A 1,153,433-nucleotide genomic window follows, 5' to 3' on the forward strand; every position below is an offset into this window, starting at 1 on the left:
GCCCCTGTTATTTTCATGCACTGCAGAGTTTATTGATGAAATAACCAATTCCTACCACCATGGCACCTTTAAAATCTTAATAAATTACAGCAATAATTTTCTGTTAGCCATGCTACTGATCCCATTTGGATTTAAAGTTATGGCTCGTTATGTTTAGCATCTGCTTTATGCACACTGTTTTCTCATTATGAATAAATCAATAAATCAATTAGGGGCAGTGAGCTTTGCAAAGTCTTGCAGTAGAAACATTGAAGATTATGTTAGTTAACCCATGATGTATCAAGTAACTGTTTTCCTACTACAGGCCTATCCAGAAAAGAGAGAATACTGATAGTATCAGGATATGAAAAATAAGGTTTCCCACACATCAGGGGAAGAGTTTTGCATCCCTCTGAATGAGACTTTCAGGCTACCTGGAAGTTTAAAATAAGCATGCTTAGGGATAGGGATCCTAGGATGGTTAAGTCTTTTCTGAGTCCATGCTGTTTTCACCATCCGAATGGATAAGCAAGTATGGGAAGAAGATTACCTTCCCCATTCCTACAGAGGAATGATTCCCCCTTTGCTGCTGTCAAATTCTGAGGATTATTCTGGCTTCCATAGATGGCTATGTAACGGGAGAACACTGAAGTAATAATACTAAGAATTTTTGTACATCTCACATTTCCAGAGATGCAAAATTCTCCCAAAATTACAGTTTGTGGGTTGTTTCTCCCTCTTTACCTCCTACCTGACAGAGAATATTTGAGGTTTTTTTCCCTAAAACCCATTTAAAATATCAAAGAAACACACATATAATTTCAGAGGCATTTTTAATTTTCATAAAATGAAATTTTGTTTGAAATTCACGTACGAAAATACCACAAATTGTCCATTAAAACCCCTTATAGCTTGAACTGAACAGTCCCTTGATAGTTTACTGTGCTTTCTCTGTCACTTCTTCCCTCTGCTCAGGTGACATTGTGTTTCCTTGGACTCTAGAAGATCAAAGCAACTTCTGACCTCAGGTGGTTCTTGTGTTGTGAATTATAGAAACAACTACAGCTGCCTTGGAGGCTTCCACATTGCCTGGGGTTTCAGCTGTAAATTTAGCAGAGTAGCATGATCTTGAGAGTCAAGGAAGGAAAAGCACTTCTGGGGAGAAGAGAGCCTGTGAATTTATAAATTGTCTAGAATGAACTAATACATTTAAGTACTCATGAAAACTTATCCTAGAGGTAATTTTTTCTAGGCTTTTCTTTACATAAAATATAATGTATTTTGCTCTTCTTCACAGAAGAAACAAGAAAGTGAGTTGTCTAATTTGTTGCTGTTCTTCCTGTTCTGTCTTTCATGTATAAACCAGAAAATAGTTCTTTTGATGTTTCTTTTTGGTTGTCTAGAAATTTTACTCTTTCTACATTTTTTATTAAGTTAATAGTTGCTTCTCAACTCCTAATAAATTGCATGCTTCTACCTCAGAAAAATAAAGAAAAAAGTAGCCCACAAAGAAACAAACCCCTAAACCAAAAAAAACCCCAAATAACCCCAACCCTAAATCTCAAAACATTATTTCACTTGGAAATAAGTTTTCATTATAATATTATTTAGGTGTTGAGGCACTGGGACAGGATGCCTGGAGAAGTTGTGGATGCCCCATCCTTGAAAATGCTGAAGGCTGGATTGGATGGGGCTGTGAGCAACCTGGTCTAGTAGAAGGTGTCCCTGTCCATGGCAGTGGGATTGGAACTAAATGGTCTTTTAGGGCCCTTCCAACCTAAGCTATTCTCTGTTTGGCTACAAGAATTTGCCTTTTTTTTTTCAAACAACAACAAAAGTAAATAATTGAAGGCAAAGGAAAATTTACCCATGATATTTGGTTTTGCTAGAATTTTGATTTTTTTATCGATGACAATCTGCTACTTTAAAACATGGTAATATTGTGGATGTTCTTTGGATATCAACCTTATTCTTCCACAAAATGTGGCAAGTTTCTCCAGTTACAGAGCTTCTCTAAAAACTTCACTCCTTGTCATAAATACTTTCTGTAAGTATGAAAGCCTTCATCTGTAATATTGATTATATATATTTTATGTTTATTTAGCTTTCTCTCTTTTAGTGTCAATTTTTATTCAGGACTTTGACCATATAGTAAAAAATTGAGCAGAACTAGATATTCTTCTGTTCTGCTCCTTCTGTTCATATACCTTAAGAGTTTGACTCCAGTTCCTCAGAGTATCTTTGTGAAAAAAAATAAATTACACATTTTGTTGCAGAATTTGTTCAATATTTTAAAAAATACTTGTAATGGTAATTAAGGTACCATGGCCTCAAGGCTTTGAAAATTTGCTGATTTTCTTGAGGCCTGGAATAAAAAGTTAATTTGTAGATTTCTTCAATTAATCAAGAACAAAATCTCTTGCAGGCAAGCCTCTAAAGATACGTGATTTTTTTCTAATACAGGTTGTACATCATGGTCATTTATGCTCAGAATGTGCTTGTGAAATTAAAGCTTTAGTAATGCAATTCAAATAAAACAAATAAAGAACAAGGAAATAAGACAAGTTTTGAATTAGAGCCTTCTTTGGAAATAGGTAGCTGATATGTGGCCCCAAAATTTAGATGCTTTGGGATGCTGTTGCTCTCAGCGCTTGGATGGTTGTGTCCAAGACTTCCTGCTGAGATTGTCTACAATATGCCTTTGATAAATTAAGCTAATATTCAAATATATTTTCTGCCAGTACTAGTTCAACATTCAAGAAGTATGAAGCCTAGAAATTCTTTAGTCCCAGATGTTTGCTTTTCATTGCAACTCAAATAGTTGTAACTTAGACAATAAGAGCAAAATTTAAACTGGAAATACTTTTTAACATTTTTTTGAAAACAAAACCCAAACCAAACCTAAGACCAAAACTGCTACTTTGAATTGAGTGATGTGCATTTGTGCTCCTGAAAAGTCACTTTTTGTGCATTTTTTCCCCAAAAAATTAAGAAATTCCCACAAGTGTCTGGGACTCAAAGTTTTTTACTTGGAGGCTGAAAAAATATATTGTCTGTGAATCTATACTAGCAAATCCATTTATTTTTACCCCTTCATATTAAGACTTTTCAGTCTGGAGGAATCAGACTCCTTTGTAGATCTCAGCTGCCATGGTGCAGCAAAGCCCTGTAGCAGCTGACCATGCAATTTCCAAAAACAGAATCTGGGGTACATACACATACATATATACGTACACACACACATATATATATATATATATCTTTGTAGATCTCAGCTGCCATGGTGCAGCCAAGCCCTGTAGCAGTTGACCATGCAATTTCCAAAAACAGAATCCGGGGTACATACATATATATATATATATATTTGTGTGTGTGTATGTATATATAGATAGATGTAGATATATATATAAAAATATACACATACATATATACGTACGCACACATATATATTTATACATATATATATATAAATGCACACACACATTTTCAGGGAAGATAAACAAAGGTGCCAGGACTACAGAGAGAAACAGGAGGCTGAGATATAAGTGGTGCAGCTCTGTCAAGGCTTACAGTGACGTGTCAAATTTGAAGTAACTTATTTCTTAACTCTTTTAGCTCTTTGGTCAACACTCAGATGCTTTCAAAGGACAGAACCAATCCAGTTAACTCCTGAATATTGCTGTTTAGAGAAAGGTAATAAAGAATTTGTTCAAGCCCAGTGAACATTTTGGTATGTGAATTTTGTCTCAATATGTAGTGGCTAAAACTACAGATAAATGGACATAATCTTTTGAAAATTACAAATCCAGCCACCTAATCTTAATATAACTGTTTTCTTTTTTTTGAAATGCAGCATCATTTCAAAAAATCAATTTCAAAAAATTTCCCATGCATCTTGGGAAAGAGATGCTTATTAAGCAGGGGAGCCTAAATTAAAAAATAAAATCTCTTCAGCCTTATCTCACTTTTAAAAATTGGGAGTATTCAGTTTTCTGAAAGACAATGTCTGGTAAGAAAAGCACCATCTCACCTATTTTCTAGTTTCAGTTTTTATCAAATACTTTAGATATAGAGCAAAAAAATCTATGATGTGTTGCAAAAAATGCCCATGAGTTTATTTTTCAAATCAATTTGCACAGGAAATTTTTCATGAGTTAATTTGAGAACATGTCTGAAATTTTGACACTAAGAAATTGAATGATACTATATTAATTGCATAAAAGTTATCTCATTTTCTTACAAAGGTTATTTTACATTTTAATTTGTCTGGATCAGTCACAGATGTGGAAATCTGTAGAATCTTTCTTTTGTATTGTTAAATCATTATTTATCTTCATGGATTCACTCTCTTCTGCCTGTAAACATCTGACAGGCATATTTTTATCTGATTGTGGCTATAAAATCAAAGAAATTATATATCTCTCTTAGCAGTCCTAATTAGAATGAGAAAAATATTGTGTTTAAAATAATGATGATAATAAAAACAACCACAATAATAATAATTAATAATAATAATAATAGTAAACAATAATAATGGTAATAATCCTGGGGTTTTTGACCAATATATCTGATATGGGTTATGTCTTTCTTCCCTCCTGTAGTCTGAATGATAGCCATGAAATATTAATCAGCAGCTCTGAGTACTGATGAATAATAATCATCTTTCCCTTAGGAGATGTTCATTCATTTTTTCACGCTGTCTTTATGCTGACATGAATCAGTGTTTGTTTAGAAAAGAAAGACACTACAGGAACCAACACTTTTAATTGTTGGAACTCACACTTTCCAAATTAGCGCATGCGCTTTTCACAATAATGGCAATTTAATATCGGAATATCTACAAAGTGAGGTAGTGAATTCAGCACCTTTTCAGGTCTTTTCAAGCCTGGATGCTTTTCTAAAAGTTTCAGTATCAGTGACAGTTAAATGAAAACATATTGGTTTGTATAGTAGAAGAGTTAGCAGAAGGTGGTTTAGGAATTTCTTCCAGCTTTTTTTGACAGAATGGGTGTCCTGTGCTATGTCACATGAGGTTTTCATTACCCCATTTCATAGCTTAAGAGGAATGGTTGGTGAAATTCTGGCAGCACTCTAGTGTTCCTGAAGCTGAAGTCACCATATTCCTGGAATCACAATTCTTAAAGATTTTTTTTTATATTGCTACTTAAAATCCTACTGCTATTCCAAATTCACTTTTGTTCCCTACATCACCAGTTCAGGAAGAAGTAAAAATTCTCAAAGAAAATAACTCTACAAACTTGCTGACCTTGTAGTCAGTAAAATTTTAATAAATAACATGACCAGAATTTAATTTCCTCCCAGGATTGTTATATATATTATTTATTTCTAAATAAGCCCAAAGTTTGTAAGGGTCAAAACATTTGAAGCATCAATATTTGATGTGAAACAGGGCACAGACTAATAAGTTCTGGCCTTTTTTGAACAGCAATGCCCATATGCCTCTTTGTTATTATGTCTGGAAATTTCAATATCCATTGACATCTGAGGATCTGGTAATTTTGGCTGAAACTGAATGAAAACAAGACCATTATAATATTATACATATAACCATATTAATATATTTATTAAGTAAACATAGTTTTTAATAATATTCTTATAAGAATATTTCCTATATTTTTTTAATTGCTAGTTTTCTCTTTTCTTTTGGTAAAGTGTCTTGCAGCATAATCTAAATTCATGATGTTCAATGTCTACTTCTTTCCCTTTTCAAGATTATCAGTAGAATGATATCAGATTATCAGTAGAATCTTTTTGGAATTGCTCAGCTCTAGTCAGCTAAGGAGAGAAGTTTAATCTCTCCATTATTTTTATTCCCTTGGTTCTTAAAACAATCTACATAAAATTCTCAAAAATCACGATCCTTCTTGGATCTCTCTAAGGTAATTCCAAGTCTTTAAAATCCTCCTAACCCATTTCTCCTCTTTTTCGGGCATCATTTTAGCTGTCAAGTTATTTATAGCACATCTCCTGACAGGAGCTTAGAAGCAGTTGTCTGTCATAAACCATTGGGAGGCTCTGGAGAAGCTGTGGAGATTGGACTTGTAATAACTCCTCTGTTTTGGTGACAGCAAATTTGCCTCTAACACTGAGCAGCCCGGCCAGGCTGTGATTGCTCCCATGGCTGTGCAGTCACCTCCTCCCAAGGGATGGGGACAGTGGCTGCCCAAACACTCCAGCAGTGACATGAAAGGGGACAGAAGCAGCCACAGCACTGCACACAGAAGGAACAAGCCAGGCAAACACCTTCAGACTGCCACCTTCTTGAGAGACCCTGGCCCTCAGAAGCTAAAGCTGTATAAGTGTCAGTGCTGCTCTGTGAATCACAGAATTCCCTTCTTCTGCTCTCTGAGAAGTCAGAAAATAATGTTTTGCTCTGGTCTTGGCTCAGCTAATGTCAGCCAAAGGAATTTCCCATTTAAATCAAAGCAATAAAGTGCCAGTAATTGACTGCAGAAATAATGAAACAAAATCTATTGACTCTATTTGAAACTTTGTAGCAATCAAGAAAACAAAACTGATTAAATATTTAAAAAATAATAAGAGAAAAGAACTTTTTTCTCCAGCTGACTATTTCAACAAGGCATTGAGTTCCATTTTCTCCATCACTGGATAGTAAAATTGATTTACAATTACAACCATGGATTTATTACTAGTATAACTAAAATCTAAAATTCTAACAAATTACAGTTTCAAATTCAGCATTATCTTTCCCTAGGAATTATCACTGAATGAACAGAACCTGTTTACAGATAGATAAAAAGTAAATAGTCCTTTCCACATGTGCATAATTTTTTATTTATTTTCATGGTCATTTTTGATGGAAAGTTGCTGTTACATCTTTATGCTTGCCCACCTCACGTGCTTCATAATTCTTTGGCTGACATTCTGTGTAAACCTGTTTATTATAAAACCCTGAGCTCTGTCACTGATGCCCTTTGTGCAAGCTCACTGGGAAGCAAGGCAAGTGAAAGCAAGGCAGCTGCCACGCTGTATTTTTGCAATATGCTTTACTTTCCTTGTGTTGACACTGTTAAGAAAAAATATTCCAACACCTCAATCTATTGTAGGTCGTACTAATTTCCAATATTAATAAATATTCATTTTCCCTGAAATTAGGATGGAGTGAAAAATGGTCATAAAACTGTTTATAATAAATAAACCAAAAATTATATAATATCTCTTCCTGTTTTCATATACTAATTTGGCCCCTGCTCGACAAAAATTTAACAAGTGCATGGCACTTGTTAAACTGTTTCAGTTTAGCAGATGTGATATACACAGACATTGCCACTGAGCCTTAGGCTTGATAAGTTAAAAAGTTCTATTATATTCCTTAAGGTCACCTTTATGCATTTCTTAATTTCTTTTAGTCTCTAGGAAGAAGACACATAATAAATAACTCTCCTTCTCTGATTTTGATTTGGAAAGGGAACTCTAGATCTCCTGTACCACAGTAAGTCTTTCTCTCCTCATAAAGAATCTCAGAGTTCACCAGGTCAGTTTTATTTCCAAGGAAGTATCGAGGTGCTGCAGGGCAATTTACAAGAAAATTTGAAGTTTAATTTACATGTGAGAGAAAACTGATTTACACTGAAATAATTTTCATATGATGTAACCAATGTTTAAATGGTACTATGTGATTTTTTTTCCAGTTTGATTGGAAAGTTTGATGACATACTCATTTCAGAAGAGCTCTGCAAAGACCAGTTTATATCCATTTTTCTTGTTGCTTTCAATGATTTTTTGACCTTGTGAAACAATTCTGAAGTTTAGGAACTTATTGACTTAAAATAGTGCAATTTTTCAAAACTCAAGGTAAACCTTGAGTTTTACAGAAAGTAAATAACCTGAGAGGGTGAAATGGGGAAACAATTGTTATGATATAGACAAATTTTATTGGGGTTTGAAAATATCTGCTGAGTTTTAGCTTGTTTGTTTGCTAAACAGAGAAGCACCTCATACCTTAATGGTGCCAGCTGAGTGGTAAAGCATTCAAGTTTCAGCTCCTCTGACATTTTGAAAATTAATGGAACTTTCAACACATCATTTCTGCTGGTTTAGATGTGGTTGTTTGCATAGTCTAGATAAATTTCAGATGAGCTCTCAGATCTCTAACATCTATCAATATCTGTCAACAACCCAAAGTTTCAGCACACTTCATTTCATTTATAAAGCTGTTCTGGAGCGCCAGTGTTTGCTTGATCCATGTGTTTTCTGAGTGTTGTAATCCATGTTTTCATCACAAGGTTGAACATTTTATTACATTGAATGCTCAACAGAATGGAATACTAGTGAAGCTAAAAAACTGCTGTATTACATTTGTCAAAAGAAATCTGTTTTGATGATGGAACTGAATCTATAGCCCTTGTTTATTGTTTAGTCAACTTAACAGAGTTTTCATATGGAAAAGAGTTTGTTCTGAAAAATGCTGATTGCAAAAAAACTCTCCACAAACCAAAATAATTTCAAGAGTGTGCTCATGTTTTTGTGTTGCCTTTTTTTTTTTTTTGGTTTAGCTTCCAGGGTTTGTTGGGGGTTTTTTGGTTTGGGTTTTTTTTTTTTTTATTTTTTTTTTTTTTTTTTGTTTAGCTTCCAGGGTTTGTTTGGTTTGGGGTTTGTTTTTTTTTTTTTAATTTTTTTGTTGTTTTTTGAGTGTTTTTTGTGTTTTTTGTTATTGTTGGTTTGGGTTTTGGTTTTGTTTTTGGTTGGTTGATTTGGTTTAGTTTCTCAACAGTGATAAAAAGTTATGTTTCTAAATTCCTCTGGCTTTGCCATGTGTGTCAGTCTGACAATACTGGTGAACATAATGCCCATCTTTCTCCTAATCTGCAGCCCCAGAGAGGTAAATGGCCAAAGAGTGCTGAGCTCATGCTTTGTGCTGTGCCTAAGCACTGGGGTTTGAACTGCTCATATGGTGTGGTTTAGAATTAGGAAATCCAGACCTTAGAGCACTTTCACATACTCTGCTACAGAAATACAAATCTGGAAGACCTACAAATAGTAAATTCTTCCAGGGCCATACTGTTGCAAAACTCCCAGGGGATTCTGGTGTTTGGTTGGATTTCTGTGACAGTTAGAAAACAATCTATGAAATCATCTTCAGTAAAGAATGAACAGCCTGTCATCTCACAAAAGAGCATTGTTTAATGAGAAAGCCTAAAAAACTATCTAAACCAAACACTTGTAACACTTGTAAGCCAATACCAGATGGGATTTTTTTGTTTAACCAGTCAGGTTTTTCAAACTAGATATAGAGCATTGTATGGTCAGATGAAATCACAGATCTAGGAAAGGGAAACATTAAAAGCAAAAGGTATGTCCAGAGAGAACAGAGACATTCCACACAGTATTGTAAGAGGTCAAAGGCACAAACATAGGAAAAGAAAGATTTCAAGGAGAGATTATTTTTTGGCAGAGTAAGAAAGGATGAAGAAAAGAACAAAAATAAATGAGTTATTTCTGAATGAAGATAGGTAGATAATACTCAGAAAAATTGTCACTAGTATTTTCCTATGAGCCCTGCAATCCATGGGGTTTTATTGTTTATGGAAAGTCATAAAAAGTAGTCAAATGGGACACCACTTATGAATGCTAAAAGCCGAGCCCCAATAGTTTGATTTCTTAAAATTTAGTGGAGAGTTCCTTTAAGACTTTGGATTCTCTGTATGAACTTTAGGAAATGTGGTGAAGTTGCCACTGTCATCTGTTGACATTTTAAAAAAAAAATATTCTGTGTCGATTCTGGATTTGACAGCAACAGACTAGAAACCTTAGTTATCTTAAGAAAGGCTAGATTTGACATTATTGATAATCCTCTTCTTTGTATTAATAATAGATACTATTACTGCAGAATAAACAAACAGGAAATGGCTCATCTAGAAAAGACAAAGCCCTTCAAATACAAACATCTAATTTATTAGAAAAGGACAGAAAAATATCACCAATTACCATATGACATTTGTTTGAGTGAGGGGTGTGTTTGTGTATATCCTTGTGCCTGTTTCATCTTCACTCTCACATGAAGGGAGGTTTTAAAGTGTCACACCAATGGACATGTAGTATAGTGAAAGATAATATTTTGTTTAATCAGTTGTGCATATAAAAGTTTCAAGACATAACAACCTTTTAAAAGAAAAGAAAATAAGCTGGCTATTATTAAAAAAACTATCTGGATATAATAGTCCCAGCTATTTTGTAACTTAACCCTTTTCCTCTACTTAAAGAAATTCCTGGGATTTAGAGGATCCCACAGTTTATGTAGCCAAATGTCTTTGCTGAATGGTGACTCCTTTCTCAGTGTATGCTACTCTTTCAGAAATTGCAGCAAGGCTGTCACCTTGATTTGGCACTCAAAGCCTTTAGCATTAAGGTAAAGGAAATAGTTTTCTGACTTTGCAACCTTTGGGGCAAGCAACTCTTTTCCAGGGTACATACAATACAAGGTATTCACTGCTGTGAATCAGTTCTCCAATATTATCCAACATGTATTGTGCTCATTAAATCAGCTTTTCATCAGGAGAACAAGCAATCTAACTAAAAACAAGGAGACAAAAAGCAGTTCTTAGAAATGAAAACCAGTAGAAATCATATCCTTCTCTGGTTAACTTGAAGGCCAATGGAGTTGTGGGAATTGATGAGCATAAACAAGCTACTGTTGCTGAAGAACTGGCTGCTTAAGTTTCAAAGATGGACAGCATTTTGGGATAAAAACCATGCAGTTGCATCTTCTTCATTTTGTTTAATTTCATTAATTTGAAGTGCTGTGTTATCTGAAAGGAATGACCTATCTTGCTGAAGTAGCTGGGAAAGTACTTAGCGCTAGGCAGAAAAACCCAGGAAGCAGCTGTGTGTTTAATTTTAATGTGTTAAAGTGTTTAAATAATGTGTTAAAGTGTTTGGGGAGTTTATGTGTTGTCGTTTCTAATGTGAACAGTTGCAAACATTGAAATTGCTCTGACACAAAGAAGGTAGAAGCAAAAAAATTTTTGATAAATTTCAACTGATATAGGCAACTGCTAAAATTTTTGGTAGCAGGTACTCATGAAAGGGTCTGTTGCTTTGTCCAGTACGAGAGTTATCCTTCCTTTCCCTTTTTCAAACATCAAGGGGAATGTCCAGTGTTCTGGCGTTCATAAGATAAGCAAAGTATTTCTAGTATCATCACTGGCTCAGGTATCCTGGTCATGTTAACATTATGCACTGCAGAGTTAGAGGCTCACAGCTTCTGTCCGACAGGTGGAAGGGCTTTGCCAACACTGAGGAAAAGGATAAAACTGCAGAGTGAGTCTGAATGGGTTTCTATTTCATTTTAGGCATACTGAAGAGGTTTAACTACATATTACAAACCTAGCTTTCAAGAGCAAATTTTTTGGAGGAGACTACTCCAATTTCACCCATGGTGACTTCTCAATGTAATGGCACTGTCGCTGTTGGCAAGACAGCTGTATCAGTATTAACAATTTTGAGAGCCTTGCTAAGATGACATTTTCAGCATGCAAAGTTAAGGGGCAGAGGTCAGAAAGCAACCAGCAGAACCAGAAAGCTACTTTGACAACCAGTGGTGGTATTTACTGAGCAGGAGAACCTGCATGGTAACTTGGTTATACAAGTTGACATATACCTGCACTTTAAATGGCCTTTATTTCAGATCATGGAATGCAAGAGCACATGGAAGATGATTCATATAATGAATAAATTCTAGAAGAACCAAATGTTGCTTCCCTGTCATAGGTGCAGGATAAAATTAGTTGGTATTCTAAATTCAGCTAGTAGTGAAAAATACAATATTAAATAACTGGCAACTCGGCTGGCAGTCTGTAAAAAGGTGAAAAACCTGAATGATTAATGACAGATGAGCTGTCCTTTAACATACTGAGTTTATTTTCAAGATAGACTTAAAGGAGTTTGGAGAGAAATTGTAGAAACAGACTTGTCATTTTCTACTTCATCCCTGTGGAGAGAAACTTTTCAATCTGGCACTTTTACAAACTCTCATGCAAAAATCTTTCAAAGCTGCAGTCCTGAGACATTCATAACTTTTTGACATTGATAAAAGGAAACACTTTCTTAATTATTTATCCACATGTCAGAAATATGCAGAAAAGTACAGAATTATCATTTCCCATAGAGGGTGTTTTATTCCAGTGATCAAAAAAAAAGAAGATAAACAAGAGTTTTTCCATCTCCTCGCGCTGCAGTTAGTATATGGACAAAGAGAGCACCTACTATGTGCTTTTGCAGTAGTTTTCATACGTTAGATGTTAGGCATCAGTGACAGGATGCGCTTGCCTCCTTGTCCTGGGACAATGGGACAAGGCTTTTTTTTTAATAATATTTTCCACTTCTCTTTCTTCTCTTATAACATCAGATATTAAGCTGATATTACAAAATCCAGCTTAATTTCATGATGCATAATATCATTGAAAACTTAAGAGGAATGTGTTAAAAAGGACGAATGTGATTTTTTCCAAGTGCTGGTGTCCAGCCTCTGGTGCTCTGAGCATAAAACTGCCTTTGAGACTCTCCCCTCTCTCTGTCTGCCTTCTTATTCTTATCCTTGCAAGCACACAATATGTTCTTCTCTCGCTAATCTACTTAAAGTGTTACCAAATTTATTCCGCTTACTGTAGCCATTTCTGCCTATTATTTGTAACTTCAGAGATATATGACCAGTTTTCAATATACAGAAGTCATTTTTATTAATTTTAAATAAGTCCTTAACAATCCCTTTTGGTTTTTTCTCCCCTTCAAGCTTCAATGAAAAGGAAAAGATCAGAAAACATTGCCATCACCCTGCTTGCAGAAAGCTTAAGCTGCAGAGCTGGGTGCAGACGAAGGTGGGCTTTCCAGGAGGCTGAATGCATTCATCAGGACCCCAGGGACATTATCAGCCCCTGCAACATCCACCCCTGCCCCTTCTAGGGACAGAGCTGCATGTGCTACCCCAGCTCTGAGCTGTCACAGCTCAGTAAACAGCACACCTCTGTGAGGAGCTGGCTGAGGGAGAGCTGTGAGGAGCCTTCTTGGGGGCGGCTGCCCAGCCCCACTTCTGCAGAGCAACATTCAGTCCATCCCTGAGCATCACAGCAGATTTGTTTTGTGCCTGGCTTTGTCTCTTGCACCTTGCACTGAATCACAGAGTTATAGAATGGCTTTGTTGGAAGAAACATTAGGGATCATCTGTTTGCCACCCCACTGCCGTAGGCAGGTACCTGCTCCCCTAGACCAAGATGCTCAAAGCCTGGACCAGAGAAGGCTCAGGCATGATCTCAATGCTTTCTTCAACTCTCACAGCCAAGTGGAAGTCAGCCTCTTATTCCAAGCAACCAGCAACAGGATGAGAGACTATAGTCTCAAGCTGTACCAGGAGAGATTTAACCTGGATATTAGGAGGAATTTATTCACAGGAAGTGTGATTGGACATTGCAATGGACTGCCTAAAGAAGTGGTAGAATCACTGGAATTACCATCTTTAGAGGCCTTTAAGAGCAGACTGGGAACTCAGTGCCGTGATCTGGTTGACAAGGTGGTGCCTGAAGTTCTTAGAGGTCTTTTCCAACCTAATTAGTTCTGTGAGTCTGGGAAAGCCTTTTCTATGTCCTGGATAATCAGGTGTCCTTTTCCCCTTTATAGAGAGCCCATTTTACAGATTTTCCTTACCCTTTCTTGTATCACCAATGTACCTATAGATTTTTTTTGTGTTGCCTTTGACATCCTCGGTCTGATTTAGTTCTGTATTGTCCAGTCATAGAAGCCATTTTTTTGTGTTGCCTTTGACATCCTTGGTCTGATTTAATTCTGCATTGAACAGACACAGAAGCCATTTCATCACATCCCTGATGCCAATAAGACCACAGCCCTGCAGGCACAGGCATCTCTAACTCCTCCAACTCTCCTTGCTGTATACATAAATATGCATACATCTGCATAAAGCATTTAAGCTGGATCCCAGTGAAGCTGACTTACTGGCTGGAGTGACTGGAATTCCTTCTTTCTGCTCTTCAGATGATCTCCTGCTGACCTGCAATCCCTCTCCAGGCTCTGGTCATCACTTGCTGGGGGTGCATCGAGGTTCCCCTCCTTCCCCTCCCCTGTCAGCTGACCCTGGGACCATCAGGGCTGAACCAAACCCAAGGCTATCTGCCTGCCTCTGCCCTCAGCACTCTGCTCCAGAAATGCATTTCTGTTTGGCTGTTCCTGGCAGCAAGAACACTCAAGGCTGAGGCCAGAAATTATGGTAAGCAAATGGCAACAGAGATGCTAGATGTGTAGAATTCCCTTTGGCAGACTAAGTCCTCAGGGATTAGTTGTGAAACATCTGTGTCTCTGTTCTTGATGGCAGGACCTCTGGCCCGAGGTTTTGAATATCATTAGGAGACTTGGGTTTGTTTTTTCATTTGTTTAATTATTTATTTGTTTTCCCTACAGAAGTTGTATGAGGTTCTGAAATAGAAATATTTGGTGTTCACACTAATATGAATAATAATATACATCACTGCATAAATGTTATGCTGCAATTGGGTAATGGCTATTCTTTACTTATCTAGTGGTAATGAAAGGGCAATTTTTTCCACATTCAGTGATAAGGGGCAGCTGTCTAAATCCAGTGGGAAAATAACTAGAATGGGATTTACTGTTACCAGAGGCTACTTCTGAGAGGCTGACTGTAGTTTCTTTTCCTTATTTCTGTTTTTGCAATGTAGTGGAGAGCTACTGAAATGAGAAGGGGCATGGTTTCAAGGTCATTGAAAGAAGAGTAAACCTAATATTAACTTTGAATATATATTGCACACATTTGAAGTGGTAGGGATAACAAGCACTCAGAACTGTCTCAGTCGACAATTCAAATGACAACACAAACCACAGGTTTGCTTTACTTCTGTGTAGTGTTCTTATGGATTTCCTGATTTTGATTAGAGTAGCTAGACCTGGTGGGTCATGCCTTGTGCTGATACGAGTGCCTGAACTGGCTACTGTGTGAAGTAACCTTTAATAGCTGACACCACCTGGTGGTTTAAAGACCTGATTTGTGCACTTTTAGCTTTCTATGAAAAGGCCATGGATTATTTATTTTAAGTGACTGAAGGAAGCCATGTTCAGCCTTGATTTTTGAAAAATATCCAGCTTGGAAGACCAGTAATGAGCTAAACCTCCATTTAGGGTCGAATTTTAAAGCTTTCCAAAGCCTTTAATGACAGACCCATCATCGTATGACATTTTTTCAGGGTTTTGTGTTTAATTACCTTCAGACTGGATTCACATAATCTTCCGGCAAAAAGAAAATAACTCAAAAAACATTACAGTTGTTGGTATCAAAAGAAGGGCAAAAAAGTAATATCTCTGTGAATGAAGGGAAATATTCTGAAATACACTTCATTATGTACAACACAAAAATACCACCATTATTGTTATCAAAGCTCAGTGAACAGAAGTTTATCAAAGACCTGAATATCTCTTGCAAAGCTTAGAAATGTCAATTTAAAATATTTTTGACAAAAGTTTTCTGGAGATAAAAATATATCTCTGTCTAAAACTATCTGTTTTGCACCTGTTTCTGATTTTACTTATTCATTTGCTTGTTTGTTGAAAGGGCTTTTTTGTTTGTTTCTAAATAAATCTTAAGAAGAAGGTGCATTAAAATTTTAAATTTATAGAATCAACCTAGAGCTACAGAACTCAGGGCCTAACCCTAAGCTTGCTAGGACCCTATAATTTCTCAGAAAGCATTTTTTTGTTTCAAATCATTATCTTAGTTGTAAAAATTTCTTTAGCTTACTGATGCTTGACAAGATGTGGTAATGAGCTTGTTTTGGGAGCTTTAAAAAAACAAAAATCACCTTTTAATCTTAAGCTAATTAACACATATGAAACACCTCCTCCAGACAGAACCTTGATAAAGATTGAGGTCACCAAACCTTTCTAGTTTTCTTGTGATAAAACTGAAAATTATCACATTCGGATTGGCTTTATTCCTCAGAATTACATGTCCACATTGAAATAGATATTTTATATGTGTTTGGGCAAATGTATACACATATTCATTACACTTCTTTTGGTAAAGAAAAAATAATTTGTTTCTGAAATGGAGAAACAGGAGTGTAACCTGCATCCACCTGCTCAGGTTATGTTTGGGTTCTCATAATCACAGTTCTGCAGTAGCTTGAAATAATGAATGTCAAAAAGGTCATTAAAAAACTACCAAGTCTAAGTTTAAATATTGTGGAAAATAAGTTGAACTTAATTGCTACGCACATTTTATTTGAAACATTTCTTACTAAATTTTACTTATTTTTAGAAATCAGAGATAAAACAGCAACTCATAAACATAAAAATACAATTAAAGTATCTGACAGAAGTATCAGATATATACAACTTATGATCAGTACAACTTGAGTGAATTAAAAAAAATCACAGAATTTAAGTTAGCTTTGCACAGGAAATCAATATGGTACACAGGATATTAAATAATATTATTTTGTATTTTTTTTATTAGATACAGGCAACTAATTTAATGAAAAATATCCAAAAGTAGGAGTGGAGAGAGAGGGGAGAACACTTTAATTTTTTTTGAACTATCATCTCAGCCTTTCTACAACCAGTTTTTCCAAATTGTGAACATTAGATTTTCTTCACTTGGCTATACCCCTGCATTTGTCAGTGATGAATAGGAAATGTAAACTCTGTAGACTTCAGTGAAGAAAGCTCATTACCTCCATCAGACAAGTATTATATTCAACGAAGTAAATCCACCACTGCTAAAATTCAAATTTAATGATTTGCATTAGAGATTAATTTTTCTTACAGTTTCAAAAACTGTTAAACTGGATGAAGTTTTAATAGAAAGTTCTTTCTTGAATTGTTCCTACAAAACATGTAATATGTTTTTGTGGTGGATTGACCTTCAGTGGCTGCCACATGTCCACCAAGCCTCTCCATTACTTCCCTCACAGCAGGGCAGGGGAGAAGAAAATTAGATTAAAATGAACTCACAGGTCAAGATAAAGGCTGTTTATCATTTTCATACTATGGATTTATGTAAAATTTATCTAGAGATGGATGAGATCTCTATTTGTGTTTAGTGCTTGTATTTTCAACCAGTACTTCAAGACTTGTAAGTTAAACTCTCACCACTTCCTTTATTTTCTCCTGAGAAAAATTTACCATAAAATTTTTCTGAGCTTGCAAATTTTCAGTCGCGTGAATTCTGGAGCTCACAACTGTTTTTTCTGCATTTTCTACACATTCCGTGTTTAAATATGTGATTCATGCAAATTTTTTAGTCTGAGACTTCATATTAGAGTCTGTAAAAGCCTTGGGTTAAGTTAATATCAAACCCTTTTGGAAAAGTTAGCAAGAAATTGTGGACATATTGACACAGATGAATAGATTTTTATCAACTGTCTTTTCAGTCCCTCAAAAATCTGTTGGGAAAAAAAAGCTCTGCCTAAGACTAAATTCTCGCGAGATGTGGAAGTAGGGAAAAAAAAAAAGACAGGTTTTTTATTTAATGTGACTTTTCTGCAGATCATGTAACATGTTAACATGAATAATGAAAATTAAATACAGAGAAACTGTGCAAATATAGTGAGGACTCCCTAACCAGACATGATGAAATTAATATTTCCTGTATGTCTTGGCAGAAGTTATCTTTTGACCTTTTTTACATCACAGCAAAATTCTTATCTATTCTTTAAAGTACTTTTTTGAAGAAGAGGTTCATGTTTTGATGGTGAAAGGACTGTGAGCTGGGGTTTTTTCTCCCCCCCCTTCCTCTACTGGAACAGAAGACAAAAGTATCAATTTTGTACTTTTATGTATATTACACATTTTTTGAGCATAAGATGGTAGAAATGCAATAGATCTCAGAGCTCCCTTGGATATGTATTTTTAAGTTTACTTTGAGACAAAATCTAATTCACAGAATCAAACGTTTAAATTGCCGCTGTTGCATTCACCTACTGTCAGCATTTATAAAGGTGCAAAGGACATATAAAAGATTTTTATTCAGCTTTGGTTCTACATAACTTTTTTATTCACATTGTATAACATTGTAAATGTGAAAAAAAAAACACATAAAAAGAAACAATAGGAAGGAAATATGAAGAAAAAATTTAGATAAATAGCTATTTTATTACTTGAATCTAGAATCAAATATTGGACTATACTTAACAGACACCAGAATTTCTAATTAATTTAAATGTTAGCTATAAATTAAAAGGAGCTACCTGACATGGTTTTTAAGGCACTTGAACAAAGCTCTTAGTAGTATGATTAACTTTTACTCAACCAGGAAGTGGTCAGGCAGTTGAATTGGATGATAGTTGTTCATAGTTGTAGGTCCCTTACAACTGAAATATTCTAATCTATATTATTTGCTTCAATTCAATTTTATGTGATTGAGTTCCACACTGTATCTTACCCTGTTATTTATATTTTTATATATACTGATTCTGATTTTTTCAAGAAACAATGTTGTCTTTTTTGTCATTTTGCTTTTCCTTGACTTCTGTGGAAAGCACCCCATTCTGCATTTAACCATATAGAGACGTCTTCTTGCAAACAAACCTCCTCTGTACTGACACAGCAGAACTGAAATCTTAATTTGCTTTTGTTTCAACAGAAACAAAATCTCAGAATAAGAGTGCTAGAGACAGAAGCTAGTCTACATAAATTTCTATTCCAAAATCTTTTTCAGATATCCCTCACAAATTTCAACCAGTGAGATTTTCATTGATTCACTGAAAGACAATACTACAGCCTGTTAAAAGTCACAACAAGAAATTAAGGTTTTTATGTGCTTTTTAGATTGCCTTCCAAAAATATATATGTGTGTGCCTAAATCAAAAGATGATCTTCTCTAATGATAATCAGATGATTTTCTTTAGCTTCTTTATCAGAAACCAAAATAGAGATATTAATTTTAACCACCAATTAATATGCTAAGCATTTGTCAGGAAGACCTAATGACCTAATCATTGGACCGTAATTCTTTAATTTATCACCTCATTCCCTGCAGCTGTTCCCTGCAGTTGTGCAATCTGCTAGCAAGGCACACAGGAGCTGCTGCCAAGGCCAGCTCCGGGGGGCAGTGGAAGCCCCTGGGGCACCTCCGAGTTCACAGGCAGAGGACACAGTTCTCCAGACATTTCTCTAGCACTTTTGAGATATTTTGCTTGTGTGCATTAGAAGGCTTCTTATTACCTTACATTTACACAGTGATTTGCAATATTAGGATTTAACAGCTTTTCATATTTTCAAGGAACCCGCTAAGTGGGACACTTTGTAGGGCTGCATTTTATAGACTCAGAGCCAAAAAAAACCCCAGGTGTCCTCTGATGAAAGATCTGAATCCAAATCATGGATCACATTGCCTATGCTTCAATACCTCTTTCTGCTCTATTTTAGAGTTTATTCTGATGAGGTAATAACTATTTATGGTTTAAGGACAGAAAATTGGTGTTCCTGTTGATTTTACTGAAGTGATCTATAAAACTTAACTGGTTGTGGGCATTACAGCACTGACAAAACATACTCTACAGTATTAATAGTCATTGAATGTAGATACTGGACACTTCAGTGATGTCCAAATTATTAAGAAAATAATTATTAAGTAAATAATTATTAAGAAAAAATATACCATCAAAGATTAAAAACCAAAATTTAATTTGTTTTTACTATTTTTCACAGTTAAAGAAACAACAAATGAAAGAAATGTATGTCGAGGCCTATTAAACACAACATTGAAGACAAAGTTTGCCATAAGATACTAAATTCCAAATTGCTGGAAGTCTTACAGTATAAATTTCTCAGTTCTGATACATTTTTTTCCTAAGCATTCACAACTGTCTATTTTCAGAAACATGATACTAGGCTAAAGGAATTGTGATAGCTGTTCCTTACATTCTTTGGCAGAATAAATCAGTCTTAAAGATAAAATTTTAAACATATCCAAAATGCAGCCTTCCCCACCATTAGTTATGCAATTGATACATTAAATGAAAGCAACTGCTTAGTTTGAATCTACAGAAGAATGTAAGTAAACATGTTTGTCTGTTTTTTGGTTTTTTAAATTAATTTACCCTGAGATTTAATCAGCATACTGGATTAAAAAAAATTATTTGTCAAACACACAAAGAGAAAGAAACAAAGAGAGAAAAAAGTGTATTCTGTCCTTATCATTCCTACATTTTAAAATAGTATGAATGCTAAATTGCAGAGTTGTTACTTTCTGGTGTACTCAATAGTCATATTTTACAAGTGAGAACATTGCAGAACAGAGTCAACCTCCTTCCATTTGGTAGTGGTGGTAAGTGATGATGGAGTGTGTTTATGTTCTTCCCCTTGAATGTATATTCAACCTTGCTTCTTTGACAAATGTGAGCATGCCAGAGGGCACACATCTCTTGCAGACTTGCTGTGTCTTTCTGCATATCCTAGAGCAGTAATACTCTAAATATTATGTGACGCACTTACCAAGGTTCAGAACTGAATGATATAGGGGAGGTTATGGGGTAGGAGTTGAAGGTGAAGATTCTTGGGTACCTCTGAACGATAGTATTCACATGAATATCCTGTTCAGGATGGTAGAAAGTGTTTATGAAGTCCTGAATACTCCTGTAACTTAAGCTGTAGTTTTGCTCTCCATTCCCAGCAAACAATTTGCTTATTGTTGATATGACATTCTGTTTCTTTGCAAATTTTTTCAAATGTCCTTCAAAATTTGCATGCATTCTCTGACTCTCATCTAGGTACTATCATATTTTGAATTAGCAAACTGCAGAGATTCAATTGCCAAAACTGAGGCCACGTGAAATAAAAAAAGTGGTTATACCTTCAATGTTCAAGTAATATTTAGACATAATTGCAGAACAGATCATATAATCTCTATATTGTATCAATCAATCTACATATTGGCTATCAAAAAAAATCTATTAAAAATTTAAAATCTATATCAATCTCTATATTGGGTATCAGTATTAGTTCAAAGAATTGATACTGAGCAAAAGAATTTATCCCTTTCACTCTGTCATCTGTATAGTGAAAGACAACTGTGAGAACACTTAAATAAAATCAGGAAATGTCTCCTAAATTTACCACTGATGATGATACTTTACAAATCAATCTCCACAATTCAACTGTGTAAGTTTTAACAAATCCAAATTATTTTCTTAAATAATTCAGCTCTCCTGTCAAATTAATTTGCATTGTATTGAAATTTAACTCTTTTAGTGTATCTTCTAAGATTGATTCCATGGTTATTAAGACTGCAAATCTTATGTCATTCTTGTTATCTTTTGCTATATTATAAGTATATGGTTTCATAAGGAGATAGATTTTTTTTCCCCCTTTGGTTTTATGATTTGATTATTTGTGTTTCAAAACCCCTGCTAGAATTCCCTTATTACTTTCCTCTGCTTTTTTTGCGGTTCAGAATGCAAACTATAATCTACACTTTTCTCCTTTAAAAATGCAAAACCATCATTTTAATTCCTATAAACAAGAGTGAATTTATACTATGAAATGTAAACATCACAAGATCTTTCAACAAATGCTGGTTAAGACCAGCTGAATAATGAATTTCTGAAACCATTTCCTTTCACTAGCCAAGTACTTAAAAGTAAACAGATGAAAATAGTTTGAAAATATTTGTTAATTATTTGGTTAGCTTATTCCTGGAACAATTTAATGTTTAACTAGTGTTATTTTATTCTTCTTCTGTATTCATTGATTCCAAACAGACATGAAACTTGGGATTTGTCTTGTCTAGTTTCAAATGTCTTAAACATTATCTCTATCTGAGCTAGAGCAGTATAAGCTCTGGTTATTGAGAGAAGTAGACGTTGTAGGCAGACAATTTGTCTAAGCTGTCCCAGATGCTCATCTTCAGTGAGATGAATCACTCCCTAAAGGTGTTTATTTCTTGCCATTGACTAAAAAGGAAAACTAGATGACTAGTTTAGATGACAACTTTTACTTGTCTGATGTTTACTCAGGCAGATCTAGCACAAAGTGCCCCGAAGCATTCTGATTTATGAGACACTGGAGTATTACTTCTTAGAATACCAGATTTCCAACAAAAAGAGTCTACATTTCCTGAGATGGAACAACCTACCCCTGCATTCCTTAAATTTGATTTTTAGAATTTAAAAAAACAACCAAGCAAAAAAAAAAAATTTACTTATTAATGGCTTGGCACAAAAGTAGAATTTTGCCCAAGAGTTTGGATTCAGGATTCTTAAGCCATACTGTAGAAAAATAAGTTATGTGAATAGAAAAAAATTCATTATAAGAATACTGCCATATATTATATTGACATATTTTCTTCATGGTAGTCCCCTTGTTATGATAATACTGAATAGATCAAAACTGCCTTACTGATTTATTATTTGCCACTAACTCACATTTAATCTTAGCTCTCAGTCACCTACAAATCATCTTTTTATACACACCTTTTAAAGTTCACACCTTGTCTTCTGAAAGTGATGGGATATAATATACATCCATAGGAGTAACCATTAACAAAAAAATATTTTTTTTTTTTGTCAGTGTTACAAGGTTTAAATATTTCTCCTGGAAGTTCTTATAATTGTGATAATAGCCTCATGAACAATATTGGAGTTCTCATCCAGTGCTGGCATGAGGCAATTTTAGGAAGGTTTACTACGGTTGCTGGAAAAGCACACACTTCAGGATATATACAGGAAATGATGAAGACTGACAGAACTCGCAGAGCTCTGGCCACTGAACTTGAATTTCAAGCATTGCTAAAAGAAAAAAAAAGAAAAAGAAAACCAACCAAATAAATAAAAAATACTACAGGCAAAGGTAAAATGCAAAGAAAACAAAACAAAACCCAACCTCTTGACTTGTTGTTTTTATTTTAAAAGGATTAATATTAGCCTGTGTTTACATGACTGTAACTTTTAGGTATCAACCACCACCTTCTATTGAGAATAAACTAAACCATGCACACTGGCTCATTTGACAGAATTATTTCATTATTCCAGATTCCAGGTCAAATCAGCTTTATCTGGTGGTCCAGTATCAGAGACTGATACAGAATTATTAATAATTTTAGATATTAATGTAAGTAAAATCATGACCTTAAATTTATCTCAGGGTATAGAAGACTAGTTCACACCAATGTTTGTTATTTGACTCATAACAATGTTAACATTTTTTCCGTTTGCAGAAATACCAAAGAATGAGATAACAAAAGTGTCCCCCAGAGGAGGGGATGGGGAGCTGCTGCAGAGGCATGCTCAGCACTTGAGAGGACGGCACCCACCCCCACTCCCATAAGAGATGGCTGTGGGGAACCAGGCATGGCAGTTTTCATGGAAGGAGGATTGGGGAGGATGCCTCTCTGAAGGTGGGACGTTGCTTTGTCTGACTGCAGAGGCTCAAACTGGGCTCAAGGCAGAATGGTGGGCACCTGAGACAACTGTTAGAAGAGGTGGCTAGGCCACTATCCATCCTGTTTGAGAAGTCATGGAGTCCAGTAAGTTCTCACTGACTGCAGTAGGGGAAATGTTACCTCCATTTTTAAAGAGAAATAAGGAACACCTGGGGAAGGATATAGGCTAGTCAGCCTCACCTCAGTGCCTGTCAGAATCATGGAAACTATGCTAAGGCACATGGCTAACAAGGAGATTGGTGGCAGTCAGCAAGGCTTCACTAAGGGCAAATCATGCCTGACAAATTTGGTGGTTATCTATGACAAGGTGACAGTAGTCCTAAATGAGGCAAGAAGCATTGACATCATCTACCTGGATTCGTGCAGAGCATTTGACACTGTCCCACACAATATCCTTGCCTCTAACTTGGAGAGTGTGGATCTGATAGATGAACCACTCAGTAGAAAAAGAATTGCCTGGAAGGTTGCATTCAAAGAGTAGGGTCAATATCTCAGTGTCCAAGTGGAGATGAGTGACAAGTGGCATTCCTTATGGACCAGCCCTGGGACTGATGCTGTTTAACATTGACATGGACAGTGGGACTGACTGTGCCCCCAGTGCATTTGCTGAACCAAACTGTGTGGTGTGGTTGACATGCTGGAACGAAGAAATGGCATCCAGAGAGACCAAGATTGAGAGTTGGGACCATGTGAACCTCTTGAGGTAATTAGAAATTGTATGTGCCTTTTCAACTCTAGGTAATACTGGTGTCATTTTTACGTTGGTATTTCTGTTCTCTGGTCTGATAGAACTGAAAAGAATAACCTATGTCTTGTTTTCACCAACTTGTCACCTTTCTCTGAAAAGAAAATAAGCCAAAATTGCCTAAATTAAGGTATCATGAGTTGAAGGCCTTACATGTACTTCCAAAATATTTAATAGTCACCAATTATTATCAAGGTTATTGATTTTATTGCTAGTAAAAAGGCATAGCACTCTGATATAATGATGCAAAACTTGATGTATGCAGTATTAGAAGATTAAAAATAATGTTCTTGTATGTGAACTGTACTCTTATTGCATACTTCAATTAATAGAAGGGTAGTAATAGCACTCAGTATATCTCATTTGTTAACAAGCTTCTAAATAAATTATAAACTCTGTTGACCATTCAGGGTAATGTCTCATTAAAGCATATTGTTACTTGATTTGGTTAATTATAAAAAAATCAAATTTGTAATCCAAGTCCCTGAAGGCATTCCTGTCTTTTTAGGTGCAATGGATAGAGGTTGCTATTATATTTTCCTCAGAACCTTGCAAACAGCAGTTCATCAGGGCTAACCTTTAAGCTATATGATGAAATAGATTGCACCCAGTGTCTTTTCAAAAGCAATATGAGCACGTAATATTCTCTGTTATGTAACTGTAAAACAAAAAACAGGTCAGCATCTGCTCAACTGCTTTAATAATTACATTTGAAGAACTTGTTTAAGTTTAAAAATACATATCAGTACAACATACTAAATCAAATTGTACAAGTTCTGTTTTCACCCAAAGCAATAAGGTGACTCATCTATAGTCCTGCTGATGAAAAATGTGAAAGTTTGTCATAACCCACAAAGATTATAAAATACAGTCCAGAAGATCACCTTTTAAGCACTATTTTTCTATTTCTATCCTCTACAGGGAAATAACTTGAGCATTATTGAACACAAGTCTGACAGCTCACTTTCGGTATCCCGGGGGAAAAAAACATTCTGAAACTGAACCAAGTAGATTTATTTTAGGCCTTTCATGCTATATTTGGGGTGTGGCCTGTCAAATAGGTGAAACCAACATCCTGATCATTGGTTACCTGCAGTCATCAGCTAGAATATATCTCATGATTGCACAAGAAGACTGCTGGCTTTAAGCAGTGAGCACAGGGAAATAACAGCACATATATACATGCATATATATATATGTATGTAATATCACACACGTATGTATATGATATCACACAACACATACTTAAGACATTCTGCGATGATGCAGGTTTTTATGCATACTTGTAGAGTCATTAAAAGTGTATTTGCACAGTACTGAGGTGAATATTTTCCAACATTATTGCAGAATTGTAATGAAAGTCACTGAACCAGAAAATGCCCTGCTTAAGATCCACCTCAGCCTTTCTGTACAGCTGCAGTCAGGAGAGATCCTCTGCATTGTGGTGGAAAGTGGACAAAATTTCACTTCCTCTGCATGAAGCTGCCTGAGGAGTCTTTATCTAATTCCCATCAGGAAGCACACTGGCTGGATATGCAACCTTGAAAAGCGCAAATGTAGCTGCTTGATATGTAAAACTGAGTCACAGGAGTAGGAAAAGGTGGTCATGCTCCACCACTGTGCTTTTCTAGAGATTTCTAGAGATTCTAGCAATTGGTCCAGTCTGTCACCCCAGTTCATTTACCTTATATATGTTAAATCCCACTGATTAACAAGTTGCTAAAATCCTAAAATTTTGGGCTTGATGTCCTCTCTTCAAGGGAACCTAACCCTGAAGAGGGGCCATTTGAACTCTCTCTTTCTAGTCACAGTGGAACACCTTCAAGAGTACAATCTAAAGCTAGTTTCAATAGGTACATTTCAGTCTTTCTCTTGAACAAGCCCAGCTAATCAGATTTGGCTTTTTTTTCCCCCAAGAATGAAACTCTGAATAAGCATGAGTGAGGTACAAAACCAGAATAAGGTGTCCCAGATAACTGTATAAAGAAAAATTTCTGTGGAGTATTATCACAGGAATAACAGAGGAAGAAGAAAAAACCTGAATAAAACTACTGTCTATAGAACTGAAATTTCTCTAAGTTTTTAAAGATGCCTATGATGCTGATCCCCATTATAATTGCACAAACTTTGAACATTCCTGCATTCAGTCAGTCAACACCCCTGTGAGGTAAGGGACTATTGCTATCCTAAGCTGATAGACACCAAAATTGAAACTTACATAGCCCTGTCAGAAAGGCTCAGATTTTGAGTTTGGCTTTTTACCATCTTCTAAATTTACCTGATAAGGAAAAAAAAAATCACTGAAGAGTGTCTGGCAAAGCATTTTTCCTAATGATTAATTTTTCCTTACTGTGAGGGGAACGGGTCAGTCTCAGTTATGCTAATACTGGTATCCTTGCATCTTCCAAAACAGACCTTTTTTCTTCCAGAACCTGACTGCTGTGGATGGATGGAATGTAGGAGAATTGAGATAGTGATGAAGGTAATCTCACCCCTAAAGAGTTACAGCTGCACTAATTATCAAGAATTAGAAACAGGCCTGCCCTTAATAGGCCACAGCTAGATCCAATTAGGATGGGTATTGTAAAAGAGTAGGCTGGTGTTGAAGTTAGATGGAGTTTGTTTGCTATGCTGTGAGGAAGGAGTCCGTACTGCAAGGAGCTGCCCATGAGAAATCACCAAGAAGGTATGGAGCTTTTGCAAGATAACAACTGACTGCTCCTTGTAAAACTGACTCTTTTCCACTTGCTGGTGAAATGTTATCAAATTCACTCCGAAGTTTATATGTATGTTTATTGTTTAAGAGCAGTAATCCTCCGAATGACAGAAATCACATTGTTTCAGTATGTAGGAAAAGGGGACAATCCTCTCATAGCCCTTGTCATTTTGGATAGAGCATAGCACAAAGTATGACATGCTGAAAGAGAGGATTGCACTATTGGCCTTTGTATCTCCTGCTGTCATCCCAAATTCCTCTGAGACCATCACAGAGATGATGTTTTGTATGGCTGACCATACAGGAACAAAAATATTCTGGATAATGGCAGCCAGATATAGATACTTGAATTTTGTTATGTTAATAATTTCAGATAAAGTTCATAGTGATTAAAATCCATTATTATTTGTAGACTACCCTTTCATAATGACATTGGTGTCTATCCATTTCTTAACAGAAAAATATTTATCTTGTTTGAAAAAAGTCTTTACAATTGGCATTAAATGGCCTTTTTCAAAGCTGGAATCACCACGGTAGTAAGACATGACAAATACATTTGTTCCTGAAAACAGGAAGAATGTAGCTGTTTGAATATGTCCTTAGGATGCCTGGCATTGGTAATGCACTTTTACCAGAATGAAAGGAGGAATAAAAAAATACAAAGATCCACTGTGCCATCTCAAACTGTGCTTTTCATAGACACAGACTCAATTCTCCTCTTTTGAAGCATAATCAATTTCTTGTTAATAGCATGTAAATACAGCTACTAATGTGTTATTCTGTAGTCATTTGTTGACCCTGATTAGGGAGAGAAATATAAAAGGTTAATTTTTTAATTGCATACTCCCCCTAGGTAAATTATGCATGTTATCACACCCATTGACACTCTATAATGGGCACTTTTTATTGCAGAATGATTTCCTGTGAAACTGTGTATCTTCATATGTTTTATTTTTAGTAAGCAAGAAGATGGAAGGAAGGAAAAAAGAGTATCCATCCTATCAAAATTTCTTAACTCTGTCTGGAGAGCTTGCTGACAGGATATTAAAGCATTCCAAAAATATCTCTTCTCTCTTTCTTCTCACAGCTCATTTTTAATTTCCATAAAACTGTAATAAATTGAGAGGAAGAATGAGACTGAGCTAAAAGACACACTAATGCTGGATGCCTCTCCGTAAAATTTTGAGAAGCAGCAACATCTGAAATGTTGCATATTAAACAAGAATTTCCTCTGGATACAAAAGCATATCCTCTGACAGAGCTGCCTGAACTCACCAACTATAAAATCTTTTAATTTTTTAATTTTTAATCTCAGGCCTAGTCTGAGTCTTTCACACTCCTTGCACTTTCTAAAGCAGAATCAGTGCATTAGGATCAGTTGTCCCCAAAAGGTGAAAAAAGATTACTTTGTTAGGTTACCTGCTGTAACTGTCAATTACTATCTCAAATGGTGGAACAGAAAAGCAGTATGGACACAGGTGATAGCTAATAATTTGGATGTCAGCCTTTTTTCAATCTAAAAGCAGGTTGTTTATATTTGATAAATTTGTAATCTATTAAAGATAATAAATTAAATTAGGGAAAACACATCTAAAACCGGAGATGAGATAAAAGGTTATGAGGATGTTTCTCCTTGTGTTTTTCCCAATCTCAGAATTAAAGTTATTAAAACTAGAAGTATGTTAAAAGAATAGAGCACGGGACTGTTATACTTTCACATAATTTGAGTCAAATTCAATTGTAACAATATAACACTGATATATATATATATATGAATGTATGCTTATATTTTTTGTCAAAAATAATTTCCAATACAAAATTGTTTCAATGCAAATTTTCAACTATCTCTAATGTACATATTAGGATAAAGTAGAAATATTTAGTGATCTTATGACCCAAAGCTATGTTGTTCTAAAAACTTGCTAAACAAAATCCAGAGGACTGAAAGTAACATAAAATTTTGAAGTGGCAGATTAGACAGAGGAAAAAAGCTGGAAAAGAATGCTGAATTAGTGAAGATCATAGCCTTTTTTCATTCCCACTGACAATAATCCATTTTTCATGCAGCACTGGCACAGTAGCAGCTCTTTTCTCCTTCCCCGCCTCTAATATAAAGGGGGTTTATGGTCCATTGCTACTATGGAACTTTTTATCTCTTCAAACTTTAAGCTTTTCAACTATAAGCTGTGTTTGGTGTAGGCAGTGTATTTACTATATCTATTCTTATGGAACTAAAGCAGGATAAACAAAGTGTTTAGCGTGTCTGAAATGTAGGTACTAGTAATGGATACAGAGAGCTCTACTGAAACTTAGTTGAGTTACACCAACAAAATATTTGGCCCTTCCATCCTTTTAAAATCAAGATGCTCTTTCTCTCCTTTCCCTCCTCAGAAAGGAATTCTGAAGAGTAAGCTCTGAAGTTTCATTTACTTTGTTCCTGCCATGTCAATTTACCATAACTTTAATGCAGGAACAAAACTATTTCTTTCCAGCTTTTGATGTTTTATCTTATGAAAATCAGCCAGTATTCTTCTCTCTGCCTTCCAGTGCATAATTCTCAGATTAGTCAAACAGTGTAAAAAAAGTGGTGATTCCAAGCTGATAATGATGGATGAAGGTAAAAGGACAGAAGGACAGGTCTCCTCAAGCTATAGGAGATCAGCAGCTCAGGTGAGAAAGAAGCCAAAGCGATTTTTCTTTGGTTTTGATTAAATTAAGGTTACATGAAATTCAAGTGTCAAAGCCTAAATGGGGCTTAATAATAACTCTTAGGAATGTTTTTTTAAATGGTTATTGAATGTTTCTACTCTATGACATTAATCAGTTGTCTAATTAATCCCCGTTGGGATGAGTAGTTTTTCATAAGTAAGTTTGGGTCTGTTCCAGTCTTTCATTATATGAAAGTTCTCCTGTCAGTCCAACACATTTTGGATGAAGCTAACACAGAAGCAACAGAGGTCATCTCCTTTTAGGTCTTGCCTTGATATTCACTATTCTGTTGGTAAAATGATCCAACAGTATTTCCTACGTATATATATGTGTGTGTGTGTCTATATATATATATCTGCGTGTAAGACAGAAAGTTTCTGGAATGTGAACTACATCAAAAGCTACATGAATTTATAGAATAATTAACTGAGTTGGTGAGACTGAAGTTTCAGGGGAAGTTGCTTTTTAATATTCAACTTTATTAATGTATTTTGGCTAGGTTGTGTGAGTTTAATACCAAAATTAGCTGATAACAGGTAAAACCAATGAAGTGCATTTAAGGAAAACACTTTTTGGATGGTGATAGTCCCTACGATTATGGGTTTATTGTTCCTCTGTTGTTTCAAAAATGAAATTGATGGTATTTTGAAGAAAAAAATGGCCAAAAAAGAAACATAAATACATACATTTGTCCTAAACAGTGTTAAAGAGAGCACTACTCAATTACTGAATGTCTAGTTCATTCTTTATAAATCAAACTGCTTTCCCTCCCTACCATGAAATTTCTTTGTATTTCACATTTTAGATCTTCCAGGAAGGCAGATACCACCATAATTTACTGCCCTTGTGCACACTTACCCACCAACTACTTTGATCCCTGGAGTAAACACATTCATTCTAATGGAATTAGACAAAGCATGAATTTGGCCTGCATTATTTATTCATGCAGTAAATGCTGTGACTGTTCACCCATCAAATCAAACCCAGGATTCACATACCCTCTGTTCCCAGTGTAAAGATTGCTGAGCAGCTGGTGCAAGAGGGGTGACTGAAGGCCAAGGGCCTCTGATATAGCACAGTTTATATTCAGTCTCCTGTGACATGTATGGATTAGCTGGAAAATCCTAGAAAGCAATAATCAGCTACTGAAAATGCCTCAAGAATGGCTGTCATTACTGAGGAGAATCTGATGTCTTTCTTTAAATCTCTTTACATTCTTTTTAAATAAATAAAATAGATATCATATAATGCAAATGTAGATTGCATATACACAAAACCTGGAGGGTCTTTCTTCCCCTTTATGTTATTGAATATTAAATTGCAAAAATTGCAGATGTGATAATATAACAAAACTTTATATGTTATAAACAATGTCTTTTGAAATAAGACATTTTCTGTCTTATTTCAAAGCTCTACATTTTCTGGTTTCGTCTGCTGACTAATTTTTAAAATCCACATGAAAAATCCATTTAGATCTCCTGTATTTTTTTCTGCACAAAAATTTTAAGAAATGCAGTCTCTAATGTATTTTGTTTCAGCAGCATATGAAACAATATCACTACAACTTCATATGCCACCTGCTGAAGCTATTGACATCATACTTTTAAAACTTTAGTTAAAACCTGTTCTTGAGGCTTGCAATACACAAATCAAAGCTATTTGGTTCATGGAGGTTTAAGCAGTGATAGTGAATCTTAAGAGCTAAAGACTAGTTGTACTGTTCTGTTAGATTTCACAATAAAGGATTCATTGCTTATATTTACTATTAAAGGTGTTTTGAGAAACTTTATGTCTGGACCACCCTATTTTAAGTGGCATTTAATTCTGATAAAGCCCATTATATGCTGGTAGCAAAGCATACCTTATAATTTGTTTTTTGAAGCTAATCTACAATGACGCAAGAAAAAAAGTAATACAAATGAAAAATAGAGGTCTTTTAATTTAGCTAAAGCCATGGGTCACAGGAAACTAAGATTCCAATGCTGTCTCTGAACTTCAGGTTCAGCTTTTTTTTTCATATCTAAAAAAATGGTTGCATTTTTTAAATAAGATTACATGATTATTTTTGTTGGTTTTAATTGATACTGTCATCACTCAAAAGAATCTGAAATCATTCTCATTCTAATGCTAATTTCATCTCTCATGAGCTTTAAAATGGCTGAGGATTTCAGATTTTGTCATCAAAATTTTAATCTTCTCACAGGATTATATTCAGCAAATATACATTAATGATGCATCACTTTATCAAAACTGGTTTGGAACTTAATGCTCATCAGTCTTGCATAAAACTTCAACCTATGTTCTCTGGGCCATCAACCATCATAATCATCCTGATGCTGTTAGAGTATAAGTGTAATCTTTTGAATGGTTTTAGAGTTTAAATTATTTGGGGGTTTTTTTGTTTTTTTTTTTTTTTTTCATTTAGGGATTTTTGTACATGAGTTGAACTGATGAACAGGAATTTTGGTTCCTTTGCATTAATGCTTTTAGTGACTAAGTAGTGTTACATTTCCTTGATAACTTTGATCACATAATCATATGCCTGTGAAACCTCTAACATGGTTTGCTGCAACTTGAAAAGATAAAAAACCAAGGATAATTTTACATCATCCTTTTAAGACTAGGAAGAAAATAAAGAGAGGAAAAAAAGAAAAAATAAAAGAAAGTAAGAATTACTTTTTTTTTTCCTGCAGACTTGATCAGAGTAGGTGATAAAAATGGCAACTTTCAGGAGCACAAAGATTTACATCTGGATTTAAGAAAAATTCTCAGATGTGTCCAGGATAGTAAGGAAATTTAAGCTACAGGTAGTCAGAGATGTTTCCTTTACTAAATAAATAATTTTTGCAGTAACATAGCACAGTGTGTTATGCTTATCAGCTGCCACATGTGCCTGGGGAAAGAAATTTAAACTATATCAGAACTTAATGGAAAATGTATTTAAATACTTGTAATATTGTAGGAAGAGCAACTCTTGGATGGGCTTGTTTTTTTGTTGGGTTGGTGTTTTGGTTTTTTTTGGTTTTTTTTGTTTTTTTTTTTTTGGGGTTTTTTTTTTTTTTGTTTTTTTTTTTTTTTGGGTTTTTTTTTTTTTTTTTTTTTTTTTGTTGTTTTTTGAGGGTTTTTTGGGTTTTTTTATGAGTCAGAGGCAGCTTTTGTTCAATAAATGTTTTGGATAAGCCATGGAAAATGTTGCTGAAGTTTATTCAAGTCCAAAGTTACTTAAATGGCTAAATCCAACACAGTGGTCCCTTACAACACGTTCCCTCTGCTGGTGAATGTTCACTGGATGGTGAGTCTCCTACGTATTTGCTTTGTGATATTTGCCAGCTACCAAAAAGTTTTGTATCTTTCATTAATGCATAGTTATCAAACTTTATTTGGGTTTGAAACTCAGAGGGGCAATGAGGAATGCATTTGCTTTTAATTCTAACAAGAAAAACATTGCTCTTTGGGATTATATGATGATGGTCAAGTAGTTATTGAAATTTCAGTAGTGTTTAGTAGTACTTTGAAGACTTTTATTTCAGTTTGTGTGGAGAAAGTTGGTTGTTTATCCCATTTACGTGTTTGGCAACAAAAACTATATCAATTGTACTGTTTGATTAGTGTTTGATCTAGTTCAGATTTACCTCCATTTCATTCTGGAAAGAAAATTTGCTGATTCAGAACATGTCTGAAGATATATGTCACTCCAGTTCCTACTATTTTGAAAATGAGGTAGGAGAATACACTCATTTAATAATAATCTAATTATACATTTGGCTGGATTTGTAAAATGCAAAAACAAAAATGCATTTTAAATGAAGTTACTAAACTTTTAAGATCCTTGAAAAGCTTCAATGTTTATTTCAACTTATTCTTCAGACTCAGTTGACTCTGAAGTACTCCACTTTCAGTCTTCTTTTAACTAAAATGTTTCCTAAATATAGAACTGCTGGCAGGAATCTCATGGTTAAATGTCCAGTATGTCTTTAAATATCATGGAGATAGTCTTTGTTTAGCCCTGCCAAGTGGCTGATTGCTGGCAGCTGAAACAAGGGACAGATGGCCATCCAGCACTTTCTGCACCCTATTGAGATGAATAAGTGACAATCTGCAAAACACTTAGAACTAATGTAAACTGGTTTAACCTCAGGAAACCCAAGAGCCTCTTAAGTTTCTTTGGAGATGTATAGGCAGACTTTGTGCTTTTTGATAAAGGTCTTTGACAAAGGTCTCAGAGCTCATCACACAAATGCAGCCCATTATGGCCCAGGCACAAAGACAGCAAGCTGCTGTGAAGAACCTGCAAGGTCAGTGCCATGCAAGTGATGCTGAGCACCATGCAGAGTTTGAGAATGCACCCATTCAAGGGCATTCACCAAACACATTGTTTTAAGACTGCACAGTACTGCTGCTTTCTCAGGCCATATCTGGAACCAAACCCTGAAAGTTATCATGTTGTTGTCCTAGGCATCTTATCAGAAGAGACAGAAAACCAAAGTATAATTGAAAGAAAAAACAGGAATATTAATGAGTTTAGGTGTATCAAATTTGAACTTAGAATTATTTAACAAAACGATTGTAACAATAGATTGGCACAATTCCAAGCACAAATAAAGGCTGTGTCAAGAACAGAATAATAGGAGACCTGCGGATGAGGATTTGAAGTGTTGGTGGAGGAGAAGCTTAACATGACTTGACAATCTGTGCCTGCCATCCAAAAAAGTCAACCATACCCTGAGCTGCATCAAAAAAAGCATGACCAGCAGGTTGAGGAATGAGACTCTCCTCACCAGCTCCATGCTTACGAGACCTGGAGTTTGGCATGATAGAGTGGACATCCATGTTAGTTGTTGTATTACTCTTAAGTCCCGTACCACTCTGTACTCCTGAAAATGAGGATTCTTTGCTGGTAAAGTAGGAGTATTAAATCCAGATTGACACTATCTAAGCAATCCATACTTCAAGAAAGTATTTATAAAGGACTCCAATCCTTTATGTGCTTCCAGTCTAATAGGGTATTGATTTACCCTCACTGACTTTGCTAGTAGTTTGAGTTTTAAGTGAAGTCACATTCTTTCCTTTTCCTGGTTTCTTTGATACCCAGGGAATTACCACATTCAATGCCACATCAGGGATATCATCCTCAGGTTCTTCCAAGGTCTGGCCCATTAGTCAGTCGTTCTGAGCCTTCCATTGCATTTCTTTTGGTATGTGTAGCTGTACAGAGTTTTCATAAGTTATGTGAGAATACCACTTGCATAACAAATTTTATCTTAGCAATGGAAGAGGACATATGTCATATATAGAATGTAAAAACTCATAAATCATTTTGATATGTCCAATGGTTGGACATACTGTATTTTACAGGTTGTAAGAATGGCCACAAAGTTCTTATTCCCATCACTGCAACAACTGGTATTTACTTAGTGGGCTCTTACTAGTTGTTACTGACTCTGCTATCTATTAAAAAAAATACAAATCTATTGTTTCATTTCCCAGCTGTATTGGAATTAGAGAATTGACTGGAGATGCCGTCATATTTTCCCCTGGTCTTCTTCAGTCATTGTCAGAATCCTCCAGTACCATAACGTTAATTTCCTCTGATTGATCCTTTCCTTCCTTATTAGAGCATTAATTTTTCCAATGTCCTTGCTGACTACAAACAGCACATTGATTCAGGTCAAAAGGAGATGCCTTTCAGACCCCAGAGCCTCTGTATATCCTTTAACTTATCTTGTACTTTTTTTTGTTTTCTGCAGTAAAAAGACATTCAATATAGCCTGCATTTCCCCTCAATCAGGACTATGAGGCAGTGTGATATTTTCCAAAATTGATAATTTCTTCCAGGATTCTCCCTGTGTGAACCAACATATTTCCAATTCAACAACTATGAAGTAGTAAATGTAACTTGTGCAAAAATTGGTCAACCCTCTGACAAGCCTGACTTAAAGGGGCCTGTATTTTTTCTGTGTATATGTATGAAAATATATATATGTATGTAATATACCCTATATCACTTGCACTCAGCTCCAAATTCATCAGCAAAGGTTCATGTTCCCTCAGGACTGAACATCTACATGATAAAAAGGGCTTCCACCACTTTGTACTACTTACTCTCTGCTCTGATTCATCAACAAAGGTACCTTTTCCTCTGATATCAAGCAGCTACCTGGTAGAAAAAAAAAATCTTATACCACTTTTCTTTGTGCACACCATTGGTTATTTCCCATGGAAGAAATGCCAGTCAAGGAATTCACAGCTATTTTGTCCCTGTTCATGTCTCCAGAGCTTTGCATGTTTGAGTTGCTTACCACCTGGACACTGGAGAGAATGAGGTGGAGCATCTGATAAACTTGTTGATGTACACTGGAATCCTGCCTGATCCTGCCATTCTCCGCTGCTTGGGACAGTAGAATAATCTGTTCAAGGCTTTATAGCTGTACAATCTGGGTCACCAAAACTGTTGTCCTTAAAGAAGGGCTCTTTCATATGGTGTGCAAGCCAGTCAGCACCCTGAGTCCCTGGCAGTCTTGGTCCAACATATTATAATATAATTTGCATACACAAATTATCTCAGGAGTATATTTTTAAAATTATAATGATCTGAGCTAATCCACGGTGGTATTTTCATCCTATCAGCCACCACCAAGTTATCATCTAACTTTATACTTTATTATCATTTCTGTTTGGATATTTCTGAAGAATTAATTGTCAACGAAATATAAACTTAATGTATTCATTTTTCTCCTGGGAACTCTTCACAGCTCCATTGCTCTGGCATCATATTGTCATGACTTCAAGACCTACCCATAATTGCTGTGAGGCTTTTAAAGTTTTTCTGACATCAATGCCACAGACAAACCTCACTGCTAGTCATACCACTGATCAATGTATCTATTTATACACTGGTTTATCAATAAGGCATTAGTACAGAACAATCTACTTAATACATGTGGCTTGCACCATGAGAAGTTATTAGCATTGGGAATTTCAATGAGTATAATTGAACATTTTATAAATATGTCCAAGTCCAATTCATCATCATTGCAGAAGTACACTTGGAATTATAATAATTTAAAAATTTTCTGAATATATTTCATCCTTGAACAAACTTGATCACTTGTTGCTGACCAGTTTTAGCACAAATAAAGCCACAGGACAATACACTTGAATGTGAGATAAAACATTTTTACTAAGGGGGGTTGAGCACTGGTAAAGGTCCAGGGAGGTTGTGAAATTCAAATCCCTGGAGATATTCAACAGTTGACTGACAGTCTTTGGCAGCATGCTGTAACTGACCCTGCTTATCAGAGGTCTGGAAAAGAAGAATTCAAGGCATCTCTTCCAACCTCAATAATTCTGTGTTTAGTAACAAATTATGGCCTTTTCATTGTTAGTTACACAAGTGAAAAGCTATTTGACAAAAGAAATCATAGTGTCTGTGAACTTTGACTACCAGGCTTACTCCTTTGAGCTCCTTGTTCAAATGAAGGGCAAAACCAAACCAATGGTGAATATATTGCCCAGGATCTCTTCTTTTTTTTTTTTGTGGACACCTGAAATACATTAATAAGTACAAATATTATCAGAAAGGATTCATGTTCCCTGAGCACTAAAAGCTAAGGATCTTATGTAATTTAGGTTGTTGAGATTCTCTAAAATCAGTGGGGAATTGCTTTTAAAGCTCAATTAATGTCAATATAGATGGAATTAGAAATAACAGTAAATACATTTCCAGATGTGCAGGTCTCTGCTTTCTGTGAAAAGAGAAAAGACCAGCATAAAATATATAATCTTGAAATTTTAATGCTTTTAGATGACAGATGATATGTCCAAATTTTCTCCCTACTGACCCCCTCGAAAATCGCTGAATGTTGCTGTGGTTTTTTTGTCATTTGGTTTGGATTTTTACTGCTTTTTGACTTTCAAAAAATCAGAACAGTCCTCTTCATATTCAGAGTCTGTATAAATATAAAATTGTTATCAAATTGCTATTAGTGTGTTTTCTCCTTTAAGACTTCTATTTGTCCTAAAGGCTTTCTCAGTATGATTATATAGTCTAATATTTTTGATGTGCAAAGTGTCTGGGAATATATACAACCTCTGAACTCTTTGAATGCACAAAAAGCAGAGACAATATTTTTATAATTCTTCAGTACTGAAAAACGCCTTCAGAGTAGCTGGGAGATTGAGTGAGTTAGTGCTTAGTATTAAGGACAGGACTGCTAATGCTGCTCAAAAAGTGTTTTAGATAGACAAGTAGATACAGGTGGAAAAAGTATTTTTAATTAAATAGTTTTGATAAAGCAAGAATTCCCAAAATATTTCATGCCTTCTCTTTTGAGTTTATCCAAGCATTAGCATGAAAAACTAGAAGGAAATTGTAAAAGCCTTAAGTTGTTCAAGTATGTCAAGTTAAATGGTTAGATTTGGACTAGTGTTCAAATTACTTAAACATTGTTTTAAAACTTTCAAATTTAATATTTTCTAATTAGAAAATGTTTGAATTGTAAGTAAAACTTCTGTGAGGGTTTGTTTTTTTTTCCTTTTAATTATTATCGGTACAAACATGTATTTTAGACTTTAAGTAACTAATGATGGTTTAAATCGTAATTTACCTGGAGTGTTTATGCAATCTCACTATCAACAGCTTTACCATAATTGTCAGCAAGCCTGAAATACATATTATTTACATAGCTTTATTATTCTGGATCTTTAAGGGTCCTCTGGCAAATGCTTTGATGAGTTAACTGATGATTTGCAAGGAAATGACTCATGTTAAGTTTTAATTTCACTTATAACAATAGCACAAGAGATTACATTGGTATTGCTTCCAAACAATGGATAAATGCTGTGCCTAGCATTGTGTGCAAGCCCATTCAGAGTAATTAACAGGTGTGAATTGTTGTTTGCTGGGATAAGCCTCCCACTGTGTAGCACTTTTGCTGGCTGCAGGCTGCTTTCCTGCTGTATTACTGCTTCTAAACGAGTCAATCTCACTTTAATGTAAGATTTTACATATGTTAGTTCTTTGTACATTTGTCTATTTTTAAAGTAGTTGAGGCAATAACAGTGAATCTTTTCAAAAAGCCTGTATTTCTGCAAGCTTCTGTTTACTTTGTACATCTCCAGCCTGTTTTGTCTCTCTTTTCAGCAGGCTCTCATTCAATTAAAAGGAACTATTGTAGTAATTTGTAGGAATATCAGTATGTCTCCTTAAGTACAAGACTGAAGCATGTTTTGTGGTTTATAAAATCAAAATCTGCTGCACTTGATTCTTAACCATTATATAAGAATGGTTACTGTTATATAAGAAAATTGCAGAGATTACATACAAGCCTACAGACTTCTGTATTTGTGGACTCTCAGAGAGAATTTTTAATTTTGGCTTTGAAATTCTCATACTTTTTTGCAAATTCCAATTGGGTTCATCAGTAAAGACATAAAGTCCTCAGTTGTAAAAAGTTTGATGTTTTAGAAGCTGAAATAAAAAAGCCTTCAACATTTTTTGCAGCTTTGACATGAATTAATATTTCTTTATTTAAATCTCAGATTAAAACTTGTCCGTAATGATTTTCTACTGTTTGTGTTCCAAATTTAGTTGAGGAATGGTGGGTCAAGATATAGAAAACACACAAACTAGTAACTTTCCCCATGTCCCTCTTTCACATCAGAATTATGTCAAAAAATTGTTTTAAATGTTTTTACATTTTTATAATCCTATCAAAAGAAAAATTAAAGTGTCATAGTAGTTGAATCTCTTTTTTCATTAAAAACAACCAAGGTGTTAATTGATTTAAGTTATTGTAAAAATAACAGCTTTACCATATTTTATGTTTTTTGTCTTCCTTCTTGTTACAGGTCTGAACACTTCTAGAGGTTGTACTTCATGTTTTTAGCCAAATAAACTGTTAGGCAGTCAGATCTCTTTTATGCCATCAATAATTTCAACCTCAGAACTGAAAGTTGGCCTAATAGGAGAGGATGTGTGTAAACTTCTTTTAATGGGACCTTGGGACAAGCACTTTTCCTTGAACTTTCTGATGCTGACTCATTGCACTGATGACTTTTTCTGCCACTTTGGAAAATCTGGTTTGAAACATACAAGAACAGATAAGTGATGTTGTTTTGGTTGGTTTTTTCCCTTAAACGAATCTAACACCAGTAATTTATTGTGGCTGAAAGCCTGATGTTTTTGCTGATGTGTGGGCAGATCTCAAGGCATCTGTTTTCCCCTACTATCTCTGGCATCCAGGAAATACTGTTTTCTGGTTTTTAAATTGTATATGTTTTTTCTGTACTCTAGTGTAGTCAAAAGGCTTCTTTCCCCTTTCTCCACACAAGGACTGTTATCTCTGAAATTCTCTGAAAAATGCTGCAACAAGTTAAATGTATTGTCCTTTATCATATTTTATTTCAGATGTTATTGTTTGTCATGATATGGAAAACTAGAACTGTTTTAGACAAGAATGACCAAATCTAAATTACTGCTACCTTCAGATTCCTTTCTCTGGAGAGAAAAATATATTTATGACACATTATATTTTTTTTTTCATTTCTATTGGACTTCTGGGTATCTCTGGTCATCACATATTTTAGACACACGTTTTCTAGAAGACTGTAATCTGGACAAAGCATCCAAAGCTCCTTAGAAGGACAGTTAGAGTGTTGATCTAAATCAGGCCAAAGAGATCCAATTAGGGTGTTGAACTCCACTTAAAAGAGAAAAAACAAAAAGCTTTTGTTTTCTTTTGTTAGATGGGTGCAATTTTACTGTTGGACTGTTTAATTATTTGATAATATGGAAACTAATTTAAAAATGCATGGGATATCTATTTCTCCACCACCTCTATTCCAGGGTTCAGTTTAGTAACTAGCATTATTCTTTAGGTTTTTTCCTACTCAGTACATCTCACAGTAATTCATCTCTTCTTACCTGAATCCTGTGGGGAATTATTTCTTAAACTGTGTTTCAGCATTGTAAGATTAACATAGTGTCTCAACTATTTCACATTTGCACTGGTCGAGTTGAATTATGAAAAAAGTTGCTTGTTAATTTACAGAGTTGAGATCTGTATAAATCCCATAAGTTTGGAAGAGGGAAGGAAGCAAATCTTTCTGCAGAAGCTACCAAAATCTCTGCAGCTGTTGATAGTGTCCCGAGTGTGGGCTCCCAGTGTGCAGCACAAAGTCACACACCAAGGCAAGATGCTTCTATTTGTAATTCCAGTTTGTGCAAAGAAGGGAGCTGGGTGGGAAAATCTAAGAAAATCTGAATCAATCTACTACATTCTTGCATTCAAGGCACAAATCAGTGCTGGAGGCAGAAGCTGAAGAGCAGCTCAGTTCAGATTTTTGCTTTTTCTGGCTTCTGTGGCTTTTAATATGGCTGTCAGGTATCATGGTGATGAGTTCATTAGAGAGAGAAGGAGAGGATGAATTATTATTCCATCTACTAAAATCCCTTGATATTCGATGGAAATCTCTACTTTTCATCAAACAGCTTTACTAATATTATTGGACAGTGCAATATAAAAGCCTTATTTATAACACCTGAAAGAGCTCAACGTTATGACCGATGTTACATATGTACACCTCACCTTTTCAAATTGATCCTGGTTACTTGCTCTAAATAAGAATATCCAATGCAATATAGTCATTTCTCCTATGTGATTTCTGCATGCGAATAATAATTTTTGGAGAAAATGGCCCTCCTTTACACCCACTGAAATGCCTTCATTATAAATTAAGAACATACCTTTTTCCATCTTACTGTATGGAGAAAATTAATTTTCATGCATTTCTGTAGCTCTTTTTAAGTACATATAGTCCATAAAGAGCTGCCTCCACATTCTTTAAGGCCAAATGTTTTGAACTCCTGAAGGGCTTTCATACTGAATAGATTTTCTTTAATCCTTTGGAAAGTTCTATGTTTTGAAGAACATTGGACAGAGCTTTTGTAAATGTGCCTTTACTCAACATAGAGATTTTGTGTGTAGATTTATTACTATCCTTCATTTATGTTCATAACTATTAATAACATTTAATATATTTTTTCAGACAATGTACACATGCTGATAATTTGTACAAGCTTGTTAGAAAAAAAAGGGAAAGAAAGCTGTCAGAAGTATGTTCCTTCTCTTCTTTTTCACTTACCTTACTCTCTCAGTGGTTTTCTTCGCCTGTTTAAAAAAATGAATACTACTGCCAATTACTGCAGAAGAGATTTATCGATATTGGCTGATATACATTAAAATTATTTAGTCTACCTTGATCAGAATCATTGGTCAGGATCACCATGAGGAAATATTTAATGAAATTATTTCACTGTCTGAAATATTTTGGAACAAGTCAGATGTAGACCTGTAGACAAAGTCATACTGAATATTCCAAAATATTTAAGTAAACAATAATTCAATCATTAGATATTTTTTTATAATCTCATGCGCTCTCTCTCTCTCATGGCAATATCTTCTTGCTCATGTTAATTACCCAAGAGAAATATGGAACAAATACCTTTGCTTTAAACAGAAGAGATAGCTTTTGTATTTATTTATATACTGATAAACATTTTTCTGGTTTTGCAGATTTTGAAAGAAAATGTTTGTGTTGGGAAAAGGATCCTCTTTGCTAAGTGTGAAAAAAATTAATGTTTCATAGTAAAATACTGGCACTAAGCAAAAATATGCTGCATTTTATTGTTACCATATTACATTCTCAATATATACTATTTAATTTTAAATCTCATTCTCAATTTTTATTCTTATTTTCTCATCATGTTTTAATCCTACTGCACCCTGGATGACAAGATAAAAGTTGCTGCCAAGTGCAGTCATAAAAGTGAGAAGGGATAGAGCATTTTTATTTTTCATTAAGAATATTTTTCCAATACTTAATAATGTCCTTTATATCCATCATAATACATAGCTACTAAGACTGGACACATCTATTGGCAAGTGGCTAATAGCTGGATTTAGAATATGATATTCAGGGAGAATGGAAATAGGCTAGCTGGAACATATCTCTGTAAAGACTGAAAATCCTTTCAAGAATCTCAGTAAGTTACCAGCTTGTTGTCATATTTGTAAATAAACAGAATTATTTTTATAATAATTCAGCAGTGTGTGACATTTATTTTAGCTAGAGATCTGAAGAACAGCTTTAGGGCTGAGCAGTGACTATATAAATATAAACACTGAGACAAGCAGACAGATTTCCTCTCTATATCATAAGAGCACATGTTGTATCAATGCCAAACCAACAAGCTTTATATACCAGAGAATGACTTAAAAAAAAATAAAATAAAAAAGCAGCACTGACCTTATGAGCTTCTGGCATTCTCTCTTCTCTGATGAAGAGATGTTTCCTATCTGCATGGCACAAATAAAGGTTTTATGAGTAATTGCTTGGCATACTGATTCTTTAAAGTTGCCATGTTGTGCTGGGGTAATCAAGTGTCCCATTTCAAGTTAGCTGGATTTATTGGGACAAGCAGAAATATTGACTGTAGGAAGAAAAATATAATATTTTCCGGTGTTATGAATGCAAATAAATTTAATTTTAGAATGTCTTTAGAATGAAGCTTTTGTTTGGGGGAGTTTTATAATTTATTTTTTTTTCCCTTTATTATGGCAGGGATGTGTTCTCCGACAAATTTAGTATTTCAGGCATTGATTCCTGTGAGCATTATTTCTGGATACTGTGAAAAACTCTCACCTTAGACCTGTTTCTGGATCAGAATATTTTTTGGACACTGGCAGAGCCAAAAGAAGCTTGAGGAAATTCCAAGGCACTCAGCACATTTCTAAGGTAAGATTGGCTTTAATGATTATTGCCTATTAAAATACCAATGTAAGTTTTCAGAAGCACAGTTGGCTTTTATAACAATACATACCCACACCAGTGAAAAGTGGGTATAGTATGGGTATATATATGTTTAACGTAGAGTGAGTGGTGATGTGAGTAAGGGAAAAGCTGTCTAATTGCCAAGCCCTTCATGAGAAAAGCTCAGAGTGTACCTCAGAGTGGAAGCATTCAGCAAGTTACTGAAACCCCTGGTCTGGGACATCCCATATGTGTCTGTTGTGGAGCTGCAGAATTGCTCCAGGCACATTTGCCTCCCAGGCGGACTGCCAGGAATACCTTGTCAAGGAATGCAGATACCTTTATAAATTATGTCACAAGATGCTACTCCTATAGGAAAACCCCAAGGACAACAAAGCTTGAAAATGAAATAAAAAGGTAAAGGCAGCCCCAGCACCAGAAGATCAAAATCAGCATTAATGGATTTATAGAGGTCTGAACAGAATGATTTTTACAGCTTTTTCTCAATGTTTTTGAGGGCTTATTTTTTTTTTTAATTTTTTTTTTTTTTTGTCTTCCTGAATGTTTACTGGTGTATGTCTAATGAATATCTCATGTACCCAGTAAAAGATGGGAAACAAGATGTGACAGGACAGGCCACCATACAGCTTCTTTTTTAGGCAGGTATATTGGTTTATTGACAAGGACTTGCTTGAGTCTTTGCACAGGGGCAATTGATTGTTAGAAAGGCCAAAGATCTGTGGTCTATTAATATCTAGATATATTCTCTAACAAAAAAGCTGTCAGATATGAAAAAATATGTTTATCTTGGGCCTAGAGACATACACTTCTAAGCAGTATTCTGTAGCCAATCTGCTTCACATAAATCCCAGGTTGTCTCAGTTTTGGATGGCGCAGAGTTTATTTTTGTCTGAGTAGCTGGTGTAGTGTTGTGTTTTTTGGACTTAGTATGAAAATAATGCTGATTGCACACTGGGATTTTCCTTGCAGATAAGTAGTACTTATTCTAAGTCAAGGACTTTTCAGCATCTTGCGCTCTGACAGGGAGGAGCTGCACAAAAAGCTGTGAGGAAGCACAGCCAGAACAGGTGACACAAAGAGGCCAAAGGGATATTCCACAACACAGAATGTCATGTCCAGTATATAGACTGGGGGGAGTTACCCAAATAGGGGATGATTGCTGCTGGGTAATGGGCTGCCAGTCAGGAGGAGGTGAAAAATTGTATTGTGCATCGCTAGCTTCTCTTGGCTTCTGCTACTCTCTTTCTCCTCAGTCCCACAAATATTATTGTCATTGTTGGTATGATCAGGTTGTTCTTATTTTTCTGATTGTTGTCATATTTTGTTTCAATTATGAAGTTGCTCTTCTCTCAAACCATGAGCTTTATCCGTTCCCTCCAACTGTCTTCCCTGTGAGGGCAAGGTGGAGTGAGTGAGCAGCAGCTTGGTACTTGGCTGCTTTCTGGGGTTAAAGCACAACATAAGGAAAACCCTAAGAGGAATGACTGAGTTATGACACCAAATAGAAAGATTTAACACATGAGCAAGTTTCTGTTCATACCATCTGCTGAAAAGGACCCAACAGCCTCAGAATTTGCAGTACACTCCAAATTGCTGTTCATGGAAACTGTTTTTCCATAAGACTCAGGGAGCTAAGACCAGTGAAGCAGTATCCATAAAAAATTAATTACAGAGTATCCTTGCTTTTTCTGTAGACTATAATTCCTACATACTTAAAGTAATAAAAATGAACATAAGAATGTTTCTGGTGCTTTATAATTTAATTTCCTTTTTTTTAGTGGAGGAAGGGAATTATGGCACTGATCAAAAATGTAGGATTGTTACTGCAAGGCAACGAAACTGTAGTTTTGCATTTACCATATCCAGGCAGCACCTAGTGAGGCAGCATCTAGTGACAATAATATTTTCAGGGCAAAATTATTATTGGCATTAATTCTTCATAGTTATGCATAGTGACCAGATAACCAAGTCTTGATTTACCTCAAACTCTTTGAGTTTTTTTGTGCTTTTTGAATTGAAGTGCAGTCAAGGAGACCTGTGACATCTATCAATTGTAAGCATTTCCAATAAGAAGGAAAGAGTTACTAATAATGCGTCTTGAACCTAAATATAAGCATCCTAAAGTAGTTTTAACTAATAACTATATACAAGTACTTCATAAAACTGTCACAGCATAACCAGACACAATGGATAAATGTTGTAAGTGAGCAAGAGCAATGTAAACACCAGGAAGTTTGAATCACCAAGGACCACACATCTGGTCATATAACATTCTATACTCACAACTAATTTAACATATAAAGGTTTTGTGATGAGTGAACTTGGCAAATTTTGTTTTAAAATGTGACAATGTGATGTATAAGTCCTCTACACTTCCACCACTGTGAAATGTAATTCCCTGATGCATACATTGCCTAACATATTTGCTTGCAACAAGAATGTCATAAGACATTTTGTTCCCTGCTTCCTGTGGAATCAGTTATCCTTATTTTCACACTGTCATTAATGTGAACACAACTTAGAGTTGTGGCCTTTTGGCCTGGTCTTCCCATTTCTTTATGGAAAATTGATGTTTCCTTCCCTTTCAGTAACACAATTGACTAAAATAATAGGGTTTACCAAAGGCAGAGAAGTGCAGCAAAAATTGCAGTCTCTTATCTATCCTACAGTGTGGTGATAATAAGATAGAAAAAAATTGTTAATTAGTAACAATTCAGTTACGGGTCATCTGGGTCAGGATAGTGCTGCTGTCACATTTCTTAAAGAAAGATTACTTTTGAGTAAAGAAAGAGCTTTTATTCCTATACACGATAAGGGAGGTGACTGTTCCTTGCATCTCTGTGTTAGCAACTATGAATGATCACAAAACATGAAGGAAATAAATAGGAAAGTGGCTATTATGTAAACAATAGGGATGTGGAATTCTCTCTCTCTAAAGCTGCAACTGTTTGAAAAATGTGTTTAATAAAGCCTCACACATTTTTAAACTGACTACTATTTTAAGGCTCAATGCAATAGCAAGGTCCAGATCACTGAGCTATATGTTCAGCTTGTTTACTAAGACATCAGTTGCTTTAGAAAAGTTGTTGGAAGGCAGTACAAAACAAGAAAGTATTGTTTTTTGAGCCTCTTTGTATTTGTCAGAATATGTGTATGTTTATGTGTATCTTATTACCCGCTACTGAACAGCATGGCCATGCTATCAATGCTGTCATTTTATCACATGCTTCCCTGTGACCACAGTTTATTGACACTTTAAGCCTAGACCCTGTGGTTTAAGTTTGTTAGTTTGCAATATGCAGCAATCTAGTAATCTGTGTTTCAGAAATGTTGCTTTCCAAGTACCCAGTAGTAAAAAAAAAAAAAAAAAAAAAAAAGGGGAAGAGTTGTGCCAGGCCACTTATTCTTTCTCCTTTGATTTTCCTTATATGGAAAAGCTGGACATTTTTACAGTATTTGCTCTCTGCTCCCAAAACATGGGTTCTCTTTCTCCCGATACCACTTATCACCATTTTTCTTTCTTCAGGTAGTGTCCCACCAGTTTGCAATCCATTTATCTTCTCCTTTGTTTGACAACTCTTGTCACTCAAGTGCCTTCTGTGTAAAAATACACCTGTCTTTCTTTTTCCATTTGTTGGTCACATGTTCACAGTTATGCAAAATGTTAATAGATTTTGGGTGGTTATGCCATCACAGTGTTGTAAAATAGCTTTATAGACTTATTTGCAGTCTCTATTTTCCTTTGTCTTCAAGGCTCAGTAATACCATTATCACCCTACTTAATGTACGTCCTATTTAAGGGTGTCACAAGTCAGCTTTGGACACATTCTTTAAGCCTTTTTACTTCCAAAGGTGTGAAAATGCCTAATATCTGCTGAGAGATGTATTTTAAAAGCATGTCTCTTGTGCTCCGTTTTTCCAATATGAATTATTTTTTTAAGCACTAAATGATACTACATATTTAGGTAGTTATCCTAGGATTCCTCTGGCCTAACTTTAGCTTAGATTAGGTATCTTATTTTTAGATGAATATTCTCTTGTGCTTCATCCATAGTCAAGAGAAAGAGAGGCACAACAAGAAGTGATTAATCTCTTCCTAAAATAGATGTTTCAAGTAGGTGGGCTTCATCACAAGAAACTAGCACTTCAGCTGTAAAAAATTCAATCTAGATTTGATTTAAAAAAAAAACACATTGCTATCCATAAAAGAGAATTTGTAAGGTTTCTACCCTTTCCCATGCAAACCATAAAACTATAAAATTAGACTTTGGTTATATCATTCTCTATCATTCAGTGTATGTTAATGCTCAATTTTCATTTTTGCACTGAATAAATTAGCTGCTATGCTATTGCAGGAAGCAGATGAATGATGCTGCTTTATAGGGCCTATAAAATGGATCCATAATTAACCCTTACACAAGGTACAAATAGTGTGCTAGGTAAAAAGTGAATTACTATTAAACCAATTCAAATTTCACGGTAATGCAGAGATTGAAAAAGTTTGATTCATTTATTGTCTTGCCAGTACCACTGTTGCTACAGTTACTGGTATGTTTGATAATCTGAAATACTTAGAAAAGGTTTCACAGGGCATCTTTTTCACTTAATGATTATCATGACGTCTTACTTCCATTGATTGCATAGGGGTGACAGAAGAGGAATATATTAATTAGTATCCAATGTAGTCTTGGACAGATGATTCATGCTCTATCAGGATGCTATGCTATTATTGTCTTTTAAAACTTGAATAAGAAAAATTTGTAAGTTCTATTATCCTATCGTGCAGTTCTGTAGTTCAGCTACTGCATTACAAAACCTGAATTCTGCACATTTCGTATTGTATTCAGCTATCCACAAAATTTATCAGAAAGAAAAGCAAGTATCTTCTAATTTTCCTCTTTGATGATAGGATGATGGTAAAACTTCAGTTATTCTATTTGTTTTTGCATTCCCTGACTGCAGTAATTTCAGATTGCAACATGAACGTTTTTCCAGGTGAGAGAGCAAGCAAACATTTTTTAGGTGCTATCCTGTATAAGTATTGCAAGCTGCCATTACCACACTGTGCTTTCAAACAGGAGAGAATTCTTCAGTTCTTCATAACACTTTGACATTTTTGAGTTTCAGTTCTGTTTTACTTTTTCTGATGACAAATCCTTAGTGCATGAGAGTCTCTATTGAAACAGTTTTGTGAATTGTACAGAACTTAGCAGGCTTACAATGATCAAATGTGGTGACTTCCCTACCTGGTGATAAAATCCTCTTTAGGAGGTGTTTATTCTTGACTTTGATATGAATTTTATCTTTTTAGCTCTTATTGGCATGGAGATTTGTAGTACAACCACTGGGGATAGTATGACGAGAGAACAAATTGCAATAGCAGGGCATAAAAGCACAAGGACAAAAGGCAGAAGGCTTTGCTGCCACCCAGACCAACATGGTAGTAGGGGCACAGGATATGCTCAGGCAGCTTCTCAGGACACAGACCTAAAGAACAGGAGAGAAACCCAAAACAAGGGACAGCTTCTACTGTGCATTTTGTTTCTTTCACCTAAGAGTTTTCTCTCTGAAAGCTTCATAATCATTTTGGGATTTTTTTTTTTTTTAAGGGGACCTTTTTATTTTTCCCATTGTATGAATTGTGTATAGTCAGATAAGTCTTACACCAATCCTAGACAAGCAAATTAAAAATCACATTTAAATATTAAATAAAACAAATTTTTTTTAAATTTTTATCAGTATTATTAGCTATATTGCCTATGACATTTCAGGAATTAATAATGGCCAAATTGTATATCTTGGGTCTGTATAATTACTCAAACTGTCTCAAATTCTGTTTAAAGACATGACCAAATTGAAAGTGCTGAAGGCAGTTTTAAAATAATGGAACTATTTTACAGTTTTTCACAATTTCTTATTGCCATTGCAATATATGAAGTAAAATCTTCCTTTTTTATCTCCATTAAAAAGAACCAGCAACAAAAACAATGAGCCGACCAGTGAAGATTCAGCCTTGCCTTTTTGTTCAGGGCAAAAGCATATGTTGGAATGATGGTTTGAAGTGTATAAACTGTTTTATTTGAATTCAGCATCTGAAATGTCAGATTACTAATTACTTTCTTGATAGTCACATGAATATTTATTTAATTTAGAAGCAAAAAGCGTAGTGTTCATTGTTGATAAATAAGTCAAGTAGTTTAGTTTCATATTAGGCTGTGCACCTACTGTACTGTTGATTCCAGTCCAAATTCCTGCTTTATTGAGGCTGCAGATAATTTGGAACTATATATGCGATAAACACTTGGAAGGCACTGGAAGAGTATTGACGTCTTGAGAGGCTGACCTGGACAGAGTCTAAACAGAGTTAAAAGAACAAGGTAGGTATTTATTAAGAGGCCTTAAAGGATACACCTTGGGTAGTACAAGAGCTAAAGGCTAAACCCAAAATGGACCCAAAATAATCACAAGATGGACAACCAGTCATGAGGTTTCACACTTTTGTAAGTTTTTGGTCCATTTGCATATTGGAGTTAATTGTCTAATTACAGCTTCAGGTTATGAAGTTCCATCCTCCCTGCCTGCTCTCTTCACTTCGCTGTTATTTATGCCTTTTGGCCTGAAGATCATAGCAGTTATCCTTGATCTCAAGCTAGAAAAGGATTGTTTTGTCTACCTACCCTGTGAAGAGAACCTGATAACACTCAGTATGAAGCTCAGAGCCACACACCTAGGCAGCACAGAACCTGAAATATGTGAAAGCTAAAACTTAAGGCATCAGTATAACAGGGTCAGTATGCAGCTAGATGGATCTGGATTAAACTGGAGAGATCAGTTGTCTCTCCCTGCCACCTACTTACCTTGTAGATGCTGAGAATACCTTCCTTAAAGCTAAGGGATTTAATACAGAGTTTCCAGACTCCTATTTGAGTAGGAAGATATTCCATGAAAGAGGATGGCATGGAGGGATTGAGAAGAGGTTGACCTACAGGTCAACCTGAGTGGAGGGATGGACAAATTCACATTACAAAAGAAGATAATTAGGTATGTGACAAGTTTTTAAGCTGACATTTACGTTCAGGTCTCATGAAAGACATATGAGAAGCAAAAATGATAAAAAGCTATTTTTTTTTCTGACCAGAGCATGATCCATATGGTAGCTTCTTCTTTATGTTTTCTGCCAATGTTTCAAGTGATCAAAGACTTTCATATTATTTTAAAATGGTGACATCTGGATACTTCAAAACATAAAATAAAAAATTCTCTATTTAGTTACTAAGTAAATATTCTTACTTATTTCACTTTCTCATGTAAAAACAAAAGAAGGAGTAAAAAACTTTTGGAAAATATTACATACAGTTACCATGGCAACAAAAGTTGCTCAAATGACAGGAGTGTCTGTTAGAACCTTTAAAATTTATAATTTTTAACTCTGGACAAGGCTCTTTACATATCAATTTTATTATAAAGAGATTATTCTCTTTCCAGTACTACAAGACTAATAAACTGAGATTTACCACTAGTGTATACTGAAAAACTGAACATACTACATAAATTTAAGGGGAAAAAAAGGAAGAAAACAAGCTGCCTGTCACAACCTCACATAAAGTGTTGGTTATCTTACTTAGTAAATGGTTCTAAAATATCTCAGCAACTTTCTATAAAAATAAGAATTGGCAGGGTACTAGACAGATGTTGGAAATCTAGGCCTCATTCAGTCCCCAAACAACTGACATATATTACATTTCTGAATAATTCTTTCTAAAATCCACACAGTGCCATGGCATAGCACTTAAAAAGTATATTTTAGTAAGCCTGACATTTAATTTCTTTTTACCAAAACTTTTCCAAATCCTGTTCTTCAGTATTTCTCTCAAAACAAATGTCTTTCTTATCAGGCTTAGCAGCTCTAACATCACACAGGTATTTTCAGTCCAGGAAAATTTGATGTTTCTACAGGTTATCTCAGCCACTACAATTTAGGACACAGAGAAGAAGATTCTGATTTTGGTATAGTTCTCACAACAAATATTCACAATACAAATTCCAGATACATTCATTAAATGCTAAGATTAGGAACATTCATAAAAGTATAGGTATCACAGATGAGGACTTGCTTACATGACAGCTTGTACATTTGAGTAAAAGTTAAAGAAAGAAGGAAGGAAATACTGCCATGCAACATCAAAGCAGAGGTAACATTGTCCTTCGTATTTAGACTTCCTGTCTGTCAAGTTTAGAGGTAAAAACATGAAGTGAACTAGATGATCTACTAAAGTTTAGAAACTTTTTTCTGTGATTGATCTACTTTAAAATTTTCTTTCTGATCTGCTCCTCTAACACCTCTCTGTAAGTGTTCTACATACCTTGTTTCTTATTCCCTTGGATGTTGCAAAGCAAAAAATACAGTCTATTCAAACAAGAAAAAAAAGTTACCACCCATTCAATTAAAAGTGTATTTGAATGTAAATTAGGGAACAGGTTTTGCCCTTCTTCAACTGAGAACATCTGAAAAGTTCATTATGAAATTGTCATATTAATGATGTCCTTGTTCCATGTATATTTTAAAAGCTAGAAAGACAAAACCTCTGACAACATAATTCCATCAGAAAATACCTTAAAAGAATTTTTATCCTCAACCCACACCTCTAAGAGAATGAATCTTTCTTTACCAAAAGGCCTTGCTCTACCTAGTAATATTATCTTTGTCCCCAGGGTAGTCTCTGACTTTCAGAGCCTGACAGCTTCATCTAAGTTTTCAAATTACTTTTTTTTTTCTCTGTTTCAAAGCAGAAGATTTTTGCTAACCTCTAACTGGAACCAGGGCACCAGCACTTAGCCACTGGGACCTGGCACTGACGATATTTTTATGCTAAGCCTTTCACATCAGTATTTTGTCTTGTCCTCATTTTTAAAGCATATTTGTTACAATAGATGTAGGTGTTTAAGTCAGAATAATTGTGTAGGCTTGGGTGGGATAAAAATGAAAACCATGTGGTTAAATCATGGTATTTGGAGAATTCACTGTTGCATGTAATGTGCTAGACCCAGAAAGAAAAATGCTACTGCTGCTTTAAGGAGTATATATAACAACTTCTCATTGCTTTGTGTCTGTGTGTGTATGGAAATCACACCAATATGTATGACTAAGTTTTTCAGTGAATTTTAGCTGCTTGTGTTGCACTGCATAGACACAATATTTAGAGATGTAATTTAAGTAAAACTGCAATTTTTCAAAGTCACAGAAATTAAACACACTTGGACATGGTGGCTGTTTTCTCTTGCCCAGTTAAACTGGAAGAGATCTGGTGCAATTAAAGAAATGTGTTGGGTTTTTCATGGCTAAAAATCATGAGGAACATCTGTAACAGAATTTAACTTGAGTCAGCCCAGGACCCATAGTCCAGAATTTGTCCGTTCTTGGGAGTGGGGTAAAATGGACAGGAGCAGAAACACCATGTCAGACCACCTACCAGACTGTTCACAGCTCCTGCCAATCTACATGACAGGTAATTTGTGCTAAACAAAATACATATCATTAGAAAGGCTCAAAACAAATTATTACAGTACAAACCAGACAGTCTCCCATTCATAAAGAGTATAGAAATTCCTGTCTTTTTTTTTCAAGCCACTGCCTTTGGAAGTGTTGGAAAGCTATTGTTTTCTGTCACATCTGCAGGTAAAGTTAAGAAACACTTTGAAGGCACAAGCCTGAACATATTTCATATGAACTTTTTCCATAATAGGGATCATTCTAACATGCACGTGAAAAATAATGAAAATTTAGCACACATATTTGCAATAAAAAACCTGTATGCTCAAAATAGGAGGCAAATATTTGAAGATAAAACTTCTTGGTATTTGTAATAATCTTCTTCTCCTATGAGTCATTATCTATAAATTCATCCTTGTAATTCCTTTCTTCATTTCCTTCTTTGCCATCATATTAAAGCTCAGTCTCACCTTCAAAGCTCTGCAGAATATTATGTGACCTTATATCTCAGTATATCCCTCTTCATTTTGTTTGTGCTGCTGTAGTTATTGATGCCAGTATTCCTATTCATATTTTCAGGCTTTCTACTATGCATTTCCATGTATAGAAAGCAATTCATAAAACTCAGACTTTGCATGGAGACTCAAACTCTATGTCAAAGAGAACTTTTCTACATGTAGAGATTTTATAAGAAAAATATGAGTATTGTTAAATTTCAACTCCCAGTTGAAAAATTCTCCTCAGCATGCTCTTTTTTTTATTTTTATCTTTTAGGCTGAAATATTTTTCTGTGAATCCTGGTAATATATACTTGAGAGAACACATGTACCAACTGGAAGTTAAATTTCCATAGTTGAAAAGAGAAGCCCATTACAATTTTTTCATTAGCAATGCAGTGCTTCTGTGAGGACTGAAACACAGTTTAGGACTCCAGTGCCCCTTACATATACGTATGTGATGCAGTGGAGCGTTACCTTTGTCTCTGGATGTACTGGTTGGTCCTGATTTTATAACTGATCTTGGTTTAGTAGCGTTGCTATAGGTAAAAATCACATTCTGTGTAGTATTCTTATGTTAAATCCAGATTGAGAGATTAATCTACATATGTAATTTCTGTTGTGAATAAAAGTGAGAAATTCTTCTGAGCTCAAATTCAGAGTAAGTAAATGAGTTTAAGGGCTCTAACTTTCTCTTTGCTGCAGAGGAAACTTATAGCATTACGAGGCTAAAATAGAGTCACTAAGTAAGGAGTTTAATATTAAAACCTTCTGATTTCCCACCAGTATTCCTATTTTAATTAATAAAGGTAACAGCTAATATATTTTCATATTTCTTTTAAACCAGATTCCACTGAATATACAGAAATTCTATTCTGATAACAGTGTGTCAAAAAGGCTTTACATTGGTAGCTCTAGATTGGGGGTGGTAGCTTGTATAAGATTAGTGCAACTGTCACTCATAAACACTCCAAGATTATAAGGGAGCAGAAAAGTCAGAATGAAATTGGGTTAGGATTCAACAGGAAGTATCAATTATGTATGTCATCACTGCCTTTTTATAAGCTAAATAAAATGAAACAGTTCAGTTTTGTTTATTTTTGTGCTGTTTAGCTGGTCACAAGTCAGAAACAGTAGAGCAAGAGCCACACTTCTCTTCTGTAGAGACAGTAACCCCTACTTCTCCATACTTGACATTGGAAAATGTGCATCATAATGCAAAACATCAATAAATAGTAAAACGAATGCTAAGTCACTTTAGTTATTTATTATTCATCCTTTCCAGATCTCAAGTACCAATCCATTATCTGAATCACCAGGTGGCTTTTTCCTTTATAGCACTAACTCAATAACTTGAAATGGTTCAGTGATCTGGAGCAGTACTTACACTATTCAGCTGCAAACACAAATTACCTTATTAGTAATTATAAAACCAAGAATAAACCGAAGTTTTATGTGTGTTCTGCAACCAGACCTTCATGGCATAGCAATTTGGTTGATTTCAGTTATTATTTTTGTATAAGATTCAGTTTGTACCTGACCAGGTTAGCATCAGACTAGAAAGCCTGGACTGCCACAGCAGACTTCAGAAGAGACAGGACAGTGCAGCCTGTTGACTCCTGCTTCTAGAAGTCCAGTAGGAAATGGAGAGCACAGGCACAGAAGCAAGTTGTGAGGATTATGTCTGCATGATGACAGGATCAGTTTCTGGCAATCAAGCATGAAAACAGCTGGATCACTAGGTACAAGCCCTCTGCAAAATTGACGGTTTCTTATACAGTGTTTCTAGTAAGTTCCTGAAGTTATTCCCTTAAAAAAAAAAATCCCTCAACCCTAACCCTGAACCCTAATGACAAATTTGGGTGCCCCATGGCCACACTGGGTGCCATGTGCCCATTCCAAGTGCCCCATGGTAGCACCCTCTGTCCCATTACTGTGTTGGGTGCCCGTGACCACAACCACCCCAGGGATACACCTCTATATAGGAAAGCACTGTGGGGTGGGGGAAAAAAAACACTAAACCCCTTCCACACAAATGTTTTTGTTGAAATCATATCATGGCTTCCTCCTTCATTATAAGTTGCACTGTTTCAGGGTTGCCAGGGAAAAACATGCCACCAGAGGATTGCAGTATATCCTTAATATCCCAAGGGCAATTACACATGGTATCTTTCATGTTTTTCTCACAGATGGCATCTATTGCTGCAGTGTTTTTAAAAATTCCCTGAGGTGAAAATGGATGACAGCATCATCCTTTCAAACTGTCAGAAGGACAAAATTCAACACATTTATAATAAGTGGATGAGAACTTTCTTATTTGTTGTGCTGTTGAAATTTGGTTTATCTGATTTCTAAAATGCAGCTATCACTGGGACCAAGCCATGATATTTTCTGATCGTCCTCCTGTGCTCAAAGCTGAAACTAATTAATGAGTTCTGATTTAAGGTGCTTTTTACAGGACATTTGATTCTAATTTCTTAGTCTCCATATTATCAAAAATTAATATTCAGATTAACCTGAATTACCTCTATAGTTCTAATACTCCAGTGCTAAGAATCTGGCAATTTTTAAAGTCAGAACTATGTACTTCAAGATTGCTAGCCTGCTACGATCATGAGTATTGGTGAGATATTAGATTAGTCTAGGTGGAAAGACAGATTCACTGAATACAGATTAGGTTTATGTTGCAAAAATTTTACATGCTTGCAGCATGAGCATCTCATATTTCATAATTATAAATGATGCAATCATTCATCTTACATATGTATTACATTATTTTCTTTTCTTATTTTTCTATTTCCCCTCTGCATTCCATTGAACAAAGATCAGATCAGCTAATTTGCTTTTATTTCTTTTGTGATTACTGTTACTGTTGATACTAAAAGACTCAGTTATGACTGGCATTGAATCCTCCCTATTCCTTGTTTTACTTTATCCATGAGTTATGCCCTAGATAACAGACAATAAACACTTTGGGAGTGGACTATTGTTCTTAACCAGTTTGTACATAGCCCTACACAATAGGCCTGGAATTGGTTGTGACAACTACATTCCTGTGATGGGAATATTTAGCATATTTAACATTTGTAGATCTATAGACAAGGTTGGTTTGGAGGGATTTTTTGTTTGGTTTTGTGTTTGTTTGTTTGTTTGTTTCTGGATTGCTGACTGAACAAGCCAAACAAAAAAAGAGAAGGGGTGGAGGGGAAATGAGAGGAGTTTCAGGTAAAACAATGCAACCTGAAATTCAAATGCTTAGACTGAACAACATGTGCTCCATGTACAATCACTGAAAACAGGTTTATTCAGAAGATGATTCATCCTACTTCTGTGAACAGCTATATAAAGATGAAAAATATTTAGAAATAAGTCTCTCACTTCTCTTTTCTTTTCAGTAGCTTCAGGGCTAGAAATAAAAAGAAGTGCTCCTAGAGATGCAGATATATTAGATATCTGAACATTATTATTTATTTGGCCTAAGATAAATACAGTAAATCACATTTTAAATACCTGCCTTAAAGGGTGTGAACATTACTTATATTTATAAATGTAAATTAAATACTGTTTAAGCTGAAAACCATCTTTATTTTTTGGCCAAACTGATTTGATAAAAAAATCTAAAACCAAAAACAAACCCTGAATTAATGTTTTATGTGTATCAGAGGAAAATTTTATCCAACTCTAGTGCTTATTATAATTGCTGTCTTCTTGCAGGTGTTCATTTTGTAATAGCTGATTGATTGATTCTTTCAAAACAGGATTCTATTTGCTTATATATCATTATCCCCATGACATTTACATAATAGAGCCCGAGTATTTATATATGTGTGGCAGACTACTGAAGAAACAAAGATGGTATTTGGAATGAACATAGTGTATGTCTGGTATAGTGCTGTATTTTCAAGACAATTTTAACCAGCACTGCTCACAAGTGTGTGAACTATGTGTTTCTGAAAATCTGGACTCTTATACACATCCTCAAAAACATTTGGAGAAAAGAACTGCTGGTGGCAGCAGTCCATCTATGGCTATTTTGAGCTATCAGAAAACTAAATTCTTTTTAAAAGTCCATTTCTACCTATAACAGTAATTGGACCACAGGGATTTATACACAGAATTCTAAGGGGACGATACTTTCAAGATAAGGGCTCTCCAAGAACAACACCCAACAGACCAGATACAGATCGCTCTAGATCCCTAATTTCTCAAATGAAAAGTCTCCTGCAAGGCTGCTGATTTTGCTGATGCCCAGGAAAAAAAGGAAGCAAGTGAAATCAACTTTCAATTATAAATCCTTATTGTCTGCATCCACAAAAATGCCTCCAAAACAGCACTGCAAAACAGGAAGCAAAACACAAAGGGATCAGCAGCAATAAAAATGATGGTGCACAGATGATCACATTGTACTTTATGAAATTTTCTCTGTACTTAGTAGTTGTTGTAATTAATAGCAGCTCCAAAACTTGGTGTTCACTTTGGACAATCATCCAGACCAGACACACCAACTTTGGGGCCAACTTAGTGCTTTTGGCATTGAAATACAGCAGACGAGTCAGATGGTTTTCTCTAAAAGTACTCAACAAATTGCCTGAGCACATCAAAGATTCCTTTTCTGTCACAAAATACGACAGTGATAGAGAGAAATATTGACAGTACTTAAGACAAACCTTTAGGATCTGGAAAAAGGCATTTCCCCTGAGAATGTGCTTTCACGTCTCGCATTATTTTTGAAGAAAAAAAATGCAACAGTTAAATTACAGTGTTCTAAACTGATCTCTCATGGAGGCATCAGCATAGCTTCTGAGGTTTAGGCCCATGTCTCTAGAAAATTATGTCTATTTTAGTATTTAGGCGATTAGAACTATCATGAGAGGTGACTAAGCACTAAAGAACATAAGATCTTAAGAAAATTAAGACAGCTTCCTCCTCATTACCTTTTTATTCTGTCTTGTCAGAGCACAAGACAAACTGCATGAGTACATTTAATCACAGTCTCTGCTCCTTGAGGTTACTGGAGGCCAGGTGGCAATGAACATGAGGGCTTTACCAAACAGGCATAAAGAAAGAGTAAACAAGGGTCTTGAGAATGTTCTGCATTAAATTATTTATATCTCCTGGACAGTTGTATTACAAGATCACAAAAAAAAAAAAGATCAGCACACTTGTGGCATTTTATATTTTCTTGAAGGGTTTGGGATATACACTTAACAGTGGCACTATCAATAGAATCCAGGGAAAGACATTAGCCAATTGGAGCCAACTTAAGTGCCTTTTAAAAGGCAGCTCACTAAAGGTGGGAGGGTCTCTCAAAAGGCTGAGTAACTCCTCCAGAACAATTCATCTCAGCAATACCAGGAGTCATTATGCAAATGTAAACCTTTATTTACTTTTTATTCTTGAAAAAGGCTAAAATGATCTTTTTTCTTAAGGGAGCAAAAAGCATCACATGAAACATCTAGTTTACAAGATAGATAAGGAATAAAAAAGCTGGAAAAGCAATATCATGGCAATAAATGTATAAATGTATATGCAATATAGCCAAGGCATTAAGAGAACTGTTACTGATCACAATCCTGAATAACACAGCTATGAATTATGTGAGCCAGTCCAATGTCATTGCTTTCCAACATTGTCATTGCTCAGGTACCTGCTAGAGCAGAACGAGAACTAGCACATTATTGTCACCAGGTATCAGAAAACAAAAACTCTCAACTCTCAGAAGCAAATTTGAACATTTTGGTGATTTTTCTCTTTTTCTTGCCAAGGATTTCTTCTTCCAATCCCTTTAGCTGCACAGTCAGATTCCAGAATGCACAATACAACTTGGTTCCAAAGTTAATGTTCTATTTTCAAAGAGGTGTACTCTATAGTCTTTAGAAACTAGGAAGTTAAGGAACTGTTCACTCTTCTTATTATGTGCGATTTTCACTAAGTAGCAAACTTAAAGCAGATTTCAGCTTTCACTGAGTAGAGGTCAACATCTTGGTTACTTTGGTGTGATGCTGAAGACAATTAGAGTTAGGTTAAAGTTTACTTCAATTAAGATCTTCAAGATAGACATTTTATCCCAATATCTTCTTTGTAGGAATTGCTTAAGCAGGAAGATTTCATAATATGAATGAAAATTTCTACACAAAGGAGTTGATTATGTAAATAAAGAGGTTTAAGATACTGTCCTCAAACTGTAACCACCTGGTCTCTCAGAAGGAAATGCTTTGTAACTGTTGACCTTCTAAATTTAGAGGACTTTTTTTATCTTTTAATAATCTCCAAAGCTTTAATGAATAAAGTATAACAAATGACATTTTGGTTGCCATAGCGACATGATTTTTCTTACATGTTCCTAGGCTGAATGCCTTTTTCTTTTCCTTGTGCTTTGTTTTAGCAGGATAAAGGCTAAAGCTATAATAAATTCAACTTCATTATTCTCTATTACACATAAATGAAAGAAAAAGGATATATGCTCTAATAATAGAATATGTTCATACCTAATTACTGGGTGCCATTATTTTAAAGGCGTAACATTGGTGACAAACATAGTGGCTCACTGCTCCACAGAGTAATTAATAGTGTTGTTTATTGTACTATAAGTTTTTCTCTTTTGGCAGACACAATTTGTTAAGTAAATTAGATACTGAAATTCATGTGGGTTTAAAAGATAGGGAATAATAAAGTATTAGCAAGGATTTAATGATACTGAAATAGCTGGAGAGAAAAGTAGTAATCTGATGCAAACAGTTTCCATGGTAATAACTTAAATCTTTCAACACTGAAACAAAAAAAAAAATCATAATTTAAAACCTGCAAGCTTGTGTATACATTTTTAAAACAGGCATGCATCAGGCATGCATCAGCATTCTATTTCAGACAAAATCTTTCATCTTAAGATTTATTGCAATCCAAAGCATCAGTGAACAGACATTTCTGTCACAGAATATCTGTCACCTCTGCAAGAGCCAATGTGTTTTTCCTCTTCAGCAGAAGTAATGCTATTAAACTAAACCCTTTTAAATTTAAGACAAAAAAATGCACTATAGGAATTAATTAATTAACAAAGGGTTCTTTATTAACCCTAATTGCGTGTCATCATCTAGCTATAAACAAGATAATCTTTTCTTTACAGTTTTGCTGTCCTAATTTGTTAGCCTATCAAACTATAGCTATGAGTTGTGAAATTCCTCTGCATCATGGAAATTTGCTTCCCTTGAAGTACCTCTCAATACACCAAACAGAGAATAAATAATAATAAAAGAGACAAAGATTATAGACTTCAAATGAGATCTTAAAATGTCTCTTCCAATTAATAAAAAAGCAGCATCTGCATTTGTCACTGTTTTTTGAAAACAAGTACAGTCTTAATAAAATTTCTTTCTTATTTATGACCAATTAATTTAAAAGTTTAAAAACCAAAATATAAGTTTTAGTTTATAAATGGTTATTTCAGTTTGTAAGAACTGTAAACATACTGTTCATATTATTCCTGTTTACATCTTTCCTGTTTACACCTTTTCTATCCCAGGTAAAGGTTTGATTTTCATGTCAAAAGAATTTGGTTTTTTCAGTGTTTCCCTGAAAGGAAATACAGCATGTTGCTTTGAAAGATATTGATTATAAATACTTACAACCAGGAATTTTTTTTTTCTGAAGGCTATATGAAGAAAGAAATTTTTCTTTTGACTAGAGACAGAAAATTCCACCTAATGACTTCAGAAATGTATACCTGTTCTCTTGGCTTTTTACAGCTCCCTGTGTTTCTCACACAAAGGGCATGACAACACTTTATTCCCTTACTTTGTGGTTTAACTTTGAAGAACAAAGCCATTGAGACTATTAAGTTTCTCTGGGGAACTTCTAGTTATTCAGCTGAATAAGTGACAATGTTCATTATAGTTATATGTCCGTACAAATAAGAGAAAGCACCTAAAATCCTTAATTATCTATTTTCTTTGGTCAGCAAATTAATTTGTGATCATTTCTATTTAAAAAAAAATCATATTGATGAAATTATTCTAAGTCTCCACTGAAACCAACTACCAACCACAACAGAAACCTCACAATGGACTAGGAACACCAGAAATGAAAAATTTTATTTGCTGTTTATAGACTTAGATTAGAACTCTGTTTGCATTACGAGCTGACCTGAAATAAAAAACCTGGGAGGCTCTACAAACTGGATATCAAGGAAACCTAAAATTTTTGCAATTATATTTTTCAAATACTCTTAATTGCTAGAAAATGTGGAACTGTGAATGTGATTTTGAACAAATCAATTGTTTTCTCATTTTAGTTAACGATAGTGGTATCTGTTAGAAGTACAACTACAAATATAGAAATGTAGATTGGGGGCTGGAGGGCTTCTAACTAATCTCCACATCAAAAAACAGAGTCAAATTTATATTGAAATTATACTTTAGGTTATTGAAAGTAAAGATCAGGAGTCAGAAAGAATTAGACTGAGCTCAGTCATTCTGTAATTAAAGTTATCATTGATATAATTACATTGCAATGCTCTTCAGTGTGAATTATCTAATACTTATATTATTATGGAAATGTTATTTTCATATGAAGAATCACTTTTGAGGAAACATTATTTCAGTCATGTATGACAGCATTAAAACATTTTTCTAAAACAGATGCCTTTATAAAATAGAGGAAATTAATAAAAGGCTTTCTTTTGCATGCAGTGATTTGTAGAAAGGGACTTCAGCATGCAGAGCTTAAAGACTGGAGAGAGAAAAGAACATGGTCATCATTTTGTTAAGGGAACCCTCCTTCATTAGCCTCTGTAATGATCAGTTTTACTCCTTTTCAATCCCTACCTCAATGAACAAAATTATATAACAGAAAGGGAGTGAAAACAGATCTATTGATTCTCTAAGATGGCTTGTACACCTTTTTTGCATGTATTTACTGCAAATGCTATATTGGCACAGTGCTGAGGGGTTCTAATGCTGATCAGAGTCTTTCATGTATCCTATAAAGAAGTCTCACCCACACAGAATTCAGTCATATAGCCAAATTTGTGCAGAAATAATGAAAATACTCAAAATTTGAAGACAAATCCTCTGATAATCGTGAAGAACAAAAGGATCACAGCTGTTTTGATGCCTATTTGACTTGTGAAATGTATGAAAGCATTATTGAAGTATGTGCACTTTAAAAAACATGCCCTTTTTTATTCTTACAATTTAGGGTGGGACTAGAGAGTTTGTTGGAGAACTAGCTGATTTCTGCCAGGAAATTCACAAGAGAGGCAGCTAGACTATTTAAAAAAAAAAGACCCTTTTTTTTCTATTACATATTCATGTAATTCTGTACATCTATAGCACATACACACCTTTTGTAGCAGTGGAATATCTGCCACTGAGAGCTCATCCAATGTCAGGTGCTGCATTGTGCTAGGAGCAATGGAAGCCAATGTTCACATGTGCTGACTTTAGTCAACCTCTGTAACCCACTGACTTAAGTGTGTAAAGCTGGATTGGCTGACTATTTTTCCTGATAATCTTTCAAGTGAGTTCAGTGTAATAAAACCTACCAGGAGAAGGTAACTCTGTCTTGGTTCATACAGAAATAGGCTTTCCCTTGAGGACAGGTTTCTAAGTTTGCCTCCATGAAATGAGACATACTTTTTAGCAGAATAAGCATTGGAGAAGGGAAGGAACTAGAGCTGAAAGTTTTGATGAACAAATAAAGATATGAACTTCTTGATGACATAAGTAGACAAGTTATTCCAAATTTAGATAGCAAAGAAATGAAGACTTTAGATGCTTAAAAAATAGGTCTCATGTCTGATATTTATTTATGAGCCAGACCCTGCTACTGTGTGAAAAAGAAATGAGCTGTTCCTCCCTCATTCTAGCACCATATCAACTTCTGCATTCGGGTGTGCTTAGGTCAAGGAAGAACCATTAGATCACTTAGTTACACCATAAATTATCACTTAGTGTATGTAGTCCAATATATTAAGTCTAATATTTTTAATCAAGCTAGATTTGTACTAGACAAAATTTATCATAAACATCTGGAACACCCATGGCATTATTACCTATGTTTGGTTGGTGTTATGTTAAGAAACAAGAATACTTATCACCAAAAATGACACATCAACAGCTTATTTCTTTCCTTTACTACAATGTTGATTATATTTCTTATAACTCAGAGGCTTGTGCTTTTGTATTCTTAGGAGATTTTGAGGGAAAATCAGCAGAAAAAACCTAAGATGTTCTCAAGAGATGCTATCCAAATGATCATAAGAAGTGTGCTATGTATTTTACAGAAAGGCTGGAAAGTGAAAGCAAACCAAGATTAGAAATTTATCAGTCTAATCAAGAAGGAAGTTCCTATCTGACTGTAAATTAAGTGAACAATATAATCCTGAGCATATAAGCAAGCCAAATGAATCAGACACTCTGGAGAGATTTTCATATGATATCTAAAAGCTCATCTACCATAACATTGTATTTCCTTCTCTGACCTGCTGAGTAAAGAACCAGCTAATGTTTCACATCATGATACAACAATATTATCAATATGACTTCATTTATTTCATCCTAGTAGCTATCCCTTATCTCATAGCCATCACTTGTAGCTCTCTGAGGAAAATCACTAATACAATACATATTTGCCCTGCTCCTTACAAAAAAAAAAAAAGAAAAAAAAAAAAAAAGGAAAAAAAAAAGTAATTTTGAACAACAAAACCTTTTGGACATTTATTTTATTTTGTTTTTTACTTCCATTCTACCTTTACAGTAAACAAGACATAACCTATTAAGAAAACAAAACAAAAAAAAAAAACAAAACTTTTATTTAATTTTTTTTTTTTACTTCCATTCTACCTTTATAGTAAACAAGACATAACCTATTAAGAAAAAAAAACCTGCAAAAATCTCAGAAAAAAACACCTTATTTGGTACTCTGCCTTAAAACTTCACAGAAATGCTATTGCATGCCTTTACCTCTTTTGGATTGGGTTTTGAAAAACATGACATTATGCCCTTCACATGCACCAGACTTATGCAAAAACATGTCTGGAGTGACTATACCTAGATCCATTGTGACCTATATTGCATGCACCTTACATGTTGTAAGTTATAAAATGGAAATGGTGTAAATATTTTATTTCCAGTGTCCAAATTTGAAGGTAAATTTTTCAAAGCTTTTTCAAAAGCTTTGAAATTGTGGGATTCAGATATTTATCTACCTTAAATCAAGTAAAACTGGCCAGAAACCAATTAAAATGCACTGACAGACTTAAATCATGGATTTCTATCCTTTTGCTACTTACTGTTTTTTTAAATCATTTTTCTATCTTCTCTGTTTTATTTCTTTAGTTTCTCCATTCTCTTCATAGCTTAAAAGAAATAACAGAATAAAAGATTAACATTTGTCAATCTAGTAACTTTTCTGTGACTTATCATTGTTTTTAATAACATTCAAGTGATTGTTCTTTCTATTGCTACAATTATTTCTCCATTGTATTTAATGCTCTGGTTTAATAAAACTGATATATCTCTAGGATGAATTCTACATTCTCTCACATACAATATATTTTTCTAATGATAAATGATGGTTCCTCTTGCTTCGGCAGTTGTTCATTATGTTGATTCATTCAACAGGAAAGGACAATTGTCATTGGATTATTTGGTGACAAGCAGTAGTTAAATCACCTTGAATTACATACATTGGTTTTAAATATTTATTCCTGTTAAATAATGCATTTCAGGTCAATTATTCAAGCTACTCTTAATGAATAATATTATGACTGTAATAACCCTGTTTTGATAATAAATTGTCTGAAAAGCAGGTTTTTTAGCCCCTATATATCTATGTCTGTGTGTAATCAATAAGTTGATTGAGAGTTGTTAATCAAAAGCTGTGAAATCCTTTGCTGAATGCACATTAAGAAATTCAGTACTTCAGATGTGCTTGGTCACTTTTGTTATGCATCTTCATTTTGAATTCTTGGAACATGTAAATTCTGACTGGTGAATATCAAGTATTATATTTCAGAAATAAATTCTCAGATGAAAGGAGTAACCAAAAACTCAAAGCTTATAGTTTCATTGTATGTATTTTTCTAGACCTTATCCAAGCACTTCTTAGTAACAAATTATAAAATGAAAACAAATATTACTCAATTTAGTAGTTTTCCTCAGAAACATTCACTCAGCAGTTCTTTCCCTTCTTTGCAAGTCAGGATTTGTACCTCAAATGTCAAATTAAAACTGATTAGTAGAAAGAGTAGGTTTATCTCAAACTTGTCCATACTTAGAAAAGTTCAACTCTTCCATGCGATAGAAATACTGTGTTGGAACACATCTTCTTTTATGAACATAGTATTTCAAGTATTTTTCTCCACGTCATCATAAAGTGAATTATGTTGATATGTTCTTCATACTGTATTATTACATGTACATATGCATGAAGTGTGTGTTCATATATTTTGACTTCTGTATTTGAGCTATGTGGAGATGCTATAAATCCAGATTATTTTGCTTCAAAGTAATTGTTTTCTCTTTCCTCATTCAGGAAATGTTTCAAATAATATTAGGCCAAGACCTTTCTGGCTACTGTAAAAATTAACCTTGTTCTGGTGGAAACCAGGACAGCTATGTATGTATCTTTAAGTTGCCTGAAGTGCTGTATATTGGAGGAGCACAAAGGGACATTACAACTATCTTTCAAAGTGCACAGTTCAGCAAGACTAAACTTCTCCATAACGGCTCACGAACAGAAAATTAAAAAGGTTCAGGTTTGAGGTGTTAGTGCTGCAAAATGGGCATCCTGTTGATTAAAGTTGTATGTGGAACGTTTTGATGGCATCATGCAACTTTTTTAAGCTTGGAAAGATTTCTAGGGGCAAATCAAGTAACTTAAAAGTTCCTATCTGTGGTTGTCATACTACTACTACAGTTTTTCCATGACTCAATCTTGCCCTGATGGTGCTGGAGGGCAGATGTTGAGGTAGAACAGGTGTGGGTGGGAGATATAAACCTAGAATAAGAATAATTTACAATTTTATTGCTTCTTTTTCAGCCTTTAAATGTTAGCCTTTAGTTCCTTGAAATATGAGTAAAGGTGATAAGAGATTAAAGTGATGCATTGGAGAATCTAAACTCTGGGCAAAATATACTCTTGCAATTCATTCCTATTGCTACTATGTGGATAGCTTTATCAGGGAGGGAGGGAAGGAAAGAGAGAAGGAAGGAAGGAAGGATATAGTAATCTAATTTATATCAGAAATAAGGAGATAAAACAAGAACAAAACAAAAAAAAACCAAGTATAAACAGATGGTGGTAAAGACGCTACTGACTAGTGGTTCAAAGCATGTTTTTCTAGATCATAGTGATAAATGTATACAACCTCATTAAAGATGACTTGAGAATCAGGTTATGGTTTTCAATGCTGTTGGTGAGACAATTATTGCTGAAAGAGTGAACAAGTAGCTTCTGTTCCCACCCCTGCCTTGCACTGAGTGCATCAGGAAAAAATACTATGCTGCTTCTTTTCCTTCTAAAAACAGGATCAGTCAGAATTAGATGATAAAGATTTTCTTTCATATTTAAAACAATGAATATGTACTGTGCAAGGTTTAGGCTGAACTAAAGACTCATATTTTAAATTCAAAAGTAATGTTTTTAGCCTGTAGTTGTGTCATGTAGATAGTAGTAAGTCCTCTTAGTTCCAGACAGTGGCCATAATATCACTGCAGAATGGTTTTTTTGTTGTTTTTTTTTTTTTTTTTTTTATTAAAAATAATTCTTCCCAGTTTAATTTCTTTACACACATGAAAACTTAACCATAATATCACTGCAGAATGTTTTTTTTGTTGTTTTGTTTTTTTTTTTTTTATAATATAAATCAATCTTCCCAGTTTAATTTCTCTACATAGTCTCATCCTTCAGGGATCACCTTAGTTAAGTTCGCATTGTCCAAGAAAAACATTTTGTCAAACAACTTCACTGCAGAATGTTTTTTTTGTTGTTTTGTTGTTTTTTTTTTTAAATATAAATCAGTCTTCCCAGTTTAATTTCTCTACAATTAAGTTAAATTGTTTTAAGTCTCATCCTTCAGGGATCACCTTAGTTAAGTTCGCATTGTCCAAGAAAAACATTTTGTCAAACAACTTAATCCTCCTGGTCCAAATACCCAAGGGTAATGTACACTGCCAAAGATTTTTTTTTTCTAATGCCACTATCTTCTTGATTAATCAAGGTAAAAATCCCCCAAAATATTTTATTCAACTATCTTCTCTCAAATAATTTAGAGATACAAAAGAAACTGTAGTAAGAAAAAATCTATCTGATTTTCTGACAGTAATATTAGCTGAAGTCCTATGTCAAGGAATATTTCTGCCTTTCACAGGCACAAAGATTTCTGTGAAATAAATGAAATAAATATAATTGAAGTATATGCAGTGTTTAAATCACACATATCTCAAACAGTGGTTGTTTTCTGCATGCACACTTAATTCAGTCTAGTTTGTAGATCTGTCACTTCTGCTTCTTATTAGTTTATGAGGCTGGCAGCAGCAGAGACTAAAAGCAAAGTAGACATGATCTACAAAGTATTTTGTGTTATAAACTTTTCTCTAACATTCTGAAATGGTCTTGTTCAAAATTACCTAACCTTGTTCACATTTTCCCTTGACCTTAATGGGACTAGTAATATTTGGGTAGTTTTTTGACAGAATTATTTAGCTAAAGTTGCAATTAGTACAAAATTATCTTCTTGTCAACAGGAGCAGGTAGGCTGGAGGAAAGCTTGCTTTCATGTTTCCTGAGTCAGCACTGCCTGCAGAGGATCCCTGGTCACCTGCAGAATACACCATGGACCCTGACATCACGCCAGAGCATGCATCCCATACGTTTCCCTCAGCTACCTTCGACTGAACTGGCACATCTGTATGGTACAATACACATTTAAACAGGAAGAGCTTTCTCTAACTCTATCAAAAAAGTCTTCATAAGTAAAATGACTCCAGCACGTGTCTACACTATTGATTCCAGAGTGAGTTTGCTTGAGGTACTCTTCAGAGTGATCTGCCAAGGAACATGAAGCTCTCCTCTGCCAGCTGAAATTTCTGCTGTGATTTATGATTACTGAACTCTGTGCAAATCCTGAGAGCGACAGAATGATGTATCAGAATCATAAATATGGGTTTGGTAATGTGCCACATTAGCTCAAAGATCACAGCTGAATTCAGTGCAAGCTGTCTTTAGTTTAATTGATAAGAAAGGGAGAGTAGATATGGCTTCGATATGAGGGTGGTGTCAACTAAAATATCTCCTCCCAGTGCACCTCTCTTTTCTCCTAAGGAATTTCAGATACATAATTAGTAGAAAACATGAATTGTTTGAATTGTTTGTTCCTTTAATATTTTTATTCCCCGTGCCTGTCAGATCTTTCCACACATAACAAGAATAACAACATTGCATATTCAATACAGAGGACAAGTTGATGGGAATAAAACTCCCTCTCAGAGTGGTTTACTTCACCAAATCCCTGTAGACTATTAATCTTCCAGTTCTCTGAAGCCCTTCAGAACAATTATCAAAGAAAACAAGCACAGACAGGATATGAGGAGTGAGGATCATTTTTTGTTTGTCTTGTCTTGTTTTCCCTTTATAGCCAGAGATTACTGAGCCAGAAAAAGCTATTAGGACCCAAACAGGGAGGTTTCCTGCCTCCTTCTTATTTGGTGGGGCCATGACTGTGTCTCATTCATATTCTAGTGGATTGGCCTTTTGTGGCCTGCTGAAAAGCCATAAAGGCAATGACAGCAAGAATGACTGCATTGCAAGTGCACCCTTTCTCATTTCCATCTCTCCTCTCCTCTGAAACTGACATTATTAGAAAGTCAAATGCAATGGCTGCAGGGGTTCCTGCTTTTTTCCTTTTTTTTTTTCTTTTAGATTTTACTTCTTTATTTCATGCCACAACCCAGGCTTACTACATTCACATTCCAACTCTCCAGTGGGTATCCATACATCAGTGAAGTCTGTCTCTCCTGTTCTCTGTTTAAATTTACTTATTCAAATCTCGGCTGTTTTTGTTAGATGGCATTTAAGCTTGAGCAAAATACTTCTCTAATGATCTAATGCACAAAAGAAAAAGCTGTTAGTTTTTTAAAAAATAGCTAAAGAAAAAAAGTGGAAAAAACCCTCCATCACTATCCATACATTGAATTAACTCTTATGATGATTTAAAAAATGTATTTACACACTAATGCTTTCATTAGGATTGAAGCTTAATAGAGTTATAAACTTATCAAAGGACATCACTTGACTCAGGAAGATTATTTAACAGTAATTATAACATGCAACTCAAGAGTGTAATGAGAATAAGTGGACGAAAGAGAGATTTAACACTAACAGAAACCTGATTACATGAACAGCTCTCATCTGAAGATTTTGAGACAGATCTTATTTTGAGCATGTGCATGAAATATTAACCTAGCTCTTTAGGCACAAGACAAGTGCCTCCTAACTTATTTTCAGTAATAGGTGTCACAGTCGGAATGGGGGAGTAGAGGTAGTGGATAGGCTAGTTAGTGACCTTTGCTGACTGACTGGACGCTTTTTGTAAGAAAACAGCTAAAAAGATCTAATGTTTTATGTGAGAGAAATAGCTAAAAGAATGATGTGGACAATTGACATGCAAATGAACAAAAAAAATCTCTTCACTAGAATGGTGAATGAAGAAGAGCACTGTTGGAAAGACTGTGTTTCATGGTAAGCATTTAAACAGCATATATGGAGCAAATAAATGGAATACCATGGCATTTACTGCACATTGGTCTTTCTATGCTGCATGGACACTAAATGGCCTACGGCAGTTTCACTGCCAGCAGGATTTGTCCCTGAGTCCTTGACTAAAATTTGTCTTTGTTTCTCTTGCTGGGCTGCATGCTGATTTTCCCTGATCTGTTTATTTGCCAACATTTATCCCAGAGCTAAATTTATTTCAGTGATGACTGTGGATACACAGCTGTAGGACAAAATGTTATACAGAAGTTATGAATGAAAAATGCTGTTGTAATTGTTATTGCTATTATCATGTCCTAAATACAGAATTTGGAATTCCTGATAGCATTACCTAAATTCTTAGATCCAGTGTTTGAGATTTGGTGTTCTTGTTCTGCTTCCTAGTTACCCTCTCAGTTAAGAGAGTTAAAGCTTTCCTATTGCCAGATGCAGGGCCAGCTTTCCACTGTGCAGCACTTCTGATTTCTCTCCTCATTAGAAGGTAGAATATTAAAAAGAAAAAAAAAAGCATTTTTAATTAAAGGTAATAGAACTGCATTGGACTAATTGTATAAACCTGTTTAGATAACATAATGGGTAATACATCACCACCAGTGAGCAAAATCTCACTTTGTGAGAGAAATTCCTGACACAAAAATTATTGACCTGCATCAGATAGACACTTGTGTTAAACGCTATTAAAATATATGGAATGTAATCGGTTTCTTTCTTCATGAATCTTCTGTGATGGTCTTTAGCCATGATCTGTTATGAATATCACCCAGCTTTCACTTCCCAACTCAGAAAGGTGCTTACCAGCAGATAGTCAAAACAGTTCTCATCAGTTTCCATGAGATCTGGTGAAACAGAAGACTTTTATTTCCTTTGCACATGTTTAGCTCCTTCTTCCATCAAAAGATGAAAGTGGGCAAGATTATGTCTCTGTACACTTGACTTTCATGGTACATCAGAGCTGACTTGTGTATCTTTGGGGATTTGGAGATTGTTGCAGTAAGTAGTATGACTTCTGCCTGGAGACACTGCAGGCCACATCTTCATCATCAGTGTACCACCTCTTCTCCCAGGTTCAAAAAGAGGACACTCCTGTTTCTAGGGACTCGTTATAAGGTGCACTTTTTGTCTTGACTTGGTAGCTCCCTGCACAAAAGGACCTCCATGCATTTAAGTGTTAGGAAGCTCCTGCCCTTGTCCTCAGCACCTGTCAGCACAAACCACCCACAAACCACCCACAGCCAAAAGAAATACAATACATGTGATACCGAAGCCCAGGGTGTCTGACAGCTGTTGGCCCTTCGGACACATGGAGGGTTGCTGGTGGGTGATGCTGAAACATCCAAGCCCCAGCAGGGCTGGGTGAATGGTTCCCTGTGCAAAGGAAGCATCCGAGGCATGCAGTAACAGCAGCAAAGCAGCAAAATCCCAGCGCTGCTGTTACCGTGGAGACTGCAAGAGAGAGACAGAGAGAGAGAGAGAGAGAGAGAGCCTGCAAATGGCGGGGAAGGAGGGGCAGGGAATGCATCAGGGAAGGAAAATTGGGAGGAACTACAGGAACAAGCATTTTCTGGCCTATTTTACTTCTAGAGTTACCAGTTTGTTCTTCTTTACCCAGTCTTGCTGCAATTCCCCATCCTTCAAATGGGTAACAGCAACAATTCCAACAGTAGCTCTGTACCAAAGGTCATCTTTTTACTATTTTTGTCATATTTGCCCCTTTCTAAACAGATCATCATAAGGAGTTTTTAGTGCTGTCTGGCAGAGGTACTAAAAAAAGTGTGATTCAAAAGACACACTGATTGCATCTTAATTAGACATTGCTGCTTACCAAAATTGACTCAAGCTGTATTATTGTTTCACATTATATAACAAATATTTCCAAACATTTCTTCAGCAGCTGTATGAACTCTCAGTAAAACTAAGGACTCTGCTAAGGTCATTGTTACTGAAGGAGGCTGAGTAGAAATTCCTCTCTGCACTGTCCTTTCACAGTTCATTTCTGTTCTTTATGTGCTGTATTCTGTCCCTGTGATGTCTTTGCCATTATGTTAAATGGATGATCTCTGTATTCAGACCTTAGAAAAGGTTAATGGTTATTACTGCTATATGGTCCAGGAGGTAGAGTTCAGAATGATAATTCAGATTCATGCCCATGTCTATTTATATAGACGTTTGTCTGAATAACAGCTGAGTCTCAACTGCCTCCCTCCATCAGCCCAGCTCAGCCCTGATTTTTCCCCATGCATACACAGGGCTGCAACACCATAAAGTTCCTGTACCTGCTAACCCTTCCATGCTCTGGGCTTCATTGCTCTCAGTGGAAAGCAGCCAATACACCTCCAAGGCTGGACATTCTATCACAAATATTTTCTGGTTTATGGTTGTTTAATACATCAGAATAAAGCAGGACTAGCACGAAAATGTCCAAAGGGGAAAAACCACATCGTTCCTACCCAGTCGTTGACATATTGTTTTCCAAATATTCTAACTTTGAAAGAGTTTAGATGCATTTTATATTAGAGAAACACATGGGAGACAGGTATACTTCCTGACTCAGAGTGGCACAACTGGCACTATCCAGTTATAGATGTGCATGAAATTATTTAGCAAAAATCTAGTTTGCAATTATCAACACTTTTGCTGATTTTAATATTTTGGGCTGTTTCCCTTTAACATTCTGTTATTAGGCCAACTCATCTGGAACCTCATTTCAAATAAGAGAATCTGGTGCTTTATGAGCATTATTTCTTACAGATTAAAAACTCTTCCTTCTTCCCCATTTTGAACTTGTACTGCCTTGCTGCAGGATTGAGAAAGTTTCATGTTGGAGCTGGAGTTTATTTAGCTTTTGTTGTTGTTGTAGTTATGGCTGGGATTTTGTTGTTGTTTTTGGGTTTTTTTTCTCATTTAGGGAAGTCTTATTTAAAAAAAAAATTATTAAAACATCTGGAAAAATATTTCTTAGTAAAGCATCAGTTTTTCAGAAAAGTAGTTCTGAAAAGACACATCAAACCATTTTTAGGAACTGTGTTTGTTAGCCAGGAGGGAAAAGGAAAGTGAAGGGGACGGAGAAACAAAAAAAAGTAGTGAAGGGAGTTCAGAAAGCTAAAATATTTCCCTCAACTAAGAACACTGACCAACATCTTAAAATGGATTCTCCAGTGCAGTCTGCATATATTGTCTGGGGATGCTTAAATAATGAATTTTTCTTATATGATCACCTGGTTTAAGATAGGAATAATTTTTGTTTTTGCTGGGTACATGTAGCTGCAGTAATTTAAGAACTTCCCTTGACAGTACAGATCGATGGATCTCTTTCATCTGCCACTAGATGTCATGCACTGATATCTGTCCCCACAGTGTAGGCCAGGATTACAGGCACAGACAGAAATGTAGGAAAATTCTTCCCCTTAAGCCTTTTCAACTTTTTGTTGTAACTTAAAATATGAGTAACCAGACAACTCCTGATCAATTGATTGTTTATTTTAGCAGATTTCTTGGTCATGTTTTCTACATTTTTGATATTTGAAAATTGTTTGCTTAAAAGTAAATTGACTATCTGAATTTTTATTATACAATGTCTACAAATGTTCATTGGTGGTTTTCATGCTTCTGTAAGCCAGATATAAATACTATGACAAATTCGGAAGTGAGTAGAGAGAATCTTAGAGATCAGTTGGACCATTAAATCTTTTTTTCCCTAAGCATTGAACAATAATATAATAGAACTCTAATTTACCTCTAACATAATTTATCCAATCTCCCACCTGCCCACATTTAATTTTAGGCTGCCTGTTTTGGTAAGATATCTCAGACATACAGTATCAGAACTGTTAAATATTTCCTCCAAAGCATCTTTGCCCTGGCAGAAAATGATTTATTCAATACCTTATTCTTTTTTTTTTTTCTTTAAGTTCCTTTTTATTGGTAAATAAAGTTTTTTTTCAGTTTCAAGCTAACTTTTTGGCAGGAAAAGGCATTTCAATTTTGCTTTTACCAAATGAAAACCAACCTTTTGCAAATGAAAACCAACTATTTTCAAAAAACAATTTCTACAAGATAAGAAATAATTCAACAGAAATATGCATGAAGAAGTAGGGATTTGCTACTAGTAGTGGCTCTGCAAAAGACTTTTGAGATAAACTTTACCATGATAATTTTTAATGGGGTAAAATGATTAGCCTCAGTTCATAGAATGCCTTGGTGACAGAAGCATAAATAGACACCTAGCATCCAGACTCCCAGTTTTTAGCTGGTTATTCCAGGTTCAACAGGTAGCAGTATAATCTGAAGGCCCCAGCTCTCTCAGGTTCTGTTTGTCACTGCCTGATAATTTCTCCTCCCAAAGATATGTATAACACCCGATTTAAAAACAGACTAGATGTGTGGAGAACCAGAGAAAACCATGGAAACAAGATGAGGTTAGTGGCATAAGTCCATGCACTATATATATATTGAATGTTGCAGTTACTTCGCTAAGCAACAGCTTAGTGTATGGTATAAAAATAAATGGTGGAACATTTTAAAATTCTAGATTAAAACAAAATGACATATAAAAGGCCAAAATCTTACTGGCAGTAACAGTGCTACATTGATAAAAATCTTTGCTGCTGACAGAGTGGGACCTGATGCTGTTTGTTAGATTCTCAAGTGGCTCTAAAGGTCATGAAAGCCTCTCTATATAATATGATTATAGTATAATAGAAAAAGGTAACTGACTCAATCCTCCAGTTACTGCTTGCTTTTATTGAATTTCTGTACTCATTTCTGCTTAATTAGAAATAAAATTAAATTTATTTCAATGCCAAGTTGTCGCTGCTGTTTTTTCAAACCACATTAAAAAACAAGATGAATATTTGCAGATAATATTTATATTTTGCAAGAAAAATTTTTCTGCCTGGTTTTTATCATCTGAGATAATTCATGAATTGGGATTGATGTCCCAATCCACTCCTGGTGAATAATGGTGAAAATTAAATGATGTACACTTAAACTGAACAAAGGTATGCTGAGTGAGTTAGAGAAGACTGTGATTTTAAATGCTACAATACTATCTCTCACTATAAAGGGACAATTTTTTTGCTAGTAAAAATGAAGCACTTCATGGCACTGAGTTGAGCCATATATGTCAGAACCAGTAGGAAAGCTGCTGAAAGGTCAAATATAGCAAGTACAGTAAAGTTTGTCAGAACCCAACAGAAATTCTTCCGCTGAAAAATCATCTGTTGGAGAACGTAGATTCCTCAAAATGAAATATTTAACAAACCACATTTCCACATTACCAAGATCCTGACAAAGTCAGGAAGACTCTGAATAAATCTTGCCTGCCAAAAACCTGTCAATACCTGAGTGCGATGCACACGTCCTCTTCCTTGGGAGTTACTTTGGCCAGGGTGGGTGGAGCTGAAGGGCTTTTTTGAACCAAGCTTTAGGATAAAAACCGTTGTGCCAAAAGACTGCCTTTCTGCCAAACTTCTGGCCTCAAGAGGATTGTGGTCCCTGGCTTCTCTTGCTGAAGCCTTCAGGTCCATCAATTCTGGCTTTTAGCTGCTTTTGAGGTTCTGAGCTGGGGCTATGCTGTGCTCTGCTTTGCCACACCATGCTACCCCTAAAATGCTACAGGAAGATTCTGTTTGCCTGCAAGGGCACAAGCTGGTGAGCACCTGACTGGTTTGGCACAGGAAACACAGGAAACAAGAAACAAACCACTGCTGCCTTTGCTCTGCTGCGTTGACGCTGTGCACTCACAGTGCTCTGACAGCACACCTTGGTCTGCCAGAGACACTGGAGTGAGTCACTCCTTGGTGGGCTTGGGTAAGACAACACAGATCTGACACATTATATGATATTTAACTTGTCACTGTTGCCTTAAATATTCTTAACCAGGCAGTTTGTACAGAAAAGAGAGAAAGTCTTCCTGAGCAAGATAATTGAGGATCCTATAGCTGTGCTCTTTTCAAACCTTTGAAGAGGTTTATACAAACTGAGTGATATTTAATAGATAGCTTGAAGCTGCTATCTGTAATTTAACATTCATCATTCCTGCACTTACCACAGTAGCTTCATTGTATATGTAGAATAAAATAAGCCTTTTTCTATAAATACTGAAAATATTTAGGTCTTGGCCTCTATCTTGAAACTCTTTGATATGAACCCCCTTCCTATCTCTGATCACTTTTCTATCCGACTCCATGAGGTCCTAAATGTCTCCCCAAACAAGAGTCTCACAGGCAGAAGAACATCTGGTATAGAGAGCAAGTAATAACAATAACATAACATAAGATGACAGGGAAGCTTCTCAGTTATATTTCTGCAACAAATGTATTTCAGGAAAGTTAATATTTATAGCTATGCTCTTGTTGATAATGGTAAAAGGAAATAAAATGCTGTAGGCTAAGCTTTATGTTTATGCAAAAGAGCAAGGCAAGCCAGTAGGTTCTCAGCATGCTATGGAGAAGCAGAACTAGAGCATCTTAGGCATAATAATATTCTGGCAAAGCCACAATTATCTCTTGTTAGCATTTTTAAATTTTATTAATCTAAAAATAGTCTGTATATATTGAATTATGAGCATTATGAATGCTGAAAATTAGTTTTGATCCTAATCATTTTAGGTAGAAACAAGGAACGCTATCCTTCTTTCCTTTCATCAAATGAAACTGTTTATAAAGCTACTGTTTAAAAATTACTCTCAATCATTAGATGTTGTGTGATACCAAGGAAAGTATTAAAAAGTTATGAGGTAGAGTGCTTAGGCCACTGGCACTTTTCAAGTGAGAAGTATTTGGACAGCAAGCAAAAGCAAATATGTCGTGCTTTGAAAAATAAAGGTTTCTATTTTTATGTTAAAGCATTCCATCCATCTCCTCAAGTGCTAAATATTACTGAGGAGAAAAGACATATTTACTGATTACTTTATCCTGACATCTCACATTGCTCTTCTGAACTTTGTGAAAATGCACTATTTCATTATGCCTTGGTGAAAATATTTGCTAAGAGTTAATGGAATCATGTAATACAGATTAAGTAAGCACGGACAATTATGGGAATAGATATTCCAGTAAGCACAGCAGTCCCACATAACAGGTGCCAGAGTTAAAGAAACCGCATGCAAAGGCTTCCTTATTGGTTGAATGGCATAATCTATAGGCATAGATAGTGCAATGGCCTCTGAACTGGGGAAAGAAGTACTGTCAATGAGCATAAGAACCTTTCATGATGTTTTTAGAAGCCATAAAGAATAAGTGAGTGGATTCCTACATCTCAAAATTACACAGGGATATGTACCTAATTACTTGTCTTATTCTGCGGGAAATGGCAGGTGTGCTAAATTATCCATGCCTTGTATGATTCAAGGAAGAGCCCTGACATCTACTTTCTTCCTATCATTCCCCGGGCATGTTGTTTTTTTCTTTTTACCTTTCTAAAATTTCTCCCTTAAAGGGATTGACAGCTTTGAACTATCTTCCCAAAGATCTGAAGAATCCAAAGAACAGTGGTTTCTCTAATAAATAATGTCACAGATCCCTATTGGTTTAAAGCACTGCAGAGAGCAACCACAGAGGACTGGGGCAACTAGAATCAAAGTCACCTTGATAGTAACGTTGTTAGGAAGCTGTTTTTAACTGCATGAGAGCATATGGTCTTTGAAAACACATGAAGAGACAAAAGTTAATAGCTCTATCAATTTCTCTACCTTCCCTTCCTCCTTAAAGTTGTAGCAATGCATACTATAACCAGGCACTTCAACCTAAATTTTCAGATGTTATTGCTTTGCTTTACATTCAGCTCACATGGGGTGAAGTCACCTCTGATCTCTGTTCTTCATAGTCTGGCTGTGCTACATGAACAACATCTTAAGATAGTGTTTAACCTACATGCTCTCCAGAATTCAAGAGAATTCAAAAATTTCCCTCTCATGCTGAGTTCTGACTCTGTCAATCTCTTTCTTGCAGGAAATGCCAGAGGAAATATTTTCTAGATGGAGTGAATGCACCAAAATCAGTTTGAACTCTGTTTACTCTCTGTTAGGAAACAACTCATATATAATCCTTATATTATTTTGGCTATTTGAGTACAACCTTTAAAAAAAAAAAAAGAAAAAAAGATTATAAACCAAAGTTTTCATCATAGCTCCATAGAAAATACAGATTTCCACTACTGAGGGTATAACCCAAAAATAGTCTTCTGTGTTGTTTTAGAATCCTTGCTTAGAAATACAAGTTGCACTTTTTTTTTTCAAGGATAGAAAAACCCAACACAAATATCATGGTCTGTACACACACACACACACACACATATATATATATAAGTTCTTTACTCATCTTGTGATGTGCTAGCTAAATGACAAGAACTAAGAATTCAGCTGTATGTCCCTAAAAGGCTTTCTGTCTGTGACTTTTCATCACAGCTGCTTTATCTGAGATTATTCTCTATGCTTGAGTAATTCCCATTGGCACAGTTGCAGGCAAAGTGCTACTGTCTGCCAAGCTTCTGAACTAATCATTGGTGAGTGTAGTAGCCCAGGAGTGAGAACCTGGAGGCTGAAAATTTACATGAATCCATTTTTACTTTTTGTGGCTTTGGCATTGAGCAAAGTGCACCAGAGCTTGATCTGTTGAATCAGCTTTGCTTTTTGAAAAATAGAAAAAAAGCATTTCTTATTCTCATTTCTTTCCTATAGTGTGTGAACATTTTGGAGTTTTTTTGTTTTGCAATTTAGTTGTTCCAATTGTTATTTTTCACCATTTTGTACGAAGTCTGCTATTTAAGTAAGCATTTCTGTCTGTCAATAGCTGTCTAAAAATAAATACCCCTAAATGAGTTCTGAAGTTTTCTCTTACTGCTATAGACAAACAGAGCAACAGAAGAAAATATTGCAGGTGAGCACTGAGTGTTCCAGTGGAACACTGGAACAGGAGACAGAGTAAACCCAGATGCACCTTTCCTCACTTGATACAGCCTGCAAAAAGTTAAGGAAGAAGTTTAATTTGTGCAAACTTTAGGTTTAAGAAACTGTTTCTCTTACAAAAAGAATAAGCATATTAGAATGTCTGATAACCTGGGCTGGAAGAAGGGAGGGTTTCAGGCATCTCCCAGGGATGATTTGAAACACAGGCTGTGACTATTAGCTGAGTCAGGAAGAAGTTGGGTGAGGCAAAGGACAGCTTTAAATTCAATTGAGTGCTATAATCACCAATCCATTCTGAAGCAGATCTTATTTCCAGCTCAGTTCTAGAAAACATTCCCATGAAGACTTTGGTTACTTTGCTAAAACTATTCTTTTCCTAGAAGAAATATTCTGAAGACAAATTTCCAGTAAGGTCTAGCTAGCATATTTTAGTATTAGTTATTGAATCTTAGACAGAAACCTGAATAGTTTCGGCGGAAAAAAACTGCTCACCTTTCATCCTTTTCATGTATAGAAAATAAATTGAATCTTGTAGCAATATTCAGGACCAATGCTGAGACATCTAGTACTTTATATTTTTAATATGTAATTGGAATAAGAAGACTTGATCTGCATAGTATGGCTATACAGCATCTAGAATATACTGCATACTATTAATTGCTGTCAGATGAAGCCAGATAGATTTTACCTCTCCAGCTTCTCAGCACCTCAGATTCTGTTGACTTTTCTATATTTAATTTTGCTCCAGACCAGTCCAGCACCTTCCAGAAAACAAGCTCTGTGGGGTTATTTTTCTCCCTGCACTTTCTTAAACAGTGATGTTTTCATTTATTGGGTTATTCTAGTTGGTTTTGCTGGAATGACTTCCAGTTTTTCCAATGTCATTTATGTAAAGAATGGTCCATACTTTTTGTAAGAATTACAACAATCTGTCTTATTAAAGATCACGCACATACATATATTCAATTTCCTGTAAGTATCAATGCCGTTTTTGACTATCCCAGCCTTCATTGCTGAAAACAACACTTAATATGAAAAATGTTCCAAATTTCCCTCCCTAAGTATTGCCAACCATTCCTCTCTATTCTGCCTAGTGGGCTTCCTTAACAACTCTGTTGAATATTAGCAGTACCTATTAGAAAGATTTGATATTCTTCTATCAAGTTTTGTACCTGGGAGATTGTTATGTTGCTTGGACTTCCTAATTACTTTCAAAGATGATTGATTACTTTCAACTTGCTCTCCAATAATCTATGTCTAGAAATTTTCACTTTCTAAAACATGTAAAACAGCATGTCAGATGTTATGACATGAAGAATATAACAAACTGATCTGCCAAGGAGTTTTACTGAAATCGATATTGCATCTGTAGTTCAAAGTCACAAATTTTAAAAGTATGCACCTGCACTGTAATTTTTTAAATGCTCTGGTGTACTTATTGTAAGAAAAATACTGTGTATAAGAAGAATGTCACATTTTTAAGATCAATATTAGTCAATATATTAGTCAGAATAACCTTTTGAAATATGAAGATTTTTCCGACCCTGTTATTTTTGTTTGGAGCACTGAAACCTCTTTAAAAAACAAATCCTTGTACTACTGCAAGTATATAGACAGACATACTGTGCTCCCACTGCAAATGGGAAGATTACAAGATCCTTTTGTCAAAAGACAGGTAGAAGTATGAGACAGAAATTGGATAAAATTATTGTTTAAAATCAGACACTAAGGTAGCAAATGAACCACAAATAACACGCAGGCTATTTCAAGAGCATGTTCCCTCCTTTAAGTACTTCATGCTTTTGATCTCCTTTGCCAGGTTTAGTTTATATTCCGTAGGAAGAAGTCTTACCTTTATTCCATTAGCACCTTGTACTTCCCTAATTGATTTTAGTGCTCTTTGACTCTCTTTTTGAGAATTTATTTTCCATGAAAAGAGCATTTGACCTTGAGGTCATTCTTTCTCATTCTAGCTTCTTCTGGTAAAGCTAGCAAAACACTCAGAAGAGGAAAACTGCTATTATAATATGCTAAATACTGGATTATTAGGCAAATTTTTTGCCATCTAATAGGGCTTCAGTTGTTTATAAACATGTGGATTCATTTCAGTGGTAAGAAATAGGTAACAAGAACCATCATGGCAGTCCTGATATTGTTATAAGCAACTGAGCAAGCATTACATACCTGACTCTTGCTCTTTGGTGTTGATCTGGTGTGGATGGCAGGGTACCTACCTGGCACAATTTCAGTGTGGTCACACAAATGTTTCCCTTTTCAAGAGACACTGTAAAGAACATAGTTTACAGCTTTGATGTCTTAATTTCTGCAAGAATGAAATTTGCTGAAATTTTTGTGCATGGATGGAGTTTTGTGGTTTAAGACAGCAAAAGAAAATGCTGAAGTTTTGTCAACTTTGCCTCACATTGAAGAAAATCCATGGAAGCCTTGGTCATCAAAATAAGGATATTATTAATAAGAAAAAAACGTAATTAGTGTTGTAGATATATACTCCAAAATCAGTGTCATGAGATTGAAGTTTAATCATCTGAAAACAATAAAAAACAAAATCTTCACCATTTAGTCCCACCCAAAAAATCCACATCTATGCAAAATACTAATATTTAATATTTTAAATATTATCTTTTCAGTGGGGATGGATTTGAAGATCTTAATTCTTCACTCACTGAGTTTTACATAGGTGCTAAATTAAGCCAGATCTACATGTCTTTTTGTGTCTCAGTGAATCAAAGGAAATAATGCTTCTAATGTAACTCAGATGATCTGAGAATAAATCCACCGCTGATTATAAGAACTCAGACACTAATATGATTAACACTGCTCATAAGCTGTTAAATACAGAAATTAATTTACAATTAATGAGTTGTCACCTCACTCCCACAACAGCGATTGCTTCTCTTCCTTCAGTTTCAGACTCTGTCATGAAACTCTCTCAACTACCTATACAGCCTAAGATTTAACTTTAGATTTCTCATCAGTTCCAGTGACATTTGTTCTGTTATTGCCATTCCTACCATCTCCTATTTACATTCATGTTCTATTACCACCAGTAGACTAAGCAAACAGCAGTCAGGGCTATCTGTTAGGCTGACTGTGAGAGGCATTATTATGGTTGCTTAGCAGCCAAGAAGACAAGATAATACATAACTTTCATACAGGGAATGAAAGAGAAAGCAAATTTAGGCAGTTAGAATATTAATAACCAGTTAAGGCTCTAGTATGAAATGTCTGAATCATGAATTGTCTTGAGAGATCAGCATCAAAACTTTGTTTCAGCTTAAAAATATCTGTATATCCTTTATGAATTTTATTTCCTGCAAATATAGCTTAATTTCACAAAGGGCTTTAGCATCACAATGCCATGCTTTTAAGGTCTGTCCTTCCCTGGCCTCCTAGGCTCCTAAACTTCTCTGCAAATGGGTAAATCTGATATCTTTATCATGTAAATTGATAGAATGCTTTCTAAAAATGAAATTTAAGAGCCACATGGATTAAAAGTTATATATTGGTGAAGAATCAGCATGACTCACGTCACAAAAATCCAGTGAAATTTATTGAACAAGTTGATAAGCATATTGGTAAAAGACATTTAGCTGCATGTAGTCTGCTTTGATTTTCAAATAACATTTTGCAAAGTCTTTCATCAAAGCCTCTTAAAGAAATTAGGCTGTCTAAATGAAAAGAAACATTTTCACATGGATAAAAATTCTGTAACATATAGGAAATATGGTGAGAACAGTCAGTTTTTAAAGCAGAGGAATATCTCACATGTGGCTCTGCATTGGTGTCTGTGTTGTTTCACACAATCACAAATTAATCAGAAAAGGAGATGAAATGAGGGAGGTGGCCAAGTTACAGTAACAAATAAATTCTTAAAGGAAAGAAATATGATGGTCTGCAGCAAAGTAGGACTTCATAATGCTGAGTAACTTCTTAACAAAAGAGCAGACAAAATTAAATATTAATAAATATTAAACAATGCACATAGAGAAAACCATATTCTTACTTGTATATAAGTTGGATCTAAACAAGTTATCATTATTTATGATTGTGTTATTGATTTATATCATTATTTGTATTATTATTTATATTGTTGTTTATATTGTCATTTCTTATATGTTATTATTATTATTTATGATTATGATATGGATTTAAGATCACAAATCAAAAGAGGAAGTATGCCTTGGTATGCCATAGATCCATGGTACATCTGAATCTGGAATACCGATATGGATTTAAGATCACGAATCAAAAGAGGAAGTATGCCTTGGTATGCCATAGATCCATGGTACATCTGAATCTGGAATACCTGCTCAGTTCTAGCCTTTCTATTTCAAAAGAATATGCTAAAATAGAGAAGATACAGGGAAGTCTGGAAGTGATGTTGAAAGATATGGTATGGATTTTGTATGATGAAAACATAGATAATTTATAGTTTTCCATCTGGAAGAGAAGGATGAGCAGGGAACATGATGAAGGTCTGTAAAATTGGCGATGGCATAGAAAAAATAAATAAGACTCATCTCCTATAGAAAAAAAAAGAAAAAAGATCATCATAGAAGGTTCAAAATGAATGAACGGAAATACTCCTTGATACAACAGCTTTAGATCTGTGCAATAGTTTAGCTGTAATATTTTGAATAATGAGACTCTTCAAAAGCTTCTTTAAAAAGTCTGCAAGAAAAACATGCACATCAAGAGCTATTTAATACAAGACAAAATTCAATTCAGGAAGTCTCTGAACCTCAGATTGCTGAAGAACTGGTGAGTGCTGCAGGAAAGGAGGTGGTAATGCCCACTTCTCTAATGCTTGGAGGCTATCCTGGACACCCACCAGCAGGCACAGCTGAAGACAGAGTGGGTGATCCCTACATAAGGCACAAGAATAATTTTCCTGCCCAAGGAAAGGTGTAGGCATGAATTGATCCTTAGATGGTTAGCTTGGTGCAAACTGAGTTACTCTAGGGAGCATCAGAAGCAGATTTTTAGGTGCTCAAGGAACTTTACTAAGAGGAAAAGGAGAAGCTGATGGAATATTGGAATATGGGCATTTGCCAGGGCCACATAGCAGTTAAACTGAGAACTGACCAATATCTCATGTTTAGGAGCATAAATCTTTTTATGGGCTTAGCTCAGAATATTTAATTCACATATTATTTTAAGACATTAAATGCCTTGAATACTGAAGGTATCCATATCAAAGCAAATATTTTAATCCACTTAAATTTAAGTTCTAGCATAGTAGAATGTGCCTCTTCCCCCTTCCTCCTCTGCCACCTACCCCCAATCTGGTCATGTAAGAATTTCCAAAGCAATGCAAGCATTAGGGAAAAAAAGTATTTTTAATTTTAGTTGCTGAAATGCTTACTATGTTTATGCATTCCTTTATGGTAAATATGCAGCAAAATATATAGTAGCACAACCCTGAACAGCTTCATTGCTCCTTAATACTTCAATAAATGTTCACCATGAATCTTAGCAGCAGACTATGCACGTCAAATCCATTTATATAGTGGCTTTAGTGGGAGTAGATTTAAAATCCAAAGATATTATATTGATAGCATCACTTTGCTGATTGTAAACAAATATAAAGAAATGTTGGATCCATTATGAACCTTTTCTTATTTTCAAAGTCTCACAAAAAAACAAACAAACAAAAACAACAACAACAAACCCAAAAAAAAACCAAAAAAAACCCCACCAAAAACAAAACAAAAAACCCTAGAGTTCTGATTAGACTGAACTACAATCAGTATGTGACTAAAATTATCTCTCCTTTTTTTCTTTTTTTTTACATGAATAATTCATTACCAGTTTGATCTGTCAGTCCACACCCATCCCCCTATCCCCATTTCTGGTATTCTTTTTTGTGATTTAATATGAAAAAGTATAGGAATATACAGAAATTTAAAATTACAGAGCTTTTTACTTCACAACACATACATTAACTTCCAAGAAACCTGAATTTTTTTTAACTGCTACAGCTCTCATTACACACTTTAGGCCATATGCATTCACCCTTCTCAAGAAAGAATTTATTAGGTAGATAATACCATGAACACTATTAGAAGCAGATGAAAGAGCTTAGAATTTAGAGGTTTGAGAGAGTTTTCTTCACTACAGTTCAATGATAAAATTTATATTGATTGTAACGTGAGATGATTGTGCTTCAAACCATTGATGAAAAAAGCAAATTATTGTCAGGTTTTACTAGTGACAGTTCTGACAAAGAAGCCGTGTTAGATAAAGAAGTGAAATTTGGCTTTCATTCTTCTTGTTTAGAGGCAATTTCAACATAAAATGTAGTAATCTGGGAACAGGGCATTTGTGCATGTGATATAAAACTCTTGGAAAGGCATATTGTGCAAGTGTTGCTTTTAAATCTATTCCAGAACTTGTTTCTTATGTAATTTTGAAAAAAAAATTTAATAGTTAGGCTTATATGAGGAAATATACCGTCATAACTAGATTGGTATCATCATACCAGTGTAATTGTCTGTTAGGATTATCTTTAAATTTAATTAATTTGCATTTTTAACTATAGTAATACTGCATTAGTTATATATTAAAGCTGTTAAGGGTTAGATTAAAAACTATTCTATGCATATGGATCCTTAAACATTGCCAGAACCTCCTTTTGATTTCTTTTACATCAGAAAGCTGGTGTTCAACGTCAGAGATTCTATCAGGTGAAATGAGAGATAAAGCTGAACTGTGAAGAACACAGCCATACATTTCTGTGTAAAACACAGCATCTGAAACAGAGCTCTTGCTGACATGTCTGATTTGGGACTGATATTTGCACTCTGGTCCTGTAGACCTAGCCCTAATTTGTTGAGATTAGGGCACAAATAGTGGCTTGGAGAAGAGGTGAAGGGCACTAAGATAGTCTCCTTGTGGAAACCCTTGTCCTCCTTTTTATTCCAGAACAGCTATCCAAATCAGTGTAAATCACAGATGATTAGTTTGAAATTCTTGATTTCAAAGGGAAACAGAGGGAAAAAATGCTTAGATATCAAAATCAGCCAGCCAGGGCAACATATTTTTGTGTGAACACTTCCCCACTTCTCTTTACCCACAGTTTAACCTGACCTATTTTTCTTTATTCTTGAGCAGAATGGAAAGGAGCAAATGCCTGCAAACAGTGTTAATAAGCAGGCATCACCGAAGTACCACTTCACTCCTGCAGAGACCAGAATTATTATGCCTGCACCCACATCCCATCCTTTCCCTGACCCAAGCACTACAGAAGTAAGAAGGACAGTGAGACAGGATTAGTGCATTGGCTGTGCAAATGGCACAAACTCCATTGGCTGCATAAATTCAGGCACAAACTCAATCTCAGCCCTGGTCTGAAAACACACGCCAGAAATATACAGATCTTGTATGCCAAATCACTCAAATTTTGGACAACATAAAGGGATTTATCTGTTCAGATGAAAGCTACACAATTTTTTGGTTTCTGCTTTACAGCACAGCAGTTTCAGATGAATTCTGACTGAGCACTTGCTCTAATTAAAACCTGAAATTCAAGTTAGCAGTACAAGAAAAGAACTACCAGAGACAAAAAAAAACAAACCTCTGACCTTACTTACTTGAATTATTTTGCCTGCTGAACTAATTTCTGCCGTGAATATTATCAGGAGTGTCTTTCATGCTGCCTAGTGGGAAACATTTTAAGAATCTCTTGGTGGCCATGTTAACAATAACTTGGGAAAAGAAAACCTCTGCCATTAGGATCCATATGTCTCTTTTGGCACCAATGCCATCAGACCTCAATGTGCTTTTATATCACCACAGATGCATCTTATTATTAGTTTTAATTGAACAAATACTGTATCATGGCTCAGCAATTTGGCCCGCTGGAGCAATTACAAAAAAACCTTTGGGACACTGGTGCCAAAGGATGACATTTTTATTGGTTGTCCTCTGCCAGCCTCAGCACTGTGCCTGCTGTTCCTTCATTTCACATCTAGGTTGTGTTTTCTTTCTTCTCCTTTTCCAGCCCCTTGCCCAAGGGATGCAAATCCTTATCCAGCAATGTTCTTTGGCAACAGAGAATTAAGCCTTAATACTTTCAAGAAAGAAGAGAGAAAAGAGAAGGAAAGAGCAGGAAAGAGAAGAGAAAAAAGAAAATAAAATGAAAAGAAGGAAAGGAAAGGAAAGGAAAGGAAAGGAAAGGAAAGGAAAGGAAAGGAAAGGAAAGGAAAGGAAAGGAAAGGAAAGGAAAGGAAAGGAAAGGGACAAAGCTCATAGCAAAGTTTAAGGTGCTTCTATGAATTCTGAAATAGTATTTTTTTTGTAATTTTATTTTTGACTGATGATATTCTGATGCAAAGCAATAATTTAGCAATTCTACTTTCCCATGGGTCTGTCTGGGAGAAAAACATTGCTACAGAAATACGCATTCAAGAGTAACAATTTACTTATCAGTTAATTTATTCCTTTTTTAGAGCAAAAAAATTTTAGAACTGTCTGCATTTCAGAGACACTAAAAATTTTAATCAAATCAAGTCTTTCATTTTAAAAAATGGCATCAATCATCTCAAAAGGTATCTGTAGGTAGGGAAAATAAAATATTATAGGTTTGTATTTACTTCTTTTGTTTTGTTGGATTTTTTTCTTTGCCTGAATGTGATGCTCTCAGTAATAACACACAAAATTTAATATTTCAACAGGCAGCCTGTCACCTGATGGAGCATGGATGAAAGATAGGGAAATCCCTTCCAACAACTAAGAAAAATGCTTCTGTAGATTTATTCAAAACATTTCTGGCAGAAAATTCAGCATTACCAATTCCCAAAAATCTCTCCCCCAACTGTTCAAACTAGTATCACTTTATTGCTCCTTCATCTTACAACAGTTTTAAGAGCCTTAATATAAACTGGATTATTCAAATCATGATCAGAATTAAATGGACAAACACTTCAGGAGGTTTCTTTTAAATCTGGATCATTTTGTGAATCTGCTTTTCAACACAATCCTGCACACAGTTATGCTGACACAAGTGTACAGACTGCAGATTACGCTGGAGAGCCAGAAATAATCAACCAAGCATGAGAACTTCAGTTCCCAAAGCACTTTTTAAGAACAGGCAATTAAATTTCACGTGCTAGGACTCACAGAAAATAAGTTGGCCTCCCACTGGCAGATCTATCAATGAAATTCTGGAGTCCAAAGTTCCACTTTCCTGCTTAACTAAATAATATCTCTGAAAAAAAGTGCCACAAAATATTTGCTAAAGCTTTTTGCATCAGTATGGAAAATTGAGTTCTCTTGTCTACCCTGAGGAGCTAAATATGAATTTAAGTACACCTTATAGTTATACTCTCTGCACTAAATAAAGTCTATAATAAGTCCTTGTCACAATAATTTCCTTTGCAAGTAATGTATCAAGAAAGAAAAATCCATATTTATATTTATCCATATATGCATCCCAAAGCTCAGCACAAATATTGCTCTCAGTTTTGTAGTTGGTCCACATTGTCATTGTGAGCTCCAAACTTCAAGCTCACAGAAAGTGAAATGTGATCTCACCATTTGCATGTTCTGATTGGCACTAGCTGCACTCAGCCTAAAATTTGTATGATTGTAGGGATGTTTCTATTTTCTATAGTGTCTTTCTTCTGATTTATTTTCACTTTGACCTAATTTAAAAATATTTTTTTCCTCCATTGCTTCTAATTAAGCTGTTGTTATGTCTTATGAGCTTCATTTAATTAAATTAATTAAGGAATTTATTTATATAACAAGAGATAACCAGCCCACCAGGCTTGTTTCCCAAATGCCCACAGGTCTAATACAAAGAAAATTAAAGGCACCTATTTTAAAGTTAAGTAGCTGCAGCACAGTAGCATTGTAATAAAAGTATCAGAAATATTTTACAGACATTTTGGGGGGATTTAACACTTTTTTGTCACCTCAATGTCTAGAATATGACTTTAGCAATGATGGAGTAACAAGAAGGTCACCTTCTCTAAAATGGAAGGTCTGATCCACACAAGGTGGAGGAACTCTTTTTCACCTTCTGGGTTCATAACACGTGAGTGAGAATTTTTGTTAGAATGACCTAGGATTCATACAGGAACAGAAATCACAGAAATAATAGTAGGGGTGTAGAAATAATGTCATTTTCTCACATAACTAAGATAATGTTTAAGTTACAATGATGTAAACTCTGATCCCAGAGTGCTCTGTTCAGTGAAAGATTCTCAGTATTAGCACTGTGTTGACAAACACCAATTCTATGCCAAAACTGGACAACTTTTATTTCACTGCACTTTGAAGTTCTATTTCTTTACAGTCAGGACATACCCAACTGGTTTTGAGACAAAAAAAAACCTCTTCCTAAATATGCCTTTCTTGGTAACAGACATCCCACAGGCAGATATGGATTAATCATTTCTATCATCACTGCAAAAAGTTATTAAGTGTTTGCCAGACAAGCAAGATTTAATTCCTCCAGCTGGATGCTGCCAACCCCTTTACAGCACATTGCTCTTGTCACAGTGTCTGGGCATAGTTTTAAAATACATTTACTTCAGCCTCAGGCTAGTGTGGAGCCTTTTTGCTTGTTTGCTTTTCTTGCACACTCTTTCTCCCAATGCAGTGAAAGGAAGTTGTTGATAGGGAAGATTTTGATAAACCATGTAAAGCCAGGATGGTTTAAGAGTGCTGATAATAATTTATCCATCTTTCTGATTTATTTATGAGAAATGAGGTTAGGGTTTTACTTTTTGGGGGCAGGGGGTGGGGGGAAGGGTGGATGGTGGGGTTGTGCAGTAAGAGGTCACTGCCTGCACTTAGGTCATTGCAGTGACATGCACTGGGCCATTGAAATACCTGTGCAAACCAAACCTGGATTTCCATGTTACCCTCTCCCCAAAGCCCCTCTTAATCCCCTTCCAACAAAACCACTACCTGTATCATAATGTCGTTATGGACCATGCATGTGTAGGAACACATGGTGTTATTATAGAATTATAGAACATCCTGAGTTGGAAGGAACATATAAGGATCAAAGTCCAGCTCTGACAGTGGTGGTAACTTTAAGTCACTACATTAAAAATATTTCTACTAAAAGGAAAGACAAGGCAGTTAAAGCAAAATTTCTCACAAGTGAATAACAGGAAGGCTATCTCAAAAATTATGCAAGATAATAGTTTCTGATATCTGTACCATAACAGTTCTAACAGCTGTGATAAAATTCCCTGCCATAGGTACACTCTCATGGAAATCAGTAGCACTATTTTGAGTGTGAGGGAATAAATAAGGATTCTGGAATATTACATTGTGCTGCAATTAAAAGCAGAGGTAAATTGGTCAGAAACTCAATTAAGCCCAGAGAGCTTGATAAGCAGCTGGAAGCATTCTCTCACTTCACAGACTGGCTAAAGACTGATCTATTAATTCTGTTTTTTCTGACCAGGTTCATCTGTATTTGTTTGTTTGCATTAAACATTATTTTAATCACAAATCATAGGCCAGCTCAGCTCTTCACTGTGCATTCAGCCATACACCATGGGCAGTGTTTTCAAGAGATATTAAAAATTAAGTAGGGTTGAACTAGGTCACCCCCTAGGTGTAATGAAACCCCACATGAGAAAGAGTCTGAATTATTTCTTCAGCCTACATATCTGCCTGGAAAATGGCACTTACCTTCAGTAGAATATTTGGACATAAATTATGTAATAAAAATAAATCCATAGAGAATAAAACTAAAAAATATTTTTTTTTTTTAACAACTCCATGGAATATATACCTCAATTTGCCTGGAAGTACCCTATTTGGGTCAGAAGTAAAATTGACTGTATATATTTGTTTCCTCTAACAGACTCTTTTCTATACTTTTGATAAGTGAGCAAGTGATTTCTTTAACAACCCTATTAAAAAGCAGATGGAGCATGCACTTTGTCCCTGAGATAATAGCTGTATACTCATTCAAGAGGCCGTTTCCTATTTGTCCACTTTGTAATGCAACAAAACTTTAGTCCACAAGTAACCACAAGCCTGTAAGTATGGAATTAATAGTGTAAAGGTGAGAATATATCTACAGTGACAAATAAAACAGGGCCAGGCACTATTTCCCTAAGTCCAAGTGGCACAGGCTGTATCTGTTCATGACAGAAGTTATCCCTGGGTCTGCTGTGGCTTTAAGTTATTGTAAGTCCTATTTTTCTCTCTTAGTCCTGTAGGTGTAGTGATCTAAGGGCACTGTCACTGTGCATTAACATGTTTTTAATAGCATGAGCCTAAGGGGAAGTGCTGCTTCCCACTGGTGGTGGTATGAAGGCATATAATGTTAGCTGGGAGGGAAATCTCCAATAATATTGAATAAAATATAAGCAAATTAATAGCAAAGTGAGTAAAACTTGCAGTGGTCCTGTTCATACTGCCTGGCTCAGAATGCTTTGTCCTCTCAGCCATACAAAGATACTGCCTTGAAGAACTCCATTTCACATACAGCAAAGCTAAATAGAGAAGGCACTAACAAATAGTAAATAGACAATAATAAATACTAAATAGCTTGCTAGTACTGTGCCATAGTCTCACTTATATTTTACACACATATAAAATATGTCAATATCCTGACCTCATGCTGGCCTAGACATGTAAAAAAATTACAGCAATTATTTGAAATGAACTTTCTCCCATAAAGACTCTTTAAAATATGAGTATTCTAAAGAATTCCCGGAACAACCCAGGTGATCTTGTATAAATTGTCACATGGCTTTTCTAAACATCTGCATTCAAACTACCAAATATTTTAATGAAGATATTGCTCATCTAGTTGTTCATTTGTACTTATGGCTACAAGCTTTTCCTCATCAAACATCTCCTTAAAATAAATTCAAACCAATAGCTTTTGCTGTCTTTAACAAATAATTTTCATGTAAATAGTTGCTCAAGTGAATAACAGTCACTGGATCTGGATAATAATTACCTCATTTCTAAAAAATAATGTGCCTTCAAGTACATCATAGAGCAGACAAAACTCAAAGCATTAAAATATATAGAAATAAGCAAAAATTGTACTTCTTTTCTTAATTACACTATTTTACAAGTAAAAGGACACGAATAATATTGGAATTTCTTCTCTGGATTCACAAATGTTTTTGCAAACAAGTCTTGCCCACTTTGTTAGCAATTTATTTACATTTTTATTCAATGTCTGTAATCCTCATCTGGTTTATAACCTGAAGATGAGATACTTTGCTGCAGAATGCAGGGTTGCAGAGGTGTAACATTCAAAGGCAATTCAAGGCTCTCTTAACTGGCAACAGGGAATCAATAGATGTCACAGGATCACAATAGTGGGTGTGATGGCATCTCCTTCAAGATGGCCTTATAGACAGTTGTCAGATAAAAGAAGGTACAAACAGGAAGATCTGCATGCTGATGATCCTAAAGTCCCTTGGAATGATAAAAATTGGCTGTACTTTGCAAAATTGTAGGCAACCTGGGAGTCAGAAACTGAATCAAGGCCGGGTGGGAATCAGTAAAGCTCCAGAATGGGACTGCTTGAAGAAGCTTAGAGCCAATCAATGCAATTTTCATATCAAAGAACATTTTGGCTAAAGCCAGTAGCCTGAACCTGTTGAAACCTCCCACCAGTTAAAACAGGAATCAGTGTTTTTATACCTGTCTGATCCTCTATGTACAAGAGACAACAGCTGCTGTAAACACATGTTGACCTACCAAATTAAAAATGATCCATGTGTCTTTTGAGAAGTATATCTGGCACCCTCTGATGATGCTTCAGCAGACAGCTCTAAGCAGTGATAGCACACTGGCACAAACAATGCTGACTAAACCTCTGCAACAGCTACCAAAGGAAGAGACACAGACTATTCCAGCCTCTAGCCCTTAGGCTGTTAATATAACAATTACAGAACAAATGCAAAATGTTATTTTTAAAAAATCTTTAGTTTGGAAGATGCTGTTTTATCCCTCTAAGACTAAAGCATCAAAAATAATGATAGCACTTGCTTTCCTCATAAGATTGCTATAAAACATAACTCTGCTTCCAAAGACTGCAAAAACATTAAGACTTTAAGCACTGTAACACCATTTTGACAGATGTCCTGATGTCCTGTGTATCTCTATCTGCCTGTAGCAGAGAAACCAATATGCAGACTTTTCAGAATGATCTGAAATTTTTTTACAGTGATGGCCAAATTTGTGTTCCTCTATTTTTTAAGTGTGCATAAATAATGTTCTAGGATAATGAAAAAATTAGAGACAAAGAAATGAATTCACCAGTTCTCTCAATGAACCATTTTCTTTAATATGGTATGTATTCCACTGTCAGTACCTGCCTCAGGAGTCAAACAAAGAAAAAAAACTTGGTGGCTAATACCAGGAAGGAAACCCTACAGCTCTGGAAAGAGTAAAATCTCATAGTAAGCTGTCCCAATATGCCCATTTGTGGTTATGCAACATGACTTTTTTATTACAAAGGTTCTCAGAGTCCATAATTTTACCAGCTACTGCATCTATTGCTACTTGGACTTAATAGCCAGGAAAGGTCATTCTGCCCTGACAAGACTTTGCGCTTGTTACCCACCTGTGCAGAGGGACAGAAAAGCTCAGGCAGCAGCTGCTATGCCAAGGTGCATTCCCTGCTGCAGCATCACTCTGCTTCATCTGTGTGTTCCAAATACTTTCAAACCTTACTTAAGCTACCAGTCCTTTAAACTCCTTAAAGCCAAGGGTGTGGCTGTTGCAGAATCTGGACCTTCGAGCATTTGAGCTTGAAAATGAATGAAACATCAACACACCTAAAAGCACAGTAAGTCAGTCAAGGTGTCCCAAAAGCCCAAGACTGTTAGCACAAAGATATTATCTACTGAGGAGGAATCCAGGCTTCACTCATATCACAGAAGGCTGCAGTAAATTAGGAATTAATGTTCTGAAGTTAATTAATTTAATTGATTTCCAGCTGAGTAAGGGAGTTAAAGCTGGTATTCAAACGGAGAGAGAGTATTTAAATTTAGCTATCATTAGCAGGCACACGTTGCATTCACCAAGTATCAGGACTTTTTGCTCTCATAGTACTCATTGAGGCCACTTGGAGTCTTTTACACTTCTTTTCCTTCAGCAGAATGGGGAATAGACTCATTATTTTCAGACAAAGCAACAAACTATTAACATAAAACATGCAATTTTAGGAAATAGAGGGGCCTATTTGATGGTTCTCCATGGAAGCTTATGGCATTGGTTGGGGGTCAGGGGGCTGAACCACATTTTGTGGCAGATCTCACTATTTTCAAAACAGGTCCCAGTCCTGATAAAAGCTTTCTAATACATAACGGTCTTTAGGAAATGCATTGCATATTGGAAGCGATGCAGGTAAGGATTAAACTAAATAAGAAAAGCAAAATATTTTAAATGTATAAAACACAAAAAGAAATGAAGAGTCAGAAAAAAGTCCTATAACAAACAAGTGTTATTTCATACTTTTTCACTGAAACTATCTTAATGATTGAAAGAAATTCTATGTTTTCCATCTTAGACTTAAAATACTAGACAACCATATTGATTTTCTAATACAGTAATCAAATTCAAGGGCTTTTTTTCTCAATACCACTCTAAGCTTTCTAGCACTGTATTTAAATGAAAATGTCATGACAAAATCTGTATCTAAAAAAGCTTCTTGATATTCATTAACAGTAAACAAAAAAGGAAATTAAATAAAATTGAAGCTCTACAGAAACATGCATCTATAGGAACTGTGAAAAATCAATGCAAGGCAGTGACTAGGACATCTCTCTTTTCAAAACAGACAATATTCATTAATTATTTTGCTTCACATTCTTTATTACGTAAATTATGATTAAAATTATAGTAACTACAGATGCAATATTACTGATACTAATAATATAGAACTTAAATTTTATTGAAGAGAAGTTTAGGACTAACAGTTTACACCAGTAGATTCCAGTATTAGTATGTTACAGATTTTCTGTGAAAACTATAATTACGAAGTAAGTAAATGGAATAGTTGAAAAAAAACAATAATTCTCAGCCTCAGACAGCATTTTAGAGATTCAGTTGCCCGTAGAGCATTTAAAGATGTCTGAGAAAAATGTACTATGTAAGTGCAGACTATTCTTCTTGATGTTCAAGCACCATGTGACAGGTATGAGACAGACAGATTTTCAAATATCACACAGAAATAATGAAGCTATATAAAAATTTAAGGATCACAAATTTATGTTCTGAAATCTCCTTGTCTATTGTTCCTGTCTTTACTGATTGTGAGTGTTTGTCTGTATGATATTTCTTTGGTTAAATTTTAGGAACAATTTTTCTCCCATCAGTCTGTAGCATTCAAATGCACATATCATGGTATACATAGGGTATCTGTTATTTCTTCATGAAATGCCACAATTAACTTACAAAATTTTCAACATGCAGTCATAGAGCAGAGTTACATTTTAAATAGTCTGGTTATTTATTGTGATTACTATTTTTTTTCATATTTCTAAAATATATTTTTGGATACAAACCATAAGATCTGATTTCATTCTTGATTATAAACATGCAATAAATGTTATTCTTGCTCCATGGACCTTAAAATTTCAGAGTGAATTCAAAGACAGAACATGAATACCAAGACCTAGATGAGAACTGATGAAAAACATTATAGAACTACAGCTGAAGATACAGCTGTAATGTAGTTTAGCTACAACTCCATTTCCATTTCCAGGATAAGTCGGTACAAGATTTTGTGGCACAGTTCAGCAAGTGCTGCAAGGATAAGAATCATTAAAAAACCGTGCTACAGGGATAAGTCTGTACAAGATTTTGTGGTACAGTTCAGCAAGTGCTGCAAGGATAAGAATCATTCAAAAACCATGCTACAGTCATAAGAGTAGTGCAACAGAGTGAGATTTAACCTTTAAATATGTGCCCTGTCTGTAGAGCCTGTGGTTTCACAGCTCTTACCATAAATCAGAATACCTCAAATGCACAAAGACAGGTTTGCTGGCAGTTGAAAGCTTTCCACTAAAGAAAACTGCATATTTTAACCTACTTAAAGTTTTGAGTTAAGGATTCTATCTTTATTTGAACCCCAAAAGGGTTAACAGTTGCTACATATGCACTTTCAATTCCATATTTTCCTGCAAAATATTTGGATTGCAGCTTTTCTATTTGTTGCAAAACTAATGTAATAACAAATAACTGATTTGAATATATGTATACCAGGATGAATTTAGAGTTTGGAAACTTTGAAAGAAAAAATTAAAAGTGTCAAAAAAACACAGCAGTCACACCCTCAGTGAGGGTGCTGGAGGAAAGGATGGGACGTTGCAATGTCTGATCAGCTTCACTGAAGTATTTATCAGCCCCCAGTTTTTCACAGCTGTGAAATAATGAAGAAAAGAAAAATAACCAAAGTTGTAATTTCAGTGCAGGTATGCAGTACTCAGACAAAAAGATACATTAACATCAGCCAAATGAAACCAGCAGGAGGGAAAGAATTGAAGAAAAAAAGAAGTCAAACTCAGCAGAATGAAAACCAATGGAAATAATGTCAGAGTTATAGATGAGAAATATGTATGGATCCATATTCAAGTCATCTCTTTTCAGTTTTACTGAAGGAATAAATCCCTTACAATAAGTGATAAATTATTATTCACTCCTATGATGGAATCATGTTAAGGAGAAACAAGTGGTTTTTTGGAGCTGGTAGAATCACCATGCATAATTCCAAAGCATCATATCCCATAGAGTGTGTGGCCTGGGCAGATGAGATGAAGACCATAACTCACTTATCATTATCACTACTCTGATGTCATAAGAGCAAGTAAGCACTGTGTCTTTTTTTTTTTTTTAATAAAGCTTTAAATTTCTCCATTTAATATGTGTTTCTGCTTGCTAGGGCTTCTACACTGGTAGGGTGCACTTTAATGTGATTTTTAAAATTAATGACTTTTAATAGCAATTGTAAATTGACACCCATAAACTAATTATAATTTTAGGTACCTTATTTGGAAAACAACATGAAAGTATTTGTATCAAGCTAAAAGATTATTTTTATGCCTAAACAATAGTGATTGTAATATATTATTCCTAGTGCAGCCTTTTGAAGTTCTGTGTTAGGAAAAAAATGATTCATAGTTTATGCCTAATACAGATTTTCTAAGGCAGGTTATACTAAATAAACCATGGCAATGTCTAAACATGGTCTTGGACGCTGAAGTTAAAATGGGAGATGAAAATTCTCATGGAATTGCAGGAGGGGAAAGTGTGTGACTGAAAACTCATCAGGACAACAGTTTTATTGTATTTAGTCCCTGGATTTCATAATGTCAATATTTGCCTCAAGCAGGAAATTCTCCAACAGGAATGACAAAGGCACTTCATTCTCTGATTTAGTTCAGTTTGGGTGTTTTTCACATCCATATAGATTGTATGTAGGCCAGTAAAATCTTACACAGAAAAATTTTATCATGGATGTAAATCAAAACATAGAAGTCTTTCCCCATATTTGATTAAAGAGAAACTTTACAGCTTGCATGGTATTAATAAAGCACAGTTTTGGTTTTACATTAATTAGTGAAATCCTCAGTGGTGTTCTGCAATTATGGAATTGTCTACAAATATATTTGTGCCTAATGGGCTGGAAAGAATTACAATGACCCTCTCAGAATAATGGGATCTTGATTTTTGCCCTCTGTCTTGAGTGCCTGCTGAAAGACAATGAACTGATCACATTACCAGCACCCAGAAGGAAACAGACTGGAAACATCTTTTTAAAGGCACATTACAAAGTCTTTAAAGAGTCTTCTCAGTCCAGCTGTTTCCAAATGACATAAATAGGTGTGTAAAACAATATCTGGTTTCCCTCTTCCCCTCCCTGTTCCATGATCACTCTCAGCTCTCAGAAATCCATACTTACTTCAATAATCTGTATTTGGCTTCCTTTCTGTTGTTCTGCCTTTCAGCATGGACTGGAACTCAAGCCAGGACTAAGCCTCCTTCCTCACCATTAAATAAAATTGAAGCTCTACAGAAACATGCATCTATAGGAACTGTGAAAAATCAATGCAAGGGACATGACAGGGACATGCAGCAACATTAGGGCACAGGATGGGGATGTACTCCTGGAATGAAACTCCCCACTGGCTCTGCCTCCAATCTTCCTAACAGTAACTCCTTGCCTTGTCTATTTGAATGTTTAGTTATCTTCCTTATTTTCCTACCATTACTGATGGAAATGATATCTTTTTCTAGTGCTAGTCCATATACTATCTTTTGCACATATAGGTTTAGTGCTTCTGAGTGGGAATAGATCCATACATTAACCTGCACTCTCAGTTTACTCAATTTTATTCTGAATAAACTTTATCACTGAAGTTCAGGGTAGTTAGTCACCATTTCATCATTATTTCTATCCAAAAGCTTCTCTTAATGAAGAGGAATAAAGCTTAAAATTGTTAACTTCTTTAATTATTTCATACATTTTAATTCTTCACTCTGTATTTTACCATTATTTTTGATTAGGAGACTGAGTAATTGGTTTGAAAAATACTTTTTAGGTTACTTGCATTTTCCTGGATACTTTCTAGGGAATTACACATTTTTCTTATAGGAAACATGAGTGAAGAATTAATTTGTCTTATTTGCAATTAGATTGTTTTTCCCTCTAGATGTTTTGTGATTTTAATTCCTTTCTCCTTTTTAAGATCTCTTAGCTAATAACTCAAATAACATGGATGAAAATCTTATGGAACTGGCCCTTAGCTACAAAGTTAGAAAGTGCCCTGGAAAAAACAAACCTGCAGTTACTTTAGGAAAATATTAAAAAAAATTCTAACAGATATTTCCTTAGTTTTAATGCAATGAACATAATTCCTATTTGGACTGACTTTTATAAGGCATGAATGGTCAGCATTTCAAGATGCTCAAAACCCTTCAAGTATGTAAAACTCTGGCTGTGAAAAAAAGAGGAAAAAAATCCCAAGGAACAGTGTGAAGGGCTTGTGCTGCTGCTTATCCTGCTGCCATTGTTTTCTTACGATTCTATTGACAATCTTACTTTACTTATCACTCCTCCTGTCAATGTTTCATTAGCATTCTCCCGCTCATATTTCCTTTACTACATTTACTCCTGTAAGTCAGATAGAGAGACAGCACAATGGCTCTTTGCAGTATTTGTTTTTATGTATTCCTTATTATGAAACTCATTTCAGCTGGACCTTTAAATAACTCCTAAGCACCATGAAAGAGGCAGTACATCCATCACACAGTGAATACAAAACGTTCAATGCAGATCTCAAATCAATTCTTTTGGGCAAATGCTAATTTTTATTTATTTCCCTTCCCCAGGAGGCTTAGCAAGTAAAAATTATTTTCATGCCAGTGTGGATTTATAACACAAGGAGGGAGATGAAATCAGAAAGCTGAGCATACTGCATTAGCTATTATTCATAAACTATTTCTACTTGTCAGACATTTGCTATGAGGCTGAGAATGCACTACTTCACCTCTCTCAGCTGACCATAGCTGAGAAGTTGCTTCAAGTTCACCCATCACTACAACTGAGAATAAATTCCATGACTAAAGAGACTAATTCCTGTTTTCTGGCACACTCTGTGCCTTCCTCCTAAACAAAGCTTCGTTAATATTCTAAAGGCAGAAACCCAGACAATGTCTTCATAAACATAGAAATTTTCAAAGGAAAACAAAATTACTCCCTTCTGGGATTTTGTTCTTGATAGCCTTTTTTGACTTTGTTGCTGTGAGAATAAAGTAAGATGGGGCTGAGGGAGACTTCAATCTCAGTTTAGATTTCTCTGTTCCTTTTTTAAGTGAAGCCCTTTCATATTACCAAATTGATTTAATGTCAATATGCTGCCTGAAGTTCAAGTTGGGAAAAAGTGATGTCATATTTCAAAACTTTCTAGGTATACTTTCATCTTTTCAAATAACAGACTTTATCCACAACACTCTCTTATCTTCCTCCAAGCCCTCTATCCCCATAAAACCTCACAAAAAAAATTTGGCTCATGATAGTTTTCAGCTTTTGCCCACAAATAGACCTACACATGGTCCTATGTGTTATTTTTTGCAGATATAATTGTTTCAAAATATGAAGGCATCATAGCTTTTGGCATTCTCATATGCTTTTTTTCTTTCTGCTAGTCATTCTACATTTAAGCATCTAAAATATATAGCTGAAATTTACATATGAAACAGTCTGAAGAAGGGAAAGAATTTTAATTTGGTTTTAGAGTAATGATAAACAAAATGTGCTTTTTTATTGACCATTTGATATTTTTCAATCTGTGAATGTGTAACTAGATAATATTTTGAGTTAAAAATTAGGAAAGATGTGTTCTATGTTTTCATTACTCCTCTATGGTGGTTAGTGGCTTTTTCAGTAAATATTCAAACCAGCTGAATCTACCCTGAATCATCTGGGGTAGAATCATCTGAAAATGTCTACCCAATAACATGCAGAAACACTCTGATTTTTTTTTAAGAGAAACCTTAATGGATACCACAATTAAAATGAGATATCAGGAGATTTGTCAGTGGTAAGAATCCCTTATGTCAATGGTTTGGCTCAAAATGTAATAAAATTTCTTTTTTCAGTGGCAGCTGAGTATCAGCTAAGCAGGCTCCAAAATGGAAATCTGTGGATGTATTTTGACCCATCCATCTTCCACTTTCAGGACTTCCACAGAGAATAAGTGACCTGAAGACAACATCTGATTTGGGGAAAAACGTATGCCAGGAGTGGGTAGTATTAACAATCAAAATCCAGACTATAGCTGTTTATATACTGTTGTCTTTGTACTTGTGCTTTGGAATACCTCCTTTCATTTTAGGGATTAAAAATACAGAGACTAATCTCTTTACCTCCTTACCAATTTGATCTAATAGTTGCAAGAGAATATTCTACAAACAATTCCAATACTCCCAATACTACTGAGAGAAAAAAAAAAATAAGTGCAATCTGTTTGATGTTTATAGATATATACCCAGCAAGCCAGAAAAACCTGCTGGGAATTACAGGTGAATATCACTGGGACACTGAAGGAGATCCTCCCAGCTTTTTATGGAAACTGGCCTGTCTGGGAAGGACAGTGGATAAAGCTGAGGATTAGGATGCAAAACATAATTCTCAGAAAATTGGCAGTCACGCTTCTGAAAGTGTCAGATTGAATTCCTCTTGTCACCCAAAAATCTGTTGGCAACTGACAACCAGAAGTGGATTCAGCCATCATGGTTTGCCACTTAACATTATTATCCAACTCTGGTAAGCCAGGATTTCATCATGAAGATAACACCTCTACTGAAAATTTCTCATCAGTCTCTTGCTTCTGTGGTATTTGCTTCCTTTCATTTTTTTCCTGTTTGTGTCAGGAGACTCAGCCATAAAACTTTAAACAAGAATTTTTAACAAAAAACCTGGCAACCCAAAAACTTGTCAGGGGTACTTTATTTGATGCCATGGTCTCAAAAGTCTCTGGAGATGTACGTGCTGGGCATTACTGTGTTTGTAACAAACCCCTCTAAGGAGTTCACCAGTTCTATTACTTCATATCTTAATTCAGCTTTTCCCTCTTCTTTACTCCTGAATATGTACAGATTTAGATGTCACAGTAGGCTGTCTAATAGATATTCCCTTGGGACTGACCTGCTGGGGAAATAGCTCAGGTTTTGTGAGTTAGGGTTTCATTTAACTTTCTGAAATTGACCATGGCTAATCATTATTGCCACTATTGCATCTAGTACTGGTTTGCTAGAGGGATTTGCCTAAAGCAGTTTGTTTTATTGGTTTTGTTGGGGTTTTTTTTTGTTTGTTTGAATGTTTTTGTTTTGATCTGGTTTTGGGTTTTTTTTAATGCCATTCCTCCTCTTCTCTTTCCTGAGAGGGATAAATGAAGGAGAACGGTCTCTGCACTTTCTAAGATACTGTTACTCCCACAATTCATCAGAAAGAAGCACAAGTGCTTTGCATTGATATAGCTTAGACTCCATGAAGGACCTCTATCTCCAGACCATATTCCATGCAAAACTGAATGCATTCTGACTTTGTAGTGGGAAAACTAATTCCCTTGAGTTGGAACAATAACCTTACCTTTTACAAAGAAGCAATTTGCTGCACTCTCAACTTGAAGGCTGAGGAGCTGGACTTTGGGATGCTCTGTGAAACGGGCTCAGTGGAACTTTTACAGTAGCTTCTGGCTGAACATTTTGGAAAAACAAACAAACCTATAGACTCCACAATACCACTTTTTTCAAGCCTTTCTAAGTTCTCAAAGTTTCTCTTGCTTTCTGAATGGGTTAGCTCACCACCATGAAGGTGGCTTGTTCCATCTATTCTGCAAAATAACACTTTCCCTGAGGAGTTGGCAATCTCCCGGCAAAAATCTCAAGCTGTGTGTTTCTTGGCACTGTGTGAAGATTGAAAGCATGTCCTTATGATTGGTCCTATCACAGTAAGATAGGAACTATTAAGTGTTAGAAGGAATGAAATGCATTTATCTGTCATGCTTTTGACATCTTTCATAATTTGCCCTTCTTAGATAAGAAAATTCTGTATTTCATACCCACAAAAAAACCCCCAAACTCAAAACAACAAAAACACAAACAAAAAAACCCAAGCAAACAGAACAAAAGAAAAAAAAAAGACAAAAAAACCCCAGAACAAGCAAACAAATAAACAAACAACCAAGAAAACAGAACAAAAGAAAAAAAAAGACAAAAAATCCCCAGAACAAGCAAACAAATAAACAAACAAACAAAACCAACCAAAAAAAGAAAACAAAAAACCAAACAAAAACAAACAAACAAAAAAAACCACCCACAAAAACCAAAAAGCCCTGGCAGAAAGAAGCAGTTTTCACTCTTTAAAGCCTGCATTTGTTTTCTTTCACTTTAGAGCCAGACTACAACAATGTTGGGTCAATCAACTATAAAACTTCACTATTCTTAATGATAAATGATCACTTATCTTCCACATTCTAGAATCCACTCCTTGTCTCAGACACAGACAGTCTAGTTTGCTCCTCTTTTTTTTTCCTTTTTTTAAAAAAAGCTGTATCATCCCTATAAACAGAGATAAATTAATGAGGAGAAAACTGGTAAGTTTCCCCAAAATTATTGAGTTTTACCTCTGTGTTTCATGATCCATTAACACTCCTGCTTCCTAGACTGCTTGTAACACTTTACCCAGTGAAAACATCAGCTGACCAGAGAGTAGCTGTTGTAATTTTGCAAGAAAATAATATTTTTAAGATCAGAAATTATTTTAATATACAACCACTTTTTGATATTACATATTTCCTATTTGATGATCTGCCTCTGAAAGCTACTTTAAATCTTCATGCCTTCAGGCATGGACTTCTAGGAAGCATGGGATTCTACCATCTTTTGGGCCAGTAACATCTAGAGGGGTACCAGGGACTAGATGATTTTTAACAGCTGCTTGAGCATGAACTAGTTCAAAATAGAAGCCTTTTTACTTGGAGACAGACAAGGAACATACATTTTTCTGCATCTGAGTGTCTGACCAGGTGCTTTTTAAGTGCAGGAGCAGATGCTCCTGTTCCTCCAAATCAGAAAAACAGTCTCAGAGCTTCAAGAATTCCTTTCCCTCATGGAAATTCACTCAGCTTTCTAGGATCTCCTGATCTGGATTTTCAGAATTGTTACCTTATTTTGTTCTTTATTTTTCTAAATATCCTAAATGTGTTCTGAAGGTTTGTGCACCCTGGGGGGTTTGTGTGGGTCACTATAATGCAGCAGAAGATTAGAAGTGATACCAGCTGAGATGGGGCTTATTTCTAATTGGAAAAAAAAAAAAAAAAAAAAAAAAACCAAAGATGAATATAGCTACTTTCCCCTGCAACAATTTATCAGCTGTGTTTGTAAAATAGCTGCCTATTGGTATTAGAGATGACAGAGAGAAGAAATAGGAGAAACATCTAAATAACTATTCACACCATACCCAGTAATGAAAACTGATGGCAGTCTCAGTGCTCACACAGGTTTAAGTCCACACTCTCCTTACCATGTAAGGAACAGAAAGAAAAAAATTAAAAATCAGTATGACTTCTCTGAAGTTAACTCAAATGTTTATGCTGAGTTTTACTCTATTCCCAGACTGGTAATTTCAATCACCATAGATGAGTCACTCATTTGAGAGGAGGGTTGCAATCAAGGGATGAAATGAACTGAAGAGCTAAAGGTAAATGTGTGCATTCAAACAACAGCTCTGCTGAATACAGTTGGATTGAGACATTTTGAAAAGAAATCAGGGTTAATGGACGACCTTGTAAAAGCACTGGAAATATGGGACCACATAATCTAGCAGTGGTTGTACAGCACCTAAATAGGTTATGCTCATCCAAGTAATATTTTTAGCTTGTTTTTCCTCTTATTCCAAATGTGCTTTTATGTATTTTTAGTCAAGCTTTCAGTCTCTTCATGCTGAAAAATTGCTGATGTTTTCACTCTGCAGAAATTGAGGACATTTCTGCTCTCTATGCCATATGAATCAGCAAATCTTCCTCTTAAGAGAAATTGAACACTTTCAGAACAAAGGTGGAATAAATAGTGATCTTTCAAATTTTTTTTCTTATGCTTTTGACTTAGCAGAGGAGAGATTAGTCCAAAAATTTTATCTATAACTTCTTTCTAGAAATTTCTAAAATTTTCCTTCTAAAGCTTATTCTCCTTCAATTGTTTGCACTTTTGGATTTTTTCCTATTACTATTTTTGAGAAGATTATTTATATAGGAGATCAGTACAGAAAACTAAATCTCAGCTTTTGGAGGCAAAAAGCATGCATTTCAGATCCAAAGTTTTACTGTTAGAAAAGATTAGGAGTTTATTTTGAGCATACTTTTTCACATGCTTTCAGCAGGATTTTATTCAGCTCACTTTTTCTTTACAATGCACACTTTGGTACTCTGCCTAGTTTGGTTTAGTGTGTCATACATATAAAAGTTTCTTTTCCTTTCTTGGTGTTGCTTATAACTATATAGAATGAAAACAATTAATATTTACCTATTTTAGTACAATTTTTTGCTAGTTTTAGTTGCTTTGTCAAGACAATAACTACCAAAAATTGATTCTTTTTTTTTACATATATATGCCACTATTTATTTGCCTGTCATTACATAAACCACACCAATGTATCATCTGCATGTGAACAAGGTACTAAGAACAGCAGAGAACAACCTCAACAACAAAACACCCCTATTTTTGGCTTGCCTTCCTCAATATTTGGGAAAATGTCTTACAGGGCTTTTTTCTGGAGGGTGGATGATCAGTATTTTTTTTTAATTGTGCTTCGTTTCTGTGTTTCTAACTGGTCACCCAAAACATGAGTCAATAAAATGTCATTATTTCATTTGAAAGGAAGAAATCTTGAGATTTCAATAGTATTCAAACCAAATGAAATAAAAACTTGGAAAAGACTAAATCCTAAACCTGTAGAAAACTATCCTAAACCTGTAGAAACTTTTCAATTTAATGGAAAGTGGCACTTTAAAATTTCAGGGACTTACAGAAGGGAAGGTGTCAGCTGGGGACTGCACAAAGACTAAGACTGTATGAGAGCATTATTTCATCCTGAAATTTACAAAACTTTAACCCAAATTCACATCTCCACTGTGAATTCCCTGTTCTTTTGACCCATCTTCTGCTTGCCCAAGCCAGAAGAAGTTAGGAAGTAGTAAATGTTTACATTTTCATTCACATATACTATCAATTGATGCTCAACCTCATAAAAAAATCTGCAGAAGAGGAGTTTTTATTCCTTTGGTATTTGGTTATTCTTTTTTATTTTTAAAGATAGTATGGTGATATGCAGCTATTCTACGATGGCCTCTGAGAGAAGGCCAGTAATTTTACCCTAGGTGAGAACACGTCTCAAGAACTGAGATTTCTGGGATTGATGGCCTAATTTAGGAAAGTCACACAGAAAAACCGGGAAGACTAGACCTAAAAAATTATGCATATATGCTTCTGGGTACCACTTCTATTTTTTGTCCACCTCTGCTTGCAATTCACAAGATGAAATACTATACAGGCCCTATAGTTTCCACTGTTGCAAGGTCAAGTTCAGTATTTGCTGAATACCCCTAGCAGCTCCTAGAACTTCAGTGAAGCTGTCCGTGACATTTATATATATCAGAGCTACATCATTGTAATGATTAGCAAAAGAGCCAGGGCTTGTGTTGTATCCAAACAGGCAAATGAAAACTAGATCCCACTTGGAATGTGAGGTGCTAAATAGTCTGTGATCCTCCCTGTCGGTGGGTTGTGTTTCCTTCCATGCTCCTTGAGCACAAGCCAGCACACAGCACTAATGATGCCTGAAAGCAACTAAGAAGATAACAGCCAGATAGGATCCTCACCCACAGCTCATCAGTCTCCTAATTCTTGTAATTTCTCCCTATTAGATTCTTCCTACATCTATGCCATTTAAACCTGCAATTCAATTGACAGTGGAACCATTACACTGCTGCTCTATGCGGCAGCTGAATGGAGAACAAGGCCTTTTGCAGCAACAAATTATAAAATGTGCCTCCAAGTCATTGACTAAAGTGTTGTCTCTTTTTTAGGTAACAACAATGACACTAGCTGTGGCTAAGGAAGTAAAAATGCAAAGAGAGTCTTATGCATATAAAATACTACAAGAAAGAATAGACATAAAAAGATGGCAGCAACAGGAAAGTGAATATTTGAAGTTGCTTTATGCTTCTTTGACATACCCCTTTTTCTCTTCCATCAAAACACCATGGGAGAGAAGGTATTGGAACTATATTTGCTGGAATTGAAGAAAAAGTGAATCTTTGAAAGAATTTCAATAACAACTATAGAAACTGCATTTGAGAAATCACGAAATACATTCCAGACAAAGGAGAATGAGCAGTGAGGAGAGAGTGGGCAGAGGACAAGGAGCAGGCAGTATTCACAGGTGGTGAATTAATGTGCATGCAATGTACTCATAGAGTTACGACGTTAGTATAACTAAAGTTTTCAAGAATTTGTGTTAGGCACACATGAACTCAAGGTGTTCATACCATTAGTCTCACACAGAACTATTCACAGAATCACAGAATATCTTGAGTTGGAAGGGGTGCCCTAGAATCACCAAGGCCATATTCTGGCCCTGCACCAGATAACCCGAGAGTCAGCCCATGTACCTGAGATTATTGTCCCAACACTTCTTGATCTCTGGCAGCTTGATGCTGTGATCACTTCCCTGGGGAGTCTGTTCCAGTCTGCAAAACTTTGTAGTTGTGAGTGCTCGGCACAATTTATTTTCTAAAGGAAAATTCTTGTAATATGTGTTTGTAATATAAAATACATAAGCAGTCTCTGATTCAGCTTAGTACTCAGCATTTAGTTTTACTAAATTTTTGTGTTGGATTGCTATCTTGTTTTTAGAGCTATTTAACCTACTCTTTTCTCCTTTTCAGTTTAAGCATTTTAGAGATTTATGCTCCCCCTCATCCCCCTTTTCTGCTGTAGAAAAAGTTTTCAGCTCCTCAGTTTGTTCTAATTTAACAGTCATCTTTGAGAAGCAAAGAATAATTTCACAAATAAACCTCTTTCACTGGAAGCCATCCTGCACACAGCATTACCTTGCTTCTGCAAAGGGTCATACATGGTGTTCTATCACATCATTTTCACAGAATATGATGAGTAGGAAGAGACCCAAAAGGATCATCAAGTACAATTCCCGAGTGCCCCATACAGGGGCCAAACCCACAACCTTGCCATTATTAGCACCATTCTCAAATCAACTGGGGTAATCTCAGTGGCATATTTTCTCTTTGACCTTTTACTACTATTTGTTAGAATTTGGTCTCTTTGTTTTTATAATTTGGTGGTTACATAGTCTGGTAGTCTTCTTTCAAAAGTCATGTCAAAAAAATACGCTAACTAGTAACAATCAGTTAATAGTAGTCAATAAATTGCTACCTTTTTTTTCATATGTGTGTGCCAATTATCCACTAAATGGCTTTTTTTTTTTCTTTGGGACTATTAGAATGTGGTTACCCTGGGTTTAGACTTCTGTGTTTAGATTTATATCTTCTCTAAAGATATAAATCTATATCTTTATATCTATATAAAACATATAAATGCACAAAATTGAATTATGATTGATTGTCTACCATTGCTATAGCTAGTTTTCCACAGTTCATATTTCTGAGATATGTTCTGTGACTTAATTTTTTAATAATGCTGTTTCTGTCTGGTGTCTTCGTTTTGTTTCACTAGGTACTCAAGTTATTTTAAAACTTACAGGTCCTTAGGCTTAAATTCTTCATTATTATCTTTTTCTCAAAGAGAATACATTATCTGATATGTCAGCTTTAGCTGATGTCCTCTACTTTCTAAAACAATAACAAAATTTTAAAATGTTATTTTACTTAAACACAGAATTTGGATAATATAATAAAAAATATTTGCCAAATACCTGTTCAGTTCTCTTTGCATATGTTCTATTTCTATTTTTTCCTCCTTATTTTAACTCAGGTATTTATAATACTGGCTCATGCCTCATGTCCTTCTCATATGTCCTGTTTAGTGAGGTCTGATTCCACCCACAAACTGCCCCTTGAATAATTTCTAGTACTTACACATTCCTGAAAATAATTATTCTTGCTCTCTCACATACAATTCTGTTGTATTTTTCCTTTCCTTTATATGTTGTAAAATGTTTTTCCTTCTAAGAAGCACATCATCTTTGTACAATGGCAGAACATTATTGGCTTAATGAAGAGACAAAAATCCTGTTTCAACATCTTCCATTGCTCCCCACACTTCTAGCAAGTTCAACCTGTATATCTGAATACTCTTTTTCTTCCTGTGTTGAATTTCATAGGATCCTTTCACCCCATCTTGATATTTACAGTGTAAGTCCATCTCTACAGAACAGTTGTCTAGTCTCTCACTGGAGTCAATGCCAACCTAATGTGCAGTGTAATCTAAAAAACAATTTGCCCAGTCATCAGGAAGGCATCAAAACTTGATGTGATTAACCTCCCTTCAGGCTATATGACTGTTCTATTTTTCTCATCTTTTGTAACTTTTCAAAATTGACAAGGGAATGTCTTCATAAACAGGAACAATTATTAATTTGTGAAGTGAGTACCCTGTAATATTGTTCAATTCTCAATCCAAAATGTTCCATCAGCTTGAAAAATGTAATTGTCATTTTAATTTCAAGACAGTAAATTCCATAAACCCTTATGGTGGTTACAGACTTTCAGACATAATTTAGATTTATATTAGGAATCCTCCAGATTAATGGCTTCAAAATTATGAAAAAATATTTCTACAAGCCTTCTTCCTCCTTATTACCTATATGAAGCTGATATCTGAAAAAGGAAAATATTTCTGCCAGTGCAGTGTTTTCCACTGTATAATTTTGATAGCTGGCTGGTTCCTTCTCCTAGGCTATTAAAAATACTAGTTTTCATCATATAAATATTAAAAAAGCAGAATGACATAGCACTTTTTTTTTTGGACGGTCACTTAATTTCATTAAGTTCTGAAAGTACTTTCATGAAGTATTATTCTGTTCATATCTTTGCTCTTTTTTAGCAATTTAAACCTTATTAGATATCAATACACTTAATTCAGGAAGCTTTCTTTGTGTCTAACTTGAAATTATCCTGCTTTTAGGCATTTTTCCTATATATAAGCCTGTAGCTTTGGCTTCTTAATGAAACTGTTTTCCATATAGACAAAATGACATCATGTAGAATGTGCATGAGTGCCCAAATCAACAGGTAGAACTGGACTTTTCAGGACCTGCCAATGAAAACAGAAAATAAAGAGACAGCTTACTGTCAGGTTGTATTGTAAGTTATGTACTAATATCTTTTCAGATCCAGACTGAAACTGTCTCAAGAGTCTTATTGACTGGAATCCATTCCTACAGCCAAAGTTTGCTGCCACAGCTGTGACAGCTTATTGCTAAAGCTGTAGATATATATTTTCTTCCCTACCAGATTCCTGCTTGCAGCACAGGCAAAAGCCAGATTCATAAGATTGATATTGTTCTCTCCTCAAAAACAGGTAAGTGACAAGCTAGTTCAATTTTTTACTTCTTTGGAGATTTATGTAAAAGTAACATAAACAGAGTATTTTAAAAGTTTGAGAATATCCCAGGAAAACTAAGGGGGAGCACAGCTAGTAATTCAGGCTATCTTTAGTTGGGTTTAAATATATATATATATCTGTTGGAACTGCACAGATATGGAATACAGAAGGTCTTTCTATAACTCTTTCTCTTTTTAAACTTTCAATGTTTAAAAGACTGCAACCATTAAAGACTGCAATTTCTCTGCTTCCTTGCAAACAGAACTTGGGGGCAAGGTTTCCATTTCATCTGTAGACCATAAAATCTCCCAACCATTTCTTGCTTTCCTAGTATAAAACTACTTTCAGCATAAAAGTGGAGTTATTTTAACTTTAAACTATGACTTTAAAAAAGTCATAAAATCAAATCATACTTTTTAGCAAACTGCTGTAAGAATTCCTTGGAAACTGCAGAGGAAGAAAAGCCAGAAACTGTTTTGATTTTAAGAGGTTTATTTTTAATCAAGCATTTTGCTGTTCATCACTGGTCTGAAATTCTCCTGAATCTAGAGCACTGTAAATATAAAAGATTGAACACTGGAGAGTCTTTAAATGCTCATAAACACAGTAGTTGCAATGCTTTATAAGAAAACTCCACTCTTAAAAGTATAGGTCTCCTTTCTATATACCAATAACCAGATGCTGGTATATCGCTTCTGCAACAATAATAACTTTGCATGGTACTGAACTATTTGCATGTTCAGCAAATGAAAAATAAATAAATAAATAAATAGACTTTGGCTGATCATTGTTTTCACCTTTCAATTCCTATGCAGCAGATTTTTGACTGCTGCATTACAGGTGCCAGTTTTGCAAACTTAAAAAATGGCAGGGGTGTAAATTCATTATGAAATGGAATGTAATCAGAAGGTAGGAAGTCAAAACTGTTTCTAATGTTTTACAGATATAACAGGCACATGTTAGCCCTGCCAGAATTCTGATGATGCTAGGACAGCCCAGAGAAGCCCACACATCCCATGCATAGATGTACAGAATATTCTGAGTTGGAAGGGACCCAAGAGGATCATTGTGTCCAACTGTTAGGTAAATGGCCTGCATGGGGATCTAAGCCTTAACACTGATGTCATTAGCACCATGACCAAGTGTACTAATTGCAAGGTAGAGCTAGGCCTTCTTTGCAAAATCTAAAACTGAAGAATCATATCTTAAGTACTGCTTGAAACTTTTACAATAACATTAAAAGTAAATTAGCCAGAATTTTAAAAAGAATTGCATTCTGATCAGATTTCATAAATTAAATTACACTAGGTCAACCCTTAGAAAGAATAGAGATGTGCTTGAGGAAAAAACACCTGAAAAAAATTCGGTTCTCAGCATGACACAGATTTTTTTTTTCTTTGTCCTTAGGCAAGAAATAAAGAATTTTGAAAGGTAAAGGTAGATCCTGGTAGCTTTTTGAGAACTTCTCACTCCCTCCCACATTACTCTCCAGTTTCTCTGAAGTGGAGCACAGAAAGCTATGTTAGGCATGTACTTCTCCCTGCATTATGCAAGACCTCTCAAAACAAAATCAAAAGGCAATTGGATACTGAAAAGAGATACATTTAGAACTAGCTGAGTAAAAACTGAGCAATGGCTACTTTGGAAAAAAAAAACATCTGACATTCCTCCCCAGACAATTGCCTTCTAAAGCTAAAATCTTTCAAAGATATATGAAAATGATTCTTGATATTTTAAGCATACAGCATAGGCTGAGAGAAGAAGAGAGAGAAGAAAATCGCGTCCTGATTTCTAGTCCTCATTCCTAGACTTGATTCTGTATTTCACATCCATGTAAAATTTTTCATGGAACACTTTGCTGAATAGTTATTAAGAGCAAAATCTTCCCCATTTCTAGATAAATTTGTCAGCCACATGAGTACAAGAACTTTATTTTGTGTATTGTTTGCCCAACACTTCATCAAGGGAGGAGACATTTACCTGCTTTTAATAACAGCCTGCCATTGCTGAGCAGGGCTTGATTGAATGTTCCTTTGGTTTGATTAGCACAACACAGAGTCTAGAGTCCACTTCCACAAAGGAAGAATAGCAGCAAATTAATACTGACTCATTTAAGAAAGATCAGTGGGATTAAGAGAACTGTCTACAAAGCAAGTCCTATTAATATGCCTCCTGTCATATTTGAATATAATATTAAGAAATCAAACAAACAAAAAATCCAACACAGAGAGTTGGATTAAGATATGCGACTACTAAATTGGATAGAAGACTATTTACTACAAGAGTATATTTCCTTTAGATTCTCATTGTAATTTGGTCCCACTCAGGGTTATCAGCTGAATGAAGCTGAACACTGATGTAGCCAAGAAAGAAATATTTAAAGCCTATGCATTTAATTGCTGAGAAAAATCAACTAAAAGCTGAAGATAATTTCTAAATGGGAAAGGAATAAGAAATGCCAGTGCTAAGCATATTGTCTTCATGACAGCATCTAATTGCTGACCCTATAATCCTATTGTGCCAAATGACAGCGGATCTTACTGATGAACTTCCTGATTCTGGAGAGCAAAAATTAAATTAAAATCTTGGATCAGACTGCACTCAGATCAGTGTGCTTGATGATCTTGATGGGCTTCATCCTGGAAGATACTAAGTGCTGCTATGGAGCATGAATTTTGTGCATCTTCCAGCGGAGAGCTGAGCATCTTTCCATAGCCCCCCAGCACCCCACTGAATGAAGCTTCCTATCCAGGTCTTAGAAAATAGCTTTGGGAATAATTATTGTGTATTGTCTCCTTCCTCAGTATTTAGCATTGATGTCATCTGTCTATAAACAGATCAGATCAATTTCAAACCAAGACTTTCACAAAAACAAGCTCTAAGTGATTTCTTTTGACTGCTGCCTGAATTTTTTCATTTATGTGAGACCTGTGTGTCATGCCAATGCACGTAGGGGTGAAATCAGCCTTTGTCCACCTGCTCATATCTCCTGCTTCTCAAATGGTGCAATAGCATTTAACTGTGTTAATATATATGAATTTGTTTAAAACACAAATATAATACCTACAGCACCAGTAAGTCAAATCATTAATGTTAAATGTACCTGAACTGTAATTTTGTCAATGAAAATTAGGGACTCCAACATTCATAGCCTAAAAATCATTAAAGGCGTTAATTGGTGTGAGACAATGTCACCTATAGTTTAGAACAGCAAGAAGAAAACAGAAAAGTGAATGCTGCTGTTGGGATTGCCTGCTATTGTTTACTGCAGAAAGTGTTCCTGTGAATAGTCAGAAAAAGAATGATATCTGTAAGTCACCTGACATTTTACTGATTATACATTAAGTATACATTCGATTATGCAAATTCTCTTTTCTCTTGGCATTTTTTTCAGGACAAAATTTGGTATCTAATGCAACACAGTTCAGCAATTTATTAGTGCACTTCAATTCCCTTTTGCATTTCTTTCCTTGATCTCAAATAGAACACTGAACTGAAATTTTGCAAATATTTCAAAACATTTGATCAATTCCCATCTTATCATTCTGTTTTTTAAAATTATTTTTATGCTTTTAAGATGCTTCATTTGGCTTCACTTTTTTTCAATTATTAATTATCATTCAAATGAAAATCTATTTGCAAGATATGTGGAACTCTTGTTGAAATATGCAAGCTTTGCCTGCTTCAGAACTCTGTCAGAATGTTTTCTAAATGGAAAATTTATCAAAACACATTCCTGGTTGTGACGAATATGTGTGTTCCATGAAAAAGGTGATCAAAATATTAAGCAGCTCCACTGTGAAGCTTTATTAATGTTTGATCAGCACTTTGAGAGCTTAGCTATAGAAGTGCAAATTGCTCTGAATATGATAACTACAATCTCATACCAAAACAAGGAGACAGAAAAAGTTGAAAAAAAGCAGGAAAGTGACAGTAAAGATGAGGAATTTAGAATAACTTCAGGACTCTTGAAGAAGGTTTATCTACATGGTAGAATTTTGGCCTATCAGGCTCATCAGGAGAGAAAGAAAACATGGTCAGAATTACTATAAATATAAAAATTACATTTTAATTGTACTTCTACTAATAACTCTAGTGAACATCTGCAATGCAGTTTGAAAAAATCAACCAGGTATTATTAAATATATTGCTCCCAATATCAAATAAACAGATGTCTCAAAGAGCTGGTAATGGCAAATGTGGATTTCACATTTTTGAAATATTAGTTCTCACTTAACTAGAACATGTCTAGAAATTTCACACAGACCAGTCATTTCTTACTTCACAGAAATTTGTTGTGCTAGGTACTTGAGCTGTAAAAAGGTTTCCTCATATCACAGGCATCAAACTAAGGCAGTACAGGCAGGAGGCAGAAAGCAGGATACATGAAAGAGCTCCCTCACATAATTGGGTCACAGAGATGTTGCACTTAAAAACGATAAAGTTTGGGCTGATACTGCTGCTTTGCAGGTGTGCAAACACCATCAGTGCAAAAAATCAAGCACAGGTCCCTTTTGTTCATGGATGTGAGCTGGTGATAAGAGCTACCACCATTTCTAGAGCAGCAGCCAAGCTCTCCAAGTACCAAAATCAATTGCTCTTTCATATTTGATAGCAGTGAGAAAAGGTTCAAGTTTTGGTCCTCGCTACAAGTATTTGCCATCTCTCTGCCAAATTTAACCCACAGTAGAAGGGTTAAAGTTGCTTCACTGCTTTCAAACAATCCCAGCTCCTCTAAGGATTGCAATGTGCAGTCCCTAAACTGAGAGCAGGAAGTAATCTCAGCAATATCTGACATGCAGCTTTCTCAGGAACACAGTGCCATGTAGTAGACTATGACTACTGTAGCAGTAGTCATGCAAGCAGTGTTTTGCAGTATAGCACGTTACAGAATGCTGACTGGGTGTGTATGGATTGTCAGGGAGATACTGCAGACTGATTTACATTTCTGCTTGTCCAAATATTTGTAAGCTTCGTAATGACCAGAGCAGTCTTTTTTTTATCTACTATCTGTGGTTTTATCCAGCACTTTTTTATACATACAGCAAACCTCTCTGAGCTCTGGTGTTCCATTGAATAACAACACATTTAAAGTTAAATTGGAAACTCATCTCCTGAAAATAAATAGATTAAAGAATTCCCAGTTCAGCTCATTTTTTCTTCATTTTCATGTTAAAAAAAAACAAAAAACACAGCAGACAAAATGCTAGTGCATTTACTAGCTGACTTTCTAGTAAGAATGACACATTTTGTCCAGAAATGGCAAGTGCCCCAGTTTATACTGTAGCTGCCAACCCTCTTTAATATTCAGAGTCTAATGTCTGCACAGTTATCAAAGGCAGACACTTGTTTCTGCTCACTCAGGCGAAGAAATATTCCAGCTAAAAGTACAGCCTCCTTCCCCTGAGTTTTTAAAAATTCTTCCAAATTAATACATGTTATTTAAGAAATAAATAAAGAAATAAACCCTTAAAAGCTTTCCTCTCTTCTATCAGACAATGCTGGATTAACAGGCTGCTTTATCTTTTTGACATGGCCGAAACCATATAAAGCCACCCTCTAACACTCATTTATTTTTTGTGAAAAATAAAAATCTCTTCCTGATCAAATACCTGACACATTGACTACTGAACAAAAAGTGAATATATATGGCCACAGGAATGAACAAAATTAATTCATTGTTATCCCCGTTCACCAATAGGATTAAATTTGCCTTATTTTGTTCAAATAATACAAAGGTCAAATTTGCAAAAGGTAATTTCCTGACCAAAAGAAAAAAAAAAGTCTAAAAATCTGACGTCTACTGAACACCTTATGTGATTCCTTAACTTCAGTTTCTACAGTATAAGAGGCAATGATTGTTGCTGACCTCAGTGTTTCAGCACATATTTATCCAGAGAGCTATGCAGTAGCTCTCTTGACAAGGTCTCCATGCAATAGGAATTTCTCAGTTGTTTCCCACTGCCTTTAGTTTTATGCTAGCAATGCACCATCAATTTTGATTGGACAGAAATAGGAATTTGAAAAATGCAGGTATACCAGCACAACCTCTGTGTATCTGTTTAAAAGGGGTAAAACTAGATTATTTAAAATCTGAATATAAAACATCACTTTTGTTTCAGAGACAACTGAGGTAAAATAATTCATTTTTGTTAATTCATGAGGTATTTGATAAGAAGAAATAACAAAAAAGTCTTTTGAGATTCCACAAAGACAGTCAATTAGATAGATGCTAAATTCTATCCTGAAAACATTCTAAAATGTTCAGCTCTGATGTTTTTACTGAATTGGAGTACAGTGCCTTACTGAATCAAACCTACCTGAGTTCTCTAGAACTCAAGGGGATTCAGGGCTCCAAGAACTCCTAAGGTCCAGTATGTTAATTAAAAATTATAGAGCACAAAATAAAGTCCATTCATACTTGAAGATAATAAGAAAATTGTGATAGCCTTATGTGGTCTTGTACATTTTCTCTAAGCACTTCCATTATGTTCCTTTCTAGAACTGGATACATCCATATCTTGTTTTTTCTGTTCTTTTAGTACCTGAAATTTGAAGAAAAACTAAGGCTTAAGAATGATCAGCTTCCAATATCTACAGTTAATCCTTTTTTTCTCTACTCATATTATCTTGTGGGTTAATGGCTAGGATTGAACCAGGCCTTATGCATAGAAAAATGCAATTCCTTTTCAAGACATCTAGCCTCAATAAAAAGAGAATAATTGAAGATTTAGCTTATAAATATGGTGCTTGTAATCTCTCTCTTTGAGGAGAATTTTTTCCTTCATTTAAAAAATCCCAACAACCAAGTAGTCAAGAAGAGAGCCCGAAGGACTTTAAAATAGACTTCATACTTCAATTCAAGCTGGAAGTTCCCATATTTAAGAGAAACAGGTTTCTTGGGAAGTTTCTTCTAATTAAGAGATGAATTACTGAATCCTTTGGGTGTTTTTCAGAAGTATTCATGTAAAAAGTTGGTTTTTTGCAAAACTGCAGAAAACTAGGGACTGATTGGACCTATTTCAACCGAAGCTGAAAATACCTGTAGCTGCCAGGAGGCATTTTCCCTGTCCTTTCATATTTGGAAATTACAAAATCAACGCCTTGTGGGGATGCATTTATGCTTAAAAAGCACACAATAACCATATTTCTCTCCCTTTTGTACTCAAACCACAGGAATACTCTCTGCCAGACAAATCCAATCCAAGCAGAGGAATGTAAAACTGAGCAGAGCTGCATGGTGCACCACACATCCATCACAAAAGCCATCAGGCTTTCTTGTGCGGCACATGAGCTGCTTTACCAAGTGTTAATAACTGTATTTTTTTACCTTTTAATTTGAAAGATTGCTTTTGCTTTCCAAAAATTGATCCTCTTCATGTTCCTTACATTCAGCAAGAAAAAATGGGTCCTGACACCAGCTACTTGCAAATAAGGTAAGAAGGTAAGGTAAGCAATGTAAACATTGAGCTAAGACATTTTCTTCAGGTTTGCACAGCTTTAAATAACGTAAGTCCTTTCAAGTTCTCCCATATCTACACAGATACTTTGCACAAATAAGTTTTCTGGTTGCAAACACTTGAAATGTTCTTGTTAAAAAATTGTGTGAATGAGAGTTTGTATAAGGAAACTTTGTATTAAACTATTCATAACTCAACTAAGGACTAGACCTTTTTAAATAAGACATTTTTAATGGATGTTGTGTATTTTGTTTTGATTAACATCATGGCTCTAGCTTTATATTATCTGGAAAAAATAACCTCTGAGCCTGAAACATATAACACAGAATCTTCCTCTTTTGCCATAACATCAAAACACCTCCATGACACTCATTTCACCTCCTCTCCTGCTAGTTTTTAAAATTAAAGAAAAAAAACAAATTATATATTATGATTGAAAAAAAGAGAAAAAAAAAAAGAGGAGTGGATTTATAGTTACCTCAGTGCATCAATAATGCATTAATTATTGAATTTAATTTCAATTAACTGTATAAGATACCTACAATGAACTGGTAACCTTTGAGAACAGAAGGAAAGTAAAAGTTAATACTGTATCTGAATTTAGGAACTGTTCTTCTTTTCACCTCATGAATTTCTATTGTTCAGCAGAAATTGCTAAAGACTTCTGATGCCTTTAAATTCATAAATATTTGGGGTTGGGCCTTATGAGACAATTTCAGAGTCTCATTCTACTATACATTGATGCATGCTATCCTGAAGAATTCCTAAACACCCAAGTTTAAATTTGCTCTCAAGTGAAATAAAGGCTGGTGTAAGGCGAAAACCAGTAATTCCTTTATGTGGATTAAAGCACATTTTAGGAAAAAAACAAACCAAACCAAACAAACAAGAACACCACCACCACCCCTACCCAAAAAAAAAAACAAAAAAAAAAAAAAAAAAAAAAAAAAAAAAACTAAAGCAAAACCAAAACAACAACACCAAGGAGAAACTCATGATAACCAACCAAAGCAATAAAGTTTATCCATGTATAGGGCTGTTACCTTTTGAAAAAAGACAAATAACTTTGGGGACAATTTGGACGCTTTCACCATCAAATTTCTTTCTCTAGTAACCTTTAAAACATAAGAAAAGTCCTCTATAATACTAAGTCTTTAAAAAGCTTCCTTTGCTTTCAGAACCTCATTTCACTACTGAGTTGAAAAGCAAAGAAAAATAAATACAACAGTCAAGGTAAAAAACTCCAAGATTGCTACTTCTGCTTCCAAAACATACCTAAATGGTCTTTTTCCTCTGCTTCTCAAACCCCTTTGACACAACGATTGTAAGCTTTTATTATTGTTTCCTCTGCTGTTTGTTTTTGAAATCCTTAACATCAAGAGATACATGATGTAGGGGTTGTGCTTTGTTCTTACAACACAATAAACAGCAACACAAGTGGCTCAACTCTATTTTTTTAAAGGATCTGGTTGATAGCATTTAGAGTAGAACATAAAGTCTGAAGACTTTTTTTGCTTTATCTCAGGCTATTAATTCAACAAACCCATGGACTAAATAATTGGCATTAATTCCTGCATTTCCTTGATTTTTCTTGTGGTTGTTGCAGTCAAATGCCAATAAAGTCCCGATTTTAAGGTTTGAGTAAATAGTCTTATGTAAATTGACTGATTATTCCATCAGAAGAGTTCTGCTTTCTACAGCTGAAATTTTCAAATTTTTCCTAAGGGTGACAACTGAAGAACTTTATTACTTCTTTCTGACATCCTTGTTAGAGAAGAAAAATTTAAGACCTTAAGAATTCTTGTTATTTATTCTGAGAGTTTTGTTACTTTCTTCAGCCTCTGATCACAACAAACATCTCTTTGCCTTGGTACACTGCAGTAGTCTTCACCCTTAAAACACTAAACTCTTTTTGTAAATTTATGATTGAGCTTTTGTCATTTCAGTGGTGGCTCAGCTATAATATTGAGCTGACTGGAATAAAAAGTTATAAAAATGATTTACTACAAAATACTTCTGTTGCAGGCAATGTCATCACTTTTCCTTTCTTTTCACCTACATTTACTAGAATAATTCAAAGCTTGCTTCAGTTTTAAGTCTTCTGAACTAGTGATAAAACAGTATATGAATCTGGAAATACTGACAGGATGAAGTGAAAAAGCTAACAGTGGCAAAGAAAACTTTTTTTTTCCCAATAAGGAAATAACAAATTAAAAAAAAATAGTAAGTAAAATGTTCTGCTTTCAAAAACAGAATCTGGTTTTAAGTAACCCATTGTTGATACGACCCTAAAAAATAACCTATGCCAATCAGCAAAGCCAGATTATTTAGTAAAACTTCACAGCTGTTCTCACTGCAGACAAAATCCTGCAGATATTTACAGTAGTTACAAAACATCTATACTTCCTGAATATTCTATCCCCTCTGTGAGGAGAAGGTATAAGTAATTATGAGAAGGATGATTTTTCAGATAATTTGACTTATACTTGTCCCCAATTTCTGTCTTATTATCTGCTACATTTAGGGATCAACTTAAGAAGAAATCATGAGCTGTTGAAGACAGCAATTCAAAAGACAGAAATAAGTTTTTGTTTAATACCCTGCCAATGCTGCCACTGTGAACATTAGCAATCAGGAATCATCAGTGCCAGAGTCTGCAGTGGATTCAGTCCAGGGCTCCAGATCCAAAATCAGACTGTCATTGACTCTTTGTTAATATATAAATCATTTACTGAAGCATAGCCAGTCAAAACAGAATACCATTTGTGTGCACGTGAAGGCCTGGCTGTTCCTGCCAAGAGTGACTCATGTTTAAGGGACACAAAGAAGATGAAGGCTCAAAATGCATATTTAAGGTCGGATTTTTTGTTACTTGGAGTTTGTATCCGCATTTTTACCTGTGTAAAATACTGCTTGGTTGTTCTGAAAGTGAAACACTCACATTAAGGTAGAAGTAGTACAAACTGTTAAGGAATCAAGTTCACAGATTATACCCTGCATGTAAAAAAACCACCAAAAACAACACCTTAATGAAATTATTAGCATATGTGGAAGAGACAAAAAATGAATGATTTTCATTATATTTTCTGCATATTATTGCAGAAAAAATAGATTTTATAAATTGACTCATATACTCATTGTTTTTCCTAGATGCTGTACTAACAGAGATAGAAGACAGCAGGACAGAACTGGATTATGTGATCATCACTTAACACTGGCAAATGCAACATTTAGCAGTTTATTACATATAGTACTGCAATAGGCAAAAATACCTCTCAGGATCAGAGATGTTTTTGTTACAGCAGGTGTACATCCATAACAAAGACACGGCCTCTCTCTGTCTGAAGGTTTATTGGCACTTTAGATGCAGATAGTTACAATCTTCATGTGTGTCTGTAAATCATTAATATGTCTGCAGCTCTGAGAATATTCTGGGTGCTGTTCTGGTGCTCTGGCAGCAAAGGGGTGGTTGTGCTCCACTGCAGCCTCAGTGGCATTTCATTAAAGCAGAGCAGCACAGATGACAGACCAGAGATGCAGCAGAGAGCAGTCAATAAAACCACCATTGTATTTCAAGTTGCCATCAGTAAAGGCCCTCAGGATGACTCTGTCTGGACTATCCTTTAGGTTAAGCCAGAGGAAATCTACTTTGGAATTGTAAAGAGCGAAATCAAATACAACACCTCACATGTCTCCCTACATTACAGTGACATTAAGTCTTCCCCACCCCATCAGGTAACAATACTGTGTCTGTACAGGAAATGTGAAATATGAATGGGACCTGCTGGTCTTGTCAACAACTATATAGATTCATGCTGGTGTTGATTCTTAGTCTGTTCTTACTTCCAAGAACTAAAGAAACGGAGAAATTAGGTGCCTGCAATATTTACAGTATACAGGTTTGGTTTATCTTGAATCAAACCCTCTTTAAAATCAAAATTGGGAAATATTCCACAAATATTATTCTCCTTTTTGGTAAGAACAATTCATAAGATCAATATTCTTTATCCACCTAAACTTGAGCAAATATTTTATCATGCTTCCATAAGGTTGATTATATGAACATGGAGATACACACTGACAGACTGGAATCTAAAAAAATTAATACAGAATTAGTCAAAACTGGGAGTACTTTACTTCAGTTTCAGCAGTGAAAGGAGGATAACCAGTGTAAATCAGTAGAAACAGTAAATCAGCAAGAAACAGTAAAAAAATTGAATGAAAATGTCTTTGAAATTTTGTAATGTCAAATCAAACGGTACAAACTATATAATTAATAATCTTAATTTTAAGAATAAAAAGATTAACAAACACAAAAGAGAAGATGATCATTTACAAAGATGCCCAAGAAAGGCAGGCAACTGCTAATTAACTCCAGATTCAGTTCTGGTTCTCTGCTCTGTCATTAGAATTAAGACTCCCTTACTTTGATGCAGAGAGGGAATGACCTAATGAAAAGCAAGATATGGTTTGCTTTAAGATTTGTTGTAGAGAAACACCTCTTGAAACCATATCATGATTTTTCTGACAAGTATGCTCAAATATCCAAACAGAATTCAATTTAATTTTATATTACTGTTTATATCAAGTCAAATAATCATTTTAATAAAAATACTTTAATTAGTTTCTAACTTAAATTAATATGAAATTAATGTAAGTTAAAAATTAAATGTTTTCATTTTTTATAATTTATCCATATCTAATTACATACAAACAATATACATATTTGTAGTATTTCTATGATTTTAATGTAGAAAGTAATGCAAGACGAACTCTGTCTGAACTGAGTACTCTGAAAAACTGAGAAAACCTGTATTGGATTATAAAACATTGGATCATAACACTGCACAGAACTTCCAAAGAATTACAGAATTGTGGAGTGGTTTGAGTTGGAAGGGACTTCAAAGGTCATTCAGTTCCAACTTTCTTGCCATGGGCAGGGACATTTTTCACTAGACCAGGTTGCTCAGAGCTCCGTCCAATCTGGCCCTGAACACTTCCAGGGATTTACATATTATATTAAGGAGTTCTTTATGCAAATAACTCACATTATCCAACCTTCATCAAAATTTAATCTCTGAATAAAATAAAATGTTCCTGAAAAAATGCTTTTTCTTTTTTGCTTTATTCCCTAAAAAGAAGTCCATCATTCAATTCATGCATTTGACACTGAGAAGGACTGGTTTACTTTTTTTAGTATTACTATCTTAAACATTAATTTAATAAGAAAGAAATTGCCATATCCAGTTTTTAAGAAAGTAGCCTTCTATTAATATATTTTATGCTCAAGCATATCATCAAGTGTAATTCATGTGCAGCCAGGTTGGCTTAGTCATATTATAGGGTTTAGTTATACATATAAAGATATATTAAAAGATATTTTTAGGACATCTTGAAATAACTTTTAGACAGATGAAAAGTGTTAGAGAATGTTAGCTAAGGAGCCATGAGAGTCAAGTCATATTTGTATGTACTGTGCTTTGTTCTGTTGTATTAGGTGTGAACTGGACATTTAGGTGGGTGAAAACATTCCTTTTCCTTCCTCTTTACAGTACAAAGGGTGTCATAGCTAAAGTCAGAAATATAATTAACAGATTCATATAATGATTTACTGTTGATTTTCAAACGTTTGACATCTTTTTAATGCAGTTTCAATTCCGACTACTACATAAACAGACAATGGGTGTTATTTCTTTTTCATAACTGGTAACAAGCAGCTATTGAAAACATTTTGCTATTTCCATTACTTGAGGGAGGAGTGCTTGCAGACAAAATACATTTCCTTTTAAAATAAGAAACAATTTTAAAAACAAAAAACAACCCAAAACCATGCAACTTTTTCCCCAAACAAACCATTAATGGTTTTCTTCACTAAAGGATATATTTATGTTATATTGGAAATTTACAGAATTGTTGGATTACCAACTAGTACCAAGATGCTAGAAAAATGAAAATCAAGAGTTCTAAATGGATAATGTCTGATGAAATTGGAATATTTTTGTTGCTTTGTATTGGCCATCACATCATCTATATTTCTAAATGGTTTCAATTTTAATAACTAATATTTTTGAAGAATCCTATTCCTGCAGTCTACACCAGAATATTTTTAAGCTAATTGCATTTTCAGTCTTTAGGCAAATAACAATTTATAAAACTTCTGTAATCTCTTCCCAGTTCTTTGATTAATTGTGGCTCTGCAGGATAGTGTCAGTGGCAAGATCTGACTGCAGTACTCTCAGATATCATAAGAACAACTTTAAAGTTTGTTTCTTTCCCCAAATTCCTCACCTAGGCAATAAGAAACTCACAGCTTTTTCCAGCTTCACCACAAGTTCCAAGGCTGCACTCTGAAATCTCACTGACAGCTGAGAACAGATCAGCACTGCAATATAGCCAAGTCCCCAGCAAAAACTGCTCACCATCAATAAAGACCTTCAGGTGCTTCTGGTAAGCCACTGAGGTCATATCAGAATGAACTGATTTACATCATTGTTTCTAAAGTACTCCCTGGTTTATTCATGGGTTTTTTTCCCTGATTAAAAACATTGTTATCTCCACTTTGAAAGAGTTGACAGTTATTTTGGTTTTTTAATGAATATCATTATAAATTTTCACGGTTTTGTTCCTTTATATATATATCTTGAAATATAAAATTCTACATTTGAGTACAATATTTTTAATAACTGAGTGCAGATTTAACTCTTTCAAAGCTCTGAGACTGACTTTGTTTTAGTACTGTGTTTCTTTAAGTTTAACTTGAAAATAAAGCAAAACTTACCGCTCACAGAGTAATGCTATATTCTTGGCAGTTATGCTATTGCTCTGCAAAGATGTACTCAGTGGATTCAGTCTTCAATTTATTCACACAGTAAATGAATTAAATGAGTAATGTATCTAATATAAATGGGAGCTTATCAGCCTGTTTGGGCCAGAGAGAGGGTAGCTGGAGTTCAATCATGACCTATGATGAATGCAATTTGACACACATGGGATAGTCCTCTTCTTGTCCTTTCCACTCTGCCTCCTGGTCTGTTTCCTTTTCTTTGTAAATCAATTCTTTTCCTGCGGGAAGAACAACCAAAGAATAAAAAGGGCCTTAACAGACCATGCAGCAGTCATTTCTAGAAAAAAAAAGCAGTGAGCCTAAATTTAGTCTGTTTTGCAGTTCAGAGCTTCTATCTAGTATTTATTAGCATACCATAAGATCAAGAATTCTGTTTTCCTCCTTGTTTTGCTTGAACCTTGACCTTATTCTCTGCATTGAACAGTAACAGAATTGCATAAACATCTATGACCCTTTGGTCCAATTCTGTGCAATTAAATTTACATAGTGCTAAAACATTCTTGTTCAGATTTCAGCTGTCTATCTAAATTTAATAACATACTTTACCATCTTTTAAGATATAAACATATGTGTATTGCCTGCATGTTGGCATGTTGGTAATACTAACATAGCAAATTCCACAATTATGTGATGCACCAACTTTTTCACATCTATAGCCTTTTGTGCCTATTCCATATGAATTTCAATATGTCTGCCACTTTTTAAAAACATTTTAAAAACCCTTATCTCTGTTTCCATGGATTAGGTTCCAAATGACCATAGTTCCTCACATATATTAAATATGCGAGTGATACTGGTAATGTATTTATTTATTTATACATTTATATATATGTATATATATATACACATTGTTGCATACTGTCTAAAGCATGAAAATTCAGTAGATTATGACTCATCAAGAATTAAAGCAGAAGATCTATTGCAGAGGAAAACAAAAGCTCTGTCTTTCTCAAGGACAGAAAGAACAGGTACACAGTTTGTAAGTCAGTGAAGTATGCAGAACACTTTGTGATTCAAAGCCTTATAAAGAGCCTTTAGATTATGGAAGATCATTATTATTATACATGTTCACCTATGAGAAGAGCCAGAAGGAGAATCTGGGGAACTATAGGTCTGTCAGTCTGACTTTGGTGCTGAGAAAGGTCATGAAGCAGATCATCCTGAGTGCCATCATGTGGCATGTGCAGGACAGCCAGGAGATCTGGCCCAGCCAGCACAGGAAAGACAGGTCCTGCTTGACCAACATGGTCTTCTTCTAGGACAAGATGATCTGCCTAGATGAGGGAAAGGCTATGGATGAGGGAAAGGCTGTGGATGTTTCGGAGGCTGTAGAGAGTGAGTCTCTACTCCCAAGCAGCAAGTGATAATACAAAAGGAAACAGCCTCAAGCTGAGCCAGGGAAAGTTTAGATTGCATATTAGGAAAAAAATTATTCCCCAAAAGGATTGTTAAGCACTGGAACAGGTTTCTGAGGGAAGTGGTTGAGTTGCCATTCCTGCGGGCAATGTAGACATGGTGCTTAAGAACATGGTTTATACTTGTTGGACTTGATAGTAGTATGTTTACATTGGACTTGATGACCTTAAGGTTGTTCTAAGCCTAGATGATTCCATGGTTTGCTCCTTTGTTCAGGGAAAACATGCTGTGACTGTGCAGGTCTTCAAGACCCAGAAACTGCTGTTGTATTCACAGAGAGAGAAGGACCATGAAAAACTCATGGTGTTTATTATAACTTTCACTAGGTTTTTGGACTGTAACAGTGAAATATTGTAACAATGAAAGCCACAGCAAATGACAATGTTGGGTTTCCAACCCGCTTGCACAACCTTAGAAAAACACAACCCCTTCACAAAATTATTATTTAAATTCATAGGTCATGCACTATCCATGTTTTAGTCCAATAGTAATTAATAAGGGAAGTATATACCATTTAAATGTGTTCATATGAGTATTTATGTAATGTTTATGTTTCTCTTAATTTTTTCAGAAGCAACATTTGGCAGATTGGAGTTTATTCTGAATTAATGCAAAGTACATAATTTCCTATCACTCAATTCACTTTAGGCACTTAATAGCAACATTCAGCCATAGAAGAAAATAGTTCTGTTCCATATTCCAAGAGAACTCAGGGGCAAGGGGGGAGCGGGGTGGGAAACGAGGTGGGGAATGTAAACTTCTATGTAAATTTTAATGCTTTCAGCAGATTTAACTAATTTTTTCCAGATTCTAAATTATATCTCTATGGTCAAGAAAATTTCTGGTAGAGAGATAATTCTGCAAATATATCTGTTTCTTAAGAAAGATATTTATCTAACCACTCAGTGCAAATATCTGTGAAATGCTAAGCTGTCTCAGTGTCCTTCCATGAAAATGAAGGCTACTTATTTTCAGCACCTCAGAGAATGAACCTCAAACTAATGCAGTTGATCACCCATTTCTGCTTACATTTCCATGCAATTCTTTAGATAAAATAGAAAGAAAATCTTTAAGAATACATTCAGTTGATAGTCTACTGCAAATACTTAATTTATATTAAGTTCTTAATTTATGCAAAGATATCTGTACCTCATCTGCTCCTATTTGAAAACACTAGAGTTAATTCATGATACCTCATATAGCTTTCCAAATTACATTCATATTTATGAAAACAAGAACGACGTAGAAAAAATGGGAAAGCTGAGCACCAAAACTTAAGCTTTTTCATTATCAATTATGTGTTCTTCCAAGAATCATATTTTCTAGGTTCATTACAAAAAACATACAAGCAAACAACAGAAACAAGTATAGGACATAATTATGCAGAAAAGAAGGCTTGACAGAAATTTTTTGATCAATACCTCAAATCTAGGGAGAGCAGAGAGTAATATTTAAAATGAGCTCAAAGTAGTCTCAGAGTTATTGATTTGATTCTACTATAACACATTTCCAGCGCTTCTATTCTCTGCGAGTCTTATGGGTATAATTATTCTGTCCTTCAGGAACTATAGTGGTTAAAGCAAAAATGACAAAACTGAATAAATTTTGCCTTATTTTTTTTAGTACCATATTGCCCTTTAATACTGCGTAGGAAGGATTTTTTTTATCTGTCATTTTTACATACTTAACAAAGAAGGAATGATTGAAAGTGGGTAGCTCTTGACAATTTTCAGGTAGGCTTATTCTTTCATAAGCTGTGCATCCAATATTCTTACATAAACCTAGCATGCTTTCTGTTGTCAGGGCATCCCCCAAAATAAAGACAACAATGACTTCATTTTCTCCTGTCAGTTTTTCTACTTGTAAGAGAGGATAAAAATTATATCTACCAGCTAACAAACCTACCACACAAGATGTATGGGAGGATGAACTTGTTGACAAGCTACATTCTGGAAGCCTAGTAAAGATCAAACATCTATTTAAATTTGCAATGCATGTGGATTTCTATAAAATTGTATACATGTCAGTCCTCAGTTATAATCTGAAAGTAAATAGTTGCTCCAAGTTGAAATTCTCAGTCTCCACTAAATACAAAAGCCGAGGCTTACGTTTCAGAGCTATTGAACAGCTGTGAAAATCAGGACACCCTGGGAGCGTGCAAGCCTGCTGCTCTATGCAACACTAACATACATTCACAGGATGCACAGTAGCTGTCAGGACATTGCTCATTATACTGCTGATGGAGTGTGCTGGAAATTACATTACATTATGTGTGCTATTCTCATCCAACCATCAGAAGAATGGGTTTCATTCTTTCCTCAGGCCAAACAGCATCCAGCTCACATATTATTTTGTTTGAAGATGCTCTAACCACAAAACTATGCAAGATGCTCTCCTCCTGCTTTAGTTAATACACTTTCCTATAGGGACATTAGACTAATCAGGCCAGTGACAGAAAATGCAAGACAGCTCATGAGTATGTTTCCTCTTTAAGACCTACACAGAAGTCTTAATTAGTATTTTAGAAAATGTTGCCGTGTGAGTGTTTCTGATGGAGCTTTAAACTTCCTTGAGCTACACCACATATAGAAGAGTAGAAACATGAAGCAAATATACAGTACAACATCAACAATTTTGTACACTGAAAGTTCTCTGGGTTTTAATGGCTTATCCCTTGTTGTACCCCCTGGTGCTTCTTATGGAAATCTCTGTGTGATGTGCTGCATGCTGTAAGATTTAAAGCACACAATACACCAGATTAAGGTAAAAAACTGGGATATGTCCTTTTTGAATTTTTCACCAGGATCTAAGTAAACTGAAATCTCTATCTCTATGTGAACCATCTTTAAAAACCTGGTTAGGAATTTTATTTTTCTTGTCTGAAAGAAATTGAAAAGGATTTTCAAAGCAATGTAGTGAAAGTGCAACATTCATTCTCCTTAAAAATAAATTCTCCTTCACCAAAATAGACCCATCAGACATAAATACTCTGTAAGAATAATTTTTTGCAGAAAATATTTCAGTAATTTTCTATGTATGTGCCAAAAAGACTTCATGCATCTTGACATGACCATATTCATAAGCACATAGATATATATATATTGCAATACCTAAAAATCTCAGACTATATGAAGTAAAGACTGTATGAAGTAGAACACCATCAGGCAGGGAGCTAAGAGAGAGGTTGAGATACATCGAATGACAATTTCATCTACATAGAAATATAGTCCAGTTTCTAGATAAAATTGTTTCTTATCAGCATGACATGATTTTGTATTCTGATCAATTATAAAAATTGGCTCAATCTGTGCAATGCATTAAATGCATTTTAGTTCCACATTTGTAATTATGCATGCAACTACATCACTTGATAGTAAGACTATTCAAGCCGGCTCTGCCAATTGAGATCATTTATGGCATACATCCCCACTATTCTAGTCGTCAATAATGAAAATGTTTGACTTTCATTTGCTATTTATAATTTCTACCAATAAAACTCATTCCTCTGTCTTGGAAAATACTGATATTTTAGATGTCCTCATTTGTTCAGAAGACCTACTAAGCAGCATTTTTTATTATATTATCTTCATATTATTGCCACAGTCCAGTCCCCATTCCTCCTTAGCTAATTTCAAGGATAATTAATGAGTATTTCAAACAGGTTTTATTGAGAGTCATCTATCAGTTGGAAAGTTACAGTTTCTATATGTTGCAAATACCCACACATTTGCATCTCCTCATTAGGAAAGATCCCAGTTCTGCTGTACCTCATAAGGGCATATAAAATGATTTTGCTAGCAGCTCAAATAACTTTTAATTTAATGATTCCAGAGACCTCCTTTTCTCCTGAACAGTCTAAACTACTATAAATCACAGGAATCACATGCTCTTTCTCATATACCCCACTAGATTATAAAGTTAGTAAATTATAGTAGCCTGAAATGAGAATTTGGCATGGCTTTTTAAAGATGATTGAAAAGGAGCAAAATCCAATTAGTTTAGGCTCTAATGTAAACATTATGAATATACAGAGAACTCCAGAAGAAATAGCAATCTCACTGAATCCTGTAATATTTAGGTGTTTCCAGCATTTGTTGAATGTATTTATACTTGCATCTTAGATGTAAGGGTTCAAGGTAAATGATGGTTTATTCTTTGAATTCAGCACAAAAAATATAAACTTGTTTGTAGGCATAGCCTTTAAAAATTAATAGGAATCGTTATATTTCAAAAAATTATTGGCATAATATGTAAAGACATGAATCCTAGTATCTTATATTCTTATTGGCAGTAATCTGTTAACATTTTTATTTTAAAATGCTCTAAAATTTAGTATGCATATAAACTTTTAACAGAAATTACATGTCACTGTGGAGAAATTAAGTTTTTATCTAGCGTCCCATGAAGACAATACGATATTTACATTCATTATGCACTTGTGGTGGCTATTTGAGTGTTAAAGACTGAAGAAAACTGAAGCTACTCTTCTTAAATTGGCTTTATTTGCTAAAATAAGTAGATGGTAGCTAATGGAAATTATTTTGAAAGACAATGTAATTAACATGATTTATCAAACTTTGACTTTTAAAAATTAAATAAGTTAGATAAACTGATTTTATCTGAAGTCAGTAACAATGTATATGAGATAAAAAAAGAATCATGTAGGAAACATTGAATAAATGGTTCAGAACTAGAAAATTAAGCATTAAGAATTCGAGGACTGTTTTCATTGTAAGAAAAAAAAGGTTTTTTAAGTTTGTTCCAATATAAGCCTCTGAGCTGGACATTTAGGGTCTATACCCTCCTCTCAGGCTAATTATATGCAAATATAGTTAAACTGACAGCATGTTTTTATCTTTGCCTCTGTGTGTCTCCATCTCTGTGTGTTTCCTTGTTTTCCTTATGTTTAGAAACAATAAAAAACCAGTGTAGTTATTCCTCTTAGCATAAAATGGTTGAATCTTACAATTTCCGCCTGTGTCATTTTTTGTCCTTTATTTACTAGCTTCTTTAATTGCTAAAACTGCCTGCATAAAGCTTTCTAGTGAAGCCTCTGCATACTCAGTGCAGTAGTCTTGACCTCCATTTAGTTCCCATTCTTTTTCCTTTCCTATTTCTGTCTGTTCCCTTCTCTTGACAGCTGCTGGATATTCTGTCCTGGCTGCTGTGTACTCTTACCTTCCCTCTAATTCTGCTGCAAGGCGTAAATGTTCATCATCTCCTTCCCACCTGTGCAGAGGAGAGCATCATGCTGGGATGAAGTTCTGAAACCTACTTTCTTCATAGTAGCCTGGGTAGTTCTGTGCCCTGTGTTAATGACTCAAACAGGGTTGATAGCACACATACCTGATAGCACACCTCAGTGCTGCCTCCTATTTTGCTCTCCACCACCTCTGCCTCACCAAAGTGAGGAGTAGGTGGGCAAGAAGTTGGGAGGGGACAGTGAGGACAGCTGACCACTACTGACCAAAGGGATATTCCACACCATTTGATATTGTGCTCAGCAGTAATAACTGGGGGAAAGATAGGGAAGGGAAGGGACATTCATTTGTCTTCCCAAACAGCCATTATATGTGCTGAGGCCCTTATTCCCAGAAAGCAGATGGAAATCTGCCTGCTGATGACAAGAACTGAATCAATTCCTTATTTGCTTCACTTGCACACACAGTTTTGCTTTTTTCATTAGTGTAATTGTCTCAGCCCAATTCCTTTTGCCTTCCTTAATTTTTTTTTCCTTCCCATCTCCTGGGGCGGATGATTGACCTAAAGGCATGGGAGTTTAGCTGTTGGCAAAGGACGACTGACTATATGGTCTGTTTTTTACCCAGTCTAGATTTGTGTCACTTATTGACACAAATCTATCTTCTGTTTCTATATAAGTTATTCCCAAGATTCCTAGTCCTTTTTTCTTCCTGTGTAGAAAAAATCTCAATACTTTAGTCATGAGTTTTCCTCATGGATGTCAATTTGAACACAGCTAAGGCAATTCTCTGACTCCTCCTTTCCATTAGACCTTGTTACCACCTTCCTTGAAAAATCTGAACACCTACAATATCTGCCTCTTTCAGGTTCATAAAAAGAACATTGACTTTGACTGCAGTGCTTCATTAATAAGCTACGCCAAAATCCTCATCTTTTTTAAGAGGAAGAAGATAAACCCCTTTTTGTCCATTATAGCAACCATCCATATTATTATTATTAGCTACCCTCATATCCTTTCTCCAGAAAAATTCTGTCTTGACCAAGTTGTATCCATGCTCATGCAAGGATCATTTTCCAAGAAAATTTAGTCTGCACAGTTTAACCACATACAGTCAATCTACACAAGATACATAATTAGGCAGATTATTACAACTATAGCAGACATGCATTTAAGCCTTCGTTCAGCAAAGCACATATAGTCAGAAGGATATTTAAGCATATGTTCAGACAGACAGCAAGACAGCAACTAATGAACTACTGAACCATATACAACCCAAAAAGACAATATTTTTCCTGCTATTTCTTCAACTGTCTTGAATGCACACTTTCATAAATAATGAATCAGACAGCTATTATCTGATTTTCTGATGATATTGCAACACTGAAAAAAAATGTCTTGCATCTCCTTCATGGTTCATTTTGATAAGGGAGTACAAAGTAGAAATCTAGACCAAGTTATGTGTTATGTGCAGTAGGATAGATCAAGCAGCATGTTCAGCATGAGGAGAACCTGAGAGTGCAGCAGATAACTCTGGCAGCGAATCTGATCACTAGAGCTGATTGAACATTGTAAAACATGGTGCAATTATATTTATTTAATACTGAATTGCTGTCTGGTTCAACCATACGCCTTCTTATTCAAGTCTTATTCATGAACATTTGCGGAGGGTAGTTTTAATTCTCATAAATTTTTAAGTTTGTCTAGTATGTATATATATATAAGATCTTATATTCACAGGTGAACAAAAGCATCTGCATCTCTTTCTTAAAAATACTGTTATCTGTACAGTCAGCAACTGTAATAAACCAATGATTTAGAAGATGTAGGAAAGAGCCCACAATATTTAAATAGCATTTCTGGAGAACATATGTCACACGTCTAGGTTCCAGATAAGAGATGATCTGAATGTCCACCTACTTATAGTCTGAAGATACTTCTAGACATATAGAAGTGCCAGAAAACAGCTTACTATGGAAATAACTTATACCTTTAATTGGTTGTCTTTGTTGTACAAGTGTAAATTGCTACATCAACAAAAATTAATGAAGTATGTTCTCAAAGAAGACTAAAGAAAATGTTCAATTCATGTTGTACATTCACTATGACTATTTAGTTATCTCCGGTCTTCAGTGCAATGCTCTGACCCCTTTTCAGTATTAACCACTTGCTCTTGTCTATTGCAAGTCCATAATTTAGGCACTACCCAAACTTTAATGGAAAAAGAAAGCTCATTTATAGTTATGGCATACAGTCAACACTAGGTATCTTTCCTGACAGTAATGAATTTTCATTGCTGTTAGGCACTACTCATGCACTGTAAGATGGAAGATCTAAGCACTTTTATGAATTAAAGAAATAGAAAAAAGGAATGGACTACCAGTAAGAGTCCTACTTAATTTTTTTACATTATCTCTGCTTAATTTTAACATTATCTTTGTTGTATATATATATATATATATATGCTTCTTTATTTTAGATATGTAAATGACTTATGATTTGAAAAAATCATTTAGAGTCAGCAAAAATTACATTTGTGCCTTGAGAGATGAATAGGCTCCTTCTGTTTATAATTGATTCATTAACCGTGTGCACAATACTGTGATCAGATCTTTAATTGCATTAGGTTCAGATGAGAGTCTGTCTCACCATTTCTTATAGTGTTTACATTTTCTTCAACTTGTACAATTTGTGATGTGCTTATGTATGCATTGTGCACTTGTGGAAGGACATTTCAGGTTCAGAAGGACAACTTTCACTTCCTTATTCCCACCTGCCTCCCTTTCAGGGTATTCACACTTCCAGGGAGGATGCCCAGGATGTCCATATAATGCATATTTAATTTAAAAAAAAACAAACCAAACCAACAAACCCTCCCCCTGCCAAAATAACAAAAAAAAAAAAAAAAGGATTTCTACAAGCCGGGAAGTCACACCTCCCCCTTCCAAAAAAAAAAAAAAAAAAAATTGATTTCTACAAGCCGGGAAGTCACAGGAATAGTTTCCTAACACAAAATAACAAGAAAAGTAACAGTCCTTTGCCTCACTTTCTCAACCACTGACACTTTCTGCCAGTTATTACTCATGGCCATGTCTTTACTGGAGTTAGACACCTGAGCTATACTTAGCCTATAAAAAGACAGCAATACTGCTGCTTTCTAAATGCTCAACTAGGTCAGAACATTAGCAGATATAAGCTTTTACACCTACTGAGAAGTGTCACTTCCATTGAAACTCTTCTACATTCTAGAAAATATTTAAATAATTGTTGAACCATGGAGAATGGGGAAATGGCTCTGTAGCCAATGAAGCAGCATACTAGGAAGACTCTCAGCCTGCTCCCTGCATCAGTACCTAAGTATAACATAATCCCTGTGCTCTTTGCAAATTGTTTTTTTCACAGCTGAACTTTTATTAGAATTAAGCCACTTTCTTTTTCTCATTTGCAATCCAAATGGACCATCCCAGGCCTTTTCCATTTATTTCTGGTAAGCACAAATCTCAACAGGATTGCTTGTGCTACTCAGCAGATTTCCAGGATAATAAACACAGACCAAGGTGTTTCTAAGACAAAACAAATTTTTTTTTAGTTTTTTTTTTTTTTTACAGAATAATTTTCCAACCGTTAAGAAGACCACAATCCTATACTAATCATCTACTGCAGAACATTCAAAGGCCCATTCTAAGTCCCAAATCAGATATTTATCATTAAAGCACATCTGTTTTCTAAATTGTGTTACATGCAGCTACCATGGACCTGAAAGAGGAGTACACATAGAGATACAGGTCCACATTTTAATTTCAGAAACTCAGTTGAGACAGCAGCTAGAAAGAAATCCTTGAAAAACTTTTGCACAATTATTCCTTATTATGAAAACCCATTTTATCAAATAAATAGTTCTGTGTGAGCAAAAATAAGAAAATACAGGAATCTGTCTTTTCACCTACTGTGTAAAATCCAGAAATAGTAACAAATAACGTATGGGAGAATGTTACCTCTGTGTGATCATACGCTGTTTTGGTGCCTGAGACAAGGAAGTAACTTTCTGAAATTTAGTGAATCAATCTCCTAAATTCATTCAGGAATGCATTGTCTTGTACAAATACAGAATCAAAACACTTCACTAAAACTTGAGGCAGAGAGACATTTTTTTCTGAAAAACAATAAAGTAAAATGGAATGAGCCATGTGTGCAAGTGATTTGATGTTACAGTGTTTTGACCTCAGTGGAGGTTTTGCCTAATTAAGATAAGAAGTATGTAAAATTGTGGTTTGTATCTGTTAATCTTCTATCATATATTTTAATTTGGGGAGTAATATTCCTTGTCTCTCTTATAATCTTTTTCTTTCTCAAAACTTTTCATATGTCTATAAAGTCAAATATTTGTGTTTGTCATTTCACATATCCATCAACATCTGAAAGAAGCACAAACTCTGGCTCATCTTGTGCAGACATATATCATAAATGGGGAAAAGAGGAACTGTCCTGACAATTCAATGCTTTCAAAATTTAATGGTTTTTTTCTCTCTGAAGAAACTCCTGATTGCTTGACTTCCTGTCAACTGTGAGATGTTTATGGGGGCTGAAGCATCAGTAATATAGACAGCTACACTCTGGGCTTCAGACCCAAGAGAATTATTGTTGGCTGAAATGAGACCTGAAGGTGTTCTTCTCTGCAAAATATTCCAAAAGGGATCACTGTTGGCTAAGATAAACCTGGAGATGCTCTCTACAAAAGACTGTGCCTACATGACTTGACAAATGTCTTGAGGTTTCAGATGCTAATAGTCTAAAAATATTGAAAAGAATTATTACTGAAGCAAGAAATTTTAATTGTTTGTGTTATTGACAGGTTTTTGTGACATCTGAGTCACTCAAGAGTATTGATTTTGAAGAAAAAATATCTGGTAACAGGAATATAAAATAATATTCCTACTGAGAAAGTGAAAAATAGCCCTGACAGGAAGATGGATTCTGTTATTTTATAACGTGTACAGAGTTTCCGATACACAAATTCCTGGTAGAATATATATACGTTAAAAAATAATATAAATAAATTTAAAAAAAAATAAACTGCTGCTCTGTTTTTGAAGAATAAATATTCTGTGAGATAATATTAAAGTAGTCAGCTTTAAAGATCTTTAATTATTTTGAATATTTTTTAAAAAGAGATAAAATGTAGAAAAAGACTGTGTATAATGTCTAGTAATGTCTAGTCCACTTGCAGCAGTCAATCCCAAAAGATATCATTAAGACCAAAATTCAGACTTTAAGAAAAGATTAAAAATTGAAGGTTTATATAGCTGGTAATACAAATTTTAAAAGGATGGGAGGGAGGGGTGAAAGTGTGAGAGATCAATTTTCAAGGGAATATATAGAAGTTAAGTGTTTAATTCTCCCTAAAATCTGAGCTCCAGGTTTATATATATTTTATACAGATAGATATTAAAACTATGAAAACCCTTACAAAATTGGAAATTAAACACTCTGAAAATTAAATGACATTTTGACATGGTGTACTATGCATAGATAATCTACTGCATAAAGACCATTTCAAGAATGTCTGAAGAAAGAATTAAGCTGAATCAGAGTTGCCACCTCTCAAACACCAAGAAAACCAAGTAGGATGAAATTATTTGCATTATTTTTTCTCTTGCTTCTCATCATCTCTATTCACAATTACTAATTTGAAATTATCTGGAGGATAGCTTCATCTATTTTTACATTTTGTATGTAAGATTTACAAAGATTCATAACAAAAAATTCCTATGAAGAAGCAAAAAAACCCAGACATAAATCTTTTTGCTAAACCAATCATATTTGTGAGCAGCAAACATCTGACATTTAAACTTTGAAGTGTAAATATGTACTCATAGTTACACTTTTAATAATTCAATAACATTCAGATCTGAAACATGAAACCCATTGATATATGATAAAAAGGGAGGGCAGGAGGGAGGAGACAGGCTGGAAAGTCTGGGAATTGTATCTGGATGACTGCTTTTGACTGTGGGGAAGGTGAATACTAATGTGCAACAAACTTTTGTCTCCTAGGATATTTAGTTAACAAGTCATTCCAACACCATTTTTGCAGAACAGGTACATTACCTGCTTTGTGGTTTCCTTGCAGTGAAGTTACCATCCATGACTTGGAATCAGATAGGTTGAAGCTCTTTACCGTGGCTGACAAATCTAGTCTAAAAAAAGAAATATTGTCCTACTCCCTTTCCCCAAATTATTCTTTATTTCACGGAAACAAGTGGTGTGGTTAGAATTTTTTAACTGTTTTCTGAGATCACTAAAAGAAGGTAAATCCATACTACTGTTGCTCAATATATGTGTGTGGATTTGGTCTGGTTTTCAGGACTTGTGACCTCCATCTTGCATTTTTAGCCACTCTGAATACACCAGAACCTGCCCATTGACCCAGTTAGATGGTTAGTCTATGTGAGGATCATCCGTGGCCTTTTCAAGAGGTCTGAAGAAGAGATGTTCAGCTCTTGTGGCCATAAACTTCAGCTGAAAAATGATCAGATTCAATATCATACACTGATCTACTAACATCACTCTCAGTTGCTTCATGACAGACAAAAATATTATGTGTTTTCATGAAAATTGCGCTCTCTGAAAGCAAGCCTTTTGGGTCTGCCTTCAGTAGAAGAAGTATTTAATTTGCATATACTCATTTCAATTTGCAAGAGATAATCATGTACTTATGACCCTGAAAAAGAAAAATAAAAAGGATGTAAAATTCAGGAAGGATCACCTCCAGTTAGAGATTGCACCTTTGAACACTTCAAAATGAATTGTAACTATGTTTTAAATCATCCTGTCATCCCTCTGGTGTTAATACAGGTTTAGCTGCTCAGGGTGTCTTTTTATTAATGCTTTCAAGTTTTGCTTTGATTTGAGGAGCAACACAAATATTTCCTCATTTTTCAGTGTTCTTTCCATTCTTAAAATGTTGGAAATTTTATTCTTGTCTTAAGCACCTTTGAAGACAGATTCTCTTGAACGTCAGAAATAAGGCAGCTTAGAAGAGTAAGCAAGCATTGACAAAGGAAATTTTCCTTTTCATTACCTGTTTGAAAAATGTTTACTGCAACTTCTGTGTGTTTCAGGTTTTTTGCTCTACTGTGTGCACATGACTCCCCCAGTTAAAAACAACATCATGTTATTTTGGCTCACCACTCCTGTGTTACGTGTGGCTTGTGCTATCATTGAAAGACAAAAAGGAACAAACCCTGTGTCAGCTGGGGAAAGTGTGCTCACTGCTCTTGAGCAAAGACTGGGAGCACTGTCTTGAAATTAAAGAACAGCTGAGTCTGAGGAAGAAAGAAAGAAAGAAGCAGAACACTGAAGCCTTGGCTTTACTCATCTGATTAGTCTAAATTACTTGAGAGGTTTGGTTAGATTGGGTGACTTTTATTGCTTCTATGATCGGAAGGCTTAGATCTCCTGCCACAATGCATACCATAGCGTCAGTGAGGCTCACCCAATAATTCCTGCATGAGGCGTGAAACACCAAGCCTTGGGTGAAGTTTACCTCCTTTTACTGTAACAGTTAGAAAATACAGACCTCACTTCCAATCTAAACTTACCAGTGTTTACGCTTCACTCTCCAGAGGTTCCATTTCTTGCTCTGTTAGAAAGCCATGAATTATTAGACAATTCTTTCTATCACTTTGACTTTATTTTAGATTAATAGAAAAGAGCTTCTTAACTCTTTCTAGAATTCAAATCTTTCTGTAACTTCTCATGTGCACACTAAAACTGATGCTATGTTTTCATCACAGATAGAGTAGGTCATGACAAAATCACAGAAGTCTGTTGAATTTAACATTTTAACAAGTGCCTGAAAGATTTTTTTTTAGAAGCATTGAACCAGTTAGTGAGGGTCATAATGTCTCAAGCTGTGTTTTCTCTGACCATGAGAAATTTTAATGTGATCTGGCAAGTTTTATGAAAAATGAATCTGCACATCATTCAAATACAAATATAAACTGATATGCACACTTGTAGAATGATAAGCTTGGCTTGCCGAAATGACCATGAAATTAAGGAGAGGTTTGAATAGTAAATTCATTCTTTAACTGAAAATGAATGTTCTCAAATACTTGTCTGTTATATTTGTGCAACATTACTCATTACTGCCCAATTTTAATTCAGCAGTAGATTGCCTCTTAATGTGATGTTATCCTGTTCAACTCAAATCTTATATAAGCAGTTTTGCTTTTCTGTTTTATTGCAAAGTTTTTGATTATGTCACATAAACTGGAGAAATTTGTTTTATGTTAAATATTGAAGAATAAAGAACCTCTTCAATTACACAATTGCAGATGTCCTAGGTGGACATGTGTTGTCTTTTGGTTTGCTTCCCACTTCTACCCTTTAGGTAACAATGTCTCATTTGGAAAAAGCTTCTCTCTTGTTTATATGTGCCATTGCAGCAGAACCATCAAAACTAAGTGCTCACTTTTGGGATTAACATCAAAATAGTTACATCTATATCAGGCTCACTTTGGGGATTCATTTCTATTTATCAAAGTATTTGTTATTTTAATATACAGTTTAGTATTTTAAGCATCAGTCATTTTCTTACATATTCATAATAAAACAAAGACAGTTCTAAAATGCGAGCAGCACCAAGAGCAAAATTTAATTTTTCTACAAGCTGAAAATTTTGGGTTGCAAAATTTTGTGGTGAAGACAGAGTAGGAGGTGAGCTGAGAGAGGTGAGTAAAGTGTGAGGGAAGAGGGGGAGGACATGGGGAAAGCATATGGGAAGGGCTTTTCTGTCTTTTAACATTTCTTGTCTCCTCCTATCTCAAGAGTTCCTGACAAAAGTAAAACTTGCTGTTGTCACTGTTGGGGGAAGAACAGTGGGCTACATAGACCTTCAGTCCCATCTAACAGAGCATTTATCAGTTGTCACTTTTTTCTCTCTAGAAATCTAAAAAAATGAATATTTTTTGGTGAGCACAGTAAAACACTAAGAAATGTATACACTTAAACACACATGTATTACTTGGACAAGTGTCATGCTCAAAGACAGAGAGCAAATCACAATGGACAAAATTTAAATTATCAATCAAAGCCAATGATGTATTCAAGTGCCAGCCTGTTGCCACTACCAGATTTTAACCAGATGATCCATGTTCCCATGACTGTAGTTATCTCTGATCTCCAACTCAGGACTATAATGACTGAGAAAACAGACTAAGTAAAATCAGAAGGAAGTCAATAGAAAATCCTAAACTGGAATTATCACAATTCAGGATATCAGTCCCTAAGAGAACATTCTAACTCATAGTTCGATAACAAGTAGAATTTATTTGAACCTTCTCCAGTTTTCATTATTATTCCCAGCTAGAGCACAAGAATTGGATAAAGTATACCAACAGTATTGGTATACTTTAGTATACCAGTTATGGCAGCAAAATACACAAATATAAAATAGGCATTAGTCCTCCTAAGCATAGTATGGAAGGAAGGCCTGCGAGTCTCAGTTTTGGGTCCCTTGCCTAGAATACACTGCTCACATTCCTGTTCTTTACAAACTCCTTTCTATTTGATAATGATAAAATATTCTATTTAGTTATGCCAACTAATAAAGAATCCAGATGGTTTTGTGCCAGGGACATGTCTTTCTTATTGCTAGTTCACAATACTCTCTATCACTTTCAAACTTTGTCACCTATGATTTGATGTGCCCATTCCAAGCCATGGATATTAAATAGCACATAGACAATGAGCAATTACTTTGTTCTCTCTCTGAAAATACACCTACTCAATTTGTGGTGTATTTTTCAGACCTACTACCTTGCTCTTTAAAGTGCACTACGTCGATTTTGTGTTATTTTTCTCACTAAATTAAAAAGTAATATTATACTATACTAGTACTGCTGTGAAAATTCTTTACTCTTAAAAAGTTTCTCAAAGATCTGTCATTGAGGGGGGATTTTTTTCCTTCCTTTTATCCATTTTCTATGTAGTTGTATCACATTAAATACTGTAATTTTCCTTCTTTCTTGGTTAGTTATTCATTTCCTTCCATTTCTACTCTTAACCAATATATAGTTTAAAAAATATGATATTTTCAACTTTTTTCTTTTATGTAATAAATTGCTTTTATTGTGACTCCTAGAAACTTTTTATATTTTCCCTTCTGGTATTTTTTCTCTATAATACTCAGATCACAGTTGTTTTCCATAATAAAAACATTCCTAATGAAAAGTGTTTCTTACACCTTGGATAGTCTCTTTTGACTGATGAATATGTAATCTAGAATTTTTAGAAATTCTATTGATGTTTAAATATTGGTAAATATTCTAGCAAGACTCTCAGATTAAAGTCCCCTATGATAATGAAAGTGTGCGCCATTTTCTTTTTTTTTTTTCCCTAAAAAACATACACATCTTTGGGAGCCAGTCATCATCTTTCAGCCTCACACAGAAACAGGCTTCTTGCATAAAATGTCTTCTGATTCTTTTCATCCACTGACACAGCCCATCTTCATTAATGTCAGATTTCTCACATATGTGTTTATAGATGAGTAATTTCTCAGGCATAGGATTACAGTCACCCCAAGAATTCCACCAATGAATTATAGTTTCTGTTCCTAAAATCACTGTGTCAAAATTTTGAACTAAATCTTTCAGCTTTCACTTTTGCATTATGTTTCAATGTCTTCTATCTCCACAAAGCACTTCAATATGAAACCACAGCTGGCAAAAAGAATGCCCTGGGCAGTAATACTGTGTCACTCCTTTTTAATGCAGTTTAAGCATTATGTAGTTTTCCCATGTGATAATGGACTTCTCACTGGGCTTGCCCAGTACTCTAAGCCCAGATTCCCCTTTTTCTCTGAACCCATGTGTCATTTCATGATTGTCAGTTTTATTAACTGAGTTTGGTTCCTGTTGGATTTTTTTTTTTTTGCTAGGATGCCTACACAGTGCAATGCTAAAAATTCAAAAAGCATCAGAAACTGTGCTAAAGGGATGTAAGCAGACTCTTAAAACCATATTTTCTTCGGTTAATTTTCTCCAAAAATATCTTTCCTTGCTTTAATATTTGTTCTGAATCTTAAAGTTTAACCTTTTCACGCCATGGCCTATTCATTCATTTTCACTGCCCAAATCAGCCTATTTGCAGCCTATTTTTACCTTTCTGAATTGACCCAACCAAAACCACACTTGCTTAGCAGTTACACTCTGTAAAGTCTGTGCAGAGTGGCAGTTTTCAACCAAAGAAGAAGAGAACTCAATCAACCAATTATATCATCCTGAGCAAGGACATTCATTTGATAAACTGTTTGTTATGGCAACAAGGAGGAACAATGATCATTTTTGTACCTTGCCAAGCTGTCTTAAGAACTTAACCATAAAGCCTCAAATAATGACACAGTATGTCCTTTTCTTTTTATCCATCCATTTATATTTGATGTAATAATTATTAATGTACTTCTATGACAATTAAGACAAAATTTTGCCACCCCTATTAAATTTATAACAAACAATTTTCCATGGCATGATGATGGAAAGTCTGCTGATTGCCTAGTTGTTCCATGTTGAATTCAATCACCTCTCTTACCTAAGTAGTATTACAGATTTCCTCATGCTTAAGGCATGGAGAATGCTCCTGATGCAATATCACCATTTAAAATATCAAATGTCTTTGGTAATAATATAGTTCCAACAGCCTGTTCTCTGTAGCTGCAGGGATACTTGAGAATGATGACTTAACCTCATGACATACTGGGAAAAGTGGAATCTAGATTATAAAGTCACTTTTATTTTCTTTTTTACCATAATTTTTCAATCAATGTCTGCTCTTAGTAAAAAAATGCTGCCTCTTAAAAATTCTTTACCAAATTAAGGACACATGTTGTGGAAGGAAAAGTAAAAAAGCCTACAAAACTGTAAAGAAAGAATATTTACTGCATGTATGTAGATTTACTGAATATATGTCTGTATGTTATAAACAACAAGTACATTGGAGCCTGACATTGCAATAATATAGATTGGTATAGAAAATAGTCCTCAGGATCATGGCATGCTTCTAACAATCATCATCAGGGAAGATATGTACATCCCCTGATGCCTGCAGAAAGAAACTTGGATCTGCAATAACCCAGAGCAAATGAATTATAAAACACAGAATAGAATTCACTACTCTTCTTAGTGACAAGCAGATGCACCTAACTTTAACAAGTCAGGCCTTGATCCAACAAGATAATTTCAAATTTTGGTTAAACACACCACACACCCAATGTTTAAATGGTATTATCTCTGACTACATTTTTTTAGTGTTGGAAGACATGATTGTGTAAACTTAATTGGATTTCTGTGGCTAAAAAGAAATTTCATATAATGGTGAAAAATATTTACTTTTCATATCATTCTGTCAAATGCTCATATTTGGAGATGATAAAAGGTGAACTAGAACAAGCTCTTCCAATCAGTAAGTGGCAGTTGGGTTATGTGACGTGTTGTCAGAGATCATACAGTTATTCATAATATAAAAACAGAGAATTGTCTGTCTTCATCAGACTAAAAGGAAATTCTTGCTATCCCATATCCCTAATGGAAATGTACTTCTGACGAGACAAGGGAATTTTAGGCACCCTGGAGAAAAAGTCAGAGAAGCCGATTCTAAGTACCCATCATCAATCCAGAACCACCCTGTCTTCACACCACCTTCTTTCTCCCCTGAACAAAATAACAAATGAAAAGCCACCAAATTCCCAATCCTACTAGGCACAGCTAGACTGCAGTAACTGAAGTTCACATCCAATCAATGTAATTGTTATTAGCTTGTGTGTTCCATTTTGCCTGTTCTAGCTGACTGGATGGTTGAGTTAGTGCAGAGAAAAGCAATGTGCTTTGGTTTGCTTTCAAGGACTATGGATTACCAAATGACAGAGTCATTAAAAAAATTTCTGAGGAGAAAAAAATACAATTGACACTAACATTAATCTTGAAAAAAAACTCCATCAAATTAAGTTGGCCAGAGGCACTGACTACATGCATTTTTAAAATCATTACGAATAGTTCTTGGACTATTTAAAAATCACCCAGATAGGAAAAAAGGCAAGAAACAAAAATATATGTGCAAATGATGGAATGCAGAAGAACAAAAACTGTATTTGGCAAAGGTAAATCTACTATGAAATAGTAATGCTATCCATGTGGGGGCTGAACATAAAGGGAAGGGAAAGAGCAGCAAATTCAATTCTTCTGCAGGGAGGAACAGAAGACATTTTATAGGACAGGATTATAGGACTGAAGAGAAGCCCCATTTCTACCATGTATAAAGGAAGGAAATACAGGATAGGTTTGAGTAAGACTGTCCATGATCCGGGGTTATCTTGGTACCAGAGTCCAGCAATGTGTGCAAATTCAGGTACAATGAGTCATTTCAGATTTCACATCTATCATTTTCCTATCAGTTTTGTTTGATCCCATTAAATTCTCTACAGTTTCTCTATTGGCCTTTCTGATGACATTACCATAGTCCCTTATTCAAGACCATCGCTACTAATAGTATGAGCAGTGTCCAAAAATAGAGTGACAGTCATTATATCAACCCCTATGGGATCCTGACAGTACAACCATCATAAGAAAATAGAAACAACTGCTATTTAAAATTAAAATAAGGCCTGTGGACAACTGCTAAAAACAATATTTTTAAATAGTACCTTTCTTTTCTCGTTGCTTAATATCCAAGATCATGCTGGGGATAATCCAAGATTTGAAGACAATTTTCTTTTGAATATAAAGATAAGAACAAATATAGCATATGACCAGATAGTAAAAATGTCTCTGGAAACAAATTATCCACCAACAATTCAATTACTTGTTGCTCGCAGAACTTCAGTCTGTTAATTATCTCCATTCATTCTGAGTAGCTTCTTCATTACTGAGATTCATTACAGGTCCATTCAGGTCTCTGAAACTATTTAACACCTTTTGTGTCCAAAAAAAGTACACCATCATCAAGCTTTCAAACCTCAAAGGTAGGGTTTTGTCCTTGGACATATTTATGTATTTCCTATTGCAGGCAAATAAGTTGGAACATAATAACTGATCCAACAGGGTTTTACTACTTTTTCGAAACTTAAAAAATTCTTCATGCGTTTTTATGATTCCCAATATCATCTGGAGATTAGAGACAGTTTGATCCCTCTCAACCTTAATACCTGAAAAAAGCCCCAAATCTAATACCCACACCCAATCAGACCTTTTTTATTTAATTACATTGGCCCCTCAATATGGTTCACTACATATCCAGGACAGTTAAGTTTTCACATAAGATTATTTTTTGAGAATGTCTATCTATGTAACTATGTAAAGATTCAGATTTGAGTGGAGGTATTCTAACTGACATTCAGTAGAAAGACTGCACTCAAAAGACTACCATGACCATTAGAAGAATGGAAACACAAAGTGAAATTTAGCCATTGAATGTCCAGAGGAGCAGTAGGACCTTTATTGCAAAACAACAAATAAGAGCAACAATTGGGCATAAAGTAAAAAAAAAACAAAACAAAACAAAAAAAAAAACACAAAAAACACAAAAAACAACAACAACAAAAAAACACCCAAAAAAACATATCCATTCCCACAAAATAGAAAACTGAGCAGCATTTTAGGAAATATGAAGGTTTGGGAGATGCCCAGATCTCTCCTGTCAAAAACACAGAGAAAACAAAACTGAAACTAGAAGTAGATGCTATATTTACTTGGGATTCACAAGAGCTGAAACAAATTTACTCATTGTGATTTTGATGAGAGAAGTGAAAATAAATGACCTTCATTATTTTAATAGTTGAACAGTCATCGGAGATGAGGAAAATCCTGGTATTTATTTAGTAAGACAGCAAGTCAATGGTCAGTGGGAAGCTGAATATGAGTCAGCAGTGCCCTGGCAGCCAGCTGTGTCCCAGGGGACATCAGGCACAGCTTCACTAGCTGGGCAAGGGAGGGAATTGTCCTACTCTACTTGTTCAGCTGGAGGAGAAGACTCTGAGGGGAGACCTCACAGCAGCCTAAAGCTTCCTCACTAGTGAAGTGACCAGTGACAGAACGCAAGAAAATGGCCTGAAGTTGTGTTAGAGCGGGTCTAGGTTGGATATTAGAAAAAAATTTTTCACCCAGAGGTGGCTGGGCACTGGAAGAGGTTTCCCAGGGAAGTGGCCACAGCACCAAACCTGACAGAGCTCAAGAAGTGTTTGGACAATGCTCTCAGGCACAGGGTGGGATTCTTGGGGTGTCCTGCGCTGGACGAGGAGTTGAATAATGGACTTGGATGATCCCCCTGGGGGATCCAACTCCAACATTCCAACACAGAATATTTTATGATTACATGGTTTTATGTGTACATTATATATAAATTTATTATTAAAACATGTATTAATCCTTTCCTGTGTTTCTGAAGCAACATACCCTTCAAAGGGCCTATAGATTTTAGGTACTCTGAATTATGTGTGAAAACATATCATACATGGTTGCATATTAACTCAAAACAGTTCTTCTTAAACAGCTAAGCACTGAAAAGAACCTATCATCACCAAATTGTTGGCATGGTTTTCTGAGAAATCTAATTTTATAATCAAATTTGTCTCAATACGAAAAGAGAGATCTGAAATCCATTTGTTCATATCACAGAATTATTCTAACCATGGGGATGGAAGTTGCATGGAAAGGTAGGTGTTGTCTTCTTCATCTGTGTCTTGTAAAGACACCCTTCTTTTAAGAAGGCAGACTCAGTAAAATCCCTGAAGCATCTTAGGTCCTCACTAAAGTCAAAAAATACTTTATTCATAAAACACTCCTCAATCATGAAAAATATCTCTGTGCATTATCGTAATTACCCTCTTCATACACTCTATCATCTACAGGACTGGAATTGTGTAGGCAATATAACCTACTCTGCACTTGGATACTAACAACAATAGTGATACTGTTATTTTCTAATAACTTAGAAAACCATTATGTAGGCAAAACAGGCTTCTTCAGTACTATAATTCTCTTACGTCCTAGCTTTTAAAAGCACTGGCCCTGTTATTCCAAAGATACCTCGATTTATTTTTTCTTTTTAGCTAACTTATTTCACCTATTTTAAGTTGTATTTGAAATACAGATAGCTGAATTGCCATACTCTGTATCTTACTAACAGCTATCACAGTATGTTACAGGTTAAATGAAGCCAAAATTACTAAGACAAGTTTTGCTTTTAGAAATGCGCTAAAAGGAAATTTCTCTTTTTTACCACTTTGTCTGCTTTATCTTAACTGACACCAGGTAAGTGGCTCTGCAATGCCCTCTGTGTATTTCAGTGTGAACTTTCACTTATAGCCCTATTCAGAATCCTTGTTTTGATAGCTTGCCATATGGTTTTTAAGAGGTTAATAGATGAGAAATCTCACAAAAGCTTTTAGTACTTCAGGAGCTCAGGAGAGAAACAATTCTGTGGGAATTTTAACTTCATTAACAAAAAGACATGTTAAGTTTCCAGCTATGTATTCAGTACTACATGGCTTGATTTTTCCAAGATTACAATAGAAGATTTTAGAATTAGTGCCTTAGATTCCTCAAACATTCATTCTCCTAGAGAAATATTATTTTGCCCCTATTCTCATGTGAATGTAACAGTTGAGAAAAATATTTGAGTGTCTGTCTAGAGGTTAAAGTTTTGGGGTTTTTTCCCAATATATGCAAAAAAGAATAAGTAACAGCAGTTGAAGCATATCTTCCTTAACACTCCTTATCAATATTACTGTAGTCTATAAGAGGACACTTTTGACTTCCCCCACTTCCTGGTGAATATGAAGATTTGTGCAGACATAGTGGAAACAGAATTTGGCCACTGAATGTTTAAAATCAATGAGTGTGAAACACAAAACCCCCAGTATGAGTAGCAGATCACAAATTACATTTGTAGATTAAAGACTCGTAAAAAAGAAACCAAATTATAATTACTCAACAAATAAGCTAAAAGAACAGCAGGTCCCTTCTTCCCTAGATAGTCTTCTGCCTACAAATTGAAGATGTTTGATCTGCAAGCTTTGCAACACAGTGAAAAACCTCACAAGACTCCCATAGCTGTTTTGATATTTTAAAATAATTACTCCCCCTTAGCATTCAAAACTACTGATTATTTCTGACACTATTTCCACAAGAACCTGAGAAAACATCCAACCCAATATGAACTTGGTCTTTCCTGCAATACTGTCACATAAAAAGCTAAAAAATAATTTAAGTGCACCAGAGATACATTCACACTGTACTGACAGCCACAAAGATGCCTTTCCAGGACTCTCTTGTTACAGTAAGTTAGGAGGCAGAGCTCACATTTTTCACTTACACTATGGTTTGACAGATATGATAATGGATCCTATTCCAGTGTTTATGAAAAACCTGCAACATGCCAAGGATGTCTTACAGCTTTGGTTGCATAACAGGCAGCTATGAGCTGTTGGTGTGAGCTATACAGAGTACCTCTATGGAGTTAGATAGCTTACTTCAAAAATTAAAGTATTTATATGTAAGGAATACTTCTTTAAGATTGAGGAACTCCTAATACCAAGATGGAAAAATGTTTACTGGAGCAAATGCATTATATTGACAGGAGACCATGCTTCTAAACTTAGCTCCTTGAAAAGGATGCAATTTCCAATAGCTGATCAAATCAAATCTATTTTGAGATATATTAGTCAGCCTTCTTGGAAGTCTATAATTACTGAATCATTAGTTTGGTTGTCATATGCAAAATCTGATGCTAAATAGTTTATATTTCTTACATTTATTTTTTTTCAAAGTCATGCTAAGGAACACAAAATAAAATAAAGCAGTGTATGTGAATTAAAAGACTCACTAAAGTTTCAGCTCATTATTTTCAGTGCCAAGAGGCAGAAACACAGACGATGTCATTTCCAAATGGACATATGTATATCTGCTTAGGAGGAAGAACATGAATTCACAGGGTGGCAGTGTCAGCCAATAAAACATAGGAAGAAAACCCTATTAATCATCTTCCAATTCTACCACAGTCCCAAATTCTTTAAGCCATTTACTTCAACTTGCACAACTGATAGCTGCAGAACAGAGATTTGATGTTAAAGTCACTGCAGGTTAAAGGGTAGTAATTATTCTGAGGGGAACATAAAAAGAAGAGGGCAATGCAAGGTGTGTAAGGAGAGTTATTGTCAAAAAAAGGCCAATGTGAATTTGTTTAAACTGTATAACCTCAGAGAATGTCAGTCTGAACTTTATTCATTTGTGTGGTTGCCTTTGATAAATCCAGCAAGGAAGCCTGACAGCCTCATGCCAAGTAACTGGGCCGGAGCTGTCCACCAAAGACAGCATAAGTGAAAAGAGAAAGCAATGTAAAAAATCCAAATAAAGAATGAAGAATTTCTCAACCATATGTTAAAAAGCATCTCTGGGAATTAATAAAAAGTGGAATGTTCAGTGTTATATCTCTGCCAGAGCATATAATTATCCTTGTGAATGTATTGTTAACAGAACAGCACCAAAGGCATGCACATATCTACTAGTAAATATTACAAAAGATTCTGCTACTAAATTATTGCTTCTAAACTTATGGGGAAATAGTATTGCTTGGGCATTTTTTAAACAGCTAGGTCCTTATCAGTGAAAATAATTCATATGCATGTCCTTAACCTTGTGTATATCAGCAGCCTCTGGCAGTGCTCAGTTTCAAAAGCCCATTGTCCATCAAGTGACACATTTGAGCACACAAAGAAAAGCTCCAGGCTCACAAATTCCATAGTTTACACCTTAATCTAGAATGGTCATGTCTACTTATCTGTTAGGAAATGTTCTCCCCGATTATTCCCAAGGAATGTTTGACCTTACTGGCATAGATCAAGCCCCACTCACAGAATGTGCCAAGAGCTGTTCCCAGCTGTCACTTTGCATAGCAGAAACATCTGTTTGGGAACAAGAATACACTTTAAGAATGTCGACAAGAAAAGCCATGCCATTCGAGTCAGCCAGCAAACAGTTTCTGGGCTAGGTTCAAGAAACATCCTCAAATCTGGAGCCTAGTGATTAAGATTGTCTTCTGGGAGACAGATTTTAGCTCCATCAGGCTAACTGAATTTTCACCTTTTTGTTTAACAATTGTTACTATTAATGTTATAATAAGAAAGGTAAGGGAACATCCTCTCTGACTACAACTGGAAATATTATCTTGCATGTAGGTGTATATATTTCCTAACTGCACACAAGAAGCAGAGCAGCATTTTCTTGCAAATTCCTCATCTCTGAGGCACAAGGAAAAGGGGTGGTTGAATAGAATCATATGGTTATAAGCTTCTTGATTAAATTTGCAGTTTAGTGTTAGTTTATGCAGAGGCACTTCAATTCTTCACTCACTATGCTTGCCTTCTGATTCCAGAAAATTCCTAAGAGAGAGTAGGCCTTAGTATTTTTTACTGAGAGTCTACTCCAAAGTATTGCAAATGCATTGACTCTCTACTAAATACTGGGTTTGCTTTGAATTTGATTGTGTAGGAATTCACTTATTCAAATTCACTCACCTTGCAGCCAGCATAATTCATCTATTAAAAAAAATCTGTAGATTTAAGAGGGAAACAATGTTAATAACATACTTTGAGGTTTTCATTAGTATATAGTCTAATCTTGGAGAATGTCAGAAATGTGTTCATTTTAGACTTATAAAAGGTACAAACTGGACACAATGATGTCATTTACTTAAGAGAAAAACAAAAAGAATAAAGATCACTCTAAGACTTGTTAGCTCTGGTGCTAGAATAAAATGGAAATGATACATAAGATTTACAACATACATTGAATGTAAGGATTAACACACTCAGTCTTCCTTAGACCAACTAGAAAAGCTGATTCTAGTGTTAGTGACTCTAAAACAGGACACCCACCAATTTTGCATGCTTTCTTCAGATTAACTCATAGATTCATTTTGTTATAATTCAAGAAATAAGCAAATAAATTATGCTTCAGTGAAACTGAGCTGCATAAGCAAAACATGTGCAAAGCCAGAACATACCTTGTTTTCCACTTGTAATTCAAGACTACAAGCCCTCAAACTTTGCAGTCTATGGAATATCTTTCTGCACTATCTGTATCTCTGCACTACCTGTCTCTAGAGATGCTTATAAATGTGATATATGAGCTCATAAGGTGGCTGCTTCAGATCCCGTGCAGTTTAGGATCAGTGTAAATGTTGTATAAAGCAGACAGCAAGAATTTGGCAGTCACCCGCATGTGAATAATTTTTAAAATGAGGGTCAGAGGTGTAAAGTAGAAAAAAAGGTATTAGATCATAGTTCCAACTTAGTGAGTTCTCTGTCTCTGTAACCTTCAGTCTTCAGATTACTGAGCTGCATGAAGAACAGCGCTTCTTACAGCAAAATAAAATCTTTTAATTCAAATACAATATATGCAGGATATTTCAGTGTAACTAAATTTAACACAACAGGGCATGTTGGCAAACACAGAGCACCAGCTGTCAGCACCCAGAGCTGACATGGTTATTCTTTGTTCAGTTAATTATCTAGGTTGGTTCATTGCTGTATTGCAGCCTAATTAGAGTAGAAGTTATATGATCACTTCTTTCACTGGTCCTCTGGCTCTATGGGTCAAATCTTTGTTTCAGAAGTAAAAGTCTCTCATTTGTATAAACTTTGAGCTTTAGTTTCCAGAGACAAGAACTGGGACTAATTTTCTCATTCTTGTTCATAATTGTAGTGACAGAATTTTTGGGGTTTTGCACTCTTTAAGACTACCACTTCACTTAAGGTCAACAAAGTTATATGTGGTAGAAGCAACAATTACACCTTAGAATTCCTTCTAGAGAACCAAATGCTCTGAAATACATAGGTCCCAGGAAAGGAGATGTTTTGTAATTGCTCTTTTGAATGTAGGATCTATGTAAATCTTAACACAGCAATCACAGAGGGGACAGCCTCAAACATTTCTTTGAGTTTGTTCACAACTGAAATAGTATGTAACAGGCTCTTGCAATTTGACAGGGATTGGAAAGTTTTGACTTAATAGGATTAAATAAGGATTTGTGTTATCAAAAGCCAACCCAACCCACACAGACCATTTTTCTCTTCCTACTGAGAAGCAATGGAAATTTCATGAGGTTCTAATGAGCAAGATAATAGTGAATATTACTTTGCAAAAAAACCCAAGTTCTCCTAAATGCCAATCATGAGAATATATTGCATATACTCTGTATGGAGAATCCCATCATTCATGTTGGTCATGTGGAACTATTAGACTGAAAGACGCAGACTTTTCTTAGATGCTTTGGGCTTTAGGTAATCACTTTTTACTTTCAGATTTCTGTCATTTTGTATGGATTTCAAAGAAGTATTGACTGTGTTATTTAATCTGGAATGTGCAGGGGAAAAAATGAATGTGAATATACTGTGAAACCACTTTTAAGAAAAGTATTTACTTTTATTCTAAAAGTATTATGAAAATTTTGAGTGTTTAATAGAAAAGTCACTGCTTGCATCTAGTTTTGCACAGAAATGCTACTGAGGCAAAGAAATGTTAGTGAGGCACCTTGGAAATCTGTGTTTCTCCTTAATGAACCAAGAAAGGGCTTTACTACAGACACTTGTACTGAACTTCTTTCTGATGTGGCACTGCATCACACATCAAGTACTTATCTCTTCAATTTATAATATAAAAGTCCATTTATAGCACAGAATAATGGGCATATTTCATTTCCAATTAAGATTACTCATCTGTTCACACCCACTAAAGTTTCTACTGTGCTTTTAATTTATCATTGCTTACTTTAATGCACCCAGTTTAATCACTCTAGCATCAGGAACCAGATCATTATAACCATAGCTGTACTGAACTAATTTAATCTTCTTGGGGGTGAAAAAAAGAGAGTGTGAGAGAACATTTTAGATTCAAAGTACTTGGGCTTTTCTTTTTTGTAACATTACTTACAATCTCATTTCATATTTCAAAATTACTTAAAATTATGAGGCTGGCATGGCAGTTTGACTATGCTGACTCCAAAAAAGTGTCACCTCTCCATCCAAAACTCTACAAAAGGAGGCAGATTTACCAGAGAAAGTTGATTTCACATGGAACTCATGATCAACAGCAACAAGAAAAAAAAAAAAAAGTTCATTAAAATTCCTTGGAATGCTTATATTTTCTTTCACACTTTTGCATACTTCAAAAGCACCACAGAATTTTTTCAATGTCTGTGCATTTCTGTGCAAGAGAGATCCAGATCCCGGCAATGTTGAAGACTGGGACTGAGGTGTTCTGACAAAGCTGCCTCAGGAGTACAGGAGAGTTACTTTAGAAACCTGCTCAGGCTGAGATCAAAATGATTCATTGAAATAGCAGAGAGCTACAGATAAGAATTACTACTGTTTGTGATACACAGGAGAGGTGAAGGAGCATGAGTCCTGACATTGCAAATACATGAAGGGTTTAGGGCAGCAATGAATCACAGTAACAGCTGAAGGATCCCTTCTCACAGTTTTTTCTTGTAAAGGCATTTCCAGGACTTTAGTGTCATGGTTGAAAGATATGATTTTAGAAGTAAACAAAGTGTAAGGTTAAAACTTTGCTTGCTTTGCTGCTTGCTCATTTAGCTCCAAATCTTTCACTCAAGGAAACGGAGGACTCAGGCTTGTTCCTTTGGTAAGAATTATTTTGCACTATGTAGTGGAGATTTATTCACTATAGCAGTTAGTCAGCAAGAACTTTAATCAGTAAAGAAGGAAGAAAGGTTATTCTCCAAGGTGAATGTTTTAGTCTGTGAATACCCCCTGGCTTGGGAGATGCACTGTTTGTTGTAATGAAACACGTCTTAACTGCCTACAATGTTTCAGGTAAGTCTCAGGAAAGGAGTGCAGAGCAAGGAAATGTTACTATAGCGACACTTGACTCTGTATCCACTTTGAATGGCAGTCAGCATAAACAAACACAGCCTTCAGGATCTAACCTGCATAAAAAATAACCACTGAAGAACTGAAAAACTGTAAACTGCGATGGGATGATATGCTGACCTCCATCAGTAGTGAAACTGTGAAACCTTGATACCAGTACCAGCTTTGCTTACACGCATCTCTGCCAAAAAGTCACAGCAAAGAAAGAAAGAAAGAAAATGAAGGAGTCACATGCATCAGCAACATGTCCCAAATGCACAGAAATAAAATTTCAGAAAGTGTTTCAAGTCAACAACAAAATGCAGTGTTTAAAGAGGTGTTGAATACAAAGAAAACCCCCAAACAACTAAGGTATGCCACAAAATGTAGAAATGTCTGCTCTCAAATACTTTCAAAGGCCAGAGATAAAGCAAGGTGCACAACACTGCAGCCCATGTCAGGAAATAAGGAACAAGTACACATAAGCAATTTTCATTAGAATAAATTGTATTTCCCTCACAGGCTTTGTGGCACTAGTTGCTTGCTATATATCAGCTTGTTGCTCTACGGGCAATGAAGCTTTTCCTGTCAAACCCAGTCAGTGTTCATTACTTATGGTAATGAACAACATAGTTTTATCATTTGTCTCTTCTTAATTTCAATTGCTACTGTATTGGAGGTGATATACTTCTTTTGGTAAAGCACTGGTAATTTTCATGCCAGTTTGAAATAATTTTTCTTGTTCATCTGAAGTAGATTAAACTAGTCTTTTTTTTTTTTTTTCTTGCAGGTGCTTTAAAAATAGCATTCTCTTTATGGGTTAAAGATTGTAGGAATATGGACATGCATCTGTTGCTCCTACAAATAGTTATCACTAGCAATATACAAAATATAGCTATAAATTCTCAGATTATTTCTGTATAGATTTTGGAAGATTCCAAGGAACCACACACCAGATATACAAGTGAATGCACTTTCAAATATTTTCTAAAAATATGTCTACCTTCTTAGTAAGTGTCTGTTAGGAGAGATTTTCTTTTCCATTCCTACAAAGAAGGTAGAGCCATCATGGTCTTTTCTATGTTAAATATATTGCAAGGGTTGAATGGTACCTTCCTGCACTCCAAACCCATCATTATTCTAACAAAAGAATTGACACTTGAAGTTTCCAGAGACATTGTGGAAAGGCAAATCCTATTCAAATACCACAGAAAAGGACTTTGGGAGATAGAGAAAAGAATTAGAAAATAAGAAGAATTTAAATCATTAAATTCAAGACAAATCAGCATTCTGCAATAAACTGATCCTTCTACATTGATTCTGCTTGAGGTTGGAGCATGCTGGTAAGCACAAGGGAGATATGTGTACCAGGTGGGGGGTCAGTTCAATGCTCAATAGTCCTGTGAGAAAAGAGAACTTGATTCTTCACACCTGTCAATCTGGCCTTTTCACAGAACATGATATTAATTAAATTACAAGACCAAAGCATTTCTCTGCCTCAATTACTCCATTTTCCCCTGAAAGTGATAGAATATAATTATGCTCACATATGTAAGAAGCTCCTGTAAAAAGCAAAATCTATTAATCAGTTAATCAGGTCACACTTCAATAGAACCTTTAATGCTGTGCATCCAGGGGTGCTTCACCAAAAGGCAAATTAGAAACTCAATTAATTATGAATTATTTTAATAAATTACTTGTAAGCCTGGATTTAAAGGAGATATACATATGCCAATGTATCAAATTATCATCAGTATGGGAACCCCAAAGCAATCATGAGCTGTAGCTGGAAGCTTCATAAATAGAGGAGGCTAAGGATTGGTTTAAGCTGAATCTAGAAAAAATCTGAAAGCTACTGAATTTTTAAGATCCCAATATAAATCTAACCCTGCAAGTCAAAGAGGAGGAAGAAAGTATAACATATTAACCATGCAAACTTCCCAGGGATTACCAGCATGCCAGATACTTCAAAAAGTTCCAAAATTTACTATAAAAGAAAAAAATGGGTTTAATGGCTGGGAAAAAGAAAAGCTCACTACAGGATTGAAGCTAAGTAGGTCACTTCATATATGCTCTAATATGAACACAGACTGAAGCCAAGCACATGAGTGAACATCAAAAAAAAACCCTGCATCTTCTTTCCTAGCTATATAATAACTGTGCCATACTGCCATGCCCAAAATGTGAAGCTGTTGCTGTACCCCATTCCTGTGCAGGACTAATGCAGAGATTTGAATGGTTCCTACAGATTTAATAACAATTTGGTTTTATGTAAGCACACTGTTTTCTTCAATGTAATTAAAAGAGGCCTTCTATTGCTAAAATAGTTATAATTTACTAGAAGTTTTGTTCATTTTGCATGAACAAAAATAAATTGTAAGCTGCAGTCTTCATAATTCCCTGAAGTACTCAAGGAAATATGCAGTCAATGCAATAAAATATTGTACAATGTCATTATTTATATGAGAAAGAAAATAATGTTACTGTCTGTGGTACTTGGGTATCATCAACTTTGTGTCTTTTGGTTATATTGACATCCTCAGCACCACAGTCTCACTCCTGTCAGCCCTGCTTTTAGCCCTCCGTTCCTTCTTACCGTTTCCGAGACAGTGAGCACTTATAAATGGCTCTGACACCTTCCCATTGCTCTACTTTGTCTGCTAAGGTGGTGAAAGCTGCCCCAGGCATGTGACCAGACTTTCAGAACTCAGGAAAGGATGACTCAGGAGATGTAACACCATCTTTGATGGGATAAGAAAAAAATAAGTAGAATGGAGAAAAGGAAAGTGAGCAAAATCTGGGACAACTTAATATTTAGCTGGATGTCACAGAGGTATAGAGCTCTCTGTATTTCTCATCTGAAAGATTTTCAAGAGGAAAATTCCTACAGCAGCTAACATTAAAATATCAGTCTGTCATCTTCTCCGTAGACTGTAGAGTCAAGTGAAAAATCATATATTGTCCCAAAATTGTTCCATTGTTTTTGAAAAATATTTTTCCCAAATGCAATTTTTTTTTTTTTTGGCTAGGTAGTTTCATAGCATGATATACTACTGTGCTCAACTGAAAGATTTCAAAGAATTACCAAAGCAATTGTTTTCATCATTGTAAGTCTTCTAGCCCTGGGTTGCATGTGAAAGATATTTTCATTTTCTACTTTCATTCATGTAATTTTTTGATTTTTACTAAGCACCTTAAATTACATTTTCCTCATTTTTTAGATTTTATCACAAAAATTGCCCATACAAACTGGAAAAGATGAGTGACTTATGATCAAAAATCAGAAATAAATAGCAGTCTTTGTCAAAACAAACAGCTGTAATAGTCATGGTATATTGATACCAGCCCATAAGAGAATTGTTGAACTCTTGGAACAATTCAAAGACTCAAGGGTAGGAGTAGAAAATGAAAACTGCTAGAGGGTGTAGAAAGAAAACAGACTGGGGGATATCAGAAAGTAAGTTACCTTTGGAATTTATTATACCCATCTGGAAGAGGCCAAAGAAGAAGCTAAGTCATGAAGATTTCCACAGCTTCATTTACAGGGCCATTAAAAGTTTAATTTACCTCAGGCAATGGTTTTTAAATTGCAAATTAGAACAAGGCACTGATATTTTAAATTTGTCCCATTGCTTTGTACTCATCAAAGGTGGTATTAAATCTCCCGAGGCCTTTGCACGATGCAAATACCACCATTTTCATAGAGTGTTTTTCAGAAACTTACATTTACTTCTGGTTTGCACCTGATGATGCGAAAGATATGAGGATGCATAACACAATGTAATCACAAACCTGGATTTCATGTAAAGGCCAGTCTAGCCCCAAAATTTGAAGTAAGAGTGATTATCCACTTGGGGCATTCAAGCCCAGAGCTAAAACTTATTATAATAACCAGAATTAATAGCATAGACATTCTATCAAAGCTTATATACATCACTGCCAAAAAGTCCTAGCAAAGAACTTTTATAAAATATTCAACAGTATGGCTTAAAATCAACAGCTAGTCAAGTTTGTTCTTTCAAAGGCCATTTCTGTGAGTTTCAACACCTGATAAATTGTGGTGAGCAACACATGCCTAGAGGAACACCTTAAAACACTCTGATCTATCACCAACCTACTGTAAATTCTTTGATTTACTGTTCTTAGTCTGTTCTAGTTCATAAATGACATAATCAGCATCAGCTGAACTGCAGTTCTAATAAGTCACTAGTGCTTGCAGCAAACTTTGTGCCAGGCTTTACATAATTTTGTGACATTTAGTAGTTTTATTATTTATCAGTAGCATTAATTTACTTGTAACAGTATTTACTCTACCTTAGCCATGTGCCATGCTTTTTAAGTCAAAGGCAATGATAGGAATATTGTTCCTAGTTTTATATACGGTGCAAGACACAAACAGGTGCCTTTTCCACCACTGCCTTGATCTCGAAGGCCTGTGGTCAATTGCTGTCTAGAAGCACTCCTTCAGCCTTTTAACTTCCCCTCACTGAGCTCCCCAGACACTAGAGATGATGTCAAAGTTAAGCATGCCACCAATCACTTACTGCTGATGAGTAGCAGCAAGGAATCTCTGCCTCAAGGAGTGACCTTGGGAGGTGCCCCCACTCCAGGGAGATCCTGGCGTGCAGCCTGCTGCTCTGCAGGAGAGCTCAGCGGGCCCTGGGCTGTCCACTGTTTATAAATAAGATGATTCATTTGTATTTGCATACCAGCAAGACATCTGGGTCACTGATCCAGACAGCCCTTGGCTACCGTGCTGCCATCCATCCCCAAAATCCAGAGAAAGCTGGATGCAGCAGCCACCACCCCACTGGTGGCTGTGGCTTAAGCAGGGCAGAGGAAGGCAGGGGAGACACACCATCCGTGTCCCTCTTCCAGAAGGTGTTCCAAGGATGAATGGGGTGATCACAATTTCAGTGTCCAACTGAGACTCGGCAAATGAGAGATGATGAATGTGTGGGTCTACATCTGAGGAACAAGGAACCCTCAAGAGACTGAGAAGCTCTGAACTTTTTATTGCAATCAATATTTCTTATGAAATAGTTTGATAGCTATTTGAGAAGTGGCTGGAATTTGTCTGCTGTTCAGACCGATATGCCAGCAGTCCAGGGGAAAAAGCAGTACAGAAACACAGATTCACCAGGGTCATGCTGCCATGTCTTAGCCCCACATGGCAACTGAGCCCCATGCAGGCCCTTGCTGGTTCCCACCCCTCCCTCCAGTGCAATGAAGGAAAGAATTGCAAGAGTAAAAGACAGAAAATTCATGGATTTAGATAAAACTTTTTAATAGGTAAAGCACCAAACAAGGAATTCACTCACCATTTCCCACAGGCAGGCAGGTTTTCAGCCATTCCCAGGAAAGGGGATCACACATAACAGTTCCTGGGGAAGACAAAGGCAGAGGACTATTGCTCTCTGGTGATCCAAATCCACAGAGTCATATCACAAAATTGATCACAATAGCCATTTGAGAATTAGGAGGTGTTTAAAAAGTTCAGAAATTCTATACAGTGCAAATAATACTTCCAAATAGAGGAACAAACAAGCAACTCATTTCTGAAATGCATTTCTACCAAATCCAGTAATCTGAAGGATCCCTTTGACACTTAGTGAAATCAGTATGCATTGGCAAAACTAGCAAAATGAAAGAATGCTTAAGTGCTCTAAGATCATACATGCTTTCAGTTTACTATAGAATTAAACAGAATAACTTAGTGCAGTTTACTTAAGCAAACTGGAAAGTTGCTTTTTCTACCATTTACCTTAACGATAGCACAGTTTGGAAAATGGTCACATAATCTTATCACTGCAGAAAATGGGAAATCAAAGTTGAAAAACACCATTAAAAAATCAACTTTTTTTTTTCTTATTTCAATAACACAGGATTAAACCGTGTTACTCATTGACAATGGGAAGTTTATATTCTCTAAGAGTATAAAATGGGCTGAATGTTTTTTTAAAAAAGTCAATGATATCCTGAACTATAAGAATCAATTTTTAAAATTTAAAAAGAAAATTATATTCAGAATAACCTCTGATTCAGGATGCATCCAAAATGCTCAACAATGATGTAGAAGTCCTACAGATTGGCTGAAACATTAGTTATTGGATGTTATTGTATTTTTTTTTTGAAATTACACAAATACACACTCTCACAAATAGAACTTGGATCTGATTCAGCGCAGGAAAAAATCCTTGGTTTCTTTTTATTTAAAATTATTTGGTTTTGCATTCATTTTATATAGTAGTTGAAGAGAATGTGAGAGAATTTATACAACTAAAATAGGAATAGAATGACTAGGACTATTGCATAAAATATGTTTTTAAAAAATTTCCCTAGTTCTATTTTTCCTATACTTTGTGAGATACATATGGTTGCTTCAAACATGGAAATTGTAATTAGGTATATTCAAAATAACAGGTACTTAAAATACCTTTTAGAAGGGAAAAATCTAGCAAAAAAAAAATTGCCAAATTGCTAAAGAAAAATAAATGGATTCAGGCTTGACTCTTCTTAATTAATTTCTTTCTAGATGGGTACGGTCTACTTGTATTCTCTTCAGGGCTGTGACTTAAGATGTATCATTACTGCACTGCTCACAAATAAGAGCCTGTGCTACCTTCTGATGGGCAGTACACCTTGTTATTAAACTTTCAGCTTAACTGTGTATGATGAGTAATGATCATTGACAGGATGATCTCTGGATGCCCATCCAGTTTGAAAACACTTGGATTTCAGAGTGCTGAAATCTCTGTTTAGCTCTTCTCTGACTTCTGAAGCCAGAAACTGAAGAACACTATTTACTTTAGAAAACTCTCTGCCCTGAATAATGACTTCCACATAAGTGCTCCTCAGTAAAGCACAAAGATTTTTAAATTAAATTCATTACATTTAAAATGTTGTTTAACATCAAGTAATTATAAAATATATTCATAAACCACAACTTATGTAAAATGAAAAAAATATGATTACTAGATATGGAAACAAATTGCAAAATCGGAACAAAACTTTAGATAATTTTCTCAGCTTATTTGCACATTCTGTGAGTTTTTAAGCACAACAGTTTTAAATTCTTGCCAGATATTAAAGTGTTAAAGACACCAAATAGTTGACTAATGACTCAATATTCTTTATTGCTATACTTCAGAGGGAAAAAAAAATATAGCAATGAAGATAAAATCATGCTTGAAGCCATCTACTGTGCACTCATCAAAAGATTGTTACTCTAGGAAAATAATCAGAAAAAAATTCTGTTTCTCATAGTGGCAAAATGAAAGATCTTTTATATATATATATATATATACATATATATTTTTTTAACCTCCATGACACTACTTATAAGCAAAGTAAATAAAGATTAGTAGAACACAATCAGTACATACTTTCTTACTCAGAAGCAACAGATACTTTAAAGTGTGCTGTGGTTGTATCATTGTTATTATTTCCTTAACGTCCTTCAAGAACTTTATTTCCTCTCATTCAGCAGTGGAAATTGTTCATCTTGCCTGTCAAGAAATTCAATGAGTTTAGTGCTTGGCCTTAAAAAGTGCTGGGAACTGCAAAGATTAATACAAATGGAAATTATGAGTATACTCTAGCAGTTATAGATGAAATACAGAAATGTATTTCCTTAATTCTGCCTTGTCCATGATACCTTCAAAATAGACACCTTTCCCTCAAGGCAAAAATTAATACCTGCAAAGAACAGTGTCTGTAATTCCATGAAAATAATAATTCTTTTTTATTCTACCCTCACTTTATGTGCATGGAAAAAAAATCCTTCAGAAGGGCATAACTAGTATAAAATCAATGAACTATAAAGCTGGATTTGTTTTTGTAGTTTATCACTGAGTGTAAGAACACAGGTTCAGAGCCTACTTTTTATTTGGCAGGCATAAAGTCCCTGACAATCAACAAGAAACTATTGGAAATTACTCAACTTTTAAGAAATATATCGGTTTGTAAGAATAAACTAATTTTAATATTCACTAAACTTGAAAGATGATTATTTGATTTTTTAAAATTATTATAATACCATAGCTTTCTAATAGGAAATAATTCAATCCATACAAGACTCCCTTACCATTTCAGGGCAAATCATACCTAACCCATTGGCTGATATTTTTCTAATTTTCAGCTAACTGGTCATTTTAACATATATTCTGCTCCACTTTAACCAAAATAAAGAATTTTTTAAAAGTGATCTTAATAGAGTAGTAAAAATGAAAGTAGAAAAAAACTGGAATGTACTTTAATTATCTATGGCAAAGAAAAAGTGAGAAAAAGGTGAGAAACAATCTCCCCAACCATAGATATTTGATATCTCATATTTCAGAAGTTTAATCTCATAATGCAGACTTTCCAGAAAGAAAAAAAAAGGAAAAAACCAAAACAAGAGCAATGCAAGCAACTGCATATTAAAAAAACAAAAAGGCAATTGACCACCAAAGACAAAAAATTATGCAAACTAGATCTTTTAAAAATCATTAGTAAAAAAATCTGTTGAGTTGAACTACCATCTAGGTATGAGTAAATCTACATTAGTACAGTCCTGATTACTTAATGCCATTTAGTTCAGTGAACTTCACATAATTTTTTTACTGATCTAAGATGCATTGAACTTACATAAGTGACTCTGAAAGACATTTTGCTCCTGAATATACTGGTATAAATTAGGATTAACTTCAGAGAATTCAACACCAAGATCAACTTTTGAGAAGTCAGCATCAAATTTTTGAAGCTGCTATTAAGAGCAAATCCTTTTCATTTGTTGCTATCATTTACCATTCAATATTTGTATGCCATTTATATGCAAAGCTGAGATGCTACAAATATGTTCATTGCCCTCTTTTTATTATTATATATTTAATTACCTTTGCTGAGAGTTCCAGATGGATAGCATGGTTGAATTAAATTACTTTATAATGAAATGGACATGTTTAAGACCCCAAAAAGTTTAGTGCAATCTGTAATTTACTATCAAAATACATAACACATATAAGTTCAATCATTTTGTTTTCCAGGTTATGCATAGCTTTTGGAGTCATGAATCATGAATGAATCCTTTACTGCTCTATGAGGCTGCAAGCAATCTGGTACAAACGTTTATAAAAAAATAAAAGCATATTTACAGGGCAAGTTCTTCAAAATTCTGTGAAGATTAATGCTGCCCTTAACCTCCAAAGTATAAAGATGGAAAATTTAAGGTCTCTGAGTGGTCATTTCATTTTGGCTCCTCCTTTGAGAGGTGACTTCCTTGTGGGCTTTCATTCACAAATGATTTAAGTTGATATAATATAGTTATACAATAAGAGAAAGCCTCATTCCAGCCTCCTTATGGGCTAAATTCACTCCTAGTCAGTTTAGCTCCATTTATTCTACTGCTTAAATTGTCCTTCAGTTTAAGCAGTTTTCTTCATCTCTGATGTTTATCTTGTGAGACATTCATAGTGAACAATCCTCTCCCCTCTCAGTCTTAGCTTTACTTGGTTGAACATCACATTATTCTAGTCCGTAAAACAGGTTCTCTCTTCTCTTGATAATTTTATTTGCTTTTGTCTTTACCTGCTCTTTGAATTTAGCAGCCATAGACACTTGCTCTGGATGCATTCTTACTAGTGATTTGTACAGTGATACCAATATTTCTCTGCACATTCTGAACTATTTTGCCTGTTACAGTCTGAAGTGACATTTGACTTTTGAAAACAGGTTCCTCTTGACAGACTTTAGCCTTTTCTAACTGCATTCCCCCATGCATTCCACACATTGTGGAACAATCTAATCTGAACAATCTAATCTAATCTGATTAAAAAGTAATAGGTCTGAAACTGCATTAGCATGTGTTTAAACTTATGTAGTATATGAAGTTGTTAAACAGATTCTTTTTAGCACAACAATAATATACCTAAATTAAAGTGTTTATAATCGCTGAGACAAAATTTGCTCAACAAACTTGGCATAGCACGTAGTGCCAAGCCTCAGGCAAAATTTGGAGTGGACTTGTTTTATGATTTTTGAACAAATATTTTATGATATTGCTCTTTTCCATATGATTTCAGCACTTCAGTTGGCTATAGTACTTTGGATTAAAGTATTGTAACATTTTTTAAATAATGAATTGCTAACCTTAGAGGAAGCTTGAGCGACCATGGTGATTTGCATTGTCTCAAATATTTTTCATGTGTAGAACATTTTGTCCTTCTATTTAAATCTATTTGAAACTGTTAATGCTTTACTCTGTGTGATCTTATTAGGACTCTCTGGCTAAGCTGGTAGAGCAAAACACTTGGTGCTGAGGACTTAAAATCCACAGTGACATTACAAATAGGGTTAACTTTGGGATGGAAACATGGCAGGATGACTTGCACAGCTGGAGTGCTCCAATGGGTGACTATAAATAGGATTGAGTGTTTATGGATAAGAATCAGGGGAAAGGACAGGAAAGCAGCTTTCCCACTGGGAGTCTCTTATAGACTGCCCAACCAGGATGAAAAGGCAGATGAAACACTCTATAGGCAACTGGGAAAAAAAATCTCAGCAATCACTAGTCCTTGTTCTCATGAGGGACTTCAACTCACCAAATGTCTGCTGAAAGTACAAGATGGCAGAGTACAAGAAAGCAGTCTAGGAGGTTCCTGGGATGTGTAGCAGACAAATTCCTGACAGCTGTTGAGTGAACCAGTTCGGGAAGGTGTCCCACTGGACTTGTTGCTGGTGAACAGGGAAGGACTGCTGGGTGATGTGACAGCTGGAGGCCATCTTAGACACAGTGGTTATCAAATGATAGACTTTTTCCAGACAGCAGACCTTGTTCTGTTTATGAGACTGGCTGAGAGAGTCCTTTGGGAGGCAGTGTTGAAGGGTAAAGGAGTCCAGGAAGGCTGGACATGCTTCAGGAAGGATTTTATAAAGGTACAGCAACAGACTGTCCACATGTTCCAAAAGATGAGCCAATGGGCAAGAAGACCAACCTGTCTTAACAAAGAACTTCGGCTGGAACTCAGGGATAAAAAAGTTTATTACTGTTGATGAAAGGGCAGGCAACTCAGGAAAAGTAAAAGGATGTGATGTTGTGGTGGGCCAAACCCCAGCTAGAATTTAATCTGGCTGTTGTTGTTTTCCTGTAAAGGATATAAAGGATAACAATTATTTTTTTTTTTAAAAACATCATCAGCAAAAGGAGGTCAAGAGAGAATTTTTGTCCTTTATTGGTGTCTTCGTTTGGAAAGACAGGTGTCTGCTGAGGAAGGCAGGAGCTTCCCCTAAAATGGAGAATGTAAACCTGCTCCCTCCGAATTGCTATAAATTTTAAATTAAGGGGCTCTCAGGCAAAAAATATGGAAGCAAGAATGACAGTTCTTTAATAGGGAAGAAAAATAAAAGATCAAATAAACAATCCAGTAAACAAAAACAACACTGACAGAGTCAGAACACAACCTGACACCCTGTTGGTCAGTGTTGGTGGCAGTTCAATTGGAATTGTGGCTGCAGTCCTCCTGGAATGTCAGGTGTGGTTCTGTTAGGGCAGGGATCCTGTAGAAAGGTGTAGTCTTTCTCTAAAGATCCATTGGAAGGGGCAGCTGTTCCTCTGGGAAAATACAGTGCAGAAAGCTGTGCTGGTGATCCAGAATCTCAAGTTATGTCTGGGTAGAATGCTTGGCTTTTCCCTCTGGGCCGAGCATCTCACAGTGGGATCTGGGTAGAATGTTTGGCTCTTCCCTCTGGGCCGAGCATCTCACAGTGGGATGCTGTAGCTCTTATCAGTCATGCAGTGACATTCAATGGCCTATTATCAGCAGATGTCTCCCCAGAGGGAGGAGTGGATGTGGAAGAGATAAGGAAAACTGCCCACTTAACAGAGGACAACTGCCATACAGATGGCAAATAGAATACAATTTGCTTGACAATCCAGGACAATTGGCTGAAAGGAAAAACCTAGAGATGAAGGATGAGGAAAAAGCTGCGGTACTTAATACCTCCTTTGCCTCAGTTTTTAATGGCAAAACCAATTGTTTTCAGGTTTTCAGCCCCCTGAGCTGACAACAGAGACAGACAGTAGAAACAGAGAACAGAATGAAAAGCCCATAATCCAGGAAAAAATGGTCAGCAACCTGCTGCTCCACTTAGATACACACAACTCTATGGAGTCAGATGGAATTCACCCAAACGTACTGAGGGAGCTGGGTTTGGAGCTCAGCAAGCCACTTCCAATTGTTTACCAGGTGTCCTGGCTCGCCAGAGTGATCCCAACTGACTGGAAGTCAGTGAATGTGATGGCCATTTACATGAGATGTTGGAAGGAGGAGCCAGGGAAGTTCTAGCCTGTCAGCCTGACTTTAGTGCCAGGAAGGTCATGGCGCAGATCATCCTAAGCACCATCACATGGCATACGCAGGACAGCCAGAGGATCAGCCCCAGCCTTTGCAGGTTTGTGAATGACCGGTCCTGCCTGATCTCCTTCTTATGAGAGGGTGACTCATTTAACAGATGAGGGAAAGGCTGTGGATGTTGCCTACCTGGACTTTAGCAAAGCTTTTGACACCATTTCCTGGAGGCAATAGCCTCAAGTTGTGCCAGGGGAAGGTTGGATTGGATATCATGAAAAAATTCACTGAAGTGTGTCAAGGCAGTGCAACAGGCTGCCCAGGGAACTGGTGTAATTCCTGGAAAGGTGCTTAAAAGACACATTGATGTGGCACTTAGGGACATGGTTTACTAGTGACCGTGGCAGTGCTGGGTTAATGGTTGGACTTGATGATCTTAGAGGTCTTTTCCAAAATTAATGATTCTATCATTCTGTGACCTCAACATGCTGTACAGGAAAAACTTCATTTTCTTCTCCACAACACAAACCCCAACAAAACTTTGATGATCAATAGTGATTGACTTCAATAACTGTTAGTTAAAGCATCTACTGTGTGTACTGCAGAAACACTTGTATGACCTTCTCTGAATTGATTAAGGAAAGGCTGTCAAACAGATCAGGATCCATATCCTTTTGCCTAACATTTGCAGAAGAAAACAGACCTTCCTGGGGAGCCACAAAGCAGGCAAGCCAGGAGACAGGCTTTCCCTTACAAAGCATTTACTTAATTTAAATCTGGGGTGAAAGTAAGGTTAATTATCATTATGCCGCATTTTGTTTATGTGTACCTACACAAACAGATTGTGGTGTTTAATTGCACTGTACCTAATTTATTAAAAGCTTATATAATAGAAGAACATGGAAGGGTTTGTTTTTTGTTTTTGTTTTTTTTTCAGAGAATGGTTCTTATCTCAGGAAAGGCTGTCATACACAGACTCATATATACATATATGCGTAGATACTTTTAGTATTTAGTTTTTTGGTGAACTTACACATCTGTATTGACAGTTGAGGAACTTGCCATAATCTTTTATCTTATTTCAGCTTGAACTAAGAACATATGCAGTCTAAATCACTAATTTACAGTTTTTTTCACCTTCCAAATCTCAGTCTGTCTCTAAAACTGCATTGCAGGTAAACATGGTCTTTAAACAATAACTTATGGACCACTTGGGACCTATTTTAGCATCTATGTATTACTACCTATAAAACAGTACATACATTTGAGGACATCCTTTTGGGCGAGAAAAGATTTACAAAATTGGTCTGATGCACCAACCATAATGGAACATAGCTGAGTAGTGAAATGGCAGATTGTTACAGCCTCCTAATTTTAACACCTGTCAAGAACAATCTCTGATGAATGCCAGAAAATACAGTACAAATACTAGGCAGTCTCCTGCCACATGAAGTTTGAGTACAAGGACACTGTTTATTAGTGGGCTCAAGCAGCTAAAGGCAAAGGGTTTTTGATAGTATTGGCAAAACCAAAGCACACTAAGCCACTGTGTTCATACAGAATGAGTTTGCAGACAACGGTTATAGGGAAATTATCACTGCTTGTATCCGTGATAATTGACTGAAAGATGCCAGCTGTAAAAGGAATTCCAGCACTTTTTCCAAGGCTTCATTCCCTCACAGACAGACAGGAAAATTATGGTAAAACCTTAGAGCCCAATTAAGCTAACAGACTCTTACCTGGAGCACAGGAAGCAGAATAAGGGTTTGTTCAGAACATAGCTCTCCATAGGATATCATCAGTGGTTGCCACGGCCACGTGGGTCCTTCTGTGCTACACTGTGCCACTGCCTCTATCATCACAGGGAAGGCTGTACATGTGAAAATGAGCTGGCTAATTAATCACAAATCTTACTAAAACATTAACAAGAAAGAAAAGTTCTGGTGCCACTTCTCAAAAGTATTCGGCTGTGCCCATTTTATTCTACTTTTTCCCATCAATTATGAAGCAATCATTATATAAAGGTTTGGAATGAACTAACTTGCCCTACTTCCCATTTATCTCAGTGTGATGCATTTACTTTGGAAATGGTTGATTACAAATAGATAATCCTGAAATTATAAAAGAAACTATTGTGGCTTAATTTTAAAAACACATTTTACCTTTTCATGTCTCTAGGTACCTGTCTCATAATAATTTTTCAACTCCTTGTGTATGAATTTTCTTATGCCATTTACAAGTCTGTTTGGTAAAATAAACCCTATTAATCTAAGATAAGTGCAGATGATATCAAATATATTGACATAATGAAGTTGCGAGAGAAAAGAAAGAGACAGAGGATTTTTAGCAATCAAAGATGCTGAAGATTAAAAGCCCATTCACTTCACAGTAGGATCTCTGAATTCACCCAAAGAAGCCTCTGGGCTTTGCAGAAACCATTCATAATTAAAAGAAAACCTATCACTTACAAAGGAGCCAGCAATACTAAATTACTTGCTTGATCTAATCTTCACCATGTACCTACAGTAGAGGTATAAAGTTACAATTCTGATCTCATGTCAGCTCTAAGCTCCATTAACTCACCTCAGCTTCCATGAGAACGCTGACGGCTGCTCAAGGTTTCAACTACTGACTGAAGAATGTCTGGCCATCCAGCTTGTTGATCCATCTTGTGCTTTTTAGACATATGCTTGGTCCTTCCTGGCTTTCACCCAGGGCTGGAGGACAGTCATCCCACAGTGTTGATTTCAGAAGCTTTGGGCAGTCACAGCAGCAGTTTGAGGCCACAGTTTCTTGGCATTTTAAACTTCTTCACAATGACCTTTGTGAAGTGAAAGAAGATAATACTTCCCTACCACAGACATTATTTAGATGCTGTGATATGTCTGGTTCTACAATGATTACCACCAGAAGGACAGATAATTTGACACCAAGAAGCAGGCAACAGAGTTATTTTTGTTACAGGGTGAACTCAGTACTCTGGAGAATGGTGTCTAGTGCAAAGGACTTCAGAACTCTGACATGAGTGCTTTAAAAGCAGATAAAGGAGCAAATGCATAATGCATTCTAATAGGTACTTACATGTTAAATAGTGGCAATATCTTATTCTGAGACATAGCTTCGAATTTATAAATTCTTTGGATTTATATATTTTTAAAGCTTTTTTTGATATTACTTTTTATAATTAAAGCAATGTGGATTAAATGCACATAATAGAAAGTGGCAGAACATGCCAACACACCTTTGAGAACATGATTGTGTGCTACTTCTTGCAGCTTTGTTTAGTCTCAGAAAATTAATGCTAACATCGATATGCAACACTCATAAATTCAAGTCAGATAGTTCTGCTCTGTTTCATTCAGAGAAAAAAATAATTTCAAAGTCTTACTCTGCTGTGCTCAGAAGCTTGAATATCACCCAGGGAACTCAGACAATGGCCATCAGGGTTTCATCAACGGATCATCAAATTAAGCTTTATTTTAATTTGCATGTGTACAAGAAGTTGTGGTGAGAAATGAGTGCAGTTTCATTTGACACTTCGGTATCTGTTGGATCATCAAATTAAGCTTTATTTTAATGCTAATTTGCATGTGTACACGAAGTTGTGGTGAGAAATGAGTGCAGTTTCATTTGACACTTCGGTATCTGTAAATAACAAATGGATTTGTTTCTTGATAGCAGGATTGGTGTCTTTTTTAAAAAAAAAAAGTTTATCTTCCTTTAGAACTCACAGAGAGAAAATGTATAAATCTCTTATTTATTTTCAGGTCTATAAGGAGCAGAGCACATACTTGAAGATAAATAAATTTTGAATTACAAATGGATCTGACTGGGTAAACTCCAGAGAATTTTAACAAGATACAGATTATTTCACTTCTATGACAGTGGTTTGAAATTAGCCCAGGTGAACAGAGAGCAGGAGTCATTTTCATCTGATATCTGTTCAGCAGCCGACACAAAATGAGTTGTTGGGATTTAATGCATGCATCTCCTTGGGGTCACACAGCTGCTTTTTAGAAACCAACATTAATCAGCAGTCAGCCTGAATTATGAATATGCACAGACAAACTAGCAGTAGTATGCAAATAACCCACATGGGAAAGGGACTACTCCAACTGAACATACACAGCAGTAGACTCCAAAGGATCTGCTGCAATTCAGGAGAAAAGTCTTGATATCAGCACTGGTATTTCTTTGAAATCATCAACTCAAAGCATGAAGCTCAAAAGCAATCAGAAAGGCAAACAAATGTTCAAAGTTACTAGGAAATATAGAGAGAGAACAGGAAGCACTATCATTCTAATGATGTTTGTTCCACACCTGGAATATAATTTTCTTCTTTCATTGCCTCATCTTAAAAATACTGGAGATCTAGAAGAGTTCTGAAAAACATTCCTAGAAAATATAAGAGAGCAATGATAATCTGAAGCTTGGCACTGATTGAAAATAAAGAAAAATTAGTTAGATAAATCCTCGGTCTGAAGGAGGGTCATTGAACAGGACATATGAAAAAAAAAAGTGATATCATGGATGGCATGTAGAGAGAGAATCGGCATGCTTATTCATTTTTTCCACATAAGAGAAAAACTAGGAGGCATTAAATGAAATCACTAGGGAGCAGGTATAAAATAAACAGATTCACTTTTCCATGCTATACGTAATTAAATTATGGAACACATTGCCACAGGACGTTACAAAACCCAAATGTGTTTATAAAGTGGCTAAAGAGGTCCATGGAAGTAAGGGCCATCAAGGACAATTAACACAATGCAGTTGCAACTTCTTGTACTGGAATGCCCAAGCTGCTGATTACAAGTAGCTTAGAATATAAGCTTGGGGAAGTGTACTTCCATGCTACCATTTCATTTTTATGTTTTCCAACAAGATATTTCTCCCAGGCATCTACCCTTAGCTCTGCCAAGAGAGGCTTTTCTGTGGAATGGTGTGGCTGTTTCTACAACATTCTAAAAACTTGCCTATTATTGTTGTAAATGTATTCAAAGCAAAGAACCAATTTTTTATTGTGGCAAATGTGCTTAAAAAGTATCCAGCATCTGATAAAATGAGCAAAATGAGCATAGAAAGCAAATTATTCCTTGAGGGCAAAATTCCTCTTGGAGGGATTTTTTTTGGTTGGTTGTGGTGTGGGGTTACTAAATGAAGCTCTTTTCATCATTAATTCAAAGGTGCTATGACAGTTGAATCTCTACACATACAAACTAAAAAATATATGGTGAACTTACTAGAGCAATAACATTAAATTCAGGGGAAAATCTGTTTAATACTTCAGGAAAAAAACTAAAAATTGCCTTCAGCATCTTGTACTTCATAGGAAAAAATATTTGTTTCAAATTTAACTCTATAAATGCTGATATTTTATAAACACCCAAAGAATGAAAGCACTCATTTCAGATTATCTCCTGTAGTATCCACTATATTGTAATTTAGAGATGGAAATGAAGTTCTATTCACATTGAAATTATCCTTTTCTTTATACAAAATGGAATTGTGTATTACACCATCTTTTTACTTTTTTACCTGTGTTTTCAAAATGAGAATTGCTGCCTATATTTGTTATAGAGAAAGTTGCCATTTTCTGTCTTTGTGGAACCAGCTATGAGCGTACATATGATATATTCCTTCTGTACTTACTTTCCCTGGACTATCCAGTTTCTCAGTATTAAGCCATAACATTTCTTTTTATTTCTTTGTATGCTCTCGTACATAAATCTATCATGTATAAAGTGTAACCACCTAGCATTTTCTTCTTTTAAATCAATAAGTTGTGTTTTCAAAGAATTTTCGAGCATCTGGCATAAAAATGTCTGCATTTTGCTTCAGCAGAAAGGACATCTCAATAACAGTTGCATATGGGTCAAGACAATGGCTGGAGGAACAGGAACAGTTTTGTAAGACAATCAATTCTCCAGCACCCTTCTGCATGAGGGATACAAATGTTCATAAATATCTTACATATTTTCTCAAAATCTTAAAAAAATATAGAATAACAGCTCACATTGAACTCACATATCCAGAGGAATATTTAACTATTTATATGTTTAACTTAGGAATGTTTAACCTTCTATAAATTTCCCAAGGAAAAGGAAGAAAAATATAGCAGTTTCACATGTTGGCACTAGTAGAAGAGTGCATCAGTAGAATTTGCCATTATTGTAGTAATCAAATTTGAATGTCTGGATCATTATCGCACATAATGGATGGAAAATTTTTTTAAGTGTTATTTCTTTCTATTTGATTTGAAGTGCTGTTATGCATCATGAAAAAGGATTTCTGAATGTGAAATCTGAACTCATCAGTCACTGGGAACTGCTTATCCAGGCTATTAAAATAATTTTTTAAAATACATATCTGGTTAAATTCGAAGCTAAAATGGAGATTTTATATCTTCTAAATGTCAAGAAACAAGGGAGCTTAATCATATTTATGAAAGCTCACAAAAAGGAGCAGATCAGTACCAAACAATGAGAAGCCACTGACAACTGACAAAACCGCTTTAAGGTTTACACACTGGGGAATGAAGTCCTCTCTCAAGGGAAGGAGTAGAAACTTTACACTGACACTAAATAGCTTAATGAACAAACAGCAACACAATAGAGAATAGTTAAACAGCACTATTCCTTCTAAAATATGGAGACAGCTTCAGTTATCTTCCCAAACAAATACTAAGATTAAATTGTTTTAGAAAATGATAAGATACACTTGAAAATTTTGTGCAGTCTTCAAGGAAGAAGATCCTATCAGGTTGACTACTGTCTGAAAGTTAACTTCTACAGAAATGCGCTTTAAAACTCCAGTGACTAAAGACTGTAGATCTTAAAAAGATAATGCATATGTTAATGATGTGAAGATGGCAGATAATCAACAGATAATGAATACCGAAACTATGAAGATGACAGATAATCTTAACCAACAGATAATGAACACTGAAACTATGAAGATTGTACAAGAAAAGACCCCCAAAAAAGCACAAGTGTGTGTGGAACAGTTTTTGCTAGGCAGTATTCTACAATCACTTCCTCTCCTTTTGTACTATCTGTCTCCAGCAAATATACCTGTATTTGAAAACAAATCCCATTCTGTATTTACTTGTGTTCAATTAAATTGTATTTTCACTTGTGATAGGATAAAGTTTTCTGGGTTTCTATTATCATATTTATCTAGCAGACTGAACAATTATACAAATAATGTAGCTTATTTTCTTTGTCTTTTGTGAAACAAGAAATCTCACCTCATGAATTCTAGGAAATTATGAAGATAATGAAATGAAATAAATAAAAAAAAAAAAAAGAAAATCAGTGTTCCACTCAATATATCCCTCTTGCTGTAGTTCAGGGACTCTCAGCAGAGTGGGACATATAGTGATACGACAAGGGGCAATAACATTAAACTGAAAGATTAAATGCTGGATTTAGATTAGAAGTGTCCAAGGTCAGGCTGGATGGGGCATTGAGCAACCTAGTGGGTGGAAAGTGTCCCTGCTCATGGCAGGGGGGCTGGAACTAGGTGACCTTTAATGGTCCCTTCCAACCCAAACCATTCTCTGATTCTGTGATGACTGTACAGCTCTGGCTTTGAGACCTTTTTCTGAAAATGAACAGTGCAGCCCAACATCTGCAAGTGTGACTATGGAACTGCATCAGTATGCAAGTCTTTCTATATTTCCATATTTTTTTGCCTTCAGTTAATTAAGTTCTTCCTAGAATGTCTGACTATAGCAAGATAATCTCTACTTTGCAAAGATTAACCCCATTAATACCAATTAACACATAACAAAGAAAGCTTTTAATGTTTTACAGCAGCAGGCTAAGGAGGATGGTTCTGAGGAGGATTAGAGGGGATCACTTGTATCTGTAGTTTATGACATCTCATTAAATAGTTTATAATAACCGTCAAACATTTTATAGTGATAAAGTTGTAAATGTTTAAGCAGTGGGATTGGGATCCATTACTGCAATGAAGAAGAAGAATTTCTCTCATACGGTTTAATACAATGGAAAAGAGGAAAATGACAGGTCCTAGACAAAGTAAAGTCTCAAAGATGGTATCAGCAGCATCACAGGTTCTCAGAATGAAATCTAGGTTTGTTGCCTTGTTTATAGAAAAAAAACCCAACCTAAAAAAAACACCCCCAAAGAAACAAGCTGCACCCACTTTAAAGCACTCCAAATTCAATGGAGAAATCAGCTTTTCCTCATTATGGACAATGACTACACTGGTTCAGTTTCTTCTTTGCATTTTATCCTAAGAAAATCTCTGACCAATGTCAGTGAATTAGTATATTTTTCAGAATTAGAACATCAAGCGTTTTGGTTTTATTTGTTGAAAATTTAAAGTATATATTTTAAAATAAAAACAATTACATTCTTCCTAACACTGAATTCTTATAAATTTTTACTTAATCAAGAATAGGATTCTTCCATGCTATGGATCTCTACAACAATAGTTAGGAAGGACCTCTGTCCTGAGGCTTTTACAAGGGACATACAAAAAGCAGATATTAAAATGAAACCTTATTATCCTATGTTTACTGAATAGATTTATAAACAGGAACATTTAATATATTGTTTCCTCAAACTCTGCTATAACTATTTCTCTCTCCACTTTCCTATCAATATGCTCAAACTCAAAATATTGAAATATAATATTATTGGACATGCTAACACCAGAATTTGTTATAAACATAAACTGTTTATGTTTATAAATTGACATAAATTGTTTATGACAATTCAGTTGTCATAAACAACTGAATTAGTAGTTTGTGGTTTTTTAAGGTTTTTTTTTCCCTTTCAGGTACAGAAGTTAAAAATATGTCAATGGATGAGCACATACTGAAATCCTTGTGAAGTATATTCGATATTTTTAGTGCAGACAGAAACTGAAAAATGAACTTTTCTCTGTACAAGACAGTACTTTTACAGGGCATGAGAAAAATAGAACCGTGCATATTTGATAAGAGCCAATTAATCTCCAGTCTAATTCTCTCTTCTGTTCTGCTTTGCCATCCTCCTCTTCTACTGATATTTTATTCTTCTTCCAAAGATCTGAGAATATATTGGGCATGGAAGCTGCCACTCTGGCAGGTTCATGTGAGGAGATGCTACTGTCAGACCATGTCACACTCGCAGTTATTGCATTTCAGTAACTATATTAATTTAGCAGAGATACCTATATAAACACAGCGACCTATATAAAGTCTGCTTTGCTGAGCTGACACTATTGCTGTTGTGTATTGCCTCAGAGCCCTCCTGCCCCCCCACTTCCTGCTTGTTGCTAGGTAACCAGAAGGATTTCATAAGCCAGCCCAAAACAGGCTTTTGGGTTTGGGCATGAACTTCAGTAATTAGTTAACTAACAAATACAGAAATCAGAATTTGCCATCATACCCCGCTGGTAAAATTACATCCCAAGGTTGTGTGCGTATGTGCCCATTGCTGGCCACCAAGGCAGTCTTTTTGTCAGAACAGAGCCATGGTGCCTTTTCCACATATTCCACAGGGATATCAGCTGTAACCATCTGCTGAAAAATTGCATTATCTCCTATCTGAACATGATGTACCTTCTCAGAATTTCGAGAGGCTATTATGAACAGCGTGCTATTCCATTACTGATATGTCAAACATGCTTTAAGTCTTCAAATGAAGCAACAAAACATAAATAAACACATATGTTTTTGTATATATCTTCTTCATACTTTCATGTAAACATATCTCAGATTATTGTGGAAATACTGAAATTATGCATATGTAGTTTTTCACTTCCAGCAGGATTCAGAAGCACCTTTGAGAAAACCAAAAAAGATGCACGTGTGCATCGATTTCCCACAACAAACCTGGTTACAGCATATTTTTGCCCTCATGGTATAGCCACAAAGAGTTATAATGGCAATATTGAGCTTGTTAATCTCTCTATAACTGCCAAAAGGGATATTTTACAGCAATTCAGTTATTCAGTTGGACAAGGTAGACTTGTATCTGTCCACTATCTTTGTCCTTACCACAGAAGCACTCCCATCAAAACTAATTTCTGAATTTCCTTCTACAGCACTTCTACATTGAACTATCTATTTGACAGCATTTGAAAGCCTGCAAACTCTTTTGTCCATCCCAGTCTTCAATGATCTACTTCAGGCATTTCCTTTAAAAGATAAATTTTCTAATAGACTAATAGTCCAAGGTTACCCCTTGCTCTTTCATAGAGAAATATTAGAAAATCATATGACAGTGCAAATTAGACAGCTTCCTGAAAATCACAGATTTTCGGAGAGGTGATAAAATAACACTATTCAATCAGTCATCTGGCTTTTGCTACATCCCATCACTTTAACATCACCTCTCTTTATAAGAAATTCCCTTTGACTCCATTAGACCTCTTTATCCTGTTCCCTTAGAAGACCAGCAGTGACAGAATTCTTCCAAGCCACAAACTAGCATTCAAAACATGACACAAAAATCAGGAACTGGGGAAAAAAATAATGATGCTCCACTTGAGTCCTCTGCATTGTTTGTACCATGTAAATTGTAATGATGTCAAACAATAAGCAAGTGTTCCTCAGGCCCTGTGCTCAGGATGATATGCTTGCTTCCTAGATGTTGAAATCACTATAAGGAGCTAGAATAATCTTCCTGCACTACTGACAACAGCAAATATTTTCAACCCCCAGAAATCTGATCATACATAATTTAGTGTAAAACTCACTTTTCAACATATTTCATTTTAAATATGCTATAGCATATATAATTTTATTGACTGTACCATCTTTAAGCACTCAGTGTCTTTGAATTAACAGCAGGAACAGAATTCTCTGTTTATCTAAGAAAACAACCATCATCCAAGCACAACTCCCCCCATCCCACACTATATTTCTGCCAGCCTTGAATATCATTTGAATTGCTTCTCCGTGTTTCAGATATGACCCTGAGTAGTAAATATTCGTCTGGGAATTATGTAACCTATACACTGCCTAGATGATTGCAATTGTCAAGGGGATTGTGATGCAAAGTTGTCTAATCCTGGAGGTGTATAATTACAGGTACTCATAATAGATACAAATGCCTATCCCGTTTTTTATGATGCTCCATGATCTGCTTTATTATTTCATAGAAATAGAAGAACAGAGCAAAATTTAAAACAAAAATGTACAGTGGGAAGAGTGGCTAGTAATTTATCTGGAATCACACATGAGATATTTGGATTAGATCCTGAAGTGCAACTCCTGCAAGGTCAGTAGACATACTCAGACTGATTTTCTGAGAATCTGCACACAGAAATCTGTATCACCATCAAGACATCAAACAGAGAGCAACATCATAACATTTCGAAATTCCTTGTGCTAAGACAGAGCACCCATTGCTTCAGTGTGAGCAGACTTGGTCACCTCTTAATATTGCCTGTCTTAGCACCACCATCAAACACAGCTCCAGCGATCCCCAGGGGAAGGTTTTGCTCAAATGACAACGTGAAGAGTGATGCAAATATGGAAGGGATTATTCATGTGTGCAACAAACTGCTCTCGCGTTTGGGACTCACATCAGCACAGGCGTTTCTAAATCTCGCTGAGAAAAAACAGAAATGTATCAAGAGGATATGACAAGCACTATGTCAACATGGTAATTTCATCATAACTTGAGTTTCTATTTAAAATTTTCTTTCAAATAAAGAAAACCTGATCTAAACAATATGTCACAGATTCTTGTTTCCAGAAAACCCATGAATGTGAATGATTGTACACCTCAACCCAGAGTACTTCCAGAAAAGTAACTACTTTTAAAGGACTACATAGTTCTTAGAGAACAGAACTAACCTTGAAGAATAAGTTCATTAAATCAAAAGAGAGAAGCATTTTATTTTCATGGTAAAGATCTGGAAAACCTATAAAATTGTCAAACCCTACTATAGCTAACCAAAAACTTCCAGCAATTTCCAGTAAAACACTGATAATACCTTTTGTAGCTAGGAGTCAAGTTTGCAAAATACTGCATCCTCAAGTACATTTTCTGAAAAAGAATTTATGTGAGAGAAAATATTTTGCATTTCACATTAAGGGTTAAGCCTGAATAATATGTTCCTTTAAACTGAAGCCATTCACTAGTAGAATTGAGCAGAAAAAAATAATAGGATTTGATTTAAGAACTCTTGATAGAAAAAAAGCTTGAAAACTGTTCAGTGGATTGTTCAAAGATGAATACTTATTTGTAGCTCAGTGAAAATGACTTTAAATAGTAGCAGAATTTGCCTTTGAAAGCAAATATCCTGGAAGACAATTTCATATGCCTTTGTTTACTTTTTCTGGTGTTGGCTCTAAAGAAAAACTGTAAGAAGAACTGCTTTCCATTGACAACAAAGAAATTAAACAAAAAAAAATTAAAAACAAACAATCATACCACTAAAAATTCCTGATAAGCTTTAGAGTCAACATGGGATGAATTTTGAATGGGACTTAATGTTTTCCTTTATGATATATGAAAGGGTTGGCACATCCTTCAGCATGATTCAGCTCTCATCAGGCCATTAAGATATATAAATATTACATCTATTTCATTTCTTCTATAATGATATTTGAAAGTATTTGCTTTCTCCCAAGAGTATGCTTTCAAAAAGAACAAATAAATAAGCCCAAGCTTTTATTTTTCATGTTTTTTTCATTTACACTTAAAAGTTTGAGCTCGCTTTGTGACAAAGGACTACAGATTTGCCCCAAAAGCTTTATAGGCTTATTAAAAGAAAAATGTTATTCAGTTCACATGCTGCACACGAGAGAAAAGAATGTTGATAAGACTGTTTTTCGTTTCATTGAATACATTTATAAATGGAGTTTCTCACACACATGTACATACTCACATTCAACCTCCTCCTAAAGAGACTCAATCATCAACCTCAAACAAAATAAACATATATTGCAAGAAATTAATATATGTGTGAGTGCTCTTCATAGTGGTACTCTTCATTAAAAGACTCTAATATTAAAAATTTTATTCACAAAGTGACAACTGAAAAAAAAAACACTTTGAAAAAAGTCTAAAGTCCAGTATTGTAGGAGGCAAATTTACATTGGCAATGAAAATAACTCATCATTTATCTTTATTAGAAGCCAGACTTCCAATAATTTATTAATCTTATGTTAAAACAAAAAGTTATGGCTTTAGACCCACTCTTCCACACTTAATCAGTTATGTAAAAGATACCTCACTCCTCTGGAGATTGTTGGCTTCCATGTGCCTTTTATGCACCTCCAAGTTTTTTCTGGAAGAACTGGGATACTTGACATTATTTCATGTGATTGTCTCATCACCTTCTGCAGAATTCTATCCACCCTCTCCCATATTGCAACTTCATACTGCAGAAAATGGAGCTAATAAATTGCATGCTTTTAAAAATTTTTGCTTGAGTTCATTTTTTACCCTAATTCCTCTTCAAGGCTAGGTTAAAAATTTGTCTATATTAACACCTGAATGCAGCAGTCCTAGCAGGGCTTTTTTCAATTTGTCTGCTGTTTCCTGTTCTATTTCCTTCTTCCTTCCCAATATTATGCTGTTTTTTCTATGTAATATATCATATTCATATTTGTTCCCATGTGCACATGGAAGCTGTGCTCTGCAGTCAACTTTCTAATTTGGGCAGCTCTAATCAAAAACACTTCAAGCTATTTTAGCTTCAGGAAACTAAAGATGCAAAAAGGCATATATAAATATACCAGAATACATGCATATGTGTATATATATATATATATATTCTGGTACATATATATAGCAAAACTGGGATTTGAGGGTGGGATGCATTGGAAAAAAACAAAACAAAAACAATGAACAGCCAAGCACCAGTAACATAAGGAACCAGAACCTTTTTTACAGCTCAAAGTTGTATGCTCTGTGGAACCACTCTCTGTAATTCCTTATTTGCTAATGTTATAATTAACAGACCAAACTATTAGAGAACAAACTGTAACCTATTTTCTGCAAAGGGTAGCAATTTTCAAAGTTTAGCTATGAAAAGTCCCCACTTCAAAAAAAAAAATATTTTCTGCCCTTAAAGAATAATTTTTATAAACTCTTTGTAGGTAATAGTCCCATGTCAAATTGACCACTGGTAAACTTCCTGTAGACTGCACAGCACCTGTGGAATTTCAGAACAGTCTTCTTCACAGACCTGGTCTGGCACTACTTTCCTTCAAATTTCAATTGCAAATTACTTGCAGTGCAGGGAGGAAAATTAAATTGAAAACTCAGAAAGATGAAGGAGAGCCAGTTCCAATATACAAGGCATGCATCTTGCTACCTGGACTTGAAAGTCACCCTGGTTTTATTGCTGGAAATTATTATACAGCCATTATAAAAGAGAAGGTGTAATACTCTTATGTATTCAAATAAAGGTACAGATTTAATTCACAGAATTTCAATGAGAAGTGAAAGTGGCTCTTTGTAACACAATTCAGGAAGAGCACAATTCAATTCTTTCTGGTTACAAACATTCTCTGATGGGTGAGTTATGCTCTTTCTTCCACATTGCAGTGGAATTGATTCATTGACAAACGGGTGCAATTTAATCACTTCTAGTCTACATGACTAACAGCACAAAAGAGGGTTAATAATCTTAGAAGCTTGAACACATTTTAAATGCAGTGTATTCAAAAGTGAGATTTCCAGTCTCTTGGGTATTGCCTCACAATTCTTGTTTGTACCCTTAAATAATTGCTGTCCAAAATATATTAGAAACTAGCTCAGTCTATTTCTTTATCTACTCTTTTTGACAGTCATTGCATTGAGGGATGCAACATAATTGTGTTATTTCAGGCAATAAAACGGTCATCCCCCATAGACAAATAATCAAGCAATTTAAAATGTGGTCATGGTTGCCTGAGCAGCCAGATTCTGATTTCCAAAGGCCTGGCTACATAACCCTGAGTACGTTGTGCTTTTTAAGGGAAAGTCCTTTCACAAAATAAATATTACCTGGGGGCATGGGGGGAAGGTATAGAACATTTATTATTTTTACAAACATTTTGTCTGCTCTCTGGATATAACAACATCAGAAATCCCTTAAACTCCAGTGTTTTGTTTCACACACACACACACACACACAGAGTTTTCTTTATGCTTTTCACATAAACAAACAGAGGTTTGGGCTACTTTTGGGCAGGATTTCATCTTAATTTTTTTTTTCATCTAAGACTTTGAGCTGTGGACATTTTGTTAATTTATTACAATACTCTGAAAGCAATGCAAAGCACTTAATAAATCCTACAGACGAGAAAGTTGTTGGAGAAGGCTGGAAGACAGACAGATGATAGTTACAGTAAGAGGAGCACATTCTTGATAGCAAAAAAATTATTTATACAGCCTTCAGAGCCAGTCCTGAGGCACTTAATTCAAATGAAATCGACTGATGTCCCACATACCAGTTTACAAGTTAGAATGCTTAGCTTCATCTACCAAGTATTTGAGGTTCTTTGGTTAAGACTTATCTTAGTCTTCTTGAAGAGTTTAAGCCAGCTGCAGCAGTTAACAGATGATAGCATTTTGATTTGGACTCTTTTAAATGAACTATCAAAATCATATCAGGTAGTACAATTCTACTAAGTGTTTTAGAACACAAGACACATTAGATAAAGGAGGAAGGGGAAGATCTCATCCTTCTCCTTTACTAGTGTCATTTTAACCATCAAATCTGATTTCCTGCAGGCCTATTCTCTGTTGAGAGATATGTTCTAGGTTTCTAAAATGTGCATCCCACTCCGTTCCAGGACCCGCTCTTTGTGTCTTTCCCTTATCCACAGGATCTGTTCTCTCAGCATTCCCCCCCCACCCATCAACATTTATATCTCAGGATATGTAGAGCTTCATTTGAAGGCAGAACCAATGTGACCCAGCATCACAGGACTGGGTAACAACCAAGGAAAGGGAAAAAAAGCAGGACCTCAGACATTCACTGAACAGCTTTGGCATTGTTACATATCACGAATCTCAAACTGTGACTCTATTAAAGTACAAGTTCAGGGTCCAGCACCAAGTAGCAAAGCAGCAGGAACAGTGATTACATCAGACTGGTGCTTAATGAGATCACCTAGCCCAGCAGCCTATGGCCTGCAGCCCTGGCAGCTCCCTCCTTTGCATCAGACCAGCTGCACAACTCGCGCTCAAACCCTTCTACAAACTATTCTCTCTGGCTTCCTCCAAGTTAAGGTTTTCTTCTTATATTTTATAGTTGTAATGCAGTCCCCTTTTCTCACAGTTCAATAACCACACACAACTGACAACTGCTCAGTCTCCTTCACAGACAGATTTTCATTAGAAGTTTTTTTAAATTAAAAAACCAATTACATCTGAATGTTCTTAAGTCAGCAAAATCCCCAGAAAACCATAACTATAGTGAAAATAAGTCTTCTCAGATATTTTGTGAAATCACATGAAGTTTTTAATTTATCTCAAAAAAGAAACACTGCAAAAGTAAGTTCTATTCTTACCCACATTTGTCATTGACATTTCTATCTTAACTCACATAGAAAATGACAACAACAAAACCATATTTGCTTATACGTTATTCTTCTAGGCAATCATTCATGATGGCAAAAAAAAGAGAATTTTTTTAACCATACATTGCATTTCTCCTAAATTAAGAACTGAAACACTGATGCAAATATTTTTTAGTGACTTTTCATCTGTTTCAAAATTATTTTTCATCAATTACATTGTCCAGAAACTTTTATACTTTGCCTTGGGAAAATTATTTTAGAGCCAAGAAAACTTGTGGCACTTCATAGAAGATCACTATCCCCCAGGTTTTTCTCTGGGTTATGTTTTTTGGGGTTTTTTGTTAGTGAAATAAAGAGATACAGAATATAACTTCTCTTTCCTCTGCACTCGGAAATGAATAATATTAGAATAAGAAAAAATATTAGAAAAATAAAATAAGCCAAATTTCCCCCTCATATACAGGTCAGATTTTTATCATGTGCTGGTCTGATAAAATAAATCATTTTACTGTTCTCATGCATAAGTTTGCCTCATTACATCTTCTTGGTATTAGAACAATTTGCTGGTAGTAGCAATGAGACAAGGTTAATCATCAGGTAAAGAAATACACTTAAAATGTTTAAGCTGTGCTGTTTATGCAAGATTTACTCAGTCACTCTACTGCTGATAATAATTTATTATTAAAAAATTAAAAACATATTTTAAATAGAAATAATTTTCATAATCACTCATTCTCTTCAGCATTTATACTGCTGTTTTACACTTAGCCATTCTAGTTTGGAAAAAAAGAAAACAGTTTATTTTTAGCTTTGCTACAAGTCCACACTGAGCCCAAAGATCTTGAAAAATTATTTCAAATACAAAAATAAGAGACTTTTAAATGTCTTCATATGTACTTAAATAATTTGCTGTCTAGACAGATAAATGGAAACAGAACTGATACTAGAATTATTTACAAATCTGTTTCCCTCTGCTTGCTCACTGTGCCCTTCACTCAGCTCACTGCTAGCTACAAACTCTGCGACACCTGTGAGTTCCTCACAAATTTGGTTTTCCACCACAGAAGGGCACAGTTCAGCACAACACCCTTGCAGGGTCTCAGCAGGCTTGTTTCTCCTCCCATCCACGAGCTGCCAAATCTTCCCCTCCCAAAATGTGCCCATATATTTCCCGGGGAAAAGCCCCGGCAGAGAAACCCCCAGGCCCCAGGTGTTCGCTGCACTCACTTCACATCGGGAGGAAACCGCCCAGACTTTATCGCAGCTTCCCTCTAACAGCTGAGGAGGAGGGAAATTGTAAACAAGTATTTGTGAACTGCCTGAAAGGCTCCCGTGGAAAGATTTAGCGAAGCAGTAAATGACAGCAATTCCTCCTTACCCCTATCAGCATGAATTTCCACTCAGTTTACAAGACAGAGCTAAGTTCTAGTTTAATGTGTTGTTGCCTTCCATAAAGGCATTCTGCCCTTTAGTTGAATCAATTTTCTTGAAGAGGGAGCACTTCACAGTCCATATTTAGGATAAGATTGAAACAGATAAGCCTGAACGTGCTCTTAAAGGGCAAAAAATACCCACAACAATCTGCACAAGCTTACTTATTCAAGAGAAGCCTTTTTCTGAGGAATAAAGAAGATATTTTCTACAACTTTTCCCAAATTAAATACATCCCCCCCATCTCTGAGTCTCTTCTGATTGTTTCATGCATGTGTGCCTGTACCTTTCCTGCATCCCTTCACTTCTTCCTAGAGGATGGAATTGCTGCTTGCTTTGCCCTTTCTCTCAAAGCTAACATTTGAGAAAGCTACAAGAGAATCAAGGGTGTTCCATTATTTGCTCACATTTCACTCAGTATGACTGTACTGTCAATGCCTTCGGCAGTGATGTCACAGGTGCACAACAAGCACAGATGACATATCTTTTAAATAGAATCCTGTATTAGTGTTAAAAATAAAATCTAAAAAATAAATTAAAATGAAATAAAATAAAATAAAGTAAAATAATAAATAAAATAAAATCCTGTATTAGCTTTACTTGGAGACTGACTCATTGACCCTTCCACTTGAAATTCTCAGAGAGGAGCATTTAATGCTTGAGAAACACAAAAGAAAAATAGTCCAACCCAAGCAAAGAGAGCAACAGCAGTAATGAATCAGTATTCACCCTGCTTTTTATGTCTGTGTTTCCCAACGCATTTCACAAATGGTGAAATTGCTACAAAAAGTGAAAGGAAAAGTCTTTACCTGTTGAGTAGAAAGACCAGTGGCAAAACTAGAATTACTACAGAAAGAGATATTCACTTTCTCCCACTTTCAGATATATAAACTTGAGTACTTTTCCCACTGTTTATACAGAAGGAACCATATTGTCCTGTAATAGAGTAGATCCTCCAGACTCACTGCACTGTATACATGGGGTCAGCCCTTACCTCAGGGATAGGGGGACTCTGTCCACACCAGAACTTTTACCTTTGGTGAAAGCCTCTTTTCTCATTTTCCTCCTCTGCCACAGATGACAGTGGGCAGCCTAACCACCCAAAGAGAAGTGCACTTCATCTCCTCTGCATCTGCATTGTTTTCCAGAGCAGTCCTGATGAAAAGCATAAAAGGAGTGGGTTTGTGTGTGCATATTTATGTGTTTGTATGTGTGTCTACAATAGAGGAAAGAATGGATTTATATTTGTTTCTAATAGTTTGTGTCTTGACTGATCCATTTCTTGTAGTACTCTTTTTCATGGGCACTTTCCTCAAATGTTGCCCCTGCCTGTGGAACTAGATGACCTATATGTCTAGGTGATCTATAGGTTCCCTTCCAACCCAAGCCATTCTGTGATTCTCTGATTATCTGGATGCACATGTGTTCTGGAAGTAAAATCACCAACTTCTTTCTTCTTGCCATTACTTGTGCTATTCCTTGGAAAGACCCTGAGAAATGAAATGGAATAAAAAGAATTAATCTTGCCAATTAGGATTGCAGAGAAACAAAATTATTGGAAGTTTCCATTGGGGATGGAGAGAGAGCAGTTTGTATCTGAACAACAGTGATATAGTGATGACATTTTAATTCTGCATAACTTACCCTGCAAAGACAGGCTGGCAGCTATCAAACACTTTGCAGCTGCACTAAGATAGAGCACTTGATGGAAACTTAAATGAATATATAGAAATTTAACCCAAGGCCAAACTCAAAAGCAAGAGGTATCAATACTTATTACCCCATGACGAATGTCCTGTGGCCTATTTGCAATGTGTCTGGTATATGTCTGATAGAGTTTATATCTCAGTGTAAATGCCCAGACAGAGAACTGCATCTGTCCCAGAAGACTTGGAAGAGATAAACACTTCTCATGTGCTTCTGGTATACCCTTAAAATCAAAGCTGCAACACTGTCACAGCAAAGCAATGTGAAAGAATTGGTTCTCAGCCCATCAATTCTCCTAGGAGTTAATTAACATTTTAAAAGAACAAAATAATTTCCCCTACTGAACCAATATAGCAACACATATCAGATCACAACTTCAAAATTAAACTAAAGTAACAGAACGCTACCAGTGGATTAGATGTGATGAATTTGCACAACTGTAAAATTTTGGCATCATTCCTAGCAATGTGCTTCCATAGCTGTGCTATGAGTACTTTAAAGGCATTTAAAAAAAGACGTATAATTATCAGTGATCAGCACAAGGAAAATCCACTTAGAAGTAGGCTGATCCAATTCTTCAGTGATATCAGCTAAATGACAGTCTTGTGGAACTTCCATCAACCATGCATGAAATATGGTCACAGTAATCTAAAGCTCCAATAGATTTCCAAATTTTTAAATAGAAAAAGCACCTCAAAACAAACAAAAAAAAACAAACTTTTTTTTTCACTTGGGTTGTAAAACACACTTTAGAGGAGAAATAGTATAATTCTTCTCCTCTTCAGAGATAACATCTTCCTGTGTTAAGATATGCACAAGAGATTAATTACCTCACTCTGGGCAGGCTGTTCTGCTGACATCCTGAAGCCAAACCACAACTGCCACAGAAACCTGGAAAATTTGAATTTACCAGGTTGTGCTGCTAAGCCTCAAAACAAGTGCTGGGCAGTCATACTGTTCTGCACTTCCATTTACTTTGAGTTTGTGTGGAGGAAAAATTCGTGATGACCGTAGAGACTGACTCTCAATTAGAGACAGAAAGTGGTACAACTAAAAAATGCTATGAGGGTACTGAATGAGACCAGATTCTACCAGGAAGCTTGGGATGAAACACAGCATCCTACAACCCTGAATCATGGAGAAAATACATATTTAAAAAGACTCAGCTTTTTAATTAAAAAATATGTGCTAAGTGAAAGCTGAAGGTACAGAAAAATAATTGAAATTGTAAATAGAGAGAAAGGAAAAGGTTTCCAATCTGAAACATAATAAAATTCATTTAATATTAATTTGATTAGTGAAAGAAAACAGCATATTCATAACCTAAAGAATCATGAAAAAATTATAAGGAAGACTTATTTGGGCTTCCTACCCTATTGTGCCAGCAAATTAGAACAAACTTAAAAAAAAAAGTAGGGACATATAAATCTTGTACGAAAATAATAAAGATATCTTGTGCCTTCCAAAATTTCACCATAGAGAAAATTTTTCTATTCTATTTTATAATTTCCTTCTATTATTTTGTAAAGACAAGAAAAAGCAACTTAAAACAAAACAAAATCATGCTACAAAATTACCATGTGTTTCACAAGGCATCTTTCCTTTTTTTCCCCCAAAATTCTAATACCAGTTTTATTAGACAGCCTAAAATATTATCGCCATTTGAGGAGATAAATGGGAAAAAATGTAAGCTCCTTCTTAGTTCCTAATGAAAAATATTGTATTACTGAAAATTACGTCAAAGGATAAAAATGGGAAGTTCTACTAAATGAATTATTCCACTACTGCCATCTTTGTCCAGTCTGTGCATTCCAGTGCTTCTTTCAGGTTGATTTTTATAAATCCAATTTAAAATCAGCAGAATTTAATGCTAAAATTATACGTACATGCAGAAATTGCCAATTAGGTTCTCCCAGAACGCAAATTTTTGCTTTTTCTTTTGGGAAATTATTTTCTACTGGTAAAGTATGAACAGGTTATTTTTCAGAATTCCAACTTAAATCTCTTGCTACAGTAATCTTTAAGTGTTCTAGTAGAACACCATAACAACTTAAATAGTTCCCTGTGACTTTTTTGACCCACACAAGTCTAATGAATGTTGCTTTTATTACTTTTAAAATAATCCCTAAAAGAGTTTCCAGTGTGATGTATTTAAAATTAATTCATCAATGGGTTCAACTATGATCAAGCTATACCAAGGAAAACAATGCACAAAATGAGAGGAAAAGAATAGTTTCACACTCTCCCTCAAGTTCCTTCATCTTTTCAATATATTTTTTTCTCCTGCAGTGTTTATTTTCTTGGGACATTTCCCTCACCATTACCATTGCATTTTATTTTATTCTCCATTGCTAGGTTCAGCCCTTTAGTATGTTATTGTTGTGTTTGGCGGACAAAAGCTTTTTTTTGCAGTACAGAATTGATTGCTTCCCCACAGGAGTGTCAGAAATCAGCAGGGAGCTGAAAAAAATAAACATTCAGAGCCAGTGTTTCTCCAGATAGAAACAGGAGGAGACAATATTTCCAACAATAATTACTCATGTCCATCCTGATGGAAATACTCCTGACCTAAGAAATAGAATTTATTTAGAAAATAAAAATAGGAGAACAGAACAATCTCTGTCCAGGAAGTTTTAGCAAAAGCATGAAAATTGTCAGTTCCTCTGTTTTATTCAGTCTGTTAAGGTCATGATAACTTTAAGTATTTGCTTTCTATGAATCTTAGAGCATTGCTATTTGCTGCCTTTTTTTTCTTCTTAAATGTAGTTTTATACAATTCATAATCCTTTTATAGTCTTAATATTACACAGCATTGTAAAGTCTTTCAAGCCATTATAATTTGATCAAATTAGTGATTTTAATCTTTCTTCATCACAAAGAAACATATATTCCAACAGGAGAAAAAAATTAAAAAAATCTTCCAGTGTGGAAGATAGTTAATTAATGTATGGCATGTGATCAACAACCTTAATCTTATAGACAATATTCAAAACTAATGCATTATTTATGAAACTACTTTGTGTTATCAGATAGGAATGCGTTGTTTAGGAATTAGTGAACTTAAACACCAAGTACTGCAGGGGCCCTGCTTAGGAGCACAACGCTGACCTGCCCTTGTCTCACTGACCATTGGAATTCTCTCCCAACACAGGCTGGATGGGTGGGTGCCTTGGGGAAGGCAGTTGCAGAAAATGGTAATTGAACAGCTCAACAGCAATGGCAAGCCCAGGAGGGCAGGGAAAGGGAAAACCTGCTTAGTATCATGTGGGTGCTGACAAAAACAGAACTCATATTTCCACCTCCTTTTTTAGACAGCTAATTGTCCTTTTGAGGAATTTAATGAGCAAATTAAATCAAATTGAATTACATCTTATGGAATTAAATTAGTTATAGGGGTTGGATTAATTCTGTGTTCCACTAACTCCAGTTCTGTTTTACTAGATTCTCTCTTGGCTCATTTATTCTCCCATATTTTATTTTTTATAAATTTCTTCCTTTATTCATTTAAACTCACCTGCTGAATACATTTTTAAATAATACACATATACAGACCCATCTGCATGCAGAGCATTCCTTCTCTTTTTTAATTTTTCTTTTTTTTAAATTTTTTGGAATTTAGTTGCATTTAACTGAGCTGCTGTGAAAAGAAAATAAGTATTTTTTCAAGTCAATAGAGTTCAAAATGTTTTACTAAAATTAAATAAAATTTCAGTTAATATTTTAAATTTGATTAAAATATAAAGCCTGCAAAAATTTGTCCAAACTAAGATATTAATTGTATATTGCTATAATAGTGGAGAATCAAAGAAACTAAGGAATCTCTCACTGCACAAGCCATTTCAAGTAGATTAAAAAATACCCCAGAGAGTACCAGACATGCACCTCTAATAAGTGGAGTTTGGATGATTTAAGAGAATTTCCTTTCATACTCTGTGTGAGAACTTGTTGTGGAGTTGAAAGCCCAGATTTTATCATACGTGTACTGCAAAATGCAAGAAGAAAACTGGAAAGTATGGATAAAGCAGTTAGAATCCTTGTAGAAGCTTCATGATACACAAAAAAGTAACTTATTTTTGAGTTTTAAAATTGTGCTGGTAGAAAATATGTAAATATTATCTGACATATATAACTCCCACTTCTAGCTTTAAACATTACATCTTACTGTTCCTTTCAAGTCTGATAATACTCTGATTTATTCTGGCTTGTTGGGGATTTTTTTTTTTGCTAAGAATTTATATCTTAACAAAATATCTTCTTTTCAAAGTTCTCAAAAATAACAAACTATTTTTCATTTTCTTATTTTACAAAAGATGACCATAGTATCATCTGATTATGTAATCAACTCAGTGTCTCCCTCTCATTCCAAAATTTCATGCCTCACTGGAGCTACACTACATGAAAGAGGTCTCTTAGGAAAGTCAGTCAGAATTCACTGATTTGGCCCTTTGGAGAGAACTCTGACTACCAGACAATCTGGGTGTATGTTATAAACATGAGAGCAAGGAGCAAAACCAAAACAAATTAAACAAAATATTTTCTCACACATTTCTCACCTAACAAAATCATGGCTTATTCTTATCAAAATAAACAGCATTTAACTATTAAAGATCTCATTTGTCTTCACAGAATTCACAGAATGTCCAGGTTGGAGGAGACCTTAGAGATCATTGTGTCCAACCCATGCCCTGACACCTCAACTAAACCATGGCACTGAGTGCCGCATCCAGTCTTTTCTTAAACACATCCAAGGATGGTGACTCCACTGCCTCCCTAGGCAGGCCATTCCAAAACTTCATCAATCTTTCTGTAAAAACTTCTTCCTAATATCCAATCTATATTTCCCTTGACATGGGTTGAGACAGTCTTAATAGAGTTAATACGGAAAAACTTATCCTAGAGTCAATCAAATCAATATTCATATTTTTTCAAAGCATGATTTTACCAGTGTAAAACTCACACTGTAAATCTGGTTTTTTATTCTTCAAGTTTTCCATTGTTTAGCATGCATTAAGCCTTACAACCAACTTGTGATTAAATGTGGTAAACAAACAAAAAAATTTCCTCATTTCTAATTATACACTGCAAGTCTGGACCTGAGCTATTAGCTGTTATACTGATTACTGCTGCATCTATGCTCTTAAGTGGGGAGCAGTCAATGAAGTTATTCCCAACCCAAATCTCTTCTGCCCTGCTGTGCTCTTCCATCCACAAACTAGACACAACCACCGTGTTCTCACAGGGCACCACCATAAGTGAGGTTCCAGGGCCAACAGGCATTGCAGGAATTGCAGATTTACCTGGTAGGTTTCCCAGAATTTCCCCAAGCCCATCTCCTGCTGATGAATCTCTGCTGTGTCAATAGTGGTGGCTCCATGTGTTAGTTTTTTTAATAATACTAGTATAGAATATCACCTCTGTAATAAAATGTCCACCACTACCTTTGGACTAACTGCAGATTAAATTTTAGAAATGAGATTTTTCTTGGCAACACCTGCACAAATGAAGAAAAGATAAATTAAATTCTTCTACTAATTAAAACAGAAACCCAGGCATTAAAGCCTAACTGCTTTTATTACATCTAGAAGATAAGGATAAATTATTTATTCATTTACTTCTTTTGGTATGAAATTACAAGGTAGTTCCTAACATTTCTTAGATCTTCACCTCCTGGACTTTAAGAAAAACAGTGAGAATTTCAAAAATTACGTATTTAGGTCATGTAAAAATGGGATATAACCTTTAGAGAGGGGTGAAAAAGTGAAGATATTTTCCATGCCCCTTGTTGAAAAGACTACACTAATGGTCTACTTGACATATAAAAGCTTATAACCGCTGTTATGAAACATTTTCATAATACTTTGAAGCTGGTATAACAAAGTACAATATTAATTTACTTTTCTCTAATTCTGTGATCAACCTGTGTCAGTGGGGACAGGGAATCTTGAAATGATTAAATATAATTTTTAATGTGTTAGAATATTTTAGCAAAAAATACAATTAATCTATTACTTTTCATACATTTAGCCCTTTTGGAAGGAAAATGAAATGTCCATCTTCTATGATGAATTGAATGGAACTGACTTGGTTTGCTTTTACACATGTTATTTCTGTATATGGCAAGATTCGCAAGACTTGATGAAAATTCTAGAAAGAAAATGCTTTGCAATTTCTGTTTGTACAGGACAGCAGATAAACATCTTCAAGCTCCATCAAATGAACTGAAGAATGATTCATCATTTCTCATGAGCCCACTAGAAAGCGATAGATCACAATCAAGAGCACAAAGTTTTTTGCCCAATTGCTTTACATCACACATAATGTCGTCACCTGCAAGAGAAATGTCATTAGAACCTTCTGTCAGTTATGCTCTGCCACACAGGAGATAGAGGCTTCTTTCGTAACATTGTTATCTCTGGAGCAGCAGCAGGAGGTATCAGCATGTGATTTGAGCACCAAAACAAGAGAGCATGGCACTCCTTTCACTTTATTCCAGAGCTCAGTTCATAATTTAAACTGTGATATTTTCTAACTCTGGTATCTAATTCACCTGCAAAAGTATTGAGTGTTTTGTAGAAGTAGGAAGGAATCAGAATCAGAAATATTTGTGGTTCCAAGGATAGGGAACATGATGGGAAAATCATAACTAATATAACAGATATATACTTACCCAACAAAATATACCCCAATATTTTTCCTTTATGATTATTATGAGCCAGCAGAAATATCTGGTTTTTGATTAGCCAATAAAACTGGATTAACACTCAGGAAGAATGAATATATTGATTAAAACAGTCACTGACAGTATTTTGTATTACTGCAAAAAGTATCAAAGATTGTCACTGATCCAGTATTGTACTTGACAACTGTTTTCTTATAGGCCTCCTACTAATCTATTTTAGGGGTTAGTAAAATACTATGTGTTTATAAAACCATGTTGACCATAACTGCTTTCACAAATACTGGCTAGAGTAGCCATAATTTGTTAACATAAACCCATTAATTACAGATTTAAATAGTTCAGATTTAGGTTTCCTGAATAGAATTTTTTTCAATTTTCAGATTAGCATTGGCCATGGACAGACTGTTCCTAGCCAGGTGGGCAAATTTTGTACAGAATCTATCACAATGCTTAAAAGAAATCACCAATGAAATACTCAATTGCACTTTGAAGAAAGAGGAAAATCTAAGAATCACAGCTGCAGTATTTTACATTCAGGTCCATCTTTGCCCTCTATTAAAATTCTCTTTGAGTAGATATTATTTTTCATGTAGCACATCAAAGGATAATGCCTTGCCAAATGTTTCTTAGAGATTGTCATAGAACTTTGGGTTTCATTCGGTGTTATACTTATCAGACTCTTTGCAGGGTGTGATTCATTGTCACCTATCTTCACTGTGTCCTCTTTAAATCAGGTCTTTGTACTACAACATTCACTTACAACCTTGAGAACTGTGCATCCAACAGGAGATGTTTATCTCCTCAATCTATCGGAATTCCATCTTAACCTTACAGAATAGAAGTATATTTTTCAGGGGGGTCTTCCTCCTGTATGTTGTTCCATACTAGAAATATCCAAACAGATTTTGCTGAGGGGCATGAGGCCCCAGAAATGCTCAGGAAGGGTGGTTAACAAAGAAAACAGGTGAAAAGGCATTCAGAAATCATATATAAGATTCCTTTTTTTTTTTTTCCTAATTTGAATAATCTTAAAATGCTTCTGTTCAGCTGCCAATGCATAAAGTTTAATTTGGCAGAACTTCTGCTTAGAAGAACACAATGTCCTGAAGTGGGTTTTCTTATGGAAAGCCTTCCTTTTGGTTTGCAGCAAGCACAGTATATACCAGTCCTATACCAATAAGCTTAATCCAGAGAATGTATATAAACAGAAAGGCAAAGGATGTGCATTTCCCATTGGTACATGAGTCTGAGTTTAAATTAATGGAAACTGGGTACTCTACAGGGAATCTAATTATCATGCAAATTACAGTAACTTAAAATATCCTCTGATTTGTCTGACTTTGTTCTTTCTATTCTTTAAACCCAAATACTCAGATTTCTTCCTGTGATTTACTCCATGAACAACATGTTGATTTGATTTTGCACATAGGGATACAGCTCTTATTACAGGTATTATTATGGCTAAGCTTCTTTCATATTTGTTCCTAGAAGTCCCAGAAAAACTGAACTGGAAACCACTAGAATTTATATAAAGATGAATTTTCTTATTGACAGTTATAAATAATAAAAAACAGAAAAAAGTTTTTAGTTTTGTCTGTTAAATTCAGAGACAACTGAAGTTCCTTGCAAAACCTTTCTGGCACTGTGAAAGCATCTTGTGATATAGTAGAGACAATTGCAAACACCATTAGAAGGAACAATCTCAGTCTTGCATTAGAAATCAAATACTCTTATTTGCCAGTATGTTGTTTTCATAAGCTAAAATGAAAACTGTGATATCCTTCAGTAATGATCCAAAATGGTTTAATCATTCTTTTTTAAGTGATTGTGTTTTGGACCATCAGAGCAGATTATCATAAGAATTTTAACAAACTTTTGATGTTTAAAGCCACACTAAGAATGAGTTATATCCAAGTACAGAAAAAAACCAATATTTTATTTATAATCTTAGTTTAGTGTTTGAACTACAAATTCTGGTTCTAGAATTGCTTAAAAGATCATGGGTTTTATAGGCTTTCACAAGTAAATTAATTTTTGGTTTGTATTTTTTACTATTTTTTTCCATTTTTTTTCACACAATGGTGCTTTCGGTAAATACAGAGCAAATCATTACATGGAGAAAAAAGGTTTACTTGTTTTTCTCACTTGCAAAGTTACTGTTATTACTCCATTCTCTGTTGAATAATTTCAAAAAGGGCATGAGAAAACAAAAGAAAAAAGAGAAAGTGACAAAATAGACCGAATCTCACCACTAGAATTCACCATAAAAATTCCCAAAGTGTAACAGAATTCTTACAAAATTTCCTAGATCAGTTCTTTTAGGGAATCAAGATCTCCTATGAAAAATATGGCAAATGGGAGACAGGGTAGGTTGGGCAGGAAAACGGGAACGAGGAGGGTAAATAACTGCAGCAAAAACAGGTTCTGAGGAATACACATAATTTTGTCTGCTTTAGATCACAATAGAATTTTTAATAAATAAATTTCTTTTTCTTTGTAAAGACACTTTTGAAACAGTAGATTTAGCCCAGTCATTTGTGTCATTTGTTTTATAAACCATCTTTTGTTGTCCCCCCACCCCACCCCTTAATGTCATAAATGTTTTAGATTTGAGTCTCTTGAACATTGTCTTTCGAGTTCATTCGGATCAATAACGGTTCATGCACTGAACTGTGTATTGAATTTATTGTGTTAACTGTTGTTGTGTGGTTGAAAGGAGATTTATAAGAGTTATAGTGATTTAAGTGCTCATGCTCTATTGCTGGCATGGGCAAATGACTCTCTATGGGTGTGTCACCTGTAAGCTCATCATCCACATTAATGATCTCTACAGTCCGTGTTGGAGCATGATGGTTCTGCCGGTGATGCTGTTTCCTCATTTTGTAGAAAATTACCAGCATCACAGCTGCCATGAGAGTGATAGCCACAAAACAACCAATTATGATTTTGGTAGTCTTCATAACCTCATCTATTCCTGGGATCCCGTTGTTTGCGTCCGTCACAGGAATGGTGAATGTTTTTTCTGTTGATCTTGTGCTCTGTGGAGTGAGTGAGGTTGTCATGTTAATGGTTTCCCAGTTGGTAACTGGTGTGGGCCCAACCTGCTCTGTGGTCTGTGCCTCATCCTGAGAAGGTTCCACAGTCTCCACCGTGACGGTTGAAAAGTACGTGTAACCAGGGTTATCCAGGGCGGTCACATTCAGCGTGGCAGAAGCAGTGGTATTCCCAACAGAGTTACTCACCATGCATGTGTACAAACCCGTGTCTTGCACAGTTACCTTTGTAAAATTTAACGTGCCATCACTGAGCACAGCAATCCGAACTCTGTATGCCCCATGCGTCATTACAGATCCATTTGGAGTAATCCAAGATACAGAGGTCAGGGAGGTCGATGCCCGGCATTTCATCTCTGCAGCCATGCCTTCTGTGACGTTGAGGTCTGCTGGTGGCTCCACTATGACTGGAGCATAACATGTGAAGTAATTCAGGTCCAGCTCACCAATGTACCTTCCTTTTAAACTGGGGGGCGTGTGGCAACGGGCACAGCATGCAGTGTTGGAGGGTGCCTTGTCTTTAATCCACCAGCTGAGCCAAAGGATATCACAGTTGCAGTTCCAAGGATTGTGATGCAAGTGGATCCTTTCTAGGCGGAGCGGTGTGAACAGGTCATGAGGCAGTAGTGTTAGATTGTTGTGTGCCAGGTTGATCTCTACAAGTGACTGAAGGTTATCAAAAGCATTCCTTTCTATCACTTGAATCTGGGACTGTATCATCCACAATTTCTGAAGATGCATCAACCCTTGGAAAGAACCTGGCCGGATGGCAGTCAGGTGATTCCCAGAAAGATCTAACTCATCCAGTTTTACAAGCGGAGTAAGGTTAGGAATCTCTCGAAGATTGCACATGGCAAGGTTCAAATACCTCAAGTTGGACAGACCTTCAAAGGCACCTTCTGAGATGTATGAAAGCCTTTTCAATTCCCCCAAATCCAGCCTCCGGAGGGAAGGGATTCTGTTAAAAGCATAAGAAGGGATGCTCTCAATGGGGTTATTTCTCAACCACAGTTCCTTCAGTTTTGATAGGTATACAAAAGCCCCATTTGGGATAGTGGTCAGACGATTGTCAAAGAGTTCCAAAGTGTTGAGATTGGCCAGACCATTGAAAGCCCCTATTTCAATTGTTCTGATGTGATTCCTGCTGAGCTGCAGGATTTCTAGGTGCCTCAGATGCTTGAAGCTATTAACTTTAATGATCTGAATCTGGTTCTCATGGAGATTGAGTAGCCGGGTGTTGGTGGAGATGCCGTCTGGCACGTCTCTAAGATTTTTCCGTACACAAATCACTTTACTGAACTGGTTGCTGCAGGAGCAGACAGAAGGGCAAGTTTGAGCCCTCACTAGACCAGCCACCACAAGAAGCTGAAGAGCCAACAGCACCACAAGCAGGGGGTCAAATAGGGCCCTGTTAAACCTAGGACCTATCATTATCTGCTGTGGATGTAAGGTCATCTTGTTCAACATTCATAATTTATTTGGTGTTGGTCCTTCTGGAGTTTGAATCGTCTGAAAGAAAGGAAGAAAGGAGAACATTAACTTAATCTCAAATAATTATGTTCTCTCAACAAAGGCTTTCAAGCCTTTTCAGTCAACTTTACCAATTTCTTGAAATACAATACTGAGAACGGGTATAGAATTCCTAATATTATTTTCTGTACAGATATGTATGTCAACTGCAACTGGCAATGAGATAAGAAATAGCCATACATTAGTTCTCCTGCACATTCCAATGTACAGTGTATGCAGGTGGATGGCAGATAAGAAGTTCAATCACAATGAATGCCCAAAAGAAATGTAACTCAGGGGAGAGCTGAAAGAAAGGACAAGCATTTAAAAAGGCAAAAGTTAGTAACATAGGAGTCTAATAAGATGGAATTATCAGAGTATTCAAGGTGTTAACCTTTTTTACACATTGCAAGAGAAGAGATAATATGAAAAGCAAGTTTCTGGTATTGGTAAAAATCTCTTGTCTATACAAACATGATTCCTGAATCAGAGTTTAACTAGAAGTAAGTCTCTAAAACTGACTGTCATACAGATGACAGGGCAAGATCTTGTCTATAAGAGTTAAAAAAAATTAAAAATTAAAATAAAAAAGTATACTGAGCATCATCCAATTTAATGATATGTCCTATTCAATTATTTTGTTTGGCACCAGCAGCAGAGAAACAGTCATTAGCAAATGTGTACTGAACACAGAAATGAGAATAGCCATTTATTTAAATGCTGAAAAATATCCCTGTAGCTGCAGGGCTGGCAGTTTCATTGGCACCTTGAAAAAACTCTCAAAAAATTCTTACTGCAAAGGGAAAAAAGACCTTCACACTACAAATGATCATTACCATTTTAAGAACTTCAGCACTGATTCATGTGCGGCAGTTTTTATAGTCCCCAGCCTTCGGTTCATTTTCAATCTGCTGCTCAGTTCAAGATTCCTCTGTTGCTGAGATTAATGAAATTTCTTATAAATCAGCCAAAAGTGAAGTCTTAGGAATTACAGCAAGCTTAAAGCATATTTATAACCCAGAGCACCCAGATGGATAGTACATATATATTCAGTAAAACAAAATACCATAAGGCAACAGTTTTCCACTCTAGGCTCCAAACAGATTCATTTTTTGTAAAAAATAGAAACCCTTCTTTAAAAAAAAAAAGCCCAAAAAAACCAAACCAAAAAACCACCAAACCAGGAAAATATATTAAGTTTCATCTCACAGCAATTGATTTAATGAAACACTTTTTTTCTCACTATATATTCAGACAATGTGTTTTTGAGAATTCATTTCTGCATTTTTAAAAAACCTGTTATAAAGGTTCAGAGGTAGCAAGTGTTCGCATCTCATTTTTAATAATTTACTGCAGAAAAAGCCAATATAACGGTTAAAAACCTGTGAAGGGAACTAGAAAGTCTGGGCTGTATCTGTATGTTTGATCTCTTTATATGTGCCATTTATAAAACATCGTTCTTGTTATGAAAAATTCATGAAAGTAATGTGTTTTGCAACCTTGAGCAAGTCACTTCTCTCTCTGCAACTTACGAATCTGTCCCATGGCTCTGGAGAACCCTGTGGCAGTAGTGTTAGGTGTTACTGCTCCCACCCTTCTATCCCTTCCCTCTGCCAACAGCTGGACTCCTGAACATCAGCTTCATGGGTTTAGGATAATGTACTTGACTAGATGAGGGGGTCTCTGCTCTACACACCTTCCTTTTCACTGCAGGACCACAAGGTCACTTATCTCTTCAGAGGTGCTGAACAGGATATGTGGAGGAACACTCTAACCACTAAAATTCAAGGTTGCTTGCAAAATCCATCTGCAGTAAAGCTATATTCAAAAAGCAGGTGAAAAGGTCATAGTTCCCATCTTTCTTACACAGTTATGAAGAAAAACCTGCTGTTGTGGTCAAAAGAATTCTATTAGAGGCTAATATCAATTTTAGGGTTCTTAATTAAGACCTCTGATTAATGAATTTTTTTTTTGCAATAATTTGTTTTTCTTTATCATTTTCAAAATTCTTCTAAAACTTATACTCTAAGGACTTGGACTGAATAATGAATTCCATTAACAAGTAATAAAACAGGCACAGAAACACAACAAACTAATTATTTTACCATTGCATTGGTGCAATACTTTTGTCTTCACTGAAAGTGGGATGAGAACTCAGCCTGCTATGTCTGCCTTCAGAGCTGCCAGTTATCCTTGTGTACAAGGCTGCTGAGGCACAGGCAGCACGTGGGGCTTGGAGAGGCACAGGAATCTTCTCAGACCAATCCAGTACTAAAGGCCAGCTTTGTAGGATGCCGTATAGTTCCTCTACCTTTCTTTTTGTGATTGTCTGGTCTCAATCTTGTATCCTGGATTCCCTGAAGGACCAGGAAAACTACAACATTTATAGAACAAAAAAGTACAGAGAAATAAGAAAGGCCATGGGTGAGCAAGCACCTTCAATGTCAGGCTGTGCATACACCAAGTCCCTTCAGCTGCTCTTTTCTAGCCTCCATGAAGCTGATGATCCCAAGCCATGCTGCAAGTACTCCAAGGCACTTTCCTCCTGTTCCAATTACTTGAACTTGAGGGTATCTCCCAACATTTCCTTTACCTAGTTCTTAATCCAGAAATCTTCCCTTTCCATCACAACACATACGCTCCATGGGGGGAAAAAAATCACTTGAGTACATTATTAAAACAAATAAATTATCTAGTTATGAGACTGATCAGTAAATGTTGTCTAACCCAAACCAAAGTCTTTCCATGTCTCTGTTGCAAAAAGATTTTTGAAAGAAATGCTTTTATCTTCTAATGATAAATTCCCTATATCCTTCCTATTTTTGGTTATTGACTGAAACAATGAATCATTTACATAGAACAGCTTTTCCTTGAACTGAAGGCCAAAATTGCGTGTGGCTTTTACATTTACTGTTCTTCCTAGTCCTGTCCTATGGATATCTCAATCAAACATATGCCTCAGTACAACCATCTATCAAAGACCTCCAGGGAAATCTGACACTGTCAGGTTTCTGTAAAATTCATATCTGTGCATACTTCAAATACAAGTTTGGTTACTGACTAATTGATAGCTTCTCTGAGTCTATAATTCTGAAGACAGGACCACCATTTTGTGATATGTGAATACAAAGTTTTAGATATGTTTTCACACTTATTGGTATGTTTGATCTTTCTGTGTCTAAATCATATCTTGCTTAATATACAAGTACAGAATATCTATATTGTTATCCCTCTGCAACATTTTCCAGGAGGCAGTGAGAGCAAATCTTAGTTTTGCATCCACCACTTGATTTAACTTTGGACTTAATTTATATTACTTGACTTTTTGCCCTGTCCTTTGTTAGTAAAGGAAGCAAAATGAAATTTTAAGGACAAGACCACACTAAGTGGATTTGGTGCTGCTAAAGTACAGGCAAGATGATGATCCAAAAATGTGACCATGACCAACAGAAAATATACTAGGAAATACATTGCTAGTCCTCACTTCCAGCTGCCGAGGTTTGCATGAGGCTGACATACAGCAGTAAGATTCCTGGTGGCTGGAAGAATGTAGTAAAAAGATCCTTTCTTTTGTACTGGTTGTTTTCCAGAGCTCAGAGCTTAAATATTCAGGGAGTCTTGGTGCAGGTATTTCATATCAGGGCAATTTTAAATCATAAATTCTTGGAAATACCCTAGGAAAAAAAATTTAGCCAGCACAAAATCACAGTGGAAAATTAATTTAAAGTCTTGAAGGGTGTTATGGAAATATTTTAATGGGCTTTACATAAAGATCCATCTGGAGCTCTGTACTAGAGTTATTTGCTATTCAATTCCTATTTATGCTAGAGACACCGAAGGTTTAGCTTTACAAGCCCACACATGGAACACAGACCATCAACCAGCATCTTTAGTCTTTGTTGACACCTCTTTGTCTTCTAAGTAACTTTTTTTTTATTTTTCTAGTACCAAAATAGCAACTCTACAGTCAATTCAATATCACTAGTGCCCTCTGCTGTGTAGACTAAAAATTTAGTTTAAAATGTTAAGAATTTCCTTACTGCACAGTCAGTTCCCCAGATACAGTACAATTATCAAATGTGTTTCCAAACATGACCTTAAGTCTGTCGGTGGCACTGCTCTAATTACCACAGCATATATCATCTGCTTTTTTAGCAGTATATTCTGTAATGTATATTCTCTTTATGGCCATGGAGACATTCCCAGACATATATGGAGAGCTGTTCATTTGGTTTTCTATTTTCACAGAAATAAAAACCTTTTTTTGGAAATCGGCATTTGATACGCATGTTCTCGTCTCTATAGCTTATCTGGCTCTCTGTTACTCTCGATGTACTACACATTTTCCTCGGAGCTAAAAGCACTGCCCTCTTAAGATCCAGTGCAGAAGACAAAGCAAGGGATGACAGAACTAATCTACCTCTGCAGCTGTGCACAGTGCAACTTTCCAACTTTCCTTAGGGACAGCTTGGAGTATGCTGTGGTTACCCAATTGAATGGAACTTTGCCAAATGTGTATGCAGCGGTAGAGGTACCTTCTTTATGCTTTATGGGCCAGGTAATACTATGTCCTTTATTTCTTTTTTTTCTTTTTTTTTTTTTTTTTTGTAATTAGGTCTTGGGCCTTATGTGCTTTGTTCTCCCTTTGCTATACTACCAGGAGAAAGTGACTGTGCTCCCTCTGGTTGCTGAAGGATTTTTTCTGTAATGGGGGTCTTTGATAACAAAAGAGAACTTCCACAACATTTCCAAAGATCTGCCTAATGAGGTATGGCAGGTGGTAAAGATATTTCCCCAAGCTTCAGTGACCCTTAGCTGGATCACTGGCAGTTTAGTTGCTGTTGGCAACTCGTGCTTTGCTCTCTCTCTTGTCTGTGGGCCTATGAATAAGTGCCTCAGCAGCAGAGCTGTGCAGTGCAAAGGCCATGGCTGTATCCCAATATATGGTTTAAGATACAGTATGATCCAGCACACCTGGGTTCATGCTGTACCACTGCCATGAAAAAAATTGAGACATGATGTTATATGTGCTGCATTGAAAATATAGACAGAATTTATCAAGTATCAGGTGTTTAAACTATCACAGCAAAATTACATAAACCCAAATACATCACAGTTAAGTCTCAGCTGAAAAATTGTTAAATCACAAGAACTCTCCCCCAGCCTTTCCCAGAAAATTTCAGGATGAAAAGCATTCAAATAACTTTTTTCAATTTTTTTCAAGTTGACAAGTATGTGGATGCATTCAGAAAATGTATCTTTGCTTTTCTCTATATAGCGCAGTTATGTATGCTGTACCTCACACCCTTTTAAAGAGGTTTTCTGAGAGAAAAACCCTTTAAAATGATATCTGCATTTTTTCAGAGAACAAACCACTCTACAGTTGCAAATTAAACAGCAGATTTCCAAACATGTGAAAAGGAGCTAGGTGCACCAAGCAACTAATTATGCTGGGAAGTCTCTTCCGGTAGCATCTGCACTGGAGAATTGAAAATATTTTCTGTATGGAACAGAGCTTGGAGTATGGCAGTAAAAATAGGTCCAAATCCCAGGATGACCTTATGCAGAAGTAACTCTTTTGACTCTCTTTTCAGGAACTCTGAATGCTCCAAGGGCCTGAGACTGATCCCCTTTTGGCAGCAATGGCAGCAGAAGCAGCCAAGGGAATTTCAGTGTAGAGACATGCACACAATATGCTTTAGCTCCACCAAGTACTGAAACACACAAGGGTTAGCCTTCGTCCCAGAATAGAGACTGAACTGTGGGCAGGGAGCTCCACCGGGGTCAGAAATGCTCTGCCAACATCTGCTCTGCAAATGCTCCAGTAGCCTCACATGTGTGTCCCCATATGGCTGTGCAGGGTTGGGCCGATGGAACCACATTGCCAGGGATTCACTCACCATAATCTCCTGCCCACCTCACCTCCCCCCTTTTCTCTCTGGAAATACCTTTCCACCTGGCTGAACCCTCAAGGACTTGAGCTCTCAGTTCAAGAGCAGTGCAAGCAGCTTGCATTCTGTTCCTTGCCCCTACACAGTACAATGACACCACTCTCTTCTTCCATGGGATGCTTTTGTCACTAAAAAAGGAACACGTGCTATGCTCTTAACAGACAACTACAAAACATCATCATGCAAAATCAGTTAAATGGTTTATAGCAGGTTTATAATTTTTAAATTGTTTCCTTTTTCTAATCTTATTTTTTATTTCTTCATGGGTTTCTTCCTATCAGACATGTTTGGCTTTTTTAGAACAGACTGATCTACAATGAAACCCCATGTCTATGACTATAGAACTGGGTAACTTTATCTACATTGCTAAAAATCAGTTTTCCCTTTTCACTTCTATAGGACTTTAAAAGTCTTAACAACAGTTAAGGGAGCCATTGCAATAATGTCTAAAGTCTTGTGAGGTTTCAAAACCCAGCAGTTTTTATCTATTTGGTTTTTTTATTTTATTTTTAGTTAAATACAGTGAAGGCCAAAACAGGCTAGATAGGCAGCCCTGCAATGCAAACTGATTACTCATGAGACCAGACAAATCAAAACACTCACAATGCAAATTATTCTCCTCTTGGCATGTTTCACTGTTTTGCTCTGGGACATAGCTCTGTGCCCCCTTGAAGCATTTAAGTGTAAGAGGCAGAGTGGATATTGCTGTACCATAGATACTTCCTAGCTCTCTCCTGCAAGCCTTTTAAGACTCAACTGAATCACTAAGACACTGATCTGAAAGACCTAAATGTGATTGGACACATTCAATCCTCCTGAATCACCACTGATTTCAGGGGAGTTCAATCAAGGGTGAGTTTGACCCAGTCTGTCTTTTTCTTCTTGTCTTTCATTTTTTTATACAGAAAACAGTTTTATTTCACCCACCTAATTTTCCAGCATGATTTAATGTTTCCTCTCTCATTTCTTCCTAAGGTTTAAAATTTTCTCTTTCACATCAGGTAAAACAAATTAACATGAAATAAACCTTTTAAAAATGAGAATTTGAGTGCACATTGGTCCAAGCAAAAATATTTGCATTTTAGCTAAAAATTAAAATATTTCACAATGCTTGAACCTCAATCAGTCTGGTATTTCTCTTTATTTATAAATATAATTTTACTCTTAAGCATCGTTCGCAGTTTGTATCCTCAGTAAAACTAATTTCACAGGAAAATCATAGAAAACATCAGATAATATGTAATGAATGTTTCTTAAGGACAAACTTAGATATCTTAAGAGGAATTATATTACTTCTTTGTTGTCTTCTCCCTGGATGCCACTCCAGGGAGTCACTCCAAAGGTGATGAGGACAGAACAATCCCAACTTCTCTGTTCAGACTGTTCACAGTTGTATGAATAGGAGCAATCTATGAGCTATTCACAATTAGCTAAAATACTTTCATAAAAGCCACCACAATACAGCTTGGTTCTAGTGCACCCAGAAACATTCTAGAATTTTAATTGGAATTAACTTTTAAGTGGGTTAATTCTATTGCATTAAATCTTAGTGTGGACATTCTTATTTAGAATTTAATTTAACCTAAATTGAATCAAGGCCACTGTAACTTCAATTAAGAGTGTCCATAAAAGAATGTAATGTAGTTTAGCTAGTCCCTTTTCAAAGTTAATTTGGATTCATTTTCTTGAGACCCCATATAGACATTAGGAACTTTTGTTCTGTATTGACTTGGGCTTGATTCAAAACAATTACATAAAGGTAAAAAGGTTTTCTACCTCATCACTGATCCCCCTGGGTTACTGAAGTTCCATTTTGCTTCCCTAATTCAGTTGATTAAATACATTTTCTCTGTCATTTTGTTGTTTGTTTCATCTCATACCTCCTTCTGGACAGATACTTATGTAGGGGAAAACAGGCAACTGAACAACAGAAATTTTACAATAGCCTGATAATAAAATTATCTTAATTACAGAAGTCTGTCATGGTACCTCACGTGCCAACCATGATATAAGAGGAAGTCAGAGAAACACCTTCAAGATTTCCCTCTCTTATGGCAGAAATATCTTAGTGAGCAATAATTAAATAGCACTATTTCTATAACTATGCTTTCTTGATTACTTTTTCATTCATTATCAAACTAAAATCACAGATCCATGTTAGGAAGGCATTTGAGAACCACAACAAAATTAGCACAAAACCAACCTTAATAGAAACTATATACTGTTCTAAAGCTCTGGTCCAAAACAGCACAGGTTTTAGTCCTGTCACACTGGGGTCATTTTTTGAAATACTATACTAATTTTTGGTTTTAGAGGTGATTGAACGTCTGTTTAACATCTATTGAACATAGTACAGTGATACTTTATTTCAAACAAACTAGTTTTGGTCCGGTATAATATTATCAATTTTTATACATGGAAACATGAAATTTTAAATTAACATCCTTTTTAAAAATGTACTAGAACATTTCAAACTGGTAGGTAAAAATCTATTACTTTATGTAGCATTAAAGTTTGTGTCTTTTTAAAAATGGAAAAGCAAAAATGTGCAAGGCTCATGGAATCCAAGGTATTAGCCCTGATTACTTTCAGAATTTTCTCACTACTCACAAATGATCAAAAGAGATGTGGGAAACGTCAGGTCAGAACAACCTAAGAATGCATATACAAATGTAGCCAGTATAATGAAGAGAAACAAACAAACAAGCAAACAAAAACCAATTAGAATATATGCTTGCACTTAAGAAAGTTTCATCCTAACCTTAGGAAATTGGAATCTAGTTTTTAAAATCCAAAACATAATTTCCTATGTTACAATATTTGCACTTGTCTACTGAATGTGCTAACACTGAATAATCCTGTCACCCATACACATAATCCTCTGAGCCTTGTTGAGCTCTGGACCTCAGCAGATAACACAGACAAGAAGACAAAAATATTTTAGTTTGATGAACATTTAATTCAGTAGGAGTTTTCTATACTTCTCTACAGTTTGGCAACAGAGATACCCTGGTAAAAGCAGAAGTAATTTTAAAAGATTTGAAGATTACTTTGATGTTAGCAAATCAGAGAATTGTCCATTTCAGTGGCATGAAAAGATCGAGTTTGTACAATAATAACTGCAGTTTTTCCAAATGCACTTTGTATTATGTAAAACAGAGGAGACTGAGGGATGAAAGGAAATTATATTAAAGCAGCCATGGAAAACCTTCATCAACATTTTTTTGCAGTATGATTTAAAATAGGTATCTGCCTATCATCTATGCCATGATGATGTGTCAAGAACAGTGTTCTCCTGTTTTCGTGTTTTAATTATTTGATGCTGAGCTGGAGAAGTGCTTGATAGGTATTTCATAACCTTGATAACCATAGGCTGTATTGTTAATATGTATTATTTCAAAATACCTTCTGGGAAAATCATACCCGGCTAACAACACACTAAAGCACCAGAGTCCATTTTGCACCATTGCATTTATAGTGGCTAACTGAGTCCAAATTACTTCCTCAATTCTGTTAATAAACAAAGCAACAAAGAGAAAAAGAGAAATGAGTTAAAAAGTTAAGGCTGCAAATAGCCTTGAGTCTAGCAAATGATGGTTAAACTTCTTGTCCTTGTAACTATGGAAACCCCTTAAGGTAAGAGTGGAACACAGGCACTTTGTGGTCTGCAATTTACAAGCTGTTTATTTAATTATGAAGGAATATGAAACTGTTAGGGGCAATGCAATTATCCTACTGTGATAGTGTTTTGAAAGAAAAAATAGGTACAGAAAAATATAAGAAGTTAATTTTTTGGAAAATTACTTGTTTCAGGAATTCAATGAAACTGCAGCACATTGTTTTTTACTGAAATCTGCGATTTTTTTTTTTCCCCAAAGAGAGTGAGGAGCCAAAATTAGTAATACGACATTTTGCCATAATATCCCTCAGTAGATTCATAGTAATTATGTCCATTCTATGCTTCATGAACAAAACCAATGTCAGGGTGTATTTCAATTAAACCCTAGGTGTTACCAAAGTGCACTACAGCCAGAATAGCAAGCACATTATTACCAGCTCTATCACTGTTGGGCAATGAACAGGTCACAGGTTCTCTTGTGCACAGCATTTGTACACCTTTAAATATCACAGGTGGGAGAATGTTTCAATTCAATTTAGGAGGCAGCTAGTGAAATAAAATTAAGAGTGAAACTATATGGTGACTCAGGGGGACTATAACAACTACTTACAAGTATTTTCCTGGATCTGAACAACAAACTTTGACCTGAGAGTTGTGTTATTGAGAATTGCTTGAATGTAGTGACCCCAGGGCCCTTTACATACTATGGGAGTTTTTGGTGTCAATCTGTCATTCACTGGATTGCCATAATTAGATGTCAAACACACCCTCACAAGACCTCTGGGAAAAAAGACAGGTAATATTATTCTTGTTTACAGCTGAAGAATTTGAAGCAATAATGGATTAAATTAGTTACCAAAATTTAGGATGTGTATATAAGACTCTTTGCCAACATGAGCTTCACACTCTATACTGGCCACATGCAATACATGTATAATCAAGAATCTGCTGCAAGTTGTTGACACTATAAATGGCAAAACTGAAGATATACTTTGGGACTTTGAAACTGCAATTTGTTATGCTACTCCTACTTGAAATTCATTGGAGTCTTCTACCCAGACAACAAAGCACAGACATCAGTCCGGATGACTTGAGATGCAGTCCAATCCTTGCAACAATGATAATGATAAAATTACTATAAATTATAAAAGCTGAAAGCAAATTCCTTCCATAGGATTGTATAACTGGCAAAATGTGGCATTCATTATAATTTGTAGTCATCCAAATAAGGAAATGTAAAGCCCTTGAGATAGAACAACAGTTCACCTTCAGAGCTAGCCTCAGCAGCTGAAGAAGGAGAGGGAAGACCAAGTGGATTTATCTCCATTCAGCATCACTCTCCATGCCCAGCCACCCAGCCAGGTATTCCCATGGTGTGGACAAGAGAGCACCCAATGAAGTGTTCTCCTGTCCACACCATGGGAAGTTATTTTCTCCAGGAAAAAGCTGTGGAAGACAGTGCCAAAGACTTTACTAAATTCCAGGAGAACAACATCCACAACCCTTCCCGCATCCACTAGGTGGGTCACCTTGTCACAGAAGGAGATCAGGTTAGTGAAGCAAGACCTGCTTTTCCTAAACCCGTCCTGGCTGGGCCTGATTCCGTGATCCCCTATACCTGCTGTGCAATGGCACTCAAGGTAATCTGCTCCATGACCTTCCCTGCCATGAGGTCAGACTGATATAAACTCTACAAATCTCATTTTCATTAGCTATATTCTCTCAAGTGTCAATTCTTCTCTAACGAACACGTTTCTGACCTGGGAAAGGACTCATGCTGTTTCATGTATTACAGTACTGTTGAAAGATAATGTTTCAAAAACAGTTTCACTCCAAAGGGACTAATTACTAAAGTTTTAATTTCTAGATTCCAATAATTAGTTAATTAACCCCCAAATATCTTTGTATAAAGCATAATCATAGGGTCACACATGCACATATAAGATGACATTTGGATTTTACCTTAACAGGGAATAAGCATCCTTTAACCAACTTAGCTTAGTCAGGCACTGGAAGCAAAAAAAATGAGACAGAACTAGGTCCAGTTTTATAACTATGTCAACCACTTTAACATGGCAAAATAAAATAATTATATATTTTAACCAGTTTTAATTTTATTAAAATGTTAAATTAATTCTGGAGTAACTTAATATTGGAGCACTGTGTTTCTATATGTGCTGAAATATGACACTAGAAAAATCCCATATCATCCATCTCAATGCATTTTCTTGAGGTATCCAAGACATAGTGCATATCTTTCCAGAATATCATCTGATTCAAGAATTGATAATATAGATCTGCCTAGCAAGTTATGATTAACAATGAGAGCTTTGAATGAAGCTTGGTGAAAATCCAAGTCTTTAAAGAAATTAGTGAGAAAATGTGGCAAAATACATGAGTTATTCTAATTTTGTCCAGACAACCTATAAAGCTAAGAATCATAAATTATAAAGATAGATGTTATCTCTCTAGAACTTCATACTACAGGAAGTCTTATAGAGAAAAATAATAGATTACTTTTCACACAGACATGGTTTTAAAATTGATGAATACACCTTTTTTTAATGGAATATATTCTCTACACAAGCTCCTTATAACCTGCTCATCAAAATCACCGGCCAAATTCAAAGTATTATTACACCAATGTGAAAGTCATATCAGATCCAGGAAAACTAGCTTATAATTCTTTAGAAGATAATAATTTTCACTATGGTGCTGTGTATCTGCTTCAAGCTACCAAAAGGCTCTAATGCCCAGTTATCAGCAGTGCTGCCTGCTTGTTCAGCTGTTCAGACTCTTAAATGCTGATACAGTATTCTATGTGCATGAGCTCACCACACACTTGCATTTTTAACTAGTTCCATGAGAGACAATCATAGGTAAAAATTTAGTCCTACAGAAACCAAAAGGAGTTTTGCACTTGGTTTCACTGGAGTCAGGACTCCATACCGTATATCAATGAGAATTTACTATATAGTGCCAACTGCAGATTATTGCTGATGTAAGCACTAGGGCTTTGATGACATTCTTTTAGGATAGTTTTCAGGGATATGAAAATGTAATTTTCATTTAATTAAAACTGTCACAGAACATAAAAGGAAAAAAAATAGTAACTGAGACAGCTAAAAAAGAGTTCCTATAAATAAAAGTTGGCTATAAAAAAACCAGTAATACAATATTTTAAAATGTCAATATATTAATGCAGCTGATTTAAAGCAGCTGTCATACCTTATGGTAACAACTAGCTTCCAGAAAAGGAGAACGTTACTGATAAAGACCCAAGTATTGAATTTAAGTTATTTTTTCATTCTGTTCATTGAAAGATACAGTTATTATAGGCAACACCTGATCTGGTCAATAGTTAAAGATGATAAGGCAGTCGTCCTGTGAAGTATCTGAAGACTTTTGGCATCATCAGACACTCTCCCACCAGAGTATTTCGCACCAGTTCCATGTACTTGTGAGCTACTAAAAGCAATGATAAATACAAGTGTTAATTGGCATTTAAATATCAATGATACACAGCATGTCTATTGCCAACACTGCGATGTCTTGCAGACCTGCATCGCATGGTGGATATTTTAGACTGGAAGATTACACAATTAACTGTAGAGTGGATTTTGCTATCTACCTACAGGCAAATACAGTTCTTTGCCTATTTCTAGAGGTATCCACTTGTGCAAGAATGCCTAATGGCAGCTATTACCAAGTAATTGTCTGTCATTGTCTGCCTTTCATCTGCAAGAATAGTTTTAAAACTTGGGTTCAAGCATCTTAAGAAAAGCACCTTAATTTCTTATTCATATTGTTGTTCATATCTTCATTACTTAAGAAAGTTCAGAAAGTGAGAAAATGTAATCACAGCAACTAGAACCATCAAAGACTTCAGGGGGTTCTGTCTCACAGTCTTCACATAGAGGCATGGAGATTTCCTTTACTAGACCTGATTTCTGGGATCTAAATCGCAGAAGGATTTCATGGAAGACAGGACAGCTGCTATGTATCAGAGATAAGGAACATGCACAGATTTAAGAATTTCCTCTGACACTGCAGCCATAGATCTAAATCTAAGCTATGACTAGCTGGGAGGGAATGATGGAAAAAAATATATATAGGGAAAAGAAAGTGATATACATAACACTTCCCTGTAGCTGTTCTTTATAACTTTTTTCTCCTTTTCAGTAGAGTGAAGACAACATTTTTCTGTGTAATTCTAGGAAATTATCTGAACTTAGACCAATTTCCCAGATGGGATAAACTGGAGTTGTTTCATTCAAGTCAATGAAACCAGATGATTTTTATTTCAGTTAAAGGTTGTGATCCTTGGTACCCTCTAAACTAGACTTATTCATTCGTGAAAAATAAGCTTTCTTGGGAGATCTTAGAGCAGCCTTCCAACACCTAAATGGGGCACACAAGAAAGCTGGAGAGGGGCTTTTTACAAGGCCATGCAGTAATAGAATGTGAAAAGTGGCTTTAAAATGAAGGAAGGCAGACCCAGATCAGATATCAGGAAGAAATTCTTTACTGTGAGGCACTGGGACAGGTTGCCCAGAGAAGTTGTGAATGCCCCATTCCTGGAGTTGTTCAAGGCCAGGCTGGATGGGGCTTTGAGTAACCTGGTCTAGTAGATATCTCTGCCCACAGCAGAGGGGATTGGACTGGATGATCTTTAAGACCCCATCCAACTCAAACCATTCTATAATTTCATAGGTTTATGAATATCAAGAGGTTCAGACAGCCAACTGCTATGAAAATTGAGCTTTTATAAAGTAGGCTTAGAATGGTAAAGACAAAACTAACTGTTTTAACCATGAAATAAAGAATTCTGATTGCTGAGAGCTGAAACAATAATAATCATACCTTAAGGGTGGACCTTGCTTTAGTTCTCAAGAAATACAGTTTCCTTTTTCTGAATAATGAGGTATTTCATTTCTCTCTTTTTTCTTCCTTATTGCAATAAATTATGGAGTTGCAATCAAAATTATGAAATAAAAACAGCAGACATAATCCATGTCAAGGAAAGAGAGGTTCTTATCTCCTTTACAATATTGTCTGGTGTACACAAAATTTAGGAGGTTTTGCATTGACTAATAGATGGTAATAGCTTAGAGTTATATATTAGCTTTTATTTAGGTGTTTCCCTGTGTTTTAAATCCTTCATTGAAAAACATCCGTCTGTCTTGTCTGTCCATCCATCCATCCATATCTATCTATCTATCTATGACAGTTACTTTATTTCCCACTGAAACCTAAGTATTTCTGGAGAGACTCATAGCAGGTTTTTTTATAGCTTACCATGTTATACCAAGAAATGTTGAAGACTGCTGTCTTCAACTGAAATCAAATGAAAACTTCAGAAAAATGGGCTATATATCTGTGCTCAAATTTGACATAAAGTAATTAGGGTAAACTTCCCTAGTGTTTTGGAAAATATATATTTGGAAAAGGATTTTGCTCCAAGTGGAGTGGATTTTTCATTCACCTCTATCATGTTAAAGAACAGTTTTTTCTGTCAGAACAGCACTAGAACACTGCTATAGAACTAGACTGGGAGAACAGTCTGCTTTTACAAATTTGACAAAACAGCTTCTTGTAACTTTCCATTTTGTTCAGCAGATACAATAGATTCTTTTTAGGAGAGACACAAAGCTAGGTACCCAATGGGAAGAGACTGGTACCCTACATCCTTTAGCTAACATTAAGCTAAGCACACTGATCTTTCTAATCTTTCCATCAGTATTTGCAGAAACATGTTCCAGACAGTGTCTTTTCCCTGACATTTGTCCTGAGTGAGACAGGGTGTGAGAGATAACTTAGGAAACAGCCATGAATTATCTTAGCTCTTCCTCAGAGAGTAACCATCATTTGGTGGGATCTATTAACATTCAGTGTCTGCTGTCCAGACTGCCCTGAGCAACATTTCTTACTAAAACAGGTAACAAATTAATGTTCAGTGGCAAATACTGGGATTTAAAGTGCACTCTGTAGGTAACCACAAGAAGAGAGCAAAGCTATATTAAAATCTGTTCATAATAATTTACAGCTGTTTAAAGAGGGAAGATTTTCTGCAGCTCCACAAAGCAGCCCAGTAAGACTTCAGTATACTGATGTCAGCAAAACAGTTTAATAGTTCCTCCTTAATGTATAAAAGTAGCATAGTAAGGCACCTTTCAATTTAATTAAGGGTCTTCTAAGAACTGATGAAATTAATTTCTCCTTCTTAAAGAATCCTAAATCCTTATTTTAAAATTTAATTTACCTGAAGTCTGGTGTCCAAGATGTCAGCAATTTCTTTTTTTCCTTAAGTGCAGCACAAATTGTTAAGTAAGTTTAAAATTATATAGCAGCAAAAAGAAAAGATTTTTTTTTTTCTTTTAATGGTTTGGGGTGCTTTTATTCTCACCAGGATCCCTCACATTTATACTAAATACAGCTTCATTTCTCAAAATGAATTTTAACAAGCTGTACTTAAGAATGAGAAATGCACTTACTAGACTATATTCAATTGCTCTTTGTTATTATTTCTTTTTTTACCAAAAGGCAAAGTAAGAATATATTAGGAAAGGAGAGGAGTTTTACTAGTCATTGCTGAACAATATGAACACACAATGCAAAAACAACAGACAATATAGCTGGAAGATGGTACAGAACTACTGCTGTCCTCGTGAAATTCTGATTTTCAGACTGTTGATTCAAGGATTTTGAACTGGGCTTTGCTTCACCTTCCTTGCAGACTGCAAGGAATAATCTGGAAAATGCAAAAATTCCATTTTCAATGATCCTTGGCCATACCACTCTGCCCATTATGTAATGGCACAATCAGCAAAAAAATGAATAAAATTCAAAGATCCATACTTCATACTACAACTAAAATGACCTGACTTTTTATGCTCCTGAGTAAAAGGTCCTTTTTTTCTGAACACATGCTGAATTTTGCTATTTTTGGAATGCTCTCTCAATGGGAAGTTTCAATATAAATTCAGTGCATAGCGACCGCTTCATTCAACACCAAATTAGTTATGGATGCTGAGCCAGTGCTCTATGCCATGAAGAATGCCTGTAGAAAGTCCTGACTGTGTGTAATAGTGGTTACTGTCAAAAATAAAATTCATAGGCCAGATCCACAGCTTGCATAAATCAGTGCAGTGTCACTGGCACAGGCTCTGTCTCACTGCACCCATTTAAATAGTTTCTCAAACATTTCTCAACATCCTCCAACATTTTTGTCCAAGTGCTGGTTCAGGTAACTGCAGGCCAAAGGACATACATTTAAGAAAAACAACAATAACAGCAAAGGATACCATCTCTCTTTGTTCACTATTAATGAGCAAGAATGAAGATTAGGTTTTTTAAAATATTTGTCTGGTAATTAGTTCATTATATTCGTATGGAAATTCTACTTAATACAGTATTTCTCAAAAATGTTTCCACTTAAACAACATCAGGTTCACAAAGATCCTCTACAACAATTTCTGTCTCTGTCCTTTGCAATGACAATTGGATTTCTGTCACAAGGAATAAGCAAGGGGAGGTTCCTAGTAGATGTGGATGATGGCTATGAGGAATTCAGTCTTTGATATGCATGGGAGTCTTTCTTCTGCAATGAAGGTTTGGATTATAAGTAGTTACACTTAAATTCCATTTTCAATCCTGATGAATTATGACTTGCCAAAGCCATGTCAAAATTAACAAACAAATTCAGAATCAAAAGTCACAAGTTCAAGCTTTCTTTTTTCGTGTAAACAATGTTGTTTTCACAACAATATTAAATCCACCTTAGATATACTTTCATCAACTGGTACTAAATTATCAGCTGTTTTGAACTGCAGAAACTAAACTAATCACTTTATCTCCCATATTTGCCCAGTCACCTCACTAAAGGATAACTCCTGTGCCATTGACCAATGAAGTGATTAAGAGGACTTCACAGGAAAAGTTGGAATGTTTCTGTGACACTGCTGTTTCCCACTTGTCCCTTCAGGCAAATGTCATACCCCTTAACAGTATCACATTTTCTTATCCAGTATGCAGAAATATCACCTTTCTGTTTAAAGTTACAGATTTATCTTAAACATGAGTTAACAATTAGAGAAGGTAACAGCCCTTTCATTATTTTGAATGTTTGACTTAGTGTGGCCTTAACAGCACTTCAGTTAACTTAAGAAAAAAACTGCATAAAACTATCAGGACTGTATTAGAAAAAAGTACCCATAATCTTTGATACTGATTCCTTTCTTGCTCACAAGTATGAGATAATAATATTCTTTTATTTAAAGCAGCTGGCTGCAGAATCTGGAAAATGCAAAAAGGCTTTGCCAAGAGAATGAACTTCAAAAATTGTTCTGTAGTTTAACACCTGTAGTTTATTGTCCCAAATGCATTTAAAAGTGCAATGTTCATATACTTTACAGAATCACTTAAAATGTTGGTATAGAAAAAAAAAAAATCATACTTTATGTAGAACTCTAGGTTTGCTGGAAATGAAAGAAGCATTTGTCCAAACAAGTCAGTCTTTCAGAGACTTTTTCCACCCGTACTTCCTTGCCTACATGTAGTATCAGATACCTGATGTATCTGAAAGATCAGTCTTCACAAGTTAATCTTAAACGTGTTATAGAAATACAACATTCAAAATTGGCTTTTGTAAGCAATGTAGGGATTTTTTACTCTGCCCCTCGTTCATTCCCAGTAAAGCTGGGTGGTGTATGTGACATTTGCCATTAGTTGCAACTTTTAGTTGAAGAAAACTATGTCCTGTGCCACAGCTAATGGGGTAATTCCTGCAGCTCTTGTAGCAGAACCTTTGTTCTGCAATACTGAAGATTATAAATTTATGCCCTGCTGCTAAAATATGCTGTTGGGGTCATTACTCAGTCTGAGCTAAAGCTGATTTGATCTTGAAACTCAGCAGAGCAGCTTCCTGACTCAAGATCATAGAATTATAGAGTCTTTCTCAATAAAGGGTCAGATTAAAAAAAAAAAAATATCACAGGGGGGGTAGAAATCAAGAAGCTCATTTCAGCTAATTACTAACACCATATCTGGCTCATTAGTGCCACTGACTCATGTGGTGTGAAAAACCAAATGAAAAGGTTGCACACCAGCAAACTAAACATGAAAAATACTTTTTGTAATTATAAATGAAATAGAATAATTGATTTATGGTCAATTAATCCTCTGACCATCTGAAGTGGTAAATAGGTAAATAATGCAAAAAACATAGGAGAAACTTGTGAGAAAAAAAATATATATAAAACAACTTCTTAATAAGCTGTTGTCTTGTCATAGATTTTTAAAAAAATTTACTTCATCTCCTCCCCTCGTCCAAAACTACTGCTAACAGAACTTAGTGATCAATAGCCTGTTATGCAATACCATGAAATGTACACAGCGGTTTTGATGATAATAAACTATTCAAAAGCTTGGAAATACTTTTTGCAGAGCCTGGGGATAAAAATCTAAAGAACTTAATTTCTACAGATTTTACAAGAGAGTTTTATCCATCCTACAAGATAACCTCCAATCACTATCTAAAAGAAATAATTTTAGTTAGGTTCTGGGGAAGAAATACTGGCCCCAGTAAAATAATTAGAAAAATACTTTCTAATTTCTTCCCACAAGAGGTTCATTACACTCTCTATGTTTTAAGAAGAAAATAAATGCAGTCCTGTTCAATTTGTAGAAGATCTCTATTCTTTTCATGCCTGTTAAATGCTACATCGGGTTCTCTCTCACTCAAATATATTTCCTTGTGAGTCATTTAGAGCTAAGCACAAATACACAGAGATTTAAAGGACTGAAGCCAGCATGCTTCATGATAATCAAATCTTTAATTCCTAAAGTAGGAGTAAGGTATCTACCTAATTTTGAGGATCTGAGCCAGAGCTACTCTTTACAACTTTTTTTTGCATAGTTCATAGTAATTTTCCTGGTGTTTTAAAAGCCTTCTTCTATTGGGTTCAGTTGAGTAATACACAGATCATCTATTTCTAAGCTAGAAACAGAGCCATGTTGTGATGTACTCTAATTTAGGGTCACCCACCCCTTTTATTAGTGTGTGTACTCCAGATAGAAATAAGAAAAAATTATGGAGTGGAGAAAGTGCAGAATTATAATATGCAGTAGATGTTTATGCAGAGGATCTGAAACCATTACCAGTCCTTTGAGACAGTCCTGAGAGACTAGGATTCAACAACCTGAATATTGTGCCATGCAAATGAAACTGAATTGCTTCTGGGGAGAGGTAATGAAATGGGAAGATGAGTGTCTTCATTGCCATTTTCTATTTCATAGAATAATCATGCCTTAAAGCTGCTGAGACCAGTTCCTCAGATACTTGTTTGTGACTTGGGCTTCCAGACAAATCATGACATTTACAAGTGCTGTTTCATCCTTCCAAAGATGTTAGCCCAGCTGACTGTCTATTCTGTTCTTAGCTGAGAGGTGAATACATAAACATACCAAAACATATATATTTCATAGACACACATACTTAAAAAGAGATAGGGACTGGAATTAATTTCTCAAAAGTGGAAATAAACTCGCTTGCCCACTGACTCACCCTAGCCTAGCCTTGTTTGAGGATAGTCACATGATCCATTAATTTGAAATCTAATTATGCTCTACTACTAAGCACAAATGCAGGGAACTGCATGTACCCAAGGAGACATTTCAATGAGCTTTCCTCTGTGGAATGTCTGCAATACCTAATTTTAAATCAGGACCCAAGATTTTGCCTTCACTGAAATGAAGCTAATCTCTGCACAGTGAACCAAAAGAGCATTCCCTTGATAGTGGTGTCTGTGTTGGGCCAGACACAAATATGAGCAAATTACATTCCAGTCCTGAGAATTACTCAAAATCTCCTTCTAATGTGTCTTGTTGAGTTGGCAAATATATGTTCCTATGTGACTAAAAACCCCTCTTAAAAAAAAAAGATATCTCAGTGTTTTAATTACATTAAATTTTTAGTTCTACTTTATCCTTTAGATTTAACAGCATAGGGAAACAAGTCCATCAACAGAGGAACAGATCTGTGTAGTCTGTCTAAAATTCACCCCAACTTTTCTAAGATGGATTCACATGGGAAACCTTCCTTTGTTGAAGACCTGTTTTTTTTTATAAAAAACCAGTTCTTATGGTGCAATCGGCACCCTTATATCATTAAAAAAATACTATAACTGCTGGATTGTCTCATTTGAAAACACATCCAGCAGCATAACAGAAATGTGCAGCTCACTGCAGCTGGGATTCAGCATGCACTAAGATGACCTCCTAAAACTCTGCATGATCAAAGATTTCATCAAAAAATTTGTCACCCATGGTTTTAGTCCTTCTGAAACCTTGAAAATCAAATTACGTTAAAGAGAACATTTTAGTCTTATTATCACTGCCAGCATAAACAATTCAATCAAAATGATCACAGCCAATAAAAATCAGCAAAGCTCACAGGTTTTAAAAATTACCTGATCACTAGCACAGGGAAATCACTATCAGTTTCTAAAAACAGCTGTGGATAGGCTGTGCTTTTATAACCCATTAAAGGTATCTTAATTTGTACAGTTATCAGGGTTCCACTATTTCACATTGGTCCTTCAGAGGAGCTTTATCTGAACACAGTGTTCCATACCAGCAGCCCTGCAATCAGCAATAAAATATAATGACCCAGTGTTAACAGCACAGTGTGCTAGTTTTAGCAGCATGTCAGTCAATGGTTTTGTTAGTTTGGCCAGGAAAATTCCAACTTGCCTGTAAATTCAAGTAGATAGAAAATACCTTTTTATCCAAGTCTGCTGCAGATGTCATCTCTGGCTCTCACTATATTTTTTCCCCAGACCAATTAAAGACAGCTTGTCATTATTGCTAAAGTATTCCTAAGTCCAGCTCCAGACACAGAAGGGAGTCCTGGCTTTATGGTTTGTTATGGAAGTAGCTGGGTTTTCAATTCCATGGGCACACAGAGCCAGTCAAATAAACGCTTCCCTTCTGCCACACACAGTTCTCCAGTTACATTGTTAGGTGCTTTCAGCTTCATTTGAAACATCAGGTACTGGTCATTGCTTAAAGCAAGATGCTGGATGTCATGGTTGTGTGACCGGATCCAATATGGTAAAATCTCTCCCTGCAGGAAGCAGACATCTCTCTAGATAACTGCGGCTGCTGCCGTGCCGATCACACTGCGGGCAGTGCCGTGTCTGCAGGGGGAATTTATGGGCACACACTGCAGGCAAGGGAGGCTGGAAAGCTGGGGGCAGAGCAGGCGGGCTGTGGAAACATCGTGGATGGCCAGCAGTCCCCATCGGGCTGTACCGCAGCAGAAAATGAGAGCGCGAGGGAGCTGCTGACAGCCCACACACTGGATGATGGGTTTCTTTCTGAAATGAGGAAAGTAAAACAACACTCAGCAGTGATGAAAAGACGTAAAAGAGCAGCCCTGAACTATCACTTCTTTCAGTGTTGCAGGGACTGGCTCTGTGCCCAAGGCAAAATTACATCTAAGCTCTCACATGCAGCTGAGCAGCTGAGAGGGAAATGGTGGTGTGTGCAGGGACTATCTGAGTTAAGTTCCCATTTCTAATTGATCCTAAAAGAAGCTGAAGATTCCAACTTCAGGATTCAGCCTAAATGTTATGAATGTCTCTTTTTTTGCAGCCTTGTGCAGCCAAACGTAGTGTTGTGAAGCGATACCAGGCTGTCCCTATAGGACATGTAAAATCCTTATTCAGGAAAGCTGCAGCTCTCAGAAACAGTTCCCCAGTGCTGCGCCCTCACATCTGTGCTCCACTAAAACCAAGGAACCTCTATAAACGCTGATGGCCTCCCCAGAAAAGCAGCTGGTCTCTGCTATTCACCAAGAGGTATCGCTATGGTGGTGGTTTGTCTAGATCTAAATGTGGGGGTCAATGGGTGTTTGCTGGTATTGCAAATATCTCAATATGTTTAAACACACAACCTTACTGAACTGAATAAGAGTGACAAAGCCCTGCAATTCACAGCAAACATTGATATATTTATTGAGATGAATTTAAAAGAAATTACACACAGGTTATTTTATAACTGCCATCTGTCAAGGAATTCTATATTTTTCTGCTAGAGCACTTGTACTGCCCACTCTCAGGGATGGGAAAAATGGAAGAAAATAATCTCTAGGTTGAGCCAGTAAGGCAGTTCCTCAACTGTCTCCCTGCTTATGAGGGGACATATGAGTGAAGCCACAGATGAGCCAGCTCCAAGACAGACGGCTATTTCATTTTTTAAATTATGAACAACAGATAACATTGCCAGCCATCTAAAGCCATGTTGTTAGCTGTTCTTTATGCTGAGTTAGGGTCACTGCCTGTGAAATCAGCTTGTCTGAGAATAATCAACATACTGTTCTCAACTATTTCCAGGGGAAACAGAGCTGGTTTTGTTTTCTGTCATTTCAAGTTTAATACTCTCTTCTTAATCTGAGTTTTAAAGGATCTCACAGAAGTGTCAACTCTCTGTTGCTTGATGAAGGAATTTCATTAGTCTAAGGTGACATTTTAGATTTTGTTTAAATCATTTCTAGTGTTATTGCATCCTGCAGAGAAGGATTCTTTTAAATCACCAACACATTGCTGTGCACAGTAGAGACCTCCCTTGGCAGGATATGAAAGAAAAATCACGTACTGATAGCTATTCATACTCTAAAAGTGGGCAGAGAGTAATGAGGAAAAAGGCAGTCAGAGAAACTCTGAGCATGGACAATTTTTTGCAGAAAGAGTAATTAGAGGACAAGGCATGTTCCAAAGTTCTTGATGAAAAGCTTTTCTCATAAAGAAGCAATTAAAACTCCCGTGACCACAGTTCAAAAATAAATCCATGGCATTTCCTTCTGCACCACACTTAAAACTAAGTATGTATATGCATAAGGATAAAACATGAGTGAATGCATTGCAACTTCATTTGCATCAGCAACATCCTTTAAAAAGAATTAGAAATATTCAGCAAAATATGTTATACAAGAAATGCAGAAAACTATCATAAAATTCTTAAGACCACAGCTGTCAAAGTCTGTCTCTATATTTTCCAACTTACATAGCATTTTTACAAATTTACACTTACCCCAGCTAGCTTGACTTAATTAAAATCAATGCCCAGTTCCAAAATATTATGCTATTAATTGTTCTAAAGCTGACTTTTCAAAAGCAAACTCAAATGCCTGAATATAACATGCTCAAAATGTATTTTAAAGTTGTTTTATTGGTGGTGGCTACAAATAAGATTTAAGCATTCAAAAAAGGTAGCAAGATACAGAAATTATTACAAAACTATTTTTTATATCTCCTAGTTCCCTGTCTTTTCAGCGCAAAGACAAAGCATTTTTAAATTACTTGTTTTAATAGATCTCTCTAAAGCTTAAGATATGTCTAAAATGTATTTTTCTCTTACATACAAAAAATAATTTTTGTTTATTAGAAAGATCTTGAAGAGCAATGTCAACCTCAAGAATGCGATTATCAAAGCCATTTGACACGCATTTAAATTTGTGTTCTTTAGTTGTTTATATTTTCCTTTAAATAAACAACTATTACAGGAATGTGCTGTCAACAGAAAATTTAATTTAAACACAGGGGATTATTTGCCTCTCTTTCACTTTTTTTTCTTTATATTTTAAAATTTTCCTGCAAATCTCTGATCACAAATAGCAGCACTATGTTGGCACATGAACTGCAGAAACAAAACCTTATTGGTGTTTATTCATTGTCTGCACTGCAGAGTGCAAAGCACACATGCATTAGCTGTAAAAATTCTGTCTGCTTTAATAATTTATGCTATTATTAGTAACACTGTGTGAGCAGGCATATTTCCCAGGATTCTCTACACACAAAACAGAGTTCAAAATTCATGTATGTTCTGTGGTTAGGCTTTATTATTGCATGAAAAGTAATAAATTAGCTTAACAATTAAAAATATGAATGTTTCTATATAGACCTCCTCAAACTCAGCTGCTGGTATTTGTCCTTTCTCAGGATGCCTTAAGCTTTTCTTTTTAACAGAGCCATTCCTACTTCTATTTAGGTCATGATAATGAGTTACCTGCTTTGGTGAGTCATTGTGCTGCTATTGACAATTCTTACTGTTTATAATGAGGTATGATTTTTAATGTCAAATTATTTTACCATCCTACAGTCAGATATGATACTTTCTGCTCTTTAAAATTACTACTGGCCACAGGTATATATTGGAATTTGCTGCAGAAATTGCTACAGTGCATGTGTAAATATCCACTGTTTTTTTCTTGTTTTAATAAAATAAAGCCAGACTTCCCTGAGAGTTAATGGTCACCTCCCAGATTTGATTTTATGCTTAGTGGGCTGAATAATAAGACTGGTCAGGAGTTTTGCAAGACACTTTTTTTTCACAAAATCCTTTGCAATAAAACAAATTTGTCAGAGCTTCCAGTGGAGTGGGAAGTCCAGAAAGCGTGTCAGCCCTGTTTAGAGATATTATCTAAGACCGTCTCTCTGCCTGCTGTGGAGTGAGGTACCTGGTGATCCTGGAGCTTGTTCCTTTGAAGTTCTGTCTTAACCTAAATCTCCAAAATTCTTGTTGCCCATCTTTGCACCTAAGCTTATGTAAGAAGGAACACAGGTTTCCAGAGCATCTCTGGAACCTTAATGTTTTAGTTATTTTTCTCACTTTAGTTTGCTTGAAACAGTTTCTCAGACTTCCTAGCACACAGAGAATTTGTGAAGTTTATTCTGCAATTCTTTTTTTTTCTCTTATTATTTATTTTTGAGGTAAAGACTTTCATCATCTATACCGTTTTACTGCAGAAAGAGGTAGCACATGTAGGAAGAGCAGGATGGTCAGAAGATGTTAAGGACAATTTAGATAAATGCATTCTGTAATGCAGGAAAACAGCTGTGCAGAGGAGGACTGTGATGTGATAGTGGTTAATTCTACAAAAAACAATTTTCTAGGAGTCAAAAAAGCATATTAACATCAGGAATTATTAGGGGAAAAGATAGAAAATAATACCACAGAGGGCTGTGCAAATCTTCAGAAGGGCCTTGACAGGCTGGAGAGATGGGCAGAGAGGGACCTTCTGAAATTCAACAAAGGCAGGCGCAGGTCCTGCTCCTGGGGAGGAACAACCCCCTGCACCAGCACAGGCTGGGGGCTGAGCTCTTGGGAAGCAGCTCTGTGGAGAAGGACCTGGGGGTCCTGCTGGAAAACAAGCTGTCCATGACCTGCAGTGCCCTTGCGGCCAAGAAGGCCATGAAATCCTGAGGCACATTAAAAAGAGCATTGCCAGCAGGCTGGGAGAGGTGATCTGCTCATCTGCTGAGGCCCTGGTGAGGCCTCACCTGGGGCACTGTGTCCAGGTTTTGCTGCATCTCTCTATACAAGCATTAGAAAATAAAAAGTATATGCATCACAACACAAAAATAATATTTTTTTTTCAGAAGGAGGTAGTTATCCAGATATGGATACCAAGCAATTTTTTGTAAGAGTAAACCAATATGAATTATTAAATATAAATCTACTCCAGTCTCAGAAACTAATCTGAAGTGGAAAGAGTAGGACACTGACAAATACATAGCTAGGGAAGAAGTAAAAACAGTTGACAAGCTCTAGGTCTTTAGCATGTTCATATAATTCCTTATAGAAAAAAGATACCTGGGCCAGTATTACCACCCTTATATTGTGGCATTCACATTGTTAAAAGCAGTTAGCCAGGTCACCTTGCATCAAAAACTGATGCAAGGAGACAAGCTAGCACAATGACAAACTATCAAGAGTATCACAAAAATAACATTCCAACAAGGTTTTAAATTTAAAATCCTAGAGAGTAAATAAATACATTATTATTATCATCATCATCATCATCATTATTATTATTTTGTTCTTTTCCTATAATCTTCCCTGTATATCTACTGTGTGCCACTACAGGAAAAATATACTGAAATACATGGACCTTTAGTCTGACTTGAAAAGACCATTCTTGTGTTCCTGTTAGGTAGTTGGAGACCAGAGGTATTAACAATTCCATGCATTATAAGAAATATGTTGTTCAGATGTTTCAAAGGACTAATTGTCCTAAGTGAGAGACCTACAGAAACAAAAAAGGGAGTAGGGCATTGATATAAGAAGACAAGAGAAAGAATAAACAAAAAAATTACTTCGTTAGACATGCGGATGTTTACAATTTTGTTTTTCTGCATGAATTTCGGACTTAAATATGAAAACAAGTGTATGACTAAAGCCGAAAAAAGAAAATGCAGAACACATCCCACAAAGCGTGAATGATGTTGAAGAAAAAAAATCTCTTAAATACATTGATGGTAGTTAGAGCCAAGAGAAGATAATTACCCCTGTTCTTATTGGATTGATATCTGCATTTGGAGTGGGATGTTTTAATGCTGTCAGTATCAGCTAGTTACATTTATGATTTCCTTAAGTCCAATATTTAAAAAAAAAATAAGAATCACAAACTTCAAGATGCTTCTCTTAATTCAAGCAGTGTATAAATTTGTTGGGCCAGTGGAGGTGTTTTACAATAACAAAGCAAAGTAATAAACAATTCTATAAATGGGCTAGAAGTCTGAAAGAAAAATTATATCAAGTATTTCCAGTGGAACTCTACTAGACAAAACACCATGCTCTACCACAGTACAAACAAAATACCTAAGTAATGACAGGATTCCTCACTATTTACCAGGAATGCAGACAGAAATACTTCATTTTCCTGGTTTTGAACAGCTTACATACTGCCAATGTTACACAGTAAAATTAGATGAATAGAAAACAGTGAATTTCTTTCCCTGCTAAGTGGGCTTCAAAGTTAACACTCATGACAAGAAAGCACAACAAACAGAAATATTTGACACAAGAATGCTATAGACACATATATTCCAACATGTGGACACATTTGCATGCACACACACAAATTCTTGTTTCTCATTCCCACACCTTCTAGATTGTTTCTACCCCCTAAATCACTTTGGAAAAAAAAAAAATCATGCTTTGGACCTTGATTATGCATTTGTGCAAAATTTTGGTGCCAGCAGTAGAATTTGATCAGTTTTTGGATCCTTGATATACTATAGCTATTAAAGAATTGACATGTTAATTGCCACTGCAACTTATTTTGCATTAAATACTAATTCTTTACTTATACCCCTAGATTCAATATGGTAGAACATCTTCCAAATGAAGAAGCTGAAATTGTAAAGCACAAATACAGAAGCAAAGCAAAACCTAAAGATATGGAGAGAAGCCAATCCCTGAAAATAATTAACTATTTTCCCCTACCATTTATTTTTATTGCGTGGTATATTGTGGCCTGCTCATAATCTCACAAGCCAAGATCAACCTTGATACATCCTTATTCCAAATTCCACATATTCAACACAGTTGAGTCAATTTCTGGTTTTCTGAAGGCAAACTTCCTTCTCTTTCCATCCCACTGTGTCAGAATTTTGCAAGTAAATATTTTCTGGTAAATGGTCATGGGATTTTTAGTTTCAGTTGGGTTGGGTTTTTGTCTCATTTTTGGTTGTTTACCTACTACTGTTCATTACAAACTCAGGAGCATATTATGACAGTGCTACATAAGCATTAAACTTCATTAAATTTTGACTCAGTAACTGTGGTGTTAGAGAAACCAATGATGTGGGAGCAAGGACACTTTCAAATATCTTTCCTGTGTTCATCATAGACATAATCAAATGATAACTCAGTGGAAAACCTTGGAGTTTACATTCATTGAACTCAATGTCTTCTATGTTTTAGAGTTCAAAGTAATTTCAGTTTCATGCTCCAGAGTCATGTAGGCATTTTTGTGCACTCACATTTTAATTACATTGGTTTCTCCTCTTTTCTTGCTCAAGGATCTGTCACTAAGATTAAAATTGTTTTTCTAAGCACATCTAAGCAAGAAGGTGACTTTAGGGTTCATTATCTAATTGATCAAACAACCTGCTAATTAAATGTATCTGGGCCTAATCAAAGTAGAGACATAATGCAGCAACACAGTGAAACTGTCAGCAAGGTGTGCGAGACTCACACCATCAAGGCGAATGGAGCTCACTCTGCTGCTTAATTACATTAAAGCTAAGATTTTCCAGGGAGCCTAGCCGAGAGAATTGGCTGTGTATCTTATGTTACCCTGGATATGTAAGACTGTGGTTTGGAAGTGCCTGAGTCTTAGCAATAAGCTCTGCTTCACATGACTGCTCTTGCCAAGCTTGCTCAGCTCCTACAGTCTTGACTCAGCACATTTGAGGCTAGTGTAAAGTGTGGGCTGAATGACATAAGTGAACGGTCTCCTTCATTGTTCCACAGTCAAGGCCAGACATATAGGTTTGCTATATCTCCAGCCTTCAATAAACACCCTTGTTTCTAGTGTTTAAAAGTAATGAGCTGCAATGAGATTTACACAAACTGCCTTGTGCTCTCCCTTAACTCTAAAGCCAGTAGTATTTTCTTTTTCATTAAGGCCTATCCCCATTCTGAAATAAAAACAAGTAGCTGACTAATATCTATAAATCTGCTAATGGCAATGACTCATTTAAAAAGAAAAGGAGATCAGGGAAAACCCTACACTTTTTCCTACTATAAGAAAAAACAGCAACTGTATCCTTTGAGTAAAGATTTAACAGTCTAGATTGACAACATGGGTTGGAGACACATTAAGATATTCTTAGATCTAGCTGAATAATAGGTAGGTCTTACTGACTGAAGGCTGTTCAATCAAGGCTAATGTGTACTTTGCTCTTAATGTTTAGGAAAAGGTGAACTATATTTTTCTTCATAGGTACTGCATTTATTGCAGTAACATCTGGAAGTGCAAATCATGGTGGTAATGCTGTGAGACTCTTACCCCAAAATTGACCTTAAAAGTGAGGACAGAGGCAAGAGTATTTGTCTAACCCTATGAAAAAACATCAAGAGCACATTTATGACCCAAGCTCTCTAGCATCAGTCTTCTGCTCGAACTTGCAGGCAAAACTCCAGTTGTTTAATGATGTGGATAAAAACTCTAAAGCATGGCACTGCCTGGTGTCACTCCTGGTTAGTGACCAGTTGTACACTGCTGCAGTATACATTGCTCTGGAGTCAGCACAGTTTCCCCATTATTTTATAGAGTGGCATCTTCAAAATGGAAGAAATTAGCTGCTAATTATGATCATACACTGCTGCCAAATATCCCCTAATTTTTTGAGTATTTTCAAACTTCTCAGTACTTCTCAGGGAAAGATACATAGCAATAACCTCCAACAGAGAGAAATATCTTCTGCCAAAGAGGACATTTGCAGCCATTTGCCTGGGTAGAATAGAAATCTCCAGTTATAATTAATATAGAAGTGTTTCCACAAGTCCAAGGATAATGGTTCTCACACTGTGCCTCTGAAGCCAAACCCAGAATGAGATAATACGGTTTTATAAGCCTGAAATAAATAAAAGCAGGTTCCAAAGTAAAGCTCTAATGAAATTTACTTGTGTCAATAGAATAGGAGGTAAGGATAGAAGAATAAAAGAAAAATTAAAAACCTGTTTTTAAATCTGTTTTTAAAAAGATTTTGCAGCCAAGCCAGACTTCAGGAGCTCTAACCGTAATTATATTCAGAAACATTGTAATTGTTCCTGGGAAACATCAGCTGGTTTTAAACCACCTTCCTTCTGAGATAAGTTCAATATGTTTACTACTAACTCCCCAAACTCAACTGACATACTCTGATTTGAATCGTAACCAGTAGCCACTGTATCTGAGTTTCCTGTCAAATTCAATGTCATTCATAAGCTCCAAGGGCTGTTACAGCAACAGAAATTGCAACATAACCCTTCTAATTGAAAGCATTTTAGTAAACAACAAAAAATTTGATGGAAAGGTCATGTGCATGTCAGGAAGAAAGCATGCACATATAGTAATATAAGTTTGAATATGTTATGAACTAACATATTAAAGTCCAGTTTTGTTATCAAAGAAATTTCATATCTGACTTGAAGTTTTCAGAGGCAGAAGGCAATTAATCATCAGTGCTACTCAATTCCCAGCAGTCCTTTCAGTTCTTTAGTTCCTTAGTTTTACTTTTGAGTTATTTGTACAAGGAGATAAACCAACTGGTTTAGCAATCAAAAAAAGCAACCAAAAAACCCCAAACCAATCACCCAAACCCAAACCCCATTTCTTAATAAGTATTGGCAAAAAAGCTTCAAAAAATGAAAATCTTGCAGCTTTTCTCTTGGTAATAGCCTAGCAAAAAAAATAAGTATTAGTACAGAGACAGCAGTTGCCTGCTGTTTCAAAAGTTTAGTACAACTAGAAATTTCACTACTAGATGGTGTCAAGGACACAGATTTGGGAAAGGAGCTTCATTGGATAAATCTCTAAAATTTTCATGTTTTTAGACTGGGAGAAGCTGAGGGGCCTGATGCAGATTCAGCCAAAGGACTCTGAGAATTTGTCTTTGCTTCACAATTAGGGCAGTCAAGGAAAATTCAAGGAATTGGAAAGGCATGTAAAATAGGCAGTAACACCAACATTAAGAGTCAAACAACAGTCTTCACACCCTAGAACCTGAACTACCACTTTAGCAAGAGCAATGGCTTAACTTTCTAATGTTTTGCTATATATGAGACAGAGGAATCATCACCGTTTTTCTGAATTCTCTAGTGTGCTACTGTAGGCAATCAGCAACTTTGCTTGTCACAGGAACCTCTTTTGCAGTGTTTAAAATCTCAAGAGTTCATTGGGAAAAAAAACAAAAACACAAAGAGAAATATAAAATTTTCTCATTTTGATTACAAAGGATTGCCATTTCGAGGTTTCTATCTCCCTAGAGGCTTCTAGAACTGAATTTTTTAAGTTTCCTTCCAGAGATTTTCTAAGAGAAAAAGCATTTAATTATCAAGTACTCCATAAATATGCTATTTATAATATTACCTTATACAGAGTGAAAAAGGATTAAAAAAAAAAAAAGACAGATAATATAGGGTGGCAACTAGCAAAAATGAAGTCTGAGCAGTCTCATTGAAGCCAAAAACTTACCAAAGTCATTGTCTAATTAAAATGACTTTTGATTTGACTTTTTCTAGACTTCCAATAACATATAGGAAATCAAGAAGGCAAGAGCAGGAGATTTGTTTCTTGCTCACACTCTGTGTCTCTGCCAAAATGTCACCTTCCTTCCTGTTATGAAAAGAGATATCTAGCCCTGAAATTCTGTCTTTATTACATGTTACAGCATTCAAGTGAGCACAGGTATTTATTGCAGCAACATGGCAAATGTCTAGCAGCCTGCAAGTACACAGAAAAAAACCATTTACAGGAGCAAGGCAATCCTCCTTACACTCTGCTACTGAAATGTGGGCACTGCAGCAGAACATTAATAGTCATATTTTAAAACATCTGGAGGATGTTACAAAGGAAAATAACAATAGGAGTTCCTGGAGGTTGGAGGAAACACCTAAGGGATGGAAATAACACATTGTGATTTCAAAATTATTTACTTGGATGTTTTTTTTGAAGGAGTCATTGCCTCTCCTCTTTCTAGCCAAAGTGGACCTCAAACAGAGAAAGGTGGGATGCCTTGGCACAGGCACATCAGTGGCAAAACAGGGAGAATTCAGATCTCTGAATTCAGCTCGATTACAGCTTGATTTATTTCCTCTACAGCAGATTCATTATTTACTACATGAGGAGTTGATTTATCCAGATCAGTGAATACTAGGACTCATCTTATTCCAGCAACCTGCATTTTACATTTCTTCACAGTTTTAATAAACACAGCAAAATGCTCAGCCAAACAAGAATAGTTTTCTTTCCTTTCAAAAAGCAAATGATCCTTGCATGATTTGCAGTTGCTGTATTAATTATAAAAAAAAAAATCTATTTACTTATGATTTTTCTAAGCTACTCCAAAAGTAAAACCATTTAAATGTTGATTTAGTTTCAGTGCCCAAGAGAACTGCCCCCAAGGAATCCCAGCCACTGAATCACTTGAAAACGCCCTTGTAAATTAGCAAGCATTGCACAAACACTGCTGGCAAATTCAATCATTTCTGTGTCATGCTGCATTGTTATCTCCTGCTCACTTAGAGAGCTGAAGTTCATTCTGCCTTGATTCCATGTAGGCTAGTGAGATGATACGAATGACTTTGGTTAAGTAGCACTGACTCTATTAATATTTAAACACAGAGAATAATAAAACCAGAGGAGAAAGACTTAGAAATTAAACTACCAATTGCATGGTGCTTCTTCAAGTTCTCTGTTTTTTAATATCCATCATCTCCTCAACAGTATTTTTCCATTTTAAATATTCCTTTGTATTTAATGTAGAGCTATTAGAAGAAAGAAATGCAAAAGATCAAGGTTCAAGCTACAGTATTTCTAATGTCTCTCAATCCCTATGGGCTTTCACAGAATTTACCAGGGTCAGAATTTTGAAAAGAGATGCTATTGCCTGAGCCCAGACATCAGCACCTTTTAGAGATGTTGTTATATAAGCATTTTCTGCAATCAGAGCCTTGATACAATAAAATCAATCTTTTGTTTATTCTTTAACTGATTGCTTCCTAAATTACAGGAAACTGAGAAAAATATTCAAAAGTTCACTATCACATATATCCCTCCAACAACAAAGGCAACAACAATGTGTGAAACTACCATATGAACCCCATACCAAAAGCAATTCTTACTATATTTCTACTATAAAACTCCTGCCAGTAGCACTTTTTTAGTTGAGGCTATATAGATAAAGGATAAAAATCTAGACTTTAGAATGTATTCTCATCTGTTATAAAATGCTTCCTAAATTTTAGATTTCATTAATTCATACTTATTTCGATGATGTTATAAACTTATTTCAGTGTTTTATACAGTTGCATAAGAAAATATTTAAAATTACTGAGATATTATAGCAAATTAAATATAAATACAGAAAAAAAGACTATGTTCTGCTTGTTCTGAGTTTTTTTCCCAAGACTAAGAGACAGTTCAAAATTTTATTAAAAAAAAAAGAAACCTGCTTCATGACTTTTCATCAGGGTTAAAAATGTTAACTTTCAGTGGAGCAGTGAGGATATAATTAAAGTTTGCAGATGCTGTGTTTCCAATATTTGTAAAAGAGTGTGAAAGATATGAAGAAAAATTCTTATTGTAGTATTACAAGTGTATTATCTGACAGTCTATTAATATTTTCCCCATTTTATTGCCTAAACTCAAGTAATGCTAATATTGTTCTCAGGCATACTACAACGGTTCTGCCTATTCTGTTCTTTTACTTTTATAAAATCACATAAATTGGTGTCAACTATATTTGTATAGATTAATATTATTTAATCCTTTCTCGACCAATAAATAGAAGTGATTAAGCAATAGTTGGGTAAAGAACTATCGTCTCAGTTGTCTGCCCCTCCTACAGCTAATATTTCAGCTTTAATAAAGTTAGTCACCTTGCATTAGATATAACAGTGCCAAACAAATTGTCAGTGCTTCCAATAACTTGGCAATTTTCTGAAAAGCCACTTCAGCTTTTAAATTGTCCTAGTTCTTCATGCTCATCAACTTGCTACAGGAATAATTTGAAAATAAGGTGATTTAGAAGTCTAAATAAGGTATAAACAAAATGCAGTATTTTGCTCTACCACAGGATGAGGATACCATTCTTGGATCCTGATCCTAAAACTACTTAATACAACCACATTCTTACTTATGTATGAGATGTACTTACATCATGACATAAGATTCTTGTCACATATGAAACTGATTTTAATATAGAAAGGAAATTGAAATGGACAATTTGCTGCAGAAGTGCTCCCATATGTATCTCATGAAGTTTAACAAGGCCAAGTGGAAGTTCCTGCACCTGCGTTAGGGCAAGCCCTGATGTCAATGCATGCTGGGGGATGAAAGGACTGAGACCAGCCCTGCTGAGAAGGGCAGAGGCTACTGGTGGATGAAAAGCTGAACAAGACCCAGCAATGTGTGCTTGCATCCCAGAAAGCCAGACACATATCCTGGGCTGCATCCAAAGCAGTGTGGTCAGCAGGGCAAGGGAGGAGATTCTGCCCCTCTGCTTGCTCTGGTGAGACCCCACCTGCCCTGCTGTGGGGTAATATTTCATGGTACCAAACAGTAATAATAGTCCACATGTTCAGGCCTCTTTAAGACTCTCAGTGCAGGATATATCCCTCACCTGTAAGCAGCACATTTTCACTGCATGCATCTAAACTGCAGACAAGGTTGAAAGGAAAATAATCTACATTTTTCAAGAGGCTTATTTTAGAATGAAGGACTCCGGTGATTCATATGGAGTATGAATAATAAATCTTTAAAATTCTCTTTGATACATCTATGCACAAGAAACAATCATTACTTAGAGGTGCATCTGAGAAGCAAAAAGAACTTAGTTATGACCCACAAAGGGAAGCTCTATGTGTGGGGGGAATAAAAAGAAGTAGCATTCCCAAATCTATATGATATTGGGCTGAAACACAGGAAACAAAATAAACTTATTGCTATGACTATTTCATATTTATAAAGCACCTGATAAATGGGAACTTCAAAAGGTTTTTCAAAGGATTCATTAATTAGATCACAATAATCCAGTGAATTAAGTTTACGGTATTAATTTTAAACACCATTAAATTTAGGCAGCTTAAGTGACATACCCAAGAGTGTATATACAAAACAGTAGTAAATGAACAAACTGAGCCCCTCAATTCCCTTGAAGACTATGGGATGAGACTTCAAATTTCTTTTATGAACAAGACAGTAAGAAGAAATATATATTCTATCCATGAAAGAGGGTTTTGACTGTCACAGATTTAAAAGTAAGTGAAATAAAGGATCAAAACTCAATGAGCAGCAATGAGCATACTGAGCCTGGAAAACATGGAAAATAAATACTAAGTTTTTCATCTGAAGTGAGATTTAATTATCAACTGAGACAACAGCCTAATGTGAACTGCCATTTTCATAGCAGAAATTTGCTAGATATCCACCTGATCACAAGAGGTAAAATGCGGTGGAGATGATAACTGAAATGCAAAACATGCAGATAAAAAGATGGCAGAGGTTGCAATCAATGGGGGATTTCAACAGCTGCCCAGAGAAGTGCTGGAATCCATTACAGTGGATTAAGAAATGTCACCAGTGAAGCAAGCAGTCAGACTCAGTTTACAGTAGTTTGGAATAGAGAAGAGATCATGTTTCATTAGGATTATTCCTGTTTCCTTTTAAGATAGTTCCCAGAATATCATGGAAGAAGCGATACAGTGATATAGTTCCAATTTTCACAACTTGTCAGGTTTCTTCTATGCACGCACCACTGTCATTTCAAATACTTATCCACAGCATATATTTCTGCTGCAGTTTTGCTTGCAGCAATGTAACTGCATCGCCCACACTACATATATCACTTAAGAAAGCAGCTAAAATTTTAAAATTATGAATCTCTAAAACTTGATTACCACAATATAGATGCCTATCTTGCTTTCTTCTGCTTGCCATCTTTCTCATTCTTTTCAGTTCTAGATATTCACCATTGATTACCTCTTACTTATTGTCCACACAAGTATGGTCATAGTTCCTCTTCAATGCACCACACTCTTTGAAGACATGCATTAAAGCAAGCTGCCACTAAGACAATAATATCAAATCAAAGTTTCCACATTAGGTTTTCTGGTTTCCTCCAAAAGAAAAAAAGGCAAATCACAGTATTTTTAAATACTACCTTTTATCTTTTCACCATTCATCTTAGAGGCTCTAGCTCCTCAATAGCCAGCTTTTTGCATGTGAGGGTCATGAGTAAAGCAGCATGACTAATTAATTTCTCAATTATGTACATGTCCAGGTATTTTCTGAGCTCAGAATGTAATAGGCACTATACCCAGAGAGAGTGAAATGCATTTGCAAAGATTATTTGAAAATAATTTTCTATCATCTTGGTTTCAAAATGCAGCTAGTTTTTCCTCTTACACTTATAATATGCCAAATATTTAAGCCTTCAGACATAAAAGTTAAAATTGCAGCACTATGCTAGAGATCCAAATATTGGAAAGCAGTGGTCACCCCAAAAGCCTCACAACTTGAAACAGAACATAAAAGCACTTAGTCCCTCACAGTATCAGTTATTACTTGAAGTGGTACAATAAAACTTCTGGGAATGCTCGGGGGTTCATAATAAGCAGGTATTTAACAAAAAAACACATGAACTGCAGTCAAAAGATGAGGGATGTGTTGGAGTGGTACAATGCCCTGCAGGAGCCAACTTTGGTCTAAGGTTTAAACTTTCTGTCTGATTTTCTTGGGCTTCTCTCCTGTTCTCTCTATGTTATATTGGAACACTTTCCACATCATAAGGATTGTAGTAGCCAAAATTGTCAAATTCATTTGTTATATGAGCATATTATGTGAATGAACACAATGACAAAAAAAGAAACCAGGAAATAAAATATAAGAAAAGAAGAATCCCTTGTATGCTTTAGAATGGAAAAGGTAAATACTGCATGATTGAACTAATTTCAAAATCTAGTCACATCATGTAAGTATCAAATTTTATCCTGCTATAAACTTGAAAAAACAGTAAATGATTTTAAAAAATCAGAAAATTATTTTATTTCATCATACCAAGCCCACACTCTGATATTGAGGAATGTCTTGCAGCACCTGAAAAAGCTTAAAATTTACTAATAATTTACTTTGATAAGCAATAACAGCAAGAACATTTGAGATGAAGCCAGATTGGGATCAGCTCCAAAAAAGATGATGAGAAAAAAATTAAGCATGCTTTTAAGTCTATATCCCTTAGTGGATAATATAAGTAAAAACAAAGCAAAGCAAACCAACCAACCTACAAAAATTAAAATAAAATTAAAAAAAAAATAAGGGAGAAACTGCAGTCTTTTTTGTTCACTCATGGGGAAGAATACCCATTCTTTGTAAGTGTTACGATCCCAAAATCTAGATTGGAAATCAAGCCAAACAGTTTTCAGCACCTTACATCATCCTCCCCAAATATTAAATTCCTGACAAGTCACAATCCTTACAGTGGAACAGGAGCCAGCTCTTCCTGTAACAACACAGGTTTGGCACAATTTTATGCAACATATATCCCTGTCACTAAAACAGGCTGTAAAGATAGCTAAGAGCAAAAACTAGGTAAGAAGGCACCATCTTTATGTCATCACTTGTCATTCCTTGTCCTGAGGTTTTGTCTGATTTGCCTCACATGCTTGGCTCCTACCTACTTGTGCCAGTTAACTTGAACTGCTTAACAAGTTCTGTGCATGCATGTCTTCACATTCCTGCCATAAATCTCCTAGTAATACCAATACTCCATGTTGCATTTCTCCTGATTGTGTTCCAAAGGAGCAGAGGCATAAGAGAAGAGCAGATGACACATTTTATCCACAGAAAGGTGACATCTGAGACCAAGTAGGGCACCAGATTAGCATGGTTTTCTCTGACTGTGAGTCATAAATCCCTTGAAGGTCACACAAAGGTTAAAAAGAGAGCTATCAGTGAGCAACAGCTCAGTCCCTGCAGGGCTGTGAAATAAGAGACACTATTATTACTTACTCCAATTTTTACACTTCCCAGAAAACTCAAATTACCTTTAATTGCTGGAAACAGTTCAGCTCCTCTAAAATGAAGAAGTCAATAAGTGCAGTTGTTTTTTACTCTCCTGTCCTGGGGGGATTTGTTAATACTGATTAGCGGAGATCACGCCAAAACAGATGAGCTGAGAGGGTCTTTAACTTTCAGAAAGTTAGCTAAATCTAATCAATAAAGTAAAAGATATGAGGAGAGATGGCAAGGGAATAGACCATTGTCCCACAGCCATTTCTCTTGGCAACTGTGTCTTTGTCTGGAAGATCTTGCCTCCTGTGTCCCCAGCCAGATTTCCATCCCCTGAACACACATTTGGTTGTGCTGGTACAATTCCACTCACTGCAGAGGTTTCTGGAAAAGAGGGTTACAACTCTCAGGTTAATAACAAGCCTTCCTGTAAAGGCAGAATAAGTTTAAAATAGATCTTTCTATTTAATTGTGCAACCCCATTAAGAGTCATAGGGGCAAACAGCAGGGACAGAATAAACTTAAGCAAAATGTACTACTCTATCAGGATGGAGTGGAAATAGAGGTAGAGGACACAAGGACAAGGACTAATTACTATCTAGAACACCAGCTGGGAAGACAGAATGACAGAGGGTGTAAGGAAACCACTGCAGGTATCTGGAGTATAGAAGGACAGGGTGAGTCAGCAATATAAAAATTTGTTTTAAAAATCATTTTAATGCAGACAAAATCAATAAGATGATGGCAGAATTGTTTCCAAGAAGAATTGTTTTCAGAATTTTCCATAAGGTTTTTAAAAGACCTAAACATGATGAGGCTCTTGAAGACTGCAAGGATAGAACTACAAGACAAAGTGAATAAAGAAGCACTGATTAAATGCAGAGTAAGAGTACATCAAAGGAGACCAAAAACATCTCTTCAGAGTTGCAGGAGAAAAGAAATGGAAAGCTAATCAATTTTTCTTTTAGCTTATATAAACAATACCAAGTTAAACCAAATGTCATATTATAAATGCATACCTCTTTCCTTTGCAGAGAAACTGATAGAGTGTAAAATATGCAAATAGCAGCACAAGTCAGGGCAACTGGAGTACTCAGTCCTTGACATCCCTTCTTTTTGTACTACCTACTGTCAGAGGAAAAAATCAGGTCTAGGGAAGAATCCTCCTTTCTCAGATGCACTGCTGATCTCAACTCAATAGTCTGTGCAGATCTCCAGCTGTTTATACTGGGAGTTCTGAGTATGCAGTGAGAGGGTTTTAAATTCCTAATAATAGCAGGGAAAATGGTATTATATCTAAAACACAAGCAAGGTGTTTTAACTAAAAAAAAAAAAAAAAACACACAAAAACAAACAAACAAAAAAAAACAAAACAAAACAAAATTCTTTCAATTGCAAAGACAACCATTCAAAAAAGATATCCCAAAATGTCTTTGCAATTCCTTTTTCAAGTCATCCTCTGCAACAAATGAGGAAGGTCTGAATGGATGGTGAATGTAAAGGAAGGAATGACTAAAACATGATCATGCACTTGAGAATAATATAATAATATTTATATTGATGTATGCAGTATAACCATTCTATCCCTCCCACATTTTACTGGAAATAGAAAGGATTTTCTGCCATAGCAATCCTTACATATATACGACATTCTTTTTGAAGTGGGGAAACAATGAAGGTGGAGCATGGCAAATTTCTGGTTCAGAAAATGAAGAAAGTAAAAAGTTAATCTGTTAATGGACTGTGCATGCACAATTTTATTGCAATTGTCATAGAAGTAACACAAAAAAATAATTTAAAAATGAATAAAATGTTAGTAAAATAATAAAGCTAAGAAATCTAAATTAACTTACTATTAATAAGTTTTACAATCCTCGTAAATTTAATCTCATTTTAATGCTCAAAATGAATAATAAAGATATATATAGATAAGGGTAAGGATCAATGTAGTTGTCTACATATCCAGTTCAATGTAATTCCTTACATGCACTAAATTCATAGGCATGACCAGGGAAAATGGAGCCTTTTCAAGTGAAGAACATAATGTATAATAATGAGAATTTGTCCTTTTCCTCTGCACGGCACTGGAGGTAATAACTGTGATGTCTTTGAAATGACAGCGTGGCAGGTATGTTCTAAGCACCATATGTCAACGGCTCTGAAACTTCCCTCTGAACTGACATAATTTATTAATTTTTTTTTCAAATAAAACTTAAGTATTGTAGCAAAATCCCAGCTCTTCTGCATTCTAAATTAGCAAATCCTATATTTCATTTCACTTGTTTACAACACTTCCAAAGTTTATCTCCTTTACTGGTAGTAATGTGGAAATCATCAAAATCCATACATACAATTTAATCAACACTCAAGAATTTTCTGTCCAAACTAGCATGACAGCAAAATAAACAAAAATTCAAGTGTGTATGTATCTTCATATACTTGAATGGACAGGCAATATATTCTAAATGCAAAGTTCCAACATTCCTCTTGAAAGTCAGAGAGTGTCTTTCCATCAGAATTAAGAGGTTTCAAATCAGGCCATGTTAACCAGGTTCCACTGTGTTCTGAAAATGTTCACTTTTTCCTATTCTCTTGTTTGTCCTGTGATTATTTCAGAGACCAAAAATAGCAAATGCCTGGAAAATATGCTGAAATCTGTTTCTGAGACTAAAAGTGGAAGATATATCCTTCATTATAATAACAAAACTTTCTCATCTGAGTAATCCCTAAGCTAGTTTTTACATGTTCCTTGATTATATTAATAATTTTAAAATAGAGGAATGAATAATGTGATATCCTGTGAGAACCTAGAATACTTTTTTTTAGGAAGTCAGTTCTAACTATGATGGAACAAAGTCTTCTTGTTATTTCATTCTGTAGACAGCATAGCTTACAGTATTAACCCCAAAATTCTCACCAAATTCCACACTGGTCTCTACTATAGAAAATTCTCTGTTCACACTTGGCTCAGGAATATATGAAACTTTGGCAAGTAACACAAGTACTGTCTAATATTCCATATTCATAAATGAAGGAAGCTGAAGAACACATTTAGCAAAGTGGAGAGGAGGATGCATGCCAATAAGTTCAAGCAAAGCATTCCTAAATAGAAGATTAGCTTTACATTTCTCACACATCATAGTAAACCCCATGAAAATCTGATTTCTCTTTTTACCTTATAAAACCTTATTCATATTGTGTTTTTTCATCAAGTAAAAATAGAAAATAAAAAGATAAAAAAATACATCTATTGTGAATGGCTGTACATCTTGTTTATGCAGATTTTCTTATTAGGCTTCATCTGTTGTTTGAATCTCATCAGCCTGTTACACTGGGACAGTGGAAAGGTCATCAAAAACAAATTTCTGGTGGCATTTTGTCTGAACAGAACCATTAGAAGGAAAAAAGTCTGGGAGTATTACAGAAGAAAATAGCAATGAAACCATACTTCACAAACATGGAGTTAAGAAAGGATGCAAAGCCTCATTTGATTTTGATCCACTGCTCAAGAGATTCATCAGCTATCACTCTGGTCATCTGACTCTGACATAGCAGAGGCACAGCAATGGTGTAGTTGCTTTGCACAAATACCTAAATTCATATTTTCTACTCTTTTGCTGCTAATCAGGTAGATAAGAAATTTGATGCAAGAAAGAATGATCATTGATTTCACTCTGCAACCATCCAGGATGCACAAAGTTTATATACAGTTTGAATTTGCTATTGCTAACAGAGACCAATCCAATTCAGTGTGCAAGCCTCATTTTTCACATTTTTCTTTTTGGACTATGACACCTTTTTTTATTTTTTGAAATTACATTTTTAAATGATCAGCAATTCCGTACCAAATGACAATTTCTACTTATAGAGCCCTTCTTCCTCATACTGGTAATTTTAAATTTAACTTTTAGCTGCAGTAAAGGAATGGATTATGGTGGCTCCCAGATTTGTCACTATTGAATATTTGACAACATTAATCATTATTGTGGGACTCAGCAGCTAGTTGCAATGCTTAATATATGCTTAGAAGAAATAGGAACAGAAGAAATAGGAAAAGGAAATGGACAAAAGAAATAGGAAGATGTCTTGCTTATAGCTCAAAACATAGTGGACTGCCAAAACTTTAGTATTCCTAGCAAAATTAAATAGGGATACTTATGGCACTGAACAATATTTTCTGGTTTAGCTATTAATCCCTTGTTATAAAAGTGCTACTTTATTTTCAAGGCAGTGTATGGGACTGGAGACAGGACCATCCTTGCCTCTCTCTATGCAATGTCTGTATCTAAGACAGCTTTTCTCTGTTTAGACGTTTTAAGGTAATTTTCAGTTGTAGTATCTCAGATCCTCAAAAGAGCTATAAATATATGCAATAATAAATTCAAAGTGGAACTTTCTGTGGGGAAAATGGCCCAGATTTCCAGATCAAAGTCAGTAGGGGAGAGGTTCTACCCTCTGCAACTTTCTTCATGCTGCATCTCTGTGTCTTCTTTGTAAAACTGGAGTAATGATCAAACAGAAGTGGCAAAGATAAATTACCTACTCATTTTCACTTATACTGCTTCTAAACATGAAATTTTGTCATACAATCACATTTTTGAATGCAATATTCAGAAAAGTTGAGCACGTCTGTGTTGCTTGGTTATTAAATAAATTAACCAGCTCACTGTCACTTTTGTTCTGATGTAGCATATTTTTCTGCATTCATCAGAGGCTCATTGTGTCCTTTACTTCATGTATCTAAAAGAGTGAATGACTCTAAAGCCAAATACTCTTTTATTCATCTGAGTAAAAAAGTTTTAAAATAACTAGAAGTCAATAGCTGTAAATCAAGAGGATTAAATATATTGCTTCCCTCATTGCAGCATCTGAATGATATAGACCTCTCTTTTGTTTTGGGCTCAAACAGATCTTTTCATAAAACATCAAAGGCACTGCCATAACAAAACAATGTTAGAAAATTATTAGAAATAATATTATGACAATGTATAATAATCAACTTGACCAATATAAAGCAATGTTGTAATAGATTAGAAATATATTCACAGTTTATTTCTGTTAGCTGCTATGTTCCATGTGGTATAAAATCAGCCTTGTTTGTACTGCTCATTTGCTTTATATAAAAAGTGCAGGGATTACCCTCAAAATAATTTTCAGGTTTTTCTAAGTCAGTTCAAATATCTGTGTGACTGAAATGAACAATGACTTACTGGATATCTTCAGCCGACAGAGCCACAGAATACCCAGGTCTGCCTGGTGATGTGGGCTTCCTCTTTGCCATCTGCTTCTAAGCAGGAGGAACAGAGAACTGTTCTGCCAGAGGGAATTCCTTCCCAAAGGCTGATACTTGGCATTCACAGTTCCCATAACCATGCTTAACAGAGCAGCAGGAAGTGCTCTCAGTGCTGGTGTCTCGAGGTGCAGCTCCCTTTCCACTGCACACATATTCTTTCGACCTTTTACCTCCAGCCCTGCAGACAGCCCTACTGTCTCACTGTGATGCATGTTGCTCCTAAACATAAGAAAGGCTTACACAGAAAACGCTGGTGTCTCGAGGTGCCCTCCCTTTCCACTGCACACATATTCTTCCGACCTTCCAGCCCTGCAGACAGCCCTACTGTCTCACTGTGATGCATGTTGCTCCTAAACATAAGAAAGGCTTACACAGAAAAATGTTATATCTAGAAAAATTTGAGATTAATTTGAGATTTGTTTTATGTAAAGCAAGCAAACAGAGCATTGCAAGATAAAAATAAACCCCAAAACCCACCATAAATCACCATTCTAATCTAACCTTACAAGTATGTTTCATTCACATCCCTCAAGCACATTTCTTTCAATGTGCTCTTGCTCAAAGGCCATATGGACATGAATTACTTCCCTTCCCCTCACTTTATGTGGTTCCACAAGAATAACTTCCATCCCTGCTACTTTGGCTAGATTATTTGGGTAGATTTAAATCTACCCAAAGATTCCTTCTACTAGGAAGTTCTAGCTGCAGTCAGACACTTTGTATGTACATATGTAAAGTGTATTCATTTGCTTTGTTAATAGTCATATTGCCTAATCCAGACTGTTCAATCTTCAATTCTTCAATCTTTCAGATTTCAACAGTTTCGTGATAAATATTATATCAGACACTAGATATAAACAAAAGATGTTATGCATCTGATTTCTGGTATGCTAACAATTTCTCACAGAGATCTCACCTTCTACAGCAGATGCAAATGTGACCTCAATGAAGAGTGGCCTACTTGATGCATTTGAAAGTAAATTGTTTCCCTCCCCTTCACTCTGCTTGAATATGTTCTTTTTTGCAAGTAAAGGTTTAAAGCAGTTTGAAGCTGATCTTTTGTTATCTATCAATTTTATACTGCCAAATCAACAACTAATATTTTCCAAATCCCCAATATATCAAGAGAATAAAGGAAAAAAAAATTCTATTTGGTATTCAGATCAACTCTTCCACACCCAGTTTTATTCTACAGTACTCAAAGCAAAATTTCCATTAAAGGAAATGTTAAAAATTGCAGGACATAATTCTGGAACAGTACAGGAACCACAATACTCAGAGGAAGGTTCCTGAACATCCAGTCTTACAACGAGTAAATACCACAAACTGTTATCCTTCAGTATCAGATAACCAGTTTTCTGCTACCTATCACAACACAACTTGAGAACTGAAAAGAGAAATCATAATTTATCAAACCAAGAGGAGCATAATTGGAAAGAAGTTATATATTAACAGAGAAAAGATAAAAGAAAAAAAAAAAGGCACATGAACAAAGCCCAACCCTACAGAGATGAAGAAAAGAAGAAATAAATGGAGAGACTGAATGACTGGCATTCTGACACACTAAGGGGACCAACTTTTCAACCATTTTCTAATGAAAGAAGATTTTCACAAAGTGTAAACAAAAAAAAAGTAACATAAAACTATTATAAACAGTGTTATAAGCTGTGGAAAGACATTCAGTAATGCAGGTGAAGGCTGTCTGGTAGCTCATCTCTTTCATATTTGATTTCTCAGATCACTTCAGAGATCCAATGGTCTATCCTTGTCATGTCACAGTCTTTAGCCCTTTTGCGAAATATTGAAGGAATTGCTGCTGTTCCTGTCTCTATTTGACTCTTAAGGCTTATTGACTTTGGTTCTGCCTAAGGGTTCTTTCTTCTAAGACAAAACCCTCGAGATCTCTTGGTGAGTTCTTGCCTGCTAGCAAGGGGCACTGCCAGTTTTGCATGCTCATGCTTTGTGACTGTAGTCTTATTAATCTCCAGCTGTGTAGAGCTAGTTTTGCCCACACAGACGTTCAAGAGACAAGCTTTGTTCTAAACACGGCTATGGGATTTGTTAGGTGAAAAGAAATTCTGATTTGAATATCTCATTTCTTCTGTTCTGTTTTGAACTCTGGGGCATGCCTCATTTTCAAATGGAGATTTTCATTATGTTTAAGAACATAATTAATTCTGAAGCTGTATACACTTCACTTAATTTGAAAGGTTTGGACTTTTCCATAAATCATGGAAGACAACTGGTTTCTCAGCTGTTACAAAGCAGGAAACAAAAACAAACCCTGCATTGACTACTATGACTTTACTCTAAATACCCTCAAAGGGGCACAGTGATTGAAAATTCAGAACCATTAACTTCAAATGTACCGAAAGAAAATATTGATCAAACAGACCAGCAAAAAGCAGCCACTTGTAAACTGACCAGCCAAAGAAATGCACAGAAAGAGTTCTATTTGCTAGGACAATGTGAAACATTTGTCATTCATACCAGAAGCATAATCTGGTCAGAATTCAAGGATATATACTTAGCACTGATATCAGATCAATATCACTAGAGTCCAATGAAGATGAAAGCCTCTTACTGGAAATATAAATTACCTTTTAACATCAAGATCTCAAGTTATATTAAAACAGCACTCTTATCTTTACCTTCAGTCAAAATGGCATTTCAAGAATAGTTCACATGGAACACAATTTAAGCAGGGAATCAGAGACTGAAACATCAATCCATTAGGCTTCCTATTTCTCTGGAAGTCTCAAGAATGGAGAAGTTCAAACTTTACTTAATACGTTGCAGATGAAGATATCACAGCATCATCCTTCTAATTTTCCTATTTGTCTTGAGGAGTTGTAACTTCTTTTTTCCAGTGTAAAGCCTGAAATAGAAATGATTCTCTATGGCATTGAGGTTGGATTGATAGAACCATAGAATATCTGAAGTTAAAAGGATTGTCAAGTGCAACTCCCTGTTTCTCACAGGACTACCTAAAACTAAATCATGTGACTAACAGCATCATCCAGATGCTCCTTGAACTCTCTTGAGCTTAAGGCCATGACCATTTCTCTGCGGAAGCCTGTGCCAGTGATCAACCACCCACTGGGTGGGGAACCTCCAATCTGAAGTTCCCCTGGTGCAGCTTGATTCCATTTCCTTGTGTTTTGTTGCTGGTCCCTAGAAAGAAGAGATCAGCACCTTCCCCTTTGCTGCCCCCCAAGGACGTTCTAGCCTGCAGTGGGGTCACCTCAGACTTTTCTTCTCCAAGCTGAGCAAACCAAACCACCTTAGATGCTCCTTATAAGTCTTGCTCTTAGGACCTTTCACCATGGTGGTTGCCAGTGGACAGGGTCTAATAGGCCATTGTGCCTCTTTTGAGGCCGCCAAAACTGCACTCAGTACCCAAGGAGGGTTGCAGTGTAGAGTGGGACAATAGTCTCCCTCAATCAACCAATGATGGTGTGCCTGATGTACCCCAGGACACAGTTGGCTCTTTTGGTTACCAAGGCACTGCATATTCAATTTGCCACTGACCCAGTTCCCCAGATCTTATTCTGCAGGGTTGCTTTCCAGACTCTTCCTCTGATTTGTACGTACAACCACATTGACCTGTCCCCAGTGGAGAATCCTGCACTTGTGGCTCAGATTGCAGAAGTCTGTGGAGAACTGTTGCCTGAGGGATAGACTCATAATGGAGAAATTCATAGAGAACCATCTCCTTTGGGAGGGACCCCACACTGGATCGGGGGAAGTATTCTCCTCCCTGAGCAGTGGCAGAAACAACCAAGGATAACCTGGTCATAACCCTCATTCCCTGTTGGAATGCTGGATGGGTGGAGGTGGAGCTCAGAATGAGGGAGGGATGGGGGAGTGTGTTTATTTTACCTCCCATTATCCTGCTCTGATTTTGTTAGTAATAAGCTCAGTTAATATCCCCAACTTGAGTCTGTTTTGCCCATGATGGTATTTGGGGAGTGATCTCTCCCAGTCCTTATCTCAACCCATTACATGTTCTTTATATTTTCCCTGTCCTGTCCAGCTGCGGAGGGGATTGACAGAGCAGCTTTGGTGGGTACCAAGCATCTGGCCAGGGTCAACCCCACTACACTGCTCATGCTGTGTATAATAGCATAAAGGCATTTCAAATGTGCTCAGCACATAATTGAGCAGACTGATGGACATGCTAGCACACCATCCCACAAACATTGGCATGCTACCCCCAGGCTTTGCACTAGTGAGCCTGGTTTCATCCCTTCAAAACTAGTTTAAAGCTCTTTTAATGACACCTATTAAGTATTGGGCCAAGATCCTTTTTCCCCTTCAAGAAAGGACTGTCACTATAGCATCAGCAAAAGAATACTGCAGAAGTTCCATGAGAGTCTATCCACAATGCAGGTAGAAAAATGCAACCAAGACACCTGAAACACAGTACAAGACTAACACTGGACCCTCTGGATCTCAGACCGCTTCCAACCATAAGCAAGTTATTTCTGTCTTTTGTTTATAGTAAAGTTCCTAAGACAAATTGGTACAATTTTTTGTAAAGACTACTGGGCCCTCACTAAAAAAAGCCACATAAACTCATTTCTACTAGATAATAGAAAACCAAATTAGGTCTGGAGAAGCTAGGTTGTTGAAAAGTAGATCATAAACTGAAAACTATCACCACAAGTATAAATGCAGGAGGCAAGGCCTCCCTTTCTTGTATCAAACTTTTCTTCTGTGACAACTTTGTGAATTGAAGCAGTGGATTCTCCAAACTGTTTTAATGAATGAATGTCAGTGACCTGGAGGGAGCTCATCAGCAACAAAAGGAAGGTATTTCCCAGACACATTTGAAAGCCTAACTTAGTATTCAACCAGCCAAAACATCATATTGAGCAAAGAAAAAATATTTCCCGATTAAACTATATTTTTGGTTTTTTGGTGTCTCATGACATGTGGGAATAGATCCTTACAAAAATTTTGCATCAAAAATCCCATTTTATTTTCTACCAGTGTGATTTTCCATTGTTATTTTTCTTGCACTCTGCATACATTAAGGCACATTAATAAAGGGAAGAAGCAAGGCAGCCTGTCAGATATTTCAAAATGTACCATGGGAAATGATTGGTTTAGGATGAGTGAACAAAATCTGTTTGTTCAGCAAACTTAATTTTAGCTGAGAACCAAGAAATGTGTGTATAGCATGCACATATAATAAGTTAACTGGGCTCAAAAACACACCATATAGCTGGGCTTTTGGGACAGCAGAAAATGTTTTGATGCTTCATGGCTCAACTCTACCTTTTAACAGGAAGGAGAAAGCATTACTTCAGAAACTTATTCTGAGGGATGACAGATTTATAGTTTGCACATTCTCTTGGACTTCTGAAATGCTGGGAACAAAAACATCTATAGTTAAGGCTTCAGGGTAGGAAGAGAGTCTCCACAAGCACAGTAGCTAAGGTGAGATTGAAAGAAGCAAATAAAACATTATTATGTACTTTTAAAAATTCGACTATTAGCTCTCCCTCTGAAAGAACATTTTACTCTGCTAAATTCTTATAGTGCTGGTATTTTCAGAGTTTTAATTCCTATAAATAATTTTAATTCCTATAAATTTCTTGGTAACTGTGATTTGTATTCTCTAACAGGTCCACAGCAAAACAAGAAAACCCCTGTAAGATACAGCATCCGAATTCTCTCTCACACAAGGATGGGAATTGAAACCCAGCACAGTTTAAGAAGCTTGGGAAAGATATTCAGGGGATGCTGTATGAAGAGTCAGACAACAACAAAGGTTTGTGCTTCCCTTCCCTGCCAGTTTGCTGCCATGCATTCCAACACATCCAGGAGCCTGAAAAGCTGACTTGCATAACAATATCCTAACGTGAATTACCTTTTCAGTAGGTTTACCGTCTCGGGAGGTGATGTTTCTCCTCGTTTCCCAAACTACCCCTGGACCTTCTCATCCTACTAGCCCATTGGAGACTGTTCCACAGAGCTGCCTGGACCCCCCCCACAGCATCCACCTGTGGAAGAAACACAGATTGAGAAACTGTGATGCAGCAGTTAAATCTTCTCTAGACATAAATTGATGACATTGAGAGAGAATAACTCAGGTAGACTAACCCATGAGCTAGAGCTGTCACACACAATCTGAGAAGGGAGGGGAGTTGTAGGATTACAGTGCCCCCTCAATATATGTAGGTGTGGCAGATCTGCTGAAGGCACAGTTATTTCAAGAAGACTTTTAAGGAACAAATATAAACCAAGATTTCAAAGACAGCAATTAGTCAATAATGTGATCACCTAACTTTGCAGATGACAACCTTGCCTTGCCTGTTAGAAATGCCTGTATTTTTGCATACTTAGCAGTAATAGGAAGAGGGTGGTTACTTCTGTAATGAGTAGCTTCATCATACACCACAGAGGATAAGGTGGTTGAATTTAGGTCTTTTCCTGTTATTAGTGACAGTGAAACATGTCTGTGTACACCTCTTGAGGGCAAGGCATTCCTTCAGCATTGGAAACTTTCTCCTTCTAGAGTCTTATATGCACACCATAGTAAAAATGAAAATTGGAAAAAAGTTTAAAAATCAATTCATTTGATAAACAGTTTTCAATTTATAGCTTCTATTTACTGCATCAAATTTCTGTACCAGTAATAAGTACAGATTATAAACAACAATATGCATAAAATTTCATAGCTTCAAAACACAGATAGGTGTGAGATAAAAAACAAGCCTTTTTATCAAATATTTTAAAAAAATTGTTCATTTGCAAAAGAGAAATAAATTCTACTTCTTTTGTTTATGACAAAAGATAATTGAGTAAATCATGACTTCAGATAACCCATAAGCCACTGATTCTGTTTTTCAAAGACCTGCCTGCTTTCTATTCCTTTGGCCTTGGCTGCCTAGCAACCTCCACAGAGCTTTCTTAGTCTATACTAATTCTGGAGAGTTTTCATTTATATATTTATTTATGAGAATGTCTATAAGGAGGATGCAGAAACAAAGAGCTGTTTGTTCCTTCCTTCTAACATTCCAAACATGTAATCTCAATGTCTCAGTGAGGGACACAGTCCTCAGTTTTGCAGAGGTACCTGCCTCCTTGATTTTGCTTGGGATCCAAGCCAATCTCAGTTTCTGTTAGACAAAAACTTAGTTTCTGTAGGATGCTACTGATGTAACAGGCACTGGTATTTCTTGCCTTCCCTGTTGGTTTGATTCATTGATAAGTTTTTTTCACCCTGGATTCCTAGGTGCTTACGTAAGGTTACTGTGCTCATGCAGTCTGCAGCTCTTACTTAACATGAAGACAGTTTGTGCTACTGCTCTGGGTCACCAACAGCTCCAGTATCAACCAAGCTCTAGAGGGAAATAGAAATTAAAGCTGATCTGCTGTGTCTGTAACTCAAAGCAGGACAATCTGGAAGGTTTGGATGGGACTGCTTGTTATAATAAGTAGTTTGAAACAGGATATGGACTGTCTTTCTCTGAGCCAGCCATCAGCTTTGCATGGAAAACACTCCTCTGGGGTTTGTTGGTTTGTATTTTCGTTGTTTTTGGGTTTTTTTTTTTTTGGTTTTGATGCCACAGGAAATATCTCTATGCTACATTAAGAAAATATTTATTTTCCTGCCAGTTCTATTCACCTAGCACTTCCCAAATACTTTATGCCCTTATCAATATAACCATCTCTTCCAATCCAAAAGAAGTGGGGAGAAAAAAGAGAGACAGGAAGGATTCGTCAAGTATGTGTCCTGAAGAGCTTAACAGGCTCTCTCAAACGATGTGGTAAAGAAATGCCAGGTATTCATAGCTTGCAGTCACATGGTGGGGATGTAGGGTTTGTATCTCACTACTTCCAACCCTGAGATCAGATGGAAAATCTTGCACTTACTTCTGGATCAGACTGAAGCCTGAAACACAACAAATCAATATGTCTTAAGATATCTAAATATACCTTAATCACTTGATTCCATTTTTTTTCTGATTAAGTTGACCTTTAGCTATGTTTTGTCCTTAAAGGACATGCAGGGGATCTGTGACAGAACATAAATCTAAAGCCAGATCTTCTAACTTCCACTCAATTTCTTACCAACAGAGTTACATACATAAAGATTAGGTTGTTATAAGCTTGTAGGATTATGGAAGCATTTATAAATCTTGGTGTTTACATATACTTATGCATAAGTAAAAATTTACTCCCAATTAGAGAAATTTACTCCCAATTTTCTCCCAAGTAGGGGAAGACTATATTTTTTTAAATCTTATCAAAATTGTAACAGGCAATAAACATATTTGTATATTGGTTGGGTGGTATATCAGTGTCCAATGAAATAAAATAAGAGCAACAACATCAATGATTATTCAAATTTTGGAATTATTCAAATTGGAATTATTCAAAAATAACCTGCTGGTTAAAAAAGTGACATTTTGTAGAACAACTTATAAACATTTTTTATGAAAATATTCATAGAAACTAAAATGGGCAAAATTATTCAATAAACAGAAGGAAGAAACTTACTGGAAATAAACAGAGATCTAGGATTTCTTTTTCTTATTCATAGGCAAACAATAAACATTTTTTTTTAGTTCCTTTCCCTCTGTCATTCCACACAGTAATTTAAGTTTGTAGTTTGCAGCAAATATCTCAATCTGTACTCCACTGAGTTATTGTAATACAAATAAATTCCAAATATAATCCAAAACTAAGTAGTTGCTTATTGAAAATGAGTTTCCATACGTATGTTCATTTTTTACAGAGCATGATTATTTAGCAAAACTTGAGCATGTGGTGTTTCCTCCCCTTACAAAGTATGATCACAATTACATATGTTTTTAAATGTTAAGTCAAACTCTCTGAAAATAAACCTACTGAAGAGTACTAGAACCACAGACTTACATGTCTGTTCTCTTACTTTTGTGAGAAGTCTGCTTTTAATAAGCTCAAGGGCAGGTAAATAGACAATACAGAAAAAGACTTCTCCATGCTTTTTTGTTTTTTAAAAAAATATAATAGGTTTTTTTCTACAGAATGAATGAAATTGAACCATGCTAAAGCAGCCAGAAAAGGAAATTCAACCAGAGAAAATGAACTTTCTCAGGTTAAATGGAAAAATAAGTTGCATGCAGCCCCATTCAAAATTTCAGAGACTATAATTAGGTACTAAATCTACCATATTTACACTGGAAAACCTCACCTGTCATGCACTTTTGCTCCCAAAAGGAGAGAATACTAAAAAGATAAATAATCCTCGCTCCCTTGCTCCCTTCCTTCCTTCTCTCCCCAAAGAGAGAGATGCAAAATGCCTTCGGTTTCTGGATATGGACTACAGATAAATGAAATGGTAGGGAGGGTGTGGAAAAAGGTAATAACAAAAAGAAGCTTTAGTGGGAAAAAGAGAACAAGAAAATTATCATCAATATTAAAGTATAATCTTTGCTTGAATAACTAACTCACCAAGGAGAATTGCAAGAAACCTTTTGAAAACAATCAATAGTATTATTCCAACTCTCAGCTCCTCATTTCAAGTGCACGGATTTTACTTCAGACTTAGGCCAGTAACTGATCAAAATTTTGTCTAAAATATCTAAATATTTTCTAATATTTCATTATGGCAATAACTACGAAAAACTCATTGAAGTTGTAACCGGGCTTTAGTAATTGTTCTCAAAGCAGCTATATTTTTATAGGTTGCAAGGGGATGAAAAAAGCTGCAGTAAAAGGAAAATTTATTAAAGAAAGACTAAACTTAGTGACATATGCTACCATGATGAAGTAAAGAACATAAATACGCAGAAGAGAAAACAGTTACCCAGTTCCTGCTATTTTGAATAAATATCACTAACAGGGTAACATTCAACTGCTAAAATAAAGGAGGTTGTTATACTCTGTTACTACATCTGAAGAAATGCCTTCGGTTTCTGGATATGGACTACAGATAAATGAAATGGTAGGGAGGGTGTGGAAAAAGGTAATAACAAAAAGAAGCTTTAGTGGGAAAAAGAGAACAAGAAAATTATCATCAATATTAAAGTATAATCTTTGCTTGAATAACTAACTCACCAAGGAGAATTGCAAGAAACCTTTTGAAAACAATCAATAGTATTATTCCAACTCTCAGCTCCTCATTTCAAGTGCACGGATTTTACTTCAGACTTAGGCCAGTAACTGATCAAAATTTTGTCTAAAATATCTAAATATTTTCTAATATTTCATTATGGCAATAACTACGAAAAACTCATTGAAGTTGTAACCGGGCTTTAGTAATTGTTCTCAAAGCAGCTATATTTTTATAGGTTGCAAGGGGATGAAAAAAGCTGCAGTAAAAGGAAAATTTATTAAAGAAAGACTAAACTTAGTGACATATGCTACCATGATGAAGTAAAGAACATAAATACGCAGAAGAGAAAACAGTTACCCAGTTCCTGCTATTTTGAATAAATATCACTAACAGGGTAACATTCAACTGCTAAAATAAAGGAGGTTGTTATACTCTGTTACTACATCTGACCCTGAGTTGCCATTCCAGAAGAGCACAAATTTCTTGTAGATTCAAGGCCTTATCTGCCTGCTCCTGAAATCTTGGCTAGCCTAGGATGTGTGAAATAGAATTAGATTCTCTTATTTATGAATCTGAATCATTTGCAAGCTGCTAGTAGAAATGTGTGTGAGCTCTGGGTATTTACATGTTAAATAACAAGAGTAAAATCAATAAAACAGAAAATCATAGTGCACTATGCCCACAGAAGACTTTCACCTCAGGGTTCAGAGAGAAAATACTAGAAAGTTCCTTAAAGAAAGGTATCTGCATACAAATTCTATACTAGCAGTAAATATGAAGAACTTAGTGCTAAATCTCACTTCTGACTGCTGACTCACTGTGCAGTAAAACAAGCTACTGGTGTTTCCTTGATGGTTCGAAAAGGTGCTCTTACTAGCTTTCATTCCCTTCAGTTTTTACATATTCTGCTATTTCAGAGCTCTATTTTATTTAATATTCTTAAAAGAGCAGAACATTTTTAACCTTCAAAACTGGCCAAATCTCCAAAAACCCTGATTACTTATGGCCAGGGTTGTAACTATGTTTTTTCCTGATCTTTTATCTTAGTTAAACCCAGAGTAAGAATTATTCTCCTGCATAAAACCTGTACTTTCTATATATACTGCACTTCTCCTTTTTCTTCTTTTAAAAATGGCAGATGGAAACAAACCAAAGAATAATTGTATGTCTGGTATGTTAATATTTTTATATTTCTGTATTTGAGTTAAGCAGATGACGATTAGGCAATTCTGCATGGCTATCTCTCCAAAACCAGTTCAAATAAGATATACCTTCTAAATTCTGAAATAATTTTCTCTCTGATCTGCTGCAGCAAAGATATTCACTCATACACTATTGATTGGAAATGTTTTTGTACATCTAATCAATAAGCGAATTAATATGTGTTAAACCAATCTTCTAGACTATTTGTCTTGCTCAGTCTAACTAATACAAAGCTGTGAGTGATTCATTTCAGAGCAGCAGTACAGTGTGAAAACCAGACTGGTGTCTTTTTAATGTGAATGTCTGTGTGTGCTTATAAACACAAAATGTCATTTAAAATATTTTCCCCTGACAATATTTCCCCCATTTTAAGATCAGTTTTATTGACTCTTAATAATGGTCTCCAGATACTCATCTGACAAGTGGCTGTTTAATTTATTTTTTACTTTGAATGATTTGACCTGGTTTGTTCATCTATAAATACATATTTTTGTACTGTAGACACAAATATGCATTTGTTTTAGCTTTCATCCCTGCTATGTTTGTATAACAAAGTAGGATATTCACAAACACAAACAAAAGAGATTGAAGAACATTTGATAGTGTTTTCTAGCATTTTAAATACAGGAAAAAAAAAAGAAATTAGTGCCCACTTCATCAAGTGGCATCTTCATCTTAGGTGGAAAAACAACTCATGTTGTCAACAAAGCAATAGGATGAGTGCTACCGAATTCTACTGAACTGATAATTTTAAACTTATATTCACCCTCTTTACTAGCATATCTGATGTAGCTCCAGCCTAGCAATAATTATAAGGAACCTTGCTATACCAGAATGTAATATCATCAAAGGAGTCTGTGAGGATCTTTATCTCTAAAAAAAAAAGAAGGTGACAGTCTTAACAGATCTAGAGCCACAGAAAAATCCAGAAAGTAATTTTGAGTTTCAGAGTCCTATTTAATCACCATAAGACACAAATCATTATTTTTGAAAAGCAGCTAACCCCATTTTTTTTCTTTTCAAAATGAAAACTGAAATTCTCTGTTGTTAGTAGTATTGTCATTTTTATTATTTATGTGAATTATTCCTATTTTCTAGTCCTCTGCTGGTGTACATGCTGCTTATATGAAAATTGTATTAATCTTTTACCTACTTAATACCATTTTGTAGTTTTCAATCATTAATTAGAAGTGAATTTATATAACCAGCTTCAGAAACAAAGAATGGAAGACAAATGGCTGGCACCGAATGTCTCTTTCTGTTGTGATCCAAGCAATTTTATAATTCTGTTGCATGAAAGGAATTACAGGATGCTCCAACTCACTAGTTCATGTGACACTTCCTAGTCACAATTCATTTCCCACGTCAGAGTGTTTCCAAATACAGAAAATTTCAATTATATTAATAACGCCAAAGACCTACCCTGCTTTGTACCCTCAAGGTATTGTGAAAGCAAGTGACATCATTTGCTGGTGTTTCACATGGGAAAAACTTATTCCCTGAGTTATCAAAAAGAAAGATCTTGAAAGGTGATAAATCTCTGCAGCTGAAGAACTTCTTTAAGAAGATTCGAATATGATTTATCTTATATTAATGAAGAATGTGATTTATTTTACAGTACATGTGTATGGTCACGTATCATTGTTACACTCGAGGTGATCATAAGGTGGAGACAGACAAGCAGGGACTGAAGCACAGCTAATATTCCCTGCAACATACTGAGTAGAAATATCTGAGTCTTGCCTTGCAGGAACGTGGTATGCACTATTACCTGCAAAATAACAGGGAAAAATCCCCAAATTGTTACTGAAAACTGAAAGAAACTCCACCAAACAACTGGCATAGAGCCATGACAGATTAAAGATCAAAATATTTTGAGTGCAATTGCAAGAGTGTAGTTTACTAGCAAAAAGCAAAGCAGTTAAAAATATCAGTTGCTTTCTTATCTGCAAATTGTTTATAAATTAGTGATGTATTTCTCTGCTAATAATGCTATTTATGAAAATTTTCCAAAGATAAATACAGCTAGAAGCAATTAATACTTATAAATTAACAGATTGATTATGTGTCATTGGTCACATAGTACAATGTTGGTTCAGACTGGATGATCCAACTTGAACAGCTAGAAACAGGCAAGAAAAATATTTGAACATTTCAGGAAAAACTGAGACTTTAAATATGAAAAGGACATAAAAATCATTTTTTCTGCTTTAAAGAGAAGGTGTTTTGGATATTATGTTCAATTTAAAACAAGTTCTCTTCTCTCTGAAGAGTAAAATGGGAATAGTCACCACATCTCTACCAGTAACATTTGCTTCCTGTTACACCAATTACCAAGATGTGAAAAATACCCTCAGTTCCAGCTCAATACTCCTGATTTCCAAAACTGTCAAAACCGTATTCATGCAAAAGAAGTATCCACGCAAGCATAACGAAACAATCTGATAGAAAATGGCACAAACAACCATGGGCAGTGGTGCCCAGTTTATGAACCCTCATACAGATACATGAACTCAGCCTGTAAATTTTTCTCTCCAAAATATGTAGTGTCCTTTTTCATATTGCAAATTTGGAATCAAATAAAGTTAGCATCCAGTAGGCTTTATTAAGTCTCAGAGCAGACTTAGACTTTGCAAGCAGGTTATTTGGTTAAGTGTTTTAGAAATCTTTGCAAGCAGAATTTTATCATCTCAAGTATTAATTGTCTGGGAATTACCATTGTACCTGCATTATCTATACATTAATATCACTTTTATATTGCAAATAAATAATGGTGAAATTTGCAGAAATATCCCTTTTACCCTTTTTATTTTTTTTAAATTCTACACTTAAATTTAGTCTACATTTTTAGATACAGCGCAATGAATGTGAAATAATCCATAAAATTTTGTTTAACATAATTAAAAGTGCAGAGTACGCACACATCCCAAGGAAAAAGAAGATTGGTTATTTAAGAGCAGCAGTGCAAACTTTCTTCTTTTGTATATAATCTAGTAGGTAAAGTACTTGCAAGGAACGAGGGATACTCAGTTCAATTCCTGCTTCAATTTGGACTGAAGGTCTTACAGAAAAAAAGTTTATTTCATAGCACTAAGGTTGAACAGGACCTCTACGATCACCAAGCCTAACCATCAACAAGCACCACCATGGTTTTATGTTCACCATAAAACCATGGCCTCAGCTGCCAAAACCACACGTCTTTTGAACACTTCCAAGGATGGTGACTGAGATGAAACCACTTCCCTGGCAGCCTGATCCAAAGCTTGACAACCCCTTTAGTGAAGATTTTTTTCCTAATATCCAGTGTAAACCTCTCCTGGCACAGCCTGAGGCCATTTCCTCTGTTCCTGCCACTTGTTATCTTGGAGAAGTGATAAACTCCCACCTCACTACAACCTCTTTTCAGGTTGTTGTAAAAGTGATAAGGTAGACCTCATGCTCCTGAAGCAGAACCATGGTTACTAGCCATGTAAAATTTCTGGGGACAGAAGGAAAAGAGGGAGTGCACAAGGTGGCAATCTGGACATGGAAAGACAATTCTGGTTCAGAACTGCGTTCTGCTTAATTTTTTTTGGATTATGACTATAGTAACAAGACCATATAAAATATACCTTCAAGTAATCCAAAACTGGTCTAGAAATAATTTGTAGTCTTTGTAGTCTACCTTAGACACTGCTCACCAGAGTATTAGAAAGACCTTAATCTATGGATTTTAGATACAATATATTGATCAGTATCTTGAAATACACCCCAGAAAACAAGTATGTTCTCCTTAACAGCACACTCAAAGCATGGAAACCTTTTGAACAGGGTTCAGGAGATTTTAGCTCAATTAAATCTACAGTAGACAAAACCCCTGTGTGTATTCTTGGTTGCCTAGTCATATTTCAAGAAGGATGAAGAGAACACCTCGCTGAGACCTACCATATGTTCAGCCTCCCCCCCAAAAAAAAAAGAATGTTACAAGTTTTATCTAAATTTTGATAGGCTATAAACTTCATCACTTTTTGAATTTCTGCCTTGAACATTCATAACATTTTGTATGAAAGGCCATTTTTATACAAGATAAGGGAAAATAAAAAAGAAAGAAAAAAAAATCACATCTTGTGTGACTGCAGTTGTCCAGGGCTGGACTCTACAGGAACTTGTGAAGCAATTTCTCCACAGGAAAGGGAATTGTGCTGCACACATTGAACAAGGGACCAAGTTTGGGACACAAGGTATAAAATAAAACCTGGACCATGTTTTATGCTTGTATTCAGTAACATAAGGAAATGCACAACAATTATACTGAACTCCTGAGTTGGGGGAAATAAAAAAAAGTAAAATAACACATCCAGAAACAAATAGTTATGGAACTTTGCAAGCATGCCAAACCACAATTTCAAATGACAATCTACATTGTAAAAATTTCAACATGTATCAATGTATTAAAGAAGGAATCTCAGTTTTGCTAAAAAACCCCCCAAAAAACCAAAATCCCCCCAAAACACCAAAAAACCCCACCCAATCAAAAAAAACCCCTATACATTTGAAATTTGATAGCAAATTCCCACGATTTCCCCCCTTTCTTCAAAAGGGGGACCTCTTCAGAAATAAAATTTAGTATTTGGCTGAGACCCAGTACAATCAGTTTAACTTTCAACTTGAGAAGCAGATATTGTACCCAAGTGACTAAAAATCCCTAAGAAAACTCACAACCCCAGCAAATTATGCTGCTATAAGACTTCAGAAACTGGAGTTCAAAGACCATCATATTTGTGACACATCTTTGTCTAAGATGGTGGGTTTAGTGGTTTAGAGAAATATCAAATTCTTTCATGAGGAATTCCAGACCTCCTCTTTACAGATCATTCTCCACATTTTACCTGATTTCCCCTAGCCTGCGGCCAAAATCTCATTTCAAATGAGTACAGCACCCAAGCTCCTGAAACAGCCACATGGAGACAGTAATTCCAACACATCCTGTTCTCCATCTATTCTCTTGTTAGGGGTTACGTGTTATCATCTCCAATGTCTGTGTTTTCTTCAATTCAAATCATGCAATACAGCCATGAGGTAAAAATTCATATTTTGTTGACTTGCTGACTAAGAAAGTAGGTGGAATGACTGAAACATGTATTACTAAACTTTTTGTTGTTGTTGGTCCTGTCAAGAAGTTTAACACAATTTGTGAAAGCTTGGAAATGCTAGCTGTTGCATTTTACTTATATTTATTCATTAGAAAAATCAAAATTAAGCAAAGATAATTGGCATATAGTTCTGAAAGTAATTTCTAGAATGAGATGAAAACTTGCAATTCCATTAATTTCTATGCTTAAAGAATAATCAGTGCTGAGAAAGAATACCTAATTTACAAACATTCATTCAATTCTTTGCTTATCAGCTAGGGTAGTCAGGAGAAATGTCATTATACAAAACTGATGTTTGCTTCAGTAGCAGAGGGAATGAGAATAGAACACTTTATAAACACCTCCAAGGAATTGATAAGGGATGACTGCAGTTATTGGCATCAGAAGCATAGACAAGGAGCTTCTCACCCATTGCTAATGCCACAAGCAACCCAATCACACCATCTATAATGACACCCACAGGAAAAAAAATCTGGGACCATACTCTGCTTATTTCCAAAACATCCAGCATTGAACATTTCTTCCTTCTAAATATATATTGCAAAAGAGTTTCTAAGGAACTATCAAATGAATTTATATACTCATAATTCAGTGGATTCCTGACTGCTTACTTCTTTCAATGGCTTAGAGTTGCTAGTACCTAGAAAATTTATTTTACTTCAGGTGAAAGAGTTCTCCCGTCTGTGTAAAAGAAGAATGTAAATTCTACATTGTATCTTATTAAGTTCCAGATGGTCACAGACAGCAGCACAGTGACAAACATAACCTTCCTGAGTAATCACAAATATGCTAATAAAGAACAGCACATGCAGCATACCTGGACTGTTACCTTGACTGACTTTCTGTTTGTGAATTATTTCTTCAGAAGTTAAATAATTGTTGAGTTAGCCCATGGGTTTATTGCTTTTTTGAATCACACATACAACTAGTTAATGGTTCTGATTCCCATCCTAAGAAATATGCATAGCAAAGGAAGATTTTGCTGTACTGCAGCCATGGCAGAGCTATTTAAGCAAATGAAAATGTCTCCTTAAGAGCAGGTTTCTTTCTGCGCTTGTTCACATAACAGAGAAACAGAGCTAATGCTACGCTCCTATGAGTGCTTTATGCATTCTGACAAACCAAACGAGGTTTGTCAGGAGAGGCTCTAGGCAGCACAGAACTGCTGCAATTTTACATCTCATTGATTACCACAATGGGAATTGAAAATGGTTCTCTGCTTTCGACATGATATTAAAAATACTGTTGCAGATCTCAGAAAAATATGCAGGTCCTTCAATGAAGGGAAAACTTTGTAGAGCATTGTTTCCTCTTGAATTTGAGTCAGGCCCATCTGACCTTTACAAAGGTTAATAATAAAGCAATAAGGTGACATGCAGTAAAGCATGTCATTCTGTGAGTCGTTCTGCAAGAGGATACATGAAACAAAAAGGCAGTTCAATACCCTGAGGCTTTGGGGATCTGCTTGTTTTGTGGTGTGTGCATCCTGTATACTGCTGGCATTACACAGAGTATGTGGGAACCCACATGTCACAACAAAAAATACTAAAAGGACAAGGCCTAAAAACGACTGTAAGAAAATTAAGATTTATTATTACTGTCACACTGTGTTTGTCACTGGCTGGTTTGGTGTTTTCTATGAATTTTTCAGAAGAATTATTATTGCTTTTATACAAAAAAAATCTGAAATATTTTCTGTTCCCATGTCTTCAGTGATTTATTTTTGCTAGATCCAGCAGTCCCCATCCACAGAATGTTACCATTTTATGAGGGACATACTCACATTCTAAGAACAGCAAAACAACCCCAAAAGCACAGAGAATAATCTGCAGTGACAGCAGTAGAAGTTTGTTCTACTCAGAGATTGCAAATGACATATGTAGTACCATGTGCTAAGCAAGCTGTGATAGTCACTAACCCTTTGAGGTGCCTAGCAACCCTCAGCAGCATTCAGGAGGAAGAGAAGATTTTCAGTACTCAACAGAATTAAATTCCTAATAAAACTGTTTACTCAGAATCCTAGCAGCCCTCAATGGTCTCTAAAATCAGACAGAGGGAAGCATACACAAGACCAAGTCATTAGTTACTGCAATTGCAGCATCAAAACCAATTTAATTTAAAAAGGAAATCTCTGTATTTAAAAACAACATCAGGCTTATAGAACGTCCAGTGGACTGGTCAACAAAGTGGGAATCATAAAATCAGAGCTCTGAATTTCATAATATCTTTCTGATATTTATACGATATAATATCTATATACAAATACCTGTACCAATGCTTTACATTTACATACAATTCAGATACATTTTCACCACACACATCATATAATCAACAATTACTATAACAGGCAACCTAATCAATGGAGTTTGAAATGATACAAAAATTGAAAACCAAGTTTCAGTAAATTAATGACAGCTATGGTATTCCCGCCTGTATATCCAATCACGGGTAGCTGGATGTAGAAATTAAACACAAGCATTTCCAGTGACTCACATAAGGACACTCTGGGATCCAGGTAACAATGAAAACTAAGACTGTATGATAAAGAAACATGCCATTCAATAAAAAAAGAAGTAAAAACTCAAATGTCACTGAAATACTACCAAGCAGTCAATAGGAACTAAGCTACGTGTGAGGACAGCTGGTAATTTGATAAATAACAGAACAGGAATAGAAGATCCCTCTCACAGACCAAAGGTAGCTTTCGAGAATTCACAAGTATCTTATCCTTGCTGGACAATACTGTGGTAGTAATAAAGGCAACAGTCTGCCTAGAAATCCAATGAGCAATCTCAGTAATCATCTTAAGAACATTTAAAGACTAAGAATAAATTTGTGTAAAAAATAGTCTTGGATTTCTTGATCATTTGATATAAAGCAAGATAAAGACAGATGAAATAAAGCCAGACAAGTTATATGGTGATGGGACAAGCTTCCTGATTCCACTTGAAAAACCTAATTTTTCCATAACAGTAGTCATCTGCTAGCCAAACCCAGCAAGCATTTAATTTTTCTGTAATAAGAAACTCTTTCCCACAAAACTTTGTGATGTGTACAATTGAATCTGTGACAGCTGTTCTCATCTACTGGCAAATGGTCTGCTGGAAAGGCATTAATATGAACTTTAATACTAATGGAATCATTATCACCCTTGGTGTTTTTATATATATATATATATAAATATAACTTATCACCTACTACTTCACATGACGATGGTGCTTCATAGAACAACAGCCTTTGCAGACATTTTTGTATAAAAGAATACTCTTTTCTGGTTTTGTTGTTTTGTTTTGTTTATAATACCAACAGCAACTTATTCTGAGACACAGAATATTTAAAATTTAAAAAAGAGAAATAAAGAAGTACTTTATAATTATATTGGTTTCTAACACCAATAAAGAATTTTAAATTGACTATTCTTCAGTATAACTGGCTTCAGCTGTTCCAGAAGGTTATCAGCTGCTACAAAATGCCTGACCTGATGATAGCAGTCACTGACAGTTCCATAAACAGTGAAAACAGTAATTTCATTAGTATGGTTCTTACAGCAATGTATTGGAATACCATAGAAACACAGAATGGCTGAGGTTGAAAGGGACTTCTGTAAATCATCTGATACCAAACCCATTCTCAAGCCCTCAGATGCAGTTGCCTCTGGCCCAGCACTAGTGCAAGACATTGCTCCTCCTCAGGTACAAAACTTTGCATCTGTGTTGAATTTCGTGAGGTTCCTGCCAGCCCATTTCTCCAGCCTTTCAAATCTCTCTGGATGGCAGCACAACACTCTGAATGTGCATACATAACACGTTCTTGGGTCACTTGTTTAATACACTGCTAATTTTGTGACTTCACCTATTTTTTTCTTTATTTCTTCCTGTGAAATACAAAAACATTAATGCTTTCCCCTTCTTGTTTTGCCATGTACTGAATCAATAATATATGCATCATTGTCTAATATATGCACCATGTGTCTTTCCAGCAGAGACTGAATTTTTCTCTTAATTTCTGGGAAGTATCTATCACATTACAAATGCTGCTATGAGAAAAAAAAAAACACTGCAGCTTGGGTCTATAGCCTCACAATGAATACTCCTCATATAAATGCATTCAATAATAAAACAAAAGTGTTATAATAAATGAAACATCTATAATCTTATCTTGGTCCTCTACTGAAAGTCCAGGGGGTCTAAAAGGCTGAATTATAGCCAAAGGGATATTTTGTTGTTGTTTTAGCTGTTTGGGATATTTCGAAAAAGAAAATAAATAAACTAAGGCAGTAAAATTCTGATTTTGGGTGCTCAGTGATGGAAACCTTACAGCCTGAACTTCAGGATTACTAAAGTCCCAGTGAATTCAAAGTTAGCCATCATCACTGTTCTGTAAATTCAGAATTTGCAGGTATTTAAACACTTGGTTACTTGCATACCAAATCATCTAACACATCTACAATATTAAATAATGTATGGCAATCCACTCCTCTGAAAAAGGATTATGTAATTTTAACCGCCTTCTAAGTGGAATGGTCGTAATCAGTGAAAATCAATAAAATAACTCATATATTGATTTCTACAGAATTTTGAAGTTTTATTACACTATTATTCACATTATTTTGTATTTAAATATATACAAATTAAAGTGGGCATGAATTTTTGAATAACTTTGAAACTTTAAACTACATATGCATTGTGGATACAGATATCCTGAATCTCATTTATGCTGGATTAATGACAGTCTCAGTGTAAGGAAAATCTCTAGAAGAATGATTCAAAACTAATTAACAAAAATACAAATTTTCTCTCAAATTTGCCTTCAGGGCAGAAGGAAACCAAAAACTTGTCCTTTGCCCCAGCTCTTTTCCACTGACAAGGAATCATGGCCTCTCAGGGAGAGATACAGCCTTCATCAAGTATATGGCTGAAACTTGGAGGAATTTTGGATTCAAAGTGGTATTGGATGACAAAGAAATTTTACCAGTATAATCTCATATTATCTTAGTCTATTGTCTCTTTCATATACCTTACACGAGTCTGATGCAATCATGGGTGCCAAGTCACCCTAAGTCTAAGCAATCTTGGAACCAAAATGATAAGGACAAGAAGGATATTTGGAGAAGAAAGAGTAACCAGAAAAACTTATTTTAGCAGTACAGATTAGTCCAACACTACTAAATTTAAAAAACAACAACAACAAAAAAAAGAAAATAAAAAAAAACTCAAAAAACCAAAAACCCAACATGATTTTATGAATATCTGAAGGTTACAGATCTTGAGAAAGAAAATTTAGCATGATACAGCAAGAATGAAATGCCAATAAAACAACAATAGTATGAAATGAGGTAATAAGCTGAATAGCAGCAAAACACTTCATGAGACTGAAATCTATCCAATAGAGACATAATTCTGTAAGGCAGGGACATTTGGAAATAGAGTAGACAAAGCATGAGACAGCATGAAACAATTGTGTACTGATGACATAGAAGGCTAAATCATCTATATTTGCCTTTTTGTCTTTGAGATTACTTCTTCTAGTCAATCATTCTGGAGCACCACTACATTTTAACACCTCTTTCTTAATTTTCTTTCTCCCTTCCTCTTCCTTTTGAAATCACTATCAAAATAGATGTGACCTCATTTCCCTACTTTTTCCTCTGGCTTTAAAGGAACAATCTGTATAATCATTATGTTTATCCAAATGTTTTCACATTTCATTCTTTATATCTGAAAACCTATTTTAAGGAACATCTGGACATAGTGTTCAACATTCCTCTCTTAAAATGTAGTTTTCTGTAGTCACATGATTTTTATAAGGTCACCTATCACAAAAGTCAATGACCTTATAGAGAGTAGATGAATGAGTGAGGAAAGATTTGGGCTGGAGAAAATGTTAAGTATCACAAGCATGCATCCATATATACAGTTCATTCACAAAGAATAGACTAAGGCTCTTGCAAAGAGAGCAAAAAGCTTACAAGCCTGCAAGCATTTTAGAGAAAAGATTTAATGTTAATAAAAGTCTAGAAAGTAGTATTCAAAAGTTCTTCATGACAGAAGAAAATAAATGCTTCTCTCTCCTTGTTAAAAAAAAAAAAAATCAAACCAGTTTTGGCTTTACTGGGAAACTATTTTAAATACAAGCCGGTCTCTACATGCTTGTTGAAATGCTCTATATCTGCTAAAGGGGATGTGCCATGAATTTCTATCATGTTTTTAGTAATACTCAATTTTTTCCAGTAATTTTTTCCAGACATTTTTAAATGTCAAAGAAAAAAAAGAGGAAAAATACGAATAATACGAATATAGTTACTAGTATCCTAATAGCATATTTTCTGCCAATAGCTGCTAATATTTAAATTATTTTAAAGAAGTCATGCCTCTTATGAAATGTTTATCACTTTTTCAATGCAAAAATCATCTATTTTGAGTCTCTTGTAACAAGTGTCTGAAATACACAATTTTTTTTATCTCAAGCCTCTCAATATTGTCACTATTACACTCAATGTTAAGAAATGGAAATTTCATGTCATTCAATAAAATGGAGAAGTTTTGGTCCCAATAAAAAAAAAAAAACAAAACAACTTAGTTTTATTAACTTGATTTTGACTTGTAGTCTGCAATTGAGGGATTATGAAAAATCTTCTACTGCCTTTTGTTGGGGTACATGCAATAGAAGAATCTTCATATGCAGAGTTGTTTAACAGACTTGATGGTATTTGGTATGTAAGACTGTACTTCTTTTAAAAGAAGTAAATCTTTCCCCACTTGTTTCTTCACATATGATAAAAAAAATGAGGCACAATTTAAACTAATGTTTTTTAAATTCTCAGCAGCTCTTATCTTTCTCACTTGAACTCCATGAAAAATAACATTTTTTGGTTGATAGTCTGAAAGTATAATTTAAACTCATTTATTTCTGACCCTCTATTAAATTAGTTGTAAACTATTGATTTAATAGTGGAATGGTGGAATTGAACAATTGGCAGAATGGACTGAAGACACACAATAATGGAATAACAGGTGTTCTACATATCTGGGACTTTGTGGGAAAGAAGATATGGTAGAAAAGTTTACTAAATGAAACATTAAAAAAGTAAACAAGCAATAAAGAAGTAAATAAATAATGAAGTAAAAATAAAATAAGACTAAAATAAATAAGTAATAACAAAGTAAACACATATAACCTGTGGCCCACTGATGCTTTGAACATCATAGGAACCTGCAGAATGCAGGAACTCCAGACAGAAGAATGTACAAAAAGTACTCGGAATAAAATTTAGCTTTGTTTCCCTGAAAATCTATACGTACTGAGCAAAGTTTGGAAAAAAAAATCCCAAAGAATACTACGGAAGTGTTGCTGGTTCCCACTAAAGCAGAGATCTTAGAGCTTTTGTTCTCTTATTTATAAAACAATAAAAGGAAGCTTTGAAAAGTCATCTCAAGTACAAACACCTGCCATCCAAAAAAAACCCCAAAAAATCAAACCAAACCAATCAACCAACAAAAAAACCCCAAAAACCAAAACAATAAACTAAGCAACCCTAACCCAATCACAATATTTGTATTCATTTCTGATGAACACAAAGAAACATTAAGACAGTCTATTGAAGTCAAGTAGAACCTGGTGAGTTTCTTGCCTTGATAACCCTTACCACCTCTTGGGATAGGTATTGTGAGATAAATGAACAATTACCTTGGAAGAACAAATGGTTTAGCCTAACTTGATTCAAAGGCTTTATCATTTTTAAAGGACTGTTAAATAAGAAATTATTACCTCCAACCAGGCTCATTTTAGGGCAATTATAAGGAGAATAATATGCAGTAATATATTATATCTATTATGTATAAATAAGGAGTTTTTCTGAACATTCCATATTTTCTTTTAGGAAAAGGGGTTTTTGTTATCTTTACAGAACAACGGACCAGCTAAAAAAGTTGCTTTACATTGAGTCCCAAATTGACAGATTTTGGAGTTTTGTTTTGTTTGATCAGGTTATTCTCAACATGTTTTGGAAACAAGGAGCCAGTCCTGTGAGCAAAGTAAGAATGGCAAAACTGAGCTATGACTGAAAACTAGCCTTGCTCTAATGAAGACATGGAGCCAAATAACTACAGCAGCACTTGGATCCCTTAGCTGCCATGTCCTGGGCCTAGGCACTCAGTTCTGGCTGAAAATGGAAGAGTATCCACAATATTCACCTTTGATGCTATGCTTATAGAATGATCAGTCATAACAAAATAGTGTATATTTATCATACCCCTGCAAACCAGAGAAACTATGTGAGTCTACCAGAGAAAGCAGAGAAAATAATGCATTATAAAAGACAGTTATTCTTTTTTTAATGAAAAAGGGAAGCGAACTCCAACTTCTAGAACCTAGAAAGAAGCAGTCTAAGCCCAGAACTACATTTTCATATGTCATTACGTAGTTCGTTTCCTGGAAGAAGGGGATTTTGAAGAAACTTAAGGCCTGAGTCAACAGAAATGTCTGAAAGTTCAAGGACTGCAATGCCTGTAGTCAGCAGGGCTTGGTACAGGCACACTGACTGCTCAAGGAGAAACTAAGGGAGTGAACTGGGAGGTCCCACTGCATGCCAGGCTGAGCAAAAGCATTTCCACTGAGTACTTGGGGAGGGCAAGTGGTCATGATGATTTCTAATAGTCCTTTCCATACAATAATTTCCTGATTTTATTTAACTGTAAAAGTAGCAATATTTTCATAGGCATATTCACAAATATTTTCTCTCAAATGCACCATAAAATTAATAAAAAACTTAAAATATGCAAGAATTAAGTAGAAGTTTTAAAATTTTATGTCATTTAAAGGGTTTAGGCACTCAAGTTTGAAAAAAGTCCATAAATCTTAGAAAAAAGTAGAAAAAAGAATCTTTTTGTTATCTAAATGTCCAACTTACAGACACAGACATAGGGGAAAAACACCAACCATGGTTTAATTTTTTTTTACATAAAAGATATACTTTTATAAGTGTCATAAATTCAATTTTATATGTGTTATAATCCAATATTATGCACAATAATTAAATTTTTAAAATTAATAACCACTATTTTGAATAAACAGAATGCTTAGTTCTAAGCCCACTTTCATTAGTTTCCCAAGGGTCTAAAAGGTGGTGAACAACTCTAGCCTCTAATGAGTTTGTAATCCTATTTTGCACTTGGCTTATAGCAACTTGCATTTCTCTTCAATGGCTCAATCCTGCACGGTAGAGAGATCTAATCCTGATCAAGCAAAGCATCCTGATTCCTGCAGCTTGCACCCAGATCACAGTCTGCAAAAACTTCCTTTCAGCAAGGATGATAGAAGAAGTAGAAGGGAGACCTTAACACTGCTTTGCCAACACAGAAGAAAGGTGAAAAAGGCTTACGTAAAGAAGGCAATCAAATGAACAGATGACAATATATTGTTTTCTTCATGGTTCAAGGCATTGTCTGATTTTGAACTGTAACTAAACAACAATTCCCTTCCTGACATTCTTGGGTATTCCTTTCCCTCCTGAAGGAGTTGAAGAACTGTTCAGTTTAGCTTTTAATTTACTCTCATCTATATTGTTATCTCATGCAAAATAAAATAAGTTGAATTTTCAAGTTGGGTTTTTCAGATAGGTGTGAGTCATGCTCATGAACCAATTACACTTTTTTTTTATTCAATTCTTTGCTTTTATATTTGAGTTACCATTATTTCAAGTGTTGGGTTTATTTGTTAATAATTAAAATGTTTCTAACCAAATAATTATCTATAATAATTACATGTAACAGCTGCTAAACTTTGCTGCACTTACTCTTCCCTACAGAAAAGGAAGTATATAATTATTGCCTTTTAGGAAAAGGACTCCATATAATGTTAATACCTCTGGGTTACTGTATCTTGATCACTCTGATATTCCTTAAATCCTTTTTACCTGTAGAACAACACAGAACAGTGGTAGAAGCATGGGAAAAAATACAGGAAATGACAATTTCTTTTAAGAATTAGCATTATATTAAATGCCTTTGGATGATGGAGGGATGAAAGGGGGAAATGGTTCTTTTAATGATTAGGGCACTCTATTTAGACTTAGATAGGATCTAATGCATCAATACCAACAATGAGAATTATTACTCAATGACTTTTGATTTAATTTTCTTGGCCAGCTCTGGGACACTGCAAAAGGAACCCAGCTGTTCCTTGATTGTACATTTGATATTAAATAGTGTTATATTTTCCTCAGTGCAACACAGAGAGTTACTAACACAGCAAGTTGGTTACTAGGTATGTTCTCTGGAATACTTCAATCTTAGTAAACTGAAAAGAGATTTTATAAAAGAATCAGGTAAGGAAGAAAGATAAAGCACACCATAGAAATGCTGTATATGCCACTCTGATATACACACAGCAGGACTGGACTTATGGTACCTGTATTATATATACATAGAGATTGGATCTAGCAATAAATGCAATTGCACAGTTAAGCTAAACTACATTTATCAGTTCTATTTAATAAGTGTTTGTAAAGCCTGTACCATTGGACTGTGATCATTCATCTTCCAGTCTATTCAAGCACACTGACATAATCTAACAACATAAGCTTTGAAAAGATAAACGTAAAACCAAGCTACACTAACTCTTTTTTATTTGAAAGACAGATCTGATTAAATACATGATTTATTTTATGTTAGAAGTCAACAGTTTTTAATGGTATCAAAGGAGCTGAAATCCATGAGAACTGCAGCTTTTGAGATTCTTTGACACAAACCATGTATGTAAAGTGTTCAGATATAGGTTTAGTTGTCTTACCTAAAGAACTGAAGTTTCAGGGCTTCAGTTTATACCCTCTGCTACCACAGATAATAGTGGTAGCTAATTCCCATGCCTTCTGGAATAGTGGTGATAAAGAAACTAGAAACACAAAGTCCGTAAAATTTAAATTGAGGATTCTTTGTCCCAAGGCATTAATGTTGTGTATGCTTGTTGTTCGAAGAGAATTCGCCCCAGACCATCACTTCCTGCTTTTTAGTCATGGTGCATAACAACTCTCTCTCATTTACTCAAATCTCATTCACATTTATTCAAGAAGAATGAAGCTAGCTATGAATACCTATGTACACTGTTTGGGTAAGTCTACTGGAATCTTGAGCCAAAATACAATGCTCTTTAAAATTAATTTACATTTTAAAAAACGGGATTAAAAAAAAAAAATCAGCTCTTTTAAAATATTGCAGATTAGCATTTAAAAAAATATTTCTGCTTTTGCACCTACTGCCTGAAGAATGATAAATGCTCAGTTTAATTTATTTTCCATCTGGTAACAGGCATTTACTTCCTTCTAAAGATGACTGATGTGCTGATCACATTTCAATGCAAGAAAGTACCACCAAATAAGGCCAGAATTTTCCACTCACTTCTGTTGGATTTAGGCAATACTTGTTCCGAAGAATGTTCTAGTTTTTCACCCATATTTAGAAAACTTATTGTGTACCATGGTGAGATAGTCTGATTCTTGCCAGATTTGAACAAAAAGGCAACACAACGTTAGATAATTTTAGTCATAATTATACCATTCAGTGGAATCACAGTTATGCAATGATATGTTTTCACAGCATTGTGGAGTTGTGTTAGGATACTAATTTCTTGGCATTGTAGCCCAATTATTTTCATTTATGAACTCAGAGGGTGGAGGGAAATTTGCCATGCTAAAATTTGAAGCGGTCCTTTAGCTTTCTACTTTGAGTCCACTGTTGCACATACACTATTCCCATAATAGCAGAACAACTCTGCTATTACAGAACAGGCATATCAGATGGATTTGAAAAATAGAGGAACACTGTCAGGATTTTTTTGATGAACAGTAAAGGAGAGGAGTTCAAGGTGTAGAAAAGTCATGCATGGAGCAGATCTCCTTTGTGGAATGCAAACCAAAGCAAAATGCAAAAAAAAATGTACCATCTTGTTCTCTTCATCAACAGAAGCTTATGCAGACATCTCTTAACCTAACACCCACCACAAAAATAAAGAAAAATACAGTATGTTTGGGAGACAAAAGTGTCAATTATTTTCTTTAAATTCCTAGACAGTCATGGCTCTGACTCATCCAATTTTCTCAGTTTAATAAAATATGACCCTGTGGGAGTAGCCTGTTGCTACTCCCACATAACTATAACTATCATAACCATAACTATCTTCTGCCTCCAATGTGAGAACTGAATTCTGAACATGTGGACAATTTCTCCTTTATTTGGTTAGTTACTTATTGCAGTATCTCTGTGTAAATTCTATCCTGATCATTCTGGCAACATGAAATTTATGCAATGCACAAAACTTTGATAAGGATCTCTGAATTAATGTAAATTTTCCAAGAACTTTTTAAAAAAAGTATGAATTTAGAGAGTGTGGGGGGGAAGAATAAAACCCAGAATAATTATGAAATCAATAAACAATTGAGCAATTCACCAAAGCTGCTCAAAGTAACACCAAGAGACAAAGATTCTACATTAAACTCAATTCATAAAATATACTTAATTTGCCAAGCAGAAGCAAGCAAACAGGTGATATCCATTTCAGTGTATTAATTGTATTGTTACATCTACAGACAGCCATAAAAAAACCCCAACCAAAAATAAAATTAAAAGTGAAAAAAAAAAGAAGGAACCTAACACTACATTTATTCCCTTTTAAAAAATCTGATAAACTGTTATTGTACTGAATTTGCAATTTAAAAACAGTGATTTATGTATAAGCACAGTACACTGGAAACATCATATTCAGACAAACTTCTGATCTTGAAAACCCCTTCTCAATAAATAAATAAACAGTTCTTACTCATCAGAGTATTTCTGATTCAGTAGCAGACGTGCCTTCCTGTGCAAACTCATGGCAACTGACAATGTGAGAAATCGAGACATCACCAAGCCCTTTGGCTGTGCTGGGAGTTTCCTGGGGGTAGGTTGGTCACAATAAATTGTCCTTAGCTGTGAATTTCACTTTCCTCCCGAGACTCTAAATCTCTTGACCTCTGAGTCACATTTCAAAGTCCACATACTCTCCCATCTGCTTGTTTGCAGAGAAGGGAGAGGATGAGCATCTGCAGAACTAGAGAGGAGACTGAAAGGAGATATGTCCTGGGTTTGAGGTAAAAAGGGACAACTCTATATTAATGGGGTGCTATAGAAACCTGTCCTGCATCAGTAGGAAGTGGTTCATCTACTAAATGCATAACAAGCTGGCACATCACTTCAAATGGAAGCAACCAACATTATGAATTATGAGAAAAAGAACTTTATATCCCTAATGTTTCTGAACATGGATAATAGTCAGAGTATATAAAATTTCACAGTCCAGGAAAACGAAAATTTGTGCTTTTCAACCATTATAGTATACGAACTGAAAATAAATTAATAAGAATTTTGATGTAAAATATGTAGAAAGCCTGATAAGATTTTGCTAGAATACTCCTGATTTACTTGTTTAGAGCTGGAATATTAAAACAATATTTAAATAAGCTTATGTTTGCAATTATGTATTCTAAAGAGTAAGAATTGGTGTAGGCTTATGATCTTGCTTAATTTTAAGGAGGGAAATTTTCTTTTTTTTTTTTTTTTAATGTGTGCAATTCAATATATGTCCAGAGTAGAGTAAGTTAATAGAAAAAATGTCACTAAGAATCTGAACATAAAATCTGAACATAAAATAGGAGTTTGAAATCGCTGCTAGATCAGGAAAAGCCTTTCTTAGCAATGCAAAGACAAAAAAAACCAAACTTGACCCATGTACCCAGAATTATGTAATAAATGGAATATTTAAGATAAAAGATGCATGTATTTTTCTGTTTTCATCTCTTACTCTGCACTGAAACACTGTTTTATGTACGGTGAAACAGATTGCAATAAAAAACTGTGCTTACAAAATGCCTTTTATTCAAGTACCTTTCACGCAACTTAAAACTTACGTTTATGAAATCTCTCCTTAAACCCCACTCCCACCTCTTAAATTACATTAAATTTGTTTTGCTATCTGAACTCTTATAAACAGTGTTGGCTGTATATATTGTGTAAGGATCTGCCCTACAATATAAGAATGCAATTTCTTGTAAGTTACAAAGAAGTAAAAAGGAGCACATAGGGTCTGCGTGGCTTGTTTCAAACAATGAGTAAGAGGCCACAGAAAGGTCAGAGCTAAGAAATCTCTAGTGCTGCCCACTACAGTGCACAAGCCTGACCATTCCACTATATTTAAATCTATCTCCTAATTGCATTTTCCTTTCAAAACCTATCATTTGAAATTATAGAGGGGAGAAAGATGTCAAACAAGACCTGATATGTTTTCTTGCTTTTGGGAGATGGGTGATAGTTTCATTATTTGTTTTGGAAAAAACTTATTCTTAAACCTTTCTGAAAGCAGTTCCTCTTTTACCTAACTGCCATGTAGTTGGTGTTATAAATCATCAGAGATGTAGATGACTAATGTGTGGAGATTTATATCCGACTCCTACAAAAACAAGAAAAAAAAAAGGAAGTGGGTACTTTGCTAAATATACATAAAAGATATTATTTCTCTGCTGTTTTTCTACAATGCAACCACAATTGCAAAGAACCATCACTTTAATATGTCATAAGGCCAAACACACTCCAAAAATTTCAAGATCAATCTATCCTCTTAAACATACACACATACACTTACAGAAATATATAGCTTTAGCAGAGAAAGTAGTTCAGCTCATGCCAGTGAAATTAAACTGACAGCTCCTCTAGTACATTTTTGCCTCAATACAGAATCTGTTTTAGTTTCACTGAGGCTTCATTTTGGTCCATAGCTCCATCTGCACGGAAAAGCTGACAAGAACAGTGTTGTATCCTAGAAGTTTTTAACTTTTCATTAAAAAGAGCTACAGAAATGCTCAGAATCAGGCAACAGTTCACTTTCTCCCCAGTGCCATGATCATTCTATGATGGTTCTAGTCTTCCAGAGACCTCTGGCAGCACAGCATGAGAGAAAGAGCTTTGGAATTCTGGTGCCACTGAGGAGAGAGATGAGCTATTGACAGACAATATCCATAAGGATCTCTAGTCAAAGATTAAGGAACTGTGATTAATCCATCACAGTTAGATTTCCTAGCAAGTAAACCAATTCTGTGTTGGTCTCTGTAATCATGGGGCTGGTGCCAAGCTAGGTCAATGGTTTGAGAAGAAGATACATCAGTTTCTTACAAGAGAATTTACAGAAGGGACTGGGAGAGAGGTAAGAGAAAAGGATCATCCCAAACAGGATTTCAGTAGCAGGGAAATTTACTGGTTTCTGTTGTAAGGGAGCAGGAAAGGATATTCAGTCTCCTTCCTCAAAAATCCAGGACAACACTATATGGCGCACGCATGGAGTAATGCATAAGGATTAAGATGGGGTATGAATTTTCAAAATGCTGATTATTACACTGACAAATATTCTCACTCATTATTAACAGGGCTTTTGAATAATATAACCTAACATGCACTAGCTATGCCATCAATATTAGTGCAAGCTCAATGCAGGTCAGTGTTTTATACTCATGTGAGGCATGCTGTTTTCTCCTATAAACAAGCACATGAGACCACCTAATTCATTTTTATAATTCCTGCAAAAGTAGTGTTATTTATCCAAAGGCAAAGTAGAGGGTGCAAAAAGAACACAGAAAAGAGTAGTGAGGTAAAAAGTATAACTGTCTCTAACCTCACCTAGAGCTTTCTAACATTAGGAATGCCCTTTGTTGCCTAAGAGAATACTTTCCCACATTCCAGAACCTTTTGGGCTAACCATGCAGCTGTAACAGTGAAATTGTACACTACTCCAGGAAGGCTCCTGAATGGAGTAAACAGGATTTATATGAAAAAAATTGACTTGGACTACAGAATTCTAAACAGAGAAAGTGAACATCTACCTCACCAGTAAGTAGGAAAGATGTATATTTATTTTAGATTTCCATCAGCAATTTTTTTTAGAAATCTTTACCACAAACAGAGTCCAAGGAAGGTGAAGAGTAACTAGAAATATGAGAAGATAAGCCATTGAGACTGCATTTAATTTCAACCTATACTACCAGAAGCTATTTTGCATAGATGCAGGGGAAAACTCAATTCTTTCTTCCTCTCTGTTTTCCCAAACCTAAGACAGGAATTAGCAAAAGTAATAAATAAGTAAAATGAAGTCCACAAATGGAGTTATTTTATGAAGACAGAAATGCACATTTCTAGTCTGAAATTTTTAGCAGTCATTCACAGCAAGAAAAGGATGTTTTCAAAGCAATCTTTAGTGTTCTGTAAGCAGAGAACATGTTGAATATACCATCTTTGACCCCTCTATATTTAGTCTATTTCAGACCTTGAAAGCAGTCTGGAATCTATTGCAAAATAGGTACCATCTGACCAACTATTGCAGAAATTCATATCCAGATTCATATCAGAGGCCTAAACTGGATACAAGCTCAGAGACGATAATTTTGGTTGGTTTTGATTTAGATGCTCAACACCTGGGTCAGCTTAAAAAAATAGATTTCTTCTAGCTGAAGGCCCAGATTGCTGAGAAGACAGTGTTTGAGAAGTACAACACCAAAAGCTTGCAAACTTCTACACTATTAAGAGAACTCTGAAGGAGGTACAATCTTGGTGGCATAAATAAGTTTGTGGATCAGGTACCGAGTGAACAAGTAAATACACACGGTATTTGTTCACCCACAGCACAGCTTTCAAAATCCATCTTTCTAGAACATTTCAGATTTGACAAATTCACAAATTTCAAAGGACAGTTTTCCAACCAAGCAGAAGTCTGAGGCACTGAGTCAGAGTAGTGTCATAAAGCAGCAGATGACCCAAAAACTTCTTTAGTGTTCTGATAACAGCCTCAGCAGAGAGGGAATGATGGACTGCAAAGGGAAATCCTTTGGGGTATTTTGCTCATAGCTACACATATATGTTGATGACAGTATTGGAAGCCTGGTTATAAATGCCCAGGCTACATTCCTTCTACCTGCAGGTACAGGAACCTCAGAATCATCTATTTTGCCTTTCTGAATTGTCAAAATATACAAAACACAATAAGGCACACTTCACTACAACAGTCTTCCACAAAGACAAGGACCCCAAGAAAATACTTCTCTGTGAATTTTTAAAATGGTAAATTATTTTCAACATGAAAATTATAACCTTAATTTCTGTTATGAATTTATGAGACCTCAGCTTCCATTTATTGTTTCTACTTAAAATTTTATTTGGTATATTACAAAACATTTAAACATCTATTTTTTTCCTCTTAAACTAATCACATCAGTTCTTGAGCTTCTTAATTAATAGATTGATGTTAAAGTACTAATTTTTTCCTTTTTATTCAGCACTGAATATTTTTGTGGCTCTATTCTTTTCAACAAAATTTTTTAAGTGTGGGCAAATTCAAATGCAAACAGCATTCCAGTTTTCCCACTGACATTGGTAAAATCACTATTCTGTTTCTCTGGAATGTCAAAATATTTTTAACACTAACACAGAGGGAGCTCATGTGGAAATTCTTGCCTGTTGCAATATCAAATTCTCTTCAGATTTGGTTTTACAGAGGAGTGTCCCTCATTCAGAATTTGTCCTTCTAATGTGTAACATTTAGCATCCAATATTACTCAGCATGCCTGTCTTATTTATCATGCTGCCTCACTTGGTCTCAAGAGAAAACTTCTCAATCCATGTGATTGAAATCGCATCACTATGGCCAACGACATTTAATTAACTGGCATTCTCTGCCAGCTCATGATCAACAATACAACAGAAAACCCACCATACTAGGCACTTTAAGAATGAAAATGAATACCTAAAAACTTCTAAAAACCTTTATATAATTAATCCTCTAAAGCAACATCACTCAGATATCCTCACAGGCCATGCTGGTTATGAGCACACTCACACTCCTGGGAGTGCAGGCTCCCCTGATTGCTCACTCTGCCTCTCGAGACATGGGTTTCCAACTCGGGCTGTTCCCATGCTATCTGTCAGGGGACATGCTGGGAAGAAAGCACTCCCAGCTCATGCATGCTCTTACAAGGTGCAGAGCACCCTGTGCAGTGGGTGGGTGGATGGACAGACGGACGGACGGACACAGTGGAGCCACTGGACTGATGTTGGCTCCTCACAAGGTCCAGCACAACTTGGTCAGACCAAACTGAAGGCTGCAATGAAAGGGATCAATGTCTGGCAGCATCACAGAAGTGGTTTTGCTCTGTTTCTCTAACCTGTCCAGCCATTTATGCTTTAAAATCTTCATGCTTCTTTCAGACTCTTATTCAAGCTTTGTTTTATGGGGTTTTTATTATTGTTTTTGATTGTTGGAGGGATGCTTGTGCTTTTTTCCTAGTTTAGGGGTTTGTTTCTGTTTTTGGTTTTTGTTCTTTTGGTTTTTTTTAAATTCTCCTCTTTAGCATTTAGTTTTGGGAAATGTCCTCTCAGTTAGCTCAGTTAATCTTATTCACTCAGTTTGCCCTCACATACCCATCCTAACAGATGCTCTTATCAAGGTCATTTTGCTAAGTGCAGGCTGCACAATTATATTAAGTGTAATTTTCTATCAATGATTTTTTCTAGAACATTGGTATAATTATTGTAAAAAGAGTTACAATATCTGTATAATCCATTAAAAATATTTTCTCACAATACTTACTCTTAAACAACTTACAAGTGCTTCTAAGCTACTTGAATATCATGTGTTTTTTAAAGTTTGAGTGTACTTTATTTCCATGGTAACTTCTATTTACAGCCAGGCAGTATAAAAGGGTCAATTGTTTGCTTGATAGAAAATAATTCCCATAATATCATGCTATTGACGTTAAACTTTTCCCTGCCTTAAGTTTCTACCATTTGAATCCTCTATTGTATTTTTAGTTATTTTACCTAAAATTTATGTCAGGGGAAATGGTTAATGGTTACCACATCCAAATAAGTTTCACTTGTCTCATTAGAATGTTTTCTAGATACTCTAAACAACTTTTTGAAAAAGTAAAACATTACTGTGATTTAAGAATATTTGTCCCCTAATAAATATTCCCCAAAAACCTTTCACTTGCTTTCTCTTCTCAAAATAAAAAAATTAGTTAATAATTTTTCCAGATACAGAACAGAAATATTAATTGAATTATTCTGACGGTTATGCATCACTACTGCCAATAGCTCTTCACAGGTTGTGGCCAGCAAAAACAACAAAAAGAACAGCAGTACTCCCTTATTTCTGGTGTATTCTAAGACTACCATACAATCACAACACTGCTCTCCTATGACATCAATTGTACTCCTTTAATCTTGTTTTTTAATAGAGGTTGTTATATGATTTCCTCTTTTTCCCTACTATGTACTATTTCGTTTTGATATAATTTTTGGTGTAATTGTTAAATTTTTACTTCCTTTTCACTTGAATCAAAGACAGACTCAAAATCAAATATAAATTCTTTTATGAATTTGGTTTTCCCATGGCAAAAAAATATATTCCTAGAAATGGACCAGTTTATATTCATAGCCTTCTGTTTGTGTGTCCTTTCCAATCAATCTTTATCATAATTTTCCTCAGGTTTAGAAGACAGGTGTTTCTGAAGCAGCATCATTGATTGCTTTTATCTTTGATTTGCCCATAGGCAGTCATCAACTTCATCTTTCTTTGCCACACACACACACAAAAAATCTTATCTGGGTTATATTTTAAATTAGATGTGATACCTTTTGTGATAGGAATTTATTATCTACACTTCTTTGCAACTCTAAATGACATTCTACTACTGCTGCATGACATTTTCATACATATCCTCAAACCTGAAATTTCCCATTAAAAAATGCAATTATTTTTTTTCCACATGTTATGGAAAGTTACCTAAGGACTGAGCCATCCTCCACTACGGTTTGATTCAGTAGTCTTTAACAGATACCTCGAGGCCTTCACTTAATGTATGTAACTCAATCTTCAGGGCCAGACCACTCAGGAAAATGTACATTACAGAAAGAGGTATATCAACATGAACATTCACTGAAGGTGAGGTTTTCTGACCTCTTTCTGGTTCAAAGGAGAAATCCATTATGGTTTTAATTCCCTGCACCATATACAGTCAAAATTCACACGGGCGTTAAATGCAATAAAACTCTTGTTGAAGTAGTAGACTGTGCACTGCATATGAGCAACCTGAAAGGCTAATGGGGTCACCATCCTTCCCCTCTGGTAGCTGTGTCATCAACAACCTTAACAAAAATGAACCTCAGTTCTCTAACGGATGTAACAAATATAAATCTTTCCTCTGGAAAAATAATAGAAAACCACATGCAGCAGAAGCTGCCTGTCCAATAAGGGCTCACAAACTGAGTAGGGGCAAAGAAAATCCTGGTAAAACCAAACAGCTAAGTAAAGAACCCTTAACACAGCATATATGCCCTTTGGCAAAGAAGCACTCATGGAATTGAATATTTGTGCACGTTTCATTTGAAACTTGCATGTACTGAGAGAAGGAAACGTATGATTCCTTAATCCCCTTCCTTCTGTCCCTGTAAAAACTCTTCCAGCCTTTTAAAATTAAAACTATAGCATTTTCGTTAAAATGTTTTAAACATGTGACAATATTCAGTTACTGACATGCATAATCAATACACAGAGGTTACACCATCCTAAGGACTGAGAATTCAGACCTAAAATACGTAACTTGAAAAAAAAATCTACTTTTGTTAATATAAGATCAGATTTTGCTGTTGCAGTGAGATTAATTCATCAATTATTCCATTACACACTGATGAAAAAGATGCACTAACACCTGGAATGTCAGCAGGGATAGCAAAGGAGCATAGAGCCTTTGGAAATTTTGAAGCTTGTAGCATATTAACTCAATATGATATTTGGATCATCTTTTTATATCTGTAAATATAAATACTTATTCTATTATTTAGCTCTGGAAAGAGAGAAAAAAGAAAACAAAAACCTACAGAGCAAGACCCATCCTGCTGAAGTAATTACTAAATATCTGATTGAAATCAGTTGGAGCAAAAGTGTGTTTATGTTCTCACAATGACAGAAGAAAAGAAATGTAAAAGGAATTAAACTGGTTGCATGGAAGGGTTTCTACAGAGCCCATAGCTCTACTAGCTCATACACTTTACAATGCTAAATGATGACTAATGGACATTAGTGAATTAAAAGAAAAAACTCCACTTCTTTTAATTAATTCCTGCAAGACAGAAATCTCACTTATACCAGTTCATGGAGAGATTGTCATCTTCTTCTCTTACATGACTAGTCCACTAATAGCCATTTTTGGACATTAACAAGAAAGTTAAATGTTGGCCTATAGCTGATGAGGATCCAGTATGAAGAAAATTTCCTCCTCTACTCTCTTCCATAATAATTTCCAATTAAGACAATGGAATCTGATAATCTTCAGTAATTTGATGCGCATGCACAGTGCATGAAATTGAGGTGAGTAGCCCCCATCCCAGACACAGGTGGCCACCTTTTTGCCATTGCAAAGATTCTGGGGTAAGTTCATAGCACATGAACAGAATTAGTGCCTGCTTAAGGTCTTAAGATAGTCTTTAGCTTAATATCATGGCTAAGGTGTGATGATAAGCAGTGTGAGGAAACCTGCACTGTTATGACTCTTGCTGCACCCCCACACTGATAACCAGGCTCTTTGTGTGCCTGGCTTTATTCCCCAGTTAACACAGCATGGGAGAGAAGAGATTATTGCCATGAAAGCGAAGAGAGGCTTGTAAGCAAAATCAAAATGTGCTGCAGATCTGAAGGACACTAATACTTTCTGGAACCTTCTACCACTCTTTTTCAGCATAAGTCAGATCCTTTGGGCAATGACTCTTATATGTATGGTGAAATAAAAGCACCAACTCCTGGACCTTCTAGAAGTCAGGTCATACTTTAGTGTCCATACAAATATGAAAGGAAATCACATCCATATTTCTGAGGATTATTTTAATGTACAGGATGATATGAATCCCATAATCCCATAGCTGTTAACTAACTGATCCCTCAAACACAAAGAGCATTAATGAATGCTTTGAATTGCTGCTTGTTTGCAGAGAAAACATAATTTATTTAACTTAGCTTGCTGTGAAACATCTGAGTAAGCTTTATCCAGTTGCAAGAGAAATAATTGTTGATGGAATATTTTGCTTTGTTTTGAGGGTGGTTTGTTTCCTTTTTAATTCTGCTGGTTCCTGATTATATTGCTCCCCCACAGTCCTGACATAACAAGTACAAGCTTGGCAGCAAAACCATGGTAGATTTTATTCAGTGGTCTGATGCTGCCTCTCTCCCTTTCACAAGCAGCAAAGGTAAATCTTGTCTTGGCACTGTGAAAACAGATTTTCAAGATATATTATAGTGGTGTTATTATTTAAATTTACAAAAGATATGTTATATACCTGAAATGCATTTTAAAATGCCCAAGGAATAGATCCAGTCCTGGAAAGTTCATTGTTGTTTCTAATTGTCAGCGACTGCTACACTTTGCTTGCCTGCAGCTATCCAATTAACATATCACCTCTACAGAAAATATTGTAATATGCTCCATGTCCTGACAACAACAAGTCTCACACTCCACTTCTGTCCAACAATTTCCTTCTAACTGAGTTTCCAACATATCAGCAAGTATCAGTGAAGTGTATACAGGCATATATGCCATCAGATAATGCAGCTTGCAAACACCTTTTCTTATTGCTGTGGAGATATTCCTGGTAGTTTAGAATATCAAGAGACAGAGAGAGAGTGAGAGAAGCAAAGCTCAACTCTAGAAGAGGAAAACATGTAACTTGTGCCCTGAGATATCGCTATGGCAACATTTAAACAATGAACAGAAAGCCCTGCAGGATTCTGCTCTCGCTTCCTTGGATACCAAATGTAAATCCTGATTCTCTTTTATTGTGTGCATGCACAAGCTTCTGATTTTTGCCTTTTTCACTAACAGATAGCAAAATATCCATGCCCCCTACCAGGAACTACGCATTAATTCCCTTCCATGTATAGCAGCTTGTGAATATGCAACTAAAACACACCACTGGCATAATCATCTCCCATCTTGTGTCCCCATTTCTACCCCTTAGGAGAAAAAAATGGCCATGATAGTATAGTTAAATAACAGGTATCTTTTTTTTTTTTTTTTTTTTCTGAATCAAGTCATTAAATGAACCACTCTAAAGTGTCACAAGTCAATCCCCAATGCCTCCTGTCATGACAGGAAGTAGAGGCAGGATCCTTTCCAAGGGCTGCTCCTTCTTTAAGCTGCTAGAGTAAAGCATGCTGCAAGGCTGCCTTCCAGATCAGCATGGCTGATGCTATTCCTAAATCCTTCTCATCTGGGTTATCCTGTGGGGGTTGAAGGAGGCTTGTTTTTGTTTATGACTGTCACAGAGCAGCTGGCAATGGGATGAAAGGCTCCTGAGAATAATAACCTGATATCTAGTCAGCTTCACTACTCTAGAAAATACTTAGTAGGTTCCAACTGCATATCTTCAGAGTAATTTTCATCCCAGACTAAAACAGCACTAATTCCATCACCCTTCCTTCTCCCCTTGTTCCTCACTAGCCATCAGAAATAAAAGCATATCTCCAAGCCAACACAAAGCCACTCTGGCAAGACTGAGATGGAGGCTCTCTCTCATGCTGCTGCTGAGTGCACAGTGCACTCCTTCAGTGAATATGCTGCAACTTGGATAGCCTGGTTTGGGATTTTTCATCAGCAACAAGCTCTCTCAAAATGTGCTAAAATCCTGTCTTGGGCCCCATCCAAAATCTTCCTGTCTCATATTGCAACAGCAAGAATCTTTACATCAAATAGGAGACAGCTTTTTACGTCACAGGCAAATAATTTTAAAGCCTACATATAGAAAGCCATAGCAACACCTCTAGAATCCCTTTGTTTTTCTCCAGCCTCACATAACTGCTTGCATTGGCTCACATCTACAGCATGGGTCTCACCTAATTTGAAAGCCCATTTTTCACTTGTCAGTGGTATCAGGCTGGGAGATATTGTGACACAATTTGCCGCTCCAGCAAACTGAACCTGCTTCAATTCTAGATCAGTACAAATCATTCCTGACATGAGAAAAGACACAGAGCAACCACCCCCCTGCATTAAAAACTTACACTTCACCTGAAGTTTGAGGTTTGATCTCTGACCTTCTGGAAAACAATTAGACCAAACAGAGCAGGACCTTCCAATAAAGCTTTATCTTTCCTCCTGCATTTAGTGCCTTAATATACACATAATTGATTCCTGTACAGTGCTAAAATCCCAGCTGCCTGGGGTCACTACCAAAAATATCAGCCATGGTTTGAGGAGGAGACAGCCCTCAGGACCAGCATATGCCACTGAGCGACACACCTGTGTTCAGACACCTGTGAGAGACGACCAGCTCTGGCCTCTGGTTGAGGAGATATGTTGCTTCTCACTTGTCTGGATGTTTGGATGAATGTTTTGGCTATTTATTTTATGATCAGCCCTTTGGGCTCTGGATAAGCCCCAGCACAAATGCTGAGAAATGCTGTACTCGTTCCCACTTTGATATTGAAGGAGTTAAACTCTGGGCTGCTCTATGTGTCTTTTGGCTACTGTATTAAGTGAATGATTCACTGAAGTGTGAAACTGTTGCCTCTTTGGAAGCAGACACACATCCCTAGCTTTTTAATGTTGACAAGGTTTGCCTATTTCAGCCCAAACTGGTGACTAAATTTTCCCAGTGCTTCTTTATCATGTCAAGAAAATACTCCTGCCAGTTATTATACAAAATGAATGGGGCACCTACGACAGCTTTCTGTTGGCCAAAACTGGAGTTTCTCTATCAAATTTTCTGTTTATATGTTCACTTGACAGCAATCCAGGGAAAAGCTTGGAGATGCGTTTTCCTTAGCCATCTTCTTTTTCCTTCAGTAATTACTGAGCAGCAGCTCAACATAAATTTAGCTTTTCTATTACTGCAACTGCTGATGCAAGTGTAGCCCACAACAAGGCACAGACTTATCATGGTACATGAAGGAATGAACAAGAGAGAGTTTTGCACTTGTTTTCAGATGCTGACAAACTTATTATCCGTTTAGTGCCCCACCAGGAAACATGGGCCCAGAGGAAAAAAGGAGGCTAAAGTACTTCACGCTAAAACAACTTAACTATATTGAGAAGAATGAGAGCCATTGGAGCTGGAAGGAACAATTTTTGTTGTGCCTGCTTCCTCCTTTTCCTGAACAAAACTGCACAAAGGGTCTGATTTGTTAATGTGGTCAAACAAATACTCCCAGAGATTTTCTTAGGAGCAGAATTGATTAATCCTTTTCAAATAGCCAATGTTTAAGAGGCATGATCTCCAAACAGAAGCACATGGGACAGATTTGAGGGGCAGAAGTTCTCATTTCCACTACACCAGAAGATTCAGCACATTTACATGAAGTAACAGTAGTGATGTAAGTGAATGAAGAAAGGGGGGGAAAGAAAGAGGCTAATAATGGTTTACATATTTATCCAGGGAAATTATAGTTCTTTTTTGTGTTGTTTCATGCAGGCAGCTTGTGAAATGAGAAATGCTGTCAGAAATTAAAAGAGCTAAAATCTGGATCTACCAACACTTCTTTCTTCCCTGACCACTCTCCCCTTCTCCAGAATATTGTTGCTAGAGAAAAGTAAAATGAGTGGCAAAGCTAGCTCTGCACCTTGCCTGCAAAAAAAAAACCCAAAACCTAAAACCAAAAAAACACAAAAAAACCACAAAAAACAAAATACCCCAAAAAAACACAAAAACCAAAAAACACCAAAAAACCCCCCCAAAACCCATTCCTATTCAATGACTCATTTAATTAGTTGTTTCTCCCTCTCATTCTGCACCAGTTTTGGCCTAATCCTTCAGCTGGAACCTTAACATGTGAAGGCCAAGGTTGAAGAAGGCAGAGGTTAGGGAGGACAGAAGGGGAAGGAAAAGAAAGAAAACTCCCTACTCACGAGCTATGCAGTCATGCCAGGAGAAGGGATGGAAGTAGCACTCTTCCCCACAGGAAAACATGGACCTCTATTTTAAATATTGTGTTATCCTCCCTTTATTCCACACTCCCACATAACATTTCTCCAGGAAGGGAGAGATATTTACTGGTCTGCTACACATCATTGCTAATTTCCCCACCGTTGACAAGCCACTTTTTAATTATTTTCATTACCAGCATAATAAAAAAAGTCTCCGGACAACTCAGAATCCTCTCACTGCTTGTCAATCAAAGTAAACTCTCTCAACTGCCATTAAAGTCCAAGGGGATCCTAAAGAATTCATCACAAAACCACAAAGAATTTCCTAGGAAATCCGGAGGGCATGGGTGGCCAGCACAGCAGTTCCCTAAACTCCCCTATAGGAGAATATCCTCTCTCTGCCTGTTACTGTCCTTTCTTAGCACTGGGGTGTAAAACATGTAATTTCTCTTGGAGCTACATCCTCAAAATCCATTAAAAGCCCCTGCCCCACACCCCCCCATACCCGCCAAAAGCCATCCTTCACATCCCTGCTTGATTATAAAATGTTCCTGTTAATACACCGTATTGATCTGCAACGTCAGACTGGATACCAGCATTCAAATTAGAGCCTTGAACTATTTTAAACACTTGGTAAATAAATAAACCTCCTCTGTGCATGTAATTCCATGCAACTTGCATCTGTTTCTAGAGACTGAGCAATCAGGCAGCACCCCCCCTCTCACTGCAAGGGCTTTCTCACAAGATTTCTTTGCTAGCAAACATTTACAAATGCTACAGAGACACACAGGCAGGTGTCTGCAACATCCTACCAAGGCTCGAGTTTTAGGAATCAGAGCTACTGTTAGAATTCAGTTCTATCCTCATTTCTTCCTTTCTCTCTTCCCAACCGCTCCCCTCCAGCCATTATCAAAATACAGTCAGGTTCTTTACTCAGGTGGGGGGAAAGATCAAGAAAAGAGGAATAAGGATGAAAGAAGAAAGGCAATGGGGTATATTTCCTTTTCCAAAAAATAATAAAATGGAAAGTGTACTCACTGTATCCTCAAAGACTATCCAGCTGGAAATCCGAGTGATTATGAAAAACCAGGGTGGGGGAGGGGTTAGAAAACTGTTTCATTTCAGCAACCAAACCAAAATTAAAAACAAGAAAGGAAATTTAAAAAGAAAAGGATATCCAATTGCAATTTCCCAGCAATTTCAGTCCATACAGGTGCCAATCCAACCCAACACTGCTGAACTCTCCCCCTCTGGCAATTTGCTTTCTTCTTCTCTGTCCTTATTTTCTCTGTGGCTTTCAACTTTTCTGCTTAAAATTTCTGTAGTAGTAACGTTGATGGTTGCCTTCACTGAAGAATAGTGGTTTAAAATAACAGGAAAAAACCAAAAATCCTTGAGGAGAATGAATGGTCCTTTTCCTTTCTGAAACTTTTCATTCCACTGTGGATCGTTTGCCTAGTTTCCTTTTTCTGAGGTTTTCTGCCTCTCTGGCTCCACTGCTCCCCATTGCTCTCTATTTGTTTTTTCTCTGGAGAGCAGAAATAACTGTATTTCCTTTTAAGCAATCCTCCATCTGTATTCTTTTAATGTAATTTTGTTGTGACACTTAGGATCCAGGTCTTGCCAGACAATTTTCTTTTTTCTCCTTCTTTGCTGCACTATCAATTATCCAATCCATGTGTCTCCACATTAGAATGGGGATTCCCATTCTTCTTTTCCTCTATACCCCCACACTCCTTTAGAAAAGAATCTCCTCTTGTATTTAAATTTTTATTTCTGTCTGTCAAAACAATAAACTTTTAGTCTTTCTCCCCCCCTCCAAAGATCTGATTAGATTTCCAATCACAACCCAGTGCGCAATTGGATTTTTGATTTCGGCAAGAAGCCAGCAATCCACAGCATCAGCACCCTCTCCTTGTTTCAAACTCCACGTTATATCCTTTTGCCTTTCCTCCAACTCCTCTGCATTTTCATAATTTCACATTAAACAAAATGAAGGAGGGAGGGAGTAGAGAAAAATTCAAGGTTCCCATCAGCTGTCAAGGATAAATCCATCACCTCGTTATTTTTTAAACACTTGGGACGGGTATTTTTAACGCCCACTCTCGCCTTTGCCCCCCTCTTCCCCCCCCCCACTTTTCAAAATCCTTCAGACATTAAAACTCCCCCGATGGGGCACAAAGAAACCCGAGAAGATATGATTTGTCCTTTTAGCTGTAAATTTCAGAAGCATACTTTGCTTTTCATTTTAGCTTCCTCTCCATCTTTTGTCCAGCTGCTATATGAATCCAGAAGCACCGAGACGGATAAACTTCTATTTCTTTGAAGAGAGAGAGGAAAAGAGAGACAGGAAAAAGGATAAAAGCTCTCCCGTCTCTGCCTCCCTTTTCCTCCCTTTCTGTGTTTCAATGCAGGTCTGATCTCATTTCCAAGCTGAGCCTGGTGTATTTCAGATGTACAAGTTGGATTTCCCTTCTGCACAGCAGTGAGTTAGTCTCCCATCTTCTTCCACATGCCAGCTATCTTCCCCCTTTTCTTCCTTCCTTCCTGCCTCCCTCCCTTCCAAGATGACACAGTCCCAGGAGCGCAGCCGCTTCTTTCAGCTTTTAGTTTCATCCCTGACATGCATAGCCTTTCGCACAGCCGAAACGCTTCCCTCCTCCTATGAGCTGCAGCTTGAATTCTCCCCGTGTGAGCATGTAGGCACGCATGTATGTGTATATCCAGTTCCTGACAGCTGCTGTTGTTGCTGGGAGTAGCTCCGCTTTTCAGTCGCTCTGGCTTTCTGTTACTCCCCACCTTTCAGTGGCACCCTAGGAATTGCAAATGTCCCAGGGCTGGTCGCTCTGGGTACACTCCTCCTTCTCCCCCTCCGTGCTCTCCTCTCTTCTTCTGTTGCGGTTTGTTTCTTTTGGGTTTTTTTTTTTTTCTTTTCTTCTTTCTTTTCCCCCCTCTCTCCCCTTCTTCTCTCCCCCCCTTCCCTTTTTCTTTGCTTGTGATCAGTAAAATACAATTACCCAATTACCTCCCATCATCTTAGCACTGATTGGTCAATTGCATTAACACTTGATGTCAGGGAAAGGGGCCGGGAGCTCCTCCGATGTGGCATTGCTGCCACCTGCTTGACAGACTGGGAACAAACTCAGGGTTACCTTAAGAAATCTCCAAGTCAGAAAATAGTAATTGAAAAACAAGGGATCATCTTAAGGAAAGGAATGTCAAAACTCATTTTCTTAAAAGATTGCCTGATTCTGACAGTTCAACCAATATCCTCAGGTTTCAGCCTAGCCGATGAGGCAGAGTAAATGACAGCAAAAGGAAATGAAGTATCAAGTTGTCTTTGCAAAACAAGTACAGGGCAGCCAGTATTCACAGGTACCAGCTCTGGCCACCGATGCAGAGGCATGATAATAATAATATGAAACAAGGTATAAAGCTATCTTTGCAAAAACTGTAACAGTGAAAATAATTTGCATTGAAAGACAGTCTGTTTTCCATTTACAGAAATCAACGTTTTTTTTAAACTTGTATATACATAAAAATCGCCTAAAATTCCATTTTGGCAGTTGTTCAAGGGCAAAAGCCTTTTGAACAGCTTCAAGGTTTCAGTGAGTTTAAGTCCTACCTTCAGTAAGCTGTGACAGCAATGCAACATCTAGGCTCACCTATCAAATCTGGCATTTTGATTAGAATGACACCTGACATGCATTTTGGAGTTTTCTGAACTGGCTCCCTAATTTGGGTTATTGAAGTAGCGACACATTTGTTGTGCTCTTACCAGCTTACCCAGGTAGGTTAGATGCTATTTTACCTAAAGTGCTGAGAATTGGGCTTGTGTCTTGCTTCTCTCAGAGATCTAAGTTCAATGGAAATTTTATAGAAAATTTTGCACATGTGAGGTCAGATACACTACTCACTTAATGAAAACAGAATAGATGATATATGTGCTGGCATTTGTCTCTCTCAAGATCGGAAAGGTATTATTTAGAGATCCAACTGCTCCACACAACCCAAAAAAATAATGTCAGGTACTTTAACGGTAATTATAGGACACTTCAAATATTAAGCAGTAAATTAATTATTCCACGCACATAGTAATATAACTAGCTCTTTGCTCAGTCCTCCCTCAAATAGTAAAGATATGTTTGGTATCCTTACTCAAGCTTCAGCTTTTGTGTGAAATTGACATACTTGAAAATAAAATAAAGTGTAAGTTCTGTGTCATATTAGAAGTTTTTCAAGAATTATAAAATCCATAAGCTAGCTGAATTCAGTCAAGTAACACTTACTGAATCATTAAGATTGACTTTCAGATTTCTTCTACTGACTCAACAGGCTTTCTGGTGAGAAGGTCCTACTAGATATGAGTTAAGCAACTGGAGCCAGGGGCATTTAGCATCTGATCCAACTATCCCTGAAATCAGTGGCAAACACAAATTACCTGCAATGGGTGAAAGGCTGAATGTGTAGCAATAATAAATAAACGAAACCTAGCAGTTTTTCAAAAATAGTCTCTGGGATTTTTTTTTTTTTTTTTTTTTTTTGAGGAAGGTTGCAAGTGTGGTAGGAGATGAAGTTGCTGACAAGTAACAATCTTTTTCTCAGTTGGTGAGCTTATTTTGTTCCTGTCTGATTCACTGATGCTGTTGGTGTATTTTGGGCCTACAAGCATCTTATGAGAATCTTTCCTTTAACTATTCAAAATCCAAAAAACTTTTTCCCAGAAGAATAAAAACCATCACAGTCTAATATGTTTCCTCCACTGTTTTTTTTTTTTTTTTCAAGAAGTCCCTGAAAAATTTCCTGCTACTATTAAACAATCTGTGAGTGAAAGGGAAGGTTTCTATAACTGAATTAAACAAATATACAGGTATCAGGTGAAGAAGATACAAAATTTTGGTCATCCAATCAGAATCTAAGACACAAACTCTGCTGTAGCTACAGTATCTCTGTTGATACAAAGTGATACTTATGGTAGAAATGTGCACATTTTCAAATGACATCAAAATACATATTTCTAATAGCTAACTGCTTACATATACTACATATTTTTCCATATACAAAGATAATATATTTTCTGGCATATGTATGTTTAAATAAAAAATGTATCAAAACATGCTCTAGGCTATGATATGATCTCTCTTAAAGTTTGTTATCTTTAATACATCAATTAGGCTTTATCACCTAATAAACATAGAAGATAGTGTGATTAGTTTTTTAGAACATAACTTTAAAGCAATCTAGTTTGCAATATTTATAGTATGACATTCCACATTACATGAAAAAGTAGATATCCTTATACTAAACAAAATAAAAAAATATAATTGTATTATCTGTTTTAGAAGCATATATGTCACATGTGTGTGAAACCTATTTAAAACAAATATTTTGGTACCACTACAGTAACTCCTTTCTTAATCAAATATTAAAAGGATATCATTAACTCTGGAGTGAACTGTTACATTTTTCCTGCAACATTATATATTGTTGCCTTGAAACAGTATTGTTTGTATATTGCCTTGAATCTTACCCAATCCCATGTAGGGAATGATAACAAAACTCAAATGTATGTACTGGCAAATCTTCGCATAATAAACACGAAGAACAGATTGTTATAAAGATTGCTATATAGATTGTTTTCCTTCCTTCCAAACAAGCCAGCTACAGAACTGTTGCTCTGTGTATGACTAACCCTGGAAGAGAATAGTGGAAAAGACCAAACATTCACAATATTCAGTCTTTTAGTAGAAGAGAAACATGGCTAAAGCCTAAGAGAAAAGGATTCTGACCCTAAACAAAGGAGAAGAGAAACATTGTAATTGAATAAACAGAAGCAAAATTTGAGGAAAAAACACTAAAACCAGAGTTCTTTACTTAGACAAAGGGAAAAGCAATTGCAACATTTTACTAAGACAGTCCCACCTTCCTTTTAAATAAAAATGAGGAAATCATAAAGAAAGTGGTGGAATATAATATTCTTTCTATTTTATTTAGTTTTGCTGACAAGAATATCTTTGCATATGGAGAGAGTATTTGAATTCTCTTACAGCTTACTACTTTCAAAGGGGAATAAAGTTTGCTGACAAACATACTTTTGACTGCACAGATCTAGGATCAAGCTCATTAATCAGTTAATGAATTCAGTGGAGATCCTAAAACTCTCAGACTATATAAAATATATATAAGCTAACCAAAAGTATGTAAATTTTCTATTGTAATTGGAGCCCATAGTACATAATTTCCTGTTTATGTGATTTCACTGATTATGGTTCAATTTTTTAATACAAAAAGCACTAAAATCAGATGCATACCATCAAAATTAGCAGCTGATGGTTACTGCTTCATTTATTAATTTTCATGGGGTTTTTTTAATGATGGTTACAGTTCTGGTAAGATTTTTTTTTCCCCAGGTAATTTCTACTGGGTCATAGCAGCTTGGAAGATGTAAAAGAAAAGATATCTTCCTTTTCAGAAAATCTGGATAATACCACATCACATGATTTTGACACAGGCATGTGTACCTGACTCTTTAATAAACTAATCTCTTCATAGTATCATAAGAACAACTGTTTCTGATAAAGATAGAACTGAATGTTGGAGTTTGTTGTTTACATTTAAGGGAACCAAATTCTCGAAACTTCTGAACGTTTATTGCATGTTCTTTGTGCAGTTGGGTGAATGGGACAAATTTAGAGTTGTTGTACATTTGCACAAATTTTCATTTTCCATGCTAACCATCCATGAGTGAAAACAGCCTGCTGCTTAGAGAGACTTTCTAGAATTTCTTCTTATGCAACTGAGTCATATATTGTCACATTTTCTGTTATGCAGTGACAAACCAATTCCCCAAACTGATCAAGAGGCATGCCCTCACTGCAAAGAGGTCTAATGGTATCCTGGGCTGCAAGACATTGCCAACAGGTGGAGGGAGGTGATTCTTCCCCTCTGCTCAGCCCAAGAGAGGTCACACCTGGAGTGCTGTGACCAGATCTGAGCTGCTCAGTACAAGAGAGACATGGACAGACTGGAGGAAGTCCAACAAGACAGCATGAAAACAAGAGACTGGAGCATTTTTCCTATGGGCAAAGGATGGAAGAACTGAGAACTGCTTAGCCTGGAGAAGAGGAGGCTTGGTGGAATCTTGTTAATGTCTATATGTAGATGGAGGGAGAGTGCAAATAGGATGGAGCCAGTGATGCCCAGTGACAGAACCAGAGGCAGTGGGCTCACAGTGAAACACCAGAGGTTCCCTCTGAAGATCATGAAATGTTTTTTACTATGATAGTAAGAGCACTGGCTCAGGGGTCCTGGGAGATTGTGGAGGTTTCCCCTCTTGGTAACATTCAGAAGCCATCTGGACATGGCACCAGGCAATTTGCAACAGGTGAACCTGCTTGAGCAGTGGGGATGGACTATGTGACCTTAGAAGGTCCTTAGAATCAAGTATTCCATGATTCTGCAATTTAACAGTCCATGTAACTATTTATATAAAAAGGAAAATAAGAAACTTCATACTTAACTGGTAAAAATATTTTTTCTAAAGTGCTTTTAGTTTCTTTTATTTACTGTGGGCTTAGGAGACTTATGTGCTTAGCATTCAACTGTGCACTAGCAGAGGGCCTCTCTTGTTTTCTAAAATGAATTATGCTTTGAGGAAAAAAAATATGAGAAAGAAAAACTACTAACAGAAAAAGGTAAACATTTCCTAATTCAGCTCTTGGAATTATGTTGCAATTCTGAACAGGACATATAAATTTCAAGTGCTTCCATTCTATAACAGTTCTGTGAATAGTACCCAAATCCTGTGATTTTCTCATATCACTAATTTCAGGCTTGGAATTCAGACTGAGAAGATTTCTCTCCTTTCTAGGACTGAGTGCCATTGACATCAGGCTGTCATGAATTCATTCCTTAGGGAGGAATAACTCCTTTGATTTCAATGGACCATCTCCAGATTAATGCAGGTGTAAATGAGAATAGAGCATTCTTCATTTTATATCCATGCCTCATTTAATATGTATTTCGTTTTCTAAATCACACAATTATATAATCATTGAGATTGGAAAATGTTAGCAGAGTAAAAAAGAGGGACTGTTTCTTTTAAATTAAATTTCTGAGAATGTAAAATTTAAGAATATAGACAACTAGATTTGGGAGGAATGATACATCTGTTTGAAAATAATATCTTTATAGTGTGACAGCCTTTTTTTCCCTCAGTGAATATTAAATAGCAAAAATATGATACTTTGACACAGAGATGAATGCATCAGACATCCTAATTTCTTCTCCTGTGGAGTTATTGTGACTGGAAAATACAATTTCCACATATTGAGAATTAAATCCTAAGCACATATACTTCGAAACTTTAATGAGAAACAACATAGCAGCCATATTTCCCTACCTTGCCCTTATGTTTAGCATATATTTAAACTGAAATTCTGATACAGGGAGAAGATTTACAATTTAACTTCAGAGCCAAAGAAAAGGTAACACCCAAGACCTTTAAATTTTCATCACAAAAAAGCATAACGTTTTGCTTTAACCATGCTAAGAAAGTTACAGCTTTCAATAAATTGGGGAGGAAAATAAATGTTGCATAGAGAGGGCAAATTGTCAAAATGGAAAAAAATAAGAAAATTTTGTGGCATAAATAACATTTCGGAAGTGAAAAAATTTAATTTTCAAGATCTCTTTTCAGGTACATATAAAATAAATTACTTCAGCTAAAGATCTTCAGCATCTACTATTCCTACATTCAACACTGGGGAATTATCTGCACATGAGAAAAAATTTTCACTTCATTCTCATTTGTCAATATAAAAAACCCTTGTACTTTCATAGCAATTTTTTTTCAACTCCCTTTTCCTTTTTTTTTTGCCCCTTAAAGTACTAATGGCTCATCCTTGGCCACAAATAAACAACATATGCTTTTTTTGTCCCTCCAAATTTGTCTAAATTTAAATGGATTGAAATACTATAATGCATATTATATAAGGACCTGATTTCTTACCGTCAGTGCTTGTAGAACTGCTGCTAGTGATGTGGGCATCAAAAGCGTTATAGCCAGAACTGCCTGGAATTGTATTTCCAGAGTCTTTGCATGATCTCAAGATGGGCTGTTTGATTCTCTCCACGCCTGCCTCTCTACCTGCAAAATGGAAACCATACTTACTGCATTGTTAAAGAGGAAGGACTCACCTAAAGTCTTCCAGTAGTGTCCGTGTATGACCAGACCCCATAATCACCACATCATGTGCACTACACCAGGCAAGGCAGATTGGAAAATATAAGGTAGCAAATAAGGTAAAAAAGCCATCCCGCTAAATAATTATCGTTCTTTTCTGTTCCCTAGGAGTCAATACTTGATATTAAATAATTTAAGATCCCTGAGCATGTTGTAATATAAATGTATATTGACAGATGTTGACTTAAACTAGGTGGATGAGGAGTCAACGAACAATTTAGGACCTAGAAACAAACAAAGGCAAGAAGCTCTGTATTTATAATCACAATTTTTCTGAACTATGGTATAAGCTACATAAAAAAAAATTTTCAGCTTTAATTTTCTTGGATTTTCTCATCAGGTGCTCAGCTCTCCCTTCTACCTCCAAAAACACATTAAAACTCTACAACATTTAAAGAGCATATGAAATACCTAATCATCTTTCAGTGTCATCTTAGAGAGACGGACGAAACACTACAAGACGATGAGCCTCTTGCAACTTTTTTGGAATTTACTGGGTTACTGCCACTCCAGAACAGACCAATAGCCTACCCTAGTCCACTGTATTGTCATTTGTAAAAAGAATACAAGACTATTCTATAACAGATTATTCCATAACTTTCACTTCATAAAGCACTATAAGCAGAAGAATAGCCAAGACCAATTCTCATTGGATTTGCACTTAAGCCCTGGAAATGTTACAAGTGGAAAAGGTAACTCAACATTTTGAAGACAATGAAAGGAAACAAGTTTAATATGAATAAACTTATTTTTCCTCCAGAATCCTTTGAAAAGTTCTTAAAAATCTGTGATTGAGAACTTTTCTCGTTCTTTATTTACCCCATATTAGACATCTTAATAAAAAGAAATGTTGTCAGCCACAAGTGGTGAATGTGATTGCAAGTATAATGATTATTTAAAGAGTATTTTCTTTAAAAATATTTTATTTTATTATTCCAATTAATATTTTATTTTTATTGTATTAATAAACAAGATTTTCTTATTTATTTTTATTTTGTGATAATTTGGGCTAAGTTTTCCTACAAACTCTCTGAACTTCATTCCCAGGTGGAATGGTACTAAATATTAAATCAATACTAAGTATTACATCAATACCTTACTGAATCACATCTGATCTTCAAGGTCTCAGCAAGAGTTTCTTGTTAAAAGGATTACTTCTGGTGGTGAACAGGAAAAAAACACCTGGAAGGGATGAAACATTGTTCTAAGAAGCTGCACATCATGATTATTATAAATTGTTTGAGTGTGGGGAAAAAAACCCCAAAATTAACCACAAGAGGTGATGCACAGAAGTCTGGAGTTGATCCAGAGTTGTACTAAATGCTTTTTTGGTTTTTCAGACCTTCTATTTTAGTCTCCTTGAACTTTTCTCCTAGCTTAGATTGAGACTGCATTTCCTTTAAATTGTATTTGCTTTACACTACTTTGTGCATGTCAGTGGAAGTATGAAATATAAAAAAATGTATAAGAGATCAGGAGCACTACTGGCTTCAAAAATCACAGTACTCATAGTCTTTGAACAATAAGAACAGCTAATATTAAGAAAATTAGAATAAGAGGCTGCAGACAAATTTCCCAAAGTTCTTCAAAACTTAACGGAAAATAAATTTTGTAAAAATCAGGAGGTCAAAGGAAATGGTTTTTCATTTAAAATGTTTCAAGTGGGCCTTATTTTCAAAAGCAGCAGAGCAATATTTGCTAAATCCAGTTCCAGTTAGAATGTGCTCTCCAAAGATGAGCCAACTACAATGAGTCATCACTTCTGGAAAACACATTTAGCAACTCCATCCATAAAGACATAGAATTGGAAGCAGGAATTAACCATCTATAATACAAAAGCACAGTATATTTTACTAACATTTTTTTTTTCTGGAAGAGAAATTTAGAAGAAAATATTAGTTTCAAAGAAAAATTTTAATACAATCCCTCAAAAAATTCAGGTTGCAAAGGTTGTTTCAATTTCATATTAAAATCTGTCCTAAGGAATATGATAATTAAAGACAAATCAGTATAGTTTTTTGTGTTTTTTAGTTAATGCTCCTGCTTTCAGGTATTTAGGAAAATAAATATGAACAAAATAGAAATCTATCCCTTGTTATTTATTGATATTAAAATAAAAAATAAATATGTGGTTCCAAAGTGATCTTTTTTACAGAATTATTTTCCCATAGCATTTTTTTAAGAATTTGCATAGCTATTGAAAATTACAGAATTGTATGGCAATTACTATTTTTTTTCCTGCATGACTACTGCAGATAGAAGAATCAAAAATTGGCTTGTTTCTGCCTTTCAGATACATAAACTATATACACAGATGTTTATAATGAAGAATGGTAATATTTAAATGCTTTAATGTTTAAATGTAATTGACATGGAGGTTTTATGGTCAGAAAGATTTAAGAAATAGATATTTATATAAAAGAACATTCAAAAATTTGTGATAAATAATTGACAAAATTTAGGTATATATTTGAAAATAAACTATATTTTAGATATTAGAAAGTATATACTTTTAGAGAGATTGATGCAAATTGGTCCTTGAATTTGATAGTTTAGGATTTTCTGCTTGTTTGTAGCAGAGCAGCATTGGCATTGTTCCTATTAAATTAATGTGTTTAAGATCAGAAATTCTCATTGTTTACACAAGAATTTGTGCTTGCTGAAATTCTTCAATTTAAAATTTTTTGAGCAAAGTCAGAACATCACAAAATCTGACTTTATTCCACAAACAAAATCTCTAAAATATATTTTAAAATAACGTGCTTAAACATGTGGATTTGGAAAATTCTGTGATTTACAGATTTTGTCTAAGAGCATTAATCAGCTAAGTCCCATATGTTTTCATCTTTAGAAGCCTTCCAGAAGAGAATACTAATTTTTTGTTTGCTAATATAACATAAATTAATAGGTGCTAAATGTTTAAGGCCCATGTGTAACCTTGCAGGGGTAATGAGTATACCTTACAGGTAGTCAGCACCATTCAGGTCAGTTTAATCATACTGGTATTGATTACTATCTCATTTTTGGAAAGACTTAATTGCTACTCCTTATTTCTTTTGAACAGAAGAAAACGAGCAGCTTGTCACTATGGTATTAGGTGGGAGGCAGTGCATGGCAAGATATGAGTCAGTCATTAAGCCTGCTGGTCAGTTAAAAAACCCTAAAAACTCAAAACAAACTGCAGCTTGTCATAATTACTGGGGCAATTCAATGCAGAGAGAATATGCATTAGGCAATTTATTCACAGATGGGAATTTATTTCCAGAATATGCTAATACTAAGACAGGGAAAACATTTGAGATACCTCTTCTGTACCTTGCTGCAAAAAACTTCAAATACCTGCATTTCATACATTCCCACTTTAGTAAACTGATTGATGTTTTCTCTGGGCTACTTCTGTATTACACCTATGGCCATCCTTGGGATTTGATTCTCTAAGGTATTTCAGTGGGATATTTATAGGACAACCATGCTGATGAAGACCTTATATGCTAAGCTCTAGAATGACAAGAATTTCTGCTCTGGTTAAATCAGAGCAAGTATATATTTATATCTCAGCCCTTTGTCACAAAAGTGTGTGGGAGAGGCACATTAGGCGAGGTGCTAGAAGTGAGGGAAGCTCTAACTACTTGCAGCTATGACACATTATTATTCATTGCATGGCATGTCACTCAGACTGTCATAATGCACAGCAGAGAGCATGCACGTTATCAGAGCTGAGCAGCCCTGAGAGGTGCTGCAGAAGCACAGGTCATTTGGGGAAAATACCTCTGTAACAATCCAGGCACAAGTTTGCTGCTCTTTGTGAAACAGATCTGGCAACAGAGGCAAGGGGATCATCAAGTGTTCACTAACAATCAACAAAATTTATCCATTACAAATGGAGACATATCTAAAAGGGCTTCCTGAGGTGGAGTCAGAATTCTGTATGCAAAGTAGTCACTAAATATCCAACGAGATATATCAGTCTAGGACAAAGTGATCTGAACAAGAACAGGTCAAATCCTCAAACAGTTGCATGGATACCAATGTCAGCACAGTGCTTTGCACTAAGGAAAAAAGGTTCATCAAGAGAAGGTAGAAATCTGCAAGGTCAGAGAAAGCACAAACAGCAAAATCTAAAATCACACAGGAAGAATGAAAATAAATAAGTCAGCAAAGTAAGGAAATCAGATGTAAGCATCAGGTCCAAATACACAAATACAAATACAAAAAACAAATTATCCAATTAGTCAAAGAAAGCAGTCTGAATTTCTTGAATATGAAATTATCAAGTTATAGATATAAAAAACCAAACTCAGTTTTTATGTATTTGAAAATTAGCTTTTATGAACAAAAATCTATGGCTATTTTCTGACAAAAATTTGCTTCCTTGAGTATTTTCAGACAATGAAATCACAATGTGCAAGTTTATTTTCCAAGCCCATCTTTAAAATGATTGCAATATTGAGATAACTTCTTCAATTTTTTTGCTTCTTTCTGTTTTCTTTCTCCATATATAGCAGGAGCCTCTGTTTAGGGATTTTGGTTGACTTTAAGTCAGGCTTTAGCAGAAAGCCAGAGAGTGCTCAAACAGACTGACCAGGTCAGAGAACATTACTGTAGTGATATCACAGCCAACCCTGCATGAGACTTTCAGGCACCTTGTATCAGTATTTCCAAAGATTATCTATACTCCACTCATGATATTCATTTTAGAATACATTTGACAATATGATAAAAATCATATGGTAATTTTCCTTGTTAGACCATGAGTTTGAGCAAGAATGACTGAGGTGCAGAGCATTTCCTAGGCAACTACTAAGAAGAACTAATTACCATGCTCCTCTATCAGGAATATCAATTTGTTAGTAACATTATAGTATTTATCTATCTATAAAACCCTGTAAACTTATTACCTTTCAATTAACAAGACACCCACGCATTTACTTGTATTGATGCAGGCCTTTCCATCACGGTGTGTCTACAATCCACGTATAGGAATCATCTCACAGACGCAAAAACGTACCAGCCTTGAAACTTCTGGGAGGTGATTCACAGCAGTACCACATAGAACTTTCATATCAAGAACAAGAACTGGGATTTGTGTTCAATTTCTTTCAAAATTTTAGTAGGTAAAAGACAATAATGTCACCATCATGTCAACATCATTGCTTATCATTATTCAAAAGACACTGATGACAAAGGACCTGAGAAAAACTTTCTAACTTGATCAGGAGTTTAATGGTCTAAGCAGTACAAATCATGTTCCTCATTGTCTGTCCATTTCCTAATTCACTGAACAGTTTTAGAACAGTAAGCAAGCAATTTAGAACAACACGGCTCAGGGCAAAGGCGATATGGGAAGGTCAGGATGAATATAAAAATGAGAACTAGAAAGGATTTAGGTATTCATATCTTCATTAAAAAGTCAGTTTCTTTCAATAAGCACTGCACCACGTATAATTAATTTTTCATAAGATTCAGAATTGTTATCTGACAACTTCTAACAAAATTTGTTATAAAAACCACCTCATCTTTACAATTTTTGTGGAATAACCCAGGAAGTTAAAGACAAATAAAAGACAGAGGAAATATTCTGTTGCAGTATGTGATGCCCTTTCTAGAACATTCTTGATTTGGGCTTTGTTGGTGCTCTGCTTTGTTTTGTTTTTCCATTAATATTTACAAGGGACAAATTAAATTACAGAGTCATAACTTTGGAAGGGAAGGAGTCATCCAGTTCAGTGTCCTGCTTAAAAATATATCTGATTAGAGCAGGTATCTCAAGGCACATCCAGCAGAGACATACAACACTTGCAAGAGCCCACAATCTCTCTTACCTGCATATCTTACCTGTAACCACCCCACAGTTTTAGGGCTTTCCCCCCTATTATTAATATGAAAACTGGGAGTTACAGTAAGAGAGGAATTGCTTAGGAATGTTGCCTGTTCTGTCCTGGGAGCTGAGTTCACCATTGCAATACTGGTAATTTGTGTCTATTGAATGGGAATTTATTGCATGGTCTCAGAGGAATACATAGCACCCACTCTGCTATCTATGCACTAGAAATGTTTCTCAGGGAACAAAATATTATACTTTTAAATGTAGAATGAAAATATTGAAAAGACAACCTTAAAATCAGAATAGTGGGATCATGGTAATAAGAATGAAGAGAGAACACCTGTATCTCCAGTTCCTCAACCGATTTATTAGCTAAAGAAGTGATAATATTTATGCAAAATTGTCAGCAGGGCATTGTGGGACATCTGAGTTTTATTGCTATCCTGCTGCTCCTTGTGATACTCTGGTGTCCTGGATTTATTCACTATTCAAAATAAAGTTAGAATTAACTATCCAACACAAAAATGTTCATCTTAAATCCCAGTCTTTCAAATGCACAAAGTGTAATATACAGTATAATTTTCACCCAAATATGTCACAAGCATCTGTATTTTCCATTTCAAATTACACTGGATCATTCCAGATGAAACTGGCCTACTTTAGCCTACATAAATTTATACTGTTATTAGATATGGCATATCTTTCTGAATTTTTGAAGCCAGACTAAAAAGACATTTCATGAAAGATAAAATGTGGCAAGTTTGAAAATATTGATATAAAGTATATAAAGGTTTTTTCTAATACACTGATATGTAAGTTTATGTAAAATATTTAATCAAAATAAAGTTATTTAAAATATAAGATCTAGTAATAGGTAATTTTAGGATATGAATATATTAAGAAAGAGAATTACTGAGATTATAAAAGTTTCCTGCTTTTGAATGATAATTGAAAAAACTGTGAATGCATAGGACAGTTTGTGGTCAAATAGTGCATGTCCATTGAAATGGGAGGCCAAATGTGCACCAAGGATTTATTCTCAGATATTTCGAATGATTACCAGCCAGCTCTTATTGGACCTGCTCAAGAGAGTATACACAATGACTTTGTCAGAATTACCTTAATAAGAAAAGCTGAATTGCAGGGCCAGAGGTTGGACTTCAGTGACCGCTGTGGGTCTCTTCCAGCTCAGAATATTATATGACTCTATATTATTTGTTCACCTATATAAAATGACTGTCAGCTATTCTTGTTTTATAATACATAAATATTTGTGTATGCATACACTTATTTTGTCTGCCCCATACAAGCAGAGTAAAAATAATTTTGTGAGCAAATATAACTGTAAATATTAACCTAGAGAAAACAACCTGGAGATACTGATAAAATTTAGCAGGTATCATATGAGGATAGAGAAAACTAAATTATCAGAAGACATGAAAAGTCAACTGGGGATCAGCATATATGTTGAGTTTTTTCCTGACAACTGTCATTCTTATGCCAGAGTTCAGACGAGCAATGGAGATGTCTCACTCTGACAGTCTTCCTCTGCTGCCTGCCAGCACTATCAAAGCATCAAGGCCTCTGAAACAAAACCAACTGATAAAAAAACTAGAGCAAAAGGAGACCAAATTTTTTCCTTATTATCTCATTACCTGTTTACAACAACTGTGTATTGTTGAGGAGGTTTATGTAATGCAGTTTCATCAAGGAACTTACTCTGTACAGATTTGATAAAGGTGAGACTGATGCAGCAGAATGCACTTCTGGCAATGAATACCTTTCTTCCATGTCTATAGGACAAGACAGCAGACTTCTGAAAGACTGGGAGATTGCAGAGAGATGTTTTGACCTATGCCTACCGGGCTGCATATGAATTACACTAAATAGGTCATTTAAAGAGTCAGGATGCGTTGTCAACAACTCTTAAAATATCCATTAGTAATAATAATAATAAACCTAATATGAAGCCTTAAAAAAAAAACAAGAGTGTTTTCTATTTTTTATTCCTGAAAAATAAAAACTATAACTGTAAAAGACAGTCTTGTATCTCCTCCAGAACACAGCCAATAGGAGAAAATAAGGAAGACTAACTTGTACACTTATTATTAAAAATCGTTCTTGGCACCTGTATGAGTTAAAGCAAAATTGTAGCTTAATTTACAGCAACAGAAGAAAATTGGAGGAGTGGGGAGAAAAAAAAAATGTAACCATAACTTTCTTCAAACTGCATAGTAACCTTGATTGTGAGTCTATGTCCAAAATGTTCAAATCACCAAACAGAAATAAATGAACTTGTATGTTCCCAATTCCAGAAAAAGTCAGCAATACATGAGTCAGTTCTTGATTTTCTCCTTGCCTTCAATAACCACGCTAATAATGCTCAAATCTGTTGTAGGAAAAAGTGGTTGCACACAGACTTTTCCAAACATTTATATTTGTATGACCTTAAATTAAAAACCGCATATTTTATGCCTGCATTTTCCAGACTTATTTTAAATCCTGATACATGTAAATCAATTCAACCTTGAATAATTCTCAAGCTACGAGAAAAGTACAAGACAAAATTAAGAAATTCTAATGTCATTTGAATTTGCTACAAATAGCCACCTTGCCACTAGAATTGGAGTAAAACCTCTGAGTTTCACACATCACAAGTGTTGGACTTGCTATGCTTTAATGATCTGTATGAAGTAAATAACGGGAAAATTAATTTCCCTTAGCAAAAATTACAGAATATTTAGCTCAGAGTGATTTTATTATATCCTTGCAGTTACTTCTCATAGACTGGCTCCCACATAACCATAAACTTTTTGCCTCTTGAAAGTAACTGTCAGAATTTTAAGTCACCTGTTAAATTAATTTATTTTATTATACTTTCTGTTTGAGGAAAACAACTAATTTCTGCAATCTATGGGAAAATCACTGCTGTTTTGTATTCTGAAGGTCTGAAGAGAGGCTGTAAATAGCAGAAATATATTATGACTATTTTCAAGTGAGAGCAGAAGTACAAACGAGTCTGTTTGCCACTTCAAAACTAAGAATAGGTTTGCACTTTGAATGCCAATACAAAAGAAACACTAAAATTTGGAAATAAATTAATTTTATGAGGTTTGAATGTAAAAATAATCTTCACCTTGAATCTAGAAGTCATCTGTCCCATTTTATATTTAGAAAATTAGTTCCTCTAAGCAGGTAATATTTTTACTGTTCTACCTTCTCTCACAAGGTGGCCTGTCATCCTTTTTCATAAGCACTCCACATTTTTCAGGAAGACTTTAGTAATACATATTCTACTGCCATATGGTCCAATATTTCTGTGTACATATTAGAATGAGATTTCCAATAACAACATGGAAAAATGTGTTATATCCTACAGAAACCATATCCGATATTAACCAACTTATCATGCCCACATGCAGCATGGATTGCCCTTGTTGGCAAAAAACTTTTCATGCGCTGAAAATTTTTACTGTTCCCCCACTTCCATGCCTCATTCTTCCTTCTTTTCAATGTCACTTGTTTCAGTTCTTTCTGAAATGCCAGTTTTTCTAGACCTTCTTTCTTCTCATTGCCGAGATATGTAATAGCTCCTTTTTGAAGCTGAACTTCAAATTCTATTAAAACCCTCAGAAATCCAAAGCAAAAACACTGCATACAAGATCAAACAATGTGCCTTTTGTTCTGAAATTATTTTTTTCAAAATTGGTTTTAATAGAAAGAAAATGAGAGAAAATTTTAATTTATTTTGACACTAGTATACTTTTTCTTTTTGATTTTGAATTTTAAAGGATTAGCTGGAAGATCATACACATGCATGTATTCATAATTTTTGTCTTTTAAAATGAAGAAGTTTTACACAAACCAAAGGTCAAAATGCAAACTCTATAAATAACCTCAAAATCCTAATTATTAACAGATATGCAATCTGCCCTTAGGAAATAACTTGCTCATATAAAATTATTTTGCCAAGATTGTCATATACACATTTAAAAACTACTTGTGAAAATGTCAATCAGTTATAAATGTTTTGTACTTTTATAAAAGTACTTCTGGGCTGTTTTCTACTTCATATTCTGTATTGCTTTGTGAGATTTAGTGTTAAGTGACTCCCAAATCATTCTAGTAACACAGCTATTATTTCACTATTCAGATGGTTCTTTCTGTACTTAACATTATGATTTTTCCTCCAGTTTTTCTTTGCTTGATTTCCATTCATTTTTTCCCATCTGAAGCTTCTGTATTAAATACACTACTGTGTCTTAGAAGGATGAAAGACCACATACCACTTTAATAAACACTTGCTTAAATTCACATCATCTGAACAATCCATTCCAAATACCCATATTTCTAGATATTTGTAATTTACATCAGCAATTTAGGACACAGAAAAAAACCCCCAATAAATAGTACAGCAAAAAATGAAGATGGAAAAATGTCACAGTATGTGACTCAGAGTGATGATTTTCAAGTGTTCATTCTGCATTTGAAGTGAGACAAAGTTGATGCATGACAAGGTACAAACAACCATTGCATGCAATGATGTCTCTGTCATTCCCACAAAAATGTCTGTGTGGGTTTTATTAGGAGAGAAAAACTACCCTCTGAAAATATCTTTAAGTACATTGCTGGGTTTAATAAGAGCATTAGTGTTGAGTACCTTCCTACAGTGCTTTTTCAGCACTTACAGTACATGACTTTTTTAATCTTACATAGTATGAAGACCACGTACTCTTTGTAAGTGAATTTTAATGAGTAAAATGTCTCTGGAGAGAAAGTGAAAAATAAAAATGTTCTTACTCAACTCATCACATCACCACTGATCATGAAACAACTTGAAAACCTGTGCCTGACATTTAGGCCATATTATCTGAATAGGCATATACAGAAAAATTATATGTCACACTGACACTGATATTTTTGGTGAGGGAGGCCACATCTCTACTTATACAGGACTGAGATCTAATCTGTTTTTCATTCTGTAGATTTCTTTTAGGAATGAATTAATTAAAACAAGTGCATTCCTGTAAACTTAATCATTCTGGGCTGTTCTGGGAAGTTACAAAAAGATTCTGTTGTGTGCACTTGCTGAGTGCTTGACATAAGAAGGAGGCAAGGAATACAAAAAAGAGGAAGAGAGTTCTAAATATCCTTATGTTCTATGCAATTCTCAAATCCACTAGGTCTTAAACAGAACGTTTTGGTACCTACAATTCTAATCAATAAAATAATTGCAAAACAATTGAGTTCATCTCAATAATTTTTTGAAAAATATTTCCAACTAGTAGTTAAAACGTAGTAAATAGCAACTCATAAATCAAAGGTCAAACAGTGTCCTGAGAGCTCTGGTATTCAAAAATATCCCACAGCTTTGCATCCAAGGCTTGCACTTGGAAACACCTCAGTGTCATATTAACTCCCAGATTTCTTAAACTGCTTGAATGAATCATTTAGACTTGTTCAGTCTCTTCTCCTGTTGATGGACTTTTACTGTAAATAAATTCTTTAAGGATTCCTGTTTCTTCAGTTAATACAGTAACGTTAACATGACAGAGGCTTTTTAACTAAGAAGGAAAGCTTTTCTTCTGTTATTAGAAACCTTATTCTAAGCTTTACATTTTCATGCATTTTATATACAATTAAACTAATTCACTGCAGAGTTTTAATACTGGGTGAGTCACACCTATTTGCAAAGGTACACTCACTTTTGGAAGATCTAGTCCAAACACAATGAGACACTTATGTTCATAGCAGCTCTGTTTCATATTGAGAAGGATTTTTTTTGAAAATATTCACATTAGCTGCATTTCCACATCAAAAAATCTCCACTAAACACCAATAAACCCACCCACCCTTCTCCAGAAAAATTCCAAACCAAAAAAATCCAAACGTAAAAGCCCAGACAACCAAAAAACCAAACCAAACAACCCCCCACAATCCTTGAAAGGATAATTACTTATCTCAGTGAAAGGCACTTCGATTCTGAAGTTCTAAAAAAATTTGCATAAGAATTTGCTAATTCTCTAGTTTTAAGATGATCTGTTTTTTCTTTAATTTAAATAGCAGAGTAGTGAAGACAACTGTCTGCCATGTACTGAAGACAGCTGTATGCTGAAGACAGTTTATATTTCAGTAACCACACAATACTCCTGCTGTCGAAGATCCTGATTCAGATGGATATATACAGTACAAAATACAGTGGTGTAGAAACCTACCAGAAGTCCTAGCAACCATTTATAAGCCACTCAACTTTTACTTGAGAATTTAAAATAGTCTATGGCTCCTGTGTGAAGTTTTGCACAGTGATTACTTCATCTGCTAAGATAAAGCTTACCTCCTACAGGTAAGTTACTAGCAAGCTATATGTAGAATAATTCCTATATCTGAGTGATCAGTACATCAACTAATTATAGTCTAATACTTACTGACCACTCCTGGAACATCACATCAGGCAAGGGATGTTTATGTCTCTCAGAATCATCTCTCTGAAGCTCCACAACAGCCGGGTCCTAATCACCCAACTTTCAGGACACTTTTCTGATCCTGCACGTACATTGCTGTTTGTCAGAAGTACTGTGTTTCAACTTCACTGTTGTGTGACCAGAATAATAAATTAATAAACACCAAATAAATCTCATATGGAACTGTTAACTCCCCACAGCCTGCTACTTTTCAACAACTAAGTCAGAAAGCCAAATTTACCACCTTAATATGCAATCATTTCATCCTTCAGCTCCTTGAAAACCATTCCTAATTAGACAAAATGAGCAGTTATAACTTGGGGGACAGAAAAATCAAGTAAATTGTTAATAAAATTTTAGTATTTTAACTTAATCTATTAACTTGGTAACTTGAGATATTTTTATTTTATTCTTTAGTTAAGAAATTTTATGTTCTATACCATAAAGAGATTAAATATTTAAAATAGTACTGCTTATGAAAATACTAGATCTGAAACTCCATTGTTTTAAGAAAAATCTGAGGCAATTTCACCATGAAATTGCTGAAATATTCCAGAGGATCTAAATACTTAATTGACAAATCCAGTTGCCTTCATGATCAAGTACCTGAAAACATGTTATGCCCGGTAAAGTTTCTTCAGTAAATTATGTTGACATGCTTTCTATTTTAAGAATTAACTGATGGATAGTAGGAAAAACTGCAAGTAGCAGTGGAAGAGATTCAATAAATTTCTACATTTACAGAGGCAAAAAAAAAAAAAAAGGCATCAAATTCTGGCAAAAGCTGTAATGAAATGTAGCATCAAGTTACAGATTAAAAGCCAAAGGTATTTTTTTCTATTCAGTACTCCAAGGAAAAATTAGTCAGCACTAAAACTCAATTCTTCTCATTGCATCTGCATGCATAAGAGCGAACATGACTCATTCATCATTCAAGTACAGATAGATAGACTATCATGAAGAGATTTTGTTAAACTTTGTGAAATCTATCTCAGCAACCATTAATAATAACTCCTAGGCATATTTATTTGGGATCACCAGGTCACAAAGGGCATAATAAACATAATGACACATTCTTGGCATGACTGAAAAATGAGTTTTGGCCTGGCTGAAGTCTCCCATATGTGTACTGTAAGCCCAGCTAATGAGGCAGGACAATCATTAAACTTGGACAAATTAATATGACATGAATAAGAGAATCTGCAGATGCAGTGACAGAGATGAAAGTAGGTCACATTCTCACAATTTAAATAGAAACAGTCTAGACAGCATTACCATGAGCCTCGTAAGACTTGTACTGAAACCCTCAGCACAAATCTGCAACATCTACTATGGCTGATTATAAATATAAGAATAAAACAAGTAATCAAAAATCACAGATATACATAAAATGAGAAAAAAGAAAAACTGCTTCAGCTTTAGCTGGCATTCAGTGGATTTAAAAAATGTTTACAGCATACCCAATAAATAGGGTAAAAAACAGCCAGCAATTATTTTGAGGTAATTTCCCTTCAAATGCTGGTGACTGCAACAAAAAATATACACCTCCCTTTCATTTTAAATGAGTATTGAAAAGGCTTCTTTTCTCTAAAGCTCTTGGCAGAACACACAATTTTAAAAAAGGAAAAAGCCTCAAACAGCCCACCAAAATGCTGTTGTATAAAAGTGATCCTTGTTCATTCTTTCCCTTCATCTTTACTCTTTGCTCTTTTTAAGAGGATAGAATGGTAATGTGGAATGGATACATGAAGCAGCAATGACATGATGAAGAGAAACAACGCCTAACATGATAAACTGAGATAGGAAAAAATGTTCTCTGTTTAAATAAATGAAAGAATAATGTTCATAACAACTCTTGGTTATCGTTCAACACTTATATAGTATGTGGTGAGACCAGTTCCCAGGTGAAGCACCTCTTCAAAATTTTTTGTACCATAGAAACTTTCTGTGCACATTCCTCTACCATGAAATGGAATGATACAATAACCAAATATTTCCAAAGTTAAGGATATTTTGTAATGTGTTGTAACGAGAGGATATTTTTGCAGTAATAAGCAGGTTATCTTTTTTGTGTCTGCTTGATCTGTGTCCCAGTAGTAGAATTACTTACTAACAAGAAGATGCTTCTCAAACTGTAGTATTTTCTACAAGAAAAGGTATTAAGCTTCATTGTATGGTCAGAGTGCCATTTTGGATAGTTATATTCCACTAAAAACCTGCACTAAGCTACCCCAACATTTTTTTTCCTCACTCTAACGTTCTTTACAAGAATTATAAGGTAGTGTTCCATTCCAATATAATATTGGTAATATTCACAATTTTTAGCGCTTGTCCTTGGTCTTCATGAAACATAAGTCTGTGTGCCTTATCTATATTAGGTGGGTATAGAAGTAGCACAGGACTCACATCTTTAATATATAAGCAAAATAATATTTTGGAATCATACAGCTTTGTGTAATTTAATCTAAAGTCACACATATTTCAAATACATTTTAAGCAATCCCACATTTTAAATATGTGAAAAAGTATTCATTTACCCATTAATTTATATAGTTGTTTTAAACATAGAATAGATACATTTTCCTGTCATTCCCAAACAGCTATGCCATTTTCCAAGAGGTAGAAGCCCCTTTGTCACACAGTTAAGAAAACAAAAATTATTCTAAAATGGCATAGGGAAATAGTTTAGAAACAAGGCAAACGTTTCTGCTTTAATGTTTTTTTTTTCTGAGAACTAACATTAGAAAGGTAACAGTAAGAATGGAAAAATAAAGGCTATATCTAATGTTCATATTTCTTATTGGAAATCTATTCAGTGTATTCAGCCAAGTACCTGTATATATACCAGCTCTTCATTACTTCTTTCAACTCTCCTTTCAAGACACATATATAGTTTTGGTCTTCACAACTACAAGCCTTGAAGCAACAAAACTCAAATGTGGAAAAAAATTTCACCATAAATCTTGTGTTTTGAAGATCTCAAGATGCAACACAGAAATAAGTGATGTCTTCAAACTCTCCTTGGGACAGGAGAGCCTAAATGACTTGGAGAGTTCTGAGAACTAGACTGACTCTATTATACACATCAATATCAAATGTTAGGCAAGTTGAAAGGCATCTGTCTCGAACATGTCTTTATATGATTCTTAGTCATGGGTTTAAATCAAAATTTTCCCAGGGAGATTAAACAGATTAACAGCCAGATGCTGCAGAGCAGTATTTGGCACATGTAGAGCTGATAAAGTTACCGACTACAAAGTGAACAGAAGAGACTGCAAATGTTTCCAATCCTTACAATCAAAACAGCAGAATATATAGGTAAAAGCTTTTAGTTGAGTAGAGCGTAGCTTAAAGCAGAAGTAAATACCAACTGGTACATGGACATTTAGACTATATGACTTGATATCCAGCTGTTCCACTCTCAATTATTCTAAGTTATATCAGAGTAGACAAGCAAGTAGATTTCTGCATTTAGGAAGAGTTTCTACTTCTTGTTCCTAAAGTCCTGGGAACTCTCTAGATGGACCAATAACAAAGCTTTCCAAGTTTACTGAAAAATATTCTAACTATATAGGAAGTTCAATCATCTAGTCTCATAGACTGCCTTGATTCAAGCAGCACCATAAGGATGGCCCAAATTGTTACAGGTGTCAAGAATTATGTCTTTTTAATTATAACATTTAGTGTAAAATATTCTGGTTTTATGAATTCTAATTAATATTCTATTCTAATGACTAATAATGCCTCAGAGAGAAGGATCCTCCCAGATTTCCAGGGTCAGTGGCTGTACGACATGAACAGAGCAATTATTTGTCAGACACTGCTACATTAACTTTGCAGATAACATAAAACTATTTTGGTTTTCATTGCAAAGTAACTTTCTGGATGCATCTTTGCTATGGATAAGTGACATGAATAATGCCCTGATTTCCTTCATCAAAATATTTCATTTTGTACTCAACACGGCAGCCTGGAAAAATACATCGTTCTTCATTTTCTAGAGCAGAAAATTTCAGCAAAAGAAGGCCATCCATATTTTCAAATTTTCAAGAGTTCACATTTGAAAAACTTCACCTCTAGTGTTTGATAAATACTGCTGATTATTCTCAGTTCAGCAGTACCAAATTTAATTAAAAATATATCCAGAAAAATTATTCCTGGAACACTTCCAATATCTTTAACAAAATTTCAGGGAGCTGAAAGCTACTTGCAGAAAAAGACCTATATGTTATTCTATTATTTTCTCAGAAGTCACCTGCATCAAATAGGACAGGACTCACTTTTCCCCTCAGAATCACAACACCACGAATACTATTTTCCTAAGCAAGTTACATTAGGGACTGCAGGCCACCAATTATGGTTTCATAGATGAGGTTATAATATATGCACTGCTGTAGAGACAACACTATAGAAAAAATCCCTCTACTAGTAAGGCAGTGTGAGGAAACACTCCATCTATCCCAGCCAGAAGACAGCATTCTTTATTGTCTATATGAAATAGATTAGCATGTTTCTCTTACCTCTCAAGGAAAAGATGCCAATGTCATAGGCCACAGCAAGTTTAGAGCACTGGCCAGAATTTTTTGCAGTGAGACAAAGACTGTGATGCTCATAGAGAAAAAGGTTATGGTTCAACTCCTAGAAGCAATCCCTCTGGAGACCTCTTATGGGGTTTACTGAATGTCAGAAGGTTTTGCTGTTCCTGTCTGCTAGACTTGTGCTGCAAATAGACAGCAGGATATCAGCATACAGTTTGCCTCTTTCTATCAGCTTCTAAATTCTATTAAAAGTGCCTATGGCACTCCCCTGCTAGGAAACATTTAGCACTGTCACAGACACTCATTCCGAGAAGTCATTTCAAGGCACCAGAGTGCTTTTAAAAACCTCTGCAGCGTATGCATGAGCACCAGAGCCTGCAAGTACCTGCATATACACACCATCAGAAAAAAATGCTAATGACCTCCATACACTAACCTAGACGTGACAACAGAAGTGAAACCATGCCCTCAGTTATTTTGGTTACAGTTCTGTTATTTTGAGAGAGCATTTCTGGCCATGTTCATATTTTATGCAAGACCCTTTCCCTCCTAATATGTTTTTGGTTTTTTTTTTTTTCATCTATACACTATGGTGCCTCACAAGAGGAGGGAGCACTCATATGTTCTACTCTGGCAATAACATCTCCAATGAACATACAACTGCAACCTATCTGACATGCTATTTCAATTTCAAAGACTAACCTTGTCACTTTATCTACTGATATATAAGCAAACCCCTGGTCATACCAAAGCAAACAAAATCAATGGATTTTTTTGACACAGTAAATATCTCCAATCACTGGAGCGTATCAGTGTCATTCTGCTTGTCACCATATCTCCATTATTTACCCAGAAGAAAAACAACCTTTTAGTCATCTATAGATTTCCCCAAACAAGTGAATTGCAAGTTTTCTAAATCAGGGCAAAGCAATAAGACTAAAGTTTTTAAATTTATGTGAAGCTCCAAACTTACACTGAGAAAATAAATATATATGTATGTATATATGTATATGTATGCATATATGTATTTAAAACACAAATAATAAGATTTCAATAAGATACAATGAATATTATTTTCATTAGCCCATATAATTTTTAATATGAAAATAATTACTTCAATTTCTTTCTTAAATTGAATACAAAAAATTATCTTTCCAGTGGGTCCGGTAAGCAGATATTTGTCAGAGACCCATGTTGAGATGATAGTAGTAAAACTGCAATTCAGATGTATATGTGGAAGCTTTACAATATTTCTACATATTCTACCTTTATTTCCACTTAAAATCTTCATAAGGACTAAAGAATCTTCATATTTTTCCCACTGAAGTTTAGTTGGCAACAGAAGGTACAATTTAGTCTTTAATTAAAGGAAAAGAAATAACAAAAAACTATCAGGAACATTTCATCCCTCAAAACTTAATCAAGAAGTAAAGCTAGTGTGGGACTGAACAGTAGATGTGAAATATAAGCATTCATTTAAGTTAACCCATTTGAAGGTGTTTTCCTGGTTACATTCACAACCGCCAGTCAGGTTGGAAGTTAAATTACTACCTGCTGGTGACTGTTTAGTGATTTGCGTCAAAATAGGTGATCTCAACTTCCTAATTTCCAAATTGTTTTGAGAGGCATCTTCTATTTAGACAATTCAAGAAAGAAGTCAGTGACAGGAATTCCTTCTGACTCAGTTATTTCAGTAGAGAAGGAAGTTTTCTTTAGTTTGTAGTTTTCCACTCCGGTAGGTTTTCAAATATCTCCTATGATTCAAACAAAGAAAGAGGACATAGAGAAGAACAATCATGCAAAATGCAAAATGGTTGAAAATACTGAGATTGTTGAAAAGGAAAATAGTGGTACATAAACCCTTTTTCTTTTCATTTTTTTCTTTCTAGAGGAATGCTTTTATGACTGGAGCAGAATTTAATAAAGTTATAATAGAAAACCCTGACCATTTTCAAATAGTATACTGAGAATCTTGCAGAATTCACCTCATAATCTGACAATATTCTCCCACAATTTTTCTGTAATGGCTAGCTGCATAATTCATATTTAAATGTATGAATGAGAGTATTAAGAAGATAAATGCAGTTTCAGACTATGAGAGCTTTCTAGTCAATAGATTAATTTTATTTAGAAGACAAATTTGTTCCCAGGTGAAAATTTTTATATCTAGCAGTAGTTTTAAGTGAATTAAAAAAAAAAAAAAAAAAAGAAGTGAATTAGAAAAACAAAACAAAACAACCAAAAACCCAAACCAAACCAAACACTGGTAACAAATAAGTTTATTAGGTAGAAACAAATTTTAAAACACCTTCCTACTTTTGGCAGTGTTACTAATTAGTCTATCCTTCTTACACAATCTTAAAAGCAGGATGTTCAAGTAAATGAAAGCTACTGTATTTATAAATTTAAGAGGAATCCCAGCAGTCCTCCATCCTTTCATGTGTAATCACTGCTTGTGGAAGCAACTACTGAAGGCTGTGGCTATGCTGAAGGCACCTGGCTGTGTTCCTAACTGCACTCCCATGAAATGAGGCAGAGATGAGAATTACTGAAAGTGAAACTCTACTATGTTCTTCCCGAATATTATTCTGGCTTCTCTCATAAATCAAAGCTAAAAAGCTTCTCTGATTTTTCAGTGGTTGCCAATAGAAACTATTAGCCACTCATATCAGGTGGGAGGCCAACATGTAATAGGATGTAACCAAGAACACTATTTTCCTAGAAATAACCTGACATGTGGAAGAGAAAAAATAATTTCTTCCTTCTCCAAACACTCTTTATAATATAACTGCATCAAACAAGGATAGGGGCAAACTTTTACACCCAGGGCCCGGGAGATCCAATATTCATGTCCCACTCCAATTAAGCAGGAGGCTCACAATAGAACTCCAGTGGGGTTTGCAGTGACAGTACAAACACCCGTTCACATGCCCGGGGAATGTGGGCCTAAAGAAAAGCGGAATCAGGTAATTCATTTAAATCAATCCCTTTGTGCTCCCCACTCAGCTCCTGAACACTGCCAGCCACGGAGCTCAGAGACAGTCTGCTGTTCAGGCTTCCACAACTGCCTGACCTTTCCTCTAAGCATATTAGCCTACAGCAGTCCAGCCTCAGCAGTCCTCCGGGGCCATGGACTTTGCTGAGTTTTATCCAACAATCAGTGTTCTGAGCCCCAGGCAAATCCTTCAGTGCTGCTCTTCTTATCACAAAGTAATTACCTGGCCTTTCTTATGGCTGGTTTGAATTCAAGGCTTGAACTCACTGAAAAGGTCAAAAAATAAAATCAGAACTTCTTTTCAGTCTTTTCAGTCAATTTTCCTGACTTTATACCAGATGGAGTCAGCAACTTGAGAAGTCTGACAGGCAACTTGACTGAGTCTATCAGATGGTCAACTGATCACTTTCATGTTTGCCAAAATGTTTAGGGATAAAAAACAGAAGCATATTCTATTGACATTAAAATACATAGACTAGAGACAGATTTCAGGAATGACACAGTAAACCACTCTGGAGTGGGAGGATTTTTTTGCATAAGAATTACAGACTTTCTCTCTAAGCAGAGTGACTGTTGTCTACGAGCGTTAAACAGTTTCATGTAGAGTTTTAGGGCAAGTACTTTGTGAAACAGAAAAGAAGACATTTCTCTGAGGAGCTGATTTATTTGCTTTCCAAAAGGCAGTATTTGATTAATTAGCTAGAGAAGCATGGAGTAAGTCCTGGAATATCTGTATGCTATGCTTTGTCTTGTTCCAAGCACACTTTTGTTAATAGCAAGCTGGACAAACAGTGAAATCTGTGACATTTGCAGATCACAACTGGATTAATTTCAAATAGGTTCATATTCCTGAACCACCTGAATTTATTCATTTGAGATATCCAATATTCATCTGTCATACCCAATACAGATTGAATAGGATCCTTCAGCAGCCTGTCATTGAGGGCTATCCTGCTCTCACCTTTCTTCTCACTAGACCAGAAGCTTAGAAAGAAGATATATGAAGCTATATACTGCCAATAATATTTTTATTAAATATATTGCAACTCTAGCATTTTCAGATAATACAACATAAAGCTACATGGTAAAGATAGCAAATATTACATTGGACGCATTGATATTTATCCCATTTTACATTAAATTGATTTAAATTTAAAAATCAATGGCAATCCTCCCTGCCCATCTGTTACATATATCTCAAATTCTACGACATAAAAGAAGATAGAAATTTCATCTTTTGTTCTCAGAAAAAAGCCCCCTCTTCATATTACTTGTGAAGGACTTTTTCTGAAAATATTATTTTGGTTAATGTTATAGTAATTCCTATTACTGGATGAAGATAATGTGCAAATTATTAAATAAATACTGTGCATTTTATCTCCACCCATAATGTTTTCACATTAACTATTAGTTAAAAATATTACTTATAAATTATTTTAATTTCCATTTTTCATAATGGGCTCTATGTTATCACAATACTCTGATTAAGATTTAAAATTATGTAACAATGCCTGTTACATTTATGACTGAGGAAAGCAGACTTACTTCTGAAAGCAAAAGCCCTCAAGAACAAAACATATATGTTGTTTATAAAAGTTGTTTAATTCCTCCCTGATTGCATGTAGCCCATACACTGCAATTCACACACAGACTGTATATATGTACATATATATATTCACCCTATATTGTGATGCATATAGAGTTGCCAGCAAAATACATGTCTTCCATTTATGCAAAAAATAGCAGATAAGACTACTTATTTTAGCACACTTGTATTAAAGTTTACCACCCTTCGATTTATCCACTTAAGGATTTTTTTTTTTAATAAGATAATTCAATATAATATTTTTATACATCAAGCCATAGTTCTCTTCCCCCTCGTCTGTATTATGCAGCTTTTTGGACTGATTTATATAGATTTAATACTGTATCTGTGCTATATAAGTAAATAATTTTAATTTGGCCATGTGCCCCATGTAATACATCTCCAAGGCCATACTCAGGCTTGTACTCAGAGGCACCAGGGAAGATATCTAACAAAGATATCTATGAGGGCAGCAGATGTTCATTCATGCTGTTTGATGTCGGTGAGATCTGGAACTTTACCACTAAGAAATCCAAGAATAGGAGTCACAAGAGCAACATGCAAGCTTCCTGCAAACACACTACTAATCAGATCAGTATTAAAACTGGAAGGAATTTAACTGCAGGCAATTCCAGGAGCTTCTTCAGTAGTTTACTCCCCTTTGCTATATTCCCTTCGTAACATACTCATAAACAGAACTCACCATTAGTTATTTTAGCATGTGTAAAGCTTTTGAGGCTTGGAGGTCTCAATATAATCAGAGCCTTCTTATGATGAAGTATCTTCAACTAGAACAAAGAAATTTACTCAACTGTTTATGTCGGATAGCCCTAAAATTTACTGAGTGGAATGCTTGTTTCACTCATATAAATTGTTTAAAAAATAAAAACACAGAAATCTTTATCACATATTCAATAAGAGATACCAGAAAATTTTGTGTCTGTTTTTTTAACAGTGAAATGGCATAAAAATATTCAAGAGTCTAAATTATTTAGAAGCATAAACTTTGTTTTCTGTAGTGTAAATGGCACTCACAGACCTAAAGCTAATTAGTTTTCAATGGGTTTCTGGTTTATACTTATTTAATTAATTCATGATTATGAGAATTAGGCTGCTAAGCCACTTAACAACCATTAACAAGTTTCTATTAATGAAAAATTAAATTCACAAGTACTAAATGAACACTTACATGACAGATACACTGAGGGATGAAAAATTATTAGAAAGGATTGATTGTCTGATGATACACATCCATTCTGGTCTCTGAATCACCATTTTCATACAAAATATTCCCAACCATTAACCTTTCTAGGAATAAATATGAGTTTATTGTATCAACAAAATTTAAGACTATCTACTACTGACCTTATTGTTATGTCTTTTTCTTTGGAGTGGAGAAAGAAGATACAGGTAAGGCAGTTTCAGTGAAGGAAATTAGAGATTTAATATCTACTAAAATCCATATAGATCAAAATGTAGATATAAATATTCAGAGAAAGAACCCCTATCAGTCGGTAAAGTATTTTACTAACTAGATTTTTACCACATACATAAAAAGTCTCATTGATTTCCATTACACAAGTGACTGCAACCACAGAGGAAAGACAATGGAAAAAGTACTTTCATGCACTTTGCTCGGCTTTAGATTAAGTTTTTAGTGACCAAGAGATAAAAGAAAGAATAGAATGCATCATGTTAAAAAATCAGGCTCCTGCAACAATTATCCATTGTGAAAATATATTCACACGATATTGGCAAAACTTCCTTTTCCATAGGTAATTTCAAATTATACGTACATTTTAAAAGGTTACATTAAATAGAAAATACAGTCCAGACAGCAAAATTTCCCAACTTATTTTTCTAAGACTGAGCTTCCTCCACAATCCATAACATTCAGTCAGAATAGCATTCTATGCAAGAGCAAATGAAAGGAACAGAAGAAGCAAATTATTTATTGCACTCCTAGAGGTGACAGTAATAATTACAGAAGTTAAAATTCCTGTCCTTTTACATATTCCCCTTCTATGCATTTACAGCTCATTTTCAAGATAAAATGGTTTCTAGCAAAATATTTCCAGTATTGTCAAGTTTTCATTTTTGTTGTGTTGACTTACTGTGGCCAAGGTAGCAGTAAAACAAAGTGAACAACCAACCTCCAGATAGATATCAGCAAAATCAATCTCTTTTCCATGGAGTCATGTCTTTTTGTCTTAGAAATTTTCCACCTTAATTGAGCTGTTATGCTTAGTGTTTTGTACAGCATGATTGAATGGGCGAATCACTGCAGACCAGAAATGTTCTTTCCCATATCCAAATCCTAATTAGCCACTTTGAAATGCATTTTTTTAAATGACTGAAAAGAATATGGAATTATTTAAAATATAACCTTCCTAGAAGATTGTTTTATCTGTTGCAGCTGTCTACCTGCTCTTCTTAACTTTATTTATCAATGCATTTTCTGAAAACTGTTGTGTGACAGAACAGGGGTACAAACACTGTTAACCAGTCATGCCTCTTCATTTTTCTTGATGAATTTTGTTCTCATTCCCTTCCCTGACTTTACTAGAATCCAAATGGATGGAAACAGCCTTCATGTCATATTTAGGGTATGCCGGCTAGATATCGCCACACAGACAGTGAGAAATTAACTAATCAAGAAAAAAATAATCACTTTTTAAATTTACACATTCAAACCTTAGCCTTTCAGTCTTCTACATAAATCCCCATAGCTTGTTGGTAAAATCTCCAAACCAACCGATTTGAAATTTCAACTGAGAAATGCTATAATGGAACAGAATTAACTTTTGGCTAAACCACTACTGAACTTCTCCAAAACTACAGCATCAAAATAGTATCTTCCAGGAGAAACCATGTGTCTGTGCTCTGGCATTTAGTGACTAAGAGCATAAGTCAAATGAATAGATGGATTAGATAAAACTATGTTAAGGATAAATTAAGTATTGATAAACTTGATAAAGCATGATATTACTCTGGTGTGCCACAACACAGAAGGACATATGGCAGAACCAAATGTCAATTTAAAATACTGTGATATGCTACAGACTTGAATCAACATGGTGATATGACAAGAATCCTAAAATACAAAAGAAAAGAATTGTAAGAGTTGTCTCTAGTAGTGAAAACTTTAAGCTTTCAGTTCTAGTTTAGCCAAATATAAGGCTACAGAAAAAAACCCAACCCATGACACATCAAAACCAGACCTAAAAGCCATTAAATGTGATTATTATTATTTTCAGTTAATTCTTGTCTCAAGAAAAAGACTTCTATATTTAAATATTTGAACTCTTGCTAGGAATGGGAATTAGGACAAACTTCAAAGGCAGACTAATAACCAACATTAAAATTGTTAATTTCATAGTTACAAACATTGATACTGATTCACTCAGGAAGACCAGTCCTGAAGGAATCTCATGTATGAATGTACATATAAACAGTAAGACAATTTTTCTGCTTTAGAAACTGTACAAGAATAAGAACACGTTACCGAGATTTTTAAAATCCTATATCCATAGTACTACCTTGGTCCACTTACAAATCCTATTCCTAACCCACTTTTGGGTTTGTATATTGGCAATTACAACAGTCCTTTAGTCCTTTAAAGAGATTCATTCTACAAACAAACCATTATCCTTTCTTAAAATTTTTTTATCTGAAAAGATATATTTAAGTGAAATTAGCTTCATACTTTTTCAACTATGGGCACAATTTCTCTGCTTCTAGCAGAAGAGTAAGACTCATCAGAAACACAATAGAAGCAGACATGGTGTGTGGTTAACAGAGTAACACAACCTTTTTATACATCATATGCTGCAGTTGTCATACACGTTTTCACTCCCATGAGAACACAGCACACCTTCTATGAAAATGTACAATCTTCACAAATTGTCAGGATTTGACAAGGCACTCATCTAGGAAAGCATCAGAAAAAGAAAATAAAACTTATTTGTTCCATGTAAGCACTTGGAATTCGGATCTCAGTTGAAACACTTTGAGAAATGAAGTCATCTGTTCTACAAGAGACAGCATCAACTTCCATTTCACACAGAGCTAAGAGGTAGTAGTTGAAAATGTATTTTTCAAAGAAATAACAATAAAAAAGAAATAATTAATAAGCTTGACTTCTACAGAAAAAAAAAAACAAACAACAAACCAAAAAAATGTTGTGGCTAGTATGTAATGCTATCTAAACTGGCTGCCCTGGAGACTGATAATTTTCTTTTCTTTAGCCAGAATGCAAACAGAATGTTTCACAAGATTTCCAATGAACTAAAACATGTAAGAACCATTTAAAAAGATGACAGGACATTAATTAATTTAAAAGCTCCTGAAAAGCCTGTTAGGAAGAACACTATATGAACAGAATTTTTATTTGAGCTGTGACAGATATATAACAGATCTTTCACATTAGGTCCCCTATTTTACACAGTTCTCCCAACGGCCACTTACAACCACTTGTAAGCATTTCACTGCATAACACCAGAGACTGCTCCAGGCTCTGGAATGGGACTCAAAAAAACAACCAACCAACAAGGTCCTTACTACCCTATCCTGATAGTGGGTAAATATTCCTTGCTAACCTCACTCACTGACTAATGATTGCTATGGTCTGATAGCAGACTTTAACACAAATCACTTTCTCCATATATTTTATGCTAGCCTTTTTTTTAAATTCAAAAAAAGGAAAAGACACTTGTTACTATGTTCCTCTTACCTAAGATACCAGGTCAAAAAGCATGTCTGTAAGGATATAATATTTATAATTTATATTTACAACCAAATAAATACTATGTAGGCACTTGAACAGACAACAATCACATCTTCCTGAGGACATCAGCAGTTCAAACTTTCATCAACTTAATATGTCATTAGAAGACAGGAAGAAAATAACAACTACAACGAGAAAAAGGCCCAAACATGTTTTTAAAAAAGAAAATACTGTTCTTTGAGATTTCATATGACCTACCTGTCAGGCAACAGATCTTTTGAAGTCTCGGTGATGGTTTTAAGTACAAGCTAGATAAATATATGTGAGGAATTAGTTACTATCTTCATCTTATTTTTGAAGATTGAAGTAGCCTACTGAACCTGTTCAGGTCTCTTTCAACACAGCCCAATTTATCCTGAATGACTGATATATTACTCAGAGTAAGCTTCCTTGCTGTATAACACAGCAAAAGCCTATTTAGTAACAGTTATCTTTTGAAATACTGAATTAGGAAAAACTGTGAAGTAGCTAAGGAAAGACGTTATCCTAAATCAGCAGAAATAAAGATCCTGGATGATTATAATTGAGTTACATAATTTAGGCAGGATTAATATTCCACACAGACAGTTTTGGCTACTAAATATGAAAAGCAACTATATTGGCCACTTTCTAGCATACTACTTCTAGCCATACACAGTGATGCCACAGGAGAAAATAAAAGTTTCACATAATATTTAACTAACAAGTAATATGGAACCTATTTCTACACCCTTGATATCAATTTACATTATTGACATGAAAGCTAAACGAATAAGATTCAAGGCAAAATAAGTAAATTGCTAGTTCATCTTTTCTATGGGAGTCACTTGATGCTTGAGTTACAGTTGTCTTTTTTTTTTTGTAAATTTTTTTAATGTAAAAATTAAATTAATATTTGTACAAAAACGAAATAGCAAATCCTCAAAGGGATTGCCAACACCTTCGATACTATAACAAAAATAATTGACCTAGACAAAAAGCAACATGAGAGACATTATTATTTCTAGCCGAACAACTATCTGAGTTAGAGACAAGCAACTGTAGATGACCTACCAGCTATGTACTTCTCATTTTAAATGGCAGTACAAAAGAACGGATGGATTCAAAATAGATATTGGACAACTAGAATATAGAAAAACATGGAGATCTGCTACCAGCCATCTGGAATAAGTTTTTTCTTATTTGCCTGAATAGCATGTTTTAAGAATTCAAGCTGAAAGCACATTGAAGTAACCCAAAAATCATTTAACAACTTGACATATAGATAGAGAAAGAGCCGTAGCAGGAGCAATGTGTGTGGTTCCCGGGAGGATAATCCACCTGAGTTATAACATTTCCAAATGTGCTGCATAATGTAAGTATTAATAGGACACAGGTGCCTTTGCTGTTGCATAGAAACAGGTGCACTGAGGCGAATCAAGTTATTTTTAATAAAGTAATTTCCATTTTAGACAACATAAGGTGGAGATTCTAGAAACAGCTTCCAAATTTTGCAGTGCCTGTTGCTGCCCACTAACACATGAGTCTCCATGCTTTGCAAAAACACATTATCATGTTGGATTAAACATCAGAACTGCAGATAGAATAAAACTTTGGTGCCAACAATTAATCTGGGAAACACTACCATTCAAGCATATCTACCAAGATAAAGATCTATAACAGCAAGGAAAGAAAGTTTAACTGACAGACAAATTAACCAAATTAAGTTTGTGTCATAAACAGGAGAAGAAAAAAGAAAGGTAATTAGATATGCTATAATACTATCCTTTGCTTGCACTAAAATCTAAATAATTTTGTAAAAACAACATGCTGCCTTTATTGCAGACTGCTGTAATAATATTGCAATACAGTCTCAGGCTCTGATTTTTAAACAATAGTAGAGCAGGATTAGCTATACTTGGATAAAAACATCGCAAACAACATGGGATATTTTTGAATGCAGTATCAGCAACATATTAACCAGGTTGGAATCCATTTTTCAGAGAAACAATCTAAGCCAGCATCTAAGCTTGGCATGTAAAACCTCTAATGAACACAACCCTTTCATCTCAGGTCCATCACTAACCACAAAAAATTATTGAAATGGCATGCTTTTGGAGAAAATCTGGCTATCATTGGCTCTAGAGTCTTCAGAACTAATCATAGTCTGAGGAAATTACCTACATTTTAAGTAGGTTGTTTTCTGTTTCTCCAATTCAACTGTTCAGAAACTGTGCAGTGTTAATAAACAGCTGTAGTATTCCAGCACAGAAATAGTTCATTTAACCGCTAAGCACATGATAAATAGCTTCAATTATTTGTGGTCCAAAGGAGCAGTGTTTTATGCTGATTAAAGTTTTGGTATGTTAAAGTCAGAAGTATTTACCTTAATAGCATTTTGGCTGCAGAATATAACTAACTTTTTGTACTAGATTTTATCAGTAAAATCCAATTCTGGGATATGCCTCCCTATTTCTGCAGGATCCAACAGCAACCCCACTGCATCTCCAGTACATCTCTAAGTGTATGCAAAGCTTTTTATGAGACTCTGAAGGTAAAAGAATCCATAAAAGAAATCATAATCACAGTCTATAAAACAGTATAGCACAAAAATAAAGAAGAAATGGAGATGAAAATGAGGATATAGATGGGTAATTAATTTTTTTTTTACATTTGTTATTACAAACCAAGACTTGCATTAACCCTGACCATAGGGGAAAAATAACAATGCTGAAAATCATGCATACCTTCCAGTATACATAAACCATGAGTACCTTCCAGTGAAATATCACATGCCATCTACATCATGCAGTTAAACACAGCTTTCAGAACTGGTGTTAGGAAATAGAAGACTTAGGGGATGGCAAATTTCAGGGTAATTTCTCATTTTCTGATTGAAAAATAAGTAAAAATCATATTTGTGAAAAAGAGAAATCAGCTAAGAGGGATTTTTCTTAGTTAATAATTACTAAAAGAATTTGAAAAGGTAACTTCAAGAGACCAACAATGACCTAATCCTCAAGCAGGGAACCCTTGATAATTATGAGTCATATATGCCATATATTAACAGCTTGTTATGATTTCTGGAAAGTTTATGCACAAGTTTCTTACTTCAGATAATGCATCTTTCTTACAATTAAGGGACAATTTCATATTAAACAGACTGAGAGACTCATTTATGTTTCTATATCTGCTATTGACTTCCTGTGTGATTTCGAATCTAATTTCATTGTACGCTTCCCCATCTGTTTTGAGAATTCTATGATACTACAATAATGAAGATCATGTAAGATACTAGACATATGTATTCCAGCCTTCCTTAGCAACAGAAAACTCATGGCTTTTTGTGTCCTTGGGAAGATAACAATGGGTGTGCATTTTTTAACATCCCAAGTAGAAATATTTTTTTCAGGGACAGTTTATCTTGATTAACTGCATATCTGCAGAATAAAAATAAATGCCAGGGCCATTAGGTGAGAGCTTGTAGCTTTTTTTAAGTTCAAAGCTCATAACCCAAAATAGTTAGAGTATTATATATTAAAAAAAGTAATTAAATATGTGCGTGTGTAGAGTCTACACAAGTAATGTTCACATGCAGAACAGGTTTTTGTAAAGAAGAACATTCTCAAATTATATCCATCACACATTTGTGTACCATACCTAGCAATGTATGTCCTGGTGGGATTAAGCTCTTGAGACCACAGAGGTTAATCTGTTCATATTCTTGAAAAAAGACAATTAATGTTAAAACACTTTAACCAAGATCAATCTAACTTCTAAATTCTGTCAGTTTTTATATTCTTTATGGCTAGTGCTTTGCTTAATTCTATTCTGCACTCATCAGCAAGACCTCTAAAACTGCTTCTCCAGAATTCCTTAAGATAATTTTTTCATTTCCTGTAAGCACAGTCAATACAAAGAAAAGTATTTATACATTATCTTAGGAAGGCATGCAGAATAAAATTAATAGTATCAACAAACATAATTGACTGAATGTTGAAAAGTGCAAACTGAGTCAAAAGAAAATCTAAACAGCCCCAGAGTTAACTACTTTTCATTCTACTTCAGGAATTTACAATGGCCAGCTTTATTACTTAGCTTTCTCAAAAACTGAATAATAAAAGCAGGACAATAAAAGGATCCAATTATTTGTATAAAATATTGTTCTTACAACAAAAAGAGCAAGACCACTGTTTTGTATACTTTTCCATTTGCTTAAGCCAGTCTGAACTGAATGCAACCTTTCAGCATGTTGAACGGATGTTACCTTAAAGCACTAAGAGCGCCTAAATCCTCAGAGATCCTGGGGTCAGAAAAAGCAAGTTTAAAGAAGGGCAAAGGCCATTTTCTTGGTCATCATCATTCTCAGATGCAAACCTGTTGCTCAGTAAGACAGCATTCATGGAAACCACACTCAGCAGTGTCAGCTGTTTGAGAGATGGTTCCCTCCCTTAAAGAAGGAAAGGCTTTTTGACAAAGACTTGCCTCCTCATTTCTTCTGTGTAAGACAGGAACAGATGAAGGTACCTCTCGAAACACAAAGGAGGACTTGAACCCTGGTCTTTGAAATAATTTTATCCACTGCATAGGAGACTCTGAGCATCTTTTTGGCACAGTGAGCAAGATGAACTAGATTTATACTTTTCTTTAGCTCAGGCCAAGAAATTTCAGGAGAAAGAAATTATATCTGTATACTCACTTGACAGTTAATGCAATGTAATATCATTACTAATGTTAGGCAAATATTAGTGCCTTAAGAATTTTAAGTGTTCACCCCTCAGTTGGTTTGTTTGGGGTTTTTTTAACTCAGTTCATTTCTCTTTTTGTTTATTTTATTTTGGATTTTTTTCCCCTCTGAACATAGTCTAGTAAATAGGCTTACTAGAACGGATCTTTGTCAAAAATTACTGGCAGACTGTAAATACCTGCAGCAGAGTATTGTCAATTCATCCTATGTATTTATTCAGAGAAGCTGAAGTCAGAGACTTATAAAATAATTTCTTTCATATTCAAAAACTCACAAATTCGCTGCTTATTGAACTACAGGAGAATTATTACTGTGATTTAAACACCAAATATTTGCAAATAACCAGTAGATTGAAGAAGATACCAGTCTTCAAACAGGTGAAAATGTGTTGAAAATAAAGCATTTCTTACTCAGTGAAATCACATTTTATCCATCTTATAAGAGTGTGAAGAAAATCACAGAAGCAAAACATAAATAAGGCCTGTATTAAGAGGTTTATTTTTGCAGCTTGTGGAAAAAAACCATCAGTGTTTATCTCTGCAGGTGAGTCTGGGTCTTCTAATCATGAATTAATTTGGAGGAGAATTTGTTACACAGTTACACAGTAAAATATAGCCTGACTAGTTCTTAATTTCCATAAATTTAAATTTCAATCCTTTTTTCCAAAACTTTGGTAAAAATTTAAGATGAAACTTCCTCTGGTTTTATACAGTACTAGAAGAAATAATATTTTTAACTATATGAATTAACTTTTTCTACTTTTTACTTTCCTATGTGGATCTCATACCCTGTCACTAACTACCTTTCAAAGAGACCAAAAATACACAGACGGAATTTTTTTTCTAAGAGTTGTGAGTCAAGATGTGAGCATGATTTTCAAAGACAATATCACAAATATTCTCATTAATACTTGAGACTAGAATGGGCAGAGACTAAAAACATTTTTAAAGTCATATGTACACGCAACTACCTGGAATTCACAAGCAGTTCTTTCAAGCCCGATTACAATATTCAATAACTAAAAAAAAAAAAATAGTTCAGTCTATTCATCCAAACAATAGGCAGAGACTAAAAACATTTTAAAAGTCATATGTACATGCAACTACGTGGAATTCACAACCAGTTCTTTCAAGCCCAATTACAATATTCAATAGCTAAAAAAAAAATAGTTCAGTCTATTCATCCAAACATATACCACAGAGATATTAGGCTGACTAATAATCCTGTTGTAAAATCCCAAATAAAGTAGAATAATGGGAAGGGAGTTTTTTGGGTTTTGTTTGTTTTTTTTTTTTTAAATCGAGATTTTGCAGTCTATATGTAACTACTTTGTAAATAAATAGGAATTACTTATGTTCTTAGAGTACATGCTCTTGTGGGAAATGAATACACATGGTGAATGTAGAATGATGCAAGTTTTATCATCAGCATCCCTTGACTTTAGACATTTGTGAATCATATTTCCACTTTTCCAGTGATAGCAGGAAAGATTATGAGAAAATATGAAACATGGTCTTCCAAATTATGTCTTAAAACAGCTTCCTTTAAATAGTTCACAAAGGACATGGAAAATAAAAACTTACACAAAAGATGAAACTCTGTCTGAACAGTTGTTTAAAAGACTTAGTAAAACCTAATTTTTCCTCCCATCTGGGTAGGAGCCATCATTAGCACCTAGAAGAAAACTATGTTTTCTTAGTTAATCTAGATATTGTCCTAATGCTAGCAACCCATGACATAAAATATTGCAAATTACAAATTTCAGATTCTTGCCTCTAGGCAGATGAAGGGATTAATATTTTTTCCTCTTTATTCCTGGAAAGGTATGCACATGGAATTAGAGAGGCACTTCACATAAGAGATTTTAGATAGATTTATACTTTTGTAATTTCTTTGCAGAAGGTCTTTTATCCTACCAGATATCTTAGTTACAACTTGATGCGTGTACAACTTTGACACAGCTATTTTCAAAACAGCAACATCTGCTCTAGATAGAAAGACAGACATTGTAACAGAGTTTTCTGATGCTGGCAAAATGCTGAGACCCACCATGGACTTCAATCAAGAGTAAAAATTCAGCAAAACCAAACCACAGTCACCACCTCATAATTCACAATCCACACAATTAGATAATTAGAGTGATTGCTGAAAACACTGCAAGCCAAAATAAACTTGGGGATTTTAGTGGAGACAAACCCCAAGCTTATGTTATTGATTTTTTTGTTTGTCAGCATTTGAAAACAGCCTATATATTTCCATTTCAATTTTCCCTTGAGGTATTTAAATTCCTTTGATTGGTTGAGGTGTGCAGCATTTATTTATTGATCTCTGCTTGTCAGCATTTGAAAACAGCCTATTTTCATTTCAATTTTCCCTTGAGGTATTTAAATTCCTTTGATTGGTTGAGGTGTGCAGCATTTATTTATTGATCTCTTAACAGCTAAACTAATTCTTCAGGAATTAAGCATTTTGGTGTGCTAGATTGAAGGAAACCACTTCAACTCATCAGTTTAGGGTAAACTGGTTCTTTCATTTCTATTAGACTTCTCTTTCTACCAAAATAAATACCAGTACTAAAGATTGATTGCAAAAAGCCCTTCTGCACTCATTAGCAACTAAAATCACACAAATTAAGATTATTTTTTATTTCAAGAATAAAACTAAAAACTATTAACAAGCAGTGCTTTTATAACTTTAACTCATGAGAACAATTCCATTGTGTAAACCCAGCTATTACAGAGAATCCATTAATGAAACAGGCCTATTAATTTGCCAGAAAACCAAAAAAATATGGTTTTCTTACAACTCAACAAGGTTTTAAAAGATTTGTTGTTGAATTAAAGTTTAAAGTAGATATGCTGGAGTTTATTCAACTGTTGGTATTGAAAAGAAAATTTTTTAAAAATAATTTTCAAGGAAAGGTTCCAAAGGATTTATTGCAAGCAGTATTCTTCAGAAAAAAAAAAAAATTGTAAAACATGACATAAGTTTCTAATCATTATTCAGCTAGAGGAGCCAAAGTTCAATCACAAAATACTTGAAGGTGGAAGAGGACTCTGGAGATCATCTTATCTAAGCTCTCTTCTCAAAGTAGGGTCAACCAGAGCAGGTTCCCCAGGATAGTACTCCACAACTTCTCTGAGCAATGTGTTTTACTGCATCACCATCCTGACAGTAGGGGTTTTTTGTGGTTTTTTTTTTTCCTCTTTCAAATGTATAACTGATACTTTGCAGAGGTAAAAACATGCTGCAGGGCAGAAAGTGGAAGGAAATTGGTCTTGGTGGCTTTCAAGAGCTTCAGAAAATGTGAAGGAAATTGAAAAGTTCAGCTCAAATAGTAATCAAATTCAAGATGAAAAATTAACATATTGGGGGGATATTTAGAGGAATGGTATTTGTATAGTTTTACAGTAGGTATGGAAAAGGCTTTCAACCTGGAAGTTGACGTAAAACTTCTGCACAAAAAATCTAGAATATTGAATTAAGATTTGCACCTTGGCTCAGTTACATCCAGTTCCAAAGGATCCAATAAATCAGTTCATCACAATTACTTTCCACTATCAGGTTATTTGGTGGTGGTACTTACTTGCAATTTTCCGTGTTAAATTGTTTTGGTATTTGGGGCTGTTTGTGCCTGCCTCATTAAAGAGAATGGAAGAAGAGTTGTCTGTATTCAAGTTAGCCAGCTCAAAAGGTCTGGTCTAAATCATAAAATTACTTGCTGTTCTCCTTATCATCATTTGATACTAAGGTATCAAATGACCTGTCCTCTTTTCCTAGAAGACAGGATAACTTCTTTCTTCCTACACCCTGAGCTCTCAAAACAATTCTCTGCACTCCACATGGAGTCTTTGACTGACTAACACAATTCAGCCACTGTAGTCTATATCCTTTAGAGGTGATTGTACAGCTCTCCCTTTGATCCTTTTTCCAAAACTCAATTCATTCTGCTGAATTATATCCCACATATCAAACTCAATTATTCTTGTAAACCCTCTGACCTCTAATAATTCTCGTAGCTCTTAGCCACCTTAAAAATGTTTATTCTTTGATCCTACCACCTCTGAGATTTTAAGGTCAGATACTGATAAAGTTCAACATATGGGAAAGAATGCCACCAGTGTGAAGAAGAGCAACAAAAAAAAAAAGTATAAATGTTAGTGGAGATTGCCTCTCACCACTGCTAGCATCTGCTTTGAGAATGATGCCTAATAATAAAGATAGAAAATCCAACAGAGTAACAAGACGATAGAATAAAAATAAAACAAAGCAAAACAAAACCAAACCAAACAAAAAATGCCAAACCCAAAACAAACAAACTGCCAAACCCAAAACAAATTAGCCCTGTATGAATTCTTTAATTTTCAGTACAAAATATGTATGGGCATTTAATTTTTATAGTTGCTAGGAAAAAGCTACCTCATACATATCAATAAAATCTACATGCGATCCTTTTCTTCTGTAATCTAGTTTATAACTGCATTCCATTTTCCATCTAGCTTGCATTGCTATCTCCTACTGATTAAAATGTAGATTACTGCATAGTATCATGAGGGGAGACTAATTTAATCTCAATCCATGACCTTCCAAGATGCTTTAAAAACCTTAGCAAATTTACATCTATTAGATCATGAAATTCTCAGAAGAGCTGATACATTTAAATAAGTATCTAGTAAAATTATTGTTAGTAACACACTAGGAGCAAAAAATGATTAGCATACCTTGCCATTATCTACTTTTTAAAAATAGATAAGCTGAGTCACAAAGTGCCAAGTGTATTTTTACATTACCAAAGTAATTTGTAAGAACAGATTTGTTCCTATGTACCATGTGTACTTTACACTCAGATTTTACAGAAACAAGATTTACCAGAGAGATGAAGATGCACAAAGATATGATAGGCCCTACAAAAACTGTCCCCAGTGACAGCTAGCTGGGTGCAGGCTGCAACTCCTTAAAAGGTAAACATTGTAAAGCTAAAATAGCTAATTTTTCAGAAGATGTAAGCTATTAGGAGGCAATCAAGCTTGCTCAATGGCATCTTTCAGTAGCCAAATTCCAGCTCAGAGGCCAGACAGTGTAGTTATGAAAGACAAACATGGTTAATTTAGATGAGTACAGACAAAAAGTAAATATTTCAAGGAAATTTTGCAGGATATCATTTTTTGAAATAGTTCCTCTTTTCAAAATAGGCTGAAAATAACTTTAAAGGTTTTGTTAGCTCTTTTAAGAAAGGTTAATCATTATAAAAGACTACAAGAGTTCACAAAATATCTGCTCCAGAAACTGAGAGCCTCTAGCCACAAGCAGGAAAAAAAATGAAGATTTGTTCACTTTCCCCTGACATTCCTTGGGCAATTTCTGAATAAAATGAGCTCACCTTGGAGGACTGAGATTGAAAAATCTGCTCAGCTGCCAGTCAAAACAGCAGCTGAAAATCTTTTTCCTTGCCCATGAAAAATACTCAGTATGTAAAAGTTGTGTTACAAGGAGCAGTCACACATAGGAGCAGAACAATTCTAAAAAACAGAAAAAACTGTTAAGGACACAAAGGAATTCTTCAGAAATCAAGGATGAGGATAACATGAACTCAATTGTCTACCACTCTGACTTGTACAGAACTTAACATAAAAGAGTTTACTTTGATTTGATGGTAATTATTCTCCTGTAATAGATGTGATGAACAAGGCATTTTTGATGTGACTTTCAGAAAATGAGAACAGTGACTTCTTATTTTATTTGAACAAACAAATTCAAAGGACAAGGATGTTTTATATATTTCTTGATATATTTTAATTATATATTTTTTTATATATTTTAATTATACATCAGTTGTTTTATTTTTGTATGATTTTCCAACCTCCTTGCTTAAATCAGTTTTTAACATACAGACTTTTGTAAAATAAATGTATACATTTCCATAATAGCTTAAGGAAGTAAAGTAGCTACAAAATATGTCAGGCTTAATATCAAAGAGAAAAAACCCCACAGCTTTTATATTAAAAAATCCTGCTAAAATTACTTTTAATCTTCCTGTTGCTCTAATTTCAGGAAAATTTCCTTTAAATGCGTAAAAAAACTCATCCATTTTCTGTATTTTATTCCTCAAATATGTTTTTTTTCCTCACAAAAGAACATAAAATTAGAAATTTTCTTTATTCTGATAAGTTATTTTTGTTTGTTTCTTCAATCTTATATGTATCTACCCATAGTAATGAAAGGGCTAAAACCCAGCACAGGCAGGAAATCCATTTTTATAGTGTAGAGAGATAATAATAAATCATCTTAAGGTCCAGGTTTATTAGAAATGACTGAAATACATTACAGGGCAGCAATAACTGCAATGGTTGGTTTGCCAACCAGTGGTGTGGAATTAAAAATGCATTAAAATTTGTAGAAAGGAAAGTAAATAGCAGAGAGTTTAGATTGGTTTTGACGTAGTTAAATGAAGCATTATTTCTCTTTGTGCGGTTAATAAAATAAAACTCTACAGAATGTGAGAAACATTCTCTTTTCAAAGCTGAAAGGTGAAAAAAAATCCATTATTAATTAAATTTAATGCTTATTCCCTCCACTGCATGTCAATGATGCATTTCAGAAGAAAAGTGCAATGAAAGGTGGTTCTCTTTGCTCCTCCAGAAGTCACTTTTACAGATTTTAACAAACATGTTCTGTTTGCACAGGAAGACCTATTGTAATAATAACATTAGTAATAGTAAAACTAATATAATTATAACAATATTTGTTAATAATTGTTAATAATAACAATTATATAGTCAACCTGACTCAAACAGATTTCCCAAAACTATCCAGACCTTTGCCCAAATTTTTCCAGAACAGCAGGAAACAATAAAAATGGAAACATAGGAAGCACCTGCTTAAGATATACTCCCTGTATAAGAACTTTATGGGAGATGAGAGTTAATTTTCTAAGGGCTCGGTTGTCCCAGAAAAACAGGGTCTGGCAGTGAGGCTGAAGAGTTGTGCAGCTGTGGAGCTGAGCAAAGGATTTTTAGAGCTCATAGAACCACACTTTTTTCAGTGTCTATAGGGACAGGTAAAAATGCCACTGACAGGGTGTTTTGTCCCATGCTAATGATTTAAGATAAACTCTCTTTCTGTACAGTCTAGCCTATAGTATAGAGGTTGGTATAAGCCAACACATGTGCCTCAATTATGTAATAGGCACTAATAAGAACAAGCTATCAAAATGTACCCTTTTCTTCAACTAAGGCTCTAGGCATGGCAGAAGCAGGTAAATGTCTTTAATTTTCAAGACCACTTCAGTTTTCTGACTACAGCCATTCTTCATTAGCTTTCAAACTACAAAGACAATTCTATCACATAGGGAAAAAGGAGGGAAAAAACCTCTACTGGTGTAATTGGGAATCTTTTATGCTCATTTTGCATTGACCAAGCAGACTGCTTGGAAGGAAAGAACTCAAAGGAAGAAAGAGGTCATTTATTGTAACCAAAGGAGAGAAAAGAATAAAATTTCAGAGGTGAAACATAATTAACCAAATTGTATTTGATTATGCCATGAAGGTTCTCGACTTGACATTAATAATGTCAGAGTCTTATTTGACAATTTTAACACAGCATGGTCAAGACCTTCTCTGTATGTCTAGAAACACTAAATAAAACATCCTGAAAATATTCCAGAAATATCCTTAGAAATATGCTGAGAAATATCCTTTCCCACCCCACCTCCCTGTTGACACATGTTATTTTCACTTATTTTCCAGGTTCTGCCTGCTCAGCTTCATGTTCTTATTAAGCCATTCATACTGTAGAAAAATTATTGTAGTTGACTGTGTAAAAGTCACATCAATAAAGAACATCAGCTTTTGCTATTCTACAAACTGGCATCTATCCCACCTTACAAAAATATGTGCCTTTTTTTTTAACAACATATAACTGAAATTCTTGGCAATATCTCTGACTTCAAATAAGAGATCTCCTAAACTTCCAATGATAACATTTATTGTGATTATGCCAAATGGCAAATCATTAACTTCTTCACCAGTTCCAGTGCCTTCTTTTGGCAAGTAAGTCATTTGGAAAAATCCCTCATGAAACCAGCTCCTAACTCTACTCTCACTGAAATAAAGGAAATAACATTTACATGTACAATCAATATGTGAATCCAAGACTAAATGACAAGTGATTTTACCTAAATAATAGAAAATTAAAGCCTTTTCTCAATTAAAAATGCATATGTCTATGAAAAGCCATCAGATACATCATAATGAGAACAGCCTCTATGTATCATTAAAATAAATCCAGATTTAATCTACAAAAATATAAAGAAATTATGAAACTATCATAGTAGCACCAAAATTTTAAACACCAGTTTAAGATACAAAAATGCAAGTTTAGTTTCATTAAATTTACTGTACAAACTGCACTACAGTTACCCTAAGACAGCTGGAAATACTTAAATATGCAATGTGTAGTCAGCCTATGTGAGTTGGATTACTAATTTCTCATGCTTCAGGAATACAAACTGTTGATCTCTGTCATAAAGAAGACTCCAGAGCAGCAGTGGGTATTAGAAGTACAAAGTACACAACTCACAGTGACAGATGTTGGATTGCTTGAAAGAATACAAACTGTTGATCTCTGTTTGTGGTCAGAAGACTCCAGAGCAGCAGTGGGTATTAGAAGTACAAAGTACACAACTCACAGTGACAGATGTTGGATTGCTTGAATCTTCATTTGAAAAATAAACAAAAAAACCCCAAACAAACAAAAAAACCCGACCAAACTAACAAACAAACACCAAAAAAAAAACCACAAAAAGAACCCAAACCCCAAAAACTCCACCTAAAATCAAAGCACAAATCCTAAGAAAATGCCAAAACACTTTGGATTTTTAAGATGTGATGTTGGCCATTGGATTGGTCAGAAATATAAGGATGGCTTATACCAGGTTATATCACCAATTTCCATCCAGGTAAATGCCATGATTTTCTTTCATTTTTTCTTAATTTTTGTTACAGTATTTCATTGGGCTAAAGGAATTACTGAAAGGCATCCATAACACACCAGCTATAATCACCTCAAACAAAGAAGGGTGTATCCATGCTCATTTTTCTAAAATACGGGGTGAAATGTGAGATGTGCCTATTTCCTGTAAAAATATTATAGTATGCCTAAGATCAGATTCTCACTTTCCTTTGTATTCTCTCAATTTCTCAAAGTTTCCAAGAAAAATGAACATTTACCCTTTGATATTAAACACAAGGTCAGACAGAATAAGTGGTTGCAAATGTCCATTACTTTCCTGTCATCTGCTCAATTTAGGTTTCCAGCTGCCAGTGTCCAACATTGCTGCACCATTAAAAATTAAGGGACATTCAAATGCATTGATCTGTATCAAAAGCGCTTTAACAGGAAAGAAAAAAAATAAAAAGGCAGAAATCATAATTTTCCTAAAGTGTCAAACTGTTAGATGAAAATGTCAGAAGGAAGAAAGGAACAGAGGACTCCCTTAGAGCTGCCCAGATGTCAATTGGTGCAAATAAGTTAATTGTTGCTGCACTCACCATTACTCCTCACCTTTGACCAGACACCTTAATTTGGTCAGAAAGGGAAGACATTGTAGAGTACACAAAGGGTGTCTATATGTAGATTTTCCAAGCAAATATATTTTCATTTTTATTTGGCACTTTTAAAATAAAACTGACAAGGTGTGTATTGAGGAATAAAATTATGTTAAATATACTGTAACCAAGGGCCATAACACAAAATTCAGTATTGTAATGGTAAAATATTCTGCATATAATGGCATTTGATTAACTTTTTATTCTCTTCTATTTTGGAAGTTTTCCAACCAATTGAAACAAAATTACCTTTTTTCATTTTACTACATCTGGATAAATCTGTTATTTTCCAAGCACTAATATAATCAGTGTTAAATAAAAATGCTACCTCTATATATTTCTGCTATATCACTTTTGATGGGCTTCTTTTGTTCTGCTTCCTAATTTTTTCATTTAGAGTATCTTATTAAAATTTAACAGAAGAAAAAAAATTGTTTCCTATATTAAGAAAATATCTAAGACTGTCTTTAAGAAATAAATTGTGTTTGAAAAGCAGTAGCCACTATAAAAATATAAACCATGAGTTCTAGCACCTGAAAAAGAACTACGAAGGAGAGAATAATGAACAGATTCATATATTAGATATTATTGTAACTGGTAACCCAATATAAAGTATATGTTCAACATACTTTTTGCAAACTGAATATAGCTATAAGTGTCTTGTTTCCTTAAAGCTGTTTCTTTAAGCTCATACTAGTTCAAGTTTGTGGCAGAGAATGAGTAAAAATTTCAGATTTTCAGTACAATAAGATCATATTATCAAATTCATTTAGTCAGATAAAACCAGACAGGAAGTCAGACAGTTTTACAAAAGATCCAAAACAACTACCAACTTTCATCTAAAACCTTGATGGAATAAATAAGACTGATTCTTGACTAATACTCTTTTCCTGGTTGCAAAAACACATTTGTATACCTGCTGCATTGTTTTTAAAAATTAGAAACCTCTAGAAATTGAAATATTATATCATTTGTCACCTCCAAATAAGCAGCTGCTATACAGGAGGAGAGTCTGCTTGTATTATGTAGTCAGGTGTGTGCACCCCTAATTTCAAGCTCAGAGCAGAGGAATACTTTCTGTGCTAAATGATGCAAACCTAGAGAGCAGCCATTCTTTTCACCTTTGGGTTTCTCAACTACTGAATCAGATATTCACCCTGGTAACAAACAGTAAATATTTTATTTTCTTCCTAAATAGAGATACAGTAGAAATCTGTTTTTATACAGTCACTGAAAATTTATGTTGGGATTTTTTCAATGTTAGATGAGGGCAGCTGGGATAAAATCACTTTTAGATAACAGCCTAGAGACTTCTACATCATGTTGACAGTGTGTGTATGTAAATATATATGAAGTTTTATTTTATAGAAATACTTCAAGCAATATTGAATTCACTATAATCATCACTACCTCCTGCATTAGAAGATTATCTTTTAACATGTCTGGTTTTTAAACTGAATATAGTGCTTTCAAAACCACAAGTCAGACACTTATAAGTACAAAAAAAAATCTTCTGAGTACTGTTTACATATTTCATTTAGGCAACTAGTCTAATGCTGAACAACTCACTTCTTCTTGCCAGATAATTAAAGGTTTGGAAAACATTCAGATGCAGCTGTTAGGCATTATTAGTGATAGTTCAGTAGACTGTATAAAGATAGTGAAATACTACTGCTCAAACTAAGAGTTGTAAAATGTCAAAGGAACCTGCAATGGTAACATTGAATTAAGTTTCTATTAGTCCCAGGTTTAGATGCATGTCATGTAAGGAATGAAATATTTCCTACATACCCGAAGTCCTCTTTCTGCTTTTGTGGTGTGATGGGTTTGTTTTTGTGACACAGTCTGGTGATATCCCTTCTGGTATGGGAGGTAGCCCTTACAAAAGGAACACAAAAATAAGACTAATACTTGTTGATACAGTTCCAGAAAAAAAAAAAAAAGAGTCAAACAAGATGAAATTACCTGTCTCAAACCAGAGACTGGAACTGAACTCAACTGTGTTTCATAGATGGGAAATGAACTGAAGCCACCCAAGCCTCAAAATGCTGCTGGTCGTTGCCTATGGTTCCTGATCTCAGGCAACACCCTTAGTCACCGGATGGACATTTGCATAGATCACCTTGGATCAATAGTCCTCCATGAATGCAAATTACCAGGAATATACAGCCCAGAAAGCACTCTGCTGTGTAATGAGCACACCTGGTGTTGTTGCTATTTGTCTTCAGTTCTATATTCACTCAGAGGCAAAGCTAGATCATTGTTCTTGCCTCTCACAACATGCCCAACATGCCATTTCACTTCTCTCGTTTTCCAAGGTGCAGTGGAAGCAGCAGGCAACTGTATTACTGTATTGTAATGCATTATATTGTAGTCTCTTCCCTTCTGTTAAAGTCAAATTGGTATTTAGAACAGCTGACATGACACTGGCTGTCTCAGTAGCAGTATCTCCCCCACAATTTCCCCAAAGTAAATTCAAAGAATCAACTGCATGATGCAAATGTCTCCCTTTTAATCACCATACTGCCTATAACGCTTTCTCATTATCTAATGAAAGTCTACTGTCCTGTGGGTAGTCGAAGATGGAGTGTTACCTTTCCACTGAAGGCAAAAAGTACTCTATACTCTGAGTTCAACATTACATTAAAGGAGGCAGGAAAAAAATGTTTCTAAGGTTATCTTTAAAGGCCAGTTCAAACTAGCAATTTGGTGGCATAACAACTAAGTTGATGTATATTTTATCCACTACAAAATACATTCTGCTTTTGCTATCTACCTAGAAATATGTGGATATTCAGGGAGTCTGAATCTAAAGCCACAATTAGCTCAGTACAGACACACAGGAAAATACTTTTAAAACAGCACAGACTCAGGAAATACTTTTTAAACTAAATTTTGGTCTTTTTACAGAGAAATGAAGAGCAGGTATAGAAATACTACACTCTCAAATCCTGAATTCTTAGTTGGTGCACCGACTTTGTACTAATGCTGCATTTAAGAATGACTGTCCACATGTGTACCTCATTTTATCAACAAAGTAGTTATAGTAATTACTCTCAGGACTACTCTAAGATGCACTTTTCTAAGTGTTAATGACCTTGAAATTCATATACATTATCTGCCTAAATGCCAAGTACAATCCTTTAAAATGAAGGTTTAACTATTGATGTCCTTCAAGCCTGAAGTCTGGATACACTGTCCCGCTGGGAAACAGGATTTGAACTGGAATCACAAAAAACCCTCTTCCCTTTCCTCTTGGACTGGGAGCAAACATCACTCCATCTAAACACCAGAACCTACATTTCCAAAGCTCTATCCTAAAATATACAGCTGTGTGATGAGGTAGCAATGGGTGTTGTTCTCTCACTACACAAACACTGATGGTGTAAATAGCAAAGCATAGGAACAGAGTAACTAAATGCAGGGGGATGGCTGGGTAGAGAGTAGACAGAGTTGAGCTAAAAACTGTTGCTGAATTCTTCATTGTTTTAGAATTTTCAGTGAATACCCACCCTTCTATTAATGTGAAGTAATTGCTTATTTCTGTTTTGCAGAAGAAAACCCGACACACTGACAATAACCGCTTTGAACCCCTTGAGGTTTGAAGCTAGCAGAAGAGTCCATTCTCCCCATGATAGGCTGGAACTGTAATGTTAGTTCATGTTATCACTGCTCAAGCAAGAGCCACTGAAATTTAACATTGCTGTGGCCTCCTACAACCTTTTTAAAATTTACAGTGAGATGAGCCTGAAAGCTCACTGCAGCATTATGAGAGTCTGGTTCTTTTCCCATTTTTATAAAAAGTAAAGGTAGATACTTGAAGCAGGAAGCTCTGTTTGTTGTCATGATGAGAAAGTTGATTAATTTAGTTGTTCATTTACCACAGTAATTTTCTAGCAGACTTTTCTTTCCCCAGCATGGGCATGAGTACTAAAATATAGAGCTCTGCAGTATTTGGAACAAACTCAGAGTTTAGAAGGGGCTGATCTGACATAGTCCTCAGAAAGAGAGAATGCAGACAGATCACACAGGCAATTAAAAGAGTTAAAGTAATGGAATCTGGCTTCTAGCTATGCCTTACGGATACCAGCTTGAAACTGTAGCATCCATAAAAATAATCCATATTCTATTAAGAGGGCTAAGCATTGCTGGGCAGCCTAGTTTTGTCCCTGTCAGAGACTGAACCATTGGTCTTCCAAATGATCATTAATTTAAAACAAATGATCACTAAGAGTTTCTAATCAGCATAAACTCCAGGCAGTAAGATGAATTTTAGTTATAATCAATATATAAATTTCCAGCCATTCAGCTAACATTTTATAATTTAAGTAAATGGCTTTTATCACGGTTGACTGCATACTTGACCCTGATGCTCCTCCTGTCCCACATTTTTCCTGATTGTTGTACACTGACCTCTCATGATTTTTACAGTTCTGTAAGGTGGTGAAGAAAAGACGAAAACTCATTAACACTGTCAAAGACAGAACTTGTCAGGGTCATGTGGCATATATCATCCTCGCTTCTCTGGGACCCCCACAATTTAAGTCTGCCCTCACAGTCAGCTAGAAAAGTGAATACTTCAAAATGACTCAGTGCTATCATTCAACAATTATTCATGAAAGAATACAAGCTCAATGAATCAGAGAAGATATAAAATACTATCAAACTGTATTATATTACTGTAGAGCCTTCTCATACTGTCTTTTAAATGTTTTCATTTCAACTTGCTTCAAATGACTTCGTAAAGTACAGAGCAAGTCAAAGACTGCTATGTCGATTAATTAAATAAACGCAAAATTTTAGTCATCACAGTACTAAAGCAAAGTAATTACAAGTCAAAAATAAAGATGAAACTCTCTAATTTGAAAAAATATAGAGAAAAGTATTTAAGAAATTAGAATACAGTTTTTTTACCTACCTTTGAATTTGAAAGGCATTTACCATAATTTATAACAGCAAAAACATTACAAAAATTGTGCCGATATATTAGTGAACACAAGCAACTCCTACTTCTTACAAATGCTTGGTTTTAAATTTCACTTGGAATTTATATTATATTTTCTATTACTTTTAAAAGCAACTACAGAAAAACAATAGATAGGTATTTTTTCAGTAATATGGTATATCAGGTATCAAAATAGTTTAACCCTAAAGAAGATTATTACTTTTTTACAGCATCTTCTACAATAACAGGATGAATTCAATCAGAAATAGATTAAGTGTCTCAACTGCCCAAAACAAAATCCAACCAGAAAGCAAACATAAAAATACCTGGAAATCCATGTGCTGTGAGAAAACATCCAGACCCATCAATCACCACTGAGCTCTGTTTACACACAGCTTTAATGGGCAAATTCAGAGTAGCCGTGTAGCAGACTAGCAGCATATGCTGCCCAACTGCTACCACCTTCATGTCATTACAGGAAGCAGCATGTGCACACACATGCAAGCTGTGCCTGATCCAAAGATCAATGTGGGCATCAAGTGATCCTCTGATTAAAAGCCACAGGCTATCCCAAAGAACAATCCCATCAGTTTTATGGAAACTGGATCAAATTTTTTTGGCTACTTTTTGCTACCTTCTATGGGAAAAAGAGGAATCACAACTCTTAATTTATTCTTTAACCACAATATATAAAGGAGTACAGAGGATGCATTTTCATGAAAAGAAAGATCTACTCCTTTAATAGATTCAGTCTTGTGAGATGAGAAAACACAGTACTTTGGAACCTGGTTTTATAGTCAACTTAGATAATTATTAACTAACCTCAAATTTTCTGAACACTGTCATTCCTATAAAAATGTATTTTCCTGGCCAAATAATCTATTTTCAGTTTTTTCGGCACTGTGAAAATACCTGATTCAGGGACAACAGAGAATCAATAGCAAGTTCAGCAAAAACAATATCTTACATGGCACCATATTGAGATGAAAAGATATGGGAAATCTGCATTGTCAGATTTTAAAGCATAGATTTTCAGTGAATATTGGTGAACAGAAATCTCCTGGCTAATCACCCATGCAAAAGGAACAAAATGTGGGAGAGTCACATTGTTGCTGGACATCTCCTCATGTTATCTCTGCCACCCCACATTCATGACAGTGGGTTAATCCAATCTTTCACTTACACAGTCTTTAGGTATAGAACAAGAATATTCTACTTGATGTCAAATAGGCACTTGATATTTTCACTCACATGATAGCTGTCTCAACTGCATTTTCCTATGCATCCAGCAAGAAATGCATTCACAGGCTAAAAATATTTCCTTAAAATGTGCAGTGTCAGAACGCACTGTGTCCCTCAAGCAGTGGGATAGATAAAGTAATACTGAAGCATTGCCTACGAAAACAATATCCCACAAAACAAATTCCCACCCTAGAAAAAATCAATTTAATTTAATTTAATTCAAAATAAAACAGGTTTTCAGGTGGAGGAATGGAAGAGGAAGAGTGGAGTACCTTCCTAAAGAAACACAAAATCTGGAGGCCCTGAGTTCAGGATAACTACGCTTCAGAAGGATCTCACTCCTTATATGGTGTTCACAGTCTGATGATGACTCTCAAGGTTTTCCAAGTAGCTGGGGAGCTTTCAGAACATTTTATAAGCAGGAAATATCAATGGTCCACCTATCTTATTACAACATGTTATTGGGCTGAGAACATATTGGGATAGCAACAAGGTAATGTTCATCATTAGCATCCTCTAGCAGGTGTCTTGGGTTTTCTCCCTGTAGCTGAAATTGCTCAAAAATTGTGTCTCTCCTGTGCACCCATAAACTCATTATCTCATGTAATAGATGTCTTAAGTCCTCAAAAGTTTCACAGGAAATCTTTTGGTTCCAGTCTGATGTCACCAGTAAATAGGAGATTAAACTGTTGTCTAATCACTATTCCCTACAATTCACTCCTCAGATAGTAAATGCCATGTTCAAAAATGCATCCAAAATTTCTATTATCTGTACGTAGATCTTGCTTTCAAAAGTTCCTCTTTGCACAGTACCAGTGTTTTCTTCAAAATCTGTAATTGAAATAAGAAGTGCACATCTGTACTTGCAGGATATTTCGATCTCTGCTGGCCAACTAATTTCGTCTGCAAATTTAAAACAATGCAGTGAGGAATATTAGTAAAGGCAGCACTGATACTGATAGATGGCTAAAAGCACCAAATAACAAGAAGGAATATTCCCTCTCTTCAGCTGATCCCATTTCCCCACTCCCTGATCCCCTTGTCCCACGCTGCCTCTCATAATAACTATGTTCATAAATTTCTGTAGAAGTAGGTATTTATTTAGTCTTTATAAGTTTTCCAGTAGCAGAGCCAAATGTTTAAGGCCATTTTTTTGTCTTCTTTCACAGGGCGGGTAGAACTTAAGTAGGAAGATGAGCAATTAGGATCATGTCTCGTATCCTGTAGCAGATGTCACGAATCACTGGGGTGGTGTGTTTCCCCACCTCCTCAGGCTGCTCTAAAACCTCAGGAATTCTCTTTAGTCCTCAGCTCTGAGTAATGATTTAGGCAATGCCTCTTCCCTTGACCTTATAAGAAACTCATGGGATAAGTTGGGATATCTAATAAGTAATAGAATGAACATTGCTATTAAACTTTGTCCAGTTATTAGAAATTTGTATTAAATTGACTTTTGCTGATAATTTTGCCAGTGTTTCTTTAAGTGATCTAAACCAATCATTCATGACATTTATGTAAAAATCTATTATGAAGTAATGATTATAAATATATTACACTATATTATTTAAGGAACTTCCTAACATAAAAGATTAAATGCATTTTGGTAAAAAGCACTTTTACTTTAAAAGAAGCCATGATCTATGTCTATCTTGGAGACTGTAATTTTATATAATCACAAGAGTTCCTGTGAACAAGTAGTTTAAATAAAAATGCATGATCACCTGCCATTCTCCTATCTGGGAAACTATACAACATTTGTTATGTAGTACCCTGCATCTCAAGTTTTTTCCTTTAGAGGAAGAGAAAAAGATAAACAACTCAAGTTCTTATGGTTCCAGATATTCCAGGACCTTCCTAATCCATATAAACCTTAAGGATGTGCTCTGAAATAATTCAAGCAAATGCAGACGATAGCTTCATATTTCAATGTCTGCAAAGAATCACTAACTGAATCAGGTTTATTATTAGTCATAGGGTAAATGATGAAAATGAATGTGAGAAATTAATAGCAAGCACAGACAGACATCATCCTAAACTGTCATAGCTATGACATATCAATATGATTCTTTCAGCTGCCTTGTAACTTCTCTCCAGGGAAATGTGCAAATATATCTAAAATCTAACAGGCACAGATCCTGGTGTCCTTTATCTGAATTGAATATCTTAGGATTGAATATCCATCAGTACTTTAAAAAGCCATGGCTTCATTAATTTCTCAAGCAGATACATTTTGGAATGAAGGCAGCTCTATCTGATCCAGGCTTCAACCCCATCCTAGAGATTCAGGAAGTTCCACTAACGTGGTTTTAGCTTGACAAAACTAGCTACAAGTTTGTTTTTACTGAGGCACAGGCAAAGCAAAAGTAATTTTCCTGAAACATATATGAAGTAAATGTAAAAAGACACAAAGATAACAGTGAACTTTTGTGGTCATCAACATCAACACTTTACAGCTGGCAATCAAATCCATACCAATCTTGAAAGCCGCCCATAGTTTCTAATGACTAAGTCTTCCAGTGCACACATATTAAGGAATTCAAAATTTCTCTTATGATGCCTTCAGTAAGTTCAAAGTGATGTCCAGGATCTGAATATTAGAAATTCCATGCAAATCCAGAAATAGCTAGCCTATATTTATTTTTTTTAAAAAAAGCAACCAATAATTTGACCAAGTTTGTTAGCCTGTAATTTAACATCTATTTCTATGGCAAATTAATTTTCTTCAGCTAAAGGAGCTAGTTATGTCCCTTGGAAACTTATTTAAAATACATCTTGTTTTCACTGACACCAGTTTGCAGTGAAATTTACACAAATCCCTATTGCCATTTCTGCCAGTCTTATTTAATTTCCCACACTGTCAACATGTGTCAGGAAAAAAGCATTATGCCTTGTTAAATTACGTTACAAGTAGAAACTTCATCCCGAACTGAAAGGGAAATAAATTTTAAAATAGCACTGGCTAATAACCTCCTATGGCTTTTCAAAATCCTGTCTGTTCTACAGAATCTAAAGTTCATCATTTTTACAGGCACCCAGGGACAGAGTCACTAAATTTCTGAATTCTCAGGAACAGGAGTATGGTCTAAAAGGCTGTTGGTGTAAAAGAGACTCCAGATAGCACAACATCTCTGCTTATGTGTATCTTAATTAAAACTAATCAGACTCCTGTCAGATACAGCAGTGTTTGACTTGAGTATGTGTTCTATAGTCATGCCTTAAGTGAACAAGGCTTGCAAGCAGCTTATAGCACACCAAGACACAAGAAAAGGAGGAGAAATTAATAAAAAACAATCTCAAAAAGCATATCTAGATTCCTACTACAAAAAACACTATATATGAAGATTGAAAAAAACCAGCTGGGAATTAAATTCCAATTAAACTGCAGGTACTGCTTTTATGACTCATGCACTCCAATGGGGAGTTGTGCTTTTAAGTGCTTTGACTAAATGCAAACTTTTGAGCAAATTTTAAATAGCTGGTAAAGTAGGATTTACTGGAGAATCCTAAGGACCCTCCCTATCTTATTCTCAAAAGCATATAGACTGCCATCATGCTAATCAAGGAAGTAAAATCTCAGTTAGAAAGGTAAATAAAGATGCAGATCCTCTGCCACAGAGACATATCTACTTTGGTTTTTGAACTGAGCTTTAACCTAGCTGTTTCTGAGGCACTTTTATTCAGATGAAAGCTTTAGCAAAAAGAACTTCCTTTGCACTTTATTGCCCATTTTGTATATATTTCCCTAGATATTAAGAAACAAACAAGCATATGACATTGATCTCCTCTGATAAGTATAGTGACAAAAAAGTGGAAAGCAGTAAATACAGCGTGGCAATGATATATTTACTAGATGGAAATCTGACATGTGTGAGCAATCCAGAAACTATCTTTTAAACTAAGTTATTGGTATTTGTTTGCTTGCTTGTTTATGTGTTAAACAATTTAATATTTTAAACTGATTTTGGATAGTATATCTGAGAGAGAAGACTAGACTGGAAATATAACTCAAGTAGCTGGCAAAACTCCTTAAAATGGTTATTTTAAAGGAAGGGAAGCTTCTTAAATTATTTTTTTTTTTTTTTAGGTAAAGACAGTTTTAGTTTTTTGGGGTTTTTTTCACATTACCTACCAGAGATCAATTCCTCTTGAGTTTGTGAAATTGCTATTGAATTTACATTTTTGCTACAAGTGTTTTGGCCAGCACTTCCATGGTTATACTCTTTACATAACAGTTCAGAAAGCAAACCATAGATCTGAAACCATAACCAAAGTTTTTAAAATAAGTTTTGGATAGTCTTTATGCTTAATCTCCTGTTAGCTGGAGTATCATTTAGAAAAATATTTTTTTCATGAGGCAGAGGTTCTAACAGATTTGGGAAGTCACCTGCCTTCTATGTCATATCAGAACATAATTTTATTTCTGTATAGGGCATTTTTTGCTTTTCTCCCACTAACTGGGGTTGCATCTTTCTCATTTCCATTGTGGCACTTTCAAGTTACATACAGCCCTGAAGGTGTCATGTTTGATTTACTTAATGAATATATGATAATTTATGTCTGTTCTGCTGCTTGATGGTGCATAAATGTTCAGCTAAATTCTTCATCTTCAATTTCCTTTCAAGGAAAAGATATCCTAGACTAGCACAGGTAGAGGTAGATGACAACGCTTTGAAGAGCAAATGTTGTCCAAAGGGTGGAGACACACATCGCCTGCTTTGTGATCAAATTCTCTAGAGAATTGAAACAAATAGCTTCACAAAAAGGAAATATTCTCTATTCTAACTACTAAATTGTTAGTATTTTAGTATTTTTGAAGAGTATTTTTTTTTGGTAGTAATTTGCTGGACAATGATAAAAAAATACAAAACAAAACTTGATTTTAACTCCAGATTTTCTTAATTTTTCTTTCCTAAGAAATTCTACAAATAGTAACCATTTCAAATTTCTGTTCTCAGTTATAGAGAAGCAGAATCTATTATGGGCATCATCCAGAGCTTGCTCTGGAGCTCAAAATGTGAAAACAAATAAATAATTTATTCTTTTATTATGATGTTAACTTTTTTTTTAAAGGCAAGCTCTGCTGTCATTTACGCTGATAAGAACCTTAGTATTTGAAACAAGTCTTTCTGTCTCCTCAGTGCCAAACATCCTACATCTTTTCTCTCACTCTCCACCTTTAACTAAAGAGTTCAAACAAGATTTTGACAATATCTTAAAAAAGGTATATTCTAGCAACATCCAAGCTGGTAGACTTCTAAAAGCAGAAAGTCACTGAAAGATGAGACATCATGTAGAGGACCACAAAACTCATCTTACTGGCAAAAAAAATGCCACAAAGGTGGTGTGAATTCATCTCGGACATAAAAATGATACTAATGGACCAGTGACAGAAATGGACCCATAACTACTACTAATACTGTGGCTTGGTTTGGGAAGAAGTCAGCATCAAGAGTGAACAGCTGAAGGGTTTTCTGGCAGCTCATTTGCAGGAAGTTCTGCTCTCTGAGCAGCTGGAGGAAATATCGCAGCTGTTACAGCCCTGACAATCAACATGCTCTGCTGAGGATGGCTGCTATGCAAACAGTCCTTTGTGGCATACACAACATACTCCATTGGCTGTTAAGTGGCAAACAAACCAGTTTGGGAATTCCTACGTAAAGAGCTGTCCTGCTGATACTGGAGGAAACTGGTTCTAATCCCAGTTTTACGAGCCACACTTCATAATTAAAAATCAACATGAAGTGCTGTGGGGTAGATTTTAATTTTTTATCTGGGCTCATTTAGTTGGCTCCAAATGTATAGTTAATGACAGAACTGCATAAGGTATAATCTGTGCAAAGTCCTTTAAAGATCCCTACTCAGAGGAAAGTCAATCAGAACTTACTGCATTAGCATATCGAAAAGCTCATAGCTTTTCAAACACATATCCCGAAAAAGATAAGCAAGTCAGGAAGCAAAAAGCAAAGCATGTTCCCAATGATAGTGGCAGGGCCCACAATAAATGGGCATGATAGACACAAAGACAAGAAACATGATGCACGAGTGATTCTTCTGGTTCAAGACATGTTCTCATCCTGAAGTTATGACAGATGGGCCACAATGAACAAATTACTCAAGTGGGAAGACTGGAACTTGAAGGTTGGCAAATGAAGAACAGAATAAAAGACTTGAATATTATTTGAATGTAAAGGTGGCAAAGGCCTAAACCTATATAAACATATTTGTTTCTTCCTTTAAGAATCACAAGGGATTTTATAATAAAGGTACCCCTGTTTAGAAAAGTACACCCTAGTATAGAAAAGTATTTTTCTGGAAGGCCAAAGTGTAACTCTCTAAAAGAGAGAAAAATAGAGTATTGATGCTTTGGGTGTTGTTTGGGGTTTTTTGGCAGAGTAGAGGGTGGTCGAGGGTTAGATGTTTTGTTGCGTTTTTTTCCATTTCAGTACAACAATAGAGAGGCAATGGAAAGCCAAAGTGTAACTCTCTAAAAGAGAAAAATAAAGTATTGATGCTTTGGGTGTTGTTTGGGATTTTTTGGCAGAGTAGAGGGTGGTCGAGGATTAGATGTTTTGTTGTGTTTTTTTCCATTTCAGTACAACAATAGAGAGGCATCAGACAAATTTAAGTATTCAAAACAAAATCATCAGGATTCAGAAGGAGGCTGAAATCTCAGGTTAATACTAGAATTCTTGAAAAATCTGCTGGTCAAATTAATTCTATAAGAATCATAAACAATCATTATTTTCCAGCTGCTAAATCTTAAAAAAGACGAGAAACAGCTATTGAGTCTCAGCTTCTTAAAGTATCTGAGATCAATGTTCCTTTTGAAATATCCTTAATGATAAAAAATAACTGTCCCTCTCATATGACAGTTATAATACTGTGCTTACAACAAGGATTTCTTTTGGCAATAATTTTTTAAGTACTAAGAAATGAACATACAAATTATTGCATTCAAGTGAGCTCTTTTCTGCTTATAGCTGTTCATATCAAATATCTCATAGTTACAGTCAGTGACTGATGCCCAGGTTGATGTCAGTGATGGTCCCCATGTGCTCCTGAAGTGTCCCTCTGGGCTTAGCATCAGCCCTGTTTAGCATTTTTGTTGGTGACTTGGACAGTGACACCAAGCACATCCCCAGCAAATTTGCAGATGACACCAAGCTGTGTGGTGCAGATGACACACTGGAAGGAAGAGATGCCATGCATAAGAGCACATCCCCAGCAAGTTTGCAGATGACACCAAGCTGTGTGGTGCAGATGACACACTGGAAGGAAGAGATGCCATGCATAAAGACATTAACGGGCATGAGTGGTGGGCCCATATGAACCTCATGAAGTTCAACAAGGCCAAGTGGGAAGTGCCACGCCTAGATCAGGACAATCCCAATACTGGCTGGTCCAAGAAAGGATTAAGAGCAGTCCTGAGGAGTTGGGGTGCTGCTGAGTGAGAGGCTGGACATCACCCAGAAATGTGCACTCACAGCTCAAAAAGTCAAATGCATCCTGGGTTGTATCAAAAGCAGCATGGCAAACAGATTAAAGGAGGTGAATCTCCCTTTCTACTCAGCTCATATGAGACCTCCCCTGAAGTAACACATCCAGTTCTGGTCTTCCCAGTGTAAGAAGGGTATGGACCTATTGGAGTGTGTCCAGTAGACATAATGATGTTGACCAGAGGGATGGAGCACCTCTCTTATGAAGACAGGACAAGAGAGTTGAAATTATTTAGCCTAAAGAAGAGATAGCTCTTGGAAGACCTCAGCATGGCCTTCCTGTACCTAAAGAGGACCTACAAGAAAGATGGAGGGGGAATTTTCATAAGGGTATGTAGCAATAGGACAAGGATGAATATCCTTAAACTGAAAGAAAGTAGGATTAGATGAGACAAAAAGAAATAATTCTTTACTATGAGGGTGGTGAGGTACTGGAACACGTTGTCCAGAAAGGATGTTCCATTCCTGAATTTGTTGAAGGACAGGTTGATGAACAACCAGGTGTAGTGGAACGTGTCCCTGTCAATGGCAGGGGCTTTGGAACTAGATGATCTTTAAGGCCCTTGTCAATCCAAACCATTTTATGATTATATGGTTCTATAATTTCTAAGATGAAAAGTGAAATATTATAATTCTTAAATGGTAGATTAAAATAAAAACAATTTATATTCAACGGTTCCATATTATTTCTCATTGGAACAACACTAAGTTCAGTATCAGGTACAAAATATCTTGTGAAAGCACAATGGTCATAGTTCAAATCCTCTATTCACAAAGTTCATTTAAATAATGAGTCTCTGTAGAATGTCAGCAATCTGAGAACACCAAAGAAACTCCACCAGATTGTGTGTTATTGTATGGGATGTAAGAAGAATTATCACACTTAATTAAATATCGCAGATACAAAGAGCTTTGTTTTGACCTTATGACAGCCTTGAGTTTTGAAGTTTATCTTCAAAGTAGCTATTTATGTCAATAAACAAATAAGGTCTGATTCTTCAGCATAAAAATTTAAGACTTTTTTTCAAACTTTTATAATCATCACAGCTGGGTAAAATGAAATGTATGTGCAAATTAAGCTACAAATGCAAGGTAGCAAAGCATTTGAGTTTTGCAGTATTACATACTCTATTTGCATTATTTTTTTTTGTATGCATTGTAACAAAATATTTAGGAGAAAGCAAATTTGGATTGTGATCAAAGATACCAGAATTTCCAGGTTGAGAAACTTTTCTTGTAGAAAAGAATGAAATTAGTATTAACATCAACTTTACCTGAATATTACAAGTAATGATTTTTAAATATTAAAATTACTGAGTGCATATAAATTATTTCTGTTCTGTTCTCTTCATATCATTTAATTAGCATCTTAGACTTCTCAGTATACTGTGGTTTGCTGTTTGCTAGATTCACCCTTGTATTAGAGCTCATACTACACTGAAACCATTCTTTTTTATCAAAGCAACCGGCACAGATTCAGATACCTAAGGGGGACAAGTTTGGTGCTTTAGCCAGCTATATGTAATGCAATGATTTATGGGTCATTCACAGAGGAGGTGCTATCACTCAACTTCTTTATTTTATAGTGAAATCACCTGTAGCTAACCTACTGAATAGATATTTTTTGTTAAACATTCATTTCAGAGCACTACATCTACTCTGGAAATAATTTCTTCTAGACCCCTTCTGCTAGATCTTCATAGCTTGAGAATTTTCTAGTAATAAGCACTGCAGGTATTCTGTAAACATGTCTTTCTAGGACAACTATACACTAATATTTGTATAATCTCACTAGATACAGCTGATGGCTTAATTATAAAAACAAAATTTGTCAAATAAACATTACTTCTTGTTTTATACATGCATTTTCCTGTCAATAACTTGTCTTTCCAAGCAAAACGCTTTTGTGTAATAGCTTATTATATTCCTTGAGAAACAAGTAATCCTTAAACCCTGTGGCATTTGGGCCATCATTATTTATCAACCACATTTACTAAAATTGACCAAATGACCTTTAGGATAACCAAAAGAGAAAAAAATGCTTTCAAACTACAGAATAGCACATGTAGCATGCACATTATTTGTTGTTTATGATCATCTTCAATTTTTTAGCCCCACACATAAGCAACCGAAAGCAGGAAATATTAGGCACATCAAGACACAGGCTGCGAATTCTGCCCCCATTAAATTCTTGGAAAAGAAGTAGTTAATTTCTTATTAATCGAGTGACTTCCCACAGTGTGTGACTGCAGAATTTATTAATTTTGGCTTTGAATAGCCTTTTACTCTTGCTATGTTTCTCTAGATATAATTTTGAAAGCAATCTCCAATGTATATACAGTACAAGATACACAGGAAAAATACTATTCAAAAGTATTAAAGAAAGCTTTTCACTATGAAAAAAAGGACCCTACCCTGAAATGTTTACTGTCCACAAAACATAGATATATTGGTCACACAAAAAATATATAATCTCATATGTTTTACCTAAAGGATTAGAAGCTGCATCTGATCTGAGTGAAATTTCTGTCTATGAATATACTTACATTGACTCTTTGCTGATATTCACACCTCTTTGCACACATCTGACCTCTAACACTCACATAAAGGGAAACCGGATTTCCAGATTTAAAATAATTAAAAGAAACATTTTCCTTTTTGGTTTTTTTTTTCTTTTTATTGTCCATAGTCCTTGACATATGGAGCTTAAACAAAATACAAATCCACCACTACAGAAGAAATACATGCTTTGCGAACCACAAATTTAGTCCAGAGCTGGAGAAAGTGTTCAAAACTTGCCTTAGTACCTTCATTCCCTTTAAGTACCTTCACACAGCCTTTAAGTTCTGTGCCCGCAACATCACAGCTTTCATCTGTTTTTACATAACTACTCAGGTATGCCTTTTGTTTTTTCTTCAATTTTTTTTCCTTAAGAAAAAGATAACCATTCATTAAAAACCACAAATATATTCTTTCTGAATTTGGATAGCAAGATATGATGCAGATGACTTCCAACATTGCACTGCTTATAGGACTTCTAATAGGCAAAAAACAAATACACAGAGAAGCAGCCAGCCAGAAGAGACATGCATTCTCAAAGTATTTGAGGAACTTGACTTTCTCAGACACTCTCCCCATGCCATACATCTCGTTGCATTCCCTGGAGCGTGGAAGCTGCCACAAAGGCGTTCTCACCTAGGAAAGCTGTTTTTAAATCACCCTCATATTCCTTTCAGTTTTTATCTGTCTATTGCATGAACGTGAGCCTTTCTGCATCACTTGCCTTAAACTTGTATTTCATCCTAGGTGCAAAGCAATCTTTAAAACTCCTCAAGTGATGCTTAGGTTGTACCAAACAAACACCACAACTAAAGGTATAGAGTCTTCATTTGAATCATGATAGGTCTTACAGTCTGAAGGCAACAAGTGGTGTAAGTTAATTACAGCCAGCTGAATTACGTGGATGTTACACACAGAGAAGAATTGTTCTGCTAGTGGGAAAACAAAACCAACACAAAACAACAACAAACCCTGTTAACAACAAACCCTGTAAACATATTACTTCTCCCCACCTACCTTCCCATCTTAACTATTTTTAAAAGAAATTTGTACACCTCCCTGCCTCATATGCACACTTTTGATGGAAGCTAGAACATGAATAAGAAAGGAATAGGATACAATCATAAAAGGCACATAACAAACATAATATGCAAATTTTGAATAGCCAATTAAAATTTCTCAACTCCCAAACAACGTTTTCACAATGCTACAACACATTTAAATATAGTTTATTCATGATTTGGACTTTGGTAAAGTGCTTATGGCTGCATCCCAGGAGGGCACACAGATGTATCGCTGCCAAGTCATTCAGCACAGGTAAGGCTTTACCTGGTAAACAGAACCAAGGAATAATATCCTTGTAACTGTGTTCACCACACCTCTCTTCCTCTCAGTATGCTCTACAGCAAAGCATTTCACCGTGCTCTGCTGCACGGAGTGCTGGCACTGCACTGAAGCTCCGATCCAGCACCATGCTCAAACATGTCCTTAATCTTAAATAGCAGAGACATCACAGAATGCATGAATGGGTTGTGAAGGGAGGCCCAGAGTGCAGCCTGAAGGGCACAGCAGTCACCTGCCAGCATTGCTCACTCAAGAAAAACCTACAGGGCTAATCTGGCATATACATGCTCATTTTTAAAAGAAATAACAGTGGTTATTCTAAATGCTCACCCCAAAGTACACAAACCAAATTCTGTGCATCCTCTAGCAAAACCTCTGCTTTTGCTGCAGTAAATTCAGGATGAAAAAAAAAATCCTACTCTTATTTATCAAAGGTCTGTCTTACACTGATTTCTAAAAGAATTCTCGGTCCCCAAATACAATTAATGATCAGTTTTGAAGTAATCTAATTTCATTCTTAAGCACAGTCCTCCTGAAAGAACAGATTTTAGTTCTAAGAACAGTTTGGAGCTCAGATTATGCAGCAGTGTTGATTTTAGTAGTATTATTCCTGTATCCATGGTATATATTTCCTGTATACGTTCACAAGTTGCATTGTATAATGTTTTAAAAGTCACACTGCTGAGGTTCTGTAGGAAATATGTTCCCCACCCCCTCCCTGAACACACTGAACCAAGTGGAATCAGCATCCTGGTTCTTAGTCATGTAACAGTTTCATGTGTGCACTGGGAGCAAACATATTGTGGGAATGACATCAACACTGCAGAAAGGTTAACAAAATACTACCAAAGATAGACAGTTCTTCAAAACCTTCAAAGATTCACACAGACTTCCAATGAAACTATTTATATCTCTGACAAATGTTCACATTGATAAAGCATTCAGCCTATCCTAAATAATTCTATTTCATTGGGAAGTAAAATCCTGCCTGTTTTCTGTAATCTTTGTAGTAATTTTTCACTAAATAACACGATTTCTGCCTCAGCCTCATATGGTATTTGACATTTTTGCACAGTTTTGCTTAAAAAACAAAAATTATTTCACCTGTATTTTTTCTAGAGAGACTTTTTTTTCTTCCAAACCATCTCCTTCCAAACACATAGATTTTGCAGAACAGGATGCTGTTCAAACCAAAGAGCACAGAAACAAAGAAAAAATATCTTTAAATCATTAATTAAGAATACTTCTCAATCCTCACACAATTACTTCACTAATTGATTTAGCTATCAGCAAAGGTGGTGGGGAGGGGGCAATTCTTACTTGAGATTTTGTGAGCCCTTCCCTGATAAGATCTACTGTCAAAGATTTAACACACTGATATGAAAGTGCTGGCCACGTGAGCAAAGACTATACGAGGAGGTGTTACTGTTATTATTATGTATCATGGCATCTTGGACAAAATATCTTATGTGTGTCACCCAGTTGTTTTACAGTACAGTTCTATTTCAGTTCTAGTTTTCATTTTAACAGAGTATTTTCATTTTAGAAGTCATTGGTAATCACCACAACTGTAGGTACCTCTCAGTATCATTTTCCAATTTAGATTACAAAGATTAATCTTAGTCCTACCTCTACCTAGAATTCAGGCTATGTGAACACTCTGGTACCTACATGTATGCAAGTCTGATTTCCAGCGCTGTTAAGGCTTGTTATTTAAGGAAACTATGACAGTTAAGCACTGAACACTTAAAATCTAAATCAAGACATCCAGGGATTCTTGATTTCACTACAAACCATCTTGTAAGTGACTGGAAGCTTGTGAAGAAGTCATGGAATCTTAGATCATTCTGTTAAGTGACTCAGCTGGAGGCTGACATGGTGGTAGGCAAGCATCTCAGACTACATTAAAACATGTTAAAAGAGTCAGTAGTATTATAATTTTTCAGTGAGCTACAGTCAAAAAAATATTGCCAAGTCTCACAATCACCATTTTAGGAAGAAGTACAACTAGAGACAAAGGTTAACCACCAAATATGAATGATTCACAGACATAGCTGTAGGCAAAAAAGGTTTTTGCCTCTATATATTGAGCATATGAATTGGATTGATAAGCAGCAATCATAACTCCTCTATCTTAAACCCCCTCCCAAATTAACAATAAAAGCATTGTTTTGAGTATGATCATGTGAACCCACTAAATGGCCAGACATTCCTTTTGTCCCTGAGGGAACTCCAGGATAGGTTAGACTAGATGTTCTGTCTGACCTGGAGTATCATGCCTTCTCACAGAGGCTGCCTTATCTGTGAGACATCAGACCTAAGAGCATAACACTGTTCACACTTCTTTCACTTCAACCCCCTTCCTCCTACTTACAGCCCTGTTCTAGGCATTGTTTTTCACACATGAATGTCAGAAATATTATAAAACTCTTTCTAGAAACATCAACGATTATAAAAGGTGTCTCATTCTTCCCACATAGGAGCTATGAAAATGGAATTAATGTGATACTCATTCTAAGAGAGCAAGCCTTGCTGAGAGTTAACGTACACTGACAGCAGTTTGGGCTCAACATCACACTGAGTTCCCTTGGTTTCCAATTAATACAAATGCAATGAGCTTACTTTTGTCAGCCTGCAATGTCACACATATCTATTTGATTTTAAGTGTTGCAACAGATTCAGAAATCAGAAGTTTGTCACCACCATTTTCTGTCAACATTTCCAAGGTATTTTAGACTATTTTACATTAAGTTCAAAGCAAGAATAATGACAATATTTTTGTCTCAGTACTAATTCAATATTTCATGTCAGAGGGTACAATTGTGATGACAGTAACACTGATGTTCCCCTGCTACAGATTCATCTATTAAAATTTCCAAGTAGAGATGTGATGAAATTGAAAAACACATCCAAAATAAGACTATTCACAAAAATATGCTATTTCCAAAAACTATTTCCAAGAAAACTCCAATTTTCACAAATGTATTTGTTATGCAAATAATTATGGCTTTGCTCCTCTTATATTAGCTCACTGCAAATCATTTTCACAGTGCTTGGTTAGCATACAATTGATTATGAAATTGTGAAGCGTTTTCTTGGAGGGATTTTCTTTATCATTTTGTGTTATTTAGATACATTATTTCCATCTGTCACAAGATGTTTTTGTTTTCTGTCACCTACTGGGAAATACAAAGTGTCAAAAAATGACTGTTGGCTAGATTATGCATAATTTTTTTGTGATGCAGAATCTTAAATCATGTGTTTTTATCATTTTTATCATGCTTTAACTTGTCTACTTATTGTGTTTTCTAGTATGGATTTTCAAAACATTCATATAGAATACAGAGAATGCTATAAGAAAAATTTTTACTTTTTTATCTCTAATTTTAGCACACTCAGAAGTGCAGAATATTTTCAACAGGAAAATACTTTTCTTTAGGTTCCTTCAGGTCTTTATACTTAAATAAAACACTGATGGTTATTAAATATTCTGCAAAAGGTATTGGAGACTACCTAAATCCTTTTTCCTCTTAGTTATCCTAACTCTCAATCATGAAAAAAATATGTTGGGGTCTTTTTTTTTAAATATAGTTGTATTTACTAGATGTTTTCCTAGAAGGTAACTTGGATTAATGCAATTTTTTTGCTTTTTGAAAAATTTTGCAGTGGATCATATATTATCAAATCCTTACCACAGATTAAATGTAGGAATGCAAAAATCAAGATCATGTACAGCTTTCAAAATACAAAATAAACCCTGTATTTAAAAGCAAATAGTTTCAACTGCTGAGGAAATTGCTTGTTTGTTGGATTCTCAGACATAAAGAATCACTTCTTCAAAATACAGTATATTTGTTTGCTTAAGATTGGCATTAAGGTTTGTCTTAAGAATATAAGCAAGATACTACCCAGTTTTAAAGTGTGAGTATCTTCACATAAATTTACTTCATCTTATGCAAGTCAGATACTATATTTTTTCTGCTGACATAATTTAAATGCTCTAAATCAACTTTTGGATACACTTAACTGATTCCAGGGACTACATTAGGACTCAAATTTTAATACTTTGAGTCACATTAAAGTCTATTAATTAGATGCCTGAGTAACTGAAAATTGATGGCAAGGATATACCGCTGAATATCAATTCCTCTCAACATGAAGAAATGAAACTAACTTTTTTAAAAACTTTGATGAATAAAAGAAGAAAAAAGTTCCAACTTTAGAATCTGAAAAATATTATCACACATTAAGGACTATCAGCAGTGTATAACATAGACATTAAGCAAAAATGCACAGTGAGGAAATGAGGACATTACACTAATAAAATAAAGCAATAATGTACTTAATCAAGCTTAAAACTAACTCTCTAGACTACAAATTCAAGTAATTTTCCAGACAGAGGTATTCAGCACATGGTGACACAAAGCATGCTTACCCAGCTCCCATTATTCCAGTGTAGTTAATAGTACTGCTACTCTACCTTATTGAGGCCAAAAAACTCCAAAAGTCACTCAAATTACTCTTCAGCAAAACATTCTGATTCTTAGTACAAAAACAATACCAGACAAAAATTCCTATGAGTAAATATAAATATTAATGAAATTCACAATTAATTAATCTGCTATTAGAAGAATAACACTAGGATCGGATTAGTGTGAATAAAACAAGAATAATAATCATAGAATGACTTGGGTTGCAAGAGATCTTAAAGGCCATTTTGTTCCAACTCCTTCCCTCCCATAAGCAGGGACACCTTTCACTAGATCAGGTTGCTCAGAGTCCTATCCAATCAGGCCTTGAACACTTCAAGGAGTGGGGCATTCACAGCTTCTCAAGGCATGTGGTTCCAGTGCCTCACCACCCTCAATAAATAATTTTTTCCTAATATCTAATCTAAACCTACTTTCTTTCACCTTAAAACCATTCCTCCTTGCCCTGTCACTCCATGTTCTTGTAAATAGTCTCTCTCCATCTTTGTCGTATGTGAACCTTTACCATGTCATGCTATTCTGGCAAATATTTCAAGGTCATCTTTACTATCAAGACTCTCATTTTAAAGTGAATTCTACTGAAGTATTTTTGATACTCTTCTTTCCTGTATCTCAGAGTGAAGAGCTGGATAACTTACAACATTCCGTAAGTGCCTGCAAGGGCTCTACTCTGAAAGAATTTCATAAACTCCCCTGATCAGGAGGTCACTTGCAGATATACCATGACAATATTTATGTATGCAACTTGTGCTTCTGTTTTCTACTGTACAGGATTTAGATGCAGAGGAAGACAGGGTCTTAGTGGGTGTTAGTTCATCCACCCTCTCACCTTCAGTTTCTGGTGACTAGGGTGGGAGAAATCACTCTTATCTTAGTACAACACAGTGTAGTGTCTTCTGCCCAGCCCTTAGGAAGTCTGAGAAACTTGCAGAGAAGTGATGGTGCAGCATTGGAAACCCAAACGGTAACCAGGCTCCAGCAGGCTATGTAGGGAGCAATAATGTTTCCCAAAATAAAGCAACTTTTTTTGTTCTATGATCATAATGCAACTCTTTTGTCAATGAGGTATTTACTACAGTGGTCCAACTCAAACTTATTTAAATCAAATATATGAAATGTTATTAGCTAGGACTAAACAGAACCACAACAACTTCACAGTCAGCTGAATTTGAACTAGCTGAATTGATTCCCTAATACTGATTTCATAGTCTACCTCTAATTTCGATCACAAATTTGATAGAAATCAGGTGTGAATAAAGGATGTAGAAAAATATCCATCATCTAGTCTAACAATCTGGACATCTTCTCTAACTGAGCCTACATAGCAGCAAACTGTTTTAATGCTTTTATAAGGAATGCTAGAGCTTCTCACACACTTCCATACAAATGGAGAAGGCAGGTTGTCAAGCTCTTATGGTCTCCTGATGAGAACACAGGCATAACATGTCAGCAAACTATGGTCAAGTCCAGCGCCACCTGAATTGGGGCATACATTCTCAACCCACATCACTTCAAATCAGGCAGAACAGGGCGTTTATCTCATCCCACTTGAAATCCTTAGATTTTTACCATATATTTTTGCTTTCTTGATGAATGTTTCATTAAAAAAAATTTTCTACTGCAGATTTTGGCTGCAATGAAAGAGTATTTAGACATGAATTCTATGGACAGAAATGTGCTGACCTGACAAAGCACTCAACGGGAATCAGTCTACTTTTTCCTTTGCAGTTTATTGAAGACTTGGTCATTTCTAACTGTACAGAGAGGCAAAACCCTTATTGAAGCTCTTTAATTTCATCTGTCTCAATCACTGAGTTATTGCATCCTGATCCCTTGACCTTATGGCACTTAAATATGGATTTTTTTTCAAATCTCTCTCACATAGCCTTTTGTCATGCTTACCTTTCCATTTTGCCTCTAATCCCATCACTACACAGCACCAAAAATTTTTTTTCTTTCTTACATTAGAACACTTGAAGGTCTTTCAACATCTGAAGCTTTCTTGCTATATTCCCCTCATCTTTCCCCAAAGGTACTTTGTACAATAATGCTTCCAGCGCATTTTAAATTTGTACATATTGTCACATATGTTTAGTGCCATCTTATCAATTTAAAAACCATTTATAACCTGTCTTACCCATAGTACTGACAGGCTACTAACCCTGGCATCAGTCAGGTGACTAGTACCTCTTGCCACAGAGACCACTGCTATCAGTAATCACAAATTCCTCACATGTTATTGATGGAACAACCCTTTTCCTTTTTCCTATTTAGTCTCTTATTTTATGTACAGCTCTGACTGGAGATCTTTTGGGGAGGGAACACCTTTGTTCTCTGCCTATTCAGTACATAGTATAACAAAGCCTTTATTTGAATTTGACTTTTCCATCAGTGCAAATAGTAATAATGATGCACCTAATTTCCAGTTACTGATGGATGACTGCCTAATTCCAAATCATACCCAGGCACTCATCAAGGTGGTGGATCACCCAGGCCCAAAATAGGGTCTCAGGTGGGATGACATGACATGCAACAATTCTGCCTGGCCACCAGCAGCATAGACTCAAAAATTACCATTCAAAAATATTCTTTGAAGAAACTTGTAGAATGCATTCACACACTATACTGCCACTTATTCCCCGTTTCAGTAGGAACTGGAGAGAAACAGAGTATTATCTTGATTTATTTTGTCATAAAAGTAGCTGAGCATCAAACATGGAACTATACTGAAGACCCCCCTTTAGGGCTAGCCTACATCTCTCATTTGCAGAAATGTTTCTTCTATTTCTAATATAACATTTTTCCAAGTATAATTCAAAGAATTTCTTGTGTTTACCCAGGAGTTTTACATATTCAATTTTGTAGCAGAAGGCCCTAAGAGACTTCTGGACATGCTGGAGATGTCTGCTGTACATGTAGCTATCCAATCCACAATTCGTTTGTAAGGATTTCAACGTTAATTGGAAAATCAGATTATTAGCCTTATTTCCGTCTTGGACCTACCCAAGAAAGCAGTGTTTTTAAACAATGTGAAGTGGCTAAACACCATAAGCCAATGAAAAAATACTAAGTGTCAAATTAGATGCCAGCACAGCAGTTCTGCAGCGCTCAGTGATACAGACAACACATGTTTTGTGCTGAGACACAGAAAAAAATATTTTGATTGGGAACAACAGTTGTGAACCTACATCTTTATGTTATAATAAGATATAGGCAAAGAGAGAAATTAAATCTTCACATAGAAAAGCACTGCTCAATACACGACATTGTAGATGCATTTTTTTCTATTCCTTTCATCAGTGTTTGGTCAAACTCCCACAGATCTCCCAGTAGTTATTAAATAAAACATTCATCTGCCTTTTCATCACTCTTATAGCCAGAGGTATCACCTTAAATAAGCTGGAATTGAACATGACATTTAACGTCAAGCTCAGCACTGCTAATGCAATCACAATTGTCTCTAGAACAACCTGCAGCATGACCCCTCTCTGACATATGTGAGCTGTGCATCCTTCTTGGTGTCCTATTCCATATTCCTTGCCCAGACATTCTACACCACTGATGCTCAGTATCTTTTTTTGCTCCATTTCATCCCCAAAGCAAGTTGTTAGGTGCCATATCCTCAACACTACTGCTTCTTCCTCCAGTACTTGCCCACACCTGCAATCTCACATGAGGATGTAACAGTCAAAGTTTTTTCTCATGTGGCCAATGAGTGGTGTTGTTTGTCTTTTTTTGTTTGTTTGTTTTTTGTTTTGTTTTGTTTTGTTTTAATTGAGGAGGGGAAATAAAGACATTTTATGCCCTTACCCATGAATACTTAAAAAAATTATGAATACGCTTTTGTCTGGCAATGGCAGAGAGGTTCCTTACAGTTCATGAATAACATCAAGGCAGGGAAAAGCAAGTAGAAGACACTGAATGGCAACATCTTTACAATTTCTGTTTCACCAGGGCAAAAGAAAAAAAAACAAAAAACTTTTTGAAAAGTTTAATGACACAGAATGTATTTATGTCAAATTATAAACTTATAATCTACTGCACTGCAGATGGTAACAAGGGGAAACTGCAAAGCACTCTGTTGAAAGCCTGTCACAGAAAAGCTCTTTTGGGTTGCCCAGTTTACTCATAGTTCACAAATCTTAAATATCAGTGTCCTGGATGGTTTTTTTTTGTTTGTTTGGGTTTTTTTTCCTATTTATAGATCTGCAGTAATGATGAAGTTCAAAGAAACCCATTAGAGTTCATTAAAAACAACACTGAATTTGGGGAGAAGGAATAGAATTCTATTCCCATTTCCACAACACAAACACAAGACAGAAAACAGAAAAACGAGCTTGAAACTTTTTACAAACTGTGCACAGAAGAATGAGATGGAGTCCAAGCAAGAAGATCCAGTCAATAATGTTGTTACATAGCTTAAAAAAAGGTGGAAATCTCTTGGGATAACAGATTTACTTGTTGACAAGTAAAGTGTTCATTATGGGGATATTAATATAACAGTTGGGGTACCTGATTGTCACTTCTTCAAGCAAGGGACATTTCAGATGGCTCTCTTGAAATCAGTATAAAGACCTGAAGAAATGTGGGTAGTCATTGCAAAAAGTTGTTTGTATGATTTTCTGTTTCTCTGTCTTGGTAAGCATAGTTTGTAGACAGAAAATAAATTGCTAAATATATACACATGACTCGGCCAACAGCAAAATATATACAGAAAACCGGATGGAACAATTCTCACAGATGGCAGCAAACAAGTAGACAGCACTTTCTATCAGACCTTTAGAGGGGAACTATTTTTTCACTCTATTTAAATACCATTTGGGGACTTACCTACGATTTAGCACTTTGCTTGCCTGTGGAATTAATCAGATAACATACTTGTGAACTATTGTGTTCTGATGTCCCATGAAAAAACAAAGAAATTTGATTAATCAAGATAACATATTAACTCCACCAAGGACAAAACCTTACTGTTATGCAACTATTTTGGTGTTTTATATTGCCACAATTAACCACCAAGAGATGTAAACAGAAAATCAATAGCTACAGCAAAATCCCAGCATAGGTTTAATATTCTTTGTCCTGCTGTAGGTTAAAACTCAGCTTGAAGGGATAATGCAATAAGGTTGACACAAAAATGGTGGCTCATATGTCTTTCTTTCTCTTGTCATTATCAGCAGTGTTAGATGGATAACTTAGAATAGAAAGGACAAAAATTGTTTTTTCCAAATTATGATGGCAGACTGGATTCATCTAGACTCCAGTAGAAGCCAAGCCTCTGACTACAAATATCTCTTGCACAGTGGTTCACAGGGGCACCACAGAGAAACCTAGAGGGCCAAATTTAGTCTTCAATTGAATGGATATTTATTACTTTTAGAAATGAGGGATATGATGAATATGACTTACTGGAGTCTGTGTCTTATCTTGGAGTGAGAGTCAAGACTTTTTAAAAGCCTGAAATAAAGCATAAAAGTTGCCATAATTGATGGTGTACCAAAGCTTTCATCTAAAGCTTATCAAGGAATAAAACAGGAAGCCTGAATTTCAATACCTTCAATTAAGCAGGGCTCTGACTTATGTGAAAGCTAGGGACAGCTTGCTTATTTGTGTTTCCTGCTTTTACCAGCATCTTGCATGTTTCCTCAATTTAAGCCAAATGCTATTTTTCAAGAAACTCACTTCTCATAAACATTCTGTTTTTCCCTTAGTCACAACAAGTTATTGAATATATTTGCTAGATAATTTGGTGCAGTTCAGTGAACTACAGCATATTCCTGAAGGCCACTGGTTTGAAGCAATTATTTTCTCACTTTTCTCAATTCCTTATTTATTTTGTGTCTCACAAACTTTACTTCAAGTCAGTCTGTTCTGTTTTTTAAAAGAACTTCACCTTTTCCTAAATCCCTTCTCTGCTATCGTTCTAATATCATTGCTAAATATACCACCAGTAATTGCATGAATTCTACAGTTGTTTTTTTTTTTTTTTAAAAGGTACTTTATAATATTATTTTATTGACAAGTTATGGTAGGAGAAGCCTACAAGAAAGACAGAGAGGGACAGTTCTCAAGGATATGTATTTTTAAGACAAGAAGGAATGGCTTTAAAATAAAAGAGGGTAGGTTTAGATTAGATATGAGGAAGAAATTCTTCACTCTGAGGGTGGTGAAGCATAGGAACAGGTTGCCCAGAAAAGCAGTGGATGCTCCATGCCCAGAAATGCTCAAAGACAATTTGGATGAGGCTTTGAATAATTAGGCAGAGTAGAAGGTGTCCCTGCCCATGGCAGGGGGGGTGGAACTAGATGATCTTTAAAGGTCCCTTCCAACCTAAACCATTCCAAGATTCTACAACTCTAAGATTCTAAATCAAACAGCAGAGCATAACTGCGGTATATATGATTTCTGAAAGTTGGCAAATGAAGCATCCAGTATTAGAATAAGTGCCCCCACTGGAATGTAGCAACAGCAAACTATGACATCTATCATAAAACTTGGGCTGCAAATGATCATTTCAGAAGCTATTTTTAAGCAGGCTCAACACTCAATACACCACCACTTCCCCTCCACCCCCTGAGAAATGGAGAAAATGAGATGTCAGTAATCAACACAGTCAACACAGATTCAATGCAGCATCTGACAGCATTTATGTTAATAGCACTTTCTTGTCCCACGGTCCAAAGAAATATGCTGTCAAAGCTCCACATGCAACTGGGACATCTCACTAGGGTTGTCTCATCCTCAGATGAGAATCTCCTGACAAAAATTTGAACATAAAATTAAGCTTTCTTGTTTACCAGTGAATTCAATGTTTGAGAAATCTATGATCCAAACTCAAGTTAGAATAAAGATTATTTTCCTGCAACTTTTTGGAGCCAGTTGGACATACAATGTTCTACTAAAATTTCCTGACAGCTGATCATGAGGCCTTTGAGGATGGTCCCGTTCTGCTTCACTGAGCATTAAACATTATATTTCTAGCCTACTCAAAAGAAGTTTGTTTTTATGAAAGATATTTTAAGCCAACATCAAAAGATGAACAGATAAGGAAAATATTTCTTCTTACTTCAAAGTCTGCACTTAAACCCCATAATTAGATGTCCAAATTATTGCAGAATTATTTCTGCTTACCTTGTACGATGGTACCAACTTTTTTAGCCATGAAGCAAATTTCTCTGGGGTCAATCAACACATAAATCTTTCCATTATGTTATATATAGGAAGCAAGGTGAGTTAAGTAATTCCTCCATGATGTGTGACTTTAAATACTGCAGTACACTCTTGTTAAGAGAAGCAAAGATAATGGTACGAGATCTGATATTTTTTAAAATTTGAATAATATGTTGATTTGGGGGGAGAGGAGATATATTCATGTGAAAGTCAGCTGTTAATTTTTATTTCAAAATATACAAGAAATGTTTGAAAAATGTAGGTATTTTACAGATTTCAGATTACAAATAGTTCTTGTTTTGAAAGCATTTTCTATAGGAATTTGCCTACATTCAAGTTCTGAAAAGACAAGAAACATCTGGAAAGCAAAGTGAAAAACGTAAAGGCTGGTTTTATTTTGATTTTCAGTTTGTTAAGAAGGCCAAAATCAGGAGTACTGAATAATTCTGATTTGCAATGCTATTTAAATTCTATATGCTATAAAGTGCAGACCCTTTCACTAGAATCTCCTAGAAGAACACTGTGTCATGCACTTGAAATACCAAACTACTGTTTATGCTAATACTTGGAAGTTGTTTTAAATGTTTACTTCAGGATACTGCTATGGCTAAATTATGTCACATGTCTATATGTAAATGAGTGCATTCATATTTGCCCCTGTAATAGGCAGCTTCTTCACTTTCCAGATCTAGAGGGCTATTTCCTTCCCATGGAAAGGAACTGCTTCCCAACAGTACCTCCTCTTGCAGAGGAACTGCAAGAACTGGATAGAAATTTTTTTTTCCCTCTACTATATATTACTTTTACTTCAAAAGAATTTTAAACACAGTCAGGAATTTCTCAACAGGCTCACCTGGGGACAGCTCAAACATTTCATTTTGCAATCTTGATCTTATTTTTTGATTTTTTGAGATGAATTTGCTAGTACTTCAAACTAAAAATCTACTATTTCAAAAGAAAATAATTTTGAAACAAGGCATTTCAACAGTTATGGAAATCTTCTCCTTTCCATTCTATATATTATTTCAAGTTGATTGATTAATCAAAACTATTTCTGGTGTAAAGAATTTAGTTTCAGCAAACAAATAAAACCAAAGTTTTGGCAAAGATGCAAAAAGAAGATAGCAATTTTCTTCTTCTAAGAACAATCTCACACCTAAGAAAATAAACTGTGCAATCTACTTATCCATACGAAATCAGCAGTAGCAGGGGTTACTTCTAACGAAATTTCCATGCACCATATGATGTACCAAGATGAACCTCTGAAGACTCATTCATATTGCAGATAATCACAACCAATACTGTTCTTTGAAAGTTATTTTGAAACTTAGAATGGATAGGCACAAGATTATGAGGGAGTTTTTAACACTTGAGAGTATAGGCACTACACTTAACAACAGAAGTAGGGCAGCATCTGTAAGAGTGCTCCATACATTTTGCATTTTGAAAAGATCAGACCCTGGGTTAAGAAATTAAAGCATTTATTGAAGTGTTTACTTAACATGTTCTGTGTCTTCCAGATGATGTGTCCACCTAGTACAACTGATGACTGACAATATCCAGGATATCTGTGTCTATATGGACAGAGCACATGGACTGGGACAGCCTGTGAAAATATATTCCGTTAGTTACTCACCTAGAAAAGATTTATTCTAGTGACTAAAAAAAAATAGCCACTTTTGCAATTCTTTGAGACACTAATCCCTATTATTTTGCTATTCTGGATGCTGTCTCACAGTAAGATTCTAAGTAGAGTAGGATTCCCTACCAGATTCCATGAGGAATCAAACTGCTGGGAGGATGAAGATTTTGCGTATGTCTGCCTTTCATCTGAGTTTTGCCTTAAAACATAAGAGGACAGGAGGTGGGCTAATGAATTTCTTTAAGATTTATGTAACTAGGTTAGCCCACTTCACTCCATGCAAATTCTCAGTGACTGCTGAACCACTCAGTAAAGAATACAAGTACAGGTAATTTACATGACAAGTTGCTTGAGTCTAGACTGTCTGATTCAGCAGCCAGTGACAACATGGCCAATGGGAGCATTAACTATGTTTTACTCTTCCACCCCAAGAGGAAAGGACTTTGAAATATGCTGCATCCTTTCACTCATTAATGACTTCCTACACACCATACATTGACAAACCATGGTAGGTGGTGACACAGCAAAAGAGCTGTAAAGATGCTATGTGTAGTACTGTAGAATCTCTTTCTCAAGAAACTAGTTGTGTAATAAAAAATAAAGTGGCAATAAATTTACAAACACACTATGTATGGTTGAAACAGGGAGTAGAAGATACTGTAAAATTATATACATTTGTTTTGTCTTTGCACTTTAGTTTTATTACAGTTTGGAAGGAAAAAGAGGAACAGTTTGACTTCCTATACGAGAACACACAACCTTGCGTGTTGAAAGTTGTTGAAAAATAAGAAAGTTACAAGCTTTTAAAATCATTAACACCCAGAATAAAAAAAGCTGACTTTTACCAGAGGAGAACAAAGCATGAAAATACTTAAAACATTACTTCATTTCCAGTAAGAATTGCCAGGGTCCATGAGGACTCATTGAGCTCTGACAGGAAGACAAGCAGAGAGAGGGAGAGAGAGAGAGAGAGAAGGAAGTCTGGAAGTGCCTTCTGGAAGGTTAGTCTAAGATCCTCATGTAAATACCTATAGAAAATAAATATCTATAGAAAAGGTCCAAGAGTTTAAAATATACCTTCTTCTAAATAGTTTCATGTTAAGCAAACATAGCTTTGCCATGATTAAATTATTTTATTATAGAGTCCCACAGCCATAATTCAAAGGGGAGAATTATAAAGTGAGAACTCAAATCAGACCTGCTGAATGATCTAAGCTGAAGAACACAACTGCATTCTGTGAACTGTTTCCACCACACACACCAGATATTATCAGTGCTCAACTTGAGACTTTACAGATATAATGAAAATATCTATTCCAAGACTGCATACAGTTTATGAACTTAGCTACCCCAGGAAAACTAAGTGAAATAATTATGTACTATCCTACTAATTCCTTATGTGGCTGCTGAACCCATGAATATATGAATGAAATAAAAATAAAAAAGTAAAAATTTATAAAAGCAGCAAAGTTCTCAAAACTCTAACTCACTCCCTTACATTTTTTCCCGGATTTCTGTTGCATAAACTGCCCTTTGTTTTGGGTTTATATTATTCTGCTGGCTTTGAGCAGCCAATAGAAGAACTTGTATAAGATAAGAAAAGAAAGAACCAAACACATCTGTATTTATTTGCCTGAACTAAATTAAAGCAGTTTAATTTCTGCTGGGTTTTTTTTCCCTCAACTCAGTATATTTATAAGACAACATGGAAATGGTCTCTGACAGTTTACCCTGTTTTTTCAGGGAGATGAATAAGATACAAAAGGCCACTGTCTCAGTAGAGCACTCAAATTTCATTAGTGAAAAGGACAGCCATGTACAAAGAGCTGCTCTTACATAAACTTCAACCATTTGAAATTATGGCTTATGTTGGTAGCAGAAACATTCCAAATGCTGATACTAGATTACAAGAGTAACAACAGTGATCTGTGCCCATGTGGAGAATGTTTACTGTTTACATTTCAATTCCTCTGCACTGGAGGTGCAAGACAGATGCAGGGGAAAACAGCAGCTTTGCCATCCCACGTGTCTTTGCAATCAGCCTTATAATTGATTTACTTGTAATTTCCTTGCAAACTTCTTCAGAAATCATTTATCCATTTTGCAAACATGCCCTCAAGTGTAACATATACATCCTGAATACCAAAGAGCATTTGAATTCTAAAATCTTGGAAAGAATTTTCTACTCACACTATTGTTCATATAGATCAGAAACACACAGATCTTGAAGCCAGTGCTGAAATGAGTCAACTTGCTCAGAGCTTCAATGTCAGCATGAGCCATAAATACATTGTTTAGAGAAATTCTATGTCACAGAAGCATATGACAACAAGAGTTTTATACTTTCTTTAGGTGACACATGTTTTATCTGTAAATTGTTGTAATATCGGTGCCACAGTGATCTTTGTGTCAGGTTTAAGTTAATATTTGGTAAATAAAGCTGGTCAATAAAGAACTTTTTGATAGCAATTATGAAAAACTCGAAGTGCATCAGACTACAATAATTTTCTTCAGTTCTGATTAAATCAATAACAAATCATTTGGATATGAAACATGATTTGGAGCATGTAAACCTTGTATTGAAAGGTATCACAGGAATAGCTATATTAATTTCAACTAAGTCAAAACACAAGGAAGAGGAAAAATATAAGACAACTGCTTCAAAAAAACCAGTAAACAATAAATTTAAATGCTAGTTCTTTTTTTGGATGAGTAAAAAAAGTAACAGTTACAAAGTAAACTTCATGTCAGGATACTGTTGATATCCTGTGAAATCGGATTTTCTTCCTACAAACAAATAATATTGAAGCTTAAACAAAACCACTGAGTACTGCACACAAATAAATCGACCAAGATAACCAGTATTTCAGATCAATCTGCTGATAATTTTTATGGAGTCCACCACAGTCATTAATATACTTTTTTGCTATTATGTTACACCTTTATACATGAAAAATGAGGCTACCTTTAATTCCAGTATTTTCCCATATTTTATCCAAATCCTGCAGCACACAGTCCTCTCTTCTAGGATTGAATTACTATGACAAAACCATTTCAGTTTTCTTGCCTTGCCCTTTCTTAAAAAAAAAAAAATCACTCACATGCAGTTTGTTCTTACCAATGAAGGTGGCATTTTAAAAAAAAACAAACCCACAGACCCATAAAACTAATTGGACACCGATCACCTGTTATGCCTTATAACATGATAAAATTTCTACTGTCTACTAAAATCTAGAGAACAGAGGAAAATTAAGTGGAGCACAGAGTAAGAACACACCTAGAGAGATCTTTTAGGAATTTATTTGCAGATAAAACAGTACCAACATCATGTTCAGGGCTGCTCAACCTCTGTAAACTGAATGCTCAGCACAACAAAGTTGGATTTCTAGAAACAGCCTGTCCCACTGAGGTCTTCCAATCTGTGTAAAATAGGGGAACTCACTATTGTCATGAGAGCAGAGGGAGCACCCAATGCTTAAGGAAAACCAAGTAATATTTTACATGGAAATGCAGGCTATTTTTGTATGGAGAGACTGTTGGATTCCCAGTGAAGAACTGAGCTTACCAAAGGAAAAAAATCCAGAATTGCCTAAATATTACATCATCTTTTAAAATACTACACTCCAGTGTGCTACTGAATTTACTTTCAGTAAATTCTCTCACATTTTCAAATTGTTATCTGTCAAAGTAGTATTAAGAGTGGGAAGGCTTCTGGACATCTCCAGTCAAACACCCGTGTTTGACTCTATCTATATATGCGGATATAAAAATACACATACAAAAATACACAAAGGTTTACACACACACACATATAAACATGTATATATCTACGTTTCTACATTTTCTATTTGTGTACCTCAGAGAAAATACCAGGTTTTATTTGGTTGTAGAGAGAAAGTTCCAATCATCCTTTGCTCTTAGGCTGAGGAAGGGAAGGTTGAGGATAAAACCACATCACCTTTTTCAGGGAAATCTCAGCAAAACTGTGCAATTGTCCATTAGCTGCTGACCATACACCTCTGAAATATTTTCTCAGCTCCTCATTCTCTTTTAAATGGCATTGCACTTCAAATCCCTATTGCTCCATCCTGATTCAAAACAGCTCTGCAGCCAATAAAGTTATTTTAGTTTCAATATTTTTGCAATGGAAATATGATACCTACTCTTATAACTGAATAACAGCTATCCAACTTATTTACTCATGGAATATTTGAATGGCAAGGGGACAAACCATGACACTTCCCAAATAGTTTCATTATTTCTTTGTTTGCAAGTGATTACTTGGCATCCCGATTGCTTACAAGGAGATACTCTGCTGTGTTTTGATTTTCAGAAAAGGTATAGAAACTGCTCTAGGACCAGCAAGCCTAGCTACACAGAACTACAAATCTTCATTCTTACTATCTTTCCTTCTACCTTAAAACATTGACAGATACTTTTTCTGCAGGTTTTCCCCAAGATTTTGAGAAAGCACTATTCAAGAGAGGAATTGTTGCTATTAAAACCACGGGACACCCATGTCTTACACACAGAGCTATGGATAATCTCCTCGTCATAAGTAAAGCTAAACTCATACACTGTATGTGTAGCAGGTCCACTGTATAAAACCATTAAAATGCTCCTCTGGCGATATTAATTTTAATGCAAGTGTACTCACAAACACATACACCTTCTTGTGCAGCCTTGGAGATGTCTGAGGATCTTACAGTTTTGTCAGTATCCTGTATCACATCATCCATCATAGGTACATAAAGCTACTAAGACAACTAAAGCAAAAGGCACCAGGAGGATGGCTGGAGGCTGTGCATTTACTAGCTCGAGCTTTTTGGTTGCTCACTGAACTCATATATCTTCTATGGCTGATTTCTTTGGACAGCTACCTATGGAAATTAACTGAAAACGTAAGGGAAAAAAATGGGCTTTGTAGGAGATGAATAGACAAAACACCTACTGTGGGTCCATTTAATACACCTCAACAGCTTAAAGGTTTACCCTCTTCCTTTACCTGCATTTCATTGTACACAGCTCCATTCTCAATAATACATCATTATCTACTAAGCAAACTCCCCTGATAATCATGCACTTTTCAGAAGGTCTGTGCATCATCTAAGGTGCAATTTCTCATTTTCAGAGCTGAATCTAATATATGGCTACCTATCGAATATATGGCTATCCTATTCTATTTTCTATTTCTGCGATACTTATTTGACTGTGGTATGATACAGTCTCTAAAAGACAGATAATTGCCCCTTCTATCATAATGGATCAATATTTTGCATTAATTGTACTGATTCTGATGAAGTCCTGAGTGTTTTTGGTTGAGGAGAAGTCAGACAGTTGAGGCCTAATCAAATAAAAATGATACCTGAAAAAAGGCTTCAGTAGTGTCAGTCACTACATTATTACCTTCATTTGCTCTACTAGGGTTAGATAGCCTCAAAATTAAAAAGTTTTAAACTATGAATAAACTTAAAATGCAGTAGAAGTTCTGATATGGAATGACTTAACATCACCAATGAGAGATTAATGTTAAAACAACACTTTTTTTTTTGAAGTGTGGAGAATGGAAAGCGCATCAATCAGATGATCTCTTCATGAGGAAAACCACAGACTTGTGGCAGTGAGATACACCATTACCTGGTTACTTGACAAGAGCACTAACCACCCTGTACATATTTTCTGTCAGTAAAGGATATAAACCATTCTTCCTGCTTATTACCCATCATCTAGTAATCAAAAATTCACAGACTGTAACATCCACCCTTTTGCTAATTAGACCCAGGCCCTGCTGATGGGAGTTGATATTACCCTCTGCACAATTAATTTCTATGCTACTGCATGATGAAGTCAAAGACATTTTCTGAACTTCCTACCCCATAGCCCTAAGTTTCATCTGGAAAACATTCTGTCTGAGCTAAATGGATTACTAGCATAGTCAATTCAAGTGCTGACAACGTTAGCACTTACTTTTTTATCTAACTGGAATAACAAAGCTTAGGCTTTCAGGACAGTACAGGAACCTCACACATGAAATCATCAGAAACACTCTTTTAATGGTGGATACCTTACAGTGATTTCACATTTAGAACTGGCAGTGCTAATGTCATTCCCTGAGAAAAGAGACATGGCACAAAGCCATAGAATGTAAGTTTTTGCCCCACCTTTTTTTTTTGTTACTTTTCACTTTAGATGTACAACAGGTGCTTGTAGGAAAACCACTACTCTAACTTAATCATGCTCACTGAGTTAAAATGCTAAGAAGCAGCTCTGGGGGGAGAATGACAAAACACATTTGCATAGTTTGCACTACAGATTTTATTTAATTTAGGAAGAAAGGCCTGTGAGGCTTACTGCATTGTCAAAAGTTGTAAATATAAAAGTGCCTTCAGTATTTCCTCAAGTGCTAAGTAAAATGTCCTTTGGATTCAGAGGTTAAGTTGGACTGATGAAATCAGTCTTCATAGCCTTTCAAGCTGATCTTTGGAGGGTAAATATGGTATGGGTAAACTATATAATCTTGAAAAGGGTTTCAGTTACTTCACTGGAAGAAAATCTCATTCAGCTCTGAACTTCCCAAGTACAACCACAAAAGTCTTGTTTGTAAATTCTAAAATAAATATACACACACAATAATAATAATTTTTGTCCTTCAATGAAAAGTCCTAAATGATAACAAAAAGCACTAGATTGCCACCAATACCTTCATCCACATCTATAATGTATCACAATGTATTACATGCATATAACACACGTGAAATAGTTCATTCAGTGTTTTCTCCTACCTTGGTTGATCCAAGTATCTCACACTTCAATATGTATTCAAAAAGCTTTCTAGAATAGGCACATGATTTAGTCATCAAATTATCTAATTCTTTTTGAACAAACAGATTAACATGGATACTATCCAGATCTGACACATGATTCCTGGACTCACTAAAAATAACATCAAAGAAGAAATGTAGTAAATAAACAGTTTCAGAAGGAAGGCCAAAAGCATGAAGGTGTTTACCTCATATGGGAAAGGGTGGATTATGGTCTCCTCTTCTTGTACATACTCCCATAGTATCCTTACACAAAGGCTGAGACCAAAAATGAAGGGAAACAAGAAGTGCCTGCCTCTGTACTAACAACAGAAAACTTCACCTGTGAAACAAAGAAAAATGTCCTTTGGTGCAGCTGTCAGGTGGGTCTAAATTCTATGTTAAAATCTGTCTTTAAATAGAAATACTTCAGGAGTAAAAATACTTGTTTACAAGTTGAAACTTGTTTTAGAGACATTTCTGTATACAATTAGCTTCTCAGCTAAACAATGAATAAACTCAACTTCATAAAATTTCCTTCTGTTTTAAATAGATTTCAAAAGCCTAGTCTAGACTTGTCCTTTGTTCTGGCAACTCAATTTAAAATAAATTTCCATGTTGCCAAAAACATTTTGTTAAGGGCCCTTTTTTCAATCTGCACACTTGAAGTAGTTTCTAGTGCTAATGGAAAATCCATTACTTTTTTCATCTGACACTTGCAGAAGTTTAATTTTTAACATAATAAACAAGGAAAAGCTGAAACTCACTTTTTCTTTTTTTTCAATCTGTAATAAATAGGCCTAGATTCATGCAATATAAAACATGAAGATAAGTGGTTTACAGCTCAGAAACTAGAGATGAAAGACCGAAAATGTCATACCATCATTTTACAACTCATGTTCTAATCTCAATATTTGCATTTTTCTTCTTATGATATTTTCTAAGGGAACATTTCAGCTACTAAAAATATGTAATAAACAGAAATGTAATAAACCGAGAAAATTTTGCCCTTGAGATTTAGAAATTTTTATCCAAAACCATGCAGTCAACTTCCAGGTAATATGTTATGCAATATGATGCTTACAGTACCTGCTCTCCCAAATACCACATACGCATGATGCTATTCTGATGAGCAAGGCAATAGTTGTGTGATGAGCGCACGTGCATTTACAAGCTACTTTCAGATGTATTTAGTTATTGAAATATGTAACTATCTAATGAAAATCAGTATCTACATTACTTAGTCTTTAATTTCCAACATAGCATTTTGCTGTTTTCATCACTGACCATTTTAACACTGTCTTATTTAAGTTTTGGTTGAATCAGAGGAACTTCAGAAGCATTTTAGGACTAATTATTTGAAAGAAGAAAGGAAGGAATCAGAAACATACTCCTTCTAAAGACATTTTAAAATCCACACCATTACTGTCTCTTTTACGGTATTTCAACTTCAGGACACTTTGTACCCTAGCTTTTGGTGATGGAAAACCTTCAATCTATCCTTCCAAACTTAACACTGAACATCACAGAAAATACAACTATCTTAACTGTACCAAGTTAGAAAGGATACTCAGTGACAATTACACCAGTAAGATTCTTATCTCTTTTGCAAAGAAAATTAAAAAATCAAACAGGAAAAAACTTAGAATATTAAAACACTACAAATAGCTTTGAGGAGTACTTGTCTGACCAAATGGATTCAGCAGTTGTGTGCCAGCCAGGACAACCAGTGGACAACTGAGAAATTTTACAATCTTCTCTGATTTGGGAATGTGTGCATCTTTAACATATCTTATCACATATACTGTGCCATGAATATATATGACATGTATATTATCAAAACAAGTCTGTTTTTCTAGAACAAGATTGACTGTCAACAACAAACTTTTTGAAGGTCAAGGACTACAATAGTCATTACCAAGCGCAGTACCCTTGATTTGTAAAGGCTATCCTAGACTATATGTTAGAAACCTTGTACCAAGTACAAAGAGATCTCAACTCAGTCAATAGTTGTACAATGCACTTTGAGTAGAAAGGGAGAGCAAGACAAATCCTGGCTGAAGAATACCCAAGGGCCTTGCCATGAGATCCACTCTGACAAGAGCAAGAAAATTCCAGCAAGTGCTTCCACCAACAAGTGACTATGCTTTCAAGAACTCTTTCCCCCAAATTCATAATCATTCTACTAGAAGGACAGGTAAGAAAATTTTTAGCATTGTTATTACCCACCAGGTTTCTATTTCTCTATCCACATTCCAGAGCAGAATTTGGCATCAGCTAATACAGGTCTTATAAATTATAATGAGGATGACAGGATTCTTTCTAATACTAGATTCAGGAACTTACTCCTGGTGACGTTCTCCAAACGTGAATAAAACTATTTCCTAGCTGGCTTGGAACACTTGTGCAAGACCAATAATTTGTGAAAATGGTATTTGGTACTGGCTGATCTCATGTCTGGTATAGTAAGCCAAAATTATCTCTACAGTAGAGCATTCCTTAACGCATTCAGACTCAAAACACAGAGAAGATTGAACACAGCAGCAGAGAGCATGACATCATTCAGTGATTTGACTTTTGTCCATCCTTGTCCCTTTTTCCAGTAACTATAATTTGCCTACTGACTGTGACCCAGTGGTCACAAAAAATACTACATTAAAACTTTATTCCACAAGACATGCCACTATTTGTGGGTATTTTCAAATACTACTTACAAGTCAGCTGCCAATTTGCAGCCCAGTTCCCAAAATTAGAATGTTTTCCAAGACTAGTTTTGTTTTCAATCCAATTCTAAGTGTCTTAATACAGCCCCACTTACTTTCTGGGGCTACTTTCAGAACGGAACTTTTCCTTTCTGCTAATGTATTATGTCTGGCATGGTAGAGATGACACCACTCAAATATAAAGAATGGTTTCACAATATTCTAAAAAGGGTTCTGAAAGATGCTTGTATTTTAAACTCTGTGCTTTCTCAGTTGGCATTTGACCATCATGTCACAAAGCATGATGAGGCTGCTTTCACAGACTGTAATTCTCCTATCATCCCTCATCACAGAGCTGAATGCAGAATGATCATCTAACAAGGGTTAGCTGCTCTCTAAGTGACAAGAAGACAGAAGCCAAGTGAGATTAAAAGGTTAGCAGGGCAGTGCTACCTGAGAGGTAGCAGAGATAATGGTCAAGCTCAACCAAAAGTGCAAATCAGCAGGGAGATGCATAGCCATAGGATAGGTCCCAGATCAAACGAGGAAAACAGTCTGTGGGTAAGGAGTAATTACAGGTAATCAGGGTGAGTTATTATCCAGAGGTCAGTGAGCAGGTTCAGAGGCACAGGACAGGTCAAGCTAGGATGCCATCACAACAGGATCTGTGTCTGGGCATACAAACAGCTAAGCCAGCCAGAAACCAACACTGCCAGCACAGCTCAGACAGAGGCTGAAGACTCCAGACTGAGCCAACACCAAACTCCAGACTGAGCCAAACCAAAGAGCTCTTTTTTCTACAGAGATGTGGATGGAGGCAACAGCTGAGGCTGCCCTGGGCCATTAGAGATATTAGTTCATTCAAGGCCCTGACATGGATGATCTTGGCCACCTGCTCACGATTTGGAGATTACCTAACAATCTGTGGTGATTACACAGTTATGTGGACAATACAAAAGAGATATTCCAAAACTGGCAACTCTTGCTGGGAGAACTTCCCTAGAGATTATAATTCAAAGAAGAGGACAATATTCAAATTAAACCAAAAGCAGGATTTTTTTTTTTTTAAGTTTAAAATGAAGCACCCTCAATACATAGTTTTAGCTGTGCTAAGATAGCACACAAAATGAGATTAATAGAATTCAGATAAGCATTATACTTAATAGGCTTAATGAGAACATGTGAAATAGAATAATTTTAGAGAGAGATAAATCCTCAAGCTCCAAGGCATATTTCTACCAGGAAATGAGAGAAGCTAAAAAGTTCATTCCATTATGATTCACTTTTCAGAACAGTCATGATCAAAAATGAGCACTTGAAAAACAAACAGCCCTCTTCAGTTTTTAAAAGGAGCAACTTACATGCAATACAAACTGTTCTCATACTAGAGGACTTTTAAAGTTCCCGTCTCCTACTTTTATAACTATGGATGCTTTTCAGATAGTGCAAATATGTAAACTCTACTTTTCAGATGCTTAATTTTGTAGGTTGTCCGAGAGTCAAGAACTTCTCTTGGTGGATCTAGAATTCAGTCTGTGTCTAATTTCCCCATTTGTGCAACAGCATTAATAACATCATTCTAGTTCACAGTATAATGAATATTTTAACAATTGCAATAGATGAAGATACTAAAAATTTAGGGCAGATGCCAAATAAGGGTTGGATTAGGATTCACTAAAACACATGCAGACCACCAGTGATCAAGTTTCAAGTCCCACCTTACTCTCCCCTGTCCACCTACAAACCAGAAAATCTCATCATTTTCAGCAAGGATTTAAGATTGGGGAGTCACAAAATATTCAACCTTAGGAAGACACAAGTGTCTGGGAATGACATTAAATTGAGTGGGAGTATTCATCTGCTGGAGGTAGGCAGATTTTGTAGAGGGATGTGGAAAGGCTGGATAGATGGGCCAAGACCAATGGCATGAGGTTAAACAATATAATTCTGGCTCCTGCATTTCAGTCACAACAATCCCAGGCACCACTACAGGCTTGCAGAAGAGTGGTTGAAGAGATGCCCAGCACAAAAGGACCCGGGGGTGCTGAATGTGAGCCAGTGTGCGCCCAGGTGGACAAGACGGCCAGTGGCATCTTGGCTTGTAGCAAGAATATTGTGATCAGCAGGACCAGGCTGTACTTGGCACTGGTGATGCTCTACCTCAAATCCTGTGTTCAATTTCGGGTCCCTCACTAGGTACCTCACACTGAGGTGCTGGAATGTGTCCAGAGAAGGGCAACTGAGCTAGGGAAGAGTTTGGAGCACAAGTCTCATGAGGAGCAGTTGAGGGAGCTGGGTTGTTCAGCTTGGAGGAAAGACGGCTCAGGGGAGACCTTATCACTCTCTATAAGTTCCTGAAAGGAGGCTGTAACCAGGTAGGGATTGTTCTCTTGTCAGGCAACCAATAACAGGAGAGAGGTCATAGCGTCAAGCAGCATTAGGGGAGGCTTATGTTGGACATCAGGAGGAATTTCTTCAGAGAAGGGATTGTTAAGCACTGGAGCGGGCTGCCCAGGAAGATTGTGGAGTCACCATCCCTTAAAGGTATTCAAGAACTGAATGGACATGGCACTTAGTGCTATTGTCTGGTTAACAAGGTGGAGATATATCAGTGGTTGGACTTGTTGATTTTAGAAGTCTTTTCCAATATAAAAGATTCATGTGATTGATTTTGTGTGTGATTAGGCTGCCAAATGCCTTAAGAAATTGGTCTTTATCCTGTGTTGACTCCATCAACATCCTACAGAGATAGCCTTTTAGTCAGTTTCTTGACTTATTTCATGATGAAGACTCCTGCAGGAATACACCTCACTCTTCCCCGGCACACTTCTCATAAACTGTTAAAACATATAGTTCTGATGATTAGATTTTGTCTGGCATTAGATTTTATTTATGTTTTCATATTGGAGGTATGCTTTCTCAAAGCCAGCCTCTTAACTATAAGAAACAAAAGATTCATTTTGTGCAATGCATTAGCACAAAGCGCCCCTTAATGGCCTGACAGCCTGCACACTAAACTGAGAGTCTTATTTGCATAAGAAGAGAAGCAGGAAGTGCATGAAGACAGATGGGTGAATATTAATTAATGCTTATAAAGCTGAGGAAAATAAGCAATTTGAAATTTGTAATACCCTCTTCCCAAACAACCTTGTCTTATTTACATTATAATATAATACTAGAAGACAAAATGTACTAAATGCTTAAGGAACTACAAGCTTTATGTAAAGTATTTCTTGAAATATAAGGACAGGAAGATGCATAGCTAAGACTGTTCCAGCTCAGCTCTTCCAGACACTAGAATAGGAGAAAAGTAATTCCTCACTTGCTACAAATATCTTATAACCAGAAAACAATGTTATTTAAACTTGTGGTTACATGGAGAGCCCAACCAAAACTCACCAAATAATAGAACTGTAATACTATTACTGAAAAATCAGATCTGGTTGCTGATGAGACACCATAGACAGAACTATGAATATTAAAGGTTAGGATGTCGACATAAAGACTTACTGTCCATAGTTTCCATGTATTTTATCATTCTGGCAAACAGTTACCATTACTGTGAAACTCTTTCTCACTGTCAAATTAAGCACAGCACAGCAGCTGTGATGCTGAACGCATGCCATATGTTATTTCAGAACAGAGCTGATCAGGTACAACCAAACATCACATCTACTCCAGCTCTGAAAACTGGGCCATGTGTCCCTTGCACATAACCAGCACGTTAGTGAATATATAATGTAAAGAATGTGGCTGCACTTCCCCAACAAAGTCAGTCCACGTGCTGAAAGACTACACTAATTATGTCCATAAAGGGTAGCTACTGTGCCAGTGTATGCACTAGATATTGGCACACTAACGTTCTGCTGATATTACCACATTCTTGTACAATTTTTTTGATAAGCCTTCATTAAATACCTATTCATCATACTTCAATATGAAAAGGGCAGCTTTTGCATTATTTGAAGATGATGGCAGTATAATAAGTTAGATGAAAGAACAGACTTGAAATGAGAATAAATTTTTCACAATTTTCAGGCTTCATTTCTTTTTTAGGCAGGAAGAACAGGATCTAAAATTGCATAACTGTATAAAAAAGTTATATCACTGATATACAATAGGATGTTATTTTATTCACACCCAATAGCAACTCAGTGGATCTGTTCACATGCAGATGAGTACAGTCTAAATTCCTATAAATTTTGCTGCAAATTAATACACAATGTGCCTGCAATGACTCTGAAAAGTTGATAACTTGGAATTGTCCCTTTCAACTCAGCATATTCTATGATTCCATGATTAAGATGCACATCATTTCTACCACACATACATGCCATTGCTACTAAAAAAGGTAAAAATCAAGCCTTAAAAAAGAAATGGGAAAAAAAGAGGAAAATATAATAAGAGGGAAAAAGAAGGAAAAAAGCTAAAAGCAGAAAAGGAGGAAAAAAAGACAGAAGAAGAAAAAGGACAATAAAAGTTTCAATAGTATTTTAGTTAGGTAGATCCTTAACCTCAGGGAAATGGAGAGATTTCTATTGAATAGGCAGCAACCATTTTAAAAATTGGAATTCTACCTGTATGTCATCTTTACTGCTCTTAATGAAAAAAATGACACAAAATTTTTTAGAAACACAATTTTCCTTTCTTTTCAACTATGATCATCAGTTTTTCATTATGCTAAAACTGTAATTCCCCTTAAAAAGAATATTTTTTTTTTCTGGCAAGAATGTATACAGATATAAAAACTCTATACATGTGTGTGTGTGTTCATGAATTCGTGCCTCCTATAAGTAAATAACCTATCACCTTATACTCAAGGTTCAAATAGAAATAAATCAAGAAAAATATTTAGACATGAAGCACAATATATTACCTGAAATCTCATGAAAGTCTTCATTGAAGTGGAAAGCATTATCAAGATTCATTCCCCACTTCAGTCAAGAAGCAGATGAGGTAGATCTCGTAAACACCTCCACAGCTTCCCATTCTACACAACAGTCTGTCCCCCACATTCCTGGGAAACACAGAGAGCTGGTTACCCAGGACTGTGCACCAAGAAAACATGGTCCCTGAGAAACAGCACAAAAATATTTGCCTAAGATTTCTTGAGAGTTCATTGACCTGAAGGTGATTTCATGACACACTTTCAATTTCAGCCTACAGAGGTTCCCAACAGAAAATGGTGACACAAGACTGGATGGTGAAAAAACAAATGCCACTTGTTTAAACACCCTAAGTCCTTGAGTGCTGGTTCACAGTACAAAATTTCAGATAGAAATGTTAGTTTAAGGAAAGACAAATATATTTTTAAAGATACCTTAACACTAAGCAACTTTAACTTTGAAACGCATAAAACTTTGATTTGACTGAATCAAATACTAACCTATGTATCGTTTCTTGTCTTGGATTCCCTACCGACATTTAGCTATCTATTATGGTAGTCATCCTTACTTCATTCACACATTCTCAGGCTGAGAAGTCTATTTAAAATTTTTAATCTTCACTTTTAGCTGTATTTAATCCTTCCTTAAACACACCCCTTTCCCTCCCATTTTTCTTTTTTTTTTTTCCCCTTTGGGCTACGTCAGGAAACTTTGTCTATTGGACTTTTAGAGCCTTACATCAACACCTCATCTTCATTTTTTGCAAAATGCTCCTACTCCCTTAAAACAGTAATTATTTGTAAGTAGTCTTAATAAAAAGGGTTGACATATAGCCATGGCTTTTTTCTTTTCATTTAGGCAACCGGCTTCCAAACTCCAGATCATGTAACCTGTTAAATGTCTTCTGAAGATGAGACATAAGGAGCAAAAATATGACAAAATAATAAAAGAGGATTGACATATAATCACAGCAATAAGTCACAGACTGTTCACAGATTGACTCCCAAATGTATACCTCAATATAGAAAAAGGATGATACAGACAAAAACATTAATATATTTCTGTACTTTTACTTTATATGCAGGAAGAAAAAAAACCAAACCAACAACAAAACAATTTCAATCTGTTGAAAGCTGTTGTTCTTATTGTACATGCCAAGACTTATTTAGACCACATCCAATTTTAAGACTCTCAGAAGACAACAGTTAAGCTACATACCTCCCTAGCGTAGCTTTTTAATGTTAAAATGGAATCAAATACCAATCACCCCAGAAGTACTAGCAGTCAGGTTTTTGTAGAAGTGTTTCTAATAATAATGAAAAGATAGAGATTTCACATAGTGGGCAGAAAAACTAGAGAGAGGTGGAGGTAGGAAAGAAAAAGCATTAGAGATAGGAATAAATTCAAAATTGTTCTGTAGTCACTGGAGCACAATACAGTTCATCTAATATCAGGAAGATTATCAGGCATTTATCTGTCTCAAATATTACAAATAACATGTAAAATAATGTTTTGATTTGCCTCAGAAGACACTGCAGTCAAATAGATATCCTAGCAGCTGTAGCACCTGTGAGTATAAATCATGAGATGCCCAGTAAAATTAGGATTTTAAATTAAGCTGGAACAGTTCAGAAAAGAACAGTCTAGTCAACTCTGAGCTGTTTTAAACTGTATGGGTAACATAAGGGAAGAAGAGGGAGGGGAAATAAAAAAGATTTATCCAAACCACACAGAGAGAAGTTGCTTTTCCTTCTGTATTCCTTGATAATAAACTTAGAAGATCTTACTTAACAGTACTTCTATTCCCTTCATAACAATTGAATGTGGATGCCTATTTTAAGCCTTCATTCAGATAGCTCCCTATGTGATTAACAGAGATGCTGGAGAGCTTGAGCTCAGTTGATAAAATAGCTTGAAATGAGAACTGCTGGATCACATTTCAATATTTATCACAAGTGCTGGACAATCACATATGTAAATTTATAAATGTGAAATCAAATCAGAATTTGAGAGTGTGTAGAATTATACTATAGCCATGCATAGTTTAGAGGTTTGATATCTTTCAGATGCATCTGTTAAACAAACATGGGTAAAGTCAAAAAAAAAAGAACATGCACTGCTAACAGGGTTTTGAAGACAAGCTTATTAGCTTATACAAAATATGAGAAAGTCCTGAGCTGAAAGCTGCAACAGGAAAACAGAAGGTTATTTTCCATAATGTTCCCCACTATACGCTTATTCTGCAAATTCCAGTGTTGGCTTAACTTGCATGTGGATTTTAGAACAGGTTGCATCATGTGCTTTCTTCTTACAAAGAACTTACAAAAAACTGAGACAGCAGACAATTTGAGCCTGTAAGCATTCCACTTTGTTCCAGTCTAGAGCTAAGTGCATATTTAAAGGTAAAATAATAAACATTGTACACAATAGCCCTTAGGTACCCTCAAGGAATAAAAGGTTGTACATAAAAGTGAAGGATTGTTTTGCTTGCTTGAAAAGAGCTAAGATAATAGATAATAACTGGTCCCATTTAGAGAATGAGATGTGAAAAACCAAGAGGATTTGGAGCACGTGAGTTCTAATCCTTCTGCTATTACAGCCTTTTATGATTGAATCACTACTAATTGATGAAGCATTTACTCTTAAATGGCACTGTTGAAGACACTAATGAACCAGGAGACCTGGTGAGTTAAATGAACATTTTTAACTTTCACAAGTTATCATTATTATTAATTGTAACACAAAAAATATTATACCTAACACAAAACTCTCTAGAATAATGCAAAATTTCGTGGTTGTTCATTTGAATCACAGTGAGGCAAAGAAACATCGGGAAAATTTCTCTTTGTCTATGCCCAGTCTATCTGCATGATAGTAAATTTAATCATTCATCCATTCCAAAATCAGCTGTCTCAACTTATTAAACCTGATTGAGAGGGCTGGTCCTGAGAAAGCTCTTATTAATGTAAAATTGTTAAAATGAAAGGTTTATAAAGCCTCTGTTTACATACACACACAAAATTGTTTTTAAGTTTGTGAATTTTTCAAAGAATTGACAGAAGTTAATGTCCTTCCATTCTAAATCCAACCCAGAAAATTTGTCATTTCAAAATCACAAATTAAAATATTCACCAGTAATAATAACCGAAATCTGTATTTGTTTTTCCAGTTACTGTATTATCCTGTTCAATAGCTGATACCACAAAAATATAAACACCTGGGAAATCATGCCTGTTACACAGCATTAACAATTTACAATGACTGTAGATGAGAATGGGAGCAGAGGTTCTTACACTCATGATTACATATATAATTTTTGCACTTCTATTCATTCACACACTTGATATGTGTTAAATACGCAGAACTGTTGCCATTACTATAGAAATTTTGCATCCCTACAAAATTAAAATAATCTGATATTTGAAGTTAGAGATTACAGCAAGTCAATCAAGCACTATTTTAATACATAGATATCTTTGCTATAAATTAAAATGTTCTCTCACTATGCTGTGTAGATAGAATCCAAAGATGGAATATATTATTTGATTGCTTCTAATTTTGAAGAGGATCCAGTGAAGACCTCACACTAAAACCAAAAAATTATTTTACCTATAAAAGATTCTAGACCAGCTCTATAAAATAGATGTCAATAATAATAATGAGAAAATGTAGCAACTATCAATATATTTAACTTGTTGTGCAATGATAATGGTTATTTTATTAATGTACTCTTCTCTGAATTTTAGGTGTCACTTGGAATACTCGGCATATTCTGTTCTACAGTCCTAATTATTAGGTATTTTTCGTACATGGGAGACTTCCATTCACTCCCATAACTGTGACACTAAGGAAAACCAATAAATACCCAAAGACTTTCAATATGACAGATTCCACAAGATACAGTATGACTGCTACAGAGCAAATCCTTATCCTGATTAGACCAGATTTTCTACAGACTTATGTCCCCGAAGTAGTGACAAATAAACAAAAGCACATACAAGGCCAAAAAACCACTATAAAGCAGATGCTACCACACTGCCCCCACTCCTGCCCTTTCCCCCAATACTGATGCTATCCATTCACACTTCAGTACCTAAACGTTCTCTGCTCATGACACTCTTTACAACTTAGAGTAAACTCAATTTTGCATTAAATGGGGTGGAGATAAATGCTCTCTGTCTTTTAAGTGAGCAATGAAATGGCAAAAGCCAAAAGCATTGCACCCAAAATTATCATTGTCCATGCCCAAAGGCTCCCACTTTCACTACATCTACTCAGCTTGACAAATTGCTTTCTCTGCCTAAGTCACCCAAAGATTTAATTTTGTTTGGAACATTCAGTTAACATTCAAGTCCTTTATTCATCTCCCTATCCCCTCCTGATTAAAAGATTACTAACATTTTTGGTTTCAAGACTACTCATTCGTGTGAGCATCTATTTAAATGTCAGGTTCATGACCCCTTCAGGTTACAGCAACTCTATCAAAACTCCAGCACATCTTCCAATTGTGGTACAGTGCAAGGATCTCATACATAGCTTTTACCCCAGACCATACCCACTCCTTACACAACACTACCAGAGTTTCTTGAAGACATTTCTAGGTCAAAATAATGGCTGCCTACAAGATTACAAAACCTTAAGTACTCACATTCCTTTTAACAGGAAGAATTCTCAGGGAGAAAAGAAATTCAGCTCTTATACACAAATAACATTGAAAACCAAGAATGTCTAGACTATGCAATTTTTGGAGCACCAGTCTTTGTACATACAGCAACTGTTACTATTTGCATATGGAAATTGTAAACAAGGGCTCCACAAAGTGTAGACTCCAAAAGAGGCCCATGTAGATGGTGGGACTACAGGAAAAGTCGTGAGGAAGGGCTGAGGTCACTTGGTCTGTTCAGCCTGGAGGAGACTGGCAGAAGACCTCATCACAGTCTACAACTTCTTTGGTAAAGGACAAGAAAGTAGACATTTGTCCCTGTCTGGTGACTGGTTCTGATAGGAACCAAGGGAACAGCATGAAGCTGAGTCACAGGAGTTTAAGTTGGATATTAGGAAAAGGTTTTTCACCCAGAGGGTGACTGGACACTGGAGAAGGCTCCCCAAGGAAGTAATTTCAGCATCAAATCTATCAGCATTTAAGAAAGATCTGGACAACACAGGCACATGATGAAGTTCATGGTGTTGTCCTGTGTATGGACAGGTGTTAGACTCAATGATCCTTGTAGATTCCTTCCAACTCAGGATATTATTCTACGATTCCAAGCACAATTGTTATATGCTTTGTCTACTGGCATGAGGTGGTCCTGAGAACACCCATAAAGAGCCACAGATATTCTGAAAGTGAAATAGCTTCTCTGAGCTTCACAGCTTTTCATCTTTCTCTGTGGTTCTTGAAAGAAAATTTCTCACATATCAGAGTTCTTCCTTTCAAGCTGGCCCTTTACATGGGTTCTTACAACTGCCATTTTACTTTGTGCAGACAAAAGGGAGACAACCTATTTTGTCTTCATCCAATTACTTTTTTCCCAGTGAAGCATTAATACTGTAGAAAGATCTTCCAGCAGCTTGTAAATCCATATATACTAAAATATCAATCCTACACCTGGGAAAAAAAAGAGGCATTTTTGTCAGAATTATTTCTCAGTGATTTCTGTAGTTCTTTGCTAGGGTTGTTTGGCTATCCATGTGTAACACAGCAAGAGATTGAATTCCACAACTATAATGAGCCACAGAAAAAGAACAGAAGACATCAAAGACAATTGTAATATCATATCCTATGATGAATGATAGGAAGGAATTCTTTTCATACAGTTTCCAGACAACCCTAGAAAAGGGAACTATACATCCCCAGGAATGAAGAGAAAAAAAGAAATCCTCAAAAGACCATCACAATTTAGAAAAATGACAGAACAAAAAAAGACAGCTGTACTAACATACTAACCTGATAGCCCTATAAACTTGAACAGATGAGATTAAATTTCATTCTGACCCTAAATATGGAGAATAAATTAAACCTAAATTTAGGACAACAAAACCTAAGGATACACCAACAAAACAGGAGAATTTAACTCCAGTGTAACTTGCTACCATATCACCTTCCCTTGAGTTTTATTTCTAGTAATATAAAAACTGAATTTTGCAATTGCATCAAACTAAGGAGAAAAAAAACCAAAACCACCTTCTTGACCTCAATAAATGATCAGGAAAACTTTGAATTTTAAAATTAACACAAAAGTGAAAAATAGAGGCTGCCAAGACTGCTTTCAACATCCTTTAGATAAAATAGAACATCAGATATCAATATATTCCTACTTATGGCACAAATTTTTGGGCGTATTTGCATAACCTTTATTTCAAACCTCACTTTAGAACCATTTATTTTCTCTGACTCTACTTAGAAATCATTTTAGAACCACACTTCATGACTTATTGCAGACCTTCTTCAGTTTATGATTTGTTAATAATTTATACAGTTTTAATATTGTCTTTTAACTTAGTTATTCTCCCTCTCTGATCTGTTTAGAGAAAATCATCTTCTCTCAACTTCAGCTAAACTGTACTACACAGACCATGTTGTGTCATGTTCTCTAAACTGCCATATTTCTTTCCCTGCTCTGAACATACTTGAAATCAATTATTTCTTCCTAATATAAGTATCTGATATGTCACATTACATATCGCCTGTTAAAAAATGACACCAGTATTCCTCTAAGGCAGCTAATAATTCCCCATTAATATCTTCTAGAATCTGCTTCGTCATTTCCCTGCTACTTAACAGTGTCAGCAGACAGTCATTCTCTGACCAATATGTTCAGATTCCCTCCTTCTCCCACCACCTCCAACTGCTAAATCCCCAGATTATACCTAAATTCCTAGTAGAGGTGTCCTCTTGCCAGCCTTTATTATTAGATTTCAAACTAGAGCAATTATTCAGAACAAGATCTCTCCCTGGTTTTCTCTGTTGAATGATGCCATCAATCTGTGCCTAATTACAGCTCTCACACTTTTGAGTGCAACCTTGTGTAAGAAATAATTTACTGTATTAAAAAGAAATGCAATAATATTTTTACCTGTACTTCTAAATCAGAAAAAAAAGGTACCGGTTTTATTGTTTATTGGCATTATTTATCTCTCCTTTACTAACAAATCAGTATTTATTTTTTACTAGAACTACTTGTACATCCATATATATGTATTTGTCTATACTTATTTATACGTATTTTGAAATGGCCAGCACATTAACACATACAGACCTTAAAACCTGAAGGTGAAACACAGTATCTGTTTAATACCTTCCTATAAAACTTTTTAAAAGTGTCTCCAAATGATATTTGAAACTGAAATTAATGGAGATGAAAGAATGATTTCTAGCATTCAAATGTGTTAGAAATTTTAACAATGAAAAAATGCATAATGTATTTTTAAACAGTATAAAATATTGGTTTCACCTTACTCTGTCTGTAATCAACACCTTTTTGTTCATTTAAGTACCTGGAGAATTATTAGGAAGTCATCAAAATGTTCTGTATCATTCACCAAATATTAGATCAGCCTCAAGCTATAACATTCAATAAACATTTTCATAACATTTCCAATAGAAATTAATGCACACTGTATATCTATGGAAAATGCTGAAACAAAAATGAAATGCCAAAAGCAGCTGTTCCTTTCTAGAGTGGTATTGGGATTAATGACCTTTTTCTATGAAAAAATCCTTTCAAAAGTAATCATCTCTACAGACTATTTAAGAGAAATACATTTGGAATGACTGGGAACTAATCAATCAGTCTGAGTGCACAGAAAAATGACATGCTACATGAATTTGACACAGATGACATGGCTTTGTGAGCAAAATCATTCAATGGGTTTAGTCCAGCTGATGAGATTGGGGGACTGGCTGCTTTTCTATCTGTTGCACATGTCCAAAGCAGGACTATATTCCTGTGACATTTACTGAAGAGCCACTGTATGTTCTTCATTCAGAAGTACAAAGGCATGAAAACTAAATTTCCAGAACTGTTATATGCATGAAACATCTATGGTTATTTTGTAGCAGCTTTCCTGCTGCTACACATCCTCTCCTAACAAAGCAGGCTCATAATAGATAATTTATTATTACTCTCAAGAGCCTTACCAAATAGGGTATGATGTTTGAATCAAAGTGGGGTGCTGAACATGTGCCAAGGAAGGCAGCAAAAAAACTACTCCATCATTTCAGCACTTCAGCCTTCCATTATGATTGCATTGGCACCTTTCCTAATGTATAAGTGAATTTAATCTGCAGCAGTGCTATATGAAAGGTGTGGTGTATGAACCTTGAATTTTAATGTAAAACATTCTGGATAATTTCCACACACTATATGAAAATTAGTGAAGTTCACACACTTGGCTGCCTCTAAATCTGAAAATGTCACAGATCTGGACGAAGAGTTGAGCAATTCTGAAAATTAATGACTGTCACATACGGCCATAAGATATTCCTAGTGAGTTAGCACTTCAGGTTAGTGACTTCAGCTATGGAAGATGTTTAACCCTGCAGCAAACCTGCACTTTTTTCTTTCAAAGTTACCTAACACTCAATGCTCAAGAGAAGAAACACAGCATAGCTACAAATGCAAGATTATTCCCCCTTCCCTTACTTAATCCATTCTTTTTCAACAAAGTGACCAATGGAACATTAATTCTTGAGGCCATTGTCTTAACTCTCACTTTCCTCTGTATGACCCTGTTTCAGCTTTGCCCTGTCTTTGTAGACTAGAAGAACCTGTGAGGGAAAAAATTAGTACTTCAGGACTTGTCATACAATTACTTGGTTATAATTGCTCTCATTTTACCATCTCCATAATTTTCTTTCTATCCCTCTGCCCCCAACACTTTCTTCCTTAAATCCTCTGCTAGACTGTCTCACACCTTTGTATAATCATAGTTAGGTTATCATCTATGTTACAAGATGCATGATAGCCCTATTAATAGAAAATATTTAATAATACTTTAGATAACACTTAAAATGCATAGAGGTTCAAACTTTCTGTCCTAGCTCACATCATCCTAAATTTAATAAGAGTTATTAACAGGTAAGTTGGTGTAATAGCAAATAAATAGAAAACCAGATAAAACTGAGTCTTCTGTAAATAAATGGTTTCATTTCACCCCAGATCAACAACTTCACCGTTGTTTCAGTCTCCAGCTGCCTCATCACCACAGCCCATCTGCCCACACCACAGAGCTGAGTTATGCACATTCCTCTCAAGCTGCCACACGACCAGTTTTGCAAAACCATCATTGTGTTCATCTCCACAGTTTGCAGTGGACTGAAGCACTTTGTAACCCTCTCTTGGCTGGAGGCTCAGTGGGTATCTCAGACTGCAGTTACATCTCCAGAAATGCAAGGTCAGAGGAGTAACTTATCAGTCTTAGTTCCCAAGGCAAGGCTTTCACTAGCAACTCTTCAAAACAAAACTACATACACAGCAGAATTACATCTCTCCTGGAATTCTTTTCATCCTAACAAAATTTATTCCTGAGATGACTCAACTTGCATAGAAGACAGAAGATACGATGCTTGAGCTGTCTTATGACCTGTTAAGATCCAGTCTGATGGGTCAGTTGTATCATTTCACAAGCACATCTTTAAAAATGTCATCAGCAAAGGAAGAAAAAAAAAAATGAAATATTTTAGTTGTTTGGGTTGGTTTCTTCCCCCCACCCCTCTTCTACATGGAACAAGCAGCATTTTAACAAAAGAAGGCAGTACTGAAATATGTGTCTATGTCTGTACATAAGAAAAGCAAATCATTGGTTATCAGCTTGGATATGCCACGCTTCATCTGATCATTGCTAGATGTGAGCAATGAAAACAGAGTTAATGTTCCATAGAGAAAGCCGAAGTGACAGTAATGCCCAGGAATGGACTTTTACACAAAGAACTCACTGAAAAAGCTCAAATGTCAAGTGTAACAGAAGTTTACATTACTTCAGGTTTTTGACTTATAGCCCATGCTTCCTTTTTTTCTATCCATACAAACACATGGAGTAACACAACTCAAAAATCTGGTTAAGCATAGCACTTTGTTTTTCATCATTATCTGCACAGTGAACAATCAGGACTCCCAATGTGTGTGAAAATTCCTTGGAGAAAATAACTCTTATTCTCCCGCCTTCATGGGCGGCACGTGCCTCAAGGATGGACAGATCACAGCACAGGCAAAATTCACTTGGACCTGATATTGTTAATGGTCCTTGCCTGAACCAGAAACTGAGTAAATTCCAAAGTAGTTTCTTAGTGTTTAGCCTTTGCCTATTCCCTACTGGAAAAGAATTTGTATTTAAAGCTTCAGCAGATCCCCACAGCAAAGCTTGTGCTCAGTTTCTCCAGACATTTCATAGTATTACCCAGCCTGACCCATCTGTCCTAATGCACTATCTCTTTATGAAATGCATTAAAATACTGAGATCTGTAAACATCATGGTCAATCATAACACAGAAAATATATATGAAAGAAAACATGTTTTCATAATTAAACTAGAATGAGAAAAAGGAAAAGAAAACCCAGAAAACTTACCAAAAAAACAACACAAAAATCAAAACCAGGCTTCTCCATAAGCTGAATTACATCTGTTTACACACAGCTCTGTGGCTAAGGTGGTGGGCTCACAGGCTTTAAAATACAGCAGAATTTAATCCTTCTTTTATAAATGCCTATGACCTATTAGAAATCACGGGCCTGATTTTCAGAGATACTGAGCCAGTCTCTTCCATTTACTTTACCCTGAGATGTGTGTGCTCAGTCAATGCTCCTAGAAATCAAAATCCAGTAACTTTATATTAATGACCAGATTCTCTGCCTTCACATAAAGTACACTGATTTATATTGGCTGAGGCTGTTTCTCATGCTGTTTTTCTGGATACTGCAACCTCTCTGCTTACAGTAAAATAGAAATAAGATAAAAAAATACAGAGATAAGATAGATAAATAAGATAAATTAAACAATAGATTAAAATAGACATATTAGACTACTACTGGACTGCTCCCTCCCTCCTCTCCTGAAGCTCATGCTGCTGCCTTCTTCATTTGCCTTTGGCAAACTGCCACTGCCAACTCCTTCTTACTCCCTGGTTTCCAAATGCAGTCAGCCTGACTGGATACAAGCTGACTGCAGGACATGCAAAGCCTTTGCACTGAAATTCTCAGTTCCTTGATCTACACACACATTTGCAGAGTGGCAGTAAACAGAATCAGCTAAATCAGCTATACTGTATCACAAAATTTATTACTTGACTTCATGATACTGAAATACCAGATTTTCAAAGGTCACTGTTCATGTAAATCTTCATAATATTCAGCCAATTTACGTGAGAAGAATATTTCCCTGTCTCCCATGGTTTGTATATACACACTAATTTTTTCTTTTGGAGTTACACACCCAATTGGTACTTGGTAGGTTTACCTTTTGGCCTATGAAAATTTGCCTCAGAATGATACAGCATGATATGGAAACAATTAAGATTTTCCACTCAATATCTACCAGAGGTTTTCCAGCATCTGATAATAAGCTGACATGATTGAATGATTGCAAGAGACTATTGAGGACCTGTAATTTTCCTAAACTCTCAGACTGCGAGTTTAGGAAATTCCCCACAGTAAGTATCACAAGGGAAATTATACTTTACACGTCACCTCTTCCAAAACTCATTTCTCTATTTGCATGCACTGTATAACTATAAAAAAAAAAAAAAAAGGCATTTAATTCTGGAAAGATGAAATATCTGTTGTGTAAGTAGGAATTGTAGGAATCCTTAATCCTAGTTCTAAGGTATTGTATTGAAGTGAAACAGATGCAGACAGAAACTCCTGAAAAGCTATGCCAGAAAAAGCTGTTTCCCCTGCAATTCAGGATATGAGTGTGCTTGTGCACTGTTGTACAATTTGTTTTGATTGGACAGACATTCACTTATTCCACTAGATTGGTTCTGGAGGGGCCCAGAGGAGTTGTGTGTGGCCGTGACACATGGAGCTCCTCTGTAAAAAGAATGTTTTTCAATTGCATATCTATGTTTCAATGAAGGAGAGAGAGAGAGAAGATGCAGTTTTCTATTTTCCCCTACTTTGCATTACTTGTCAAATGAAAAAAAAAAAATCTCACTTTGTCAAGTCTATACATTTTTTCCCCCTTAACTGTAAAGAAAGATGATACAGAATTCGAAGATTTCCACAACTAACAAACCAAGTCTGAATTCTCTATCTTTTCTCTGTTAGACTCATGTCTCTCATCCATGAAGAGGGAGAGTCCTCAAGTCCTCAACTTTCTGACACACTTGCTGACACACTTGCTGACACACTCATGTTACCCAGCCCCTCTAGAAATGGCTGCTCTTTGTTACAGATTTTAGTTTCCGGTCATCACACTTCCTACTTGAGCTGCTAAAATGACCTTTAAACAGTATTAGTAACCAGCAGCTGGCCATCAGAATAGTTTTAATTTTTCACTATGCAGATCTTATACCTGCCATCATCTACCACCAATGTTATCTACCTCACTTATTTAACACCTAGCTTCTATGTCCAATTTCTCTTCATTTTCTCATGTAAAATGATTTCACTCCCCTACAGTGAATGTTTATATACATAAGGATTTAAATTGGCTGAATTAACTGAGCTAATTTCTGTTTGGTACCATCTATCTAATTTACCTCACAGAGTTGTAAAATGAAACAACTCTGTATTTTAACTATATAAATAAAAACAGAGCAAAAAAACCCCACAAACATTAAAACATAATATTGGTTCAATTGCTTCAGTGTGATGGGGTTTTTACTTATAGGCTGTGTGAAATTATAAAACTACTTGATAATGTATTTAAAAATTGGACTTCAATGTTAAAGACTTTGGGCCCAAATTAATTTCAAAAAATGACCTAACCCCTTTTTAGGTCTGCAGAGCTGGTGATTTTAACAACTTGAATCTCCAGACTTGAGAAGATATCTCTTCCCAGCATGGATATACTTATAGCCATGTGAGTTTTAGCAGTTGGTCTTTAGTGCTGTTTCAGTTGATGATTCACTTATTCTGTAGGTAGAAATAAGTATAGCTAATGAGATCACAGAAACATTCTGACAGCTTTGATGTGAATACAATCCCTATATTAAGAGCAGTGTGTGGAGGAGTAAAGGGTGGGATGTTCTCACTTGTAATTTGAAATAAATTTGGTGGATCTCAGCACAGTGCTTAGCAGACTGATGTTCAGAAAAATCACCAGTCAAACTAAAATGGGCACCATTCTTAGCAACAGCAGCAAAAAGTAACGATTAAATGGGCACAGCAAGATCAAAACAGACTTGCCATGAATTTGCTGAAAGGAAAGTGTCTTTGGAAATTTAATGTCAATCCCATCTGTACAATGAAACCATGGTCAAGACAACATCCTTAATGGCATAAACTTCAGATGGCCTAACTGCCTTGCTCTATTGACTTCAGGAAAGTGGTGCTATTTTACAGAAAGTTTTCAAAAAATATTACTAGTTACCTACCACCTAAACATTTTATTTTGTCTTGTATGTCTATGCTAATTTAATGGTGTTTGTCTCAGAGGAAAACCCTTAAGAAGCTATTATGGTCCTCCACCCATGAACTACTCTGCTAATGGACAGTTTTTTGAGGTGCACTGTATTTGTCTTGCAGCTCTCAGATACAGGAAGATTTCGGCACTGGTCATACCAGTATCAGAAATTTTGTGACCCTTTTTTTCAGAATAAAATAAGAAAACCCACTTTTTATGTAACCACTGTCATCCACCACAGAATAAGTGAGCAGCACACTGGCTGTATGAAAACTCCTTCTCATATCTGAATGGAAAGGAGACTAAACTTAGAATAGAGCATTACAGTTTTACTCTCCACACTCTTCAAAAAACCCAGTAACAGCATGAAAATTTTAATGTGATGCAAACATTTCATAAATTAATAGTATTAAAGCAAATTTCCTTTAGAGGAATAAAGCTTCTAAGCTCACTCTGGAATGACAGGAATGGGAATAGGTCTGAAGACAACTTGGGCAAATGAAACACACTCTGATCAGCCCCAAACAACATGATACTACCCTCATCTCCCTCTTCCTTTCATTTGGATCTACTTTGACAGCATGACATCTAAAAGCCTTTACCACAGTCCACACCATGACAAAACTTGCAGTTTTGTTATCTTCCTCTCATGCTTTGTCTCTCCTTCAGAAGACTCTGATTCCCTATTATTCTAAATATAGGAACCTTTAAAGTGCCAATGAATTGCATAAAAATCTATTGACCCTGGACTAAACTCGCCCTTGATAGGAGACCTACCCTGCATTTGTGATTGCAAAGAAGAAGGAAAAAAAAATGGTAAAGCCTGCAGTTTTAGGGAAGTGTAATGGACCTAAATCTTGCTTTGTAAAATCATTTAGGACGAACAGGTTGTTTATTAAGCTAAGGTTCCTTTAACACAATTCTTAATTTACATCTATTAAATTTTTACATTTCTAACAAACAAGAGCATGCAAATACAAAAGCTGAACAAAAGCATTCATTTCTTCCTTATGATCCCACCTGCTTGTTACTCTGAAAGGAGTTCTAATGTTAAAAAGCTGCACACAGCCTCCCAGTAATTAGACTCAGTTTCACAGTCTGTCTTTATTTCCTTTTTCACCAGCAGCTAAAGGATTGACGGTAGCCTAATTCAGTGAGAGGGCAATTTCTCAGAGCACTAAAAAGATAATAATTACAGAACACTGGCTTGGACTAGGTCCACACACTGTCTATGTACACCTCTTGCATCTGTTGTGAAGGACAGATGAAAGAATGCGGAGCTGGATGCCATACTACGAAATGTGAGTGAATTCAGTGCTGCATTTCACAAAACCACTGTGAAATTAGTTTGCTTCACTTTTCTCTCCACTCTGCTATTTTAGTTTTTTTCTTGTTTTGTTATATAAGGTATGCACTTTGCTAGATCTATAGCTCTCTAAAATTACAGGAATCGTCTCATGAGTGATTTTCCCCATCATATTGGCAGTAACTCAGAAAAAGCACTACAGCAAACATTATGGGTTTAACTTCCTTATTTACTTTTACAAAACCAAAGTTCTAATGGCCCAAATCTGTAAAGCTTCAGTAAGAATCTGAAAATTTTCTATTAATGAAATTGCTAAAGAAACATGAATGTATCTAATGCTATCAACTACTGCTAACAAGGAATCCTAACCGTAGTGAGCAAGTTCTCATTTGTCAAGAAACAAGAGGAACCAGATTAATAATAATACTAAAATGTAACAGAACACTGTATTTTGATATTAGCATGAAATGCAAGACTATATTCTGAGAATTTCTCAAGTAATCTGGTACAAATTGTTTAGACATAAGAAGTCTAGTGGATTAAAACCTTACATGTGGAAACAGGACAAATAGATCAGTGGCCAGTAAAATATTTCTATAAATTTAGAGTCCAGTATTTTTCCAGGCATACACATTTCACAGAATTCAAATCAGTAATTTGTTATTTTTAAATTCAATTTGTTGCTGTTATCCATATATCTAAAAAACCCCCAAACCTGTAACTTGCATATGTGAGTCCCATAGTGCAAAAATTCATCATAAAGCCTGATAGATGGGTGGATAGTTAAACTGTATTTTAGTGAATTCATGTTAGTTAAAGTTAAATCACATAGACAGACTGAGTCTTGAAATGAAGGTATTCACAAGCTTATCTATCATAAGTAATCAAATTTCCCAAATCAATGCAGTTTATATAAAAATTAGAAACACAAAAATCTCTGTCAGCAGTCAATGATGAACAATGATACTAATTCTGGCGGCAGCCATGGTAAGAAGTTGTTCCAGTAGTGCAGGTGCAGATACGAGCAGCATCATGCTAACTTTTTATAAATACAGATGAACTGGACAGTAACTGATGAGGAACAAGAACACAGCAGACAAAGTACAGGAAGCTACCAATCTAGAGAACAATGGATCTCTGTACACCAGCAGTTTGCACATCAAAGAAAACCATTCCATGTACCATGAAAAGAAAAGGTGTAAAGAGACCTTGTGAACAAGTCAGCTATAAAGACATTTGCGACAAATTCAATGAAAACGTAAAGGTTGGTATGGGAGGAAAACCTATATGGGACGAAAAGAACCCAGGAGGCAACTTCACACTTAACAAAAAAAAGCTGCATTTTCAAATGTGGTCTACTACTTTTGGTAATGTAGGGGCAAATTTCTTCCAAGCACAAACAAGCAGATGTTTGATAGAGAGAAACAATATAGCAACTGAATTCCAAATAAAGGTTAGTATACCTAAAAGCTAGTATAGCTAATTAAATAATTTTCCAGCATTATTATTACATGCAATCTTTAAACTATTTTTTCCATAAATCTCAGCATGTCACAAACATTTCCATATTCTCTATATAGTTGCATGGGTTACACATAAATTAAAATATATTTCTGAAGTCAACTACAACAGAGAAATAAGTGGGTAAGTGTTGGATTGCAAAGACATAACTAAAAATCTGAATTTCTCCATGTGCAAAATAGTTAATAGCCATCTTATTATACTTGCTTCTGCTGTAGTGTCTTCTGTTTACATGCCTTAACACTTAGCCAGTTGCATCAATAACATGACTTAATTTCTATTACCTTTTTCTGAACATAGTCCTAAAACTCAAGTACATGCCAGTTGCACTTGGAGCTAACTTGTTGACAAAAATAACTTTTGCCATATGAATATCCATCATTCAGAAGCTGGAATGATCACTAATACCATTTAAAAATGTAAAAAGATAATTATTTTTCATAATTCTCTATATAACATGAATAGAATAATCTAGAAGGCAAAAAATGAGCTTCCAGTTACTTCAGTCAATCACTTATTAATGAAAAAATCCTTAAAAATGTTAATTTGAAATATACTTTTATGTAGTATATTAAATATACAGAATTTATTTTATTTATCAATTACAGTACCCACATATGAAAATATAGGAACTGATTTCCTGAAATGCTTACTGTCTTAGCTTCTACTGCCTTTGGATTTGTATGAAATCAACACTGCTGGAAATCAGGTCAATGGATCCAATGCATAACCTCCTGAAACTAATATATCCCCCTAGAAGAAACAGGCATTAGCTCAGGGTAGGAAGAAGCATTTTCTGTACTTCACTCACAAGCCCTTATATTCCCAAATCCAAATTGAATAGGTTTTTTTACAGTTAAAGAAATACATGAGCCTACTGAGGGTCTTATTGACCCAGTAGGCTCTAAAAAAATCCCTGATGCTTTCTTGGCACTTGCTATCACTTGTGACCTTTATTTTCTAAGAAGGATTATCATTACCGCCTTGCATTCTACTGTTCCCTACAGGATATCACCAGCCATATGTCAGCCTTGCTCAGGGGGTTCTCATGTACAACTCAAACAATTCTGCACCTAGTTCTAGTGTTTACTGAAAATTATGCCCATTTCTTTCTGTATTAATTCCTTCTGTTTCAATTCAATGTAGACTTCTAATATGCATTTAACGCACAATAACTAATATAAAATACAGAGACCTGCTGGTATCAGTAATTTAAAAGCACTTAATTTTCATTAAATCGCACACAAGGCCAGATTTGTGAATCAAGACAGTAGAAGATACTATTTTTAAAGACCTTTCTAGCCTTGCAACTAATTATACTGATCATATAACAGTTTGCGTGATGTTCCTATGATAATGCACTTAACCATGAAGCTTTGATCTTCCCTTACACCCTCCACTTTGCTCATTAATTCACCTTCACAGTCTATAATACTGTCTCATAAGCCATGACAGAGACTCTTTATATTTATTTCAGTAGTCCTCAATCCCATGATGTGGGAAATTTTCATTCCTGAGTCTCTAAGTTTTGATATTCTATGATTTTGCAATGTTGGAAATATGAAGGGTTGTGGGTAACAAAAAAGAAAGAAAAATAAAATATATGCATATATGGAAGAGAAAGAAGTTATGCATTGAGTGGTTTGGATCTCAAATTGTAAGACCTCTATGTGCAGACCAATAACAGAAACAAAAATCATAAGATTATTTTGCTACTTAATTATGCTATATTCCAAGACAGTGCCTGTTATCATATCTAGGTTGAAACACATGGCTGGTTATCTTATTATCAGTCTGGTTTGGTTTTTTGAAGTGTGGTGAGGGAGTTGTGAATTAAAGAAATGAGGTATTATTAAGAACTGTAAAAGTTCTAAACTTGTATCAGTGCATTCAGTAGCTTTAACAGTACTGATCATTTTCCTAAGCAATGTTATTTGTTTCCTGATAAATGGAAACTTGAGAGGAGTCTTCCATAATAACAGTGTCATGTCCTTCCACAGGGAGTTTAGACTGTAGGAGGTTCCAAGTACAATGTTTGATTAGCAGTATAATGATGTAGCTTCATGTGAAATCTACCTGGAATGGCAACAAGAAGAGTGAAGAGGAATGGTCATTTGAGTCACAAAGTTATCGTCACAACGTAGGCAATGTAGTGCACAGTACAGTCCAGGCAATGCAGTCCACACCTTCAATCAGAAGCAGAGCTGGCCAAAAACCTCATATGCCTTAGGGGACACACAATACCCACATATTTACCCTAAATATTTTAGACACTGTGGGAAATGCAAAACATCAATCTCATGTATTTCAACTGGAATTCTGCTCCAATTTCACTTGTGAAAATTTCCTCTTGGACTACATTAAAAAAGCAATATAAAGAAAATAAGATGGATGTAAAATACTAATGCTTATAATATTTCCATTTCTCTAAATATTTTCTTCCTGAATAATTAATTTTAGTATTTACAGGACATCTTATAATCCAACGTACATTTACATATTGAGAGGCATTTCTGTTGTCTTTTAAATACAACTATTATAGTTCAATTTTTAATTTAAAATTATATGAAGTTAAAAATCCAATACCCTGGAACATTTCAGGTTTCCTCTGCTTTTACATTTCATTATAATTAAAATACAGTCCAAGTTTTCTAGAGATTTTCAAACAGTATTGAAAGACATGGATTCAGTGGCAAATGAGATCTATGAAAAAGAAGAAAACCCATGGGAAAAGTTTTAACCAGAAATATAGGATGTCTTGAGGTCCAGGATAAAGTTCTACTGTTCTCAAATGTTATTAAGCAAGAGCTCAAGAGAACATAATCCCACAATCACATCAGTGAAATGTGCCAGCAGAAGCAGTGGGCCAGCCCCAGAGTAGAAAGCAGATTGACCTTTCTGCAGATGAACAGTAACAAGCAGGTGTCATCATTACTGGCTGCAAGAATTTATACTATCTTCCAAAATACCTTCACCTGCTGATGGCAGGTCAGTTCCTTGAGAACCAACTGAGCACTTTCAGCCAGTTCTTCACATTCTGGAATAACATTCCTCTTGAATGTCACATAAGGTGACACAAAAGTGTTTCAAATATTTTAAAATGTGTTTGCTTTAGCTTTTTGCTTTTGACATTTGGACTTCTGTACTTATGCTATTTTTGCCCTCCTCCTTTGGTCAACACAGTAATTAGTTTCTTCCTGCTTCTAAGTATGAGAAGTTAAAGAGTACCAGTAACCACTGATACAGAAGTTTTTAACATTTCTCACCTAAGAATAGAAGCTGTTACTAAAATAGCTGTTGCTTTGAAATTAATTCAGTTAGAACGTCTTATGCAGGAAGGAGTATTTTCCAAGAAGTTAAGGATATATGAATCTATGATTGCAAGGCTACAATTTCAGATTTTTCAAGCATCAATCATTAAGCCTAGTACATTCACGGTGAATCTGATCCTCTGGAGCACATTAAAGCCTAATTATTGACAACATTTTTCACACTTCACATCAGAGGATTTTGAGGACTATGCAATCTGGATTACAAAATCACAAAGTTGCAAAGTACTGAGCCATTATTTTCAATTGCTGCTTTGTACATAAACCTGGAGAACATTCTAGCATTGTATCTGCTTTTCTGACAGTGCTTTGGTTGTCATCCTTTTCCTAGGGAAAACTCCAAGGGAATTTTGCTGATGCAGATGGCAAACTGTAAGAGGGCCAAGGTTGATCAGATCCAATTCATTATGCAGCATGAGTATGAAATTTTGAAAATAAATGTTATTTATTCGTGATCCTTTGATGGTTTATAACAGCCATTATTTGAAATGTTTGCCTTATCTTCCCTCAAAAAAGGTTAGTTGCCTAAGACTTTGAGATGCATTCTGGAATTTGACCCATAATAACACAATTACTAAGGCACTTCTAGTTATCTCCTAAGTGATGGAAGGTTCAGCTCAGCCTAAGGGTTTTCTGAGAATTAGTTGAAAATATTTTCTCCGTTGTAAATAAATTGTAGATGGGCCGAGTCATTCAGAAAGCAGATTAGTTTTACATAAGCCCACTGCTGTCCAAAAGATAGGAAAATTTTAAAGTTACACCAGCTGAAGATGATAAAGTTACTTTTTGCTGTAAGACTTTTATAAAGAACTTGTTGCTAAAGTACATATAACGTACCGAATTTTTTTGCATTAAAATTTGTCATAAATTCCAATTTCTGCTTCCATTACAATAATATGTTTAAACACAGACATTATTTAAAGCTAAGCCACCCATGAAAAAAATGGCAATATGATAACAAGTGTATTTAGTGCGCTGTATTTTAAATATTCTAGGCTTGTGCAATTTATGTCCAATATTAGATAATGAGTTCTGTTGATCCTGGAGAACCTGCACACCTACCATATGAGATGGAGAGGGAAAATAAATTGATTACTGCTGTAATACATCTCTGCACTATCATGGCAAGCTACAGTGGGTTAACCCTGGCTGGATACCAGCTGTCCCTGAAACCTTGCTATCACTCCCCTCCTCAGCTGGACAGGTGGATCTGCTCCACCACAGGCTGCAGAGAAATCTCTGCTCTGGTGCCTGGAGCACCTCCTCCTCCTCATTCTTCACTGACCCCAAAACACAAAATAATTCGGATCTACTGAGCTCTTTCCTTCATGTATTCTCTCTTGTCACTGCTGCTGCCTATTGTGCGGGTGGGGTTCTTATCCCTTTCTTAAAACGTATCTCAGAGGCACCACCACCACGGCTGGGGGGTTAGTGGTGGGTCCATCCTGGAGCCTGATGGCATCAGCTCCATTAGACACAGAGGGAATCTCTGGCAGCTTCCCACAGAAACCATCTCTTTAACCCTTCAACTACCAAAACCTCACCATGCAACCCTAGTTCACAAGTCTTAATTTTATACAGAAGATAACAGTATGGGTAATTAGATAATATAAACACCATGTATGCCATTTGTGCTTTCTCAAGCATTATAAAAACCTATATATTTCAAGCAGAGGCTTGTAGAATGTTAATTTTAATCCATACACAACAATTCTCTTCTGCAGTGCAAAAAAACAATCCCAGAATGTATCTTAAAAAAATATGTCTGTAAATATAAGACTGACATTGGTACTACCTATATCCAGACATACGATTTGATTAATTTTATGTAGTGGCCAAAAAAGCTGCTGGTATGACTATTCAGCAAATATTACTGTTAAAAAACAAACACACACGCACAAAATAACTCCACCAAAACAGGAAAACCAGAACCAACGAAGCAACCAAAAATACACACCAAACAACAAAAACCTGAAGCTCTAAGACATACAAAAATAAATGAGCAGAATTCTGCCCTGCAGGTGGCATACAGATTTCAGACAGGACTCCTTACAGACAAGTGGCAGCAATAGAACAAATACCTACAGTGATATGTTAGTTTTAATTATTTTTTTTCTCTACAGGGAAGAGAACAGAGGACTCAATATCTATTCAGACAGGTTTGTATCCATGATGCTTTCACATTTATTTTGAAAATTTACTATCTTTTTTTTTAATTTTGGCTTTAAATTAGTATCAACCAATGAAAATGAATTCTAATTAAACTCATCACCAGCATTACAAGTTCTCCAATTGTATTCCACCAACAAACCAAAAACTTTCTTCAAGCATGTCTCAGCAGTCTCCAAAAGATGACAGTCACCACTGCCCAGTAATTTCTAGTAGGGTTATTCCACATGATAGTAACATTCTACTATAAAGCATACTAAGAACTGCTCTTCAATAAAATGGTTTTCTATACTTTTGAAAATACTAAAAAACCCCAAATTATTCTTCAGAAGAAAACAATGTTCTTGATTTTTACAGACTGTCACTCTTTGCGAGGAAAAAAAGATAACTGAAAAAAAATCCTGATATTCTTATAATACCATGATTTCTAATTTTGTTAGGGTTGGCTTTTTTTTATCTTTAAAGAGTTTTTTAAGATCTGGATGGATGGAACTCAAAATGCAAAATAATTCTCACATAATAGCCTAATTGCATGTAGGATAAAGTCTCAAAAAGTGCTAGTACAAGGAAAAACAAACTGATTCTTAACCTCCAAAATGTTTCAAAATTTATTTATCTATATGAAAAATGCATATGTAAAATTCTCATTTCACTGCCAGTAGCCATCAGAATTCCCTTTTCACAATCACGACTGCACAAAAAAAGGCAAAAAGTGAAAAATCAGATTGAAAAATGTTCTGTACCCTAAATGTATCTCATTATTCAGTATTCCTCTGTACAAATACAAAATACAGGACTGTGCTCCTGTCAGCACACACTAATGGTTTAATAAAAAATTCCGTGTTTATTGCACCCCAAAACCCTGGGAATGCACACAGACTTCTCTGACTGTTAATGATTAACGCTTAGCTCTACTTTATCCATTAAGCACAAACAAATGACTACAAGACTGACACAGATGAGTCACAATAAATTCATTCCCTATAATTTGCATCTGCTATCAGTGGAGAACCTAGAGTTTCAAACTTAAAAGTCATTTTGAGATCTGTCATAAACACTGATAACCAACCACCCATTTATACACTTTTTTTCTTATAAAACCTTGTGTGAATATTTGAAAAGCAAGAACAGGTAAGAACAAAGTTTGGGAAGAAGAGAATAGTAGGCCTTAATAGACACACAGTATTAATGAATGAAAGAGTGGAAGGAAAATAATTTTTAGTTTACCTGTGCTCAGTAATTCACGGCACTGTTAATTGTCCTTCATGTCAAAGTGAAGTGTATTTATTTTCCAGAAAGTTACAGTGTCTTAGGATATGTCCATATTAACAATCTCCATTGCACATTCCTTTTTTTCTGGCAACCTGTGCATGTTGATGGGGGAAAAAAATCATTTCATGTTGTGGTGTATCTCATACTGACAGAGCATGAGCTTTAGAATGAACATAAAAATCTTGTTAATAAATATGAAACAAAAACACCTCTAAAGCGCAAGCAGTTGAAATTTCTTAGGCAGACCACCTAAAACATACCGTCCATAAACAAAGAAAATGAAAGCAAATTCATGTGGTTTTGACTTGGAATTATATTCTGTTCTGCTTCTCTTAACAGTAATTTTAATAATAATTTGAAACCTGTTCTTGAGACACAACAAGGTGCATAGTCTATGCTACAGTCATTATCCCATTTACCAGACAAATACTTGCCAATTCACATTAGAACTCAATGACAAAGGAAAATCATTATCCTTTTCTGAACTGCATACATCGAAATGCAGCTGGTTATTTTATTATGGGTTGGGTTTTTCTAATGTTTATAGCATTTTATAGCACTTGCCAGGAGCTCTGCATTCAAGGCCAAATATACAATGCTAGGGAGCACTTGGGAACTTGGAAATTCTCTGTGCACAAACTCTCTCTGACAATAGAGATACTTCCTGACAGGAATTAAATGCTGGGTATCATCACCATGACATACATAAATCTTCCCTACTAGATGCAGATCCGAACAGTATTTTTTTTCTTTTTCCACCTAGGACAAGTTTTTCATCGTACAGATTCCACTGCAGTTTTATATATGTGTGACAGTCATTAATGGTTACTTATTTATTTTGTTAATCTGGAGCTACTTTATAGTACTTATAGGACCTACTACTTTATAGTAGTAGTTACTTTGCTGAAGAAAACAAAATTCTAAGGCAGGTATGTACTATGCTAATTTTGTACAATGTAGCTATTCAAATACCTGGAAAAGTAATTTCTCCTCTGAAGCAAAAAAATATCTGGCAGTAAACAGGGTGATCTCTAACTACTCAACAGATCACAGACATATTTGACAAGTTCATGCCAAACATCAAATATTTCCACAGAAAATACAAAATCACTTGAATACCAGAGGGTTCATTTCTTCTGTGTTCAGAGGCAATGTGTGAAGGAAAACTCAGAGATGAAAATATAGTAACATTCCTTAATCTGAGCTATTGTAATATTTGCAGTTTCTCCTATGTATCATATCAGCTACACATATAATACTTCTGAATTACTAAAATGGATGTATCTAGTTAATATGCAGTATGGATTTAAAATAAATGTTTTGAACACTTCTATCTTTTTTTCTCCTAAGAGTGATTTTCTATCCCAAAGACACATTATCAATTGCCTCTATTAGCTTATTGTGATCCAGTGGGTTTATTAATTAACTGTAAATTGTCTCTGCTGACTGCTTTCTATGTATATAAGATAGATTAGCTGTGGTACCTAGAAGAGCAAAATCATAATTTAAAACTTAACTGGAGGGGTCTAGTAGTCTCTTATCATCAGGAAGAATTTCTATTTGGGCACAGATGTTAAAAATACATTCTTTTTCAAATATAAAAATATAAATAGAAAAACTGAATTTTATACAAAAAATATAATAATACAACATAAAGGAAATAGAATATAAAAGGGAAAAAAACTGTCCATTCTTTGAAGCAGGAAAAAAACCCCTGCTTTATATATACACCTACACCACTGATATATTATTCATCTTCCATAATAAATGAGAATAATCAGGGGACAGAAATAGACACAAGAGAGAAAAACCCATCAGACACATTCACAGTCACAGATTATACCACAGCTTAATTTACTATTATGTAAGGGAAAACTAAAAAAAATCACAGCTGTTCTGAAACTTAATCAGCAGGATCGTTTGAAAACTTCCTTGTAGAAAGAGATTTTTCTCCTGCATGATCAGAATTTGGCCTAAAAACAGAAGGTATATATCATCTTAGGAATTATTATTACAAATTACTAGATTTTAAATTAACCTCCAACATTTTGCCTGCCATTAGTAGTTTATACTTGCCAAGGATGACGTGAACTACCTTTGGCAACAGTAGATGAAGGGATCAGACTGCATTTCAGTCTGCAAACTAGATCACATACTTTTCCTTTTTGTGCAGAGGCAGTGAAGATTATTCTATAATTACAGATGTTACAACCACCTCGTAGTAAACTGTTAAGGTAATTCTTCACTAAAAAAATTTCTTAATCTGTTTTCTGTTTTTTAATAGATCACAGAATCAATTAGCGTTGAATATTAATCCAACTTTACCAGCAGTTAGATGAGGTTTTTCAACAACTACTGAGAGCTCATACACCCATGTGCCATGAGGATGCTGGTAACTACCATCAGTCAATTCCTCTTCTGCTCTCAAACACAGTTCAGGGAAAGGGATGTTGGAACAGGAACTGGTGACAGAGTGACTCTGACTGCAGAGGTTCTGTTTCTAATTCACCCACATGTTCCAAATGGGTCACCAAGGGTGGAAATGGGTATTATGCTTAGAAAAGCACTGAGCATAAGGATTTTATCTTTTGACCTATGTTTTCTACCTGTAAAAACACTAATTCATTGTATACTTGGTATGTGTAAACAACAGACAGAACTATGTATAAAATCCATATAACAATGGTAACAACCTCATACAGATGTTTTCATAATAAAAGTAATAACAGCACTAATCAATAATCCAATTGTTAAACAAAAATTGTAATTGCCAGTGAGGAACTGCCTGGAGTATAAATACAATTACACATTATGATTCATTACTGAACAACTTTCATTTTGTTTTTGAGAATTACTGAGAATCTTTGTGGTTGGAAGGGATCTGTGAAGACCATCGAATCCCAGATTTCAAAGGCATGGAGTGTTTTGAGAATGTGCTGAAGTAAGCATTGGTTTATTTGTTTCTCATCTTGCCTCTAACATCACAGTATACTACTTCCTGATCATGATCGTACAATACAATGGCTACTGAAGAAAGACTGACCTTTCATCTACTCGTAGCACAGTGTTTTGTTGCTAAAACATTCTACTGTAGTTCAACAACAGGCCTGTTACTGCCTCAAAACTTGAAATTAATTTTTCACTCTAACTTCAAATTCTGGTTTGGTTTTGATTTCTGGTAGTTTGTCAGTGTACATATGACTACATTCCATTTTCTTTTTAAAATACTCTAATGTGATGTTGCTGTTTCCACAACAAAGATGACACATTCAAGAAAAGTCAAACTCTCATCTCTCACCATATTGTATTTAAATAAAGCCTTATTTTCACCATCCTTCTTATCCCTCACAGAAGCAGCAAGGTCAATTTATTTCACATTACAAATGTGAAAATTTGAAAAATTCATGGTATTACTGTTCCCTGATGAGTGATGGCTAAGACTGAATTATTTGGATTCTCTTTCCCATTGCATAATGCAATGAAAAATAAATTTAAAAAAAAAAAATCAACATTCTGCAGGTTCATCTAGCTATGTAGAATTTCCTAAAGGATGTAAATTTTCAGTACCTCATTCAGGGCTATTTTCTTGTTTCATGATGGTTCCATGCCAAAAAGAATCTGATTCCCAAATAGATTAAATCAACATACCACATTGTAGAAGTTTTGATTAGATTTATACTTGGGATTTTATGGAAGTGACTCAATTGTTCCTACTAAGACAATAAATCATACAATTTGTTGGCATAGTCTGAATGTGACATAAAACGTGCACATCTATTTCTCATATTTCTCTTATCACCTAGGGAATATAAATTAAAATGTGTTTGATATTCTAATTGTGATAAAGACTTCTGGGATACTCAGTGAAGTACATTGATACAGAACTCAACCATAATGTTTTAAAAAGTATTATGTTTTCTTTCCTGAACAACATTCATCTATCACACAGAAAAATTCTTTGTCTGCATCAACCACCATATAGCTTTTGGAGATATAGTTTCCACCTGTGCAAAATGGATTAATTGAAGCCATGCTGTATAGCATGTATAGGGAATAAATCACAATTTAGGAACGTTTTATAAAGATATTTTCTTATTCTGTCATTGCTTTAAACTGCCTGATTTTTTTTTTTTGGACAGGATATTTCTCCATTCCCAGCAATAATTTAATTTCCCTCCTCTATAAAAACTTCTCTATTTCTCAATTCCTAATGAAACAAATAATGTGAGCAACAAAACAGAAAACTTTCACTGCCATGAACCACCTTTTTTCAACCCATTGCCTAGTGTCTGGTTTTGAGTGGATTCAGTAACACCTATGAAGAATTAATATTACACAAAACACATGGCAAGCAAATCAGAATAGAAAAGTTTTATACCCATCTCAGACAGGTATGGAAGATTACATATGCTTCAAAACAGAGTGAAAATACCTATACTTAATTAAGGGGATATTCAGTCACAGCATTTGTGTCCAAAAGAAAACAGGAGGAGAACCTCCCCCTCATCCTTGCAAAGGAAGCTGCACAGCTCAAAAAAACCGTGAAGGAGCACCACCTTCAGAGTGCCCTCTCCCAGGCACAAAAGGTTTCCTGAGAGGAAAGTCTTCTCACATCATGTTCAAATGTGTCCCTGCAACTCCTAAATGTAACAGGAACAGTTTGAGGTGCAATAGGTTTGAGACAGACTGGGAAATGGGACAGTGCAGTGGAAGTTTTTACTGGTTGTAAAGATTCAAAATGATATCTTATTTATACAGTTTGCATGAAATTTCAGTGTAAATACTACTGATATTTTAAGACTCTGTGTAAACAGTCCTAACTTTAACGCTGCATTATATTGATTTAAGTCATTTTTAGCTGGCTTAAACTAAATCAAGATATGACACATTCTGGAACATGAATGTCTACACTGGGGCTTACACAGAAAGAACTCAAGCTATGAGTCATTACAGGGCTTCAGAACAAATTATATCTGGACTTATCTTCATATACTCTGTGAAAGAAGCTGTTCAGTAAGAAAGTCAATATAGAATTTCCTTCCCACAAAGAGGAGAACAAACTTCAGGACACAAGGAATAACCATATCATAATTATTATTTATCTATGCAGATACTGCAACTATTTTTCACACCATGATTGGCAAATTTCAATGATTTAATTTATCAAGACAGAACAGCATTTAGCTTTAATCAGAAAAGTAAAGGTCACAAAACAAGAAAAAATTATATTTACATTGCTTTAAAAAAGGGCTTCATGTATATTCATCAGCAATTGAAATATATAAATCATGGAATTTATTTGTAAACTTCTAGAATTCACATACATCTAAAAACCTTAGTCCATACCTAATTAAGGTCAAAAAAAAGACAATCCTATTCTCATAAATATATGCATATACATAACTGCTACTAAAATAAGCAACATCTTACAATTAGATTAACCTGAGTTTATGGAATTGATACTGTATTTTATAAATACTTTGGAAACAAAATTTGAGCCTCACAGTAGGATGATATTGTAAAAAATATCTTATCATCCCTTCCTTACAGTGTGCTCAGAATTTAAGACAAGCTGATACACAAACTGTAATTTATAAATGTAAGATAGATCCTTATCCCTGAGAAAGTCAAAATAAACCATACCATCATTACTTAAATATGACTGAAATGAAAAATGAAACAAGCAAGCAAGAAAACAGAAAAACACCTGGAAACCTGTAACTTAAACTGCTACAGAAATATATATTTCTTATTGTCCTTTGCAGGTTTAAAGATTTAGTTCTTGATATTTTCTAGTAAAATTAATCCATATGTACTAGAAGCAAATTAATCCATATGTACTAGCTCAAGCAAATATCAGTCTATACATCAATTTTCTCAAAAACCTTTGATCCAAAGAGAGGTTTCTAACTAGATAGAGCCAATATATCTTAACTTCTCTAGAATCTTTTCAAAGTCATCATTATACAGAGAATTGCCATGGGGTTCTGTTTATGTTCAGTATAATTTGATTTATTTCATTATATGCATTTCAGAATGCTATATGAGAAGTGCTATAAGAAGGCACTTCTTGCACATACTGCCTTAGGTAATTTTGCCCTCCAGAGATTAATTTCAATTAAAAGACATTTTTCACATCATAAAATAACAGCAAACACTTTAGGTGAAAACTCCAAACTGTTTTTTTCTGATAGTATTTATTTCAGCAATATGACACGCCTATGGGTACATACTAAAGTAAATGGAAGACAAAAGTTTGGCTTTTTTCCAGAGAACCACTGATTTGCAATTCCTTCCATCTCTACCCAGATCCATCTATGAATAGAACCTCCCCTCTAAGTGTACAAAAACATATATATGCCCCCTTTCAATAAATTAAAAATATAAAAGTTATCAGAACAACAAAAATTTTAAATAAAAGCACACCAACCAATAGCATCTACTACAATAATTTCATAAAGGAGAGCGGAAAGTTTCTATCACTTGTCCATGATTTTCCCTCTGTGTGAATTATTTCAACAGCTTGCAAACTATTAATCATAAGTTATGACCTATTATTATGGAACAGATGAACTGAGGTGTGCTGCTTTTGGCTAGGATAGAGTTATTTCTTTTCATAGTACCCCTATGGAGTTTCATTTGGATTTGTGCTGGAAGGTTTTGACAACACAGGGATGTTTTTATTAGTGCTGAGCAGTGCTTACATAGAGTCAAGGGCTTTTCTGCTCCTTATCCCACCCACCAGTGAGAAGCTGTACACAAGAAGTTGGGAGGGGATACAAGACAGCTGTCCCCAGCTGATCAAAGGGACATTACACACCATGTGGCATCATGCTCAGTATATTAGGGTAGATGGAAGGGGCTGGCTGGGGAACATGATCAGTGACAGCATTTGTCTTCCCCAGTAAGCTTTATGCATACAGAACCCTGGGAAGTGTTGAACGAATTCCTTGTCTTGGTTTACTTGCATGCATGATTTTTGTTTTATCTATTAAACTGTCTTTATGCCAACCCACAAGCACTGTCGCTGATGGGATTCTCTGCCCACCGCAGTGCAGTGCGCAGGGTGAGGGAGGCTGTGAGCAGCACCGTGGTACTTGGCTGCTGGCTGGGGTTAAACCACACTATGAGGATTACACATAACTGCCCTTGGAAAAATGAACCTGAGAAAGGATCAGCACACACTGCATCGATCCCTGCAGCAATCAGCAGAAAATGAACACACTTTAACCAATGAGCGGAATAATCGCTTTGTTGACAATCTCAGTCAAATTCAATCTCTGCAACTAAGTGGGTAGAGAGATAAAAAGAAAGGTATGATAAAAATAATCTATCATCTGTTTGCTGCTTTATATGGCCATCTCCTCTTAGTCACATACATGTCCAGATGGCCACAGTTCATGGATCATACGACACTTCTGATGACAGCAGTTTCTTTGCCCTCCTATCCACAGATAATATGAAAATATTCCACTCATCAGAAAGGTATTTCTACTTTGTAAAATGTTAAAACACCTTATTGTAATAATAAATATTGTTCACCCCTCTTCACCTCTTAATTAAATTCAGGAGAAATCAGCAAATCTACAGTGGATTTATAATCCCAAAGTATACTTGCAAATATTCTAAGGTCCCGCGAGTATTATACAACGCCAATACACCAGTTGCACATGACTTTTCTAAATGCATATATTGCATAAGAAGGAAAACAAAAGAACAATAAATCATTATCTGAGGTGGATGCAAAGATACAAATCAAATATTACATACCCATTCAGAGACTAGATGGAAAAAGACACAAGGATTACTTTTCTCCTGCTGAAGTAAACTTGAATTAACCTGGAAGTTAACCTTGGTAGGACATTAGAAATTTTATGAACTGTATTAAAACATAACAGTTTTGAAAAATAATAAAAGCAGCCAATTTTATTATTTTTTAAAATCCATAAAAAACAATCAATAATGCAGTGATATGATCTTTAAATCACTGCACTACTGAAAAAACAAATGTGGAGATGTGTTTACAACAGTGGACAGCAAAACAGTCACATGGAGAAATAAAAAATTTAACTATACATTGCTTCTTTGCATAGACTCTATTTATCAGGCAGAAGTGTCAGAGATATTTGGCATTGAAGTGGCTGGGTTGTGCAGCCTGGATATCCAGAATTATCATAGGATGCCAAGAAATCAGATTATTCTGTCTTCTTCCTTCAGACTTTTTAGGAATTTAAGTAGATTCATGTGGAAAACAACTTTCTTTGTGATAATTGCTTTAATTTCTGATTTGAACATAGCAAAAGTCAAAGTCTCAGGAAAATAAAGAGGAAAAGAAGGAAGATTAAAAATTTTTATACTATTTACTAGCACAGACATATCTGTATACACACACATGTGCAAACATATATAAACATATAGACATATATACACTTGTGTATATATATACACAAAAAATACAAATATATGATTCTATTTGTTTATTGAAGAATAAATATTAAAGTTACTCAAAAGCAGTGGGAGAAATGCTCCCAAGAACTGCAGATCTTGGACTTTTCAGAAAAAATAATGAGATAAAAGTAATCCAAGACGCAGATATATGTGAAATGTAATACAAAGCAACGTACTTGGACTGAAACTACATTATCCATCCCTACCTTGACAAATATTTTAAACAAGAAAATACCTGGGGTTTATTCATGCTTATAAGGTCTGATTCTTTTATCTGTGTTTATTCAAGTATCTGAAAATGGAGAAAAGAAATTGGATGACATTTACCGGTATATCCAAGGTCCTTTATTACTGAGTAAAAAGGATTTACATTAAATAGTGCAATCTTATAAACTGTGTATGGAATGACTAAGGTGAAAAGTTTAATGCTACTAGAAATTACTAGACAACCAAGAAAACATGACCATAATGAATCAGCTGGTTCTGTTCCACTTTTAATTCAACTCTACAAAACCTAATCTGTACTTCAGTAGATCACAATACATGCTCAAGGAATATTAATTCAAGCTGTAGAAGATAACAGGATCATCATCATCATCAAAAGAATAGAATCCATCTTATAAGAGAAACTGGAAAATGCTTAGCTCATTCACTCTGGAAAAATGATGGTTAAGAGAAGATACAATTAGTCTATAAGTGTATTAGCTTGTTAAAATTAGAAAGACGTAGAGAACTTTTAGTGTAAAGGGCAATGCCACAAAATCAAATGTGCATACCCTAATGCATTTCTTAATAAAACCAGAAGACTTCTGAATATTAAGATGCTGCATTTTCTGTAATAGATTTACACCCTGAGAAGTGGGGACAACTGTCCTTTCAAATTTGCAGTCAACAAAATTCAGGGAATTTTTTTTTTTTTTAAGATAGGCTGGATTGATTTTAAAAAAGGAAATATATGATCTAGTGGTCTTGTAGAAGAAAAACTCAGTGTCAGTAACGTGTGTTACAACAACAAAATCAGTTTTAATTGATTTTAGTCTCTGGTCAGCTGTATTCTCACACAGGAATCATCTTGACCATATTTACATACTTATTCTCCATAAGTAACTTCCAAAACTACGCATTTCTTCAGTTTGAAAATCAGTCAGTGACATAAGCCACTTAGCATATTCTATTATGATGCTCATGATTACCCTTAAAATACAGTTTTGCTTTGGAAATCAAAAATCTTTATAACACTTACCTTTCAGAAGATAAACAATGGTGGTACTTTAGGCATATATAAAATATAAAAAGTCTCAAAACCAGCCAGAAATCCATGCAAAAAAATGAATCCTACAATTATTCCTACTTATATGGCTGTTTACATGAGTAGCTCCTACCATTAATCATTCCTCATCACCCTGGCATTACTGACGAATTTGCTATGGGTGGATACAACGATATGCACGCACATTGAGTAGGTGTCGCAATATTCCAGACATTTTCTTTTACTGATTACACGACAAACAGTGAAAGTTGAACACAGAAACAAAGCCTTGCTAGAATTTGTTTGTCGTGGCTTTTTTTTCTCCTCTTCATACAAATGTTTCAAAATAGTGGCGCAGCTGAACTATAGGAGAAACTCCAACACAAAGTAAAAAAGACACCAAGATTAGCATAAACAACAAATGGGCTAAGGGGGAAAAACAGACTGGAGCTGGAAATCTTTTCAGATCTGCAGTGAAAACTTTATAAGCGCTAGATACCAAGCCATGGTATCAACATTCAATGACTTACTGATTTATTCCACTAAATATTTCTCCTCAGATAAAATTGTGAAGGTCATATTAGTAACTTCTGAGAGATGGCATACAAACAGAAATAAAGGTCCTATTTCCCTTCCTCCCATGGAATTGTTTTATATTCCATGTCAGGAATTCATTCTATTGATTTTGCAAAACTAAATGCCTACTCCTGTCTGAATCCAACACCCAAAGGAAAAAGAACTTTTCACTTATACAATTGGGAAGAGAATATAAAAACTTGGTTTGGGGAAGAAATACCCCAGCTTAATGAAAACACATTTATTAAACTGAATGAGAAATAACTCACTTTTAAACATTAATGAGATTTAACACCAAAGCACAGCAACATTGTCAAACTCCTCTATTACTTATGCCTCGATTTCTTCACCTATATAGGACCTGTATCTTGGTTAATTACCACAAGAAAAAGAGTTGTCTGAAGCAGATTACTCAAAAATACAGTATATTCACTTTCTGAATATATTAATTGCCATGGACAAAAAAGAGGTGATGAAGTGTTTTAAGACTTTTCATGTCATGGAAGACCACAGGAAAATAAGAATTTGAGCTAGAATGATAGCATGGCAGAGTCTGTAGACCTCAAAGGAATGAAACAGGCTGAGGTGTCAAAAAGTCCTGCTGTGTCAAGGAGAGCTGAATTAAAGTTTTTTCACTGCCCCAACAAATACTGTAAAAATAGTCCCTGGAAACTGTTGCATTACAAGTCCACCATCTCTGTTATTTGACAACAGAAAGCCAACAGCAATAAGAAAAATCTCTCCTTGCCAGTAGAGAAATTAAAGATCAAAATAACCAGGATCAGATCTGTTGTTTATAATTTATAACCCTGTGTGGTGAAAACTAACACAGTTTATAGATACAATTCTTGAAATTCCAGTGACAAAATGTAATTGCAGGTTTGTTTTTCCTCCTAAAGATAGTAGAACTAGGGAAAACAAAGCGTGCCTGCTTCTTCGCCATGTGAGTTTCTCATCCATTTTTCTCTCAGAGTGACTCACATGGTGCAGGAAATTAGACAGTATAAAGACCATCATAAAGAAAGAGTATGTTGTAAATACATGTGTAACAGCTAAACCATGAATTTGTTCAATTTCCTTAGTACTAGTTGAAATATTCATTCACATTAGATGCTTCTACTTAGTTTCTGGAGGACACATGACACAATATCAATATCAGATACTTTTCTCTGATAGGTAACTCCTAGACCTCTTCACTAGGAGAAATATGCTCATTCTTTTGACGGGCTTTTACTGTGATAACCTTAATTCAGAAGTCCTCTCCTCTTGCTCTCAGAATTTCTGAAATGACCATGTGCCTGCCCTTAACAAGAATTCTCTACAGATTGAAGCGAAAGTCAAACCAATTTTGTATTTTAAACTTACTCTGCCTACTGAATCAGCTCAGAGATATGATAGGAACTGTTTGGAATTAGTTTTTGGATATTGATGCCTTACACGTACAGTGGGACAGGGCATGGTAACTCTATATGGTTTTAAGCATCTAATTAATAGCAAGTTGTCATAGGTATATTATGAAAAGTTAAAAAAAGGATAGAAATACTATAACAAGAGGAAGTTTAAATTATGATCAACATAGTAAAGAAAGATAAATATTAAACTGATTAGTATGGTAAATGGATTTTTAAATTCTTATTCTAAAATAATCTCCTAAATCTGTAGAGGAATCCAGCTCTAAAATCTAACTATGTCAGATTGTATATGCTCAGATTTTAACTCATCTATAGGTATCATACGTTGCTGTATGCTGATATGCAATGGACAAACAACTTTGAAACTTAAAAACGATGTGGAGAACTTTTACAAGATTTGCACATGAAGAAGGTCTGTGAGGTACAATTTTCTGATTAAAAGAAATAGAAAAAAGTGCTAAACAGTAAGAGAAATATTTAATATAGTTTATTCTCCATTATCACTCTTTAACATATTCTGCTGAGGAAAAAAACAACCAATAACAAACTTTTCCACATACTACAGAGAACACTCATCAGTGTTTAGCATTTTAAATTCTCAGCATCAATGCTGACAATATCACTGAGTCAAATATTATGGCTAGATATCTAAATTCTGAATAACTGCATGACTAAATACATCTGTATTCATTAACGCTAAATCAATGATAATCAAAATTCTTGTTTGTGCAGCAAACAAACTGCTACTAGAATTATGGAGAATTTTAGATCTTCACAAGTACTTCTGTTTTTCATACAGCATACAGCATTATCAGTTCTGTTGCAGGACTTGTTTTGAGAGATCAGATATGATGAGTGGAACTGACTCAGACTGAGACATGAATCTATGTCTGAAATTAAAACCACACATTCTTGCTATATTTTTTGTGGGTTCTTTTTCTTAATATGAAGATAATGAGCAGAATTTAATGTCTAATTACTTAAACTTGAATCATTGATTTCACAAATCTAGAAACACTGCTACAAAATGACAGACAAAAACGCATAACAAGAGCTTCTTCAGTGTCACACTGAAGCACTTTGGCTAGATCTAACCTACTATCTATTTATTGCACATATCCTTATGTACCACAGAATGACTCACAGAGCTAAAATAATAATTTTAAAAATATCTGAATTTTATGCTGGATTGACAGCCCTGAAGAATTAAATTTTCTCCTCATCGCAGTGCAGAAACAATGTCAGTAGATGTACTACTAACTCGTTCTCATCACCACCCACTTGCAAGAGACTATTGTTAAAGGCAAAAGATTTCTTAACTTTACATGACAATGCCTGCAGCTTTGAGTCATATATGGCCTCTTTTGAAGGGTTGATAAGCACCTTCATTTCAAACTGACTTTCAAAGAAATTAAAGGCAACTTGAATCTGTGGAAAGCGGAAGGACAAAATGTGCTAAAGTGATGTACCTCAGATACTAAGATCTTAAATTAGCAGTCATCTTGCAAGTATAAATAGATCCTATGTTTCTTAAATAAGATCACAAAGCAAATTCAGTCAAGTAATTGCTGAAACTGTGTTAAAATCAAAACATCATTCAGTTTATCAAATAATCTGGTATCAATCTCTTAAAATTGTGGACAAAAATAATTTGAAGAAAAATGTCTTTCCTTTATCTCAAGAACAGGAATTGCATTACTACTAAAATTTCCATAGAGAAAGTGCTGTTGTATTTATCAATGTTAAGATTAAACTTTGATTGTTATAAGTATTTCAAAAGTATACACCTATATAAGGTGCACAGACATATGGCATTACTGTTCGGTGAAAAGGTCTTAGTAAGATAGCAATTGCTCCTGAAAATGTAAAATGATTTAATTATAATCCATATAATCTAAATTGAATAGTTTCTGTTTCAAAGACTCACTTGCACAATGCTAAGAAGCTTGGTAATTTCAATTAGAAATAATACACAGCTGTTGTGTTTTCTTTCTGAAACATGAAACTACCATAATGAAATTCTTAGATTATTTTGCTGTAGGGCATTATTAGTATTGCATATCATACAAAACAGAACCTTAGAACAGTCTTAAAGAGCTACTTACCTTTTACCATGTTTTTAGACATTCAGTAGCAAAAGAAAAATTACTGGAAACACAATAATGCCTTAGCTATAGCCAAAACAAAAGATTTTACGACAAAAAGAAGAAACATGCAATAGTTATTAAAAATCAAAAACTGTCAACAGATATATGAATGCCTACAATCCAGAAGAATGTTCCATCAAAACAAAAATTGAATCTATAATGATTCTCTGGCAGGAGTTGACATTTTTATGACTACTGCTGTACATAAACAGGATTCATTTAACGTCAAAGCACTTTAGCAGCCTAAATTCATTGTGCATCCTTTATATAAGACTTTAAGCTAGACTCATATGCCTCACAGAACAAAACATTTAGTCTTCCTGTAAAAATTATGTCCATGTAACCTTATGTCCATACACCTACAGAAATATGGTTTCATATGTACAAGTTTGCATTACACTGACAGAGAAACCTGTAAGATCCTGGTCACTTTTCATGGCTGATCCCCTGAAGCAGAAGTGAACGAGACAAGAGAATGGAACATTACTAACACACCAAATACTGCCACGTGCTTGTATTTAAAGTTGCACCTTGACTCAGAAAAACTTGAGTCAATATTTTGTGTTGGTACATGTCTTAGTAAGGTCAGAGAAGACCTAACAATTCAACAGTGCCTGTTTGGCACCTCTAAATTGTAAGTTGGAAGTGCAAGAACATTTCTTTTAGATTCCAGATGCCAAGCGCAGCTGACTGGCTGCTGTGTGATAGCACTCAAAGGAGTTCCAATAGGAATGCACAGATTTCCCATGAGCAGCTTTCCACAATCATCTTCTGAGGTCTCTTCCCCAACTACATGAAAAATAAGAGTAAAAAAGTAGTTGAGGTGACTGAGAAAGGACTGGCGGAATGAATATTTATTAGAATTGACAAGCATCCAGAACTAAATCTGGGATTCCTTTCAATGCATTAATACCATAGAAAGACCTGAGACCCATCAGTGTCCTGCTTTCTTGGGTTCTGAAGAGCATGTTGGATGGGCTATTACTAGCAAAACATTGCAAGGAAGGTATAGATGAAAAGTGAGTAATTGAAAACCCATGAGACTCTGTTTGTTATCCATACCTGAGAGAATGAGAGGTGTTTTTTTTTGTTTTGTCTTGGGGGTTTTTGTTTGTTTGTTTTGGTTTTTTTGTTGGGTTGTTTTTTTTTTGTGGTGGTGGTGGGAGGAAAGCTTTAAGAGCAATGGGACAAGGGTAGGATATCTGTTAGCAACAGAAGAGCTGATCCTCCAGTGAAGAAAATATAAGATATATGACTAATTATGATTAAGAAACCTGCTAGGCAAACAAGACGGAAACACATCAACACGGTCACTTGAGTCAGAGATCCTCACAACTGCTTTGGGGCACAGGACTAAGCAAATATTTAGGCCCCAGTCCATGCTTACATTTGAGAGGAAGGAGCAAGAGGAAAGGAAAGATATGCACAGAAAAAATCAAATGTCATCTGAAACATACTGTTAATCCTTACTGTCACTATTGTTGTGATGTGGTCTATTGAATAAATAAAAAAGCACAGATGTCTGGGGTCAAGGTGTATGAGGCCTTGTTGTATCACATCCTCAATGTTTGATTCATAAATGATCTGTAGAGGGAAGAGCACCACCTACTGAATCACATATGCCACTAGTAAATAGATTTTAGTTCTCTAAAGTTTTGTCATCCAGTGGGGCTCAGTCTTTTGCAAAAGCTACTAATACACACTTTATTTTGTTCCAAAACATACATGCAATTTGATCTAGCTCAGGTCTGGCAATGCAGTCCACAGCATTTTCTTTATTGTCTTTTCACTTCCTGTTTGTGTCTTTGTTCTTCCTGCATTCAGTTAACCATTTTTATATGAACAAAAATTCAGATACAATGGATGCTGGTATAATTTTTCCTTAGTTTTAATAGTTGATATGACTTAATAAAATTCTCAGAAATATGCATCTGAGGTGTAAGTCTAAGGGGTGGGCTTGCCCAGCCACAAGTTTATGACAGACAAGAAAATCTCCAGACTTGCAAACAAACTTCTCAATATATGAAGAGGAAAGACAGGTGATACTGGAGATGCCTATAGTATATACTCCACTTTCACAACCAATCAGCTGAGCTAGCTCTGAAAATGAAGCATGAAACAAAGACCTTTTTTTCTTTTTTTTTCTTTTTGTGGCAGGAAGTTGAGCATTGCCACCCATATCCTGGTTTCCTCTCGGTATATCCTTGGATTAGTTCTCTGTGAAACTGTTGACCAAGCACATTATTAATGCAATGTTTATGAGAAGGACGTTTAGGGATGCATGGAGTCCTGGCAGCTCTTTCTTACAACCTTAGGGAAAAATATTTCTGGATGGACTCCAAAAGCAGAGCTTAAAACATTTTTAATATGTTTTTTCCCCATGCAGACACATTAGAGTCAGCACATTAGAAAGAAGAGTATTACACTGACATTCTGCAACAGGCAGGTCATAGCTGGATGAGGCACTGAAAAGTTTTGTAGCCTCCTACAAACTCAGTGGTTCATTCCCCAATCACGTCTCCTCTCCAGCCACTTCTTTCAGTTCCTGGTATTGATTCAAAGTGAAGAGGGAAGAGTATGCTAACAAAAATTGTTAGCATCAATGGATGAGATGTGTAGAGTTGAAAATGAAAGACAAGGAAAAGATCAATCCATTTGGCAACTTTATCACTGCATCTGTTATGGTACTCTGGAAATCAAGAATGGATACATTCAAAACAGGTGTTTCATCCTGGTCAGCCCAAATGCAAACCTCTGTTTATAAGTGTAGCAACTCTTTTCTAATATAACTGAAGTTTGTATGTATGATACTTTTCTCTGACTCTCAAGAATCTAAAATGTTTGTCAAATCCTTCCTCTAAAACTTAGGTTAGCTCTTGGGAAAAAAAAAATCACTTTTTTATTGGTTAAATGAGTTACAAAATGTGCATCTAAAAAAAATATATGCACATCATCTTTGAACAAGCAGCATTACATATTAAGTATGTATCCAAATAAAACCACTAATATTAATTTAAAATGCAGTTAAACAGTAATTGCTGAAAAGTCTCAGGAATGAGCACCTAGAGACTTAAGAGAAAATTTTAGGCCTCATTAGTCCAACAGTAACACTATTACTCACTTAATGGAATCAAGACCAGGTTTGAGCTGTAGATCAGTCCCTGAAATCAAAAAACAGAGCTTTATTTCTCTCTGGAGGGGTTCATTTTTCTGTGACTCCATACTACTTTTGTTTGACTCATGCATAACATTGGCTAGGACCTCTAACAAACCCATTAGTTTACAGGAAGGAGCTGTGACAATCTACGTAGCCTATAGTCAAGTGAGATGTGAAAGATAAAGCTGCAGAGGTAAAACAGAGAAGAAAAGAGCTATGAGGCAGCTCAGGATTCGAAAGAAAAAACACCAGTGTGATAAAATGTATAAATACCTAAGGGGTAAAATAGAGCTAGAACATGTTAATGCAGGGACATCACAGACCATCCCATTCCACAGAGCAGCAGCAGCTGACCCTGACCCATCCCTGATTGCCTCATGGAGGGTGATGAAGCATGTTAGTGGTCTGCCTAAGCTTACTGCTAATTCTAGCTAGTCCTTCATGTCTCAGTCAACAAATTACTGCTTTTTACCTTTAAATAGAGCATATCCTGCTCACCCTCTCTTTCTGTGGAGCAAAAGCCACCTAGATCAATCCAGAAAATGAGTCACTACGTTCAATGGACTTTTACCTGTTCTGTTGTCACAAATTATACCAGTGTCACCATGTCATTCCTCACACGGCAAACGTTTTAATCACCCATAATTCCATCATAATTTTATCCCAATTTTTTTTTTACAGTAGCTGCACTATATTCAATGAAAATTGTAGCATTTTTGTAGCAAATTTTTTGCAGAGTAATTAAGTTGTTGTAGAATACCTCATGAAACTAATTTCCTTTACTCAAGCCAATACAAGATCAATGGTGCAACACTAAATGTACAAGAAAAATATAAAAATCTAAGGCATTTTTCTACTACTACATTGTTTATTTTTGAATTACTAGAGGCAAACTTGGAAAGGAGGAACAATGATGGATGTTTGCATTTACTCTAAAACATACAACTTAAATTTTTTTTAAAGTGTGAGTCTATATTTTTCACGTTGTTCTTCCTTTTCACTGAAACTAACAAAAGACATTATGAATACTCAAATATGAATCACTTATTTGGACAAAGCACATATTTAAATGGTCAGTAACTCTCTTCTACTGTCAAAAGACAAAGGCTTACAATTTTCTTTCATATAATACCTTTTAAACAGTGCGAATATCATCATGCTCTTTAAAGGGCAAGAGAGAAAGGGCTGGTGAGAAGCACATAATTCCAGTGCCATATCCCAGCACTGAAATGCATTGCTGTCAACTGTAAACATACTTAATTCATGTCTTGGCATAAGAGTAGATGAAAGCCAGTTGTTAGATACGTTTATGGTACCATACAAATGTTGGCAGCATTTTATAGTGTTGTCACATTCAGTTGCTCCCTTCCTATCTACAGAAAAATATCTCAACCACTTTTAACACTAATTTTCTCATTCTCTGAACTTTGCATAGCAAATATCAGTACTGGAGAGTAAAGTCTGTTGTACCAAGCTTCCTCTCCCGAAATCATCCACAGTATTGTGAACGAAGTTGTGAAAATAGTTCTGTGAGCAGAATAGTGAAATGGGGGCTGGCAGGGAGTAGTGAACATTAAGAAAGCATGGTTTGATAACTCCAAGTGATGAAACATTAGTACTTCCACAATACATAGAACAGACATAAGAACTACACAATGACTCCTGAATTTGAACACTCATTTAAAATTTCTATCAAAATATATGGAAATATATTTAGCAGTATTTTACAGAGATTCCAGCTAAGCATAAACAGCGTCCTTTTGTTTCTTTTCCCAACCTCAAATTGTAACCTAATTTAACAATGCATAGAAATCTTCACAGGAGTTTGACCAATTTTACAAATGACAGAAACACACACAAATATCTGTGCAGCTCTTGGTCACCATTTAAGGTAAATACACAGAAAAAGAAAACTGTGCTGGTTTTGACTGGGGCACAGTTAATTTTCTTCCAAGTGGTTGGTATGGGTATGTGTTTTGGATTTGAACTTTGAAAAGAGGGTTGGTAATACAGAGATGTTTTTGTTATTGCTGAGTGGCACTTTCTCAGTTTCAAGAACTTTTCTGCTTCTCCCCAGCAAGGAGGCTGGGGATGCATAAGAAGCTGGGAGGGGACACAGCTGGGACAGCTGACTCCAACTGACCACAGGGATATTTCAGACCATTTGCTGTCATGCTCAGCATATAAATCTGGGGAAAGAGGAAGGTAGTGTGGGGACCTTTGGAGTGATAGTGTTTGTTTTCCCCAGAAACCATCGTATATGATGAGGCCCTGGCTTTCATGGGTATGGCTGAACACCTGCCCGTGGGAACAGTGAATTAATTCATTGTTTTGCTTTGCTTGGAGGACTGCTTTACCTATTAAATTGTCTACCTCAACCCACAAGTTTATTCTCTTTTGCTCTTCTAAATCTCTCCCACATCCCCTTGTATAGGGTTTAGTTACCAGCTGGAGCTAAACTACAACCCAAACAAGCAAAAACCCCAAACAACAACAAGGAAAATCCAACTAAGAAGAAACCAACTAGGACAAATGAATTGCCATTGCCTCATGTTAATGACCATTGACCACAACTACTCACTTCTAAATGAGTCTGCTATTTAAGGAATGCATGTTTTTTGAGCTGGAGTCTTCAGATTTTATCAAATATGAAAGAAAAATGTGCGGCATCCCTGATTATATGATGTAATGTCACAGAAATCCCAAATAAAAAACGACTTAGTACCTTCACAGACCAACACACTTCAGGATTATCTGAAAACTCCCTACAGAAATTTTAAATGAAATGAGTGTTTCATTTTCTCAGCCTATAGAAATAATTTGTTATTAATAATTTGGATGCCACAAATCTACTTCCTTTCTGCCAGGATCAATTTCCCCCTCTAATTCTGCTCTAAGAACAATAATTATGTTATTATATTTATATATAATGCATAGCCCAGACTGTACTCTAATAGACAGCATCTCTTTAACGGAGAAAAAAAATGCATCAGTCAAAGGAAGAGGTAGCCTCTAACTTGCCCCTCTCATGTAATACTGGACAAAAATGTTCTATAAGAAAAATTCTATGCTCCACAGGGATTTATTTGGGTTTTTTGTTCTCAAGTGATTTAGAGGTAAATACTGTATAGAAATGACATTTCACCATTTCACAAAAAAAAATCTTACTCTTGACATGAATTTAGATTATAAGAATTAAATAAAATAATGTGGACTTTTTGGCAGATTGGTACCATTTCAGGATAAAATCTTCTGCTAAAAAAAGACTAGAAAATTATTCATGTACATGAGCAAATGCATCTTTTGAATAACAACTTCACCATGTTTTTTGTGAGCAAAAGCAACATGTTGCTTTCTCAACAACATAATTTAATTAGATTAATTTTAATTCTTTTAACTTGAGAGTTGCAGTACTTTCTGCAGGCCACATAAACACTTTAAAATGACAAGAGCCTATACAGCTTTTCTTGTCTTTCTTCCAAGGTATCAGTGAATTCAGTTGCAATAAGCAAATCCATACCACATATAGTCAGAATTGTGCCATTTCTTTCATTAACTCATACTTTCAGAAATGTTGTGATGGTGGGCTACTCCCTTCACTCTGCAATGTGGAGTTTCATTTCAATGCAACCTTGCATCTCACATCAAATGTCTCATTAAGCATATATGATTCATAATTTTGATTACCATTTTAATAATCAGCAGCTCTCTGTATAAATTACTTTGCCAACAGGAGGACAAACCAGCAGTTAGCTATACTAAAAATTTCACTCATTTTTTTGAAATGTGTTTCATCATCCTGTTTCTGACTCATCTGTTTGTGCCATCAGAGAGTAATTCACTAACATCACTAGACATAAAGACTGTAGAAGCTTCATTTTTCATTTGAACCCCCCCCTGCCCTTTCTATGAATTAGGTTTGCATACATTGCATCCTCTCTTCCATTTATGTTCTCCTTTCTTTCTGCCCTTCATACTTCTCAAATCTCTTTTTCAGTTTGAATAGAGTGACTTTTCCAGCCTTTTTAAGTAGACCTCAAATACAGTCCCACTTGAGCATAAGTTCAATATCTTTCAGCTTTGGGAAGCTGCCAGTCCCACTCTGCACAAAGGTTATTGTCTCTTATGAGAACTGCACTGCTATTCCTGCTTAATAACATCTCAACAAAAAATATCCCTGGGAAGACATAATAAAACATTGTGCATCAAAAAAAAATGTTTAGCAGGAGCAAAGTGATTTTTTTCTTAATGGACAATGTGTAATATTATTATTGAAAGGGACTTTGTGACTTGCATTACTACTGTTTTAGCAAATGCAACTGGCTGCAAAGTATTTTCAGAAACATGCTAATCCTGACAAGTTTTCTGTCATATAATTTGCTTTAAAATCAATCAAATACATTGATAAAAAAATCAACTTTTCTTTATTTTTTTTAACATAGGCAGGTAGGTAAAAGGAAAAAAGAAAAAAAAGCAAGCCACATACATGATACATACAACTCAGTAATGGATAATATTTCTATTGGTGTCCCAATTAAAAATACTCACTTGGAAGCAAACACTGATAATAGACTGCAGGGCATAAACTGTGCCAAACTATTCATACATTGTATTTGACACGATAGTCACCAGTTTGATGTATGATTGGCAATAAGAAGAAAAAAAAAAGAAAGAGGGAAAGAAGGAAAGGAACAACTAACACATTTTTATGAAGGTCAATTATTTTAATAAGACACAAATTGATGACTGGTGAGGGATTTTAAAACATTACCAGAAAAGCCAATGGATAAATATGGTTGCTAAAGAGTGTAATGCTTGAAGAAAATGCCAAACCACAAATTCAATGTCTGAAATAATTTTTTTTTTTCACAGCTTACTTGAGTTTCCCAGTTTGGATAAAGTGCAAAGTATTTAGATTTAAGAGACTGAACTCCAACTCTATTTCAATCCAAGGCAAATCTTCTACTGAGAACAATATTTCTTTCAAGTTCAAATATTCTGAAAACCTTAATCAAGTTTTCTTCTACTTCAGAACATTCTAGTTTTTTAACTTTCAGATAAAATACTCTGCATGACTTGAACGTACTCTTTATCTCATTATGTACCTAACTTCATGAAAACATTAGAGTTGCTGTAGATGAATAATTTCTGCTCAGCTGTGACATCAATTAAGTTAGGCTGAGTGGGGCAACAGCTTCTTTGCTTGAGGTTAAAATGGTTGCAAAACATCCATTCAAAATAAAGTGGCAACAATAATGCCATTAGAGACTCCTTTTATTTAGTGCTTCTTTTATGTCAATGTGTAAAACTAATGCAAAAGAAGAAACTGAAGTACTAATGAAAAACATATGGTATAATATTTGTTTATGGCAGAAGCGATGCTGAATTAATCGCCTATTACTCGCTATTACCAGTGTAACACACTTGTAAAATGACATGGATTTCGAAGAAAAAACCCTTAGAAATGAAATACCTTAATAATTAATCTAGATCAGAAAAAGTCACTTCAGTCTGCAAATATTCACCTCAGTATACAAAGTGCTAATAGTTTTATAGATACCTGTACTCACAGACACAGATACATAAACCTGTCACAGAACTTAAGCATGAACCTACTTTTTAATTTAAATCAAGAGAGGTTGAAATCTGGCTTTGGTCAAACAATTGCAAAAAGCCTCTAAGACTGCATAACTTTCTGTTTTCCACCCTAACAACCTCCTTGCTACAGCTTTCCACCTAACAGGAGTAACATGTAGGTAATGCTCCTCTGCTGCCAATGCAAACTGCTGCATGGAAAGATATCAAATGTTTCAACTCAAAACCACACAAACTATATTAAGCTGTTTCTGAGATTCACTGAAAAATTGGTCCTATGGCCCGAGAAGTGAGAAGACAGAGACTGGTCAAAAATGCAGCTGAAAGCAGCAACACCTTAAATGAAGTCCCTGTTAGGTTCCGCAGCAATCACTTGGCTATCACCCACTTGTATTTATGATCTAGTAATTACTTTGGCTGACAATTGTACACCATATGATAACTACATACAGCGAAACAGTTAAAAAATGTATTAGATTTCACAATCAAATATATACTTTACATATCTGCTTATTATTTATGCTATCTAAATAACAATGTACAAAAATAATATAATTTGCATGAAACACTTTTAAACAAACAATTACAATCTTCTATAAATATTATCAACTAATATTAATTATTTAAATAATATTAACTTATTTTCCCATAATGGAGAGATCCATAGAATAACCTGAGTGAAAAGGGATCCACAAGGATCATCAGGTCCAACCCCTGGCCCTGTACAGGACACCCCAAGAGTCACACCATATGCCTGAGAGCATTGTCTAAGCACTTCTGGAACTCTGTCAGGTTTGGTGCTGTGGCCACTTCCCGGGGAGCCTGTTCAGTGCACAAACACTCTCTAGGTGAAAAACCTTTTCCTAATATCCAACCTAAACCTCCTCTGACACAGTTTATTGTGATCAGAGAACAGATTAGTGTCTGCCCCTCTGATTTGCCTTGTGAGGAAGGCTCAGGCCACAATGAGGTCTCCCCTCAGCCTCCTTTTCTCCTGGGTGAACAGACCAGGTGGTCTCAACCTCCTCATATGTTTTCCTCTCCAGGCCCTTCACCATCATTCACCAAGTTACCTGCCACTAAAAACGATCTCTGATACACAAGGCAAGAACATCAACTAGTTGACACCACATCACCTGTTGTTAATACTACTTTGCATAGCTTTTTCTCTTCAAAACTGTTTTGGCATTATGCAATATGTTTAATTAATACTTTAGGGATTCAGGCCTGCAAGCAAATGTCATTCAACAAACCCTGCTTTAATTCAGATGCAATAAAAGTAATATATAAGACACTGTGTGCAGTAAATAAGTTTCATTCTTCAAGGTGACACATTGTACCTGTTCTAAGGTTTGATATGCAATAATGCAGTTACTGAAGTAAGTGCACATAATTATTTTCATACAGGTATGCTTCAGCAAAGTGCTATAATGCCATGTGACACAACACGTTATTTTAGTCCCACTTAAAAAAAAAGCATTATTAATTACAATACATTTTAAAACCAGCTGAAAATATAACATCACCTGTTGTTGTCTTATCTCAACAGTTCCATACCTTCTCTGTGATTTCTTACAGGCAGCTCCTTACAGTACTGACTCCTTCCTCCTCACAGCACAGCCAACAAACTCTAACTTCTTGGCCAGCCAACCTACTCTTTTACAATACCCATCCTAATTGGATCTAGCTGTGGCGTATTAAGAGCAGGCCTGTTCCTAATTCATGATAATTAGTGCAGCTGTATCTCCTTAAGGGTGAAATTACCTTCATCACTACCTCTATTCTCCTACATTCCATCCATCCACAATCACCCAGGTAAAATCACTACAGTCAATAAAGCAAGAATTATTTCCATGAGCTTTAAAATATCTATTATCTCATGAAACACAGTGCATAGAGATATAAAACTCAGTACAGTTATATACCAATGTGGCATATATTCGGTATGTAGAGGAAATTATAATGCAAAAGAGAGGTAGCCAGGAGTGAGTTATAAGTCTCTTGATAGGTAAAGATTAATTTCCAGAGCTAACACGTATTATAATGATATAAAAATAACAATAATTCCTATTGCTATGCCATCTTTTATCTCTGGAGCTCAGAGCACTTCACAAGCACTAATTGAAACAACATCCCTGCAAGATGGATACATTTTATTGTCTGGGTTCTACAAATTGGAAAATGATGGCACAAATAATTAAAACAGCTTGCCCCAGGTCACAGGGAAAGCCATCAGCTAAACCAGAAATGCAGCTTTCAAACTGAAGTTCCCAGTTCTAATTCTTCTTTAATCCTGCATGCATAACAGAAATAAAGAAATAGAACTCCTAAGCGCCTACATCTGTCATTGATATCAATTGCAATACTGCTGCTTTCATTGGTGGAAGCTCAACTGCATCACCAAACAATGGCAAAGCTATACTAACATCTTAACACATAAGATGGACAGTCTCCAGATGGCTCCTGAAAATCTCCTAAGTGGGAGACTACATGATGTCCTTTTCCAGTGCTTCAACCTATTCCAGCACTGCAACCTATCCCAGTGCTGTTCTGATGTTCTCGTGAACTTCCTGTGTTCCAGTTTGTGCCTCTTGCCTCCGGTTCTCTTACTGGGCAATGCTGAAAAGAGCACGTTTCTGTCTTCTTTACAGTCTCCTTTAAGGTATTAATAGACATTAATACATTTTCCTCCTAGAGTCTGTGTTCTCCAGACTTAACAGTCCCAACACTCTCAGACTCGGCTCATTTTAACTTTTTTTTTTTCCTGGGGAAATGGGTGCATAAACTGAAAACTACAGAGGCAGAGGACTAGACCCCAAACCCAAGGATAAAGGAATTAGTCATATAATATATTTTAGAGATAATTTAATGCCCAAACAATTCCAATTATCTGAATGCAAACTATTTATACAATAACAAAGTGAGCCTCACTATTTCCACCAATAATTAGATTATCCAATCTAACATCCTCCAGTATTTACATGGCAGCAGAGTAGCTGTCTACCACACGTTATGTGGAAGATTTATTCTGTTTGTAGAATGGAACAAGTTACTATTATTTTTTAGCCACTTTGAAAAAGTGTTCATAGGAATATTTATTTCAAAGGCTTCCAATGTTTTACTAACACAAACTTGGTTTTGTCTTCTCACTATCATATTTTCTTCATGTGTTCACTACAAAAATGATAGACATTATTGTAAAAAATATTTTAAAAATAAGAATATTTTGAATAAAGTTAAAGCCTAAGCCTTGTGTAATTTTTGGCTGAGTCATCCTTTATTTATCCTGAGAAACAAAACTAATTATTCATACAACCCAGCTGCTGTCTTGAAGCACATGCTTTAATATACCAGTAAACATAGAGTACATCAGATTTTTCTTTTCTAAATAAAATTTTTTAGAAGTACTAAAGAGGAAAAAGCATCACAAATGTCTTAAAGAAAATTATCATTAAAGTGTAAGGAAATTAGGGAAACGGGGGAGCCTAAAGCACCTACGGAATCTTTTCCTGTGATATAATATTGAGCTATTGCATCCTTATTATTCCAATCAATTTCAATTATTTCAACTCCTACATGTCAAGCATCAGCAGTGCAGGGTATAATGGGAATAACACACATTTAAACTCAAGAGACAGAACCAAAAAAAACCCACCAAGCTATTTCTTCTCTACAAGGAAAAGCATTTACTGTACTGGAAAACACAGAAGTGCCTGTAAACAGATATGCCCATTAAATCAGTTAGTCAGCAAGGTCCCTTTCAAAAGAGCAACATGGAAAACATCTTCTCATGTTTTACTTAACTTTCTGTTCAAAGGATGGATGTTGAGCCTCAGGGATCAGCTGGTGACATGAAAATCTATCTTCCAAATCACTCGGGTGTTTTTCAGTAATGAGTTCCCACTTCCCTATCCCTGAAAGGCATGGCAAATAGAGTCATAGATCAAAGCAGCACATAGCCGAGTGAGTACAGCTATGGAAGCTAAAATGGTAAGGGCTGCTGCATGGTAATGAAAAGGGCCATCACTAAAGATTTACTCTAGAATTCAAAACTGTCACTTGCAATTTGAAACAAGGGATCCATTAGCTTAGTGCACTTTTTATTGTTATTGATTTGCAATCTTTTACTTTCTTTTAATTTCAAACTGTCATTGAATGCACAACTGTTTCTTACTTCATGGAATAAGCCTTGATGATTTGGCTTTCAAATAATTATTCTCAAACCAGTTTACTTCCTGCACCAGCTTCTTAATGAATTTCATTAATATAGCTTTCCATTTACCTTAATTATATTTTTGGCAGATTTGCTTTTAGCCACATCTCACCTTACCACAGTAGTGTTTTGTCACATCCTCTGGTTAAGCCAGAGTGGCCCTGAACAATTACTTCTACTAAAGTATGTGTGTGGGCAGGGGGCATGGACAATTTTATTCATACCTGATTAAAAAGCCATACAACCTCCCATCTAATTAAGTAAATTGCAAGGAAATCAGCTACTTTCCCCATTCATAAGGGGAAACTACTCAAAACAATACAACTTAAAGTGGCAGAGGAATTCCAGAACTGCAAGTCCCAAATATAAAAACTATGACAATAATCTCAGACAGATATCATACTGAATTATATTTACACAGAACCCTACCAGACAGCAATAACTTGATATTTGATCACCTTTGCCCTGGTACACTCAGCCAAGCAAAACAATTCATATTTTTATCTCAATCCAGTGAAGGCCTCACATATTTCAATTTAAATTTCAATTTAAAACTAATATAAGGAGGTTATTCATATTCCCTTAAATACATTTGTATTAAATTAAATACATCCCTACAGACTTAATTGGATCAGGATCACAGCTCCCTGCAAGTCTGAAGCCAATGCTGCTAAACCTTAATCTGAGAAATAAACTTAGCATAGCTTGAAATAACTATATGGACACTTTAAATGGGTGATGACCATTCACTAGCATTAATAATACTAGAATGATATTAATAGAATCACAGAATCACAAAATGTGCAGGAGGGACCACAGTAGGTCATCTGGTCCAACCTCCCTGCTCAGTCAGGATCATTCTAGAGTGCATGGCATAGGATTGTGTTCTAAAATCCCTATCTTCAGTGAGGTGGATTTCACACCCTCTCTGGGCAATCTGTTCCAGTGCTCGGTCACCTGCATAGTAAAGAATTCTTCCTCAAATTTACTCGGAACTTCCTGTGCATCACTTTCTGCCCACTGTCTCTTGTCCTATTGCTTGGCATCACCGAGAATAGCCTGGTTCCATCCTATGACACCCTCCTTTCAGATGTTGATAGACACTGATGAGGTCCCCTCTCAGTCTTGTCTTGAGGCTGAACAGGTCCCACTCCCTCAACCTTTCTTTCTGAGTGAAATGCTCCCCCTCCTAAATCACTTTTGTTGCTCTTCACTGAACTTGGTCTAGGAGCTCCATGTCTCTCTAGTCCTGAGGAGCCCAGAACTGGACACAGAACTCCAGATTGCCTCACCAGGGCTGATTAGAAGAGCAGGATCATTTCCCTCGACCTTCTGGCAATGTTGTTCTAATGCACCCCAGGATGCCATTGGCCTTCTTAGCCACTGCTGGTCATGGACAGCTTGTTTTCCAGCAGGAGCCCCAGGTCCTTCTCCACAGAGCTGCTTCCCAAGAGCTCAGCCCCCAGCCTGGTGCAGGGGGGTTTTCTCCCCAGGAGCAGAACTGCACCTGCCTTTGTTGAATTTCAGATGACTCTTCCTGTACATCTCTTCAGCCCGTCAAAGCATTTCTGAAGGTTTGCACGGCACTCTGGGGTATGGGCCACTCCTCCTGGCTTTGTGTCTCCAGGGAACTCTGGTCCTTCCTCCAAGTCAGTGATTAATTATTTAAACAGTGGGCCCAATATGGGACCCTGGTGTGTTCCAATGACACGGGTCCCACCACACCCTCTGCTGTTGATTATATCCTTCTGGGATATGCCACTCAGCCAGTTCTCAATCCACCTCATTGTCCACTCATCCAGTTCATACTTCCTGAGTTTGCCTACAAGAATGTTGGGAAAGACACTGTCAACAGATTGGCTGAAGCTGAGACTGACAATATTCACTGCTCTCCCCTCATTAATCCAGGTAGTTGTTTCATTGTAGAAGGAATTCAGATTGGTCAAGCATGATTCACCTTTAATGAATCCATGCTGACTACTCCCGATCATCTTCTTGTAATCCTTGTGTTTAGAGATAGCCTCCAGAATGAGCGGGTCATTACTTGATCCAGGGATTGAGCTGAGACTGACTGGCCAATGGTTCCCTGGGTCCTCCTTCTTGCCATTTTTGAAGACCGGGGCAACTTTTTCTTTCTTGCAGTCCTCAAACATGTCTCTTGATCACCATGACCTTTCAAAGATGACAATAAGTGTCCTCATTACAGTGTCCACCAGTTCTCTCAGCACTAATGGATACATTACCTTGGGGTCCATGGACTCGTGGATGACAAATTTTCCTAGGTGTCCTCTATCCCAAACCTCTTTGACCAAGGAAAAGACGTCTAACATTCCTTTACCCTTCTAGGTCAGAGATTCCCAGGGGTTGATCTTGTTGATGAAGACCAATGTAAGCAAGGCTTTCAGTAATTGTTTCTCTTCTGAGTCCTTTGTCACCAGGGTCCACCACCCATTCAGCAAAGGGTCAACATTATCCTTAGATTTCTTTTTGTTATTGGTGTTTTTAAAGCAGCCCTTCTTGCTGTCCTTGACACCCTTGGCCTGATTTAATACCAGATGAGTCTTGGGTTTATCCCATTTCTATTTTCTCTGAAAACCTTTCTATATTCATTCTAATGGCCCCACCATGTTTCCAACTCCTGTGTGTTTCCTCCTCCTACTTGGGGAATGACGGAAATTCTTTACTCACCCATGGAGGTCGTTTCCCCCTTTTGCCCAATCTCTTGCTTATTGGGATGCATTGCTCTTAAGCCTGGAGGAAGAGACTCTCAAATATCAACCAGGTCTCTTGGACTCTTCTTCCCTGCGCAACCTCTTCCCATGTAACTCTTCCAAGAAGATCCCTGAAGAAGCTTAAGTTAGCTCACCTGAAGTCCATGGCTACAATCTTGTTTCCCTGCTTCCTCCTTGACCTGCAGTGAAGTCCACGATCTCATAGTAGCTACAGCTGAGGCTCCTCCCAACCTCCTGAAGAAGCTTAAGTTGGCTCACCTGAAGTCCATGGCTACAATCTTACTTGTTTCCCTGCTTCCTCCTTGACCTGTAGTGAAGTCCACAATCTCATAGTAGCTACAGCTGAGGCTCCTCCCAACCTCCATGATAGTAAATTCTGTTTCCTGTAAATGTATTTTATGACACAGTGATGCATGAATCTTTTTCCTTTAAAGCTCAACTAGCAAGTCAAATCCAAAAGCATTTTCCAATTTTGAAACTCTTTCTGTGTCATCACAATATTCCTGCAGCACTATCTTTTGTCATGGCCAAAAATCCAAACAGTTAAGCAGAACAGTTTGGATTTCCTTCCAAAGTTCTCTTGTATTGGGTTTCTGTAGCTGAAAGTACTTGAATACAGAAATTCCTGTCAAAAAATGCAAAATACTTCATCTGCAGATAACTTCATTGATCTACAAATTCTCAAGTCCATGTTCTTCCAATATACAGCTTTTACATTGATAAGATAGATGCAACCCGACACACAAAAAATACCTGATGCTGACCACAAACAAAAGTTCTACTTTAGACAGAATTTTTGGATTCCTGACCCTGAACAGCTATAAACATTCCCATCCTGGAACTGTTCAAGGTCATGTTGGACGGGGTTCTGAGGAATATGATCTAGCTAAAGATATTCCTACTCATTACATCAAGGTTGAACCAGATGACCTCTAAAGGTTCTTTCAAATCTAAACCATTCAAGGATTCTATGAAACTCACTGACAAACACCTTCAGAGTCTAAATATTTTACTGTGTTCTTATCTTTTATCTTATTCAGAAACTTAACTGAAACATGAATATTTGGGTTCATTTTATAATCCACAAAAAAGAGACACTTAAGCAGATCTCAAAAAGTGATTTTATAAAATTAATTCTCCCAAAGAAACAGACCATTAAATCTTCTCCTCAGAAAAGGTAATAGTTATTTTTCTAAAGACTGTGATTCTTTAAAAAAAAAAACAAACAAAAACCACAAACTTAAGAAAATATTATAGAAGTACCTGGTTTTGTCAAAAAAGTAACATTTTTCCATCATAATATAACTTTTATGCAACAGTATAGTTTTATTTTCTAGTTGTAATCAATTTTCAACGATATTTAGGACTCAGGATGACTGCATTTTTCCAATTTCTCTGGCATGAGAATGGAAAAATTTTTAACCAATTTTATATATTTAGGCCATACCGAACTATCCTCTCATTATGTTTCTTTCTTCACGCTCTCTCTCACTTCATTGTAATCTGTATTTTAGCTGAGGAGCTACATTTGAACATAGAGATTTTAATGGCAGCGGATCAAATACAATCAGCTACATAAATTTGCTTTTTATTTGTTCTCTGGTAAACTAGAATAATTAAGGTAGACAATCTTTCATAAAAATATTCCAATTAGGCGTTAAATGAGGACTGCTGAATTTTTTGCACAGAGTTTTCTAATATGATTCATTTGATAAATTATTTTTCCTGTCTTTCATTTTCAGCACTTTCTTTTAACATATCTAAATCCCAAACAAAAGGAATACTAGATTAAAAACAATCATTAGGAATGCACGTTTTATAAATAACTGAGCGAATGAGGTGAAATGCATTATACAAAGAATTATTTTACAAAAATATGCATATTACCCTCTGATTTACCAGAAAGCATACAAAGAATGAAATAAAAGGTCCTGTCTCAAAGCATTTGTGTTTTTTTCAAAGCTGAAAATTGAATTCACTTCTGTGAAAAATTACAAAGGTACAACAAAGAAAGAAAGATGCCTCAAATTTTCCCAAATTAACTTTTTTTTTCCTCTCTCAAGTATTACTTCAAAACCCCAGATACAGGAAATGCCTGGGATCTCACTTAATTAGAAAACTGAAGATGAATCAAATGACAAAGCTGGCAAAAATCTCAGACCTTGATACTTCAGTTCTAATCCAACAGAGTTTAAAAAAAAACAACCAACCAAAAAAAAGTATTAGTTAACTGAGTAATTTATGCCTCTGTATACTAAGGATGTTCAGTATCTTTTCCTTTGTATGCCAATGATATTTTAATGCACATTCCAGGGCATAAGACCTAGTTTTAAGATATTACCTGCCTAAGTAAAGTGATACAGTTCAGCAACTCATATACATTCACTGCTTAGTAAATATATTCCTGATGATTCTCTCTAATACTTTCCAGTACCCAAATTTTCTTCTGAATCTCCTCACACTTTCTGCCCTTAATACCAAAACCAGATTTTCCAGAAATACATCCTCTGCCAGTTAGCAAAGAGTACTCAGGAAATTGCAGCATACTCTAGTAAATTAGGAATATTCTTTCAAAAGCCTCAGATCTGGCTAACCTTGGCTGACACAGCAAAGTTCAGCATGGATTGGAGACATGGACCCTTCCCCCACAATATGAGAGACTCATGTACCAGAACTTTTGATTCTACAGTCAGAGGAAACCTATGAACCACCTTCAAAGGCATAGACCAGAAACTAAAATTCAGACTCCTTAGAGGAGCTTAATTTTATGGAACATTATAGTTTCTGCCCACTAAGGAATCCCTTTTTGTGCCCTAGGCTTTTCTAATACACAGATAACCAAATTTTCCTAGCAGATGACCTAAAATGAAATTAAACTTAGACTAAATATTTTTGACTGGTATTTAACTTTCTTACTGTTAATGACCAGGATTACTGCACATATAATTTCATTTAGACTTGATCCTACAAAGTAGTTGATACCAACTGCTTACACGTACAAAAAAGATTTTTTAGAAAACATGTCAACAGTTGGCAAGTCTGCTCTCTGCAAAGATTTTACAAATTTCTAAATGCCACCGGTGCATAAAGAGTTTTTATATTATAGCTGTAGTCCTCTGCACTACATTCCCTTTTCGCAGATAATCTGTTCAATGTACATAAGTGTGCCTTTGTGGGGTGTATTTGACCATCACGAATCTGATTTCTACAGATGCAATTATTTGCCATTTCAATTTACACTAAAATTCACCCATGCAATCTTTACTGAATTCACAGCTCATTATAAATATTCTATAAAACTTTGCTGGTGGAGGAAAAGTTTCTAAAACAAGAAATGACACAAAACTGATGTATATTCTTTTCATCTTTCAAGAAATATGCACTACAATGTGATTTTTTGCTGCACAGAGGAATAACAGAACTAATACAGACATCCAAAATAACTATTTTGGCAATTGTTTATGTTTTCTTGTTTCTTATTAAATGCAGAATTCCTGCATCAGCAATAAACCAAGAAGTTTACACTTTCTTTGCCTTCCCTCTCTGCCTTCCAGCACTGGAAGATAAATGTCTGTTCATGACACTGTAACTCTTGTGCTGACAAACACAGAGAAAGAAAGCAGTGGCTCAAAGTCACAGCTCCTAAAGCTCACTGCTTTACCAAGATATGGCTAGGTCAGAACTTAGCATTCTGGGAAGAACAGTGCATGTTAGGTAAAAGAAGGGCACTGGTTTCTTATATCCATCTTGCTTTCTCAGAGGTCCTCTCAATTACCTCAGCTCTATATAATCTTATTCCTTAGGTACAGATCTAAGAGAGAATTATTTTAGAAAGCAGCAATGCTAATGGGATGGACTCTTAGCAGCTATTACCACCTGCTCTTATGTGGTTTGTGCATAAAAGAGGCTGGAACGTATTTTAGGATCAGAAAGCTCTGCTGCATGTGTAATTCCTGTTCTTGGTGCAGATTGTCCTTAAAAGAGTATTTTCTATTATTATAATAAAAATGCTCTTAACTAAACCAATATATTTGTCTTTGTCTACTTTTTAATGCATATATCCTGAAAATTAATTTGTTTCAGTAAGCTCTTTAGAAGTGTCCTTTATTTTTCTAATATAAAATGCAAACATAATATGTATGTGTTTCTCTCATTACACCGTGTACAATTAAGGTATAATCAAAATCCTGAGACCTTAATATTTAACCAAGAGTCATGATTTCACTTCATCCTCTGCAGTAGTTCTTTTTAAATAAATATAATATAAACATGAACATATATGTGTAGGATTTGGCTCTAGGTAAAGAGAAACATAATATATAATTAATATAAATCTTTGATTAGTGATAGCCAAAAGTTTAATTTAAAGCATAATCTTGCTTAGAAGTATTTAGTGTTTAAATTATTGTTACAAATAATGCAAAAATAGTTAGTCAGATACAACATATTACAACAAAATTAATTTTTTATCTTGGAATTGAAAGTATTTTTAAGTATATTTAGTAACAGTTAGTGTTTGTTATTCAAAACTATTAATATTATATAAAATATATTTATAGTGATAACTTTTAGAGTAATTTAACTATCCATCAACTTGGGTAGGTTCCATGTCATGTATGGGTGCTGCTTTCAGAAGAGGAATATCCATATAAAAACACTCTAAGAGATAAAAGGCTAAATCATATCATTTTACCTATCAACTGAGCTTTCAAATACCATTGTCTAGGAAGATAAAGATGTGTCATCAACACAATCATAGCTTCTTGCTTTGTTTCAAATTTTCATGCAAAAGCTCCCCTGCTTTTGAACAAAAAAAACCCAACAAAAACAAAACAAAAAACACATTAAAAAAAAAAAAAACAACCACAAACCCCTCTAAAATTAAGCATTTCTCATGCATCCATTAAACCTGATGACAAATGAAAAATTTTGTTAGAAAGACCCGAACCCATTTATTTTATGCTTAATTTCAGTTTGGCTACAAAACAAAGAATTAAATTACATGAATAAATTATCTGCATAGCTCAACATGTTACTGAATCAAAATGTGAGCAAATGTGAAACAATCCTCAACTGGGTGCAGTCGATGTGCCAACAGTTGAATGCCACACTATAAAATGTTATTGCATAAAAGAGATTTTGGGGATGAGGGTCATTTCAATTGAAGTAAATAAACCAGTAGTTTATTTTTCAAGAGCAGGAGATAGCTATTTGATAAAATATCATCAAATTTGATAGTAACTGGTCAAAATTAACAAACAAGTACTTTGCTGCTTGATAGCAAACAAAGCAGGTTTATATTCTGTAAAGATTTTCCCTTTAGGATCTCACAAGCTTACAAGTGCTGTAAGTATTTGGGAGAAAAGCAAATCCATTTCTAATTTTGACTAATAAACTAACAGACTATCAAGTTAAATATTTGTTGCACTTGCTACTTTTTGAAAGTAATTCCATGACAACAAGGAGTAAAAAAGTAGAAAGACATTGTTGGTTGATTTCAACCAAATTTTATGAGTTTTTGAAGTACTGAATCTGTAAGTTAAGCATAAGTCAAGAAAATATGGCTGCACCTCATAATTTTAAAAACAACTTTTCATATGTAAATCTGATATAAGGTCATGCTACAAGTAATGGCCTGAAAAGATGGCAAAGATGCTTCAGGGAAAAGATGTTTCTCCATTCATCTCAATGGAGTTGTTCACTTTAACAATCATCTCTTAAACATAAAAGTCAGTTTTAATAAGTTACTTGAGAAATATGATACAAAAGTCGCAAGCCTATATTCACATTTCAGTGATGCTAAGAATAAGACTTTCATCCTTCCCAACAAAGAACCTTGTAGAATGCACAGAAACTCGTTTGCACTTAAAGTACTGCATTATCTGCAACTTCAAATGGTGAGGGTTGTAAAGGCAGCTTTACTTGAGTAGAATAAATTTTGTATGGGAAAGTCCTGGGGAGCATAACTCAGTGCAGCTCCATTTCAGTAACTGCTTCAGAGAGCAGATTAACTATCTTCAGAAAACTTCCTAGTCTGGCTTACAAAAAACTACTACATCCACTCAGAATCTGGCATACTGTCTGAACATCTGTATTTTTCTGATGTCATATAGGTATTGGTTATTTGACTATCATTCTTTCCAATGTGATTTTTTTCTTAATTATTTTTAGATACTCAGAACCTCTAAACCATTGAATTCCATCACCAGAAAATGAAAGATGGGCATCATTATAGCTTATAAACTTGCTGTCAAACCAGGACAATGTATGTATTTTAATTCTTTTCATTAGAGCACATAAATACTCTTTATTAGTAGATGTTCAATATGTCAAATAAAAATGTTTATTTTTCTGCTTGGAATAATTATAGATTTATACATATGATAATCAAGTAAAAATAAATATTAAATAAATAGGAAACTTCAAAAGTATATAGAAGACTCAATTGAGTTAACCAGTTGGGTTTTTTGTGAATAAGACTCTGAAGAAGTAGTTGAGGAATATTCATAATATGTGGCTGACCATAACAGAAGTAGTAAGAACTAGCAGGAACTCCTGTTTGTAGGCTCTTCCCCTGTTATTTGGATTTTGATGTTAAATTAGAACATTTACAAAACTATAAAATAATCAGGTATTGAAGAAAATCAGAGGGGAAAAGCCCTGAAAGTCTGGGGAAGTTTACTTTCTTTCAGTAAACATGCTGGTTTCCTGCCAAACAATTAAAAGTCACTGTTCAGTTATAAAGAAAACTGTTCAGAGTAGAGAGGAAATGATCATCCTCTAAACTCTTTGCTAGTCACAGGAAAACTCAGGAATATACAGATTCATAGCTCACTGATCCCAACACTGAAAAACAATCAACAGAAAAAGATGTCACAATCTGGATAAATAAATACAATCATGTATCCTGGGGTTTCTTGATGGGTATATATTTCTCTTAGAAAAGAAGGGGGTTTGTCTCTGTGGACACATATCGGTAGCCAGAAGAAAAGTCAAGACATTCCAATATATTTTAAGTAAAGCAGAACAGCAGTATGGACGGGAAATATTCCCTGTCTTAGGGAGGTGTGCAGCCTCGGAGCCCTGAGCCCTTAATAAACTGGTTCATGCCACCCCTGATTGTGCTTTCACTCTACACAAATATTATTATAAAACTGCTTTGAGATTGCTTTCTTAATTTTAACACTGACAAAGAAAGGCTCACAAATGCTAATATATCATTTGTCTTTCATTAAAATGAAAATTAATTAGATATAATAACCAAATTCACCAATCATTTTGGAGAAGACAGATGATTTGAAAAGAGCTTTACATCATTAGTAATGCTGACAAGTCTTATTGTTTTAGCATATTTTGTTACGCTGGGTTTATCTTTAAAACTCTACTCCAAAAATGAATCTGTTTTGTAAAATCATAATTTTCATCCGTTTCTCGGTAACCAGATTTTAATGTTGCATGCATAAAAAGGTAAAAGAAAATAAAAACCACTGAATCCTTACAAAGAATTCCCCCTACAAAACCAAGCAGCCCAACAACCAAAACAATCACAAAACTTCTAGTATCCAAACACTTGGAGATTCAGAAAATAAGAGAATGGAGGTTTTTAGGATTGATTCAGGGTATTAAAGGCTTTAAGTTATGAGAATGTTCAATTGTGCTAATTCAATTGAGCAGAGACTGTAATGTTCTGCATACTCAAATAACAGCTAAAGAATAAAATGCTATCTTATGCCAGGAAGCAGTTCTTGAAACAGTTTAATATATGTTCTGGCATGTTTAATTACTGGAATATTTTGCCACTGTATCCTAGAATCAAAAGTGGTTTTTTGCATAAATTATCACAAAGAACATAGTTTATTGTAGCTTATTTTTCAGCAGTGACTTAATTCCTATTACTCTAAGTAAGCTTCATTAAACTAATTGACTTAGCTGGAACCAGCCACAGTAGTTAAGGTTTGTAGAATTGCAAGTATTGGCTGTACTCAAAAAGTTGAGAATAACACAAGTACTTGTGCCTATAGTGAATATAACTAGTGAGTTATTTGATTTATGATGCATCAAACGAACAAATTAGCTAAAAAAAACTCCGTTATAGCTTTTACAATGACAGCTCATACAGAAATAGAATACCAAAATTTATAATTTCTAATCTTTATGAAAAAAGTCAGTAAGTGTATTTGTGACAATTCCATTTTCTTCTCTTAAACCACCAACAAAACATATATTTCTATTCAGATCCATTACTTACAAGGAAGAAAGATGCTCTTGTGCTTGTGGTCCACTCCTAAATCTCCTCCACAGCTCTATTTCAGACTACTCATGTAACCTTAAGCAAGTGACTTTATTACAGGGGGCCTCAGTTTCCTCAAATCCTCTCCATACTAAAACTGTAATTTGCTTCTGCAAGAATTTTGCTGGGTTTGGATGATTGAACAATATGGAGCAACATTGATATAATACAGCTGCTTAATATATGTACTTTAAATACACAACTGGGTTTTCGAAAGGTCCAAGAGACTAGTCGTTATAATACAATAAAAAAATAATCATAAATAATAAAAGAAATATACAGCCGTTAAGGCCTGTCTACTCAAGTTTTTCCTCAATTATTTCTAAGTAAACAGATGCAACAGCATTTTATTAAATCATAACTTCATTATGAGGATAAATATGCTAACATTGGGAGATACACTCCAGAATATGAAGTAGGAAAGAAATCACAGAAATGTCAGCCCCTTCACTGATAAGCCAGCCTTTATGAAAAGATTTTCTTTTGAGGTTTAATTTTAATTACCAATAAATCAGGCTTCAGCTTTTCTATCAAAATTCACTACTTGGACATCATCATTTGCTCATGTAGCTGTAAACACAAAATGGATATCACAGTTATGGGATAAGACAAACCTTAACATCAATTGAAGCAGTCTGCTGTGCACGAGGATAAATAGGAGATGTCAACCAAAATTCAGATAAGTCCATCTCTGAGTCTTCATCAGAGGGATATCCTTGACAATAATCAGCTTCTAAAGAGATGTCATCCCACCCTAGTGACAATGCCCTTGCCATTTGTTTCTTTTATTTTGAAGGACTTGTGAGTGCCATCAGTAGGAAATCACCTTTCTTTGTTTGCCAAAACCGCTTTAGATCCTCTGTATGTACCTTTATGTCTCCTTCTTCTTGTATGACTAATTTATGATCTGTCTTCTTCAGAGGCAGTTCCAGCCTCATTAAAACTGACTCCTGTTGCCTTGGCTGAGTGTGGCTTCAATGGGAAAGCAACACCGGAGTGCACTGGTTGACCCAAAACTTACTCTTTAACTCCAGCCCCAATCAGCTGTCAGAATTTTATCAAAAGTGAGACACATGGTAAGAAGGGAAAGCTTTATCCACGTTACTTAATTAGATATGTTTTAATAAAGACGTGACCTAATGCCTCTGTTCTCACCTGCAAGCACTATAATTAAAGTTTCTCTAACAGAACAGCAAGTTATTTTAGTTCTCTTGCCATTTTAAAAAAATGAATAAAAAAATTCTGAGGGAACTTGAGAAGTAAAAAAGGAAAAGATGTCAATCCTAATACTATGATAAATCTCTATTTTTTTTGTGGATGCACAGTTAAACACTTAAAACAGTAAACAAACAAAAGTAGCAGGTATTCTAGAAGTTCTAGAATTGGCATCTTGGTCTTCTCCTCTAGTCAATAGGAACGTTTGTTGTGTAAGAAGCATTGAAAATCAACACATATTTGTTTATTTAGACACATATGGGTACTCATGGTCCTTAGCATCAAAACCATCAGGACTTTCACAAGTTATAAACACATAATGCCTCTTACTTACATCAATGCACATATAAAAAAAAAAAATAAAAATCATACACATGATTCAGTGATGGTTTTAGGTATTAATCTATGTGTATAGATCTGTTGGAACTAGCAAAACAACTAACATGAAAGAACAAAAAAACAAACTTCTAAAAGAATACGAATTTCATCTAAATGGAGGCAAACCCAGCTACCTCATTTTGTAGTGTTTCTGTTCCAGGAAATAACTACCAGTGAAGAACATTAAGAAAATGTAAAATGTTGCAAAACTCAGGTTCCAACTTGGAAAATGATAAAGGAAATAAATTCTCAACATTTATTTCATTTACCAAAATCAGGCTACATTTGATAAATCCTTCAAATGTCACACTGGGAGAATAATCCATTCACAAACACAGACAAAATGAATGAGCAACCTTATCTTGCGAATCTCTACTGTTTTTTTATAGTTGATATGCAGGGGACTTGAATAATGTATATGAGAGCCCACAAGCAGAAAGAGTAAAGCAAAAATGAATGTTTCTAGTACAGGAGGCTAATAAGTTTAATTCTAGACAGGTCACTGTTTTATTCTTGTGTTATTTAAGGAGACTGAGTCAAAGGGTTTCAAAGAAAGAGTTTGAACTTCATATCCGTTTACTGACACGCTGCAGGAAAGACAATGATGAGGTTGAGACTACCAAAAAAGACATGTTATGAAAAGCCACAGGTAGGTTGATACTCTCAGCACGTTCAAGGAAAAACATCCGTAAGCCAGTGAGTGAAGGTGTTTCAAATGAAGTGCTGTAAAACAATCTGCCTCACAGACTGCACTGAAAGGCTTAGCACAGAGCCAGCATTCACAGCAGCAGTCAAGGTGCCCCTTTAAGCAAAACAGTTCCCACTAACTGAAATACTTCATGGATAGTAAGCTTAAAATCTCACATGTAGAAGAACTGTTGAGACTTCTGTCACATTTCTGAGCATAAAACATAATCTTACCCAGATGTACCGACAGATGAAAAACCGTATTTCCTATGGTTAAATAATTGCAACTGAACTTACTGACCTGTAAAGATCAGTGGAAAATGGAATACTGCAGGTCAGAAAGTGACTTCAAGTCAGAATAAGCAGGCTTAATGAAAAAAGTAATTATGAAACCTTAAAGCGTAGACTAAAATTGTCTGTGAGACAAAGGCAATTGTATTTTTAGTCTACTCTGCCCTGGAAAAGTTTCAACTCAAAATTATCTCTGTAATGGGAAGTTACACTTCTAGACAGTGGACAGTGATCTAGAATCTGTACTTTGTGACAGCAAATGAAACAAATAGCTGTTCTTCAGTTTACAGAAGGCACAACTGAGGGATGTAAAAGACCACTGCAAAGAGATTAAACTACTCTTCTTTAAGCATTCTGGGTAGCTCAAAAAGAAATATTATGCAATTATCACAAAGACAACACATTTTAGGGTAATTTCTACAAGCAAGCATTAGAACACATCACTAATGGATCACTAATGTTCTAAAATTCAGTTAGATTATGTTTCAGAGAGTGTACACTGGTTTTCTTCTAGAGGAGAAGGATATAGAATTGTCCAAAGATGGGCTGGAAGACCTTCTCCTAGCCTTCCGTACATTTTGTACATCATTTTCTGGTGTTTAAAATGGTATTGAAATGGTAATTTTTGTTTGACTATACATAATTTTCAGCAGTCTCAGACAGAAAGTGAAATTTGGAATCAACAGTGCAGATTTTTTCTTCTCTCTTCTTCTCTATTACTTTACTCTTTCACGAAAGCCCCCTCATTTCTAATGAAATTATACTATTAATTCTGAAAAGTATATATTTCTTTTAACAACCTTATCCCCTGAAAAAAAAAAATTAGGGCTTTTAAGTAGTGGTTTCACTTCTTCACTCTCTGAAAATGGTGTAACAAATTCAGGATTTCTTACTGGATTTCAGCTTAATTTAATCTTTAAATTTACTTAATCCAATTATAACAATAAATGTGCCAAAATATTAAATGCAGAGCTTGTGTACAAAATCCATTGAGATACGTACGAGGTGTGGCTGCCTTTATCCTTCCCTGCTAACCTTGTTGTTCTCCATTTCTCAGGAAAGAGAAGCACTTGCGTTAGTGCACTATTGCTATTGATTTATTTTCAGTAATATCCCTGCTAAGTATTTGACAGCATTACAAGAGGAAAGAAGCACACCTTCTTCTACAAGTAATGAAAAGAGCGGGACATCCCCAGTAATGAAGAGCAGTAACATTACCTTTCAAAAGTATCCAGTGGAAACCTAGCCAAAGCACTGAACCATGTCTGAAAAAGTTTCTTCCCCATGAAACAGTTGGATGCTCACATGAGTTTATCTCAGAATAATGATTTATAAAGAACAAAATATAAGACAGAGCAAACCAGCAGCATTTCAAAGGGTTCTCTCACTCCAAGAGCAACACTGGCCTCTAAGTAGCAAAATACACAACAGGAATATTCACACTCAATCCCTCCCAGGATAACACGATTTACTATGCTACACTAAGATACTAGTTCAGCCTCTGAATGATTTAATCAATTTTAGAACAGGGAGGTAAATAGTTATGTGAATTCATATTTGTATATATTGGTATTTTAAGTCCAAATCTCCAAGAAGACAATAACCATATTGGTTGTAAAAATCTAAATCAAATCTGAATCCAAAACTAACAATTGCTGCGTTAAACAGCTAGTATAGTCGTTTTTTGTGGTCAAATATATGGTGTCAGTGTCACAGGTCAAAACAGGCGTTCTTTTACTGAGCTGCCTTCTGCACTTGCTCCTTGCTTCCTACTTGGTCCCTTGCAAAGCAAAATAAAATCAATCCTTCCAAATAACTGTAGTTAGAATTTTAAACTGTCAGATGTTTTCCTTGCAATTATCCACCTTTTCATTCATCAGCTTTCTTGAACATTAGGTTGTCAGCTATGAGTCCCTGAAGTATTTCAATTCCTGTTTAGAGTAGCAACTTGTGGAAACTCACATTTTGGTGTTTGATCTAGCCGCCTAGCTATGATTTGTTGTGAAGGGCCATCCTTCATCACCAAGGTTGCCTCTAGTGTGATGAGTTAGGATACATGAGTGAAATAACTACAACCCATTAATTCTTTAAAGTAACCTTGAAATTTCACACCTACATACCATAACAGGAAGACAAGGTGGTCTCATCTTCTTTACCTATTTTTCAACTCTAAATGACAGTGGTGGGGTGACCCTGACTGCATGACAGGTGCCCAACAAGCTTTTTTATCACTCCCCCTCCTCATCTGGACAGGGGACAGTAAATATAACAAAAGACTCATGAGTCAATCTAAGGATGGGGGAGATCACTCACAATTACCCTCATGTGAAAAACAGACTAAACTCAGAGAATTACTTTAATTTATTAATTTAAATTATTACCAATGAAGTCACTGGAGGATAATAAATAGAAATAAAAACTAAACCTTAAAACCCCTTCCTCTCACTCCCTGCTTGTTCCTGGGCTTAGTCTCACTCCCACAATTTTCTCTCCATCCTCCCATGACAATGGCACAGAGGCACAGAGAAGGGGGATTACAGTCAGGTCATCACATCTCCCCTGATCCATCCTCCTCAGGGAGAGGACTCCTCACACTCTTCCCCTGCTTCAGCATGGGGTACATCCTACAGGATACAATTCTTCATGAACTTCTCTCCACCATGACTCCTTCCCACAGGCTGTAGTTTATGAACTCCTCCCCAGGGAGCAGTCCTTCACAACCAGGCTGCTCCAGCCTGAGTTCCCTGTAGACTCACAAATCCTTCAGGAGTCTGCTCCACTGTGGGTCTCCCACAAGTCAACAGGTCCTGCCAGGAGACTGCACAAGTATGGGGTTCCCATGGGGTAACAGCCTCCTTTGGATATCCATCTCCTATAGCATGTGTTCCTCCACGGACTGAAAGTAGATATTCACCTCACCATGGGCCTCCATGGGCTGCAGGGGCACAGCCTGACTCAACATGAGTCGCTCCACAGGCTGCAGGGGAATCTCTAATCTGGAGCACCTCCTGCTCCTCTTTCTCCACTGACCTTGATGTCTGCAGGGCTGTTTTTGTCACATATCCTCACTCTGGCTGCTCTTCTGCAACAGGGATTTCTCTCCCTATTTTTAAATAAGGTATCACAGGGTTACTATTGCTGATGGGCTCAGCTTTAGTCACTGGCTCTAAAGGTTTCATATGACATGGCTCCAGCAGCTTCTTGCTGAAGCTGCTCCTGTACTCTCTAGTCTCAAAGCTTTGCCAAACCCAATACTATGATTCTCATCTTGAACTTCTATCAGATTAGCCAACAAGACCAAGAAGATGGCATTTATTTTCTCTAGTGCTATTGTTTAGCACATTCACTGAAACATAGAAGAATAGCAAGTAGTTCAGCTTGCAAGACCTTCAGGCAAAGCATGAGCTGTCTTTGTTCTGTGATTAGGTCTGATAACAGGCCGTAGGCCTCCTGTACTGTATCATTGTTAACAGTGTTCAGTGTTGAGCAACCTTTAAATTATTACTACAAAGTAAACTGTTTCAGGTAGAAGACACAAAAGGTACTCTGTTTGTATCATTCTCTTATTTATATTTTCTAAGCAGATTCATGTGCTATTTAAAGTAATGTGTTTCTTTCATTTATGGTATAAATTCAATAGGAAACTATCAGCTTCTATCACAGAAAATGATGTCTTCTATCCATGAAAACAACTAACCAGAAAATATTTTCATTATACTTAGAAAATCCTCCTTCCTTAACACTCATATTACCACAGAGAAAAATTAGAACAAAAGTGACAAATGTAGCTTGTCAGGCCATGTTTTCAGCATCAAAGGCACTGCCACTCATAACTGAATGGCAGCTATGGAAAAGAGGGCCTCCTTAGCCACCATGAAAATGCCCCGTGTCTCTGTCAGGTACAGCCAGGTCCTTGCTGATGGGCTGTCCTATCAAGGTACAGTCTGGAAAGTAAAAGCTGTTTTTCTTTTACTGTATTTAAATGAAGACACAATAACACATATTTTTAGCACACAGCAAGAAGCAGCTACTTTTATCCACTACATCACCCACTGTTTTGTTTTTGAAACTAAATACACTTGAAAAGAGACAAGTTTCATAGAACAAGTTAAGCACGTTGTAACACATTTCAATGCATGGATGTTTTTTACCATGCATATTTTACCTATTTTTAACTTTAATTATTAACTCTGGATAGTATTATTTACTAATTTTTTGGTAGAAACATGTATATCATGCCATCATAACTGAAAACATCTTAATATATTTCAAAACATGAGTTGCAAACGTTCATGCTGTCATAATTTTTAAGAAGAAAACTTTCAAAGAATAGCAGAAAAATTGAAGATTTATTTTCCATCTCTGAGCTAGATTCTACAGAGAACATAACACCCCTTTGAAAGAGACAGTGAGAACTACCAGCATTTCTTGACAATTTTCTATTTGATAAATACAAGAAAGATGACATACTACAGCGGACGGAGTCAAAATTCTAGCGTTAAAGATGGCACACACTGATGAAAGGGAGATCAGAAATTATTGCAAAGACACAAAAAGACAAAAAATATCAAAAAGGATACTACTAACAGTATTAAAAAAGTTTCTTTTAAAAAAAATCTTTAAAAAGATTAGGTTTTATTGTAGACACAAATACCTGTAATGTCTGTAAAATTTCAATCCCAACATCATTAAATATATATATGGGGATTGAACATTTCTTGAACATAAGTATTTTTTTCAAAGGGATAATGACAGTTAGGAAATATAACAATTTATATTTTATTTCAATATATGATTTAATAAATAAATAGGTTGAAGATAATAGCTCATGACTAGAGGACTCTCAAGAGTTTAAAAACAGGTCCATGGCATCTATGCTGTAATATTTTATATATCTCAGGCAGAAGAAAATTTTTAGTGTAAATTGTCTTTTTCAAATAATCATGGAGACCAAAAATTAAAATTTTCTGGTGACATATTTATCAAAATTTCTGTATTTTGTTTGAAATTCATGGCTTAAAATCTGTTATCTCTCTAAAATCACTTCTTCCTCCACATAAATTTCTTCACAAGCCTCTCCCATATCTAAATTCTGAGGCAGGATATGTCCTATCTGAGCTTCTGAACACAGTTTAGCTGCTGAGAATATCAAGTACGTGAAATTACATCTTCATAAATATTTTAAATCTGTGCGGCTAGCCAGCTTTTAATTTTCTGTTGAACTTGTGTGACTACACAAACTGCAAATACATAATTTCTCACATGCTTGTCTAAGTGAAACAATAAGTAGTCTCAGAAGTTATCACTGGCAGCAATTGTATGGGCTAATGTATGAAATTTGACATCCTTAAGCAGTAAGATATATAGAAAAATGGAGGAAGAAGGTTCAGGGATTTGACCAAAGCCAGATATGGTAAAGCAGTTAAAGTAAGCTAGCTTTGTTATATATTTAAGCTGGATATTTAAGGTCTTCCACTTTTTGGGTAAACTAGATATAATTTTTTTTTTTTTTAAATAACTATATAACTATATGCCACTTGCTATTATACCACCGAAAGTCATCTAAAATGAAGAAATTAGACCAAGTAGAGCCCTTATCTTAAATTTTCTCATCAACATCTTTCTCTCACAGACCCATCTTCTACAATTATTTCAAATGTAAACAAAGTCCTAAAGTCAAGATATACTTGAGCTGCTATTTAGTTTTGCAGATTCTGTAAAGCTTAAGAGATCAGAAGGTAATTTGCTCCTACAGGATTTATGCAACTAAATAAACTCCAACCCTTTAGAGGTATTTCAAGCCCTCGCTGTTTCTGCTCTCTTCCAGAGCAGAATAATCTCAAATGGTTTTCCCAGGGAGAGTGAGGAGAAAGAAGTAGATTATTGAAGCCACTTAGAGACATTATCACTACCTTCCCAAACAGAGTAATTCAGCAGGATGATAGGCCTGTATTCCATTGCACCTCCAGTGTATCCTTTGAGAAAGAAGCAGAGATTGCATTTTCTGTCAAATACACTTTTTTGTAAGAGATAAGTGAGGGAGGTGTTAGGCTATTTGGAGGGTTCTGAAAGCAATGTTACACATTCAGTCAAAGAAGGAAAACTTAACTCTCCAATGACCCTAATGCTTACTCTAGTCAGGGTAATAATATTTGCCACAATTCACCTGCTAAAACATCAGGCAGAGCAATGAAAAGAACAGATTTTCTTAATGTCACTCAGGTGATTGGTCTATCTTGTAATTCCTTTTGACACTGAAATGAACAGATTAAGCAGCAGGAAATGACAGAGCAGCCAAATTCCGAACACTTGCTGCCCATTTCAGCTGGATTGCTGAACCCCTCCCAAACTGCACATCTGCAATATATGCAAGGTCCAAAGAATCACTGATTATAATTTTCGTTTTACCTGATATGCTACTATGTGGTTGGGGGGCTTTTTTTTTCTGTAAAGGAAAAACAAAACCTTTCACAAAATAAAGAATCACCCATGCAGGAATTTTAGGGTCAATATCCAAACAGATCTCAGATCCCTTTTCTCTACAAAATTATCTCCAGGAAAAAATCCTCCATAGTTACTAGCAGTACAAGGCTTATTAGGTGCAGCTAAGCAGGGCCCATTCAGCTGGATAAATTTATGATATATATACAATTTAACTGAAAAGGAAGCAGTAAGAAAACACTCCTATTATTGCTGTGTTCTCCACAGCGGTTAACCTGTGGCTAAAATAGGAATTTAACTCTCTACAAAGCTGTATTTATACAGTTTATTATCAAACTTTCAGATAATAGACTAGAAGTGCTCCATTGGGAATGATAGTAATTGAGTATAAAGAGGTCAAACCAATCATCAATACCAAATTATGGTACACCTGCAAATTTAGTGAGGGGAAAAAATTAAATACTATTTTTCTAATGTTCTTTTATATGTATTACAGGATCTATGACAAAAATAGGTTTTTTTAAAAATAATTGTATCAAACACAGAAGAAAAAAAATCTTTATCAACAACATAGAGCATATATTATTATATAGTCTATTTCTAGATATTCTTTACACTATCTGCTAAGTTTAAAATGTAGCTTAGTGTTGCAAGCTACATTTTAAAGTAGTCATATTCTACAATGAATTCCCATTTACCCTGCCTCTTGGCAGGCTGGCCAGACTTCTCCTTGGACAGTATTTCCTTTATTTCGGCTTGAAATCTTGTGACCTATATTTTACACCATTTCAATACACACCACACGCTTTGAGTTCATACACAACATACTATCTTCCATAGTGCTTAGATTTCTTTTGTAGTGCTTAAGATTTTTAGGCTGAAAAACAGAAGAACAGCACTGATTAAAGACTGCAAAAAAACAGTGGAGATGATGTTCAGTGAAATAAATACCAGAATAAATCAGAATAAATGCCAGGTTTTTCACTGCTGGAATCTTTTAACTTCCCACCTACCCCACACAATCCAAGGATTTCTGTTGACTTTTGCTCACTAGGGTTTCTGTCACTGCTGGCATCACACAGATGATTGGTGCTGAAATGTCAGAGAAGCTGGTAGTATAAACAGTGGTGACAGCCTAGGAGGCAGTAAGATTTTCACTGCTTTGAACTCATATTCTATGTCCTATAGTAAAAGCATGAAGAAAACTTGAAGTAAAGTGATAGTTTTTGTGCAATTACATAGAGGAAATTAAGTTTAGAGGAAATAGGTAGGCATTTTTCATAGAAAACATAGGCTTTGAGTTTGAAATAAGGGATATTTCTTATATTTTTTTTGTTTAAAAGTCAAAGAAAATAGCTTATGGGAGATGAAATAATTGCATTATTTTTAATCTATTCAACTATCTGTTAGGAAAATTAACACTACTGTAGAATACACCAAGGGAAGACACAATAGTATTTTATCTTGGTGACTCTAAACTCTTTGATTCTATATATGTGTTCCTCTTCCAAACATTGCTCTTACTAAATAACCTTAACGACCCTTCCAACCCAAACTGGTCCATGATGTTCATGGGGTTTTTGGGGTCTGGGGTTGGGGTTTTTTTGTTGTTGTTATTTGTTTGGTTTTTTGTTTGTTTTGGTTTGGTTTTTAGGTGGTTTTTGTTTTGTTTGTTTTTGGTGGGGTTTTTTGGGTTTTTTTTGAGATGACTATCATTATGATATGTGGATTCCATAAATGCATTCATAAGGTACTTCTACAGAATACGCTCACTGGAATAAAGAAAATGTCATCACCAAGTCTTATAATTCCTGGTGGCTGATCACATAGATCTTAAATCACACTGAAGGAAGAATGTGAATCTTCCATCTTTTTTCCAGAAGCTGAGGTTGTGGTGGGAGTGAAGCATGTCTTTCCTTTGCCTTTTGAAGACATAGCAACAGATTGCTTCCCTCAAAACTCTACAAAAAATTTATTTCCTTAAATGATTTATGACCACTAAACTCCACAAAGAAAGAAAACCCTAGGGCAACAAGCCTCAAAATGCATGGGAACATATTTATGCATCTGAGTGGCGTATTAACACCAGCAGTTTTAATAACTATTAAACTATTAAAACCAGCAGTCCTAACTGGTTTTAACTATATAACTAAATATAAAATTTAAGGATGAAGGGACATTTGCAGTGCAGAGAGTGAGAATTTAAAAGGGTGTTCCTACAGTTTCTCTATGTGGGTGTATATGGGGGAAGTGTGTTTTATTTAAATGCATACTGACAGTGAAAATGTAACAAAAACATTTACATGTGCTTTTGGAAATGCTTTTCTTAATTTCTAATTATTTTCAAACTAAGCAAAGGCTTAGGACTATATTAAATCCCAAGGAAATAATGTAAGGACTACCTCCTGCTTATTCTTCACATGAAAAGTCAATTATGTGAAAAAGTATTTAGGAGTATGAGGGAGGGAGTAGAAACAATCTAATACTTTACCAGAAATATGGTTGGTTGCAAATATTTGCTTTCCCAGGCTGAAAAGCTAAAATACAGATGTTCCAAGAAAACAACTGGTACCTAACATCAGGCTTAGTTTTAGAAATTAAGCTCTTCAGGTTTCGAGTCACTGTTGGTTTATTTTAGTGCTCTATATACAATCTCCCTTTTCAGCCTTATGTGTACATGTAACAAACAATCTCAAATTGGGTAATTTCTACTTGGTTTAATTTACTGCTAATTAACATAGTAAAGCAAGTGAGGCATGGGACAGAAAAAGAACACAAGAAAACCCTTAGATGTCAGGGTAACGTATGCAGAAGTTTCCCTCAAATGCTTTGTTATTCTTCCTCTTTTACTCTCCCACACTTTGCTTTTTGCCCCTTTCTCAATGTTCTTTGCTCCTTCAGGTTTTCCAGCAGCTCTTTCCCTTCAAGGCTGTTCCTACCCAACATGGTGCCTCCCTCCCCAAACATGTCTCCAGTAAGATGCTTCCACACCCTCAGCTGCCCCTTTCTTTCCTAAACATTGTTCTGTAATGATGACAGCACAGCAGATAACACTGTGGTTACTTTTGGACCACCAAAGCAGCATTTACATGTTGTTATTCACTTGAAGGAGCAGGAGAAATCCTGTGTTCTGTTTTCTTTCTGGCGCTTTGCAACAGTTGCTACCAACTGTTAAGGAATTAAGAGACTGCTGGAATGACCAGTCCACATTTCTTGAGATGCTTTGCACTGAAGAACTGCAAAAAATAAGCATCTTAACATATCTTTGTGGGATTTACTGAAATAAGTACAAAATAGATTTCTACAAGTGAAACCAGAGTGGTGACAGAAAGACACTTTTCAGAGCTATAGGGAACCTGAAGTACATATGGTTTAGCAAGAAGATTGAGAAAATGGAATGTGATTCCACTCTAGCTTTCACTCAGTAGGGTTATTGCCAGCTTCAAACATAATCTAAGTCCAAATTTGCAGAAAAAAAAAGAATTTCCAGACATTCAAAACTATTAATTTGATGCAAATTGTCCCTCTGAAAAGACACTGTGTACCTAGTCATTTCTAAATCAGGGGAGAACAAAATCAATAAAAATGTCTATTTAATTCTGTATGTGCATTTTGCAATCAAAAATGTGCATATGTTATGACAAACCAGTGATGGCACTTTTGGGCTTTGTAGCTAACAGTGTCTTTAGGGTTTTTTGAATAAATCTCAGGTTTCCAGTTAAACTGTGACCCATAGTGCATGTGCTATTGAAATCTTTTCACTAGCAGTTCTCAGGATTTTAAATTGGAATTAGGGAAGAAGGAACCAAATCAAAATTCTCACACACGTTTTCCTTTATGTTTGTCAAGAGATTTTGAAATTACTTTTGCTAACTGAAAAAAACAGCTAGAAATATACTTGACATTTCACTTATTTTTTGAGTATTTTTAACCTTGGTGCAAATGTTTCATCTCTTATACTGTATTGTAGACTGGAATGCAGTTCAAGAAAAATTTATCTTCCATGTGGCATCCAATATTCAGAGATTATACCACCTGGAATCTATTTATTCAAACACACCTGGTGCTGTCCTCTCTTTTTAGACTGTATTACAACTTAGCCTTGCCACTACCATGAATCATAATTTCTGGGCTGTAGAGAAGGTTGTTTACTTATTTCCCAGTAAGTTACATTTTGGAAAATGACTGAAAATTTAATAATTCCCAGTGCCATTCTACTGGAGTCTCTCTACCACTTTGAACAGTACTTTTGTTTTTATTTTGCAATTTTTTATGTTTGTTTCATAAATGTCAGGAAGGAGAATAGGACTAGGCACTCTTAGTATCAGAAGCCAAACTTCTGTTACCCCTGAGCATATTTATTGCTTTGTTTTCTGTTTCGTTTCACTGTTCTCCAAACAATAACACATCAGTGCATTCCCAGAAGAAACCACAAGGCCTGAAATGAGGGATTTTTTTCTACAATTACATGACAGAAGTTACTTAAAACTCTGTGCACCTTAATGCAACTCTTACTTTGGCAGTTCATAGAAATTCCCTCTGCTAGGGCCTGAACATAAAAAGAAATATTTTGAGTTCATAGTAGATTCTTCACACAAATTAAATTGTTGTTTCAAAGTCAAATACCATAAAAATTGCAATTGCTATATGTTGTAATGACTACAAAGTACATCATTAGAAGAAACATTAATGCATTTCATTTTTATTCTTCATTTTACAATGGAAAACAATCTGTGATTCTTTTCCAATATTCTGGCATTGTAAATATGACACTACAATATTTTATCAGCCCACTTTTGCCAAGTCAATAGTTTTTTCAGATCACTGGGTAAAGAAACAAGTTTATTTCAAAACTATCAGATATTTAGCATAAAATAAGAGCTCAAGGAATAAAAAAGGCCCTCACTGCTACTCTCAAAAAAATTAACCTTTTATACGTTATTTTTAAGTCATTCTCTCTAATTTGCTTTTATTGGTTATGCTGTCTCTCTGATATTTGTTTGTCTTGAAAAGAGATCTAAAATCCTGGCATTTCTGTCCCTTTTTGAAGAATTAACAGAATGTAATAAATGTTTCTCAATCATCCACCTTGAAGCAAACACAGGGATATTCCCTTAAAGGTTTGGGTGTTGGATGATTTTGCCCTCTGCAAAAATAATGAGTTCCAAAGCAAACTGTGAGAACATTTTAATGTTAATTATTTGGGGCTAGCCTTCCCAAAATATCTCCGTCGTTATTTATCTGATATTTTTATATCTTTTAGTAAAAGCAAAACAAAACCTAACATAAATAACCACAAAAAACCCCCCAAAAAATGCACACACACAAAAAAGTTTATATTAAAAATAGCGGCAATCAAGACTCTAGCAGACCACACAGTACACCAATCTCCAGCACTCACCTGCAGTGCCATCAAGCTCCCAATGCAAACTCTTAGTACCATCCCAGAGCATTTTAGCATCTGTTTTCTCAGTATCTCTGACTGTCACACAATTCAAGCAGGTTGAGTTACCAGATCTTAAAACACCCTGAATTCCATAGTTACTGCTCACCCAAGACTCCGCAAGTCTGACCATGTCTTTCTTATTTGGCCCTAGCGGATCTACTGGATCATCTTCCCTGGTCAGCTTCTTCATTGCCTGTATCATGTTCACAAGAGACCTAAAGCTGTCTTTGCAGAAGATGCTCAAGTGTATACTAAAGATTAATGTTTGTGATACTGATGCTTTTGCTAGTTCTGCATAAAGAGGCTTGATCTACTTTTTCTTCTTGATCAGGTTGTCTATAGCAGATGCCCATCAAAATACCACACTTGCTGATGTGGTCCTTGCTCTTAAGTTCCCAAATGGCTCCTTGTATTACCTGAGACACAGCTACAGGCTCCTAACTGGACAGAGCACCTCTCCTCTTCCTTCCCATCCTGATCCTCTCAGCAGCACGTACACATCCAAAGAACACCTCTAATTATGTAACCTGTCCTTTACCACTTTGTGATTCCAATGAGATGATAGCTCTGTGACTGCACATTGACTTCTCATTCCTCCTGTGAGATTCCCATGCTGCAGGCATTCGTGCACTGCATAAATGAAGCTTAATAAAGGAAAATGCAAACTTCTTGCATTTAGAATAGAACAACCTGTGCAACAGGACTCTCTGGAGAGAAAGAAGCATAACAGCAATATGTCCTTGTTATAAAGAAGACCTAAACCATACCAAGCAATAGAGCTTGTGGTCAGTGAGTTAACACAAGTGATTATTGCCCTCTATTCTGTATCTTTGGGACTACATCTTCAACACTGTGCTTCAATTTTGAGATTCCAAGTATAAGATACTGTCATGCCAGAATGGATAACCATTCCTGTAAATTCAGCAAAGGGTCAGCAAGATACCTAGGGTGCTGGAGAACCCAATGTGACAGAAGATGCTGAGATAACTGGCTTAATTCTATTACTAAAAACAAGAAATCTAATGTGGGATCTTACTGCCACAATGAACTACTTAGTGAGAAGGTAAAGACAGAACCTCCAGAGTTATCTGGAGGTACACAGTGCCAGGGTGAGAAGCAACAGACACAAGATGCTTGAAGAGAAATTCTAATTTGATATAAGGAAAAACTTTCACACTGACAGTGATCAAATACTGAAACAGGTGCCCGGAGAAGCTGGGGAATTTACATTTTTGGACATGTTCAGAATTTAACTGAACAAGCTTCAAGAGCATCTTCATCCACAATGAGCTGGTTCTGCTTCAAGTGTGCAGCCAGACAAAAGAACCTCCAGAGACCCCTTCCAACCTAAATTTTTCTTGGATGACATCACTATTGATGTCACTAAAATACATCAGATAGAAAGACTATTTTTTCTCTCTTCTTTAGTTTTGTGAAAAGTGTTGAATTTCCTTCCTAGAAAAGAGTGAAAAAACAACCCAAAGTTCCTGAAGTTCCAATGCAAAGACACACAATGTTTCATTAATTACTCATCTGCCCAAATATTAAATGAAGTAACAAATGTAGGAGCTGAAACCTAGGAAAAATTCAGGTGACTCTATTTCATTGCTGCAGGAATATCTATTGTGTATTTCTAAAATAAAGGTTACTGGAGAATTCTCAATGTAACACTTCTTCCTCAAGATTTTTGTTTCCTGTAAAGTTAAAAAGTGGAAATAATAATAATGACAATGACAATGTATAGTTTAATATTTTCTCTTTTTTTAAGAGTGTAAAATGGTGAGGTATTTGCCTATTTGGCAAGCAGTCACAAGATATTATACATCCTGACAGACCTCAAAGCACTTCACAACTCTATAGTAATAGACTAATTCCATTTACTACTGAAGTGCAGCCAACTATGAGACAGAACACAGCAGTGGTTTAACAGCACAGATGAACACTGTCAGCCCTTTAGATTAGTAGGTAGATGTAAATATCTTATCCATTTAAAAACCATAGGGTGCTTTGAGACAGAGTAGAATTAGCCAAACCTCTAAATAGCAAAGAAACCAGAAGTAATATCACTGTTTTTTGGAGATGTAGTCCTTTTTTTTTCTTTTTTGTACTTTCATTCTGTTTTGAGGTTTTGGTTTTTGGTTTTTTTTTTTGGTTTGGTGGGTTTTTGTTGTTTTTTTCTTTTTTTTTTTTTTTTTTTTTTTTTTGTTAAAATACTAATTCCATTTACTACTGAAGTGCAGCCAACTATGAGACAGAACACAGCAGTGGTTTAACAGCACAGATGAACACTGTCAGCCCTTTAGATTAGTAGGTAGATGTAAATATCTTATCCATTTAAAAACCATAGGGTGCTTTGAGACAGAGTAGAATTAGCCAAACCTCTAAATAGCAAAGAAACCAGAAGTAATATCACTGTTTTTTGGAGATGTAGTCCTTTTTTTTTCTTTTTTGTACTTTCATTCTGTTTTGAGGTTTTGGTTTTTGGTTTTTTTTTTTGGTTTGGTGGGTTTTTGTTGTTTTTTTTTTTTTTTTTTTTTTTTAGCGTAGAATCATTAGAATGCTTTATTAGGGATAGCTAAAATCCCTATTCCAAATGAATACTGAATTTGACCTGAGTCTAGAAAAGTTTAATTTCATATAGAACACATATTAATGTCTCCTTTGATGGCCTGCAGTTAAATCCTGACTCACAATGAACTAAACTACTGAGTCTGTTCTGATCCCAGCTCAGAAATGTTTTACTGTTCCACAATGCTTCTTGAAGTCCCTCAGTAAAGCTTAATGACGTATACTCTTGGTATTTAAACACACAGGGCTCAATCTGTTGCTTAAGTATAAACGTCTAATGCTATTTGTCATGCTCCAGGATTATGTGAGACATTGTCAGGAGTCTGGCAGATATAACAGGATCTATGGGAGACTCATGCCCATCTGGAAAGGCAGCTGGAGGCTAGATTTAGGCAACTAAATCAAGCCTCCACTGCAAATTTAAAAAGCATCAAGCTGGTGCTACACACACCTCTCTTCCTACTGTTTCTGCCTATTTTATCTGGTGATAACAATTACTATGGAAGTGTTCAAATAAAAATTTTCTCACTTTTAGAAACTGTACGGGTTTCCTACAAGTATATAAATAAAAAAAATTACAGATTTCACCGACAAAGTGTGTCTAGTTCTGGTTAGGAAGTGTGTCCTTAAAAATCAAATCACTAGAATCTGATGTTGAATTATCATTAACAAGACAGAGTTCCATAATTAATAGGAATAGCTTAATATTATACCTACATTTGTCAGGTTATAAGCTTTAGTTGGTGAGCTAATATGGCCAGTGTCACTGATCAGAATTGAGTGCAACCAGACTGAAGACACATAGTCATAAGGACCAGTTTTTCGATTTTTTCATTCTCCAAAGATAGTTGAAGACTAATTGCAACAAATAGGAGAAATACATTAATATTCTCTTATCTGGGACAGCTTAAGAGATTTACGAGTTAAATGTTTTAATCTGAAATCAATAAGTACTGGAGAAGTATTAGGAGTCAATTATTCAGCTATATAGCCTATTCCTTAAGTTCAATGTGGTGTGAAAAATGAAAGAATAAGTACCTTATGTTTAATTTATCTTGCTACAAAATAAGTTTTTACTTCCTTTTCAACATATTAGAAGTGTTAATTTGTCTGAGTCATTCAGCACCTATTTCTTTCTGATTTTTTCCTTTCTATGTCCCCATATTTTCCCTAATTTCAGCACATATTTAATGAACTGACATAATGATAAAAAGGTCAAGAGATCTGCCTCCAGCTCCTGTGTAAATTTGTAAAAGAAAATAATATTACAGAAAATCCAAATAGCACAATAAAAACTTCTTGTCATGGACTCATTATATAGTGTATCATATAAACGCTATCTGTAAAAATTTGATTAGTATGTCAGACTTTAGATGTGACTTTTTTAATGTAGATGTGAAATAATTTCATACTTTTTTAATGTGCTTATAATTTAAAATTAGAGAGATGAAAATACAGATGTTACAGTAATCTGTCTTAACTTTGAAATGGATTCATGAACTGGATAAAAGATGAAAAACATGAAGTTGTCTTCATTCAAAAATTATTGTCAAATATTTACATAGCCATCAATCTTTAGGCAATCAAGCTATCTTAAAACTGTGGGGTTTTGTGATTTTTTTTTCATTTGTCAAAAGATCATAAAAGAACTGATTTTCCTTCCATAGGCCATCTTAATTGACTGTAGTTGTACAAGAAATTTTTTTAAAAGGCTCTCTCTCTAAAAGTCATATATGTGCTGAATAAAAATATTGTCCAGTAAGCAGAGTTCCATCTGAGAAACTTCCGTATTATTTTGGGCTTGATTTTTACCTTACTCTTAGATAGACATACAAAGTATATTTTCATTCATATTTGGTCATTTTATGCTAGGGTATTAGCAACCAAAGATGATATCCATTCCCTATGCACACTCTTATCAAGCACCTCAACATCACAGCACCTCAACTGTGCTATTTGAAAATGAAAATAATTATGATGTTAAGATACTTTATTAACTTTATACATTATTTAAAATGCAAAATGTTTCAAATTGATCACAAATGTAATGCAGCAACTATGAATGTTACCTCTCTTGTTGTTCAATATCTCCTATTCTTGTTTCTAGTAAAAACATGTACAAACAAGTAACCTGGGCTGCTTTTTGTAGTAGGTAACACAACAGAAACACATCACATTTTTAGGATGCAACACAGCACTAACTCAAACTCAGAGCTTATCTTTTCCCTTTCTGACATGAATATTGTATTATGCTCCTTAAAACTGAGTACAGACACTTGGGCTAAACTTGATGTGGTGCAGAGAATGAAACAACAGTTCAGCAAGTAAACCCAAACAGCAACATACCATCAAAGACAAATTTTCTGGTTTAGCTAAATTTTTAATTAGGACAGATTTCAGAGAGATCTCAGTGCTGGAGCTGAACACCAGAGAATACAGAGCACTATAAAAAGTTCCAAATAAATTGCAATTTTTATCTGTAAAGACCTGCTGTTGTAGAGCAGTAGGAGAGTTGATTCATCCATTCACTGGAAGCCCTCAATGCAATGTGCACTATTTAGTGGGACCACAAAACCTCTGTTTCCCAAGAATTGCATCTGTGTAATCAGATTTTATCCTTCTGCACAAACACAGGCATAGAGTGAATCTTCCTATAATCTGTCCCAGTTCTAAAAGGGTTAATACAACTTAGTGTCGCTTTTTTTAATTGCTTGTTGCAGTTTGTCTTCAGGTAAACAAAGTCACTGTGATTATTTTCTATTTAGAAACATGTCCTTCTCCAGAAATACAGTATGGACTGTTAGATTATTTGGCCTACAAACTATTTATGTGGTGCTGTTTTTTTCTTTTTTTTGTAAAGGAATTGAATATTGTGGTTTTATTAGTATTAATTTGCAAGGTCTTTCCCTCTGGTTACAGTATTAATGCAGAACAGAAAGTGCTGCTTTGCGTATAAACTGTTTTCAAAGTCTAAAATATATTTCAGAATTGGAGAAAAAAATCTTATGTTTTCACTTAAAAGCTGGTTAAAATATATTTAAACAATTCTTTCTGTACTTTCTGGCTTTGTAGCTATTATTTTTTATAACTTTGTGAATATTCAAAATAATTAAAAAATTACTTGAAATGAAGCAGTCAGACACTATTAGTTACATTATAACACTGCTTTACCAGTGATATTTAGCATCTTTGAATTTTCTTCTTTGAGTTCAGCATAAGATGTAAATTCAACTACAATGCAAACCAGTACAAGAGATACATAAATATTATATACAAACAAGAGGCATGTTTTTATTTGGACTTGGTTTCAACACTTTGAATGATTGGGCATAGTACAAATTTACTAGAGTCAAGGATGTGTGTGTGTCTGTGTTGTTTAAACCAGTAAAGCCCATAACAAAGTATGATTTGGGAAAGCCCAAAAGCTAAACTTAGTTCAACCCTCAAAAGAACAGTGCAAATTATAAAGTCCAGTGAAATACTATTAGAAGAAGAAAAATATAATATAATCATGGCATGCTGCTTTAACAGTATAACCCTTCTGTGAATAGGTTGTAGAGACAGAGTTTACCCAGTTTTTAAACAAGGTTTCAGTGGTTGAGGCTTGAGGTGCAGTGACAGTTTCAAAAACTCCATTGCATTTGTATACTCTATACTAATCCCCAAGAAAGGATTTTAATCTTCAGGGTTGTCAATTGATACCCTTCACCAGCACAAAAGTCATCATAAAAGAAGGGCAATTACAAAACTACTGAATCTATGAAAGAGAGAAAACTGGAAGTGACTAAAGACAGTTCATGCTGTGAGCATAAACAAAGGACATCTCCTTCCTCTGCACCAAGCCTGTTCTGTGTGCTCCAGTATTTCAAGATCCTAAACAGAGGATTTTCTTATTTTTCCACTGAGAAACTACTATGGAAAGACCTTTTTTGATTTGTGACATCTGTTTGGTCTATCTTTGTTTTTGCCTTCCCAAATTGGATAAAACCAGTAAAAAATAAAAAAATCATTCTTGGGTACTGCTGAATTTGAAGACCTCTTTTTTTAGCAGATTTCAAATTAGCTGAAGTTTGATAAACATGAACAAGGCAGAAGATGAAATCTTCTCCATATAGGATCTGCTCTTTCAGCTTCCAATATTCCAGCATTCCAGGGAAATACCAACAAGCATAGCCATAATACGCACTGCTGATACTCAAAAACATCCTTTTCTGCTTCAAATTCCAACAATTCAACAGCTCTCAAAAGAGTTATGAAGCCTAAAATTAGCTGTAAAAGTTCATCCCATCACAGGCCTTTTCAAGTGTATTCTGAACTGAATTATTAGCAGATGGAATTTGAATTTCAGCATTTGTAAAGTAATTCAGCCCTGTGAACAATGGGTTCTCTGAGGGTTTCTTCAGTTTTTCTTATTAACCTCTCCCCGTAGAAGTAAAGAAAAAAATTCCTGCATCATCTGAAAGTTTTTTTCCCTTTTATATACTTAATGCAGTGGTGACCATATGGTTACAGTCCTGTCCTTTTAATCTCTTTTTACTCTCCAGTGTTTGTGTGTGCTATTGAATAGCTGCCATACATCACCCCAGAGAAAGGATTTTGTTTCAGTTTTGGATAACGGATTTGCTGTACCATAATAGTTTTTTACAGTGATTTACCTTATCAGCACAGCCCTTTAAGACTGACCCCTTCTGAAATTCAAGACTTTTACATGATATCAGCTTGTTACATCCATTCTACTATTAATCTTTTCAGTTTAATAGTTTTACTTAATGTAACTTGAACATGAAGAATAAAAGAAAGCTTTTAAAATGTGATACTCACTGGGTGGTGTTCATATGGAATAGAGATTCCTCGTTCACAGGTTTCACCATATTCCCTTTTCAAACCATTCCCTGTTGGCCAAGCCCACAGGGGACTATAAAGACCTTTTACATTTGCCTATAGCCTGATTACCAAGACCTCCTGGAATCAAGAGGCATTTTGAAGTCGGTCCCAACTGCTCTGCTATTTTCAATGAAAGCACTCAGCAGAACAGCTTGTTTTACTTATGTTTTTAGTCTTCCTTTTGCAGTTCTCCTAGGCAAGACTTACTGACTGAAAAAATAAGTATTTTCTCTCAGAAAAGTACATAGGCATCCAAAGACAGAAAAGAAGATATTGCATATTGAGAAATGGAGAAAAATTAGCAACAAAAATATATCTGAGAATTCAGAGGTCACTGGATCCATTTTCTTGCTGCAAGTAAACATAGTCATAACTATCAGAAGCTGTCAAGCATTGTGATAAGAATTCTTCTCTTTCCCAGAAAGTTAGCTCTTTTCTAGCTAGGCTATACAATACTTAAAATACTCCATCAAAATGTATCCAAGCCGAATTTCTCCATTTACCTCTCTGGCAGCCCCAGATTTTAATGGATTCTTCCTGCTCTGGCACTTAATTTTGTGTCCATGCATTTAGAGAAAATAAACAGTCCCTTCTAGCTTCTCATTTTTCTATGTTAATTATGTCATCCTCTTCCAGACCTCCCTCATAAAGGAAGCCATTTCTCCTCTGACTATCATAGATGCTATTGTTTACTGTAATTTGAAATCATCACCTGAATATGGAACAAATAAAAGAGACCTCTTTACAGTATAAATTTATGACTGAATTTTTATTTTCTCTACCTCTGCTGGAAATTCCTCCTTCACTACCTGGAAGAGTTTAAAATGGTAACAAATCAGACTATAACAAAACAGTAGAATTTCAAAATATTTATACCCTTATAAAACATAAATAGTCATGCTTAAGTATATCACTTTCATGCTGACTCCTGGAAAAGTATGTCTGGACTTTTCTGTAAGTCAAGCAATGTACTCATACTTGATATGACAATGTAATCTTTGCCTACCTCTACAACAACTGAACAGTAATCTGATAAACAAAAAATAAATATTGGATAACAATTACCTGGCACAGTTAATATTCAAAAGATAACTCTAAGAATATGAAAAATATCCCTAAAAGATGATTCTTTTAAATTGCATTATAAAAATAGTATGAAATGAAAGTTTTATTCAAGATTCAAAGAGAGGAAAGTTGGTCAGCTACTGTAACCTACAGCCAATACTCGTTGCAAGAGAAAAGCACATGAATCACAAATTAGGAAGAGAGATGTGAATCACTAAACTGCTCCTCTTTAGAACTATTTTGGCTAAAAGAAGGTAATTTCATGCATTTTCAGCTGTTTTTGTGAAATGTCTTTTAGGGCAGCATGAACATCCCTAATGGACAGATATTTGAATAAGATGACCATCAAAGCAGCCTGTCACAAATAACAGACATAACAAAAAGTGAAACCTAGAAATGCATTTATGTAAAATTTCCTCCAATTACAAAACCTCCACTACAGTTAAGTACCTCTGACATAAAGTGGTTGGGAAAACTTGAAGCCATGCTTTACATGTCTCCAGGCTCCTAACAAAACAACTTTAAAAACAAAGGAGCCCCTTGAAGGAGAAAGCAGATACAATCTCAAATAAATAATGCAATCATAATGAAAAAAGTGACTATTTACTCAGTTATCTCAGAAACTCCTTCCTCAAAATCTTTAATAGCATCAGGGTTTTTTGATCCTTGTACTAAGTTCAAAGCTTTGTAAACAAAATGAAACCAAGTGTTTTACAGAACCATCTGAGTAGTACCAATAGATGACACTGAAGGCAGATTCAAACCCAACAAGACAAGCCTTTAGATAAAATTTAAATCTGATCATGTAGGGCTCTGCCATCATTCAAGTGCCCAGCTGTGCATCTGTTCTTTGCACATCTCACATGTATTACACCATGGACAAAGGCAGTCCCTCCTCTCTACTCTGCACGAGACACAGCAAGAAACAAGGTGCAGGAAGCCACTGGGAAGCTGCCAGGTCGCTGCCATTGTAGCAAGAGTTCTTCTTTGAATTAACAGAGAGTGTTTTGCATGTTCCAGTTTTGCTTTTAATAGGGAAGATAGCATGAGTATTTTTCTGATCAAGTCTTTCAAATGAAAGAAAAAGTGGGATGGGCAAAGAAAGGGGATCTGGGGAGCTGAAAATGAAAGTAAGGGGAATGTACTTCCTTGACCTGTAAATGGCATAAAAATAACTTTTTTTTTTTTGTTCTCTGATTAAAACCAAAGGAACTGAGCAGACAGTGTCTCCATTTTTGCTATCTTATATACCACATGGTCTTACAACTGTAGTACTTGTTTTCAGAGCCACAAAAAACTATGTGAAACACAAAAAAGATATTTCAAAGAATATACAGTAATGATAATATTACATAACTTCTCATTTTTCCTGTACTTTTTTTCATCCTTCAGTAAAAAGAAGTATCAGCAAAACTTCTATTTATTAAAACTGCAACTTATCATCAGATTATATATCACTAATACGTTTCGTTGCCTGATGTTTGAAAAATTAAGGGGTGTTGACTCCAGAAAGAAGAGAAATATTATTCAGAAGAATGATCTGGAGCTACATTTCCAGCTTTGACCAAGAGCAATATATTCCATGATATACTCCTGCTTGTTAAGAAGTAAAACCATGTCTCATTTAAATTTTGAAAATAAGATATGCTGCTTTTCCTTTTATAACTCCTTTCCAGCTGCATAGTCAAGTACCATCACAGCACTGAACAGTTTCAATATGGTCCAACCAGCACAGAGAAGTTCCCCTCCCTCAATGTGGAGCAGAAAATCCACATTGGAGCATTTTTCAAGCACATTTCCAGACTGCTTGCTGTCCAAAGCCTGGTTTGGATCTCCAAAGTGCTAACAGGATTTCCTTCCTGACCTTGAAACTATTCAGTCACTCCTGACTGAGAAGCAGCCATGGTAAATTTTGGGTGACCACGGCCCATCCTTCCCCAGCAGTACCAGGCCAGTGCCTCAGATCATTTGGAGAGTGAAACACCAATACAATTATAGCCTCATCATGTTCCTGCTGCTGTTCTACAACTTTGCTTTGTTAGCTACTGCCACAAAGCAAGATATTTCTCACAGTTCTTCAAAGTTGTTTAATGAGTGATGAAAGTTGGTAATAGAAATAATTGTTATGTATACTGCTCCAAAACTGACAGAAGAAACACCTACGAGTATTATAATCCCATACTCTTTTCCAGAAATAAAGAGACATAGAAGAAGGACGTTTAACTGTGCACAACTATCATCTTCCTTTCAGCATAATAATGGTTGTGTATCTATATAATTAAAGATAATTATAGACTATAAAATTTGTACAGCGATTAACCAAAAACAAGATGATGCTCTGTGCTGCCAAGACAAAGACATCCATCACTGAAGTTCCTCCCTCTCGTATTTGGAATTTCCCCCCATTCTATTTCTGTTACCTTCAGCATTACAGTATATCTGCAACTCAAAAAAAAAAATCCCTGATTTTCAAAGTGCCATATTAAATCTGAGTTGCTCCATTATTTTAACTTTAACAGAATAGTGAAATGAGACTTTTACAATTATACTTTAGCCAAAGAAGCACATTTATCTCTAATCCTAAGAAAGTGTTGAATGTTCATCCTGTAATAGTAAATACTATAATCCTTACAGATATGCTCTTCACTAATACCATTGCAGATACTCTCATTATTAATGCTACACACCTAATCCTTTTCTGAATACCTGATTGCTGTAATTTCTATAATTATATAGATTACTCAGGCTAGCTCTGTACCAGATATAATGGTATTTCCTTCTTAATGCTGTTTCTCCATTCACTTTAACATCCATTACTAGCATGGCACACTTATTTCTTCTGAGTTTTTCAAGAGAGATTTTGGATATATTCCTTTGAGGGAAAAAAGCCCCAGACTTACTATCAAGGTTTTCCATGTAATAACAAGAACACATACAAATGAGCTTGCTATTTAACAAGGAATAATTTGGAACTCTGAATTCCTGCTCTATGTTGAACACATGCACTATGCATACTTTACATCTGCAAAGAGATAAAATATAAAGTCCAAGGTATCAAACTAAAGATTTCAGAAAGCAACAAAAGTTGCAAGTACACAGACTGTATTGCCACTCTAATTTCAACGTACTTTTGTTGAATGAAATTTAATGCGATTTGCCTTTTCTTTTTTTGTAATTCTCAAATGCACACTCCCTGCATAATTGGTTGAAGAGAATATCATGAAGTGAGGCTAGAAGATCAACAGTTACCCTATCTTCTGTTGAAGGTTAAAATATGTGACATATAGCTGGTTTTCATTTAATCAAACAACACTTCCACTGTATAACATAACCACAGATATGCAACTGTCTTCATGAGTTTCAATTTGGAATCATATTTTTATTTTCCTTTGGCTGGAAGCATTAGGAATTTCTCATTTTCTCTAGGGCTGTTTGGCCTAAATTCAAAGGATTTTTTGGATGCACTGTCATAATGAAAGTACTTCATTTATGTTTACACTTCCAGCCCCTCCATGGAGAATTCCACTGAACATTTAATTCATTCAATTTTCACTAGGAAAAGTGCACACTGCCTGTTTTTGTTCTCTGTGACTGGAAAAGAAAAGCACACTTTTTAGTGATTTATCTATTTTTCTTACAGATTTGTTGAACAACTTTTATCTAATGGGTCAGTCAGTGTTTTCTGTTCATATTATTTGTGGGTTTACCCTCTTGTACACAAGACTGACTCCATAGGTCTTATGTCATTGCATCCTCACTGGAAAAAATAACAGCAAAAAGAATTCTAATTTCAATGCAGGAATTATTCATCACCATCCTGTGGCTACTTTGTTAAATCAAACTTTTCTCCTTTGCTGTTAATTTTTCATAACAGCACTAATTTGAAGGGATCAGAAATACTACTGAAACACATTAGCAAACTGTATGTGCAAAAATACTGTTGGTGACATGCTTGCCCATTTTGACTCCAGAAAAAAAATTAGCAGATGAAGTTACTGAAAACATTTTTAAGGGAATAAAATTCCATTTACTTTCACTTTGACTGAAGGAAGGAAGAGAAAATGTTAAGTTTATGTAGAAATGGAACAACCTGGTCATTTTCAGGTTTTTTTTCAAGATGAAGTATGAAAAGGGTCACTCATTTCACACTGCTATCTCTTGAACTTCTCAAAAATAAAATAAATGTGGCCGCAGTCCAAGAAGCTCAAGCAGTCATCCAAGAAACTGACAGTATCTTTCAGGAATGAAAAATGACTGTCAGCATGAGAGACAGTTCTTAGTTTGCCTGTCATTATTTACTTCTAAGGTCTGCCTCGTCTGGGGAGATGTCAAGGGAGCAGCTGTCAGACTGAAGGCAACAGAATTAGGAAAACAGCCTAAACTTATATTTGAATCATGATTGATCATAACCTGTACTATGCAATCAGATAAATGTAATAAGGAGGCAAAACAAAAAGGAAGGAGTTGTGCTCACTCAGTAAAATATTAGCAATACTATAGACTAATAGTTAATTTATAGTTGCTTGGAAATATTCTACAGAAATGAAGTCTCACTGAAAAATAATGATTTGCAGAATTTCAGGTCTCTCAAAGTATATAATAAAACCCCTGATTTATATTCATAACTGGTCTGGTTTTCTGGACCTTTTGCCAAAGAGGAACAAAGCTCGAGTACTACTTGAAACATGCTTATCAAATTTTCATTTTTCTCTACAATTTATCTCAAAGTATCTAATAAATAATCAGTAAGTATAACATTTATTTTTAAAGCTGAGGGAAGTAAGGGACTCATGTGACAAACTTCACAAACCCACTAACAAAATCCACCAGTGAGCTGAGAAAGTGTTAAGCTTTTCTGGCTCACAGTCTAGGAGTGGACTACACCTTTTATTCAGATTGGTTTTGTCTGAGCTATCACTTAATGTTGTATGACTTCCTTCAGAGTGGAGCTGACTTCAGTTTATCAACTTAGTTGATTTGTGCCATCTGAAACTGATCAGGCTTCTGTCATCTGGGATATTACACTGTTGCCTAATTCAAATAGTACACAGATCAAGAATTCTGTATTCCTAAAATAAATCTTTATATGTTGAAATTTGGTATTTCAACATATAAATAATACATTCAGACTTTTTCAAAAACATCTTTAGAGCCATGATTTAACTGCTGAATGCTGTTTCTTCGGCATAATAATTTTGATGGGTTTGTATTTGACAACTTTCTGCACCACTGAAGAAATTTAAGTAAAGTAGAATTATTCATTTGCAAACATCATGATTTCTTTTTTCATTGCATTAGCAAAACATGAACATTTCAAAGACAAAATGAAAATGTCTTCTGAAATTAAGTGGAAATATCTCAAAGTTTTACATAAAAAGCTAAATTAAGAAATAAAAAAATTATCAAAATGTACATCATGATTTACCTGTTCCTGTATCTTACCACCTATTACTATTCCAGCTGCTACTTCTTTCTGCATTTTCTCTCTCTCTTTAAAGCAGTGTACATCCCTTTCTTTTTCTTGTTTCACAAGAACATATAGGCTACATTACCAGAATATCTGAAAATTTTTCACCTTGTAAAGGTGATGTAAGCGCAGTGCACCTTTATTGATACACTGCAAACATTACTGAGTATGTGCAAAGATAATAGGTTGATTATTCACAAAAACTGTTAACAAAGTGCTGTTATGTGTGGTAGGTTGTGCTGGCTTTGGCTGGGGTGAAGTTAATTTCCTAGTAGCATGCTCTGATAACATGGGGCTGGTTTAGATTTCTCTTGTTATGACCAGAACCAACTTGGTAATGCCAGAACTATTCTGAGCTTCCACAGTTTCACTGCAATAAGCCAGCTTTTGTTCCTTCAGGAATTATTTTTGAAATCACAAGGTGTATATATAAGCGTTAGAGTTTATCATATCAGTAGAAAAGCAGTACTATTGCTTTCACTTAGTTCCTATGACAGCTTTTGGTGCATTTTTTAAGGTTCTCTTACAATGGACCTGCAACAGATAAGCACTTGCTCCCATATACCAAACAAGAAAAAGAAATATTAAATATCCAGTTTATCAATGATGCAATCAGCAAACAGCCACTATCTAACCATTAAATGCTGTCATCTGTAGCAGATTAGTCTTGGTAGCATAATCAACATTAAAGCAAGTAGTTCGTCTGGCAAATACATCAGGATAAATCACTTGAAGTATATCAGAAATGAAAAATTATCTCAGAAAATCTACCTGACTGTTCCCATGGATTAAAATATATTAGAAAACATCATAAATCTTAGGTATTAATGCTGATGTTACACATTCTGTGTGTTTCAGGCTCCACATTAAAAGGTATCATGCCTATCACTGTAAGCTTCCAGAAAGACAAAGTGATAACAAAGGAGAAGTTGGTTAATTTTTTTTCCTTAAAACCTTTAAGTGCAAAGCATTACATGTACACAGTTCATCAGTGGGACTGGGGGGGGGGGGGACCTTTCTCTCCCAAATCTGCCAGCCACTCAAAAAGACTTGCAATGCTGAAACTGCTGTCTTCTTTACTTATTTATTTGGCTTAATTTAACAATGAAACAACTCTGATTTGTAAATAGTAACTGGCTTTAACTTTTCTTGTATTGCCTTCATCTCTGTGACCTTTCAGTGAGGCTTTTACTGACATAACCCCTTCCCATTTTACTCTCCTTGACCTAAACAATAGCATAAGTGAAGTTTCCTAGAATTTTTGTATTTAGTAAAATAGTTGTTCCTATGAGCTCAGAAGCTATACACTATGCAGCACAGGAGAAAACTTTTCAAGAGTTAAAATTGAATTTTATGAATGTGTTCCTACACTAGCAAACAAGACTTACACCTGTTCTGTGAAAAATCAGACTCTTCTTCAATAGCCTCTGTCTGAGAAACAAAAGTTCTCCTAAGGGTAGGGTTCTGTTGCTCAGCAAGTCTTATCAGGAAATAAACTCTACTGTCAGCTCTTTCTTCAATTTTTCATTTCAAAAGCAGTATTATCCCTCTTGGTAGAAACAAAACACAAGAAAATACTGCAAAACATTTGTCATACACTATTTCTTCAGAGCCAGATAGCATGCTCTACAAAAAAAAAATGTCTTTGCTACCATATCCTTTCTTGCTTTATTCTTCAAGCTTTCATTTGAAGCTTTATTTCTGCAATCTTCTGTAAACATTATTTCCACGAGTTTATTTTTTTGGTGAAGGTGCTCTGCACACATTCCAATCCAAAAATCAAGAGATGGGACTGCCTAATGATAATGATCCTATTATTCCTGTAGAATTTCATCCACGAATTTGCCAATTTGTCAGTACATTGACAGATAGCAATTCTTCCCCTTACATATATATTTAATTGCTTCTACAATCCCATTCATCAGGTTTCTCTGAACCTTTCTGTACACGTGGAAGATTTTTCTGGGTTTCTAGCCTACTACTTCAGATTTAACTTTCTATATATATACTGGGTTTTTTCTTTTTTTTAATATTTTTAATTTTAAATCTAAAAAAGAACATCCATGTCTCAGTTTACTAATTTACCTTGATGAAGTATATTTAGGTTGGTATGAAGACTTCCTTTAATAAAGGAATATTATACACAGTGATGATGCACCTCTCTTTCTATGCTGTATACAAGCAAATGCTTGGGGCAGTTTTCTGGGAGCAGAAGTCAAAACATTTGGGGGATGGGATCCCCAATACAAAACCAGGGTGTTCTATCTGCAGTCATTCCTTGCCTTAAACCAGCACCTAACTCTAACAGAATTGCCAACTGTGAGCTGAACAATCATAGAATCATTTAGATTGGGAAAGTCCAACTGCAGCAAGCCCAATGAGCCACATTTACACTCAACAAATGCTGAATAATTATTCGGAATAATTTATGGATAAGCACACATAGCCCATAACATGTTCAAAAAGGGCATACAAATGCTTTTAAAGGTATTTTTGAGGGGTTTTATTCCATGTGAAGTAATCACTTTCTGTATTTTAGCAGCAAAAGAAAGCACAGAACGAATCACAGGAAAAGGTAAATCCTATTATGCCATGATGGCAAGAAGCATAATGCCTTCTTTGGAAAATATCAAGCATCTGATAGCATTTAACAAATAATTATCATCTGGGAAGCATTGCACAAAACAGGAATAACTGTCAGTAAAAACATGGAGCTAACACTCTATAAAGCATGTCTCATTTGTTTTGTAAATCTTAAATATATTTCAGGAATGAGTTGTTGGGTTTTGTTTTCTAAAAAGAGCAAATATAGCACAGATGTAAACATCAATTACTCCATCCACACACAACAAAAGGTTACAAAGGTTACTCTCCCTTAGTGAAAACACAGCAGGTACTATGAACAGAGGTGAAGATAAACACATTTCATTCTGGATTTGTAGTATAATATGTTCCCTTCATCATTGTATCAACAGAATTGTATCTTTCTGCATGGTCCACCACCACTTAGTGTCACTGGATATTTTCAGTCCATTTGATATGTCTGATGTGCCCTCTGGCTACATGTATTGGAAAGAGAGACTTTTGCACGTTGTTGGCCATTCAGACAGCTGCTTATGAAAATGAAAGAGAATTGAACCAGAAATGTTCAGAATATCAAGAGAGATTTTCTGTGAGATGGAGGAGAAGTTAATGACATGGAAACTGAATCAGTATGGTACCAAAGCTGATTTGTATTGTTCTTTAAAGTGCTTTAGGGCCCAGGAGGACAATAACAACAGGAAAATAAAAGGCATAACAAAGAATTACAAAAGATACCACTGTCTCACCCTGAATGACATCCTCCTCTATTTGTCCTCTTTTTTGCTGCTGATTCATAACATGCACTGAGGAGTAACAAATATACATTTGCTCTGGCTTGGCAGAAAGGGCACAGAGAGTGCAGGAAGTCAGAGCTTGCTGCTCATATTTCTGATCTCTTTTCCATGTCTCTGGTTAAATGCTTCTATGGAAGCTTGAGAAGTGGCTCAAAATGGACTCAAATAGACAGTGAAAGGGAAACAAAAGTTGCTTTCTTTTATATTTTCTATTTTTCATATAGGAAATATAAATTAGGTATTCACCATTTTGCATCACTATTTTACCAATTGTTTTATTAAGATATTAGCATTAAAATATGTACAGTAATTGGAGCATGAAACGGGCATTAATCCAAGTAAACAACATTTGAAGTAGAAAATCATCTAAGTACTTTCTAATAGAGATGCCAAGAGTATGAAGTTTGTGTACAATCCCATCTTTTGGTAAGTGATAACTTTGTCTCATAGTAACCTGAAACAGAACTACTCCTCTAGGAAAAGTCACAGCATCCTCAAATAGATTTCTTTGACTCCCATTTTTCTGAAGTTACTTTAAAATTTTGACCCTTTTTTTTCAAATCAAAACACCTAAAACTCACAGAAACACAGTTGTCTCAAGTTGATAAAAAACAAGAGAGGGATATAAGAATATTTAGTAGTTATCATCTAGGATTATACCTGCATTGAGCTGTCTGTCTCCTATAATTCAGAACAGGAGAGTAGAACAGACTACACTATCTCCAGACCTGTTACAATAATAGTTTTGCTCAGCTCTTTCATTTAATGCTACTCTCCATAACCAATAGAGTATTCCTACCAACTGTGTCCTAAGATATGTCAATGTAGTCTGTCCTTGCATTGTTATTGACTCATTCAAAGCTCAGAGGCTGATTGAAAAGGGCTGCTACAGACCCTTGCAGAAAGTGTTACCAATATTTACTACTCTGGGCTCAGCCAAGGAGCTTCCCAAGAATTATACCCTCAGAGCCTTGAGACAGCTTGTGGAAGCTCTCTCATTCTGTTACTGAGACATTTTGACTGTGTTCTGGAGAACAGGAGTGATCCATTTTCGGGTTCATGGTGTGCAGCAGCCGGGACATTTAAAGCTACACTGATGCTCTGATTCATCTCAGATGTGTTTAGGGTGACAGTAGCTGTATTTTTCACATTGCCTGATAACATTCACAAATTACTCTAGCCACAAGTCCCCCCCATGACTTAAGATCTGTGCATATCAAGTAGAAAACAATGCAGAATTTAATGTGATCTAAGCTTATGTAGGTGACAGCAACATAACTGGGGTGACATTTCAATAAAATGTCTGCTTAATAAAACAATTCATAGCATTTAATTCTTTTGTGCTGATCATCTTGTGAAATTTCAGGTGTTTCCTGTTTCATTGCACCTTTGCTTTTCTCTGCGCAAAATGAGCTAGAGAAATATGTGCTCTTTATTTCTACTCATATTCATTAACCAACTGTTGGTGTATTTTAGCTACATCACCGAGTAAAGAAAACTTCATCAGAATTAATTTTACTATTTCAAATGATGTTAAGAAGCTGATATTTCTCATAAACCTGCATTTTCACATGCTCTTCTTTTCCTCTCCTACTATTCTCATTACAGTGGGAGTCAATGTGAGGAAAACACATGGCTGCTTCAGGTAGAAGTCATATGTGGTCATACCCATACCTTAATTAACAGCGTCGTTTTCTCACATAGCAAAGCATGTTACCTTAAAAAAAAAATATATATATACACATACCCAGATCACCAGAATGACTAAGAATGAATGAACACAGACATTTTTGACTGTGGACAGTATCCATCTATCCTCCAAAGGAACAAAATAGAATTAGGTAGCAAACATGAGTGAGTGACTATGTGTGCGGTGAATAGGATATTGGTAAATTAATATTCTAGAACTCTGAATAGATTTGGAATTGAATTTAGTGAAGAAATTAGTTTAGTTTTATTTTAGCCAAGCAGCATTATCCAAACTTAATTACTCTTCCCCAATGCTTGAAGTATTTCCATTTGCAGAAGTGACAATTCTCTAACAAAACTGGCAATGAATACCAGAACTGAAGTGAAACATCTTCTCTATGACATTGACATTTAGATTATTTAGACAGACATATATATAAATCACATCCTGGCATCTTATCTTTGAGAGAAGCAGATCTGCTAGAAAAACAACTGTACACACAGCAAATGTAAAACTATACTACCATATATTTACCCTAATTTTTAATGAGAAAAATAATAATAACACTTACTGTGGCCACAACATACATATGTTGAGATGGAATTTATTTTCAGATATAATGCAGTTTCCAGAGATAAAAAAGAGCTGAAATTCTTGATATCTATTTTTCACACCACAGGTACAACTTTACCATATGAATTCTGTCCCTTGGCTCAACTAACAACAAATGCAGGATGCACTTGATAAGAAACACTGGAGTATCCGGCTTTTCTTTTAATAAAGCAGTTTGGAACATTTATCAAACAGAAGGACTGCAACAGAATGAAACTTCAACAAAGACAAGGACTGTCAGGATGCCAGTAAAACAGCAGCAACAAAGAAGCACCCAACAATGGTTCTGATATCAATACCTCTAAACTAGGGAATTTCAAACACTACTTTTTAGAACTGGGGAGAAGTGCAACTCTCTTACACCTCTTTGGTATATCAAGTTCAAAGTACTGTAAGACATCTATCAAAATTTTCCTTCAAAACAAGAGTGTTTCATCACATATCTGATGTCTTGGCACACACCTCGCTTCCAAAGCCAGCTGCAACCTTTCAGCTGACACCCGGTGCACGGACAGCTGCTCCCTGTGTTAGGGCCAAGCTGCCAGCTGTGTGACAGCAGCCCCGCACCTCTGCGGCAGCCAGGCCAAGTAACAACTCTGGAAACAAGAGAAAACTCTCTAGAAAGCAGCATTCCTGAGTCTGCACCAAGGAAACTTCCCTCTGTTTAACAGAAAAAAAGAGTCCATGACAAGTATATACAAAACCATACTATTTTGCTATTTTTCTGTCACCTATGAGAACTTTTGACAGCTTTGGCCTGAAAGGTCACAGGACCACATAACCATAAGGGTTTAAGAGCTAAATGGTCCTTCAAGGCCTGTCTGCAAAACCAAGAACACTCCAGTTTGGGCAAATCCAAATCTAGAATTGCTGTTCTGACATTTTAAAAGACAGTCATGGAGAACTACAGCAGATAACATGTTTAAATTCTTTCATCTTCAGAAGCTTTTGTGTTTCTATGTAAATATATCAAAGCTCTAAGGACACAAGGGAAAAAAAAGGCATTTGCCAGCACTTATGGTACAACTTTAGAAGTTTCAGCTAACTGATTGGTATCAACCATGCCATATCTACCAGAAATATTTTAAATGACAAGACCATAAATTGGTGATGTACAGGACATAATCTCATTCCTGTTCCAAAGGGACTTGGGTGATAAAATAATTTTGTAATAATTTTACTGTCAGCCAGATCTGCAGTCTGATAACTGAAAACCTGCAAATGAATCAGTAGAGCTTTCATTTTTGTGAATAAGGTTGTATTTAACATGTGATACGTGGTATAAATACCACTCAGTATACTAAGTTGCTGAGGATGAAAGTATCTAAGAAATGCAAGTATTTAATAGAAATGAAGAATAGAAATAGTAGAAATAAAGTTAATGTAATTTAAACACAAACTGCATTTAATATATGTGATGGCTTATGACAATTAGATTGAATTGCATGTAGTTTTGATGTATTCTAATCAAAGCCTTCTTTTTATTCTTTCACTTTCTGCCCTGGGTGTGTGGAAGCAACTCGGACACCTAATAACATTAGCCATACTTTCTCACAGACATTAATGCTTGATATATTTCAAATCAATTTTTTATAAGCCCAGAATCTCAGCAGTCCAAGACTGAAAAAATTACATCTGTCTCAAAACTACAGGATGTGTGGGAGGGGACAGATCAAGCTCAGCAAAGGTGGAACAGCACCCTGCCCCACACCCCATCCCCTTTGGAGCCTCTAGTGCAGCTGTCAGTGTCTGGCAGGATGGAAGCAATGTCCCACCCCTGCCCTGCAGGCCTAGTACAGCCCAAGAGTGGCTATCAAGCAAAAGCCCTGCCTGGGGAAGGATGGTCACAGGAAGCCAGAGTAGATAAAAAACATTGCACAAAGATGCACCTGGTTGTGTACCTTATTACCAGGACTTTGGAGGAAGCATCTTCATGATTTTTCCATCATAGCCTGGCCTTTGTATGATTTAACCAAAAAAAGAGCTTGTGACTGGACACTGATACATGAGGAAGTCCTAAAGCTGCTGGGTTTTGAGATAGCTCTTGGCCCCATTCATCCAGAGGACCCTTTGCAGGCTGAGTGGGGTTTTGCTGTCCATGGGCTGTCAATCCATGTGTGGCAGCATGGACCAGAGGATCCTACTCATCCAATCCAATTTCACTCACACAGCATTAAGGATGCTGAAAAGCAAGACTCTGTAGAAGAAAAAGGGGGTGTGATGAAATCAGCCCTACAAGAAGGGACGAGATTGTAAGACAGCAGACAGTAATACAGAGGGGCCCTTCTAAGGTCCTTAAGACAAGGATTTTGGGCGCATCACCCATTTTTGGGGTGGCACAAAGAGAAGTGGTCGGGAAGGGGAATGCTCAGATAGAGCATTATAGCCACATTCACAGAAGGGAGTTGTTTTCTCTCTCCAACCCCCACAGCTTCAAAAGGGTGTTTTTAAAAGGGGATATTAGGCAGCTAAGATTTGCTAGACTAAAAGCAGCAGAAGAAACAGAGAAATGTTACTAAATTAGCAGTAAATTCACAACTTTGACAGTAAATCTTTTGTCCTTCAAACTAGCCCTAGAAACCAAAATGATAATTGCAGTAACCTATCTAAAGCCTTCATTTAAGTGTCTTTCTCTGTATCTAATATTTTCTGCTAGAATGTAGCTGCATAAAGCTGTACAGTTGAGACTCTAACAGCAACCTAACCTATATGAGAGTGCTCTTATGCAGAATGCACACTGCAGTGTTTGCTTGGGTGCACACACTACAAATTCCTCACCTTCAGACAGTAACTGAAACTGATGAAACATCAAAGATTTATAACTACTTGAAACACCATCACTTCTGCCCCAAAGGAAAAAGTTAACCTCAGGCCTTCAATCCTCCAAATTAATAATCAGTCCTTAGAACTTAAGGTCTTTATTAGTTCTTCAAATTTAATGTTCTCACTGTACCTCCTACAGTTTCCTCACAAATTTGCTTAAATAGGAAGAATTATTTAATTCCTAACAATAAACTTGGACCAAAATAAAAGAACAACATTGTGCACATTTACAAGCATTCGCCACTACATTAGCAGCAAGGAAACATATTATTATTATAAAATGCATGCCTGAAATTACAAGGCTTCAAAAGCATTTTTATTTCAAATCAGTTTTTAAAGAGTGTGATTTGTCTAACATGTTATTAGGACCTCTTCAGATGAAAGGAGAAAAATGGATTAATAACAAAGAGCATACTGATTGAAATCTAATTTCTATTATCACAGCTAAATTATGTTTTTGCATGCAAGCTGAAGCTATGTATTTTGAGATACACAGTCCCCTAACACAATGTCACTCATTTCTCTGCTCCTACTTAGAGTTGTTTCCTGTTGAATTGAAAATAACAGTGCCTCAAGTAACTACGCAGTATAAAATGCTTCCAGTTAGAAGCCAAGTCTCTAACTAGAGAAAAGAATTAAATCAATCATTCCCAAACAGTGTTTTCAGCTGAAGAATAATATCCACATAAAACCACTTTAAAACATTATGTACCTGGACTATTATCAACACTATTCAGATGATTATTTTTTCACCCCCCAAATCCCACAACAATAAAACTCCTAAGAGAATTTTTATTCTATCAAATAATGACTAAAAAAAAGAAAAAACACAGAACAAACTGAATCAGGAAGTCTAGTAAATGAAAGATATTAAAGCAGTACAAAAACAAAAGCAAACTTATTATGAGCTGCCCCAGGTTAACAGATCTTCAGTGCACTGTCAAGTACTTAAAAATCCTGTAAGCTGATCTGGAAGTTGAGAGTTAATTCAACCCCAGAAGTGAAGCCCCCCGAACCAGACAAGCCTTTTAAAAGCAAACACCTCCAGCCCCAACCCCATCTTCCAGGCCTTCAGGGTTCCTAGGAGCTACTTCCAGCACCAACACACCCCAGCTAGGGGCACAGCCCAATTTCTACCTTACACGCTTTGTGGCAGACAGCTTCCATGAGAGAGCTGTATTAAATTATCTTCTAGGGGAAAAACACTGTTACTCCTTAAGGTTATCAGGGGGCCAGTTGGGATGAAAGGCCAAGGACACAGACTTTAGTTTCCACTAATCTGCATTTTCTGATGTGAAAATAAAGCTCTTGCAAAACATAAATCAGTTCTCACCAGTACGGACACCACCTTGTGGCTGCCAGAATTCCTTTGATTGCTGCATGTGCTGAAAATCAAACACCCGCAGCACATGCGTTTAGTTATCTTGTTAGCTCCCAGACTAAGGGGGGGATGTGTAAATAAATTAGTACTGTGTGCAACACAGCTTTTGCTAACCTTTTACAACAACAGGGACTTGGAGTCTTCCAAAAAGCAAAGAGAAGGACCAGGCATTATAAAATTGTAATAGCAGAAAATGTAAATGATGGGATGTCACATATGGAAAGCTGAGGCTTCCTGATCAGCTACAGCCAATAGCTACACAGGCATTTTAGGCCAACTGCAACCTAACTTTCAGTCTGCGCAATAAAGTGGTACTAAGACATTTAATTTTTTATTTCAAATTGATGGCTTCTATCACAAAATCCAATGAACATATCAAATAAAATAATTCCTTTTCATAATGATGAAAATCTATTTTTTCCTTAACAATGAAATCTTTGATCTTAAATCCTCTGATCATGACATTGAAAGTATTTACGAATCAGAAAAAAAACTATCTAGATGTTGATAAAGGGATGCCAAATTATTTTATTTTTCTATCAGTCTAATCCTCCAGGAAGCTACAAACATATGTGTCAACTTCTCAGCTAAAACAAGATTTTTGACAGCACATCTTCAACTTTTTTGTCCAGAGAACCCATTTTGCAGCTGCTTCTTGTCATTCTTTCAGCAGAGAGCACAGACACACTGCAGTTTCCATTGCATAGCTTTTACATCCCAGTTTGAGAATCCTCACCAACATCTGAACAGACTCAAACAACTCTTCCATTCAATTGATAATTTATTTGCAAAAAATACCATCTTACATTAAGTAATTTACTTTTAGAGTTGTTGGAAAGTCCACGTGAGCAAAGACAAGTTTGCTTGCTGAGTAGCTTGCTGAGTGTCTAAGTTCTGACTAGTCACTAGATATGGCACATCACCTCAGCCAGTGACATCTATTCTACTCATGGACTAGAGCATTTCTAAAAACAGTGACAGAAATCATACTGAAAACACTGAAAACCAGGATGCTCAAAATCCTCTTTCTGTGCGAGTGCATGGCTGTTTCGATGACAGATATTCAGTCTCCCAACACTGGAGAATTGTCCCCACGTATGTCTATGCACAGAAAAGACCAAGACAACTCTTTGAACAAAGCTGAATTAATTAGCCTTCCAAAAGTCAAATGAATAACAGAGATCCAACATGAACCTCAAGAACGGTGCCTTCATCAGGCAGGAAATGCTTATGGCAGTGAAATCAAACATCAACAAAAGAAAATTTAAGACTCTTGTTCCATTAGCAATACCAGAAACCATGCTGCTACTGAGAAGCAACATTGCTCCTCACACATTGCCCTGGGAAAGAGCAAACGACCTTTTTAGCCTCCCTTTCTGTACTAGTGCATTAAGTGAGAGAAGGTCATTAATACTACTTAGCATCTCCTACAAACTGAAAATTCTAATCAGATTTTACACTTCTGTCAGCCACTATGTAGTTGAGTTTTTGCAGTTCCTACCAGAAAAGGTCACAATACTGCTGTTTTCAGGGGAAGTTAACGAATAAAGGCATTTATCTAGTGTCAGACCATTTTGCTGACCAGGTAGGCCCTGTATAATTTTTTTTTTTTTTAGACCTTTGTTTAACAATTATGATGGATTTTAACTTGTGCTGTTATGAACCTACCTATGAAGCATATAAATGGTTAGAACTTGATGAATATTAATGTGCAAAGTAAAACAAGAGGATAAAAATATCTTCCAAAAGGTATTACCCTCAGACAACCTGCCACTGTACCTTAGCTGCTGCTGTGATAAAAAAAATACATTAAGAAACATCTCTCACCAAAGATTTCTGTGCTAAAATCAAATACTAATCACTACCTAAATTGAAGACATAATCAGGGTTACAGGAAACTTTCACTTACATGTTGTTCAGAAGACCCAAGAGAACATCAGTCTGTTTTCTTTCTGAATCAATAAATAATCACAATTTCTTGCAATAAAGGAATTCATTTCTGAAAGACAAAATACAAAACAAAAAAAAGTGAGGTTAAATTATTCACAGGTTTTTTGGTAGCCACACTGTGATAATACATGAACATATATTATCACAGCTGGGAAATTTACAGGAACATGCTAAAATTTCATTTAAAAACTTGAATAATTAAATCTTTATTTGTAAGGGTAAGCATATTATTAATATTTTATAATACTGAAAGAATGTTTAATGTATAGCTTAGTGTTACTTGAACTGCAGGGAGTTTAATATTTCTGTTTTATTTTGTACCATCAGGAGAAAAGGTTTCTTTTTCAGGAAGGAAGTATTCTCAATTTCTACCAAAAATGTCTTTCACAAAGAGCCTAACAAAAAATGGAATTGTGTCCAAAAAAACCCTAACATTTTTCTTATGTAAAAAAATATCAGATTTTCTTTGAATATTAATGGAAAAAGGATCTAAAGAAAATCCTGCATATTATATCCCAGAGTACCTTTCTTATCCCTTTTCAATATGTATTAATGAGAACACATGAAGAAAAGAAACATGTAGGCTGAATAATAGACTCTTGCAGTAAAATCAATTTAAAAGTGGAATAGGCTGGCAAGAAAATGAAGACTACACTATACATAAATACATGTGAATATATACTCTGTATACACTTAATTTCTACTGCTCTGCCAGAAGTTTAAGAGAGCATAACTTTCCCTCTAGTAAGAAATCATACTAATTTAAAAAATTTTGCCTCATACGTCTGAACAAACACTAGTTAACAAGTCTTGTTTCTTATCCTAAAATAGCAAAATGTAAGATTTCCATCAATGTTGTGGAACTTGCTGTCAACAGGGAATTACATGCATTTTTGACAAGTGATTCAGATTCCTGAATATTTTTAACTGGATAAGTAAATTATTATGGGGTTTTTTTTCTTTACTGTGTGTGACACCTGTGAACCAGTACTCAGCCATCCTACAGATGAGGATGCTAAACAATAAGGAAAAAATTACTTAGAAGATTTTAGTAATTTTTAACCTTTGACGACTAAAATAAAATATTACTGAGTGTAAACTGCAGTGAGAGAATGTGTTAGGTTATGTCTACTAAGTCCACTCACCATCTAAAGCTTCATCAAATCCTTACAAAAAATGAATGATGGCATGCAGGTTCTTGTGGAATGAGGGCTGATAGCATGATACAGCTTTCCAGTTTTGTCAGCATTTTATGGAACAGTAATTCTGACACCCTGCATTTATCTAACCTTAAAGAAATGCAGACTCGCTCCAAGCAACTTGATTTAATGGAAGTCGTCCCTGCCCACAACCGAGAGGTTGAACCAGATGAACTTTAAAAGGGCCCTTCCAACTCAACCTATTCTATGATTTCTTTATTCCCAACAGCCCCTCGCCTGGTTTGACAACTCCCAGTTGTTCAAAAGTCATGTGTGGGTTCACAGAGGGTAAACAAATGCATGAAACATGGTAAAATTATCTTTCCATATGGAATTTAAGTATATGTAGCCTTTCCCTCACCAAACTATGTCTCTTACAAGAAAAAATTCCAAAAATATTCATTCATGTGCAGCTCACCTGCTTTTAGTCTCATAGAAATATCTCCACAGGACTAACTAAAAGATGGTTATTCCTGCTTAAGAATGCAGCAGTTCAGTGCAACTTCTCTGCCTTGGATAATGTAGTGAAACTTTATTTCACAACCATGTGTGTGGTCACAAAATATTAGGACTGCCATCTAAGAGTGTGATTAGGGCCTGCAATGATCACATAGAAATAGCTAGCCCCTGGTACCATCTGCTTATTATGAATATACAGAGTATGGAAAAAAAGATCATTAGAGTAAAAGTGTTAGAAATTTGAGCAAGAAAAGAAAATGAAATGAAACCAGAGAAATGTAAAATTTGGGGGAAAAATCAATTTACTGACATTTAAGAAGTCATTGGTATGGCATATTACAGAAGATAATTCAGGGAAGAGGAAGATTATAATGGTTTTATGAAGAAATAAAACCATGAAGTCCTCTAAAATAGTTTGGCTCACACTCCATTCTCAAGTAGAGACCAAAATTAACACTATTAAGCATGAAGAGCCAAAGCCAATTATATTCTCATGCAAAAATATTTTATGTTTTAATAATCACTACTGAAAATTTAACACTGTGAGTTTAGGGGGAAAAAGCAGTAAGAGAAGAAATGGAATTAAGGTGAGATATACTCTAAATACAAAACCACACTTAATCAGCATGATGCAATATTGATGTAATTACAAAATTTTACACAAACATCAGTGAAGGGTGTTATAATTACTGCTGTCTACACTGCAGAGGGTCTTGAGCTTGAAACATTGTAGCTAAGAGAATGATAATGATTAAACACAGCAAGATGAAAGACAGCAAAATGTGTAAGATATTTTCAACATCCACACCCTCAGAGCAGTGTCACTTTTATTTATTAATATTCTCCAAATGCAGGACTTCAGAATAATTCAACTAATCAACTAGCAGATACACTAATCTACTGAAATAGAATCAAGGATGTCCAGACAGCCTTCTGCCTACTTGCCTTCCAGTTACTTCGAGAAACTATTAACAGAGAACATCCGTGGCAATATTTTTCTATTGTTCTACTATCCTTAATATTGTATTCCCAATGTTTAAAATTAAAAAATAAAAACCACAAGATCTTGTCTCAGCTGCAGTGAGAATGAAAACAACTGCTCTCACTCTTCAGTGTAAGAACTCACACTAAAAACCTTGGGTAATTTCACAGACTTTTGTTTCCTACTATCACAATTTTTGTATTTATCAAAACTTCTCCAGCACCCAGATGTAAACAACATGTCCCATCCACAGTTAAGTAGAAATATTACCATGTCATACATACATTTCTATTGCATTTGCACTTCTTTTTATTTTAACTTGCCACTTCAGCAGCAGGGCAATGTATCAAATGTACTTTACAGTCCTTTACAGGGTAATTTTTTCATGTACTAAAAACCCCAGCAAGGTGCAATGCAAACTCTTTTCAACTTGTCTGTCCTGCAAGTTCTCAAACATTAACAGTTGCTAGTTACTCAACTACTTCCAGGATATCACAATACAATAAATAAACAACTTATATTTATCTCTGTTAACTAATTTTCAATTATTCTTGTCTGTATTTTAATTCATTATTAAAAATAGGCTTTTAATTAACCCTTTTTCATGATGTTTCACTGAGTAACTCCTTTTCTTCATCTTCCCTTTATAAATTTTTATAACCCCTTCTGTAGTTATAAGTCACATTTTGACCAATCTTTCCAAATTTGTCCTTAAACAGACATTTCTTCTCCACATAACCACATCTCTATGTTGCTTTTCTACCATACTTTTTTTTGGTTTGGTTTGGGTTTTTTTCGGGGTGATGTGGTTTGTGACAGAGGCAACCCATAGCACTACGATGCAAGGTAAATGAAGTTTTCTAGATGACAGAAAGAGCACCAGAGTTGACACAAGGCCAGCCAATTAGCCCACAACAAAATGTGGTAAGTGCTAGTCAGTCCCTCTAAATTAACTTAGAGGAGTGTAAGGTAATAGTGTAGAGGGGACTAAAACTATGCTTATAATGAGCAAAATAGGGAGAAAATGTAACAACAGAGCTTTTTTTTTTGCTGAAAAGAAAAGACTGAATTGTGCCAAATTTCAGTAGTGTTGGGTAAACAGAAGGGCCAATTAAGGACTTTGCTTCAGGTTCAATTTTCATACTGAAAATGGGTTAGCATACCTGAAGCTTATGAAACACCATTCTTACATTTCAATTTATTTCTTTCCCTTAAAAACCTTAGAACGCAAACACAGCAGTGTCATGGACAACTATTCAATCAAAATCCCTCTGAGAATTCAGAACTCAACTGTCTAAGAGCCAACACAAGTGCAGTACAAAACAATTCAAGTTAGCACTGGTGTTACTAACACAGAAATTTCGGAAGTTATACAGCTACACTGAATTAACTGGAAGAGCTCAGGTTGTAGTCAGTATTTCTACAGCTCAAAAGCTAAGGAGCATATAATATGACTACTACAGGAGAGCTTAGGTATTTTATCCATAAGTAAAGGTGACAGCTTCAAACTATCTTTCTAAGGCAATGGTTCCATACAGAGCCATCAAGGTACAGTAGTGCCTACAATTCATAACCATCTCTCCTTACAGCTTTTTTGTTTTACAACTGCAGCACAAGGAACAATCAGTGCAGTGAAAGCTGCTCATAGGAAGTGAATTGAGTAGCACTTTGAGCTTCCAGGAGTCATACAGAGCTTGTCAGAAATTAGTCAACTTATTCCAAGAAGCGCTGTCTGTGGCTGAGGCAATCTTCATGACATCAGGTGGTGATGCCTTTAACAGTTACACTACATCTCACAACTATATTACCAAGACACTGGAATTTTTCTTTTGCATCACCACTAGAGAGACTTACTCTTTCCTAGTACACCTTTCTGCCCTCTTCCTTATCCCTAATAAATGCATTAAACAATGCCAAAACCTGCTCAGACAAGACAGTATTGTAACCAACCTCTTTTCACAATTTATTGACATTATGAAAAAGTGCAGAATCTTTTCAAAATACCAAACAGGGTTGTTGCTTCCCACAAAGAGAGAAGGAATCAATATCTTGTAGGCATTATATTAGCTAGTCTTTCCTTTTTTTAGCCAAATGCTTTACAATTCTATTTTGAACATTATTCCTGCATTTCTCATATAGTTCAGGACCAAAACTCTGGAGGAAAAAGGAAGACAGATAAAGCAAATTCTATTTCATTTCTGGCAGTCCGTGTGTTACTAAGGGGAAAAAAACCACAGAGAATCAGGCAGGGCATTTGTGAATCCTGGTTACCCACAGAACTAAGCTGTTTGAAATCAATGGATTTTATGGTGTCCTGATCAATGGATTTAAGGTGTCCTGATAAGGGACTCAAAATTTACAGGTTAATGTATCCAAGATTCACTTCATTTCCTGTACCTCCCTTGTGAACTTTGCCATGTTACTTCATCTTCAAATTTAGCAAAGGGGAAGTGAAAGATTCGTGAGATTACTGATGGAGTGTAGGTACACAGCTCAGAACAACAAGGTCAGTGCATAAGTTTAAGCAGACTTTACTAGCTTTCAGGCCTTGAAATTGAAGCTCTGCATGTAAATAAACTAATGTCAGTTTGGTTCCTGTATTTCTATACTCTCAAAAGCAAGCAGAAAGGGAGCCATATCAGTTAAAACAGACCTGAGAAAACAATTCATGTTACATTTCAGTTCTGAGACCATCTCATAATTAAAATGTAAGATGTTACTTAACCTTCTTTATTGTGTTTATAAACATGTAACCCAGTTCTTAGTAATTTCTTTACATTTTGTGAATGTAGCAAAAGTGCTTCTTTTCCAACAGGTGTTCAAACATGGATTGCTACTTAAAATCTAAATGCTTGCATGAAACTACAATCATCAAAACATAGGCAACCTAAAAGCAGTCCAGACAATGCCATGTGAACTCAATGTCATTCACATAAATTTGAAGGAGAATTAAAAAAATCAGAAACATAATGCAAGAATGGCAATAAAATAATAATGAACTATCAGTCATAATAAAATTACAAATCATAAGTGGACAGCAGGCGATAACACTGATTTTTTACCAGACCTCATGGGGTAGTGGTTCCCATGTGAGTACTGTTAAACACATGGATAAGAAAAATACAGAATATTTTCCAAAGTTCCTACCAGTTGCCGAGACAGATGCAACTTGTCAATATAAAATCTAAAAGGCTATAACATTCATGAACACAATTAGTAAATGGTAATTAAGTTCTATTATACAATATTTTCAACCATTTAACTTATTTATACTTATGCCCCTACCTGTACATATGAAAATTTTTGTCATAACAGAACATAGACATTTGCTGAAGTTAAAATTTATCCTAAGATACAATTTAAATTTTGCGTATAATCACTGCTTTTAAACAGAATTAAAACCTTAATGTTCTATTCAGAATAGAAATAGTCTTATGAATAGGCATAAGAGCTTTCTGTATCAGTTATGTAAAAAGAACTAGAGGAAAAGCACACTGTTCTACTGAAATAGGAATTCTAGGTGGCTTCCCAAAGCAGAAGGATTACACAGGAAAATAAATGCTTTCTGAAAACTGTTATATATATTTTCAGATGTTGACTTGCTCTCATTTAAATATTCCCTTAATCTTTTTTATTTAAATTGGTATTGGTCAAATTATACCGCATTTTTGAGGGTGTTTTAGATGAGGAAAGACAATAGTTACTATGAATACAGCCAAAAGCAAATACAGGAATATATCCTGAAGTAAATTGAAAATCACATGGAAAACATAGGAAGAATTTAAGTGTCACCAACCCACCTCCTTTAATACATAATTCAAAATTTCCAGTGGCACTGACTACTTGTATAACCATTTAATAGAAAAATAAAACTATGAAGCTCATTGAAACTAATCAAAATTTAACGCATGTTAGCAATGAGCTTAAAAGAATTTGTGAATTATCTATAGATGAACTTTAAGAACACAAAATTAAAAATTCAAATTAATAATGTTATTACCAAGTAATTATCAACTTGTAAATCAAAAACCAATTCACAATTTTGACCTACATATTAAAAAAAGAGCTAATTATTAATCAGTATTTTCAGAAAACTACACTGCTGCATTACCAGCAGGTTCATTACACAGCACTGCAGAAAACCTTGTAGCACCATGTAAGCAGAATCCTGACTAATCCAGTCCAACCGCCAAACAAATAAAGCAAATAATATAACACTTATCAACATACTTTTGTCCTCATCTTTTAATTTGGAGTTTAAACAAGAATCAGTTTATTGCTAACTGAAGGCATAATGGCTGGAGAGCACATCGCACTGAAAGAGTAAGGAAAGTTTGTAAGGAAAGTTTGAAAAATGATCAGAAGAAAAAAATTAATGCAAGCTAGAGGTCATTCCAAGTGCTAAAAGAAGCAGGAGAGAAGACATGGAGTTGAAAGTGCAAGAAATAAAGGAAGGTAATTATGCGCAGAATTGAAGGAATATAACTTTTTAAAACCAGTAAGCAACTGAACACATACAACTGCCTGTTTACTTTCTGACCTGCTGTGTAAGAAGAATTGCAATGCTAAAAGTGTGAAAAGTAATGTGTTGGAATAGTTTAATATTACTAAATAGTTTAATATGAAAAAAGTAGATGCCTTTCCTACCCCCTAAAAAATATAAGCCCAAGAAAAACCAATTATTTTAAAAATCTAACCAAACTCATTGCTCACCACCAGCTGACCAGTGTTCAGTCAGTTCCTAAGCAAGAGCAGTACCTGCTCTTTTGTCTTCCTCACTGTTTCATCACTGAGCATGACACATTATGGTCTGCAATATCCCTTTGGATGGTTGGGCTCAGCTGTTCTGGCTGTGCGCCCTCCTAGCTCCTTGTGCAGCCCCAGCCCGCTCACTGCAGGGCAGTGGAGGATGAACAAGTCCTGATTTTGTGCAAGCTCTGCTCAGCAATAACAAAAACATTCTTGTGTTATCAACACTGTTTTCAGCACAAATCCACACAAGCTACTCCAAAAAAAATTAATGCTATTCCCTCTAAAATGGGTACAAAAGCTTCAGAGGGTAAGACCTAAAAGACCTCAGCACTGAAACAAAAAGTTAAGAATTGCAAAGGACTCTGAAGGTGAACTTCAGGTTGTATAAGGCTAGAGATCAGAGGGGATTTGAGACAGATATGTGAGGTGAATTTAGTAAAACAATAAGGGGATTGATTTTATTATATACCCTGGAGAGATCTACTGGTTATGAAGGGAATCAGCTGGCAATACACTAGGAGAATATCAATTAATATCATTATTATTATAGAATGCAGACAGTATTTCAGGAAGATGTCTCACTGTTTGTTTTGATTTCTGTCCATAATTCTTGCACATCAAACAGTCTTTTTGGCAAATCTTTCAGATTCACTTACAAGTGCTCCCACCCTTCCCTCCTGCTGTACTACTAAGGCATAATGGCCATTGTCTTTTTTTCTGAGTCATGATCTCATGATGAACAACACAGTCCATTCCCCCACCCACTTAAGATACTAAAGTAGTTTTAGGAATATACCTATGTAAAACTATAGTGAATTCTATATAAAATTACATTTTCCCAGATTTGAAATCTCATTCTATATGAAGCAGGTTTCTCTTCATGCAGAAGTAGGCCTTTAGTGCAAGATCTACTAACAGATATACTCAACTCATTTCTGCGTTTATACTTTCCAAGAAGCAACATATTCTGTCAAAGTAATTTAATAACTATTACTTCATGTATTTGTTCTCCATTGCTCATATCAACAAATCCTGGCCACCTTTCTCTTTTCTGTTTGAACATTCCTGTGAAAACATTTATCAACTCTGGTCTCACAACTAGGATTATGAATTTTCAGGCTAGCTTCCCCAGACACAGAAAACACCAGAAGGTAAGGATAAGAGATAAAAAGACTGTGTTATTAGTAAGGGAGTATCTTTCTCCTGGTTCTCAGTTCCCAGGCAACATTCATCTCAAGATGAAACCTTGAAGTGATAGAAATACAGATCCAGAAAACTATTTCATATTAATACCCAAGACTCACTTATATTCTATATTCCTTTGTCATTTGAAGGAGCTGAGAAAAACCTTCAGACAAATAAGATACTTTAAAAATACTTATAATAGACATATTTTAAAAGGCGAAAATGAGAAATGGATTCCAGGGCTATAATGATGATGATAAGTAAATGAAAGGACTACTCAAATATATTCAAAGGATTCAAATAATGCTGATCACTTTAGCAGGAAAATAGAAATGAACTGGTATTTTTTAAAAATTAGTTTAAAATTAAAGAATCACTTAAATCAGAAGTTTTTATGCTTATTGGTGTTGATTAATTTTTTATGGTTGAAGAAGGGAACCCTGAAAATTAAGTTTGACATACTGAAAATTAAAGGAAAAAAAAAATCAGTGAAACAGAGCTCTGATTTTCCCACATTCACTGTATTCTATCCCAAATATCTGAAAGATGAAAGAGGCCTTGAGAATACTTTAAGGAAATAATTGTATTTCCTCAAAACATATCAGTTTCTCTACTCTATTTTTTTTCCTTCATATTGCCTCAAGGGGACAGACTGGAGCAACACAAGGAAAAATAATAGGAATTCCCAGCATATTTTGAGACTGTAAATTAGTCTCAGTTGTGTTTTCCCAGGAGTCAGGCATTGAACCAGTACAGGTTTGAATATTGCTTTCTTAGAACAATGGTTGTTATGATGACAGTAACAAATGTCAGGTCATGAATTTACTAACAAGGTAATAATTGTTTCACAAGGACTCAGACAAATGTTCTAAACTCTGAACAGCTTTAAGGTTACAGTATGCTGGTAATTCTCAGTGCCAGCACTGCAAGAGTATGAATTCTCTATTCGTAGGAATAGTTTTACAGTGACTAACCTGTATTCCTGATAGTAGCAACTCACAAAAGAAAACTGATTTCCTAAGCCTTGCATAGTCAGACTCGTTGAGTAGCAGTAATCAGTAAGAAGACCTTGATCAGGATCACCCTGATTCAAAGCTCAGGTACCATGGCACAGCACCAAGGCTCTAAATACACCATGCACACTAGAGCTACAAATGTGCAGTAACCAGTTGGTAAGTACAAAATGTACTCAGCATGTCAATCCCAACACTTTCATGCCCTAACTCATTCTTGGAGGTAGTCTTTTAAAAGCTAACCAGAAGACCAATGCTCTACTCTTGTCTCTGCCTAGTGATTACAAAAGCACTCTCTTCCAGTATGAAACCTGCCTGGTTTAGGTACTGAGAAGAGCCAGAAAGGTGTGCATGGCTGACAGCTGCTGTGTGGTCCAAAGCAGGGCAGCTGTACTCCCATCAGGATGCTGTCAATCCTGTTCTTACAAACTTTGCTGGGGCAGAGCTGCAAACCCAGCTGAGATCAAAGCATCAGCTCCTGTGTGCCTGGTTTGGAAAGGCCACTCTTTTTCTTAATTCTCCCTATTTATGTTAGATTCCAGCTTTGCATATATTTTACTGCCATCTCCTTCTGCTGGTTTCCTATATCCATGTTTATACATTTATATTTACTTCTTTTTGTAGATTATAGATAGACTATATGGCTCACACAGAGAAAATGCATTATATAACTACCTCAAGTTTCCAGCATTTTTAATTTTTAAATTCTCTCTCTAAGTTACTCTACATTTTTACTGAAGTCATCTGATCTGAGTACATCACAGGGCACCTTCATGGTCAGATTATTGCTAAGAATACTTTGTCACAGAATGTATTTCTGTTGAAGGAAAGCACGAAAGTTTCGGATCTCATTTATTCCTTCAAACATAAAATATAAATTTTATAGCTACATACTCAGACCTGAAAAGAGTGAAGTATGAAAAAAAGCTTTCTTAAAGACATAGAACTTGCACCTTCAGGCAAGCACACAGAAAATTGATGAATGCTTACTCAAACTAGCAAAGACTACATTAAGCAGGCATTTAAATATGGCAGTGATCAGAGGAGCATAACTTCCTTTTCTCCTCCTGCCTGACACATTACTTACTTCAGCAAAAGAAAACATAAAACACTGAGAAGAAAACCATCTCCACAACAGCCTGTGGAAGATAGCCACTAGATGCTTTGGAAGCAAATAAGAGCCACATAATATGCCCATGCTTTCAGTAGAACTTATTTTCTCACACTGAGAATCATGAGATGAAGAGAGACCATAAATTTCTAAAAACAGGTCTTTGTAAAGTTATAATAGAAGCTTGTGGCAAGTATCAAAGAATATAACAAGAGACTGAAAACTTCAAGTATCAAGACTGATCTAATATTTAATTTTTAAAGGCAAGGCAGACAGCTAAGATCTCTGGGAAAGGGCATGTCATTAACAGCTGTTCCTGAATGTTAGTTTCAAGAACCTTTACCTGACACCTTTCAAAGCTCTGATGGATGCTGTACTGAATAAATGACCAGGAAATACTCTAAAGAATCAATCTGGGGCAGCATAAATATGCATTAGTCAAAACAAAAACTTTCTGTGGTTTGCTACATAAATATTAAAAATAACTGCAACTTTATATCAGAGTACCTCATTTACCAGAATTTCAATTGAAATCATTGTAATAAACTCCTTAAACAGAATCAAAGCAAAAACACCAAAGAGCAAAAATATTCCACATTCTCTTTAGTCAACACAACTGGGCACAGAAGTAGCAAATGGAGATGTCTTGTTTTAGGAGGGATTATTTACATGAAGCAGCACAGCATGTGAAAAAATGGATGGGCTGGATGGCACAGTGGGAAGATTATCACTCCTGCAAATTTACTGAACTATTCCATTATTAAGAGACCCCACACACAAGATGACTTACACTGCTGGCCTGAGCAGTGCAGCAACAGGTAATTCATTACAGAAGATTAGGACATAGATACACAAGGTCAACAGACTAATTCAACTTCTCTGCTTCTATTTTATTTTGGTCAATGTTGTCTCTAAGAACATAATTTCTTGAGTGTTGACCAGTGCAGTGTTAGGATAAATATGAAAGTTATGAGAAATTTCAATGTCCTGCAACCTGATAACTCTCAACATTGCTAAAATTGTTCTTGAGTCTGCCTAAATTCATCATTTTTTAATTTATTTCCACAAAATACATCATCTGCGGTTTTACTGGAAGCTAGTAACACTACCCTGCTTGAAGGTCAGGGAAAAGGATTCCTTCAGTTTAATTTTATATGTCCTAGAAACAGTTTCTTAGCCAGCTACAATGCTGATGGAAATTGGCAATTTTCAGAAAGATGAATTTTCACTTCTGCAGCACTCTCTGAAACACCTTTTAATATAAAGATTAATTGGAGCAGAAATAGCTCTGACTATACCATTTAATCTCATGTCCAAACTATTTTGCCAGAGAATTTGAAAGAACCCCCCCCCAAATGCATATAATTATATAATTCAGACTTAACATAGTAGTATGGGAACAGCATATATTATAAAGAACATTTCTGAACATTCCACAACTCTAAGGGAATTCATAAAAAAGAGTTAAAAAGAGGGGAAAAAAGAGGGTTTCTCTGAAAGTGAAAAGGGGGAAAAAGGTACAGTATGAGAAGCAGGAGAGGAAATGTTTCCAGGATGTTTGCAAATTTTGACGCTTTGAAGATGTCTTCAACATGACATGGTATATGGCATACAGAGAGTCAGAGAGGTGAATTTCTGGCTGAGGGTCAGTTTGCTCTTGGGTCAGCAAAGAGCAGACAATCACTGCTGACAACAAAATCTTAATGCAAAAAGAGAAAAACTCTAAGTAGTCTGGACTGTGGAGTTTGTCATACAGTGCAAACAAGCTTAATCCAAGAAAGAGAGCAGTAGCTGCTGAAAATTGTTTCATTTCTCCTCTACTGAAGAGTGATTATGTCACCTCCACATTGTACACAAAATGCTTAATCTCTACTGTCTTAACACTTATTTTCTATTCCACAGCACAGGTCCACACTATACAATTCAAGGTAATAAATATCCAGAGGAAAAGTTTTTTCTTATTGTCCTATAATTAACATGGATAACTTTTTTTTAACCTTAGAGGTTAAGCAAAAATTGCTCATGAAATTACAGAGCAGAAGCTGCTGAAAATGTATGACATATTATGAGTAGAGGAGAAAAAGCAGCTGAAGAAAGAATCAAACAGCGCCCTGTATATTCTGTGTCTGTGGAACACTTTTCAGCAAAGTGGTACACTTATTTAAAAATTACACTGAAGTGCATGTTCACTCACTTGATATAAGCTGCTCAGCAGACCTACTCTGCATCTTTCCTCCATTCTAGGTAAAAACAACAGTGCAGTTGAAGAAAAAAAATCCTTTATTAGACATTTTTCAGCACAGCTTTGAGACAGGATGAGCGGTTTCATTAACATGACCAGGGTTATATTACCCCAAATTTATTTTACATTACCCCAAGTTTATTTCCCTTCTCCATTACCACAGGTATGGAGGAGGGAAATAAACTCTAGCAGAGGCTGTCACTCAAGCACAGCCAATTTCCTTAAATGAGGGTAGACAACTAATGTGTAGATCTGAGGTAGATATCATAATTTCAGCCTATTGAAAATGGAACACAAACGGTATCCAAAAATATACCATTAGCAGTTAAATATCAATACAGGAAAATAATGTGTAAATTCTGTTCAAAGACTGGATTTTTAATTACAGACACTCTTTTAAGGTGAAATATTGTGGCAAATCACAGTGCGCAATGATTAAAATGCTAGTCTGATACTTCAAAATGCTTTATTCTTGGCTCTAGTATGTAATCAGCATGCACAGTAATTCTCTGTCCTCAAAAGTTAGAGAACACTAGAAAGATTTTTTTTAGCACCCAAGAGAATTAGGAACTTCAGTGGCTTTGAATGTAAAATACTCAAAAGTCATATAAACACATTATGAAATTCAAAACAGGGAAAAAAAATAAATAAACTTCATTTTGATGCTTCTAAAACTATCTTCCTAGAAAAATTTAACAAAACTTATTGAATTTTATTCGAATGTCACTTTGTATTTCTAGAGAAAATTGCTCTGCCAAGGGAATGCATGAATAAAGAGAAAGGATTGATTTGGGAAGGACAAAAACAAATACCCAAATAAACAAACACCTTCCTTTGTGAGTTGTTCAACTCATATTACCTCAGTTTGACTGACTATAAAACTCTTTGTATTACATGAATTACATGCAAGATGGGAATAAAATTAAATACTTCTCCTGAAGACTCTATGAAGCAATGCAGCAGCCTGCTGAACTCAAATATCATTTGCTGAGTGTCATCAGATGTGCTGTAAGTATTGGAGAAGGAGTGGACAATCAAACAAATCATAGCAGCTAAAACAATTTTATCTAAAAGGATGCACCACTTTATCATTACCCACACCACAACATATTCCACAATATACTGGAGCAAACTTGAAACACATAGTACAAACTGCCAAAAAATCAGCTGAGGACAAAAGCATAAAAGACCAAATTCAGAATCTGTTCTGTCTGTAATAAAATCTTGGTCACTTTGAAAACTGACATCCCTCAGTGGGAAACTAATACTGTACCAATTGTGACTTCAGTTTTGCAAAAACTTGTCCATCCCCATACTATGATTTCTGTAAAAGAACAGGGACAAAAAATACAGCAGAATACAATGCACAATTCAGATTTTCATCATGTTTTCTGTATAAAATATTTTTAATTTAATTTTTGTAAAGTACCAGTGAAAACTAAATAGAGTTTGGTGATATCCTTGCATGAATACAACTATTTCGTGGCGGTAAAGGGCTCAGTTTAATAAACCAATATGCATTTCAGTTCAGTGTAGAATACCTCACAGGTAATACTTCAGATATAGTTCCTTAACAGTTCAGGAGGAGAGGATAGATATTGTTTTTCAATACAGTTAGAGGAAGAGTTTTGTTGTTTCTATGGTAACAAATATATCTTTTTTTACATTCTTTTGTCATACCATACAATTGGCAGGCTATAAGCATTCAGACTGGACAACCAAGCTTCCTCTCCTCTGCATCAACCACTTGCCATAAAGAAGGTGAAAAAAAAAAGGGCTGCAATCACATCAAAATTAATTTGCTTGAAACTACGTAGATGTTAAGCTTTCACAGGGCAAACCACAATAAATGACTGGATCACAGAAGGATGTGTTTCTGCAGTCTTGAGTAAATAAAAATTGTGATCCAAATAGTCTCTAAAGAAAAATTTCCTTACCCTAAGGAAAAAAAAAAAAGTAGCACACGGTGGTGGAGAGAAAGTTGAGATATTTTCTGTGTTGCCCTTCTTTATCTTCCATTCTGAGATGTCCCATGAAATCTGAGATGAGGCAAACTGCCAAATCTGGCAGGAAGCCTTAAGACTCCACTGAGAAGCAGCGTGTCCCCAAATTGTGGGACAAAACAACTCAAAATATAGTTCTAAGAGAACTTTTACACAAAAGCCAAATTTTTAGCTTTTAATTAATGAAAACAATACTTCCTCTCTCTCAGTACACAAAAAGATAAGACTAAACAGAAGCAAATCCAGTGAAGAGCCACTGTGAGTTAGGGTTAGATTCACTTGTTCTGTGAGGACAAAGTGAGGGAGCTGGGATTGTTCAGAATAAGTAACTTGGGGGCTGGGGGGTGGCAGGGGCAGTTTCCACAGGAGGGTATCTTCACAGTGGTGTAAGGGAGGAAGACAAGAAAGAACACACAAGTTGAAACAAGAGAGGTTCTTACTTCTCTGTCACAAGAATAATCGAATAACTAAGTGAGACTCCCTACAGAAACTGCAGTCTTGGTGTCCCTGCAGATTTTCAAGACTCATCTGGGTAAGGCCAGCAGCACTCTGACCCCAAGGTGTCATGGCTGTGAGCAGGACAACCTCAACTACCCTGTAATGCTTTATACCTATGGAAATTTTCTATATTAAATATTTGATATTCACATGTGTGTATTATAACTTATACAAATCTATTCCCTTAATAGTTTAGCTGAAGCAGTCTGAGATGTTTCATTGTCCCCTTTCTGTGATCAGAAACAGGCAGATCTTAAGCTAGGATGAAGGATTCTTTTTGGAGAAAGATTACTTAGTTTTGGAGAAAGATTCATGACTTTTTTTTCTCTTATCTCTTAAAGAGTTATGCTCTAAAACATTATCCAGTTACAGTTGCATTACACATGCTTAGTGTGTGTATGAGATCACATTCTATTTTGGACTTTAAGACCTGGTAGCTGTTTCTAGGTGCAAACACTCCTCCTTCAACTTACACCTACAAGCCAACATAATTTGTTTTCCTAAAAAACCTCTTTCACTTTGATAATAGCATAAAATGAATAATCCTTTGTAGTAAATTCTCCCAATTCCTTCAACCCTATCTTTTTTTCTGAGGAGTCGTCATCTTCTCACTAAGTAGCAGTCCTACTTCTGTTGATTTAAGACATTTCTGAAAACACTTTTTTAAACTTTGTATTTTGTGCTATTAGAATATCCTGTGTATTACACTGATGTCTTCTCTTAACGAGTTCTGCTACATTATCTTCTGAATACTTCTTAAACATTGTCTTAAAAGAAAATTTAAGCTGCTGGCAAAAGACAGAAATCTTGCTACTGAAGAACTCTTTCATCTGCATTGCAAATTAGCAGCTAACATGTCTACTTGGAAATTATTCAGCATAGGTAAGAAAATCTCACAAGGTCTAGGATGAGGTTATTCTTCTATAAAATCCATGAACCTGAGACATAAGCATAGCTTTATTCCACAATAATATTCTCATTACTTTCATAGGCTTACTAAATATTATATGACATTAAAAGAACATATTTCAAGGCCCAAGTCTCCTTTCATTTTTGAAATTGTGTCCATGGTGCTTTATAACTGCAAATTAAATAGGATTTCAGTGATAAAATGGGTCTAACTATCCTGACGTATTAGAATTCACATGAAGGAATATGGGACCAAGTTCAAAAACCATCTTGGTTACATCACAGGTCATGTCAATGGTTTCTTTTTCCAGACAAAAAAAAACCCCAAACTATAATAGCTTGTTTGAATCACATTCAAACACCTATTTTTGAATTAGGAATAAATTTTTTAAATATACCTAAAATTGACTGTAACTGCTTTTGTTAAATTCTGTTCTCACCAAAAGAAAAATCAGTATATTTAGATAAAAGTTGGCCTGAACACACATCATTACTGTAAAACAAACTCAAAAGAAAATCATAAGAAAATAACTTTATTGCCCTACACTTGGTGCTTGCTTGACTAAATTAGTCACTAAACTGCCTAAAAAAAAGTTATAGTTCTGTTCTAGCTACTGAAATTAGTTTGGCGCTTCCACTGCAGTTTCTGTTGCATTAGGGTAATCAGTCTGAATGACAGCTCTGCCATTGGTAGGGTGGACAACTAATGATGACAAACAGCTATTTTTTCCACTATCATGTAGGATTCACAAAGTACAACATGATCATATCTTGTATTGGCTGTATGGGCCATGCTTCTAAATGTCATGAAAACCAAACCAGCCAGCTTCCTGCATATCTGTGTAATGGCTCACAGCAGTAATGGCTGGACAGAACAATAAGATTGCCAGCATGTCCCCATCCAATTTTTGGGGTTTTTATTTGATAAAGAAGGCTGGAGATCTAAATCTGACAAAACAAATTTGTTTGGTGGCTGCAGTTCAGACCTCATTCAGGCAGTAACAGCATCAATAAAACCACCCAAATTCATAAATGTGGTGTTTTACTTAGAAGACTGCATTAAGCAAACAGAAGAAGCATGTTCTTGCTCCCCTGCTGAGGTTTCTTCACTTCACATCATTATAATACGACAATAAATCTGTCTGAGCACCTGCCTGTTGTTATTGGCTATAAATCCCACAGTATTACAAACCACTCCAATTTCATTTTGGCAAATGTCTGTTACTGATTTAATGCTCTATGCTTCAAAGAGTTGCATCATCAGTTGAAGATGTATGGAAACAGTGAGGCTAACAAATCAGGTTCTGAAAAGGACTAGAGACAGCTGTCTTGAAATGCTACTTTACATTCAGTAGTGTTACTGATATCCACAAAACATAATAATTGTCCTAACTGGGAGACTAGAATTAGTGGGTCTTCCTCCCATGCAAAGCCTTGAGACCTTGGAGTTAACAGCACTAGTAAAGAAAGACATTGTACTGTGCTGTGTTTTATTACATGGGATTTTAAAAAAAAAAAATATTTCTAGCCTTATTTTTCTCATATATGAATGGTGAGTCCACATCTGCAACTTTGGTAAGGAATAATCTCTCCCTTAAGGACATACTTGAAAGATATTTACAGATCATCTCTCAATCAACATTTTGATAAATTTAGCAGATGGAATTTCTCAAGTCTTTCACTGGTAATATTTCCCAGATCACAGGCCTTTCTTAAAACTCTTCTCTGAATTTATCTCAGCAATTTGCATTGGCATAACAGGAGAGCCAATCTGGACATTAATATATAGAGCAGCTACATGGATGTACAGAAAAACAAATCACCTTTCATGATCTTGATGTTTGCCTTCTAACTCAAAGACATTTTTGGGATGGAGGATATTTAAATATATATTTAAATATATTTTATTTATATTTATTTATATTTCTCCTGAGAAATCAGCACAAGATCACATGAAGTAAAACATGAGGCAAACAACTTTTGACAACTTAAATATTTCTAGCAAAAATCAATAATTCAGACATTAACATGTTTTATATTTTCTGCTTCATCTAGTGCTGGAACATACAAAACTCATTTAACTATCCATTGCAGGACTTGGTGACTATTTCTACCAGAAATCATCTAACTCTACTTACATTGTCAATTAACAAAAGTACATGATGTACATTATAATCTTCTCTATTATCTTCTTGTTTAAATTTGGCAGACTTTAAAATGTCATGTCAGAAGTTTGCTATTAGAGTAAAATTGTGATCAAGCACAATGTTGCTGCCTGCCTGTTTTCAATACATTAAATATGAACAGTGGAAGACATGTTGAGATTGTCTCACAAATACTGTAATCACATGACTTTCATTAATTTCTAGTATTTTCTCAGCAATTACTGCATGTAATCATACACAGAGTGTATTTTTTATCTTAACAGAGTTTTATCTTGACCCTATTTTTTTGAAGGTATGAGTGTTTCTTCTCTTCAATTATCTTTGCTGTTTGGGCTTTATATTCATCTATGAGGTTCCAATTAAATGCCTTTCACTTGACTGCTGTTCTCCACCTCCCACCTGCATCTCTCTGGCAAATTTTTGAAATTTCCTATGGAGTATCTGACACACGTAGTGTTAATTTCCTCTACCTTCACAGAATGTATGAATGTACATTGACATCTTGATTACAATTGAATGCTTCTGTTTCCCCCTTTAAGGCCTTTATCTGATGAGGTCCCTTATGTAAAACTGAATGTAATTAACAAATGTCTCTGCAATACAAATATCTACTGAATTTCAATTCTGACCTAGCTTGACTTGCCACATTAATTGAATGAAAGTGCTTTCCTGGAAGGACACAGCTTATTGATGAGATGACCTAATCAAAGTTATCTTGGCAGGTATCCATAGTCAATATGGAGCCATATAGAATCTGGGGTGGGAAAGTAATCAGATTGAAATTTGCTTTCCTGTTCCTTCTGAAATTGGAGTATTTCAATTCTTAAAGCATTCCTAATACAGCTACACGAAGTTCTGGGAGATATTGTGCCATTTAGAAGCTGTATCTGAAAAATTTCCCCTAAAGCTACTGAATTGTTTTAGTGAATATAAACAAATTATGCACATACTGATATTGCCCGGGACTTCTCTAAGAAAACAAAAGGTGTCTATAAAGGAAAGTAGTGCTTTAAGGGTTGGCATAATCAGATTTTGGGTTTTCAGTACTTTCAGGTAAATGTACAGGGCTCAGGGAGAAACAGATGCAAAGACAATGTGTGCTTGGGCAGAAGAAGGTCCAAAAAGGCTCATCTTTTGACCACCGGATATATTTAACGGCAACATAATACAGCCCAGATAGATTTAAAAATATTCTACTTACCAAATTACAGACATCTTCATGATTTCTTGGAGACACTAACAGAAACCCACAGAGACAGAAAAATTATGACTAACCCTAAAAATTTATGAAACAGAAGAATCACAGCAAGGAACAAAGGAGCAGTCATCCACTGCATGCCAAGCAGCTAAACTGATCACATGATAATTTAGGTGTTACAAAGGTATGCTGATCTACAGCAGGACTTAGTCACCTATTTCCATCATATAAATATGAAAATTAAGTAAACAGAAAGAATTCAGCCTCGTGATAATTAAGACATTTAGCTAAATAGCTGTCTATTAGGAAAAGAATATTGTGTGAAGATGATCTCTTAGCAGCATATACATTGTCCTATGACAATTTTCTGATACTTGACATGTCATTTTATAACAATATTTCTATACGGTAGTGAAACCAGAAGAGGACAAAAACTTTCTACACTTGGGAACAAAAACAGCTGAGGAGTTTTGAGGATTTTAACTAAATTTAGGTTCTCAGGAAAATGTGAGAAAAAAAAAAAAAGCCATCAAAACAATCAAATGTGTACCAACTAGAAATTTCTTTCTGCTACAAAATACAAGGTTTTATGATAGTTTCCTATACCAGCACATGAATTCGGGGTTTTGATACTACTGTATCTGATATAAATAGGAGGAAAGATACAACATAGAGGAAAACAGATTATCACCAAGGCAAAGTTGCTCAGAGAAAATTTTCGACAGGTATTGTCAATACCATTTCAACAAATGAAACAAATACATCTGTTGAAGTCTCCTCATGATTCAGGCTCACTCAGTGTTTTCATTAATGATGAGGATACTCAAAGATAAAACATAACTTTCAGTTTTAAGCTTCCAAGTAGTTGTCATTTTGACAATGTGTAACTCGGATTTAAAAACCAAGCAAAATTACCCTTAAAGGTGGACAATATTTTGAATCTAGGGTCATCACCCTCCTACACAAATAGTGTGAAAGTGTGGAAAAATGGTTTCACAGAAAAGGATTTGGAGGTTTTTATGGTCCAGGAGCTAAACCTAATTTTATGCTGTTATAAAAGCAGTAAATTGTATTTGGGATATACCTGCTAATACACAGCATTGAAAAGGCTGGAAATTATTTTCTACTGTACTTGTCAAGCATAAAGACTCACACAGACTACCTCATCAAATTTCAGGCATTTCAATGAAGATTAGGGTCAACTTCAGACAGTCCAGAGGAAACAAGAAAAATTACAAAGAGATTAAGAGCTGTGAAAAACAAGGAGGAGAGAAAAGAATAAAAGAGTAATAGGGGTTATGATGTTTCCAAATACCTACAGAGCTACGAAAAAGAGGATAGCATGAATTAATTTTCCATGCCTAGGGATTACATGACCAAGAGTAACAGATTTAAACTGCATCAAAAAGAAGAACCAAGTTAGTCCTAAGGAAAAACAGAACTCAAGCCATCTATCCATGTGGAAGATAATACAATAAAATATGATTTGGAAATTGTGATGCCGCTGTCCCTGCAATCAGTCCCTTCGGAGACACTTTGGCCTTCCACAGACATGGGCTGACAGAGACCTAATGAAGTCTGACAAGGGCAAATGCAAAGTCCTGCCGCTGGGATGGAGTAACCCATGCCAGCTGCACACAGGGCTACATCAGCAAAGTGACAGCCAGCAGATTGAGCAAAGTGATTTTTTCCCTCTACAGCATTTGTGAGCCTCAACTGCTGTCCATGGGTACTTCATGTATAAAACACAGATTACAAGACATGTTGAGGTAGTGAACTGCAGCCAGTATGAGTTAGAACCTGATGAACCCGATGGATAAGGAGGACTGAAAATTGCAGCTGGTTAGTCTTCAGAAGAGAAAGTTCATAGGCCATCTTACCTTAATGCCTAGGGAGAAGCTGTCAAGAATAGAGAGACCTGCCTTAACAGTGCCAGTGACAGATGAAAGGAGATAAACACTGCAACAAGAGTCAGCTGCTTAAACTTGCACTTAAGTTTAAAGTAAAAAAAAAAAATCACCATGATGGCTGTCAAATATTCAGCTGGCTTCTAAGAAACATGTGTAAGTCCATCTTTGGAGATAGTAAAAAGCCTGGGTGAGCAAAGTCCTCAACTACCTGATTTCATCTGGCCATACACTAAGTAGCAGCTGCACCAAACAATCTCCACAGATGCTGTCCAGGAAATCAAATCCTCCTGAAAAAGAGAAACATTCCTGAAACATCAGGAATGACAAGCATACTTGATTGTATTGAACATCGTAAAGATGACTGCATAACCATGAGCTATTCTGTCAATTCTATAACTCAAGAATTTTTCATATTGTGGGGTATTTTGAGGAAATGACACTTGACAACTGAGGATCTATCAGCAGACAATTTCACAGAATGACAGTGTAGTTGCAACTGGAGGGATCTCTGAAGATCACCCAAGTCCAAGTCAATTAGAGCAGGTGGCTCGGGAGCATGTGTATCTGGATAGAGATATTATCAAGAATACAAGACTGCTGGGGACCAATTTAGGTTCCTGTTTTGCCTGTTTGAGTTTCACAGAGTAAGTCAAGTTTGCATGGTATATATTCCTATCAGATCCACAGACATTTGAAGATGCCTTATAAAAGTGCCACTAAAAAAATGGACCTACCTGTAAATCAGAAAAATGTTTGCAACAGCCCTAATACATTTTTATTTCCTTATTTTTACCATCATCAGCATAATTTACAAGAACAGTGCAGGGAATCTGCTATCATTCCTCAGCACAGCTGGAAAATTTAACTCAATTTTGCCTTACACCACCCCTTTCCCATGTACTCTGCATGCAGTTATTTGTCATAAACAAATAAATTAGCCTTAACTGTTATGAGCAAGCAGAATGCTTTCAATTAGAGGTAGCACCTTCAGACTGTTCACTCAGCAGCAGGAGGACAGGAAAATGTGTCTGTTATTGAACTCCTTGGCACCGTCTTGCTCGAGGATATTTATTTTAATAAACACAAGGTCGTTATGCTGGCATGAGGACACCACAGGTTCTCCCTAAGTGTTACTCTCTGATTACATGTTATCTATCTTGCTGTTGTATCTCTAGCTGAATTTTGTCAGCCTCAACTGAGCAGCTCCTGTTAAAATTAGAAAAAACCTCAAGGGAGGGCAGTCTCATAAACAGAGGACTCTAATTCTAGACAGCTAGCAGACAGCTCCATATGCAGGAACAGCTCCAGCTCCTTTGTGCTGCTTGCTCCATCAAGCACCTGTCACCTCACAGTAAGCTGCAAGCATTGCATCTATCTCTGCATACTAAGGACAAGGTTGTTCATGTCTTACTTACCTGTTTTATTTTGTATGCAGTAGAGAATGTAGCAATGGAGGTGCTGATCATTAAGAAGCTTTTTTGAAAGCTGGAGATGTTTGGATATTATCCTGACTGAATCTAGAATGAACAATTGCACACTGACATTTCTATGTTGTAGACTAATTATACTGTCAGGTCAGCTAATGCCACTCAGTTTTACAGGTTTTAGTCCACTTCTGTTGCAGCAAAGCACCGCCACAAAGTACCAACTTACCACATTGCAGAACAACAAAGGCAGTATGATGAAAACTCACTCATGGCCCTGAAAAATCTTTTTAAAATGACCACTGTGCCTCCAGTGAGAGTAGTCTTATTACCACTTCTCTGGGACAATGAATGGAGAAATAAATGCTCTTGGAAAATACATGAGACCTTTGTCTGCGGTGAAATGACCAAATAGGCTTATCTTACATTTGGAATGCAAAGGGATGACAATTAAAGGGTTATTGAAGGGGGAGGGACCAAAAAACCCAAACTCTCAAGCACCCACTTCAATTAACACATCACTTAGAGACTGAGCTTTTCCTGACTCAAAATATTGAAGCCACACTCCACCCTCTATCATTATTTACATTGAAAATACAAGGAAAACACCTTGTTGGAATTCTGTTGACCTAACAGATACAACAGTGACTGGGGGTTAAGTGAATAAGGGAGGGGGGCAGAAGGAATTTATTTTTCTACTTATTCTAACCCAAGCAAAGTTTGGAAAATAAATTATTTCAAGCTAAAATAAAAAAATATAATGCAGTATATTTCTCAGTTAATGAACTAATAGAAAAAGATGCTTTTTTAAGACTTCAATTACTGAGTGTTTTTTTCTAAAATCAGAATGAAACTTCAAATCTTCATAGTAAACATATATCTTAGAAAGGTGCATCTATGACTTACTATTGCATTTCAAAATGATGTATACACAGTGTGTCCATTTTCTCAGGCTCAGAGAAGGGCAAAAACGTTCTCAACACTCATAGTAATATATAAGAGTAGAAATACTTCTGTGCTTCCTTCAAAAATGGATAAAAATTCAGTTGCTGCCAAGAGCAATTAATCTTCCTGCTAACTCTGCCATTTATAACAAAACCTGTAATTCAAGAAACATTTTTAATTATTGCTCACTTTCAGGCTGTCAGCAACTATGGTGATACGTTATATATTCTTTATTAGCAATAATTTCTAGACTATATGGTTTCTTAAGCATTTTCTAGCACTTCAGTTTCTTCGAGATATATAACTTGTTCTGTGTGTTGTTGAAGACAAGCAACCAAATTCTCATTTTCAAATCCTGTATTTTTTCCTACACACAGTCTTGAAGGAAAACCTAAGGCCTTCTACACCTGGAAGATTTAATGACAATGAACAATTCAGCCAGAAAGAATTTTTCAGAGCTCTGTGTTCAAAAGATGCTTGCAAAAAGTTTCAGAGCATTTCTTTCAATATTGAGTATGACCATTAAATTATGCTTGTCAGAATACTTTGCAATCCCAAAGCATCAGCCAGAGCAAATGCAATCCAGTCCTGTTTGCCATCAACTATTACTTCTACCTGGTACATCTGGTACGTTGATTTAACTGCCTTCCTAAACTTTAGGCAGCCTAGGTACAAATGGTCTTAGCCCCACAAATTGTTTTACACTTAGCCTTTTTAAATTTACTGTGCTGTCAATGTTCCTCTTTCTGATATTATTCATTATTAAACATCTCTTCTGACTCACTACACATGGTAAACCACAATTGCTTGAGCTGTGTCTGTGCGTGACTATTTTGCATGCACTCCATCTCTACTACATATTACTATTCACATCCAGATCCATTCAATCCATTATTGTCCTTGCAGTTCCCGCAGCAGATTCAATGTTTTGTAAAACAGGTGCCAGATTCACATAATCATAACTATTACTATTTTTATTATCGTTGCTCCTGTTACTATTATTATTATTATTATAAAGGGAAGGAGGTATTGATGCAAAAGCTGAGTTTTTAGATGCAAACATATCTTTTCTTTGGTTTGTTACAGGCTTCATTGCAAACCTTTTCCTACTCAGATGATGAACCTGGCTGGAATCAAACATCCTTCTTGCAGACTTGCTGCTTGGCAGCTTAAACTTCCCGCAATGTATTTGTCCTTCAGCAAGTAAGTGTCCTGTTTTGGGTTCTGATTACTCCTCGTGGGGAGGGGAGTCAAGAATGGAAGATCTTTATAGTAACTCTTAAAATACTGGTGGACTACAAAAAAGTAAATAAGAAACACAATTAGGATTATAAAATAGAAGAAAATGTTAAACTGTTCAATATCTATTCAGGAGAATATAATATTTTTTTAACTCATTAATAACCTATAAAAATTACCTAATGTTTGTAAAAGAGACAAAAACTCCTTGATTGATTTCAGACCATAAGATTCAAATGTGGAATTCGGACCTGACAATGCTATTATTGATGTGCATCTCTCCATGCACTGAAAATCTCCTTCTCAAAAACCAGTATTCCTCTTTTGTCCACCCTCCTATTGTACAGCCTCACTCAGTCTTAACTAATGTCCATGCTTAGTCACTGATATCATGCCTTTGCATTGAGCTGATTTGCCCCAGCGATTAATTTAACCAAATTTGGAAAATACTTTAACATCATCTAACAAAAGGTATTGCATAAAGGAAGTGGGACACCTATTGTTTAATACAAGGTAGAGATTTAATAAAGAAATCCTCTGGGTAATCACATATTCCTGTATACTGCTGTGCATTTTCATTTAATAGCTCCAAAACTAATTATTATGTAGCTACCTCAGTGTTTTGAAAAACATAACATGCAGTTATTTTGTGATTGCATGTTATTTTTTCATATCAACCTTGTCATTTCAAGAGGCCTTAAAACATAATTAAAATATCAGAGATCCTATGATTAAGCTGAAGAGAGGCTTGTGCTTTGAAAATTCATCATTCAGTTACACCATTTAATGTCTCTTCAGAAAATTTAAGCTTAAAAGACATTAAATAATACGTATTTATTCAAGCAGCAAAAAGAACTGTTCCCATTTCTTTTATAAGGTATGTCATTACATTCAGCCATCAAGAACAACCTCTTTTGGAGCTGCTCTATAAGCTGCTGTAAATGGAAATTCAATATTCTAAAAAAACAAAAACCAACCAAAAAAAAACCCTCCAAACTAAAACAAGCTGGACAATTTTGATATTTTCTGTAAGTGGGGCAGCCAAGTGCCAACCTATTCATAAAGAAAAGGAAGCAAGATTCAAGCAAACTGTCTATTCATTATGCCATTCATTGCTCTCCCACAGAAAGGACTTGCAGACACAATGCATACAAGTAGCTCAAAATTAGGATTTCACTGATAAGTCTAAATGATACATGCATGCTCTCATAATAATAAGGGATTCATTTTGTGATTCCAACCTTTTCTAAGTTATATGTTCTAACATGAAATGATAAAGGCTACATTAAAGTGATAGAACAACTATGCTAATTTTCAAAGGCACTGGCCAAGATATGCAAACAGCATGTAAAAACAAATGTGGCTTCACTTCCTTTCTTCCCAGACACACAAATCTCCAGTAAAATCTACCCTAGGCTTCTCTACTCTAATCCAAAATCAAACCAGTAACCAAAAAAATAAGATGGTTTCAAACCCAAAGTATTATTTTTTCATTAATTATCAGCAGTGTTGAAAAGAATTTCAGGACTGAACTACAGGCCTTTGGAAAACACTAAATTAATTACTCATCTCAGCACTTCATCAAGATGTAATTGTCTAATTTTCAAGTTCAGATGTTTAATGGAGCATTTTTTCAAGCTATTGCATTTTTATAACCCTAATGTTCACTTGATAGGACAGCAAGGAGGTCTTGAAGCTTCGTGTCAATAAAGACATCCCTATCATCTAATAGCATGTAATCATAGAATATCCTCAGTTGGAAGGCACCCACAAGGATCACCAACTCCACCTCCTGGCCCTGCACAGGGCAGGCCCAAAAAATCACACCCTGTGCCTGAGAAAATTGTCCAAACACTTTTTGAACTCTGTCAGGCTGGTGCTGTGACCGCTTCCCTGGGGGGCCTGTGGAAGCCTAGCCACCTCTGGGGGAAGAACCTTTTCCTGGTATCCAACCTAATAAATCTTCAAGACAGAGCTTTGTGCCACTGCCTCAGGTCCTCTCACTGATTACCAGGAAGAAGAGATCTGCCCCTCCACTTCCCCCCACGAGGATGTTGTAGACCCCAATGAGGTCTCCCCTCAGTAAAAATTATGTATAAGTTATATTAGAGAATCCCACCAAAAAAACCCCAAGATAATGATGGCCAGATTTCTAAAATTTAGGGAGTCTTAACAGCATATTGTGTGTTGAATATTAACATTCTCAGCAAGAAAGAATAAAGGCAACAATCCACTTTAAAGATCAGAGAAAAAATATGGGAAAATACATATCTAATGTCCTGAAGTTTTACATTAAGGACTTCAGTCTCTTACACCTAAAAATAGCCAGCATCTTCTATTTAAAGTAGGACTTATTTCAAAATTGTTTCCCCTCCTAGAACAACTTTATGGACATTCTCACATCTAATTTTAAACATTTCAAGTTTTCAATGGGATAAGATCATCCTAAACAGTTGGAAATTCACAGCTGAATTGAGAAGATACTGTTAATTATAGTAGAGAGAAAAGATAATCTCAATGCTCAAGATTCAAAGAGCTTGTAGATTTAAAAAATAAATACTGTAACAAAAATAATGGATAATAGAGCTTTAGATTTACTGTGTTCTTAATACAGCTGTTGGTTGAAAACACTGTCAAGGGTCAATTAGAAACTGGGAATTTACTGAATATCAGCTAGCCCATAACTATGGGCCCATTCAACTCACATTATTCAGCTTCTGAAGGTTAATTTTCTAGCCATCTTTTTTTTTTTAATTATCTGTAATAGAAAGTGAAAACACACAGCAAAAATATCTCAAATTATCAAAGACTGTAGAATCAGTACAGGAATGCAAGAAAAGACTATAAACCAATGTACTATAAACTAATGTACTCCTACTGGGAACTGGAGATTGTTAATGTCTCTCAAAAATCCAGCAGTTGCATAAAATAACTGGCACATATTCTCATTTTGAAGACTGTGTGTGACTTAAGGCATGGAGAACTTCTGGTTAGTTTGCTCAAGATATTTTTTCAGATCTAATGTTTGCTAAAATAAACACTAATGCATGAACCAAAGCTCAAGTAGCAACATCTTTAGTAACCAAAACAGTAACTGTAAGAGGGAGGAGGGAGTTTTTTGCTTTTAAGATTTCTGCCAAATGCATGGAGACATAAGTGGGGATTTCCAATTGCATGCTACAGAATCCATGGGTTTCACAAGTTCTTTTCATGATTTCCCAATGCCCAATTTGATGCACCAACATACCTTTTATCTTCCTACAGGGATAAAGACTAGGTCAGAATTTAGACCTGTTCTCCATACCCATTAGACTATTTCTATTTCCTTGACATGACTGAGTTTTTCTTGTTCTGACTGCTTTCACAAATGCATAATTTATCTCAAACAGAGGGAAAAATATTACAGATTTGTCTATTTCAAGCATATAGAAGTTAAGTGAGACCTTAAAATGACTTGAAAGTAATTTGCTGAAACAAAGGGAAAGGTAAGGTACAGGAACTTTTTGGTCAGCTTCATCTCCATTTTGTGAAAAAAGAATTCCACACATATCTGAAAGCTAAATTGGGAGGAAATGACAAACCTACCACCCAAACTGAACTGACATTAGTCAGAAGTGGGATGATAGTGCTCATAACCTTCTTATCAGCCTCCTCTAACAGGAACCAGATAAGGAGCTCAAAGTTAGAATGCTGTATAATAGTGGCAGAGGACACTTAACCATGCAAAATCCAGTGAATCAGTGTGGACATGTGAAAAGCACAAAGTAAAATCAGAAAGATATTATTCATGGAGAAGCTGACAAGCTTGAGCTGTAACTCTTGCTGTCAGCAACTGACCCTTACTTTGTGAAATGTTACTGATGTTAACTAGCAAGGCTACAAAAGAGTCTGTATGGTGTAAGGAAACACCACACTCACTTTACACTTGTAAACTCAGTAACAACAGTTTAGAGTCTGGCTACAGCAATATCAGTATGTATGCACTATAGAAATCCAGTAAAAAATTAATACATGCTCCTAAACTTAATAGAGCTACCATGGAGATTTCCAGCTGTCTGCAGAAGAGGAAAGATCATACGTTTAAAAGATGCCATGTAAAAACTGACCTGTTTCATTTGACTTATTTACAAGGTCTGAGGTAAAGGGAAAAGTAGAAATCTTCTGCAGTGAGAGGTATGAATCACTGCAAGGACAAGAGGACACCCACAGTGCTACAGACAACTTGAATGAAGGGAGCCCAGATGGCTTTGAAGTAAATACAAGTTCATTTCTGGCTACCCAAGCTTACTTATCAATAGCAAGGCATAGAGGAGTGAGCAAGCCTACTGAACATCCATCATTCACATTTCTCCATTTCATTATAGACAGAAAATGCACTTGCAGCATGTCAAGCTGAAATAGCTCTTGGCATGAGTCAGAGAAGAAAAACCATAAAAGATCAGCCAGGAGGAAATGCAAAATTGTTTAAAACTGGTGAAGTGTTTGTTTCTCTGAGTCTCTGGAAAAGGAAACTGCTTCATTTTGCAGAAAATCAACTCAATAAAAAAACTACAAAATTTCTTATTTCCTGATTATTGTTTGAAAGTATTATACTTTTTATCTTCCATTCCTCCCTATTAGCTGTTTGAGAGGAGGACAGACATAAGATGAAATAACTATAACTATTCTAGAATATATCCTCTCCTTTTTCCTTTCATAGTTTTGGGTTGTTTTTTTCCCCAGGATTATCATGGTTTACTTACACCAAAGACATTAAGGCTGAGATAATATTTTTAAAATACTGTTTAATATGTTTACTGGGTTTAGTCATACTTTACTATGTCTGAGGCTGAAGCACGTAGAGGCTTTGCCTACACTGTCTGCTAAATGTGCTCTAATATCCTGAAGTTCTGCTCCCCTAACTGTTGTGAACACCAGTGAAAAATCCTGCTGCTCTTTTTCAGTCTACACACTACTAACTCCTGATAGAAAGCCAATTCACGTCTCCTTTCACAACCAGATGGAGGTAAATTCAGTCACCTCCCCATTGCTGGAACCACATTCTGTAGTCATCAGATGATAAAACAAACCTAAAAAATCTTGATGTATTTATTTTATCCTTACTTTATCACTTCTTTTGCCTCAATAAAAGGACAGTCAAACAATGTTATAAGTGAAAAGCAATGCACCCAGTAGTTAGTAACTATGAAGCATATAATATATAGCATAAATGAAAAGCCAGAAAAATAAAGCCACAGAAACAAGAAACTACCATTTTGAGGGTAATAGGTGAATGTAAAAAGTTGAAAAATAAAACTTTCTGTGCAGTACAATTACATAACATACAGCAGCAGTTCATACTTTCTGTAATATTGCTGCTCACAGTAGATGAGGTCTCACAGGTACAAACTAATTACTCACAAATACACCCACAGCTATAGGGATCAACAGGCCAGATCAAATGGTCACATAACTGATCCACTGTTAAAAGGTACATAAACAAATACATAAAAATATATAGTAAATAATAATAATAATGAAATAATGATAATGAAGAAGGAGGAAGGGGGAAATTGACAGCAGACTGAACACGAGCCAGCAGTGTGCCCAAGTGGCCAAACAGGCCAATGGCATCCTGGTCTCAGGAACAGTGTGGCCAGCAGAACCAGGGCAGTGCTTGAGCCCTAAGGAAACCTGGTGTGGCTGTGCAGCTGTGATGGCTCCAGCTCCGCTGTGGCAAGTGTGAATGCCAGAGTGGCTCCTGGGTGATCGGGCAGACAAGTTTCCTTAACAGAGACCTTATGACTCTCTACAAGCTACTGAAAGGATGTTGTTGCAAGGTGGGGCTTGGTCTTCTCTCCCAGGTAACAAGTGGCAAGACAGGAACAAATGGCCTCAAATTTTGCTCAAAGAGAATTAGATTGCATATTAGAAAAAAAGTCTTCACTGAAAGGATTATTAAGCATTAGGACAGGCCTCCCAGGGAAGCGGTGGAACCACTGTACTTGGTAGAGTGGAAAAAATGTCTAGGTGTGGTGCTTAGGGACATGGTTTAGTAGAAGAGCTGGCAGTGTCACGTTAATGTTTGGATTATAGGGTTAATAGATGATAGATGGTCTTAGGGGTATTCTTCAACGCTAGTGATTCTATGAAATTTAATTTAAAAAAATATTCCTCGCTTATTATTATTGTGTATTTCATGCTATTGGCATATTTACACATACCATGTATAATGTCCTATATGCTTTCTTTAAGGGGTTATCCTTGGTTTTAAAGCACATCAAATAATTTGAAGATCTCATCAATACAAACATTTTTGATCTAATGTAGCAACTACTCTAACAGTCAAATGCTCATTTCTACTACCTGTTAGGAGTGTACCTACACCCAAGCCTTTCCCTATCCCTCCCATACATAAAGGAAGGGAGAATAGGCAACAATCCAGTGACTAGAAAACTAGTAAAAATATGAGTACAACATTGGCAGGCTTCTATTGAAAATTCCTCTCCACGAAAATCTCCATTAATCATTGTATGTATGTTAAACATAAAATTTTAAAAATAATCCCCAAAGTAAACCATAAAGTCTCTAGCACCCTATGTTCACAAAGTATTAGTCCAAAATTCACAAGCTATGAAACTTCCTAGCTCATAGGTGAGTCCTGAATTCTGCTTATATACAAAACCAGACAGTGAAGAAACAACCCACAAAAAAGGTTTTTTATCTTTGTCTGCTTGAAGAAGAGTGTGCCAGGCATATGTCAGATGTTAGTCACTACTGCTTACGGTATGTGTACATGGACTATGCAAATGAGGAGAGAATATACTACCAGACTAGAAAAGTCAAGTTTCTGGACTGGTCAACAAATCCCTAAACTCTCATACTGAACTCGGACAAGAAAAAAAAACAACTTTGGAAGCAAACAAACAAAAAAGTTTCAGCAGGCTTTGGAATTTTGCATTAAGGTTTTTTTTTAAAACCTTAATTTCTCACAAGCATAAGCTGGTACTCATGGTGAATCAACACACAACCATATCGCATATTTTAACAGAACTATTCATCTTCTTCATCCTTTCCTGACAGGAAAAAAAAAAGTTTTAGCATTTTATCTTAACATTGATATTTTCATTTTTTAATACACTGTTTGCTACTGCTAAGCTCTTAAAAGATTTTCCTTCCTATTCCAGGTGAACGGGCAGAGGAAGACAATAGTAACACAACCAGAAAGAAAACATATCTCCTGTATGTTTTTGGTTTTTTTGCACACACAAAATTAATCATGTGAGAAAACTACATCTCTGAAGAACATAAAGCAAAGGAAGGAACAGCATGATTTACATGCAGAAAGACAGCTCTGAAAAAATATTTTTCTATCACAAGGACTTGATCCCAAGCTCAGTAAAACCGAAAGTACAGTCACAATCATTCTGGAAGGATTAAGGATTTTGACTGGTACTTGTAGTCACAAAAAGACAACCTATAAGAGGAAGATAAATTAATAGGGTCAAATAAAACTGATACTCATCATCTGGGACCCAAGGACTGTTTGTTTTGAGGGAGTTTAAAAGGAAGTGCATATGGTGAATCTGTGGCACACTCAGGCTAGGTTCAGACACAAAGCACAGTGCTTAAAATTTTATTGCAGTTCAATAAATGACCCACTTGCAATCAATCTTATCACAGTGAAAAGTAATTTTACTTAATGAGGGGATAACTATTTTAATATTTCAGATGAATCTGGGGAAGTGAGAATCCACCTAATTTTCCCTACTCTTTCCCCTAACCTCAGCCACATTCAACCAAGTATGTTTTTTATGCAAGGGCAAAAAAATGAAAACTACAACCAATTACAAATTTAAAATGTAGTGCTGCATGTGTTCAGGGAAAAGTTCTTGTACTCCATGTAGTCCAAATTATGGATGTGTATGAGACCAATACTTTCCTGTAAGGATTGGTGAAAACTAGGAAAACAGTTTTCCATGAGAAAATGCAGCATTTTGCAGGAATATTGTGGACAGAATTTCATAGAGAGCAACGTCAAAATTAATCACTATACATTTTCATTTAATTTCAATAATGTTACAATATTGCTTTGGTGAAGCAAATATTAATCCCTAATATAACCTTTGTTTTGAACTATGATGTAATCAATATGATTTGAAATGTATGCACTAACATCCTTTGACATTATCAAACAATTTTTTAAGAAACAAGATACTCAGTTTTCGAAGTGGAAATGATAGAAAACAATGCCAATTTGCTGGGATTTCCCATTGGAAAAATAATTCAACATTGTTTGTAACTTCAAAGTATTGTTTGTGGCTAAATTTATTTCACACTGAGAAACCTAAGAAAATTCTGATTTTGAGCATCTATTAATATAAAATGTGGGTGGTCCCACTATTTTTGTATCACTAATAAAACCTTTGCAGTTCCAATGCTAGTCAGTATTCAAAGAAGTTAAGATTATATGATCACTGAGAAATGTTATAAATTGTAGAGCAAAATGAGTTGCTTTTTTAAATGTGTTGTTTTTACATTATTGACATACATAGCTTACTGTTTTCATATTTCAAAGTCCTAGTCATTTATGTATACAAATGGTCATTGCCAAAGCTCGCTCTTGTAAGAAACTCAAATTCTGGATTTTCAGGAGGACAGAAGAGTACACTAACATTGCCTAATATTCGATAATAAAGTTGGGAGACTGGTCTCCCTCAGGGGCTAAATAATCCACAGTGAGCAAGAGAATCTTCAGAGAACAACTCAGACCTCTCCATTAGACTTTTGCTCATGGTCACCTGATAAAAATATGTTATTTCCTTCCTAACAGTTTAAACAATGCTCAAATCAGTACTTGTAAAAGAAAAAGATTGGTACAAGAATTAGAAGCCAAGACTCAAATATCAGAATTCAAGTTAAGAAACTCTCATCTTGTATAAAAGTATCAGGGGTTCACTACCAAGTCGAATCCCTAAATTGGTCATTGATTAGCTATCACATGAAAAACAACTCCTTTGAATTATTTGAATGTGATTTCAGACATACCAAAACAACTCCTTTTGGTTTGTTTCTCCATCTGTAAATGAACATCTTCAGGTTTAGGTTATATCTGTCACTACAACATACATATAAAGGGATACAACTACACCCAAGTGGTGTTCGCACTAATTGCTTAATAATTGAAAAGCACCATCAGAACATGAAGTGTGTATTAAGTATTGCAAGATCCTGCCTCTTTTCAAAAGAAAGTTACTAGTGCTTGCAAAAGCAAAAATGACTGCATGTAATTAAACAACCAAGACCCCTGCCAACTCTGCAATGTACAAGCCCGTACCCCAGTCAGAAGCCAGCACACTCTGGACCAATCCTGCTGAGCTGTCCTCATTACAACAGGGCAAACAAAGATGTTTTCTTTATGTTCTCTCAATAATTACATTTGATCTGCCTCAGTGAGGATCTCCTGCTAGCAGTGAAAAGTATCAAGTGTTTCAATGGGTCAGTCTCTAGCTGTTTTATTTTCATTTCAAACGTAGCAGACACTTCCCATTTATAATTTCCAAGGCAATAACCAGTGTACTTTCCCGTCTTAAGCCTTTCCAGTGACGATGAGCCAATTACACAGCAACTGCAAGCTCAGCTAGCAATTTATCCTAATTTGCCAATGAGCACAAAGTAAAATGGTCTTTTTCTAAGACTTCAGATGTTCTGTGACCACAGGCACTTTGAAGGTTCATCAAAGTTACCTCAATGATTTTTTTTTCCTTGCTCAATTTTCAATATACTTTTGCTTCACAAACTGGCTGATTGAAAAGATTAAGGTGTATCTTAACATGGATGCAAAAATAAATCCTTAACATGGGTTTATATGAACTTAAAACAACATTCCTTAACTTTATCAAGCACTGTGACCAGTTACTCACTTTGAAAAATTGGAATAAATTGTCACTGAATGGACAATACTTTCAAGTACAGAATTGATCAAAGAAATTTTCATACAGCAAAAGCAGGTAAAAGAACAAATAATCCATCTTAAACTCACACAGAGGGTCTGGATTGGAGCAAAACTCAAGTTTGTGATGACCTGGAATTTGTTCCACATGTGATATCTGATATAATTATGCAACTCTTCTATGAAACAAACCACAAATATGGTAAAAAACAAAAAACATATATTAGGACAGAAACCACTTTCTGAAATGAAAACTTTTGCCCCAGTTCATTACTTTTTAATTCCTCAGAGAAGGAGGGTACTGACATTTCAAAACGAAGCATTTTTAGTAAAAAAAACTAAAAACCAGGGAGAAAACTTGTAAATTGCATTGCTTGGTATTGCATAAAAACATATAATACAGTTCATGTAGATTCTGATGTCCAAATCCCCTTCAAAAAAAAAAGGAACAAAAAGGAAGTTTGAGGAAATTATGTTGGAAAAAAAAGAAATTAACAGAATTTTAATTTTACACCAAATTTTAGATCACACAACAATAATCACTGTTGTCTTTGCACAAGTGGGAAGGCAAAATAATTCACAGCATTTAATTATTTGAAACTGCAAATTTCAAGTGAAAATAGATAAATCTCACATTTCAATACTCTGTCTGAGCTCCCTGTTAACAGTGTGCTGAATCCTTCCAGCAGAGATCTCTAGCTGAAGAAAGTTCATTGCAAGATAAAACATAAAACTTGAGGCCAGAAGAAAACAAGCAGGATTTTCCAAAGCATATTCAAAGACAAGAGAAATTGATTAGGGAGATCATTTCATTGCTTCCTGTAAGAATTACTGAAGACTCATAGAGCTTGTTTAAGCTATATCTAAACAATTATTTCATAGTCTTTCAGTACAGCTTCCAGCTTAATATGACCCAGCCTGCTTGAATCCTTGCCTGTTCAATGTCTTCCCTAGACAGTTCCAGGAACTCAGCCTTAGCTTAGATTCCAGTGATCATATTTCAGCAATGGGATGAGCATCCCCGAGTGTATGCAGAGTCAAAAGTACTGTCATAAATGGACTTTCCCTACCAGCATGAATCTCTTAAGGCCCATCTTGTGCCCTTACAGCCACTGAAGGCTGGCTTTGAAAAGTGATAAGGCAATACATCTCAGAGTAAATGTTGCCTAAGCAGCTATGCACAGAATAATACCTTTGTTCCCCCACCACAGGCAGAGACAGATTGCAAGGCATGGTAAAAACATCTCTACCCACCAAGCCTTTGGCATCATGTCAGCAAAGAAAGTTACCACCACCGCAAGAGCGTGTTTGACCTTGAGAAAAGCTTAGTGTTAACTGGTACCAGAGGGATTAGTAAATGAACAATTTTTCCAACACAGTTTTCAATTACTTTGATGTGCAATTAAAAAGTTAATTAAAAAACAATCCAAAACTTGGTACTCAGAAGGTTATGAAATAATAAGCTCTTGTACATTTGCTGCATTGGAAGCACTAAGGTTACAATGCAGCTGAAGCAGAGAGGTGTAAAAGAGAGGGAATGTATTATATTTGGGGTTGTTTGTTTATTTAAAGAGAAAAAAGATGCCTTAAGTGCAGCTGGCATTGTGTTTTCTGAGTTAGACCAAAGAATTACATAAACAGTGACTTGGCAGATAGTGGCTTCAGGCAGAAACCATCACTCACCTAGTACAGGAAAAGTACCTGCACTCTGCTGTCATCTCAAGAAGTTCAGAGTTCATCAGTCAAGTTCTAAAATAACCATAAATTCTTTAATGATTTTTTTTTTAATGGCTAAAATTTGGACTTACTTCCTTTCATCTATCAATCTCAGATCTGCCATCAACAGAATTAGAAACTGGCTTCTATTTCAACTTCCTTCTGTGATTCTCATACCACTGTAGAAATTTAGAACTTTGCATCTGAAACAAACCCCCAGTTACTGTGAGTAATCAAAAAAAAAATATTTTGAAAGCTAGTAGTACTGCCCCCTTAGTTATGTAGCAGTTAAGACCTGTTCAGGAGGGTGAAATGGCTCACCTGTTCTTCCAAAGCTACCAATTGAGATCTTGGGCATTTACCAAGTCGTGTTTTCCATGCTAGTAAAATACCCCAAAATGAACAAAAACACATTTAAAAAAACTCACACATGAAAAACCAACCAACCAAAAAAACAAAACAAAACAAAAAAAAAAAAAAACCCAAAAAAAACCAAACCACCCCAAACTAACCAAAAAACCTCAATATTTTGTCAATTTTGTTTTTTGGCTGGTTTTTTTTCATTATTTTTTGGGTTTTTTAACACTGCCAAGCTGCATTTAATTCAAGCTAGGAAACCAATCTCCTTCTCACTACGCATTGCGTCTATGCTGCTACGAAGTGATTCTCCCCTAGTCTCAATGACACAAAAGTGCATTATCATTAAAATTAAAACAAAGTAGTAAGGTAATCTCAGCCTTCTAGCATCCTCACAGAGCCACTGTGATTCACTAAAAGCAAACAAAAATTTCTTCCTAGAAAAACATAGGTTCTTGCCATCTATTCAATATGTGGTGAGTCATGTGATTGTTACCTAAAATTTGAGGTTAAAGATGGAAATTTTTTTGCATTCTTGGAAAAAACTGTAGTGGTTCTCCTATGAAGCAGTATTAATTTGTTTCTCTATCCTATAAAATCATTGTTATGGAAACATGCAGAATAAATTGTCCATGTCTTAGAGATCGGTTTAACCATCAGTATTTAAAAACAAATAAAATAGTAGAGAAAATACTATCAGAGAGTCAAACAGCAGAAGGAACAAGAAAAAGATTGAAAATCATGTCACAAAATATGACTTAGACTTTGTTTCAGAAGTTAAATTCTTGTTCTAGAAATACAGCTCTGGAAACTGCATTGGAACACTGCATGGTTACGCAGACCCAGATACGAGGCCAGAAAAATTATTTCATAAGTACTCTCACTGAAGTAAGTCATATACTAAATTGTAAAACCAGTTCAATTTAACCCCACTGCCTACAGCATGTTTGTAAAAAAATGCCAGAATTTGCCTTACAGGCTGAAAACCATAATCAGTTATATTACTGAAAGTTTTATTTTTTTCCTATTAATAACATTAATCTACAAAATAATCTGAAAATTAAGATTTAAATCCTTGAATTACACCTTCCACTTCAGTACAGTACTAATATTCTTTCTGATTAATAAATCTCCAGGGCTGTACCTGACAGCTGTAAAGGGACTCTAGTAATGCTGAAGGAAAGAAATAAAACAATTGTCTTCATTGAAATCTGCCAGGTGAAACTTGATCTGCTAACTGTAATTAACATGAGTGGATTTTGGCCAAGACCTTGCAAAGATTAACACTTCAAATTGTGCTATAGATCAAATTAACATTTCAAAGAAACATTACTATAAGCAGACCATTAATTTTACTTGAATATATCTGCTGAAAAAAAAATCTACTTTTCAACATTATTAAAAGTATTTTGCTAAACACTGAAATGTTCAAATGAGTGGTATTAACAAAAAAACCAGCATGGCTGCAATGATTTTTAGGGGGAGGAAAGTCCCTAAGGTGTTAGCTTTCCCTTTATTTCATTATTAATCCCCTTAAGTCTGCTAATCCAACTTCATTTCTCCAGCATTATTTACGTATTGCATGTGAATTTTCATGCAGGTTCTGGCAGTTCCAGGTATTTTACTTAACAGTGTCAGAAGATCCTCACATTTTCTCTATGCCACAAAATCCTTGTAATGCCACTTAAATAGCATTGTGGTATGTGCTAGAAAGATCACATTTCTTAGCTGACAAAGTGGACACAGTCACACTAATGCAAGAGAATCAAATATAAAAAAATATATTTTTAGCATATATAAGGAAGGTTGGTGGTTTCACCAACTTTGACTTAGAGTGACTCCCTAATGCTAATACCAATAAAGAGCATAGATAAAAGTCATTCAAGGAACTGACCAACATTCACATTTTTAATTTATGTTTTCATTACATATATTAAGGAATGAGAGCCCTGAAGATAAAGAGGTGAGTGAAACATCTCCCCTTTTCCTACAAGCAAAGTCTTAGAGAAATGGGGTTCTTAAGACTGGAGAACAGAAGATTCAGAGAAGAACCTACAGCATTCTTCCAGTACTTAAACAGCACCCACAATAAGGCTGGAGAGGGTCTTTTTATGAGGGCATGTAGTGATAAGACAAGGAGGAATGACTTTAAACTGCAAGATGTTTCGTTTAGATATTAGGAAGGAATTCTTTACTGTTTGGATGGTGAGGCACTGGTACAGATTGCCCAGAGATGTGGAGGGCCATGTTGGATGGGGTCCTGAGCAATCTGCTCTAATGGAAGGTTTCTGCCCATGGCAGGGGTGTCAGAACTTGATGATGTTCAAGGGCCCTTCCAACCCAAACCATTATTTTTCTACCACTTTATTCAAGGCAGCAATCGTTGATGGCACTGGGGAAGAATACTGAATAGAAACTGCTTGACAGTACTAAGTATTGAACCAATTTCACTGCCCCGTATAACTTCAGCTAAACAAGGAACAGTACCAATAGCTTTCAGTAGTTTAATACCTAAAATCTGCAATGAACAGTTTGTGTTTCTAAAAAGTCAAGGGCAGTTTCTGCCCAAATTTGGTTAACTACAGTTTATTTAGGTTTCCATTAAATATGAAAACACTATGCTATTTCTCTTAAGATCCACAGTTGGTTTAAGGGTGCTGCAAATGTGTTCACCTTTTCTCTAGCTTTCTCTACCTTTTCTACATACTTAAATGGAATTAGTTGTCCCTTTCAATTTTCATCCCAGTACCATATAAAACTGTTAATGTGTATATTCTAACAAAGTGCATCTCTCCACCTAGGCCCACAGTTTCAAGCACATGTACTTCATCTGAAACAGGACAAGAATCATGAAAGGGGAGAGGAACAATCACAACACAAATAGAAAGCATAGTTATGGAACCCATAAATTTGTTTTATGAAATTCTGTTCCATATTGTTTTATGAAATTTCTGTTCTGAAAACCTTCTGAAAGCTTTTCAGAACAGACTATAAAACAGCAGATATCAGAGAAGAGGAACACAGGGGTTAAACTGTACCTGTTTACTCTTAGAGATGGGTTCAAATTGACTTTTCTGTAGTCTGAGACTAATATTTTTTAGTTCCTTTGTGCTACAGTAAAGAAAACATTTCTGATATAGTTGCTATTTAATCTTGATTTTAGATATAGACCATAATTTATCCTGCAAACTATATCTATATGGGCTATATGGCTGAAATTCAGAGTTCTGATGCTGAGGTTTGAAGCCTACAGTTGCCGTGTGGATTAATGTTACAATATGATCATTATTATACATTAATGTTACATAGTGTTCTTCTCTCCTTTTTTTTTTTCCCCTACTACCATTAATATCCCAAAGGTTCTGCTGAGATACCCTGAACACAAAATTACAGTTTGGTTGGGGTTGTTTGCATAAAAAAGCAGGAGAGGAGTCACAGCAGAGACGTCATGACCCATTTACCTCCAGAGAAAAGATAAGAGGAAAAACTAGTTGGAGATGGGAAAAAAAAAGGAAGCTTGACAGTATGGTTTCAGTAATTCACCTTTCTTTCTTCCTTTTTACTGTCGAAAAATAAGTGGCAAATAAAATATAAGCATTTCTATCTGCTGTGGCAGATTTACTTTCCTGCTCTATTCACTTCAGCTGATTGCTGTTCTCATTCAAAATTGCTTCATTCTGGGAATACATAACTTGTGACTCCTTTCCTCCATGTGCCGTTTAGTTTGTGTTCCTTTGATTTTTCTCTTCTCCCCTCCCCAAGAAATTTCTTTTTCTTTCCTTCCTAACATTCTCCTCAATATCATTCTGTTTCATCTGCTGATATTTTTATATTCGGTTCTGTGAGCCAGACCATAGTTTTATAGCCAAAATATTTCAGTTAACAGTATAAAAGACAGATGGCAGAATTTGCAGTGTTTTAGTACTGATGGTCTTTTTCTAACATTCAGTACAAGGAGGAAAAAAAAGGTTGCTTCAACTTTTTCCCACAAACTTTTGGAAATATGTGGAAACACTGGGAAACCCTGGCAAATGTTTGGAAACCCCCATGTTAAAAAACTCAGAGATGCAGATAGAGTACTCCATATTGCACATTCATGAAAGGAAGTCAATAAGTCTCCTTTAGGGGGTAAAACCTGCCTCCATTACAGTTACTGGCAGTAGCACCAGAATCCACTTCTTTTCTCCAAGAGAGAGTCTTGCTAAAAAGTTGTTCTTTGTTTACCTCTTGGAGGCCATTTGTTCATGTTTTTACCACTTTACTACCATTTCCGATTAAGTGGATAAATAAGGGAAATAAAATTTATCTATGTTTTTTAGGACATAAATAAAAAGGTGCAATGCTCAAGGGCAGAAGGATTTGAAAGTTAACCTTCTACCCAAATTGTTTGCACGAACTACATCTTGCAGAGGACAGCCCGACAAATTGGTTTTTTTACAGTTTCATCCTCCCAGACACTCCTCCTCTCAAGAAAGTATGAAGGCCAAAAAAAATTAGGATGATAGCCACATGGTATCAGCATAAGGAAAGTAGGTGGAAATATTAAAATGGACATATTTATTTTATAATATGTATTTCCCCACTGCACCTCCCAGATTCACCCATCTTTTCATTCTAATATTTCTGCATAGTCACCACCTGATTGCTGTGTTTTTCAACGCATAAACGAAGCCTCCAGTTTGCAAACGAAGAACACAATTGTATCAGAAATTGCATGCTGACCCATAATTTAATGTGAATCTGCACATAACAAATAGTAAACTTTGCTGCTGTTACTGCCTCTTTTGGAGCTTCCCAAGCTTTAAAAAAAACCAAACAACACAATTAAAGAAAACCACCCTCTTGTGCTAATTTAGCGTGGATTGCTAATTTTCAGTAAGCTTGACACAATTATTTATAAACTACATATAGTGGGGTTGAACCTTTTGCATTGCAATGAGCTTCTGCCACCTGTCTCAGGGTCCTCAGTACAAACACATTGGAAGTCACAGCACAGCAGTTCCAATGAAAACACACACATTAAAAAAAAAAACCAAAAAAAAACCCAAAAAAGCCCCCCGAAAAATAAAGGAAAGGATTAGCGCTGAGTTTTCTGTTTGATCCAGTAGTGTTCTTCCTTCACCCTTCCCAGGACTAAGCAACATGCCAACACCCAGCCAAAGACGTGAGAAGGCTCACAGTTATTTTTGTGAGTTAGCACATGGCTCCAGGTCTAACAGGGAGAAGGAGACCCCTCATTCCACATTTCGGTAGAAAAGTGGAAGCTCACTTCCCAGCTAATCCCAGATTCACAGTTATAACATGGAACATTTCAAGAGAAGTAGCAGAAGGGTTTGTCACATCTCTGCATATGGTTTCCTCTCCACAAGCCAAAGGTCTGTACAAGTCTCCAGCAAATGTCATTATGCATAAACTCCTCTTGTTATCAGAAATATTCTCTCTAAATTAGACCTATTTTAATTTTAACAATAGCCTTCTGCTATTTGATCGCACTTGCCAGTTTCAATTAACATCTGAAAATCTTCTCTATTCACATTCCAGAGCTTTAAAATGGCTTAATATCCCATTAGCTTTTGCACACATAAATTTAACATTAAAATAAAAAAAAAATAGATTGCTGGGATGCTTGAAAAGGAGACAAAAGTACAAGACTGCTTCAAATGCAAATGAAATCTCACTAAGACATTCACCTTTAACATCACTATCTATCAAAATAATAGGAATATGGATGAAAAATGCCGATCAAAGCAACCTTTCAAAATTGTCGATTAACACGGCTATTGCAGGACATCAATTTTTATGCTTCTTTGGGCTGCCTATAAATTATGTATCGTTACTGCTTGCATAGCGGTAATTTTATTTAGACCTCATTTCCTTAGTTTGCCTCTAAATGTAATGCGGTTTTGTTCCTTTAATTTTTTGTTCACTTACTGATTTTTTCTCAAAAGGCATCTGATGATGCTATCCTGATCTCTATTTGCTATCTTTCCTTCACAGCAGACAAGGAATCATTTAACATTTTGCCTTTAAGATAATGTCTCTCAAATCACCAAAAAGTTCTAAAGCTCTTATGCTGTAAGTTAGTTTTTCACGAGGCCTGTAGAAGTGGTGCTCTCTGTTATACACCTTAGGGCCAGCAGAAGAAAAGAAAAAAAATCTCTTCCCATTTCTAAATCCAACAGATATTCTACCAAATCTTTCATTTATAATATTCCAGACAAGTAAATTAGCAGATTCAGTAAACAAGCAACTGGTAAGTCTAACCCTCATTTTTTTCAACACACGTATGGTAAATGACAGCATCATGAGAAAACATAGCGAAGGTAGAAGAAAAGATCAAGCACATCATTTTATACAGATTCTTGGAATGATTTAGCAGCATTGCAGGGACTAGTGCACATCCACTAGACATAAAATACAAACTGAGATATTAAAGTAAATCCCCATGGTCCAAAACATGAGTTCATATCATTGTGAAGGACTCCCTTGGTGGAAGGGCTGCCCTACACACACTTGTCCCAGTCATACCTCCTTGCCTTCTCAGAAGTGATACTCCACACCACTTATCTGCCACTGTAGAACTGTGCACCTCCGGGCTTTTTTACATTTGCATTTAAACTGGATAACTTCAAGAATTTTATCTTAACAAAAATAAGTGAAAAATGCTAGAAATCAGAAGAAGAGTAAACTCTATATCACCATTCCCTAAATTAAAAATTAATTAATTTAAATATTAAAAAAATTTCAGTCATTTATGATAAAATAATAACATATCATGTACAGACCAGCTATACCCCAAGTGGTGAAAAATAAACCACCAAAGTAAATAAATCACTCATTCTTAATGGTTCGTTTCATGCCATTAGTTGTTGAAAATCATTTGCTAAAAATAGTTGATATTTAGGAATAACTATAACAATCACAGAAACAGGGATGTATTAAAAGGTAAGGAGAAGAGACTACATATGTAATTAATAGCACTGATAATTAATGCTTTAACAAGTCTGATCTGTCATGCATTTCATTCCAAGTGACCAGAATTGCTGAGTCTGAAATTATGATTTCATGCCTTACAGTATGAAATGAAAACAGATCAGGAAACAGCAGCTTTTACAGGGCATGCGGAAGGTTCTAGTGTTTGCAGCCATCTAACAGGAAAGGAGTGCTGAGGTGACAGATGGGTGTCGGTCCTGTTGGTATCCACGTTATACCTGACTGCTTCACTCCTTTGTTCACACACACAAAGTGCAGCTAAGGAAAAATGTTGTTGTTCTGAACCTGATGTTATTGCTAGGTGTTATTTTCTTGATGCCTATGAGCAGACGAGCTGTACATTGGATCAAAAAGCTCCTTCTGGAAAAGCAACCATTTTTTTGGTCAGTACTCTTCAGTTTCATAGGCAGATCTCAGCAGATACCTGATGAAACTTCTGACCTTCCCTCCTATGGTGCTTTCAAAGTGCTGAGCACTTCAAAGGATGTTTTCTCTTAGTGCAATAGAGATACCAAGAGCATGATGCTAAAAACAATGCAAAAACCAAGGAAATAGGGAAAAAAACCAAGTTTTTTAATTTTTTTGCATGGCCACAAACCAGAATAAAATACTTCTAGATTTGATGCAAAATTTGTTGAGTAAAACATAATCAATTTTTAGGCATGACCATTTGTTAGAAAAGTTCCAAAATCCAAGATATTAAATGCTATTGTGCATGAATGTGAAGTGCTAAAGAACAGACAAAGCACATATGCTAAAGAGAAACTAATTTTCTCCTGGGCTGCAGAAAAATACGTCAGATGATATTTTATTTATTCTACTGTGCCATAAGAGAAAATACTAAGATTTGTCATACTGCTTTATCCCAAATGTTGCATCTGAGTTCAGGTAATAGCCAAAAGTTGGTTCCATCAGAATGCACGTCATGAGCAAACCTGTCATATCTCCCAACCTCTAGGTACTAATATCTATATGTGACAATATTAAAGATTTAAGTGATTAGGGGATAAAATAACTAAGATAAGGGCAAACCTTGGATTTACACAGTGACCCAAGTTATCTGCTTTCTAATAATTTTTTTTCAGTTAGTTTGTTTCTCTATTTCTTTTATTTGCTACCAGATACTAATTTGATACCTTTATGGACTTTTTCATGCATAGCATCAACATTTCATATATAGGATCAAAATTTATATTTTTCATGTGGAAAATTTAGCCCTAACCTACACCAAATTTCCTTTGCCACTTTATTATGCAGCGAGTGAATGGTGTAAGATTCAGTTCTTCAACGTAACTGTAGTATTTCTATTTACAGCCATCAAGAAGCTTTCTTACTACCAGCTGAACATTGTTCCATATGATAGGTAGCCCTTGTCCCAGCACAAAAATCTTTCAGTTCCTCTGGTGACTTCAGCAGCTAATCATTTGCTCCTTCCCTGTGTTTGCCATGTTTAAATCACTGATTCACCCATTCAAGGAGTTCCTTTCTTATTCCCCTGCTCATTGCTTTGTATAGAGGGATTAATTTTACAGAAGTTATGCTGCCCTTTCCTCCATGTATTTATCTACAAGGCCTTTTGCTTTTTGTACAGATTTTATCAATTTGCCACATCCAAATCTTCCTGATCCCTGTTTGGAATATATATTTTGCATCTTGCAGCCTTGAAGTATCCGGGGAGCAGAAAACAAGACACAAATTACATTTATTGGTTATGCATATTGTAGTCTTATTAATTCATCTTCACTTTCCTTCTGAATTCTTTTCTGGTCCTGGCCTATTCATCTCATCTCTTGGTTGCACTGTCTCTACTGCTGACAATGCTTAGTCTCTGAAATGACTTTGATCCAGTATAAGACCTTAAAAGCTGTCATTAACATGGGCAAATCAAGCAACAAAATATTGCCTGTCCTCTGTAACCCCATTTTTAGATTGTTTTATCATAAGTGTTTTAAACTGATCACATCATGCCCTGAAACATGAACAAAAGCTTCTCCACAGGGACAGAGTATCAGTAATTGGTGCTTGTCTTTTCAAATTCAAATGCCAAAGTTTTGCAATTATGTTTTGTACAGACTATACAGTTGCTAATGAAGCCAGAAAGATCCAGAAGGACACTCATCCTCAGCAAATTTGTATAGAGAAAACAAAAAGAAATGAAAGAAAAAAACACCAAAACCAAAATCTCTTATTCATCTGTACTTCTTCCATAATATTTTAACTACTAATTTTAATATTCAGTATGATAACTTAGTTTTTATGTCCATTAGTTTTAACATTTCATATATTGCAAATGTGTGACTCAGTCTTAGACATGCATTCTTCAGAACTGGAAAAAAAGCCCAACCTAATAAAAGAGAGGCCTCAGACACCCAAGATGATATTTCATTAGTCTGGATAGCTGCTGCAACTGTTTTGATCTACAGGAAATTCAGGCACAGAATATAAAGCTGATTTTCTGGAACTGAACTTCCTTTGAGGTGGATGCATAAGGGTGTTCTAAAATACACTGAACAACCTGCTTCAAAGGACTAACAAAATATCACATTCACAATTATACCTATCCCTTTACAGATCACATTTCCAGACTGGAAATAGGATAAACCTTAAAAAAAAAAAAATCTAAGCTGAATCATTAGCAGAACTAGCAAAATAGCTTTGCAGATAGGAAAAGCCAAGATGTTACATGGACAAACTCACAGTAAGGCAGTTCCTGTTACTACTCCGATGCTCTCAGGTCTGTTGGATATCAGCTGCTTAATCTACATGCTTTATCTCACCTCCCTCCACTCCTGATTTTCTGTTATCTCTTGAAATTCAAAGTACGGCACAGAATAAATGTACTCTCACACATTATTACCCTCTTTCATGCAAAAGGACACATTTTGGCAAATATTAGCAGACCTTCCAATATTCCACTCCTCCTACTCAGTGGCTCAATAAATACCTCACATTAATACTCAATATAATATAAGCTGTTTGAATGGTTTATGGCCTTGGAGCCAGGACATAGATTTCACATTGAAAATAAAATGCTGACCCAAGAGGGAAGACTACAGATTTCACGTTGTGGGAAAGGAGGAAATCAAGGAAAAGAAAAGGACATAATTTCACAAGCTAGATGACTAAATCCATCCCTAAAATAGCTCTACTGAAAGCAAAGAGGCTATTTCCAGCAAGGATGAATTCATGCCAGAAATATCAGTTATTGGATTGCATTAGCAAACAGAGTTTTACAGCAGTGAAAATTCCTTGGATCCATAGCACTGAAAAGAAATTAAGTAAATGTCTTCCAGGGCCACTGCATCAGCCTTCTGTGATGAACTTGAGATATATTATGCCTACAGCGTTCCGGCCGGAATTACTCCCATCACCTTTCTGGGTAAATAAAGCAAGGGAAGGGACAAAATGTACTGTAAAGAAATTAGGTGATAGAATTAAGAGAGATGTAGGAAAAAATTGACAACTCCTAGCTAGACAATCCAAGATACAGCAGATTAGTTAAAAATTCAGGTAAACACATTGCCCTTCTCCCTGGTTACACCAAGACGCAGTGAGAAACAGACAAGTCACCACATTTAAAGAATGATAAAGTGTTAAAAAAAATCACAAAAACTCAGCATGCATTACGTAACTCTTCATTGCAGTATCGCAGTAAGTCCAACAGTAACTGCATCACCTCTGTGAATATATGAAGTTCAACTACAAAGTAGGAATATATCTCAAATAAATCCCCTAGTAAAACCATATTGAAAAGTATGATTTATCATTACCATTTTAAGGACCTAAGGACACTTGTTGCATAAAACACTTGATGAATAGATGTTCTAAACTGACAACCTTGAAAGCATATAGACATTAGACAGTGATTTGAGTGGAATAAAATCTCAAAGAAATATTTACATATAGGAACAGTAAGTCAATAGCCACCAACTCCTACATAAAGTCAAATTAGAGTAAGATCTAATTATTTTGGACATCAGCTCTTCAATTAATAACCAGAGATCGAAATAGATAACTCCTCTTTGATAAAAATCTAAAAACTCACAAATTAGAGACATTTTACACTAAAAGATAAAGCCCTAAAAGACAGAAGGTAACTGTTTCTAATAACACTACTAGCTAGAAACAGCAGGCAGGAGGAAGTCCTAAGTAGCATTAAAAATATTATACTTTCATTTAGTAATTAAAGTTATATGTCCTTTTTGACTGCACTACATAGAAATACTTTGTAAACAAGACAATTAGCATTTCAAATATTTGCTGTTTGTGACCTTCACTGATATCCACAGCCTTATACTGCATAATCTGTGCACAATTTGTAATCCCAATGTGAAATATACTACCGATATACATAAACAATATCAATAATAAGAGCTACTCACTGTATTGACAAAATGCAGGTATTGAGCATAAAGTGCCTTGACATACAATTCAGTGCACAGCTATCATTCTTCAGAGCATGCCACTTTTTTTTTTTGTTCCATGAAGCTTGTAACAATTACTTGTAAATCTATGCATCTTCCTGCATCCCTCTGTTCTTCTACTGAAACCTCTGGAAAGTATCTCTTAGAATTCTAATGTTAAATTGAGTCAACCCCACTACATTCAGACAAGGTAACACTTGTATATGAGAAAACAAGGACACAAAATTGCCCTTTAAATTTAGACAACACTTTAGTGCCTTTAGGGCCTCTTACAGACTAAAGCACAGAAATGGAGCTGTAGGGTTTTATTCCAAAATCAGCTTTCCAATTGTACATTTGCACTTGTACACTTTACATCACACTGCAGCTGGTAGTCTGCTCCTTTGAGCCTGACTGGTTTGCATGTTGTGACTCAATGAACTGCCCAAGGACAGGCCTGAGGACAAACTCATGGAAGCAATTGGACTGTATCCTCCCAGTTCAGTCTTCTCGCCAGACCTCACCAGATTTCATACAGGCAGGCTCAGCTAATCATTCTCTTGGGTGTATTTACTGTAAACAGACACCTCAGCACAGGTCCCCACTGAACATGTGATCTAGGGGGGCTTTCAGCTCCTACAGCAGGTGAGGCATCCTGGCCACAGGGAATCAGGACATGGATGCATTGCGATACCAACATTACTGGGTTGAGCCAGTTAGACCACTGGGTAACTGAAGGAACTCTGATTTAGGAGGAAAAGCAAAATGAACCCTTGTAGCTGGTACTTTGAGCACACTATAAGACTTTACCCTACAAAAGCAGGCTGCTTATTTAGTGCCTAAACCAGAGTAATAATCCAACACTAATGGTTGTTACTAATTAGACTTTTAAAGAGCTCACAGGGAATTTGTAGCTAAATATTACTGTGCCAAACCCCATAGAACTGGCCATATTTTTACTGCTTGACTGGGGCTGAAGCAGACAGAAATAGTCTTAAAATGTGGCATAATTATTCAGCTGTGTTACTAGCGAGTAGTCAATGTTAATTATGCATTAAAAACTAAGAAAGTTATTTATGACTGTCCAGGGTAATATTTATTTATAATGTGTACTCAGGATTTTTGACAGAAGGCTGTCTTATATGTTCTCCATGATTTAAGAGCAGAAGCAGGAAAGAGGGTCCCAGATTTCATTTTTTATATATGGCACTCATCTCTTCCTGTATGGTAAATGTAAGCAGCCACCTAAACTCATTTTTGGGTATAAAAAACATAATCAACAACCAATTAAAAAAACAAGTTGACACATAAATCTGCTATGCAGTTGAAATAAGCTATAAATGTTCCTAAGAAAAGAGTATTTATCAAATATCTCCAACACCTTCCCCCTCACTGAGTTACACAGAAAGTCACATGATGCTCTGTAATGAATTCAATGCAGCAATAAGTCAACATATCTTCTCATAAGGTGGTTTCACAAAAGACAGGGCTGTAATAAACCAAAATAAATAAGTTTAATTTTTTTTTTTTTTTTTAAACCAAGAATTATTCTGGTTCACCATGATCCATAGCTAAATATCTTTCTCGTGGATTTTGGAAGTTCTGTTGACTGTACACCACATAGGTTTTGCTACAATGAGGACCTGCTAAGAACTGCTTTCCAGCCCACATTAGCACATTAAGAGACAGTAATACCAATTAAGTAGCACAAATTCTATATGATGCTTGCTCTTATGAGCTAAGGTCAGGAAGAAGTATCATGGCTTAACATGTTGCAAAGTCTATTGGCTACTTTTGAAATTATATTTAACACAATGGCATTCCAGGGGGCTCTTTGGGAGAGACAGCAGAGAAGGGGAGAATCTAAAGATGGCAAAGATTAACAGATATGAACATTTGAGAGCAAATATGTTCAATGTTACATTCAAGGGTACTGCATCAAAATTATCAATGCACTGTAATCCAGAAGCAAAAAAGTTTGGGCAGGAAGTATGAAATCTAGAATTATATAAAATGCAGTTGTTAATTGGCCAAACTGTACTTACTGCCGAATTTCTATACATCCTTTCAAGACCAGATAGCTTATAAATAATTTAGAATAAATGCAAATTAACTAAAAATAGATATTTAAATTTTTTTTCTGCATAGGAAAGGCAAAGATTTAAATCAGAATTCAAATGGCTTCAGATTTATTCAGGCCACTACTTTTGAGCTTCAGAAATCGAATAAACAGACTTTCAAAAGATAACAACAAACCCCTGTTTCTTTTTGTTTTGCCATAAACCCACCCAACACAGAATTGAGAGAAAGACTCCTGATTTTCAACCAGTTCTCAGTTACAAGTGTTCCTGGTCATTTCGCCATTATTCAGCCATGCTTATCTTTGTCTTCTCCTACAGAACACATACACTTGCAGGCATAACTACTGTTTGTGTAGTTCCTGATACAAAATCAGTAGAGAAAAGGACAGCACATTCCTCCCTCCCTTCTCTTCAAAACAGAACTCTGCACTTCAATATTCTTAAAATCTGTTCATATATTAATGACTCTACCTATGGTTACCTTCCACTGTCAGAATGGGTTAATGGCTGTCAAAGGGCAACGAACTCCATGTTCTAGTTCTCCAGACATTACTGAGAATACAGAGATTTCGGTTTGCTAAGGTTATTCTGAAAGGATATGGACAAATTTATATGCTAATCTTTTATTTTTCCCTCTCAAGTGGCTGTTTCCATGTTTAATATAGCCCTTGCCTCTATCTTATTGTGAAACCTTCTAAGCAGACCTCTCTAACCTCAATTTCTTTTCATGGATAGGCAAAGTAGCTGTGATAGGACAGCTAAGACAGCATTCTTTTATTTTCTCATGCCAAAACATAAATTGTAAGGACTCAAACTGAGCAGTTTGCAATGCATAAAGAAGGTATATTATTGCATCAAACCCTATAATGAACTAAGCAGATTAGGAATGCTGGAAAACAAGCCAACTTGAAATCCTTGCTGGCTGTTCCATTTCCCAGAGGATTTTAGAGGCAGTTCAGATGAAGCTGCCATCCTTGCAGTCTCCAAAACCTCTCCCTATAATAACTTTCTTCTTATGAAGATTAGCAGGTTTTTACTAATAATTATGTAAACCTCCCTTAAGAATCACAGGCTCTCATCTATCACAGCCTGCCCTGCATTTACTGCATGTCTACCCTCTTTTTCATGTTTATATGAAATACTCTTTTACTCCATGCACAGAATCACAGCAAAGATATCAGTGTCATTTGCATACTACAAAAAAGGAGTGACACCACCTCCAAATAAGATATTGTGAACTTACAGAAAATAAAGATGCAAAAAATGTGAATCTGGATGGTATGATAAATGCAACCTGCATTTCCAGTTGAGAACCTGGCTTTGAATAAGGGCTACAAATGCAACACACATTAAGTAGGGCTGGAACATTGAGTGGTCAGCCTCATAAAACAAACTCACACATGTTTAAAAAGAAGAGCCACTAAAATGTCAATAGAAAAGTGCTATCCAAGTTCCTGATCCTAACAGAGATGGGTAACTGACAGTACCATACACATCACTGACATCAGGTAATATATGAACAAGAAGTCATTCAATAAACCTTCCAAGTGTACTCTTTTAAAAGTAGGCTTCCAAACAAAAAGCATCTGCCATGGGGAAGTTATTGTTTCATTTTGCAAGATGCAAAGCATGCAAATCATTAAGATTAAAATATTTGTGCACTTGGATTGTGTCTCCCTACTCTTTCAGATTGCAAATGTTGTCAAAAGGCACAAAACACGAGTCCACCACCAGCCTTATTAGACTTTTATGGTAGCAATAATCTATAAATCATTACATTAATATGATCACAGATTTCTGTAATTTACAACTGTGCTTTACCAGACATTCAAATTCTAATTCACAAACATAGGTGGATTTCATTTTATCCCATGGCTAATTCTCCTGCTCAGACTTGAATTTTTCCAAGGCCGGACATCACTAAAAACCCAACAAATAGGACAGCAAGCATACACAAGCATAGGATAAATGGCATCTTCACATCAAAGCAGCAGTGAAACACACTAACTGTGCATCACTTATAATAAATCGATTATTGCTCAAAAATTATATACTTGACAAACCTTTTCAGAGAAATTAAACATTCAGCATTTCTGAAAGCCATGTTCATTTAACACACAGTGGTCCCTTGCCACGCTCCCTGCTATCCCAGCACTTCTGCTCTCTGTCCTGATCTTTTCCATGTCAAAAGCCACAGAAGCTCCCTTCTCAAGTGATACAGGATAAGCAATATAGGCCCTTAAGAAAAAATCAAAGGGCCCTAACTCTGTCCATACAATCATTAGTTTCCTTTTCCTGTGTTCTGTGTTTTTATAACACCTGTGTAACTAATAGTTATCATAATGCTCTAGTCTTTTGTTTATGATGGAAGAAGCCCCCATTTCTGTAAGCCCCATTTCTCTGCAGATATCCTGTTCTCCAGACTCTTGAGAGCCTATTTATTTTTATCCTTAGTCATCATAGTACTGGTGATGCCACTAATGTTCCTTTTCCCCAAAACCAGAATAACCTTTATCCCCAAAAATGCAAGCAGATCTATCAGTTTCTCAGTTTGTTCTCTATTTCACTTCTAACTTCCTTTTTTCATTCCCCACCACATAATCTTCATACTGTTCATTTCTGAATCATCACAGTCTTCATCTTTGTTCTCCCATTATCACAGTCCCTAATAGGGTCCCTGTGGTTTCCTTTTCCCTTCAGTACCATTATGGTCTCTTAAGTATCAGAACAGCAGAGTCTGTATTACCCATGGCAGATTCATCATTGGTCTGCAAGGCTTTCTGAGCACAATACCAGTTTTCTCTTTATTAGCTGTCAGAAAGCTAAATCATTCAGCTGTCTAACAAAACTTTCAGAGAATATGCAGCAACAATTAATGGGAATGCCATAATGGTAACTGAGAACTCTCCAACTGCAAGCAAACGCTAAGGCGATTTAGCAGATAACTTCAATGATGACAGCAATTTCTCTCCTATGTTCTCTGACTTTTTTTTCTGGGTTTTCGTGTTTCCTTATATACAAGACTTAAAACATTAAGTTATTTTAAGTCTTGTATATAAGAAAACACAAATTTTTTATTTTTCTGACATGGTAAAAGACTACAAAAATATATGAAACTGCTCTAAAGATCAATCTAGATATTAACACTCAATGAACTTAACGGAGGAAGAGTAGGTAAGGCAATTTTCTATAAAAGAGACAAAGGTTTATTTTACAATTATCTCCAAAGGTATGATGAAAATCAAGATGCTGAAGGAACCTGGAAAAGTTCTTAGGGGTTAACAAGAAGTCATTGCAGGGGGGCACAGGTTGATTGAAACTCCATTGATCTACCCACTACAGTCATCACTACTATAACCCTAAGCCTAACCTCATCACCAGGGGTGGTCCAGATCAGATAAAATGTAGGAGCAGCAATGCTGGGCCTTGCCAGGATGGCCTTGGCATGACTTTTCCAGCCCCAGAGTTCCTGAGCTGTAGGCTCTTGGGCTCTCAACCCTAACCACTACCAACATTTAAAATGCAAATGAGTCACTCTGAAAAAAGGGAAAAGTTACAGTCCGCTGACAAAAGATGTATTTCCTCTTCCTTCACAGTAGAAAACCTAACTGTTACTAAGCACATTCTCGTGTAAAGGAAAGTTAATCAAAAGAGCAACAACAAGGGGACTAGAGGGTAATGTAACAGCAGAAGAACACAGTTTACAGCACAGGACTTATAACAGCTGTTTTTCCTGTGGGAATTCAGAAACATATTAACCATGTATTTTAATGTTTAATAGACAAGCTTTTATAGAGCTGGCTTGTTAAATGTTCACTCCCAATGTCTCACCACCAGCTGTCTTCACTTGTTATCATATTAAACCTGTTCAAATTTATTAAATTAACAGCAATAAAGAAATGTAATTATTTTTCATCTAATGCATGAATCTCTTCAATCCTATTTTAACAGAGTAGCCCTCTCATTCATGTTGGGATTCTATTCCCCATTGCAATGTATTGCTTCTCTATAAAACTGAAACTCTAACTTGCAAAATGCTGACTTCAATGAGCAGAAGGTCTCCAGGCCCTACCCCAGACCTCTTAAGCCCTAAATCCTGGTAGTGACAGATACCATTTCCACTGAATCTGTTCTAGAAAACTCCCAGATTCTAGTACTGGCCTTGAAACTTTGTGAATTATGACAAAGGGGGTATATGTATGAGGGGTTTTTTTGCTCAATTACATCCTTTAAATTCAGGCAAAAAGATGAACTTAGCAAGGCAGGGCAAAAAAAAAAACCAAATTCATTTGAATTAAATTTCTATAGGGACAGTGAGAGAAGAGTATATTGGGACACTCAGCTAGGCCAATCCTTAATTTTTTCTTTTTCCTTCAGAATTTCAGTACTCATCTAAACAATATTATTTCTGTACATCTCCAATGTGGTCCTGACAGTCCTTCTACTGATGGGTTTTGGGATTTTTTTTTTTAAGCACGAAGTTGGTCCTTACTTCTTGATCAGTTTTCCAAAACTAATGCACAGATTAAACAGACTTCAGAAACACAAAAAGCAAGAACAGACTGATTTTTATCATAGCAATTGTGGTTATGATTCTAACAGGAGCAGCCTTTTTCCTAAACACAGTCATTACCATATTAATGACAAGCAAGATAGGACACAAATGAATGTTTTTTGTCCTACCTAGGGAAATAACTACCAATTCAGCCATTAATTCCAGGTAACTACCATGTTATTGAGGATTACTGCTGTACCAATCTTTTGTCATGAAGCACATAGCAGTTAGACATAGCACTACACTTTTGCTATGATGACATGTTTATATGATGACACTAACAACACCTTGCTTTTACCAATCCTTGCACAGGGAAAGAACACAGACACCATGGTATGTGTTGCCATTGGCATCTCCTCACACACATGCTGTTTCATTCCATTCACGCACATAGGTTCATCACCTCAGGACAGCAACAAATTTCTGCCAACACATGTAAGTGGTTATGATTAGGTATCTGAAAAAACAATGGGAAACCAATGATTTAGTATTGTTATTAAAATAAAAAATTAAAATACGCCAAATTGGTCACTTGCAGAGGGAGAACAAAAATGTTTAAAAATGTTTCAGGGCTCAATTTGAGTCAAATAATAGAAAAATAATTTTTCCAAAGGCACAACATAAATCACAGAGATTGAAATTCACACACCACCTTCACTGCAGTTTTTCTGTCCTTGACCTTTGCTCTTTAGCATAAAAAAAGTCAAGCACAGGCACGTTTCTAGAGAAAGACACATTACAAGAGCAATCAAAAGTACTTACAGGTCCTTTGTGACAGAAGAGGATACAGTGCCACAGCTTTCATTAAACTGCCTGGGTCAAATAATCCAATAGTTCTTGATGTTCAGGAGAAGCTGTAATGTGGAATTTTCTATGCTGTCTCTTCCCACATCCTCTAAAAATCTAATGAGTATTTTGTCATTGGTTGTTTTATAAAAAATGTATTGATAAAGAGAGAGGAAAAAAAGACAGCCTATAGTGTCTTGCATGAGTCTGACTTGCAATAACAAAGAAAGTAAAGTGCTGAAAATTCTTCAGAAAAAAAATGACAAAGCAGAGTTTATTCTGAAGGGCAATCCCTAAATGTAACCCAAATAAACAAAATGAAAACAACAGGCCACATAATACAGACAAAATACAATCCAAATCAGGTAGGCTGTGCGAGACACTGAGCTTTCCATGTGAGTTAAAAAAGCAGCACGTACCTTCTGGGAGCACTGCTAAGCAGTCAGAGAGCTGGTGTATTTTGGCCAGCAAAGAGATAGGTGCTGACAGGGAAGCCAGATGGCATCCACCTTGTCCAAGTGGCTGGCTGCCTCTTGGCTGGCCACTTCATGGTGCTTCTATCCCTGCAGCAGATATGCCGGCCTGCAGGTTAGTTCCAAGATTCTGTCTTGGAGCCTTGTTTCATTTAGTGGGGAGTCAATGGCAGACAGCATGTCAAGACAAAAGGAAAAAAACTGGTCTTTGGAGACACAATCTGATACAAGGAACAAGGCAAGAAGAATGGAGAGGAGCATGTGCTACAGGAGAACGGTACACCTGTCACCTAGATCAGCTGGAGTATTTAGCAGCTCACCTCTGCATTTGAGATGGAAACTTTGACAAAAGAGGCTATATTGACATTCGAGCTCTAAATGGCTCTACCAAGTGCATTTAGAGTATGACACTTGACAAGGAAACACGTAATTCTCTCTCCTGTCCTTTCCCTGAAACTGCTAGAACTAAAGCTGTCATTCCTAAGCAGTCAGTACAACAATACCTTTTTAAAAGGTTTTCTAGTATCAGATAAGGACACAACTATTTTTTACTTTTTCCAGTTCACATTTGCAGTTTTTTTCCAGTACTCAGTGGGGAATCAAAAGACTAGCTAGCCGTAGAGACAAACTTAAGGACCTGTGATTAGTACAAAATGTACTCTGGTGGCTTGCAAAAGAAGTGCGAAAAATAGATACTGGGAAGGAAAATCTTACCCTGTCTACTAATTCACCTAAGATCACAAGCAACTGTAGCCATGGTATTCTTGTTTTAAACATGATGATGATTAAATCCTTAAAATAGTCTTTGCTTTCATTTTTAGGCTTAGTGATATTAAATATTAGTTCTTACTTTTAAGAAGCCACCCCATTTCCCAATACACTGTAAAAGCGAACTGGTAGCACTGCTTGCAGGTCTCCCATGAGGATAAGCCAGCAGAAATTGCCTCACCATCACCACTTGAGCTCATAACACTCACCTGTGGCAGATTATATTCTGTAAGGACCACCAGCCCTACTGCCTCTGAAAGAAGTTTTCTGGTTTAACTTAGATCATCAACACCATACACCACAGCCTATCAAAAAATAGTTCTGCCAGCTCAGCTGAGGAACTACTGAGCAACCACTACAGAAACCAGAGCTACACTGAGGAATAACACTGGCATTTGCTTCCTTGAGTGACCATCACAAGAGTATAGAGCAAAGTAAGATGAAAAACATAGTGCTTCCTTTCTTCCCTCAAGTAGTAATGTCAGGCAGTTTTGGAATTCAAATCTAGCTAAACTCTCACACAGATATATACAGAGTACCCTCACAATAGTGAGTATGAAAATGCCACTTCTTGCCCTAACCTCAGCAGACTTTTATTTATCCTGCAGCCTGGATATCTTTTCTTCTCCACCTGCTAAGAAGACACAGCCTCTGGCTTTTCATGTGAAAAACTTGAATCTAGAGTACATGAAAATTTCTCTTCATTATAGCTCCTTTCCCAGATCAGTATATTGTATACTGCATGAGTTTTTCTCATTCAGTTAAAGAGACCAGAAGTACTTCTAGCATTTCACCCATCTCAATTCATGCAGTGAATATTGACACAATGGTGGTTTCATATTTTATACTTCATTGTTCTAAGTTTCTGAAGTAATGGTTTTTATCACAGCTGATGAGGACCTGCAAAGTTCTCCCACTCAAGATTTGCCTCAGCACTATGCAACTCTCTGTGACTCAGTTTATTGGCTTCATATCTGGGTTGCTCTGGTTTAACCATCCTGATCAGGTTCCCATATGGAGTATCTTCCACTGACCTAGTGTAGCACCTCTAATATTCTTTGGTGTTCCTACAATAACTCTATAAATACACAGTTTAATACTCAGATTTATGTTTTTATTTAAAACAAATCTATTTAAAATGCTTTACCTTCTTATGCTGTGCACACAAAACAAAAACCATAGCTTCCATTCCATACTTGATCAAGATTTAATCATTTGAACAGTAATGGAAAAATAAACAGAAAACACTTCCACAAAATTAAAATTTATCCACAAATACTCATCTGAAACACTGTTATTCTGTTTTTAAAAGTTTGTCCTAAATTGTTCTCAAACCCTTTCTCTCTGGCAAAACTGCATGATTCCAATTCCATTAAAGCCAAACCCTATATGGCTGTAGGAGGTGTCGGGATGGGATTAAAAAAAGGAATGAAGTACTTTAGTGGCATATATGACAACCACTTCAAAGCCATAAATCCTACAAAAGTACCTCAGAGAATAATGATCAGTCAAGACTTTAATCATCAGCAAAAGCGAGTTGAGAGAATAAGGAGGGCCCTAAGGGTAATAGCTGTAAAATGAAAGTGTCCACCAAGCGCATTTTTTTCATTACAGACAATTGAGCCATTTCTCAACCTTGTTTATCTTTAGCTTTTCCTGTTAGACCAGAGGGAGAGTAAGGGATATTATGCCCAGCTTCTTCCAGTGAAGTAGAAAGAAAAAAGGCAGAAATGCTTTAAGACAAACAATGCTACTTTCACAGATCTAGTTATGTGCCCCTTTTGGGGGCAGGCCTTCAGGCTGAGTTCCAACCCGCAGCCCCTTGAACATCTAGCATCTGGCTGAAATCCAGATTCTGTTCTAGGCCCAGGATACACAGCATACTTTGGGTATCCTAGCATGAATTTCTGAGTACTGAGACACATAATCCCATTATTCACATTATCCCCAACCATCCTATTGTCTCTTGAGCCTTCATCAGATCCTTCATGCAGTCTTCTGGCTTAAACTCACCCAGTCCCCAAAGATGTAGGAGATGTGACAGACGCATAGACTTCTATAATATGGATCATTTTTGCCCCAACTTTGAAAATTTTATTAATCTTTATTTAGTACTAGGTAGAGATAAAAAAATGGGAAAAGATAATCTGGAGATTTACTTTTCACTGGAGTCTCAAATTTTATCTGAAACAACTGAGCAGCATTTGGTTTCCTCTTCATTTTTCCTGACAGTTTCTGCATCATAAATACCCTTGAATTTTTTCTCTAAATTATGCAAAAGTGAAACAGCTGACATTACAATATACACATCTTTAACAAAATTATCAGAACCACAAATACAAGCAAAGTTTTTATAAACCAAGAGACTAAAGTTTTCATTTAACTTGCTTCACTATTAGTTTTTAATTTTAAATTGAATTAGTGTCAAGAAGACAAATTCAACACAGTTCAATTCATTTAAACTCTGTCCATTTATTGCTTGCAAACTGACGAAAGCTGATCAACAACCTGGAAGTATATGTTACCAACATTTTGCAGAATCTCAGAATATTCTGAGTTGGAATGGATCTACAAGGATCATTTGATTTGTTACAGTTTAATAGCAGCTGAAAAGATCCCTATACAGCATACAGTCTATTGTTACACTGTAGCTGTATCCCTAGGATGTTTCTTAATCCCATTTGTTTATTTTAGAGATAAAGAAACACCAAGCGTGAAACAAAATCGTATTATTATATCTCTCTAATATTCTTACTCAAAAAAAAATTAAATACACTATAAACTCTTTCTGGATGAATATAGGACTTCTTTTAGTGTTTTAAGTAAATTGCAAAGCCAAATGCCAATATAAATTTAAGCTACTCTTGTGACAGGTGAACTCAAATACAACAAATGACTGAAACATACCCAAAAAGCTAACATTAAAATAGACACCTACTTAAGCAACCCTGGTTAATGCAAAATAACTTAGGAACAGCCATAATTTTTCAATCAACTTAGTGTACTACTGATATGTGAAGTTGTTGAAAAGTGCACACTTAGATCAGACTCCAGGTTAGTTTTGCGCACTTGTGAGTTAGGACACAAAGGGAGTTGGTACTCAATCTTAAAGGAACAGAAATCATTGTATAAACTACTGTTCTACTGTCTATCAAACTTGACCAAAGCACACTGTTCTCACTTGGAAAAATGGGGACTCTGTTATTGTATCTTCCATTTCAGCCCAAATTAATCAAAGAAAAAATTGGCGCTTTTTTTTCCCCTTTAGGAACCATAATCTGATGTTATATGTGCCCAATAAGATGACTTAGGTCAATTCCATCCATCAGGAAGGATAAGAGAAAAATTATTGTACATACTGAATTTCTTAGGGACAAAAGTAGACCACCTCATTTTGTGAGGGGAAAAAAACACCACAAAAGATTAGTTATTAATAATGAACCAAAAAGCCAGATGGAAAATAGAAGCAAATTGGTTTAATTTCAACATTTTATTTTTATTTATTTTCCCCCAAGTTTCAAGGTTTTTTAGTGTAAATTCATTTAAGCTACAGGATAGAAGATCATGCCTTTTAAAAAACATGCAATGTTAAGAATAGGATACTTGCATAACAAATCATTTCATTATTAATTTTTCCAGCAAAATAAATATTGATTGAAAAACCCATAAGTCCTGATTATAGTCTTATGTCTTCTGAAAATATAATTTGCAATATTAGAAAATGTTAATTTACTGCTATAACACACATCAGTTAGTTTTGCAGCAATGAAGTCTCAGTGGAGTTATAACCTTCTCAGCATCATAGAAAAATAAGAGAGGAAGAAGAAAAAACCAAACCAAAATATTAATACAGCTTTTTAACCACAGCTTTTTAGTCTATCAACAAGGGGGTCACTATAGAAAGCTCCTTTTCCTACCAACCTGTTGCATATCCCTATTATGCTCCTTCAAAGCTTTCCATGTCTTAAGGTGCGCAAAGCAATCAGTTTACAAGATTGCAACCTATTAGAACATAGAAAACCATGTGGTAGAAACCTCACCTGCAGCAGTATATATGAGTAAGTTGCTGAAAAAAAATCAAGGGAGCTGTAGGGCTCTTTCAAATTATAAACCAGTTATATTTGGTAAAATGGCAGATCACAAGTCCTCTACTTTTTAATATTCCATTAAAAAGTAGCCACTGGGCAATCATCTTGCCCAAAGAGTACTCTTTTAATCCTTAGAAAATCTAAAGAATTAAATCTTCCAAGAAGAGAGACAAATTGGTAATTTTTTTTAAAGACTCAATTAGTCTTTAGGCTAAGGCTCATAGGCTCTCCACTTTCTTTTGCTCTTTTCCCTTGTACAACACAAAAAACTCAATTCTCTGATAAAATATTGCAGTTTATAAAATATTAGGTAAACAGCAACAGAAGTGTAAGAGCGCTCAAAGTAATTTAGATGTAAGAAATAATTTGGAAAGGGCTTGAGAAGTGGTTTTTCAGATGTGAGAATCGCAGCAGGAGAAACATTTCACAACCACCCTGATTTTGACATGTGATAGAAATCTTCAGGGATCATCCCTCTCAGATCATATTCTGCCATCTAGCAAGACTTCTGATATATCTAGGTCACACACAACACTCTGTCCACCCCCCATACACCTCAGCTGGCCTGACAACTGTAAATATTTTATCACAGAGCTGGCCTATTTCTTCAGGATATTTAGAATGTTAAACAATCATTTGGCAGTAAACAACTTATTATAAATGTTTTTCCCCCTCATTCTAGTACTGTTGGCTTTTTCAGGGCAGAATATTGGATCTTCTTCCTGTCTCTGGGCCAAATGGAGGATTTCCTAATTTCAAAAGGTCTGTTTCCTCCCTGCTACTAAGCAAGCTATTGAAACGTATTGACAAATCCCACTGGCTACCAAATATTCTCTTAGCAGCATTAATTTGCTTTTTCCTTTCCCAGTATTCAGTGTAAAACACCTTCAACCACTGGTCCATCAGGTTGTTCATTTGGCCACATGCCCCACTGGAGCAGTGCACTTGCAGCACATCACTCCCTTTTATGTGCCAGCCAGGGAAGCTGCAGGTAACCCTGCCATGGCAGAGCCACACAGGGAAAAGACACTGTAAACCAGAGTGTAGAGGTGAAGAGCACAAATCCAAACCCTCTCCTCTAGCAATTAGTCACAGAAAGAGCAAGCCAAACAATTCAGTTGTATGTATTCTCAAGAGATTTGGAGTATAATTTTTGGTCAGTTATGCTTGTGGATGTGAGAATTCACCTTTATGAGAGTAGAAAAAGCGTTCCAAGAACCCAATGGAAACATTTAAGATACAATTCACATGGTAGATGGAGGATTTCCTATAAATGAAGTGACCTTCAGATTATTCATATTATCATTAATATATAAATTGAAGCAGCAAATTTTCTTCCAAGACCCTGGTGTACACATAATGCCTATTTAAGGAACAGTTAAAAATTCCTATGCAACTGTTTACAAATTCAACACATTCCCTTGTGTCTCAGCTGATGGGTACACATTACACCAAGATGATGGATTTACTTATTTCTGTAGTGCAACATACCTATCAAACATTCAAGATGACAAGATCACAAGTTGTTCCCTATGCGGGGGGAAAAAAAAAACCCACTGGGCTACAAGAAAAAACTCATCATAGTGAGTGATGTTTTATTCCTTATTTCTTGTTTATTTTCTCTTCTTTCCCTCTTCATGTCCAAATAAAGTACCAGATGCACATGATGTAACAAATTATGATCACAAGCTGCATAAAATAAACTTGAAAAAATAGGGTTTTTTTCTCCCTTCCTTCATGAACTGGGTGATATTTTAGGCAAGATGAAAAACTCCGTAAGGTTATGTGCAAAATAAATGAATCAAGCATGTTGCTGCTCTAACCAGAGAGTCACATCACTGTCTTGGAGCAACAAGAGACTGAAATGTCTCCCTCTACTGCTTCATCAGATAGATGACTAACGGGAATCTCAAGGGGCAGTCATAACAAGCAGCACCCTAGGTAGATCCTGTCTGTCACCTGAACAGGCATGAAAGCAGTCACACTGTCCCTTTCTGATGTCCCAGACTTATTTTGCCTGCAGGGCAAAGCTGAGAGAAAACTGAGAAATCTGAGTGTTGTGATACTCACAGGATAGAGATGAGCTCAGAAATAGACTTTCAGCTTCTATAACTCTTCACATAACTTGAAGCACAATATAACACAGAACCACCAAAATTTAGAAAATTTTCTGTCAACATGTTTATATAAGTGAGTTTTAAAGTAAAGGGAACCTGAAAGAAAGAGAAATTCATTTTAATGTTGAGAAATTCATTGTGATGTTGCAAGCCCCTCCTGCTCCTCTCCCTCCCAGGGCACCCTCTTCTCTCACCAGAAGGTTGTGTCAGTGAAAGCTGTGAAAGCTTTGAAACTATGGATGAGGCTCAAATAAGGGCTCAGAAATGCTGCCTATACTTTCTCACAGCCTGGAATAGCTTTCTACAAGGAACTAAATGCATGGCTGCTATGGCAATGCTTCCCTAACATGCAAACATCCATAGAAGAAGAAATTATTAGAGTCTGAGAAATATTTAGTCAGTGAGTCTTATATTGTACTCCTAGTTTATAACAAAACAGACAACATAGAAGCCAGGTTCACTGCTTTGTATAAAATCAGATACAGATGCACATAATGATTATAGCATATGTTTCATTTCTAACATCTGTATTCCAGAGATTCTCTTGAACTTCTGAAGATGGCCTGTTTTGAAAGAAAAATTTCTCCCTCAAAGGAAAAATAATATGATGTCACATTTTTCACTAGATTACATGTAGTATAGATTGAATTGTCCTTCCTTGGTGATGCAAGGGAAACAAGATTAAATAAAAAAGAACCTCTTAAAGGAAGGAAAACCTTGGTCAATGCAAAATCACTTGACAAATATGAATATAGTTTTTACTGCTATCAGAATGGATGGGGTGGGAGGGACAGAATGGTAAGGGTATTTGGGTTTTTTTGAGAGTTTTTTGGTTCTTTGGAGGGGGGGAATGGGTCTTTATGACGTTGGTTTGGGTTTGTTTTTTTTTTAATTCCACTGCTGTTACACAGAGAGATTGACAGTCTAATAAGATCTGCCTAGAACTGGATTGTAAGTTTACATTACACAGCATGTGTTCTGTCATTATTACACTATATGGTAGGATAATGGTCTTAATACACAGTGCCAGAGGCAGAAGAGGCTTCTGAAAATCACTTAGGAATCAACATTGTAGAAAATAATCTGATTTTTTTTTTTTACTATTACTACTTATGAAAATACAGATTCAAATTAGTTATTATACAATGAGAGAAGCTATAACCAGCAGCACCCTGATCCAGGAATATCTGGAAATGAGTCAGTGTAACAAGATGCTGCTTCAAAAACACAGCATATGAGTCCCTTAAGAAGGGATTACATTTAATGAAAAAAAAAAAAAAGAGTCAAAGCTCATATCCATTATCTAGAGGTGGTGACATAATACTCCTTAGGCCTCAAAGTGAAACCATTTTATGATGAGAAAACTGTGTGAAAAAAATTCCAGCACAAAAACTAGAACAGAACGAATGAAACCAGGACTTATAAAGGATAAACCAAAAAAGTACCTGAAATAAGGGGTTAAAAAAAGATTCACTTGCTTTTAAGAAGGGAATTTGTTCTAACAAGGCCAAACTTTTAAAATACATGACACTAATAAAAAAATGTATTATGTTAAATATCTGATTTCTGCTAATGAAAAAAGAAACATTGAAAAGGGAGGGACTATGGAGGGAATTTCTACAAAATTATTTCTCTTTAATTTTTTAACCACAAGTCATACTCAGCACCACAAAATCAAATTATTAAACATAGCACACCTATTTTAAGAATTGGTCACCTAAAAGAAAAGAAAGCATGTGTTCATTCAAAAAGTACATTGATGCCATAGAGGTGACATGACTCAGCTTTAGGGAAGAACAACAATTACTAGGTATTGATAAGCCTAGGAACAGGAAAAGTCCAGCTCTCTTTACTCTAGCGCCCCAAACTCTTAAATTAGGGGCAAGTAGAGGAGTAAGGGCTACTGCAAGCATCCAGGTTTGGGAGTGCTCTCCCCCTCCCCAGGGCTCTCGTGAACCCTTTCAGTTACAGAATATTAGGCTAGATTGACCATTATGATTCTTCCATAACTAGCTTTTACCTTCCATCTCAGGCAATTGCAGAAAAGTCTCCCAGGCACAAGAAAAAGAGAATATATAACTTATGAAACACTTGCCCGGTTTCTGTGATACAATGCAGCTTGTCTTGTCTGACTGTTGGCTTCAAGCTAACAAGGTGACTTCTGTAGGTCCTGTATTTTCCTTGTGCACTTCCACATCAAAAACATTGGTGCTTACAGCAGAGGCAAGGGAGAAATAGTTACTCTAACCTTCCTCAGGTGTGCTGTAAATTTAATTTCAACAGCCTACCCACTCAATCTTCTTGAAAACCTAATGCAGCTGGAAGCTACTCAGTCACTGAGGAAGATGACAACATTGACCTCTCATCATCATAAAGTCTAGCATAAGATTCATATCAAATTCCAGTCAAGTCTTCAAAAATAAGGTTACATGTCATCCTAATGTTCAACCAGAGTGTGAGTTTTCAGTACTGCATTTGATATTGCTTTTCATAAATTTCTTAGCTTGATGTCATTAAACAAATCCACTTTGTTTGAATAGCTTACTCTCAGGAAAACACAAAACAACGTTTACTAGCAAAATTACACTATTTGGTTTATATTGGGCTCTGCCAGTAAGAACGTACTTTGCTATTTCCTCTTCCGAAATAATCACTGTTAGAAAGCCTCAGACAGCAGCTCTCATTTAATTTGTAATATCCGGCTTGATCCCAGACATTATATTGTTTAAAGGGCACATACTGGAAATTACATGTAATTGATTATGGCTGACTGTAATCAAGTTAAATGCTTTGATAAAACCAAAGATGTCATCATTGTTCTGCACCAGACTTGGCATTGCATTTTCCTCCCCCTAACATCAGAATAATAAAAAGAACTAATCATTCAGGGGAAAACACATCCAAAACTTCTGAAAAGGAAGCAACAGTCATAAATGTTGTTCTGAAGATGGAAATATTTAGCATCTGTTGGCTCTGGAATTTAGATCCCTTCAAAACAAGCAAGCATGTGGAGGACTGTAATGCATTTAATACGACATAGAAGTGGTGTGTGCAAGGTGCGATGAATTACTGTGAATTAATGTTGCAATTTTCAAGGTAAGAACTAATTATATCAGGGATATATCACAGAATGCAGAATGCAACACTACTGTAACCTTTCCTAATAAGCCTGTTTGACTGAGCTACCTGCCTTTTCCTTTCCATTTGTAGTAAAGCATAAAGTTTGAAAATTTTCATTAGAAAAAAGAGGCTAAAAAGTAGCTCTTTAGGTCCCAGTTCATTTTTTGGGTAAGAATGAAGGGCAAAGCTTACAAGGAGCTAAAACTTATCTAATACAAAAAAAACCAAAACAACCCTACAACTTCAGCCAAACATTCATTAAAAAATCAATATGGATACACTGATGCATAGCAGTGAATCACTAATCTGAGAACTTGTTATATGTGGTTCAAGGCTTTTGGATTCAGAACATTAAACAACTGGACAGTTTCCCATAGTTTATCAAAGTAACACACACAACTTCTCTTGTCTAAGAAAAGGTTGGATAGTGCAAGGACAGCGTAGCATTAAGATTCTGAAGAGAGATAATGGACATTGTGTTACCATCTTACCTTCCTTACATCACGGTAGCTTCAGGGCTTCCTGAATCACTAATTCCTGTTAATAGTCAGTCTGCTGTTACTGTACTGAAACTAGTACTGCCATCAAATCGAGTTTTACTGCAACATATTATCATGTTCTCACACTCAGTGTCATTGATCTGCTCTTTAGATTGACACAACCCAGAGCAGAAATCAGTTCTGCCCTGTTCAAGTAGCACATGGCAGAGTTGGGTTAACATTTCTGCCATCTTACAGTTGATAAATGCAGTTTTATGAGTTTTTAACTCAACTGCAATGTAAACTCTTAGACAGGTATTCATTTCTGAAATTACAATAAAAAAATGAAAGTAAAAATATGCAAAATTTTGGGGGAATGGCAATGAGAGACTGCACCACAGCAGAATTCAACTGAATTTGCCAATACAGAAACAAACTCTGTGATTCTGGTGTACTACTATTGTTCTAATAAAAATAAATCAGGAAAATTCCAAATGCAGTAGAAATTGCAAGTGACAGCACATATGAGCAAATAATGTTAATTACAAACAAGGCCCCGCTCCAATTCAAAAACAACAGACACAAGGCTCATATTCCACACATTTCTTTCCAGCTAGGTATTCTGCTGAATGGCTTTGTTCCTGAAAACTTTTGCCAAGATTATGTTTGAACTCATTTAATTAAAGTTTGTAAAGTGCTCTATGATCTATCAGCAGAGTCATGTTACAGCATTAAAGTATTATGTCAGACCTGCAAAATATGAACTTACCCATTCATCAACTGAATTAGGTTTTTCTCACCAATTGCTTTGAATATGATCTAATTTCCCACAAGTATAATATTTTGCTTAGAAATCACATAAGTAAACACTATTCTACCCTATATCTACCCTATATCTACCACTAACTTAACTGCAATGCCAGCTGAGGAATCCTCCTTTTGTATGTGGATTTAAAGATCTCTGTTGTTTTCATATACAAGTCAAAGTTCACCTTCAAAGTATTAAGACTTCAACCAAGCTTAAGACTCTGTTATCTTAGCTGAGATAATTGATTTTCTTACTTCCTTTTACAGAAAGAATTCGGTATGATAACGAATTCCCAAGGAATGCCCCTGCCAAAGTCAGAAATACTGAAAAATAATTGGAAAGATGACTTATTTTTCTGGAACACAGTGCTATAATTTAGAGTTCAGTGGGCCTTTCTAAATGCATACAGAAAATGTGACATGGCTTGAATTGAAAGCATCAAAGGCTAATAGAAAGAGCTGCTAGACTAAAAAGGAGCATGCAACTACACTCCAAAGATGAGTGGACTCAATTCTCTGGAATTACAGATCTCAACTGCTACTAGATTGGTAAGTACTAGAGAAGTCATGTGCTGAGGCTGTTCATCCCTCTGTCCATTTGGATTTGAACCTCAAGGTATTTGAAGAGCATAGCCTGCTTATGAAATAAGAAGGATTGGTTTTTTCTTTCCTTACTTCTTAGGAGCCTTTCAAAGGGCTGTGTTTACACCCCACAAATAAATCTATCCTTTAATCCTGAATTTCTGCCTCATATAGGACTTCCTTAACCTATTTCAAACCTAACATCTTTGTTGCTCAGCCCTCATTATCATTATTCCTTGTCCTTTCCTCTAATCTCTGTGACTGCACACACAATTTCCATTTTCTTCTCATGTTCTTGCTAGCAATTTCACCTCCAATTTGACATTTTACCAAGTCTACCTCTGTACTGTATTTAATACCACCTCATTTCTGTACTTGATTTGCTTACCTTCACATTTAATATTGGACTAAATATATAATAAACCATCTTCATGGCTGTATAAACCGTCCTTTGAAATTGTTTCTCAACAATGAGGCAAAAAGAAAGAAATGGCAAATACTTTACAGAAGGAGAAAAAGAGAGGGAACACAAAACAGAGCTACAATATAGCTAGTTTTAAAAATCTAAAAGTTTAAATATTTTTAAGCTATTTGCACTAATTCAACATGAAATTTTAACAAGCATGTAAAGTACATAATACTTTATAAACACATTACTACCTGTTCTCTATGTGCACTAAAATTTAGTTCTCTCTTTCAGTCCTGAATATATGTAAAATATACATTCATCTACAGAACTTCCTTTCTCCAACTTCAACTATTCTGTGATTCTGTGAAATGCTATTATTTAAAAGTTCCTTAAGGGCCGTATTTTACACAGTAAGCACTATTAAAAATATATGCTATTTGCCTTCATATCAAATGATTTAAACCCTCACCACATACAAAATGTTTCATGGAATCATAGAATATCCTGAGTTGGAAGAGACCCATCAGGATCATCGAGCCCAACCCCTGGTCCTGCACAGGACACCCCAAGAGTCACACCATGTCCCTGGCAGCATTGTCCAAACACTTCCTGAACTCTGGAAGGCTTGGTACTGTGACCTCTTCCCTGGGGAGCCTGTTCAGTGCCTGACAACCCTCTGGAGAAAACACCTTTTCCTGATGCCCAGCCTAAACCTCCTCTGACAACTTAAGACAATTCCCTTGTGTCCTGTCAGTGGCTACGAGAGAGATCAGTGTCTGCCTCTCCTCTTCCTCTCAAGAGGAAGTTTTAACTGCAATGAGGTCTCCCCTCAGACTCCTCCAGTCTGATCAGAGCAAGTGACCTCAGCTGCTCATCAGATGGCTTCCCCTCCAGACCCTTCACCATCCTCATGGCCTTTCCCTGATCCCTTAATGTCTTTCTTATATTGGAGCCCAACCCCTGGTCCTGCACAGGACACCCCAAGAGTCACACCATGTACCTGGCAGCATTGTCCAAACACTTCCTGAACTCTGGAAGGCTTGGTACTGTGACCTCTTCCCTGGGGAGCCTGTTCAGTGCCTGACAACCCTCTGGAGAAAACACCTTTTCCTGATGCCCAGCCTAAACCTCCTCTGACAACTTAAGACAATTCCCTTGTGTCCTGTCAGTGGCTACGAGAGAGATCAGTGTCTGCCTCTCCTCTTCCTCTCAAGAGGAAGTTTTAACTGCAATGAGGTCTCCCCTCAGACTCCTCCAGTCTGATCAGAGCAAGTGACCTCAGCTGCTCATCAGATGGCTTCCCCTCCAGACCCTTCACCATCCTCATGGCCTTTCCCTGATCCCTTAATGTCTTTCTTATATTGTGGCACCCTGCAGACAATATTGAAGGTGAGGCTGCCCCAGTGCACAGAGTGGGACAATCCCCTCCCTTGCCTGGCAGGTGATGCTGTCCTTGATGCCCTCAGGACAGGGCTGGTCCTCCTGGCTGCCAGGGCCCTGCTGACTCAGATCCAACTTTCCATAGACCAGGAGCCCCAGAGCTCCCCTTTCCTCAGTGCTTCTCTCCAGCATCTCATTCCCAAGTCTACACACAATCACATCTGAACTTAAATAATTTGTTTTATGCTCTTAAGTAGTCACTAGGGAGATTTGAAAACACCTGAGGTTTAGCTCTCAGTAGGCAAGGCACTTCTTCAAAAGGGTTTACTTTCTTATAATTGGAAATTTTATTATAAGACTCAATACAGAATTTTACCTTCAAATAAAAATCCTACTCTTGGGATCACATTTATACACCTGGATCAGCAAGTAATGGTATTCTGTGTGTGGGAGAGGTTGGAATTTTTTAAAAAATACAAGGTAATTAATCACTGAAAATTAAACAGATGAAATTACTCTTTTACTTGGAAATTGCACCAATAGAAAATTGCAGGGTGGCGGCATTTTTTGTTGTTTCCTGGGTTTCAGAGACATGTATATATTGTGTGACCCAGATAAAACCATTACTATGTAGACCATGGCAATAAACAGAAAAAATTGTTTCACCAACAGTACTAGACAAGTATATTCCTTTTTTTATGATGACCAAGTTACTAAAGTGAGGAGACCTTGTTCCAGAAAAGCAAGGTAAACTGAATACATTTCAGAAACACGGAATTATAATAAAGTTTCATTTCTCCACCCTGTATACAATTTCTAATTTTCCACTGCAAGTCCAATCAAGATTTCTAATCCTTTTGTACACCCTTCAGCAATTCCATGATTTATTATAAACACCAAAAACCATTTATCTTAACCAGTAAAAGGAAAAGTACAAAGGCTTCAAGGTTTTTTTTTTATTTTTTGTTAGTATCTTGCAAAGTATTTTCCCCCTGGAGAAAATTGTAATTGTGTATTCACTTATCCATTTAATGATCCACAATGATTTTTCACTTGGTAGGTGTAGTACCCATAAAACAAATGTCCACAGAAAATCCTCAAGTTAAAAGTATAACCCACTAAGCAGACCAAAAGATAAAGAGTTCTTCAGATAGTGCTGAATTGGGATGCAGGAGGTAATTTGTATGTCCTTAAGCAGCCACTTGTACATAAGAATGTGAGAATAAACACATTCTTTTTAATAGGTAAATTACACTGAGAACATAGTTTTGCAGACTCCTTTGAACAAACACTTCATTGTCCAGAAACTGACAAAGTTTTATGCACTTTTGAAGCACCTCTGGCAAGTGGCATAAAAATATAGACTCCATTCATGATCTTTAATAAAAGTGTAACTTCACAGGACTACAGAATAGTCATTCAAAAAAAATGAATTTGTCTCAGATCCAAAAATAAAAATGTACTTTCATTTTTTTCATAATTCATTTTTTCATAATCAAAATAAACCATTTGTATGTTTTCAGGGCAACAGCATGACCTTACCTTACAGAATAAGAGTGAGAAAACTGAGAAAAATAAAGTTAATTTCTATCAAAAAAAAATTAAAAAGGAAGGACCTTCTCAAAATCATAATCAGTTTCTCTTTAAAACTTGAATGTCTGTTATGATTATCCTCTCACGTATCTTTCAGGTTGGACAAAAAAAGCAAAATACACAATAACATCACAGAAGTATATTGCATTCTTGTCCACATTCTGACAGGAGTTGTGGTTACTGCTTTCATTCACAGAGAAATGCCACAGCATCCACTCTGAACTACCTTGGCCTTAGCATTTACCTTGTTTTCAGAGATCAGATTCCCCTGAAGGTTGAAGCTAAGTATCAAGTGATGATCAACAAATTTACCATTCAATTTTTTGATCTGTTCGTTGTTTTCCAGAGCACAGGTGATTAGAGATGCACTGAAGTATTGACTGCTTTGTTAAATCTTTCAGATTCAGTCTTTTTTAACATTATTGATCCAAGGCTGAGAATAGTACATAGACCTTGGCAACATGGCCAAAAATAGGGACTACAGGCTACTGAGCACAAAATGATCAGCTACTGCCTGAACTGCTTCTCATGGTGAACTGATACAAGATTTCACCATGAGGATAATTGATGTCTCCAAGTGGATCTGAAAATAATACTATTTCCAATTTCCTGAGGTTTATAGTACATACACAGAAGCTCTGCCTTTCCAGAGGAATAAAGACACTACACAGTGTGGAATAGGTAACAGTTGTTGCTACCAAGTGCAAAGAATATTGAACAAAAAATATGAAGGGTAACTACTAAACTTCCATTCATTGCATTTTTAATGCATACAAGAACTCTGAAGACAGCAAAAAAATAATTACTAACAATACATTTGAAACATGCTAATCAACTACAGATGTACAAAAAAAGGGAAAAGAAGTCCTCTCTTATCTCTTGAGGGCAATCAAGGAACACAAAATGTAAATATTCAATTGTAACAGATGTCAAACCTGATGAATATATCAATTTTCATCCCTGAACAGATATTTTTAACAGCCTAGAGGGAGTGTACACATTTCAATAAATATCCACATGTTCCAAAACTAAGAACATTTTTTATTTGTAAGAGGACCACTACATTAGAAAGATTATTACAAGAAAATACTCATGGGAGAAGTCAAGCTTTCTTTTGTAATTAAACTTTATTGAAACTGAAACAAAAGACTTCCTAAAAGAGATACTTGCAAAGCTTTCAAAACAGTTTTCACTCCTAACAGCCATGCAAGATTCAGAAAACATAATATTTGACATTTTTCAAAAGCAGAGAACTTTTTTGGTTATTCCTTTCCAGACCAAAAAAAAAAAAAAATCAGTGTAATAAGCCAAACAAAAGCAAAAAAAATCTCCATGTTAGAAATGGTTTGGGCTTTTGCTCTCACTCACATGAGCTGCCATATTACCATCTTTCTTCCCTTAAGCTGTTCACAAAGAATTTTTTTAAGAAAAGGTAAAAATTCTTTTTTGTGTTGTATTAATGAGGTTGACAGCAAAAAACAGTGATACATCAGATTTCTCTTTGTTCTACACAGAGGTTTTCATAAACTTGTTCTCAAAAAGATATTACTTGTAAGACTACTCTTCCTATAAACTCATAATTGTTTGTGTGCAGCATGCAAATTCGTAAAATTCTCACAGTTCTAACACTGCAAATTCTTTTTCCTAAATTTATTACAACTTGTCCTGAACTTGTTTTGGAGGGGTGAAAAGTATTTCTGGAATTTTTCAATTTTTTCCCCCACTATTTTCAAGTGACAAATATTCGAAAAGTTGTTACAAAGCAAGACTTAAGAATTCTTTTTATGGATGAACTAACTCGCTGCTCAAGGGAAAACTGACGGAGGAACAATCAAATGAAACACATGAAAAGAAAGCTCAGACCTAGTGGGACAAATGTAGAGAAGACCTTTTTCAAACTTATGGATAAAATGTTAAAAAGTAAAAAAGATTAACCTAAAGGAGAAAAAGCAAGCACAATCTCAGTCTCAGTACTTGAACTTCAGCCAGATGTGAGGGATAGTAAATTGCCAAAACAGAGCAAAAAAGAAAGCACTTGCTATAGTTACCATTTCACTTCTGAAGACCTCATCAGGGAATCAGAACTGCTTTAAATGAGCAATAATTAAAAGGAGAAAGATTTGTGGATGAAAGATTTGTGATCTAGTTAAGAAGAAATACGAAAAATGTGATGCCAAGGACTTCTGTTCTAATTTCCTGCTAAGGACTAGCCAAAGTGAACAAACTTTTATTTTTTACTCACACTGTGAAGTCAGCAGAAAAAAAATTACCCAAGAAACAAAGGAAAAGCAGTGAGAGACAAAATAATTTCTCATTAGCAGATGAAAATGCAATTAAACAAAATTAACATTACAAAGCAAGACAATTATTCATATATTAACATTCTCAAAGAGAAAAAAGAAAATGCTTAAAACCAAATATTTTGCCTTCAAACTGACTCAACATAAGCACAAAACTTGGAACAAAAATGTCAGTTGTGAGGTTTTATTTCAAGATAGTCTGGAGACCTGCCCAGATAGGTAATAAGGATTAGATTCGGTTTGGTCATGATATGGAAAGAAAAAAAAAAACCATCTGACACATAGTGCAATACTGGAAGTCCTTTCTAGATTCATCTGTCATCTTTGAAAATTTCACCCTAAATCTTCCATTCCCTGCTAAGTGAGACTTCATTAACTTGATTTTAGCAATGTGTACATGCATAAAAGTATCCCACAGCTACACACATGAGAAATCATGGGCTAGATATATCCAGCTGCCATCCCAAACAATGCTCTTCAAGAACCACACAAATATCCAAATAGCTACATTTACTCAATTGAAAATTTGAAATTTAGCAACTCAAGTGAAATACAGCAGGCAGACAAACAGTAATAAACAAAGGTAATTTCTACTGTCCTTACTACAACAAGTCAAAACTTTCAATGTCAAAAATTACAAAAAAATATTAACTGAATTTAAATTTTATATATAGAATTCAAACACTTAGAATTTCCTTTTGTGAGACAAATAGTGACCTACAGAATCAAAAATACTTCCTACAGGAGCCAAGACCTAATTTACATCCTTTAAAAACTGTAAGATCGTAAAGTTAAAGAGCAAAAGTTCCCTTATAAGTCACTATCTACTCCCACACTGGCAACATGATTACTGTAAGCAAGAACAATATATTATCACCTTCCAGTGCAATTTAAAGTGTAAGAATTCCTTAAGAAGAAAAATCACCTCACACAGGAAAAATATTTTGGGAAATGGACTGCACTGTAAAAAGAGACAGTGTGCAAATGAAAGAGAGACTAGTGAGGACTTTGGGATTTAACTTGAAATTGCTTGCAGCTGAAATAAATTTAAAAAGCCTGTTAGGAGATTATTTTTTTTCTGAATCTGAAGAAACAATAAAGAATAGAAAATGACAGAAGGAAGAATAAGGATTTTATAGATATACTGGAAACATTTTTTCATATTCAACTCTCTTCTTCCAGCCATACACAAAAAGAACTAACCATTTCAGCAGAAGAAACTCAAGCAAAACAAAATTTTCTCTTACAGACTGCAGAAACACTCAAAAATTGGCAGTTTCAGTGAATCTTCTTTACTGCTTCTCCAGCAAAAATATGGGGCAAAAGGGAAGTAACTTCTCTGAAAACAAAGTCAAACTTTTGTTCTGACAGAGGACTAGAGACAAAAATATATCATTCTCAAAACCAAAATTCAGTTATAGAAGTTTCCTAAAATTTGTACCTTTTTTTCCCCACAGCCCAAAAGTTCCAGAATTAGCATTTTAAATGGATCACTTTGGTTTACTGCAAAGCATGTCAGACCTTTGGCTGAAATAGTGCCTGTGTACACCCATCCCTTTTGAGCTCACCTGGTTTGTCTTAACATAATTCTAAGCCTCATGAACACCAAAAATGGCTTTACATTTTAAACCAATCTGACTGATGGAAAAATGCATGATAAAAGCTTGAAGTAAATGTCAGACATCGGGATTTATTCCACTCAGAAATTTTTTAAAAATTCTGAATTGGTTTTAACATATTCAATTTTATTTTCAATATTTACTTTAATTTATGTTAATGCCATTCAATACTGATTCAGCTGCTATTAATTACAGAAATGCAAGAGAAAAAGATAACTTTGCAGTAGTCACAGACATGAGCGGTGGAACACAGATGCATGTACCACTTTTCTTATCAAGATATGGCTGTCTTTACAGCAGTGTTTTCTTACAGCAATACACAAAGACCATTAACCAGAATGCAAGAACAGCTCAGTGATTTATTTTTTTTTTTACGAACCATGTACCAACATAGATTTATCCAAATGTGCAGATGCAGAAATGCACACATGTAAGAAGTCAAACACATAGTGAGAATCCTTCTGTTCTTCAGAACAGCATTTCTGGCATATGAATGGGGAAAAAATATTTTATAAGATCATATTTTCCATATATTTGGAAGAAATGCAAAAAGAATAATTAAACTTAGTAAGCATCAAAACAAAAGCCATGATTAAAATGCAGATATCTACAATCCCACAATGATCCAATATATTAATTTGTCAATGCTGTTCTGACTCCTGAGCTTTTTTTTGTTTTCCCTATAGCCTTAGGTTATGTCATGCACCTGTGCAACAGATGGCAAAGCTGTGGGCCACTGCCTTAAATACCAGCACAGGGACCTGCAGCCTTCTCCAGACATCTGTATAACAACCAAGGGAATTTCCACCAAAAACCTAGTAACTGATTGTCTAACTCTCTGAAAAGGGGCATTGTTTTAGCATGTTTTCAGTGGAAGATGAAGGAAAAATGGTAGACTCACTGACCGTATTAGAAAATAAATTGGGATACTTTAAAAGTGAAGCATTTTCTGGGGCTACTTTGGCAAGAGTAGTTTCCCAAGGGAAAACAATTGGAAGCAAATGATACAAGATGAACAAGGGCAGGTCCAGATCACACAAGAGATAAGTAAAGAAACACTGTAAATCTTATACTGGCCTCAACCCATCTTTTAATACACTTCTATTTATTTGAATGTTCTTATAATTCATGCAACTTTGAATTATTCTGATTCATTTAGAAAAGAAAACAGAAATGCATGTATAATTTTCCATTTTCCATTCTGCTCCACAGAACAGACCTACCCCTCTGCTGGGTCTCACCTGTCAAAGTAGCCGTGTTTCAGCAACAGCTCAATCATCACTATGATGCCACATACTGGTTCTGTACCACATTTTTTGCCAAAATGAAAAAATGCTTACAGGCTGACAACTTTGTGTTTCTATACTTATAACAGGTGAAAAGGCAGAACAACAAAAAGCTGTTCAAAGAGAAAGACACATAGACAGGGTTTGGCTTGCATATGGTATTTACCAGGAGGTCTCTTAATAAAATGTAATAAACCCAACAGGCCCATTTTTTATTTCTACAACTTGTGAGGTTAAAGGATTGCTTACTCCTTTGCATCTTCTAACACCTTCAAAGGATCAGTGTTTTGGGAACCCAGACCTGTTCTGTCAAGAATAGAGCAGTGCTATTAGAAAGCCAAAATCTATCATACTGAGCATTATAAACCAATGCGTTGTAGCATTCAAAATAAGCATTTATCCCAAAAATCCATTGACTGTTTCTCATTAGAACAACATAACATTTCTGACTATTTAAATTTTCCTTCATATGTTTCTTCTCTCTGTTTAGTGTTCTACATCACATGAAAAAATGTGAAAAAGAAGAAAGAGGCCAGATGAAAAGAAACTGCAGTGGTAGGAAAAGGAGCAAACATAGCAGAAAATCTCTCTATTTTTAAAAATGTCCTTCTCATTAAGAGAAAATCCATGGAAAATTAGAGGAAAATTAAATTCAGTTCATATTTTGTAGCTTAAAATACTATTTGTATAAGCATTACTGCAGGCAATAGTAACAAGTTAAACCAATTCGAACTGTACTGAAACACCAGTAGAGAACTAAACAAGCGTCAGAAAAACTGTACAATAATCATCATTATTTTGAGATTTAATACTCAAAAGAAGACCTACCTTTTCCTCAGTGTTGCTTAGAACTAGAGACAGAACACGAGACAAAGCTTGTAACATTATTAATGACTAAATAGCTGAAAGGGGACCCTTTGAAATCAGTGACACAGACCTCCAAAAGGATCTTTGTAAAAAGAAAGCCTCAAATTAATTGACCAGTATGTTAAATAATTTTTGTAGAATATCTCAGGATTCATGATTTTGCATAACAACATGATTACATCTGGGCAAGGTGTAAGAAAAAAATGAAACAAAGTGTAGAAAGAAGCTTCTTTTATACCATGCATTGATATATAATTGATATCAGACATTGTCTGATACAGACAGAAAAAACTGCGTACTGCAAAATTGAATACAGAAAAGATACAGAATTTCTCCCACAATCAGTATTTTCTCACATAATCAGATGCTCAAGTTCCCAAAACTGAGCACCAGTAAGGTTTTTCTTTATTATTTGCACAAATAATTAAATAATTAAGTAACTTCACCTACATTCTAGAAATACAGTATTTTGACATCACATCCAAAATAAAATATTCTACAGGAATGTACCATCCAATGCCCATACCTACTTATACTGTCTACAATCAAGGCTATCCAAATACATTTGGTATTAAAAATTTGCTTAGTGATTCAACAAGCTGGGAGAAGGTGAAGTTGTCTGCGTCACAGAAAAGATTCAACACTGTGCAGGCAGATTTTGTTTTATTAAATAGAACTGTGTAGGATTTAATGATCTGAATGAATCCTCTCTTTATGAAATGAACTCAAAATCTTCCTAGTGAGATCATACACACATCTGTCAGATATAATCAGGAGAGTACATGTACTGCACATATGCACATGGTGTCTGTATTCTGACAAGAAACAAAAAATCCAAAAGCTATATACACAGATTCATGGGGTAGAAGATCCAGTTGTGCACTCACTCTTGCTTGAGGTACATCAAACCACAAAAAACAGCATAAAGAGAGCGTACTAAAAAGAAAATAGTGTTTAGAGGGGATGTCCACAAGAAGATGCTTGCAATCACTTTGACATCACTGGATTGAAGAAGGTAAAGAGGATGATGGTTTCACTGAAGAGTCACAATTCAAGACATTTTAAGAAGAGTAGTTTGTATTCTTCATGGATATAATTTCAATGACCTGGGGGACTTGGGAAATCCTAAGGCTAAGTGCCAGAATTATTTTTCTGTGCTAATTGAGAAGATCTTAAAAACAAGTCCACTTATTTCTAAACCGGACAAAGTCCACACAGCTACATGCAGGGTCTTCTCGCCTCCCTAAACAAAGCATTTTTCTTTCTGAGAAAGACATAATATAACTAATTTGACTGTTTTAATCAATTAAACAGTTACAGCAATCACTTAAAATTACAGTTCTAAACTTGAGGTTGATGTCAAATTTATGATTTACTGATGAAAGTATATAGAGGACTGCTGCAACTTTCTTATAAAATCTTAACAATAAACTGCACCTCTTTCCCAAAGAGAAGTTACTCGTAATGCAAACACAGCAAAGATACTATGATTTGACATGGAAAGTTGCAGGAACAGGGCAGGAAAACTCATTACCACAAAAAAGACAGTCTTCAAATCATTATGCTGGACTGAGTCTCAAATTACTTCACACGTAAGCTACAGAATTTATTACCTACACCCCTGTCCTCTGTCTTCAACAGTTGCTCTGTGTTTGTTCCTAACCAAGGAGAAAGAGTAATACTTCGCCCACTAATCTCTCTAACTCACAAGACCTTCTTGGAAAAAGTGGTCGAAAATAGAATAGAATTTTTGAGTACAGTCATAACCTCTTGTGCCTCAATGCATCAGAGAAATGAGACTTCTTTTAACATAGTGTAGCCTAGTACCATAGAAATCATTCCTTCAGTCCTTTTCACAAGAAAACAAAGCATTAAATCCTACCTAATATTTCACACTTAATTGCAGAGCAATTCCCACAATGAGGGACAGTGAACTCCCATAATAAAGGCTACATCAGCTGGGAAAATGAAAGTTTACCTACATTTCTTCAGATTCCCTAACAGGCTAATTATTGCTGGGCTAACTCCAACCATATTACAGCCACTCAGAGTTTGTTATTACTTAACTTTTGCCTAAACTGCCAACAACTTTTTGCATAAAACTTCTGTCACTTCTGAGAGACCTGTGAGGAAGTAAGCACTTTTAATCCACCCATATTAAACAAACGATGCAAGAACAAACAGCAAAAATAAAATTATGGTTATGTTAAAATACGTTTAAAAAGACTTCTTACATTATCATAATGTTCAGTAGCTTAACATTTCCAAAGACAATTTATATAAAATCAATAAAAGTCAAAAGACAGATACAAAATATTATTAAAGATATGGCAAATCTCTTAAATGAAAATATAATTTAAAAGTATGGATCAAAGAGATTATTAATCTTCTTCTTCCAGGTCAAAGATTAATAACGAGCAATAACACTAGCAGCCTTCCTCCCTCCAAATTACTCTTGCACTAGCAATAGATCTAATCCAGGTTGATTAGATCATTTAAACAAGGTAGATACTACCCTGGGAAGTCCTGCCACTCTGAGTTGTGTGAATACCAGCAATTTTGGTAAATAAATCAGCCTGGATAATGTGCCAGGAAATATGTAAATCAGCACTACTTCTACTTACTACATTACAATAGCCATAAGTATACAAGCAGACACACACCATACATTTATCTGATGGTATAATTTTCTTTCTTAGTGCAGATAGCTAATCCAAGTCCCACACAATCACAGCACTCATTAGCATTTTATGGTGCTAATTTTTTTTTTTAATTTTGCACATAGAGCAAGTAATAGCAGTGAGAGCCTTTTTCCTATCAGAGTAAAAAAAAATGTAATGTGAGTATGCACCCATTTTTGTTTAGGGAAAAAGTTACTATTTATATTGGAGAAGTATTGCAGCCTAGAAGGTCTTTTGCACCTCAGAGAAAGAGAACCATGTTGTAAAAAAAAAAAAAAAAACAACTTTGCTAAAGCTTCTCTGCAAAACAAACAAACAAGTCCTTTGTGCTCCACAGGTGGCATGTTAATCACCTGCTGCAAGCTCAGGCTGAGCAGCTCTGATCCATGCCCCTGGAGAGCACACTCCCAAGCATAGACAGCACTATAAAATGTGTTATAGCATTGCTCATTTGTTGCTCCAAGGCACATTTTTAACTCAAAATCCCAACTATTTATCTTGATGAGACTGGTTTACAATAAATGAAATAGAAAAACTATAATGGCAGAACAATGGATGAATGAGAGCAATTATTACTAAGCAAAAAATGATGACTCAGATTAACTTTTTGATGAATGACACAAGCTTGATAACTGTGTCTTCAGTTGGTTCAGTGATTTTGTAGCAGTTATGGGGCTGTTCAGCCCAAATCGATTTGTTAGGAAATGAACTTTAATTATTTGTTTAAAATCAATGCAACTTCAATGCTGATTCTAACAGCTTTTCAGTATGCTAGTCAGAAAAAGTTGAAAATCTCTGCACTGCTAATAGGTCTACTAACTCCCAAATCACAAATATAAAGAGAGATTTAAAATGTATGTATTTCTGGATGCCCCCAGACAACCTTTGTGTGAGACACTGGGATATGCAAGAGAATTACACAAGCATCCACAACACAAGGTATCATTAATAGAAACAATACATTGTCAAGTCCAGGATCAAGCATAACTTGTCAAAGCCTATTATCTGCCAATAAAAGGCTCAATCAGAAAATTTTGGAGAAGTAGCCCTTAAAAATGTAACTCTAGCAGGTCAACCAAGACACAAGGCAGAATCCATTTCAAAAAGTATCAGTAACCCGCTGAAAACGTCCCTTGAAAAGAGTGAGACTTGCAACAGGTGCTGAGAGGAAATTGTAGCCACCCCAAAACCACACCAAGTCATGAAACAGCACGCAATAACCTACTCTTTTTTTTTCCTACCAATTTATGTCTGTTAACCAAGGAGGGTCTTAAAACCCATTTTGTAAACACATTATATTTCTGTACTCTGGATCCTACATAACATCCATCTTTCACTTTGTCCTCTGTTTCACCTAAAAACTCCTACTTGTAATAACTCTAAGCTTCATCTCTGAAGTAATACTTAACTTTCTAAAGGACAGCAGCTTTGGAAATGGGTACTGCAGAGGTTGCAAAAAAGTTGAGCTGAAACATAAAAGACTAAGGATCTTTTTCTTGTGCTTCTTGGCACTAATGAAAAATTAATATATAGTTCTCTTCCTGGGAATATGAATAATAAAAGTTAAAGAACACAAAATTTTTGCCAAAACATCCTCTCAATTTAACCTCTCTTCAAGTTTATAATGGAAGCAAGTTTGCTAAAAAAAAACCCATCCTCCAAATTACTAGAGTTTTTGGGAAGCCTCCACGCATCACACTGAAGGAAAAAGGCATTGCAAAGAAACCAGTGAAAATCTTTTCTTTACCTTCCTACAATAACAATTTGCTATTGTTATTTTCCAATAACAATAACCTCTTCATTACAAAACCTTTTCTAGATATCAACTGAAAAATATCCATCTTCCTCTCCCATCCTGCCTCTGTCATTTTCTTTACCTCATAATGCAGTTATTCTACATGATTCATAGCTATCCTGTGATTACTTTAAGATATATGAAAACTGAGCTGTACTGAGAAGCAGTCCACTTAAGAGAACTGGTTTTTTGCTGTCTACTACTTCCTGTGCAATTTTGTCTTTCACAGAATTAGGACTGCACAATTAGATCATGAATGTATAAGTAGATTTGAAATAAGTAGTTAATTATCATGCCTCTACCCATGCAGAGTCATTGCTCTTTTTATATCGCTCCTTTCCCTGCACATATAGAGGAAAATGGGTGTTGAAAGATTTACTGTTGTCAGATATCATTGTGTGTCTTTGTCCTCTGTTGAATTTTGCTTATCAGGCTCTTGCTCTGTCAAAGATTGGTAGATAGCACATAACATATCAATGGGCAAGAGGTTTGTGACTAAGAAACTGACAGTACTTTAAAAGTATTCATCAGATTTTATGAATTCATCAGAATTTCACAGGGTTTGGATTATTTGCCACCTGTTCATTTATGCATTATTTCAAAGGGAAAATCAAAAACAATCGAAATGACTAATTTTGTGATTTGAGAGCTCTGTAGGACATCTATCTCTGAAGATGTAAGATACTTTGGCTATAGTAACTACCACCTTTTTATTATCAAATACACAATACAAGGAAATTTTATTTTCAATACAAAGCTTCAAATACTAAGAACCACAAACACTTTGTGCTAAATATCTGCAGCTCCCACTGATTTCACAGGAGAAGTGGGTAGCCGAAATCTGATTTTTTAGAAAGATTAAAGTAACAGCAAGAAATCAAACAACAGTCTAGTAAACCAACAATCTGATCTGCTCAGGATTTTGTGAGGATACTACTATGTATTTTTCAGAATTTTACCTGCCCACTTATTTACTTCATTTATTACCTGATTCTAGGACATGATATTTTTGCTATCGGCATTATTCAGAGAGGCGTAAAAACAAGAAAATAAGTGATAAATATATTCCATTTACTCTACTCTCTGATGTTATGTTCTTTCACTCTTTCTTAATGAGTTAGAAAAGTAACTTTTTTGAAAGGAAGAAATGAAACGGATACTATTTGAAAAAGTTTTCTGAAAAAGGACACTGCTTGAGAGTATTCAAATAGTATAGACAGTCCAGCACATATTGATTCTGACTTTATGATTAATGGGAGCTCTGAAACTTAATAGCAGTAGTTAGAGAACAGTAGGATGGCATTATTCTCATGGACACTGCCACCATTTGTGTGTCATGATTCTAACAGCATTCTAACCCTTCTATATTAGGGTATGAAATATTACACATTTATGGATACCTTTTGGTTCATCAATCCATTATGAACAAGAGATGTAGAAGTGAGACTTATTCAGTAACCACTACAACCTGAAATAAAGTTACTGACCAAAGGGAAATTTAGACTTGGGAGGAAAATCCCTTAACTTTCAGTCCTAGTTCTCTAGAACCAAGTATTCTTTAGATAAAAGGGCCCGAAGAAATATGGAAACATTACAAAAGTACTTCCAGCGCCAATATTTTGGTCTGCCTATAGGAAATTAAAATAAAGGAGTCATAAACCAAGGATTTAATCTTGAACTGATCAACACAGCAGCAGTTAGGATGCCTCACTTTGTTTTTTTTCAAAATTTAGTTTCAGAAATTAAGTGGCAATCAAGAATTTAGCAGAAGAAGAGAAATCTAATTACTGTGTTAGGAAAAAAGAAAGACATTATGTAAAGGTATTTGGAATTCCATTTGATCAAAGAATTCGTTGTGACTTCCAGAACTGGTATAAAATGGAGGGAATTTGTAATTCTAACCACTTTGACAATTAGCTCACGTTGGTGGAAGTGTACTTTTGTATCTGAATGTCAGGACCCTGTGTGACTCGGCATACTGAGCTAAGCTTGCTATTCTGGAAAAGGCAGCCACCTAAACATCACAATGGAAATTGCTTCCTTAGTTGGCATATTAGTATGCTAAAGCTGAAGCATGCCACACAACCAGTCTGTCATACAGGTTTTGGAAATAAGCTAGGCTATTCAGAGTTCAATCATGCTGCCCAGAAGCTGAAATTCAGACATGTCTAGATGTGATATAATTCGGAGCTAACCCTGCTCAAAAAATCAGAGCTTATATAGAAATAAATTCTGGAAATCAATTGGCAATTAAGGTAAAATTGAAAAGGCATGCAGGCAGGTACATTTCATGGAGAGAGTGAAGGGTTATCTTGTTCAACAGTGTTTCTGTTTTTCTTTTACCTTAGAAGTCTAACCTAGAAGCTGACTGAACAACTCATTATATTTTCACTTTATTATTATAGACAGACATCTTTGACCATTAAAAAACATTTATCATTATGAATTTTGAAATGATGCAAAACTAAGAAATAATCCATTTCCAACTTGATAACCAGAACAGCTGAAAGAAGTAATGATAATCAGACTGCTGTTCAAATGTCTGAGTCTTTCATGCTCAAAGAGGAATGTTATTCCTTCTAACTGGGCTTTCTTTTATTCTCTTTGGGTAGTTAAGGATGAGCACTCAACAGTGCATTGGATTCGCTTGTAAAATGTAAAGCAGCCAAAACATGAAGTTGCTACTTTGTCCTACTCTTCATCATACATTCTGTTACCTCCCTGCTTTTCTTTGAGAAACAGAACAAAAGCAAAAGTACAGTTTTTTTCAGTTCTTTGATACTTAAACTTATTTATAAAATTAAAATGTGTGTGTCAGGCTTCATACATTCAAATGGAGAAAAGCAAAGGAAGCTCCCTTCTTCAGAGAAAGAAATGTGTTCAAAGATAGATTCCAATTGTGACACACCTCCCAGCATTCAAAGTACTGCGGAGAAACTGTGCATTCCCTAAACTGCTTTTTAACATGAGCTTTCCTATGTACTATATTGCTTTTTAACATGAGCTTTCCCTCATCCTCATCTATCTCTGTCTTTTTCTTCTACCCTCTCAAATCAGTAACCAGATCCATATAAAAAAAAAAAAAAAAACCCAAAAAAACCCTATTATGTAACTATTTTAACTAGGCGGGCTTTTTTTTTTTTTTTAATCAATCACCCTAGATATATTTTACAAGACAGTGAGAACAAACTGAAATAAGCACTCACTTTCCATTCTTCTTATGTGTGTACAAGAGTAGGTTATCTTCCCCACATTCATTCTAATTCTAATTAAGTCCTCTCAAAGTCCCTGATTCCTAATCATTCATTTCATTTCCAAGCTTCCTAAGCAGAGCACTTAATTCAAGTGAAACCCATGTGTCTCAGTTGTTTTGATTTTTACTGGTTTTTGACACAAACAGTACTGGATTATAAATGTATAAAGCTACATAAAGGCATAGAACATCATATTTCTGTTGCTTGCATATTTTATCTGCATTTCATTTAAAGCTATGGAGCATTAGCATCTACATTAATTTTCAATGAATGTAAAGTTATTGCCAAGAAAGTAGCATTTCTGGCAACTCAACAGGACATGCTTTTCTCAATATCCAAAAAGTTTCTACTCAGGGAAACATTTTTAGCATTTATCAGTATATTAGAGATTTTTCCTCTACATTTTTCTTTTAAGACCATGCTGCACTCATCATCACCTGTGACATATCACCTCAAAGCATAAATCTCTAGCAAAATTGAAGTAACATTGTAAAGAGTGAACAAACTTCCAAATGACGTTCCTTACACTAGCATCTATCTAGGGTGTTTTTTACAAGGCGTCATCCTGTAGGAAGGCAGCCACTAGAAATTTTGCTAGTTAAATGAAAAATGTACTATTTGCAGTTCATAGAGAAAAGAATGTACATGCTTTTGTGCTTCTTCTTAACATTATAAAATACGCCAGGGAGGGTTGGAGTTATTTTGTCAAGGACACACCACAACTCATCTTTTCACAAACCTCAAACATTATGTCCCAGATCAATTGATAGCATTTCCAGGCTAGGGATGGGAAATTCTTCCCAGGATGAGACTTCTAGAACTACCAAGCAATCCAAACAGGATTGCCTATCTTGACTAGAGACTACTACTTGGTCAGCATAGACAGTTTGTAAAAGAAATCCTGATACAATTCCTTGGTCTCTGATAGGAGACCACAAGGGGGATACTCTAAAAGAAACCTTCCTGAAATAAAACAGATTGAAGAAACTGATAAAAATAGTTTTTTCTTCAGATACAGTCTAAGTTAAGACTACTCTAAACTTACTATATGATGCCCTTTTCTCATGTCAAGGGCATCATATAGTAAGTTTAGAGTAGTCTTAACTTAGGAAAACAATATATAAGACATCAAACTGCAAGATCTACAAAAATTACTTGAGAACATGTTTTTTTCCAAAATGCTTATTCAAAGATCTTATTCCACCTACTCAAAGAACAAGATGTGGAGACTGCATTCTGCAGATGCAGTATTTCCTTACTTGATTATGCATTTATTTCTAAGCTAGTGATGGTTTTCACTTTTCACCTTCTACCTCCTCAAAAAAATGCCCCACATTTTAATAACTATGCTCATTGACAAGGAACTTCCAGAATACCTCATCCAATATGATTTTTTTTTTTTTTTTGGTCAAGTCACGGGTGCTCTTCAGGACAGATTATGATAGGGTCACTGAAACACTGATGGTGTTACCAGGGATGGTAACTCAACCACTTCCCTGAGCAGCCTGTTTTCTGGCAGCAGCAGCTCCAGCCAGTCTCAGCACCCCTGAGGTCTTCCCAGCTGAGGAAATCTCCCCACAGGCATGTGATCCACCACTCAGTTTCAGGACAGGCTGGTGCTGATGCAGTTTAACTGGGTGAATGAAGGTATTGGCAAAGGATCTTTCTGAACCAGCAAATACTTAGGCATCTTCTAGTTTTTAATGTAAGATGCCATGATAATATACTAATGAACACACAAGGGGAATATTATTTGCTTGACTTAAAGAATTTCAAAATAATCTTCAAACCCCAGTTATTGAGGCAACTTAAAAATAAAAACATCAGCTTTTTAATTTAAACTTCTATATGTGATATTTGTATTCCTCATTTGTGAGGAAAGAATCCACCCAAAACTGGTATCCAAAACAACTTCTGTCAGTCATTAGAAATAGAGCAGACACTTTGCTTGCTGGCAAAGAAAGTCTTTCAACTTTCATGGCAAAGACAAAATATTGGACTGTTGTCACTTTATGTTATTTCTTTCCAATGATTCAAACTAGTTTATAAGCTCCTTAGATCAGGATTTGTAGTTTTAATACCAAATGTCACACAGATTTATAGTCTGACATACAAATGTTAATATAACAACAACTGACCCTGTAGGCATCTACAAATTCTGATCTATCAATAGCTGTCAACACGAGTCAGTACTAACAGGAGACTTGGCATCAGTAATATTTTTCCAGCAGGTGAAAAAATATTGCTTTTCCCCATTGTCTTATTTTTTTGGCTCTAGGTTCCCTCATGCTATTTACACCTAATTTTAGAAAGCACCTGCAGGGATTTCTTCTAGAATTTCTAAGCCTCCTTATTCCCATGAGTTTCATCCAGCTTTGCACTAAAGTCTGCCTATGAGTTGTTCTGTACTGAGGTCTTATGTAGCCACACATCTCTATGGCAATGCTCACAAACAGAAAGCAAATTCTTCCCAACAAGTACAGGTGACAGTTTAAACAAATGACTAAAATACTTGCCAAACTAAAGTACCAGCCTTACTGGATTAAAACCAGAAAAAATTAAGGGTAATGAATTTGCCCAACAGAATTTAAAAGGTCATGTTTATGAGCACGTCACAATGTCTGTAAGCTTTCTGCAAGTCTTATCCAATTGTTTAAACTGTGTATTTTCCCCTCCATCCAAAAAGACAGTAGGAATTCCTCATCAAGTTGAAAAATCAGCTTGAGGCTTTCCTGTGTGAAGAACAAAATAGCTTTGAAAATGACCAGAGAGTGTTTCAATCAAAATAAATTCTTCAAAAGCCAGACTAGCAGATATGGTTGATAAACCCCTTATATTTCAATAGGAGAAAACCTTTGCTGTGAGTATTTCAGACCAAAAAGTGCAATTATTCTTGGAGATGGTTTTGCATTAGTTTTATATTTAAGAATAAAAAATTACTTGAGAGGACTGGTAGCATCAGAAAAACAAAGCTATCTCAAGTGCAAAGTTTTTATAGGATAATATACTTCTACTGCACTTTATACTACATTTATTTTACTTTCTGGATGTATAGAAAAGTTTACTTTTTCCATTAAATACATTCTCTCTCAGTGACAAAATGTTAGGAATGAAGAATGAATTTTTCATGAGGAAACATGCTTAGGCTATGACAGGGTCAAACTCTTCCCCTTGAGCTCTGCCAATGTACCTTAAAATTTTCTTCGAAGCTCTATCCCTTGGAGTCACATTGTGCAGAAATATTCAGTCTGCTCCTCAAATATTCTTCCCTGATGAATGTTGAGAATTTTCTAGTTGTAGGTGCAGGAACAGAATCAAACATCTTTAAATGCTCTGCAATAGCTATCAAAAAATCACTTGTTCTGTCATTGTTTTTTTACTGATATGTTCTGAAAGCCTCAAAAAAGGTTCAACTATCCCAACGAGTATCTAATTTTCTTAAAAGCATCTGAAGGGAAAAAAAATCATAAACCTTTTATCTAAATCACTGGGGTTCTTTCAATGCCAAAGATCCAGAGGAGATATTTAGATATGCCAGACACAAAAAGATAAACATATCTTGCTTCAGGCTTTTGGACAGCTTACAATTTTTTTTTTTTGCACTCTAATATATATATTTTTAAATATATTTGAAGTTAAGCCTGCCTCCTAGCAAGACCTATTTATGATTTATATTACTTATTAAAGACATTGCAATTACTAAAGACTATCTAAGAGGTGAATGATGGGCTTTAAACCATTTCATAAAATGCAAATACATTCTCCACTGGTGATTTCAGCAGGGAGCGCAAGAACTCCATTTACCACTGACCTGGGTACCAGTTCTTTTCCAGGTTAGCAGAAAATGTCTCTTTCTAGCATAGATAAAGGAATTTTTCCAGCTGTGTTTCTAGACAATCTTCTCCTGCTCAAAACTTAGGACAAGGTTTTCATCCTCATGCTGCTTAGTTTGCCAGCTTCTTAAAGTTGTTTTGTCCAAACTTTTTCATCCATCTTTTTTTTTTTTAGCCCTATTGATTCAGAATTCTTGCCCTCCTTTTATAGCTTTCAATTCATATCTTTTGCAAGTTGTCATTCACCTACACAGTGTTCACCTGACTCTACCCTCAGTGACAGCAGCCACTCCTGCAAAAAGACCAGTTTTCTTGACTGCAGCCTCCAGTGCTGGTTTCACATGGCCTTCCCAGCTGTCCTGTCAAGTCCATCCTGTGACTACAACAGTGATGAAAGAGTCAAGAATATAATTCTCAAAGTCATCTGTTACTTTATCATTGACAGTGCTTGACAAAGTGCACAGAAATGACCATTTTGTGGAGTTGTTGGGAAGTACTTAACTATTCTGGCTCAGCACAGAAATGACCATTTTGTGGAGTTGTTGGGAAGTACTTAACTATTCTGGCTCAGCACCATCATTTCAGTATCTACTTTCTTTCTTTGACATTTTGAATTCTTTTGCTTCTACCTTCAGCTCCAGAAAAAGAAAATTCATTTCAGACTCTCTAGAACCAAGTGAAAGGCTTTCACAGCTTAATACCCTTCCAACCAGTAGAGACAAGTAGTATTATCTCATTTGTTATACATTAATTCAAATTTTGGATTTATCAGGTAATAATGCAAACCTCAGAAAACACAGAGAAGAGGAAACAAAGAAAAAACAAAACGAAAATTATTGATAGCTTTCATCCAGGTGCCAGAGCATTTCATGGTTCAATCTAATTCAGCAGAACTTTTGAAAAATCAGCACTTTAAAAGGTAATAAAATATTTAATGGTAATTGAAAACTTGTCTACCTCTGTGTGGCCAGCACAGATGGATTCCTAAGCAGTTTACTAAACTCAATCACTTGTAAGGGTAAGTACAAAAATCTTTTTACACTTTTTGTAAATTTATGTAAGGAAAAAAAGCTTTGTACAAAGCATTGTAAGGACATATCAATTACTTTTAATTATACTTCTGTCTGTGCTGTGGATTGAGTGCATAACCCTTAGTAACACGCATAAAATTTTTAAAACTTTGGCATGAAGGTACACAGCAGGTCCTCTTGTACACAATAACAGTTATGATGTTCAAGAATTCAGAATCCCAGACTCCATTCTGTTCCTAATAAGATCTGACACAGTCTAGTGAGAAAGGTCATAGGAAAGTCTGCATCTAGAAGAAGTGAAAAGGAAAGACAAGTTTTGGACTTTTAGTAGACAATACTCTGAAATAGAAATTCAACCTATGGGAAGAAATAGTCTTGAGCCAAGATGAGGCAAAAAAGAGAAACAGTGGAAAAAAAATAAGGAGAAAGGATGACTTTTGGAAGTAAGATAATTGTAGAAGTTGAATAGATTAACTTCTGTCATTAGTACACCAAAAGTGCATAGAGAAAACTGAATTCCTTCTAGTGAACTGGGAAGGGGGTCAAATGTGTAAATGAAATCACTCAGCCTGTACAGCACAAGTTGCAGCAGTTTTAAACACCAGTTGTAAATAAATAAGTTTTCCTACTGGTTTAGTGACAATTACAGGTACTAGGTTAGCAGCATGAAGAAACTGAATAACCTGTGATAGGCTCAGCCTGGGTAATGGCAGGGAAATTCTGAAATGTCAGGAAACAATATGTTGCGTATTCCAACAATTTAAACACCGTGAGGTAGTACATTCACTGCTGTTGAAAACAATTTTCATAGATGTAATTCCTCTGTCTTCCACTTGATTTGTAAAGAAATTCTGACATGAAAAATTGATTCTTTTTAATTCTCTCCATAGGAGAGATTCCCTTCCTGCCCTCCTTTTTTTGGTTCTCATTATCATCCTGTATGATAGAGATTTGCTGATATGCAGCATAACTATTTAAAAAAGTCTTGGAGAAAAAAACATTACTCTGAATTCAACTTATAAGTATTCAATTCAAAAGCCAATATTTTGAGATAAAAGGGAACATTTCAAATACCAATTAATGTCTTCTTTACAAAAGAAACTTTCAGACACCATATTATTTTGCATTAATAAGTTTCTGGCATTTTTAAATAATCTTTTTCATTCAAAACATAACTTTTTTTCAAAATTACCCAATTTAAAAGGAAAATGAAATTAAATTGAGTCGTTAAAAATACTTTAAAGAATGAATTGACACATTATGTCTCAATTCAGGTGTGAGGGAAGACCTGTTTTTGCTGACCCTGAAACAATCTTTTCCTTTCCATTAGTTTTCAGTTCTGCCTTCAAACTGAATGTCTTTTTCCTTCTTCTTGCACTATATTGTGCTTATCTAATTTTTATAAATATCTAGTTTATCAAACTGCAGAATGGGAGCTATCCAGAGAATATTTATTTGAACAAGTTATTACACAAAGAGAACGGCAAAAAGCTGAAATAACACCAGACATAACAAAATTATATTGTTATTCCTGCCCAGGGATTTTTAAATTTCATATCAATACTTTCTTAAATGTAGTAATTATCTCTCTCAGATAATGATGGGAATGCTAAATCTAAATAAATTTAAAAATCTGCTTCTGTTGTATCAAAGCATGGTAGCAGATGCCCTTTACTTCAGACATCAGATTTCCTGACCAGAAAGTGAGTGGTTCCACCATGTTTCTCATGCACATTTCCTGTACAGAAGAGTTTTAACAGGCTTGACATTTCATCAGTGCATTGCAATCACTGTGCACTCATGGTAGAGTCAATTTGCATACATACACAGTTCTGAAATTATTTTCAGAAAAAGTAGCAGACTATTATACATGAAACCTGCAGACCTGATATAGTTGCTTGCAAGGAATCACACTTTTAGTGGGATTTGTTAAAAGTCATCCACAATGATTGTGGTAGACATGTTCTACAGCACAGTCTATTGGAACCAAAGTTGTACCCCTTGGTTGTTCTCATTACTGAACCATAATACCAAGAGAAAAAAATACTGCCTGAAAGAAGGGCTGGAGGGGTTGGTAGTCCTGACAGATGATAAAGCTTCTTTATGGCCAGGGCAGCCGAAGAACATTAAACAGTGTTAAAGCCAGGCAAGGAGGACTGTGAAACCAACTGTGAATAGTGCACCTAATGCAAAAATGAGAAAGGGAATGTGGGATTTATATGAGAGAACAAAAAATATAGCCATTTATAAACTATATAAGGACCAATCTTACCGTTTTCAAAAACCGAGATTAATTTAACATACTACATGGTCACTGTGATCTGAGATAAAAATTCAGGAAGAAACTGTTGAAAAAGTACTGAATAAGCCATCAACAAACCAATAGCATTCAGCTAAGCAGAGAAAGTCACCCAGTTCCAACTGTAACTCACACTGTACAGATTACAATCTGTCATGGTATAGAATTCAAAATTATGCTAAAAAAATACCTACACAGAAAATTTGTGAAACCCAGAAGTCAAAGTCCATACAAAGAGGACATGGAACTGCACACACTATGACAATGCCAACAAAAGCAATGCTTTTCTGTGCAAAAGCAGACAACCAACCCACTCACCTTGTGCTTGATAAACATTATTCCCACCCCCATCACTTAGACATGAGAGCCCTAAACCAGCATGTGTCATCAAACCTCTTTTCATTGATCTTCCAAGGAATATCTACCTCCTCCTCTAAATCTGTTTTCTCATCTCTCAGTCTTACCAACAGTCACACAAAAAATATTTCTTATCTACTTCATGAATCTCAATAGTTTTATGGTAAATATATGGTAAATATACCATTTTCTTTTAAATTCCGTCTTTTCAGTAATTTTAAGTTGTATAATTTCCAACAAATGGAACCTTTTTTTGTATTATGGTTATTTTGGTAATTGTAACTGCACAAGGACCAAAAGCCTGTCAGCCCAATGCACAGGAGAAACTTTTATTGTGCTTATAGTTAAAATTATGCAATCAAGATCTATTTTGTAATAGGTCATTACCATGCCTATCACTTTTATAACTAAAGTGAGGCACAGCTCCAGTAACACTCAAAAACATTGAGCCAAGTCATAAAAACCAATCAGCTTGAGAGAGCAGGAAGAAATTAATAATTTGCCAAATACTGCTCTCCAGCTTGGAAACATCCACGTGAATAACTGATAATGTTTTTAAGGAAAAAAATCCCAACCCTGTTGTACACCTTTACGATGTCTGTCATAAAGGTGACATAAAATATTGAGGATGGAATACATAAGGAAAGAGTGCTTGCTCCAAGGGTAAAACACATCACTGAATGCTTTCTGGACATGGAGAAAAATCCTTTTCTGGAGCCTTGCACAAAAACCTTATCCACTTGATCCCACAAGTACTGAAAGTCTTAAAGTGAAAATATTTTGACTTACAATTTCTTTATATAAACACATTATTTTAAAACAATGTAGCAGTCTGTGGTTTTTCATTGTGTTTACCTTCATGATAAAACAATCTCGCAGTCTCAGGAGACAGAGCAAACTGTCCTAAAATCCTTAATATTTTTCTACATAGCAATCTACTCAATAGGGCAAACATTTTTATGATGTTCCCAAGCTTCTCTTAAGCATTACTTGTCCCCAGCCCAAAACAACTTTAATTCCTAAGGATACTTAAGATAATATGAATCATTCCCTTCCTCTTTTATTTCTATTTCTTTACTTTAAAAAAGAGAAAAATATTTTTAAAAATAATTTGTTTCTTTTTTCCATGAGGAATATATTCATCTTTTTAGGCCACTATCAAAGTATTAAAGCAAACAGAATCCTCCAAAATAATTGTACAGTCATGAGTGGAAGAGGGGTAAGATTAGAGTTCATTATCTCTCCCTTCAGTCCCCACTGCAACTTTACTGCAATATCCTGCCAAAAGTATCATATTCTGTGTCACTTCAGTTTCTGTATATATACACCAGAGAAAATTGCAATGATAGACATAAATTCCTTCAATCAGACTAGGCATGTTGAAAAATAGAACTCCAAGCACATAACACATAGTAATTTCATATAAATATAGTTCATGTAAAATCACACACAAAATCCATCTGTAATTAAAATTCTTCAAAATAGTCTAATGTCTCCTATGGTACACTTATAGCAAAAAAAAAAAAAAAAAAAAAAAAAAAGTCCTGTTTGAGAATCTTTAAAATAGATTACCCTCTTTGAGAGAAGGAAACATAAGCCATACTTACTACATGCCCGAATCAAAAACCAATGTACTTTTTCTTTACCTGTATTTGGGTTTCATGCCTTATCATTTGCAGGTGTACCAAATTTTAAGTTACAGAAATCACTATTTCTCTACTTTTCCTACCATTACTCTGTTATTCTTGTCCTAGTTCAGCAACTCATAAAAACAACTGTCATTTTCCAGGTTGAGATTCTATTTCTAATATTTTCCTTCCTAAAGACCCAAAGAAAATCAGAAATATACTAATTCTGTTCAAAAGGTTGACTTCTAAATCAAAACTGAAGGAAGGCAGCAAATTTTCTAGTAGGTACTAACACCTTAAGAAGGAATAAGTTATTACTGTTTCCTCAGACTTAGTGAAACAATTCAGTCCATAACTGAAATTCCAATGGTCTCAGTGAGGACCATGTGATTATGGGCAAGTCCCATGGCTGCAAAAGGTTTAGCAAGGAAAACACAAGAACCCTGGTTCTAAACATGTTATAAGATACACACGTCATACATACAGTGTGACGTATGTGTGAGACCAGTGGTGTTTTTTCCCTTATAGTACAAAGAACATTATGATCATTCCACTTCCTCCAGATCAACAAAATGCTGACAGACAAGCAAACTTCTACTAACTGGCTTTACAGGTAATCACCCTTAGATATTTGCAGCACATAGCCTATAATAAAACTCATTAATTCCATTCAGTGAAGACATGCTCTGTGAAACAAGGACACACCAATGACAAAAAATCCCCAAGAAAAAGACTTTTAAAATATAGGTTCTAACACTCTTTTCTGAGTAAACATCTAGCAGAAGATAAGCCTCTGAAGAGATGATTACTGTGACAAGATTCAGAGAAATGTGACATTTGAATGTCTTCTCAAAGTTCATTCAGACTATGCAAACTCCTTCTATTTAAACAGTTTGTTCCAAAGCGAACTTCACCACAGACAAGGTGTCTGGCAAACAAGACCTTCCATTTTCTTTGCCTACAATTAATTAGATTTTAGTAGCAAATAAATTACAGTGAGTGCTTTCAAAATGCAGGGGACTTGTACTAATCATGGAATCCTGAATAAAAAATATTAAAGAAAAAAGAAAATTTCTCTCTTGAAAGATTTATGGGCTAGTTTTTTTCCAACTGGAAGTCTAGGGTACATGTCTAAAAGCAGTTGCGTTGCTCAGTTGAATAAAACAACCTGTAGTTTTTGGTAAAGAGGATTAAGACCTTGAGGCATGTCAGTATTATATATTAGTATCTGTGACTAGCAATAGCTAAAAATAACTCTTCTAACTGAACACTGACTCTGACAGAAATAAATTCAATTGTCTTTCCAACTCATTTTTACCTGTACCTGGAGAGGCACCCAAATCAGAACTGTGAAATAATCTGTTGTCAGGGTTTTTGTTTTTTAATAAAATATCATATCTGTTCTGGTTGCAGCTAGGATAGAGTCAATTTTTTTCCTAGTGGCAGGGGGAGTTTGGGGGTTTTGCACTTAGCATGAGAATAATGTTGAAAACACAGATGTTTTAGTTGTTGCTTAAGAGCATTCACCTAAAGTCAAGGACTTTTCAGTCTCCTAACACAAAAAACTGGGAGGGAGAATAGTGGGGCAGCTGACTCAAATTACCCAAAGGGCTAAGCCCATAGAACATCACGCCTGGTAATACCAGCTTGGAGGAGCTGGCTGGAAGGTGCTTGGGAACAAGCTGAGCATCAGTCAGTGAGTGGTGGGCAATTGTATTGTGCATCACTTGTCTTTCTTGGGTTTTATTTTTCTCTTATTTTTTGTTGTTTCTCTTTTCATTACTAGAATTAATATAATTATATTTTATCATAGCTTGATTACTCAAATGTTTCTTATCCCACAGGTTTTATAATTCTCCTCCCTATCCCAACAGGGGGCTGGGGCTTGAGCAAGGAGCTGTATGGTGTGCAGTCACCAGCTGGGGTTCAGCCAGGACTGATAGTGAAGAGTAAATTTTTGGCAGAGGTTAGTAGCTAGGAACAAGCAGGTAGAGAAAGCAGCAGCAAATAAAGGTTTGATTGACTGCTGAAGGTCCACGCAAACATCATCCAATGTGGCTGAATAAAAGATTACAAGACACACACAGACTGGGACTCAATTGATTATATTAGTATTTCTTTAACAGAAATGCAATGTTTGATTTTTGTATGTTTTAGAAATTTTATGATAGAATCACAGAACAATTTGTGTTGGAAAGAAACTTCAATTATCATCTACTCTATTACCCTGGAAGCCCAAGAGCAAGGAATGTTTGGTACTGCCTTTATTTAAAGAGAGAAGGCCACAGTCAACACCATATCTTTATTCAATATTATGGAAAACAAATCCATGAAATTATAAATTATTCATAATGGTTTTCCATTTCCCGACTTTTTTCTCTTTCAGAAGGCTGAAGCTGCATTTATAGATATCCTTTACCTCTTATAAAACTTGCTTCCAGTTTGTTAGGATAAATCACAAACAGCCAAAATATGAGATAAGACCTTTCCAACAACCAACAGCTAAAAAGTTAGTTAATAGAAAAGAAGTTAAGTGAATCATTATTCAGTCTGTTTCTACATTCTTTAAGCTAAGACAGAACATGCTGATAAGCAGCTTTTCTTCTCTCCTATAATATGGATAATGGTACAATATTTAACTTTTCATTAGTCCAATACTGTATTTGTGTAATAGGACCTACAGTATAAATCAGATTTGCCATGCTATATGTTTATGATTTTGTTTTGGGTTTTGGTTTTTTTCTTAAGCAAGTTAAATTCTATGGTGAAAAAATTTTACACAGGTGCTTTTAAAGGAGAAACACCTTATACTGTGCTCCTAAAGCAGCAGTTACTAAGTTTCAGATGCTAGATCAAATGCTCACCTGTCCAAAAAGTGATTCCAGGCACCTATTTCTAAAATCTGTCACATTGCAATACCATTAATTACTACTCATTTGCATAAATATTCCTCATTAAACTAGAAAATGCATTCACTGTATTTGCCCATCATTAATCATCTGTGCAAAGGAAGATGATTACAAATCCCATATCATCATCTAACTGAAGAATACAAACTGTATGGATGTATGCCTAAGTGTCAATGCCCATCCTCACTAACATGAGAAGGAACAAACAAGTAACAGTTCAAGGCATTATCAAGCATACAATCCTATATATACACTCTTGGGGAGAGGGAAATGGGTTTTTTCCCCACTAAGGTAAAATTTCAAAGGTGGAACAGTCCTTACCAATTATTAATCAGGCAGTATAAAAATAGTCTAGGTGAAAAAAGCCTTATTCACGTCACCACATTAAATTTCAAATTTATTAATATCTAATAGATTTATTTTTTTTAAATGAGAACTCTCTACAACAGGCAAGACTCAAAGGAATGGAAACACAGGCTGGCGGACACCTAGTGATCTAGAAAAGCGTCCAGTCACCAAACTACTCAAGAAGCTGTCCTTTTATCTCAATATATTGACATATTGTTGGAACTAAAAATAGTCTTAAGTGGTGGTAATTGCCAATTTTTGGAGAAGTTTGTTTTCATTGTCTCTCAGTATTTTCGTATAGACAGAATTATAATGTACTGTATAACACTGTTTCTGCAGCTACATTCTTGTCCTATATCAAGAAAGAACTGTGCAAATCTCCATTTTAAATCATTAACTTTATTGGAATGAAAATATCTCAAAGCCTTAATCTCACTCATTTTCCATACAGGCATAACTCTTCCTTCCTTATCTCCAAGACACCATTAATATGCTTGGATCTGAGTTCTTTATATTTTAAACACAGTCCTCTCAAGTTGCCTACATCTCTTCACTCTCCTGCCAAACAAGTGGATTTAATAGGAAATAATCCATGATTGGCCCCATTCCCATCACTGCCAGACAAAGCCCAACCACCCCATAATTCTTCCATAAACACCAACAGATTTTACTATCCTGCAGTAGCAAAATATTACTTGTTTTTCTATAAAATCTTTTTTTCCTGAAACTCCCCATGTACTTCTGAATGCTGCACTGCCTAATCTCTTATTTATTTTTACCTATGTGTGTGCTTTCCTTTACTTATACCACTTTGAATTTATCTTCACACAGTTTTGTATATTTTCTTTTTAGGTCATTTCTCCCCAGGAGCCACAAAAATGTTACGTTCAAACACTATCTTCCCAAGTATCCAACAGTCCCTCCCAAGATGCTGTCATGCAGAAATATATTCATTATTACTTCATACACATTCTTAATGAAAATACCAAATCAAATGAATAAGAAAACCTTCTTCTTTAATTGCCAGAAATAAACTTTTCACCACCATGTTGACTAGGCACAAAGAACACAAATTAGTGTCTCACTGTGCTAAACACTATGCAACAAACCAGCAGCCCTTGGAAAAAAGCATTTGATGATAGATGTATGCCAAGACAACAAATGGATACAGTTCAACAGGCAAAAAAGATATTTGAAAGTATAACTAATTTTTTTTTTGTATCCTAGCACATCTGAGATAACAGAATTCACACGTACAGAACAGAAACCCAGGAGAGCCCATTGTGTGAGCTTGCAGCATGTGTTGTCACACCACATTGGCCTATATATGCTATCTTTTTTTGGTGGAAGAACTTCTAAGGAAATCTGCTTCATATTCATAAATGAAGAATTCAGGTGGGAGACTGAGACCCAGCAGTTATGTAACAGAAATTAAAACATATTTTGTGTGACAGAGGGCTCACCTTTGAGCCTGTGAGGCACAAACTTCACACTGATGGACAGATACTGCATAATATGTTATCCTGGAAGTGGCTACACACCCTTTTGACCTCTGATCAGCTCAAGCTTTCCCTAGTAAGGCTGTTGTTCATGACACCAGAAATGTCAGAGGAAAGTTTGTGTGCATGGTGATGTTTATATACACACCCAAGTTGTACTTCAATTTCCAGCACAGAAACTGCTGCTGAAGGGAGAAGTGCCATAAATCAGCTTCAGAACAGTGAGAAATTATTCCCAGTACCTGAGCATACATATTTCAGCCATGTACAAGCTAGGAACAAAATACTAGCATCTTTATAACCTATTAGACTTATAGCATATGATGCAAAGAAAGAGGGACTTTTTTCCCTTTGTGGGAGAAATAAACACAAACCAAAAAACCCTATTCAAACTTCTTTGCTATCTGGCAATTAATGCCTATGACCACAATGTTTAAAATCATGTATTACAGTTTTATTTCTTATGATTTTGTTTGGTGGGGGTTTTTTTGCAGGTGTTTGCATTTTTTGGTTGGTCGGGTTTTTTCTCTTGTTTTGTGGGGTTGGGTTTTTTTGCTTGTTTTTTAAGTACTCCCAGTGATGACTCAATAGGCAGACTGAAAACACCCAGAAGCACAGAATGGTTGAGGCTGGAAGTTACCTCTGGAGATCACCTAAATTCAACTGCCCTGCTCAAGGGGATTCATACCCAGGTGGTTTTCCAGTATCCCTAAGGATATTGTACAACCTCTCTGAGCGTAATGTTGGGGAATCAATCACTGCAGAGTTCAAAGTTTTTCCTTTCGCAAACCTAGAAATTCCAATTTTTCAAATTTGTGCCCATTTCCTCTTCTCCTTTTATCAAGCATCTGATTAATCTGTTTTCCCTCCTATCAAGTATTTACACATATTGGTACAACGTCAGTGTTAGGGAACTGTTAAGAAATGTGACAATTTTGATTGAGTGCAGGAGTCAAGTACAGAAAAAAACACAGCACAGCAGGCTTATTAAATACAACAAAACCAAACATTGCCCTCATAATGATTTTGTATTCTCAATTACATATTATAAAACTAATTTCAATAAATAGAAAGTTCAGTGTTTGACATTGTGTTCTGTGCTTACGAAACCAAAATCTTCCTTCAAGGGCCCTTCTTTATAACAAGCTGCATTATGTTCAGGTTGCTGGTTGTTTGGGTGTTCTTCTCTTTTTTTTGGCTCATTTGAGCTTTATATGATAGAAACACTGGAGGAGGATTAAAAAAAAATCATATGTTTTTTCCCCATAATTACCAAGTTCGCCCACATGAAGCAATTTTAACACATTTTCCTAAGCAGGTGTGTGTGACTTGAGGATGTCTGTGAGAGCTCTGATCAGATGAAAGGAAATGTCCAGCAACTGTGTTGGCTTTAGGTTGTGTAGCACCGACCCCTCTCACACGATGAGATGTGTGAACACTCCAGATAAAAGGGGTGGGCACAGGGCCATCACAGCCTGCAACATCAGCCATTTTCGATACCGAAATACATACAGGAGATCCCATTCCTTCATCCCGTACCTCTAATAATCTCATGCTCTGAGAGATGATCCCAGCGTGACACCTAGTGGCAGCAGCATTTTTAACCCCGTCAGTGACTTTTCAGAGGGTTCCTTACTGCATCCAAGAGACTCACACCTATTTTTTAGTTTGTTCTAACGTGCCTAAAGCATCTTGCATTCACAAAATAAGTAAAAGCCAGAGTGTTCTCAAAATCATGAAATTGCTTTGTTTCCTCACCTCCAAGCCAGAGTTTACTAAGACACATCAGGACCCTTTGTAAAGAACTGAGACAATCAAATATCCAGTCACTATTTATTTCTTCATAATTTTTTAAAATTCTGCTTCTGTTAAAACTCTTGGGAACAGGAATTGCTCAACTAAATGGTCTTAATGAGGTTGCAATACTCTTTTCATTTTGTGGTTTAATAGTACAAAGTTACTGCTTTATTCCCATAGCTAAACATAAGATCTATGAAAATATTTAAGCAACTAATTTCCCTGCCTCGCTAAATCAGGAGACCCTGACATGCATCCTGAAATATATCACACTGTTGTATGCATATAAAGTATAATTTATAAAGATGGGTTTTATAGGTGTTATGTGTAGCATAATATGTATCAGAGAGATTAATGATAATGGCCAGATTATGCACACACTCTCAAGGTTGTAACCTTTTAAACAACAATAACAATATTGCCTCACATGGTCCAATAACACCTCTGTTCCCCAACTGGTATTTTAATATTCATGTTTAATCCTCTCATTGAAAATTAATTGATAGAACTAATATCATGGTGCTCATCTCTGAGATTAGTATCAATTTGGAATGACCACAAACTATAAGGGAAATCAAGTTTTACCCAAAAAAGCAAGGCTGCTATTATTTGACATAAAGTAAGAGTTGTGCTGCCTAATTGTGTTGCCTGTTTTATTGGATTTACATAGCAAGGTTTTAGTAGTGAGGGGGCTAAAGGGATGGCTTCTGTGAGAAGCTGCCAGCAGCTTTGCCCGTGCCTGATAGAGCTGACTCCAGCCAGATCCAAGCTGGACTTGTTGCTGGCCAAGGCTGAGCCCATCAGTAACTGTGGAAGCACCAATGTGATAACACATTTAAAGGAGAAAAAAGAGCAGAGAGAGAAGGGAATATATGTGAGACAAAGAGCTCTGCAGACACCCAGGGCAGTGGTTAAGGAGGGACAGGAGGTGCTCCAGGCAGTGGAGCAGAGACTCCCCTGGCAGAACTTGTGACCTGCAGCAAACCCATGCTGGAGCAGTAGGACTGCACCCCTTGGAAAGAATCCACACTGGAGCAGCTCATGAAGAGCTGCAGCCTGTTGGAAGGACCACAGCACAGCCCCTATTCCCTGCATCCCTGCACTGCTCATGGTGAGGAAGCACAGCATTTGAGAATAACCTTAAGCCCGGGAGAAAGTGATAGGTGGGGACAAGGTATTTTAAGATTTAATTTCATTTCTCATTACCCCACTCTGAATTTGATGGGCAATAAATTCAATTAAAGTCCCCAAGTCAAGTCTGTTCTGTTCTTAACAGTAATTTGTCATTTGATCCTTAACTCAACCCATGAGCCTTTCATTATGTTTTCTCTCCCCTGTCTAGCTGAAGAGGGAAGTGACACCAAAGAGGGATGTGACAGAGTGGCTTTGAGAGCATCCAGTGTCCAGTCAGTCAATGTCTCACACCTATGATCAAAGAAATGGTGCTCCCCTCAGCCATATGGACAAGCAAAAAGCTATTGGAGACAATTTCCTTGTACTTTAAATAAAAACTTTAAAAATTTTAAAAAGGACAACAATACAAAAAAACCCAACAAACCAGAGCAGCACTTAAGCAAGACTCATTAATTTCATTAAATTTCCAGGTGGGAAGAGGATCTCATAACATCACTCTCTCTACTGCAGGCCAAAACTTAATAAAGAAAAACAATTTGAAACAACACATTTTTGAATTTGGAGAAATGCATTTTCAGGCTGCAGTTTTGTCCTTGAGGCTTAGTGTTCCTTTTTAAAATATTCAAATATGCTTACGGAGTAGAAAGAAAAAAAATAAACTGAAGATATTTCTTAAAAGAACAGCACTTATCATTGTTATTTTCATTGTTATTCTTTACCAACCACCTAAACACTAAATTACTAAATCCACAAAATAAACCAAGTGATCTTTCTTTGCTAGTACCTTTGTTTTATTTTTATTGAGAGGGTGAAGGGGGGCCTGAACACATGTATGTGGAGGTGGTGGTAATTTTTTTTAGAACACTGCAATTGCAAATTTCTTAAAAATGCCTGCACACAATTGCATATAACAGCCTTATTTACCCTGATTTGTGACACGTAGGAGTAACAGATTGAGAGGAGCCCTGTGCCTCATCCGACTGGTTGGATTCTGGCATTTATGTGGTTTCAATGCCCAGGTGGTAAAGCACAGTGCTGCCTTCCAGGGCATCTCATTTACACACTTTTCTACAGTGTTTGAGAAAAGTTTAAGAAAAACAGGAGCACAGTCAGTTTGCTAATGGTCACTGATGCACAAAATCAGAAAACACTTGGAATTATAAAGACTTTTCAAGAAAAGGCATGAAAAGCCTCAACAGCTGCAAGTAGTAGTCAGTAAAATTCTAAGCATAAAAAAAAACAACTACGCAAATTGGTGGGAGTGGCAAGTGAAACTACATTGATAGAGATGACAGGGGAAACAAAAAATCCTTGCCAATGCGTCTTTAAGGGAAGACTGGCTGTCTTTCTAAATATGTTGTTACAATGTCAGGCATACAAGATACAATCACTAAACAATTCTAAAATTTGCAAAGAGGATGGGGTATTAAATGGAGGATTTAATCAGAGAGAAATTATATTCTAGAACAGATTTTCAGCAACAAGACTGGGGTCTCACCTATTTTTTTTTATACATACACAAAAATTATTTTCAAGGAAGCTTATTATCCAAGACCTAGACCTGATCTTCCTGACTCAAAAGAGCCTCTTCTTTTGGTCATATACCAATTATTTTCAATTCCTTACTTCCCTTTTCTTGAGAAATTACAAAAAGCAGTATTATAAAGAAGGACTAATTTTGGTGTTATGACTATTGAAAACATTCCTTGAGGCTCAAACAAGTATCAAAACTCCCATTGTGAAATACTCTTCACAAGCAGCATCCTGCTTTGAAAGCATACAGACCATAAAAAAAAAAAAAAAAAAAAAAAAAAAATCTTGGGGGAACGGAAAGAAGTAGATAAACCAGAAGAACAAAACCGCAATAAAAATCTTTTGGTTTAGGTCACATATTAAGAATATGAGAACAACTATATGAACTCTTTGTCCTATCACTTAAAAGTGACCAACAATGAATGTCTAAAGAAAAAAAAACAAACCCAAAATCTGAATGATTTTTCCCCTGTACACTCATTGCCTCCAACGGCAAAAAAAATGAAAGAAGCAACAAAACAAAAATCCTTTCATTTTTATCCAACACTATAAAGAACAAGATCTGCATGGTGCACAATAGGTTTGGGGTTTTTTTAAGAAATAATCAAGTATGTATCTATACAAAAAGTCATACATAGAATACTTTATTCCAGTAAGACAAAAATGCAAAAAATTGGATAAACAATGAAAAAATAATTTTCAAGAAATTGGCTATTACCACCATTTAAGACTATTTTTAGTTCAATACATGAGCTGGTTAACTCTCTAATAAGATCATTTAATTTCCTTAATTGTCTATTTTTAAATTGTTATTTTAGCAAACTACTGAGCTGGCAAAGACATACCTCTTCAGATTACTTCTACTAAAAGTTAATGCCAAGTCATTTTACCACTTGGACATTTACCTGTAACAAATGAGTCTCCACCACCAAAATACTTAATTGGTGTCACATGAAGAATTGCTTGAAGAGCAAAATAAATGTCAGTTTTTCACAAGTCTCTAAGCAAGACAAAAGCAGTAAGCCCCATTTTCAAAAGACACTGTTCATTTCATTTAATTGAAGCTTAAAAGCATAGGTATGTAGTTTAAGTGTGATAAGTGTAATAAACTACCACGTTTGAGCTGCATCACAGTAACCAGCAAAACTCATGTTTTTAAAACCAGCCAAGAGACTGCTCTTCAACCTATCTGGACCTTAGAAGATCCCATTAATGCCCCTCACCATCAGCCAGCCATTAGCCAGAAATTAGCAGCTTCACAGCTCAAACAGTTAAATACATTTTAACTGCTTCAGATACTTAACACACTAATCCATTTTACTTGATTACTTAATCTAAAATCATCTACTTTCAGTTCAGTAGATAAAGAACCCTCTCCCTAACTGATGTGTGATTTTGGGGTGTAGCACCTACCAAAATTTCAGAGCAGAGTATGGGTTTCTAATAGCACCTGCTCCAGCCATGGCAGAGTGAACCTACCTCAAAAAGTCCATCAGCACTGACAAAACTTAAGTCACATATCAAAATGTATTTTAGATGCCAAAGAATATAGTCTTTGATTTCAAACCCTAGAACTGAGCAAAAAGAAAATTCAGTTTTATTTACTTACATATAATTTACAGATATCATCTAGGGAAAAATGTAAAAATACATAACCAAATTAACTATTTCACTACACTTAATACAGGCACAATGCAGATCGATTTTCATGCTTCACAGCAGAAACTAAACATGGGCTTCAGAAAACTTTTTCCAAGATCAAAAACTTCCTGTCTTGGAGGGGCCTGAACATTTTGAAAAGCACCAAATATTGTTATCCTCAAGAAAAAATAGGTAGACATGTCACTAGCCTAAATAGGGTGTTTCCTAGATATGGTGCTAACTGAAGTCTGGTTGAGTGACCATAAACAGGAGACGACTTGCCGTTGTTTCCTTCTCCCACTTGCCCAGGGCAGCATGGTACAGGGGAAGGAGTTATTAATGAGGTTTTTTTTGAGGTAAGCTTGTTTTAGTCACATTTCACTGTAACCACTGTTGTTACCATATAGAGCTCCAGTAGAGAAAAATTGCTGACCTAATTTACAAGTGACTTTTCAGAACATGGAGGAGGACACTGTCAGCACAGTGACAAATGAAGATTGAATTGTTATAGCCCCATTAAAACTGGCTTCAAGATAAAAGGATCATCACCAAATCCCACTGAGTTTTGTACAAGTACACCTTAAACACAGTACATGCAGGTCTAGGTCATTTGGAAGTGACATTGTATAAGTCATCCATTAAAGTTCTGCATGGTCTACTACACATGGCTGTCACCAGTAAAACCCAAGTTTTACAAACACTCTTAAAAGCCAGATTGGTATCTTCTATATAGACAGCAATGATGAAATTACCATTTTTTTAAGCATTTTCGTTGCTCAGGTAAGGCACTGAGGCAACCTTAAAGATCAAAGCTTAATAGAAGTAATTATTAATAATGAGGTATAAACATTTTAAAGTCAGCCTTTTGATCCATGTAATATAGTAGTCATTAATAGGTAGGATTGAAATAATTAGCTTAATTTATTAGCATCTTTAATGAGATTATTTTTCTGACTTGAGATAGCAGATTAAAACACATTAAAACACTTCAAAGGTGAATTGTTTCACTACGATCATTTGTTCAGAGTAGAAGGCTTATTAAGTTTGAATAGTATATGCTGTGAAGGTACAGTAGTGTACTACCTCGGTGGAAAAATTCAGATATGACAATGAAAAACTGGAGAACTAGAGTGAGTGCAAATATGAGCAGCTTTGGCCAGTTGAGACATTTAATCTGAGATTTCAAGATTATCCTCCTAATTGAGTTTAATATCTACTGAAACTAGACAATATTTTATATCTTAAACCTAGAACTGGGATAACCTCAGAGCAGTAAAGAAAATAAAAAACTCAAGGTCATGAACAAGATGCTGGAATCATTGGGGTATCACATCCTTACCTCACATGCTTACTAATGAGCTGAGGGGCCCAGACCTGAGAACGTGGGCTATGGGCAATCTCTCCATGCTTCCAGTCCTGCCAGATGAAAGGACCATGAGGACCCAGACTCAGGACCACCAGAGGACCTGCTGCAGAAGCAGGAGCCATCTCTCCTGCCACAGCTGAATTCTTAGACCACTGGGTGCACATGGCAGTGCAACACATCCCAGATCAGAAAAGGTTTGATAGTAAGAAATGAGAAAACAAACAATACCACGTTAAGGGACCTTCTTTCTGCTTTTCTCACCACCAATATCTTAGGTATCCAAGAGTCCAACTGGGACCTTAAAATCTTTGAAAGACCATTCATGGATTTCTGGGCTAAAGAGTCCTGATGTCTCAACATACTAAAGCATTTCTTTGTTTTAACGCTTCCCAAAACCCAGAAATACTTAAGTCAGGCAATTTTCAGAGTTGGAATCAGTGCAGGCAGCAGAGCTGTCTGCACCTTCTGACCCTGCTTTACCAGGTGCGAAGCAAACCAAAGAGATCTCATGGCATAATTTAAATCATGCATTTAACAAACTGTGTTTCTATGAAGTACAAGAATCTAACTTCTTTCTAAAAGCCTTAAAATGGAAAACTCTTAAACTCCATAACAACCCTTTTAAAAAACAGCATTCAGAGAAGACCAGCAGAATGACAATGAAAATAGGAGTGAAATTCCCAATTCAACTGGATAGGAACAAAAATAAAGTGGACAGGATACCTTTGGAGGAGAAGCTAAGGAACATCCAGCTCCTGTCACTGCCTCAAAAAGGACAAAACACTCTGGGGACAAGGCACAAGAAACCTCACAGCTTGAGGAGGGCCTGGAAGTACCCCATACCTACAGACTGGGGACCTATAAACTACAGGATTAAGTCTAGAAGTAAAAGCCAAGCTCAGAGCTTACAGAAGCTACATTGAGAGTGACCTAATTTTACTGGAATAAAAAAGGAAGCCAAAGACTCAAGTAGATAGATGTCTAGAAATTCTGAAGACACAGAGGGAGTCTATTGTAAAATAATTGTAATGGTCCCTACATTTGGATAAGGGACATATAAGAGAAGAAATTGAATATTGAAGGTGTCACCTTCCTGAGAATATCAGCCAGGACTGCACTCCAAATTTAATTTTAGACTACCTACCCCATGCTCCACCAAGTACTTGTGCTTTCTGTGTTTACAGTCTGAAAGAACTATTTAACATCTCTGTCCAAAACAATAAGATCCAGATTAAAATTCAGGCAAATAATTTCATCCAAACAGATTTCATTCACACCATCGTTCAATGTTTTGCTGTTGAATTTTTTCTTCCTTTGTTTTCTTTTCTGACAAGTATCTGCATGTCTGGATTTCAGTCAGAACTGTGTGGGTTTTCATACAGGATTCATCACTATAGTAACCAAGAACAAATCACCAAGTGTGAGGGGTTTTCTGTTTCCCTCTTTTTTCTGTTTTTGCTTTTTTTACCTTTTAAACTGACAGTGAAGTGGGACACAGTAAAATAGTTCAGATTCTCAGAAGCTTCCACAGAATTCCAGTGACATTTGGGTTTACAAACCCTCTAGAATCCAGCAGAAATCCCCGCATAAATAGAATTATGTAGGAATTTTCTGCAGTGTTTAATCCCATGACTACAATAGAACTAAATGTTGTTCCTAATAATTTTATTAATAGGGAGCAGAGGGTGGATGAAAGGTTGTACTCATGAATTTTCTAGCCTCATCTTCCAGGCGAAAGTTTGGACAATTTTGAGATAAGTCACAAAGCATATCAAGGACCACTGATCACTGGTTAAACAAATGATAAAAAGTCTCAGACAAACAATTTGAAAAAAATCCTGGAATAAATATTGCCTGTCCTTTATAATCATTTTGAGAAAGCATTTTAAGCAAAACAAGAGCTCTTTTTTCCACAGAAATATTCTTAAATGCAATGTTCCTCAAATATTGCATAAACTAAGACATTGAAAACAGTATTCAAGAAAAGGTATTAACTGAAAGATCATATTTTTATGTATATCTGGATGCATGTCTATAAATAAATTTGTAATAAGACACATAAGATCTCAGGCTCCTCTGCAAATATCAGATGAAAGCAATTGCCTGAGTTTCTCTCTTCTGTTACCAGAGAAAACTTTTATTTAGCATTTCTGTTCATCTGACAGCAGTATTCCTTATTTGGATTCTGTTGCTCTTAAAATGAACAGACATGGACATCCTGTAAAATTGTTGCAGAATGTGCAATATAATGAAAAGAGCTCTTGTTTCATGTCCATCCTAAGCTCTTAACATACAGTGCACTGAAGTGCTGGAGCAGGTATCAAGAGTGTGCTGCAATCAGACACAGACCTCTAACTGCAAAACACAGCTTTAGGAACATTTGACATAATCTAGTCCAAGAACTTAATGACCAAAAGTATGCTTAACAAACAAACGCCCCAAGTCTGAATCATAGAAATCAATTTCAAAAATGAAAAACTGCATAGATTAAACAGGTCTCTGATGACCAAACGTCAGTCAACAACTGTTATCAGCTAACACTGCATATACACAGGTAGGGAAATGACATTTGAACAGTCATAATGACTAAGTTTCATCCTGAATCAAAGTTAAATTGAACCTACTCATATAGTCATTAAACATACTTGTTTAAAATGCAAATGTCACAGATTGCTTAATTCCATTATACAATTTCCACCCTTTACAAATTAGAGTGTTTTCCTCTGGCAACCTTATCAGCACAGGAAAAATGTATCAGGGTAGAAGGGCTTGTACATTTACTTGTGCAAGAAAGACAATCCAAAACAAGATGACTACATTAGCAGAAACTATCATAGAGACAGGTCCACTTAGCTAAGTCCAGTGCTTACTTTATCAAGCAACAAAATATTTTAGGAATTTCACTACTGTTAACTCATTCATAATGGAACTACTTTGCATATCTGCTTGCTTGAAGAAAGCAGATATTTGCACCTTGAAAAAAATCTTAAGATGAAACAGCAGATCCTGCTTACAGGAATGAGATCTGGAGTGGAATGACAGGATTCAGTAAAAGCAGGACATACAGGGGTCTAATGAAGTGACAGCATGGCAATAAAGCTACGGTGTCTTTTGTTCACAGCCTAAGGTTTGCATTAAGGAGTTGCTATAGAAATGCAGAGATAGAGTCAGTCCTACATTCAGCTCCAGCACTTTTCTCTCAGTTGTCGTGAATTTTTACATGATCTAGCAATGAAAACTAGTATAAAAAAATACTATTTACAGTCACTTTGATTTGGTCAATTATGTAATAAATAAAAAGGAAAAGAGGGAAAACCACACAGTTACTGATTTAGTAAATCTGAGGATGAAGTGGCCATTCTGCATAACCCAGCTTCTGCTATGCCTGTCAATACTTTTCCCTTACACTGTATTTAATGCAATTTAATGCATTTAAACAAAGCTGCATTTAATGAAAGTTTAACCTATATTTGGCTAAAACATGTTTTCTAAAAGTGACGGAAATTACATCAAAAGATTAGAAAACACACATTCCATGACACTTTATTTTAGCAGTTCATCATATTCATTCATGTTAAAAAGTACCGATTTCTAACTTAAATTTGGCCAGCCTCAACCTCTTAGGGTAATTATCTCCTATTATCTCCATATAAAATGAAAAGACAATTGTTCCCTTTTCCAGCTTGATTAGAAAGCCACAGTATTTTGCAACAAGACATTTCTAACTATAAGATAGTTCAGGATTTGTTTCTCCCTTCCCAGTGAATATTTCTGACTATCATCACACTGATTGTACTAACCAAAGGAGAGATATTAAAGACTGACATATAATGAAATGACAAATAGAACGAAGAATGATAAAGGACTCAAAATACACCCAAATAGCACATAAAAAATAATTATTCATCATATGATTAACTGCTAGCCAAATAAACATTTCCTGGGATAAGCAGATATAAGGGAAACTTTCCGTCTAGAGATTACATGAGATGCCTCTGTTCAACAAATGTCCCTTAAGAGAGTGTTTAAAAAATAAAAAAATAAGCTGCATATGAATAAGTTTCAGAGCACATGAGGACACAAAGACAGAATAACCACTGCTTCCCTACTAAGAAAACGGTATACTTGTTAAAATGCCTTGCAAGGAACTGCTGGAAAAAACAGTTAAGAGTCTGCATTCAGTTCCCCAAAGGCAGCAATTGGCTAAGATGACACTGGCTGATTAAAATGGATTCTCTACTTTATGCATAGAAGAGCTATGGAAAGGGGAGATTAGGGTATAAGATTAATGGGGCAAAACAGCTAAAGCTACGAAAAAACTGTACAGCTGAATTATCACCCCAAGGACCAACCCATAAGGATAAAGTGTTTGGGCACACTAAAAAGTCTATATTCTGTCATATGAGTTTACCATCTTGTATTTCTGGAAAATATGCCATCAGTGTTTGTGCAATTAAAAATAAAAACCAACATTTCCTTAGTAGTGTCTGGGGGAAGAAAAAAAAACCAACAAAACACAAACAATTTTACTTAGCATTAGAAAATATAACAAGAAGAAATTAATGAAAACATTGACTCCATTAACAGCCATCCTGTTCTTATAAATATAAAGAATTGCATAACAAAATTTCTCAAATATGTAAAATACCAGATTAACAACCACTGTCTCTTGAAAGAAAGCACCTAACTAATGAGGCTAGGTCTAATTTATGTCCACATTGACAGCTGTCTTAGAAACAGATTCACGAATTCCTGATAACATTCTTTCAAACCAGTTTCCATAGCAACTGCCGCCCCATACTCCTTTCCCTAAGGCACAAAACATCTAATAAAATAATAATAATAGCAACAATAACAACAACAGTAGTATCTACTTCCACAATGTCTATCAGGACCACAGGTTAGATTTCTTCTAAGAAACAAGGTTGACTCTTACAGTGGAGATTCAATCTATTGCAAACACATTATGATGTATATTTTATTATTTATTTTGTTATTTGGAATTGAAAACAGAAATACACAACTCTCTAGAATCAGAGTGAACTGTCCTTTTCAAATAAATTGTTGCTGGTGGTAATGAATTTTAGGAAGAAAAGCAGAGAAATATGAAAAAAAGAGAAAAAGGAAACAGCAAGAACAATCTAATAAGCTATAATTTTAACTTGTTGGTCAGGTTCTGTCCATTATGAATTGATTTAGACAGTCTTCCTGACAGGTGTTGAAAGAACTGGAAAAACCTGTTAACTTTTCAAGTAAGTGATGCCCACTATCAAGATCAATGACATCTATTCTTTCTTTGGCAGCAGTGATAAAGGAGTGTAGTATTTTCTGGCTCTCAGAAAATTCCAGGAGAGCTGCAAAAACTGATTTTTTGCTACAGCTACTCCAACAGAGGGCGAGAATTTAACTAAATAGTGCATCTGGTATGAAGCCTAGCAAAAATACCAGTGTATGATACCATAATAATACCTTATATATCCTCTCTATTCCCTCATGGGTTGTGCATGACTCACATACCCCTCATGATGACTGCAAAACTGCTGAAAACCTATGCAATTATTCTTTCACAGTAGATAAATTAAACAGATATACACATGTTATAATAATGTACTTATTAGTGGGCAGATATTGAGTTATTCCAGAATCCAGTATTTTGATTTTTGAACCTATCACAAAAAATATTTTCAAGTATGTTGTCAGGAGAACATGCAGACCAACAGAATAGCGGTAGTGAGAATGTGTACATTTACACAGAGATCTAAATATCCAAATTCAATAAACAACCTCCACACACACACCCCATACTTTTTAATACAACCGAGCATTAGAGAATGGGTTCAAATTTCTGATGGGCAGAGTAGTTTGACTTGAAGTTCTAGATTTAGACATTTAGTGTTACCGCCGTCTTGAGTATGTAAAAGAAGCCTAATAAGTGTGGAAGCAACCTTAGTTTGGGGGTGGTTTGGTCAGAACTGCTCGTATGCAACCCTTTTGATCCAAAAGCAGGCTAAGTACTTTCAGATCTCTGTAGACAGACTTATATACAGCAAGCACATATGAAAACAATGAAAACTTCATTTGAAGGTTTTCTGTTCTTATTACCAAAGCATAACTGAAAAAAACTAAGCCTTGAAACAAATTTCAATTTCTAACAAGTAAGGCAACCAGCAGTGAAATGGTCTGAAAGGTGAAGAAAAAGAGTCCCACCATTTCCTGTGCCCAGAATTCTGAACTTAACCATCATGCTCTTAATATGCTTTCTGGAAAGAGTTTGCAGTTTGTTTTTGAGAAAGAAAAATGCATATGTAGAGTAGTTACTTCCATGCTTGTGATCAGCGAACCAGTTCTTGAACACCTCCAGTGAGGGAGACTCCACAACCTCTCTGGACAACCTGTTCTGGGGATTGGTCACATGCACAGTAACGAAGCTTTTGCTCATGTTCAGATGATACTTCCTGTGCATCAGTTTCTGCCTGTTGCATCTTGTCCTGTTGCTTGGCACCACTGAGAAGAGCCTGGATCCAACTTCTTGACAGACTCCCTTCAGGTACTGATGGACATTAATGAGGTCCCCTCTCAGTCTTTTGTTCTTGAGACTGAACAGGTCCAGCTCCCTCAACCTTTACTTGTAAGAGGGATGTTCCAGTCCCATAACCCCTTGTAGCCCCTCCACTGAACTGGCTACAGAAGCTCTGCGTCTCTCCTGTCCTGAGGAGCCCAGAACTGGACATAGCACTCCAGATGTGCTTCACCAGAGCTGAGTAGAGAGACAGATTCACCTGCCCTGACCTGCTGACAATGCTCTTCTAATGCACCCCAAGATACCATTGGCCTTCTTAATCACACTTTCCAATCCTAATCCACTCCTGCTTTAAAGTAAACAACTTTGAAATACCACACAGTTAAAGCAGAACAGCACAGGATGCAAACCTTGAAGTAACTTCCCAAACCAGCAGCCCAGAAAACAGCAAGGGTAAAATATTGTAAGTCCTCTACTTAATCAGGTGCAAAGAACAAAATTAGAGAGAGAGCAGCGATAAAGAGTGGCAGTGAGGGAGATGCAATCTGAGGGAATCAACTGGCAAGCCTAGAACAGCTCCCTTCTATATGATTCCCTACACACTATGGCCATTTAAAAATTCAGAGGATCAAATTTGCATGTACAGCCAAGGAAGAAACAATAAACAAGAATTACAGTGATGCTGTTCCCTGGGAAGGTGTGAGCATGTCTAAAGCAGAATGCTTCAACTGGCAGACTGACTGACTGCACCAGTGTGTTACTTGCTTTCAGGGCACAGTCATGTTTTGTTTCAACAGGATGCAGCTATGGGTTTCTGACACCAGTGCCACTCCAGGAGCCTAAGCCTAGGCTAGACATCTCCAGCACGACAACTTTCAGAGCACAGTAGATATTGTGCTGGGGTTCTGCATATCCTATTCCTTCTCCATCACTGGCAACAGCACATAAGCATGATTACGCAAACACAATAAACTTGAGCTGCACTTTAACCTACAGTTTTGTTCATATTAGTGCTTGTGACAGTGCAGATTTTCTCCCCAAGATGCACTGGTTCCCAGCCTTGTTACATCTCTGCAAACTTAACACTGGTATCTGTACTGTCTAAGTTATTAATCCTCCCTTTTTCTGCCCAGCCTTCCTCCCCTAATTACTGCGCAAGAGAGAAAAGAGACTGAGATTACAAGAAACAGGTCGTTTAAGGATTCACTTTCCAGACATTTTCCAGCCTCTCTACACAAAAGCACTAACAGTGCCTGGATGCTCGCCTGTTCTGTCTCTACCAATGATTTGTTATAAAACCTTGGGTAAGTCATTTACATCCCTGTGACTTCTACTGTATCCAAAACACAATACTAAAGCTTATATTAATACTAATCCTTAATTCATATTAAAATTAGTGCTTATAATAAAACTAAGACTTACACTTTTCTAATAAAAGTTTACTTATCTGCTGTGAAGATTTTAGTTAATAATGATTAAGACAGAACAAAACTTTGCTTTAAAATAGACAAAATTGGCAACAAGTGTATATCCCCTTTTTGTTATCTTTTTTGAGCTTGAACATCTTCTTTCCTTAATAAGATAAACTAAACAAAGCCATTTTTTAATAGCTCAGATAAAATAAGAGAACAATAAAATTAACAAAAGGCAGTAGTGCCATTTTACTCCATTTTAACACCAAAGTAGTAATATGTTCCGATATCACTGTTGTTATTTCTTCTTGAATAGATTCATTATCTCAGTTGTCCCATCAGCTATGGCAGAAGTTTATTGCTTTTAAAGCAAGAAAAACAGAAATAATATCCCTGTGTGGTTCATGACACACACTGGATTTCGTTTTGAAGCTCACACAGAAGGAAATGCAAAGAGAGGGCAGACTGGAGGCTGTTCCGTGTGCCATTTCTCTTAGAAAAGATGCACGGCAGCTCTGCACAGCTCCAGCCCTGTGTGCTGCATGTTCGCCTAATTGAAGGGAGCATCTCTCCAAGCTCCCGTGGCAGGCTGCCTAGCCGGGCGCGAGGCTGGCTCCTGGCAGGTGACAAAGTGCTCTCTCCCCCCGGCTCACCAGGCTGCAAGGGCACTGCTGCTACCGAGCGAGCCGGGGGAAAGCGGGGGCAGCACCGAGGAGAGCAGGAGGGAGAGCAAAATTCCAGCTGCACTTGCTCACATAAGGACTCCCTGTTAGACAGCCTTGGAAACAGCCACAGCACCAAGTTAGAGGAAGCCTGCACGGTGCCAAGTTGGCACCTGCTGGGGAGGAAAGGAAGCTGCTGGGGAAAAATAACTAGAAAGATAAAAGAGTGAGGAGTCACTAGAAAGATGTTAAATATTTAAAAGAAGTATGGAAAATGGATATTAGGTGCGGTTTTTCCCTTAAAACTACAGTTTGGTAGGAAATCCTAGGTTAAATAAAAAAGAGAAAAATACAGCTAATACTGTCTCAGGTATTTGTCTTGCTAAAGTAAGCAAGCCAGGCAAAGCACAATTTGGTGGTCTGCTATGCAAGGCAGATGGAAGGTTAAATTAAATTTCAGGAAGCCATGCAAAGATGAACATGGTGTTCTCCACTTCATAAAAGAAAGCAATTTCACTGGGAAATTTATCTTGTGGTATAGGTATAAAACAGAATTAAAACTCTTCCTATTTATTAAAATGTTTAAGATGTCTTCCCTAGTGCCCTAAAACAATTTAAGCACTGCAACTGCAATTTGCCTACCGAAAATTCACCAGCGATTACGTGATTGTAGAGTACTTCTGCTCCTGCAGTCTCAGCGGTAGCTCACATTACAAGAATTATATCACAATGGTTTTTACTCTGGTATCCAAAAGCTTTGTATTTAAAATTACTGAAATTAAAAACCCACATGCCCCACACACAAAACAAGTGCCTTAAGTAAGCACATACTGCCTACTTTTTAAATAATGTAAAAAACACACCACAATTATCAAAACTTAACCACCAGTAACAAACCCACTGTAGGACAGAACAGGAGAAGAGGTTATACTAATGGGGCCAGCAGAAAACTCTAGTGCCAAGCTATACCTCTAAACTTTAGCAACCCTTAACAGAGCAAGGTTAACAATTCAGGCTGTATTCTTAGTCCACAATCAACATAATTTAGCCAACATGATCATTTGGACATTTTGCTAATTTGATCTGCAGGTTTTCTTAGCCAACCTTAAAGAACAGACAACTTCTGATCTTTGATGGACAGAGCCACAAAATTGTGATTCTAAGTAGAAAATAAGACCTGTTCCTTTTGGCAATTTTATCCTGCCCCAAAAGATGCCAGTTCAATTATTTTCTGGAGTTTTCTAAATACTGTCCCTTCTTGGAGGTTCCTATCTGCTTGTTACCATTATGTACAAAATTGCTCATAAAGATTAATGTAAAAAATTATGAACCTAGGGTAATAGAAAATTCCTCTAAGGAGTTATTTAAAAATACTGTTATTGTGCAGCCAAAACAAGCATTTGTTTGCATAAAGTGACAGTAAAGAAGAGAAAAAAGAAGAGACTGGGATTTCTCAACAGGACCATTGATGCAGACACAGGTATCAGGTAAGTTTCAGGTAAGTGTTGTCTCAGTAAACAGAAATCAATCAACTAAATACTGGCTATTTTGAGAATTTTAGCCTCATTTTCTCTTCACCTGATATGTTACAACAGTGAAACAGGGACACTTAAAAAAATCAAATTAATCACAAGCTTAATTGAGTTAGGAAAAAATTTTGCCCAAGTGAAAAAAAATATCCACACACTTTTTCCTGCAAAAAGGGGCTATATCACAACAGAAGTTTATGGACTATAAATAGACTGGTGAAATGGTGCTGCTGAGACAGAGGAACTGGTGGGAGAAGAGAAAGCGTAAGGAGAATTTGGTATTGTTCTCATCATCCAAGCTACCCAGTGATTTCACTGCAACAACAAAAACCACTAGTTTGAAATGGTGGGAGGAAGTTTCATAGAAGGAAAGGAGGCAGGAAGAAAGGGACACTTCATTCAGGATCTCAGCACTGCTTTGTACTAAATGCACAATTCAAACTACTTGCATGTCAAGGTTAAACTTTGTGCCATGCATAAGCACAGTGCTCATGAAAATCTTTCATTGCTTCCAACAATGACAAAATGAAACATTAATATATCTACTGAATTAAACCTGATGTGGTTTAAAAAATGGAATCCATTCTGTTTTCAATTTTAATCATTCATCGCTCTTATTTTATTACACCAAAGACAGAACAAGCTTAAAATGCATTAACTTAGTTAAACAAAGCCTGATTTTATGATGCAAATGTCAGTCTTCACAGTTCAGTAAGTTCTTTTGCATGTTATATGACTTGTCTACATTACCTCAGCTGACAGGTTTTTTTTATAGCTCCTTTTTTCAATAGGTATCAGGGTCCCTGATTCTTCCACCCACAGCCATGCTGATCCAAACATGATCTGAAATTATGCACAGTTGTTCACAAGCAGCTCCTGCTCTCCAGAATGACACATGGTAACCTTCATGTTCCAAGCAGCACACAGGAGAAATCCTGCCCAGCCCTCATGGAGAGCACACTTTATTCCACATACATACACACTTAGCAGGTACAGCCAAGTACCTAGCTTCTCAGTTGTTATATGTCAACAGCTCCATATATTTGTTTCCTGTTTGGAATCTAAGGCACCATGAATTACATCACCTCTTCCTTCTCTTTGCTTGAGGTTATAAAAAAAGCTTCATACATAGATTAACTTGCCTGATTTTTCACTGGCTCAAAAAAAAGCAAGCTAATTAATTAATCAAAGTCAGAAAAAAATATTTTTAAATTACTGGGAGAATATATGTAAAAAATTAAGAAATTAATTATTCAAAGGTAGTGAGTCATATGAACCAAATACTGTATTTTAGAGACACTGTGACAGGATCTAAGAGTCATAAAAACTTCAGGCAGATATACTAATCCAGGTATTGGGAAAGGAACCAAAAAAACTGCCCCATTGAAATGCTGATAAGCCCTGTGAGAATGTATTTAAAGTAGCTCCTAATTAAGAGAATTCTTCCACTTTCAGCCACACCAGAGTAGTTTAACCCTTTAACATAGAGACATCTTATTCAGTAACACAAGAATTCAATTATTTTTTCTTTTGCTGCAAGTAAAGCAGAGGGATTTAACTTTATTATAACACAAGTGATAAAAAAGGAGACTATACTAAATAATGTCAACGTGAAACAAGACTCAATGCCTTAGCAATGCCACAGTCCAGCATAAGCAAACAGATTATTTTAAATCACACCATACAAATAAACAACTTATTTAAAAAGGCAGTTTATGAAGACTAGATATGTCCTATGTCCGTCTTGCATATAAGTCAAGAAGAACAATTAATTACTGATCACATAAATCAAAAAGTAGCATCTTGTGTTCAAGTTATCCATGGAAGTGTAAGATACATTGCTAGTACTGCCTTGTACTGTTGTGAAATGGAAAAACAGCACACGATAAAGAACAAGAGAGGAAAGATGCTCCCTGGGTTGTGTTCCTGGGAAAGGAGTCTCTTTCTCCTCTTCCATATTAAGTGGCCATAAGCCTACTTTCTCTTGCTCAAGTTCCCTAGAAATGTTGTATAAGTGATAGAGTATTAATAATAATACAAACATAATTAGGATACACTACACATGAAACTAAGCTGTACACAAATGCCACATGTGCATAACTTTTTCACCAAAAACTGAAGAAACCATGTAAGGAATCATTTTGCTCGAATTCAGAGTAGTTTGAAGATCAAACTTTCAGATAACAGCTCTTTCCTGGCCTATTTATTCGTTATGAGTTTGCAGTTCCAAAAAATTGTCCTTAACAATCACCTCCATCAATACTCTGTGGAGTGGAGCTACCTGTCACTATATACAACTAAAGATAGACTACAAGTGGACAGTAACTTTATTATGATGGGGAATAAATAATAAGTAAATTCTATAACTACATCCTTAAATAAATTTAAATGTATTTTAATCCTGAGCACAGAGAAAAAGTAAAAATCAAATGACTTCCAGGAAAGCACAAACTTCCATTACTTCCTCCCATTTGAGTGGTCTTCTCTTGAATGCAGAGAGCACAGTTACCATCAACACTAGTCATGAGGCAAACTACTACAAAACCATTAATAACCAAAGATGCTTGCTACCAGAGGGAAAAGTAAGTCTCCTTTTGTTGCAGTAAGGTAGAAAAATCATAAAGAAAGGCCTCATGAAATCAAGACTGCTCTCCTGGAATCAGTGGCTGGCCTTGTCAAGCTAGCATTTTGCAAGTTCCCATGTGAAAGAAATCCTGGTGTGAGCAGTTTGTTAACATAACAATCTATCCCTGGGTGAAAAACAACTTGCACCTTTATAAATTGTTTTTATACAGTAGATAGAAAAATTAAAATTATCTCTCACAAAGATCTTTTCCTGCACATACACACCAGGGGTTTGAGTGACCAATCAATACAGAATAACAACTTGTTACTAAGCAATAAAGTAATTGGCAAGAAAACTACAAACCAATTGGAGTCACACACAAGATTTGTAAAACTGCACATAAACAAATTATGTGAATAAAGAAGGGGATTTTTCCACCATGAGGAAAATGGAGACTGTGTGATTTATTCCCATATCCTTCCACCATAACTTCTATGCCTTCAGCTTCGTTGTATGTCCCTCTTGCACCGTGTGGACAGTACAGACCTCAGCACCAGGCAGAGCCCCACAGCAAGGGCAGAGGAGGAGGCACAGGCAGGAGCTGGACATGAGCTGCATCTGTGGCACAGCCCTCGCACAGGGGTCCCAACCAGCAACGCTGCATTGCAGCTGCCACTGCCAATTCTGTCTGTCTCCCATACAGAAAGTTCTTCTCCTGGGCTAAACTAATCCTAGGCTTATCAGGTCTTTACATTTCACATAATGTGGCCACATTTCTTCAATAACTGGTCCAATCCTATTGTTTGTTTTTCTAACCTACAGCCATCCCATCATTAAAAGAAATTAATCTAAAGTGCTATATTTAATCTCAAAGTTTCTCAGCTCAAAACATCAGCTAAGATTTTCAAATAACTACAATACGCATGTATCACTTTTGAAAGTACAAAACCATGCAAATCTTATGTATAATTAACATGGGGCCAGTTCTGACTTTCTTGGGATAGCAATACTCCAAATTATCCAGCAAGTCTAGTAACTGACAAGAAAAACCCCCAAAAAACCAAACCCTAACAAATTCAAAGTAATACTTCCTGTTCTTTGAGAAAATCTAGCATTTGAAATTACATTTTCATTTTCCATTGGGATTACCGGTTTATCACTTTTGAAGGTACAAAACAATGCAAATCTTATGTATAATTAACATGGGGCCAGTTCTGACTTTCTTGAGATAGCAATACTCCAAATTATCCAGCAAGTCTAATAACTGACAAGAAAAACCCCAAAAAAACCAAACCCCAACAAATTCAAAGCAAATTAAAAGTAATACTTCCTGTTCTTTGAGAAAATCTAGCATTTGAAATTACATTTTCATTTTCCATTGGGATTACCATTTACATACAATGTCACAATGTTTAAGAATGCCAGGACAGATTACTGGATCCAAGTAAAGATTTTCCTATTCCCAAGCAGAGCCACCTGAGTCAGCCTGATTTTGGACTGTATGGAGTCCACCCGAGTCTCTGTAGGACTCCATGATTTGCTCTCCCCTCTGCTGGTCAACAGCTTTGATCTGTTTGTCCTAAAATATGACATAATGGCTCATCCAAAGGTTTAACTGGCACATAATTCTGGATGTCAGTCAGAAGGTCTAGTCCACGCACGCGCTCCTTTAAGGAATCATAGTTTAGAGGAAACAAATCAACAAAAAATTCAGGAAACCAACCCAGTTGATTTAAATTCAATTAAAGTGTTGTGATTCAGGTCTACTATACTCATAATTGCTTTCACTGTTTCTCAGTGGAGGGGAGGAGGAAAGGAAGTTTACTGAGTTATTTCTAGCACATATGGAAACAACACATCAAATCACCTGCTAAAGCTTTCAGCTAGAAAAGCTAAGCAGCATCAACAACTTAGTGTTTTCATTCAATACTTGTGGAACTACAGACGTTGTAATAGCACTCTTGTGCAGCATCTGACACTCAAGTATGCTGTAATCAAAGCCATATCCTTCCTGAAATATATATTTCCATCAAAACATGTATTTTGGTCAAAATATATGTGATCAGACTTACGGAAGTAAAAAGGTAAACTGAATAACATGTAGACATTTACAGTAAGTGAAGCACTGCATAGATTTTTGCACATTGTATTTTTTACTCATGGAGAATATTACAATTTTAGTGTTCCTTAAATACATCCTTTATCTAATGCATACAATGGGATTTTTTTTTTTTTTTGAAGCAGAGTGGAGCTGCAACTCTTCACCTAAACAGTGTCATTGGAAAACATTCCCATCTTCAACATGGTAACGCTGATGAACTGTATTTAAACAGCAAGCAATTATCTATATTATTGTCATCAACCCTGAAATTTTAAGGCCATGGTTTTTAATGTTTCCAAATCACTTTAAGCAGATAAAGCAGCCTGAATATCTTATCATGAGATATGAAAAATACATAGAAAAATTTTATTCTAATATAGATCTGGTAGCTAAAAATCTCCTCAAAGTGTGGAAAGTTACATCAGTGATACCTACTAGAAAAGCATTAGGATGAATAACACAATGAATGTTGGACTGAAGCAAAAAGCACAGTCTGTTTTTGAGCTAAGGCTAAAAAAAAAGGAAGCCTTGCATTTTTAAAGTAGTCTTGCTTCTTCTGCGGCTAACTGAAATTGCCAGTCTTCTTACGCTGGCAAATAACAAATACAGAATTATAGCAGGAAAAGATAAAGTGGAAGCCCAAAGTGAACTGTACTTCTGTAGAAGGATAGCAATTAATTTCAACAAGGAGTTCTAAAAATAAGCAAAGTAGTAACACAAATCAAGGTTCATCATGACAGCATATGACTTTTTAACACTTCCCATGTCTCCCTTTAAGGATTTTACTCTAGATATCATCACTCAGACCTAACAAAGAAACATCAGACGTTTGCACTGTAAAAACACACTAATTCTGAAGAACCTCAAACATCCCTTCTGAGATGTGCCCACCACACATAGTCCATCACCAGCTTTCTGCTTTGACTGCTTTTTATCCCTTTATCCTAGCATAAAGGTATGACTCTTCAGGGCCCCTTTTCAAACTCTCTGCTAATGACTCGTACTGGCTGCATATAGCAGTAGTGGGAGACACTGATGTCAGACAGTTCATTCTGCGCCATCACCTAATGTGTATGAAACAGTTTGAGTGGAACTGAAAATTCCTAATCACCGCCTTTGAGTTTGTAAACATATTCATCACAGACAAAATGAGCTCTTGTGACGTAGGAGCCTGTAAAAAGGGAGCTCTTATGAGCTCATTTGTTGTGTATTCTGAGTATGCTAATACACTTCTTTCCTTAAGTGGCATCTTGCATAAATAAAACAATCATAGTCATATTTATACCTCAGAACTAGAGGTCAGCTGAAAAATAATTCCATCACCAATATCTCAAGCATAGGCTGGAGAATTCTATGTGGCAATTTTTCACTGTATTATCTCACAGCAAGCACAAAAGGGACAAAAGAGATATTTCTTTTAGAAAATTTTATCTCCCAAGAAAGCTCATGCCCAAATAGTGAAAAGTGTTAGAAGAAAACAATCTGACAGCCACTGACTCTGAATAACAAATATGCCAGTGCACTTGAGACACCACTGTGAAAATCTTTATGACATTTATAAGGAAGGTTTCTAAATACACACTGAAAGACAGCAAGAGGCTGTTTATCTGCCAGTTTAATAGATGTGCTTACTAGTAGCAACATAAGTTAAATAATCCAAAATTGCTCACTTAAAAATATTTCCCACAATCTACTAAATATTCTGCATTAGTATTTATCCATGAAGGTAACGTTACTGACAAAACACCTATTCTGTCAAAAAGGTGGTTTATAGTTCATAAAGACTACTCTAAGTGCTCTCTACCTAAAGATTACAGCCACTTTTCAAAGACATTACAGATAGAATGATATAAATACAGAATTATGGTTCAGCTGTGTCTGAAAAGGTTGACAAAGGAAGAAGGAGACTCGGGAGCCTATAAATACACAGAAAGCAAAACAAGGCATAGAAAAAGAACAAAAATATTCATTTGCAGAAGGCACAAGCATCTTAAAATAGCTTAAATGCTTTGGGCATAAAACCCAAGCTGAACGTTTTTGCCCAGGCTAAAGGGCAGCTGAGCAGAAATTTAACTCCAGCCTACAATCCTTGATTGCGAGTTAATTTATACCCGTCAGAGATGCATCGCTGCATGCTGCATAGTGCTTCAACTATAACCTGTTATCACTGCTCTCATCTGGGAAGGTTCTGATTACAGAAAAGTTAATCAGGAGGGTGGAGCAGCTAAGGGACAGCTGATGACACCTCCACCCTCAGATTTTCAGCAGTGTAGTGGCACTGATCTAAAAGAGAGAGATCCCTTTTAAACCATGTTTTTAACAATCAACAAAACACAAGAAGAATACAAATGGTAGAAAGTAAATATAGTTGATGTGTATATGCGCAATGGTGCTAAGATATAAACTTAAAATTATAAAAATGACACCTGGAAAAAAAAAAGTTTAAAGAAACCAAAACAGTTTTTGGATTCTCTGCTTTATCACATATATGAAACTAAATAACTCTTATCCCAAGTCCATAACTATCTTCTTTCCTCTTTGACACTAAAATGCCAATCTAAAGAAGAACTTCCAAAAAAAAAATCTAAAGCATGAGCTGAAGAAAGCTATGAAATAATACAGAAAGCATGTGCCTCCTTCTTATTAATAAAGAAATAGAGGTGGGAAAACAACAGTGAAAGTGTTCTAATTTTAAAGGACACCATGAAATATTTGCTGTTACAAATATTATGAATGGCCTACCAGTATTGACCTAAAGCAGTTGATTTCATTGGGTTTAAAGACCCATTGCACACAGCAGCCCAGAGCTTTGCTCTGTGAAATCAGATCTAATAGACAGAAGCATTTTATCTACCATTTAGTGTTCAGAACCCTCTTGCTGTTGACTTTCTGAAGTTTATTTTTTTAATTCAGCTTTACATACTAAGTATCCTTCATGAGACATCCCTAACCCCAGAATATACGCCAACTGAACAGGAAGGTTCATTCAAGAGCACATTGTCTCACGGGCACCCCAGTGCACTACTAAGGTGTGACCTTGATCTTGGCTCATTCTTGCTGAAAATGTTATTTCAGGGTGTAAGAAGGCTCATGAGCCAAGACTACAAAAGACTTGAAAAAGTCAAAGCAAAGATAATAGATTAGCCTGATGCAAGGAAAAATAAAGGCTGACTTCCTCATATCCTCGAGGGCTGTTGACCAGAAAAGGCTTATCAGCTGTCCCATCAGAGTCAGTAAATCCAATAATGCTGCCTTATTGATTGCTCCTGATAAGCAATACATATTTGCTGACATTTTATAAGTCCTGTCATTTTCTCAGTGATAAAAAGGATATTACCAAGAATGACATGAACAGGAAGGGGGTTATATCGGAATTCTCTGATATTTCAAAGGACACATGGATGTGCCCAGATCATTTGCAATTGCTTATTGCCCTCCACAGGACATACATGAGGACCAGCCTCACTACAAAGTAGCTTTACAAAATTATTCTATTAGGAATCCAAATAAAAGACTCTTGTGAGATAATATGAAAAAAAGAACATGTAAAAAATGAATAGTGGGAAAATTATTTAAACTGATTTAAACTATGCAACAGTTAAGTAACCAAGTCCCCGAGTTCACAGCATGGCATTTCTTATTGTGTGTTTTCTCACTTAAAATGCGATTAACAAGATTCAAACATTTCACCTCTGAAAGTGTCCCCATTCTCAGTATTCATGCCAAGAATAATGGCTATAATACCTGAGTGCATGTACACAAAATCAGAAAAGCTATCACATTTGAAGTGAAATTCAAATGCAATTAAGGCATAAAAGTAAGTAAGATGTTAGTACGAGTAGCTTTATACTTAGAATTATTAATATATAATTCCAGATATATCTGGTAATTCCCATTTCAGACAGCAGTATTTGGAAGGATTTGATGCAGAGTCAAGAAATGGGCCTAGGTAAGGAGGTCTGCTTCAGCGCTCCAGGTCTTTGCGGACTTGTAGGAAATAATGAGGAACAGTCTTTTCAGGAGGGTTTCAGAAGCTCCCAGTACCTGAACTTGTCTCAAGCACACCTTTCAGGGCCACATCTTCCCACCCTCTGGGAACTAGGCCACTCATGGGAAGACAGTTTCCAATAGATCAGAGATAATTTAATTATGTTTTAAGTACTTGTTCCACAAAACAGTCACATTGTCCATTTTGCAGTCTTTCTACCTAAGCCTAGATGCCCATTCACGGGTGTCCCACACCAACGACGCTTTAATGATGATTGTTTGTAACTATCATCACCTTTTTGTCAAGCCTATATATACAGTATCAGTTTGATGTTCTTAAACTCCCACAGAGGCAGAGCTCAGGCTCTCCATGGAGTTGAGCTGACACACAGAGTGCTGTAATCACAATCTGTGGTCAATTGACATGACACCACTGCATTGGCAGTCTTATTTACTTCTGGCACTTCAGTAGTTCTTTGATTTGAAAGAAGTTCTTTACCATAGACTGCCTAATTCAGAAATTTAAGAGTAACATAGGAATAGCAATTAGACCTTAAAATGTGAATAAAGTGCAAACGCTCCAAGTCATTATGCCTTCTACGGGTCAGCTGGCGATGCAAGAAATATGGATCTGTCAGAAGCAACTAAGCACTTTATAAGCACACAACAAAGTCAACTTTCACTGAGTACTTATAGCTTTTTGAGAACATTTTGAGAGCAGTTTAGTTCTTTAAAGTCCTAGAGTAAGTCAGACAGCTGCTGCTTCTCAGCTGCAGTAATCACAGGCAACTTCTTTTCTAAGATTTTCAAACCCAAAAACTTTCTTTGTTTAATTTAATGCCAGCACTCTCAATTTGCAGATGTTAATTTGGTCTTTGACTTCTCTCAGCAAAAGTATGACTTATGAGGGAGAAAAATAAAGTGTCGGCCCCCTGGTAATGGAATAGTTTTGCATGTAAGCTGATTTACACCTTAGATAGCCTTGGACTGATTAACCAATCATTATGCAGGAGTTCTAGTACCATACCCTTAAATTATACATAGTGAACCATTCATCTGTGGAAACTAAAGGTTAGGGATAATGGTTATATTCAGGGGTAATCATTATATCTAGAAAAAGGGAAAAGCTAAATTTCCCAAAAGTACTTCTTACTGTACCAGAAGTACATTTGCTGAATAGAGCTAGGGACAGAAAAGAAAGAAAAAAATCTTTCATATTCTGCTGTTAGAAACAGGCAAATTCTTGCCTACCAAACGTGAAGCCTGCTGTACCCTAACATGAACATTTTATTGAGTATCATTAACTGGATTAATCATCTATAAATTTAAGCACGTATTAATCTCAAATTATTAATACTGTAAAAACAACCATGGGACACAAAAAATGACATGATGACAAAGAAGAATGGATATTTTGAAAGGATAAGATTAAATTGATTAAATGGACATTCTGAAAAAGCAGGACAGTCTGAATAGTCATTCAGTCTTGCAGTTCTGCTATCAGGGTTCTTAACTTCAGACTTACTTGAATTTTCCTACCTGTTCTTCTACAGACACCTTCCTTATTTACAAATTTATAGATTCAGTCCATACTATTCTTCTGTGTAAAAGTAGCTATATGTTACAAAATGCCATGTTAAGAGAAAAGTTGTACTATTGTACCCCATAACAATATTAATACTTAAAATCAGAGCCTACCTTTAAAATTCAAAAATAACATTAAGATCATATTCAAACACACCCAAAGTACAAAAAAAAGCTGGTACCTATCACAGCAGGAATAACATTATTCAAAAAATAAAAATTCAAAAGTAACATTAAGATCATATTCAAACACACCCAAAGTACAAAAAAAAGCTGGTACCTATCACAGCAGGAATACACTAATGTTTTTTATCAACTTATGAAAATTCTGCCTATTTTTGAAAATAGGGATATTTTCTTTTCTTATTGAAATTGAGAATTTACATGTGGCTGACATCAGGGAGCCTTTTTTCCTCACAACACAAGCAATACATTGTCTAAGAACAAATTTCATAGTCTGCTCATTCAAACCAATCACTTTTGTCAGCAGCAGTGGTGATGTGTACTAAATTACCTGGCAGATAGAGCAAAGAATCAGTGCTGAACATTAAATTGCAAACATCACTGACAATGGGAATTTGAAAGGGTAAAATGAGCATTTATTTCTGTGAAATGGAAGAGACAGAAAACAGTAATTTCTGTGTAATACAGGACCAGGTGTGCAATGACACCAACTGTTGCATTCAAACTCCCACAGAGAAAATGGGCAGAAGATGTTGATGCCCTTCTCCACCCCCATGCCCAGCCGTCCTGAAGCAGTATCTGACTCCAGCTGACCTCACCAAGCCTGATCCTAAACCTCACCCAAGGGTCAGCAGCCTGGTCCAGCATTTGCCTGTCCCATGGAGCTGTCTGATGCTGGGCTAGGGCTGCCCCCAGCCTGTGCCCCAGTCCCACTCCCTGGACAGAGAGGGCCCACAGACCACAGTAATTTCTTCAGAAAAGGAACTCAGGTGATCTGACTGATACTTAGATACACTAGAAATCTCACAAATTATTCCTTCATTAGGAATATTAAACAATATTAACTAAAATGTAAGCTTTTTGGAGAAGTTTTCCTCAATTAGAAAAGGATGAAACTTATCCTTAGCTTTTTCTCACCATGCACCCTCAAAGCAATAGGTGCTCTCATTGCCATTACTCTGCTGAAAACAAAATAAACAGGAGAAAAAACCCACAAGTCCATTATCCCTAAGTAACTTGTGAGGATGTTTTTCTTTCACATTAATAAATTTAATTAATGCTGTGGGTGCAGAGCTCCTTCTCCCTACTTTAAATATTGCCCAACTGCAACACAAATGGTACCCTTTAAGCAATGCTCTACTCTTCAGAAAAGACAGACATAAAGTCCAAGGCAGCCATTCAAAAAGTGGGTAAAGCCACAGACAATGTAAATAAAGTCATCTCATATAATCATAATGTGCAAAAAGTCTGGAGTCAACTGTCGTTGTACCCATCAGGCATCTTGGGAACGCTGTGCTGCTTCTTCCTGCTTTAAACTTAAGAGTTACTAAAAATTTAGACTATTATCAAAGAAGTAAAAAAAAAGGCTTCTTTTGGTACAGATTTCACATTTTATATCAGCAGGAAAAGTCATTGTCTTCTATGTTTTCTCCAAGCAGCTGCATTCACAGTAGAAGAATTAACCAAGCTTTTCCTAGCCAAATAAGGAAAAAAAAAATAAACTGTCTACAGTAGGACCACTTACACTTATATCAACACTGTGTGGAACTTTTCATTCCTCCCAAGAACACACTTCACACAGAATCTCCCTAGATGATTTATATTGTTGATGATTCTAATTCTAGATTAAAAAAATTAGTTCTCTATTCATAGTTCACAAGGAAAAGAGGTCTTTTTTTCTGACATTTTAGCCAGGACACATGTAGAGATTTTTTTTTTTTTTTAGCCAGATGTAACATTGGCCTAAACGTGATCTCAAGAGCCGCTGCACGTGCCTTGTGCCAGTCTGTACATAAAAGTCAGCAGCCTAGAAGTACAGTCATGCTCTTCTCAGGTTGTGCCACACAAACATGTAATATAAACATTCTTTAAAAAGCTGAAGTATCTTTTAAGGGAAATTATAATTCTGTAAAATTTGAGCAACAGGTGCATTCCTGTGCATCTTTACATTATATTAAAAACTAATCTAATGAGAAAGTGGACCTGCTACTCACAATACTGACAAATCCTTGGCCAGTCAACAAATTGAAACTATAACATTGGCCTAAACCTGATCTCAAGAGCCGCTGCACATGCCTTGTGCCAGTCTGTACATAAAAGCCAGCAGCCTAGAAGTACAGTCATACTCTTCTCAGGTTGTGCCACACAAATATGTAATATAAACATTCTTTAAAAAGCTGAAGTATCTTTTAAGGGAAATTATAATTCTGTAAAATTTGAGCAACAGGTGCATTCCTGTGCATCTTTACATTATATTAAAAACTAATCTAATGAGAAAGTGGACCTGCTACTCACAATACTGACAAATCCTTGGCCAGTCAACAAATTGAAACTCTAAGTGGGGGTGAAAAACACTACAGGATTTCAGGCAGAAAAGGCTTTAACAGCAATGATGAACTGACTATTGCAAAGAACACAGAGGAACATCTCTTAAGACATCCCTTTGGAGAGATAAACAGCTTGGTATATTTACCATCTTTGGAATAAACAGTAAAGTTGTTTGGGTTCTTGCTTGTACACATCTATATGTGTGCATGTATTTATATATATTAAAAATTAGGCCAAACCCCATTCAAGACTCCTCCAAAACCCATAAATTCGGTTCTGATTTCAATATTCACCTTTTGTGTGTCTAATGCACACATTTCTTGACTACTACATGAAAACCAAATGTGGGATTCCCAAATTTATGGTGCCTGGATTGCCTTCCTTTGTTTGATCAGAATTGTTTTTGTCACTAAGTTTTCCTTTTCTCCTTTCCTTACTGACATGAACATAAGAACATAGAAATAAATTATCAAAAGCCCACCATTCTCCAGTTTATTACATGGACATAGCATATATTGCTCAATAAAATGGTACCCACAATAAGTATAATGCTCTATTAGTTGAGCAACTTAAGCATTCAGTCACAGAGATGAAGAAATCTATTCAATGCTCTTGTTTCTCACCTAGCCTAGTGGTTATGTCATGGTTGACTTTGCTTCTAAAATCAGATGTTCATTCAGAAGATCAATATAAAAGAATATAAAAGATTTTTTCTCATGCAGTTCTGTACCTCCATCTTGCCATTTCACGTCATGTAAAAATGCTGAATGCTCTTTTTTACTTGTAACATTACCCTTAAAACATTTTCTTTGTTATATATGAAAGTAGAAACATTATCAGAATACCTTTCCTACAGCTATGGGATCTCCATACATTTCTACATAAGCTGTTCATCAGCATTTTATACTTAGGCAAAATACTCCAATAAATAAAGAGGAACAAAAATACTTAATCACATACCTTGATCTGACATTTCTTAATGATGGTCTGTTGTGTAAATAAAAGAAATAAAAGGGGAGAGAGATGAAAGTGACCATACCAAGATGACTCTCAAAGAGCAATTGTCACACAAAACTATTCTCATGTGTTGATTTTTTTTTAGCATTCCTTCTATTGACTAACCAGCAGAACCAAGTTCTTAGAAATGCATGACTGTGATAAATCAACTTGGCATCAAGTTTTAAGCTTCAGGGTACACTAGCAGAACACAATGAGTCACTGAAGTAAAGCAAAAGGAGAGAAAAGATGGAATCCAAGCTCAGACAGGGAAGAGAGAAGAAGGGTAAGAGTTTGAGTTCATTATAATAGTATAATTTCAAAACTAGATGTGTGACTTGGTCTTTTTTTACGCTAAAGTCTAGACATTTCTATACAAAGCTGAGCAGTTCCAGATGTATCTGAAAGACAGCTTCTGGACATATGCAGTTTATTGCCAGAGAGGAACAAAACAAGTGAAAGATGCAAATTTAAGTGTGTATTTTTAAGTATTCTCGTAGGTTTTATGCACTGGTCTGGGAATAAACCAAAGGGCCTCCACAACGTGGTAAAGCCTAAACCTCCGATCTTACTGAGTGTTAAAGATCTGACTGAAGTGAATGTAAACTGCATCCTTAACGTCATCAGGTCTTAAGAAGAAATTAGATAGTAAATTTCTGCTAGTATTACACACACTGTCCTCTCTGACTCATTACTTTCAGCTCACTATTTTCAAATTTATAGATATGCAGAAAAAGTATAAATATTCATACCATATACGAAAACAAGCCATGCAGCTTTCCTTCTTAGTTAGCAAAGTATCAAATGTGAAATAGTGCTGCAGACGAGATCTGACAACTATACACTTGACATGTCAGTGAAAGCTAAAATAACAAATGGTTCATTTAAATCCCAAAAATGAACGGCATGACTTGTACAGAAACAAAACTGGATAAACCACTTCAACAAATACCGTGAAAACTCTTACACTTGGGAGAGGTAAATAACATTACTAATCTTAACAGCAGCTAAACACTTCACAGGATCAGATCCAAGGAAGCTGAAAATTCATGTCATAAAGCAGTTGGAGATATATAATTTTTTCTGTAAAATAACAAACAATGTCAAGAACTCTGCTTATGTTTCTTAACAACTATCATTAAGCTGTGATAAATTAGATAGCTGATAAAATCTGACTTTAGAGAACTCCATTTAAAGGCCTGCAATATAGGGGGAAACATATCATAAAAACTTAAAGATGCATCTTGAGCTTGTCAACAGAACAGTGTCACTTCTGCAAATCCTTGAAATGAAAGTATAGCAGAATTATAGCAACCAAAATTCAGTGTTTACATAATAATCCAAATCTGATAGTATTTAAAACCTCTCAAAAATTTCAAACACAAAGTCTTAATTCTAGCTTGGTCTAAGAATTGGAAGAGAGAAAGAGAGTCATAACTATAGTTACTGTCCACTCCAAATTAAATTAGTTTGACTTGCCTGAACTTAACTTCTTTTGAAATTCTCTTTGTCTGAACTCTAGAACTTCAGACTTTCAGGATTCTCAAAATAAAAACAACAAAGCTATTAGAGAGTGTCCAAAGGAGGGCCATGAGGATGAAGCAAGGTTTGGAGGGGAAACTGTATGATGAGCTGCTGAAGTTGCTTGTTCTGTTCAGCCTGGAGAAGAGGAAACTCAGGTGAGATGGCACTGTGGTCCTCAACACCATCACAAGGGGAAGCAGAGGGGCAGATACTGATCTTTTCACTCTTGTGACCAGTGACAGGACTCAAGGAAGTGCCATGAAGTTTATGTTGGATCTCTTAACCCAGAGGGCAGTTGGGCACTGGAACAGCCTCCCCAGGAAAGTCATAACATCAAGTCTGAGTTCAAGAAGCATTTGGACAATGCTCTCAGATATGTGGTGGTATTCTTAGGAATGTCCCAGTCACACCCAGGAGCTGGATTCAATCACCCTGATGGGTCCCTTTCCTTGTCTCTCTCACACTAATGACCAGCACTCAAGTTCATGACTTGAGTGCTGGTCAATTTCACTGACAGTCCATTTCACTCAATTTTTTAAAAATACTTCATTTGGGGTTTCTTTGGTTAGCTAGTTGAGGGATTGGTTTGGGATTCTTCTGTTGTTTTGTTGTGGGGGGTTTTGGCTTTTTTTTAATATAGCAAGAAAAAATACATTAAAACTCATCTAAATAAAACAGTCTAGATATTTTTCATTAAGATACTACATAGCTTTGACACATTTACTTCTGAGCCTGTTAGAAATGGAATCAAACCCCAGGTTGATCCAAGACATTTCACCACATGTATTAAACCAAAGAACCTGTTCTGAGTAGGAAGACTTGATTAAATGCATTCAGATTCAATGTATAGTCTTCAAAGAAATATGTAGTAAATAAATTAAATGAGAAGCAGCCTTGTCCCTGGCTTGTCCAAACAGTCTGAAAAAAGTATTATTGGCACCTTTAAAAAAAAATCATCTTCACTGACAAACACATAAAAACTCAAATCTCTCTATTTCAAGGCAAACAATTTCTTTAAAATCTTATAGAGTAAGATGCATTACATATCAGACTACTTCCCAGTAAAGAAGTATTTGGAAGATATCAGGATTTTGGAAGTAAAAACTCAGAGGAAACTTTCTGATTTCCTTATGTTACCTCCTATCACTAAGACATCAGGTAAAAGCCACCTGGAAATATTTCAAAAATTAACACTGAAATGTTTATTTCATTCTGTAGTTTAAAGCATTGCTAAAAAATGCATACAACAAATAGAAGGATTAGTTTTGCTGATGCTTTACTTTTGTTTCTTCATTACACAAAAATATTTCCCCATTGCCTTTCACATCTGAGACATTTACTATGTCTGTTCTCCTCCACTCAGTTTCATTGCTCAACAGATCATTCTTCATTTACTCGCTCATTCCACGTACATGATTTTTAAACTGCTTCCTTTTGCAATTACTGTTCCAAGCCTTTAGCTGGTGGCTTAAGAGTTCAACTTTCTCTTAATTAAAATAGTTCAGTAGTAAGAATTATTTTTAGAATTAAAACAAAAAGCACAACAGCCTGTGAATTTACTAAAGGCAGAGTCTCTCATACTACATCATAAAAACACATTTGAGATTCTGTAGGACCTTTCCATTAGGCTTTAAAGAACTAAGTGTTCACAAGTGTGACTCTTTTCACTCAGTGAAAGTGATAGATATATCTGTGATCAGCATTAGGTGTCACAGTCCCCTCTGCAAAAGTGATTTTCTTGTGGTTTGTATCTAGATTTCCTGCCTTTTTTTTTCCTAGCTTAATATAAAGATAGACATGTGACCGCAGAGATATAAATTTATATGTACATGCATAACACACGCCTATTTAGGAGGTAAGCAGACTTCAGCTTCGTTTGCTCTGTCACATAGACTCACTGTCTCTTTTTGAGCTATGAGCACATGCTGCTGTTAGCAGAGACAAATAAGTTCAATTAATTACATTACTGGGACTCAAGCATTTCTACCTGCATGCTCTGTTACTCCTCAGTTATATTACTTCCTTAGAGAGGCCCTGCAGAGAGAACCTGAGGGATTAGAGAGATGGGCATTCTCTAACCATATGAAGTTTAACAAAGGCAAGTGCCAGATTCTGCACCTGGGACAGGGCAACCCTAATTGTGGGTATAGATCAGGAAATGAGAGGCTGGAGAGCAGTGCCACAGGAAAGGGACATGAGGGGTTCTGTTTATGGGAAGCTGGATCTGAGTCAGCAGTGCCCTGGCAGCCAGGAGGGCCAAGCCTGTCCTGGGGTGCATCAAGCCCAGCAGCACCAGTTGGGCAGGGGAGGGGATTGTCCCACTGCTCTGCAGCAGGGCAGCCTCAGTTTGAGTTCTGGGGGCAGTTTTGGGTGCCACAAAATAAAAACAACAAAGCTATTAGAGAGTGTCCAAAGGAGGGCCATGAGGATGAAGCAAGGTTTGGAGGGGAAACTGTATGATGAGCTGCTGAAGTTGCTTGTTCTGTTCAGCCTGGAGAAGAGGAAACTCAGGTGAGATGGCACTGTGGTCCTCAACACCATCACAAGGGGAAGCAGAGGGGCAGATACTGATCTTTTCACTCTTGTGACCAGTGACAGGACTCAAGGAAGTGCCATGAAGTTTATGTTGGATCTCTTAACCCAGAGGGCAGTTGGGCACTGGAACAGCCTCCCCAGGAAAGTCATAACATCAAGTCTGAGTTCAAGAAGCATTTGGACAATGCTCTCAGATATGTGGTGGTATTCTTAGGAATGTCCCAGTCACACCCAGGAGCTGGATTCAATCACCCTGATGGGTCCCTTTCAATACAGCACATTGTACGTTCCTAAGATTTTAAGAAAAGAAAATGCAAGCTATCACAGAAGAAGGGAACATTTCAAAAACTGGTAAAGAATAACGTCAAGTTTACTTTACTGGTCCAGGTTGAAATCCAGAATTTTGATATCCCAGTAAGGAGTGCTCAGTGAGTTGATATTTCTGAAATACCTATCACAGCGTCCTCTCATTAAAGCAAAAATAACTGAAAATGCAAAGTGGCTCAGTACTATTATTAGAATCCAATATATTTTTCAATTAAAATGAATTTATAATAACCAGATTAGATGACAAGTTCTTTAAATCTTTGAGTTATCCTCCTGTTTCTGGGGAGTTTAAAGACTCACCTAGTGAATCTTTTAGCCTTGTCATCATTTTATTTAGATTAATAGTTGCATTTTGTTTTTGATGTTGTTTTAGTAAGAGGTATTATCCAGAAAACAACGGAAAAACGATGACAGGGACACCTACCACAGGGATTTCTCATTTGTGCTAAACAAGAACCAATCCACAGCATTCTTGCTCTATTTTAATTTTAACACATACTCCCCTCTCATAAATGCAGATACCTACAAGCACCTATCCTTGGATAAACTGCCAGCTGCCCAGTTCAAATCTGCCTTTCTTTATAGTCAGCAAGGAGGGAGCAGCAGAAGGACAACGCAGAAGGACAACAGTTATATATGCTCTAGTAGCAGCCTGCTGCCCATCCACATCACACAGGATGTGCTTTAGGGAAGGTCAAACAGACTTCAGGTATTCAGATCCATTACATTGCACATCAGCAATAGCTCAGTCACAGGGGTCATTCCTTCCCTTACACTAGAGCAATCTCAGTGGTGTGTACTGAAAAAGAGATTGAATTCCAACACCAAGTTAAAGCTATAAGCCTAAAAGTCACTATTTATGGTCCTATCACTGTAGCCTGCTTTCTCACTTTGGACAAGTCAGGATAAATTTATCTGTTCAGTCAATGAACCATTTGAGGCAGCTATTTCTCCTTTCACACATGGCAGTATAATTTTGCACTGCAAAAAGACATGGATTTTTTTAAATTACACAAGATAGTTTAATAACACAAATTAAAATAGATCAATACTCCATCAGATCACTTGTTAATGAAAGTCACATGAGCCCACCTTCAGTCCAGTAGAAAAACAATGAAACACTGCATGATACAAAAAGAGCAGACAAAAGCAAAAACAAAAAAGCCCCCAAAATCCACATCCACCCATAAAGAAATATGTTCATATGGAAATTATTAAATTATTAAAGTTTAGACTCAAAGATAAACTAACATACTCTGTCACTTTTAATATCAATACTTTTTTTTTCTGCCATATGCAATATATTTTGTCAAATGCTTCTGCTCTTAGTCATATGAATGTCATTTCCTAACACACCTCTCCTCCTCTTTATAATAGTAGAGGCTACAGTGTTTCATTCTTCATTTGTACCTGTGTGTTTGTGTCAAGGGCAACCAAACACAATACTCAAGAAGCACAACATATGCATGGGTATTGTGGTACATGCTCTCTTATTTTTCCTATTATAATTACTACAGCACAGAATAGAACCAACGAGGTTCTATTGAGGTAATTGAGCTAATATGTCATCATGTACTAATTTTAAAATGGTATTTGTAGTGGTGAGTACTTCATTCAAGAGGCTCGTGTTTGAATCCTCTACAGGAGTCTTCTTCACGTAACTGAAGATCTTCAGTGGGATTGCTTTCAAAGTTGTTTAGTTTGGAATAGATGGGGCATCAATTTTTGAAGGCTGATTCACAAGACACATTTAGGTTTCTGGCCTCAGAAACACAAAATGCTCCTTGTTTGAATACCAGCTCTTTCAAGATTTAGACTAATGGCTTAGCCTTTGACTCAGTTTAGCTCTCAATAACATAGAGACAAAACTGCTCACCTGGTTATGAAAAATTAGTAACCAGCACATACAGTTAAGCACTATAAATATAAATAATTTAATTACCTAATTACCTGTCATTATTTAACCCCAGCCAGTAGTCAAGTACAATCACTCCCTCCCTCATTCCCATTGAGACTATGGAGACAACCAGAAGGATAAAAGCTGGAAAACTCTTGGGTCGAGAAAAAGACAAAAAGGGAAAACAAAAGCTAGGCTTACTAGCAAAGCAGACCAAGGAATTAATTAATTCACTGCTTCCCACGGACAGGCAGGCATTTAGCCAGGAGAGCTGGTCCCCAGCACATGTAACCATTACTTGTAATGAAATGCCATGATTCCAAACATCCTTACTTCCTTCTCCTTCTTGCTCTCATCATGCTGAGCATGATGGCATATGGTCTGGAATATCCCTCTGGTCACTTTGAGCCACTTGGCCTGGCTGTGTCTCCTCCCAGTCCCCCATACACCCTCAGCTTCTTCACCACCATGGCAGCACAGAAAGCAGAAAAAGCCTTGTCTCTCTGTGAGCCCTGCTCAGCAATAACAAAAACATCTCTGCATTATCAATCCTGAGCTCAGCACAAATGTGAAACACAGCCCCATATCAGCATCTGTTAAAGACCTTAACTCCATCCCAGGTGAAAACAGCACATTACCATATTAAGAAATATTTCTAGTTAAATGACACATAAAATATTGCACATGATTTTTAATTTTAAGAACAACTCAAAAAGGAACGAGTCGTCAAAGACTTACAGGAAACTTGATAACGCTAGAGGAGGTTTGTTTTCTTCCCTCCTTTCTAGAATACTCAGTCTTACATGCCATTTATCCAATCTGATTTCTACACACTTAGAGGAGCTATTGCCAAATTAGTGGCCTGTGTCTAATATTGATCAGCAGCGACAAGAAAATGCAAAGTCTGGCATTTGTGTGGCATATTCCATTTCTGATTTGACGGCATCCATCAGATCCAAAACATTAGTTAAATATCTCTTTCAAAAATCATATTAAAACAGAATATCATTTAAAATATTTCAGTACCATTTGTGGAACACTAATGTGCAAGTGGAAGAAGAAATGGAAATTAATATTATATTGGAACCACTTTTGCAGCACTAAGAACAGTGGTCAAAATCTAAAAGAAATTTATGCTCTTGCTTCATAGAAGTCTGTCACAGAAGACATCCCAGTGCTATATTCATAATCTTGGTCAAACAACCTACAGAAAAAGCAGTTACTCTCAATTTCTGTCCTGATTCATTTCAATTAATTATCATAGTCTGTGTAACCCCATTCATTCTATCCCTGGTCAGTTCCTCAAAGCTTTCCATTAACTCCAATGTGGGTTTTTTAAACTTAAACAGAAAATAAAGTCAGTAATTTGTTTTACATCAGTACTAAAACCACTGTCTTCAAAATCTGTTCCAAATACACACATACTGCCTAGAGAGACCCATTATTTGGTTTTCATAACTTTGGTCTCATCTTTCTGTGAAAAAAGCCTAGTAAACAATTTAGAAATGAGAATAATTTAAGAATACATGTCCCAAGACCAAGCCACAATGCAGGCTTTTGAAACAGACTAAATGTATTTGTTCTTCAGCTTTAACAAGAGTAGTTACACTTGTAATTTCCCAATAATTTGGTATTTAAACATGTTCACATAGAACCAATCAAACAATAGTATACCCTGAAGGACAACTGCTGGTCTGCCAAGGAAATGAAGCAAATCAAACCTTTCAAAGACAGGTGCATTTTAGAAGGACACAGAGCAAGGGCAACTGGAGCCCTCACATGCAAGCAGAGGAGTGGGAGTTTGACAATACAGAAAAATCCTGAGATTTTATTTAACCAAAAACGAAAGCCATCACATTCTGTTTGCAAACTGAAAGCATCTTGTTAAAAAACACAACACGTCCAAGGCTTTATGAAAACATTTTCTTGTATTTGCAGCGAGGACAAGTCAAGTTATCTCAGATTACCCTCTGCTGAATGAACCAAGTCATTAAACTGGCATTTGCATTGAAAGGCTTTTCACAGGGTTTTCTGTCAGGCCTTTCAAACAGGGATGAAATGAATGAGGGCCAGCTTACAAATGATGCATTGTTGAATGTATGTGGGAGCAAACAGCCACCATTGTGAGTGCAGGTGGGAAAGAAAAATGAATAGACAAGGAAGCTCATGGAGACGAAGACTCTCATTATTGATGAGCTATGTGCATGTCTTTAATGAAGCTTACCCAATAAAAGATAGATTCTCCCCTTATCCTGCTCTTTAAAAATTAATTATCCTGGAAAACATACAACAGTGAAACATCTCAGATTATACATGCTTTTCTTTCCTCATTACACTACTAATTTACATCTAGAAATATCTTTCTGAAAGTATCTCACATCATTTAAATATTTTGAACTCAACCCAATCTCTTAGAGTAATACCCTCATGGCCTTTTATTCAGATGAGGAAACCGAGGCATGTTACCAACAGGATGTAAGAATGACAACTTAAAATGTAGTACTTTTTAACTCCCATACTTTAGCTAAGGAATTAAACATCAGCTTTCATTTTATCCTTTCTCAAGTAGGATGCAACCACATGCCCTAATGGCAAATGTTGATACATACAAGAGTAAAACCAGAAGCACAGATTCTTCAATACACTGCATAGATAATATTATCTTCCTGTCGCAACCTTTTTCTCTGTAAATAGTCTCAAATAGTCTTCTGCCACATTTTTCACAGCTGCTTCGTTAGTTTTCTCTCCTGCTGCCTGGTGGCAGCTTTCATCCATGTTTTCCTCACTGAAAAGACACACTTCAAGTCTTATTTGAAAAGATTTCTTTGCTATTCTGTTGTCTTCCCCCAGATTTATTTTACAGTAAAACATGCTTAGGCAGAATTTTTACACTGTCATTTCTGGATCATCTACCATTACAGTCTCTAAACATTTAATTTTGCAAGTTGTTTGTATTTAAGGGGAAGTGCTTAATTCTACTAATTTTCAGCTCACAAATTGTATCTTTGTTTCTCAAGAATATCATTACCTTCACTTGATTCTTGAAAACCGCCAATTTTATTACACATCCCCAGAGATCTTAACAACTGTATAGTTTTCCTCCAGGTTAATAACATTAAACAGTGTGGGGCCAGGAACAGATTCCTGAGGGACTTTAGCAGAAATACATCTGCAATACCAAGACACCTGAGCAACAGCCATCAGAGAACCAAAAATACCACCTTTACTACACTAACATGTGTATACAACACAACCTGCAAGGAGAAATAAACACTTTACTGAACGTTTACTTCCAGTACAAGAACCTACTGATCCTTGAACTTAAAGGTCTAATCCAAAACTGACATCAAGAAGAGAGCACAAAGTATGAATTCCAACCTCACTCCCCTAAGGTCTCTAAAATGGCAGGATTCAGACATAGCTCTGCATACCTTGCACAACTCAACTTCGTGTTAATTACAAATCTCATTTGCTGCAGATCATCATGCATTCCAAAGAGATTACACAAGTCTCATCTGGGACTAATGAGTGAGTATGAGATTTTGAACTGAAAAGGTTCTAACTTCAAGCAATATCAGATACACTTGGAATTTAATTAAAAACTAAAAAAAGCTACTCTGATTATGCTTTTTAAAATTATTTTACTGATTAGAAATAATTATATTACTTTTTGTACTTAAAATGCAGGTCTTAAGTTGAACATTCTTCCATTCTTTGTTCTTTTTAATCACTGATACAGCACTATTAACCTTCATCTGGAATTTCTCTAATGCTCCAAGATTTAGGCTAGACCAATGATACAGATGACTTGTCCAGATATGTTTTAAAATATCTTGCAGAAATTCAATCCAAATATACTGATGGAAATCAAAGATTAAAAATATTTTACTTCAACAAACACTACTAGCAAAATGGAAAAGAATTACCAGTACTTTTCCAAAACAAAAATAAGGCATTTATTCCTTCCTGAATTATTGGTAGTACCACTGGTTCTATGTTATTAGAGTTCTATCTCCTTATATTTCCTTTTTTCCCCAAGACATACATGCTTGTTTATAGAAAGATGAAACATATTCTATTAATACACATATTTTCAACACAATTTCTGTACACCATCCTTTTGTCTATTACCCTGAGGAACTTCAGTGTAATTTTCTATTTCCATTTGTAGTTAATAAAAAAAGTACAAGTGATTTAAGATAATTTTTTTATTTTTAAAGTTCCTTTTTTCCTACAAACTTTGTTTTGACCCATGAATTATGCTTTTTAAGATCATAAGCATAAAATATTCTCAAAACACTTCTCAAGTGTCAGTCTTCTCTCCAAATCCCCTTTTGTAGTTCAGGAATCTCATCTGTTTCCAGCTGCACCTAGCTGCATTGAAAATCTGGCATGATTTCTATTGATTTGGAGTTTTCTTCTTGCACATAAGTCAAAATCCTATTACAACATACACTTTTTAGCTCTGTCATGTTTTATTCCATCTGATTTATGTGCACTATAAAACACTTCACATTGTATGTAAGGGTTTTGAACATGGAATTTGAAGTCCATAAAAGAGTTAAAGTTGTTTGAACTGGGAGGGCAGGGACACCATGTACCACTGGCAACATGACATCTCTAACATATGACACGGAAGTTGAACCATTGGTGCTAAAGCATTTTCCACTCATCAGTTTAAAGGTAACACAAAACTCAAGAGACCATTTTCTTGTGTGATTCGGTAACAATAGGAAATAGTAACTATGCTTACATTTTATATTGTGAACATGCAAGTATTCTAGATGACTTCTACTTCCCAGGAATTCAGAAAGAAGTAACCTCATGTTACATGACTGCAACTTGATTTCTTTTTCACCTACTTAGTCTTTCTTAATGAGGTCGTAATTTTTTTCCCCACATTTCAAATTCAGGGACTAAAATAGCCATATTTTAGTTACCACTTAGTCAAGATTAAATTTAGAAATGAGCAATTCCAATTTAATCTTTAAAATAGGAAGAAAAATAGTGCTCCTAACACTGAGTTTAGCAGTTACATGATTTCTTTTCATTTATTCTGGCAGGCTGATGATTGCCTTTCTTCATTTTCACTCTGTGTTCTAGCCCAGTCCATACATCCTCAGCACTGCAGTCATGATTTTACAGAAGGTCTGATATCATATCTAGAAGACTTTTTTGAGCACAACTTCCCTCTATGCTTGGCAGAAATCACAAGTTGTACAGCACCATTCTTCCACAAAAGATGAACCAAAATACATTAGCACCCTGCGTGCTCCTGCTTTATCACTGATTCACATCAAGTGTCATCCTCTATTCATTGAGCAGAAAAGAGATACAGAATATTTGGGACAATTTTCTTGTTTTGTCCGGGGTCTCTTGAGTGATCCTTTTTTCTATAAATGTTGGGGGCAGGCAGCTGTTGAGTTTTTAGAGGGATATTTAGCTTTTTAGCATGGTTCATTAAATCTCACCTACAAGTCACAGGCAATCTGTTCTCTGAGAAAGCAGAAATTGTTCTGATGGATGTGAAGTACAGCTACCACCAATCTTGGAAAATACTTCTTTTATTCACTTAAATATAAAAATTCAAGTGAAGATTATGTGTTTTCTGGGCATATATCCTGGCATGATAGGTCTGAAAGTGGAAGCCCATATACAATGTTACTATATAATATATCATTACTAGAGTAGCCTCTATTTTTGGGGAAAAAAAAACAAAAACCAAAACTTGCCACCACTTCCCACTTTCCGCACAAGAAACATTGCACAATTCGCAAACAAAGTCCTGCCCTAGATTTATGCTACAACTGTACTGAGCACAAGCCTGCATCCAAACAAGCCTCTCAGACCTCCCAAACATCCTTCAGCCTGCGTCTCTGCAAATTCTGTTGGATAGCTACACTCACCCAGAAGCTGTACTCAAAACCAGCTACTTCAGTACACCTACTTTCAAGCCAACACTGTTGGCACCAAGATGTAAACAGCACTGTTTTATCTGTACTCTTCAAGGTCAGTAAGCCTTCAGCAAGGTCCAACTTAAAAGACTGAATGCTTAACATTTAGTGAACCAGATGCAACTGTTCAATAAACAAATAAGTATCTGGTAAAAATTAGCTGGAAAAAAAAATTAATGAAACTCATTTTCTTGAAAACACATCAGAACTTCTAAGATCTTCAGTTCCAAGTTCATAAATAGCCCTGTTTTTCTTACCATTGAAATATTATGCATTTCAGACAGACATGACTCACAGATTTTATTATGCTCCTTCAGAATGTGTGCACACACATCCCCTTTATCTGTAACCTCTGTGGTCAGGAATTCACTGTGATTTGTTTGATACTACAACTTAAATGAAAAGTGTTATTTCATTACCATGCACAGATTGTTTTTAAAATATCTTAATTTTTAATATGCGTATCATAAGATCTCTAATGTATGCCTCCCACCTCAGAATCACAGAAAGCAGCTCAGAAAAAGGGAGATTGAATGACTAAATGAAACGTTAAGCACTCTTGTCAGATTAACAAGCAGCTAAACTAAACTGTGAAGACCCAACTGCACAAGAGTGTGGATCTCCTCTTCTATACAAGTTAATAAGAAGTATATGGAAGTAACACTCATGAATCCATAAACTTGACAGTAGGTGACAAAAAATAGAAAAGACTTTGTTACCAAGTCTGCCATCTGTTTTTATAGCTCCCTATGTCGTTTACATAAAAAGTAGATAAGATATTTAAATAAGAACTTCATTGGACTGCATGTTAGTGATACACCAGGCACTCATCATATTCGTGATACCAGTGACTCACTGGGAGGAAGCACCTGGCATTAGGTGAGGGTAGTAAGGCAGCAGTCAAACATACACCTTTGGCAGTCCTAGGACCAAAAGTTATTACCTCCTCATAGGTGTAACCATCTCTTATAAAGTCTGCATCGCAAATTAAAACAGAAATGAGATGCAAGTTGTCTTCAAAAATGGGTTCATGATTCCCTTACATCAACAAATCATATGTTTAGTAGGTTAGTATTTAGCTGCAAGCTAAACATTAACCATGAAGAGACATGCAAATTCCATTTGCTAGAAATTAATCCACTACTGGATTAGCAAATATTTGATTATTTTGTGCAGCTACATAAACTAAAGAACCAAACATCACTACCCTACACACACAAACACACAAAAAGGCAAGGCTAGGAACAGGTAGAAGCAAAGGAAAAGGCAGCCCTGCCCTTCAGCTGGATGTCAGTGTTAGCTCAACTGTGCAAGCACCGTAGTCCATTGCTTTAAGCTGACATAAAACCTGTCAAGTAGCAATCAACCCATTGCTTCTAAGCTACCAATTCCTGTGCATCTTTCAGATGCTGGAACAAATCCATCTGAGAGTTGACCAAGCAAAAAAAAAAAAAAAAAAAAAAGTTTTGTGTGCCACATCTCTGTCCTAATCTTGTTCAACAAGTGGACACACGGCTCCCCGTACTTGTGAGCTGAGTGGCTCACAAGGATACATGGATACATTACTTTTCCACTCACTTATTCTCCTTCCATTTCTTTTACCATGTGAACACAGAAAGAACCTCAGACAGCACTGAAGAACTCCAGCATCAGGCCATCCTGATGGCTTTTGTGTGGAGACATGATATTCAGTTTGCCGTAAATACAGCATAACAGCTTGTAAAGAAAACTAAACAAAACCATAAAAAAACCCACGATAATATCAACAAAAAGAACAGTATTTATTTTATGACCTTCCTTCCTGAACATTTTGAATATATTTGTCTTTTAAATAGGATGTTTTCATGTTATAAGCACTTTGGTTCATTATAGTTTCTATGATCCCCACCCCATAATTAACCTCTGTTTCATTTCTACTATACATGATTGATCATTGTTTTTAGTAAAGAAGCCTGTTGTTATTCAGGCTAATATAAAACTACCTTAGTAACTGAAAAACACTAATGGCTCTCTATAAAACTTTTCCATCACATTTATGTCATTTGTTTCAAACATTGTTTCACAATTTGTCCTTGTCAGTCTACAAAATGAGATAAGGATCACTCCAGCTAATGTAACAAGGCACTTGAGAAGATAAAAACAGAGCCTGACACCAGTAAAGGCACAATGGAAGCACAAAGTAAGCTGAGTTCTTCTAAACGTTTTTATCACCTTTATTGTCTACTTAGACTTAAAAAAAATCCTGCCCTTTGCTTTGTATTTTTTTCTATTTGGAACCAAAGAAATACATTCAGAAGAACATACAAAATATTTCTTTATACATGAAAAATTTCAAAACACTTAATAGGAAAAGTAATAATTAAAAAAGAGCAACACATTTCAAAATATAATGTATTTGCTCTGAACTTGGCTTTGAATTTCTATTTTCCAGTGATTCAGTGCAGCTGATTCTCTAAGTTCTTCAACTTAAATTCACTACCACAAGTACACCACTTGATATCACTGGGACCAATCAATTGCAAATTCAGTCACAGCAATTTTGTGGAGAATGAAGTGATCTGCAACATTACACTGTTATGCTACAAGTGGTAAGTTTCTTGCTGATGGAAATGGCCACTTCACTAGCATTTACATAGAACAGGAGTGCTGAGACTCATTTGCATGTACTAAAAGATGGCAAAGCAGTCACTGGTTTTTGACCTGCTTAGGTTTGTAAGTTTTTTATTTTTTTATATTTAAGCACACAGCTTAAGCTGAGCAATTTGTCACACATTCTGAAATATCAAAACATCAGCATTATGCTCCAACTACTCCTTTTCTGCTCAAACTACTATAGTTAAAAGAACAGTTCCCTGTGCTAAGAAAGATGTAGATTAGAATAATTTCACAGTGTTCTATAATTCTTTACAGCATTTACTCTTGAATAAGCAGAGGAGGCAATGTACAGAAGGACTTGAAAATGACTACATTACACCACTTTCACTGAGTAGAGGAGAAAGTAAACCCATCACATGGGGTCATCTGCCTAATTAGCATTACAGTTTTTCTGGGTTTATTCCATCTGGAGTACAGCAATTCCTGTTCTTTTCCTACTCTGCAGCATATTACCAATGTCTATACTATGTTGTCAGACATATGCAGGTGGCTGTCATTGGCATCAGTAGACACAAGCTTTCATCCAAGGGAAACACTGATTTTGATGAACAGCAAATGAACTACATTCTTTGTTCTTAATTTAGCAGACAGGTGTGGCTTTCATTAGCATTCAGTAAGACCTACCTTGTAAAATATAAGCAGAATAAATTTCATAAAAAGAACAGATACAAGCTTGTGTTTGATTTATGTGCTGGAACAAGCAGAAAAGCAAAGCAATCACCAGAACTACTGCTTCCAGCTACAGTGAGATTCTCAATTGATGTAAACTGCAGTAAGTCCAGCTAAGTCAAAGCAATTATTTGCTCAATGAAGCAACAGAAACTTACTGAATCCGTTAATATGACCAATTATAATGTTCTCTGAAGTTGGTTAATAGTACTTTACAAAATATTCCAAGTACAGTTAAAGGACTGTGTGTAATTTTGGGTTGGTTTTGGGTTTTTTTGTATGTTACACTGGCACTGGCAAAAAATCAGATCCACCAGCATGGCTGAGAAAGAAAGATGAGTCAAAATGAACAAGTAGTAATTCAGAACTTGCAGATCTGCAAGTGCACAGCTGTGGGGTAGACAGGTGAGTTCGGTAGAGCCTGAAGTTACTGCTGCCTTTTAGAAATCAATCTTTGATCTGAAAACACTTTTACATTAACTTTTTGAACCCTCCAAAGTATCTACCAAAAAAAAGTCTCCTGTATCTCTCCAATTATTGTGCCACAGAGATACAGCCTGGACACAGAACACAGCCTGACACAGAAAAATTCTATGAAAGCTCTTAACATTAGACTGGAATATGACTTGCCCGTCTATTGCAGCTGGATAGGACAAGCACTGGACTACAGAAGAGCACTGCCCTCTGGGCACGAGAGATTAAGCAGATTGTCAAGGTGGGAGGTACATTACAGCAAAGACTTTGTAAAAGAATAATCTAGCTTTAGAACATTTGCCACTGTTAAGTGCTTGAGAGAAACTCAATTTTCCAATATGAATTGTGCCCTGTAAAATCTAATCTCAAAAAGAACACAAATTCCATCTCTTCACTTCCAAGGGTGTAGGATTGCATTTCTTAACAGCAGAAGACTAGATTTCTGTGTCACTTCTGTATTGCAACTGCACAGAGATTTGTAAATATGGGACTTAAATACAGCTTAAACAAAACTAGAAACAAGAACTTGCCCTTTTTATGTGCTGTTCAAGTTATTTACTATATCTCACTTAAGCTCTCATAGAGATAACACTCAAGACTTGCAAAGCGTAAACTGAAAATCTGACTAGTCTGATTATAATTTGCATATCAAAAGTCAGTTTCACTCAAATTTCATACATATCTACACACATACATTATGGCATGACAACATGCTCAGATTATAGCAAGGCCATGAAATCCATTACACACAGCAACTTTGTCAGTGTGCAGATCCCAAGGATTATTTATGACTGCCGAGGCCAACAGCAGGAGATAAAGTGGACTATTTAATCAGGTTAAAAGCAGCAGACCTCAGTCAATTACACAGATACACATAACCACGTTTTCCTCTCCCTACACCTTGCTTATTCTTTTTAATGAAATCATATTCTGGGACAATACAGTATGTTCATTTCATGATATATGCACCAATCATATTTTATTCTTTAGAAGTTGGGTTAATCTTCATGAATTTTTCAATAACTCAGCAGTTGCAATACAGAAGATGCTTGTATCCAGCATGTCTCAAAGCAAAACAGAACTCCCACCAAACCACAACCTACACCCAACATTCTCATTCAGCTCTTGCTGTCACCAGATATACTCTGAAGTCATGGGTAGATGCACTCCATTGTTGTATCATGGATTGCACAACATGGCCTAGTCAAGAATTAGCAATAGGTTATGATGACAACAAAACCAGGATCCATCTAGATTTCCACATTGAAGTTCAGGGAATTTCTTGTCTTCACAACTGAAACATCAGTACTTTGTTATTGTTTTTTTTAGTTTTTCCCTTCTCCTACAGGTAAATTTTGTGGTAAAAAAATGGTGATAGGAAGACTGGTTCACCTAAGAATGGACCACAAAGGCAAAGACCATAGGATATAACCTTAACCTCTTCAGAGTTCTTTTAAAATACCCAAAAAACACAATCTGATATTCCAGCCTTGGCTAGACTTGGCATTTTTATTGCCAGAGTGTAGTCCCAGCATCAAGTTTGTCCATGTAAGTTTCCCCTCATACTTCCACTATCCTTATTCTTGGTACTCCCTAACAGTAGACCCAGCAAGTTCTGCCCATCCCAACTCTAGCATACAAATACTTTAAATAGAAAATGCATGTACCTGGTACCTGCTTTGTTATCCGCACTGCATTCTTAATAGCCGTTGCAAGAAAATGTTAATATGAATCCAGATGGCACGTGATGCATAGCATATCCCCTCCCCACATCCACAAATTATTCCCCATTTTCCCAAGGAAAATGAGGGACGGAGGGAAGGCTGTAATAACAGCCTATAGAAATAGAACACAGTTAATACATTGCCCTTGGTACCACCACCACAAGCAAGCAGGCTTCCCACTGATTTGTAGAAAGAGTGAGGAAGATGATAAATTTACAACAAATGTAACATTGCAGGAACATGCTCTATTTATTGTCAAGGCAGATGATTATATTTCTGGACTGGGGGTTTTCTGCCTTCCTTTGAACTATCTATTTTTTGTTTTCCTCACCATGGTTGCCCATACCACTAAAAATGCAGAAGAAATCTATTCTGTAAAGCTTCCCCAACAAAATTTTTCACAGGGAAGTAATTTGCTCCCCTCTCCTAAACACTCATGTCATTGATTTGGCCTCTTCTCTTTTTAAAATCTCTAGTAGAGAGAGTAGAGAGAAATCTACAGTAGTAGATGTCTACTTTGCATTAACCACCTAGAAGGAAAAAAAATAAATGTAAAATGTTTTTAAATTATCTATTCCAATTGTTTAATATTACTTCCTCTAGAACTACTGCAGTAAAGGACCAGACTCCCAACTAGGCTGGCAAAAGAGGAAAAAAAAAAAAACCAGTAAAAAGGGAAACAACATAGAAATAAAAAAAATCTCTGATACAATTGAACATTCAGTAAAATTAATTATGTAGTATGAAGTGGGGCTAAAACACCAACATCTACCTTTAGAGGCTGGCCTAAACATACAAAAGAGTAAATATCCAAGTCTTTTCCTGTTTTGACTACCATATACAGGAGCCATCTTTCTAATCAAAGTTGCATTTGTTATATCTTTTTTATATTTAATGCAAAATAGGGAAACCAGACCTTGTATCCTATTCATCCAGCTGGTGGGATAATTGAGCTAAGACACTCAAGAGATGAACAGGAAGCAATGTCAACATTACATTTTGTCCTGTGCTATTTATGCAAGGCATATATTAGCAAAAGGAACATTTTTCTGTCCTCACTGGAGAAACAGAAGTGATGCAATGAGAAGTGAATGAGCAACTCATTACGGTTCATAACATGCTTTAAACAGCACTACATCAAGCATTATGATCCATTCTTCACATTAATTCAAAGTCCAAGAGAAGGTTTTAATATAAAACTAAAAAAAACACAAAAAAATGGTTGTTCTTAGCCAGCACAGTCTCCACTAATGAATTTGTTGACAAAAGCTTCTATTGGTTTCATTGCTGTTAGTTCTATAGTCAAGTGAGCCAGCTGGACTCTGTTCTGACTCATGCAGCTTCATATCTAATTAAGTTTCATTTATGGAATCAAACTCCTCCAGTAGTTATAACCTTGCTGGAGACAGTGTCATTAATGTACAAAAAACCTTTTTATGTGTATGTGTGATAAACAAAAATACCTACTTTTACTGTCACTTTTCAAAGCAAATATGCAATACTAGGTCATTCAACGCAATGATTCTGGGATCTGAATTATTCTTTAATAATTATATAGCTCTATGTAGCTCTTTCCCAGATACTTATTTTTCCACCACAGTTGGCCCTTGCTCTATATATTCACCTGCTGTTATTCTGATAATTGAAGAGTTAATGGAAGCCACTAATGAAAGAGGTAAAGGTGCATTGATTTTCTGAAGTACTGTGAAAAGGTCCTAGTTCTCAATTCAACAGAAATGAAAAAGTAAAAATTTATATATTTATACTATAATCTGTACAAATCAACTTTTACTTATATTTCTGGAGTTGGTACTGGGAAATTAGTTTTAAATTTTCCCTGGAAACTTTTATTATCCATTTGTGATCACAAGCAAACTAATATATCTCTAATGTAAAAAGTCTCTTTTTTCCTCAAATAAGAGATTGATAATCACTATAACAATACAACATTTACAATGTTTTAATTCTCATTTCTGAATTTCTTAGCCAGGAAACAGTATAAAAATAATTGATACCTAAATGTATGCATAATTCTCTGTAAAAATAAATTAGTTCTGATATCTCTAAGAAAAGAGGCAGGTGGTAAGGAATGGTGAAAAGACAATGAGATCTCATTTTTAAATAAATTTTATCAAGATATCCATATTGTCTGGTGTATTTCAATATTTTGTTGGGAAAATTAAATTATGGAAAACTGCAGAGTTCTCAAGTTCCTAGAATTATCAATTAAGAAAGACAGAAAAAAGAGAAAAAGAGAAGCAAAAGAAAAATAAAATAAAAACAGGAAAAACAAATTCACCATGGCTTTAACTTAAAGCCTGTTCTATAGTCTTATCTACAAGATCATTAATTAGGTCAACTATCAAAGTTTTTGATTTTTAATAAATTTCAACAATATTTTAAAAACTCTTAAGAGTAACTGCTAAATTGTGATCCTTCCACAGCCCTTGATTAAGTTTTTCACAAATAAAATATTTTCCTTCTTTTAATTTCATCATCTTCAAAATTAAGGTGTTCACACTAAAGCGCAACTGTTATGACGATAAATTAATCTACAAAGAACTTCAGAGACCCAGTGCTCCAGATTCATTCTAAAACATCTTTCCATCCCTTCCTATGTGTAAATCAAAAAAGCAAAAAAAGGAAAAAAAACAACAAAACCAAACAAACAAAAAAATCCACACCCAAAATTATAGATATTGGAAGGAATTTTGATAAAAGATAAGTTTCTTTATTTTTTAATTCCTTCTAGAGTATTAGCTGAAGATCAAATAAAATTTGTGGCAATAGGAGGATTTAATCTCAAAACCATATACTTTCTATTTTATCAGCATAATCCTTTTATATCCCAGGCTATATATAGATATTAAACTCATCTACCAATTAATCACAGATTACTGACAACGCACATATCTGACCGAGCCAATGGACCAGCCAATATAGTCAGACATTCTTTATCACCTTTTCACAGTCAGTTCCAAGTAACACAGACTCTTGCTAAGATACAGAGAATTTAATATAAAAGCTGTATCCTATAACTGACAAGTAAAAATACTACATCCAAATGTATTAAGTCATGACATGATATGTCTTCATGCAAGAAGTATGAACTGAATCCAGAATCTGGAGTACACCTGGCTTTTATGTATATTTATTTTAAATAATATTGTTATCGTCATTACACAATTTCCTCTGAAGTAACTTGTAACTTTGGTCTTCATAAATTCCTACTGCTTGATGCAGACTAATTAGACCAAGTACCCACTTTAGTACTTCAAATAAGAAGCTACATCTTATGGTTTTGTGATAAGAAATATCCAGAGGCACTAAAAATGTTCTTACAATTGCAACAGAGGTGTTTGTACGGGCACCAATTTACCTTGCTTCTCTCATGTCTCTGAACGAGTCTGTCCTTTTTGTTTCATGGTTTCTCTTTTATTGCAAGGTCTTCCTTCTCTACAAGGTAAAGACATCAGGAAAATACCTTTTTTAAAATATATTTAAACTATTAGTACTGTTAGCAGCTTACCTTTTTTTTTAATGCAACATTGAACAAACCTTGTCTTAAATCATACACTATGACAGCAAAAATCAGAAAGCATACCACAGTACAGGTATTAGGGTGATAAATACATATACATATACTATGTTAGCAGTAGATCAGCTACAGAAAGGAAAGAGGATCTAACCAGAGATAAGGACTACAAAGATCTGTGTTTAATAGCAGAGCTGCTTTGAAGATAATTTAGCCATGAACTGACACAGTTTGAACCTTCAAAAATTGCTTTAAAGATAGAATCACTGACACCAAGAATAGTCCAGAAACACTCTCAGTACACAGGGCTTTCAGGAGAAGGCTGTACTGAGCCTAGACTGCTGGGAGAGCTGCATAAGCTCCTTCTAAGCATCCAGGAACCAAGGAGCTGAAGATGTCAACAACTGCAGCCTGGGAATTTGGCTTAGTTAGACGAGAAGCTAGAAGTACAGATGATTCTACATTTGGGAAGTGACCTGGGCATTATCACCAGCAGAACACAAAAGGCTCTGGTGTGTATGTTTCAAGAGACCTATAAGCTGAGAAGGAGGAAGCATTGCTCAAGACACTGCCAGAACATGGTCCATCAAAACCACCAGCCGTGTGGACTGCTGGATGAGGCCAGGTCCTTCATCTCGTTATGTTACTGTTATTGTTAGAAAACACTGGCGCTCAGTTTTAGTCTTTAGCCCAGTATAATAAAGTTTATTAATCAAGCAAACAAAGTAGCTGACAATGTAAGGCTGAAGCAATTCTTCTATATTTTTTACAGGAATAGTATTGCCAGTAGCAGACATATTTCAAGAAGGGACCAGCTGTTCCCTTCTTCTGCAACTCTCCAGAAGGTGCAATCCTGTAGTGTTCAAAGTCAGGCTTTTCCCAGGCATACTGCATTAGCACTGCTGTTGGGGATTCTGCATTCCAGAAACTATAGAATGGTATCATTTTTACTTCCCATAATTTGGATGGTAACAACCCATATGACAGCAGCAGTGATCACCTAGATAACCTAGTCTGAGGTTACTGGTAGGAAAAGGGATGGTAAGATGAGTTATTGACTAAGTCATCATACACTAAAAATCATTTGATAAGCTCTTTTTAGGAGGGCAATAGTATTTCCCTAATTAAGGCATCTTATTTCTGATAGAGTCAACTTTTCAAATGAGGAATCCCACACTACTTGGTTTGTTTACACCACCAAGTGAGAAAGAAGAAAAAATAAGCAACATTGACATCTGTGTCACAAATGTAAACACTTCAAAAGACTCCTCCTGCCAGCACCAGCAGAGAACCATTGGTGCTTTTGAATCAGAGAAACCTGTTGCACTCCAAGTAAAATCAAACTCAGCAAGACATAATTAATATTCAAATGCCTTGAGCACAAGCATAAGGCAACGAAAACAGCATAACCAGCAAGAACTGATAAGTACTGTGTGACATTGTTACACCATTAATTACATAAGCAGCAGCCAGCATTTCTAACCAAGCTAAACATAAATAGAATTAATTGCAAAGGGGCAAACAGAAGCTTATTATGGAGTTACACAAATAAGATAGAGTTAAGACACGTACAAATAGCAAAACCTGAAAGTCAACAAAAGGTATCAGATAGGAAAGACATTCTGCTGAACTATTTTGGATTTCCTATACACATGGGCAAGATGTTTATTGAAGTTAGCCAATATTATCATTTTGGGAAGGTCTATTTGTTTTTCTAGCCATGCTGACTGTGACACTGTGAGACGCAAATTCTCAACACCAGAACAGTTTTAATGCAGAAATGACTGATAAAGTGTGAACTTTTTAATGAAGAAGCACAGCATCAAAAAGCATCAAACTGAATGGAAAAGTAGCAAGTAAAGAGTTAAGAAGTCACTTATTCTGGACTGCAAAACATTCATCTTTATTTGTGCCTCCAAATGATGCAGGATGAAAGAAAAGCACACACTCTATTGCCTGACAGGTGTTAAAGTCCATGATCAGGCTGTGACAGAACCAGATTCAAAACACTGCTCTGTCTCAATCAGACCAGAGATTACCTGGATTCTCTTAAATATCCCAAGCCAATAAACTACTCAATAGACTATGAAAACACAGATTTTGCATCCTTCTCAAAGCTGTTGGCAAAGAAGTTAAAACAAAAAAAAACCCAAACAACAAAAAACAGAAGTAAACAAAAAAACCTCCATCAAAACTTTTTACTTAATCAAAAAGTTTTTTATGAAAAGTTCATGCAATTGCTAGATGAATGTATTTAAAAAAGGTAACTGATTCACCATGGCTACTTGGTGCAAAAGGATAGAAAAAAAAAGCTTCAGGCCACTTACAATCTGAGTTTTCCTAAACTGAAGCTTTTCTCATCCAAAGTCTGTGCAGTGTATTTAGTGTGCTTGATACTTAGTGATATTCTATAAATTGTTATATACTGAGATAATTAGGTAGACAGTTTACTCTGTTAAATTCTAACTACTTCTAAATTAAAAAAAAAAAAAATCTCTCATGACAACTGCACAAATTAATGTAACTGTGACAAGCCCTTTCTTGTCCTTTACATATACAATAAATTTCCAATTAGTCTAAAAGAGAATCAGTATTGAAAAGTACTAAAGTTAGAATTAACTTTTTTCGCTTTTGGTACTTTTTTATAAAGAATTAAACTGTAATGAAATGTGGAAAAAGCTTTTTTTTTTCCTTTGCTATGAACTAAATTTTATAACCTGGCCTAAACCTGCTGAGCAATAGGACTTGACAAAACACATCAAGCAGATTGTCAAAACACCTCTCACTCCAGTGAGAGAAATTGGCCTAAATCCCAGCACAAGGATAACTAAGGCAGTGAAGCTACATCCATCTACAAAAGTCTAATTTATGACTTTAAACTTATTAACTTACATTAAACAGACTGGAACACCAATAACCATCAAGGGGTTGGGTATTTTCTCCTATGAATTTTGCAAGGACAAGGCACTTTGGGGACCTTTTTTAGAGTGTATTTTTCCAAGGAAAAAATATCACACAGTGAACATATCAAGCCACTGGGTCTGCCAACATCCATGCTCATCTCATCAGGTATAGTTTGGAGGGAAACCAATAAGCAGACATTGGTGAAGACAACACTTGTGCGCTTCAATGAATATTCATTACACCCTCTAATTTATTATCATGTTTACAGCCAAAACTGCAGAGCAAATTACATTCTACATAAGGTCCCGAGGGGGTTTTCATTTCCACAGCTTGGACTGGCACCAAAATAAAGTACATTAGAGAGAAATTGCAAAGAGAGCCATTAATATTTAATGGACTACTAACAGCAGTGCTCCTCATGACAAAGTCACAGGGCAGAGGGGGGAAGGATCATTCAGAACTTTGCTCCACAAAATTCTTCTCATTAAGCAAACTGAATTCAAACAGATGGTTTTCTACACAAAAGCAAACAAACAAAACACAAGAAATTCCCTCCACCTCCAATAACAAAAAAAAACTACAACACCCCCCCACAAAAAAATCAAAGAACAACCACTCAACATTAAGTAGAAATAAAAAGCAAAAATTGGACCCAAGAGATAACAGATAGTGCAAAGGAGAAATAAGTGTATTACAGGAGCAGAGCAAAATTTGAAATGCACAGATTGGAACCATTGTATGGAGAAAACCCAAAATAATCAGTGGCTGGAAAATGTAAACAAGTCATAAACATGACAACACTGAAATTTTCATTTCCTAGCACAGAAAAAGCTTCAAGCTGCCCGTCTAAGGGAATGGAATTAAAACACAGGGAAAAACAAGTGTCCGGCAGACAGCAGAACTTTTACAGCATTAGCACAGATGGTATAAACTTGTAACATCTCTCTAGTGATTCAAACAGGATGGCTACAGCAGCACAGTCGCTGCAGATGGCATGAAGGATAAGGATACTCACACTGGTCTAGATTCATTTCCAAAATTGAAAGCAGATACAGTAAAGTCACTTAATCTGGCTGTTTTCTTACTGCTCCTTGAAGCCAATGAGGAAATCCCAACTACTGGTCCTCTAACACCAGGTAAAGCAATAGTCTTGTGAATATAGTTTCTCTTTCAGATTCCAACTATAGCTCCAATGTAGCCTCAGAACACTGGCCAATGACTACTGTTCATCACCTACTGGACAACTTCCCTTTCCACAGAAAAATTCTTTGGTTTTGTCCTTATTCCATTACTCCTACAGCCAGTATTTTAAAAATCTTGATCCTTCTGACTGCCTGAACCTGCAAGAAACAGACTCAGGCATATTTTTTTCATACCTGCTTAATTCAATCTTGCAATTATTCTATTCAAATTACTTTTGAGACATCATTACCAGTTTTCATCAACTGTTCCTTATCTCTTTCCATCTACTTTTTACCTTTCTATGGAAAGAATGAGACTGGAAACAGCACAAAACATTCTAAATTAAGTCAGTCTGAATAGCAACTCAGTGAAAATATCTTCTAGACACAGATCAGTATTCACATCATGTTTCTTAGATGTTTATTATTTTCTCCAGGATGCAGTTTTCCAGACTATATTTGGTTTAGGTACCAACTGCTACAGCTGCCAGGGGAACAAACAAAGATAGCTACACAGAGGTCAACACCAATTAAGCAATCTCAGTCCTTGTCTTTTTTGTCATACCTTTTTCTGATCACACAATAAAACAATAACTTGTATGAAAGAGCATTAACTGTATGGGGATTTGTTACATTAACTGTTTCATTGAAGGTTCCAAAGCATGATTATGGTATTTTGTGCTTAAAGTCCTTCTGGAAGAACAATTCAATCTCATAAATGTATTTAAATTCAGATCTATGTTGGGTGAAAATAACAGATTAAATCCCAAAACAATGTGGTGGTTTTTTGATCACACTACACAAGTGTGTTTTATTCTTGAAGATAATTGCTCTTAAAACAATATAAATAGCAAAATAAATGCTGCAAAATCACTTGAAGTAATTCAGTTTTAGATTTACAAAAAACACCAGTTGGAGTCAGGAGTAAAAGTCCTTTCAACTTTCATCACTGAGGTACTAACAGGGACAACTTCACAAAGTCCCCAAAATTCTGGCATTCAATTTTGCAGTGGCCTTGCATTGAATTCTACACTTTACTATCAACTTTGGGGCCATAATGTCCTTTTACTGAGGCTGCTTTTACAGCAGTTTCTCAGCTGAACCTGTCCTTTTTCACCCATGCCCCAGAAGTCAAAGACTGTTTCTCTGGCCAGAGGAACAGAGACTAGAGTCTGAAGAGCTGCTAACTCAAGCAGCAACAAGAAAAAAACTGGTTTAAAACACCAAGAAAGACGTTTTTCTTCAGAAGAACTGGAGATAAATGAACAATTTCACCAAGCAGGAATGCTTTAGCATTAAGAGACAAGAGGTGACAGACAAAAGTAGTTCATCCCTAGGCAGGGGAGATTCAACTCCCCAAGTTCCCTAGGGTTTATAGACAGCAAGGCAGCAGAGCTGTTTCAAAGTTTCAGTTTCTAAGTAAAAAAACTTCCTTGCTCCACAGAATTTCAAAGCAAATATCGAGCCAATTAAAGGATACAAGAGACTCAAACCTGCAACTCCCCTAAATTATGAGCTAAGGTGCACACCCGAGATATTCTCCTGGAAAGAAACAGGTGGCAGTGGACAGAGAGCAGCCAGCATGGGAACCCACATTCAGCTTGTGCTTCCCATGCCCAGCCAAAAAATATGAATAATGCAGGAAAATGAGAAAATTCAAGGCAGCGGATTAGACCATTCATCTTCAGCCTTGTAATTATCCTTCCTTCTGAATAATAATTTTTGGAAGGTGAAAGAACTAGTGAACAAGTACACTCAGCTCTTCAGACAGTCTCACGTAAGTGAGATGCGAGTAACTAAATCTTGGGAAATGATCTTTGTGTAAATGCAAAGTTGTGATGAAGATTAGCAGGTCTCAGTAGAAGTATCAGATGTTATTGGATCTAATTAGAACTGATTTTTAGAGCAAGTTATGAGGAACATGATGAGTTCTAGAAATAAACAGGTTTCCCATTAAAATATCAAATATTAAAATGTTAAATTATCAGATAACAGATCATGAGTAAGTTAATATATAGAAATATAACCCTTCAGAGCGACAATCTCATTTGCTGCTCACTTTAGATAGATATAGCACACACAAGGAATGTTTGTGTATAAGGCATTGTACTTGGATGAACTACAAATTCTCTCTTGGGAGAGCTACACAAATCTAGGTCAAGGTTAAGATTTGGGAAAGTGTTTGAAAACAGATATAGAATAGAAGTCTTTTCTAGCTCCACATTTCACTGTGATTGAAAACAGTCTGATGTAGCCTGACTGTTGATACACTGAGCAGTATTCGATATTGAATCACAGATAGCTGTACAGGGAAGACTCCCGGTGTTCAACCCCAGCTGAGTACATGTGGAGGACAAACTGTGATTAATGCCCAAAGTCAAAGCTGACAACCACTATTACAGAGTGGATTACACAGCAACCTAACGTAATATTGCCAGACATCACCCTCAATCAAGCCTGTCTCCTGAACAAAGTGATCAACACTAATCCCATTGCTATGCTATTATATCAGTAGACTCATAAGCTTTCCATTCCCCCATACCGTTTAAAGGTCCAAAGATGATGGCTCCTGGCCATTTGGAGCACCAAAAGTTCAGACTTGACTGAACATTGCTAAAGGTTCTAAAGATTCATTCTCTTGGAAAAATCTTCACTAACAATATATCCCTCAACACCTACAGCTGAGAAACTATGCACATATCAGCAATGGACACCCTGAGCTAGCACATCCTTGTGCATCAATGTGACAACTGCATTATAAACACTATTTTTTATATTGCATATGCTTAAGCAAGCAAAATGATTGCAGACCACAGCCACATCACTCAATTGGCTAAATCCAAAGAAGAATTAATGCAAACAGGCTTTGGCAAAGAGATTTTATTCTGAACTCCCAAATGGAAGTTTTATAATTTTGTCTGGTGAAATGCCAAAACACGACACAAAATATATGTAAAACACATGGAAAATGTTCTGTAGCTAATATTGCTTGATTCAAGCTCTCAATAATGAGAGCTCGAATCAAGTGTATCCAGTTACCAAATGCAAAACATCTATAGTTCAATACTTGTTTTGCTGATTTTCTTCTCCTTTAATTTGTTTTTAACCATAAGATTACCATTTCAATTATATTTAAGTACACTACAGAAGCAGCATTTACTAAGATCAAAATATTTTCCTCATTTGTCTAGGCCACAATTAGGACTTAGAACCAGGAATTTTTCAATTTTTGTTCTAACTTTTCAGATTTGTTTTAGCTTTTGAAATCACCCAGTGAAAATAAGAAAATTAAATTTAAAATTATTTTTGTGTTGTATTTTAGAAAGGAAAGGAGAGCAGGTTAATACCAAACAGTTGATAGGTGTCATACATTTATGCTTATATCTTTACAAAATCAATTGCAAGACACCAGTTGGCCTGCATATAAAGATCAATTTAGAATTTAACTTTATTAGGTTAGACAACTAAATTTTCCAACATACTTTAGCTAATCAATTTAAGCAAATATCTACTGCCATAAATATGATTCACCATGCCCTAAAATTAGAGTGTAAAAGATCTAAATAGTATAAATTATTTGAAAGAAGTAATCTTTTCCCTTCTTCAACTCTATGGGAATAGGAGAAGGGATAGCACTACAGTTTAGGCCAGATGCTAAATGTTGAACCAGACATTGAATGGCACAAATCCCACCCTGCATAGCAATGATTTCAGTACTGATAGACAGCTTCAGTCTTCAGACCTTCTGCACCACAAGCACCATGTCATAGGTGTGTAATATTATCCACAGGGTTCAGGTAGTTCAGTCACATAAGCATGGCACACTGATTTTGAAATGAACTTAACTGAACTAAACAGCTTAACTGAAACTTACTTCAAAGATTTATCCCTAACTGCATTAAGAAAAATGGTGAGAGGCATTAACACATTCTCTGCTATAAGTACATCAGAAAAACCCTTGTGATGTAGTGCTGAACATGCACTTAAAATCAGTTCTTCACAGTGTAGTTACTCCATAACATCATCACCAGGCACAAAAACCTCTTTGTCACAGCAATTTATCAGTTTCCAGCAGACCCCTCCTTCCCAGGACAGCAAAACCCAGAGCCCAAACTGCTGCCAAGTGCACAAGCACCTGCCTCAGCTGGGCTCTCCAAGGCAGGCTCAGCCCTCGTTCAGGCTGAGCGTCAGTCTGCCAAATGGATCCTGACATCTTGCCAGAGGGGAGGGCTCCTACATGCTCGCTTACATACCATCTCTTCTCCCACATCTGCAAAACCTGCAGCTAGCCAAATGTCTCCAGCTGCTCCTACTTTTACTCCTCTCACCAGTACTTGAGCACCTAGAGGGCACCAACTATGTCTGAACACATTTAATCAGAGCAAACTCAGTTCAAGTTGCTGCAAACAGAAAGGCATTCAAAACTCATTGACTTCCAACAGTAATTGGATCATCATTATGAAATGGGAAAAGAGCTAGGAGTTACAGGAGTTTGCTACCCATATTGCCATGCTACCTCCTCTCCTTGGAGGAAAAATCCTTGAGAATTTTATACCACCTCTATCACTATTTTTAGAGCCTACAATAGCTGGATATCCTTAAAACCCTAATAAAGTCTAGCTGTCCTTCTAACACAATCCTCCCAGTATGCTTAAGCCATACAAAATAAGGTTCCTCTTGTTAGTTTCCCTTAATTTTTTACAAGGCAGTCACTACTGGTTTGAGACCCTTACAGCTCAGGGTTTGCTAGCCATTCACTGTGTTTCCCAGAACAGTTTCCAGAAGAACTCTCATATTCACACCAACAGCATAACACAGGAAAAAAGTAGACTATACTGTTCCACAGATGAAAAGGCCTGAGTATGGTAAAGATCTGCTATTCCAATTCATTATATTGATAACATTTACAGTTTTAAATCCTTAAAGTTTTAACAATGAATGGCAGGACACAGTTTTTTGTACTACAAGCATTTAGCTTATTCAGATGATGCAGAATGTTGACCCACTCTCATTTCCCGTGTCACAAGACAGTGAGTTTGCTGCTGATGTGTGGCTAGGATGGAGAATACCACAGCAGCACTCCAGTTGTTTTCTCTGCCTTCAACACTCCAGAATGGAACTGGCACAAATTTATGTTGATTAGGCCAAAAGACTTGCTTGGACAGACTTTCTTCAGCTGTCAAGCATGGATGAGTATAAATATTTATGAGGGCAGAAAAGCACATCAAAACCTAGTGGAGCTGTGAAACAAGCTTAAACAATGCTATTTACAACCCATTAACATAGGTTGTGCTGTCTTTCTCAACTCAGTAGGTACAAAAAGCTTCAAGAGCTGCTATAATTTCACTGTGGTGCATCAAAAGCATCAGAGAAAGTTAATATTATCACATAAGCATGCACATCCTTACTGGAAGGTTTAAAATTCTTGTAAGAAGAGACACCTGCCCCAAGGCATTTCATTTTGTTTCAGTAGAGTTGAAAATGGTGCTGCAACTTCTCTTGTGTTCTTTATATAAAGATCCACCAGCTGGTGTTGAAAGTTATACAAAAGCTGTAAGTAACAAGAACTGTGTTTGAGGGGGATTTTGTTATTTTATGGTGTCCTGAATACCTTGCTGAGGAATGCACAGTTAGCATTCTGGTTTTCCTCTGGAAATTTCCCAGACTTAGCAAAATATTTAAACAGGAACACAAACAGGTTTCACCATGCTCTAAATATGAACCATTTTAAGAAGTCTGAATATATTTAGGGCACACAAACATTGAAGATCATAAGTAATTTTTTTTTTTTTTAATTATACATAGGTACTATAAGAGAAAACTTAAGGTAAAACGATCAAGTCATTCAAGGTTCCAATTTGACCATACACTGACTATCTACATTAAAAGGGAATATCAGAGATGATAAAGAGGCCTTCCTAGTAATTGCAAGGAGCAAGCAAACAGTTGCAGATCAAATTAAATTTTTCTCAATATGAGATGAAATCTAGTTAAACTTTTCTTAGAAACACAAGAATCTTAAAAAATTAAGAGTTTAAAAACATCCGGTTGTTTCATATAAAAAAAGAACACTCATAGAGTTTGAGACCAGTGGACCAATATCTTCACAACTGTCTTAAGTGTGTTTGCTTTCCACTTTAGAAAATAGGGCAAACATGATAAAATAATGTGCTGCTGTTGAACAACCCTTTTAATGTAGAAAAGTTTTGGCTGGTTTTGCAAATAGTTACTTTGAAAAAACAAAACTTTTCACATCATCCAATTTCAGTGTTCCCTCACCCCCATCAGTATAATAAATTTTGGCATCACAACAACACCACATCGTTCAGCCTGGAAGAATTTTGGGAAACAGGCCTTGCATGAAAAATACTTTACACAGTGTGTTACACTAACTTCACCAGCTCCCACTTAGCTTGCAAAACTTTATGGAAAATAGAACACAGTACTATGGCTGCTGAAGTCAAAGTATTCTTTTAAAAAAGATGATTCCATTTGATTCCCTCACCTTAAATGTTTTTGATTCTCCAGCAGTCTCACTTCTATGGGATTACTACAGAGATGCAGAGTCACTGCTTCTTTAACCTTCCTAGCTCAGCTCATAACTTTTTTGGACACTGATACCCTGACAAAATACAGCAACCACCAGAGATTATCCACCTAAAAATTATAAGTAAACCCAGCTCCCATTTTCATTCAAAATGCAGCTCTTATTTTCACTCAAATATTAGAAGCAGATGGGCCTGGGGATTATTCTCCCCATTGACCAAAGCATTAGAGAGGATACCAGAAAAAAAATACTATCTTAAAATCACCTAAGTAAGCTAGGCTGATATTAAGATTCTCTGCTATGGTTTAATAGCACTGTATAAACATTAAAAATATTCAAAACACATATTTGGAGTGAGAAATCAAGTGCCAGGATTCTTCCCTCAAAGTTGCAGCCACATATCTAATTAAAAAGGAAGTAGTCAATTAAAATTGTACAAAAGAGACACTGAAGAATAACAAAGTGTTGTGGGACAAAAGGAAACATGAACGTCAATTCAGCAATCAGGAATTTACAATAAAAATAAAATAGAAGTGAAAATCAGATCTTTGCCAATTAAAAAAAGTAAATCCAAAATATTACACAACTTGGAGAAAAACACCTTCCATCCACACATTACAAAAACAGATGTATAGTCATCATTAGGTCAAGCACTCAAGTCAGACAGAGACATTATTAAGATTGTCTGTTCAAATCTAACTCACCCCCAGTGATCATTGTATTTTTTGCTACAGGAATCAGCAATCTATAGCTTTTGTGCCAAAAGCTATGGATATGCTGGCAAATAGTTCTGCCAAGTAGGAGCTACAGCCCAGCAGGAGCAACTCAGCACTCAAATGGTACACATGCCAAGAATGCACTTCTGACTGTGCCCAGTCAGAGCCCAGCAGCCGAGCACTAATTCAGTGCTGAAACCCTGGAGATGACCTTGCCTCAAACAGGCTCATCTAAAAGTCAGGTTTTGTGCTCCATGACCAACTTATGACATAAGGCAAGCACAAACACTGGGGCACCAATACCAAAATCACAGTCCTGATGTAAATCAGCTCACCAGTGTAAACCTATCCCTTGCAGAAAATATAAGTGCAGCTTCTGACTGACATCTGGCCAGTTTATGTAGGGCTAGAAGTCAGAGCATCACTAAATGCATGCTTTCCAGAGCAAATGGTTTCCATATCTAAGTTACTGGCAGTATCTCAGATTCCTCATCCATTGAAGTATCAAATTATACAGGTATGGTCTGCTTCATGAATAAATGACAAAATAAATCCAACTTAGCAGTGCTAAGACATGTAGTAACCACCTCCACTGTGCAGCTCCCTTTAAAAACTTAGTTTCCAGTGTTCCAGCCCTCCCTCCCCTCTTGTTCCCAAAAGAAGTCTCATCAAGTCAACAATATCACCAGGAAATATTTTATTATGCAAGTATTTTTTTCTATAAAACTACATCCAAATTTTCTATTTTGCACTTCTTAATTACCAACCTTAAACTCCATTATCCCATTCTCCAGAAGACATCGGCACTACTCAGTGCACACAGTCCTATGGCTCATCAGTGGATGTCACAGATTACACTCAAATTTTTCATTGGTCACATCTCACAGAAGATGAACTTTTACATTTGCACAGTGCTGACCTTCAGAGTTACTGCAACCAACAACACCACCTCTGATTTTATAACCACAAAACCTCTTCCTCTCCCCTTCCTCATACTTCCTCCACTGCTTAATTTTTACCATTCAGAAGGCAGTATCTATCAATGTGCCGCAAGGCTGTCGAAATTTAAAATATAATGGAAGCGGATCAATCAAAGGGTACTCAAAATCATAGGAAAAGAAGGGAGAATATTCTCAACATTTCTGTTGCTGTGTTCAAGGAGTCAAATGAAAAGTTACCTAGGAAAAAAAAAAGTTATATTGAAGAGGCCATAGAAAAGCTGGAGAAGTATACGAGCAATAACTCAGCTAACTGCATCTACATTTGTTTTCTCTGATTGCCTAGAACCTGATGTTATTTACAGAAACCAGGAACAAAGCAGTTGCAATGAAATTACTACAAGAATGCCTGGCAATAATGATATTAAATCCATGTTGTTCTAATTATTCTCAGTGTGCAATTTGGTTCTATCCTCAGTCTTGCTGTCTAAAAGCAGCTGGGCTTCCCTCCTTCCAGCAGAGCAGAGCATGAAGGCAGCAGTCCCCTTTCATTTCTTTGTCATTCACTAGGTCATTGAACAGGAGGATACCTTTGGGCACAATGGGAGAAGTCACAAAGCAAATACTTTGTCTCTCTGAGCCTAAAAAATTATTATGAAGCATTACCTGCAGTATTGTGCCACAATGATCACTCAACAGAGAGGAAAAGTTTAGCAAGAAAACAAGGCGGCTTAACTAGTGAAGGGAGAAGACTCAAGTCACTAAGGCGAGCAAACTGACATGTTAAGGTTTTAACAAAACATTCTGTGACAGAGCACTCTTACAGATTCAAACAATACACAAAAAAGACATCCTGACATTCTGTAAGGGGTTATCTCTAGTAACTCCCAAGTTTTGGGCAATGCTGCTCCTCCCAGAAACATATAAACGGTTATACACTTTGTAGTTAGATTTCTTGTACATAATGTTATACTTCTATCAATACTTGAGTTTTTCTTCAGTTTGAATTTACTTGTACATCTGTGCAGCCATTTTAATTTTTAAAATTCTATTAACTAGTACCTTTGATTTCTCTTGCCATCTACATTCAATTAATACCAGTCGTGACCAACTGAATGACTAAAAAGTAGAGACACACAGACAGGGGAAGGAAGGTTGTGTGCTTACCCTAGAAAACAAGGCTTAAAAAAAAATCACAGTTAATTCTCTTTTAACAAGTTCATTGAAACAAAGCTGGAGCACATTTTTTAAGTTCTAAGTGGCAGAAAAATGCAAGTAACCACAAGAAGAAAACAGAGCAGTTAATTCCATGCACCATTCCCCTCATAAAGCAAGGCAACATGTGGCAGGGTCGAAGGAGACATGGACACAAAATCCACATAAAAGAAACAAATGTTTGAGGAATTGTAATGAAACCAGGAATAGAACTCAGAAATGGAGGAGGAAAAAAAAATCAGGAGAAAGTGATAAAAAAAAAGCTTCCAATGGAAATGGCTACTGTTGGCTCAAAAATCAATGTTGTACTTAGCATGTTCTTGATGGTGCAAGAAATATGACTTTGACAAAAAAACCTATATGGAACTCCAATTAGCTATATTATAAATAGAAAGCAATTTGATAATAAATAAGGAAGGCTACGGGTCCATAAAGAGAGCTCCTTTCTTCAACATATGTTGACATATTACAGTGTAAATGACCTCCTCCCCAATTCTATAAGTAGTCTTTATTTATTTTTACATTACAACTTCCCTCTAAAAATGTACACAACACTTTCCAATTCATACATTAGTAGGTATTACTTGCCCTCTTCACCAAATAAAAACCACTACAAAAACACAAGAGAAACTTCAAAAATAAGAGGTCCTGAACTGAGCACCTCTATTTGGGCTTGCATGCTTTCTGACTTTGACAAATTTAATTCTGAGGCTAACTTCTCCATTAATTCAAATATTTGATATGAACTGTGTTTTTAGGAGCTTCAGTATATATTCCCTGCAACTGCTACCAATAAATTAATGGTTTATCACATAACTCCACAATTTTACTTGGTTCTGACAGAATAATACTGGGGCTAAATACTCTCCCTGAACTAGAAGGTGTTAAGGAACAGACCTTCAATAATTTAGGCATTATCATGAGCAAGCAAATACAGAATATGAAGGACATATACAGCCTCTCATGCTGCCCAATGTAACAGTTTGTTCAAGATTATAACACCTCTTGTAACAGTAAGGATCTATTTCTATTTCACTTCAATACAATTATTTAACTGGCTTGAGCATTCTGAAAGGATTGCCTTCAGCTTCCAGGCACAGACCCACACAGGTGCTTAACTTCTGTGGCACTTTTAAAATAGCAGTCAGTTTTTAATTCTATAAAGCAGCGATATCATTTCAAGATGCAAAATAGTAAACATATCCTCCTCCTGCAAGTGTGATATGTTTAGTAAGTAATTGCATCTCCCTGCTGACTACCTGTGAGCCTTTATTGCAAACTAACTTCAAGCAGTACCCTAAAAAAAAAATCTAGGAATCAAGGACACCATAAATCAATTTGGTAGCCTACAGATCCAGCCTCATCCATTGCTTTGTACATTGATCAGGTTCAGATCAAAGATGGTGCTTTAGGAAAAGTATTGCAGATGAGGTGTCTTAGCAGCCACAAAAACATCAAACCTCACACCATTAAGTTGAAATTTCTAGCACCTGAGCTTTATAAGCCTAATGTTTTAATCAAACAAATTGAACAAAACTTAGAAGGATTACTGATGTCACTTCTCAGGCTGAATCTGTCTTTCCTGAGCAGCAACTGGAGCAGAAGCTTCCTGTGAGAGAGGTACCATTTAAACATCCAGCACTAACATCTGTGAATATCATCTATAACAGCACGTTTACTCATGAGAAATTTCAACTTCAGATGTCTATAGAAAATACAACACAGCAGAGAGGAAGCAAGCCAGGAGGTTCCCAAAAGAATGCAGAAGCCAACTTTTTAACACAACTGATAAATGAGCCTACCAGGGGAGGTGCCCTGCTAGGCCTGTTGAAGGACACTGGTAATCAGAATCCCTTGGGAGTCACTCCTGAAGGGCAAAGGAGCCCAGTAAAGCTAGACATGCTTTAAAACAAAATTATTACATGTTCAGAACCAGCCTATCCCCAGGTGTAGAAAGACAAGTTGTTGGGGAAGAAGACTAGCTTGGTTAAACAAAAAAACTAGACTAGATATTAGGGGAAAAAAAATCCATCAGCTCTGGAAGGAAGGTCAGGTATCTCAGTAGGAGTAGATGGATGCTATAAGATCACTTCAAAATGCAGGTTCTGCAAAGGGTCACCCACCTCAGGTAAGTGCAGACATCTCCCATTGCATACAACTTCACAATATCCCCAGTTAAAGAGTGTAATTGGGGCCCAAGTCTGAGTGGGCAGGAAAGCTATTTCTCAGCATCTGCTGGGTGTACATCATCATCCTGACACAAACACTGCAAATAGATTCCACTAAGAATTTTTCTGGTTATGGTCAAGGAGCAATTTGAATTTCGTCATATTCCTACAGATATACTTGTGCTTTTCTTTCAGATAAAATACCAGGGTAATGCAAGGCAGCAGAATAAGCCCACAAGATTTCTGACTTGATAATTGCTATTGTCTAACATGAATCTGCCAACTAAGTGATCAAGAACATTGCTAAAGAGATTCATGTAAGTTTTCATCAAAGTTCATACTTTCAATAAAGCATGCCAAATAGATGGTTGTCCTGTAAGTTAAAAGTTATGACTTCAAAGATCATCTCACCACTGGGTTCAGAGTTAAACCAAGTATGATTTAGAAAAAGCACCTACGAAGAACATGCCATCATATATGTGCCAGTGAATTTGGTGTCCCAGTACCAAGAAGATAAAAGAAACATTTTTTAAGAACTCCAGTAGCTACTCTCCTCTGTGATCATTGCTTCTGAAGCTCTAACATCACCTTCATATAAGTAATTTATGGACTGTAATCATAAATAATTTATTAAGCATAAATACTATTTGCCTTCACCTGTGTTAATCTCTATGCTAATTTTTATTCTTAAAATCATATGCAGAATATATGCATCTACAACTACAATGAGCAAAAAATATTCTAAAGCCTTGAGTGGCTGTACATATTACTTGATTTTCACAATGATTAACACATTGTTTGCTCATTGACTGACATGGCACATAGGTTTCAGAAAATCATCTAATTGTGAGTCCAGAGAAAATATCTAAATATACGTAAAATTATGTCAAAAGTTGATAGGATTTACAGGCAGTTATCTTTATACATCATTCAGTGGAAAGAGTACATTTTTGTATCCTATGTAGGTGCAGTAATAAAAATATTGGGATGATCATGGACCTGTGGACAAATGATTTTATGAATGACATGCTATCTACATATCTTCGCCAAGACTTTTAAAATGTAAAAGTACAAGGAATTATCTTCATAGAAAAAAACAAAAATCAATAAAAAATTAATGACAGCTAACTGGGGCATGGGAACAACAGTGAAATTATTAGCACCCAAAAATACACTGGAAAGTTCAAGTAATTACTTTTCACTAGCTATTGCCCACATGTTGAAGCCCAAGCAGGCATATTCTGTAATCACACATGCAGAGGGACAATTAATTGGAAACACTAATTTGCTAGAGTACAACAGTTAACACTGAGTGTTATTTTGAACATCTCTAATTGTGCTAAACACCATCATAAATACTTCAGTCAACTAAAATATATTTTTACAATTAGCATGTGTCATATGTTATATTGTGTTCATAACCAGAAACATTTTAATGTAGGCTTATGAATTATTGGGTTATGCAAATGTGCACCAATAAACAGTAAAACTTGCTTGTTTTTTTAGTGCTTTTTGCATTTTAAAGTTGCATTTTTCTGAACATTTTATTAGGGAATTATACAGAATTTCTGGTTCTATCTTATTCCATCAGACTTCCCTTAGTATTCTGATATATTATATTCTCTCTGAATGTCCCAGTTCTGCCCAGATACAAATTTTAAAAAGGTGAAAATACCTTCTAAATAGTAAGAGGCAATAAGAAAAACCTGATAATTATTGCAGAAAAAGTAATATTACAGGAAAGAATTAAAAAATGTTACAGGAACCCTAGAGAGAATTCCTTTCTTTCTATGGCTGTATTGTTTTGTGCTGCACATTCATGTCCTTTCCCAGTCTAGGATTTTTCTTTGGTTAGCATGTATGTGTGAGTACTATTTCCATAGTACTGAAGTGCAGAGACTCATAAAATTCATGTATAAAAGCAACAAAAATTTACTGCCATTCTTTGTCATGGATGCATTATTGGAGAAAAAAATACCATACAGCACCCATGGGTATCAAGTGAAAAGTGACACCTGAAAAATTGTAATTTGCCTTTATAATGTTTGACAAATATCAACACATTCTAAATAAAAATTTAACAAGATCTTTCAGATTAATCTAACAATTAGCATATCCCTACTGAGATTATCACATCATCTTTGCAATACTTCTTTGGGAAAGGAATACTCTCCCATAAGCTGAGAAAAAGAACTGGCAGAGTAGGCAGAATCAAAATTATCAGTTATTCTATGAAATAGAATGAAAGCAACAGCGTTCTGGAAAGCGTAATCCATTCTAATGACTTTTTCTAAAACTGTCTAGTGCTTTTCTTCTATGTAATTTGTGCCAAGGAAAAAACAAGGAAGATTAAAACCTGTTCCTACCTAAAGATCTACTATCCTATTTAGCAATCTTAACAGAGAAGTCCATAACATTTTTTCTGTCTCAGGACTGAACTAGTTAAATAAGTCCCAGAGAGCCTTTCCAGGACAACCTGTAGACATACCAGGTTGAATTCAGAGGCTTGAACTACTATTGCATTTGCAGATCAAGTTCTACAAAAAGAGAGAGTTTACGATTCAGGGTTTTCAATATTTTCAGGAAAACTTAACTTTTCTTCAAAGAGAAAAGAGGGGGAAAATCCTAAAGACAAATGAGAATATTGTATCTAAAAAATCCCAAGGATACAAGTGCATACAAGCACATGTCACAGTGCCCATAAGTGAAACAAATTCTGCCACTGGCAAAACAAAAAAACCAACAAAACACACATCACAGAAAAAACCTCCACTATATTCACTGAAGGCATACTGCTAACACTGGAGAGAAAATAAATAAGTATTCTCACACTTGATATTCAAGAAAATGTTAACAGATTTATACTGCTGACACAGTCCATTTTCAGTCATTTCAACACCTATAATACACACAGCTGAAACTTAGTTACTCTGCACTCTGAAGACAACAGTCCTTAGCAAACAGCAAGTACACACTCCTGTTGTGTGCTAAACTCATTGGAGAGAATTATGGAGCACATTATTTCTTAAATTCTGTTGCCTCAGTCCACTCATATAACGAGCCATAGTAGTTGTGTCACCAATGCTTGAAGCAGAAATGAAAGCATAATTTATGCATATTTTAACATAGGAGGCTCTCTTTTCACTTTACAATCTTTTAAAGAGCCCTGCAGTTCTAAGATACCCTATTATGTTAAGTGGTTCTGTAGTTTCTTCAGTATTTTATGTACAAGGCCATCCCGTTTTTTTAGGTCATGGCACAACAGTTAAAGAGATATAGATGAGGCAAAGGATACTAGACAAAAATTGTATATTATTATTTCTTTCTACTGTTTTCTTCCTAGCCCTGCCCCTTCTTTATTCTTTCTTCTCCAAAATGAAGAAAAAGGACAAAAAAAAAATCTCAAAAACAACAAATCAAAAAATACTTTACATATTCTCTGCTAAACATCAACATATACGTTTCTAGTATATTCTCAACCCCTTCTTATTCAAAAATTATTAAGTGTAATTTTTAATGATTTTAACCATAGCTGAGCACTAAGCAGATATTTTTAGTAATCCAATCACAAAGACAGCTGTGTGATTGAAAAGCAGAATTTAACTTAGGACCCATCAGTGGGTTTGAACATTTCAAACTGCCTTCCAGACTTTCTTACCTTGCACTTCACAGTACTGAATTAGCTTTATAACAACTTCATAAGCTCTTTAAAAGCCACTTCAAACTTAAAAAAAAAAGACTCAAATGGAACAATTTCTCCATCCTTCAAATCTAAGTCAATTCAGATGCCTTTTGTCACCCTATGTCCTTCCATCCATATTCGTCATTCAGAATATTGTAACGAAATAAGAAGAGTTTAGCTTTGCTTTCTTGAGTTTTTTTAAGTAAGTTCTTACTGAAAATGAAAGTCTCCATTTTATCCTTTTTACTGTCTTCCAACATTCAGGATTGAGAGAAATAACTCAAAATAAGTGTCAATATATCCATGTCAGCTTGTTGATCTAGGGGTATATGATTCTCCCATAGGGTACAAGAGGTCTCAGGTTAAAAATTCTGGATGAGCCCAACTTTAAGGCTTGTCAGCCTGACTTCAGTGCCAGGAAAAGTCACAGAGAAGATCATCTGGAGTGCAGCACAGCTAGGGAAAAAGGCCCAGACAGCTGACATTGGGAAAGATAGATCCTGCATGACTGACTTGATCTCCTATGACAAGGTAACCCATTTCACCAATGAGGAAAAGGCTGTGGATATTGTCTACCTGCACTTCAGTTAAGTCTTTGAAAGCTTCCCACACCATTCTCCTGGAGAAGCTGGCTTCTCATAGTGTAGTGGTGTGTACTTTTCACAGGGTAAAACTGGCTGGATGGCTGAGCCTAGAGCATGGTGGTGAATGACCTTAAATTCAACTGGTGCCTGGTCACAGGTGGAGCTCCCTGGGTCTCACTACTGGGGCCAGTCCTGCTTAATATCAATGATCTGGGTAAAGGCACTGAGTGCACCTTCTGTCACAGACAACACCAACCTGGGTGGGAGTGCTGATCTGCTGAAGGGTAGGAAGGCTCTGCAAAGGGATCTGGACAGGCCAGATTGTTGGGCTGAGGCCAAGAGTATGAGGTTCAACAAGGCAGAATGCTGGGTCACAACAACCCCATGCAGTGCTACAGGCTGGGGAAGAGTGGCTGGGAAACCGCTCAGAATGAAAGGACCTGGGGGTGCTGGTCCACAATCAGCTGAGCATGAGAGAGCTTGTGGCCAGGTGGCCAAGAAGGCCAATAGCAGCCTGGACAACAATAATATGGTCAGCAGGACCAGGGCAGTGATTGTCCTGCTGTACTCAGCACTGGTGAGGCTGCACCTCAAGTGTTGTGTCCAGTTTTGGGCCCCTCATGACAAGAAGAACATTGAGGTGTTGGAGCATGTCCAGAGAAGGGCAGAAGCGATAAAGGGTCTGGAGAGTAATTCCTGTGAAAAATACATGAGGGAGCTAGGGGTGTTTAACCTGGAGAAAAGGAGATTCAGGGGAAAGCTTAGCACTTCTACAACTGCCTAGAAGGAGTACATAGCCAGATGGGGCTTGCTTTCTCCTCCCAGGTAAAATTGACAGGAGGAAAGGAAATGGCCTTGAGCTGTGCCAGGGAGATTCCAAAAGAATATTAGGAAAAATTTATTCACTGAAAAGGTTATCGAGTACCAGAACAGGCTAGCCAAGGAAGCAGCTGAGCTACCATCCCTGGAAGCATTCAAAGACAACATGTGGCTGAGGCACTCGATGACATTGTTAAGTGGTGAACACAGTGGTGATGGACTCAATCTTTGAATTCTTTTCAAAACCTAATGATTCTATGACTTCAGCATTACATATTTCAGACACAAGATTCTGCCAGCTGCTCTTTCTTGGTTTATGGAAAACTCAATCACAAATATTCAATTAGTCCTGATCAACATACCTTCCATATGCGAGTAATTTACTTCCCCTAACAAGCCTTTGAGGAAAACATATTGTAAAAAAATTTAGTCCAAAATATAAACACCCAATTCTGCTTTCATTAGTGTATTGATTCTGATGGAAACATTATAATGGGCTTGCTAAAATATTTTTGTAATATAAAGTATACCAGTTGATTTGGATCAGGTTCAATTAATACAAAAAATGCCTTCTTTACATCCCTTAAAACTTTACAAAAGGTGCTGGTGGTCAACAAATGCATCAGTGCTCTCTGAACAATAAAGAAACTGTGCTTTGTTCTTCTGTTCCACAATAGAAGACTTTTAAAAACTTTACTGACCTTAAGCACACCAATTCAGTTCTACACAGAAGTCACCTTTAATATTTAGAAATAAGGCACATAACAAAAAGAAAAATTAAGAGACAAAAAAAAAAACTCACTTAGAACTCTGAAATCTTTACTAAGGTAAGAACAGAACAGCCTGAAATTTTCTATAGCAACTTTAACCAATACTTTCTACAAATTTTTCAGCATACTGAAGGAACAGGCAGCAGTCTGATAAAACAACACCTTACCTTGATAACATCTAGTTAGGATATGTAATGCCATGAACTTGTGCTATTTTGAGGTTTGTGTAGCTTTAGCTTGATTGAAACTTCTGTTCACTTCAACTTTCCAATGCAATAAAACAAAATCGTATGGAGCAAGCCAGCATCAAACCTACCTTAAGCTCACTTAGGTCTTGATCAGAAGACAACCGTGCAAACACATGCTCATACATACACACATAGTACTCAAGTGGGATTAAATTTACCATATACAAAAGTAAATTTCACTGTCTGTGTCAGAAGGGAAAGAGCAGAATTGAACCTCTTTATATTATTCTTGTGCTGCCTAGAAGCAGGAAAAGAAAATTTCAATATGCACTCTGACCTCCTGCAATTTCAGACAAAATTACATTTGAGCAGTGTTAGATAAACTTTGGTAGGCAATTCTGATTGCTGGAAAAAGGAAAACACAAAGGTACAGCCATCTCAGCAAGAGGCCATGGATGAGATTTGTGTCACAGTGTTCAGGTTTGGGTCCCTATTTTGCCTAATTGAGGCCAGCAGCTTTCATCTGCTAAATTATGTTGGAGGAATCAAATCTGGAACCTGCATCCCAAGCTCCCACAGCAATACCCTAATCCCACATGGACAGAAAAAAAGGCACAAACATTTCATGGTTTTGCTTTCACTGTAAATTGCTGTGTCTTAGATTTTTTTTTTTTGTTGGTCAACTCTATACAATACCAGCTCTCAGTTATCTACACAAAAACTTGGATTTGATTCTTTGTTAAAGTACCAACAATTAATGTATGTAGGGAGGTAACACGCTGCATATGGGGTTGAGTACAGGAAAAGGAACATGAAAGCTATAGTACATTGTAAATGAAAAAAATTACCTTTAGGCTAACAAGACATCCTTCAAGAGGAAAAACCAGATAATTTATGCCTGCAGAGGTACTGTAAGGCTCATATTTTAGCAGACAAAATTTCTCATAATAATATAGCTGAAGCCCAACAGGAAGGATCTATTAATCCTTTGTATACTCCAGTATTGTTTATTCAGCCAAAAAAAGTGGCATAAAACATTAATGTCATTTTCTCACTCAAGGTTTTTTCACTTGAATAATTGAGGAGCTCTACTGATCAGATTGAGCATTGAAAGACTGGGAGAACAGATGGCAGACATGCAGTGAATAATTTTTGCATCAAGCAAACTTTCACTGTTCAATACAATCTATGCAGAAGAACATGCTCCTTTTGAAGCATCCCACTGGGCAGGTAAGAGTGAAGGATCAGAGTCAATTAAACAAATGTGCTTTCTATTGGCATCCAGAAAGTTATGTCTACTCCACCACCAGCCGTAAAGGCTGAGCTAAGTGTGTATTGCTGAATACAAAAGGCCCATTTCCATCTCTGAACTGGGTCAGAGTAACACAGGTGAACAGCAACTGGAGGAAATGCACCACAATACACCTATCTTTGAAGTCCTCATTTCCATGTGCTGATATCCTTAGAGCTGGAAAGGTTAAAGGAGGTCACACACCCTGCTCAAAAAATAGGTAAGTCTCTATCGGCAAATTAGGGAATGATGATTTTGCTCCAGTTCTTTACACAACTGAAGGTCTGAAAAATGCTACAGGATTCATATTAATCTCAGAAGTCTTGTGTTTACATCAGCTTTCCTGAGTTGTAAGAAATCATTTCAGTACTGAAGCTTAAGACTAAAAAGTTTGTGCAAAATAACTATTGTTAACACTCCTCTTCCAAAAATTATCATTATGTCTTTCTCCAAAACATCATTAAGACTTCAGTGGCATCAGTACTGCCTCTTTTAGTGGAAGAATAAACATTCTGAACAAGGCTTTTCTTTGGCATGAATTGTCATCTGCTTTCATATCTGTAGCTGTTGGGGAGGAAAGGACTGAAAATCTTCTCTGTACTTGCCTCTGTTTATTGCTTTTGGAAGTGTTTAGAAAAAGCCAACCATTCACAAATATCTTATTTTGCTGAAATTAGAACAGCATTTTCATAAAACAAAACCCTTGGAGCTCTCTAACTTGATTTCCAAACTCTGTAAATGCCATGGGACCTTTCTACAAGGACACTGCTATGACACAGCCTGTGGGAAACTGTTCAGCAGTTTGAATCTAGATTTGTCTCTATCATACGATGTGAAGGTGGCTGTGAATTTTAGAAGCAAGCAAGTAAGCCATTCTTGAATTCTTTCCCATTTTTCAGCCACACTGCAGTAGGGTTATAGGAAGCAGTGCACTAACAGCACAGTCCATAATAAAGGTAACTCTGGATTTAAAAGCAACTACTGCCACATGTTAAAGACAACCTGCTGACAGTTGTTCTAAGTATTTAACTCTGGAAACCATATTCTTGAAGTGAGAAGAAATACATATGTTGACTACAGCCCTGGATGACTAGAAAGCATTTTTCTTCCTGAGGTAAAAAGTTTACTTCATAATCACTCTGCTCTGTGAAGTGTCTAGCCCTTACAGTAGTGCCATGTAACTGGATGGAGTTTTTAAAAATAAACACACACACATATATATATACACATACACACATAAATCCTGTAGGTCCTAGCAGTTTTGCTGTTTCAAAAATAATAACCTAAATCCCTCCATAAAACCCCATATACATGTTTCTAAAATTTAAAATCAGTTAGGTCTTATTCACCATGCGACCAGAATAGAGTCTTTTTCACAAAATCTATTTTACATCAATTTTACTTTCACTTGATGGTTTTGGTTGTGAAAGAATTAAATATCATAGTACTGTTTGTGTTTTTTAAGGGAAGCAGTCTGAGATTGCACCCAACCATTGAGAAACCAGCACCAGAAGAAAACAACAAGCAACCAGAGTAATTTCCTAGACATACAAATTTACAAAGCCAAGGAAACATGTTTGAATGATACTCGGATTTTTTTCTGCAAGACAAATGTCTCCACGCTATTGTTGCTCCAGTAAAACATGGGAGGAAAACAAAAACAAAAAAAGTATATAACAACTCAGACAAAATATGCCAGACAGTGACAAATAACTGATTAATTTAAATTGGACAGCTCTGGTTGTTGTCAGAAAGTTGAAAACATTTTTGTTTTTAAACACAGAACCAGTGGCAGCATGGTCTGAATACAAGTTTTAACTAACATAGACTTCTAGGCAGTGTCAGTCAGCATTCAGGTTTCTTACACAGCCCACTTCCCTTGACCTCCAGTGTACTTATTTGATGTGCAAAAGAGGATAAAACAGAGCATTGCCAAAAGGGAAATTATGGTTGCCTGAGCTCTTAACCTATTGTAAGCACCTCTCTTTCAAAGCTGAGCTATGAATACATACACCACACTTCTGCAGAACTGATAAAAGATTCCTGGTGCATCATGAAGATGAAAAATGATTCTCAGTCAAGAGGGAAATTGCCAGAGGTGTCAGAAGACTTGTTGCAGTGACGCAAACAGTGACACAGACATTAATTTCAATAATTTGACAGTGAAACAGTGCAAACCTGAGCTGCCTAATTCTTTACAATCTTCCTTTTTTCCCAACAAGATTTGGTCATTTAAGTTCTTCAAAAACTGCATCTCTATCTTGCCCTAAACTCCTCCCCCCACTTTTACACCACTCCCCCCCCCAGAAAAAAAATAAAAAAGCACATAGATGTTTCATTTCAGCAGGGGGATTTTCATTAATTATACTAAACGGAGTGATGATCTGGAAAGGTCACACCAGCCTTTCAGCATGCCGTCTCTCCCAGCTAAGTACTTCTTGGCTACAATTGATTACCTTGTCTCTTAGGTTTGCATCATTCCATCAAGGGCAGCCTGTGTGGCATCAATAGCATTACTGATATTGTGATGAGCCACATCCCAACCTGATATGGCCTCCATCGCATGTTCAAGGTGCTAAACTCTAACAGAGGTTGAAGCCTTTAGACTGACACTCTGGAAAGGAACACACGGTACTGGGGAGACCTAGCACAATAGTGGGTATTCCCATGACTCAGTGATGTAGCATAACATAAAGAGCATCCCTCAATGAGGGCTAATTGTTCTCACCAAGTTTCTCTTATTTTGTGTTTTAAATCCTATGTTACATCCATTTAAAAAAAATACAACGAAAACTAAGTTACTAAAATGTAGTAGTGAAGATATTTCCTTGAAATTGTCCTTTGCTCATCTGCCTTACAAGAAAGGATTCCCACATGAAAGATTCACACGATGATCTGTAAAGGAAGCCACATGCATGCTTTAGCATACATGCTCACCTCTTATTCAAGAATAGTGAAACCTTTCAAACAGCTGTAGCTGTCCCAACACATTCTGTGTGTTTTGTCAGATCCCCAACTACAAGAGACTGGTTCTTGTATAGGCTACTTGGATGTTATTATCTGTAACAACAGCTCCCTACCTGGTACCACACCAAAATGTCCCCATTGTGTATCTGCCCAAAACCATAGCCCATTTGTACATGACTGTTTCCCATATCAAACATGCAGTAAACCACTGATCTTGGGGAGAAAAAAAAAAGGGCTTGTGGGTGTGTGTATACAGGAGACAGCCAAAGGTTCAGCTCTCCCTCACTGCCAGGTTAGCAGGGGACACAGACAGATGGTCACCTTGTGCTGAGGCAGCTCAGAAAATGCTTTTTCAAGTATGAATATAAATGGGCTATGTCACTTTTAAAGTCTGAAATATTCCACTGGCACCAGTTCAACTGCCTCTTAGTTAAGAGATTTTTGTACAATAAATAAATTTGCAAAAGTGCTAGGTCAAAACAAAAAAAAAAACAAAACAACCAAACCCAGTCAGCTTCTTCTGATACCATTTCTCTCATCATTACAATGCACTCTTGGAACTTTCAACTTCAGGGAAATGCAAATTCTTCAACAATGAATTATGCAAGAGGAATGAAATACATGTGGGTATAGATATGACAGAAAAATCTTTTGCAGCACATACAGGGTGACAAGGTACAGAGACAGTGCTCTTCACTCTTCTGCAACTGATCGAGAGAATAGTTAAATTATACCTGTAGTGAGGTTTTATACACAGCCTTAAGCAACTCCACTTACAGCATCAACACTGCAGAAAGCGACATGTGACTTCTGAGCCCTTGGTTACAGGATGACAGAAAGCAACCTGGATACAGGGATACAAATCCCACTTAAGGTTACATTTGTCCTTTGCTGCAGACCCTACCAATCTGCTATGTCCTACTTCACACTTGATGAAACACGAGCACTTGTACCCTGCCTACTCAATACACAACATCAGTCACTAATTGCCACTGGAGTTGTTTGTTTAGACCAGGCTTTTTACCACTGGCACACACCAAATTGTAAAACTGTTCTTTGTTCTGCATAGCATAAAGTCATAAGCAGGGGGCAAGAGGCGGTGGGTATTGAAATAGCAGAATATATTTCAAAATAATTATCAAACATCTACAGAACTGCAAAATAATTCACAAAAGCTTCAGAATAAAATGAGAATAATAAGAGACCAGGTACTTCAGCTGAAAGGAGGAAAACCAGAGGAGATGCAGTACCTGGCAGCATCCAATAGTACTGCTGGCATTAGAGATCCACATCCTCAACTACATCAGGAATATTCCAGCACACACACAACCTTTCACAAGCATTTTTCGTAGAAGGTACACAGGTTGACAGTAACAAGGCAATTTTTACCATGGGTCCCACTAAAATGATAAAAATTAGCATAAAAAGAGTGCTTACAGGTTCTGGCAGAGTATAGAGGAAAACTTTGTTTTGCAGTATCAAGAACTTGGCCTGAAGGTAAAAGGAAAACAAGCAAGGCACGCAAAGTAACTTATTTACTCCTACTGTTCTTCAGTTGCAGCAGATCCCTCGGGGTAAAGACGCTGCAATACAGTTATACAAGAAAATTGGAAGGACAGAGAAGTCCTGCTGAGAACTTATTGCAAGTGTGACACAAAGCAGCAGCCACACGGCTAAGGAGGTAAATACAGCATGCCAAAAGAAAAGGGGGTCAGCAAGCGGCATCGAGCAAAGCCGCCGGTTAGCGCTCACCGCGGTGCAGCTGCCGTGCCGGTCCCTTTCTTTGCCGAGGATGAAGAGAGGAAAAGGAGCTGTTTGTTTCCCTGTCGTTACCACTAGGGACTCCAGAGCTGCGGCTGCCGGCAGCATCCTGGAAGCTGACAGCCGGGAGCGGGCCCGCTGCCGAGGAGCAAGTGCCGCAGCGCCCGGCAGCGCGGCCGCGGGGCAGCCGCCTCGGCGGGAGCGGCATCCCGGGGGCGGCCGGCAGCGCTCCGCTCCTGCGGGCCAGCGGAGAGGCAGGGAAGGGCTTTGCGCAGGGAATCAGCGCAAAGAGGGCCGCTAAGGAACCTGCTCCTTCATCTCCCGTAGCCTCTCCATGCCTTTTCGATCAAAGAGCACCTTCTCAGAGAGCTGATTGCTAGATCACGTCAGATGATGCAGCTTTAAATGTATCTCAGAAATCTCTCTCTCAGAAAGGTGAGCAAAGAACTATAAATAGAGAACCTGACTTCTAAAATACTTGTTTTTTTTTTCTTTTTGCCTACATCATGTTCAACATACTAAGAACCTTTCACACACCATAATTTCTTCTGAGTCTGAACAATCTTTGCCCCCCAGCTCACACATGAAAGCACAGAATCCTGCAGGGAGAAATCAGATCTCTACCAGATTTGCCAGCAAATAGCACAATAGAAACATTCTGGAAAGTCTAAGAACCATTGTAATAAAATAGCAAGTAAAAATACCAGTTAGCACATGATATGTGAAACAGGTGATTCAACAAACAAAAATAAGGATTCAGGAGAAGGGAAAGGAATACATTCAATTATATTTTTAAAAATCCAAGCAAAATATTCCAAGGAAAGCACTCGTATTAACTAGGATTAGCATCAGAAAAAAAAAACCACACACACAGAGCTAGGTGATAAGAAAGAAAATTTAAAATTTTAATAGTGACATGGAAAGTACACGACAAAATGTTTCATACTACAACTGTGTACACTGTTTCCAGCCACTTTAAAACCAAGAAACCATCTCCAGACAGACAAAGAACAGTGAATACTTAATTTACAGAAAGTTGTTTTGAGTTTCCATTTTTTTTTTCTGTTCCTGGGTGGTGATTTTGTGACAAAACCCCACTCACAAATCAGTGGGCAACATATGAAATTTCCATTTCTAGCCCCAAACTAAGACCACTGGACTGCATTTCTCCCACAGCCAAAGTTTCATCTCTGACTTGGTTCACCCTTTAGAGCAATGAGTTGGTGTAATTGCCTCAAAGGAAAGCTGATCAGCATGCAGTCACATGATGCAGACTTGATAAATCTTAGCAAGCAAGCGCTGCAAGCAGCTAAACACATATGGGAGATAAAACTGGACAGTGCACTTGGAGAAATAAACAAGGAGGCTGCTTAGCTCCAGATGCTTGAGCAAGGTTTCTTTTCCACGACTGACACAAAATCCCCACCTTGTCCCATCTCTGTTCCTCCTCTTGGTCACTCAGTGCTCCGAGGCTGACTCTAGCCATGGGAGACCAGTTCTTTACTGTGGCCTCCCACCCAGCTGATTCCTAGGTCAACAGCCCTGCCATGGTTCATTGTCTGTGAAGCAAAGGGAGGACTTGCCTCTAGCTGAAAGAGCAAAGTAGCAAAAGCAGCAGAGCTGAATCTGAAATTCTAAGTATACAAAGACAGCTGAGAGCAGGCTTATTCACAGAATTCTTTGATTCACTTCCCCCTCTCAAACAACTTCTTTAGTTGTTTTCCTCTGATAATGACAGTACCATCTGTTCTTAACATTTATCTGGTATCCCTACCTTTTGGGTATGGAAACATCCCTACTCACATAGAGCATTATCAAATCAATTATGTTCTGTTTATGAAAACATACTCAGTTGCTGGAGGGAAGATCACATAGTTATAAGCAAAGTGACTCCAGACACCAAGCCACAAGATACTAGGAAGAAACAAAATCCTACATGCTTCATCACATGACTATCCTCAGCAGCTGTCTCTACTCAACCAGGTTCCAGAATAAATGCCTGCAATTTCCCTAAAACCAGTCCCAAGACCAAACCCACAGGTTTCCTAGCAATAGTCTGGCAGAACCTACAAAGTGCACTGGGCCTGGGAATGTTAATCTCCAGCAGAATTTGCCATGCTCTACTTGAAGCACTGTAATCTGTGAAGTCATCCAGCACATGCTGATGGGAATAAGGAAAAGTATATTGGTGTACAGATGAGGGCCCTGACTGCATAATAATTATTGAAACTTTACAGCCAACTTCACAGTGACAGCTCACTAGCTTCATGTAAAGGACAAATGTGCCTAGGGAGTCTGCATAGTCTTCATCATTGGAGGTCTTTAAAAAGAAATTAGACATCTGCCAAAAATTCTACAAGGACAGCTGATCATTCTGTAGACAGACACCACTGACATCCTTTCAAACTCACACCTAAAGATTATCCTTCAATCTATCCTAATTAGTAGCCTCCCAGTGGGTTGGTCTCTCTCTTCATAAGCTACATTTCACCAGACATCATTCCCAAAATGAATATAACACCTAATAGTATGAGATATCACAAAAAATTTAAGTAGACAAAAATCCTAAAAAGCACACCCAGAAGCTTTTTATATTTAAGGTTTATTAATCACCCTAACAATGCTAATCAGGGTCAGTTTGGACAATTTCATCAAAAGAAGCTGTAAAGTGGGGACTAAGTCTCACAGGAAGTTAGCAAACCTACAGAAAGGCAAATGATCTTCTCTATAATTATTTATCACCACCTCAGGACTTAAAAGAAAACCATCTGGCTAGCTAAAATTCAGCCCAGGGTGACAGGGGCTACAATTTCCCAGCAATGTCAGTGAGCAGCCAGAGTCTCATGATCATCAGCAATGTTTTGTCCCAAGCTACAGATACATAAAGTGGGGAGTGAGAAGGTGTAAAGTTAAAATATTTTAACTGAATCTAAACAACACCAGAGTGAACAAATTTTTGTTGTTTTGTTGTTTTGAATTTTTAAAACTCAATGCTGATTCATGTGCCCAAATAAGTGTCAGATTACGAAAAGTCAACTACTACACATGCAAGTCTTCTAGAACAAATGGGGCTATTATTGCCACGATAAGAATTAGTAACAACACAGAACTTTTGAAAGCGAATTCTGCTTGCTTGTGCAAAAGGAACACACAAGATACAAGAAAATCCATTTTGAGATCTTTTGATAACTGCTCTCAAGTCTAAAAGGCTCAAATATGTCACATGGTCTCAAGCTCAGTACAGCTGGTCTGAGCATATGTCAGTTAACTAGGAATAATAATCAGCTAAACATTATTTCATAATTCTTTGTGATGATTTATATAAATGCCCAAACAGCAAATTACACAGTTTATGAGGCCTGGAAATTAATGTATTGAAATTCACTCCCTATCACCTTCCTCCAAACCATAAGAAAAATCTATATAGATATTTCTTTCTACATCCAACCAGCAGGATGACCAATACAAAGAGATTTCCACAAACACAATGTTATCTCAAAAACTTTAGAAAAAGAGCTTCCCATTTCCCATACCTATTTAGCTACATTGTGATTTCTAGTTTCCTGTGTCATAAACATGAAATACATAGGTAAGATATTGTCTTGTTCTGCCAGGTACATTCAACAGAGTCGGTTGGCAAAACACATGCTTTCCTTTTCTAACATATGGCCCAATTGCCATTTAGGCTACTATGCAGCAATCTTTTTATCAATTAGCACAAATAGTCACGAGAGCCTGGGCTCAAGTACTTATCTGATTACATATCTGCCCAGAGCAGTCTGCATAATAAAGCACAATATACCCGATGTAAGACAGGAATCTCTTGCTTATTACAAATCCCATACTTGGCTATCTAAGAAACATTAGAAGACACATGACAATTGTCTTAAGTCCAAGTAAGCTGCTTTATTTCATTTTTTCTGCAGCGCCCTGTTTCATTTTTCTTTGCAGAACAACCATCACTAGCAACTTGTGTGATAAAAGAGGTTCCAGTTAAAAACTAAAGGACAGTAAGATTCACAAATACAGCTTGTGGGTTGTGTTGCTTGTATTGCAAATACTGCACATTTGTAACTCCATAAGTCATTTTGTTTTCCCAAGTTTCCTGGAATTTCTTACTTGTAAGCAGCTTCCAACACCTTCAGTAAGGTGATCTGTGCTGCCTCACCTTGATTTCAGAGCCACACCTGTGCTGTCTTGTCTTACCAGAGAAGAAAAGCTTTATGTATTTTGGATCAATGACAGTCAAGGTTTTTTCTGACTTTAATGATTCATTTTTAGTTAACGACTTCCCACAGATTGTATGGAACTACGAAGCCAAGTCTGAAAGTCCCAGACAGAACTTCAGCAAAACAGTCATATCTCTACCACAAAGGCCATATCTCCATCTCTTGTTTATCATTATGAACCCAAACACTCAAAAATTGTACAATAAGCTGTTATTTACTTCCCCTCAACCAAGCAACCTACAGATAGCCTCTGACGCATTTAATTAGTCAATATCCATAAGCACTTTGATAAAAAGCAACATAATGTGCCAAGTACTACTACTGAGTAACCAGCAGCTCAGAAACATTTTGTCGAAGTGCAGCAATAAGCTTGTCCTTTTAAACCTGCTCATAATAATTATAGCTGTTAACAACAGATATTGTTCAGCTGAATGAACATTGTGAGACTTCAGCAAACAGCTCTCATCAATCTGACATTCTTACAAACATCCCTTGCTAAATGTCAAGTGAGATTTCCAGAGGGAAAGAAAAGTGTCTTTCTTCCTAGAAAAGGACAAAGTTTACACAGATAAGAGCAGAAAGTGAGACAGAAGTGGAAACAAATAACTGTTTTCAAAAGAGCTCTAAAATTACTGACAACTATACAAACTATTATTAAAGGTCTGGTTCTAAGCAGGAGAAAGAATCAGTTACATTGCAGAAAACTGCTTCTTTTGGACATTGGTATTACTCTTCCTAGCTAAAGAAGAAACCAAGAAAACAGTGATTTTTTTTTTTTTTACTTCACACTTGTGTTCTATTCCTTTGAAGAGTTATTTGGAAGTAGCTTGCCTTGTGTTAAACTGTTCATTCATTCTTTAATATCCTAATCCAAAAGATCTATACGTTAACTTGTTGCACAGAATAAACCACGGTATATTTCATTATAATTTCATGGCATTTGCACAAATTCAATACACAGGTGGATTTTTCTGAAGGAAAATTTATAACTTGTTCACTGGAATACCCAATGCTGCCCTGGACTTCCACCAACAGAGTACCCCAATATGTTGACCCATATGAAAACAAAATGAATGAGTAAGCATAAGCTAAGCAGCAAGATGCTCTTTAAGTGCTACCCCAACACAAACACATCACAATCACCAATATTTTCAGCATAATTTCCTGTTTTGTTTTTTTTTTTATTCAAAAGGATGCTGAAATTTTTTAAATGGTCATAAAGTGCTTTAAAGGGATAAATCTGTAGCATGCCTTACTGTGAGCACCTCACTTCCCCATGTGTATATTAGAATAATTTCCATCATGTGAATGTAGCTTATTATCAGTAATATATGTATAATACTCTATGTGTGTTTGATTTGTGCCATAGCCTTTCACATATACACAAAGTCCTAGCATCAGCTGCCATTTAACAAGATGCCACAAGGAGTAACATTTTCCGAAAAGCAAAGACTGGTGGTTCTCAAAAAAATTTTGATAGTTGAAAGAAACACAGAAAAAGAATAGTTCTACTTCCACAATGCTTTTCAAAATACACCTGAAAGACTTCAAGAACTGTTCTCTCTCCATGCTCGCAAAACTCCACAAACATTTCCATTTAAGGAATGCAGGTTTTTTTTTTTATGGGGAGAAAAAAGTACACCACTTTGTTTCCAGGTTGAACCTAAAATTATTCATGCTTACACACTTAGAATAAGTAGAATTGCAAGACTGTTTCCCCACTGATGGATTCATAAGTATTAATGACTTATGAAATCACTTCGTCCATCTGCAAATCAAGCCACTGAATTTCCTACTGCAAATTCTACATGGCAAGAAAGAATAAGGTATTGTACTTCAAGAGCCAGGTGGATTAAGAGAAAATTTGAAATAACAGTTACTTGAATTCAGCCAGACTTTGTTATACTGGTAGTGAGGTTCATTATAGATATGTGATGACTTACCAAGTCATTAGAGTCTGGACATGACTAGTTTTCTGACAGCCATAGGTTTAATTTTTATAGTCAAAATTTCTATTTGGGCCAGTTTTAAACTGCCATAATTAAAGGTAAATTCAGTATTTTGCAGCTTTGGACTCTGCACAAGTTTTAGTCCTTGGCCATAGCACTTTGCTGAAAAGATTTGATCTAGGGTAGAACTTAGAATTTCAGATCTTCCAAGTTTAAGACCTTGTGACTTAAAAACTACCTTAAAAGCTGACTCAGGCAAAAATAATGTGATTATGCACACCTAAATCTACATGAATCATGAAAGAAAGACTTCTGAACACTATACATGTGTCCGAATGGGATTTTACTCTGATTCCTAAAGATGACTCTAACCCTACCCGCTCCTCTAGAGCATAAGCAACCACAGATTTTCCCTCCTTCAACAGAAAATAGTAATTTTTCATTTAGGAGCTAAACAAGTACTTTATAAACCAAAGTACTGTAATTTACTTTCTGACACTCAACACTAACCAAATCCAACCTGGATAAAGAACCCTGTGCCAAAGAAATAAAAAATTAAAAGCATAATGGGGAGGGGTATGGAGCATTTGTGTTCTTCCATCTAGGAAAGAAATGGGTTAAAATTTTCATTGCTCCCAGGTGCAAACTGCCATTATTCATTATAGTTACAAGATTGTTTTAGTCTCCTTCTTCAAACCTGGAACCTTATTCAGCAACCTCTGCATCCCTGACAGAGCTGAATGACTAGGGGTCGCATTAGCCAATCCAGCTCCATGCAAAAAACCTCAAGAGGATCGGGGGAGTGATCAAAAGTAATACACCACAAACAAAAGTTGCTAATTTCTTTCTCAGAACATTAAAGCCTTCTTTTTTAAACTGATCAGTGTCTGAAGTAAGCTTAGGTTGTTGTTCTCTTGCTCAATTCCTTCCATACTCAATGAACAGATTCAGCAAAGGCACTGTCGTCAACATCTCTTCTTAACACAGTACATAAAGCCTGAGCCTTAGCTAGCTTTCCAGATCAAAGAGGGTAACAAATAAATTATATACCTGCATCAGAGAAGGTACCGTAATGACATAAAGGAGGGGGGAGATTGGGAGAGGTAATAAGGTCATTTCACCCATTTTTTTATTGGATTTACATGCTTGCAATAAGCATATTAAGCCACAACAAAACCCGAAGCTAAGGAATTAATGAGCTGTTAGCACCGCCTCCGCTTGCTCGCTTAGCGGCACGATGCACGAAGCACGCGGTCTGCCCGGCTGCTTCCCCACTCCGCTCTTCCCCTCCTCGTGCTTCCGCTTGCTCGCTTAGCGGCACGATGCTTTACCGCGGTCTGCCCGGCTGCTTCCCCACTCCGCTCTTCCCCTCCCCGGTGCAATTCGGCAGCAAAAGCAGCTGGAGCGGAGCTCCACGAGCCCTGCTGGTGACTGCTTCCAAGGCTTCTGCTGCACCACCATACACTGAATTTAGAAGAGGCTCTTCTTTAAGAGCTATGCTTTAAGCGCCTCCAGATCACTAAGAAAACAAACCGATTTTAAACCACTTTCAATCGTGATAAAACTCAGTAAGGAATCCGGGGGGGAAAAAAAAAGAAAAAAAGGAAAAAATTTAAAAAAAATCAGCAAAGAGAAGAGATTAAAATATTTAAAGTAGAGATACAGCTCACTTAAATGGCTTTAAATGCTGGGCTCCAGTCTTTCTAAAGACTTACAGAGGAAGTTCAATGGAAGTACTAAGGGAGAGGAGGCAAATATTTGCAGTCAGTGAAACACACAACTAAAGTTTGAAGAAAAGGCAGGGCACACACCACTGAAACTTAATCCTTCCATAGTCTAAAACAAAACCAAAAAAATAATCTAAATATTTTCAGATAGCTGTTCACCTCACAAGTACAAGTTTTAGTGTTGTGAACAGAAAATCAGCTTCTGTTGTAGCATAAGTGATTATGACAGAAGCACATGAAACTTCTGAAATAATAGATGAGTGTATATGTTCACATGCACACTATTTCTAACTGTATATATGAGAACAGGAATGGATTTCTTAATGCAGAAGCACTTGAAACTTCTGAAATAATATATGTTCACATGCACACTATTTCTAGCTGTATATATGAGAACAGGAATGGATTTCTTAATAAATACTGTGTTACTCTGTGAATAAAGTCTGAAAATGCTTGTGTAATGCAGTGTTAAGAGAACAATGAAGGCAGCAGAGACAAGAGGAGTTTTTGAAGCATTTATGAAGATCTGAAATCAAAAGGCAAAGTCAGTTCAAGTTGTTTCATAAAAAAAACTAGCCCAAAGTATTTTGATACAGGCACAACCTCATTCTGACAGTGACAGAACATCATACAACTAAAGTGTTACTAACAGTATTATTTAAATAATAGTTGTATTTATACATAGGGTGGTAGGGACTATCTTGAAGGACTCAGTGCTTTTTCTTATTCAGGTTGGGAATTTTAAATTATTTTTAAGCTTTCTCAGGGAAGATACACATACGTAGTAATGAACGTAAACATAGTGTTTAAATTTTGTCTCATCATATCCAAGAAAATTTAAACTCCACATAGTTTCATCATCTCTTGTGAATTTGCAATGCTTAATGCATTAATTTCCAAAATCAGAACTCAAAGTCACCATCTTTTTGAACCACTTTAAACAAATCTGTGCTACAACAGATGTAAATGGGTAAAATGTTACAGTGTTATTCTGTGCTTCAGCTGTAAATAAGAGCCTAAATTTAAACACATTTGCCCTGTAAAGGAATATGTACTAAGGTGGGAGATAGTGAAAACTTGCTTTTTAATAACAATTTTCCCACCATCTTTTTGAACCATTTTAAACAAATCTGTACTACAACAGATGTGAATGGGTAAAATATTAGTGTTATTCTGCATTTCAGCTGTAAATAAGCCTAAATTTAAACACATTTGCCCTGTAAAGGAATATGTACTAAGGTGGGAGATAGTGAAAACTTGCTTTTTAATAACAATTTTCTATTTTTGGATCTTCAAATAATATTCAATAGAAAATAACACTCCAAACATTAGATGCTATGGGCTAATTCAACAGGAATATGCTGTATTAATGTTTTATTATAGTCCATAAATTTAAGAGTAATCACCAGAGTCATATTACTTTTTGATGGAAGCCTACAATCTTCATATTCATTAAACACCATACAGATCATCTTCAGGGGGCAGAGATTCCTCTAAATTTGTGACTATGATGTTTAAGGCAACATAACCTTAACTTTGTTAAAATTCTTGCTACAGGTGTTATTGTACCAAACACTGAAATCAGAGCCTTTGCTGGGAGCAGCTGGCTGGACTACTATCAGAACCCTAAGCCCTGGATCTGCTACATGGTCCAGCTATTCTGAGTTCTGCTAGCCAGTGTCCTCAGAGCAGTACCTGTCTTCAAGTTTCCCTATGCAGCTACAAAGCAATTAAAGCAGCTCGTCACTTGTATGGGTTTTGTAATATTCATCTCTATTACTCAAACTGATCTTACAGTCCTACTTTGTTGTTTCTACTCGGGGAAAACAGAATCAACCCTGCAATTCCAGAGCAGGATTTGTAATATGATGTATTAGCATAAGCTGCTGTACAAACTGTGGCTGGATTTCACACCCAGTGTGAACAGAGGACTATGCAAAACAATGGAAAGCAAGACACAGCCTCCAATACAGCAAGTCAGAACTTCACGATTGATTTAGTGACTTTTAGTGACTCAACTATTGCTTAATCCTTCTCAAATTATTCTTGAGCCAGTGTGAAGGGAATGAGTCAGAAGTTGCTTGCATATTTCATCTCCATCCTTACCAGCAAAGGGCATGCAAAGCAAGCAAAGTACAAGACTGAAATGACGATGACAATATTTACAAACAAAGCCAAAACAACATTGCTAATGACACAAAAGCTGCCCACTATCCCGACATGGTGATCCACTTTTATTGCCCTCATCCAAAGTGAATAGCAGTTGCATCAGTCCTAGAGATGTCTTGTTACAGGTAGTTCTGATTCAGGTGTCCCCAACATTATCCATTTCTCCATGTGGCCTGCACTACTGCAATGAAGTTTTAAAACTACTTAGCCAATGAAGGTAATGCAAAAGGCAGCAGCAAGGCAACAACGATGTACTGATCATCACTTCTGCCTGGGGATGAGCAGCTTAAGAGAAAAATTTTAGGCACTAAAGGTCACAGGTAGCAAAAGACCAAATATCGGAACCACAGTCTTGACCCTTACAACAATGCATTGCTTGGACATCCTGTTTTGCTACAGTTCTGCCAGTTTAAATAATTTGATCTCTAAAGCAAAGTATTGCTTTACCTTACAAAACTATTTCATTTTATCAGCTATTCAACAATAAATTCAAAAAAATTACTGCTTGCTGAGTGACTGCAAGTAGAAATTGAAAGCCCAAGCAAGTAAAAGCGTTTCCTTATTTGATGAAACTTGGGGCATCATACGTATAATGAAATGCCATTAAAGATATTTGTTACTGTAATGCAGAGAAAGCAAGTTAATCAGAAATACCATCAGAAGGACACAAGGTGGTGGCAGGGAAGCTTCTCATTTTTGTCCTGAGGGGTAGTAACCATGCACTGGGGAGCAATTTGCCAGCATAATGCAATCGCTCAATAACAGTTTTAGTAGTCTATACAGTACATAAATCTGTACACTCTTTACCCTACAGGAAAACTGGTCACAGAGAAAGGAAAAACAAGTAAGACAGATCACAAAGTGGCTACATACGCCTGTAGTAGATCAAATAAGACTCTTTTCCCTAGACTTTTTTTATATCTACGTGAACTCTGTTAATTTTAACAGACACAAAAAAAAAGCCTGCTCCCTCTAAAAGGGCCAGAGAACTAGTCCAGATTTAAAGGCAGTGCATATTTCCAGTACTATTGGGGATTATCCTGTCTAATGGATAGGGCAATGAGACAATTGAGGTGTATTTTTTTCTTTTGTCTACCAAAACAACAGAATCTAACAGACTTCCAATCTGGGACAAAAGCAAGAACAAAACACATTAGTTTCATCTCATATCATCCACACCAACTCCTTCTCAATGATAACATCAAATCATAAAATTGAGATTCTAGAGAACCGAAAATAACCCCAACAGCTCAAGTAGCAGCCTTTAAGATGGGATGTTAAAAGAAAACCAAACAACCACAGTATTACACTAGCAGTGTTGCTCAAAACATTTTTAGTGTAGGAGCATATTCATGACTTGTTTCAGAAAAGAAAACAATTAAAACACTTCTTTTCCTTTGTAAAATTAAAAATTCAAACATTATTATACTAACAAAAGGCAATTTCCAGTCCCATTACTAACAATGGTAAAAAGCCATGTAACCTTAAATTCTTAATGTTTCCTAGTGTCTGTGTATTTATTCTACTAAAATCAAGTGGAACATCAGGGCCTTGTGTAGAAGACATGCTCTTCTTGCTCCAGTGACCTTTTCTCCACTGCTTCTTGTAGTGCTTACTACTAGGCATAAATAATTAAACAGGTCTCAGCCTGAAGTGACTTCAGAAACGCACCTACACATGAAAAGTACTATTTAGACAATAATTTGTAGAACAACTGAGGTCAAATGTCTATTCTCATAAACTGATATCCTTATTGGAAGTACCTAGTCATTTTGTTGCCTGAGGGCCTGGATAAGGTCATGCAAGGAGCCTTCTAGTACACCAATTACAGTTAAACAACATGGGGAGAAGGATAACCACCAGCAACGTTCAGAAGTAAAAGATTTTAACTGTTAAAAGCTCAAGCGTGGATTCTACTTAAAAGAAAGCACTCTCATGGTATAATAGGCATTAAACTAGGACAAAATAATCTTAGGAAATAATGACTCATGTTACATTAAGAAATGAATTGCATTTTTCTAAATAATCATAGATTTAGAAAGCACACCTTTCTAAAAGTCATGACTTTTCTTCTCCCTCAATAATAACAAAATTCATTTCTACCAGCAAAGTTAACATTTATGATGTTATGAATATCAGAGCAGTAATTTTATCCATCTCTACCTCTGTTATATCCTCAAAGCCACGACTTTATAGGCTGCCCTTCTACATTCTCCTACAGTTTCCCTTCCCATATCCAAAATCATAAAGAAAATTATGGTTTTGGGGAAGCTGGTTTCCAGCTGATACCAACATTAACATTTCAAGTTGGCTCATTCCCAGACAGAGACAAAGAAGTAGGTTTATGTCACAGAGAAATAAGAGATGAGGAAGTTACTCTTCTCCACTGCCAGACCTCAGAATCATCCATTACATTCCAGATGGAAAAATCATGGAAATGTTCATGATTCAAAGCAAAGCTTTGATTTCAAATGGGGAAATATACAATATAAAAATAAGGTTTTTCGGCAGACTCCTTGTTTTCTCCTCTCTTTCTACATTCTGTAAATATGTCTAGTAGAACATATAAATCACATAATATCATATAAAAAATACAATGTTCAATGAGACAGGTGTGGAACTTCCCTTTCCATCTAAATTAAAAGATAGATTGTGCATCTCCGCCTACTTCAGAAAAAGAATATAATAAGAAGAATTAAAGCAGATTAAGAGACTCTTTTAGGCAGCTTAAGACCCTTAGGCACAAACTCCCAAGCCAAGTATTTATAATACAAGAAGTCTCCTAGTTACCTCTCTCAACTGTCACTGTTGTCAGTATTGAATAAAGCTGCTTAAACTATAAAGCTGATTGTCAAGGGAATCCCGGTCTGAAGGGATCTTTTGTGGTCTGAAAGGGTTGTGACTTCTGTAAAAGGAGGGCATCGGGTTACCACAGCAAGCCTTGAATATCAATGACAAAGGAGAAAAAGGAAAGTTTACAAGCCATGCTACACTCTCTCTCCCTTACCACTCATCTAAATCACATGGTAGTTGCAAGAGAGGAAAGAGCCAAGGAGAACCAGGGCAATCCTTGCTCTCCAGTAAAGAGCACGGACACTGTCCTGCAAGTCACGGGAAAACAAGAAATCCCTCTGGGCAATGCTACCATACACAGCCCAGTCCATTGCGAGCACCCCCTGCAAATTTCAGAGGCAAAAAAAACCCCAGGTGGAACAGGTGTTATATGAAACACGAAGAGCAGAAAGAAAAGTGTTTACTTCCTGATGACACAAGTTGCATATGTCCAGCCATACATTAACTCAACCACATTCCTCTGCATGTTCTAGAGCTGAAAACAAATCTATTGATAATTTTTTAGTTTCTGAAGAGGGTCAAAGTTTTCAACACTTCTGGCATGTATTTTTCATGGAAGACCTGTCTAATTACATAAAAACCACCACTATTAAACATTCTGAGGTCTAGCTCATAACCTCCAGAAATCACAACATTTTCTTTTCCAGTAATGAAAATACCTACCCATTCAGTTCTATTACATGATAGCAAATTTTCAATGTATTGGTCACTTGACTTGAACCTATTTCCAAATACTTGGGCTCTTGCATACCTACTTAACAAATTACCTCCTCTGCTTGCCTAAGTTTGCTTCAGGTTTTTAATTCAACTGACCTTAACTGTTTTTAGTTAATGAGAGGAATGGTTGTATATCTGAACAGGTAAAGAACACAACTTTAATATTTTCAACCCAATTACAATACAATAACTGAAGGGTCTTTGGTGGGGTAGTACTTCCACGAAGTTCTGTTCTGGCTTGAGTTTTATTTTTACTTAAATATATATTGCATTATTTAAAGAACTGTAGCTCAAATTTCCTAGATAAATCCAAGCCTTAAGATTTCAAAGACTTTTTCAAGAGAACTCCAAGTCCCTTATGGAGTTTTCATAATGCCTCTCCTGTTATTAGCCTTATTGAAAATAAAAATGGAGACTCGAGACCTAACTTATTTCCATAGCATACACTTGAAAAATTTAAAACAACACTCTACAACCATTTCTTCCCAGCCAAACTGCCAAAATACACTTCGCATGCAAAATGAAAATTTTCTTCCACATGCAGTCTGAACAATGCAACCCCTATTTCTATTATTGCAAAAATAGGAAACTACTTTTGCTTTTGAGGTAACCTGAGTTCATCTTATTCCACCCTTTTCTCTCCAGTTTTTTCCTACTGAAATTTCTGTCTTCTGAAGACAGCTACGCTTGCAGGTTTTAAGTAGGGAGATCATTTAGTTTCAAAGCTCATAATTTTCTTCCTGAAATAATCAAGGGTATAGTGAAGATTTATAGGTTTACATGAAATGCACCCCTATCATGAGGGACTCCAGAGAAAATGAAAAATAGGTTGAAATTAATGCAGCCCCAACATGACAGCCTCTGTAGAAAGGACCTAACCCTCAGAACATTCACCTTTGCTTTGTCCCTTCAACTAGTAACTACTAATGATGCTTTCAAGAATGTTTAACTGATGAACAGTAAGTGGAGAGGGGGAAATCACACAGATGAAGAGGTGATATCCCTAGATTTACATAATCATACCTAAATGATGTCTTCCATGTATTTAATAAGATAGTAATGCACCACAGCCAGTATAGAAACATTGCTGTTCTTTCTCATTTGCCAATTTATTGCTGGGACACCAGAAAAGACAGTAAAGTTTACACCCTGGTAGACAAATATCAAAAAGCAGCAGTCAAAAAACATGCCCACTCCTTGCTGGTCCCATGTTGCATTTTCTCCTACAACTAAACAAGAGTAAGGAGAGGGCCTCTACTGCTCCCACAGGAAGTTAAATGAAATTAAGCAAACATTTTCAAAAGAGAGTTATTGCCCTCCCACCGCATTTGTCATCTTTTCTTCATACCAATTTAGCTGTTTCAGAGAAGTTAAAAAGAGACTGATGTAAGTCTGTTCTTACTTTTGTAAGCAGGACAGACAACAGGACTGGAATTTATTCTGTAGTTACTAGTACGTGCTGAGCTTCATGGGTCCTTCACATAAATTTAACCTAACAAAACAACATCTAAAATTACCAAATAGATTAGAATGGGCCTTATGGAAAAAATCTGCTGGCCACAGCTCACAAGCTCAATGATATGTAAAAAATGAGCAAAGAGAAGCCCTTCATGTCGCAGTTATGAACTTCATTTAGACATGTTTTAGTTTTACACCTTTTTGTTCACCTCTGCAAGGCACAGAATACAAAGAATACTTACCACTGATGGCCAGTTGAGTGAATAAATTTTTGCAAACTACAATACAATTGTCTGTGCAAAAAGTTTATTCAATTCACATTGGGAAGAGACCTAGATTTCTTGCTACTTTTCTGCCTCTTCAGTATCTGTTCCGAGAAAGTCTCCAGTTTCTGAAGAAATCTCTGCCCACCATCCTCCCCCAGGATCAATAGGATTCTACCTTATGTAACCACTCTAAGTTTGGCAGCAAGAGCTCTTACACAGCAGCATCTTGCAGACTGTGAGACACCAAAATGCTAAGTTTCCTCCTTGGCAATACAAAATGGCTGTAGAAAACTCAGCATACCACTGGGTCATTTGATCTTCACCATCACTATCTGAGCAATCCAAGAAGTAACAACCTCTGGAAGCAGATTCCCACCTGTATATATACACCATGCTCTCAACGTTACTCTTTTGGGCCACTCCTGAAAGCTACAATATCTAAATAAAATTATTCTCTCATTTTGAAAATTTGTTATACAACTCAAGAGTACATGAACTTCCACACTAATTTGAAAAAATATGAGGAACTCTTACTGTTAAAGAATGCCTTCTTAGCTACCTAAATCTGTGAGAAGACAAATAATAAATAACACAGCAATGGTGGTCTTCCCTAAACAACGCAATTAACTGTCCTTTTAACAAGCTAAAAATGAAACAAATCTCCCAAATAAACTTCATTTTCACACTTCCAACAATGAAAACTGAAATTGGTTTTAGAAATTACAACTAATTTGGTTTAGATTCAAGACTCTTAAGCAGCGTATTACCTACCATGTTTGCTTGCTAGCCTAGGAAAAGGAATTTTGGAGTCTCCTTCACTCCTAAACCTTATCCCTTGCCACAGAATGAAAATAAAGAACAGTAAAAGTAGGAAGGGGTGTGGGGGAGTTGGGGTGGTGTGGAATATAATTTACTTCATTCACTTAACTTGTCAATTCAAAGGATGTATTTGTAACTTAATTTTTCTTCAAGTGGAAAAAAACTTAATTTTAATTAATTCTTCTAAAGAGTTAAGAACCCAAAGTCCACCTGCTGGAATTTCCAGTGATCAGAATATTTGTAAAAGTAGTACACATTCATAAGCAATGTGTTCCTGAAAAACTACTCTTTTTCTGCCTCCTAATTTCAAAACCAGGCCAGCATCATCACATTAGTGTAAGATAATATTGCACACCAACACAGTGAGTCAGCAATCAAAATGACGTGTTCAGCCTTCCCACACAACTTGTTCTTTTGGTTTAAGTCCTGGAATTGCTGGTACATCTCTCTCCCATCCTCCCATCACTCCCATGCCATTGCACTGCTTCAAGATTTCCTTACCAGTTGTCAGCCCAGCTTGTTCCAGAAGAAAGAAAGAATTCATGTGTCAAGTACCCTGGGTCTTAGAAACACAGAAACACGTGCTGGAGAAGGTTAGTGCCTGGTTGGCTGACTTCAGCAACAAGAAAAGAAAGCTGCTCAATTACTGGAAGTGAAAAAAAAAAATCTGTTACCTTCCATTTCCTCTTAAAATAACATTTAAACAATTCAGCTCATGAGAACCTCACTGTACAAATACTCCTACTGAGACACTTTACCTATGACACACTTACTGCAAGATCTGTGCAGACCTTCCTGTCGTATTCCAGCAAGATGGACAAAGCTTTGTGGATTGAGCTCACACAGGCAGCCAAAGAGTACCGAGGAGAAAGCATTTTACACATTAGATGAGACTGAAGGCATGTGGGGCATTACACTATGAAATGCAATTTAAATTCAAGGATCACTAAAAGGAAACAATACTCCTTTTATAGATTTGACTACTGATTTAGGTTTTTTATAAACAAAAAAAAAAAGAACCCCATGTGGTTCAACTGGTGCTAAAGCCTCTTCCCACATAAAACATGACAAAACTGAGTGCTATTAATTTCCATTCTTACCATGAGAATAACAAGAGTATCAGAAAACAAAATTGATCTTGCAATAACATGCTATGTTGCATACAATGTCATAATAACCAAAATAACCCCAAAAACAGCAAGGGTGACAGTATAATTAAGAACCCAGAAGAAAAAATCCAGAAAAGTTCTAATGAAAATCTACTAAGCCAACACAACTGGGGGAACATGGGAAGAGAAGCACAAGGTTTGCTTTTCAGTGAGCCTGTTAAAATGCCAAATAACCAGCATTTGCTTTAGTCTGCAATATAAGGAGATAATGAAAAAGCATGACTACATAAAAACAGATGATTAAAAACACCTGGACACCATAAAGAGTGATGACATACTTCTTTTCCAGTACACAGGCTACTGCTCTTCTACTCTGCTTAAGGCAACACTACTAAATTTTATTCTATATATCAGAATATACAGAAACAGAAGCGAAGAAAAATGTGTCATCCTTTTTGCCAGAAGATTAAAGTTTCATCTCCAGGCAGAACATTTGTCCCCTGCTTTCATCCAGAAACATCTCTGCTTTGGTAGTCTCATTCAGTACTTCAATTCTAAACCCAGGGTAAGGCTCTAAAAATCATAAGTTTGGCCCTCAGTACACAGATACTGTTCCCCATAGCTCAAACACAGCTTATTGCCTAGTGAAGTAAGATTCTGATGCAACACGCAGTTGGGGCTTGAGCAAAGTACAATGTGGGAAAACTGTGGAAGACTGCATCCTGCCCAGAAAGATCTGGTTGTCATAATCATATACAGTAAATGCACATGCAACACAGAAGCATCACTTCCAGAAAATGAGGGGAAACACACCTATAACCAGTTCTCCTTTCTTCCTTAATCCATCTTTAAAGCTATTATGCAAAACCAGTGGGAAACAGAGGGACTGACTGACAGGATGCAATAACATAAAGTGATTTGATTACTCTGAAGCAGAGCCTTTTCATTAAGTTTTTAGCTTTACAACACAGGATCTATTACAAGGGTCATTATACTTCTTTGTACCAAACAGATCATCCTATCTGATGTGTCTTTGTATTTACAAATCTGATGCAATTCCCCTTTTCTTTGCATACACACATATAGAAGCCCCTGAACATCTGGTTACTCAGTAGAACTCTGTGTTGATCCCTGTCTTTTTACAGTACGTATCCAGCTATGCAGTATTTTAAAGAGATATTTTTCAATATTAGTCATTCAAATTCATATAATTGAAAAGTCATGAGTACCTAGCAATTGCACTTGGAGAATGAAGCATCTTTGAAATGTATTTACAGATGGTTTGCTTACCTCCTTGGGAATGCTAAGTACTATCAGTGCAGCAATAAAAAAAAAGCTCAACAAGAGCTCTGATTCTATTGCAGTGCAATGGTATTTTACTTCTATTATTTAATGGAATGATGGGAAATGCTAAAACAGTCATACTGTTACAGTAGAAACTGCATTGGTGGAAGGGGTGCAGGGGGAGGCAAAGTGCCAGGCTTAAATACTGAGTAGCACCAGAGCAATACAACTGATAGATCTCCAGAAATTCTAGAGTGCAATGAACCATGCCAGATGAAGCATTTACTTTGGTCACCTGAGTGCTTAGTAGCACCCCCATCCCAAAAATTAATGGCCCACAAAAACCCATTTGTGATTGGCACTTTATACCATAAGAGTTATTACTGTTTGGTCTTGCATATTGCATAAATTTTGTAGCCAAAAAAAAAAAAAAGGAAGCAGCATTCAAAAGGTTAATGAGAAGCAAACAGATGAAATTCATGTAAGTGGATGCACAAATTCACAAATTTCTATTCTGCTACCTTCTCCTTTGGCTAACAGCAGCAGAAACAGCTTTGTACTTACATATTCATCATTCCAGAGCTGACTGAAATGCAGAGAAAAAAACTAGACAAGATTTATGAAAATATGGAGGCTTCTACTGAAGATACTGTACAAGCTTTATTTCTTTCCCATTTGAGATACTTCCCAAATATTTTAGCTTGTTTAATAAAAAGATGTCTCTTCCTAGAAATTCTAATACCTTTGAAATAAAAGGAGCTTTATAGTGCTATTTAACTAACATTTTCGAGGAGCCGTATAGATTATTATTTTGCAAGCATTTTTACTGTGCAAATGGCAGGGGAAGGAAGGAAAAAAAAAGCAGAAAAGGAAGTAAAAAGGAGATGCAAATTACAAGCACAGACTTTACAAACACCACACTCTGTATGCACCCAGTACTAACATTATAGCCTTTTTCCCTTACTTTAAACAAGAAAGCAGGAAACAAACAAGGAAACAGAAGGGGTAGACAATCCCCTGCACTTACCTTTAGTACAGTCCCTCTATAAACTTCTCAGAGAGAAATTTAAATTCCTCCAAGTGGATGTGATTCTTCTAGCTTTTTTATTTCTCGAGTCACACGCAAGCAAAACAATTAGTTTTCAGAGGTTCCATTTACTGCTCTTCCATCCCCAGCAAAACGTGTCCAGAAGATTATGCCAAAAGTAAACCCAGAACTCAGAGGCAATTGGAAAGGGAGCGTAGGGGGTTGCTGAAGGACCAGATTGTGAAATTCAGTAGCTTGAGCACAGAAATATCCTACTGTACAATATACCTGGCTTCTTGCTCACCAAAAAACTGTAGTGCAAACTGTCAGTAGTAGCCTCCAATAGCTGCTGTGTGTGCTGCAGATGGTATGTCTCACTGTTACCTTCCCAGATGGGTAGAGGATTCAGAGAGCAGCAAAACCAGGGGGTCGCCTCCAAACCAGGTGGATTGCCAGCCACTCATTCACTCAGTCCAATTAATCAAGACAAGAGCCGCTCAGTCACCGGAGGTATCTCCTTCCAGGGTGCACAGGATTATGGCAAGGTTATTAATCTTGCTTTGCTGCATCCCCCCCACCCCCTACATTCAGCAGCCTGCACCGAGATGATTGCCAGCTCTGTCTCTGTCCCTGTTCTACTGCATTTTGCTCAGCCCTCTGTTGCTGCAAGTGAAACACAGAGGAGGGAGGAATACTAATAAGGTGGTTAGCTACAGTTTCTTTAAGGCATTCTACATACTGCGTGCGGGTGTGTGTACGTGCATGTGTGTGTGCATTTTCCATGGGGCGATCTGGATTTCTTGGCAGCTGAAATGGGACTTGTTTCTACATCAAAGTCTGAATTAATCTGGATTATCACCTAATGAATATCGGAGCCAGCAATTGTATTTTACTTAGGATAAGAGGAGGGCACTAAATGGTCTAGAAGATTAGGATGGCAGCAGTGGTTATAGGGGGAGGGAGTGGGGGGTTGGTAGTGTAGAAACCAGCCAGAAGAGCATAATCAGTTAGAAAATTTGTTCCAAAAGGATCATTTTAGCAATGTTTTAAAAGTCATTCTTATATCCTGAACCAGTTGGGATTTTAAAATCAGCACTTGATTATCCATCTTTAGATTAGGCAGCGATATGCAGAGTCAAGTAAATATTTTTAGAAAAGAAAAGACTTCTGGCAGGAAAAGAAAAAAATAGAATGCCAGTAGAGGCAGACATCCAGCACTGCATTTATGAAGGTGCTTGAGGAGAATTCCCTCCTTTAGTGAGAATTGCTTTGCCAAAACCTTTCACTTATGAAATGAGTTTCAAGTTCTCAGTCCAAGAACCAAAACAGATTTTCCACGTATTGCCTAAATAACTGACCTGCATTGGTTCACAAACCTGAGTATTCTGCTGTGGTAAGTACAAGTCCTAGCTGTAATTCACTCATGAAATATGAAAACCGTTATATTGCCTTTGCTTTCCCACTGGTAATTCAGACCCTCTGCATCAGGTTGAGGATGCAAACGCTGCTGTCTCACTTGTCATCCATAATTTCAGCTTTTTGCAGCAGATGACACTTCAGACTCCTTCAGGAGACTGAAGATTGAGACCCCTTCAGAAACATGAAAGCAAAAATAAACCATTTCTCAGAAGCAGCTCTGGGATTACTACAGTAAATTATAACTATGAGGGACTCTTAAGGAACCAGTTCATGGGTCTGTGCAGCCAAATACACTTGATAGATCTCCCTAAAGAATGAGCTACATGAAATGAGTTTGGTGTGTCATATCACAGAAAGAGCTACCACCACAAGCTTTAGCAACCACACTGTAATTGAACGCGGTGGAAGTGCTCTGGGGAGATTTAGGTACACCAGCCAGAGGGTAGGTGGCAAAGCAGCCTGAGCGCACTGACCGTGGCAGTTGTTACCGCTACTGTAGCACAAAGGACTGCAATGTAACAGGGCTCTATCCATAAGCACTGTGGCCACAATATTTACCACCAACATGGAGTAAAACTCTTCTACTGTTAAGCAAACCCTGCAGTTTTAACAGCCAGTGAACTTGCAAAGCCACACAGCACGAGAAGGAGGCTGTGATACCTGGAAAGAGAAATGTAGGACGCAGTTTCAGCAGATGGAAGACCTGCACTGTTTCACAAATGACACATAGCCACTTGGGTTTTTGTTCACTTTTTCAGCTTAAATTGCTGTATAATTTATATCTAAAATGATTTCTTTATATAAAAGTCCACTGTACCAACAGGAAAATTAGTAAACTTTTTTCTTTGCTACAATTATTTTGCTTCTTCACCCTATCCTTTCTTCACCCTCAATCCTATTCCCAAACTCATTTCCTCATGCTGAGAGGCCCTGATGCATTTACCTGCCCTTCATATTGACTTTGCTCTATTCAGTCAAACACTCGTCACACTAACCTTTTCCACCTCATGCAGTGACCAAAATGCCACAGGAGTATAGCATTACACCAACACTTCCTACTTTGAAAGCATATAATCCCAGAACACATACTAATGAAGCTAATGACATGTTCTGTTTTTTAAGACTGTGGTATGAATAATTTTGGTACTCTCAAATTAATAACTTCATCAGCAATATAGCATTTATAGTTCTAACTAGTCAGCAAAGGTTTCATAAGGAAGACCTCATGTCTAGACCAAAGTCCATTGTGGACAGCTTTTTCCATGACCTTTTTTCTAGGTGCAATCAGAATTGCTTGAGTATATTAAAAAAGCTCCAGAGCTAATTAAATCTATTCATAAATCTAATATTTACAATCCATGGGACTGGAACAACAGCAAAAGTAATTAAACTGACTTGCATTCTAATTTCCATGACACAGAATACATGTTAAAGAAGAGGGTAGAAAAAAGATTAAATTTTGTGCAAGCTGGTATTTTCCATATGGTCTTCATCATAATCCCAAAGGTGCAGGCAAAGACTTTTGTCTTATCTTACCTCCCCTTATGTCATTTTAAAGTCATACTACCTGCTAATTTCTTTCACATTAATCAAAAGAAAAACATTCTTTGCACTTCAAGAGGTTTTTCTTGCTTTTTGATATTGCTTTTTTTGCCCCCCCAAAAACAGGCTGCACTTGGGTCATCTCATCACTCTCCAGATTACTGCAGTCCTACAAGCATCTTTATGTTCCCCCATTATGGTTAAAACAAAGGCAGTTTACAATGCAATATAAACCAGGTAGATAGACCATTCCCTTTCCCCATCCTACCTCCCAAGGGAAAAAAAAAAAACAAAAAAACTTGACTTCAGCTCCCCCTCACTCTGGCCCTCACCTCATTCAGCTGAATTTGATGACCTGTCAGTTAATATCAATATCACTCTGAAAACTTCTGAAATTCAGCACAAGTGAAGAACACAAGCTTATTGCTCAGCAAAGCCCTTAACAGAGAAAGTACTGACCCAGCACACATACTCCCACACAAAAAAAAACCTCTAAAAGCCCCCCACATATTTTTGCAATATTTCACTTTTTCATTTTATTGGCATCATTTGATTTAGTGAACCTCAAATTCCATATGCTATTTGCAACCAGTTCCCTTGTTTCCTCTTAAGTTTTAGTTCCTTTATGAAGTAATAATAATAATCATGAGTCCGATTTGACTGAGAAAGCGTTAGCAAGATCATAGCAGGGGTGAAAGGTGACCTGAGAGGCCCCCGGAGACAGGCTGAGGCTGACACCCAGCACAACCAGGCACCTCTGGCTGATGAAGTTTGAAGAGTTACAGCTGCCAGAGTGCACACTACTGACAATCACCAGAGGAAAACGTACACCAGTTTCTCATCCACCATTTGGCTTGGCACAATCCTAACAAAGTCAGGATCAATGGATGCTGTAAATGTATACATTGGCCTCAAAACCACAAGGACTGTGAAGCAGCACATGCAGCTTCTCCTGCCTCTGCTAGAGGGCAGTGGCAGCTGTTCCTAAGGAAGCCCAGCATCCACTGGCACTGCTGGACTTCAGAAAACTTCAGAGCTAAACTGCGCAATACTGAGGTTTTTGGAAAAGTCACCAAGGATCTTTCTCCTGGGAGTTGTGAAGCCTATTATTAACCACAAATATTTTCAGGAGAAAACAGTGAAAGAAAGTGGAAAAGCAAAGAAGAGAATGTATTATCTGGAGAAGTGAAAAATTAAATCCCAGCCAACTTGTGAAATATTTGCAAAGCTTATATTCAAGACCAGTCGTAAACAGATTTCTACTTTTACAAGAATCTTGCAGGCAATTGTCTGTCAGGGTCTATGCATTACTGTTGCAATAGACATATGAGTAATAGTAATAGTATCATCCTAAACCTTTCCTCCAGGGAAAAAGTACAACAGCAAAACCACTACAAACAGATTCTTCATGTTCTTTATATCTTAAAACTCACAGTCATAATCTAGGTAGCAACTCAAGTCAGTTCCTCAGAGAAACTTGAGAAACACACTAAGTACTATATTTCATTATTTACTGCCCTAAAATAAACTGGCTTTTCATATAGTGGCAGTTTGCTTTTTTCTAACCAACTACTTTGAAAATATGACTAGTTTACATTGTGGGTATTTTTATTTCCAATCAAACTCCAACCTTCTGCCTAAAAACTTTAATTCAGTGCCTCAAGCCTGTAATTTCAGATTAGTTCTGAAATGCTGAAATACAAATCATAATCACCTTGTTTTTGTGCTATTCGGATGCTATTATTTAAAGACAGATTTTCCAACCGTAATATCTTATACAAAAAAAAACCCCAATTCAATGAAAAATCAGAAGTAAAAAAGTACATGTTTTTTTATCTTTCTTCCCTAATATCTTATACAAAAAAAACCCCCCAACTCAACGAAAAATCAGAAGTAAAAAAGTACATGTTTTTTTATCTTTCTTCCTTCAAAGAAAAGAATTTTAAAGCCTTGTTGGAAAGCATGAAAGGCAAAGTCTGTTTCAGAAGTTCAGCTCATGAGAAATATATATATCTCAAAAACCTATGCCTACAGACTCCAAATCCTGAAATTCTACGCAGCTCTTTATATTCTGATATATACCTGTTCCCCCACAACACTTCTACTCCCTTTCCAAAGGAAACTACATTTTTTCCTCTCTGGTCAAAGAAGCAGATAAAGTACTTTTTTTTTCCTTCCTTCTTTCTGTCCTTCAGCAGCTACTGCTGCAAGGAGAATACTCTAATACACAGACCCTCAGCCTGAGCTAATATGAGCATTCTTTTTACATTTACATACATTTCTCTGCGGCCATTGTATCTCTTCCTCCCTCTAGAGAGATGGGTTGCAAGAAGTGTGCAGTATGCCTTTTAGTGAAAAAAGATTTAAAGTAACATTTATTCTCACATCATTGAACACTTGCTAAAAACATCTGGATTGCTGATATATACAGGTAATACTTAATACTGACCACTGTTTACAAAACAAGATGAAAGTTACTGAAGTTAAACACCCTGGATTTATTTATCCTATACTAAAGAAATACTGAAACTAAAAAGATCAGGGTATTGCACTAGAATATTTAAATTCTCTAGAAGATTTTTATTTTCTAAGCAGCAAGAATATTTTAATTTGATTTTTTGATTTGGTCATAACTCTTCTGATGACCTTTAACTTAGCATATATTCAGGTTAAAAAAAATAAATAAAAGAGAAAAATTGGAAGCTGTGATTGGACACCTATCTTGAACCAGTATTTCAATTCTCAAATGCTTTAATTGTCCAGGAGCTTTGACTAACCTCTCTGTACTACCTGCGACCATCAGCAGTTTTTTATTTACACTGACTCAAGTTTTCTGACTTCAATTAGGAATGCCTGAGGTATGGTTTCATCAATATTCCTGCTCTCCAAAGACTGTCATTTTCCCTCTAGCCACAACTCCAGGTTTCCTTTCAAGTCTCATTTGTCCATACAGGAATTGAGCAAACCAGTTTGAGCAGTAGTGGGACTAACATTGCTAAAGAGGGCAAATATCAGGATGAGCAGAAAATTGGTTCTCTTTGGTCACAAAGGTGTTCTTTCTGTGTGTATCCAAACATTGTAGCAGATTACCAAGATAATTGGGAGGTTCAAAATGTCTTCTAGCAGGTTTCTGACTGTGCAGTATTTTGCAAAGTTGCTTTTTAATATTTACAAAGTTGCAACCTGACACTAAAGTCATTAAACTTCGTTGGCATGCAGAAACAAATTATAGTGAATCAAAACAAAAAAAATTTCAAGATACAAAGAAAGGATAAAGAGCTCAGCCTTTGTGAGCTGTAATTATATTCAGAAGTAAGACATTTCACTTCACAGTGGAGACAAAGGCTTGTGAGCAATCAAGAGATGAACAACTACTGCAACATTTGCAAAATAGAAGCTACTTTCACTTCAAAACAGAGATGCTTAAACAATTAAGATAAACATTAATAAAACACAACAGTAATTTTAAGAGCTTAAAGATTAGTCCTGTGCTCCATGACAAATGAAGCTGGCATATTAAGGTAGAAAGCCTGAAGAACAAAATAGTTACATGTTTAGGTTGATCAAGGAAGGAGATCTACAATGTCCATTCTCTCAACTAAGTAAACCTCTGAATTGCTGCACTTTAATGTACATTCACCAGCTTGCAGTCTAATTTTAAAGTTTGAACAGTGGGGTCTCCATTACTTTTCAAGCAAGACAGTTCCAGAGCTTAAAAGACCTCAGAGTTCATGTTGTAAAGAACCACTGCATGAGCACTGAGTTCTATTCCCTCAGAAACATATACTGATAGAGGCTGTTAGACTTCAATAACTCATTTTCCCATTAATCCATTTTCGTCACACATTATAGCCATGTCCCTCACGTGCAGTGAAACATTTTTTGCACAAGATTTTCCTTTCCTCTTTATACTAACACCTACATATCACCATGGGCAACAGACAGCAAAACATAGCTTAAAATTTAGCATAAGTAAAGCTTACACATAAGAGAACATTTTGGACTTAAGTCCAGCTTGCTTTTTTCTTTGTTATTTGTCTCAGAAAAAAAAGAGCATTTAACCTCCCTTAAAGACAGGAGTCCTTTCACTTGTGGTCCTGTACCTATACACAAGTTTGTTCTCTCAGACTCCCTTTATAGTCAAGGTCTGCAAGAGTTGATATACCTCAGGGCACTGTAATTTCTTTTCTTTCAGGTACCTCTATTTGGGAGTAGAAGACCAAATTCTCCCAGGCCCAGAAGTGCTTGAGTAAGTCGTTCAGACAGATGCATTTCATGCAGGTGTTTGTGTTTAGTATTAGCAGAGCATTAACAACGATTACTCTGCAATCACATTACAGAATGTACCCTGCCATATTGTTATGCAAATAGATAAGCTCCATATAAAATCTAAAGGGTTCAATGACCTGTTGGTGGCAACCAGGAGAAAAAAAAAAAAAAACAACTTTGAAGTTTAACCCTAGAGAAAAGCGCTTTAAAAAGTTCATCACCTGTTCTTATTAATGTTACCTCCATATTCTTTGTCAGTCTAAAGCAGGAGCATGATTTGTCCTGCTCAACAGCTTTTATTCTGTATCTACTTGATCTGGATGATGCAGAGATTAAGGTTTCCCTGTACTGCAGTCCATACAAATATTCAAACCCCATTTCTACCTTGATCCCCTGTGATAGGAAAGATGAGTGCTAATGTCTTTCAAAACAATTTGATGGATGAAGGTGCGAAATGGGTCCTAATGTCACTCCTAACTTTGGGCAGCAGGTTTGTTGCAGAGCCCAGGCAGCTTGGTTCCTGAAACAGACAAGGCTCTGTAGAGCCCCGAGTTTCTGAATTTTGGAATAAAATGGTAGGTTCAAGGGCAGATATGGGGTAGGGGGTTTGGGAAGGCAGTACCTTCCTGGTACCTCAGCCAGTAGGGAATGGAAGAGGGCAACATGCATGACAGCTTAGGATAAAAGGAGGCTGCACCCTCCAAAACCCAGAGAGAAAATCCCACAGGCATGTTCCTCAGTGAACTCTCTCCCTTTATTCAAATGAACTTGCAGGACTCCTCTGTCTCCTCTTTAGACATAAACCTCCGGCATTTGTGGATTTTCCTGACACCTGCTTGCCTTGGAGACAGCTGCAATTACTGAAAGCATAATTAAGAGAGCCTGAAAGGGTCCATGAAATATATTTTGGACAAGTAGTGAAAACGGATGGAAATGGGTATTGTTATGAGTAAAAAGTTATCAATTTTTTTTAAGGTTGCAAAATTAAACAAGTTGAACCAGTTGCTGTTGAATTGAAGGTTACCCGCATGTTGCGGCCACCTATTGTTAAGAGTTCTTCTTCAATTACCTGTTAATGGTTGGTGTTTAGCCATTGTCCCCCCTGATGCTTGCCAGGTAGTGACACCAGACCCGGCAGGTAGCAGGGGAAGGAGAGCGACATCAGAGCTAGTATGCAGATGAGAATGCATTTCATCAGATTTTGCGATTTTCCAGGGAAAAAAAACCCCTAAAAATAACGAGCCAACATGGAATTAAGAGACCTAAGTGATGTCTAAAGATGAGGAACTTAATCCAGTATCTGCTAAGATCCTTTTTACTTCTCACCCTAACCTCAAAGATGTTAACTAGAGAGAGGGCCTGGAATGTTAGACTGAAAAAGCAGAATCTTCTACTCTCCCGTGAGGACGGAAGCCCCAACTCTGCCTGCAGACCAGCGAACACAGCTGTATCACCCTCCTCCTCTGTGCCAGTCCTGGGAGCACCAGCGGTGTGGGCACGACCCATCGGTTTCTCCACACCCGAGCTGATTCTTTTTTAATAAAGGCATTTAAAAAGGAGAAAGATCTCCTGCCCTGTTTCTTACAGGTATGAGCTACCTGACTGTGTCAGGTATGAGCTCCTATGAGTCCCTCCTACCCACCATTTTGGCGAGCCTGTTATCTCTGCCATGGGTGAGAGAGAAAACAAAAGGAGATCAGGGGGTGGGAAGAAAGAAGCTGCTACAGAAAAACTTCTCCCCATGTTCTGTGAAATTAGAGTAATGATATCTTTGAATGAAATAATACCAGAAGACATTGACTAGAGTGGAACTGTAGGACAGAAAAACAAAACGGGAAAATGTTGAGGCACAGGGAGGGGATAGCGAAGGGAGAGATGGGACAAGCCTGAAAATTTGTGACTGAAGGTGAAACCTCTATAAAACTAAAACAAATATTGCTTTCACATTAATAGAAGATAAAAGGATTAAGCAAGAGACAAAGCACAATTAAAGACTTCACAAACTACAAAACAAGAGAGGAAGTAAACATCTTAGAGAAACTTGTAAAAATAGCCTTGTTTAGAATACCTCAAAACAATCCAACCAAAACTCACTTCCTTCAATAGCACATTACTCTATTTATAACATTCATCAAAAACAACTCACATGCATTTGAAAATTCAGTAGGGTCCAGTGGTTGCCAGTTGCCTGGGCAGTTTGTCCCAGGATTTTGGCTCAAATACAAGCTATTCATAATTTAACCTAAACTGTAAATAATTTGTGTGAGACAAAACATGTGATAAGTTGCCTGAATTAATTCAAGAGTAAGAAGAGAAAACCTCCTTAAATATTAACTTCATTTAGATGGAAACAAAAGGCTGGCAGGAAACATAACTCTTAGAAGCATGTGTAAACATATAGAAACAAAATAAACATACCTTGACTTCTAATCAGGAAAGCTATTTTACATAATAAAAAAGCTTTCACTAAGAAAGGTTAGATGAAATTAAAATAAATAAAAGTTTAGATTGTAAAACAGAAAACTCTGCATGATAATCAGATTATTTTCGACTTTGGAATTGTCATCCAGAATACCATAAGTCTCACTTGAAATGAAACTGGACAAAAGAGTTCAATGGTGGGTAATCTTAAGCAAGTGAGAGGCATTAGGTGACCTAAATGAATTAGCTCTTTTCTAGTGATAGTTTCCATGAGCCAACTGAGAAAACCCAAACAGCTGGTGGGGTTTTCCAAAAAGACGTGAGTAAAGAAGAAAACCAAGGATTTTGTTGCCACTTGGAGTATTAGAAAGACTCTAACAAGAAAGCATTAATTTTTATTTTCCTTTTCAAAAGGATAATGCACCAAACTGTTAAAAAGGTGTTGATTTTACCATGCATAATGAAGGTTACTTGATTATAACATTCACTCTAAACAAAAGTAAAAAAAAACTTTAGAAATACTTTCTCATTAACAGTTGAGAATTTTACAGAACTGTAGCACTTCTGGATTATACATCGTCTGTCAAGAACCTCCTTCAGGCTAAACAGTTTGGAAAAATTAATTCCACAACTTCAAAAAGCAAAAATTACAGTAAAATTACTTTGATTTGCTAAGCACAGTGTAACAGCTAATCTACTGAATTTTTCTAGCATATTGGGACTCTGGAATAATTTCTTTATTTAGCAAGCAGCACACCCCGGCATCAGAAAATTTCTGTCCATATTGTGAAAGCATTACAAACTTGTAAGACACCATGCAAAACCTAAATGCACCCTGTTCACACTCATTCAACAGAGCATTATTTCAGCAAGCAGCTAGGCCACCAAAGGGTGGAGGCCAAAGTGGCTGAAATATAGGGAGTCGAGAAGGACCAAAAACTGCAGGAACATAAAGCTGAATTTGCACTAAATGTTACAAGGGAAAGAAACAGTAAACGTCAGACAAGTCCAAAGGACTAGAGTACATCTATAAAAATTAGAGGACACAGAGAACTCGTAGCTAGGAAGAAACTAGGTTCCCCACTGTCCAAGTGATTAACCCAGACAGTATCCTCTTACAGAAAATGCACCTGTTTTCTCATGTGGTATTTCCACAAAGTTATTTTGGGTACCCCATTGTACCAAACATAATAAACTTTTGCACAGCCTTTGAGCATAGGTTATTTAACCTCAGAACAAGAGCTGCAAAACATATAAATGCTCCCTGAGCATAGTCACTTTAGATGCCTGAAGAAGAGGAAGAATTTTATACACCCAGCTTTTTCATTTCCATGCATCATTCCATAATCAGTATTTTCCATTAGGTAGATAAAGGCAATTTAAACACAACATCACATATGCATTACTCACCAGTCCTACATTCAGTCTCCTCAGGTGCTTCTCAGCAGTTTTCACAGAAAGTATCTTCCCCAGAGCCAGAAGTCCTTCCCCAAAAAATACAACCGTAGTAGTAGGTCTGAAGTAGACAGACATTCACAGATGCACAGGGAGGAGAAATCCTAAAACCATTCTGTGTTGCCTCAAACTCCTTTTATCACTACAAACTCCTAAGACTCCTCCCAGGCAGCACCTGAAAAACTGCACCTACCCCCACCCAGATGATCAGTGATTCTTGCAACAACCATCAAATATGCTCCACCAGCCTGGCACTGATTCCTCACAGCTGCTGGTAGTTAGGATGTGCCAAAGAGCATGAAATCTAAAATCCTGGTCTCCTTGTATCCTGGCTCTGATTTTTTAATCTGAAATGTTCTGAACCTCTGTTCCATATGTAAAATGGGCATCATATTGCCTCCTTATAAGACAAGAACAGGGGAAAATAACAGTGGAATATTAGTAGTCATTAAGCTCTCAGATGGTCTAAGGATAAACCCCATGGAAAAGCCTTTTGCTTTGTGATTCTGCTCCCAGGAAGTCACTTGAAACAGTTGCAGTGAATAAGGTGCAAGGTCAGGCACAGCAAAACCGCAAGTTTAGCAGCATTTAGAATAAAAGCGAGTGATGCAGTCACCAGCATAAAAACACTCAAAGGTTATTCCTACAGCTCCAGCTAAACCACAAGGAAATCTTTAATGCGTGGGGCACTAGAGCTACTCATCGTTTGTGGCTTAGCGGGCAAGATTTTTGTGCCCTCTGCTTCTCCCATTATGTGGAATTAAGAAGTTATCACAACTTGTATGTACTTCAGTTATGCATATGTTACTTGGTACTAATGAGGCATTCTTAGAACTTGTATTTCTGTTCTTTTAGGAGATCACTGTTAAATGATCTCCCTAACAAGCTTAGAGAATTTCCCAGTGAAACATTTGTTTCTGCTATTTGTGCACACACAAATAGCAGAACCTGCACTGGTTCCCTGAATAAGGCAAGTGCTGCTGAGAGGTATGGTCCACTGATAAGCTGCTGTAAGCTTTTTTTTTTTTTTTACTCTAATACTTTCTGATATAAAACTGTATTTATCAGCTATTTCTGTGAACCTACATATAAACACACCTGGAACCACATAAGATTAATCCTGTGACTACACTGGCTTGATTGTTATCCTATAACAATGAGCACCTGGATTGAGCTGCTCAGAGCAGGAAGCCACAGAGGGCTTAGACTTGTGGAGGTGTTGCCATATTTTAATGAGTTAGTGCAGCTGTGCAGAAATATTTTAGCCCCTTGCAAATGAAAGGTAGAATATCTCTGCCCAAATAACTTCTGCAGATAGTTATGCTAAAAGAATTTTTGCATCCACTGCCTTCTACTAAGGCACAATACAGTTGTGCATACCTGAGTCCAGTACATCACTGAGGGCAAATTGTCTTAAAAAAAAAATAGTCTTAGTTCAGAATTCTCTTCAGAAAAAGTTTCATAATCAAAATGTCACTGTAGAAATCAGTGAAATATATAAAATCTTAGGACTGTTGGAAGATTTTATACAGATAGTGAGGGAAGGAATGTTCTTTTACACATCAAGGGATTTATTTGAAGAATACTCCTGAATTCAAAAGTATTAGCGTAATCTTTGTTGGTCTCTAATCCAAGTAAGGGTATTTATTCATTGTCATATGTTGCAAAATGAAAAGAAAATCTTTGTATAGTTGTCTAAAAGTAGGATAGCAACTGGGGGAAGGGGAGGAAGGGGAACCCTATACACCCAGTTGAAAAATTCAAGTTCAGAAAGATTTTGTTTCTCATTAACAAGAGAAATATGCTTATTATTTCATAGAAGAAAAATACTGTTATATATGTTTCATCTCAGGCTTTTAAAATAGCCATTTCAGCAAGCTGTTCTCTTGTACATAGTGGCCTTGATCCTGATCCTAGTGTCTCCATTAATATCACCATTGTCTTCATTAGGATTTCAGAGTTTACCTCCAGATTTGCTTTTGTGATGGACAATGCAGCCCAAGTAGCAATTCTGAAAAAGGAATGAGGAAGAACTAAAAGGACCAAATTTTCAGAGTAAACATTGCCACCTGAGCGGCAGTTATGACATCCACCATTCTTACTCTCAAAAAACCCCAAATGAGATCTTTACGATATTATCTTCCTGTCACAACCTATATCCGTCCAGGAAGCTGCACCTCCCATTGCACACCTAAACATCTTTCCATGCACTGATGCAGAAAGAATCTCACTATTAGCAAGCGACTGAAATCTGTGTTTCAGCCCTTCTCAGTGTTTTACTGTTTAGCCACCCTATGTAGCCGAAATTTAATTTCTTGATTAAATTTTCTGAAATTCTACCAGATATCTGTCAAAAAATTAAAAAATAGGTCAGCTCCTGTTAAAGTGTAGAAGAGCATACTGCACCTGAACCAGTTTAAGTAGTAGGAGCTGCAACACTGCCCAGAGTAGGACATGAACTGCCCCAAGCCACTCACAACCAATTCCAGATGGCTGCAGTGCTGGTGTAAGCAACTTACCAACCCCAAAACCTCAGCAGTGGGTGACCTGCCCTGGGGCAGAAAGAGCCTCAAGAGACCCCAGCTGTGAGTCACCAGAGGAGAAGAAGATAGGAATGGTTGTGTGCTAATCCTGGACCCTGTGGTTCCCATCTCCGCTCCAAAGGAATTGGGGAGCTACACGTGAACAAAACTGATTAAATTTGGGCATAGGAGGTGGGGTGGAGCAGTGTTTGACTTAAGATGAACCTTGGGAAAGCAAGGAACAAGTTTTTCCTCATGGTTTGGTCTGTTCTGCATGTTTTCCTTCTCTCTGAATGCTCAAATCAACAACTAGAAAATTGGTTTAGTTGGCAACATGATATAGTAAAAATTCTTCAAGTTGATCCTGCTTTGCTCATGAGAGAATCCATAGCACTGTATGCACTTCACTGTCAGTTAAACTAACCCATCTGCACCTTGCTGGTAGTCAGCCACTGGCATCAGAGTTCACACAGTGCATCAGCTCTATGAATCACACAGGCAATATATTCTTCGAAAAAGAAACACAGAAGCAGTTCCTTCTGAGAAAGCTCATGACTTGCATTTTTTAAACCTGTATTTGCTGGATTTTTACTGAATTTACTTAAATTAAGCAATCACTGGCATTTCTGAAATTAGTGGACCCCTACAATTCAATGGTTTCATTGAGCTAGTCCAGGTTTAGAAGAGGGAGCTGGTTTCTCATCTGTCACTCATCATCACCATTACATTCTATTTGAGCACCTTCATTGATAGCATATCTAGAATTTTGCATACTAAGTAAATTTTATTATACAATCAGGTTCTGCTCCCCAGTGTAACCATGAGAAAATTGCACATAAGAGGCAAGGAAACCATTTTAGCTGTAGATTCACTTCAGCAATAAAATTCAAAATCTCATAGCCTTCTTGGGGAATCACCGTTTAGACCAAGCATGTTTTGGCAGATTTGTACATCTAAATATACCCAAAAAACCCAAAATCTCTATTCAAACACACTTTCTATCTGGAGCCAAAAGTAGGACACAAAAAGAAAGTTTCAAAGAGATTAATTTTCAATCTGGACTTGTGGAATGCAATATAGAGGGTATTTGTGTTACTGAGACAAAGACATTCAGATAGCCATGAAAACAGATAGTTACTTTAACCCAAGAAAGTGTTTTGCTTCCCTTCCTAATCAAGAAGTCTACACATGCACTGTATAGAAATTAAATTAAAATATATAAAATACATTGCTATTTGCATCTATTTTTCACCTTTCTGTTAATTTGTAGTTACCTGGTTCTGTATTTCCACAAACATCTTGAAAATGTTGCCTTGAATTGTGTCTTGAAAAGAGACAGATATTGGTAACTGAAAGATGCTAGAGAAGACCTGAGATCTGCTGAGCTTGGGTAACTTCACAAAGTTGTAGAGTACTTTGTAGGTCAATTAAAAAGAAAAGGTCTTGATCTATCTAAGGTACAATTCCTTGCATATGTACAAAAGCATCCAATGTAACTGCACTCTGTTGCAGTACTATCAGCAGTATAGCATCTGTTTGCAGAAACAAAGGCCTAACTTATCAAAGGTTTTCAGGCATGTACCTTCTAATTAGTTGTCTAACTCTCAATGAAATTAATAAGATATAAACACCTAAAGAATACAAGGTACTTTACCTACAGCCCACTTCCTAAAGAATCCAAGTACAAAGTACAGTCATTATAATAACAGGTCAAATGATGAATGTTCAAGTAAGAAACACAGGGTAAATGAATTCTCTTAAGTACACTATATGTGAGTGAAGAAAATGTACATATGTTGCAGTAAAGTGTGGCCACAGCTATAAAAAACTTTTCTCATTAACTTGTGATTGAAAGCAACCTGATTTAACACAGTAATAGCAAACAGAGTCCAGGCTCTTCTATGTTTGCCAGCCACCTTGCCCTTATCTCCACTCACTAGGGGTACAGTATTAGGAGGATCCTTTGGCCCGAACAAGCAGAGCTATTCTTGGGTTCAGTGTTTTCTTTCAGTATTTGACACTCCAATCTACGTGGACATTCCTATCCACTTCAGAGACCTAAGGTCCAACAGAGGGTTCATTTAATGCAGATTTCAGCAGTGACAGGGATTTAGTGACTGGCATGAGATTTCCAGAGGAAGTTGACTGAATTACTCTAAGGTACATTGCCATGTTTATTATTATTATTGCAACTAAAACTGAACTGTTGTGGTTCATTTCGATTAAGTTCCAAGTCATCTTAAAAATATCACAGCATTCAGCCTTACACTGCATTTTTTGCCAATGTTTTTCATGAATCTCTGTAACACCCGCCTTTGCAGACACCAAATTGTATTTTTGCCTCTATATTTCTCCCCTGTCGAAAGATTCTCATTTACAAATGGCAAGCTCTCTGCAAGGCAGCAGGTTCAAGCTTGACAAATTGTCATTCTTCAGGTTATCCTCCAGTCTCTGACACTAAGTTCTTACCTTCATCAGAGGGCTTTCAATTCCCTCCTTACTTACGGGAGATAAAAGCCCTTATATTCCTCCCAACAACAGGTTTTCATCTTCTTTATGTGCACAATAGATTTCAGCTTTCTTCCCCCCAAGCCCTGCCAATTTCCCTAATTACTGCCAAGAGCTCCCACATCTATCATTCCACAGTATCACTCCATAGTCACTGCCACAGCTCAGCATCACTGCATCAGCTATCTGTACTCCAAACAGGTTTATGCACTGATATGGGGAACCGCCTCTCACAGTCAAGTGTATCACTAAATAACCCTCTTTCTTCTCTTTCTAAGCAGCTCCTGCTTGTCACATCCAGCTGTCCTCCTCTGTCGTCATAGTCCTGCTACTACAGAATTGATTTCTACACTCCTCATACTGTTGGCATGAAATATCATTCACACAGTTTAAAAAATCCTGGCAACTTCAAGATGTGTTTCTCCATTCTTTTTTTCAGTGTTGCTCTCTACTTTCTGCATGAATTCTGTTGCATCCTGTAATCAGTATGACTTTAAAAAATCACAGTACCTTTATGAAAGTTACAGGTGAATTTTAAACACCCTAGTCTTTTAATTTAATACATTATTCAGACAAGAATTTACCTGTGTGCCTTTAGTGTACACACTGTGTGAATTATTAAGGGAGGAGGTGTAAAGAGTGCCTGCAAATCCCTGGAATAACTCTTGTACATAAAATTACTCATGGATGTAATGATTTGTAGGAAGAAGACCATATTTTATAGATTAGGACTCTTCCGTAGAATGCCTGGAACTGTTTTGAACCACGGGATATTAAACTATATCAATATGCTGTTGTTTTTTTAAGAGTCGAAAAGAGAAGAAAATTGCTGTAAATCAAATAAAATGTTTCTGAAGGCCATTATTTTAAACTCATTTGACCACTGAATCAGATAATTCTGCCAGGATGTTGAGTAGAAAGCTCTCTTTTTCAGGGTGTCCTTAATGTTTCACAGCTATTTCCAAGTAAATTGTTTTAAATAAGCAAATATAATTTCCCCAAGACAAACAGTGATTTTTATGCTTCAAGATGGTCAATAAAAAATGATGTGTTACATTTAGTGGAAGAGTTGGAGTCTTTGCTATTTCTCTTACATTCTTCTGCAAACAGAAGTCCAACCGGTTAACTTTGTTCTATCCTGCTACACTTAGTACACACAGCACTCTGCTAATACTAGAAGTGTTTACTGATTTCTGTGTAGTGCCTCAAGGCCTTAAAAATGAATGTGATTTATGACTGGCAATATATTTGAGATACATGACATAAGACTGAAAATATTTTTCAGTTCTATTCACAGTAATCTTATATCAGAGTCTATAACTGCAGCATCTTTTCTATTTTTTACTTTTCCCAGTCATATTTTACTTCACCGGAGTGCTAATAGCGTTAATTCTTTAAGCTTTGATCCAAAGCCCAGGGAATTCTGTGAAAAGACTCCATTCAACTTCTTTGTTCTCAGTGCATGCAATGTTTTCTTAAAACTGCTTTGCCATCCTTTAGTTGACAAATTATATTTAAACAAAAATATATTAATTTGTTTTCCCTTACTTTGTTATTGAAGTTTCATGCTATATATCAAAGAATGAACTCACATGACAAAGGAAAATATTTTTTCATAAAAAGCAAATGTCATTTGTAAAAAGACTAGAATCAATTGTTTTCTCTATACATGACAGCATTAAGTCACAGAGGGAATACTGCAATTATATTAGCAAAGGACAGATCCTGGCTTCTTATGTAACAGATATTTTGATGGTTTGACAGTTAGTTTTGCACTATCTATGGAACATTCTAATATTTACTTAAATATTAGATAAATATGTAACTAGTTCAGAATAATTTTTATTATATCAGAATCAGAAAACACTGAGAAAATATTTAGGCAAAACAATTCTGTATTGTATGCTAAAAATTAGTCTGAGATCAATAACTCCCAAAACAGTCATCCTTCTTGGGACTTTATTCATACTGCAGCATTTGCAATGGGAAAACTGACACATGGATCAATGTAATAGGAATAATTTATATGTTTCAGGTTTTAAAATAATATCATCTAACACAGCCTAGTGTCAGAGCTAGGGTTAGTGACAAGAGGCCAGGTCGCAACCTACCCATGTATTTGGGTATTTCTTGAAATAGAGATAGCTGCTCATCTTCATAGCCATGCCCATCTGCATTTGGATTAGGGCAGCACTCCCTTCTGGATGCCATCCAGATGAGTCTCGGCAGACCTGAGAGCTGGGACTGTGCAAATTTCAAAAAGTTCAACAAGGTCAAGTGCAAGGTTCTGCACGTGGGTCAGGGCAATCCCAAACATGGATATATGAAAGAAGCTCTGAGAACAAAGACTGACTTGAGGGGTAGTGATTAATGTAAAACTCAACATGACCCAGCCATGTCAGCCAGAAACCTCTGTGTCCTTGGCTGCAGCAAAAGCAGCATGGCCAGAGGGCACTGCTCTCCTGATACCCCATCTGGAGCGATGCATCTAGCTCTGGTGTCCCCAGCATAAGAAGGATGGGGGCCTGCTGAAGTGAGCCCAAAGGAGGCCACAAAGGTGATCAGAGGGCTGCAGCACCTCTGCTGTGAAGACAGGACAGGTTGACAGAGTGAGGGTTGTTCTGCCTGGATAAAAGCAAGGTCCAGGGAGACCACAGAGTGTCTTCCTAAAGGAGCAGCACCTAAAGGAGACCTAAAAGCGAGCTGGAGAGGAACTTTTCACAATGGTATGAAGTGATAGGACAGAAGGGAATGGCTTTAAGCTGAAGGAGGGTAGACTTAGATTAGGTATTAGGAAGAAATTCGTCACTGTGAGGATGGTGAGGCACCGGAACAGGTTGCCCAGAGACGTGGTGGAACAGTTCCATTCCTGGAACTGTTGAAGGTCAGGCTGAATGGAACTTTGAACAACTTAGTCTAGTGGAAGGTTCCCTGCCCATGGCAACTGTGTTGAAGCAGGTTATCTTTACGGTCCCTTCTAAATGAAACCTCTCTATGACTCTGTGATTCTGTAGTTCCTTCCTATCATACAGCTTTCCAACTGCCTTCAGACTTTCCTTTCTGGCTGTGAAATTTCTGCAGTTGAGAAATAATCTTTCTTTTTATTTCTGGAGAAACTGCTACTTTAGGTTTTATAAACACCAAAGTACCATATAGTCTCTGTGGTGAATATTTCTTCTAAAAGCAGAAGCTTTTGACATGACAGCTGCACTGAAAAAAAGTAACTACATGAATTTTATTCCACACTGAGAAAAATATTATTGCTTGATAGAAAAAACTGTAAAAATTCAGATCCTGTAGTCTTTTACCTTTAGAGAAAACACTGATTTATCGTTGTATATTTCATTGATGCAGTTCTGTTTATTTGCAGAGGCCATGAGCCTGATCATAGAAAGAAATAAACAGACAATATATTTGCTCCTTCTTTCAAAGTAAGCTTTCAGAAATTTTTTACTTTACCACTGGACCTTTTCTGGGCCAGTTTACCATCCTTCTCTTACTCTGTCCATGGTTCTTTTCTGTGTTTTCTGTTTGATTTATCCTATGACTGTTAGAGCACCACCAAAGGTCATCAAAAGTCTCCTTTTATGTGCAGTTTATTATTCAGAAAAGAAGAGCAGATATTCTCAATATAAACTTTTTTTTATGTCTATGTGTAGATGCCACAAAACCCTTGGGCTTTCAGTTTTCAAGAGCACTAAACTTGTGTTAGACTCAATTTCTTCTTCATTAAATCTACCTAGAAGGCAGGCACTTTTTCAGATCTTAAAATATTCCACCTCTTCTGTAGGCTCTTCTGTAGACCTATTTCAAAAACCTAGATGTTAAAGGAAAAATTAAGTTTCTACTGTTACTTAATTCTATCAACTAGAATTTCCACTCCCTATGATTTACTTGCCTGATGTAGCTTTTCCAGTTATTCCGTGTCTTCTGACATTAGAGTATTTTTACAAAATGTTTCCTCATATATTATTCAAGACTTAACCATATACTGATTGTTTTTTTTTAACCTTCTCATGACATTACTTAACTTTTTTATGCCTAGGACCTATTATTTTGTTTTCTCTGATATTTATTTTATTTGCCCTTCTGACAAAATTGTCTTCTGCTGCCTGTTTTCTGAAAATGTGGTGTTAATAAAATTTTTGCCATGTTTCTCTAGCCATGGAACAAAATCCATTTGAAATTTTTTTGTTGTTTTGGATTTTTTTAACTATAATGTCAGTTTTAAAGATCAATTTTAAATAGCTATGCCTGCAGTGCTACAGAGATAGGCAAAGGCAGACAGAAACATTTTTGGGATTTAACAGTAGTTTGAAATTTTTCTCAAAGTGATGATGCAAGATTAGGATATTAAAAAATCATTTCAGAAGTAGAAAAAGTATTAAGTTTGAATTTGGGGGTAGGTTTGTTTTTTCATAAATTTGTCTCTGTCACTGAGTCTCACAAGTCTACAATATGATCAGGGAATTCATGGAGCATTATTCACTGTCAAGACTCTGGATTAGAGTTCTTCTCCAATTTTCAGAAAAAAAGAAAATGACGTTTCAACTTTAGTTTCACGCAAGATTCAAATATTTACTTCTAGACACAGGGAAGATAAAGTGCTTTGAAAATTCAGGAATGAGGTAGGCATTATTTTTAGCAAAACCTCCACATAATGAAGAAATTTTAAATTCATTTTGCATGTAAATATTTCTTTTGTATCACATATAATTTTCTATTAAGGAATATGGGTCCTGTAAAGGAAAATGTACAAAACCAAGAGGTATTATTGCAGTATTGCTTTGTATAATCTCAAGCTGAACAAATGTTTCTGATGTTCTGTCTACATCCTTATTTTTTAAAATCTTGATTGTCTAGAAGAACAGAAATTTCTCTGCTCTTTTCTGGATCATTTTTAATAATTTGCAAATTTTGACTGTGTTTTATCACACTTCTCTTATTTTACCTCTTTGTGAAAACTTATAAAAGGAAAAAGAGTTTGATGTAGTTTTTAAATGGATCCATATGTACACTTTCTACAGCCAAATACACTGATTTTTACCAGTCTTTTTAAGGTAAAGGCAAGAGATATTATCTTATACATGGATATGATAACGGAAACTGCTATTAAAACAATCTAAGAGTGTTCATTCTTGCCTGTTGATGTGACTCATGAAACCATAAGATGTCTAGTTCGTACCTGTGGCAAATTAGAAGAGAAAGCATTCCTTATTATTTTCCACAGGTCATTGGAATGACAACATAGAAATACAGCTGTTCTGTCATAGTTACATACCATAAGTTTGGTTTTCTTTTTTTTTTTGTTTGTTTGTTTGGTTTTTTATTGTTGTTGTTGTTGTTTTGTTTTTTTGGTGTTTTTGTTTTTGGGGTTTTTGGGGGTTTTTTTGGGGTTTTTTTTTTTGGTGTCTCTTTTTTTCAGAGCAGCTTTATAACACTGGGAATAAAAAAAAAAAACACAGCTAGCGCAAAACAAAATGCATGAGGCAAGGGCTCGGAAAAGGAAAAAAAGAGTTCGTTTCCAGGGCTGTTATCTGACCATTAGCTACAAAACCCTTTTGTAGCATTTGCAGTTCTGCTCATTCCCACCAGAGGGGGGACCGAAGCTTCACTGTTTCCATACATTTGCATGTAAAATCTAGTGTGATGTGCTGTGAAGAGGCAACAGAGAGTTGGTTGGATAAAAATTCAGGCTTGGGGCATGAAATTCTTGTATTTGCATTTTTCCATATAAAATTTGCCTTAGCTGAAAGGAAAATATTATAACTTTGGTCAAGTGGGCACAGAACTGAAGAGATGGCATATATGTCTAGGAACATGAAATAAGCATTTTAAAGCTACTTGCAGAAATTAACTACTTATGAATACTGAACAGTCATCAAGTTCTACTGAGCTATGCACCAGTACCTTACCTATGCATGTATTTTTGCCCAACAATATGATTTAAAATTTTTTGTTTTCTCTTTTTCAAATTAAAATTCTCTTGCACCACACATATGAAGTCTTTAGTCTTAGACTAAAGTCTTTCGGTAACCCAACTGAGTCATAACATCCACCGCTTTCATACTTTCTTCCTTTCAAATTCATAAGTCCTTCAATAGCCCTGCTTTACTTCTTCCTAGGCCCAGGATATGTCGATATATTAATCACAAAATGTGTCAGGTTTGAAGTGACCACAGGGGTCATCTAGTCCAACCTCCCTGCTCAAACAGGGTCATCCGATGCCTCATTGCACTGGACTGTGTCCAGATAGTTCCTGAATATTTCCAATGAGGATTACTCCATCACCTCTCTGGGAAATTTGTTCCAGTGTGTGGTCACCAACACAATAAAGAAGTTTTTCCTCATATTCAGATGGAATTTCCTGTGCATCTGTTCCTGGTTTTTGTCTCTTGTCCTATGGCTCAGCACCATGAAGATGAATCTGATCCATCCTCTTGATACTCTCCTTCATATAGACATTGATGAGGTCCCTCTCAATCGTCTCTTCTGGAAGCTGAACAGACACAGCTCCCTCAGTCTCTCCTCCTGAGCTTCACCCCCCTCATCATCTTCATAGCCCTCCACTAGACCCACTCCAGGAGCTCCAGGTCTCTCTTGTACTGAGGAGTCCAGAACTGGACACAGATTAGGCCTCACCAGAGCTGAGTAGAGGGGCAGGATCACCTGCCATGACCTGCCGGCAAAGCTCTTCCTAATGCAGCTCAGGATCCCATTGTCCTTCTTGGCCACAAGAGCACTGCTGGTCATAGACAGCTGGTTGTCACCAGGACCTCCAGGTGTCCTTTTCCACAGAGCTGCTTTCCAGGAGGTTCACCCCAGCCTGTGCTGGTGACGGAGGTTATGCAGGTGAAGGACCCTGCATTTGTCTCTGTTGAATTTCAGAAGGTTCCTCCCTGCCAATGTCTCCAGCACGTCACATTCCCTCTGAAGAGCTGCACAACCCTCTGGGGTATGGGCCACTCCTCCTGGCTTTGTGTTATTAGCAATACTCATTCCAATGGGCTGACCCTGCTTTCATCTTCTGTGTATTTCCTGCTTATGCTTGAATAATGGCAGGAGTCAGGTGGATCTCATCTCTCCCTATCAACTGCCAGCAGAAAGGGTCCCATGGTTATGGAAACCAAGCCCCTGTTGCCAACACCAGCAATGTAGCCAGTCATTTACTTGGGAAATCAGTTTTCCTTTCAATATTTACCATTAACTGGAAGTATCAAGGAGAAAACTACCTCAGGACACAGACCATTGTCCAGTGTCCCCAGAGCTCTGAAACCATGTATGATGGAAAACCCTTGTTTTCATCAATGCCTACATGAAAGACTTATGGCGGTAATAGCCAGATGTGTTGAGCCTTGGCAGTCTTTCTGTGACATCTCCTGGCTTCTCAGGACAGAGGTTAGGTGGGCAGATGGGTGCCCCTGTCCCCAGCCCCATCCCAGCAGTGGGACGTCACCGACTGCCATTGCTCATTGCTTCTTCCAGGTCATTCTGTGTGGCTCAGGGTCTGGTGACTCGGGTCTCTCAGCTGTTGCTCAGCTTCTCTGCCTCTGGGAACTCCCTGCCCAGCTCATTCTAATGCTCATAACTTACTGTATCCACTGTTGGAGTTGTTGCTGTTGCTTTTGTCAATACTCACTTTGATGACTGATTCCAATTCTTCTAATCCTTTTACCAAGCATTGTTATTTAGGTTTTGAATTCCCCAAGACTATTCTCAGCACATAATGGAACCTGTGCAAAAGCTTCCAGAATAATTATTCAGGGAGGTTCCCTGAGCTATATATAATTCTTGAATTAGATGAGGAAATGTATGTCCCTGATTCCAGGTCTGTAATAACTGCTTTACTTTAATGTTTAAGACAAATAAATTGCTCTTAAATTTTCAGAGTTTCTTTTTGCTCAATCACAATTATATTCTGTGTTTCCTCTGTGCCATGATTTAATTCTAAATAGGAAATACTGTGGCAAAATTTCCACTGTTCCATTCCTACTCCCTGGACAAGCACAAAAGGTTATTCCAAACACAGTACATGATGCAATATTTGTGTTTTGGCAACCAGAGTCTGGAAAGACTGTCTTTAGAGAGCTATGAACCATATGTGTTCACATAAGTTCCCCTAAACACACCTGGGTTAATGCATTGAAATCCTGACCTGTGGCAAAGTCAATGCATTAAATTCCTGAGCTGTAACAAGATTAAAAATACTATATTCTCAATCAATTTGAAGACCTAAAGTCAGACGACAAAACAGAAAATGTGCCATGATTTTTAATGTTTCTTAGGTATAGAGACATTCTGTATCCTCTAAACTAAGGAAAATGTTTCATTTTTGTAAACCAGGTAATACACATAAAGAAATTCAAGTTTCTGTATCTGGTCTCCTGGCAAACCTTAAATGCATGCATGCACATGACACCACACAGCCTGAAAAGTCAGCCACTTTTAATGTTTTCAGCAGGGCTCCCTCCAGGGACCCTGAAAGGTAAATTGGCTGCCCATTCCCTTCCAGAACTCCTGCTATTCTTCAAGCAAGTCCAACACCTCATAGTGACAAAAGGCAGTTGTCACATATGGTAACACCTATTATCTTTCCAACATCCATATGAGTATACTCACCTTTAACAAGGTGAAGTAAGAGTCTAAAACAGAATGAGAGAAAAACATATACCCTCTTCTAAGCTGAAGATGAAAATATATGGGACAGAAACAGTTTATTCTTCAAAATACTGACCATTTAAGCAGGCAACAGCTTTGTCTCACTCCTAGTCTCTCTAACAAAACCTCTCCTAATTCTTTGATGGAATCTTTTCCTTCAGTTTCTAATTAATACTTGTATCTGGAGGTTTAATCACAAGATTCTTCCTTTCTTAGTTGAGTCTTTGGGTTATAGTCCTGTGAAACCAGTTTGTATCAAGCTCAACAGGTCTGATTTTATTTGTTCTCTGCAAATGTGTTCCATTCAGAACCACACAACAGTAATCTGGCTAAATTGTCCCCACTCTAGATAAAATATTTTTTGCTTAGAACAAAAGAATTTCTGGGGATAAAAGATAAAACTCTCTACAATGGACTGTCTAGACTGTGAAGAGTACCATCCTTTGGATACAGCAGTCTGAAATTTTTTATATTTTTCTCTGCAAAATTTGTCTTGGTCAGCATGTTTTTCAGACAGCTGAAAATCAAATATCTCACTTCATTTCTTAAGGCTTGTGGCTCTTTAGCATTCAACAGAGAGCTGTTCTCAGGCTTGCAAAGCAAACCAGCAATGGCATTTTCACTGAAGGTTGGAAGGTACAATTGTGGCCATTCTGACTTCTCCGAGCCTCTCAAAATGACAGGTCAATAAAGAGTCACAGAATATGCAGTATTCTTTGATGCAATCACACAAAGACAAAACTGCTCAAAAAATTGCTGCCTTTCAGTATTCTTAATGTCATTACATATATCTCCTAATAGTATATGTGTATATTCAATTGCCTTTAGGCAGAACCTTTGGTGTGCACCAGGTGGCTCCTTTAACTTCAGGTAGTTTGATTCACTCTGTAGAGCAGAGATCATAAGGAAAATGTATTTCTATTTTTTAGTAATATCTAAAAAAGCAGTCAATCAGAAAAGCTTTTGGGTTTTCTAATCTTGTAAGTGGTATGTTATCCTACCACAGTCCTTTCTATCTCATTTTACCATTCACTTTCATGGTATGGATATAGTGGGGTATGTTTAGCATTCTACACTGGAATCACACTGGAAATCTAGGTTTGCATCCCTCTACGTTTTCTCATATCCTTAAATGCTGAGATATCTTATGTCAATCTGCTCACTGAATATTTGGCATACAAAATCATCACTTTTTTCTGAATAACTTCTCTGTTGTCAGGCTGTGTTACCTGAGAAAAGAGTAATCCAAGTCCTTACTTGGTCTGAATTCATAATCTATCACAGATAAATGGAGACAGGTAAGCCCCAGCACTGCAGTAAAAGTTTTATTTCCTTCCTAAAACCTATATCCCTTATGAGGAATACTAGATACTCAGAGTTAGTATGATCCCATCAGCAGCTTTTGTCTCTGTCCTAGAAATGCAACACACTAGCAGCTCTGTTCACCTTCCAGAGAGTCTTAAAATAAATATTATATTTAGGACATATAACACCTCTCTCCTTAGGGCTGTATCTTTCCACCTCCTGATACCTGTGGTTTCATCACAGAAAGCCACGAAGTGCCTCCCTGATCCTGTTGCTGAGATTGTGCAGCCTGGTAGCAGGAACATCACCAAACAGCATTGTATAAACATCCATGTGGATGCTCATATCGTTACTTCTTCATGTAATGATGAAGGTCTTGTGAGACTGGTGAGGAAGGGCACTGTGTTTGTGCTAAAAATCTCCTTTGGGAGAATTTTAGTGGCCCAATGGGACCCAAAGGCAAGTCATACAGTTTGTTAAAATTTGTTTGTCACCAGGTGCAGTGCAGACATGCTAAAGGCAAAATAAAAGCTATGGTGTGGACACACTTTACCTACAACACTCTGTAAATTGAATTTGGAAAGAATTTTCAGATAGGCAGCTGTATGGCTCAAATTTAGCTGCTTAACTTCAAACTCCCATGCCTGAGCATAATAAATGTTATCATAGATTTGCAATACTTTGATGCAACTAGAACTGGAGAAAGACAAGCAGAATCTGACCCAATGTATGCACTGAACAGACCTCAGGGAAATAATAACCAGACTTGGTCAATGATGGTTTAAAAATTGAAACAGCTTTCATTTTCATTGATGTGTGGCCTGTCTGTTTCCTGTTGGGAAGAGGTGATGAACTAATATGGTTTCTTCCCTCTCAGTACTTGTAACATAAACCATGCATATAGAATTGCACTAAAAGTTACCACTTTAAAGAAATAGGCTATTTCACCGTTTTTAATTTCAATAAAGTTATGATTTTGAAATGGGTTTCTGTTTATTACAGTTAAGTTACATTATTTAAACCCTTAAAAACAAAAACAAAACAAAACCCAAACAAAAAAACAACCGCCCAATACTCCACTAAATTCCAGAAATAAAGATGCTTTTCCCATTGGATCCCTGCCCCTGGCTTTCAAGGTCAAGGATGGCTTTCACCTTTTGAGTGCAACACCCTGCTGCATTGAGGTCAAAGATGATCTTAATAGCCCAGCATAGCTCCCTGGGGGTCCAAAGTTCACCAGTATGGAGGACAACTCATGTTCAACAAAAGCACGTAATCACTAACATCTTTAGAGATTTTCATCTCAGACCTCAAAATAATATGAAAAACAGTTTAACAGAAACATAATGAAACAGACTGGAACAGTCTGGAATGTAAGCAATCTTTGTAATGGATCAGTAGTCCCTGTCTTTCAGCACATAATCTCTATTGTAAATGGGACCAGCTACAAACCAAGAGAAATTAGTGAAATACAGTATGTAAATATTGGTAATACCTATTTCTTGGTATAAAGCATCTAGCAAATGTACCATTTTTCTCTAGCCAAACCCTGCAAGCGAAACAAATGTTATTATGCCAGTGTTTATACAACAGTTCCAATAGTATTAGCTTAGAATTGTAATAAAACACATTATCCTTCACAATAATCTTTAAAGAAATAGGTTTTTAAGTGAAAGTATTTAATAACAGAACATTAAATTTTGAAACTTGTTTTTGTTGGTGAAATTAAGTAGAATGTTTTCATCCTTTAAAATTAAGTGCACAAAACACCATCTTAATTTTAGTACCACCAACTGTGATCATGCTAATAGCAATGGAAATAACGAAATAAGACACATAACTTTAATTCATGATCCTACTTCTTGTTCTTCAATTTCCCTGCTGCACTCTTAAGTGGGTAAAACCTTTTACAGATAGTGCCATGACATTTGTTTCCTGGATAACCAGCCCTACAGTGTCCTTTTATGACACTTGTAGGTTCACCAATGCTGGAAAAAAAACTGCAAAGAGATTTAATAAAATATACAACATAACTAGCTACTGGGGAGAATTTTAAGTTGTATTTCTGTGCATTTTTAGAATTGTTTATCAGATTTGCATACATATAGAAAGACCAATTAACTTAGACACTATGAGTCCATGAGAATACCCTATGTAAATATAATGAATGAATTCTGTAAGCAAATGCCTCTGTGAAATAAATTATTCAACTGTTTTTGCAGACAGATTGTCCTTTATCTAATGCTTCAGTGGAAAGCAGAAGAAAATGCAACTAGAGTAGCCTTGTAACATAACATATGTAAATCTTTCCTGAGCTATTCGGTGGCAATTTAAATGCCCTTAAGCATGGAGGCTGATGGTCTTGGTAATTGTTTTCCCAGTCATTTGGGAATCTTCTAATCATTCCTTAAATTTTGCATCAGTAACACCTGTACTCTTCCATCAGCTTACACTTCTGTGCTGCTTTTGGGACTGTGGGCAGAACTAGCTGCTGATGTAACTCCATATTTCACTGCAAAAAACATGTGCGCAGGCAGCTCTTGATTCAGTGGAGATGTTATCTATGTGTGAACAATGAATATTAACAAGTCTCCTCCTGCCGTGCAGATTTAGGTCAAGTTGCTTTGTACTGCTAAAGAAATGTCAGTATTTTCTGTCCCTCGTTCATATATCCATTGAATAAATCTGAATTGCACTTAGGGAATACACATTTGAATGAAAGGAGCTATAGAAATTGAGCTAATGCAGTGAATCGACGTACAAATTAATTCATTTATCCTGATACAGGTATTTGAACAGGTGAGTATTTTCCTATATCCTACTTGGCATCCTTTCACATATTTCTATTGTTATAAGAGACAAGATAAATCCCAGAAACTTTATCAGTTAGAAACTTTCTTTTCTCCATGTGAGTGACAAAGGGAGAATCACTTGTTTTTTGTAAAGCTTTTATGAACAGCCTGCAGCCTTCCAGCCATTTTATTCGTCTGCGTGAGCATCAGCCAACTATGACCCTTTTGTCATTAATAAAATTTAGTTAAATTTCAAAGTGTGTTTTCAATTTATACATCCAATACTACAGAAATGATCACCACTATACACACCCATTTCTTCACAGATTAGCCACACTCATAAAAGTATCTTCAACACTGTCAGATCTGGAATCAGCTTAGATGGAATGGCCCCAGTGGCTTGTTGACTCCAGCAAAGTTGTCATTGATTACAAATAAACAGATCTAACCTTCCATTAGGGAAAGTTTTACTGGCTTTTGTCTGGGTAAGTGGCTGCAGCAGATCAGCACAAAAGTTCATCTAGCCTGGTATCCTGCTATGGGAGATGGCCATATGTGAGTGCCTGCCTAGAGGTCACACAGTGGTGGTGACTCTCTGACATGCTTTCCCAGCTGCAAGGGTTTGTGGCTTTGTGATTTCCTGAACCAAAAGTGTTATCCCTGTTGTTAATAACACCCTCATGGATCTATTTTCCATTCTAATTTGTCTAATTGCTTTTTGACACTATGTAAATGTTTAAGCATCCACAGTGCTCTGTTGCAAGCAATGCTTCAGCTTAATTACACATTGTGGGAACACAAAAAGCCTGATCTGCAAAGGGCACATATAGCTCCTGAGAGACTTTGAAGTTAGCCTGGCCTTTGGAAATGATTTAGGATGAATTTACTGTAATGGACTCCTAATGATTAGAAATGCCATCTTGTATGTTATCTGGACTAGATATCTGCAAACTTTCTGAAGTGAGAGCTGTGGAGTATAAATATGTTCCTGCATCGGATTTAGACACTTCCTTAATGGACACTCTAGGTGAAGGGAGAAGCCACCAAGAGCAAGGGGTGCCTGGGGCTGAACAGAAGGCAAAGCATGCAAAGCAGAACCTGAGCTGGCAGTGTAATGTGAGAAAACTGAAACTGAACTTGGCTTCAGATTGTGGACTAGTATTAACCATCTGTGAGATGGGGAAAAAGCTACCAGCATGCAAAGTGCAATGGGAACAAACCTTGTATTTATTGTTATTTGTGGAAGCTTGTAATCTTTTTCTCTTCTTTTTCTTTCCCCACCCCAAAAAGACTGTGTTAGGTAATGAATATCTGCCTCACAGAAGAGGAAGAAATAATGATCTCATATAAATGGATTAATGTAATGTATTTAAAAATGAAAAGGATTAAGCTCTTACTAAATTATTTAAGTCTGCTTATGAATATACAAGCAAGCATAGACAGAGATTTTCCTTTTATTTTTTACTTGAAGATTGATTGCCTTTTAAGAAAAAGAACGAGAAAAAGCCCATATCAAATAAGGATGAAATTGAAATCCTCTTTTATTTAACTAAACCTTCATTCTTTAAATAAATTTGACCCTTGTTTTGCATGGATAGCATTAAAGATGCTGATTTCTGCATTTAGCCCCAGACATTTTTTCATCTGAGTTATAGGGAATGAGATTGGAACTTGACCTCAGATAAAAATCTGAGGCTATTCAAACTCCAAACACACTGTAAGCATGCCTGGATTTTTCCCCCAGACACAGCTGTGAGACACCATTATATCATCAGCATTTCTATAAAGGCCACTCACACTGAGACAGTGACAAGTGTATCTATTAATGTCCCAAGCTCATAGTTAAGAAGAGAGTCTGAAGAATTTCAGATTGAGTAATACATAAATATATCACATGAAAGATGGGAGGGCAGTGACAACTAAAATTATATTTGTAAAGGGCTTCTTTCTAGGTCCATGTTTCAACCATTCCAACCCCTCCAATACTAACTCTAGTGATTTAAATATTAATTTTAGCAGCTTTAACTGAGAGTTGAAATATCCAAACAGGACCTATTCAGCCTCTTAGGACATTGGCTGAATAGGAAAGTTAAAAGAAAATTAATGCAACTTAGCCATCATAAAAAGATTATTTCAATTTTCTTCTGACCAGTTTAAATGATGAAGCATCTATATTTCTGAAGGTGAAATACAGACAAATAATCTCCACTGAATATGTTTTCATATGTGTCCTAATTCAAATCCATACAACAGAAAACAGAACAAAAATTGTCTTACATGGCACACACACAAAAAATCAATATGGTACAACCTGACATCCTGTAACAAAAATGTTCCATTTTAACCAGCATCTTACATGTTGATTTATGACACTTTCTCTATCATAAATTGGAACACATTTAGGCAATATTATTTTGGAACCAGATAAAGATATCAAAGAACCTCCTACACTGGCATTCCTATATGTTATTTCAGAAATATAACTTACATCTCATACTGCATCTGACACAAAGCAAGATAAATTCTGAGGTGATATTTACTCTATACTCCAACAGAGAAATGTTAGGTTCTCTTGCTACAACTAATCAACCCTCCATGCAGTCTTACCTGAAGACAGCTGAGCTAGACAGAAAACTTCAGCTTCACTCATTGACAGTGCATGGAAAGCAAGTGGTCTAGAAGCAAGTGATCCAAATATTCAGTGTTCATTTTGACACATAAATTGTGTCGATTTTTTGATCAGACAAGATGTGAAAATTACAAATATTTTCATGAAGTGACTGAAAATAAAATGCAACTATCCTTGTAACAAATACTACCTAAACTCCAGCAGGAAGAGTTTTAGAAACCCTAAGTCATGTAAGAAATTTTATAACGTCTCAAAGCCTAAGGACTTTTCTGTTTTCCTAATCTCATTTTCCCTGTCAATTTGTGGAAGTATAAATTTCAAGTCCCAATAAAACCGTCAAAGTTTGACCAGTTATTCTAGTTAGTCCAGCTCCAGTATATGGTATTTCTGCTCTAAATCCTCCTTCTCATAATACCAACTTTATGCTGAAATATTTTGGCTTACCATGGCATCATACTGTGCGGTATGAAAAAATGGAAAACTTCAGCACATCAGCCAGCCAAGTAGAATAGTTGTTCTCCTGTATAACTGTTTCAGGAAAAAAAAAAAAAAAAATCACTGTGAGGATATAATGCAATTTCTGTCTTGGAAGTCTACCAGACATAAATGAACAAAACCTTAAGGAACATGGTTTGTGCCCAGTGTTAAACTGCTCTGAACAGAAGGCTTGGCTTGAGACCTCAGGAAGTCCCTTCCAACCCAAAGGATTGCCTGATTCTGAGAACTTGTTTGGTGCTCATAATTTTCAATATAGAGGGGAAAAAAAGGGATTCTCTTAACTTTGTCTCTTAAAGAGTACTAGAAATATACATAACAGTAGCTGATTTGAACAAAAATTTGAAATTTTTCTTTTCAAGGGATGAAGAAAGCAGTGTCAAGACCAGCTGTCTTGAAATCAATGATATTAATTCCTATGAGTAATGTCAGAGTTAAGACTTTGGTTTATCTGTGACTTTGATAAGCAATCACGATAGAAGTGCAAGCTGTTCCAAATCCTATCCAAATCCTAAACATCACTGTGCATCAAAAGATTGCTAGAACTAAGTTACCAAGCTGAAAAGGAAATATGTTTTCATCCATAGCATTAACTTTGGAGCTATAGGGAAAGCAAAGAACTCTGTTTAGTCACCAGAACTTTAGACACCTCATTTGGAAATAATTGTCCTAAGCAGAGATTCAATTTATAGATCTGCCATATTATGAAGACTATAGAAATAATTTTCAGACACAGATGTTACATAACATTACAAGACTCATCTTTACAGTATTTCTAGTCTTCACATTGTATATGGGAGTTCAGAGTGCAATTTCTTCATAAAGATGATGCTGAAAAAAGAGAGGTGTATTGACCTTTTCCTAATTTCTCCTATCAGAGTCTATCATAGGCATAAGTTTGGGTTTTCTCTGGAAAACTGAACACAGGAATTCAGTCTGAAATTACTAAATAACCATCTGATTTTTGATAATCACCTATTCTAAAATAAAATACCTTCAGATATTGTCTAGAACATATATCAGCAAATTGCCATCAAATTATAAATTGACCTTCAAATTTTTCAAGCTGAAACTAGGGATTTTTTCTGCAATTATGTTTGTCGTTATCTTAGTATAAATTTCAGCTTGATTGCATTCGAAATTCCTTCAAATATTGTGTGTGTTTCAGGTCCTTACACTCTGCTATCACAAATGTTATGAAATGACATTTGAAGTCTGAATAATTATATATATTTAAAAGAAAATGCAAATGAGATTTTCTTAAACTCCTTTTAAAAGCAACAGTTCACATACATTAAATCAGTCTGACTCATTCAAGAAAGAGAAGTAACCTTTTGTATGATTTTTTGAATGGGATAGACTAAACAAGAGATTGGTCATCATTAATTTTGAATTCAGTTTATAATTTTTATTGATATTTTCAATTATTATTTACCTATATTTCAAAATTATCTGGTGAGTATTATTTGCAATGATGAGAACACCAATGAGGAAATTATTTTCTAGCATGAAAAATGTATAAAAGCTTTTTTAGATAAACATAGTTAAGCATTTTGCTATCTCTTAAAACAATCCATTGAAAGATGGTAACCATTTTTTCTTTAGCTATTACATTATTTTTATTGTATAGGTGCTTTTAGGGAAATTATATAGAGGCTACAAAAAATTAATATCCTGTTTGGACAGTGCTGTTTCATGGGAAAAACTATTTCATAATAATGTGCACATGCTGGAAATGCTCCAAAACATTTTCTTAAAAAATTCAAAGTTATAATGCAGGATTAAATTCAGTATTGTTTCATCCTATGTTGATTTCTCATCTGTTAATATTGTTTGGAGAATTTTGTCTACATGGTTGAAACAAAGTGCTTCAATATTTGGGATTTTTATTCTTTGAAAAAACCCAAAAACCTGTTTATGAATGTGGAATGTCAGCTTTTCTACTTGGTTGAAAATGAAAATTATTTTCAAAATGTGAGAACTTACATACAAATAGAATTTCTTTTTTCCTGCCAAATCTAGCTGAGAAGTCCAGTGTTCACAACAGTTTAAGATGTTAATGTTGGGGGTTTTTCTGCTCGTTCTCCCATGCTGTCATGACCAGGAACTGGTCAGTAATCACTTCAGCTGACAGTAAGTGTCTCCAAATGAGGAGACATCTAAACGTCATCTTCTTTACTGGTCAAAACTTCCTTGAAAAAATTTTTGTATCATTAAGATTTTTTTTATCCTCAGCATCTCTAATTTTACCTCACCAAAATCTTTTAAACGTATTTTTCTTTTTTTTTTTTTTTTCCTGGAACTTCTCATATGTCTAATCACTTTTCTAATGTATTCCATTCCTACGTCTGCCACCAGGTTATTGCCTATCAGCTGTCAAGTCTTTTTTCCTTGAAAGTGTTTGTACTGTTTCCTGTTTGCAAAGTGAGGATTATCTAAAAATAGAAGAAAGTAATAAATTAATGAAATAATTAATTTGCTGCTTTTTCTATTAGAAAATATTCCCTAAGAGGACTTGATTTCTGAAATAACGTCCCTTATTTTATTGTTTATTGTTATTGCTCACATACCTTATGAATGTTGTAATTTTATAATCTTAATCTAATGATTGGTCCCTATTTGCTTCTACTCAATTTTTCATCCCATGTTATGTGCAAGATATTAAAAAAAGGGACTATGACTAACGTGTTTCTCAAATTCTGGCAGCATTGCACAAACAAGAAAAAGTTAGCATCTGAGAGCTGAAGGCAGTTTCTTAGAATCTATAGGTTTTTCTCTGAATCCTGTACTTTTCCTGATGCTTTCACCTCCTGGTTACACTAAAGAGACAAGGTGTCAATGCTTCCTGGCTCCATTCATATTCAAAGCTCATACTTAGTAAGAAGATGCATTATTTGGTGGAGTTCAGGCCTTTTGTGATACTTAGAAGGTATTTCTTAGACAATAAATGAATAATTTGATTTGCAATGCTCAACAGTAACATTTATTCCTTGCTCATAATAATAACAGAGTTACAGACAAAATTAATGGTACACATAGCTTAATTTTTTTTCACTTTCTTACTTCTTTTTCCTAAGTTTCTTCCCTTTCTCCTAACTTCTAGGTACCATGATAGTCTAAGCTTATTCCAAATCAAACAAATATCATACCCTTTTTCTCCAGCCTATGGGTTATACGTCCTCCCTTGTTTCAGCAATGTTGCCTGTCTAATGAAATTTTTAATAGAGTCAGACTGGCAAAACTCTGCAAAGAGAAAGCAGAAATGCTCCAGTGTCTGAGACACAGAAGGATGGTGCTGCCAGGCCAGCTTTTAAAATTTTATCCTAATTACAAGGGAACATTTAAATGTTGTACTTAATTTCAAATTCATATATTTCACTTGCACTTTTTTGGTTTTACTCACTGTGAGTAAATAATCCACACAGAAGTTATAATAGAAAGTTCTGAATAGCTTTTTGAAAAATCACCTGCAAGCTATTGAATTTTGAAATTCAATAATTGAATTGAAGCAAGAGATTGAAGTGCTTACAGAACTGAGTAAGCTGAGACTATATTTAGAGAAGTTTACTCTTCTTTTTTTCTGAGTTCTCTTGGTAGCTATCCAATCTTGGTTATTGGCATGCACTTGGGATTTGCATTTTGTCTTTTGATATTTTGATATTTTGATATTTTTGAAGGAAGAAAAAATCTAAACCTCACTTGAGATGTTGTCTAAACCCAGAGCACTCATTATACATGCTAACTATCTAACAATGATAAATTATTTTTTCCTTGTTTCATATGGACCAATAACAGATATGGAGAACTGTTATAATGCAGTTAAAACTGAATTTAGGTATCTCAACCAAGCAAACAAAACCAGCCAAAATACATAGCAGGAGAACTTCATCTTAAGAATCAGATAAACATAAAAAGAGTCAGAGCAATCTAGCAACTCAATACAAGCATCTGGTGTGCAGCTTTGTCAAATTGGAAATTAAGATCCCTGAATAAATGAGCAGGTTGTAGTGGGCACAAGAAAAGTGTGTTCACATGTGATTGATCTAACAAAAAATTAAAAACTACATTCAGATTCTCATACATTTAGAAAAGTTGAAAGGGTGGAGAAATAATACTCAGAAATTACACAAGGATAACAGAAATATTTTATATTGACAATGTTAAAAAAATTCAATCTGTTTATCTTATCAAACAAAGCTGAGGAGACAATAATAGTGTAAAAGTACTTTTTGATTAGTGACACAATACAAGTATCTTTTTAGCCATCTTTTTCATTCAGTAACTAATACATCTGTACATCCTCCACATGTGCAGTCATTTGCACAGCCCTGCTAGTAATCTACAGGGCAGATACAGAAAATTCAGAAGAGATATTTTCCATTTGGATATTCCTTTACCACTAGCCTGTTAATGATGCTGTTTCTTTGCCTTAGAAAAAGAACTCAGACTGACAGTTTGAGGAAGACAGAGACAGTTGCAATGACAGCCTGGAAAGGTGAGGAATTGATGGCATGGGTAAATCTAATTTTTATTTCTATTTTTGAAGTCTTCCATTAGACTATCTCAGGAAAAAGTGTAATTAACAAAAAAAAACAATGATCACGATTTAAAATCACTTATAGCAAATGATTAAAAAGACCAATTTCTCAGCAGAGCATGCAGTCATTTCAGAAGTACTATAAACTGTTCTGCTTCAGATCAATTTATATTTTAACTGGGTGAGCCTAATAGGCTGCATTCATGCTTGTACTAGTGACTGTACAGTTATCCAGTGGTTCTATTGTGGAAAATTTTATTTGAGGCCTTCTTTGTGGTTTCTTTGCATTGCTAATACATAAATTAAAAAATATTATATTAATTAATATCTAGTCAAACCCTGTTAACAGACAGACATATTTTTTTCCATATTTAAGCTTCATTTCTTGAAAACCTGTCTGAAAATCTGATGCATTTATTTAGGAGATTTTTATCTAGATTTTGCAATCACCATCTATCTCATATTCAGCTTGAAACATAATTTTGTGAAGTGTGTAGGCTAAATTATCTGCTGTTTTGCCATTTGTAATCTCCCTCTATACAGACTATCTATGATTTTGCCAGAGGTAGAACAGCTGTATTTCATATCTACTTTTCACTTACTCATTGTAAATAAAGGTCTAAAGTAGTACCAAAACAAACTATATGTAATCCAAGTAAGAATACTAACAGAATTAATTTCTGTAACTCCCTGTTTACTCCAGTAGTCCCTCAAGATGTACTTTTGTGGTGAAAACTTGCACAGCTGAACTGTTTCAAAGAATGGATCTGTTGTGATATCTTAGTATCTGGTTTGCCTGTTCTTTCATTGCAGTTATTCTGCAATTCTTTCATTGCAGCAATGAACTATTCATTTGCTTGAAACAGAGAAACCATGAGTGGATTGAATAAGTTTTCCATGTAGTAAAAAGCTCTGACCCCAAGGTGAAGCAGTTCCATGTTTCAGAGTAATGTTCAAAAGACCTTGGAAGACACAGATATGAAATTTCTGCTCATTCATGTTGACTGATGTCCCAAAGTATTAAAAAACTATGAACATGTCAACAACATTTTATTCCAAATCTGTGCTTCTGTAATTTTGGAACTTCTCAATTTTTTCATGATAGGAAGAAAAATGAACATTAACCATAAGATCAGAGGAACTGACTGTAGCCTTTTAAAAACAAATGCAGAAGGTGCCTGTTGCATTCCACATCCATTCAGCAATATGCAATCCACAAAATGTAAGCTTTCAGTAAGTTCTTTAGTACAAGAGTGGGTACAGATGGGCAGTAATAAGAAAGTAGCTCCCAAGATGGTAGTAAAATCACCTCAGCATAATGTAGACCATGATGTGCTAAGCATCTTTTAGATATATTTTAAGCAGGATCTGGGTGAGACCCAAAAATGTCATGTGGAGGTTGTTTATGACTTGAATGAAAGTGCTTGCAGGAGAGAAATTAGTTTTCATCACATCAATAGACCAGAGCTTCACTTCCTAAGGATAAAAATATATTAAAGAAAAAAAGATACAAGCCCTCAAACTCCCACAAATTTGGACCATACTATTTTACATCACTTCATATACCTATTGTGCTTGAAGCAGAGGGGTTGTGTGGAGCACCATTTATGGATTTCACTGTTAGAAGTAGCCCCTTGTGAAAGAAATAAGGCTGTTGGTACTTAGCCAGTGCATTCATTGGACTTTGGCAGCGTAAGCAAAATCAAAGAAGAACTGTCAACTGAAATGGTGTCAGTGGTGATAAGACAAAACATAAAGGAAGCAAAAAAAACCCCAAAACTCTGATACCAAAAGAGACATTTCAACTTCAATTAACAACTATTCATTTATTAGAAAAATATGGGAACAGTAAAACAAGAGTGGTTCAATTCACTCTTAAAAAAAGCTCCATTTTAATTTAAGGTTGAATCAGCAATGGACAGTCATGAGACAATCCACAACAGTTTGATTTAGACAAGTATCTCAAGCTGTGCCTGAACATATCAGAAACTTTATTAAATTGGAATGGGATTCTCATAACTGTGGGATTTCTCCTAAGTCATGTGTATTTGTGTGGTCTAGTATTCACAGCAGCCCTTCACAGATAATTTTGATAGAGCTCTTGTACATGTTTTGAAAAGTAAAGATACAATACTTACTTCATACAGTGGGAAATGACAAGTAACCTTCTTGAATCTCTATGACTTCTGCTGATGTCAAACTTGCAGTAGAACAGATTGGACATCTGTAAAGACAATTTAATACACAATCAAAAATAAGTGTCTAGCAACATCAGAATGTCCATTGCTGATCTAGAGTCAAATCAGATAGAGTTCTCAAAGTAGTTCTGTTAAATAAGTTTTTTTAGTGATGTTTAACATTAATAAGCAGATTTTCTGTGAACTAACGCAGCTTTACAAAGATTTATTTCTAAATGTCTATTTTGATTTATTAAAAAAAAAGTCCCTTGAGGTGAATTTGTTTTGCAATTAGATTCCACTCAACATCATACTGCCAGCAACTGCCTGCAAAGGAAGGGAACGTAAATTTATAACTGCAAGACCATGCTATAGCAGCATAAACACAAGGGTAGCATCCAACCCATTATATTAGAAAGGCTATAAAAAAAGCCTCATCACAGCTAATGTGCAACTGTCAAAAGATAATGAACAGATGGGCTTTCCAAAGCCCCACAGAGGTTAGTACAGTCTGAAGCCCTTATAGGCATTTGGGAAGGCTGGACCTTGGTAACACCTTACGACAAAATATCCTGTGCAAAGCATTCAGGCAGAGAAGGGAAACATCCTTTGGCCCAAGATCACCTAAACACTGAGGTGACCATACCCAGAGCAGCCCTTGGTATATAACTGGGCGTCAAGGGTTGTTGCTGAAATACAGTTTCTGTTAAGACTCTCTTCTGTTGTAATATTTCCTGTTTGTTCATCCAACACTTGCAGTTCTGAACTGTGAAATTTAATTACCACTCTTACCACAGTATTTATTTACAAACTTTAGAGAACTCTCTCTTTAAGGGAGACTTCATGCCTTGGATTCCATGTATGAAGATGGGCACAACTGTAATAGTGAAAATCAATTTTCTCTTTGCCAGCATTACCTAGAAGTGGATGAGGCATGGTATTTTCTGGAAAGTCTTCAGTATTATCACAAAACTGAGAGTTTTGACATTTGACCTCAAGTCATTGCCCCATATGCCTGAATGCTCTAGTAGCAAGCTGCTGGAGAAGTTTTCATCTGAAGTTGTCCATTAGGCATGTTTTCTACTGGGATTCAACCCATAGTTGTGTCAAATGACTTTATTGCTATGTGTCACAAGAGAATCACATGACAAAAAAACAAACCATAAAGCCTTTAGAGGTCCGAATGCAAATTCAGTGCCATAAATTATATATCTATAATTTTATATATATATATATATATATATATATATATATATATATATATATATATATATATATATAAAATATGTAGTGTCATCTCTCCCAGTTAAGCCTTTCTGTGGTCTTAGTGATAGAAAACTGTCAGCTAGTTATTCCCCAGTGAAGAATAGTCTCCTGGTAATTTGGTTACAGTGTAAGAGTGTGGGATCAAATTCAGAAAAAAAACCCAAACAAACAAACAAGCAAAAAAAACCCAAACAAACAATTGACTATTTTTTTAAATATATTTGTCAAAGGTGTTAATTCCCCAGCCTTCAAAAGATTACAGTCTGAACCTTTCATACCATGGTCAAGTATTTCTGATGGATTACGACACTTTAATTAAATTTTAATTAAAAAGCAGCTCACCTTAGAATTGTGAAACTGCATACTCTATTGTCTTTTGGCTTCTTACTGATTCCCAGCTTAAGCTGGAAGAAGATCCAGGACTGTGTTCCATTTTCTCCATTATCAGTCATAAAGAAGACTCTCTGTAAAGTATTTTTCACAGATCATGATGGGAGTTACCAATTATTCATCATGTTTGAATAGACTGGACAGTTAAACATTGTCTCCTTCAGGAGAGTAAAATCCCTGCCTCAGGGCTGAAAATCGCCTTCTAGTAGCCTAAGACAACAACAAACTCCATTTCCTTTAGTCTTCCTTTCTTTTTACTGCTGTGTCTACAGAAGTTTCTTTGCCAGGAAAGAGTCAAGTGAAAAAACTCACCAAATATCAAGACCTCAAACCTTGCATTCTTCTTGATTTCTCTTGATTCCATAGGAGGGAAGTACTGGAAGACTCTGGTGCTTTTCTCATGAAATATATGACTATAATTTCTAAGGCTGTGAAGTACACAGGGATCAATATGATTATAGGGACAAAAAATGTTCAGTCTCCAAACATGAAATCTCACACAGTAAATGGAAGATGCTTTTTAGAACCAAAAAAAGGCAGGGAAGAAATCCATTTATATCACACATATACTCACAGCTTTGAGTAAGATATCATATGTAATGTGGGGAGGGGGCAAGGAAAGACTGCAGTATTTTAATGCTGCCTTTTAATTTATTGGTATTATATTGAAATATTTAAATATATATATAAATCACTCTAATATTTTTCATCATTTTACAACAAGGTCTAAAGTTCAAAGACATAATGATAATATTAAATAATAATTTTAACAAACTTTTAACCTTGCAGACTCATAAACAAAATAAAGATTCTAACCCAGCAAAAAGATTCCCTTGAGATAATAGGACCAGTGGGAAGTGTAAGTACTGTGTCCAAAACTAGCAGTTTACTGATCTGCATGAAATCACAATAGATGTTTGTCATCAATACTAAATTAGTAACATCATGTATTCTGAAAATCTTTGAGATATACATACAAATAATAATATGTTAGATTCTGATGTACCCACAAACTGAAACCAGAGCATTTGAAGAGTTCGTCATATTAAGAGAAGGATGTATTTGTTGCTTTACTTTCTTGTTTCTAAGAATGTAAAAAATGCATTTTTAGTACCTTTTTTTTTTTTTTGGTTTAATGGAATTACACTCCTCTCAATATAGGTAAAGGTAAAATAAATACCAAAGAATATAAAGCTATAAAGCCTTCATGCCAATGATCTGATTAGTTATAAACTGATAGAAACACATCTCTTTTTAAATCAACATTAAAAAATATTTCAGCTATAACATGTAAAAGACTGCAAATGATTTTCAGGTCCTATACTGGCTCTGAATCCCCCTGAAAATCTCATTAACTATATTTTCAATGAATTTGATCCATGAAGTCTGTTATAAATAGGCCCAGCAAAGTAATTTTCAGATGAAAGTGCTTCTCTCGATGTGATTAATTTTTAAGATGGGTCTTGGTAAGTGCAAAGCTTTCAAGTTACCAGAATCTTCTACAGCACACAATCTACTCCACATCTCCAAAGATTTATTTATTTTAAATTCTTTTTCCTTTCTTCCTATCTGGTTACATTTTCTTCACTAAAAGCTACTTTAAAGTCATACTTAAAAGTGTCAAAGTCCTGTCTTTTTAGTGATTCTTTTTCTTTCTGATATATTAAGTGTATTAAGGAGCACACTGGGAACACTTAAAATAATTTTGGAATACAAAAATAATTTTGTCAGTGAAGAGTTAACACTGTTCAGGTTTTTATTAAAAATTAAAAAGGAGTTAAAATTCTTTACCTAACCCCAAAACTTTTCCTGAAGTACTCAAAAGTGCCTTTCTTATGTCTTTTCTAATGATTGTTTATGTTAATTATAATGTACTCTACCAATTTTCTTCTGTTTTCTATAATTACAACATGCAGAAATTAATTATAGAGTTTGACGCACTTAATCTATCTTAATTACAATGTGTTTAGAAATATGCTGACAGATAATTTGCATTTATAACTATTAGTAAATTTGTCTATATTGAAGACCTACCCAGACCAACAATTTCATCATCTCTTCACCACTGAATCACATTTCTTCCTGAATTTGACCCTACTCTATTCAGTCCTACAACATCTCACAGCAACACCAAGCAGCCTTTCTCAGCCTGGACACACTCCCTTTCCACCCATCTGAATCTGAGGAAAAGGAGGGCTTTGATTCAATAAAACCATCATGTAGAACTTCAGAAAAGTGGTGATATTTACACTCTGTCTCTACCCTTCACTTTTAATGAGGAAATGCTCTTAGGTGCCTTTGTGGAAACACACATAGTAGGAGTTATTTTAACTTGTCTCTTGTATGACAGTGAAGAAGATGTTACTCCTTCCCATGGCAGGGCACTCATTGTTAATTGTCTAGCTTGTCAGGATGCAGCCAAAGATGCTACATACATAACTTCCTTTTCCTCAAGCCTCTCTTCACCAAGCCTTTCCATAATGAAACCTTTCCCTCACTTCTGCTAGCTCTGGCTACATACAAAACTTCCTTTTCCTCAAGCCTCTCTTCTCCACCAAGCCTTTCCATAATGAAACCTTTCCCTCACTTCTGCTAGCTCTGGTGCTCAGCTGCAGCTGCCTCTGCACAGAACACAGGAGACCCTTGCTTTGCTGCACAACCAACTTTGGTGCTTTTTCACCAATTGTTTTAAAACCTTTATGCCTGTTCTGTCTGATATTTACATTCACTCTTTATGAAATAGGAATGAATCTGCACAGAAAATGTGCAGAGAAATATCATCCTTCTCCAAAAAGAACAGGGAAAATGTGCATGTCTGTAATCTCAGCAATATATGATACATTCAGAAAAAAGGAAGTTCTGCTTTTGAGAGGAGGAAATCTACCTAGGAGTCACATAAGTGCTCCCTATTCTTCTTGAGTACAGATAAATCAGAATGTGAGAGAATATCTCTAAATTTTAGTAAATACTGTCTCCACTGAACTTTTAAACCTCCTCTGAGGGTGTTGAAGGGGATAGCTATGATCTATCAGGGCTCTCTCCTCTGGTGCCTGCTTTGCCATCCAACACCAAAGTCTGCATTTGCCTAACAGAAGCATGGGAAAACAAAGGTACTTCAGGAAATGTGGTTTGCTGGAGGAAAAAAGAAACCATATGGCAGCCACTTCCATGCCTCTACAGTCTGTAGGACTATACAATAGATGTTTCTGGGTAGCAGAATTCTTTCAAGCTGTTTCCCATGTTTGAGAAAAGAATGACCAGAAAAATTTCTTTTAGTGAGGTTGGGAAGGCCTGCATTATTTGAAAGAAAGAAAAAGGGTTCCAAACCTTGAACAGAAATCTTGAAAAGAAAATAGTAGAAAAAAACCTGTTTTTCTGTTACTACCTCAAGACGTTTTTTATTTATTTATGGCAAACTAATAAACTGATTTATTCTTTTTTTCCACATTTTTTGCACAATATATATAACCAGAGATCTCTAATGTTAAGGTATAAACAATATCTAGTTGTTGGTTGATGCACTCAGATATGACTTATTCTCTTCTTTATCTCCTCAAGTATATTCAATTTCTTCACCTTGGCTGCAGACTCCAGCTTTGCCCCAGCAATTAAGGAGTTACAAAAATCACAGACTTTTCATTTTGGAGACTGGTTTCACTAAGTAGTTAGTCACTATGAGTCAAGTCAGAAACCTTTTTAGAGAGAGAGACAGCAGACCTTTTGCTGCTAGGCTGACTGTCCACTTGCAGAGAAGAAAGAAGGGTCTCATCTCCTTTTACTCCTCAGGTGGTAAGTTACCACTGAGAGGATGTGAAGAGATGGAACTCTCTTTTCCTGATCTTTGGCTTTATTCAGGATACAGGCGAAGAAGAAGAGCTACAGCAAAACTTCCATAAATCATATATAAGTCCCTTCAAAAAGGTCAAGTAACAAAATGTGAAGGGAGTAAAAATGAGGGGATGGAGTGGAATTCTTATCATTCCTCAGAAGACTGGACTAAGTGGTGGCAAGCTTATGGCACAGCATGTAGTGTTGTACTTTTACATTAAAAATAGAAGTAATTCTGGCTGTGTGAGCAAGGGCTGATATTAGTGAGGTGTTTCTCTCCCAAACTATTTCAGTTTAATTGTTAAACTCAGGTCTGAGAGTTTCTTTTTTCACCATCACTGCTTGTGTTCACATAACCGATTTTTAAATAAAACTTATTATTAACTTTAAAAATCTGAAAGGTTATTTAAGTCATTAAACTCTGTACAAAAGTTTAATCGATTTCTAAATAATAAATCAACTCTGGGTGCTCTTAATAATCTTGGTGTAACACATTTCAATCCAGAAGCACTACAAAGTATTTATCTTTAATGAATAATAAATGAGACATTGGTATTGACTGAACAAATGATTAAATATTCAATCAGTAAGAGAACATGGGAATAATTTTTAATTATTAATAAACTACAGATTTTGCTTGTTAAGTGCTATCATCTTTTTGCATGAATGACTTCTCTCATCTGTCATCATAGGGCAGATTGATACAGGAGCTCGTATTGGACACCATCTGTCTCTGAGAAAGAAGAGTTGTTTCTCAAGATACTAGGGCTCTTACAAACTCTTTTTTTTTCAGCACAGTGTTCAGTTCTGAAATCCTGTTCTAGTACATATTCATATTTGTTAGAAAAAGACAGTCACTGGGAGCCATGAAAACTGATGGTTAGCTGGCCAGCCTGACAGAAAGTTTGATCTGCTGTGTTTCTTCTGCTGCTTTTTCACTGGCTGCAGTTCTTATGGTTCTCTAGGGAGTTTTTCATAGTAAGATTTCATGAGAAGTTCTGAAATTGCCTGAAGCAAGGCTATAACCAAAAATATCCCTAAATAAGGTTTTTTCCCTCCACTGACTACCCTGAGGCCTATAAAGTCACCCATGAGCTACTTGAGCACAGCACTGTGGTCTTTGTCTATATCTAAACCAATGGTCCTTTTGAAATAGCCCATCCTCTGTTCTCCCAAAGCCATACTGTGGCACCACTAAGTCCAAAATCCACACTGGCACTAGTGCTACCCCTCCTCTTCTCACAAATAAAAGGATTTTTTTATTGAGGCAAGGAAAGAAAGCCTCTGCAGGCTCTAGCCAGGACCAACACCTTCAGCTGTGGTTGAGAAAAGGCCACTCACTATGAAGTGTGCCATAATAAAGAGCTGTCCCTCCATGCACACAGGTCCTGAGTGAGCCATGGCAAACCTCTGCTTACTGTAAATAAAGAGTTTGCATGTGCGTGTTCATAACTTGCTGCCACTTTCACTCAGTTAGGGCAAGTAATGCATGCTTTACATTTGTTCATTTATATAATGCTGCAGAGTGTATGTAGCACAATCTGAGAGTTGTATAAAAATCACCATCTGAAATGAGATTGTTCTGGCTCCCTCAGCCTACAGCAACCTTTTTGCTCAGCTGAACTGATAAGAGTGCTGAAACTGGTAGCTGTCCTGGAGAGTAGTCTGAAAGTAGATTTATGGTCAAAACAAGCCTGTCCAAAGCAGCTATTCCTTATCCATGTACATACTTGCTAGAGCATGTTTGAATCGTCTGGCTTTGTGACAAAACAAAGTTTCCTTCTGTTAGATTTGAAGGGCACAGCCACTAAGCTACAATTAACTGGGTCTTATTTTACCTCATGAATTATTGAGTTTTCTATCCATGTCTCAAACACAAAACCTTCATTTGACCTGCTGAAATTTTTTTTCTTCTAGGAAGCACTTTCTTTGTTAAAACTCCTCAACCTTCAACATGAATATACCAATTTGATTGGCATTTTCTTAAGGAAAAGTGAAAAAACTTTCTTCATAAGGGAAATTGTTTCATTGTAATCTTTTTGGAACAAGAGTTTTCTTTTTTTTTTTTTAATATTGAAGTGACCTTTCATTTTCAAGTTTAGTGTTAAGAGAAGGAAAAGAAAGCAAACTTTATAATGAAAAATGTCTTTAAAATTGATTTTTCCCCCTGTTTCTTACAATTAGTAATAGAAGACAGATTACCAAAAGGGAAAATAACTGTATCACATACTTCTAACACTCTATTCTGCTTATAATTACAGTCTGAATGGTCTCAACCATTGTTTCTCGAACACTAAGAGCCTGAGAACACTGCAGAGCATGCAAGGAAAGGCACTATTGTCACAGGGATCATACATGGGAAGATTATTTGGTTCTGTTCCCAGGTCTGTCTTGTCTCTGAGCCTGACTATAGGGAGGACAGATAACTTTCTACATTTCCACAAATCCAGCACATAAGTACTGATATTGCTCTACTTTTAAGAAATATTTTTACTTTATACATATGTCAGACTTCTAATAAGTCTGCTGTGAATTTTATGAAATTAGATACATTAAAATTTATATTATTTTATCAAGTGTTATTTAGCTAAGCATCCACAATTATTAATTGTACCATGAAGCATGATACTTAGTCTTTGAGGATTTGTGCTGAAATAATTATGAACTATGGGGCTGATGAAATTCTGGAATTCACTTTTAGTTATACACAACAGCGGTAAAAGGAAGAAGGTCATCACATCTCAGAAGCCCTATGAACTGTTTGGGATTTTTATGTAGTAGAGACTGCAGAGACTGGGAAAGCTATACAGAAGGATGCATTAAAAATGAACCTTCTCCTCCATTTTTATTCTTCTTGGAGTTTTCATAAAACTCAGTCCACTGAACTTGTGCCAGAAAAAATGGATTCATGAAACTTGAGTCTTATTTTAAATCCTCATTTTTAAGGATTTATTTTTCTATACTTGTGTAAATGTAGAACCGACAAGGGTGAAGAACTGAACTTAAACTCTTCTTTGAAGTGTCAGTCACAGAAGATGTGGTCCAGTGCGCTTCCAAGTCTATTCTTCCCACACTTTTAGATCAATGGGACCAGTTCAAAAGTCAAGAAATATTCCTTTATGGAGGTCACAAGAGCTACCTGTCCTTGCTTTTCTCTCGTTACCTCTCCAAATTTACAGAGTACCCTAAAGACATTGGGGTGGAGTTGACTGCGGGGAGGTATCATCCTGACAATGCACTTCATTCAAATCATTCAGCAAATCTGGTTGTTTTCCTTGGTAAAGGGAAATTCAACAAGCCCTTTTACAGAGTTCTGTGCTAGGAAGGAACTCAGTCAAACAAAATGGAACTTCCTTTATCTGCTCAGGGCAACTAAAGCAGAGCTTAACATTTTTTTGTGCAGCCATTTTAGATCGGCATGTCTCATACATAATAAAATATTTCCTGGTGTATCCACTGGAACTACATATGGCCTCAAAAAGCACAAAGAATTATTCTGTTGTAGACAATGTTTTGGTAACTAATCTCCTGATAATCTATCACAATCTTTCTGCAACAATACCATTCCAGAATTAAAATGAGAAAACTGAGAGGAAAAAAATTTGAATGCATTCATCAGGCAGAATAAAGTTCAATCATTAAATATGTCATAATGTTTCATTTGATAAGCCTTTTAGAAAATTAGAATTAAGAAACAGTTCTAGAAATCTAACAATACTTTGGCAACATTGATTTCTCATATATACATTTCCAATAAACCGAGTACATCAGTCAATGACTGCAAAAGACAGAAGGTTATATATATAGTTATATGTAACACTTAAAAACTAAAAAAGACACTACCTCTATAAAGTTTATCTCTACAGATTTTATCTTTGCTAATACTGTGTTTCTCTATTTGAAAAATACAACCTGAGAAATACATTTCTGTGGTGGAACTGTTTTTAGAAGTCCAGTTCTTTACTAGTAGCATCTGTGGGCTTTTGGTTTGGTTAGACTTTTGAGAAACAAGGTAGTTCAGTTGGTTTTTTATTCATGTTTTGCAGTTTCAGCTTGAAAAACTTAATTAACAATATATCAAGTTTGCGAACAAGCACAATAGTTTGAGTGAAGAGCTATTTTTTCTACACAAAGTATCTGCTTCAGAAATTACATTTTATTCATTATAACCTTCTGGATTAATTCTATTTATCAAATAAAATATTGGAAGGTGTTCTGTCAAATGATCCTGATGTCAATTTTTTTTTTTTCACCAGCCTCATATGTTTTAATTATTTCAGATATGCCTTATTTGAAATAATAAAAAATGGCAGACTGTCAGACTTTTCTGTGCTTGAAAAAAGAAAAAAAAAAAACAGATTAAAAAAAAAAACCCAAAAAACAACTACCCAGAGCTGGAGTACAAGAAAGACAATTTCTAGGAAATTACATAAATTGTAATAGGGTCATAAAGAAAGGATGCTAAAAGATAAATATAAAGCTGATGAAAGGAGAAATTTTTTAAACATGATACATAATTAACCTGTGGAACTTGATGCCACAGGATATAATTGAGGTCAAGAGCTTAAATGGAATTAATAAAGAATTATACTTTTACATGGATAATGAGAACTTAGACATGATAAAAATTTACTAGAATGTAAACCTTCGTACCTCAGGGCAGAAGTTAACTGCTAAAAGGTAGCAGCATGAATGCTTCTTACACTGTTCTATGACAAATATATTCTGATTAAAACTTAAGTTTTTATCTTGTTACTTCTACTGGTAGGCTATGCTAACTTTCACTTGTATTTGTCTGCACTTGTATTCCGCTATTGGTGCCATTGATTTTCAGAGAGTGGTAAACCTTCAGTTATCCTAGCTTCTTGATATGCAGGGTAAGAGAGACCTCATTTTAATATATGCTTTCAAATCTAATTTGTGGCACTTTTGGAGTCCCTGCTGCATGATTATAGTGATATCTAAATCTAATGCACACTTGAGAAAGGAGGTGTGAGGAGGTGATAACAGCAGTGGGCAAGGTGGAACAGTGACATGACTAGACAAAAGACAGAACTGGAAAGTGACAAAAATGCCACAGAAATGCTATTTTTGGACAAGGGGAGCTAAAAGAGTGGGGACAACATTGAATGGATACTGACAAAAAAGGAAAACTATGTGAATTTCTGGAGTCATGGATGTCTCAAAAGCTGTCAGACTAAATGAAAGAAGATGGGAATAACTGTAGACAAAAATCTAAACAATGAAAAGATAAAAAATTGTAAGCTGTAAGTCATCCCATTCCCACCCTCCCCCCCATATTTGCATAAAAGCATTAGTAAAGCTACCCAGGCCAAGTACTACCCTTGTGTTGTCAAGGGATATAGCCTGCAAGATGCATTCATTAACAGGCTTTGGCCTGTCACTATTACTAAAGTAGCAAATCAATAAAATTTTTTGCCCAGTCAAAAACTGGGAATCTACATGACATAAAAATAAGAGGTCCTTTGCTAAGTCAAGTCAGGTCCTAATGGATCTGGAGAAGCAGATCATAGATATGTCTGTTCTGTGTGAAAGTAGGATTGTATATCATGTAGTGATCATTCTTGGAAGTCTTGCAGATTAAAATTTAGGTTAATGTTCCCTAGAGACATGGCAGATATTAGGCGTCACATTGTAAAATTCTCATTGCTAGCATAGCAACCACATGTGGTCATTTAGCAAACTTACTTTTTAGAGAATTTTCTAAATAAACTCAAATCTGTTTTATCTCTATATAAAACATAAAGGCAGTTCAACAAGAGGAGGATGAAGACCTCACTCATAAACTGGTGACCAGAAATACTGCATGATTATAAAGCAAAGGAGTTGGGATGAAAAGAGGCCTCTGAACACCTTGTTGGAGAATTAGGGACTGCAATCATGGTGAATCCAATACAACTCAGCCATGCCTGCTGGGCAGGGGTGTCTCCAGAGTGTGTTAGATGGTGCCTGAAACATCTGGCTGGGACAGAGCTTCATTAGAAATGAGAAGACACCCTATGAAGATATAGAAACTGACTACTGAAAAAAATGTCTGCAATGCAGAATATTAGTATTTAAAGATGTTATCTACATTTATCACATTTGTCACTTGCCATTAATTTAAATCCCCTTTATGCATCTGTTCAGGAAATAATTAGAATTTTATGCTGCAGTAAATATGCTTGTTCATCCATTAGTGCAAAGGAGAAGATTAATTGCAATACAATGGGAATCAGGACTACCATATTCGGAACTACAGAAACAAGGGTGACAGCTGTGCTGCCCACATACTTTGCCTCAGTAAGCTTCAAAGCTTCAAAACCAGGTATAGATGAGAAAATAATTAAACTCTTGATAAAGCAGGGCTATGCCTGTACTTGTGTGTGAGACCAGACAGACAACCAGCAGAACAACAAAAGATCACATGGAAACTAGCAAAATAACACTGTCCCAAAAGTTCTGTTAATCAGTTATTCACCTATTTTTATACACATAGCTTTATGTGCAGAGATTCACAGTTCGTATCAATCATTACATTTTACAGAAAAATAACCTGAGCTCTCTTTAAATACCTGTGGTAAAATTCCAAAGTGTACTAAGATATCGTAAGGCTATATTAATTTGGCAATAAAACTCTAGAAGGCTGAAAAAACCCATAACTGCCACTTGCCGAAAATGACACTGTAAAATTAGAGCCAAGACCAAAGATAATGAGTTGGAGAAAAGAGATGTAGGCAGCAGAAAAATACTGTAAAACTTGCCATGCTTCACTGTGTTTGGCTCAAGACAAAGGAACAGGGTGGTGATGGACCTACCCCCACACCACTCTTTAGTCCTAAGGCGTTTATGAACATTGTCCTGGCTATGCAAGCCAAAGAAACATGAGATTACTCCTTTCCCCAAAGAAAACATCAATCCAAAAGCCTAATGAGGATCCATGCCCTAAATGAGGATCCTTGTAATGTAATTTGTTTGTGGGGTTTGACTAAACCCACTGATAAATGCAACAAACCAATCATACATGATTACCCGGGGGTGGGGGGTAGGGTGTGCAATTAAAAACCTAGTTTTGTAACTGGATGATTAATATCATTCTAGTTCATTATATCAAATAATCTACAGATGAGGTGAGTTTTGGCTTATTAAAAGTTAGGATTTTAGACATATTTTGTGATATTAATAATGAGTAAAAATCAAATACAAATTGGCAAGATTCTTACAGGGTTGGCAACTGGAAATCAGCTGTTAGACTGAAAGCACATTTAGTCTTTTGAGGATGCTCAGTGGCCCCATTGCCCTGACTAAAGATAAAGTATTTTTACTGCCACAAGTTACTTGAATAATTTTTTGCAGACAGTGCAAATCATCTCTCTCTATTTAAATTTGTTGGTTGACTCGCTTCGTGGCATGTAGCTGGGGACAAGAGCAAAGAAGGTACCACTCAAATTCAAAAGTAGCCATTTGCCTTGCTTTTAAAGAGTATTAATGTTTCAGATGGGTGCAACTCTCAATAGGAGATTCAAGTCATTCCATGTCTAACATTTCTCTGGTGTATACTTTTTTAAGGATGATATATGCTTGACACATTTGTCTAGGCTACTAATCTAGTGCAATTATCAGAGACTAAAAAAATAAAATAAGAAATATGTAAAAAGAGCACTGAAACTACCTAATCCAATTGACATTGATGTGGTAAATTTAAGTCTAAACAAGAAATTACTTTATGTGGATAAAAGATATAGACCCAAGATAGAGATTGGTGTGAAGAACCTGTACAACAGAACATAAAAATTGTGATCCTAACAAAAATATTTCATGCCTAGAATAGAGCAAAAATGTTTACAAAAGAAATCACGGAAGAATAACTAATTGGTTATCAGGGCACATAGGCTGGAAACCAAATTTTCATGATGAAGACTGGTATTACAGATACCTACTGAACTGATGGGTAACAAGATCTGCCCCAAAATGACATCTGACCATTCCAGATTGTATACTGAGATATTTTTTATTACTGTGCTGCACTAGCACATTCATTCTGTAAACTATGTTTTGCCATAGCTCATCTTCAATAACTGCTATCAGAAAAATAGATTTTCTTTTCCAGGGTGTGTTGCAGTGTTTAAATCTCTTTGGTCAATCTCTGTATTATTATTCAGGATGTTAATATTAGCTGATCTTTCTCTATTTGATTATCTTTATAAGTCATCTCTCTCCCCCTCTCCCAAGGAATGAAATTATGAATGCATAAAATATGCATTCTCCTTCTGTAACTATTTATGAGCATCACAGATAGATTTCTGTGGGGCTTAAGCAGAAACAATCTTTTGCACCTCCCACCCAAAATTTGTGTTGCCGTGTGTAACTTATACTGTTTCTAAAGTAGCCATGCAAAAAGAAGGGCGAAGAGACAGGGTATACCCATTAAAAGAGAGTTCTTTTGTATTGCAAATAGAGTTATCTAACAGATCAGTTGGCATGAAAATGCACTACAATTCCATGTGTCTTGTGGGAAGATGCAGCCTGGAGGAATGTTATTAGAAGCAAATATTACTGTTTCACACATGAAGTGAAGTACTCAGCACTTTACCCTTCCGACAGCTCCTTCCCCCATAATGCTGCCAGAGTAAAGCTGTGAACTAATAAGGACTACCCACAATTTGTGGGTCTAGTGACTGAAAACACTGCGCTTAATTCCAGTACATTAGGTTTGGCTGCAAACAACTATTGCCAGTATCAATCTAGAACTGTTATGCGTGATGAAGAAATAGATATGATGACAACTCCCAAAGTTGTGACCATACGGAGACAGGCAGAAGAAGCAGCAGAAGAGAATGTTCCTTTTGCACTACATAATTCTGACATTCTTTCCTTCTATGAAGAATCGTTATAACACAGAAAAATCAGATTTGCATGATTAGTTTTCTTTATGATACTAAGGGCTTAAAATGACAACCTTTTTATTGATTTTTAAGGCCATTAAAATTATCATCTGAATTCTACCTTCTGTCTAACAAACCAGAGAATTCCATCCAGTCACTCTTGATTACAGGACCATAATTTGTCCCTTCATTGAAGAGATAAAGAATGGACAATTTTCCAAAGTAATATTTTGCAATGGTTAATTACCCTTACAGCTAAAGATACAGACCATATCTCCAGTTTTAATTCTTAAAATTATAGGCATAATTTGTTGCTACATAGGTCTTCACTATACTGTCGACCTTCTTCAATATCTAATATTTTTTCATTAATAAAGATGCTATATAATTATTTATCAACTCTTATTTTTTCTCTAATCAGTTAAACAAATGAACACATTTACTCTCTCAATTCCTTTAGTTCTTCAATTTCTGTATTTCCTTCACTCTTTCTAACTGTCTTTCTTTTAAAAAGACGTTTCATGAGCTATAAGCACTTATAAGTATAAATAGTAAAAGAATTAATTTTCCTTGATTAATTACTCTTTCTTACATATCCAAAATTTATGTATTTCCTTTTGTGTAATAATCTTAAAGTAAGACATATTCTAAGAGCCAAAACAAATCTAAATTGCTGATTTTTGTCACTGTTAGTATGAACAGTTTTAGATACTAAACATATTGTCAAAACCTCCATCACATATTAAACTCTTTTGAGTGTGCAGAAAAGAACCAAAAATAATTAGAGAGAGTATTGGCTAAAATGCCATAATAGCACTAAACTGTGCTTTTTATGAGGAACCAGCAGGATATCTGGCACTGCACAAAGCATCTTTGATGATTTTTACTGCAGAAATTGAGAAAAAAATATTGAGATAAATGTATTGCATAACAGTATTTTTGCTGGAAATTATTCTTGTTCCACGAATTTACTGTGATCCTGATAGTAATGTTCTCTCCAAAATTGCTTTCTGAAAAGCTAACTGATAAAGCTGATTTGTTTTCTTTGATTTCATTTTCACCACAGGGAGTACTGGTTACTAATGGAAAGAAAATCTTTATGTCCAGTCACAGGCTGTGATTCCCATTGGAAAACAGTTGTGTGGAAGAATTGTTAGCATCCCCAAAATAAAATACATGCATACTGCTATAAGACTAGGTTGTGGTTTTCTGTTAGTGTTTTGCTCATTTGTTTGAGCAAAGTTATTGAGATATGTCTCAGAATAAACTTGTGGGACTTCACTGTGTCATGAAAGAGGGCCTGAGCATGCTGGAAGTGTTCTGAACAATCCAGTGCTCTGTAGCTCACAGATATACCATCTGACCTTCAATTTATTTGTGTATGCTTTCCTCTACTCTTCCTTTTTCTTTATTTTCTTTATTTTCTTTATTGTTTTAAGATCCACCCACCTTAGCAATGTGGGGTTATTTGTCACTATGTATGGGAAATTTACCTGCCAAGCCCACTCCTGCCTCTAAACTATATGGAAAAATTGCTCCTGTTCCTCTTCTAGCAAGCTCTCTTGAATGAGTCATTCCTAGTTCCAATATACCGTGAATTGACAAGAAGAAATTAAAATTTATCACTTGACTGATAGAATTAAAAAGCAGTATCTAATCTGTGAGTCTTTCCTCGTCTCCATCTTCTATCCTATGACTTCCCTATGTACAGCTCAGCATCTTGTCTAATGGGACTACTTTTGCCTTGTTGAATTTAAAATCAGATTAAGATGAATGTACATAGACAGATTAAGATTTTTCTGTGTAGGCAAACACTGTTATATAAAGCTTTACTTGTCATGAAAGAGTTTCAGGATCTGCACAGCTCATGCACTAAATTACGCTCTGGTATTCAGTTTTGGTTAATATGATTCCATAGAGTTGCCATTCACATCAGGTCTCAAAGTCAATAATTACAAATCCCACATTATGCCACTGTGTTTATCTAGTGCGTTATACACACTACAGCAGGAAGGTCTACCACTACATATCATGGTAACAGTTTTGAAAAGGAATTCTGAGGTAGATGCAAAGTAATTTTTTTAATTGACTGCTCACTAACATACTGTTACAGTTAATATGGTTGTAACCCTCCTTATTAAAGGCAGAACTTCTCCCCTTCTCTAGATTAGTATTATACCTTCTCTTTCAGAGGCTCCCAGTGCCAAGAGAGAAGAGAGGGACTAGGGGATATTTATCTCTTGCCTCCATTGCCTTGTGTTCTGGCATGGCACTTCAGTCCTAGTCAAGGACAAGACAGTTTGCAATCTCACATTTAATTCTGATGGACTGTAATGCTGCAGGAAATGTTATATTACCAATAATGGTTCCTGTAAAAGTTTATTTGAGGATTGTTAATTTCAAACATCAAAAAGAATTACAATAAAGTGTCATTTCCCATACTATATTCAGAGCCACTAGATGGTGGTATGCACTAGACCTGAGGAAAAGTACACAAAGGGACTGATTAATGTGCTCTTCCACTGTCTGAACAGAAGATTTTTCATGCCTCACTTTCCAGTCTTCCAGCCAACCTTTTCCCTATCAGTTGTTTATTTAGAAGGGTGATTGTGACAATTACAAATCTCAGCTGAAGTTTTTCCCCAGCTTATTGACTGAGTTTGCATGACAATGAGATCTCATTTTGAGATAAATCTAAAAAGCCAAGAAGATGATGAAAGGTCAGAGACAACTAACATGCATGCAGTGAAAAGAATAAGAAATAATTATGTGCAGCTTGGCTTATAAAAACTTTACTAAGTGTCATTAGATAGAAACGTTTTCTATAGTTTTAATTATAAAAACTGTATATTAAGTACAGGTTATCCAGTGACCTACCTTTTTTATTTAATAAGATAGGACAAATATATCCAACATTTTAATAATTTACATTTACAACTTTCTTCAAATTTAATTTGTATGTTTCTTTATACTGAATTATGATAGACAAAACTATCTATAGCTGGCTAACATAGCTTTCATTTGAGACATAGATTTTGGTCACATTTCCTCCAGTCTGAAATGTAAGGGAGATGTGTAAAATTAAAATCTAGGACTTTTTTCTACCACTACCACCCAGCTGGAGTTTAGGACATTAATACAGCAAATCAATGATAGAATAAGAAATTTCAGCACTGAATCCCCAGGTAGTACATCTACATGGTGATGTTGTGTTTCCTCAGTCCTTATTTGTATTTTCCTGCTGCCTATTTTTCCTTGTTCCATCTTTGTTTCTGTCAGCCTCCATCCAGCTGTCTTGGATCTGCTATCGGCTCTGCCAACCCATGTAACATTTCTATACAGCCTAATAAAAGATGCCAAGTTAGAAGTCTGAACTGCAGAAGAAAGCTGTGTGCTACCACAGCAGTAAAAGAAAATACAGAGATTCACAGTATAATGCACTTTGAATTTCAGAGAGCCATAACACAAGATAGGATGATGAGAAAAATGAATTAAATAATCATTCTATTTTTAGAAAATGCAACGATAGAAAATCAATAATACATTGAAGCCCATTAGACAAATGTCTTGTAATAGTAATCCTGTTAAAGAATAAGTGTCATTTATGCAACTATTTTTAATTCTTATTTTCAATCTCAGATGAATTATTTCAAATTAGCAGGATACAAATCAATTGTTGTAAATGACATTTGAAAAATGAGGAGCAAGTCTTAATGGGAAAAAAAGCTTTTATATTAATATAATGATGATTAAGATTCTTAACCTATTCCACATTATTCGTAGGAGGAAAAGCATGTTTGGCATTCAGCCACAACACATAACTTGTGTGAGACACATCTTCCAGAAAATGGAATATAGAAGAAAGCTCAGCATAGGGAGAAAAAAAAACAGACCAGTTTTAGTGATGTTGTTGCAGCATAAGTGATGAGCTTGCTTGAAACTTTGCTGTATATTTACTTTATCTGTATATTCTTTAATTCTATGGAACAGATTTCTTTTCCCATCTCTCCATTTTAAAGATGAGCACTGCCTAGCTGTATAACGGTATTTTGACAGCTATTGATTTGTGGGAAACTGATGGAGCATTGTAGCAACAAGGCAGCAAAGTTCAATAAGCAATATCATAGCAGGAGAGAATAATTTTATTTTTGTGTCAAAACTGATTTCACTAAGTACTATAGACATATTTATACCTACATACTTCCAGCACTACACATGTGCATCCAAGTAGCATTACCAGCAATCATGAAACCAAGATTTTATCCAAGTGATCTTTACAGCATTTCTTGTGGTTGAACAGGTGACAGTGGATGCCAACTAGTAAAACAACCTCTTCTGCTGTTTTTGTTTAGGTTGATTGCTGCCTAATTAATGGGGTCATTAATCTCTCTGCTGCTATGAATCATAAGTGTTCCCCAGCTGCCTTTCCCCACCCATCTCCAACCCCTCCCTGTGCTGGTATCCTGATGACTGGTAGTGTTGGGACCATCAAGACCTGCTGCTCTTGTTAGCTTCTCCCTGCCTGTCCTTCTCCCTGTTTTCTCCAGCACCATCCACAGCCAGCTTTTGCCATTCTCCCTTCACACTTACCCAGTCCTTCTGTTACAGTTGTCCACAGAAAACAGGCTGAGGAACATCCAGCTGCCAGAGGCTGACAGAACGGAGTGACAAAGAGTGACAGTAACACACAGAGACGTTAAGCTGATGGAAAGTTCTTAATGGACATCAATCCATCCTGATCTTCATGGAGAACAACTGCTTCACATAGGTGAATCAGAGGTGTAGGACTAATGTGGTAGAGCTACAAGGCTTGATACTACCTCTTGCAATATCTAGAGTCCAAACTCTTAGAAGTCTCAAAATGTGAGTTGATTGAACCCTTACCACTCACAGGTAACAGTCATGGGTATAATTAACTACAGTGGAATGGTGTATAAAAGCTAACTTCATAAAATAAATATGTTTGTACAGTTTCAGTGTATGTACTTTGACACAAAGCTGTTGGAACCCTGACTACTGAGAATTTTAGGCTTTCTGTACTAACAGACACTGACTCCTAAGAGAACACTACATTTGGTCTGAGACCGTGAAGAAGGCTTCCAAAATTAAATTATAGAACTAAGGTTATGAGTTTGTAGTTTGAATGGAAGTGTGTAATATCACATGGCAGAAAACTTAAGAGTTTAAGGTTTTAGAATACAGTAATATACATAAAACAAGATGAAAGTTTTAAGGTAGAGACTAGTCCTTCTTCTTCACCTTCTTCTTCATGGGTTTTAGTGGTATTGTGTAATTAAATAAAAAAGTCCACATTACAAACCACAAGTAGTTAGTTATTGAGTTAAAAGTAAAAATAATTTGCGCAATTCTTTAATTAAGCAGTTTATCTTTAAAAAGCCTTGTAGAGAGAAAGATACAGCCCAAGTTTTAGTTTGCAAAAACGAAACTACTGTAGAACTCACAGTTTGAGACTGTAATATAAATAAAATAAATAATAAACATCTGAATCCAAATGAAAAATAGCACCTTGCACGCTTAATCCCAACCTTAAAAAAACCCAACCCAAAACTCCATACAAACCCTCTGTAGTTTTATAGTGAATGTAGCATCTAATGGTTCACATTTCTTTTCAGTATTCCTTAATGGGAAAAGGTAGTTGGAGTGTCATTGGACTACAATGAGCAGTCATATAACCCTCACACTGCTACTCTGTTAGAAACTTAATTCCACACTAAATATGATGAGTATTCACTGTTTTCCTGTCCTGTAAATCCCTACTGAATTATTAGGTTTTTTTCAAATGACATAAAAATATGTTTGGATTATGTTTTCTCCTTCAAGTGTCAGAACGTGCCATGAGGAGCAAAAATTAATCTATCCTCCTTCTTCTCCTGCCTCTTGCTTAACATCACATAATTAATCCACTATATAATGAGGAACTAAGGCTCAGCCAGGACACATCAATGAGCTCTATTTACATCACCAAAATACAATACATGGTAGCACAGTAATCTCAGACCTTTAACTGGCTGCCATGCTTCCCTTGTTCAAAACAAATCATGACACATCTGCAATGCTAGTTTGAGACATCCTGACCATGGGTATTTAATAATACTAAAAGATAAGTAGTGTTGTTCAGTTGTCAAAATAGGGAGATTGGGACTGGGTTTAGTAAGATTTGTTACCTGAAAAATGTCTTCTGCACCTATGAAATAGAGAGAGAAGATATTTGAGATATTATTATGGGAAAATGTGGATCAATTAGTATCTGTATTTTGCGTATTAGTGACAATTAGATTCAAATGACTCTCTCTTCATTTATGTGAGCATAAAAATAAATAAAGGCTTAAAGGGAAATAAAAAGGTAATTTTCTTCAACAGCAGGAATTAAGGATGAAAGAATAAAATTTTGAAGTAGGTACTGGGGCAAACAATGTGAAAAATGAAGTTCTAATGAACTACAGCAATTGCAATTAGGAGTTAGCTTGAATGGTTAATAAATCAAATTATAATCTCTAGGATGAGGATGCATTTCTCCTCAAGGAACTGGTTCTGTTGACCCATACGGAAAGTTGAAATATTCAGAAAGCTCAAAGTGTACATTTACAAGTCCTTTTTGAACACTTAGTCACCATGCCCACTTCCTCATCTCGACTAATGGCATGGAGGAAAGGCATGAATTATTAAATTGGAATTTGGCTTGCTAAGTAATTGTGTTGTGCTTTTTTCATTTTTATCTTGTTTTGTAAATGTTTCCCTAGAGTCCTTATTTGGGAGATGTATTTTTGAAAGACTTTTATGCTCAGTCAAGCTGTGGAAGGCATTTTAATTAAACATAAATCACTTTTGCTCGTATGTGTTTGTATCAGCTGTGTGGACAAAGATCTGTGTATGTCAAAACAAGTATAGAAAAAGCATCATGAAGCACTAAGGCTTGTCCACTTAGCACTGTCTGACAAGGTGCTACTCCACTACCTCTTCAGGGGAAAGCTGTAAAAGCCTGATTAGCTCCTCAAAATTGTTCACTGACTGCCAAGGTCAGCAAGGTAGGAGGGCAATTGCAGTAGTAAAAGGGCAGGAGTTGAAAACAACATGACAACCATTTAGGAATAATAGGAAGCAAATGAGCTGCTAGGGTTGGGATTAATATGAAATACTGAAGTCAACCAGTATGCTACATGTGCAGTACAGAGTGGATAGGACAAGATTTTTTTGTAAAATCAAGCACCAAGAAACCTTGAAAACACTTGTATAAATGAGAAATCAACATTAATAACAAGCATATTATCTGATAGATAGAGAAATATTTTGTATTGCTTTATAGCTACTAATTTGTCCTGGATACGTGTGAATGTCCAGCCCAGGTCCACCAGTGCTGCCATGGACTATTCCAGAGTGTAAGAACACTAAATGTGTAATTTTTCTGTGAAATACACCCTGTTTTTTCTTCCCTTTATGTTCAAGCCAATATTTCAAGCTAATATTTCTGTTTTGATCTCTGTTGATAGTCAGGGTTTATCTTTCCCTGTATCCAACATACATATTCATTTTTGTTCTTGTTGCATTGAAAATTGTTCAGGCAGCTGACTGTTTCTGGTTTTATGAAGATATGGACACAAAAAGCTGCAATCTATCAGTGATCATCCATCAGAAACAAACACATTTGTAACACAGACTTCTAGTGATTGTTCAGATTTCACAGCAAAAAGATATGCTCTCCTTGAGAGTGCACATTCTTTTCAGCCTATTAAATGCTACCTCTTCTAGTTTAACAACATAACATCAGCTTTTAATTTTACCTTCAGTTTTCACATAAAACACAGATTTTGCAACCACAACATTTAATTCCTAATCCGTGTGATTGGGTTGGCATACAGGAAGTCATGAGTTAAACACATTGGAACAAAATCAAACTTTCTTGACATTTGGACTTTCAAACCTCATTGTCCTTTCAAGAATTTTTGCAAAAGTTACACAACTCAGACATCTAATCTAGATTGCAATCATTAATTCCAAACAGCTGAGATCCAAAGAGATTTTAAAAAGACATTGGTTAAATGTTACATATGTTTTCAAATTTGATCACCCTTTAAGAAAGATGTACAATCACATCTGCCACCTATACCACGGCCCATAAACAGCAGATACTCAGGTAATTTAGACAGTAGGTTGACTGTATTTCTATTATTAATACATATTCATATCTCATCTGTAAATGGTAAAAGACTGCTTAACTAATTAATATTATTTTATTAATTTACATGAAAGAAAAATATATTGTTTGCACCTCCTTCAGAGATTTTCTTTCTTCTGATTTTATTTCTCATCATTATATTTAGGCACAGTCAGGTCCCCTCCTCTTTAAAATCTTGCTGATCTGCCTATGTGTTTTCTTTACTTGAGTGTCTCACATTTCTCACAAAGGATCTATACTATGATTCAGAATTTAGCAGAATTCATCTTCCATTCTGCTTTTCAGGGAATAGAAAGTATTTAACAGTGGGACATGTTTCTATGTCTAAAGAACTTCTCTTTAACTTCACTTTCTCATTTTAAGTCTCCAATTCTGTTGATTTGAGATACACAGGAGAAATTTTGGAAGCATTAAAGATCTATTCCTGCCATTAAAAAAGGTAATCTCTGCTGTTTCGTTCTGTGATACAGAAAGAACTGTTTCCATAAAAGACTGATGAGATGGGCGAAAATGAAAAAAAAAAAAAAGCAACCAAAAAACAAAAGACAAAAAAAATCAACCAAACAAACAAACAAAAAAACACGAATCTGCTAACAATTTATATAAGTTATATAAGATCTCCAGTAATCAAATTCAGTGAAGTCACCCTACATATAGTTGCATGCAAATTTTCATTAAATAAAGATGATATTCATTATGTTTGGCTTCTTAAACAACATTTCCCTATAATAAATTGTTACTTATTTTAATTAAAGTGTAAACCTTTTATAAAGATACTTGAAAAATTGAGAACTACTCTGGTTTTCCAGCAAATTAGATGGTAACCTTATTTGGTCAAATTTTTTTATGCCTGTTAAGAAGACCAGTTATCTCACTGAAAGAAAATTAAGAAAATAAAATGAGAAGGTGAGAGCCATTAGTTAGACAGTTTTTTTTTGATGACTGAAGTGCAGATAAAGGGGTAAGGAGATCTGGTTTTATGCTTGGCTGAGCTAGCAGTTTCCCATAAGCCCTAGCAAATATTATTTAAAGAGGCTTTCTATTTCTTGGGCATTATGAGATTAAGTTCATCAGGGATTGAAATGCCTTTTGAGATCATATGATTTATAACTTTATAAAAGTGAAAAGTATAATTAGAACTTCCAATGTTTTTTGAAGTGAAAATAAAACACCTTTCCTCATACTAAGCCTTTTGACTATGAATTTGAAATACTCAGTGTTAATGATGCAGCCTCACCAGGCACTTGCAGGATTAGATTCAACCTCATTGTACTTTGATGGGGATACCTTTTTTCCATGGTTCACATTTCTATAAGATTCTATAAGGTTATATATGCTGATATTTGTAACCAGAGACTGCTGAACTGAGGCTGTTTATCCAATGATTCCATTTTGTCTAGTAAACCATGAGAAAAGTAATGTTTGTTACAATTATGATAATATTCACATTGCATGCCCTCAGGCAAACAGTAGATGTGTTTCTCTCTCTAAAATACCCAGCTCATACTTCTGTCCCCAAACAGAAGATTTTAAACACAAATTTATATTGCATTTCTGTTGCTTCTATAAATATACTGGGCTTCTATTAACAGAAAAACCATCTTGAACTACAACTACAGGTCCAGTTCAGAAGCAGTCTTGCTTAAAGCATTCCACCCTGTGAGAAGGAGTGTGTTGAGTAATTATGCTGAGAAAAATTACTGGAAAGGCTTTACTTAACCTTTTAATCATACAGTCAATTGCAGCCAAGTTCTCCAGTTTTTCTAATCCCTCCAGTTCTGCTTACATAGTGCATTCATATGCTTGGGATATTGCCTCTGTGATCTGAAAGTATGCCATCCCTGGTGTGTGCATGCATGCAAGCATATTCTGGCTTCTGTTCTAAACATTTTGGCAAGATCATAAATGTTAATATTGCATGAGCAGTAGCAGGCTTGGAGGGTGATGTCTATTACAGGGCAAAGGCAGGTGGAGTAGGAAAAAGCCTTTATGTACATAGCAAGTGATAAATAATAAAACACAACAAAAATCGTAGCATACTTTGCACAACATTAATGCTTCTTTCTCTTCCTTCTGCCAAATCCGCAAGCTCATATGGGCAAAACCAGTCAACTAAGCCTGGAATTGCCATTGGAGTCCCCTCTGAACTCTCCTACAAGCATCCTTATTACAATAGTTTTTATAGCTGAAGAAAATCTCTCCTTTAATGTGTCATTCCCTAACTAGGTTTCCTCTTTGCATGCTTCTTTAAGAAGATTTAGGACACTGCAAAACATAATTTTGAGTAATATTCAAGTTTTGAATGTTTCTACTTGTTTCAGCTTTACAAGAAAATTTATCTATAGTAAAAAAAAAATGTTTATTTTTTGAAGGAATTGTTATACAGCATATGTAGCTCTCTTAAAACCTTATCTCCATTTGGACTACCGAAAGCCAGGACAACTGATGCTGTCCCAGAATCAAATGAGCACTTCTTAATCACCAAGAGATACACTAAATTTTTTATTTACCTTTTTTTTTCCATTTTTCCCCCTGTATGTATATTCCCTAAAAAACTAACCCAAACTTCTCTGGGAATCACAATATTTGAAAACTTGGATTTATATACATTAAAATAAAAGTGTTATTTAGTAATTGTTGACATTGAGAATGTCAATATTGACTTTAAGAATCCTCTCTAGTATTTGAATGTAGTGTAGAGCAGTTCCCACAAATTATTTCAGCAGTTAATTGCCCTAAAGGATGACTTCTGAGAGAAAGAATGGACTAAAATATTGCTTTGGGCTATTCACTTTGAGGTTTCACCCAGAACCAAATGACCATTCAGAAAGTGAGTGAGAGAATAACCTGAGGTAAACACCTTCCCAGAAATATCTGAACACCTACATGCCTTGTCTGCAGATCAGATGAACCATATGAAACACAGCTTTTGATAGAAATGGCAGGAGAGTCAGAGGGAGAGGACAGCAGACATCAGCATCAGAGAAAAGACATTTAGGAAAGAACTGCAGTAAATGTGCTGTGTGACTGCCAGGAATATGGCAAAAAGGCATTTTTGCTTAGCTCTGTTGTTTCTCTACCCAGATGACCAATAAAAAATATTTTATTTGCATAAAAATATATAACATCCAGGTGATATCCAAGTGTCTCTGAATGTTTCTGTTTTCTTTATAGAGCTTGGAGGGATCACCAAATTCAGGAGCTCAGGTCTAGAGGTTCTGTAAAGTGAATAGGGTATATCAGGGAGATGTTAAACAGTTTCTGGCTAGGACAAAACACACAGAGGTGCAAGTCTGTGACAGTCCATGATGTACAGGAAAAAATAGTCATGTCACGTCTGCCTTTGGCTTCAGGATCATTCTTGGATTCTATGGGTGAACTCCTCAAGAAGCCCGATAATAAATCCAGGACAGCTCAACTTTAGGGCTTTTTTCTCTGGACACACTGACCTTTTACAGAGTGAACCTGCACATTAATTTCATCATTATGACACAGTGAGGAGAGTCATAAGGGAAATCAGTGCCAGTCAGGAAAAAAACACATTATTACTTAGCCGCAGTTCTATTCCTCTGTTGCTTCTTGCCAATTTCTGAAATATAAATCCAATTTGACTGTTTTTCCATTTAGAGAAAGAAACTAGTACTTTAACCTTTAAGTTAAATATTTTTTCTTCAGACAATTCCAGACTAACAATATAAAAAAGTGAACGTGCTTGAGCACCTAGAACTCAGTGTCAAATCTAGAGGGGGACTTATCATCAAGTAGAATAGTACAGCAAGTCTTACTTTTCATATGATTGATTATACACCTTCCCAGTAATAATATTCTAGTCATAGACCAGGTGCAGTCTGCCAGAGAACACATGCATTTTATAAAATAAGTGGTCAGTCTTCAACAAATAAAAGCATAGCATGATATAAAAAAATTAAAATTAGGTTAAGATGTAAGATTTATTTCTCATCACACACTGAAACCTGAATGTGTATTGAGAAATGCAATGCACTCTCCTGGTGGTACATAAAACAATGCAGACTGATAATTTCATTGTAGTTATCTATGATTTATAATTTATGGTTTTAAGGGTCGGCAGCCACAAAATTGCACATCACAGTTTTTCTTCCACCTCTGTTAGGAACACTAACAAATTACACTTTTCTCTCTACTAATTTTAGTTTAGTCTGTAAGGAGCAGATACATGAACACAAAATGGAAAAATTTAAGATGCACTGAAGGATTTCTCATCTCTTTAGCCCCTTCATTTCTTCCATTCTGCATGTATTGTCAGTGTGGGAATTCAAATCCTGAGATCTTAGAAAAGATGATTTCGTGCTGAGAGTGTTTCTGACTGAGTTGTGGGTGGACTAATTGACCTCTAGGGGCCCCTTTTCACTGATCCTGTGATGCAATTCTATCATCGACTTTCCAGGATGTATTTTCTTATCAAAATTGCAAGTAAACAGGCAAGGCTTACTTGCAATTTTGATAAGTCCCATTTCATAGGACTAAATAACTACAATTGTTCCAAAACCAAAAAACTTTGGAATGTATTTTCTTTTAAAACTTCTAGAAATAATTCACTCATTTTGTTCCATTCCGTTTAAAGTTGTTTTGGATGGGAAGTCTTGGACAAAAGGACTAAGAGAAATAGATCATCAGTGTCAGTTAATCATTACCACATGACTGTCTGCCAGCAGAAAGAGTGCTGGCAAGTGGCCACTTAGGATATGAAAAGAGGAAATAAGAGAACTTAATCTGAGATGCAGAATTTCTTCAGTGGATAACTTGAAATACCAATCAGGGCTTAGTTGTACCAAAACTTCTCTAAATATTTTTAAAAGAATACATACAGTCCAAATATTTTCTAAAAGTTTTAGAAAGTTGGGGTGAAGGGTTTATTCTGGAGTCCAGAAAGAGCAGGGTGAGCATAGATGTCTGTTAGTTTACTCTACCACTGAGCTCCCTGATGATAGGCTCAATCACAAACCATCCTTGATGGGTCAGTTAGCTGAAGATATTTTAGAGGATAAATCATCATCTAATCTGCTGGAGGGCATGAAAATAGGGATTAAGAGGGTTCAGAGAGAGGGATCAGCAGTTTGTACAGAAGGTTGTGTAAGAAGAGCTGTGCATCTTGTAGATCCACAGCCCACAGAAGTGCTCTACTCTCTGCCAGGATGGTGGGCACTTGTGTCAGAGAAAAAACAAGTGTTTCTACAGAGAAAGCCCCTGAGATGTCTGATGCTTCCACCCACACTGGACTGGTAAGGAAGGATACTTCTGTACATATGGTAGGTTGCAATGAAACTTTGGTCCCTTTTCCTGAAGAAAATATCAGTACATGGAAAAGATGTGCACAGGTTGATGATGTGTTTCAGGAACTCTAAATGCAGCACAGCATTAAAGCAGCTAAAAAAAATGCATCAGTGGTTACAGAACTTTGCTCCTGTGGCAGACACCACAAAGAATGAGGCATTTTAGACTGCGGTAAGCCACAAAATCAGGACTACTCTTCAGTCTTTACCCCCCAGCATCACAACAAAAGCCAGATCTGAAGCTTGAACAGCTACAGACACCCACAAACAAGAATTGCAAAGACAAACTGTACCTGCAGCTTTCAGTGGATACAGCAGGAAGAAACGAGGAGTGCTGGCAGTGAGTGACTCTGTTAAGGGACACTGAAGTGCCCATGTGCCACCCTGATGAGGCTGGGAGAGGTGCTATCCTTGGGGAGCTGAGGCTGTGTGGTGATGCTGAGAGGGTGTCACACATTGCCATGATCACAGACTAGCTCTCCACTGCTGCTCTTTGCTGTGGACAGGAATGACACTGCAAGCCAGAATGTGGGCAGAATCAAGGAAGATAACGAAGTCCTGTGGGCTCAAGTGAAAAGTTCTGGTGCCCAAGTTATTTTTTCTTCCATCTTACCAGTCAGAGGAAAGGGTGCAGCCAGGAACTGCTGTATAAGGCAAATCAACTTCTGGCTTTGTGGCTTGTGCTATCATGAGAGTTTTATTCTATGAAAATGACTGGGATCAGAATATTCCCTTTTTCTTGCATGATAGAGTTCTAAAGTCTCGAAGATGGGCATTAGAATAGGTCTGATTTTGTCATAAGCTGCTGCTTTAGTTCTTATCATATCTGGCCAAGATACATTTAGAATATCATTAGTCCCACACAAAACTATTTATTTGCCCATTTAAGTGTATTCTTCATGTTTGGACTTAATGATTTTGAATTTAAAATATGATAGACCCATTTATGAAGTTTAGCTGTCATGAGCACAGTCCATGTTTGTCCTCAGAATCATAAGTGGCTCCTGTATATATCAGTGCATTTGCCCTTTTAAATGGCATGGAGGGAAAAGTAATCCCTGCAGTCCATTCTATGTACGTAGACCCTTTTTAAGTTGCTGTTGTATTTTTCTGATATAAAGAAACATAAGAAAGCAGAGTAAAGTGAAACTTCCTACTCATGTTCCATTATTTAATGTGGTATCTCCCACTCTGTTTTTAATATACTAATTCAGAATATACTGAGGGAATTAAACGGGAAAAAAACCACAAAAACTTAAAGTTGGAAAGGGAGAATGAATGGCATGCATATTACTAAAATTAATACCAATTTTTCTATTTATTTTGATACTTAATTTTCAGTTTCTTTCTGAGATTGCTTCTTTTGTTCACCAGATAACACCTGCAAAAAGGTTTATGGCATTGTATTTTTGTTTAAAGAAGAAAATTAACAGTTACAGTACCTGATTTTAAAGACTATAATAATTATTAATATATTTTAAGTGCTCTTGAAAACATCAGGCAGAAGAAAAAAATGTTTTGAACAGCTATAAAGAGAACTCAACAAATTTGCAGAGGTTTTCCTTGTTGCACTGTAACTAACTTCACATTTGAGTGTACGAGTCTGCCACTGCAAGGGAAATATTCATTTTATTTCATTAAAGCATCAGGCAGTGGGAGAGGATTTCAGACATAGCAAGAGTTTGAGCATTTCAAATTTTATATATTTTGTTTCAGATATCTTGTGCCCATTTTTACCATGGTTATAAATTTCCCATGATCTCTAACACTTTACATCTCCTCTTAGCTATTTCTTGCCATTTTCCTGTAAGCAAGGCTATGTGAACTGAAGTGATGGGAAAATCTACCAAGTACCTCTTCTGGGGAAGACTTATACCAAATAGTGATTTTACATATGAATCCCTGGGTCAGGTCTCTTTTCACCCTTGCAAAATGCCCTTTGGGATTTTCCAAGAAGATTTAGGTTATTGTTAGACCACAGCCTGTGGTCAGGATTTAGTGAGATAGAATCTCACAGTCACTTATTCTCAAAGATGCTAAAGAAAATGAAGATCAAGGTGAAGGTAAACTATGCTATCTAAAAAAAAAAAAAACCAAAACATTACAAAGTATGCAGGGCAGTGGAGTCACCTATACATCTTTGCCTTCTTTAGAAACAGTCTGTAATGTCCCTGAAGCAGCCAAATACGGAATTCTTAGCTACAATGCAGTGCCATGTGCCATGAAAAGAAAGTACAACATAAATTGAAAATATAAGAACATGCTGCAGTTCTAAAGGGTTTCTTGCATAGGCATTTATGGACTCACAAAGCTCTCTTCATTCTAGTACACAGAACACAAAACTGAAAAGCAATTTAATTATCTATTAAGTTATTTATATTTATACAAGAAATGAAGAGTTCCCAAGTCAGTTTTCATACCTTTTTCCCTGCTCTGTTAGCTAACTCACTGTCTATGGTACCTAGAGATGAGACTCAGGAGAGGATCTGAAAGCCCTGGTCTGAGAGCGCACAGAGAGCTGTACAGTGCACTGTGGTGAAAGAGTACCATAGCTGTGCACAACATCAGTGAGGGAAATAGTGAAAACGCTGTCCTCCTACTTCCCTTCGAAGTTCATTGTCTGACTGGAAATATTTCCTTGTCTGTTTCATGTCAAGGAAGTGATGATGCTCTTGAATAAAGAGCAAGATAAGAGTCCTGAGCATGTTGTGCTTAGGAGAAATAGCTCAAATTTTTTGATAAACAGTAAACCCTTCGTCCCACAGGGTTTAACTAGAAGGGTTTTTTATGGCTTCACAAATATAGTTGAATTTTTTTCTATACAACAAATCTTGATCCTGAGACATTTATTTATGTATTCATGCATATATATATATATATATATATATATGTGTGTGTGTGTGTGTACACATGAAAAAAAATCTAAAAATAGCTCCAGGTTTATTGATTAATTTTGGGAGGTTGAGTCCTCTAATCACTTCACTATTTGCTGTGCAACTCTATAATAAGAAAGCTTTTTTAATATATTAAGGAGTCAAAGCAAGAACTATAGGAGTCTTACAGGGAAGCACAGACACCTCCACGGTTCAGAGCTTCAATTAAGTTGTAGAAATGCACATTCCAGTTTGGAAAAATAATTCTGTAACTTGGTTTGTAGCCGGGCAAAGGCAAACTTGCATTTTTTCTCTATTTCCTTCCAAGCAGAGGTGTCAGCTTAGATCAAAGAGCTGCCAGATTAACACCAAGTTTCAGAGCTCTCTGAAAGTTTATTATCCAGGTTTGCAATTTTCCACCAAAGCTTGCTACGCTTAGGAATTTGTAGATGCTTATCCAACTCCATAGCATCCATCAGCTTATATAACAGTTATGAATGTTTTGGATGTCTTAAAAGTGGCAGACCAATCTTTTGCATAACCATATCTTGCATAAAATTAATTATATAATCTGGTTTGTGGCAATTTTTAAATTGCAAATTAATTAGCTCCATCTGGTCTGTAATTTTCCACTTAGCAGGTAATAACTTTTAAAGCATCTGTTGCTTCTGAAACAGATAAGACAGGATTCAGTATAGCAATTCTTATCTGTCAAAGTTATCTGGTTAGACAGTGGTGATCTTGATTTTTTGTGAGGTTTTTTATATGAGATCTTCACTGTACTGAATTCTAAATGTCTTCATTTGCCGTAAGTGCTTCTGGCTCATTACTTGCTGCTCTACTTGCTGTTGATTAATGCAAGACATTTTTGAAGCTGGAAATGTGTGATTATTACATCTTTAATCTAAAATAGACTGACTGATAAACCTGCTTTATACATTTCCTTTTGATAGAGAATCACTTCTACTGTACCTGATGCTGAGACACAGTTAAGAAAGGGGAAAAACTCCTGTATGTCCTAAACATAAATGTATTCATTTACAAACAGGAAAGTTAAATTTTACAGTAAGGTCTCATGAAAGACTTTGTAGAGCTCCTGAAGAAAATACAAAGTTTTGTGGAAATGGAAAGAAAGCAGATTTCACCTTTGACTTTAGCAACATATGTATCTTCAAGACAGGTAAATTCAGATCTTCAGTAATCAAGTTTGTCAGTTCTTTCCAAAATCACATCTTGATTTTCTCTGGTTTAGACATATTTTTTGTAACTGTATTTACCATGTCCTAGTAAAATGGTTAATGTCATAATATATGACTGTCGTGGTGTAGGAATGGTACTCCTCAATTTAGCACTCCTACTGAGATGCTCCAAACCACTCTCCTGCCCCCTCCATCCCCCTTCGAGTGGCCTAGGAGGAGAATTGCAGGCACAAAAAGTAAAGATCATGAGTTGAGATAAGAATTTGCCTGAAACAGCAGTGAGAAAAGAAAATGAAAGCAGGTAATGACAGGGTACAACAGAGACGTGGGCAAATCACAGGGAACCCCCCTGGCAATAGAGAACACCTGACTGCTCCCCTCTTCATGCTATGCTGAAGAGACCTCTTCCCTTCAGAGGAAATTTCCTCCCCCTGCCCTTAGCAGCGATATCAGGTGGTGCAAAATAACCCCTGGGTCCTGTCCATTCCCCCTCCTGGCTACGGCAAAAATAAACTATGCTCTGGTCAGAACCCGGACAATGAAAATGTATCCTTTGACTGGAAATCCTGCAAAATGTTATGGCTCCATATCTGTGTTAGGCAAATCTGGGTGCAGATTAGTTTTATAATTTTAGATGTAGATTTTGAGTAGATGTTTAGAAGTCCTTCCTGAAGCATACTAAAACTTGAATTTATGAAGGCATATTTTCTATAAGTCTGGAATATCCCTATTTTCTGATTCTGTCACATGTATTTCTTACCACTTATTTATCATGTTTTCAAATATACTACAGATTAGTTCATTCTAACAACTGTTCCTATTCACAAAGATGATTTATTTTCCTTGAGATTTGTGACACAAGAGTCAATCAGTTTACCTGCTGGCTTCTCTCTTGCAAAGAAAATAACTTTCCCAAATTGACATTCATACCAAGATGAAAGTGTTCTTTCTCTTTTTTGGGTATGAGTGACTGGCATTATCCTGGCCCTGATGAAATGCATCATAAAACTCCAGTGCTTTGACATACAACGAAAGAGGGATTAGTTTATGTCTGTGCTCCTTGTGTGATATCAAGAACCTTGGAAATCCAGACTGAAAACTTAGGTGTCAGATAATCAAGTTTCCCATTTACATATATACATGACTTAGAGATGTACACTGGTGCACTTCAATGGAAGGTGCCACCAGAGAAACTGGGAAAATTTTTTTTCTGACAAATTCTTTTACAGGTGCCTTGATTTCTACCTTTACCATGCAGTTATTTTCTGATGCCTTACCAGAAGATTAGTCAGAAGCAAAACTGCATTTAATCTCACATATTTGAACTGAATGCATGATACAGAGCATGTTTTTGTCACAAGGAAAGTGATGGTACCCACTGACCCTTGTGGTCACTCTTATCACTCAGTTTTCATCTCACAAATCTACACAAAAGTGTGGTAGATCCAAATACTTGGATTAGGGACTGTCCAAGTATTGGATAACTGGCATTACTTGGTTTTTCTAACATCATTCATCAGCATGATTTAGGATTAAAATCACATTAGATTCCTTTCATGTCTTGTGAAATAGTTTCTACCTCTGCAGGACAAGGCATTTTGGAGAAGCTCATGCTTTAGTTTCTCATGCTGTTTGCCTTGACCTTATTAATTCTCCTGAAGCAGTTACAGTTCAGCACAGACAGAATGCAGCCCATGTCAGATCATCAGTTTAGCAGCATTTTAAAGCTGGTGTGGACATTTTTCTCTAATATGTGTCACTGCTCCTTCCATCAAAAACCTTTAGCTCCAGTAAAACTCCTAGAGCTAGTTTGTAGTGAGCTGGATGGTGTCTGTATCCAACACTGCCACCTTAAGTATGGATAAAGCTCTGCTTAGGTGTTTGTGATTCTTTCTTAGAGCAGTCTGAGTCTTGCAAAGATGATGCAAAATTTTAACAGTAGTGAGAGCTGATGAAATTATACTTTTCCCCATTTGGTGAAAATCCTGAAGCACAAAAACCAATAGTGTTTCCTGTCTTGTAGGTATTTAAGGAACTGTTGGTTAAAATGTCACACTTGTGAGAAATCATGCTTTATGAAAAAGAAAAGACCACATAAGTGTCAGAGAATAAATTATCTCCATTAAGTAATACAATTTCTTTTGTCAACACTATGCTCAGCTGAGCAACTGATTTTCAGAAAAAAAGTACTTGTGAAATCAGAATCCAAACAGAATCACGATATCAATGCGTGCAAAACTCTAAGGGTTGGGTTTTTCACACTGGAAAAAAACCCAACCAAATCAAAACAAGAAAATCTCAACCCAACAAAAACCCACCCCTCACTTGAGTCTGACCAGGAAACACTAAATCAGCGGTTTGAATGCAAACATTCAGGTAGGAACTTCTCTGTCCAGGTAATTGCTCTGAATATACAGCATTCTCAGAGCTCAAAACTCAGACTGCATACCTTTCCAAACAGCTGTAGGAGTCCCTTAGTTTTGGTGAAAGTAATATATGGAGCAATATTCACTCAGGTAATTAAAAAATGCTATCCAAACCACTTCTATTTCCATTCTGCCTGGGCAGGTAAAACCAGATCCATTTAAGACCATTTGCTAACCATAAGAATTATCTACCTGAAATACGGTAGAAGTGCCCACAGAACACAGTTAAGCAATGCACTTAGACAAAATGTTTAGAGACTTGCTAAAAGCCAAAAAAATAACTTAAAATAGTTGCATAAGGACTTTTTTTCAATTCAACTACTTGTAACCAGAAAAGGAAGAAAAACTTCAATTTGTGAATTGTTTGAAGATAACAATAGGAAATGGGAAAACAGCATTTTTGCCAAGGCAAGAAAAAGTTTAGTTCTCTTAGAAATATTAATAAATCAGCCTTTGTCAGGGGAAAACCAATAATCATAATTTCTATGGTAATGTAAATGTGGGAAGTACCTGAAATGAAAGGGAATTAGTATCTTGCCTCTCAAGACAAAATTGACAAATGTGTGTGGGTAAAAAAAAACAAACTAAACCAAAACAAATCACTATTTTTTTCTGGAGAATATTCTTTTTAAAGAAAATGTGACAGACATTCATTTATTCTGTTCGGGTTTTTTTAATTTTTAAAGAAGACTGTGTTTTTCACATGTCTTCTTGGATAAATCACATTATCTGTTGCTTGTAAAGCCTTGCACTTCCTCCTCCAATTGGCTGCTTTATTCACTTCTATTATTTTTGTTGTATGATGTGTGAAAACAGGCTTCAGCCTGTCCCTGGAAGCACAACAAGCTCCTTGGAATTCATTTGTATTCGTCCTTTAGGACAAAAAACCATCCTTCCAGCTGCACTTGGAAACATGGTTTGGGTGCTGTTCTGTTGACTGAAAGGATATATTTTGCTATTAAAAAAAAAAAGAGCATATAAGAGTGAATAAAGCAAGATTCCTTAAACAGCAACATTATTTATTTTCTGTACAAGCAAGAGGCCTGGCTTTTCACCAGACTGAATTAGGACAATAGGCTGCACACTTCAGTTTCCAACGATGAACTCAACTACCAGGGAAGTTACCAGTAAACCTGACTGCTGGATCTTCTTTTTGTTCAATTTAAATCTCCCCTTCTATTCCCAGTTAATATTTTTACTGCCCTTACCAGTGTTCTTTTCCTTTACCTTTGGACCCTGCAAAGGCTCCAGCCTCTCCTTTGGAGAGTTTTCTTTGTTAATAGAGAGATAGCCTTAGCCACTTTAGGATTTTAGCTCCTTTTGAAGTACACTATCTTCAGCTCCCTTAATACCTCTGGCTGAATGACTGAGCAGTTTGTCATGTCTCATCTAATGATTTCTCACACTGAACACACGGTAATGCTGCACTGTGCTCTTAAACAAAAATTCAGCTAGCAGTCATATCCTGCATTTCAAGCTGTGATATTCAGCAGACCTTGAGGCTAATGTATTCATAGCTGATTATTTTCTGGTGTATATTGAATGTCCAAAGTGTCCTGAGGAGCCCTGGAGTCTGTCAGATTGGAATATGAGGTAGCTGGGTGACACATTCAGGGTGCAGTTCACTATGCACTCCTGAGATGAAGGCAAATTACTCCAGTTATTACACAAAAAATGCTGTTACCATTGAGAACAAATATCTCTTCAAGCCACAGGTAATGGCTAGAAACCTGAACTTTTATAATCAATCCATTAGATAAGGATCTCTTTAAAGAACAATTATATCTTGGATAGAACTGAGCATCATGGCTGGTGGATTTTCTGCTATGAAGCAGTCCACAAAATGGTACAAACCCTAAGATAGGTTATAAGACTACACTCCATAAATACCAAAAAGGTTTATCATGTAAGTTTTGGAGTTCAATAAAGTAACTGCAGATTCTCGCAGAATCTGAGGGAATCTCAGCAGAGGCATGCTGTACTATGCAAATCTACTTTAAGCACATGGCAAAATCCTGAATTCCTTCTCTGAGTGTATAAAAACTTTATAATCTGTCTCAAAACACTTATCTTTGTGAAGTCAAAGGCACCTTGAAACAGCCTGAGATGCTTATCCTTCCAAAGCATTTCTCTGGGCACTGAAATGCTTTGCTTCAGGAAAACTGGCAGAGGTGACAAAGCTGTCTCTTATGCCAGTTACCTCTCAGATTAGATGAGATGGTGAGCAGAATGCTTCTGTACTTTGATTTTCTGCATGAAAGGTCTTTTTTCCTCTGGAATTTAGAAGAACGCAAGTGTTGCCTGCCTGTCGCTCAAGGTGTTTGGCACCAGGATTAGCTCACAACAGTCACCAATCCACCTCCTATCCAGTCAGAGCAAAGGCTCAAGGACCATTACTTTCAGAGGTCAATTCAGATGGGATAGGCAAGGAGCATGAGATGTAGGATTAAGGTATAGACATGAGAAGCAGCTTTTTGAGCATCATGGACAACGTATCTGTGGTAGCCTAAAGAGGCAGAGTGAAAAAACAGGAAAAGATCTCTTGAGTGAAGGCAAAATAAAACTCACTCATAATCGGTGGAGGGGGGAAAAAAGGAAAAAAAGAAGAGTTTGATACAAAGGGGAAGGACTTAAGGAAAGAATACAAAGAGACTAAAAAAAATTAACTTAGAAACTATGCATTAGGAAGATTTTTTCCTAGTATTTATGTCAAGGAAACAAGCAGGTGGGAAGTTGAAAGTAAGCTGGGATAAAAGATGAAGACAATCTGTCAAGACAGGGGAACTTCATCATCAAAAAGATATAATCTATATACATTCTTTCTGAGGTTATCCACAAAAGAAGTATCCAAAAATTGCTTCATTTCTTACAAAAATTATCTTTGCTGTCAACAAAGGTAGTTTTGCACTTTCCCTTAACAAATGTGGAGATTTATTGACTCCCCAGTACACAACAGAACATGTCATTAAAAAGAAGCACCATTGTTTCCAAGGTGAACTTTTCTTCCATTTAGTGAGTATACTGGAGATGGGGAAGGAGAGCACATTTCAAGAACTAAAGAAAACTGTAGTTTTCTTTGAAGTCTGTTTCCATTCCTCCAACATTAAGACTGTGTGCAAGTCAGCCGCAAATAAAAAGCTGCTCTGAAAATCCCCAGACCCAAAGGTGACTTAAAGAAACCGACATTCAGCAAAAACAAAACAACTCAGTCGTCCCCTTTGATCACTCCAGCCAGCTGCCCTAGGCGAGTCTGGAGCTGTACAAAGCTGCCTGGAGACCTCAGCCAATACACCAGATGTCACCCAGAGACAGAAGAGAGAAGATAGATGGGGGAGGAGAGAAATTTTCAAGATGAATTTTTGAGGCTGACATTCTACTGAGGAACATTGGAGGGTATAAAACTCATCATCTTTGCCTATAGGAGCAGAAAGTGAAGGAAGGGAAAAGGAACAAAGCATTCACAGAGACAGCTGAGAGCCTCAAGAGAAAGACGATTTCTGCCAATAGGCCCTTAATGTTTGGTTTATGTCTAAGTCAGGAGAGTAACCATAAAATGTCACCTCGTCACCATCTGCAGTCAGATGGTGTAAGAGAGTATTTGGACCCATTCACAATTGTCTTGCTCGCTTCCTGTGCAAGATTTACTGCTCATTAACTCACATTTTATTTTCTCTTTCCTGCATTCATTTAATTTCAGAGTCACTGCATTTATTCTCTACCATCCCTTTCCTCAATAATTAATTCCTCATATCCACTGCCTTGTAGCTACAGCCAAAGTGGTTTCAGTTGGGAAAAAAACTCAGGTAATTATGAAAATTACCACAACATTGCTTATGAAAACTAAAAGAACAAATGCTTCTAATATGAATGCCTGGGAGACAGATAGAAGAACTGTCGACTTTCCCATTCTCTCCCTAGATCTCTTTCTTCAGAAAAAGTTATCATAGCATGTGTCATGATCTAAAAGTAAAAGCAAACTCAAATGTCATGGATGAAAATGACATTTCAAAGAAGTAACACCTGCACTGGAAAAATTTCTACTATCTCCAATGTGTTTGATTCAGTTTAGCATAATCTATATCTAGAAACTGATGTCTAAGATTGTTTAGTGTATGTACAGATGACAGCTGTATAGCAAACACTATGACTTTCTATGCTTTGTGGCTGAGAGGATTTGAAGCATGTGGTGTCTCCCCTTCCTACTAAGACCAAACAGAAGGTCCAGAAATTGATTTGGTAAGTGGGTTAGAAAGGGACTAAAAGGGATAAATCAGGGCAAGGAGCTTTTACAGTGAGAACAGTTTACATGCAGGCAGTTCTATAATTCAGCACTACAAAAATCTCCTGCCAATTTGGATGCCATCATCACATTATCAAACTGGTCCTTGGCAGAGCTAGAATTGGAGGGAAGCAAGACTACCTGTTTCTTTCCCAGGTCTTTACAATAGAATATACCCTTGATTCTTCCTGTATTCAGTCCTGAAACTACCACAAACCTGGCCTCTTAAAGATACTTGTTAGTGTTGCAGTCAAGAAATTGAGAGTTGTGAAATATCTCTACTGCTTTAAAAATTATTCAATAAAAAAATAAAGATACTAAGTAGAATTCAGCTTTTGATAAGTTTCACTTAGATAGGTAGAAATATATTAGATCTCTACCTGTTGAAAATGGTGTCTCTGTTATCTGATTAGCAAAAATCTCATGTTCCTACCAGCTTGGATTGGCCAAGCCAAAGCTTCTGTTTTCTAATTTTAAAATATTTCTCAGGAGATTTATTTATCCAGCTAGATAAAACCTTTACCAGTGAAGAAGTTTCAGAAAACTTTTTTTAAAGGTATAAATTCATGTCCCACTTCATTGCATTTTGGATTACTTGATCTTGCTTGTCCTTGCACATTATTTTAACTGGATAGCAGCCAGCAGCAGCCACAGCAACGTGATTTCAGGAACAGACTCTTGCTGGTATATTATGTCACCCCAGCCAGTGGGCTATTAGGCTGGCTGGTTGAGAAGTGCTGCTACTACCTACAAGTATGTGTTACTTCCTAATTTCCCCACATGGGACTCCAACGAGTAAGAACTCAGATTTCCCTCTCTGACCCCCAAAGGCACTGTGTGGATGATGCAGTGTTTAAAAGGACCCTGATGGTGCTAATTTCTAATCCCACTAGATTTTCTTTTTGAACTTGCTACAAAGAATTTTATATTTATGCTTCATAATTAAAGACAGTACGGGAGAAATAATCTTTTGTTTCTGGCCCCTGTCTGATGCTGTTCCATCCCCCAAATTGTCATTTTGGTTTAATGGCTTTAGATGTGTGTTTCCATGCTAGCCTAAATCAGTGTTGCTTGGGTTATATTTTTTAAAAAGTGATGTGACCTATAAAACAGGTCCAATTTCTTCTTACAAAGGATTGCAACAATAGCCTGATGTGACTGGCAATTCATATTGCCAGCCTTATTGCTAAGTGGCTTGAGCAAAAATGAGTCTGTTCCTGGAATTTCTGTTCCTGTTCACTGGAGTCTGCAAGAAGGGATTTATAGAGGGCAGATAATAAAAGGAGAGGCAGAAAATCAGAAAGGGAGAGTAAACTACACACTTCTACAATATTATGGGTTTTCTTAAAAAAATTCAATTTTAACTGTGTTGATGGCTGCTTTGTCTCCTTCATGTCTCTGCCCCTAAGTTCCTTCTACTGCTCTCAGTTTTTTGCTTTTCGCTTTCCTCTAACTTCTCACTTAGTGGTACCTCCTCCGCCAGTTGAAACTCTTGTCTAAAACACATGCAAGCTTCAGCAGAGTCTTTAATTTCTGATATGGAAAGCAGAGCTTGCTGCAGACAATCAGGCTGCCTTATTTGAATACTGCTTTCAGGTCACAGACACAGCCTTTCAACAGTCCTGTCTTATCTGAGTTCCCAAGTTACCAGCTCCTACCCTCAGCAAAGGCATATATGTCCTGAAACTATTGATGACTGGGTAGAAAAAGAGAGAAACTTAGAAATGTAGTAGTAAGAGTTCTGTCCTGGAGTCATTGAATCTTGTTAAAATAGGCTTTCTGGGATTCGCTGTGTCAATTTGAATTGAGAAGTGCCCTCTTTCACTTCTTTATTATGCCATCCATCTTACAGGCAGTGATGTGTAGTCACATCTTGTAACAGATACTTCCAGCAGGATTTCACTGTTGTGAACATGGCTTTGCTTTTCCCCCAAAGAACCACAGTAGCTCTACCAGCCTGTGTCATTTGTAGTATAATTTAACAGAATGATCTTCATGGAGGAAAATTCATTTTCATACAGAGGAAAGCTGTCCTAGGCATGACCATGGACATATAACTGACAACTCTTGTGAGGGCACCCTGACTGGACAAATTCATCCATCCTGGCATGAAGTACATTTGTGTTTGTTCTTTACATTTAACTATCAAGAAGGGGTGTGTGACAGTAGAAGCCATTTGGCTGTAGTTGCCTGTAAGGAAATTCACTGCAGTCCCTTTACTTTGGAGGAATAGTGATGGAATATGCTTGGAGCAATAATCTTCATTAGAGGCAATCACATGTAGAACAAATGTGTCTATATGCCATAGCTTCTGTGAAGCTCTCTTGTGTGAAATGGATGAAATGACAATGTACATAATAGCTTTCAGCTATTCTTTAATCTAAACTGTTCCTTACAGACTTTTCACATTTCTTAATTTTTCATTCTACCTAACTACCTTCTATTGTTATTTCATACCACTGTAAAAAAACAGGTGTTCTTCGTAAATTTAAGAGTGGCACAGCAGTATGTCTCCTTTTTCTCCAATCACTCTGTTTGTGGTGGTTTTCCAGTGCCAAGTGGCAAATCAGCTGAGCATTTTGGAGGAGTGAGGTATATGTGAAATACTCTTCCAGTAATACACTCCATCAAGCCAGTTCCATTTCATCACAATTGATGTATGAGCTCATACAAGAAAATGAACACTGTTTAAAATTTTTAATTGAATCTGCAGTGTTCTTTCTAAAAATAAATTTATACTAAGAGAAATTAAGAAGTCCTCTGCACTGACTCCTTTCAGCTGCCAGGACTATGTCCGTGACGATCTAAGGAATATTTGTTTTCTTGCTGTAAGAAATGTGATACTAAATTAATCTTTCACATTTATACACAATCTTCCATCTTGTTAGGAATCCAAAGTACACTGAAAAAAAAAATAGGGACTTTTTGGACTTGTGGGAGCCTGGCACTTCAGAATATTAAACTTACACCTTTTCCTCTTGCTCTGAGAGAAAATTTCCCTCCAGCAGACAGTGAAAAAAAGATCTGAAGAGAGTGAGTGAGTGAAACATGACTGCATTGACTAATGCAATGCAGCCATTTAATATGATAGGCAAAAAACAACTGCTGTTTAATTTCTTGCAACTACTCTGAGTGGCTGATTAGAATGGGAAGTGACTAAACCTCATATGTATGGCCAAATGAAGGTTTGTGTGAAAAGAATATAATTCCTCAATGGTTTGCCATGATATATGTATACAGAGATAACTAGAACATTGCTTAATTTACCAGGCCAATATTTAGTAAGACATACATCTACTGGTAACTACTACCATTTGTAATGGTTAGCATAATATCAGGCAGCACAGTTTGTTTTGAACTGTTCTACTTTTCTTTAAGATGAATGGCATAAGAAAGGGTTTGAGTCTTTTCTTAGGGAATTTTGTACAACTGGGATTGTTTGTTTGATGATTCAAGGCCATTTTTGATACAGAGCCAAGAGCACCAATAACTAGACAAACGTGTGAGTCTAAACTCTGAATTTAAATGACAGTTGCAAAATTTAAACTGTCACCATCATTTATATAATTTCCCAGTTAGTTTCTTATCTTGTTTCTTTGCTAATGATCCTATTATCTGAATGTCCCCCTCCAAACCAAAAAATCCAGTGTCTGACATATGTAAAAGTTTTAAAACTCCTTAGAGTCTTAAATGTACCAAGATTTCACGTTCTATTTACCTGGCTCTTTGAAGGGTCTGCTTTTATTGCTCATGAGTTCACACTCATTCACTGTATAAATTGTTGAATGTATAATGCCTTCTTTTGAATGATATTGTTGACACTAAGAAACCCATAAATTTAAGATATTTTTGTGCTATAGCTGGCAATTAAGATTTAGAATTATAATGAGTACTAAAAATAGGAAGAAAGCACAAAATACACATTTACAGCTAAATTACCCTAAAGTTTTGATCACAGATCATTCATTTTCAATATTAATAGAATTCATGGTTGCAGTTAGAATTAAGAGAACATGAGAACATACTTATGAACTGTGAGACTCAATGTCAGATCAGGGACATTAAAAGATTATTTTTATTTCCTCTTCTGGTCTAGAGGCAGCTTCCAGCTCAGGAAATGGGGCTGTGAACTGTGTTTCAATGGATGGCTTATACAGCTGTGTGTTGCTTTCTAAATATTCAGAAACAAATGTTCTGCTGGTCTTCCTCTGAGATAGGATCCTAGTCTAGCCCAGTATGACAATCTCTGCTCCTCTGAAGGATTTGGCATTAGGAGGTGCAGAGAATGAAATAGCAGAATAGCAGCAGCCATTATTACCATGGAAGATGTGAGAGCAAAACAAAAGAAACTGGTTTTGTACAGAGGACTCTCTAAGATACAGTTTACAACACTGTTTGTTAATAAAATACATCTTGAAATTACATATGGAAAACACTACTAAATAATTCTATTTGTTATTCTACCAATATAGTGTTTTTTCTCCAAAGTGCATCTTCATTGAAATAACCTTATGAAATGAGTCTGCTTGTCACAAAAAAAAAAAAAAAAGTGAATAGTTTTTATGCTCTGGTGTACTATTAAAGCCCCAAGGGATGAGGCTTCTGCTTCTTCCCCTTACAGTAAAGAATGTTTCCCTTTTATGAAAATTCTGCAATTATTCAGCTTAAATTTTTCTTTTCTCAATCTAATATCTGCGCTTAGACACCCAGACATTTATAATGCATTTCTCTGTTTTTCTTTATACTATTGAAATACTTGGAGCTCCCTCCAGAAGGAACCTGGAAGCAGACTGGTGTATGTATGGAAGAGACAATATGGGCAACAGGGCTCTGGACACAGGGAGCAGAAATGTATTGACAACAGAAACATATTTTCTGCTTAGCCCTGGGCTCATCACTGTACCATCAGAGCTAAATATTAATTCTGAAGCAAACTAAAGGCCAATGGCCCGTTGCCTATACCCAGCTTCTAGCTTCATTCATTCTGTTTATAAAGTGTAGCCTCATAGTTCACAAGCAGACTATGTGTTAAATAAGCCTGATCTGGTTTCCATTTTTCTACCACTTAGAAAAACTTTTTATTAAAACAAGGAAGCAAACTGCTCACTTCACTTTGGATTAAATTTCCAAGTAAATGCAATAGTCATGCAGAGCACCTTTAAAAGAAATTATTTATCACTGTTGCCAGTTTGTAACTCAACAGTTGTGTTTGTGTTTCTCAGGATACAGAACTTTGCTACTAACCTGGTGTCTGATTGAATTTGTCATGAGAGACTGAAGAAGAGTCATTAATGTGCAGTGCAGCAAAAAGGAAACTGTGTGTGGTTACAAAGCAAAAACGTTTTTCTAATCAGCTCAAAACCTGAACACCTCCAGAGTGCCCCAAGCAGTTCCAGGGAGAAATGAATGTCATTTGAAAAGCCAGGATATATGGCCACTTAGCTAGACTGAACTCTGAGACACTTCAGCTGAGCAGTCTGAGAATAGTTTGCTATCTTTTTCACTACCTTGGGGCTTCTTTCAATAAACAATTGATTTCAGTGTTTAAGTCTGTCAGGATACAGTTCTTTTAGTTTGCGATGAAATTCACATGGTGATCTTTAAACTGTTCTCGTAAGGTGTTTGGGAGCTCACAGGCCTGTCTCCCTATTAAAGAAAAACAGAATCCTGAAGTTATAAATTATAATTTTACAGTGTCACATTTAATCTTTATTATTACTAGAAAAAGTAATTATTACCAGTTGGAAATCACTTATCTCTGATGTTTACTGTTGGTAAAACAGCAAACAAGCTGTTAATTTATGTCTTGTAACTGTACAACATAAATACACGGCATGTTTATATACTACATAATTTTTTTTTCTTGATGTAAGTATCCATTTCCTTTTTTTAATCTGTTGTTCTTCATTACACCAAATAATTCCTCAGAAGGAAGGTTCCAATCTTTATGTGTATTTGGAGAGACAATGACTACAGTTAAATTAGGTTGATAGCAATGGCTGCAGGTAATACTTCTGAAGTGAGAAATTCAGAGAGGGCAATCCTGGAGCCAAGTATAGCTCTGCTGAAACCCTTTATGCTAAACAAGGCCATGCACTGTCTTTGTATTTCAACTACGATTAAACCTTGTGCATTTCAGGTAAAGAATCCTCTGACTAAAATAACCATCCCAGGTATTAGAAGACTTTGATTTTCTTTCTTTTGATAATGCTCCATTAACCTCCAACATCTGTTCTCTCTGTGCACAGTCAGCAGGCTCACTAATATCTCTCTTCTGTTCTAGCAGGAGCAGTCATTTTTAATAAAGTTGTTATCCTCTCTCTCTGATTCTCCCCTCTACAACACCATCCTGGTGTATGAGTGCATGCTGTGCCACAGGGGATCAGTAGTGCTGCCAAGGCATTGCTTTTGCTTTGTTTCAGCACTCTTTACACTGAATCAGTGCACTACAGGTCCATTAGAAATTTTCAGTGTGAGCTGATGCCTCCAGCACTGCATGTGAAAAGCTTTGGTGCAGAGTAAGGCTATGGTCATAGATATTTGACCTAATTTGTCACCGAGTGATAATAGAAGCTAGAGACTTAGAAGCTCTTAAAAGTACTTTGTCTCGTAAGTTGCTTTTTTTTTCTTGGTGGTTCCTAGACTGCTGACAAAGTCATTCAAAAGTACTACCTCATCTGCTACCTAAGTAGTTTCTCCTTGAAGCTTAAGGCAACAGTTAACAGTTCACAGCACCACAGTGCACTGTAAGAGAAATTGAAGGACATACTGCAGTCTGTGCACTGGCAAATTCCAGATCTTTTGCATTCTGTCTGAGAAACTAGAGGCCTGGCTATGCTATTTTGCATGCTATGTTGTCGCTATTTCTAGACCGTATACTGTATTCATGTCTTTGATTGCCTGTGCTACCGTAATGATGACTGTACTACTAACACAATAGATTACTTCTATTCATGAAACTAAATAGCATCCATGGAAAACATACTTGTAAAAGTTACATTTTCCTCAGTTCAGAGGTAGATCATTCCCCAGGGATGGAAATGCAAATCTCTCAGAAGAACTTCATAATTTCTAGTAAAATATAACTTCATGTTCTTGCTGCTGCTGCTCTTATGAACTGAAATAAATCACAGTTCCTTAATGCCTATTAGGGCTGTCTTTAGACACCTCATCTAGTATCAACAAGGGGAATACAGAACTAAAAAGACTTTGCTGCAACTCTATTCTTTCAAGTGTCCTTTTTACTCACCATCTTATATGAACATCTTCAGTTATTTTTTGTGATGGTTGTCTATTAGCTATAAACTAGATTTTGGCAACTGTTGACTGCAGGTATATCCAATTCCCTGTACTCTCTGGATGATTTAGAGAGAATATGAGATACCAGTGTAGGATTTTCTGAAGAGGTAATAAAAGAGAAATTAATCTGCCAGATGAAAATTCTTTGTTGTCAGCATTTCTCTGAGCTGAAGGATTAAATATATGCTGAATTCTAAATGGAAAATATGTTTACACAGTGCTGTGATTAACGGCCACAGCAGTGCTCCATGCTGTGTGCAACTATGTGCAGCAGACTATTTTTAAAGGATTTCAATAACCCTAGGCAACCCAGAGTTCAAATCTGACATCCAAACTCTGGGGTCCTTTGAGATCCATATATAAAACAAATCTATATTCTTGAAAGATCTTCTCTTTCTGTAAGAGATTGAAAAATGTATGTGTAATCTCGTAGGGAAAGCACACTACTCCGGCCCACTGGAATTTATTTCTGTTTCCTCTATAAAATTTCTGGATTATCTGAGACAAATAATTTCTGTGCTCCAGTGTAATAGCGGTTAAAACAAGAAAATAGATGTTATATAGATGTTTAATAGATGCCTTCTGAGTTACAGTATCAATACACAGGCTGTACACAGTGTTATCCAGGGCAGCAATGACTGCCACACTCCAGGTGCACATGGAGAAGGCAGCTCTGGCCAGCCTGTCAGCACCCAGTTGTTGGGCAAGGCAGGCAGCTTGCTGGGCTGCTGGAGACAGCACTTCAGGGAGGGCTGTTGCCTGGAAATACCCGTGTGTCTGGACTGCTGTGCGACATCAGCACGCTGATCCTGCTTAGGGCACACCGTGGAACAGCATTAATTGCTACATGGATAATCCACCTAAAGCTAGCTTCTAACACAACAACAAGGCCCAGCTCCAAATACACCTTGGTACTTTTAATATAATCTTAGCACTAAATAGGCAAATTCCCAAACTGAAGGGACATTGATTGGGCGACTTCTTTAAGCAAAAGATGGGAAAGTGAACATCCATATATGTGAAGATTGGCAATGAATCAGTAAGTGTTTAGCAGCTGATGAACCAGTTGAGGTGTAACCTGTGGCATGGATGGAGGATGATTAGGATTTTTGATGTGTCTTCAGTATTTGATGCAGAACTCCCACAAAATATTCAACTGTCTTTGAACTTGTTCTTTCTAAAGCCCTGGAAGTATTTTTCTAGGAAGAAGTTTCTGTGATTTAAAAGAATCTTAATGGGGGATGCTTTTTTGCCGGGTGGGACACTGACATGGTTCTGACTGATACTGCTGAGATCCTTAACAGATCTGCACAGCATATAGCCAGTGGCCAGCAGCAATGTAAATCTAGATCATGCTTTCCACAATAAGTGCTGTAGTGGTTTTGTTGATTGCTACAATCTTCATGCATCCTGCACTGAAGGATTTATTAAAGATTCTCTAAGGTGGGAAAAGTTTGGATAGAAAAGTACTGTTTGGTATGGCTTCTCAGGTGGAGCTGTGAAAAGAAGTGATTTTTTTAATTCAGTAGCTCAACTTAAAAAACTCCACAACTTTTGATCTGAACCAAATGTGGCATATTTTCTTTTTCTTATTTTCACTTAGACAGCTCCTACCCTCTCTGCTGTTAGGAATTCCAGCCTATTTAGAATAAAAATATTTTATCTTTACTGTTGGCAAAACAATCAAAATCCAAACACTTCCAATTTCATTACTATATCCTCCATTAACATTACTCAGTAATCAGATCAAATGACACGGGGGAACTCATTTTGACATTGCAAATAGTCTGGGGATGCTGAGTCCAGAAAGTTTACTATTTCCAAAAAAAGAGAAAAAAAAAGAAGATAAAACAAATCCCCAAATCACTTAGCTCTTTTTAGAGTAGAATCTGTGAAATTCCTCTGTTGTACAGAGGAAGAAAAGACAGAAACTGCAAATAAATCTCAGGGATGAGCCTACATGTCTGTCCTGTGTGCCCTTATCAAAATGCTGACAGTATGCTCCAGACATGCATCCTTTTCCTTCACAAGAATGCAAGTTCTGAAAACACAGAATAGATCTGAATCATCAGGGAATACGTGTGATGGGGAAAAAGGAAATAAACCAACTTTTTAAAGTTTTCTCCATCTTAGAAGCATCCTTAAATCAGAATAGTCAGAAGAAAATGTCACATTGTTTTTAATAATATTTCCCCCAGCAATCTGCTTATTTTCAAGGAACTAAGCAAAGCAATAGCAGTGAAGAAAATTGGCTCCAGCAGTCTGATATAGCATAGCTCCTTTTGTTTGCTCAGAATGAAGAAATGGAAAAGGCACTAACAAGAATGTCCTGCTTTCCCTTCTCAGTTCCTGGAAATGGTTCAGCTCTTCCACCTGTAACAGTAGGTGTTTTCTGCTTGTTACTTATAGAGAGTACCTGACATGAGGCTCTTGGCAGTGATGCTAGGGGAATGGAGTTGATAAAGTGTCTTTGTAGCTGTTGAGGGATTGGAGTGTGCAGTGTAGATCAGAAGATCAGAGGCAATGATGAGCTACAATCTAGCAAAATGGCTGAGCACCAGGGGTCTAAATCTGCCTTTGCACATCTTTTAGCCTTTTCTCCAATTCTGCCTGTGGTGAAAATTGTTAATTTGGAAATCTGGGATCATAAGCCTGACAAATCCATGTACTAGATTCTTCAGAATCTCTTCTCCTTCAGAAAGAGTAGTTTTCCAGAAAATGAAAATTACTCTGTTCAGCAACCTTTGCTTAAAAAGACACTTTTATTGCTAATTTACAGTAAAGCTCATTAATTATTCTGGTATTTTAAAAAAATTAAAATATTTCCAGTAATCGAGATTTTCCTCATGCCCTGACAACAGCTGTCAAAACCAGGTAAGACACAAATGATAGCTGGAGCAGCAGAACTCAGAACTACAGGCAGTTTCATCATTTTACATAAGAGATTTTTGTTCTTTTTTTCTAAGTTTCTTAGATGGGAATTGAGTCTTTGGGCTCTGGGAAGCTATAAATACCTTCCAGGAAAAACTACGTATTCAAGTAAATAGTTAATATTCTTCAGCATAAATAGCTGAATTGGTTACTGAATGTGTGCTTATTAGGAGAATGACATAGAAAACATTCATTACCCAAACCAGAAACAATCTCCAGCACACAGCATGAAAAAAATACTGTCCTGCAAACATAGTGAACCAACATAATGTAACACATAAAGTAGAGGATGAATGAGTCTGTAATTCAGCTGTACATGGATCCAAAAGCAAATAACTTCAGTCACTTGCTTGGTCCTTCTTTTGTCATTGTATGACTAATTACTTTTGTTTATAAGAGGATTACGATTTGTAGATATTACTACTAGTAATCATTTAAAAAAGAAAACCACTAAACTTTCCAGCAACATTGCCATATTGCCATTATCATTCTCCAAGTCAAGCAACACAGGGAAACAACATGTACAAGAAGTTTTTAAAGAAACTTCAAAACCTGAGGGATTAAAAACACATATAAAGATTAAAAGATGACAGAAGAGAGAGATCTGTTTCCATTTTTATTGGTCATCTGATTTCAGGCCTTCACTGCCTTTACAGGGGATCTGAACTTTGATCTTGTCATATAACTTTCTAGGAGCACGCTAATATTATTTCTTCTGCTGTTTGCAAAATATGAATTTTTTTTTCCAAAAAAACCCACCAAGCAAATATATATATAAAAAATAGTAGCAGAAATTCTTTCTGGAATGGCTCAAGATTAATTTTGATTCAGTATAGTTGATAAATTATTTCATGTTTCACTTTCTTTCTGATTTAAAACTACCAACCTTAAGAGTTGGACTGTTGGACACAAGGATCCTTGTGGGTCCATTCCAACTCATAATATTCTGTGATTCTGTGGATTGGCCAAAACATAAGTTCATAAAATGTTGCTTTTAAAAATTTTTAAACATATATAGAAATAATACAGATTTTTCCTAACACTTTTCCAACTGAAAGATCTCTTTATGGTTAATTAGAATTTAGATAGATACAGTATTCATTTCCTTTCCCTGATCTTCAGCTGACAAAAGAGTATCTAATTAGAGTAAGGTCAGATTTAACTTGCAGAGGATGCTGCTCTCATCTGTAAACAGTTTAGCCCACAGGTCTTTCCACAGTCCTACAGATGTAGGTACAAACATGCCTGTGATGCAAACAGCAGGAGGGAGATACAGGCACTTCAGTTGCACAAAGTGTGAGGAGAATTCTCCAAGTGTTCTGCACTGCTTTTAGAGAGAGAGGAGAAACAGAGAACAGAAAAAGAAGATTAATTAATTCATACTTATTAAAAATATTGTGATTTAATTTTGATTGACTGTTCAGACAGATTTCTGTTTCCCAACCGTTCTCATGCATTCACAGCAGATCAACTCCTGACCTTGGTCCACACAAAGCTCCTCTGAATTAAATGTCAGGCTCTCTGTTGACTGTGGTGGGTTTTCCCATCTATACCTGTAAGAAGTTACTTTGTTTGAATCTTTGAAGGTTGCCATTCTTTGCAAGACAAAATATGGATGCCATCATGAAGACAAACTCCCTCATTTCTAAATGAGAGATGGTAATATATGCTTCCAGAGATGACTGCTAGTAAGGCATCTAAAATCAGGAATAAAGTCAGGGAAGATTTTGTTTTCATTCTTTTTATTTATTCTTGAGGGACAGAAAGAAATCCCTCAGCCTTTGAAAAGATCAGGGCAGAGTGATGGATCAGGATTGAGGTAATACTTCCTGAATATGAAAAACAATGTCTGAGCTCTTCTCTGGAGGATCTATTGTTAATGCTTAAAAATTAAGCACTTTTTTGAAGAATTTGAAGATTTTAAAAGTTTATCTTCATCTCTCTTTCTTCTCATAATCTGCTGTCTATTTTTCATGCTTAGACTGAATCCCAAGGGCTTACTATACATATTCAGCTCACAGGAAATCTCATTATCTTTCAATGCTAGGCATCCCATCCCATTGTTGTGCCAGCAGCACAGGCTACTTCTGTAAGATTCCGTATAGTATGTTATTTCCTACTGCTGTATGTGTATGAATCATTCAAACGGGAGAATATAGCAGTTCCTCCTGTGGCTCATTTATTTACACAAGTCAAAGTTTTGTATACCAGCAATACAGTGTATTATGTGCCTGGGAAAAAATCTTGGCAGAAGTGAATTACAAAAACCTTCCAAACCAGGGAAGTTTCTGTTCAGCACTTTGAAATGTGAACTCTCTGTGATCTACTCAATTTGTTCCAAGACTGAAATGCTTTCAAATGAAAAAAACCCTGCAAATGGAGCTCCAATCACTGTAAGTGGCAGCAGAGGATCATTAAGAATGACAAGTGGTGTATTTTTACAGTATATTTAGAGAATTCTTGAACATACACAATACTTCTCAGCCTCCTTTATCTCCCATATAACTGCCAAGTCTTGCTGATGAGATTGCATACTTTGCTATTCCTTCCTAGTGCGGTACTTTGAATGAAATGGCTTTAAACTTTTTCTTCTACTCTAAATGTTGCCTGGGTCATGAATGGAGCAGCAGCACAGCTGTGACTACTGGGCAAACACTAAGGCACTTAGCTATACACTGGAGTTTCTCATCTGCTCACACTGGTCACATATGTCAGCACAGTATTACCACCATTAAGCTAAAGTGAGGTTCCTTGGGATCTTCACGGAATAACTAACAGGATGGGCAGTGAGTGAACTCCTGTGAACCTTGGGATTGTGCACTGAACTACAGTGCTGGGCAATAGACCTAACAGACTATTAAGATAGCACACTATCACAGGATGTCCAACAAGACTGAGGAAGTTGCAGTAAAATGCACACCAGCCACAAAACAGACATTAATAAGATGAAATTATCTGTAGGACTGCTAGACAGAAACACTTGGAAAGGTGTTCACAGAACAGCACTGTAGTTTACCATTGTAAATCCATGTAGAAAGCAAATATGCGTGTAAGCGATATGTACTTACCAAAAAAAAAAAAAAAAAGAGAAAGAGAAAAGGGAGAATCTGTTAACATAACATCTCTCATAATTTGCTGGTCTGCGTAACATTCTGTAGATGGCAGTGTGGGTAAACCATCTCTGAATTTGTAATATTGCAGTGCTTGGCTTCTGTGCATATATTGCTGCATAAGAGCAATATCTAAGGTAGCACAGACAGACTTTGTCAGTAAAAACACAAAGGACTTTTTTGGAAACAGAAATCAACCCAGCATTCATATGGGAAAGATCTCCTGGGACATATCTGCTTTTTAAACTCCAGCTAGTTTAGATCCCAGTTCTCACTTCCCCTTTTACAACTCATGGCAAACCTAATTTTAAGATGACTGGGATACACCTAAAATTAATATTTGTACTTCTGTAATGGCTTATGGTGTTGCATCAAGCTGTAACTGTAGAATGGTTTCTGATAGTTGCTGCTCCCTTCCCATTGCTTGGGATCAAATTCAAGGCACAGCTTCTGAACTAAAAGTCTCTTTACATTTCCGATGTTGGGAATATTCAGCCCCAGTTCATGGCTAGAGATCACTTAGCAGCTGATCTGGAATTTCCAGACACATCCATGAGATTCATAGTCATACAGTTGGTGGGTCAGCCTAGACCTGACCAGTTCCAGCACCCAAAAAAAAAAAAAAAAAGAGTCGGGTTTTTTTGCGTTTCTTTTCAGAACAATTCCGAGATCCTAAAGTATTGCCATACACCACATTTCTGTACTGGCTTTAAAACTGACATGACAAAAAGAAGAAACCCAGTGCATACCACATATACAGACAGACATCATGAGTCTGAAGTGAATGCTTTAAAGTCCTGCATGTAATGTACCTGTATGCTTCAATAAACATAGGCATTTTGAAAAGTCTAAAGACACTTAAACCCATCATCAAAATACATATCTGAGACAGAGAACAAGGGCTCATTCTTAATTTCTTTCATCTGCCAAGTAAGAATCTGCATATATTTGAGCAGCATTTTGGGCCTTAATCTTTAAAGATTATGAAAATCTCAGATATATTTGAGGTCCAGAGAAGTAGCCTAGGACCAGGCAGTGGCCCAGCTGTGAGGCAGTGGGAATGGAATCTTCAGTGGGCTTTAGTACTAGACCCTCATCCCTGGTAAGCTCCCTTGGGGTGGGAGTCAGCTCTGTCCCAGGCCTCACCACAGTGGTGCTGTGGAGCTTCACCTGAAGATCTCCAGCAGGAAGGGAGCAGCTTTGGGCTGTGGTGGCCTGGGCCCTGCTGCCAGACACCCAGGAGAATGTGTATGTGCTCAGAGCCCTGCCCCTCAGGTGCACTTCTGGAAAAAGTCAATCCTATATAAAGTAGTCCTTATTTTAAATTAATGCTGACCTGATGTTGATTTATCAATGAGAGCAATAATTCTCATACACCAAGCCATCATTGATGGAACAAACAGTGTAAAGCATCCTCTTTTTCAATATAAACACAGACCATGAAATCTTTTTAAAGGAGAACCCATTCATAACATGCAGTATAAAATGAATTGATCTATAATATTTAACAATGATGATTGACTTGTACCCAGAGGCAGGAGACAATTCATCAGTTTTTGTATCACCTTATGTAGCATCTCCATCCTATTCATGTCAAATTGTCAGACAGAATAAAAATGAGAACTTTTGGTGCTTGAAAGATAGAAATTGAATTTTTCATTGCCAGGATGCTGTTTTCTTTACAGATGCTTTTTTTAAAATGGGCAAGTTCATATATTTATAATGAAAAGTGAGCTGAGGATTTTGAAGTTTAGCAAATGGAATAGATATTAGAACTGGCATATCCTACCTACAAAAGCAGGATTCAGGTTCCTCAAAAAGAGTCTTAACCTGAGACATGAGGCTTATGCTCTTATCTAATCTTGTGAAAAACATAAAGGTGACAGCACAGTCCAGACTTCAACTTTCCATTTTGATTTAAAGTTGGCATATTCATCAACTCAACATACCTTGTGCATTTATCCCTCACTGACATTCATTTCATTCTAAGGAAATTATACATTTCACAAAATTCAAACCAGATCCATGGACACTTCTCATAGCATTCGCTTTTACTACACGAAATCTGTATCCAAAGTTGACCTTGGTTATAATGGATTCTTAGCAGGTCAAACTTATTGTTCCATGGGGAATGGACATGGCTTTTCCTTGTAGTACTACTGTAATTGAATTTAGCTGTTATGTTTCTACTGTTTATTGAATTAAAACTCATTAATATCATAGGCATTTTTTATTGTTGCTGGTATTAAATTTTTTGCGGTAAATATTCATCTAATTAAAAAAAAAATAACTCCAGAAAAAAGTGCAGAAGAGAAAAAGGTTAAAAATTTGTCTCAAGTTATTTGTTAATTTTTAATATCCAGCAGCAAAGGTTTTTAAGTATAACTCAGAACACAAGTCTACTCAATGGGATATTTTAGAATAAAGAAGTGTGGATTTATATATGTAGCAACCCTTTCCTGCTAGGCATTCATTATAGGAAATCTTTATCAGAACATCCATCCCTTATCCCATGTGATTTACCCATGATCCACCTATCTTCTCCTCTTCCTTCAGCAAACTTCCTAGCCCTATCCTAAAAAATATTTATACTTATTTTGTTAAAAAATTCTCTGTTTTTTAAATGTTAGTGTTTATTTGGTTAATAGGTCACCCACCCCTTCATAGCTGCCTGAACACAGGGAGTTTTGCATAGGGGAGGTAGGAAAGCGATGATTTATTGCAGAGAGGGTCTGCTGCCCACCTCTGATTGGTTATGTCATGCCAAGATGTCCCCTCCTCTCGATTCAGCTCATGTCAGACTTGCACTCTCCCTGCTTTAATTCCAGGTAGGGTTGCCTCAAACACCTATGACAGTCCAAATTCAAAGTTTGCTCTTCAGCACACAGCTGCTCAGAGGACGTGTGTGATTGTATGAATCCCTAACACCAGGAGAAGGCTTAGATCAAACATGATTGTGATGCCTCTGTTCATTTAAAAATAAGTAGAAATGAGAAATACAATTAATTCTGTTTTGCTCATAATTAATTCATCAGGAAAATATTGTAGATATTTCAGTAAATATTTCAGTAAATCCTTGCTGTCCTTCTGACCATGAAGATCTGTATCTCCATACCTAGCACACTGTTGGTGCTTTCTTGGCTGTAACTGACACTCAGCTCACAGACCCTGGAGCTGGCTCCTGGTAAGCATTAAAAAAATACACTTTTTTTTCTATATTCAGATAAGATTTTAGTCTTGGTGTCTTTAATTTTCTGATAGCCGTCTGCTCATATTCTTTGCTGTTGAAATTTCTGGGTCAATCATAAATACAACAAGCAGGTATTTTCTTTTTCTTTTAAAGACATGCACAGAAAAAAATCTGTAAATTGACAGTGGAATGAGATTTACACTGACCTCTGCTTCATTTCCTGTACAGAAAGGAATTTTAATGACACCTGCTAAGGCTCTATGCCAGAGTTAATCAATACTAAATATACAAGTAGAAAATAGAGGCAGGCCCTAAAATTTTCAGTTAACATCATGCAAAGTGAACAGAAGACTTACCTCTTTATTTTAAAGCTGGAAGGAAATGTGCAACTACTCTTTTTTAAAAGAGTAAAGTTTTTTAAAGACTGTGGATCATATCCTATGAGCTCTCCAGATTCCCAGTGAAAATATCAAGTTAGTGTTAGTTTTGATGTGATAAATAATGACTTTGGAAAGTAATAGTATGGATTTTTTTTTCCCCAAAATAAACAACAGAATTTATCTGAACAAATTTTTATGTCATCTAGTAGCATTCCTTTTATATTCAAGTATTTGTGCCAATTGCCTTGAAGTTTCTACTGACTTTGAGAAGGAGTGGGGATGTAGCCTCACCATCCTTTATTTGGTTTAACTGTATTTAGTGGTGTTTTTTAAGCACAATTACTGAAAAAGTGGTTGTAATTAAAATAATTATACACACAGAACGTGTATATTCTAAAAACAGATTTTGTTATTCTTTACAGTAAAGATTTTATTGACATTTGAAACATGGAAATGATATGATATATAAAACTGTTAATAATAAGTGCCTGAGATCGCTGTAAAAAACCACCAGTGAGGGCATCAGTAAAAACCAGATGTAATATAAAGCAACGGCATGACATATTTCATTGGCAAGGTTCACTCTACTGCTTACTAGGTGGTAAAGGCACACCAAGGGAAAAAAAATGCTACAAACAAAATCCAGTTAATCAATCCAAGATGAAATATACCGAGAACTATCTGTGTGTGTGCACCAAAATTAACCAAGAACTCTGTGTGTGTGTGTGTGTGTGTGTGTGTGTGTGTGTGTGTGTGACAAAAGGATAGGAATGACAAGGATAAAAAAGGAATACAGCCTAAATATTTAACAGCACTCAAACTTAACTGTACTTCTATATTAAGCTTAACAATTTAGCAAAGAATCAAGCATTTCACTTAGCTTATAACTTAAACTTCTTTTGAGGCCTAAGTCACTTAGATATCCAAAGTACTCAAACCTCTAAGACAGCAGTGTTTCTCCCATGTCTGCCATAGCATTTGCATCCTTGTATGCACAAAGACATGAAGAGTCAGTGCCAGGTACCTGTGACAAACCCCTGGAAGGCAGTGAAATGCTCACCTTGGATGCCTTTGTGTCTCCTGAAGGGCCGGAGGAGTGGGGATTTCAGCCCAGGATCCATGGTCGTTCAGCAACCTCTGAGCACAGCAAACAGGAGCTCGCTGGCTCCAGGAGCTGTCCCCGCAGCGGGAGGTGGCTCATCACACCCTCACTGCAGTCCCGGAGAGCTCCAAGGGCCTCATTTTGGATCGCTGTCCGCAGGCCGCAAGCCACAGCCTCAGTCATAACAGTGTTTCACCCTGGCCACGGTTTGGGCAACTTTCTTTGAAAGTGTAACATGCAAAGATGTTATGCCATTCCGGCAAGAAAAATAGTTTCCAAGGGTGTTGATAATAAAAAAAGCAGGAGCTGGTCAGGCAATGGCAGTTTCTGGGAGCAGACGGTGTTCCTGAGGCGCTCAGGAATGCTGAGCCCAGGTGCTGCTCGTCAAGGCTGAGCCTAACGAGCGTTTCTGAGATCCTGCTGCGGCCTGGAAAGAGGGTGGTGATGCACGACCTTTAAACCTTCAGTAGCAAGTTGCAGCTATGTCTGACTGAAGCTAATTCTAGCTGTTTACACTAACAAATTTGTATTAATTTAGCTGCCTTTTACTGTTTATTTTAGAAGAAAGCAGGTTTAGATTGTTGGTGGTGGGGTGTGTATGACTGAAAGCACCTGGAAAATAACATATTCATTTTTTATGACGGTAGTAAAAAAATTGACTTTGACATATATTGTCCTTGATTTCAGAAAAAATAGTTCAGAGATGCATTTTTATATCACTGCATGCTCTGTTGTAAGTTTTAAAATTGATATATGAAAATTGTCCCCAGCAAGGTCCAAATCCATTCTAAACTGTCTTCTATTAACAAATAGGTCCTCTTCTTTGTTCTCTGTAAATAGCGCTTTCATAATGACTATAATGACTATAAGATTGATTTTGAGAAACCATTAGATCTGGAGCATACATAGAGGTAGCCCTGTGATAAAATCCATGGATTTAGTCAGCAGGGCTTCAGACTTTTAATGCAGGTTTTCTATAAACTTGTAACAAGTGAAAAATCAGTGCATCAGACTTGCATACCAACTGGAAATTGGTTCTAAACAACTAGTTCTCACTTGTCTTACAGTCATGCTTTTTTTGGAAGAAGTCTGGAAATCCATCTAAGTACTGTTAGTGACCACAAAAGTCAAGGCTTAAGGCCAGGCTGACCCAACTTTCACACATCAAACAGGCAATAGATAACTAAGGTTCAAAGATGCCAACAAATGATTGAATAACTTGCTCTTCTGTGGTAAAGCTGGGATAAACTCCACAGTACTTCTCACATAGTAAACAATCTTTTTCTTCCAAGATTATATCATTAAGCCATATAGAGAATTTAATTTTTCACTCACAGAAAGTTGTAAGTATTGTACAAGACATGTATGGTAAGTATTGTACAAGACATGTTCCTCACACTCATTTCCTCTTGTTCAATCTTCTGCTGTCTTTTAGTCCAGAATGATAACAAGGTGTTTACATCAACCACAAGAAATATACCCATGCAAATACAATATACATATTACCCATGCAGGGCTGACATTCCTGAGTTAGTCTTGCAATTTATATCGTGTTCTGGTTTTGTTTCACAAATAACATCTTCCATCAAACTGACAAGTCCTTTTCTTTAACTTTCTTCCATGATAAATACCCCACCTCTTAAATTAGCAAACACATGGGTGAGACAGAAAGGGCAGAAGACACTTTCATTCTCTTTAGCTATTATTGAATGGTTTTATTTGTGTTTTTACATCACTTCAGCACAGTGACTCTTATTATGACTGACAGGTCTGCAGTGGGATATTTTGCTGTCGTCATCAGGTTTCAGAAAAAAGAGACAACTTTTGTTTGTTTTGACCTGTAAGCATTTGTCAACATTGGACATAAATTATTGTGTATCTTTCAGCTACCAGTTTCTTGCCAGACATAAGTAACAACTGTCTACCTTATAACTGATCCAGTCTGGATTGTTCAGTTTACTGAAATTATTTTATCTCTTTAGATCTTTGGTGAAATTCCTGATCATCAGCCTGGAAATTTCCATTTACACAAGAAGTATGGTGTAAAGCTTGTTTTAACTAATTCTAGGCTTTACTTACTTTGAAATTACCTGGAAATATTCTGCCTTCTATATTTTTATGTCTTCAAGCAGAAAACAGTGAATTAAGTATTAGAAAAAGGTATTTAAAAATTTTATATTGAATTAATAGAGCTGGCAAAATAGTGAAGAAACAACAAGGCCTTTTGCTTTAAACAGTGTAATTAAAAGTTGATTACCTGACAAAGAGTAAGTGATATCAAAGAATAATAATACATTAAATGGGAAAGTAAAATATCCAATAATTAGGAAGCTGTTACTCTGTTAGACAATAATCATAAACACACAAGTGGTCAATCAAACAATTAAAAAAAACAAGTGAAAAAACCCCAAAGAAATTAACAAAGGTTAATTTCTAACACTATCTCAAAAGACTACTTTTTGCAGACTGGAGAGAAAAAGCCAGTTGACATACACTGCAGTGAAAGGTGTCATGGTAAATACAAAAGTAGCAGGCTATGTTACCATACAGAACATTTCAAGTGAGTAGATGTGAAATCAGCTGGGAAAGAGCTGAGTATACTATGTGTTTCCAAAAAGATAAAAATATCAGAATTCTTGAATTTTTGTCAAAAGTGGCAAGAAAAACAAAAATGCAAATAAACAAACAAATAACAAAAGTCCCCAACTACTGAAGAAAGATAAAGCAAAACACAGGCATACTTAATACTACTTTATTTACTTTGGTCTATGTAAGCTAAAACCCTTCAACTTGGTTTTGGATTGGATTTTGCAAGCAAAAGAAACAGGATGCCTTAGCATCAACTATTTGGTCAATGTTTTATAAATCAGGCTACTCTAATGCTCTGAAAAAAACCCAAATCTCTATCTGTCATCAAGACCTTATATCAGGCTGAGAAACTGCCCTGACCCTCTTAGAGAGCCACTGCTAACAGCAGTAGGATTACAACTGCAATCCACTCCCCATTTCTCTCCCTGGAGAGATATATTTACTGTCGTGTATCAGTTTGCATGTTCATTTTCAGGCACTAATCACTTCTGAAACAAAGCTAAGATGTATTCAGTTGATATTTGTACTTTGGTTTGAAGGGAATAAAAACCTTTTTAAAGAAACCTTGGCCCACCTCAAAGTTCACAAGCTGATTGCTTGGATGGGTAAATTTATCCAAGAATAGAAGGGATTGAAAATAAATTAAATTTTTTAGGGATATGATATAATGTAAATGCTTTGTAATTTAAATTCTTTGTAAGGTAAATGGTTTCTATATGGTTGTTCTTATAAAAATATGCTCATATAAATGCTGCTTCCTTACTTTTGACAATGGTTGGTTACATAATCCCCACAAAGGCTTTTTTTAGGCAACTTCATATGCACAGGAAAGACTTCAGTGGGGCTCACACGCATAGTGGAAGACTCCTGCAGCTTAAAGGAAACAGTACAGGTGTAACCATAAGACTGAAAAGTTTTCTGTTATAACCCTTTGATTAGAAAATATTTTAAATTAAACTGGAATATAAAGGTTGCTTGTTTCCACCAAAAAAAAAAAACCAATCAAGCAAACAAACAAAAACCCCACCAATACATGTGTCTTTTCCATACCATCTCATTCCCAGTTCATTCCCAGTAAAAATTTATTTCTGGATACACTTGCTGAACTGGTAGGTTCAGCTGACTGTAATAAAAACATCAAAGATGAACAAAGATGCTAGGAACTGATTTAATAAATGAATATAGACAATAAAACCTTACTTCATGGTACACCTTTGGTATTTTGAAAATCACAGTTGAACAAGCAGAATGTGGGATTATCTTGGGGAAGTCACAACTAATACTGTGCTAACACAGTTAAATGAGAATTGTTTGTCTCCTGCATCTTTCCTACAACTCAAAAGCATTTATAGCTCATGTAACACTCAATTAAACATCAAACCACAACATTTCATGCTGTATTTTGAAATCACTTACTTCAAATACTTTGATAATATATTAGGTCATATGATGGTCCAACGGTTCCAAAATTATTTGTCAGGAGCAAAGAATTTTTTAAAAATTATTTATTACAGAAAATTTAAAAATTATTTAACTTGCATACATGTTCAAGTATGAATTCTTCTGTGGAATGGAATTTCACCTCCTCACAGCTTTTATCCTGAGTGATGAACCTAAGGTATGTTATTTCAGCATGTGTTGTTCCATCTGACTGATTAGATTTTAGCTAAGTTCAGAACTGTTTTGCTAATACCAGATGTCTACCTATCATTGCTGAATAAATAAACACTGGAAAGACATATATAATCTGAAGGTAGCTGGCTGATTACCACTTTAAGCTCCTTGTTTAGAAAGGCAAACTCATTTCCACCTGGATGTACTCATTGACATTAAGCTGGATTCTGAAACATTTGACAAACTAAATTATTATTTCTGATAAATGTTGCAGTTGTGACCAAATTTTACAAGTATCTTAAAGCTCAAGACAAAACTCCATGACTTACAATTTAGACTTTAATCTAGAAATACAAAACCACAGGTATAAAAACTTCTGTCAATTCAGATTATTTTTCTTCACATGGCATAAAATCTCCCTTTTCCAGGGAATCATGTCAAACTAGGAATGTGAAAAACTATTTTGTACTGTTTCATTATAGATTTGATCCTTCACTGAGTTAGTTTCTGTTATTCCTTAATTAAAACGGATAAAATCTCTTTATGCAGGTTTCTGTAAAAGTGACATAAAGTGCTTGAAAAACTCAAGATGAATTTGTAAGCTATTTCAGAGTTGCTAAAGCTCTCCTGAGGGAGCTGTCAGGAGCTGGCAGCTCATGCAACAGTGGCTGATGAGACCTGGGCAGGACCAGGAGTGATAGCAGCCATGCCTCCTCACAGAGCTAAAGGAAGCCCATAGGCAGCGTTAGTGACGGGTATTAAATCCAGCTGGCAGACAGTCACAATGATGTTCCCTGGGGGTCAGTGCTGGGGACAGTCCTGTTTAATATCTTTATCAATTACCTGGACAAAAGAGGACTGTGTGCACCCTCACTCAGTTCATAGATGACACCACGTGGGGCAGGAGTGTTGATCTGCTGGAGGGCAGGAAGGCTTTGCAGAGGAATCTGGGCAGGCTGGATTGATGGGCTGAGGCCAGTTGTGTCAGGTTCAACAAGGTGAAGTGCCATGTCCTGCACTTGGGTCACAACAACTTCATGCAGTGCTCCAGGCTGGGAAAGAATGGCTGGAAAACTGCCCAGTGGAAAAGGACCTGGGGGTACTGGGGCACAGTCAGCTGAACATGAGCCAGCAGTGTCCAGGTGGCCAAGAAGGCCAGTGACATCTTGGCCTGTGTCAGCAATAGTGTGGCCAGCAGGACCAGGGAAGTGATTGTCTCACTGTAATCAGCACTGGTGAGGCCACACCTCAAGTCATGTGTTTCAGGCCCCTCATAACAAGAAGGACACTGAGGTGTTGGAGCATGTCCAGAGAAAGGCAATGGAGCTGGGGAAGGGTCTGGAGAACAAGACAGAAGAAGCAGCTGAAGCTGGGAGTGTTTAAACTGGGAAAAAGGAGGCTGAGGGAAGATCTCCCTGCCTCCTCAGTGGCATCAGCTCAAGCTGTTTCTATGTTACTGCACTGTGAATAAAATGCTTTATGGAATGCCTTACGGAATATCTGAGACTCTATCATGAGAACCCAAAAGTCAAGCTGGTAAGGAAATCTTGTCTGCGGGAGTGTGGGGTGTGCAGGGAGGGAATCAAGCAGGGCTCCTGTCAGCTTCCTGGAGCCACCTGCTGCGAAGGGGCTTCAGTCCCAGCAGTGAACGTGGCTGGTGGTGCCAGACTGCCTGAATTGTCAGACAGGGAAAATTCCTCCCCAGATTCTTTGATGTAGACCTCTGCTTAATTTTATTCTTGAGGCGATTCTCATCACATGTCCAAGGTGAGCATATATAGCTTATGCAACCTAGTACAGTTTTGGTCTTATGAAACTGACTGCTCTGCAAAGCTGGATGATATTTTAAATTCAGGAATGCTGCACACTCCTACAGGAGTAACACTGGAGTGTTATGTTTTCTCACAGAGATTTTACTTTCACCATCATCACACTTGTCATGCTTAAACTGAAATAAGTATGATCTGTTTGAAAACACAGGTGGAAATCACAGCAATCTACCACTGTAGATTCAGATAAAAAATGGGAGCTAGGAGCAGTATCTGTATCTAACTGGAGCACTGAACATTAAAATACCCATTAAATTCACACTGCATCATGACAGCAGGTAGCCTTCATTGGTAAATCTTGGTCTTCCTTCTTTTCTCAGTTAACATACTTTTGTTTCTTCTACTTCACTAAGTCATTCAGGATGAAGGGAGGTAAAATTCTAACTGGTTTCATTCAAGATTTCCAAAACTCAATCAGAAAACTAAGAAATTTTTCTTAGTTTAGATAAATTGTCGTGTATATTTTTTTTAAGAAGTCACTTTTTTTAGAAGTGACCTTTACAATTTATAGAGCTTGGAACTCTCTATCTTTTTTTGTATTTAATCTGAGAATTCTTTAAGTGAATTTTTTGGAACTTGCCTGAGCTTCCTTCCAGTTGTCAATGTTCCCCTGCTTCCGATATGAACATCCACAGAACCTCCTCAGAGGTTTTCTTTAACCATTGGTTTCTGGGTTTACACAGTTCTAAGAGTCAACAAATAAACATCCATAAAATCTTCATATGGGAGGTGTTCTATAAAAAATGTAGCAATACATATCTGTTTTCTTCAGTGGTTAGTGAAAGGTAGGATCATAAACATTAACATTCATCTAAGATGCAGATAAACTGAATAATAAAAATAGAAAAATCTTAATTCTACACAAAAATTAAACAGTTCTGGAAAATTTTCCTGGCATTGGGTTAACTTAATGTAGAAATTATTCATACTTTAATAAGACGGTAATTATTATCAAGCAGAAGCAGGTTGCTATGTAACAATTCTTCATACAAATAATTTTACTTGCAAAAAAATATATTATTATTTCTGCCAACTCCTTTGCAGAACAAGGTTAGTAATTACTTTTTATCTATAGTGATCCACAGAAGCATGAAAATTAATGACTTTTTATTCTGATATTTACTTTGAAAACTCTATAAAATTGCAAAGATTACAGGATATTTTTGCTCTGCAACAGAATTTGAAATCTGCTTTTCCCAAGGACCACTGACTGTTTCTGTTTAATACAGGATGGGAAGAACAAAACATCACAAAGAATATTTGTTCTATTTTTTTTCCAGAAGTGTTTGACTCATGTCCTTGATGTAAATTGACACTTTAAACTTGCTTCATGTTGCAATTATGTCAGCACTTTTTATCATAACAAATGCTTACCAATGTATTGGAAACAGCTCTCCAGGTTTTAGCAAACCAGCTGGCAGCTGCTGCATGTGTGGTGCTGACTGATAACGAGGTCCCTGCATGTCCCCAAGCCAGATGAAAGCAACAATAAACAGGTGGAGTAGGTGGTCGCCAGAGAGAGAGAGAAATATGGAACTTGTTTTGGTACTTCTGCTGGAATTCTGCAGTGAAATTCTTCTGGGACACCTAACAGAAAGGCTCTGCTTTTTCAGCCCCCAGAAGTTGTGTGCACATGTGCATGTACATACCTAAGTTGGAACAGTAAAGTGCAAGAAGAGAATTTGACTGACATTCCCCTTGGGAAAGGTAATATGTTGTGTGATAGCTGTCAGCTATGATAGCAAGCTTTGAGAATCCAGGATGTCACTTACAGTGTCATTACTAGAATAACTGCAATTACTGGCACACAAAACAAAGTTTTCAGCAAAGAGGGACAAAATGCTAAGTGCTTTGCTGGAAGATGATGATAGGTCTTTCACATCTGTGGAGAAATTTGCTACAGATCATCATGGTTACAACAACTTTTTTGTGTGCGTCTGTGTGTGTTTTCTAAACATTGCTTGTTATTTAAATAAATTCTTCATTAATAGATGAAAAAACAGTTAACAACACTAAAGATGCACGATTTCATCTTCACCTTTTCTGTTTTACACACATGAAACTTGCAGCACAAGGGGTTAAAAATAAAATTCTCAAAGGTCCTAGCAGCAATGTCCAACAGTGTGGACTGGACTGAGGCTCCATGTTGGTGCCAAATGAACTGGTTTGAGAGCTCTGACTAGTAACGGAGGCTTCAAAAACTCCCTTCAAGATACTGAGCTAGTTGACATGGGGATATATTGTTTCAAGGCTGCAGGGCAGTTTCTCTATATGGTCTCATGTTGTGGCTTGCTTCATGTTGACTGTAATAACTTAGGAGACCATAACACTGCACTGTGTTATGTGGACAAATGTTAAGATACATCTTTTGAGACTAATTTAATCAACAAGAAGAAAAAATAAATCAGAAACCTCTGTGCAAGAGGAGGTGAGACTTTCAGTTCTCTAGGAAAATTTGTCACTTTGGTGTTTTCACAGTATGCCCTTAAATGTCTAAATGTTATTTGAAATGCACTGAATTTTAATCCTAAGACCTTAAGAAACTTTATATTACTTATCACTCATCAAAAGCTCTTACCCAGATGAAAAAAGAACCCCATAATGTTACACCCTCAGAAAATGGAATGGTAAATGGAAAAAAAAAGTTAATATTCAGAAGTAATGATCGTTAGCACTTTGCTAACCAAACCCTTACATGCGAACCTCTATATTTATGTACAACTCCCTCATAACACACTCACAGGTTCAGGCCCGTGACTAAGTAGCCTCTGAAAAATATCAGTACTAAGCATGTAAACATAATGTGGACATTCTGTCGGTGACATATTTTTTGGAGGTTTTGCTTTACTACACCTGCCTGTGGACATCTAGATGTACATACACTTGCCTCAACAGTAATTTCCTTAAAGCTTCCAAATGTATGAAAAAGATGTTTGACAAGCCATGTGCAAAAAAGAATGGGAGGGAGTATATGTTCTCTTGTAAATCATTCATGGATTTTCTTCCTTCTGTTCTTCAGCTAATTTGGAGAATTTCTGTCCTATTGAAAATTTATAAATGCCTTGAAAATCATCTCAGATATTACAGGACCTGGAACCATGCCAGAGGATCACAAACTAAAGTTCATCTGCCTGCTGATTCAATAATCGTGGGATAAAGATGATAGGAAATCAAGGATTACACATAATAGTCTTTTAGTGTCATGACTTGCTCAGAAATATCAGCTAATGGGCTGAGATGCTTAATTCCACTGAGCACAGAGCCTGTGATTAGTGGCTAAAGTTAGAAATGGTTAAGATCTTTCTGAGAGCTCACAACCACTGATTTTTCAGGGCAAGATCCCAAGGGATCTACCACATTGCTTCTTGCTTTTGCTTCTAAGCAGATGAATAAATAGGTCCTTATCAAGTACTAAAAGCCTCAGTGCTTTCAGGACTGATTAGACAATGCTACAATAAGAGACAGAATGCAAGTATCTCTCGTGTTATGTTTGAGTGTAGTAACAGCAGTGGACACCTATACCATTTAGTTGTGGTTACCACACTTTAGCACTGGGAAGTACAATGTTAAGCTCAGAAAAATAGAAAAGGACCCAAAGAACTTTCTGTCGAAATTCTAATTGCATGGTCAAAGTATTTACATGAACACTTAGAGCAGACCAACAGCTGGAGCATCAGACTAGTTTTGAAACATGGAGAAGTTTGATTACAAGGGATGCTTGAAGGCCATGTGGTCTCCAGTTAGCTCAGAAAAGTGAAGAAGCTAGTATGGATTCCCTAGACATTCTTGAAACCAAACACTGCCTAGTGTACTTTTCCCTTGCCTTGAAAGGACGCACTGCCAAATACTACACTAAAGAATCTCAGCCACAGAGGAAAGTGCTCCTTGTGACAGAACCTGGATTTCCATAAAGTACATGGAATCGTAGATTTAGAAGGGAAAATTCTGACGTGACTTAGTTTTGAAAATTAGGAACACTCCATTTTGTGCACTGGGCTTTTAGTATCTCAGAGGCATAACACAAACCCTAAACTTTTAAATCTATCCAGGAATTACTTGGTTTTAGGAGTGCTAATATGGATCAAGCTTCTCTTCCTAAATATTCCCCCCAACCAGTAAGTTAATACAGCATTAGAGAAGTTGTGGTAGAACAAAAGTATTTTTACCCTGTAACAATTAACTGGGATTTAGTTAACAACTACTTATTTTTTTAGATAGTAATATAGAGACCTTATATTCAGAATAGAAATTTGCAAAGGTAAATTATAATATTGCAGTTCCAAAATTAGTTTAATGGCTTCTTTAAATTTTCCCATCATTTAGGATTTCAGAAGTGATAAATACAAGTGATAAATATTCTCATTTTATCTCCTGCCAAAATCTCTTCTGTTCCAGGAAAACCAATCAGCCATCCAGTAAATGGAATTCATAGGACCTCAAAAGTATACACCCTGGCTTGTATCAGCAATAGTGTGGCAGGCAGAGACAGGGCAATAATCATTCCCCTGGACCTGGCACTGGTGAGGCCACACCTCACATACTGTGTCCAGCTTTTGGCCTGACAAGAAGCATATTGAGGTGTTGGAGCAACAAGCTGATAAAGGATTTAGATCACAAGTCTTATGAGGAGTTTGTGAGGGAGCTGCGGCTCTTTCATCTGAAGAAAAAGAGATTGGAGACCTGAAAGGAAGTGGTACCCAGATGGGGGCTGGTCTTTCTCCCAGGTAACAATTGACAGATGAGAGGAAATGCTCTCAAGTTGCACCAGGGAAGTTTTAAATTAGATATTAGGAAAAAATGCTCCATTGGAAAGGTTATCAAGTTGGAACAAGCTGCCCAGGGAAGTGTCTGAGTCCTTATTCCTGAAGGTATTTAAAAGACATGCTGGTGTGGCACTCTGGGGACATGGTTTAGTGGTGGACTTGGCAGTGCTGGGTTAACAGTCAACTTACTACATCTTAGAGGTCTTTTTCAACCTAAATGATTCCATTACTTGCTGGATTTTTTCTTTATTTTAAGAAAAACTTGAGAACAATGCAAATTTAAGAATAAAAATGTAAAACAATACAATTAGAATACATCTACAGAGAAGTGAAAGGAAAGAGAAAGCATTGCATATTTTAATTGAGAAGAACAGGAATGAATCTGTCTGCTTCTATCTACCAGCAGCAAATAAACTGGTAGAGTCCCCAAAGCTCAAATGAGCATGTAAGGAAGAGCCTTCTCTTCCCAGAAAAGAAATTTCAGGCTATGCAATTGAATTAAGCAAAGAATGAGAAAGCAAATAAGTGTTCAGGAATTCAACAGAGATCCAGCAGGAAAAAATACTTAATTGAACAAAGGATGCCTCTGCATCTCAGCTCCTGAAGTGGTTACTGTGCTCAGCTCACCATCAGTACTGTCTGTGCTGGCCCCAGGGTGTGTGAAGGCACTGCAGACTGGGAAGCTGAGCTGCAAAAAGACAGGTCTTCAACAGACAGCAAAAAAATAGTGAGAGATAGAAAACCCAAAGTATAAATATTAATGGCACAACATTGGCTCTTTTTCTGCATACCCTGCAAGAATTTCACTACTAAACTTGGATCTGAAGTGCAGCTGCTGACCAAGTCTTCATGAGACAGGAGCTGGAAAAATTTTGCATCCACTGGGAAAACAAGCAAGACGCGTCCCTACTTGAATAGCATTGTCAGCACAGCGTCAATGTCACCATGGTGTTGTCATTTTACTACTGCACAAACAACACAAGATATATGGGTCATTATGAGTCACAACAGTAAGCCTGAACCCTGATCCCTTCAAAACACATAATGTGTTTTCTGAATAATCTATATACTTTGATTTTACCTATTTGATTAATGTGGAAACTAATACTTATTTGCTTGACATGTAGGGCCATTAGACTAAAAGTTAGATTTGAGATAATTTATTTCAACATATTTTGCCTTTTAAAGTAAATCCCAAGGAGAGACTGTTTCAACTAATTAATCCTCTGCTCCCTGAACTCTGGTGTAAATGGGACTGCCTTGTCTCATTACCTCTGCTTCAGCCCTCAGAGCCACCTAAAGGTGGATTTCACAACTCCAGTATATATCATAAGAAATGGTTCCCTGCCCTCATGGGGCTCTGAATGATGGTGATAAAAGCCGTGTTAGAACAGGCAGTCATACATTGGGATGCCTAAAGTAGCTGTCCCTGCTGTAACAAAAGGAGAGTGAAAAAGCAATAAGCTAACAACTACCAGAGAGTTTTCTCTCTTTGATGTTCAGCAGCTCTAGGACACATTAATTGGTGCCTTCAGATTTCCCCAGATGCTGGCTTAGCATTCCAATTAACCTGCTGCAACTTTTAATGATTGTGTCATATGACAGAATTAAACTCTAGTTATGTGTTTTCAGCTGTCTCCAAACTTTGGGGGTGAGCATAAGAATTTAAGATTTTCTGTCCCTTTATGACTTTATTCCTCTCTGTAGCAAGATGGTTTAGATTACAATCCATTATTTCATAAGCAGCTCTGTTTCAAGGCTCAGATACTTTTCCTGGAGCACCAGTGAGAAAATCTTGTGGCACTGAGAGTGATTCCTCTTTCAGATATTAGAAACTGCACCATTCTCTGGTGTCTCTTGGACTGAATGACATTGATTTTGTTCAGTTCCTCTCTCTAATCTTTGTACAACCTATGTTTAATGTTATGCCCAAAAAGTTTCCAGCAGCAGATGGAATTGTGCCTCCTTGAAGAGCTTTCAATAAACTCTTCATCTGTAAAGAAACTTCAAGATAAATGTAGAAAGAGAAGACAGTAAGGACAAAATTTAGCCTCTACAAGATAAACACACAATAAAGCCGTTTATCTCTAGTATCCGCTAGGCATCTTATCAACTCGATTGGCTTATATCCTTGCTAATCTTCTACTCTGAAATGATAGGATTTTTCAAAGCTAAATATTAAAAAAATCAGGCTTTTTCTGTCCTTGACATTTCTGCTCAAGGACTTCCTTTATACATAGATGATCCAGTACTCCAGATCTCTCCACTTATGCTCTGTCGAAGAGGGAAGAAGAAAGAGGCCAGTTGTTTGTACACATTGCTGTAGTATTCAGTTTTACTGTGCCTATTAGGATTCTTTCAAGATGCCAGTATTCTGGATCAGAGTCTGTGCAGCAGGGAGGCCACAAGCTGTTGTATTGGCACCTGTGCTCAGAAACTCTTTAGTGAGAACATAGAGGACAATTTCTTCAAGCTATGCATAAATCCTATTAGCATGGTCAGTTGACCACACTGATGTTAAATCAGCAATTTAGCCGGACAAAACAGAGACAGTATCTGTATTGTCAAGGCAGTCCTTCTAATGGAAGAAAGATACTATTTTTTGTCAAAGTGGAATGACTTTTTGTTAAGGACAACCTGACATAAGAACAGAATATCCCAAATGACTCTGCTACACTTCTGTTGGCTTCATCTAAAGCCAGTAGAAATAGTTGCAAATCCACATAAGCCTTTAATTGGTGTAAATAAAACATAGGGTATAATCAAAATAAATGTGTAAGTGCCTAGAATAACTGCACATGTTAATCCATTCAGAGGAATTAACTTTGCATTTATAGAGCTAAATAAGAACTTATTATTCAGCCAGCTATTTCACACCCAGCTGATGCATATTCACTCCTGTGACCAAGGCAGTCCCCCATTTTCAGTAATAGTTATATACTCTGGCACAGAGCAGCACTGGAAATAGAGTTGTGAAAAGGTGCTAAAAGCACCTATTTGCACGTCTTGATTTACCATACTCCCAAATTCTGGCCCATTCTATAGTGGAATGTGGTTAACTTTTAGTGTAAGAAAAGTTCTCATGTTTTTTCACTTCCAAAAGCAATATACTGAAAATGGCTGCAACTGGGAGGCTGATCTAGCAGCCTTTGTGAACTGTGCTGTGTTTTAACCATCCACATTTGGAAGCCTTCTTTTCTTCATGTTTGCATAGATATGAAAGAATTTACAAAATCCATTTATACGCCATTTGTCCTGCAATGTGGTCTTGACACTTTGTTTTGACTGACAGTTAAAAAAAGAAGTATATCATTGTGGAACAAAAGAGAAAGAAAATCTTTTCATGAAATGAATGAATAACATGACCTACTTTCTAAGTGTATAAGAATGGGGAGATTAACATTTTCCACCTTCCTGAGGTGTTCTCAGGTTTTATAAATCTAGAATGTGCTATGGAAATATCAAATATTGTGTGGGAAGCTGCAATCTAGATAAAGCTGTCCTGTTAGTCATAAGTATCTCCAGACTCCCCTGTTTCTCTGTCTGAGAGTTTCTGAGATTTTTGTATCTGAAGAAAAATCTGTTCACATATGGCTTCTACAAACCATGAGACCCTTCAGAAGCGAATGAAGTATTTCTGAAGATTTTTCTTGTACAAAGGCAAGGTTTTGTTACTTTAAAAAGTACTGGGGATTTTTTAACCTCTGAAACTGACATATATGAGGTACAAACACTGTAAAAAAAATACACTTTACTTTTCCCAGAAAGTAAAATCACCAAGGTCAATCTATGGATGGAGGAAAAAAACAAATCTATATTAACAGAAAAGATAAGCTCTAAGCCTCTTAGTTGAGAAAATTTTACACTGGAGTGAAAGTACCTTCATTATAACCTTGAAGAGTCAATGTTTGTATTATTTAGAGATGTTGACTAACTGTTCAGCTATGTACATCCAGAAGTTAATGCCCAGAAATCATGGGTGCATACCAAATGTCTATTTAAAAATCAGATTCATTTCAGTTACAGAAAATCGACAAAGACCAACACAACTATTAGCTTTTAAAACAATCCTTTCAATGATTTCAGATCAACTTAGCTGTAACAGAACACAACTTGAGGAAAAAGCTTTGAGCTTATTACTGTTCTTATAATTAAATTTTCTGAAAAAATATTGATAGATTTGAGTAGTCTACACACACCTATCAAATGAGGTTCTTTACTTACATGTGCTTTTTCCAAGGGCTCACTTGGAAGCCCTGGAGAAAAAGAGAAATAATTTTGTTACTTTCCCAGTTCTTTAGTAGGATACTATTTACTTTGGAGTGCAAGAAAAAAGATCTTATTTTAAAACTGCTAATTATCTCATTTGTCCAACCATGTTTGTTAGTAATTAATGCTGGGGTCAAAGATAAGCACAAGAATGTTCTGCTGACTAGGAGTTCACACATAGAAATAGGGCCTCAGTCATACCAGCTGCTGACCAGTTACTGTTGTGGCAAATATGCACATTCCATCTGTTTGTGTACATATGGATATTCTTACTTTCCAAAATGAATAAAACATAGCTCAGGTAGAAACTCCTAAGTCATGTAAGAGGAAAATTAGGCAGATACTCAAATCTCAACCTGAAAGAGCTCAATGAGGACATTTGACTGTTCTGTAAAAAAAGACAGTTTATTCACTTGGCTTGTTATTGAAATAGACTGATAGAATCTGTGTAGTCAATAGTTTCCCTTCCAGGTAATTGATTACCTGCATCAAGTCTCCTGAATTCCTCACAGACCAAAGGCCTTGGAGAATCCATTTAAATGTTGTGCATATTTTTGTTTCCTAATCTATTGACCAGCAGAGTAGCATTTATTTATCTCTGCAATTTTCTGTTGACTTAATTCACACCTGTCTTGTAACTCCTGAAAAAAACCTCCTTTTAAAAAATGAATCTAGAACATCATCAATTTTCTAAAGAGCGGAGTCAAATTCTTCCAAGATTCACTTCTTTATTCTCTGTGACAGCACCCATTTAGAGGACTATTTTTAACTCTTCTGGGATTGATCTATAGTAATCTCCTTGGTACACCTTAATTCAGAGAACTTTCTGACTGTGTCCAAAAAGCTACATCAAAACCAAAGGCTTTCAGCTGTGCCTTGACATTATAAAAGTACAAGCAAAACTCAAATCCTACCTTTAGTCCTCGGTCCATTTAGGCTATTTTCCTTTGCCATTCCTTTAAATTTTCTAGGCCTTGCAAAGTCCTCTAAGAATAGTGATAGAAGAAAAGGAAGAAAGGAGAAAAGCTTTGTTACCTCCCTCTTGGCCCAAAGACTTATAATTAATAATTTGGGTCGGAAGGGACCTTAAAGATGATCTAGTTTGATCTAGATCTAGATGATCTGCCCCCTTCCATGGGCAGAGACACCTTCTACTAGAGTTTGATAATTTAAAAATAATAAATAATAAATTCTCACCAATTCTTACTGTCACTCCTGCTACTGGCTCTAATGCTTCTTTCACCTATTACTGTAGTGTTACTTATCAGGCTTTGGTGTTATCAGCCTTTAGTGTGGCACCTCAAAGGGTGACTATAATAGTTCCACTTTATAGTATCCTTTCAATGACTGAAAGGGTAGCAATGCAGGCATTTTATGAAGAGTTATTAGGCAACCTGCAACAGATAACAGCAGCAGAACAATTAGCTACATTCATCAAGATCACCTGAACAAGGAACAGCATGTCAGACACATTTGTATCCACTTTGAAAGAGAATATAAATCTCAATATAAGTTTAGAAGACTTATTAGACTTTCATGCCTTGACAAGTGTTTTATTTTAATTTCATTCTACACCACAATGAGTTGCTGACATGCAGGTATTTCTTTCAGTCATGGAATCAAGCCAGGTTTTTTGCAGTCATGCCTCTCCCAGCCTTGTGATAGAAAAGAGGATTTGTATAATAGTGTTCTAGAAAGGGGTAAAAAAGTGAAGAGAAACAGTTGCATACAGGACCTGAAAGAGATCAGTTAAGAATGTCTGTTATTCATTACTATGAGTCTCCAGATTTTCCTCCCTTTCTGAAAAGCATGGTTAGGAAAAGAAGATTAGCATTAGCATTTCCAAGTTTCAGTTCATCCTGTAGGATTAAAATAATTAACCACTTTTGCACTACACACAATTAAAGGTAGATTAATAAATTGGAATACACTTAATGCTAGAGACAATTTTTTAAGGTCACCTCTGCTTACTGAAGTGAGACACTGAGATAAAAAAGTATTATGCAATCTATGTTGAGGTCTTTATTTACCACAAATTACATGTATTACTGAGGAAAGCACTTTGAATAGGCATTGTTTCCAAGAGTGATTATTCCATAAGTTAGCTAAGCAAGCTTGAAGTAGAATGCTCAACTATTCCAGCAGATTTAGTATGATTTGTACTAATAAATGTAAACATCTCAAAGCTCAGTCTCAGTAGAGTTTTTTGGCAGCGTCCAAAACTACCAATTCAAGTAACGATTACTTGTCATAAACTTGCTCAGATCACTTACCAAACCAGTGTCAGAAATTATAAAACAGCTCAAAGATCACTGATCTCACTGCAGTCAACAGTGATATTTCATAAAACAGGGTAAACATTACAAAGCTACACAAGTAAATGAAGGGCACAGATATCTTCCTTATCAAAAGGGAGAAATAGGTGACAAGAAATATCAATCTGAAATAAGAAAAGCACCACAGAGACATTAATGTGTGCCATTTACTTTAATTAGTGAGTGGCTATCTGCTGTTCTAACAAAAAAGACACTTCCACAAAATAGAATGAACCTGCATGACTCCCTTGGCAAATGCAGAGCAAAATAACTTTCTTATTAAAAGGATATAAAATTCAGCAGAAAAAAGACAAAGGCAAAAAGGGTAAGAAATGCATCTTCAAAAATATTCAAGTAAAGTACAAGTTGAATACTGTACAAATGCAATAATTTGAGAATACAAACACTTTCTCCACATCATCACCACAATCACAGCTGGGAAGCACTTGCTAATGTTACAGCAGGTGACATACTTTTCATTAAAATATTTTAAATTGGTTTTAATATTTAAAACAGTAAAGAACTCTATTAAAAGTGTTTTGCTTGCTAAGAACTTCAGGTAGTTGTACTGGATATTTGATTTAATTCTCTGAAAATTATTAATTTAGATTTATTCTCAGTATCCTTCCTTATGATTTTGTCATATGGGAAACATCATAGTGCTGGGGGAACTAGTGCGCTACCTGTGTATAAAACAGCTCCAATTTGAGTGTAGCCACATCTCACTGACTTCCTTTCAGTATGGAACTCGCCTGCCAGTGCAAGACACACCAATTTTAAGACTCTGCTCTTGCTTTTTCCACCTACAGCACCACATCTAAAGTGTTTACTCACTTGCTTTTGAACTTCTCACTTACACATTCTGTTTTTAGTCTTTGCTTTTCTCAGTCTTGGATTCAAGTAAGAACTCCAATACTTCAATTTACAGTTCTGTAGGGAATGTTAGCATCCTTTTACCTTTTTTTCCTGATTGGTTGTCTTTTAAACCTTAAACATGTACTACAGTGCATATTACTCTCGTTACCCACAGTAGATTCTGTTTGTGCTTAGATAAAATAAACAAAACAGGACTGTTATCTGCCAAGAGAGTACAGTCCAAATGTTCACATTTCAGTGAGATGTCTACAGTCATCCATTTGATGTAAGCCCTTGAACTTCGTGCAGGAGTTACAAAGGGGAGATGAGCACAGAGGTTGGGGGGAGCAGTCGTGGGGATACTCTTTACTCCGTGATTTACTTATATACGCATAGGTATCCCTGCCAGTAGACTCAGAGACCTCTGAGACTTGGGAAGAACCTGTCAGAAAAAACTGAAAAAACCCAAACCAACAACACAAAAAACCCCAAAACTAAGGAAAAAGTTGGCTCCTGATTGTCTAAAGCAATCTCCAAATTTTAAGCAAGACTGAAACACTGAGAAAATCTAATGAAGCTGAAAACAAACAGATACAATTGCATTCCTTCTTTTAGGATGAGGGAGAAGTTCCTGCCTCATTCCAGAGGAAATAAGAGAGTGTAGTAATGCCTTAGGTGGCAAAAGTCCCCCAAAAATCTTATCACAGCAGGGATGGTGGTGGGAAATCAATTGTCTTAATCTGACTTTAATTAATTCTATAACGAGCATATAATTTCACCCTCCTGCAGTACAAAACATATTAATTATGAGTACAAGGACACCAACAATAAAATTAAAGCAAAATTAGGACGTAATTTTCTTTCCTTCAAGTGTTAAATAGGGAAGGATAATAAGGCAGTAGCTCAGAGCTTTTTAACTGGTACCTGGTTAAAAAGAAACCAAACAAAAATCCTGGCATAATTAGCTAAGCACACAGCCCATTCATTTTTCTAATTTAAATATTTTCTAGTTCCTTGGTTTGGTAGGCAAACAAAGTAATGAGATGCAAAGGGCTGTATACATACAGAGAAATTGGAGATATTACAGGATTAAAATATTTTACAGGTGTTTATTAGTTTGCTACAGTTTAAAAGGAGAGAATAGACTTAGCTTGAATGAGTCTTCCAGATCTAAAGGAAAGCACCTTGAAGTATCTTATTCTTATTGAATTTCTTAAGCCCAGACTGCTGGCAAAGATCAAACATATATACTTTATCCAGATGACTGGTATAACCAGATACCTCAGTCCCTTAAATTAACATCTATCCAGATGCTGTAGTAGACTTCCCTCTTCACCCACCCCTTGTCCATGTCCAACAAAATACTGTTACCCTCTGCCCCTTCCCCTTTAGATATAAACAAGGATGCCTAACTTCTGGACAATGTAGTAATCATGGATTGTGTTGGAATGGATCATTGATTCTCCTGTGCAGCTCTATGAATAATTTCCTACAGATAGTATATATATAAAAATATATAAATATATAAATGTATTGTGGCATTACTAACTAATAAATGTCACCTGAAATATCACCTAGGAAGCAGAGCATCTTTCTTGCATAAAGTCATTTGTCAGCCTGCACAATACTGTAACAGAGCTCTGGTCAGCTAAGTAGCAACTCACATCTCTGCAGTAACACCTGCAACAGAAATTAACCTTTCCCAAACCAGTTTACCTGTGGCAATGATAACACCCGTCACATCATGGCTATTTTTTGGCCATTATAATTCTCCTCCTTCACTGTGCTCCAGAAGCGAAGAGACTGTCCTAATTTTCAGTGAAACAGATTTATGATAGGCAGCACCACACTTCAGTTGAGCAAAAAAAGCAGAATACACAGACTTGCCAGTTTGTCCCAACTTGCTGTTTATTCTGGCAATAGTGCTGACAAATATTAAAAAAATACTGACATAAGTTAAATCAAAAGTTATATAAACATTCATCACAAGTTTTCATTTCCTGAAAGTGACAAATCTCTTTGGAACTTTCACTTTGCTATTATGAAAAAGAGAAGAATACCCCTTTCCTCACAGTTATACTGCTTTACTTTTGACCTAGGGAAGTTATACTGTCAAGAATTAGAGAGAATGGCATGACAGCACTTTGCCTCTGTCGCATCTGGGGAGTGGAAAAGGGAAAGGAGCAAAGAAGAGAAGGCATGCATGAAAGCAAAAATGCAGATCTAGCTAGGAAAGCACTTGCAAATAAATTATTGCACCTGCAAGGCTTGTGTTGTTGTTGTGTTGTCCAAAGATTTGATTCTGTTCGTTGGGTCGTGGTAAGGGAAGAGGTGAGTGCTATGCTTGTGTTTTCAGAACATTCACCACACAATAGCAGACCCTCCTGTCACCTAGTATAGGATATATTGAATCCAAATGACACAGCTGACAAAAAGAGTTATGTAGCTCCATGAGCTTGTGTACTTTATTGCTTACATTAGCTTCTGAGAAGAGAAAAAGGTATCTCAATGGGCTGTAAATCTTCACTGAAGCTCCTCATGACATTGTCTCCTTGCATTAGGGAAAGTGAAGGTGACATGTGGTACCTGCCTATCATGAGTATGGCCAGCATGAGATGTCTTGATGATCAGCTGTCTGACACCTCTCACAGCAAACAGCCAGAATCCAAGCATGGACTGAAGGGAATAAAACTGCCAATACATTTTTTTGGAGACAAGTTTCACTTCTCATTATCCACATGGCTGTATGAAGTCTTCAGAGAAAGATTTAAAATTCTTTGCAGATTCATATAAAAAAACCTAAGGGTTTGTACCATAAAAAGTAAAAACATTTACCTCATCATCCTGCTCTTTGATAAATCAATCTGTAAAGGCTGCTGACGAAGATTTACAATATTTAATTTGCTGTGCAGTTACAGACCTAACAGCTGCCAAGTCACAGCACTGCCTCCTAACAGCTGCCCTGTCCTCAGTGAGTGAGCAGATGTAACTTAGGATAGTTTAGTCACAATGGGGACATCAGGAAGGCATCCAGCTGGCATCCAGTATGGTAAGACTTGTGGCTAGGTTGGGCAAGTTAGCCAGAAGAAAAATATTGCTGTTTTTTAGCCCACTGAGTCACAACTGGTAGTCAGCATTTGGATGGTTTTGACATTTTCTGATTTCCTTTGGTATTCCTGCAGTCTGATGCCAATCCCAGCTGATTATAAAACTTAGGCAAATTGAAAAAAACAACAAGAATTAAGTACAAAAAGCACATTTCACCATTAGTAAGTTCTGACCATTATCTGCCACAAGAAGCCAGAGTCTCTGATGTCACAGAAGATAATTTTGCCTCTGTATCCACATGTGACAGAACATCATAGCTCTATTTGTGATCTCCGGTGTCCTGAATTACAGCATGTTGGCTTAGAACCACTCAGAATGAGTAACTGTGGTATTACTCAAACTCCTTTTCAAGGGTTAGCATCTTCCTGTTATCTTCTTCCTTGCTAAAGGAAAGACCTGGAGATATGTCTTTTTTCTCATGATGATGCATGCTTTTACTGGTAAGACTTAGAAAAACAGGAAATTAAGAGGGCTAAAACTGTGTAGCCCTGTTCTGTCATGTGAGATGGGATTGATTTAAAGTGATTGGCCTCTTGCACATTCTTCTCGCCAATTTTGTTATTTCCACTTTATGATGTCTGACTGCTGTGTTACTAATGGCATTAGCTCTGCTGCTGAAGCATGCTGCCACGCATGTCATAAACTTTCATACACGTGTGGAATTATAAGCATGACAATTTGACATCTGCTCAGTTTAAAGCATATTTACAAGAGATTACACAAACCAGGAGAGTTTATCCATCTTTCTTTCAGAGATTAGCTTTGGTAGGCAAAGCCAAGAATAAATGTATCCTATGAATAGGGAAAGACTGTCACTTGTTTCAGCAAATCAACATAAGAGTTGTTCCTGATAGCACTCTCTGCTTAAGCTGTGGCTGTGTAAAGCTGCTGAAGACAAACCAGCTGGCTACTATCTGTGTGCAGTGCAGAGTCCTCATCTAGAACATACAGTGTCAAAGTAAGAGCAACTTTGCATTTCAGTGCTTTTTATGACTAAGTTTTGGCATGATAATGAGACCAAGGTGAACAATGCACAATACTCCTTTGCTCCGTTCATACTCATCCATGATTCTCTCCCCAAAAGACAGTCCCATACACTATGTTGTTCTAACTCTCGCCACAGTTTGCTGTTCTAATTCTCACAACACTCACCTCAGTAATTTTCAGGAAAATCCTTATCTGTTTTGTGCTTGGTCTGCAATTTAAAATATGACAGACCTTACTGAAGGCATCCTTTCAACTGACTCACCCAAGCTCTGCTTTGTACAGTTACCGCATGTTTTTTGTATACATAAGTAGATATATAGTGGTGAATAATTCAAAGAGAAGGATACATTTAGTACTAGGGAGACATGATGTGCTCATTTGATCTGCTTTGGTAAAGTTATTTTCCATCAAAAAATTTGCAGAAATGGTGTTCACCTAAATATGTAATACTATGCAGAGACATCTGCATGTATTTTCCTTTGAAAAAATACTTAATTATATCAGTTTTAAATTATGAAACTAAAACTAAAGTTGTTTAAATTAGGTTTAACATGGGTAAGCAAGTTTTTGAGAAAGTTAATGCATTTTCAGCATCCTGTAAACACTATGCATTGTTCGCACTCTTAAGTGCAGATCCTCATTATAAAACCCAGCCCATAAAAACAACATCATGAAGCTGCTTCCCCAATGAGCCTGTGTACAATTTAGTTGAATTTAGAAGATATGCATAGACATGCACACATATACCGATACTATAACTAACTTCACTGCAAATTGTCTATAAGCACTTGGTTCTTTCTTCTTCTGTTATCTCTTCCCTCTTTGGCAAAATAACAGCAAAATGGAACACTATTTTATTGATAGCTCATACAACAGGAGCTGAAACAGCTGAGTGTCTAACCTGGAATTAAGTTTCCATGATTTTGATATCAATATTTGGTACATTAATTGGTACTTATACTCAATAATCTGATTGGACTTTCAAGGATGTCTAAAGACAGAGGACTTGTAAGGTGTGTGCACATGTGTGAATTCTTTTATTTGTCTTTCCAGTTGGCTAATGTGAGTCAGCTCTGGTAAAGAAGCCACATACAGCCATATCATCAGACCACTGTGGCCAGAATATGCATTTCCTCTGCTGCATTCTAACAATGTTCTTAAGGATTGTAAATAAGATATTTTCTCAGACACTTTGCTACATAGAACTCCTGTGTGAGAGTTAGGTTACCCCTACTCACTGTGATGTTTCAGCAGAAGAAAATAAAGCAAGTGTATTTGTCAATGCAAATCTGCATGGAGTTTCACAGGACCAAATCAAAATAATCATTATATTCCTTTAATATGACTGCATCACAGAAAAAGACTTCCAGGAAATGTTTGCTACTTCACTCATATATCTTTTGGGAGTGTGAATCTTTCCACAATGCTCTCCAGTTTCAGTCTAAAAAAAGGGAAAAACTCAGTCTCTACCAGAAATCAAAAGAATCATCTCCTCCTTGCGTCAAAGTGTAACAAAAACTTCAAGTGCTTTTGAGAAAATTTATCAGACTGATGCCTTAAGTTTCAGCTTTCATATTTTCGAGATTCTGTACTGCATTAGTACATAACACTCAACTTCATATAAAGTCATAGCAAGATCTTTTCACAGTTTTATCAGACAAAACAATCCTTTTCTAGCCCAAGAACCAAGGACGCAGTTATAGCTTCAGGCCTCAAAAGTATAAACAACAGCAAACTGAAATGAGCAGTCTGGGAGGATGGGGATAACCTGAATCTGTAATTGGACAATTAACCCAATATGTAAATGGACCAAAACTGAGAGCAGTCTGGGACGATGGGGCTTCATAACCTGAATCTGTAATTGGACAATTAACCCAATATGTAAATGGACCAAAACTTATAAAAGTGTGAAAACTCATGACCGTCCATCTTGGGTGCAGCCTCGACTGGGCTCTGGTAGTGCCCAAGCTGTATCCTTTGAAAGACTTTTAAAAAATACCTACTTTATTCCTTTAACTCTGTCTAGCCTCTGCTCTAGGTGGCTTCTCAAGGCATCAGTACAAGGCATTCTGCTTGATCAGATTCTCCACCACCACAGTAAAACCACATCCATGTTACACCTGGTACTTGATAGAATATGACAAGCAACCCTGACTGTTCACGCGATCCCTGGCATCTACAAGACTTCCACTGCACATTTTGTGTCTTAACCTGTGCTGTGTAAGCACAAACCCTTCCTTCTTCACAGCTATTAAAAACCAAGAAAAATTGTGTATCAGAACACATGAAATCTTAGAATACAGTGCAGCTGAGTGAAATTACTGCAGACTCATAAACTGCAGCCTTGAAAATTAGCAAATGCTTGGAAATAACCTAAAAACTAAACACAAAATGTGTTGTTAAAGGACATATAATTTCTTATAAGTATATGAATTGTTCCCAAAATTACAGTGTCCATTGTTATCTGATTTTAAAAAGTCACAGAAACAAAAACCTTAAAGTTTCTGACAAACAAAAAATTTCTGTGATTAGGAAGGTTACTTAATATACAGGCTAGATATCTATCCTAAGTTTTTATTACTGCTAACAAAACCTCATTAAACCTTAATACATAATTCTTCATCTACTTTGGTGTAAAAAGTGTTTGTATATAGCTTATCTTTTAACCAGTCCATTTGTTATAGTATCCTTTTATCTTTCTTCCCAAATCTCATGCTGCCATTCCACATTTTCTATACAACACCAACAGAACAACCCACAATTGAAAAGCATTGAAAAGTATTTCTATTGATGTAACTGGCATGTGGTTCAGGTGCACGATCTTCCTCAGCAAATATTACACTTTTCTGTCAGTATAATCCATTTTCCAGCCGAGTCCCAAAATGATTGTTCTTACTCAAGAACATGTGGGAAAGGTCATCAGGAATATAAGTCCTCTATGGGATGCTTCCACTTTGCCTCATAATTAAATCCTTTAAGCTCTGATACTTCATTGAAATTAATGTTCAAAAAGAAAATTAGATCTTTATATTTGGCTTAAAAAAATAATTTAAAAATCAGTATCTTGGTTTGTTCTTCAAGAAGTGCAGACAACACATTTTGCAAATTGACACTCACTGTCAAACACCATTCTCATGAGGCAAGATCAAAACAATACAGCTAGATATATGTACCTGAGCTGCAAATGGAGTTTTTGTATCCAGGCACTGTATAGATAAAGAAAGCAATCACTAAGTAGCAGAATGTCATATTAAACCTTGGAAATCATTACAGTTTATCCTTTCCCTCCAGGAAAAAAAAAAAACAAAAACCCAAAAAAACCCCAAATTTTTTCTGAAGCATTGAAGTACCTAGTTGGAACACATTTGTTTCTAGGAGAGGAGCACTGTAAACCTACATCACCCCAGGAAGCTGGGGGAGCTGGCAATGAACACGACTGCCCAGAGCCAGGGTTCTGCCCTCAGTGCCTGCGCTGTCCTGGGCCCTGCGCAACCCCTGAGAGGGAGCGATCCAGCTCTGCCCCTGCTCCCCACTGAGCCCTCACCCTCTCTGGTCCCCACTGGGAGCAGCACAGCCTGTGACCCCAGTGAGGTGACAGTGCCCTGGGCACAGCTCTGGTGCTGCCACAGGGATGGTAATGACAATGCCCAAGGCCCTGATGCCTTCCACTGTTTGTTCCTACTCCAGTCAATGCTCCTGTCCAGCAGGTAACTACACGCAGCTGGCCTCAGACCCATGGGCAACTTCCTGTCATTAATTAGCAAACCAAAATTATCTGCACTGTGTTCTACACTAATAAACATCTGGATAAAAATCCTTTCTCCATGATACTTTTTTATTATAGTACTAGATATTTCCATTTAATTTCATTTCTCTCTCCAGGCAATTCAGCCATTTCTGGTGGGAGAGGCTGGAAAACAACCAGCAGAGAACAAAATGATTCCACAAGCAGTGAAAAAGCAATTAGGTAAAAAGTAGTTGGAGAGGACTCTGCTAGCTCTAGGCCAAACAAAGGGAAAAAAAAAAAAAAAAAATAATTTTCCTACTATAATCTGCCTGAGATGATACTTGCTTTAGTCTTTTCTCATCCTTCTGGTGGACTGAGAATCTTAAATCTCTTCTTATCTCTAGATTTAACATTACAGGTGAAGATAATCAAGTGTATGAGCAAAGATATTGCTGAACAAAGTTAATTAACATCTCTTCTACCATTAAAATTCTCTGTGTGAATGAAAAATATGGCAGAAAATTACTTCCTATGACTTCTGTTACCTGGCTCTTCTAATGACCACACAGGACATAGTCAACTACTCTCTCAGTAAATCTGTGGGATTAAATATGTTCATTATTTCTGCCTCACAAAACTACACAGAATTTATTTTGTAGAAATGTGGGCTAATTATGTTTGGTGATTCCTGGTTGGGAGGCCAGTCCTTTCACAATTTCATAATGCATGCCCTCTGCAGCAGTCTGCATCTCCACAGCACAACCTATGTTAGCAGCTGGAAAACTGGTCCAAAATCTATGCTTCCTTTCCAGATCATTAATGAGGCCTTTGTCCTGGCCTTGCACAGTGCTGCTGGGAAAACAGCATTTTCAAGGGCCTCAAATCATGCAGAGCCATTGGAAATATTCCAGTCAGTTGGAATAACAAATGTCGTGGGAGTTAAAGATGCTGCATCAGAACCTCACAACATGACAGGGTTGATTTTCATATTTCATTTTTCATTTATGCAGGTGAAGCAAATGTTATCCTGTGGGAAATGTGTAGTTAAATAAGGTATATTCAGTAAAAATTTCAAAGGTACCAGATGGAGAAAAACAAGAAGGTACCAGTTACTCAACAGTATCACAGAATGAGGACATATCTTGCTCTAAACTGCCCCACCAGCAGTTTTATTCCTCAGATTATTCAGGCAACTCCACAAGAAATGAGATGATGGAAGCTTTTTACTAATATAGCTAGTTTGGGCAGATGTAAGGCTTACACTCTAAATTTCAAGAAAAATTTAGTGATATTTTAAAAATTATTTTAGCAGAAGGTTAAGAAGAAATAAGGCAGCCAAGAAGGAAGAATTTGATGCCCAATGAAAGAAAGAGCTGATGGAGAACACTAGGGATCAGCAAACCATTCCATAACTGAGACTTCCATCTCTGTAAGTGAACAACCAGGCATCAAACATAAATACATCAAGTGAAAAGGAGACATGGGCAGTGTTATATTAATTTTTCTCCTAGGCTCCATCACCACATTTGCACATCTGTGCAGAAGAGAGAACCTCTTGAGAGTACAGGGGAAAAAAGGAAGGAGAAACAATTCATTTTTAAAGACCTATTTACCACTGGCAAGAGAAAAGCAACACGTACAGGTATCTTGGTCATGGAAAAACTTAGAGAGCTACAGTACATTTTTTTCTTGTGAGAGGTAACCAAGAAGGATAATTAAATCTCAGAGGCATATTTTTGTCTCGTACAATTTTTCTTTGAGTAGAAAACAAGCTTTGAGGCTGCCCCAAGACACTTTTAGGTTTGCTATAGCCACAAATGCACACAACAAATGAAGACATTGCATTGATTTGCTCCTCTGTTTCATGAGAGGAGGCACCTTAATATTCACTAGGGACAAAGCACTGCCAAAAAAGAATAGAAAAAGGAGAGAAAACCCTGGCAATTCTATACTTAATGGAGTAAAAAAGAATATTTTCAGGAAATGCAGGGGTTTATTTTAAGTCATCAGCTGAAGCAGCCTGCCTTGCCTTTGAATAAGTGTATTTGTATGAATAGCAGGTGCTTGCTAGCTTTCATATGAGGAGAAAACCAGAAGAAAAGTATGTTATGTGGAATTTTTTTGTAAATGCTGTAAATGCTTGGTTCTGAAATCAGCAGCAGTACAACAGAAATTTTTTCTTTTATGGAGTTAATTTCAGTGCATTTGGGGTGGTCATCATACCTTACAGTTTACAAGGCCTTCCAAGAACCTATGTCAAAGTGACATTCACATATTTAAGTCTCACATTGTAAAGCCTTTCTTGTTACACAGACATCCACAGAAATTAGATTCTAAATTATCCACTCCCTTCCCCCCTGTCCCTATCAGCAAGAGAGGGACAAAGGCAGAGACTCTAGGTTGGGATAATGATTCACTGAAAACAAACACAAATGGAATAAGGAGCACACAGTAACAGCAACAATATTAAGAACAAAAGTATACAGAAAGAGAAGGTTCTTTCCCAAAAAAAAGTCGTTTACCACCTCAACTTCTGTGTGGTGACCAAGACAGGGACAGCATTGTGGCTGCTCCCACTGCTCATGTTTCCCATTCCCAAGCCCCAGACACTGGTAAACAATGACAGACAAAAGCCCAGAACCAGATTGTCTGTGTTGCACCATCACCTTTCCAGACAGCTGTGGAGGCAGTATTCAGCTTGGCTCAGCTCCCCATGCCTCGTTCCACAGCTGCTTCATTTCTTGCACCTGTTCCTTGTCTATCATTCCTCCATTCCCAGTTCTTTTTCTTAGAACCTCTTTGGGCATAAATCGTGTGCTTTTTCCTTTAGAAAGTTGTTTGAACTTTTCTGAAAATGGTAATAAATGGTATCAGTTTTGAAGTCAAGACAAATGGCAGATTTTAAAAGGTCTCTGTCTTTGCAACAAAAAAAAGGGATTTTATACTAAATATGTTTAATTTTCAAAGATGTCAAGTAAATCAAAACCTGTCTTCAGAAAGAACCATATGGATGCAGAACTTCAGGAAACAGGAATAAGTCCCGAATTTTGAAGTGCTTTATGGTTATCTTCATAGGTTTAGTGTAATTCTACACAGCTAGAAGAGAATCTGTGGGACAGTATTCTCCATTTGTGATTCTCTTGTAATCTTTAAGCTATCTTTTTGCTTTTGTTACAGCCAAATAAATGCAGTAATTAATGTTACTCTTGGTTTTGGTGCATGTTTTGTTTATTAATTCTTAGCTAGTTAGTTAGTTTTCTCCAGGAAGCTCTATACCAGCTTTTGGATGTACAGAGATAGCCTGGGGGTTCTTTCAGCTGAGCACAGCCCCAGCATCAAAAGGATATTATCATGGAATAAAGTTGCCAGGAGGCAAATACTATTTATGAGTCCTCTGGTCCTATAGTGCTGTAATGATAAGAAATGTCAGTGTGGCATATTGTGCTGAATAAAAACCATTCCTTACCTACCCGCTTTAAAAGTGCAGGGAGCTGAGGCTGCTGGTTATCATTAGAAAAGGAAAAGATGTTCTGGCTTTTCTTCATGAAATTGCACTGAAAACTTTCCTGTAAATTATGTCTGTGGTGGAGCAAAGAGTAGGAAGTTCTGAAAATATCTACACTTAGGCACATGAAATATGGTTTGACTGTTTAAATTAAATAAGTTCTAAATACAACTAACTTTAATTTCAGAGAATAATTAAAAATGTAATTAGTTAACCCTGCTGTGTGACATCAGTTACTAAATTGTTTATGGAAAAATGCATGAGGATACTTGGTGTGTTTACTGGGATCCTTCTGTGATGTAAATGATGAGCAATACAATGGTGTTCTGCGTAAATAAAGATACCAATGGAAAACTTTTGGACATTCTCAGGGTTGCATTGTGTATGTAAAAGGTTACAAAAACATAAAGTAGGGGGTTAATAAAGGCCTTGAGTTAACTTGATAAAACTCTTGCTATTTCTAGTATAGCTTTTGTGGTTTTTTTTCCCCAGTTTTACTTGCATTAGTTTGGGGAAACCCTTAGCTGAGCTACACATGAAGTGCCTGCACAGAGGGCAAGACCCACTGATACTGCAGTGGAGTCATGGTTCTGAGTACATAGCATGTGAAATTAGGCCACAGTTAATAGCTGCTTTAGGTTGGGGAAACCCTTAGCTGAGCTAACATGAAGTGCCTGTAGAGAGGGCAAGACCCACTGATACTGCAGTGGAGTCATGGTTCTGAGTACATAGCATGTGAAATTAGGCCACAGTTAATAGCTGCTTCTATCATCACACACATCACACATTTAAGCCTTGTGTCTGCAATACAATTCCTGTGCTATCATCTCATGAGTCTTTTATGATTTTGCTAATTCTTTTTCTTTTCATTGGTCTGAATTGTGGCTGCACCTCTTTCCTTTACCTGTGTTTCTGCACTGAGCTATCATCTGCCTAATCCCTCTGCTGTAGCAGTGCTTCTCTCCCTGCCCAGGAAACATCTGGTGGATTTCAACACGGTAATGGGTTGTTGTAGGACCTCACATGGTAGATGGAGAAGAGACATTTCAAAGCTGCCAGACAACAGGGTTGGATGGAGCTCAATTATGCCAGTTTTACATCTCCTAAATACAAACCCTGGCTTCAGTTAGAGAATCACAGAATATTCCGAGCTGGAAGTGACACACAAGGATCATTAATTACAATTCTTAATTGAATGGCCCAGTACAGGGATCAAACCTACACCCGTGGCATTATTAGCACCATACTCTCACCCAGTGAGCAAATCTCAGGTGCTGCCAGTATCCATCTTTTTTCTATTGTTGTTTTTTTCTCTTTGCCTTTTTACCTCTGTCCAAAGACAGCACCACAAAGCAAGCATTCCATATGAAATTTACTTATACAAATTCATTTTTCTACAAGTATGATATGAAAGCTACAGAACACAGACACAAAAAATTCAAGAGTGTATGTATATATGTAAAATAAAGATACGTTCATTGTTCTTTGCGGTATAATAGCTTAGTCTACTCAGAGATTATATGAGCATTTGTACAAGCAGTAGCTCCACAGTCAATGCAATACTCTGCTTCTATACATCGTTGTATGCACAACTTGGAAATTAAAATTTCTTCAGTTTAATTACACAAATATATGCAGAAGTAAGCTCAGGAAGAGAAAGCACATCAATATATGAATCCATCCAAAAATATGAATGAAATTTGAGGGAAATTTTAGTACATTACTATTTAGAAAATCATAAGGAGGAAGTGTACAGAAGACTACCCCAGTGGATGGATGGATGGTTCATCATTTGAGCACCCAGGACAGGTGAAAAAACCTTTGGAACTCTTTAAATTGGGCAGGGAACCTAACAAAACTAAGAACAGAAGTAAAGGAGAGAAAACCAAGAAACTTGTGCAGATGAAAGATAAAGAAATCAGTATTCCTAAAGAAAAACATATTCTATCGAAAAGCAAATTTACGGTATTTGAAAGGACATGAACAGATTATCTCAAGAGGTTCCTTTTAAATGAAACGATTCTGTGATTCTGCAGCTTTGATCTTTCTCTGTGGGCACATGCATTTCGCTTGGCAGATTCAGTAGGACACACCAGTGTATCATGGAGAGTGAGTTATATTATAATCATTTAGTCACAGGGAGAATTAAACACTGACATATATCTCTATCTAACTGCTCATGCATGAACGAAGACTATAAATAGCCATCAAAGAATTAAAATCAGAACTTAGGTGAATCTTAAGCAATACTTAAATTTATTACAGAAAAAAAAGTCACAGCAGCTCATTTTATTTTCCCTCATTTCTAGGGATAAATATATGGATAAAGCATAGGAAGTTGCTGATTTAGGTTTATTGCCCATCTTTGTAAGTACTCAAACTACGTTTTGACATATGTTTGAGATATCAAAGCACTGGGTGCAGCAGCAGGGTCTAATTGCCCTGACCAGCCTGTGTGCACTTTCTTTTTCAGTCTTCTTATATAACCTCTCCCCTCTTCCATCAGAGTCCTTGGCATCTGCCCTGCTACAGTGCACCTTGAGCCGAGCTTCCATAGAAACAGCTAAGCTGAGAGAAAAAACTGAGAGATGCCCTACCCTAAGGCTCTATGTGTGCACCCTACACTCTTTGGCTCCAGAGGACAGCTGAGATCATGCCCTGGCCCCTGATCCTTGACTGAGATGCACCATGGGTGTGCCATGCCTGCCTGGTACCTTGCCAGTCCTGACCCTGCTTTCTTGACTTGACTCCCTGGCTTGGCTCTGGACGCCCATGGGATGGAACCCTTGTCAGAGAGGTCCCTGAGCTGTCTTGTTGTCAGCTCATCTTCCCTTGAGGCACAGCCCCCTTGCTGCTCACTTGGCAGTTTTGTACTGAGAACAGAGAAGACAAAAGAAATCTAGAATCTAGAAACCTGTGTATTAAAAAGGTGCATTTCCATGGCTCTTAATGATATTGTCCAAAGCCAGGTGTTTCAATTCCAAATTTTTGGGCAACAATTTCAAAATAGGGAGATTTTTTCCTCCATTCCTGTTCTATGCTTTAACCCATATTCTTTCTAACTAAACAGATGGTGATTTTATGTTTTTGCAATTTCTAGTCAAGATCTAAAATAACTTATCATAAGATCATAGAATATTTGGGTTATGAGGTACCTTTAACATTCCTCTGGTTCACCCCCTGTGCAATGAATAGGGACACCTTCAACTAGATAAGGCTGCTCAGAGCCCTGTCCAACCTGCCACCGAATGTTCCCAGAGACAGAATGTCCACCACCCTCTGAGAAACCTGTGCCAACCTTTCACCACTCTTGTTGTAAAAAACTTGTATCTAAACTAAATATTTTCTCTTTTAATTTAAAACTACTACTCATTGTCCTATTGTAACAGGTCCTGCTGAAATTTTTTCCCCTATTTTTCTTATAGGGCCCCTTTGAGTACTGAATAACTGCAATAAAGTATTCCCTGAGCTTTCTCTTTTCCAGGCTGAGTAACCCCAACCCTCTCAGTCTGTATTTTTAAGACAGGTGCTCCAGCTTTCTGGCCATCTTCATGGGCATCTTCTGTTTCAATAGGTCCATATTCTTCTTACATTGAGAATCCCAGGGTTGGGTACAGCACTTCAGGTGGGGTCTCTCCAGAGCAGAGAGGCAGAATCCCCTGCTGGCCATGCTGCTTTTGATGCATTTGACTTTCTGTCCTACAAGTGCATATGGCCAGATCATGTCCAGCCTCTCATCTACCAACACCTCCAAGTCCTTCTCGGCCAGGCTGTTCTTGATTTGTTCATCCCCTTGATCTGTTCAGCCTGTGTTGATACCCATGGTTGCCCTGGCTCAGTGCACCTTGCACTTGGACTTATTAAAATTAGTGAGATTCCCATGATCCCATTCCTCGATCATGTTCAGGTTCCTGTCATGGCATCCCATCCCTCAGGTGTATCAACAGCAACCACTAAGCTTGGCATCATCTTCATGGAAAGTAGGTAAATATCTTCAATGTCCATAGAGTCAAAAAGGAATCAGTGGAATGTATGTCATTAACATAGCCATTAAAGAACTATGTAGAAGGTTCATAGATTCATCTTCTTTTTCAAGAAATTTCAACACATTTCTTCTAAATTTGATTGACTATTTTAATTACGTATTACTCTGAGAGGTTTTATTATTTCCAATGTAATTTAACTGCATGGTTGTGAGGTAATTAGAAGGTTTTGTTGAACAGCTACATAAAAATTAAATGAATTTTTATTAAACTGTTACCTCTTGATGGGATCTTTCCATGAATCTCCCTGCAGGCTTCTAATTGACAATAAATCACAGTGCTGTTTCCTCAGTTAAGAGATGCCTTCAAATCTCCATTGCTTTGTAGCGGATGTTATTGTGGTCATCACATTCCTATGAATAATCCGCCAGCTTTAGAAAATAGCGATGCTTTGTTGTATCATACCTTCCACGGCATCAGTCACGGCTTCTCTCATACTATTCATTTTTCAAGGTTAATTACTCTAAGTGTTTTGGGGATTTTTACTGTAAAAAATGTCACAAACAGGATGCAGGCATACTATAAGGAGAATGAGGAACTGAGTTGAATGACCATCATCCCTATAGGGTTTAATAGCATTAAAGGTGAACTCCATCCACCTTTAGAGTTATATATTTTTTCCTGGCACTTCTTTAGGTAGAAAATGTAATGCATGAAACGCACACACACACATATATATATGTATATTTTTCAGTGTTCAGAAATATTCCTCAAGTGTGAACAACTTCCAATTTTATCTGCTGAGACACAAAAGAGAAGATGCTTTTAAGAATGGTAAATAGTTTTTCCTTTGAGATAGACTATCTTCTGGGAAGAAAATATTCACATAATTTCTCTTTTGGTGTTTATTCCTGCCCTCTTGTCAGGAAGGCAAACTTTATGGTCTCCCAAGAAAATACACATGAAATAAATTCACCACACAACATGCAATTCCTTACAGGTAGATCCTGTCAATATGTGTGTAGGGCTCTTGCCTTTCATGTTCTATTTCCACAGCTCCTTGTGTCTACTGCCTTTGCAGGCTTTGGTGTATTCCTTATCTTCATACTGATTCTTCTTGCATTGGAAATGACCACAAGAGCAGGGTGAAATACAAATTATTTGGTGCCCATTTTGCTTCAAACCAGCATATGAAAGAAGTTTTCCTGTGATGTCTTGCCTACATATTATTACAATGCAGACAACTACTGCAGCCTTCTGGCATCTGTGGGCCAAATAAACTGTGCCCATATGCAACTCATAAATAAGGTTACACACTTGCTAAACAGCAAAGTGTATTTTGTGGTTTTATTTACCCACAATTAAGACAGCAAATGCAAATGCACACTCTTATGATACTAGAAAAAGACAACATAAGAAAATGCTATATGAATTATCTGTTCTGTTTCTGGCAGTTTTATCAGACTGTTCCATAGAGAAAGTGCATCCTTATATGCATACGCAAGCATCTGTTTTCCTGCGGTCACCTTCTGGGGAAGAGTCAGCTTTGTCCTTTGAATCTCTCTGGGAGCAAAGGTAGAAGGTATTTGGACCTGATATCACTTCTGTGTGGTGCATAATACACCATGCAGGTAAAGAAATCCCATTTGTGTAACAAAAATAAAATAGACTAATGACAAGAGAAATAGAACTACTAGAATATAAGTTGATTCAAATTTTCCAGTTGTACCACTAACTGGATAGCAAGGTCTCTCAAACTTGGTAAATCATAGCCAGAATGTTTATTGATGGGCAAAGGGTAACTCTACAACTATTCATTAAATTGTAATGCTTTCAGATCTAATAATTCCTCCTAATCTGTTGTCCTCTCCCCTCTGCTGTCTGTAAAGGTCCTGTTACTGTGCCTGTTCAGAAAGACAAGTCCGTAGATATTAGCATATGAAAGCATGCTCTGATTGATACTACCTGTTGCCTGGGAATTAAATTGCTTGATTAAGGAAATTTATGGATTGGGCTAAATTTAGCTGCTTTGCTTTGTATACCTGATACAGAGGTGATGACCCTCATCCTCCCCTTCCTTCCCATGTTTCAATGCAAGATGGATGGAAATTATATAGAAAAAGATGTGCGAATCCCTCACATGAAAGCAAGGAGATTCCAGGGGACCAGCGAAAAATTAAACTCTTACCAACCAGGATTCAGTCTGGTCCTTGCTCCTCACAACGGTGCTATAAGTGATTTAATGAGATTAATGTTTATAATAAGAAACCTTGTTGTGCAGTAAACCATCATCAGTTGTGCTCACTAGAATACACAGATATTTTCATACTCTTGATATAATCTGTATGACTTCTGAATCCTCTGTTTTTTTTGATCTGAACCTTTCTGATGCATATTAAGCAAGCATTATGCTTAAAGTAATCAGGAGTAGGGTTTTTGTTTGTTTCTCTTCTGAGAGGACCAAATCTCTGAAAAATTTTGGTATGGAGGAAATCAAATCCCCCTCTTCTTAGACTGAATCTGAACCTGAATCTGAATCCTCAAATATTCATGCATGTAATTTAATGTGCTCACTCATGATGTATAAGCAGCATTTAGCTCAGCTCTACTATATAAGATACAACAACTTAAATAGAATCAGGATTATCATACATACAGTTTTAGAAATAAAGAAACTGAAACAGAGGTGTGATCATCTAATCAACAGAAGTGGTCAAAGTAGAATTCAGGTTTCCTGAGCAGAGTACTTGAATGGTTGTCTGCCCTGAAAAAAAGTCAATCTTCTAGGACAATAAAAAGCTCTTTGTTATGAAAAAAAAAAAGGGGAAAAAAGTAAGAATTTCTAAATATGGAGGAATAAAATTCAAAACAAAATTACAGAAATGTTGCACTTGGCTTAGACAAAGAAGTGTAGGAATTGAAATCCTAAGGCCTCCAATTTCAACTAAAACTTCCACTGCTTCTAATTTCTAAGCTACTCCCCATATCAAATGGAAGGCAAAAGGTACAAAAGCCCTGCAACACGTCTCAAGATGGCGGCTGAGTTTACAAATGAGCTACAATATTTGAAAATCTTGAGTTTCCACATCCAGAGTGAGACATGTACTAGTTGCCCATCCCAAGATACAGCTCAAATCCCAAAGGCAGAAATCCTGGAAAAACTATATAACCGGAGAAGCCTCACCTCAGACAGATCTCTGACAACTTCTAGATGCTTTGTCAAGGCCCCTGGACCCCTAGCCCACACCTACAGTTTAAGTTTTGCAGATGGATGTGTGAGCCACAGGCCACAGAATCCCAGCTGCAGCAGGAACCAGCCACCCATATAAATACGCAGGAGCCAAGCATTGCTTTCCACTGCCTTTCCTAATTTTTACAAACAAAAAATTTCTAATTGAAATTTATTTGATCAAAAAGGAACTAACTATATTTACTCTTGATTCCCAGTTCTTTAGACACCAGATTACCATTTATGTGGTCCTGCATGTGAACGCTAACAGTGTTTGGTTGTTTTTGAATACAGACTTCATTGAGGAGGGCCTAAAGTTAGTAACTTGCACTACATTTAAATTGCCATGGTGGCAAAATCTTCACTACATATGAAAAAGTCCCTCTCTCTTCCCCCTCACCTACCCCATTTCCTTCCTTCCTTAATGCAATACTACTTTGGGATCATAAAAACAGTTACGGGTAGAGGACAGCATTGGCAGGGCCTTGTGCATCTTACAGGGTTGTACAAGGAGTATCTGATTTTGGTGAAGGAAAACTGTATAAAGACAAAGGGATCTACAAAGACACAACAGACCTCTAGAAGCAGAAACTTTCTTTGTGACAGTTGCTTTAAACAGAGTATCAATACCTCATAAAAATGGTGAGTCGTGTGCAGAAATCATGGGATAATCTTAAAAGTTAGAACTAAAACTTATTTTCATGCCTTGTCTCCTAATTTCAAGTATTTAAAAGTCAACTATGACATACCATCCACCTCTGCCTCTCAAACTAATCTTTAAAATCAAGGTAATGAGTAAGCTCTTTTTGTTTTTAGCAAATATTTTCTTTTTAAATTGTTTACTACTCATATATTCAGTGTACTGGACTTTCCAGAGCCAAAACATTAATATCATAATAAGCAACAAAGATCATAATAAAATGGCAAGAGTTGAGAGTATAAAAATTATTTTGATTCAGAAGTCTCTGTTCTAAATTGCACGGGAAGATCACGGAATTGGGAGAGAAGTTCTTGATTTTGATTTATTTTTTCTTTTCCCAACTGATAGAAGTCCACTGAAAAAAAAAACCCAACATCCTATCACTGGTAGTTCTCCAGAGGAGAAATATAACAGTTCATACTCACTTTTCTTTCATAGTACACAGGAATGGTGCCCAAAGTTGATATGCAATAAATGACAAATTGAGAAAAATTTTCTCTTCATCTACATCCTTTTCAATATGAACAGTAATGTTCTTTTTTGTTGTTTTGTTTGTTTGTGGGAGTTTTTTCTTGGTTTTTTTGTTTGTTTAGCTAACCAGAAGGCTTTCTATTTTCATTGCGTATATCCAGATTCAAGCCCATTTTGCACTTGGCCCACACATGCCTTAGGTAACAATCTTTGTGCCAACTGTAAAGGAAGAGGACCCTTGGCCCCCAGCTGTATATGCCAATGATCTGGCCAGTAGGTAACATAAATATCTACTTACTTTTGACAATATGAAACTGAGACTTTGGTTCTGAATAGATATGTTTGCAAAATCCTGCTTTTTGCAAACATTCTCAAAAGCTTTCTTTTCAGTCTGCTATGGAATAAAGAAAATAAAATTGAAGACATTGTCATAAAATGAAATTGTCAGCTTTGGTTAGCAGATGTATATTTCATTGCCTTGTGCCCATCATTAGTAACTCTTTGTAGAAGTAGAAAATGAGCCTCTATTCATATGGCACTTTGGAAAGTGTGTAAATGTTATCTTTTATGGGAATAAAAAGAGTTTCTGAGTTCAGTTTAAAATGAACACACTATTGTTATGAAAAAAGACTTCAGTAGTGGGGACATAATGACTGTAAGTCTGGAACAAATTTATCATTATGAAAAAATGCACCCACTTTTCCCAATAACTCTCTTTCATTAAGGCAATCTTTAGCAGCTTTACCTTTGTGAATCTACCTAGGTTTCCCACTTTCACATATCTTGTTCCCCCAAGACAGTTCTGTAATGAGAGTGAAGTGTTTTTATTATTGCTTTTGTTAATCATGCTTCTTGCATCCTGCAAAGTGCTTCTTACTCTAAACTGTGCCAGAATTATTGGGGAATTAATCAATACTTGTTACCAGTCATGATCACAGCTGTTAATCACAGCTGTAATTACCAATTGATTAATTAGTGCAACCCTGTTCAAAAGTCAAGAGTCATTAAATTTCCAGTACCCATTACTTTAAATTCAGCCCAATGTCCACAAAGCTATACAATTACATTTTAACTCACCATAATTTATTTTAAAATGCTTTTTATTAATAACTTCTAATTATTACAATGTTTTCCAGTAACCCAAACTGAATTCTTAGTCTATATATAGTTTCTCAAGGCATACCTACTATAAATATAATAATTCAAAGAAAATCCAACCTGCACATTTAGGGACCTTGCTTTGAATTACCCTTTCATGGTGATAGATGCCTTAGCTAAAGAGCAACATTTGGGTGTATTCCAGAGGCTGATACACTGAAATTATTTGCTTTCTTCTGTGCGTGGATGCAATTTATATTAGCAAAACAGCATTTCATTGTATTAATTTAGGTACTGGCTGATTTTAACTGGACAGTGCATCGCCTTTTTCTCCATAGTTTCAAGAAGAAGACTCTTTTGTCTCCGTAGTTCCAAGCAGAAGACTCTCAGAATCCATTGCTTGAAGTTTTAACAGAGTAAAAGGAAGTAAGTTATCTGTTACAAGATAAGCATATTTCTTTATGCTTTCTAGTTAGAAAATTTATAATATTTTCTGGTAAAATCACCAGTCTATCTTTGCTTTCAATGCTCCATTAAAATAACTTTGGTTAAAATTCAAAGGTCACTCATTGATTTAAAACACGCAGTTCTTCATTTGAAAGAGTATGAACCCCAGGCAGCTGTAAGAATGCTAAACATAATCTACTTCACTTGTCTTGTAACTTGTGTTTGTATGCGAATTTTAGAACACAATTTTGCTTGGCAGCATGTGCTCACCCCACTGCTTTTCTGCCTATGACATCTATCTACTCCCCAGTCAGCTTTCTTTCTCCTATTTCCTCTTCCCATCCTCCTAGCTCCTTTATAATCAGCAGCTCCTTTCTGTCATCAGATACAATTAGTGATCTCTTACCTGATTGCGATATTCTGGTAAGGTTTAGACATGAGAAACTGATAAACCATTGCTCATAACCAGCTTTTTCTGAAAGAATGGACCACCGCAACCTGTTGCATATCTCTTTTTGTTTTTATCCTCAAGCAAAGCACAAGGATTTTTCCTATCATCTCCTATGACTTTTCAGTAGCAGACAAGAATATTGGGGAAAATTAGTCCTCAATAGATTAATGTCACCAATCCTGCCCCATGATCAAGTGAAAAAAATACCATGCTCATAGACATATCTGCCTGTCTTAATCACCCCAAGAAATTAAAAAGCATTCATCTAATAAGTAAATGCAAAATGTTTTCATATAATATATTGCTGTAGCAAATATAAAAATCTTTTAAATGGGGCCAGAAAAAATATTCTTTTTTATTTCATATGCTGTATATTTCCAATATGTTTAAATACTATTTCACCATCTAATGGACACCCATATGAAATAAATTTGCTTTAAGAATATTAGGAATGTTTAACTATTTTAGCTAGAGCAAAACACTTACATATTTTATCCTGATTTAAATATATTTAAAGGCAGCTAAACCTTATCTATTTATATGCATCTGCTCAAACAAAAATATATCTACTGATTGACATGCTGTACCACTGGGCCAGAGGTAGTGGGTTTTTTGTTCCAGACATAGCTACATTATCACACAGCATGGTTTTCTTTTACCTCTCCACTAGATAAAGCATAGTAGGGAAAATAGAAAGTACTGAAAACATAATGGCTGGATCCCTCGGATTTCTTGATAGTGTTACACATTATAACCATATTAAAAGCAAATAGCTTTAGCAAGGATAATGGTGTCTTACAAAGAATATCCAAGGAATTAGGGGCTATTACCCAGTGGCTCTGTAATATCCCTGCAAGTTCTGAAGCTGGGTTATGTCTGCTCTTCTCACTGGATCTCTATTGCTGCTACTGATGTCCATCCTAAGTGCTGTCATTACAGCTTGCAAATTGCTAAGCCATGCAAATTCAATGCTCCTGGGAGCAGAATAATAAAGGCTATGCATTGTTAAATGCGTCAGTGATTCAACTCCCATTTCCCTCAGCACAATTTTATAGTGGATGCCCATTCAGCCTCACAGGGACAAATAAAAAGGGGTGTTTTCAAGCAATATCCATCTAAAGGATGAGGTGTCATGGTCTCTTGGCAAGTGACTACTTGGATGGCAGAGAAGTTTGATTTGCAACAGTTATAAAACAGCTATTTCTGACCCTAGAGCGTAGCAGAGTTAATTACGGTAGTAAGCTGTTTGGAGAAACTAATTTATATTGTGATGACTTAGCTGGCATGAGAAAGAAGAGATTTGTCAAAATATACTAAGATAGCTCCCCCAAACCTTACATTGTTTTGTAACTCAACAGTAAAAATCTTGTTTTGTTATGACAGAGACAGAATAAAATCAAGGGAAGGTGTGTCTTTTTGTTCTTAAGGCCATATTTTCAGTTCCAAGGAGTGCTAGCTGACAGGCCAAACATGTTGTGCAGAGTCTTTCAGAATAAGAAAAATGTTGGGATTTTTCTTGTTTTCACAAGAACTAAAGTTACAGAATGACAGCCTTTTGGCTAGGCTAGAGAAAACTTTCAAGGCTAACTGTGTAATAAATGAACCACCCAGTCCTACCTGCTGCTTACTTCATCTCTTGCCATCAGACTGTGGTGGTACTAGTGACTTAAGACAGCTTTTGCCATCATTCTCTGGCTGGTAACCCTGTTGAATAGTTAAATAAGAAGGAAATGTCATTGACAAGAATGTTCATTTAAACAGTGCTTTAAAATTGATTATTAGAGAAAATTGAATCTTGAAGGGCAGAGAACTAGAAATATTGGGTTCTAGCAAATTTCAGCAACTCACTTTTTCCATCCCTGCTTCCACTTCACAGTTCCCACAGGCGCTGTTACACACAAGTTGAGAAAAGCTCTTTCAAGCTTGGATGGATCATTATCTATTGTCTGTGTCTTTATTTGGTACCCATCTGACAGATGAGCAAAGAAAAAGAATATTCAAGACAACATTTGCTTCTATCAGGTCCCACCTAGAAGACCAGATAACTGAAAATGGGAGATGGGAAACTAATTCTCTTTTTGTTTTCTGTATGCCAACTCTCCCTCTTCCCTCTCTTCTGTGCCACAAGCCTAGAGGCATTATTCTGGACCTCACCTACTCCTCACTCCATGTTGTTCATGATCTTGTTTCTAAGAAGCAGAGATTTCTGCACGTACAATAACAAGAGGTCTCAAGGCACCACGCAATTTTTCATAGTGAATAAAGCATCATATACTTCAGTTTATGAACCAACTTCCCTGTTGGTCTTGTTTGATGTCTGCCTAGTGGAGTAAGATATGGGAGAGAAAAACAACCTTTCTCATTTTCCTGTTTAATAGCTTTTGTTTTTCCAGAATAGAGGAATATCAATAAAAAGTGAAGTTATTTTATCACTGTTATTTACCAGAGCATGGCACTTTATGCTTTGCTAATCTGTGAGACTCCGTTTTGACACAGCCCATCAGCTCTTATTTTATAAACAAGATGGACAATATCACATATTTCACCAAAGAGAATAAAGGATCCAAATACCAAATTCTCAACCCCACTTACTGGAAAAAATGTCATTGTTAATAGACAAAAATTAGAGTACAGACTTTGTCTGCATTTGAGAACACAGAGTCTGAGCAATCTGAGTTACAGATTTAACATAGCTCTGATCATCTTCCTTTCACATCGATTCCAAATGATTAATTGGATCTGTGAAAATGAGGCAAAAGGTCACCCCTCTGGCAGCTAGGCTGTCAAAGTCACTAACTACTTTGATAAATATGGGCTCTGATGACTTCCCGAGGCTGTCTTCAGCCCATCAGATATTCTTATGCATATTTTAAAACATAATTTAACTTCTCATATACTTTATTTTTAGTCTTGACTGTTCCTACAAACAGGAGGATGCAAACAAACTGAGAAAGGAGTATTTTAGAACTAAAGTCTCATAAGCTTATATCAGAGAAGATTTGTCATGCCAGGTTTTTAAATCAGAGAGGTTGATGAGGATTTGTATGCCTATTTGTATTTGAATGTGCAATTTTAGAATGTGTGGTTTGAAAGCCTGTCCTGGTTTTGGTTGGGAGAGAGTTCATTTTCTTTTTAGTAACTGGTACAGTGTTGTGTTTTGAATTTTGTATGACAATAATATTGACAACACATTAAGATTTTGGTTGTAAGTAGCACTTTTTCTAAGTCAAAAATTTTCTGTTTCCTAGGCCAAAGGGATTTTCCACATCATAGGACACCACACCCAGTGTGTAAACTGGAGGAGTTGTCTGGAAGTTGTCACTCACCTGGTGATGAACAACTGAAATGTGTACCACATTTTTATCGTGTGTGTTATTTCTTATCTTTCTCTCATTTCCATTAAAATTATTACTATTATTGTAATTGTAATATTTTGTTTCGTTTCAATTATTAAACTATTCTTATCCCAAAGCACAAGATTTCCATTCTTCCAATTCTTCTTGTCACAGGAGAGCGGGGGGCAGACTGAGCAAGTGCCTGTGTTGCACTTTGTTGCTGGCTGAGACAATGATACTGTACTAAGGTGAGAAGAGGAATGTTTATTAAATCAAAGACCTACAAAAGTAAAAGACATATGGTGGTTAGATTTCGAATAAATGATGGAACACATCATTAATATAATTTTGCTCTGACAAATGTTGCGATATCTATACTGTCAAAGCTCTGACATTGGTAAGGATGTACTTGGTACTCACACTATTGTGGTTTATCTCACAGGAATAAAAATTGTACTGCTTGATTCCTGGAAAATGATTTCCAGTAAACCAGTGATCTTTAGGAGCAGAATAATTAGACATATGCAGTCAGTGTACTGTAAGCATAACTTAGAGACTGACTAAAGAAATAAACAGAATCACTCTCATAAAACCTTCACAAGGATTTAATCATGACCAGGTAAGCAAACCAGGTCATAATTATGTAACTGTTTTCCCTTAATAGGGTTTCTAAGACACTCTAAGACATGAAAGGGCTCAGTAGATGTTCTTTTTCTCAATCTGATGGTAAAAACTGTTTCTAAGCCACAGGCATGGAAAAGTGAGCATTGTGTGTGGCTTGGTAGTCTATCATACAATCCTCCAGAATGATCCCTCATAACATGGCTCTGTTCAACTCTTTTCTGGCAGAAGACACTTGAGCAGAGAGGAAAAATAGTCTGTATGGGTTTTAACTTACAGAAGGCAAAAAAATATTATGGTGGAATGACCGTAATTGTCTTACCAAATTACTCCAATTAATTTATGTGTATAAAAATTCATGTGTAGAAAACACAACTTTTAAATTTCCTGTGAGGAACTAAGGTTGGAATTATTTTTTTAAGATGCGCTTGCTTCTCAGCAGTTTCTTCTCTCTTCTCCATGGATGTGCTGTCCTGCCAAAGCTTGGCCAATTAACAATGTCTCTGGGAGAGGGAGAGTGGTCTTTTCCAACTTAATGAAATGGAGTCTTTCTGTAAAGAACTGGAAAGTACCTCCCTCCTAAGAGAGACTCATCTGGCACCTAAAGGCTTGTAGTAAGTACCAAAGCAGGCTGTTGCAAATTTCTAAGGGATATAATATTTTTAAATGAAACTGAAAGAGACAATGACCGGTGTGCTTCTATGCATGGTATGGTTGTCAAGATATTTCTTGGAAATACTCTTATTACTCTGTGAAGCTCCCCATGAAGAACTGAGCATTGTGTCTGCAACAGAGATTCTACTTGTGAAAAAAAAGGAGATAACATAGAATTTGGGAAGAACTTTTATGCCTAAAAATTTTTCCTTTAAAGTCAAAAGCACCAGAAAGCTACTTTCTGCAATAAATGCAATCAAAACTTATTATAATGAAGTAAAATCTGAACTCTATCAGACACTAACTCCTATGGGGAATCAATACTTCCCAGCAAAAACAAAGTATTGGCAATATATCACTGTATCAGTGCAGAAAATGGGTTATTGGCCCAATATTTTATACCCACTAGCTGAGGCAAGAGTTTCCCATGTCTCTGTGCAGCTGTACCTACAAGAGGAGTATGATCTAATTGTATTCATTTATACAGTTTTGGTCCAGGTAGCATCTTCCATTTCCTGTTGCCTTGATAGTGTCTTCTCTAGGTGCTGATCACTGAAAATGAGGTGGCCTGAATTGGTGAATATGTTATACCTGATAAAATAAACTGGAGCAAGGGAAGGAATGAGAGACTCTCTCACCCTTCACTGTCTTTCTGAAATACAATTGACTTGCAGACAATGTGGGGAGCTAAGGGAACTTCAACCTCCCTCACCTGTATTTTCCAAGATAAGCCGGTGTTGCAAAGTCATTTGTGACCTTCATGGTTCGTAGTCTGCCTTGAGAGAAGCCCGTGAAATTTCCTGGGCAATGCTGAGCAATGCTGTCTCTACTATACAGTTCTTAGTACAGCTTATGCCATCCAGTTTAGCTGCATTTTGCAGTTCTTTGGCTATTCTAGGGAAATGTATTAAGATGACAGTCTCCTAATGTTCCATTGAACAATGGCACTTGGAAGAGAGGAGTAACTAGATTTCAGTCATGGTACTTGAAAAGATACCTTTCTCATGCAAAATGAAAATAAAGAATGTAACCAAAACAAGCATAGACAGTATATTGCAAGATTTTATCAGGATATTGGACATCAGACAAGTATGAAAAGACATTTTTAACCTTCTTCAAAGTTGAAGTATACAGTGTGTCTTCCTCTTTCTCTGTGTGCAGCTGGCAAGCTATAGCTGAAATATCTTGCAGAGCCTGTCCTCAGGAAATAAGAGTTGGCTGTAGAGACATGGAAGCTTATGAACATCCACTCTTGACTGATATCTTCTGTTTCAGTCTTTCAAGAATCAGAAGTGACGATGAATATGGTATGACTGACTTGCCATCTGTTTAAGGTGCAGCATGTGACATATTGCTTCATCAGAGACTCGTGAGAAACCTTATTCCTCTGCATGCATCCCAGCAAGTACTATAATCTGATCTCCTAGAAAAGCCCACATACCTGCAACTAGCTTATAATATGAGCACGTTTTCTGAAGCTCCACTGTTAAGTGCTGACAAATGACCATTCTATACAAAGAAAGCAGCGATCTCTGATAATAAGAGGCAAATATTAATGCTTCTTTTGTTACTCACTGTCACATCATAGATCACAATGAAAATTCCTTAGACATCATTCATGTTCAGTAATCAATATTTACCCCTATGAGAGAAAGCTTGGTGACACAATTTATGTGCATTTTTTTAAAGTGCCCCCAAAGTTCATTTCAAACATGGTCTGCCTAGTTAGGGAAAGAGGAAGAAACAATAGTACAGAAAATTCTAGAGCAAGCACTAATCCAATATTCAAAAGTAACCTCTCATTCTTGCTTGTCTACCGTAAAAACCCTCAAGTCAAATGAACAGTTCAACATGCAGAGATGCTATAAGATTTTTCTCTAGTAATGTCACCTTCATGTCTCAGTTTGTTCACCTGTAGAACAGACACAATAACTGGCCAGGTGTACTGCAGTCAGTGGAATTGGTGAGCTCTCTATCTGAATCATAGTGAGTTTGTTGTCCCATCACGCTCTAGCATCCTCTTTGAAAGAAATGACAAGTCCTTAAGGCTAAACAAGTCACCTAGGGCATATTCTACATCTTTACATAATTCTTTGTGTTTGAATGCACATATATTTAGCAGTTAGGTGCTCTGCTGCTTAAAGAAGATGAAAGTACATAGCTCTTTTTATGTACAGGGCTCCCTGCAATTCCACATTAGTCAATGAAAAAGATATAACTGAATGATAAAGGAGCAGCAGTCACTGCTCAAATTATTTGCAAGTCATTCATTCATCTTTATGTATAGGTCTGTCAGGCTTTTTCCTATCACATAGAAGGAAAGTAAAACCAAGACTTGGTGCTTGGTCTTCAAAGTACTGTGCATACATTAACTAAAACCAGGTGGAAAATAATGACAGAAGGAAAAGGCCACACAAAAATTAAGTTTTAATGCAGCTTTAAATATAGATTGTTAAAAAGAAAGTATAAGAAGATTAGAAAGAAATTTGTACCAAGACCCTCAATTTGTTATCATTTATTCTGCTACAAAGTGAGTGTAAATGTATATGGGAAACATGCTTTTGATCTGGTGGCATTATGCTCACCCTTTCCACTGGCATAAAGTAGCAAAGGATCAGACAATATTGAGTCCATGCTATTAAAGACAACATTCTGAGAGATATGGTGAGTAGAAACACCATTTTTAAGAGAGGTAAAATTGAACTGGATAGCCTTGTTGTGCCTAACATCCAGAAAACAGGATGCATCCATAACAGGAAAGGTATTGTTTACCTTGTTTCTCTGTTGTTTTCAAGCTCAAGCCATAGCAGAAGAGCTCATAGGCAACTTTTTTAAATAGAAAGTCCAAGATTCATGAAATAACCATTGACAATTAAGCAACACAACTGAAGCTTCCTTCTTCAAAGGCAGATCAGAGAAGCAGAGAAATATGCAGGTTGCCACAGTTGACAGAGAACCCCTCAGGGCCTGAGGGAATGGCATGAGGGTGTGTCAGGGGAGTCTTAGGTTGTATATCAGAAAAAGGCTTTTTCACTCCCTCTGTCATGTTTGTCTTTTCTTTACTTTTTTTGGGGGAAAGCACTTCTGGGACCACTCTAGTCCCAATGGAATCATTGTCATAATTCCACGTGTTCAAATTTTTTATAATTTTTTTTCTTCAGACAAAAGACAAGATGGAATCAACCTCTGAAGCATGTGGAGCATCATCTCGCCAATAAAACTGTTTCAATAACATGCTGTATCTAATTTTCAGATTCTTGAGTTTTGAAAATCTGATTCTAGCTTTAAGTCCAGCTGTCTGCTTGGGCCATCATTTGTTAAAACAAAATATCTGGAGACAGAACCTTGGCTGTCAGGGCAACTTTCTCTGTTGTGTGCTTAGCAGTACTGTGAAAAATTTGCAGCTTTGCACAACTCCTCAGTACCAAATAGACTCTCAAGGTACCCCAGGGAAGCTGTTGGTTTTGTTAATATTGCATCATTGACAAAGACAGATAAAACTCTTTCATTCTTTTCTATTTTTAGCAACTAATTTAGAACACTATCTTCCAACTCTATGAATCATGCCTTCAAATATATTTCAAATATACATTCACCTGTCTAGAAGAGGAAAGGGAATCTCTGGCAGCAGGCTGGCTGGCTTGGTGAAGCAGGCTTTATACTAAAGGACTCAGGGCAGGGCATCCAAAGAGACAACGTCCACGACTTCACATCCAGGTGGGCCCACCAGAGCAGTGACAAATGTTCTTTATCTGTCTCCCAAGACAAGATCCAGAAGGCAAACCTACCTTAGGGGTGTGTATAGCTGTGGTGGAGCCTCTTGCACCCTTTGTGGGAAATTTGCACACTACCTCTCTGAAACACCTGTACACCAACACACACAGCATGGGGAATAAACAGGAGAAATGAGAGGTCTGTGTGAGGTCGCAGGGCCATGATCTCATTGCAGTTACACAGACATGATGGGATAGCTCGCATGACTGGAATGCTGTCATGGATAGCTACATCTTTTTTAGGAAGGAAAAGGTCAGCATTGTGAGGTGGTGGAACTGCTCTTTATGTGAGAGAGCAACTGGAATGTGTTGAGCTTTGCCTAGGGCTGCATGAAAAATGAGAAAAGAGATGATGGGTAACAATTCAGGTGCAGGCAACGTGGGTGACACTGCTATGGGTGTTTGCTACAAACCACCCCAGCAGGAAGAGAAAATCAGATTTCTACAGTCAGCTGGAAGGAGCCTCTCTCACAGGCCGTGGTGTTCATAGGGAGCTTCAGCCACCCTGCTTTCTCCTGGAAAGACAGTTGGGCACACTCTGCCCAGGACATTTCTGCACAGCAGGATGATAAATACTTGGATGGAGAACTTGCAGGTACACTAAGTAAACGTGCCAACAAAAATAAATTGGGATGGGATGTTGACTCCTTTGAAGTCAGAGACACCTTGACAAATTAGAGAGCTGGGCAATCAAGAACCATGTAAAGTTTAAGGGCAAGTGCAGATTCTGCACCTGGAACAGGGCAACCCTGGATGTATGCACAGATTGGGGAATGAGAGGCTAGAGAATCCCCCCTGTAGAATGGAACCTGGGGTTCCTGGTCGATGGCAAATTAAGTATAAGTCAGCAGTGTCCTGGCAGCCAGGAGGGCCAACCCTGTCCTGGGGGGAATCAGGCACAACATCACCAGCCAGGCAAGGGAGGGGATTGTCCCACTCTTTTCTGCACTGGGGCAGCCTCACCTCAAGTGCTGGGGGCATTTTTGGGTGCCACAATATAAAAACGGCATAAAGCTATTAGAGAGTGATCAAGGAAGGACAATGAGGATAGTGAAAGGCCTTAGGAGCAGTTGAGGTCACTTGGTCTGTTCAGGCCGGAGAAGAGGAGACTGAGGGGAGACCTCATCACAGTTTCCTCACAGAGGGGAAGCAGAGGGATAGGAACTGATATCTCTTCTCTGGTGACCAGTGACAGCACCTGAGGGAATGGCATGAGGGTGTGTCAGGGGAGTCTTAGGTTGTATATCAGAAAAAGGCTTCTCACATGGAGGGTGTTTTGGCACTGGAACAGCCTCCCCAGGGAAATGTTCACAGCACCAATTCTGACATAGTTCAAAAAGTATATGAACAATTCTCTCAGGCACATGTTGTGATTCTTGGGCTCATCCTTTGACAGGGTCAGGAGTTGGATTGCAATGATTCCTTATGGATGCCTTCCAACTCAGGATATTATATGATTCTATGATTCTGTGGTGAGGGGTTTTTTTAAAGATTTCAAATAATTTTATTTCATAAAGTCAAACAAAATGTACAGAGGATGCCACAAAACTGAGAGGCTAGAACTGCTATTTTCAGAAATTTGGCTACAGGGACATGTTCTCTGTTCAAAATAAAACCATCACTGTTTAGTGCAACTGTTTAAATAATCTGTCCTAAATAGAGCAGAAGAGTCAGCAAACTTATGGTTGCACAAGGCTCAGTCAGGCAAATGTCTGGAGCGTATCTTTTATTTAGCAAGGAAAGGTAGAACCATTCTACCATGTTCTGACTTTTCAGATATGTGCTACAAGTGTTACAAGGCCCATTGGAAATTACTATTTCCACATTCATATAAACTTCTATTATCTCTGCTCAGTCACTGTGAGGCAGCCTAATCTATTCCTTGCCATACAGACAATTTTTTTCTAACCACTAAATAGCACTTCCCATTTGGATTCTGATACCCAGCAATGGGCTCATTTGTATAAAGACAGTTTCTACATACACTACTAAAAAAATGTCATTTTGCAGCCAGGAAGTTTAAATGCTTTCCCAACCTCTAAGTTTAACCCATTGGTTGTGTGTGTATGGGCTTATGTATAAATATACCTATTATTTAAGTCAATGGCATAAATGACAATTACAAAATATTGCACAGACTGCATGATGAGATGTCATAATAATGATTTCAAGATTCTTTTTACTGCTCAGTTACTATTAAAAATCCATTTATGAGCCCTAAGTTAGAAAGCACTTACATAGCTGCTTAACACCAAGTACATATTCAGTGGGAATGATCTAGAACTAACCTAGTTTTATACTGGTATTAGATCGTGGTGAGGTAGAAATGGCTCCCAAGGTTTCTCCTCATATGAGGCCATAAGAATAACAGAACACCTGGAAAATTGTCTGTAAAAAACAAAAAATCCAACTATCACTTGCAGTAATAAGGTGAATGAATAAAGGGACTGTCTTATTTCTTATTACCATACTTATACACCGAGGCTTTTTGAGGACTTGTACTTGCAGGTATTAGTTAATTTGTCTTATGCATCATCTCTCATTGACATCTGATTTTGCACATAATTTTCAAACATGTCTGCGGCCCATGTGGATGTTCCTAAACAAACATGTAGTACCTTGTACAGATATACAAATGTAAATGTGGAAACAAGCTTGTAAGAAAATCATATGTAATGACGGCTTGCTAAGATTGGAACAGATATTCATTAGAAATATAAGGAATGACTAGTTTTTCCATAATAACAATGATTTAATGGAAAATGTAGGCCTCCATAATGTTTGTTTTGGAGATGGTCTACCTTCAGTCTGTTTATTGGTCTAAGTAGTCACAGTAGCCCTGGGTAAACTATTTCTGACCCCATTTATTTCTATACCTCTCTGGAGAAGGACTTCCAGATAGACTAACATGGCAACTCACGTTAACATTATGGGAAAAGGGATATATTAATACTATCAATTAAAAATATAAACATAATTATATGTTTCACAAGAAATTGTGGTATTTAAGCTTGATTTTTGATGAAAACAAATATGAAAAATCAAAATTTCCCATGGGATAATTTTACTTTTTGTTTCTTAGCTGTCCTTAGCCAACTTAAACATGAAGGGAGCACTTGGAAGTGTGATTTAGCATTAAGTCATGGGCTGACCACAAAATGAGTATCTACTCAAATGCTATAACTCATAGGTTATTTGAGTTATATGATATTACAGGAGGTCAACTAGGTCTACTTACCTGGTCCTCTACTTGCTCTTGAATGCCATTTTTCTTCAGATGGCCTTCTGGCAAAAGACTTAAGGCTAGATAAATTATTTTGATGGTGAAATGCTGCTCCTGGCTGCCTTTTTCATCATTCTGAGATGCATTGCTCATGTGCTACACAATCTCAAGGGCTCTGATAAGTCTCTGGGAAAAAATGGTGGTGAAAAACAGGCTGGCTATCACTGTAAGAACCATGAATCCATGAATCCTTCTGCCTGACTTTCAAATTGGCCTGTGGGCCAGAGAATAGATGGAGGTGCAAACCATCCCTGTTGGTGAAAGACACCAGTTATCCTTTTTCCTTGGACAGTTATATGGCTATTTGTGTTCCAGCATTTAGGTATAGGAATGGTCTCAAGACTAACCTGAAAGGAGGCTGTAACAAGGTGAAGATTTGTCTCTTCTCCCAGCTAACAAGTGACAGGAAACGACCTCAAGTTCGTTTGGCAGGGATGTTTGAATTAGACATTAGGAAAATGTTCATCTTTGAAAGGGAAATTAAGCATTGGAATAGGCCGCCCAAGGCAGTGGTTGAGGCACCATCTCTGAAAGTGTTCAAAAAACATGCAGATGTGGCACTTAGGGACATAGTTTAGTAGAGGACTTGATTTATCTTAAAAAATTTACTGCTCATATTGCATGATGAGAATTTTGCAGCTAAAATGAGTAGTAGAACATTGGAATGTTAAGGTTTCTTCAATGGAGCTATACAGTATTTTTCAACAAATAAATCCATTTCCATGTAACCGAAGTCTAAATGAAAGCTATTTATGAGTTTCCAGTCTGTCTATTTCAATCTTCTATTAGTTTTCCAGCTTTACATGATACTGTGTTAATATCTCCTAGAGTTAAAATACTCTCTCTAAAAAGAACTTTTTTTCTGGTATTTTATGCCTCATTTGTAAAGCCAAACACAGAAGATAAGTAGAGTTGATAAAATAATCAAAATAAACAATGACACCACTCAAAAGGACACCTACAGGACATCAGAGTTATGAGTTCTCAAAGATGAAGGGAGCAAGTAGGTGTCACTGCATAGGTCAGATTGAGTCGACTTAGGCATGGTCAGCTGTGCTTTCTGAGGCTTTAGCAGGAAACCCAGAGGCACACTGGCCTTGGCCTTTATTAACAAATGACAGGAACCACAGACTACTTAAATATGATATGGAATTACATAAAGACATTGTAAGTTACTGTTTCAAAAACAGTGAAAGGGAAGCCTGATGGGAGACGGATGAAGTTGTGCATCAGTTTAGGGGTGAATGGCTGAGTTGGTAACATTAAGGGAAAAAGAAGACTTATCTTCCTTCTTCATAAAATTGTCTTTAGGAAAGATGAATTATTTTTGAAAACCTCAAAAGTTGATAAACCCTCTTTGGAGTGCTGTGGTGATAAGCTCATTGGAACTCATGTTCTTGTGAGCACTGGGCAGGGAAGGAGCTAATTTATTCTTTTCAGAGCAATGCAAAGTCAAAAAGTGTTAATGCAGCATTGTGACAGGCATGCCATTTTTATATGGCATTCTCTATAATGTGAATCACAGTGTTCATATTGGTTTCCTCAAAGTAGAACATGAGAGTTTCAGGCACTGATTCATGCTCTTACCTGAAAGCATTACAATGACAATTTCATGTCAGCTTTAGTCCCAAGAGGGCTGGAAGTTCAGCAAAAGCATGGAAGATCCAGTCAAAAGGCTGCAGAAAAAATAACAATGAAATAGCAAACAGCTGGGAAAAGGCAAGCAGCACTTCTGCCTTAAAAGGACTTAAAAAGATAGGTCAATGACTTTTATGTCTTTCAAAATAACTCTTTCATTCAAGTGACAAGAACCCAAGGAGTCATAGGAAAAGTTAGCAGTATAAAAATCACTCCATTAGATATTTTTTTAAAAAATAACTTATTGCATTTCCTTTGGTAACTGCTTCAGAAATAGTTTGAAACAGATGGAACAAGTGGAAATGAATAATTCTGTCTAGGCCACAGTAAATGTTTGTTGCATGCACACATAAAGGAAAGATTAGAGACAAATTTTGTAATGTAGCAGAACAACTTATCTGCTTCGTAGACTCATGACTATTTGAATTGAACATTTGTGACTGAGGAGGCAGTCTGTAATCTTGATCTCCTGTTATTTCTTCCAGTAACTGTCTAGTTTTGCTGCTTACTTCCACAAGGAAGTAAATCTGTTAAGAATTTTATTCTTATATGAAAAATAGATACATTTAATGAGCAAAAGACATGAAGCAGAGTTTGGATTTTCGCCTGTGGCAGAACTGTGAGACAAGATCAACAAAAGTGAATTGCTCTTGTATCTGAAGTGCCATTGGGTTTCTCTTACATGCCATGAATACTTTAAGCTGCTTTCCTGTTGCCATAATGCAACACCAGCTCGCATAAAAAAAGTGAAAGGAAGAGAGACAGAAAGAGAGAAAGAGAGGAAAGGCAGGCAGGAAGGCACCTGACCCTATATGTACTAATAGCAATGGAAAGTCATCCAACATTTGGGGTGCTTACTTGAATGAACTGTGAGTGTTTTGAATTAAATAGGTCATTAAATTCCCAAATTGAGAGTTGTAGTTTGACACAATGATTTACAACATATTCAGGCTAAAAAAATGAATTGTATCTGATGTGCAATGCAACCTATGAAGTTATATATACAGCTGCATACATATTGTGTAAATGGGGCTTTTTTATCAATAGAGAAGAATAGCTGGTAGAGTAGAGAAACCTGATTCTGAGTTAGAAGTTAATTTGAGGTTGAGCTGGGTGCTGGGCTTATATTTTCTTAAATGAAAATGAGAAGAGGTGAACTCCAGAAATACGTAAACAAATGTCATTATAGAGTGCATTTTTCCTAGAACAGCTATTTAGAAAATGTAAAAGGAAGTAAGACTACTCTGCTGCTTTCTGTTATCACTAAACTTATGAGAATTAAATTATTCCTTTAGCTGGAAATAAGATCCTTCAGCATTTTAACCTCATCCTCTTACTTTAAATCTCCATTTTTCAAAGTTTTAACATGGAGGTAATTGCCTGTCACTACTGAGTAAAGCAAAATATAGAAAGAAAAAATAGCTTCCCCTTTTGGCTGGAAGGTAATGGTATTGGGACTGGACAATTTAACAATTATATTATCAGCTTAGAAGTTAACACCCTGCTGAGGCATTTATATTTCTCTGGGTACTTGCACAGAAAGACATTGCTGCAGCAGGTTATAGCTGGCTTACAAAACAAAGTGGGTTTTTTCAGTCAGCAGTCTTGATATTTCATTGTTGTATCAAACAACCAAAAGCAACTCTGAGTACTCGATTCTGCACCACAAGACAGTCTCCAAAACCAACCGGTGGCCCAGACTGCCTTTCACCCACCTATTTTCACAAACACAGGTTAAAAAAAAAAAAAAAGAGGAATAAAATGAAGGCACTTTGATTTTTCACAGATTGTGAAATACCATAGAAGGCTTCAGCAAAACCTTTGAAAATGCTGGAAATTTCTGCACGTTGTCCAGACCTTCAGGTATTCATAGCATCATGTTAATTAATAATGGTTTGAGTAGGACAAATCTATGCCACACGGGAACAGAGCTGCTGAAATCTTTGACTGCAGAAATGCCCATATTTCTCCTATTTCAAGTGGCAATTTTCTTACCACTTTCTACAAAAGGCAAAGTCATGCACAGTTGTGCTTGAAAAGCCATGAAGTGTGGTTCTTCTGGAGTGCAATTAGAAAGTGCTAATACCAATGAGGAAAATCTCTGATGTTCAGAAGGCCATTTTTTCTTTATATTCATATATAGAATGTATACATTTATATATCATAATAAAGGATGCAAAGAAACAGGTCAGTCTCTCTTTTTCTTTTTTTGACGTACATATTTTGAAATTATGCCAAAATATAGCAAGAATCAAGAAGGTGAAAATAATCTCTATAAGAAAAACAGTGATTTGGGGTTCTAAACATGCAATTGAAAGTGCAGACATCTACTTTCTTGGTTTTCCTTATGATGTAGTTTAGAATGGATATTTTGATTAAAGATTGAGCAATGTGTTAAATGGAAGATTTGTTCTATCTCCAAACAAAATTTTCAGGTGAGTTATCCCCAGATGTGTTAATTTCAAATTGCATTTTGGAAATCTATATTTGCAAGAATTTTATGCCATCTTCTTCTTCCTGCCTAATTTGGATGCATTTGGATCACACTTGAAATGTCAAATGCAAAGATTATAATTTTAATATTTGAGTTCATCACTGAAGTTTTAGGAAAATGCTCAACACAACTTTTCAACAAGCTAAAATTTAGTATGGCAGAGTAAAATGCATTTTACCACAGAAACCCTGATTAAATCCTAACTGAACACTAATCCAACACTGTCTGGACCGGCTGACAGTAGTTGCCTATGTCTCACTGCTTTCAGCAGTAGAACAGATTTTCCTAGGGATGGATTAGAAGTGGAAAGGGACCAATCTACCCTAAGCAGACCCCTTCCCTTCTAGACTATATTCAGCCATTAAAAGGCAGCCAGTCCTCCCTATCCTCTCTATCAGGCTTCTTTCACACGTTTTTTCATTTTTTAAGTTTTTGGATTTTTAAGAACCCAATAACCCAAGGAAAAGCAGTAACTTCCTCTTAGTGGGAAGGGAACCAACACAATCTCACAACAAGCCTATCTGCACAGGCCATCTATGATAGATCACTGTCAGCCTCTTTTATGTCTCGTTCAAAGCAAAATCTTCTAAAACAGCATGTTAGTAGGTGATATCGGTGATGAAGCAATACATAAAAATTGTCCAAGAAAAAGATAGTATTTGTTTTTTAATGGGAATTTAATAATATTAAGTGATTAATAGAGCAGATTCATACTGGACACCATTAAATTTGAATAGCATAAGTGAGCCTTACTTTACTTGCACTGACAGCAGTTAGGTTTTGCTAATAAAGACTACTCATTTTCTCCCAATTTGAAATAAAACTTTTAGAAAGCTCCAGATAGTGAGGGTATTTATTAAACTAACAGCTTCTTCTCAAGAGAGCTTGTCAGTCTTCCTCTATTTGTACATTCCATTTACATCCATGCTGGCATGTTTTAACATTACGACAGAAAACAAAAAAAAAAAAACCAAAACAAAACAGCATTTTGTTTTAAAGCACAGCTACAAGAGGAAATCATTGCCCATTATTTTACCTATAATATTTCTAGCTTGGATTTTTTCTTTCCTTTTTTTCTTTAATGAGAAAAAATAAACAAAAGATATTGCCACATATTTCAAACTGGAAGCTTTTAAAAAACATCATTATCTGTTTTATCTCTCCAGTTACAGGAGTAGAACAGCCCACAGGTGCTGTGTAGGGTATTTTGTAGCCTCATTTATTTAGAAATTAATCTCACCTGGCAAAGTAAAAACTATTTGCTATTCCCAGCAGTGATGACCTAAAAAGTCAGCATTAAGCAGTATTTGTTAGACATTTTATAATGTAATCAGGTCTCTTTATTGATGCTTACTGCTGAGAAGAGCATAAAGGCTCTCCCAGAGAAAGTAGTGGAAACTCAGTTTCAGCAAATCACTTAAGCAGGTGCTTATTTAAATATGTGTTTCAATTTAAGCAGGTGCTTATATTCCATCAAAGTAAACTAGTCTCAAAAATGTACTTCAGTGCTCTGCTAAAGCTGGGCTAGCACCTCGATTAAAGCCTAAATTTGCAAACACTTACATTTCTGTCTTTTCTCTAAAGCTCTTTGAGAATTTCAGAGCCCCAGCTTAGGTGTTATGCATCTGCAATGAACAAGAACATTTCTTTCCTCTATATGAAATCTCACTGGCTGATGAAGAAAATACAGTTTAACATTAAAAAAGATAAATCAGAAGTGAAGTTTTATCTCTTCTGTATTAAAAAATTCTAGGTCAAAATGAGCTTTCATTCCTCTAGCAAGGTGAATAACCCTGCTTCTGAGAAAGATCAGTTATCTAGAAATGTGGTATTCTTCCCACTGAGTCACAGCAGAGCCAGAAAGCAGATTCCGCACTACTGGGGATCTGCAAAGACCCCTGAACCCTTTCATAGGAGCCTGTGTCTCAGTGATATACCCAGCCCAGGTGTCACTGTCAGTAGCTGCATTTGCCCTGATAAAATAGCCCATTTCTTCAGTCATTTCAATCTAGAATAATAGTTCATTTATATCATTTATTAACCTCTGTGCTGGCTCATGGTTACCATATTTCATAACATGAAGAAGGTCTGTTTAATGAATTTCTATTTCTAAATGTGTCAGATAAACTGATGGGAGTTATTCCTGTGTGGTGATGGTAGAATTAATACTGGTGAAAATGTATAACAAATATGGATACTGAGCCATGCCTCTGTTACAAGGAGTTTTGTATATTTACCGGTGAGTAACTGGGTAAAGGAAAATTATATTCATGCAAAGAGGGAGGAAGGAAAAGAAATGTCATTAAAAAATACAATTCTTTGAATATTTTTGTGCCAATTAAACAGTGTTTGAGGGTTTGAAAATATGGTTTGCACACTTGGTTTTATTCCTGATGTCTAAATGATTTGTTCAGTCTGAGTAATTTAACTTCCAAAAATCAATGTGTGCTTCTGGATAAAGTCTGCAGGGTCACCAGACACATAGATGTTAAAAAAAGCAATACTCTTTCTGTCTTAGACATCCTTCATCAAGGATTTGCATATACCCAGAAAGATCAAATTTCTAATTTGTAGAGTATTTGGGGATTTTTGGAGATGCAAGGCACCATTCAAATGTTAGCTATTACCATTGCAGGAGGCAATCTTTACTATCACAGTAGGGGTAAGTGCTATAATTAGTGCCAGATAGCGTTGCTACAGTTTTTCATTTATATTACTGACAGTTCTGAAATTATCTTGTGGGGAAAAGCAGAAACTATTTGAGAACCTATTCCTGTCTGTGATCCCTAATTAATTGAATGTATTATCCCTTAGAGACATATACTCTTTTACCTGAAATATTACAGTAGTTAATGTTCACATGAATGACAGTTTATTGCACTTTATGTGCCATGGGACACTGAATATGAAACCGTACAATTTTAAACTTTTACTTTCCTTTGAACCTCCAGGTTCAAGCTGCTCCTCATCCACAACTGTTCTGATCTGCTGAGCAAAGTATGTTGATTTATATTATTTTAGTCATTATTACTGCCACATAATTGAGGCTTGAAAATATTTAACATCATTTGACAAACTCAGTTTACTTTTCCATTTCTGTTTCTTTTCAAATTAGTGGCATATATGGCTTTTTTACTTGTATATTAAACTTGGCATTACTGTGTTTATTTACCTGCCCTCTACAATATATAATTTATTTTAATACCAGAAATATTTACCATGCTGAAGGAAAATTTCTCCTCTTCACTAAAGCACTGAAAAAACCTTGGAATGACATGGACAAGCAATAACAAACTGCAGTAAAATTAGCATAACTGGCAGCTTAAGGTTTTGTCATGTATGTAGAGAACATTCTACACATTCAGCAAATATATTATTTACTGTGAAAAACAGTAACGATGTCTTACATTTAATTCTTTTTGATAACTTATAAGAATGAAATCCAGCAGACACCTTCCCATCTCTTGGTCCTATAGCACTGACAGCAGTTAAACTATCTTGGCAGCAGCCCACCAGGTACGTATGATCTCTAAGAAACATCTGTTTTTCAAAGAATCATAGAACGGCCTGAGTTAGGAGGGACCTCAAAGATCATTTAGTTCCAAACTCCCTGCCATGGACACAGATATCTTCCTGTAGACCAGTCTGCTCAGAGCCCCATCCAACCTGGCCTTGCACACTTCCATCTTGACATTTCTGAGCAGCATGTAAATCAATCTTAGGCGCAGTATGCATTGTAATGACAGCACAGATCCAAGCCAAAGGAATAACTCAGGTGAATCTTTCCTATGAAATATGCGACTGTTTCCTATTTAACTTCTGATAAATCATTTAAACTGCTTTGATACTTGTCATGCATATTTTAAGATAGAACTTTTTTCAAATTCATGAAAGATGAAAATACAAACGTGTTTGTGGCTTGTTTCAGTGAAATTTGAAAAACTCATGCTTTAATATCTTTAATATACCATCTATTTTACAAATTTGATATTGATTGATAAAAATATTGATAACATTTATAGAAGCCGGGGAAGTTCTCTAAGTCCCTCCTAATCCACTGAGCTGTATTTACAACTTCAAGGACTGTTGCTTTTCCATCATTATGTGTCAAATTTAGCATTCACTGTGTCAGATAGTATAACTGCCCTAATTTCTCATGAGAGGTATTGTCCCATGTAAAGAAACTATTTAGTCAAGTCCTGAGACCATATATCCATACAGAAGACCCAAGCTAACCATCACTTCCAAAACTTCTGTGACTGATACAGAAACTGGCCATTTCTAATGTAAAAGCACTAATGGAAATTTACTCATAATTTTTATACCTCTGACATAGATAAGACATCCTTGGCTCTGTAAACTTTTTGCATGCTTGCTTGTTTTTTGCCCTTCTGCAGATTCCCTAGAACAATTTGCTAACTTTAAACTTTGTATTCCGGCTATGACTAATTATGCAAGTATCATATCCATTTTTCCAAATCATTTACTCCACCATGAGTCTGATACTGTGCACATATTGAAGGTAGGGGTCCTATGGCACCACAGATTTGTAGATAAAATGTTCCTGCCATGTTGTAGGATACATATGTATGTGCAATCCAAAATACATCCATATTGCACTGTAAAATAATTTTCATAGGCTCTTGTATCACAGCCTAGTGTTAAAGGTTCCTGATTCTCAGGCTTTTCTCTCCAACTGAAGCCACATTTTTGGATGTTTTTCATATGCATGTTATATTTATGTATGTCTCAAGAATTGTTAAACTTCAGTTCATTATGCAGTGAAGACAGAAAATTGTACCACATGCATTTCACAGGCTGATTCTAAATTAAATTTTCATTCCTATTCCTGAGCTTTTCAGGTGTCTTAATATACTTTGAGACTTTGCAACTTCACAAAGTCATCAGTAGCAGCAAATTTCATTAAAAATGTTACCCTTTGGTTCAGGTTATTAAGGAGGATGTTTAATAAGAACAGGCACAAGATCTTGCACTACCCTGTTATTAATAACATTAATATATTTAATACTTGGAAACCACTCTGCTTTTTTTATGACATACTATATCTTCTCCATTAGGCTGCTGTACTTCTGTTGTGCAGCAAGCAATTGAATTTTGTACTGCATATTTTGATTTGTGCTAACACCCCTATACACTAATCTTACTAATACGCCTTACATTTATTTATGTAATAAATCAAGCTGTCCTGCATCCCTATTTTTTTGCAAAATATATTCATATGTCATTGCCTCTGTATCATGAGTGGATATTCATTTTGGGTTGATTTTTCTGCTGGCCTGGCAAAATTATAGTTTTTGCAAGGTAAACATCTTCTTTCATGACATATCCATTATGACAAATGTTAAAAACACTTTCCTATGAAGTGTACCTAATTTTTAATTCAATTTTACATACAGTGTTCTCTGGAACTCTCTTGTAATTTAAAGTATCTGGTAAGTTCCATAACAGCCAGTCTAACACCCATATGGACAGCCAAAAGTGCTTTCTTTTACATTTAATTATGTACTTTCAGTTTAAATCACAGCTCTGTGTAATTCTCAGAACAGTTAAATATGCCTGATTTCCATCATTAGCATGGGAGTACACTAAAGCTCAAAGTGATTGAAAGCAGCCTTGCAGAGAGGGACTTGTGCATGGTGGTTGATGAAAAACCCACCATGAGCTGGCAGTGTGCACTCACAGCCCAGAAAGCCAAACCAATCTTGGGCTGCATACAAAGGAGCAGGACCTGCACGGCAAAGGAGGGATTCTTCCCTTCTGCTCTGCTCTTGTGAGTTCCCACCTGGAGTGCTGCACCCAGCTCTGGTGTCCCCAACATAAAGACATGGAAATGTTTGAGCAAGTCCAGAGGACACTATGAAGTTGGTAAGAGACTGGAGCACCTCTCCTGCAAAGACAGGCTGAGAAAGTTGGGGCAGTTCAGCCTGGAGAAGAAAAGATTGCAAGGAGACCTAATTGCAACCTTCCACTATCTGAAGGGCGCCTACTGGGAAGCTGAGGAGGGACTCTTTCAGGAACTCTGCCCAGTCCTGGTGATGTTCAGAGCCAGGCTGTGAGTGGCCTGGTCTAATGAGAGGTGTTCCTGCCCATTGCTGGGTTGATTTGGACTGGATGAACTTCATGGACCATTCCAGCCCCTTACCATTCTATGATACTGGGCAATGTGCCAAGAATCCTGTAGTGAGCTAGTAGTAAATCTATTAAAATAACTGAGAAATCCTCCCACATACACACTGTATCTTCTGATCATAGCTGCTTCACCCGTTACAATGTTACTTCAGCTATTAACATTCATCCAAAAAACTTCATCTGTATATGACATATTTAAGCATGTTATACTAAAGTATTCTAATTAATTGTGATTAAATGTTTTTACTTTTACAAGTATTTCTTTTGTGCAATTATTTCAACCACTTTTTCAGTGACAAAAAAGTTCTTAGTATGTATCTGTGGAGTATTTACCTCTGATTTTCTAGAAAGTACAGCACAGCTGACTTCCATGTAGCCATGTGATTTGTACTGTAGCATTGGTATGAACAAAAAGGAAGCAAGAAAGGCCAAAGAAATACATTTTCTTGTGCCATTATTTGTAGCTGATAAAAGCCACAGCTTGAAAGAAGCAGTTCATTCTCTCTCTGTATTAATGCTGATGAGCACTAGCTGTGCATGCAGTGGTGTTTGCATGATACAGCAAAGGTCACAGGACTGCTTCCTCTCTTCAGTTTCTAGACTGTCAGTTCATCCACAAAAGCTGAGAGACAGGTAAAAAATGCTGTTAGGTAGTAGAGAAGTTGGACATGTTTCCAAAGATTGCTAGCAAGAGCCTGCTGTGCAATGACCTCTACCTCCATGCTAAGAGCTCTGTCTGTCACAGGAGGCTCTGCCAGCTCACCCAGTGGGTGGTTCAGGATCAATGGTTGTCTCCTGTTGGGGGCTGGCCTGCATTTCTCTGCCATTTCAGCTATTGGCAACCAATTTCTGTCTTGCCAGGGCTGAAGAGTCCCATCAGCTATTCAGCTGAAGGGTTTCATGCTGCTATCTATTTACTTGCAGAGTGCTGAGACATTTGGAGCTGACTGTGAGAATATCTGTCTCCTTTAATGCTCTGAAGAGTCTGTCACACACTGCAAATTCAGAATACTCATGCACACTGAGAGAACACCTTGGCATTAATACAGCACAGGTTCACTTGTCCATGCAACAAAACAGAGTTAAACATTTTGCTGCAATCTTGTGTGTGAGAAACTGTAATGATGACAAAGTGAAATGTGTTTAAGTAATGCCATGAAACTTATACCAACTACATATGGATTAAAATCTATCAATAAAGATCTATCTTTCAAGTTATAAGGACATATAATATTTCGTGTTAGATATTTAGGTTCAGTATTTGTTTCACTGAGGAGATGGATGATGTTTTTCTTAATGAGTGTGAAATACCTGAAATATTTCTGCTTATCAGAGATTTAAAAAGTAATAGCCCTCTGTATTAGTCTTTCAAAAAATCAACATCTTACATTTAAGAAACCTTCATCTCACATGCAACAAAAAACTTATGGAAGCATTTTTTCAGATCATGTTGAGTGCATATTCCCTTGCCTTTTTATAGCATATTGATGTTAAAAGTGATCAGTTTAACTTCTATCTACTGAATATTAGTGAAGTAGTTCTAATCCATGTGGGAACTATAGATATCGGTCTGACAACTAGGTTATCCAATGGGAACTTCATCTTCAAACAAGTACAAAATCAGAATAGCTTAAAGAATTGTGCTATAGAATAAGACACTGCACTTGTGGAAAAGAGGCCTAGGATCCTATATTCCAGTAGAAGACATCTTCTCTCTTATTAGTCCTTTTCAAGCAAATTCAGTTAATTCTCCATTGTTTCCTCATCACAAAAACTGAAAATTACTAAGTACCTTTTTTCATAGTTGTGAATTTTGATCTTTTGAAAATAAAAACAAAATCCGTCTGATTTCAAAACATTCTAAGACTGTTTCTAAAGCAACGCAAAACTGATAAAAAGATAACCCTTTAAATGTTGTTAGAAAGGCCCACCATTCCTCCATGTGCATAGGAACCACTAACATCCACAGTTTTTTCGTTCTTTTCAGGATCAAGGCTTGGCCTTCTCTGAGATTTTCAGATACTTTTGTGACATGACCACAGACAGAAGTACTCTCCCAGTTTCTTTTTCTGGCGTTGTTTTGTTGGTGTGTGCTGAAGTTTCAGTTTCATGGCTGACTGGGATTAGTGAAAACCAGCCTTCTGAGGGGGGCTTTAGGAACATCCTGCAAACTGAGCGGCAGATGGGAAAACAGTTTTTGGCATCACTGGCTTTCTAATTACTGCAAGAAGAACCTAGCATCATGTCTCTGCCCCAAGCAGCTGTACTTTAATTTGCAATGGAAAAAATCCAATCAGATCTGGTTTTCCCCCCTCTCTTCACTTAATCCTGTCTTGTTTTATTTTTTAATGTGATCATGTTATTTATTTGGTTTAATATTTTAAACTAAGTTTCCTTATTTTTCTTTTTTTCAAGGAGTGACTGCCAAGAATTTTCCTGTGATGGGATTACTTAGAGATTAGCCACTGCCAAGAACTTTCCTTTAGTATGACAGGTTTATTTAGGGAACAAACTGTTGTCATGTTCCATCATCAAGAATTGGGATTCCAGGGGCAGGCCAAACTGTTCAAGCTGTAAAGTTATAAGTGCTCCAGGGAAGGCTCAAAACGAGGGCAACATGCAGGAAACTGATATTTCAGGGTAGTCAGTAAGTAAAACTATCTACTGTCTAGGCAGAAAACATCAAACTCTCCAATTTATCTTTTCAGATGTAAATTAATGTACACATAAAAGGAATCAGAAGGCTTAGGTCTGTGGCAAGTAGACAAGCTGATGATTCCTTTCCTGAGTTATAGTAACCACCAGAGCTCTCATGATTTTAATTTTAATTTTTTTGGACTTATCATGCAGTCAGTCAGCAGTTACACTCAGAGCACCCCCATGCATCCCAACACATCCCTTACAAAAAAAATGGCTCTTGCCCTTTTCATATTAATCATGTGTGCTCCTAGCTTCTTGTCCTGGTTCTGGCCAGCCCAGTTTTAATTTTTGCAGTAGCCCAGAGAGAGCATGGCCAGGACACAGAAGTTACACTGAACTACCTCCTGTCATTTCCAGTGCTGGGCTTACCATAACAATGAAATAATATATATATTTGTGCTTTTGGAAATAACCATTTAGGTACAGTAGGTGCAGAGGTTAGATACAGAGTTTCATTTAAGTACAGCAGCAGTTGCTGTTGTTATTTATAAAGGGCCAATCAAAACAACATGTTAAGCACCAGTTTTCTTAGTATAATATGTTGCAGAAGTAGAATTTATTGTATAGACTCAATTTCTTTATCATTTGTTATATCCACATCGTTTCAAAAAAGGCCAGATTTTATTCAGCCAGCACCTGTGTAAAGAATCCTGGCAGACGTGTGATGTAAGTGCTCACATTTATATGAAGTTACAACTCCTTTTCTCATAGAAATTAAGATTTCAGAATTTTCTCTTAGATTTAACATCATGAGTTCTCAATTATTATTTCACAATATATTATTAGCTCAAAAGGAGGCATATGCCTCACAAAATCTATCTTCCATTATAAAAGTTGGCTGTAAAACAAAAAGAATGTGATAAATAGATTTTGTGTGACCTACCAAGGAGCACACAGTTTAACTTTCAATTAGATTAAATTTATGTATGTATTCTATTACCTTCTCTTTTTCAAAGAATCATGGAACTGTAGCACTTTTAAGATAGTAGAGAAAGCAGACAGAAAACTCCTGCTATCCATTCTGACTTCCATTCTACTTTCCTAGCCCTTTCAACAAACTGATTTTTATTAAAATACAATATTTCATCAAAAGCAGTTTATATACACTGTTTTGTGACTTAGAAGGGCAGTGAGAACACTCACTGTTTAAGATATTAATATATCTAGGGCTTGAATAGCTTTGTTACTGCAATACCCTGGTAGTTCTGAAGCAAAGGTTCACCCATCCTGACCTACACCTCAAATAGAACTATACAAGCACTGATTGCAAGATAACAAGTATTTAACATAATAATTCTCTAACAAGCAGTTTATATTAACAGAACAAAAAGCATTTTATATTAAAATTTGGGTTTTTTAAATTTTAGACTAGAGACAGAGACTTTATTTAAAACTGCAATTAGGTTTAGACCACTATTATAATTCACTATTATTGTCCTGTTTTACAAAATGGAAAGTGACTTAATTAAAGACAAAGCCAGGATACAATTAACATCTACAACAAAGCTGAAAATTGAAGTCCTGAAATACAGACTCAAGTATAGACTAAAACCAGACTGAAGCATAGGCTAAAAACAGACTGAAAGTGTCCAAACAAATCTTGTGCCAAGTCACAGCTGATAGGCTAATTTCCATTCAGTACAAATAATAAGAGTTCCTAATTTTCACCACCATTCCTTAATCCATATGTGTCCTCTGCATCATCTACATTCCTAATGGGAATGGCTAATAAGTAGATTAATATTTTTTTCACCCAATAAATGTGTTTACTAATAGAGAGTATGATAAAAATCATAGGAAAACATTTTAACTAACTGAAAGTTAAGGCAACTCATTCTCTCATAAACAGAATTTTGCTGTATAAAAACCCATTAGGACATAATTTCTTTCAATATTGATCCTATATCACAAATCATGTGGTTGAGGCAATAACACTGCCTCTGTTGCTATAACTAAAAGCAATGTATTTGCAAATCACATTCTGATAAGACAGTAAAATAATTACTATTATTTATTGTACCATAACACCCTTCCAGCTAGAAGAAATTAGGAATAAAACTGCATTATACTTTGTTTTAAACATTTGCTTGATGAACTTTCAAACAGTGTCAAAATACATCCCAAGGCAATGATTTGCCTGTGTGAGGCAGCAATTTTTCAGTTTCCTGCCTGAACTTGGTATTTTTCTGTATTTGAAAGTTCTCAGCATAAATAAATGGGAGAAGGTATAGGCTCATCTTATTAGTTCTCAAAATATTTGGGATGTGTGATAACTGTTTAGTTTCATAGAGAGTGAAAAAAAATTAAATATTAAAAAAAATAATTTGTTTTAGCTCTGGATTTTATGGTCTTGTTATGATCTAAATATAAATAGTTACAGATTGTGATTCTAAGATTCTGAAGAGATGGAATAATATTTTTCCTGGGATAATAAAAAAATAATAAATTTTTCCTGGGAGCATACACAACATACTGTTCCATCCTCATGACATTGACCATCAGCAGTGAGGAAAAGCTGTAAGTATGTTGGTATATATCTGTTAACATGTGTTATATCTGCTTTATATGGGAGAACAAAATATACAGCTTTCATCAATTCTGCCCAATCTCTTATGAGATCACTCCATCACTCATTCAGCATATGGATGTTGGATGCAGCACATAGTGCACCTAAGGTGCTACAGCTGTATAACAGGTGAAAAGCACATTTACAGACACACCATTATTTCATGAGTATGACTAAGAGAGGAATCTTAGCCTCCTAGAAAACTAAGATTAACCAGCACTACACAGGATCAGGTGCAACATGCCCCTAGGAACATAGACCATAATAAATGGCAGCCTCTGAGGTACTTGAAAATCATATTTGACAAGTATTGATTTAAACAGAACCGTGAACTACATAGATTTCCAACTGGTAATTACTGACTGTTATGTCTCCCTCTGTGCCAGAGATATCTATCAGAAAGCCTGATAAGACAGTAGGAAGACTAAGGAAAATAATGGTGTTGAATCCACAAATGATACTATGGACCACAGATAACTATACTAAGAATCTCAAAATGGAGAAATAGTCTAAACCAAGTATTATCCACACTACAGTAATTCTGAATTTGCACCACAGTAATCATTGTTTAAACCCAATAGGAAGAGTCTCTGACCTCCAACCCAGTATCATTTTGTGAGTGTGATTGCACCTGCTTCGAGACCAATGTGTGATCACTCTGCGCAGTCACCAAGCCAAAGTGCAATTGAAGCTTTTACACAGCAAGACGTGTAACACGTATACGAAATGCTACATGGAATTTCAAAATTGCAAATCAGCTAAAAACTTAAATAAAACGAAAAACCAGCCAAACAGAAAAGGTAAACCTGAGTACTGGTCAAAATTGTTGATCATATCCACACCACTAAAAAGACATTTTCTGATAAGAAATGATCTTCCTTGCCGAGAGTGAGCAAAGCAGCACAGCCACCATGCAACAGAAGATCCCAAATTAGGAAAGAACTAGCTCAAGTCAGTTATGAAGCTTCACTTGTGGGAAGAATCAATTAAAACATTCGTCTTCTTCTGATCGCCAATGAGTGACACACAGGCATGTGCACACTCCAAGAGATCTGTGACAATACTGGCACACACAGAAGGCATTCTCAGAAGGTGAACACCCATGCAGAAGAATGTGGCATAAGTCTCAAAAAATGTTGAAACTCAACAGTTGGAAAGAGACCAAGGGAAAATAAATACGTCTACTATTTGGAGATTTCTCTTTTTTCATTTTTGTTTCCAGTGTTATTAACTCATGGCTTTTGTAGTTACAACTTTTGCATTACTTAAATCCATCATTATGGGTGGTCACAGATAAATCAGAAAGAATGTAGGTTTTGCAAGTATTAATAAATTTATCCTTTGGTGTGCAAGTCAGTCCTGTCCTCTTCCAGGAATAATGAACATTGATAGGAAGAGATAGGCAATAGGGAACAATAAGGAATTTACTTTTTTTTTAAGAGTGTGTGTTTGTATATGTGTGTATGTGTGTGTGTGTGTGTGTGCGTATGTTCAGGAAAAAGGAAAAAGTTATGAGGAATAATGGAAATTTCTTCATTCAAAATGAAAATATGACATAAGATGCCTTCCACGAGGGATGCTTGAAAAGGCATACAAATATTTTTATTCAGCAATCATTTCACAATGATTTTAAAGTTAGCGTTGGCTTCTTAATAGACCATATTAAGTCTTAGATGGCCAAAGGTACTGAAATGGAGTCTCTCCTTAAACTCTCTTACATATTTAATCTACTTTAGAAGTTACATATATTATTAAAAGTTCAGAGCCTAGGAAGAAAAATGCATTATTTTTTTCTTTAGGCCTTTTTCCATCTTTCATTACCCTGGTCCTTTTCCATTTTATATAAGATATTAATTTCTGATTAAATGCTTTGGGATCTATTTCTTGATTTAAATCTCTGCTTTGTAATGTTACTCTAGTTAAGAAGCATTTATGGCAAGGAAAAAGTCACTGAGAGTAACTTTAGATTGAATATAAGCCAATGATATACAAATAAATTATATTCAAGTCAAATTACAGTCAGTCTCTAGGAAATATAACAAGTACTTTAAAGTTGTCACCTCCTAGAAGGAAAAATTTAAGACATTAAATGAGTATGTAGAAGTGCCTATCATTATAAATACTGTAAATTGCATACAATATATTAAAAGTCAGAATAAGAAAAGGAAATTCAAAACTCTAAATTCAGACTTACAGAAATATTATTTACTAAGCACAGTACCCAGAACTTCAGAAATAACTCAGATAATGTTTCCTATATAATATTAAATCAATATTTGTAAAATACTTCAGTGAATATTAGTTATTCTATACAATTGGGGTCTGGAATTCTCTTAGCAGACAGCTAGCTGGTGATTTGAGCATGTGCTAATGCAGTTCCTGTGGGTTTGAGAGATTCTTCAGAATTAGCCTGGTGCCGTACTTCAGTTGCTCTATTCAAGATTCCAATTACCCATTAGGTAATGAAGGGGCTTCAATTTTGCAGAGACTGTTAAATTTAGATATTTCCTTACTGAAATCAAAACACTCTGCACCTATCCTTATGCAAACATACTTAAAGATACAAAAATCTAGACAGAAGAACTTGACTTAAACACTTGGTAAAAGGTGAATGTGACTGAGACATTATCTCAGGATGAGAAGAGAAAAAGAGCACATAAAAACAAAGAATATTTCAATCCAGACTGAACTACGCATATGACTTTGTAGGGGAGAGAGAAAACCCAATCACCAAAAAAAAAAAAGCCCACAAAAAAGAAAACAAACCAATGCAAAAGCCAACCAAACTAAGACAACCGAGCAAATAATAACAACAACCCCCAACTAAAATAAAGCAAACAACAAAACAAATAACAGCAACAACAAAATTTCCCCCAAAAACAACACATAAACAAACAACCCAAAAATATAATAAAATCCCCAAACCCTGGGAATGGATTTTGGGACAAAATGCTGACTGACATTTTGGTGCTGTAAGCCCACTGAACTTTTTTATTCTTCTGCTAAATAGAACTTGAATCCAAGTGCCCAGCTGTGAGTTATTCTCTAAAATGGAAAGGTGAAGAGCATCCCATGATAACTCTCTCAGTCTAAGATTAGCTAAAGACCACTTCATAAATGAATTTCACTGGATTTCATTATAAGGACATATTAAAAATGCACAGCAATTCTGTTATGCAGAATAGGATGAGAAGAAACTTGTAGAGGAAAAACAGATGAAGGATTACTCCTAGACCCTACAAACATATGAGAAATAGAAGGGGAGGAAACATTCAGTTTTAGGAATACTTTGCTAGTGAGACAACAGGCGATCTTCTGTAGGATAAGAAACTTGTAGAGGAAAAACAGATGAAGGATTACTCCTAGACCCTACAAACATATGAGAAATAGAAGGGGAGGAAACATTCAGTTTTAGGAATACTTTGCTAGTGAGACAACAGGCGATCTTCTGAGGTCAGACAAACATGTTGGCCTAGACTGACAGTAGAGACAAGGATGGCCTAAGTTTGGAACGACGGATGAAGATGATCTAATGCAGCTTAAGAAATATTTTCTGTCCAAGCTTGAGTCTTCTGTCAGTGCCCGTCTTCATTTACTGAAGTGAGACTTCACTGACAGGGGCATTACTGGATAAAACAGAATAGCTGTACAGTTCACCTCTGATCTTAACAAATCTCCAAGTTGTAGGATCTTTTTCTATCAAAGGTAACATATATAATCAAGGACTGGATTTTCTTCTGTGAACCAGCTGATCACATTTCAATGCAGATACACAGCTGTCCTGCAAAATTGTCCCAGAAGCTGTTCATTTTACTTGCTACAACACACATGTCAAATACTTAACGTTCATGATCAATAATTATGAATAAATTGCAGCTGAAAAGAAATTTTGCAGCAGCCTAATACCTGAAATTAATTGGTAAAATGGTTTCCACTGAAAAGACCAAAGTTTGAAATATCAGCTCGGCATTTTGTTTCATTCTGATGAAACACATATATTTAATATTACGTGAATGTAGTCAACTGAATCATATCTGGCATACCACGCTGGCATACCATACAGACAACTCAATATGAAATAAGTTGATGGGTTGCAGTGTACTTTGGCAGCAATGGTGGCATAAAAAAATCCATTGGCAGTGTCTCTGTGAAATGGCCTTTCAGTATGTTCCCATCAGAGACCACATTCTCAATGCTCAGTGCTGTGCGGCTGATAGCTGCTTTCCCTGCTATTCCTCCCTGGCACAAACAACTGCTATGTCACAGATGCTTGAAATTAGATGTCAGGATTACAAAATGAAGAGGAAAATCAGAGCAATATGCATATACTTTAATAGTATGCATTAATAACTTAGCTACTGGGTGGCAGAAGATATGGTTATCCAAGACATTACATATCACTGTTGTATCATTTATGTCCATGGCATGTGTGAAGTAATGCCACTGATGTTGGTTTTATACTTTGTTTATCAAACAGACTTTAGTAATGAACAGTTTCTTTTGCAATACTTATGAAAAACAAAGGTTTCTATACAGATATTAGAAATGTACACTCAATGAAACAGCAAACAAAATGGTAGTAAATGTCAAAAGATTAACTGTAGCAGGGCACCAGTGTAACCTATCAAAAATAAATCACACAATTTCTTAAACTGACATTTTAAATTGAATATAAAATACTGGAAGAAAGCTTTTTAAAATCTTATGCTTACAATGGAACTTGGGGAATGGGAAGTATTGATTTGTGTACTATCTTCTTTCATATTTCCAAAGCATGTCAGTATTTCTACTAAAATGACACACTTTGAGTATATAACAATTTTATTTACATTGTTAATAGACTTCAGACTTAGCATCTCAATTATATCACAGCAGCCATTCAAAAGTGACAAAGTCCATAAGCTATTTACACAAAGTCAGAAGGGCAATGAAATAAAAGATAAATTTCTGCAATGGTAATTCCTTACTTTTTAAATTCCCATGTGGCTAGCATAGCTTTTAAAATAAGTGACCAAACGTAACATCACTTTATGTGTAGCTTTTATTCTGAAAAAATGCCGTGCTCTGATTTTTCAAGTCATAGTATTTTTAGGAAGAAAGCTCTAACAAAGCAGAACATTGGACTAGATATGTTTTTACATTATTTTTCCATATGCTGAGTATTCATTCTGTTCTGGTATGTCATCTTAAAAACGATCGTAAAATCTAAGATGGCAGAGGTGAGGATAATAAGAATAACTCTGATAGGAAAAAGCTACCATACAAGGAATGACTAAATAAAGCTTTTCAATTTGGAAAAGAGACAGCTGGAATGGGCTGTGTCCTAGTTGTCTACGAACCATAAAAGGAAAGCAGAAAATAAAACAGCAGCACAGGAGCTAGAGGGCTGTCTAGGAAATTGTCAGGGAACTGCTCCACTGAAAAGGCAGAAAAGTACTTTCCGGTGTGATAATAATCTGTAGAACTCACCACACTAGGTTTCTAGGATCCATAAACTTAAGTGAGCTGAAGATGGGATTAAGGAAATTTACTGAAGATAGTTCTCTCATCAGCTCTTAAGCATAGTGCAGATTCCGCTTCTGCATCTCATAATAACTCCATAAAAGTTAACCCCTGGAAACTGTCCAGATAGACAAGGTTTCTGCACAAGTCCTGATCTAAAGCACCTTTCAAAGTATTCCCATAGTTTAAGAGTCAGCCTAATCACCATGGCACTTCTCTGGTTCCATGGCACATGCAGTGAGACAATTGCTCATTTTGTTATGTAAAGCTGCTTGCTTTGTAGTAGTTCAGATTTTCTCCACAGAGTACTTGGAAATGAAGCAATTTCATAATCTCTTCATGTTTTTCAAACAGTAAGTTCATACATTTAATTTTTTCTACTAATAGTCATACAAATAGGGCATTAATGACTCCAGCTATATTTCAGTCTACAGTTTTATTGATTTTTTTAGATGAAAATAATATAGAATTTATAAATAAATCTCCAATTGTTAACTGGTGTAAATATTATAGAAAATTTATTTCTGACGCAAAAGAACATAGGTGAAATTAAATACAGGTTATAGACATGTTTTGCTGGAGAAAGGCAATTTCACATATTTAATTCTCTAATCAGAAGGGCATTTAAAAATACCCTTTTACAATATGTCTGTATTTAAAGTTAATGCAGCATGATCATCTTGAAAATGTAGTGTACATGCTGGCTTTTTTTTAACACATTCTTTTTGTTGTGATAGTTCAAATTGGATAGCACCATATAGGGCTTCTACCTTCACCAAAATAAAATCCCTAATTAATTCAGAGGATGTCTCAGTTTGCTTAATTGTCATTGTAGAGCCTTTTTCTTGGTCATACTTCCATCTTTCGTAACATATTTTTCCTAAATATATCCATATTCCTGCAGTCCCTATGCAGTGCTTCCACTTGTATCATCTAGAAGTAGAAGTGTTCCCTGTCAGCTTGTTAGCGGCCTTCGTATCTGGACGCTATTGTCATATATATGTTCTTAAAATACTTATGAGTTTGCAGCTTAGCTAAGGATAGAAAAAAAAACCAAAAACTGGTGTAATGTTTTTATTTTCCTCAAATAAAACTGACTTAATTAACTAAGTGAACAGTAGGGTTGAAGGCAAAATATTATTTGAATGTGCTGATTATGTCCTTTCCTCATTTATTGTAAAGACTATAAAACATGCAGGAGCAAGAGCCAGGTCTCTGTTTAGTCTGTAAAATACTTAGTACAGGAGGAACCTCAAAAAAAATTACACCTTATAGTTCTTCTCAAGCATTTCCTTCATTGTGTTTATACTGGCATTTTAAGAATATTTAATTCTCTCAGTCTTGGAGGTTTTCAGTAATTCACTCAGGAAAGGAACAGATGCACACAAATGCAGTGAGTGCCTGGGAGAGGCTTGTGAACCTATACAAAAAAACAGTGCCCAGAATTTTCAGAAGCCTGAGTTTTCCCAGTATGGTTAGAAAACCACACAACATTAATGCACAAACAGCTTTAGATATTAAGCAAATGAAAACACATGTTTAGCATGGCAAATAAGACCACAAAATCATGTCCTATGGGATGCTGACAGGGAGCTGCTGTGTTACAGCAGCCCAAAAGCCATGCTCAGTGAAGCCTGAGTAAAGTCTGCAAAACTCCATTTTTGCCTGAGTCCTTACTTTGGCATGCACTGCTGGCATGTGTTGTCCTCAATCTGCATAAGAAACAAATGATGTTACAGACCTGCATATTCACAGTTTCCCTTGACAGTAATCTTGCATAAACTCAAGGAATGCATGCAATGTGGAACAAGGCTAATTTCTTTAGAATCACTTGTCTTAGGGAACTGGAATGATTCATCTTTTATCTCTGACATACCCTTCTTTAACATCCTTGGCAGACATTTTCAGTATAAATATTATTCACACAAACAGTTGTTCCATTGATGTTTTGCAAAACATGGTGTCAGTTTTAGAAGTCCAGTGGAGGAAAATTATTTTTTTTGTGCATGTGTCTGCCTGTGCTTTTTATCTTCTTTCAAAGGTAACAAGACTCACATTACAGGAATCTTTAAAAATAACTGTCAAATACATAAGTTCTTTCTATATTTGGCTGCAAAGCTCGAGGGTAAGTCTTACATGTTTCATAGACTTGACCTGTCCTGTCAACACTGTTTGTTGCCTCCCGGTTCAGAGCTGTACAAGCATGTATGGAAAATTCTGCATCTGCTTCCTTAAACCTTGGGGTGGCACACAGTGATTATATCATTCAGGCAGAAGAAATGAAGAACCTAGTAGCATTTGGTTTGTAATTTTTTTATGCTTTTGAAGTAAATGAAAGGAAAAAGGGATCAAAAAAGGTTCAAGGTTCAATTATGTACTTTTTGAAAAGCAAAAAAACCCTAAGCAATAAAATTAATTTAAAGACCTGCATTTATTGCTTGTGCTGTCTATATCTCAAGTGGAAAATTTTGAAGTTAGTCAAAATTTTGCCTGCAGCAAATGATTTTTGCAATTTTTTACTTTAAATGTTTCTTATAAGCAGAGTATAGACAGTAATACAATTGAGAGGCATTTTAAACAAAAAGGTTTAAGTGCCATAACAATTTATCCACAGTCACCAGGTAAATAAGTCATGTTCCCTTTTAGGCCCTGTGTCATTGTAAAAGTAACTTGTTTCTTCTTGGCTAGTATGTGGACATCTTCTTCCTAGCTCCATAAATACCTTAAAAAGCAGAAAATAACTTTTAATATCAATTCAGTAAGAACTGAAATATAACAACTTTTTCTAGATTACATTTTATTTATGTGGCAAGACTTTGATAGGAAGGGTGCAGTGGCACTGCCAGGGTGGCTTCAGTGCTTTCTGGGTGTCAGTCAGGGTCAGTTCCTCCATTTAGGTCCCCAAAGCTGAGCCTATCAGTGATGCTGGTGTCATCACCCCAGCAATAGCATATTTAAGAAAGGGTAAAAAAATGCTGCCCAGCAGTTGTGGGAGAAAGGAGTGAGAAAAGTATCAGAGAAACAGACACCAAGTCAGTGAAGAATAAGAAGAGGTTCTTCAGGTGCTAGAGCAGCAATTCCTCTGCAGCCTGTGAAGAAGACCATGGCGAGGACTGAATGATGATGAAGCCCACATCAAAACAAGTTTCTGGAATTAATTGCAGCCCATGGAGACGAGCTCACAGAGCTCTCTGGCCCAGAGAGAATCGATGCTGGAACAGGGCATTCCTGATAAACAGTACTTCATAGAAAGGACCCATGCTAGCACAGCTCTTGAAGAAAGATCAACTCTGGAGCAGTTTGTGAAGGACTGCATCCTGTGGGAGGGACTGCACAGTGAAGCAGGGAAGAGCATGTGGGGAAAAGAACAGCAAAGAGTGTTATGAACTAAATCTAGCCCTTTGCCCCAGACCACTGTGCCACTTGGGGCTTGAGGAAATAAGAGTCAGGTATGAAGGAGTGACAGTGAGCCTAGGGAGAAGAAAGGAAAAGAGTAGGTTTCATTTTGTCTTTTTTTTTTTTCCTCACTATATTACTATATTTTTAAATGTCAATAAATTGAACTGATTTTCTCCAAGTCAAGTCTGTTTAACCTGGGCAAGTGGTAAGTAATTTCACTGTCCCTACCATGAACAATGAGCTTTTTCTTATTTTTGTCCCCCTCCTGTTGAGGGGGAGTGAGAGAGTGGCTTGGGGGAGTATCTGGCATTAGACCAAGGTTAATCCACAAAAAAAAAAAAAAAAAAAAAAAGCTTTGTTTGCCTAAAGTAGAGTTTGATGCCATAAAAAATGGTCCTACTATAATTTTTATTTAGGCTAATACATCCCTCATCTGCCTCCCCCTGTTTGCATTTGCTTAGTCTAAATAGACTATGAACTGATTCCATCCATCCCATACCTCTTCTGCTGCAGCCTCAGAGAAGACTGAGAACAACCATTAAAGCAGCACTTTACATTGACAGCCAAATTAATATTTGTCATTGCAAAAGTGCATGGCCTTTGCACTGCTGTTCCCTTTGACTCAATACCCATTTTATCCATACTGCTCATGAAAAGGATCTAAAATAGTGTTTAGACTGAGCCATAAGAAAAATTTAACAGGAGGAAAAGTTTCTGCTTGCAAGAATCTTCTCTGCCTATGACTTATCATTCTCAGTAGGCTACTGCAGAAAATTAAGGAAGGAATAAATACTAAACCTCTGTATTTAGAAAATCACCTTTATTTTTAAGCTCTGTAATGTTTGGAACATGAAAACATTAAAAATGCTAGCATGAGCAGCAGCAATAAGCTGCTGCAAAGACGAACATAAATGTTGACAAATTTCACATTTCTATCAGAAGTTTTTAAGGCAGACTTCACAATAAAGTGATCAAGAAGTGTCCTAGTTTTCTTTTTATTAACCAGAGTAATAACCTAGTTCAAAAAAAGAAAAAAATGTGATTTTAATTTTCAAAATAATATATTTTCAAATTGATATTGTAATTTCTTTATATTGTTATAGACAGTACTAGATCTGAGATAAGGAAATGGTGAAAAAATTAGCTACTTAATTTGACAAGACAATGAGTGAAATTCAAATCAACATATAACTTGAAGTTCATTGTTTATAGGAAAAGAGTAAGTAGTAAACTGGATGCAGTCAATGACACGTAGTTCAAATATCTTAAGGAAAAAAGCACAGCAATAGTGTCATCTGTGAGGTTTTAACACAAGTAGAATGCTGCTTTCTTGGCACAAATTTAACTTGATAGTGTTTTTCCCCTGTTAAGATCATGCCCCATCTGGTTACTGGATAACCTTCCTCTTTCTTATTTCTTTATTTCTGTGTTTTACACAAATCTTCCTTAAAATCAGCTACTGTTAAATGAGCTCCTAGTTCTTTTCTCAATATAGTATTTTCATTTGTACTGCCTCCTTAATTTCTGTTTCAGTTAATCTGTTCTGAGTTCTTATATTCCTTCCTGTCACATTTATTTACTATCCCAGACTTTGGCAGGTAACTGCAACCACAACCATGTCTATTGACTGTGGTTATTGCCTATAAATGATTTGCAATCAAGAAATCAAATCAACACAGGGAGAGTTCCAAGCTCCTAACTGGGATACAGCTCATAAGAAAGCCAACCTCTCACACAGGGTGTGCAACACTGAAAAAAGTTTGTTCTCCAATTATATCTTTCTCTTCCAAGAGGAACACTAAATATAAGTAGGAAGTGATCAGGATAGTTCATCAAAAGACAGTCGGAGTCCCTCCTGTCATTTGTGTATATAGGGAGTACCTCTCATTTCAGTTCTTGATCTGGCAACCTGAAAACTCAATGCCTCTATGTCAAACAGTTTTTAAAGTAAAGCCTTATTAGTTCCATGCTTCTCTCAGTTTTGCAGTGCTTCTGTACAGAAGGTTTTCTTTATACCCTCACCATTTCTGTACAAAAATCATTATCAAAGTAAAATTTGAAGAAACTAGTTGATTCCCAAAGCTAAATATTTTTTGAAAGCTGAATTAATCCTTTGAAATGGATCAGCAACAAGGATTTAGGCATTAAGTCTTGACTAGTTATCGTAAGGAGACCTATTTGATATTTGTTCCTCCCATAAACATTACCAAGATAGTCACCAAAGGGCAAGCAGTTAAGGCTTTTTGCAGCCCGACAGTGCATTGTGAAAACAGAAGTGTGTGACGCACAGTATAGAGTATTTCAGCTAATGCTATTGCAGACATTAGGTGGGCAGCAATTCCATAGAAACAATGTATGGATTCTAGTGGTTCAGACATGAACAATGGTCCAACAACATCGTGATACCGCAAAGTCCAATAATCCTACTAGGATGTTTAAACAGATATAATATGTTACATGTATGAAGCAATGATTTGAACCCTCTCTAACTTTTCTTATACTGTAAATCTGTCCTTTCCAAGAGTCCTGACAAATTATGCATAACAGATTTTAAGAAAGTAGATATGGGGAGAAAACAATGGTCATTGAAACAATCATAAGTACAATAGCTGAATCTATGATGGAATGAGTGTGAAATGACACTGTACAAAAAGAGGTAATATGACTATGTTGGTGATAGATGCTCCAATGGTAAGAACAGTGAGCACCAGTGTGATCTGCTTGCAGACCATGAGAGGCTTCAAATAACAAGTAGAAGAATGTCTGAGTGGCATAGACCCTGCCTTCTGACCGTGAGGAGAGGCAATGCTCTCTAATGTGCTTACAATCTCTTTCCTATGATTTATCTAGTTTTCATAGAATGAGCTCTTAATTTATTAATGCATTCAGTTGTTAACTTATTTACTACATCAGTGTCCTCTGTATTCTAAATATACTGAGTCATCTCAGCACTGCCTATTTTGTTCCCAATGCACACTAGATATTTCTCTTCCTTATGTATGTACATGTAAACTGACTCTTGAAGAAGAGCTGATCTAGTTCTGCTTCAAGTTCTGTCTCTTGTAAAATCAATAAGTGTTATGTTAACAAGTCACTTTTAATGGAGAATTAAACTTCTTTAGTCTCTACATATCTGCACCAATGCTCCATTTTTCATTCTCACGTTTTGATGATTCAGTGCTTAAATATGTTACCATTTTTTCAGCCAAAGTGGCTTCTTATGCCAGACAAGTGTTGGTATACTAGTACTCTTCTGATAGATGATAAGCCACGCTCTGCTGAACCTCCTAATTGATTTGGTGAAACAACTGAAGTGCAGCTGCTGACTTTGAAAAAATGTGTATTCAGCTTCTAAGAATACCCAGGAGAGGGCAATTCTATTACCAATCTGACTGCAATTAAAATTCTTTGATGTAACTCTCTGTACTTTCTACTTTATAGTTTGGGTTTTCAGAAGAATATCAGCAGTACTAAAAAGGTTTGACACCTCAACCAGTCTGCACCCTCAGCCCATTGATCCTGTCATTATTGACAAATCTATCTACTAGTGTGAAATATTAATGTTCTGTCAGCTACCACATTAATAAACAAAACTACTGGAATAATGAAGAAAGAAATCCAAATAAGGAAATAAATCAAACCTGGATTTTCTGTGAAGCTGCATAGCTCAAGATTTTACTACTTTGCAGAGACTTTACAGATCAAGATTAGCAGGCAGATAAAGGTGGATGTGTTTGTAGTGAGTATATTTTAGAGACTTATTGATTAGGAAAAAATGAAGACATTAAAAAATACTTTTTCAAAAGTACCCCAGCTGTGTATTTGTTTGTGAGTCATCAAAATATTGACTGTTTCTCCTGACAATTCCCATTGGGAATACAGTCAGTAGGCCAGCTGGGTCAAATTAATCAATTTAATTTTTATGTAGTCAGCATGGGTATATGAAGGGGAAGTTATACTTAAGTGAATGGAGCAAAGAACTGTTCTACATCAGATTACTCCCTAAATACACTTAATCTCTACAGTTTGATCAAACCATAATCTGTGTGTTTAAATTGTAGTGTTTCCAAATTATATCAGCAACCCTCTGCTAGTGCTATCAACAGTGTAGAAAGTTAATGCTGGAGTATCTCAAATATGTGCATTGCGCTTTTACTTTTAAAAACAAAATCGGCATTTAATCTTCTTGAAATTTAAGTAAGGAGAGAAGCTTAAATTATCTCTTCTCTGTTACACTCAATTGGTCTCTTGAATCTCAGCTGGAGAACTCAAGTTTTGTATCAATTCTACTGAAAAACCCGTGAAAAATATGCAAACCAATTATTTTAGGTAGAGCAGAAGCTTCAAATTCAATTTTCTTGATTTAAATTAGACTTATTTTATCAATAGACGATCTGATGTGTTTAAAAAGCACTGATAAAAATACGTCTTGAAAGAAAAATATCTTAAAAAAGGTTATTCATATTTTATTATTTATATCACACCAGAATGAATAAATTAGATGTTCAGTGAGATGGACCTGGCCAAATACACTATGTATATTCTGTTTCACTTTCAGACAAGTTTGTAAGACTACTAAAATTTGATTCAAAGTGAAGCAGGAAGTTAAAAATCTCACTACTTTTATTCATGGTCCAAGCAAAGTGGGAAGCATTTCAATTTATAATGCATTTTCTGAGCAATGGCCCACATCTTCATTTATTTTTTAACATGAGTCAGAATTTTGGTGGTTACATTTCTTGACAGAATTCTTTTAAAGATTCATGTACTTTAGTGCACTGAGAATTCTTCAGTTAAATCAGTGTCCTGCCTTGAATACTCAAAAATTAGTCAATGGGTTATATATCACAATAATTTATCGGTAGTTTTTAGAGAGGAGTAATCTATATTCTGTGCTATGTGATGTCCTTTTAGGTAACATGACTCTGCCTCTCCTAATATATTCAAATCCATGAAAGTAGTCAGAGATCTTTTGAAAAGATCTGTCAGAGATCTTTTTAGTAGTTTACATGAAATGAACTAGTTCCTCAGGCATTCTCATAAAAATTGCTACCAAAAGTGACATCCTTATGAATGTGCACCACTGCTACTTAGAGCAGATCCCTGGAGGCTGAAAGTTCAGACAAATGGTGCTGCAGTTCAAATGAAGCCTTCAGTAATTCTGTCTGTTCTGTTGTGTTCAGCAAAGGAGTGCTTAGAGCTCAGAGTTTTCAAGGTCATCAGTTTGGCACCATTAGGACAGAATTTAAAAACGCCATCCTCTATACATAAGGAGTTACAATTATAATGTCCTGTAGGTGTGGAAAATGTTCTCAGTACCCTTCAGACTTTCAAAATCTTTTTATAACCTGTATTAAAATTTTTGCTTGTAATATTTCAGGTAAAGAGATCAATATATCCTCTCATGTACACAAGGTTATTTCATAGCTTCTCAGTGTCTTTGAGGTTCATTGAGTGCCCAAGAACATACATGATCTGATGCCATCAACTGATGAATGTTAATGTTCTCTTACTGAAAGTGTCATCTCACTTTACACTGTAATAGCCATAGATTTACTCTTGTTTCCTATCTGGCAGACACCTTTTTTCCTTGGAAATAGGAAATCAGATTGAGATCATTATTTGATCTCACAGTGTTTTTTGCAAAGACTGATATAAATTTAACACAAGTGACACATGATTTTATTGACTTGCCTTCTAAGAGATTGCTTATTTCACTTAGAATTACTCCAAATTTGTTTAGAATTTTACTTGGATTTACAGCTTCAGACATAGATTGTGTAGGCAAAGATGACACATTTTTTTCTCAAGCACATTAACAGTGAATTATCACGAGCACTATTTGAACCATCTCCCAGAAAACACAGTACAAAATCTTCTTACTGCATCTTGGCTTCATCCTGCAACTTTACCTATTATTGCTGGTTCTGCATTCAGTCCACAGCTGACTACTGCTCTTTAGAATTAGTTGTCATTATGCCTTTACATATGACTGCTGTTTCTGAGAGAAGGCCAGTCATTCCCTTGACTAGTAGTAGTAACAGATAACAAGAATTAGAAAGAATAGGTCAAAGATAACTTTCAGTGAAAGAGAGGAAAGAAATGGCAGTGTTTCACTCAGTAGCTGGAGTGGTGGTGGTTATAAGATGTTCAGGCTTGGCCTTAGAAAATAACATACCACAGAAATACCTATGAAACAATGAACAAAATATTTCAGCATCTGCATTTCAGTACCTTCTTTCAGCACTAAAAGGAAGACTATGTGTGTGTAAACAAGGGAGTAGACTGCTAGGAATTGCACCTGTGAAGCAAAAAGGAAGCCGAATACTTTAAAGCAAAAGAAGAGTAGTGTTGCTTGCTTCCAAGTAAAGCTGTTGGAGGCAAGAGTGAAAAAAGATCTACCATTTAGAATTATATTCTTTCAATATTAAATTAATCCTTATGTGGTTGATGCAGTTCTGCTTGGCATACAAGTTTACAGTGAAATAGACAATCAGTGACCTACCTATCCACTCGATCTCAGTAAAGGTGATCTGCCCTTTTCTTCACTACATCAATTTTACTACATGTATATTTACTAATGCAGGACATTCAGAAAAACCAGGAGCAGTACTAAAGTAAATTTCTCTGCAGTTTCTGTCCTTGTCTGAAATTACAATTCAGCATTGCCATTCTATTTAAGATATTAAATAACAGTTATATACTAGAAATTACTAAACTTCCATAAGAACTGATGTGTTATTCATAACATGTTGTTTCCTAAGATTATCTTCTTGGGTTTTATCAGACACTATACAACAAAGATTAGTAGCAATCTAATCTACTAATGAAAGTCTCATGATTGTTTATGAACAATTTCTTTCAAAACACTTTTTACTCTTTGATTAACACTTATTCACATAAACACTGCAGCAGTATTACTCATGTAAATAAATTATCATAAAAGGTGTCTAATATATGTCTAGAATTGCAGTTCTGCCTGTTGGATTTCTAATCATCAGTTTTAAAAGTTTAATATAAAATCATTTGGGTTTGGATATTTTTTTCATTATAATAGTGGATTAAATCAGAGTGGAGTGATAATATCTCTAAATTATTTCCCAAATTGGAAATCTTAGTGTGCCCCAAAGTTTTAGGAAATTATAATAGTAAAATGATTTCTAAAATCACCAAAAAGATACACCTCTAGGCCTATTGCCAAAGTATCATTCTGCTGTGTAATTGGCCTCTAACATTTTTGCTGTTTCTGCAGACCAAATTAAAAGTAGCTGGCCACAAAGGGCAAATCACAGGGAGACCTGATGCCATTAGTAATCAGAGGTGATGATTAGTGAGAATGGCAGAGGAGACACTTAAGTGCTATGTGATTAAACAGAGACATACAGACACTAAAATGTGGGCAGTGCAGGAAAAATTAAACAAGTAAAGCCCAAATTATACTAAAAATATGTTGAGCTGTAACATCTGTATATGAAGACCATCTTGTGGTTAAAACCATGTCAGGTAAATAATCAGGGTATTGGAATTCTCACTATTTCAAGTACTTTCTTCTCCCATTCTCATTATTTTCCAAAATGTTTTCTTTTTACCTGATTCTTTTACCTACTTCCTTTCTTTTGATTAGTGAGCCAGTGGAAGTGTGAGATTGACAGATACAGTATCCAAAGTCTATATTACTCCTTCCAGCAGGAACAACATGAGCAGTAACTGAACAAAATTTGTCCTTGCTACTGCTTGCCAGCCTGTTCCATCTGTGCTGCAGCCAAGTCACATCTCAGAAAGTGAGAAAGTTCCACTCAACTGGTCTAGCTAATTCTTTCACCCACTGCTAAACAAGGCAGAATATCTGCTATAAATATGGCAATAACCTGTGTTTTCTGGATCCCTGTCCTGAAGGAGATCAGGTTGGTCAAGCAGGACCTGCCTTTCATAAATCCATGCTGGCTGGGCCTGATCCCTGGGTTTTTCTGCCTGTGCCAAGTGATGACACTAAAGATAATCTGTTCCTTAACTTTCCTGGGCACCAAGGTGAGGTTGACAGGCCTGGAGTTCCCTGGATTCTCCTTCCAGCCCTGCATGTAGGTGGGTGTCAGATTTGCAGATAACTGGAACCTCCTCAGTTAGCCAGGGCAGCCAGTAAATGGCTGAATATTGGTAGACTGCTCACCCTGTAATGTTTTGGTACAGGTTGGTAAATGTGAAATTAAGATCCCTTTGTTTTATGGGTTTCTTTTATTATTGGGGTTTTTCTTCCTTATAGAAGATTCCACATAAGTGGTTATTACCTGGGCACATTAAAAGATGACATAAAAAAGCAATTTAGTATGAAAATCTAGATTATATGAAAATTTAGATGTGATCTGTTATGCACACAAATTATAATAATATGAACACTTCCAAAGAATCTCTTAGACCCCTTGTGGGAAAAAAAAATAAAATTGTTTTTCTAAAGCAGAATATCCAGATTTATAGTTTTTCCTGATAAACAACAAGAGCGTAAAATAATTTATAATATCAGCATGGTGCTCATCTAAATTATGGATAACTGAAAAGACTAAGGGACACAAAATCAATGCATTCACAATACACAGATTTCATGAACACTAAGGTCTGGGAAATACATGATTTTTAGAGAATACGTGCACCGATGTTAGTTTTTAAATCATAAAGATAAACATCAGGAAGATAAAATGTACAGTAATATTTAAATAAATATATTTTTTCATGGCTAGGCCTTTAAAAGATACACAAAGAAGAAAGAAATCATGATATATGATACCTCAGGGATGAACTCTTGTCTAGGGAATTTTCTAATTGGAAGAAACTGTTTCTGATCCTCAGGAATCTTGATTTCAAAACCCTTTCATACACAGTGGGTGGGCAGAGTTATGCTGTTCTGTCTTGTTTTGCACATTATCTCTTTCTTTTCACTTATTTTAGTTTCTCTTCTCTCCATCCTCTCCAACTTTAGTTGCCCTAACAAAAAAGTAAAAACTTAGTCTTCAACGTGATATTGAGCTGTCTCTCCCACACACAAACCTTTGCACTAGCCAATGCAGACACATGGGATGAAATGTGTCCAAACAAGCCCTCTCCCAAGTGACATAGAAAGCCCAAAATAGCACCTGCCACTCAAGGTAAGATTATTAGATGCAAGTTATATGCATCATTTAAAATCATTAGCTCTAGGAAATAATTACAGTTTTCACCACGACCTTGTCCCTTATGGTACTTCATCCTTAAGAGTTATTTAATTAAGGTACAAGAAGGATATATTTCATGCATAATCACTAAGGAAAGCTACCTGACATAGAGACATGGAAAGAATCCCTCTCCTCCATTCTCAAAAGTCCTTTACTTTCTCATTTTTGATTGCAGTGAAGCAGTAGAATGTAAATCTTGCAAGACAGACTAAAAAGGATGTAAAATCTCCTTTGCTAACTACCTTTAACAACAAACTTGAATGTTCATCATGTAGTGCAGTTTTATCTATTTTGCATTGTGCAAGATGGGTGAACTGAATGGCATCCTGAAGTTCATTCCAACGCTGTCTTTGGACCATTTATCTCTAAAATATAAACAAATAAATAGCTTTCTGTAATCACCTAATCCAATTCTACTTCAGTTGTCTCCTTGTGATTGCAGTGTGCATTCAAAATATATGAAAATCAAACCTGTTCTTCTCTAGCTTCCAGATTTATAAACTTCCTTTATGATCCTATGCAGCAAAATTTGCAGTAATACTTCTGGATTTGGATCTTAGCTGAGACTTGATGATCAAATATTTACCATTTTAGTTCAAAAGTTTTCACTGACATGGTTTCCTAAGGCCCTCTTCTCAGAGCAGCTGAACTAAGGTTTTATTCTGAAAAGTAAAGGTTTAAACTAAGGTTTAATTCAGAAAACTAAGACATGCATGTTTATTTCTAGTTCTAAAATTAGGCCAGACTCATTTTGTGTCCTTGATAAAGTCTCTTAAGGTTTCTCAGCTCAGTTTCCCCAGAAAATACAATTGACGTTTACTATTTCACGGACATAATAGAGCGTACTGTTGAGAGATAGAACAAAACTTTTTCAGCAGTATATTTGCTGTCACAGAGGATTTGTTGTTATCAGATTTCTAGCAAAAGTTTATCATTCAATGACACTTGAAAATTTGAGGAACTCAAGGGCTTTCCAATATGATACATATAGAATTTTAGAGCAAAACGACCAAAATTGTTAAAAAATTTCAAGTGGAAATATTTGAATACCATTGGAAATTTGAAACTATAAGAACACAATGAAATTTTGAACTGTTGAAAACAGGTGGCTGAACAAAGTGACAATTGAAACAGTTGAAACTATAGTCATTACTGGATTCAAAAGAAGGAATTTTTAAAAACTACAGCTGTCCCTCCCCATATATCATTGTGAATCAGTTGAGGTGGAATGAAGCATCATGAGCTGAAGGAACCTAAGGAAATAACATCAGTTTTATTAATGGTACGCTAGAGCATTTTTACAGAAGCATCATCTAAGATAAATCTTGCTCAGGGGAATAGTCTTAGAAAGGAGGAAGAAAAGATAGAAGCCCTCAGTGCTAGTGTGCAGAAGCAAAAAGAAAAAAGTCACATAGATCATTTTTAGTTCTTCTGGTTCTCCTGAGATAACAGCTCTAGAGGCAGAAAACTACTTCCCAAAAGCATAAACCTCTGGCTGCAGTAGACAATGACTGCAGACATTTTTTCCAGAAAAAGATCTCATTTTTCTCTTAAATGACCATTTTGTGGTTTTATCAGTATGGTCTGACTCCACAAGCTCTCAGAGGGAAGGGGTAGAAGCTGAATGATGAGATTCAAATTAGGGTAATATAATAAAAAATATTAAATTGTGGAACATACTTCAATTTTCAGCACCTATATTACCATTGTTTTAGAGATCATGCAAATTGCTCAGCAGCATTTAAATTAAAACCTAGTCTTCAATGAGAAATATAGCATAAAGCTGGCTACTACCTCTTGCTATTTAATTCCGGCTGTCAGCAGTGAAGCTGATTTTCCTGCTCTGCTCTGTTTTTGCAATGAGGTTTAATATATATTGACAGCAATTACACAGAAATAAGACTTTAAACAGGCCCTATTCAATCCTCAGAATAGACAAGATGCATAATGAATATCTACATCCATTAGAGAGGAGGCTGATTCTGAGAGATGGCCTGTCTCAGCTGAAAGTTAGGATACTTTAGATACTTTCAATGCTGTGACACAAGAATTTCTTCTCTGAAATTCTCACCTTTGCCTGTACAGAAATTAGAGCCTTTACATTCCGGTTCATGACAACCACAATATGAGCTGGTATATGCTGTACTGGAAGCAGCAGACTATGTTACAGGAAATTTTCAGGAAATTCACAGTCAGCCATCTATTTTTTTTTAGACACTTTCTACCACCACAGACACAATCACATATAGGATCTCAGAAGGGAAAGCTTCATGGGAAAGAGGGAAGGTACCTAAGATCTCCACAAGCGCTGTTTCCAGGCATTTTTTGTATGGTCACAAATATTAATAATGCTGCATACCTTTTTTGAAAAACAGGTACAGTTGTACATGGGAATGGGGTCATTTTGCATGTACAATAGATAATTACATAGGTGTTGGTTAATTTTCATCAAGATTTCTATTGAATTTTTCTTAGCTATATTTTAGAGCATTTAAGTGAGGTACGCAATTGTACACTCATTCTCTGATCATATCTTTCATTTATATAGATTATCTGAAATATAGAAACAAACTTTAATTACTTATACTTAAAAATGTTTCATGGCTATCAAGAAACATACAAATTGAGTCAAGTGGGATGTACTGAAGCCTGAGAAACTGCTTCAGTAAGTAAGACTAAGTAACACCAAGCAGCACACATGATAAATAAACATAAAGGAATAACCCCAGCTGACCTTCAATCTACTGATTATTCAATCTGACAGGAATTTTGTGGTATGGCTGGCAAGGAAACTGATTGATTTAGGGACAAAACCTGAACTCATGATTTAGGGCTGCATTGAATTTAGACTTTTATTATTAAATAAATGGAGCAGGGACCAGTAAGAACTCACTTTTATAGTTAACTGAGACACAGTTGATATAGCCCAAACCCATGAATTGTAGAAGTCATTAAAAAATAAAAAACAGTGGGAGGCTTATTACTTGAATGCTCAAGCAACCCAAGTAACAAAATAGCAAAGTTAAAATAGCAAGTAAACAAAGAAACTGAAAGCAATGAGAAATGTCAAAAATAGGAGACATTTTTCACAGGAAAGGCTAAAATAAAGAAATCCTCATATAGGAAAGCAGAAAAGCAAGAAATGTCAATATTAAAGCTGGCAAATTTTTTGAAGTCTATGTCTGTTAGTGTATAAATTGTTTTCCTTGTAATTACAATATTTGAGTGACAAATTTTGCTGAGCATTTCTCAAATGAATTGGATCTCCTAACAGGTAGACAAAACTTCACTGAAGAAAAAAAGCAATTCCTCATGTAGTGTACACCTGAACAAGAAAGAAAATCCAGTCAAAATTGTTCAGTGGAAATATTTTCAAGGGGAAATTATCTGTCTGAAAATAATTGTTATAATAAGTTCAATATTTTTAAATCTATATTTTCTGAAAACAATTCTATTCACAGAATATCTTTCACTTGTAGCAAAGTATTTCTTATACTAGATTTTTTAAACATAAAGAATAAGAGAGAAGTTCTGATATATGACTACATCTATTTTTAGGGTCTGATTTTCATACTCTTGATTTGGTTGAACCCCTCAGTAACTTCATTTCAGTGGCATTTTTCCATTCTTACACCAGTTAGCAGGGAGAAAATTATAATTCTGTATGGGATTCACACTGTGTGTCAATGTAAATAGGTCTCAAAACTAAAGCAGTATAAACACAGATACATACATATGTGTATGTACACATATAGATACATATACAAACACATATCTATCTAACAATCACTACCTCACATTTTTGTGCATTAATATATCTTTGTATATTATTATAATACTTTACTATTAAATTAGTAATCAATTTATTTTTTAGTTACTTTAATAAGATAGTTAACAATTAATATTTTCTATTATTTTATACACTTTTAAATATTACTTTAATATGCATTTCACTGCTCCATGCTCTGCCTTTACTGCCTGAAAAAGGGTTAGACATAGACATCCTTCCTAGGATTATTTGCCCTATCCAAATAGAGCAAAGAACCTCAGCTTGCAAGCTTTTTTATGGCACCAGTAGACACTTCACTAACATGTATTTTGGGACAGTCTCTCACCACAGCCTCTTCTAATGATCTAAAAGCCACAGGGATTTGTGTAGTATGCTAAACCTTTAGCACAAGCCAAATGCTGTGTCAGCACCAATTCTAGTTACTCTCTTTGGGGCTATTAGATACACATGGTGAGATTTCATTCCCATCATGTTTATAGTTTCAGCATTGCCTAAGGGGATTATAAAAACTAGTCATGTCTGTGTGAGTCTTGTGGCACAGCTCAAAGAATATCCCTGAACTCAGGGCAATAATATCTTTTTTTTTCCCCCCTCTGGCTACAGTAAATAACAATTTGGTATTTAAACATCATTTACAGTATATAGATGTTGAATGAGAGAGCAAGGGAGAATATCACTCAGTGTGATTGCAAATAAGAACACAAATACAAGAACAAAAAGATTAACATGCTACACATTGCTCCTCCCTGATTTGAACTTTGTAGAAATTGTTAAACCCTGAGAACTACAGGGTTCCTCTCAGAGATGGTAGCCACTGAGAGGGAGGCAGATTAATTTCTGAGCATGAAGGTATCTGATATTCCTCATTGGGTTAGGAAAGGAAGATTGAATGAGAGTTTAGGATGACCTGGAAGAGGTAAAGTGGTACAAGACAGGATTTTGTATTGCTTCTTCAGTTTTACAGTGAACTCCTTGACATAGATACTATTAGCATGAGTAATGGTATCACTGTTCATACTGTAAGCATAGAACCACCATTAGGTGCATTTAAACAATCCAGCTGGCCATTCAATTCTTTTGCCATAAAAGACTGAGCAAAATGTTAACAAAACACCAAAAGCCACAGTTTGGCAGCAGGAGAAAGAATCTTGTGACTTTGAAAACACTTTCTTCAGACATTACCAAAGACTTTGTGGTTGTTTCTATTAAAACCTAGAAAGTGTTTCGGCAACTCTTTCTGTTTTACCTGCTGGAAAACAGGAATTACAGAGATTCACCTTTTAAATTTGTGCAATGTGGCAGGGAAAACTGGAGGGGATTTTCTTTATGAATATGGCTCTTAAGTGAGAAAAACCTGTTCCCATCTTATTGTAAATCTTTCATACCTTCTCATTGATTACTTATGAGCAGCTCCTCACAGCCACAGCACTGACTCCTTCTTCTCAGCACAACCAACAAACTCTATCCTACCCAATAGGAATACATTCCTCTTCCCATCTTATTGTAAATCTTTCATACCTTCTCATTGATTGCTTATGAGCAGCCCCTCACAGCACTGACTCCTTCTTCTCAGCACAACCAACAAACTCTATCCTACCCACCACCCAACCTACTCTTTTATAATACACATCCTAATTGGACCTAGCTGTGGCCTATTAAGAGCAGGCCTGCTCCTAATTCTTGGTAATTAGTGCAGCTGTAATTCCTTAGGGGTGAAATTACCTTCATCACTATCTCTATTCTCCTACATTTTATTCATCTACACATTCCTAATTTTTTACTCTTATATAACTTTTCTGTATGGGTTAAATACATTTTTACACAACACCTAGTGATTTACAACCTTAATCATGATATTTATAACTAAATGTTGCCAAAGGATAATCAATTTGATATATTTATTTCACACCAGTGTAAAATTTGAGCACTTTTCACATATAGGACATCTAAGGTAATTTTTTTTTACTTCTGTTTAACACTTGATTTGAAAGAAAAATATTTATTTTGAAACATAACTGAAATAGCTGTCAGTGGATCTTCAAAATTATAGTAATTTGATTTTAAATACCCACCTTTTTATTTATTGACATTGTAGATGAAAGAGTTGTGTCTAGATCTAGTATCTTTTAAGAGAATAAAGACTGTTTTCACTAAGTGTCCTATATCTGACTATTTTGTATTCTAACAAATCTGTGACCACCAAGGATTTTACAGCCGTCACTCTGCAGCACTTTGTGGTCACCTGGAGTTTCATTAACAGCAACAAGGACCAGATACTTGTGTTCTAAAACTACAAATAATTGTTGCTGCATATAAAGAAACAACGCAGTTAATGTTACAAGCAAAGGGGCAAGAAAACAATGACAGATCTGAGTAGTTCTGTGTGCATCCAATCATGGCAAGAGCCTACATTAGCTACACTCATTATTGAATGAAATAGAATTTTATATACTAATCATAATATTGTAACAGAGAGCTTGGGATCTTAAGATGTCATTTAAGAGGAGGATTTGTCTTGCTTTCAGTAATCCTGAGGCCTGAAAAAAGGATTTGAATTGATTTTATTAAACATATTTACATCTTTCAGCCTAAAGCTATACTATTGCATAGACAGGACATGTGATTTAAATCCTCTGACAGAGGGAGTCAACCGTGGTAAAGAATCTTGATTAAAGATTTTTGTGGCTAGGTAGGACATCCCACAAAATAACTGACAGTCAGAAACCTTCAAATTATGTCAAACATAATTTTGTTTTTCAAATCAATTTTGTAATGCTTAATCAGCCCCCCGGTATGCAACTATTGATTTAAATTAAGTCAGAAAAGTTTACATGTAAATCAAAACTGAATTAGTTGGCTGTTTAGAGATAACTTTCTTTACTCACAAAAATGATGATCAGAAAGTGAGAAAGAAAAAAGAATGAGAAAAAGACACAAGACATATTTTACTTGCTTGCAAAGTAACAAACATATTATTGTGTTTGTTGATATAAATTCCTGCCTTCTTCTAATCATAAGCTAGGATGCATTTTCTGGACCAGCTGTCTCTGTATAACTTAACAAGACACTCAGATTGGAGGAGGAATGGTGCCCAGTCTGAATGACTGTGCATATGAAACAGCCATGAATATTTAAAATTGATTACAGAAAAATAGAATATGTTGCAGATTTTGGATGGATGGATGGATGGATGGATGGATGGATGGATGGATGGATGGATGGATGGATGCTCTAAGTTCATTTGACAAAATCCTCCACAGCTAGTCTCATTGTGGATATGCATGAATTCATATTTCATACGTGTAGGTGAAAGAGAATAAAACAGAAAGTCCTTCATCACGTCAGAACTATTTTCCAATTTGTACTACATTAATATAGGGAACAATAAAAAAACATTCATTTGTTTTTCTTGAACACTCTTATCCAGTCTGATCCCGAGCAGTGCTCTTTATTTTCAGCACAATACACATAGTAAAACTTGATCCAGTCACAATGTACCTAAAACTAGACTCCAAATGAACCCAATCACATTCACTAACCCCTCCACCCTTATAGATGAGGAACAGATTCCAATTTCTTCTGCTTAAATTCTTTACTAAGAATGTAGTTGTCCCAAAAGGGATCATTTCTGCTTCTGCCTACAGCTAAAATTGTAAATTCTTAACAGGGTTTCTTGTGATTCTGAACTGACAGTCCTAAACAATGGATCCTCTGTACAAAATCCAGAATCACGACAAGATTCTTTCCTATGTAGCTACTTAGGAAGTACCACAGTCTAAAAGGAGGATTTATGCTTCTGAACTGACAGTCCTAAACTGGATCCTCTGTACAAAGTCCAGAATCACGACAAGATTCTTTCCTATGTAGCTACTTAGGAAGTACCACAGTCTAAAAGGAGGATTTCTGCAGGTTATATATAGGATTCTTTGATTTTATAAGCTATATCCCTCCTCAGTCCTTTATCTGACAATGCTAAGGTGCGTAACAACCAGTATTAGTTTCCCTAGTGTGGTCTGAAAATCAAACATCTTTTTCTTTTCTGGTTTCAAAACTATCAAATTCTGCCCTAAAGCAATCATGCAGGGGCATCTTTCTGATTCTTTCTGATCTGAGCTGATTTAAATTGATGATTGAGCTGAAATCTGCTTCACATTCCTGACTGCAAATATAGAGGAACAGGATTAATTTTACTTTATTGATCTTTTTATTTCTGGGGTATGTCAATATTTCCCACATGCGATAAATTGATGTTGCATCTAATCACAGGTATAGAAGAACCTAAACACATGCAAATTCAACCTAAAATTTCCTATGATTTTATAGATTAATTTAAAAGAAAGTATTTCTGCCTTTTCTATTTTCCTACTGTTTATATCACTAATTGGTAACATATATACGGTTCAGTACCCACAGAGGGGATACTAAAAAGCAGATAACCAATTTTGTCAAACACTAATTTTGATTAAAGACTTTACATCTCATCTGCTGTTGTGTTAATTACATCAAAAAGCAACACAACTCAGAGTCAAGCTTTTTCTACTTTGAGGAGTTTTACCTTGAAACATACTAACTTCGGTACACATTTTTTTCCTTTGTGATTTTTCCCAGATAAAAAGTAATCATCTCTTCTTTAGACTATGCTGATAGTCAAAGAATCAGTATTTAAAAATAGTCCCTAAAACATGGATCCTAATGCATTTCTCATTTCTTGCAAGAAAAACCACAAACAAGCAAAGAATATGATGACAAATTGACAAGATAACATTTGAATCTATCAAACTTATTTTAAAAACCCACATTTAAAAATTCAAGTATTTATCCAGATATTTATCCAGTATACATTTCATCATATTGTATATTTTTTACAATATAAAAATTTGAAATTGTTCTATACTGCATTTTTTTTACAGCACGCATAATCACAGAGCCTTAATTACACCCTCCTTCTTATTTTTGCTATACTAAAAGATATTAAATACAAATTTGGGTCCAAATGAGCTTTATTTTGGCTATAGATTTCCATTTAGTCAAATCATACTGTCTATAAACATCAAGTCACTGTGCCACAACAAGAAATGAGGGACAAGAGGATTCCTTCAGAGTTTTTTCAAACCAAAGCATTATCCAGACAAGACAAATGGGTGTAGTTGCACTTATAGACCAGGAGACGCATGAAAGAATCGTAATACAACATAATTGTACCTTTGTCCATGGCAGCTTTGCAAAAGCATTTCATTCCTGACTGTCATTGGCTTCTGTTTTTCTGCACCATGGCTCCCAGGCAGCTTGGTAGCCTAATGCTGACTTACTGAATGTGCCTTCAAAGCAAAAACCAGCACTCATACTGAATGCTGCACAACAAAGGATAATAGTAGGAAAGGTCACAAAAATCATTTTCTGTAACGTTGGAGGTATTCATCCAAATACGAAAGAGTGCTGCATTTGATTTGCTCCTCTGGTATTTTTAGCTGTTTTTTTCCAGCAAAAAAAGCTAAATAATCACATCTCTAAACCATTCATACTGACACATCTTTAATAAATGCATACAGATGAGAGGACAAATGGCAGATAAGAGATTTAGGAAAACACGTTTTGAAGAAACACAATTTATTTTATAGTTTTTGAAAAGCGTCTGACAGCAATCCACAGTGGCTTGCCAGCCTAAGCAGCAGTGTAAAGAGACCAAAGAGGTGCTGCAAATATGACTGAAAATATAAAACTATAAAGCTTAACCTTTTGCTAGTAGATTCAGTCCCAGTGCCAAAACATAGTTAATTACAGATTTTTAGAAGAACTTCAGTAAAAATTGTTCATCCTTTCTTCATAAAAATGTGTAAACATATTTGCAATTACAATGGCAGGTGAAGAAACCTGAGACCTTTGATTATTCCGCAGTGACGGAACAAAAAGTATCTCTTTAAAATTATTCCTTTATAAAGAAAAATATTTCACTAGGGTAGATGTGTGTATCTGTTTCTCCTTATATTAGGTTATAAGTCAAATATGATTCTTGTCCCCCAGAATTTTAGCATTCTTCTTATTCTATCAAAGAATGTCTTGGGGTTTGTTCAGGTTTTTTTAAATTTAGAGCCACAACATTCTATCATAGCCTTCTGGACAGTAAAACCTCTAGAGATTTGTATAAGGATTTATTATCACTACACTGAAGATTCTGTGTATTACCTGAGAAAGCATAGAAGGCAAAACAGTTGAACTATGCTTAGAATACATAAAAAGACAGAATATAGGTTGGATTCAAAAGCAATCAGTCTTCCCTTTGTCACCTTGACCCTTTTAGCCAAAAGTCTTTACTTACTACTGCAAAATGGCACAGCTCTGCACTGCTGTCAACAGTCAGCTCCTTAAAAGGAGGCAGGGATATCTAAAAAACTACATTTTAAAATAAATCAGGAGCTGTTTATTCCTGTAACCAGTAATTCATTGTCTTCTAATCTGCATTTACACATGCCCAGATACACCCAGCGGGCAAGGGGCAGGCAGTAGCTGTCAGTTGGTGGTAGACTGTGATTTGGGAGCATATTGTTTGCCAACCTCTGAGTTTAAGTTCCTAATAACAACAGCTTTTAATTCTTGGCTTATTACAAGTGGCAGTGTGTTGTATTGGTCATTGGGTTTAGACCCCTCAGCAATGCTGCAGGATTTACTGAGTGAGTTGGGGTTTTATTCTTCTTACTAGGTGTCTCTCAAGTCATCAGCCAGATACTTCCTGGCACTGTTCCCTCAATAGGGATAATGAATCATGACAGTTCATCTCAAATTGCCCAGCTCAAACATTTAAATGTCTGCCACAATCTACCAATGAACCCATCTGAGTGCCATTGGGGATCAGTGGGAGAAACTTATTAATACACATGGGGTTTGGCAGCATGTCAGGCTTAATACATCACAACAGCTAAGATAATACAGTTGTGCCTTCCCCTCCCCTGTCCTGTGGTGAGGGAAGAGAATACCAGCAGTGTGATATCACCAGGGAGTGCAGTGGTGCCATCCTGCACCATTTGCAGCATCTCACTTTGTATTCATCCACTTTCTTATGTCGTGTCATTTTGAAGTAAACTCTTCTTTTTTTTTCAGTAGAGAAGTTTTAAGCTTTGCAAGAAGTGAAATGAACTTTTTAAAAGTATCTTTCAGAGGTATTTAGGAAATGTGTAGCATTCTGATTAATAAACTTAATACCCATTTGATTCCCTCGTCTATACTAGAACCATGATAGACCAGCATGAGCTCATAACAAGCCAATAGCTCAATTTGTTAATGGAATTTTTTTATTCAGTCAGAGAATCTTAAGTATTACCGACATGAAGTAGTTGAAGGACAAATAGAAATGCCTTAATATACAGCTCCAACTGGCTACATATTTTCTCCCAAAATCCCTGAGAAGCAATTTGAGATAAAGACCTGTTCATTTTGGGAGAGCATTACTGTGTCTTTGGTGCTGTCTATATATCAACGTTTATGAATAATTGAAGACACATGCTTCATTTCCAATCCAAATGAAAAAAAAAAAACCCAAACAAACAAAAAACCCACTTTTCTCAAAAGAAGCTACTGTGACCAAACAAAATTCACTTCTTTTCCCTTATGGTAGGGGTAATAACCAGTAGAGAGAAACTTTTTGATAACAGTAATGCCTCTGGACACACATAATGGGAAAGAAGGCATGTTACAGCTCATTTACTTATAGCACTTATGTGTTAAATTGCAGGTAACCTAAAATAGAATATAATTCTTCAGAAGAGACAGCAGTGAAAGGATTTGGAAATCTAGCCCAACAAAATTGCTCTTTGAGTTAATATTTTATGGCTCAGTATTAAAAGAATTATCCCCATTATTGATCCTGCCTATGTGGTATGGGCATCCAAACAGAACCTAGTAATGTTCTTAGTTTTCTCCAGAAGACTAAAACTTGGAGTGGATTTCTTTAATATGTTATTCACAGAAGGTTATGAAGAGGATTTCTTCAACCAGCTTGCAATTCATTTTCCCCTATGTCAGCAACTGTCCAAAAGCTGGAAAAATATTGTCAAAGTGAGAAAATATTTGTGTAAAACTTGCCATTATCAGCCCCTTTTTTCAGTCGTTCCTTCAACAAAAAGGCATAACTTTGATATTCAGTCAGAACAGAAAGTGTCTTAGTGTAGTGATAATATGCTTTTGAAATAAAACTCTCAACCCACTTTGTCTTGTGTTGGTCTCTTTGTAAAGAAGTTCTAAGACATGTTAGAGGGAGGGAGTTAAACAAGATTCTCTGGTTTGAGTGTGCACCATATTTTCCAGCCCTTCTCAGGGGCAGAAGAGTTGCAACCAAAGACTTGGGTTTTGGATAGTTGCAACCCTTTTGCGTAGTGAGGTTAACTGATCCAGAGAAAAGACTAGATCTAGTCCCAGGCAAGAACCCCAAACTGCCTGTAATGTAGGGGCCTCAACACCTTTTCTTGTCTACTGACTTACTTCCACCACACTAAATTGCTAGCTACTGTAGATCTCACTATCAGAAGTAACTTTTTTACAACTCATAACAAAGTGCAGTGAGTGCTGCTGTAATCTCAAAAGGTATCAGGAAAGCACTCATTTTCAGCCACAGTTCCAACTTCACTTAAGGAACTTTATCTTTCTCACAAGGAAAAAGGATAGCTCTAATAGGAGGGCAAAGGGAACAGTAATGAAAGGATTTCCAGCCTAGACTTGTATTGAAAACATTTGAAAGTTATTTCAACATATGGGAAATTCCACTGCCTTACTGAACTGTAGGATTCATTTCTATCGTTTTCCTCTAATTTCTCTTATTTCCAGATTGTCTTGTTTTCCTAGAGAGCAGGAAATTTCTTCCTGTTTTTCCCTTTCCCCCTTTCCCTGATCTTACAGTGTGATCTTACAGAATGCTCTTTACAGTTGAATCACTGTATTTCTGTTAACACAACTACAGTTGAATTAACAGAAATATTTACACATTGCCTTGAAGCATCGACAGTCCAACAACTTTTTGTTCCCAACCTAGTCTAAGAGATTGCACATTTCTGAATGTGCATTAATATTACTCAGCTTCTTTTCTTATAAGCACTGAAAATTATCTGAGCCACTACTCCAGTGGGTCATTTACCATAATAAGATCCTAACACAAGCAGGCATATCTTGAAATCCCTTTAAAGACAACACAATTATTTTTTAAACAAAGAATTAGTGCACTTTCACCAACATGACTCCTAACTAAAGCCAACTAAATAGTTATACATTTTTAAAGAAGACAGGTTTTGTTGTCAATCACTGTTAAGAACAAAGGAAGAGAATATATGAAAAGTAATTGGTAGTTAAGTTTACATGCAAGTAGCAGTCAAGCAGAGAAGATATTTATCTCAGCACAATTAAAATATAAGGAAACAAATCAATAGACATTACTGTGTGAGAATAAACTAATTAAATTTTATGTAAAGAAAGTACATGTAACTCCATGGATAAAGGACAAAGACATGAGCAGATGCAAAGCTGGGATTCTCCTCAACAGGTAAACCAATAAATGGTCAAAATCCACACAGAATAACACTTATACAGAGAGCTGACCAATTCAGCTGCAAGACAGGGAAACCACTCTTGTTTTAGGGCATAATCAATTAATTAATAAATTATCTCACAAGCTGGAAAAATTGGAAGCAAGTATTCAACACATATAATATATATCATACACATGCATCTATATGTACACATCTGTATGCACACATATCCTTCCCAATTGAAATAATTATTTTGTTTTCAGAATTGGATCCCATGAATTATTTGCTTCCTGCTATTATAAATAAATATTTTTATTTATTAAAATAAAATTTCTGGCATTTTTTCAACTCTTGATTGTCTATAGAATTGTTATATAGATTGTGCAGAGAATTGTTTCAAACCCTTCAAGCAGGTGGTAGCTCAATTTTTTCCTGTGTCTCGTCAGAAGCCAAGTTATTTCCATAACTCCTTTAAGAATCTGGTGGTCTCCTTCACATAAAAGAGTTAGCTTGCCTTTTTTAGTAAAGCTATTATAACATATAGAGTTATCAACAAGATCTTAATGTCCAATTATCTCTCTATATGCAATTAATTGCTACAAAATCTGTGATAACACTTGTTCTTTCTGGATACCAGGCCCAGAATGGGTTCTGATTCCTCTTACTGCTACAGAGCTCCTGTGTTCATTCTGTCATTTCCACTTTCTTTTCCAGATCCACAAGTAAGCCCTTGTACCCCTCATTGCACCTGCAATTCTGGCATCACCTCAGAAATGGCTGTACTCACTGTGCAAGTTATGAGCCACAACTACTCATGTAGATACGTACAGAAGAGGGACATGATTTTCAGAAACCTGAATGAAAGGTTCCTTCAGAAAAGGAAAGGAAATTAAAAAGATAAGAAAAAGAAAAAGAAAAAGAAAAAGAAAAAGAAAAAGAAAAAGAAGTAAATAAAAAAGCTTTGTATGGTCCCAGCTTGTATAAGTATCAAGTTATAAGGAGAACAAGCTCATGTTGGTATTCACTCAATTTCAGTACTTATATACCTCACTCATAATGGCTGGCTACCATTCTGATAAGAGACTCTTGCCTGTCCAGGAAGGAAGAACTTAGTTTCATATCCCAATTATGAAAGCTCAAAAACATTTAATTCAATTCTCCACTGAAGCCAGAGAAATGTTTGAATAATGTATGTGCCTTTAATCCATAGCCCCTTTGCTCCTCCAGTTCTGTCTCTGTCTTGCTCTTGTTTTCCTGTAGCATTTTGAATCAGAATGGATTATACACAAGGGACCTTCATACACTGCAAGCTATTTGGGAATTGAAGCAAAGTCCTCTAGCTTAATTAGCCTTCTCCTAAGGTGATAAATGCCATTTTTTGATGTTGCAAAGGAGGTTTATGGCCAAGCTAATAACTGACACTTAACCACATATTTCCTGACCTAGAGTGGTAAACATATAATTTCCCTGGCCTCACTAATATAACCAAGTGTTAACTCACAGTACAGACCCTGAAGGAAACCTTAAGAGAGGAATAACAGCTTTGCTGCATTTGCATACTCAGGATGCACAGTAATGACTGTGAGTATTAAAGCTTGTTACAGCTTCTTCAAGACTGTAAACAGGGAACATCTTTAACTGATAGAACACCTAAGAAATTCTTAACATTGCTACTCTGCTTGGAATGAAAATCTATCGTGAGGAAGCAATTTTAAAAGTAGGGGGCAGATGAATAATTCAGTAAAAAATATGTCAGTCACTGAACAGACAATGGGAAAACTACTGTTTCTTTGTTATTGTTAGAGAGGGATGAAGAGAGGTCACATCAGCCTTGCACAAAATAATAAACAGTTTTAGATAAATTAAAATGGGAACCCTTTTAATCAGAATACAAGGACAATACATATTTTTAATGACAAAATAAAAATCTTTCTTGGATGAAAATTATCCTGTGAAGTTTCAGGCTGCAAAAATTGCTGAGACATGAGGTTTATAAGTCTAAAAATATGTACTGATCAGATAAATTTACACTACAATAGTTAAACAGAGGATTTTGTTAGGAAAGCTCCACTTTATGTAACTAAACTAAACTAGTCAGGTTAAGTGCCTACATGTGCATGTGCAAGCATGCACAGACCTACACACACGCATGTACAGTAGGATGAGGGAAAAGGAAGAGAACGGAAGTAATGGTGTACTCTTGATTTTGACCACTCTGTTATGTTCTTTTATCTCATCTTTTCAATATTCTGCACTATGGAGAGAGGGGTTGATTTATCTAGGCAGATTTATTTAGCTCTTTGGAATATATTTTTTTCAAGTGATGTTTCACAACATATTTCCTTTATAGAAGAAATCAGAGAGAAATATATCCCATGGTTCCTCCCTTGTAGCTTTACTTCTGATTCTGCTCCCTCTGACCTTTTCCAGATTGTTTGTCCTCTGTCTTTGGGAATTTATCTTTCTAATATTTAAGAGTGAGATGAGCCTGCAGAAAGAGGATGCATTACTAATTCTAGAAGTGAAAGTCATTCTAGTTATATTACTGCTGCCAAAATCTTTTAACAAATGTAAGTGTTATTTTTACTTTTCCAGGGAATATTTAATGAGCATCAAATATTCATAGAGGATAGATAATATTTAAAAGACATCTTTAAAGGATTAAAAATGTGCAACTCTCTCATAGTGATTACTACATTAAGGCCTACCATATATTTTCATTAACCACAAACTGTCTCCAAGGTGATAGCAAGAAAAAAGATGCCAGAACTTTCAGTACTATATGTACGGAAACTCATATCCAAACCTCTGTCTTGGAGTCTTCATGTGAGCCTCTCTCTGCCTGTAATCAAACAACAGCTATTCTCATTCTCATGATTTTATTCTAACAGTCTGAACACCATTTGTAAATGAGAACACAGGCAATGGTACAGGAGACCTAATGCAGACTGCGTGATTATATAATATTTTAAGATGTTAAGACAATAAAACTATGTTTAAGATATCTTTCAGTAAAACACAATGGTATGGGGTTTTTGGAAGAAAAGTATTTTGCCAACCACTCCAACAAGAATAGAAATTTTCCTTTTCTTTTTGTGTTTCTTGCAAACAGGTGCTTTGAATACCTCAGAACATTATTGTGTACAGTGGGAAAGAACTGCCATGCCTTCCAAGCATAAAAAAGTTCCTAAAGACACAACTAACAAAAATCAGAAGACTAGGGGATGTTAGGTGTAGTACAGAAAAATACAAATATGCTTGTTTATAGAATATAAATCTCAATAATTGATACCAGCTACAGAAAGAGGCCTTTCTCTTGTAGGTACACAGCTTGTGGTAATTGGGGTGGGGCTGCAGCCGAGCCTCATCCCCAATAGGCTACAGCTGTGAGCAGCAGGTGAGCAGCACTGGCAGCAATGAGCCATGGAGTGCCCAGGTGTGCTGAGCAACCCCCAAAGGGAACAGAGGGCACACAGGGGCAGTGCATCAACGTGAGGGGTATGAAAGGTTGGGCTGAAGAACAAGGAAAGCAGATGTTTGGAGTCTTTTGGTGTGCTGTTCTGTATGGGTTGGAGATGTTTGGTCTTGTATGGTGGTGCTCTGTATGTTCTGGCTGTCTCACCTACAATGTCTGCTATGAGATTATCTCATTTTATATTTCAGGTTTACTATGGTTTGTCTGAAAAAAGAAAAGGTAAAACTCTACATGAGAGTTATGATGGCTGAGAATTAAGAAAATTACATACATAAAATAATAAATTATTAAAATCAAAGCAGGTGTACAAAATACTGACTTCCCAGATTCCCAATAAATACCTCAAAGTTTCTAGGAAGCTTCTTACAAAGTTGTGGGTTTTTTTTTTTCTTGTTTCTTTCTTATATATCTAAACTAGAGAAAGCACTGAGCTTCATGACAGCTAGTCCTGGCTTTGTCTTACTTAACCAGTGCTCAGTCAAATGCTCTAGCAAAGCGTTGATTTTACTGTTACTGGAGATTGCTGAAAAAATTCCTCATACACTTGAGCCAGGGAAGAGCATTTAGTTAGCCTTTTTGTTTTGTTCTATTTTTATTTCCAGCTGTCAGGGGCATAACAAAGAGATAGTCCCAGAAATATTCTCTCTTCCTTCTAATGCTTTGGGAGACAAGAGTACAAGTCCTGGAAGCGCCTTTGGTAAGTACTTGTTTTCCACAAGTGTGAGAGACTAAGTGGAAACAGAACAGGTGGGAAAAAATCCCCAGAGTAGACTCTAAGTACATCCTTTCCTGATAAATTTTATTTTTGGAAACATGGGCAAGTCATTTTACAACACTTCTCTTTTCTACCTGCTGCTAGTAACTTATCTGAGATGATACAGTGATTGTAATCATTTTGGCAAAACAACAGTGGTTTTTTTTCCTCTCATGAGGGATAGAAATGTGAGAGGGGAGAAGTGAAAGGTGAAGTAGCAAAAAGAGAAAAGCTGATGGGTTCAAGAGACTACAATAAAGATCTTCCCATTTGAGCACACTGTAGAAAATGAAATTGTTCTTTAGTTTCTCTCCTTGGCTATGGTTCTTGTTCTGTATTTCCCATCTATTCCTAGTGGGGCAAAACTTCAGGAACTAAACACTATGCAGAACAATAATAATGAAGAGATTTACCTTAATGTTAGGCAGATTAGCTATGGAATACTAAACACTACTATTTCTCTAGTCTATCTGAAATATCCTACATTCATAGAGCCACTTGGACATAGATATGTGGGATGTGGTGTTTTCCAAACCTGCATATTAAGGACATTGTCATTTTTATTGAAGAGATTCTTGTTTACCTTCTTACATTCCACAACACAGAAAAATCTTGGCAAGAGGATAAGAGATGTATGGTTGTTACATTCAATGAAATATAGTCAATGGATCTGATAGTGTAAGGACTTTGGCTAGAACTGCAAACCAGGCATAAGTAAAATAGAGGTTTTGGCTCCCCAAATCAAGTCTTTCCTTATGCACATGTATATATATATATATAGTTCGTATTCAGAGGGTATCACACAGTGTCAGCCTTCTCAGAACCACGAGGTGCTAAGTGATGAAGCTCAATGAATAGGTTGGGCATATGCTGAGATATCCATGATTTTCCACCTGTGAAGGAGGAAGTTTCCAATTTTAGAGCTGAGCTACTACAGCTGTAACAACTGTGTATTTATTTGAGAAGCTCTAGGCAAATTATAGAGTAGATTGACTTTCACAGGATGCATTGTGAGTCTTCCATGTGCTGAGATTGTTGGGAGACATTGATTATGTTGACTCAAAATTTTAACCACACAAAGACAATAAATTGGTAAATTTTAAGGTTTTGCTTAACAAGCTTGAAGTGGCTTTGAATCAATAATTTTCTTGCTAAATTGCCAGGAGGTTGGTAAATTCCCACAATGGTCTACAATTGGAAAAGTCCAATGTTTTATAGGGAGAGATTTGTATTGCAAAGACAGGAAAAAGGGAAGGGGAAATGCATTTCTAGACAGGGAAACTACTGAATATACTACAGCCTAAGATAGAGTATAAATCATGGAGAAAACAATTTTGTATCTCCCTTTCAACCTTCTTGTTAAAAACAGCCAATAAAAAACTACAATAATCAGACTGATCCATGCAATGGGACAGAAACCTCTTTATGCCTGGAATAATCATCAAAAGCACTGTTCCCTTTATGCTAGGAGCAGGATCATTGTTCTGCCATTAGCTTCCTACAGATGTAGCTGAAGAGCTCCCAGTTACAGGGATTTACTCATCAGGTGTTAAGTCATCACTCTTTAGACTGTGACTTAGACCAAGACCCGCAGATTTCTTGAACAGGCATTTGAAGCTTCAGTTATGCAACCCACTTATCATGCAGCTGCTTTTCTGCTACATTCTTTTGCAGTATATGTTGGACTTCTAGCAGAATAAAATCACCCTGGTGACTTTCCAGGGACAGAAGATCTAGAAGCGGAAGATATGGAAGTACTGGTTGTTAGTGTCCAATCCACATGCGTACTAGAGCCAGCTGGCACAGGCAAGAAAATTGAGCAAGTCTTAAAAAAAAAAAAGCAATTTTTGTGCAGCTGAAAATCCTAAAAGGCATTTGATGGGAGGCATGTAGTGAAAAGAAGCTTGCTTTTTGCCCTGCTTATCAAGCAGAGCTAATCATGCTGAAAGTGTTACTTCATACTTTCACAGATACTTTCTCTCTTACCTAAGCCATAAACCTGTTTTAACTACAGAGAAGAGTTGGAAAACAATACTTGCCTCTGTCAGTTTGCCTACGTTTTTGGAGAATATTTGTGACAAGGGTGCTATTTTAGCTTGGATAGTTCTGAAGAATGTACTTCATTACCCTTGGGTTATGGCACTTTCTAGTTGAAAAAGTCCCAGATTTCATTGCAGCAATCTCATCTTTAAATTATGCTATTTAGCTCAATCATTGGAAATTGAGCAAATTAGATGTAGCTACACAGTGCCCAAATGTAGGTGAAAAAGCATGCTTTTCTATTTTACTGGTGGTGTAAATGCTTTTGACCCATCTTATTTGCTGATGTTATCCCAGAAATGATTGCAGAGGAAAATGTTACCTAAAAATGACTGCATAACTTCTGAGTATAATAGAAACATGGAATGGATTTCTTTAATTCTTCTGGATATACCCAAGGGTCTAATCACATCACTTGAACAGCTCCCTCAGGCATAATGTGAAGGCCAGTGCTTTTACTCTGCTACCCTCCACTCATCTGTTTTGGATTCCTGTTCATACTGATATTACTGGCAAGTTGCTAAAGCCAGAATCATCTTCTGACACCAGACAATGTGTGTGCCTCTTACACAGACATTAGAGACTCATGATACAGTACAGGTCCCAGAAGATATCAACACCTTCAGCAGCACAAATCAGAGTGAAAACATTAATGTTTATCATCCATTCTATTACTGTCAAACTCTGCCTCCAGCTATGCAAGTACCACGACATTAGCAGGAGCATTTACATCAGGCAGTTGTGTGAGGTTTTTGTGCATGTCCTCAAGCAGTTTAGAATATAAAGAAATGTTGATCCATGCCAGGGGATTCCTGACATACAGGATCATACTATATGAAACTAATAAGATCAAGTACACATACTGATATCTTCTCAAATGAAATCTTATTAAGGGAACTTTCAGAAAATAAAGGATATACATTAGGTTTTAGTTCAGGCAATTCTCCATTCATTTTGAATCTCTTAGCTCTTCCACACTTGTTATTTTTTATTGATTAATTTTCATTTATGCTGCACAAAAACAAGTTTTTTCCTTTACACAGACAGCTTACAACTTATGTATGATCCTAGGTATCATTAAAAATTGTCATTGCTTGCTGAGTGGAATCCTGTGTAGGGAGACCCTTCCTTTACTTTCATGCATCAATTTCTCTCCCTGATTCTCCTACTCTCAGTAAACTAAGATTCCATCTTAGAGAAAGAAGTACTTGCATTCAGAGATGTAGTAAAATTATTTGGCAAGGCTCCTAACCTAGTTGATAAATGTTATCTGCTCTTTACAAAGTACCTTTGATTGAAAACAGTTCTTACATTTCATTGCCTTTGGATTTGGCAACTGGGGGAAAGCTAAGAGATCACCACTGTCAGAGGCAAAAGAACCCAGTTATTCTGTACAACAGATATAGTTCTAAAAGCATGTAGTTACCTGCAAGGGAGAAAAACACTTAAATGAGCAGCAGGAATACTTTAAATAATTAGAAAGGTTTGATTTCTTGTGCTTCAGAAACGCAATCTTTTTCATGCCTCCATCAGCAGTGTAGATATTCAATGAGAAAATTAAATTGTTGATGATAGTCATATTATCTCTTTTTCCTGATTTCTAGTTGTGTATCAAATATCTGATAGAAATGTATCTGCAGATGCTCTGCTGTTCCAGCTTTGTTCACCTCTTGAGACAGCTACTTATCAGAGAAAACTTTTGTAGAGTTTTGGTGGCTGCTGATACACAGGATCACACCCCATGTTAATCCTGACATGTGTTTTTTAGCTTAATATTTCACCAGAAAATATTTTAAAAACCCTCTGCCTTTTGGTCCCTGATAACAGAAATTGTTTTTCACAGATCACAGTGTTGACTTTGAGTAAAGTATACATTTTGTGTTCATATCCAAGACATATAACAAACAGACTAGCATTCTGTGAGGAGCAAGGTCACAGGGATGTTTAGTTGATAAATGCTCTGTTTTGATGCTTTGGGTTCTTAACTCTGCTGCTTTGTCTCTAATACACTTTTGAGCTTGGGCTGCAGGGGCAGAAAGCTGCTACTTCTGTGCTAGGAAGGTCAGACAAGTGGATTAATGTGAGAAAAAAATATCAGTAATCTCTTGATTTTTCCATTTCCCAGTTTATCATATAACAGGGGAAATATTACAACTAATCCTTTAACCTTTTAATGGGACTAAAGATGCAAGTAGCTCAGATGCAACCCTACTCAGTGGTTATCACATACTCTTTGGTTTGGTTTTGGGTTTTTGGGGTTTTTTTTCCCAGGGGAAATATTTAATGATTACATTTGGTGCAACTTTGCATTTGGTGGATCAAGTCCTGCTTATCTAAACAAGTGTATTGGTTAAGAAGTCTTTACAGGCAAGCTCCTGACTGACAGCTTTCCACTCTCTCTGCTTTAATGCACTTTGGTGCATAGTTCTTATGGGTTCTGTGTTCTGGCAATTATCCTGATTAAAGACCCATTGGAGAATTTCTAAGGTGACAGTTTAAAGTTTTAATGCTCCCTGTGATTTGTGAAAAAGCATGCACGCTGTTCTCAAAACACCTGAGAGGTTATTTAAGATGTGGCAAGCCCAAGTATCAAAATACAGGAATGCCAAAGAAGAAATTTGTGCTCTCCAAATATTCTTGGCAAAAAGAAAATGCTCAATGTCAGTAAAGAACATTCACTGGTGTCACATTCACTGTAACAAAATGATGACTAGGAACATATTCATTACATCAGATTATATTTGTATAGGTCAAATTCTTGCAGGCTTAGACCTGCAGGAGTCCCTTGTGTACATTAGAACAGACTAAAGGTTTGTTACAATTTTGTTGCAGATATACGGTTATTCAGAGGCTATCTAGAAGGTAGGATTTTGATAGAGCACGTATTATGGAAATGTTACCTCCCCATTTCTGAACCCAGTGTCAGTCTTGGCTCTAAGTAACCCTTGCTCTGGGGTGCTGGAATTCTCCTGTAGTAAGTGTGTTCAGAGGTTTTTTCACAAATGGGACAGGACTGCTGGGATAGGTTCCTTGATCTTTTATTGCAGCATCTGCCTCATTACATGGTTGAGATAATAGAAAGATGGCAAAGGCTCATGGACAACCAGCAGCAGCCAAACATTTCTTTGTTACAAAGCATTTAAAAAACTTTCTAGCATATTGCTAAAGCTTAGGGACAATTGTTCTAGCCCATTACTAAAAGTACATGTACACCTGCTTCACATAATACTTGTCTGCTTTTCTATTAACAATATGCTCTACTTCATTGTTAAGCTTAAAACCTTATACTGTCTTGTGAATCATATTTTCTGCAGTCTTAGGTTCTATCTTAGCTGAGCCTAAAGCTCATGCTATTGTTTCATGTCCTTGCTTGCTGTACTATTGTAACTTTTCTACTTTCAGACTTTACAGCTACAGCTAGTTCTGAGTTTTCTGCTCTTTCTGTTTCTAAGGCCTGCTTTTACAGCTTTCTGGAAATCTTCTTACTTTTACTATTTCCCACATTTCCCCCTCTTGGTAAAACTGAAAAGAAACCTTCTTAATTTTGTTGCTTATTAACTACCTTGTGTTACATAGCTCTACGCATTTCTTTTTGCTTATTTGAGGCACCTCTCTTGTTTAAGCGATACTATTTTACAACACAGCAATTTTAATGCTGTAAAAGATCTGGTCTAGTCAAAGAATGTAAGTCAAATCCAGTAGTAGTTACTATTTATGGTTTTCCTCACATGGGGCACCATTTGTGTTCAGAGGTTTTTTTCATGAACGGGCCTGCTTTTACAGCTTTCTAGAAGGCTTCTTAGTTTTACGATTTCCCACATGAAGAAAATCTCTAATACCCTTGTTAGACTCTTCATTTTCTGGTGGCCTAAAGGCACCATATGCTACTAAGATGATAAAAGGAAAACATTTTTCATTGCTTAACTGCTGAGAATATGCTAAGGTTATTTATTCATACTAAATGCTGAAAATCAAGCCATTTATCTGAAGTAGGATGAAGTGTGCCTTGGGAGACACTTTTTTTGTGGTGTGTTTTCAAATAGATTATAATATTTAAAGAGTGTTATACTAATTAGAAAATTACCTGCATAATAAAAAGAGATGTTGTTAAAGGAAGGAAAAAAAAGAAAAAAAATCGCAATATTATAGTACCATAGGAGTACTGGAAAGTTAAGATAACCACCCATCAACCAGATTTTATTCCTTACCTTTCTTCCTTGTCTCTTTCTTTTTTTCATCACAAGAGATTGAAATTAATCAGGATAACAATCCAAATAGAGTACACTAGTCACCTTTGAAAAAAATTTTTGCACTACATAGCCAGCCTTAATTTTCAGACAGTAAGGACCAATCCAAAATATATCTATAAATATTATTTTTCTAAAGCTAAGCTGGTAGAGATTCTTGTCTTACTGTAATTCTCCTTATCCCTGTCTCATTTGAAGAAAGCAGAACAAATGGCATTCTTAAATTTCCCTGCCTATTTTGTCCAAAGAAACTTAAAATTTATGAGTGGTTTGTTTTCCCCCACTGTTTCCATTCATTATTTTCATTCTTTTGTCTGCTTGCTATGATAAACACTTGTCACAAGAGACTAAGGGTGCCATTAATTGCAAAAAAGAGCAATCTAAAACATCCTAAATATTAGATGCATCTTTTTCTGCTTTTTTTAAAATCAGAACTGTCCAAGAACTTTTATTGTTGTTCAAACTATTTCTCAAATTAATTTTAAAAGTCAAAACCTGCTGACAAAAGCTTGTTTCTAGTCATGAGGAAGACTGCGATTGCACTTGAAGATGAACTATGCAAATTTATTCTCTCTATATTCCAACAGGAAAAATAAATAGCCTTCTAAATAAGGGTGGGAGAAAAGAGTAGAGGGAATGGCAATTCACAAAACCAATGAATAATAACAAATATGGCAGCAGCATTTTTAAATACTGATGTATTTCCTAAATAATATTCTAAAAATGAATTTGTCAGAAAGTTGTACTTCAAGAATAGGGACACTCCTTTTGCTTTGTACATGGAAAGGGAACACGTTATCTACTACTTGTTCTGTCTGTTGGCCTCTAGAAATTAATTGCTAGATTAATCTAACTATTCAAATTTAAAGTACTGAAGGCTTATTATACATCCAGTATCGTTTATGTAAGTATGGAACTCTATCTTATCCAACAATACTATAGATATGTATGTAATAATACTATATAAATTATACTCCTATAGAAATATATATATTATTTGTATATAACGCTGTTAAGAAAATGTCTTGCATTACTGTGTAAAAATCAGTTGAACCTTAGAAATGTTGGCAACATAGTGTAGAGCAACAGGAAAGAGAATTTTCCCTTCCAGTTCTTTGTATTCATCTACAACATAATATTTAAGAAATAATATCAATATAAACTTACATTCAACAAAATTTTTAAAAAGCAATTATGAAAAATTCAAGTCAAGTTTGGATAAAGGTTATTTCTGACCATGTAAAATAATTTTATATGGCAAAATGGAGACAATTTCATTTGTAGCTGCTGGTAAGAGAAACTGGGTATTAATATTTTTCATTTAGAAAGCAGTTCAATATAAGAAAATCAGTTTAATTTGAGACACATTATCTAGGTGTTCCATATTTGCTCAGAGTGTCTCTCAAATGTTTACACAAACACATAAATGAAGCTGTAAACACTTTGCATAAAAACCACAAGCATGAAGGAAGACAGGAAACAGGGTAAAAGAATTAAAGACATGATCCAGTTCAGATGTACAACTAACCAGCTACCCTTACGGAATTTAGGCCACCTCTTCAAAGATACTGCTATGCCACCATTTATTTCTGTCTTTTTACAGTCTGTGTCCCTCAAAACCCTAAATAATATGATGGAGCTCTTCCTTTCAGGAAAAGAAATCTTGAAATCAGAGAACAAAGTCAAGCACTACAAAACAGATATAATCAACCTAAGGATATATTGAAAGAAAATTTGAAAATGGACTGCCTACAACCAAATGGACTGAGAGGAAATGAGATGCAGTGAAAAAGACCAAAACATGCCAAAATTACTCCAATTCAAATGCTGAAATCAGGGAAGAAATTTAAAGAACGAGGAGAAGACAGAAGAAATGAAACTCTGCAACAAAAAAAAAAAAAAAAAAAAAAAAAAAGGATTTGTTGGAAACCAAGTGAAAACCTTAAAAGCGAATGGAATGACAAGAAATGCAGAGAAATGCATTGAAGCTTGCCCAAATAATCTTTATTGAAATTGCACTATGGTTGGCAAGACAACCACCATACTCAGTGCTTCCTATCTTTCTCTTTTTTCTCCAAACTTTAGATGCTAAGCATGATGTCGGTTGGGCTGGAATATCCCTTCGGTCATCTTGGTCAAGCCTGAAGTGTGCAGCCACGTTGAGATGCCAAGTGACTGATACTTATGCCTGATGAAAGCTTTATTCAGCTTTCATGCTCTTAATAAACAAGCCTTCTTCTACCCAACAGACTACACCCATTTTTACAAACAACTTATTAGACATCCAAAACCACATGTGTGTTCTTTCTTTTAATCTGTTTATCCATTCTATTATCTGATATTTAGTCTTTGTATCTAAATCAATATTGTTGTGGTAGCATAAGAATTTTTTGCCACATTGATTTCCCATAGTACTGCAATGTCACTTTAGCTCAAGGTGAATAAGCTGGTAGGATGAGAGCAATAATCAGAATAATGAAAGAATTATAAACCAAATTGCATGTAAGAAATTCAAATGTTGTTTGAGTTCTTGGGCTATTATGAACTTCAAGATCAAAAAAAGTGGTCATTAACATCAAAGGCATTGCATCAAATCATCCATTTCTTGACAGAATCAACATTCTTAAACATATGTTAGTGTATGAAATAAGTGTGGGAACCAAACCAACTATTGTTTTCTGGCATCAGCTGAGTCTCCTAATGTTGAATGTTTTTCTTCCGGCGTTCTTATTCTTTCCAGTTAGAGACAATTGTATGTGGGTTGTTGGGGTAAAGAAGGAATGGGTCTTCAGACAAGAATATCCTGAATCAGACCATATGTCTGACCGCGTGTAAAATGAAAGGTAAAAGCTTCCATTATTAACAACCAAGTGCTTCTTTGGGACATAACTCCAGGCTTGAATCTATGGTTTAAACCATGAGTTCACCAAAGTAAAAGCAATCTTGTTACTGGTTATAAAGAATGTGGCTGTGCTATCACAGTCAAGTTTGCACAACAGTCTTTATCTAATTATTCCCAGTGCAATATTAGCTTGAAAACTGGCTTTAAGTTAGAAGACCCTGGACACTGGTGAAGAGCTGTCTGAATGCAAGTTCATGGAACCTATGAGACAAACTAACCAGCAACCTTCATCTTCACCAGTGCAACACTGGCCACGTGCTGCTGTTCTTATCGTGAGGGCAGCATTTTGCAGAGGTGATTGTTCTAACACAATATTTTTTCAACAGGTGTGTCAATGTGGACAGTCATAAGAATCAGTCAGGCAGTTAAAACACCTGAATTCATCTGTTCCAAAAGTCTCAGAGAGCTGTTGCACTATATTGTCAAAGGGCCTAGTCTGGCATAAGACTGATGAACTTAAGGTCAAAGTAACACTAATTAGACAGTATGCACAGGGCCAAAATTTCTGTTGGATATTTAACAGTTTCAGTATTTCTTGATTACATTAATGACTATAATGGTGACTTGTGCTTACCATTCTCTTGATTGCACTTTGAAGTTAACCTAAATAATTCTGCATGTGAATTAGTCTGAATATCCAAAGATAACACGAGAACTGTGGGGAAGTACTGGGAAAAGTCAATGCATCATCTAATTATGTGTCCTGTTCTCCATGATGGTATAAGAACAATTCAATGAAAGTTTTATTTACTGTGTTATACACTCAATATCTAAGAAGTTGATAAACCATGTTTTGTTATCTATTTCTTTACTAATGATTTATAACACTGTATTGCTTTTTCACAATTGCTGCATACTGAACTGATGTTTTTACAGAGCTGTGAGTCATAACCCCATAATCTCACTCCTGAGTGGTAATGGGCAGTTCTGAAATCATCATTTTACATATGAAAATAAGTCTTATGTTTTGTTTGATAGTATTTGATAGTTATCTGTGCTAAATAATTTTTTTTATTGCCCATTGAGTTTCATAAAGTATATAATTCTGTGACAATGGTCATCTATGTTATGAAAGTGCCACCAACAATTTAATCACCTTAAAATTAATATTCCTTTCCAGGTAATTTGCAAGAAAATAGAGTCAGGCCCACTTAAATCAGCATTCTTTGAACAAAATAATCTACAATGTTCTGGAAAAAGCATAAAAATTGAAGCAACAGGAGAAGGGACACTTTGAATATTCTTCTAGAATTTGAGGGCTTTAGCAGATAAAGATTTGTATTTAGAACTTCAAGATGAATATTTCTTCTATTAATGTGTTTGCATTCCAAATCCATCTAAATTTTCACCATCCACAAGCTTCCTTAATAATCCCAGAGTGCAATCACTTCTCCATATTTGAAAAAAGAATTTTTAAAAAATTGATCAAATTTTACCATTCTGTCAGTGATCAAAGAATATTTTCTCTAGTTTTTCTTTTGGCCATGCCACTTCAGATGATTCACTGATATAACAAATGCTTTGCAGTTTTCTCTAGTGCAAAATCAAACTGGGTTTTGGAGAGTTAAATTTAAAAAATCTGTGTTGTCTTGTTCCAGTGGAAAGCACTTATTTCAATGCTTTGTGTTTTGATAGTATCTCCATATGTTTCATGATATGGATAATGGTCCTTATAATAGTATAATTTGACATCGTATTGACATTCATTTTAAGGAACTTAGTGAGTATTAAACTCCAGTATGCATGCCAGGTAATATGAAATGGCACATGGGCACACATGTGAGTATAACCACTGCAATAAAGAATTTCATTTCAATAAGTCAATGACAGAAATTCACAAAAAGCGTACAAAGGCCCAGCATTTTCCTTTTAGCTCCTAGCATCTTCAGGACTGATGACAACAACCTGCAAATGGCTATAAATAATAGGATAAATAGAAGTTAAAATATTTATACCTGACTTTAAAAACTAAAGAAAAGTTAAACAATTCATGTGAAGTCATAAGACTTAACATTGCAGCTGAATTCTGCTTTCTGATTCTCTAACCAAGTGAAGCTGTCAAGATTTCTATAATTATTATTGCCACTGTGTCTGAAAAAAAGATATTGAACGCTAAAAATTTTGTAAAGTTGGCTGGTTCATATCTTAATATAAATAATTGTTTCCAGAGTAAAACAAGTGGGTATTATTATCTTGAAATTGTCTACTGCAGAGACAAGAGAGAAAATGGGGCCTTGATACATGCTCTGTTCTTAAGCATCCTGGAGTCCCCACTTCATAAGAGGGAAATAGGTGAGAAATAGTTCTGAAATGAACTCAATTGACCTTGACAACAGGCACACTAATGTCTCTGGAAGTGGAGAGCAGGGCAGGCTACTTAATCCTCAGTGTCAGAAAGCAATTAAATCTGCTAATTACCAAATTATGTGTTCAAATTCTCAAAGGCAAGCATAAGCAGTAATGATTATCCATTTTACAAAGAAATTCTTCCCTCTCTCTCCAACTGTTCCTGGGTATTCCCAAAAGATAACATTTTCACACAGGAGCACTTAATGTCACACTAAATGGCAATGATAGCCCTCCCTTTCTCCTTGGAGATGGTTCATTTATGATTCCCAAGTGTCAGGCTGTGAGACTGGACACTGTTAACACAGTCATAACCATGATGGTATGAAATTTAGATAAGTGAATTTATTGTGAGAGCTGCTACTGGGGAATGGAAAGGTAGAGCAATTTCTAGAGTCTTGCTTCTCAAAGCTGAAGAGATGAAGAAAGAAAAGGAAAAAAAGTAGAAAAAAGTTGCAAACTATTTCCTAGTGTAATTATTAAAATCAACTGATAAATCTTGGGATATTGCAAAAGCACAAGACCCCATGTTTGTGAGTTTTCACCTTCAAAGAGGAGGTCATTTTTGCCAGAAAATTTTTGCCATATTCTATACAAAGACAGCCGAAGAACTAAAATATTTCCTGGGAGTCTTTTCTGACATCTTTCCCTAAGCTCCAAGAACTTAGCCTGCTGAATTAAAGCACATGAAGAGGTTATTGTAAAAGTTCAATGCACAAGAATAAACCTAGGTTATTTATATGAAAGTTAATCTGTAAGTGTCAATAACAGGTCAATGCAACATCACCAGAACAAACTCAGCTGCATTCTTTCCAAGTAGTGCTGTTCCCTAGCAGATTTATTATCCTCTCATACATCACACCAGCAGGCTGCTGGAAAGAGGAAGAGAAAGGGCTGCCCTAGAAACATTTGATTAGCCTTTAATTAACTTCTACTTTGCTGTGGAGCATCCATGTAGTCAGAGAGAAGGCTTAAAGGAAAAGCAAAAAGGAGTACAGCTGAGAATAGCCCCTGCATGTATGTCACCCTGTCACTTGGTTTGCGTATTCCTTTGAACCCTACTCTTTTGGGGTTAAAATGAAGAAAAAATTAAATTTCCTGATTTTTACAAAGTTGGGGGGGGTGTTTTTGGTTTGTTTGTTTTTTTGTTTGTTTTTTTTTTGCAACCAGAAACATAATAAGTTGTTCAATAATGAAGGGTCAAAACAGTTGAAATAATTTTGCAAATAAAGAGTTCTGAAGTACTGTGGTTTGACAACTGCATTGAAATTCATCTCTTGTGTTCCTTGTGCCTGTTAGTTCACCAAGGGTTGACAGTTCAGACTCTGCAGGACTTGGTATGCAGATGAGTGAAACTTCACTGTATAAAGCATAATTTTAAAAGAAAAACCTTCATTATCTCTACTGTGAAATATCCTGCCAGTTTGACCTTTTTTGTTTTTTCTTAATTTCAAGATTTTTTGGAACAGTGTTTTTCAGCACTCTCTGCAAGACTTACCGTGTGAAGAAAAAGACTACAGAGAAATATCATTTTTCATTACACTTAAACCTCTATCATTTTATCACGTCTATCATTTCTGTCTACACAGGACACATCTATTCTCTGCAGCCTGTCTTTGCATTGCAGTTTGAAACACACAGTAATTTCAAGTGGGTCTGTTGTATTATCTCTGGTTTTCAAAGATACCTAGATATGTATTACACTTATAAATAGGTGCCATTAATCCTTTGAGACAAAACTGTAAAAACAAGAATATCTTTTATCTGAATTTGTGCTTCCTTTCCTTCTGCCTAGAGTATGCTGAATCTTAAATGGCTTTTCATAGGATTTAAAGACACAGGTTCTTGTGATCGTAAAGACTGAATGAAAAACATAACTTCATTACATTATTTCTTGATTTTTAATGTAAGTGCTTGATTGCTTTTCAAAAATATGGCAAAATCATCACTTCTAGAAACATAGAAACACCAAATCATAGAATAGCCTGGGCTGAAAGGGACTTAAAAGAACACCTAGTTCTGACCTGCTGCCATGGACACCTTTCCCAAGACCAGATTACTCAGAGCTTCATCCAGGCTAGCCTCAAACACTTCTAGGGATGGGGCATCCACAACCCCTATATGCAATAAATCATGTGTGTAATATGCAATACCAGAATTCAATTTATTGTAAAGTCATAGGAGAAAGTTGTGTTTCATTTTTATCCCACAAGTTTCTGCCAACTGTAAGTTTCTATAGGACTTACTTTTCCAGCATTCAAGTCTTGAGTAACTTCTATCTGCTCAGTGACACAATACAGCATCTTATGCCTCTTCTTCACATCCATGATAGGGCTTCCTACAATAGTAACAGATGGGAAGACTCAAGATTCATTAATATTATGTGTATTTAAAAATTATGGAGCTTTATTGATTATGATAGTGTTGGGGATTTTTTTTTTCCATGCCAAAAAGTAACCCCTTATTACAAAATTAAGTGAAATTTTAAAGATAGCTGAGAATCTCTGGAACACAAGATTGATATAAAAATAATTGATGAAATCCAAATTTTAATTCAGCATTTTAAAATTAACATGCTTTGATGCTTTAATGGGTTTGTTTAGGTATACAAGTTTATTATGGGAGATGCACCTAAAAAAATATCCCATCAGAATATTTAATGATTCTTGACATCTTTTACGTTTATAGATCAGTGATCTTTGTTCTTAAGTTCCATTAAGACTGTAAAGAGTCATGCAGGTGATTCTAAGACAGCCTTATTTACTTATTTTTTAAAAATTTTATTATAAAAAGCAAATTTTGAACTTCTTGACTTCTTCAAGTTCTCACCTGGTAAATAATTGTTTTTTACTAATTCATGTGGACTGCGGTTATAGCAAGATAATATTAAGTGACAGGAGTTAATAAATGACCCTATATACAAAATTTTAAATATTATATCTGGAATAAGTATCAAGTGGATAGTCATCACTAACAGCTTAAAAGAGTTCATCTGTGACTTTGCCAGGAAAGATTTTTTGTGTAATAAAATTCATATATGTGCGTCTTTCATATATTCATCCACATATATGGATGACAGTGACAGTGCTTTGTTTTTTACCCTTTCTGAACCATTTCCAGAATTTCCTCCCTTGTTTCCCAATCTTTCAAAATGTATTTTAAAATATCTTTAGGTTTCACAGAGAATAGGAGAATTATCTAGTATTTGAGAAGTATCTAAATATAAAAATTCTTGGGTATATTGTTGGATTTTCTTGTTTTTGCACTAAAACAGAGGGGTGCATTGACACAGCTCTCTGCAGCATTTTTAAGTATCCAAAATACAAGGAGCAAAATTACTTTTCCAAAAGACATTCAATCCTCCAGCTTCTGCAAGTCTAGCCTCATTCACTTATGATGCTCCTGCAAGTGCTAGCATGATCAGTGAATTGAAAACTTCTAAAATTGGCTGGAAATACCGTATAATCCTGTTCCAAATTTAATGGAAAAGGGAAGCACTGAAGAAATTGTCCAGACTGAATTCAATGAAGGCCTTTCACAGTTAAAGAGAAGATCCTTGGCAACAGACTGCATTTCTCAAACAGAGAGAAAGAAAATGGATTTTCATTCTCTAAATGCTTAGATGATAAAGATATTCAGTGTATTTGAAATTAGCTCCTGCAAGTATTTTTGCCCTGTGAGTCAGTAGAACTCCACAGCAGTTTTTGTGGCTGCACAGTGAGGTGCCATAACAATGTTTATTGTCTTTCAGTTTAGTGTGTGTTCTTTCTCTCAATGTGAAATATTATGAGACAGCAGTGGGCTCATTTTATCTGGGCTATCCTGCAGTTGCCTTCTGATTCACATTTTATTGGCTATGCAGAGAAGGTGCCATTTAAAACTTTAATTGCCAGAGAGGGTTGTGAAATATTCACTGAGATTTACTACTTTCCCTTTGTGATGTACCTTCACAGCAAAGTGACCCTGGTGGTTAGGAAACATATTGTATAAATGGCAATTTAATGAGGGCTTGGAGACTATGAGGTCCCCAAAGAACACTTAATTTTGAAATTTTCTTGTTATGGAGTATTTTATGAAGAAATCCTGGCAGGAATTCCAATGAAGATAACCAGGGTCTTTAGCCAGAGACATAATAAAAAATGGAGCAAAATTCCTAGTTAATACTGTAAAGACAGGCAAACTGCATATCCATGAATTCCAATCTTATTGTTTAACTAAACTGATGAAGAAAAGCACTGACATGAAGAAAGATCTCTATTTTTAATATGTAAATAGCCTGCACATTTTTGAGTTATTAGTGAGAAATCTAATCACAGCATTCATGATTCACAGTTAGAATAATTCTTCAGAACATAACAAGTATGTTGATAGCTTTCCTGTTTTCAAGAGCAGCATAATACCTAGTAGATGTATTACTTTAATACACAGATTTTCTAAAAAATTTGAATTCTTCTGCTAATCTACTGCATTTTCTGCAAGGCAGCTAAACTGTTTCATTCATTTTATTGCTTGTTAACTTTGAAATATAAAAATGCTAATTTATATGTTAATATTGAGTATTTCACTACTGATCATTTTTAGGAAGTACTTGCTTTACTATGCTCAGGTCCAATCCAGTACTGATTCCACTGTACTGAGACCTTAAACTGCTGTACTTCTTTTAAAACAACTTCTGTTGGGTTAAGCCCAAGGGGCAGCTAAGCCCCACACATTCACTTGCTCCTCCCTTCAGTGGGAAGGTGAAGAGAAGCATAAGGGTAAAAGTAAAAAAGAACAACCTAGTGTGTTGAGCTAAAGACAGTGTAATAGGCAAAGCAAAAGCCACACGAAAAAAGCAAAGCAAAATAAGGGATTCATTCACTCATCAGCAAGCAGATGTTTAACCATTTCCAAAGAAAACAGGGCTGCATCCATGTTACTGGAGAAGACAAAAGCAATTCTAAAAGTCTTATTTTCTTCTTTTCCCTGGCTTTTATTGCTGGACATGAAATCATGTGATAAGGAATAACCCTTTGGTCAGCTGTGGTTAACTATGCTGGCTGTATCTCCTCCCAGATTCTTGTGCACTCCAGCCTACTCACTGGCAAGATTTTATAAACTAACCAATTGTATTTACTAATATAGAGGAAATCTACTTCTGAAATGAGGGCCACATGAGGTTCTTCAAAGAAAGGGAATGATGTTACAGTAAGTGACTGTCTGTGCCACGTGCCGTGAATATATTAAAGCTTGTGATAGGCTATCACTCATAGTATTTGATCATTAGTGTCACAGAAAATACCTTGAAAATTCTGTGAGAGAATAAAATGCAGAACATAATTTGAAAGGTTAAATGGCAAAGTTCTATCCAAAACTCTCTGTATATGAAAACCAGATAGTTATTTCATAAATATATTTAGCCTTTGACACTGTTAGTGACTAAGACCTGAGAGAAATGTGTCCTTTTCAGCTGCTGACAAATCAGGTCACTTCAATAGTCCTTCCACTTTGTTATTGAGGTGGCGGTGATTGAACATTCAAGCAAGCATCACCAGAGGTGAGAACCTAATTGGGATTGGAATTCTGCCAGCAAAATGAAAGTATGCAATGTCCAAAAAAAGCCAAACCAATCTACAAGAACCCAACCAAATTAAAATAGATAGCTGCTGTCCCTGTCTCTGTAAGACACTTAACCATAAGCATACACAAGTAAGACCAGTGAGTGCATAGACATTTCTATTGAAAAATTAAATTCTTTGCTGGACTAGATGCATAAAATTTAAACTGGTCAGGTTCAACAACAAAATAGTAATAATTTCTAATGGCAGCTACAAGTGAAGTAAATAAATGATTTATCAAAATGTCATTGCAAGGAGTGACAAACATTCACCCCTACTCCCTCAGAGTCCTCAAGCACATGCACCATGAAAAATGGTGCTGCTGCTCTTGCACACTGTTCCCTCAGCAGGTCAGGAGCTGCTGCCTGTCACAGCAGCGGGGTACAGGCTCACGGGGTGGCTGGAAGCAATTCCAGATGGACAGCCCACAGGCGGCTCGTATCCATCAGGCCCGCGAGGGGGCCGGGACCAGCTTCCCCTCACAGCCCCTGCAGCAGCCTGACTTCCCCAGCCCTCTCTCACCTCAGTCTCCACCTGGAATGAGACTGGCTCCCAAGGGATTCACACAGCCATTACTGGAGTCAGTGCTCCTCAGTACTGCTGGAGGTTCCCTCATGAGGCTCCTTCATGCTGCCCACAGGCTGCAGCCCCTCAGGCGCTGGCCAGGTGGGGAGGCGGTAGGCCCGGAAGGAAAGCTGCTGCTGGCCGCCGCTGGCACGCTGTGTGGGAGCAGTGTCTGGGCGCAAAAAGTGCATGAGGGAGGCAGGTGGTGCAACACTCAGTGAAAAATAACCCTGCACACCTGAGCATTTGGGAATTGTTCAAAACAGTTCTGAAGAAAAGGGCACAAGTGTCCAAGCAGGCAGTAAAATCTATGTGAGCCAGCAGTGCCCTGGCAGAAAAGAAAACCAAGTCCAGAGAAGTGATCCTTCAAGTCAACAACTGAGAAGAGCAGGCTTGTGTCCAGGTTTGGACTCCTTGAGCTACAGTGCAACTTTGTGAGTCTCCACACATAACCAAGAGCTCTATTCTTAATTTCTTCCTCAAAGGTATTTTTTGATCATTGATATCCTATCCCAAGACTGACCTTGGTTATGGGCACACAAGTGTCTGCAGTGGCAGACCTGACAGGATGGTAATGCTTGTCACACTGGGAATGCAGCAGTGGCAGCTGCAGATGCAGCCTGTTGTCTCTAGGAGCTCTGAAAACAGTTAGGTTTATGGCTGTTTCCAAAATTTTCTGGTGCAGGAGTGTGGCACATGAGGGCAGACAGATGGTCAGTGTGCTGTGCTGAAGGGTACTTGCATTAAGTAGGCACGGAGATTATGGAATATGTTCCCAGCCAGTGATGCTCCAAGTTCTTTGCAGTGTAGACAGAGCAAATTGGTTTCAGAAAGAGACAGCCATGAGTAGGGAGGATACACACTGCTCCAGGTTAACAGGACCAATAATTCAGCAATTATTCCCTGAACCAGGTGACAAGAACAATAATAGATGTAGACTAAAGGATGCAAAACTGGTTCTTTTAGCTATGGCTTAGCTGAGGCTGATTATTCCTTCATTTGGGTTATATCTTCTAAAATATCTTTAGACGGCCTTCTAAAGATGTATTTAGATTTTTTGGAAGAGCATATTTTGATTCAAAGTCCAGATTGTATCTAAACATTTTTCAACCCTTTTTTTCAGTTCAGGTAAAAATATATTAGAGTCAATGCTAAAAATATCAGCCTAACTTGAATAACTTCTTTCCAAGTAGTTGTCAAAATGATGATCAAAACTTTTAATAACCTCACATTAAATTTCAGTGAGAGAGTTAATCCAGATTAAAATTATAATTAATTTTGGATTATATGCTCTCAGGAACTAAAGAGAATATGAATGGCAAGAAGTGAAGGGAAAGGAAAGGTAGAATTGGAGGTCTGCCCTGACCAATGACAATATCTTGAGATATTCTCTTTAGAATGTATCATTAGAGCAGTCATAAGTGACAATCTCAAATTTAATGAAAGGAGCTCTGAATGTTTTTTTTTCCTTTTTTAAAAAATATGAGTTGCATTTGTTTAGGTGTGTTCAGGCCTTTTTAGTCCTGTGGAAATCTCTTCAAGAGAGGCAGACTATCACTGAAGACATTTTTTACTGAAAAATTTTCTTTTAATTGCCTGAGTTTAGAGATCGATGTGGCAGCTCCTAGCTGTATAACTGTAGCTAAAGAAGAAAGATGTTGAATATCAATGCCATTGTTCTGTTTTCCTTGGAATTATTTTGATAAACTCGGTGCACCTGTCAAGTGTTGGGTAAAAGACCTGCAGAATGTCCTGTTTTTATTTACACTGACAAATTTCTTCTAAAGGATTTGTTTTGATAGTGGAATCTATTTTTTCAACTGGTTAATAATTACCTACTTTTGAAAAGAAAAAAAATTACGTTTCATTATGAAAATATCAAAAAATCAAAAGGCTGTGGGACAAAAAAATATTTTTTATTTTCAAGAGTGTGACTCAAAACTCTAATTTTTTCCCAATGAAATTTTTTTTTTCCAGATTTCCTGATTTTGTAGAGTATTAAAAATACAGATATTGTCTGGAAAATGAAAAAGATAACATCTTTTTTCCCATTTTGAGGAGAAATAAAAAGGATATATGGGTAGATACTGGAACTGCCAGCTGGAAGACACTGTTGAAAATATGTTTAGCCTAAATTAAACTTCAAATCCTGTGTGTCAGATACAATGAAATCTCTATAAATAATTATTTTTCAAAATCCAGTCACTGAAATAAAGCATCAGAATTAAGAGAAACAAATGAGGAAAAAGTCAGCCAGAATTGATTCAGCAGACTAGTTTTGTCATTCTGGATAAATAATCTGTATAGATTTATTTGAGAATGAAGAATAATTCTATTTGAGCATTCTTTGGGACCTTTGTCTGAGGAAGAAAATTTAGTTTTGTGATTTCTATAGTTCTAAGATTCTGTGATTTTGAGTCTTTTCGTACCTTCATCATGTAAATCTCAAAGAGGTAAATTCATTAAGTAAAACACATTTTTAACATAATTTCTTGAAAGGAGTGAAAGTTTATTTGATATCTGAAAATATAGAACTGAAATTTGAGGCCATTCTTGGGGTTTGGATTGAGAAGTAAATACTAATGAAAAATATTATTTTAATTTCAAGAATCTTAAAGGTTCAGCTGCCCATTAACCACTCAAAGCAGGTTATGATTTAAGATTAGATTTCTACCAACTGTTAGTTTATTATAGACTTTAAAACTGTCCTCTGGTCTGCAGCAGGCAGTACATCCAGTTGACTGAGAATTAGTATTGTGGCATGGCCTTTGAAATATATTAGCAGGTAAGAATATCTCTTGTAACACATTGAGCTTTAGGATGGTTGTCTGAGCACTTCAAAACAAAGATCTTTCTTATTAAAAGTCTTCAGTGTTAAGGAAGTTTGTTAGTATAGCGCTTTTGAATAATAGAGATAGTACCTTTTATAGCTTCTTTTGTTAAAATTCTTTGTAAGTTCTATTCTAGAATTTAAAATGCTTGTGCTGTATGCTGCTTGTATGTAAAGACTTTCTTTTTTTTCTTTCATTTTTTTCATCCATGCAGTGGATGATAGTGCAAGTATCACAAATTTTCTGACAGAGACAATATTCAGCCCACTAAGAAGCTTTTCTATTCTAAACTAGAAATAAAGTTTCAGGGCTGAAAAGATACTTTGCAACTTGATAACTTGATTTTTTTCCCTGCTTCAATTAGTCCTCTAACCTTGGAATGTCTTGATCTCTCTCTGTGTCTGTCAAATGCCATAGGATATCACACAGAAAAGGTAATACAAACTGTTAATGTAGCTTCTCTTGCGTTCTATGCACGTACATCATAGTGCTTCCCCTCCATCAGGACTTTAGATAGCAATTTGTCTGTGAAGTCTCTTGTGCTTTAGCCACTACCATATAGATTTGTATTCCACTTCAAAAACCACATCTGTGTAAAAATGTATGGGAGTCATCCATATGTGTGTATAGGCACCCAAACATGGATACATTCTGGCAAATAAATCCCCTGACACTTTAATGATGCTTAGCTCAATCCTGGTTTCTTCCTATCTCTGTGGAGAAGGGATTAAAACATATATATATTCTCAGTTTTGTAAGAAGATTGGAATTCTATTTCCTTTTTATTAATGTACAAGTACTTCTGGTATGCCCAGAACTACTGGCAAAGATATAGAGACCACTCTTCTGAAATTCTTGTGATCTGGAAATAATTGCACAGGAGGTAACCTACAGAAAAAGACAATAAAGAGGACAAAACTGGAATGGCTTTATTTCACTTTGTGTATAATGAATTGGTTGGAAAAGAAAATTAACTAATAAAGCATCCATGTAGCTGACAGACAAACTGAAACTATTCCCCAGCCTAATTCTGACATGATTGAAGGTGATAGACTTTACAAAGTGCTTTCAAAGTGTAAAAGGTGAGAAAAAGCCTAGAGAAACATAGGAACTCCATAGACGGAATTGCATGAAAGAACTGTCATTGAAGAAAAAAGATTAAATGATAAATTTTCTTCTATTTTTTTGAAGTATAAAGATATGAGAAGACTTAATTGAAGCAGAATGCGTAGTAGAGGTAGGGACACTAAATCTTGATATTGTTACTAATGGAGAGTCCATGGAGGTGTTGACCTAAGGAAGGCATAATATTGCAAGTGGTGGGAGGAAAACCAGTGAAGAGAGATTTTAATCTCTATACTTTTTCTGTACTTTTACCATAGTAAGGCCTATAAAGCTTTCATCGAAAGATACACCTATGGTTCTCATAGGTTAACTACAGATACAAATAAAGCACTAGAAAATGTTTTCTAAAAATATCCACACAATACCTTCCTCCTATGTTATAGATTCTGTAAAAATCCCCCTGATTTTAAGAACTGTTTTGCTGTATTTTACAAACTTTTACTACAGTTTTAAATGCATTTAGAAAACATCATTTCACAATGCAAATGTACTATGCAATATGCAAACAATTCCAACAGAAATGACATTTGTTCTTCAAGTTTACCTCTATTGCCTCTCAGCATGCAACATGTATTGATTCTAGCCTCAAGAGCTGCATTCCATTCTTCCTCCATTTTAGCAGGTGATAAATCAAAGGTGACAAAGTAGAAGTGAACAAGTGGGACCCCAGGGAGAGGGGTAAGGTGGCCTCTTCTACTTGGCTGGAAAAAAGCTTCCAAATGACTAAATTTTAAGCTTAAGAAAGTTATTCAGAGTTAAGGAGAAGATTGCAAGAAAATTTGGTGCTCTCCAGTTGTCATATTTTCTCAAGAAAATAGTTTCTTTATGAATAGTTTGATTTTTTTCCCTCTGATTTACTTGTTTGATAGTGTTTCAATTCATTCTTTGAAGAGTTTCTATTCAGTGTCTGTATCTTTTTAGATACAGACATCTTTTTATCATAGCACATTAATAAAGACATGAAAATTACTTCTTATCTTATTCTAACCTTTTTCTCTGCCTCCTACTGGACTTCTAAGGAGTTGTCCATCAGAGTTGTCTGAAGTGCTTTTTAATTCCTGGGAAAACAGGAGAAGAGGTAAATAGATTAGAAAAGTCATTTTCTGACTTTGCATTCAACTGAAATTCACATATTCCCTCCTGGCAGGGTTTCCTCTTTGCATTTGTTCTTTTAAATCTTTGTCTTCCAATGCAGTAGTTTCTTACTACTTCTTAGCAGTGTGTTTCGGGGACTGTGCTCCCTCTGACATAATTCCCACAGTATTATTTTAATCACTTATGCAGCTTAAAAGTTTGTGACCTACTTTTCCCTTTTACCTTCGGTTTCGTAATTCCCCATCTAAAATTCCTCCCATTTTTTCCTATTAACTTGAATCTCCAGGAACTATGTACACTTCATGGCAACAGTTATATTTTCAAATTTATCTCTTCTTGATCTGTGCTTAATTGTCAAAGGTTTTCTGCCATTACCAGTTATTAATTGTATAACGTATTTTTTATTTACATTTTTTAAAAGACCTGGTGGAAACCTATATCATGAAGGGAATAAATACCTCAGTTAAAGGTTGTTTTCAGTGACCTGTTTTATAATTGTACAGATTAGTAGAAAAAGTGTAATTACAGGATAGAGGAATTGTCTGTGAGAAGCAAGAGATTCTTCCTACTCTGATGTTAACTGTGAATAAAAGAAACTACATTAATCATTCATTTTCTTCAGGTTCTTAGATTATAAAATCTAAGGGATTGAACCTCTTTGAAATAAATGTCACTGTTAAAAACACAGAGAACTTGATGCAAAATGAGTTACTGTCTTTGCATGTTGCTACAATCATTGACCATGGGCTAGAGAGGGAGAATTCAGAACTTGGCAAGATTCTATTTTTCTTAAATATTTTATCTTGACTAAATTGTATACATGTGCTCCTGCTTTTGAACAGAGTATTTTATATTACATCTTTATAAAGAACACTAAAATTAGCATTGCCCATCACCTCAAGAGAGGACTTCTCTTCTTTGATATTATTAACATTCCTGAAAATCTTGGAAATTTATTTCACAAGTCTGCGTCTCTGTTTCTTCAAGAGAAAAACAGGACAGTCCTTTTGGAAAATAGTTTGTGGTTTACCAGCTAAGATTACTTGGTGTTGTGTTTTATTTTAAAATAATAAAATAGAGTTTTACTCACAACTAGAAACGAGCTGCTAATACAGAGAAGGATAAAACTGTGCAACAGTGTGTAGTAACTTCAGGAATACTTCAGTCTAGGAGTTGAGAAAATAATATTGAGGGATGGTAGAGAGACAAAATAAAATTGCATGTTTTTGGTTTATGTTTCTCATTATGACTAACAAACCAAACCCAGAAGCTCCCTAACACATGAGATTTTGATTTGGGAACAGGAGGAGAAATGTCAACAGCTGCAGTCATGGTGTATTAGTATTGGTAGTTCTATTCAAGCAGTGGAGAGAGACTTTTTTAAGCTAAAAATCACTTAGAGTTTATAGGTAATAACAGAATATTACTCTGCAATGGTAGGCGAGATTTCTTGCGGAACCTCTTGACACTTCTGTTACTTCTTCAACCTTGCACTGTACAAGAGGGCTCATATCCAACTGTAAGCTTCAAGATCTAATTTCTGTGGCACAGGAGAAATTCTTTCACCTTTTCCTTGTTGCTTTTTGGCATAAAATAATAGAGGAAATTAATACAGAAATAATAAAATTGTTATCTCCTGAAGCACATAGTTTAGCCTGGGTTCAGTAGCTGACTCTTTGTGCTAATATCCATCTGGAATTTCAACACACATACATTCTTTCTGCTTTGAATTTTTGTGAATGGAAGAAGAGAAAATTCATTCATTTCTCTGATGTTTCCATGTCAGGCAGCTAAATCAAGGCAGAGCTTTGACTAAGCTACCTGTCCTTCACACTGAGATCTGGGCTGATGATCCTACTATGGAGATAGTGCACATTGTCCACTTATTTGTCTATATTGAAATTTTTGGACATAAACATAGACATGTAATATTCAAAACTGTGGCAAGATCTTAAAAATGTTCTCAGAAAGGGGATTCTTTTTCTGTTGCCTATAGAATGACATTGTTTGGCTTTACTAGATAAATCAAGATGCAAGTGTGTGTCCCTGATATGAGATATTCTTTCTCTTGAACTGCAATGCAATTGTAATAATGGATGATTTTATATTGGTAATTGCTAATTCATGTAACAGGGAGGTTAACTATAGAAGTGAATTCATCATCTCATGAGTTTCATATTCAGTACATGGCAGTGTCATTATTCTGAACTAACGTTTTTTGCTACTTGTACTGAATATGCACTTCTATAGTCATAAGGTTAATTGCTTGGTTTACAATTTTTATCACTTTAATTGCAGAGTAATTATGCTGTGTTCAGTAGCCTAACAATACATTTTAAAGGTAACAACAAAAAAAGTTTAGTATACTGGAAGTCTCATAAAGTTGTCTGTTCTAAAGAAATAACTACAGTCTTAGAATATTAGTTTAGGTCTTGGGATGGAGTATTTCTCAAATCCAGCCCACTCCCTTATTTTGGCTTAAAGACCTGTCACACATATATCCTTCTCAAGGAGTATTTAGAGCTCCTTTTTCAAGAGAGGGTTGACTTTTTGGGGTGTCTCTTGGAAAGTGACATGAGAAGAATCCCACCCAGTCTCTTTCTAAGAGTAGTTGTCAGGGAAGCATTGTTCACATCAAACCAAATGAGACAAGTGTACAAAATTAAATACAGATGGCACATTTTTTTCCTTGACAGAAGTAAACCAAAGCTGACCTAGAAGTGTTCCTGACTTAGGAGATGTATCCAGCTCCTCTTACTTAAAGGGAGGCAGATTTAATATAAAGAACTTTCCCTAAGGAAGAGAAAATATGTATAAAAGTAGTGGAATGCAGTGGGGGCATTAATATGCCTCACAAAACTATCAATATCTATCAGCTATTAATTTCTTTTTAAAAATAACAGAAACATTATGTTGTTAAAGAGAGATTCCCAAACTGCCAGACCCTCATATTATGCCATTGATCTGCATCTTCTTAAAGTGAATTCCCAATATTCCAGTATCATTGACTGGAGTATTTATTAGTTCTCTGTGTGTTTGTGCATATTTGGCAGCTGCTAAATGGGTTTGGCACTTTTACCCACAAGCACCAGAGGAGAGTTGAACCCTCGGTTAATTGGCATTGTGGCAATTATAAAAGTGCTGTTCTTGTGAAGGAAACAGATAGTTGATTTAAAGACAATTAAAGCCCTGATCTAGCTGGGCCCCATCCTCCTCTATATTCATTATTTAGATAGTAAGTTGGCAATGATTATTGTCTTTAGCAGAGGAAGGAAAAAGAGAAAAGAAACCACCTGTGCAGAAGAAAGGAAGTTTGTTAATGGAGCTTGAGGAAGTAGTAGAGCAATCTGGACAGTAGAATCACCAGTAATTACAGGAACAAATGATGTAAATTCAAGTGGCATGCCAGCCTTCATTAATTCCAATGCATTATCAATATGCTAACTACCAAATTTTTTATCCTCGAGAATGACCCTGATGGAGCATAAAGTTTTTGTCTTCCTGGCATTATGTTTCTATACAAAACCCTCCAGCTACAGATCTGCACATTCTCACAGATGGGCAAGGCACATATTAACAAAGAGAGAGATTTCAGCTGTCACTGTGAATTGCCTTTCCAAAGCTGGTTGCAAGTATGTGGTGTGGGATTGTTTGTTTACTATTCATAAGAGCAAGATCTACAGATTTTGTAACTCTTTGGGAACAACAGTCTTTCAGGAGAATAAGGAAGAATATCAACACTTCTTTTACACTGAGAAAACAGATTCATTAACTTTATCTGATTCTGAAAGTATATAATCATGGTGGATGAGGCGGCTTGATTTCAAATTGTAGAGCTTCCATCTAGTAGATTTAGGTGATGGATGGGAACTGAACACCGCAGAGAAAACTAAAAGATAAAAATTAAGCATCTAAGGTCAAAAATTAATTTGATAACACAGAAAAGAAGTCTAAATAATAAATAGAGTGAATGGTGTGCATAAATCAGTCTCCATTTTTAGGTGCAATACAACAATATTAAAATCAGGACAAAACTGTTTCTGTTAGTTTGATATATAGCCAGCCCACTCAAACTCTATCTTGTCTGTGGGGATTAAAAAATTCCTAGTAGTCCTTTTTTCCAGGAGAATGCAGTGATAGAAGGAGCCTCTAACAGTAAATTAGTTCAGAATCCTGTGTTTTAAATATGCTCATTTACAGTTCCCTGAGCTGCAATGCAGTCTTCCTGCTTCCTACAGAATCCTGCAGACATGTATAAAACACTCTAGGTCAACTTCTCACCACTCTTCCAGTGACAGCGGGAAAATCAGGTAGGCATCTGCAATAAGTGGAAGAATGTCTCTGGATGGAGGGACATCTTTCATGTCTTAAAGCCAAAATAAGAAAAATAATCCCAGAAGATGGCAGGGAAGCCTATAGTTGTTAACATATACCAGGTCATACAGCTTCTGCAGGGATCTGACACAATTCAGGCAGAAAAATAGATGTCAGAGATTCTTCCTTCACTTTCCTTGTGGTACAACTAAAATGTTGGACCAACTATTATTTAAGAACCCTATTCTGCCCAAATGGCATGACAAGACATCCAAGAGCAGATTTCAAACTGTGGAACCAAACTAGAGGATTAAGTATATTTTTAAAAAATAAAATACCGCAAATAAACAATAAAGAGATAATAAGTGTAATAAGGTGTCACATCTAAAATGAGATCAGCACAAGGTTGTGATGGCAGTGGGAGCTCCACAGATCAGACCCTTTTCCTTCCATTCTGTCCCCTACCTAAAGATACACTGAAGAAATATCTAAGAAGGAAAATGAGGCAAGGATTGCACAAAGGGAGCATGGAGAGATGGAGCAAATCCAAGAAGATTTGATCGAAGGACATGAACTAAAGCCTGTAAAAGGGTAGTGAAAAGTAGATCACTAGTAGTAACACTTGCAGATGACTTTTTGAAAATTAAAACAACCTAGTTGGTAAAGGAAAAATGAATATCAGTTCTTAGAATAAATTATTTTCTGGGCTTACCACTACTTTGGTTGTACAGCTTCAAATATTATTAGAATCTTCTGATAAAAGCCATTTTTTGCATCTAGAAGTCATGTTAAAATAAACACACTTCAGGTTGACAGGCACTTACCTTCTTCCTCCAACCTGTCTTGTGCTGTTCTGCTGTTCTTTTACTGCAACCCACCTGTGAGAAAAAAATTATTTTTTTCTGGGGGCGTAATTTGTGTTTTATTTATGTCATTTACCATTATGTGTTTTTTTCAGTATATTTATAAGATATTACTGTGCTTCATTAAGTAAATATAAATATAAATATAAATATAAATATAAATATAAATATATATTTAATTATATAGATATATAAACGTATATTAATATAAATATGGTAATTTTACTTTAGACTAGTGTCTCAGGCACTATTTTCACTTTTTAATTTAAAACCAGAAAACAGTAACCATTGCAGTTTCCTTATTGTGATTATTTTGTAATGAGTACAATGGAACTGAATCTTAATTTTTGAGTCATTTTGAACACTCCTGTGAGGACAGTCAGAACTAGATTTTCAGCACTTTTATCTTTCCACAATCCTATAAGCAATTTTAATTTTCATAATACAATTTAACATACATTGAGATGACAGTACGCTTTTAGTATACTTGGTTACAGTTTTGGCTCAGATTATATATTTTATTATTTTAAGCGAAACTGACTTACAGCTTCTTATATAATATTTAGTGGGACAGAAAGAAGGCCAATCCTGTTAAACAACTTCTTGGTTGTTCAGGTATTCAGTCATAATAATGAGACCTGTTAAAATCTCAGCTTTCAAATCCTGAACTCGCATTCCCTCTTGTGTATGACTCAGAGGAGTGAGTCAGTTTTGTATCCTGGTAAGTGCTAAATTATTTAGCACCACTGAAATAGCCCCACCAGGCGAGAGTGAGAAAAACAAAACATTTGTCTCCTTAAACCAAAAGGTCTGAGCTGGATGTGCAGCACTGGAGTTTCAAGATCCTGTTTTGGATTCCTCAAGCAGCATGCCTGTAGTGCTGCAGCCATTGTTGGTAACCAGTCTTTCTGTGATATCCCACTTTCTTTGTGTACAGATGAGGCTGGTTTTGTGTGTTAGAATTACACAATTTGTTTTCTCAGCCCCTTAATATACTGTCTTTAAGCACTTCCTGCAGGAAGTCCTATGAAGGTTCACAGGATACATTACGTGGGGTAAGGGCTGCACACCTTCCTTGAGCCAGCTGACTAGCCACACTAGAGGGTGTCAAATAAGCTGCATTTTCTAGAAATGTGTCCTGTTATTATTTAGAAGAGCAATTCTGCAGGCACACCTTAGTTCAGAGATGAATGCTTGCTGGTTTAAAGCACTTGGTGGGTATATGGCCCAAGTGTCTCCTTTTACTGGATCCTATATAAGAAGGACAATTTCATGCTACATGTTGTGCTTATATGACAATTTGTTTTGCACTGGACATGTTAGGCTTCCTTGAAAGTAACAATTTTACTTACCCATTGTCAAGACTGACTAAATTGAGACCTAGATGTGGCCCTGTAACCCTACTAACACCTCTCTAAGCCAGTGAGTTCACAGCACTGGATTAAGACTGATAAATATGTCCGTTCCAAGCCATCTCTGATTAATACCTTCATATTACTTGCAATAATATCATTTCCCTCTGTGGGCCACAGAAAATGAGCCACCACAAAAGCTGATTGAAGAAACCTCACCATTCCTTCAATTCAAAACCTTAAAGGCTTCCAGCAGCAGTGCTGTAGTTTCCCTTAAATCCTAATTACAGTGAATTAAATTACTAAAATGCTACTAATTACTTTTTAATTTCAAGAGAGATGTTTACAAAGCACAGTATAATGAGTAATACAGTACTTCAAATGATTACTAATGTTGCCATTTTGTCTGACTTAATCTCAATTAGTATAAATCACAATGTCATCATTGCTAATTGCTATTCCTTTTGAACAAAATGCTAATTTCTCTTTACAATCATACAATTGCTGTTTGTTTTTCCCTTAAATTATTCCATTTAAGAAGCCCTGATAAAATAAGTGTTCAGAATATTTATTTTCTAGAGCTCAAGAAGAGGAAAGCATGAACTGAGGCTTTTAGAGTTCATGTTTCAGTAGTTTTGTCTTTTAAGTTCATTTTTTCCTATAATAAAAAAAAGCTTTCATCTCTCAAATGAATCATCAAGCAAGATGTAAATTCCTATCAAACTGTATTTTCAAGAGATTTTGCTTGGTTTACTGTCAGAAATTTACTTTATTATCCACCTCTGAAAGGAAGATTTGAATCTTTTCCTTAATGAGTAAAATACGCTTGACTGTAGCTGTACTCTTACAAGGTTTCCACTGCACCTGTGAAAAGCTGAGTATCAATGGAGAAAGTTAAAATTATTTGTCTGAGGTCAGAGAATGCAAAAAGGGACTGGCACAGCTGAAACCACCACAGAGCTCGTTATCCTACTTGTGGACTAAGTACTAATGTGTGCTCCTGCCCTCTAAAATTCTCACAGAATTGGATGTCAAATGTTTGGGTGCCCTGAACAGGTGTTGCATTGCAATGACAATGGATTTCTATTCTGGTGCTGTATAAATGAATGGGACAGCACACAAGACTTTGGTCCTGTTATCTTCACCATTGTTAAGCAAGGTCCACTTCCAGCCTTGAGCCATCATAAATTACTAAAGCTCCATTTGTGTGCTTATGGCATTGGTCTGTCTTCGTGTGGGATCAGATTTAGATGTGTCATGACATTTCCTCATCTTTCTCTCTCTGTATCATTATGGAAACAATTTGATCAGTGGGGCCCATTAAACTAAATGGAGCTGGAAAGAGGTGCTGGAGAGTGCCAGACTATGGTATTGCTTATTGTAAGACATCTTCATGCCTTTAGATCAAAATTAATACTCCAAGATCTAGTCAACTCTGCTACACTTATTTCTACAAATATGTGTGAGTCACCTCTCTGTCCTGACAGTTGTAGAATAGATCTAATAAGCTTGTACACTAATAAGCTTGTACACCTTTCAACAGCCTTTTTTTGAGAAATCTGTGAAAGGAGTCTTCTAGACTGTGCCCTTTCACTCCTGATATAGACACACACAAGTCCTCTGAAAAGCTGGATGTTGTACAGGGCCCAGTATTTCTCTTTCATTAAATCGTTTCACTACATCTTGGGTGCTTAGACATAACAATTGTAATCATTTTTAAGGCACATTTCAGATCACAACTCCACTGTGTTCCAGGAATGAGCAAAGAATTATTTTCTTATATCCTCCATACTTAGGTTTTAGGTAGAAAACATATGAGTGGAAGTACAAGTAGTACATTTTCCCCAATGGTTTGCTTCTTGACTCTGCTTTGGAGGTATTGTTAATACTGAAATTTCTGTCTTGAGGAGAGTGACAGGTCCGGAAGGCAGATTGTCCTTATGGCATTTTTAAGAATTCATTTCCCAGGTAGCCTAAAAAAGAAACAAAAGGGATGAAGAGCACTTTATTCATCTCTCTGTTGACCAAGTGCTGATCCTGAATGCCCAGTATTAGTAGGATTTCCAAGGCAATTGATGGGAATTTTAATGCAGTTTCCAGATAGGAGTGCATTTGTTTGATTCATTATTCTGGATACAGAATAGCTGTAATCAGAACTTTGTTAGCTGCTGTCTCAAACATGGTCATACAGAAGTCCTACTTTTTAAAAAAAAGCTTTTGGGAGTCAAAACCCAGTATAGCCAGCTGACCCTTAGGTGTGAAGGGAAAACAGAACTCCAGATTATGTCAACATAAGTACTCCTGCACCTATGAAGATGAAAATGGGCAACATTTAAGGCAGCCCCCATTATTTTAAGTAATTACTTCACAGGAATTCCATTCTCAGATAGAGTTTACAAATACAGAGAGTTTTGTCACTCTCTTCATTTTGAGTAGGCTGGGGAGTGAAGGGCATTGTAGTTGATCTACATAGCAATATTCTGCGCATTAAGCAGCCTTTTTTCCTCTCATGTAAAACTTTCCTTGTAAACTTAGTCGTTCAGTTTGAAGGCAGAAAACTTTTTTTTTTTTTCCCAACCCTCATTATAATGCAGTCAAATTGCCCTTCAAGATATTTTTCCATGCTGGTGACTGAACTTCAACTTTCACACTAGCACAGGCAACACCAGAAAGACCACAACACTGTTGATGTAAAGAGCAGGATTTAAAATAATTGCTGTGTCTAATCATTTTTCATTTTTCAAGTTTGCACAATAAATAGACTAATCAATCTTCTAAGAAAACATGCCCCAGAAAGAACTGCACTGCAGAATAAATAACACAGGTTTTATTAGCCTTGTATTCTACTTACTAATCACCTATCTGTAGCAGGTATCTGAAGGGCACAGCACGGGAGACTAGTCACTCTCTTGAGATTCTTTACCTGCATTTTGATAGATTTAGTCACTCTCTTGAGATTCTTTACCTGTATTTTGATCAATTTTTTTCCCACAGTTTGGGGGAATGAGTGAACATCAAGAGATTAGAGAGAAAACTGCATATTATTTTTTGCAAAAATAATTCCCTCTATTCCTGTTTTATTTTGAGCTTGAACCAAATATGAAGAGATTAGAGGAAAACTGCATATTATTTTTATTGTTTTTTGCAAAAATACTTCCCTCTATTCCTGTTTTATTTTGAGCTTGAACCAAATATGCAAACCTGGTATTTGTATGGCAAAACTTGTTGTGGAATTATTAGGAGAAGAATCTTTTTTGTCATTCTGTTTTCCCATTTTATCTGTCACTGGAAAACCTAAGTATCATACAAAACTCAAATTTTATGTTGCATTTCGGTTTTCATATAAATGAGGAACCGGAATTTTTGCTTTGCTGCATGGTAAATAGCATAAACACTTTGATTCCTGCAATAAAAATTTTGTTACAGATGTTTGTATACAGATGAACTTTTTACATTGAACTACTTTGTAGCACTAAGTCACTTAACAAAATCATTAGATTGTCGTGTAAAATGACACATCAAAACACTGAACTTCAGATAAAAAATATACTTCTTTAAATGGTCTCCAAGTACATGGTATTCAGCACAGGGACTTTGTTGCTGTTGAATATGAAAATTAAAAAGTCAGTTGTGAAGGTCAAATCAGAACTAAGATTTGTATTCTAAATTCTGAGATTTTTTTTTTTTTAATCTGGGTATATTGCTCATATTGAGCTCATGCAGAAGAAGATGTTCACTTATGAGACTTTGCTTTTAGAGGTTCCTGATGATGTCAGAAGGATTAATGGCTTTGCGAGATACTGAAGCATCTCTTTGGAAAGCAAAGGAACAGGTAGCCACTGTATAATTGCAAAAGGAATCTGTTTTCCTGGGGAAACTTTTGTTTGAAACCAAACTCACAACAAATTAACCAAATAAACCTATTCCAAAAGTCTTTAATTAGAATGCTTTCTATCTGAGTAGGAAGAAAAAGCAAATCTATCAAATTTAGGAAGCAGGCAAAATTTAAATTCTTAAATATTATATTTAAGAATAGAATATTACTTTCTATGAACTGTGCTCCTGCCTCAATGATTCTGAAGACCTCAATATTGCACCTGTGAGAATTTCAGTACAGTATCTTCAGTTCATAAAGGCAGCAAATCTGTCAAATATAGTCATTACATGGTTGCTTATGATAACAAGGATTAGATGAAATGAGCAAAGTCTGCCTTTTTCTTATGTTGCTAAGAAGCAGGTAGTGCTTCAACCATTTTGAGGATTCCCTGAAGATTGGTTCAGCTTTGTCCTAGTTTAGGCTGGGATAGAGTTAATTTTCTTATTAATTTTCTTATTTCTTATTTGCAGTGTATGCTCCCTGCTGGAATTTACCACCCATGGGAACAGGGCTAAGGTTATCATTTTGCTGTAACACTGGCTTATGATCTGATAGAACTGCCAGTAATGAAACCAGTCTGCTATTTGTACCCAGCATTGCTGTGGTCTCCATACTTTGGGAGACATCAATCTGCAACTTTATTAATTACACTTTTAAACTTTTCTCCTCAGAGGCTCAGCCTTTGGAGGAGACATTACCACAAGTTTAGTGGGAAAGGGGAAGCACCATTTGAGAGGTTGGAAATTTCTTAATACCATTGAGTCATTAAAACCAACATGAACCTATTGCTGGGAACTAAGATGCTTTGCTGAATGAGGTCCAGAGCTTTCCTAAGGTTTAACAACTGTTTAAGAATATCACCTAGTGATCTGCCTTAGGTTGCGTAACTATGAGTGGTAGTGGACAAGGGACAGAACAGGCACGTGCCTAGGGCTGGATGCCTTCAATTTTTTGGAACTCTACCCCTGAACAAGTCCAGAATCTGAAAAAACTAGTAAAATATTTGGAAAAAATATGCTGTCACTCTGGCAGCTCCAGAGAAGTAAATCATTCAAAGGTGGGACCTGACCTATGCCCACCAAGCCTTCTTCAATACTATTCAATACCCTCAAGTGGAAAAGAAGGTTTCTGTATCTGAAAACACAGTGACAGACACTGCAGCTACTGCATGTCCTGCAGCAGACACTGTGGCTACTCCAGCCCTGGCGACAGGGCTGAACAAGAGAACCAACCCATGCCAGTATCAATTACCCTGATACAAAAGAAAAAAATGACAATGAAAGCCAACTTGTTTAGTAGATGTGGATGAAGCAGGACCACCTGCTTCAGGAGCATGAGGCAGAACAAGAGGCAGCCACTTGATCTCTATCCCTGAGTGAGTACAACTCAAAAAGCTTTCTGCCATCATCCAGGTGGGCTGGTTATGTATATATTCTACTTCCACTATTAAACAGTTCTTATCAAAACCCACATGTTTTACCCTCTTTCTGATCATCCTACCCTTCCCACCAGGATGTGTGTGTCTATCAGTGAGAGTGACTTAGCCACTTAGCTGCCATCTGAAATTAAACCACAATGCCCTACAAAATTACAAGACTAGTATGAGATCGAGACAGTCCCATTAGAACCCTAAGATTTGCCGAGTTATGGTAATGAACACTAAGAAGGAAAGCATATTTTCATAATTTCTTAATTATGAAAATTAAATACTTGCAGAAATTCTGTTTCAAAGTGACCTCTGAGAGGTTTTAGATTCCGGCACCTCATGTAAAGATCTAGATCAGGCTAGCACTGACCTTGTTCAGCAGGGCATTGAAAATCTCAAGGATGGAAATTATGCATCCTCTCTGGGTAGTTTCTCCCCTTGCAATCCAGTTTCCTGATTACCTCTTTTCCCCCAGTGTCTATTCAAATCATGCATAAATGATAAGTGGCTTTTGTACCTCTTTACATTTGCTTTATTGAGAACAGTTGGGCTTCATTGTTTTTGGAACTAATGCGTCCATATCTCCACAACCCTCCTGAGGTAGAGAGCCAAAAGTAGCCACAGTATTTCAGGTATGGCATCAGCAATGCTGAGTGGAAAAAGCTGATATTTTCCTCTGGTCTGGTTGTTATGCTGTCCCTTTGTGTTACAGGCATATATTCCATAGTAGTTCAATACAATCCCCATATCACATAAAGTCCTCTCATAGTCTAGTGTGTGGTTCCTTTACTCAGACAAGACTGCTGTGTTGATTGATATTTAACCCTATGTCCACCACCAGCCCCAAACTCTTTTACAGCAGGGCTGATACTCAGCCAGCTGGTTCTCAGCCCACAGTGTTGTAGAGGGTTACCCTGAACACATAATTTTCCACTTTTCTTTCTTGAACGTCAAGATTTCTATTGGCACAATCCCTGTTTTACAAGGAATTATGGATTGATTCTCCGTTTGTTGTGCCAGCTACTTCCCCTACCAGCTGGTAGCTCATTACTATTGGCATTCCTCAAGGGTCAGTACTGGAACTGAGAGTGTTTATCATCTTTTTTACCCATCTTGGTGATGAGATGGATGTACCATCAGCATGTCCGTGAATTATGGGTAGTTGTTAATGCACTGGAGTGTAAAGCAGCTACTTGGAGGCCTCAAACAACTGGAGTCATGGGCTGACAGGAGCCACATAAAGTCCATAAAAAGCAAATGCAGAATCCTGTACCTGAGGTGTAAGAAACAGGCAACAAGCAATAAGCAAGTTTCTTAAAAGCAGCTGTGCAGAAATGGGCAGAGGGTTGCTCATGAAGAACAGGCTGAGTTTGAGTTAGGAATGACTTAGATAAAGAAGGCCAGACTTCTTGCCTTCTTGCTAAACCCCAGAAAGCGGGTTTAGCAAGAACTGTAGTTAGACGGGAGGCATTATTCCCTTCTATTCTGCACATGTGGGAACACACTTGTATTACTGTGTCCAGTTTTTCTCTATATTTAATGGATGCATACACAGGGATTTTCCACACCACATGAGACTAACTTTTCCAGTCTGTTGAAGCAAAGGGAAATTAACAAGGCAGAACATCCAGATCAGCCTGCTAAACACATTTACACCCACTTTAACTCTGACTCTCTCTCTCTGGTACTGTTTTCCCAAAACAGCAGAAAGATCCCTCCAGACAGAGCCAAGGGCATGTTTTTGGCATTGAATAACATGTTGTCAAGATGAATCTATTACTGTTACTGGAAATTGCTCCTCAGTCAATATTAGCAGACATTAGTGTCATATCTCATCAGATGGTGTAGTTTCAGAAGTAGAGGGAGAGAGATTTTACATTTGAAGTCTTTATTTTAGTTTTATTTTAGTTCTGCCCCTCAGTGGGTGCAAGTGTTATCCAAGTGATATCTGAAAAGATGCAAATGTTTTGCATTTTGCTTTCTACCCTTCAAGCCTTGAAGAATATTTTGCAATCCATTCTGACAAAACAAGACAGATTACCATAAAAACTCCATTGTCTTGTGAGATCTGTTCACTGGGGAACCATAACAACAGTATCATTATTTCAATTTCCAGAACTGAAAATTCATCCACATGAAACAGGAAAAATAGTCACTGGAACTCTTTAAGACCAGAATTCCTCTACTCTGCAATGCTTCAGTACTTTAAGATAGGTGGTTTAACTGGAAGGTGTAGCACAATCACAAACATCACATACTTACAGGGTATTACCCCCATTACCCCCATTATTGGCCTTTTTTTGCTCATTTTTTTCTTTGCTTGTTGTGATAAAGGGATAGTACAAATAAAGTGAAACATTATGCAGGTAAAACTGAATGGATAACTAAAGCTCTTGATTTGCTTCTTCGTTTTACCAGTCTCTGGAACATTGGCTAAGACAGACATTTTATTAGAACTATGTTCTTTAATAAACACTTGGAATATATAAGTTCTTGTGTGTTATCCTGTCACTGAACTATCAGATCTTAGGTTGCTTTCATTGCCACTGTCAATAGTTTATATCTTATGTTCTAATGAATGGTCATTTTTCTTCAATAGACTACACTTCACCTGTAAACATACAGTGAGTACACACATGAGATTTTATCACCTGTTTTAGGTGATCTGGTTATAAATGACAGAATTATTAATGTCCGTGAAATCAGTGAGTACCTTTTAAAATATAACCACAGTAGAAGAATTGAAGGATTTGAGCCAGGTAGTTGTCGAGAGAGGTAATGTCTCTCCTGAGACTTCTTCTCTCCAACTTCAGCTCTCTCAGCTGCTTCTCACAGCACTTGTGCTCCAGGCTCTTCAGCAGGTAGTTGTCGAGAGAGGTAATGTCTCCCCTGAGACTCCTTCTCTCCAGCTCTCTCAGCTGCTTCTCACAGCACTTGTGCTCCAGGCTCTTCACCAGCTCCATTGCCCTTCTCTGGACCTGCTTCAGCACCTCAGAGTCTTTCTTGCTGTGAGGGACCCAAAACTGGGTGCCGCACTCAAGGTGTGACCTCAGCAGTGCCCAGTACAGGGGGACAATCACTGCCCTGGTCCTGCTGGCCACACTATTGCTGATACAGGCCAGGATGCCATTGACCTTCTAGGCCACCTTGGACACTGCTGGCTCATGTTCAACCAGTTGTCAACTAATATTCATAAACACCCTTAAAACCATGAAATTGTTTTCCTTCCAAAAATATTTCTGAGTAACATAGTTAGGTGGACCATGGATGTTCTGAGCAGTGGTAAAACTGCGTGTCACTCTTGCATGTAGCATCAATACTTCTAAAGGTCTGTACATAATTGAATGAAGTAAAAATCTTTGTTACCTAAAGTACTATAGTGTATGAGATACACTTAGAGAACAGGGCTTTGGAACATATATCTCTGTGCTAGAGTTTTATGGCTGTCACTAAAATGCCAACCACTGATCCAGTGGCTATATTATCTGAGATTCAATTACAGTGGATCAATGTTGGATTTTTAACAATAACCTTTGCAGCATGCTGAACAGAGCTGAAAATGGATCTTACACCACATACCTAGTACCAATTAACAGCAGCAGTACTGCTAACATATACAAATGAAATAAAATGCTTCAGAATCAACTTCCAAAAGGCTAAGAAACTTTGAGCATTAAAGTTTGCCCCAAAGAAATAAATTTAAAAAGTAGAGTTCGAAAATTTCTCAAACACTTGCCCACATATGTTCCTTTCCATACATATATTCAATCACCCACAGAAAGATAGTGATTTTTAAATAGAATACAATTCTTTTTATTCAGCCAGACCTTGATGTAACATTGAAATTTTTTCTTCTAGCGGTTCCATCAGAAGAAGTCTAATTACTCCAAGGAACACAATTCGGTATTTTCACACTTTTAGTTGCAAGTTTATTTCTTTCTTGATCTGACTGGAAAAATTAATCACGTCATTAAGACTTGCATTCAGTTTTTGATGCAGGGTTGATGGCTGATGATAAGAAAATTAATTATTTTCTTTCAAAGAGGAATAGTAACAGGGTTTTACACTGGCCATTTGTTTCCACCTGTGGTTTTGGGCACAGACTATATGCTATCAATAGCCAGTAGTGGACGCAAAGTCTTTATTGCAATTCCCAAACATTGAAGCATCATTATGATGAGAAATTGAAAATTCTCATGGTAGCAGAGGGAACTTCACACAGGTTTAAGAGCAGTGACAGAGTATATAGCTTTTTCCTGATTTGTGTTTTTTTCACAAAGCTTTGATGGATGTATTATTATTATTGTTTATTTTTATATGTGAAAGTTTTCTGCAATGCATAAGAGTCTACTGTTCCTTCCTAGTCTCATGTGGTGTTGTCTTCATCCCTGAATAGCTAAGGAAGATAAGAAATAGGAAAATTAGAAGAGAAGCATTTGTCATGAGAACCTCCCACATGTTTTGGATTGTTTAAGTTTGGAATTAAAAGCTGTGAGTGTAATAGTGTCTTAACTTATTTGTATGTATGTATTGATGTATGCCATTCTACACCATTCAAGGCAAGGCTACAACTGTTGCATACTCAGAACTTCCTTCCTCCTGACTTACTCTCTGTAACTCATGCTGACATAACTTTGTCATAGAAACAGTAACTCTTTAAAAACAGGGATTCTGTAGTCCCTTTTTACCAAAATGATTAGATCAATCAGAAGAAGATGATTTAAAGTTTTCCAAAGCTTTTTATAACCAGGGATCACCCTTTCTTTCTAACCTCTCCTGTGGTTGCTTGAGCAAAGCCACCAAAACTATGCTGTTCTCTTTGTCTTAAATTACTCAAAAATAAAAAAATAGCATTTCATTATATGTCTCAAGCTGTACAACTGTACCTGAGCACCTCTACACTCACTGAGATGTATCATAAAAATGTAAAATTAGAACGAGATTAATATTGATGGTGGTGGGCAGGTGTCATCAGGAACAAAGCCCAATAAGGTTTATGAATATTATGTCAGCCTTTGTGCTTAGGCAGAAATGTCTCTGCCTTTTCTCACTGGGTTATCATTTGTCATCAGATAAATGATATCTGACTCAAAATATCTCCACAAATCAGTGGAGATGATTAGTGGTCACAGTGGTCACTAAGCGCTACTAAGCACTTTCCCACAGTGCTGCAGAGTGACAGCAACCACAGGTGAACACATTTATGCAGGCTCAGGTGAAGGCTCTGTATTTACACAGGGGGGCTGTGCCAGTGTATCATGTGGAAATCATTCTCTCTCTCTCTGAAAAATGAAGTAAATAACAAAGCTAAAACTGGACAGTCCAGTGAATATATGGATTTTCAGGGAATGTTTTTTATGTAAATTTCGTTGGTAGACTGTGGGTGTAGTCATCAGTACAACTTTAAAATTGTATTATTTGCCAGAGGATTATCTAAGGGCTACAAATCAAGGATTAATTAATATTTTCTCATTTTACCCAGGGATAAGAAAGGATGGTGTAGAGAGTTTTCAAAGGCCTCCTTTTGGGTGTGTTCAACTCTGTGAGCATAACCTGAATTCCAGGATGATTTAAAGTTTCTTTCACATCCCCAACCACAGAGGTCACCACTGAAAGGTCATGCAAACCTGGACTGCAGAGCCAGGTCTGCTATAGATGACATTCTTGGTGAGTGGGAAGTTTGAGCATCTTCTCCTCAGGCTTCAGAGATTTCCACTTCTTCTTTCCCCAGAGACTCAAAGACTGCTGGGAAAGCAACTCTGAGAAAGAAAATACTGCAGAGCTAAATGAGCAGGTTTGAGCCTTCTCCTGCCAAAAGGAAAATATGCCTCTGAATCGAAAGGGTCTGTCTCCTAGGGGTCTGTGTCTTAAAACATGCAGGACTCTCTTTCTCAGGAAAGAAATAAGTTAACCTCTTCTTTCCTTTAAGTACTCAAGTGAAGAGAAAACCTTTATTCTGCTTGGAAATCTACATTAAATCAGTGATGTGTTTCAGAATGTAAGCTTGATAGAATACTAAATAACTACCGTGTACACAGAGATAGTTCTCTCACTAAATTCAGACAGCTGAAATTCCACAAACAGACTTTACTGGTATAAAAGTTTGGAATTGAGCCCAACATCTTTAGTCTTACGATACAAGTTACACATTTGACAATAGTGACCAGGATAATCAGCACTCACATTTTAACATTAATCTGTCATTTATTTCTATGTAGATATCTTCTTTTTTTACTGTACAAGCCAATGGGAGAGTTATATCTCTAAATGTCTAGTCTGAGACATATGGTCTCAGCCAAAGTGACATTTAATTCAAGCAACATGCATCACTGACACTGCTCACAGAATGCAATGGTACTCATTTTGAAAAAGACAGATCAAGTCCTCCCATATGAGCTAATTCCCTAAACTGAGCTCATCTTAAAATAAAAAAATAAAAAAAAAAAAAAAAAAAAAGAGCTGTGCCCTGGAGACTCCTGTAACCTTTAACAAATACACTAAAGAGAAGTAAATTACTTCAAAGTAGTCACACTTGAAGTAGTTGTTTGCTTCCAGTTTCTACCTATCTGCAAGAATGTTATCTAATTAACAATTAGATTTCCTGTATTACTCCCCATCTCTCTTCTTCCTTCCTCTTACCACCAACACCACCACCCAGGAAAGTGTATATTAGGAAGACAAATAATTCTGAATTGTTCATTTCTGAGTAAAAATTACACTTCTGCTACTTACAGATGGAGCACTCTCTTGTGATCTAATTAACAATTTGATTTTCTGTCTTACTCCCCATCTCTCTGCTTCCTCCTTCTCACCACCAACACCACCACCACCCAGGAAAGTGTATATTAGGAAGACAAATAATTCTGAATTGTTCATTTCTGAGTAAAAATTACACTTGGGCTACTTACAGATGGAGAACTCTCTTGTGCTTCAAGAAGCCAAACTTGACATGGAAAAATCAAAGTTTGCTGCCAGAAAGCTCTTAGGTTAACTTGGTCAAATCATTAAGCTTTTCTTGCAGAGAACATTGAGACCTCTGCTTTACTAAGTTTATCTTAGTAGATATTGGTTTCAAAATTTCACAAGACAAATGGATCCCAGTGACTGCTCTGCTGCAAACATACATCAAGAGTATACCTACTTATCTTTTACTTGTAAGTCTATCTAAACTGCTTCTTACTTGCTGGCCCATGGAATGTTTCTTTTCTTAGTCATTAAGGTGTAGAAAGATCCCAGTTAAAAACTATTTCCGTATAGTAAAGTGTTGTGATTATTTAGTAGGAGTTTCTACATCATACTTGTAGAAAAACTATAAAGAAGGTTAAGAGAAAAAGAAACAAATGCACCCACATCTAAAACTAATATGCACTGTTCTGACAAGATATATTTAGAACAGGTTTCTCTGGTGTCTGAGACACCACTTTCATTTTCACAGTGGAAGGAGAATTATGCTTTCTGCACGCTCAGTGGAAGAGAGTGATGTCACTTGTAAGAGGCAGTATAAAACCAACAGTAATGATTCATCTTTGCGCCATGATTCAGCCTTCTTTCCAAATACACTTCTTTTTAAAACAAAGACACAAACAATGCTGTATATACATCTTAAATCAGAGCTCCTTTATGTAAAACATGCACAGTGTAAACTTCTGGCCATTGGTAGGAAATTTCATGGATTTCCAAAAGCAGAAAGAGAAACTGTATGCGTACTTAATTTTATTCACAGTACTTTAATCAGGGGCTTTATTAAGTGAGGCACAAACTTTTTGTAGTTCTCTTGGGCACAGTAGTATATTTCTGGGGATACTAATAAGGGTCAGAATGTCTTTTCTTCATCAGATGTTCATAAATTACTTTCTCTTGCTTAGTTAACACTGTGCATTCTTTATTATAGGAAAACAGAGATTTTAAACTTTCTATGCTGAATGACAGGATCCTAACTTTTACCTTGGAATGAACCATTAGGAGAACTGAACTTCAACCTCTGCCTCACACATGCTAGCTGTAATTTAAGATTTCATTCAAAAAACTCATCTTGCCAATCAAAATATAGTCACTGGGTTCAAGCACAAAAAGAGAAGAAATTGATGTGAGAGCCCAGAGCTCATCAGAAGTTATGTTTATAGAAGGATTCTTTTGGCCTTGTTTGCTCATTCTATAAAATTATGTATATAAATACTTAATGCCCTTATGGTCAGTTGTAAACGTCTACATTTGAAGAAGATGTGATATACTACATCTGATTTCTAATTAATTTTAAAATTTAAATATGGATATCATGAATATCCAGCTCTTTATAGAATGTGCAAACAAATATAGTTAGGCTATTATTATATACAGACCTTAGGTGTAGTTGCTAACAAATTATCTAACAAAGTCTACTTGCAAATGAGCATCAAGATATTCTATTTAAATTTCAAGACATGTTTCTGCTATTAAATGAGATTTTTTTTAAATGCCTGATTTAATGGAAATGCAGCAGTCAGGTACATTCAGGGTAATAGGAGCGTGACAATTACAATGGCTGTGCAGAAATGTGGGGATTTTCAATATAGTTTAGATATTCCTTCCTCAGCATGTATTTCCAATTAAAATATATTGTTGTGAATATATACCGCTTTTTAATCTATATTGCAGTTAATTTTTGGCAAAGAATCTTAGCTGCTAAAAATTGCCAATTTTGTTATTAAAGGCACAGTATTTTTGTCAACATTTTCTACAAGATTTGGTGGAAGTTTGGTCTTACACTTGCAAGCACAGCCTGCAAGTTTGAGATGGACACTTTTATGAGGCTTCAGAAAGGCCTAAAATTCAGGAAGAAATGTGACCTTGTGATTATAAGGAGAAGGACTTAGGATTAGCAGGCAGGCTTTCATACCATTTACCTACTAGAACAGAAAGTACAAAAACAAGAACATATTTGCAAACATTTACCTGACAGTTCTTTTCCCAGTAGATTTAATTAAAATATTGATGCATTTTCAATGCAGAAAAAAAAATCAGCCAATGGCATTGCGCTGGTTGATTGCCAGTGTTTGTCAGCCTCTACAGGCAATTAAACACCCATTGTACTTACAGACATCAAACTGTGAAGAAGGTGCTAAGAAAACTGTAACAGAGGCAATGACATTTACCTCAGAAACACACAGTGGAGTAGTTTTAGACACAATTCAGTCCCTTTTAGCTTCATCTTACAAATTAAGAAAATTTATTTATTTATTCCTGAATAGATTTTGTTCTTGTTTTCAGTAAATAGCCTTTCTTTAATCTTAGAAAGTTGCAAGTGGCAAATTCGGTAATTTTTGCTTTCCTTTGTTTTGATATGAGACTCTGTATCAGGGTTTACTGGCAGAAGACACACTGCATCTACTTTTTAAACTACAAAGCTAAAGACCAGGGTTTGATGACATTTTTTCACAAACAGTAAAATTAAATCCCAGAAACTGCAGAATTCAGCTAAACCTGTGTGAATACTTTCAGCTCCAATAGAAGGAATATGGAAGTATTAATTTCTTTCTAGATGGCTGAAATGCTTTGATGGTCATCTGACAACAAAACTTCTCAACAATTTCTTGATTGCAAAAAGAATTTTCAAAATTACAAGCTATTTTATATTGAATAATAAAAATGTCAGAAAGGTGGCATGAAGAAAGCTGTCTACTTTATTTGGTAGATTTTCTTTTCTGCAAATATTTCTATTCTCTACATTTTTTAAAATTTTTTTTTATTCAGCACAAAGTGTTTTCCTGAGCTGTTCAATTTGTCTCTTGCACCAAGGGCCATTTTTGGCTGGCCACCACAGTATTCTCCTCCTATGTTTAAAAAGCCCTCTCTACATTTTTAATTTTTTTTATTCAGCACAAAGTGTTTTCCTGAGCTGTTCAATTTGTCTCTTGCACCAAGGGCCATTTTTGGCTGGCCACCACAGTATTCTCCTCCTATGTTTAAAAAGCCTGTAAGAACACAGCCAGACATGATGCTTGAAGGACAAGCACAGTACTGTTTCACCCAGAGGTACTTTTTAACATATCTGAGACAAAGCTCACAGCATTTGGATTTCAGTTTCAGCTGCCTTTGAGTTCTGTTCTCAAAATTTTCCTCACACAATCACAAAAACTCATCAGAGTGCTACAGTGTGTTTTTTACAGAAGAGACAGTTAAGCATTTTTGTGATGCAAAGTAGGGAAATTTCTAACGTGATGAAAAGCCTTAAATACACAAATCCAACACAAAGAAACAAAAAAGGATTGCTCTTAAATCTTTTAATATTAATAAACACACACTGAATATTTTCCACACTGTTAGGCTTCTACTTCTTTCTCATTATTGGTGTTTTCGCTTGCAATTTTGGTGTGTTGATACATTTTCAGATACCTCTATATTTACCACAGTCACATTTGTTTTGCTAGGCTAAGGTAGGTTGTTTAACTGCTTTCAGCAATTCTCAAAAATTTAAAATTGTCCTCATTTTAAAATTAATAAAAGTCTGGATTATGACTACTAATATTAATAATAATGTTAAATCTTTTAGATGGCTGAACAGCTGTCTATAAGGAGCATTGATATGGTGTAATTTCCTCTTCTTTATGAGGAGATAATCGGAAACTATTTCCTTTCATGTATTCTGAATTTTTTTTGCTAGCTTTTTGGCAGCAAAATACAGTAGTCAGGCTAACATTCAGTTGAAAATTAAAATAAAAATAGTTTAGATATTAAAACAGAAGGTTCTGTAGTTGGATGTTTGGGTTTGGATTTTTTAACTTTTTTTTTAATGAAAATCTGAGGTACATATAATTCAAAATCATAATTTTTAAAGTAAAAGTTTTGCCAGCAAGTCTTTAACCATGTGTAACTTTAATGAGCATGGTTGATAAATTTTATTTTTGAGAGAAAAACATGAATATGTTCTTTGAAAAATTAAAAGGCCTGAAGGCAGACTTCCTTCATTGTGTCCAGTTGTTATACCAGAGCACTAACAACCAATAATACATCTCCTGAAGAAGAATTCCCCATGCCTTTAAGGGAAATTGTGTGAGAATGGAAAGAACCTAAATTTTTGTCTTACCTTTGTAACTCTGAAATTTTTCTTCAATCAGGATTATGACTGTTCTTACTTCTTCTCAGAACCACACCTGAATCTGAAGTATAACACCAACAAAAACTATGTGGTCCTGAGACAGAACTTTTTTCTATCCTTACTTATGCCAAGAAGGAAAACCCTGTATGTAATTAAAACAAAAATTCATGGAGAGGAAGAGAGAAACATAAGCACATACCAACCCAATGCATAACTTCTCAAGAGCACGTCAGAATTGTTCACCTCATCTGCAGATTTTGAATCTGAGCTGTAAAATATAAAAAATATTAGCTCAAATTTTCATTTTGTGTTCTTCTCCAGTCACATTTGTGATGTATTACTTTTATTTTCTTAGATTACAGTGCATTATAATATTATATATTTCATTATGATGCGTTCCTCCTTCAAGAATTTCTATACAATTTAAAGAGAACCAATATGGAGAATGTAATTTAGATACTCTAATATGGCCATTTCTGTGCTAATAGTAAAGTTCTAAGAGCCAATGTAGAACTTCAGAAAAAAAACTACTTGAGGGAACAGCTTTGCCTTTGAGTGAGTCTTTTCATTTGTGTGAGCTGTTAGATGTTGTTCCAAGCCCCTTTCCCTGCAGGATACAAGGCTAAGAAGGATTACTCAATCTTCAAAACCTCACTGGCTCAGCTTATGACACAGAATCCTCTAAATTCACTAAGAAAGCAGACACTTCTGGGGTGCTTCAAACCCAGTTTTAGTCTCTCTTGGTATTTCAGTTGGCAAAAATGCTGTCAAAGGTGAACTCTACAACCAAAGAGGCATTGGGATTATGAAATATTGCTGGCAGCTGATTGACCCCAAAGTCAGAAGTTATAGTTAGGTTAATTTCACAAAATATAAATTCCACAGTTTTCTTTTCTCACATAGAGATCTCTGTGGCACTGAGACATTTTTTGGAGTCAAGCAGCAGAGTGATGGGCTCTTCTTCACATAAAAAGTAACATTTTCCTGTGATTTCAGTGAAAGTCAAGTTTTTTGTTTCTTTGTTTTTAAAATCAGAAATAATCATACTTAATCAAATAAGAGTTTACTGACTACTAATGTTTTCAAAGCCATTCTTTCAAAACAGGAAAAAAGTATCACTATTTTAAAACTGGTGATTGTGTAGATGTCGATTTCTTGTTTCTGATTCTTTCTTTAAGATTTCTGATGATTTCAACTTCTGTCTTTATTCTTGGAGAAAATGCTGGATCTTCCACAGAATTAACTTCACTTTTAAAGAGGCAGTGTCCTCATTCTCTTTACTGGGAAAATACATTATCATTGGTAATACACAATATTTTCTGATGCACTTCTTATGATTACTTGTGTCAGGCCAAAAATTTTGCCCCTAAACAATTTTACAGGGCTTTTCTAGCTGCTTTATGAACTGAATCACTCAGCACTCACACTGGGACTTCAAGCTACTAGCACTTGCTCAGACCAGTGACAAGCAAAGTCTTCTCTAATGTATCTAAGTACTGACTAGAAGGAAATAAACTTTGGAAAAAGCACATCTCATTCAGTGGATGTAAGGTAGAAGCACAAGTCATATAGTTTACCCACAAAGATTGGGATCAAGACAGAAATTACACTTGTAAACCTGAATCATTGTTCCATTAGTATATCTGCTCTCTCCTTTCACCTCACAACACCTGTCCATAGAGAGACAGACAGTGGAATGTAAGACTTGACACAATGGAATACAATGTAGAATACACAACAAAAGGAGGCATTTTTTCAGTGGAGACATCAAGTGATTATATTGTAAGATTGAATACAAAAGTTTATTTCCTCCTCAATAGCTGTTTCAGGTTTCTTTTACCTTCCTGCAGTAACTGTTATCCAGTAACTGTACCCTCTAATATTACCATAATTAACAGAGATAAAGAAAGAAAATGGTCAGTAGTTCCAGTTTAGATGTTGACTATGTTCCCCCAACAATATTTGTGAATACCATAAAAGTTCCACACAATCCTTGTGCCTCACTTAGACTCCCTTTAGCAACTCCAAACAAGATTTGATTGCTTAAGTTTTGTTCTGATCCTCTGTGTATGGCTGAATTTCATCCTAGTGCAGGACTGTTGCTGACAAAACAATCTCCTCTGCTTTGTCCAATTTGGCTGCAAATTACTAAATCAATGTGACCTTCACAAAATCTCCTAGATGATTATTCTGTAGCCTTGACTGCCAATATGAAGCACTTCTCATTTACTAGAACTCTTCACAAAAAGCAATTCACTAATTGAACAACATTTCATTGTTGAGGAAACTGAGAGTTCCTGATACAAGATAACATAGAAAACAATATTCCCAAAGCTCCTATGAAATTTAATATACTGTCACAGTTATGCTCAGGCTGCCTGGTCCTGCCAGAACCTAGACTGCGCAAAATCCTTTTTTTTTCTTGTTTTCTCTGCCACTCTGCAACTTTATATTCATTTTATTGTTCTTATCCTCTAATTCAGTTATGGCAGAAAGCTTTACAAAGCTCTGAACTCTCAAAGACCTCAAGCCTGACCTACAAACACACAGTTTGATTATTTTTTTAATAAATAGCCCCACAGCAAGTATAGAGAATGAGGGCATATTTAACATTACATTTCAAAAAATTGGGGTAAAAATGGATTAATATCTTAGTGTTTCAATTAATTTTATAAATTTCAAGCTGCACACTTTCGGACATAATCTTATTTTTATCTAGACTCAGAATAGAGCAGAATTTTGCACTATATACATATACTATTGTGTTCAATGCTTGAACAAGTATCCTTCACTACGAGGATGTTGAGGGACTAAAACAGGTTGTCCAGAGAAGTTGTGGATGTCCCATTCCTGGAAGTGTTTAGGGCCAGGGTGGATGGAGCTTTGAGCAACCAGGTGCCCCTGCCCATTGCAGTGGGATTCGAACAGGATGATTGTTAAGGTCCCTTCCAGTCTAAACCATTCTATGATCCTGTGTCTCTGATACATCAGTTACTTGTCATTGCCGAAATGGAGACAGAAAAACTGGAATGTGACACTGAAACAAGCATTGCAGCTCCTATGCTCCTGCTGGCTTCAATGCTAAAGGATATTTTGGGAATGATTTACTGTCCAAATCTAAATGACCACTCTGGCCATGAAGAAAGGTAAAAGTTATTTAGAAAGTCCCCACAGAACTTAGATGGACAACTGTTTTAGGGAAATGGGAAAATAAATACTTCCTAGTTTTCCTAAAGAACTCTCAAACATTTAATTTCAGATTGTGGTTTTATCTTTCATTTTCTTTGGTGCATCATTAAATATAATTTCTAAAGGCAACTCAGTCGATCAGACACATTAGACACACCTTACTAGTTTGATCCTTTTTTTGAATATTTTTAATTTTTATTAATCTTCTTATTTTCTTTCCTAACACACGCACCAAAAACCACTAACTTCTACACAGAGAGAGAACATTTTGTCATTTTCCTTTGATCTGCTTTTCCCAACAAGCTGACTGAATCCGCAGTGCCCTCCTTTACCCCTTTTTCCCCCTTTCCCATACATTTCTAGTCATTCCTTTATCAAGCCATGTTGGTAGATCTTCATTCCAGGATTAAGAGCTGAGCAATTAATTTTCAATAACTAATGCACTCAAACAGATATTTTTTTCCCCTTGTCAGGGATTGCCTGCCAGAAGATCTTGATCTGAATTTGTTAAATAGTAGAACATTTTGATATCATGTAAATTTTGTTAACCTGTGCTTGATCACAAATATTTATGCTGCCAATTTTGTGACAAATTGAAAAACGTCATGGTAGTGATTGTTTCAAATGATTTTATGTGGCAAAAATGGAGGTCTCAGATGAAGAAAAAGTGGACTAAAGAATGAGTGAAAATATTAATTTGCAAATCTCAATAAATTCACAGGTATATATATATATTTATGTCAGTCACTCTAATCCTTCCCACCCACCTTAATCAGAACTTTAGCCTATGGTAGCTTTCATCACAATACTTTTTTGCTATACCATAAGTCTCTCTCCATAGTCATGCCTTTGAATTTTTCTACCAGTTCTCCCTATTCTCTCCCTACCAATTCAATCTATTTCTAGTTGATTTGGAGAGCAATAACATTGCATAAGACCAGACAACATTTTTCACAGGCTACATATCAAAGCAATTTCCAAAGGGACTGTTACAATATGTGGTTATATTTCCTCTGTTCTCCAGGAGTGAGACCAAAAAGTCAAGAAAGAAATAACAATGGCAGCAAAATTGCTATTATACAATTATTGCATTCTTGATAAACTGACAGATATTTGACCAATTTCTTTTTGATCGAAACTCTTGCATTTTGCCAGGTTTCCAAAATACTGAGAGCCTAGAGCCTTGGAAGTTTTGGTATGACTATTCTGTTTCAATAATCTGAACTGCCTCCATATTATATTGATGAAGCTTCTTCATCTACAGCATTGTTATTTGGAAGTGAAAGAAACATTTGAAAGTGAAATAAAGTATCTAGAAAAGCAGTAAGAATGGAAAGAAATCATTGAGGTCTACACATAAACTTCCTTGTACAGGGAGAAATTTTGATGAAGGAAATACATTTCCATCTGGGAAATGTAGTTCATCTGCATTGTTCAGTGAGTGTTTTTATCAGTGGGATTTGAAACAGAATTCTGCCGGCAGTTTCTAAGATTTAGTTGTGCTAAAAAATCAGTTTTTTATAGTGCAGTCTGATGACTAAATCTGGGTAAAGAAGAGAAGAAACAAAATTGAAAGGTGATGATTCTGTGTCCCAGTCTCTGTTCCGTACTGAGCAGAAACATGACCTTGGACAAGGCATTTAAAATCCATGACTTACTGCTTCAACTGCCAAATTAGGCAAGGCTGACCTGCCTTTGAGGGGGCTGTGAGCTTCAATTTTTAACATCTTGGTGCAGAACCACTCAAAACTGCAAAATAGAGGCTTTCATTGTTGTAGCTTAAAAAATGGAGACTTCAGCTCAATAGAAATTAAAAATCAGCGCTTTCTTCTTGCAACCCTGGGGATGATGACATAGATCCACTTGAGTAGGCGCAGGAAGATTCTGAGAGATGGCCAGAATAACAAATCACAGAATAAATGAATGAACAGAAACATCCAGCACAAGTTTTCCTAGCTGTCCTCACCTCTGCTGCTTTGATTAATAGGGAACAATGAAGTAAACAGTGCTGGAGGACAAACTAAGCAGCAAAGAATTGTAACTGACAATTTGCTGCTAAAATACATAGTCCCTTGTAAAACCTATTGATTAATGAAGTCTCTCTACCAGCATAAAAAAAAACACACACAAGAGAGGGAAGCAAACTCAAGTAAATACTCTCATTTAGAAAACTCAGCATCATGCAGTGTTTAATCTGTCTACTATTCAATAACAGCAGCACATACAAGTAACTTTTCTCTTTTGTTATTACTCACCTGGAGTTATTAATCATCAGATTACAAACAAAAGATCAAAAGGAGAGAAGAGAAGTGATGAGCCTATTTCTCCATTGATTCAGCTCTCAGGTGGGCACTGATCCCCAAGAGGGGTGCAGAGCCACCTCCCAGCCCTGGCAGAGGGAGACCGCAGCAGGGGTGTGCACGCAACAGAGAAGAGGTTCACTCTTCTTGCAGCAGAGATAGAGGGTGCCATCAGCAGGACCCTGAAGTCACCTTCCTTGCCAGCCAAAGTTTTTAGTCCAACACTGCCATCTATTGCCTTAAATTCCAGATTTAAAAGAAGCTGGATATTACAGAGCAGTCTGTCTTGTGAGATGGTCTCAGATCTGAACACGTGTGGTACTCCAGTAGCCCAACACTGCAGAAGTTACAACCTAGACACGTCCTTTGCCCCTTCAGCCCAAGTTTACTGTCATGACAGGTTGCCAGGTCAAGGCTGTGCAATGGAAGAAGAACTGAGCAGGCTGGACCTTTGCAGACAAGGCAATACAAAAAAAAAGGAGAAGTGCTTAGAGTGTTCTGTTCCAACTAAACCCTTCTGAATCATCCTGCATTAACCTTTTGATTACCACACTGAACGGGAGATTTATCCAGAAGATGTATAATGCAGGACCCAGAAGAACTCGCTTCAAATGGCTGTCTTGTCAGAGTAATACCAAATAATCCAAAGGTCAAAGGATGAAGAGGACTTCTTGTACAAATTACTGTCTGGCTAATAGAATGTTAAATCACACTAAAGTAATACTTTAGCTGAGTTTAAATGCAGGGAAGTGTTTTCACCTCTTTTTAACAGCCCTGTTTACAAAGTTCATTCACTGCTTTCTGTTCAGGCTGGAATGCACATTTCTGAATTCATTCCTGGAAGACATTACACAGCTAGATAAACACAGATATGCAGAAATAAAACAATTTTGCTTCCAGACAGAGAAAAATATTTTGGGGCTGGTCAAGAAACACAGACCCACATGCAGTTTGATGAATCCTTCAAGTTTCACTTTGGAAAAAAAGAATAAGTTGTGTACTTCAGTCTCCTGCAGAAACAGATTTAATTAGGCCCATATGAGGAGAGAGAAAAAAGAGAATTAGACTTTTGTGTTGTCAAGGACTAGATTAGAATACAAAAACATGTAGCATTAATAATATTAAATCTTTTATCCACAGGAAGGCCAGATCCCAAAATTGTAAAAAATTCAACTGAAATGTACCTGTTTTTTCCTTTCTCAGACTTCAGGCAGTACTATCAATGTTATTAAAAGTCTTACATTAGATTTAACTACTTTATAAGGTTTTACATTTTGAAATGGGTTTGTTTAAATCTCTCTTCTGACCTGCAGCAGCTGCATACATGAACTCAGTGCTATGAGAAAACACATTAGCTCTGGGGAAAAGGCTCTGGTATTAGAGATAACTGATAGGGAGGATATTCTAGGCCAAATGAAATCATATTTAATTTCTCTGGGAATTCTGGAGATACAGTGGAGAATTGTTACTAGGATAATTTGCAAAAAATGTCACCTAAATATTTTTATATTGAAGGGGTTCTTTTCACAGAGGCAGCCAGCTCTACATCTCCTGTAGGCTCCTCAGCTCACCTGCCCCTCAGTCATTCTGTTTCATACTTTAATTTTTCTTCTATATTTTCTACATGAAAATTCTTTTATAATTCATCTTCCTCTCAAATAATTATTTTGCTTCCTTAATTTTAATTCTGCTATGAGGGTCTTCTCCAATGTATTTTGCTTAGCTATAATTGTTTTGATTTTATTATTTTTTCAATTGAGAAGGAATGTAGACGTCCAATGAAAGGGAAAAAAAAACAATGAAAAAGTGAGAAGAATTGGAACAGACACTTGATAGTGGCAATAAATATTTTTTTAAAAAATTAAGGGTAAATTGATAAAATGTGAAAACTGCTGAAATTCTTAGGACTCATAGACTCTTTTGTATCCTAGGCCAATAAAACTTAGTGTGAGTTCAAACTTTTTCCAGCCCAGGATATTAACAAAATTGCTTCCTCTGGGCTCCATTCCTATATTAGCACAGTGATGATTTATCTGCTTTTTATGTGTGCTCATGAGTGAAACTTCTGTATGCTATTACATATAGGGATTTACTTCATCAAAGATACTATAATGCCCTTGTTTGGATTTATTTGATCTTAAGTATTCATCCAGAACTCTTACAGCCCCAGCTGATGTTGAGCTGGTAAAACCCAGCTGACTACAAATGAGTTGCCTTTTTTAAGACATCACTGCTTTCCCACATGACTTTCCCAAAAGGAATCATTTTAACAGAGCTTCCACCAACCACCCTTCATGTACTATGTCATGTCCAAGGTTGTTGTGAAAAATAAGAGGGCATTCAATTAAAGTATGATTTGACAGTCTAAGCCCATCAGTATTTTTCCAAATAGAGATGTTCATATGCAAACATTCCAAACATAAAGTTACTCAATGACTTGCCTTGTCAGAAAAACCTTTTCAGTTTTGCCTGCGTGTATCTTACTCTTTCCAGATTTTCAATCCAACAGCTTCACATTACCTGAAAGTGAAGGAAGGAAAATGAAAAAGGACCAAAAATTTTAGTCAATGCAAAGCACAAAGAAAGCCTTCTTGTAGAAGTTTTTAGGGGTAGAATGCTTACAAATTAATCCATATGGGGGAAAAAGGTTCCAGAGGCTTTTAGTGGTTGTTGATTTTGTGAAGGGGACACTTATCCAAATGCTGATTTCTGTCATCTGAGATGATACTTCCCTTCCTGTTTTCTTCCACTGCCCAAAAGATCTGGGTTTTCTTTCCTAATACTTTGGAAGCTCAAACTCAAATACATTCAAATATTTCAATTTTCTGTGAAATTCAGGTAAATGTGCTTAACATGTTGACGAAAGACACAATTTCCTATTTTTTAAAAGCCAAAGGGAGTAACTTAGTTACAGAGATTCAGCTGTTTGCAACAATCCATGTGTTTCTGTAGGAACCCTGGAATCTAGTTAATTGCAGCCACAACCTTTGCAAATGCAGAAGTTGTCCAAAAGCCACCCAATCCTTGGGCGATCCCTTATCATTAGGTGCAGTAAGCACTGGGATGAAGATGGATACTCCTTACCTCCGGCATTTTGATGCCAGACGCTATTGGTTTCATGGAGAGGGAAAACTGAGTTTTGTGGCCCAGGTGACAATAATACCCCTTAGCTCCAAGTGTTACCTGGACTCTTGGAAGGACAGCAAAGGCTTTTTACCTCACCAAGAACCAGGTTCTGCCAAACCCCACAGCAGTGCCTTTCAGAGCCTCTAGTCCTGGTCTGTACCATAAGCACCTCAGTCAGTTTGTAAACAAAACACAATGAGAGAAAAGAACACTGAAGTGCTTAGACATGAATCAACATTACTAACTCTGTGACATGAATTTCTGCCTCATAAAAAAAAAAAAATCAGACAGGGCATATTCATAGCCTCTATTCCTAATGTTTCTACAGCAATTTTGGCAGCTGGTCTTGTAGAATTCATTTCTCCAAGTCAGCTCAATCTCATACTCTGGCAGTTTTGATCTGCAGCCTCCTAGATTAATGCAGCATAAACAACTCCAATTATCACAGCTCATATCAAAAGGTTTTAGAGTAAGGATAATTGAGTCAAACTGTGCCACTGAGAGAGACAAACACAGTGGCATCAGGGTGGTATTTGAAAGTCTCCCAAAAATCACAAAATATGACTTTTCAAATACTCTAGCTGTCAGTCAATAGAAAAACTGTAGAATTTTAGTGATAGATTCAAATGGAAAAGATTTTTTTTTTGTCTGGGTATTTTAAAAATATGTGTGGAACATAGATTTATTCGAGTAAAAATACATTTTCTGTGAAATAGAAAAGTGCGTTTTGGAAAGATAAGAACTTCAAAGTTCATCCAAAGCAAGTAATGAGAAAAGATCTGAATCCAGAGGATAAATATCTGCAGAACAATATGCCTCCTTTTAATAAGTAATTTTTAAAAATCTGCTTGAAATGATAATATTTCTGAAAACCTTAATTACATTTCTCATTACCAAAATTTTTCAGTACATAGAACAGCAAAACAACACAACATTATGTAGATAATCTTAGAGAATTCATCACATTCTGTGTTATGTTTGCTTTCCTCATTGAGTTGCCCCACATAAATTGTCAAATGTGTGATATAACTAACATGATAAGGGCCAAAGGAACAGCAAAACAAAAACAAATTGCAAAGGAGTGGATCCCAGAATGTGAAATGTCAAAGATGAAGGAAAGTTATTTATCTAGGATTCTGCAAGAATACTTATCTGCTTGAAGGGCATTCATTTTTTTTTACCAGACAAATAGTCCTTACTGGGATCCCTACCTGAAATATGGCCTGCACCTTCTTAACTGCTGCTGCCTTTCCTTTGGCTAATGAATGAAGAGAAGGAAGAGAAATCTAGCTGCAATTCCTTTTAGGAAGCTGGAAGTCCAAATAGGTAGAGAAGAACAGTAGCCACAGTGTGACAGTGATGCAATATGTTATCATAGTATATAGAAGGACATCCACCTAGTCTATCAGAATAATCTATATAGTTCTCAACAGGAGTAGCATGGAATACAGTACATTTGTACAGTAAAATTTTATGAGCTAAGACGCTTAGTAATTTAGAAGTTATTATTTTCTACTGCATCCATGAGAACAGCATCATGATGGAATAATCAAGAGGCATTTTCTTTGTAGTTTACAAAAATAAAGTACCCAGTGTCAGTTTTAAATAAAGCTGAAAGGAAAGGGAACTGCACTTTGTCCTGCATTCAGTGGAAATGCTACAGAGAGAGGTCATCAGCAATGTAGCTTTTCTATTATATATAGCACATTTCAAAGGTCTGTACAATAACCTGGATTGCAGTTTACAGAAAAAGATAACTAGAATTTCTTACTAAATGCTCAGGGGCAAATGTCCAAATAAATTACTCCAGCACACCTGGTTCTATGACATTCCAGCTCCCCATACATGTGCATGTCCACTGCTGGTACTACTGGCATACATGGTAAAGTTTTTACTTTTTCAAACACTTTGATAAAGTTCTGGGTAACATTTTCTGGACTATAGTAATTGCTATGCTAAGCCGGAAACTAAAAAGCACAATGATGAGCATGTAACCAGAAATGCCAATGTGCCTCCAGGGGGTCATAGCAGATCTGAAATGTGTCCCTTCAGAAACACTAGACTTAAAGAGAAACATCAGATGTCCTCTGTCTACCTGATCAACATGCAGCAGACGGGCTTTTTTTCTGTCTCGTTCTATTTCTCTCTTTCTCAGATATACAGCAAAAGCTCCACAACCATCAATAGATTAGGTCATCTCCTGTCACTCAGCAACAAGACCCATATCAGACAGGAAAAGTCTTGAGAGTTTTCTTACTTGTCCCGTACTTTTCAGAATCTATCACCTGGTCACAGTTCTTTATGTAAATTCCGGAGCTTGATAAAGAATTATCTCTCTGCTCCTTTAACAAAACTCTAATCTCTTCAGAATTTGTTAGGCTCCAATGTGCCTCTGCTGAGCATGGTTTGCTGCAGGACTGGGAATTACAGGGTCTAATTCAATACTTCTCTGCACTACAGCATTTATTATTTCTTCAGGCTTTTCCCTTCTTCTCCATTAAGTGGAGGTAATCTTAAATCACAAGGTATATGACTATGAAGCCTTTCAGACTCAAACTTCATATTATGTTCCTTTTCAGAAAAGAATCTTTAGGCAGGAAAGCATCCCCAAAATAGTAAGAGAATCCCTCACACCAGTGACTAACAAACTATATAAGAAAGCTAGAGATATACTGAATAACCTTTCTTCCATCATATCATAAAAACTCTGGCATCCTTCATTTTGCCATTAATTTTAGGAAAAATTTATCCTTGAAGAGAAGCCAGCTCACACTTCAGCTCCTAGCTGGTGAAAGGGAGCTGAATGATTGTTGAGATCAAGAACTGAAAGTGTAGCTTCTACTTACAGAAATGTAACTGCCATGTGTGTGTTAGGATGTGAACTGCTTTATTACCTCAGATTACCAGTCTACTTTACTGCTAGTCGCATACAGCTACTTGGGAAAAGTGAGAACTGGAAGCCCTTTCAGGGGGCTTTACTTTGACCCTATTTCCCAGCTGATTTTGAGCTTTAAAGCATATGTCAACAAATAGGTTAGGGGGTTTTCTTTGTCTACCTATGCTGCATAGGAGCTTTTCTGTTTGTGGTACATATTTACCAAGAAATTAAATTATTTTTTCTTTGTTCCTCTCAGTAATGGGATTTGAACTGGGACATAATCATGCTACACTAATGTCTTGGATCTCTCCTCAATGAGTGCTAAAACCATTAATTTTCTTTTGGGCTGAGTTCCCTCAGTCTAGCCACCAATGGCACTGGGACCATTCATTCATGTTGGATTTATTGTCTATGGTTACCTGGTTGGATCATTTTTCTGCATGCTGGAATGGAGCATAATTAGGCTATTTCTCATCACAAATGGAGTGTGCCTGTATAGAAGGAGGTTGGTGTCTGCCATATTTTTATGAGAGGCAAAGTATAAGTCCTGGTCATTTTTGCATTGCTTCACAAGGTAAATAAGGAATATTCTTGTAAGAATATCTGGGTTTATTTCTTTTATTACAAAATCAGATCACAATTCCTGGGAGACATTCCAGCCTGATAGTTCCTTATTAATATTATAATATCATATAATATAATAATGTTATACAGTTCTGCAATATATTAATGTCTGATTAAAAATTGATATCTCCAGCAAAATGAGAATTAATGGAGCTTGGTTGATTAATAAATTCAGCATAACAAAACTTCTGTTTTAGTGGCCTGCAATGCCCAAGTTTTTTCTTGTTTTATTATGTGGTATAGGTCAGAGGCATGCTACAACAGAAGAGAAACAGTTAGAACTTTTCATTAAAATCAATCAAAATCTTCCTCTTTGAGCATGTGCTTTTGTTTGGGTTCTGTTTTCCTGGTGATTCTTTGATTCACAGCTAAGGAAGGGTCAGACACACAGGGAGGCAGACACTGTTTTTATTCCTTTAAGCCATTACTCTCAGATAAGCTACTGAGTAGATGTGAGAGACAGAGCACCATAGTAGCAATCAAATTTGCTTTCCAGCATATTCCTTTGCTAGGCATCTGATAAAGAACACAGATGTTCACTTTAATACTATCTGTGTTGACCCTTGGCAGAGGTATATGTCTTCAAGAAAAATGAGTGATTATTATAACACAAAATGAGACCTGAAGTCCAAAATACAACCCCTTACCGGGCACTGTGAAAACAATTAATTCTTCCCCATACACAAGCAGCACAATGGATACCAATATCTATTGTGCTTTTCTTTCTGAGAGCATAGTGGAAGCCAAAAGCAGGAATGATTCCAAAAAGTGATCACAGTACTGTGTTGAAGGTAAGTCAAAGAGCAAAAAACACAGAATAATTTAGGTAATGGCTCTGGTACTTGCAGTCTCTGGGAGAAGATTCTCCCCTTCCACACCACCTCACCTGAAGTACTGAGTCCACCTTTTGGGTTTCCAGCACAAGAAGGATGTGGACCTGTTGGAGTAAGACCAGAAGAGAGCCACAGCAATGACCAGGGGGCTGGGACACCTTCCCTGTTAAGACAGGCTGAGAGAGTTCAGGTTCAGCCTGGAGAAGAAAAAACTCTGGGAAAACCATAGAGCAGCCTTCCAGTGTCTAAAAAAATTCCTACAAGAAAGTCAAAGAGGGGCATTTTATGGGATAGAACAATGAGGAATGGCTTTAAATTGAAAGAGGAAAAGTTTAAACTAAATATTTGAAAGAAATTCTTCACTGTGAGGGTGGTGAGGCACTGGAACAGATTGTTGGAAAACTTGGTGCTCCATCCCTGGAAATGTTTAATGTCAAGTTCAATAGAGCTTTGAGCAACCTGGACTAGTGAGTGTCATCTCTGCCCATGGCAGGGAGTTTGGAACTGCATGATCTTTAAGGTCCCTTCCAACCCAACCCATTTTATGATTATTTGGATTATTGACTGTCAAAAGCTGGGAAAATATATAATGGAAAGTGCCTCAGACCAGCTCTTCCTTGGAATAGTCCAATAGGGTCATAAAAGTTTATAAAGTCAGTCTATTACCCAGTTTCCTTCTTGCTGTGTTAGTTTTATACTTGGAGGAGGATGTATTTTAAGGAAAAGATACTGGGGCAAAAGAGCATCAAGGTTCATTCAGTGAATGATAACTCTAAGGATTCTCTATATATGTTTTCCTCTAGCTCTTTTTGTTGTAGCCAAACTAAAAATAAAAAAAATTATCTATAGATGTTCACATGTTCTTTTTTAGCTGCACAGATAAATTATAGAAGGAAAATAGAGGCACAAGGAAGAAAAATGCCTTCTCCAAGTATGTCAGTGGCAGAACTAGACAAACACTTCCACTTTTTAGTCTTCATTTTGGCTTCTCCATTAACTATACCCTAGTGGCATCTGTTGTATGGCAAAAAAAAGGTGGCTTGCAATTTATCCTGAAGATCAGTGGATTGGTAGGTGATAGTCAGGATGAATCCCTGAGGACTCATTGATGGAAGATCCTTTAAAACCTGGGTACTTTAACATGGTCACTGATTGCACCTGTGACATTATTGCAAAGTCCTTCTGGTCTTCAGATTTGAAGTCACAAGAGTCTCTATAGGTCAGAGGCCATCATTTGTATTGCATTTGACAAACAGCACCCATGTTTCAGCTCGCTGCCTGCTGCATCAGCTCTCCTTCTAGTATGATTTATACTTTATTTCCATGCACAGCGTATTGCAGTAATCCAATTCCCAAGTCAGACATGGGTAGTAGCAGCAGTGTACTCACCTCTGCAAATACAAAAGGAAGTAATTTTGGCATAGGAAGGTATAAGCACATCTAAATGTCTTACAGCCTTTCATCTTCAGTCCTATGTCAGATAAAGAAAATATAGAGCACTACAGTGATGATCTGAAGGATTGTTAAAAGCAAAGAAATGCACTACTACATTGTGCATTTTTTTCCCCTAACAATACAATGAATGCAGGATTGAGAGATGTTGCCCTCTAGTTAGGTTAAAAATTACATATTACAAGTGCTAAGCCAGATGTTATTTTTTCCTTCCTTACTTATAGAAAATTAAAATTACAATTATTTACACTGAGAACAAACTTAAATGTCTAATTTCCCAGAGATGTAGCCAAGCTATATTACCTCTTGCATTAATGCCGTCTAATAAATAGGTTTCAGGAACACACATTAGTTAACATTAGAAATGCTTTCAAAAATTAATCTAGCTCCAAATTTGCTTGTTCCAGCTGGTACGGTTTATAATACCTAAATAGGCACAGCATGCTTATTTCTGTCCAGCATTTATTTTAGTGGAAACAGTTCATAGAAATAATTTCAAAAAGTTATTCTTTTACAAAAGAAACTCCACAACTTGGCATTCTTAAGTATGATATCTACTCTTACTTTATGTCAGGTTACATTTCACTGACTTTAACAATGTTTCTCCTTATTTTCACCAGTCTAAGGGAGTTCTGAAACAGGCCTTAAATTTGCATTAATTTGTGTAAATGCATATCTAATTATGATGTAGACTAACAGAATATAGCACACCACTCATAATGTATTTCTCACAGACAGTTTTTTCTCTTGTACATTTATTACAAGTCCTGCAATTTTGGGTGGGATTTTTTTCCCCTTGAAATCCCAGTTTACAGAGTTACATTATTTTACAAGAAATCCAACTTTCATTTTTATTTTCAGAAAATAAGCTTTAAGTTCTCATGGCTGCTAGGAGACATTTGGAAAGGTTAATCTGAAAGGATCAAACACTAGAAGGCAAATAATATAGAGATCCCAAGGGATATTACTTTTTAAATCTCATGATTTTTAAACCAGTTTTATGGGATTAAAATTGCAGCTGGGGAGATTGAGGTTAAACATTAAGGAACCCTTCTGCTGTAAGAATAGTTAAGTAGTAGGACAATTTTTCTAGAGAGCTTATGATTTTCAACCAGTGAAGGTTTCTAAGAGCAAACTGGACAGGTTGCTATCCAGGAATGTTTAAGCTCTCATTGATTCTGCTTTAAGACGTGGAATAGTAATGAGGTCATGTAGTGAGTTCATGTCTGGCCCCATTTTCCATAGTAATGATTTATGTAGCCTGAATCTACCATTTTTGACATGTTGGGTTAACAACAATAAGTGCAAAATTGCTTCATCTAAACCACCAGCAATCATTGCTTGTAATGCATTTCTTACCAATATCACTAATAAAAATCTTTTTTAAAAATCAACTTCAGTAGGAAAAAATGAATGGATCCACTTAAAAAAAACTAGAGTTTTCCCAGTAAGTCCCTTCTGTATATATTCTAAGGGATCTCTACTCAGGATATTTTATAATTCCTAATGGACAGGCTTGTTTTCCTTTTCATTGTTTCTATTCTCTGTTACTCTTCTTACTTTCTTATTATACTATTATGACTTCATTTCTAGAATGTTCATTTTTTCAAAAGTTATTCCATTGTGGCTTTTACAAGTTCCGTTGGACAGTGGCCCAGCTGACATTTAAGGTGGCAGCTTTCTTATATGAAAATAAGTTTACTCTGTTAGCGACTGAAAAAACCCAGGTCACTAAATACTTCAGCGATGACTTTTGAGGTGATTTGCTCAGTGTGAACTCCCAGCTCTTAGCACAGAATGCATTCAGTCCTCAGCATGTCTATGTGCCACTGGTACAAGAAATCCTCAGAAATTTTCTGGCTATGTGAGAGAAGAGAGAGGTCTAGAGGATTCAAGGTATTGTTTCCTGCCCCACAGCCTAAGGTCAGAGCACATGGCTGAAAGCATTGGAGAGTGAGATACTCCAGTAGACAGCCCAGTAACTGGATAGGCATTTCATATACCTAATACAAAATGCAGAAAAATTACATGAGGAGCATTTTTTTCCAGTAGATAAATCAAGAATTTTTATGGAAGAAAACCTCAGAAGCATGTGTAATGCTGGTTCTGTAAAATTCTGCACTCATTCTGGATATTGAATGAGCCAAAGGTCCTACATAGAAAAAAATGTATATCAAATCTTCTGAAAAAATGCATGACAAAGGAAAGTTGAAGTACCTGTCCCTAAGAAAATCAAGCACTAGTTTGCCATCAAGCATTACTTTGCTTCATGTTATTAGCCTAAACAAATTGTTCTGAAGATGTGTCTAAAAAAGAAAAATATGCACAACTCTTAGCATCCCTCTCCCAATAGGATGCCAATAAGATTCTGATATCAGTCTTCAAAATAGACCTTTGTCCTTGGAGCTTATTTATGGTTTATTTGATTTGAAGGAGACTTCTTATTTTTGTGATTACTGTTTCTGAATTTCCAGAAGTGCAATTACTTGCACTTGGTCTGCCATACATGAGGGAGCTCAGTGAACCAAGTTCTGCATCTCAAAAGCTGAGGGATTCCTAACACATTGTGTGCTCTGTAGGCAGAGGAAACTATCTGCCATGACCCATGAAGTGGTTAGAAGGGCTCCTAGAGGGGACTTTCTGAGGTCTTCTGCTGACTCCAAGAAATTCTGTTCTTTCAATGCCTGCTAACAAAATTGCCTAAGCAAATCCTATGCATTTCTAATGCTGTCCTGCTGGTGCTTTGGTTTGGGCCAAGTGTTTGGTAGAAATACACACAAAAGGCAAAGCCTGAAACTGCAAATGCAACCGATTTTATCCCAGCCATAATTATTTGAGAAGTTGAGTGTCTCAGCTTTTAAATTAAGGGAATGCTGTATTCAATCTCTTGCACTTGTCTTATTTCTACCTTAGGAGACCAAAACCAGGGATTGAAAAATCCAAATATAATGTGTTCATACTGTTAATTCAATTTAAATTTGTCAGTTCCTGGTACTTCATTCACTAAAGAGTGGAGCCAAGTAAAAAGACGCATTTATTACTAGTCATAAAATATGGCTTTTGTTTTAGTTAGTTACGTTTTTATTCACAGAGGGTGAAAAAGTTACTGAGAATCAGTAGAACTACTGTTTTCTTATGTAATAACAAGGTTAATGCTGTTCAATGGGAAAAGATGCAGTCTTTCAAAAATGTCGTTCCCAACACCTCTCTTCTGGAACATCTCACACTCTCTTAAGATTTGTAAAACGTCAGCCTAGGTACAAATGAAGAAATATGCATTGTTCTTAGGAAGGGTTATAAAAATGAATCAAAGCAATATGTATTTTGCTCCTACAGCAAATAGACCAAAAGTGCAATCTTCTTTGGAAAAGTGTAATTTGTTAGATACACAAAAGAATCAAAGATTCAAAACCTGATGCCAGTTAAACCTGTATAAATCTGAGTAGCCATTTTGTCACCCTCAGACTCAGGTAGTGGAATTGAGAGAAGATATTGAATGAAAACAAAGTGTGTAATTAAAAATTCTCCATCTCTCTACAATGTAAATCCATCTTGGTGCCATTAAGTCAATGGATTTCTTGTGAATATAGTGTAACATGTAATTTCCCTTCCTTATCTCTGAATATATTTAACATAAAAATAAAGATTAAGTTATTTTGGGGAAGAGGAGGTGAATCTATGTCTGAGCATTTTGGTTAGTTTTAAGGTAAAGTAGTTCACTTAATATTTGTAACATTTTAATTGTCAATAAGCCTTAATGGAGATGGATTGGGAGTATGAAGAGTAGAAAAACCAAGGGTTGATGCAGATCTTAAATAAGGCATCAAGGCAAAAGCAAGACTTAAGTAGAGGTTACAACAAGGAAGCAACTTGAACACAAAGAACAGAAAGAAGCCTTGGGTAGGCATCCTGAGGCACCCAGAGCTGAAAGATACAAGACAAGATGACCTATCTCAGAAAGGTGAAACAAGCCCCTTTCAGAGCCATGCCTCTGATGTAATGATATTGTGGGAGTGACAATGGCCATTGCTCTTAGACTTTGCTCATCCTGGTGGCATTAAGTGCCACCATGACCCCCATTTCTCACCATGAGGTCTGATGACGATATCATTGGTCAACTCCAGGCAGACAAGCATTCAGTAGTGCTTTTTTTGTAAAATATATCTTAATATCATGTACTATTGCTGGCCTGATTCCAGTCTATCTCTCTACAAAAATGCTGAATTATCAATAATCTTTGTTTTATACTGCTGCTGGTGTGCACGTACAGAGTCACATTGGAATGCAACCTCAAGTCCACAACCTGTTTCAGTTCTAGAAATGTCTGAAGGTGACAGAATAGCATTAACATCTTCTTTGCTAAAGTGATTAATAGATTAATAATGGTAGCTGAGTGCTCATAGTGATTTATTTGACAAGCCAGTTAATCATCCAGGTATAATAGTACAGAATTAGGAGCACACACTTCAGAATAGGGTCAAAATTAGAGATCAGGAAGTCATTTAGCAACCATAGGAGAAGATGAAGAATACAAAAGGTGAAAGGAAAATAACATCTTGAAATATATGAACACTGGGAAATAGCTTCTCATATTTTTCTTCTAAATTCTAATTCAATTCTGAGAACTTTGAGAGCTTTGAGGAACATGATGACTCTATCATAAAAGTCTCTAATCCTTTATTTTTCTTCAGAAGAACATCTTGTGTGCACTTCTCCCTCCCAGCACAACAGCATAATTTGTATAATATTGTGAATAATATGCATAAATTGTATAGCCCCAAATACTAGTATTTGGAGAATGGCTGCAGGAACCCAAGTACTGCTATGTAAAACCAGTTAAATTTGTATTTTTCAGGCTAGTTTATCCTAAATACTGCATTGTGTCTGAAGGAAATAAATTGTAAAGAGAATTATAGTGCGTAGAAACACAAAGCTGTTGGAATTTTTAGAGCTGAATTTGCTTGGAATACAGTGATAAGAGCTTTGAACCTGTATCAACAAGCAATAGGCTTGTAGAAGACCTTTAATGGACTCTATGATTTCTGTCACTAACAAGTTCACGTAGTGTATGAAACTTTTTCTTGTTGCCCCAGAGAAGAAGTTCTTCTAATTGTGAGTATTTAAAGAGTATTTATTTCATTATAAAAGCAATAAATATTTATTGACTTCTTTATTTAGAATGAAATGGAATAGAATAGAATAGAATAGAATAGAATAGAATAGAATAGAATAGAATACTTCTTTATTCTTCTTTATTTATTCTTCTTTATTTAGAATGAAAGAATAGAATAGAATAGAATAGAATAGAATAGAATAGAATAGAATAGAATAGATTCATTTGGAAGAAACCTACCAAGATTATTTAGTCCTACTGCCTGGCCAAAATTTAAAGAATAATGTTACAGATATTTTACAAACACTAACAGGCTTGGGGCACTGCTCATCTCTCTGAGAAGCCTGTTCTAGTGTTTGACCACCCTCTCAGTAAAAAAATGCTTACTAATACCTAAACCAACCGTGGTGTAGCTTTGAACCTTTCACGCATATCCTATCACTGGATACCAGGGAGAAATGTCACAAAATTAGGTATTTAAGAGGTCTTGACCCTAAAGACATGCACACTATGTGGCTGGAAAGAAGATGGTGCTGCAAGAACCCAGCAGTAGGAAAATAAATGTAAAAATTTAGGCCATCCAGGAGCCTTATGCAATAAGTACAGTGTAGACTTTAGCTGCATGCAATTGCAGATGAGCTGAAGGTAGACTTCCAGAGAATAGGGATGCTGTTAATGAAATAACAGAGTAAAGCCAGAAAAGCACACCCAAAATACTATTTCTGTCCTGAGTTTTCTTTGCCTGAAAGTTGAGGGATGAGAGAAAGTAAACAAACAAGCAGAGAAATTATTAATGCAAAGGAAGAAACTAACAGAATACTGTGATTGTACAGAGACCCAAACGTACTGAATAAAGATGTAAAAAAGAAAACATGTTTCAATAACCAACCAAGGAATAAAATTTAAGCCATATGGCTGATGCCAAACAGCTACCTAAAAAAGACACATAAGCCTCTGCCCTTATACCATCAGTGTACACGTTCAGAATAGTTAATACTCTTTTAGGTTCTTAGTGAAGACTGTTATTTTGATTTGCTTTGGAATGTGAGCTTTTTCTGTAGAATATACAATTTTTTAATGTTATTGAGATTAATAAGATTTAATGAGATTTTTATCTGGGAGAGAGCCAGTATCTAGAGAATCCTGGCAAGTCTTGAGGGAGAGGAGGAGTTGGGTTAAAGATTAAAAAACCCAAACTCCAAACCAGAGGAAAGTATAGGGAAACATATGTCCTGGACTTAATGCAGAGAGCTACTCAAACAAATCCTAGTAATTCTGAGGTCATCATCAATACCATCCTCACAAACAAAAAAAAAGAAACAGAGGTGGGAAATTCATACTTAACTGAAAAGAGCCAGGTGGAAAGATGCCAGTTTGAACTGTGACTCAAAAACAATAGGTCAGGTTGAAAACCTTCAGGAGATAATGTAAGCTATTAGCACAGGTTGGTTGGCCGTTTCTGAAATCAAAGTTCCATCCCTATATGATAAGTTACTTTTACCATGCTACACTACTTACTGGAGCAAATTAATGAAAAAGGATCTTGTAGGTCATTAAGGGGCTAAAAAGCGAAAAGAAAATAGTAAAAACTTTTAATGAAGAATAATAATACTACAGATACTGGCTTAGTATATTACAAATGTCAAATATACAACAGAAAAGATACATTGACCTCACATGAGAAAAATGCCTCCTGAAGCAAAGCAGGCATAGATATTTTTGTGTCTACAACAAGACTTGATACTTATTCTGGATAATTTTTCTTGCTTCTCTGGGAAGTTGATTTTGGAAGACCTTTAGAAGCATATGAAGTAAAGAAAATTTTCAATTAAGTTTTGGACAATGGACTGGGAATAAAATAAGTAGAAAAAAAAGAGAGAAGTTTAGATTCCTCTAGGTACATTGAGAGTAGAAATGGTGAAACCTGGTTTATCATTCATAGAACTGAAGAGTTTGTAATTTTAGAAACTAGACATGAGGAAGGGTCTTTCTTGATAAAAGGAGGAAGTTTTTTACAATGAGGGTGGTGGAGTATGAGACAGGTTGTCCAGGGAGGTGGTAGATGCCCCATCCCTGGGAACATTTAAGGTCAGGTTGGATGGGGCTCTGAGCAACCAGATCTATTAAGTTTTGACTGAGAAGAAACAACATGGATAGACTTCACCACAGAAGTAAACCCCTGACTGCCCACATTAAAAGAAGAATTGATTAAGAGGCATTCCTTTTTCAGCCCTTACAGCTCCTGCATCCCCAATGTCTTCTGAGTGGCCAGGTGAAATTACAGGCTGGGATCTCCCTGACCCCAGCACTGCTCCTGGCTCAGACTGTTGGTGTGTGCACTCCAGAAGGGCATTCTGACCTCCCCCAGGCAAGCCATGATCTCTGCAGGCTGGCTGGTGTGACTGTCAGTCACACGCTGCTGTCACTAAACCAGTCTATGGCTCTGACTGCAGCAGCCCACGCACGCTGACGTAGGCTGTACTGTAGCATCTGTCATCAGCAGGACCTGGAGCTTGGCCCTGCCCATGTGGAGCAGAGGCAGAAAAACACCCATTTCTGTAAAAGTGACAGCTCTGAAGGGTTGCTTGGGGGTTCTGAAATATACCTTGGCTTGAACTCCAGCTGTGATTAAACTTGTTTCCAACAGACAGCAACTTAACATAAAACTAGCAAGAAAAAAGTGAGGATTTCGACAAGGTGTCATCCAAAAGATTTTTTTCAGCACACAGGAACACTGTTGGAGATTTTTCAGTATAATTCTTAATATGACAGGGACTAAAGCTGAGCCCTTGGTCATTCATTTTAAATTTAAACCTTCCTGGGTCACTATGCTAAAACCACTCAGGATAATTTTTAACACAGGAGTCAAAGAAAGGATCAATGTAATTTAACTTGAAAATCCAGGCTGCAAAATCAAGCATCAATTCTGAGAGGTGGATAGCATCAAAATGTCCTCTGATGAACACTGAAGATAACAGCACAATAAAGAAGTCATAACAAAGACTGATTAGTGGGATTTTCTTTTACAAAAAGCAGAACATATTATAAATTCTCACCCTACTTTTCCAAGTATTTGAAGATGGATTTGTCATATTGAAATCATAAAGTGATGCTGTAAACACTGTTTTAATAAACTAGTGCACACTCCACAGACTGAATTTTCAATTCTTCTTATACATGATATGGAACAATTTTCAGATGGAAATTATCTTTCAATTAGCAAAGATAATAGAAGAAAAGAGTAGTAAGGTGGTAATTCTGCTGCTAAGAGCATTGGCCTAAGTTAAATACTTCGTAGTTATAGAGAAATCAAATGAAAAGTAATAGCTTCAGTAGTCTTCCAGAATATGATATGCTATCTTCAACTGTTGGAAAATACAGGAGATTCCCAATTACAAACTCAGTGAACCCAACTGAGCACTAAAATGACACAGAAATAACGTAGTATTAGAGAGTTAATATGCAATATTATGTGTAATGAAGCATCTAAGGTGAGGAAGGGAATCATGTTTTATAGTAAAGGAATTAAAAATTATATAAAATCAAAAAGACAATTATGAAAGTCATCAACAATTTAAATTCTGTTATGAGTAATCTTTAGTGTGAAGGTCATTGTATCTTCAAGGTACTAATTTTCCCTTTTTCTATGTTTCTCACAAGAAGAAAACTTAGCAAAATGAGACTCCATTCTTGCTCAAAAATAGACCTGGGAGCTTCCAAGAGCAAATTAATTGCCCAGAAATAGAATTTTTATAGAACCATGGAACACAATGTTCATGTAATCTCATTTATGTCCAACAACAATTTGTCCAAGTCGAATACCTTGATTTAAGTTTTGTTCTATGCAACCAGACAGTGGTTACACTGTTGTAATGGGTAAAATGTTCCAGTGAGGGTTCTTCAAACATCTTTTTTCTCTAGAAAAAAAGCAAATATAATTTGGAATTTTAAAAATTACAGTACATTGACCCAACTTGCAGGGGTTTTTTAAAAATTCTTTTTAGTCCCTCCTTTTTGTAAACCATAGAAGGGGCTGAGTGTATCATATGCATCAAAATAAACATGCAGTTCAGAAATGCACAGCATTATAATGAATGAATGGATGAATGAATGAATTGATTAATTGATTAATTAATGCATGCATGCATGCAGACCTTCAGGAACAATGACCATGTACCCCAGATTCTCAGGGAAGGTGGAAAAAAGTCCATGAGGAGAAGCTTGTTATATGAGGTGCAGAGATGAGCCTGATCTCCACATTTCCAAATGGAGTCAACTGGTATATTTATTTATTTGTCTAAATAATACAGGCGTCCACACAAGCCTCTTTCAGATCCAGTGTAGATTATTGCCTACCATTCAAATTGTTGGTTCATTAAAGCAAAAATATACAAAACATGTATGCATGAAATCATATGTATTTAATGCAAAACAATGACATCTGAACCAATTCAAGATGTCACTAATTTGCTCAAGGTACCTGTTGGTCATGAATCCAGTTTTGGCGATGCCATTCAGTGGTGCATTCTGACTGCAGCTTGAAGCTTAAACAGTCTGCATACAGTGTTATCAGGGGTCTATTTGTGAATCTATCTCCAAAATTCACTGTATCACTGAATGTGCATTACAGCATCTGAGAGGTGTCTGTGACCTCCTGCTCAAGTAAATGGATGGATTTAAGCCAGTGGTAAAGATTATTTCTTCTTCTTTTCAAGGGTGGATTATTACCTAGGAATTACAGATTGGGACACTGTGATGCAGCCTGTTTGGATTCACTTTTTTAAGAGACAAACCAAACCCGAGGGAAGTATATGTAGAGCATAAATATTACCTACACAGGAATTTTTCCTGTTGATTTTTCCTCAAGCTGGTGTGGTTTTTAATCTGCTCTTATGTAATTGAAGTCAATCATATTTCTGAAAAACAAGACCCTTCAAAATCAGGAAATTTTCTGCTATTGAATAAGATGTTCATTTTGTGGAGTTATGTCATAAGATAAACCGTAGATGTGCAACACCAGGCTGAGTGTAGTCCCAGTGCTAACTGATATGTCTTTAGCCTGCTGACCAGATGATGCCCCAGTGTTGTTTGCATGCTGTGGACACATTCCCCTATGGCACCTCATGAGACTGGGATATGGTTAGATGAGGTTTCCAGAGCCAGTCAGTAGTTCCTGATAATAATCTGTAGCAGGGAACACCTCTTCAAGTCTCCCACCTTTCACTGGTGTACCTAAGGATGCATGTGCACAAAGAGTATAGCCAGGAAACAAGCTAGAAATGCATCATTTTTGCAGCCACAGATAAGTATTTGTGCCTGTCAGCAGAGACTGTAACTGAAGGTAAAAACAAGTTCTACTGAATATTCAATTTGTCCCATAACTTGACAGTAAAAATAACAAAGATCTCTCTTGCTATAAATAATGCAGATTACTCTTTCAGAATTTCATCATTTCAGCAAGGCTGTCAGAAGTGTGTAAGGCAAAATACCCTGCAATATCAGTATTTCATACGTCACACTGACACTCTCCACAGCTTTTTCTTTAGGCCTCAGTGGTTAGAGTGAAGATGGGCGAGGTGGCACTAAGTAACTCAAGTGCTTTACTGCCAGCTTTCATTTCAGATGAACTTATTCAGTGACAGCCTCTTCCTGTGCCATAACATTGTACAGTAGCCAGCTCTTATCTCTTATCTTTACAAGTAGTAGAAGGAACAAAATAATTCATACTTGATTTTGAAAAAGTTATTTTGGTGCAACTTTTAATTAGCAACTAACAATCAGAGGTATCTGGAAAAAAAGGGCTCATATTGACTAAACAGATATCAAATAGTCACTTTAGAATGGGTGAGAAATGGGATTTTCATAGTCATACCTTTCTCATGTCTTCATTGCATGACAGGATGACCAAGGCATGATGCCTTTATGCACTTGGATTCCTAACACTGCATTATAACACATCTCCCTAGCAACAAAGGCTACTGAAAGCATATCAAGTTTGTCCTCTGCTCACTAAAATTTCTTATTATAAAATACTGAATTGAGTTCAAAGTCACACCTTCCACTAGAACCATTCAAGTGTCTGGACCTGGTATGTCTGAAGTTTGAGCAGGAATGACAGTTTAGACCTTGAACCATTCTCAGTGATAGGAAAGTTCACACATGAAGATGAAATTGCCTTGAAAATTAGTGTAAAGTTGTCATTGAACTCTTCCAGCAGCAAATGGCCACCACAAATGTCATTTTTTACAGTCAAAATGCAAGGTTTAATTCTTTGATTGGACTTTTCTAATGTATTTATCTTCTCTAACAGATATTGGAGAAAAATAATGCACCATTCAAAATAAGACATTCTGGGCTTCCTTCTGCAGAAGAAGGACAAGACTACAAGATACATATTTCAAAGGGCAATCTAATCCTAATTCATTAGCACAAGTGAGATCAAAGGCCACTTCTAGGGCAGCTGATCAACATTAATTTCCCCACTCTTCTCAGACCCTTAGGAGCAATCTTGGATTGGACAGACAGAGGTACAAGGCACAAGATAAAGCAAAAGTGTGAAAAAATAGTTCAGAGAGAGAAATAATGAGCCAATGAACAGTTAATCAGGAGGACAGATTGTCAACACAGCTCCTGCATGCTCTAACTTCATGCAGCAGCAGCAGCTGTTTGCTCTGTGCTTAAAAACAACAGCTCTTCTGACAACATAAATTCCACTAAAGAATTTTAGTTATTTAAAAGATGATTAGATTGTAGTAATTTATTCTAGTTTTATTACAGTTTTTTTCCTTAGGCATCCTAAATGGTTGTTATTATTTCTCATAAAGCACTTTTACTCCTAATAATCAATATCGATTTTAATATACCATATTATTGCTTAGATTTATATTGTTGGTTCGTGTGGGTTTTAGGTATTAATGCAATTAAAAAGAAATGAGATAGAGTGCTCTACTTGGAAGTTTCACATTAAAAATAATTCACTTTTCCTCTCATTTCCAGATGATACAGAAACATTTACACTGAACTATTTATATTGAATACATTTCTTCTGTTCTTTAAGTTAAAGAGTTTTAATAAATAAAGAATAACAGGTCCTTTATTTTGGGAACATCCAGGTAGCAATAAAGGTTCTCTAGCTGAGGTGAGAATTAGGCCATTCAGAAATTTGAGGAGATACCCAGTTCATTTCCAATGCACTATCGCACATTCATTGAAACCAGTTAAATAATTCAAGCAATAAATCTTTGACCAAAGCCATTTTGTTTGTGAGAACCTTTACGCTAACCCTTTGTGATAAACCCTCTCTCCCGTATAATTAAATAACCTGTTTTTCTTTGCCAAACCCATATGTTTGCTAACTCAGTTATGTCCCATAGCTCCCACTTAGATTTATCTGCCCAGATTTTGCCACAGTCTGCACAAAAACCCCCAAACCCTTGGCACAGAATCTCCTACAGAGTATTTTACAGGCTCTTCTGTTCTTTGCCCTGCAGGGATATATTTTACATATCAGAAATGTGATGGCAAAGAAAGAGAAGCATTTTTCAAAAAGAAATTCAGCCTTTTACTTTCCATGCATTGGAGGGCAAGTAATATTTTTTGCAGAGAATTTCCTTTTAAAATAAGAATTAAAGGAAATGTAGTGCTCTATCTTCTGCAACTAGCTGATCTGATCTGTAATTACTGCAGAGACAGTCGGAACTAATCAGACTGAAAAAAAGCAGAGATTTGTTTTTCTCTCTTGGAAGAATTGGTGTGTGCTTCAATGTGCATTCTGTTTTTTTTAAAAGATGTATACTAGATAAAAATTAACTTACTTCAATACTGTGAATGGGTAGGGACACAAGCTAGAACCCAATGTTGCAATTAGACCCACTTTGCACCTCTACTTTTATAAATAATCTGGAAAGCATCTCAAAAAACATTAAATTATATGATCTTTATCCTTTGCCATTTATATAGTGCTATTTACATAATTAATTCATGCAGGTTTCCAAAGCACTTTCAAATTATACATTGAGAAGTTACTTCAAAAAGTATCAGGAAACAGCCATTTCAGGTATGGTATATGGAGGAAATTAAGTGGTGAACACAGTACTAAATGTCAAGACAAGGTGTGCAAATTAGTACTCAGCCCTTTTATACTGCATAAAGCAATGGGGTCTAGATCTGAGACAAAGCATCTAAGACATTCTGACAACACAATAAATAGCAGTAAAGTTATAACATTCTGTCATGGTTTAACCTCAACTGGCAACTAAGTAGCACACAGCTATTCTTTCACTCCCCATGCCCAGTGGGATGGCAAAGAGAACCAGAAAAAGGTAAAATCCATGGGCTGAGATAAGAACAGTCTAAGAACTGAAATAAATTAAAATTTAATCATCATAATAATGAAAAGGAAAAAAGGGAAAGAGGAATAAAACCCGAATAAGATGAGTGAACCACAAGACAACTGCTCACCAACTGACCAATGCCCAGCCCAAACCCAAATAGTGGTTGGTACCTCCCAGCCAACTGTCCCCAGTGTACAGGCTTAAAAGTGCAGTTCCAGCCCAAATCAGGACATATCCTGCTTCAGAATTGCAAGAAAAGTGAAAAAATGTAAAGCAACTTCCTCATCATGAAATTATACACTATATTTTACAAAAGTTCCATTTTAATCACATATCATTATATAACAAAGGTACCACATAATAGAAGCAGGCTAATGCTCTTGAAAATCTCCTGACTATAAGCCAAAATGTTAATGAAACACCAAAGTACTTGGAAACATGATCTTCCAGGTCATTTCCAGTCTAAGAGGCCTGATCCTTCTCAGGGAGCTCAAGTACAGAATTCATGCCTTCCTCATTGCTCTGTCAAGGGAGAGATAGATGTGTTAACAAAAGGACTTCACTAATTAAGGAGAAATTAAATCACAGTCCTATCAGTCTGTTCATATACTGAAATTTACAGGAACAGGAGGACCTCATCCAATTTATTTTTTTAATATAGTGTAAATACATCCAATCATTTCACTGAGGCTTAGATAATGCTTTAAATAGGTAGGAGTAGGCTGTACGTAACTCCACTGCACACTTTGCCTTATGACAGCAAATCACCTTCCCAGAATAGATTTCTGAACCATGAATGAGCGTTGAATGCCAAATTGCCATGGATTTATGACATAAATTCCCATTTATTCTACAGGAACGTATGACAGAGGAATATCATAAGGGAATCATAACTCAGCATGCATTACTCTTGGTAGCTTTGCAGCCAAGCTTTGCTCTGGTGTTTGCATCTTTGGGTGTTCTTTCCAGGGAAGTGAATAGTATAGAGGCTACACTTGCAGTTCTAGGTAAATGACCCTTAATAAAAAAAGCCTCTGAACATTCCAAACCACCACTTCAGTCTATTCTCACTCAGGTTTATGGACCGAAATGTATTATCTTTCCCTTGTAAGTCATTACAAAGTATATAGAAAGTTACCAAAGCCAAACTCCAGTGTGTCAGCAAACAGGACGTTTATTCAGTTGATCCAAAGCCAGGAAGTGAACTCACTGCTTGGAACTATGGCTTACGACAATCTGGTTTCTTTCCAACTGGAAATCTAGAGCCTCTATATTCCTGTCTATAACTTGGTTTTGGTATCTATTAAAAGTTTACTAATTGTTAAGTAATTATTAAAATATGTCCCTTTGATTCAGAATTTGAGCTCCTATTTAAAATTCTGCTATGTTCAGTCCTCTTAACAGCCAAATAATTAAGTTCTACCTATATAGGTAATCTAGGCAGCTAAATACTAATGTGACATTATCTCAAGAAAATGAATGGTACTAATCTGCATTAAGTTTCTCTTCTCATTACCCCCTACACTGTGGTTCTGCAACATAATCAGTTGGCTTTTCAGCTCTAACCTTATTGTAGCAAGTGCTATCACTTCATCTATGTCCTTTTATGTTCCAACCATGTTACTGATTGCAGTAAATAATAGTTGCATGGGCACAACTCATGGAAGTGCTACAGACACTTATTCACAGTACACTCTTTACCAGGCCCCTATGGCCATTTTCTGTGGTTTGTGAAAGTCACCTGGGCATTTCATAGATAGTCTGAAATTATCTGACATTCATCAATAGCATATTTTTAAAATATTAGTCTTTCTTGATTTAGTGTGCAGTAGTGGCAAAACTAGAAGGGAGTGTGATAATGGAAGCTGGTTGTGAACTCTAGCAAAGTCCCCAGTTGTTCCCATGGTATATTCCATATGCTACAATCTATAGTTCTACAAGTTAGCAGAGGAGCAGAACTTGAAAGTTATTTTCTATTCTAACAAGGGAGGACTGTTTTCCTAGAGCTGTATATCCTCAATGTTTCCAAACACAGAAACCCTGCACTTGTGTCCAGTACCCAGAATAGACAGGATTTTTTTTTTTCGAAGGCTGCCATAGCATCCATCAACACAAAGGGATATTTACGTTATAGAAAATGACCCCTTCCTTAAAATGTTTGTATTTGAAGTTAGAAACATCACTATACATGGTGTTTCTGGTCTAATAATTGAATTGATCTAATTTTATTTTGTGACCAATTAGCAATTGAATCAAAACACGTTTTTTTCTTCATGGTGAGGGAAATTTTATTTATAATTTAATAAAAAATTATTTTGCTGCTTTCACTATATCCCAACATTCACCAAAATACTTAACCCTGTGGATTGCACATCTGTTCAGAAATATTTTCCTTCTGAATATTCACTTTTCGTATCTTTTGGTGAAACTCATGATGAATGGCATGCAATGGCACAACACCTGGGAGAAATTGCTTATAAAATCCTAATGCTTTCTAGATGCATGAATTTTTTTGTTAGTGAAATACAGTTTGAATGGTGATAGGTTTAAGTTATAATTTATGCCAATAGAGAGCAGCTGAGTTAACTCATATTTGTTTTGGACAATGATTCATTTTACTCTCCTAGACACCATGAAGACACTGCTAACCAGCCATGCAGCTATGCCTATGTTACTTACATGTCTAACTTGCTTATAATGATATGTTTTGGCCTGGTTTTCTTGTATGTTGTGACAAATGTGGTGTCATGTATGTGGTTTCCTGTTCTCCCAAAGCTTAAAAATTGGTCTACACTCATGTAAAGCAGTGGTTGCTACTCACTAGAACTGATGGTTGGCAATTCTGGGCCTTAAAATATAATGTGAATGGCACAGAGAAGCTACAAGTGTTACTCCCATCGAGCAGCTCCCTCTCTAGCAATTTGTAACATGATTCCTTATTTTCTTGTCTCCAAGTGCACTTATAAATTTGAAAGTAATGTTATAGAGGATTATACCCAGAAACTGAATAAAAAGAAAGGAACTTAAATTCTGTTTTCTCAATTAATTTGAGAGACTATTGTGCTCCACCAACTATTCTCTAATAGGCAGGGAAAAGCACAGGTTTTTATTACACAAATGCATTAGTATGAATAAAACAAACGATATCTCAGATACATTAACTGGTTGGTTATTCTTTAGCACTTATCATAGCCTCAAGTCTGATAAAATAAAATTACCATGTTTTCCTTTTACTCATTAAAAAAGGAGGCCAAAAGAAGCAAGAATAAACTTCAGAGAATTAGATTATAAAAAGAAATGATAAGGCCATAAATCTTTGTTTTGATCTAAATCATATACAGATTTTTTTTTACATTATTTTTTCTACACAGGTTGAGTTAAGCCTCACTGAAGGGACTGCAAAACAAAATGAAAAACACAGCAGAGTAGGGTCTTTGTTAGCCTTGCAATAGAGACATGCTGCTCTTTTAATGTGTTAGCAATTGCTATTGTTCCCACAGACTAGAATGCTTGTGGGTTAACCAATATATTGAGCAGTGGAATTGACTTTTAAAATTAACAACAGCCTTTTATTCAGTAGATTTTATTTTTTTTTAAATCAGGCCTAAGCTGTCTGTAGCCAGAGTGGTCACAAACTGACAGTTTTATAGATGAACAGCTGCAAACAGGCTGGTGATATGACCATGCCACAAATTTAGTGTGATGTATCTGTCATTCACTGCCTTTTTTTATGTGGATTATAACTAAGACTCTGTGCCTAAATTATAATTGGAAATGAAATGGTCTCTTATATTAGTTGCAATTCTCCTTCAGATTGACAGAGGTAAGTATGAGGAAAATAGTTTAGTCTTGATTTAATAGAATCAATCCAGGTTGATGGAAGAGTGTTTTTTAATAATCCTCCATGTTGTACAAAGAGTTAATTGTTTTCTGGGAGCAGGTGAAAAATTCTGCAGCAGAGACCTGGGGCTGGCTTTGCTTTCCGTTTAGGATGTGACTGAGTACAGTGTTCATCTCAGTAGAGGTGTACTTATGTCGGAACAAAATAACCCCATCTGCCTTCATTTTACAAACCATTTCCCCCAGCTATTCAAAAAGAATTTTATATTTTTATTTTCTAAATGTCCAAGTTTTTATTAGGCTTCTTATGGACACCTTGGCAAACTGAAGGTTGAATAAAATCTACACCAAAACACAAAGCTATTATACTTTTTAAAATATTTTTATTATATTTTTTACATTTACTGAGAAACTACTATCAGATTACACTCTCCTTTTATTTCATCCTCTAATTAAATGAATTTGGGGAAAAGGTACTTTTCACAATTTAGAAGAACTCAAATGAAGTTGCTACCCTATTGCAATATCTACATCTTTATTCCATTAGAACTCACTTCTGTTGCCTGGAAAGCAGAAGTGGATGAGAAGATGCAAATTACAGCAGAGATTACAAACTATTTCCAGTAGACTCCTGCAAGAATTTCTCTGCTTCTTTCTTTGATGAACAGTCCAACCTTTATGAGATCTGTAGATGTATGAAGAAGGAACACTTTTAAAAATAGTGCACATGCGGCAACTTAATAAATATCTATGATAACAGAATTGGCACAATACCTGAGGAATAGGCACAATTCATTCTCTTTAAGACAGAGTCCAAACAATATGATGTGGGTAAACATAGGGACTACTCTTACCATAAGATCATGGATGGCTACAGAGCAAATAGTGAAGAAAAACTAATTAAAACCATTAAAAGAAAATGGAATAAAATGCAATATTGGTTTACTAGAGCCAGCTCACTTCCAGCTACTTCCATATTTCTTGTTAGTAAAACATCTGAATTTGATCAATGCAATCTTATGCACTTTGTGTATTCATCACAGTTCACCCCTCAACAAAAAAACCACACCAAATTTCTGTGATACAACAAAAAGACATACACATTCATTTCCCATTCAGATAAACTTCCCACATCCTCTTGCATTTCATATACAGTCATCATGTTTTCTCCACACTCTCCTTTTAAATCTGACTGTGCATGATTTTGTCTGAGTTTAAAACACCATTTTGTCTGGTAGCAATGGTTGGTAAATGTTGAAATGTAAAGAATTATTGTCCATGTTTTCGGATATTTAAAGAAAAGGCTGCTTATACTCTGAATACAATATATGTTAAATAGATCATCTGAATAGTGAAAACAGTGCATTGCCAGTCAAAAGAGATAGCATCAAAGTAAATGTGCAAATATCTTCCCTAAAGCAGTGAGGAACATGGAATTACTGACTGAGTAGTTTACAAGAATCTGCTCCTATGCGTATCTTTCTATTAAAAGAAAGATACAGTGGTGGCTATTTTCAGGTTCTGTATAAACTCACTAAAAGCCTATGGTTGCTGACAGCAAACCAAACCAGTTTAAGCAAATCTTTTTGTATCAATAACTAATTACATCCTTGTTCTGCCTCAGTAACACAGATTGATAGTTCCATTATAGTGTTTAATTAGAATTGTTTTTAATTTATCCTTTAGAATTGGTCTAATTGGTGAAGGAACAGATGTTACAGGTCACGTGGCACCAGCATGACAGTGCTGGTACAGAATGGCCAACTGGGCTGTGAATGCCTTCCAGGATCTCTTTCAAACACAGGGGTGAAGGGGAGCTTGCAGCATGTCTGGTTTCGTTTGCAGATATTACCTGCAAAACCCATGAGGTTCAATCCCCTTCTGGGATGAACTACAAACTTACAGACTCAGAGGAACTATTTTTCATTATCATTTCTTTGGCAGCTGGTAAACACAACAGATTCAGGACAGCAGGCAAACAGGACTCTATTTAGGCCTCTCTCTATGCAATTTTTCTTTTTGTCCTAAGCATCTGACAGAAATTTATTTTTTTTTTTGAACCATGCTCTATTAACACTGACTCGCAAGGGAGACATAGTATTAGGTATTTGACATAACTCATGGATTACAAGTATTATTTCAGGGAGATGGAGTGACATTTATGTTTGGAGGAGCTTTTGCACTAAAGCCCCAACCTTCTGAATGCTGAGACTGAATGCTGAATAGCTCAACAGAGCCTTGAGTCAGTCCTGAAATTGAGCTAAACAGGAAGGGGAGCTCTCCATTTTTTTAATTTCAAATAAAAAAGACCTAGATTTTCGAAGCAACATAAAAATCCTCCAAGTTATGTTCCCACAGAGGAAGCAATTATGAAGATGTTTAGAATGTAGGAAAAACAGTCATTTGGCATGGATAATTTCTATCTATTTTATAGTCATTTTTGTTAAAAGCAAAATGCAATTAGAAAAGCATTGGTTGATAATTATAAGAGAAGCAGCATAAAATGAAATGTTCAAAAGGCAGGACAGCTCTCACTCAAATATCCCTCTAGTGAAACTCTGATTTATCATGTCACCATCATTCCAAAAGATACCAATTGCCCACAATAAAGTAAATGATGTATATATGTCTGAAGTAACTACTGAACAGACACTGTTGAAAAGCAGCTACTACAGGGTGCAATGCAGCAGCTATTGAGCTGTGTCTGCCAATCAACCATTCTGAAAAAGGGGAAAAAAAGAATCCTGAATGCAGCAGAAATATTGGGAGAGTTTATGTCAAATACTGTGATTACTCTGATGATTGCAGAAAACAGCATCACATTATGATTTCAAAGGCAGAAGAGATATGTCTCATTCAAAATGATGCCAGGCTGCTATTAGTTAGAATGGGTCTTTGATCTAATAAATGAAGGGTTTTTTCTCCGCATGAATCGCAGTTTTATTCCACCAGCCTCCTAGCTGCTGGGTCTGTTGGTGGCGAAGTGGGAAACTAAATGTCCTTGAGACCTTTCCACTGCTGCCTAAGACTCTGCTGGCCAGAGATGCTCCCACATGGTGTAAGTAAGTCTCTCCCAGGACCCTAATTCTGACTAGAAAACATATACCAAATGTCAGGGTTTTGCCAAAATGTGAGTTTATTTACCTCAGTCTTGAAGACCATGTGAGGCATTTTAGGACGGTGAACCTAATATGCAAATGCTCTTGTATCACAAATGATCCTTCATGAATCGGAATGACTTATCAATATCACTCTAACTAAGAACTGTGTTCATATATTAATAATCTTTCTGTAGTTAACTGGAGCATGACATTGAACAGCAGGAAATGAAGCAGAAATCAAAAACATAAGCTGATTCTCTGGCACCTATCTTACAAATACTTTTGAGACTATCCGTTTGCTGTATACTTACAATTAGATTATATTTTGAGAACTGGGGTTTTAATCTCCTGGAGACCTCAGCCAAAGCTTAGCCTAATTAACACCCAAACAATATCTGAAGTAGTACTTCAATATTTAGTTCAATGATCTGCATGAAACAGAAAAGCACTGTAATTTTTTCTCATTGGATTTACATGAAGCTGGACTTAAAATTATCATTTTCAACTGGGAAATACAAATTTTACCTCTCAGTAGAATGGGATTTTTTAAGTGTTTGAATGTATTTTGAGATTACTGAAAGCAAAAGTATATGACATCCACTAAGTAGTGTATGCCATCTCAGAGAGATTTCACAAAATAAAACTTTTTATAGAGAACAGAACCATGTATATCCTTGTCTCAGTGCACATAAACCTTGCATTTGATTAGCTGCAGGTGACTCTCACTTGCAGTATATAATGACTTGTGCTTCCTCATTAAAAAGTGATACACTTCAATTTTTTAAGACATTTCACTCAACCTCTGTTTAACATGACCATAATACCACAATCTTCTATTAGCAGGGAAAATGTTACCGTCATTTAATACCTCGACTTGCAGAAGCTACCCATGGTTCAAGAGGTGGAAATAGTAGATAAATGCTTTATACCAGGAAAGACAGAAGACTAGATGAGTGGGTTGTGACATCCACCACACAGCTACACAATAATCAAGAACTTCTGTGATTAACAGAGTGCTGCTAGAATTTTCGGCTTTTTTTTTTGCTTGGCATTGTGAGCCAATTGTAGTGGAGAAATAGAGAAGATATGAGCATTGAGAATTTGATAGATTTGACAGGCATATTACACAATACAAGAGGGTAGCAGCTCAGCCTGAAAAAGCTATTTCTCAATATCTTTCACTCAGAAAAAGATATATTTTCTCAGTAAGTAGTACCAAAGAGATACCAATAATGCCAAACAGATTAATGCACGTGCAGAGACCTATGCATCATTGTCTAGTGTAGCATTTATCCATGAGTATCTGAGTGCATTAGTAGAAGAACATCGGATAGACAGAGAAAAGTGAAATTAAAATGCTGTTCTGACACACAAAGAATTGTCACAATTAACTAGCAAATCATTTTATTGAAGTACTGCGCTCTGAGTTTTGATCACAAATGTTCATGTGTTACTTGCATTGACTCTACAATGTCAGTAATCCTGACACAAAATGATGTTCTTTTTCTAGATTTTTTATATCAAATAACACATAGAATTCATTCCTGTCAAAGTTTATATACTTTCAGTATAGGGAGGGTCCCTCTCACTACTCCCTTAACAAGTTTACCTCTTTTGCCTGTGAATTCTACAATGAACCTCAGATGTCCTGTCCTTTCTCTGTTGTTCATATCATTGCAGAGCAAAGTGTTTCAAATCTTCATATTTCCGCATTAGAAAAATAGGATGATAACGAATATTCCTGTCACTTTAACTGCCCCTGAGAAAGCATCACGTAGCTGCTTCCCGATCAGTAAGGCAGCAGCAAGCTCATTGACCCACAGCATCTGTAGGACTTGTGATCTTGTTCAGCAATGAGACCAAATAAGTCTGTGGATAGCACCAAGCTTTTTGCAAAGCACTCTTATTTACAAAATCTTTCATTCTTACAGATTTTGTCACTCAGTTTTACAGAACCATGAAGAAGCAGGATCTTAAAAATCCCTCAAGATATGGGGGGAAATATTCAAATGGTTTTTCTCCCTTCCCTGCCTTTTCCCTCTACTGTGTCCTCAAAATCAAATAAAAAGTTATTTGAACCTTTTAGAACAAACTTAAATTCTAGAGAAACACTTTCATTTCTGTTGTGTTATAAACATAATTAATAAAGTTGTCTCCATTTTATTGTCTGCCAGATAAGACAGTCTTCATTTAGGTGAGGATAAAATTAGATAGAAATTATGGAAATTCAGAAAGGGTTTGGGCATCACCTTTCAACATGATTTATCACACATCTATGACAGGACAACCCTTCCACAAGGGACTGATTGATTTATATTTTCTTTGGAATCTGGATTAATGGCTCATCTGTGTTATAGAGAGGAGTAAGTTTAAACAGTAATTAAATTTGCTTCATTAATGTAAGGGCAGGGCACAGACATCTCTTTTTACAAGCACCAATAGTCAGAATTGGCTGAGAGTCTTGTTACCTTTACTAAACTATTTCCTTCTAGGGGATTTCAGTAACCTCTAAAAGAGCTCCTAAACTACTCCTGGTAACCTTCTATTTTGCTGTGGCAATGGACTAATTCTAATTCTTTCTCTGATCATTAGACAATGTTTTCTTCCCTCTCCCACATACCTTTACATGTAACTGGAGCAACACATTCCTCTTCATGGCCATGCTACAGAAGACTGTAATGAAGAAGTTGTCTGTTACACTGGTTTGTGCACCCATGACTATCCTTTCCCTGGTGTCCAGCTTCAACAGCAGCTTCAGATGCACAGAGTAGTGTTTGTGTGCCTGTCTGGGGGTAGGGAAATGTATGTCTTGGTGGTAATTAGTTTCCCACAAACAATGCTTCCTGCTTCATCTTCAGAGTAGCAGGCAGGTCGATTACAGTTTAGTGAATTACACCCAAGGGCTCTCTCTAACCTTCAAATGTGCTACCATATTATTTCATTTTCAGACAGTTTAATACAGTTCCTGATTGTTAATATGATTTTAATATCTGACAGTGCAAAAGGGTAATAATGTTGTGGGACTTAGAAAGCAGAAAGAATAAAACAGTCGTCACCATCAGTGATTCACTGCTGGTATGTCATGTCTAGAAAATATAGTTTATTACCTGGTATGTCTGCACAGCTCAGGAAAAGAATCAGTCATTCAGCTCTCAGACCTGTAAAAATTATTTTAATTCTGTTTCTATTTGTTCCCACCCTTACCTGTTCTCCTAGCACTGTGCCAGATGCTCTCTGTGACCAGCAGGTCCTACTCAGGCTCACATTTGCAAGCAACTCTCACTGCCTGCAAGCTTTCCTCAGTAATGTGGCTGAGAGCTATAACGTGTACATGGGGAACTTGGGGCTCAGGGACAGTGACTGATAAGAAAACAACTCTGTGTTTTGTTCAGGAGCTTCATAAACATGGCTCCATCTTTCTGGAGACATTTTTTGGTTTCTCCATAGTTGTCCTCCTAGTTTGCCGTGTTTCTTTTTTATATTTTAGATTTCTAATGAGATTTAAATGTATACTAGTGGTTCTCAGGTGGTCACAATGGTTCCCAGACATGGGCATCTCTGCCTTCTGTTCTCTCAAGATCCATTTGATTTAAGCATAGTGGGAATTGGTACAGGGGTCCTGTGCTGCCACAGATCACCATCAAATAACCATGCCACCATGGCATTGCACCTTCACAAATGAATTTCAACCAATGAGCAGGACAGTGTAGACAATGGTCTACACGCAAAGCCACACTGATGCAGCAAAGTTGCTTTCAGGATTTAAGATAACATCTCTATGGGATTGTAACAGTCTCCACTTGCAGTTCAATTCATTTAACAATCAGGTCAGGAAACTCTTTACTGTCTTGGACAGTAAAGGCTCAGCATCAGACTTGAAAGCTCTCTGAGGGAAAATCTCCCTTTTCTCTTGTGTTTTAATTGCCAAACGGTACAAGACATAGAAAGACTCTATTGGGTGACCTCATTCTACTACCAACACTGACCATTCCTTCCTACATTTTTTTATATTTGAACTAGTTAATTGACTCTATGGTGACCTTTGCTTCTACCTACCTAATTAAGAACCGATGAAAAAAGGAACTTGTTCACTTACTTTGAAAAAACAGGTATACTAGAAAATCAGTTTCTCAAATGACTCCTTCAGAGAATAGAAACAAGTATGTAGCTCTGAGTTAATCTGCTGTGTTTTTTGAAAAGTAATATACCATATTTAATTAAGGGCTAGATATGTACTTAAAATAGTTTCTTGCCATTTTCTTGATAGAATAATCTGGTTTATTTGTCCTTCCTGAAAGTCTTAAACTCAGAATAGCTAGGAATCCCGTTATTTTAAATTGTGGTAGGAAGGTCTTCTGAGAAGATCCTCATGAATATTTGTTGTGTAGAAGCAACTCACAGCTTTATGTAAGATGAAGCCTCTGCCTTCTGACAGATTCTGCTTAAGTCTCAGCTGTCTTGGCAGAAGTCGATATACAAAATGACTGTTCCACAGCCCTGCTTCCTGCACACAGTACAAACTTGATTCACCTGACCACCTCAGTTGTTTCACCTCACATTACTTTCCTGTTTGGTGGTAATAAATTAGATGATCATTACAAGCAAGAAGATTATGAACATAATTAACAAATGAGGTTGTTGAAGGATTTATTGTTCTGGCCTGATTCTTCACTAGTTTCCCTAAGAAAAAGCATCATCCATCTCATATTTCTCAGTAATTAGCTTTGTCTTTATAGCATTGTAAATACTGCTTTAATTACTGCACTATTTAGCTTAGATGGGATTTAATAGCAGTAACTTAAATAGGATTCTTGTTCTATCAATTTTTTTCCTTCCCTTAATTCATTTTATTCTTAACTTCTTTTAAGATAAACACACAGCAAAGACTGGCAAAGACATCTAGATGTGTTTTCATTATTAAAACCTTGCATAGGGTTCCTCTAAGAAGGAACTCTGTTACCAGACAAAAAAAAGTCCACTCCCACAAGAGACTGCATAATGGATCTGTGCTGGTCTACGGCTGTTTTCTATTATTTCACAAGCATAAAGAGGCAGGCACTCAGCCACAGAACTCAAGCAGAAAATTTCTTAGACTAATAGCAGCCCCTAGCACTGAATATGCTTTGTACCACCCAGTGTGTCTCTATCCATCCATACTCAATGACAAGATGTAATTTCAGTCTAGTAGATGTCATCAACCTGAAATTCAGATGAGCTTTTGGAGTTTCACACGTAGACAAGGTTAAGCAAAGGAAAGCAGCACAGAAGAGAAATGTTGAGGTTCTTCACTCTTAGCTCAATGTGTTGTTAATGCAGAATTCACATGGGCACCCCATTCAGTGGAGCAATAAAACATGCTGCTCTGATTTGGAAATACAAATTCACCAGAAGTTCTTACTCCCTGTATCATATGGAATCCAGTGATAGACATGATGTGGCCAAATTAACTTTTCCCTGCCTCTGAATAAGCTTAACAAAAGTTGTCTCTTTGCTGAAAGAGAATGGATGTATGCTCACCATAACAACTGCTGGGGACTGTTCTGCAGGCAGAGTAAATGTTGCTTGCTCCTGACACATTGCAAGACGTTGTGATAACTTCAAGAGTTCGAGAAAGCATGTCTACTTATCTGATGCTCAGAGAGACAGATAAAAGCACTCCACTCCTCTTTTTCTCTCTCTGTCTAAGCAGATGGTAGCTATACAGTTGGGCTGGACTAAGAGGTACTTCCTATGAGAGATATTTATTAGGTTCTGATTATCTTAAAGAAGAAATGTGTGAAACCTCTTTTCCTTAAACTGTTGTTTAAAATAGACTAGACGAAGTCCTGAATTTGCCTTCGTGGAAGACAGCACCAGGAAAAGTTCTTTAGCTCTTACTGGCACGGTTAAGTCATGAGGGATCAAGTGTGTTTAGTGTACATAGAGGTTCAGAAGTATTAATCAGCTTTTCTTTCTTTTTTTTTTTTTTTTTGCAGAACCTAGAGAATCATAAAGTAACTAAAATTAGATTGGAATTGTAGCCAGGTTTTGTACAACACCATAAATAATTACACTGATTATTTTCTTAAATGAAGCCTTTTTGCAGGTATTACTCTCAGACACAGCATGGCAAGTTGACTCAATTCTCTGAAAAGATCAAAGTTTATGAATTAAGTAGGACCAGTTAACAGGAAACTTGAAAATATATGGGAGACTGAAAGACAATAATTTAGAGACACATTTGCATATTATGTCAACATTGTATGTGAAACTATGCATGCTCCTCCATACTTCTCCTTTAAAAAGAAAAAGAAGACTGTTACAAAACTCTGTCCATCAAAATTTCATTAACTAATTACATTTTGCCCATTTGCTCCTGCAGCTGACTGTATGCCTTCACTTCCAGTTCTAAACTGCTGCAACTTTTGTTCTTTACACAACAATCTGAAAAAACAGTCCAGTCAATACCAAGTCAATTTACTAAAAAGATGTGTGAATGAGACCTGAAAAGTACTATTTTCACTCTAATGGCACTTACAGTGAGGAGTACCCTTTGAAGTGCACCACTGGTGCCTCCAGATTCCTCACTATTGAAAAGAGGATACCCTGTATCCCTACATACTCCACTACAAAGCAGAGTTCTTTTCTTGCTATGCTCCAGCCATGACAGAAGCAGCATTCATTTATAGAAAACCTATTTTGGGGTTTTTTTGAGAATTCCAGATCAAAGCCTCTATATAAAATTGTGGCACTATCATGAAGTATAAAGGAGCCTTCTTGTAAAGCAGCCCTGACAGATTAAATATATTTGAGTGAATGCTTCCTATGTGCCATAGTTCAGCTAGGAAATCCAGGTTTTAATCCTCGTTACCTCCATCAGAGACTTTGTGCCACATATTCTATATTATCCTCATGCTCCCATTCCTCTTCTATCAAATTCATTTACCTTCCCAGCAACAGAAGGTTGGAGGTGGATAAAAAATGTTCCTGCACAGCCAGGAGTGCTCCAATGCCATTGTAATGTGGGCATAAAAATCAAGGAACATATGTAGAGGCATCTGCTCACAGTTGTGAAGACATGTTAAAAATATGGGACTGTAGAAAAACTTCAATAGATGTTATAACTGGGGAGCTGTGTGTTTTTATTGTATACTATATGAACCTACAAAAAGTGATGCTTTTCTTTAGCACATTTATTCATAGCTCATTTACAACAGAGTAATTCTTTCATGCAACAAACTAGAAGGTTTATGCCTAGTCTTTTGTCAAACTGTAAGTTTGTTGCACTAAATCTCTCTGACAGAGAAGCCAATGACAAGGACTGCATCATTACAGAGAAGGCTGAAAGGAGCTCTTTCTTATGGTGAATCACTGCTCATATTTCAGTTCCCGATACACAGTTTCTTAAACGAAAGAGGGAAAGTAGGTTTGGTGTCTGGAGTTGGAATCATAGCATCGTTTAAAGGAAGAAGAGAAACAAAGTTTGAGGTTCTCCTGTGAAAGAGTGTGTATGCATCCTGTCCTCCTGGATTATCTTCCAAATAACTCATCTATATCTTCATTCAAAGTACAGGTACCCTTTAGACCTTCAGATAAGTGTCCTTCGAATTTAGTGGATGAGATTTCTCCCTTTGAATGAGACAAAGTTATGTTACAACAGAGAAGACAAGAGAGAGAATATTGCTGAATTTACCACAATTTGAACATTTCCATTTCAAAGGAATTCAGGAGTTTTAACAGAAGAAATTATACAGTAGCCAAAGACTAGGAAAGGAGACACTACATACCCCATAAGCAGCTTTACAGAGAAACAGTCACTTTCTTGAAAGGGAAAAAATTACTTATTTTTGAGTCAGACTTACATTGTAACGTCACTGGCTGTGGAAACTTAAGTATTCATTTTAGCATGGCCCCCAATACATACCCTTTTCTTGTGTGAGGCCATGGGAAAGGCATCAAATTTTGTCAGTCTCTTGATGTACAAAATGAGTAAACAAAGTTAAATCAGTACCTTGTAGAGATGCTGGAAGGATCACATATCTAACATGATCAAAACACTTTTAAAGTGTATGCATTTTCATTACAAATTAATTGAGCTGTTCCAGGGAGAGGGAAAATAAGATGTAATTATTATTTTTATGCCTTTAACTCACGTTCTAACTTGTTGACATAAAATATGACATGGGTAAACTGACCGATGTCTAACCAGGAAGAGTTAACATTGCAGTAGCTGCATGCACTAATTGTATGGGTTTAGTGATACAGCAGATGAGAGTCAAGGCAGAGAAAGATTTGACAGTAGGAGCCCTAGGAGTTTCTGGCAACAGTTCTACATCAGGTTGTGACAGTGTTTGCATCTGCAGCACGTGCTGCAGTGGTGCAATTAGTATGGATTCTGTTGACCTACAAGACAAGAGAAGAACCTGTTAAGAATGAGTTTCTTTATTCAGAGATGTAAATCTCTGCTTTTGACATCAAATTTATCTTATTGAAAAGTTTATGGGTGCATGCGAATATAGGTAATTGTCTTAAAACAGAAGGAATAGTCACTAAAAGAAGTCATACACATGGGTAAACAGCTAGCAGGCGAATCTTCCCTACTTACACTTATCTGCTCCCATCTGTAACACAATCCAGGACAGCAGAAATAGATGGACACAAAATTTTAAGTCCTGATTATTGATTTGGGATTCAGACCAAATAAAAGCAGATGTTACCTTGATGAACTATGCGGAGTACTTAGACAGTCTCAGTCTAATCCCAAGCCACGGTTATTGGCAGTTTAATAAGAAACAGAAAATTAACAAGGAATATATGTGACTTCTAGGAAAAATACACAAAGGAAAACTAATTGTTAATAATGTGCATTGGGATTTTATACCATGTTCTTCTGTGGGTAATTTGGGGTCTTCAGTCACCAACAATAAAATTCCCATCACTTTTATAAATATCCTAAGTCCTTTAGCAACTTTTTCAAAAGTACTCTATTAGAGCATGGTAGAAATTCTATTATGTTTCCTTCTCACCTTTATTCCTTCAGATCCTATCAACAAGAACTAACCTGAAAAACTGACAGACTTTTCTTATCAGAGTTATGTTTTACCTGGTCTTTGAGACTAAATCAGAAAAACATGTGGTACAGTCACACACTGCTGCTGATATATGTAATTCTGATCTTTCTAAGCCTTCTCTCTTCATCTTTCTTACCATCAAAATGATACCAGTTAATTTGTGTCCAAAAAGCACCTTGAAGATGTAAAACTCAGTGCAAGTGCTAAGTATTTAGCACACAGCAAAATCAGCCCAGTTAAGCATTCAACAGTATCATTGAAAGTCAGCTGCTGAAACAGGGATGGCAAGTACCTTATCTCCATACAGTCTGAGCAAGCTAATGCCCCTGTCCTCCAGTAGCCTCATAATTCAGTGTCTAGTACTTTTGGTGAAATCTCTACTTGTCTCCAAAGTCAGGAGGCTGTTGCTGTCTTCCTCACCACGTCATCAGCCTCTCAAATGCCCCACATTTCTGACTACATAAAGGAATAATTCTGGCTTTTCAGAAAACTGAGAATATTAATAAGGGCATTAACTTCTAATTCAGTGACATCAGGGGCTAGGAGTAAGAATCACACAGATTGAACCAGATGCCATTGTCATTTCATTCATGTTAACCCCTTTCTCAGCCATTCAGGGTTCCAAAGTGGCAGCACAAGGCTGCTGGTCAAAACTGGGCAGAAGCAGCCAATTGTGAATGCAGCAGAGCTGTGCTTGGCAGCAGAGGAGGCTATGTCCTGTCCTGCTCCCAAAAGAACAGCAGGAGTGCCAGGGTTTCTCCAGTCTAGTACTTTCCAGGGGACAGCAAGGGCTAGCTGTCTGTCATTAAGGGGTCAGGGCAGGAGCCAAGGTGAGCCCTGCACAGATTGTGTGCTCACCAGCTGGTACTGTCCTGCAGGGGCTGAATCAGGCACAGATAAGGCCCTGCAACAGCCCCAGGCATGGCAAGATTTTGCTTCCTCTGCACAGTGATGGGAAATCTGCTGGATTTTGAGGCTGAGGGATACAGGCAGAGCTGGAAACAAGCACCTCCACAGCACAATCCAAGGAAGGAAAGTCCTGACTTGAAATAGAGCCCCTGGATCTGACAACAGCAAGGGAGCAGGGTGGATAGAGATCCCAGATGACACTGTTCATAGATGTTAGTCTTTTGAGTGCCCTCAGGGATGTGACACCTTTGCTGACCTTACCTCACCTTAGAACAAGGGAAAAATTAGTGATACTTTCAAAAATATCCACTAACTCTGAGGAAATAAATGTAAGGATTGTGCAGTTTTGCATGAGTGGTCTAACATCTGCATTATTCATCTGGCCCTCATCACTACACTGAGCTCTAGGGAAACTTTACAATACTGTCAAAATGTATTACTTACTGTATCTGTATGTTTTATAGGTCAAACCACTGTCTCTGTTTTACAGGTAGGATTTCAAGGTTCAGGCAGACTGCTGGCATGTCTGCACAAAGCAGTGGAGTGTGAAGCATACCTCCTTGAGACAGCAATGCTCAAGGCTGCTTCCAAACCAGAAACAGTACAGTTTCAGCACAGCCTCTGAACAAATACACTGCTGTGATGAAAGACTGAACTTATGAGCCTGGCGTAGCAATGTCAAATGCGGTCAGACTGCTTTCAGATCTCATGATTCTCCTCCTCACTAAGCAACGCTGTGTGAATGCTTCAGTTTCCAATCTCCATGCAGTACTTGACTGTATGATGCAGGCATGCCCCAAGGGATTCCCCCACAAGCATTAAGGGAGTTGATGGCAGAGCAGGAATCTGGGTTTGGAGGTTTCCAGCTACATTAGTGCTGGCTAATGCTGGATAGAAGACCCCTCCTGAAGCCACTGATGGACCACAGCAATACCTGCAGAAAAGTTAATGTGTTGGAGGTGAACAAGAAGTGAGGAAAATTTTATGAGTAATTGTGTAAATCTTTCTGTTTGGTGTGAAACAGAAACCTCTCTTAGGTCTCATTCAGATAAATAAGTAAAGTTGTAAGGACAGCTGCAAGTGCAAGTTTTAGGTGTGCTGACTTACAGTGGTGTTTTTGAGACTTACTCAATGCACTCCTTTATTTAATATAATATACTTAGTGTATAGCACCAAGACATCTTGGAAAGAAATCAAATTAGCTAATGATCTCATTTTTCATGGGTTTTTTGATTTTCTTTTTCAGTAGGACAGTGAAATGTGCACCACTCATAGTATAGTATTTCAACAGAGTTATTTTGTCCTGGAAGAAATAAACAAAGAAAAAATCGGTAGGTAAAGTCTAGACATTCATTTGAGCTCTGTTCTTTTTGGGTAAAACCTAAGCACCCTAAGGCCTTTAGCATAATACAACAGCTTCCCATTTCTAGAAAAATTTTTAATTAGAATCTTTCCCCAATATTTTAATCTATTAGTAGACTTCAGAATAGTGTGAAGTAATGAATAAGTTTATAATTAAATGTATGACTGACTTTCTTTGATTTGTATTGGAAGCCTGTCTGTGTTAGCATAAAATGCCCAGGTCAATAAATTGCTATAAATCAACATTGATTGTCAATGACAATGATGACAGTCATTCAATTGAATTCACTTACAGCAGCAGGAAAAAAATCAGTGGTTGCCCCCCATACTATCAAGTCAAATGCTGCTTATAGTATGTATTATCCAAATATGATATATTTATGCAAAGTGGACATCTCAGTTTTCACTTAGGTTGCATTTTTTAATGCCTAAATTGGATAGTCTTTAGGGAATAAAGATAAAATCAAAGTAATAGGAGGGAAAAAATATTCTAAAGCATTCATTGCTCAGATTTTGATTTTTGAACACAAGACACAAAAATCTGAATTTGTAGCCAAAATCACTTTGAAGTTCCAGATGGTGTGACATTTAGCCTTGCTGTGTTCCCCAACTGTGCTCAGTGACACTGAAGACATGGATCTAGAAAGGACACTGTTTATTGCACAGTGCAATAGCAAAAATATAAATAAATGTAATTTAGTTTTAAATAGTGTAACAGTTTTTTACCAGAACTTTACTCGGCTCATAATCTGTTTCATGCTTTTTCTGAAAAGTAGTCTGGGCATGCATTAAATTGCTGCAATGCAAGATATGTCACTTTTCATACCACTAAAGGTTTGTTTCTTCCACAAGAATTCCTAGAATTCATTCTCTTTTTTATTTTTTATGTATTTTTATATGTCCTCAGAGCAAACATTGCAAATGAAATGACATAGTTGTGATTAATTTCCTATGTATAGGAGTGTCTGAAATTGAACCTTAGGAGTTTTCAGATTTGTCTCTGCAAAGGAATCCAAAATGCTGCTCATTGCTTCATGACTGCAGAAGTATTTTAAGATCAGGCAGGGTTTGTTTTCAGGGTATTTTTTTTAAGAAAAACAGAGAGAAAATTTCCAGTATACTAAAAATAGTTAAACCAGCTTGGATAACACAAATTAAACTGAGAGCATACAGGATACTAACTGTTCATTACAGGATACAAGAATCCTTCTTCCACTAATAGTTTATCACAACTAGTCCTGTGTTGTCTTTGTACCATCATGTCTTGGCGTATTCTAAAAACAGGAGCAGTATGAAAAAGAAAAAAGTGTATTTTCCATGTAACTAACACAGCAATTTATGTCTGCTAATATTCAGCATGCAATTAATGCAAGGCTGTCCCATGTATAAGGAATGCTTGTTACTTCACACAGCCAGAATACTGACATAGAAAAATACCACCTATATATACATGTGCCTGGGATATGCAAGCACTATGGAAAATTCTTCACTATGAAAAATATAGAACAGTGGCAGGTAAAAGACCAATAAAATTGAATTTAAATGTTTGCACTCCTTCTAAACACAGTACTAATGGGGAAGTAAATAGAAAGAGAAGCAGTGTTGTCCTCAGTGGTTTTGTTTAGAGGACTATTTCAGCCAACAGCAAAAAAGAAATTATGGCAGACAAGAATCAAGCACTCTCTATATTTCTATTACTTGCAAGTCACCAGCCACTAGACTACAAATCTATACTTTTCTATTTATTACCTGATTGTAAATTATCCAATTTTTCAAAAACTTTTCTCTAAAAGCCAGGAGAGGAATCTGAGCATAGGGTTTTGTGGACACGGATATATTAAATAGCCATTACATTAACTAATTTGAAGGAGTTAACCTTCCTAGAAGATGCACCTGATTTCTTCATTGACCTCACCAAGAGTTTAGGATTGTTGATTTTGATTAGGTGTATTAATGTGGCAATTTGTACTTTGCTTTGTTAAACTGCATTTTGTTATTTCAGACCATTTTCCCAGTATGTCAGGAAAGTTTTGAAGGCTCATCTGATTGTTGTCATGATGTAGTACTGTGTACAAATTGAAGTAAGGATTTTTCCTAGTCACTCACTCAGGTACAACATACTACACAAGACAGAATACACCCACACACTGCTCCCTAACACTAAAGTCTAGTTGTGTAAATTCTGGTACTTTCTTCTTACCCTTAAATCTTGCTATATTTTTAGACATTGTGCGTAAGTGTTATTTAGTGTATTCATTATTTCCTGTCATTCATCTCCTGACAAAAATTCCAATGTTCATAAATGCTATTTTCTGATTATTCTTTCAAGTATTTTATGCACTTGAGAGAAAGTTGCTGGCTATGTCAATGAGCTTTCCTTTTTCTTGCTTAAAGATGTGTCCTTTCTAGGCTTCTGATGCCTTACCTGCCTTGCATGAGTTATCAGATAACAGTTAAAAATTTGAGACTGTTTCAGCCTCAGGTTATTTATTGTAAAATTCAACAACATGAGTCAACTTCTGAAGAGAAAGCAGAAAAACACCAAACATAAAAGTCTATTGCCTATATTTTACCTTTCATTTAGCTTTCACCCTAAAGTGATGCAGACCCACGTAGAGTTTCTTAAAGTTTGCATTTTGCTTTCCAACCTTTCCTTGCAGCTGGAAAATACAATCACTTTATCTTTTTCACTTGAGCTTAATCCTATCTTCACATATCCCTTCCTTAATAGTCAGAAAAATATTAGAACAGTTTAAGAACTTGTTGAATCACTTGTACATGGATTGCTGGACAAAGCAATAATATCCCAAATTTAGGTGTTCTGAATAGCCCCAAGGAAAATCTTTTCTTAAATTTAAATTTAAGTAAATTTAAGCCTATCCCCATCCTCTATCCTGCCATTTTTCTTTCCCAGGCTATATGTGTGTATTTGAAATCTCTTGTCATCCTATGATATTTTGCTATAGATAACATGTTAAGTAGCCACAAAAGGCCTCATCTGTAATACTATCTTGGTTTACTGATCTATAGTACTCCACTGTTGCAAGATCAATTTTTTCTTACTTTTTTAAATCTTTAATCATGTCTCAGGTAAGCACCCTTGATATAAAAGGTGAAATTGCTTCATTTTTTGTATCCAACCCTTTTTAATCAGTCATTATCTTTGCATTAATATTGCAGCTTGCCAATTATTCTGTCAAATATCCTTTTCCTAAAGGAAGTGGTAACATTGATCATATCTTAAGAATATACATGCTTCTTTTTTCCTTACATCTTTTGAAGACATCTTTGAGTCATAATTTCTCCTGCTATTTTATGATCTGTTATCAGCAACTGTATTCCTCTTTCTCTGTCTCCCGAAACAGAGATTTTAAATATCTGTCAAGGTCATTTCTAGGCATCTGTCACAAAACTTTTCCTATATTACTTCAGAGTGCATTTGATTTGAACAATGATCTTCTTTTTCTTTTTTAAATCCAGATTTCAGTATAAATATTTCAGATTTTTCTCTATATGTAATGGAATTTAGATTTAAAACATGTCTATAGGGAAGACACCTATTTAACACCATTTATATTCTGAGAAAAAAAGGATGATTCATACCAGGACCTGACTTCACTCTAGGTTACAGCTGTTGAGTACTAATGAAGCCCCATACCAGCATATTTTGGCTGTAAATTGTGATGATGGCAAATCTTGAATAAGTATTGAAATGGAGTTGATTTACACAAACAGGCTGAAATGTATGAAATACTACATTGACTTCAATACCCTAATTTCATTACAATGCCAGCAAACGGGAGATCAAATATGGAAGGGAAAGCTGGGTGTTCTGACAATATAGTGTAGATCTTTTGAAGCATAACCCCTTTTTAAATGTAGATGTCCCTTTACTAGAAAGAGGTAAGGTGAGGAGATATTTTATGGGTTGTTTGTTTTTTCTTTTCATTTTGGTTTTTTTAATATGTATACCTATGTATGCAACATATGAAATTATTTTGGGCTCTTACTGTTTTAATCTTAGTTAGCTCTTCTTTATCTGAATGCACAATCCCTTGTTTCTCAAAGGATTGTTGTTTACCAGGTCTGATTTACTGCCCATTTGAAGAGGAGTAGTATAATGGTATCTCAAAGGTGTTATGTAAGGAAATAGGGAAGCAGCCTTCATATTAGATGATACAATTGAAGTGACTATTCTGATTCCTTAACATCAACTAGAACCACACTGAGATACGTGATAGAAAAAATTCTATCCATGCTGGTGAAAGATGCATAAACGTTGTTAAATGCAAAAGTTCATTTCTTCTGGATTTTCTTTTTAAAGAAAGCTGCACCTATCTGATGTATTTTTCCAGCACAATGAAAAGAAATGGTTCTTTTTCTTCACTCCAGTCATATACCTCCTCAAGGATTTAGATTTGGGACTGTTTTTTCTCTGTAAAAGTGGAACAATGACTACTCTAGAGATTCTTCAGTCATCAAAGAAACAACTTGACAGTTGTTAAAGGTAGAATTTAGATGGATTTATTTGCATTTTCAAAGAGCCTTATAGAAAAGGAAGGGAACAGTAGCATCACATGATGATCTATTTTGTGGCATTAACTAGGCTCTTTATCCTCTTGGTATAAATCCATAACAAATAAGAATCCATTTCCTAACAGCACTAGTAAGAGAAGGTCAGAGAAAGCTAAAGCAGGAAACATAACAGAATACTGCCCACGCAAACTTTCTAAAAGTATTTAAATTCTGAAAAAGCCAGCAATATAAAATACAAACATCTTGCAATAGTTTGAGACAGTCAAAGTTCTTTATAAGCTGCTTAGCAGTATCAAAAAAAAATGCTATCTTTGAAGAAACAGATTACTATTAACTGACAAATGAATTGAGCTGGGGAGTCTTAGTATAGTTCAAAGCCTGAGTTTAGTGAGACACCCTTTTTGAGAACATTTAGTAGGCTTTGACCTCTACATTCATATCTACTGGTTTCTTGTCTGTAAAACAAAATATAGAAGATGTCTATTTATAAAACAGATTTCTATAGGTCTTTGATAATACAGAAAATATACCTCAATTTACTAAACTTCTAGCCTACATGTCATTAATACCATTGTCTGAAAGTTGCAACTGATAGCAAATGTGAGTGGAATTAGACATACAAAAGCAATAGAACTGTAGTGAGGGGAGAGGGCAAAAGTGCCCTCACTGTGCCTTTTTCTTTAATTCAATTTAATAAAACAAAACAAGAAATATGCAAGAAAAGGAACAAAAAAAATAGATACGAATTTCACTGATTTACTCAGCCAAGACAAAGATTAGAGGACAAATGAAAGTATTAAAGATGCTTCAAACAGTCTTTAGAAGAACCTGATCTGTAATGATACAGAACATAAGATTTTTTGCTATAGATAAGGAAAGAAAACTAGTTTAGTTATTAGAGCCTCTAGGCAGTGGTCATAGGAGACAGAAAAGTATTTTGTCTTGCTTTCCTTATGCAGTATCTAACTTTGAAAGCAGTGGTGACTATATTTACTGAAGTATCTTTAACTTCACTTGTTAAAGGGTCTTCCAAACATTTCCTTCTGTTTCTCTAGACACCATCAAAAGTATAAACTGATGTCACATCATTTTCCAGATTATCTGGAAAACTTAATTCATAACATTTTGGAACTTATTCATTGGAAAATGCTGCTTGATTCAGCATAGATCATTCACTGCTGATAATTCTCAGTTGGAATTTGTAGTTTTAATCTGAAATAGATATAATTTAATCTTAAATAGATAAGTTTTAATCTTAAATAGATATCATATCAAAACTATAACCTGCTCTGAGAAGCCACTAAATTTTGTTTTTCCAGCATGTTTAAGATGGTAGTCCTCACTTTGGTGGGAAATCCACAGGAAAAGGATTGTGCTTATCTGCTGCTGATAAACAATGCTGACATCAAAACACAATTAACTTTTAGCAGTTCTTGACTCCTGGATCAGGACTGTTTTTTCTTTATCAGGACTGCCCAGCAAATATCAGCAGAAGTTCAAATTAAAATAAATAGCACCCTTGTAGTGCAAAATTTGCTCTAAATCTTTTAATTAGAAACACAAATGCTTATCCATCTCTTCCAAGAAAAGAGAAGGAAAAAAGTCTTTTATTTCTGCAAATTGTATCCTCCACCCCCAGTCTTCCTGTACTTCAGGGCAGTAGTCCCATTCCCAAGATTAAATCCAAACAATGTCCCTGGAGACACTGATGTCCTATGGGTCTAATCTCTATATGACCTTATTGGAGTATGGACTTTAATCAGGACCCAATGTGATACAGGAAAGAAATGCAGATTAGTGGCAATCCAGTAACATGATAGCAGGGTTAGCTCTGCAAATGTTTAGCTATTGTTTACATACAGGTGGTGTGAGGTGAAAGTGAATCAGAAAAGCAATTTACTGCATGCATGGGAAGCACATTAAGTATATTAAAACTATAGGAACTTACATAAGAGGTTGAGACCAAATAATCAATACAAAAAACAAAGAGGGAACTCTACAGAAAAAGTCATTATTTTCCTGCTTCTGTGTCATGTGAGATTTATTGTTCCTCTCTACAATCACTGCAGAATTCCTCCCTTTTTTCCTTCATGTGGCTCTTTCAGCTTAAGTCTGTGGACTGCGTTTCAGGTGAACATTTACTGCTGGAAGTCAGGAAATTATGACAGCTGTTCTGACAATCTTTCAGCTCCTGTCTGTCATCTCAATTTACAGCAAGAATATAGTGCAAGAATTAGGTTTAGAATGGAATAAAAAGTGATTATATTTTCCCTGAAGGAAATGTACCCACAGCTTCTCTAACCGCTAGGTTCTCTGCACTGATAAAAGGCTTTGGAAGTAATTACATATAGGACACAGTCCACAGCATTTTATTTTCATATGCTATAAATAAGCCAGAATCAATAGTGAGTTGTAATAAAAAGGCAGCATGTATTAATTTTACACAGTATAATATATTTTAGGAGATGTGCAAGCTGATAGCAAATTCATTGCTCTGCAGGAGGGAAAAGCGTCTTGAACATTGACCCATGAGTCATACAATATTCTAGGAAGTGGCATTCCATGTGCGTATGTCAAAGGTGCTTCCCTTAACAGTTTCTCTCTTCATAGAAATTGCTGGGTTTAATTGTGCATCTTTGGAAAGAAATCTTAACTTTCATTTCCAGCAGCCTCATGAACTAATCCTTCCCCTTACTCTGTTGCCCATTGCATCTCAGTTACAGCTCCCAGCTTCTGGATGATTGATTCAGTACACAAGTTCAAGCACCTGACACAAAAAGGCAAGGGTCTTTGTTCCTGCCTTTTACAGACAGGGAGCAGAGGCTCAGATAAATGAAATACCTCAGGCCTCATCAGCAAGTAATTCAGAAGGACAAATGAATATTCTAAACCTAAGTTAAGGAAGACTGAAATGAGATTTTGCTTTAAACTAGACATGTCTCTTGCAGCAAACTGCTGCTTCAGCATGAGAAAGTTTCACTGAAGGTCATGGAGATTTCACAGGTTCCTAAATGTCTGCCTATGTGCTTTAACACACACAAACACACACACACACACACACACACACACACACACACACCACTTCTTATTTATACAATGAACTCCAAGTTAGATCATAGCCTATGTTTGAAACAACTGTAAATAGGATGATTAATAACTAAAATGTTAGGGATGGAGAAGAGAATTCTGGCTCATTTAATCTTGAAGTTCATTCAAAGTCATTTGAAAAAAAAAATCAAATAGAAGTAGAAACAGAATCTACCAAAAGTATCTGTCTACGTAAAGTCAAGGCTATGCTTCATTAAGATAGGATAGTAACATAAGGAAAAGCAGAAGTTTGTAAAGGATAAAGAGCCTGAAGTCCAAATCAGAAAATACAACATTGATAAATCCTCCTAACTTGTCTCAAACTGGACAATTAACAATATGTGTTTTTTATTTATACAGTATTTTTCATTGATATCACATTTAAGGAACACACACCTTTATCCTCGGATCCAGATTTAATTACCTGGACAGGGACATCTTCTACTAGATCAGACTGGTCAAAACCCCATCTAGCCTGGTCTTGAACACTTCCAGAAATGGGACATAAACAGCTCCTCTAGGCAAGAAGACTCCTTTGCAGCCTAAGAAGACTGCAGCAAGCAAGTCTGGGCAGACATGAAAGAATAAAAAATGAGATGGAGTTCCTTTTGCTATTCAGAAGGAAACTTTGCCTTTGCTGTCTCATGTCAATTGTTAGATTGTCACTGGGTGGCACTCACTTGAAAATTCATTGATTTGTACAAATAAATGAACAGTAGCAATTAATTACACACTCCATGAGTACAACTCAGTTGGAAGGCAGAAGCTGTGCAGACTTGCATAGCCCCCCTACCTCCTACCATCCCTGCTGTGTGATCAGGATCCTTATTAACTCACCAGGCAATCTTTGGTGATTCCTCCTAGCTATTTTTTCTTACTCTTTTGATCATGAACATAGAGCCTGGCTGAGTTCAATGAAGCCATCCAGCAGCCTGACTGTATGCAGCCTTTGGGGAGAAGTTACTAGTGTCATTAGATATACCCCATATTAAATTATTGCATTTTATATTGTCTGGATAAATTGTTTCTCAACTTCATCAGAGGACCTGATGAACATACAGATATAGGTATAGACATATAGATATAGATATATGTAATATCTGATATATGTAACTTAGGTAATATATTAAGTATATGTGTAATATATCAGACGTATGGAAAGCTCTGTTCTGATCTCTAAATTGAATCTCATTAAAGAAAGAGAAAAGGTTAGGTCAGACTTTTAGATAAGAAATTTCACAGCTCTTGACATACCTCATCAACTCTCAGACTCTAAGGACAGGGTCTACTTTCTATCTAGGTAACTTTTAAAGGGAGGCTAGACCTGTGATCTGTATGGTCAAACCGAAGGACTTGCAGATATGATGAAATATATAGGTGACTAGCTGGGAGTTCCTGCAAGGTGCTCTGAATTCTTTGAAGCAGTTTGAGAGCTGAGAACTAGATAGAGAAAGCACATGTCCTATATAACTCTTGGAGAAAAGGCTCAAGGGAGTTTTGCTGCTTTCTTTGCTTCTGACTTCACAGCCAGCTGGAAAGGAGCGTGAGAAAAAGTAGATGAGAAGATGTTTAAGGAGAGGCCAGACTTAAGAAAAGCAGGGCATCAGGATACTTTTATGTAAATAAAAGTTCAGCATTCTTGATTTATGATCAGAAGCCCTAAGTGAACCAGCTTTTTCAGCCTGGCCACACTACTTGGAGGCTCAGTTAGTCTGGTTTGCTGTTCTGGTTCAACTGGGACAGAGTTAGCTTTCCTCAGAATAGCTGGTATGAGACACTATGTTTTGGATTTGTGCTGGAAACAGAGCTAATAATCCAAGCATATTTTTGTCACTGCTGAGCAGCACTTCCACACAGTCAAGACCTTTTCTGCCTCTCACCTCATCCCACCAGTGAGCAGACTTGGGTTGCACAAGGAGCTGGGAGGCGACACAGCCAGAACAGCTGAACCCAAGTGACCAAAGAGATATTTGAGGCTATATTGTTGTCATGCTCAGCATATAAATCTGAGGGAAGAACAAAAAGGAAGGGACTTTCAGGGAGATGGCATTTATTTTCCCCAGTAACCATTAGGAGTGGCGGAGTCCTGCTGTCCTGCGAATTGCTGAACATCTGTCTGCCCATGGGAAGCAGTGAATTAATACCTTGTTTTGTTTTGCTTGTGTGTGTGGCTTTTGCTTTACTTATTGAACTGTCTTTATCTCAAACCACGAGTTTTCCTACTTTTACTCTTTCCATTCTCTCCTGCATCCCACCTGGAGGGAGTAAGCAGTTAAGTTTCTGGCTAGGTTTAAACCACAGCCCTAGGTTATGGAAACCCCAGCTTTATTTAAAGCAGCGATAAATATTCTGATGATCCCTCCAGTATTCCAAGCTCAACACTCAGAACATGAGCTACAGTTCACCTCTTTAATTCTAATTATATTCCTTACCTAAATTGGGAAACCTATCATACAATAATCTTTCAATCATTATGCTTCATGATTTAAGTTCAGTGACTGGGATAGATTACTGCAGCATACCTTAGTTTTTGTTGGATGTTGTATTCATCTTCTATCTGAATCTGCCAAAAGTAGTTTCAAAAAAATAAAGTGCAGTAACTGGCTGAAGCTTAAAATGCTCTCCCTTATGAATTGTGGTATTTTGCCGTCCGATGAATGATTTCATTTGTATTCAGTTCATTTTTTGTTATCTCTGATATCTTTTACCTGCAGTGTTTATTGTGCTTAAGGCACCAGTAGAATGTTCATGAAAATATTCAGCTATAACTCTATTCAGTGAATAGAGGTGTTTTTCCTTCCCATTACCTACCACAGTGCTGACATTTTATTGCTTGCTGAGATAGGAGACAACAAGAGGGAAAATTGAGTCATTTAATTCCCATATCTAAAAATAAAACTCCCAAGAATGCTTTGCAGAAGAACAAGTAATTGCTGCAAAATTCACAGGCTCTATTGTTCTTTGAAGGGAGAATATTCTGGAGATGAAATATTTGGAAATTAATGACTGTTTGTGATACCACAGGTATATTGAAATGCTTAAACTTTCCTATGTCCTTTCTATTGAAGGATGTCTTTACCTGATGTCAGTTTGATAGGTATACAAATGTATTGTGACATTTTAAGTGCTTCTGTCATTGTAGTTGCAGAAATATTCACATGCATTAGCAAGTCCAGTTTTCCAGCAACCTGAAAGGTAGGGAAATGCCTCCCATAACAAACAGGAATGAAGGAAACTTAGATTGAACAACTTGGTCAAGGTCACACAGTAAGTCTGTGGCCATATCAGATGAATCCAGATCTCTTGATCACTCAAAGAACAAAACCAAACTCTTCTCTATACAATCAGACAAATTACATGCTTTGCCAAGTCTAAAGCCATAATTATGCAACCCAAAGATCATTGTGCTCTGAAATACAGACTTCTACTACACCTTTAGTCAGCCTTACCATGTTTTGAAAAGAAAGCTGTAAAGCTGGTGTAGCCACCAGTTGCCATGGTGAGTAAGGAACAAAGATTGTTTTACTGCTTCTAAAAATATGTTTGCAACGGGCAGGGAGAACTCCAGGAAGTAGAAAAATAGAGATAAAATGGCTGTTAAATATTACTGTGTAAACCCTAGGCCCTTTCCTGAAATCTTGAGCTATTAGAAATTAAAAATGCTAAAATCCTCTTTTATATTCAATCTTTACTGGGACTACAGCATCTGAAAAACAATTTGTTTTTTTCATTTTAGTCAGATTTATGCTGTAGGACCAGCCTTGGGGTGTCTCTAAAGTCTGGAAGGCCTGAGAAGTCCTTTAGAAAGCCTTGTGGGGGGAATGGGAGGTAGCTGAATAAGAGGTGGATTGAAAGAGCTGTATGGGGAAAACCATTTGAAGTGCACCCCTACAAAACCTAGGATTCTGCTGCAGTCTTGAGCACCATCTACTGGGCCTCTGTTTGCTGACTCATTGCTGCTTACATGTAAACACAGGACAGCATCAGGGCTATTTCTGTTTGAGACTTTGCCCTTCCCTCAAGGTGTCCCTCAAATCAGGCAGGTGAACAAGTGCAGAAAGCCACTTTTGCTGCACTGGCAAGATGCAAGCAGTATCTTCTCTCTTGAGTTAGCGAGGTGAAACAAATACAGCATGGTGGAATCCAGGATCTGTCCCACGATGTACTAATGAGCTCTTCATGGGTTGTTAATCCTGAACTTCTGTTGTCTATTTTCTTCCACATATGCAAAATGTCAGGCAGAACAAACAGAACAAACTTAATCCTCTATTCTCTCAGGTTTCTGCCAAGGCAAAAGAACTGTTGCAAGAAAATATTTTTTTGCAAGATTGTAGGCTCACATGGATTGGGAATCAGGCTTTGACTTTGATTTGGTTGAAAGTTCTGCTGGGTTTCATGGTTGACTGTTTCTTTGGATTTTTTGGGGGTTTTTTTCTTTCTTTTCTCCCCAAGTTACTTTATGGGTATAAAAGGATCTGTTCCTCTAAGTGGTATTATTTCATTAAAAATCATTGAAAGTATGAACCTTATTTTGTAGGAGGCAATGACAAATTTTCAATTGTCACTGAAAAAATCCTGAATCTGTGTTTGCTCATGCATCCACCCATGTGCTAATATAGAAATGGCTTTTCACTTAGTATTTTTTTATGAGCTCACTACAATTTTCTCTATCCAAAACTAACTATTGTTTTGAGAAAAGCAGATATCAGTGCAGACGTTCAATCTAAGATCTAGTTTAACCTCACAAGTTACCTTATAAATAACTGACAACAAACAGCATCCTAGGCTTCCAAAACCTTTAATCCCTAGTGAGAATATTCAGATCTGCAGGAAGAGCATTTCTTCTCCCTCCTTTTCAAGGGATAGTTCCACAAAACAAAAAGTGTAGGCTGGCTTCATTCCTTCAGGAGAACTTAAAAAGTGGAGCATTGGGGTCCTTTTTCAATGTACCAGTTTCCTTATTGCTTCAGTCAACACAAGCATGCTTAAAATGTGGTTTTCTGGAAGTAATGGGAAATGACGAAGTAGGAGATTAATGTCTGTCCCAAATGAATACAGCTCCTTTGTCCAAGGAACAGCCATCATCATTCATGAGCACTTTAATTCTTGTTCCCGGATCACCGTGACATTTTCTCCTGTATTTAAAACAACTATTCACTTATTTGTTGCTCTACTTCCTCTATCAAAGGAGAAACTTAGCACCCAAAAAAGGAACAAATGGAAACAGTCTATCCAGAGAAGAGTCATCAGGAGCTGCTCCCTTACTGTATTTGAATTCTACGGTTGCTTATACGCATGAATCACACACGGTAGCTGTAAACCCTGACACTTCAAGATCTTTACCATTCTATATTGTATCCATTTACTTGTTGCTTTAAAGGGGGGATAAGAGGAGTTGTTATCTTGTCAAATGGGAGGTACAGACTGCAATTTAGCAGAGATAACCAAAATTAAAACATCAAAGAGAAATAAGGAGATTTCTGTCTTTCCCATTAATCCCTAATCATTTGCTTCTTATCGGTTATTTAACCAATGAATTTATGTTCCAGGTTTGAGCAGCTGCAGGGAGCAAGGGCTGGGAAAAGAGAGTGCTTGAAAGTGGCATCTGTCTGTTAGTGGTAATTAAGCTGAAATATGCAAAGTTTTAGAGTTCTAACTGCTCCAGTTAAGCTGTTGATGAGCAGTAAAATCTCTGATTAAATTTTAAGCATAGGGAAATGGGCCAGGCTCCTGGCATGGGGAGGCTGCCAGAGTGGAGTGTGGGCAATCACACGTGCTGCCTGCCTGTGCTAGAGTAGAGACAATGCACTGTGGGGGCTGACTGTCCCAGCCAACATCACCTCACCACTGCTCCAGGGCTCCATTCTGTGCAACTGACAACCCCAAAACCACAGCCACTGACAGCATGGTGACGACGTACACCATGGGGTTGAATGACTTTTACACAGCTTTATTTTTCCAATATACATGCATATCAAAACCAGGGATTTTTTTTTTTTTTTTTTTTTTTTTTTTAATTTCTTGCTGTCTCAGATCATGTGGATTTCTTGGGCAAATCACAGTGTACTGGTGGATATTTACCCATCTCAGAATGGTAATTGTTAATGTTAATTATTTTCATGGCACTCTGAAAGCCCTAAAACACTGCTTAAAATCAGTTGTTATCCCAGTTTATATCAGCATTAATTATCATTATCTAACTTAGTCCTCCTCCTCCTCCAGCACTCCTGTCTTGTTCCTATCCCTTCCGTCCTAACCGTTCACCTCCTGGAATAAGCCAGAGCCATCATTCCCTACCATGTGATGTGTCATGAAGCTCTGTGAGTAATGAATGAGCCCATTACAACTTTACAGTAGAGGAAACAGGTTAATCCTTTGTCAAACCTGTGCACACAGTGTCCTCCTTCCTTGTTACAATTATTCAAGGGGAGATGGCAGTTTCTCATCCACAGCCTTTCAGGTAACCACTGATGCATGCATAGGACAGAGATAGGTACGACTGCACACAGGCCTTCAGATCCTGTCACAGGGGAACAAAGATGACAGAAGCTGACAGCAGTGACTAATGCTCTGACCTAACTTTCTTTGAAACAAACCTTTAGAAAATTACAAACCAAAACAAACAACAATTTTAGAAAAATACCTATTTCCAGCTCTAAAGGATTAATTTAATTAAGTATAAAACCTAAAGCATCGAAAGCTCATTGCTTCTTGAGACAGTTCCCTGTACTGAGACTGATGTACATTTGAACATCCTGTGGATTCTGTCATCCTGTGAATTCCCATCATATTACATGGCATTGATATGAAGAGTAGCCACCATAAAAGTGAAAAATTTGGTTTTTTATTGCAGCAAAGAGCACATAACCACAGCATAGAAAAGCATAAGAAACAGTATTGTATTGAACAGATACTGCAAGGAAAAGGTCTTTTCAAGAAAGCATTTCTAGAGGGTGTCAGAGCATCATTAGCTGTGTGTGTGTTAACAGTGGAGCCATAACTGAACAAGACATGGGATGCCTTCTTCCAGAAGATTTGTGTTATGGTCTTTGAGACACTCTGCTTGTCAAAGGAGAGAAGGAATCCCATATTTTAATGCTACCTTGGTAGTTCTCGCTACCAGGGAGGAGAAACATCATGCCAACAAACCAAACAAAATGGCACTGATATTTGCCACAAGCATGTACAAAAAACACCTACTGTATGTTGGTAGTTGTAACAGAATTAAAATGTACACAGAGTTCTAGAAAATCTGGAGTGGAACTCCTGATCAGATTCCTATCAGAATTCCTTCCAAAGAACTTTACAGAAATTCTTTATTTCTCTTTCATAGGCAAATATATAGCTTTCAATTCAGCTGGCTCAGTCTTCAAATAGTGAATGAAATGAATTCTTGTGAGCTGGAAGTGAAATGCACTGTTTAGGCATAGATGAGTGAATGCTGTGCAGGATGAAGCTGAAGAGCTTCTTTTCTAAATAAGAGAAAACGAAACAGATTGATTTTGTATGGGCCTAATGCTGTCAGGAGAATTCTGTACTCTTGGCTCTCAAGTGTATTCAGGGACTTAAGACTGACAAAACTGGGACACTCACTGGAAAGAATAGTGCTTATTTTGGAAGTGGATGATTTGCTTTTTGTATTACAAAGTGTGTTTTCCTTGATGTGCTGTAGAGTAGCATGAGCAAAACATTATCTGTTACTTCTGTTAGACCAGACCTCAGATACTTAAGAAGGGAGAAAATCAAGCAGAGGAAGAAGAGGTCTCCTCAACTTTGGGATTTGTTCTTGGGCTATCCCAGGCTAAAAACTTTTATCAGACTAAATATCTTGTGCAGTAAGGTAGCATTTCTGTCTTATCTGTTTTCTTGTCCTTGTATTTAATATGAATTTTGAGATGTATTGGCTTGGTGAATGAGGTTTGTTATCTGCGCAAATGCTTTGCATTTTGGCCATTGAGTTGATCTGTTGGACAAGTTGCTATAATTCTGAGCCTTTGTTTTGGTGTACTAAAAAGCTTTCCAAAAGACACTGGACCTCTTGGGTACAGATTTGGATAATAATAATTTTTTAAAAGATGCATTCAAAACTTTTCTCTCTACTGTTACAAAGCAAAAATAAAATAAAACACAAAAAAACAGGCCAAAAGGATACAATCTGCTTTTATAAAAATGAAATATCATCACTAAAAGAACCAGCCAAACAGTGGAAAGAAAGACAGATTTGACACACCTATTCTGACACAGGCATTCTGCTCCAATACACTATCCTGATCTCTTCTGAACATATTTTAACATACCTGATTTCTGGATTGGAATGCACTTAATTTTATGGAGAAGAATATTGAAGTTTAGGCTGAAATATAAAAAAATTATTTGTAAAAATGGAACGAAACAGGTCCTCATAATCAGCTTTTATTGTAAATAGCCAATACACAGTACAATAGCATATTAAAGAGAATCTGTAAATGTTTTAAGCTACTTTTAATAAATAAATAAGTGGCTGCCTCAGGCACCATTGTTTAAAAGCCTGATGAATCTTTGAATTCTAGTCCCACATCTGACACTTATTTGATAGATTGCCTTAGAGAAGTCATGTCCACACGTTATGTTTCATCCCCTTAATCTGTAAAATCAGTATGAAAATATTTACTCCCTAGGCTGTTGTGGAAATTAATTAACATTTCCATAGTTATTTAAAGATGTAAAGTGCCAAGTAGCATTATTATTATGTTGCCTCAGTCTACAATTTTTTCAGATATCACAACATGGGTCAGTAGTTAGATGGAAACTTCCAGTGAAATTTAAGGAGTTTGCATGATGTAGTTCTACAGTATTAAATAATAAAAATTTCCACTCCAAGTTAATAATAAACAGATCTACAGTATTTTTTATGTGGCATTGTGCTGCCAGGAGTCATTTTTCAATTTGAAAGTAAAATCAAGAAACCCCCTAATATTCTGTGGTTATTAAATACTAATGGAAATTTTCCCATTGATAGAGGGAAGGGTGGTGTTTAAAATGGTCTTCATGATGGGATGCTGTATTTAGTTTCCATTATTTCTGTTTTTCATGGCAGAAAGCATTCTTCATTTGCCATCATTCTTCTGTTTACCCCTTGAGTGTTTGTCCTCAGAAGTGGCAGCATTTGGTGAAAGGTGATGTCATTTTCTCTCCCTGCTTTCTTAAGTGGCTTCAATGTCCCTCGTGATGAGAGGCACTGCAGCAAAGTAAGCCATTACTAGATATTACTGAAAGCTGTGATGAGGTGAGATTTGAAACAGCTGGTTCTCTTTCTTCTCATACATTCCCTAACACATGCACTAAGCAGTATTATCTTGCAAAATGGAATCGACTTGTTGAAAATGTACTTAATTGAAAGAAATCCAGTAAAAACATAATTTAGTGAGATAATGGCTGTTCTGCTTCTTATTCTTGCAAATAAAGGAAGTTTTAAATTCTTATCTGCTGAGTCAGTTGATGAGCTACCCCAGGAAATACTTTATTGACACAATTGCAGCTTACAAGTGTCTATTAGTTCTCCTTAACCTTGAGGATAGGTTGTAAGTAACACATTTTCAGACTCTTCTTCTCACCCAGAAGTTATTTGTAGAACTTCATTTTTATGTCTGACTGATTGTAGCTTCAGTTCACTGTGCCAGGTGACTCAGCTTGCTTGCCTGGGTTGGAGTTCATGCCTCCAGGTTGGAGTTCAGGCTTTGTCTCATCTACATCCTGCCAGCCACATGGCTTCCTCCAGACATGAGCTGGCATGGAAGCCCTGGGGAGTCTGGACTTGAGACACAGCTCCCATTCCTAAGACTGTGCAGCTGTGCTATGAGAAGTTTTCACTCCCAACATCTTTCCAGCTGCAGAGCTTGTTTGCTCTTGAGAACTGGTTAGCAAGGAACAGTGTTGGCAAACCTAGAGCTGTAGTTTGCTTTGATTTATTAATTAGCTAGATTTGCATGCTATCATTCTCCCTAGATAAGATAAAAGCTTGCTAAAATTTCATTATCTCCCATCAATATGCCTGCCAATTTTGATAAAGTAGTAAATAGAAAAATTAAGAATAAATTAAGGAAAATAAAGGATCATTCAAATTATTTCCATCAGCAGTGGTTTGGAACTGTGGAATACTTTTCTTACAAAAAACACACACCCAAAATAATAGATTACTTAAAATTCACAATTGAACATAATACTGTTGAGCATGAAATGGAAAATTATCCTACAGTAGCAAGGGAATTAATTAGACACAGCTTCCATCCTGATATGACAATGTTTTTAACTTGCTCTGAACTTGTTTTGCACAAATCTGGATACAGAGTAAAACTTGTCTTTGCTCATAAACATAACTACAGTCAAGCCCAAAATTAGGCCTGAAATTCTGTAGGTATCTGCAGCTCCTGAATTTTCCTGGTATCTTTTGTTTTCAATTCCAGTGCACAATCTCTGTTTTCTATTTAAATCCAGACATTTCTAATAAAAAGCAGAAGTAAGTCAGCATTGCCATGATCCTGTCCTTAGTCCCAGATCTATGTGCTTGTCTCTAGACAATCTCTGGGACCAGCCCAAGACCTCAGCTCATATTGCAAAATTACCCAATACAGGAAGTTAAACTTATGGAAAGCTACTTTTGGGGTGTTTTTGATATTTTTTTTTTTCTCTAAAAATAGTTTTCTCCTGAACATGTTCACCAGAAGGGCACATGAGTATCATTGCTGGAAGGTGGGGGGAGGAGGAAATAATTTTCCAGGGATTTGAACTTATCTTTATTTAAATCATCATGAAATTAAAACCTGGTAAAAACCTTTATAGCCAGAGATTTCCTCTATTATTAGTGAAAAGGTAAAAGTAGCCTAAATTACTTTATATATCACCCTATATAGGATTTTATTTTTCTTTATTCTTTATAGAGAGATCTTGGAGATATAATTCTCCTAACACAGACACTACAGTTGTGTTATGGACTAAGTTAAACAAGTAAATTTTGGAATAAATTAGAGTTTTAAATCCAGCTTTTATAAGTGCAGATGTTATGACATCACTTTTTCCCAGATTCCTTACCGAAACATAACTGTGCTCAGGGGTGCATGTGGCAATGTCTGTATTTCTCATATACAAAAGTGCTGAATATTTCAATTGCCTTCCCTTCTGACTCTGATAGCATGATGACTAAATACATATATTATCAAATTTTCTGTGTATAACCAAACACTAATATAAGCCTACCTGATTCATTCATACAGAGAAAAGGCCAAGAAGCTTACTAATCTCATGTTATCTTGGACATGAGTATGCTATTATATGGGGGAAATTACCATTAGGTAGTCCTTTGTATTTGAAGATTTCTAGTGCTTTGCAAAGGAAAATACTGCACAGTCCCATAAGGGGAAGATGACATTTATAAGATTAAATAACTACTCCATTTGCTCCTATGTAATGTAGTGTCAGAGAAAGTCATAATTCAGGTATCCTTTATTCCACTCACTCTGACTGCTGTCTTGCATAAGATTGAGTGACTTGCACTTAGGATAAGCACAGAATAGTGTTATGATACTGTGACAGTACTGAAATAGTCTGTCCTGTCATCTGCAGTCATCTGGCCAGACTGCACCAATTTAAACCCTACAGTGGGTAGGGTTCAAAACAAGTAGGGTTTTTTTCAGAAGTGCCAATGACCACTGTACCCAGTGGATTTCCCTCTCACAATCCTGCAGACAGCAGTAGGATTCACTGACAGAGTCACAAGGCAAATTGATGTTGCCTAAATGCAACACAGGACTTAAAGGCATATATTTCAAAGTAACAGGAAGACTGGTATGTGTGCTGTGTTACCCACACCCAGGGGGTTGAAACACAGTACTTCAGCTGTGACATGCCTGTACCAGCCTTACCAGCTCTTTCTTCTCCTCTACTGCTCTGTCAGTCTGATCTGTGAGGAAGACAGGACACAGATTTCCCTGTGTAACACAGACATGGTACAATATCAGAGCTCAGATTTTCAGGGGTATGAAAAAGTAATCAGAGGCTAAAGAGCCCATTTGTTAATGTAGAGGAGCATATTCCCCTGCCCCCTCTCCAGGCCGCAGCAGGATCTCAGAAACGCTCGTTAGGCTCAGCCTTGACGAGCAGCACCTGGGCTCAGCATTCCTGAGCGCCTCAGGAACACCGTCTGCTCCCAGAAACTGCTGCTGCCTGACGAGCTCCGCTTTTTTTATTATCAACACCCTTGGAAACTATTTTTCTTGCTGGGATGGCATAACATCTTTGCTCCTACACTTTCAAAGAAGGTTGCCCGAACAGTGGCCAGGGTGAAACATTGTTATGACTGAGGCCGTGGCTTGCGGCTTGCGGACACCGATCCAAAATGAGGCCCTTGGAGCTCTCCGGGACTGCGGTGAGGGTGATGAGCCACCTCCCGCTGCGGGGACAGCTCCTGGAGCCAGCGAGCTCCTGTTTGCTGTGCTCAGAGGTTGCTGAACGACCATGGATCCTGGGCTGAAATCCCCACTCCTCCGGCCCTTCAGGAGACACAAAGGCATCCAAGGTGAGCATTTCACTGCCTTCCAGGGGTTTGTCACAGGTACCTGGCACTGACTCTTCATGTCTTTGTGCATACAAGGATGCAAATGCTATGGCAGACATGGGAGAAACACTGCTGTCTTAGAGGTTTGAGTACTTTGGATATCTAAGTGACTTAGGCCTCAAAAGAAGTTATCAGCTAAGTTAAACACTGGTAAAGTCTTGTTCCTTTGCTAAATTGTTAAGTTATAAGTTAAGTTTTGTTAAGTTTGAGTGCTGTTAAACTTTTTTGCCATATTTCTTCTTATCCTTGCCCCTCCTATCCTTTTGTCACACACACACACACACACACACACACACACACACAGAGTTCTTGGTTAATTTCAGTTTGGATTGATTTACTGGATTTTGTTTGTAGCTCTTTTTTTCCCTTGGTGTACCTTAACCTAGTAAGCAGTAGAGTGAACTTTGCCAATGAACTCTGTTGTACTGTTGCTTGGTATTAAATCTGGTTTTTACTACAACTTGCTGCTGATTAATTAAGTGATCTCAGCAGTTTGTTCATAACAGTCAAGGCTAGAATACACCTGGCTAGGTGATGTTTGAGGGATTTCCTTATCTAGGACATTGCCTTACTCTTCTGAAAGCACCTCTCCAGCACTCAGTTTTGTGTTAACCTCACAAGAAAGAAAGAGGATTATGCACTATGCATAATCTTCATATAAGTTAGTAATACATAGTCTTCACACAAATTAGTACTTCCAACACTCCATCAGAAAAATTCTTTACAAATTTCCCTATATACTTAATACCAATGCTGTTTTAATGAGAAATCTAAATTAATTCTGGTTTCTTACATGGCACTAAGATAGCTTTTACACCAGAGATACTATTACCTTGTGATATTTTATAGAACTGTGGTAGTTTGTACACACCTATCTGGAAGTGATAAAACCTCCCTATAAATCAATATTTTTTTCATTTTACTATCACATGTAAATTGTGGCCTTACAAAGTACTTAAGGAAAAGCATCCTAATGACAACATTTTATCAGCTTTTTCTCTCTTGGGAGTTAATAGAACCATGTAGAGTCTAATGCTGAAGTCTATGGCAACAGTGCTTTTTATTCCCCTGGAAACACATTATGGACTCACCCCAGGTCTAAGCACCTCTCTCCCAGTGGTTATCGTCAAGTGTTCCCATATTACCAAGTCTTAATAACTTTTGTAAAGCATTGCTCTACAGTTCATTGATGCACACTGCAGGTATCATGAGTAACTGCAACTCTGAAAGAGAGGCATTCTGTCTCATTTACTTCATCTGCTTGTTTTGTCAGTAATGCATTTCATTCCCAGATTCCTGTCTCAGAGTTTCTACTGTAATAGGGGAGGGGATGAAGTTATGGTATGACCAAAGTCATGCCTTATTGTCATATTCAAGAAAATGGTCTTGACCATAGTCTGATAAAGACAAAGTGGTGGGGAATTGGGATCTTTGTGCCACAATGCTGATAGGATTTAGGCCTAAACAACATATGACAGTATTGGCTTTTTGGGAAAGCAGTTTGGAGTAGGCCTCAGGATGTTCTAAACAGGTGCAGTCATGCTGGTGGCCTGCAGGCCAAATCTCACCTTACCATACTCCGTCCAACATCTTGTCTTCTCCTCAGAGGAAGGAGGGAAAAGCTTTGTGTCAGACATTAATATTTTCTCCTGTGATAACCAACATTTCTGTATCACTCTGAAATGAGACCATTTCCAATGTCAAGCACCAGTCCCTGTGTCTGTCAGGCTTGGCCCACCTTGTCAGCAGGTGATATTTTAGAGCTTAGCACTAGTCCAGTATGAAGAGGACCTAAGCGACATTTCCCTCCTATCACTGCCTGGCTGTAGCTAAGGAAGTGGGCACAGCCTTTAGCACTGGCACACAATTTCACAGCCCAATTACAAGCTGACTCAAGGGAATATGACTAGCAAGTGTGATGTTTGCTATTTGGCATATCTGTCAAAGTCTTATGGATATTTCTTGGCATTTGTCCAGTTGCCTCCTTAATGTCTTATGACATGTGTTCCCAAAGAGGCTGGATTGTATGTTTACATCTCCCTGGCCAGAAAATGAGCACCAAAGCAGATATTCCAAAACTGACTTTATTAAGCAGTGCAAGCCAAACAGTTTAGAAATCATTTCATTTCCATGCCTTGTTTTCTTTATGATTTCTCTTTTATGATGCACAGTGCTTGCTTTAAACAGGTGCAGAACTACCAAGGGACCAGGAAGGCTGCAGTCTCTCTTTAAAACACCCTGTGCATCAGGCATTCTAGCTACATCTTATGGTAGAAAATGTAATGAGGGCAGGAACATTCCAAGATACTGATGCCAACTGGCAAAGGATGTCCCATGCCTCTGCTGGTTTATTCTGTGAGCTTCTGAAACAGGGTGATGCATGCAAACTGCTTATTGAGAATAAGCAAAGCTCAGGAATAATTTGGCAAACTGCTATTTGGCATGGGCCAAATGCCAGGTGCCACTCTAGCAAGCAAGCTTCAATGCCCTTGAAATTTACCAAGATTTATTAGCAGAGGCAGTTTTTAAGAAGAGCTTGCAACATTTCATAGTTTCTCATGTTCACCATCCCAAAAGTTCTGCCTGCAGCTCTACCAGTGAAAGGAGATCCCCATTAAAGGCCAGTGTGATGTGGACATGTAGATCCACAGACCTGCACTTTGAAAAAGCACTTTGAATTTCCATATTACCTCTCTTCTTCAGCATCTCCAAAAAGTATCAGTGTAGCAACAGGGAGTTGCTGGGTGTTGTTTGTCCTACCTTAGGTAATGGATAGGCGTTCTTAGTGCACATGTGAAAGCACTATCAGCATTGAGTTTCAGTTTGCCACAACGTACTCATAGCCACAGCCCTTCTCTATAAGAAAAAATTACATCAGGTAAATATAGCTTGGTCATGAGAGTCAGTCTGGTTTGTGTATTTTGAACACGCAAGTATGTGAAGAGCATGTGTTGAAAACATGAAAAGTAGTTGCTTAGGTGCAAAAAATAAATTTCCTTGAAGAGACTTTCCAGTCTTCCATTTAAGTAAGCTCAGAACATAAGGAGTCCATTTAAATTAATAGCTAAAATCAGAAAATCAAAATGAGGAATTACAACCTCATTTACAGGATGTTTTTGATTGCCTCTGTTGAGGGCTTTTTCTGAACAGGCAAGTTCTAGGGCCATACATTAAGCAGACCTATGTGCTTTCTCTTTTGATTCTAACAGCATTGGTATGATTTAAGAGATTATTTTATAAAGCAAAATAATTAAAGGTGTTGCAGGACATTTTAACATAAAAATAATTTTATTGTTCCATCAAATACAGAAAGTAAGCACTTCAGTTAGTATTGTCTAATTTTTCCTTTCCATGTTGTTGCCAAACAACACTGAAACTCTTCTACGACTTCTGCACCCCAGATCCTGCTGCCTCTAAGACTTGCAAGCCTAGGGTCCTATTTGTGACATAGCTTCTCAAGCCAGATTCATTTCAGTGTTAAAGCATTCTACAGTTTTAATTCACTACAGCAATGTACTGCCTATCAAGCCAATCAGATGGTGTTCCTTGGTGCTGCTAATTCACTGCGTAGGGGTGGGTTCATCATATGGGGTCCTGTGAGCCCCAGGCTAAAGGCATGAGCAAAGCAGGCTGTGGATTAGGACAGCAGACCATTGAGAGCAGCAAATAGTCACATTCCAGCTGTTTCCTTTGCAATGTCTTTTGTCAGCCTCAGAATTAGTTCTTGATGCCAGCAGTAGGATTGGATAACATTTAGGGGTAGTGATGTTGTGTGGAATATTCCTTCCCAACAGTACCAGCAATTATTGTACCCCCTCTCTACAGACCATCACTCCAGCAGCTCTAAGAGCAATTCACTCACCACAGCTCTCAACTTACACAGCCCACTCTCCTCTTCCCCTGCCTGCAGCATCCCAGCTGCTCACCGTGGAAGCAGCAAAAACAAATAATGGCATTATTAAGTAATGACAATGGAAGTAATGGCATGGCTGAGAACCTCTTCCTCTCTGCCAGCAGGCAGCAATATATATAATGGAAAAGAAACTACATGGTAGTTGCTTTCATACCCATTTCACTGTTTCAAGCTGCTTTGAATTTGGATGTTTGCAAGATATATTCTTCATAAAACACTCAAGAAGCACAGGCATTGTGCCTGTTGCACATTATATATGATGGATGCTGAGGCCAGTTTTACTGCGTGCACAAGGGAAACCCAACCGTTGTGCTGATCCCCAGTGCTGCATTGAAGGTGACTGGTTTGAGCTAGAGTCTCATTCTCACCAACTCAGTCTATTTGTCTCTTCTCACATACTTTCTCCGGGATTGCTAATTTGTTGCCCCCTTAATAAGAAAAGAGTAAATGAAAAAATATTACAAGTAATGCTTTTCCAGATTGCTTAATTAATAACTGTGTTTGTATGAAAGAAAGTAATGGGAGAAAAATTAATACACTGCAGCTTTTTATATAATTTCATTTTGGGGGCAGTTTGGGCTGAGTTTCAGATCCATGCTCTGAGCCCTGAAACGATTAAATAACTAAAAAGATACGAGTAGATTTCAGGCACTACAGACTGAATTCATTCTGCAGTGATTATTAAGTATGTTTGCCAAAAACCTTGCTTTGCCCTCTAAACTCATGCATCCTATTATACCTGCAGTCAGTAACTACTCTTTCTAAAGCTGTGAAGGCAGGAATCACCCCTGACAAATGATGACAGATTGTCCCCATGAGGCGATCAAGGACTCCGACGGGAATCGGTCTTTCACAGCCCTGTCACCAAAAGACAAAAATTGTTCACTGCTCCTGACTCCTGTCTCAGCTCTCCTGGACAAAAGGAACTGCAGGATGGAGTATGGTTTTTTGCATTTATGTATTGTTTCGATTTACAGAAAAGCCCCTTTTCTTTGCTCTATTTCCACAATAACTGCAAATGACACTGTACCAAGATGAATCTCTGAACCATAAAAAAAGCAGTGTAATAATAGACAGCAGGCACTACATTTAATTACACAGTCACATCATAATCTGAAGCAGAAATCAAAGCAGCCCAGTGAGAAAGCCTAACTGCTTTGCCTACTAAAGATTGAATATTGTTCATAAGATGTTAAATAGGACAGCAATGGCTTTTCTGAAGTAGGCAATTATCCACAGAGAGTAGAATTATAACTAACAGGCTCATTGTACGTCAAAATTTAGTGACGATTTGGTGACAGTGGCTGCGATATATGGTGAAGTGGTGATGACTCAGGTTTTTTTCCAAACCCTGTCTGCTATCAGATTGGGGTATAAACAATTGCCTTTTATTTTGGTTAATAGGAAAAATCTTTCCAGTCACTAAGTAGATGGGGGGGTTGAGAACGGATGATAAAACATAGAGCAGAAAGCTTTCAAGAAAATGGGAAGTTACTATCCAAGGAAAAGGTAGAAAATGAGAAGAAACTATTTTTAATACATATGAAACCAAGAGGCTTTTATATGCCTGAGTTATTATTGAAATCTGCCTGGATGTGATTACAGGGAGCTGTTGTTTCATGAACGATTTTTAATCCTGTTGGCTGAGTCAGACGGTATAAATTTGCAAGTCGATTTGTATGCAGATCACCCTGCTGCCTTGGTATTGATTTGAAAGATGCAGGAGGAATGTTCCCTGCTTTATAAGGAAATCGACTCAAAAGAAAAAAATAGAGCCTCTGAGTCCCAAGAGGTTTTGTTAAAATCTGCTAGAGGAGACACTGTATGTCATTCCAGGAACTGGAAGAAACTGTATCCAAGATGCCTCAGCTTAAATGTAGAGCTGTTGACATCTGGTATGATGGTTATGGATGCAAAGGGCGCTAGACTAATCCATTTGTTTTTCACCTTTGATGGCACTGGTTTGACCCACAGTGTCTGTCATAGTGTAATGACCCAAATGAATCCTCTTTTTGAAATCACTTTTAGCCACTTCATCTAGCAGCTCCTCTTTTAAAACCGCAGCACAATATCACACAAATGTAGGCTGTCAGTGTTCAGAGTGAAATGGCAGAGGCTGAGTTCTCTGGCAAAAAATAAAATGCACTGGCTGATGTCACAGACCCAACAATACTGGAGCAGTAGAACTACTAGCTCTCCTGGTTCAGGGCAGGAATGCAGATTGCTGAAGCATCAAGGATATAGTGACTCTCCCAATCCTTTCCCTTAACCAGATTTTAAGAAACTTTTACTTTCGTAAACAGTATAATTGTCAGATATTCTATTAAAAATGAGAACTAAAGAAGAACTACAATTCTGATAAATTTACTTTACTCACATCCAGGTTCTACTACGTTATTCTCCACCTCCAAGGCTGTATAGTGTGCATGGTAGAAAGGCCTTGGACTACTTTAAGAGCTCAGGTGTCCCCAGTGCTACCCCTTTAAAGCAAACGGAGCTGTACAGGTACAGACAATCCAGTATCTGAACTAAGGGTCTGAATAATCTATTTCCAGACATATATCATGGATTTCAGAATATCCCTGGTCCAAACTTAGACAGGTTAATCATATCAGCAACTTTAATAAAATTATTAAAATATAGACACTGGGGATTTTTCCATCTATGTAAATGGCCAAAGACACAGTGAGCACTAAAATAACACACAGGACAAAAATAAAATAATAGATACTGCAAGTATATGTTTCATGCAAAGTGCCCATTTCATGCATGAGATGACAAACAAAATTGTAGTGGCAAGGCAAAGATTAAGAGAAAATTCTGATGCAATGAGCTGTGCAAAGGAGGCAATTCCAGCAATTCTAGTTATTTTTACTACAGATTCATAAAAAAAAAATAAAAAAAAAAAATAAAAAAAACAACCACAAAGGTAAACCTATTGAAAACTCAGAAGACAATTTTTAAAGAGGTAACAAAGAAGGTTTTTTAGCCCAGAACACAAGGAGAAGTTGCAGGCACTGAATATTAGTCCAGTTGTGTAGTATTTAAAAAGAACAATATAATATATAACAAATAATAACAAATAACATAGAAAATTATCACAGAATCACAGAATAATGAGGTTGGAAGAGACCTCTAAGACCATCAAGCTCAACCTATGCCCTAACACCTCAACTAGATCATTGCACAAAGTGCCATGTCCAGTCTTTTTTTAAACACATCCAGAGATGGTGATTCTACCACTCCCCTGGTAAGAGCATCCCAGTGCTTTATTATTCTTTCAGTGAAATTTTTTTTGCTAATATCCAACCTATACCTTCCCTGATGTAGCTTGAGACTGTGTCCTCTTGTTCTGTCAGTTGCTGCCCAGTGGAAGAGACCAACCCCCACCTGTCCACAACCCCCCTTCAGGAAGTTGTACAGAGCAATAAGGTCACCTCTAAGCATCCTCTTCTCCAGGCTAAACAACTCCATCTCTTTGAAACATTCCTCACATGGCTTGTGTTCCAAGCCGCTGACCAGCCTTTTTGCCCTCCTCTGGATGAGCTCAAGCATCTCAACATCCTTCCTAAACTGAGGGGTCCAGAACTGGACACAGTATTCAAGATGGGGTCTCACCAGCACCAAGCACAGGGGAAGAATTACCTCCCTGCTCCTGCTGGCCACACAATTCCTTTTTCTCCTGTTGCAACCAGAACACACCCAGAGCACTGCAGCCCAGTCCAGGTTGTCTCTTGCACTGGATTCTCAGGTTATCTATGCCCAATGTAAATGCAGGACTGCAATTGTAATGAACTGTTCAACCTTGCTAGCCTGTACAGTATTGAAGCAGATGAATAATGGGTCTTTCTGAAGATGGTAGTATCACAAAACATGGCTTGTTTTCAGAGGTCAGGAAGGAGGAGTTCTAGTTAGATTTATCAGGATAGACAGTTATTAGATCCTTAGCAATCCTTCAGATGCACATCATTGCATTAAGAATAACCTGTTGCTCTTTTCTGCATACAGAATTTCTTGTAGATAGGGTTTTTTTTAATTCATTGTTCAACTGACATGAGACCTTTAGTTGTGCCTATCCTCAGAAAATTGTCTGCATAAAGCAGCCTGTGGCTCCACAACAATCTCTGGGAGGCAAGAACTCCTGCTCTCTATATAATTTTCAGAATTTTCAATAGCATGAAATTCTTTCCAAGAGGCTGTACCTGTGTGTAAAGATTTGTCACAGTCACTGATGCCGATGCATTGATCTTCCATCTTATATGCAATGCAAATGAAACAATAATGTCAATGTAAAAGATTTTAAACCATTAAAAACATGTGGTGGAAGTATCTTGACTATCTCTCCCCTAACAATCTGCAGACATTTTCTGTGATTGCAGGGCCCCTGTATGCTTTGGTTCCAAACTGTTCCTTCTCAGCTGCATTTCTGCTCTGAATATTTAGTATTTATTTTAAACCCACTATGGAATGGGAACTTCAGGGATATTGGTGGTAACTCTAGAAATTTTCCTTGACTTTCCACATCTTCTCCTTAGAGGCACATTGTTTGACATGGATATAGGCTGTCATAATTCAATATGACACACCAAATCATCCCATGTAGCTTTAACTCTCTAATTCTCAACAGTGCCTAACTCTTCACCTTTAGGGATGCAAATTAATTAAACTCTTTTAAACTTTCCCCCCCCCCCTCACTATTTCCATAGGTGAAATTCACACAGTTCTTCCAATAGATGTTATCCTTCAGATGACCCAAACCATAGGGGACAGTTAGTCTCATTTTCTGTGCAAATTGTATTGAACCTAGTACAAGAGCTCAGTTTAATATAGAGACTGGCATGAAAAAAGGGTTTGTATTATAACATGCATAGAAGGGAGAGAGAAAGAAGGAAGAAAAACTCTTTAAGCAAGACCTTGTTTGTTTTCAAACAATAAGTTACCATAATTAAAATTATGGAAAAATGCAGAATCTACCTTAGTAGAATAATACACTATGACTATATAGTGTATATGTTTAAGGGTCAAGTCTTAGTATTCTCACCCATTGTAAATAATGTGTCCCTCATATGCATGCCTTGGAAATCATGGCAACTAAGGCTTCACAAGTGTTAGTTATGTCAGGGTTCATAGCTCTTGGATTAGACATCACTCTCTTCTACTCAACTACGTGCTGAGCAATCCTACAGGATTTTCATAGATGTTCGCTTAGTATCCCCAGAGCCTAAAGCTGTCTATCTGTATGTTCACAGTCAATTTCTTTATATGCAACTTCGTCATAGCTCTTTCACCCACCTGCAGTGAAACGAATGAAATGGAGCCAGGTGAGTATGACAATAAAGTATGACACCCTGATCTGATGGAAATCCTCTCCCAGTTTCATTTTTCTGGATATCTTATTGTCTGTTCAACCGTTTGTAAAAGTTTTATATGTAGTCCACAATTCACCTCAATCATTTTGTCTTCCATGGGCCTTTTCCTCCTTTTTGGTCTCTAGCAGTCATCTTCTTTCCAAACACAAGCAAATGATAATTTGAGACCTAGAAACAAATCAAATTTAATCATTTTATCTATGCCCTATAAGACTTGATCCAGCAGAATCAAGTCAGTCACTTTCAGGTAGACTATTCAACTCTATGGACTAATGCATCAGCAAAATCTGTCACTCAGCCTTGAAAACAAAAGCAAAAACTATCTTAGTTGTAAAAAAATTAAGCAATTTTTTTTCTGTCCCTAATTTGTTTTAATGACTACATCATAGCAACATTAAAAACTCAGAATTCAGGCTATCATAACCAGCCAATGCAGATAGATGTTTGTAATAAATGTCATATGGGTAATTAAGTTTATGCATGAATAATTTGCTATATCATCTGGGGGGACTGTGGCATTTCTTGGATGACATGTAAAATTAAGTCCTGGACATCTCAGAGTTCTATTCAGAAATATCTAGCCATAGTCTTTAGGAAAGCTTCTGACAGTTCCTTCCCTCATGGCATCCTAAGATTTTGTGGCAATTTTAGCTGGGTGCAGAATTGATGTGCAGATTCTAGCCATCAACTTCCATTACTGTGTGTTGCTAAAAACAGAGCGGAAGATCCCTCTGCACAAGTGGGTAAATTTTTTTTTAGGATTTTTTGTGGGTATTTTATGTGGGGCCTGGTTTTGATCTCACAAGCTGTATTTTTAACTCTTCCAATTAGAGAATATCTTCTTCTCTCCACTTTCCCGAGTGAGATCACACCAAATTGTAAAGTATTTAAGTCTTATATTTGTGAATGAAATGTAAATAAAAAAGATATGGATAAGATTGAGTGATTCTCAAACTAGTTTTGTCTTAATCAGCAGTGATATGCTTTTTTTTACCTAGTGAGTTACAGTGGAGGGTTTCATTCAGCATGACTAAAGGCAGCTGAATCAGTCCCCATCCTGCCTCTTCAGCAAACAGACAGATAAATATACAGTAGCTGTTTGTGATTCCACAGCTGGTTTCACTGTGTTAAAATTCCTATTTAACTGAAAGAAAATGGATATCGACCTGTATTAGCCTGATTGCATGTCAGGTTCTGCACTCAGTTTGAATTATTAGGAAATAGCCAAGGAAAACTGATTGTATTTTAAAGGTCCTGTGAAAAGTTTTAGAGTTGTACATTAGGAAATGGTGTTAAGCAAATGAGAACTAATAGTTTTCAGCAGCATACGTAATCATCCATTCTGCCTTACCTCTTCAAAGCACACTAATTTTCTCTGAATAGGTACAATAAACAAAAGCTTTGGAGTGCTGTTAGCTGCTGCATAAGATTCACAGCAAGACACAACACATTTTCCAGCACTCAAGAGATTCATCTTGCTGTGCTACAGATCTCAAGACCAAAGACATTGGAAGCTAGGTATCACAAAACTGGCCAGACATGAGCACCAAAATTGGCTTCTAATACTGGAAAAATTGCAGTGGAAAGTCAGTGTGGTGTTCCCCTGTTGTGAATTACAAAAGAACAAAGCCCCTCTTCCATCCTCCAGCACTGAGCCATAGGTGTCCTGGCAGAGCCAAACAAACGCCAAGCCACAGCTGTGTCTGCTGAGTGCAGCACCATAGTACCAGGAGCACGTTTTCCAGGCTGGTACCAGCACCCTAGGCCAGACAGCTAAGTTTTGTAGAAGAGACTTGTGATACTAAGCAACTGGTTTATAACACAGCAAATTAAATTAAATGGTAAAAAATCCGAAGTCACATGTAAGGAGAAAAGAGTGCACAATGACTGTCTCTAAACTGTCATTTTTCTTAACATTCACAGAAGACACACTGGAATTATTGTGGATAGATGTTTGAAAGTATCAGCTTCATGCCCAGCAAGAGGATAAATTTGGTGTAAAATAGGATTAAATATAAAAAGAAAAAAAAAATTATATTATGACTCATGTGAAAGAAAACATAGAGAGGAAAAATTAATATTGTTTAACTATGTGTAAATCCTTTTCCACACATACCTTGAGTACAGTTTTGATCACCATATCTTGAATAGACTGTAACACAGCAGCACAGGGAAGAGCAAAGATGCCTGGGGTTATTGAAAGGCTTGTATATATTTAATAAAAGAACACTTCAGTGGGGAGAACAGATGACACAAAAATGGCAAAATACAAAGAGGCAAATACTGTTCTGAACTGGCTGTACTCTTACATTCATTCTTCAACTCATCTTCCCCCACTGCCCACTGTCAGAGGCAGTAATAATGAGCTTAGTGAGCTTAGGAGACTTTTTCTCTGTCCTGCTAAAAAGTTTTTATGCTATTTTATGATTTTTACACTTTTATCTATCTCAAGATAATTAAAATTGTCTCTAACAACTTAAATATCCTGGCAAACTGAGACAGGCTCTTGAGTATTCAGAGACATCCAAATTCTGGATATTTCTGAAAATTCCATCAACAACCAAAAAAAAAGTAGCCACTTGGTTTTCACTCTGATGTCTACATTGCTATTCAAGCCAGAAGACAAAAGCATGTCCAATCAGCAAAACTGTCCTCAAACTACAGCCATATGTCATTCACCAAAAGTTTGAGGAATATCTCATATTCACTCAGAGGTATATACAGAGGCATGCAAATTTCTTATCACTGTTTCCTAGCATTTGCCAAGAGGCAGTATGTCAAATAAATAATTTAGTCTGGCTGGGGCACCACAGGAAAACAAAGCCATCAGTCATCTCAGCTACATTATTGATCACCAATAACAAGATACTTGCTAAGACAAATGGTTCTGTTATTATACTAGTGAATTTTAGTCTACCCTGACTAAATAAATCATATTGAACTGTTTGTTGTTTTAAGATGTCCAAATATTTCTGTAATAATTTTTACCTTCCATTCTATTCAACCATCTATAGAATATCTGTATATATCTATTGTTTGTTTGTCTACAGTCTTTTTCTAAATGCACCTGTGTATTTATCTTATAAAGGTAGGTAAGGAATTTCATGTCTGTATATGTAATTTTTATACCTACAAAATTTTCTTGTCAGTTTAGTTGCAGAGGAAAATGTGAACAAGGTGATTATGCAAGTCAAGCACTCTATCAACTCTCAATAACAAACGTTTTTCTTCTCCCTTATGTTAATGGAGCTTGTAGGCTCTCGTATCAGGTGTTATGATATAATTATTTTTACTTTAAATATAGCTTTTCTTCACTATCCACATGTGACTATAGTAAAAGCAGTGTCCAGGGGTTCTTAGTAGTTCTATTCCACAAAAAGTGCTTCAGTATGTCAGAATATCCTTCTTCTTCTCACTTTCCATAGAGTATCTGATAGCTCAGAATTTGACAGACCTATGCAGAGTGCTATGTGCTCCTCTCAGCTGCCCAGACCATACCCTGGAGGAAAGTGAAGGCTGAGGGTTCACTCTCCTCAGTGAATCTAACCACTTCCAGAGATACCAGGAGGAGGACTTGTTCCTCAGCCTCTCGAGGGTCACATGCAGTTTGCAAGATGCTGTTCTGTCACAGCAATCAAGAGAGAGGTTCTCCACACCTTGTGGATGTGGGGAGGTTAAATTTGCTGCCAAAGCATGGGCTGAGAATGGCTCTTGCAAATCCTGAACCCCTGAGCTTTCTACATAATTTTCTTTCCCTAAGGTTTTATAAACTCTGGAACTAATCTTCACCAGAATATTTATTTCATATTAAATCTTGGCAGTTAACTTGGAATAACTAAGTATTTTAAAGGTTTATTTTAGGCATTCTTCAGAGACCTAAAACCAGCTGAAAACATACTTACTCAAAAGTCAGAAGATAAGTCTCTGAAACAAGAAATACAAACTCAATAGGAATACAGAACACATTTTAGATTTTTAAGCACTTCCAGAAGTTAATGAATGCTATTACAACATTAAAAACTGATGTCTGCAAATTTTAACCGTATTTTGAGTTTTCTTAGGACTCCAAATTCTCTTTTACTTATCAAAAAGAAGAACAGTTATAGATGATACCTGATTCTTAATTTGTTTTAAATGGATTATATGCTCTTATCCTCTAGGTGACCCAAGCTGAGCAGTTCCTTTTTATTTCTTCTCATTAGAAATCCCTATGGAAACCAGTAAGATTGCTACAAACAAAAGAAAACCTTTGCTTGAAAATCTCTCCAGGTTTCCTTTCACATCTCCATCTAAAACATCCTTGGTGGCCTTTTAATGCTCTTGAAGTCAATGATTCAATTCACATTTCAGTGAACCTAGTGCTGCTAATTGATATTACTGAAAGATGTGTCCTATATCTATGAGTTCTTTTTCCTGCTATTATTGCTTGCTAACATTCAATTTCTAATAATTTGAAGAAAAAAATCCCTTTAGTGAAACCAGAAACAAAGAAAGAACTAAAAAGTGGAATTTTAAGATTTCTGATTAAATAGTTAAAATGTGACTAACATAAGAAGTTAGACTCCTTAGCAGTTTAAACATGACTTTATCATACTTGTTACTATCCCCATCATATAGATGACAGTAAAGGAAAGATATTTGGAGGCCTAGCTGACATCCATCATACAGCTCTTTGAGGGGTGCTTGGACTTTCTGATATTTGTATCATGAGTATTTTCTATCCTGTGCAAAAATCAGGCCCAGCTGTTATCCCTAGAACTCAGCAAGTTAACGTGTCATTGACCCTGTCTAAAGTTTCCTCTTGCCATGGCCAAGCCCTTACACTCATCCACCACTCTTTTCAAGCCATGGAAAACATTCTTTTCATATTCTCTTTTTCTTCATCTCTATACATCTCTGCATTTCTAAGAGAAGAATTTCAGGGTCAAATTATCTTGACAGTTTCAAGCAAGTACTTTTACCCACCTCGATGAAGTAGGTAATAAAAAAAGATGACTAGATAGATGCTATGATCTGTAGCTACCTCAGGCAAACAAACTACGCTACCTGCTCTAATTGAAGCTCAGACTAGATGTGGGAGTGAATGCAAGATGCAAATCCACAATTTCCAATCTACTACTTTTAAAAAAGCATACATTTTCATTTTGGACAAGGAAAATAATTCTCTCTTTTCAGAACAGATTATTTTTCTATGTGTCATAGTTCAACCCCAGCCAGCAACCAAGCAGAAAAGGCCTTGGCTCTGTGTGAGCTCTGCTCAGGCATTCACAAACACATCTCTGTATTACCAACCCTGTGTTCAGCTCAAGTCCAAAATACAGCCCCATATCAGTCACTGTGAAGAAAATTAACTCTGCCCCAGACAAACCCAGCAGACTCTGCCTTACAGCCTTATGAATTCTCAGCCTAACACTCAATCTGTGAAGCATGGACATTGGATATATTCTACTGGCTGCATTTCTCAATGGGATGGGCTTGCTGAGAACCTGCTAGCAAATGATCAGCCCAAGTGATTCTGCCTCTAGCAGGCTTCCACCTTCTTCTGTAGGCAGAGTGCTTCAGTACCATATGGAAAGAGACTTTGGATTGTATTGAGAACTTTTGGGATACACTAAGATAACCAAGATTTGAAATTCTATTAATGCAGGTTGCCCCATTAAGAGATGATAGACAATGCATAAATCAAACCTAAACTCTGGTTCAGGAAAGTGACTGATGTTGTCCTTTGAAAGATAAACCCCCAGGGATGAAGGCACATTCTTCAAATCTTATTAGAATAAAAAAAATACTGCTTCTTTTTTCTCAGAGTCCTGAAGCAGAGCTGCATTTTGCTCCTAGCAGTGATCTCCACAATGACACGAAAATTATCAGCAGGGGTGGCTTATATCTATGGAAATCAACCATAATAATGCCTATAGAAATACATTCATCTCTATTTCTTTATTTATATTTGCTAGTAGTTTTCAAAAACTGATGGACAAATTGGCTTAGCAATCACAGTCCCTGCTCAGTGTGTCTTAATGGAGGCTGACAGTTGAAGCAATTTAGCTTTTGTTGCAGCATAAAGGCATTTCCTTATTTCCTTTTCCTTCCAGGGGATAATAGACCTTGTCATAAGCTATTATATCTTTTGATTACAAGAAAAATAAATATACCGCTATTCCTCTCCCTTTTCCTTTGACACAAACACAAACCAATAGTTACAGGTTGTACATATCTTGGAGGACACTTCTGGGTTTCACAAGCTCATACACACCATACTTAAGCTCTCTGGTGCAAATCTAGCACTCAGGAAAAGAAAACAGAAAATGGTCAGATCTTTTTCAGAGATGACCAAACTTGTGGTTGCACTGTTTTCACCCTGTTTATCACTAAAAAGGCAGGCAAGATAGATTGGTCCTGGGTAATTTTTTTTATTATTATTTATTTATTACTTCAGGAATTGTGCCTCTCCAGACCAGTCATATTAAGGACTTCTTATCTTGTCTGAATCACTGTTTCATCTACACCTTTTCTACTTTTGGAGTCAGCCACCAATTAAGATTCTCATGGACTTGTAACTTTTAAATTCTCCATGAGTACAAAGGGAGATCACATATTTTCTAAACAGAAACAGTAAACAGTTCTCAGATCATATAATCCCTTACCTTCTCTATACTATGCCACTGCAATGTGTAAAATACTTCTCATGGGACAATTTGGTTGGGTATCTTATGCCTCAGTTCAGGAAATTGAAGCTCCTCTGCTGACAGGTCTTCTGGAACTCATGGAAAAGCTGATGCTACTGCTACTGCTATCGCTGAATATTTAAGGATTCTATACTTCCTACTTGTTTTTAACCATACCTACTCAAATTCTCTGTCCAACACACTCACCTATCCTGCTTGTTTTGTATATTTTGCTAGTTTCTCACATCTTTATAACAAGATAAAGGTAATTACCAGGAATCCTGGTCTACAGAATATCTAGAATATTTTAAAAATTCTATCGTTAACAGAATTTTAATGCAATCAATAGAGGATAGTTTTCATAATATTGTATTCTCTCCTCTGGGTCTTATTAAATGGTATGAAGATTCCAACTTGAAACTACAAATTTATCTGGTGATGGGAAAGGACTTATAATAATACAATTAAAGAAAGCTAACTCCTAAATTAATTTAAAAGAGCACAATAAAACCTCAGTTTTCAAAATTGAAAGCTGATATGTGTATATGGATTATTACTTGGTCATAAATTCTGAGATCATAGGTTGCCTTAACAATAAGTTTACAGTACTTGGCTAAGGTTGCAGAAATTGTGTTATGTAGGCTCAAAAAGACAATCAGGCCTTATTTGGAACAAGCTTTAATATCTGTGATGGTGCATTAGGAATTAGTAATTATGTACCTTCTGAGACTGGAGTAGGTAGACAAGCTTTACGTTGCACTTAACTTGATGCTGATGTGCGGTAGCCCAACCCTAGCCTTTCCTACAGGTAGTCTTTGCTACAGGTGGTCATTAGCTCTCTTTAATGACCCAAATCTAATAATATAATGAGTCTATTTGTCAGCTTCAGCCAGAGAAATAAAAAAATCCACATAGGAATGATCTAATGTGCTCATTTCTCACTGCAGTCTATGATCATGGTAAGAGTGAATTAACATCTTGGCTTTTGACCCTTGTTAGTCTTGACATGAAATTTTTTTTACATGATTTTAGTGGAAGATAGATACTTTCTGTCTTCCCAGAGCACAGCCACTGTTCTTTGAAAATTCTACCTATAGTTAAAACCTAGCTTTTATACATGTGCTTTCATGACAAATGCTATAATGATTACAGAGAAACATCAAATTAATATATTTGATTATAATGCTCAGAAATCTTTCTACCTGGTCATGGAAAGAAAGTGATAGATGACTGGCATATTTCTCTCCTCTTTGTTGCCTCTGCTTATGAGAACTAAAATAAAAAGTAACTCACCAAAATAGGGACAACAGTTTTAAAGATTTTTCTAGATCTTCATATTTCTCAATAAACTCCCTGAAAACGCTGCTCCTACGGACAAGACCATAAACTCTTTTTCAATGTGTCTTGTGTATATTTGATTAACATGAAGCAAGCCCTTGGAGAAGCTGCCAGTGAGAGAATTAGATACAACTGTTAGTGAATAGCATGGTACAATAGGAATGGATACTAGATAAACAGTAAACATAAACAGTACAATGACAATAAACACTACTGGAATTCTATGCCCTTACCAGCACTACTCCCTTACCAGCAATTCCATTTCAGACTAGTTGTATCTACTCTTTTCTGGTAGCCTGAGTACCCATTAGTAGCTGAAGCCCAGTAGATATCCTGCTAAAGCACATTGTCTGGTTTACCTCAGACTGACAGGAAGCCATTTAATGAGCTATAAATAAAAATGCAGTAAGTGGGGACACCCAGGAGATATAAATCAAAGCCTTATCCTGACCAGAACTAAAGAAATAGTTTTGAAACTCCCCTGGTCCTTCAGTTAATGCTGTCACAGCTTGTACTCTTTACAATTTTATTAATTTCCTAGGAAAAATTAGAATTTTGTCCCTCTAAAAGCATGACAACTTTTCCATTCAATAAGCAGTGTCCTTCCTTCAGATTTAATAAAAAGCAGCTATTTCTTCCAAGGAAAATGCCATTCAAGTGTGACTGAAAGCAAACACCTAGAAGCCATAAGTGGAATATTAAAGTATTTCACTCAATAATATATTTCATTTTTCCTTGAATATCTGACCAGTTCTAGAAAGCCTGTTAAAATTAACTTCATAATAAAGATCAGCAATTGTAGAAGAATACAGAGAGCTACCTCAAAGCATGATTTTTGTATTTGTGTTTTGGCAAATGTTTATATAAACAAGATGTTTTGTGTTCGCAATAACAAAACTGTTGATAGAATTAGTGCTTAATATTTTGTCTTCTTTGCTGAAGACATGTCATCTAAGGCCCATTTTCAAAGCTTTTAGTGACCTCCAAGTTTTTACTAAAGCAGGCAAACTATTCTAGAGAGCTGCCTGGTTGAAATAGAAATAACTGAGTCAAGAAATCACACTCTACCCATACAGCACTGATATCTGAGACTATGGCTATCCTACAGCATACTCTACTAAGTGCTAGGTTTGTAATGTCTCCCCGGAGAAGTGAAGGTCTCACTTTTCCTTGGCAAGGAGCAGCATGGTTGCCACAGACAAAATGAACTGCTTGGGATTTTCCTCTGTGACCCAGAATGGTATTACATGATCAGTAAGTAAAAATTGAGGTGTAAAATTCTTTGGTAGTACACTAGTTTCATGTTGAGGTGGTACCTTGTGGTGTTCTTCTAGTTCAACTGTTCCTAATATTTTTGAGCTATCATTCTGTAGTTGTAATTGTCTTCAGTGATGGACATGCTAGGAAAGCGAATTGAGATGAAGGGAACATCTCCATCACTTTGGTCATTTCCATCTCTCCTCTATGATTCCTTGAGGTGATTCTTGCTCAAAAACTTTTGCAAAGTCACTTGTCTATGCTTATTTTTCAGACCATACATATGAGTTTTGTGCTTCTTTTATTTTAACCCCCACACAAAAATCATGTAAAAAAATTATCCCTGGCATTGTAAACAAGTTGCTCACTGATCTATGAATTGTTGTATACGATTTCAGCTAATGCAACAAACTTCAGAACAAGTAGAAAGATAGCAAATTTGTGTCAGTGTTATATAAATTCAGAAAGATAAGTTAAAGAGATTCCTTGTACAATGGCCAAAACAGGACTTTAATGTTTGAAAATCTACCACAAGTTGATGGTGAAGGATGAAACTACCTGGTGAGAGAAAGAGACAAAAGATACAGAACACATAATATTGCTCTGAATAGGAAGACAGTTCCACACAAAACCCTGAAGCTCTATACCTTACTAGCAGTAAAACTGTCAGAATGTTCTTGATTTCATTGCAGAGCATAGGCTTTAACCTTGCTGGGGTTCTGGAGGTGAGCAGAAATATTATTTTGTTGGGGTCTGCCTCCTCTGCTGTCATGACAATTTTACATCTTGCACCTTGTTGGTTTACTAGGAATCTCACCTGCATCTATCTGTATATTAAAATTCATTCAAATTCTGATTTCATCTTTGCTGTCTCTTTGTCATCCTAACATTATTGGAATTCTTGTCAAAAAAAAAAGGACCACATGAATAAGCTAGGTGTTTTCAGATTTTTTTGGGCAGAAAATCCACTTCCAAAATAAAGTCACTTACTTATGGTCACAGCAAGTCACCCTTGGAGCATGATGATCGTCTTTATCTAGAAACAGATAAAATGAATGAATTCTAGCATGAGTAAGAATTTGGATTTATGGGATGGATATTTATCTGCAGTCATACAGGCTAAAAAGTATCAGAAGTTCTGCTTCTGCCACTAGACTTTGATTTGTAAATAATGAATATTGCCATGACACTAAGTTTTAATAGAAACTTTAATGAAAAAAAGCTGCCAGGCGTAGAAGTTTTTTTTATTCAGCTGAAAACTATAAATAAGTTCTATACATACAAATAAACAATGAAAGTGATAGTAGAGTTGTCTGTACACTTTCCCCAGTGGGAGAAACAGTGTCTAAAAAACAAAGGGAAAATATAAAAACAAAAATTCTCTTGCAAAGTTATTTGCATATTGTTATTAAACAGCCAACCTTTACATAATGAAGGGCATATTTACAGTGCTGCTCAAATTGAATGCTCTAAGGCTGTTTTATGATATTAAAATATTTATAAATAGACTTTAATTCAGCTTCGCCTCTGTCAGAAATTCAATGGAAATCCTAATTACCATTTCTCTGTGCAGATGAAAGGCAATCATATGTATGTATTGACATTCAGCTAACACCATTCACTAAAAGGTTCAATGGTTTAGCACGACTGCCAAATCATTAAATAAGGGCATAGGCTGGTTTTATAAATAATGCTGACTGCATTCAGAGTGTTATAGGACACACTTGAGTTGAACTACGTAGCTAAATTGAATTGCCTATACCCTCTCTGTAACTGGCAGGCTGGAGATCAAATAGAATGATATAAATTAATTTTTTGGCTTGTCATACAGGGTATCTTTCACAAACCTTAGCTTCAGTAAATATGAATAGATTCATAATTTAAGCACAGTGTTCCCTGGTGCTGTTGATTAAGCTGCACTCAAAACATGGTTCAGGTTCAGGTCTTTCTCCTTAATTCATTGAAACATTCTAGGCACTTACCTTAGAAAATGAATAATTATATTGGGAGACTGATGGGCAATGGGGCAATGGGCACTGACAATTTTAATTCCCTCATGCACCCAATCTTTTGTGTCTGCTAGGCATGTTTCATTTTACTATGTTTGCTGTCAAAAAACCTTTTCACATTCACTACTAGGCCTGCATTTTATGGAAAGGGAAAGAGGAAAAGGCACAATGGACAATTATCATAAACCATCTTTCGGGATGCATACAGCAAGAGAACAAAAACATACTGCCAACCCTTGTGTTCTTATGATTGGTTCATTGCCTCAGGCCAGTAATCTCTTGGGTACTCAAGGCTTCCCCAAAATTCATTTGCAAAGCTTCTTACAAAGCTAACATGCTATAAACTGTTACAAGTCCTTGAGGTGATCTGTACAACAATGCTTTTCTTTGTTTTGTTGTGCTTTTTGGGCAGACTGAATTGATTCAAAGAGATTGAAATTACAGGACTTTGGTCATTATTCAAATGAGTAAATAATTTGCTTCATACTTCTTAAATTCTATTTCCACCGGCACATTCCATTTTTTTCCTATTTTATATATGTATACATATATAGCTATGCATATATATGTATATATATAATTTCCTATTTTCTACAGGGCATTTCTTACATGAGGCATTTGTCTTTACTAATGCAGGAGGACATGGCAAGCAAAAAGTAGATAATTTAGAAAGCTGACCCTATAGCAATTAAAGTCCTTAATTATCATATCCATTTTTTAAATTATTCTACATTTTTATTTATTATGTAATGATTGTCTTAAAAATTATGGCAAGCTGAAAGAAAATTGAAAAACAACCAAAATCTTGGGTTTATTTTTCATTTTCTTCTAAATCTAAGCAAAATTACTTTAGGCCCAACCTCATGCAAATCTTTCCAAACCACCAAGAAAGGTCTCTAAGTAGAAAAAGAAAAAACACTTATTATTAATGCATCAAAGAGACTTTTTCTTAACACCAAATCCTTTATTTTTCTAAAATTAGTTCATCTTCTCCTCTTTATACCCAGATTTTATTCATGGGCTAGAAGAGGAAACAAAATTTTTACCTTATCAAGTCTGTCCAAATTTCTTCCCTTAAATGGAATCTGTAATTAAAATAAATGCTTTGAATAATGGCTTCTTTTCTGTAGCATAGGAAGAGGATGCAGCCAGTTTGATTGAGTTCTCTCAAGTCAATGAAGTGAATGTTTGGAATTTGATAACTTACTTCTACCAGCTTGGTAATTTTGTATGCATTAACACTATGATAGCAAGCATACTACATTTTCTATTAGTATTTAATATAATGCTTTTAGTAAGCAGTAAATTAAGTCATCATATAGGTTTTCATAACTTCATTGTTAAATAGAATTTTTTTTTTAATCTAAGAGTTTTTTAATAGTTATATTCCATCTGTCTTGAAGCACTACTGGGGTTTTTTTGCAATAAAATCCAAAGAATTTCGGAAATAGTTCACAAAAAGAATGGCACAGGTTTGGTGCCAGAGTCATCAATAAGATTTAATAGAGACAAAAACTTTCTTTTTCTTTCCAGGTCAAGACAATACAAATATAGGAGAGCAAATGTGTCCTCTTTCATGTTTCTTCCATTCTCACATATCATCAGTCAGTAATACACAAGACAGAATTAACACACATAGGATTTGGAATCTAGCCTGGTTCGGAAGACCTGACAGAAAAAATATTCTGTTCCTTGAAGTCAGCCAATTTGTTCTGACCTCCTTGACAGAGAGCAGATTTGATACCCCACTATTTCTCTGTGGGTGTTACCTTCCAACCGTACCCACCCTTAAGTTTACACTACTGCCATCAGCTTTGAGATATGGTGCTGTGAGAACAATTTACAGTACTTGACAGGGTGCCACAAGCCATCTTAGCCTCTTTTCAGATTTGCAGTTCAGAGGAAATGAGTTCTTAGCACTGTTACCACACTGTAAAAGCCTTGCTTTGAAGGACAAAAGCATGTCACTAAGGTAGTGAGTAATGTGGAAATAATCTGTGAGCTCTAACACTAGAGAAAATAACTGGAGTCTCAAAGCCAGGTGGGCAGCCTGTGACCTAGACAGCATCTGAGGGCACTTCAGAGAAGCACCTGAAGATTCAGAGGATTAGGGATATTTTGGAGTCCAGATTAAAACACTTTTCTTTTTCCTAAGTGTTTCGGGTGTTTTTCTCTTTTTAAGAGTATTAACCTTCCAAAGGCATAAGGAAGAATAATATTAAAATTTACTAATCAATACATTTTTTTTAATGTTTTCAGAGGGGAAGGTATTTACTGATCTAAACTACTTTGAAGTCTTAAGAGACAAGCTTGAAATCTTGGTGAAATGGCTCATCCCTGCACTGGTTCTCCCCTCTCTGGAACCCAGGGTTACAGAGTTACAGAGCTTGAAAATAAGCAGAATAGAAAAGAAGGTTAGTACACATATTTCACAATATAAAGATCAGATTCATGCCAAAGACAGGATGAAGACTCAGACAGATCTTTGGTTTTTGAGTGATAGGAGAGTTTTCATAGCAGTGCAGCAGCAGTGAAAAGACATTTTGGTGATAGCAGGCTCTGGCTCATGGAAGAAGAAACTAGGGAATCCAGCAAAGAAAGAATGTATTTTTCTAAACAGAGGAGAATCACAACATAACCAAAGCTAATCATATTTTGAAGTTATATCCCAACAAGTATTTCTGTGTCAGATCATAGTTGAAGGGAACAGAAGGTAGCTTTACTTGGTACACACCAAACTGAGTCATTATGAAAATCAGAGAAGGTTTTCTGATTTTTCCACTGTTCAGTCTGAGAGGCTAGAAAAATTATTTATTTAAACACAGACTGCTTACAGAAAGGGGCAACAGTATTAACTGCTACATGTGGCTCTCCTGATTAACTCACAGTTGATGAAGCACTTTGAGATAGCACTCAGTTGCAAAATGTTCCAGAAAGAAAAAATATGTAACCTATGTAAATATGTAAGACTTCAGTGTGTTTGTCCTAGATTTTCAGTAATTAAAACTGGCAGTAAATTTAATATATGAGCATTGATTGAACTGCTCCTGCGTATAATTGAAAAGGAAGGAGAAGCAACTCTGCCTGACAAATGCTGTAATAAGTTCCTTTCATTCCACACTGTGCCTGATTTGTAATGTCTATCGTTACAACGAAAGTAACTAATTGATATCTGTGCAGAGATATCTCTATTGGCACATTAGGACTCTAGAAGAAAATATCCTGTTTGCAAAAAAACAATGAAAATACCGATGGAAAGACTTCTTTTTAATATGATACTGAATGTAGGTTGAACAAATGAAGAGTCTTGATGTGATTTAGTATTATGCCAACAGTGAACACAACTGTAAATTATTTTTGCAACCTGCTCTCAGAGACCCAAATTGCCTTTTTACTGTCTGCATTCCTAATGATGGTTGATACATCCCAGGGAAAAGAGAATACTGATGTCTTTTATCTTGATTTAGCTGCTGGGCTGGGTTCTTTATATATTCAAGAACAACAAGAACAAAAAATATATATTCTGCTTTTGCAATGTCAAAACGCAAATACATTCTAGAAAAGTAGAAAACACTGATCATGAGTACAAAGTTTTTATAGTGGCAATTTAACCTGACTGTTATTTACACTATAAAACTGTCCCTGTGTCTGAAGTTACTAGAAAGATCAGACAAGATTTCTTGCCATTTAGTTGGCTTTAAGGAAAACAAACTGATTAACTCACAAACTATGCTGTGCATAGAACAGAAATGCTAAAATTTTTAAAATACTTATGAATTTGTAGTGTTAAGGTATTTCTTTTGCTTTCTCAGTACAGAAGTTTGAAAAAAATAAATAATATTATTTACAAGGAGATTAGAACTGTAGTCTCTGTCAATTTGCTGACCTAAAAATGTGTTCATTTACATAATGATCAACTCTGCAATATGCTGTGCCAGTTGTACTTCGTAGATATATATCATAGTGATCTAAATGTCTGGCGTGGGAAGAATGTGATGAACTTTGCACATCATAATGTACAGATTTGTAGAATTTGACCTGGAATTAGCAGTAACAGCTGAGAGGCTTGTGCACCATAAACAATTTTTTAACTAATCACAACTACTTAAGGGTATATTTTCAGCTGGCTAAGTGACTTTTTGTGATTGAAGGTTCTTCTAACTGCAAACAAAAGCAGTCTGAGCTGCTTGCATGAAGCAGGGAACAATTTTTGAGACAACCCCCTGCTAAATATACTGATATGCCCACATAATGCAACACACTCCTAAGATACTAACTTTAATGTACTATTAGTAGATCACTACAGTACTACATTGAAGCTACTTCTCCTTTCTTTGTATAAGTAGTGTGATCCCAACACTGAGGCAAGACAGGCCTACTACAATCCAAGGCTCTCTCTAGAATGTTTGGGTGGTGATGTTTGATTCTATGACTTTCCCTGACAGCAGGTGAATGTTCCAGGAGAATTGACACTGCACCCTTTTTAGGCAAGTGCAAAATCTATGGCATTGTATAGCTTTATCCGCATATAGCTTCATCAGTCTGACTGAGATTTTGAGATGAGTTCCTGCTGGCAAGGTCTGACTTCTGGACATGGAAAAGCATAACTGTCAAACCAATAGGATACAATACTAAATTATGCTTCTATGTCATGATTCAGTAATAATACTGATATGATTATTCACGTTAGGAATCTACTTCCAGGCTCTGCATAGCAGAAGCCTTTAAAGTCAGCTCAACAGCTGAGCTGAACCTCTGGGTAAAATTGAACCAGCTACAGATTTCCCTCAGACTGTGACACCTTCAGAGAGCCTCTAAGAAGCACCATGTCAGCGGTCCTAAGCAAAGTCTTCCCTAGTTAGTAACCAGAGCCCTTGGCTGCAAGCCTTTCCACATTTCCTTAAGATAAAGTCCAACCCCATAGCAGAGAGAACAGCAACATGTGCAACCATGAGCTACCCCAGGGCAGAAGTGGATTGAGACAGTGCTGAGATGTGATCTAGAAAGAGCTCTTTCAGATTTGTTGAGGCCTTTTCTCCTTCCCTGTCAAAACAAGGTCATTCTCATTCATATATTTTCCAGTGCCTACTCCTAAAATTTGTTGAGTAATGGGGCTTTTCACCAGAAAGCAACTTTTCTTTTAACAGCTGCACTTATAGAATGGGCCTCAGCACTCTTACATCTTATTGTTATTCTGACAATGTTCAGTATGTCTGCTTAGGGTATGTTATTCTCCTTTGTGATTTCAAAGATATTTTACCATTCACTGATGCCCTTGACAATAAAATTCCTCCCCTTAGAAGCTGTGAGTGAAGGACAGTTTAGTATAAAGGACTGCAAATATCATATATATTACATATTTCCTTAAAATGACATTAAAAATAAATCAAGTTTGAAAAATCTACCACTCTGAGGTTAGGAAATTCCAGAATTAGTGTTTCCATGCAACCTTTATTCAGATCCCCTCTGCATATGCCTCTGATAGTCCTTAATTGCAAGACCAAATGTTTCCCATGGGTCCCCTGCCTCATTTAGTGCACCAACTGAGTAGTACTTACTGAATGGTAGCCATTCAGTAGTGCCTTTCATCTTCAGCCTTTATTTCACAGACTCCCATGCTTTATTTACTAAATGCCATCTAGTGCTTTCATTGAATACAGAATTAAAGGCCAATCTATTTTCTCCATAATGCTGTGTCATTGTTCTTAGCAAAGACATTAATATTTACATCAGCTGTGTGAAGAGAGGTACAGTTCTGTTTTACACATGGAAAACAAAGATATAGGTGTGCTATTCTGAATTAGCCTTGGGTGTTTAACTTGGGAATCAAAGTAGTATTCCAGAACATTTAATGTTTGATATCAATTTATGTGTCATTAACACCTGAGGTAGTTGCTAGTAAGCCCCTCTTCAGCACATGGGTGAGCTCAGCTGGTTAGAGCATGGTGCTAGGAACACCAAGATCGTGGGTTTGATCCCTGCATAGACTATTCACTTAAGAGATGGACTTGATGAACCTAATGTATCCCTTCCAGCTCAGAATATTCCATGATCTCTTTGCAAAGAGTCAAAATGTTAAATTAGGTATCCTTAAACTGAGGGTACATTTGAAAGAGAGGGAAACTTTGTTCTTTAAAGCATAAAGAGTCCAGCTGACCTGTTAATAATCAAGTCTCCTTCCCAGAGGTAATCATCACAATGAAATGTCAGCCAGCCCATGTCGATAAATTATGCCTAGAGGGAGGGAGGGAGGGAGGAACAAGGGGAACGGAGGGAGGAACAAAGGAAGGGCAAAAGAAAGTTCTGTCTGAAGATCTTCTAGCCTATAAAGGAACAAAAAGGAGTGTGTTATCATAGGGACTTCAATTTAGGATAAAGAATAGGTAACTTTGTAAAAGTACATAGAGTTCTTTTCATATAGTGTGCATACAATGAGAAAAATCATATTTTCCTTCTGTTACAAGATAAAGATTTTGTGTCAGCAAAATTGTGAAACTGCAAGCATACGTGCATGAGGACCTATTGATTTTATTTTAAAGTAGTTGGGCAAAATAACATCCTAGAGGCTTCAAAGAGGGAGGGAAGGTGTGGCACTGCATCACCCCCATGGGCTCTTGGGCCACACAGTGACCTCAGATGAGGAGCTAAAAATCTGAGACCTCATGAAGGAAATCAGAGTGATAATTTAGTAGTGAACTGAGGATAATTTTTAAACATCAATAATGTAATTGAAGACAGGGATGAAAATATTCTTGTTTTACATACAATCACAGTTTAAAGATGAAGCTTGTCTGACTTCATGCCTAACTAGTCTGCTCACCTGCACGTCTATCCTTTTGGACCTTAAAAGTGCAGTGAATGGTGTGACCTCAGGAAGTTATTTAGAATTATTGGCGAATCTTAATAGCAGGTTCGAAGCATAACATGGGATTCAACACCACAAAAATTTATTCATCTGTCTTGTGTGGTATCACTCAATGTTTAGTGATTATAAAATGAAATTTGACTTCCTAGCAGTCTCAGCTTCCCTCTGTCTGTGTTCTTGATACTACTCTAAAATTCTGGTGCTCAATTTTTCATTCATGGAATATCCCTTTCTTTGGCTACAAGCCAGGTTGTAGGTCTCAGTGAGATCAAAGTACAACTTCAAAGCAGCTGACTCCTGATTTTTTCAAGAATTGGCAAATGAAACTGTATGATATTGTTCACTATGGAGCCTGTTTGCCACAGGTCTAACTGGATCTATAATTCTCTGTGATGATATATAAACCAGTGTGATAGCACTTAAAATGTGACAATACACTGCTATAGGCATGTTGTATCCTTTCCATTCACAGATATATTTGAGGTTTTGGTCTTAAAAACCAAAGACAAAATTAACACTTAATGTGAAAATTTGTGCCGGTTTATATATAGACTGTTGTAAAAGGTGAGGGCCAGAATATTTTAACTCTCCATTGTAAAGTGTTCAATTCAATACTAAGTCCATTGCTCCTGGAGGGAGTGTTCCCATAGCTGCACTGCGTGTTTTCTTCTACATGACACCTGCAGAGACCAAAGCAGAGCTTGTTCTGGAATCAGCTCCTGCAGTCTGGTGTCAAACTGAATGTGAACTGCCTCAGCCCTAGTGTACAGATTGCCACTTTCTGTATCCTTGGACAACATTTAATCTCTTTGTCAATGATGAGCTATGAAAAAGCCATGATAGCCAATGTCAACAGGAGGGGAAAACTGTAGAGAGATGTTAATTGAAAGGTGTAGTGAAATGTGATTAAACACTAACCTTAACTTCTTTAAATTTCCCATAGCCAGGACTCAGTCCTTTGTGTGAACTTAAACAGGCATACAAGGTTAAGAACAGAGCAGAACCACATCTGTTCACATCGCAAAAATTTATCTAGAAGTGAAGTTTCCTTACTTGTTCCAATTTAAAGGAACAGTTTTATCTTTCAGGGACAGCAAAAAAGTAGCATTTTCTAGTTTTTAAAAATATAAGACTTGATTTTACTTTATTTCTGATGAAGTTCTTATATTTGCATTGCTACTATACTTTTAAATTCCTTTCTTGTGCTTGCTGCGTTTCCTAAATCTGTTGCTTTTTTTAGACTCTTATAAAGTGTATCTACTTTTTGCTGGTTTTAGTCTCAGCAACTGAACAGGTAAAAATGTGACTTGCTAAAACTGAAGTTAAAAAATCAGATACGCATGAAAGGAAATGTAAAGGGCAAGAAGAAATGAAGTACAGTCAAAGTGCCATCTAGTATTTAAATGCAATATGTATTTGTTGCCTAGGCTTCATCAGAATTTCACCAGGTCTTTTATTTTTGAGTTACTTCTGGGTAAATTACAAAAGCTGTGTCTTGCATTTACATGAGCAAAATGGTAGCATTCAATACAAAAGTGCATACATGCCTGATGATTTGATGTCTTTTACATTTCAAAACTAAGTGTTTTCATAGAGGTATTTTACCAAACATATTTTCAAGAGGAAATACCAAATGCTTACTAAAAATCAAACCCCTTGAAAGAATTTCGGATACACCCTAAGACTGGAAGAAGTGCTAAGTACCTACCTACTTTTCAAATGAAGAACAATGTGCATATCTTTCCAATGGAGGGATGAAGTGATTAATGTTTGTGAAATGATCAGAGAGTATATTTTCCTGTACTCTTATAGACAAAGCTGATTTTTATCCAAGGCTGAAAAAAGTACATCATTGCACTTCAATGTTCGTTGAGTGTACTCCCAAGGCACAAATACATCATTTCAGCAGCATTCCATTTTCATTCAAAAAATGGAATGAGATTGAATTATGCAGTCAGATCCCGGAGTTCTTGGTAACTTTTCTTTTAGAAATGCTTTCTCTTATTCAAAGTCTTGTCTTTTCATGATTAAATAATACAGTCATTTGTAGCCATAGGATGCCTGGCTTCAGGGACACAGCAGAATAGCTACAATAGTTTCACCAGCTAGCAAGCCTAAATACATCTGTGCCACGGAAAAAAATTGCTGCACACTTGAGCTGTTACAGACAGAACAAATGTTCCCTAATTTTCTGTTGGAGGCTTTGCAGTTTTTCCACTTGAGATGATGATGCTGAAATGAGGATTTTCACTTTTTTGAATATGACATAATTTATAAGGAAGACATGCAGTAAATATTTCAGCTGGAGTAGGTTTAAAATTAGCCCAAGATCAAAAGGTTTAAAAAGTAACTTCTGTCTTTTTGAAAATTGTTTAAACTGTGTGGGCTTGGATGTGTCAATGAAGAATGAATGACCACTTTGAAAAACAGCTTTGGGAAAGGGCCAGCATGGGAAGAGTTTGCTGTTTCATCTGATCAGAAAGGATCTGATCTATATTGTTTACAGTGTGACCACCAAAGGGCAAATTTTGTCAGGAAAATGCAGGATTAACAGGCTAGGATCAGCTCTTAGTAGCCAAATGTGTACATCCTCTACAATGTCATTAAAGGGTTGGTGGGATTTTCATAGCAGAAAGTTTTACCAGAAAGAACAGTGACAAGGAGCTCACAGTCCCTGAAGCTGTTTTTACCTAAATTCAGTTTAATGACCTCCAAGATTGTACCCGTTTTACTGAGGACAAGTTTCTAGGGAAAAAAATCATATCTTTTACAGACAGCAGGTAAAAAGGTGAGCTGTTATGGGGTTTTTGTTTTCCCCTTGGAGAACCCATTGACATTGTGTTATCTCCATCAGATGATCAGCAGTCAGGCAGGGGTGACCTTAGCAGAGGAGTAGGCAACAGATCAGAAGTGACTCATTGATTTTATGAAGCATTTCCTTTCCCAGCTGTGACCTATCAGCATAGGAGCTTTTAAAAAAAAAGATATTAGAATTAATTTTTCAAGACAGAGTCAGATGACAGAAAGCTCTCTGCCTCTCTTGGTTAAAATATGATGCATTCTACAACCCATTTAGAATATCACACAACATTCAAGAAGAGATTAGTCATTTTTTTATTTTATATGAAACAAAAAGAGTTAAGAGCTAGGTTAAGTGAAATGCAGAGTAGTCAGATACCATGACACTTACTGTGAAAAACAGAGAAATGGAGTAGAAGCTTACGAGAAGATTAGGTAGAATCAGTCTCTAAGGAAAATGTTTAATAAAACTACTGGATCATCTTCACCTCCACCATGGAGGCTCTGAAGAGCTCCTTAGTAGTAATGGCTGTTATAAGGATACTACATCTAACAACCAACACGTGTGATCGTATAGGTCTTCTGAACCTGTAAGCACTCCAGATGAGTCACAAAGCATGGTTTGAGGGGTTTTTTTCTTGAGTATTTAAATACTGAATTGCTAAAAGTTTGAAAACTGTGAGTTATTTTCATTAGTGCTGAGGAAGGAAATCTTCTTTTGATCTTCCTTACCCAACTAGTATATTGTTAGCATAAATATTGGAATAAACTGGATAATACTATGTCTCTAAATGTATAATCTGTTTGTTAGTGGCAGATATTTTATGGAAACCTGTAAATTAACAGTTATTGAGGTAGACTGTAGGTGTAAATAGTAAGTATGTTCTGTGCATGAAAATATACTCTTCATCTCAGAACAAAGGATTATCCCAACAGGAAACAGGACAGAAACCAGAACTGAGAGGACATAATACATCCTGGGTGATTGTAAAGTCTGTGAAGGATGATCTGTGACCATTTTCCCTTTCAGACAAGTGATTGTCCAAGCCCCAGAGAAGGCCTTACCCACAGTTTTCCATAATCAAGTATTTCAACATCTCTCACTTCTGTTTGGAGATTTCAATTCTCCTTTCATCTAGGAAAGTGATGGCAGTAACAACTCATCAAAAGCTGGATGTTATTCACTTCTAAGACTCCTGTGAAAACTTGCCTTTAAAATGCTAAAGCAACCTGAAGGTTTTCATATCTGCCCTAAAATTTATCATCTCAATCTGAAAAAGTCTCTGTGGGTGAGCCTTATTTCTCCCTGACAGGATGTGCCAAAGAACTCTTCTGATTCTTCCAATAAAGAATTTCAGTTGCATTCCTACATAACAGCTGCATAAGCAAGGGTATGGTAACTTCTGCATACTGGCTGCATCTTTGCTATCATTCAGAATATCATTATATCCTGGTGTTCTTAAATGAAGAGTTCCTATCTGTCACTGCTTATTTTTGTGCTGTCATAGACAAGTCACACAGTGACTTTAGAAAGCTGTGACAGATTTGAAAGTACTGGTGGGATTCTGCTGTAACACCATTTTTGAAAGGACTCTGTTCCAAGTCAGTGCTTTCTTCCTCCAGGGTTGCCTAGCATCAGTGCAGGAATTCTTCTGCCTCCTTGCTAGGTAGCAGGCAGATTTTTATGATTCTTTTCATTATTTTCTTGCATCTGAAACAAATAATAGATGTGGGTTTTTTTCGTTCTGTGAATTACAGTAAACTGGTTTATAAACTTCCAGTATACGTTTAAAGACTATTTGGATATAATATTCATCTTTCAAGGCAATGGGCCAACACTCTAAACATCACTTGTTCATGTGTGTTTTGTTAGGCAGGAGAGTCCCTTTTTTCTTATGCTAAATATAAAGATACTGTAGTTACTACACAGTTAAATCTTCATTATAGATAGTGCTAATAAATGTGCCACTAGAACAGTCTGTTAAGTAACTTTCCTAATCTTAACACATTATACTGAATTTATACTGTAGAGGAAAATCTCTGAAGAAAGCAGTGAAACAATCTAATACAGAGAATGTAGATTTATTGTCTCTGATTTTGTGGCACAGAGGGGCAAAAAATTGTAAAGGAGAAGAATTTGCATCAGAATAACTGTAATAAGTTCTGTCATTGGTAATGCAGGTTTCTTCCAGTATCCCCTGTTTCTAAAGAATCTTTATTTCTCTGTAGTTTCAAAATGAATCCCCCATTAGAAAAAGGCTCGTGTTTAAATGTCAGCAAATATGACACTTGAGAAGCATAAGGAGTGTTTTGGTGCTGCAGGTCACATGCTGTCCCTATCACCCCCTAAAGACTCTTTCGAGCCCCTGAACCCCTTCAGGTCTGTCCCAGGACACAGTGAAAGGACTATTAAAGGTTTTTGCAGGGAGGTCCTGCAAAATGCAAGGTGGTCTCCACAGGAGGAGGAGAGATAATGTACATGTTGAAATTCCTGAGACTCCTGTTGAGGATCTTGGTTTTGAAAGGTGAACATCTATTGCTTTGAACTGGTGGAAAATGCATTGTTAAGGTTTGTCTTTTCAGACATTCATGTGCAACAAAGAGCAGAATCTCTTACACAAATTTCTTTGTGTACTTTCAGCTCTGTACATCCATGTACTCCAGATCTGATCTGCTCAGGTTACATTACAGCTGCAGGTTACATCCAGCAGGCACCTGTACAAAACACTATTAGTTGGCCACTTTAGCACAATATCTATCACCAGATCACAAAGCAGATCTCTACTTCATCCAGGACAAAAATTTATTTTACAGTAGTTTTTTCCTGTAGTTAAATCTTCTTTACATATTTCTGGATATCAGTAAATTTCACTAATGCCAGGACCTATGAGACAGGCATTAATGCAACAAAGACCTCATGGCTTCAAATTTCTTTATTTCAGTAACCCTTAGAACCCAAAGACAAACATTTATTCATATTCTAAGAGAAAAAAAGTGGCTTTTATCTTGCCACTGTTACTTTTCTTCATTCCATTTCTCCTTTATCCCTCTATTTCATATTTCCAGATTTGCATCAAACACTGAAGCGTGTTGTCCCACAGATGAAGATGTCTCCATAATCTATAACTCACAGTTCTGTAACCAAGCAGTCTTTTCTCTGCAACCAGCTTGACAATGCTGAAGTTCTCTAGTAACCTCTGCATGCCTGTGCACACCTATGGACTTAAAGACCAAGCACATCACCCATGAAACTTGAAACATTCAACAAACTAGTTCAAGTGAAAAGAAAGGGCAAAAAAACCAAAAAATAAAAAGAATATTTAAATACATTAGAAGCTCAAGACATATAGATTTGACATGGTGGACTGATTTTTTGCTACAATAGTATCAATAAGCTCAATTTGACACATATTTGAATTAGAATGATCTGTTATTTTTCAGAATCAGATTTCAGTATCGTGGAAATTTAAACCAAATATGCTTGCTTTGACTTTAGCAAAAAATCCCTTTGCAGCAATGAGAGAGAATCTTTAATGCAAGGCTATTGTTACCTCCATATAACAATACCAATATACTTGAGTCTTTGTTGCCTCCTTCAGAAGAAGTAATGCCATTTAAAGATTTGTCTCTGTCATCCTCCACTGACTCACAAACCACTAAAGTGTTTCATTTTCTTAACAGGGAAAAAAGTGGAGCTCTCCTGTCTGTTTTGACCTCCAGAAACTAGCTTTTGCTCAAAAACATTACTTCTCCTGTTAAACCTAACTTAGTTTTGCTACAGGCAATAGCTAACAGTGCACAAAAGTAAACTTTGTTGACCCCATTCTTGAGTCTCTTCTTTTGATATTACCTGCTTACTGAAGTGCATACTGAGAACACTTAGAAATGTCCCACTGGGGACAGACTGGGGAGATTACATGGAGACAGCTAGGGAGACTGCATTAACACAAAATTAGAGTTGTGCATGAATGGTATAATCCATTTTATTAAAGTGATTTTCTCATTGAGGTTTTAACATGTTTCATACATTTCAAAAGGAAATTACAATATTTGAACTGAATTTTACAATTAATTAGAAACAAAGTACATACTCTTAGCCATTTACAACTCTAGATCTCAGAATCTTCCTAGTGCACATGAACTATCCTGGAGTCATTTGTTGGGCAAAAAGGGAGGATTAAGCATCCCAGGCTTTAATCCTTTGAGATTTTCTTCCTCATACTTCTCACCTACTTAATGGATAAGCTCTCTAGGATACCATCTCTGTCTTTCTATTTGTAAACACAGCTAGAAGCATGCAGCTCACCCTTCACTCTATCCAGTAAGTGCTATTATGACAAAAACAGTCATAAGAAGAAAAAAAAATAGAGAAACATCATGTACTTGAAAAGGACTATACTTGACAATCTTATGGAGAAGCTTTATAGTTTTAATCTGATATCAACTCTGCTCCTGTTCCTAGTCTTCTCATTTATGATTACCAGCACTTTCAGACAGTATGAGAGAAGTTAGTAATGAATTTAATGAACTTAACAAGATGAGACCTTAGGAATAATGTTTAACCTGGTTTAATAGAAACTGAGATTTTAGTTTGATTTGGTTTTTTCATTTAAAATTTTATCAAAGTACAGTAAGATTTCACCAGTGATGTTAGGCAGTCTCATAGCTTTTTTATTAGAAGCACAGACCCTTAAGAGCTAATAATTTTTCTCATCTCCAGCTTAACAACAACGTAAAGGCAGTTGCTGTTCTTTTAAAAAAACCCTCATTCTTCACCCTTCCCATTACTTCTCTGTGATGCAATTGCTTCTACTTTTGTAGCTTCTGATACTTTAAAATTTACCAGCCATTTTTCAGATAACTTCACCACTGCTCCTTCTTTTCCATCACTCTTCAACATCCTAAAAATTTAGAAATCCATCTTTTCTATTTGTAAGGCTTTAGCAAGTTATCTATGACCACAACTCATGAATTTTCTTTTGACTGTGCAATAAAAACATGCTTTACTGAATCAGGTCACAGATTGCCTTATAGATTATTATTTTATAAAGAACCTGATCATGATATCCTCTTTCTTATACCACAGAAATCTGAAGTACTTAGACTAGCCTTGGGGAAAGCACTGTAGGCTTCGAGAAGGGATAGAATTAGATACTCAAACTTAACACAAACATCTCTCCTTACAATTTTTGAAGTTTTCCCTTTCATTGTTTTCATGCAAGCTTAGCCATCTCACTTATTACTGGAACTCTCTGCCACCAAAACACATTGAAAATATCCTTTGATGTATTCCTTGTTTTCATCCATTTGCTATTAGTCTTTTAGACTCTGAAGTAACTCTTGAAAAAGAACAATGTGTCCTCTGTTCTTTTCACACATTTAGGTCATCCAGAGTCTTGGTTTTGCCCTTGTTAAACTCTTCTATCAATCAGCAGTATGTTCTTTTAAAAAGTGAGTTTAATGCCAGCTTGAGTAGTAAGCTGACAGCCCTGGAGACTGATGTCCATGGTTTATGTTCAGAGAAGTCTGAGCAGTGGCACTACCACACACATTTCTCTCTGTAAACTTTCCTCACCTCTAATGCAGAGAGAACATCTCCAGGCAGAGAGATACTCTGGTCTCTGTGGCCAGAGATACTCTCTCTCTGCCTGGCATTGAAGGCACACGTTGGAAGGAGTGTGTGGATGAAGCTTTTTCCCAAAGGTATTCAGTGTTCAGAGCTGCCAGGCTGGCTCCTTTTCCTTCCTGATAAAGACCCTTTTGAATTCAAAAGCCAAAAACCACTGATAGTATGACCTTGTCTTTATTGTGTGGTGAAGAGCAATGTACTCAAGAGCAACTTCTTCAGCCTTGTACCAGAACACCAAACTTGCATGCTGTTGCTTTCTTGTTAAATTGCTAGCATTGCAAACACATTCAGGTCTTCTAGAATGCACCCCTTTTTCACCTTTGGAAGTTATGCAATTCCTTCACCTCGGGAGATCATAGCATGCACTTCAAATATCTGTTTGACTCAGCTAAAATAACAGACAACACATAAAATATACCAGTATTTATTACTGACTTCAGACATCACTTACTACTGAAAGTGCCTGTGTCATGTGTCAGGTTATGAAAACTCTCTTTTTAATGATTTTGGCAATTCCTAGTAAAAACTATTGCTTTGCAAATTGATGTTAGAACTGCTGTGGATGAAAAGGTGCCTGTCAGCTGACATCTTGATTAACAAAGAGCAATCCATTACTCCTTATAAGGCCTACCAAAGTATTTCCAGAACTGTCTTCTCTGACAGTAAAGGGAACACAACCTAGCATATCTCCACTAACTTTGCATAAATTCCAAGCCTTGCAGCCCATGTAAAGAAATACAGAGTGACAGCAAATGCATGGATAAGTCATAGGACAGGAATTCTGAAGATCTGGATTCTTAGCTTGGCTATTTTCAAGATTTCCTGTGTCATATTGGATAAATCAATTTTAGTTCTGTATAGCTCATTGCTACAGCCAAGTTAAATTTGTCAAGTACCTTAAGGTATGTAGGCTAATTCCAAGAGTGCCTATAATAGTAAGATGGAAGGTTCTTTGCATTTGTACAGTATTGATTTTCTTCTATCCATTTGTGTTGAGAAAGCGTTTTATATATATCTTTTACTGTAACACGAAATAAAAGCTTTGAAATACCTGGGGTAGGGGATGTTGTTTCATGAGAGTCTACTAAAAATTGCATGTACTATGTTTCTTTGCTGTTAATGACATAATTTATGAGATTTGCAGAGATGTACGATTCCACTTTGCAGACAGTACTTTGAAACGTGATTTGGGGTTGATTCAGGACAAAAATCCAAGTTGTTTTAATTCTCTGGTAAATGCGCGAAAGCTCTGACCCCCATGGTCTTCACAGCACAGATTCCCCGGGGTGTGCAACTTGTGGAAGTGCTCTGTGGGTTTGGCTGTCCCAGAAGTTGGGAGCCCAGACTGACAAGAAGCCGAGAGTTGCATGCCAGGCTGTTTGTACTCTAACTCTGATCAGCCCAGCAGATGGGATGCTGAGGTGTTCAGATCCCAGGGCACCAGACTGAAGATCTGGCAGTAGCCTGGTCACATCACAACTCTGTAAATACCAAATCACTCCTTTTGAATGTTTCAGTTTCAGAAAACTGCTAGATTTTTACAGTTACATCAGGTTTCTGTGAATGCAGTATGTATCAGTCATGTCCTTCCTTGTTCTCTTGTGCACAGATACAGTGATAAATAAGAGGGAATTGACAGAAGGATACTGTGGAAAGGAGTTTTATAAACACTAATTTATATGTTGCAGCAACTTCTTATTAGTCATAAGGGTGTTAATCAGCAGGGACATAGAACTGGAGAGAATATAGTTGTGACACTGGTTAGTTTAGTAGAAAAAAGTGATTTTTCTCTGCTCAGCCTGACTAAGGCATTAGAAAGGCTTCTGACAAATTTGGGTCTGTCATTTGTGGACTGTTTTGGTCTGGAAAGTTTTTTTTGTTTTGCTGATGAAACTGTCCTCCCTGGTAGAGGAGCTGTGGGGCTGTGGGCACCCAGTTTGTCTGCTGCAGGAGGTGCAGGATGGCTACAAATATTACCTGGCCAGTCTAACAAACTAGCACAGGCACTGAAGAATGGAAATTATGAGAAGGTAAAAAAGATGGGGATGAACTTGATGCTAGATATATAGTGGGTTTGTTTTGTTTTGATTTGATTTGCTTTTTAAAAAAGCCTTAATCAGGCCTTACCAAAAGGTAAAGGTTTGTAAAGGTAAAAAACCAGTCACAAATGTCACAAATTTATGAGTGCTGGCTTCTTCCTGAGCTCCTGGGGCTGTTAAAATATCCAGCAACAGACGGAATTAATCTTGAAAAAAATAATTCTAGTTTTTAAATATTGGTGACACTCATTAGATTGCACAGAAGTAATATATAGTGTTAATTCAATTTTATAAATACTGGACCTCAGCTGGGTGACATTATTGGAGCTGCATGAAAGTCTGGTTTACGTAACTGGAGTTTCAAAAGCCTAACACTGTGTAAGATAGTGGTAGAGGGGCATTCCAGAAATTATTTGTGATGTTTTTATTGATGTGCTTTGCCAGATCATAGGCTGAAGTAACTCAATAAAAAGTCTAAATTCTTCTGACTTCTAGCCTTGATTTATTAACAGTGTAACTTTTTATACTGAAGAGCTAGTTTAAAATATTTGTGCCTAACTTCCCCATGTAAAAAGAAACTATAATAAAGCAATGACCATACCAGAAGGTTATGTGAATGTTTGAAATCAGGACATCTAAAACTAAAATTTCCAGAAACAGGAATTGGTATTGAAAAGCAAAATATTTTCAAATGGAAAATAAAATATTGACCTGATTAAATACTGATTCTGTTAGCTGTTAAAATATAAAATGAAAAAGCTCAGATATGCTAGAACAGCAGGTAGTAGGACTATAAGAAAAAAACTGCAAGATGCATACTTTGCTCTTGCAAGGGGGACACAGTTTCATATCATGATAAGGTCAGGACATGACAAAGGTTTCTGCTACTAAGCTCAATAGCATGTGCAGGACTAGACAGACCAGTGGGTGAGCTGGCTCAGGAGTAGCTGAGATACAGGGCTGGGCCAGCTACACAAGGGAATTAAACTGCTAAGGGTTTGGAGTTTTTTTAGATGTGTACACTCCAAGTCACACACTAAATATCTGTGCATGTTAGTCAGAAAATTACTTCTTATTTATTTTTTATTTGTTATAATAAGAACAAGACTAACTCATGTTTAAATTAGGAGATTACAATGTTTTTCAGGGTTTATGGATTTGTCATCAAGATTTCATGGCTGCTATGATGAATTGCCATTAGGATATTATCCACAAAAGAACAAAGAGCTTTCATACCTGATTAATTTTGGAAATAATAAGAGCATTTCACTAAAGTTAAATGACTGCCAGAGGGATATTTCTTACTGTGTCCAGACATTATATTTTGCTAAATATTTTAAAGCTTTCCTTTCCCTGTGACACAGAAAGGAAGATATTACTCTGCATGTAGTGCACATGACATTGCAGCCTTCAGTCACAGAGATCTGTGTATTCCTATACATGTCCCAGGCCTGAGGCAATGTTATATTTAAAAATAAGCACAAGTCTGTAAGGATGGATCTCTCTCTTCCAATCTAGCTTCAGCTTGAACATTTATTCCTTTCTGTGGTTTTGGTCTGCTCACCACCATTTGTTATGGTGCACTTTCCTCAGCAATAAACTAAGAATTGAACTAAGACTGATGGATATATAAACCACTTTTAGTTAATGTCTGAAAAGACAATGCTGTTCACACCAGCATTACACATTGTTCATACCAATATTGCAGCTTCATAGAAAAAAATAAAAATAAAAATAAAGTACTGGTGTTTAACAGTCAGGACTACCCAGTACTGACCTAACCAAGGAAGTAATGGCAGCATCCTTTGAGAGATCAGCTGGCTTTATAGCTCCCAGTAATTATTTTCAGCATTTCTTGTTTCGTGCCTTTTACTGGAGGATACAAAAAGAGATTCTGAGAGATACAGAATTATAGAACAGGACAAAATGAGACTATACTGACATGCAAATAGAGGTCATTTCATTTTCTGTATTTACTGGATCACTTAGGCTGTTAACAGCGAATGGACAACAGTGCCACTTTAGCTCTGTAAATGAAGTTACACAGCAATTCTAGCTGAGCCATACTGAGATAGTCTTTTGTTTTCTAAAAATAGTCAGTTTATTAAACTGAATCACACTTGTGATTGCCACCAAATTTCGTAGGAAATCCTCTCACAGTCACAAAAAAATTGGGAATTGGTTATTTTGTGTAACATCTATATTGACATCAAACCATCACTGACCATTGTTTTGAATCTGATGTATGTGATTTTCTCAACCATGGACCACAGTTAAGTAAAAAAAAAAGCTTAGGTTGCAATCATGTGCCTTGATTACTTACCAGAAGATAATGAAGTTTGTGAGCAGCTCATAAGTTCATTCCCACTGTTATTTACAAATAGCATACATACATAAGAAAAAATAAAAACCAGTAGAGATAATCAGGAATGGTGTAGAACATAAATTAGTTTGTTATTGGGATGCTGCTTTTAGGCATTTGCATCCAATTGTATATCTGGGGTACTCAGAACTGCTGAGAAAGGGAGTGCATTGATAATATTATTATTACCATATAATTTCTGCTGTAGTAATAAAAGATATAAATCTGGGTCAGGTTCCTCTGGGGTTGTTGCTATTCAGACATAGGTTCACAGTTCAGTAAGAGGTATAGTTGCTTGTCAGATACAAAATTAGATACATTTTTTGATTTAATGCATTCATTTTGTGTATTAATTCAGAGCTTCACACTGATTATTTGCTAGTTGAAAAGTTTGCTATTGATGGCTCAAGTGTGATCACTGGCTTTTTTATTTAGAAGGATGTGAAATAAAACTTTAAGAGAACACAAAAAATGAAACTGATTCTCCAGTTTTCTAGGGATCCAAGCTGAAAAATAACAAGAAAAATGTTATTCAAACAAGAAGGCAAAACCTGTTGTGCTCACAATGTTTGATTACAATGTCCTACAGCTTGACACATTTAATTTAATACTCTTTAACTGGGGAAAAGGAAAGATATGCATAACAATATTATGCATGGAAATTGTCTTTGCATTACTTTCAAATAATCAATACTGAGAGGAGAAGGCAGAAAGGAGAAAAGACAGTCCAGGTTTTTTATATAATTTGTTTCATTAATGTAGTGCTTCTAAAACTGAAAGAAAAAAGAAGATAAGGAAACAGACAATTTCTCCATCTTTCAAGTAAGAAAATCCTAAGACTGTGCTCTGTCATAACACCTGTTACAGAGATAGGCTTACTGAATCAAAGTCTGTGTCAAGGTGGAGAGATTACCTTGACTACCAGTGTTGGGAGATAACCATCACCAGGGTGATAGAAACAAAGAGACAGACAGAGCAACTGCAGGGACAATAAGCTATGTGCATGTAGAGAAATTTCATCTTTCTATGCATAGGAAATGAGTTTGCTCTTTATCTCCCTGTGCATTTCTCACTCTCATCCAGAGGAGCAACCCTGCATTCCCAGGTGCCTGCAGCATGTCTTACAGAAAGCGTTATGGTATCAAAGTATGGGTACAGCCCAGGGCATGGAAAGGGTCTCAGAGGCACACAGACATCAGGCCCCTCTGAATGCTCACTGGTACAGCAAATCTCCCCAGCTTCTCCCAGTTATCCTTGGGAGCAGTAAGGCTGCAAAGATCACTATAATTTTCTGGTCTGTTCCAGGAGACCGATAGTTTCCACTTGTTCTCTATTGCATATTTTTATGGCAGAAATTTAATGGCAATTACAGATTTTTAAAATTCATTTGTGTGGTAGATAAATGAGAGAGAATGCGACAGAAGGGGAAATCAACACAGAAAACAGGTGGACAGCAGCAGCCTATTATCTGGGTATCTGTAGAGCCAGGAATAATGCTCCAATCTACTCAGCTTTCCCCTATAAGCTTTCCCACCAGGACAGCTAGTCCTTGGCAATGGCTGATGGAAAGCTAAACAGAGTGTACCTTCCAGGATTTTCTCAGCAGGTCTTAGAACTAGGTCTTCAGAACACCACCCCCTGGTCTATGCTTACAAGACTCGCCACCTGGCACTAAAGCAGAATTTTATGGTAGGAATTTTAAACTAAATCAAAGTGTTAAAATAGGACATCTAAGAGCATCAGACCAAATCTGGCCTGCTCTTTGGTAGCAAAATGCCTATTGAAAACTGATAATTTCACCTAGGTAAAGGTCATATAGGTCAGAGAAGAGAATAATAAATATGCATAGACATACTGATGTGGACATATAGGTGAAAAGCTAGTATGCACATCTATTTTTCCAAGAGGAATGATAGGTTGTACAGGAAAAAAAAAAATCTGTGATGTAAATTTACATTTTTGTCCTGCTAATAAATGGGGCAATGAAACAGCTGACTGCTCCCCTAGTGCAGATGTGGGAGTTATTTACTTTCTAATCCTTTCCCTTTTAGCTCTGACTGGACACAAATGAAAATTCCTGGCATTAGGTATTAGAAGAGATGGAAAAAGCACAGGAACCAATTTACAGGGTTTCACTTGACTAGCTTTCTTCATTTGACTCCTATTAGCTCTGATAATGTATCCTCACCATTAATCAGTTAGGGAGAGAAGAGGCAATGCCTGTTTTTTCACGTGCATAGGAGGATGTATGTGCACCACAGCAATCTCACTGGAAAAAGTTCATGCCTCAAAGTGTCTCCTTCAGGACTTATAAGGCACAAAGGTAGTGACCCTGAGCACTGGAACAACCTTTAGCAGGCACAGAAGGTTTGGGAGGAATCTGAAATAAATATTTGAGCTAATGATACTTTCAGCATAAACTCCATAGAGGATATTTATGTCTGCCATAATCCCATTAGAAATAGTGGGACCAAAGGGTTGTAGAGACAGTTGATATCATTAGATGGGAACTTCTTCCAAGGAGTGACATTCCCAGCACAGAACCACAGTGACAGCTGTCGAATAGCTGCTAGGGTGGTAACTAGAGCTTCTTCTGAAGAGCTCATGTTCTGCCTCTTCCTGGCAGCTCCTGAGGAGAGGAAACAGGCTCTGGGCTTAACAGCCCTGGAGTCTTCACCTCTTGAGGCTTACACTATGAAAACCAAATTGTTTGCCCTGAAGGCCCTATGCAGATATCAGAGCTTCATCAGTATGGAGCTTGTAAAATGTTTCTGCATTTATGCCAGTCACTAGTCAAGCCTGACAGCTTCTCATTGCTGGATCATTGCACAGAAGTGTAAAAAAAATACAAAAGGTGTTGGTTGATTTCTATGAGGTTTGATGCAAATGAATCAACACTAATGTATTTTTAAAGTGTAGACAGTAAATTGCAGTAGTTTGTTTCCATAGCAATAATGTCCACCGTAATGCTAGTGAAATCTTAGATTTTGTCACACAAAAATATGTATGTCCATAACAAGTGAGAACAATGGTCCAGCCAGATCAGTATCTCCAACAGTGTCCTAGACAGATGCCTAGGGCTGAATATAAGGGTAGATGAGTGCCAGGTAATGTATACCAGCTATAGGGGATCAATACCCATGGGTCTGCAGCTCAGAAACTCTCTGAATTAGGTGTGGTTTCTTTGTTTTCAGTGGTCTTTGATGGTTTTTTCTTCTAAAAGTTTATTCCATTGCTTTCTAAGTCTATTTAATTTTCTTCACCAGCTGTTTCTATTTGTGCCACATCCCTTCACTTCAGGAATCATTACCAATATATACATATCAGGAAAGAGACAGGTAAACCATAACTCAAGTCTGTTCCATGACTTCTAGGACCACACTTAGCTTTTGCTTTCAGTTAAAACCTGACACTTGCCAGAAATTAATCTCTCTGGTTATTAATTAAACTATGATCAATCAGACCTGAACAAGAGCAGACCAAATACTCCCTGAAAATTAAGCTAACTCACAGGAATATTCTGTATTTGGATTATTTCCAGCAGCTCTAAGCCTCTTGAGGAGAAACAAATTTTCATGTTAAGATGAACACTGACAATGAACAGAACTTCCACCATGCCCATATCTATCTGATCTTAACAGGGCATTTACACCTTCTCTGCTTCATTCATACCCTTTACACTGAACCAATTTGAAAGGAGGTTATAGAACAGAATTTGGCCCTGCACCTAATTCAGTGTTTGCTTTCTGTCACTTACTAGACATGTTCAATTAAGACTCCACATTTGTTCCTGCCTATTTAGAGAAAAAAATTGGGTTTTTTCAGTCACTGCATTTTAACCAGGGGAAGCACTTATGAACCATATGGAGCCTATAAGATGGGATAGAAAGATGCTAATTTTAAATACCTCATAAAAAGGAAAGGAAAGGAAAGGAAAGCAAAGGAAAGGAAAGGAAAGGAAAGCAAAGGAAAGGAAAGGAAAGGAGAGGAAAGGAAAGGGAAGGGAAGGGAAGGGAAGGAAAGGACCACAAACAAACAAACAAAAAAATAATTTGCTCTTTCCAATGCAAGAAATAGCTCTCTTTAACAGAAAGTGTCCCAGCAGATTCTGAGCCTGGCCCTCACAGCTGGAGTAGACAGCTGAACCTGGGTAGCTTCACTCACATACTGTAAAACTGCATCAGGTTTTCCCATGAAATCTGATTTGGGAACGTGCTCATAGTGAGTCATTCAATGTGTTCCTTTGGTGCTCTGTTCATGTTCCTCTCTGTTAATGGCGATCATTCAGCAGAGGGCCCACAAATCAAACTGCTATGCCCTGCAAGGATTCACTGCCCAGTGTTTGCAGTGGGTTTTATGATCTAAGTTACCTGGAATGTTACCTGTTTCTGAGTGAGTGGCTGCATAGTCTTTAATGAGTGAATGAATAATAAATAACTAAGTTATGAAAACACATCAGGTATTCTTATTTCCTTGCACTCATCCTCTCTCATCTGCCAGTTTGGTCTGCATACAAGGAAGCTTATCCTAAAATACACCTGAAAACAGTCCTGTACTGATGCATAATATATGAAGATTTCAGTCTCAAAGAACATTTCAGTAAAATATTTGTATGGCTGAAGTATGTTAAACCCTCTGCTATTTTACTACTCCAGTAGTTTGATTTGAGAGAAGATCATAGGAATGGATGGCTGGATAGAACTTTTGGAGCATCTGGATAGCTGATGTTAGGAAGCAAGCTCACATAGTTTTGTTCAGTTTTTATCCTTTGTTTCAGTTAACTCTTGAGATGAGTGTCACAGATGCAGTGGGAGCTTCAGGCAAAGCTTACTATCCATGCTATGTGCCTTTCCTGATCATTGGAAGCTTACTGAGGAAACAGGGCAGACTCTGCAAGATTAGCCACAGTACCACTGCTTTAATGTGCTCCATCTGAGGCAATTGTGGTTATTCTTGAGAAAGAAAGGATTATTCAAAGTTACTGCACAAGCCTGCGTCTTCAAGTATCTGCATTTTCACTGTGACTACCTGCAATTCACAAGCTTCCTGATAGATAAAGCTTCTATTTTCAGTAGCACTGGGTGAATAAATATATTTCAACTGTTGTGTGCTCAGATAGTGTAGCAGAAAGACTAGATAAATACCTACTGTAAAGAGAGGCAAAACATTCTCCATTTTTGCCTCACCATATTAATTTCTTCTATGTTACTGCAAAGATTGCTATGATGATTTAAGTTGCATTGCCTATAAGAGATAATGTTTGGGGGCTCTTTATTTACAGCCCTGATTTTTATAACTTTTTCTTTTAAAATATTTTCAGATTTATTTCAGGTTTTGGAGAGATTGACTTACAGCTACAGACAAAGGACATCAGATTAATTTCTCCCAGCAATGCCTGTAGACATCCCAATACCACAAAGCATTCTGTAAGGAAATCAGCTGTTGTTTTTGTTCCATTCAAAGGCAAACAACTGAATCAAATTAAAAAACAAAGCAAAATCCAATATTCCCCACTAAAACCAATCACAGAAACATACATGATACATTATGAAGTCTAAGTATGAAGGTCCCATGATTAACAGAAGTGGAAATTGCTCAACACTTTTGTCTCTGTCTCCTTGTGAGCAAACAGCAATAAAATCATTCTGCCTTTATGATGCACTGAAGGATACAACAGGTCTAGTGCAAAAGGCTTTGAATTTTTTCTTTTTTATTTTTCTATTGGGTATGAAATTGCTGCTTAGACTGATTTAGCCAACTGGAAATGTTTTATGGCTTTAAATACTTATTTTCTGTTATGTTTTCCTCAGCCCTCGTGTTCCCATAAAACTGTTTAGTGTAGGGAGCTGCTAAAACTGAGTTGTGCAAAAGGTACTGAATGTCTTACCTTTGGATAGCTGGTTTTGCTTTGAGACTGATCCCCAAAATTAAGAGTTAGGTGACATCTACATTATTGATTCATGCTAAGAATTAGTTGCACAATACTAATATAATCTTTAGATCCCTTAGACCCCTAGAAGATGAGAAACTGAGGATTTTTAGGTAAGTTCAGCAACACTTTGAAAGCTCTAGGCATGTGGGGAGTATTTGGCTGGCAGTGGAAGTTACAGGACTGAGGTGAAGTGTATTGTCAAAGTGAATACAACAGCAGCATCTCAGTCCTGACAGTGAGAACAGCAGTGAGCTGGGACACAGCCAATTCTACAACACATAATAAAAAATGATTACAGATCAGAACTTAATTTCAGAAAACTGCAAATAATTCTTCACACTGCAGCTATTGCAGTCCTTTTTTAAAGACTTGCCAGGAGCTCAGGAAATGTATTATCAGATCCCACTTACATTTGGGCAAGCCACTTATAGTCTGGTATTCAAGATCTGAGGTTTGATGCCTGCAGATGCAAATAAGTCTCCCATTGTGCATCCTGTCTATTTAAATTGTAAACCTCTCAGGGCTTGAATTACATCTTGTCATATGTTTTTATACTACCTGGCAAAAGTTTTCTAATTTTGATTGAAATCTCCAGGCATTATTGTAATGAAAATAACTATAATTATCTCCAATGGGACAAAACCCAAGTGTCAAATTGAAATTGAAATACTAGAATGGACATAACAGCAGACAGGTGCCTACCGTGCAGTAGAAGCTCTTTGTATCACAGACACTTTAAAACCATTAAATTCTACATCATCACTTTCCTGAATTACCCAAATAAATAATTCTACAGGTAACAGTCAATACATCTTTGTACCAGGTTTTATGTAGTTGCTAAACTCAGCTAAGAAAAATCTACATAAATGCAGAAATTTCTTGGAGCAGATGTCTACACCCCTAATTTATGAACCCCCACCCCCTAAAAGAAGCTGATTCTCTAGAGATAAGAAGAAAATTTCAGTGAAAAACAGGGAGCTATGATGTGGAATCCAACCAAGGCAATGAATCTTGGAGCCAAAAATCTTCCCATCCATTTATGGTCTTTTCACAACCCAGGCCTCAAAGATACTAGCAATACTTCTATTTATTGATAAAATGCTACTGAAAATGTTAAAGAGTTTAATTTTTCATAGCTAGTCAAAGTTGTGCTGGAAGCTAACACACAGCAATGCAGCTGTACGTTGATTCCACAACAGTGAGATCCTCAGTGCCTTCTGGAGGTAAAAGAATAATAGGAAAAAAGAGAGGAGGGAAAGGGAAAAGAAGAATTCTCTCCTTGTGTCATCAGGTGGACATATGAGATCAAATTCATGTTTAGGAACAGAAAGAGCAACAGCAAAAAAAAATTAGATGATCAATCAAAGTAAAAGGAGAGAATAGTTTTAGCAGATCTGCTCTTTCAGGGTTAATTCTGCTTCTAGAAGGATGATGGCATCATTTAGATCAATCCGGATCACCAGGATTGATCTGATGCTCACGGAACATTTGTGAGCCATATCAACAAATTTTACAAGAATTTTCCCCATCTTTATTTCTATTTACATGTTTGTATTACATCTCTTTACTCTGTTTCCATTATCTTTGATCACTTTTGTAACATCCTATCCTCATCTTCCCATTCTTCATGACCTTTTGAAGAAAAATAAGGCTTATTAAAGGTTTTCTTTCAATAAAGAATAATAAATATTTGCTCAGCTAGACAATCACCAAAATCACATTTGTTTCTTTCCACAAATTTTTGTTTCTACTTCTATCCTTCAACATTCTATTTATGTTTTATAAAAACCACTCTACCACAATTTTTAACACGCACTGCTTTCTCAAGAAACATAAGTTACTTTATTAGTCAGTATAACACTCAGGTTCTGTTATCATGCATTAGAAATTACTTAAATTTTTACAATTCTAAAGTAGAAATACTTTTTTAACCAGAGTATATAGCAGTTTTCACTGTGGGATCTTAGGAGGTTTTCAGGATTGTTGGAGCACCTTTCAAGATATTAAGACCCCTAGCTAAAAGGCACGAGATGGTAAAACCTGATGAGAAATGCTTTGGGATGGGAGATTTGAAATGCTTGCTGGTTTGAATACACTAACAACTGGGATAAAAACACTAAATTTACTTTGTGCAAATCTGTTCCCAGCTGGTAACAACAGGGGTCCGGTAGAAGGAAGAAAAACAATTTTTACTAACATTGAGAGTTGTGAGGTTGCAATGTTCAAAATGAGCATGTAATAATGCACATACATTTTCTGAGTGACTTCAATACAAGACATTAATTGTATTGTAGTTCTGCCTGAGTAATGTAGACATTGTCTACATTATTACTTTTAAGAAAAACTGGGTTTAATTGTATTAAATACAATTATAGTTCTGCCTGAGCAGTGCAGACAGTGGAATTCATTATTACATTTAAGCGAAAATGTATTTAATTTTCTAGCAAGCAATCACACTGAAATTGAAATAGTCTACTAAAATATTTTCAAAAACCAAATTATCTTTGACTGTAATATTTTTGCAAAATACAGCTGTCTATATTCAATTAAGTTAATTTCCTTTTATGCCAAACTGCAGGAAGAAGTGATTTTCTTCTAATTTTATGTGGAACTGTTTCACATTCAATCTAAACATTACCTGTGTTTTATGCTTTAGTTATGAGCTTTCTCTATAATAAGAAAAAGCAGGACCATCTATGTACATATGGAGATATATTTACAAAATTGCTCAATCAACCAGTTCAGTGAAGAAACAACAGGGTTCTACTCTGGGCTCCTTTCCAGGATGAGAAGGCCACAGAAAAGAACAAAAGTGCATCCCGGGTGTTGTATGTGTCATATGAGTCTGAATGTAGCTAAAATAAATGCCCAGATCCAAAAATCGGGGGTGTCCAGGAATCTGAAGGTTTCCCAAATCACGTAGATTAGACAGAGGCTGCTAAGAGCCCTATATATATTTAAATACATCATGGGGATAAGGGTGAATAGGCTGATTCAAAGACAGGTTATGTATAGGCAATAGCTGTCCATGTGCACAGAGGCACATGTGCTTGCTGTTGCCTGGATCTGGTCACAATATCCACATGAATTAAGATGCTTACTTGTGACTAGAACTGAGCACATTTTAACCCATGTTCTTGCAGCTGCTGCTGGGTTACACAATCACTCTCCCTGTTCTAGGCGGACAGCCCAGTATTGAAGTAACTCAGGCAAAGAATAGCTTGAAGGCAACATGATCAGAACTGGTTTTCTACTTTTGATCTCAGCAGAAGCTCTGCTGAACCTTTTTTTCCTCACTCTCTTTCTACCCATCCCGCTTCTCCTCCCACTGTTTCAGATGCTTCTTAGAAAGAGGAAGGAACGTTAGAGTGAATGGATTTTGAGTTAAAAGTAACAAAAAAAGGTTAAATCCAAAAATATAAATCCTAATAAAAATTTCCATAAAAAACACTATATTTTCTTTTGGTAGCTCTCACACAGGTGCTTTGCGAACAAATTCAGAACATGTTCATTATGCTTGGATAAAAAACTGGAGAATGAACAATGTATGAAAGAGTTCTATAATTATTTTATTTATAGTTTTGTAGAATTAAGGACTTTCTGATGTGGATCAAGACCTCATCATGCTGGATACTGTAAGCACAGAACAAAAACCTGATCTGCACCTCATGGAATTTATTATCACTGTCAAATTTTGGCAATAGCAAAATGAATTTATCTTGGAAATGCAGCTTTTGCAAACTCATGTGCTACATCCTTATTTTCTTGGAACCTAATGATAACTATCCCTTGTGAAACAATATTTTGATCAGCTATTTTTCCTTTTTTCCCATTGTCAAAGTAAATCTACTGGGTTGGCACACTTTTTATGGTTAGCAAAGGTTAGTAGTGAGATTTGTTGGGGGCCAGAAAAGTGGGACATCTCTACTTAAAATTCACATCTTGCTTCTGCTTGCATTGCAGTTCTCAGGACTTCATGTGCCATCAGATTTATTGTTGTGAATCTGACTCAAACTTGATCTTAATAAAATCTATTCTAATTACATATTTAAAAAAATTCTAAACAGCTCAGCTTACTTCTTCTTGCCAGGCAACCCATGAAGCAGCAAATTACTTTGGAGGGTGCTGCATGTTCATAACCTAGCATTTATATTTGTCTTAAACCTTAAAAACATGGTCCTGTGTAGCCAACCTTGACTTGAGAACCTGAGAAAATTTCTTTTTGTCATGAGAGAAAGGCTGAGATTTTTTTGTTTCTCTGAGATCAGATGAAACTTTGCAAGTGATTCCAGAAGGAGTGGAGGAAGAGAGGAGGGTCAGTAGCAGTCCACTGCAAGTCAGCTGTATAAATCTAGTGTTGAAGGGATAGAAAGAATTTTACTTGTAGGTATGAAATGACATAAAGGAAAATTACATGTGAAATTTAGGTAGCCACTGAAGTTTTAGTAATGGGATCATTAAAGAACACCCTACAGTTAGTTACACTGCTGCACTTAGAAAGTCTTGGGATGCCAAATGATATTTGTGTAATTTTATGGTAAATGAGTGCCATCTACTTAACAGCAGCAGGAAAGCAAAGTCTGAGATAAGAAAAGTTCTGAAACAGCCTCAGCCCTACTCTTCTTGCATACTCCCACCACCATGGTGGCACTTCACAATGGAGATCCATGGATGTACAATTCAGCAATTACCTTTCATGAGTGATGGGCTCTTTTGGCTCCCTTCTCCTTGTAACCCTGGAGCCTGGGCTGTGACAGTGAAGAGTCCATTAGTGTGACCCTGAAGACCTGTATCTTCTCTGCTTGCCCAGGAGGGTTTGAAATGGTGAGTTTTACTCTGTTTCTGATCCCTCATCTCAGCAGAGATGAGACTTCATGCAGAGACAAAATGCATGTCCAGTCTGTCTTTCAGCAGCCCTCACTTCACACTATGTGCTGGTCTATATCTCCAGTTCCTTCATTCCTCCCATTTGCCTGACTGTGAATGTCTCAAAAAGGAGATAAAAACTGGGGTTCAGTCCAAGAGCCTTTGAGGGAAAGAGGCAGAGCAGAACACAGCTGCCAGAACTCCCAGGTAAAGGGAATTTGAAAAACAAATATCAGAAACTTGCCTACAGTACCTGAATGGATTACAGCAGTATGGAAAGAGTCCTGAAATCAATGTCAGGTAGCAGAAATCCCAGATCTCACTCCCACACGCTTGCAGTTATGGTGAGGCACAGCTCCTGCTTCCAGCATCACATCCTCCTACGCAGCAGAAGAACCAGCCCTTTTTGAATGAAAGTTAAACCAGTTCCCAAAGTTTTGCATCAAGGCAGAGATTCAGAAGCAAATCTAAAAACACATTTCTCATCATCCCTGGGATGATGTGACTCCAGGGTCGTTTCAGAGTGGCATAGCCCTCATCACGTCCTGGGGTACAGAAGGAGAGCAGAAGGCATGATAGACACCATGGGAGCAGGAAGGATTCCAAGCAACACACAGGATTCCTGAGCACCCCATGATATTTCAGTTTCTCTCTTGCTTTGGCAGCACTGTTATCAATGACAGACCATTCTAAAATTTCTCTGTACACACTTCAGTCATTGTGCAGTAAAGGTTTTGAAACAGTTTGTTACAACAGAAACAGTCTGTCCTGTTGTCCTTGGCTGCAATTTTTCACTCTCTCTACTTTCTGCTAGTGCAGCATTTTAGTGCTGCAGTTGTATTAACATAGTCTGCAGAGCATTTCAGTACCATTCAGGTTAGGAAGAGCTATATTAATGTATAATATTTTTCCAAGAGTAAGTTAAACAGAAAACACTATATTGATTCAATGCCTCACAAGGTCTTACAAGAATTAATTCAGATAGGCTTGGATGTAAGCCTTTGTTGTATGGACTAAAAAGTGGCTGAAGGCTTGTAAACAAATTGCAAAGATTAATGACACTGCAATTTGCTAGGAGCCTTCTCAAACACCTTTTCTGGGTGCTAACTAAGTACTTGTGCTAACAACACTCTTGAAGTTGGGACTTACTGTGGGAGGTCACACAGTTTTGCAGATGGGAAAGAGAGGAACCTGGAGAGTCTTTGCAATGCATCAGCCAGGATTGTGGTATCAAATTCAAATGCAGTCTAATACTTTAGTTGCAGGACCACCCTTTCTGGTAAATTTCTCCCATATATCTTTAGAGATACAAATACTAAATAGTTTTTAGTGTTTTTGAATTAATATATTTCTAGAGCTTTAATATCAGTTAAGCAAAAAATTAATGGTAGTCTCTCTCCATAACATTTATATCACTTTCTCTGCTCTTTTCAGTCATACAATATTTAATATTATTATATTAGGTGAATTTTATAAATTCTGTTTTCCGTTCTGATATTTAGAGGAACATCAAAAAGAATAGCAGCAGTGGACAGTATCCATTCTCTAACACTGATCAGAAAATTATGCTTATGGAAAGAACATTAAAGGAGACCTATACCAGCACATTGTACACAGACCAAAGATTAACTCAATGTTTAAATACATATTTTATGTTAATAGCTCATGGTGTGCCTACTCTTTATTGGTTTTAACAGTCACCTTTTAAAATTTGTAATGATTTGGGTTTCTTCATTCCACGACTGCAAGTTCAACATTTTAATTACCCAGTGAGTAAAAAGCTGGGTTTTTTTATTCCAGGTTTGTTAATCTATTTCTGTTAATAATCAAAGTTCCTTGTGCTATAAAAGTCAGTGAGTAATCATTCCCTATTTACCTTCTTCAAATTATTTGTTATTTTATATGTTTGACATACTCTCTCAGTCTCTCTTTTTTATGAGATCATATTCTTTTAAGATCAACAGACTTTTGGACAAGAGCATGATCAAAAGTGTTTTGGAAATCAAAATGTATTATGTCAAAAGGATGAGATATGCCCAAAGATCTCAAGAACAGATTACTGTTGCTTTGCTGACTTTGCCCAAAAAGGTCACATTTATCCACATCTGCTATTTTTATTTTTTATCACATCTTCTGTCCATTTGCTTGATAAGAAAATCATACTTTTTTTGTTTGTAGATTTCACAGCATATTTATTCCCCACCCGCACAGATGCCAGGGGTCCTTTAAAAATGGTTGTTCTGCTTGCCACCTGCTCTTTCTCTGGAATAAACACTAATTTATTCAAGAGTTCACTCAGAGCAGTTAGTAGTTCAGCAGCAACTTTGAGAACTCTTGGGTTAATACCATCTGTTTCTTACAGTGTTTGTTATTATACATTTTATTGATCTGCTCTAAAACCCCTTCTGCTGACACTTCACTTTGAGGCAGTTTTTCAGACTCGTTTCCTGTAAGTAAAGGCAGAAACATCTCTAAGCTCCATGTGGATAACACTAATGTAAGCAGCTCTCTCAGCCTTTCTGCTATGGCCACAGCATTCTCCAGTGCTTTTCCCATGGTTCAGCCATCTGTCAGCCCTACAGACATAGGAAGGATGCTTGGTTTTCATATGTTTTAGAGAGACTGTATTACCAATTTCCATGCCTTTAGCAGATTGCTTCTCAGAATCAGTGTTGATATAGATTATTGTATTTTTATATTTTGCATATCAGAATTTTTACACATTTTCTAGTTTTGCACCTTTGGATACAAATTCTGCTTTTTGAGGGATGTCTTTTTACTAATAATTGCCTCTCTCCCTCTGTTGTTTAACCACATTCTCTTTTTTCTTGTAATTTAGATTATTTTTATATGAATAAAAATTTATGTGGAAAATGCAATATGGTGCCTTTAAAGTTCTTGAAGATATTTTACCCTTTTTATTACTCCCCTTCATCCTTTAAAAAAGTTTCCTGGTTACCACAATTTCCATTATGAAGTTAAATTTTACTGTTGAAATCTGGATCTGTGCTGAATCTGAATCTGTAGTAAGTGTTCTTCCTTTTGAAGAGAGTTGCTTCAAGGGACACTCACCAGCTATTTCTAAGAATGTAACTTCTGCATAGTGTTTGACACTTAGCTAATATTAATCAAGAGGTCTCATTGCAGATGTATTTTCAGCCCTTGCAGGTTCTCTTTTCACTGAGAGTATTGCATAATCAGTATTCCCCTCCTGATCGTGAAGTCAAAACAATGCATTATATTCTCCCCATTTAAGCATGAAATTTTAATGTGAGGAATTTCTATGGAGAAAATTTAGAGATTTTATTTTTTAATGCTAATTTATATTAACCATGTATACCAATAACACAGACTTTCTGTCCCTGTGTTTTCCTCAGCTTTGGTCTCTGATTTGCTCTTTGATTTTCTAGACTTCCAGTGTTTATTGCCCTTCTATGAAGTGCCTAAGATTTATGTCATGCCAAGTGTCTCACTTATAGCTGTAGGTTTTCCCCATATCTCCTCTGTTACTTCTCCCACTGCTGCTGTTATCCACATGAACATTCACCAACAGCTCCAGAAAAACATTCTCTAGGTAATTGTCCAGATGGCTCATGAAATTTGCCACTTCCACACCTGGCAGAAAAGTCATCATGCATAATGTACTTATGTGGAGGGGTTTTTTTATAAAACATATAATTTTTGAAATAAATAAACTAGGAACTGGAACTAGGGGGGTTTTTTTGCCAGATCCTGTTGTTATGGAGAGTGTTTATAAGTCATTTCCTAAGAAGCATGGAACAAAGAGTATTGGCTCAAGTACCCTAGGCTGAGCATTTACAAAGGTACTTAATTGTCTTCATACAAGTGTTCCTTTGAAGCTACCATTTGCCATATGTTTATAATCGTTAACAATTGATAAGCTGTGACTATGTGATCACTTTATACCAACTAGTGTGCCAGTGGTTTCTTTGCTTCAGACCAGAGTTCTGTGTCCAGTCTCTTGCCTTTGACCTGATAGCCATATTTCAGATCTCAGGGACAGAGTTGGAAGTCTTCTGTTTTATTCTGTATTTCCTGAGTTACTGTTAAAGTCCAGTCACAATAACCAATTTTACATAGGCTGCACCTTCATCCTGCCTGCCTGTACCAGATGGATGGCCCCTCTTTACAACAAAATCAGCACATTCCAGGTCAGAGAGCTGAGTCTGCAGGGAGTTCCTGCAGAAGACAGAGAGTTCCTGTAGTAGGCAGGGAGTGTTATGGTTTTACAGACACACACACACACACATGCCCCTTACAAGAGTGAACTTATTGAGTGACAAATTCACAGATCATTCAAATGGAGAAGTTCTGAACTCCCATGATGCAGTGCCAAGCCTCCAGTAGGGAGTGCTATAAATGCTAGTTCAATGCAGAGACACTATAGTCAATAAAAAACTTATATTATTACCTGGTATGCAGCCTTATAATAATAAATTCAGACACCTTCCAAATCCAAGATACAACATTTACATAGAATTTTATATTCATTCAAAGTTCTGATTATTATTATTAATATCATTATTATTATGGAGCCTAGTGGTTTTATGTATGGTGTCTTGGGGTTTTTTTTTTAATATACTTGAATGTATAATTTAACAAGTGACTTAGAACTTACCCCAGGAAGAATCTCAGTTGTTGCATTGGCATTGACAGATCTCCTGAGTGGGACAATAACAACCAGAGGCAAACGCTGTCATAAACAGTGATTTTACAGGGCTTATGGAAACTCACAAACAATTCAATCAGACCTGCAGCATTAATAAAACCATTTTCACCAGCAGGAAAAAATGCACCTTCTCACATGCATTTGAAGACTATAATACAGAGTTCCAGTCTAAGATCCTTTAAACTTTCATTCCTCTGATTTCTTGCATCTAGCTCTATGCAGGCTTGGCTTGCGTATTCCTTACTCCATCATCCTGTGTTCCTGCAGTCCTTGTATGTATAAAGTATTTGAGCAGCCCCCTTGCTTCCTTCATGCTACTTTTTTTAATCACAGAAAATAGGAATTCCCTTTTGCTTTGAGTCACTTGCTGTGAGAAAAAGGGATTTTCAGACTTGACTGCAGCATTGCTCCATTCTATGGCATACACCTACGTAAAAGATTAAGGAGGATGACTCATGTCTGGGTAATTTTTTTGCTTTACAGAAATCTAATAATTCTCTTGGAAAAAGTATTGGAAAGCTGGTTGGAAACTCAGTTTTAGAGAAAGATGGTTCATACCACGCCAGAAAGAAAAGGCCTCCATGGTGACCCAGCATGCTCCAGAAATAATTTTGTATAAGATATCAGAAAAGTTGCACTTTCAGACTATGCTAAAGCCCCTCTTTAATTTTTTTCTAGTGTATCTTTTGGAGTGCATATGGTAAGTGCATGCAGATGAAGGCATTAGAGATGTTTCTGGGTCTTTACTGTATACTTCAAAGGTACAGCAGTAGAATTTACAGACAAAACAGACCAGGGTACAGTAATGGAGAGGATAATATCGCAAACATATAGGGTCTCAGTCATTCCTGCATTTGTCTTCAGCTTGATGGAAGAAGGTCTACAATAAGTGAAGGATGGTCCTGCTGTAATGAAGCTGTCAGCAGTAACGAAAGTCGTTTGTGCATGGCCTACCACACTAAATTACTACTGACTGCCCTCAGCACAGCTTTCATCAATCCAAACACACCTGCTGCGCAGGGCGACGTGGACCATGGGGGAAGATATCATTATTCTCTTAGGGATGCTTCTGCTGGTTCTTCATCATTTCCCATCCTTCCTCTACATAAGTTATCATTGATCAAGTCCTGTTATTTCTTCAGGTATAGAGCCATGGTATATACAGTAACACCATTACTCTTCCCTGCAATTCACAGACACCTCTAAATTATTTCTTGCCCTTCCAAATGAGTTATTGTCCAGCATCTAAGCTCTTCTTTTTTTCCACTTGTGCCCTGAATATTAATGTTGAAAACAAAAAGTAATACTCCACTTAAATCCATACTTCCTAGAATTAAGTCAATCACTGTATCTTCTCTAAAACAGATCATTGGACTGCTTCTAATTAGCTTTCATTATTGATTGTTCATGTACAAATTTCCTGCAGAGTGGACCCTGAACGAAGAAACACATCCAAATCTTACCAGCCTAAATGCATGGGCAACTTTCCATGTCAAAAAATAAGGGTGGTCATGTGGGTATCAGAAAAATAAATTTAATCAACTTATTCCTTGGCTATGAATGTCAGGAAAAATCACTGACAGAGAGGAGCATTTGTTCAAAATTAATTCTGTGGAATTAATTTTTCTGTACAGGAGAGAAGGATGGTATTTTGTTTACATAATCAACACTCTCTAATTATATTCTTTCTGATGAACTCATCACACCTTGACATTTATTTTACATCACTTGTACTGTATCAGTCTCAAAATTAAACCACCACTGAAATGTTTATCCCTGAATCTGTCTCTCATGGATTTGCCCGGCCTCAGGATTGTTTCTTCTGTAGAGCTATAAATGGTATAAGTTCTGTTGCACAGCATAGTGAGAGGATTCACATTTCTAGTGTTTGCTAAGTAAACTTATGTTCAGTGCTGTTGGAATATCAGCTATAATTTTAACTCTGTGTATAAAGACTGGGCACTCTGTATCATCTTCCAGCTATCCATCCCTTAACCTGTGCTCCCATCCTTGGGTTCTGGGCAAACACTACATCCTGCCTGTGAGCCATACAAAGTTCTGGATTACAATAATAGCCAAAGGATACCATGCCTGTGAAACTCCTGTTTCTTACATATTTTCCACACATTTCTATCATTTGTTCAGAGCTGCATTCAATGGACAAACCCCCATTTGTCAAAAGTTAGACATATTAGTGTAAGTTTCACAGTAGAGTTGAACTTTCTGGTTCTGGTGAAAACCTGAAATGAAGATTCCATAAGACATCATGAAAAGCTGCCCTTTAACAGGAATCAGAACAGATCAGAATAGCAGTAAGGTAATTTTTGTCTCTTATCTTAAAACCAGTCATAAGTCAATTACTTTCTTAAGATATTGGCAGAACATGGAGTACCTAGCTCTACTTTAAATAAAAACCACATCTAATATCTGTATCTTATTTGTATATGCAAAATATCACTGTCTTCTATATATAAGTGATTAATCCTCAATATTCTTTGTGATGGCAGCTCAGTTTTACAATATCCATCCCTTCTAACCTGCTGCATTGTTAGCTCTGTATCTTTAAAATGGCTTTGTTATCTATATTGAATGTGCTTTTAGAGTCCAGCATTAAAAGTCATTAGCATCCTAAAAAACTAACACTTTTCATTTGCAAATGTAAACCTGGCTCTATCATAAAAAGCAATGAAAGGAATATATCAAGAAGAAATATGGGAAACTGCCAGGTTAATAACTTGGAATATTGGGATGAAAATGTGTCTGGAAAAATGTATTTGGTTACTTATAAGAAGTCATTATTTTATCTATTAATATTTTTAACTATTTAGCCTTCAGATTTATAGTCAGGTATAAGTCATTACACACAACATCTACATTTACAGTTATGAATCAGGCTGGATGCTGAAATGGCATCAGAAAAATGTAGAAAAACAAAAGAAAGATATGGAAACATGTAAAATAGATTGTGCTCTGTGATTGTTTATGAGAAGATGTGTGTATATATTAATGCGTGTACATCAAAATGAAATTATTGTGTGCACAATTTTAAGAATTTTATCAAAGTTTCAAGGGTAAAAATTGACAATTAGGAAATGACAGGACTAAGGGAGTACCTGCAAAGCTAGGTACAAAGTTTAGCCTCTGGTATGTATGCATCATGATACATCTCTTAGTTCCATGATCACTCACTTTTATTTACAGAAAACTGTGGTCTTAGTGCTCAGAATTCACAGGATGCACCTAATGAACAGCTCTTTAATATTTGACTTTCTTCTTATTGTTCAGTGTGTGCTCTTAGTTCTTATTTACTGCATTACATTCAAACCCTGTCCTGAATACACAACTGTTCATTTCCTCGTGGACTTTTCTATGGTGGTAATGACTAATATCTAAGTGCTTTGCAAACATTAATGAATTTATATTCTCCAGCTCAGGTGAGGTGGAGGCTGTCATTATCCTCTTGTTGTAGACCTAAAACTCAGCCACAGAGGAGTTCAAGTCAAACACAGCCACTAACACCAAGCATACTTTCTGAGATATGTAGCACCTCAGTTTTCAGAGTATTTAGCAGTCAATCTGATTTTGTATGCTGAGAGCGCATCCCTGATTGACTGCAGCTATAGTTGTGAGGATTTTGCACTCCTGCCAATCAGGAAAAAGAGTCTCATGCTGGGCACCCTGGGAAAAAGGAACAAACTGTTAATGACCCCATCTGAAAACCCCACTTGGATTTGAAGTCACTTGCTAAGCAACACATCAGAATTCATCCGAAAAGATAAGACCTAATTCCTGAGTTCAGCATATGTCTGCTTTAACAGTGAGACTTTATCTTCTTGAAATTCCTGCCTCAAAAACAAGCAACTTCTAAAGATGCGCAATAAAAGGAGGAAAATCCCATGCAAGTTACTGGCATCAGTTACTGCAATACAGATTTCCCATACTTTATTCTTCAAAAATGTTCCATGTGTTTTATCTTAAGTCATAGTTTAAATGGCAGACATCTGGAAGTCAATTTAAGACAGGCCCAGTCAAGTCTTTTGACCTGATGTAGTCTAATTAGAAAATCATTGCTGTGGAGGGAAAGACAGGTGTAGTATCACCTGGACAAGAGAAGCTGACTGGAGTCACTTATCTCGTAAACAGTTACAGATATGTTTCATTTCCTGTCTCTTTTGCATCTGTGACCTCAGAAACAAATCCTTGCCTCATGTAATAGATGGAAATGTGCAAAGAGTCTCTGCCATGTAACATCACCACTTTTATCATAGAATCAAAAATAGGTTAGGTTAGAAAGGTTCTCAACCTTTGCCATTTTAAGAATGTCCTTAACTAGTAATGATTTAGAACCTTGCTGCTATTAATTTCTGATTCCATTCAGGACACATTCTCTGGCCTGCTCATTACCAAATGAATGAGCAATATTATCTTCCCATTAAGGTATCTAAATACCTTAAGTGTCTAGATTACCCATCCAAAGATAGGCCCACGTAAAAAACCTGCACCTACAGCCTTATTCCTCAACATGGTAAACCTCCAGAGTCTGTGTGAATTATCAGTAAATAGTATGGACAGTTTTTCTAGGGCTTGTGATAATGTTAAGTATTGGTAAATATAAATTATGACATAAAACTAGAACAAGCCTTAGTACGGCTTCCAAATTACAAAGCAGGGTTTCATTTCTACTAATATAAGTCTAATCAAGAACAGTCAACTGAACAAAGCAACCTCAGAGGACATTTTCCAAATGACTATTTTAATGTCACTTAGTAGATTAAAAACAAAGGGCAGCATGCTTAGGTTTGGAAGGAAAGATATAAGTAATTTCTAACACTCCATTGATTGCAATTCTTTATGCCACTGCAGGGAATAGTCAGAGTGAGCATCTGAATTATTATAAACAATATACAAGATAAATTGATCTACCTATTTATTTATTTATCTCAACTGGTCGGTAATTTTTTGCTGAAGAACAGAACACAGTAAACATTGTGAACACACTCTGGAAAAGCTAAGAGGTACAAGCAGCCTAATGAAATAGAGCAGAGACTGAATGATCCTGCCAATATAATTACCTAAGGTGTCAACTGTAATTTTAAACCTGGGTTTTCTTTTCATTTTTTCTCTTGGTCTTTCTTCTCCAATTTTTTCCTACTCCATCTACTCCTGCTTTCTTTTAGTGCTAAAATACTTCTTATTTAGAATATACCTAAGGCAAATACTTCAGAGACAAGTCCTGTTCTTTCAGTGATGTGATAAGGTAGTTTCTAGCCTGAGACAGTCACACAAATGAGTATATAGGTATTTAATGACCATGCTACAGAATTAAAGAGTTCGTTATGGACTACAATGACTTTTTGTATCCTATGTCCAGTGGATGCATATGCTCCGGGAACAAAGGTATTGCAGTGCTCTGAGTTTGTTTTCCTCCATGCTTTCTTTACTCTTTTATCCTCTTCCTTTCTCTGTAGCATATTTGTTTCTCCTAAATATTTTCTCCCAAGTTTCATTGCTTTTCTAGTCTTCCCATTTATTTTTCTCTCTTTTCCAGGTTCTTTCTCACCTCCATATTTTTGCTTTTCTTTCTATTCTAGTTCTTCTTTTAAAACTTTTTTTTTGCTTTGTACCCAGTTCTACCCTCCTCTAACCTCAGTCTTCCAAGTCCCCATCTCTTTTTCAGTATAACCTTCCTTCTAGATATATTCCATTCTTTCTCTTGTAGTTTTTTCTGTCTTTCTTTTCTGTGATCCTACTGACCAGTGGCCAGAGAAACAGCTAAATGCCAAGTATTCACTATATCTTCCTTTCCTAAGTGAACCAGGTTCTATTTATGAGTATTATTTGTATTTCAAAAGAAATGAGACACCCTAAGTGATCCCAAAGGCCTTGATGGCTAGAATAATACATTTAGGATAGTACATCTAGAAATACTACATTAACAAAGTGCTCATGATAAATAGCTTTTAATCAAGTAAACAAGCCCTGCAACAAGAGAGGGATTTTAGAGAGACCAAATGTAAGTGATTTGAAAATTATTTTTGGAAGATTAGGGAAAAAGGCTGCCTAATTTTGGCTGGACTCAGGTGTCCTACCCCATGATCACAATATCTTGAATATAAGGCCATATGATTAGTCTGCTATGATTTTCTCTGTCTAATTGTCCTTCAGTTTGGATTATAGCCTTTCGAATAGCCCCTGGTTATTACTGTTACAAGGAAGAAGAGAACCTGTATTTCTGTTTTCTCATATGAATCTCCATTCTTTTAAGAAGCAAGGGTCAAGAAGTCCCCATGAAGAAGCCTGCACAAAGCTCAAATAAATAAAATGTTTTCCTGTGTTTCATTTTAATTGAAACCTAAAAGTGATGAGAATCAATGAAGTGGCATGTGTAGTTCATGGTTAAGAATTTACAGCTAAGCGAGGCAAACACAGCAAAACTCAGAGAGTAAGTTCTCTCCCTGGAATGCCTGACCTTCCAGATCAAATACTTTCTCTCTAGTCCTTCCTTCCACAGCAGATGAATACAAACTTTACTGCACAGACAGTAAAGTTCCATGCAAGTGACTGCTGACTAGGGAGAATGGCAATTTGTGATGAGGAATGAAAGACATTTTTCCTGTGCTCACATGGAAACAGTCAATATATTTTTCTTCTATCATCAAATGGCAACTAAACAAAGCTGCTTCTCTAGCCACCAGTTTCTCAACACAACTTCACTGGTACAGAGATAAAACGAAACATAAAATGAATCAAATATGTGTGCAACCATCTTTAAGACCTAATAATTTCTGATCATTTCTAACCTGCTTTAGAGCTCCTCCCTCCTCATCTGTAATAGTTATTATTTAAGAATACAATTGCAACATCAATTCAAATTGAGCTTTCAATTGTTCAAGTACATCTTAAATAATGTGCTGGAATTAATAATTTCATAAAGAGAAAAACGTAATATGATTTGTTTTAACATAGTTTTATACTGTCAGAAAACAAAGAACAGCTCACGGACTATAAGCATCCCTTCTCAAGCAGCTATACCCATGCAAACTAGAGGTCCCCACCTTTGCTTTGGGTGAAAACTGCCAAAACTTTCCTTATTTTATGTAATTGTGCCCTGCAGTGTTCTCATGCTACCTAATTTTAAATTTTCACATGTGATCCTAGCTGCAGGAGCAGCCACTGTTCTATGAGATATTTCATGTAACAATTCAGCCTGTGCTCAGAAATTCTCTGCAGTTTCAGCTACAGAAGACATTATTAAACCTCGTCTAGTTTGCTACCACACCTCTGTGGGTGGGTTGCCCACCCCACAGCAAGGCGAAAAGAAGAAAAGGAACCTGTTTTGTGAGTGATCCTCATCTACTGCAGCACAAGGAAAACATGATGGTTGAAAACAGCAGTGAAGGTTGTCTATGCTGTGCTAGCTGACTTTGCCCTGGAACAGAAGAATAACAAGAGGCTGGGAGCCTGTAACAGCTCTCATTATGCACTGAGCTGTGCAGAGCAGATGATCATAGAGGGAAGAGATGTATGCTGATTTCTTGTTTTCTTTTTTGGATTTCATTTTCCCCATGATTAAACTGAGATCTTGTTCAGAATGAAAGCATCAGTGTGTTTTCCATGCAAGAAAAATATAACACATAGATGACCTTGAATTTGTGTACATGCAGACTTTGGTTTGTACTTCAGAAATCCCTTTGAAAAGTTAGTTGAATGCTTTGCGATCTTGGGTAAAATGTCAATTAGGCTTCTACACTTTTGAAATGCTTTTGTGAGCACTTTGTTGTATCCCCAGGTAATAGAACTTCTTCTAAAAGACAGTAGCAACCTTGACAGGTTTCCAAGATGTCAGCCTGCTCTGTATAACAATGCAAATTAACACACAGCCTGTGTCAAAATGGTCAGTGCCACCTGCACACAGTCCCAATATAATGATTAAAAAATAGAAAATGCATAGCTTAAGAATTGTATCTTGTTTTCTCTTATTCCCTTTCCTGCTCTACCTTAACCCAATTTAGTCTGCAAAAACTCTTCTCTGAAATCACATTGTGAGAGGTTTTGATAAGATATCACTGTGTTAAGACATCTCTCCAAGGAGGACCTGAGGGAAATGTACAAAGGGTTTGCATTAATGTATATGAATTCAGTAATGTAACAAGTTGCCTTTCTCCTAGAATGTGGAAATTCAAACAATGCACATATGGCTGATATGACTGGAGCTCACAAGTTGTAGCTAAGCTCCCAAAGCCTTGGCAGCTTTTCTGTACTAGTAGGTGTATGGGATTACTTCTGGGACAGAAAGGGGGTTTTGTCCCTCTCAGTTTTCTTCATCAGACTTAAGTACTGACTTCTGGAAGTTGCTGTTGAAAGCTGTCAGTACTGTGATAAAATTTCCAGTAATTAATTGCACTGTTTGAAAATTGTTTCTACATTGAAGATAGATAGTTCACAGAAAGATGTGGTTTTGTATATTAATAATAAAGGACTGTAAGCACCTAGAAGGAATTATTTTAATAAGACTTTCACTCTTTACTGTTCTCAGATTAAGAGAAAATATGTGATGGAGAAATCCATTGTCTGGCCCCTTCTCAAGGCTATCCAACAAAATCACCTTGTTCCATATTTTCCAAGTGCACCATCTGTAGGGTGAGATTTGGCACCAGATTTTCCTAATCAGCAGCACAATTTGCAACTGCCCAGGAAATCAGTGTCTGTAGTGTCTTGGAAAAGGTGCCCAAGTTTAGAGGATCTTTTGAAAAGTCAGAAAATTACTTAATTTCCTTGTGAGAGGGAAAAGAAAAGCAAGCATAATGATACAAATACCTCTCATTTTATTCTGAGATGAACAGCTTATATCTTAAAAGAACCACGAGCATTTCAGATGAAGTGTAATAGTGAAATTCATTGACAGTTGCTCCTTAGGGCCTAGTTTCCCATGTTGATACATTAGCAGGTTCTCCTCAGGAGCAAAAGATCTGTGCTTTTCTCATAGAAATTTTTCTATGACTGGATAGTTCTCAAATGACAGGACAGATAACTCTGGATACAGATGACACAGTGCAGTCTATTAAGGTCAGTTATTTATTTTATTTTCTTATAAATAATTTCATTTTACATTTATCACACAGATGTGTTCCTGGATGAAGATGCTCCTCAGATGCAGGCTCATAGCATTGGTGTTATCTTTTGTTGCTTGAGAATCTTTTTCAGAGTACCTACTCAATGAAAGTAGAGATATTTAGAGATAATGTTATTTGAAATGTTAAGTAAACAATTTGTTCTTCCTATGCAGAAAAAAAAAAAAATGTGCTCATGACATTTGTTTAAGTTACGCCTATTCCATAAGTTATAGTTGAGGAAATACCCACAGAACTAGGAGCATAGTGATTTTACTTGCATCTGGCCCCACATACCATCCTGATAGTTTATGAAGCTACAAATGAAATTAGAAGATCATTTCCCAAGTAGAAAATTTACTTCAGGAAGAAAAAGGCTTAAACTGCCTCCTTTTTAATTTTGCAGAAGCATCAGGGTCAAAGATGGAAGCAGTTGGTTTTGCATGCAGACCTGCAAGAACAATTGCAGTTGTATTGCTGCACGTCAGTATCCTTCCCTACATATTACGCCTCCTGATGTCAAGTCCAGTCTTCAATAGTGTGGCTTTCATGTCACTCCTCATAAGAATAGAGAAGCAAACCTATCTGGCCAAAATCCAACATACTCAATAACTGTTTATTGAGTAATCCGCACTCAACTTCCAACATATTTCATCATTATTTTTCTTAAAGACTGAGTATCTTTGAATGGTGTTGAAGTTGCTGTCACATTCAACACTAGAAGTGGCAACTTAGCCATTTAAAAAAGCAATTTCACTGAGTTAAGTAGTGAAGTGCCAAAACCACCCAAGGGCTTCAATGGAATCAGCACAAAACCAGTGTAAAGCTGAAAAGCAGAGAGTAATTTATAAAGGCAGAGCAATTATCAGAGACAGGATTCCATCAAGGGCATAGCAGCACAACAACTCAATCTTTATGGTAAATTGCAAGACTAGCTTTAATGACCACAAAAGGTTGGGACCTTTGTTCTATCTTTCTGGAAATCTGGAACAATGGTAGAGGAGCAGCTGCTTGGTGCCACCACAGTTAAGACAGATCAAATGATTTCTGTGATACAAAGACATTGAAAAGATGGAGAGAAACCATGCACACAAAATAGCTTGTGCAGATTGCCTCTGGTGATGCTTCATAATGCAGCCTGGGTGGATTAATCAGTGTTAAAAAAAATAGCCAGTAAAATAAAAAATACTGTGATGTGTCTAGACTTCTCTTCAGGGAAAGAATATTTTGGTCTTGGGCCATATCTCTTGATTTGTTTATGGAGTTACAGGATCAGCTATCATTAAGCATTGCTAAAAGATGAAAAGCTCAGTTTGGAATCTGGGAGCTTGGATCTGGAAGGATGAGTAGTGGCAGGTTGCTAGATTTCTGGAGCCAGTTTTCAACAGCATCTGGAGTATGTCACTAAATTTATCCCATGTGGACAGCTGTTTGCATCAACCTAATAGTGATGACTATACCCCTGTGGTTTTGTACACCTGACTGAAATATCCTTGCATTAAGTATTATCCAATAGAAATGAGGACTTAATATTCATGTGGTAAGACTAGTGGAAGATGATGTCCTTTACCCTACTCCTGTTGGTGCCATATGTTTCATGTAACATTTTGATTAATCGATATGTATGAAACAGCAGCTCTGACATGACTGTAATTAAAACAGCAATATGGGACAGATTCACATTTGGCACAAGTGAGTACTATTCTGTTGACTTCAAAAAAGTCATCTCCTATTCATACCAGAGCAGCATTCAATCTCACAGTGGGATTGGAGCAAAAAGCCAGAATAGGTTGAGTCAGACTATTACATCTCAATCCAGAGGCCACCTGTGGAATAGTTAACAATACCCTGAGAGCACAAATGTATGGCATCCCTGGATGGTGTTATATGCTCAGCTAGGCAACATATGATCCTGCCATCAGCTAAGAAAAGCATATTTACTACCCAGTTGATATTCCTATTTTTTCAATACCTAGATTTGATGGAAACAAATATATCCAAATTAATGTTATATTATAACTGTGTTAATACTGTAGGTAATAATTCCAGTACATAAGCAGTGGTTTTATTTTGTGCTTGAAGAAAAGGTAGTTCAGGCCATGGGGAAAATATTGTAAGACTTTCATCTCATAGCTTCTTCTGGGAGTGGTATGAGGTATGTCAGTTCTTGCCATTTGATAAATTATTTAGACACTGCAGAAAATCAGTGATCAGCTAGTAATCTTGTCAAGTAAAAAACTGGTTTTCTTGAACCTTCTTATATTTGATCAGTGTGCCAGTGTCCCAGAGATGATGAGACCCTTGTGCTACTCAGTCTGCCAGTGTCCCATTATGGAGACTCCACTGAACAGCTCGCTATATTGGAGGCCAGTTCAACTGACTTGTTCAGAGACACAGTTGGCACAGTTCAGTGCCAACAGTTCATCAGAGGCAAATCCTTTACTGCAATTTAGGAAGAGAGATCCCCTCACTCCTAGTTAAGTATATTATCCAATGCCAGGAACTGCTAGCACCCTTAAAGGATGGAATAACAAACTTTATTAATAAATACACTGACAATACAAAATTGTGCTATCTTGAGATAATAATTTAGTGTACACAGAGTAAGGTTGTTAACCAATAGGCATCTCTATGGAGGAGAATATAGATTCAGCCTGTTGACCGATTCCTGAAGTTATCATGGAGTCTTCCCTAATTTCTCCCCACCTTTACCTCACTTTTATACTATTTCTTTACATTTGACTGAGGCTTGAGTGACTCTAGTCGTACATACCCTCATTACTGACTGGTGTTAATTCTCTGGTTTCACTGTTAAAGATGTAGTCAATGAACTATAGAGAGCAAGCTCAGTGAGGGACAGTCATACCTTGGAGGCAGGTAACTTTGGCTTTAACTCCAGCGATTCAGGTGTGTGTTGATGTTGCATGAGATTACGATGAAGAAAATTAATCCAAGGACAGTAGTTTTGCCACAGTTGCTGGTTCAACAGCAAGACCTACGTACCTTGGCTGACAGTTGCTATGCGATTTATCATCTACAGGGTTCCATCAGGTTCTCTTCCCTGGAAGTCTGCAGCAGAGCCTGGCCTTGGTGTTTCCATTCCACTCCACCCTCCATTTCATTCCTCTTAGCACTTGCTTAAGGTTGCAGGCGGTGGGGGCAGGGGGAAATCACTGTTGAAGAGACTTTCTGCATGCCAGCCACATTCCATCCAGGAAGTAGCAGCTGCATTTTACTATCATTTCTGTGCTTTTATAACATTTGTTAGAATGCGACTTTAACTTCCCAGTTTTCTCTAACTTTACACCCAATCGTCTTCCCATAGATCTCATTGCATTTCTACAAATCTATGGATCATGTCAGAAAAATCTGTATTAAATAAACCTCTAAGAGGAAGCCTCACAAGGAATGAGATCAGATGCAAAGTTAAGTTCTTATGTCACCTTGAGGTCTTGGAATAAATTGGTTATGGCCTGATTTGGAGTAAGTCTGCAGTGTCATATGTATTTGTGCTCTACTGAGAAACCAGCTTGAGACAAGTCAGATGACAATGATATTTACTGCTAAAAACCCTACAGTTTGTATGGGTGAGAATTAATTCATAATATCTCTTAAGTGGAAAGGGCTGTTATAAAGTTGTAACTACTCCAGATACAGGCAAAGTTTTTAAGTGATTGAGCTTAAACAAAAAGTTTGGGAATACTGAATTGAGATTGCAAAATATTTTCTCTCATCTATAATGAAAAAGATGAAGATCTAGATCTAGACCTAGATAGATATAGTTAGGATAAACTGAAGTGGGATATTTTGTTCTGTTTGTGTTCAGACACATCCACATCTTCGTTCTCACTTAAAGCCAGTAAAGAAACTCCAGAAAAATCTGCCAACTTGTGGCTTGGTCCTTTGACTTGGCTTTGTTGCATACTACTCAACATTCTATGGAACAAACTACATTTGCAGACAATCAGTTCAATTTCTCTTCAAGACTTTGTTCATTTGTTGTAGTTGTTACACAACCATTTTTATGACTTAGTTATGTATCAAGGTCATAACAGTAAATTTAGGCCATGGTAAGCTTCATTTCCTGCTTCCATGTTGTCAAGTACAAGAAGGTCATCAAGTACAAGGAAGGCAATGAAACGTGGGTCAAAGCAGAATCTCATTCTTCATTACAGTGTTACAAAGATGTTATTTTCATTATTATTTTCTCTATGCAACACTTTTAAATGCTAGCAGTCCTGCTTGATGGCTACAGTGAAGATATTCAAGACGGCAGCTTGAAAAAGAAATCCCTATGTGATACACTGTCACAACAAATTTGTTTGCTTTTTATTTTTCACTGGTTTTCTTTGAAGTAAAGCAAAATTATTTAAACTGAAAGTGCCAGTTTCTTTTCATATGGAATATGAAACTCAGAAATGCAGAGTAGGTCCTGTCAAGAAAGTTCAGGTTTTTTAATTATTCCAGACAAGTTTGCAGAGGTATGAAAATCTCTCTTCTGTAAAATTGTTAGATTGTGTGTTATAGTGTGACTGCAAAATATTGAAGCTCTTCATATGTTGCCCCCTGCCTATATCCAGGGACATTTAGAAGGACATTACACAGCTTTTCTGAATTCATTGTTTATCCTTGGATGAATTTGATTTGAGGAAATTGTCTGAGACTAAAATCTAGCCATCCCTGACCTTCCAAGGAACCATGTCTTTGTTCTAAAATAAAATCACAATTAAACAAGACTTGTACAAAAGCACAGCTTGTAGAACCTACAAATTGGGGGAAAGAAGAAATCCTTCTAAGCAGCCTATGAGAAGGCTGATTCAAGGCAGATTATAAAGAGCATTATGGGGCCTCATTTTCTTATCTGTTTGTACAAGTTTTGTATCATTGTTATTGCACCTTACCAACACTGGACTAAACCTGATGTAAATAATTAAGAACCAGGTTTAAATTGCTTCAAGATGCCACACATGATAGGTACATCACAGGTGCCAAAGTGATGTACTTATAGTTATCTGTCACAAGACGAAGAAGGGAGAGTTAATTTTAAGGGTTTAGCTGTGAGAGGAAACTCTGTATGTGTGGACACACAAACGTCTGCCTACACACTTCAAACTGCAAACAGAAAAAGAAGCAGCTTCAGAAAAAAGTACCCAGGGTGGGGACTGGTGGATGTTGCCTAGGGGAATCCTGCAACCAGCTGTGACACTGCTCTGTTACAGTTTTGTTCTGGAGGTATCAGGTCAGCCCAGGCTGCAGCAAAGGGAAAGGTGCTGATTCCCACAAGCCAGGGAGAGAGGAAATCTACCTTTTGCTCCTGTCCTGAGTGAGAGGTCTTCATGCTGGCACTGGGGAGCACAGAGACACCCTGTGGGCTGTGCCCCATGTATGAAGCAGAAGGGGACACAGCTGTAGCTAGATTTCTTTGAAAATATTTAAGGCTAAATGTTATTAGAGAGAGAAAGATGAATGCAGCAGGCTGATTTGCAGTATTTATGAAGTACTCATAATGGCATCAGAGAGTGAAGGCAGCTGCAGATTCTGTGTCCTCAGCCAGGTAGCGTGACAAAGTTGCTCCTCAGAGTGCCATTTTCCATGGATCATTGCAGTAGGCTAGACTAGATATAAATCCCAAGAAGCCATGGCTAATGCCAGAGTTCAGTTATGATGAAAAAGAAAAGGAGACCAAGACTTTGATCCAAGGTGGAGACTGCTGAAGAAAAAATTGTGGAAAAAGACAGAAATCTTTGAACAGTTCTTGAACATTCTGTTAATTTAAGAGGAAAAAAAAACCAAGAATATTAATTCTTGTGAAAGGAGATAGTAGCAGTTCTTTAGGAATGGTGGACTAAGTGTATGTACCTTCTACCTTTTGTTTGCAGGTAAGTGTCAATCAATGCAAAGAGCTGAAAAATCAAGTATTGCTAATGCAGGACTGATTAAACTCCATTACTGAGATCATTGCAGTCAACAGGGGAAAAAAAGCAGCTCTAGAGAGGCATTGCTATTTTTTTTTCCAGATATCCCAGAGGTAATTTTTTTTACCTTTCCTGTATCTTGAATGGTGAAGGTAGGATGCTTGCACAAGGAGCTGAACAAGCAGAGTCTTCTCATGTCCCCCTTTCCACATTAATTTCTCATTTTTCAGAAGGGATGCAAATGTGCTTTGCAGGCAAAATGAAAATGCAAAAGTGCTTGCATTTGACTCTTGGAAAATACCCTTTAAGAAATTATAACAAATACAAGAGACTAGGAAGATGGGGGAAGGGAAAGTGGGGAAGTGGATAAACACCTTATCTTGAAACTTTTTACTAAGAGAGGTGTGAAAGCACCCTGTAGACAAGATGCTTCAATCATCAGACTCACCAAACTCTTTTTGACCACTGTGTTTTATCAGCTTTGGTAATAATGCTTCAGGAATATCCAATACAGGTGACGTTATCATAACTAGATTAACCCTCCCAAATTCCTCTTGCATTATTGCAACAAATGTATAGTGAGAATGGGACTACAAGCAAGGATTTAGGTAGCAGGGCTTGCCCACTCCTCCAACCTTGACTCATCCATTCTGGAAATCTGATCTGCAGCAGCCAAAGCAACTCAGGCTTATTAACCTTCAGCTGGTGTGCCTCTCCAAGGACCAGAAGGACAGGCAGTCTTTTGTCCTTTCTGTGTTAAAGCTCCTGACAGAAAGCTGCTCCTGCACATCTCAGTTTCTACCTGCTGTCATAGAAAATGTTATAAAGGAAACAGATACTTTTACCTTCTGCCTCATATTTGGAGGAAGAGAGAATATTCCCTCTACTGTTTTTCTGTCTTAAAAAAAAAAACATTTCCCCTCTCTCTCTACATGTAAAAATTGGACTTTTTATTCACTACTGTATGTAGAAATGTAATATTTCTGTTTGCAATTCCAATTTCACAGTTGAGCAGGATCTGCAGAGACAGGATTCTAATAAAATTGCAGAAACATTTAATGCAATGACTGGCAGATGGGGAAAGGATTTGTGGCAGCTCCATTTTTCTGATTATGTTAACAAAACATGACATGTGCTTTTCTAATACATAGACAATGATTCCATTTACAATTTGAATCTGATGACTGAAACTCATCAGGTGACTTTTTTGAGAACGTGTTTATCACCTGAATGATCTAATAATGCAGAAATAGTGATTTTTCTTCCCTCAAATTAATGTTCCAGATTTGAAGTTTAATAAAGTTACATGAGGTAAATTCAATAATTGTCTAAATGCAACAATGCAATTTCAGTAAATTATTTATGCATACTTGCTTCAGCAATTAGAAGACAGCAGCCTATAGTGATCCATACACTGGGAAGCTGTTTAAATACAGATAGGTTCAGTGCATTAATATGGTAGGGGGATAGTACTAATAAAAAAGATGGAGAATCTCTGCAAAGTCAACCACATGGGGTAATGTATAAAGTTTTCAAAATTTGTTCCAAACTGTTGTTTAATAGGAAACTAGTCTGTAAGTCTGGATGTCTGCATAAAATTTACCTAGCTAACATCTCATATAAACCTAGTATCACAAGTTCTGGATCAAATATTCCAATTTCTTCCAATTCTTGAACATGGATGTTTCAAATGTCACCTGTCCAAAGTGCCAGGTGCTCACATACCATGTTTTCAGACTTGCTGGAATTGGAAGTATATATATCGTATCCAGTTCTGTTACCCAAATAATTTACATATTTTAAGACAAGACTGTAATTATTAAGGAGGGAAAATTATCAAATATCATTGAGAGAGGACCTGGAGAAGGGACTTAAAGTCAGGCTACAGTGGATCAGGCAAATGCAGACCTCAGAGAGAACACACACATGTTGGTTTTGGTTTGTTTTGCTTTGTGGTTTTTTTCCTTTGCCTTCTCCAGCTGAATCAAAGCTTATTTTTAATGCATGTTTAGAAACCAAGTGAAAATTACTTCAGCTGACTTTAGCTGACCCCGATGAGTCTCAATTATTTGAGGTTGCAAGGGAGTTGTCACATGATCTACCATGTGATTTATTCCTATAAATTATTGTGAGGGCTCCAAATGACTGAAAATGTGAAGATAGTCCTTGAGGCACAGTTTAATTGGTGGTGCTGAAAGCCTGTGTTATGATCCCTCTCATTTATAATCTCATCCTTTCTCCCTCTCATTCCCAAAGAACACCACTGCAGCTGTGGTGAAGCTGGCTAAAGTCTAGGAGCATTATTTTCTATCTCTAATTACTGGCCTTTTAATAATAGCACAGAGGAGTTAAGGGAAATTTGCCTCACCTTTTATTCAATCTGGCCCCATCTTAGGCTTACCTATCAGGCTTCTCTTTCTAGCACTTCCAAGTCTTACATGAAAAGCATTTGAAACTATATTCCTGTTACCAAGGAAATGCCTTACTGAAAATAGGTCCTGAAACACCACAACCACTAATGCAATCAAAATAAAAGCAAGAATCATCATCAGTGACTCACAGGCCCTCATCACTTTCCTAGACAGGACTTTTTCACCACATCCCCGCTTTCTTGGCTTGCCAGCAAGGCCTTGCTGGAGTCACAGAGCAGTGAGACGTATCTTCTGATGCCATCCTTAATCCTCCCTGCCTTTTTCTTTCCCAGTGTGACACTGTCAGGCAATTCTTCATTTCTCCTCTGTAATCATGGTTCTGTTCACATTCCATGTCTGTCTCCCCTTATTATGGATGAGTCCTGCTGTCCTCCCAACCCCCACAGTGCAGCAGCCAGGGCTGGCTCCTGTGACACTTTGGTTCCTCACTGAGCACAGATCAAGTTGATGTACTCTTTGTCTTTTGTGGCCTCTGCATGTTATGCAGAAAAGTACCTATCTAAAGACTGCACCTTCTAATTCAACAAATCTGCTCCCTGTGGAGGAAATTTAGGGGTGTGTTGCAGCAATTTATGCCAGCAGCTGAGGAGGTCAGCTAGTAGTGCTGGCATAAACTGGCAGCAAAATAGGCTTGACTGCTCTGAGGCAAAAAGCCAATCCTGACTGATGTGGAATCTGTATAGCCAGTTTTAAGTCTCTAACACTCCTTCCTGGGACTCCTTTGTACAGTGTGACAGTCAGGAATTAGCATGGCTTGGGTGTTAGTACTTACCAAACAAACATCAGAAGGTGCACCCCAGGCTGCCTAGAGTCAGAGGGGAGTGGTGTCCCTCCTCCAGGATCTGCACTGAGCACATCAGGGATCCTCTGCTGGGCTGTGGAGTCCTGTCACTGCACTCATCTGTGCACATTTTTCCGGTCCCTTTGACCACATGGTGACAAGGGAGGAAAGTCAGAGAGATTTATGCTGGTGGGTTTTCTGTGAATGTGGGGAATATATGCCTACTAGCAGTCAGAAGAAAGCCAGGAAATCTTTTGGCTTGGGAACAGAATGATTCTGAGAGAAAGCAATGATGAAGGAGGAAAGTGATACCAGGGATGCTGCCTCTAGAGTCACTTTCCAGATTAGAAAAAACTGACACTTAAAACTGACAAAACCTGCCTTTAAACTGACATCCAAGGCTTGTAGATCTGAAAAATTGTTTAGAGCAGACTGTGAACTGATATTGCAGGTTTTCACTGTGCAGGGTAAGACAATGAGCTAAATACCAGCAGCACAGCGACTCTGTGGGAAATGTTGCATCTCACACTGTTAAACATAAACACCCTAAACATATATCCTATAGAAGAGGATATATGTTTTTTTTCTTTCTGGAAGAGGAAGGTTTCATAATATCCTTCAGTTTAAAAAAAAAAAAAAAAAAAAAAAAAAAAAAGAGAGAGAGAGACGTTGGATGCACCTATGCTAAACATGAAGAGCTTTTTTAGTGAGGAAAAATTTACAAATTTCTTTATCTTTCAAATTGATGAAAATAGGTTGCAATATATGATATATGTCTCTGAGCTGCGGAGGGCCCACAGGAGAAGTGGTTAGCTTCGACTGAGTTAGGCAGAAGGGAGCTGTGAATGCCAAGTCTGATCAATTTATTATACATTGAGCTTACATGGTTCCCATATTTATCCTGCTCCTGAAGAGAGAATGTGCTTTGAGTGAAACACTGTGAGACCATGCTTAAGGGAAATTGTATAATATGTCTAGTCTTTAAAATATTGCAATCTGATTTTATAGGGCTTCTGGATAGAAAAATCCCAGTACAAACAGAAATAAATTAAAGAGTACATTATGCTACAAACATTTATTTTCACATTTTCTGTGTTCTGTTTTCCTTTCTGTTTGGGCTTTTGGTTTAGTTTTTTTTCATCCTGGGGGTGGGGTTTATTTTGTGTGTGGGTTTTTTCTTTGGTTGGTTGGTTTTTTGGGTGTTTTTTTTTTCTTTTTTACCTTCATAGCATGGCAAGACTAGAAATATCACAGGATTTTGTGTTTATGAAATTTTCATTGTTCTCAGGTGGGCAGTTTAGATATCTCTCAGCTCTTCTTAAGTTGAACTGAACTAGACCTTTTGAACTCACCCTGTGATTGTGCATGAAGTGATACAACTACCTCCTAGTTCCAAAGACATCTCCTGTTAGTGATTTCCCCATCCTTTCCAAGGTAAGGCTGATGTAAGAATACTCTTTTGAGTATTCTTGATTTATATTCCTATTAGGCATTTACCTTCTTCCTAGACAATCTGTGCTTCTTATCAGCTTTGCATAAAGGTCTTGATAATCAAAGCTTCTGACCACAGCCATTTAAATGTAGCACTTCTGTAGCATTTACCCTTAGTCAGTGTATAAAGACAAGTTTTCTCCACCTCAGAAATATTTTATGGGTTTTCTAAAAAGGAGGGAGAATATGATTTTGAAATGTATTGTTTTCATCTTATGCAAAGTTCAGCCTGACAGTCGGCTGGTAAGGATCAAAGTTTCATATGGCATGTTGAAAGGTCAAAGTGTGTATTAAATTGTGCACTGGAAAATCAAAGCTTTGTAATTTACAGGCAATAGCTCAGAAATTCATACTTGAGGAGCAGGGTCAAAAGAAAGCTCTTATCCCTCTTAATTCACTTGGCAGCACAGTTCCTTTCCATGTCATAGCAGTGCCTCCTGCTGCTGCTGCTGCCATGCAGGTCTGTTGATGTTTCTGCTAAAGATTTCAGGGCATGTAAGGTTCTGTGCTCCTGGTCTGCCTCCTGTTATAGGACACCTGTTTCAGGACTTGAGTAAAAAGTACTTGTGGAAATATCTGACAGAATTTTTCCGTGGCTCAATATCCTCTTGGTAACATGGATAAAATATTGTCCATAACATGAAACTTGCAAGGATTTGTATTTGAAAATAAACTGCTGCATTTTTAGAGCTGTCTTTTTGAAAAATCTCAATTATATACTTACTTTATCCATGTACACAATAAGTACAACATGAACAATAGAAGTTCTCAATTTAAAAAATCATTTCAGTAAAACTGATTTGGTTCAAAAAATATGTTCCAGCTAATTGCAAACATTTGAGAGGATAATGGGTTATTACACCTTGATGACACAGAGGAATTGCATTGCTTTAGTTACAATCTAGGCATAGGTATGGATTTAGTTAAATTGTTCCATATCCCATATGAAGAGGTTTGGTTCATAACTGATTTATATGGATTTGTCTCAGTTCAGTTATTAAATTAACTGGATACATAAAGGATTTGTATTACTTTTAACTACATCAATTAAAAAATAACCTTCAATTAAAAAATTAAACTTGTGCAGCATGCTTTTGTAGACAAGGCCTAGGAATAGGAAAATTAACTTTGCTTTTATCATACTTGGGGCTTTGGTCTTAGCTCACTTTCACATACTCTTCTGTCCATGAGGGATAATTTCAAAAAGTTTGTGGAGCCATAGGGTAAGAGCTCAAAATCAGTCTATTATCCAGATGATCTCTCTCCTACTATTTTTTTTAGTGCAAAATGCAGTGCTTATTAATACTAAGTTTTGGTGATTATCTGGTTAGGGACACTCTGAGGGAGTGGCCATGTATTGTCTTCCTTAGTCACCCTCAGAAATGCAGAAGTGCTTCATCATGAGGCTGTTACCTCATCCCTGTTCTGTCCCTAGTTACTGAGTTCATACTTTTGTGCCATTGGAGTTCCATTTCTGTCCTGTCACAATATGGAGATATACCAAGCTCTTGACACTCCTAGCAGAGTGTAGACTATTGGAGACAAACCAGAGGAAAGCTGTAAAAACAGGAGTGGAAAATTGAAAGAGAGCAGGCTTAGATTAGACATAAAGAATGTCGCAGAGTGGACTTTCTATTCAAGCTCTTGTATAGTCATTCCGCAAAATTTCAAGGTGCTTCACTGGAAATAGCAGAAAAAACTCTTAGTGGTTTTAGACACAACAGTGTCATTTTAAATTTAATGTCCTGCATGTTCATCCTCACAATATCCATTGAAATTAATATACTTTTTTGAGTATTAACTATATCCTGAAACAAATTATTGTGCACCAAGGATTTCAGAGTTGTCACCAACCAACTTAACTGAGAGGACAATGAGGAAAATCACTTTATCTCTGAGCTGTGGAGGGCCCACAGGAGAAGTGGATAGCTTTGACTGAGTTAGGCAGAAGGGAGCTGTGAATGCCAAGTCTGATCAATTTATTATACATTGAGCTTACACGGTTCCCATATTTATCCTGCTCCTGAAGAGAGAATGTGCTTTGAGTGAAACACTGTGAGACTTTTAGTCACCCCTGCTATTTTGGTGTGACAACAGAGAAGCCAAGCACAACATGGATGCACAGATTTGAACAGCACCCCTAATCCCTCCTCAAGTAGATTTGAAACCTACTGAAGTGAAAGGCAAGCTTGCACACTGCTATCTGTACCCTGCCCACCTATAACTAAGCAAAGCTTTGTGCACTGAGATTGTCCCAATACCATGTCATTTCCAGACAACCCTCATTCACAAAAAAGTTACAAATTTCTTTCAGAACAAATAGAAGGAGGCATGGCCCCAAAAACTGTGTAGTAATACCAAGAATGTTTTCCAGTAGCAGGTGGAAAAAATGGAGCAGAGGATCCTCCCTTACAGAGGATGGAAGGGATTTCTGTATGCAGCAGTAATTTTGAAAATAGTTTCAAGAGTGCATTCTTCTCAGTGATCTCTGCTTAAACAAGCTCAGCAGCCAAAGGATTTAGCTCAGAGGTGAAGTTAATAACTATTCCTCAAGATATTGTTCCAGACTGCAGTGCCTACCAATTAACTATTATCAACTGAGAAAAGGAAATAAGTTTCTATTTTGTCTAGTGAATGGAATGAGGGGCTGAAGCAACCATTTTTATTGCTGTACTTATATGAATAATATCAACATAAGGGAGTCAAAGCGAAGACAATTATCTCTTCATTTTCAGTCACCAACTGCACAATGTCCCTGGGTTTTAACATCCAACTCAATCCTATTTCACTATTGCAAACATGAACTAGATACCAATTGATTTTTAAAATGAATGTGCTACAATTCAACAATAGCTGCAGGGCAGTGAATCAAAACTACTCACATGCTTGTGACTCTGTCTCTCTAGAGGCTGAATTCCTACAAAGAGGATATCAGCTCTAATAATGCACAGCTGATCCAGGTTTTTTGTAGATATCTCTGTGCATCCCAAACTCACCCTCATCATATCTGAATTCCCATGGTGGACAAAGACTGCAGTTTAGAAGCAGGACAGGTTGTCTGTTTTGATGAATTGATAGATGAGATCTGTGTAGAAAACATGATAGTATTAAAGCTTTAGATCAGAGCAGGAAGATCCTCAAGTCTTCCTAAAGGAACAAAACATCTTTTGGGACAGAAAAAAAACCCTCCAAACTTACATTTTATCACTAATAAAGAAAAAACTTTGTGTTTCTCGTGCCAGAAAAGGCTTTTAGAACAGTAAGAGTGGACCTTAAATTACAGGCTTTTTGCTGCATCTCAGCACAGCATGTCCATGTGCAATTTCTTCTCAGCAGCCCTCTGTCACTTCCTTTAAAATAACAGTGTGGAGCTGTTCTGTGAAATTGTTCAACCTTTCAGAAACATGATGGTACAGACAGCTGCTTCTCCCTGTCCTGTGTGAACCTGCCCTGCTCTGCCTCTCCCCATCTCAACAAGCACTGCAGGACCAAGTCTCCCACAATTTCACTGGAACAGGCCTTAAGTCATTTGCATGCAGCATGAAATAAATTGGACAGTGAAGACTTTATAGCTGCATTTTCTATTTCTTTTCCAAAGGAACCAGAAAGAATAGGTACCATTTCTTTCAATTTACAAAATTCACTTCTGAATTCACCAAAGTTATGTCCCTTGTGATAGGACTCAATTTAGCCCGAAACATACTCTCTTCTTACTTTGCATTCAATCAGATGTATTATGACTTCACACTTGCATGTAGAAATGAATTATACCTGCTTGACTTTTTTGTAAACTCACATACTCTATACAAGTATGTAGAAAAGAAACCTTGAGTTCATTTCTGTGCTCCATGTGGCTCTTTAGCTCCACTGTCTGGTGGTGATTTAAAATTTTATAAAGACAAGTAAAATAATTTATTTTCTAATCTAAGTGAGATATCAGTGTTATGCTTCACAAGACAAGGGTATTTAAGGTGCCTGGGTGGTATAGCTGGCTGTCACTTATAGTAGATGAAAAACACATATTGATGTTAAATGCTTCTTTGCTCTTGAATTAAGCATGTCTAACATTTTACTTGTTATATTAATAGGAAATTAACTCACATTATAGAACTCAGATCTATTACTTCCAGGGTTTTGTGTATTATGAATCAAAATCCTGGATCATTCTATTTAAGGACAGGAACATTCAGAAACTTGAGATATCGTTTAAGTATTTCCTTGGCCTGCCTTTCCTTTTCTGTTCTTCAGAGAACTATCATGAGCCCTTAAATAAACAATTTGCAAGAAATTAGTTCTTTTCCTTTTCTATTCCCCTATTATTTAACTTCTTTTGATGAGGATTTGATACTTTTTTAGTGCTTTCACCAAAGCAAGTGCCAATATGTATTCTGAGAGGTGGTGAGAGGCAGGAGAAGAAACAAAAGTTTTAACTTTCTTCTTTAGATCTGGTACTCAAGATATCATGGTGAGACCCCTGGTACACACATTTAGTCAGGTGGGCAGACTAAATCGACTGAGTAAGCAGACAGCCAAGTGTCCTGAGAAATACATTTTCTTTCAAACCAGCACGGTTTGAAAGAAGTACTAGGCAGCTACACAGTCTTTACTGTAGAAAAGATGAAGTACATTCAAAGCCAAAGCCTGCCCTGCTGACTTTCTTCTGTTTGAGGACCTGATGAAAAGGCATAGTCTGAGTTTGATTCACATGCACCCAGTATAGTAGCTTCAACCCAAAGACATGGCAAAAACATCACCTGCCTTCCTGCAGCACTTGCCAATGGTGCCTTTAGACTCTGCAGAGAGCATCTGCATTTCTCAAGCCAAAACCTCAGATGATTTGAAATCTGAGGAATGTGGAGTAACGTTTTTTGAATGTTTTCTAAAAAGAAAATAAAAAGCAAATATACAAGGCATGTGATATCATCCCTTGTAACTTTGTCCCCCGCTACTCCCATACCTTATTACCTGTCACTTTGCTCTGGAGCTTTTGTTACACCAGGTCTAAATGCATTAGAATGCCTCGGCTGAATGATAAGTGTGTTTTCTTATACTTGTTTATTTGCTGCAGCTCAAAGAGAAATCTTATACTTGGAGGAAACTAGAGGAACTAAACTAAATGTGACAGAGTCCACCACTGAATTAAAATTGTTACACAAAAGGCCTCCTGTATTTTCATAGGTAGTCTTCCTGGACTTAGGTGTAGTAAGAAAAATACAAAGATTTTTTTTTTTAATTGTGGGCTAAAAGATTCAACATGAGCATTTTTCAAAGCCAGTCTTCTCTAGAAGGACTTACATGGGGATAATATTTCTTTCTTAAGAGATTAGAAAAGTAGACACATATTTGTAAATAAGCACTTCAATCTGACCTGTTGTAGCTATGAGATTATTCACACACCATTTTGTTATATTTTCACAAAATAGTTCCATTATTCAATGTATAATTGCAGATTAGACTAATCTACAGTCTAATCTGTAGAATAGTTCCTCACCCTTCATATTTGCCAATTAGTTTTAACTGTGGGGTTTGGTGTGGAGTGTGGGATCTTCTGTGCAAGATGTCCAGCCTCTCATTACTGTAATTATTGAATGTCTTGGTCTCCAGTTCTCAGACAAGGCTACTATTAAACACCATTCTTGCTTTTGAAGCTGACAGCTGCCTACCAATGAGAGCCAGGTTTGATTTTTCAGATGAAGTTATCAGATTCAGCCTACAGGTTCTTCTCCTTCTTGCTGCCTCATTCCTACACTTCTCCCCTCTACACTTCTGGGACACCTCTGACACTTTGGGCTCTCTCTGTGTGCCCACGCCCTGTGCTCACCTGGAAGGTGCTGCGTTGCTCCCAACACTGGGCTGTGTTTTCATCCTTCACCTGCTGAGAAAAGTGTGCACAAAGTAGCTGTTGCTTCTGTCTCTCCTGCTTCTCTTCCAGATGCTTCTCATCTTTCTAAAGTCCTCCTCTAAAGTCCAAAGAGGAAGACTATGCAAACAACCTGACAAATGTTCATTAATTTTTTTTCTCTGACATCTCAGGAGATACTCTCCTTACCCTTTATTTTTTCCAAACAAAAGCACAAACAAGCTTGGAAACCTGAATACATTTATTAATACCCATAATGGGTTGAGCACAGTGTTTACAGACATTTTTTGGGCTACCTTCTAATCTCTGCCTGAAGTTAGGACTTCAAGGGTTAAACTGAGATGAGTTTCAACCTTGTAGACTGTTCTGTTCATAGGTCATTTTAAAGTGTCAGCACTCATACTGCTAACTTATTAAAGCTGATCTTAAACAGTCTAGTGCTTCTCAGTTTTAAAGTGGGCCTTTCAATTCACCTACAAAATATGCATTTTTTTCCTGACAGATGAGTAATAAGCACACAAGAAAAATAGCTTTTAAAACTGACTGGTTGAACTTCAAAGTGTATGTTTTGTATGCATAAAAATGTACACAGGCTGGCAGTGTCAAAGCCTTAAAAGGAAAGACCATTATGTCTTCTGCTAAATGCAGCTATACTGCTAAATTGCCTGTGATCCTAGAGAGCAAATCTTGCAAGAAAAATCTATGTTTTCCTACTCAGTGGTAAAAGTCAGGTTCCCTTGAACACAGTCTTCCTACAGCACTCCCATCTCCATTATCTGACATGCAGTTTTTCAAATATTAAGGCACTTCTTCAAGCTTTTTGTTACCTCACAAAGAACTACTTCAATCTCTGTAAAATGCAAGGAAAATAAAAGACAAACTAAAAGGATATGTAAACCAGGAAATATTCCAGGTATGCAGCCCATGTCAAACAGCATCAGGCACACAGAAATTATTCATTATTATTAAGACCTTATATAAGTAAAATTTAACACATTCCTACTGGCTTGTTTTGAGAGCTGTTAAGCAGAACTACCGTGTGGAAGATGTGACCTGTTACCTGATTACAGCCTGAGCTTTCCTTTCAAGTACCATTATAACTTTATTTGAAATGGGGCAAGGAGACTTCCAGCCTCGTATGAACAAATCATACCTATGGAGGATCATAGATATAAACAGATATGAAATGAATTTTACTGTCTGATGGTTGCCTAAATTTTGCTTTTCAAGAGTAACTGTTGGGGTTTAGTCCACGATGTTAGAAGACAAATGTCCACCACTACAAAGCTACTTCACTGGTCATTCAGACTTAGGGAAGACACTGAAATTGTTATGTGTACAAGAATTAATTCTTCTTTCATCCTGTAGACTATCAAGGCTAATGCTAAGCTAATGCCATGTAACACCAAGTCTAACTTTTGGCACCCAGCCATAATCTTTATCCTGTCATTTAATAATCAGGTTAGTCTTTCTTCTCAGCATGAAGACATTTATTCCTTTGATTTACAGACCAGGATATTAAAAGCATAGCTCCATGATATACTAGCGTTGGTTGCAAAATTACTCAAGTGTTTAAAACAATGTTTTGCTAGATAACTTTTTTTTTAAACTTGGAGCATTTTAGTGATCAGATTTATGGAGCACCCCAAAATAATGGTTTTACTATTAGAATCACGGGTGGAAAAGCAAGATATTGCTGCCACAGGGCAAAATTACTGGGTACGGGCAGAAAAACCTGAAAACAGCTTCCTCACAGTAGGAAACATCTATTTCAAACCAGATTCACAATTCATGTTTACTGAATTTCCATCTTGTTCTGAAAGTTGTTATTCAAAACCAGTCAAAACCAAATGCTATTATTTGATGGACTGGAAAGTAGATGGATTTCACTGACAGGTGTATGATGAATGAACTTCAGAAAAGAAAATTAAAATAACAAAGTCCAATATATTGCTTACTTCTCAGAAGATAGATGCTTGTAGTCATTTATATTCCAAGATTCGCAGGCAGCAAATATCCTTAACTATTTAAATGAATTTTTGTTTATTTTAAGCTTTCAAGCAAGTAGTGTATTAAAAAGTGACCTAACATTCAATTTAGATAAGAATTTTTACAATACCCAAGGACTCACCTGCACAAGTAAGAATCCTACTTAATTAAACAAAAGACTGCTTCATTTTTTTTATCTGTGCTTATGAGATTTTCTACATCACAAAGTTTTAAACAAAGCAGAATCTTTTATTCCAAAATTCTAACTTATAATATAAATGCAAATTACATCACAATCAGAAGAATGAATTCATCACAAACAGTGTCTTTGTGGAAAATGTTGAAGAAGAACACTGCAGATAAAGGAAGAAAATCTCATTATGCCACTTTGAGAGGGTGTGATTGTAATAGTTCTTGACATCAACCATCTATAGATCTTATGGAAAACTACACAGGGAGTAAACACAGAATCTCTCATCAGGAACAAATTGATACTTAAAACTCTTTTGAGAATCACTCAGAACAAGAGTCCTGAAGACACTGTTTGAGAAGCTGTGGAAAGGAGCCCACAGTGTTCTAAAGGCAGAGATCAGACAGCGAACTCATTTTCATATCATCATCTGTTTTTCTGTCAGCACCAGAGCCACTGCAGGTAGGATCTCAGCCTCCTGCCCCCAGTGTTGTTGTTCTGCCAAGCGTTTTCTTCTTTCCTCTCTTCTTCACAAAAAGAGCCAAAATAATACAGAGGAGAGATTATACAGTCCCAGAACAGGAGAGGTCTTGTGCTCTGACATACATACACTGTTTCTGGAACCAAAAGCATGACCTGAGAGGCCAGAAGAGATTTCTCCTGTCCCATGCCTGTTACAGATGAGCCCACCATGCCTCAGTGGGTCACCTCACAGACAGAAGGTGACCAGAGCACAAGTTACACGAGCTGTGCCTGACTTTCCTCTCAAAGCAATTCTCCCATTCAAGAGAAGGAGACAACATTTCAGACACAAAATTTGGTGAGGTAAAAGAGCAAACCACAGAGATCAGAAGTCCTCCCAGTCTAACAGGAGTATGCAAGTTATTGGAAATTCCAGTTTTGAGGTATCATGTCAGAAGGATCATAGTTAGGGGTGCAGGAAAAGCCCAGTTTGATGTTTCATTTGATGTCAGATTCAGTTTGAGTTTGCTTTATCTTGAGTTTTGTTCTTCTTTGCAGACTTGTTGAGTTGCTTTCTCTTGAAGGAAAATAAATTCACTGGTGGAAAGATTTCTATTCAATGAATAGATAAAACTCCTAACTAAGGAAAGATCTATGCTTCTACCTGAGTAATCTATAACTCCTTCACCTCTTAATAAAAGACGTGACCTTACATTGTAACATTTTGCTCAATATGTTTGCTTGTGTCCCAAAACCAAGGAGATAACACCCTGATCTATTCTTCCTGTTTTCTCTTCACACTGTAGTGATCCACCCCCAGTGCTGAGTGGTTCAGGCTGTCTGTATATTAGAGTATGCTCAGGAGGTTTGTCACTGGTTGCAGCACTTTCCTGGAGTATCTTCAGATTTCCAGACCACAAACGTCTTCATCAGCTGATGTGGAATATATGAAAGTCATTATATGTAAAATAATGTTACAAATCGAAAGCCTTGGCCATTTTTTATCCAGCTGTGCAGGACATAACTAATCCAGCACATATGTGACACAAAAAGAATTCAGTTCTGGTTTAATATCTGACATTTTCCTCCAATAAGGACTCTCCTGCAAGTTATATTTGAAACAGTCCAAAAATTAAAAAAAATAAAAGAGGCTTTAGAAAGTCACCAAAACAACTGTGCTAAGGCATTATAAACATTAAGTAAAAACCAAAAATGGCCATTATTACATTGAACACCTGGAATTTAAAAATTTTTCATGCTTCTGCCAAAAATTATTAGTCCCTAAATAAATAATTTTGCAATGTATTTAAAGACACCATTTGCAATTCACCTGATTTACTTTCTAATTAAACAGTGCTCAGAAAAGTAGTAATAATGAAATGAAATGCAAAATTTATCTGCTACTAATACTTAGAGTGATACAATATCTTCACATTTCCTACTTATATCCAGGGCATTTATGAAATCCTGAGCCTCCAACAGCGTTCCTCACATAATATTAAATTTGGCTGAAGGAGGGTGAGGAATTAGTATGAAACCATAGCACTGATTTAAAGGGACCTTGTCAAATTATTTTATTAAATTTGATTCATTTTTTAGAATAGACAAAGTTCATGAGTAAAGGTTTACCTGAAGTCATGCAGTAAATTTCTAATATAGAAAATATCTCTTTAAATGTTATAGATGCCTGCCAGAAACCCACTCTTGAAACACTTCTCCAGACCTTATCTAGCTGAAAATGCACACAGCACGTAGGATAAAAATGCGGTATTCATTTTAGAAATGGAGCCTCCAAAAGATGAAAGACATGACCTTGCTGGGATTTGAATGTATTTTGTAGCAGTTTTATCATCCCCAGGGTCTTTGCACACCAGTTGGTAAAAGTTCAATAGAACTTTGTTATTATTTATACTAATCACATAGCATAAGTGTTAATAATTAAAAAGGTTGATATTTTAAGCTGAAATCTTCTGATTTGCAGTGCATATATGAAAAAATACACTGAACAGGGAGTACAAAACAGACACTTTAAAAGTGTTTGGACACATTGTTTGAATAAAATCTATTATTCCTTTTTATAGGATCTGTGGACTACTTGTATAGGAATTATTTACTATTTGCATAGTTTTTTTATGCTCGTAAACTATTTCTAGAAAGAAAGGGGCATGGGTATACATATGAACACATTTATATCACGTTTATGCAACTGGCTTGAAAACACTGGGTGTGTTTGTGGGGGAAAAAAAAAGTCAACATCTGTGACTGACACTTTAATAGCCAAGAAAATAAAACGTGTAAATAAACCACTGAATTTGTTTCAAGGCATAGGCAAGGAAGGCAATTCAGAGATTAAATTATATTGAAAACAACTAGAATTCTGGTTGGATTCACCTGTGTTCACATCTTTTCATATTCATAAAACTTTGGAGGTAATCTAGGTAGCAAAGTCAAAACATTTTTTTCAGCCTGTTGTGAGGCAGGGATCTTGTTCATCTAGTCAGGTGAGCAACAGCTAAAGTATTTGATGACAAGTTCAGAACTGAAAATTCATTGGAAAGCCATCTTATTTCATTATTCTTCTTTATATTCCCTTGTGATATTAGCTGCATATTTTTAGACACAAATATATTCCCCAAATCAGGTCAAGGACACTGCTGAGAGAACCTAGGATCTGGCAAACTCTGTTTGACCAGCTCTGCAGATTCGAACAAATCCAAGTCTGTTCATGAATAATCTGCAAATACAGAAGGAGACTAAATTTGTCAAACAAATTCTTAACTCTACAGTGTTTGCCCAAAGCCACTCCCTTGTTCCAAATGCCTATTAGTCTCAGCTGGTGTTCTTTATGTACTCACTCTAGGAAGAAATGCATATTGGGAATAATTGAGGTGCTATGGATTTCAGAGTAAAGAAGCTTACTCCAAGCTTCTGTGCATGTATACATGGATTTGACTCTGGTAAAATGCTGGTGTTTCTGCAGTCTATCACGTTTGTACAACAGGAACAGTTTAACTTGAACCAAGGAAAGTCACTCTGAAACAAAGTGGTCTCAGACTCTGTGGCTCCACTAACCTAGGACTATTCCCTTACTTCAGACCCTCAGACACAAAGGCCACTCAGCCAAGCCAAGCAGACCCTCTCCATATCCCAGTATGTGCTGCTATGTCCCACACATCTGTAAGTGTGCAGACAAAGTCACCTGTGTTCAACTGGCTTCTCCAGGTACTTTCTTATGATGGAAAGTATCCATCAGCCTATATCTGTCAGCTGAGTAGAGACACGAGCCACAGGGATCCTTATGTTGGTCCCTACAGTGACTGGAACACAATATATGACACACAGTAATCTTGGGTTTTTGGGGTTTTTTTCATTTTGCTCATGCTTGACAGGCAGTAGGGAAAAAATATTTTTATTATTTACAACTATGGAGCTCTCCAATACAATAGAGCTGCAATTTTAAATTGGAAATGTATTTCTTCAACTTTTGCAGTGAGTATATAATGCATCTCTTCTTTTTCTTACTTTGTTTCTTCTCATTTAGATAGGATGTGACTCCAATTTGGGATACTTTCCTTGCCTTCTGTGATGCCTGGATAATGTCTTTAATTCGGGTGTTAAACTGATCTAGTTAATTGATCATAGCATACTCTCAAGGCCTCACTAAAGCTTTCATGGACTTCTTACACAGTACTTAGCATAACTGTTCAGCTGGCAGAAAGAAAGTCTTATCTTCTCTCCCCAGAGGTAACTAATCTAGCCTCTAAATCTAGTAAAACTTGTAGCAACTATTGAAAAACTACACAGAATGTCATAAGATCCACAAGCAAACTTTTTCCTGCTAGTTTTCAGTTACTGATTAAGCTTTGTTTTCTATTTCTTTTTCTTTTTTCAGTAACAAATGGTGACTGATGAAAGCTTTTCACTGCAAATCAAAGGCATTCATCCTGTTTTCTGTAAAAATTGGGGTAGTGACAAATCCACAAATGTTTTGCCTGAATCTGTTCTTTGGAAGAGCTACAGCTTGGCCCAATGTATGTGTTTGAACACCATAATATATTTCATCCACTGTGTGACACTTAAAACAATTACAGAAAGAAGTTTAGCCTAGTGCTCAAGCAGACTAGACCCCTGCTTTCTCTGGTTTGGCTCTGCCACTGAGGTTTCAAAGGTAATCCACAATTTTCGAGGCATTCATTGTTCAAAACCTAGAGGGTCCCTGTGTTTGAAAAACAAAATATAAAATGCACATGAAGTTAAAGATCAAATTTTAAGGTTGCTCTAAAGCTCCTTCAAAGCACTGCCACTGATTTCAGCAATCTTTGGGTCATTTTCTCAGACCATTACTTTTGTGCCTATCAGTTGGTAGCAGAAGACAGATGAAACGAATGCTTTGGACAGGCGGCACAGTTAAGTGGAGCTACAGGTCAGAAAATTTATGTTCTGACCCTGCATCTGCCACCAAAGCGAGCCCTGACAAATCGCTACATCCCTCTACAACTCAGAGGTAAAATGGGATGATACTTACCCACCTTTTAAGGCACGGCACTTTGTGCTCCTCCAGCAGCAATCATTCTATGACTAGCAGGCTCAATTATTTGAAATACTTTGAGATGTAAGATGGTCTGAAAGTATGAAGTGTTATCATTAATAATAATAATGAAAGTGCAAAAAAAAAATTTCCAGTAAATTAACACAGAACTACAAATCAGTTCTGATCTTGTGGGTTTTAAGCATAGCATTTCTTCCCAAGGGCTACAGTACGATCTTTCCCCCTTCATTCATTTCAACCAACAGTTAGGTTTAGATTGCTTTTTAAATATTTAATAACTGCTTGGGACATTTTATTTTATGGTGATTCCACATCATGCATCCCTGGGCTTCTTAATTCAGCACCAGATTTTAGAACAAACAAAGACAGTTAATTCTTCTGTGTGTATATCAGACAACAAACCCTCCCTTGGAGTTTCCTGAAGGTCAAGTGAAACATCCAAAGGAGATTTTTTTCATTTTTCACACCCTTCTTTCCACCCACCATCAAATCAAGCAAAGCTTCTCTTAATCATTATCAGGGAGACAAAAAGTTATAGTGCAGAGCAATGGACCGGAATTTCACACTCCATTTGCACAATAACTCTGAGGGCTGCTAATGTGCTGTTTGCTTTTTAGCAGGCATCTCTGCAGTCATCACTGAAATGCATTTTGGCGCTGCTCCCAGGGCAACTTAACTATTTATGACAGCTTGTCTTGAAGTGCCTACATGAACATTAGGATGTCCACGGCAATCTGCAAATTGACCCATCCACATGGCATTTGAGATCAGATGGAAAGAGTTTTAATAATGTAATGAAAGTTAGGGTAGACATCATTTTTAATTTATCTTTTTTACTTTCTCTCCAATTTTCAATCCAGTCTTTTGGCCAGGATATGTCAAATTATTAAATCTTCCCATATTAACAGATGCTAATGATCTCTCTCTCACTTGGACTGTTTTTTTTTTTACACATTCAGTCAGACAATAAAGGGGAAATATAAACTCTCATCCTATGTAAACCATTTCCCTCCAGAGAGTGAACCTGTTCCACCAGACCCAGCTGTTTGCTTATTGTCCAAGCTGAGTGATGCATGAGTAATTTAAAAGGCAGACATTCTTCCTGATAGCTTTCATTTTCATGCTGTTCTAAAGTTCAGAGGTGGATTTTATTCTTCAACCTTTATTTCAGTTTTTTATTCTCTCCTTGAAGCAAAGCTGTCTAATAAAACAACATTTTCAGACACACCTAAAAACATAGAAGGAAAAAAAACCCATTCAGCTGAGATCCAACTTCAGTCTGCAGCAGGAGTGACGAGTTATGTCTGGAAGGTTCACCAGGATGAGAGAGGTCACAGCTCCTAACTCTGCTGCTGATTTATTCACAGGGCACCTGGAGTTAAGCCACCTCACCTCATCAGGCCATACTTTCTCTCGTAAAGATTGATGTGTATCAGGAGCTGTGAGAGAGGCAATTTGCTACAGAAAGTTAGAGCAGATGAAGATAGAGAAAAAGAATGGGTTACTTCCCATATTTGCACCTTTGTTTCCCTTAACTTGGTTTGACTATAAATATTTTCTGTAGATATTGGCTTTAAATACATGGCTGTGTAATGCACATTGGAATTTACCCCATGACACGTCTCCTGAGGTGATAATTATCTTCCTCTCTCCCCCCTGGGGTTAACAATAGTCTCACATTTCTCTTTGCTGGGACCTTTCCTTCCATGGATACCAGTCACCTTTTCCCTCCAATTCTCTCTCAATCTGATTAGCATAATTAAATTACATTAGAGTTACTGATCCCAGCTTGCTCTCTGAAGTTTGTTGCTTTGTTCTAATGAAAAAAAGGGGTTTGTGTATTACAAAATTGTCCGGTTTTCTTGTTATCAGGAGAGTCTAACAAAATACAGTATCTAATAATAATCTTTTTTATAATCATAAACCACAAACACACATGTTTAAGTCTGTATATATATGTTTGTTACAAGGGTCCATAAAGCATCCAGCAAAATGTGACCTCAGCTTCTGTAAGACCTCCATGTCCAACAGTGCTGCAAAAACATTCATAACCTGAGAAATACTGAGGCCTTCAGGAATACAGGGAATATTATCAGGTCCCTTTACAACAACCCCCTGTATATTTCAAGGTGTGACCCATTTCCAAGTTAAGGTATAGGTCTGTGAAAGCAAAGTAGAAGAGCAGTGTGCTCTGAAAAGGTGCCTGTCTAGACAAGTTGCCTTAACTTGTTCTCTCATTGCTCTTGTCAGTCCCACTCCTCCATTTCTAACACGAATGGGCTTCATGTGACTAAGTGTTTGGTTTAGAGAATGCTGTGGTTAAAATGCTGACCTTAACTCTGATCTAGTTTTTCTCTTGTTCTTGTTACAAGAAGGCTGGCACCATTAATCAGGGGCTGGGAGAATTGAAGGAAAGGGGTTACAGTGTGTTCGAGGACTGCTGCAGAGCAGCATGACAGTTTGCTGTGCATAACTTAAAAAAAAAAAAAAAAAAAAAAAAAAGAAAAAAAAGCAGCCTTTATGGTAACAAAAATGATAACTCAAAAAAATGCATAGGTTTTGCTCTTTGGAGAGAAACAATTGAATTTTATTTGCTATGGAAAGCTTAATTTATTCCTGATTGTCTGTGCACTACAGAAAGCTAAGCAACACACAGCTCCTCATGCCTGAAGAAGGATGGCAGAAATTCATAGAGAAAACCTCAGTGGAAGGTGGCTGAGGTGGCAGGAGCCTTGGGAGGACAGGGCCCCTTGCTTCCACTCTCCACTGGATAAGATCAGTTCTCATCAGCACTTTACGGCTTTGTACAACCAAAGATGCTCTTATACGACTGCTAAAAAAACAGTGGTCCTGTTTTTTGAACAGTAAAATATCAGTCTCTTCAGCCTCGTCTTAAAATGGGCTATAAGGTACGACCATTAATTTGACACAGATTTCTTGCATAAAATGTCTTTTTGTAAAGTTTCATGGCATTCAATATCCTAGAAAAAGACACTTCTGAAATGCAGTATGGGTCTGGAGAAGATAATCCTGGAAACGTTTGGTTGGTTTTTCATTTATTTTGCTTCAGTTTTATTTGGTTTTGCTTGCTTGTTTGTTTAAAGACAGATGGACAAAGAACAAGAAACAGAGTTAAGAAAAGGAAATTGTTGTTGCCTTAATCTCAGGCTTTCGACAAGAGGCAACGTTCCCTGTGATTTAGTATGGCGGTTGGAATTGTATCTTCTGAGAGAGAGTGTAGATTACAAAACCTTCCTTCCTTGTGGCTGCAGACATTAGTCAGCCCCAGCTTACTCAAGACAGCAGCAGGGATTCATTCCACAGCTGTAATAATTCACAAAATAAAATGTTTGTAGGTTTTGGGGGTTTTTTTCCCAAATACCTGATGTAGTGTCAGTAGTCTCAGCAATAAAGCTCTCATTGCCTAAGGAGTAGTGTATGAAACAACAGCTACAAAAAATTCATCCCATTCCTGTCTTCCTGGACTAACAAATATGAGATCTACTGTTTCGGGACAGCATTCTTGAACTTAGCAATGTGAGTTGTTGTGGCTAGTCAATTTGCTTTGGTTGCTTTCAATCCTTTTTAAAGGGAAGTGTGGCCTGATGGCTTTTATTTGGGTTAGTTTTGGTTTTTTTACTACTGAGTCTTTGCTGTTCCAGAGAAATCACTCCAGCAAGCCAGTTGGGTGCTATCAGCTCACTGCCATGTCTTTTATGTAATGTCCAAAGTTACACAGAAGATAAAGGTAGAAGAAATAAGTAAGATTGTTTCTCACATCTGAAAAGAGTTTTAGTTGCAAACTTTGCAAACTGGCCTGTGTTCACCATCTCTGTGACGCTCACGGTTTTATAGACCTCAAGTCACCTCCTTTCCAGGCTCAAAGAAGTCATGGACTCATGGTCACTCATCATGTGAAAACAAATCTGGCCCATTTTCAGAATTTTTTCTATTATATCCTTTTTAAGATGAACAAAACAGGGCTGCAACCGTACAATTGCAGCATGGATTTCTAGAATGGTATAATGCTGCTCCCTACTTCATTCACTCACTTGGCCCTAACAACTAGAATATGTTTAAGACTGTTGCTCAGCACTGCCATCATTTTCCCAAAACTTTTTATTCTGAATGAAACATCTCAATCTTGCATTATCACAATAAGCTTAAAGCCCATCATTTTGTATAAATCAATATCAACCATGTAAATAGTTTTATGTTATGAAAGGAACTCTATAAATGAGAAACTTCGTCATCTCTATGAAACATACCTATAGCTTCAGCTCAAACATGCTCCAACATGCTCTCATGTTTTGATCTAGTATTTGAAGGTCATTCTCATGGGATGGAAAGTATATATATGTGAAAATAAATAATAAACAAATACTTTAAAAATGCTTTTTTTCAGCTCATGTAGCATTAATGGAGAATAAGGGCTGACAGTTCTGGGTGAAGAAAAAGACTACTACTTACAGAATGGAAGAAGAGCAAACCTTCCTTACACTTCCTGCCCTCAATTAGAGCTTTCTTCAAAAGAAAGTGGTTTAGGTTCCAGTCTTACCTTCTCACCCATAGATAAAGGACCTGATACCTGTAAAGGACCTTCATGACATCTCTGGGACCAAGCTGACTCAAAGGTCTTCTGGTTGGTTGGGCAAATATTTAACAAGCTCAAAATAATATCTCATCTTTCTCTATGCAAATTTTCATTAGAAAGTTGTGTTGTGGTTATCACAAGCTCAAATTCCGGTTATTGTCCATGTGAAATTAGAAAAATAAAATCCTTCTGAAGCCCACTCCATTTCATCTTCACATGTTGTCAAAGCTGGAAGTAGCCAGCTGTAATGCTGATTTTCCACCTGTCAACTTTTGCAAGTCCACCTATACACATGCATAGTGTTTTGTCTGTCTTTCCTGCATCCCTCTTTGCATTTCCCAAAACATGTAGTAGGCATCAGGCTTCCCTCACATCTAGGTTAGAAGAAAAACATGCTCTGATCCTATGACTGTGTGTGGGAACATTTCCCATGGCCAGCTGATGGTAGTCTCCATCCACTGCTCTGAGTGCCTCAGGGAAGCAAAGGGGTGTCACAGCATTGAGTGGCTGCAGCTGAGCCCTTACTATCTCCCTTGGACATTGGTGACTTCTGAGAAGAAAAGACTGCTTGCATCTGCATATCACTTTTAAATTCTTTTTAATCCTGAAGGCAACATTGAAATTAATAAAATTCTCTCCATTTTTTATAAGTACAGGTAAAACACTTCATGATGTGGGTGTGCACTTACTGTGCACAATTTCACAATTTAAATCATTTATAAAAGATAGATGTGTTTTCTGATTTTTTTTTAATTGACAATGTCATAATGTGCATGATGAAAAGCATGAAGGCTATATATATATCTGGAACTGAATATAAAAACAGCCATGAAAAACATGTGAGTAAAAATGTTAAACAATCTCTTGCAATCCCCAATTTCATAGTACAATTTTGTCAACACACATTTCATCCTTCCTCAATTCACAAAAAAACCTCTTTGCATTTTATAATCTAAAATCCAAGAGGCGATGACATCTCACTGAAAAAAAAAGCCAAAAAAAAAAAAAGGGAAAACCCAAACAAAACTAAATTTACACCAAAATGTAAATGTGCTATTTCATTTAAACTATTAGAAACCATATTCTTTCAGCTGCTGAAAAGACTTTACTGATAAAGACAGGGGAGGTGAAGAGGGATTAAGCACTGAAAGAAACTAAGATGCCAAAAGAAATGTACAGCTTGTGTGGGGATCAGGGACTCTTTTCTCAGCAATGTGTTCATAAATTTTATCCTGAGTGTATATCGTGAGCAGAAAGTCAAGGATTTAATATTGCTGGCAGTAAGCCAGCAGCACGTTAGGAAGGTTTTATATTAACTCCCCACATACCACTCTGCCTGTGCACCTCTAATTGACCTGCACAGTGCCTTGCTACATCCATTCCAGCTCCCCCCTACCCAGACCTATTGGCTCAGAGGGGGCTTATTCAACACCTTGCTACTCCAGCCCAGAAGGTCACCAGTGACTGCCATCCACACCATAATTCTCACTTTCTTCTGAAACTCCCTGCAGCCTCTTTTGCTAAAATCTTGGCTCCTTCATGCCAAGTCCCAGTAACTTTTTGACTTTTCATCCCTGTTGCTTTCACAGCAGCCAGTCCTGTTCCTCATTTGTCAAAGGAAGAATATTGGAAACCACTCACCCAAGCTGAATTTGAATCAGCAGCCAGCTCTACATCCTGTTTAAAGTCACCTGAGCCACTCAGCCTGTAAGAGCTATTAATCTCACCTATCTGGAATTCCTATAAATTCTCTGGAAAAGAATTTTCTCATTAAATTTTGCATATTATAATGTGCATATCTCATAGCACCAAAATGCTAAAGTGATGAAGACCACATAAGTAATCTGCAGATACAGAGGGAATGCTAGCTCATAGCAGTATGAAAACTGAATAGCATGATATATTTTGTCAAAGCTGAGCTGGAAGTTGTCTTGTTGCTTTAGGAATGTATTCTTAATATTTCCTTAACCACAGGAATATCATTTATGTCATAGTGCCAGATTCAGTCACTTTAGGACTGACAAATATATTACCATGAACTTCAAGGGAGGCATAGATAATGTTTTGGGTTTCTGAACCAAAGTGAATTCTAGTGTCTGCTCAGTGAAACCTAACACAGTGCCTAAAAAGAATAGGAATCTCCATAGTTTGCCGCCAGTAACATGATTCTCTTTGTACTGAGGACTAACTTTGTTTCATAAGGACTCCAGTAGACATCACCCATGTAGGCATGGAGATTTGGCAGTATATGTGCTTCCATCAGTCCTGGTTTCTAGGTCACCCAGCTTAAGGTGCAGCCTAATTACATTGGGAATTGTCTAATCAAGAGGACTGGGCTGGAGCAGCTTGGAGGCATCAAAGCCAGCTCCCTGCCTTCGGACATGGTTTCCAGCCACAGGATTACTCTGTTAGCTATGTTTAGCAAAGCTGAACACAGTGAGTCACAGCAGAAATCACAGTGTTTGAAGTGAAAGTCCTACTGAGTGATGTTTTGTTAAAAGAAATGCTCAAACTTTTTATTCGAAAACTGAAGAAAGCACCTTGTGATTTTGAGAAAAAGTGAAAGAACATAGAAAAGGAAAAAAACACTTGCCAAGAGACTGCAAAGATTTTCAAAAAGAAAATACATCAGTATTTTTTTCTCAGTTCAAATCCAATTGGTTGCAATACTTTAGCTTAGAAGTAAGCACATAAATAATTTATAAAACTATACATATTCTTTATAATGATTTCATATTAAATTTTAATAACAAGCCCATTCTTCCTGCCTTCTTTTTCAGTAATGCCTGTCTTTAGCCAATGCATGTTTTATTATTTTGAGAAAAGCAATTAGATGTTTAGCTGGAAGTGCTAAACTCAAGTGTCATGGAGAAGAGAATGGGAAAATCTTCTCTCTTAGGAGCAAGCAATCTAGTTTTTAACAAAGACTGAACACTAAAACTTTAGCTGAAGGCAGCAGAATCCAGCTTATACACACTAATGGTTTTTGTCACCTGGATTTCCATTTTCCTGTCATCAACTCTTCATTCAGCCTCTTTCTAAAATCACTTCTTAGTTATATGAAACACTGGTTCCAAAACATTAATTTTGTTATTCATCCTCAGGAGGCAGCTCAGTAAATTCTGTCTGAATCAACGAGTGGAAACAGTACGAATCAAGCAGATACATAAACATTCTTCTAATTATATGACAATCCTCTGGTGTTTGTATTTTGTATGCATGTTTATACAGCAGTGAATACAATACATATGTGTCTGTAACCACTGGAGAACAATGTCCCTTTAATGGACACAATCGGAAAAATGCAAGGCTTTTGTCACCTTCCTTATTAGCTGGAGATTCTCCACCTCACCATTTATATTTAAGCACTTGATTCAAAGCTAGGTTTATACCTCCAGTGTCTACATAGGGCCTAGGTTTTGTTTACAAACTTAATAAAATATATAATTATTATTTTGTTTGCCATGGCAAACCCACTACTGGAGGTGCCCATAGGAACCCAAAGGAAAGCTGGAAAGCTTCATAGAAAAGGAAGCAAAGGAGAACATTTAAAACACCAAATAAAGCTGAATAGACTCACCTGAATTACCCAAAGTGAAATTTGGCATGGTACAATTATCCACCCACAAATCGAGTACACTGTAATGAGAACCCTTGCAGACTTTGCTAAGGTACAACAACTTTTCTACTGTACTCAGTTGATTCTGTGTCAGAGGGAAAATGCCACCTACAGATTTCTAACATCCATTCAGCTGTAAATGTTCTTTCTGGGCCTCCTTAGTCAAACACTGCCTGCCTGAGTCTAGTTATCTAACAAGATCTGATGAACGTATGCTGCAAGACAGTACTGCTTAAGAAAAAATGTTCTTGATACTGTTACAAATGCTTCCACAGCTGTGAGCTTTTCCAAAAGAGAAACTGTCTTTATAGTAACTATTGTGAAAAAAACCTGACACATATTAAGGTTTTCATATCCTATTTATTCCACAGTATCTTTCAATATCTTTAAAATTCCCTGCTTGCCTGCTTGCAATCTATTTTGCAGCCAGCTCTATGAAAGCACTGTCACTTCCCTTTCTGCCTTTCTCCTTAAGGCTGCTAACCCTACTGTGAAGGGGGTATTAACCTATGTATACATCTGGCTGTGATATGGTTCTCCACAAACACTACCTTAATACACAAGAATTATATTTATGTAGAGCAAACATGTTAAGATTAAAGATGCATCCTCATTTTTCCTCACACACCATGCTAATTCAATCATGTTTTTTTTAACTACTTCTTATTCTGGAAAAGATAATACTGAATTTTATGAAGTCTTGAAATATATGTCAGCTGTAGGCTGGGAACAAATCTTTTGTAAGCTCTATCCTAGGACTTGCAGAGTGCTGTGCCATATCACTTAAAATAGCAGCGCCAATGAATCATACTAGTTCCTTTCAAAATTATGTAATTCTTCAATCCAGTGACCTTTAAGAAGAGACTTAGCAGGATAAACTACTTGTTATCTGCAAACAAGGCTCCTCACCTTCTTGGGTTCCAAACAAATAATCTTAGATTCATCGGTTATTTCAAGATCAATCTACATAGCCTCAGAATAGCAGAAAATTAATTCATCAATAGGAATTGACCAGGGAATAATCCCAAAATTGCAGTTATGTAAATTTTAAAAAGTTTGTGTGTCTGTGTGTATGTGTGTGTCTGTGCACATAGATTGATGGATGATTATGTGATGGTTTAAGACTTGCTCCCTGATGTGCCTGATCGGCAGTTATATAAATTTTAAAAAGTTTGTGTGTCTGTGTCTGTGTGTATGTGTGTGTCTGTGCTCATAGATTGATGGATGATTATGTGATGGTTTAAGACTTGCTCCCTGATGTGCCTGATCATGAAATTCAGAACTTTTTATTCCAGTGCAAACAAAATCTAAGATTACTGAATCCATTAGAATTCAGGAAAACAAAGGCTGAGATGACACAGACAGAGGCCTGGAAACTATGTCTCTTTTTCTGGATCTCCACTTAAGAATCAAATCCATGAAAATGGAATTTTTGTGGAATCTTTTTACATTCCTTTAATGTCTCAGTTTGAAAAATATTCCCTTAGAAAGGATTAATCTTTTGTAAACAGGGTGTGCATTTCTATGTAGATTAGAGGGAGAAGTAAAGGAAAGAAAGAGACAAGCAGTATCAAGGAGACGAACTTAGTTTCTCTGAGAAGGTAACCATCACCTGTGAACCCCTCTGTGCACCACTGATTTGATAATTACTTATTTCCAGTGTGACTGCTTTAGGGCTTTCCATGAACATGTCATGGGATGGCAGAGAGCAGCCATCCCTAGACAAGATTGTGCAGGCTTTTCTTTTCATGAGCAATTCATTATACACACTTTCAATTAGCTGTCAGTTTTAAACTTTTGTACCCTGTTTTAAACAGAATGAACAATGCTTTAAAATGTGTGTGAAAAGCTAAAGTATCTTTATTTAATGAAAGGTACTCTGAATATCTGTAAAAATTGTGGATAATTGCCATGTCTTCCATAAAGCATTAAACCATCAGGAAAACAATTATTCAACTTAGTGGCTCAAGCACCATGATAAGCAGGATTTGGGTCTGAGTTCTTATTCTAGTTCATCGCAGTAATTTTATTCACTTAAGCCTATTGCAATGGGTCAAGAAACCTCCTGGAAAAAAGAGTTTATGAAATGTCTGGCTATTGCTTCTTCTGATTGGACACTCTGGGGGTCCAGGAAAGATGTAGAATTTGACCAGGAAAAAGGAAGCAGGAGAATGTTTAGAATGCTTTCAACATTCATGATTTATCAGAAGTCTTGCTTGATCTTGAGTTGTATATGAAAGTTCGAGATGGATCAACTTTGAGAATGAGCAAGCTAAAAAAGAAAGTTCAGGCTGATGCAGGAATTCATTGAGGTCTCATTTAAAAAATTCTAGGTAGGCATCTTATTATGGCCAAATCAGAGTAGTTCCAGACAAGACCGCTGAATTAAGACATTCAAAACACCTAAGGACCTTCTGAAAAATCTATCTCTTGGGCCCCAATTTCCCATTCCTTCTAAACATGGTTATAATCTAGGAAACGCTTCAATTCAAGAGTAAATTAATTCCCTGCAACTTTCTCCCCTACTATAGGTACATAAAACATGCTGGTTTCTTTAGCAAAAAGCACTGTCACTAAATAAATAGCCCCACACAGACATCATTCTCCCAACATGGAAACCATTTCAGTGGCAGCTTTGCAAACTCCAGAAGATGATAATGTATTTGTTCTGACCAGTGGTTTGAAGCTCAGAAGAACTTGTTTTTCTGAAGTTGTTCCATTGTGCTTTTGATAACAGAAGGCCATTGGCAGAGAAGCAGCTGCTAAAATGGTTCAATCCATGATGGATATCCGAACCACCCATGCCATGCTCTTTGTTGTCTAGTCAAAACTTTTCTAGTGTGGAATACTTCCAAAAGCAGGATTTTTTGTTGTTGTTTTTTAAGCACTTTTTTGAGGAAAATCACCTAAGAAATTGTATTCTTCTGTTCATTTATTTTGTGTTGATCCAATTGGATCAACAAGCAAGTAAATTGGTTTTCTATTCTCACTGCTGCTGGTCCACCTTTCCCCTCTCCCCCATAGATTCGGCAAGCAAACCAAGAAGTCAATTATTTGCACAGCCCCATATGAAGTTTTTCACACCAGGCATAGTGCTTGTGTTTCACTGTCTTACTTGTCTTCAAAGTTCTTCCTTTCAGGAGCCAGATTATGGCCTCATTAACCTGTAGGATGCTACTGAAATGGCTTAAAACCAGTAGCTATTAAAACAAGTTACAGTATTAATTGAATTATCGCTCTGATTTTTTCCATTTGAAAAGGAAAATGGTGCAGTCTCCTCCTTATAACTGTGTGCTAGTGGGTACACAATGAACTTTTAGCAAATTCCATGGTCTGTCTTTCTTCCTGTGCAATTGTTTGTCTTGCATTCCACATTTCTGGGCACGTTTAAAAGATTTTTATGGATTATTGAACTATATCAGTATCCATAGACCTCACTCTCCAAAACTAGGAGTGAATAATAGGTCTTTATTCCCCAAATATTATTCATCCTACTGCAAAGGGAAGCCACCAGCCAGAGCAACCCTTGTCAGACCAGGCATTGTCATTTCATCTCTTTCTGGGGCTCATTTGCATTACCCCTCAGTGACAACAGGACTAGATGATTTGTGAAGGAGCCTGACAGGTCCAGCCTTGGCCACCAACTTCCAGAGTGCCACTTTCCCAGGGGCCTGCAGCACAGTGCTCTCAGCCCTACACTATACAGTGTCTGCCAGCCTGAACCAATCTGTGGCTCCTCCAAGTCTCAGAGTAGTCTCTGTCTGCTCTCCAGCCCTCTTTTCAGGAGCAGAAGCCCACAGAGGCACCTAGAAGCCATAAATTCTTCCTAACAAATATGTATCCATCAAGCCCCTGATAAATTATGTCTACCCATAGCCACACTGGCCTTCTGAATGGATAATTAGTGATACTGGATTTTCTTGGGTCCTGTGTGGGTTCATCAAAGAATTTAAAGCTGACAGTTTAAATTAATTCCAACTTCAGAAAAAAAACAGTCAACAATCTCAATCTTGTATTTGATTCAATAAATTTCTTTTGTAGAAGAAATAAAACAAAAGAGAAAGATTTTTGTGTAAAATTCTTTATATTTCACAAAGTTTTCCTTCACTTGCTTAGTTTTAGTCTCAAAACAGATGTATGTAGCCAACGTATACCAGTTATGTTAACTGGTCATATACTTATTGCTACACGTAGATGCATGTAGCAATAAGTATTTGACCAGTTCAGTCACAAAGACTGATTCTGGCACTGCATGCACTTAAAACTCCACACCATGGAAGCTGACTCTTCCCCCCAAAGAACTGGGAACACATGTTGTTCAGAAAGCAAAAGAAGGCAAGCACAGTGCAGTGAAGCATAATGAACAAAACCTCACTAGTCACATCTGTCTTCAGGACAGCTCCCAGTAGTAGGAGGAGGTTACACTCAATATCAGCCTTCTTCATCTGAGTACTGGAGTAAAATCAGCAGGACCATCTTTCCCCTAAGCAAATTCAGATGTCTTAGGCAAAACAACTTCTTGCACATGTTCCCCTGTATCCCTGCCTGGCACCCCTACCCTGCAGACAAGGACAGAATTAATTTTCTATTCTCTATGCACAGCAAATAAAGAATACAATGTTCACTTTGCATCATTTTCATCTTTCATCTTAATTATCACTGTGGAGACTACAGAAATCATTATCTTTATTATGATGAATGTCCAATTAGCATTTCCCATATAAATTTCAGATCATGAAGGAGGCTGTAATGGATAATGCAAATTCCTAATGGTCTTTTTTTTTCCTAGCTGAAAAATTGAGGTGCTTAACAAAATGAAATTTAATCTGAGCCATTTTGAAACAAGTCAAGAACTTTAATTACTTGACAGGGAGGAGGGAAAGAAGAAACTGAAACTAAATCTTAAAAATGGGCATATTTTAAAAGACCTTGCTTTTCCAGCCCATTGCTCAAGCTTTTTCCTCCAGATAACTAAACACTTGTCTGGCTGTGCTCAATAAGTTTTAAACTATTGTGAAAGCTGATAGAAGCAATTTCTTTTATTAGTTCTACCATTTACTAAATCAAAAAAATTATTCCAAGTAAACATCCTGTTGTCTCTAATACAGTATTTTAATTGATTCCCATCCATCACATGTAGTGTGAAATTGGCAATAACTACATCATTGCCATTGCAAAGCAGTAAGAGACACAACTCCTCTGTGGTGCTGGTTGAGGCACTGAGGTGTGGGTAGAGATATGACAATTGAATTCCCTTGGGATGGTTTTGGGTTGGGCAAAATTAATTCAGCTGGCTGTTTTAGAAACATCTGAAGTATTATTTGCACCAAGGAGTAAACAAATCGTGGGGTCCATATAGTCTAGTTTGTCATCTCTAATTATGAATGGTAACTATTTCCCTGAGCCAGGAAAAAGCAGACCTTTGCAGATGCCCTTCTATCTAAGCCAGCAGATAATTGTGGTGACACAAAGAAAAACTGTACCTGGTCCAAAAAATGAAGTAGGGACCAGCTGTCTAGTCCCTTTTGCTTTTTTTATCTCCTCTTTCCTTCTTTTTTTTCCAGAAAAATTTTATCCCTTCTTCTAGTCCATGTGGCCTCGAAGTAGCTCTTCATACTTTCCAAGAGCCTTATCCCATGGCGTGAGTGAACACACATACCTGCACACACCCACACCCATACTCTCTTTCTCCTTTCCCCTTCCCCCTACACTTTCCTATCCTTCACCAATAGGTTTAAAGATACAGGGTCAATATCTTATTGATGGAATTTGAAAGTAGAGGTGCTACAATGGCTTCATGAATTGCAGTGAAAGAATTTGGCAGCCTTGGGTTGTTCTCCTTCAGAAAATGCCATTTCAATCAGCAGCCAGGGTAAAATTGCTCCTAGGAAGTAATGACTTACAGAATGAAATTTCTATTTTATAGCAAAATATTCTGTTAATTACAAAGCAAATTGTCTCTCTAGGAAGGTATGCTTTTCTGAGAAGAAGCTGTTCAATTATTTGTAGTGTGATTTTCTGCAGTCTGTTCAATCTTTATTCTGGTCAGGACATGAAAAAGAACTCTAAGAATTTTTACTTGGCTTTGATACTGGTACAGGCTGCTTGTCCCACATGGTGTTGTTGCATATAACAACTTTTTATGTATGTCAATCATTTATAATTCTTTTTAGGCCTTCTTGGGTCCATTAAGTGAAGAAGTATAATTCTTGGTGTTTTGTTACTCTATTATAGTATGATATAGATCTAAGTTTAATTCTAGCATATGTGGTAGATGCATGATATTGAATAAGAACCTAATAAGTCCAAGTTATTTTAATTTCATTCTGTGTGTTTATTATTCATATAAATGTGTAATTAATTTCTGAAACCTCCTTTAAGCTTCATCTCAATCATGTCTAATGACACCAACAATTACTATTCATCTTAAAAAACACTTCTTCACATCTATTTGCATAATAATTTTCACTAGTTTTCATTTGTTTTTCTCCCTGAGAAAGAATTGAGAAGATTATTTGACTGACTCTAATTTCATCCTTTTATATTACCTTGTTTCTTTTGTTTTCTGCAGCTGTCGAATAGATACCATGCCTCCTTACTGAGGAGATTTTTGTGTTTCTAACATTTCTTTTGTGCTCTTTTCCTGACCCTTTTTATATGCATGTGGGTGTTGAGAAGTACAGTCCATCTTTTAGGTGATTATGAATATCCTTACTCTAGGGTCATGGCTCCACTGCACCATAATTACACAACTTCCTTCACTTCCTTCACATGACTTATGTACTCCTTCTGTAAGGATTACATAAATGTATTCCTTCATTTATGTATTCCTTACAGAAGGGAGATCTGTGTTTTGGATGCACAGTGACAGATTTACAAAAGCTTCAACTGACTTAGGAGTCGTTTAGACCAGAAGCATACATATGATATACCTAACTGAGCTTTACAGAAAGTAATTGACATCTTTACAAATTAACCATAGGGAGTGCAAGTTAAGATAATGAACTTCTGTGTCTCATTTTCACTTCTTTTTAGACTGTTTTCTAATGACACTGTACAACTTTGCTCTGTGGGGTTTTTTTTTTGTCCACTATTCTATTTCAATATAGTTGACAGAAAAGTAAAATTATCCAAGATTTAGATTTTGATAAGTTTCACAGAAAAAAATCTTGTCTGAGTAGTGAATTCCCTGCTGTCTGCTTAAGAGGTCCTTCTTCTTGATACTTCATTCACTATTTCACATTTCATTTTTTTTCCAATTCATTACATTTTTACTTCACTCCATGTCTATACAGATTGTCCAGTGTTAAATATAGGTTATAATAGTACTTTGTCTTTAGCCACGGGACTCAATTATTTTTCTGAATAAAATATCTCTCTATGGTAAGGTCTTATTATCATTGGCCAGAACAACTTGGTTAGATGGTTATAAAAGAAAGGACATGGGATCTACAAACAAGGAAGAATATATAACATCAGGTTAGGGTCTGCTTATTAAATAATGAAGGAAGATTAATTTATAGTTCTATAATTCTAAATTATGGTCTCTTAAATGCTCATCAGAATATATGAGAAGTTGAGACAGTTTTACTGCCCTAGCAGATAAATAACCATACAGTCAAACGTTCCTGATGGAAAGTGCAGGAGCAAATTGATGGATGGACATCTGCAGCACAGCAGCTGATTTTTCAAGTTAAACTCATTAAGACACCTTAATAGTGATGGGCAAGTTCCTTCAAACAGAACGGCAAATAGGTGAACAGGAGTCTGCTTAACAAGCTGTCATGTCACTGATTAGAAGTGAAAGCCATGTCTAATCTATTTTCTGGTAAATCTGCTTGTTGAGCAAACAAATTTAGCTATTTCACATAGAAAAAAAATGTGCTCCAATGAAGCCAGGTGTTACCTGCAACATTCTCAGCCTAAGCATCCTGGGCACACCTGTGAGAGACAGTTTCAAAATGCTTGGAGTCTACAAGTAATAAAAATCTTACAGACTGTGCAGCCTAATGTTTAGAGCCAAGGAAAAGAGCTAAGAATCATTGCATTTGTTTACACCTCTGACCCCTCTCTTTTCTTGACATTTCATTGTTCAAGATTGTCCCACTGTGAAAAACTGTTTCTATGCAACTGGAGCTAAAGGAAATACTGACTTTCGTGGGTACAGTAACAGAACACTAAGGATTTTAAAAGTCCTTGCTCCAAAATACTTATGTATACATAAGTAAGTGTAAAGCAAACCACAGTGAAAGCTATTTTGCCGAGAATGTGGGTTCAGTACCATATTCAGTCTTCAGATGCTTGAAGAAATAATTTCAATGGCTTTATAAGGAATTTTTTTTCTTATAAGCCATGTTTTAGTAATAGAAAATGGATGGTCTACTAACAAATATTTTGCTGCTTTTTATCCATCAGAATAATAGTACTAAAAATAGCAAAATACCTTCACATCAGTAACTCTTAGCACCTGCCTTGAGCAACTGTGTGCTATTCACATAGGCATATTTGCATGAGGCAAGAAAAATTTTATAGTGGAGACAGGGAAGATAGTATGAACTTGAAAAACTACTAGCAGGGAAAATGTAAGTCATCTAGTTCTTAACAACTGTCAGACAATTTTGAAATAAGATGCCTCTGAAACAATTTTTTTCATGACCCCAACAGGCAGTAGTTTACTTATGTGCTGGAGTGCAAATGGTTTGGATAGCTTTTTTATTCAACAATTCATATATCCATGGATATTTCCCTATCCATATTTTAATTGTAGTTAAATTTGGCCCACTGACAAATATTTTACGCTTACTTCCATCAGAATAATGAGTCAAATACCTTTTCTCTCTCATGGAATGCCACTAGAATTTAAACATTTTACAAAATATGTATTTATAGGAGTGCAACATAGTGACTGTTTAAAAATATTTAACAATAACCTATAACAGAACCTTCTCTAACAGGTGTCTGCTGTGTCAGTGTAGGAGGGCATGGTCATTAGCAGATGGTAATAAGATAATCTTCCATTAGTTTCGTAATTACGATACAATTTTTATGAACTACACAAATTGGAGAAAGAATTTCTGTCCTGTGAAAAGCAGTATGAGCTCTTTAATGAATGCAAGCAGCCTGGATTTTCATTGTATACTTCCTGTGAAAGCTCATACTGCACATAGACCCCTCACTCTTTGCTTGCCCACATAAATCACACACTTCCGAGGCACAAGGTTTGCCCAGTTTTCTGAAATTCCTGGCAGATGTCATTTTACTTTGTCACTCAAGAATATAAACAATCTGGTGCAAGCCAGGCAGACTTTTTCCTCTTTTTTTCTGACTTTTCCCACCTTTTTTCTTTCTTTTTTTCTTTCTGGAAAACAAGTAATGCAGAACTTCCCTGTTTCAAAAAACTATACCAGTGAAAATCTATTCTATTTAATATGAAAAAATGCTCTTTTGTACAGTAGCTCCTAATAATATCTACTAAAAAAATTAAGCTGTTGCCTGTAAGTTGGCCATCAGGAGGCATGTGGTGGAATATTTAGCTGAATATTTTTCTTTCTAGAAAATGCAATTTTCTTCAACAAATATCTGACAAAACCCTGCAATTTTCTTCAACAAATATCTGACAAATTTTGAGGCATAAAACTTATGTAAAACATTTTGTGCTTCTCAGCCTGAACCTGTATATTCTATCCTCCAGTTCATATTTTTTTAAATAAAATAATTATTTGGGAAGGATTCTACTTTAATAGTCCAAACCTAGAAATATATATGACCACACTTCATAAAAGCATTAATATTTCAAGCAGTGTTCTCTAGTTGTCCTTAGTAAAGTTGCACAGGATGCAGAAGAATTGTCATAATTTTATTCACATGAGAGAAATGAAAAGATACAGTGGCATTTTAAATATTAGGTAAACATTAGAAAAAATTAGGTACATATATATATCATGCAATGGGTGAGCAATTGGCTCATGGTTTGGGTGCACAGGATTGTAATAAATGGCTTTATATCAGGCTGGTGACCAGACACCAGTGGGATTCTTCAGGGCTCTTTTCTAGGGCCAGTTTTCCTCAAATTCCTCATAGGAAGTTGAACAAAGACCAGTGGCAGATTCTGCACCCATGTTGGGACAGCCCAGGATGTAGGGACAGACTGGGGAATACCATGCTGAGTGATGAAAGTGACTTGGCTTGTTCAGCCTGGAGAAGAGGAGGCTGAGGGGAAATATTGTGGTCTACAACTTCCTCACAAGGGGAAACAGAGTGCCAGGTACCAATCTCTTCACTCTCTTGACCAGTGGCAGGACTTGAGGACAGGGCATGAAACTGAGTCAGGGGGGGTTTAGGTTGGATATCAAGAAAAAGTTCATCACCCAGATGGTAATTGAGCACTGGAACATGCTCCACAGGGAAGCGGTCACAGCACAAAACCTGACAGAATTCAAGAAAAGTTTGAACAACTCTCTCAGGTACGTGGTGTGGCTCTTGGGACTGTTCTGTGCAAGGAGAGGATTTTGATGATCCTTGTGGGTCTTTCTAACTCAGGATGCTCTATGATTAGTTGTAGCTTAAGTTAGCCATTTATTAATAACTGTGATTTGTTCTTGTAATAACTTCATACCCAGTTTTTACAGATTATGTATCAGCCTCAATATTATACTCCCCTCTGAAAGAGGAAGCTCAAGATGAAATAGATTACATGTCCTATCACTGCATTGAAATCAGTAAGGGGCTAAAACCTGATTTTTCAATACTAAGCAAACACTACAGACAAAGCATCAGCATGAATAACAGGCTGACAGTTTTTATTTCAGAATGAAATATCATCCTGGCAACACTCACAGCCAGCTATCCATTGCTTCTTCCTTTGGATTGGGAGCTCTTTCAGTGAATTCAGGAATGAGTCTGATCCTTTGCCCATTAAGCCTTTTGCCCATCAGACCTGAATAGCCCTCATAAAAAATTTCTAATAACAGAGCTCAGCATCACTGGTGAGTTAATGAACTGTTAAGTGCTTGGTGGATTATGTTGATTTTTAGACTGGTCCAGAGCAGTAAAATCACTTCCTAGAAAAAAAAAATATAATTACAATAATAATTACAAAAATAATAATAATATGCACTTTTATAGTGTTTTAATCTGTAGAAATCTAGATAATTTATGGCCCTTCATATAGTTTTAATATGTAGAAATCAAAGTACTTTATAGCAAAAAAATAATATTTTGAACACTGTTATTTTGTCTTCTCTAATAGGCATGCAATGCACCAACTGAAACAGAATTTTTGGTTAAAGGCAACACTGCTGAATTCAGGTTGCAATATTTAATCCATAAATAATATAAATAAATAATGCCACTGCTGTGGAATAGGGAGACATCAGAAAACATAAAACATGGGTAACTTAAAACCCAACATGGGTAGCTTAAAACTCAGTCGACCAAGCAGAATTTTCACTCAGAGTGTGACTGCTAAGTGAGTCTGGTTAAGCATCAGGAAGTTTTATTCTTTTCTTACATTCAGTCTGTTTTGCTCAGTTGATTTTCTGCTGAAGAAAAAACAAGCACTGTGAAGTCACAGCAAGAAAGAATGGCTTTGCGATTTTGCCAAATCCAGGATTTTCAAGACAACTCACAAGGATGTTTAATTTTGCTTCAAGGTCAAAAATAGTAAAAATTGTGGAAAACAAATTGCACATCTACTTACAACTTGGAGCTGTGTGAGAAAACTCTTACTTTGCTGATCTACGTCAGCTGCATTTCATGACTTTTAAATATCTCCAAAAAGCACCAAAATGTCATTGAACTTCATCTAGACCTTAGACAGCCAAATTGAATCTTCTTCCTCTCTTTCTTCTGTCTTCTTTCTATCTTCATTAACCACCATGTAAAAGAATCAATTCAACCATAATCCTAATCAATAAAGAAATAATTAATTTTTAGACATGCATGTTCCTTAAAAACCTCTGATCATAAATGGGAACCGGAATTCCTGCCCTAGGAAACCTTATGTTACTACTAAGTAAATAGTGATCACATGCTTTAACATCTGGTATGGATTACAGAATTTAGTCATTCACAATCATATGAGCACCTGCCAAAGATTCTAAGAAAATTTGAAAACACACTGTCCTGGATGATGTCTAGAAACATACAACCTTTACAGAAAATATATTGTGTGACCTGTAAAGAAAAATGTGCACCGTATATGGTTAACATGGAATTCTCAATTTTTTTTTCCTTAGAGGAGCAATAAGAAAGACAGGTTTCTCTTTGTCTCATTTCTGTCAGCTTCAGTGCTGGTAAATCACAGAGTTTTAGTAGATATTGCCATGGAAACCTACAACTAGTACTGTACAACTTATCTTTGTTAACATATTACACTATTTGCAAGGTCCTTGTTCTGTTCAGGGAGTCTAAGGGATAAAAAAGAAATATCTCTAGATCAGTCTGAATAGGAAATCATGTTCAGACTTGGTTTAAAGTCAGTCTGATTCTGTTTTTCTGGACACACACCCAAAATGTATCTTTTGGTTTTAAGCCATATCCATTTCTACGGTTTTAATTTAACCCTGACATTTTATCTGCACATCTTTCAACATGTTTCAAGAAGGAAATATGTTATTGTGTGGATTCTGTCTAATTTGTTATCATTTGCTACATCAAAATCTCTTCTTGGTTTCATCATCACCTTTAGTTGCTGTCCACAGCCATAAGGTTTTGCAGCCCTGGAGGGATCAGATGGAATTTAAATGCAGTATTCTACACCCTCATTTCTATGAAATAATATGCACACAGTAGTGCCACACAAATAGAAAACTTGCTGCATCCACAAATATGCCATGCTTCAGTCTGCAAAAACTTTATTGGGCACAGTATGAAAACTCAATTCATACTGGAATTTACACTGCCTAATGTCACCCAAGTGGCATCCAATTATTTTTTCATAACACCTTTTGTTTAATCCCAGGCTACCCTAAGAGAGTGGGGCCAGTGTCCTTCCCCTTCCACCAGCCCTTTGGTAGGAAGGCAGGGATCTGTTGGCTAGTCTCAGCATGGAGGCCACTGGCATGGCAACAGCTGTAACCCTTTTACCTTTCCCAAAGCATTTCTGTCACTCTGATGCAAACTAATGAATATTGAAATTTGACTGATAGATTTTACTTCACAGCAGCCTCATTCAAATTAATTATTTGTAATTTGGTTTTATGTTGGGATTTTGCATTGATTTTTCCTGGGCTCTGGCTTCCTGATCTCACAAAAGAAAATGCCATCATGCTAAGAAAAAGCACTATAGGGAACATTTGCTTTACACTTTGTTACTAAGGAATATGGTGGTATAATACACAAAAGGAGATCCCAAAATCCAAACACAAGCCTCTCTCAACCTTACCTTCCTTCAGAGTTTGACTTAACTAGATGACATTAACACAATTCTATTCCTAAATCTTTGCAGGTCATTAACTCCCAGCTATGGAAGGGAGAGAAAATCCAATACTGTCATCACCTCTGCCTAGGAAATGGTTAGCAGAGTGCCTTTAACACTGAGCTGTCAAAAAATATCCAAATGGGGTTCATGTCATCTTTTCCTATAAACAGAAGCTTCTGCATAGTAGGGGAAAAAAAGTTTAATTGGAGAGAAATAGCAGCACTTTAGCTTCTATCCTGATTTCAGTTAGGGTTGAGTTACAGTAGCTGTTACAGTGCTGTGTTTTAGATTGGGAAGCAGAATGGGGTTAACACACTGATGATTTTGTTTCTGCTAAGTTATGTTTTTCCTAAGTCATAGACTTTCATTCCTCCTCTCATGCTCTGATGGTGAGGAGGTCTATAAAAGAGACTGTGAGGGAGCACAGCTGGGACAGGTGACCCAAACTGACCAGAGGGATATTTCACACCACAGAATGTCATGGCTAGTATACAAGCTGGGGAGGGTTACCTGGAAGAGCAGTTGATCTGGTTAGAGAAACAAAAATCAACTTTTTTAGACACACTAACAAAAATAATGTGATACCAATTAAGCCCCACTAAAAACCTGATTCTATGGAAGGTGTAGTGCTTCAAGAGAGCAAGAGCATTGTTTAAATATAATGTAAGTGATCTGTCTGACATGTGCAAGGTCTGAGCTATCTGCAATGTGGAGAGTTTGTCTTTTGCATTGTTATAAAACTCTCCCGGATTGCTCCCCTACCAGGTTGCCACTGGTTCAGCTTTATGCAACTCATTCCTTACCAATTTATTGATCACAGCAGCAGCAAGGTCCTTCTCAGGCCCTATGATTGAAAGCTGATGCCTGTTAATAAAACCCCATATAAAATGAAAGAAGACCCCAAAGTGCATTTAAAGTCTGTGCATTTATTCTGAAATTCTTGATACTTTATGTAGATTTGTCTGTCTACTTAGGAGCTCTAAAATGTCACAAAATAACTTCCTTTTTTCTGTGGTAACTGATTGCTGCATGCCAAAATGTGCAACACAGCTATTGGCAAATTTGGTCCTGAGATTCTTCCCAACATATTTTACTCCCATATTCTATTACCTCTACAAGTTTAAACATTGTTTATTTCCAACATAAAATGATTGTAGGAAATTGCTTTCTGCTGAATCCTTGACTCATGACTTAATATACCCCTCCATGTCTTTTTTCTGTGATTTATATTTGTGGACACAATTTATATTAAAATGCACACCTGTTAAATACATCCATACGCCTTCACAAAGGTGTAGTACAACACCAGAAGTGAGGCTGCTTACTCTTGATGATTCTAAAAATGAACAGAAAATTTCAGCCACAGTCATCAGTTTTTAGCACTTTCTCACTGTGATTGGTGTTACATGTGTAGGGCTACCAAAGACAAATCATCACATAGACAGGCACCTGCCACTGAACCTGTTACTGCAGTCATCCAAGCAGGTGGGTCCATTCATCTGGGACAGGCTGCTGCTGAGCTGTCTGCAGGCTCCATCCCACCACTTTTGCACCTGAATCAGTCTGTTACACCTCTATCCCCCACATCAGTACTCTGGTCACCCCTTTGCAACTGCTGTAAGAGGAAGAAAACAGTGGCTCAGAGAAACTTGCAGGCTGACTTAAACGCCCAGGAGAGATACCTGTGAGTGTTCAGGCCAAAAATCTATGTGCCAAAGTGACATAGACTCTAATTTCCCAAGGTGATAACTTTGGCTCCAATTGCACTTCCAAGCGCTGCTCATTCTTCTCCTTAGCCCAGCAGCCCATTGAGCTACTAAGTTACCCTGACACAGCTGCTGAGGTACCTGCACTATATCAGGTCAGTAAAACCAGTTGTAAAATAATCCTCTGGGACAGTATCATAACGATCCTTAGGATGTAGCTCCTGGAAGGCTCCCAAAAGCCTGCATGTAATGATTCCAGCCAAGGCACCGATGTTCAGGGCCCTGTACCTGGAAGGTACTATCAGGAAGAACTAATCAAGCAACAACAGCTCCTTCTAAAATATCTAAGCTGGGTTAGAGAGGGTAATTTAGCTATGAAATTGGTCCAGGAAAATAGTCCCCTGGTTGCCTCACCTTAGGTTTCTGTAAAGAACAAGCTTACTGCAATTGAAAGAACCTCTTTGCAGCAACGCTGACCCTAGGAATGGGGGAGAGAAGGAGTGGGTTATAATTTTTTTTTAATTATATTCAAGCTAAATGTTCTAGTTGTATTTTTTTTAATAATCTCATAATAAAACAGAAATATTACATAAACAATTTGAACAATGGCATAGGGAACAATGGCTGATGTATTATGTATATAATGCACATCAGACTTGGGCAACTGCTTAATTCTAACTTCCTTTCTCACCCCTGTAGCTTGTTTTTTTGATTTTTACAGTAACATTTGTAATTTTTTACTGATTTTGCAAGCTTAATATTTTCTGATTACATAAGTTGCAGTTAATAAAGTGATAGTCAGAAGCTGTTGAGTAATTTGCCCAAGGTATTTAACAATAATTTGCTTGTTCTGTGACCTAATAACCATTTTACCTTCAGGGTACAATAAAACAGAAGTGCTAATTCAGTAGTGTTAAAGAAAGTCTAATTATACGAGGACACATCCTCTTCTGAGCTTAGTCACTTGTGACCTATTGTGAAGCTACCAGAGAAGAGCCAGGCACTCTCCTGTGCTGAATTATTCATGGGCTTATCTGCTTCAAACGGCTGATGGAAGCATTGTTCATATGGTTCTACTCATCAGCTGGCTACACTCAGCTCAGCACAATTTAAGAAGTATTCAAGTCATGAACATCCATATAGGGAAACATAGATTCATATTCTATGGGATCTTCATCTGCTGTTGAAAAAACTCAATCTATTTCTGTATAAATGAGACACAGTGTGTGAGAAAACAATGAGAGGGAAAATCTCATGAGCAAGTGTCAATGGGTTATCATCATAGGCTGCACTAAGATGAAATTACCTGTTCAGCTAGAAAGGGAGCCCAAAATCTCCCATAACTTCATCACTTACAGGTGTGTAAAAGTCCCTTTATTTCATGAGCCATTTATTGTCATCATCACAGGAATCCAAAATGTCTTCTGCAAATTGGATTTATGTATTAAATAAAAGTAAAATGTATGAGCATTCAAGCAGAAAGCCTAAGCTGTGTCAGCAGCAAAACAGGATTCCTTCACCTACTGTTACATCCAGTGCACAGCAGGTCTTACTTGAGACACCAGTAGGAAATTCAATCTCTCTGTACATTCAGTTCTTGACTCAAAAGCTGACCCAGATAAGTATGGTACAATTTTGCTTTACATTAAGGGATGTGAGTGCCCATAAAAATAATTTCAGATGGTACCAAACAATCATAACATAATAACACACTTAAATGCTATTTGTCTTGGATGAAGCTAAAAGCAAGAATGACGAGGAATGCTCTGTTTTATGGCACCCAGACTCAATTATGCAACTTTATTCCCTGTGAAAATTGAAACATAAGAAATCTTTATTCCCCTAGGTATAATAAATCATTGTGTAGGGCTTTCTGTGTAAAACCAACTAAGGTATTTAAGGCCTTGACCATGCAGGTGATTTAAATCTAGCGAGTTGCTTCCCATTTTTATGCACACTTTAATTGAACAGGATGAAAAGTACCGGGCATATGCAGGCCCTGCATTCTGAACCTGTTAACACATTGCACACAAGCAGTTTACTCATGCTGCCATCTTGATGCTGGGCATCACACTCTTTTCTTACCAGAAGCAGCCTGAAATGAGAGCCAGGCAGGAGGGATGGTCTGTTCCTCTCAAACCTCACATGCTGCCTACAACTGCTACAATGAAGAAGCCATGATTTTAATATATGCGCAAACCCTTTTTTGAAATATGCTATCTCAGGGAGATAAAGCTACAGAGTCAGTCTGAATAGAGCTCCAAATTGAATGGAAAACCAGCAAAGTTTACTCTACTAGAACTGTTTTCTAGCTCAGATAAATTGAATTGGAAATGTCAAGGCAGAGGAGGAGGACCTAGCCCCAGTGGCTGCATATGTCTGTACATATATATGTAAAATATTTATATCACATTACTAGACTTACAACACATTCAGCTGATATATTTTAAACAACCCTTATGTTTAAAAATGAGCTAAATTCTTTAGCAGATTAAATCATACAAATGCAGCTGTCTGAATGTCACCCTGCCTATACATTCCAAATATAAGCATTTGTATTTATTATTGCTCAAGGGAAAAAAAAAAAAAGGAAAGTTCCAGAAATAAGGGACTTTTCTTGGGTGTTGATGTGGCTAAATATGCACCAATCCAGCAAGTCAATACATACCAGTTGTACTTCTCTCTCTGACCAAACTCACTTGCACTTCACTGTGAAAACCTTAAAACTCTTTCTCATTGATCTGTTAGTTTAGTTTTGAATTTGTGCTATTAACAGGATCTCTGTTAGCCTCATAATGAAACAAGGCACTCACTAAGAAAAACAGTAGAGGGTTTCTCTATGAAATTTCAGAGCAATGGAAAGAGTAGTATTGCATAAAAGAGCTGCTTTCAAATGGTGAGAGGAGAGCAGGTGCTTCCGTATGCACACAACTCTCATGAACAAAGGTGTTCATAGGGAGAGCAATAAAGGAGCTTGCAGCAGAGAATAAAGCAAGCAATGGAGACCTCATTGCTCATCTGGTTTTGTCTACTTTCAAGGTGGGCTAATGCTACTCCATTTAGACACAGTCATGTCAGAGTAACAAGTCAGGGTTGCATCTTTGTATTTTGATGGCACTCTATTCCAAATAAACATCACAAACTTTAATACTATTGCATTGTATCACATACAAAGCTGAGACTCTGCCACTATCACAAAGGTAGGGCTAGGAAATAATAGGGGTCAAAACAGAAATCCAGAGGTGCATTGGAGATGGAGATACATCCATTGTTCGTGGCTCAGTGAGGGAATAAATATCCCCTGCTTTTGAAGCTTACATATTGTATTTTGCCAGGCGCCCATTTACCTGAGACTATAGGTTACACAGTGGTTGCTCTTTTTCTAAAGAGTAACACAGCAGGTGATCACATGCTGCATGATGTTGCCTCAGCTCTGTAGTTCCCCCACTTAAATCAGAACTCTGTGTGTAGGAAGAAAACATGATGGACAAAAGCCCAAGTGAAAGTAAAGTCTGTCCTAGTTCATCATCTTTTGGTGCAAAATGTATTGAATATCTAGTTCGCATCAATATTCGCCCCTATTATGAAAACCAAAATGAAGATTCTTCAGGAAAATATCTATATACAAGGATAATAATAAAGATTCAGATCAAGAATTCTTGTGTATGGAAACAGACCTATGAGATCTACCTTGCAATCCAAAGGGTTTTATGATTAGAAATCTTCTGTAGTCTTATTTGATCAGCTTACAAATTTACATTCCCTCCATATTTTCCCTTAGATGAATGCTCTGCAGCTGGAAGATTATCTATCCATCTGTTTCTGAACATACAGAATTAACTTTATGGTCAGAAAGTGCCAAGCCCTGCACATTTAGTGCAAAGGTAATGGAAGGCACACTAATGTTTCCACTGCCCACACTGGATATTTGACTACCACTGCCAAAATTCTGACATTTGTCTTGCTGTCTCCCACATGCTTACAATTGTGACGTTCCTCTTCCAGCACTGACCCTCTCTTTAGCTGTCAAGGGTACATTCAGCATGGTGTTGGTACCTCAGCTGGCTCTTTTTGTCACTGTGTTGTAGCACTTTATAGCTGGCCACTTCAGCATATTTGGACAATAGTCAATCATGTCCCTAGACTGCAGATATTTCAGTATCTACTCTACTCCCTTATTTCTTCATCCTAATGGTTGCATTGGCATTTTGGAATAGGTTTCTATATGGTCTCTCTGTCCAGACAATGGATCTTCTGTGAGTACACTGAAGAGCCCTCCCAGCCTTCCTCTGTACATTTCTCTGCAAGGAAACAAAGGCCTGTGGGTGAGGTGGAGGGGACCCATGGTCCCTCCTAGCAGAGAGGTGCAGTGCACACTAGGGACCAGATCAGGCCATGCCACAGAGGGCATCACAGTGTAGGTAACATCTTCCTGTACCATCAAAGCACATACTCAGCTCACTATATTCCTCAGTCCCCCCTGGTGTGTGTGCCTCCTGTGGGACCCTTACAGAGCATTTCTCCATTATTTTCTTGTCTCTTTTTTGTCACAGTCCTCTCACTACATATTCAGTCCTGCAAATGCAAAACATAAGTGAGCTTTGAGGACAAATGCGTTGCTCTGATCATCTTTTCAGCTTCACTTCCATGAAGAATTGAACAGCTGTATTTTTTTTGCTTTGTTGGAAGATTATATTTTTCCAAATATAGGAAATTTTTCATGAATGAAAACTTGTGAAAAGCTGCAGATGCATAAAAATTTGTTGTTCTTGACAATACATAGAAAATAGAAACCACATCGACTAACTCAGCTGACCAGTTCTAAGGAGATTGTTAGCTCTCTGTGGTGATTGCTCTAAGGAATGGTTGTTATGAGCAACCTAAGCAGTTCACAAACTGAGTTGTGTCCATCAAGACAATGCCTCCTCCAAAAAAAACAGCTGAAAGAAAAGCCCCAAAAGCCAATCAGTGAAGAAAAAATATCAGTCTATCTGCAATTAAAAAACAAGCAAACAAACAAAAAAAAAACCTCACATACATTTCCTTCCTAGCAGGCTGATTTTCCCTGACTGGGACATTCTGCCAGCCAAAGCCTGTTCAAAACATGGCAAATGGACTTCATTCTTTGAGCCTTGACTTGCTGATTTGAGCTGCAACTAAGAAGGAATTTATAAAAATCATGCAAATAAACAAGCATTAGTAATACTATTATTATTATAATTATTGCTACTATTGTTGTTGGTGTTGCTGTTATAATCACCGTCATTATCATTATTGTCACTATTAACAGCAATATCATTGCTATTAAACAAGCTGCTATCTCTTTCTATCTCCATAGTTTTTAAGAGCTACACGCATGGATTAGGACTACACTGTACCAGCTTTAGCCAGTCAAGCAAAGTGCACAGGGATTACCTCCTTAGTTTATGGTCCTATTTACACCTGTGCCCAGCTCTGCAAGAGAGGGATGTAGGGGGGATGTCTGGCTTTCACACTTGGTTCCCTGAAGAAACAATAATTTTGTATTTGACCTAAAAATCAAAGGGACGGTAAATACTAGTGAATGGATCAAGAATGATTTTCACATGAAAATCTCACTGTAAATACTTCCCAGTGATGAACAGACCAGTATTTTAAAATGTCTGCTCTGACATCTCTTAATAAATTACAAAATGGCTGAACTACCCAGAGCTGCCACTACCAATCTGTGCACTTACAGCAGAAAATGTTTTATTGCCAGACAAATGCTTATGTGGTTGTATTTATGCAAGAGACCACAGCACCTTGTGAGAAGTAAATCACCCATGTCTATACCAGTCCCTTCTCCATCTTCCCTGAAATGAAATCTTATCAGGGCACCAGGTGCTGTGTCAGCTGTGCCAAACTAAGAAGTGTTTGGGGTTACCCAACACCTAAGTCAAGCAGAATGACTCATATTATATGAGAAAACTGTGATGATGAAGCCTTTTCCAAGAGGTTCTTCATCTTATGCCATCAGCTGTAGTCTAGGCCCAAGGATAAGTCTTTCCCTGTGGTCTGAGGTTTCACTGTAAAACAAGGGCTGTCACTCACATACCTCCTGGCAGATTATATTTTCACTGCAAGTGATTGCCTGTCAAACTGCTGAATTTACAAAGCTATCTGTGAAACCTCCTTCAATTTCCTTGTGATTGCAGTGATGTTTCCTGTTGCAAAAGCCACATTCTTAAAATGTAAGCTTTTTTGTCCCTGTTTCCTGAATTTGCTTTATCTATTCTGCCCAATTTTACATTAAAGGAAGTGAGCAAATGAAGCAATTGGCACATGACACACTGTGATGCAGACCTATGGTTAGTAATACACTAAAGGGTAGACTTCAAACTACCTCACATTTATTTCAGACTTAGGCACACATGTGGATAGTTTCTGAAGAAAAGCTTACTAACCCTGTTCTAAGGCTTTCTGCAGGTGACTGGGTATCTCTTCTCCCCCTCCTTAGCTGAGCAACCAAAGTTCATGGTGTGGACAGTGCTGCCTCCACCCTGGTAATGTAAGTTTTTCTGATAAGCTTAAGGAAAACTTCAGGAACCATCACTTCATGGCCCTGTGATGTCCCTGAGTCTCACTTGCCTTTAATACATCATCATCCTGACACTTTACTACTTCATGTCTTAAGCCATAACAAATGCTTATCATGTTCATAGCCTTAAAGGACTATGGAAATGCATTACTGATAAACCTTGGGGCAAAGACAGATTTCATCATTAAACCAAAACCATAACATCAAGAAAAATCTGAAAGCACAGAGGGAAACAGATATCTTCTGTCTTAGTATCCTGGCTTGTCTTTATTTTCAAGTCACAGAAGTTAGGAGGTGTGTACTTGACTCCACCTTATAGAATATGTACTAGCCACAAAATAATTTCTTTATTAAATTATGAGAATTTATGTTTCTGTACAGAATGCTTCAATATAAACCACCAGCTCAGAGATTTTGTAACCAGCATACATAACACACTCCTCTTTCATCTTTACAATAATTTTAAGGCTCTTCCCTGAAGCTCTTAATAAAGTAGAACAGGCTCATATGGCTAATTTCTTTAGCATTTGTCAGTGGATATTTATTTATAAGAGGCAGCTGTCACACTCAAAGCATACTAGGCATTTCCTCCTCAAGAGAGAAACAGCCAGTGTGAAAAACCTGCCTTTCTCTTTCATCTGTGCTCAGACCCTTAGGCAAGTAGTCCACCTGATACGCATCTTACATAACTGGCAGCAGTGGGTGTTTAGTTAGCAGCTAGTGATAAGGTACAGAGGTGAAATCACCTACTTTGCTCAAGAAAGTCTACCTATGACAAGACAGTTAATTTCATTCTTTACAGTGGTCACACTGGACATTTTTATCTTCAACTTTCATTTTCATGATGTCTTTCATCCCAAAAGATCTTCAAAGACACACCCAGCTGCATAAATAGCTTCATCCTGGTATGAGGTTCTGCAACTCTTAAACGACATGTACAAGTTATATGCTGCTCAAGGCAGCAAGCGGTATCTTGTAATAATTACTACTAGAATTTGATCAAGCAGTTATATTTTTCTTCAAAAGTTTAGATATTCTCTTTCTGGCGTCTTCAAAAGGAGCTTTTACCTGCTGCCTGATTAGCAGAGTAACCCATCAAACTCCTTCTGACTTTAACATGTTTGGTATAGATCCTAGAGGGACAGCAAACATGGATGTGAGTCTTCTTACTAATGTATGTTTCTTCAACCCAGTTAAACAGCTGATGGGACAAAAACGAATCATGTTCAGTTTTTCTGAAACCATACAGGCTTCCCTTGTAGGAGAGTACAGGTTCTGTGTGGATCTCAATTCAGGGAGCCCAGTGACTCTCCAGCCAGGTGGATCGGACAGCACAGAGTGCCTAAGGGACAGCTACTAGGTACCTGTTAGCTACATTAACTGTGTCTCATATCCTATTATTTGTCTGGTTGATACCTATGTGTTCAAATTTATATTACTGCATGTGATGTAGCATCTTGTCCTCGTAACACAGTACCCAAGCATTTTATCCATTAAGAAGATTACGTAATATCTTCTAACTGCAGGTACATATGTACTTTTGTGTTTGCTAAAACCATATAGATAAGATTGAGCTGTTTCTAAAAATCACAGATAGTCCTCCTGTACATATTTATTTGAGTAAACACTGGATACCAGCACAGTGAGATGTCAAAAATAGAAAGGATTTAAGGGTGTTGCTAAAACTTATTCCACATTGCATTTTTTAGACTTGAATTTTTATACTGATAGCATTTTCCACCATTATTTAAACACTATCATGAATATTCATTGTACACAAATCGAGTTGACCATCATATCCATTCAGTTTCTACCTTTCTAATATCAATATGTGGCATTTTGCTGATTCTGCAGACTAAAATCATTTATTTCTCTTTATTTTTGATAATCATGGAGGACTTACAGGCTTGTGAGGAAGCTAGCACATAGGTCATTAATAATACCACTTTACTTAAAAAGTTGAGTTTTTCTGGTTAGTAGCATGCAGGCAAGCAGCAGCCTTGAAGATTTAGAACTTAGTTTTAAACCAAAACATTTTTTTATTTGTCAGATGAGCAGATTTAATGTGGAAATATAGAAAGGCAATACATCTAGACCTCCAGGACATTTTACCACATTTTTTCAGAAACGTATGGTGAAAGATATTTTCCAAGCATCTGATGTGTCATAATATTTCTCATTTTACTGACATAAACAAATGGCAAATATTTTACTGTTTAGAAAAGTATTAGACCTGAGCATTCCTAGCAACTTTTTCTTCATTCAATTTAAGATTGATATTTCCTACACTCAAAATACCATTCACAGGTTCTGAGTTGCAATTCCCAAAGCAGTAAGAAAAACTGAGCCAGAAATACCAAATGTTACGCTGTGAACCCACAGGTCACTGGTTTGCACTCAAGGGACTCAAAAGTCTAATTTTTCTATTCTGTTAGGGAGTATGAGGAAAAGGAGTCAGTCTGCAACAGGGGCCAGAAGACTTTGCAATATAGTCCCCAAAACATGGATGATTGTGTTAGGAAGACAATTATTCTCTTAAAGGTTATAGTAATTACATCTCTAATGTTGTTTGAACACAGATTAATTCACTCTGCTAAGATCTATGAGAAGAGAGACCTCCCCGGAGTTCATTAAGATCTGTCGGAAGAATTTTAATTGCAAAAGAGGTTATGCAGAAACATTTCTTCCTACAGAATAAATAAAATAATGATAAGTTACTAGAAATTTCCATGCTCATGTAGAAGGATAAGAGTTGTCTCACCCATGAGAGTTGCTTTGGTGAGTGTAAGTGCAAAAAAGATACAAGTTTTTCTAAGCAGGTTTTACTGGATTCATGGAAATCCAAAAATAGCAGTCTCAAACAGCCTAATAAAAAAGATGGACATATTGAAAAAGAAGAAAAAGTATTTTTATGAGCAGCACAACCCAAAAGCACATACTTGAGAAATTAAAATGATAATCCATATTAGGCAGTCCCATCTTGAAACTGACTATAATCCGTAATTACCAGTTGTCTCAGTATTTCAGTAAATCAGGATAAATATTTCACCACTGATACACCTGTCTTTAGGAATGAAGTTTATAACATTTGCCCATGAAAAGAAGAATTATTTTTTAAACAGTATTCTTTTAAGTGACAGAGTTAACCCCCAGTGTACTTTTTAAACCTTTTCACAGAGACAGAAAATACTGTAAGGAGAGAAAACTAGTCAGCAAGCTTTTCACTTCTTAAATTGAATTAATGTTTTACTTTCTTAAATGAATCTAGGAAATTTCCTGAAAGAGAAACCAGACCCTTTGACAGTACATTTTTAAAGACCTGAGCTATTTCATTTGAGGACCACTATGTACATGTGGAACAGCAAAAGGATTGCCAAAGCCTTGTACAGAACATTAGCTTGTCGTGGGTGACATGAGAGAAATTTCATCTGTTGGTTTGTTTAGTTAGTTGCTTTTCCTTGTGCTTTTTCTCTAGGTGTCCTGCTAGAACAATGACCACACAAAGCTATTCTTCTTCTGGATGGGGGAAGAATGACAGGTAGATACTTTCTATTATATGAAGAAAAAAGTTTCCCTCTGCAGTGGTGAGTACCTTCCTTCCCCCTTTTAAAAAAGAGTTGACTGGGATAAAATTCCTCCCTACAAAAGATTGTATAAAAAGAAATTATTATTTCTAAAGTATTTCAAGTAGTTCTGTAGGTGTCCAAGAAACAAAAAAGATGCTCAATCTGTTAATATCCATATTCTAATTGGATACCTAATTTGCAACACTGGAGTTGCACAAAACATGTATAAACAAAACAGCAATTAACCTTTAGTTCTCTTCATTTTTTCTTCTACCCAACATGGGTCAGTTACCATAGAGATTATACCTACAAGATCTGCAGATGTGAGTCAAAACCAGCTAGAGTCTTCATCTCAGCCACATCTCAGTATGGCACCAGGATAATTAAAATTCTGCTGAAAGAGAAATGAAAGTGCATCTGAAACACTAAAGAAAAAAAAAATTAAAAGGAAAACTGCAGGGGGGAGAGAAGGACTTTGAAACACTGGCCAGAAAAAGTGTCCTTTCATCAAGACAAGATGTACTGGTCAGACCTCAGAGTCTTCTCTTGAAGTCAATGCACTGTGAACTTTTAGTGCCTCATGTGATTCCAAGCTCAGCACAGAGCAGGGCCTGGACTCTCCACCACCTCAACTCAAAGTGTTTGGTTCCTTAGAGCTGAAACACACACCAAGGCAAAAAACTTAATCCATGCAGCAATTATTTTCAGCTGCCTATGTGTAGAGCTCTCTGTAATAGTCCAGGGAGTACACTGAAACTGTAAATTAACTGTTCTAGTCAATGCCTTATGAAGAAAATATTAAAATTGGCAGGAATTAGCATATTGTCCTGATGAGATTTTCTCAAGGGCTTTCCTGCAGTTTCCATAAAAGCTAGAAAAAGAGAAAAAGTATTGTTTAAGGAATGAAAGAGAAAAGACACTTCAGGTTTTTATTATCCTCCTAATTTTATGTAGGATTGCATTTTGGTTACCCTTCCAAAATTACCTATATAAGCATTCATATGATACACTTGCCAGAGAAATTGTATAAAACCTTCAAATAGAATAGCTTTTTGCACAGTTTCCTCTAGGCATCATCTGAGAGGCTTTGTTAAAAGTTCTTTCTGCAATGTATTCAAAAGGAAATTTGTCTGCACGGTGTTCACCATTATGGCATGGATATTTCACTGAGATAAGAAACATGGGCTTCAGAAAAAGAGAAAAGTGCACAGAGTGCTTGGAAAACACACATGGTCTTTTCCTCTGCATCAAAAAGGAAATAAAAAGTAGTGTCTGTTTCCCACAGGCTGCATCATGTAGAGCATTTCCACAATTTTATTGGAATCATCATCATAAAGTTCATGCAGCATCATTCAGGTTAATGCATCACAAAAAGCTTTACAGACTGAAGAACATATAGAGAATTAAACAAATCATGCTAACAGAAGAAAATCAAAAACAGAGAGAGCCATATAGAGGAGCTGTATGAGTGCCTACAGCAGTACTCTGTATGTACACAGTGTCTTCTAGCTGACAATTGCAACTTTCAATGATCTAGGACTCTGAGGCAGGGACACCCTATTTCTTTCTTTCATCTCAAAATAACTCAGTCAGAAATACAATCCACATTACCTGTTACAGCCAGTGCTTCAAACCAATATACTGCATTACCTTGAAGTTAAAGCAGAAGAGATGAGAAAAAAAGACCTGAAGAGATAAAAGCATAGAGAAAGCAGGGGATTTTTACCTGAAATATGAGCAAAGTTATTGATTAGGTAGAAGTACAAAGCAGAATCTCGGAGAAAAAGCCTGATGTATTTTGCTTTCTTGGGGAGAAGATGAGATGAGAGTGCACTATAATCCCAGAACTCCAGAAATGTTAATTGGTATCTAGAGAAGCAGGAGTCAGTGGGGTACCCCAGCAACAACATGGAACTCAGATGATTTGCTTTGAACAAGTAGTTGCAGCCACCCAGAAAACAGAATGCAAAGAACTGGTTACTGGAGCCTAATGCATCCTTCCTGGCTCTTATTTCTGAGATTATGGCTATACAAATTATTATTAATTACTCTTTGTACGGTACTCTGGCCATGTAAATCACTGTTTCTTTGTAAGACACATGCATTATTAATGGCATAATTCTCATGAAACCAAACATCTTTATTCTACTGGGCAAAGCATGTAGAAGCTAGCAACCAAAACAGAGCAGCATTTCTGTAACAGAACAATGCCATTCTTCTCTTTGAAATGAGGCCAGGTAGTAATCCCAGATGAAGCTGAAGTACATGACATGGGAGGTTGTATATCACTCACGCTACCATGTCTGTGTGCAAGAGAGACAGAAAGTGCCATTACCTCCACTTGTGCATGAAATCCTATTCAGAACGTTTCAGTGATATGGATAGGAAGGGTAAACCTGCCACCTGGGATTGCTTGATGAACATTGTAATTAGCAGCAACAATTAACTAATTGTTAACCTGACAGGAGACAATGCAGCAGCAGTCAGTCTGCCTGTCTATTTTGTCCTGAATACTGTTTTAAATCCAGAAGTCTTGCAGCATATTAGGACTTTTATTTGTGGTTGGAACATGATTGCTAGATGCATTTTTTCTAATGCATCTATCTTAAGTGGAGAACCACCACTGTCTTAAACAATTTCCAACAGAGTAATCAAAAATTAGCAGTTTGCCAGCATTGACAACACTTCTGATCAAAGGTAGATTTTTTTTTTCTCCTTATCTCCTACTTTCATCCAGGGGAAAAAAATTTTAAAAATTAAAAAATTTAAAAATCCAAAAAGTCCCTAAGCAAACAAATAAATAAACAAATAAAACACAAAAACCTGAATGATATTGAGATCCTACTGGTTAAAGTTTTAGATGAAGAAGAAATTTTAGGAAGACCAGACCAGGCAGAAGTCCAGTATCCTAAAAGTGACTATGGCTTTTAAGAGCAACAAAATGGAAGACAGTTCTGGACCACAAAAACAGCTGGTATGAAATTATAGTCCTGCACTAGGTGCACAGAAGGAAGTGTTGATCCACAGGTCACCATGGAAAAGCCTGTGGTCTCTGACCCTACCACTAATTGCCAGATGGCACTGAGCCCCTATTGCTGCCCCATCATTGAGCCCAGCCTGCTGCTGGTTTCTGCTGCAGGATTTCCTAAGCCCTCTGATGTTTGATGCTTCTTAGACCAAGATCCAAATGTTATAAATCCATTGTAAATGTAAATGTTTTTCAGCATTCTTGAAACAGATGGTTTTACTTTAACTACAGCTAACCACAAGCAAATTTCACAGTAGCTAATGTCATAATATGTAGTAGTCTGGACCTCTGCCATGAAGGAATTAAAGGAATCAGCACTTTTTGAGAAAGTTATTTGGGCTTCCACCTTACTTGCTCCAGATTTTTAGCAAAACACAGATATATTTCTGAATTAAGTAATTATAAACTGCTGGTTGAAATAAGTAGACACAGTAATGTTAGATGTTAGCAAGAATTAAAGAGTTTCTCATTTTTCTGCAGTTCCTAAGCATTTCTTCCTTAAATTTTACTCAGACACATGCTAATCAATCGATTAGCAGAGCTGTGCTCTCCCACAACTTGTCTTTTTAGTCCACAGCCACCCCTCACTGTTCTACTCATCTCCTCACAGCTGCCTCCCATGCTTCAGGCACCACATCCCTCTCAGAGTGCTGCCATCTTTAGCAGTCAGGACGTCTGGGTCCAAAAGTGTTGTGTTTCTTTATAACCAGTAGACCTTCAGTGCTTCTGTGAGGTATTCCAGTGGGTTTGGAGTCCATATATTAATGTCACACACAGAAAAAAAAATGCAACTTCTCTCTGAAAACACTCACAAGCAGAGCAGGAAGATGTATAACATTGAGAAGGAAAGAAAATTTAAAATTCAGTCTATGTAATGTTAATTACAGTCTCTTACCCAGCTTATTTAGATTATTTCTGACTTTGTTAATACTATGTAATGGAATGGTCTAACATTAAGTTTAAATTTGGCAGACATTCAATGGTACAAAGGACTAAAATCACCATCCCGAAATATTCAATGCATTCTGATATTCCAAATCTAGTTCTAATTATATGGCAGGTATATTTGTACTCTGCAGAATTCAATGTAGTATACAAAACCTTACCTGGCTAAAAAAAAACTACCTTAGGCACCAAAAATAACTTAGCTATGGCAACAGAGGTGTCAATTTTGGTTAATTTACACTTTACCCAGGCAATCTTTGCTGCATTAGGATCACTCTTTCTGATGCAGCACTTACAGAAAAAAGGTGGTCCCAGGAAATCGGTTCAAGGAGAGCTAGAACAAAACACACGTGGAAGAGTCCTGACTAGGCAAGATTTTGCATCTAAACTGATGGACCCACAGACTATTAGTGGTAAATCATTCACTCTTATCCTCTAGAGCAGCCACCACCTACACCCCAGCTCCCAGTCTCTGGGCCTCTCTGACTTTTCAAAATCAGGCAATAATGGAATGTGGCCTATGCCATTGGCCTCTCTTGTTCTGATTCCTGTTCCCTTCCTGCATCTATCTAAAACCATTCCCAGTTCTTTGTGCTACACCATGCTCTGACCATGTTGTAGTCTTCTCTGACGTTTGACTTCTGGCTCATTCAGCAGGAGACATTCTTGTTCTCACAGTCAATAAGCCTCAGTCTGAACTCATATGATATTTTCACTGAATCATGACAACAAGCTGACACTAGACAATTCCTTTGGTGGCTCTTACACTGGAGATTTCTTCTGAAGGAAGGAAGATGGTGTGACTAGCCCATATCCTTCAGCAGACATCTTAGCAGACTACTTCCTCTGACTGCTTCAAGCTCCACTATACCAAACTGACAAACTGAGAGTCTGAGTCTTCAAGGATATCAAGAAAAGCTAGCACCTTCAACTGGCATCAAATTTTCTAAAAGTGCTATAAATAGATTGTTCTTAGGGGTGAGATGACATCAATGAGTTTTACAGAGGTTAGAATTCTCTTATCTACACTTCAGTATCACTATATGTCGTATATTAGAAATTTCTATTAGAGAATGCACATCATCATGTTATCTGATTTTACCCCACAATAACAATAAAGCAAAAATCCGGACCACCTAACTATGTGCCAAGAGCACATCACTACTTATCTTTTCTATTTTACCGTGTAAGCCTGAGATTGTTTCATTGCCTAAAGTACTTTTTACGGCTTATCTAGCTTCAAATGTGCTTTGAAATACAAACCTAGGGCTCTGCAATAATGACACTTTCACATCTTCTGATCACTTTTGGGAAATCAAAACTGAAAAGCACATTTGAATGGCAACTTTGGGTCATGTGCCCATGCAGTGGAATTCTTAGCTGAGGCTTCAGGATGTTGAAAGGCACAACAAAGACAGAGGAGCTGTTCCATTTTGTAAGATATACTTGGAGGACAAGAAAGTTGGAAATGGCATAATGGCATATTCGAGGATAAACTGTTATATAAGAAAGAGGCTTTAGGAAGAAGAAGCAGTAAAATTTAATGCAAAAGGCTAAGAAGGGATAGAAATTTTTTGAAGTTTTTCTTTGCATTCTGAGCATCTCAGATGAACAGATCACAAGGTATCATGGGCAATGGAGATTTTTATTCTTCATTCCTACTCAGAAAAGGCAAGCAGACACATTTTATTTGTCCAGGTTAGCACAGCTAATAACAAAGCGAGAAGAAGACTCTAGCAAAGAATCCATAGCATGATGAGAGACCTACAGGCAGATTTTCCTGACTCCAAATATGGTGGTGTACTCCATTTTTTCCAAAATTTCCATTTCCTGAAAATGTCAACTGTTTGTTGCAAAGCAGTAAAAATTAAACTTGAAATGATTGAGATGTTTCAGAGAACTTTTTAAGGGTTCATACAATTAAAGTCAGATTCTTCTGAAAGTATTTCAAGATGAACTTCCATTCATGTCTTGAATATAAAGCAATAAGAGTTTGCATTTTTAAGTGGGAAAATGAATGGCATCCTTTGTAACTAACCTCCTCATTAAGTGTTCCTCCTTCTTCCTTTGGGCTTCCCAATTCACTAGTTTATGCTAAGTTAAGCTTACAGTGCAGCACAGTTGAACAATCTGTATTTTCATCATCTTCCATTGGAACTCTCAAGGTCAATCTACTAATCAGTTCGTTTTTCTCAGAGATCCACAAGGGTTGATTACCCCAAGGGCATCACTAATTAATATTCAGGTTTGAAATAGAAGACAGTTAAGTTTGATGCTAATTACAGCTGGAGAGTTTCATCCCCAGAAGCCCACAATGAAATCAGTTTTAGTGTTAGAATGTGTTTTGCAGCACCAATTTTTTTCACTTTTACTATTTCAGAAATTCCTTCTGGAATCAAACGTGCCAGACCTCTCTTCTGTCCCGTTTAATGGTCTGAGACATATTTGTTTAGCTTTAAAAATCTCTGCTGTTATTTCAGAGGTCATCAGACACCTTACACATCTTCATGCAATCTGGAGGGACAATTGTGAACATCCAGCAATTTCTGCACTTTAAATCATTTGCAAAACAGAGAGTCTGCTTCATCGTGCAGCCTTGCCCTTCACAGGAGATCTTAGTGAGCATGAAGGTGTTTGGATTAAGATAGAACTTTTCCTTGACCTCCCCCAAGCAAAATAGGTTATGATGTCCATGATACACATCCAAAGTTCACTGAAGACCTCTTCTAAATCCTGTCCAATCGGTGGGAAGACTACCACCTATTTAAAGAGACTTCACCTCACATTTTACAAAGACTTGAGAAAATGAAGCTTTATGTGTTGCTAATGCATATTCATATTTTTAGACATCTTTACCTTATGGAGTTCCTGCCATTTCTCATTTACCCACAGATACACAGAATAATTAGTCTCGATACACTTCAGGAACTATCAATAGCCTATTAACTTGTCATTTTCAGATTTATACACAGGACACTGCATCACCCTCAGTGTCACTGGTGTTTGATGTCCTGCTATTTTCTTTTCTTGATAGGGCCAGGGTCTCTGAGGGAAAAAGGACTGGAAGTAATGTGCTGCACCCATTAAAGTTAATTGCATGCAAACATTAGAAGCCAGACACCCATTTCAATCATGAAATATGGATAAGGATTTGCTGAACGCCATTTATATTAAATTACTTTTATGATAATATTTAACTTTTTGGTATTAAATATTTAGTGCCCTTCTGCTTCCCCAACATGATGCACCTTAAAAATCCCATATTTTTGACAGAACTGCAGAAAATTGAACAAGCTGACAATTACCTTCAATGCTCAACTTTGAACCAGAAATTGACAAATAAATCAGAGCTATGAGCACCTGCATGATGCAGCACTGGACTAGGTGCCAACAAGTTGTGGCCAAATACAGAACATAAAATTTCAGAGACAGATCCAGACTTTCAAGTTACAGCCAAGAAGAAGACAAGACAAAGCTTGGTGCCACAACAGCAACACAATTTATCACAACTGAGAGCTCTTACCATAGAGTCAGGATTGCCCCCTGTCCTGCCCCTTACAGAAAAAAACTCTCTCATTGTTTTTTCCCTTTGTGTTCCACAGTAATTCAGATGGGAAAAAACAACAAAACATCAAAGGCAATTGTGCATTTTGGCTCCACTTCTCTTTCTGATTTAGGTAAACTTGATATTGACTTCAGCTTCCCGGGTAGATAATGTGGGAACTCTCTCTGTACCAGCTGCTTCTGCTCCTAATGATCAAAACCAATAGTTCAGATTATGTTTCAAAAAACATCAAAAGAGATGCTTCAGCTGCTTATAAGGGAAAGACTAGAGTGGGATCAGCAGTTATGGCCTTGAAATACTGGCCTCTGAACAGCCTGGAGTAACAATATGATACACAGAGAAGCACCCAGCTGCTGGTTGTGATCAAAATCTCAAGTGAAAGACCAAGCAAATAAAACCCATCTTATCACTGGTAGTGTCAAAGATTATAGAAGGCACATTCGCTACTCTACACAGAGGTGCTCAGTCCTGGGGATGAAGAGAAATTAACCACAAGAATATTAACTGTCCAGGAAAGTGGATGGTACTTGCCCTCTTGCTAAAGAAGTGTATTTGACTAGATGGCTGAAAAGTTGGCCAGAGCAATTTAATCATGCCTGTGGCAAATATTACATGTAATTCATAAGCATCTATGTATAATACACATTTAATTTCACCTAAATGCAAAAATACTGTATATGACTGAGATTAGTTCCTCTCCCACTCACTCACACTGAAATGGAATGTCAGGTTTCTTCCTCTTCTCTCCAAAGATAAAGAAAACCTGGATATAACTCCAAAGAGCAGTGCAGTACATTTTTGGAAGTATCCATCATGTTTCTTCATTTGCTCAGGTTCTTCAAGGAGAGTTTAGACTACACAGTCATTGTCAGTGATAATCAGAGGAGCAGCTCTGTTTCTTTTCTCTGCATTTAGCCAAAACTCATGGATGAAAAACAGGTGCTTGAAGTTGAATTCAAGCAAGTTAGGCCAACTGGCAGAGTACACAGCCCACAGAGCTGGCAGTTCTGGTGCAGGCACCCAAGGCTACTGATACAAAAGCCCATTTGGTCAACGCTGTGCATGAATTGGGTTCCTGAGTTTTCAATGGCAAGCTCTCACAGTGCTTCGTAGGAAAATCCAGCTAGTGAAGAAAGCTACAGCACATTAGTTCAGCTACAGGGGTTATGGCAAATGCACCTACCAGTCTTCAGCTCTGTACATGAGCTTCCCAGAGGATGTGAAATTAAGTTCTTAGTCTTGGTCTCTATCCTCAACATGTTCAATGGCTTGAGGCCAAAATAAGCTAGAAGCTAGGCACCCAGAAAATGAGAAACACACACATGCTGTGTTTAAAAAAAAGCTTTAAATGACTTGCCAACTTCCTAATAGAAATCTCCTACAAAGATTTTTTTTTCACAATTGATAAAAAAATGGAGAAGTAAGCATAACATCTATGTCAGTAATATGTCAGGCAGCTGCCAGCTCACAAGAATTTGCTTTTCTTCCTGACAGTCCTTGTCTTATTGGCTGCACATTGTTTAACATCTCCAACACACAACAAAGGCATCTCACATGAAATGATTTCACATCCTGTGTAAGTCTGACTCAGTCCACAAGCAGAGCCCATGCTGTGCTGTGAATGAAGCTCCATATGGAAAGGTACCGCCGCTGCATCATCAAAGCACACACTGTGAGACATAAAAGGACAGCTAAGAATTCAAGGGCAGGTTTGGTCACATCTATGTTTCTTGTGCAGGTTAAGACCCCATTATCCAAGCTTTCCTACTTATATTGCCCAGATGGTGAAATGACCCAGAGTAAAAAGGTGAGCAAACACAACACAGTGTGCAAATCCACTAGTTTGGACCTGAGTGCTACCTAGGCCCCCGAGCTAGTATAAAAACATAACCTTTATTAATACAACATTTACTGATTTTTAGTTAGGGGAATTCACAGTCTTAATGTCATTCCTGTTTTGTGTGAAGCTTTTCTCAAAAGATGCTACCCAAGAGTGTGAGCTGAAAAGCAAGTTCTCACTGATTTCCATGGAGGCAAGGCCAGACCTCCTCTGAGAATGGTGATCCCTCAAGCATGTCAATCTGCTCCATAGGACCTAGACCCAATCCATAAAATCATTACTCTCTTGTCCTGCTTGAAGAGGTGCCTCTTCAAGCACAGGATAATGTTGATAAAACCTTGTTTGACTGAAATCTAGCTTGGAGGGTACACACTCTGAATGCTGCTGCTGGGAAGGGTAAGGATTCCTGTTCCTCCTGTCCTCCATTCCCTAAGTTTTCTTTTGTACCATCTCTGTGGTGTACCATTGTATTCATAGAGCAGCAAGCAGAAAATGGCCTGGCATCTTAGGAGTCTACAAATTCTTATCACAGAAATAGCAGGTAATAATTATCCCTCTGCGTGTTCCAGGGCAACTGAGTCCAGGAGATTTATTCATAGAGGAAAAAAAGTAGTACATTGCCTGGCCATGTACAGAGTTTTGTGTTGTACTGACAGCACATTAAAAATAATAAGAGGTTGTCTGTTTAATATTGGAATTTATTATAAACATCTTCTTTCCATCTAGTAGTGTGGGCCTAGATGTTGATCTGCCTTTCAGCCTGCTGCAGGTAAGAAATAGCAATCCTCATGCCCTTGGCATCATCCTTAGAACCATCATGTAATGGTCAGATCTTCTGACCAGACTCTGCCAGATCCTAGCAGCTTCTTAACTCTGCTACTGCATATTATTTTCTCACTGGGTGAGTGCAAGGGTGCTCCTCAGTTCTAGGCTGCTAGTGTCCAAGATCAGGCTGAGAGCAAATGATCAGCTGTAGGCTCAGCATATGCAAAAGCACAACCTGGGCTTGTCAGGTAGCAAGTAACTTTGGCTGTGAGTGGCTCATCTTGGCAGAAGGAATGCCAGTCATTGGAAGCTCGTGACATTTTGCCTGCCACTATCTACAGATGCTCATTTGTTACGAGTACATGTTGCACTTGTCTCACGCTTTGTAGCAATCAGCCCTTTTCTTGGATTTAGGTGAAATGGTCTGAAAAGGTTCATGGTGCGGGAGCAGCAGTTTAAGAAGTAGTTTTGATGTCTGCCCAAACAGCCATTAAAGACAATAGAAGTGCCAATTCAGAGCTGGCAGAGTATTTCAAGTGCTTTGAGTGCACAAAACTGTGATGGAAGTGACAATCAGATGATGCCCCAATCATCTTTCTCATTGGAAAAAGCTTAAATGCACAGTCATTTTCAAGAAGATAAAACTAGTCTAAGGAAAAAAAGGTTTTGTTTGAGGGCTTGAGGGGTGTACTGAACAAGTCAAAGCATATTTTAAAGCAATCGTTCATAGCCAGTGCTTGTATTAGAAATTTCCAGGGGAAAATGAAGCATACCAGGAAGGCAGAAAGCATTAAAAGCATAGATATGACTTTAAGCTCTGTCAAGAAAATAAAGCAAACTTCTTAAGAGTGTCATGCCTGTCATAATTTCATCCTTTTATGAAAACTAACCCCTAAATAATTTTGGTTACCCCAGTCTCCAGAAATTTATGAAAAAGAAAAAAAGAATTTTAATTCTCAAAATAAAATTATCCTTTCTTATCAACCTACAAAGATTTCAGACCCAAATGTTTTTATACTATCACTTTAATGTTTCTAAAACACCTCATCATTTGACTTGATTATCCTGAAAGACTATTTCTTCAGACAGCTCATCAAACAAGGGCCTTCTAAAACTATTTGTATTCTTCTGTTGACTCTGGCAAGCTATTCATGAAACTGCTGCCATCTCCAGTGAGCTTGTCCAGTTGTCACTGTGGGGCCCTGTCCAGTGAATGGCAAAGGAATAGATGCCCCCCACATCCTTTGTCTACATTGCTACAGGCACAGCTGTGGATGGAGCACACAGCAGGGATAGGCAGGCTCTCATTTGATTTAATACAGCATTTTTATGGGCAGGAAAATATTCTCATGTAAAAATGCCTTTGGCAGAACCTCACCCTGCAATGCCAATCCTCTTTTCCATCCCCTCGCAACTCAAACAGCTGTGGTTCTTGCTCTAGTGTTACCCTAATGCCAAAAATGTTTGTTCATATCAGAGAGATTTTAGGGATACAAGCAAGTGCGCATGTGTTCATGTAATGATTTTGAAATATCTTCCCACTTTCTGTGGAAAGGGACCTAGAAGAAAAGATCCAGAATGTCTGCAACAACTGGTGAATGACTCAACTTTAAGGAAAAACTAAGTCCCAGAAGTTCTCTTCTTCAACACTCCGCAGACCTCTCCTTCCCATCCTGTGTCACCAAAATATGCTTAAAGGATCACACTGAAATTTTGCAGGATAGTAGGTGCTCATTTTACAGATTTAATAAATTAAAAGGTCCCCATGGACTGTGGGTCTGCTAATGTCACACCTGAATTGCTGCAAATGTACATGATATATCTGGGCTGTTCTGTGATCATTGTTTTCCTAGAACACAGGCCAAGAACTCAAGTTAAATGGCCAACCATGGCAGTAGTGAAATAGGAGTTTGTCAAAATCAGTAGAGATTGAGCTGAGCTCAATAAAATACATTTTATGGCTTCAAGCAATAGCCCAGGTTAGAAAAAAAAAGGTCTGCATTTATTCAACAAAGGACTTGTAGTTATATTATTGCTAGTGGATTTGGAGAAAATAAGCAGTGCAGAACTGCCTGAGTCTCTGGTTGTCCCCTGGGTTGAACTGGGTTCTTAGTCATATAAGTCAAGGTGAAGTATTAATGACTTTGATTCAAGGAAGCACTTAATCAGATTCCTAACTTTGGTTTTATAACTAGTTACTTTGGAATGTATTGTACAGATCCAATACTTAAAGGTACACATAAGTCTAAGTATTTTCCTGTCTGAATCTTTCAAATGAGGAGCTAATATTTATAAACAGGAGATAAGATGAATAAAGTCATAAAGTGATTCAGACCAGGCAAAAATGGAGACCAATAAGTGCAATTGTAAAATGTTTCTAATTATGGGAGGAAGTGCAGAGGCACTAAAGTAATGCAACTCAAAACTCTAGATAGAAACATTAGATATTGTACATGAACTGCAATACTGACTAATAATGTGGCCAAAGGACAGCTTTCCCCAAAAGCTTGGACACAATATTGCCACTGAGGAAATTAATTTAATTAGATTAATAAGAGTATGAAAGTCCCCTTGCAAACATGACTACTCACATCTACACAAATGCAATTATTTTGTGTTTAACTGACAGGGGAAATTTGTGTGTGAAACTAGCAAGGAGAAGAACTATTGCAAAACAAACAAATAACATGGGAAAGAGCTAACTGCACAGTCAATGCAGCAAAGATCCTGTGTTCTGTCTATGACTCAAGGAATGAAATAGAAAAGTTAAGAGCTCACACCGTGAGCTCCCAGCAGTGTGACTGTTTATGTGCAACAAAAGGACTAAATAAATACAAGGAAATGGGGAGAAAAAAGTTCCATCAGCAATTTTTAACCATACGTTTTTTAAAGAAATAACCTGTCATGGAGCTTTAGCTCCACTTACTGGCTGTAAATTAAAGTCCTCATATATACTCAAAGGACAGCTCCCAAATAATTTTTACTGCCTTCAGTCTGATCTCCTTTTTCTTCCATCTGTGCTCCCCTGACTGACCTTGGTGCAGCTTAAATCTGAGACACAGCAGTCAGAAGAAGTCAGTGAACTCTGCATTCATCACATTTTTGGTGCTCTGAACTCCCCTAGGCTGCCCAGCTGCTTCTGAGTGGGTCCACTCCTGGCAAGGCTAAAAGGGATACCAGGATCTGGAACATGGCAGAGGCATGGCAGAGTGAATGTAATTGTGATTCTTGAAGGAGAGATCATGTACAAGCATTTGTAGAGTTGCATGAAGCTGTGGCCCTGCAACCTGACTGCCAATGTCTTTTTAAACCTACTACAAAGTGTGCCTGCTTCATATCACAGAGCCATAGAGACTGCTATGCTTATCTGGCTTGGCCCTTCCTCAGCATCACAACTGGATTTGCAGATTGAGTTACTTTAATCCTCCTCAGTCTTATCACAGAGTGCCTGTGGAGCATGTGAGCACATACACTTAGGAAGAACATGAAATGCCAAACATAAGATGAGCTGCAGTATCCAAATATGGGTATGGAAATAGCTGGAATTCACCAAGTTACTCATGCTCTAAAGGCAAGTGGCAAATGGTGGACTCTGTAGGAACAGGTACAACAGTACTTACAGATAGCTGATCAGAGAAGAGCAGGGCAGCCTGAACTTACACCAGTAATATTCAGGGGATCTCAGCAGTCAGTCACCCATTCAGGCGTGGGGAAGCACACATGATCCATAGAGTTACAGAGGACCTCACTAGCAGAAGGAAGAAAAATTCCTTCCAGACTAGGGAGAACAAGACATGCTGTGAGTGATCCATTTAAGGTCATTGCATTACCCTAATTAAATCCAAACAGCAAATGTCAAAAATTCCTTACAGAGACAGAAAGGAATCAAAGGTGGACTCAGAAAGCCATGAGACAACTGTCTGCCAAAAACACATTCCCCGTAATATCAGATCATCATCAAGAAGGAAAACAATGTTCTCAGCCAATCCCCTGTTTTCAGTACTGTAGATTTTGGACATATGAATGGCTTCACAGGTGCCAGTGTTCACAAACTTTCTGACCATCAGCAGGGTGAAACAGACTAGGGGTTTCCCTACATATTTCTTAGCCATGCCCCAATTCTTCTGGGAAGAATCTCAGGAGTGTGGATTAACCACCTGCTGTTGTTCTTGCTCATAATCATGTACTTCACCCAAGCGCCTGTCACAATGGACAGATTGCAGTGGTATGCGCAGGCAGTGGGCAAGGCAGAAGCACAGGTGGTAGGAAACACTGTTTCTGTGATCACTCTGAGTCTGCAGGGAGTCAAGGCTCCCCCTTGACCTGCTCATTTGAGACATAAAACATTGCAGCACAACTATACCAGCAAAGCAGTCATCTTTAGGTCAGAGTTAACTGAACCCAACATGACCTTACTTCAGCTTATTTTTCTAGTGTAGAAAAGCCCAAAGGCATAATGCAAAGTAACACACATTAAGAGGGACTACCTTAGAAAGGTTACCTCTTCATTTAATCATACATTTCATTTATTGCTCAATTAACATACCTCATGCATTTTCATCCCTCTATTACAGCTGCAGTATCTTTAGACCCAGACCTGTACAACGCAGCTCTGCAAGGCATTTACTGTTATCTACTGAGATAGCTAAATCACTTTCTTTAGTACAGGCTGTCAGCATCTATCCTTTCAAAGGAGATGATAATTTATGTGGTATTTTATGTATGCCAGATATGTACCACAGGAAAAGCACTCTTTTTTGTCTCCTTAGCTCCCTACCTGCACTAGGGTTGAAGATCTGCCAGGCTGTGTGCAGGTTCAGGACCTAAGGTGACAGCACAGATCCCCATCTCTACAGTCTCCTGCTCTTTGGTCTCTATACACCAGGTAGCACCTAATACACCAGGTAGCACCTATACACCAGGTAGCACCTAATCAGGGTCTTTGGTCTCTATACACCAGGTAGCACCTAACTTATCATGTCCATGAGTAAGAACTGCAATATAGCAGTTTAGAAATTCAGAAGGAATAATCAGGAACATCATAAGCAGGCTGTGTCCCTAATAGATCAAATTTTCTCTGAGCACAGGGTGAAAGATTTTGTTCATTCCTACAACAGTTTTCCATCATGACTGTATTACACCATAAATCAGAGACACTCATGCAAAGAGCTCCCCAGGCACTTCAGCCCAGCCCAGATCCAGAGACAATTACCTGCATCTAATACAGTGCTTCTTGCTAAGCTGATCACACTGCTTTCAGGACAAAAACCAGTATCTCCAGGCGGAGTTACTGCCCTTCCTATTAATGGGCATGCAGCAGGACCTTCTTAGTGGGCATGCAGAGACCTCAGTCCCATGCTCCAGTGTCATGTAGGTGACATTTCTGTTGCTCAGGATCTCCATGAAAAGCATTTGTAAGGCAAGTCAGTCACAGCTTTTGTGCAAAGTGAACTCTGTAAACATAGACTGGCTTTAGTGCAGCTCTGTTTTTCCTCTCCAGATGATGTCCACCCAACACTTCACATTCTGTACTAGTTCATACACAGAACAACTGGTGCCTTCACTGTTTGTCACTGTAAGTGCCTGAATCTTAAAAGCAGCACTGCAGAAAAGATGAACTGGTTTCATAACACAAATAGTGTATGTCCATCCTTTTGGGACATGACTTTCCATATCTAGTTATCTTCCACATCTGTTTTCTGTCATAACTAGGCGTCCTCAAAAGGGTAATAATTAGCTTAATAATAATTAATAATTGTAATAATTAACTTTATGATTTTCAGAAGATCACTCACTTTATTATACTACACTTATTAAGAAACTTATTGCTCTTACAGATAGTCACGATACAGGTGGACTTAGTTGGTCCTTGAATCTAAACACCATCACCATTGGATAATTAAGCAACCACCCTTTGGTAAATAAATCTCTATAACACATTCCACATGTTCACATCAGGTGTAGCAAGTGAAGATAAGAATTGTTTATCATTCTTTTCTCTGATCTTCTCACAGCCTTCCCCAGGACAATGCCTGGGAAAGTTGTGTGTTGCTCTCTGTGGCCAGAGAGCTGCTGCCACAGTCTTCCATATCTAAGAAACCACATATTAAGCAATGAATGTAGACTGGTGTAAAGCTACTTTGCACAAGCAACTGCAATGTTCAGTTGATTCAGCTGATAAAGTTGAGATGTTCCTGGTTTTGTGAATGGGCCAGCAAGTTACATGGAGCTCAAGGTCTTATGTCCTTTTCCAGTATGGGGCACAGAGGATTTGTGCTGCTTCCACAGGGAAAATCATCCATAACAAAAGCCAGGAGAAAAAAAAAGTCATAAGAGCTCTTTTAATTGAAATGCACTGCCATAAAGAAGAAGAAGAAAAATCTTTGGAACTGGAGAAGAGTCAGCTTGCCCAGAAATGTTTATCCATTTAATATAAAGCCTGAAGAAGGAAATACAGTAATCTACAATGTTATCACAAACTGCTGAATTATCTAAAATATACATTAAAAAGTCATCCTGCCACATGAAAAAATACCATTCGTTTCCTGATCTTTAGACCAGCCAATTCCTTCAAGGGATATTTAATATTAAAGCATACCATACCTTCTTTCAGCTAAAATGCCTCTATACAAAATTTTAAAAATTAAAAAAACCAAACCAAAACCAATCCACAGAAAAAACCCACACAGGTCTTTTATTAATCATGAAAGCTGAACACTACAATTGAAATTTTTTATATTCTCATACTTCTGAAATTGAATAATTACACAGAAAGAGAACAACTTCAAGAAATTGTCTATCAGTTTTAAGGTAGAATGGGATTTTTGGTTTCACTTTTTTCCTCTTTCTTCCCTATACATCCATCCTCGTGTTTCAGATAAAGTCAACAGTCATGAAAGAGAACTAGCCAAAAAACCCTTAGGAGTAAATGGATACCCATATCCATTTATCACCAGGTAAAAATGAGTGGAACAGATTTAAGGATACATAGTTCACAACTTCTATGTAATTATTTAGAGTGGGTTTTTTCTTGTCCAGAAATTGAACTCAATGTCTCTTTATTGCTTAAGTCCTACAAAGATTCCAAATGGTGGTGCTGTATTAAAAGAGTATTAAGAGGCCTTGAACTGACCAAGTGTACAGTTAGTTGTTCATTCCAAATACTGAGCCTTGTCTAAAACCAAATGATCCATTCAATTTATGGCAAATTCAGATGAGATTGGTAAAGACTGGAGGATGAAAAATCAATTTAATACTTAATCATAGATTTGAAAATAATTCTTACTAGGTCCTGAGTTTAACATGTTTGAAAGACAGTGGGGGCATAGGAGATAGACTGTCAAGGATCACAATCCATTTCTACTTGCTGAACATGGAAAGGAAAATGTCTATGTCAAAATAGTGGCAGCAGTATTGGAATATCTCTTCAAGAACAGATAAAGAGCAGAAGATCATGGAAAAAGAGCTACCTTTCATCTTTCATCCAAAAGATGCATTCTCCTGCAGTAAAGGAGATAGATTTTTGATTCTACCTTGTTTCCATGGGATTTATTGCCTGCTCCCCTACTCCAGCACCATAGACAGCACCACTGCTTTCCCAGCACACCCACTTCTTCCATGAAACAAGGTGCCTTACACAAATACAAGGCAGGAAAAAAACAGTATGAATTTGGGGTCACTGTTCCATGAAGACTGATCAAGTCATAATGATTTGAAAGGATACTGGATTTGTTTTATTATTGCTAATGTAGAAAAGAAAGTGGAATGTAGAGAAAATAACCAAGAACAGGGAAAGAAATCTGGGTATCTTCACTAACTTCTGAAAAATTAAATGCCAGTATAAGGTGCTGTTTTATACTGGCCCATTTTAAGCTCTAGGTACCTGTAAATATCTCTTTGTTTAAGGAAGTTTAACTAACACAACATTTAGATGCCTAAGTCTATAAATCACAAGCACGTAAAATAATCCCATAGCATGGATGCCAGATGGCCCATGTTATGAACTGACTGAAACTTTAGATCAAATTGCAAACATGCTGTTTTCTTAGAGTTCTCCTCCCCAGCATGACATTAGGTGATATTCATTAAAACTGATGATGCAGTTGAAGTAAAGGGACTAATGCAGAGGTGCTTCAAAAGGAGGTTTCAGATAGCTCAGAAGTTGGCAGCAAGCATGAAGGGACCATCCTCATATCCCGCCTGACAATGCACTTTGCAGCAGTCTTGTCACAGCCATGCCGCAGCACCAGGAGTGCTGTCAGCTACATGTGAAAGCTCTTTTCTTTCTCACTTCTTAGTCATACTTAGGAGTTACTGTGGCTCTCCCTCCTCCAGGCTGAGATCTGACAGCCAAAGTAGGGCTATTGAATGAATCTCACTTTTCTCTTTGCTTAAGTTTCAGCAAGTTCTTCTGCCATGACAATGGGACTTGAGTGGTACCTAAAGCTTGAGGTGGCTCTCTGCAAGAGAATAAATTTCACTCTTTGATACTGTATACTTTTGAAGTGACTGATTTTGCCATTCATTCAAGAAACCTGTTACAAAATTATTAACATTAGAAATACTCATGTTGATATAAATGACATGTGAATGGAAATGTGGGTATATGAAAGCACCAGAAAAAGAATGTCAGAGCAAGTGCCAAAGAACTGCTGAGCATTAATTGCCCCAGAATGCTGTATCTGTGATTTTATGCAAATAACCAAATAAAGGGAGAAAAAACTTAAACATAAGGTGAAGGTGGAGAACAGCGCTGGAGCCATAAAATACTCAGATAAGGAAAAAGTGAAATTCACAAAATTTTATCCAAAATATATATGGGGACAAGAAAAATATAAGGCAATAGGTACAAATACCTGGAACTCTACATAGAGGCATGTGTATTTAACACATTCCGTATTTTTAACTGCAATAAGCTACTATTGCAGAAAGATTCCAGAATGAGTCTGTATAGCTTTCCTCTCTTTTTCATAAAAAGTAATTTTCTTCATCCCTTTATTATCTGGTGCTTACTGGCATCATTTCTTTCTGGGATGTCAAACAGAAAGAGTAATATTTCCAGAGATCCTTGTGCACCACTTCTACAGAGATCCTTGTCTCACCACTTGTGCACACCCTCTTCAAAAACGACCTTCTGATCCACTTGCACAGTTGCTTTTTGTTGCATGAGTCTTATAACAAGTACATAAGCAGTTTGCAGCATACAGAGCAGACTTTGTTTGCTGGTTGTAGCAGGACACTCTGCCCTGCAATGGGGTCAAAGAACTCAGACAATACCCTATTTGCAAAGCTATCAGTGGTGGATTGACACGGGGTGTTATGCTGGGTTTGGTGTTGAATTCTACTAAAATCAATCTGATGCATCAACTCCCAATAAACAAACAATTTATTGTTTATTGTATAGTGAAACAAAGATTTGGCAGATAAACTGCCAGGCTGACTTGGAGACAAAGTGTCACCAAAACTGCAGGATAAACAAAATCCATATGACTGGCAGTCATATCACTTTACACCATGAAATTTCAGTCCACTTTTATATGGTAGGTTCTTCCAACATACTACTTCCTGGACAGCGTGTATAAAGTTTTCTCCCTTGAAGTGAGGACAGCTCTTCAAGGACACTCCTCAAGGCTGAGGAAAGAGATCTGCACACAATCCTTGGTATAGTAAGGTACATCAATCTCTGGTTAATAATTGTTTCTTTTTGATAGCTTTAATATTATTGTTTTGATATAGTGCATTATGCTACACTATACATTACAAATAGTTCTATATTTTACACTGTATTGGATTAATATTTTGGTCTATAATTTTTCATAATACAGAATTCATTTTATATAAATATATCTCATTTACCATCTTTAATCCTGCAGGACAAGATTACTTAATCCATTGACACTCTGATGCTAAGACTGGGTTCAGTTATCACCACTCCTCTATGAGAAAGAGTTTACAATGCAGGGGGTCCTCTCTGCACCTCATGGCTCAGCAACAGGTCTTCTCTAATAAACTTTGTCTGAAGCCCCCACTATCACCCATGACACAGGTCTGACGTTTCTTTCTTAAAACAGTGTCAAAAGAAGAGTTAATAGGTCCTCAAAGTTGCTTGAAGCATATTGTATGGCCTCTGGAGTGATGGGCATTTCTTCACTAGGAATATTTCAACACCTGACACAGACTAGGGCCACTACAACTCTTTGCAGCATTGCTGCAACAGCAGTAACAGGAAACTCTGTCTCCTGTTCTGGGAGCATTTATGGATCCATCCCCAGCCCTGCCACAACTCATTGTGAGCTTTTAGGTGAGATGTTGACACTGTCATAGCATGGGGTAGACACCCGTCCTGAGAATTGACTCTGATAACCAGACTGCACTGCCTGCAATAACCTTGCCAGAATAAAATGTGCAATGTACAACTTCTACCTGAGGCAAGTCTGGAATAACTACTGTTGGTCAAAGACTGAGTCTTTCTTTCATCCACACAGCAGAACATAGGGCCCAAATTCAAGTTACATCTGAGTGAAAGACAAAAAGCTACACACAATAGATGGGTGATGCTGAGTAGCCAGCAGGGACAGTGTGTTATCATGACTCTTGTGACACTAGTAGCAACAAACAAGTCATTCTTACTTCAGCCTCATCTTGCTGGAAGTGACACAAAGTTTAAAAATTTTTATATAGTTTAAGTCAGGGGTTCTGTCCACCTTTGCCCAGGGGTAAAGGAATTGAAGTTTCTTTTTAAAGGAGCATTTCACCACTCGAGGCCTGATGAACTTAACATCTCCTCAGGCTGGGAATAGCACAGAAGACACACAAAAGATAACAACCATTAACAAACACCCACTCCAAACATCAGCCCAGCATGGAGACACCTGGAAAATATAGATAAGAGAATGAAGAATGAGAACCTAATCAACATCAAAGGTGAAGGAGTCAACAATTAATAGGAAAATAAGTAACTGTGTAACTTGGGACTAATGAACATTGAACCAACTAATTTCTCTGAATAAGTATGTGAAAAATCTAGTAAAGACCCCATGTGATGGAATTACTTTCTCTGCACAATCCAGGCAATGTGTAGATGCAGTGATTTCTATTGCACATTCTGGCCAAAACATCCTAGCCAGAATAAAAGTTATGTCTTAATTTTCTACCATTAAAAAAATGTTGTTGGAGAGTTTTTGTTTTTCTGCAGTTTTGGTGACAATGTCATCGACAGAAAAAGCTGCCAGTAGCTAAGAGTGTGGAGGCAGGAGAAATTCTGTCCCCCACTTTGTGTGGCAAGTGGCTGAGCTGCAGGAGACAGTGAGAGAGCTGCTTAGCATCAGGAAGGCTGAGAAGGAACTGGATGGCTGGTTCCAAGCACAGTCTGCAGTGGACTCAGCCCACTGCCAAAAACTCCTTCACAGGCAGACACAGAAGGGAGGGTAGCCAGTAATGCCCAAGAATGGAAGCTTGCAACAGCAAGGACCTGCAGGAGGAAAAGGCTTCCCCTGAAGCCTGAGGTGCCTTTGCAGCATCATTTGATGGCTCTGCAGACGGACGAGGAAAGACCCATCACACCAGAAGAGACTGGAGCTGAGTAAGGCAGCACGATCTTCTCCCCATGTAACAGCAGCACAACTAAGAAAAGGCAATGGGTGGAAGAAGTAGGCCACTGTCCTCTGAGACCTATGTAGGCACCCATTTGCTGACCTGACACACTCTCTAGAAACGTGTGATGCAGAGGCTCCTGTCACTGTTGTCACTGGGAAACTACTGAGCCTTGTAAAGTCCAGTCCACTTTTGCTTCTTGTGGGTGCCAGTGATACAGCCAGGAGCAGTCTGAGGTGCGTCAAGGATTACAGAGCTCTGAGAGTGATGGTAAGGGACTCTGGAGCACAGGCAGTTTTTTCATCAATCCTGCCAATCAAAGGTATTAAAGGGTCAGTCAGATCTGGAAATCGACAAAGGGTTACAGGACTGATGCAACAGCCTACTGAGATGTTTGCTTACTGAGACCATGGGAATTTCTCTGAGAAACCTGGTCACTAAGGGGACTTACAGGGTCCACCTGTCACAGAAAAGGAAGAGCATCTTGCCAAGATGATGATGAGGGTTTTAAAGAGTTAATGTGAGAGAGGAATCTCAATTAATCTCTCCCCTACCAGCCTGGAGAGGGCAGACAGGTCAGTGGTAGAGCACTTGAAGAGAAGCACTGGGCCATTTCACTATCTGCATCTACTGCAGTTTATCAACTTTGAACACCATGGTGTTTTTTTCCTTCTTGTTCTGCCCCAGACTAAGCCAATATAGAGACAGGATGTTCCTGGAGAGCAGCAGGGGCCACAGAAGCAGATGGGGACAGGCCTGTTCCCCTCTAATCCTGGTATACTCTTCACAACTATATTTCCTGAGCTTTGCCTTGTGCTGTGAAAGTTCCTGCAGGCAAGGGAGAAAGGCTTGCTTGTAAAATAAGCACAGCATGTGAGTTGTGACTTCTGTCTTTATTTCTAGTCCAGGTCTTTGAGTCATAGAATATATATTGATTGCCAAGGCAAGAAGATATTCCTCAACTGCTTCAACAGTCACACTTTTAAAAAATTAATCTTCTCTTTCTCCTGCCATCTCAAAAAAACATTCTTTCTTTAGATTATTGCATATTGTTCTTATTATTGTTCAAGCCAGCAGATTTACTGGCACCATAACCTGGAAGGCTGACAGAAAGACTCACACAGTGTATTCATTTCTTATGTCCTGCCACACCTGGGCTAGACTGACCACATACTCCCAGAAGTAAGAGCTATTTCCCTTGTTTTTGTCAGACCTTTTTCAATACATGGTTATAGAGAGTTATACACACTTCCCCAGTGAAGCAACTCTCATGAAGAAAGTCCATACTGACTACCATGGTATGCTTTCTGCAGGATTATCCAGCCAGTGCTGTTTCCACATTTCTGCAGATTTTTATTGACCATAACAGAGTGGTAAATCTATCAGAATTTCTCTCACTTCTTATTAGGAACATGGTCATTGTGTAGCCTAAGTTCTCTGGTTTTTATAAATTTGGAGACAGCCCCTTCAACTTTATTCCAAGAAATGCAACAGAAGGGAGAACACCAGATGAATTGCCAAATGGAGAGGAATTCAACTATGCCAAGTGCTAACTGGAGTTTACTCACAGACACATACACCCGTATCACAAACTGTCTTGCTGTAATATTTTTCTACTAGAACTAAAAGCAGAGCAAAGTGCATTTTTGTGCACCTCTACATGGATCACAAGGTTTCCTATATACTCCAATGTGCCCAGCTGTTTCTGAAGCACCTTGGTACATCCCAGCTTGTCTGCTCTCTGTTGGCAGTGCAAGTGTTAATGCATCAGACACAATAAAGCTTCATAAAAAATAGTATCCCACCAACTCAGATTAATTCCTTGGGAGGCAGATAATACTTTTCTTACTGTTTTGACTAAACTTCTCTGAGTTCTCTTGAAGTGCTGCTGATTTTTTTACACCACAGCCCAGCACCAGCCATTCACATGTAGTGGACATCCCTGTGTCCTGCAAACAAAAAGCTTTTGCAGGTCTGTAAGTGTATTAGAAATAGCTGGGCTTTCAAAGCTGGCCTTGTTCAAATACATAGTCCATCTTGTAATTGACTGTCAGCTTGATTTACAATGGCAGTTGTGATGTGCTTGGAGATTTCAATCCAAAAGGCTCTCTGAAATAAATGAGGACAAAAGTCAATCCAGTGAGGCAGCTCGATTTGTTAATATCATCAAAGAACAAGGAATGGTTTAGGCAACACAGCAAGCCAGAACAAAATGCACTCAAGACAGAAGCAGCCCAGACAAAGGCAGTTCACAAAACAAATCACAACTCCTGTAAAAGTTAAAGAAGCAGATAGAGGAATGAAAGTCATCAAGGGGAAATTTGAAAAATCATTCTATTCAGAAGAAAAGCAAGGAACAAGCAAGAATATTTAAGTTCTCAAGATTTTTACCCATCAGAAGCTTTATACAATTTGTTGAAAAAAGCTTCATAAGAATCTAAATTATATGTTTGGGGCCTGAATTTGTGACATTATCAACCTTCCAGTCATTTTGCTTCAGAAACTGACTGAAATAGAATATTAGAAGCTAAGAATCATGCTTGATTGTTAATATATATTTTTTTTTTTTTAATCCTGAAACTCTGGTAAAACATTAGGAAGATGGGTAAAGGGTAAGAGAGGAAAATACTGAGACGTCCATGTTCCTTGGTTGCTCTCTGGAACAACAGACCTTAGCTTCAATCCCCAGGCTCTGAACACCTTGGATTTGGCAGATATTGTCTTTCCATTTTTAAAGTGAATAAAGACACTCCAGACAAACTGAGGCTAATCAGAACTGAGGGGACTGAGGGAAACTCTATTTTTCACCTATGGCAAGAGCTTGTCAGCTCAGGACAATGTTAACACCTTGTTTTCCAGCCACAATTTTATTAAGTTTTACTCCTGTGTTTAGGCTAAATTTCTTTGCTTTGGCTGACACACCTGAGATTTTCACTGAATTAGAATCAGAAATATATTGTTCAGATATAATAAACTGCAATGAAAAGCAAAGCAAATCTGACTGCAAAATGTACGATATATTTTATACAGAAACTTATATATTAAAGCAGAGCAGTTTTTGAAGGAGACACAACAAATTAAAATATGATTTATGATCTTGATTTTTCACCTAGACCCAACTGACTGATTTGGAAAAATTATTACTTTGCCACTGGGATCCTTCCATCTCTTACTTCTGATTTCTGTGCTTTGCTGTTAGCAAACAAATAGTTAGTCAGACAATTAGCCACATCAGCAAGCAGCTGCCTGGTAATGATACTTTATACATGCTAGTATTGAACCTGACATTGCAAACCACAAGCGTTGTGGTCTGTGTCTGTGTCAATCCACTGGTTAGGCAGATTAACCCCTTTGTAATTGAAGAATGCTCAGAAAGGCTTTTGTTTCAAAACCAAAAGTTTCTCCCAAGTGAACTAGAGATAAGTCTCCCGTTATTAGCAATGTAACAAAGTCATCTCTGTCCTCTTACTGCAGAAGAACAAGGACTTTTGAACACTTGGTTGCAGTCAGCAAGAGGACCATTTACCTATGGCCAACATCCAGACCAAGGTCCTACTCCTAGTGCTCCAATTTCTTTCTTCCCTTGTATAGCTAAGGCAAACTTTTTCACTCCTTGAGAAGGTTTAATTATTTATGGATTTCAAACCATTTTTTTCTGTTGGGAAATTATATCCATACTGTTTTCAGTGACAATATTTACAGAAACTTTCTCCTTTCTTTCAGCTAAAAAGTGGTATATTTTTTTAAGAATATAATTCTGTTCCAATTTCAGTTGAAAAACATTTTACCTTGGAAAAGCTGAGGAAAACATAAATTGGTTTATGTTTAAAGTATAAGTTTCAAATAAACCAACATACAAAAGTACAGATGGTGCTTTTCATCAACCTTAATTGTCCTTCCAATACTTCATATCTTCTTGATCTCACCATTGGAAAATCTCTTACTTTTCCATTCACATGCATCTCCTAAATTCAACTTGATACCTCTTTCCTGTTTCCCTACTACTGTCAGAGTGGCTTTCAATCCTGTACAAAGCAGTGTTCTGTCTTTAAGTCTCTTTTACAGTTTCTTCACATATAACATATAGCTTCCCTGCAACACAAAGTCAGATTGATTAATCAGACAATTTCTTATGATTCCCTTGACTTAATATGATGAATTTTGACTCTGGATATTATCACTTACCTGGAAAAGAACCTGTGGGAGCTCTCTAAAATTGTGCTTTTTTGCTCTTCTCTCAGAAGAGAATGTAGGACAACGATATTAATTAAAATACAGATATATCCCAAAATCTCAAAAACATTGCCTACAAGTATTGTGCTCACAAAATTCCATCCATTCACATTCCCCAGAATGTGGATTTACATTTTGACTGGAGCCCTCTTCGGATTGTTGGTTTAAGACTCTGTCTGGAGAAAAAGAGGAAGTATTGCAGCTGTATAATTCTCCTGAGAGAAATCATTTAGCACATTTTCATATGTGGATGGCTTTATTAAAGTCATTTAATTAGGGCCAGAAATGTTGAAGTTCAAAATATCCAGAGAGTTTAAAAATAAACCAAAAATGAATATGGGACTTGACAACAGCAGTTGTCAGGGCACTATTAGAGAAAGGGACAATGCAAAAGAGATTTTAATATGGCATTTTGGTATGATGGAGAAACAATGGAAATTAGGTATGAAGAACAAGAATAGGAAAGAATATATGGCTGAAACAGAAGATTCACAAAATATTGGAAGTCTTTGAAAACAACGGCAATGAGCATGCACTAAATATCGTATCATTGGTGTGTTGTGATCAGAGAATTGACTTAAACAAGATTAAAACATAAAGAAGCAAGTGTTTCCTCCAAAGCAGCTGTTCACTGAAATGACAAAAAAAATCAATTGAGAAAGGATAAAACACTGAATAGTTGGAGTTCCCTCAAAGACGAGATGCAGCAAGTAATAGTCTCTCTGGGAAAGTTTTCCTTACAGATTTCTGAAGAGTCACTGCTTTTCAACACATAACTCTGCTCCACAGGAAACTTCAGTCCTCAGGACTGTCAAACCCACAGTCTGGGTAGCAAATGCAGTTGCTTGGAAAGTAAGTTTCACTCTGGTACCAAAAGAAGAAGCAGCAGTTGTTTCTACTTTGTCCATGCTCTGTTCAAAGATGCAAAGACAATGTCTTAGACTGAGAAAAGCTCCTGTGAAACAGTGAAGTATTTCAAAGGATCACAATGGAATACAATGTAAGAAGGAAGGGACAACCAAAGCCAGCTTTCCTCAGAGTACTGGAAGCCTTTGAAATAAACTTGGAAAAGATATTCCAAGTTCACTAACATTTGTATGCTGAGATCTGTATAGACAAAATCGTCCTTTGAGTTCTACATCTTCTTTGGATCCATCTGTTTCTTGACTATTACTTCCAAATTCTACTTTGAGTCTGGGATTTTACATGCTGAAAGAAAGATGAAAAGAGAGGTACAAACTAATGCATGCTCTCAGTAGAAAGTTCCTGTGAACATAAAGGAGGAAAGACTGAGGGCTGGAGATTTGCTCAGTGTTCAGGAACAAATCCAACATTATGTCACTGGCATCAGAACTCCTATTCAGTTTTTGCTGCTGTAACTGAGAGCAGAATCCAACTTTATTTAGCTCTGGCCAAAATTCCTTCATTATAAATGTGTGTGCCTATTTTGTGTGGTCTAGCAACTTCAGAGAGAGATTCTACCTGCACTATGGGATTCCTGTCCTTGAGATGGAAAACTAAAAATAATCTGAGGCTTCTGAAGCATTAACCTTCATATGCTATCCTGCTACAGGAGTCATTGTCCTCCAGCTGAGGTCAGACTCCTTCTTTTCACAAATAAATGTGAGCCAGCATCCTGTTTTCTCACCGTCTGCTCAATCTTCCCTCTGTTAATCTGCATAAAGTACAGTAGAAAATCCAAAATGAGAGGGCAATGCTAGAAACATACTAACAAAGCAAAGTTCTCCTGTGGAGGCTTTGAAAGTGAGCATCAGAAAACTGAGAAAGTAATAAATGTTACAATGTTCTGTCTCTAACATCAGAAGAACATGGCCACAATGCACTGCATTCCTTGCTGCAGAGCCTAATTGTCTCTTAAATACCTGTGAGAATTTGCAGTTGCACAGCAGCCAAATGTCCTGTAGCACAGCCCTTCCTTGGTCAGTGTGTGCATGCTGTTCTATGCCATCCTATTGCCTACCAGGGGACCATTCCTGTAATATTTGGGAGCGGCACACCTTGAGCATCCTTGGGATGAAGCTGTTGGAGAGAGCAGGGGAAAGACACTTGTATCTGCTACTCAGAAACAATGTACCACATGCGAGCTTGATTTCAAACCTATCTTTTTTTTTTTTTCTTAGCTGCTGAAAACATTCTTATTCTTCTTACAAAATAGAGTGGAATTTATTCAGCTCTTGTGAAAATCCATTTACTCATGTTAGAAATAAATTTGCCCCTCAGGACTCTAAAGAAAGCAGTCAGAGTATTCTGGAATGCAAAGAATCACTCCTGCTCCTAAAATCCATCCTGAGGCATAATGTATTCTCACCCACACAATGAGCAAACTCCACTGGCTAGTACTGAGTAGGAAGCAGAACAATATCTCTGCAGGCTCTCCCTTTCACTTTGCTTTTTTCCAATCACCATCCCACCTGACTGTATAGGAGCTGCCTGTCAAGTGCTGCTCAGCCCCTAGCAGACATGGAATGGAGGAAGACAATCTCCTGGGTTTTCCCCACATGCTTCTTCTTGCCTGAACAGCACCAGACTCAGTCTTAGCACCAGACTGTAAAACTGCAAAGGTTCTCTCAGCTGACAGAGTCTGTGGAAACATAACATCAATCTTAACAGCCTCCTATTGGCAGTGCCTGGGATCATCCCTGCTTGCCTGCAAGCATTTATTGAGGTCAGTAAAACCACTCTGACATTTATGTGTTGTTTGCAAAAGGAAAGGAGTGGCTAAAGACTTACATTGGAGGTTGAGTCTTCATTTTATCAGGAGCTATTTGAAGAATACCATTTGAAGAGTCAAACTAGATTTAGTGAGACAGTTCAGGAGGGATCAATGGAGCTTTATTTCATATAGTCCTAACTTGAGAGCCAGGATTCCTTTGCCTGAAATTGCTGTCAAGCTGCTGCTCAGTAGAAATGTGGGGTTTATGCAGCTTGCCACCATCTTCTCTCCTTAAAATACTTTATCTGACATATCAAAATTTCAGCCTTTGAGGATGCATTATTTGATTTTTACATAGCAACCTCTTTGATTCATCAGGATGAACAGGGAAGACTGATAGTTACACAAAAGCCCAAAGCAACAGTACGAAGTAAACTCAAAAGCCAGAGTTTTCTTTGACATATCAATAAAATCTACAAAATTTCCAGGGAGAAATTCCCATCTTTATTTACCTCCCAAGCAGCCCAGGCAATGGCAGCTTTTATCAAGTTGTCAATACCAAGAATAGCACTCTGTCATTTTGGACCATCACTGCAGAGTAGTGCAATCAGGTCAGCAGACAAGAGCATCTGGTTTCATCATTCAGCCAGGCTGCTCTGCAGCTCACTGAGGCCAAAGCACTTTGCAGAGTAAGCCCCCTCCAGACTTTTTTGTTTGTTCTTTTGAACACCTCAGAGTGGCTATGCCAGGCCAGTCCAGCCTCCTCACAGCACTGGGGAGGTTTAGTAGCTTTTCTCTGCCCAAAGCAAGGGCAAAACTGGGTCATCACAGATAAATAAAATTTTCTTCATCCTTCCTCCCAAAGTCTCAGAGTGCAGAAACTGGGATCTAAGAGCTCTCCTCTGGCTCAATATCTCTGAAAATAACAGCTGGGTTTTTATCAAGGAGCTGTTAAAGTCCTTTAACTAACATGAGGCTTAAAATATTAACTCATTGCTGAGACCAGACTGTGATTCTCCTGATTCAGCAGTACTCACTCAATGTGTCTGAAAATGCTTATAAATTTAATCACTAAGAGCCTGTGTGGATGACAGATGGAGATAGACAAAGTGGTGATGACAGGGGTGGAGGGTTGAGCACTTACTTTCCCTATTTGTTGCTTAGTCAAATAAATGGCAGCCAAATAACACTCTCCAAACTCCCCCATCTCTGCAAGTTAAGGGCAGCTACAGGATGTAGCAATGGTATGTAACTCAAGGCTCAGCTGGTATTTTTCATGTGGAATAAGGAACAAAAATATAATTGGAAAGCTTGATGGTTGTATGATGCCTATTTCTTATTTCCCTGCTTGCACCTGAGAGTTAATTGTGAAATTTTGCACTTAAAAACATGTATATGTGTTATATTAAAAAAAATGCCTGACTATAGAACTTTAGAATAAATAGAAAGCAACTAACCTTTAGTACTCACCTGTAGGAGTATTTCAAGTAGCTATTATTCTTGGCCACTTTTTCTAATAATTTTATTTTTGTACCAGAACAAGAACCTTGGAATCCAAAGTCCCCTAAACAAAGAATAACTGTAGCAAATGAAGCAGCAACACAATCTCTCTATGTTTCCTTAATATTGCTAGCCTCTTTCTCTTGTAGCCAAAGAAGAAGCAAAGCAGCCTACATCTTTTTTTGGGCTATAAATATCTTCATCCAGGTCTTTTGGTGTGGAACTAGAAATGCCAAGTTTGTTCCTAGGTTACCATTTTTTAAAGCACTGGTTTTAATCCATGGTCCAGCTTTGCTGGTCTGTTGTCCATACCTTTTTTTTTCCTCTGTGTCCAAAGCACTTGCTGTAGGGGCCCAAAATAGCTCTATATGCTTTTTGCTATTCATCTTTGTTGTTACATTCTTCCAGCTTCTCCCTCTGTATCTACACATTTATTATTATTGACCCTGTCATCTTCTACATTTCATTCACCGTGAACACATCCATCATACAGTTATGGCAATTGTGTCTCTTCATAACCAACAGCTGCATCTCACCCCAGCAATGTCTGCATTTTGCAATCTGTGTCTATGAAAATTCGGTAGTAATGGACTGGAGTAAAAATTCTGTGGCTGCACATAGTGGTCTTCATTTTCTGTCCTTCAACTGGTTTTCTGCTCCTGAAGAAATTATTTTCTTTGCCAAGTTGAAAGCTAAAACTTTGCTGGTTTTTGAAGTGTTTTTTTGCTTAGCTCAGAAATGGCGTGTTGTTATTGTCCAGACGGGAGCCCCAGGTGGGATCCAGGCCTGAGACATCAGCTGTTTAAACAAGTGGAACGGCTGCCATTAATCTCTGCTTCTGGAGCTTGTAACAGGAAAATGGACCAAGCAGGGAATTGGTTCTCAATAAAAGAAGCATCCTTCAGCTTGCACAGTTTCATGTCCAGCCACCAGTCAATATATATTGTTCCCATAGATCACAGTAGCAGCAGGTGAGAAATTGCTCGGACTAGAGGCTTGTGTAGAGTGGACATGTGAGGATTTCCCATGCACACTACAGACAAATCAATCTTCTAGAATAAGACTTCAAAGAAGGATCAAGAAAAGGCAAGAAATGATACCAAGGATGTTTGGGAACAGATCCTTTGTGGGGAATATTTAAGACAGGAAAAAAGCCTGGTTCTTGTCAAAAGGGTTTTCTTGTACTTCAAAAATCAATACAAACATGTTAGAGGTATGTCTTTGCAAAAATACTGATAGCTGAGAGCTAACTGCAGCATCATCCACCTGCACACCAGGCTTTAACTTGCTTTCCAGTACCAAAAGGAAACCTAAAAAAAGCCAGAGGCACTTTTTGAGTGTCACTACAATGTCGTGCAGTGATAGGGCAAGGGAGGATTGCTTTAAACTAAAAGAGAAAAGGTTTAGATTGGTTCTAAGGAAGAAATTATTTACTGTGAGGCTGATGAGACATTGGAACAGGGTGCCCAGAGCAGCTGCAAATGCCCCATCCCCCAAATTGTTCAAGGGCAAGCTGGATAGGGTCCTGATAAACCTGGACTAGTAGAAGGTGTCCCTTATAATGTCCAGGAGGTTGGAACTAGGTAATCTTTAAGATCTCTTCCAATTCAAACCTTTCTGTAGTTCTGTTTCTGATGCCTCATTCTCAGTATCTACATCAAAAATCTACAGCTTGAGAATGACATTTCTTATTAAAGGCTTTAACTACAAGAAAATCAGTTTTTCTTCAGAGACAGAGTAAAACATCAAAATATTTAGGTGCTGTGGTGTTCAAACCCTGTGTAAAGGCTACTATTTCATGGCCTATCACAATCTTCTCTTTTCACTGCTGGACAGTAGGTCATGCACTTGACTGGGCATCTCTGAAGAAATGCCGTATTGAGCCCAACAGCTGTCTCTTCTGTTCAGAACAGAGGGTGCCTGAAAGTGGGCCACAACGGAGAATAGAAAGGTTTTAATGGCTTGGACTTTGCTCAGTAGGTAATAGAGCCCCAATGTTTTCAGATGCCAGGCAGGTTACAGCAAGAGGCATTTCAATTCCCAGAAGGAAGAAAACACTTCTGGTTATATTACCAAGACAAATAGTGCAGTGAAATCAGTTTTGAGAGACAAAAATGGGTCCCAAAAGATTGACTGAGTAAATTTTCAGTACAATTCAATTTATATGCTCCTCTGATACTTTCTATTTTTTCCTCATAAGCAGGTGGTAGGCAGTGCAGAATGTGGCAAGATCTTTTATATGATTGATGGTGTAAACTTTTCAATTAAAAGCATGTTTGCAGGTTTGAGGAAATCTTTGGGATGAAGAAGAAGGGAGAGCTCTGTGTGAAGAAGAAAGCCTTATTTTCTCTGCCTATTAGCATCTCCATTCCTGTTTAAATTCACTCTTTTTTGACCAGGAGGACAAGACACCACAGCACATCGTTGTTGGGTGGAGGCGTGACACCCAGCTCCTCTCCAGAACAGTGTCCACAGCACCCCACCAAGGACATGGAGAAATGGAGCATGAACTGGGAGTTTTGCCATTGAGTTGTTCTTGGTCCTTTCTGTCACCCATCTCATCATTCTCTAAGGATCTGCCTAGGTAGGAATAAACTCAGGGAAGCTGTGTGTCACTACAGGTCTGATCATTTTTTAAAAAGCAAAATAGTATTTCTGCTCTGGAATATTATCATCCAGTTCCCTTTTCCTCTTTGAGAACACTGGAAATGTCACCACTGGTGTACCTCCTCTTTCAAGCTGAGGAAAGCCCTGCTTTGGTTGGCAGTTTGGGGATCACAGTCCCCCCAGTGACTGTGTCCCTGCTGACTGCCAGGGCTGAGCATGGACTGAGCAGATGCTGATGGGCTGCTTCTGCGTGCTCCCACACACTGGCTAATTTTACAGACTTTCTAATAAACACTGAGACCAGACACCTTGGATCGCTCTGCTGCCTAGCTTCTGACAGATGTTTTGAAAAAGACATTTCACCTTTTTTTTTTGCTGAATTAAAATGATTCAGTGAGGATGATATGCAATGAATATTCAGATTCCCCATGATTCTTGAGATAATTAAACTTTCTTATTCTTGTAAGTGGTAGTCTGTAACATGTCCTTAGCACATGATTTTTTGTGGGATTTAGTATTCTTGATACTCAGACATTTATTTTGCCATCTAAGAAATAAGATTTGATTGATTCATCTTATAAAAGACATTTTATTATGGTCAGAGTTGCTGAGAGTCATAACAAGCAAGTCATTTATTTTGTTTTCCCTAATTTATTGCAAATTACATGACGGAGCACCCCATCAAATGGTTGGTACCTTCACTTCCTAAACAGTCATGGGATGAAAAATGCCTGTTGTCTGCAAGCAGAGAGAAAAGCAGACTTTTGTAGCCATGTTGCCATTAGCTGTATTTTGAGCTGGGAGTTCACTGACAGTTATTTGTAAGGTACTGAAACAACATTGTAAACTGGCTTGGCTCCAGCTGTACTTTGGAAGATGTACATGAACAGTATACATCATTCAAACCCACCACATTTCAGAGAAGTGCTTTTGTTGTAAATTTGGGATACAGAGCAACTATAAGACAACTATAATGCTTCCAGACTACAGGTGCTACTTAGGTTAGTTGTCATGTTCTGTTTATCTAAGGGATGTTTCTACATAACAACCTCTCACTAACTATACCTGAGTAATCATCTGGAGGTGCATCACTTTCTTTCCCTTGATTACAGATTTTTTATACCTTGATCCCCAGTGAATTGCTTGACTTAAACTTTCCAGACTCGATAGAATAAAGCCAGTCTGTGCATCCCCACTGAAAGTCATAGAAATTTATGTAATCCTGATGTCAGAAATAAAAAGACTGTGAGACTTTTAGCATGATTGCTAAAGCAGGCAGCGTGCATCAGGCTGGATCCAAAATTTGTGATGCTGAAAATATTCTCATTGGAATAAGCTTTGTAGGGAGGTATAAATGGCACGGCCTCCCTATGTTAACTGTAAATATCTATAAAGAACAAATTGGGTGGGAAGTCCTTTGCATGGGCTTCTGTGCTACTTGGAGCAGGAAGGTGTTTTAATCAACAGAAGCTAACAGGGAGTATAAGACACCTTATTCTACCACATCCACCAACTCCCAGGCCCTTGCAGCTTGTTATTCTTCTCAGAAAGGTTTCTTTTGACCACAGACTGTGTTGTGGGATAACAAGCCTGGCCTTTCCCCCTTCTACTGTCTGCACTGACTTAGGTCTGAAATCTATATGCCCAAGCCTTACCTGAGTTTCCCTCTACGGCAGCAAGGATAAACCCTAAGACATGCAGCAAGGACATAGCATTAAATTATTTTGACAGAGCTAGGATTATTTGCCTAGAGAAAGTCAGAAGAAAGCAAGAAGACAGCATGAGAAGTACATTGAGAAGGCAGCCGAGACTGGAGTCCAGAGAAGAGTCTTTGGAGGTGAAAAGTCAGTAGACTGGGCTTAGAGCATTATAGGAGAGGCAGACCTGGTAGCAGCTGCAACACTATGCCTTGCATCCTGCAAGACTCGGAGAGCCTCTGTCATTTGAATGTCTATGGCTGTTGAAGATAAGCCTGGCATGAGCAATGGTAATTAGCATCTGCCTATCTTTTGTGTGCAGTAACTCAGTTCCCAGTGCCATGGTACTAACACCTGAAAACATTGCTGTTTAAGAATGACTAAATCAACTTTTATCTGAATTTCCATATGTTTCTTGTAAATATTCATGTATTTATTTTTGCAACACATTTATTGCTCCTTCAAAGCAGGGATTTAAGCACCTGAACAACATAAGCTGCCAGCAAAAAGGGGACACACTCTGACCCTCTGATGGTATAGGGTAATGGCCCAAAAACTCCCTCTACATGAAGGTCTACATCAACTCAGAAATGTGCACTATGGGGCTTTCACGATCTTCACTTTTTGTAATGGTTTTTAGCCAGAAAACCATTCTTTCTGTGTATTGACCTAGTATAAACTATGAGACTGCATCTTACTTTGTTTAAATAAAAAGAAGTCTTAGACTAGTGTAGCAAAGCAGCAAGTGTAAAAGTTCTACATATGCATGGCTTGAGCTCTACCTGCATAAATTCATTAAATCTTTTCCAGAAAAGGGCATGTGGGACAGATATTTGGGGTTTTATTCATATAACCTCACTCAGGAGACAATCTTTACTGCAGCCTGTGAAATTATTAGCTGCTTACAAAACTCATCATAACTTCAAGCACAGCATCTTAGCCATGACTTTGACTGTTCACTTGTAAAATCTATGTAAAGCCTTCAGTGCCTTGATAATCCAGTTTCTTTGTCCTTCTCTGAATGGATGAGGGTATGAAACTAAGGGACTATGAATATTTTTCACCTGTTCCTGAAGTTAGTATTCCAGTTCATAGCATTGCTACTAGAATAATTACTTATTAGATTTGTCATTAATTCTAGTTATTTTTAATGCATTAGCATAGAGGCTGTGAGAATCAAGGGAACAGAAACATTGGAAGCTACTTCTCACACATCAGTGAAATAATAAAACACTATGAACTCAAAGTAGAACATGATCTTAAAAGAACAAAATTGCATTTGGAAAATTTATTTATGTATCAAAACTAATTATTGCAAGTTCCACCTCAGTAGTACTTGAGGATTTCATTACAAGATCTAATTGGACTTATATGTGCTGTAATTTTTTTTTTTATCTTTTAATTGGTAGCAGAGATCAAAGTAAAGAGAATTAAAGACAAACTTGGTGTTTGTTTCATAAACTCATCTTCTGACTTCATTTGTATTTGCATGGTTCCTTGAAGCTGCTCATAGCAGCAGCTTGTATTAGCATGCCAAAAGAGAATCTGCTCCTGTTTTTTCAGTTCAGTGCTTCAGAGATTCGTCAGTCATTCAGCCAGTCAGATCTTAATTACCAAAGGATGATACTTCAAGTCAGTCCTGTGTATTCTGCCTCTCCTTATGCCTTTCTAGAACAGGTTCGGAAGAAAAGACAAGTAGGAGCTGTTGTGCCATTTTAGTCAACTTTCCACCGTGTAGCCACAAGCCTGTTTTCCCTAGGATGAGTGATTCCTTGTAATAGCTCTGAATAGTAATAGCTGCTGAATTAAATGTGTGGGGCCAGACCATAGCCCTTTTAAATTTCACCCAACCTGGTAACATGAACATTTTTGGTTGATTCTGTCATAAATGCAGTCAAGCTGAATCACCTCCTTCAGAGCTCATGGATGTAAGAATGAGAATGACTGAATTCTGTCTGCACTGCCCAATGCTGCCTTGTGCATTGACCCCCACTAATGCCAACCTGGCTGGCACCAAATCCAGAAGCAATATAGCTGTTCTGTCGTAATGTCATAAGTTAAAAATGAAACATATACAAAAATTAAATGCCACTTTTTGCAGTACCATCCAAAAGTTACTGGAGCTGAATCACTGTGAATGGTGGTGAGCAAAATATCACTTGAACTGAGGGGGACACCTTCTGGAGTCAGTGATGAAGAAGGGGCCTTAATACACTTGAGAGGTGGGCTGAGGCAAATATCATGAAGTTCAACAAAGCAAAGTGCAAGGAACTACACCTGGATAGCAGTAATCCCAGAAACATCTACAGGCTGGGTGGAGAAGTGCTTGAGAGCAGCCTTGCAAAGCACTGGGGGGCAATGCCTGATGAAAAACCCACCGTGAGCCACTCACAGTGCAGAAAGCCAAACCAATCCTGAATTTGGGCTGCATGCAAAGGAGCATGATCAGCAGGTCGAAGGAGGGGATTGTCCCCCTACCATGCTCTTGTGAGACTTCACCTGGAGTGCTGTATCCAGTTCTAATGTCCCCAGCACAAGAAGGAAATGGAACTGTTGGAGCAATTCCAGAGGACATCATTTGTTAAGAGTTGTTAAGAAGTTGAGAAGTTGTTAAGAGGGCTGGAGCACCTCCCCTATAAAGACAGGCTGAGAAAGTCAGAGTTACTCAGCCTGAAAAGAAAAGGTTGTGTGGAGACCCCATAGCAACCTTCCAGTATCTGAAGAGAGCCTACAGGGAAGCTGAAGAGGGACTATTCATCAGGAAGTCTAATGCTAGGACAAGCAGTAATGGGTGCAAATTGAAAGAGGAGAAATTTGGCTAGATGTTAGGAAGAAAGTCTTACTGTGAGACTGGTGAGACACTGGAACTGGTTACCCAAGGAGGTTGTGGCTGCCTCAATCCTGGCAGTGCTCAAAGCCAGGTTGGACAAGGCCCTGAGCAATCTGGTCTAGCAGGAGATGTCCCTACCCATGGCAGCAGAGGTGGAAATAGATGATCATTAAGGTCCCTTCCAACCCTTAACATTGTATGATTCCAAGTGGATTCTTCCAGTCCAGTGAAAAAATGTGTCTCTTAAATGTTAAATATTAAAGCTAGCAAGTTAGGAGGCAGAATGAGCAAGAGCAGCCAAAGAGACTGTAGAGTTCATTTTGTACTTACCACTCACATGTTCTTGACATTCTTTCAAGACTACAACATGATTTGTTGTATTTTTTCAAAGACTAGCTTTATTCTTTCTTTTGTTACACTTTTATTTCACAGCAAATTCAATATTTATGAGAGATATATTGCCTGTCAAAGTTTCCATTGGGAGGTATTTAATCTTCCCAATTTTTCATGTGTTTGAGCTGTGAGGGTTACATCTGTAACGCATTCCAGTCCTGGCCACCCAGCCTGGGAGAATGGTTTTATGTGTCAGAAGGATACCCCTTCCCAGTGTCTTCACTTGAAACTGTGAAAGTTGCCAGTCCAACCTTCTGGTTGTCCAGAAAGGGAAAGGCAGGTTTTCTCCTAAATTTGAAAATACAAATAACTGGCAAAACTGCACACAAACCACAGACAGAAGGGGAGAGGGTAGAGGAATGCTGCTTTCAAAGTTTCTCGACCTCCTTTCTGTGTACCTTGCTCTGTCATTTTCCAGAGCTGCACTTTGCCAGTAGAAAAAGGAAGCCACAACCTTTACACATAGATTTCCAGAGGGCAGAATGCCAAACTGTCATTGCTCAGTTGTTTTTGGAACCTTCAGAGAAAGTGACTCAGGAAAGGTAAAATGTGATGCTGACACAAATGACACCATGATTTGCTCTCTGTGATAGTCCTGGAATGTCTCCTTCACTAAAAAAAATCATGTTTCTCATGGTATTTGGACATAAGGTAAGTATCAAGGAGGATTCTTTTCAGAAAGCTGCTTTACTTCTTTTTCTCCAGCTAATTCTAACTCTCACCCTCTCCTTGAGCTGGCCCAAGGGCTTCAGTAGTAGATCTTTCCCTTTCTTTTCCAGATATTAATTAAAGAGCTCAATCCTCAATGCATTTATTATAATAAAAGAGCTATGCAGTGCAAAGCAATCTAATTTTCCCTACCTCACAGAGGCCAACAAAATGCCCATTTTGGGGCCTTAATAAAATAAAAGAGCTGCAGAGTTATTTAGAGCCAAGCTGAAGATTCACGTGTTTGAGTGGGTCATGGGTGCTTTATTATATGCTTGTCATTATAAGAAAAAATGCTTATTCTGTAATGAGTTCCAGGGTGACAGAAAGCAGGCAGAGGCTCTTGTAGGAGCAGCCAATATCCCACAGAAAGTATGTGCAGCCCTGCCTCTGAATTATTATCTTCTTACAGCTAAACAGCTGCAGAACTGGATGCGGCCCATGGCACAGATGGGCTGCAGAGCAGCACATTTCTTCCTGAATCTACCACTAGTGCACTGTACCAGGTCATACAAATGGACAGACGGGAGGAAAGGCTCCAGCTTCTCTGGCCCTAGTGACAATGCTGGGAAGTAAGTCTTGCTCTTACCTTATATTCTTTATGTCTCAGAAAATGAAGATTTTTGAGATTTGATCATCTTCACTCAGCATTAGAATTCTGTTGAATAAACTTATCTGAAATGCCTCACCTACAGTGGGTACACTACAGGATACAGGGAAATCCAACCACAATATACAAACCCATAGAAAATCAGACTTCATTAGTTCATTTGGGCTCAGAACTACATGTTTATATATGATGGTAATTCTCTTTCAAAGAAGCCTTTCATTGTATGAAAGTTCTCCTGCATTCATAATCCTCTGCCTGGAACATCCTAATCCTTTGTTTGCACAGGCATGTCTATACTTTGAAGTGTTAAATCACTGAAAAAAGTTCACAGACCAACAGTACAAGAACGGCTTTGGAGTATTGGTATAGGAAATATACATGGGGAGGGTGATCTCCCCCTGCCTAGGTAATCATTTTACATCTGTGTAAAATGAACTTTAAGCCTTTCCAGTCTGATTCAGATGAATTCTGACATGCTTTATGGGTTAGTTTAAATGACAGCATAAGCAGCAAGACAACAGAAAATCAAGCACTGTGATTTGGATATGCTAGCTCCAAATGGATAAAGCAATAATAAAAAAGATTAGCATTGTGGCTTTCATGCCAGCAGTTCTAACATCATTTACGTCATCTACAGGAAAATAGGAACATAGGATTGGCAAAGTCTGCCTGGGTCATTGAGTCTGGTCCTCTGCTATCACATGCAACAATATCATCTAATCCCTTTCATAACTACTGTGACTTGCCAATAAAACACAGGAAACACATGGGAGAACACTGCAGATGTTCAGAAGAGCACAGAAAAATCCACAGCCTCTTTACAATTTAAAATATGATTGAAGTTATATAGGCTTTAATGGGGATGAATCAAAAAGTTTGGATTAGTTCAGCTCTATTCCAACATCTTCTGGTGTGCAAGTGGGAAAGGATCATATGTGAATATCTCATTCAAGAGATGCACATACCTCTTTCATATATAAAGAGGTACTTTGAGATCTGAGTTTTGATTTGAGCACCAGCATCATCAAAAATTGCCTATGGATCTTGAATAATCAAGACTGGTTCAAAATTCCCCTTCATCTATCACTTGACATATATTCATGATGACATTTGGGTGGGTTGCCTGTTGACTCCAGGAACAGACAAATAAATCCAGGAGAGAACAGCCCAACCTAATTCCTCTTTTGCATGGGATATCAGAGTCACTTATCTCAGAACATGGAGAGTTCTGAGAAAACAACTGGTGTTTCCAAGAAATTTGTCCCTGTTCCATTTGTGATTCAGACATTTAATTTTGTCTTGCTCCTTGGTAAGTTTCATATAAATAATCAATTGCTAGTTGAGTTGGCTGCCCAAAGGGACAAATTCAGTGGTAAGAGAAAGGGAGTAGTTGGAATGACTCACTGGGACCAATAAGGCTAATGAGGAAACAGTTCATCTTGTAAACTTCTAAAGCGTGTATATCCAGAAGGTTAACCTTTCGCTGTTTCCTTGACAGTGGCTGATATTTCTGTCTGTATCTTAATAGGGGAATCATAGGTCTCTCTTTCAGAGCTCTTCATGCTGCAGGCTGTATTATTAGCTAAACTATAAGCAGTAAATAATCAAGGAATTAAAACCTATGCCAGAAGAGAAAGTCCAGACTGTCTCTTAAGCTAAAGAGAAACAGACTGTTCTCTGCCTGTCCCCTACAGGAGACAGTTCTCAGTGCTGCATCAATCAAAGCAGGAAAGACTATATAGCTGCAGAGGATCTTCTTACCAAGTTTGTTCAGTTTGGACTGGAAAATAGATGGTTTGGGCAATACTAGGTCAAAGCTGAGAAGGTGTTTCAGTGGTCTCCTGCTGTCACAAATTCAGAATGGAAAGAGGAGTGAGATGGTAAGGGAGAAAGTTTAGCCAATCCACAAACTGCCACAAACTCTGCTGACCCTCACATATCTTCACTAGTCATTGTTTCACACCATTTTAGAAAATACAAATTGAGGCCAAGTCTATGCCTCTTCCAAACTGTTTTGAGATGATATGATGTCTGCAACATCATTCTAGAGTGAATTTGTTTTTCACTCTTACTATATATTATACTCAGCTTTCCATAGTATATGGAAGATTGTATTGCAACTGCAGATTTACATCATGAAAGGATATAGTTATACTAGACAACCCTTTGCTTGGGATTGTCTAAATGATGCAGAGATTAAAGAGGCACTGAATCAAAGTGTTGGTCCTCATTTGGAATATATTACAGATGAGATGTTGGGAGAGAGGAAAATGGCCAGTTTATAGAGTTGAGGGACAATTTGTAAGAAAATAACAAGATGTACATAATAAACACATCTGGCTTCAGAGCCTGGGAAAAGAGATTTTCTGTGGTTTAACCACAGTGAGAATTTTGTGGTTTAACCACAGCTAGCAGCCGAGCCCCACACACCTGCTCACTCACTGCCCACTACAAGATTGGGGACAGAATCAGAAGGATAAAAGTGAGAAACCCATGGGTTGAGATAAAGACTGTTTAAAAGTTAAAGCAAGAGCCATGCATGTAAGCAGAAAACAGCAAGGAATTCACTAACTGCCTCCCATGGGCAGGCAGGTGTTCAGCCATCTCCAGGAATGCAGGATGCCATCACACCCTGGTTACTTGGGTAAAAAAACACCATCACTCTGAACATCCCTCTCCTTCCTCCATCTTCTTCCCCCAGGTTTATAAGCTGAGCATGTTGCCATAAGGTATGGAATGTCCCTTTGGTCACCTGGGGTCAGGTGTGCTGACTGCATCCCTGCCCAATTCCTTGTGCACCCAGCTTCCCCATGGGTGTGGTGAGGAGCAAAGGCTTTGAGCATTGCTCAGCAGAGCACTGTTGATACTTCCCAATTATCAACACTCTTCCCAACACAAACACAAGACACAACCACATGCTAGCTTTAGTTCTACAATGTTAAAATTACTTTCTTAGAAGTTTTGGTTTTTTATTATAAGGTTCTTTTGTTTCTCTGCTACTATTAGAAATTAAGACATCTCCTTGTCTTCACTGAAGTGTATTCATCACATACCCCCAAAAAAGTACTTTCACTCCCTGACACACAGGATATGCATATTCTCTGTCAGTTGCTAAGGTGCATATTTTAATTAGTTTTCTCTTTAAAAAAGCAGAAAAACTCAGCTAGGTACAGTATTCATAACACTGTTACAAAATCTTCACACTTTCAGCACAGCAGGTACAACTAGTGAAATGAGTGTCCTAGAACTTCCATGTCTTCACAGAAAACCCCTGAAAATACCAGATGCTGCTGGTCTTCACTTTGATAAAGGAATTTTTACACTCCTCTTTCCAGTAGGTGCTGTACTGATTCTCCTGACTGTTGCCAATACTATCAACCTCTGCTGCCAAAAATGGAAAATGAAGGTGAAGAAATAAGTGCTATGGACCTGAGGCAGCACTGCTCATCCCAGGGTCTGTTCTGAGCTGAGCAGGCA

The 1,153,433-nt window shown here is 36.4% G+C and overlaps 1 protein-coding gene across 15 annotated transcripts; it reads right to left on the reverse strand.

The window, feature by feature from the left end:
- Window positions 1–194,576: 194,576 nt before the first annotated feature.
- Window positions 194,577–679,878, reverse strand: LRRC4C (leucine rich repeat containing 4C). 15 transcript variants are annotated; one of them, XM_039731029.1, is made up of 10 exons: window positions 678,837–679,878; window positions 479,247–479,336; window positions 401,149–401,285; window positions 378,024–378,164; window positions 370,655–370,788; window positions 293,354–293,440; window positions 292,025–292,162; window positions 246,526–246,658; window positions 218,572–219,170; window positions 194,577–197,223 (listed from the first exon to the last, which is right to left on the reverse strand). In XM_039731029.1, exon 10 carries the CDS (start codon window positions 197,179–197,181, stop codon window positions 195,265–195,267), a length of 1,917 nt encoding a protein of 638 aa, XP_039586963.1. In that variant the 5' UTR covers window positions 197,182–197,223; window positions 218,572–219,170; window positions 246,526–246,658; window positions 292,025–292,162; window positions 293,354–293,440; window positions 370,655–370,788; window positions 378,024–378,164; window positions 401,149–401,285; window positions 479,247–479,336; window positions 678,837–679,878; the 3' UTR covers window positions 194,577–195,264. The 15 variants fall into 15 exon arrangements, with proteins under 15 accessions (XP_039586963.1, XP_039586961.1, XP_039586951.1 ...); XM_039731027.1 differs by lacking the exon at window positions 218,572–219,170 and adding an exon at window positions 243,299–243,525; XM_039731017.1 differs by lacking the exon at window positions 218,572–219,170 and adding an exon at window positions 631,343–631,419.
- Window positions 679,879–1,153,433: the final 473,555 nt, after the last annotated feature.

This window comes from Passer montanus, unplaced genomic scaffold (assembly GCF_014805655.1).
Source record: "Passer montanus isolate IOZ18808 unplaced genomic scaffold, ASM1480565v1 scaffold75, whole genome shotgun sequence".
NCBI classification, from domain to species: domain Eukaryota; kingdom Metazoa; phylum Chordata; class Aves; order Passeriformes; family Passeridae; genus Passer; species Passer montanus.

Coding starts and splice junctions, on each gene's coding strand:
- LRRC4C (XM_039731024.1), bottom strand. CDS start 197,181: ATGTTGAACAAGATGACCTTACATCCACAGCAGATAATGATAGGTCCT.